The sequence below is a fragment of the Agelaius phoeniceus genome, chromosome 9 (assembly GCF_051311805.1).
Source record: "Agelaius phoeniceus isolate bAgePho1 chromosome 9, bAgePho1.hap1, whole genome shotgun sequence".
In the NCBI taxonomy this organism is placed as follows: domain Eukaryota; kingdom Metazoa; phylum Chordata; class Aves; order Passeriformes; family Icteridae; genus Agelaius; species Agelaius phoeniceus.
In genome coordinates this window covers 26,244,882-27,053,359 of record NC_135273.1, presented here as the reverse complement: position 1 = coordinate 27,053,359, position 808,478 = coordinate 26,244,882, and the positions used below count along the sequence as shown (strand labels likewise).

The 808,478-nt window shown below is 40.2% G+C and overlaps 16 protein-coding genes, 3 long non-coding RNA genes and 1 other non-coding gene across 50 annotated transcripts; 11 read left to right on the top strand and 9 right to left on the bottom strand.

Annotated features, from left to right (window-relative positions):
• Positions 1 to 63,567: 63,567 nt before the first annotated feature.
• WAPL (WAPL cohesin release factor) lies at positions 63,568 to 198,442 on the bottom strand. Of its 7 annotated transcripts, none has more exons than XM_077183320.1 (20): positions 198,320 to 198,442; positions 191,946 to 192,073; positions 124,616 to 125,139; positions 110,340 to 111,386; positions 104,463 to 104,578; positions 90,462 to 90,557; positions 87,225 to 87,377; positions 86,852 to 86,988; positions 84,773 to 84,884; positions 79,425 to 79,652; positions 75,466 to 75,577; positions 74,379 to 74,476; positions 72,767 to 72,843; positions 71,422 to 71,597; positions 70,987 to 71,102; positions 70,130 to 70,291; positions 68,691 to 68,898; positions 67,586 to 67,674; positions 66,388 to 66,483; positions 63,568 to 66,034 (listed from the first exon to the last, which is right to left on the bottom strand). In XM_077183320.1, exons 3-20 carry the CDS (start codon positions 125,115 to 125,117, stop codon positions 65,969 to 65,971), a joined length of 3,591 nt encoding a protein of 1,196 aa, XP_077039435.1. In that variant the 5' UTR covers positions 125,118 to 125,139; positions 191,946 to 192,073; positions 198,320 to 198,442; the 3' UTR covers positions 63,568 to 65,968. The 7 variants fall into 7 exon arrangements, with proteins under 7 accessions (XP_077039435.1, XP_077039434.1, XP_077039437.1 ...); XM_077183319.1 differs by having other exon boundaries at positions 198,211 to 198,351; XM_077183322.1 differs by lacking the exons at positions 191,946 to 192,073; positions 198,320 to 198,442 and adding an exon at positions 129,040 to 129,136.
• OPN4 (opsin 4) lies at positions 164,329 to 187,620 on the top strand. 2 transcript variants are annotated; one of them, XM_077183334.1, is made up of 13 exons: positions 164,329 to 164,458; positions 164,571 to 164,669; positions 171,318 to 171,460; positions 173,362 to 173,495; positions 174,665 to 174,868; positions 176,748 to 176,919; positions 177,762 to 177,926; positions 179,566 to 179,673; positions 180,803 to 180,983; positions 182,550 to 182,696; positions 183,212 to 183,280; positions 183,704 to 183,739; positions 184,581 to 187,620. In XM_077183334.1, the coding sequence occupies exons 2-13, from the start codon at positions 164,643 to 164,645 to the stop codon at positions 184,770 to 184,772; spliced, it is 1,578 nt and encodes a 525-aa protein (XP_077039449.1). In that variant the 5' UTR covers positions 164,329 to 164,458; positions 164,571 to 164,642; the 3' UTR covers positions 184,773 to 187,620. The 2 variants fall into 2 exon arrangements, with proteins under 2 accessions (XP_077039449.1, XP_054493483.1); XM_054637508.2 differs by having other exon boundaries at positions 164,329 to 164,669.
• A 53-nt stretch (positions 198,443 to 198,495) lies between the features above and the next one.
• Positions 198,496 to 313,184, top strand: LDB3 (LIM domain binding 3). Of its 6 annotated transcripts, XM_054637238.2 has the most exons (19): positions 198,534 to 198,729; positions 204,680 to 204,804; positions 236,341 to 236,492; positions 248,769 to 248,844; positions 259,926 to 259,948; positions 263,298 to 263,501; positions 268,813 to 268,982; positions 269,921 to 269,957; positions 283,319 to 283,354; positions 284,681 to 284,878; positions 288,194 to 288,355; positions 289,943 to 290,050; positions 293,830 to 293,877; positions 296,499 to 296,626; positions 301,962 to 302,262; positions 303,483 to 303,663; positions 305,851 to 305,971; positions 307,291 to 307,406; positions 308,600 to 313,184. In XM_054637238.2, the coding sequence occupies exons 2-19, from the start codon at positions 204,712 to 204,714 to the stop codon at positions 308,687 to 308,689; spliced, it is 2,244 nt and encodes a 747-aa protein (XP_054493213.1). In that variant the 5' UTR covers positions 198,534 to 198,729; positions 204,680 to 204,711; the 3' UTR covers positions 308,690 to 313,184. The 6 variants fall into 6 exon arrangements, with proteins under 6 accessions (XP_054493215.1, XP_054493213.1, XP_077039444.1 ...); XM_077183329.1 differs by lacking the exons at positions 284,681 to 284,878; positions 289,943 to 290,050; XM_077183327.1 differs by lacking the exons at positions 259,926 to 259,948; positions 263,298 to 263,501; positions 284,681 to 284,878; positions 289,943 to 290,050 and adding an exon at positions 255,159 to 255,565.
• Positions 284,861 to 295,700, bottom strand: LOC143694783 (uncharacterized). Its single transcript, XR_013183496.1, has 3 exons — positions 295,594 to 295,700; positions 295,340 to 295,413; positions 284,861 to 285,067 (listed from the first exon to the last, which is right to left on the bottom strand). It is a non-coding gene; the product is annotated as an uncharacterized LOC143694783 (long non-coding RNA).
• A 9,133-nt stretch (positions 313,185 to 322,317) lies between the features above and the next one.
• Positions 322,318 to 396,542, top strand: BMPR1A (bone morphogenetic protein receptor type 1A). 3 transcript variants are annotated; one of them, XM_077183333.1, is made up of 14 exons: positions 322,318 to 322,458; positions 359,752 to 359,873; positions 360,849 to 360,900; positions 374,856 to 375,063; positions 383,739 to 383,901; positions 385,202 to 385,304; positions 385,715 to 385,814; positions 386,603 to 386,702; positions 387,514 to 387,658; positions 388,524 to 388,716; positions 389,097 to 389,394; positions 389,886 to 390,061; positions 390,659 to 390,789; positions 391,846 to 396,542. In XM_077183333.1, exons 4-14 carry the CDS (start codon positions 374,997 to 374,999, stop codon positions 391,969 to 391,971), a joined length of 1,602 nt encoding a protein of 533 aa, XP_077039448.1. In that variant the 5' UTR covers positions 322,318 to 322,458; positions 359,752 to 359,873; positions 360,849 to 360,900; positions 374,856 to 374,996; the 3' UTR covers positions 391,972 to 396,542. The 3 variants fall into 3 exon arrangements, with proteins under 3 accessions (XP_077039448.1, XP_077039447.1, XP_054493436.2); XM_077183332.1 differs by lacking the exon at positions 360,849 to 360,900; XM_054637461.2 differs by lacking the exons at positions 359,752 to 359,873; positions 360,849 to 360,900 and having other exon boundaries at positions 322,347 to 322,458.
• Positions 396,543 to 399,910: 3,368 nt separating this feature from the next.
• MMRN2 (multimerin 2) lies at positions 399,911 to 419,609 on the bottom strand. Of its 2 annotated transcripts, XM_054637501.2 has the most exons (7): positions 418,972 to 419,608; positions 409,382 to 409,504; positions 409,005 to 409,111; positions 406,958 to 407,023; positions 405,647 to 405,820; positions 402,705 to 404,609; positions 399,911 to 401,678 (listed from the first exon to the last, which is right to left on the bottom strand). In XM_054637501.2, exons 1-7 carry the CDS (start codon positions 419,250 to 419,252, stop codon positions 401,290 to 401,292), a joined length of 3,045 nt encoding a protein of 1,014 aa, XP_054493476.2. In that variant the 5' UTR covers positions 419,253 to 419,608; the 3' UTR covers positions 399,911 to 401,289. The 2 variants fall into 2 exon arrangements, with proteins under 2 accessions (XP_054493476.2, XP_077039441.1); XM_077183326.1 differs by lacking the exon at positions 405,647 to 405,820 and having other exon boundaries at positions 418,972 to 419,609.
• Positions 419,610 to 426,730: 7,121 nt separating this feature from the next.
• On the top strand, positions 426,731 to 442,866 carry SNCG (synuclein gamma). The gene is made up of 5 exons (XM_054637448.2): positions 426,731 to 427,074; positions 432,008 to 432,049; positions 432,893 to 433,020; positions 441,310 to 441,378; positions 442,487 to 442,866. Exons 1-5 carry the CDS (start codon positions 426,954 to 426,956, stop codon positions 442,514 to 442,516), a joined length of 390 nt encoding a protein of 129 aa, XP_054493423.1. The 5' UTR covers positions 426,731 to 426,953; the 3' UTR covers positions 442,517 to 442,866.
• Positions 442,867 to 445,452: 2,586 nt separating this feature from the next.
• On the top strand, positions 445,453 to 452,821 carry LOC143694782 (uncharacterized). Of its 3 annotated transcripts, none has more exons than XR_013183494.1 (5): positions 445,453 to 445,597; positions 446,276 to 446,391; positions 449,809 to 450,049; positions 451,613 to 451,675; positions 452,501 to 452,821. It is a non-coding gene; the product is annotated as an uncharacterized LOC143694782 (long non-coding RNA). The 3 variants fall into 3 exon arrangements; XR_013183495.1 differs by lacking the exon at positions 445,453 to 445,597 and adding an exon at positions 445,614 to 446,189 and having other exon boundaries at positions 449,939 to 450,049; XR_013183493.1 differs by lacking the exon at positions 445,453 to 445,597 and adding an exon at positions 445,614 to 446,189.
• A 6,000-nt stretch (positions 452,822 to 458,821) lies between these two features.
• Positions 458,822 to 462,246, top strand: LOC143694781 (uncharacterized). The gene is made up of 3 exons (XR_013183492.1): positions 458,822 to 459,073; positions 461,856 to 461,918; positions 462,065 to 462,246. It is a non-coding gene; the product is annotated as an uncharacterized LOC143694781 (long non-coding RNA).
• Positions 462,247 to 465,124: 2,878 nt separating this feature from the next.
• GLUD1 (glutamate dehydrogenase 1) lies at positions 465,125 to 494,139 on the bottom strand. The gene is made up of 13 exons (XM_054637392.2): positions 493,552 to 494,139; positions 481,878 to 481,958; positions 480,983 to 481,038; positions 480,031 to 480,094; positions 478,313 to 478,407; positions 474,010 to 474,189; positions 472,394 to 472,531; positions 471,195 to 471,332; positions 470,987 to 471,067; positions 470,091 to 470,214; positions 469,090 to 469,181; positions 467,102 to 467,164; positions 465,125 to 466,488 (listed from the first exon to the last, which is right to left on the bottom strand). The coding sequence occupies exons 1-13, from the start codon at positions 493,982 to 493,984 to the stop codon at positions 466,369 to 466,371; spliced, it is 1,665 nt and encodes a 554-aa protein (XP_054493367.1). The 5' UTR covers positions 493,985 to 494,139; the 3' UTR covers positions 465,125 to 466,368.
• Positions 494,140 to 494,282: 143 nt separating this feature from the next.
• SHLD2 (shieldin complex subunit 2) lies at positions 494,283 to 532,564 on the top strand. Of its 6 annotated transcripts, none has more exons than XR_013183490.1 (11): positions 494,286 to 494,606; positions 512,274 to 512,428; positions 513,476 to 515,901; positions 516,427 to 516,534; positions 517,298 to 517,480; positions 518,328 to 518,462; positions 519,424 to 519,630; positions 520,481 to 520,715; positions 522,301 to 522,416; positions 522,982 to 531,182; positions 532,087 to 532,564. XR_013183490.1 is itself a non-coding variant. In XM_077183317.1 (11 exons), the coding sequence occupies exons 4-11, from the start codon at positions 514,413 to 514,415 to the stop codon at positions 523,152 to 523,154; spliced, it is 2,646 nt and encodes an 881-aa protein (XP_077039432.1). In that variant the 5' UTR covers positions 494,291 to 494,427; positions 500,760 to 500,857; positions 512,274 to 512,428; positions 513,476 to 514,412; the 3' UTR covers positions 523,155 to 532,564. The 6 variants fall into 6 exon arrangements, 4 of the variants coding, with proteins under 4 accessions (XP_077039431.1, XP_077039430.1, XP_054493362.2 ...); XM_077183317.1 differs by adding an exon at positions 500,760 to 500,857 and having other exon boundaries at positions 494,291 to 494,427; positions 522,982 to 532,564; XM_077183316.1 differs by having other exon boundaries at positions 494,283 to 494,427; positions 522,982 to 532,564.
• On the bottom strand, positions 525,714 to 535,130 carry SYT15 (synaptotagmin 15). Its single transcript, XM_077183318.1, has 8 exons — positions 535,005 to 535,130; positions 531,734 to 531,932; positions 530,921 to 531,063; positions 530,083 to 530,378; positions 529,116 to 529,286; positions 528,494 to 528,614; positions 527,274 to 527,453; positions 525,714 to 525,850 (listed from the first exon to the last, which is right to left on the bottom strand). Exons 1-8 carry the CDS (start codon positions 535,009 to 535,011, stop codon positions 525,714 to 525,716), a joined length of 1,254 nt encoding a protein of 417 aa, XP_077039433.1. The 5' UTR covers positions 535,012 to 535,130.
• A 990-nt stretch (positions 535,131 to 536,120) lies between these two features.
• Positions 536,121 to 564,099, top strand: GPRIN2 (G protein regulated inducer of neurite outgrowth 2). Of its 3 annotated transcripts, XM_077183313.1 has the most exons (3): positions 536,121 to 536,430; positions 537,221 to 537,359; positions 561,448 to 564,099. In XM_077183313.1, exons 2-3 carry the CDS (start codon positions 537,319 to 537,321, stop codon positions 563,252 to 563,254), a joined length of 1,848 nt encoding a protein of 615 aa, XP_077039428.1. In that variant the 5' UTR covers positions 536,121 to 536,430; positions 537,221 to 537,318; the 3' UTR covers positions 563,255 to 564,099. The 3 variants fall into 3 exon arrangements, with proteins under 3 accessions (XP_077039428.1, XP_077039429.1, XP_054493540.2); XM_077183314.1 differs by lacking the exons at positions 536,121 to 536,430; positions 537,221 to 537,359 and adding an exon at positions 540,823 to 540,883; XM_054637565.2 differs by lacking the exons at positions 536,121 to 536,430; positions 537,221 to 537,359 and adding an exon at positions 546,976 to 547,344.
• A 9,437-nt stretch (positions 564,100 to 573,536) lies between these two features.
• NCOA4 (nuclear receptor coactivator 4) lies at positions 573,537 to 585,770 on the top strand. Of its 5 annotated transcripts, none has more exons than XM_054637563.2 (10): positions 573,537 to 573,667; positions 579,073 to 579,226; positions 579,707 to 579,847; positions 579,968 to 580,056; positions 580,507 to 580,615; positions 581,193 to 581,264; positions 581,666 to 581,803; positions 582,029 to 583,039; positions 583,353 to 583,442; positions 583,988 to 585,770. In XM_054637563.2, exons 2-10 carry the CDS (start codon positions 579,086 to 579,088, stop codon positions 583,991 to 583,993), a joined length of 1,797 nt encoding a protein of 598 aa, XP_054493538.2. In that variant the 5' UTR covers positions 573,537 to 573,667; positions 579,073 to 579,085; the 3' UTR covers positions 583,994 to 585,770. The 5 variants fall into 5 exon arrangements, with proteins under 5 accessions (XP_054493538.2, XP_054493537.2, XP_054493539.2 ...); XM_054637562.2 differs by lacking the exon at positions 573,537 to 573,667 and adding an exon at positions 573,674 to 573,778; XM_054637564.2 differs by lacking the exon at positions 573,537 to 573,667 and adding an exon at positions 576,517 to 576,658 and having other exon boundaries at positions 581,669 to 581,803.
• Positions 585,771 to 586,904: 1,134 nt separating this feature from the next.
• On the bottom strand, positions 586,905 to 606,759 carry TIMM23B (translocase of inner mitochondrial membrane 23 homolog B). Its single transcript, XM_054637145.2, has 7 exons — positions 606,601 to 606,759; positions 606,106 to 606,164; positions 603,170 to 603,263; positions 602,862 to 602,946; positions 600,615 to 600,673; positions 597,944 to 598,054; positions 586,905 to 589,883 (listed from the first exon to the last, which is right to left on the bottom strand). Exons 1-7 carry the CDS (start codon positions 606,695 to 606,697, stop codon positions 589,768 to 589,770), a joined length of 621 nt encoding a protein of 206 aa, XP_054493120.1. The 5' UTR covers positions 606,698 to 606,759; the 3' UTR covers positions 586,905 to 589,767.
• On the bottom strand, positions 601,177 to 601,379 carry LOC129123502 (small nucleolar RNA SNORA74). The gene has a single exon (XR_008534697.2). It is a non-coding gene; the product is annotated as a small nucleolar RNA SNORA74 (small nucleolar RNA).
• Positions 606,760 to 606,795: 36 nt separating the features above from the next.
• On the top strand, positions 606,796 to 669,818 carry PARG (poly(ADP-ribose) glycohydrolase). Of its 2 annotated transcripts, none has more exons than XM_054636913.2 (18): positions 606,796 to 607,159; positions 610,040 to 610,106; positions 612,519 to 613,490; positions 614,460 to 614,643; positions 617,179 to 617,301; positions 618,009 to 618,092; positions 619,177 to 619,251; positions 634,162 to 634,254; positions 636,366 to 636,523; positions 647,363 to 647,442; positions 649,804 to 649,864; positions 650,495 to 650,570; positions 653,630 to 653,777; positions 658,727 to 658,805; positions 659,591 to 659,699; positions 662,267 to 662,372; positions 665,526 to 665,654; positions 666,414 to 669,818. In XM_054636913.2, exons 1-18 carry the CDS (start codon positions 607,024 to 607,026, stop codon positions 666,584 to 666,586), a joined length of 2,853 nt encoding a protein of 950 aa, XP_054492888.2. In that variant the 5' UTR covers positions 606,796 to 607,023; the 3' UTR covers positions 666,587 to 669,818. The 2 variants fall into 2 exon arrangements, with proteins under 2 accessions (XP_054492888.2, XP_054492890.2); XM_054636915.2 differs by having other exon boundaries at positions 606,797 to 607,159; positions 614,457 to 614,643.
• A 13,042-nt stretch (positions 669,819 to 682,860) lies between these two features.
• Positions 682,861 to 730,801, top strand: OGDHL (oxoglutarate dehydrogenase L). Of its 2 annotated transcripts, XM_077183310.1 has the most exons (24): positions 682,861 to 682,988; positions 686,899 to 687,007; positions 687,307 to 687,541; positions 694,092 to 694,265; positions 697,883 to 697,985; positions 701,289 to 701,404; positions 703,118 to 703,272; positions 705,834 to 705,980; positions 706,572 to 706,662; positions 707,169 to 707,348; positions 707,711 to 707,839; positions 708,211 to 708,390; positions 708,648 to 708,800; positions 710,147 to 710,249; positions 710,859 to 710,987; positions 712,978 to 713,128; positions 715,159 to 715,286; positions 721,412 to 721,590; positions 725,229 to 725,300; positions 726,115 to 726,240; positions 726,852 to 726,924; positions 728,987 to 729,150; positions 729,682 to 729,836; positions 730,546 to 730,801. In XM_077183310.1, exons 3-24 carry the CDS (start codon positions 687,335 to 687,337, stop codon positions 730,667 to 730,669), a joined length of 3,039 nt encoding a protein of 1,012 aa, XP_077039425.1. In that variant the 5' UTR covers positions 682,861 to 682,988; positions 686,899 to 687,007; positions 687,307 to 687,334; the 3' UTR covers positions 730,670 to 730,801. The 2 variants fall into 2 exon arrangements, with proteins under 2 accessions (XP_077039425.1, XP_054493016.2); XM_054637041.2 differs by lacking the exon at positions 686,899 to 687,007.
• Positions 730,802 to 745,402: 14,601 nt separating this feature from the next.
• CHAT (choline O-acetyltransferase) lies at positions 745,403 to 783,714 on the bottom strand. The gene is made up of 15 exons (XM_054637506.2): positions 783,605 to 783,714; positions 780,547 to 780,691; positions 773,979 to 774,170; positions 771,996 to 772,114; positions 770,513 to 770,566; positions 768,822 to 769,002; positions 767,635 to 767,812; positions 763,063 to 763,232; positions 760,694 to 760,794; positions 760,370 to 760,498; positions 759,009 to 759,131; positions 757,416 to 757,557; positions 754,239 to 754,301; positions 751,115 to 751,252; positions 745,403 to 749,469 (listed from the first exon to the last, which is right to left on the bottom strand). Exons 2-15 carry the CDS (start codon positions 780,607 to 780,609, stop codon positions 749,200 to 749,202), a joined length of 1,923 nt encoding a protein of 640 aa, XP_054493481.2. The 5' UTR covers positions 780,610 to 780,691; positions 783,605 to 783,714; the 3' UTR covers positions 745,403 to 749,199.
• Positions 783,715 to 785,088: 1,374 nt separating this feature from the next.
• SLC18A3 (solute carrier family 18 member A3) lies at positions 785,089 to 787,533 on the bottom strand. Its single transcript, XM_054637550.2, has one exon. The coding sequence runs from the start codon at positions 787,319 to 787,321 to the stop codon at positions 785,735 to 785,737; it is 1,587 nt and encodes a 528-aa protein (XP_054493525.1). The 5' UTR covers positions 787,322 to 787,533; the 3' UTR covers positions 785,089 to 785,734.
• Between the last annotated feature and the right edge of the window lie 20,945 nt (positions 787,534 to 808,478).

Genomic DNA, 808,478 nt, shown 5'->3' with positions numbered 1-808,478 from the left:
CTGAGCAGCGCTTGCTTGCAGGAGCGATCGCTGCAATGTGTTTATTCAATGTAGAAAGCATTTTTTTCATGCAGAGCACGGCAAGAACTGCTCAACACACTAAGGAGTAGAAAATATGGATAAGGGGGCTGGGAAGACAGAAGGGAGGGGGAACACACAGTATAGATGAAGCAGAGTGAAAGGGAAGGAAGCTGAAATGGAAATGATATGAACAAGAATCCCTGTTGATCCACATGCATCAACAGCCTCCTATTCAGCGGTAGTTACAAACACAGCATTCGAACAGGGAAGAGCAGGGGGTAAATAAAACAAGATATGCTTTTTAAAAATAAATCACTTGTAAACTACTCTTACTTACAGTCCTTGTCTTAAATATGCAATTTCACACTGATCAATGCAGAATGATGTATACTATACTCTGCATTTCACGTAATAAAAACACTTAATCCAGATAATTGGCTTCTGGGACAGAGATCAATAGAAATGTTCCTTATTTGACTACGTTAGCAAGTCAAAATTAATTCTAATTTACATTTGCTTCAAATCAATATGCACTTAGTGACTTACACAGGCTCTTTAAAAAGTTAAGCACCTATATTGACCAGAGTCATATATATGTCAGTAACAAGTACATGTGTGGGAATTAGAGAGGGGGAAAGTGTTACTGCAGAACCAAGTCTCTGACTTTCATAGAGGAAAGGAGGCTAAATTTATTTGTGTGTGAGAAGTGCTTTGGCATCCTAGCCTAAAACCTGTAGAAATATGCAGCTATTAATCCCACGATTTATGCAGGCACCCAAACACCAGTTGCCCTCCACGCACCTGGGAGCAGGCTTGCCTCCTACTTTAGTTTGTACAGCAAGGTCTTGACCTCAGCTGGGATGCCTCTGGGTGCTATTTTAGTGATAGAAAAATAGTAATATAAAATATTAAATCTCTAAACCCAGTAAATTGGACAAGTTACAAAATTTCTTGTGAAATCCAAGAGCAAATGCTCTGAATGCAGAAAAGGATCCAGTCCCAGCCAAGGGGGGGGGAGAGGGGAAAAGACAAGAGACCAGAATACAGTAAAGTATACCAACTGAAATAGGCCCCAAAACCAGAGAGAAGGCTACAGTCAGAAGTCAAAAATAGACCAGAAAAATGCACAGAATAAGTCTCAAATACTATAAAATCTGATATGTAACATGCAAAGTACAATGAGACCTAAAAGTATCCACCACAGCAAAGACAATTGCAACTTCAGTTTGGAATTTTCATCTCTGCAAGATGAAAAGCTGCCACATCAAAACATTCTTGTGTTTGGTTTTAATTCAGGTTGCATTGCCTTTATTACCTTTTCTTTGGGTATTTTCTGTGGGTTTTTTTCTCCTCTCCTTCAAGTTGTTTTTTTTTTCTAAACAAAAAATCCCAACAACTTTGGCCTGGATTATGTTTTTCATAACAATTATTTCTCCTATGATTTCCCCTCCTTCCAAACAAGCTATATTTCTAAGCCCAGTACAAATGAGAGCACTCCTTTCAACCCTGCCATTCCTCGTTTGCAACTGGGGGAGCGCTGACACTTTGCAGTGGGTGTACCTTGTTTAGGTACAGCAGTCAGCACTAAAAGGCCAATCCCTTTGCAAACATTTTGCATATTAAGAGTATTCCAAGCTGCTGTGATATTCCATTATTATTGTGTAGGGGATAAGTCATGACACATTATTCCACAAGGTGCCACTGGATTTACAGAAGAATGACATCTCAACAGAAATATGTGAGGTATAAACCCAACTCAAGCGACAGCCACATAGTCACAGTTCTACTCTGTGGCAACAAATGCAACTCTGTGCACATCTCAGACAGCTCTTACCACCTTTGCAAACCACTGGGGTGATTTTGAGCTATCACAAGTTATTGCTGGGCTCATTTCTGTTGTCTGAATGAACATAGGATCAAACCTGTACAAATGGGTTTTGCTATGACAAGAGGGCGGCTGGAGTAACGCTCCAAAAACTGCATTGCAATTAGAAACACAGGACATCCTAGGAAGGTGAACTGAAAGGCTTGTGCAATGCCACACTCAGAGCCTTGTGCCCAGGGCTCTGTCCTTCTGTGCTGCCATAACAAGAATGAGGCACATCGTGAAAGAAATCATCAGAACCATAGCTGCAGTAGGTATGGTTGCCATCTTTTGTTACAGTACAGTTGCATAAGAATGCAGGCTCTCCAAGTAAAAGTGTTTGTCAATTGTTCCTAATTTAATAGTAACCATAACAAGATAATCTCTGAACTAGCTTCACTGGTATTCATCTAAGGGAAAAAAACAATTTACGAGATTCTCCAATATAAAACCATCTCCAGGGGAACTCCATTCAAAAACATCTTGCATGCCTCACTGATCCATCCACATAGTACACACAGTCCAGTCTCATGAGCTGTTCAATGAGCTGCCTATTACAGATAATGAGACATTGCTAGGACAGCTGTCCTCTGCCATCACAGCAATCCAAAGAGACAAGCACATCCCAAAGGGAAAAATCACAACAGGAAAAGCCCCAGATGTCATTCCTTGTTCAGCCTCCACAAATACACGCTGACCAATCTCACAGGAAGTAACAGGCAGAGAATGACACCTATGTTTTACAGATACTTCACTGTGAATACATATCCCAGTACTTCCACTATTATAAAACTTCCCAACACCTGACTATAAAAATACATCCTTGCTTTGTTAGAGGCAATTGAAGCTGCAGGGTGGTTATGCCAGACAAAGGAAAAAGAAAGCCACTAGAATTTAACCTGCAGTTCCCCTCAGCTGGGTGAAGACTCTGGAGAAGTCACAATCCTGCTACTTTGCACTTTACCCATCTAGACAGTAACAAAACCAGCAAAGTCAATGCTGCTGCATGGCGAAGCAGAGAACCAGAGAAGTCTGGAAACGTACATTTAAAAAGTTCTGCCCTCCAGCCATGACCCAGTAACTGTTCTCGTGTTTACTCCTGCTTCACTGCAAAGTCCACCAAGAAGTGATGTAAGCAGAAATATTTTGCTACAAGCCAGAAACTTGAACGCTGCCCTTTCTGCATCTCAGGCAAAGAATAGAGACCTTTCAACTGCACTAATTCAATCCTTTGCCGTCACTAAATGCTGATGCAGTTTGTGCGTGCAGAGTCCTCTGAAAGCCTCACAATGGAAAGTACTCTAAGGGAAAAGTAATTTTACCTTAAAAAAATCCCTGATCTTTCTCAGCAGTCCATTCTAAACCATATTATGTTTAGTGACTGTCTCACAATGGGCCATTTCTAACAGTAGGTAAGGCCTTTCTTTTTTCTTGCAATGCTGTGTCATGGAGTTGGTGGCTTGGGTTTTCTTGTTTGGGGTGGAGTTTATTTGTTTGTTTCCCAGTGTGTTTCTGCAACCATTAGTACAAACAAGGTGCAGAATTGGCTTCTCAGTGACCCCATCAGCATTAATGGCAGTCACACAGAATATATTTTCCCAGGGATCTGTGTGCTCTTCAGGAAAAGATTCCCTGTAATGGAGTTCATAATTCATAGTCATGTTTCCAAGAAGGGTCGAAATGAAGATTTTTCTTTTGCAGAAACACCATCTTCTCATTGTATGGCTGACCTAAAACATTATTCTACCAAAACCTTTGGTTGTTGTATTTTTGTCCCTTAGAGGAAAGAAAAAAAATCAAGCCGAAGAGTAGGGCAAAGTGTCATGGCATATCTTAAATTTCCTACTCAAAGAAGGGGATACCTTTTTAAAGACAGTGCAGTCCAGCCTTTGGAGCAGAGGGGCCATGATTCCTGGGCTCCATTCCCACCACAGTCACCGATTCATTTCATGACTAATTGAGTGGACTGTTGCATGAACATTGTATTCAGTTCTTAATTTAAGGGTGAACAAGAACATCAAGTTCCTTTCCTCAGTTCCTGCACTCAGTCAGCTGTCCTACTTCTCTAGGAGGTATAGGGGAAACACAGAATGTTTATTTTTGGCAGGTCAAAAAAGTAATTTTAATTTCAAGTTTGTAGATCCTAGAGATTAGAGAAAAGTTGTCGTATTTTAAGTAATTTCAAACAGAAAATGCTCTTTATGGTATTTGAGACGAACCCATTCCACTCAACTGCATCTGGATGCAAATTTTCAGTATCCAAGCTCCATTGCTGACCTGAGTGACAGGACTTCAGATGTCTAATGATTTGTTTTCCTTTCAATTTTTTAACCATGGTGAGGAGGGTTAAGTGAAATAGGGGACAATACCATATATTGAGATGGACAAGAAAAGCTGTAGAGACGAACCCACCCAGAGCTACAAGCTAGTTATACTCCCCTCTAAGTTACATTCAAGTAATCTCTTCTGTTCTGCTAGAGTAAGCACTTGAACTAGGTCTCCCACATGAGAAAGGGGTGTCCTGATGACTAGGTGTTGGAAAAGGAGCAGGGGAAGAACATACACCTCTTTTGAGAAAGAAAAAAAAAAGTAAAAACCACCTTGAAATATTTCCATATGGCCTGGTGAGAAAGAGGGAGAGAAGAAAAGAAAAAAAGACAAGCACACTGCTTCCTTTCTACTTTTGGCTGTAGAAGGTGTTTGTGTGCAAGAGCAGCTTTCTAACCCAGGTTTCCCGTGTCAAGAAGTTTGTTTATGTCAGGTTGATTTTCTGTTGACATTTTATGCTGCTCCCTGAAAAGAAACTGTTGCTATGAGCACACCCAGGCATTCACAACCCTTGCAATGGTTTGAGTCACGTAAGCCACATCTTGGTGGTGCCTCATCCCTTCAACACCTCTCCCTTGCCATTTACACAGCCTCAGCTGAAAACCTAAGTGTATCATAGATCCGTGTGCAGTTGTCTATAGCGTGGCCAGTGGAAACAGGCAGCCCAGGACCACCTGACTTTGCAGCATTCTACACAGCACCATTGGGATGGTATTGCCACAGTGTAGAAGTTTAAGCTACAGAAAAAAATACAAATTAGTTGAAAAGGTCCAGAATACTTTGGTTGCAGGTACACAACACCTGACAACGCTGGAAACAATGACCTCTCTTTACGGATTCTTATTCAAAGTGAGCTTAAAGCTATTACTCCATATACTTGACTCAACAGTTCTGAGAAAGGGTATAAAAAAGCCCAAACATTTTTTCCAGTCTTCTGAAAACTTGGAGATATTGCAGTAAAGGGTTTATGAAAAGGGCAGGGAGGATAAAAAACAGGCGCCACTTTAAGCATCCAGCAATGTGTGAGTCACAGTCCCTGTCACTGCACCCTAATGAAACTTCACTGACCAACAGTTTCTAAAGTTCCCACATTCTCCAATGTCATCATAATATCACTAAATACACTCTTACCTTGCTCCCAGCCCAAACTGTGCTGCACTGTACAGCAATATATTTTACTACAGCTACATGCTATCCAGCTGAATGCAAGCCTGCAGTGGAAATAGCTTTGTTTGCTGCAGTGCTGTATTATCACACATGACTAGACCAGGCAACATTGATTCTTAAGCAATGGCATTGATTACAAGTCTTATTTTTAAAATGCTGGCAGGATACAGCCCTTAGATAAGCACTTTAAGACCAAATTTGAATTGCATTTCCCAGCAGCTCTCCTTTTTTTACAGAGACTATATAATAGAATTAGGAATAATGCTACTGACTTCAACATGTACTGAGGATTTACACCAGTATGGTTTCAGTAGTAGAAGCTTTTAGTACTTCACACTTACACAAATATAATATGTTTCAGATTATTGTTTTCAAAATGTAAAATCTTTTTTCTCCTCACTAGCTAAAAAAAGATGCTTGTTTTCCAGAGAGATAAACTTATTAAATTGAATTTGACCTTTCAGAGTATAGTAAGGTAGGGATTTCTGTTCCCTGGAAATAAAGGAAGCTTCTTCATGTACTGCTCCAAGTCATCCAAGAGTCCACAAGCAAGCAAGCGAAGCACTCTTGGAACAACACTTTACATTAAATAAATTATGCAGGGTAAGGGGGCAAGGAAAAAAAAAACAAAAAACCAAACAACCAACCTCAAACCCAAAATATATCCTTACACCTACATTTTAAATTACATACTTGAGCGTATGCAATCATTACAGATTTTCATGCTCTCAAGCAGCCCTCCAGATTTATCAACACTGTATCATTGCTTGACCAGTTTCCATGGGGTAGTTCCTGCCCTATTCCACACCTAACCTTGAAATACCTCTCCAAGATTTCTTCGCAGATTGTGCTTTTGTTTTCTCAAGCTGGTAAAAACCTCCTAGCTATCTTACTGGTTTGCCAGCTTAATCCCAGTTTGCAAAGTGGGTTGTTTTTAACAATGCCCATGCTTTTCCACTTCTGCCTTTCTCCTGCAGGAATGCAGGGAAGTGCATCAGTGCCATCACCTCTGATGGTCTACCTGTAGATCCACAAAACCTGTTGCCCAAGTAGCTAAACATCCATTTCCTCATGCAGCACATGGTGAAAATACAAGAGTAGCCCATCTTTTCCCTTCATACCACAAGCTCCTTGTTTTGCTCAGGACTTACAAGCACCAAAATACAAAAATCACAGGTACAGAGTGATCTTTGTGTCATGTATTACAATAAAACAAGATTCTGAGCCTTGTTTGGAATACTATCTCTAAATTGTTAAGCATTTAACATTTTGATGGACTTACCATTATGAATAAATTATATTTTACCCTTCTCCCTGTTTTGACCAGAGATATTTGACCTCACCACCTACTTGGGCTTATTAAGACATAGGTCTCCCTCTCAAGCAGCAGATTTACAGTCAGGATCTAAAGAAACCCAGTAGAAACACTAAGTGAAGATGCATCCATTATTCAATGATTTGACATAGTTCCCACAATTCACCAAGCAAAATGCCTTTAGGAGAAACAGGTGGCATAGCAGGACTTGCCATCATATTGTTTACTCAAAGCCTCTTTCCAGTCTGCATTCATCAATGTCCCTTAATTAAGTGCAAACCAATCAAAATAAATTAATAAAAGCCTGCTCTTTAAAATAACTGCTCTACTACCTTCTTCTTTGTCAACTGAATTAACCAGGCTTACAGAAAGGGGCTCAGGAGAATCAGCAGCGAATACAGTAGTTCTCATGAACCCCAAAAACCTCTTGCTTTTGATTTAGGACAGTGCACACAACAGAATTACTTCATCCCTTCCCCCCCCACCCCCACCCACCCAGCATTGGGCAAAGTCAAAATTTCCATGCAACAAGAGAAGAAAACCAGAGTGGCCTGGCATCACCATAGTGAAATTGTCACTTCTGCACAGGTTCCTTGTTTCACTGCCAAGGGTCCTTACCTCACCCAGCAGAATGCAGCTGCTCTCAGCACTGCTATACCATGGAGAGCAACTGGACAGTTTTGCTTCAGTCACTCCCCTACTCCTGCCAGTCTTTGCATCTACTTGGATTTCTTTTGAAAGCTTGGACTAGCTGCAAACTAGCGACTGATCACCTTTGCCCTATACACATAAAAGAAGCGTCTTAATAAATACATTACAGGCACCCCTTAGTGAACTTCACCTCCCTCTAATTCCACACTGAAGAGCTGTTAAAGAAAGGAACAATTATAACAAGACATATCCCTGCAAAACCCTGGTTCTTTGTGCACTTTATCCATTCACAGTTATTTGCCCTCTCCTCCATTTAGGAATACAAATGCCATAACTTTGTTTCCCTTACCTGACAAGCATATGTAATTGCTAGGTGCAATACTTGACTCAAAAGATATCGTTTCCTACTCATGTTTTTTCTTTTCAGTCCAGCATGCTTAAGACACTCAGTTCAACAAAATTTTGGCAATGCCTGATATATGTTAATAATATAGAATTTTCCTTTTCTCTGTTCAAAGTGAAAGTGGATATGGATGCATGGATTTTGTCTCTCAATCTGAGATTAATTTTGAATTATAATCTGGGCTCAGTATTGTTTTCAGCAGAAGCATTTCTGGCACCAGAAGCCAAAGCCCTCCATCAGGTTTTCTTTTTGCCCACCCAGCCACATCATTGCCTGATTACAAAACCACAGGAGCAATGATAAAGATCTGACATGTTCTTCAGAGTCACAGATAATCCACCACTCATGCACTCATATTCATCTAGATTGTTACTAACAAAAACCACAAGTTCAGAAGTTTCCAGGCTCCAAACCCTGGCTCTGTAGGCCAACCACAGGGCCAACTGCCACTAGATGGAGAACAATCCCTGGTTTGTCAAACGGTGTTAAGTAGGCAGAAACTGCAACCCACCCCGTTCCCTGCTGATTTTAAGAGAGTGGTTCCTGCATGCCATCTGCTAGCCAGGTACACAGGCACAGGTTGGCAGCATCTCTGTCCCCCAGTGGCAGCAGTTCAATTCCATCAGTCTTGGGCTCCATATTTGATTGTGCTTTAGCTAATATGGCCTCAGAGGATGCACTTTAAAAGAAGAGTGAATTATTTCTTCTATTTAGACTTCTAAATGCTGGAGCGGAAGTTCTCACTCTGGGCAGTTAGGAGTGAATCATTTGAATTTGTGTGCACAGGATAAAAACACCCTTCTGTTGATGAAGGTGGCAACACAGCAGCTCAAACGATTTTCCATTAGCACACAATCAGACTTTATATTGCTTATAGAGGAGAAACAAATTCAAAATACTGACGGAGTCTACAAGGGACTCTTGAACACTGGTGGCGAAACAAAAACAAGACGCAAGCAAATTTCTCATCTGTTGGTTTCTGTAACCTTGAGCTCATCTTGCTGCAATGTAGTGGAATAAATCTGAACTGTGCAATTATGAATTTGATTTCAAGGCTGAACAAGAAAAAACCATTTAAATAACTATAGTTGTTCTAAGCTTATTCACTGTACAGTTTTACTAAACTAAAGATGGAATAATGCAATGAAAAAAATTGAGTGAACAGTTACAATTAAAGCAATAGGTTCAAGGAATCAGATCACTAAATTAATACAGCTACTGATAACCAAATCAGCTCACAAGAAAAATAAGCTTTCTAGCTCACAGTAAAAATAATTAATTGCCTTGGATTAATGCTAGAGAGAGAAGGTTTAAAGGGAGAGAAGTCCCTTTCAGCACAAGGCCACAGCCAGCACTGCCTTCTCTGCTCTGCAGTTCACAAACCATCCTGGCAAGCAGCACGTGCAGCAGCTCAGGATGCTGTTTCAGATTTTAAGAGACAATAAAGCATAGGTGGGGAAACAAAGCCAAATGGCCAAGAATGGGTCTGACCTCAGTCTAAGTAGCTCAGATTTTCACCTCTCCAGGTCTTTTTCATTTTCCCCACCAGTGAAAAGTTTATCAAGATTATCCTTGCAAAAAGTATGGCTGCCTCTAGTACTTTGATAAGGATATGTAAATTAGAATGGAATCCAGCTTTTTATATTTCCTTGTTCTAAAAAGACACCAGGAATATAAAAACCAATCCTTTGTTTATGATTTAGTAATCACACTCATAGACAAGGGCAGCAAACTGGTTGACTGCAGAAGAACTGTGTGTGGGCTCATTCCAGGGATAGCCCAGGCTTTGGACTCCTTTTCCAACCCCTGGGCCCTGGTTGGATTTACACAGTCCTCTATGGCCACAGCACAGCCTCTGGCTTGAAGGAGGGACCTGGAGGAGCCAACTCAGCTCTCAGGGCAGTGGAGGGGCTGCACCAAAAACACTGTAGTGTAAGCTCAAGTTCCACCCAGAAAAAGCCACTCATGGCCACAGGCCCAAATCACAGCTCTGTGGTCATTCTTTGTGCATTTCTACTAACAGATGAATAGCCATTAATGAAACTATTATCAGGCTACTGGTCTCACTCCTTATTAAGACAAAGTGGCAGTTTTGTTCCTTTCATGACATTATCTGCTGACAAAAACTGCAAAACAATTAATTTAAAGAAAAGCTTGCATTTGTATGTTTGCAAGAAATTTTCCTCACAAAACATGTATTTTCTAAAATAAAATAAAGAAATATTCAAAATAAGTATGATTCTCTGTGTGTACATATCAACCCCAGAACATCATAAATCAAAATAAATGCTGGTAAGGACCATGTCCCTTCTTGAGAGTTGAGGAAGTCTCAGATGACCTGTAATCTAGGGAGAGATTAACCTTTGCCAAGGAATCACTAGGAACTGCTGATGCAAAACGAAAACCTCTTCATGGATACAGCACCAACAAGGCCTTAAATAAGCTGACAGGGCTCAGAATGTGTAATGAAAGGAGATGTACAAAATAAAGAGGATTCTTTCCTGTGTAATACCTTCTCTGCTCCAAAGCACACTTTTGATTTGCTGATCTATTTTCTTTTAACAAGATGGTTTAGTTCATTACTTCTTACATGACTAAAAGCAGCACATTGCTTTCCTTCTACAGAAGACAGTAAATAACATTAAGGGAGTTATATGAGAGAAGGTAGAGCAATTTTACAACAGAAAGAAGCTCATAATCACAGGTACAGGATAACAGTCTTAAGGCACCATCATGATAAAAGGCACAGTTTTTATGTAACACCCTTTTAGATTGATTTTTCTACATTCCAAATGCTCCCATAACCATCTTTTGACATTTCTCCTGCTGGTTACACCATCCATAAGCAATCTCTGTCTACCAGGCATTATTATTATTATTTCAAAAGCAATTTCTTTCACTTCATTTCAACTAAGACTTATGCTATACCTAATTGCCAGTTACCACCCTCCCTTCTAGTAAAAAAAAAAAAAAAATCCAGTTTCTAACCATTTGAAATCCATCCTTAATGAAAATGACAATAAAATCATAATACCAGTGTATGCACATTACAGGAACATGGATAGCAAAAGACAAAAAAAAGTGGGTGCTACTTGTGTTCTCTCTGTCCCAGTTGAAATGTTAACTCACGGATGAGCACAGTCTTATGATAATAACATCAGATATATTACGTACAGAACTGCCAGCAAGAGGCAAAAAGGGTATTAGTTGCTTGCTTATGATTAATAAAGTAGTTAAAAGAGAAGGAATATTATTCTTGCTGGATGCTCATTATGCATTTGATAATCTCTATTTATAGGACAATGAAGCATGAGGCTTATAAAATGCCATCTGTTGGTTTCTTTTTAATGTATAGGATTTCTGACTCCAGGAGCTGCAGTTCAGCAGTGTGGATAGTGCTACAACATGTAATACTAATGCCTCTGGTTATGAGAATTTGAGCCATTAAACATCAAGAAGCAGCTTGGGTATACATCCTGAATAAAGTAACTCCTATCTTATTATTCTAATCTACTTAAAAAGCAATTTATACTTTCATGTAATTGATTTCCATCAGTCATTTAAATAGCACAACACGCACAAAATTATATATTGCAATGATCCTCAAACGTGACAGAAGTGATTTTGTTCTTTAATCTCCACAAGAGAAGGTGTCCCATGAGAGAAGCTCCAAGAGATCTGTAACAACCTCAGGAGAAATAGCAACTACATTTTTATCTAAAAAATTAAACAAAACCACAGGCAAAAAGGGGAAAAAAAAAAAGTCTTTCTTAGAACAGAGAGAGTTAGAATAAGATATATCTGCATTAAATGTGTCAGTACCTAAAGGATGAATGTTTCTTACATATTAACCATGAAGATGAAGCATTCATAATAAAGGTCAATACTAGAGTGTATCAGCTCTAGTAAGTTTGACTGTCATTGACTTCTATTCCTAATTAAGTCATCAAATGGCCCAATATCCAGATCTTAGGTACCCTTAGAACATAATCTTCTGGTTTTAATGCAATTAATGAAATAGGAATTGATTTTTTTGAAGTGGGTCACTGTGTATTCATATCAGCATAGAATTGGAGGGGTTTATATCACTGGTTTAATTAGGACTTCTGCCTCCAACAGAACCCGTAAACACTCAGCTGTTCGGAGGGCAAGCAAACACAAGAAGAAATAGCTAAGCACTGTCAGGGACAATTTATACTTTGGCAGTTTCTTAGGGAGATCAACCTACAATTTCTGTTCCCACTTCCAATTGCTTTCACCTCTGTGGTCTCTGCTGTTTCCTCAGCCTTCACCCCTGCCTTGCCACAGCTCCTCATTGTGTTTCTCCATCAGAGTCTATCAGATAACTGAAGCAACAGCTGCCCAGGACAGGAACTGTCATCTTTGTATTTCTCTACAGCACTTTGACAAAGCAGTTTGATGTCTGAACCAACAGGATTATAATGCCTTCCACCCCAGAACATAGGATTTGCTTCCCCCTCAGAGGCCAGAGAAATGGTAGAAATCTCTGCCTTGCTACCAAAAACGAGGTCACTGTGTTAAGTTTAAGACAGGTTGATGTAAATATTTGAGGAAAATTGAAAAATTTTGACAAAAATTCTGCATGTGATTTTTTCATACACCAAGAGCAACATGAGCTGTTTATAGCCTGGACTCATTCAGGCTAAGAAAGCCCATCAAGAACTGCAACAAAACAAACAAACAAAAAATAGAAACAACAGAAAAAAAAGCTGTTTCATAAAAGGGCACCCAAACAACTGTCAGTACCTTTCTTTCCAGTGATGCACCCAAAAAGTAAACTGGTGTTCTCATTTCTTTCACACAGCATACAGTAAGTACTGGAATTTGGTCAGAAGATTAAGACTAAGTGCAAATGGACTGTGGGTTTTGGGCTGGGCATGGAGAAGTTCCTATTTGTGTCATATAAATGAAATATACTGTTTTTCTAGTCAATCCACTGTCAGTGAAGTATTCCTATAAAAGTCCAAGAGTCTTAAACTAATAGCAGCCAAGTTTAGCAGGAGATCATGGCAATTCAGTAAACCATATGTCATCACAAATCACAGCAATCTCACTTACTTCACGAAATGTAATTCAGTAACAAGACGAGGAATAATGAATAATATCAAGAACAGCTGAGATGAGAAACTAAAATGGCACAAGTAATTCTAAAATGAAAATTTAAAAATATTCCCTGCAATTAACTCAAAGGGCACTACTCAAAGTTTGTTCATACTCATATAAATTAACAGTGGTTATCTCAAGTTGCAGCAAATAAATAACCAATGTACCCACATGCTGAAATCTCTTTTAAGTAGAACACAAATAGATATTGTTTTCACCACTTTGAGGAAAATATAGTCATGATTCATCTTATGCTTGCTAATAATATCTTTTTTCCCCCCCTCCTCTCGTTTGTTAGGTTAAAGGCTGCTCGCATATCATTTACAATAGGGTATTTTAGTAGTGACTACTGGTAAGGTTGTTAGAGCAATGTTACAGGATATGCAACATTTCTTCATCCCTACATATCACTTTGTTCTTTTGCAGTAGCCTAGAATCCCTATTTGGTTTGTCTTTAAAAAGTCACAGGATCCCCCCTAAAAGGAGCCCGGAGGATGATAATGTGCACTGTAAGCCTGCAGAGATGGGTCTCCTGAGGAATTCTGCATCCCTTTAATTAGATTGTTCTAAAGGTCACCAAGGTGCACACAGATATCAATTAGCCACTATTGAGTGGTTCCCATGGAACTGGGAGTCCTAATCCACTTTCAGCGGTCCTGAAATTAAACAGTTATAAAAGTTGGATTTTTTCTTAATTGATCTGAAGGAGAAGGCAAATAGGAGCTCATACATTTCCAGAAAGAAAGGGGATCCACATTAGCACCATACAGTGTCCAACTCAAGAGTAGCATGCTCCAAAGATGAAAAGTGAAGTGCCAAGGAGTTTATTTACAGGGTGTACCTTGAGCCTTGTCAAGTTGAACCAGCAAGGCGAAGAGCACACACAGAGCTCCCTTTGGCTGAAAACCCTGCTCAGGCAGAAACTTGCTGCCTTGATCTCCCCCTCACTCTCTTCAAGGGCTCCCAAAAACAGCAAAGTGGAGCCATCTGGTTAACACACTTCCTTCCCACACATCCTTCTCCCTCAGCCCCTGCACATTACACTTTCGAACCTGCCATCCCTTAGACCTCTCGTCTCGAAAAACGTGACTTTGCTGTCAATTCTGCCTTTGATCAGTTGCTCTAAAGAGAAAGGATGCAGGGATCCAACAGCCCAAGCAGTGCTGACAGCCACTATTGTTTGGCATCTTTAATCATTCCCAAAGACAGTTTCATTATGGGTGTCCACAACTCAATGACCTTTAATACACAACTCAAGTCCTTCTTTTCAGGCAAGCAGTATTAATTGCTGATCAAACAGTCTCAGGTGTATAAAAAGATAATTGAAGCACTTATTTTCAATCCTGAGTGAAAAATGCATATTTTATTTTCAAATTATGAGTGATCATGGTAAAGTGGCTTAAAGAAAGCCCTTATTTATTTGAAAGTTGTAAGAGTTTTGCAGAAAAAAGCCATCCTGAAAACCAGTCCTAATGTGGCCATCACTCACACTTTATTTTCACAAGTTTAAATCACAGATGCATTGGGAGACATTTGTTTCTGCTCATACCTTCACACAGCACGGCAGCCCAAGTCACCAAATGGGAGGGGCAAACTGGATCGCTCAACCAGTTCTTTGAAAGATCTTTTATTTGCAATACACAGTTTAACAACCAAAATATACTGTGCTATGTATTGTGTTAGTTACTTTAGGTATCAACACAAATTTTTCAACAGGTTATGAAGCACAATTTCCATAACAGTGGTCACACAGATCCTACAAAGCAGAAAGAACCTTTTATATAGCTCTTGGATCTAGACACCGTAAGTAGGCTTATTGCCACACCAGGCTTTACTGAGAGACTGTTCACAAAGCATATCAGAGTATTTCTAAATTAGTTCCCTAATTTCATATTACATAGCTGGTGCAAAAAAACTTTCAGAAGAAAATACAAAAAACTCACCTAATTAAAAAAAAAGGTAACTGAGTTTCCCAATAGTAAGATAAAAGTATATTATATTCTCAAATAACCATTGCTAGTCATGAAGCCTATTCAAAAATGGCTCAGTTCCTTATGCGCTTAGTTCCAGCAGATTTTCATTTGCCTTTTTTAAACTCTTTAGCAAGTTCAGTTTAAACTCTGTTATTCAATGAACATAATTTTTAAAAAAAATCTTCAGGCTTCTGGCATGTGTGGCAAACACATGCTTTCAAAAAAAAGGCATGACTCTACCCACGTGTGCCATGTGCTGGACTACCTTCAAGGCAGAAAGTTAGAATGGACTTGTTCAGGGAGGCCCAGCAGCAAAGCCTTGCATCCCTAGGGAAACATTGATTCTGTACTAGGAAATCTGTGGGGTCCTAGACTAACTATAAAAAGGTTTTATAGTCACAGACCCAGATATTAGAAACCCAGTGTCTTCCAAGAAATTGTCCCTTATTTGGTTTTCTTGCATAAAAATACTATGTAATTTAAAGGACTTTACCTCCAGAGGGAAAAAAATAATATTTCAGGCTTGTCGCTTAAATGCAACATTTAGAGACAACACTAATACAAGGATGTTTGGAAGGAAAATTCTGAGTATTTATCCATAAATCCTCAACCTAATCTTGTTGGTGTGAGTACTCCCACTGTAAAGGAATAAATTATGCAAAATTAATTTTTTAATGGTAACTTTATGAGGTTTATGTCCAAAATTTCTATCCAAACAGATCTTTGACAGAGTTTACACCTTGAAGTCCAAACTAGTATTCTTTGAAATGGAATATTCTATACAATCAGATGTTTCCATGTAGAGACACACATATTTAAGGTACAGCAATTCAGAACCAACCTTAGATGTTAAACACCTGGAATCCAGCAGTGTTTGCCTCCAGAGTTCTGATTCATCTCTAGTGGTGGCAGATATACAATCAGTACATTTCATAGCTGCCTTTCAAAACCTTATCAGAACCCCACAGTTCAATAGCCTTAAAATAAATAGTGCATCATCAGCTAAGTGTTGAAATAAGCATTTCACCACTACGCATTATCAGCCTCATTTCAGTGCAGGGTAGGTCATCACCATTTTGACTCAGCCCAATTTCAGCAGCACTTAATGCATAAGTGCTACATACCCTAGATTAGTTTCACATGGAGATTCCACATCAGCAATGACAGGCAGAACCTCAGTGGAGACACCTGGAGCTCAGACAGGATGTTCCAGAGAGGTGTCAGTGCTGTCAGGAGAAAGAAAAAAGTGAGGTGCAAAAGGAACACCATGGTCATGTACCTTGGCCTGTTCCTAACGCAGAACACTTGGAGTTTTGCCTGACATTCCATAGGACACTTCCTAACACACATGGTGAGTTTGAAATCCTAGGCTAGGAACTAACTAGAATTAATAATATTTTTTTTTAAGTGATAAAGCTTAGTTCTTCTTTAACTCCTAGGTAATATTGTGTTCTAGTATTTTTAGGGGGTCTGGCATTGACAGTAATGCAGTAGTGCATGAACTTGAAGTCTTTCAGCATCTCTGCATTCTTTTCCCCTTTCTGAAATGGAAATGATAATACCTCTAGTTCTAATCATCTTCATTCCTATTTCAAAAGTGCCTGGCATTAAAAATACAGATATCAATTTTTCCTTTAAGTTCTTTCCCTTTTCTCCTATATTACTTCATGGTTAATAGGTTTACAATATAGTTTTAATGATTTTCCAGGCTAGCTTTACCTGTTTCAAGTTAAATCACCATCATTGGTGAGCATCCATTTACCTCAATTAAAATAATTTTCCAGTAGTGTTTCTATCTTTAAAGGACTGTTTTTCCTATTCCCCATTCCCAAGAAGAAGTCATCACCTAACTACACACACAGACACATATTGCATGATCAGCTGATGTTTAAAGGCAAAAAAATCCACTTTGTTCCAACGTATTTTTTGAGAAACATTCTTCAAAGTTCAAAAACCAAACCAAAACAACAAACAGAACAAAGAGGGCTCTGTCTAAAACAGCACCTGAAAGAATATTACTGAAACCAAGTCGGAACTCTTTTAGTGCATTTCTGTTCATGCTATTACCAGGCTAGCACAGGATGAACATGATTATAGTGGCACTGCATGGCCAGCAGGTAGATGTGAAATCTGAGCCAGTGCCCTGGCTGCTCTGCTGGCCCTGAGCCTGTTCCAGTTACTTAGTGACTCGCTTAAATTCAGGGAGACCTAGGGGGGAAAAAACAAAAGTTTAGCACCTTTCCCTTTGAATCTATGTAGTATCTTTCTAAAGGAGTTCTGAGGACAACTCTCAAACTCCTGGGCAGCATTGGCCATCAGCACCTTGAAAAGACCAGCTGAATACAGTTTTGAAAAGAGCACACTTCACAAGCCACCACCAGAGTACAGCAAAATAACCAACCAACATTTCATCTCCTCTCTCAAGGCAGATGGTGAAACTGCTCTTAGCATATACACGCCTTCCCTGCACCTGACCCTTGTATTCTAGGTATGGATTTAGAATAATCCAAGGGATATTTTAGCTAATTATCTCTTTCTAGTGATGGATGAGAATCAGATGTCCTGTAATAATGCTGCTATTATTAGCTTGATTGGCTTTGATACTCTCACAAAAGCATGCAGGTTATCTCTAATCTGATTTATCTTGTCCAGAAAATAAATTGACTTCCTTAGAGTAGGAAGGCCTCAGAGTTGAGTCACCTACACACCTCATCAGGCAGCAATAGGCCCTGTCCTTCAGGTGAGAAATCAAGCTCCAGTAAAGCATTTCACTCTCTCAGTTCTTCCCACAACTGGCAGGAAGGCTGAAGAGAAGTGGATACAAGCTGAATAAGTTTTTTATTGTCCAAAACTAAACATAGTAAACATATTATATTTACTTTTGAAACCAAATGTCATGTTGAAACTTTTTTTTTTTAATGCAGTGCCAGTGAAATGATCTGGCCAGATTTATCTGTATCTTTTCCCTATCCCCTCCCAAAAATACTCCATGATGTCTCATCACACAGATTCAGTTAAATCAGTCATACATTTTCAGGGTGAGAATTAAAAACAAAACGTAAAAACCGAGTGAAAGATAAAGACTTTGATGCAGTTCTGCAGTTTAGCTTTTCAGAGGTTTCATATTTTCACTTTAGATGATACTCCTGCCAATTGTCATGGAATTAGCCTTTTTTTTTTTCTACTAGGGATTTCACACCTCCAGTTTGAAATGGTTGGTCAGTGATAGGGGGCCTGGGGAGGAAACACAGATGCCAGTGTTTCTTGTGTGCTGACACATATCAGCTTTACAGCTATACCTCATCCCAACTGCATGCTTTACCTTCAGAGTACAGCCCAGGCTGTGCTGGAACAAAGATGCAGGTGAACAGGAGACAGGCACCTTTCAGGTAAAGCTAAGGGAGTCACAGAGCACTACTAGAAGAGAGGTGGCTGCGCTCCTCCAAGAAAAGGGACCAAGTTGTTGAGTTAATTTCAGCAACAGCCTGCTCAGCTTTTCCTACCATCTGTATTTTGAAGGCAGACTTTGCCGTTGTTACCTACACTTTCATCACCTCGAGGCTGAGGTTGTTACCAACACATCCCAGATGGAACTCCATCTGAGGAGTGTGGCATGACTGGAGCAGGGATAGATACCCCACTGCCATGTGCTGATGTCAGTGCACAAGTGACAGCTCTGATGAACTCATCTAGCAGCTGAAGTTGAAGGCACTGATCAAGATCTGCACTGCCTTACATGGCAAAAGTCCATCCCTCCAAAGAAATTATTTTAGCCCATCTGCCATGTTCCTACAACTGTGGTGAGCCAAGACAAGCAGGTTGAATGCTGCTTCCACAACCACCACAGGTGTCTGCCCATGTGGACCAGGCATCCTTCAAAACTGTCCTTGTGCCCTAAGGAATTTCTGGGTGAATTGCAGAAATCAACAAAGCATTAGGACTTCTGGCAAATGAAGTTTACATTTTCCAGAATAAAAGAAAGGTACAAAGGAGTTTAAGTACTTGCCTAAAGTACTTAAATCTAAAATAAATTAGCCTTAAACTGTGTCCACTGCTAACATCCAATTTAGATGCATGTTAACACATTCTTCTGGGAGTTTTAGCAACATATAAACTGCTCAGAAACTCAAATCTGTCCTTTTACACAGAATTATTTCAAGAAAATCTTGCAGCAATGCATCTGGTTCATCTGCTCCCTTCCTGGTAAATACCAGGCCCTTTTTATAAATAGAGACATTTTGGATGGAAGGCTGAGAAGCTGCAGTACAACAGTGCCATCGCCTGTCTGCAAAAGTCATTGTCTCTCTCTGGGAAAAGCCGAGGATGGAAAGGCTCCACCTGTGCCTGCTGTACCGACATGGAAGGGAACCCGAGAGCAGCAGCACGAGTGCCACGTGCTTCGTGGGAATTCCTCCCTAAAAGCTAGGTTTCTTTCGAGCTAGTGCCATCGACTTCGTGTCAAAATAAATTGCAAAGCATTCCAGAAATTATGCATTGAAACTCAGTTTTCATATTATCCAGCACGCAGTCTGGGGGAGGGAAAGCATTTTGCATCTTTTTGTAGTAAGCAGAAAGGAGGAAATTCCCACACACTTCTAGACATCCCTGAAGAAAATCTGTTCATCTATTCCACTGCTTTGCATGTCCACTTCTGTTTCTACTGGAAGCAAGAAGCACCAAATGTCCACCCAAGCACTGCACCAGCTCTAGCACCCCACAGCTCAACATCCAGAGTTTAAAACCCACATTGGAATGAAATATTGGAACACAACGACGCCCAAAGGCATTTGGGAGTAAGTGGGCAGAGGTATGTTCAAAAGTATTTCTCCACAGAATTTTGGATGCTGTTGTGTATCCAATCAGCATTTTTCATTTGCAGGATTGCTGTGGGGGCTTACATGGACTAAGAGCATGTACAAGACACATTAACTCTGAACCCTTCTTTTTTTTGTCTCTTCTAGATGCTTTCACCCTATCAATGGTATCAGAACAAGAAGAAGAAACTGAAATTAAGCAACAAGCTGACCATGTCAATAGTTACAGTTACCAATTCCCTGCATTTGGCAGGAAAAATTCAAGCTAATAATTCTTTGCTAGCATTAGGAACAACTTTAGTTCCTGTCTACAGGTATCATTTTCTCTGAAGGCTTAAGAAAAAACTCCCAACAAACAAAAAATCCCCATGCCACACAATTAACATACTGCACCATTAGTGCCAATTTCTTAACCATCTCTCAGTTAAGTGCAAGTAAAGCCAGAGCTATTTGTTCAATCTACTCCAATCTCCTCTTCTTACAGAACAGAACTAAATCAGTCCTGCAGACCAAGAGCAGGCCTCCTTCTAACCAGGGGGAAGCTTTTATCTCTCACCTGCTATCAATCCTCTCCTACAGGCTACAGTAAGATTACTTTAAAGAAAAGTTAAATCACAAATGTCAGATGTTTCCTCTGATTACCCTGTTTCAATCACAGTTCAAACCCATCTTTAAAACAGCTGTAACCTGATTAGTTGTGTTTTCTCATATCAACTTTATTATGGTGAGTTTGACTGAATAGGTCCAGGCAATCAGAGTGTTTTAAATCACTAAAGTCCAAAGTATTGCCTCTTACAATTGGTCCTTTGGGAAACAGCTCCTGCAACTTAACTGCATTTTGCAGTTCTTATGCAGCTGCCCTGTGATCGCTTAGCTTCATTGGGATAAATAAATTCAGTGAGCTTCTACCTTGTTTTTTCTACATCCACATTGTGCCTCCTTCTGGAGACCAGTGATGGGACTTCATTGGGAACTGGTCATCCCTGCCAAGCTAGGGGCTATGGCCTTTTCAGGGCAACAGAAGAAAAGCCTACAAGGAAAAGCAGAAAAGAAGCCTTACCCTTTCTTCACTGCTGTCCCAAGAACCCTCAGCTTTTTTCTTGGTGGCTGTGGGGTCTTTTATTAAAATGATCTTCTAGATACACACCCTGCATAACAGGTTCAGCTTACTATTAATGTTCCTGTTCCAATCTGCAGCTGGTATTAGCTCAAAGCTCATAAAGTGACTCCGTGGGGGATGTGATAAAAATGACAGACACATTGCCTGAAATATTTTATTTCTTATTTTCATAAGCCTGAAATATTTTATTAGAATCCTATCTATATTAGAAGCTGAGCCTGATAGCTATCTAATATCTGCGCTTCTACTAAGCAAGTCAGCTTCCACTTTGTTGTGAACAGGTTATTATAATAAAAACTAACTTGCCAGAGACTTTTCACAAAATAAATCAGGGGGCACAGGACACAACACAGAAAACAAAATAAAATCTAATCTCTGAAGTTTGATTGTCAGCACAAAGTAGTTAACCTCATCTTAGACATATCTGGGCGTCTGTATGGTATTTGAAGATTGCAAAATACTTGAGGAGGAAGAGATCACATCAATTACCTTGATTTAAAAACAGTTGTTAGCCACACACAGTTAACTCTTGTAAAAGGGAGGAGTCACAGGCAGCAAGATAATATCAACCTACCCAAATAAAGAGAAATCAATGACCAGTATCACCTAAGGAAAAACCCCAGTTACAGACAAGCTGATATGACTGAGCATGAGCTAGGTGACCTATCCCAAAGAAACAAGTTCATCAGTTATAACCTAATAAGGAAATATTGCTATGGGATTCACCAGGTGGTGCTGTTAAAAGTGCACATTTTACTAGAGAAATTATATCTATTCTTTGAAGAAATTATGTTCTGTCTTGAAAGAGATACTGTGCTATTAAGCTCTCTGTCTGTTTCAGTGTAGTCTTGGAGCAGAATTATGCTAAGAAATAGTTAGTATTTGACTATTTGACAAAATCTCCCAAGAGACAGTTCCTCGTGCCATGCTCCTGAGATCCTCTACTCCTACACTAAAATTATAGGAAGCCTTGCTTAATTTATACTAAGGAAACACATAGATTTTGCCACTAACATAGGGAAAATTGACTTATGCAGCCCTAGCTCCAGGATAAAACCAAAGAACAAGATTAAACCAAAAATATGTCCTGGATCTAAGAGACAGCAAATTTCCACCAGGTGAACAGAATTACCTGGTTAGTTCTGAAACTTTCCTCTTTGTGTGAGAATATGCCTACTTAGTGGTTATTAAACAGGGGAGACACCATTACTTAAGATATAAGATAAAAATTCTTACACTTCACAATGAATAAGTCTTTTTGAGTTCTGACCACAAGCAGCCTAAGCACCATCCTCACTGAAGACAACATAAAACTAAGGCCTGCACAGTATTGTGAGTTATGGTGTGCCTAAAACAATTATCCTGGCAAAGGCATGGAAGGACTTCATTGCTGTCCAATTAACATTCTTAGAATCAACTCTTTCCAAAGCAGCTTATTTTCTTTCTACTCCATAGGAATAGAGCCCCAAACCACTGGAGTTGTACAAGTGTGACATTTGGAACCATGATCCTGAAAATTCTTTTTTGGTGTCTTCTGTGGTAAAATTAATATATGTGACACCACTAAAAAAAATATTCTAAAGAACTCCACCACCTTAGCAAAGTGGAGAAATGTTTCAGAAAAGAAAGTAAAATGCAGAACATCTTCCAAGAGAAAAGGTAAAAGGCAGAACATCTTCCAGCAGATTCCCTGCTATATATTTACTGCTGCTATTTGAAAAGTAAGGAACTAAGGAACCATTCATATGAATTTTATATAGGCAATTCATTTTCACACTCTCTTGGTTCTGGGTAGGATACTGTTATTTTTGCACTAGGTAGAACAAGGTCTACTTCAAGCCACTTCTCAAAGAGTGAGATTTCCTTCAAAGCTAAAGCAATCTTGCTGGCAGAGACCTGCACCTTCAAAAGATGGCAAGATAAAGCCAGTATGATGGAAGAGAAAGATATCCTGTGAGTATGGCATGTGCCTCTCTATGTTTCATCTTTAAAATACTTGTATCATGCTAGCAGTGACAGATTCTTCTCCAGGAAATAGGGAGTTCTCACTGCAGAATCTACCGGAAGGATTAACAAAATGAAAAAATTCAATTTTCTTTTTTTTTTTTAATTAAAAAAAATCCTACTCTCTGCTACCAGGAAGTTGGCAGAATATTTAAAACTGCATCACTTAATAAGTCAATTTAGATTCAATTACCCAACACCAGCCCCCTCACAGCAGTCACATTATTCTCATGTAAAGTGCCACAGGTTCTTTCAAGGCTTTATATGAAAGGTCAAGGATTTAACTGCACATTTTCTAGACATAAAGGTGCAGTATAACAAAGGTAGAAAAAATATACAATCCTCCCCAACTGGCATCCAAAGTTTTTTGTTAATCTTTAATGTCACAATGTTTCAAGATCAGTATATGTAAGCCCCAACTGGAAATAGTTACAGATCCTAACAATCATCCAGTTTGCAAGTAGCCTCTTTTTGTGTCATTACAGATACTAGCACAGTTACAGTTGTGCTTACACTGTCTCAGCCAGCACTCCAAGCATGTCCCTTCTACTGTGGCCAGTGGCACTGTCATTCCCCATCTTATGCCAACAACAGGAGTCTGGGACTGCTTCAGATTTAGGAAACTCTAGATGAACATAAAAGCGCTCTTGGCTTAGAGGAGATATTTTAATATTGTTTTAATTTTTTTTTAAATTTTATTATAACAGGGCAAAGGAACAAAGATTAAAAACAAAAGTAAAAAACCGAAGTAATTTATTTCCTAAAATCTTATTTAGCTTTTCTTTAAAATGCCATTCAAATCACAGTCTTTTTAAACATAGTCTCCCCACTTGCTCACTACTAGCATTTAATTAATGCATTTCACAGTTTGCTGCTTGAACTTCTCAGCAAGCTGCAGCTTTACTTTCAACCTCTCTGTCGACTACCTTTGATGCCAACAGCTCCCTTCATTCCAGTTAACCTCATTAAGGCAAATTTAAACATAGCTCCATGCTCAGACATTAGGTCAGCCTGCTCAGCAGATCCAAACAACAGGGGCCATTACAACCACACCTGGACTAATGACTCCAGCAGTAACTGCACCAGAAAAGGGTAGGCCATCTTCATTTGGTGTTATGCCAAAGCAAAATTTCAGCCCACTACATAAGTGATTTTTAAAAGAGCAACATACACAACACTGGATCATAAAAATTAATTGTCCAGTGAGAAGTTTTCATATAGGAAAGAGCTTGGGAACACATGCCCTTAAGAAATCTTCTCCAGCAGGTCAATTTTAAGAAAAAAAGCCAAGCAAGAAAATTCTGTGAGAATTGTTGTCCTATCTCCTACCTGATAATAAATAACTTCAGATGGTAGTAAAAGAGCCTAAGGGTCCAATATTGAAGATCTCAGATCTTCAAAATAAAGAAAAACATTTAAAAAGGAGGAAAGGATGTTGCTCTCTTCTCCCTTCTTGCCTGGAAACATCCAAGCCACAAACAGAACACAATAACCCATCCCTCAGCTAGGGGCTGACTCTAGCTAGGGAGCTGTAATTCTTTTTCAGTGGTTACATTCTTCAAGGAAAGAGCAGCCCTTAATGGCAAAGTACTGAAGCAGCACATTGTTCTCCTTTTACTGTTTACAATCCCGGTTCACTGCCAAATCACTTCCTCAGGAGTGCAAACAGCCTGGCTGCTGACTGTACTGGCACACCCGGGATAATTAAATACTTGATATCATCCCATACTTTCAGACCACTCCATGGTCCACAGAATAAAGTCAAAGTCAGTAAACTTTACAAGAGATGTGATGGGGACTAAATGGCAACTTTTTAGTGCATACCCAGACTTCAAAAGTTACAAATGTAAGAAATCCCACGTTCATATCATGTTAAATAGATGTTTCTTAAGTCCAAATACATTTAATTTCTAATGAAAATCCCCACAGATGGGGGAAAAAAAAGAATCCAAGCCCCAGCCAAACCACAAAGTCAACCATCCCTCTCTGTCCTAAGGGAAAACATTTCCCATAAGCTCTGTAACCTAGAATGCTGATTTTAATACCACTCTTGAGGATAAAAAATAGCATAAAGCACTTAAATACTCTTGGAAGTCTTCATTTGTACCACTTACCATAAAGTGTAGTACACAGTGTTGTATCAATACTGTTTTCCTTCCATTTTGAACAAAATGAATCCCCAAGCGTCTCTTAAAAGGTTCTCAATGTGCTCAATCACTCTCACATGCACATCAGTTTCAAAGCTGCCATTCCATGTGCCAATTTCATGTATTGATCTAACACTTCATGCAGCCTACTCTGCATTTACCTCAATTTTCAGTCCTTGCAATAACTCCTGGAAACTGAGTGAAAAATAAGTCTGCTAAGGCTTTAGAGCACACAGCCTAAGATCCAATATTTAAATTCACATGGCAATAGGACCAAAAGCCCTTGCAATCTCTCTTCATTTTGGTAGAGCCACCTTCAGATGCTGATGCTCCTGAGCACAACTGAAAGTGACAACGGCAGCTGTTATTTTTCTCAAACCACACCATGAAGGAAGAAAGTCCTTCCATGTTCCCCATCTTCTCTGTAGTTCTCCAAAACACATTAGTATGCAGTGTAAGTATTGATCCTGCAAGGTTTGTGAAATTCATGTTACTTCAGGCAACAGAGGAGGGTGGGAAAAGCAACGCAGAAAACAAGGCAATGATCACTATTTCCTTCTTACTCCCTTCAAACCTCAGAATTAAGAATCCCTAAGAAACCCAACTCATTAAGTGTTCCATTCACACCAAAAATCCCCATAAAAATCTGCTTGCCAAGCTGTGAATAACTGTACATAATACACTCCTCAAAGAAGCCTGTAGTCAGGTGATGGGAACCTGTACTCTCAGAGGTGGTTTTCTACTCCACAAGAAAAAAAAGAAGTCAAAATGCCACATTGATACTGGCACATATAGAATATGTTAATTTCCATACAACTTATTTTATATCTCAATAGCAATACAAAAACATTGGAAAAATTTCACCCCTGCTGAAAACACTGTTAAGCACTTCTTGTATATCTGCAGTATTTATCCTGCCAGTAAAGAAATTGCCTTTGCTAAGGAGTTTTAGATCTATGTACAAGTCATGATAATCAAGTTACTGGAATTGAAAACTCTTTTCTAGCAGTAAATGCAAAAAGACAATTGAGTTTCCAAGCAACGATTCTGCTAACTGAGACTCACAGATGCTGAGCAGGAAGGCTGAGAAATTGCAAGATACAACATATGTTAACAGAAAGCCCCTACTTCAGCAACCATAAACTATATTTGCTTTTTCAAAGGTAAAGCAGAGTTGGGGCTTTATTTTATACACCACTCAATTACTTGTTTGTTTGGAGTTGGTTTGGTTTTATCTTTAAGAGGTTTGCTTTAGTGCACTGCAGTGCCAGACTGACACGCTCCCAAATCAGTGTCCTTTCCTGTTTGTGGGACAGCCTTGCTCTGGACAAAACTAACACTTAACTCCCTGACATGGCCTACCTTGCCAAAGGACCACAGCTAAATGGGATGGTGGGCTCCAGCATCCAAACCAAGCTTTTCTAGTGTACTTATGGAATGCATGATGTCTGAGATGCAGCTCTCTGAGGTCTTTTAAACTCTTCTTTTCCACTTGACCTGAGAACAATGCATGACCTGACTCCCCAGCTCCGTTCCATCACCTCAGCTGCTCCATTCACCTGCTCCTGTGAGGCTGCAGGCTGTCTCCTGCAGAAGCAGCTCACCTCCAAAAGCTCCAAGTTATCCACAGCTCCTATGTGAAACATCCCACCTATTGTAATCCTCCTGTATGGTCAGTGTTACATCCAAGCACTGTGCACAACTGTTCCCCCTTAGGCAGCTTGAGAGCCTCTCATAACATACACTCTCTTTCTACAGTGTAGGTACTACAAAAATAGGAAATAAAACCCCAATCAAATCAGTCACAAATGCTTCCTTCACTTATTTCAAATAAAAGCCATAAGAGATCTACCTTTATCTCTTAAAAATACAAAAAAAACCTACAAAAACAAACAAGCAAAACTCAAAACCAAGAAAACAACTCCTTCTCCCCTCACATTTTACACTTTTTTAATGGATCTAGAAGTGGAAGTCGTAACAGAACAGAAATGCAATGCAAAAGAAAGACCTTAAATCAGATCTCCCAACAGGAGCTGTGCAGACACATATATGTCCAGACCTTACCTCTGGGGATTACATCTTCACACCTCAGTTTTGCCCAAGATAAACTCTTCCTCAAAAAATCAATAGGAGACTACAATGCAGAGACTTAGACAATAACCCTACAAAATATTCACTGTAAGTAGGGTGGAACTAGGGTTAATTTTTGCTTCGTTTTCTTCCCCACACTTCCACCTTTTCCTATTTTAGAGAGGAAAAACACCTTGACAGGATAAAATAATTGCAACCCCCTCCAAGGTTCAGGTTTTCTCTCTGTTTTGGAATAAAAGCGCTAGCTTAAGGCCAGACTGAAAAGCAGAGGGAAAGAAAATAAATAACATACCTCTGCTCACAGCACAGCAAACAGAATTTGAATTCTCCGCCTTTGAAACCATGAAGTAACTATAAATCCTGCTGGGAGAAGGCCATTTGCTGACAGAGATTGTAGACAGTGGGTGTTAAATTACTTACTGTCCATTGCCATGAATACAAATATATTGAGAATTACATTCCACAAAATAATAAACCACTAAAAGAACAGTTCAAACTGACTCCCTGGGAAACGATGCGAACTAGCCAACACAACACTTCACAGATCTGAGCTGTTTCCAGGGGATGTTTGCCCAGCATGTCTTACACATTACATTAACCTACAGCTAATGTGAAACTCATTTTCACAAACATCATATTTAGATAAGCAAGTTAAAAAGAAAAACCAAACTACAAATACACAGAGGATCCCTTGCAAATAAGCAGGTAATAGCTGTTAATTATTCATGGTGTGAAATTAGGAAATGGAATCCCAAATCTGTTCTTATGCACATACACAAAACTCTAAAACCCAATCCTCTTCTACACATAGAGGGCATAGACAGCATATCAAATTTTTCCACCATTTGCTTGTCATATGAGAACTTGGTTTTTCCCAAATGGTTTCCACTGTGATGATCCACCTTCAGGCTCCCACTTATTCCAATACCACAGCAGCATTCCAAGTCCACAGCACCGCCCTAACCAAAACAACACATTCAAGTGCCTCAACCAGACAATTGTATGGATAAACTGCCATTGCCTCTTGTGGATAAAAGTGCTGCAGCTGGGTGGGGATCAATTGTAATGCACAGGTGTAACCCCTCACAGAGCAAGCTACATGTGAAGAGTGACAGTAACAGAACATCCATCAAAGGCAGGGTTGTTTTATTTTTGAAAGGAGTAGGAGGAGAAGAGAAGGCACTTAGGGAAAGCATTTGATTTTATAAACACATGCTGGTTATTCCTGCAATGTCCTTCAGTAAGAGATCACCAACAAGAACCTCTTTTCTGTGACAGTGGCAGTGCCTGATGTCTCCCTGGTTACACTGTACAGTGTCTCTCATTATTGTTTCAGCACATCTTAACTTTCTGCCCCTATAGAGATAGAGAAATCTTTACAGAAACTGGTCACATATTTCTGCAATATCATTTTTTAATCTTGCACCCAATAAATATTTGTTTTTGTTAGTGCCGCTAGCCGAGTGGCATTTGATAAACAATGAATACTGCAGCAGAGTTTTCTCATCAATCAAGCTATATAAAAGGCAAATCCAGCAATTTAATCTCCTGTTGCTGCAAGCTGTCTAAACACAGTGCTTTTTAACAAGACAGTTTTGTTCCAAGAGTACACACTCCATCCAAGTTTTGTCATTAATTTGAAAAACTACATGCATGATTCCCAACCCCTGGGAAACACAATGCTATCTTACAACTATCCTTCAGAACTGAATTTCTTCTAAACAGAGTTGAAATGATCCCTAACACAATAGTTGTCAAAGCAGGAAAATAAAATTTAAAATCCATCAAATGATTTCTTAAATGGTTCCTGATTTCTTAAAGGTTTTCTTTGTTGGGTGATTTTGTTTTGAGAAATGTCCAGACACTAATTTCAAATTTAAACAGAGGTCAAACAACTCAAAACTAATTCCTAAGTTACACCTATTACAAAAGGGTTTTTTTTCAAAACAAAACAAAAAACATGCATTTTTTTCCTCTGCTTTTCTAAAGCAGAAGGGAACTCAAAGTATTGGAGCCACTTACAGATTATTTTTAATCACAGAGGGTCAGGAGTCTCTTCAATGTCTTTCAGTGACAAGTGCATTTGCTACTGACACGGGACTGCTCTATTCAAACAGTGTGCAAACTGTTGTGATGTATCCCAACGGACAGAGATGCTCCTGGGTCTAGAGCAGGAAAGTCAGCCCAGAGCAGATGGGGAAAAAAAGGCCATTAGAGAAATCTGGAGTAGCCTTCCAAGGAGCAAAGGGGGCAAAGACCCAGCCTAACTCAACCTAAAATAGTCCCAGTTTATTGCAAGGATTATATTCCACAGCTGCTGAAATGCAGCAGCCCCTGCAGTCCAAAAAGATATTTCTCTCCCCAGATTATATCACAAACTCACTAGGCCTTCAGACGAAGAAATTTCATAAACTGACCAGTTTTTTCAATTTGTCTCAAGCTCAAGTTGATGTTTACTGCAGTGTCATCATCCTCTTGGTAAAGAGAGCTGGTGATGACCAAAAGAGGACCAAACAGCTGCTCAGTACTGACAGGTTCTGCTGGATTCAAACTCATGATCTACTGTGGAAGTCTCTCTACTATTTTAGTAATCCTTCAATCATCCCCATGTGCCTATTTCTTTATCTCCCATCCCCTGCAGTAAAGAGAAGTTAGGAAAGGACAACCAAAACTTTCCTCTGGGAAAGTTTCCTTTGAAGTTATACATCATTCATGCATTATGTAGAAATCCCTTTTATTTTGATTTGTAAAAGTTAAAATCTCTCCTGACCTGAAAATGGGAATCCAAGACCTTCTGAATTTTTCATCATGGAAATACACTGTAACAAATTAACTTTTTAATCCATTTCCATTTTCAAACAAATTTTAAAATGTCAAGTATTTCACACTAAATGTACTGCCATGCAGAACAGTTCTATCCAAGAATGACAGAGTGTCTTTCAGAATGATTCAAAATAAACAATCAATTAGTGAGAATGGAATCATTTCCTGAGGTGTTAACTAACTGGAGAGTGAATGTATAAGTTGAATTTCCATTTAGCAAAACAGAAAAGATTAATTTCAAACTTCAAATTTATTTGCCCCTTCTTGGAGAGGCAGAAAGAAATTAAAGTGGAAAAAAAGTCCCATGCATAAAAAAGAAATTTTTTCAAACACTTCCGTTCATAACAGCAGAAGATCAAGTGGCTATTTTGACTTAATTTTCACTGTCATTCAGGGTAGGGATGCAGAACAAGTTTAAGAATGCAGTCAGAGAGGAAGGAAAAGAAGCCCATAACAAACAGAGAAAAGCCCTTTTAACCCTCATCCCTATCTCATTTGTAAATCAAAAAGGGAAGAATGAAAGCACAAAAGATGGTCTCTAAGCAGCCAAGTGAAGTAGGATTGTGCTGTGCTACCTGGGACAAAATTGCTTGTCTATCATTGGGAATATTCTCCATGATGACAGGCCAATCCCAGGTAATCTCATTTAGGGTCCACATAAACACTTAGTTCTCACAGCTGCCTTTTATTTCTTGCACTGAAACAACCCAGAAGAAGAGACACCCTAGGTGAAAGAAAACATAGGAATTACTGCCCTAGGAGATAAGACTTCAAAATCTGCTACCATCCCAGGACCCATGTGCATATCCTCAATGGGACAGAACTCACCACCATCAGTCAGTGCTGCAGAAGTCACCTCTCTGAGAGAGCCCCAACACAGGAATGAACACCAACCTGAGAATTTTGAATCCTGCTTGTAATCCAGGTCTCTTTTCCTTACTGTACACAGGCAACATATCAACCAGCTCACAATGTGACAATGCATCTTGATCTGGTCAGGCATCTGAAATAGTGATGATTTTGTATCCTTAAATTTGCTGGAATAGTCATACACATTGCCAAGAGCTAGACAGGTTTGACTATATAACTTAAGAGAAAGTAACATCTGACTATCTCAAAGCAGTATTTTCAAGGTGTGGTTACCCCTCCCCCTTGATTCAAAATAAAGGTTACAATCATAAGCCTCTGTAAACCTTATTTCATAGTGAATGCAAAAAACTAGGTTAAGGCATTATTAAGCTTGTACAGATAGGCTCAGAAACACCCCATGAGAAAGAGAGCTGAACACAAAAAAAAGTCCATTCTTTTTCATTGTCTGGTCTGATGACCCATTCTCTACATAAAAGCATAATTCTTTTAAACAAGCAAACTAAAAATTATATAATAGAACATAATTATGAACCTGAGGACTACCCTAAAGAACATTCAAAAGGGCAGAATTTGACAATGCATTTGCCCTTTAGCACCTTGAAATCCATGCAGCACAAAACTCATTTCACATTAGTATTACATAGTGCCTTTTTCATATAGGCGACATAAAGAACAGAATGAGAGAGACCCCGGTATTCCTGACATGAATTGGCCAGCTAAAACCTCAGAAATACCTTTACCAATGTAAACAAGCTTTTAAGAATTTAATTAAAGTAGCACACAGTTCAACAAGTACTGGGTCTCATATTCAAGGATGAGATTTCCCTCAAAACACTAAAGAAAATTTCAACGCGGACTAGCAATGCCAACTGTCCCATCCTTACAGACTGAGTACGATGAACAAAAGTTTGTAATTGAAACCCACCTGAAGTTAATGCTGGACTTTCTTTACAAGGTAAAATGTTTCACTAAGTAACATCCAGGCCCCTCTGTGCCAGAGGCTGGCATAGCTTTAAGGCAAACACTAAATAAGCCTCCATAACTCCAGGCTTAGCAAACTATTTCTTTTCTCAAGGGAGCAGGTCAGAAGTCTCTTTGCCCTCTAACAGCAGCAACAACCCAAAAGTGCACTACCTACCAGTTCCTGCTACCAGCCCTCCTCACACTGCTGTGTTTGCCAGACAAGGAGGTTTAAATCATGTTAATTAGCAGCAGCTGCTCACAGTAAAGGCAATACTGAGCCATTTCAAAGGAGCACTGAAGTCTTTGGGTGTATCCAGTGATGGGCTCCAGTACACCAATTCTGCTCTAAAGGGCCCCACATGCAGCTCATCCTGGCATCAGAAGACTCAAGCAATGGCAAACCAAGTTTAGGAAACAGCCCATGCTAATGGCACAACTGTCCTCAACAGAACATTGGCATTTTATTAAAAAGGAGGACACAGCTCTAATGCTCTACTCTCCCTTACCTTTTTTCATACAAACAGCAGGTCAGAAAAGAAACCCTGCTTCAGGGACAGGCTGTAGACATGCAAAAAGAGGAATCAGAATGCAACATGGGGGTCCAGTTTGTTATCTTACCTATCAGCATCATGTTATCTACCTATCATCACCAACAACTCACATTCCCAAAGTGATAGCTGTAAATGCGATTAACACTCTTTCCCTTCCCTCATGAGAAATATCTCTGCCTTTTTTCAATTTCACAGAGAAATTTTTAAGTTCTGGATATGCATCATTTAATTTATCCACCTGATCCTTCCTTGGCCAAGAAATAATGCTCTTCATCATAAATAGCTTCATAATGTAAATTCTAGTAGACATGGTGCAATTCTGAAGCCTTCTTTAATGGAGTTACTCACTGCAGGTCCCCTAGGGAGTGGCAGCCCTACCAGGAGACAGCTGTGATCTCTATTCCCTGTCACTAGGCAGGATATTAATCCTGTACCAGTAAGTATTTCAGGGGACTTTGCCAGCTAAATAGATTTTGAGCTCCCCGTGCACTTGGGAGGGATTCACACCTACTCTTATCTTTTTTCCTCAGAGCTGCAAATGGCACCAAACACAAACAGGAACAGGATTAGGCAGCAGCTGAGCACAGATTTTGTAGTTGAGGGAAATGAGTCCTATTAGGCAAATGTGAAACTACAAACTGAGTTGCACAGGAGTCAATTTGCACTTGACAAAATGAACTCTGTGGAGAGCACAAACCCAAGTACCTGGATGGGCTAAACCACAGCATATTGGTAAACAGAAAAAATACCTAATATCAATGCCAGTGTGCCTCAGATCTGACCAACAATATTATATATTCTCTAGGACTGGAGAAATTATGAACAAATCTAAGGGACAAATATAGGCCAACCTCATTAGAAAGCAAGGTAACTTGCACTCAAATGCTTGAGTTTTAGCACCTGTGACCTGCTGAGCAAAGGAAACTGCTGGAAGATTTAAATAAAAGCCCTTCATACAGTATAATTTAGAATTCTGGCCTACATTGTCAAATTCACTGCATTTATATACCTTAGGTAAAAATATCCAAGCTAATATAAGGTAAAAATGAAAAATGGTGTTAGTTCTTGTGTTGCTTGACCAGGTAGGAAATGTAAATAATTGTGACAATTTGGGAGATTACTAGTTCAAAGTCCTGTATAAATCAGAACTATTAAGTAGTTTCATTATCAGTACAGAGACTTTTGTTTTCCCCTTTGTTGCGATCCTTCATCTTGAATTGTCACTACCCAGCACTCATCTCCCTATCACAATCTGCAGCAGCCAAGTGATAAGGTTCCTTGTTTACCTTCAAGAATGCCAATTGTTCTTCTGTCAGTTCTCAGGTTTTATCACTGGTTCAGTGCAAGTGAAATTGAGTTCTGGGAGGAGGGAACCTGCCTTATGTGAGAACAGTTAGATGCAAGGACAGAGTATTTTTGTGACTGAGAAGTCAGCTGTGAAGCCAGCACTCACTATCCATTGGAGTCAGCTGTGAGCATGGAGGAAAACCTGATGACATGATGATGGACAGTCTGATTGCAAATTTCCTGTGCACAGAGGGCTGTGAATATGTTCAGTGATTCTCAGACTCTGCCTGTATCCCACACATGCTCTGCAGAGTAGTAACAGTAAAACACACATTACTTTTCAAGCCACCTTGCTCTCTGCAGGAAAACAAGCAGTTCAAGATTTCTTATAGGTTCTCAATAGGTAGGTTGGTTTGTTTGTTTAAAATATTTGAAACCAGAAATTTTCATCTGTAGCTTTGAAGTTTTGTATGGAGTTAGTTCAGTGGGTGATTTTACCATTGGAAGGATAAATGCACTCAGGTATGACTAGAGGTCTGACTATAAAGCAATGTTAAGAAATTAAAGCAGCTGTGGGTATGGAAGAAAAAGGTAATACAAATAAATGAAGAAGTCCATAATCCCAGGGAAAGAAAAGGCACCAATACGTGAAGGAGGATGATTCTCAGATTTATATTTTAATCCCAGTTTTTGCAGATGACCTCCATAAACCAGGAAGAAAAAACCTAAAAAACCATAAACAGGAAGACATATTTCCTGAAACACAAAATGAAGATACTGAATACCTAAAAAAATCTCCCTAGTTTTTCAAATGCTTGAATAAAATTGGAAACCAAGAATTAACAGAAATAAAATAATATCTGTTCCAAATGCAGTAGTCCCATAAGCTTTAAGGGAGCTCAGCCCTGAGATAATTCTATTTCACTTTCTCCTTATTAGGGAACAAAATTAAGTTATGATACAACTTTTCTTGCCCCCAATACCCAAGACATTTCATCTGTTCCAGAAAGCTAATAATTCTTTATCTTAACTGCAGGCCTATGAGACTCATATTGCTACAGTTAAACACAGCTCACCATCCCGTGTCAGTGCAATGGTAGGGATGAAAGCACCAGAGCTGAAGAGCTTGTACTACAGGTGGGATCACTAAATCAGTGGCACTCACCATCACATGCTGCTGCACCAAACAAAGGCTGAGTCCTCCCAGTGTACTTAGGGGGCCTGTGAAATTGGGATCGCTGCTCCTGTCTGCTGAAGCATTTATTACCCTTGCACTTCTCACATCTTACAGGTGGATTTATTCTACCCTCATCCCTCAGAGGGAAAACTGAGACACCAAGCAGAGTAAATCAGTCCCTAAAGGGGACAGAGGCGCTTGGTGGCTTGAGTTGGGATCCAGGTTAATTCCTTAACCTGCAAACAAAAGCTTCCAGCTGTTCTAATTATGTCTGTGGACCCAAACCCACACTAGGGAACCCACTCAAGAACCCTGATGGAGCACAATGTCCATTCAAGGTGCACATGCAGTGATTCAGTTTAAGCAACATGAATATATCAATGTCAGTGATAAGATGGGAACTGTGGGACAAGACCTGCAACCTTGGTCCTCATTTAAAGAGCAGCTGTATCAGAAGCAAATCCCTCTTGTCAGCATTTCCATATATTATACCCTGATAACAGGAAATTAATACTCTTCAAGATGGAGTCAGTAGGCTGCAATTAGCTAGAGAACTATTGTCACACTAATTCTTAAAATCAGTGACACAGGATATTTGCTAAGTGGGAAGAGAAGATGCTGAGCTAAATGAGGCCTCAGAGCAGTGCTTCCATTGCACTTCTTTGTTGTCATTATAGCGCAAGGGTTCTATTATCATTACATTCCAAAGCCAAGGTTCCATATTGCTAGAGTTTCATACCTCCTTGATGTTTCTTGTAGGCAGCTCCTCTAGGCACTGACTCTTCCCTGTCCTTACAGCAGCCAACTGACTCCAGTTCCCCTCAACCAACCAATCTACTCTTTTATAACACTCTTCTTATTGGCTTCAAGTGTGGTCTGTTAAAATCAGGCCTGCTCCTAATCTTTAATAATTAACTCAGCTGCAAATCTTTAGGGAATAAGATTACTTTAAACTATTCCCCTACACTTCTTGAAATCGTTAAGGACAGGGGGAAGGAGAGTCTTGCCAGAAAAACATGTTTTGTTCAAACAAACTGTAATGTGTGCAAGGACAGCACAAGATTTCCTCTGAAACGTGATTGACTCAGCCAAGCCTCTGCAGAAAGCTTTGCCAGCATCTTAAACCCAAAATTGATGCCCTCGTTTGATTTCCTTGTAATTAAAGCTTCCACATCTGCTATCATTTGGCCTTCCCTCTTTTCTGCATGACATCAAGGTAAACAACTAAGTAATTATTACAGCTGCTCTCACAGACATCTAAAGCACTTAGCTCGGGTAACAGATTTTGTTAAAATTATTGGACTGGAGCTGTCATCTGCTACGATATTGCAAAAAATCCATGTCTCCCTTACATGCAACATATAATAAAAGAACTCAGTAAAAGCCTGCAATACACACTACTAAAACAAATCTTTCTTTTCTACACATTCAGAACCTGGTTGTCAAATTAATAGAATCTAAAAGAGCACCTGACATGCTATGCAAAACTTGAGCCATTCTCAGTTTAGAAACAATTTTGATTTTTTGCTGAGACTTGGAGATTTGGGTTTTCATTGTATTATTATGGTAGCTAAAATGCAATCTGTATAATTACTTGACATTTCTTCTCTTCCTGCTGCTTATTCTCTTCACCTGAAATCACAATCTTGTGCCATACTCATAGCCTCTGAATTCTCAAATACTGAATCTCACCCCCATACAAATCTATTTGACAACTAAAAAAAATGAAGGGAGGGGAGACACAATAAAATAACAGCATCTGGAGAATTGCAGCTCAGCAATATACTTTTCAAAGTTTACCAGCAGGAGTCAGTCACTCTGTCAGGAAGTTCCCATCTGTGTTCATGTCTGAGATGTTTAATGGGATTGCCTCACAGCTACTGTGGAAGAAGCCTTAGATGAAGGTACATCAAACAAGCCATAACTAAAATTCAGACTGGAAAAATTCATTACATAGGTTTAACAAAAGGAATGTGCTGGTTTTGCATTGAACCTATATTGAAAGTTTTTTAATTTAAAAAAAAAATTCCTCAAATAGAACATAATAATCTCCCTCTTCTGCCTAACAACAGCAAGAAGAACCCTGTATGAATGCAGGCTTCATTTGGTATTGCAATAGCAGTGTGTGAGCTGTTCCAAGAGCTGTATCCATACTGGTAAGTGCCTTTTCCTTTTGTGAGCATAAATAACATACTTTTTTTAGAAGAAAGGGAAGAATAAAGTGTATCATAACAATTTCCACCAGAGTAAAATTTATCAGCTGGACTAGGGAGAGGGATTAACTGACTGGAGAGCTACAGATAAACATCTTCTGAACTGCACATAGTGCCAAGAAAGTATGAGAGTAATACTGTACTCTGAGATAGGGAAGAAAAAACTCCACCAAAGCCATTATAGCTATTGCAATGATTCAATAATATTTGGTGTATGCAGTTCAATTATCCCACTGCCAGAGTGTGACTAATTTCATTCTCACAAAACCTAAGTAATTAAACTTGTAAAACTGAGATAGAGCAATTTTAAAATTAACCAAAAAATCCAATTTATTTGGTGTGAATCTCCACCTGAAGAAACAATAAAGCTGCTTTTGTTTGCCATAGTGACATTCTTTGGACTCGATCACTGCCTTTCAGACTGGTTTACCAAGTTTTGGCATATGGTCCACCCCTAGTGCCAACAAAGGCTCCCTTCCACGACTCCTCCTTCCTCATTAATTAAAATCCAGAGCTGAGGAATAAATGGGATGTGGGAACCTTCAGAAGTGAGTGAAGTTCAGTGGCTCCCAAGACAAAGTCACTGAACCACAGTATCCTTACCTGCTGTAAGCCCTGCTGCCAGCTGCAAGGGCTGAAGTCCCTGGAGCTGTCACGGGGCTGCAGAAGGGTGGGCACCTGCAGCCACATCATGGCAGGGGGTGCACAAACATGGGAAGACACCAGACTGCATCTGCAGCTTGGAAGTAACTTGTAGGTGGTGCTGTAAGCCCAAGAACAGCATCAGAAAAATAAACAGTTTATTTTGTGTAAGAGAGGATGTAATTACATAACTTCCAAGGAAGGGCTTTCAGTAGCAAGGGTGCACCTTCTCTAATGTGCATCTTCCACTGCACAAATTCTAGAAGCCCGGATTATAAAACTTTAGAGTGTAACACAAACACAAAGGTAATTGTATAGACCTTCCTCAAGGCAAAGGATGATAAATGACCCAGCAAAGCCTTTCATTGTTGCAGAATACTACACACACTCCAACCAAAAAAAAAAAATCTACGGAGATTAAAATTCTGAAAGAAACATAGAGCTCAGGAAAAGGAACCTTAATGAGCTACATCACTACAGGCAGTCTTTGTACCTATGATTAATTTGATGTTTCCTCTCACATTTATTTTAGGAAGGGGAAAAATGACTGCAACTAATTTTCTAAAAGGTGAACACCAAAGCTTTTAAGTGATGCTATCTCAGAGCCAAAATTTCTAACAGAGTGTATATGTACACAGGTGAACAATTAGTAATAAGCTTTATAGTAAGACTGATATTTTTAAAAAATAGTTAGCAATTGTCTTGATTTTTGAATAACCAATTCAACATCCTTGCCAGGAGCTGTTTCCTGAGGGCTGGGGCTTTCTTCCCTGGTTTATGGATCCTGGCAGCAAGTCAAACTGAAACTTGGAGTGAAGTACAAATTTCAGAAACCTCAACAAAAATACAGGGAAAACCAATAGTCCCAATTTCAGGGCCTCTTCTGTATTGTCCTGTGCTACACTGAGCTTGTAAAGTAACAGGCAGTGAACAAAATTACATTCTCAGCTGCATTTGATTTGCCTTTGCAAAGACATCATCTCCTACAATAGAAAAAAGATGAAGCGGGCCCAAGGATCTGACAGGCAAGCGAAGGAGGAATTACTTTCATTGTGATGAACTGAGTCTCTGGTGATAACAAAAACATCAGCTCAGTTGAAAATGTGGTGTGTAGTGCAAACTCACTCTTGTGATGCTAGTTAGACATTGATGCAATTGTGTTGCCTCCAGGTTTCAGAGCTTAGGCCCTCAATGTGCCCTGCATTACACAAACACAGCAATTCAAACCCAGCAGTTAATGGATCCTGGTGCTCCTACCATTGTGTCTTTAGCATGGATGGGAGTCACAGCAGCTGCAAAACCCTGGAGTAGGGAGAGCAGGAAGGAAATTCTGGCCCAGACACAGCCACAGACATCTTTAGGAGATGGCTGTGCTTCCAACTCTGCATTTGGTCGCTATATCCCAAGGAGGACAGAGAACTTGACAAAAGTCTTCACTAAATATAAATAATAAATACAAAGCTACCTGGTTCTCTAAGTCTCTCCCCTGCATTCAGTCTGGTTTGTTAAAACTCTTCTTTTGTTTTTTTATTTAGCTAATTGATGGAGATTCCAACAGCATCAGAATTTTTAAAGCTTCTTCTCCTTCAGATTTCCTACATCATCCAATAGAAATTTCCACTCCAGACTGAATTTTACTAGAATGGGATCTGAAATTCAACATTTTGCTGTGAGAATTTAGGCTTGGCTCAAGTGAACATATCTGAAAAACACATAATGCCTACAGCTAACCCGAACATTCACAGTTCCTTTCAAATGGCCTTTCTTAGCAGCAAGGAGAGTTCCCTTTTACCAGTGTACAGCAGTGGTGCACAACCACCCACAGCTCACCTCTAAAGAGAAGCAGCATTATTCCCTCAGAGCTCCAGGGATGATGTTATTAGAGGTCTGACTCCCCCAGCCAGTACACTGCAACCTTAATAAACCATGCATTTGCATCAAGGGATTATGTCCATGAGTGCAGGGGAGTGGACTCATTTAATAGTCTTTCTCTACCACTGACTGCTCTGATCTCTACAGCAATTCTGCTCAGCCAAAAAACAGCCACAGAATGACAAATTGATGCTTTCCTTCCTTCTAAAACAAGTCACCTCTGATTTTATAGCTATATCAGATGTATTTTCCTCACTTGGATTTAAGGAGGACAAGCTGGTTATATTTCTCTCTATTTTTGCCAGAAGCTTTGTATTTTGTGCTGGATGTCTCAGGTCAGGGCTGATCTAATTCTACAAACTATGGTTGATCTGTTTTGCTTTTGCTGAGCAATAGCTCACAAAAGTAATCTCTATGATCCTGACTGCAGCAATTGGGCAGGATTAGACAGTCAAAAGTCTAACATACACAGGCATGTACCTTGGTCTTTAATTCTGTGTGCCTCCATTATCAGATGGTAATGCAGCTAATCCTCCATTTGAATTTTAGATAAATAATTCCTTGCTTCTTTTTTTCTTTGCATAACTAATGTAGTTTTACCCCCTCTACATGAATGAAAATACATTGAGAGCTACTGCTGTGAAAATAAAGCAGTCCCCTTATGCTGGCTGTAGGGTGTCTGATCTGAAGAGCCTCTCTGGACTATCAGCTGGCATTAGCTGGCAACATGCGGTCAGTGGCAGAGGAAACTGCAAACTCTCAGCTGTCATGCCTCCAGAGGGGCTCTCACTTCCCACCCAGCTCCTCAGGGCACGCTGGTGTATGCAGGCAGGGTACTTGGTACTGATAATATCTCTGCTGTCCCTATCATACAGATAAACAGCTCCTTTCAGGGTACAGAGACACCACATTAATGGTCCAGAACACATTTTTAAGCCTCTTCCTCTCACAAATTCAAAGTTTTCCATCTCCTCGGTGTAAAGTTGTATTCTGAATTTGTCCTACAATGGAGTTAGGTAGGCACATGTAGAATTTTGGTCTGTAACCATACCTGTACCCAGTAATGTAAAAATCAGTGATTTCCCTTGATCTCTTTGCTTGTGTTAAGTGTCTCAGTACAGGAAAGTGGGACCTTACAGACTTATACCTGTGCAGGTCCTAAAAAAACTTTTGTTTGTATAGTGAGTATTCAGATAGAATGAAGATGCTTTACAAAAATCCATACACCAAAAGTAAATATTGTAAAATAAATTTAAAATTAACTTTGAAGTAATTTTTCTTTTCTTATGTAATCTATATTTTTTTCAGGTTGCTTTGCCTGTTGTCATCTGAAATGTGTGTATTTCCTGGAATTGTTTTCTTTCTTTGGGAGTGGATACACTGATTTTCTCTATATTTATTCATTTATGAGAAGTTTTTCCATAATGGCTGAAGAATTTAACCACACAAATATTTTTGACTCTCAATAGGATTTGTTTTCTAAAATTCTCTAAAGGCTTTTGAAAACTCTAAACCCCCAGACCTAAAATAAGGCTGCTTTGTGTACTACTGTGTTTTTATTTCATGGCTGCTCTACTGAGCTGGCTTACAGGCATGCATATCTGATCAGCACATTTGAAGGAATCCTGGAGAAAACACATAAAATTCTCTGTCTCCTGTAAGGTAATCATAAGCACCAAAACCAGAATGTTTATGTGTCTTATGCTGCCCAGCTCAGATGTAAGTAAGGACAGCAGAATCCAGGAAACTGACTCTGAAAGATCAGCAGAAGCCAAGAGTGAGTGGGAGAAATGTTTCATTGAATAGTTTTAAATCTCCACACATAAATCAGAGGGAGCTCTCTGGAATGGAATATTTGCCCCCTTCAATGTATTCCCTATCACACAGCAGAGCAGCATTTTGGATCATATTCACCCTGCTGAACATTTCAGATTAATAATACAGAGGAGGCAGGTAAGGTGAATCTTAAGAGATCAGAAAAGGCCAAACCATTCATCATTCAGGTTCCCCACATGGCAGAGCTCACCAAGAGCAGCTGTGGTGTCAGTGTACCACAACTGGCGTCAGCAATTTGGTGAAATGGTGGCCATGTGGGGGGGGGGCTGGAAAACCTGGAAGATCTCACATGGAATTATCCACACAGCAGGCCCAGTGTTGAATATGAAGATGCCTTTCATTCCTTTGTATCTCAATTTTTAAAACTGATTGGCAGAGCTCAGCCCAGACCCACTGAATTCTGCCTGACTGCCATATGCAGGTTCATGACTAGGTCTATAAAGACTAAAATTTTTCCCCTCCCGAGACATAGCTGTGGTTTTCCCCAAAAGTAACACCTTGTAGCACAGTCTGTACATGTGTGAATATTTGGAAGTCCCTTATTAGAAAAAACATAGAATGAACTGTTGAAATCACAAATTCAACTCAACAGGGTTAAAATCTAAAAAAATGCATTACAGAAACAGATCTGCTGAAGGATCAGTCATTTGAGCTTAGAAAATCATGACTCAGAAAGCTGCACAGCAATTGCAAATGACTCCCATTGACCCTCACTGTAATGTTTTAGGCAATAGAACAATATGCAAACCTAGAGTAAGCTGGTTTTCAAGAGAAAGATTTTTAAAAGGTTTTTATTCAAGAATTATGCCCCATGTCAGTTCAAATTGCATACAGAGTAGGTGAAAGAAGCAAAGGTAAGTAAAGGCTGCAGCTAAAAAAATTATTTCAGTTTAAGGAGGTTATAATCACAAAGTGAATCACCACAAATACACACTGAATACTTCTATCATTACCTGCCTTCTGGAGTGAATGACTGGGTGATCAGATTAGTAACTTCCTATTAAAATCCAGATTTTCTGTAGGCTAAATAGAACTCAGCATCTCTGAGTAGTCTGGGAAAAAAAATCATCTGGCAGCACCAAAAATAATACAAAGTCTGAAACAGCAACTTGTACTGGTAAGTTTGTTTGGTTGGTTTTTTTAATAAAAACAAACACTTCTTACTCCAGGGCCACAGTTTCTATCTTACATTCTACAGCTTATATGAAATAAAGTTGAATTTTCTTTTTTTCCATCTCTTTTCCTAATTACTGGTAAAAATCGGGCATTCAACTTTGCTTCTGATCTCCCAACTTAAAATACTGAATGGAAACAATCCATTGTTTCCATGGCATTAGTAACAATGAATCTAAGGAAATTATTATGCAGCAAAACCAACAAGTATGGGACTGCAGTGAGCTGCCCCCCTGGCCCTGGCCAGCTAGTCATGATCTAACAGAGAATACAGGGATTGTAAGGTCACTGAAAGACAAGGGAAACACAACTGATATTGATGTAAGGGGAAACAAGCTTAGAGAAGTCTAATTGTCAGTCCAGTCAGTTCAATGAAGAACTATTCAAGTGGGACAGGACCACTGCAGGCCCTCAGTCTCCTTTAAGACACAGAGGTCCCCCATTACCAGTGGCCATGCCTGATTAATCACTTACTCAGGCACTCATCTGCAAATGACCTGAGCTCTGTAACTGACCCCAATGGGACCACCAGGGCTCCCCCAGTGCTGAGCAATTATTCAATGGTCCACTGTGGCATTCAGCTGTCACCCACACACCAAAGAAACCCATTTTACAATACAAAATGCTTTGTGATACTTCCTTTAAAATGTATTCATGTGAAGACACATTTTGTGAGGCAAAATCCTTTAAAAATAACCACAATAGAGAAGCAATTGGAGTGAATTAATTTTACCTGATTCAACTGGCAGCCATTATAATTACAAAACCAGCTCAGCTTGCTATAGAATTCTCTGTTGATACACTTTTATCTTGAAGAGGGGTGAAGAAAGAAAAGCATTTAAAGGCACCTTATTATCTTCCTGATTGCTGATGAGGGCAGGAGTTGAATCTGGCTCTCCCTACATGCTATCTTCAGTAAGGAGAGTATCAATAAAAGGAGCAAAATGTAACAGAACTTACAGAGCCCCTTATTCCATAGAAAATGGTTTAGAAGCTAGTTTCACCATTATAGACAAAAAAAAGTATATAAAAAAACAGCAAAGTACTCAACTGGGGTAGATTTAGGAATTCAAGCTACAGGTTAATCTATCTACAGCTTGCTGAAAGTCGGTAGGAGTTTGACATCATAGCTGACATCTAAGCTTTGAACTTGAGCATTACAGCCTACTTTGATTTAAATACTATCCCCAATACCACTCACAAGAGAGTTATGTCATGGAAATGAAGGTTGGTGGCACATTTACTTATTACACTACAAGAAAAATATATACAATGATACTGTCTTCCAAAGTAAAGTTGCAAATTTAATTGCTTTTCTAAAATTATCCTGAATTAAATACTTGCAAGCTCTAATCTCATGTGTTCCAAAGACTTTAAGATAGTAAAATAAGCTCTTCATCACAGTTTCATGAAGAGTAGAATGGAAAAATAAATCCTATGGTAAATATCTGGCAGTAAAAGGATAATGAAGCCAATATAGAGTGGCCTAAGGATTGAAACTGGCCAGGGAATAAAAAGCAACAGACTAGTTCATATTTTCCCTGCCTCCTGTGGCATTAAATCTTTCTTGAGAGAGAAATTGCACCTACCCATTTTCCCAAAAGAAGGATGGATTACCAGAAGTGATGGGTAAAAAGCAATGTACATAACTGTCTAAGAGCATCACATTTTTTCAGCCTATTCTCTTAATGATGCAACATGATAGATACAGTTACTCTGAAGGGTATTATTCCTTTTTGCCCATATGCCAGGAGCAGCTTTTGCCAAAAACACGAGAAGTATTACAAAGTTGCTGTGAGAGATTTAAAAACAAGTTAATTACTCATCTATGTGAGAAAGGAAACATCTGCCTTAAGAAAACCACCAACCAACCAATTTTCCTTTTGAAAATGGTCAGACATTATTCAAGCCCAAAACATAAGAGAACATATAGGTGGGCATCAGATCCAATGTGGATTTTCAACATGCTTCTGATGTTATAGCAGGATCTAGCCCACAGACAGATTGCATTTCATCATACTGCTTGGAGCTTCCCATTTGTTTATTTTTTGATAACTGAAAATTCATTCCAATTTGGCTACAGAATAAAAAAATTTTCCCTGATATGAAGCATGATTCTTACCATATAATAAATCCCTGTTCCAAAATAAGGGACTACTACCCAAACACATAATAATTTTAAAAACCTATATATACTTTTATTTCAGGAAAAAAAATCAGTGTGAAAAATTTCAGACCAAATGTTTCATTTGAGCTACAAACCACTAAAGAGATGCTCTTGCAACAGAAATTGGTGTAACAGTGAGTAATAGCAGCCCTACCCACAGTGGGGGAAAAGGATCCAGCCTGGGAGAGTGCTGAGGCAGAGCTGAGTCATGCCCTGTCCCTGTGTTTGCCCAGCAGAGACTCAGTGAGCAGACACAAACAGCAATGTGCAAGCACTTGCCTGAAACCTTTTGGCCAAGGAGAGAGCCATGGTTGGCCTCAAGACCCAGGGCAGTCAATAGAAAAAGTCTTCCATTGATTTTAAGGGCCTTGTGTTCAGCTCTGCAATGTTTGTTTACATGCAACCCAAGCTATTCTGCAAGTTTCCAGCCTGGCCAAACTTCCAAGCATGAGTTACAATGGAAACTGGAATGCATTCAAATGTTATTGGCTCTTCAGAGTGGAGCCAAATTCACACTAAAAAGCACTGTTTAACAGATAGGAATATGTTGATTTCCCAAAAACTGTGCAGTATCAAATGGCAATGTTAAAAAAAAAACCAGAAATCTGTTTTCAGGCCAGGAGAAAGAGTGGAATAGCAATCTGAGCCTGTTCCAGCTTCACTAAATGCAGACTATTGCTGGGCTTGCAACATATCCACTGATAACAGAAAGTAGAAGGGATCACTGTGCAGTTTTGTTGTTATTTAAAGGCTCTTCCAATCAATAAGTTACTTAGATGTGCAATTTTCCACCTTAGCCATAGAAAGGTAGCAGAGTATTCCTTACTAACATATTTCAGCTTTCTTCCTTAGAGTGTGCAAACCGCTGTTACATAATGTTTAATACAACACATTTCAGTGTTTCAGGCAGGTGTTTTGCTTCTGAGACCCTGTAGAGGGCATTATGAAACACAAACGCTGCCTCCTCCCAAGGCCTACATTTCTGGGCCTGTAATGGGAGCAGAGCTAATGAGGATGCAGTGAAATCCAGCAGATACACCCACTTCTTAACACTTCTGTGCATACATAAGGTAAAAGAATCACCATCTTTCTGCTGCCAGTAAATCTGCCAGATATAGCAAGGTCTGGGACCCTTTTCCTGGACCTGAAATAATTTCTTTTCACTTGCTTGTAAATGTGGGGTTTGTATATGAGTTTGCTGTAATTAGGTTCTGCAAGCCTCACTACTGATATTCAGTGCAGTAATACCAAAGCAATACTTCACCTCACAATCCCATTGTTTTTCTCTTTCTCTTTAGTATTTTGTCCTGTTGCAAGGCTTACTCTAACTTAGGAGTGTCTCATGTTCTTCTCCTTCCCAGTCCACTGAGTGGCACCAAAGTTTTTTCTTAACCCTTTGCTTTTCTGTTTTATTGCAGAGAATAAAAGTAAATCACTGCAAGAGTGGTGTCCATCCACCCTGAAGGGTGGTGATAACACATCTGTACCTAAGAGATCCCTATGAATATCACCTGCCTTAAAATGGGTCTGAGGAAGAGAACAGGCCTGGACAAAGTGTTGCTGGGGTGTTTCAGTTATGGAAAAGCTCTTTCCATCACCACTGGAGTAGATGGTTTGTTCTTATGAAAACCTGAAACCCATCAGGGATCACCAAGGACAGTGACAGCTCCTCATAAATCTTCTATTCCCTGGATGGTCTGTTAACTGAATAAAGAAAACAGACCAAGCTGTCACATCCTCTCCCTATCTTCCTAGATTTTTGGAACAGTTGAAACTTGCAACAGGCTCAAGCTCATTTTCATTCAAGAGCATGTGGAAATACAAGGCACGATGGGAGGGGCTGTCTTTACAATAGATTCACTCTGAATTAATCCAAGTGGAAAGATGCATGCCTCTTGTTTTTTTTTTCAAAAGAGTGTCTAATAGGATTAATTTCAAGGCTGTGGATGTGAGTTACCATGTTCTATTCGAAGCAAGGCAGAAAGGGCCCTAGTGCTGGGCATTAAGGGGCTCCCAGCCAGCCAGTTCTGCTCCATGCTTCTTTGCCAATTAATCTTGCAATGTCTGCCCCAAACAAACAGGTTACCAATGAAAAATAAACAGCTAAATGCTCATTTAGCATTTCTGTATCTCCTTTTCACTTGTTTTTATGCTCTGGAGCTGGCCATTCAGACACAAGAGGTGAAAGGTAGGAGAGGGACAGACACACAAGAATCTGCACCCATTCTTATTCCAGAAGATCTCCTTAGGGAACACCTGCCTGAATTCCTCAGGAGCAGGTGTGTACAAGGAAGGGGAGAAGCAAAATGAGCCAAGAGGAGCTGTCCAAAGGCAGCTGCCACTGATCTGTGACCTGTAGGCCACATAGTATTTAATGCTAAAGGAAATGTGTGTTTGCACCTACTTCTCAGCAACTTCACCTGAAGGACATGGTAATTTATATTAACCACAAAAACCTTTTGGGTATTGCCTTTTGGGTTGAAAGGTGTGCAGAGTGGAGGAACTGAGGCATTTCATTTCAACAGAACAACTGCATTGAGGGGTGCAGTCAATGGTCATGTACCATGCTCCCCAACAAAGCTTGGATAAAGATCTCAGCCTAGAATTATAAAGAATATATGCTGGACATTCAGAGGGGATTAGCAAAGGAAAAATGATTTTGTTGTTGAGCCTAATAGTAATAGATGTTTGCTATTTAGAGAGTCACTTAAAAAGGTATAGCTTTTGGAGATTTTTGAGCTAAGCAGAAAGGAATCAGCCTGTGCTCCCTACTCCAGCATTCTCTGCAGCAAAACTTCAGTCTCAGTCATTAAAGTAAAAATTCTTTGAGTTATGTTTTTGCTAAACAACACCTATGCATGATAACACTTGAGTTATGAAGGCACAGATCTGAAAGGCTTAAAAGCTCTCCACAGCAGCCAGCTATACCCATCTTTTATTGGCTGAATTTCCATGCCTACTGTTTCTCATTTCAGAATCTATGGTTATCACAGAAAAATGTCTGGTTCCTCTTTCTGCTCTGTACCACATGTGACAAAAGACACTGTAAAGCCTGTCTGGGCAAGAATTTACTTCTTCCCATCCCTACCACTCCCAATGAATCTCTTTGAGGACTGCTATAATCCTGACAAAGTGTTTGCCTCATACATTGATATGTACCACATCAAATTTTCAGGAAGCATTGTACTACAGATCTCAGAACCCCTCATTAATGGGTTATCTGTCCTAGAGGCCTTTTTAGTACTCTGCAGGATCTCTGTAGCCAAGTAAGAAAGCAGCTAAGAAACTGTACTGCCTCTGTCACAGGATTCCACATAGGGTCAGCTCAGCTGGGAGGAGGTGATCCTTGAATATTAACAATCTTTCTTGGAACGCTCGTCCCTCCAGGACCTTATCCCATGGCTCTGTGCCCAGCAGATCCCTGAAGAGGCCAAAGTCTGCTCTCCTCGAGTCTGGGGCAAGGACTTTGCTGTGCACCCTTTTCACTGTCCTAACACTTCAACAATCCACCATGCCCTGGTCACTCCAGCCAAGGCTGCCCTGGAGCTTCACATCCCCCACCAGCCCCTCCCTTTTTGTGAGAACAAGACCAAGCATAGCACTTGTTGGCTCCTCTGTCACTTGGAAAAAGAAGTTACCTTCAGTGTATTCCAGGAACCCCCTGGATCACCTATGCTCTGCTGTGGTGTCCCTCCAACAGATACTGGGGTGGCTGAAAGAATACATGAAGACCAGGCTGCCTCTTCCCCTCATTCCTCCTGATTAGCACTATAATGCCACTGTCCTGCCCTCCTTTCATCCTGACCCATAAGCCCTCAGCCAGCTCCTCATGCAGCCCCAGGCACAGCTCCATGCACTCCAGCTGGACACTAACATAGATGGTTACAGCTCTTGCTTGTCTCCCTTGCTTGTCCTTCCTGAAGTACCTGAATTCTTTCATTCCAGTACTCCAATCATAGGATCCATTCTCCATATGTCCATGATTCCACAGCCCTGCAGATCTGGACACATTTCTAACTCCTCTTAATTACTCCCAATGCTACATGCATTTGCACCTAAATCTAGCATTCTGCATTTAAATCTAGCCCCCAGTGAAGCTTTGGACTGGCTGGATTTCCTTTGTGCTGCTCTTCAGGGGCTCTCCTGTTGACATGTGACCCCTCTCCAGGCTCTGGGCATCTCCTGCTGGCCTGGCATTCAGCTGATAGGAGTGGGAGGAGCTGAAGGTCCCTTCCCACAGAAACTTTAAAGCCCTGCCTGCCAGCTTGGCAAGCCTGTGACTGAGGATGCTCTTCCCCTTGTCTGACAGATGGAGCCCATCTGCCCCCAGCAGACCAGGTTTCCAAGCAGAATCCCATGTTCCAGGTAGTTGAAGCAGGCCTTGTCCTTGCTGGTGCAAGCTTTCATTCTCCTGCAGGACTGGCCTCTCTTCCTCCCTCTCTCCCTCCTTCCTGTGGGTGCCAGCAGGAAAGTTTGGATCTGTCTTGCTGTGAGGCCACTGCACACTGTGCTTGGAGGCAGCTCTCCAGCTCCTTCCCAGCCTCCCTGACATGACTCGCCCATCTCAGCACCTCCTGCGGCTCAGCCAACTGTTGCAAATATGCAAATTGTAATTAGAAGGAAGTGTCAGACCAGCCACATTAGCACTGATGTTGCAAACACACTGCAGCTTGATTTACACAACAACATTTTGACAGCACAATTATGTCAGTTAAAACCAGGGAAGAGCACAGCTACAGCATCTTAGCTATGACAGAGCTGACGAAATCACTCCTTGTTGAGTTCACACTGAATCTGATATATTTTCTTCTGAAGCAGAACTGGAGCTGTACAGGGACTGCTCAGCTGGAAAACAAGCTGTGAAGGCAAGAAAGTACAGCCAGGGAGCAATGACGAGCGATTGGAAGAAGTACAATTAGCACACATGGATCCACAAGAGGATGAACTCCTTTTTAAAACCTTTGTAATTTTCTCTAGAACAGAAGCTCCTACTGAATTCAGTAGGCTATTGAGGGTCTATCTAAAGTTCACAGAGCAACTGAGATGAGTCCATGACTGTAACAATTAAATTGTTATTATTAGGAACCTGGCACAGCTGCAACTAATGTACCAAATGCAGCCTACTCACAATGTTTTCTACGCTTGTAAGTACATATAAAAATAAGTTACAAAGTGCTTTATTATCTAAAAACATACAGGATAAAAACAAGAAGTGGCTCAGCAGAGATAAAACTTCTGATTTAAATTATTGCTATCGTGCTAACATTTGCCTCACAGTCCTTTGAGAAGTCAGACTTTGCATGAATATTTTGTATTGTGAAATCAATGAAGACACCAAGTTCTTTTTCCAAGATGAAGAGATCGAATCCCTATTTTAAATAGGGAACAAAAGCATTGACATTTCAAGAACAGTACAGTTTGTACTTCTAAGATGAGATGTGAGCAGTATGAATTATGACTCTGATATTAAGTAGTTCTGGTCCATCTACTACTCTCCCCTCAAGAGCAACTTCAATTTCCATCTCCACTGAAATTAAAAAGAAGACTGAATTAGAAGCATGTTTCTTCTCCAATTCAGTTCTCTTTAAAACAGAAAAGGGGAGTTAAAAATGTCTTGGACAGAGGACAAGGAACTATGTATAACTATAGCAAAGTCAGCAATATTGTAGCACAAAAAACAAACACTTGAGATTTAAAATAGAAACTGCATGCCTGGATTTTAGCAGGGAGCCCTTTTCTTTCCTTGTGTAATGGACAGGGACAGGAATAAAAACCCCACAAAACAAGCTATGTATTCCATCTAAGTTGTTGCCTAACCACAGAAATTAGAGAGAGCTTTCAGCAGTGAAACTCCTTAAGAGTCAAAAACCTCCTAAGCTTCCAAAACTGAGTAAAGAAAACAGTTTAAAGAGTGATCCTTTCTATCAATTTACATATTTCCACTGGAGTCTTACATCTGCAATGCAACTGCATTTTGACTGTGTGCTGCCCAGAATCAGTGTCCAAGCCCCATCTTCCCTGTGGATGCACCACAGCAGTCACTTTTACATCACACAGCCTGTTTTCTTCTCAGGTAGTATCTTCTGTCTCCTACTTAATTATTAATTGCTTAAGCTCCAACCATCATCCCCTCCTTATTTCTGCTGTGTTAAATTGGACAATTTTCTGTTTTATGCAAATATCTTTAAGGATGTAAGAATGCTGATCACTATCCAAAACAACTAACTGGGGATTTTGTGAGCACCCTATCATTTTATTTGCACATGTGCAATGAATAACCTTTTTAGAGGCCCAAACAGTAACATTTCAGCCTTATTTTTTTTTAGTTTCTTTTTCATTGAGGTGAGGAGTGTGCCTTCCTCAGCCCTGGTGCATCTCTGGGGCCCAGGGTCTACATCATGTTTAGTTTGCAGTTTGATGTTTATGTCCCTTCACATGAAATTCACATTTACTGGAACAACAGGGTTGGATATTGAAGTAGCTGCAGCTGAATGGACCATGTAATTAGGCATGGATTTGCTTGTTGGCAAGCTCCCAAGGAACGTGTGACAGCAAGTAACTTTCCTAGCTGTCTGCTAGGGGTATCCAATAATGCCCAAAATAATCTCTTTTAATCCACAGAAATATAGGAGGGTCACAGTCCTGGGGCACAGGCAACACACCCCCTTCACAGTGTGAATGTCACCATGCAGAAGCATGTTTTACTAGTTTTGTCCAGGAGAAGGTAAATTTCCAAACAGAAGAGTGAAATAAACATATTTCTCTAAATATTAGTGAAACCGGATACTTCAACTGTATACAAATGATTTCTTTTTCTTCACATCAGGAAACCCAGAATTCACAATTATTTTTCCACAGTTTCAGCTGTAACAGATCACTGTTTTTTTCATTAAAGGAAATTTTCCACAGGAAATTCACAACTAGGTTTGTCTAGTATGCCCCAAACACAGCCCAAAAGAGCAGCAGATGAGCAGTTAGCTCATGACCAGCCCACAAAAGAAAATGTCTTCTTTAGCTACAGAATTTTATCCTGAGCTCTGACCTTTAAAGAATGTGATGCCTCATTTCTGCAATTCGGAAATTAAAATTTCAGCATATCACCCCCTGGTGGTTGCCGAGAGCGAATATAAGCAGCGAAACACTCGGCCGTGGCTTGCGGGGTCAGGCAGGCTGAGCCCTCCTGCCTGTGTTCAGGGGTGGGGCTGCACCTGTCCCCAAAACACAGGGAAGAACAAAGGCCAGGACGCACGAGTGCCATGAGGCAGCGAGAGCCCAACCCACTTACCTGCCTGAGGAACCTTCCGGAAGCCCCCAGCTGCTTCTCATCTGCCTGAGGAACCTTCCAGAAGCCCCCGGCCCTGCTCACCTGCCTGAGGAACCTTCCAGAAGCCCTCAAGCCCTGCTCACCTGTCTGAGGAACCTTCCGGAAGCCCCCACTTGCTGCTCACCTGCCTGAGGAACCTTCTGGAACCCCTCAGCTCCTGCACACCTGCCTGAGGAACCTTCCGGAAGCCCCCACTTGCTGCTCGCCTGCCTGAGGAACCTTCCGGAAGCCCCCACTTGCTGCTCAGCTGCCTGAGGAACCTTCCGGAAACCCCCAGCCCTTGCTCACCTGCCTGAGGAACCTTCCGGAAGCCCCCGCCCCTGCTCACCTGCCTGAGGAACCTTCCGGAAGCCCCCAGCCTCTGCAGGGTCGCAGTGAGCCTGAGCCCTGAGGGCTGTGGGCAGCACCTGGCACTGGGCCAGCCACCCCTGCCTGGGCACAGCCCCTCCCTCAGGCCGGGCTGGGGCCTTGGCGCTCCCTTCAGGGGCACACCTGAGGCGCTCCACAGCCCCATGTCCGCACTCACAGCCCGGAATCCCAGAGAAACTCCATGGGGAGCCATCCAGGATGGGTTTTGTGAGCAGAGGTGCCATCACCAGGTGAGGTCCCCCAGGGCTCGGGAGGCAGCACAAGCTATGGGGTAACAGCCCCCCAGCTCCCAGAGTTGTACCCAGGGGAGAGGCAGCTATAAACCAACCTCAATTCTACATGTGGCACGTTCAATCCATCTCTCCTGACGGGTTATTGGGCTCCATCCCTCCCCAAGGAGCTGCTCACTGTGCGAATGGAAGGGAGGGCTGAGGGTGGGCTCCTCCTGCCCTCCCATCTGCCACAGGAAGCCAGAGAGGTGCCAGAGTGCCCAGGATGCGCTGCCCTGGGTTAAACCCGGCTGGAAATAAAGCACCAGACAGCTGCTCACTCCCCCTCACCCCGCTGGGATGGGGAGGAGAATCAGAGTAAAACTCTAGGCTGTGATAAGAACAGTTTAATCATTGAGAACAAAGTAAAATACAGAAATGACAAGAAATTATTGTAATTATGGTAATAAAAAGGAAACAAACAAGTAATGCACAATTCAGCTGCTCACCACCCACTGACCAATGCTAGAACCCCTCTTCCCAAACCCAGCCTGGCCCCACTGCTGGGTAACTCCCCCAGGAGTGATATTCTCCAGTGCAGAATATCCCCTTGGCCGGTTCAGGTCATCCATCCCAGCTACACTCCCTCCCAGTGCCTTTTGTGCACCTTCTAACTGGTAGAGCATGACACAAAAAAACCCCATAAAAACAAACAAACAAAAAAAGAGTAAAAATTCACTGACTTAGGATAAATACAACTTAGCAAAACCCAAAACATCGGTGTATTATCAACACCATTCTCATTCCAAATTCAAAACACAGCACTGTAACAGCCAGAAAGAGGAAATTAACTCCATCCCAGCTGAAAGCAGGGCACAGGCTAGTCGTGAGCTCTCACCTCATGTAGGGCTCTGGCCATTGCCTCAGGGAAACATGAGTGTCCTCATTTTCCAGCCTGGCCTAGAAGGAGGATTGCAGAGACATTTAAGCTCAGAGCTCAAACACAGCAAGCCTTTGGGGATTGGGGTCAGGGAGAGCTGGTAAACACTTGACTCAATCCCATTTGTGAATTAAACTAAAGCATGGGCTTAGCAGCCATTCTGCAGGTTTAATGAAGCTTCAGCTTGTGCAGCCTGCCTTTCATTAACTTGGACAGACTTCCTGGAGTGCTCCAGGGTGGGGAACGTGAAAGGACACTTGGTCCAAATCGTTCGAGAGGCCTCTGGCCAAGCACAAACCACCGTGTTCTGCCTGCCAAGCTGTGCCTCAGCCCCTCCTGGCTGGAGGCACGCCAGGAATACTGCTTCCCACCCCTGGATACAGAGAAAGTACAGCTGTAGCTGCACAGAGATTGCCAGCCTCATGGTTCTTCCAGTGAAAACCAGGCATAGCTCCTGAAAACAGACCAAGTATTATTTTTTTTAAAGCCTGTCTGAAACTTGGGCTGTCTCAACAACTTTTTTACAAAAACAAAGCATGTTCTCTACATTGTACTAATTTTTAAAAGCTTGGCACTTGGTACTTGTGAGAGCAGCATTTCCACTGCCAAGAATATTTGACTCTCATAGGACAGAGATAGCCAAATCTAAAAAAGCACATGGAGCAAAGACTTTGAGAAGATTTACCCAGTTATTTGACAGGCAGAGGAATTGCCTCATTTTGCCTTCTATTTTAATAACGTGTGCTCTTCTCGCTTGCCTGGATTGAACAGGCTGATCTCACCAGCAAGCTATTTTTCCACTCAAGCATCTGCCCAGACAGCTTGGAGCAAGACCAAAATGCCAGGCTGGGTTCTTTTATTGTAGGAGCAGTAATTGAGATCCCAGATGTTGCTGCTCAACACCTGTACCTTATTTTTGTCAGGCACTGCTGCAACTGGAGCTGGAATGTGACACAGCAGAATGGCAGCAGCCCTTGGTGCATGCTGCTGATGAGACAGTGGCCTGCTGGTGGCCTGTAGCCCTGTGTCAGTTCTGTCACTGCTGGGGACAGCCCACATGCCTTGCTCTGCGGCCTCAGCACAGAGTCACGCCCTGCCTGCTTTGGCAGAACATTTGCTGACCTACCTGCAAGTTTTCTTTGGGCTTTGCTGTGACAGCATTTTTTCTTCTGACCACACGGTCATGGATGACTTGGTTTTACTTGTGCTTACCCTTGTATGGTACCAGTGTAGTTGTGCTCAGGCAGGACTGACAGGTCATTGTTCTGTGCAGAAGATATAACCAACATAAATGGTGTCACATGGAGAAAACGCAGACCTGGAGGGGTGGCAGAGGCCTTGAGAGGAGGAGGCACAGGATGCAGAGGGGAGTAGTACAGGAATAAGATGACAAAAGATGAGGCATGGGCTTGCCACTGGAAGCCCCATAGCTACAAACAAACCAACCATTGTTTTCCATTAGAAACACAGACCTAGAGTCAAACAAAACCACCTTTTCATGCACAAGAGAACAAAGAACATGTTTCCACCATATGCAAGATACATTAGCAAATTTGGATATCATGTGGGTTGCAAACCATTGATGAAGCAGCAAGGTGTGAAGGTTTGTTGGCAAACATAAAAAGACCCCAAGTGGGTCCTGGAGTGAGAAAGATGCAGTCATCATCACATCCCTGCCAGCCAAAAGAATTCATGTGCAGGTGACCAGCCTTAGCACCCCTACCACCACACTGAAGGCAGCAACATGAGGACCCTGAGAAGTGGCAGGGTGAGTGCAACACCAGGAAAAGGGCAAGAAGGTGGAACTATTATAAAAGACATAGCTGTATTGTTGGTTTTTTTAAAAAATTGTTATTATTATTGCAACTCTTTCTGTATAGAAGTATCTTTTCCTGTAATAATTAGGTCTGGACTAATTATGATTCTTAAAGTTACGATTTCCACCATAATAACAATAAATTCTTGGCTTTTTTATATACATATATAAAATATGTTTTCTGTTTCTTGATTAACAAGATTTTGAGGGTAACAAGCTTTAGAACTACCCAGAGTTACAGATGCAGGATTTAAGGTCCTTGTGTGTGGAGGAGATCCCAGACTATGGGTCACTTTAAAAAGAAAGAGAATAGTAGTAGTAAGAACAGAATTTAGCAAGATTTAAAAGTTGTCATGGCAATGTACTCTTACATGTAAATCAGTGTATGAATTTATTCATATTAGAGCTGCCACTGCCAAGAGCTGCCACTGCTTAAGGATTTTTCTCTCCTTTGTAGGAAAGATTGCAAGCATTGCAATTATTTTCTCTATTTGTTTCTAGAAGTGTATATTTCTTATTGGCAGAGTAGCAGATTATTTGTTGAATTTAACTTCAGACATTTATACATTTCTTTGGGAGAGTCTCCATCTTGTTGTAAACCAACTGTCCCTGCCTCCCACCTTCTAAGGATTTGTATTTATATCCTGAACAAACTTGCTCTTCTGTGATGTTAGAAAGTGTGCCTATAACTCACACCATTGTTTAGCCTTCCTACAGGGAAGGGGGCTGGAAAAAAAATCAGAGGTTTTTAGAAACATTTCTACTAATTGCATAGAATAAAGGTTAAAATTAATGAAATACATGACATCGTGATGAACTTCCACAGGAACAAGGTTTCAGCCACACGGAATCTATGGCAAAGCTTACTAAAAACAGCACTCCTTAATAATTAACCCAGAGCTGGCCGTGGAGCACAGCAGCACACACTTCTGTCAGCAGCCCCTGGAATTTGAGGCACTTTCATGTGCAATTTAGAAGCCTGACCTTCCTAACCGTGCCAGGGCCCTCCCACATCCTTGGATGGACTCGGAACAAGCGGCGTGCGGCAGTGCAGGGGTTGAGCTCAGAGGTGACACATCTGGGGACGTGAACTGCTGTTGTCAGCATTGGGAGTGGCCCGAGCCCGCTCCTGGCGGCTGCTCCGGCTGCCCCTCGCTGAGCCCCGGGGCTGCACATCCATCTCGCATCCCTCCCTGCCCCGGGAGAGCAGCACTGAGCAAAGAGCTCAGCTCCCCGAAGGCACGCGTGGGGCACCCAGGGGGGAGCAGCAGAAGGGCTGGCTAGGGAGGGTCCTCACCGGCCTGGATTTGTGACACCTGCACTGCTCTAGGGGATACTGACCACTGCAGTGAGGCCAGCTCCAGCCGGGGTCAAAGTGGGAGCAAGGTTTGCTGCCAAGGCATGTCTGTCTGTCCGTCTGTGGCATTTGTTTAGTATCTTTGGAAATACAATCTGAGTGTAGTAGATTATTCAAAGGGGACTTGGATGATTTTTGAAAAGAATACAAATTATTTATACAAGGGGTAATAGGCATGCGGAGGCTGGGAGAAGGCAGACAGGTGAAGGGAAATTAGAGCTAGAAAAAAAGCAGGAAGGGGATAAACAGGCATATGGTGAGCTCTGGAAAATACATGCCAAAAGTATGGAAGAAATGGGAAAGGACCCATGCTACCACCCAAGCAGTGGAAACCTTCTCCATGCCCCATGGAGGGAGGCAGGGCCTGGCCAGTCTGCCTCCAGGATTGTCAGCCAGGGACATGACTCTTTAAGCCCAGCTAATCCTGAAGCAGTGTCTGGGACACTGCTGGGTAACTGAGGAATTAGGCTGCAATAAAGCTGCTTGTGCACACTGCAGAACACACATGGCACTGCCACCAAGGAATGGCACAGCCAGGGGGGCCTGGGGCAAAATCTGAAAGGAGAGAGGAGCTCTGGCAGAAACCAGAGAGCTGACACTGCTCCCTCATGCGTTGCTGTGCACTTGAGGTGCCTGGCTGCAAAGGCTACTGTTCAGCAGCAAAGCACTCTAAGCAAACTGTTCCCAGGATTGTGGGGCAGCAAGTCCCACAGATTAACTCTGTGCTGTATTAAAGTGTACTTCCTTTTGCTTATTTCAAATTCTGTTACCTGGTAATTGCACTGGGCTCCCTGTTACAAGAAGAAAGGAGAGCAGTGGGAGAAGCAGTCATTTTCTCTTCACATTTTCCACATCTTAGTTGTTTTTTTGTTGTTAATTGTTGCCAGTCATACATCTCCAATCATTATTTCTTCTTCAAGCTTAAGAGTTGTGGACTAATTAACCTCTTCTGGCTATTCCGCATTGCTGATGAATCAGGGTATAAAGCAGAAAACAAAATAGTATCTGCCTCTTGCTATTTCCTAAAATCCATGCTGAGTTCTGAACAAGGCAACATCAGGGATGCATCCTGTGATACAAAGATGGTTCTTGTTTTCTTCTATTTGTTTCCTAATTACACCTAATGTTACAAATGTCACTCTGCCCTCTGTTGGAGTTGAATTGTTAGACTTACCCCCGCAGGCAACAGTTAATGTGCAGTTTAACCTGCTGTGGTACAGAGCTATTTTTCCTCCCGTGAATTACTTACCAGTGACAAGTTCATTGGGCTTCCAATCAGGCCGTCACTGCCTACAACCCGTGCAGCTCTGGGCACTCAGATTTGTATCTGACCGCAGACAGCCAAAACCGCAGAGTGCCCGCGTTTCCCACCTCTCCCAACCAGCCCCTCCTCCTGTCAGGGCAGTCCTGAACCCAACCAACAGCCCGTGCTAACTCAGCAGGGCCCTCCTTTCCTGCAGGGATGAGACTGCTATTTCTGCTCAGCCCTTCTCTTTTAAACCCTTGGAGTGAAGGGTATCAGTCCAATAGAAGACATCTTCCTCTCTCCACAACTTAGGGCTTGAGGAAGCTTTAGTGAAAACTCTGGCTCTTTTGTTGGGTTTGTTTTTTTGTTTGTAGGCTTTTCATTTTCCTTTCCTCTTTTCTTAACTTGACAAGTACATCTTACTTATTTTTTCTCTAGGGGAGAAGCCTAGCCCTGGTGTGGATTACCAAGAGAGGCTGTGCAATCACCATCATGATGAGTAGAGAATGATGTAGAGAAATTCCTTAGGCACTTACCACAATTTCCAATTGCATTCAATCAAGAAAGTAAAGCAGCTTCCAAGGGAAGGCACCTGGTAGCTGAGTGCCAGAGTTTTTGGACAATTTTATGAGAGATAGAGTTTGCAGATGTTACACTGTGCACTGCCAAACCTTGAGCAGGACACTGACCTCAGCTTATCCTGCCAAGTTCTCAATGCTGCAAGAAGTTGCTTCTGGTTCAGCAGTGTATGGAATCTCCAAGGCACCTGCTTGTAGGTGATATGCTCTGCAACCTAATCCTAGACAGCATGCAGTACTCCTGGAGTATGATCTGGGAAGCACAACACTCATGGACTAATTGCTCACCCATCTGGAGACCCTCAGAGCCCTCAGCATCACCTGGCTCTTCCAAGAAATACTTAAAGCTTCAGAACAAGGAGTGCTGTGTAACCACAATCCAGGCCCAGTTGTTGATCCAGCTTCAGATATCCTAACTCGCATGGTGGTTGTTCTTCATCCCATCAGACCTCTGTGTGTCTGACTTCATCTCCAGGGAAAGTTTGTTAACCAAGGGTATTTATTTTCCTTCCCCACTGCTGGTTTCAGGCAGATGACAACTTTTTAGGATGCTATCACTGAAACATCATTGTCTTTTACAAGTCTGAATCTTTAAAATTCTTAATTTATCTCCAGGACATCAAAAATTCCATAAGCTCCTGAAATAATTAGACATTTATTGGTGTTGTGGAAACTTCATCAATTAAAACAGCAACTACAATGTACTGAAGATTCCTGCTCTTTCAGATATCCTTGTCTTGCATCTGCCTAAAATGCTGTTTGAAAGGAAGATGACCTCTACCACTTGAAGAGATTTGGCAAGTCAAACCACACACTGACAAAGTCTAAGTAGAGTCTCACATATGACAGTAGTTAGTGAAATCTGGGCTCACACAAACTCCTTCTGGCCTTTGACTCTTTAATTTCTGGAATCTTCACGCATGTGTTTTCTTCCTTAGACCTAGGAGAGAAAGTGCATTGCAACGGTGCCATGTGCTGCTCTCATTGGATGAGATACAATGGCTCAGCACCCAGCCTGGGAAAAATGGGGGAGTTCTGGTATCAGCAAGATCTGGTGCAGAAACAGCCTCAGCAGGTGCCCTCCCCCATCCCAGTTCAGACTCCTTTGTGAACAGCCAGAGCTGTTTGTGAACAGCCCAAACTGGGACAGCCGCTCCCAGGGACCTGAGCAAAGCCTTGGGCACACGCCAGCCCCAGCCACGGGTTTGGCACTGTGCCCCTGCTCCCTGGGTCTCACTGACACAAGAGCACTCTGGGTCCTGCTGAGAACTCAGCATTTGCTGAGGTTTTCTCACAGAATAAGGTACTGGTCTCAGCTTTAAAGACCATCACCACAATGCAGGACTGACTGAGCTCGGCAGGCTTTGAATTGAGCATTTTGAAAATGGTGACCAGGTAAAATCCACAGAGAAGGGTGGGATTGTGTAGACATCTGTGGAAAGCTCCTGACAGAGGAATATTCCCTGTGTATCTGGTTCCAACAGACACCAGTGGTTCAAGAGCTGCTTCACTTGGTCCCAGGTAGCAAAGTTCAGAAACCAAAGCACATAGATCCTGTGGCATTCTCAGATTTAAAAAAAGCTGAAGCTGTATCATGTATCAAACAGCACAAAGTCACAAACCAGTTCTCCTGAGAACTTCTGAAGGCTAATCACAAGTACTGCATAAAATTAACATACAGTTCATCTTTGTATAAACCTCTTAACATTGTATAACAACACCTGGATAGATGCGTACTTGTCTCTTCTTGTGAGGAGCATCAAAGTTTAGTTCTCTCAACAGAATTATTTTAGGTATGGGTTTGTTTTTTTTACAGTCCTAGATGGGATGTATAATAGACTAACAAATCATTCTAGACTACTGGTTTTCCCCAGCAATTTCAATTTATAGTCTATGTGGATACTTAAATGATGTGAAGTTGTGTATGTTTGCTTTTGTCTCACATTTGAAATTATAATTGAATAACCATTAGAACCTACATTAAATAAGAGGGAACTTGTATGATTATCTGGACTAAAATAGCTACAAATTTGTTTTCACAAAAGCCTCAGTAAAGTTCTCACTGTAATCTAAGGTATCACAAAACCCCCATTGTTTTGCAATATGAAGGTCCATTCTGAAACGGGATATTTCAGATGCATGAATATACTCAGCACACAAATTGCAATCAGATTTTTCCACTAAAAAGAATTTCCTTATTAAAAATTTATAGCCAGGTTTTAAAAATAGTTAGGGACGAGGAGACTACAAACAATAATTGTATCACTTCTATTTAATTTACCATGTTCAATTTCTGCTGTCAAAGTATAATTTCATAATAGCACTTCAACCTAGATATTTTTAATTTGGGTAAGATAGCTTTAAAATTCCTTGTCAAATGAAGACAAAAATTTAAAATATGAGCCAGCAAAATGACACCAGATGTTACACAGCAGTTTTATATAACACATTACTGAACTGCTTTTTAAGGCTTAGTAACCTGAACATCAAGCTTTTGAACCCAAATCCATGCCTTTGCACAGAGCTGTGACACAAAGTGATCTTACTCCAAGACTTGCTCATGGTTTGTACTTCAATTCAATTCAGACTATAAATTCAACACTAGATCAGAAAACAAGTTGGCCTGGGTATTTTAAAACTTTTTGCCCCAGAAATGCTTTCAAGAGACGCGTTTGGGTAAGAAGCCAACAAAACATCCATGAACAAAACCCCACACTTCCACAACTTCAACATCATTCCCAGAGGTAAGGTGTTTGCAAGGCTCCTGAATGGTATCATTTGACAAAATTAACTCCTTCCTTCCCTTTCTCACTTCAAACTTTTGCAGTAATGCCTTTCCCCTTGGTTTGCATGCCTTATGTACTGGAAACAGCAAGAAACAAAATAACTGTTGTTCTAGGACATAATCACAGGGTCAGCTTTACAGCTGGAATGACATCATTCCATCCACTTCACACCCCAGTTTAACAATCTTCCTCCCAACCTTTAAAAAACCAAATGCAGAGACACAACTAAATCTTCTGTTATAATACAGAAGATATAAAGGATTCCTACACTAAGCAGTGTATCTAATACAATTCCTGTTATTTTTTCTATTACTCTAAGCAGTCTCCTTTTAGATACCACCTGATTGTACTCTGCAGAAGTTCAATGAACTTGCATTTAAGTAACTTTGGTCCACCTCAGACCAGAATTCTGGATATAGGTACTACTACCTGCACAACTCTTCATTATTTACCAATGTGGCTTTGCACACATGGAGACAAAGTCTTTGGCATTTACCTCTCCAAAGTGATGAACTGAAGTTGCAGGTCAGGAGATGTGGAGATACGGTCTGAAGGCAGTAGGTGATGGATGTGACACGTCTGGCTCTGTCAGGCTCTGTCCAGAGCAGCTTCCTTTCCTCCCAGCAAGGCTCCTCAGAGCTCCTTACAGCCCCCAGGGCTCCTTGCAGCCCCCTGTGCATCACCAGAGTGCTGCTGTCTCACACAGATATCTCCTACTGAGCGTGGCTACTTGGGGCACAACCTGCAGCTGCAAATTCAGTTCAGTTTGCACAACTGGAATAAAGATCCTGTGGCATTAGCAAACAAATCGACCTTGGGTAAGGACTCGTTGCAGTTGCATTATTTATCATGGTTTCATTTTTATTTACAGGAAGACTATCTGAACCTACTGATGCTGCAAACATCTTCATAAATTACAATCCCTTAGGGGATCTTTAGGGCAAGTAAAAAAGACTATGTATGAAAGGCTTCTGTTCCACACAGCTGAAAGAAGCCACTAGTGTCCTTTTTCCAAAGACAAATTAACATATTATACAGAGGAAGAGAAGCAGCAGTATCAAAAACTGCAGTGGCCTGGTTTTGAAAACACTTGACTAGTGGAATTCAGGGTAAATTCCAATCTCATTATCTTCAAAAACCCAATTAACAGGCCATCCAATAAGGGCAGGCTTGATGCAGAAGAATGGCAGTTACCTAAATCCTCTTTATCTTTTGAAGTCAAATTCATATTTTTGGTTTTCCATGCCTTTTAAACTAGAAAAGTATCACATTCATCAAAAGAAACTTTACTGGAAAAGATATGTGGGCTTGCCTGGTTATAGCCCCAGCTAACCAAGTATACTCTGGCTTCTGCTTAGTGATGCCCAGAAAAGAAATATGAGACAAATCAGTGCCATAGGCATCAGACCACATCATTTTCTCCTATGCAAACCAAGCACTTCAAAACAGATTGAAAAGGAAATAATTTATGAGAAAGGCTTTGACTCCCAAATCTTCTGTAGAAGCTTCACAATTATCCTGTTAATCTGAAAATGCTGATGTCACTCCTAAGCATTCCACACAATGCTTCCATTACGTAACTGACAAAACAAGAGGAAATACTCTTAGCAGAATTTTTTAAAACATTTCCTTACATAAAGCTGCATTTGGCTCTTACAGCACCACACACTATTAACACACTGTTCCATGTGTCAAGCTCCAGTACCACTCCCTTACAGCACAGAGAAGGTTACATTATGCTGCTGCTTTTTCTAAGTGGCAATGAGATGACACATCACATCCAACTCGTGTTACAGTTCATGAATTATTGCATATTGTACCCATAGCTACTTGTACCAATTAAGGAAAAATCCATGGGAAAAAAATCCATCCTGAAATTAAAGCATCATTCACGTTAATCAAGAAACAGAGCAACATTCATGGCAATTTCCTCCCTTTTCACTTAACACCCCCCATGATGTGAAAAGACTCACCATAAGAACTGTGCCATTTTCCCTATGCTCTATCACATTTATGTTATTCTGATTACAGCTCTCCAGAGTTGTTACTGAAAGATGAACTTGTGCAGAGAACTCCAAAATGCATCAAGAGACACCATACATCATATCCAGAAAACTTCCAGCTTTCCAGCCGTGGCTGGTTTGACTGACCATAGCCTCAGGTCCAGGAACTGAATTTTTCTGTCCCAACACACAGGTGAAAAGCAAAGCACTACGTTCAGAATGCTCCTTTATCATTTTTTCATCCTTTTTTTTTCATTTTTTTTCTTTTAGCAATTTACCTGACACTGCCTTCTTTCTGCAATCACTCCGAGGAGTGTTTTATTGCATGTTAAAAGACAAGATATGTATTGAAAGTAGCAATTTTATTTGAGTTAAAATTATTTACAAAAACCCAAAGACATACTTCATGAAACTGGTACAAACTATTTTTCCTGCCGTTGGCTTTTGCTCCAAAGATCACAGCTGAGAAATACTGTATAAAATAAAAATAGGATTGGATTCAGAAAAGTACTCTACTGTTCTAATTTCCAATTGAGAGTATTTACACAAATATTTACAATGGAAAAAAATGTTACTTTAAAACTTTAATTTGCAAGTTGACCTCAAGTACCCTTTAATGCAGAGTTATTTGAGGGTCTAACACACAAAAATGCACTGCAGTTCACAGGGTGATTTCTCCCCCCACCCTCAAAAAAAAAATCTGCATTTGTCAGTGCTTGACAATTAGTTACATTGAAAAAAAACTGTTAAACACTGAGGTAAATCAATTCCCAAACAATTACCAGTGTAACAAAGAAAGGTAGTTGTCCCTGCTTTCCCCTATCATCATATTTGCATCTTCTTTTCTCTTGCCATCTCCCCACATGAAACTACATAACCAATTTGAAATCTCATTATAGATGTGAAAATCTCTAAAATCCAAAAACTAGATGGGCCAAATATTTAATAATTTTCTCCTGATGCAGATCATTTACATGTACCTTTTCCCTCTCTCAGTACTGTTTTGGTTTTTTTTGAAGAAGGGGAACACAACCTCAAAAACTTTTCTAAGTTACACTGATACACTAAGTTTTAGAAGGTGATGAGAGAAAATGAAAAAAAAAAAAATGACCAACGTAAGATTTTTGCCGTTAATCAGTTACTTCCTTACAGAATTCCCAACAATCTGCATTATCAAAAATAGGAAGACATAGAAGGCAGCCACTGTATGTAAAAAATTTACAGCTGGCACTGATACAAAAGCACAAGTTCTTAACTTTATACACGGAGATAACACAAGATCTAAAAGCAGGTTAGATTTCCTGTTATTTCCCCCTCATTATACATAGAACTAATATTTTTATGGCTTCAAGTTTTACAAATTCAATGGAGTAACATGATGTAAGTACCTATACAGGTATTTAAAAATGTCAATGAAGCAGATCGCAGAACAGTCTGCAAATATTCAAGACCACCTTAATAAAAATACTTAATAATCAATTCTGTTGGTCTGAATAGTGAGTGCAAGAAAAAAATTGTTTAAAAAGTCATGTATTTTCTGGGATTCTTTGTTCCACTTAAGTCCTCAAACACAATGCTTTGCTGTGAACTAAACCTCAGACTGAACAACATCTTAGCTATATCAGCAGTTTAAGGCTTTGTGTTGTATGCATTTCAACTCTGTCATACTACAGAAGGATGAAATAGAAAGATTATGTCAACTAGAAACAATAATCCCCATTGGTGTTTTAGCTTCTTTAAAATTATTCCCCCTAAAGCATCCAAATTCATTGTATTCAACATTATAAAACACACCTTGAGTTCTTCCTTGAAACAAATTAAAACAGCATTTCAAAGTTTTTGCTTATCGGAAGTGTAAACTACCCTGCGAGTGAGTGTTTTTTAAACCTTCTTTTTTTCTTTCTTTATTTCATTTGCATTTTAACAGGGCACAACTTTTTACAGTCACTATTCCTTTAGTGGATAACATACCCTCAATGGCTTTATGTGTTTATGGGTCTGCATGCTCTTAGAACTACAAAGCATTATGGTCTAGCAGGTTACAGTATGTGGGCCATGGGTGTTTTAGAACTGAGAAATAGTTCAACAACCTAATTTCAATCAAAACAGTATAAAAAATAAACTATCCAATCCTCGCCTCTTTGGATTCCAACAAATTTTAAATATAGACAGTAGTTAAAATCACAAAAGTATTTAAAAATTTATATTTTATGATTTTGGAATCATCTAGTAATAAAAAAAGCAGGAGCAAATTAAACTCAAATAGGAGCGGTGCTGCTGTCCAGAACTTCTTTATTAGAACATTTGTTTGATACCTCAGTAGCTAAGCTGCCTTTGCACCTGGCTGGCATGAAACAGTGGCTCAACAGTAAACAGCAGTTGCACTATCAGCAGCAAGTTTTTCCCCTTGAAACTTGTCACGAACAAAGCAAGAAAAAAGATAGGGAGGGTAAACCCTGCCAAAAATATTTAAATACTGCACTGCATCATAAACAGCAAGGTTTCTTTATTTACTTTCCTCAGAACCTTTTTCCCCCTCATTTTTGATAGTTGCAGATTGATGTAGTAACTGTCTTTTAGAAAATGCTGAATGCATGGTTAAGAGACCAGGTAGCCTTAAAAATCCGAACACGAATGACACAGATGAATGCTCTTGGTATATCCTTCAAGGACTTCTTTCATGACTTCTTCTTTTGTCTAAGGGTAGCTCCAGCATTAGAGTGCCTGCAGCGGAAGTTAAGTATCTAGCAGTGTTCCAAGTATTCAATCACCCTAGAGATAGATTTCTGGCCTGTTGTTCCAACAGCACACTGGAAATGCAATAGAAAACACAAGTAACAAACAAGCATTTGTAGCACCTCCTTCAACTGTCTGAGAGCTATTCTATTTTCAGGATTTTACTATTTACAGTTATGCATCAGTGAAAGCAACTAGGTTCAGACAGCTAATTCAGAAAAATCTTCCTGGCCAATCACAATATAATGACAGACAAAATTATGACAGACAAATGGCCTTTCAGTATTAAAAAACAGAGTATTGTCCTGTGCTCTTATGTAGACACAAACTGAAAAATGTTAATGCTTCTCAAAAGGCATGAAATATTAACAGAAAACAAAACTATAAAAATATCTACAAATATCAATTTGAAATATGCATTACTTACAGTAAGGTTCATAAAACTGAGAAATTTTTTGAGCATTTCAGTCATTATCGAGAAGTCCCCTTCAGGTAAGTACTCCCTCACAGTAGTCACATTGATCTAAGAAATAAAACAATCTTGTCTTATTTGGGAAACATTTTTCTGACACAGAACTATAATGAGCTGCATGTGAGATGCACTAAGACAGGTATATTCGCAGCATAAAGATGGTTTCTGCTGCCATCTTTATGATTTAAGTTTGTTTTAAGCAATACTCATATCTTCACTGTGTTTCTGTTTTTAGAAAACAATTGCTTAAATAAATTTTATTATTGGTTTGTGTAAGTTTAAAAAAAAACAAACAAACAAAAAAAACCACCAAAAACAAACAAAAAAAACCCAAAAAAACCAACAAAAAAAGAACCCAAACAAACAAACAAACAAAAAAAAACCCAGACTGTCAGACGTTCCTAGGACCTACAAGATTATCAAGCCACCAGGTCACTCCCCTGATAGGGAGAGGCTCTCCCTTTACAACTGTGAAGGGCTGAGAATCACTGATCTCATTGTCAGTCTCACTCAGAACACTAAAACTCTTCTGGACACTGATGAGTCCAAGGACACAGAACAGCACCTTAAAGGCCATTCCTGCACCATGGTAAATTCAGACAAGCCTGAAGGCAGGTCTGAACTCATTTGCATGTGAACACATTTTTGATAGGAGACTTTGAGTTCTCAGCTATTGGACTTCCATATTTTTAACTTCAGCTTTCTATTCTATATTCCCAATCCGAGACAATTATTTTTATAATAGGGACAGAGACAAGTTCATCTGATTTCAATGGAAGAAAAAACTAAAGCAGACTGATAAAGAATAAACAAGTCTGATGGTAATTTTGCTTATTAAAACTACTGAGAAGGAACAGGCTTAGCCAATTTTCCTCTGCCTTTACAAAGCAAATTCTTTTGCTGGCTACAAGGAAGGGGAGAGAGGAAAAAGAGGTCAAATATTCAATTCCAACTGTTTTTGATAAACACGGTGATGTTCAAAAAATTTGTTTTGGCTGGAATAACTCTGGCAACTCTTCCCAAAGCTGTATACACCAGTGTAGCTTCACCAACGTATTGCTCACACTGAAGCCCAATTTAATAAACCCCTTTCCATACAAATTATCACTTCATTAAACATTATACTGGACTTAAGATCAACTTATTCTCTTACTGGACTCTCCTGGCAGAGACAGCCTAGAAGCAATGCTGTGTATGAGGCCACAATGCAGTCTTCCATGTGCTTCCCAGCATGCTGAAGAGCTGTAAAAGAGACAACAGTCTATTGTATTCTCTAAGCAGCTGGTATCTTTTACTGCTGCAAATACAATCCCTCATTATCACTTTCCAGAATGCTTTTTCCTCCAACAAAACGAGCTTTTGGACTGAGATTTCAGAGATCAGGAAACACCACACTTACTGACTCAGCAGCACATTCTTGACAAGAAAAATGGTCTTCATTCAGTTTCAACTCATTCTGCTGCACAGTATTTTGTCATTTGCCATTTCAATGTGCAAACTGTATGCTGAACACCCCTAACTACCAATCCAAATGTTTCATGTGATACCATATGCCTCTAAAACTTCCCCCAAAGTAGTTTATTGTGTTAAGGATAACATTTTCTGCTGATGATTCAGCATTTTGGAGCTACAAGAATGAGGAAGGATATAAAGCAAGCTTGGAGAAGGTAATATACCACACCTATTAACATAAGATGAAAACACTATTAAAAGTCATACACTACATCTACTATTAGAAGACTAAACAAGAAGGAATGATGCTTCAGATCCATTTTCCAAAAACAAACTATCTAACAGGTCAGAGATATTTAAACTCCTGGAACAAACTACCAAAGATGCAGTACATCAATGCACTACACAGGCACTTCAGACACCACTGATCAAAGGAAAAGACAGACACAAAGTAGAGGGGGACAGAAGAAGCAAATAGGGAGAGGAGGGGGAAAAAACCCAACTCTTAAAGTAGCTTGAAGCAAGAACCCTGAGAAACAAAATTAAGGCAGGTAACTTGCAAGGACTGTTCCAGAAGAATGAGGTATCAGCCTAAAAGCCATCCTTTCCAGAATATTTTGTACATAAGAGTGTCCCAAAAAGGTCTGGGGATTTTTTTTCCTGACTCCTACTTATGCAGCAGTTTCATCCAGGATACACTGAGGAAATCTCAGCCCAAGAGACTGGATGTAGAGAGGAAGCAGAGGACAAGGAGGGATTTTATGTGATCACACTGTTTCTGAGCTCATCACAGCCAGACAACGTACCTTTATTAAGATCAAGTTCTTCATCATCTTCCTCCTTCTTATCCTTCTCCTCAGTGCCATCTGACTTCTCTGTGGAGACCCACTGGATCTCCCCACTTGTCTCCTGCCATTCCCCACTCTTATCATGCTGAGCTGTGGGAGCTTCTTTAATCAGCTCGTCCGTCTGGCTCTCAGCCAGTTGTGCTGCTCGCTCACACTCCAGGAACAGCTGATGTGGGGAATTCCAGGAGAATTTCCATTAGAAATTAACCCCCAACACATTGACTTGATACTTTTATTTCCTGTTCACAATTTACCCCTTAATACAATTAGCCTTCAATACTTTTTTTAACAATAGGCTTTTCTCCCTCAAAGGAAAATATAATCTGGCCCAACACCAGCGCTGTGCTCCACAGCAAGATCTCCCTGCCTGGTGCTGAACTGCCTGACAGGCTCCTCTTGGGCATCCCAAAAGTTTAATCACTTTGCTTCAGACATGGCAGGAAGAATAAAAGATGCCATAATTTCCTGTCCATTTTTGTTCTCTACCAATTTTCCTTTTCTTTTTATGCTAACTATTCCCTCTTGGCTTTCTTAGAGCAAAAACATGAGGGAGTCATTTAAAATGACTTAGCAAAGAATGTGAATGAAGCAGGAATCCCATATTAGACACTTATTTCTCATTAATTATTTCCTATACCATACAACCAGTTTTAAATATTGCTTTGCCAAGCTACATATATTAAGATATTTAATATTATTATTTTCACTGATTTTTTTTGTCTGCTACTGGACAGTTATTTCACAAAGTTAAATACAACTGCTAAGAGCTTCCATAAAATTAACTCCATTGAAACAAGACATCCATGATTTCCTTTCAGTTTTTTCATTTTAGTTTGCATGGTGAGACTGATTTACCAAAATTATTGGTTGATTTCCTTTTTCTAATAATGTTTAAAAATTTCTTCATTTTATTGGTGGATTTCTTTTTGTTTACAGTCAATTTAAGAATGCTGTTTCACATCCATAATCATTACATCTGTATTTTATCGCTTTTTATAAAGGATGATCTTGTTTTTAATTTCAAGTTGCAAAGTCCCAAAAACATGGCACTTAAAAAAAAATTATGGAAGCAAAGTATGTAAGAGAAAAGTAGCTTACAGCTGGTTTAAAACAAAAGTCAAAGTAAATGATCTAGGAACAATAAAACTATAAATAAATTATATAGGAACAAAAGAGTTTTAGTGGATGTCTGTAAAGCACTGTCTTTTCCAGGAAGCTGTTTCTGTAATGGACAGCACTGCAGAAGTCAGGGTCGTGAGCAGCAATCTTCCCCTACCCTGCTCCACTCCTCAAAATGCCAAACAGAAAACTGACACATTTTCACTGCTGAATTCTCCCTTCCTCCTGACAGTCTGATAATGAGAAATGGGAACTACTGCAGGACAAACACTCCTCACCTGCACTAAAGCCTGAACAGCATCAATCTGTCCAGTTATCTTCAGGCTTTCGTCTCCTTCGCCTGTACACAAGGAGTCAAAAGAACACGATGTCTCCATATTGACAAGGCAGTGCCTGTTCCGGGCACTGTATTCCACAAGATTGATCAACAGACCCAATCCCTGCAAAATTGGAGAGTCAAAAAGGATTACACACTTTGGAAAAAAGATGACTTAGCAAGAAAATATCTATTTAGATAAACATCTTTGTCTTTATCTTTCTGAGAATATACAACTTATGAAACAGTCTGACAAACAGGGGGATCAGGATTTAAAAAAATACAAGCTAGAACAGAGATGCCTGTATAGGAGAACTTTTATGCAGGACTATCTATTTTTTCCAATTCTGAACATGAAAACATTTTTGGAGCTGAGAATTCCTTTACAGAGGTGAGGGATTCAGGTGTCCAACCCTGAGCTTATGTTCATAAGAGATCCTTCATATACACAATTTCACTGTTGCTATTAGGCCACTCTGACCCATTTTATATAAGCTGAGGTAAATCTGACAAAGCTTTTAACTCAAACAATGATATCAACCATATTTCCAAAACTGAAAATATGTTTGAAAATTATTAATTCACATACTTATTTAGCTAAATCTCTTTGTTCATCAAGCAGTGCACTTTTTCCCACCAAAGGGAAAAACCCTCAAACCCACCGCATCCCTACAAAAACTTTAAGTACCTCACTTTAGGTGTATATATGGTCACTGAAAACTGTAGGGGAAAGTATTCCTTAATGAGGAGCCAGAGCAGCTCAATGCACAAGAAGGAGGCAAATCATTTTCTGTTGATATGAGAAGCACAAGAACTTACCAGCACACGAATATCAAATCTCTGTTCTTGAGGTAGGAACTTGGGAACCTGAAGCACACAATTCATCGCTGTGCCTATCAGACCATCTTGTTCACCTGTTTTTGTACTACCCCATTCTGCAAACAAAGAGTTCAGAGGCTCAATAGTGAAAACTATTTACAATAGTGAAAACTATTCACATTTATAATGCTAAGCAGCCTAATAAAAACCTTTTGGCTCTAACGACACACCAGTCACTCTCAGCCCAAGTCCTCATCTGCAATTCTTCACCCAGCTTGCAAAGACAAATTACTGAGGGCTGTAAGCAAACATCTACCACGGATAACTGTTTTATAGCACTGGACTTGAAAAACCATCATCAGTACAAAAATATATTTACACTAATGGTTTATTTGACACCTCAGCAGAGAATATGCAAAATATTTGTTATCTTACCATTATCATTTGTCAGGTTGAGCAAGACCCCAATGATGGCCCTCATACAGTCTTCCACGGCTTTACCCACATGGTTAGTTACATTCTGGTGAGGCACAGACTTATTGTCTGGTAAACAGATACTGTCTTCAGCACGATTATATCGCTGGATTAACTCCTCACAATGCTGCAGTGCTCTGCAGGGAGATGGGGCAGAACAAAATTATCTTCACAACATACAGAGCACTCCACCTGTAGACTTGTTTCACAGAGAAAAAAACCTGAAACAGAGCTTTACGCAGAATTTTTCTGATACCCAGTCTGTAGGGACAGATAATAAACTTATAATCTGTAAAATCTTTTATAAGCTCCACTGAAAATTGTGTAAACAAAAACCTGGAAATCTTAGGGCATTATCAGCTTGGTATTACAAGAGCAAGTTAATTTTCCTTCCCAGCTTCATCACATGATCTTACAAAAGATATCTCCTGTTCCTACAAACCCAGCCTCTCATATCCTCTCACACAACATGATTCTGACAGTGTTAGCAGAATGTTCTCTTGTTCTCTTCTCAGAACTACTTCCATTCAGTAAGAAATGACACATGACTCCCCAGCAGTAATATCCAAATCTTGTAACACTAATGGACCACAGGCATGACTTTTACTGCATGACATTAGTTTCACGTTAAACCACCACACTGATTTCAGTTACAAACAAAACCAGAAATGTCAAAAACATACACTGGTTTAATTAACATATTAAATTGTGGTTTGCTTAATTTTAATTTAAAGAAATACTCCAAATATCTAACCTATAACCATGAAATCATGTTTCCAATGAGGTCTGCAGAGTCAAACTTTCAGCTTCATTTGTTCTGTTATGAAGAGCAATACAAGGGGCAGACAGGCTCTGCCAGCCAACTGAGACCTCACCCAGATTGATAAATGGGTTAGAGGTGTTTGTACAAGAATCTCTGCCATGGAGAAATGTCAAGAACAAGATTTCACTATTTTAGTTTTTAATTACACTGTCAATTCTGCTATGCTCCATTCCAGTAAACACTTAAGCATAACAAAGACACAATAAATAAATGTCACTTCACCATCTTCTGTGTTCCTTCTTAGTAGAGCAGGAGCTGAATCCACAGTCTGCAGCCTCTAAAGAGACCCAACAGCAGCAGCTCTACACATTGGGAGTACTGAGGTAATTGCCCAAACCCCCACCTACATGAACTTTACTCAATGAAAAAGCAACAGTGGAAATTTTGGGGTTATTCACCCCTAGAATCTTCTTTCCTTTTTTACCCTATCATGTGAGGTATTTTGCAAAACTGGGGTTTTTGGGGATTTTTTCTTCAACTTACTTAGCTGAGGAGACTATGAGCTGAGAGTCTTTGTATGCTATCAGATAGCTCTGATTTTCTGGATTATGCACAGTTACCTAAAGAGAGAAGGAGAAAGTAGTATTAAAAGTAAGAGAGTTTTTTCCCCTGAAAAAGAAGCATTCCCTTTTACTACTACTATACTTGTTTCAGTTCCACATTTCTTGGCTATTATCCAGTGTAAACTTTCACTTCTCATTTTTCAGTATTTCCTTGGAGTTTTCATCTCTAAATAACTGTGGCACTGAAGATAAACCATCTTCCCTGATAAAGTACAGAAACCATGCAGCAGAATGTTTTGCCACAGCAGAACCCTGAATCCACACTTGGGACTACAGTATCCAGGTGTGTATAGGGAACACAATCATATATATGGCATTTTAAGGACTTGACATCAAATCCACTTCTGAGAGCTTATTATGCATCCCACCATACCACACAAGGTTTTCCTTGATTCCCTTGACTGAAATTTGGAGTCAATTTTCAGAAGCAACAGAAGTTCTTTTCTTGGACTGTGTGATTTGGCATGTTTTGAATTTTGTCATCTCTCCCAAGTCTCTGGGGATCTTACTACATCACAAACACCCCTAAGTCCAAATTTGAATTTTCTAACACTAGACAAGGCTCTTCTACTCTTGTTTGGCAATTCCATCTATTGAATATCAAAGCAGAAAATGACTCTGAGGTTTTTTTTCCTCACTGCTGAGAAGAAAGGTAAAGAGAATTTTTAAAACACCCTTCAACAATTGTTCATGTTTCTCAGTTTTTAGCTTGCATTTACATTATCTTTAAGTCTGTCCTTCTACTTTAGTGAAGAAAACAAGCGACCACTGTAACTATTTGCCCTCTAATTTGGGTTTAAGGTGTTGAGCAAGATTCATTGACCTGTACTCTGATCCCAAATGTTTGCTGATGTGTGGAGATGTGTTGCTAGAACATAACAAGGCTCTTCTGCTTTCTTAGGGTATCACAACAGAAACAGGGTAACACCAGGAACAAACACCAAACTCAGTGAAGGCATTACAGAGAAACACACACACACACCATTCCTGTCAAGCAAACTCTACAAAAGTACCATGTATTTTGATTTTCTCACAAGTTCTCAAAGAAATATTTACCATCTGCATTTACCCACTCAACTGACGACAGGACTCGTTTGCCCTTCAGGACAATTTTCTCTTTCAGCACTTCCCCAGCTGATGGCTCAAAGTAGCAACTCTTAACATTGATTTACTGCTTCTAAGAAAATCCCACTTCTATAATGATCAGTTATTACTAGACACACATTGGAGAGTCAAAACTCATGCCTTGAAAACAACATCTATAAACAGCAGCTTTTTGTAGGAACTTAAGAAAAAGTATCGTGTTATATTTAGTTATTTTTAACAAAAATAATCTTGGAATGCAGTACACACATACAGAATAGCAAATTAGGTTTTCAAACACCACAGAAACACTGATAAGCATCAGAAAGTTAGTACAGTCTATGAAAAAATAGAAATCAACCTTATAGAGCTATAATGTGACTACACACTGGAAGAAGGTAAACCAGACCTGCTTAAGAAGCAACTCTCACAAGTCTGCTCATACTCACACTTTCCAAGACCCGTAAACATCTCTCTGCACCCCATAAGGAAGCAACCAGCTTCTCTTCGTTTTCATCACTGCTTAGGTGATCCACACATTCTTTAACTAAACACAAAAAGAAGTTGTTTTCCCCCGTAAGTAAAAGGTCTCCAAAAGCCAGGTGTACAAACTAACCAGCTACTCAAGAGTTATCAACTTTGTTGTACACTTTGCACACCTCTAATGGCAGGAATTAATAATGAAGACATGAGCAGCACTCCAAAACTTTTCATTTTTCCAAGTAAATGGAAAAAAAAAAAACAAACCACCCTTACAACATTGTCTTGACAAGTTTTAGATTGCTGTTATAAATTACCTAACCATATATATTATTTTCTCCTGCTAATAACAGTGTCCAGCACACAATTATGTTCCTTAACTCTAAGGGAGTCTTTTAGAAGACGAATGAGACAGGACAAGCACACATTTCCCAGACTTTACAAGTCCAAAAAAATAACCTGAAACTGTGTTCAAATTTAATACTTGCATCTCTCCACTCCTTTCTTTGTTCTCCCACTCCTTATTCAAGACCGAGCTTTATTCAGGTCAAGAACTCATTTAGAAATGTCCCTTTTCTCAGCTAGGAGACTCTGATCAAAAACACACTAACTGAGGCATATCTTTGAACCATGCCCCCACCAAATTTCTTTTTGAAGGGTTTACTTCCTTTGGTATATTTAGTTTAAAAATATCTGGTCTGAAAATAATTCTCTAAGACTATAAAGGAGATTCTACTCTAGAACAAGTGTGCTGTACAGAGATATGTAACAGCATTCTGTCCAAGCTTAATCCATTTTTATTCTCATACGTTGTAATGCAATGCTCTACACAATCTGTTTAACATGAAAACTACTTTCAATCCCACCTGAAACAGATTAAGATCACTAATATTTCTCAGTTACTTGATATTGAATTGTGTATTTTATTTTTGACACTGCTAAGAAAAATACATAATATTTCTATTTTTAACCACAGTTAATGAACATTACCAAAAGCAAGCATTTTATTACAATTCACTATTTTTTCATGCTGTCAAAGCAGTATCCCCACTATACCTTTATCTACAATATGATCCAGACCACCCAGAAGTCGCAGCTCCTCTTTAAACCAGTCCCCAGCTCGCTTAGAGGTGAGAGACAGTAACGTCTCCATTGCCAAATGCCCAGTCTGAAAGAGAGAGGTTCTGGACTTAGTGACATCACCAAATGCAGCTGCAGCCAATACTCCAAGCCGTACAAATATACGTCACAGGAAAACCACAAAAACGAAAGTAGACTCTGAGAACCACCACCAGAGGGAGCAAGAACAGACTGGAAAATATGCACATATTAAAAAAATAACAATACTGATAAAAAAGATACTTGGCATTTTCAAATTTTCTTTATTTTATTAAAAGCTTAGAAAACCCAAGCGGATTCCTGCTGTTTCTATTGTTATCAAAATAAACAAGTGGAGGAAGTAAATGGACAAATCAGCCAGGCAGTAAAAAAAAAAATAATCAAGAAAATCCCGAGTGAACACAGCTTATCAATCTCAGATACATGGGCTTTGCTGCTCACAGATCACATTTGCTTCCAGTGTAGGTATCTTGTGTTTTTAATTTCAAACCTACAGAATAAAGCAATTAAACTGAACAACTGCAGGAAACCTTATTCTATTTACTGATATACTTTTTTGGAAAAAAGGAGGAACACTTGTATAAATTCAGCAATAGTAAAGCTAAGTTCACTCCCTGCAAATGGAAGTAGAACAGTACTCAACTCAACAGGCCTGAGCAAACACTTCATTGGCTCAGTATGAGCCCTCCCCCCACTCCCCAGCATCTCCAGCTGCTTTTCTTGCTTTCAAAATACTTCATTTCAAAGGAGGAAAAGAAAGCTGAAGATCAGATAAAGAAGAGTTAACACCCAAAGTTGTTTCTGGGTTGTAGGAGCAAGCCCTGCAGCACACTGTCACTGTGAGCATGACAGTAACAGCATTGCTCCAGGGCAAATGGAAGAATCCTCGGGTCAGCAAGGGGTTGTGAGGATCAAGAGAGCACAAGTACCAGCAAATCTACAGTAGGTCCGTTAATTTCCTAAATACCTACACCACAAAAGCTCAAAGGCCACACAATATTTAAAACACAGTAATTCGTTTTCTGTCATAGGGCAGCAGGACTTCCAATAACCCTAAAAGAATATAATCGGATTTGTACACACTTAATAAGGATACCAATTTTCTCCTTTCTTTTAAATAAAAGTCATGAAACCTTGTAGCCCTTTTGCTTTTGACTAAAATAATCCATTACATGCAAATTTTTTGTCAATTCCTACAAAATTTTAACACATGGTTGCCTTAACATTTCAGCCTTATGCTGAGAGTGAAAACCAGACTAAGCTCTTTCACCATCTGAAAACAGAAGTCACTCCTGAAGGCTTTTTTCTGATGCAACAGTGAGGAGGCAGCTGCAAAAGCAGGAGCTGCAGAGGCCATTTCCTGAGGTGAAGGTCAGGTTCTTCAGGTTTATGTTCTTCTAATGCAGCACAGCCAGCCTGCAACAAACTCAAGCTGCACACACCTCCTTCTTGGTTTCTGGGTTTATGTTTTTAACATAAATAGCCATCAAAAAAACAGAACCTTTGAATATTTAAAAATTAGTCCAGCCTCACTTCTAGACAGACACACATACAATGTTGTCTGTGGAAAGAAGGAGGCAAATTGATCACATTCTCCTGATCTGTGTAAGATTCAAACAAGCCAAGGTGTGACTGCTTAGGCACAAACTGGAGGTATAAAAACATCTGCTGCAATCCTCTTGTTTCTCACTGGGTATGTCTGAGTCTGAAAAAGCACAGAGCTTTTCTTCACCCCCAGAAGATTTGCAATTTTTTTTGCATTTTCTGCCTGTCATTTAGTACGAAACAGAGATTACTTATTGTATCTCATGACAGGGATCTACTGAAAGCAGCTTGATCTTCAACATATGAAGTTCATTATGGTCTCAACTTACCATTGCTACTATTTTAAACTGGAAGAGAACCTAATCATCTCATTTGGCTTGCAAATATTTTCTAAATACTATACAGGCTGCTTCTAGATGGTGCAGCTGGGAGGAAACCAGTTTCCATCTGTGAGGTACTACAATATTCAATGCATTTACAGCAACAGCTCGAAGCAAATTTAAGAAATAGAGCTGCCTCAGGGAAAAACCCTCAAATAAAGCAGCTGAAACTGATGGCTGAGGATATTAATGCTCTTTACTCATGAACAACTTCCTCACAAGACAGAGACTCTTTTGATATATCCTCTCCTTTTAAAATCCATGTCTAAGAAAAAACAAGAACAGAATTACAGTTCATAAAAAAGCAACAGGCTAGATCAGATTATGAATATGAGAAAAGCTCAAGCAGGAGACAGTGGTCTTTGTGGCTGGATGCTTTAGCAATGAGGAACCTGCACCAGCTGTTCCATGCTTAATAAAGGGAGCTGTCTTACATTTTCTAGTGCAAGAGATATCCTGGCACTGACAAACTCTGCTATGTGAGCTGCCTTCAGTGCCAAAACAGCACTGAAAGAAAACTCTGATTATACCAAATCCTAGCTGATCACCACCTAGAGAACAAATTTCATTCTGCGGTGGTATTTTCAGACGTTAAACTGAAAGTGCAGAATATAATCTCATATTCTTTCCTTTTCTGCAGATTTGCAAGGCCAGAAAGTTAATTCAAGCTCCCTACCAGCACCTTTCATGTTTTGGTATGAAACAAGCCTAAAAATTGCAATTTGTATTCCATTGTCACCACAACCTGATTACCAAAGTTAACAATGATGTCATGGATATTTTCTTCCTCACCCAAAATTTAGCTCTTGCTAAAGCTACAGAACAGTGGCTCTTCATATCAATTCAGCTCTCTGTTCCATAGCCAGAATTCCAAGAGAAAACACCCCAAAGAAACTCTTCCTAAACTGATACAAAAGTCCCAAAGCTACAGAACAAAGTGCCAGCTCAACAAGGCCCATCATCTTTCAGTCCAACTGAATATGGAACACAATCCTGACTGCAGATTACTGCCAGGAGTGGGAACATTACTTGCACAGACAAAGCTCTGAAAAGCTCACTTCATAAGCAATAAATCAGAAGCTTCTCCCGTTGAGTATAAGCATTACAGAAAAAAGGGTATAAGCATTACAGAAAAAAATGGCAAAAAAACTAATAAGAATCTTGAAAAGAAAGTATTACAGGATGTCAAAAAATTAAGATCAACTACACTGAAATATGGCAAAAGCAAAGACACATTACTTCTTTTTGTCATTTATGGCCACCCATCTAATCAATCTGTCAATCAATTCTTAAAATACTCTTCTAAAAAACCTTAACACTTAGCCTTTTTATTTTCTAAGCTAGCTTGATGATAGCATCCAATTTCTTTTTAAGCAGAACCTAAACAGAGCCAGCTCATTCTGCTACAGATGAAGGTATTTTCATAAAGAACAAGTATGTTTGAGAAAGGAAAGAAAAATTCATCCACATTCATGGTAAGCAACAGAACTGCCACAATTTGGGTAGGGGAAAATCAGTTTCTGCAGGATAGGGTTTTTTTTAATGTCAAAACCTACACCACAGTTTTAATTTAGCACACAATACTCTTACTCCCATACCCAAACCCCTGTTTGTGAAAGTACTTAAAAAACTTGGGCAAAGAAATGGAGTCAATCTAAGTGTGGGCTTCAAACACACAGTTATTTAGTGTTACTTGTTTGCAACTGCTCCCTGTAACTAGCTACCCTTAGCAGGGACAAACAGACCCAGACAGCTGAAGAACATCCTAACTTTATCCCACTAACAACTTTTGAAAAAGGAAATGTCAAATTTGAAGAAAACACTTGCAGTGCAGTCAGGTATACATAAAAGGTAGATGAAACAGCAGGAATCCTTTGCTGGGGATGTGAAATGAAGGATGATGCTTGCAAGTTCCATTTTATTAAGCATTCCACAACTGTGAAGGCTTTCCAATAAAAGCATGTTACCCACCGTGATGTTTTCGAGATCAAGATGTTTGTTGTGAACAGTCTCACACAGTCTCCGAATTTTTTCCTTTATTTTATTCATGTCTTTTTCATTCAGCAGCTTGGCAGAGGAAGCATCTTGTTCCAATTCTAGAAGCCTTATCATCAGGTCTAGACTAGCTCTGTCTAAATCCATGTTCAAGCGATCTCTACTAAGGATGTACATTAGAGCTGCTGTACAAAGGGACAAATTCTTGGGTTGGGAGAGAAAGAAAAAAAAACCAGTTAGCTTTTACTAACATTTTAGGCAGACCTTCCATTATTTTTAATAAACAAGCTGAAGATTCATAAAAGAAAATGCCTGACAGGCCCCAGTCTCAGCACTTGCATCAGCACCCACTGCTGAATGGAGATTCCTTCTAGCAAGTTACTAATGCATTCTCCTGACAAATAAAACTGAGACATAAAGCACTCAATATATTTACAAAGCCCTAATAGAAAAGCAGGGATTTCTGCTTTTTAGAGTCTCAATGCTGCAGACAGAGTAAGACATAGTAACTCCAGTAACACAGTATTAGAGAAGAGACACATGGCAGGGGAACAAAGTTAAACAGCTCAGGGTACATGGCAAGGTAGGTGAACATTCTGCTTTGAGGGGATGAACTGGTGACAGCACCAGAAAATCCAGAGATCATGGGGACACTGTCTGCAGAGAGGGAGTGCCTGGGGACATAAATTCTGATTCTGCCAAATGGGTCTGTCAGTTAATAGTTTATCCAAACTTTTCCAGCATAAACACATTTTCTTTCCAGGGGAATTCTGCTTTTCACAAGTAGCCAGAGTATAAATCAGCTTCCCCCTGTCCATCCCCAACAGCCCTTAACACATGAACGTTATTAACTTGACTGCCCATATCTTACACAGAATTGTACAGGCACATCTGACTGGCAAAAGAATAATTGATTCTTCTTGAAGAAGGAATTCAATTCTACCTTCATGAGGCTCCAGAAAAGCCAAGGCAGAAGATGACTGTCAGGAAGGGACAGACAGCAGTGAAGCAAAGCCATCCAACCCTGGTGTCACACATCCATCCCACACTTGTACTGAGAGCACTGAGATCCAAGTTACAGGAAAGAGGAGAAACATTCACTGGGAACAGAGGAGTGCTGGGCACAAAACTGTCAGAAACCCCTGTCAATAACTGGAGGAGTTGAGAGCTGGGGGGTGTGTGGGGCATGTGTGCTCCTTCTGAGTTCTACCCTCAGGAGTCAACATGCTGCATGCATCCATCACAATTGTTTCTGCATAAGATTAATTAAACATGGAAACAAACTAATTCTGGAATATAAATGTTGTACAGCTCAACAGGAAAGAGCAGAACTCTGTGTCATAGCAGATTAACATCTTGTTCAGAGTTCAGTCAACCACCAAAGTAATCATTATCTACTCTGTTTATTTTAGAAGTAAGTAATAATCATACCTGGTCATACTAAGCAGTATCAGCATTTCCAAGACAGGATTAGGCAGCTGACAGTCTATCAAAAGCTATGTCAAAACTCCTTCCTGTCTGAGTTAGGAAATCCTCAGGTGAATAAGGACTTTAATCTGACCAACTACCAAAGATGTGTTGGAACTACTGAAGGAAGGAAGCAGGAAAGAGTTTCCAAAGGCTACCCCCAGCCTTTTATCACTACTTCAGCCTTGCCAGATGTAAGGCAGAAAGCATCTATGTGACCTGTCTGCAGAAGGTATACATTGTTCACCTTTGATTTTCAATAACTTTCTCCCATAAGCCTCGCAATTTTATTGTTTTAATCACAGAAATTGTTCACTCTTCATTTACTTGCACCTGGCTTAAACTGTACATGCCAGGTTCCTTGAAGAACTGGGCTCTTCCAGAATGGCAGTGATTAAAACAGGACACAGGAATTCACACATTCCAGAGGAACCAAAGGTTAGCTAATTATTGTTCAGCCAATGTGGGACTTCAACATCTATGAAGAACTATATTTTAATGACCAGCATTATCTAGGTGAGTTTCCTGGTTTAAAAAAAATGCTGAAGGTCCCAAGAGAGTTTCTATCAACCACAAAGTATGCAGCTGTTCACAGAGGGAAAGTGCTGGATTTATAATCTGGGCTGCCAGTATTTAGGCATTTCAAGAAGTCAGAGACTGTTCTTAGATCCTTACTCAGAAATGCTTTACAGATACTCCAAAGTCTGGTAAGGGCAATCACACTCACTCTAAGCATCTGTATCAAGCCCTTGCCTGTTCCAGGTTCCCTTCTCTCCAACCCAACCAGCTTTCCATCATGAAGGGAGTAATGGTTCTTTTTCCCTCTGCATCAGCTCTGCCAACACTTCCCTTCAGACTGGCCACCCCAGTTTCAAGACACTTAATGAGATCAGATCACCAAGACACGATGCAGGAGGTTTAAGGCTGCTGGGAAAGCACAAGGGCTGGACTGGCTCTGGGAAACAAGAGCCAGGTTCCTGCCACAGCACATACACAGCAGATTCAGGCCAGTAAGCCTCCAAATGCTGATGTGCAGCAGGAAAATATTGATGATATACAAGTAAGGATCTCAAATGTGAATGGTGCTTACAGCATGGAACAAACCTGCTTTAGCTTCATACCAGTGATAAGGCTTTTGGAAAGCTGGTTTCTCCTAGTCCCTATAGTCTTCATCCTGAATACAATAAATCTACATTCTACTCTGATCTTACTCTAAGTGTTTAATTAACCACACTGCCTAAAATCTATCTCATGCCCTACCATACACACAATTCCAAGTTTGGAATGAGGGGAAAATTGTTTTTACAACTCATATTTGATCAGTAGTCTAAAAGAACAAAAAAAACCAACCAAAGAACCAAATCAATCCTTCCAAATGCCACCCTTACAGACTGCAGTAGAAGAGTGATTTTTTTCAGGTGAGCTTCCCCCATCTCATTCTACTCCTCAAGATGCATAAAACACATTTTTCCAAATAAATGCAGAGAAGAGAGAAAAAAGTACAATAAATAAAACTTGCTCTAGACATAAATTTCATGGTGTATCTAACTATGGGTTTGCACTCCATACTTCTACAGAATTCAGGAAAACATCCTAGTTTGAACATACACTCCAGAAATGGCAGACCACTTACACCCACTCTCATCCTTGTCTTCTCTTGCTTGTTCTATTTATACTCCAGCTTGTGGGAACAGATGGTTATTTGCTAGGGTTCAGCACTACATATAATGCACTTTTATCTTTTTTTAAGTTATTCTCATGCTGAAGACATTATAAAACCACATTTCTTTGCTTGACTACTGACAGCTATAATGGAAATATAGTTTTTATTTTAAAAATTAATAATGCTTTAAAATCTTGACAGGGCAGCACTGACGAGAGAAAGTCAATTAAAAACTTATGCTTAAACACAAGTCTACAAGAAAAATCTGGTGGAACAAGTAATTTTCATGTTGTTATTTTTGGGCAAAGCCCTGTAAGATAGATGGCATTTTGTTTTCCCTGCTGGTTCAAGAAATGCCAACTGCCAGTATGCAACTGCTACTTTATTTTCCTTATGGAAATCTTAAAGAGTCCCCTGTATACTCAGTCTATTCTATTGCATTAGAACAATGAATTCAGTACAAGTTCATTTTTGTTTCCATTAACAGCATCATTGTGGCAGTTTTCCCATCTTCAAAATACTTTAAGAAAATATTAACCAAATAACTGTGCATTTTTAGCTCAGTTCTTATTTATCTTACAGGGAATTTGAGCCATGCATGCAAAGCTGAGTGTGATTTATTGTTTTTCAGTTACTTTGAACTGAGATTTATTGGAGAAATTTCTATTCATTTGGAAAAAAAGAAAAGTATCAGTGAAATAATTAGTGAATGAAAGGGTAGTATAGACAGACAGTGAGCATATCCAGAGATGTTAGTGTTGAAGCACATACTGTCAGTAGTTAGGGCATACCCATTACCATTTATCAAGAGTAGTTTGATGTATCAGGAATTTCACAATACTGTAAAACCTGTACCAAGAATGTACTGTAACGATATTCAAACATTAACTATCAATTTTTTTTCTTTGACAAAAGGGAGCATTTCATCAAATCTACTGAAAATAGTGAATATAATCAATGCTTTTTGTTACTGCAGACTAATAATAGCATGCAATTTCCTTTTCAACTGCATGTGCTAGTTCTTTTGAAAATGAAGGAATAATGGTAACTGTTAAAAGACAGCCAAAAATACACCCAAGCAAGCTTGTACATTTTCCAGGGAACTGTAGCTGTCCTCTGCTGATCTCCTGCAACTCAGTGGTGGCAACTGTCCTAAATAGAGTGACTGTACTTCATTTATTTCTAGTATCACTTGGCACTGTTTTGACAGCTCACAAAATAATGAACTCATTGAACCTGGTGCCTATGTTTCACAATTAGCCATTGCTAATTTTTGAGGGAGATGGAAAATAAGCTATTATTCTAAAACAGTTACTTAAACTACAGCTTTTTTCCCCCCACCCACAGTAAGATGTCAAATACCATCTCTGAAATGTCTATTTCTGGGGGTGCAAAGCTGCATTCTGCATTGTATGCCATTCTTCTTAGAGCTATTACAGAAAATTATAAACCTGACTGATATACATAGCTACTACCCATTTCAAGTAAAATCTCATCTTTCCAGCTTTTGTAAAAATATCTCAAGGGATACCCCACAGAGGGAACATCGATAAGAAGGAAAACCAAACTGCTTCAGTTTAACTCTTAGGTCATGTTACCATAAATAGATGAAACTCACCTTTCCTAGAATCCAACAGAACATTATATATGCTCAGGGAATCCTAAAACTGCAATTACAGTGGTGCTCAAGGAGACAAGCACAAGACATGAAAAAATTCCTACAACAGGTACAGAAGAGGCAGCAACTCTCATACAAGCAAGTCTGGAGATGAGCACTAAGAGCTACCTCTAAATAGGTGGAAGGATTCCTTTCAAATGTATTTGAAAGAATTTAAAATACAACAGTAAAATTCTGTAAAAGCTTAAGAGAATAAGTAAAATAGCAATCCAAAGTACAGTCCATTTTTACAAAATCCCTATTTTTCAAAAAGAAGAATTTCCAAACCCAGAAGCACGTGAACAGTGGAATAAGGAATTTGTCAGTGAACACAGGTGCTCTAATTTTTTATGCCACTAATGAGTGCTCCCTAAAATGGAGCCACTGATCCCAGAGGCACCATTAGACAGACTATACTGTATCTATAAATATATATACACATGTACACAATATACTGGATGCCTGACCTTGAACAAAATCCCCAGCCAGCAGAACAGGTACCACCCAACTTCAATGAAATGCACAATGGATCCATACCTGATGGTGCTGGGAATCATCCAGTGTTTTGAACACCATGGCTACCATGCCGTGTGCCCTCAGATGCATTCGGAAGCTGGGCATGGCACACTTGGTCGCCAAGCTGATTACACTGCAGAGAATTCACTGGGTTAGAACCACTGAAATGAACACACTTAACAAGAACAGCAGATAAACAAGTCTTCAACACAAGACTGACCATGTGCCTCAGACCTTGGTAAACAGTTGGAATGTTTCTTCTAAAATTTGTCTAAGGCAGGTTTGCAATTGGGGAACAGTGACTGGTGAGCAGTGTTTATTCAAGTTGCTTATCAGCACCAAACTATATCTGCTTTAGATTAAGCTTGGCTAACATCAGGATTTGAAAGGGCAGCCTTAATTTGCTTCTTAAAAAAAAAAGCTGAAAATTTCCAATAGTTTAATTGAAAGTAAAATGCCATGGATTAAGCATGAAGCTCTGATTTAGAGACATGGGAGAGCTCATTATGGACCAAGACATTATGAGAAATGGTAAATGTGAGCTTCCATGGCTATCTAATGCTTATCTAATTAACTGACTAGTCTCACTTATGCCTCCATAAAGCTTCTTTTTATATTTATTGCAGCATTTGTAATTGATGGAAACACTATAGATTTCAGAAAAGATCTGACAAATGAATCAATCACTGACCAGCTTAACAGTTATTTTAAAAATGGCATTTTTCCCCAAGCTTTCTCAGTAAGCTGCCTGCCATTTCTAGCACAGTGCAACATAACAACTGCTAAAAATACATTGCTTTTAAATGTGCACTATTGTGGGAGTGATTTTGCAATCAAGTCTTCCATGACTGCTGAGGAACCTGCCTCTAAGAAATTCACACAGTAAGGTGTTTAAAAGAACAAGGGGTCTTTCTGTCTCCAACCACAACAGCACCAGTTAGAGCTTACCGACCTGTTTGAGTCTTTTAGGTCTACTCCTATCCTTACACATTGATTTCCTTTGCAAAAACACTTTTCTTTTAATGTGTTAACTGAAAGAAAAGATTTTTTTGTTGTGCTTATGTAAGTTACATTCCATTATATAAATTTGTGAAGAATTAGTTAAAAATCTAATTAATTTTGCCACATGAGCAGATAAGGACCACTCATATGAAAACTATTTCTAAACTGTCATTATAGTATTAATTTATTCTTATCATAGTGTATAAACAAACTGGTAATAGAGTGCTCATTCTTATATTCCAGCAACAATATTAATTGCTAATTTCTGAGGAACAAATAAAATTTAAAGTAGCTCTCTTAGAGGCATAGATAGCTTCTTCTCAGCCACAGTCAAATCACAAAGCACTGCCATCACCTCTCTCTATGAATTCAAGCTTTTCTTTCTCTACTATTTTAGTTTACCTGAACAGAAAGGAAAATTTAGGTATATAAAAATATTATTGCATGGTTATTTTATTTAACATTATTACAATTACTTTCATGTCCAGGCAATTGACACCGGTATAAAGCCACAAACTTTTTCAAAGTAAGGTTAACATTTTTGATGCCAACTTCACAATAATGTGTAATTTGAACATGAAGAGTAGTCCAAGACCAGTTAAGGAACCTCCCAATTAATGTTGAGGCCTCAGTCCTTTTAGTGGGTGTCAGTGATGTTATTTCTCAATAGAAGATAAAGAACAGACAGCTGAAGTTGAACAGCATCTCACTACTACTGCAGTTCTAGATTTTCAAACTCTGCAGTCTTAGGGATTTTATTTTAGAACTGAATTTGCATTAAAAACAGAACAGACATCACACACAAGATGTACTACATGAACAAGTTATCAGAAGGTATTTTTTTAATTTACAGCAAGGATAAACAAGTGTGTCAAAGATGTCTCTTACTGCACAATTTACCATTTCATCTTCATAGCCATACTGTTTATGATTATTCAAAATATACAATCTTAATTATTATGTTCAAATTTTACTCTTCATGGCAGAAGTGCCAAGTAAATGTCCATGACATTTTAAAGCATGATCACTTCTCTGGTGCATATTTAATTCAGTATCTCTTTCAAATACAGGTTCCATGTTTTGTATTAGATGTCTTACCTAAGGCAACGTGTGTTTAGGGGCTGATTGCTCTTCAATCCACTTAGCAAGTACTCAATATCATCTGTGAACTCTTGATTTTCACCAAATTCCACTACATCATTGAAGTGCTTTACATGCTGAACAACAGTGTATAACTGGAAAAGACAAATATTTTGACCTAAGTAAGTTGCTCTTGGGATTGATAATAATCTTAACAAGTACAGTTTAAAAATCTATTCAGTTTTAAGTGCAAGGAAACATTAAGATGTTAATAAAGGCCATTCAAAATATCATTTTTAATAGGAAAGCCAAATTGTGTTTTGACACTGTTCCTTCAGTAGTTAGGATTACTAGTAATTCTTTATCTTAAAAATTTGTTAAGAATACTTACTTCTTTGTCTTCTTTCCTACATTTCAATGCAGTTACTATCTCTTGATAGGGCTGAGTAGGTATTGTCACAGTTTTTATCACTTTGGGAGGTGGTGCAGGAGCCTTAAAAACTCCATCATCTTTATGAATTGCCTCCTTTGAAGATAGCCTTACCTATTAATAAGAAAGTGCTAAAATGGGCAGATGTTTTGAGCATGAAAACATACACTAAATACATCAGGAAACAGTACAGGTGTGCAATTGTCAAACTCACATTTTGGGACTATTTAGTCCTTGCCTTGCACTACCAAGATGTAGGTACCTAAGCTGTGTGACAATCTGTCTACTCTTAAATACAAAAAAACCACCAAAAAAAACCAAAAACATTTCCAAATATCAGGAAAGCTCCAGTGGAATTCTGAAACTAAAACCAGTGGCAGAATAAAATGCCGTTTATATTGGTTCCTTAAGCTTCAGGGTAAGTAAACCAATGAAATTCAGTGTTTATTTGTTGCTCTTTGAAGTCTCTCACCCCTGTGCACTGGAATGCCCAGGCTGGTTGCACTGTGAAGCCCCGAGGAAGCAGCTGGCTCTGGATGGGAGCAGAGCCCTGAGCCAGCCCAGCCCCAGCCCAGGCTGGCCTGCAGAGCTCTGTGCCAGCTGCTCTGGCCCTGCCTGCCAGAGGTCACTGCACTGCTGTCCAACCCTCCAGCCTCACACTGCAAACTCCACCTGGCCTGGAGCAGGGGAATACAGCACCCACTGTGTAGCAGCACAACAACAGCCACACAGAGCCTTGAGAGGCCTCAAGCCAGGGAGAGCACACTCTTAGTATTCTCTTATTTGTGCTGTTAAATATTTTAGGAGCATATCATGGCATAAAATACAGCAGAACCTGTTCTACAGGGAGGAGAGAACTTGATGTTAGGTCTGGAATAACTACTGACAGGTTTCCAGACAACTCCAGCAGGTACTACAGGTTTCTCCTCAACATACTTGGCTGTATTAGTTTGAGACTACTACAAGCTCAAGTGCAGCTTATCTTCAGATTACTTCTTTGGCACAAAATCTAATATGAAGACAAACTACAGCAAACAAGGCATATGGAAAAAGACCTCCAAATGCCAAATTCTAAATGTACAAGTGCCAATTCCAATGGGCATTTACTCACCCTCAATCTCTCAGTAACATCATGTACTTAGCTTCCTTACACAGAAAAATGAGAATATTTTAAAAGTGTGGCTGAAAAAATAGAATTAACATGCAGGCATAGAAGTTGCATGAGTTGTTACTCCAGGGGAGAGCTAGAGAGAAAGCCCTCTAGTGCACTGTACACTGACAGACAAAATTAAAATAAAAGCCAAAAGAAGTTGCTATATTACTGAAGTATTCTTTACATTCTGCCTCTATCAGGGTGGCATTTCAGTATTCACTCACTTAGGCACCAGTGGCAAAATGGTAAATAAACCACCCTGAAAAACCGGTTTAGAGCACATACTGGAGCACTGATCTTATCAGTCTGTGAACACAGGAGAGCCACTGAAGGATCTCAGCCAAGTCTTGGTTAATGGCTGCCCCTTCAAAGCAAACTCCAAGGGCACTTGGAGAGGCCCTAAGAGAGTACTTGGCATAAGCAGTTTGCATGCTGGGAGTTTCTCACCATAAACCTGAGACAGACTTCTCCCAACCTTCAGGTGAGAAATTTCTACAGAAATTGAAGAGGCAGGATCATACGTGCAGGAACTACCACTGAACATTTGGCTCAAGGCTCATTTACCTTATCACTTTGAAGTATTACACACATGTAAATCATGGTTAAAAACCATGTCTGCAGTAACTTCAGATGTACATCATAACATGAGCAGCACATAGAAATTCCCCTCAGTGGTTTGTTCAGCCAAACCTCTACCACATTCCTGAATTAATATTCTGATGGTTCCAGATACAAAGTGGAAGTCTGACAGAAGACAAAAGTGACTGTCTGAATGAATGCAGCAGACATTTCCCTAGCTTGAAAAAGCCATATCCAAAGTCTGTCTGACAAGACTCACACAAAATCTGCCCTTAAGTCAGCTAGCAGAGGACTTCACAAAAAACAGCACCAAGAGATTCAGCAAGCAACAAATCCTTCACTTCAAAGGTACATAATTTAAATTGAGAAAGGGGTTTAGTAAAAACCCAGGGCTGAAATTTCTGCTCTCTCCTCAGATTCTAGTGGAAATGGCTGTTTTCAACTCAGTTATCTGCATTTTCCAGGCAGTGCAGTTAACATCCAAAGAAGGCTGTTCAGAATACTGTGAGGAGGCAACCAGAAACAACCACAAATCAAAGAGAAAGAAGTACCAGAACACCACAAACAGGGGTAGAAATAAAAAAAAAAGAAGAAAAAAACCAAAACAAAACAAAAACCAACCAAACAAAAAAACCCAAACCAACAAAATCAAAAGAAAGAAAGAAACAAAAAATAAACAACTACAAACTTATGACAACAACAAAAGCTGAAGACTTATCATTGCAAAAGTATCTACTTTCTTATCTTCTGTTCTCAGGCCAGTACTATCAGCAAGGCACCAAATGAAATTACATTTACTGACAATGTACAGTGCTCTCTTAGAATAATCAGTAACAATTTCTGCAATATAAGCTGAAGACCCTGGATTCTTAGAGTGTCAAAAGAGTTAAAAAACAATTACTTTGAGTCTCAAAACAACCACTTACTTTTGGACAAACAACTTCAAGAGCTGTTTTCACCCCTGGTGTATTTTTGATTTCCAAAATGTTGGTATTAGCATTTCTGACTGTACATAGAAAATGGTGTTTCTTTCATAGTATCTAAAGACTCAAGACAGCCATCAGCACTACTCCATTAGAAAGGAAAGATAAATGACAAGGCTCTTTTTAAGTTTTTTTCTTTTTCATCAGCAATTTGCTGACTTCTGTGTTCATAAGTAAATTAATCCTGGGAGTTCTCTCAGAAAACGGAATGGAGTCCATTGTTAGAAAGTTCAGCATTGGGGAACATAACTTGAAGTATTTTTTGTAACTATATTGAAGCTATATGAAAGATGCTATTCTACAGTACTTCCACTAACCATTTCCTTTCTATCAAATTCCAATGGCTCACATCACAAAGTGGACCTCATTCTGAATTACTGTGACATTACCAGATAGCAAGAACTTGGGTTTAAAGAAAAAAAAAAAAAAAGTAAAAAACTTCAGTGAATCTGGAAAGGAGAAAAAAACCAACAGTCTACTTACTGGGACACTGGGAGTTTTCAAAGCTGGTGGTGCTGGCAGAGCCTCTGATTCTGGCTGGTTCCAGTGTCTAGCATTATACACTGCTTTTGTGGGAGACTAAAAGATAAAAATAAAAGTTATTTCTTAAGTAAATTACCAGTAGTCACTATACACTTCAAAATTACTGTAGCAATACTGTAGCCAAACAAGGAAAACAAGCTTTATTTTCCCTGCTGAATTCCCAGCAGCACAAGTTCTCAATATCACATGTACTGGAAAATCAGAGGGACTTTGAAGCCTCTGATGGCCTTAAAGACATATGGACCCACTTAAATGGCAAAAGACATGATATGTACCTATTGAAAGAATTTTTTTCAGTTGTCCCATCTCCTAAATTTATTCAAAGGCAAAACATCTGCAATCTTCCTATAGACAAAGACTGACAGCTCAGGGAAAAAAAACATGTTAGCAAACACCATGACAGTAGAAATATGACTGGTTTAGAAACAAAAATGCAGAACTCATATAGACTTTGATGCTAGGAGGAAGATAAACACTCAAACGAAATGCCTTAATCTATATTAATAAATTAAGAAGTCTTTTTTTAGTCTTGCTCAAAAATGTGTCAAGGCAAATCAAAATGCATCAAAATTTACTGTCCTTGAATTTTTGGGAAACATAACATACTCCTTAGAGGAAGCAAAGACAGAATTCTATTTCCAGCTTTCACATTTACCAACCTACTTGCACAATATTGTTCTAGACTAATACAGCATTACAATTTTCACCATTTCCCACCATGCCATGCATCAAGTAAACTGAGTAAGTACCTGCTTCCTCACAGCAGTTACACAGCATTTCAAATGTGAAAAAAAGAATTTCAAATAAGCATTTTCTGTCAAAATATGATGTATTAACTATTTAACCAAAATACAGTCCAAGCCCAGAGGGGCTACATGTGGCAAGCCTTAAGAGCAGCCAGGGACTGAGCACCGCTCCACATAGTGCAACAAGGTTCTAGCATGCCAAAAGCTAGAAAGGCAATTCCCTAAGTCAAGGGTTTTTTCTGTATTATTGCAGAGTAAAACCCTACTGTGCTGTATCCTTCCATTCTTCACAAGGCAAAGCCCTACTGAACAAAATGTCAAGGAATATTAGCAGGATCGAAGCCTCAGCTACAGGTTTTCAGAGCCCCAAAGCACTAAACTATTCCATCCCCAGACAAGAGAAAAGCCTCTTTCCCCCCTTGAGTGTGCTTTTGTGTGGTCACGAGAAACTTGGGTTGTTAAATGATGTCCCTAAAGCAGTGCTCATGCACCATTCATCAACATCTATACAGTGCTTATTATCTTAAGTTTCATCAGTTTTGCAAGGAAGCTCTTTTAGACAGTATCTGGTTCAGCTCAAAAATTTTAACTGAGAAACCAGTTTCATGTTCAGGATACTGCAGTTACAAGAGGACATCTGGGCCCACAAATAGGAATAAAGTGTTATATGGATCCCTATTTGAAAAAAAAGGTTAGAAAATGGTCCAGATGTTAATTCTCTTTTCTCCTATACCTTTCCAAGCAGCAAATATTGACCTGGAATCTGACTCAGGGTCTGCAATGAACAAAGGCAATATACAAACAAAGATTTATTTTTTTTTTTTAGTCAAGAAAGATGCAAGTTTCACAAATATCTGCAATGGAAGAGAACCACTGAGTGTTCCTGTTTCTTGAATTGCTCACAATCACTTCACTCTTCATTTTAGTGCAAATTTAAGACTGGCAAGAGAGGGTGCCCTATCCTGGTATACAGGATAATTCAAAGAAGTAACACACTCTGCTAAGTAACACAGCATTTTTAATGGTACAGCATTTTATAGAATCTGACTGGTTTGGGGTGAAATTCTCTGCCTGTGCCCCACCTGTGTGCTCCTTTTCCTTCAGGCCTTGTGCTCCACCAGGAGCCAAACACAGCCTCTGGCAGGCACAGGGTGAGCAGAGCCAGGCTGGGTCTGAGCCTGTCCTGGCAAAGCAGCAGCTGGGCTGGTCCCTTGCTGAGCACACCACAGAAGCACCCACAGTCTCCTTGGCTTTTCCAAATCCAGCACCTCTGCTGTGCACACACAGGCAGGGCAAGGAGGCCCAGCCCACAGGAAGCACATTCAGTGCTTGGGAGTTACAACAAAGTACACAAGCAGCTGTGGCAGGGCAACCAGAAGGGCCACACAGCATCAGTGTGTCTTCCTCAGCAGAGAGCAACAGCTGATGCGTAGGAAAGGGTTCAGCAGGGCAAACAGATAAAAGCAAATTCCTTCTAAATACCCAGGGCTCACAGGCTTCCAAAGATGGTATGCTTTTTGTTTAACAGTCAAAAATGGGCTTTTCTTCTCCCATCTCCCTTAATTCCGTACTAAATCAAAAGCCAGGGCATCCCAAAGTGTTTTGTGACATGGCAGTTTACAACTTAACCATTACTAGTGCAATAGAGGAAAAAGGCTACATTTTACATAAGAAAACAAGCAATGCCACCAATAAATGCTTGTTCTAAGAAACGAGGACATCTGCATTTAACAGCTCTCTTGTAACACTGCCTGAAGTGCAGCTGGAATTAGTAACCCTTAAAATCTCAAACACCTACAGAAGGTTAGTTTTGGTGACCATTCCTTGTAGGATCTTCCACTTCAAATCAGAAAAGATCTCAACAAGTGATTGGCCTGTGATTCCATACCTTCCCAGCAGTATTTCCTAAGACACCCTGCCACTTGCTGGCTGGTCACTCTCACACTGCCTGCAGGCAGCTGGTCCACCTGCAAATATCCAACACCACTTTCCAAAGACATATGTTCTAATCAGCTCTAACACATGAAGCAGAGACTTTGGAGCCTCTCTTAAAACTCAGGTGGACTTCAACATAGCAAATACATCCCTCCTTTCCAACTAAACCTCTTAAAGCAACCCTCCCATTTTCCCTTGCAGCATGGAGTTAGGATCAATTTCCAGATCAAGTGCAAAGAAACTGCACCAATACGGATCAAGCAGCGAGCACTGTGTGGACATGTTTTGGATTGCTGTGACAGAACTGAAGCCAGGAAAAGTATCAAAGATCAAATGAATGCTAGTGAAGAAAGACTTTTCAGAAGGGCTTGATCACAAAAGCAAAGAGGTTGGTTTGTTTGGTTTTGGGGTGTTTTTTTTAAAGGTAACGCTAGTGATAACAAGCTTCCCTGAACAAGCAACACTGATATTTAAGCAGCAATAATTTAAGAAACTTTCCCTTAAAGACAAGAAAACCTTGCAATTATTCAAATAACACAGACTTTTCTTTAATAATTCCTTCTCTCCAAACTAACTTGGAATAGATGCAAGTGGAAGTACATCATTCCTTTGAATTCTGTGTTCTTAAGGCAAATAAGTTCTGCAATATTAATCAGCTCTAAGAGCTTCTGCTGAATAGCAGAGTTTCCTTTTTCCGTACATCTAGAACTGACAGCTGCTCACACAGAGACACATGTCTGAAAGACTGCAAATATTCCAGGGTGGGCATAAGGCATATGGTACTGTGGGACTCTGCATGTGGTTCTGGGGGGGTGAGTGCAGATACAAAACCAGGACTAATGCCAAGGATTTTACAAAATGCACTGAGCTGTCTCTTTTATAAGAACACCTCCAAATGGCATTATCTATGGGTCATGCTTAACCTCCCATTCCTGAAAGCCTCAAAGCTGAAATTTTCAAGAGCTGGCACTATGCACATACTGATGCAGCACTGTCTGCCATTCACAGATGTCAGAATTGCAGAAAATAAGAGCTAGGGACATGAGTCACACAGAAAATACTAGCAAAACAAGGAAGAGCATCTATTTGCAGGCAAGAATGCTTTCCAAGGTAGAAGACAATGGCAAAAGAAAACTCAACATTTTCAGCAGATATCCTGATAAATGAATTATTTATATCTGAAATGCATTCAGTAACACTGTATGCCAGATGCTTGTCAAAACTACAAGTTCCAAAAACAACCCCAATAAGCAAAATATATGAGTTACCACTCAGTATTCATCATCTTTAAGAGTACTATCCTGTCCTGCATGTGTCACTTTGAACAGGAAAAAGGTAACAAGCATGTTATGCAGCACAGAAATATTCATAATGGACTGTATCTTTTGAAAAGGGAAAGGAATGAACAGCACTCAGAGCAATGAAAAAGAAATCACACCTCAAAACAGGAAGATGGAATATCAATTCAGCACAAGCTGAGCCATGTTAGAGAAGAGAAAAAATTTGGACTTCAGAGAAGACAACAGTTTCCAGCAGCAGTTTAAAACCCACACCAAGCTGATTTTGTAGTGTTCAAAATCTGAACTGCATCTCCATTACTTGGATCATCTCCATTACTTGGATCAAAGTAGCAGATTAGTGCCAAAAAACCACTGCCATGGATCACTTAATTGTGAGGTGTTATTCCATTTAAACACAAAACACATTATGCACACATGTAGCCAGAAAACTACAAGCTGTTAGGCAAAGTTTAAGAGTATTAGACAACACAAGGAGCAAGGGAAAAATGTCACTGAAGCTTTTTTTGCATCAAACTTCTGAAGATCTGCAAAATCCTTTTTCTTCCTTAAAGCTAAGGAGAAGGCCCACAGGGCACAGCAAGATGATGGCTCCAACACCCAAGTGAAGGATGAAAACAGAACTTAAGAAACAGGACAATCTAATAAATGAGATTCATTAACAGAAGTAGCCAATGATGTTCTGTATGCTGCTTATGCTGAGTGTATTCAAAGGTCAGCTCAGAAGCAGAAGTCATATGATTATGGTCACTATTTTGGCCTGAAACCTTCAATAAGTCTAATTAAAAGAGACAGGGAACAATAGTTTAGATGTATCACCACAATACGGGAAACAAAACGCTTTGCTCAAGAGAAAAGAAAAACCCACAGTTCAAGGAACACCCTGGCACAAGCACTTCCCAGCACAAACTGCTCACACAATTCTCCTGCTCTCTTGGTTGTGAAAGGCACAGAGAAGCAGGCCAACAGAGACACACATCCCCCTCCCCTCCTCCTGTAAATCCTAATCTACCCAAAGTGTATCAATCTACCAAGAGGAAAGCCTTACAAAATAGTGACTGCAATGAAGTTCCAGAGGTGATACAGCTGAGGTGTGCATACACCCCCAAAAACATTTCCATTTGGATCAGTAACAAATGCTGCTCAAATGAATCTCACAGATGTGCTCAGTTCCAGCTCTGGGGTTTGCATCACTGAGCCTGAGGATGCTGACCTGACCACTTCCCAATGCCATCAGACATCAGCTGCACCCCCAGAGAGCACCTACCTCATGCCACCTGTTACCAGGCACTGCCTACCTCAGCTCAAAACAAAGCCAATTCAAATAAAAGCTGTGAAATGGGTCTAACAAGGACACTGGGCCCTCAACACCACTGACTGTCCCCTCAGGACGTGCTTGCATCTCATGGTGCAATTATTGGATGCACATCAAGTCTCAGACGGAGCTGAGTGAACCAGCCATGCTCATACAGTACACAGGAGCTGTGAAGACAGTTTTGCATATTCATCTGCATACAAATCAAGCTCCCACTAGCAAATGAAACTGGTGTATTTTAATTCCTTTGAGAACTTTTCCCATTTTAGAACTTCCTACAGGAGATCTTGTGCAATGTAACGTTTATCCGACACAGCTATCTTGCACTGCCAATTTACTAAAACATTAAGTTAATTAGTGGAACTACAAAACTGATGTGTGTGGTTTTTTGCAGGAATATGAGGATGCAAGAGAGAATCTAGTTTGAAAAGTACTTTAATCAATCTTTGCTTCTAGCCTTAGAGCTAATACCAGTAGGAACTGGAAGTATAAAATGCCACGTTTCTACCGTGACATTAAACATTTTCCATTCAACTTGATTTTTCTACTTCCTGAAAAGCCTAAGCATGCACATGGGGAGAAGGATTTCCATGCTTATTTTTCATTTGTTCCTCTTGCCTCTATGAGGACTTAGCATGTTATGTTCACTTTGCATGTCTACCCTTCTCAGACAAAGCTGCTAATATTTCTGATGACACCAGCTAGAAAAGAGGCATCTCCAAAAATGCTGCTCCCACAGTTCTACCCAGCAGCTGCGTATGGAGGACGCTTGAGGAAGAACTTTTACCAGGTGGAAGGATCCCAGCTTAGCATCTACCAGAACACCCTCTTCACCATGGTTTAATATGAAGGAGTGAGAAGAAAATTTTTATCAGCATCAAATGATTATCTTCAAGTGAGCAGACTAAATCCTGACATTTGCTTTCAGTCCAAGATGGCTTTGAGGTGCTAAATCCCAGCTCAATTTAGTAAAATTACAGCAGCTACCTCACTATTCAATTTAGGTGACTAATCTAAAAACCTGCCAGTCCTGACTAGTATCCTGCTTGCTAGCTTACACATTAAGAATTGGTTTTGGTCCATTTACATTAATACTAATTAAAAAGTCCCTAAATGGTAAGCACTTGGAAGCCAGTATTAAATAAATATGCTTACAGAAGAATTTGGTTTTGCAAATGTTAGGTGAAATAATAGTGTCAATATGAGGTTTTGGTTTCTAACAAATCAGCTATTGAACAGATTTATTCTCACCTTTTATAATATTTTTAAAATTTATTTTTATTCCAGCAATATATCAAAATTCCTTACAATAGACAAGCCGATTATAACTGGCTGGCACTTTACAACAGCTCATCTCTTGTTTATCATTCCAACAACATGTATTTGGACAAAAAAATCCCCACAAAAAACACTTCAGTTCAGGACTGGGGAGCCAATCTGCCAGAAGCACCAACCAGCAAATGAAAGGAATGCACTGCAGAAGCAGCAACAGGCAGTCCCAGGTTGTCAGCTCTGCCCAGCACTGTGGTCAGCCTGATGACAGACAGACTGGGCCTAGCACTGAGTAAGAGGTCACAGAATATTTAAATTGCCCAAATTCAGCTTGACTCCTCAGTGTAGTCAAAAAAGCTTATGCCAACTAATAATCTTTCCTCTTAAATACAAGCAATTTCAACTTGCTCAATTAAGATGCAAAGAGCAGCTCAATGTGCATAGTTACCAGCAACTTATTATCACTGAAAAAAAATGCTTTATTACAAGTGTTCATCCTTAGGGTAGGACACACTTTAACTAAAGGTTATGCAAGATGAAGACAAGCAGTTCTTTTTAAAATAAGCCCTGGCCAGTCTACTCTGATCCTATCATCAAATGTATAGAAAGGGCTATGACAGATAGCAAAACTTTTGAATTATGATTCCTCTGCTGCTTTTTCAGAACTATTTATTTGAAATAAGCTATGGAAAAGTAATTAAGCAAAATCACATAGGTCTGTGCGCTTAAGACAGACTAACATTCACATACTCTAAAACTTAAAAATGAAAGAACAAAGAAAAATCTTTAAAAATCTGATTTGGGGAAATGCTGATTCGTTTGCAGGCCAGCAAAAAGAAACGTTACTCGCAGGATGCCTTTGATAAACATCTGCTGCACAGTACAACACAAGCTAAGTGGAAAACTACAGACCACAGTGCAGCCTAGTTTCTGTCCCCTCCCACACACACGTCATTGTCACATTAGCCCTGAGATTACACAGCCAGCCCAGAGCGGGCACGGGTTCGTACTTCTCCAATTTCAAAATACTTTCAAAGACGAGGTATAAGCTTTTCATTTTCAACTTCTAGTTTACTTAGACCCAGCATTTGTTTCTATCTGGTATTTATAGCTCCTTCAAGTCAGCATGAAACACCAGTCGAGAAAGCTCCCATGAAACTGTAAAAGATCTTATACCCTTAAAACATGTATTACAACAAATGCTAGCAGAAATAAAGGCTCACACCTAAGTTTTTTTTCAGGTATTGACAGTTTCTGACAGTGCTAAGCTTGTAACAGGAGTATTTTATTTTCCATTATGAAATTGACCTCCTCATGGAAAAGAAACCTGCCTATAGGATCAGAAAGATGCATTTCAATAATGAACTAAGGACTAGTTGCAGATCAGACTGAAATCACACAGCAGAAAAAAAGAATATTTCTTCCTGGTTCAGCACTTGGTAAATGGAAATAAGTGCTCTTTACACAGTATTGATTTAACATGTCCTTCCAACTTACCTGTCCAAAGACCACACTTGGAAATCTTGCACACATTTCTGTACTCTGTTGGTCACAGAAGTTATTCCTAAAACTTGACTAAAATATGAAAAGCAGTAGTTACAGGGTTATGACTGGCTCAAGTTTTTCTCTTGGATACAAGTTCAGCAGCAGTCTGTTGGCTAAGCCATGTCTGAATTCAGCAATGCCTTCATTCACATATTCAACACTTCTGTCATGACTAACCCCACTAACATCACTTGATCAAAGTGCTGCACGGAATCCTGCTAATGCTGCTGTGTTTAGTGAGCATTTCTCAGTTGCAGTGTTGACTTAACCAGGTTAAGAGGACTTAATCTCTCCTCTTGGGTCCCCTCAACTGAGTAGATAGAATAGTTTCATTTCCCAGTAAACTGGACTAAGATTTATGTTAAATGTTTCCTTTTTAGTGAGTAATTTTTATAGTAACACACAACGTTGGGAAACTGAAGGCACAGGGAAAGAGGAGGGAGCTGGTCAAGCAAAGGGAGAACAAAAGCAGCATAACCATGTGCTTCTGTGAGTATTGTTTGCCTCCTTCAGTCCTTACAGTAGATGGGGCTGTGTTGGGTTTGGGACTGTGGTTTTTTTTTGTAAATCTAAGAAGATCTCAGCTTTTCCTGGCAAATGCAGTTCACACTAGTGGAGGAACTTTCAAGCAATGCCACTTTAGTGTACTAAATTTTAACAGTACTTGAAAAAAGTGCTGTTACCAAAATGTTCCCAGGCACAGCAAGCAGTGAAAGCCAAATGCCATGCCACACAGTAAGGCAAGTGGGCCCCATGGCAGGCAGACACCTGTCAATTAACAGCTAAAATGCACTAACAGCTATCAGCTTGATCTAGCACATCCCAATCAAACATGTCACTATCTCAAACCCACTGAGCCTCAAGTCAGCTGCCAAAAAGGACTGCTGTGATTTTATCCCAGCTGGCAACTAAGCCCCACCCAGCTCCTTGCTTACTGACCCCCAGTGGGATGGGGGCGAATCCAAAGGGTAGAAGTGAGAAAACACTAAGAAATAAACACAGTTACACAGGGAAAGCAAAAGCCATGAATGCAAGCAAAACAGAACAAGAAATTAATCCATCACGTCGTTTGGGCATGCAGTTTTTCAGCCATTCCCAGGAAAGCAGGGCTCCATCTGGTCTAACTTGGGAAGACAAAGGCCATCACTCCAAAGGTGTGTCCCCCCCTTCCTCCTCCTCCAGATTTTTATATTGCTGAGCACATTGTCATATGATATGAAATATCCCTTAGGTCACTGTGACCAGCTGTCCCCTGCAAACCTCCTTGTGCACCCCCAGCCTCCTGCCTGGCAGGGTGGGATGAGGAGCAGAAAAAGGCCTTGGCTCTAAGTGCTACTCAGCAATAACAAAAACATCCTAGCACTATCAACAGTGTTCTCAGCACAAACCCAAAACAGCCCTGTAAGAGCTCCTCTGAAGAAAATTAATTATTCCAGCCAAAACCAGCACAAACAGAAAACTCTGTGGTCCAGTATTGGAATGGGCCAAAGGAAACACCATGAACACCAAGTTAGTGGCAAAGAGGTATTTCCATACATTTTCCTGTACAAGCCAATATGTGCACAACAAGAGGAAAAGAAAAAGCCACTGATGCATCCCCATTCACTGGGTACATGTGGGAATGTGTGCACAGTTGCAAGCCAGACAGGTTTTCTAGGGCTAAGATTTCAACTTAGTGAAATTTAAAGACATTTCTCCTATAGCAATGTAAGAGAATAAGAAAAAAAAATAAGCTAGCTTCAAGTAATTTAAAAACAATAAATTTTCATTGCAAAAGTGAGTATTTAATTGAAATATGCCCATTTTAACTGGAGTCACAAGTCATTAAGCAAAGAATGAGCCTTCAGGTTAGTTTTCAGGTTGATCAGTAGCCATGAATCACCAACGTAGACTGACCACGCACTGAGTACTTTGTTCCTCATCTTACCAATTATAAAAAACACATTTCCAACTCTCAAGAAAATTTCAGTATTTTATATGTGCTAAAATTGCATTCTATAGTAGCATGGAAGCTTTATGAAATATACCCAGTGCAAAAGGTATCAACATCTAAGAAACTAATTCCAAAGGACTTGTTTCTAAAACTGACCTACTCTAAGGCATAGGGAAAAAATCCTGATAAAGCACTCATCTAATTGAAATTTTATGCTACTTTGAGAAAACATAAGACTGAGTCTGCTTCCAGTTGTGCCAACTTGAGAGTCAGAGGTTTTTTTTCCTGTTATACCTCCTCTGTCTCCTTCATGCAGCTCCTTAAGTCCTCCTACATGCCTCAGCAGCCCTAAGAGCAGTAACAGAAAGATTACAGTGTCTGCCCCCTCCCAGGCCCCTCAAGCTGAAAGGCTCCCATACCACTTAACTATGATTTGCAACTCTATCTAAATTCTTACCTTGAAATATTCAATGGTAATGCATATTCACCATGTCTAGGTTGGCTTCCTATGGCCACAGGCAGAACTAGGATCAGCACTGAGCTGCAGATCACTCATTATACATTCTGAGTTTAAGAGCAGAGGGGCCATCCAAGAAAATGTGTTCAGAGGACTTGGTGGTCCCTAGTGACATGCTGGACAACACAAACACTGAACTGACACAAAACACTAAGTATAATCATTAATTTTTAGGGCTGATAGATCAAAAGGTTAAGTTTGGGGACAGACTAGCCCTCCTTATCTTACACTTTTAAGCTGGCTTTTTTCAGATTGCTATTTAGAGACATATTTTGCATAAGACCACAGGAAACTGTTCCAGCGTATTCCTACAAAAACTGTTTCTCTTCATTTGCTGACTCTAGCTAAAATCTGTTGTGAAAGCAGCAGGAGCAAGAAATGTCAGGAAATAATTTTTATGCTGCCTGTTTTCAAGTCTTTAGTCTCAGTATATTTGGAGCATAGCAACAAAAAATTTCTTGTCTCCTCTGTTGGGTTTGCCTGCTAATGGAGAATTAGTTTCATCTGTAGAAGGGAACTAAGCTCAAAGGGGCCAGCAGGTGGGTGTATCCAGAGCTCCCAAACTGACATGCTAGAGCATGAGTTACCCAACCAGTTGAATTAAAATTGTAAACAGTTGCAAACAAACTTCTGCAGATGTTACTCATGTATGCTTCACACCCATAATTTGCAACTCAAGCAATGCCAATATTTATGTACTGTAAGTACTTAATTATGTTGCCATGGAATGTAACACTCCCCCTATAATTCAGGCTCAGGATAAAGAGGTTTAATTCACTTAAAAGCGTGGCTCTGGTTGAGACTTTACTCACCTATCAATGTCCTTGGCTACTGCAACCAGACATTGATTTCAGTCCTTACAGTAAAAGCAGCGTTTAGAACCACTGTTATTCACAAAGTCAATGATGTCAGTAATATTTTATTGTACTCAAAGTTTCAAGAACTGGAGTTTAGCATTAGGAGACAATGATCAAGTTTTCCAAACTACAACCATGGGTGACAGATCTGCTGAATACAGACTGGAAAAAATACTTGAGCTTTCTGATCTGCTGTAATTTAATGATAGCACCTGCTGCTTCCGGAGCAACAGAGCTTTTTTGTTGGCATCTCAGTTGATGCCACAGCTCTGAAAATCACCTAACAGAAAATATTTCATACTGTAGCTGCTAGCTCCTACAAGAGAAAAATAAATGGTGCTGAGACAGTGAAGTAGTTCCAGAGATTTTTTTTTTAAAGATCATTAGTTATTATCATCAGGTTAATACTTTTAGGTTTTTTTTTTCCATTCCCAGAATGAGAATTCCCTTAAGATACAACTAAGATAGAGAGTCTATAGCTATATTTTAGGAAGATAATTATAGCAGCTCTAATTACCATCAGAACAAGCTTTACAAGCTTTTTTAGTAACTCCATGTAACAGCCATATGATTAGAGAACACTGAAGTTTAAAATCTGAATCTCCATTACAGCAACATCTACTTCTAGGTCCATTATATCATTACAGGGTCAAAAAAGCTGTTTCATTCTCAACTTTCCCACTTGAATAAAATGTATCCCCAACTGAGAATTTTCTAGAGTTGAAACTATTCTCTCTTATAGTATGATATTGCTGTAAGGCTTATTCCTTACCCCATAATTTCATTATATATGCATTCAAAATTAATAAGAACCATTTTCACATAAAATCTCAGGGATTAAAAGAATAAAAATTAAACAAGAAACACATGAAATGCAATTACAGAATAATATTTGTGGCATTTAAACATTTAAATTTAAAAAACTTTCTGTAATTAGCAGAACACCCACAGTTGTTTTATGCTGTTAAAATACATAACTGAAAAAGTTACAGTCAAATTTGCACTTCCTGTACTTCTGTTTCTCATGGTACTGTAACAGATTCACTGATAAGAAGCTAAAATTTTAAAAATGATTATTTAATTAGCAGAAGCTGAGGAACTTCAATCTCCAAGAAATACTATTTCAGTTGTGGAAACACCCTCCTCACTTATCTGACTTCAGACTGTGGAGGGAGGAGCTTCTCATTCTGTCCCAAGTCAAAGCAACAAGTGACACTTCTTTTTCAAAGGGCATCACAACTGACAGGACCTACTGGTCACGTATCCTCCCACATGAAAATATTCCCTGGCATGTTTGGAGAGCTAAACCAAATCTGTCATCCTTTCTCCACCCTCAAATCCTTTTTTTAATGAAAAATTGATATATAACAACACAACTGGGGAGATTATAAATCTTCTGGTTCCGGAAGACAAAAAAAAAAAAAAAGGCACCTTGAAAAATTACTTCAAGTGAAACTATCATATAACACAAGTAATTAGTTACCTTCAGGAGGAATTATAAGGATTCCTTAGAAAAAATCATTTAAAAAACTTCTTTGAACTGTTTGACTCATGAGCACATTCTGAACACACATAAAAGACAGTTTCTCTAATACCATACAACTGCCAGGTCTTGCAAAACCTATGGAACTCCAAGGGAAAGCAGAAATACAAGCTCATTTCCCTCTTTCTCCTTCTAGAGCAGTTGGAGGTTGCAATGATGGTGAGACAGGGACTGCTGTCACCAGGTAACACAAACAAGTTATGCAAAAACCTCATGAGAAGTCCTTAAGCATTGGAAATGTTTGTCCTGGACATTAGAGTCATAAAAAGCTTCATTTAATGGAGATTACATGGATCCCTCTATTGCAAACTTTTACTGGTGGCTACACTCCATTTTTGCTGTATGCACATTTTTAAAAACCTCAAAATACTGAGTCCCCATAGTGACAGATAAACCACGTTTCTGTAAGATGAAGAAAATGAATAAGCTCTTTTCATGCTATGAAAGGGCAAATTCATACTGAATATTACACAGCTGAGGAAGACTGGCATGGGATTGGAGGCTACTTTTTTTTTTCTAACTATAAGAAAATCTCACTATACCTAATGGTATGAATGCACTTATCCTTATAAAGACTATACTGACGCCCAACTTGAAGCTTCAAGAAAAGTTCTATCTTATAATATGACAGATATTTCTTGGGAGAGCAAACAAAAGAGATGAAAAAAATCCCCCCCCCCCAAACACCAACAAACCACAAAGTAAAATACACAGAATTTACTGATTCTATGTTTTAAAAATATCTCCAAGGAACACATCTACATTACTACATGTTCTCCATAGCAGTAATGTGAACCTGAAAAGTGAACCTTTCAGTAATAAATACAAAGGTATTGCACTTGAATGTTTTACTTTTCCAGAAATAATATTAAAGCCAACATATGATCTCAAAAGCCCTGTTGCATATCTAAGAAGAAACATCAGTACTGAGGAGTTGAGTAAAATAAGAACTTTGTATTGGTCTCAGCATTATTACTCACCCGCTTTGGCCCACTAAAAATCTTCCTGGTGTTTTCCTTAGATTTATCACCTTGTTTATTTGTGGATTTCTTATTGCCTTCATGCACACCAGATGCATCCTCTGAAAACTCCAGATCTGTTAAAGGTAAATATAGACATGAAACAACCATTTTAAAAGCTGTTGAACTGCTAGAGCATTTCTTGCACCTGACAATTCCACATGTATAGTTTCTGACATTACATAATGAACCATCAATATTCATCAGAAAAATCAGCCTTACTGCCAAGCACAGTCCTGGGTGCAGCTCAGGCTTGCTGACTGGATTGCAGTAATACACAGAAGCATGACAAGGTGCACAATCAAAAATATTACAGCACCTCTTGCCCACTGGGTAAGCTGCAGGCTATTGCTTCCCATCCCATACTCCTTAAATCCCAGGGCACCTTTTACACAAGCTTACTAATGGCTGGCTTACTGCTACAACCCTGAGCAGCAGATGAATAAAGCAGGAGATTGGGCTCTTCAAAAGTGTGAGATTAAGAGATTTAAGAGAACACACTACAATTATAGAAGAGAAGAACTGATCTTGTTTCACTTCTCATGGAGGCAGGCTGCTTGTATTTGCTTATTCTGCTGTGATCAGCTCAGGAAGGAGTCAGCCAGAAGGAACTGCTGACATGGCCTTGCAATGGATTTGATACTTGCATTACCACTGATTCCAGTACCCCATCCTGGACTGTAAATCTGCAATTCACTCATCCAATTCCATTCCTGTCCTTAGGTTTTTTTTTTTAAACTTGGGTTGCTTTATTTGAAGCACTATCCCTTGGAGACAAGGGAAGAGGATTACTTGGCACAAACCAGAAGTTACCACAAATTTCAAGATGGAAATAAAGACAGGAACAGAGAGGTACTGTTTCATCTGACAATCTATTTAGAAAACCATTTCATTCCTGAAAAGCTGCTGCTGTTTGAAAATTGCACTGCAAGAACACAAGCAGGTAGGATGGGTTACTCTAATCCCAAGCACACAGGACCAGCCAAGCTGGTTAAGAAGGTAAGCAAAGGCAAAGCAGGCAACTGAATTTCTAATGGCATTCTCAAGGGTACAGAACTTGTCTGAGGAATAGAACTATTCCTAAAATAAAGCTCCCATGTTTCCCAAATTGCAGTAAATTTCAACAGGCTTGGCAGCATCAGGACTGGCAGGATGCCTGCTGCAAGGCACCTCCTGGAACCAGCCTCTCCCTGGTTCATTTTATCCCACTGGTTTTCAGTGGGGCTGTGTCAGGTGAGCACAAGAGCCTACAAACACAGCAGCAACAGCCCCTCTGAAAACAACTGACTCTAACAGATGTTTGATAGAATTAGTCTAACTCAGGAAAAATACTACAGACCAATTTCCATTACCTTAAATAACACAAAACTCCTTCCAAATCTATGTAAAAGAAAGCTTAGTTCTTGCTGAAGCCAATTTAAAGAGTAAAATCAAATTGCTTTGATATATATCCTTATAAATCCTGAAATATTTCTCAAGAAGTCAGACCCTGAATGCAGTTCTCAAAGAAAGTCAAACCAAAAGAACTGGACCCTCCTAGTGCAGATTAAAAGCTAATAAGTAATTTACTTGACCACAACCAGTGCAAATATGCAAGTCATTCTAGAAATACAAAATATTTCACCTGCCAAATGAGAACAGCAACTTGTGCCAGGTGCTAAGACTTGGATCTGGCATTGCCTTCAATAATGATTAACAATCCTCTGGGATCAACTAAGCCACAATTTTAACACTTGAAATTTCCTTGTTTGAATTCTACTCCTATGTGATTCTGAACTATTCCATTTAAATTAGTTGATTTTAAATTGAAAGAAACTTGTTGATTAAAAAAATTCAACTCCTAGTTACAACAGGATAATTCTGCATTTTCTGATGTTGCTAGCACATCAAACACTTAGTAGCTTTGTAAGATGACCTGGAATGCTTCTATTTGAGCAGTGCTTTTGAAGGCCTTCTTAAAGCACTCTGCCTACATTATCTTAGCAGACTTTTAAATCTAAACTAAACAGGGTCTGGGGGAGAAGTCTTCTGTTAACATGAACTGATGGAGGAAAACACTGGAGTAGTTTGGTGAAGCAGCAGAAGCAGTGACCCTACTGGAACCTGATTTCCACTGGCTCTCTCCTGTATGGCTTTTTGGACGGGTTTTTTGCCCCCTCACAGAGAAATTGGTCATATTACCTTTTTTCTCAGTATGGGAGCACGTAAGGCCATTTTTCCTCTGTCTAACCATTTTTAAGGCATTTATAATCTTTAAGATAATTTGCCTGTCTTGGCTAGAATTGGAAAGATGTTCAAAGACCGAGGAAGGCAACAACCACAGTAAATTTCCTGGGGAACAACAACAGAGTTTTGGTTTAGTGTCTCAGGGCAATTCTGCAGAAGGTTTTGAAGCCCAAACAGGACTCTGCCTTTGAGGACTTTGATGTAGTTTTAACTGGCTTAAAATATTTACCCAATGAAGGTGACTCAGTTTTTGAGAAGATGCAAAGGAATTTAAAAAAAAAAAAAAAAATAGGGCAAGCTGGCTCACCAGAACTGAGCTGAGTGCTAGATGCTGATATACAAAAGCTACATTACCTAAAAAGATTATGGGAATCTCACCTTGATCACTGAAAGGAAAAATGAATCGATGACACAAAGGTTAAGCTGCAGATCAGAACTGATTTACAAAGCAAAAGACTGAGCTGCAATACAGATTTCTCTTGGACACAACTCCCCATGGATTACTACACTCAAGTCAGTCACTTTCTTCCAGTATTAAAATCTTCTCCTCACTGGAGTCATCCTGTACTCTGGCTACTGAAATGACAAAAGCAGTGTTTCAAATCTAGCAAAGTCTCACCAGTGCTCGTAGCCCCTGGCATTCAGCAGAATCCAGCTGGGAGGCTCACAAGCCAAAGGGGCCTTTGCTTCACTGGGCTGCTACAGAGGAATCTGAGAGAATTTCAAATTGCAATGGCAAAATAAAAAGCAAACTTTTACCAGGAACTCAACACATCAGCAAAAATTTAGGCTATAAAGTTAAGTATTTTCATTAAAAGGTGTGGTAATAGCATCTAGGAATTTAAAAGGTGAAGCTTTTTTCAGAGGTGGCAGTTTTATTTGCTTGGCTTTTGTTTGAGGGTTTTTCTGTGTTTTTAACTACTTCAGCAGAAAAGACTACCATAGAAGTGAGCAACAGAAGATGTTTTTCAATGAAAGAGTCAAACCAAAACTGAATTTATCTGTTTTGCAATTTTTCCTGCGCTAACAATATTGTTCCTGTAGTCTCTGTGCTTTCTTAAATTTCATTTGTCAAAACATGTAAAAATGTACTGTTAAACTAACTTTCCCTCTGTGAGCTACTAGACTAGAAGGAAGTCTTTATAATGTTCCATTACAAAAATTTTATCAGATGTTTTAAATTAAGGTTCTAAAATCTGTTTCATAAAAATACACCTAGATTATGGCAAGTAACCAAATCAGTATTATGGCAAAGTAAGGCTGTGACAGAAAGCACCAAGTTTCTTGAAAAACTGATTATTGCCATGTAACATTATTTATGCACGGAACACCAAAATGAGTCTTGGGATTTTCCAGGGCTGAAATTCAGAGAGGCAGTCTGGCATTTCACCTGTCAACCTGGAACAGAACACTGGATTTTTATCTGGGCCTTTATTCATTAGAACAAAGAAAGAACAGCACATACAGAACTCAGGTAGCATTAGCACCTCTCAGTACTGTTCACCATTTCAGGACAGAATTTTATTGTGCAAAATGTTCTGAAAGCTGTTTCTCAGGCCTGGAGTCAAAGCTGGCATTTTTCATGGATGCAGAAGTCATGTTCTTCCAGTATGCAAAGACAATACCTCAGAGCAATGTCACATTTTACTGCAAATTCAGGCTTAGATTCAGAAGTTCTTGAGACATTCTCAGGCTCAGCATCACTACATTTAAGGGCTCTTATCATGGTTGTTCTGAGCGATCATGATGCTCAAAATTTGCAAAGGTCTGAGAAAAAATAGTGTGAACTTCAGCAAGGAGTTCCACAAACTTTAGGGCACCATCAGACTCCCTATTTTCATGATCTGTATTATAGGGCATCAGCCTTTCAAATTTCAGAAAAAAAAACCTGAAAGTCAAATCTCACCTGCAAACAGCAGCACATAAGAATCAAATGAGCTAAGGAAATGCAAAATAAAGGGGAAACATCTCCCAGCAGAGGGACTGAGAGGTAGCTCTTACCTGAAGTGGAGAAGTGCATTAAGAACTAACAAAACAGAAATTTACATTCCCCTGTGCCATGGAAATCTATTAGGAAAATATTTCAGAGAAAACATCTGTGATACCTGGGAGTATAAAGGCCTGCTTGGTGAATGCAGTGCCAAATGCAAAGTGTGGATATTTTGAGAGTTCTGAGGACAGCAGCTGAAAGGATTATTTGATGGGTCAGCATCTCAGCTGCATTAACTGTACAAGCAAATTTTTCCCTTGGAATAAATGGCTGAACAAGAAGTCATTAAAGACAGGGACTAAGAGTACTTCTTAAGCAGCCCTGCAAGATAAACCCATTTTCCAAAGAGGCTGGAACCCAAGTGTCTCATCATAAGTAAATTTTATGAAAACAAATCATGGTTTTTTTTGTTTGAAAACATCATCTTCTTGTACAACATCAGTATTCATTTGTTCCTTTCAAATCCACAAAAAAAACCCTAGTGGTGACATTTAGTTTGATTAAAAGGCTTACAGAAAATTCTGGTTTTAGAAACAGCTATAATTAGAACAGAGAAATGAACATTTTTTCCTCTGAAATTTTATTTCTGGATTATATTAGCAGAAGCTATTTGTAGGAAAAAACCCCCAGCTTCTCCAACATTTGCAAAGCTAGACTGAAACTCTCTCTTCCTATCACACTGAAATACATCTGGCCAAAGTCTTGAAATGTAACAACTGCAGTGAGTTGATAAAACTTCCCATGCTTCATGCTCCAAAATGGAGGACCAGAATGTTCCGTAGAACAGTGGCAGTGTTTTGAAATATATATTCCAACAAAAGTGATTCTCTGGCATTAGACTTTTTCAAAACAGAAGAGCTAAAAGCAACCTTCCACCAAAAATATTCCTTTTATTCTTCACCAGCACACAGGACCCAACCTACCACCAAGCAAGTCTCATTTTGCAAAGGATTTTAACCACCAGAATTTGCTCAGCAGCTGCCACGTCCACAGTTTCACTCATATATGTGTGTGTGAGTACACACACACCCCACTCCCCAGCCTGCACAGAAGGAGATACCTAAAAACTGGAAACAAGAGCAGAAACAAATATGCAGAGGCTCTTCCAAAGGCAGTTATCTAACTGGCACTCCATGGGTCCCCACAGCCTCTCCAGTGAGTCATGCATCCTCAGATAAGATGGAGCCTGAGAAAGGTCCAAACTGCCTACAGACACATTCAAAACCTGAAAAAGTCATTTCCCATTTCTTAAGAGCTACTTAAATGTGTGCACTCAGCTCTGCAATTGTGGGCTGATCTGGAGGCTCTGTGGGAGGATACCTGCCTTCCAGGCATAGATGCTCAACACACCAAAAAGGTACGAATCTTCTGCTGGAAAAGAAAAAAGCCCTCTACCTCTGGCAAGAGATCAAGGGGTATAAAGCATACTTCAAGAGAGATAGGAAACACCACACAGGACCACAGGAGAAGTAAGTTTGGCTGTTAAGGTTTCAAGTGAGTTAACTGTTAGGTTTCCAAATCAGTATTGTTGGACAAATTCCTAGGTACACTGCAAAAGAACACAACATTGAAGTCAATTAAAATTACATGTCACCCATGTATTCCAAAAGAGTTCTACTGACCTGCATTAGTGCTGAGCTGGCTATCCTGGGAACAGTTTTCATTGCCATCAGAGGTTGACTGTAGTGAAGCAGATGGTACAGTTCTACTTCTCTTTTTGTTGGCCTTCCTTTCTGCTACCTGCCACTCTTCATCTTCGTCCTCGCTTTCACTTAAGTCATCAAACCCAAAGTACTTGATTTTGTAATTGGAACTCCCAGAGCTTCTAGAGGCGCCTTCATCTCCCCCTCCCTCGTCTTGATCATCAAACCCAAAAAACTCTAATTTGACATCCTTCTTGGATTTGGTATTGCTTGGTCGGAACCTGGTTGTAGTTTTTGTGGTGGCCATGTCTGCCTTTTTCCTCAAGCGCCCGGCTTCGCCCAGGTCAGTGGGGGCTGCTGAGGTGAACTCATCCATGCGCTCCATGGTGTCCTGGATGGTGACATTGCAAACTGACAAGCACGATGGGTGGAGAACGGTGTAGTCTCTAGTCCGTCCAACCGTCCCTCTAAAACTGGTCCCACTACTTAAAGAAACTTTTTTTCCTGCGTTCAGCCCATCATTATTTGACTCATTGTTTGCTTTGGATAAAGACTGACTAGTGCCATCCATTAGCTTGTCAAAATTTGTTGCCCCCTGCAGTTTTGCTTTGTTGGATCGACAATATGTCCTACAGTTGCTTGGCCTAGGAATAGTTTGCACAAGTTCTTCACTAATGGCTTCCTTTGGATTTTCACTATCTTCTTTGTCACACTCCTCATCCTTGCTCTTCACCTCTGAGAGATGTTCATTGTCAAAAGCTAATATATACTCTCCAGTTCTGGTGTCTTCAGTTTCATCCTCCCATTCATACAAGTGAGTTCTTAGTGGCCCCTTGGTCTGAGATGTTTCTGATGCAGAATTTGCTGGTTTTCCCACATGGGAGTCCCAAGAATCAGGCAAGTCCTTGGCTTCAGTGTTGCATCCAGAAGTGTCTGTGGTCTCAGCACTGGTTTTAGTACTGTCTCCAGCATTGTCATAGATGAAATGACTGTTCCCATTATCTTCTTTCAAGTTCTGGATTTTATCTATAAGAAAAGATATATTTATTACTAAAATGGAATATTAAAAAAATAGTCACCCATGCGGGTAACTTTGGAAAGTTACAGTATAACAAAACACATTCAGTGATCATTGACAAAAAATATTAGAGGTCTTTATCCACCTGGTTTATACTTTTTAAGGCCCCCAGTTTAAAGGTTTTGCTATAATAAAGTCTTCTTGTAATGTCTACCAAAAAAAAAAAACCCTTGAAATGTCACTCTGAAAATATGTGCATCATGTAAAAGACAGTGGTAAACCCTAAATACAACCATTTATTTACCAAGGCAAATTACACAAAAAAGGAGAAACTTAGTGGTGAAATTTTCAGAAGACTATTACTGAAGTTTGACACACAAGTGACTTAACAGTTAATAACTAGAGATAAAGAACAACTACAAATTGTCTATTATGTAAGGAAATAATTTCCTTCTTGTACCCTGAATAAAACAGCAAACTTCAACTGTCATTTCATTTTGCTGCTCTAAATGAAAATATTTGGACTTACAAAAGAAATTTAAAAATGCAGTTCTCATCACAAATTTTAATTTTATCGCTTCTGAAATTCAGGTTTATGCAATGAATTTCTGCATCTCTGAAGAAGAGCTGCTGCCAAAAGTTATTCTCACACTTCTCCAACCCATAGCCACACTCACATCCTACACTGTCCAGGAGAACAAGTTCCACTATAAGAAGTCAGTTTTTTTAAGGTTTGTTTCCAGCCAACCAGCACCCATACAACAGCAATGCCAGGAAGCAATGCAAGTACTAAGCCTTCCACCTGCTGTCCTCTAAACTGGTGGGGAAACCATTCCCTTTGTTTTCCCTGAATACCAACAGAAGCACGATGGATTTGGTACCACAGTTTCATGATGACTTGCATCTGCCATCCTCTGTTGACATCACACACACACAGAGACACCCAGCAATATAAGAGGGGTATTTCCATGAAATAAGAATTTCCTGGAAATTTCTGAGACAGTATCAGCAAGCACAGGAAGCCAGGTGCCTGCCGTTACTACTGGCCCTGAAATGGCTGCCTGGGCCAGGAGAAGCAAGATAAGGAGTCTGACAAAGAGAAGAGCAGCACATGATGGGATAAACTGAATAATACACAGAGGCAACTGGGACAGGGCCAAGTGACAACAGAAATGCTAGAGAGAACGTGCTTAGAAGACACGTGCAGAATACTACAGTAATAAAAGGGGTTCCACTGGCAGAATACAACGCCAAAGGTTCAAGTTTTTTAGGCAGCAAAGGCTTCCTAAACTCATCAGTAAAATGAAGGCCAAAGCATCTCTTTAGCACTAGTCCTGACCTCATTAAATTTCATTACCTTCCATTTACCCAAGTGGCACAGAAGTTTCACAGCACTGACCAGAAGATTTCAAGCTCATGATGAGGGAAACAAGCATCAGCACTGTTCCAGGGACTTTGGCATCATCTAAATGCCATCCTTGCACATATGTTTTATAAAAGAATTTAAAAGTCTTGTACTAAAAATTCTAGTAGAAGAAATGGCTACCAAATCTAGTTTTGCAGGAAATTGGTTTAATCCCTGCTAAAATTCCTCAGGGAACCAGAACAAGTAATATCTGACAAACTGCATCTAAGTTTTCTGGAGTCCTGCTGAGATCTGTCACAGAAGTTATACATACTCAGCTAGAAATAAAAAAATGCTTTTCACAGAATATATGAAATGCAAAACTCAAAGCTAAATTCCTCAAAAACAAGGAACCCTAACCCTGCCATCTCCATGATGGAATGTTGGTTATTAATTTTCAGTATCAATATGTTATACAAGCAATATTGTTATTCCCATTTCAATCTCATGCTTGCCATAATCCAAGAGACACAACCAAAATGAATCTTTCTGTAATCAAGGAGGGGGGTTGACAGTGTACAGTATGTTCCTTTCTCCCATATGTTTAATATTATTGTGAAGCTGAAGACTACCACAACACTCTAGGCATGAAAAACAGCAAATTCAATTTAAAACATTTTCAGACTTCCTTGCTAAAATACACTGTTTTGCAGCCTTACCATTGCTGTTCCATATCTAAGGAAACTTCTTGTTTCTCCTCATGTAAATGTGATCAAAATCAATTTCTCCAGTCAGCTCGGCTGACTAATAAATAACAAATCCATTCTAGCCCAGTCAAATGGCTTTGTTGATGCTTGGTTTATTATACTCCCAAGAAATGTTACAAGGCAAAGAGCACTAACAGCTCTTTATGGTCACAGCAGGCCTTGTGCAGCCTTTGTGCAACCCATCACATCAGCAGCTTTGAACCTTGAGTTGCCTGAGAAGATTCTCTCAGTACCAACCAAGTGTTGCATCTCAATTTTACCTTTCAGTTCCTAATTTAATACAGCACACCAAGGTACTTCTAAACAGCAAAAAAGTGGGAGTTAACCTCCTCCTTGATTCTGGGGCACCAAAACTTTAAAAACACACAGTACTTCAAAAGTCTTAGTAACTGCACCAGGGAGGTTTTTCCATCTCCAGTAATAAGCAAGGCTGGTGGAAAATGGAACCACTGAACTCTTTAGTGAACACTAGGTAGAAAGTGTGGCTTTAAAACTGGATCATCACAATGCATTACTGGAAAACTAAGCAGTGACATTTAGAGGAATACTTCCTCTGAAGATCCTTTGTCAAGCCACTGTTCTCATCTCATCAGTGGGTCAATAGCTGTCAGCCCGAACCTTCAATACCAGAAAGTACTGCTAATCACTTCCTAATTGCCCAAAGGTGTACAGGAACTGCAATTCCAATAATCCTGATTTTTAAAATTACAGTATTTATTGGCAGCAACTACTACAGCAGAAGCTAGCATGACTGTAGGAAAAAAAATGAGAAAAGGAACTAATTGTTAATTATTAAATATTCTGTAGTCCAAGAGAGACATGGAATTTCTCCTTCTATTTTTAACTGCAATAAGGCTCTTTTGGGGCTCAAATACCAGAATAACTCTCCCAAGGAATTTAAAATCAGCAACAGCATAACGCCCCCCCCAAGTACAAACACTGTACACCTAGGAACCATATCAATGTTCTGTGGTAATCATGATTTAATTTCTGTTTAGATCACTAAAAGTTGCTTTGTTTCATGCTCTAGTTTATGCCACTTAACAAGAGAGATGTCTTCAGCATTGCTGATAAATTTAAAAAAAAGCCAAAGTAAAAATTCCACTCTTTCCCATAAAATGACATGTTTTCACACACACACAGATGCATATTACTAAATCTGTAAAACTATATTTAAGTGATGATGATTATTGTTCCAAGTAACCTTAGTAAGGTTGTTCCAAGTAACCACTAGAGAAAAAATTTCAATTTCAGACAATGCAAGATAGTAAATTTACATAAGGCTATAAAGTTTACACTCTTCCATAATATATATAGATACATGCAAACACTCAAACAGCAGGAATGCTACAGAGTTGTCAAAAGCCCACTGCTTTTTCAGTTACAAACCTGAAAACATGGAAGAAATATACATCTATACCTACATGGAAAACCTAAGACAGACTAGATGGATATAAAGATAACTTCCTGTTCCAATCCTATTTTTAAAAATCACTCACTATAAGCACTCGTTAGATGGAACAAATGTTACTCTATACATTCAACAAATGCCTCATGACTGCCATAGGTAGCCATTGGTACTACCTCCTCCTTTTTCATTTTTAAGATCATGGACAAAACGAAGAATGCAACTCTAGAATTAAAAAACTCCTTTTCTTTTTTAAGAGAAATCAATTTTTTTAGAGATAAGAAACCTACATCCTTCAGCTCAACATCTGACAATTCTGACATGAAAATGTCTCACATTTCAACTTCATTTGTTCTTCAACTACCTATAACAGTAAAAGTTTGACAGAGGAAACACTGAAGTTTGGAGAAAAGATAAAAAACTCTCTCCACCAAATAGTGAAGCTATGAGTTAACAATTCATGTCCTGATCCTTCAGGTATAGCACACACCAACATGGAATCCAAACCAAAGTAAAGTAATCCTTTAGGAAACCAAACACTCTTCTGGACAAGAAAACGAAGCAACCATAGCATCCCTCCTCCAGCCTAGTCCCTGTGTCACTTTTCTTTCATTTCCATTTACCTTACAAGGCTAAGTGACTGGGGCTCCAAGCCTGCAAACATCATTTTCAGCTCTGTAAAAACCAAATCACCATTAACAGTGTAACACTAATTGCCTACAGTGGAACATTACACGTTTTAGTTAACTATTCAGTGGTAGAGCTGCAGAACCTTATTTGCTATTTTTATGTTACTCAGAGCACAGAGCAGGATCTTAGGCTGTGAGAACAAGGCTGTACCCTGAACAGAAGCAGGGCTCTCAGGGCAGAGCCGCCCCACAACTCAGCCATCATCCCCTGCAGCCTCCTCAGCAGCAGCCCGTGGCTGGGCAGGGGACAGCGCTGCTGCTGTGGCTCACACACTGTGACATGTGCCAGCTCCATGTGCTGCTGCCTTCCCAGGGATTAGGGACCCAGCTAAAACCTCCTCTGCCTTTGCACCATGCAGGCAGCAGGGAGGCAAGTGCACAGATGGCACCTAAAACAGCACTGTGTCTTTGAGAGCTCTCTTCACCACACCAGGTTTGATCAAAACCAGTTGAATAGCACAAATGTTAGGACAAAACTGAAGGGCACAAAAGGACAATCAATATTACTCTTGGTATGATCACATATGAAAATAAATGCTTACTTTTTCCTATGTACGCGTGGACAAGTTGCCAGTGTTACATGCTAGCCCAACTAACTTCAACTTTGGATTAGTTTTCTCTCTTAATAAAAGCCAAGCAAAGTATCCTCTATGCTATAAACAAAAGGCATGTGGCCTTCTATAGTCTTTGCAGCATGAAACCTTATTCTCCTTCAGTGCTGTGTAAGTAGCTGTACAAGCCTTCACTTTAATAAGGAGAGAAACATGATTGCTATTCACAACAAACAAATCAACAAACACTGTGTTTCTTTCCTTTCAGTATTAGCCACAATTCACTGCAAATATTAAAGCAATGAAATCTTGAGAGCGGGCAGGTGGCACGATGCCAATATTACATTCTTGATTTCTCTTCCAATAGAAACCAAGACATGGTGGCAAGAAAATGAAACATCAAGAATTGTGTGCAGGGCCCTCAGAGCCCTCCAGCTACTGAGGGCACATACAATAAAGAGGCTACAGCTCAGGAACAGATCCTGACACAGGATGCAGGGAACAGCTTGTTAAGCTCATTATGAGCTACTGCTCTGCCTGATGTCCCTGAGCATTTGGAAACATTTATTATGGCTCCATTACACCATTACCAACGTTCTCAAGCATACAGCTACATCACTTCAGCCTGCAACTTGCAGCTGACCAGCTAAAGGAAAGGTGCTTATATCTCATCCCTCATTTCCAGGGAGAGCCCAACTGAGACACACAGAGTGTCATCTCTGGTTTGGCCAGAAAACCAGGAACTGCACAGAAGTCATGCTTCTTTCCAAATTAGAGAACAAATTTCATTATGCATTGGAAGTGAAATGTTTTGATTGGTAAGGAGAAAAGGTTGCAGACCAAACTCCCTTGATCTATTTTCTGTCTGTGACTGAAGAACTGGAAAACTTCAAAAAAAAAGCCCATGGAAACAAAACACACAATTTATGAAATGGGCAAAATTTATTTGAATTAAGTATCCATTAATGCCTATGAGATCTTGAAAAGCAATGCATGCTAGTAGATATGACTCCCATGTGACTCCCAAGATCAGTTTCATGGTTGACAATCTCTAAAACAGCTAAAATTATAGAACCACATCCACAGCTATGATTACAAATTTTTAAGTAATAGAATTCCCAACAAGTCTGTATGCAGATAAGACAGACACTGTTTGACTCTTTGCAGATGTTATAAGTGGCACCTTATTGTGCAGGAACAAAGTCACAGAAAACCCTAAAGTGGTGAGAATTCATTTACTGCCATGACAGCACTATTTTCCTTAAGAATCATTTGCTTGAGTTGTTTCCTTTTCCAGCACCCTGAATATCAAAATTCTAAGGCAATTTATATAAAAAATTAATTTACTTCTTACACGGTCTTAACTAAGGACACTAAGACTCCATTTCAGTTAGCTATTATTTTAAACATGAGACAGAAGACACCTCAGACACCTCTTCTGCTCTCAAATCACCTGGATGCATCTATCAGTCTGGTAACACACTGTTCAGCATGTCCAACAGACCATTATTGTCATTCCCTGAGCCTAACAAGATTTTCATGTTTTCAGAACATGCTGCTGGCACAGCATCCCCTGCTGCCTTGGCTCCAGCAGGGGAAAGGCTGAACCCTACCCACAGGGTATTGCTTCGAACCTTGCACCCCTGTTTCAGCCATACAGTAATTCCTCAGGTTCTTTGTTCCTGGAAGATGTACTACCAGGAGACATTCTGAGAAGTTGTGTCATGCTTGTGCACTTGGCAGTCAGTGTACAACTTTCTAAAATGTCCTTTTATTTTAAATGGAAGTGGAAGCCCTTCACAGGAGTGCAGGCTGACATGGCCACCTTCCCTCTTGTGCAGAAAATATTCACTGAACTAATCCCCTGCCTTTAGCTCAGGCAATATTTTTACTGGTAGGACAAGATGGGTTTTTGAAGTAGCAACTGTCTTACCCCCTCTTCTTCTAGTTCCTTGGCTAGCAATCACTAGGTATTCTGCTCTCTCATCTTTCATTGCACCTGACACCAGTGCATCTCTCAATACCACCTTCCAATCAACCTGTACGTGCATCCCTGGCCAAACAAGGCACAGTGAGCTCAGCACAACTGCCTCCCCAGCAAACCTTTAGGGGGAAAAACACCATGGGCAGAAGAGCTGCTTGGTATTATCTACTACGCTTTGTATTATCTACTATGCTTGGTAGTACAAGAGTTGCGAGAGCCTGACGTGCTCACCTCTCATGGAAAGTCCAACCAAAGAGACACATTCCTCCTCACTCCAAGCTCAGAAGGGCATCTGTTGCTCAGAGTAGCAAGAGAAAGCCAGAAATAAACAACTACTAAGTGTCATGGGCAACATGAGGGGCTCACACGTGCCAGAAATACCTGTTTTCATCAACTTTTCTAGGGTGAGCTGCTAGGGGAAAAAATTAAAGCACACTATAACATAGCAATATTAACAATTGTCAAAACAAATGTATACTTAGGCTAAATCAGTCTGAATTGAGACAGTACTTGTGAATATGTTGAAAATTTTTCATAAAAATAGCAGCAGATTCTTAAATGAAAAGATGAACTAAGTTTGAAATTGAACATTTTCCATCCAATTAATAAGACTGCATCAGTTTGAGTCTGAAATAGCTTCTTTACCTACTGGTTTCTGCTTGCCTGCATGCTCTGGCCCACTTCAGAGGTATACACCTTAACAGGGATTTTTTTCTTCCACAAGCACTGGCCAACTGTTTTCAATGCACAGTTATTTCCACTTTTTAACCATGAAAACTAAGAAGCAGTTAAAAATATCATCTTTTAAAAACTGTTCATTGTACAAGGCCATGAAGAAAGAATAAATTTAAAAGTATGGATTGCAAAATTTACTGCTGTATAGGAAAGGGGAATTACAGATTAAGGGAAGACAGTTCCATGTACTCTGTGCATGGACATACACAGTATGAACTGCCCTGCCATTAGGAAAAATATGTTGCAGAAATGAGACTCTCTCCTAAACACTGGGGTATTTTTCTGTATCGCCATTTTAGCAAACAAGTATAAACACTGAGATTTAAACAGAATTTCAACCATTTCGGACTTTTGAAAAACACCCCAGGAAAAAACCAACAGGCCACCACTAAAGAAGCAGCAGAGGGGAAAAAAAAAAGAAGAATAATAATCCCACCAGTTTTAACACAGGCTACTGATACAGCAACAAAACTGTGTGTATAGGGAAAGGGGATATCTTCAAAAGGGGAAAACTTACCAAAAAGCAACTAAAGAAGAGAGGACCTGTGGAAAAACCCCAGCTATCCACATACCCAGCATAACTGCCACCATCCAAACAAACCTCAAAACACTGAAATTCTTTGAGCACACATATTTCCTGGCAGACCTTTCCCCTTCTCTGCTATAAGTTTCTTAATGCTTTGACCCAACCAGAGCACAGCTGCAGTTCTTTTTAATCATGGCTGCTGCCAGCTGTCTCCTAAGACTGCCAAATGCTCAGGCCTCATTCAGGTTCCCCCAGCTCTGCTCCATTTTTGGATGGAAAATGACTAAACTGAAATTCCTCCTCACAAAGTAAATATTACTCTCAAAAACTCTGCAGAGGAAGTAAGATATTACTCTGGCTTAACTATTATTTTCCATGTCCATGTCAGTGTTAAACACAAAACAGAAGTTTAAAAACAATTTGAAAGGAATACCCTGACCAATCTGGTGGTCAAATGCAATTATGTAAAAAACCTGCACTTGGGAAGTTGAAACTTAACTCTAAAGATAGGGCTCCCCACCCACATAAGCAGGATGCAGAGGCTTTGCACAGAGTCACTAAGGTACTACCAGGATTGTATGTCAGGAACAGACTTGATGGCTTAAACCATCTCATTCCCTCAAGGGCATCCATTTTCTGCTATTTACTCTCTGCACTCCGTGCTTTTCCAGCGACCAACCACAACCAGATTGTGCATCCTGGGCCAAGACACACTGAGCACAGCCATATCCCTCTGCTCCTGCACTGCACAAGCACACGTTCTGAAGAACTGCACTTGCCATTTTGATTTGCTACCTGTAAGTGCACTGGCCCCAAGTGACAAATGAGGGCATTAAGAACTATCTAGAAAAACAAAAGAATCAGACAGCAGTCAACAGACAAACGCTCTCTTATAGCACCAAGAGCAAAACTACTGCCAGAGCAAAACCTGTTTGAATACCAGTACACAGGAACAAAGGACAAGATGAGGAATAGCTGTTTTCATTATTGCTCTAAATGTTAAGGGGAAAGAAAATAATTTGTTCTTTTAATCATAAAGAGCCTCCTCAAAGGTCACTGCCAACACAATAACCACAAAATCCATACTTAACATTACAACACAGGAAAAAGGGACACAATTCTTACACCATTCTGTAGTCTGGAAAGATTTTTTAAGCCATTCTATTCTCCACAGCAAGCAAAACACATTTTCAAGAAATAAATTCATAGGCTCTAAGACAAACCAGACTTAATCCATGCCCAATTAAAATACTTCTCCCCTAATGCATGATTAAATACCTAATTTTTTTCCCCTTAGAATTAATGCAGGAAAGGAATATTCTCTCATAGTCCATAAAGCAGAACATGAAGTATGCAGAGATTACCAACATCTCTCAACCCACGTGCCCTCTCTGATGGGGAGTACCAACCCCCTGGACAGACCCTCTGAAGGCCTGAGTTACAGAGCTCAGCACTGGGCACAAAAGCAAAAGCCAGCAGATCATCACAGCATCCAGAGTCAAAATGCAAACTCCCACTACAATGCCACAAGTATTTCCATAAGCTGAAATAGCAAACTAGCTCTCCAAAGTGAAACATACTGATACACTAATATAACTATGAAATGCCATACCAACTCCTAAAATTCATCAAACTTTGACATGAATTTTCATGAAAAACTGTACTACATTAATTCAATCTATAAGCTAACAAATATTCTAAAAGAGCCAACTTATAAACTTTGCTCTGCAAGGCTATGCTTTTATACCAAAACTTGCATGAAATACTATTTGGGTTTACATCTTATAGAATAAACTTAACAGTTAAAAAGAAATCCCACCAGACTGTTTCAAAAATCCAAATATTGTTCTGAAGGTTTTTACCTTACCCTACTGTAAGACTGTCCCAAAAAACTTAATTTTCTAAGTAGCTGCATTTTTGCTTTACATGAATTACCAGTGTGATATTTTTCTAATGACACAACTTACTTTCCAGCTTCCCTACCTTCACAAAGATGACCTAACAGTAACTATTAATACTGAACAGTCTTTTGTTGCTTCAAATTCACCTAAACCCCTATCTGCAAATTACCTGCTACATCCAGGATTACTCATAGACACTCTTCAGACAGTATTAAGTCTTGATCAAGCAACATTAGGCTAAGATTATGAGAAGCTTTCCACATTAAGAGCTTCTCAAAGCCTTTAAAATGAGATTGTTACAAGCACTAGCTGAAGGCTATTAAAAAAAATAAAAAAGACCATCAAGTTTACCATTTTAAATAAAAGATACAGATCCTCAACTGTGTTACATGGCTGCACAACTACTAAAACAAACCTCCAAATCAACTGCTTTTTAATACCAAACATTAGCTAAAATTAACAGACATTGCATCACCTTCATTTTAATGTCCAGAGTAATGGCCACTGAGGCAGGATAATACAACTGGAGCAGAATTAACTGTACCTCTCAGTTTGTGCAAAACCATGCTAAGTCACATTTTTCAACTCAGTCTAACTCTTAGCATTATCTTCACCTATATTAAAAATTAAGACACAACGATGGCTCATGCACTGTCTGGGCAGTATGAGGAGAAGGACTAGCAAATTGCACTTGAAAACAAATTAACAAGCACTTTCTTCAACATCAGTACCAACAGAGCCTGGTTTCCCACACCCAGAGATACAGTGCTGTATGTGGGTTAAGGTTGAGCTCACACTGCAGTCTTGCTTACACTGGGAATATTAATGTTCTTCTACCTGCCTGCTTTCCCTCCCAGCCCCCACCCCTTCCCTTCCTCCTCAGAAATAGTCAAGCTTGTTGTCTTAAGGATCTCTGAGCCCTTTGGACAAATCTGGTTGAATCTGGTGGAGTTCAAGAGTCACCAGGAAGGGGAAAATTATTACAGGGAGGGCAAGGACATGTAAGCAATTGAGGTACATACACTATTACAGTCCTCCCAAGTCCCTTTATCCTCCACAACCCTATCCCAAATCAATCAAATTAACTCTGTAGTTTTGAAAGAACCTTCCCAGTAAACTTTACTGAACAGTCACTACAACAAAGAAGCCTTTGAAGTACCTACATTTACACTGGCTGACTATACACCACTATCTCTAATTGCTCAGTGTGCTGAGCAACGTCCTCAGAGACAACTTTTATTTATTTTGGATCAGTTTACACACAAGTATAACAGCAGCTTAAACATCCAAGTTTTACTTACACTAACTGACAAAAAGAAACACTACCACCAAGACTGCAGTCTTTAAATAAGGGTAAGGAAACCAAAGACCCTCCGAGGATGCTCTGCAAAGATTCATTTGCAGCTGAATTTCATTTCTGAAGAAAGATATGAAAAGTGTTTTTATCTTCATTTGACTGGGTGTCAACAGAATGTAATAGACTCTGAAAGAACAGAACCATCAGATTAAGATACAGCTTGTCCTTCACTACTTCTGGCTGAACTGCCAGAATCAGTAACAAATACCTCAGAAAATCAGAACAGAACTCCTTCAGTAAACTGTGCTTTAAGTAACTTCCCCCTCTACATTCAGACCACCACCACACTCAAAAGTTGGAAGGACTTATCCACCAAGATTCATCAGCTTCCTCCTGTTCAGAGCTGCATATTTATGATATACACAGTGTTATCTAAAAAGAAGTTCTAGAATTTAAGTAAGTGAGTTTTTCCGTGCTAAATATTGCATTTTATTATTTTCCACAGGACTGGAATCAGGAAGCACCAATGAAACTGCTCAAGACTGTTCCTCTTGGCCTTTCACACATGATGAATTTTCAGAGCTCTATCACATTTTCTCCCCACAGCTCTCTCACTTTCTTTTTCAACCTGAAAAATACTGTTCTGACAGAGGTTGTCTACAAGGAAACCATTTCACTGTAAAACCTGTTCTACTACAATCTCTCATTAAAACCAAGGAAATGCACTGTTTCTTCCCCTTAGAAATACTGGAGAATGAACTTACTCCATTTCTTATGAAAACAATATTCCAACTTTAAAATCCTCTAATTTTTATTTCCAGTCTGAGGATGAATCATAGTTAAAGACAGCTGCTGAAAATCATATGAAAGCAAGAAATATTTTAGCAGCAAAAATAAAGAGCAAGATCAAAAGACAACTACACATCCTACAAATGTAGCTCAAACTATAGCTCAAATCAGCATTTCCTGGGTTTTCTTGAATTACATATATAGAACAAATAACTGAACTGTTAATATATAGAAAATATATATACATATATAGAACATATATAGAAAAAATAACTGAACTGTGACTATCTTCTACTATTCGGTATCTTCTTGTTTACAGCATTAACAACTGAACAAGTCCACTCAAATTTCTAATCCCTGGGTTAACTATATTTGAGAAATGAAAGTTATATAAGTTCTTCTCATTCAAATTGATTTTGATAACCCAGAGCAAGTCAGTAGGTGTCATCTTCATCTAGGTTCATCTAATGTGATCTTCTACCCAATTATAGAAGCTGTGGTTTAATCAGCCCATTATACAAAAACCTCTCATGAGATGTAACAACATCTAGTATTTTCCAAGACTGACTTGAAGAAAATTACAGTGCTGTTCAGCTCCAAGGGCCCTGTGAACTCCCCTCTGAAAAGTATTAAGCCATCTTGCAAACACTGCAGAGCCCAAAAACACCTCTAAAAGGAAGTCTGACAGAATGCAGTCTCAGGGGTCTGAAGTTTTTTTATGTACAACCTGATATAATTGTGCAAATTACAAAATGTTTGTGCAGCTGAAGTTCAGAAAACTACTCTTCCACCTAAATAATGTAACAAAGCATGGCCTAAGCTGTATCTTCACCTTCATGGCTGTAAACACGTGCCCACACTAAATTCTGCTACCACTAACTCACTGCTATTGAAAATACGTGTTTAAAAACCACAAATGCACTCAGCAATTTTAGAAAAGGAATGTTATTATTATTCCATTTTATGGAATAGCTAGACTAAGTGGACTCACATACTGCCCTGAAGCTAAAGCACTGTACCTCCATCTGCAGACACAGATTACAGAGCCAAAGACCTCAGAGCAGTATGTAAAACACAGAATGCTCCTTAGTGCTTTTGGTTAAATACTCTACAATTGTTTACAATTAAGAATTGCCCCACAGTTTTATCAGAAAACTTAAAAATCCCTTGAAAACACAAAGTCTAAAAGGAGGTCAGCAAAAATCAGAGGAAAATAGAAGTATATGGACAGTTGAGCAAACAAACCTGCAGTTACAAGTTTAGCACTGCTGCTCTTGCATTCTCCATCTTCCACACTTTTGCTTGTGCTCTTTTCTTTCAAGAGGGGAACAGTATTGTCAAAAGGTATGCACTTGCTGGAGGCAACATTTTCTCCACTGTCTGGCTGATTAATTCTGCTGTTTGCTTCAAGTAGAGGAGTGAAGTCCTCAGACTGAGCAGCTTCACCAGATTCCAGCTGTGAGGAGCTTTTAGCCTGTGACACATTCTTTGAAGACACAGGAAGAGATTCTTCATCACTGTCAAATCCAAATGGATCCTCTGTTACCTCATCTTCAACTTTGGGTTTCTTAGGAACTTCAGAAATATCTGGTTTGACACTGGGCCTCTTCTGTCCTAATTTGGCCATGAAGGTGGTTTCTCCCCATTTTGTACTGAGGGTGGTCCGTTTGTTGGAAAACACTTCATCAAACTTGGAACTGCCATTTCCTCCTTTCCGGCTGTAGGTCTTTCCAAATCGGGATGTCATTTTGGCTCCTGTTTCATATTCTCTGTTGTGAAAGAAAGAAGAAACATCAATTCATCACCTCTAGAACAAACAACATGATTGTTACTTCCACCCTTTATTGGGCCTACAAGCACCAGGCATGTACATTGCCTGGTGATCAGATCCATCACCTGCTTCTTTCTAGACTCACTCATTCACAGGTGACTGTCATTAAGGCAAAGGATCTGCATTAAGCACCCACTAAAATAAATTGAAATTCAGCTACTTGCACATTTATAAACCAATGGCACAATGAATCCTTAAGAAAAAATCTTCTAAAAATGGTATTTCTTTGCTCTAATTTTATATTTTCAAGGATAGAAGGCACTTTCATAAAACAACTCAGCAAAATTTTCACATCTGACATGCAGCTCCCTCCTAGAGCCCAAGAGCATAGCATGGCATTAAAAAAATCTCTTGCCAGTTAAACACAAAAACTGTCAGAATATTTCACATTGCTGTCGATGTATTTTAAGTACTAATTAATCACAATGATGACAATTCCATCCCATGTTCATCTCTCACATTCACTTAACAAGTGTTTTACTTGGTAACATGATGTGGTCAGGACTGGTGCACAGCAATCCCCCACAAGTAAATCTGATTCAGATTTAGGGACAGAACAGAGACACTGCCCAATCCACTTCTAAGAACATGCAGGACACCTTCAGCAGGCCCCTGTGAACTGTTACTGCTCACTGGCTCTTACAAGCACAACCACTCCACTGCTTGCTCAGAAGAACAGAAGGGTAAAAGGAACAGATTAAGCAGGAACACATTTAGGAGTTCCTTGCATGTGGTGTTGTTCTACTTTTGTTTAACTCAAGAAGGAAGACTGACCACCTGGGGGATTTTTACCTAAAAACAAATACTTCCACTACTGGACAAATGACAACATAAACTCCAAACCCTCCTATCTGTTTTGTGAAGCACTATTTCTCTCTTTTTGGCCCAAACATGGATAGGAAATTGCAATTCTTTATAGTCAGCCTGAATCTAATTAAGTCCATCTTTCTCTCTGAAACTCCTCTCCATACTGGAAAAAAGTCTGCTAAAAAAGACAGTTATTTAAGCTACAGAACCAAAGAAATCTAACTTCTGAAATGTTAACTAACTTCATATAAATATATGAAAAATGGCAGTTAAAATAATTTTTATGGGACTTATCATGACCTATTTGTTCAATACAACTGTTTTTATTATTACTCCCCAAATATGTGACATACTGTCTTTCCTATTTTAGTTTTCATCTCAACATTCAGTTTCTCAACCTGAAGTGTCAGTTTTGCATCTACCAAAACTGCCAGACTGCTTTCCAGAAATGTCCCTCTACCACTTCATTCTAGCAAGACTGTCTCACTAATAATAGTCTCCCTCTATTAGACCAGGCCAACCTTCACTTACCATAGGAACCAAACAATTCATGGGGAGAAAATCCATGGAGAAAATTTAAAGTGAATTAAAATAATCACATTTGAACTTCAGAAGTTTATCAGGCAGATGGTGATGCAATGCAGAAGAGCTACAGGAACACCCACTTTGGGAAAGGCTCTTTTTACATGTGGTGCAGCTGAGGGAAGGTGAAGGCAGGTGCTTATCTGCTGAGCAGAACTCTGCTGCAAAAGCTCACTCTTCAGAGGGCTCATCCCAGCACTCCTTAACCCCATCTCCTCTTTTCCCCACACACATCACTGCCAAACTTCCTTTTTTCCTCCCCTGTAGGTAGCTCCAATTTTCTATCTATGCATAGTTTAGAAAGCAAACTAAATCTAAATTACCAGTTTTATTTCGCTGATGCTTGTAAGTATTTGTAATACCAACCAACATATTTTAGACCAGAACAGCCAGGTTTTTGAGCTGTAGAAGCTAAAGTAAAATATTTATTAACATCTCAGTTTCCAACAACTTACAGGAAAGAAAAAACATTTCACTCATCACTAGCACATTTTCCTCCCCTAAACCATCAAGACTCAAATAAGTATTAATCATAATAAGCATTGTAAGAAGTACTCAAGTATTTTTGATACTACATTCCCAGCCTATGCAAAGATAATGAAATATTTAAATTATGGCTTGTGGCTTGCAGTTCCAAAGAGAAGATTCCTGTAGTCAAGAGGAGTTTATTTTCAGAAAGTGAAGCACATTTTCTTGTTTGTATATTTTAAAATTAGGAGAATCTTATAAGAAGTTTTAAATCAAAATATCAAAACCCAAATTAATACTCAATACAATGTGCATAGTTAAAAGACGAGTATTAGGAAAATATAAATACGTTATGCTATAAACTTGTGTCTTAGATTTAAGAACATAAAGAGGTGCCTCCCTACACGAGAGCATCAACAGAGTAAGATTTTTACTCTTTACTTACAATTTTCTCTCGATTTTTCACTCAGAGGGAAATAAAACACTTGCTCAATTCCTGTTTCCACTCCCTGCCTCCCTCGCCTGCATTGTGCCGCACCATTTGGAGCAGCGCAAGCAACGTAAATAGGTGTAAAAACCCAAAACACAGTTCTCCCTCATTTCCCAGTGCTAACTCGGCGGACCAGCTGGAGACAAAAAGCCCGGTAATTGCCCAGGAAGCCCATCAGCCACCCCTACTCATCGCTCCTCTCTACACCGCTCCTCTTACATAATCAAAGCAAAGAAAAATAGGTTAAATGCACGGAGGCAGAAGGAGCTGATGAAATCCCACGGTGACAGTTTCTTTTTTCCTCCCTCCCCCTGCGGCGGGGGGGGTGGGGGGTGTGCGAGCGGAACCGGGTCACCCCACCGCTCCCTGATGTCATTTCCCCTCCCGCCCGGCCGCCTCCCCCGCCCCGCCGCACCACCGGCCCACATTACACAAGTGCCCGGGGCAGCCGCGGCCCGGCCCGCGGAGCCGCTCCCCGCCGCCGCTTCACCCCCGGTCCAACTCCCGCCCCGCAACTTCGCGCCGGCCCGCGGGCGGCGGCCCCGCACGCCCCTCCAGGCGGGACAGCGCCGGGGGCCGCGGCGGCGGCTGCTGCCCGCGGGGTGCGGGCCCCGCTCCGCGGCCCGCGCGGCCCCCGCCGCCCCCTTACCCGGCACCCACCTCGGCGTCAGCGGTGGCAGCAAGTGCCGGGCGCGGGCCCGGCCGATGTGGCTCCGGCCGCGGGTTCGGGCCGCCGAAGCGCCGCCTGCGAAAGGCGCTCAGCCTGCGGGACGCCTCCGCCCCTCCGGCAGCGGGACCCTCTCGGGGTGTCGCGGGCGTCAGGGCCCCCGGCGCCGCCTCCTCCGGCGCCGCTTCCTCCGCGCCGGGATTATCGCCGCGCTCGGGACGGGCCCCGGGACCATCTCTCCGCCATTTGCCCCCGCTCCTTCCTGCCGTCACCGCGCGCGCCCCGCCCCCCGCCGCCGCGGCCAATCGCCGCGCGCCTCGCTCGGCCGCCCGCGCCGCCTCCGCGCCTGCGCCCTGCCGCGCGGTGCCCGCCGGGAGTTGTAGTTTGCGGCGCGGCGCGGGCCCCGCAGGGCCCGGGCCCGGCCCTCGGAGCCGGCGGGCGGGTCCCCGCGGCGGGACGGCCCGAGACGGGACGGAACGGGATGGCCCGACCTAGCGGGAGCCGCCGCCTCCCCGCGGCCGCCTTCGCCCGGGCCCGCGCGGAGGCTCTGAAGGCGGGGCCAGCGGGGCCCGCCGCGGGCAGCCCCGACCGGCCCCACCCCGATGGCGCTCAGGCCCAGGTGGGTCCCGGCGCCCGTCGGGGAGTGTGGGAGCAACCCGGGCAGCCCAGCCCGGCTGGAGCCGCGGAGGGTCAGAACTCTGCCCGGGAGCTGGGCAAGGCAGCAGGCGCTGCAGCGGCCCTGCGGGCACTCCATGGGAAGTTTGCGGTGCCTCGTGCAGGGCACAGGAGCCCCCTGCGCTCGGTGCCGCCCTGGCTGTACTCACAGTGCGTGCCCGGCCGCCACATCCGCTCCGGGCAGGAAACATGCTCTGCACACAGGGCCCGGAACGAACCGGGCAGGCTCTGAAACTGTGGCTCTCACATGCTCCCACTTCCACAAGCTGTCACATCCACCCACACGCGTTAGATTTATGCACACCTTTGAGGCTTCAATTAATGATACACACTGTGCAGAGAGCAAAAACGCTCCACAAGGATTGTGTCATGCGGCAAATACATATGGACATCAAACAGTCACCAAATCCAACATTTTATATTCTGTAGGCAGTATTTTGTAAAATCCTTGTAGGACAGACAACTAAGGATGCATGACAAGAAAAACATTAAACAACATCATGCAGATGTAGTTTGGTAATTTTTCAGAGGAGTGAGGAACTCAGAAAAGTAAAATGAAATTCTACAACTTTGAAGTCTAAAATGGTTTCATATCACATGCTTATACTCAAACCATCGTTTGAGGCTTTACAAGGCTTTACAAGACAAGTCCCAAATGCAGAACTAATTAAGAGGCTGATTTCACTGCACAGAAGAGGTTAGAGTTGTCTCAATACCTCTAGGTTTTTTCTTAATTTAATATTTACTTTACCCAAAGGCAAAATCACTGCCTCACAATAAGAAGATGCTAGACTATGGTTTTGTTTAGTGATCCTCTGAGTAAATCTGGTCTTTGCTGCATCTCTACTGATGTGTTGGAGCTTTCAGGCATTACTTCTGAAGCACAAACATGCTGTGAACATACTCTCTAAATCCAGCCTACAACTGGCACTGCTGGAGGAAGTAGAGATAAAACCAACAGGGCCTTGCAATGAGAAGTACAAGTTTCATTTGGAATGTGGTTGAGGTTTGTTTTGTGTTTCAGACAAGCCTTACAAGCTCAGCTGTATCTCACCACCTGACTCAGTTACTGAAGAGCCATTAAAAACAGGCTACAGACTTTAAAATCTGTAATTTGACTACAAAAACTGAGAAGATTGTTCTCCTGAGAGTATTCTTGATCAGAGCCACTAAATAGCTAATTTAAACTCCAAGAGTAAAATGGATAGCTAAACCCGTTTGAGTTTGCATAGCCTTATTTGGTGACTGATCTGTTAGACAAAGAGGAAAAAACAACTGTGAGAGCTTGAAACACTGAGGCTCTGACAAGTCCTTCACAACATAAAAGTTTGTCCTGAGAACCAGAAAAAGTGAAGAATATGGCCAGAGTAAGGAAGTAACACCAAGATACTATTAGGAAATAGTTTCTATTTTGATATGAAGCTGGAAGAATTGAAATTAAATTAGCTCTATTTCCAATGTAAAGCTGGGATACCTAAGTCACTAATACAGTAATGGAGAGAATTTTGCAGTCTAATGGTAGTAATTGGATGTATTTGAAAGTTCTTACCCACCTTATACCCCTGGGCTAGCTTTATATTTCTAGCTGTATTTCCAGTCTTTGTAGAAACCCCACACAGAGTAATCCAAACCACTGCAGATTCAGGGTCATGAGGGAATTTCCCATGACTAACAGAGGATAAATTAAACTCATTTATGTGCTGCCTATCCTATTCTGGGTACCAGCACAAGCCTGTAAGTGAAGCCTTTTACTAGGATGATGATGGCAAAACAAATCTTGTTGTGTTCAAGAACAGCAGAGATGTGCCAGTTTTACTGCCCCAACATACCTGAGGTACTTTGAAAATCTGACACCCTGTATCTTACTAAGCTTGGCAGTTAACACATTAAGCTCTGCTATTTCCATTTGCATCTGGCTCACCTCAAATATGCAAGTAGCATGGCAGAGCAAATAAAAGCCAAATCCCATCTGTGTTTGGCAGTAGGTATGTTTCATTCTCAGAGGGTGTAATTTAACAGGCATTTTATGCTTTTTGTGAAATTATATTATTGTTGGTTGCCATCTCCATTCACACCAAAAAATCCCCAAATCCAACCACACAAATCCTTTCACAAAAAAGCAGCTCATTAAACATTTGGCATTTGTCTTCATGAGAACAGCAGTGGAAGATAATGCAGCCATTTTCAAAGATTAGTTTTTCCACCTTAAAAGTTTTCTGAGAAAGCCTAAGTGAATCCTGCAGCTTCCCATTACTGCCTGTCCCCCAAATCCTTCCAAATAAACTATCATCTTTGCTGCTTATGATAAAGTCAGACAGCCCTGAAAAACACAGCTCAAATGCATCAAAGGTGGATATAAAAGAGATAAAAACATAGTAGGAAGGAATATATAAACAGGACAGAACAGTTATTTGGATACACTGCATCTTAATACACTCTGGACCCCTCTCAGTTTTCCTCTTGAGGTTCTGTGCCAGGACCTGTGCAGGGCAAACAATACAGAATTTTCCAAATGAGCTGCAGCCTAGTACAGAGCCTTTCAAAAACATTAAAACATTTTAAACTTTCTCCCAAAAGAAAAGGGAGGCAATGCAGTAGGAAAACAGAAGGTTTCCCATGCAGCAGATACTCTTGGGGCAGATGAAGACAGTCACATCCTTCCAGAAAGCTGCCAGGAAGGTTTCTCAGTGCTGCCTCATGGACACAACATAGCATTTGAGAGTAATAGCAGCATGATTGAGGCTACAGGTTTTAAAGGGACCATAGTAGTAGGCATCCTTTATATCAAGTACATGAATTAGCACCATTATACACCCTTGCTCCAGTCCTTTTCCCACAAAAAGGGAATAAGCTCATAATCCATTGCCCTTTTTCCCTGTGAAGCACTACCCAGGAAGCACACAGTAGCTCATCGAAAAGCTCTCCCCATTGCTCCTCATGCCTAAAATGTTCTTCTCCTCACATCTGAAAGCCTCTCAGTCCACTCCTCCTCCTCCTCTGCCTCTCAGCCTAGTCACCATTTGCCTTTCAAGTTCTCAGCTTCCTGTAGTGCTTCCTTCCTTGCCTCTTGTCCAGGTGGGAAGGGATGGGGGTGAAGAGGATGTCCTGCTGCACTCACAGCTGCTGCAGTGCTTTCATGTCCCAGTTAGCAGCACTTACAATGCTAAACATTTTGGTGCTTTTTGCTTTTTCTTTGCCAAAAGTCACCATGCTCCCGTAGCTGTCCTTCAAATGTCACAGGCACACACGGGTGAGAGCACACAGCCCTTGCCATTTTGATTCACTGGGGCGAGAATTTCCCCCTTGCTATTTGCACAGCAAAGGTGAGGGGAGGGTAAAGAGACACATGAAGTAACTAATTACCATATTTTAGTCCTAAAATGGTTACTAAGACCTCTCCTAAAATAGTGACTAAGGCTTTAGTATCACCAGTAACATGCTGGAGGAAGGGCAGCAGCACCAGCCCCAGCAGCAGCACAGGATCGCAGGAATGGCAGGGGTGTACTGAGAGCTGCACGGGGCACACGTGGTGGGCTGACCCAAGCTGGATGCCAGCTGTCCACCAAAGCTGCTCTGTCACTGCCCTCCTCAGCTAGGCAGGGGAGAGAAAATACAACAAAAGGCTCATGGGTCAAGAAAAGGGCAGGGAAAGATCACTCACCAATTACTGTCACAGGCAAAACAGAATTGACTTGGGAATATTAGTTACATTTATTATCAACCAAGTCAGAGTAGGATAATGAAAAATAAAACTAAAATCATGAAACACCTTCTTCACATCCTCCCTCTTCCCAGGCATAACTTTGCTCCCAGTTTTCTCTATCTCCTCCCCACTCTCACATATTCCCTAACTCCAGCTGCAGTTAGGCAGTTTTCTTCTTCCCTTTCTTATATCTGTTATCCCAGAGGTGCTACCACCATCACTGCTGGGCTTGGCCTTGGCCAGTGCTGGGTCCATCTTGGAGCCAGCTGGCAAGGGCTGTGTTGGACACAAGGGAAGCATCTGAGCCTCTCATAGAAGCCACTCCTGCTACCAAAAAGTAGAAAGTACAGGGGCAGGGAAAGAGGAGAGATCTGCAACCCAGTGTACAGCAAAGTATAATTTCTGTCAAGAATTTGGCTTTTCTTAGTGAGGTATTTCCAATGAATATTGTACTGCTAATTTCTGACACTGAACCCTGAGAAGAAGGACTCAAAGGCGTTCAAACAGGGCATCTTTATATAGCTTTGGATCATAGTTTTCAGTAGCTGCCTCCTCATAGTGGAGGCCATGCCAAGGCATTAAGTTTGATAACCAAAAGGCTAAAACAAACACTGCTGGACAGACCAAAGGAATGCTTATATCAGTGCAGCAAAGAGCCAGATCCCCATGATTTAAGAAATAAAAGTTCCCTGGATCATGGCATTACTGAATCAGGCCCAGACAAAAAAGTTGTGCTACTCCTCCTACCTCCTCTCTGGCCTGCACACCCACCTGTTGCAATCATGTGAGAGGCAGCATCGTCCCTGCAATGCCAGAGCCTCTGGAAAGACTCGTTTCACTCGATGAACCAACAGTAGTCACTCACCTACGGCTAAATTCTCAGTGGTTTTCTGTGCAGCTTTTTCCCCTAGGTGATCAGCCTGTAAGTCTACTGGAAAAACCTGTGGTGAAACACTAGTGGGAAAGCACAAAGTAGCTTTCACCTTGTTATAATCATCAAGGTCAGAACTTTATTCGGCTATGCAGTATATTCCCAGCAAGCTCTGCTGAGAAAGTAACCACCTGTGCTGTTTCCCACTGAAAATTTTACAATGTGCCAACATGTTTTGGGAGGAAAAAAAACAAAACAAAGGCATTTGCAATAAGAATGCAGCCTCACTTTAAAATCCACAAGGAAAGTCTAGGTTCCTTCCTTTGAACAAAGCAAGTTCCCATTGTGGTATAAGGAATAAAAGGGTGCTGTCTCTCTCAAATACCTGAGATCTCTCACAGCCCTGTAGGATGATCAGACTGAATACCAATCTTTCCTTCTTCCTGATTTTTTTTGGCTTCCTTTTAAGATATCTCTGTTTCACATTATTATTGAATTTCTGTCTGTCTTTATGGCAACAGCTCTTAAGGAAAGCTACCAAACTGTGTCCACATTGTGCTTGTTGGGGAAAGAAAAACATGGGAACCCATCAAGAAATTGGTTCTTATAACAAGCTCATTGGTGCAACTGTCATTGTCCTACCCTATTCCTCCTCCAGCAATAGGGGAGAAGCCATTTCTGTTGCTTATTTTGCTGCTTTGCTTCCTTCATCTTTTAAAAAGGGCAGGTATGTGACCAACACTTTATGTTCCTTTGTCCTCTTAGTTTTGATTATTGGATGTGGCTGTCACATGCAGATGCTGTAACATGTAACATTACCTTTTGAGTTTTAATTTACAAGAGTTTTGTTTGCAGATTAACAAATTTGTTGGTACACTGGAACCAGGATGCGTGGCCATTGAGGATTGTGAGCAATGCTACAAAGGATGGCAACATCAACTACAACTGGAGAAGAAACTCCAGAGAATTAAAACTGATGTAACTAATGAGGTCTGAGTGGACGTGTCCCTGAACGTCATGACAGAATTCATGTACTAGCTAGCAAATTAAGCTGATAAAATGAAACTTGAAAAAAAAAAATCAAATTAAGATTTCCTCATGGGAATGTAGGAAGCAACAAACTATCAGCTAGTGACTTCATTAGCTTCCTCCCAGAATAGAGCTCTGAACAAATTACTTTCACCTTTACTCAGACTACAATGCAGCACCACCAAGAAAGCTGCAATGTCTGTTGCACAAGACCCTGGTATGTCCAGGGCCTTACACTGTGTCAGTTTTGCAAAGCTGTTCACACTTAAGGCGCCCTGCATACAATGCAACCATGTCCCATGAAATCACAGCACAGCAAAGATCACAGCATGGAGCAGAGGGCCTGTTAATGAGTGGTGGCAGAGTACACTCAGAAAAGTGGCTAATGATAACAAAAGGCTGAAAACATCTGTGCATTGCCTGCTTCTTTAGACGTGTCACGGAAATGACTCATTACTGGATCAGCCACATGTAAGGGCAACAGAGCAGGCAGTGCATTTACTGTCCAAAAACACATTATTATTCTAATAATACATTGCCCTCCAGGCAGCCTCCTTATGCTAGACTTCTCTGCTGGATCTGTGACCTTGAAATTCTGAGATAAATGTTTATTGTGTGGCACAGTTTTTTTTTGGTAAACATTTGAAAGAAATTGGAGGAATTACTGATGCAAGAATTTAGGCTCAAACTAAGATGCTTTGACTAAATCAAAATGTCTCCCCAGTGGTTTTTATAAAAAAATAAGCCTTGTACCATGGCTTGGGGAAAACAAAACATAATTCCTTTTATCTTTTAGTGATGATAACAAGTGGCTTGAACAGCATGCCAGCGTCTACTTAGTGGTTTTTGTGCCTTTCAGATGGTAGATACTTAAGCATACTTGAAAGCTCATCTCAATCAAAATACCTTTACTGATCTGCTGTCAAGCAAACACACAACAGACAAGTTCATTCAAAAGGAAAAAATCATTCTATGCTCTACTTCAGCTCAATTCCAAGTCTTCATCAGCACAGTACTGCATCTTTATATTAAAGTGTAAGAAATGTTGTTCTTTAAATGCTTTCTCAGTCCTGCAGAGAGCTGTTTTGTGGCTGACAGGTCCTTCCTGTCCCAATCAGTTCCCAGACTCTAATTTTCAACAAAGGTCCCAAAAAAGGAAGAAACAAAGTATTTAGGTCTTTTGGCTTAATTTTCCATTTTCTTCCCACCACCAAATGCAAGATTGGGCAAGAGCTGAGTCATCATACAGGCACTGCTAAGTAGTTTCATTTTTGTATAAAATTGAAGGCTTTGGTCATTATCAGCTTGGACCAGGTTCAGTCATGCTGCAGAGGAAGAAAAAATCAGAATCTTTCTCAAATCATTGATTTATCCACCAACAGTTATCAGTAGCTAAGGCAGGAAAAAACAGTTGAGAGAGCATTGATCCCATTTCTTCATTTTAGTGTATGTACGTCATCATGTACAAATATTGAATGTTCTCTATGAAATAAAGGTTCGATTAAGCAGAAAAGATGTTTTAAAGCAGTAACAGCTCTCTGCTGGACTCCAGTGACACCTACTGGTAAACAAAGAAGTTACCAAACATTTCTTGAAAATGAAGCAGCAGTAATTTATGTACCTGCCCTTAGGATCACTAATAATGTTTTTGGCAGCTCAGGCTATGAGCCACACCACAATCAGGTGTTAGAGTTAATTAAACAGTGTATTTATTTTTCAAAATTGGATTTTGACTTCATCTGACTCTTAACTATTTGAAACTGCATTTTTATCACTCTGAAGGTATTGTCAAGTCCTACATTTTGCTACTGGCAGCTGTAGATTAAGACAGGCCAGTGGATTTTTGGCTTGCTGGACTACACTGGACATATTTCCAATTTTACTCTTAGCGATTTCATTAATAAAACTATAGTCAAAAACTAAATAATTCAACACCTCTCCATTTGCTTTCAGGCGTATTCCTTTTAGCACAGATTCCAAAAATGAAGTTCTCATGAGCAGATCAACTGACTGAGCTCATGGCTTTTCTTCTGACACCTCCTTGCTGTTTGTAGTGCCAAACTGGTTTGTCACAGCTGTGTTAGTCTGGCAGGTCATACAGATATTCCTGAATGTCATTTCAGCCAGCACTTGTAAGAGAACAAATACCAATAAACTCTCTAAGTGAGAGCTGTGGGACCAGAATTTCAGTAAAACCTCACATGATGCGAGGCTTTACCCAGAGAAAATGGATGCAATATGCATGATGTACACTTGGAGACACCTCACTTGCCAGCTGGGACAAGCAGAAGCAACAGAGCAAGGAAAAGCATTGCTACAGCTCTGGGCACCAGACTCATCTCCCTTGCTACACTGGGCTCCATTGTGTAAACTAGCTCTGTGTATGCACCTGAATATTTCTGTTTGAGACAATCTGTGACAGGGAAATATCATATACAAGGTTTGCAAACCACAGTCTTGCCAAACAACTGGCCATAAACATCACTGATGGAGCTCTAGCCATCCCCACTGCATTAGGGAAATTTGCCCTTACTGCCTCTGGCAGGCTTAGAATTGTCTTCGTTTCATCCCTAACACTGAGGTCCTCTCAGATATGACTGAACAAAGCCATGAAGCTTTTTCCCTCTTTATCCTGCATATCCTTCATTTGAGGAGCTGAAGCTTCCTGTACAAAAGTCTCTTTTGGTTAAGTCTGACAGTCTCCAGTGCAAATGGTCCCAGGACAACAAAAATGCTCTATTATGGAGTGGTGAGGCCACCTGGCAATGAACATCCACCACATAAATCCACACAACTCTCAAGGTATCAACCCAGGCATCTCAGAACAAAGAATGCCCTGATTTTTTTTAAATTTTTTTTAATACCAAAGTTGAAGTTGAAAAATTGCTTCTGATAGAACACATCAGCCAGATTTGCAGAGGCAGGAATATTGTTATAGCTTACTGGAAAGCAGACAGACCAAGGTACCTTGGTTTTATGGTAGAATATTTGCCAATTAAATGCTGTTCCCAGTACTCAATAACAAAAGCTGTAAGCCGGACTATAAAGACAACAATTTCTAAAGGAACTGCAGAAACAGTTTTAGAAGTCAGGCTATAAATCTGCTAAGCAATAGCTCAATATCAATTTTACAACATGTCCATAATAATGGCTTTACAAACCTGTGTACATAATTAGAATAGGAAGATATTAGAGAAATTGCAGTATGCTGCAACTTCAAGATCTGCTCAAAGAATGCCTTTTTGTTTTTAAACATGATGCATTAAACTTTATCAGAGCAGAACTATGCATGATCCCATGGAAATCAGATGCCCAGATGTTACTCCCTGGCACTCTGCATTTGGCCCCTGGGTTAACCATAACTTCTGTGAAGGGCACAGTGCTGGCAAACTGATAGGAACCTATCACAGTGATGAGCAAATGCATGTAAAGGATACATATTGAAAGAACCATCCCATAAAAATCAAACTCTGTACCTTGACTAAACAGAGATTCACATAATTATTATAACAGAATTGAAGTTTCTCATAAATTAGATGTTAATTTCTGGAGCAAAAATATTTAAATTAAATTGAAGAAAATTCATGCAGTCCTTTGTCAAAGATAAGTGGAAAGCTTTCCTTGGCAAATGAGGGAAGCCAAGTAACCTGTTTCCAAGTTTCCATTCAAACCCAGTAGTTTAAATTTCTCATTATTTAAAAAAGACAAACTCAAAGCTATCTTTTATGTGAACAGATGCTGTGCTGTCTTCTTGAAGCTGCAGGCTTAGAGGCAGATTTTTCATGCAGCTGCAGAATGAAGTCAACAAGCCCACTCTATTCCAGGGTTGCTATTCAGAACCTTTTGGGCAGCAATGAAAGAAGATCACATCAATTTCATGCTGGTTTTGCTGCTCTACAAAGAAACAAGCAGCAGAGAGAGACACGAATCATGCCTAGATTGCAGGGGGGAAAATGTGTCAAACTCCTCAGGAAAACAAGATATGGAAGATTTAATCAAATCTAACTTTTATGAACACCTCTTTTACTTCAGGGTGCTTTTGGTGGCATGGCACTGTTTCTGTAGCAGCCTCTACTCTGGCTGAGTTACAGACATTGAGCTCCATGTGCAATTAAGAGCCATGAGTATGGCCCCTGGATCCCAGCTAGAACAGATTTGACAGATATTGGCCTCTGTCCCCATCAGCAGCATTTCCTTTGTGGCCCATGATCATTTTCAGCTCTGCATATGACATTACTCCTGTACTACAATCCAACACACTTGTTTTACAATATTAATTTAATTGTAATAACATGTGCTGGTCTTGGGAGAAATTCCAGCTGCAGGTACAGAAAACCCTCTGCAGGCAGGAAAACAAAGTGCCCAGAGAGTGCACAGTTCCCATTCTTGAAGGTTTCCAAACTCACCTAGATAAAGCCCTGAACAGTCTGGTCTGACATTTGAGCTGACCCTGCCTTGAGCTGGAGGCAAGATGAGAGACCTCCTGAGGTCCCTTCTCAGCAGGATTATTTTATAATTCTATAATAAACTCCATATGCTAGTAAGTGCCAAGTGAGTCATATGCTTTTTCAAAATGGCATTATATATACACACACACACTAATACCTATACATTAAAATACTTTAACTTCAGCTCTCTAATATTAAGTGCCTAAGCCCACAGAATACCTTACTCTGTGTAGCACTGATGCTGTGTGTTAGGATGGCTGCAGTTCATGGCTAGAAAATACAAGTTTCAGTGCTGACTGAGTTGTTCAGATCAGTAGAATAAGTGTGCATGGCTACACATGTTTTTGCAGTATTCCAAGGGAGAGGATATAGGGAATTAGTAGCAATTTGAAGGTGTGTGGGTTGCCTTTGTTTTGCCACTAGCTAATAGCAAGTCCCAGCACTTAGGGGTTAAGAGTCTTGGAAGCAAAACTTGGTAAAAAGCAGTTGACTTTCACTATTTTTCACTATTCACTGAATAGATATCAATGACCATAAACAGAGTTAACTATCTGAGACATGAATTTATAAAATTACATAAAAGCAGAGGCACAACGGAGCTAGAAAGGAAGGTATTGCAATGGAGTCTGTCAAAACCCAGTTACTGAGCTTTGCCATATCCTTGTCTTTTAGGACACTCAGCAACCTCAACCAAGTACATTCATAGAATACTAAACTTATGTCCTGTTTATTTCTACTGATTTCCCATCTTTTGTGCTGAACTCCAGGAATCTAACCTGTATTTTTTCCCCAGCACAAGGAAGTTAGTGTTAAGCATGCCTGCTAGCAACATTGATTTGTCCAAAGTGCCCTCAGATTGGTAACTTGGATATTGAAAGAACAGAACTTCAAAATTCATCAGGATGAAGTGCTGAAGGGTAAGCTCTGATCTGCTCCAGGCCATACTTGTGTGTTTCCTTGATGACAGATAAAGTTTGGTCTGTTTCCAACTGGAAAGTCTTTCCCCTCACCAAAGTAGCAGCTCTGCTAGGTCATTTAGGGGGGCCAAACCTGTACTGCAGGTGTTTTGCCTGAGCCTGCACACTCAAACCACCTCTTCATCAGGTAGAGGACTGGAAAAGGCAGAACTGCCACAATGTCCCTCCTGCTGGTACCCAGTGTAGGCAGATGGGAGCAAACTGGTGTGGCTCCAGCAACCTGGATCTCGTATCCCTCTGCAGGAGACACTTGAGAAGGTGCAAGACAAGCACAGATCTCCTTCCTCTCCACTCATGTTTCATTGTACTTAGACATGTTACAAACCACATTTACCATTCTGCTTGTTGGCAAGTTATGACTCAGGAGACTTCAGTGCCTTCCTTCCTAGAGAACAGGGATTACTATCAGATCTTTTTACTAACAAGATAAGCAGCCAGTCTCCCAGGAAACAGATCTATTCCACAAGATGTTGAAGAGAACAGCTTTGTGCTTCTATCACCAGCTACTCCCTTACTCAAATACACGGTTATATATTTATGCTGACAATTAATGTGTCCTACTGCTCCCTGCTGGACCCCAACTCATGTTTCTCATTAGACCTGATACAACTCAGCACTAGACTTGTCTCACAGTGGCTGTGGCTGCCACTGGGCCTTCTCTGCTCTTCCTGCACAAGTCCTGTGGCATTGGTGAGGCCACTTTCTACACCTGCCTTGCTGTCATCCTCAGCTTCTGGCTCACCTATGTTGCAGAACAGCGTATTATTACTGCTCCCTGACTGCAATCTCTCTTTTGAGCAAAACAGGAAGCTTAAATTTTGCCTAAACTAAAACCAAATACCAATTTGGAAATAAATAAGGTGAACTGGAAAAGCCCATGATGAAGGCAGTTCCCTCTCCCAGGTCCTTCTCCAAGCTCCATTAAGAAAGCATAAAATACAAGCTGTCATATATCTTAGGTACAGAACTATTCAGACAACTGGCCCATAAAAACAAGACTTCAGAAAACATAACATCAAGCTTCTCTGAAGCTTTCTTTACACACCTCCTGGCTGGAAACCTGCTGCATGCCCCTAGCACCTTGTACAATGAGTCAGATTCAGTAATCAGTAGGAAACAGAATTAGCAGTGAGGCAAAGATATTCATGCAGTGCAATTTACAACAAGGCATCTGTCTGTGCATGAATTAGTATTTTCCTTAATTATCTGTAATAGGAAATCCCAAGATTCTCAGCTGGCTCTGTCAGTCAATATTAACTACAGACTTGGAAAATGATACAAAAATAGAAAGGAAATTGAATCATTCAGAGGCTGCAGTAGCACTTTACAAGTAATGCAAATAGAACTTCACTGGGAACAGTTTCACTATTGGCATGGCTGGTTCCACTCCACTGCAGAGTTTGCCAGCACATCACACAACACAATACAATGTGACATTTAGTTAACTAGCAGCTCTCACATACTGCAAAGAGACTCCCAGAGACAGAAACACTGGTGAAAGCAGCAAGTCCAGAGCAATACATGATGGTTATCCACCCATGCTCACCTTTCAATGTGCAATGGTTTGCCTTTTCAAAATTCTGACAATTTGACCATAAAGGTGATGTAGTCCTGCAAAAAACTGTGTAAGGCATACTCCTGATTTTGCCTGGTTGAAGAAATTGTGCAGCTGCTGTACTTTAACAACAGGAGATCCACTGTTCCTTCTGTCAGACCTGGCTGTGTAATAGCCAGTCACTTGCTATAAAAGATGTAATCTGCACCTAGCAAGCAGGGACTGCAGGGACTTGGCGTGGGGTAGGATTGTCACTCAGATATTAGGTGGTCTCACCTCAGGCTTCAGAGCACTGCTGGCACAGACACTCCTCAGTTTGCATGACAAAGTCCATCTGCAGTTGCACAGGTTCAAGAGCACCAGTTATCAAATACAGCAACTACAGACATGGTCTGCAGACTTCCAGGTCAGCCAAACATATTTATCTTGGCCAGGTAGCAGCTACAGAAGACAGGACACAGAGCATCTTGCTGAGTGTTAGTCCTGCACAGTTATAGCTGCAACCATCCTGGAGACAGGGAGTGAAAACTGGCAAACCACACACTTCTCCATTACTCTTACACAAAAAGAAGGCATGCACTCTTTCCCATCACCATTCCTCATTCAGTCTGCTTCATCTGCTCACTGTGCCTCTGGCATTCCACATCCATCTCTCTTTACCACATTTGTCCTCTTCCTTTCATAATTCTACATTTCCCCCTTGGCTTCTCTGACATGTTTGGGAGGAGAAAGGATGGTACACAAAGGCACTCATGCTGTGTCTCCATCACTGTACTTAGCTTTCATCCAGCTAGATACAACTGTGCTCTTCAGCTAAATCCACAGAAAGTTTAGGTTTTTCTAAGGCACTGGGGTTCAGTTCCTTTAAAGGGAAGCAAGCACAAATGTGAATGAATAAATAAACTAGACTAAAGGCTTTGTTAATCCTCACAGGCAAATCCCCAGCAGCAAAAGACTGGCCCAATGCACAGCACCACACACCATCAGATTTCTTTGCTTCATACAAGCCAGTAATTCAAATCAAGCTTACACTTTCTCAACAGCCAACAATTCTCAGGTATTCATGACCAATAACTGCAACTTACTCAAACATTACTTTATCCTTAACAAAAAAAATATACATTTTATAACAATACATTCCTATGTTAATCCAAAAAAGGGTTTTTTTCACCTCCAGAAGACTCCCACAAATATTTGATTTTTCTTTCAGGAGAGGAGCTCACTCAAGTAATTATGTTCCAAAAGAGAGCACAGTTAATCTTCTTGTAGAGAGCTGCATTTACAGTCAATTACTTATTAACAGTGCATTGTGTCATACTGACTTTGAATATCTAAATCCACTGCTTGCTCCCAACCTCTTCTGTTATATAATTTGTGGCTTGGAAAATATCCATGTAGGTCCTGTCATAAACCTGTAACAGCTCCAAATATCAGTGAGAATTATTTCTATTGAGTAGGTTTGAATGGCTCTGCTTGTTGTACAAGTGTACCTAAGAACTACTCTGTAAACAAACCTTGATGTGCCAGAGTATTACCCCTCCCACTGCTTGCAAGTGTCTGTCCTTATATAAAAGCCTATGTATATTTAATAATTATTTGATAGTTTACAATGCATCAGTAATTAGGGACATTTCAGATAGACATGAATCTAAAGGTTTTTCCACACACAAAAAAACCCTTTTTCATTCAGATTAAAATAGCTATGAAAACAAGAGACTTACTTTTAGCTTCAGTTTCCCTAAACACTTTAAAAAAAAAAAAGCTCCTAGCCAAAGTTAATAGCTAACTTATTATTCCTTCCCAGGTGTTTTATTGTTTATCTTTTATATTTCTTGGGAAAAAACTTCAACATGGCAACCTAAAGTTCTAGCAGAGAAAAAAGCTGCACCTCTCCTGCATATGATCTTTTTTCCTGTGAGAACAGGACTGTTCCTTCTGAAACAGTCATGACAGAGTTTGAGACTTTAATTCACACAGAGCACTGGGGACTGAAAGCATGAGAAGAGAAGCCAGGTCCTGCTCTGCCAAGGGTTGTTGGTGTTACACCAGGGACTACAAAAAAATTTAAAGCTTTCTGAGAGCAGGTGAAAAGATCATTCGTAGATTTGGGCCCAAGGGAAACACCAAGGCCTTTAAAGGGTTGAAGAAAGGCTCTGTGGAAGGGAGAGAACAGCATGAAGGCTGAGTGCAAAGCAGTATCCTTTGAGATACACTAGCCTGGAATATGTCAAGTACACTAGACATACTGGAAAAAATGGTGATTTAGGTTGAACGTTAATTTCTATGTCCATGACTCCATGACAGATTACACATCATATAAAAAGCATACAGAACATGGTTTTAAAAAAATTACTGTCTTGTGGGGCACAAGTGGTTTAACAACAAACTGCAGACAACTTGTAAGAAGGTGGCTGTGAAAATTGCTGCAGTTAGGGGGGGAAAAGGAAAGTAATTTTCCTGCCTAATGGCAGGGTCCTCCTCCATACTGATGGAAAAGAACCATAATTGATACATTAGTCCTATACTGAAACCAGATTCTTATGTGTCATTAAGAGGATCTATTTTTTCTTCCTTGCCTTTTCTAGAGTATCTGGTAATCAGACAGGGCTAAGCAAATCACTTTACATATTTTCTATAAGAACACCTATGATGACCATCATTAGTATCTCTGATTGTTAAAAAATAGGTTCCCTATGCCATAAACATCTGGTGTTTTGCATAGTAATGCTGCTGATGCAGCTTCTGCTGCCATAGTTCCCACTTGACCAGGCTATACCTGCTGCAGCATCAGAGCCCTCCAGGCAGTTTTAACCAAGAGATGTAGTTCTACCTCCAGCTGGGTCATCCCTCAGCAAATTCACACCCACAAACACTCAATTAACTACTGACTTCCTCTTTAGTAGTAGCCATAATACAGAAATAATTTCCTTCTTTCTTTCCAGAATAACATAGATTTCTGTGCAAACAAGGACAGGCAGGCCCTCTAGACAAAGCTGGGACTCAGGCAGTCTCTATTTTTTGGTATGGACTTTCTGAATAGCTTTACATGACTCTTAATTCATGTCCAATTTCTGAGCTACAAGGAAGAGATGCTACTTCCTTCTTACCTTTTTTTTTTTTCCTTTCCTCTGTGTGGTTTTAGAGGGGAGAAAACCCCCTTTCTTGACACTGTTAGAATGGAAACATCTTGCCCCTTGCAGTCTTTTACAGCTTCCCACTAAAAAGAGCTCATTCTGTGGTGAGAAATATGGCACTGGGGGAAAGGGAATGTTATTGCTTCCCTTTTCTCAGTTGCCTGCTTTATGAGAAGAGCATCTGGCATGGCAGGCTCTCCTCATAAAGTACAGTAGGACTTGACTGATACAACCAGAGGGGTCACATTTGAGTTGCAGTTTGGCCCATGGTGCACCATAACAAACCTTTATTTCCTCACACTTGTAAGATAAGATAAAGTTAAAATGCTCACAGAATAATCCTATGCCACACAGATTATCCTGTCAGTATTATACTCCTGGGATTCAACAACAGGGTGTTCACCAAACAAAGTAGAAATCCTCACTAAAACAATTGCCTTATAATTGCTTTCTGAAGCAGTAAAAGCAGCCAAGCCCCCTCTGTAAAACAACTAGGAAGAAAAGTACAAGCAATTTAATGGGCATATCTAAAGAAGCCAAAATAGAGCATTATCATCACTCATACTCAGCCTCCATCAGCTCCCTGTATTCACTTTTGCTGCACTTCATTTGCAGTTCTCTGACCAGGCTCATTACACAGGATGGAAGAACCATACCTTTAAGATACAATATGACAACAGATTATATAAATGACAAACTGTAAGGACAGCCTAAATAGCAGCAGATAAGAAGAAGCAGAGCTCTGTAAGCTATAAGGCATTACCAGCAGCAGCACTAAGAAAAAAAGGGCATACCGCATAGAAATAAGCCACCAAAGCTCCACAGGCTCAGACCTGATTTTAAGTAGCACTCCTGGGCCAATAGGCAGAGTGTGTGGGTGGGAGTGTAAAATTAGGTCAATTAGGGTCTTTAAAGCCTTGTCACTCAGGACTGACACGTTTTCATTCATCTTAAGCAGGAAAAAAGATGCAACACAATTCTTCAGAGAATTCACAGCTAAGCAAACACTGTATTTGCACAGACCTAGGATATATTTGAGGAATTATACTGTCTCAAACAGATATCACAGGCCCCATTGCTCTTACAATTGAGTTTTCAAGTGATTATTGGCACAGCTGGCTCTGCACATGACTTGTGCCTACACAGCATGTGATCACATTCCTCACAGCCTTGTGACAGCTCAAAACATTTTTCTCTGCCTATGCTCACTTGCATCAATTTCGTGTACTGTTCTGAAAATGGTAGAAGTCCCACACTATCAGCTTTGAATCAATGTGGCCAGTTCTCCTTCCCTCCAGCTGCTATTTTACATAATATCCCACAGTGTCTTGCAGAACATGCTACCTGTGTACCTTCCCAATACCAGGGACCTTTGTGTACCTAACACCAGGACATCCCAGAGTACAAGGTGCTGCAGATTCTTGACTATTATCCCTGTATATTTTCCTTTGCTATTATTATTTTTGTATCCTTTACCATATGCTATTTTGCCACACAGAAGAGCTAAAATTGGTAAAAGAAGGCATAAAAAAAGTGCAGCACAGTTAACATTACTGAAAAGTACTGCTCAACAGCAGTAACTTGCCAGAAGTGTTGTAGTGACATCTCATTCTGCTTCCACAACCCAAACTATCACCTCTGCATGGTGCTTATTGAATGGTATAGACATGTCCTCTGTTTTCTCCTTGATTCAGAGCATTCATTTGCTCTGTTGATAAAATGGAGGGGAAGCATGAACAGCCTCATGTCTATCTGATCTGCCATCTTGTTAAAGTCCAAAGTTATAGAGAGCAAAAGAGAGACTGAATATCACTTGAGTATAATTCACATCAGGAACTTAAAGGGAAACCATAGTGAATTTAAATGCAACATGAGAAATACTTGGGGATGTAATTTAAGCTTGTGTGATCACACCATAATTTTGAAAGAGATGCTTTCTTTTTAACTTTTTACCTTGGTGAGTATGGCAAGAAAAGGTAAAAGAAGAGCTATACATGTTAGCAAACCAGCTGCTTTCATGGGAGCAAGAGTATTTTCAAAGTCTCAGAACCTGGTGTGAACTGACAGGCCCTAATGCCCTGACCAGCCTCACCTGTTGCCTCCACCCACCCCTCCTGATGAGGAGCTCTATTTAGCTCAGCCCTGGCGGCCCCTGCCTGTCTCTCTGCAGGAATGCTGCTGGGCTGCAGCTCTAGCCCTGCTGTGTCTGGGCCTTTTTGCTCTTTGGCTTCTCAACTTGAGTAAGGAGCTGCTCCCTGAGATGTCTTGTCCTCATTATCTTCAGCAAGTCTTATCTATTCTAAAGTAATTCCCCAACATTATCCTTGGGAGTGTGCCTAAGGATTTTGGTTCCCAGCTGCTCTCTCCTGACCTGGCAGCTTCTCAGGTAAAGTGGGGCTGGACCCTGGCTGGTGGAGGTCTCTGTTCTCCTGGTTGTGCTGCTGTGTCTGTTTTTCAGTGCTGGCCCTCAGTGTTTTCTGATACAGAGTTTTTTACACCAGTTTTACTTGCTGAAAATCACACTTTGAGTATTTCTTTTGATTTTTTATATTTGTAAATGAGTGGTACTAACTTGATAAGGCTTTTATGAATGGGCTTAATTCAATTACACTTGATCTGGTGATCCCTGTCTGAAAACATTTTATTTGAAAAGACCTTCATCCTGTGATCCTTCCTCCTAGGGAACTTTGAAAACTAGTTCAGGCTATTGTAGTCAGCTTTTTTTAGGCATACTAAGTCAATTTTCATTTAAAGCCTCATATTTAATTCTTTTAATAATGTATTAGCAGAGTATTCTTCTATTTATGTCTGTGAAGCTCTCATTCACATTAGAAATTACTGTTGTATAAACTGCAGTGATTCTTATATGCAGCACAAATTGGTGTTAATCCTTTTTCTAGAGATAAAATATTAATTCTGTAATAGCTTAAAGCATGAGTATTTGATATTAAGTGATAAGTAAATAAACAATTTCATCCCTCCTGGTATGGACTAAATGAAAGTTCTCAGCATTTCCTGTGATCCTTCAACTTCCCAAGAGTGGGAGAAGTAAGCTTTCACTGAGTTAGTCAATAGCTCTGAATTTTGGGGTTGAGATGAAGGTAACAGGGTTCATGAAGTGTGTACAAATATTTTCAATTTATAATACTAACTGACAAATACCAAGTGGAAACCACTGGAATATGTACAAGGTACCCTTGTGTGGGTTTATTACATGTAAAAATTGCTTCTGGCAAATGCAACTGAAAATTCTTTCTACTGTTTAAGCTAAACTCACCCTTGCAACAAAGCCCTGTTTAGGAAAGGCTATTAATGTTCAAATTTAATTTTTCATTAATTGATCTCTCTTGTATAGCTCCAATCTTGTGGCAGTGCCCCAGGACCCTTGACAGACTAACTGCTGCTGTCTTTGCTGATTAAAATTTGCATATTAAATTGGACAGTATGTTATGTATGTAGTATGTTATGGGCAGAAATTTGATGTTTGCTGTGGGTTATAACAATGGTCCTCAGTCCTTCTCTGATGCCCCAGACTGTTCACTTATGCAGCTCCCAACTGAGGAACTTCCTTACAAAGTGAGTTTCTTATGGGTGGTTCATGTTCCAGCTCTCCTGATCATTACTGTCAGAATATTCAGGCTTTTCTCCAATAACTAAGTTGTTTTGGAGCTGCTTTTTCCTCTTGCTATAACCAAATTAATAAGCTGTCTAGAAATATCATGGGATATTTTTTCATAATACCTGAACAATTTCCAGCTGCACTTAGAGCATGTGGCTTGGAGTAAGAGAAAGAGTGTTTCTATTAAAATTGAATGTACTAGAGATCTATTTAGTGATTAATCAGAATATAATAGATCAAGTGAACTAATCATGTTCAGCAACAGTAGACAAGTCAAGGTTTAACTTGCTTTTCAAGCACTGAGAATTGCTTAGACCAAGTGGTGGTAGGGGAATAAAGTGGTGTACAACTGAGACTGTATCAAATGTTACTACCAAAGCAGAGAGAAGAAAGAGAAGTTTGAGAAACATGGACCTCCACAGGTAAAGGTAAAAGACAAATTCAGCCAGAGAAGATTACTTTTCTGTGTTTAGAGAAGGCTCTTTTAGGTCTTTGATCACAACTGACAACCAAGAAAGAGATCCTTCTGAAGACTTGAGGTCTTTGCTAAAACACACTTTGCTCTATTGTATCAGAAAGCCTTTCTTGGAGCTGTAGTTTCACTTTAAAAAAAATTAGATGTTTCCTATAATGTAACAAACATAGACTGGGCATCCTGCTGCAGAAGAGATGGAAAAAAGACCCTGTAGTTTTGTCATGTGACAAAATAAGTTGTAAGTAAAAGTATCGTGCCTTGTCAATGCTTTTACATTAAAAACCAATAATTATTCAAATGAAACTGTACTCAGAGAAATCAAAATTAGCTCTCTTCCTCCATGCAGAATGACCTGTTGCCCATCCCTTCTGTATAAGACTCTGCTTACTTAGACCCAGTTAATTTCTTGTGAAGCAGATATGAAACTTTAACAGCTGCCTCTGGCTGAGGCCTGTGTCTTATCTCAGAAGGTAGTTAATCTTTCTGTGATTATATTTGCTGGAACAATGTAATCAAATGAAGGAACAAAACCTACTTTCATTGTTTACTGTTCAATAGATGAATTAGATTGTAAAACAGATTCTAAAGTAGTGCACCAAGCTCACCTTAATGCTATTGTTTTAAAGAAAATACTCCCACCCTCCTTGTCTAGCTTCTAAAACCAGAATTATGCTGTTCTTGAACTAATTTACAAATAACCAGGTGAACATCTATTTCACAAAACAGCTGTATGTATAAAATAGTTCCTATATAGTGAATTTCTGGTAGTACAGTCATGGACCTCTTTTAATGTGTTGATTATTTTTTAGAATAAGCATAGGCTTTTCCAAATTATATTAATTTAACTAGTGAATTATATGCAGCAACATGCAGCAGTGTGCATTTTCTCTGGGGGGGTGAAAGGTACATTTTCATGTTTCCATCTTATCATGAAGTAAAGTCATTCTACTCAAAGGAGGCTTCTTTCATTACCTAAAAAAAAGCCTCTAAGTCTGCACCAAATATTCAAGTGAAAGCTTTTTAAAGGTCTGTTGAATAGTCTATGTATTTGTTAGCCTGCTGGCTGTGCAAAGGGCTCTTTGACATAGAATTAGAGTGGGACTGGCTGATGTGAAACTCAGAATTGTTCCAAGCAATAACAATCCCACATTAGTTTGTGGTAGGTATGGCTCCCTGTTAAGAAAAATAGCTTACTTTTTGTTTTTCCATTTTCCTACAAAACTAACTGTTCTTCCTCAAAGACTGAAAGATGGTGAAATGAAAAAAGCATAAGCAAGAGAATGGAATGAATGAGAGATACAACTTGGGAAAATGGAAAGAAATGGAGAGTGGGAGGAAAAAGAAAAGATTGGGATGAGAAGAACAGAGTAAGGTGGACAAGGTGACAAAAGAAATACCTCATCACAAAGATAATATTTCTAGTGGAAGAACAGCATAAGTTGGGTAAATGAGCTCTTGCTTGAACTATCAAGCTTTCACAGAACAAACTGTTGGGAGGCCATCTTACTGTGAATTTTTTCCAGTTACACTCAATTTCCCAGCAGGACTCCAACCCCTAGGATGGCATCTTCTGCACTGGTAGATCAGTGTGTACAATACTATACGAAGTTATTATTCTCTTCCCATACAAACTCCTGAAAGTTCTCAACCCCTCCAAAGTCTGCCATTATGGGATTTACCACATGGTCAGGGGTGACTGAGAACTCACCTCAGAGTTTTGCTCGTACCAGAGTGTCCCTTAGTCTAACACAGTGGGCTCTGGTCAGACCTGCAGGGATGGAATGCTCTTAATTTTTCATTTGTTTAGCAAAATTAGGTGTTCATTAGTGAAATGAGCATATTAATATTTACTTTCCTGGCCAACAAAAGGGTTGTTAAAACTAGTTATGCCTTAATCTACCACATGCATAAACAAAATTAAAATCAACATGACTTAGCATATGCTTTAGTTTGTTACCATAAGCTTTATGGCATTATGAGGTTTGATAGAGGTTAAGGGATCCCAGTTGTGTTATCACTCTGCAATCTTATTTTATACCTTCATGTTCTTCTATGTCTGGAAACTTGCCCAGTTTTTGAAAGTAGTTTTATTAACAAGAATTTGCATTACCTGTGATTTAGCCTAATTTGCTATTTCCAGATAGTTTAGTTTTTAACTTGCCTTTCAAGGAAGTCACAACTTCTAGGCACAAAAAGAAAGGAGCACAGGGATAAAATAAAGGGAAGAAAACTAGTAGTGGGGTCTGAAGTTACTAAAAATCTTTAGAATGAGGAGGGAAGCAACATGATCAGCATTTGCATTAAATTTTGGAAGTCTTAAAGGTCTGCTGGTTGCTTTAAAAAATATTTGATACAGAATTTCAGGATTCATTTTCTCCATAAAACTAGCTTTGGTTTTCTTCCTTTGTGGATGGTGGCAATGAGAAAGATGCTGCTTCTCTTTCTCTTGGTGTGCTCCTCATTGTTAGGAATATCAGTCTTTTGGTGAGCAAAACCTGCAAGAGATCTTTTCCATTTGCTTTGGACATTCAAAGTCCATTCCTGTCTGAGTACAGCTGCTCTTCAGAGTCCCTTTTTTGAAGAGATGATTCCTGTGACAGACTTGCTGTACCAATTTGTAATCCTCTCACATAAATGTCAGAACAATTAGTAAGACCAAAATATTTCATGTCAATAAGTATTCCTTATGCAAGATACATTTGATTTGACTTATTAGACTTATAATAGCTGTATTTCCTTACTTCCCAAATTAACTTCTGGTGCTAGTTAGTGCTTTACGAAAAAGTTTCTTAATTGTTGTCCCTTAGCAAAAGATAGTTCAATTAGTTATTTTTTACTGATGTATCCTGAAAAAACCCCTGAATATCCTCTCATAACCTTCTTGAAACAAAGATATTTTTAGTTTAGAAGCTCCAGGCAAAAAAATATTGAAAGGGGCCTATCAAGAGGCTTATTTTGACAGTTCTTTTCTTGTAAAAAAAAGTCAGAATCTGCTTTTCATATCACTTGAAGATATAATATTGGGTTTTGCACAGGCAAGATTGTCCATCCTCTGACTAGGCTAATGTCAATGTTCATGGAGGCTGCTTTTAGTAAGTAAGCTTCCCACACCACTAATGACTTTTCAGTTCCATTAGTCTGCTATTTCAGGCATTATTGATTAATGCTGTAAGTAGATTTATTTCTGTTCCTAGAGAGTAAAGGATTGGCACCTCTGTTTGATGAATGGTATCTTAGTGCTTGCTTTGGTCAGTTCAGTGCTGACTCCTTCCCTTCCTCTGCTCTTGTCTGCCCCCTTTCTTATGTTTTTTCTAATACCAACTTAAATGTTAGGCGCTTTCCATCTGCCTTCTCTGTAAGAGAAATTTGCACTAAACTTGGAAAGTACAGAGTAGTACAGAAATGAGAAACTTCATACAGGTGCAGCAATGTTTTTTTCAAGTTAGCAGGGTGATGTTTCATTTGTGCTCCTCCTTCCAGAGCCTGACTCTGCCCATGGCTGCTTTGCTCCCCAGGGATCAGGGCTGCTGCTGGCACTGTGCAGGCTCTTCAGCCACTGAAGCAGCTCCTTATCCCACCACTCCCAGCTCCCAGATTCTCTGGATTTCCCAGCTACATGGGATGACTTGGTGCTGGATTTCTCCCAATTAATCCAGGACAATACAGTGCACTTTGGGTTTGTGACCAAGCCCCATAAACCCAGATCCAGCTCTCCAATCTCTTGAATTCAAAGACGATGAACTTTGGCTCCTTTTATCTTTTTAACTAGTAACTTATTACACTGTATTTGTTCTTCTAACTATCATTTAGTCTGCACTTTTGAATTGCTTTATATGTTGAATACCTGAACTTCAGTCATCAGCACCTCTGTTCAGTACAAGCTATATATCTTTGGCTGTTTTCTGCATACTGTTCTACAGCTGTCTGATGGCTTATGTCCCTGGAGACTTACAGACATTTTACTCTTTAATAGAGTATATAGCTCATCACCTGCCCTTTGAAGTCTCTCACTATTTCTGTTGCACAGCTATAATAATTTGACTTCATATTTTGCTGTCAGCACTGATAATCTACAGCATCTTTCAAAGTCGGGGGGTTTTAAAGTAGTTAAATGGTATTTTTGGGAAATCCTACTTAATATCAGGTTTTCAAATGTCTGTGAGGTTCAGTCATTCAAGTTAATTCTCATCTTTTAGGATGTATCACCTCCATCAGCTGTGGGACAGAAACACAAACATCACATGCCTGTGTAAATTAAGACTTAGGACTTTCATATAGAAGTTAGTGCAGGTGATTGTAAAATAAGAGTTACAGAAGTTTTAAATGTACCTGGTTTCGCGTGTCTGCATGGTGTTTTTCTGTTAGACCTGTCACCTGATAGCTGTTATTTTTCTGCAAGGAGACAGAGGGAAGTATGTATTAAATGAAGGAGAAAGTTCCTCAGCTGGGGACAGGTGGTTAAAAAAGCTTTCCTTCCTGTGAAGGAAAAATATTTAAATTAATTTAAATAAGCTGAGTAATTTCTATCTTTTGGTAAATAAATAAGTTGTATCCTGAATTTAAACAGTGTCAACCTTCTGCCTCATGCAATTCTAATTATAAGAAAACAAATTGCAAATTATTCCTCAGAGTTTAGTTAGGCAAGTACCCTGCACAAAAGATCACCAGCATCTTTGACTCCTTCATATGTATTTTCAGAAAAGTACCTCAAGTGCCCTCACAATCAATATATAGGTGAAGTTCCAGAACCAGGGTTCTGAAATGCTTATGCACAGATGATCATTAAAGGACTAAAATACTCATCTTCCTGTGAGTGGATGTTTCTCATATATCCATAACTCCACTGGCTACCAAAAATTAAGAGCCTGGTCTGAGTGGAATAGTTGGAGAAGGAAAAATAGTCCCTCTGAAGTCTCCCCTTCATTATTTTTCTGTGGTCAGTGAATCATGATGAGTCTTTATTGCTGTAATTTCAATAAGCAAAGGTAAGAAATTCAGAAGTACCATAAAAGTACAAGAAAAGCCTGAGAAACAGCAGTGATTAGAAACTATTCCCATGTTTATATTGCATTACTGTGTTAGATTTTTAGTTCTGTTCAACCTCTCCATTCTTAGGCCTAATTCTTATATAAAAACCATGTTCCTAAATCTTCAGGTAGTCTGGGTGCTTCAGTTGCAGGCACTTCTCTGGAATGTGAATCTCAGCTCTAATCATCAAACCTTGAAAAGCTGAGCTTTTAGTAAAACTATCTGGGATATTAAAAAAAAAGTTTCATTAAAATTGGTGAAGCAAGAATTCATTTTAAGAGGAATAATTTCTCTCCCAATAATTAGAAGAAAGGAAGGAAAGGGAGCTTGTGTCTCAGCTGGTTCATTCTTGCAACTCTTTTGAAAGGCACTAGCATGTCAGGAAGAGAGTTGCTAAGCTGAGCTGAAAACTGGTTTTGTAGTATGACTGTGTTTTAAATTATACAAAGCCTTCCAAGAGAGGCTGTGTTAGCTTTCAGATTTCTGTGCTTGTGCTCAAGCTAAAGAGCAATTTAGCTTGGATCAAAATAACTTCATGGTTCAGACTGCAGCCTTTCTTTTCCCAGACTTTTGCACTGACAACTTGAAACTATATTCCTACCTACATCCTGAATCCTTTTACAAACCCACAAAAGCCCCATCAATGTTTGAGTTAGATCACTGAAATATGGGTTGAGAAGCACAGATTTGCTGAGCTGCATGCTGTTTGAGGCTGCAAGAGTATTTTAGGGAAATCTCTCCGTATTCTTGCACTCTTTCCTGGAATGCTGCTTTCAGTCACTGGGTTTGGGGTTTGACACACCTTTGGACTGACTCATAATGGCCATTCTCATACCCTACTGTTTATGCTCAGAAAATAGGTCTGAGCTTCTTTGGTATTGAACTTAAGAGTGCTGCCATGAGGTTTTTTTGTTCATGGAGTAAGCAACCATTATCACTGTTGCCTTGTTTGCAGTATACCAGAGCAGACTGAGTTCTCTGCAGTTGTCTAATGATAGTAACAAGTTCTGATTGTTGCCAAGGAAGTTTCTCTCTGAACTGAGAGATCAACAGCCCTGCACTCTCACTCTAAAAGAAATTCAAGAAAGTAATTGTGCCACAAGTAAATGAATTTGAAAACAAAGAGACTTTGTGGGCTTTTAAGTATGTCCATGGTCAGGAATATAATAGCAAAAGTTTGTCCTGATTGCATGGTTAGGATGTTTTGAACTTCATTTAAATTTGTGAAGACAGAAGTGACTGTATTTGTGTTATCTCTTCTCCCTGACTAATATGTATTATAAATTAATACTAAAAAAGTAGCATTTTCACCTCTTGAGTGAAAGGCAGCAGCAATACATTTGTTTAGTAAAATATATGTGCAATAAGGGCAAAGGCTTAACTTTTTGGCCGGACAGAGTTTTGTTTTGGTGGGGGGAACAAGAGAGGATAAGAATAATTATTAAATTACATTTGGTAACTGAAGCTGCAAGAAGGGATAGAAGCACACAAAGAAAATGTTTTTGTGACCAGGGAAAAATGCCTCTTAAATGCCCATTTTTTTGTTGAGGTGTTCTGTGGTCTTAAGTTTCATTACTGAAACTCTGTTTAGAAAAGAGCACATTCATTTTTCTCCCTAGGAAATGAAGTAGCTGAGTCATTCATTGGAAGTGAGATAAGGCCTAAATCTGATGATCATGAATCCACTTGTTTATAACACAGGGAGAGGTCAGTCACTTCCTACTGGTGGCATCCTTTCAGTTTGTACAAGAAGGAAACTGTATGGTTGCATGCAAAAATCACTCCAGTATCCTGGGCACTCAAGCCCATACTCAAAGTTTGATGTTGTTCATGTGTTTTCTTTTTTCAAGCACATTTTTAGCCATCTGGAAAGAGCAGATAGAGGGCAGTGCCCAGAGTTCCCTATCACATATATGAATTTCAGGATATTATTTCAGTGAAAATTTCTTACAGTAAGTAGAGGTGACATGGTTGTCTATGTTGGTCTGCTGTGCAGCAAAATTATCCCCCAATTATGTTTTTATGGTTTGCAACATCATCTGCAAGTCATAAGCAGGAATTCCAGTTCTGAAGAGAGTAGGCAGAATCATAAAACTAAAGTAAGAAACTGCAGTTTGACTTTCTGAGGATTGGTGCCAGTATTTATCACTTCATACAGGTTTGCTTCTGAGGTCTGTATGTATTCAGAAGGGTTACTCTTTTGCTTTTTAAACTCTGAAAACCATTTTTAGCTGTCCAAAACAGAACACTGACATTTTCTTGTAGTCATACTGAATTATTCATGCGTTCACCCAAAAAATTAAGCTGAGTATATTTGTTAAGCAAATTCATGGCATTACCAAAAAATGGTAATTTGCATTTGCATTGCTCTAATATTTAGAAATGTTAGGCAAGTCAAAACACCATCCCAGCATGGAATAACAAGTCTCTGCTCCAAAGAGCTTGTTATCAAAGTACAAAGAGACAATACATGGAGATGCACTGGCAGGGGAGGGGCAGATAAAATCAGACACTATAGATCAGTGGTGTCAGCATGGCCAGCAGGCTGTGTGTGCTGCAGCCCAGCTATTGTCAGTGTCTCTTGTTGCCACTGCCACCAGCATGCAGAACTGCATGGAGACAAGCAAATCATGCATGTTGGAAACTGTTCAGGGAATGATGGAAATGGGCATCACTGGCTGACAGGATGAGAGAGCTGGCAAGCCAGAGCTGTCTGAATGATGATAGCTTAGCTGGAGATAGAGAATCTATCAAGGCTTTTAAAAGTGAAAACCAGAATATCTATCTGATTTGGGAGAAAAGAAGGATGGAGGGTTATCAAAGAAGGGGATGCAGAGCAGCCACAGTTAAAGAAGGGAGCTGGGAGAGGATAGGATCAAAATGAAAAGGGCTTAGACTCACTCACTGTCTTGCTTGTACACTTGCATCCTGTCTGCAAACTTGTGATAACTGTCCTGTACTTCCCATTAATTAAGGTTGGAGTAAAAGGATGTCATAGCAACTGAAACAGAAGTCACTGAAGATCCCGAGGAGGCATTTAGCAGAGTAGGTATCAATAAAGGCCACACTGCAGAGCTAAACAAAGAAGAATGTGTTCGTTTAGAGGCCCTGTGTGGACACTTGGGAAATCAGAATCCATGGTGATAACAGGCTGGATGACAGCCCTAGCAGAAGAGTTTCTAAAGAAACAGATATTTGGCTTTATGCTTCTGTACACTGAGAACCTCTGATAGTATATCTGCACTGCATTCTGCTCTAGCTTAAGCATTAGGTCTGTTTGATTTCAGACTCTGTGTGAAGAGTTTCAAGTTGCAGCAGGGACAAACTCCTCAGAATGTCTCTGTTCTCAGTGGCCATTACAGAATCCTGCCCAAATCTTGTACATAGTTGCAGCTGAAGCAGCATTTAGTGCAGGCTACTGCTGCATCTTTTGTCTTGTGTAGGACACTGAAATTTCTTACAGGCTCAGATGAAATATTGTCTGGCAATTTTAATTTCCACTTGCTCATAGGCTCTTTTCAGAAACAATTCAAATACAAGATTTGGAAAATTCAGTGATGTTAGTGAGTGGTCTGTTTCTTCCTTCTCATCCTGCTCCAGTTTCTGAAAGCACTGGGCACAGTGCAGTCTAGAACAGCAAAACAGGGCATCTGCAATGGCTGGGAGCAGCTGAGATTTGAGATGCCTGCTTATTAGTGCACCAGTAGAATTTCCTCCCAACAGTGACTTGACAATTGTGGTTTGCTTTTTTCACCTACATAACCACTGATGGTATTTCTTGAAATGATAAGGTTTCTTTCACAGAGATGTTGTAAGACAAGATTTGTGTGGCAGAAAAAGTAATTGTATAGCCATCAGGGCAGCAAATGTACTCTCTGCAGATAATTTGTGGATAATAGTGCTATTATCTAAGGAAAAAAAATGATAATTCTTTAACACCAAGTGACATCCCACTTTGTTTACCCTCTGGTTATCATGAACTATTATTTCTCAAATACCTGGGTATAAATATTGAGTGCTGTGTGTGGATAAAAATTGCTTCATAGTGTTAATCTTTCCTTAGTCTATTCATCAGAGATCTCTCCATTACTGTCCTCTGTCTTACCTGGCAAGATATTTCTGCAGCTCCTCCCACAAGAGGCTCAAGTCACTGAGTTCTGTATATTTCATAAGTAACTACCATATAGGCAGATGGGAGTAAAAACCAACAATCAAAAACCAAACAGTCCCAGTAGTTCTTCCTATAAGCAGTACAAGTTCTCTGCCAGTGCTGACCAAATCCTGGCACAGCTGTGCACCTCTAGTGGCAGCCAGCATTTTGGTAGGGGGAAAATGCTTGATACAATTTCTCTGCAATTTTCTTTCTCACTCCTTCCCTGTCAATAATCCTCCTCTTATTGGCATAGTATAGTAGCTGGGAAACACACAATTCTGCTGTATCTCTGCATGAGCAAATCTTTTTAAATGCCTGCTTTTAGCAAAAATTACAAAGCAGCTTCGACACCACCATATGCTGATCCCACATTTCAGCCCACTGTAGACTGACTTGTATGTGACAGAGACATGATTTATTAAGGGGAAGAGAGTAACAAGGGAAATATTCTTTAAGTTTTGTATCTAATTTTTGCCCAAAAGATGGGGCATTTTTTCTGGAATGATACAGCAACTTTTCAATTGTTTTTTAAATATGATTTCTCCCTGCCAGCAATAGGCACTAAGCTGTGCCAGCATGATCAGCTTTAATTCACATATGTGAGAAGGTGAGAGCTCTTATTGGGCACTAGAAGTAGGGAAGCTTCCAGCTGAAACTGTTTGAAAAGAGTTTGGGTAACCAGAGTTCCTTGGAGAAGGGTAGGCTTTGCAAAGAGGTTAAGCCATAGGAGACAGGGAAGGATGAATCTGAGGGCTCCCTCCACAAACAAGGGTTCAGAGGCTTTTTTTTTTGGAGGCACTGCAAATCCAACTTGGCTGGTTTTGAGGACTCTGTGCAACATCTTTGTGTTCAGATTCTGTGAGGAAGGACAAGAGGGACAGAGGTGGGCTGAGCCTTTCAAGCCAGCTGCCCTTGAAGCCATGAACCCCCAGAGGAAGCTGGAAACACAACTGGGGGAACTCAGGAGAGAAGCTGCTGGATTGTGCCTTCCATAGACTTGCAGCCTAATGCCATTTACAGGGCTACATTCAGACTGTTGGAGAGATCACTGATGGAATCTTTTCATCTCAGTGGAAAAGATTTTGGTTTTGCTAAATATTAGAAAAAATCTTGTGTTTGAAAGGACTTTTCTAAACCATCCTTTCTGGTCTGGCCCTTCGGTACTTGGCCTAGCCCTGGGATTCTCCATCTCCTGCTGTGGGGCTAAACAGCCCAGAGTTAGAGCTTGCTGGCTGCACCCTATAGTTTATGCCTTTGCTGTTCACCATAGATCTTGGCTACCCTACAAAATTAGAACTACCCATGAGGTGAATTATTCACTTGTACAGCACAATAGAAACCATGTTGATTTGATTTACTGTTTTCTATTTTGTCTATTGATCTTTGAGGACTCCCAAGAGTATGTCCCATGAAAGGCCATACAGAACGTTGCATTCAGTTTAACAATTTTATTTACAAAGGGTCTTCTTGCCTCCTGTCCCCTTGCCAAGTTGCTTCAGGCCTGAAGAACTAAATTTAATTTTTATGATTAATAGAGCACACAGAAGATATATATTGCACAGTTCTCTCCCTGCCTTGTTATTTGGGGTGCCAAAATTGCAGTGCACTCTCTGAGAACAGCTAAGAAGTGGGAGAGCTCCCCTCTGACAGATCTTAGCTGTTAAAAGGCAAAAAGAACACAGATGGTTGAAACCAGAGTTTTGTGTAAAACGAGCAACCAGTTTTCACCTGCATATCCAAGCAGATATATTTGTTGCAGGTACCAGTACAAAAATAGGGCCCTAAAAATGCTTCTGAGAGAAACATGTTTTCAGAGGTTGCAGCCACTGAGAAGCAATACCAAATGAGATACCCAGGGCTCACACTATCCAGGGGGAGCTGTGTGGGGAAGGCTGCTGTGGACTCAGATTTTTATAGCGTGATTTTGCCTTTTGAAAGGCAGATACTGCAAATAAATGGACACTCAAATGAAAAATCAATAGTTCTGCCCTTTATCCTCATTATAGGATTACCTAGCATGTCTGGAGAGCAAGCAGAGCATATTTTGAGTCCTGAGAATTGTCTTCCCCAAGATGTTTTCAGGAATTGTTGCTATTATTCCCCACAGCACAATGGGTAAAAAAAATACAATCACTCAACTTATTAGCAATGCCAAACAACTTTTTGTGAATGCCTCCTTTGTGGGAACTCCAATCCCAGACCTGTGTCTGCACTCAAAGAAAAGTAGAACTTTACCTTTCTCTTTTCTGAGTAGTCTGTTCCTCTTTCCATATGCTGGCCTTGGAAACCTAGGTGATCTTTCAGAAAGTTGAAAGAATCCCAGGTGAGCTTTTGTAAAGGTGCCTCAAAGTCATTAATGCCTAGCTGACCATGCCCCTGGTCTTTTAACTCTCCCAGCATTTCCCAAAAGCAGTCTGCTTATCTTGTAGGCAGCAGATTACCTGTTCTTGCAGTGCACTCTGTATTCCTGGAGATGAACTAACACCTAATTCCCCCCACAGCTGCCAGCCAAAGAGGAGGAAAATGAGTTCTTTTCCCATCATTGTGAAAGAAATCTTATACTCATTTGTACTTTAATTAAGTTTTATCCAGACATTATCTTTCCCTTTTTCTGTTAGACAATTTTCCCAGTTTCCTGGAAGGGTCCTGGAGTCTGTGGTCTTTCTGCTATTTTTGCCTGTAATTTATAAACAACTGTCAGCAGAAGTAAATTATCAGCAGCAGGAGGTTGCCTTGGGTCTGTCTGAGCTGGAGCTCACTCTGACACCACAGCCCTCCCTGAGCTGTGCTGGTACCCAGAAAGGTGCTGCTCACTGCCCAGGGCTTTGGCTCTGCCTCAGCAGTGCTGGCACTGCAGCAATGCTGCCTCTCCAGCGTTCCCCCCTCACCTGTGGGCTGGGGGTGGGCAAGCTCTTGGCAGGGGCCATGGCCAGGAGAGCAGATCCAACTGACCAAAGGGATATTCCATGTCTTTATGATGTCGGCTCAGCAATGAAAGGAGGATGCAGGAGGCATTTGTTATTACAATATTTGTTTTCTGGGATAACTGCTGTGCCTACTAAGGCTCTGCTTCCTAGGTATTGGCTGGCCAACTCCTGCTGATGGGAAGTAGAGAAATAAGTATTTTCTTTTTCTCTGCTTCCACACACAGTCTTTGCTTTTGTTTTATTAAACTGCCATTATCTTGAGCCACAGGTTTTTTCTATCTAATTTTCTCCTTCCCTCCTCATCCTGCTGAAGAAGGGGGAGGGATGGAGTAGCTTGGTAGGCAGCAGGCATCCAGCTGAAAGCAGGACTCTCAAGGTGGGAAGGCTGTTCTCACCATAGTTCAATGTGACAGAATTCTGAGACATTAATGCCAGAAAGGTTTTCCTTTTTCTACAAGTTACTGGATGGCAATTGAGACCTGGGCCATAAGCCAGGTGAACTTTCTGCGTGTTTCACACACTGAACTTGTGGCAGAAATGTTGGAAAGCTTTAGAATGAGTTGATGCCTTTGGAAAGTACCTGGGGTCATAAACTGATATGTTTTCTCCATTAGGCTTCCCAGAAATACAACAGAGGTAAGCTTTTGGTAGAGAATAAGCAAGGGAGAGAGAGAAGCCAAATTTCCCTCCTGATCCACAAGTCTAATGTTCTGATTAACTTGAAGTGAAATAGCCTTAACTATAAAGAAAAACAATTATTGCTCAACAAAATACTTAGAACTGTTACCGCTAGTTTAACACTGCATATAAAGCAAAGAAAACCTGAAAGAAAAAAGTTTTGTGAGTGTATTGCTGCATGTCTTTGTCCGACTTCCTGAGCCCTGGGGACAGAGAGTGAGGTATCTCATACTTCAAACCTTGTACAGTTATAGGATGATTCCTCTCCTTCCATGGAAGTGGAGTCATCACACATAAAACAGGGCAGCTGAATTGCCTCTAGCAATAGGCCATAATAAAGGATCACACAACTGCCATCAAATGAGAACATCTCCACTGGCCATGAATCTGACTGTTAGGTCCCATTTTCAGAAATAGTTTCCTTAGCTTGCAAGAGCCTAGCATTCAGAGAAGCAGAGTCCTGAGGCTAAGGAAGGATACCAAATGAGCAGCCCTCTTTGGACTAGCCTCTGCTTCCCAGTGGGAAAACTTTCTTTCTCTCCTTTATACTGCATATTTTTTCGTACTATGCTCTCAGGAACTGCTGAACTAATCCAAGTAATCCTTCTGCAAAGGTGTGTATTACACCAAATTTAATGAAGCAGGAAGACAGCTTCTATAATGTTTAATTTACTTTAAAAATATATATTTATTCTATGATTTGATTACTCTGACCAACATATTACAGGCTCCCTAAAAATGCCAAAAAATCAGTGCTTCCAGGCTAACTGGAAATGAAATATTTTTAGTGCGTTAACTCGTTAAGATGAAAGGAAATAAGAAGGAAGAAAAATGTCATTTGTGACCCAGGGAAAAGGGGAACTTTATGTACAAGCTGTATGTAAACAGGATTGAATGCTGGCATTGTCCAAAACTAAGACATAAAGCAGAAAACTAAGAGGATCTAAGCAATGAGAATGTCAAGTCAAAAATCATGTGGTCTAATATTTATGCTTGTCTTGAAGATTGTATGTCTGAAACTTTGTCTTATCAGTTTGACAAGATCAGGATGCAACTGTGCAACTCCTTTGAGTACAGAGCTCACACATGGGAGAGCTATCATTGTCTCATTTCTCTGCACATCAATTTCTGTACTTTCTGCTCTACTCCTCGATAAACTTCCTTTGAAGATGTACAAGCCTTTGCCAGTTTCATTTTGTGGCTTTCTGTAATGACATCTCCTGACTATTTAGTAGTAAAATGCAAAATTATCTTCCAAAAATGTCCTGTCCCCCAAAAAGTCCAACACCACTGTTTGCTGCAGCATCCTTACGGTACAAGCACTGTGCATGCACAGAGGGGTGGATTTGGAGTTCAGATTGATATCTTTTGAAGTTTGTACATTTATGTCACATCCACCATTGTCACAGAGAGAGAGAAGGGAAGAGCACACTCTACAAAGTGACCACAGAATCTCAGACATTGGCAAAGGTGAAACTAGTCAGTGGATCAGCCGCCTCTGGGTGCAGTTCTGCCACAGCTGGTTTAAATCTGGCTTGGTTGTGGCTACCAACACTGCAGGGCAGGGACAGTCAGTGAAATCTCTCTGCCTTTCACAATGGACCTGCTAATAATTATTCTTAGGGTTTGAGAGCCTGTAGAGTCTAAGAAGTGTCTCTACTGGTTAATGTTCAGTGGCCTGGTGACAACAAGGATTGTTTCCCTCCTTAAATGACTAACAAAAGGATTGTTTCCCTCCTTAAATGACTAACAAAAGGATTGTTTCCCTCCTTAAATGACTAACAAAAGGATTGTTTCCCTCCTTAAATGACTGTCAAGGGAAACTGCAACACTCTAGGTGAGTGCCTTTCATTAGAGGCATGGCTCCCATTCACACAAAGAAATGCAATCCTTCAGTTTATGGTTAGGTACTGCAGGTGTTCATTTAAGGAAAGGTACGTGGGCAGAGCTGGGGGAATGCAGTTCCCACCATTACTAACACAGCCTTCTCACAAAGGCTTTCCAGTAACAGTTCACACCATCTATTTTTAATACCAACTGCAGTGAAGCTAATAGCTTGCATCAGGGTCGTTTGGACAGTGGCTGGAAGGCCTAAACTCTGTGATACTTAGGCTGCAGTATCTGCTGGAAGAGCTTTTTCACACACTGTGCCTAATTCTCTGTTGCAATTAAACTTCACTTTACAACAGTAATGGGCCTTCAACTGGGAATACAGCAATTCACGTCTTTGCACAGTGGAATGTAAAGCCAGATTTGTGTGAATGAGAATCCGTTCGTGTGTACTTACCTAAACACTACTGAAAAGAAAGCAGGCAACTCTTGAAACAGATGGATGTTTTCTACCTAAGGTATCGTGTGCAGAGTTTTTTTGTTTTGTTTTTTAACTAAAGAGTAGAAAAGGATGATGTCAGGTTTTATCCCTATGTTTTGTTTATTTTTAGAAGTAGACCAACAAACAACCATGACCTTAATTCTGCAAGACAGAAGTGCATACAAGCGCATTGTTAAATATCAGAATCTATTTGAATTCTGACAATTTCAGCAGAACTGTACACATGCATCGTCTTTAAAAGCAGACTAAAAAAACTAACTCACCAATATGGTGAAAAAGAACTATATACTTAAGACAGATTGAATTCCACCTTTTAACTTCTTTGTCTTCATAACAGATAGTGTGGGAATAGCATTACAATTCAGACATAAATTGGTCAAAGGTAAAAACCAGGTACCAGCACTTTTAAGTGAGCATCAGTTTTATACTGTCATCAATGTGAAGCTGGAATCAGATGGAATAAGCTGCAAACTGGGCATGTGCAGACTCTGCCCTCTCCTGTATTTAAATGGAAGCCGCTGCTGCTGCCCTTTGCTGAGCTGATGATGGACTGAAGCAATCTGAAGCTCGAGTGAGGAACTCTGCACTGGATCTCACACCATTCCAAAGAATCCAGTAACCTGCTTCACACATACAAAGGTAAAGTGGCTGACTTAAATTCAGAGGACAGCTCTTCTTTCTTGGTTTTTGCTTAGATTTTGTTCACTTGAATAATCAGCCCATTCAGAAGGGGTTCTGTTTTCCCTCCGAGGACACCAAGAGCAGCAGAACTGTGGAGTCCCTCAGTGCATGGAATGACTCGGAAGCCAATGCCTACACACGGATGGATCTGCTTCTCAGAGCCCCAACAGTAAGTGTTTTCTGTCACTCAAAGCTGTGGCATCTAGATCTCTGGCAAGGCTGGCATTTATAGGACTGTAAATGGACAGTTAAGGAGCATGTACATGTTTTATGCTGTAATGCAATAATGACATAACAAAACCTTTTAAATCTTATTTTTATTCCTTTAACTATTTATTTAATGCAGAAAGGGCTGTACAAGCAGTGTTTTTCAGCAGAGCTGTATGGGCAGAAGACAGGCAGGAATGTCTAATGGCAAAGCGCATCAAACATGTGGCAAACTATCAAAACAAGATGTTCTTGTACATTCAAGTGCTGTTTAGCAGTTCAAACACAATGCTCGCTTGTGTTGTTATTCAGGGCGGAAATCCCCATCATTTCTTTAATAATCTGTAAGTGCAGTGGAGTGCTTATGTAAATGTTAAAAGAGTTATGTGCAGTTACTCAAGAAAGTTTTTTGGAAGGTTTTCTCAGGTAAGTCCTATCAAAGCTCTTTTTGAGTTTTTATATACTAAAGAGAAAGACATTTTCCTTGCAAGTGTGAAAGTGAGAATCTGTTGTGATGACACTTCAAGATGGAATTTTTTGGGTTCGCTAAAAATTTTCTCTGTCCCACCCCACATACCTGAACCAAATGAGTTCAAAAGTCCTCTTCCTGGCTTTGTCTCTTAGAATATTAGTTGGACTACAGGTTCTGTTAATGTGCTGTTTTTACTAAAGTCTGTTTAATATTTTATAATGAAAACACAAACCAACCTAATTTTTCAAGTTTTTAAAATCCATTTTTTAATAAAACCTGGATATCTGCAGTATATTACAGAAAAATAAACAAGGAAGTTTCCTGAGCCAAGGCACTTGAAAAACTAAATGAGATGGATAACATGTGAAAAAGGATAGCAGAACATAGCAGGGAGGGAGAAAAGGGACTGTAGAGTGCATGGCAAAATGGAAAGGGATTCTGGGGACACAATGATTTACACTGGAAAATTAAAAATTGATTTTTTCCATGTTCTGCTGAACAATCTCATTAGCTGTCCCTTTCCCTAGGTCAAGTGTCTGTATCACCAAAATTTTGCATTTTAACTTGACACAAAGACTGGCTTAAGAGAGTTTCAGGAGTGAAAGCAGTGTGTGCTGCTTGTGGCTGAGATTAAATCCGGAAGACAGGATACAAAATCTGCTATCCAAATTGCTCAACAGGGCAAGCATCATCTATGGAAAGCCCTGCTGTCTACTGGAAAGAGGGCTTAGCAGTTAGCGTCACCCTGCTGAAACCATAATTGAGGGGGATTACACTCCTCTCTGTGCTGCCTGTCATCACAGGGCAAGTGCCCACAGAGGCAAGCTCAGAAATCAGAGAAAGGACCTGGAAAGGAAAAGAAGTGCTATCAGTTGTTTGAGGCCTCTTGTAGGTAGCCAGTACAAACAGCACACAAGGAACCCCAGGAAATTACAGTGTTTCTGGTCAGATAGTTTTGCTAAATTATGTAGTTTGTTGTAATGTAAAAGGCCTAACACTATCATTGGTTGTCTAAGTCATACTGTGTAAATGAGTGGCTTCCTTACCTGCATTTGTAGGAAAATTAGGAACAAAGAAACTTGTTACATTGCCAAAGTTCACTTTGGACTGCCAAAACTTGCAGTGTTTTGGAACTGGGTTCTCTTCTATTTTAACATCCTTCCTGCAAAACCAGTGCCTACAGTTTGAAGTTAAATGAATTCATAAAAGCAACCACATAGCACTCCTATTTTCTTTGCCCTTTTGTTGTCTTGTTTTACACCAAATTAGATAGAATCCTCCTGCCATATTCAGGCAGAAGTAGGTGAAAAAATGTCTTTGACATAGTTTTTTCTGCTCCTGCCTTTAGAATTGATGTCATACAAATCAATTGATCAGAATCAGCACTGAAATATGTTCAAATGCCCTTATGAGGATTTCTTCTTTCCCTGTAGCTATAACTAAACCTGATCTTATACTCTTGCCATTGTGAGTCTGTGAGGAGTGGGCTATATCAGATTTTATTTACTATGAGTATTTGCTTGCATGGCCTTGCTCCTACCATCACTGTTAGCTTTAGTAGGATTTCAGAAATAAACATCTCCAAGTGAATGGCACTTAAGTGATATGATTTTATTTCCTCACTCTGAAAAAGAACAGATGTTTTTTCTCAGTAATAGTTGAATTCTGTTCTTGGAATGTTGTCCTTTTATTACTAACACGGAAATACTTTTCTTATGGGGATGTGTGTTGGACTTTCAAAAATGGTGTATCTTCAACTAGAAGCTATTCAGAAGTTAGCTGGTTTGGTTCATGTGGGTTTTTTTTATTTAATCAATTATGAAATAACTATTTAGAAAACATTCTCTTTAGGAAAATGTATGATAAATGGATTCCCAAGACAAAACAGATACAGGCATCAAATATTCTTGGGTTTAATATCTGATCTAGACTTCCTTGTAACCTGGACAAATCATTTAGGAATCGTGGTTTTGGTTTGGATTGCAAAGGAGTTCCTTTATCCTTTCAACTGTCCTCAGATTAGTGTCTTGGAACGTCTTGACAAACTTTATAGTGAAATACAAGTTCTGCCCTATGTGCCTTAATGAATCTGCCCCATGGCTGATAATATTTACTCCTTCTCTGCTTGCACCAAGCCTTAGTCTGTCTCTTCCTAAAGAAGCAAGCTGGTTCCTCAGATTGTCCCTCAAGGAAGAATTCTGCCTCCCTTGCAAGCAGCTGTGGCAGCAAGTCATAAATATAGAATAATGAGGCTCCATATTGTGCTGCAGCAAGGATTTAGACATACTTATCTATAAAACATTTGCTTTTCTCCAAACTCCTAGAAAGCATCTCAAGTTTGTAAGTCTTGGGCAAGTTTACTGTAAGACAACTGAAATCACAATTCTGTTTTAGCTGTTTTGTTGGAGGTGGTAGACAAACATTCCTTTAGGGAAAACTGAGCATTTTAACAAGGCAAACTTCATTAAACCTAGCTGCTTCCCTCTAGTGCTTCCACAAGAACACACTTAAACCTGCCAGAAAGAAACACACTGACAAAGAGCAGCTCCATAACTTGACTCTGCATCTCTTGAGGCAAATGACAAAGTAAAATTTAGCAAAGGATTATAACTATATATGGAGGATTAAAATTCATGGAGGAGTAAGATTTTCCTTTACAATGGATAATAACACTGTTTCAGGGTACAAGCAATTATTAAGACTCTTCTTAAAATTAAATTCCCACATCACTGTTTAGTATGCACATTTGGTATCTATGAAATGCCCAGCCCTGGCTAAAGGCAGGCTGGTGTTTTGTCAGGGATGCTTGTTTGAACCAGTCTGGCACTTCTCAAATTGATTCTGCAAAACTATAATGTAGATAAATAATAAATGATATGCCTTCCAGAGCTTCAAAACATGAATTCTTACAAAGCTCTACCAAAAGGCCTCTTTTCATACACACCCAAACAAAGTTATAAAACCTGCTTTTAATCTTGACTAAAGGTTGAGAGAGTTGGGTTTGTTGAGCCTGGGGAAGAGATAGCTTTGAGGAGACCTTAGAACAGCCTTCCAGTACCTGAAAAGACTACAAGAGAATTTGATGGGGAAATTTTACAGGGGCATAGTGGTAGGACAAGGGGTAATGTGTTCAAACTGAAAGAGGGTAGGTTTAGACTAGATCTTAGGAAGAAATTTCTTACTGTGAGGATGTGAGGCTCTGAAACACATTGCCCAGAGCTGTGGATGCCCCATCCTGGGGAGTGTTCAAGGTGAGGCTGGATGGGGCTCTGAGTAACCTGGGATAGTGGAAGGTGTCCCTGCCCATGGCAGGGGTGTTGGAACTGAAGGTTTTTTAAGGTCCCTTCTGACCTAAACCATTCTATGATCCTATGAACACCCCAAGACCCTCTCCCCAGGGCTGCTCCCCATCCTTTTTTCACCCAGCCTGGATTTGCGCTTGGGATTGTCCTGACCCACAGGGAGGACCTTGCACATGGCCTTGTTGAAGGTCATGAGTTCTGCATGGTGTGACCTCCCAAGCCTGTCCAGGTCCCTCTCCAGGATGGAATCTCTCCCCTCCAGCATGCTGACTGCACCACACAGCTGGGTGTCATCAGCAAAGCTGCTGAGAATGCCCTCAATCCCGCTGTCCATATTGCCAACAAGATGTTAAATAGTGCCAGTCCCAGTCCAAATATCTTCATTACGAGGTGTTTATAGAAAGAAGGCTGAACAGAAGACATGCAAGGCAACATTGCTGTGTATTATCACTGCAATTGAAGTAGCTGTTTGGAGTATTCTCAAAGGACAAGTGCTACAATATGGATTGCAACAGGGGGATTTTTATTCTCCCCTGACAACCAAGTACTTGTACTGTGTGATGATAATAGAAGACAGAATAAACAGGGCTAATGCACTGGAGAAACTAAATAGAGAAAGGCTTTGGGAGTTATCTGATTTCTTGATTATCCTGCTGACCTAATTTTCTCAAGCACTATCTTTTTCTCCCTGTTCTTTCTTTTGATTCCTGCAGAAGACACGGGCTAGACTTGATACAGGCACATATTTTTGTCTTCTACTATGGAAGCTGTGTGTAGGTATGCAACTTAGTGATGGATTTGAAGTCCTTAGGCCTGATCTAGTGCCTTCTCGATCAACTAGTACCTTTCTTTGATGTAAAAAATAATAATTGTATTCTCAGTGAAAATAGTGAAACTACTTTTTTTAAAATAATTTATTTTTATCTCTTAGAGAACAGCCAAGTTGTATCCTCTGGTAAAAATCCAAGGCCTACATGAAGTCCACCCAAAGATGTGAATTTATTCCTTTTGCCACACACCTTTTCCTGATCACATATGTATTTTTATAATATATGCCCTAGCACTGCTCCAGTATAAATATTATTCTTTTATTTTTCTCAGACTTGCCACTTGTATTGATTCTGAACTTGTTTCATTAATGACTAAGTGATTTTAAAGTCTTTTATTTTCCCTTAAACAATTTTGCCTCTCTTGCAATTTCTCTGTGTATTTATATTTATCTTTCAAATTTTTCCTTGTCCTTAGTGCTCCACAAATTTAATTCACATTAAAGCCACTTTAATCTATTCTTTGTAGCCAAAACAAGCTCCTTTAGTTGCTTCATTTCTATTACATTGATCTAGTTCTGATTAAATGGATAGCTACAGGGGAAAAAAGCATGAGAAATCTCCATTCAGAAATCTCCATTCCACTAATAATCATAATTAACTCTCTGCAGAACAGCTGTTTAAAAATGTTCTAGCCACAAGACTAAGGAGAAATAAAACCAACCCAAACCAAAGAACACCTGATCTTGTTTACATGAAAGAGTTTTATCTCAGACTCTCCCTATCCACTTCCTATTAGCATGGGATTATTTTTGTTAGTTAGTTTACTGGCAGCATGTTGAGCACAGCAATTTCTAGCTGGGCAAAATGCCCATTGATGTTAATGATGTTATGCCAACTTCCACTTTGCTGCAGGAACCTGAACCATAAATGCTGTGATACTGTCATTCAGTTAGTGTATCAAACTTAACATTTTGCTCCAATTACAGCAACAGCCAGAACTACATTTCCTTTCTCTAAGATCAGAGTATTTGTCCAGCATTTCATTGCTGCTAATGTAGAAACCCAGGGAGTGTGCTCTGGTGGTTGAGGATTGCTGTGGGCAGATCTTCAGCATACAAAGCAATCTCATCCAGAATCCCAGGCACTCATGGGGTTCACCCCTTGCTACTGGCACATTGGTTTTAAATCCACACTGCCTGTAATAACCTCAGCCTGACCTCACAGATGTATTCAGAAGTAATGTCTACCTCAATTGTCCAAAAATACTCATTTCCAACACTGCAATATTCAGACTTGGCTGCTGAATTCTGCCGTGAGTTATTAACTGATTAAGACAGAAATGCTTCAATCAAGCAGTTTATGAAATACTTCCCAGAGAGCAAAATACCTTGAATCACGCAGACCAAAACCAGAACTGGTGTGGAAACCAGGCATAAGGTAGAAAGGATTTGTGGTTTAGTTTTTCTGATCCTTAATTTAGTTTCCAAAAGACTCTTGTTCAAGCTGCCAGGCCTTTGGTAATCAGCTCTTGAGGGCAGCTCAAATTGCACTGTTATTCAGTGGGAAAAATGAAGTGGCCATACTGCTAAAGGAGTAAACGACTGTGTTCATCCATAGAACATTTCTACTTAGAGAAGACTAGCCGTGATGTCAGAGGACAATTGAAATTGTACTTCACAGGTACAGAAACTTTCCTGAAATTAAATCTATAGGAAGCTTACTTCTTGTTAAATACTGCATTTACCTGATATCAGATGCAAAATAGACAGGTCCCTTCCTGTCTCCTTTTCTCCTTTATATCCTTATTTTTCTTTTGGGAGAGAATAGGTTGCTTTTCTTCACCAAAATTCTGAATTGACAGTAAGCATACACCCTTTGCCCTTTGCAGTGTTGATGGCATATTTATGCCCCAAAGATATTCAACAGTAGATGGAATTTGAATTTATTCTGACTTGTTTTGCTTGTTGTCTTTTTGCGTTCTTGACTATTTTCCCTTTAGAGAAGCACACGCCAGCTTGTTCAGAAAAGTTTGGCAGTATAGCGATGACCTCTTATTTGCTCCACAGAAGATGACAGTGCAAGATGTTCCTCGTGCCTTTCCCACAGTGGATGTCCCAGATCATGCCCACTATACAATTGGAGTTGTCATCCTTATAGTGGGGATTACAGGAACTCTGGGAAATTTCCTGGTCTTCTATGCTTTCTGCAGGTACCTTTCTTTTCAATGTTTTTTTAAATATTCAAATGTATGAACTTGAGCTGTATCCTGTGCACTGCAAACACAGTCCAGGAATACTGTCGGACTTCTTCACTGGCAAAGTAAAATGCACCAAGAGACACTGCTGTAGGAAAAGAGTGGCAACCTGCCATTTCCCTCTGACTTCTTCCCATTAACCACAGCCATAGCAAAATTGTTAGCAAGATTGCAGAGAACCACTCAGATATTCCAAGCTATGGAAATGCAGCCAAAGCAGAAATGTTACAGTGAATTTTTTTCTACTGGCTAACTGTGTCTGCATTGAACTGATGGGCTAGTTTGCACCTCTGTACCTCACAAATCTGTTCTATTTTAGATGTTTCCTTCCTCCTGTTTCTTATTAGTCAGTTTCTTTCTCCCCCACCCTGTTCATTAGTGGCCATGTCTCATTTTTTTCACATTTTCCAACACTTGGCTTGTTTCCTTTTAACTAAAGCCACATTCCAACTTTTCTATCTGAGGGAAATTGGATCTCTGACAACAATGTCATATGCTCGCCATTCCTGTTCACCCCTCATTCTGTGTCTGATTTATCACACTGGAGCAGAGCACTGACATGATGTTCAAGCCAGTGAATTTCTATGTGATTGGTCTTTAGGCACAAATGTAATAAACCAAAATAACAGCAACAAATTATAGGATGATTTGGCTGTGTTAACTTAGATCACTAGAGTGTAGATGGAAGTTGTCTTGGTCTCAAGCCTGTTTTTATGGGCAGTAGGTTTCAGCACGTTCATTCAGAGTAGAATGGCATGCTTAAGTGAGAATGGCAGTGGCCTTAAGAAGAGACAAGGTGTTGGCATGCAGATCAGATGTGCGAGGATGAAGTACATGAGCCAGCTTAGCTCTTTGGATGGTCCCATACAGGAAATCCAGTTATGGCACTTCCACTTCAGGACACAGCTTGTCTTCATTTGAAGGTGATATAAAGACGGAAAGAAAGGGATACTGATAGCTAAGTAATGAGTACATCAAAAGTTCAGAAAACATTTAGGTGCTTACAAAGCAGCCTCAGGCAATGACAAACCATAAGAGACCAGCTGCCTGAAATAGAAATGTGTTCAGTGACTTTGCAGACTACAAACAAATACACATAACCCATAAGCACCTACTAATAATACCTCCTTGCTCCTAAATTGACAGAAAGGGTTTGATTGATTCTGGACCAGTGCAAAAAACCATGGTTTATTCACCTATTTTTCTATTATGCCTAAGACTGAAATTGAAAAAGGAGCTAAGTAGTTACACTGAGCCCCAAAGTGAAGAGCTCTTGGTTGAGTTTTTATGTGTACCCTTTAAAACATGGTACTTTAATATTATGAATAACAAGAGCAGGCAGAATACACTGAAGGCTGCTTATTGCTCCTTTGAAGACAGAGTCTGGGTAAGTGAAATGAGTGTCACAGAGAAGAACTGATGTAAAGCAAAGGGCTTGATGTGGTTCATAGTGAGTTTGCTTAATCCCTGATTAGGAAGCCACTGTTGATCTTACCAGCAGTGGAAAATGCATGCCCCTTCTCCTGCTTAACAGAGCCCAGATCCAGACATCCATATTGTACACCAACTCTAACTTCCTGCTAATTGTGGACATGCAGGGCACTGGTTAGAATATTTAAAGAACAGTGTGATTTATCCCCATCACTGAGCTGGTTATCAAAGCAATCCTGTAAAATGCACAGGAGTAGAAGGGTGTAAAACTGGGCCTTGCTTGTGTTCCTTCATGAGAGAAACAAGAAGCACTCTGCTTTAGCTTACCATGGAGTGTTTCTTGGGATTTGTGAGCTCACAGGAAGGAGTAACAGCATAATTAACAGTGCAGCAGTGTTTAGCAACATTTCTTCTGATCTCTGTAGGAGTAGGAGCCTTCAGACTCCAGCCAACATACTCATCATCAATCTAGCTATTAGTGACTTCCTGATGTCCATTACACAGTCTCCGGTTTTTTTCACCAGCAGCCTCTACAAACACTGGATTTTTGGTGAGAAAGGTTTGTATATATTCTTTCTAAAATTTCACTATGTTTGTTCTTACCATCGTGGCAGTTCATCTATCTACCCTCAGGTACTCTTGCGATATTGAGAACATCTCTTAACATTGTTTTAGTGTTGACGCAAACATTTCTTTGAATATTTGTGTCTGTGTGTAATAAATACACTGCTATCAGGAGAGGAAAATTGCATTAATGAGACAGATACAAAGGCATCACTGGCAACATGAGGCACAGCACTAATCTTCTTGCCAGTGCTCTTCCCCAATCACCTCATGACTTAGTTACTGTCGGAGTCCTTTGACAAAGAAGCACTCCCCCTCAGCACACCAGCTTAAAAACCCTGTTAAATAACCTGCTCTGGGACTTGCACCTGGCATGCTGAGGCAAGAAAGCCTGGAAAATCTGATTTTTCACAGCAGAAGTTTTACACTTTCTGTGTAGTAAGAAAATGTGGAATGAGGGTGCTTTCATTCTTCCAATATAACTGTTGTAAGAGGAAGACCAGTCTTTGCCTCTTGGACAGGTACTGACAGAAAGGAAACTCACAGAAGTAAAATCGCTATTTTGATCTCTGATGACCAAAAGCATATTTTTATTTCACTTCCATTAAGTGCTCATTTGCATACAGGTTAAAGCTAATCCAAACCACTGCTTTTAATCATTAGGTTGTTTGAACAATTAAAATCACTCACTCATGTATTCATAGTCTGGATATTTACTTCAGCTAAATTACTCATTAATGTATTCATATTTACTTCAGCTTTGCTGCCCTTGAGATATGAACAGTATCAAAGTAACTATATCCCATTGTTAAGCAAAACAGCTGCTCTATGGGAACTGCAGTAAAACTGGAGTTAAATGAGATATTAATGGACTGCTGAAATTATCCTACTAGAAACACCAGAAAACAATGAGTGAAAATATGTTAAGTATCACTGTCTCCAGCAATTGAAGCAAACAAAATCTGTGAAGTTGTCTCCATGGATAATGTAATTAGGAAGACAGCAGCTTTGAAGTAGCATTTTAACTAGAGGAAAACTCAACTTTCACTGCTTTACAAATTCCAGAAGACATTAGTTCATAAGAAACACAGACTTGAACTCTCCTAGAAATAATTAGCATGGGTAGATTAATTTCACTGCTACTTCTGTCATCTTCATTGCAAGGCTGTGAGCTGTATGCCTTCTGCGGAGCTCTTTTTGGCATTACATCTATGATCACTTTGATGGTGATTGCCTTGGACAGATATTTTGTCATCACTAAACCTCTGGCTTCTGTTGGAGTGACGTCAAAGAAGAAGGCCCTAATAATCCTGGTAGGAGTCTGGCTGTACTCTTTGGCTTGGAGTCTCCCACCCTTCTTTGGATGGAGTAAGTGAATTGGAATAAAAGTTTTTTGCCCTCATAGTCTTGGATTAAAGACTAGTTAAAGGTACAGAAGAGGGTTGAATTAATAGCTCACATACGAGGCTTGAGTAGACCAATTTGAAAAAAAGAGATGAAATACATGTTGAAACTGAAAGTCTCTAATCAAAAGAAAAGAACGCAGTGGGCATTACAGCATATTATATGACAGTGGCACTTTTCCTTAAGCACATTACTTGCTGCATAAAGACAGCAGATAAATTCATGGCCAAAATTTATGAGGAATGTTCCTGCTCATCACCCCATGTCTACTTCCATTGAATCAAATTTAACATTATATAAGTTAAATAAATGTATTTGTGTTATTTCTGATGAATCTTCCTTCCCAAAAGTGCTAAGACAGCACTGTCAATCTAATTCTTTTCATTCACATAAAAGAATCTGAGCATTTGTGCCAGGAGATCTTCAGTAAGTCTTGACTGTGTTCTTGATGGACAAATTGCTCTTGGTGTTGCCCACATTCTCCATTCACTCATTGGTGTTGTCACTGGCTTCCAATAAGCATGGCATTTAGCAGTAACTAAAATGCTTTTGTAAATATGAATGTTACACACGGAAATTGGAACATTCATACAGCACCTTGATCATTGGAATTTGTGACAAAGCGAGTTTCTGTTATTCTTCCTCACTGAAATCTGCCTCACTACTGTTATTTCCTGAGAGTCACCAGTTGCAGTCACTAATAATGAACTCATCATTCAAAACCCCAGCCCACCATTATGCTTCCTAATTCCAGAAGAGAATGTGTCTGCCAACTTAGGTGAGAATATAGACATGTTTGACTAGTAAAGGATGCAACAACCAACTCAGATGCTGAGCAGAATTTCAGCAGAGTTTTGTTATTGTCATATTTTTGCCATTCTGGTCCCCCTAAACATGAAGCATGCTTAAGCAGGCAAACTGCAATACTGACAGAAGCAGTCTTTAGTTGAGTGAGGAGCTGTTAGAATAACAAAATGACAATATAGCCTTAGATTATAGATTTTCAGTTGAAGAAGGTGGAATAATTGCTTGAAGGGTGTTATTATCTTGTAATTAGATTGTAATAGTGCCCACAGTATGAACTCTCACACTGTAATTAGATGCATTTGAGAACATCTGGTGCAATATTTTTAAGAGCGGAACAGAAAATATCAGCGTAAACAGTTAAAATTAAAATTCCAAAGTAAAAAAAACACTGCTATTGCCAATTTATTTACTTGACAGTTTGAAACAGTTCCTTTAAAGATAATACATTTTATTTCAGGCAAAGCATTAGGTATGTTTTGGGGTGGTTTTTTGTTTGTTTGTTTTGGGGGTTTTGTTTGTTTTTTGTTTGTTTGGGGTTTTTTGGGTTTTTTAAACTTCTCAGCTTTACTTCATGACAAAATCATTTGGTCTACACAATAAATCTTTCTCTTTTGCCCAGTAAATTTCTCGTATCTGCACATGCTTAGAAAAGTCATACCTAGAGCAATTGGTTTGACTCCTTAGGAAGAAAGCAATTTGATAGGAAATGGAGATATTTAAAAACAATACAGGTCTGGTCCCAGACCCAAATAAGTATTTGAAGAGATTCCATTTGACTATGATGAGTTTTAAACAACATTCAAGACTGAAGCAAAATTACTCAGTTTTCTGAAGCCTTAGACTACTAAGCATAAATACAATAGGGAAACAAAATTAAAGAAAATATAAAAGTTGTTTACATGAAGAATTGTTTATCCTTTTAAACCCTTTTTTCCCTTCCAGAGTATCCCATGTTATTCTGAGTATCTTCTCTAACTTCTGCACTGAGAATAACATTCACTTCATGGTTTATACCTTCTCCCATCTTCCTTTCTAGGTGCATATGTTCCTGAGGGTTTGCTGACTTCCTGTTCCTGGGACTACATGACTTTCACACCATCAGTTCGTGCCTACACGATGCTGCTTTTCTGCTTTGTCTTTTTCATTCCTTTGATTGCTATCATATACAGCTATGTCTCTATCTTTGAGGCTATCAAGAAGGCCAACAAGTAAGTAGCCAAGAGTCCTAAATTTTTATCCTTGTGCTTAAGTGACTGTTTGTTTTCTTAAAACAAAGAAAGAAAGAAGAAAATTGGGACATGTTTCTCACATTTATTTTGTAAGTACAACTGAAATAGAAAACCAAACCAGAATTCTGTCAATAGTCAACATGGTAAGACATGATTCTTAGGAGGACCATTCCTGAATTTAGGCCTGAGCTTATCAGTGTATTTTCTAATGATATAGGAAAGGGTACAGAAATTAACCAACCAGAATAAAAACAAAAGGGCCCTCAGAAACACCTAATGACGGTGTATCAGTAACTATTTCACAGAAAAATAGATGGAATTGAACTATAAATTTAAATAAAAAAGGAGATTAAAGATTTAATAGCAGGACTCTGAAACAAAAAGCTATTTCTTTAAATGTAAAGGGCGGCCTGCCACTCCATGTGCCATCTGTAGGTACCAGTCTCATAGATCCCAGTAGATCTGGTCACAGCTCAGAAGCTCAAAGTGACAGCAAGGTAGCCAAACAGACCCAGGGAAGCAAAGACTCCTGTAAGTGCCTTTAACTCAGCATCATTCAATTGGCTTGAATAGCTACTTTACGTGGAAAATCTTTTGGTACTTTTCTCCTGGTTTTTTTCATTGAAGCACATATGGATTTTGTCATTGATTAGTGCAACTGAAGTGCATCATATTGGGAAGCACGGGTCATGTTCTTGCATTAATGTGCAATAAAACTGCATGAGTTTTAGCCTAAAGTAGCAGAAGAGTAATTGTTGTCCCACTTCATGAAGCTATTTGCTCACTTCCCTACCTCTGCTATGTATGTTTATTTTCCCTAGGTCTATTCAGACATTTGGATGCAAACGTGGGAATAGAGAGTTCCAGAAACAGTATCAGAGGATGAAAAATGAGTGGAAGATGGCCAAAATTGCACTGATTGTCATCTTGTTTTTTGTCATTTCCTGGTCACCATACTCCGTTGTTGCTCTGGTAGCTTTTGCTGGGTAATTATAAATGTATCAGTAAAGCAATATTCAGTGAAAGCAAAAGATATGCAACTGTAAAAGACAGATGAAAGTCAAAACTACTTGTCACGTTTGACCTCTGAAGCATGTCCAAAACATTCAAATATTTAGGAGTGATATTTAACCCATGGGGCACATGCTGACTGATTTTTTTCTTAGTTTGACTTTAAGAAAATTTAAAAAAAAAGAAAGAGAGAGAAAGAAAACAAGAATATTATTACAAGCAACATAAACTGCCATGCTGAAGATTTCTGAATGCATTCTCTATGCTGGGACATTTGAACTATCTGAATGTTATTTAGCACCAAAATGCTAAATAAAGCACTCCAAAAAGATCCTCCCAGGGGCTGATTCTCTTTTTTTCCCCCTTCTACTTCTTTAATCTACAAAAGTATATTCATTTTTTTGTTACAGCAAACCCCTATGTAGAACTGTTGCGCTGTTGCATACGATTCAGCATCTGCCTTTGGAGGAGCAAATACCTCTTGAACTTGACTTCTGCTCCATGTCTCACACTCTCAAAAATCTGAACAAATGAACAATTTTGTAATTATGCAGTATGTTAGAAGTTAATATTTTTGAATTTTCATTATAAAGATATCTGAGGAGCAACATTGTTTTTTTTCCATTTCTGGGCTATTTCTTTTAGGCAATCCCACTGGGATTTTTCAGGTTAACCAAGCCTGGATATCTTCTCTGAAATTTTATTGCAAGGGACTCAGATAAAATCTCACTGCATGCCACATATGGGAGGCACACATGGAGTCTGTGGCTATAGTCTTGGACTAAAGACAACTCATATGACAGAGCAACATATGAAAAAGAAGGAAGAACCTTAATTACTTTAGAAAATATTTTGAATGGGCAATAGTGAGCTAGCACACAGTCATGCTCACTAATATTTTTGGTCTACAGTTTGCATTTTCTGGGAATTATTAGTTTAAACACAGGAATTATTACCTTAAACAGAAGGCTTTGCTACTGTCTGTTTCTGTTAACTGAACTCCCCATCAGCCTTACCCCAAAGCATTGTCTCAGCTCAGGGTCAAAATCTCCATTCCATTAAGGTCACACTGTATGTTATCCAGAATATGTGAAGATTTATAACTCTAATCAATGTTTAAAGAATGATCAGGAGAAGCCATGTTAAATACTGCACATAGAGAACATAGAACATCCTTTTCTTTATCAGGGAAAAGCCATAAGAGGTGAAATGGCATCTCAACAGGCAGCTGACAAAATGGTTCTTATACTGCAATTGGCAAACCATTTCCACATCATCACAGAGCGTATATATTCCCATAGTATGATGAGAAACTTCATCACCAGGATGGTAAGGCCTTCTTAAAGGCTCACATTGTCCCTAGGATAAACAACATGGGAATTACCACAATCCTGAATCATAGTAGTGAAGTACTGCCAGAGAAGCCCCCAGAAATCCAATTAGACTGATAGTGATCTTTACAGGCAAATTATGTAGAATTTGTTCTCTCACTATTTTGGTACAGAACTCCTCTTTAACTCTCTTTAGAGCCTTAAAGTCTGTCTTGCCACTGTATAACTGCATAGACAATGCAGAACTCAGTAGTAAATATATGATGTGTTTGCATTACTCTAGGTATTCCCATGTCCTAACACCCTTCATGAACTCCATACCAGCTGTGATTGCCAAAGCTTCTGTCATCCATAACCCCATCATTTACGCCATCACTCACCCCAAATACAGGTAAGTTCACTCTTAGAAGCTATGTTTAATATAGCAAAGAAAATCTGAGAGTAAATTTGTCACTTTTAGGTCTAGTACCTGAACTCTCCTTCACCTGCTCATTTTAACTCTGTAGGACAGCCTTGCCCTCCCCAGGAACACTCCTCAATGCCATAGAAATGTCAGTGGAATTTGTACTTGGAACAAACTCCTGAACAGATGGTAGTTAGAGATGTTTATGGATACTGATCTGTATTTACCGATTGCATGATAAAAGATGGAAACCTTTCCATCTCAAAGGAAAGCACCACACATTTTTAACTGTCTTCATGAGAGGCAGACATTGGCAGTGTTGCAAATAGCACTTTGTTACATTAACCAGGCCGGTGAGAGAGGAAATACAGTGAGCCAAACCACCTCTTCCCTATTTTGTGAATCTTCTTCATGTTTCTCAAGGCTTTCATATTTCAGGTAGTATTTCCTCTGACAGGTAAAATGAAGGGTCATTGCCACTCCAAGTTCAGATGCAGGCAGGGAAATTTGACAGATGGCAGCAATGCCACAGACAGGCTGTTGTTTCACCACCTACAAAGGAACTAAATAGAGAAGAGGTGGGCAAGAACATCTTCCTGGGGAAGGAAGAGGAAAGCTAGGCCAGAGTTTCCTATTACTGCACATGAGCAAAGTAATACAGTATTATAAATGCACATTCTGTACAACTCTACAGATAGCCAGCAAACAGATGTGTAAGAGGAGTTAGAATAGCTGCTTAGGGGAAGATTAAAATAATTCATTATGTAGTACTTCTGCGAGGTTGAGTTTAAAGGGACAGAATTTTATTTTTGCCCTGATTAAGCTGAAAGCAGATAAAACATTGTTTTAATAGCTCCCTTCAGTTCCAAAGTTATATTTTAATGCCCTTATCCCTGCCAAGCAATAAATTTGAGTTCTGCAGAACACTGTGGATAAGTGATCTTGCAGGGTGATTGTATATGAGATATCTGATATCTGGAAAACTCTTTTTGTACCCAGTAATTTTCCAGTCCATGCAGCATTAGTTCATCTCTCTGAATAAATGCATTGTTTATGATGATTGAATTTTTGTGCTAACAGAAAAATAATCTGACTGGTTCTACCTCTTATCCATTAGAAGAGCCATTGCAACATATGTTCCTTGCCTTGGACCCCTACTGAGAGTTTCTCCTAAAGACTCACGGTCCTCCAGCAGTTACCACTCCTCCAGACGAGCGACCGTAACCAGCCAGTCTTCTGAGATAAGTGGGCTGCAGAAAGGAAAAAGGAGACTGTCTTCTCTCTCTGACAGTGAATCAGTAAGGGAGACACTTCCCATACGCCCATTTTTAATTGCCAAGCAATTCATCTCCATATAGAGTCCTTCCAAGTGGTAGATTCTTTAGATGAAATGCATTATGGTGCTTGTTAGAAAAACTCCAGAGAAAGTGGAGGGACAAAGCAAAATTAAAGACAGAAGGCTACATGTAAAAGCAGAATGTAGATAATTTTCTTCTTGGTGGTTGGTGACACTGCAGGAAGAGTGGAAAGACGGAACAACAGGAATTTTAGAAAGTAAAGTGTTACTGATAGGTAAGGCTTTATAAAGCCTTACCTATAAGTACCAATAAAGGTAGCATAGAGCTCTGTTGAAAGTCTGATCATACTTTTGGGTTGTACTTTTCTCACCACAGATCTGCAGTCTGGACACAGAAAAAAGAAACTGCTAGTCAGAAAATAGTTCTCTAGTGAAAGCAAGGTTGTAAGGAAATAGATAATGCTTTCTGAAAATGGGATGTATTTGGAAACATTAATCATCAGATTTAGACAAATCAGTAAATCCATTACAGAATCTTTCTCACAGAAGACCTCAACAGCTTGTTGCTGCCAATCTAAGTGGAAACAAATGTTTTACACAGCAGCTGAACACAGGGCAAGTATTTGTCATCCAGGCTCCCCTCTGTAACTCAAAGTCATATTACTAACTAAATAGGCATATTAGTTTTTTCATTGCAGTAATTTCAAACTATATTTCCAAATAACTGAAAAGAAAAAAAATTCTTGGCAATACTTTTTCACAGTCAGGATAATAATTCTATCTAGTCCAGCCAAGCATTGAATTCTGACAGCTGTTTTTAACAATGACATTTCAATTTCTTTGCCCTCTCTGTTCTTTTGACTTCTCAGTCCAATCACGATGAAATACTTCTGGCTGGTAGCCTCCAGTCAGGTGGATGGTTTTAAAACTGGCTAATAGAAAAGGAATATCTTTATATTGCATCACTTACACTGCAAATCTTGATTATTAAAAAAAAAGACTCCCTCAGTAACAGGGGGTTTTTTTCCCATTAATTGGAACAAAGTTTATAAACCTTACTGAACTTACTTTATAAACTTAAGTTTATAAACTCCTTACTGAAAAAAAATAATATTTCTAAACACTGATTCTGCACTCCTGAGACATCTCCTTCTATTTATTTCTGCTTCCACCCAAGCCACTTTGGAAACTTTGGCCCTAATTCCTCCAAACACCTGTGCTTCCAAAGTGGGCAGTTCTGTGGAAACACGTTCTCCTTGGAGCTACAAGAGGCATCAGAGAAGTTTAAACAATAGATTTTAATGAAACACTATTTTCTTTCAAATTTTGCAGTGTACCCCGTGGAGGAAAAAAAAAGTAAGCTGAATTTTAGATGCAAAAGAGCTGATAGTTTTATTTGTATTTCTTATAAGCAGACATTTTATGAAATTATATATGGCAGAACTTTTGTGAAATGTCTTTTATACAATGCCTGTCTCTTTTATGATTTCTGTCTAGGTTTGTCTGGGGCAAACTGGATGAAAGTCTAAAGGACCTAGAGTAAATGTTTTTGCTGTATTAATTTTAGGGCTGTACTGAAACAGAAACTGATACACCCAGTATGTTCTCCAGACTTGCCAGAAGACAAATTTCCTACGAAACAGATAAAGACACAACTCAGACTAGTGACATAAGAGCCAAACTGACAAGCCAGGATTCTGGGAATTGTGGGAAGGTAATAGACTGTGTAATACCTAAGTTCTCTTACAACTGACAAGTTAACAAATCTGCACATTGTACCATAATTAATCATGAAGGTTCCTGCCATGAAGATGTGGATAACCTATGAGTTAACACAATGAGTAATGACTTACAGGCTGTAAAAGGTCATCAGCTTTTTATTCCCACCCTGGTTCATTATTCAGCTGTCTTCATTGCATTTCTGCTGCTGTTTTAGAGAACTTAACATATGAATGGAGAGTTGTCTCCTGTTTGGTTTTAAGTGTGTATTTAGTAATATTTGTCTTTTGCTGTCCAAATTACTTGATTGATCTTGGTTGTCCCACCATTTGTTACCAAATGAACAAATATGGTAAGATGTAAAAGACAAGGCTATCTTTAATACATCACTGCTTTTCAGTCAGTCCTTTGCTGTCCTCTTTTTTTTCCCCCTATGAATTTTGCATATGTCTTATATTGTGACATACCTTTATGCCATTTACATCTGTTTTATCTGTGTTCATTTTTCAGACAGCTGTAGATGGTGATGACATATTGATGGTGGAATTGAATGCCACAGAGTACATGGCTACACCTACTGTAAGAACTATTATTTTAATATTTGGCAACAAAAACTAATGACAATCCCAGTCCCTGAGCACAAATTAAGTTGTTTTTGAGATGCAAAAATTACACAATATTCCCAGAACAACGCAGAAAACATGACCACAAAGGGTAGACCACTGCTGAACTGAGCAGAAGCTGAACATAGGTATTACAGGATTCTTCTTCAAGGAATCTGAATATTTTCTTGAATTTACTAAGTCCTATAATGAGGTCTGTGATTTCCTTCATGGAGCATGCAAGCATTAACTCTGTGCCATGTTTATATTAATGGTGTATATGCTAAGCTGAGACAGCCATTCTGATGGCTCATACCTCTGAGACAGCCTTAGTCCTGGCAAGAACTGCTGTACAAAGTGATGTTGTTAACTATTTAATGTTCTCTGTTTTGGGTTGCAGCAAACATCTAAAACATGCAGCTTGGAGGAAATCAAGGTCAGTTTTTGAAATATGCCATGTCACCTGTTCAGTAGGATGTCATGTGTTGTATAAGTGTCTGTTTCTTCTTCATCTAACACAGCTACAGCACATGGGTAAAAATATCTGACATCTCTCACAAGTGAGTCAACTTGTCTTAATTCTCAGCAGACATGGAAATAAAAGCAAAGAGCTGACAGATGAAAACAAGGCAGCACTAACCCCATTGTAATACAATCACCCTAAATTGTCTCTTTATTATTAGCAATGATCCATATGAGCTATTGTGAACCTCATCCTAACTGATTTTTTGGTACTGTGCAAGTGACAGCTAATGCTGCTTATTGTCAAAAAATGCTAGCTAATCTTTCCCTCAATTTTTGCCTCATTATGTAGTTTGCTTCCCCCTCCAAATTATCCATGCTGTTAACACTATATTTTACATTACCTCTTGCCCAATGACCCTAAGTAGTCCCTCTTTATGGAGAAACTCTTTACCCAGTTGATTTCATAGGCTGCCTGAGCATATTCACAGTATTTCTGTTCATAGTTGAATGTGCTGTCATTAGCCTGTCTCTCTTCAAAGTAGACCAGCACTTAAGTAGCAAATGAAAAGTCTTTAATGCTTTAGTACATTAGCTTGTTTAACAGGTGGGTTGTTTTTTTTTTCATAAGTCATTAATAAAATATTAAAAAAATGTTCAGATCTACTTTTCCCTCCATCATTTAAGTTTGCTTTTCAGTCAGCCATGGGGAGTAGCAAAGTGCTAAATATATGTCATTTTTAATAGATGATTTAATGGAATCTCTTTGTAGATGCTTGTGTTGTCCATTTCTTGTAAATCTTTGCATCCTTTAGAAAAGTGAGAGCTGGAACAGTATTGGACAAAGAAAAGGACAGTCTCACCAGAGACCACCTTCAGCCAAGATACCCAGTATTACAATAACATGCAGCAGTGTCCAAGGAGCAGAGCTGCCTTCTAGATACAACTCTGGTTTCCTCTACCCTAAATCCAGCAGTCACAAGCAGAACAAGAAGTCCAGCAGTTGAGTGAGTAGTGCAAGCCAGAATATCACCTTAGCCAACAGCTCTGGAACAGCTGTGGACTGGCTGAATGCAGAATACCTTCCTAGATTGGTCTGAAATGCTCCTACAAAGACACAGCACAAGACAAGCAAGGATAAAAACATGAGAATTGATCTTTTCAGCATCAGAACTCTCTCCAGTGGATCAGATCTTGCTCTGAGTCACAATGTAATTTTAATATTTCTTCTTTATGCAGTTCATGAAAAAATTTCTTTCATTTGGATTGCACTCTGCTCACATACATTCCCACCACTGCACAGACCTTACCTAGAAACCTTCTAGGATTAACCTGAGAGGGAAGTATAATATTCAAAACTGGCTTTGTTCACCTAATGTATTAACTTCAAAGCTATTACAGATCTAAAGCTGAGAAATTTGGAGGGAAATATGTACATTACTTCCTGAAGATGTTTTCTTCATTATTGTAAAGTTTCTCAACCAAATCTAAACTTAATTACACAGCCAGTGCCCCCTTCTCTCATTAATGACACATTTCCCCCCATTTTCTTCTACAATCCAATGAAAGGCAATGCACTTTAGCAGTAATTTGCAGTCTCATATCTTTATTTTAATTTCTGAGACAGGGAGAGAGAAAGGAATAACACTTGAGGAAAAGGCTATGGTCCTTTCCATACTTAACTTCTTTTCCAACAGGGGCTTAAGAGATGATTTTAATCCATTTTCAGCTAACTTCCACAGAGCTATAGGAGATTATTATGAAATTCCTTCTGACTTTCCTTTAGCAGGTTTCATGAGAAGAATCCAGAATACAAAGCAATGTTTGTACTGAAATGTCTTATGGGTAAGTCAATACATCTGATTTCTGATATTTCAAAGTCGTTTGCTCTTTGATGGGCTTTTCTAAAGTAAATATTGAGAGGAGAAAGTTCAGTTCCCCAAAAATAGTTGTTCCAGAGATGTATGGAATTCACATCATCCCCACTTTGGCATTTTCATTTTCCCCTTCTCTAAACAGCAGCATTTGTATAGCTGACTGTTTTCTTCCACAGTGACTAAATCAATGAGATTGTACTTCTTTCCCCTGAAAGGAAAGGGAAAGAGTTCTATCACTAGTGACTTTCAGCTTTTCCCTGTTTGTCCCTCCTAGTGCATAAGAAGAAGCGAACAAAATTCATTTGCAATTCATAGTACTCAGTCCAAAGTGGGGCTGAGCCAGAAAGAACAGGGCACAAAGCACTGTTGAAACAGTTCTTCCCCTTAGGCCCTCCAGCAGTTTTTCCTTTGGTTGCAATAATGGAGGGAACCCAGCAAGGCATTTTTTGTCCTAAGTAAATCAATTCTTCCCTATATCACATCAGGAAAAGCCATAAAATCAATAAAAATGTAATTAACTTATTATTTTGAGGGGAAAAAGCAGTGGGTTCCAGAAGGACTAGAGCATTGTTTTGAAGTAAACCACTGGAAACTTAGGTCAAACTGTGGTTTATTAAAAGGAAGATTATTAAAACTAAAAATGAATGTGATAATGACTTCTGCAGCAGACAAAATGTTAATCATGAAAAAAAGTGAGGCATTCAGGCTCGTAATAAACTGCCAAAAGAAACACACTGTTCAAAATCTACAGTGTTTTTATGTAAATGAAATCGTAGTCATCAGAGATGGAAAGGAGCTGTTACAGGCTCTCTCTTCACCTACCACAACAGGATATTGTCACCCAGCAGAGGAGAATATTAAACTGATAATACATACAGCTAGCAATAAGGAGAAAGAAGAGAGAAAACATCTTCAAACAGGAAATGTGTTCAAAGATATTCCTCAAGTCTAAGGGGTTCTATTACAACTTATTGCTGAGGCTTTTAAAAAATATTTAAAAGCACGAAACATGTAATTCTTTCTTTGTCATGAAGGCCATTGACACTACTGAAAGATGGGAAGAAACATTAGCAAATGCTGCCTGTTTCATATGGGTCACAAAAGACTGAATCTGTCAATAAAATAGGTGTAACTCACACTTGCTCTTTGATGTGTTAACAAGGAGCGTATGATATATGTCACTAATAGCTAGATCCTTTGCTCCAGTCATGATTTTGTTCCAAGCAGTACTCTTCAGGACTGCACTCTGCACTCTTCTGCATTCCCTTCCACTTTTAGAGGGTATAAAAAGAATACTTCCATGGCTAGAAGAGCTTTACGAATCCCCAGTATGTTGTTCTCTGTATCCTTCAACTCCAACATGTATTAGAGATTAGTTTGTATCTATAAAAAGAACTACAGCTGTTCATGCTCATCTACTTACAAGAGACTTGTAAAGCATATATTAATTAGGGAGAAATTCTTTGTGAGCACTTCAAAACCCTTGTGTGTACTCTCTGTGTAGCTAAAAGCTTTGCCTTCCTTCACCTCTGCTATGTCTATAAAAATCATACAAGGGAAAGCCTACAAAATTCATCTCATCTGAATATCTCTACAAGTGGTTCCACACTGTAACCCCTGCGGCATTTGGAATAAATCATTATTAGTTCATATTTCATCTCATCCTAGCAGATTTATTTGTGTCCTGTATCCTCCACTTGGCAGCCATTCTCTTGGTTTTGCTGTCTCTTTACACCCTTCAACAGATGATTGATTGGATTAAAATAATTTAGGACTGAGATGATTCACGTTTCACTTAAAGTCAACTGCACAGGCTGTTCTGCAGAGACTGCCTGTAGTTTACCATGCACTTGGACATGTTCCAGTGACTTGGAGTGTGACAGGACTAGGGCAAATCTGAGACACTTCCCTGTGGCCTTTTGTACTCCAGCAGCTGTTCACAGAGCAGGCTGCTAGCAAAAGCAATGGCAAGTGGTGCTGGGAGTTAACACACAGGCTCTGCCCCTTCATGGGGGCACAAACTCAGGCTTGGGTCACCAGAGAAACTGTTTGGTCTGATCATTCAAGCAATTCTGCAAAACTGCTGAGCAATTGGTCACTACTGCTGGACCTGTGAAGGATGTGCCAAGAGCCACTGTAATGAACGGCTGCTGCAAGCCAAGACTGAAGGACTGCATAAGGCAGCAGCCACATGTTGCCAATCTTTCCAATTTTCACATACAACCAGGGTCTTACTCCCTGTGTTTTTCACCTTATGATCACATTCCATGCTTTTGGAAACTTTTTTTCACCCAGCACTGAACTAAAAATTGTCATCATAGAATATGACATTGAGCATTGACATTTCACACATTCTCAAGTAAGACAAGATAGCAAATAGTATTTTCCTTGAAGTCATGTGCAAAACCCACAGCAAGCTTGACATTCAGAAGTAAACAAAGACACCTCCAATGCTTTTTTGGGTGTTGCTAGAGCTTTAGGGTGTAACATGGGTAAGTCACCATTCCCACATGCGCCCATTTTCCTCAGGGTGCTTGGTGCCATTTTTTCCTCAGGCTATCACAAGTGCCACCATGTCCCTTCATCCTCTGATCCCTCAGTGAAAGGCACTGATGTCCCAGTAACTCTGACAGGGCACCCATCTGTCTCTGCTGCTGCTGAAAACACTGCTGAGAGAGAGCCCTTATCTGCAATGCAGTGTTAGTATCACACAATGGTATTTCAGGGGCTGGTAACAAGTATCTCTGTTCAAACACCTGTGTTTGTAGCCTTGGATTTGCTAATGTCATAGGAATGTTATAAAGAGCTTTATATAAAAGCAGTCTTAAAACAAGTAAATAAATTCTTATTAGTGTCATTCCGAGCAACTTTAGACATGAATCACAATCCTGTACACTAAATGATTACTGTGCTTCCCTTAGCCCCTTGAATTTATAACCTAAATGCTCATTTTCAAACTTATGCAAACTTCAGAGTTGACAAGATTTACAAGCTGTCCTGTTTATTTCCCTTCTAATGAGAACAGACTGAGCATATCATCAGTGTAAACTTAATAAAGGCAGAAAAGTTTCTCCACAGCAAATCCAGCTTAACAGTCTGATACAAAAAAAAATTATAATTGGTTTGTACTTTGTAGGAAAATGCTTATTTTAGTTACAGCACTTCTGGAGCATCAGGGCTCTGCTGGACACATAGCACAGGAATTCTTTATACTCAGCTTGTAGAGCAAAGAAAATGTTGCAAGAGTCACATCAGTGTAGGAAAAAGACCCACTTTCATTTGGCTTACTGCAATCCATACTCAGTCATAATCCACCAGATCTATGACTCAGAAGCACAGCAAAAATGGCCTAAGTAGGTCTTCTGATACTGACTGTAACTTGGAGGATAGGTAGAATGTATAACTTGGTCAGGCTTGAGTCAAGCTATTAGATATGGTGTAGAGCAGAGAGAGCTGGAGCTCTGGTTAAGCTGTGCCAGTGCTCAGACATAACCTGAGAGTAAAGCTCATCATGCACATAAAAAATAAACACGACACCTATGTAAATAACTTGCTAAGGGGAATTTTTGTGGGGTGTGTTTTACTCTCAATGTAAAAGCAAAGCCATTGCTCATTTCCCTTAACATTTACACTTCCACAAGTGTACAAGAAGATGGTTTGGAAACAGACACAAAAATCTACATCATTGTATAGCACACAGTCTCCAATGTAAAGTTCTGTAGAGGAACATTTCCTGAATAGGCTGTGGGACACTTATGGGCATACTTACAATTGCTGCAATGTTTTCCACTGACTAGAAAAATAAAAAGGAAAATCTATACCCTTCCACACAGTGCCATGCCTGAAAGGTTACAAAGAAAGTGACTGTACCTGTAATGTAACAGCATTTCCCTCAAAAGCTTCAGTACTTCAAAAATGTATTAAACACACCCAGATGCACCCTTTGCTGTGAAACTGGTCAAACTGCTTTCTTATTAAGTTTTTCAGATACCTAAAGTTAATCATATGCATAAATACTTACACAACCCCTCAGGACACACAAGTGAAATGAAGGAGTTAAGGGTATGTTAGGTCAGTACTAAAAGTTAGTGAATTTTAAAAATATTTTTCCAGACTAGTATTTGCTGCTAACGCCATGGAACTTTACATTAATATTTTTCTAAGTTTCAGATTTTTTAAAGCCAAGGCTAATACTGATAGGTGAGCTGAGTTGTGAATTTGATTTGATGTAGAAAGCAGCAAGCACTTAGGTATAGCAAACCCTTACCAAGAGGAGGAATGACAGTCCTGAAAAAATAAATACAAGTTTGAATTGGAAGTTCAAGATTCTATTTTTTCCTTTTTCCATGTTTTCTGTGTGACCTTGGGAAGATTACCTAATCTTCTCATATCTGAGTATTTCTGCCTGAAATGGAGGTAATATGCTCTTCATCATCATGTGGCTACTCTCAACTAGCTTTTACAGTTTGTTCCAAGATTCACAACTGGAAACAGAATTTTTTTCCATTTATTTTATTTACATTTTCTTCCTCTACTGTGCAGTTATCAAAACATCTAGACTACACTATCACATATGAAAGACACAGATTGTTACTGAAGGGGATAAAGGATGCATAGGCATTCTTTTTCTCAACAGAAATAATTTACAGATGCTCACCACACAGACTTCAGTTGTTATTTACAGGTAATGTAAGCGAAGTAGAATCAGGCATTTTATTGTTAAGTTGTAACTAAAAAAATATGTAGCATGCAATTGTGTGCATGTTTTTGATCAAAACCCCTACATGAAATATAAAGGTTTGTCCCTGGAAGTGAGCAAAGTCAAACAGGTGGTAGAACTGTTTTTAGGGTTTTCGGCTCTTTGAATGGGGCAGAAATTGTTCAGGGAAGAAGGGAATCCTTGACCAGCAGTGTCATCCAGGAAACAAGGGAAACATAAGCTGGGTGAAGCACTACAAAATCAAACCAACAAGATTTCCACAAACTTCCCTGAACGTGGCCTAGAATGAAAATCAGTGAATACTGTATGGTTTAGCTGGCTCTGACCAACAGATAGTTGTTTCTGCCCTGTCCAGACATGAGTTACAATTTCAAGACCAACTTCTACTTTCATGCTCTTATATTAATGCTTTTATATTAATGGAGCTCTTTCACAAAAGAGCTCCATTAATATAAAAGGATTTTAAATAGGACAATTCATCAAAGCTTGAACTCCAAGAACTGCTAAGAATAAAGTGAGGCTCACCATGAAAGGAAGGAAAGAAGGCAAGAGTAAGACTATACTCTTAAAAGCTTATAGAAGCATTTCTAGTGGCTGGAGCATGTGGCTACTGTCACAGCATGCCAGAATCTCTAGGGTAACTGTCCAGTGCTGACCTGTGACTTGAAGGAAATCCATTCTCATCAGGATCCCAGCAGTATTAACATACACTAGACTGGTCATGGTTACAAACACATAACTATAGAATAAAACATAGGACAATGTTTTCAGTAATACCTCTTCCCTAATTTTTCTATATTAGATATGTTATGCAAATTTACTTTTAAAGAAACAGGAAAAGAAGAAAGAGAGGTTTAAAAATAAAGAAAAATTGGTTTTCTTTTAGACAAAAAGTTTCAGATCTAAACTTACAGGTTCTTTCCCAGTGTCACTGCTCACCTTCATCCTCTTGTGCAGACTGCAGAAATCCTGCTTAGCTCAGCCCACATCTCTTAAGAGATTCTTCTCCTTTTCCCCACTTCCAGCAATGAAGGACAAGTCAACTCTTTTCTAGTTAACCCACCCTGCCAGAGGGAAGGCCCTTGCTTACATTTTCCACGAAGCTGCTAAGAAATAGCTGTTTGTCCCCCCACTTCCCTTTCAAACCCTGATCTCTTGATCAGGACTCAGCTCCTCTACCTGCCAGGTTCTGCACTCGAGCATTCCTTGACACTCATTCTATGGACAGTCCTGCTTTCAAGCCCTCCCAGCAGTACCACCATCTTCCCATTTTTAGTAGTTCACACTTCTAGTACCCCCTTGCAAGCAGCCCCAATGCCCTCAGGTGGCAAAACCAGCATTAATTAAACACACCTCCCTCCTGGGTTTTAAAGGAACTATTTATGCTTCCACCTTAACATGTAAACAGATGGAGTCTGGGTTTATAATAACCCTCCAACTGTGATTTAAAAATATAAATCCTTTTGATGCTGCTGTCCTCAGCTGAAGCCTCTGAGTAACAGAAGCACATGGCAGAACCCTTAATGTGTATTGATAGATCTTATTCGAAGTTCTATTTTCCAGATGCACTTGTTAAAACTCACTTTCTGCTGCTGCCCAGTGAAGTAAGAAGAGAACTTAATCTGATGAAGGACAGAGTTGGGGTAGTAGCATCAGGCAGATTGGTGGTTCATCATGTTCACTGCATGGATTCCTTTTGAAAATCATTCCTCTGAAAAAGAAAAAGCCACACCAGCCTTTCAGGTTCAGGATCATTATGTTCAGTTAGATGAGAAGTAAGTTTCACACAAAGAGCTGCTCTCTTTAGGCACTGTAGAGACCAGGTTTTTTTCACCTGAAGAAATTAGAACCATGTAAATTTCATGAAACATGATGTGAAACTCCATTTCAATAAATCACACCCACTTTAATTCTTGTTTTACCCAAACTGTGATGGTAGACTATGACCAAAGGCAAAAGAAGGAAAATAAGAAAACACAATTAAGGATACCCGTTAGCACTGCATCAAAATAAAATAACTGCAAATAAATCAGGGAATACAAAAATGTTGAAAAACAGTAATATCGAACAGGCATCTTCTCTTTCTGTTTGTGGGTCAGAAAAGGGACTCAGAGTTACCATCTTGTGTCAGATTTCTCCTTGCTGCTTTCACTGACTCCTTGATTTTCCTCACATGCAGGAGCCAGACCATAATGATTCCAGAGACAGGGCCAAGGAGGCCACAGCACGTATTACGAGCTGCACTTTGCAGTTTCCCTTCATTGTGCTGTTTCCTGAAAGAGTCCCATCTTCATCCCATGAACCTGCTCCATTTTCACTGGGGCACAGTACAAAGACAACTGCTTCTTAGAGCAATTCATGAACATGGCAACAGAGTGAGCTGCCTGAATTCCAGCTTGGAAAAACAAAATTACTTCAGGAGTTTTCAAAATAACACAGCTGACTGTCCAGCATCACTGGAATCCATCTCTGGGAAACCCAGGATTTGGGGTTTAGGATCAGGGCGTTTCTTTAGCCAAAAGATGACCAAGGCCAGATGTCTTACCAGAAAAGCCATACAAATAGGAATGGCACAATACCATAAAGACTTACAGCAAAAGGATTTCGAGAATTCAGCCTTACAGGGTGGATCCTGATGGGAACTGGGTTTCTCATCCACTACTTAAGGGGAATTCTCTGAACAGAAAATCATGGTAATTAAACAACTTCATGAGGATCATAAATTAATCCTGAATCTTTCAGCTAAAACCCAAAAAGTCCAGTGCCAATAAAGCAACATCTTCTACTAAGCACTTTGTATCTTTGTGACTACTTGCTTAAGATTTTCACAATACTAATATTTATTCTCCAGTTTTGTATGTCATGACTGGAGACAGAAATTTGAAAAAGGATTCTGGTGGTCCAAGGGACATTCAGTTGAACTTCAACAACTGACAATCTTTGGAAGTCCCAAATGCAACACTCACAGCTATTACGTATAAAGTGCAAATTACACCACAGTACACTCAAAATTTTGGTTGATTTGACAAGTCAAGAGGATCCCATAATGTTTCTGTTTCAACATGTGACTAACTTGCAGGCACTTGTCTTTCTCTGCTTCCTCCTTCCAAGAGCTAGTGGCTTAGTTCCAGCAGAATTATTTGACTTCAGTAAAATTTGACTGTTACTAGTTTACTTGATCTAAACTTGAAAGAGCTCATAAGAGGAAAAAAGCTCATCACTGAAAGTTTTATTCTCTTCCCTCTACAACTTATATCAAGCATGTAAAGGAAAGGGCTGAAAAAAAATAATAGAAATGGAATAAAGAATAAGACATTCCTGTTGACTTGTCTGGGAGTTCTATTCTTGTTAACTCATGCACTGTTTTAATTAATGGGGGAATTGAAACAGGTTACTTATACAATAGAATCCTGAATTTGTATAACACTTGTTCTCCCAGAGCCCACTGAAACTCAGCTGGAAAGCTTAGCTGGCCCTAAACAAACTTTGAATTACTGAAACTGCCAATAAAGCTACAAAATAAATTTATTTTACTTATTGGGATTGTACAGATACAGTCTAGAACATTTTCTTGACATGGTGTGCCTTTCTTTATTAGTCCTTCGCTCTGCTTACTGCCTGAAAACATTGTGCAAGGACAGAGCTGATTGCTCAGTTACCATCTAGTGAGTTGTATATTTAGCACCTGACCATCAAGATATTCTTCATCTTTCTTCAAGGCTGGGCACTGAGATGCCAGAAAGCAGAAAAACATATACCAGCACTCAGGCTCCAGCAGCAGCTAAGTTAAACTTAGCTCATAGTTTCCCCAGAAAAAATTATCCCACTTTTCAGACATCCCAATGAAAACTGCTTCAATGAATCAATGGGCACAACTGAAAAAATCATCAGCTCAAGGCACCAAGTAATCAAACTGAACAAGACTGCTACTCAGCTGACACTGCTTTGTGGTAAGTATCAAACATAGTTCTGAGTCAGAGTAGGGCCTTAACTCCTTCTGTGCGTTGGGCAATTTGATTTAGCACAGTACCCAAGGTTATCTGTAAAAGGTCAAATCATTTACTCTTGGAGTGCTGCAAGGCAAGTCCAGGAAGGTTCTGCATACTCCAACAGAAAATTAACAGTACCTGTTGTAAGAAAGATGCAATGATGGATTAATGAATCTTCAATGGAGAGATGCAGAGAAATACCAAAGGAAACAAGTGGGAAGAGATTCACCTTTCCCTTTATACAAAGAGCCTGCATTTGCAGCTGAGTATTTACAGTTAAACAATGAGTTAGAATTAAGAGGACAACATTTATTTAGCCAAACTAACTGAAAATATTAATTTTTAAGAGAATTCCAGATTCTCTTCTATCTAAAATCAGTGCACTAGACATTTGTGCTGACATTTTGGGGCCAGATTAGCTCAAATTTAGCATGAAAGTGGTGAGGGTTATAAGTCAAGCAGCATTTCTGGGGATCATCCTGCTGATAGTCCCTCTTGAATTATCTACTGCCATAACTCTGTTTTCATCCTGTACCAGGAATGTTATGCTAATAATATAGCCCAGGGAAACGATAGGAACAGTCCAAGGAGGTTATCATGTGGAGAGCCTTCTTTTGCATGTTTGAGCAACACTCTAGAATTGCAACTCACAATTCTATTGAACTGTATGCAACAGCTTTATATTTTGATTCTTTTGTTTGCATGTTTGTTTGCTCTTATATGTGGGCAACGCTAGGAAGCCTGCAATATTACTAAGGTAAGACTGAAAACAGGAATGATGAATCTCTATCTTACAAGGATAAAATTACTAAAGTAAAGTCACCAAAAATATGATCCTCATCTGAGCTGTGCTTGCTATATGTTCCTAAGATTTTCTGCAAAAAGAAAATAATTTTGGAGATCCAAAGTATTGGATTCCTTTGGCAGCTTTTTTGCCAATGCCAGAACACAATTCCACATGAATCAGACTGTTAACTGGACATATCTAAAGTGCTAATTTTAAAGAAATTCCTCCTAGTCTTTAGTCAGAAGGGAATTGAAAACTGTGAGTTGTTTTGTAAATTGCCCATTTATTTGCCAGTGACAGAAGGAACAAACCACTGACTCTCCAGCCCCCTTACACAGCATGTGCAAAGAACTGAGAAAAACAGAACTGCTAAGCTATCACAAATGGAACAGTCTCATTCAGAGCTGGAGCTTTTACAGTTTGGGTAAATGACAGTGCAAGTGCAGGCCAGATCTGCACTCCTCTGAATGCTAGCACTTCTGTCTGAACAGTCACATCAGTGTTGCCACAGAGAATTAACAGCTACACAGCCCATCCAAACCAAAGGCACTATCTTCTTCCATACTTGTTCCTCAGTAGGGGCTCTCAGAAAGGCACTCATCACTAGTTTATTTCTGAACTCAGAATCCCTTCAGCTGGGAGATGAGATGTCAAAAGCATTATTCCAGAGAAATCTCATCCATACTTTGAGCTGCAATGTCTGCACTTTACTTGATAATTTTCCTAATATCATCATTGGTGAGGTGCCACTCAGTACCTGAGGAGGCCAGCCTTGTTGGGTAGCAGTCATTCTTTTAAATTTCCATCCCTGGTGGTTGCACCATCAGTTTAAAATTACTGCAAATAAACTGTGCAGACAGCTTACTAAAGTACCTGATAAACCTTATGAAACCATACTGCAGAAATTGATGGAAAATAAGGGGCCTATTTACAAGAAAAACAATGTTTCTGAGACTGATCTGAGGCTGAACAGCTGACAAAATAGTTTGGAAGATCAGATTGTGATTAGAAGAAAGGATAAAAGGCCAGGAGAAAGACTTGCAGAAAATTAGCCCTTGACAGAACTATCTGAATTCTCCAGTAAAGGAACTTGACCAGGCTGGAAGGAAACTCATGGGTCAAAAGCAAATCACACTGAGTGAGTCACTGAGGAACAGCTAAATCAGACAGCTAAATCTACCAGTAAGCTACTTTCCAGAAAGCAAATAGGATTGTTTGCACAAGATGGCCCAGCCAGTGCAGTCTCAGTGCTCAGCTTTTCATAAGTGGTGACCCCAATGGTGTTTCAGGGAACTTATTCCAAGGCCGTATTTCTGAAACATCACTTAAAATACGTGTTTAATACTGCCACTAGTGCTTTCTAGAAAAATGGGACAGAGGATTTTGTCCCTCCAAATGGCAGGCACAAGTTTCTGGGAACAAGTCTGCAGGCTCTTTCAGAGTGCGGAGCAGATAGAGCTCCCATACTTTTAAGTTCCCCAGCCCTGAGTGACGCATGGAGAAACATACAAGTCTATTTCATCCTGTTTCAAACAAAACAAAGTCTGGAGCAAAATTGATCCACCACTCATCAGAACAGGATTATTGGCCACTTCCCAGTCATCCTTGCTGATACTTTTACCAGGGAGCAGAAAATCATGTTACTGAATGCCTTGGAAAGGCTCAGGTATAAGTCCTTAAATCTAAATATGATTTTTTTTTCTATCACACATAGAATGGGATAATCTAACAGAACATCATAAAATAAACATAATTTCCCACCATCTGGATCATGTTTTCCAGCCTAAATCACCAAATATGCTACTTTATGAGGTTGCTCACCTCATCACAAGATGAGGTGAAATGTTTCCATTGGCGATTTAAGCCAACTTGTCAGTGGAATATTTTTGCAACTACTATTAAGTGGTGATCCATATGAATATGAATTTTGGCCAAAGATAAATATAGAAATAATTTAGATCAATTTTTCCTGGCCTTGTCTACGCATCCTGTACATTGGACTTGAAGTGTAAAGAGACTTGAGGTTCCATAAGACAAGAAACACTAAACCTGAACTGCGACCCTTTAAGCGGGCTGGAGCTGAGAAGCTTCTCTAAAGGGCTGTGTATTTCAGCGATTCCGCCGCTGTGTTTATGGCGGCCCCTTCGGCCCCTCAGCGCGGGGGTTTGGCCCCGCTGCCGCCCGCGCCGCCGCCCTGTCCCTGGTGCTGACCGGGCACGGCCGCTCCGCTGCGGAGCCAGCGCGGGGCCGCCGGCCGGGACCTTCCCAGCCCGGGGAATTCTCGCTCCTGGGCAAATCCCAGGGGGCTCCCATGCCACGGGGCACCGCAAGCGTTTCCAGTGGTTCAACGATTGGGAACAGGCTTTTCTTTTTTAAAAAATTTAACAAACTCATAAAGCAGTGGCTCTGTCATTGCACTGAGAAAACCACTGACTTTCTGCAGTCTACTTTGGGGAGTATAACATAAAAAGCCAAAAAAGCAAACCAAACAGAACTGCTGAATAGAGGGATGTATGGAGCGGGCTGCCTGGTCTTTGACAGCACTCTGCAGGACCATGTGGAGGCACTACAAGGCTCAATCTCTTAAATCATCTCAGCATCAGTATCCTGGTGGGCAATTAAACTGTTCGTTCTGCATTTTTTGTCTTCCAGACCCTTTGTCTTCTCTCGGGACATAGTTTTAACTTTTCCATTTAACTAAAACGACTATTGCTAATCAGCACCAGTGAATCAGCGGGGGAAAACAACCTCGATTCCACTTTTCCTAGGGGTCAGTGAATGAAACCACCGTTCTCACTCGTGTTCCGGCGGCGAGCAAAGGGGCTGAAGGCAGCAGGCGGTGCGCGAAGGGGCTGAAGGCTGCGAGCTCCGAGCCCGCAATTCATTGACACACAAGGCTCAAGAGCTTTTGCTGAACTTGGGCAGGACAGCAGCCCCTCCCGGCCGCCCTCACCGCCTTCCAGAGCGTTCCTGGTCCCACCCGCGGGCGCAGCCCCCCCGCTCCCGCCGCCATTTCATCCCTCGCATCCTTCCCTGAGGGCTCAGACGCGGAACGCCCGCCCCCCGGGATACCTGCTGCCCCGGAGCTCGGCCGAACCGCTCCCCACAGCTCTGTGTAACCTTCCCGCTCTGCCACCGCGGCCCCGAGGTGATCTCGACCCAAACTCGGATATTTACACACCGCCGGCAGCGGCTTCTCGCGGATCGCTCCCTGCGCCACCGCTTGAGGCAAATCCCCTCCCGCGGCGCCTCGCCCGCCCAGCGCCCCCTCACGGCGGGACGGGGAGCGACCGCCTCCCTCGGCGCGGCGCTCCCGGCGGTCCGGGCGCTTTAAAGGCTCCACCTGCAGGGCAGCGGCTCTTCCCTCGCCTCGGGGGCGGGCGGGTGCCTCAGCGCTTCCCTCAGCCCCAGTCGCGGCCGCCCCCTGGCTGTGGGGCCGATGTCCATGGGTGCGGCAGCCGCGGCTCCCGCGGCGGAGGGACCGGGACTGGGACTCACCCGGCGCGGCCCGGGCAGCGCTGCGCGGCCGGAGGCGGCGGGGGGTGGCCGCTCGGCCCGGAGGTACCGGTGAGCGAGACGCTGCGGTGCAAGGTGGGTCGCGCCGCGACTACAGCGTGTCTGTAGTGGAAAATTAAACCCCGCAGAGCCCTCACTGGAAAGGCAGAAATGAGTAGGCGAGGCTGAAGTGTAACTTTTGGGAGGCTGCTTAGTTATCTTGTACTCTTGTGGTTGTAGGCGCACCGCTACATCAGCGTGCTGTGGTGATCCCTGAGGAATCTGCGATGGCCAAATTACACTGACAGCACAGGATCCCTCTCGTATGGCTCGTTGTGGTGTCCCCGAGCTATGCCAGACCTCGGGCCGTCAGGAGGCGAAGCCTCGCTGTTTTTTCTTTCCTGAGGCCAAATAGGCAATTAGGTTCCCCTCCATTAAGGCACAGACTACACTAGTCATAGGATTGCTGTAAACTTTCCTGGTTTCAGCCCAGAGTTGGAGAACAACAATGAAAACTGAACAGCATCACATTTTGTAGACTTCTTTTTCTGCCTCAAGTCGATGAATTAGAAACTGAGCACTGTGTTTTAATCCAGTTTGCTGCTGTTGACTCATTTTCTCACCTAAAGTGGGTAACCTAAGTGCTGTGGTTTTGTTTATAAACAGACTATGGTTAAAACAATGGATGTTTAGGTGTTCTTTACCTTAAAATAATAAATTATCTTATCATGGGAATTTAAGTACCATATAAGTCCTAAGTATTACATGGTATAGTAAGTGACTTTGAAAACAATAACTGAAAAGCTGGTAAGATAAGAACTTACTAACATACACCTAAGTCTTCACAGTCTGGAGAGGTATCTTCCCCTTCCCTTTCATGGTGAATCTGTTTTTCCACAGGTTTCCAGTTTAATACCATTACCAAAAAAATCTTCATGACTTTAAAAGTTTAATTCTGACTAAACTGTTGTATACCGAATCTTTTATAGTAGTGAAAGGAGGTTGGTGTAGGGAGAAAAAGGCCATGCAGCAGAGGAAAGGAAGTGTGATATACAAGTGGTTTTATTTTTTGTAAAGATGGAAATAGTCATGGTGAAGGATCTAGAGGGAGGGGTAGATAGCAAATCAGTTAATTGGTAAAGAGATACTGGCAGCAGCAATCAGCCAAACAGGAAACATTTGAGCTGCATTTCTGAAGGCATTATATTATAGAGAAGGAAGATAATAGTCTATCATTATATTGCTCTAGCATATCTCCCCAGTGTTATCAGCTTTTTCTGGAACCCACAAAGCACAGTCTTAGTAAGGTATTGACAAAGCTGAATGTGGTGAAGCCAAGTGTGATAGAAAATTTAGTGGCTTGAGAAAGATCAAGACTTAGGACAACTTGATAAAGGGGCTAAAATGAACTCAGAAATCCTAAGGTCTGTGAGAATTGAAGAATTTTAAATCAATAGGTGAAACAAAGCTGTTCATGAAGTACAAGTAGGATTAGCTCAACTTAGTTCAGCGTTCAGCAGTGAATGGAAGGAGATCACAATGAGCTCTTTTGCAGAATAGTCCTACTTTGGAAGCAATATTGAACTTGTGGGGAAAAATATCTTTGCTCTTGATAATTAATTTTATATTCAGTTTGCCACTGGCAAGGTAGGAATTCAGAGCTATTTTTTTTTCCATCTCTAATGTGTCAGTTTCAAATTCCTTAGCATTGCTTAGCTAATACATACTAAGTGTGTACTATTTCCTCCTGTGGATGACAATGAAGATCAGTCCCTAAGTACAGCTGTTGATTTCATGTCAAGTGTACTGAGCATTGGGTTGATTCAAAACTTGGGAAAACTCTAGGATTGCATATGTTGAACAATGGGTTCAAAGCTTGGGTTTTCTTGATGGGTGCGTTTAGTGAGTGGTTTCTTCAAAGGCTCCATTCACCTCACTTTCCCACTCTTCTGAAGGATTGTAGATGATTGTCCTGGTGCAGGAATCCATAGGACAAAAAGAGCATGTTTGTCATAAAGCTGAATGCTGCCTTCTTGTACTGCCACTCCCTCAGGTGAGGGAGACTGAAAGGAAGACAATCTTTTTGCCTGTCTTTCTTTGAGGTTTTTGGGTTTTTTTTTTTGTTGGTTGGTTTTTGTTTGGGTTTGTTTGGTGGGTTGGTTTTTTTTCCCCTAAGGGAAAGTCTATCCCGCTTGCTGAACATCTTTCTATTAAAGAGGAGATGATAGTTTATTCATGCATGGCACAAATCTTTCACCTGCCTAAACATAAAACATTGAAACCATGACCTTGTAAGCATCTTATTATTTGCCAGAGATGCATAGTCTATTGCAGCTCAGAAGTCAAGCTCTCAAGCAATCCACTTCTGAAATCCTTGATGATCCAAATGATACAACCTTGTTGCTGCAGTAACAGTAATTCAAGTCTCCCCTGTGCCACAGGGAGCTAAAATATAACCCCTGACTAATGTGTCCAGCTTTGTGAAGTAGTAGCAACTTGAACAACTGGACTTTCCATTACTTGTTTCCTTCCACCTTAATTTAGCCTTGCTACTAGTGGCTTTTATTTCATTCACTTCATGTGTGTGCACTCCCGAGCATGCAGCTGTGTCTCTCCCAAAGTCAGCTCACTGGAATACACACAGCATGGTCTCCTAGCACGTGAGAATTGTTTCCCTGGTGTAACATCTCTGCTGGGCTTGGGGAAGGACAGCTCTGCTCGGGCTTAGAGGCATTTGCTGGAGGTGGTGGCACTCTCCTGTGCCTGGTACCCATCCAGCTTCCTCACAACTGTTCCCATCAGTCAGCTGGGAATAGCTTGGGGCAGGAGGGGGGCTGCCTGGGGAGCTCTGGAAAATCCTCTGATTTGATATGTGTAGAGAAAATGTCACCCTGCTCCTGGAATATGGTTTTTTTTAAATGTCACCCCTTACATCAGTGACCTCATCTGACTCAGCACTCAGCATAGCTTCTCTCTGAAGGGAGGGAGCTTTAAGTAAGTCATGGATTTTGACCTAGCCAGAGAATGTAGGGAAGAAGGCACACCATGAGAAACAAAATCTGAGCAAACAAAAATTATTTTTGAAACAGACTAGCAGGCAATTATGTAAAGCAACTTAAAACCTAATCTAAACATCAGAAGCCTCTGAAAAAGAAGGAAATTGACAGTTCTGTACACACAGTTTACTTCAGCCTCTGGTTTCCCAGAAGGTTTTGCTGGGGTTTGTGCTGGTAGCTGTGGCGACACTGTACCTGCTACACTGATGTCTCACCTTTGAAAACAGGGCAGGGCTGAAACAGCCATCTGGGTGAATCACCAGCTTTGTTATTTAGGGGCTGATTGCACTGAAAGTCTGTAGAAGGTGAGACCTGTGCTCAGGGTGTCTCTAGCAAATGGACCTGTGACTACAGCATGAGCTTCTGTAGCATTTTAACTTTGTTATTAGGAGCAGAGGGCTTCAGGCAGGCAGAGGGGATACAGACGCTAGAGAGGTTTAGAGCGAGAAAATTCTGGAATATTCTTTCTCTGAATTGCACCTGCTAGGGGTAGTGCAGATGCATGAAAGACCCGTGGTCCTGGTGTGTTGAAGGGAAACGTTGGCCAGGATGTTGGCATATTCTCTGCACTTTCCTTTTAAAAATGCCAAGCTATGCTGAACATTCGTGCAGACATGGACAGAAACCAAAGGAGCAGGAACAAGTGACCTCAGTTTAACATTTCATTCAAATGACAGAGACCCGAATGCGATGCCCGCTCTCGTTTCTTAGCTGCTCGCCACTCAGCCTGGAGGATCTCTCAGATCCTTTCAGATGTCCTGATAAGAAAATAGCATGTTAGAGATGTGAAAGTAGGACAGAAGCACAGTGTTTGATTAAACAGCATCTCTGTTTCTCAGTGCTTAGCTCTATTCAGTTTGTTGTGTGGTTTTATTCTGTTCTGAGTTTTGCTTCCCCCCCTTTTCTGTTATTTACACAAATAACTGAAGATTTAGGCATGGGAAGGTAACATGCACAGAATTTTAAGTCCATAAAACGGTGGGCTTTCTTCTAATACTTATTTATGTGATACTGCCTTTAGTAGTGAAGCAATGACTTGTTATGTTTATCTTACTCCTGCTTTTATTCTGTTCTCCTGAACTCTTGAAATAGAGCCAAGAAAGGGCACTAAAACCAGCAGTGAATTCCTAGGAAAAGTAAAAGTACAATGAGAATATGACTACAAACTTTTGTGTGTGCTTGTGGCTTTCAAAAAAAAAAATCAGTACTAGATAAACTGGCAGGCTAGGAAACTGCCATTTTTAAGTCCAACAAGCCCGTTTTGCCTCCCTTCAAAGTAATCATCCAAACATCAGTGGTTCTGGACTCACAGAGCACAGGTTATAAATACTCTTAATGTAAATGTACCTTCAAGGTATTTGTGAGACATCAAAACTCTACTTTACTCTCAAGCTGTATCTTGCTATTTGCTTTCATTTTGGTTGGGGCCAGTTCCACAGGCTTAGTGCAACTTTTATTTAAATCTGTGTGAATTGCTGTGGTTTAATGTGGACCTCTGGCTAAAACAGAGGGTCATATGGTTTAGTCTAGTGCCTATGCAGAGATTAATTATTCCCTTGTACAAATGGCTTTTCTGGCACTGTGAATGCTAGACAGAAACTTTTATTGCTTCATGGTTTTGAAAAATTATTGACCATCTCTTTAGACAAAGACTGAGTTCCTGGTAGTGTTTGCTCTCTGCTGTTTTGTAATCAGATATTTGTCATGTTTTAAGGTAGGTGTATTGGCAGGGTGATCAATGTTCAAGCTGAGCTGCCTCACTCTAGTGCATTGTGGGGCTTGCTTGTCTTTTTGATTGTCAAAGTAGAACCCATGTTTGAGGGACATTTTCCCCCCTTTTTAAATATAATGGCAATTTCTTTCTAACCAGAGGATAGAGGAGGATAAATGCTGCAAAGATACAGAAGAGGGGTTCTGCAGGTCCTGCATAAATTAATGACTTGAAAGGGGTGAGTGTTTTTAATGTTTGTAGCTTTTCCCTGAGAGCAGAAACTTTCTGTTTATATCTGTAGTTCTGCCAACAGCTTCCTCCCTACCCTCGTGCCCTCTGTATTTTAGCAATTTCCAATCTAGGGCAGAACTGCTATCCAGCATTACTGAACAAGGGTTATAGTTTTATGGAACTCCTAAGAACTGGAATGTAATCTATGAAAAAATCAAGGAATTAATTAAGGCAGCAATTAGCTATTTGTATTCTTAGCCTTTAATTCAAGTGTCACACCTTTAGAAGACTTGTATTGAAATTATGAAACAGGTATGTAGTGAAACCATGCTTTTATCACAGAAATTATATGCTGATTAGAAGTGTCCCATGACTGTGTTCAGAAAAAATAAATGTTAATTTTTCCTAGGCAAAGCAAGGGCTGTGGAACTAAGAGCCAAACATGAAGTTGTGGGCTTTTTTTTTTTTTTGATGATGCTAAATACATGTAGTGTATACTTTTTTCAGTTTAACAAAGCATTGCAAGAAAAGGTTAACATTTTCTTGGTGCCTTTTCTGCTACATGTGGAATTATCTATATAGAAAGAACTTGTATTATATGTCACAGTGCATACCTATGTGCTGAAGCAGAATTTAAAAATGTAGTAGTTGTTAACAGGTTAGTGAAGAGACTTGGGTGTTTGGGATTTTAGAATGGGATTTTGTTTTCTTGTTTTAATAAAACATGTGTTTTGTCCATAAAGTGACTGAGCAGCATGAGGGGCTTGAGGAGCCTAGAAAGATCTGTCCCCTTCCGTGGGGACTATATTAGACCTCTGAGTCATGAAGTCTTTGCATAGTAGGTGTCTGGTTACAAACCTTTTATGGGCCCTCCTCAGCTGGGATATCAGCATCTGCATTATAGCTCCCATCTATTCTTAGGTGGTATCAGAGCACGACTGAGCAGGCAAGGCAGAGAGAGAATTGCTTTCGTTTATGTAAAACCCTCCCCTGTTCTCAGTCTGTTTTTTCACACTTTTTTCTGTCTGCCCGTCCTTCTGTCCTGCAGTGCCCTTTTGCTGCCTGTGAAAGTGGTACAACATGGCTTACAGTGTGACTCTGAATGGACCTGGACCCTGGGGCTTCCGACTGCAAGGGGGCAAGGACTTCAACATGCCCTTGACCATCTCCAGAGTAAGTGTGCAAAAAAACCTTGTTGAGTTGGTTTGGGTTGGAAAATAGCAGTCATATGTGCACTTTGACCTGGCCTAGCAGAATTGAAGATCTTTGCACCTAGGTGTGAATAAAGACAATATAATGTGAACTAGAAATGTGCCAGTTTGAAGTACAACCTGGCATTGATAATGCCTCAGGAAGACAGTTCTGGTTTATGGATGTTATACTGTCTCTTTTAAGTAAGCTTCCAGTTCTATTCTGTACAGTGTTGTCTCTTTTTCTGCTGATAGGGGCCTCACTGGTGCCATTGGGGGGAAGGGAATAGAACAATTCTGAATGGAAATATAGAGTTATATTTCTAGGAAATAAACATGTAACTGCTTGTAAGTATGTGAAGTCAGGTGTTAAAACTGAACAAAGACAGGGAGGTGTCCCCTCTTGTGATGGGGTGCAATAGTTGGATAAAAATTAGACATGTCAAGCAGAAGGCTTAGTAGTACTTAAAATACTGTCTTAAATTATGCATAAGCCTTCCATTTGCAGCTGACAAACAGCATGAATTTAATAATTAATTACTTGGCATATCTGTCAATTACAGCCATGTATCTCCTAGCTGCCTTTTTCTTTTCTCTTCCCCTTGAAGCATTATTTTAAGGTGTTGCAGTTCAGTACTCCTATTACCTGAATTAGCTCCGGTTCTTAAATATTTTTAACATTGAATGGTTTTCAGGAAATTTGTGTTTCCCTTACCTACTTTACTCTTGTAAGACAGTTCTGTGTGATTTCTGGTAGCTCCCTTCTTCTTTTCTTGTTCCTAACAGTCTCAAATGTGCTCCAGAATGTTCAGATCTTTCTCGAGAGGTCTTGGCTCCTCCACAAATCACCAGCACAAGGCTTATTTTGCAGTACAGTGACAAGAGAGGTTACTTACATAACAGTGTTTAAGAGAAATACCAGAATGATTTAATCAGACAAGTAGAATGCAAATAAAAGGTCTGCTCCACTCAAAAATAATAATTAAAAAAGCCACCTACACTGCTGTTAAAACTATGTTGTTTTTTCATAATGAAAAAATACAGTGTGTTAAGTTGTGGGTAAAAAAAGTATGTCTCTGCAACAAATGTGATTCCAAGTCAGTTGGTGAGCTTCTGAAATCTTAGCTATGCTATTTCATATTCATGCTGTGAACTGTATCATCTGATCTCTCTTGTTCTTATGTACATTATCTCTTTCTTGGAAGACAGAGCCACGTTTACCTTAATACTATGATGGTAAGACATACTTTTCATAACTCCTTTTGCAGCATAGTAATTGCAAAGAAGGCTGCTCTGGCAGTTTTATCAAAAGCAAACAAGCAAAAGACAACCTAAAATACCCCCCTCTACAAAAATAAACTCCCTTCATAAACTCAGAATAATTTTGCTCCTGCAAATAGTGTTGGTATTTCATTTCTCATCCCACCCAAGGTAAGTACAGAGAGGTGTCATTGTATTTTTTAGGTGTTTTCATGACACTTTGCAGCCTGCACTGTATGGTGTTGATCATTTTCTTATAAGTCATTCAGTCATCCTAGAGTCTGTCAGCCATGGGCCAGGGCTGTAGCACCTGCAGTGGATGTGACACAATCAGTAATGAAAAGCCAATTGTTTCCCAAAGAGCTCATTGTCTCAGATTGTAACCTGTGGAAGTGTAAACACTATACCCAAAGGTTGGATGATTCTCATGAGGCTTTTGAGAGCATAGAAGGAGCAGAAGTGAAACTGCAGCAGCTGAATTCCCAGAGGTGTGGAGGAATTAGCTCTTCACTGAGCTGACTGCATTTTCAGCCATAGCAGTGTCAGAAACCACTGTTAAATGTTTTTAGACTCTTCCCAGTGAGGCCCAATTTTTAGCTGGGACTACAGCTTTGGGATGGGATTGGATTTTAGAGCCTGCCTTATGAGGGCAGAAACAGACATACAGGAATAAAAATAGCCTTTTTCAGGGGGAGCTGGGATAGTTATGCCTGCTGTTTGTGATGTTTTTGATTGAAACACAGTGTAATACATGACTTTTGAAGATAGTCTGGTTTTTTTCTTTGTCATCTATCACATAAATATATCTCTAAACAGATCAGAAATTTCAGTCATAAGTGAGTTGACCTATGAACTCAGCCATAATTGCAGTCTTATTGAGGTGGGAAAAGGGAAGCTGCATTTAAAATTTAAGATATTCCTGGTGGGGAGGAGGAGAGAGAAGATAACTGTGAGGAAGATGTTCTTCTTGGAAAGGGCACACAGATCTAAATGTTGCTAGTGAATGCTGTACACCTATTTATGGACTGGTTTTGATCCACACCTGCCCTGAGATGAGATTAGAGTTTCTATGTGCAGGATGAGTCCTAAACTCCAAGTACTTCAATTTAAAGAGTATTATAATTACTTTTAATATCAGATGTGCCATGGCCCTTTTGGCTGCATGTGCACAGTGTCCTTCTAAGCCTGCAGACTGGGTTTGCATGCAGACATGTTCACTGTGCTCTGAGTGCCCCCAATTAATTAGATTGTCTGTGGGTGGGCCTCAGAGATCAGAATTCCTCCTTTTTTATGAAGGCTCTGTGTCTACTTGCTGAATGCTGCAAGAGCACTGCCTCTAAGCTCCTGAGAAAGATGATGGAAAGAGTCTAATACAGCAGACTTATTCATTCCATCTATAGTATTATACCAAGATGTTTCCAAGTACCCTCCCAGAAGAGGACACAAGGATTGTGCCATTATGAAGCTAGCCCATGCATAGACATAAGGTGGGTACCTGTTGACCTGACTCTGTCAGCCAGCCCTATACAATTCCCACCCACCTCACACTTTACCTGGAGAGCAGGGGACAAGTCCTGAAGGTCTTTAAAACCTGCTGAGAAAAGCACAATACAGCACTGTGGGATTGCTAATGCTTCTGTTCAGGAAAAATGTTCTTAACACAATTGATGAGGAAATGAATTACACAGAGGTGTTTGGCATAACAGTTCACTTCTGAAGAAATCTTTAAAATGGTGTCTCAGACCCTGTATTTTCTTCCATTCAGGCAGGCCCAGGTGATCAGCTCATTGCTGAATAGTCAACAGCATAATGCACAGGAGTCACAGTCAGTCATCTGGGTGACAGGTGAAGATGTGTTCCCCTGAAATGGATTGTTCTGCTTATCTGTTCTTTATCTAAAAATAAATGCCTGACTAACATAGGGGATGGGAACAAGAAAACAGCAGACAAAAACAAATAGGGAAGAGTGTGAAGCTCTGTGGCTTTCACACTCCTTTAGCAATAGCATTGGGAAATCATCTGTAAACTATTTTTCCAGGCCCCACCCTGCAGACCATCCTACCCACTAGAAAAATATGAGATGTCAAATTCTGTCATGAGATGTCATGAGCAGGTAGCAGACATAGGAAAACAGTATTGACAGACTTAATAAAGCTCAGCATCTGTCAGCCCTGCTGAAATGAATGAGGCTTGCAGGTTGTTCGCAGTGCTAAGCACTGTCACCAGTGGCATGATCATATACATAAATCTGGTCTTTCCAAATTGATGTGGGCAGCAAAGCTGTTTATTTTCTCCTGAAGCAAGAAGAATTCATTAATTTTATAGACCTAATCCTCTGTAAGAAGGCTTTTGGACATAGTTAATTATCTAAGTGCTTGGTTGCCATGTTACCTAAGATGGTACAATTGTACATGGTTGGATGCAATAACAGAATGTCTTCATATAGTTCTGAGTCTTTATTTCTGAACACTAAACTTTTCTAGTGACACAGGCTGGCTTGCAGTTGATGCAATGAGCTGAAAGGTGTGAAGGAGCAGCTGTTATCTGAGGTAGTGGAAATATTATCTAAATCACTGTGGTAATCTATACAGTTTTGTATTTCCTAATAGAGAGGTTTTTTAGCTGCTAGGGTTCCAAATCAAAAGCCAGAGCCTGGAACAGGAGATAGTGTTTAAACAAAACAAAACATTCAAGAAATACTCTTCTTTATTCAATTAAGTGATGAAAATGTTGAAATCTGGTGAATATGTAAGTCCAGGGAGGGAAAACAGCAAACACTGCTACAAAAAGAATTAAATTAGCTGATCTGTATACTGACTCTGCTACAAGCAACCTGAAACAGCTTTTTGAGTCTGGGGGAAAACCCTGGTCTAGCATTTTGCAGTCTGTCTCTGCAGGAGCAGGAAGGTTTTTTCTCAGAGTTGTTAGGCTCTTTCCTTTTATCAGCATCTCTTGCTGATTGCTTCCTGTCCCTCCTCCCCTCCCTAGCATACATATGCCAAACTGTGGCTGTCACTGCCTTTGCTTTAGAGGAGCTGTGTGAGAGTATTCATTTCCTGTGGGCTGTTGCCTATCAGTGCCTTACAACAGGCAGCTGAGGAGGGAAGGCCATCCCTCTTCACTTTTTTTCTTCTATTCTTGAATGCGGGGAAGCCTCAGATGATCTGGGTCAGGCTCTGTGCATTCTGCAGCTGTCCTTTGAATGGCCATGTGGTGCTGTACATAAACTGTAATCAGAAAAATGCATTTTACCTGTATTGAGTGAACTGAAACAGTTCAGCAAGTTCTCTTGAAGTGCTGGTACCACATCACCTGTTAAGCATCCACCTTTGGTGAATCAGACTGATGAATAGCTGTCCTAAAGCTGCAACTTTAGCTTTGAGAGGGTTTTTTTTTTGATCTCCAAATAAGTCCTTCACTATACCAAAAGATATAGATTAGTATTTATAATAGTTGATATTCTACAAAACTAACAGATAAGTCTCATGTCCTCTAGAAGTCTAGGAGTCTTCCTTTTTAACCATTACTCAGTAGAGATGTTTCCTTTTTCCTTTAAAGTTCAAATGACCAAGTCAACTTCTGAGAAGGAAGTGAGCCATTTAATATAATGACTATGTTATGCCTAGACAAACTGTAGTAATTTCTTATGCTTTAGCAGCTTCACATTCTTCCAACCTTCTTACAGTTTAACTCAAAATAGTTCCTTTTCAGGACACTCTGAAACTTTTTTTTTTTTTTGATAGAACAACTATTCTGTGAGCATCAGCATTTCTTTATGATAATCTGTTTAATTTGTTGATTACTTCTCGAGTAACAGTCACCTCATCTGAAGTTATAGCATTGTGAATTTTATTACCTGCAATTATTTGTTATATATACAAACAATGTCAGTATCCTAGGAGAGTGCCAGTTATCTGATGTGCTATGTTTGCTTCCAAACTAATTTGCAAGCCAGTTCTGGTATGTTTACAGCTACATCAGAAATTGTGTTTCTGTGAGACTGAACCCTACAAGTAACTCCTCAGCCTCCTGATTAGGTATTGTTTATTTGAGATGTTCCAGTAGACAGCATCTGTACTATAAATGGCAGTTCAGTGTACAGGGCATTTGTATGATAAGGTTGCATGTCTCATCAGACACAAGTGTCATGTCTGTTCAGACAAGGAAAGAGGGAGCAAATTCTATATTTGCTCTCCATTTAAATAATATTTGTTGGACCAGAGAAATAGGTCCTGGCACCTGGGGATCAAAAAGTCCCAGTTTGTCAGGGAGGCAGTTGAGGTCTCTGCTCTGAGTAAAACAGAGGTTTAAACATGGCTGTGCAGGTGCTCTAAGAGTTAAGGTGTTAGTTATTGTGAGGTAGACAACATTTTTGACTTGATCAAAAATACTGTGTCAGGTCTGAGAAGTAATCCCAATGGACGTTTCACCAGAGCTTGTATCCAAAGCCATTCCAAAATAACCCAAAAGGGTTATTTTTCCCTTTTGAGTAAAAACAGTCATGCTAGAAGTAAGAAGCTTTTGTTTTCTTTCCTTGCAGAAAATATTCATAAAAATCCATGAAGCTTGTTGTTGGGACTTTAAACTCAGATTTATTTGTTGAAGAGTGCTTTTATTACAATTTTATTTAAACTGTAGCAGGATAACGCAATGGGATTTGAACGCATGTAGTGTACTTGACAAAATAACTTTCAGGAACAGTATGTAGCTAGCTGCAGCTCTTGGTCAAATGATTTCTCCTTTAAATCAAGTACATACTCAGAGCACAAGGCAGCCCCTCTTATCTGTTTCTGTGATTAAAGTAATCACTAAATACTAAGTCCACTGCTGAAGGTCAGGGGTATATAAGGAGCATTATGTGCTCTGCACAGATGCTGTGCAGAAATCATCTATTTAAGGCTGTGTTCTTGAGTTCTATCTGTTTTGAATTTCAGGAGAAACATAACACCCTGGTAGAATATAGGCCAGATAAATGTGAGTAATGTCCTGTAATAGCTGAAGTTCTGGTTTAAATGGTGCTAGATCATTAAACCTGGTGTTCTGACTGTTCAGATACAAGATACATATCCCATGAGTTTGAAACCCTTTCTTCATTTCACCTCCTAAATGCTTTTTAATTTGGAATAGGATTGTAGCTGAATCATCAATACTTGTGTGGCATTATCTGTGAAAAGAGCTCATTCTATGAAATAACTGGACTGAATAACATCTGTGCAATTGCCAGCTCAGTTAATAAAGTAACTTTGCAGCTTTCTTTCCTGCAAAAGAAGGGGAAATGCAGCTCTTCCCTTGAACAGGAGGCATATAGTGTTAGCTGTGGGAAACATGGGCTCAAGACTAGTGAAAAACTGAATTCTCAACTGGGGATAACAGCAGCTCTTGGAGGTTTTCTTTACATAAGGAAACAGATTCACAGCTCAAATTAGTTATACTCCTTTTTCTCTTGTTTTAAGATTTGACAGTGTGTCCTAGCAACTGGATAATGTGGTCTGACACATTGTTCTGTCTTTGACCTAGAGTTTACTTGTATGAGAATATAGTTGATGTAGCATTTCAGGAAGTCCTCAGATTTACATAATTATTATTGAAGTTAATAATTTTGCAGATCCTTTAGAATGAGTAAACATCAGGAGGTAACCATTAAATTAGGAATTTAAAGCTGCTGAACTGTTAGTACTTTACAATTAAAATGCACACTAAGCTTTTTTTCAGATAAAACTTTTTATTAGTGTCTGATGTCTGAACTCTGTAAATGGCTGTCTTAATAACACTGCAGATAACTGTCATTATCTCCATTCTGAATACATTATTGCAAAATATTCTCCAGTCACTGGAACACAAAGAGAAATTAGCTCTGCAAATATGTTATCATTAACTTTCTATACTAGCAACAGCAGTTCCCATCTTACCTAATTAGTAGCATAAAGTGTATGTTATAGGATAACTATCAAAAACGTGGATATTTAAATACAAAATAACACCGACCTTGAGTAGCAATGTGGAAAATTGTGTGCAAAATGCAATAGTCTTCACTATGCTCTAGCTTTCATGGTGGGCTGCAGCTAGCTGAGAGGACAATCTCATGTAGCCAGTTTGCGTGTAACTAGAAGTGTCTGCATGTGGGTGCCTGAGGTCCCACCATTTTAATGCATTAAATAGCATTAAATAGTGTTCAATGCAACATGAGATAATGCTCTTCTTTTCCACTTAGTTTTGTTGCAAGATTAGCCAGGTAAATTAGTAGTACCTGTTAAAACATCGTGAGAAGGGGAGAGGAAAGAGAGAAATTTCTGCTGACAATTGCAACTGCAAGTTTTGAGGAAATAAATTAATTTAAAACCTTGTCTGGCAATGTCAGCAGTACTGTGCTGGTAGAAATTAATAATGCTAATTGGAAAAGAATGGTTTCTATGCACAGCATGTTAAAGGGCTGTTTCTTCTGTACTAGTGTAATTAAAGCCTTAATAAAAAGGTTACCTGAGAACAAAATATCCAGATAGGGTTTCTATTACAGTTGTCTAAATTCCTAAATACTAATTTGGTAGAAGTATGCTATGATACTTAAATGACATTCATTAATCCATAAAGAATTTCATTTTTGCTGGTACAGAGTGAGGACAAGGATCTCAATAAATGTGCTGTTAAGGCACATTGTGTTGACCCATAAGTCACATTGTATATTTAAAAGCTAACAGGTATCACCTATCAAAATGTGTTACAGATTATGCTTTTTTTTAAAAAAGTATTTTATTTATCTACTATCATAAAATTCAGGTAGTAAAAGAAATAAAGCTTGGTCACATAAAGCTTGCCCTGAAGCTTAGGTCAGCCTTACTGTTGGGTATCATTTGGGGACAGTTCTAAAATCTTCTGGTTTTCAGATCCATGAAGAGTATAATATTTCCCTAAATGTAAAGCTGTTTGTGTTCTTCTAAGAGATTTACAGGAGAAAAGCACACATGTAAATAGAGGGAAGAAAGTACCTGTAATTAGGTACCCTCAAAAAATTCATTTTCAGCTTAAAAATGACTCCAGATGATATCTTGAATGGGCTTCCTACAAGGTGACTCTTTGGTAGTGGTGGTTAGCAGCCATTTTCCAAAGCGTCAATGAGATCTTGCTCTTCTTTTAGGAAGATGAAATGGGCCAAATGTCTTAAAGGCATGCAAATCCCCTGACAAGGGTAGAGTTACTTTCTGCACTTCCCACGTGCGTAGCTGGTGTTGTGATCATCCATGCCACAGGTGTTCACTGCCTCGACACAGTGCATAAATAGGTTTTAACCTTTCTCCAAAATCCTTCCAAATACACTTGATTTGTAGCAATGGCAGCTGAGGATTAGGAGGAACACAGCCTTTCACATGGTCTCACCCTATTCCCACCTTTCCCTTACTCAGAGTCCAAATTCCAGCTCCTGGGCTATTTTGGCTCCATGCCTCTCTTGCTTAGCCATACCTAATACAGACATAAACCCTTATTCTTATTAAAAGTACCAGGCTTAAGGGCACATGCTTACTTTAAACAATTTATGGCTTCTCAGTTTGATGCCAGCATTAGTGACAATTAGTCTTTGTGGCATGAATAAAAATATTTGCAGTGCATTGTAGTACTTGCTATACCTGGTTGGGGTGCCATGCACACTCTTGAGAAGCCTCTGTGGGACTCTCATGCTATATTTAAAGCATCCAGTAACTTAGGAAGCTATTTTGAATTGGAACCAATGCTACGTTTACCTCAAGCTTCTGGAATGGGACATCTTATCCAAAACTCCAAAAATACTACATGTAACCCCAGATTCTGGTGCATAGTGCCAAATCTGAGTGCCCTGGTATTAGGGTGAATTTGGGCTGCCTTTCCTTGATCCTGAGGGTCACTGGGACCTTCCTGTTCTATTTGAGAATGTCAGCATTCTCTCCTTACCCAATCATAGTGGGTTCAAAAATGGCTAAGGGCAGTTAGTACTATGGCAGGTGTTTAAAAAATAAGTCAAAGTAAGATGGCTTTTTTCATGAGCAATGGCTAAGGTTAATTATTGTAGGAAAAAATTACTAGTCTTTCTGCTGATTTTTTTTTGACAAGAATTGTAACCTATCCTACCGTCAAAATTCCTTTCCTGTCTAAAAGATTATTATCTCACTGTTTTGCTTAAATTAAGTAACAAATTCTTCAAGATGAAATCCTTTCATCCTTCTGCCAACTGTGGGGTGGGTGAATGAGGATCTCTCTATTACATGTGTGCTTTGCTTTCTTCATGACAAGAAGTGGTCAGCAGTCTGCAAGCATCATCAGTTGAGTGGACAGCAGCAAACCACATCTACCTGAACTGCAACCTCTTCCCTTTTTGATTGCCCACTGCTTGGTACTGCTTCTTTTCAGGGCAACACTTCTAAAATTGAAACACGTGCTGGTTTGCCCTATAGTTCTCAGTAGTTCAGGCTGAGTACACAGAGTTGTAGGTATCAGACTGTTGGCACCTCATGGGAAGGGTGAACAGATTATTGAGGTCCAGAACTGTTTTGCTGTTTCACCCCAGAGGAATAGCAAAGCTCTCCTCTCTTTTGAGGGAGGCTTTGTCCCACCCTTGAGGGCTGTGTGCCTCAGCTGTAGCAGCCATCTGCAAGGACAAGTAATGATGGCTCTTGGCATTAATCCTCACTCCATGTGAGATTGTTCTCTGCTCCTTCCATATGCCTTGGATGCTTATGTGGTCTCTTTCCCTTGCCTCCTTTCCTTGCTCTATTCCCACATCCTGCCTCACCAGCATGTGCTATCCTTTCTTTGCTCCAGCTTTCAATGCTGTTCAGATTAAGTGCACTTAGAGTGGAGGAGCAAAAAGATGAAGACTGCATTTGGGAAGTGAAAGACCTGGACTCCCAAAAGGTGTTATCATGTCCTGTAGAGCCATGAAGGGACAGAGCAGGAATGTGCAGGAAGGAGCTGGCTAAATATGATGCCACATGGAAGTTCATGACTGCTCTGTGTGAAGCTGGGGGGTTTCCTGTTTCTCTGATTACGTGTTGCTGCATTAAATAGTCTTCTCCAGCCTCTGTTAAGGAACCCAAGCTGCAAATAATACCAATATCACTTCTGTGTTGACAATAGAGTGCATCTTCACTGACATTTCTGGAAGGGACTTTGCTCCTTTTACAGCCACACGTCCCATGTTCCACAAAAAGATGGATTTGTCCTGCTCAGCAGCAATTCCCTTTCCCTACATATCTGTGCTTAATTTTCTTCGTAGCAGTGGTTCCTCACTCTGCAAAGTGGAATCCTAATAGTAATCTCCAACTTTTTCTTTGAATATGCTGAGCATGGATAGTAAAATACATTAATATTGTTTAAAATGTATATATAAAAATTACAAACTGAGAACATTTCCATAAATTCCACATGCCAAAACATGGGGATTAAGTGGTGGTGAAGGGAAACAAAAGAGAATAAACTTTTTTTTGAAGGTCTAGATAATTAGTGAATTAGTTCAGCTTTAATTTCGCATCAGTTTTATCTAGACCCAATTCTTTCCTAGGAAAAATGAGAAAAAGTCTAAAGATGGATAATTTACGTGAACAGGTTACTCTCTGGAAGAAAATGAAGTGCTTTATGTTTTTTCCAGTGTGTGTGACTTGTCATGGAGGTTATCCCAGCTTGTGGGAACATTGCTAGCAAAAAGAAGTGATCATCCTTTCCACAATATTGAAGACATATTTTCACTGTGATTGACAACATGAGGAGGTGGTATATAATTTCTATGCATGTCAAGGGACTGGCAATGTATGAAACCAAAACTAGAACTTAGCTGCTTTATTTATCCCTTGAACAGATGCAGTACCAGCAGCTGCAATAAGATCTTTTATACATTCCACCCACGATTCCCTGGAGTTCATGTGTCCTAAAGACAACCTGGAAAGGAGGCAGGACACTCTCTTGTACAGTATTACATTTTATAAGTACATTGTGATATGTTGATCTTTCTCATAGGGAAAGAATTCCAGGCTGGATCTGAGTTTCATGCCATTTGATGATATGGGTAGATGTCTTTATTTCTTGCTACTCTGAGTATTTAGATCAAATGTTTAATTTGGTCTCTAAATTTTGTTTTAATAAAGCTCTTTATAGACTAGAAAGCAGTACAAAGTAGTTTTATTATAATTTAGCCCTTATTTCCCTTATTAACTGGATCTTTAATTAGTTTTAGCTGAGGAAAGTATTGTTAAGAGGACTGGTAAACAATATTACTTCTTTTGTCTCCATTAAGTCTTGATCCTCCTCCGCTGGTTTTGCAGAGATTGGATTGGGTTCCAATATTAAATGTATCTGCAAGCTTAGGAGGCCAGGGAAGAGCTCTCACCATCTAGTTGGTTGTTAAGCCTCTTGGTTCAATGCATGGATAAAGGGTTTAGGTAGGAATAAACTTGCTTTGCTGGTGTTTAATTTTAGAACATCCACAGTGAATGTTCTGGCCTGGATGCCACAAGTCTTTAGTTTCAGTCTCCCTATAAAGCATCTTGGCTACTGTCTGAGACCATTTGTGCCATACATCCACACCAGTGTGCTACTGCCCTTGGATACACTAATGCTGTGAAGTGAAATGTTTAGAAAATACTCTCTAAAATATTATCTTTTTCCTTGCAGACAACACAATTTTGCCATAGCAAAATAGGGGTCAGGAGCTATTGAGAAAAGCCCCCCAAATTGCCAAAGGTTTTTTTTTTTTTTTTTTTAATAAAGGGTACATGCCAACTTTTGAAGCTGTTTCATACCTTCGCACCATTGCAGCAATGACAAAAATGGGGTACTCAGTAAAAACTAATTTTCTCAGTATGTCACGAGAGAAGCTTATTTCTGGCTAAATTGTAACACCTTAAAAGAGATGATGGTGACCTCCTTGAAGAGGTGAATTTGAAACAAATAATTGTTTCTTAGTATTTATTTGAATATTTTCATGTATTTATTGAGTAAAGTCATAAAAATTAACATCTCCAGATTCCTAGGTTTATCTGTTAACAACAACAAATAATCAAGTAAAAGTATGTTTTAATAGAAAGATATCAAATACTGAGAACAGATGAAAAAGGCAGTGATTTGCAATGTCCTTGTACATTTTTAGTTGAGTTCATTTTTAATCGGGCTCATTTTTAGTTGGAACACAAAAGGTGTTCTCCCTATTTTCCCTACTGAGTGTCTACTGCCTGGGACTTGTGTATTTATCTTTAGATGCTAAGGGCCTAAGAAAACCCCTCTCTTTTTCTTTTTTTGCTTTTCTCTGCCATTTGTCACACCATTACTTACTTTTTGCCCAGTTTTCCTTGCTTTGATACCAGAGTAAGTAAAATCCAGGCTGTTTTGATGGTATCTTTTTACTTTTTGTGCAGCTTCATTCCAAGGACAAATAGCCATTGGTTGGTTGTGCCTCTTGACACTTTCCTCCCTTCCTCTGGTGACTTGTGTCACTTTGTAGTGCAAGTAGGTTGCACTGTGATAGTCCTCAATTCAATTAGATAATGTAACAGAGAGAGAGCCATGGCCTCATGTTCAAGGACAGCTGCTTAGAAGTTGCACTTAAAAATTGATAATATGAATTTTAACATCCTCTTAACTTTGAAATACATCTTTCACTTCTGTGATCCTTGATATTGTCTTGAAGTATTTTCCTTTCCATTCTTACCTCTGACACTCCCTAATCTGGTTTTTTTTTTTATGGTTAATTTTCATTGCAATGACCAGTAAGAGAGACCAGGACAGGACTTTATTTTTTGTTTAAAATATACATTGTCCATTTTGGGAGAAGGGAAGACCATGTTACATGATATTCTTTTCGTTGGCTTCATTCCAACCCACTGTTATCCATAGTCTCAACATAAATATAACCATTTATATCCTCTAAGTAGAAACGAAAGGAGCTACAAGGCTGAGCAAACTGTGAAAATACTAGAAATGTAAGCATATATTCCAAGATATTGGAAGCATTGTATGTACTGATGGATATCTAAGCTGCATGTGGAAATGACTAGTCATTTTTTCTATTGCCATCTCTCACTATCAAAGCTTTGGGCAATATTCTCTAGGACTGCAATGGTATTTTGAGATTTAAGTTCAGGTTAAGTAATGTCAAGACAAATGCCAGTTTGACAGAAGAGAGAGTACTTTAAGCCTATATACTGGCATGGGACCATAAGGAAGAAGTTTGAAATCTTGCCTGACAATTGTCCTTCTATAACAGTCCTTTTAGTCTAGTGAAGACAAGATTGATCTACTGTAATTTAAACAAGGAAGTCCTGCTTCCACTTCACTGCTTGCTCACAATATTTACTCTGATGTTTAGAAGAGACCTGATTCATTTTTTGTTGCTCTGTATGTTATTTTAAATACACTGTGGTGCTGGTAGTTGGAAGGAATGTTCCCCCAGAGGGGTAAAAATCCTCACAGCCAACTAAAAAAAACCAAAAAGCAAACTTTCAGTAGAGTGAGAAATTACTGGACCTTTAAAGAATCAAAGCTATTCACCTCATAAAATTTTAGTAGAATATAATTAAAGAATTATTTTGGATTTGTATAGTTGAGAGTGAGCCATAAGTTGCTGTGACATGGCCAATTCCCAATGTCAAATCCCCTCTTCCCCCTCTCCCCTAGTTTTATCAAAGTATGAAAGTCTTGACTGAGATGCTATTGTTGGCAAGCCTTTGATGGACACTCCTGGAATTTCATTGCAGGAGCCATGACTTCTGTTTTATCTGAAATCTCACTGGCTCTTGATGACAGACAAACTCCGTTTTTAGCATTGCACTGAAGGTCAGGCAAATGACTGGTTTCCAAATAGAGTAACTGAAGATACTGGAACAGATTTATTCTTGGTATAATTCCACTGGTTCTGTGAAGTTACAGGGGAATATCTTCGTCAAGAGAGCCTTCTGAGTTGAAGGATAATTCCACTATTCTCAATCATTTGTGTATAAAAATAGCTTGGAAAATATACTATTTACCATAATGTTAAAATTCATCTGTAAGAGAAATTCTACAGTCACTAAGATAGGGGCAATATTTTTAGCTGGAATAAACTAATATAACTCTATTAAGGAGACTGACCACTGTAGGATGTAATTTTTTTTCACTATCTGGGAATCTAGCTCTGGCTTCTTTAATTACTAGTGAGATTGAGGTTTTATGGCTGTGTAAATATTTTAGGGCTAATCTAGGAAATGTATGCACTGCCTAGGCTGCTTTCCTAGTTGCAGTTGGGATGATTCCATTATTTTTTACAGATTTTTTTAGTTGCAGTTTTGGCACTCAAGTCCATCAACTGACTATCCAGCAGACTGGTTAGATATTTTACTTAATTTTTTGCAAATTGTCTGTGACCTTTCATACAGAAAGCAAAAACTGATTTTGCAGATGGATGAAGAAAATGAAAACTAAATACTATACTATCATTGGGGTATTAGTAAAGGAATAATCAATGTCTTTGTAGAATGACATTGCAAAGGCCAAAAGTACAAGGCAATGTGAAAAAATATTTGTGGGAAAAAATTGGCGAGATCACAACCACAGTGACATTTTCACATTGATTGTGGAAAGCAGAGGAGCAAATGTCATCTCATGGATGCAAGAAGCACGTGTTGGCAGAGAGGTTTAGCTGTGGCTAATGAGGAGGAGCTTCCCATCTCCTACTTTGTGGGACTTAATTGGTCACTCTAGGCTGGGGACGTAAAGTCATAGATCAGAGAGATCCTTTGGTGAAAGCTGTCACCTTCTATGCCATGTTGTCCCTGAAGAGCTAGGACTTCTTTGATTACCAACATCCTGTGACACTGGGAGTTGGTGCAAAAATTCAGGATTTAAGTTTTTACAAAGAGGGCATGGTCAAAAATGGGAAAGAAATGTAAACTATTCAAGAAATGTAAAACAGATTCAAGTATAATTTTTACAGTTCTCTGGTGGAAATGTGTCCCTTAAAGCTCAAAGAGCATGTTTTAATAGTTTGGTCTTAATGTGCCCAAAAGGTTCCGTGAACTTTCCCTTAGAGGTGGCAAAATGTTTCTTTAATGACAGATACCCAGACAATCATGAAGTACAGAGAACTGTTGCCATGACAAGGCAGGATTCCTTCAAATTGAGTTAGCTTTGACTCTAATGCTGTACCCTGAAGGCTCCACTTTTCCAAACCATTCACAACATATGCTTTTATAAATCCATCAAACAACCCTGCACTTTTTCTATACCCTATGTTTTAATGTCAAAGCAAATCTATGTTCTACTTGTGGCACCTGCTGTGGCACATACTTCAGCTACTTCAGGGGAGTACTAAGCATACCACCATACTTAAAGTCCTGTCAACATAGCTGTGATAAAGACCCTTTGGAAAATGTATAGCTCCACCCTAAAATAATCATTTATCATAACTCATAAGGGAGAATTAATTGGTATTTAGTACATGTAATAATATGGATTAGTGCCCTTCATGAACAGGGCTGTGTATAAAAGCACAGGCCACCTAGAGGACTACGTTTTAACAAGGCAAAACAATTTATGTGACAAATAAACTCCACTTGTAAAAATATACTTAGGGCAGTCAATATATTGCTAAGTGCTGTTGTACTAAATACTTTTAAGTCAGGCTTCAGCAACATCAATTTGTGTTACTAAATACAGAAAATACTATTATAACTTAAGATATACATTTATATTAAAAATAAACTTTTTCCAATATCAGTACCAACAGAATTTGGATGGTGGGTTAACAAAGTGGTATGTTGTAATATTACTGTCCACTATGGAAATAGATGCACTATGCATTCATAAACACTTTGTCTATAGCTTGTACAAAAACAGATTCATCAGGCTTTTGGCACCTTAACATATTGTGACTGTCTTTGAGCATCTGCACTATCTACACGTGGATAATGTTTCTCAGTTGATTTTTCTATTTATTACAGAAAGCTAGAAAGGTTTTAAGGGGGAAAAAAAGTTATTTTCTTAGTATTCATTCATGTTTACTTCAGAAGGTTCTGTAGTCATCCTTTCTTCCCAGTGGAATAAGTGTACAACTCTGAAATCCAGTCTCTCCTACATCCATTATATGTATATATATATTTTTAATGGATCTCTATGCTCCATAGGTTTGTCATGACAAGGAGATGCTGAACTGCACTACAGACAAATGTACACAGATCCTTTTGATTCTGTGGAATATTTTTCTGACCTTTCTGACCTGTGGAATATTTTAGTGACCTTCTGCCACTAACATGGGCTGGTTGTCTGCATTCTGCCAACAAAGGCAACTTCAAATTTTGTTTTCTATTATTTAAACTTATATGTCATTCAAAAGTTGCAAAGATAGTGTGCTTTGAGTGTCTACACTGGAGCAGAAGACGACTCTTGTACAAAGAGGAAGGTGTGTTACACATTGACTTGGCAAAATGGCAAGTTATATGTGAGTCTCTTTTGTGAAGTATTTGCTCTGGCCCTAGCCATAGTCATTAGAGAGGGTTCCCAGATGTAAGGGTGAAATGGACTTACAAGTTCTTACTTTGATAAGAAAAGCAGGGAGGTTGCTTTTTGGGACAGGAGCATCAGGCTGCCTGTTGTCCTTAATTTTACTTCCACACTCATAAAACCAACATGAACATAAAAGTACAGAGGGAATAGAAGAGCTTTTAAAACTTTATTGTAAATTCAAGATATGTTTTCTGAATGTGATTTAAAACAAAATCACTGATGTCATGCCTGAGGTGAAAATGAACACTCTGATTTACCATTGCCTGGCAGTTATAAAGGCATTTGTAGTGCAAAGCAATTAACAGAGGAACTGAAATATTTGTGTTTGCACTGAAGAGAATAAATTTGTGGAAAGTAATGGGGAGTTGGGACTGTAATATTTTTCCTCTACTGAAGTATTATTTCTAGAGTGGTGTCAGGACAGAAAAAGTTCTCTGGTTCTGCAAAACAAATGGGCTGGGTCACAAGAACAATGTACACAATAGAATTAATTTCCTGCATGAGACTCCTTGACTCTCTAACTTTTACAGCAACATTATTCACATCTTACTTGGGGAAGGTACTTGTGCTAATGCAGTTTCAAAAGCTGCTAATCTTAGAGCAGTTCTGTTCTTTGTCCTTCCTTCTTTAGAAGGATTTAACAACTTTGGATATTCACACTTTCAGTTCTCAATTCTGTTTTTTCCTTTGGTTTGTTTTGGTTTTTTTTCCCCTGAGAGTTGATTATCAATGTACCGACTGATATAAGCACAAGGCTTTTTAATTACACACTGATATACCATAAACAGCACACAGCCTTCTTATCAATTTTTACATAAGATGGGTATGACTTTGTGTCATATCTGAGTTGCAGCCAGCAAAGGCTTAGCTTGACAGCCTAGTGCTTTTTTTCCTTCTGGATGATTGCATTGCACATTCTTACACGGTCATGCATGATAAAAAAGGATAAGGGGCCTTCAGAGAGACTCAACCAACACCTTATTGTCTGTGGAGCTTTTACCTCCGCACTATCAATGCAAATCTGTTCATAGAGGCTGAAACAGATGCTAGAAATATTACCTAGACTGCAGAGCAAAGTAGCATAGAACTTGAAATCCATGCTTTCATATCAATTCTGTCTGTGGTATTCACAGAGAGCAGCAGATGAGATAATCTTAGATGTTTTGAAGTGGAGAATATCTTGTTCTTCTCTGACATAGCAAGAAACTTGTAAAATAAGCTTTCTCTTTCTCTTATGTCTCAGCTTCTCTTGTTTTTCTTTTTCTGTTTGTATTTTTATAAGGAACTTATTTAAATGCCTGGATGATTTGTTTATACCAGTCTCCTGTGTCATTTGCCCAAAATCTTGTTTGATGTCTTGTTTTGTCACTGTGAAAGATGCTGATTCTTTATTTTCCATACTTTATTACCCTGAAGTACAGAGCCAGGGAAGGTCTGGGCCCTGTTACTCAAAGTGTGTGGAAGAACCTTTGATTCCTCACTGTTAAAAACAAGAGAATTTCCTCCAATTCCTGGTGTGTCCCATATGAAAGACCACTAGGTAAATCTAGGCTTTTATGTTTTCCCTGAGTGGTTGATGCATATAGCTTTGATATCAGCTACTGTCCATACTTCGTACTTTCCTCTGCAGCCTTGTGAGTCTCTCCAATTTGATAAAATTTTGCATTTAAAATGCTATTTCTAGTAGTGAATGTTCAGGCATGAACATCATAACATTGCTCATGAAATTAGTTCAGTCTTAATGCAAGACAGAATAGTAGAAGTCTTTTTCTAGTTCTTACTTGGGATAGCTGTTGAAGAATAATGTCATGAAATATTTCCTTTCTTGACATAGAATAGGAGGTAACTCTGTGAAATTCCTTTCATATGAATTGTTGGACTGAATATGACCCAGAAGATTGACTGGTATGATCTGGAATTAAGGAAGTCTTTTCTGAGGATTTTATGTAGGAGATGCATGAAAAATGTGAGCAGAAGGTGGAGGGTGAATTTCTTTCAATACTAAAAATGATACAAAAATGCAGAGAGGAAGGCCATTCAGAAGAAAATGCCTGTCACCAGCTGAGACAACCAGATGGACATAATATGTGGTACTATGTAAAACAGGTCTGCTAAAATTTTGGGAGCATCTTTGGATTTTATTAGGCAGTTTCATGTAAAATGCATGTGTTACTCCTGTATCATTTACATATGCAATCTTATAGTTTCTTCAAGGGCTGTATAATTCTATAAATAGAAGACCCATCCCAGGATAAAGAGAGATTACTAATATGGCTCCATTTGGCACTTTTGTCTGCCCCTGGAATCTTCCCAGCTGTCCAATAACCATCCAAGCATTCCTTATTTTCATTTATTTCCGCTTCCTGGTGTCTGAAGTAAAAGCCTCCTGTTTGTTAAATAGCCGCATACTCACTTTGAGAAATGTTTTCTGCTGCCATTGCAGTTGTTACAGCATTGATGTTGATCCCATCAAAGTTCTAGCACTGACAGTATTTAAATATTTTCTCTGCAAACATGATTAATGAAACTAAGCAAGGTAACCGAACAAGATGTTGTAAGAGGAAGGATATAAAAAAAAAAAAGAAAACAGATGAAAAATGAAACTAGAGAAGTTTCATTGTGACCAAGATCAAACTCTGACAACATATTAAAACTCAAAATGCCTACAAACTTTGTTTCCATGTGGGTGTACAGCTCTGAAAAATATCACTGTAAATCTAACTGCCTAGAAGAGAGATTTTTCATAATTCCATCAGTCATAATACTGGCTGAATCTGAGATTTGTGTGCTGATATTAGAGAATACATCAATCTGCTTTATAGTAATTTTTTTCTTTATGTGGTTCAAAATGTCACTTTAGTTTAGTCATTCAGATGTTTGCTTGATGAAAAAATACAGTGATGTAGCTCATTGTCCTGCAGTTAAAATAAGTCCTCATTTGACATCAAAGTGAAGGGGTTAAAGTTTTTTCTTTGTTCCTTTCATTCCTCATTTGTATCAGGCAAATAATGGTTTCACTAGCAGCAGGAATCCCTATTAAAGTAACTGTCATATTTTCTTGTCTATACAATTCATTGTTCAGCAGTTTGTTTGGTGCCAAATGAAGGGAAAAAGACAAACTGGACACAGAAAGGCATACTACCTTAGACCTTCTGAAATTCTTTCTTGGTCAAATGACAACTTTCTTGCTGCCTCTTCCAAACCAATTATTTTGACATGCTCCATTGCAGAAGACAGTGTCTAATGTAGCCAAGGAACATACTGTTAAGGCAAATTCTGAACTTGATTGCATTCCTTCCATGGATTTAAATAGATGTCCTGTGAACATTTATTCCTTAATAAAATACACAACCAGATTATCATAATTAGCATGTTTACTCTGGAACAGGAGAGAAAAATTCCTAATTTGGACAAGCAGAGTTTAGAAACTCATTGTGACTAGGTATGGAGCTCATTACAGCCTCTGCTTGCAGAGAAAAATGTCTGCACTTATCATTAAAGAAATTAAAGTTAAAAGTACAACTTTGAAATGGAAGTGAGGCACCCTGCAGATTAATTCTGTTACTTCTGCATAAGTTACACAGCCTAATGATCCTTAAGGAGCTATGCTCTGAACTGAGCATGAAGGCATATCTTAAACTAAGAATCAGAAGCATATTCTTCTCTCTGAAGCCTACTTAAGTATCCCAAGCTGGCTAATGATGGTGTTCACTCAATTTATGCTCCTAATTTTTGTTACCTAAGAATATTTATTAGATACGAATGTTTAACCCATTTTGGAATACTCACACTAAGTTCCTAAAGCATTGATAGTACTACCAAACTGGTAGAAATACTTGATGTTTCCAAGTACAGGTAGTCACCTGAAAGAAATAGGAATAAACAGAGGAGTGAGAGTTGGAGATCAGCCTCTTCAAGGCCTTTCTTGAAACACTCCATTTAAACATATGTGCTCTGGAAGAAAAACACTTCCCTGTCTTGTTGCTGCTTAGACCAGTAAGTGATGAACACCAAATCTGAGATAAAACAGGCAAGACGCAGAATACCCAAAAAGGAATTGGCAGAAATGTTGGTCCCCAAGTTAACAGGTAAAAGTATCACTAACCAGCAAAATCAGTAGCACAGGCAGATCTGCAGGATGGTTTTTGCATGGGCTTTTTGGTTTGACAGAAAGTTCATTCACAATTGATGGGTGCCCACTTTGCTCTCTGTAATTGAAATGATGGATGTTTTCAATTGAGTCTCTGGAATGTAGCACAAAATAAAGTTGAAGAATGTATTAAGATGGGATATTTCTTAGCATTCCCAATGAGACTGAAAGCTTTCTAACCCTCACCTGTTAATCAGCAGGGTGAGCAGCACAGAAGGGGAGGGCTGTCCATAACAGGATGCCAGCTGGAGAGGAAACTCTGATCAGGCTTCTCTTCCTGCCTTAATACCTTCTTTCAAGTGCCACTTATGATCATAGGCTTTGCAAGTTGGAATCCCCTTCCACACACACCTGTGGTGCTGGGTAACTCCACGAGGAATTCAAAACATGTCAGCACAAACAAGGCTGAAGAAAATAAAAATAGAAAGCCAGTACCTTATCCAAAGATAACTGAGGCTCCACACACTGCTGAATTAAGAATTGTGAGATGATAGACTCCTGCCTTTCTCTAGAATGAAATATCTCCAAGAACAGCTTTTCTTCTAGTTGTTGGGAATTTTTGCATCAAGTTTCAGTCTGAAACTTGGGCATAAACATAGAAGACATGGTGCAATAGAAGTAAGTGGCATTGTTTGGATCTTCAAGATCACTTTAAATGAAGAGCCATTTACCACAGACAAATATTTACTAGCTGAGGTCTTTAATTTCTTTAATGACCTTCTTCTAAATCTGCTTATGGCTTCTGAATTTTATGGGATGTTCCTGTTAAAACCATATTTTATTACATAAACATTTGGCTCATAAACAGTAATTGTGTTTAATGAAGACTTTAGGTACATTTTCATAACAATGTCTTTTTTTGTGTGTGTAATGTTTTGTAAAAGACATTTACTCCCAATTCTCCCTAGAAGATGGTGCAGGCTGGGGAAGGGAGCTGATGAAGCTGTTCTCTATGGAGAAAGAAGACTCTCAGCTTAGGTTACTTTTGTGTATAGCACAGCCAGCTGATCTGACTTCTTTTTGACCACAAATTAAACAAGCATTATTAGTTGAACCAAAAATCAGTGTGTCTTTTGCAGTAAATGATACTTCTTCCATCTTAGTAATCTGACTTTTAATTTTGAGTCTTTAAATAGCCTTTAACTACAGACAGTGCAGACAGTATGTTACAACAATTCATTTCTATTATTTTATTTTGTCTATAAACAGGAAGGCTTTCTAAAGTGACATAATTTTTTTTTTTATTGGAGAGTTATGGAAAATACTACTTGCAAAAACCCACGGAAAATCACTTTTTGAAAACTTGTCAGCTTAATACTGCTCTGTGCTCTGAAGCCACTGTAAAATGTGTGGGAAGATACTGCACTTATGCAAGGCAGGATTCTAAAGCTAATAGATGTAAAATTCACCTAGAGAGATGCTTTTACCTTCCAGAACCATCCATGTCACAGGTTTGTTCTTTATCAAATAAAATCATGTGTATGTGTGTGTTCTTAGACTATGCAAACTCTCAGTGGGAAATCTTTGTAAATTGCTGTACTTTAATGGGTTAAAATGCCTAAAACCAGTGTTGGCATCATCATACTATCAATAAAGTTCAAACCTTGTCCTCATCAATAGCCACATTCTTCCTCAGAGATGCTTTCATTTTTGAAAATAAGGAAAAACAAGATCCTTCCTTTTTAAGAGTTCAGGTTATGTTACTTTAACATAACAATCTTCAACATAACATGATTTCCCTTTTCAATTTGAGATTATATCGATATGTTCAGATAATTTCCTGTTAAACAAACATGGTTCCTGTGGCTTACCCGGGGAAGTGGCCTCTCTGTGCTCAATTGAACATCGCTAGGAAAACAAAGTAATTACATTTTAACAGGTACAACAAACATCTTCAATCTCTACAGTTTCCTAGCTTCCTGAAACATCCAAAAGTTTATGTACCTGTTAAATGTGTTAAAATTTTGTTTTACTTGCTACATCTTTTAAATTTCCAGGGATCCTGCTGGGATGCCTGGTGGGATGTCATGTTATGCACTAAATGTGAAACAGCCTATTACAGAAGAAATCGGCATTGCACTTTCTCAGGGGAACTTGGCTTCTATTCTGTTTTATTCACTTTGATCTTAAAAAGAATTCTTCACTCTCTGAAGTTTGAAACCTGTGCTTTTGTTTATTCTCTCACAGAGCTTCGATGAATGCTCCAGGTACAAATCAGTTATTCCTGTGAATAAAGAAGGTGTTTAGGGAGGCATTGATGTTGTATGCTGGCAGCTTAATGCTGGGCCCTCCACTTGGAACAGATTCACGTTGGGCACTGTGGCCTTCTAAAGCCTTAGATGCAAAAGTAAGGGCATGATACCAAGTGCAGTTCCTGCAAATTTAGTTCTGCTTCAGCACCTCTGTCACTGTGGACATGTGTTACATCTCATTTTCCTTCAAACAGCTGTGAGCTGGTGTGTGCTATGCTGGTCTACCCTCTGTAGGTGAAGCACACAGCTCAGTACTAAATACTTCTTCACTAGATACATGACTGCTATTTGCTGTGTCAAACTGGCAGCTTGTATTTTAGTGAGCAGAGGAAGAACAACTCTCCTGGTAATCTGGTGGCCAGAAACAAAGAGAACACAAATGCATTCAAAGAACGATTAAATGTAAGCCTGCATCCATTTAATATGTACCCTAATTTACAAGCATGCAGGAGCAGAAGAGTCACTTACACATCAGTCATATCTGTGCCAGAACCTCAGGACTTGCTCAAAGCTATTTTAATTTGCTTAATATCAGAAGTGTCTGAAGGCACTAACTGCCAAACTAAGCCTCTCAGTATTGTCTTATATGCCCTTTTAGTCAGGCCTTATTGTTGCAGGACCAACCAAAAGCCCTTCAAAGTTATAAAGCATCATGATCTTAGTTACATACAATGAGATACATTAAGCAGAATGAACTTGAAAAAAAGAAAATCTTACCATAGTGGCCAATAGCAAGACATAAACCCCTCAGTTTATTGCTAATGGTTGTAGGGGGAGACAAGACAAATTGTGTTTCTGTGAGCAGGTTAAAAAGCTGCACAGACTGTAGAGGAAGCTGAAAATGAAGCAGGCAATATTGATGACTGAGATCTGTCTGCTTGAAACACAGAAAAACATCCCACCTTATACAACTGCCTTAAAATGAATTCAAATTTGAAAAGGAGAAGCAAAGAAGAGGATGGGGGAACCTTTGAAGAAACTTGGCTGTTCTGATCCTGCAGGCACTTGGAAGCTGTGTGTATATTTGCTGCAGGGGGTCTCCTGTGGAAGCTGACAGATCAGCTCACACATGGGGGCTGCTAGAATGCTAAGAATCAGTACCTCAGTTTTATTCCTGGTTTTGATTTGCATTCAGGTTATTGAACTCCTTGATACCAAATAAGAACTCAGTCACTTGGTTCTCAAAACCTGTTGTAACAAAACAATCAGCATTTGTCGTTACATGACTCACCTCTTTGCTTCCATTTAATTCCTGTGAGATACACAGCATACACTACCTTGGCACAGTGTGTGATACTAGCTGAGAACAGACTGAATACATCCAACAGATACATTTGGATAAAGACTGGGGGAAGAGATATAATTGTTAGTCATACCATATGACTTCACACACTATGAAGAGCTGTGTAACCTTCTAGTTCCACCAACACATCCTATTAAAAAGCCACATCCACTCTTTTACTGTCATCTGTATAGTTGGTGTAACATAGAGCAGTCATGCTTCTAACAAGCTAATCTCCAAAGTCCACAATATTGGAGTTTTTTTCCCTTTATTTTTTATAAAGAATTTGAAACTTTTCCATCCGACAATGTGGAGGTGGGGCAGGGAATGAAATGATCTTGCAAATAGGAACAGGTGTATTCACACTTGCCTCTCAAAACATCCCCCAAAGCCTTGCCTAGGGCAATTCCCTAAGCATGCCTATATGCTTCCTTTCATTTCACAGCTGAAAGTCTTTTACATTTGGCTTATTTTCATCACCTGAGTCTAGTTAGCTTGGCAGGAAGGACTAGCATCTGTCTGTCTTCTTCCTTGAAGAGACTATATATTGTGCATGAAAAGCAGGCTTGTGAGTGATCTTACATGTAAGGGAAATTTTTGGTGGTAATCAAGGTGGCGTTGTTCCAGCCTGGCTTGGCACTCCTGAGGATGAGGTAAGCTGGCTGGCTGGAGTGCCCCCAGCCCTTCTGCTGTTGGAGTACACGTTTCAGCACAGGGTGTCCTGAGTTGTAAGTGCTTTACTGTTCATCCCACAAAATCTCTGTGCTGCTGTGATTCCTGGTACCAGAGAGAGGTAGATTAGAGCTATTTTGGGTGTTCTCACATGTGTTGTAATCTCCTTCCTAGCTACAGATGAAGCAGAGCCTGAGAGGCCACTTCAGAATGTCTTTGCAGCTTGCCAGTGCAGCTCTGTTTAGTGTAAATGGAATCTCTTCAGGGTGTCAGTGGCATATTTTGCACATGCCATGAGTGTTCATTTAAGGCAGTTCTTGTTGTCTTATGGAAAATAAAAATAAAAAGCCAAACCAAAGCAATAGAAGAAACACCACAGAAAGGAGAACAACAACAAAAAAGGCCATTAAAGCCCAATAGTGAATTGAAAACAATGAGGCATATCATTCAGGCAAATGGTAGCTGCAAAATGAAAGTTTCCCTTAGGTTTGGTTAGTGATATGTGCAAGGGTAGTTATGTTCAGGTTTCCCAAGTCTTTTCTTTACATTTAATTGGTCTTTCTCAGCTCTTCTCTCTGACACAGAAAGGTATAAAAGCCATAGGATGCTTGCTCTATGGTATAGGTTATCTAGGCAGTTTCTTTCCTTGTTTATGTTTTGTGCCTTCTGGCAATGTGTCAAATGAAATGGTGAATTTCTGCCTGCCTGATGACTTATCCCAGTGGGTCTTACTCATTTTCTTTGCATTTTTTCTTGTCCAGAATTGCCTTCTGTTTTCTAAGAAAAAACATTTTCCCTTTGTAGCTCTTACACTTTTATTTTGGTGATAGGGATGCCAAGTGACTAATTTATGAAACAATAATGTGGATTTCCTCAATTAACTTTCTTACTATGGGTGAGGAAGAGATCTCTCTAGTCTAGAGGTAACTACCTGTAGTTTTAGAGAGCATAGCATATAGGATTCAGTTTGGGCATTCAGCAACTGTTCTGCAGTGGGGTCTCAAAGCATGTCTCTCACTAGGTCATGCTCCTGTGTATAAAGAGAGGAAGTTTTGCAGGTGCTTAGAGCCTCAGAGCTTAGAATGACTCTGAGAGTTTGTTGGAATCTTTTGTGCAAAAAAATACTTGCATAAATGTAATCGGGAGATATTTAAATGCACTTTTCTCTGTAGAGGAAACATAGTGTTCCTTAGTCTCTGACCAATCCTTTTTTAGGGATTTTTTTGAGACATTGTAGTCTCTGATTTTCTGATTATGGAAAAGAACATTTTCTTTTAATTATTTCTTCTATTCTAGAGGAGACCATATTCATTCTCTGTGCTTTTGCACATTTCCAATGCTAGTGAATATCTGATTATCTGAAATGTTGTTCTTAAATGAGAAGCAGAAAATATAAATTGGCGTTGAAGTCGGGATGGAGTCAGGCATAGCTCAATGCTGGAAGAAGAGGCCCTGGCTAACGCTGCAGGCTATATTAACAGCTTCTCATTTGTGTAGGCCTTCCTATGTATTTTTGTCTGCCTTGTAAATTAGGAGTTCCTTGGGGGTAGGAAAACTGTGTCCATCCATCTGTTTGTACAAGCACTCTCATTAGTATTTGAACACTCATCCACTCAAATGCTGCCTGATCCATATCTCTCCCCTTTGGAGTGGAGTTGAGGGGGCTTGGCTGGCAGCATGTGCAGTTCTCAAGGTGGTGCAGCAGCTGCTCTTTGTACGCTGCCTCCCAGAGCTCCTGCTAAGCAGTATTTACTGTGAACCCCGTGCAGACGGGTTTTTTTAGGGCACAGCTGTCACTGTGGTACTATATATTCACCCAGTGTACCCATCCCCTCACAACAGAGCGTAGTAAGAATTCTCTCTAGTGTGCTGGAAAGAACATGTGATACTTCCAGCCTGCCAACTTGCTTTAAGCTGGGGATGTTGGAAATCAGATGTCTGTCTTGTAGGAAATTTGTGAGGGCTGAAAATTCACATCTCTGAAGCAGCACATATTCCTCTGCTTTTCTGAGCAGTGAGATGTTTGGTTTTTCAAGATAAAATCTGTGCTTGGGCTTGAGGCACTAAAGAACTACTATTAACATTAGATCTGTTGGTGTTACCCTGGATTGGATTTTGTAAATCAATTGACAGAAAGAGCTGTACCCTGAAATTCTGATGAATGTCTCGCTGTAGCATTAAATAAAAGCATTTGCAGCACCTAGCAACTGAGAGCTATGTTGTAATCCAGAGCAAGTGAGTTAAGACTATTACAAAGGTCTTCTGAAATCATTCTATCTAAAACTTGCCCAGAGATTTGTTTTAGGAAAAAAAGATTGGTAGTCAAATTGCAAAATATGCATATTTATCCTTGACAGTAGTATATTTCTCTAAATTTGTTGCTTCTGTTAATAGAAGAGAGACTGAGATAAGAGCAAAGTAGAATTGCTATGGAGACAGATCTGGGTTTCTAGACTAATTCTAAGGTTTAATTAGCATTAGTCCTTCAAAAATATTTTCAAAAATATTTTTAAATAGAAAATATTTACTCAAGATTTTATAAAGCTCACACAGTGAGCTCCTCTCTGTGATTTATAGTTAGTAAATGTTTTAGTAGATTGGAGATGAATTTTCAAAGGAAAATACCAACAGATAAAAGATAAACTCTGCATTCCATTCCTTTCAGCTAGATCTTTAGAAATGGGAACAAGATAGTCTTGAATGTGCCTTGACACTTCAGATCTGTGTGCCCTGTATATCTGCACACTGGTATTTTGTTCACAACAATTACTGCTCTTGATGTCTGCTGGAAATGCATGCTGTGCCTTCACTTGGAGCACTCAGGGATGTCTCTCAGGTTCTAACTAAAATACATGTAATTTTGTACTTTGGTTTTCATGTTTCATTCAGACTATGCATCCAGTCTTTAATAATGCCTTCTATATAGAGGTTTACAGGACCAAATAATCTAGTGTGCTTTTCTCCAGTGGGAAGACCATGAGAAGAAGTAATTCTTTCCTGATACCTACTACTTGTGTGAATTGCCAATACAATAAATTAGATCTTTCTTTTTGTGAGTCTTGCTGTCTGTGAAGTAAGAACAAGCTGATTTTTAGAGGTAAAGTGACATCAATGGAGTGCTGTCCCCTGAAATGGGAATTGAAAAAATAGAATTGTATGAAAGAATCCCACACAGAATTTGGTACCCTTATACTTAGTTGAAGAAGTTGAAAACCTTTCATTTCCTTTTTAAGTAGCAACTGATGGTGCCATGATTGAGACTGTTCCCTTCTCTTTCACAGTATGGTGCTCCTGGAGCTCCTTGCCTCAGAAACAGTCTTGCTAAGTTAGAAAGTCATGTAAATCACAAATTCAGAGTTATTGAGGACTTCTATGTTTGAGATAGTCTTGTGATGAATGTTTTTTCATTTAGGGTGTATTTTCTAAAATATTAGTCAGAAAATATCCCATTAGAAGACGTGAAATCGGGTCTCTAATTACAACCATCACCTCCCTCTAAATTGACTGTAATTCTAGGAGGGTTGTAGTTGCTGTGTCATTATTTTAAAGTATAACATTTACCTGTGAGGCTACTAAAAGCAAAAGTCAAAGCAAGTGGGAGGGAAGCTATTGTGTTAGAGCAGTGTTAAACTAGCCCCAGATGTAGAGTGTTATCCTGTCTCTGGAAGCTCTGCTTCCCTGGGTTTAATTTGTTTGAGGTATCACTGAGGAGTGGAAGGAGAGATAGATGTGTTGAGTAAGAATACCCAAATTAGGAAAGATGTTTGACTTTCAGGAACTGGGTTGATGTTCAAAAACCAGTCTTTGTTGTTGACAAGAAAAACGTGTGCGGGGGACAGAGTTGTGACCGTGTTCACAGGGCTCTTAGGGTGAGGGGAGAGATGAGGATCTGACTCCATGTTTCAGAAGGCTTGATTTATTATTTTATGATATATATTATATTAAAATTATACTAAAAGAATAGAGGAAAGGGTTTCATCAGAAGGCTGGCTAAGAATAGAAAAAGAAAGAATGATAACAAAGGCTTGTGGCTTGGACTCTCTGTCCGAGCCAGCTCACTGTGATTGGCCATTAATTAGAAACAACCAACATGGGCCAATCACAGATCCACCTGTTGCATTCCACAGCAGCAGATAATCATTGTTTATATTTTGTTCCTGAGGCCTCTCAGCTTCTCAGGAGGAAAAATCCTAAGGAAAGGATTTTTCATAAAAGATGTCTGACAGAGAGTGTCACAGAATTTGGAAGCAGCATCACACAGTTAATATTCTGTGGCAAGAACTTGTGTGTTTCATGAGGAGGTTAAAAGTGGTGTCTTAGAAAAGTGATGTGTGAAGATTATTTATTTAAAAAAGGATAATTTGAAAATACAGAAGTGTCCTACTTCATGAATTCAAGTCTTACTGACTCATTTGTCTGAGTTTGGCTTTAGTTTGCTTTTTGCCCTTTCTTTACCTTTTATTCTATTGCAGATTCTGTTTCTCAACATATTTGTGGGACTAAGGAAGGATCTTTGAGTAACTATACAAGTACATATGAGTGTACAAATAATCCATATTCTTTATGGGCTTCTGGATTCTGTGTACTTGGCACAATGCAAGTCAATCAAATGCATAGAAGCTAATGTTTGTATAACAGGTTAGAAAAGCTATGTTTGTAACACAAATCTTTTGATTTTGGTTTGGTTTTTTTCTTGTGAGGGCGCACTAGACAGCAGAATAGAACTCTGTCTTTGAAACTACCACAAAATATTTTCCCCATCCCTCGATTCCTTAACACCAGGAAAATACATTGGGGAATAATATTGCCATTATCAGTCAACTCTCCTTGCATGAGAACATTGTATTTGTGGCTGTCCTTCACTCAGAAAACACAGGATTCCTTGCTTCTATCTCAAATGAAAAGGTATTGAAACTTGTCTCCTTCAGTCAAATCCGTTCTGGGAATTACTTATAGTGCCTAATTCTAAAGTAATCTTTACTTTTACATAGTCTGAGTATGCAGGGTGCTGTGTGTTTGAGCACTCTGACACTAGAACCAGTGTTCTAGTAAACTGACACCTCCCATTGTCAGACTACACTGTCAGTTGGGCTTCTGGCCTCAATACTGGACACCTTTAACAGCGTGTTAAGAAAGGGCTTTTTCCTTTTTTTGCTTATTCATCTTTGCCAGTAAAGTACATAAGCTAACACTCTAGGGAATTGTTTTGGAAGGAAGTGTTTTTTTTTTTTTTACTATGCATATATTTATAAGTGGCTAGAAATTTGACTTCATGGTTTCAGACTGGCAGAATTCACAGGGGACTTTTGGCTCATAATCAAACACATCTTTGTTTTATGTTCACTATACAGAAGGAACAGAATTTTTGAATGCAGCCTTTGTTGTAGTACTTTAGATTATCCTTGGGGTTTTTAGTGAGGAATGTAAGGAAGTGAGTTTCTAAGAAAAACTTTTTTCTAAGAAAAAATACCTATAGCTTATATCCATGCTCTTTCTGTACTGGTTGCTGAAAGCAGAGGACAACTCTGGTGTGTTCATTAAAATATGTCTGGCTGATGGTATGTGAAGGCTTTTCTGGTTTAGTGCTGTACTGGTGTTACCCATACATGAGCTGAGAGGGTTGTGTAAAATTGAGGCCAGGGTGCTGTCCATTCAGAGAAGATGCAGTTCACAAGCTGAGTGGAGCCAACAAAATGTGTTGCCACAGTGAACAAACAGAACTTCTGGACTGTTGTGTCAGTTGTTGGGTTTGTGGTTGCAGCACTGTGGTTTCTTATTTCTGAGAGTGCTGGTCTGTGGAGTGTGAGGTCCAACAGGTTGGTGAGATGGGCACGTAGCAATTTGTGTTGGTAATGGAGCTGCAGTTGTATATGGGTAAGGTTAAATAGGATAATTTCCTCTGAAGCTTGCTATGAAAGAAACAAAGTGTGCCCAAGGCCACTCACATGCATTCATTTTACATCCCCTCAATAAAATGAATTAATCTGGGGAAAATGGCTTTTAGGAGGAAAAATACAATAAAATCATGCAGTGGATAGTAGTTCATTCATTTTCTGCTTCTGAGTAATGTTTCTATATACTGCTGCTGTATAGAGATAATTATCCCCTTGAGATAGTGATAAAAGGTGGTAAGGGAACCACTACATTGGGCTTAACCTCTCAAAATGGAAGTAAAAACAAGTAGATGGTCTTCTGGAACTTTGCAGAAGTGTGAGTTAACTTTGATTTGTTTAATTCCCATAAGTTTTGATTTTTCACCCATACAATAATGGATACAAATATTGTTGTATCTATTAGTGTATTTTTTGCTGTATCTATGCTGTACTATAATTCTGGGCAAGTTCTTCAACTGTTCTGTATACAGAATGACTTATCAGGATATGGCTTTTTCTTTTGTCTTTTTCCATGCAGATCACCCCTGGCAGCAAGGCAGCACAATCACAGATGAACCAGGGAGACCTTGTCGTGGCCATTGATGGAGTCAACACTGACAGCATGACCCACCTGGAGGCCCAGAACAAGATCAAATCAGCCAGCCACAACCTGAGCCTCACTCTGCAGAAGTATGTTGGAATAATTTAAACTTGTTGTCTCCCTAAGGACAACCTATGAAACTTATGACTGAAGGTTGCAAGTGTTTTATCCTTGTCTATTAGATTTAATTGAAGTGCTCATGGCACAGATATGAGATGAAAAGCCAAAATCTGCTCTGATTCTTGTAGAAGTCAGCATGGATTCATACAGAAATCGAATGGTTGGGTTGAGTGTATCTGTGTGGATTTAGCCTATTGAATACAGGTGTAATCCCATATCCATTCAAACTTCTGCTAAATTAATCCAACAGTGATGTTTCTTTTGGTTATTCTCATGTGGGCAACACAGTTTAGTTTGGCTAATTTATGAACAACTGTTCTACAGACAAGAAACAGAACAAATGTTACAAGTGCATGGGAAGAACCTCATGAGAATTTGTGCCAATGGTGTGGCACCTGTGAGTTTGAAAGTCTGCTCTGTATCTGACCCAATTAGAAAGGTGTAGCTCAAGTGCAGGGAAGGGAGGCAGTAGAATGTGGAGAGGGCAGGTTTTACCACAGAGATGTGATAAAAGTTGTCTTGCCATTAAGAAAACAGTTAATAGGTTTTTTTAACTTCTGCTGGTTAATGTTACTTTGAAGGAAATTTGTTCTCAAGTTAGATAACCTTGTACAGAGGATTTCTGTAATAAATGCATTAATATTTAAAGCTCCATAATTATAGAAAGCAAAGTAGCTGCTAATTTTATTGCATTGTGAAGAAGATAATTTTTGTACAGGGCAGGCAAAGCTAAGTACAGGAAGCACACTGTAATGTGGAAGTACAATTTCTGAGAGAAGAATCTCATATATGATTGTGCAGTAGAGATAATCAATATCAGGAACATACTAATAGCTAAAGAATAAGGAGTTTAGATTAAGTTTCCAAGACAGGACAGGGTACTATGAAGCAAATTATGTGGCTGATTTTCCCCCATGGCTTTAAGTTTGTCTTTGAGTGTTCCAGATAGAGTAGAAAATCACTAACTTGATGCATGTGGTTGAATTCTCATCCTATCACCCACTCCAACTTCTTTTTTCTTTGCTTGGTTATTGTGTTATTATAAATATATTTATTATTTTTTTTGCAAATATTTAAATTGTTCTGAAAAAAATTTCTATTTAAAAATTAGGAAAAATACTTTCTGATTGTTAGAATGTCTGCCTGATTTTCTGTTGAATCTTTGTGTTTTTACCTTGAGAGAAAACATTTCTTATTTTGCTTTGGGTTGTTCCACATTTGGTATTAATTTCCCTGAATATTGAACCCAAAATCTTCTCTGGTGTCTGCCTCTATGGCCTGGCCATAGAGGTTTAAATGGTTTAAAACTATGAACCAACATCTCTTCTTATTCACAGAAGGATTCCCAAATTCATGACTAACAAATCCGATTATCCTAATACATATCACAGAGACAAGTTACTTAAAACAGTAATTTTGATCAAGTGTTGCTAGGGATATTTCATTTGAGTAATCATTGTGCTTTTTTATTTGCTGACCTCCAAGTTACAACACCAGCAATTCTAGTGGCCACATCATTAAAAAAAAAAAAAAAGAAAACCAGTGGAAGTACCTTTATTAATTGCTTTCATCTCTATTTATTGTGTCTTCTGGTTTTTTTTAAGGCTGTCCCTGTCTCTTGGTTTCAAAACAATAATATATAATTCAGATATTCGAGTTATATGGATAAAGAACCACCAAAGAAAGCAGTAATGGAGTGTTCAGAGACTGAGATATGCTTGCATAGATAATAGATGTAGATATTTTGATAAGAAGGAAAATGGCATAAAGTAAAAGGAAATACTAGCAAACATAAATAGATGATAAAACAGCTTTTTTTATCAAATGAAAATTTTCTCAGATGATGTTTTTGCATTGAATTTATACAATTAATGGACTCCTCTTTTCAGCTACTTCATGATGTGAGCTATTAGTTTGCCTTGGTGACCCGTTCAGCCTCATTAGAAAAACCCAATGAAAAAGACTGAAAAGTAATTTTTTTCATCATTTTTTTTCTTAAATGACACCAGGATATTCAAAAAAGTTGTGCTCAGAGGTATTAAGTTGGCTTTACTTAGCGTCTATAAATTTTGAATTGTGCAAAATCCTAGCAGCAAGTGATATTGACCAACTGAGATACCCATAGAACCCTATTAAGGATCCAATGTCTTGAACAAAAGGCATCTCCACTATATTCAGGAAGTTATATTAATCTTGCCTTAAAAATATTTTTTTCCCTGGACAAAAATGGGTTCATTTACCCAAGGAGAAAAAGATTGTCAGTTTAGTCACCTGCCCAAAATGTACAAAGCAATATCCATTTTTCAGCAAAGAATTTTACAAATATTGGGTTGCTGCAAAGAATAACATGAAAAGAAGGTAGCAGTGACAAGGGGTAGTAACTTTCAACCAAATAAGAACAAGACAGAAGAGAGGCAAAATCTCCTGGGACATGGTTACCAGGAAAATGACTGTGCTAAGAGATCACTTTGACTTTTTTTAGACATGGCTTGCAGCAATGAAACTGGAGCAGTGTTCTACTACTATGGAAAAACAGCCCTAGTTGCCATAAAGAGCACAGAGATGGAAGTGCTCACTTATTCTATTTGTATAAAAGTTTGGAAATGCTGGAAATCCTTTCCAATGGAAAAGGTACATATGTGCATTATGAGATTGATGTTGTGATAGGAAAATTTAAGCTCTAAATTGGGGTGATACTGGACATGTATGTGAAGTAGTCACATGGCTCTAGAGAATGTTTCAAGGTCATGGAATGCCTTAGCAGGCAATCTGTGGCTTGGTTTTGCTGTTGCAGCGCTGGAAGTAGAACTGATCTCACTTATTTTATCTGTAAGGCCATGGAAGAAGCAGTGGAATGTGAAATCTTCATGGAAATGCTCCAAGATGGAAAGCTTTTTTTTTTCCTAATGGTTCTTGGCTCTCTAGAGCAATGGCCTTTCCCTTTATCGGTCGTGGCTGTGAAGGTTTCATGAGCATTGTTTATAACCTGACAGTTAAGACAGTGTTTGCTGCTTCTCACTTTTATTACAACACTTCGTGCCCTGAGGGCTTTTTTCAGGGTGGGGAACTGCTTATTGTTTTAATTTGGCTGTCAAAAAAAGCTGTACATGGTGTCAGCACTTGTGCAGGATATCCAACTGCAAGGCATCAATCATAGAAAAAAAGGAAGTGTTAAGAGCCCCCATTCATACTTGCCTGCCTAAACAATGGGATTCTGTGATTTCCTTTATGAACTTAGTTTTAATTCAAGTAGCACCTACACTGTTCAAGGCACACTAACACAGACCTTCCATGAATGTTCAGTGCATGGAGTGGAGTTCTCCATGTTTCAGCCGCAGCTTCAGAAATTTGTGGATTTCAAGTGTTTTCGGAAACTGCCTTCCCTAAACTCCCTCTTGAATTTGTTCTTATCACCTCAACCATGCTATGTTTTCATATAAACCCACAAAATTAGACTGGAAGTCTCACCAGCTATGCCAGAGGTTTGATCAGGCAGCCAGAACTTGTTAGTGACTTGAGCTGCATTGTCTGACTGCTGATTTCTCTAGAGCCTGCAGTGTGCCTCCCTTTGCTGTTTCTGGGAATCAAAAAGATGCAGACAGGCAAGTGCTGGGAAGTTGAAGTATTTGGACCATGCCTGGAGAAAGGGACCTGTGATCCAGTGATGTGGCAATGTCTGGGACCCTCCAGACTAGCACTGCTTCATTAAGTTTAGAAGACAAAGTACATCTAGGAAGTGAATTCTTTTTTGCTGAAGAAAAGAGCAGGAGTGAGAGGAGAAGAAAAGAAGTGTCTTTTGGCACTGTGCATTATTACTCAGCAGAACTCCCATGAGGCACTCAGGGAAACCAGGCTCATATTTTAAAGTGTTACATACCTCTATAGATATTCCTTAGAAACCTGCATTGCTCTAAGTGTACTGGGAGAGGATTGGTGCTGGTTCTGCTGGACTATGCTGTGGAAAGCTACGATCATACTCTATAATGGCCTGGGTTGGGGTGGAAAAAAGACATTGCTTTGCTTTTAGTCTTTTTGTGACCTCCTGGAGTTCAGTTCTCAGTCATTTTTCAGTATCAGTTTCTAATCAGTTACTTGAGCTACACAGCTGCCCTCAGGCATTTTAATTCTAGGCCAGTCAAAGTTCATCTTTAATTGTCTGTCTGTCCCACAGATATTAGGCCATAAACATCAGATTGTGCAGTATTCAGTTCACAGTGAAAACCAAAATGCATGCAAAGTCTATTTTTATTTCATACAAATGGGTTTCTCTCTTAAATGCACAGTAAATACAAGAGAGCAGCATTATTTGTCAACATGTTTCACTGGAGCATCCACAACATAACTCAAGTAATCTGATCAGCCTCCTTGGAAAGGATTCACCAAATGTACTGGCTTAGTTTTGGAAAGTGCTGTAACCTGAGTGTGCCTCATTCTGCTGGCACAAACATTCCTGTGTCACTATAAGGCTCCGCTTTGGCGTCACTCTGTGCTGCTGGAGAGGAGCAGGGGAGGTGGAGACTTCTGTGCAGGGTGCACATTGACAAGAATTCCCCCTCCCAGGGCATGCCAGTGATGCTACCCTTTGCTTTCAGACAGTCACAATTGGCTGTCTTTTGCTGGAAAATCATGAGCTAAATAATTCTTTTCTCTACTGAAAGGGAAAGTGTCAGAGGTGAGGCTATGAGAGACTTACGGTAAATATTTAATAGCTTTCCTTTTTTGTGCAGCACCAAAAGATGGCTGATCCTGCAGTATTTATTTCAGGCCTACTATAAATAAAGCATGTGGTGACAGCAAACTGCAAGCAAGGGGAGCTCAGTGGTTATTGTAAACTGCTTTCTTTTGTCTGAAGCTGGGTGTAGTAACCAATTCTTTGCATGTTTTAGGTCTGCTGATGGACACACTTAAATCAGAACCAGAATAGAGCTGCATTTATGCTGAGAAGAATTAAAAGATGGTAACTCTTCCAGTTCAGGGTAAATTAGAACAATATATACAATCTTGATGAAAGCATGGTCTGAACTAGTTGGACTATTCAAAATATTAAGCAGATTAGTAGAAAAAAGAACACTAATGGTGGATATGACATGCCATACTAGTTAGCTTATTTTGCTTACACCTGTGACTGTAGAACTTCCAAGTCATCTGCCACCAACAGCCAAGGTTTCTTCCTTCCTTCTGGTGGTTCTGTATGCTTAAAGCATTAAAAAAGGCACATCCCACTACTGGGTTAAGGAAGATAACACGATATTACTGAGGGAGTTGTTCCTCCCTCACTCTGTGAAATAGAGGTGACTCCCATTGTGTGCCCAGTTGCCTCTATGCAGGTATGAGAGGACAGTAGGATTTGTTTACAGATGTCAGGCTATCATTTGGACAGGACTGTGAGCTACTCTCTCTGAGTAGTAACATTTAGTGCTGCTATTTCCATGGAAAATGAAATAAAGTATCAATGTCAGTCACTGGAATAAATACAAATATATTCCTTACATGAGCAGTTTAATTTAGTGGATTGCTATTTACACTCACTGCATAAAGTGTCCTTGTTAGTTTTAGAAAAGAGCCTGGAAACTGTGGCTATGTGCCAAGGCTTTAAAGGGCAGTGAAGTTTTCATTGCAGAAAGATTCTGCTTAGGGATTAGAACTGTTCTCAGAGTGCACATCACTTTTTTTTCCCCCCCCAATACCAGCTTAGAGGTGAGTTTAAAATTCATCATTTTATGTGAGAAATATTTTCTGGATTCCCTAAAGATAATCTCCGTGTGAATTCTTTCACATATTATATTTCACTCACCATGGAAAGGTCAAGATGGGTACCATGGACCCATCTCACCAAAGTCAGTGGGCTGACACAGTTTAGCAAATAAACATGGCAGTTGTATTCTTTCAGACAAACAGTTCCTGCCTGCTTTCTGCAAGGAGCAAGTAGACATGTTAGCCAAAATATGACAATAGACAGCAAGGTCACAATCTGTTCAGTCTGGGACCTTTTCCTTTTAATGCTGATTAGCTTAAGCACAGTCATGGAAAAATGTAAATTACACACTTAAAGCTAATTGGAATGGATGAAAAAGTGGTTTTTAGAAGTGGAATAAGGAGTTTTTTAATCAGGTAAAGCACTGAGGCTTTACTAGATAAGTTTTGTAAATGTTCTTTGTGCCTATGAACCTTTTGGTTTCCTTTGGATCCTTTTCACCATGGTGTTTCTTGCCCATCAACCCCTATAAAAGCTGTCTGCCCTAATTTTTTGTTTCTCCAACAAACTCTTAATTATTGGCAACCCATTGTTTCTTGCAGTGATAACCAAGGTCTGTTTAGCCTGGCTGTTGGGCAGCTCTTGGTGTCTGTGCTGTCCCTGGCTGGTGGCTGCTGGAGAACATTGGTGTTGGGCACTGGGAACGTTTTTTCTGATGATCTTAAATGAACAAGTATTTTTATTATTTATATATTTACATTCAGTAGATTTTTTTTCAGCATCTCTCAGTAATTATAAATAATCAATCTAATTATTAAATCATTAATAATAAATAACTATGCCAAACTTTAGGTTCTAAGTGAACTACTGTATCTGAAGTTTTTCTGCTATTAAGCCTTGATGCCTCTGATAAATCTGACTGCATTTCAGCCTCTTGTTTTTGATTCTGAACCAACATTGTCTGTAACTAGGCAATACAAATTTTGCAATTAACCAATTTATGTGAGAGTAGTGGCTTGCTATTTATGATCCATACCAATTTAGGTATTTCTGAATATTTCAAGAGTATTGTGGGTTTGTCTGCCCTGGGCTGCACATAAATTTGATATAAATTAATGTATTTCTTCAACAGTGTTAATGGCAATATACATCTACATACAAATTCAACCCATGATAGCATAAACAAGTTTTGTAATGAAATTAAATTTCCTTGGTCAGAATCCACATTTTTTTATGGCTTACCCAAGTTTTCAATAGTGATACATAGAGGAAATTTTTGGAAATGGTTTAAAAACAGTGCAAAGACAAGGAGACAGAGAAATAACCTGCCTGAGTAAAGGTGTCCACACTCCTTGGAGGTTAAAGGTGTCCACACTCCTTGGAGCTTGCTGTGTGTATTGGGTGAGTGCCAGGCATGTGCTCAGCATTCACACTTGGTGCACTGTGGAGAGCTGTGACCCCCAGGGCAGAGCTGCAGGGATACAGGATAGCTTCCCTTTGCCCATAGAAGCTGCTGGGATGGAGGAATTTTAGGGTCAGTACCAAGTCAATTAAGAGCAGATGGAGGCATTGGCAGCCAGTGGCTCCATTCAGGAGGGAACAAGCTGGAGGGCAGAATGTGGAGCAGTTCAGGAAAGGAGGGATTTTCCACAGCAGGGGAGGAGTTAGGAGGATACAACAGGGACTGTGCAGATGCCAGAGACATAGAAAGAGTCAAAGAGAGAACAGGAGAGCCTTGGAAAAATTTCATCTTTTCACACACTGGCTTCAGTTTGCTTTCTTTCCTCCCTTTCACAAAAATCTCCAAGGCTTCTTCCTTTTTACTTTCCCTTTATATCCCTTAATGTTTGTGGTTGCTTCTGACTCAGATTCCTTCTAAGGGAAAATGGGTATTACATACTTCCAAACAGTTTTTTTATTGGATAGCTGCTCCCTTTTGGGCTGATATCCTCTATGCCTGACAAGCTTTTGTCCTTATGGCACTGTGGGTGTGAACATTAGGTCTGGAAAGTGTAATAGCCCAACTTGCAATCTGAGTGCAGCATAATGCAGGGAAATGATTAATGAATCATCCAACTAAATGCTAATATTTGCATTTGTCATTGATCTATAGAGAGCAAAAGTGCAGTTAGAAGTATTATTCAATTTCATTGCAGGCTGAGATGATACCCTGAGAGAGGGAAAGTAGGTCTGATCCTAGACCCAGAGTGATCACAGTTATATTTGAAATACTGTGAAATATTCAGGGCTTTGTTTGTGATTCTTGTTGCAGTCACTAAGAGTGACAATGAGAAGTCACTAAGAGTGCTTGCTGATGTCCCAGGCAGGGCATAGGGAATTACACCACGGTATCATGGGATTCAAGATTTTCTGCGCAAGACTTAGAAACAGCAGCTTTTGTTTGGCTGCCTAATTCACTGGTTAGCTGAAAATTTAACTGGCACATTCATATCTTAGCACTTATTAAATGGACACCTCAAATTGATAACCATGAGTAATACTTTTTTTTCCATCTCTCCCTGACACTCCCATCATCATTCCCAGCAAATTTTCAGGAATATTAGTACATTAAAACATATATATATATATATATATATATATCAGAAGCCCTATTCTACATGTTTTGTTTTGCATCCTGCTCTGTGCTTACCTGCTCCACTCCAGAATGCCTCCATTTCAGTTAGGTGATAGCTAAAGTATGCAAAATTTCTAACTCTAATTTAATCTGTTTTATTACCTTTCCATGCACTTGATGCCTTTTCATTTTCTGGTAGTTGAAATACTAGGATACAATTATTAAGATATTCAGGAAGTGGTAAATAAGTGCTCATGTGTCATAAAATGACAAATGAAAAAGCATACTGTAAAAGAGAAATGTTGATTTTAGTTGTCCTGAGAATTAGTAAAGATAGACATTGACTGGTGAAGATATGAAATAGGAAAAAAGCCCCATGAAGATGAAAAAGAGCTATTATCTCTTAGATCATGTCGCCTCTTTTCAAGTACAATATTGTGCTCCCCTGAGGATGCAATTTAAACTGATAGTGCATCACAGAACTCCTTTGCAGCCTTTTCTTAGGCAGGCAGTTGACTTAGGCAGCAGTTGCACTCCTCAGTGCAATTGACTTGTAATAAACCTTTGTTGTGAGTATAAAAATACCAGGATTGAAGTCAAGTGCTCGTCAATTAAAGACCTATTTAGGTGGGAACAAGTAGAAATTCTGGCAGTCATTTGAGCAGTGCTGTCAAAATTGAACTGCTTTGCAAAACTACATCCATCTTGGTTTTGAACTTCATTAAAAACAGAACCAGCACTGAGAGAGAAAAGAGATGTATCTGTGGAAATTAGAAGAGTTTAGAAAAATACCAGAATTATGTATTTGGTCATCTTAGAAATAGTCTAGGTTTTCATTTTGAAATGAGATTTTTGTTTCCATCTTTAACTTGGAAAATGTAAAAGAAAATGTCTAAAAGTTGAAATCAAATTAAATGCATAAGAAAAAGAATCCTGATGAAAAATTTCAACATCAAAACTAAAATTATCAAAATCATCTGTGAAATTTGGGCTTTCATAGCCCTACTGAGCAGGTACACCCTCAAGTGTTTGGAATAAAATAATTTTGCAGTCAGTGGATTAAAATGTAAACCTGGACACATATGTTCGCTACAGTACCATCATCACTTGAAAAGCAAACTTCTGTTGCTTCAGGATTTGATCCATCTAGCAAGAGAGGGAGGAAAAAAAGAATGTTCTGAACTTGCAGATGTTTTTCCTGGAGGAGTAATGACTCTTATGTAAATAATCACTTTATTCTGCAAGTGCATACAATTTCATTCCACAAATTGATTTCACCTCTTCTGCCCTTTTCTCTGGTGCAAGCCTCTGCTAGATCTAGCAAGCCTCATTATTCTCTTTTTAAATATCAAAGCTATAAACATCCAAGTCAGAGCTGTGTAGGAACATCATTTTCAAGCAACATCTTGAAATCTCCAAGTTGGTGTCAAATACAAATCTTGGCTAACACTGTGAATGTATTTTATCACTAATGTGGAAGAAATGTAGCTTTTTAGCATCATCTTGTGTGGGCGGTTAATGAGAGAGGAAAAACTAAACATAATGTAAACATCAGAAGTGATGGAATAGTCTGGGAAATAAATTCTTTTGCTGCAATACAACTCTTTTCCAGTTAAGCATCAAACATGCAGTGTGTGGTTGTTTGCTCAACCTCTGTACATGGCAAACCACATTTACAGTGCTGAGCAACTCTGGCACTAAAATTCATCATCAGTCAGCAGAGCAGGGGGACACTTAACATGGTATGCCCAGGGCCACCAATGTCACCTCACAGAGATAACTGGGTGTACTCAGATATTACAGTAATGGAAGGAGGAGCAGAATCATCCCCTAAATCTTTGTGTGTTCATAAACTGTCACTGTCAGTTTTAGCTACCCTGTGTTATGAGCTGCAGTTGATTTTTTTCTCTTTTTTGCTGTCTTTCATGATACATGTGCATGTCTCATAAATACGATTTATCGTTTCTCTTTTTAAGCTAAAGTGGTTGGAGGAAGAGTGTGGCATTCATTCCTGAGGGAAGATAACTTGCCTGAGGAAAGTTTGTTTTAGGCAGTTAGTGAGTAGCTCTTATTCTTAGAACTTGAAGGTATCTGTTTCTCAGATAATTATATCTTGGGAGTATATTGTGATATATTTCAGCTGTGAGTATGAATTACAAATTTCTAGCCCATTGTTTCAGGAATACTTTGTCAGTGAATTTCACATTGTTAACAAGGTTAATTACACATTGTTCAACAAAATGCCAGTTTTCATTGTTTCCTCAGACTGCATTCATTTTCATAGTACCTACTTTTAAGGTAGGCATCTGTTACATCAGCTTTGTTTTCAGCTCTCAAAGTAGCAAAATTTCCTTACCTTCTAAGTGAAAATCTTGCAGTTCCTGTAAGGATTACTCCTTTCTCCTAGGTGGTCTTTTTTTTGTATGTTCACTACTGCTTATGGAAAAAATATTAAGTGTGGCAGGTAAAGTTAAACCCAGAGCTCAGTGTGAAGCTGGGTGTTAGTGCAGGGATTGCCACTGGGGATGAGCCCTGTTCCTGTTGAGCTCAGCTTTCCCTCTCTGATAGATGCCCCTGGTAAGTATTTCAGAGGAAAGTGCAGCAAAGCCCTCAGTAAGGAAATAATGAACCTAACACAGAAGGTCTTTTGAGCTGTGCTGTGAAAAATGAGAGTCTGTATATTTACTTATTATACCCAGTCTAAAGCAGCTCTTGGGGTTTTTTCTTGTTAAGTATAACTGTTTGATCCTTTCTGATACTCTGCTCTTCTCATAGTCTCAAATGATGTCTTGTAACAATGAGTTTCACCTCAGGTTAATCAAGTTCTCTAGAAAAAGATGTTTTCCTTTATCAATTTTATATGTGTTGTCTTTTCAATTTTATTGAATGTCCACAAGAGTAGTTTTATTTCCCTTTTTCTACCATTCATTATTTTCTAAGCCTCTGCAATGTCTTCCCTTCTTCATCTCCTGTCTAAAGTAAACAATTTCAAATGTCTTAGCTGTTTCTACTTGATTTGTAAGCTTTTAAGTATTTTTATTTCATTTTTGTACCTGTCCTAATTTTGAAATGTACTTTTTAAAGATTAGAGTTTGAGGCATAAGCCTGATCTGTAGGTTGGAAATGGGATATTATTTGTATAACTCTGATTTTTTTTACTCTTTTCGTTTTTAGTTTCCTTTTTTCTGATTATCCCATATGTACTGGAACAATTTCAGGGGAACTTCCACCACTAGGCAGATTCTCAAAACACCTCCCACAACTACATCTTCACTTACCTGGGACAGTAGAAGTCCTTCTGATGACATGTGCCACTATGCTCTCTTTGTTATTCCAATGAAAGGGCAAACTGTTTGTTTTCAGAGCATTTTTTGGGCTTTTTAAATTATCAAGGACATATATTTGTCAAATACAGGTGAAATACAGGCACCTGTAATGGCTAATTCAGTAGTATTCTGCTCATTGTGAAACTCAATTGTCTGAAGTAAAGTCCATGTTTCTTCCTGTAGAGAGGCTTAAATAATTGCAGTTGTAGTTGTACAGTTTAAGCTATTAAATAATAGTCGGTTGAGGAATTATCTTGAGATGCCTCAGCACCAAAGTTTAGCCTCTGCATTTTAAAACACCTCTAAGTCTCTTTTTCCAGAGTGCTGCCCAAACTTGAATTTATCTAGTTGCATTTATCTGACTTTCCTATGAAAATACAGTTTGTCACAATTATTGGGAAACAGATGATCTCCCAAGTCAGAGATTGCTTCCATAACTGGTGGATTTTCATCATTCAGAGAAACTTTCTCAAACCTTTTCTCTCATTTAATACCTTTGTAAATGAGGATGTAGGACAGAAAAAGTGTAGACTATGCTTAACTTTCAGTCCTGATGTAGCAGCTTTTTAGCTTAAAATTAGAGGTAAAAAATAGGAGTGCAGATTGCACATCTCTTTTATTTTCTCTTTTTTATTTTTTTTATCCCCAGATCTAAACGTCCAGTGCCAGTTTCAACCACAGCTCCCAGAATTGACTCTCCCAGGGCTGTAATTCCCCATCAGAAGGTAAGTGACACATTTCTCCCCAGCCAGAGTGAATCCCATTTCTATCTGCTGAGGTGAAGGTAAATATCCATTACAGGAAATAGCTTCTGCCTGCCCCAAATAACTAAAGGTTGAATGAATGCACAGGCAGCAAAACTACTGCAAGGCAATGTATTAGTGATCTGTATTTTGCTAATTTCTGATTAGCAGGACCAAAGCATCCAGCTAATCCTCTGATGTGATTTGGTCTAACCAATTCTGAGCAACTGTTTTCATGTAAGCTACAAGAAGCCACTAAATCTTCTCAAAAATCTACATTTGCTTTCGTAGATTGTTGGGGAGAACCATTAGACTGTGCCTCAATCTCTCCAAATCCTGGCTGCAACTGAAATGACACTGATTTGGAAAGAGAACATGAGGGCATTTGAAAGCTTGCATCATATAGTGTTCTTATCATAGTATTCAGAAGACCTGAGAATAAAAAATAAAGAGGATAAGTCAATTTAATGAATAACAGCAAGTGGCAGAGGAAATGAATGGCTTGGTTTCCATTGTCAAAGCACATCATCTTTCATAAAATAAATGTTCATTTTAGAATAAACACTGACTGTACCTGGCAACCCATCTTCTGTATCTTTGGAGACACCAAGGAGCAGGGGTACCTGAAAGATGGTGTATATATCCCTAGGCTCAGGCTCTGGGCAGAACATTTGTATTGCTGATGCATTTCATTACATAAATGAACAGGAGCTAAAGTTTCTATTGCTGCAATTTATCCCTGCTGTCTGTGCCAGTTTCATTCCTAGCATTCATATAAATAAAAAACACTGAAGATCAAAATGCATGGGGAATTAGATGATTTTCTAGTGGTTTTGACACTTCCAACATCCATAAATCAATTTTAAGTAATTTTTATAAACTCTATGCTTTCCAAATTCAGAGCACAGATGGTAACATCATCCCTGAAACTGCTGCAAATAGGTTCAAAAGAGCAGAAGAGAATGCACCTGGGGGGAATAATTTGATTCAATTTTGTTTTGTGAAATTTTAAATTAACCTGACTGGCCATCTATTAGTTGAGGCAGAAATTGTTTTTTCAGACTGGATCTTGTAAACTTTTTTTGGCAAGGGAAGATGAAATTAAGAATTTATCTTGCTCAGAGTTGTTTCTGTTTATATCATGATGTTATAAAAAGTTATTTTGGAGGAACTTATTGGAATCGTCAGCAACAGTACTGTGAAATTCCTAGAACAAAAGCCATGAATCATTCTTTTGGTTAAACTGGTGTTTGACTGCACCAGCAAAGTAATGGGGACAGGAAGGGGAAGGAGTTCTCATTTTCCCTGAAGATGCACCCAGAATGCTGTCAGTGTTCAAGGCAGTGAGTAGATGTGTCTCATCAGAGTTATTCACCAACATGAGATTGACACCTACATTTGGGGCTCTATAGCACCTGCACAGGTATGAAAATTCTGTCTCCTTCCTCCATAGGCACATAAAGCTCTTATATATTGGACTTTCATGACTCTTTTAGGTGTATTTTAGATGCATTTCTTCTTTTTCCATTGTCAGTTTTAAAATTGCTGCCATAGGTTTTCAAAGCTGTTTACCACAGAAAATACTTTTCTCCCTTAACTATCTACTGTATAGAAAAGTTAACTTTACACACAGCAGGGGTTTCTTGAAGGTCCTAAAAGACCCCTTGGCATGAAAGCCATAAAGACACTTTACATTTCCTATTCTAGCCCTTCAGAGAGACATGAGGATCAAAAGACTCAACCCATTTTTAGAAGCTTGCTGTCTTATGTTTGAGAATTCTGTGCGAGGTGCTCAGGAAAGGTTTGTAGGAGCTGCTGGAGGCAGCCTTTTCTGAGCCAGCTGCAGGCAGTACCAGCAGCTGGAAAAGAGAATTAGTGGAACCTTTCTAGAGAAAAGGGTGGCATCCAGGGAAGGTATGGTGGGAAATGGGTTATCTTGCAGTATTCAGGAAGATCTTAGGTATAGAGTCTTTCACCCAGGGGAAGAAGTAACATCAGAGTGCTGGACCCTTTGCAGGTCAGGAGGAGTGACACTTGTGTCACTTGTGTACACTAATAGCAAGTTTTAAGTGAAGAAAAATTCTTCTCTAGGAGTTGTTTGGAAGGAAAAAAGGCATTGAGCTCTCAGAGAAGTCTCAAAATCCAGAATAAAGATACTTTACTGATAGAGGCAGTGTAATGCTGATTTGGCAGTAAGCTGTGTTACACTAAATACATTTTAAAACCAAGGTTTCTTTGCTTGTCCCTTTATTATTTTTACTTTATTATTTTTAGTAGTAAGTATAACTGTAGAAAAGTCACCTCCACACCTCTGCTTGACAGTTTTTAGACCGATGGTTTACATGAAATCAATTTGATGGTATTTTTTAAAAATCAGCAAAAGACTGCATTACAAGACAGTCGTGACAGTGTCATCCTTATACATCACGAGAAGCTTTCCTCACCCTTCTCTGGTTAAGGTTAAGGTGTGGCAACGTCAGCTAAACAATCTGCATGTTTAACTTCAGTGTCTAGTTAAAAACATAAATCCTCTTGTACATTATTGCTGATCTGATTGCAGCTTCCACTAATTTTCAAGCATGCACTTCTTCTTTCACTGTTCACTGGTGGTTTTTTTGTTTTATTTTTGTTTTAGGGAAACAAGCATACTTTTTTCACAAAGATCATCATTTTTTCACAAAGCTGATCAATGTTATAGATGGTACAGGTTCTGCAACCATCAGTATGTAGGGCTATTATTGGAAATAAGGTTTGATTGCTTTTCAGTCTCACTGTATCTGACATAAATCTCAAACTAGAAACAATTTTCATTTAGTTTAGTCAAATATTAGTGAAGTCTTTTGCAAAGGTGGGGCATAGCTGGAAGAAAGGGCATAGTTAATGTTGAAAGCATTCAGATAACAGTAAGAGTAAGCTTGAGTGCAATCAGTCAATGAACTCATTGACTGCAGCTCTTCAGAGGGGACACAACACAAGTGAAGATTCAGCTCAGTGCAGTTCAAAACATTCAAGCTGGTGTTTTAGGGCTAAGCATGGCTTTAACATTTGTTGATTTGCATGAAGGTAATGGCAGCCTTGTTAATTCTAATAATACGGCTATGTGTTGTGCTTTCTGTGAAACACTACTGACAACACTTATTTTGGAGTCCCAGTGAGCATCTTGTCATACTTATGATTTCTTTCCTGCCAAATTTGGGAGACTATGTGTCTAAGAGAAAATAGATAGAGATGACTGACTTTTTGAGTACAGGATGGAGAAGCTGGCTCAGCCAAAAGTAGTTTGATCATGTAGTTGAGAGTCATTCAGTGCCATGGTGCCTCCATTCCATTTATCCTCTAAAAAATTTAAAGCAACAATTGCTTCTTGAGCATGGGTTGGTGGGTCAAAATCACTGGTATACTGTTAAAATTGTTCTCCCTGAAGTGCAAGAGATGAATAATGACTGTAGGGTCACAGCCATAGATAAATAGAGGATGATTTGTCAAAGGGAGAGGACCTGCAAAGCCTGGTACTGTATCACCCAATCTAAATTCATTTCCCACTTCCCTGATACATAAGAAGGAACATTTGCCATTCATAGAAATTGGATTTTTGTAAATAAATAATATTTCAGAATGGAAATTGAGCTGATTCCTAGCTTCCTTCTATTTCAAAAGGTTTGAGACTCCTCTACATTTCTCAGTTGGAAGCTCTTTCCCTGACGTTACGCAGTTTTCCTCCCGCAGCAAGGGACTGCTGCACGATCCAGCATCTTCCTGAAGGGAAGCCCATTGCTCAGTGTCAGAGCCTCCTCTCCTGGTCAGCTCGAGGGTAGCATCAGGCTCCCAGAGCTGGAAATGTCAGCTTGCTTTTCCAGCCACTGAAACAGAATGGGATAAGAGATGGGGAACAGGGGAACGTTTGTTACTGTTGGCTGCATTTCATGTGATGCAGTGCTGAAAGCTCAGTGCTGCTGCTCAGTATTAGACATTTGCCCTCCATAGTCTGAAATTCTGCATTGATCTGATTTTGACACTGAACTGGAGACAAAAAATAACAAAAAATAATTCTACAATATTCTCCCAGGAATAAAGTGAATCAGAGATTTTTTGGTTAGTCATGAAAGGGAAGAGCTAAATATGCTGATGATGGAGCAGTAATTCTTTAGAAGTACAGCCTCTCCCTTAGACACTTCTGGTTTCATCCATTTTTCCCCCACAACACAGGAAAAACAGCTGCCCTAAAACTGTCCAAAATATGAACTCAAGATGGAGATTGCTAACCTGGGACTGCTGGGCTCTAAAGAATTCTAATACTGATTTGCCAGTATGCTGGTATTCCAGCTAGAGATTGTTTAAGGAGTAAAACCAGAACTCCATTTGTGCCAAAAGGGACCAAAAGCATCGGCCATCATTTTTTATGGCTGCCCTATAATTTTCCCTTTGTCTATTGTTACTGTCCAGTAACACCAACACTATGAAAATGCATTAGGGCTAAGGAAATATGTGGCATTTCTCTCCATTAGTAGTTGAAACTGATACTTGACAATGAGCTCTTCTTGCATGTCCTTTTATTTTGGGGTGTAGGAAGAAGCCCACAATTAACTAAAAGCCACAGTGTTTTCAGGGTAACAAATACATATAACTCCACCATATCCTTTTTCTCCTCTATTACGTCTGTGTTAGTTTTTATTTAATAATTGTTTTGTCCCTCTGTGCTGGCATGTAAAAATGGTTTGCCCAAGTGATTACTTAATTTTTGAACATATTTGTGCCTCTTCTTGTACACATTTTTAGAGAGAAGCCCTTTTTTCTATTTATTTAATGATACCCAGAAGCTTTCAATAGACCACTGGAAGGGATTGTTGTTTGCTGTTTTCAATCTCAGGGTGGAATAACCAAAGTATGTATTGCACATGTATTTATTTAAAAAGGCATGGTCTGAAAGTGCTTTTAGGATTATCTGTTTCTACAGCCTCGGGCAGCTATTAATGCCAGCTAAAATCTCTTCCTGTTTATCACTAAGAAAAATTATCTAAGTTAATTTTATCTGCCTTACATTTTTGATTCAACATGTCTTAAATGTATTTAATGTTATGATTACTTATATCCTTAGACCTTTAGGGTTTTTTCCCAATAAATTTTAATTAATCAAGGCATATTGTCTTGATTTTTATTTTCAAATGTATGCTCCCTACATTTATACATGCAATATAGAAAAAACCAAAAGGGCAATAAAAATATTTTTCTCGTGAACCATAGTATCACAATTAGTAAATTACATTAAAGATAACCAATACTAGCAAAAGCATAGAATCAGAGGCCAAATTGTTCTCAGAACTGTATTTCATGCAAGGTGTTAAAGATGATTGCATTGCTCATGAATGAGGCAAAAAAATGAGGCATTACTGGGCCTCTTAACTGTGAGTATTTTTCATTTTTGAAATCACCTCTTATTTTGGTTTCACTAAGGTGCATTTATAGTGAATCATTTTTGAAACTCAAGTGTTGGACTGTGTTTTTCCAGGATGAGTTTTTGGTAGATTGTTTTGAACCTGAGCACCAGCACAGACTTCTATGGGTATAGGTATTGTAGATTCCTTTGGGTAAGGCAATACCTGCTGCTGTCCCTAGGAATATTATCTGCACAGGACTGTAGGATCACACACACCTCTATATTCTCAAGCACACATTCCTTCAAGTGGAAATGAAGCAGGAATGATCAGCATAGGAGCAGGCTCTCCGTGGAGCAGTTCTTGAGTCCTGTGGGTGTCTCTGCTAACCCTGCTGCATGGCCTGATCAGCATGAACCAGAGCCCAGGAAAGCAGTGCATCATTTCCATAACCTCAAGTGCACTCACAGACAACAGAATGGTGTGGTTTAGAATCATTGTGTCTTTATAATAATGGCATTGACTTCTATGGTTATACATGATCTAAAACTTTTCTTACCTCAAGACTTTTTTTAAGCTTTCTTAATTATCCTAGAAATTAATGGACAGTGTTGCCTTAAGATAAAATTATTGCTGTGAGGTTGACTAGTAGCAAGTGCTCTCTTAATGTTAAGCTTTATTTGTTGATTTCAACTAAAACCTAGTAAAAAATGCCTGAGTTGGTTTTGCTTCCCTTATTTTGAAACAATGCATTTCTTTGTTGAAAATCTTCCCTGAAAGTTTGAATGCTTTGGCCCCAATCTGTTTATTGCTAGTTTATGACTATGTTTACAGCATTAATTGCAGATATGTTATTTTTGCATGTGTTCTATGATTGCTCTTTTCTTTTTTTTCTTTTCTTGGCTTGCATGTTTGCTACTACAGGAACCTGCTTGGGAAATCAATGGCAACAGAACAACCTTCAGCCCTCTAACTAACACGGCGACTGGGCCTGTGGGTAGTGTTTTAGCAACCAATGGAACCTTTTCAGGCTACCTCAACCAGCAAGAGATCAGCCTTTCAAATAGCTCTTCCTACCTAAAGACTACCACAGTTAGATCTTCCATGTCCTCTCAGTCTGTGACTCCTGACATTTCACCAGCCAAGAGCTCATTAGGTTCCAAAGCAAGCCCTGCTTTGGCTGGTGGCAGTAGCCCTGCTCAGCAGCTGAGCCCTGCAAGGCAGTATAACAACCCCATTGGCCTGTACTCAGCAGAGACCCTGAGGGAAATGGCTGAGATGCATAAATTGAGTCTCAACCGAAGGGCTTCGGAAGGTGGACTTCCTAGAGGGTAGGTAACATGGTAACATCTTTAATTATTTCAATAAGTAATGAACTTGCTGAGCAGTGAATGTAATGGTGCTTACCCTATTGTGCATTTGTCTAGCAGTCATTATTAAAGCCTGGATCAATAATTAAATTTTCCAGTAGCCCCAAAACATACCCACATTGCCATTACAAAATAATGGTTGGTGGTATGTGATGTGCAGCATGGATTGGCAATTGTCAGCAGAGCGTGCGGGGCAACATTAGGACTGAAGTAACTGTAATCATCTCAGGGTTGTGACACTCAGCAGTTTTAACTAATACATGGAGTCTCAAAGAACCAAGTACTGCTGTCAGACATCAGAGCAGCTGCTATAAACCACACCTGATCTTTGGTACTTTGCTAGAGAGAAATGGCTTTGACCAGCAAATCTGACATACACAGCTACTGAAGTGTCCTGCTGTAAATCCTGCCTTAATGCGTTGGCTTTCCTATGCAAAATGAGTCAGAACTGCAATATTTTGAATCCTCTGGTTTGAAGAATGTCTTGCATCTTTTAGCTTTAATGTTAACTTTGCTATAACAAGGAATGATCTCCAGATACTGCCCAGATAGTTTGATCCCATGCTGTCAAGGTTTTCCATATTCCTATATTGCAGGTCATCTGTTTTGTTAGTAGGTTTGTGAAGTGAGGATCTTGGACTGCAGTACATGAGAAAAAGCAGGGAGAAACAGGTTTTCCTAATTTTTTGCCTTCATGTATAAATCATCAAACAAATCTAATTTTTTACTTTATTTGTGGTTTGGGTTTTTTTTTTTTTTTAATGGAGACAAATTTCTTGTTAGGAATATGGGGAAAAGTGGTTTAGTGGTTTTTTGACACTAGGGACTTGGCTATATAGGGAAAACCAGAAAATTCCAACAGTTCACTCAAGGTCTGGTAGCAAATGCATATCTTCAAGTACTTTATATCTGTTTGCAGCAGCTCTTTGCAAAAATAAAACCAAGATGTTTTAAGTTGTAGAAAAGTAGAGATATTTCATCCAATTAAAAGAGCATATATTCCTGTTCTAAATGATTCAAGCAATTTTAGGTGATTCACTGCCACTCCCTTGAGCACTCAACATTAACAATCCTAATTAACTTATCTGAGAAAATTCTATCCTCCCTTCTCATACTTGATAATTAAGTAAAGCAACTGCCTTTAAAAAAAATCAGTTAGTAAGCAAGATCAGCAAAATAAACCTCAGAATACTTGTCTCTTAATTTACAGTTTCCTGAAGAACACCAATTCTTGTCTTATTTCAATATGCAGAGTTTCCCAGGTGTATATCTTATTGACTTTTTCTCCACTATGTTCATAATGTTCCTTAATACCTGCAGGGGTGAGGGTGAAGGAGCTGAATTTTGGATGGCTCAGCATTGTGACTGTTTTGTTATCAGAATTACAACACAGCTGCATCCATGACTCACCAAAGAAAGTGTGAGCCTTTCTATTCAGTTTGAATGAAATTTTAGGGAACTGCTATCTGCCTTTACCATCTTGAATACTGATGAACAAACAAAAAAAATAAAAAACTTTTATCCTGCCGTGCAGGAACATTCTGAAAAGATCAAAGAGTCCAGAAGCACTAAATAAATGTGTCTTATCTGGTAACTTCTCTGAGATTTAGAGAACTGTACATCTCTGTTGACATGCAGAGAAAATTCAGAGCTCAATAGTGCTATCATTCCCGCTCCCACTTGACTGTTATCCATGAAGTAAGAAGTATCTTGCCTCCTGCTCTGTGGAGAAAAACATGGAACCTTGGGACTTGGTGGCATCCATGATAATCTCAATCTCACAGTACATATATGGGAATAAGGAAGCACTGTGAGCACTGAATAATCAGCTCTGGTCTTTACTGGGAACATTCTTACCATGTAATACAACATGGTTGTGATATTGTGGTGCTCCAAAACAGAATTCATTGTGTTTTCACAAACATGCACTTAGCTGTATGGTAAAAGCTGCGAGAAAGTTCAAGCATGAGGAGTGATCTTAAGGTATGTTTCAGTTCTGTGCCCTTTTCACCAGATGATTTAAACTTAATTGTGTAAATTGCTGTTACAGGTTTAGCTAAACCCTTTGGAAAATCCTATCAAGAAGCTGAAATTAATTTTGAGATTACTTCCTTGATCTGTGAAGAATAACAAAGCATCTGTTTCTCTAATACACTTTACATTAAAGTTTTATCACTCTGACCCAAGGTGAAAAATAAGATAGCCTATTAGGAGTGTGGAACGTGATGTGCTGAAAGCTCTGGAGTGTATGAATAAATATGAACAGTGAGTCATAGTTTGTAACGTGCATCTTTTTCATTCCAGTGTAAGTTATTTTTCACACTGTAGGTCAAGGGCAGTAAATACCTGTCCCACAAGTACGTGCCAGGTGGCTTGGGTTACTGGCCTCTTACTGAGTGACCTCTGTGAGCAGCAAGTTGGGTGTTCCAGACATGTCCCTATATAGAGTCAAACTAAAATTATGTGTGGCTCTGAACTGGGAGGAATTTTCTCATCACATCCTAAACATAAGGAGAAGCAAAGCTTTACTGTTTTTGAAGGGAGCCATAGCAGTCTCTTCACGTCTCAGAAATCGTTACTGAGACATGACTACTGAGCTGTTCTTAGTGTGTGCACATAATGTTTCTTTTCTTTGGACATACTTTTCTATTCCTTCAATTAAGGTGTATTTTAGGGGTTTGGTAGTTCTGCCTTGAAAATGCTATTTTATATGTATGGTAGATGCATGGATGAGTCAGAAAATGATACCATTACACTTGTTTCATTGTAAATGAGTGCCCAGCTGTCTTGCATACACCTAAAATGGATATAGGATCACTGATGTGCTTACAGGCTGCAGCTTGTTCCTAATATATCTCTAACAGTTCCTGTAAGAACATTTGGCTTAATGTAGGGTTTATAAACGTAGAAGAATATTTTCAAATCTGAGAGTCTGACCAGTAGCTGCAGAGGGTGATCTGTGATTGCTTTACCATGGAAATGCAAAAGTGCAAAGCCTTTACTGCAGCTTTGGCTCATTAGAGTGCTTTTGATCATGAAAAGTGCTGTTTGATGAGCCAAGGCAAAAGGATTATAGGTAGGATATCAAAGGTTCTGCAAGGAAAAAGCAGGAGGGGCCAAATCCACCTGGAATGTCACTCTTTAACAGTGTAGCTTTGCTGTCCAGTATTTTCTATCAGTCCCAGACACAGAAATGTCACAGCAGCAAGTTGGAGTCCTCAGTGCTCAGTTCTGTCAACAGCATTCCATACAGCCAAGTAAAAAGAAAGTTGATTAACTGACGGTGGATCTCTTCCTCTTTATTTTGCACAAAATAGGATTAATTATTCTTCAACCAAGAAAAGAGCACAATGTGGGTATTCTAAGCTTTGGGGGGAAAAAAGTTAAAATAAATATCACAGCCCATTACTGCTATTTGTGCAACCACCACAGAGAGTTATTGGGAAGAGCACTGTAGTTCAGACTGAGCACACTCTGTTCTGCACTCCCAGCTTTATCCTGTGTTACAGTGCTTTGGAATTATTGTGCAAGCACCATCACTGGTTTATGCAGAGATACAGGAATGGAGTGTGATACCTTTTTTTCATACTGTATGGAACCAGTTATAAAATATACTGATATGGATATCCAAAAAGCCATATAGCAAGCGTGGCTTGCTTTGTTTCATGTGGAATAAATTAGGAATGACTATTCCAAAATTAAATGGCTTACACACCTCTTGGCATAATGTAGGTGCAGTCCTATCTAGGCAAATGCTTTGTTATATACAAAGGCATTTTCCTTAGTTTTAGCTTTAAAACATTTACCAATATATTCTTTGGATCTTCTCCAGCATGTAAAAGATTTAAAAGTCAGTCTTTCAAAACCAGCTCTGAGGGTGGCCTGAGAACAGACTTTATCCCTGAATATTCAGTATCTAAGAGAAAAATATATCTCTACCACTCATGTGCTATTTTCAGATGAGAATATACTCTGAAAATTCTCCATTTTTCCCTCTGCTCCCTCCTCCTTTCACTTTGGCAGTAGTACTTTTAAGGATGCACAGCAATAAGATCATGTTCAACAGTCAGCCAAAATGCCATGGTACCCTACTAAGTCCTGGTGGATCAACTATAATCCCTGCATTTTTTCCTTTCTTAATCATGGTAGGGTTTTTAGGCATACATTTACTTTTTATTCTTTTTATTCTTATTTGTAGATGGTCTGAGAAAAGCTGTAGCAATCTTTTGTAAATATCTTTTACCCTTTGCACTTTACGAACTATTGACTTTTTTCTGTGTGGTTGGTTTTGATGTTGTTTGTTCTCTTTCTCTTCTTCTAGGTCATAACCAACACCGCTGCCAAGTTAGTATCACCTCTGTGTAGTGCCAGATATTTGTGTGATGCTGTGTGTGTGAAGATGTGTTTTCTGGGGTAGCATGATCCCCTGTGTTCCTGCTGTGTCTGCTTGCAAGTGCAAGTATTTTTTTAAACATCTGCTTGGTGTGGCAGGCGCCCTGCGCTGCCCCTGCTGTCCAGCAGTGCTCCCGCTTGGCATTTCTTGGTGATGCTCTAATGCTATGATAGAGCTGCCATCTGAGCCTGCCCAGTTCTAAAAGCTTTCAGGTGATTGTGCTTCTACAGGCAGGTTTAAGTTCTCTTGAATCTTTAAGTCATCTTCATGCCCTCAGAGTTTGGAGAGCATTATCTGAGCCTTTTTTGGTGTGTTATTAGTAAAGTACTTTTAGCTTCAGTGTTAAATTAATTTCTAAAGTCTGATAAAATTCAAATTTAGATTGGAGTAAGATACTGATATGGGAAAAAAATCTATGAAGTGATTTACCTTGATAAATCTATTGTCCAAAAAAGAAATAACTATTGACTTGAAAATGTGATTGATCTGCTTTATTTAGGAGACTTCAGAGAGTCCTCAGTTTTGACCTTTGACCCTGGTCAGAGGATTGTCTCTAAACTCTTGCTTTTTGCCTCTGACCTGTTGTCGATAAATTGCTGGAGACTGGGTCAAACTGAGTATAAAATAAATAGTTCTAATAGTTAAGTGTCAAATTTAAACTGACAGTACAAAGTTAGGAGTAGTAGAATACATAAAGTTGAAATAATATTTAATGCATATAATTTACATTGATCTTGCATTATCTGTTGATTTCGGTGAAGTGTGGGTGTGATGGTGTAAGTCCTTTGGAGTGAAAAATCCTAGCCAGTTCACATTAATAATTATTCTGACAGGATTGTCTTAGAAAGCAGAAGTCACTTTATGGGGGTATTTGTAATCTTACTTGCTTTGGGATTTATTTTTCCTGATTCTTTTGTAACTTAGGAGAAAGATCCCATTCATTTTGCAGAGGTGCTGTCTCTGCAGCCTTACCTCTGCCACTTTGTCCCAGAGCCCAGAACTCCTTACAAGCACTAATATCTTCTATTTTATCCCAGAATTAGAAAAAGAACTCAGCAGTTGGCAATCTGTACTTTTTTCTGTTATTTTTATTGGAATCCTGTTAACTTCAGTGGAAGTTTTGCCTTGGTGTATGTAATGTGACTAACACCTCTTGAAAGACATCACTAAAATTGCTTAAAGACCCCAAGTGAAAGCCCAAATGACTCCTGTTGCTACCATGAGGGAAGTTTAGGCTGTTCTGACATTAGTAGCTTTGATTTCTGTAACTGACTGTGGAAACAAATTGCTTAGAACATTATTCTCTAAAGGTGGCATATTTAACCTCTGTCCTTTCCTTTGCACAGTTTTCTCAGATCTTGGGTTTAGAATCTCTTTAGTACTTCCAACACTGTGAAAGAAAGAGAACACTAAATTCAAGATCTTGAGGACCTGTGTATTTGTAATTATCATGTGATTGTTTAGGGTATTACACAGAAAAGAGATACTGTTGAAGTCAGGCATGTGCATGCTGAGTACAGCAACCTGCATGTCTCAGCCCATCACCCCTCCAGAGATGATGTAAATTGTAATTATAGAATTGTCAGAGTTGATGAATAGTTAAGGGAGATGTGTTTTAAATGTGAGAATGTCTTGGTAAAAAGATAATTTTCACTTTTTTTGAATGCATAATGCCACTTCCCAGTTCCCTCTCTTAAGATGTTGGCATGTGCAAGTGAAGGCTGTGGCTGTAATGCAGCATGTGCTCCTGTGTGTCTCTGGTCCTTGTGCATGTGGCTGTCAATGTTCTATCAAGGATTTGCAATGATATGTGACTGTATCTCTCTCTGTCCATCCTCAGTCAGGGCATCCCACCAAACAAAAGGCTGAAAACAAAGTGGAATCCCCTATCACCTGTAATAGTCTCCAGATAATTAAGTCAGATGGCTGCCAGCCTTACTTGAGTTTACCTTTTTCATCATGCTAGGTTGGTTTTAACTCTCACTCTCTGGGGCTACCCATGGTAAACAGGCACACTGTTGTGTGTGTAAAGAGAAAAACAATATTAGCCAATAAACTTACAATCTAATGTCTTAAACTGAAAAGGAAAATTGTTCCAATCAAATGGAATTAAATTCTTCAGCATTTCTTCTGCAGGGAGAGAAATATCTATTTCCAGCTTTGGGTTCAGTTCTGAATGAAACATTTATGAAATATCTGTTATTTCACAAAGGATGGAGTTCTCAGTTTTGTCCAGTTTGGTGAGTATATGGAATCTCTCCTGCTGGTATCCCCCTGCTGCTGGCAGGACAGGAACTGCAGACCAGAGATTCACCTGATCTCCCACAGGTTGAAGAGCAGCCACCATAGTGGCTGACATTGTTCATTGGAACTCTGGGCAGTGCTCAGTCCTAGCTCTAGGACTAGAACTATGCACAGCCCAACCCTACAAGAAAACCAGCTGCTCTTTGGCTGCAGTCTGACATCAAACTAATTCTGGTGTCATGGAAGCTTCAGTTAGCTTGCTTTAGGGGCTCAGTCTGTCAAATATAAAATCTTTCCTTGTAAATGGAGTCACTGGAAACAAAGGCAGCAGCTCTTCCAACTGTACTTGATCCTTTGGTTGCAATGTTGCATATTTTGATCTGGGACTGAGCATTTATCATGCTATAGCAGCACTTCAGGCTGGTGTACAGAGATCTTGGGAAGATTTAGTCTCTGTAAGGAAAGCCTTGAAGATTAAAAGGCACAAGTACTACATTTCACTGTGATTAATAACACAGACAGAAAGTACTGAAACATTCTAAATAATAGAGAACCTGATATCTCTTCACTTCCCTGTACTTTCTAGACCTTTATAAGACCCTTCTGAAAACACAAACAGATGACAAAAAAAGTGGGAATTCTCTGCACTTTGCATGTACGTCCCATGGGCATGCATATATGTGCATATATACAAACATGTGCATGTTTGTATACACTTAAATGTATATATGCATATAACAACAGAATTTTAGTATATGTAGGTATCACACAAAGACTTACTGATTTTTGTGGTAATTTAATACAGTGACAGCTATTTCACCTTTTTTTCCTTTTTATACATCGTAAGCCAACCCAAAAATTACATCCATTAGCACAGCCATCTTTTTGCTTGGTACTTACATTGTCTGTGCTTCCCTGATGAGAAGCTTTGGTGAGATGCCATGAACAGACATGCACACTCCTCTCTTGGTGGTGCTTCTCTCACTTAACTTCACGCCTCTCTCCTTTCTTCCCCTCCCTTCCTTCCCCATGGAACCTCACTCTTGCATAACCCAGCACGGACTTCACGGAGCGTTTCAACCCCAATGTCCTGAAGGACTCTGCCCTGTCTACCCACAAACCCATTGAGGTGAAGGGCCTTGGCGGCAAGGCTACCATAATTCACGCGCAGTATAACACCCCGATCAGCATGTATTCCCAGGATGCTATCATGGATGCAATTGCAGGCCAGGCACAAGCCCAGGGTGGAGAATTTGCTGGGTAAGGTTATTTCCTTCTGTGGTATGCTCTTTCTCTGCATGGTACTTGTAACATCCCTACCTGCATGACACATTTGCTCTTACTGGACTCTTTCTTTTTTCCTGGGGTATATTACACAAATGTGTATCAATCCTAGACAGTGTCCAAAAGCACTTCCATGTTTTGAATTTAAAAGGATGGATCACTTGAAAATCATAGCATGGTTTGTTGTTGTATGGGACCTTAAAGTTCCAAACCCCTACCATGGTCAGGGGTACGTTAATTTAACCTAGTTTTTTGGTATTCCTCCTAGAACTGCTAAACCCCACAAAAATACATCTAATGCTCTGTATATGATATTTGATGGCTTTTCATTCCTGACAACCATGATTTATAATAGTCACTATTGTATGCATAGCTCAGAAAGGACAGAAAAAGGAGAGTGGAATTTTTATTGAGATGTGAAGAATGCAAAATATTTATTTAGCACTGGCTACTGTTTTATTCTTCAGAATGGAATGTTTTGTTGTATTTTCCCTATCCCCAGTTTACATACAGTACATGTGTTTTACACAGATCCTTTGGACTATCCAAAAATCCCCTGATCTTTAATAACTTTGCTTTTCCAATGCATGTTTCTGGTAATCTTACCTGATTAACTTATCCAGAGTTGTAATAACTTCACTGAAATTACATATGCTATGAATGTAGCCAGGTTTCTCCTACCGGGTGCACTTCTGCCCAAAATAGAAATTGCCTTCCTTTGATATGACACCAAAATACAGGTATAGCAACCCACTTCAACGTAGTTTCTTTTCCATGTGTTAGCTGCAGGCTTATTCAAAATGAGGATGGTTTATGTATTTGCTTGTGCTCCCTTTTGCTGGCCACTTTTCTCTCTTTTGTATAATTATTTTTCTTTTCTGTTAACTTTTTGCACCAATATTGTTGTTTATCACAGCTCTCCCTCATGATGGATCACAAGCAATACTTTTAGCTGGCTTTGGCCATGACTCAGTGAATCTCCACAGGTGTTGAGTAGATTCATATTTCCAATTACTGAAGGACAAAGAAGTTTTTTTGTGTTCTCTATGAGAGTTCATATCCTTCGTAGGCATGGATTATAGGAGACATTTTATGATACATTGGCACTTTCTATTACATGCTGTAGCATTATATGATGCAAATAGTAATGTTTTAAAAAATTACCTATTTAAATGATCAGAGGATTATAAAGTTAATGCTGCGTATGTGGATCCTTTTCATTTTATAAGTTACTTTTAGTTTCCTCTGTGATATTCTGAAGTTTAATTTGCAGTGGAAACCATAATGTTCTTTAGCTTGCTTAGTCAATCAAGTCTAAGTTAAGATTATGCTTAATGAGGAAGTATTTGTATAAGGTGTTTTTAATATAAAAGCAGACCAAATTGTGTGCTGATTCATTTTGTCTCAGTTATCAGCCTATAATTTGGTCTTGGTTCTTAATTAGTAGCCTTAGTCCTTTTCATTTGTCCACAAGTGTCTGTAGGGTGATAAGCACACTCAGACTGCACATCTGAAGGGCAGACAGCAGCTGGAAACAGTTTACTTATTTTATTAGTGATGAAGGACAGACAGGCTTAAGATAGGAACTCATTTTCTAGTTTGACCGTTTGAAATCAGTGATGTATCTTCATGAAATCAGAGTCAGACTCTTGTCACTTAGAAATAAGCCACACTTACTGGATCACCATGGAAAACATAAAGGGAAGGACAGAATTATTGATACTCAGACTCCATGCTGAAACCTAAAGGCAGAAAATTTCAAAAGCCCTGACTTTATATATTTTTCTTCTCTTTGTTTTTCTGTTTTAATTGATCTTGCTAAACCAAGAACCAGGAGCTATGTGGCTGCAGTAAAACCCTGTGGACAGTACGTTTTGAGTACATTTCTGTCAAACCACTTCTAAATTCCATTATGCAGTTTTAGCCAAATTCACAAGCTGTAGAAAGACATATATCCAGCACTTTTATTGGGAGTAAGATCTGAAAGTTGAAGAATCAATAATATGACTATACAAACTAAGGTTTTATGTGATCTCTGCAATAAGTCAACTTGGCTGGCTATTTACCAGTCTACGTGAACTTTTGTTTGTTGGGTTGTGGGGTTTTTACCTCTTAGGGCTTTTTTTAAACTAGCTGGAATCAGTCTAATACCTGATGTCACAATATTTTGTTGTATGTCTACAGCAGGGGTAGAACACTGCAGTGTTCCTAAGTTTTTACTTAATATCTACTGAAATTAAATCTGCATAATGACTCCAGGGAGTGAATCACATAGTAAACCATAGTTTATAATGAACTCCAAAAAATAAAATTCCTCCATCGCTACTTATTCAGAGAAGTTTGACTGTCTTTAAAGGTTTTTTTAATGTAAAAATATGTGAGTTAAATGATGATAAGAAAAAGGAAAATTATTTTTATTGACTCCTACTAGAATACCTTAGGCTCTAGATTAAAAACCTCCAACAGTTCTAACCCATTTGGGAAGAGGTTTTTTTTTTCAGTGGCATTAATTTAAAGTAATATGCTTAAAGATGCATGATATTTCTGCACATCCACACCCAGATGGAAAGAAATTAAATTACAAAGAGGTATAACAGAGGTATTAACATGGTTATGTGCATCTTTAGGCTGTCTGTAAGAATCAACTGTCACATTTAGGTTTATGAAATGCTCATAATCAGCGATGCGCTCTATTTTACACTTCCATGCTGAGAGGCTTATAAGTCCTAGTTATTCATCCACAATATAATTATGTTTTTAAAAAGAAAAAGGCCTGCTGAATTAAAGACAGAGTTGGAAATACTCCAATGTATTGCATTAATTTAGTTCAATTTATATGAGCATGTTTCACTCTGCTGGGGAGGTTAATTCACCAGGCTCCATTTCCTGCCTTAATCATCTACCATAAGGATATTAATATGTCATATTAATGCCACACATTGCTACTGTGAAATTTGTGGTCCAGCTTCCAGCTCTATTTTTTTAACAATGCTTGAGTTAATGGCATATCTGTACATAAACCTTTGAACTGCCTTTTTGTACATAGGTCATAATATAAGAAGAAAGCATTTGAGCTAGAGGATATAAACAGAGGAATTTGAACTGTCTGTGGCTGGCACACCACTGCTGCCACAGTGGTCCGTGGTTGAAATCAGCAGCACTGTCTATCCAGTAGTTTATTATCCACCCTAGAACTGTGTTCAGCTGGGAAATTTGCTGTCCCATACAGCAGGTTTTTAAGCTTCTGCAAGATTACACAGTGTGGGGATATGAAGTTAACTGTTGGCCCACATCAGGCAGTCACTTCTGGTATTCATACAGGGCAGGTTCTGGGTGCGAAGCACCCTGAAGTGCCTTGGGGACTTGAAAACAGGGTCACCTTTTGGGGAACATTGCTGTGACAGAACTTTCAGCATAGCCAAGTGTCAGAAGCAGCAGCAGAACAGTCCTGAGGATGTTGCTGTGACTTACTGTTGGTATTAGAGAGAATCTCTTTGCCATGCGAAGACTATTCCTGCAAAAGGTGGGAGAAGGCAGAACTCACTGCTATGCTTTCCTGCCTGCCTCAGCAAACCCTTCAGCTATGTGTGATGGGCCACAAGAGGAGAACTACTGTTCTCTCTCCCCTCTTCCACCTAAAGAAGGCTGTGGCACCACTTTGTCCATTGCTGCACGCAGCAGCAGCGCTAATGGAAGTCACTGATGGCAGAGCCTCCCCAAAATAAACAAGTCTGTATTCTGCCTTCTGTACCTGCGAGTGTTTGGATAGTGTAAGGATTGTGGTCTAGGAAACACAAGCTAAAAAAGGAGCTCGAAAATGTTTCTTCCTCCTACAGGCCATCTTTCACGCTGAGGAACTTTTTTACATAACTTGTATGTTTTGTAGCAGAGCTTAAACTGAAGAGTCAAGTTTTTCTCTAAATTCTAAACCTAAGCTGTGTTCCACCCCACTGGTGTGTAGAAACGCACAAAAAAACTTAACTGGGATTTGTACTTTGATGGCTCCTCAGGAAAGTGAGAAGTTTGCATATATGGGGGTTATAAATACATGGTATTGTGTGTAAATCCATCAAACCAGTGTTTATTACCCAGTGCTGAAGAAGAGGAGTGTGTCAGCTGGGAAGTACTGAGATTTAAAGCACTACCTGGTAACATTTGCATCCCATGTCAGACATCCTGGCTTTTCATGAGTCCTCTCAGGCTTTCAAATCACAGACCCAGATTCTCTGTAGATTTTCTCTGCAAAGTGATAGCATTAACTTTGAGCCTGAACCAAGGAAGCAACTGTTGGACCAAATGGCCCTTAACTTTAAACAGAACTGTTTCTCAGTTTTCATGAAGTTGATCTTGCTGCTTGCAAAGCTCTTTATGGAATAGCATAAAGCTGTTACAATAAATCACTTGCTTCAGAAATAGACCTTGTATTTAGAGCAGTCATGGAGCCAAGTTGCTCCAAGCACACATCATTCCCTCAGTGTATATTTCTGCAGCTCTGTTAATAGTTAATTTTAATTCTGCTATGCAGAAGTTATTTTCACCGGGGAAAAAATACCACCAAAACCTATTGAGTTACTATGCCTGTTTCTAGCCCGCATCATAAATCAAAGCGAGGTTACCTCACTTGTGCTACAGACCTGTGTAGCTTTGATTTTAGGTGTGCACAACTGGATATATCACTTTGCAAGATGATTAAGCATGTTGTAAGATCCTGAGATCCGTTCTGTCATTAAAGATTTCAGATACTACTTATATATGCAAGTCTTGAGGGCAAGTCTAGACTTCCTGTGCTTCACATGTTTAGTAGACAATGAATCCAGACTATGGCAGATGGAAATTTAAATCAGTTTGAAAAAGAATCATCTCTAGAAAAAGCTATAAAAGTCTACCTCATTATTTTTATACTGAAATATGGGTTTATTTCTAATTGCAACCTTAAGGTACACTGGCCCAGCACTATAATTTAAAGAAAACATAAAACAGTACCAACGTGAAGTTGTTTTTATAAGAAATAATATGTAACAAGAATGGTCAGAGAAATAAATGGTTTTGCCTGGCCTACTCTCCACATATTATTCTTACCACTGCACACTTGTGTACCTGCATTGGCTGAGGAATCGTGAACAGGTATTTCCAAACAGATTTGAAAGATAACAGGCCCTTTCAGAGACAGAATGAGCCATAACATAAAATTGATCTATGCATTTTTTTAAGAAGTGATAGTTTCAAAGCCATGTAGGGGATGGCTTGGTGAGATACTGCTTCCAACATTTCCCTTTCTGGATTGCAGTGCCCTCCCTATAAAGGATCCTCATGTAGACAGTGCCTCTCCAGTGTATCAGGCTGTGCTTAAAACCCAGAACAAGCCTGAGGATGACAGTGAGGACTGGAGCCGTCGCTCTGCTAACCTGCAGTCCAAGTCCTTTCGTATCCTTGCCCAGATGACTGGAACCGAGTACAGTAAGTTGAATAACAAAACATCCCCCTCATCCTGATTTTAGATTCATGTCTTTCCTCACTGCCCTGGTATTGGCCACTGATACTCAGGGAACACTATTTTCCAGGCTCAAGATCCTGCATGTAACTTGAGGGAACTCAGAAATCATAATGAACAATCTCATCTTATGCTTTATGAAGAAAATTCTTTCGCCAGGGGCCTCAGCATAAAAGTATAACAGATTGTACAGTAAACGAGCATTTGAGGCCCCACAGTTATTCCTACTTAGAAATCAAGTCTCTGCAGTGTAATCTTTGGGTTTCCTGCAGCCTAGACATACAGAGCTGTCCCTTCTTTAGACAAAAATGGTAAACATGTCGACTGTTTTCTGTAACAGTCTTTTAGAGAAGTGACTTCTGGAAGTCAAAAAAAAAAATGAATCACCATTTGTATGGAATCTATGTCTCTATCAGCCCTGTTATCTAAACCTAGATCTGATTTGAGTATTACAGAGCTTTAACCTTGTTGCCTTTGGAAATGGTTTTGTGGCTACCTGGTACTAAGCTCACAGGTGGTTCCTGTTGTAGAGAGAAGGAAGGTCAGGGCCTTTTCCCACATCAGGAGGAAATATTTAGCATTCCCTTCCCCCATTAATGTGCTGCTGCTGTCTCTCCTGCTTTGTACAAAACAGCAGGACCTCTCTGTAGAATCATTGCCTACAGCTGTGAAACATTGCTAATAATGAATGGGAAAGTAGTTGTAATAGCTACCTTCCTCCTAACATCCTCCTTCCTGTCCCTAGGGAACTGCTATCTTCATGATGTTCTTACAAATTCCACTACTGCAAAGTCAGCGTGAATGCACCTTTAGATAGTCTTTTTATAAGTTTCTACAGAATTTTAAATACTATAAAGCCGATTCCTTTCTTTCCGTTTTTTAACTGAAGCATTTTTTCCTGCAGTGCAAGATCCAGATGAAGAAGCCCTGAGGAGGTCAAGGTAGGCAAGTCCCTGTGAAAAATACAGCTTTCTCCTTCCTGATAACCCAATAATGTTTTAAAATGGCATTAATTTTAACTTCCTTTATTATATTTTTGTCCTAAAATATTCTAACACATTTACTTAAAAATCACTAAAATTAAAATGCTGTCATTGAGAGGCATTTGAATGAGAAAGATAACAAATCAGCATGTTTTTAGGAAAAACAGTGTAAAATTGCTGAAGTGTATGTTCAAATCTGAAAGCTCTCTGCTTATGCAACTTTCCTGTACTTTACTGGGTGTGTGAATGTGATGAGTTCTAAGGCCTGTGTAACCACTTGAATGTGGATAAAAATATGTAATGTTGTGATAGCACTGAAATCTGTGAGCAATTTATTTGGATGACCCTCTGATTGACATTTGATTCTCCTTAAATGATATAGTAAAGGAGTTGTTTCCATTCATACCTATAATCATTGGTTTATGTTTTGTTTGGAATATATATGACCTAAATTTGTAGAATATGGAAGCACAGGACTGCTTTTGCTAATGGATAAATGTATTTGTTTCGTATGATGTATCAAAAACACTGAAAAAGAGGATATGTTCAGAGATATAATATGGAATTAAAGATTTATCATCATCCTGCATAGCCAGGAAATAGATGTATTAAATATTATTATGTTGAGCTTAAAAACTGCCATTGAATCAGAAGCATTCTGCATGCAATCCTTAGTTTCTGCTTGCATACTTCAAATCCCTGTTTCACTTTAGGTGCTCTAAGCCACTGGGTGGGTTTGTGATGTGTTTGGTACTCAATCCACCTCTTCTTTTTCTATTTTATATTTTACTGCCCTGTGGGTTCTTTAAAGGTTCTGAGCTTTTGATCACAGTGCAGGTTACTAATGTTGAGTCAGTGAAAAAGAATCTGCTGTCTTCCCTGTGAGAATACAAGAGTGCTTTCAGTTGGTGTTTGCTGTAAGCCCTCCACTGCAGTTCACCCAAGTTCATGGCTGGGTGCCTGAACATCAGGCTTGACATTATAGCCCTCAGGGATTTATTTCTTCCCTCAAATATGCGAGCCAAATTCTCATTACATGTATTGTGCATTATCTGTTTTGATGTAATAGCACACGTCCAAATCCTTATTATGATGGGATTTAAAGCATTGTGCTGAACTTAACATTGCCCCATTCATATCTGAGAGTAATATGTGGTTTTAAAGAAATAATCTTTCTAGGTTTAATCTGTGGCTTTGGAAAATAGAAAATAGTGGAAACTTTACATGGTATGAGATATGTTGACAATAATTACCTGATAACACATCAACACATGTAAATTGCACATTCTATCCAGTGTAATTCCAAGTACATGAGTACATCCACTATGGTTTGCACATTTTCTGCAGTCTTTAGGTATCACTGTGTTATTCTTTTCTTGCCCAAGGATGCTTCTGGTAATGTTTGGGCACAGCTGAACAGGTTTAAGGTGTGCATTGGTAGTAGAGGAATAAGGGAGCATGTGTAGGTAGTTACACAGGGACAGTGCAACTGGTGTAAGCTCTGGTGCAAGGAATGAACTGGGGTCTCCTTCCTACCCCACTGACAGCACTGGCACCATCTGGGTGCTTGACACCCACCTCAAACATTTGGCAGCAGGGTCCTGGCTGTGCAGGCATCCATCACTGTGGCCTCAGACAGGCTGAGAGCAATCTCTCTCTAGTGCTTTCTCTTGTGTCTTTGTGTCAGCTCAGTGTAGCCAGCAGGAATTGCATGGAATGGCGATCAGGTTTCTTCCAAACACTTAGGAGTGCAGGGAAGAAAGATGTAGCTTATTTTTGGCAGAACTGTTTTACTTTAAAATAGTCACTTTTAGATTGCTGCTTCCAACTTCATGGCATATGTTCAAAAAAAAAACCCATAAACTTGGGAATTTGGGTGGCAGAACATTCCTGTCAGTTAATATTAATGAGTGTGTTGTATGACTGTCCTTTGCTCATGCTGCTGCTATTTTGAAGGCACACATAAAAATATAACTTGCTATGAAAACTTTTCATTGCTGATGTGATCATTGTTGTGGAATAATTTCTGGAGAGATGGGATCCATTTCAAGCCAAACAGATGTTTCTAGATACCTTTTCCTTGAATGGAGGGGTAATATCTTCAAAGCAGTCAGGAAGTTCTTAAATTGTAAGTCAGACCCACTGGAGCTAGTATATTCTGGTGTAGCTGAAAAAAAATGCCATCAGAAAGGTCCAGCTAGAAATACTTTGTCTCCTGATTACCTAAAAGCATAAAAAATAGTTTGAGAAGTCACACATCAAGACTCCTTTAGGACTGTTACTTGCATGGCACTGTGTTACTAAGCTCAAAAGATTTAGAAATATCAGTGAATTTGTTGGCATTTACTCTGTTTATTGTTTTGTGCTTTCCTCAGCCTGAGGAGTAAAACCAGCCCAGTCTGCTCCTTTGTGTTTGGCTGGTTTCACTCTCAAGTTCCACTGCATTAACACAATTAATTGTCTTGTGTTTTGAGTGTAAATAATGAGGAAAAAATGACCTTGTTTGCAATGACTGCAAAAAGTTTTGCAAATAACGAGAACATTTTCTTTTTCATTCTGTTTGATATACTTCTCCTTGACTATGCTATCATCTCACATCTTCCTTCTTCCCCTTTTTATGTACAAAAGCTGAATTTAAGCTATAGGGCATCTAGAAAAGATAAATCCTGAGAGGTGCTGAGCATGGCTCGAGCACCCCAGTCTGCAGTCAGGGGTGGCAGGAGGTGGCCAATACTTCACAGGACTCTGCTTTGAAAATCCCCTCTTGTTCTCCTTTGTGACACAAATGACCACAAATATCTATGCAAAATGTCTACACTAATACTCACTAATTCTGAGGAAGCTATACAAGAGTAGTGCTGAAACCTGGGGTTGGTGGTCCTGGCAGGAAGGACAGCAGGTTATATATGGGCTGACCTAAGTGTTAGAGAATGGAAAATAATTTGCATTTATTTTGCACTTGTATGAGTTAACCTTCACTGACTCCTCAGTTGTGTGAGAGGAAGGGAGAAGCCAAGAGAAACTGCTGGGAGGAAAACAATGGGATACACTGCATTTCTAGCAAAAGCAGCCCTGTAATACCAAGCACAAGTCAAAGAATAAGAAGTTATATCAAGTTACTTCTCAGAAATAAATCACTGCAAAACCTTTCACACATGGTCCAAAAAGCATCACCCAGCCTTCACTATGCTGATTTGAAAGCTGAGGAAAAAAATCCAAATAAATTGCCACTGTCCTAGTTGTAAGGCAGAGGAGTGGTAGCCATGGTCCCTAACCCCTTTCTTTCTCCCTCCTTTCTTTCTTCTGTGTATGTGTGTCTCTCTCTGTCTCTGTCTCTCTCTTTCCTCATGCCACAGGGAGAGGTTTGAAACGGAACGTAACAGCCCACGCTTTGCCAAATTGCGCAACTGGCATCACGGCCTGTCCGCGCAGCTCCTTAATGTTAAAAGCTAAACGGCCCCGGCCGAGGGCAAACACAGGGTCCCAGTAACACATTAACTGCTGGCCTGACTTAGAGCCTGAGCCTGCCACTCGTGCAAAGATGTGCTACTAGGCACTTGGTTTCTGCTGTTAGCCTGTTAGCCATTCGCTCTCACCAAGGGTGAAATCATGACACAACCCAGGACATGTTCTTCATGATAAAGTAGCTTAGCTTTTTTTCCTTTATTATCTCAAACTTCAGTATACAGCAAAATGTCACTATTGTAGTCTCTTGACTTTAATTCTAGAAGAAAATGAGAGGGAAGTTATTGACAGTATTTCTTTAGAAGGAAAAAGAATGAGATTTTCACAGAGTTTTACTGATGTAAAGATAATGAAGTAAGAGAAAGAAAATTGAAAAGGAAAACTGATTGGCCTAGACTTTGCTAAATGTATAACACAGTTTGCATAGCTGAATGATGCTGTTTGAAATAAGATATTAGCAATGTGAAGTTATATTTCAATATATTATACTGGCAAAAGTCATTTACTGAAACCATTGCTGTAAGTTTTGTGTTGGAAACTTTAATTTATCATTATATGGAAGAGAGGTAGCTGAGGTTGCTCAGGATCTGCAAGGAAATGATATTTTGCTAGAGGTGATTTAGGAGTGAGAAGAATATATCATACTGCTGGTACACTGAAGCTTTTAAAAGCATCTTGTAAGTTTTAAGGAATATGTTGCCCATTCTGTATTGCTCTTGCTTTGACTCACATTTTTTTCTGTATATAGCAGCATGCTTTATCTGAAATAAAAGGTTTTAAAACTAAAATAATTCTGTGCCTATTTCACACAGTACTTTATTCTGTTTTAAAACTTAACTGCTTCAAGAGATTATTGAAAGAAGGAGAACTTTTCTTTCCCGAATATAAAATTTGGTCAAAAAGCTTTCCATTATTAGCTGTAATTATTATTGACCTGTAAGTTGTCTGAATTGGAATAAACCTGACAAAGCAGTTGAGTTAGGTACCTTTATCTTGTAGCAGTAATTCCAATCGAAGGGATTAGTGCATGAGATCAGATTGAAACTATTACACTTTTTGCTGCTTCCAAATTTGTCTCAGCAGTTCGTACAAGAACCAAGTTCATGCAAACTCCCATTTTTTTCTGTGTTATAGAAATAAGGAAATGCTACTGTTCATGGAGAATTTTGCATGAATCAGCCAAATACTGAAATGTTTAAAGGTTTAGCATACATATATAAAAAACCTTATTCTTCAGTATTACTTAAGAGTACATAAGCACTAATTCCTTTTAAAATGCATTTCACTTTTCCTAGCTGAATACCAGAGCACTTCAGGACATGCTACTTAATTCACAACATGCATTTATATTTTCCTTATGGGAACATAAACAGATTCTGATCACACTATTTTATTAGTATCTATGGTAAATCAGCATTACTGCATAAATAAGAGCAACATTTTAGCTTTTCCTGATTGTTGCCAGGAGCAACCTTTGGTGTGAACTTTACTTATATATGGGAAATTTTGATAGAATTTAAAATATCAATAGGCAATTAAGATTTTTTTCATAAACATAAAATGTACTGAAGCAAAATAATCTTCCAGTTCTAATTTTCAGCCAAATTGAATGTTTTTATGAATTAGTAATACAGTCTCTTCATGGTAATAACAATTGTGCATCCTTAAGGTTTTATGAATGTAATACAGATACTAGTCATTTCCAATAGTTCTAGTGCATGTTTTAGAATGAAAATGTCTAGATTATATCTCAATGTTTACACTTAATGTTATTTTGAAAGGTATTTTAATGATATAGATTCAGTGCATATTAACCATGTAATAATAGAATTGGAATCTAACATTCTCCAAGCTTGTAGAATGTCAATTCTTTATGCAGTTACATGGGGGAAAAAAGCAAAAGGAAACAATCTTGAATACCTGGCAGCTTTTAGAACTGCTGCAATGTTAAAGATCTTTTGTGAAGGTGCCTTCATTAATCCTTACAGCAAGATTTTTACTACACCATATTTCAACTGCTTAGTCCAATCCCTTTTAAAAATCTCACAAGTGATGGACTTTTCATGTTAAAACTGTCAATCAAGTACTTCTGTGTCATTTCTTTTTTATATATAGACCAGTAATTCTTCAACTCTTACTCCTTAGAAATCTTATGTTTTCATGGTGATCTTCAAGTCCAGAAAATTAATGTTATGGATCTTTTTTTGTATAGCTCTGAAGAGGCCTTGTTTTTGCTTCCTGAGGAGGAGGCAGACCTTGTAAAGCAGAGAAATTGGCCTGGATTTCTCACTCTACTGCATATCATTGCTAGTACAGGAACAAACCTGGGCCTGATAAAAGAGCATTAAAGCTTTGAAATAACCAGTAGCTTTGTTCTAGTGAAAGGGCAAGCCTACCCCATTATGTTTTAGTATGTTCAGGCTTATCTCCCTCTGTGTGGCTTCTGAGTGACCAACCCCACCTTGTAGTGTTTCCTGAGCACTTGCAGAAGTCTGCTGTCCCACACAGGAAAATCAGTCACAATTAACGGCAGTGAGGCTTAAAATAGGTTCCTGATTGAAGACTCAATGAGTCATGTAATTCTTTAAACCAGCACTGATGATAGGCAGGTGTATCTGTCCCATGCTGAATATATTTTGACCTGTGATGGCTCTGCTGAGCAGAGGACAATGGTTGGTGACAATACTGTCTTCTAAGTAACCTCCATGCCAAAAATAAAGTAAAACACAGGATATGGGTAGTCATATGCACCCCCTGCCCTTCCCAATATTGCCAGTAAAGCATAGTGTTATAAGCATTTAATGAAGATACAGCAAAGCTGATGCCAGTAGGAATCAAATCCAAAAGGCCTTCCAGGTAAATCTGCTTGTCTGGTTCTGGCACAGGGACATGCTCCTTTTCTGCTGTGGTCCAAGGCTGTTTGATCTAAACTAACCTGTCTCCTGAATCCTGCTGCCCTGCCTCCTGCTCCAGCAGCCCCCTGACCTCCTGCAGTGCTCAGTTTGCAGCAGAGGCACTGACTGCATGCAGTGTGTGCTGATGGGACGTGGCTGCAGTGTGGCTTTAGGACAGTGGGTGTGACAGCTTGACCTCTGATCCTTTCATGCATGACAAAAGGACAAAAGGAGGAAGGTTCTGTGGCTCCTTCCCTTGCCTCCCTCTCCTCATGCCTGCCTGCACAGGAAGGACAGTGTGTTTTTGCTAGGTAATACAGAGGTCACTTCATTGCAGTTTCTCTCTCATTATGCACAACTGGGTGGAGTATATCTTCCAGAGCAAGGAACAAGTATTTCTGGGAGTACTTTATCACTTTTGAAAGGTCCAACTCTTGCACATCACAGAGCTTTCTGAAGCCTTCCTCAGGGCAGAAGAAGTGACACCAATTTTTCACTTGTGCACTCCGGTTCCCACAGGAGCTGAGTTGATGTTGTAGCTTCTTTAGCTGTGTCTACCATGAGCTTCAGTGACTGGGATTACCATTATATGTATCAGAAACTTAAATGGATCTTTACACAAATTTGAGTTTGCAAAGTTAAAAAGCCAGAATTTTGGTATGGTGCATGGTATTACTGGATAATTACTTTATTTAACCAGTTTGCCTTTAGTTGACAGCTTTCTGCAGCATACATGAAAATTAATTGACTAAAACGTGCTCTCAAGCACAATAGCATCCTTGTTCTATGGCTGCTAATCAAAGCCACCTGACACCATTAAGACAAGCTAAGGCATCTTGACTTCCTTCCTTGGTTGGCCAGAATTTCCAATGATTAACATTGCTGATCTGCCCAATTGCCAAAAACCTTCTATCTGCTGCTCAAATTACCAGAATTGCTACTTTTTAAAAGACATGGCCTATCTTTCCACAACAGCTCGGGAAATAAAGCAGACTTCTCTAGGTAGATTTCCCACTTAAGGAACATAATAAAAAAATAATAAGCACATCAATTTAATATCTTCTAATTCCCACTTACCTTTTAACACCTGAAGAGTGAAAAAAGTGTAGGAACAGTGAAATAACTCAATTGTCTCCATGGAATCTTGAGTGAAATCAGGGGAGAAAATTGATCATATATAAGTCTTTCTTCTTCTAAATACTCCTGGAGGTTCTACAGGGAAAAAAATTATTAGGGCATTGTAAATCCCTTGTTTCCAAGTCAGTTCCCTGTAGAATAAATTGGTCAAAAACAGTGTAAGGTACAGTGTATCCACTTCAATGTACCCACTTAAAATTGAAAGAGTGAAGCCTCCAAATGCAATTAGAAAGTACCATTGAACTTTTCTCGAAACAGTTCATAAAGGAAGTAATGCATAAGCTAACAGAGCCTGTTAAAGCTGAAATTAAACTTTGGGTGTGGATGTACTGACCTATATGTAGCATCTTATCTTTACCGCCTCAGTCTCCTGCACGTTCCTGTCCACCATGTAACTTTTGCATGATCAGAAATGAACATTAACTTTCATTTCTACTGTGCAATCGTCAGCTGATGCAGGTGGCTAACCAAGACACCAGTGCTGCCTTTCTCTCTGACTGCTCAGTCCAAAAAGGGAAAAGCAGTTCTAACATGCAGCAGATTTTCCAACAAGAATTGTAACTCAGAGACACTCAGCTGGGGTCTGTGGATCATCAGCCTGGCTCCAGCTTTGCTTAGGGTGAGCTGGAGCACAGCACTGGCACTGCTTCCTTTTATTCTGCTTCTAAATTGCATTAATGTCAGCAAAATTACCCTAAATACTAATAACTTCCTAATAGCTCATTTCCATGTAAGCATTTTTGTTGTAGCTGACCCAGAATTTTATATGATTACAAATGAGAGAGAGGGAAGGTAAGAAAATCCTTGAGAGAGTTTATGAAATAAAATTTAATCCACATTCTGAAAAAATGACAACCATTCTAATTCATATCAATTAGATATTTGATTCAGGAACTGAACAGCTCAGACACATTGCTGGGTTTCAGGGGCAGCTTCAAACTTAGTTTAATGCCATGTAGAGGAAATAGGAATTTTCTTATCATCAATGTGCACAAATTAAAAAGTAGGTGTAGAAACAACCCCCTGAAAGTGAAACCTCTGAGTTCTTGTTCTTTCCTCAGCTTCCCTGGAGAAAAGTGAAGTCACAATGAGAAAGAACATTTCAGTGAGAGGGGAATAATTTCCTGGCATACAAAACCCAAACTTGTTGTGCATTGGTTTTGTCTGTAGTGGTCAGGAACACAGACTGAGAGTTTGGATCCTGTGCTCAGGTGCCTGGTGGCAGATCCCTGCACTTTATACTGTGGGGCTGTAGAAAGCTACAGGAAAACATTCAATTAAATCGATTTGCATTCTTAAGGCCAAGATAGGGAATAATTATCTGAATTAAATCCCAGCTCCAATTGCTGCACATGCTCAGAATTTTGCAGTCTTTCTTCTTACTAAAGTGATCTATTTACCAATAAGATAAAATTTAAAATTGGAGTTCACATGCCAAATATCACGCTATAAACCTTGGGCAAGGAAGGTAACCTTTCCCCAGCACTAAGGCTGCTGTATGTCCAGCTGCATTTATTCTGTAACTGTTAGACTTAACAGCAAACCTGTAGGTGCCACTAAAATGCATTCATAGGAGGGATTGGCTTGGATTTTAGTGAGCTGCTTTGATTGAGTTCCATACTGTGTGTTGAGAACGAGCTGCTGGTTGTTTTCCACTGAATCTATGATAATGCTTCTTCTCTTCTGTGGCACTGTCTGCACAAACCAGGAAACCCCTATGAGAAAAGTATTTCACTGTTTTGGAAAGCAAACATAGTAGGATATATTGCAATTGTTTCGGCGTGGGCTGCTCACATTCTTAACTACAGTGGCTGAAAAAGAGAGACTTGCTCTTCTACTCCTTTTTGTGATCTCAAGCTGAAGTGTTAACTAAACCAGCATGATAGTCATCTTCTGTCCTCTCCAGCTAACTGCCTGTCATTTCTTTGTTTGTCTTCTGGTGTCTTTGTTAAAATAACAGAAATATAGCATGGGGGAGAAAAGGCAAGCAGCCTCAATAGTCATCTGACCATGGAAAAATTCTCAGCTGCAAATACAGAAAGGTAGAAATAGCCTCAGTGGATCAGAGCAGCAGTTAATCCAGCTCAGTGTCCAGTTTCCAACAGTGTCAGTGTTTCATGGCTTCAAGACAAAAAATGTTTGGAAGGCAATTATAAAATAGCTTTCACACAACTTTACTCCCAGACACTCTATCAGAATTTCTTTAAAATTAGTTTGTTAGTTTTACTTCTTAAAAAGAAATTTTATTTGTAGGCAAATATGCTTATATAAATATAAGTACATGCTAGGATGAAAGTTACAAGTTTGATTAGTCCTGCAAATCCACACTATACTACTAGAAAAACAGAACTTTTAATTTCAATAAATATAGTCCCTAATAATCTGTATGTTTATATCCCCTTTGAAAAAAGATTGTATATCTGTCAGACTTGGTAGAAGACTATATTATTGGGTTCTCAATACAGTAAAATACTGATGAAATGAACAGATATATTTATTTTAAAAATAAAGGAGGATGAACTGATTAAAGAGGGTGAACTGATACTTTAAATAATCAGCTGGGGTTTGGGAGAGCTTATTTGAGTTCTTTACACTGCTGTGGACTTGCTTTTAGACCATGAACAAATCTATTAAGTTTTAGTCTCTCATTTGTAAAATTAGAAGAATAGTCTTGCTCCACGAGAGTATAGAGAAAAAACTCAATTAGAATATTTGCTTTTTGCTTCAGTACTGAATGAGTAGTTGAAAGACCATGTGGGCCCTCAGGACACTTCATGTTTTTATGTCACCAGGTCTTCATTGCCCATCACAGGATTCTGTCTCCTCATTTTAGGGGAATAGAGCAGAGCTTTTCCAGAGAGAAGGTCTATCTATCTAGAAGATAGATCTTAGATCTTCTTTCTAGAAGAAGGTAGATGGAAGGTGCACCAACTCCACATTTCAGCTTGCCTGCTACATGTACGTGTTTGGGGATCTTTTGCATTTGGTTCCCAAAAATAAAGTAGAATGGGAAAGCATTCCAGCGTCCCATACATACAGTTCAGATTTAACCTACTCATTTACTGAAAATTCTGAAGATTCTCCAGGCTACTTTTAGGGTCCAATAGCACACGCAAGTTTGGCTTGCAAATGAATTTTGATTTCTGTTACTCAAACTATTCTAACTCTTGTTGATGTGTGCGAGGGAAAGACTCTATTTCTATCATTTCACTCTGCCTTTAGCATCATATCATGTAGCATATCTTATGAGAAGAAAACATTTCATAATTTGTACTGTGTAATGTCCTGTGGAGTTGGGAAGACAGTATATTGCTTAAATAGATCTTGTTTGAAATACAGGTCCAACATTTAATGAAATCTGTGGGAGTTGCACTGTTCTCTCAGAACAGTCATTGACTGAGGCCCTTCTATCAAAAGCCATTTCAGTGGGGACTAAAAACAACTGCAGACAAAAAAAAAAAAATCTCCCACAGTAATTTTAAATCTCTCCCAGATAGCTCAAAACTATTATCCACTACTGTCAGTTATTGCAGCAGCCTGTGTAGGCAGAGATACAAACAGCTCATAGTATTCTGAGCCAAATTCTTTCATGTTGTGAAGGTATTGACTTTACTGAGCCTGCCCGAGGGATGTATTTGGCTCAAAAGTAAAGTTATTTCTGCATTTAGTTAGCAAAAAATGTTTTGATTGTAAAGGCCAGAAATCCAGTCATTGGTTCCTTAAAATGCAAGTATTGCCAGTCAGAGGCACATCTGATCTTGACCCTTTCTTCTTGGTAGCCAAATGGGAATTACTCCTATTGACTGGGAACGGAAATAGGTCCTGGAAGCAAAACCATGAAGAAGTGTTATATGTCTTTGAACTCATTTTCCCCTTTACTCTGTGCCTTTTCCTTTGTTTTATTCTGTGGAAGTATTTTTACTATACTTCTCTCTCTATTTTAACCTTCACAACTCCCCTGCCATCGTCACTCAACATTATCCAATATTGTACACTTGGGGAAAAAGATTTTGTGAAATACCAACCTCAAAGTGACCTTGAGTCAAGTGACTTTTTTTTGCCTTGTTCAGTGTAGCCACAGCTATTGGAGCAGAAATGTTAGGATCAGATTAATTGTAACAACAGAGGCTTAGCACTGCTTCAGCCTGACCCCAACTGCCTGCCTTTTGGTCTTGGCTGTAATTTCTCATGGAGCATTTGGCAAGACTGGAGATAAATAGTGCTGTATTTTGTTTGCAGGCCCTGACTGTGTTCTTTAACATTGTTGCATGATGATGGCTCTTGGTAAATTAACAGTTCCTACACCTGCACAGTCTCTAATCCATCCTCCTGCACCTTATTTCATAGCTGGCATTGCAGTGAACTCACAGCTTGGTTACCATAAGGACAGTGTTTGGTTTCTCATTGCTTCAGAGTGGTGAGCCATCAACCTTGTTGGGGGATTTCTGGATTTCTGTTCAAGGCAGGCTCTTCTGACCACAGGAACATCTTATTCCGACAGACACATCTGAGGGGCCTTTCCCAACTTCTGGATTTCAAAATCTGGCTTCAATTCATGTATTTTAGGGCTATATTTTAGTTAGAGGTTTTAAAAATTCATAGAGAACACCTATGCCCAAGCCTTTGCTGATCTTAACTGGATTGGTTTTTATAACTTTCTTGGAATGAACTAAGGAGAGAATATGTGACTGTACATATATATGTAAATGTATGAGTGGAAAATATTAAGAATAGCCTTCCAAGCATAATGGAAGTTAGTTAAGTAAGTTAATGATTGGAGCCCAGCAAATCCATATTAAAAAGTGCATGTATTCCTTTTGTGTTTTCCAAGGATGCTTCAGGAAGAAGGTTCTGTTAGGTAAATGAGGACATTCACTTTGTGGTTTGTAATTTTACATGCCACTTAAGAAAAGTGTTCTCATTTGGCATATTTTGGCTTTAAACCTGTTGAAATTTCAGCACAGCTTCTTAAATAGGAAGGGATGCAATCACCCATTAAATTGCTAAATAGTGAGACTATCTCAATTACTTAACTAACTGGATTTCAAAATTAGGTGTTTAAGGCTAATGGATTCTATTCTTTATGAAATTACTTGTGTCTTAACTTCTTACAGATAAACAATTGCTTTCATTTGAACAGATCAGTTATTTTTTAAGTGTGTATGTGTGTTTACAGAATAACAGCCCAGTTCTCTGTCAGTGAAACTGAGGCTGATTTAATCCTCACCTCAACAAAGGTACAATTTCCAGTTGAAGGAATTGTTTCTAATCCAATTTAGATTGAGAAAAGTAGTATTTGGGTAGGGCAGAGAATTTTTAAATTATGCCAGGCATATGAAATCCTTTTTGTGTAAGTCTTTGTTAACTATTTAACTGCTTATCACTTCAAAATATCGGGTCCATGAAGACTGCCCAGCTCTGATTGCTATTACTGCTTGGATTTGGCATCCAATTATGTTCTGCTGGAATACTATTGAATTCTTTTTTAAAGGGAAACTTATTAAAGTCAAAACTAATCCTGAAATTGTATACACACATACAATGTCTCATTTGTAACTGTTAATTTTCCTTTTATTTTACTATTGAAACAAAGTTGTTTGCAAGTGATAAGAGATATACAGCAAACTTGTATATCTGGTGGTTTCACCTGAAAAGCTGAAGAGGCTTCTCACAGCTATATTTACGAGCAACCACTCTAGGATGCTTTTTGCAACCAAACATTTCTCCCCAACCCATGTTCTTCTTCCCTGGTTGTTTTGGGTTGGGCTTTTTGCCATTGCTGGCAATTGCATTTATTTCATACTGTATCCCCTCCTTTCACAGAGACAAGGAAAACCTTGCAGCAGCATCAGAAAACAGGTAATGTTTGCTGTGTTTGATTTACTTCCTGTTAAGATTGTATCTTCACTTCCTTCATATTGTTCTTACCTCAAAAACATGAAATTTATACACTGTTTGAGCAGATGATGAAAGTACAGGCTTCAGCTAAGTGGGTTCATTAGACATTTCTTTCTCATGCACTGTGATGTGGAACAGGTGGGGATTGTGTTTCTCAAAAATAAGAAGTTCTAAACCAAATATTCTTGAAACAGAGTATTGTCAGTTTGTGATGGAGTTTTAAGAACAATTTCCATTTTAAACTCAATCTGAACTATTCAAGATGTTTTTAAAATCTAAATAAGATTATCTTTTTAAGAACATTTATATGCCAGATCTTGATTGATACTCAATGGGTTATGAGGTTCAAAACAGTCCCTCTGTAAGTTCTTTCATGTCAAGTTGTTTTCTCACAAAGGATCTCAGAAAATTTTGCAGTTAAGTATAGAAATATGTTGTCTTTGATTAGTACCCCCAAGTACTGATACACAGGTATTTCTTTAGTGAATCTGACCAGTTGTTAAATGGAGCAAAGAAAGACCTCTTGGTAGTTAGTCATGAAAAGAATTTTATACTACTGCTTTTCTCTTTGTTTTTGATTCCTGCCTCAGTGATATGCAACCTCTTTTTCTTTTTGGGGTTTTTTTAAGACTGCTTATATTTGGACAAAGGTTGCATAGTTAATATCTGAGTGCAAGCATTATTTGTTAATAATGACACAAGTAATGGCAACTGGCACTTGAACAGTTGGGAAAATTGATTTTTATTTTTAAATTAATAATTTAAAAAAAGAAGGAAATAAACCCCTTGATTCCTGAGTATAAATTAAATTGTAAAGAACAAGCAATGCATGTTAGAATTTCACCAGCAGTTTCATTTGTGTAAAGCCATTTATAGGACTATGCAGCTGCTTCACTGAAATCTCCTTTTCTTTTAACTATTATTTTATTTTGCCAGGAACAATTTCTGATATATGACTGGTGTTATTGTCCTCCTATGTTGCCTTAATTTTGTGTGATCTATCATACCACAGCCTTTCTCCACCTCCATTACCATCACAGCTCTGCTTATTTTGATATTCATAGCAATATGATTTCCAGATTTAACGCAAGGTACCTTTTTTAATTTGTCAAGTCTTTCCTGGTCTTAAGCAGTAATTAACCAATGAACTATCAAGATTACTTCATCTGCATTGTCATTATGATCTCCAGCTCCATCTGTGGCTGGAATTCTGTCTGTTCCTCAAACCCCTGCTATTACCTAGGAAATGCCTTGTTTACAAACACCCTTGTAATCTCTGTCACCCAGGCCTACAGGTACCGCGCATGCGCCCCAGTATGTGACCTCGAGTATTTGGCACCCTCCTAAGTCATCCACCAGGGATGCCAACACTGCCAATGCTCAGCCAGTGGCCTCCAAGGGCTCTGTGAGGCTTGGAGCAGGTACAAGCCAGGGGGAGGCCGGTGTTGGCCAGAAAGCCCCTCTTGCTTCATCCAGTAACCAAAGGTACACTGTGCCGTGTAACTGCATCACTGACCCCGTTTGGAGCTTTGCAATGGTTTGGTAATAACAACCTCTAACTCCTTCAGATGGAAATGCCCATTGCCTCAAAGGCCAAGGTTCCAGTTCTTCCAATTCCAGTAGTTTCTGGTTCATGTGGATGTGACATTTTCAGTGGCTCTTATAGGATCACACCTACAATACAGAGACAAGCCATTAAGCACCTTCAGCAGAGAAGCAGCAGCTGATATTTCTGTATTTTCAGTGGTTTCCACAAACATTCCCATATTCAAATATTAAATCCTACATTTACAGCTTTCTCTAAATACTTTCTCTGGCACTTTTTTCTACAAATGATGCTATAACAGATTTTTTTTCATATCCATTTTAGTTTTGGTTTTCTATATTTTTGATTCTTTGCAAGTGATCTGTTGGAGGATTAGAAAGACAAAAACCTTCATGCATCAGATAAAGGAGACTAAGTGCTGTTTTAATCATCCACTCCTTGTTATTGGGATAGAAAATCTCAGAACTTAGGACTTCACCAAGAGAAAAAAGTATAGATTATACTTATATTTTAAATGTTAGAGTGCATTTGTTGCTGTGTTCTCATTATGGTTGTTAACCATTATTATCTTCTTAACCTCTACTGATCTGTGTTCCTTTTCATGAGTGAAATCAGCTGAGAAGAGATGTGTGTTTGTTTTCATCCACCTAACTTACTTTTATGTTTGTTACTGCAAATATGAAGATGTTTGATTTTTTTCCATGTCTTTTAAAATACAAGGTACTGTAAAGATTTAAAGTCTACAAAATTATTGTATTTAAAAACCGACCAACCAACCGAAAAAACACTCTACATGTCATAAGCTGTTGCATTAGATGATCTTTTTTATAAAGCAGCACTCACATTTATCAATTCTTGAAATTCTTCTGTTCTTGAATAAGTAAAATGAAAAATCAGATTGAAAAACTAGAAAAGAGGAGGAAAAAAACCCAGTTCGGCTATTGTATTTGACAATATAGATAAAATTATGTAAAAGTTATCGTTGCTAAAATTAAGACCAGTCAAGTCAGTCTCTTTCTATAAAACTGTTTTGAAAATGTTATCAACTGCACATAATTTATGTAACCAAACCACTCTGATTTTTATGGTTATACCCATTTCATTTATATTTATTCCAATTCCTTGTTCTGATAATTAACATATTCTACCATGAAGGAAGGTAAGCAAGCCTCTAACACGTTAATCACATAAAAAGAAATGTTACAAATACTATGCAAGATAAAATTTGTTTGTATTTCTTTTAAACTTTAAAGGGTATTCTATTATATTTTGGTTTTATTTTATTTATATGGGTTTGTTCTGTTCAAATCTGTCTCCACACAGGTCCATGTCCACACATATGGATTGGGTTTTTTTACTTTCTTTTCAGTATTTATCACTGAATATGTACTTTGATTATTTTGTAGATGGTTACAATTAAATTGCAATTAATTAAGTTCACGGTTCTCTTCAAGGTATGAAGTCTTGAATCTTCTGAAATCTGTAGTAAATTCCTTTTCACATCAGTGCAAATAGACAAAATGGGTGAAATCCTAGTTTGTGTTTGTTTTTAGCACATACATTAAGTTCCATTTTTATGTGCAGCATAGTTTCAATCCTTTCCTCTTTGCCAAATCAAAGATATGTAAGTATTTAAGATGAAAACTGTGACTCCACAGTTTTAATGCGGTAATTCTGGTACCCACTGTAGCACAGGGAAAATTTCACAGTGTTGAAATTTAGTACCAGATTAGCTGTGATGGATAATACACAGCTACTCTGTTACACAGGCTGTGAAATTGATAGTCTCCTAGTTAATTGGAAGAATTTACATCATGAAATGCATCAGGATGGAAGAAATCATCTGACTCTCAAATGCATATTACTATGGAAGAACTTTTGCAAAACTGTTACAAAACTTGGTGTAAGGATTTGAAAGCCAGAATTGCAAACTGGATGATTATTCTCAGGAACTTACTTATTATCTGCATAATTGTAGATGACTCTCCATAAAGGAGAAAATTCTGATTTCCTGCTGTTGTTGAGGGCTGTATTCAAATTTGAGGTTTGTGGGTATAACACAGAAGATTGTCCTGTGTTGAAACCCTCAGTTGAAACCATAGCATGAAGAAAATGTACCTAGTATCTGCTTCAGACCAAAAAAAAAAAGCCTCTACAAAACTAATCATTCCAATTACTTCTGGTTTTGACAGGACAATCTTCTGTTTCAGCTAATCAAACAAAATATTCAGCTGAATTTAGACACCATCCTGTAGACTATTGAACTCTAGAAGAGGAGAAGGACAGGGGAAACAGGACAGTCCCTTGGAGAACAAGGGGTATCCCAAATTCAGAAGTACCAAACACTTGTTCTAGTTCCTGAGGAATATAACTTGTGAAATCAGTACTTCTGAGAGAAGCAAAAGAAAATATGAGATAATTTGCACAATGGAGGGTAAATCTGCTCAGGAAAAAAGGCTGAGAGAGAGAGAGTTGGAGGGCAAAGGTTAGCTGAAGAAACAGCTGTGGAGCTGCAAGGTTTCTTTTGTTATTTGGTACTTGCTCTGCTCAGGAAGGAGCATTTTGGGCATTTCTACCTTGAGCAAGAGAATCACTGAATTCCAGCACCCTGATAGGAGTAATTTGTAAGAACAGAGATGTGACAATATACTTATGACTTAGGTCTAAACAAGTAGACATATATCCATTATGTTTCTAGGCCACTGCTCATGGACAAGACAACTATGTACAGTGATGCCCTGATTTAAAAAAATAACCTGCTAACTTTGTTCCATTTGTCTGTCTGTAAGAGATTAGTAATTCCCAAATTTGAGGGAGGTGATGGAAGACATTAATAGATCAACAGGTTATTTAGATGGTCACAGGATACAAGACTAGATTATCATTCATTTCAATAAATTTGATGGAATTTATATGAGCTCACAAGACTGTGACAGGCTCTTCACAGCCATTTCAGTCCTGGCTGCCACATTTCCTACCACTGGCATCAGTGGGAGCAGGACTGAAGTGCTCTTTAACACCTGGGGTAAATTTCAGTCAAGCAGGACCAATGCTGCATTGCAGTCTGAACTGCACAATGGAAAAGGCTGAAGAAATATCTTTTTTTTCTTTGCATAATTGTGCTTTTCCCTCAGTAACCCAGCCAGCTACTATGTTTGCAGCTGCAGGTTCAAACATAGTAGGTTTTATGCTCTCCATGTCAATGCACGCCTTCTTAAGATGCTTCTTGTTTTATTTAATTGAACTCTAATTAGTACCCCTGTTGAGCATGCCCCGGTGGCTCCCAGTTCTGCTGCTCCTGCACCACATGCTTCAGCACCTCAGCCTGCTCCTGCTGCTCCCAACACAGCCAGCCTGATGGCAGCACCAGCCACCACCTCAGTAGTGCAAGAGGCTTTCTCATCCTCCTTCCAAAGGTAATGCTCCATTGCTTTATACCCCTCTGGCTTTGGAAATGCTGCATACACATTCTTAGCTTAAGAATGTAGTATGAAAAGCTGTAACCTGGTTTATATGCTTTTATATATTTTGGGGGGATGGCTTTTTTAGGAGGTTTTTTTGATGTGGGGTTGTTCATGTTGTTGTTCATGACGTTGTTCATGTTTGCATAGAATTTGCAAAATAAAACTGCCCTAAAAATAACTTCATTTTTCAGAAAGCAAGTCTGGGCTTAAAATTAGAAATGTTTTTACACTATTTATAATAAAACCAAAACAACTCTTCATTTTAGTTGCAGTGAGTGAAGATTCTTTTAATAGTGTTTCTGCAGTAGGACAAGAAATGGAAAATCAGAAAATGTCATTTACTCACATGATTGAGCTTACTGTGTCACAGCAGATATCAGTAAAACATGGTGGACACTTGATGATTGACTTGCTCTGTAAGTTAAATCAATTCATTTCTATTAGATTTATCTGATCTTTTTTTCCTAATGAGAATTAGCCTTTGAGCTGAAGTAAGTTTCAAGGAGATGCATTCCTAACACTTGTAGCACAGTGGGAGTTACAGTTGTATATGAAAAACTGTCAGACAGCTTGTGAGGAAATGTGTGGGATTTCTACAGCTGTCACTTACATTACAGTCATGTTGGAGATAGTAAGAGTGAGTTTTTTGGTACATAATATTCTTTTATCTTTGAAGTTTGCTACATGAATATTCTGAAAAGATGCCTATTTTAACATGCTTTTAAAATCCAGGGAAAAACACACTTCCAGTAATATAAAAAACTTATAACTGAGACCTCAGAGGTATCATATTTTAGGTATGTATAAATGGAATTGGAAATGTTCTCTTGACTCTACTTCTTAATTAATTTGTCCTAGTTGACTTGCATTATGTGTATATACCAACTAAATAGTTTTTCACTTTAGTCAGATTTTACCTAGCCATGACCTACCAGAATGCAGTGGTTTTATTCCAGACAGCAAAGGAGGTTTGAATAAGGTCTTATGCTTAAATTCAGAACTGGCCTGAGAGGCACTTCCAAATAAAATCATGATAAGGTTTAAATAATTTTTATCTCTCAGTTGAAACCATAGCATGAAGAAAATGTACCTAGTATCTGCTTCAGACAAAAAAAAAAAGCCTCTACAAAACTAATCATTCCAATTACTTCTGGTTTTGACAGGACAATCTTCTGTCTGGGACTGTGCACAGTAAAATGTTTCTCTTGTATTTAGACTCAAACATCTTCAGATCTTTCAGATAAAAGCATGTATCATTGACAAAAGTCCTGTCCTGTAATACTGTTTTTCTTAATTATTGATAGTCTGCTTTTAAAATGTTTCCATAATGTGTGCATTTTGCCTTGTGTTCTGTAGGAATGTGCTTGGTTGTGCTATTCTGTAAGTCTGCAGATGTGTGCTACAGAAAACGTGTTCCTGGTAACTATTCAGCAGTCTTCCTGTATCTGAATCTTGCCAGAGCTTGGTTCTGATGCCATGATTTGTGCCCCTGTTAAATCATTTTGTTCATGCTTTCATGCTTTTATGTGTCTTCTGCAGAGTTCTTGCAGCCCCCAGCTCTCTTTCCCAGCCTAAGCCTTTCCATGGGCCCAAGAACATGTCATTAGCAGCTTCCACTATTTCATCTGCTATCTCTTCTCAGTCTAGGTACATCTGTAAAGCTCTCTTCTTTTAACCTGTTTTGATTTTGTATTATGCTCTCTGACATGAGGTTTTCAGTTTCTGAAGGGATTGAATTGGGAGAGAAAAAGCACAATGTGTTAAAAGAACAGCCCCTTCCTTATCTTCTGCATGACAACCCAGCTAGGGAAACAGCAACGTTTTAGATGTAGGATACGTGACCACAAGGTCCTCTTGGAACAGAGGTGTTTCACTTCGTTGGTTTGTGCTGATTTTACCATCCTGAAATGAAAATACTTGCCTAGAAACACTGGGTGAGAATGATGGACCTTTTTTTTCTTGGTGGAAACACAGGATCACAGGAATCTTTTATCACTAGAAAGAGAGAATGCTGCTGTACTGCCTCACTTCCAAGCCTTTTCACTACTTTCATAACACTTTGACAACTAACAGAGAAAAGCAGGTGATTTTAAGACTCATTTGAACACAATTTGAACAGTTTTAAGAAATAATAAAAAACTAAATCAGTAATATGTTTGAGATTGTAATTATCCATGTGTGTCTTATCTTTATATTAAAAAATAGTTAGGAATTATCCAAAGGTGATGTTGCAAATTGACAAAGGGCACAAGCTTGAAGGCTTGAGTATAATAAAGGCAAGAAATATAATGGTCTTTCTCTAGAGAATCACAGAACAGTGCTTGGCACAGGAAGTATTTAATAGCAGCTTGGTTGGCTTCACATCACTGAAACCAATGCAAAAATTAAATAGCTACAGAACAAAACATCAGAAGAGTTTTCAGTTTTAGGATGTGAACATGTCTGTTTCCAGCCATGGGACTTACATAGGGGAAGTAATCCCAGTATGGAATTGGTAAAACATAAGGAATAAAACTGACTGCTGATGAGTGGAAGTACACCAATTGTAACTTTAGTTTCCAGAAGCCCCTTCTACTCAGGTAAGGTTCCTTGCTTTCCAAGCAATAATAACTGTGTATATTTGAGTTTGCTTAAACACTGGCATGCAAAACCTGTTTCTTCTGAGCTAGAGAAAATACTTAATTTTAGGGATTCTTTCAGCTGAAGATTTAAATCAGAATTTAAATTAAATTTAAAACAGAAGATGAAATTAAATGGAAGCTTTGGTGACTACTCTGTCCAGACAGAGCACATCTGTTCATGTTTCACCAGTCTACGTCTTAGGACCCATCTAAATCTTTCCTAAGAGCTTGTTTTCATTCCTGCCCTGGAAATCATGGAATCATAGAATGGATTGGGCTGGGAGGGATCTTAAAGATTATCTAGTTCCATGGGCAGGGACAAGTTAAGCAACAATTATGCATAATTTACATATAAACTGCTAATAAATTAGTATAAAAATAACCAGTACTTGCTGACACTACTTGCATGTCTTTCTTAGAGCTAATGTAATACTGTTTTTTGATTAAGCTTTCTTCCATTTCCCTTAAATTTTATATGCATTTAATGGGAGAAGGGAAGTAGTGTGAGGCCTTGAAACCATATAAATTCATTTGTAGTTATGTACCAACATGGACTAATCAGTGTGAAACAAAATTTTAAAGAGGATAAAAAGAAAGATGACATTGAGATATTGAGGCATTTGAATTGAAAGTAAATTAGAGAATTAGATTGCCATGGACCATTGCTGCTTTTCCTGCCCCTTTGAAAGGAAGTGACTTGTCTGGGGAGGGGAGGCTGTGTCTCCACTCTTGAAGGTTTTCAAGGCATCGCTGGCTAAAACATGGAGCAACCTGGTCTGACCACAGAGCTGGCCTTGCTTTCAGCAGGTTAGATCAGATTCTTCCATAGCCTGCTTCCAACCTCAAAGGGTCTGTGAATCTATGAAAAACATCTGTCCATTTCTAATCAGACTCCTAAAACCTCTTGCTGGCACCTGGCCACATATAAAAGATCTACAGCATATCAACTTTATACACTGCTGCTTTGTCAGTGTATGCTGTCATCTGCTTCCCTGTTACCAACAGGCAAATGTTACTGTCTTGGCTTCAGCAAGTCTTGGCACATAAGAGCAAAATAGAGACTTGTAGGACCTGTAAAAATTTGGTTCCCTGATAATCAAGTACAAGAAGTGAACTTTGCTTGGTTGGTTGGTTTTGGATGGCTGTCTTGCAGCTGGAATAGGTTCTTTATCTTGGTGCACTTCTTCCATGAATGTTTTTAAAAGTGTTGTGCATTATAGCTAGTGTATTCAAATGTAAGGAACTAAAAATGGCTTCTAAATTGATTTATAATTCAAATTTTTGAGCATCTGGTAGTTTTCTTTTTGAAATAAAGCAATGCTTCAGCATGCCAAAATACAGACTTAAAAATCCAGTTTTAACTTGACATATACCAGAAGAGTATTGAGCATTTAATATAATTTTATTTAAAAAAAATATGGATGACCTTAATTACGCCACTGTTTTGCAGGGTGGGGATGTCCTCAGGTAAATGAGGCTGAGATTTTATCACCATCATTCCAGTGTTTGGTGGTTTTTTCCCTTTTAGATGCTTTAAAAACATCCACCAAGAAAAGGCAGGAGGATTTCATGATCAATATCCTTAACTATTTAAATCTGATTTTAAACTTTAGTAGATCCTGTTCTATAGTGACTTACCTTTTGTGAGCATATGCATAACACTTAACATGAGTAAAATCTTCATAATGTTCCTGAAGAGGAGTGTTTGAAGTAAATCACTAATCTTTAACAGACTGTGTTACTCTTTTACATCTGCAGTGAAATCTGGCTTACTGTTATCTGTTCCTCTTACAATCTTATTTAAAAGATGCAAGCACAGCAGGAGAGTTTTGAATAAGCTTGAAGCTCTTCAGGGATGGGTTATTCCATCTAAAGGATTAAAGCAGAGTGTTCCATGCAACAGCACTCTGGGAATACAAAACCAGGAGAAACAATGGAAAGAGTTACATTTATGGCTCTAAAAGTCAAGTGTAGCTTCTGATCCAGAGATTTTAATCCAAGCACTGTGTCCATGGTAAAGGGAAGAAAAAAATCTTCTCCAGAAGTTAGGAAAATAACTGGCATAAGGCAGACTCCTGGTGGTTCTGGGAAATGTGGGCTGTGCCCCTGTGGGGTGGGACAGATGCTCTGTAGCCCTGCAGACAGGAGCTCTGTTCATTCTGAATCCTCTTGTTTCTCAGATCATACGTTGTGCAGGCTTTCAAGTACTTCCTGTATTTGCATAAATGACTCATTTATGTTCTGAAATTACACTGCTTCCCCAAGGGGAAAAAAAAAATCTACCCGTTTACCTAAGGCTGTAGCAATGGAAAGGTTCTGCAAGACAAAAGTTGAACACGGGGGGTGGATGTTTCAGCTTCAGCTATACCAGCCTGTCCTTTCCATGGCGTTGTCCAAGCTGCCTCACAGGCTGGGGCACTTCCCTGATCTTTGGCTTTAGTTCATTCAAGGTTTGCTTTTCAGATTTGGTGCAATGTAAACTTATGACACTGAGAAAAATCCCTTGTAATTTTTTTTGCTCATAAAAACAATTGGAGTTCCACAATCAAATAGCAAGATCAGATAAGAGTGACTTATGGAGCTCTCAGCTCATTGACTTATGTTCACTCGTCAGGTGTCACTGTGATTCCCAGCTTAAATAAGAAAACAAAATGTAATGTAATACTCATATAATTATAAATACGTACATGTTGTTTACTTCAGCATTTAAGAGCTCTTCTTACTCGTAGGAAATTCATGGTAGGGCAAGATATCCCAATCTTTTGTGTGTATATTTTTTCAAATACCACTTTTGTCTCATTTTAGTTTCAACCGGCATTCTTCCACCTCCATCAGCTACCAGTCAAAGCAGAGGTATAAAACTGTTTTGTGCAGCTGTTCTGCCTTAAAAGCACTTAACAAACCAGTTTATTGCTACTAGTAGGCATCTAGTGAAGCGTTAACATAAAAATGGTCTGCTTAGAAATATTTACTCTTTCTTTTTCTGACAACTAATGGTTTTCAGAGCCGGTATTTAATTTGCTGCCTGTCACATGCCATTGACTGCTACAGATAAATTCAATGAGGTTGCTTTCACTGCTTTTTGAGATGCCAGTGCTTCTTGATCCATTAAAGCATCTTTGGTGCTTACAACATCTTTTTATTCTTTCTTAATTTCCTTCTTTCTTGTTTCTTTTTTCTTTTGGTTCTTTTAATCACATGCCGTTCCCTTTTCTTCAGCAGAAATTTTGATAAATCTTTTCTTTCACTAAACCCCTAATGATGTTGTATAACACTTTATTTCTCTTTGATAAGCTTTCTTATCTTTCTTACTGTATTTAATATGCATCATACCCATGTAAAAGGGTTAAAAGGATTCAGTATTACTTTTAATTTTGCTTTGATTTTGGTACTATAAATGGGGGGGAGTTGTTTTGGGTTTTTTTTCAGCTTCATTTCCCTGAACACAAGGAAATCTGTGGCATCGTTTTACTATGCTATTATATTTGGGAAACACTTGAATTTTGAATAACCATTTTTCTTCATGACAGTTTAAGAATTACTAATCTGGTTCAGAACTTCTTTGTTTATTTTGTGCATTAAGAGGGATTCAAATGAATCTTTCTAACCATTGGATCTGTGCACCTGGGAGGAGACTTTCCTGACTGGATGACATTTTCAGATTCAGGCTGTGCAACACATCATTTTAAAATCTTTTAAGCCACATTGTAAATATTGGGGCACTGAGCTGTGTAGTTTAGCCTGAGTATCAGATTTTAAAACAAGGACAATTCTTTAGATGGTGTGTTTAGCTGATGGCATTTTGGAACTGTGGGTGAAGCCAGAGTGTCCCTGTGCTATGCAGCAGCAATGGCCTCTGTCCAGTGATCCTGAGCACAGTGCCTCCTGAGGCACCTCACAGGAGGTCTCATCAGGAAATAGATGGTAAGAATGGAACCCAGAAAGTTTGACAGAGCTTACAACAGCTTTGGCAGTTACAAAAGCACAGCAGGGTCCACAACAGAATTTACAGAGAATACAAACCCAGGAAAATAGTTTATCTTGGAGAGTTGTGTTCACTCATGGTACAGTGGACCCAAATGCAGACCTAAGCCCTAGACTAGGTACAGAAATAATTAGCTACAGCCATTGTAGCAATAGCTAAGTTTCTAGGTCTTGCTACATAGACAAAATAAATTAGCCTGAGGCAGCAATGCTATGCAAACTAAATCTATAGTAGAAACACTGTCAGAGCAGCAAAAAGCTACATTGAGGACAGGTTTATTTTGTTCAGAATTAAAAATGGAAAGTTTCCATTCCTCAGAATGTTTCTTACCTGTACTGGAAGAAATCTGCTGGGTTTGCCATGTAAGATTATTACGTGTTTTCTCCAGATGGCATCAGTTTCCACTGTTAAAGAAAGTCAAGATGGACCAATAGTCTGGGAAAGATGGATGCCTCTTTTCATATGCTGACAAATGTTTTCCTCTAGACAAACCCACTTTGGAAATAACTCATTAGCTGTCAGCACAAATAGATAGGGATCTACTTCATAGGGGGAGTGACACTGAAGAGAAAAAACAAGCAAACCTGTTTCCAGGGTGAGTAAGAAGGATGTTCTGTAGTGAGTAGGTTTTTCTTACTGCACACATCTCATTATCTGTTGCTTCCCTTCCTTGTACTTCTTTATTCTCTCTTGCTTGTTTTCACTGTGATACTCTTTTAGCAGTCTGTGAAGCACAGGCACTACTACAAGTAACTGGCAGATAGAAAAGGCATATTTTTTAATCTGTTACTGTAATCAAACTAAGAATCAGCATCAAAGCCATAAGATAGAGAAAAACTGTTTCTTACTGATTTTTGGAATCCCAAGCAAATATTTTTATTCTAGGACTGCAAGAAAGTGCATCATATTATTGCATATAGTATGGGGTTTTTTCTGAAGGATGAATCTGAACAATAGGAAAATTAATGTAAATTTTTCAGTCTAAATAGGGAAAAGGGTTAGTTTCAGAAAAATTTTTAAAGATTACTTCAATATTTTTGAAAATACTGTAACAGTATATAAATACTAATTAGCATTTGTAATGGTAGTTATTATGCTGAGCAAGTATATTTTTAAGTCCACGTGTAACTCATTGATTTATCTTAGACAAGACCAGGCCTTTTTGTTTGCAGAGGAACAGAAAACACAAACTTTGTATGCAGCTTTGTGAAGTCTGATCCCTTGTTACTGAGAGTTTCAAATTTATCATAGTCCCTCAGCAAGCTATTTTCTGTGATGACAACAACAGCAAACTTGCCATAACTTAAAATCCTTATTTGACTAATTTTTCTTTCCAAAGAATTGTCCAAGCCTTCCTTAGCAATGACAAAGCCTGATGAATCTCCCAGCATTCTCTCATGGAGTGCTCTGGATGCTGCCAGATCTGTTACTTCATGATCAGTAACTTTTGCTCTTTATAAAGTTGTTCACGCATACATTTTGCTTTTAGAAACACAACCCAGTCATATACACCAATGCCAATTTCTGGAGGCTACAGTGAAAGTCCTGCTCCTTCTGCTGCTTCAAAAATGAGAGTTGTTACTACTGCCAGCATAAAGCCCTCTGTCTACCAGCCAGGTAAGGAGCCTTCAAATTACTGAGAAGATTGAGAATAAAAATGCTCACACATTTCTTTTGGAAAAAGAAAATGTAGAAAGCACATATTTTGTTCACAGATATACCAGAAAGTATTTATTCATGTGGGTCTAAATGTTGCTAGTTTTGCCTCAGATTATTTGAAGATTGAGGATTATGTTATATTTGTATTCTACTTCAGAGTTAAAATGTGAAACAAACAGAGGGTAAAATAAAAGCAAGGGAAAAGTCTAATAAAAAATGTGTAGCCTGATTTTTCAGAAGAAATAAATTTGAAAAATAACAGAGTGCATCCAATTAGGAGCCAAGTGACACTACAGAATTGAGAAAATTGCTAAAAAAAAGAATGCTCAGTTCAGGAAGGTGGTAAAATAAGTGGAGTTTGCTTGAGTAGGTTATATTTGCAAAATAGGTAAGACCATGTATTGAATTTCTCAAACTTAGGCTTATATTTGAAATAAAGAATGAGCACCTCATAATGCTATTCCATTTCCCAGAGACAGTAACGTAAGGAATGTATTTGGTTATTCATTCATTTGGAAAATATGCTCCTTGATATTATTTAAATTCCCTTGGTATTAATGTGTTACAAATGGACTGAGCTTCTAAAACCATTGATGACCAAAATGTGAACCTTCAAACTGAATGAATTAAATGAGACAGCAATATAAGTCTAAAGGCAGTTCTGTTTCAAATTAAGGTTTTTCTGATCTTAGTAAGAGAATTTAAAAGTTGATTTATATCTTTACAGTCAAATAAACATGAAAAGGCCAACAATTCTAACAGTCTTAAGCTCTGTCTTCTGTAATGTTCTATTTCTGGATCTACTGAAATTAAACAAATGTAGGAATTTTAGTTAGACATAAAACAGACAGACAAATCAATTGATAGTTATGTTTGAGACATAAAGGTAGAAAAAGTCAAGTCAGAGCTCTCATGAGGTATTTAAGGGTCTCAAAGTAAATAAACCTTCAGCTCCTCCTTACTTGCTTTTGGCTAAGTGCACCAGTGTATACCATGTTCTCACTCAAGGCAAATGCTATTGGTTTTGACTTGAAAAGATGATGACAGCAGATGTATTTCTATCATGCAGAAGAGAGCAAACTCTGGCAAGTCAAAATATCTCCTAAATACACTGACTGATGTTAAGCCCTGTGCTCATTTGGGGAAGTATAAACTCCAGTTCAATGTACAAACCTGCCACAGAAATACATCTGCAGCTATTTCCAATTATTGGCTGGATCTGGTAAAGTCAAAGCTGGCTGTTGAATTCTACTTGGAATAAGAGGAAAGGCTCTTGTTTTCTCCTGGCTTGGGCATCTTCTTTTCACTTCCTTACATTGCTGGTGTTCCTTTGCAATTCTTCATGTTGCTGCTTTTGAGCCTCATTGCCTCTCAATAAAGGCTTAAATAGTTGGCAGAGAAACTCCTGTACTGTTTAGGAGTTTGAATTATCCAATAAGAGATTCTAAAATGCCTTCATAATTGAACCATGAAGTGACTCGGGTACAAGAGAGGTTCCAGGCAGAGATTTCAGGGAAGATGTTTGGTTCTTGTGTTGGTACTTTATAAAGTGTTACATATTTGATGTAGTAGCACTTCAGGGTGGTTTTGGAGCATGAGCCGTCCTCAGAGACAGTTGCAGACCAAATGGGAAATTGTCACTTGGGAAGAAATGGAGGAAACAGCATTTCCTGTCACAGATGGGAAAATCAATAGTACTTAGAAACAAAGCTCCAAGACAGTTAGAGAACTTCCTCAGCCGGCTTTGTCAATGACTGGCTTCCCTTGGAAATGTGGGGCGGCAACTTCCAGATTAAAACACCAACCCACAGGCTCATATATTCAATACAGAGACTCCTGAATCAGTCACTGAGAGGATTTACAAGGCGATTTTAATGTCAGATTGAAAATAAAACCCAAACAAACTAAAACAAGTCTCAAAATGAAACTGCATTGTTGAGTATCTGGCTCAGATGGGATTTATCAGGCAGTCTGCCCTTTCCCTAACCTAATTCTGGAAATTTTCTGCTGCTAATGATCTTATGTTTTTTCCAGTAGAGAAAGCTGGGAACTCTGAAAACTTCTCCCTAAATTTCATAACCCGTGTTTTAAAGGCTTCTCTTCTGAGCAAGGCCCACTAGATGGCAGAATATGCCTGGCTATTCCTTTCCCGTAGGCATTCCCGGACCAGCATAGCCTTTCGTGTATCCCAAGCGGCTCCAGCTCCACTTCTGTACCACGAAGTAACACGATGCCTAAATGGAAGAAAGCAGATCTTTCCTTTTAAATCCCTACGTCCAACCGGGCCTACTTGTGTATGCAAAATCGGTCAAGTATAAAGGCCTGATCTGCTCTTTTAGGAACTGCTAGAGAGATTCCCACAGTTCTTAATGAACTTTATATTGAATCCTAAGCACCTTCAATACTAAAACAGCAGCTTCCACACCATTATTTCATTTTTAGTTTCCATAAGTAAGAATAATGTCTCCCTATAAAACATCATCTGCTCTGTCTGTTATCTACTCTGTACTGCAACAGTATATGGGAAAACTTTGGGATTCAGGGATGTGGCCACTAAGTGTAGAACAAAACATATCAGTTGTGGTTATTAATTTATTTTGTTACTGATAATAATGAAGAGTAACACTTATGTCATCTACTAACAAAGGGGGAAAAAAAATGTTCTCACAGTGCAAGTCTGTGCGACCAAAGCATTTGAGACTCTATAAATCTTTGCTTTACTGCATGAGTCTTGGTAATGTGCCTTTGTCTGGAGAGAAAATAGCCACAGGCCATAAATGAAGAGCTGAGGGGGAGAATTCCAGCTTCCCCAGGAGCAAGGAATTGGCTTGTTCCTACTCCTGGTAAGAGAGACCTCTTCTCCTGCCATTCTCTCAGGACAACAATAATGCCATTGATTCTTTCTTATTCTAAGAGAACATGAGGGCTGAGAGAAACAAGGTGATAGAGGCTAAGTTGCTGAATTATTTGAAGTGTTCATTTTTTAACAGTTAATGTTCAACTCATAGAATACTGGTATTTTGAGAATATATTCTCTGATATACTGAATCTCAGTACTTTTTTAGCAGCAAACAACCCCTTTTTTCTCTTGATTAGTGTTGGAAGACTTTTTGAAATACATAAACATTCAAAGTGAATATGTATGACAGTAGCTACTAAGAAAAAATAATTGTTCATATAAGCTTAGGGATGTACTTCTAAGAAAGTCAGATAATTTCTTTTTAATAACAATTGCTAAAATCTCAGAGTTAGTGAAATCTTTCTAATATGTTGCAGTGATACTATTTTGAAGCAATAGTAATTGCAGCTTGTTCACAGGATGAAAATGTATTGTAATAAATCAGGCCTGTAAAATTAAATTTTAACAGCTGAAAAGAGAACTCGGAGCAGATGCAAACATCCAGCAATTGTCATTTTGCAGTAATTGCTCTGGTACTTTATTTTAGTAGCTGGAAAAAAAATCCTATTTTGTTATTTTATTTTGCCTCTCTTTTTTCTGTTTCTTTATTTTACTGCAGCAAATAGAAAAGAAAGAGTGAAAAGAAGTAGAAGGTGGAGAGAAAGTAATGATATGAGCTGAAGTCACCTTGTTTAATTAGCCTCATAGGTGGGAGCCTTATGAACTCATCAATTGGAGATGAAATATTAACTTCTAATTTTGCCTATCTTAATACCATAATACATAAATAGCAAGAGCCTCAAGATCTAAAGAGATTGAATATAAACTCTGTTCTGAAATCTTTAAATACTGTTTACCATTTCCAAGTTAAAAAAAAAAGAGAAGCCTCAAGCTAAGGTGGGATACAGTTTTATGAAGCAGAAACATTGCTGATGCTGTACCATAAGAAATTTTTATCAAGAAAATGCACTGGATTCAACTCTGACCTCAATAAAAAGATCCCAAGGGTGATCACAGTGCGTTGATATATATGCAATTTAAGCACTTGCAAATTGCCAATAATCAGTGTAAGTTCTTATGTGGCAGGGTGTGGGCTGAAGAAGCAGTGTTAAGTCGAACACAAACTTCTCACCACTTAATTATTCAGAAAGATCCATGTTACTTTCAGAACCCTCTTGGCTAAAATACCTTTCTGCCTGCAAGCTCCTTAAACCTGTACATGTTGTATTTGGTTGTGATTTTCTTGGTGCTGGGATCTACTGTGTGGAATGTTTGCCCAGACTGCTGGAGAACTGGCTTCTGTTCCCAAGCCTGTGCTCTCATTTGGGCAAAACACTTCAGCTCTCCAAGCTCCTTTTCAGTCATTTGCTTTGTTTTCCTTGCAAAGGGAAACTGCTTTTAGTGCTCCTGTACTTGGCAAAGTGAGGCTGTTTCTTGGGCAGTAACTTCAGTTCTACATAATGCAAGATCTGGCATTTTGAAAGGAGCAGGATAATGGGAAAACTTGTCAGTATGTGCAGGCCCTGGCTCCTGCTTATTTTAATGTGATAAAACTCCACCCAAGATTAGAGCCTGGTGCACACAAACACAGAGACAGACTGCACTGAGGGTTTTATATGCTAGTCAAAGGGTGGAAGAGAGAAAGGAAAATATTCTGTTTTACACACAGGAACTGAGGTGCAGACACTCTTTGCTTTGCTCAAAGTTATACAGGAAGTTTGTGGCAGAGCGAAGAACTGAACTGAGATCAGTCATAACCACAAGTCTGGCCTTCCTCTAAGTGCTGTTGGCTTTATCTTGCTGGTCATGTGAGCTGAATTGGCTCCCTCAGTATTGCTTCCAGTGCTCTCTGTTTTCCCTCTGGGAGCTTGTTTTTCTTGAAAAACCTAGGAATAAACCTCCAAATGATAGATAACAGTGACATCTGTAGAACATGTTGTATTTTAATTAATATAATGAGATCAAAAGTTAAGCATGACTTACTGAAATTCTGAAGAATTCTATCTAAAACTTTACTATATTATCTGGCTTTTATGTTTTTAACCTGTCTTAAACAGAGTATATGGTAGTCTTTGACATTATCACACAGTTGTCATATCCATTCATTCAAGAAAATGAAGACATGATCTTGACAATGGTCTCCATAAAATCTGTAAAAGCCAGTAGGCAATGATTTCTGTAATGCATGTGTATGAGAAGTCAGTGATGGTGCTGATACCCTTGACTTCAGCCCAGAATAAATGAGCAACAATGGGATAGGCCATCATTAACTATCACCTAAAGCTTTTATTGTATGTGTATCGTGGAGTACCCTTTGGTAAGTGTTGCTGTATCGACAGTAGAAGAAAAAGACTTTAAAGTCTTTCTTGGTTTCTTTTGGAATACTTTAAACAGCGCCAGCACCAGTTCATTCCTACACCCCTGCCAACACGGAGCCTGCGAGTCGCCCCCCCTGGGTAACAGATGACTCCTTTTCCCAGAAATTTGCACCTGGAAAATCCACTACCACCGTCACAAAGCACATCCTACCCAGGGGTGCTCCGGTGCTGTCTCCTACCACAATTCCTGCTTACCCGTCTCCAGTTTCAACTTCTTCCCAGCCCCCTGCCTTAGCCCGGGGAACAGTTCAGAGGGCGGAGCGTTTTCCAGCCAGCAGCCGAACTCCTCTCTGCGGGCACTGTAACAGCATCATTCGGTAAGGTCGTGGGCCTTTGAAGAGGGATGAAGCAGAAAAAAAAGTATCAGAGAGACTGGTTATTGTACATTAATATACAGTTCCAGAGCCTAAGACTCTGTTAAATTACCCAGCAGGGATGTCTGTTGTCTGCTTCATTAATTTAACATTTCCAGAGCTCATTTTGTTGTTGTGTGGTTCACTTTTTATCACTGCAGCATTTTACATGCTAATTGTTTGGCTCTTGGATGCTGCAGCAAATCCCTGCTTGATTTTAAACAGGTTTCTGGTCCTAAGGTAACACTTTGAAGGAGGTTTTTGCAACTTCATTGGGAGAGTTAGGGGGCTGGGAGCAGAGGGGGGATTGTGGAGAGAAATGGAACAAGGCATCATTTTGGAGCAGCAGCCAAATGTAATTGTTGCTTTTGTGTCTGGAGAAAGATAATGCCTACAGTCTATTACCAGTGATTCATAGCATGCCTCTCCCTTCTCTCCCAGTTCATTCTGCTGGACCAGTGCCTACTGTTAGCCTGTGCACTGCTATCCAACTTTAAGTAATCCATGTTTAATGACAGTCTTCCCCACTAAAAGGAGCTAGTTTGGTGATGTGGAACTGCTGGTTATTGCCCTTCATATATTCTGGAATGGAAATATTCCAGTAATAATCATTACATCTAACTACAATCACCAGAGTCAATCACCAAAATGAATTTAATGTGCTTTCCACATAACAAAACAGCAAGTTGTCACCTGATAGTCTGACATTTCTAGAACATGCTGCATGCAGTGCTGTCAGACAGAAAGAAGGTAGGAGACTTTAGGAGTTGCTGTGAGGTGTGGATGTGTAAAGATGGAAATTTGCCTGTTATTTCATGCTTTCAAATAGCATTGTCTTCTATTGCCTTTGGCCTTTTCCTTTTGCCTTTGCTTCTGCTTACAAAGACCACTTACACCTATGCAGATATGAAAACAATTGATTTTTCCAACAGTTGTTTGTAAATGCAGTGTTTGAGATCAAACAATAATGAAATGTTTTAACCAATGTGTTTTGAGTAATGGTCTTGAAAAAGACCACTTCTATTCAGGTTATTTTAATATGCACTTCATGGTTCAAGTAGCTTTTTACGTGTGTACATGGTGTCTGAGAAAGTGGGTTTGCAATCAGGGTCAGCCATTCAACCTTTTTTTCACAATACAAGTAAGATTAAACAAGATTACAAATAAGTTATGATTGTTTCCAGAGGTCCTTTCCTGGTAGCCATGGGTCGCTCTTGGCACCCAGAAGAATTCAATTGTGCTTACTGCAAGACATCCTTGGCTGACATGTGCTTTGTGGAGGAGCAGAACAGTGTGTACTGTGAGCGCTGCTATGAACAGTTCTTTGCACCAACCTGTGCCAGATGCCACACTAAGATTATGGGGGTAAGAGAACAACAGTAACCCTTTCTGCAACTGCCTGGATCTCTGAAATAGTGAAATCGTTTAGACTGTAAGCAGTGAATGCAGATGTTTTATTATTTCGTCCTTTTAAGACTTATTCCCCAGCTTGTTGGTTATTTCATGATGAAAAACATATTATTTTATAATAATTTTTATCCATCTGAAGTCTTGGATATTTCTGTACCTTATTGAGCTCATAGAGGGAATATGTAATCCAGGTACCATCTCTCTGAGTGTAAAATAAGTAATACTTTTTGGATAGGTTTTTGCTTTCTGATACACACTATGTTACTTTTATCTCTCTCTTCTTTATAGTAAGACACTTGAATTGGGTTTTTGTTTCTTACACAGGATTTAGTCTAAATTTCAGTAGAGAAATCAGTGATGTTGGGAAGAGGCCCATTGCTCTTGTTGCACCTCATTGTTAGTTGGCAGCACAGCTGTTGACGAATTCTGCTGGTTTCTTATAGTTAAGAAAATACAGAATAAATACAAAGATCTGAATTCCACAAAGCCAAAAATACATGCCACTTTTGTCTTAAAGGACTAATGTACAAGTAAATGTACAATTTAATTTGCTCTCCACATACCTCAGATGGTGGTGTGCTTGGAGTACCGTCAATAATTTTAGCAGTGTATTTATGCATGCAGTTCTAGTGAATGTATGACTCAAATGAAGAAGCAAGGAGTCCCCCACTGGTTTTTCACTGCTTAGCTGTCACCTTTTGACATCTGTCTAAATGTTGGCATTACAGATGCTCTTCTCTGCAACTGCCAATTATGGGTGGCAGCATCAGACATCGATGGTGAAGCTCTGGCTCCAACCAAGTCTTGTTTGCTACTGCAGCAGAAGGAGTAATTTATAGCAGAGTGCTGACTTAACCTACCTAATGAATGCTGGCACGAATCAGTTTCCCATTACAGATTTTCATCAGGAAAATAGCAAAGATGCCAGCTGCCTCTATTCATATTAATAAGATTTCTCAAGCTATTTTTGCTTCTTACCTCACTGAGGTTCATAAATGGATCCAAACCTATTTATCAGCAATAGTTGTTTTGCAAACAGTAACAGAAGTTAATGAATCTCAAATGGTGATTCTCTAATGAGATATATGGCAAATCTAAATTAGACTATGATGTCTATTCACTGGATTGAAAGCATGGAAGAGGACTTCAATCCATTTTCTCATAATCAGTGGGCATTAAAAACAATCTTTAAAAGAGAATCAGAGTCTATGTGTATAATTGGAAGCAACATAAAATAGGATCTAGATTCTCAGCTGGTATAAATCAATGCTGTTTCACTGAAGTTAACAGAGTTAATTCACAGCAGTTATGCAGCTGGCCCTTTGAAATCTGGGCTGTTGGACAGAGATACACTGTCCAACATCATCCTGGCTACACGTAAGATTGACAGGTTAGCAGGTAACTGGGCATCAGAGCCCAGTACAGCAGCTTTTGGATTTGGAAGACCTCTGTATGACAAAAAAATGAAGCAGTAATAGAGATTCCTCCATACTGGACAGAAGTAAGAAGCTGATAAAATCTAGATGTACTCAGTTGAGGAAAACATCAGTTGCACAGAACTGGAGTGTTTTGTGATAAACATGTGGCTTAGGAACAGACATGCACACTCATTTTTACTAATCATATAAGTTAAAAGAACCTTTCCTTTTTTTTTTTCCGATTTTCACATTAGTTTGTGAATTGTTCTTGTAAGAAGCATAAAGAAATTAGTACAGAATCTGGATCATTTTGAAACAACAGACTTACACTACTTATTCCTGGTTTTAGAAAATTACTCTTTGAAATTTATTTAACAAATCATACTCTTGCATTGAAGAGTTCATACTGGTCATGGGGAAAATAATCAGAATCGTTGTGCAGAATCCCTCCTGCAACAGGGACTGGGCATGTTGATACAAACTGCCTGAACCATGTTGTTTCACTTTGGCAAATATATTGTTCTAGAAAGCTTGCCATCCTATTTCCTCTGTCTTTCCAGAAGGAGCCCAATTTCTGTCAATTCTTTCTTTTGAGGAGGGGAACTGGCTGTTACAGAAGGAAAGAATTTAGAGCATCTCTGCCTTGTGTTTGTTCTCCAGGAGGAAGTTGCAGGGCTGCCTATTCTGCTGGAGATTTTTGTTTGTTTGTTTGTTTGTTTTACAGGAAGTGATGCATGCCCTAAGACAGACTTGGCACACAAGTTGCTTTGTCTGTGCTGCTTGTAAGAAGCCATTTGGGAATAGCCTGTTCCACATGGAGGACGGGGAGCCTTACTGTGAGAAAGGTATGGCAGTTCTGCACAGTAATTGTGTGCTTCATGTTCATGGAAGCAATGTAACAATAAAGCAGCTGGGGAACAAAATTATATCAGTTCCCCATCCAGCATGGATTTTGTTTCCACTCTCCATGTATACAAGTGTTTGGGTCTGTATTTTTCTCCAGTTTATATGAGAGAATGGCAGAGCACTGGTCTTTGCCTCAATGTCCACAATGCCTTCCCTCACTTCTCTCCCTTATGTATTATCATACTTTGCACTTCCTTCCCTACACATTTTCCCCTGTTCTACTCCCCTCCTTGGTAGATTCTGCTCACCAGAAATAAAAAATAAGTTTTCTAGGGCTGCCCACTATCCTGAGTTGCTGGAGTTGTGACCTCTGATGCTGTTGCCTCACCCTAGAATTTTTCAACCAACACTTATGAAGAGATAGATCTGCACAGATGTGCAGCACATGGTTGTGCAGATTTTGCTTCCTGGCTGCTGCAACAAACAAACTGCTTCTTGCTAGCTAAGAAAGGGAAAGGCCATGTTTTCCCAAAATGGTACTTGCCATGCAAATGAGTTGCCTGCCATGGTCAGGAAGGAGGTTAAGGCTTAAGTGGTATATTCCCTCTGTATTGCCCTTGTGCATTCAGTGAGGTCCTGGCCTACTTCTCGCTGGAGATTCCTTTCTTATGGTTATGCAATTCAAATTTTACAAGTCAGAGTAGCTCTTAGTGAAGAAAAAAAACCATGCAGCATGACTGACTGGGTACCTATCCTTTAAAACTGGAGGTTTTGTCAGAACATCAAATAACTCTCATGGATTCCATATACCTTTGGAATTTCCATTAATATTTTTCAATGTCAAACCTTTCCAAATCACACTTGATAAAGTAAAGATGTATTAATCAGTCAGTATGGGGTTTCCATAATGTTCTCTCTTTATGCAAAAAGAACATTAATACAGGCATGGAAACTTGTAACATTCCCTTGTCATTAGACTCTTGTACAACCATATTGGTCCTATGAATAAATTCCACATATATTAAAGCTAATTTGAAAGTATTGTGAGCAACAAAACTTCAAATTCCATGGATTTTTTCTATGTCTTCTTCTACCTTTGTGATGATAAATGTCATACTAATGGGGGGTTCTGGACTGAGTTTGTATTTAAATAATGAAAGAAAATAAGCATATTTCAGTGGGAGTATTTCAGTAAATGTAGTAGGAAACTTAGCAAAAACAATCAAAACATTGATTATCTGGAAAAGTTCTGTTTCTTTTGGGCTTAATATGATTATGTTAAGAGTTTGTTCTAAGTTTTCTTTTTGTTTTATTTTAGATTATATTGCTTTGTTCAGCACAAAATGTCATGGCTGTGATTATCCTGTTGAAGCTGGAGATAAATTCATTGAAGCTCTTGGACACACTTGGCATGACACCTGCTTCATTTGTGCTGTAGGTTCTACATCAAAAACTGTCTCATTCCTTTATACTCCTAAATTGTGTAGTTACATCAGAAAACCTGAAAGCAGTAATAACTAACATATGCTAAAGGATGCAGAGGGATGAAATTTCATTCTTTACTTCCATTTGGAGAAGGATGGGAGTAATTTTCCTTCTCCTCCATAACTTTTACTAGAATTATGGAATTTGACCATCATAAGTGAGGTTTTCTAATAAAACATCCAGTTTTAGATAGTACATACAGCAGTACAAACCACTATTGCTGTTATTCTTTCCAGTGTTTGCCAAATAGAGATAGAGCAAGACTGAAAATAAATTAACACCATACTGAACAGTATAACCATAATCCACCTTACAAAGCAGTGAAGTTTGTATTTCCATGCTGAATGCTTGTTGAAACTTGCAAAAAGAATTCTGTTTAGAGAGCATGAATAGTAATTAGCATAGAAGTTGGTCAAACTCATCAATCTGTGGTGTGCACATAGCTCTGGAGAGTGGCCATATTCCCACACTCTGCACACAAAGCAGAAAATCCATATGATAAACAGTACTTTCATCTGGTTCTAATACCACTGAGCAGCTCTGCAGCATATTATTCCAAAGTAATAATATCTAGAATCTCTAATTAGCTAAAAATAGTATGTTGGCCACACCAAACTGACAGTGACAATTTCTAATGTTTGTTTAAGTCTAAAATTTAGGTAGACTAGTTGAAAGTATAGAAAAGTTTATAAATATTGAAGCTAAACTAGCTTTATAAAAAAGTGTTTTGTGAAAACTGAAGTCTTTTGGAAATTTTAACATAGAAAGGAATACTAAACAAGTTTCCTTCACAAGCTAACAGCTCTTAATGACTTATAAATATTGATTACTTATAAAGACACTTTCTCTGAATATTTAATGTTATTTTTTGCTTGTTCATTTGCCTTAGCTGCCCCATCTTCTGTGGAAATGATAGTTTTAGTATGTGTTGTTAATATGCAATTCTCACAGTGGGAGTCTTTTTAAGGACCTAACTTGATTTCTTTCAGTGGGTTAAATCAATAGCAGATCAATACATAACTCCCAAAGACTACCAAAGAAATGCATGGGCAGAAGAGCAATACATTTGAAACTGACAGTCACCTATTTCTCCCTTTTCTTTTTCCTTAATTATTCCTGATTGCATTTATTATTAATTCTAGGTATGCCATGTGAATTTGGAAGGTCAGCCATTCTACTCCAAGAAGGACAAGCCCCTGTGCAAGAAGCACGCCCATGCCATCAATGTTTAGAAGAAGAGTTGGTAGTCAGTAATGCTGGGGTAAAACAGATGACTAACTGGGCAATCATAAAGTTGATAACCATGGCTAGCACTTCTCTTGGTAAAAGCTAGACGTTGGTACTTCTCAAGTTTAACTTTATCCTCTTTCATAAATTCAGAACGTGCTTTTTGTGAAGCTCATACAAAACACTATTGAATGAGCAGTCAAAACCATGAAGTAGTCCATTATTATAGCAACAGTTGGGGGAAATATTGAAATTAACTAAAAACCTTATTATAAAAAGTAATGTGCAAATATAGTTTCAAGTTAACTACCCACAGCAGTTTTACTGCTTAGACCACACACTGGTGTTTAAAAACAACTGGAAAAATACTCCTGTATTAAGTCATTTTCTTTCACAGCAAGAATGAGTAAGTGCCATATGTACAGTCATCTGTAGAACCAAAGGCTGTAGCTTTCAAAGGGAAATAAATAGATTAGGGCTTCCTCTAGGAAAAGTGAGTGCTGTTCCATTATCTTGTGGTGCTACCTCATAGCATCAGATATTTTAGATTCTTTCCAAATAACAAGTCTGCCTTGAATCCATATGTAGCTGGGAAGCCTAGGTGACAATCCATAACAGTTTGAAAATAATATGGTTGGGTCAGCCTTGCTAGTGCACTTGGCTTCTATGTGCACGGTAGATAATTCACTTTCAAATAGTAATGGAAAAGGACAACTGGCTTTCTCCAAATTGCTCTTACATTGAATGGAATAGAGCTGACTGGAAAGGCCAGCTTTTAATTCAAAACCATTTTCCTTTCCTCCTGTGGAAAAAAAAAGGAGATTCAATCTTGCTTTGGTTTCTAATTCCCACTGATATCAGAGGGAGGTAGGAATCTACATCTGGACCTTCAAACAAGTGAACACAGATCTAGCACATCCATCTAGCACAGCTAAACTGTGGGAGACAGCTTGCAAAAATTCCCTCCTCTATCCCAAGTAAAAAGGAAAAAGGCTTTTTTTCCTATAGTAAATGAATGTGTATCAAAAATCCATAAGGCAGCGAGCACATACTCCTTATTCCTTTCCTTACTATAAATGCAGCACATCATGAATTGTAGCAGTATTTGCCATTGGAAAACAGTAGCTATGTTCCAACAATTAGGATAACCCTACAGTCATCTTTTCTAAAAACCATACAGTCATCTATCCTAATAGCTTGAGAACAACTTTCAAGTTGTTCAGACAGTTATTTATAAAACTTTTTTCCAAATAAGCAATACTTATAGTACTGATAATACTTTTGAATTTTTGAATATCAGTGACTTTTATATTGGAGACAGCAGTTCTGTCTGATGGAGTTAAGATGGAAAGTCTGATCACCATTCAAGCTTTATTAACTCATTTAAGTGAGAATTATGATGTGTGTGTTGACAGCTTGCAGTACTGACAGTTTTGAATTAGTACTTCTGAGGCTGAGGATGCTTTCTGTGGGCCACATGCTGGTGCCATCTGCACCTATTTTACCTTGTGTTCTGAGTAGCAAAAAATTACATAATATTGTCTGTCTTGTCCCTCCCTTGGGTAATGCCCATTTCATTTGTGTGTCTTTTAAGGGATGAAAAACTATCTAAAGCTTGGAGAGGAATAAATGAAATTTGGAGTTCTAAAATAAGAGTTAAGTTAGCTGCAGGCAGTCTGCATCTTGGCCAAAAATAACAACCTGAACTGCCTGTGGCAGTTTTGACATGTATGACCTGTATTTATTCAGTAGGTATCTTAGTTTTCACTGATCTTAGCAGTGATCTGATCTGTGTTGCTACAGGGTCAGATTTTTGTATGCATGAATTATTCTAAAACACTAGTACATTATATGCAAAGCCTTTTTTTGTTTGTTTGTTTGTTTGGGATTTTTTTTTCTGTAAGCAAGCAAATTTTCTGTTTTCAGTCGGTGCTGGGCTGATGTGAATATGGTCCCATAGATTACAAAATCCAAAGATCTGGCTCATAATATTCTCCAGAGGAATAAATCATAGTTATCGAAGTTAAATATTTTTTTCCACTCCTATTTGACTTCATTAAATACATATTCACAACAGTGAGAAAATTCTACATTTCCTTTCCATTTTTCAATGCTATTCAACAAAATGCTTTTTATTATTATCTCTTATTTGAGAGAATTCACATCAGCATACTCTATACTGAGACTGCATTGAAGATATTCTTTAGGCAGATTTGTGTCAGTGTTGGCCACTGACTGGGACTAATCTCTGACTTCAACATCAGAACAGGGAGTCAGGCTCCATGGGAAGGGCTTGTGATGGACGCCTCAGGAGAATTTCATGAGGTCCTTCCCCTCTGATCTGCATGTGTTTATTTGTGTGTGTCTCATTCTCCCCTCCCCTTTCCCCCTCAATGTCCCCGTAAGCTTCCTCTTCACTGGCCCCATGGAGGACAAATCATTTTAGGATCTGGCAGAGATGCTGGGCTGCAGCTTAGGGAGGGCAGTCAGTGACAAGCTGCTGGCAGGCGGCGTGCCTGGGGCTGCAGCTCCTCACGGCTCCTGGCTGCGACAGCCCGGAGGTACCGGCCTGGGGAGCTGCACTGCGGGCAGGGGGGAGGCTGGCATCGCAGAGGGAGCACCCGAGGCTGCCAGCATGCAGGGGCTCTGCAGGGCTGAGCGGGGAAAGGTGGGGAGCCCTTCCTGAGGCTGCGCTTGGAGCAGGAATAGCCAGCTAAGGGCAGCTCCACCACGCTGCATGTCAGAGTTGGGTGGCAGGGAGGCTGGGTAGGGGCAGCAGGATCACTGCAGTCAGGGAGAGGCCTTCAAGTTAGAAATGAGGGTACAAGTAGCACCCATAGCCCAGAGAGATGGTTTGGATATGTACAGAGGGGTGAGTAAGGATCCAGTCTGGTTCGACTGAAGTCTGACTGCAGGAAAGGGAATGCAGTGTATGTGAGCAGAGCTGAGCTGGCTTGCAGGATGGCAGCAGTGAAAGTGCAGCAGCACAGACTTCAGTGGGAGCTGTACTGGCTTGAGAGAGTCCTGAGAAATTCCTTGGGCAGAGAACCTGCACTGTAGCACATGCCCTGACTCCAGCTGGTGTCTGAGCAAGCGAGATTAAAGCTAGTTTACATATGAGGTACAGCGATATCTCTGAGTGAAGAACAGAGATACCCTGAGGATTATCATGTAATAAAAATTTCCTGTTATGACTTGTGCTGCTTCATAATGTGGTCCAAAAATAGGGAATCCACGTACCTGCCCTTGATATCTATATTAAGATATAATTTTTGCACATATCTGAACAAGAAATTTGTGAATAATAATGTAGCATTTTAACTTTCACAGGGGTAGAATACCACATAACTGCTGATACTCTTCTGCTACATCACTTTGTGATATGAAGAGGGAAAATGCATATATATATATATAATAATAATATATATCTCTAAAATTCAAAATACAGCCTTTTAACTATCACGGAAAATAATGTTGTACAAAAATATGCAAGATGAATAATGTGTACTTGATTATGTTTTATGTCTTGTAAGAGATGCCTGAGATAAGTCCTAAGTTCTTCTGAATATTTCTTTTCATTCTAATTAATGTGAGGTTTTACCCAATAAAACAAAGATACTGTACCTCTGAATGATCAATTAAAAATATCAGTCTTTTGTCTAACTAAAAAGTGTTCAATAACTTTTCAGTCAAAGGATTCAAAAGCTTTTTTTAATGCTTTTCTCTCTTTTGATGTTCTTTTTGCAGAACATAGCAAATTAAATGTTTCCAAATGAAGCTACTTTTATTATCTGGACAAAAAAAACAGTCTTAGAACTTTTTTTCATTAGTTTTCACTATATTGGATTCACACATTATACAATTCTCAATTCTAAAACCAATTCAAAACAAGGAAAAATATTTTTCCATTGGTCCTTCAGTGGTCAGTACTTTGGGTGAAATGTTTGGCTGAAGATTACTTGTATTTATGTTTAATAATGTGAATGTCCACAGCACTGAACACATTCATTAGTGTCTAATGCTGGGCACACTAATGTTTTTTTGCAATACTCATCTCCTGGTAGTGGATATTAATTTGTTTAGTATTTATAAACATCAGAATTTGAAACTGAGTGATTTATTGCCTGCAGTGATCATATATTAGAAGTCTAGGTTTTATAAGATTTTGACATGTTGACTTGATGCCACAAGTGCCCTTGCTTTTAGATAGATATTTTTTTCCTGAGTTCCTAGTTATTTCAGAGCAGAATGTCTGGTGGTTTATGAGATGTGAGTAATTACCTTGCATGGATTATCTGTGCCAACATGAATAAAACAGTCTAATAATAAAAGCAATGTGCAAAACCAGTTAAAGCTTTATGATTTGGGTATATTTATTAATATGCCATGTGAGCAGCTGACAGCTTTCAGCCATGTAATATCATGAAGAAAGCATACACGAGCTTGTACTCTCTACTTCAGACCTGAAAATAAAAATTAAAACCATCGGTTTCAACTTTATTGTATATCAGTCTTGAATATTTTATTGACAAAATAATGCTGTTTTAAACAAAAATTAGTATGCTTAAAAGATGCAGTCTGCTAACAGTACATGTTCTAACTCAGCAAGACCTGTATAGTCCCATACCTTATTGTGTCAACAAAAACTGTTTATAGTAACTTTGGAAGGAGTGGGTAAATTCTCTCTTCAGTTACATTGATGCATCTGCAAACAAAGTTTGACTGCATAAGTTCAGGTAGGTGTGTTCTACTGTTTCTTAGCAAAAGTTACTTAAACAAGTTGTTTTGAACACCCTCATTGAGCTCTAGTGCCAAGAAATATGTACAAATGAAATGACTTCATATAACAATGTGTTTTACACAAACAGCCATTTTCTGCATTCCTGTTGCACACCCCTCAGAAATGCAGGCATTTTAGAGATACAGCTAAGTATATTAAACATAATTAAGCAGTTAGATGATAAATGAACAGACTTGGATTTAGATGCCAAGTACAGCACCAGGAATCACAACTTTGTGCATTTTTTATTTTATTTCCCAGCCCCAATTTCTGTTTACAATGTGCATAAGAAATGCAATTGAAAAGAACGCCCAGAATGTATGCAGTATTTTGTCAGATCAAAATTGCTGTTTTACAGATTGTCTGTTCTGACCTTTAACCTTTGCACAAGACAGTGCTTCCTAAACTGTGCACTGTGATCCCTGGAGAGTTCAGTTGCTGGAACTGGAAGCAATAGAGGCATAAGCAGAGCACCATGCCAGCTGACAGGGTGGAAAAGGGGAATAGAGCAAAGTTCATTAGGAAAGGACATGGTGCAAAATGTGTGACAAATGTTGCATTAAGGGATTCTTAACAGAGATTCTTAAAGAGAGATTATTGCTCTGAAGAAATGGAGATTTCAAAAGTATAGGCTTTGGCATTGTTTCCCCTCCCACCCCAATCATGTATCTTGAATTCAAACAGTTTCTGCTGATTAAGAAAGGAAGGAATGTGTGAATAAGGTTGCTGAAACCATTATTGAATACACAATGAAACGCTTTGTTCTCCCAGGCAAATCAGAGTTATGGATGAGATTCAGACTATATCCAGGCATAAATTCATAGGCTGTGAGCCTATGAAATATGCCCTTGGATAGCTGTTAAAATACATTTGTTCCTCCTGTTAGAAAGATTACATCAAAAGAAAACAGTAACAAACGTGTGTTGTACTAATAAGGACTGTCAGGCTGAGTCACAAGAATTTTCTCTGTAATAAAGACAAGAAGGATTTTTTTTAACAAAGCTAAACTTTTGAAGAAAACATTTTTCCTTTAAAAGTTTCCAGATTATAACTGTTAGGGAATAATAAATTAGTTTGCATAAAGTATCATTAATAAATGTGTCTCTATTACAGAAGTATTTTCTAATCTTACTACTTTAGAAATTGGATTATTTTCATTTATGACAAAGATGTTATGGAAATTCTTCTGCTTCTACTTTGTTTTACTGTGCATAGTGTTACTGAAAGAGTTGAGACTTATTTTTCTTTTAATTAGAAGATATAGATAAAATACAATCCTGAATTGAGTGAAGGTGATTCTTCCAGTGTTTGTGGAATGAATGCTGCTTGCTACACTAAAGCCAGAAAACTTGCTGTTGTAGATTGTTTTATTCTCATGGTGCATTAAAGAGGATGTTTTGGATTTTTAGGAGGTTTAATAAATATCTATAGCCTTAATTAAAGATCTCATTTCAAAACAAAAGAATGATTTACAGTGTTTAAATTATTTTAATATTTAATCATATGTAGACAGGAAAACAATGCTGGGATCGAGGTTTAGTTTCATTTAAAGAAATCTTCATGTTGACTAATGCAAGCATTCCTATATGCATGTATAGGACATATATGTGAATTAAAACACTCAGAACTGAGATTCTGATTTCCTTTAAGTGGATGTGTTTCATACCTGCACTAGTCCATTTATTATACATAGCTTAAGAATAATGCACAAATCTGAGTGCACCTTGAGACCTGGGTTTTGTTATCTGTTAGGTAATTTTGCTTTATGAAGTAACAGCTCCACAATTTTGATAGCATAGGAGATGTGGGAGCAGAAGAAAGGGCACACTTTCCAAAATTCTGGCTTCATATAAAAAATAGGATTTCAGGAATGAAATTTTTATTTGTGCATTATAAACAAAGACAAGGTATTATTCTTTCACAACAAAATATTCTTCAGCTGTCCCCTGCACATTCCTTGACAGATTTTCTTCCTGCACATTTTTCCCTGTAGTGATTGCAAGGATATTGTCAATTTCCCTGTGATTAATGCACATGCAGAAGCCTGACCAGAGTTCCTGTTCCTTTCCCAGGCCTGTGAGCTGTGGGGTAAAAGGTGACAGAGTGGGCTCTGCTGCTCATGTGAGTGTATTCAGCCCACTGCATGCTGCAAATACCAGACTTCCTGAGATTTATTGTGGATGCACAACACAGATGACACTAATTGGGAGTTTCTGCTTTATTGCATGTACACTACACGGCATCAACTTCTGGCCAAAAAGTCCTTGCAAGAAATCCAAAGTGCCAGGCAGGGATTCTGGTTCTAGCTGTGGCTTCAGGCAGAGCACACCTGAATCTGAACTGTGGGGGTATAAAATATTGGCAGAACACAGTTTGCCTTTGAGATTGTATTCCCAGTGCCAGCTGCTCCAGCAAAAGGACAACAGGGCTGTTTAGTGGATGGTGATTTTCTGCCATTTTTATTATGTAAAGCTGGATTGGGAGCTCTTCTGAGCTGCTATTCTCCTGTTACTGCATCATGACACCAGTCTGAATTCAAGCTTCCAAAGGTTTCAGCTCATTTGGCAAAATTTACTTATTCTCACATTGAAGGACTCCATGTTTTCCACATGTAATTTATTCAGCTTTGTGTTAGACATCCTAGAATGGATTGGAAACAGTCTGGTGGTGAAAGGTGACTGACTGTCAGACTTCTAGGACAGGAGACACAGCCTGAGAAATTAAATTCTCAGAGACAAATACAGAACACATTATCCACCTTTTATGGACTTACATGGCTGGTGGTTGTTGGAGACTTCATTGATTTCCTAAGGAGTCACAGAAGCTGCTCTCTGTTTAGAAGTTCTCTAAAAAGAAAGAGTCAGTGTTATTAAAAAGTAGATATTAAAGTTTGGGGGTAGTGTATTTCCTTAGGGTCCATATTTGCCTATTTAGTACTACCTCAAACAGTTCTTGCTCCTATGCAATTCTGAAAGGAAAAAAAAAAAAAGAAGGCATAACAGAGGGTTGCTGCTACTCCTCCCTAACTCTGGGTAACAATCCTCATTCCCCTCCAGCTTAGGAATATTCACTGGCACAGAAAGGTATAAATTAATCTCTGTGTGCCAGCTTCAGAGAACCTGGCCACAAATACTTCAGTTGAGATGATTTTGTTCATTTCTTTAAAGGACAGTGAGAAAGATTGTGCTTTCTCTGGTCTTGTAACTTAAAAACTATTTATAGAACAATCTTTAAGTCAAAAGATAGTTAAGTAAATGTTTGTTTTAGACCTTCATTATTAAGTGCAACTAATTAAAAGTGTACAATTACTATCAAAGAGGGCATATGCAAAAGTAGTAAAATGAGATAAAAATGTCGGAAAGTGAAAATTCAAAGAAAAAGTAGCTTTTAGCATAACAATTAACCACCCAATGTGTTCTGTGCTGGGTAATTCATTGAGAGTGAATTAATGGTGCACCATTCAGTAATAGGCCTTGGGAAGGAAATAGGAGCAGTGTATCAGGATATCCTTTTTCCGTCCCCGAGTACCAATACTTTCAATTTTATATACAACGGAAGTAATTCATTGTACCACAAAGAAGCACAGCTGTGTTTCCTGATGGTCACACATGCAATAGCTGCTATTGTTTAGCACTCTCAGTATGTACAATGGGAACTGTTCGACTGCTTGCAATGTTTTATATTCTCAGGGATTTCATTTCCATTCGTAGCTTTTGAACCCATGGTGGATTTTTAATATGCTATTATCTTAGATCCAATCCTGCATCCCTAATCAGGTAATTTTTTGCTGATGCCAGTGAGAGTTTAAACTGTATTAGGTGTGGCTGCCAAATGAGGAGATTTGCAGACACAGGCCAATTTCTCATTGGAAGCAAAGGGAGTTATATACTATTTTTTGGGATTTGCTTTCAGCTGTATCAGTTTAACTTGTTCAAGTTCCAATTAATAATCAAGTACCTTACAGACTGAGAGAGAAAAGCTTCATTGCCATGCCTTTAGCTTCATCATATATTTTCAGACATTTTAGCTGAAATACAAGGATATCCTTTTATTATTTTGTAGTGCCATATTGGTTTTACTATAATATAAAAAAGAAGTGAATGAGACTATTTTGCTGTACTTGCTCTTATTTAACAGCAATTTATTCATGTTTAAAGGTATGTTTAGACTGAGAAAAAATAAGGAAGTGATGAAATAATTTCATTCATTTCTTTTGTATAGGATCAGATCTGTTTCATTTTAACAAGCTTGGAAGAACAGAGCATTTTCAGTCTCATAAATGTCCATCTCTGTAAATCTCTACAGTACCCACTCCTACAGCTGCCAGAGACACATCCACTTGAATCCATGCCTCCTGAGCAAAAAGCTGTTATACACAGCAAGACAGAAATGTTCTGTATTGATAAGAATTTGCCTTGTTTAACAGCAGGTTTTAAAAACATTTCTGCTTTCAGCAGTGCTCCAGTTTCAGGACAAAGCCTGAGCATCAGGATTAACAGAGGAACTGTTAATACAGTGTGGGTTTGGATCTAAGGATTATTCCAACTGGTAAAAGAAACAAATACCTCTTGTAACAAAAGGTGGAGGAACACAAACATTCAGCTTCTCTCTGAGTATAATTCAAATTTCTTTGTAGATCATTTGGCACCACTGACTGATAATTCAGAACATAAATTTTAAAACCAGCACTACAATTGGAATACTTAATCCTCTCTGAGCAGCTGAAGACTTTGGAGATTTTATGTGCATGCATCTAGGGGAAAACATATTACTAATTCTCCAAACAAACTGATGTGAGTGAGGCACCCTGGTGAAGCCTCTGCTGAGCCTACAAATATTTTATTTTTCTGTGATACAAATTTTAATGTTCTGGTTTTAAGGAAAACAGAGTAATTTGTATTTAAAAGGAGAGTTATCTCAGGGTTTATTACAACCTGGTGAGAGGACTGCAACAAGGGTTTCGCAAATGTGAATCCATAAAAACAAAATCATACAGCTGAACTAGGCACAGGAAAAAGAAACAGAAAAAGCAGCAGGAAGTTTGGTTCTTGGCTGGGAAGATGTCTCCCAGAGCAAAGTGCTCCCATTACTGCAGCCCTTTGCCACAGCAGGGACATCAGTTCCCCGCAGCACAGTTCAGTGAGGAATCAGCTCCCACCCTCCCCTGCTGGGGACAGGTACAGCCTTTGTGTCCTCCTTCCTCCACAGCCACCTGCACGAGGCTGAGGAAGAATCCCCTGCAGAAGCCCAAGGAACCCCAAAACACACCAAGAGCTTGAGCTGTGGGAAGGCTCCTGTTTCCTTGTGCCCATGCTCTGTACACTGAGCTGTTATTCCTTGGATTATTGCCACAGTGCTCTCCCAATGCTGCCCTGGACTCAGTTCCACACCAGACTGCTTGGACATGGCTTGCCTCTTTACTACCAGTGATCCACTAGCAAAAATTTTTTTAAAACACAATTCTTCACAGATTTGACTCTCCCTTATTGAATTATTCTTGCTTACATTAAAAAAAACTTAACAAAATCCATTACTTTTGTAAGTAACAAACAGCTGAATAAATTTATGATCAAAAGAATATGCTTTCAAGTAAAATAGTTCTGAAAAAGAGACAAAGCCAAATTCATGTCATATTAAGTGAAATAATTGTGTCCCTGGCTGAAGGGCAATATTCTTTTAATATGTAACATGGAATATTTATTTTTGTAGCAGTAACAGAGAAATACTCATCTAATTGCAAACAGTTCTCAAAAATATATTTGGACCACAGATTTAAGACATCTGAATTCCAGAGACTGAAGGGAAGAAGGATCTACAAAGATCAAATCCTATCACATGGCTGACCTTCTCCCTATATGTACCTCTTTGTTCTCTTGATATTCAAGTTTGTAGTTCCCTAGTGATTCCAAGAACTAATAAGAAATTCCTGGAGAGGAAATAACAATGAAAGCAGCTGGAAGACAATCCTTTTTTTTTTTTTTAAATACAGCTCTCTTCATCATGACAGTCAGTTTTGAACTGCTTCTTTTATATCACATGTTAGACTTCCATATCTCATCTTGGCCAAATGTCAAATAAGCTTATGTTTATTTCCAGATTTTCAGACTTCAGTGTTTTTTGAGTGTGGCTCAATTAACAAAATAAATACTTAGTGTTACTAAACTTGGTGTGTCTGAGTTTTTGCAGATTCCTAAAATCCTCACCAGGTAAGACTGCTGCTGCTAACTAGCTTGCTGGAGCCCTGTGTCTTTCTGAAAGCCCATCAAGTACAGTGTTCACTTTCTGGTATAAAAAGGTCTGTCTACCTATCCTGGTAGGGATATTTGAAACCTAAGTACTGCACTGTTTTGAAAGACATCAGTATTTTCTATGTGATGTTTAATCAGACATCCATCACAATCTAAATACTTTCTAAGGTCATCATGATTCATCATTTTAGATTAAGATGCAGTTTGGTCTCCTGCAGTCCTAATATTATTATAATGTATTTTATTTTTGCCAACTTTATTTTGTGACTAAGACAAGGAGCTAATAGCACTCAATTATGTAGAGATGGGCATTACTTGCCATAGCAATACAAACTTCATCCTCAGCACCACTGTTCCTGACCTGACAGGGACTTGTGGGTATCTTCAATGCCCAAGTGCCTTGAAAAGTACTGGCTGAGACATCAATTTCTGCAGTGTGCAAATTTACACAGCAGGAACTGGATGAAAAGAGTTGATCCATTTCACAAAAAGGGTTAAATCCATTTCATGGCTAGTGGCTGTTGCTAAATTCATGCATCCTGGATTGGAATCAATGTCTAACATCTGACAAGCACTGGACTGTATTAGCACACATGATTACTGAAGGGATGCTGGCACTAACAGCTTTGGATCTGCTTGGGAGCACACACACGCATGTTGCATTCTTCTTCCATATTGAGTGTCTCTTCTGCTGCTATAATTTCATAGTACACAGAGTGGAAGAACAGCAGACTCATATTTTCCTTTGAAATTATAAACATAAGCATAGGAGTTCTGTATTGCTTGGCATGGAAGCTGTGATTTTGTCTTTCTTGCAGGCTGGCTTTGTTTTGGACACTGACAGATTTTTCTGGATGATGTTGATTGGAAAAAATTTTCTAAAAGTCTAGTAAGACAAGATCTGCATTTTCAAATGCCTATCACCACAGTATCTGGCCACATAAAATTATTAGGTGTGCCTTTACCTGCCTACATTTTAAAGGAGTCTGTGAAGGTGATAGGTTTGAAGTTATACTTTCTCTTTTGGTTTGCTGTGTAGGATAATACAGAAGTGAAGCACTCATCTAACAATCTGTAGGTAGAACGCATGTGGGCCAGAATGCAAAGCCAGTGCTCTCATCTTACATTCAGAGGTGACAACTCTGGAGTACACAACATTAACAAGTCTTATCTGATATTAGCATGCAAAAATGGAGCTACGCTGTGGAGAGGTCAACAAAATAAGCAAGCCCATGTTTCCCACAATATATGCACATGTGGCTTATTTGGCACCAATAAGCCAGATTTCTTCCTAGCTGGTTATTCTCTGCATCCAGTTTATCTGGGCAGCCATCTCCACACCAGCAATTACTGGTGTGTCCTGAAGGCCTAAAGAGTGTTTTGGTGTGCAGCAAAGGGAAACTGAGTAGGTCTGTGCAATCCACGTGATCTTCATTTCCCCTGTAGCTGGCTTTGTGTGCAAAGTTCTTGGTGCAGACAGGACAGGTGAAAGGCAAGAGGACATCAGCAGCACAAGTGCTGTCACACTGTGGAGTGAAGGATTAAAACCAGCAGCCCAGGTGGGAGCCGTGCCGCCTCCCCAGCACATAACGCTGTCACTGCAGCTCCTTCTGCACTGCTGCTGGGAGAGCTCACTTGAAGACAGACAGACAAATTATTACTTTTCCAATTTGTCCTAATGATAAGGAGCTTTGAAATACAATGCAAATCATGGCCTTCAGCATCCTTATCAGCAAGCAGAGCAGCTCATTGCAGAAGTTATAATGTATTCCAATCTAACTAACTGGGCATATTTATTTAGATACAGGAAATGGAAAAAGCAAACAATGCTGTCCTTTGCAATGGAACTCTATCCCTCCTGCGGCACTGCAGCGTCAGCCTTCTCAGAACTGTTCTTCCAGGAGCCGAAAGGCCCATGCGAGTCCCTCACGTTCCCCTGCGCCGCTGCCACCGCTGGCTGCCCGCCGCCCTGCCCAGCCCAAGGCAGCCCCGCTGAGCTCCCATCAGAGCTGTCTCGGTGATCCTGCACCCACGTCCCCCGTGAATCCCGGCGGCTCGGCCGCTCTGCACGGCACCAACCCCGCCAGCATCGGCATGGAGCCTCCCGGCCCTGCAGGCAAATCCTGCAGCTGCTTTTCTCGTGTCTCGACCCTCTTCAAGGCCAGCGGTGCTTCCATGACACCGGCTTGGCAACCTTTCCCCTCACACCTTCCCGCCCTTTCCTACAGGAGCTTCTTCCTGGGGAAAGCGCTGCTGGGCCGGCGGGGCAGGATAACGCCGGGGCCCGGGCGCCCAGTGACAAGCCGGCCCAGGCTGCGGCCCGCGGAGGGGCTGCCGGGGAGGAAAGCAGGCCCGGCTGGTTCCTCCCGGCCAACTTTTCTTCCCGGGGAGCCCCGCCAGCCCTCCCGCCCACGGCACGTGCTGACGGACGGGCGGGGGCGGCGGGCGCGCTCCCGCCTCCCCGCGGGCCCCCGCCGCGCGCGCGCCCGGCTGCAGTGATTGGAATCCGGCTCGTTCCCGCCCCGCCCCGCAGGGACGCGCCGGGAGCGCCTGCCGGGACACGGAGCCTGCGCCGAGCCCGCGCCGCGCCGTCCCGCCCTCCCCCGCCCGACACGCACCCGCCTTCGCCCCCGTCTCAGCGGAGCCGTCGGGGCCCCGGGAACGGCCCGCGGAGCGCGGCGGGGAGCGGGCCCCCTCCCCCTTCGCCTGCCGTCGCCGCGCGGAGGATGAGGAGCCCCCACCGCCGGTGAGTGAGGGACGCGCCGCGGAGGCCTCGGCCGGGCGGGGAGAGCCGGGGCGCCCCGGGCAGCGCCGCTCCCGCACCGCTCCCTCTGCGGCCGGGGGGACGCGGGGCGCTCCCGCCGCGGCGACGCCCCTTCCCCGCCGTCGGGCGGCCCGGCCTGGGCGGTGTCCGGCGGGGTCCGCGCCGGCCCCGGGCAGCGCCGTCGAAGGTGGGCTCCGGCGGCGGCCCTCCAGCCCCCCGGCCTGGCTGCTCGGGGCCCCGGGAGCGCCCCCGGGCCGGCAGCCCTGCCCCGCCGCGGCGCTGGGGGCGCTGCCCGCCGCCGGGCCGGGCCGGGTGGGCGCCGCGGGGGCTGCGCGGGGCCCGCGGGTCCCTGCGTGGGCAGGGCCGGCCGTGCGCTCCCTCCCTCCCTCCTGCCCTCCCTTCCCGGTGTTGTAATGCCGGGCCCGGAGCCGAGCGGCCCCAGCCCGAGCGAGCGGCAGCGCCCGTCGTCGTGGGAAGAGTACGAGGAATAAGGTGCTTCGCCTTCCTTTTGTGCGAGCCTCGAACAAAGCTGGACGCCGGCTTTCCAAATCGGTTTTTGCCGTTCAGCGACGTCAGACAAAAAAAAGCCTGAAGAAATAATAACCCCGAATAGTCGCCCGTACCTTAGCAGCGAAAGATTGTGCTGTTGAGGACCGATTATGTACGCGGTTTTCATAACTGATTACAAAATCTATTGAACAGGGTTCAAAAGCACAAATGGCTTTTTACCACCTTTCAATCAACCACACTCCGATGTTGTTTTGGTAAAATTAAGAGTGAATTCAGCAGCAGGGAATGGTAGTAAGCTGTGGTATTTCCTTTCAGCAGTTGCCTGTTACTTTGTGTCAAGTTGTATGACGATTTTTCCCAGTGTAAATTGATTGCCCTCCGAATTTACGTATTTTGTTCTCTGCTTACAAGTAATTATCTTTGAGTTCTTTTATCAAGTTAGCATGCTAGGGATTGTTCAGGCCTGTTACCTGCAGGGATAGAGACGCTGCTTTTGTAGATAAGGAAGACTCTCCCAAATTGAAAGGTTTGTTCGATTTTTAGTAGAACCTAATCCTGGAATTAAAAAGTTAACAAACATAAGAGCAATTCATAGTCAGATCATTTACCCAGTCTACAGTAGACATACTCCATGTTGTGGCATTTGTAACAGCTCAGATAAAACTCTCGCTGACAATGTATTTGTCTTTGGTCTCGTTCTTTTGTTCTTTTGTAGTTCTTTCTTAGGTTATTCACCACATTTTCTTTGGGGTGTGTTTGAGGGGCTGTGTATTTTATATGTATTTATGTAGACAGGTGCAACCTGGTAGGCTTTGAGATGTGGTTTGAAATGTTATGAAGGGTCTTCTCATGCACCTGCAAGATTCTGCTGCCAGTGCTTAGTATGTCCTGCTGGCTGATCTCTTCCAGCAACAGAGGCTATATGTGGCTGGATCTGAATTATTTTATTCCCTTAATTGTGAAGTAATTTAGTTTTGAAAGGGACCTCTGGATGTTATCTATTTGAGCTTTTGTTCGAGTTAGAGCAGAAAGCTCTTGGTTTAAACTGCAAGCCTGAAACAGCTTGTTACTTGGAATTCACTGATTAAAATACATGTTTACTAAAACAATATGTAGCAAGAGCATAGACTTTCTTAAAGCCAGTATGTGGGACCCCAAATCCTAATGTATTGGACACTGCTCTGCAAGATCTTCACAGTGAAAATTGTTATGCATATTAAAAATACTGAATATGGTGGAGTGTATAAATGATATGTGAGCATTTTCTGGATACCAGGTCTGACATACAGAGCTGCAGTAGCTTCTTTGGTAAATTGCTGGAAAACACAGATGAATGAAAGAGACCAATCCGTTTGTGGCAGAGAAACTTACAAATGTTTGTTTGTCCTTGCTTATTTCAAGCATCAGTTGGAGATTTGTCCTATCTGGATACCTGGGAAAGTATTTCTTGGTTCCTCAGTAAAGAGAGGGCATATTTTCAGTGCCTGGGATTTCTGTCATCTGTAAATAAATGACAGAAGGAGCTCAGCAATTTAAAAGTATATCTCATCAGAGTCATATGTGGGTACAGATGGAGCCTTGTTTCCTTTGCTAGTATTCCCAAAATGCAGGACTTGGAGGCAGGCACAGAGTGTGCCTGACAAGACGTTTTTCCTTTCACTGCTGCTTTAGTGGTTCCACTTTTTCCCTTTCTTGGACAAGACCTGCAGAACCCTCTGCAGCTGTCCCCCCACAGCCTTGCTGATGGTCCCCAGCTGCAGTGGTTTCTTTTGTGCCCTCCAGGACGGTCAGTGCTTTAAGGGGAAACCTGATTTCTTTCTGCCTTGTTTTCTTGCAATCTGTTAAAGGTTGCTGTGAAAGCTGTTGAGGGTTCACTGCTCTCTAGCAGCAGGTAGTTACTCTTTAAAATGTTTAAAACTGACAATGAATGTAAAACTTGACCTGCTACATTGTGTCCTTTAGGAATAACAAGGAGACCACACTAGGTGATACTTGGAACTGGGTAGAAGTTGGAAACTGTCACCTCCTTTTTCTTATGTACAGAGCACATAATTTTAGCCATCTCGGTGCTCTTATTGAGAAGATCTATGGAATAGCTATTCTCTGAGGGATTTAGCCCAGAAACATCTGTGTAGTACATTGTATTTGGAGTATGTAAGTCCCAAGAGCTTTAGCTTGATAAAACACACAGCTAGCCCACCACTGACCAGGAAATCAGGGGACAAGCTGCCAGCGTGCCAGGATGGACTTTAGTGAGAACTGGCTTCCCAGGACTTTGCTGGGTGTATTTACAGAGCATATTAGGTGTATTTCATGTCCATGTCCCTCCAAAGTAAAACAAAGCAATTGTGCCACTAGTCTGCAATATACATTTTGAAATTCACTGTAGCAGGTTGGACACTGAAGCATTTTAGGATGACATATATTTGATATATTGAGAAGACCAAGAACTTCATTCATCTTGTGGTCGTGCACAACCCTTGCATGGGTTTCTGGTTATGACCCCATTGTTTCAGCTGTACACAAACAGTGTGAGAAATATAGTCACTCTGTTTGAGATTTATAAACCAGAGAGGTTTTTTCTTGCCATTTTTCTAAAGGGTGTCTTGTAGCTGCCATCCCATTTCATTTGAATTCTGGGTGTTACGGTTATGTTTAGTACTGTTTAATGACAGTCTGTTTAGCAAAATTCAAAACAAGAGTTAGGGTAGGAAAATAAACTCTGGTTCATGATTGTGATAATACTCATAGGCTGTATAAGCAGGAGGAAAGGAAAAGCCACAGCAAAGCCTTATTGAAGGTCAGGTGTGTCACCAGTGTGACACCTGTAGTTACAGTGAAGGTGATTGCCCTGATAGAGCTGTCCCTGCCATCACCGAGCTGTCACCAGTGCCTCTTCGTGGGGGAGGGGGAAGTGCTCTGAGTATCATGAAGGTGTGCACTTTGAATGTTTTAAAATATTTTGATTAGACAAAAATCTGTGTAGTAACAATTCACAGAATGCGTACCTGCAACATGCAGCTAAATGCTCTTATTCTTGTTTTTTCCTCAAAATAGAGGAAAATGTAGTGCATTTAAATGTAATTCAAGTGTCATGAGTTGGTTTGCATTAAAAGGGGAAAATATCAGTGTTATTAACTCAGCTCTGCAGTATTGCAGCTTAATTTGCATCATATATTATAACACCAGCAATGCTTGTTACAAAAATTTGATATCACATAAATTTTTGCAGTGTGCTTTCAGTCAACTTTATTAGATTAAAATGTGGAAGCAACTAGCACTTCTTTGTGTCTATATTCCCTGAGTTCACCATCTTAAGGAGAAAACTGTCAGTACTGCCATGGTTGATAAATACAAGCAGATGTAGCAGGGATAAGCTAGAGAAATATCAAAGTCTCACAAGATACATACCAGGAAATAGATTTGGTTTGTGGAAGCGATTTCCTTTTCACTGCTGCAGCCGTTGAAATGATTTAAATTTGCTTTTCTTTTCTTGTTATTAAAAATAAAAATCCCACCTAGAACCATTTGTAGGCCTTTGTACTTCCTCTGGGAGAGCCTGATCCTAAATTTGACTGGAAATCAGTGGGCAGAGCTCAAATGACTTTGGAGGACTGAAGTCATCAGAGGTTTCACTGATGCAGAGAATCGATCCTCTGCTCATGAGATTTGTGCAGATGAGCACACTGTGTGCTCAGAGTCAGAACATCAGGGATATGAAAGTGGTGAATAAGCTCAGATAACATTTTCTAAATTAATCATTCTTTTTCCTATCCTGTGTTCAGTTGGAAATTCACAGTGCAGTGGTCAGGCAGAGGAACTGTTCCATGTGTTTTTGCAGGGGTATAGAGGGCTTGAAAAGGAAGCTTAAACAGAAGGGTCGGGAGGAATTGTTCAGCAGGAATAATGGAATATATGAAATACTGAGAATATGAAAAGTGTATCATCTACTTGTCCTTTTATATTTGGGAATGAAAGAACTTGGGCAGTAGCACAAGAAAAAAAGGGATTTATCAGAAGAACCTCAGTGACTGGAAATGTGAGTGAGGAGACCACAAAGCTGGGTAAAATGTGCTCTTCCTGGCTGCATGTCCTTCTTTGTGGAAGAGAAAATTATCTTTAACAGAATGCCTTGCAGAAGATTTTAGAAACCCTCCTATTTCTCTCTCAGTGTTGTGCAAGCAGCAAGCCTTGCAGCTTTGGACAACTGAGAGTTAATTACAGGACTGGGACAGGGCACAGGGAGAGGTGCCAGCTAATGAGGTGCAGCCATTCTTCTCACTCCCTGTTTTGGGCACTGAATCTATCTTCTGCTCAGGTTATCGAAGCGATTTTTGCAGTAATAAAAAATTCAGTAGTGGTACCAAGTATTAAGCAGAAATGTCCCTGATGATAGAAGATATGGGAAGTTTCACTTTAAAGATTTTTTTTTAAACTTGGTTTGAATGTCTCCTCTCAAAGCAAACAATAAATCCTGCCAAATAAAAATGCGGGGTTTTGTTTTAAAGTATAGGTTTATTTTTATAATTTTATCTTCCATATTTACTACTTTATAATAATTTTCCTTTTCTTTTTTGTGAAAATATTCTATAAAAGGTTTCCTGTAGAATAATCTGATGTGCATGCCATTTGTTAGGATTGAAGATTGTGCCCTTCCCCACCCAGGCAAATTATTATTCTGAGCCTAAAATTAAATGGAAAATTGGATAGGTTTTATGGCAAATCTGTCGCATTTGAATCAGTGCTTCTACCAGGGATAATTCAACTTTAAAACTTGCAGTGTGGACTGAAGTTTAAGACAGACAATATTCTATGCCCTAGTCCTCTACTTGGCTTAGATGAATAGAAATTTTTTGAAACAATGCTGTCTCGGTATATATTTCTAAAATATTTTACTACTCTTGGATAATAATATAAAAATAATCATATAATTATATATAATAAAATATAATAATAATAAATTCTTTACTGAATTGATTTGACAACCACTCACTGGTTTGCACTAATCTTTATATCTTTTGTAAAGCTCTTTTAGTACATGGTGAATTAATTTTTTTTTACACTTAAAACGATAATTAATCATAACTCTAAAAAGAATCAAAACCCGGAGTGTTGTTATACTCAGAAGTTTATGGCAGAGGGCTCTGGCAAAGTCTAGAAACATTCCCATATAGCTGATATTCTTCAGTTTCCTGCTCTTAAAATTTCATGGAAGGAATGCAGTTAGAGGCTCGCCAGTTTGGGTTAGACCAGGAACTGCAAAATTAATCCTGATCCAGACAGGACAGTTTTATTCAAACCCAAGCCTCTCTTGAACTGTCTGGTTTTGTTCTGTCCCTGGCCCTGTTTCACTCCCCCACCTCTCTTTAAATTCACAAGTTTTTAAATGTAGAGATGTTTCTAATTTAGAAAATTATTTTGGTGTAATGAACTAAAACAGAGAAGAGTGGACTAAGCTGAAGGAGGTCAAAAACCAGATGGAAATAGAAAATCTGAAAACATGGAGTAAAGAAAAAAATCCCCCTTGAAATAATGGAATCTAAATGCTGAAATTATACATCTGCTCAACAGCTGTGCATTCCTTAGCCAGAGGTTCCGTTGCTGAAATGGCATTACTCAAGTTTTTCTCAAAGCTTCAAATGCTGTTGTATAATATTTACATCTCTCTAATACTGTCAGTAATAGTCTTAGGAGCCTGGAGAATAGAGGTGGAGGGAAGGGTTGATGTAAGAATTTCCTTCTTTGTCCTAAAGCATCTGCAGTGTGTGTAGTTTTTTGCTGCAATGAAATTCTGTGATTTTGCTTGGTTGTTCTTCATAAATATCTTTTAATTTCTGCTGACTTAATTTCAGAGGAGAAGTAGGTTACAGGAAAAGTAAGGGACTAAAAACTATATGGAAGGAGTGTGCACTAGTGAGAAAAGAATGTTACAAATGCTTCAAGTGTTTTGCTCCCATCAATGGCCAGCAGTATTGCTCCAGAGCAGCACATAAGGCAGTCTAGCAGACAACTGTGGAATTAAACCATTCTGTGGCAGCTTCTTCCTACCTCCCAACAGCCAGGAGCTAGCTGAGTCTGTAAGGCACATTCAATCCATTTCAGTATAGATCCATAGCACATGAAACATTTGTTGTTAGAAAAGGTCTCTCTAAGCTACTAAGCAGATTATAAAAATGTGTCATTTTACATTTTCTTTTGTGTTCTCTTTTGTCTTTGTACTTTTTGACAATGTTGGTATTCATCAGAGTTACCTGTTAGTACTAAGATTTATATATGGTAGAGTTGGTCTTTGAGAAAGCATTGGTTTGAGTGCTGATGTGAAGGGTGATTTAGTTAATAAAAGACCCTAAGAAGGTTTCTTTGCTTTGTACAAAGGGGCTCTTGCTTCAAAGAATTTTTACCAAAATTTAAAAGTTTGAGGTTATGTAAGAGAAATGGCAGAATTTTCAGCAATTTTGAATCTTGATTTCAAACCTTTTCTAATTTGGAAGAAATAATTGTTTACTGGAAGATATTTTTTACTGTGTGTACTTAGACCAACTGAAGATAAAATAAATCTCCTGTGGGTTACTTTGATTGAGAAGAGAAGATGTGGGTGTGCTGTCACTACAGATCCCAGGGTCTCCTGAGCATTTGAAAGAGCAGATGTGGGACTTTGGGTTCAGGTAACAGGGAGTGTGGGCAGAGGAGCAGGGGAATGGTGAGAAAGGCTTGCTGGGTTTGAGCCCTGGAGAGGAGCCCAGAGCTCTCTTCTAGCCTGGGATAGGAGTGACAGAACTCTCAATCTCCTTGCTCTGTATATAACTGCAAAGCAGCTCTTCCCATATCTATCCACCCATGCATTATTACTCCACTGTCACTGTTGATTTTTCTCTCTAGCATCTTTGTCATAGTGTGAAATGAAGTTTCAGGCTATTAAAAATGTAGCCAGTATGAAGTTTCTAAAACTTAACCCAAGTTGATTCTTTTATTTGGATTTCACTATTTTCCATATGTTGTGGAAAAGATTGGGCACATACAGGAGAAACTGGAGGTCTGTGTGCTGTGGCATCACATCTTGTTTTGATCAGAGATGGGGTGGGACAGCTGACACGGCTGGGGTGCTGCAAGGGCTCCTTACAGGCTCTCCAGGAAGGACAGGCTGAGGTGGTGAGGGATGCACAGCGTTGTGGGATTTTTGTTGTGAGACTGCCATGGAGATTGCTGAAGTTCTTCCTTTTGATGAATGAGGAGTCACTTGAGAGGTGTGGGTCAGGCTTGACAAGGGCAGCGTGGGTGATGTTGGTAGGTGCCTGCAAGAGGCAACCTCTGTGAATGAGTGGGGAGCAGTGGATGTTGTTCATCTTGAATTCCTTAGGGTAGTGGCAGTGTCACTGGTAACATCCTCATCAACAAGGTGATGGGAGTACAGACTGGGCAAATGGACAGTGAGATAGACTAAAAATTGCATGAGCTGCCAGGTTCAAGGAGTTGTGATCAGCAGCACAAAGTCCAGCTGGGGACCAATCATAGTGTGACCCAGGGGTCGAGCTGGATTTCTGGCACAGTGCAACCAAGTGAACATTCATGGACGATGGGACAGAGCACACCCTCAGAAGTTTGTAGGCAATACAGAACTGGGAGGAGTATTTGGTGGGCCTGGTGGTTGTGCAGCCCCTCGCAGGGACTGGATGGACTGGAGAAGTGAGCAGAGGGGAACCTCATGGAGCTCTACAAAGGGAAGTGCAAAGCCCTGCACCAGGGGAGGTGCCTCCTGGGCTGTCCAAGGCTGAGTGTTGTGGGCAGGCTCAGGGAGGTGATGATGCCCTTCAGCTCAGCACTGGTGAGACACATCTGGACGGCCCTGGTCGGTTCTGGGCTCCCAGGAAGAACTGGGCAGGTGCCCCTGGGGCAGAGAGGTGGTAACAGCCTCACTGGAAGCAAGCAATGAGGGCTGTTTTATTCTGTGTGTTTGGAAATAGTGTGGAAAGGGGAGTGGATGGTGTGGTGAAATTTGTAGCTGATACAGATACTGTAAACTGGCCTGAGCAGTATTGAATGCCTGGATGATAAAATACTGGATGAAGTACAGTAAGTGCAATGTAATTTAATTCAGACAGAGGCAAAACCAGTAACAGGCTCTAAATGAGGTATTAACACTTGGTGAGATCTTTGTTTTGAAGCTCCTACTTTAGATTGAACCTATCTGCATATGGTGTTGAATTTTTTTTTCCTCTCTTCTCTTTTTTGTGTTTCCACTGTCACTTTTGTACTTGTGGCCAAGTAAAAGGTTGGATTTGTTTGCTAATTTAACTGAAAACTAACCACATAAAACCCCCTAGGTTTTCAATATTTCCAGCTCACTGTGGTACCTTATGTGGAGTAAGAGGAGAGGAGGGCCAGCACTTCCCTTCTTACAATCAGTACAGGCTTAAATGAATTTAGGCCAATTTTGAAGTAGCATTCTATACAGTTTTTTAAAAATGTGATTATACAGCTTATGAACTTGTGATTATGAACTTGTACAAGTTCATTATATATGGCCATACAGGTTATGTTCTTTTGGTAATACAATTTCAACAGTCCCATTAAAATGAGAAGGTAATATTTTTTGTTCTGTTTGATTTTTTCTTCTTCCAGTAGTACTGGAAAGATGGAGTACTCAATAGACTTGGGCCCTTTCAGTTAAAAAAAGAGAAACAGTGGAGAGAGAGGCAGTGATGGTAATCTATCAAACCTTAAATGGAATTAAGAAACTGATGAATAGTGTTTCACCACTACTTTTTTTTCCTTCACGGTGTAAGGGAATGGCAGGTTTACAAGGATGGTAAAATGGGGCGTTTCTTTCCTTCCTCACAGCAAATATTTCAGCTGAAAAGTCGCTGCCAGAATACGTGGCTTGGGATGAAAGCGCTGTGCAGATTTGCCATCACACGGAGTTGTTGACGGATGTGTGCACCGATGGCAGTAGCGCAGTCACTTGTGCCTGGCTGTAGGTCAGGAGCTCCCCAGGTTTCTGGATGAAGCCAGGGAGGACTCTGGTCTCCCTCTGTTCTCCCAGCTGCTCTGCTAGCAGGCAGTGTCACAGGCAGAGTGCTGGGCTAGACATCTGCCACAGAGCAGGCGGCGGATTCGGAGGCTTTTATCACACCCACACGCAGGCAGGCACGTCAGCTCCTCTGCTGTTGCACTTAGTAGTGTCTGGAACGCCTACAGCTTTTTGAAATGTTGCACTGGCACCCATCTGCCTTCGTTGACACATTTGTTAGGTTTGCTTTAACGAAACTGCCATCAAACGTGAAGTAACATGTTTTTTTGTATCTGCCTTATCTTAAACATTTTCTGTTCAGGTAGTTTATTTTGCTTAGTGTGGAAAGATTGATCATATAATTTCCTACGGACTGGAGCAGTGTAGCCAGGTAGACTTCCATTGATGTCTGCTGGATGAATAATTAACTGCCAGATGGAGAGGGCAGTTCTGTGCTGCAGATAAGCAGCCTAAGCAGCCGGGTACACTCGAAGGGCCAGTTCTACTCCTTGTTCACGCCACCCTGGTGCGTCCTTCCCTCTTCCTTTGCAGCAGCACTGGCTGGCACTGCTCTGATGCTGTAGGAATCTAAACTGGCTGAGAGCCCATTACCCTTTTTTGCCTTCTTTTTACTTTTTTTTTCAGTAGGCTTCACTTCTTGCCAGTCTAGCTGCGGTTGTGGGGGCAGACCAAGTGTTACTGTTAGCACAGAGAACAAGAGTGCCCCTTCCAGGCCCAGTTTAGTTGTACTCTAACGTGCTTGTGGGTAAGTCTGCTGTTTGGGAATGTTACCCAGTTTGGAGTGGCTTTTTTTTTTTTTTAATTAGCTTGAATGTTGGTGATCCTGTTAACTTCTTAGTATATATTGACTATGTCCTCACTCCACAAAGCAAGAATGAGTTGGTCAGAATCTTTACCTTCCCATCCTCACATTCCTCTTCATTCTTTTGCAGTTGAGTCCTTTGTTTTGTAGTTCTGTTAAACTTCTGCTTCTGATATAGTCTGTAAAGTTTTGGAGTTTGGCAAACTGCTAATACCTAAAACTTCAAAGACAAGCTTCATGTATCAGCAGGTTTGAAGATTAGATATCTAGTCAGATTATGGAGTGGATGTCACACTGTTTCTGTTTCAAAGGTCTTGAGCTATGTTAATGTCCCCAGAGGTGAAGGATGTTACGATCAGAAGCGTTCAGTAAACTTGCTCTTCCTGGTAAGAGGGAGGTCAATATACACATTACTGTCCAGCCAGCAAGATGTTGTTTGGCACCAGAGGATGTGGGAGGGAAGAGAGAGACAACTGTGGTTAGAGGAATATGTGTGTGAGTGGAGAAATGGATCTATTGCTAAGGGACAGGGAGAGTGAAATCATACAGGATATATAATGAGCTGGAGCAATTACACTGGGAAAAGATATAGACCAAATTAGAACAGATCTCTAGAAAACCAGGCTTTCCTATGTCTGTTGCTCATAATGCAATTTGTTTGATGTGTGATGGCTTCTTTTTTTTTTCCCTGAATGAAGAGAAAACTTTGAGATGAAAGAATCACCTGAGTTTTAAGAACTAGAAATACCATAGATGTGTGTTTGGCATCACTGCCAGGCAGAGTAGATCAATTGAGCCAAGTTTTTTCTTCTGTTCTCCTCATTAACCCAGGCTTTATTAGAACAGAGAGAAAGCACAATAAAATCTTTATATAGCAGGCTCAGATATAACAACAGGTGTGCTATTCCCAAATCCAGGGATTTTTACAGAGTTGGTCAAAGGGAGCATGAAATGCCATAGCATCTAGAAAGTGAACTGTGGGTGCTCTTTTCTGTATTACACTAAGCTGGCTCATCACTATGACTGGGAAAAGATATTTGAGAACTAAATACAGTCTCTAAAAATGTATTTTTCAAAGAACTGCTGTAGTTGAAGCAGAAGATTACCTTTTTGACAATGAACATAATGGAATTAAATGCCACTGTAGCAGTGCAGCTGGTATGAGAGAATAATCTAAAAATACAGTGCTGAAATGTCTGACAAGCTCATAGGAGTACTGATGCAGCCACATGTTTATATATTAGTATGTCTGCAGTCCACACTCCTCCACCTATGGAACCCATTACATTGTAATAAAAACCAGATTCTGCTTAAACTGCTTGTTGCAAGTTCACTTGTTTTTTGAAAATGCTGGATTTGACAAATGCTATTCTTCTGCACTGAGTTTTCTCTTCATCAGGAAGTAGTATCACTCATAATTTGTGCTTTTGGAAGGTACACTAGGAAATATTTTAGTCTTGTGCAAAGAAATTTGCCAGTACTGCTTTTAATTTTCATTTAGAATGCAAGTTTCTAAAAGTATACTTTAAAAATAACTTTCTTTAAACCATTAATTTGGATACATCTTTCAGAAGATTCTCTTCTGGAAGCAGTGACTGGCACAGCTTCCTTTGGCCAGGCACACAGCACTCAGTTACAGCTCAGTGGGACTGCTTGTCCATGGTATTTTAGAGATCAGTGAATAAAGTGGCACTTGCTAGAGCAGCTAGTGATGTTCAGTCACATTTCACAAAGGAAGGCAGGTGTGTTCAAAAGGACACTTTGTTCACAATGACACCTGTCAGGCTCTGTGTTACTCATGCACCCAAGAGAAGTACAAGAAGAAGTTAAAGGACATCTTCCACTTCCAAAGTACTTTCTGACAATACTTTCTGTAATCTTTGTGTCTCTTCTTCACCACCATTTCACCCTGTCTGTATGTTTCTGTGACACATGGTCTGTAGTTTTCAAAGATTGTCACTGTGGAAATATCAAAACTGTTACAAGCAGGTCTATTTCCTGACACTACATTTTATTTATTAAAGTTAATTTGCAATAGCAGTATGAGTTTGGATTTTTGGTTGGTTTTGTTTTTGTTTTTCTCCTTGGTTCCCTCTCCCTCCCACAGTGACTACTTGTAATCTTTGCTGGCATGAAACTTGTGCTGAATTACTTGAAGGTATTTGTGAATGTCCTTGTAAAACATCACAGTGGTGTTTTCTATCTGCTCTTTTGGAAAACAGAATCCTTGGTAAAATATGTACACATCTTGTTATTTTTAGCACAGTGGTTTTAACCCCTGTTGAAACCTTTAGGATTACTTTGTAGTTTTAGCACTGGCTTAATTTTCTTTATACTTAGTTGTGTGAAATATCCCAATAATAGGTCTTGAGACCAAAACACGACCTGTGGGAGTGACGGGAAAGTTTATGTTAAAAAAGACACAACAAAGTAAAACTGCAGGGAGGATGCTAAGGGTGGAACTGTTATATTGGCCTTCTGAAAGAGAATCAACACTAATAACTTCTTGCAGGGCATTTAATAGCTGTCAGGTAATCATGTTATGGTGTTTTGAGCTTCAATTCTAATATGTAAACATACCTGCTCTTCCACTGCTAACCAACAATTTGAATAAATTTTATTCCAATGAGTAAGCTTTATTAAATATATTTTAAAAGAAAAATAGCTGTTTATTTGTTATATGTGTGACATTTTCTGTTACCTTAGGTTAATAGAGAAATTCTGGTTAAAATAAAAAATACTTCTGATTTTGATTATCTGATAGAAATTACAAATTGGAAATAAAATTTTGTAGAATGGTAACAGATAGGAGAGATTCCTTTGGGGAAAAATTTAAAACTCTGAGTTTTACATAATCTGAGAGACAAAATGCTATCATGTATGATACACAGAAGCAAAATTGACTGTATTTTGCCTTCTGCAAAAAGAGGTCCTGCAAATATAAGTCTGTTTGCAGTAAACAAAAAAATTGTTTAAAGTGCTCATATTTTGTAACAAAGGCACCTGAGTAGGGTTTTTGTTCTCATGCATAACCAAAATTAATCAATTTTATGCTTACTTTGCCTAGAATTATAGAGGTAGCCAGTTGCTAGTGCTTCTGATCCTTGACCTGCAATAACATGTATTGATAGTGAGGATTTTTGATAGGTGTATTAGTATATCAATAAGAGTGTTTATTTTCATCATCCTGCCTACTCTAGTTTGTTTTTTTTTTACATTTAAAGTCTTTTGGAAGCTCTCATCGTAGCAGTATTTGGCATTCCTCACTAGGTTCTAGGGTTTTACATGAAGACAGTGCTTTAGGTCAATGTCTCTTAGCATTTTGAACTCTTTCCTGTTTTGTAGCTGTGAACCAATACAGGGGAAACCATGTGAGAGAAGGGATCCTGTGTAAAAGTCATTGAGCTCAGAATTTCTGGTTTTGACTTAAGATCCAGGCCTAAAACTTTGTAACAGCAAAGAGTTTCTGGCAGCCTGTTGCTGGTGAGATATTTTTTTACATGAACAGAGGGACTCTATCCAGTGTACAGTGACCAAAGGTCTCTTCTTGGTAGAGTTGCAGAATTACCATCCTTAGCAGTGCTCTGCAGTGTCAGATTTAGTTCAGCCAGGGAAAGTACAAAGCACCTCCCATGGGAGTCAGTGTGAGCCCCTGCTTCCACACTGATGGCAAAAGACTTAAACCCTCCTGAGATAGGTGGAGGGCTTTTTTCTCAGCTCCTGATAGAACATTTGGTAGTGTCCTTAATGAGTAAAATTACTATTACTAGAAATATGTTTTTCAGGTTATTCTTTCTCTCCTTATGTGTGCTGTCACTGGAATGATTATTTTTTCCAAGTCTCTGCTATCTGGTAGCATAATGGCATCTTAGTAATTTCAGTATATTCACAATGGTAAAATTCTTGTCTGTTTTGTTTAGAGCAAAATACTCCAAATTGCAACAGCCTTTTTTCATGGTATAGAACTACTCACTTTTAGAGAAAATCGATGGAGATGGTTAATCTGTAAGATCATCTCATACTTCTTTTGAGGCATAACCTAGTAATATCTGTGCTTGTGTGTAATTGAAACTGTAAGACATTGTAGAGTTGTTGCATCTGAAATAAACTATGTGCCTATAGTTTGGAAAGTTAAGTGAATTCCTAACAAGATTGTCCCTTTCATTTGAGAAAGGGACAATTCACATCATTCCAGAACTCTGTCTCGTTGGATCTAGATGAATGCATTGGTTTTGAGATGCGAGGCCTTTGCAATGGACAAGCTGTTCTAACCAGTTCCTTGTTTCTGAGTGAGACCGGTTCGTGTCTAGGGGACGGGTTCGTATCTCAGGGTAGCGCAGTTGGGGTGAGTTTTGAGTCACGGCAGAGGTGCCCGAAGGAGGGATTCCTGCATGGCCGGGCAGAGCTGTTTCCCGGAGCCGGGCACCGCTTTCCCCCGGCTGCCGGAGCGGGGGGCCGCGGCCGGACCCCGAGAAAAGGCTTTTCCTTTTCCTGCCCATTTCGGGAGAGGCTGGCGCAGCCCGGCTCCCGGGCAGGCCGTGCCGGGATGCCATTTTGAGGCTCCGTGTGTGCGGCAGGAGGGGCGGCGCGGCTCGGGTTACGGGCTCCGCATTCCAGCGCCGGGAGGGGCCCGCGCCCGCCGCCCCTCACGGCACCGCCGGGCCCGCGCTCCCACCGCGGCAGCGGCCGGGCTTTGCTTTGCCTCGCCTCGCCTCCCTGTAAGCGTAACAACTCACTAGGAAAGAACTGGCTTTTGAGCTATTTTTAGAGATCTGAAATCCTCGTGGCGCTGTTTAATTTTGCTTAGCTGTAACAGTGGTTATAAGGACTTTCTGGAAGCGGACTGTTGTGCTTCAGATATTTCCTTGAGAGCTAGAAGGTTAATTATCTGATGCGCTTCTTGCCGTCTCATTTTTCAAGTTATTACCTGTATTTACAGTATTATTTAAATTCTAGGTAAATATTTGATTTTTTTCGTGGAGGTGTAGATTTTTGTATTTTGCTTGTTTTCCCTTCTCTTCCCATGGATACAAAATAGCGATTTGAAGTAATGTGTTTTAAAGATCGTGTAATTTCCATTTCATGCTTGCACTGCAGCAGTACTCAGTTGTTCCTCGGCAGAACAATAGTGAGGTACTTGGTGTACACTTCTTAAAGTTTTCACCATTAAAAAGACCAACCTGCAGGAGAATGTCATTAAGGCTTGTTAAAATAGAGCTGAGTTTGTATTTAAGGTTTCAAGTTGACTTCGGAACAGAATGTTTTGTGGGATTATTTATTGTAGTTGTTACAGCAACATCAGCTGGTACCCACTGTTCCTGGAGGGTCATTAGCATGTCTTGTGTTCTTCTTTGGGGCTGCATAAATCTTTTCAGGTAAAAGAAACTAAGCAGGACATCTCAATTTGAAACTCTGAGCATGTTTTGTTGTGCTGTTTGGGGTGTTGTGTTCTTCCCCCCACTTTTAATTCAGGTTGTAAATCATTCTGCCAATCAGAAGTCCGTAAGTGTTGAATTTTTTTTCCTACAGTACATTATCACAAACATGAGATAAATAACGTCTTTAGGTTTAGTTCAAGAGCTGAGTAAAGCTTTGTCCGTGGGAAGGCTCAGCAAGGACATGAGATACCACATTCATCAGAGCTTAAATGATGAATACTGTGTATCAAATGCTGTGAAATATACAAAGCAAATCAGCTGCAAAAATATCTTCTCTGGCAACTGGTCAGAGTGGTATTATTTGTAAAAGCTGTTAGATCATGGGATTTTTCTTCATGGCATGTAATCTCTTTGTAGCTAAAGAAGTAAAATGATCCTGGTTGTGGTTTGCAGTGCAGCTCTCTTGTCAAAGGAATTCCTTTTATTCCCCTCCCTCCTCCCACAAATAAAAGCCATCACACGCTGAATTGAAGAGTCCTCTGCAGTTGTTTTAGTTAAAATTAAACACTCGAGGAGAGTACCTTGTTCTTGAAAATTCTTTCCGAGAGTTGCTGCTGCTGCATCCCTGAGCTCCCCAAAACTGAAAGGATCCAACTGATTTTTTCTGTTTCACTGCAGGGAGTCTTTTGTGTCTCTTTCAGCAGAAGTGTCCCTGGTACAGGTTGGAGAACTTTCCTTCACTTCAGCCTCAACATGTGAAATCTAGTCCTGTCTGGTTAAAATCTGTACATAAACTTACTGCTAAATTTCAGTTTACCCTAAAATCAATGAAATCTGACAATAATAGTAAAAATGAAGCATTGACATTGAATCTCTTTTTCTTATTAAGACTACATATAGGAAAAAAAGATTACTTCATCACCTCAGTTACTATTTTGCCAAATTCTTCTCAGTGTTTTCTCAATTTACTGCTCCTCGTTCTATAATTTAAAATGCATGTGTTGTTGGTTTTAAAAAAAAGTTGATTCACACAAAGCAGTATGCAGTGGATGCAGCTGCTGTTGTGAATATATAAAGGTAATTGATGTCAAAAACCACCACACATTTTTGTTTCTGTTCCAGTCTGTGCCTCTGTAATGGGTTTCAGTGCAGTTCAAATAGTTTCATTATTTTCATACTGAGATCAGTGTGTATATTGTCTAGAAATGAGAAAAGAACTATAAATGCACATATAATGTATTTTACTTAGGTATTTCTGTCAATTTGGGAACTGCCAGTAGTCTGTGATGGTAAAGGCCCTGTGTTGAGATCCAGGGCAAATCAATGCACAGCTCTGGGTAAAATCTATCACCAGCACCCAATTTCTTGCCTTAGCTGAAAAAGAGCACAGCTGCTGGAGTCACTGTAAGTTAACTCACATATCTGAGTTATCCTGCTTCCACCCACACATGCTTACCTTGCAGAATGTTTGCATAGATCTTCATAAAAACACTTCCCTTAATCTGCTGTGGCAAGCAACAAAATTATTTTGGCACTAAATTAACACAGCGTTGGAGCTGAGGGCCTGGGGAATGCTCTGTGTGTGCTGTTGGTTTTGCTGTGAAGCTGTTATTTGTTCACCTGTCTGAAAGGGCTGTGAGATAATGGGTGGGTCTGTGCCTTCCCTTTTTATGACATTCCATGTAGCAGGTTGTCGTTGTCCTGATCTCAGAAATCCAACCTATCAGAAACCCAAATAAACAAAAAAACCCCAATCAACAGCACGAAACTCCTCATATCAGGCGTTTGAAGGCTTTCATGCTTAGGTTACACAGAGTACCAGCTCTGGTCTGCAGTTGGTGGGACAGCAGTGGGATCAAGCTGAAAGCCTTTTGGGCTTGGCTCAGTGTTCTGCTGGATTGGAAGAGAAATCCCAGGCAGCAGTCTGCAGGCTTGGGCTGCAGGTCTGGGCTCCCCCGTACAACAGGGAGACTGATGCAATCAATGGTGTGGCCTGCAGGAGAGGGGCTGCCACGCACCAGCTGTGTTTGCTCAGCCTGCAGAAGGCTGAGCAACGATGTTTGTTATCTTCAGAGAAGGTGGAGCTACAGTCTTCCCAGGAGTGCATGTTGAAAGGGTGGTAAATTAGTAGTTGCAAGTTACAGCAAGGTAATTTCTTACTGGATTAAAAAAAATAATTAGAATGGTGAGGTACTTGGGACACGTCTGTGAGAGGCTGCAGAACTGCCTTTCTTGGACATGTGCAGGACATTCCTTGTCCAAGTCCTGAGCAGCTCAAGTGAAAATTGAATTTGGCTTTTTATTGGGCATGGGGCTGGACTGAGCTACTTCTAGAGGTCTCTTCCAAGCTGTGAGAGTTGATGGTTCTGTCTGACAGCAGCTGGGATCTGTGGGGCTGGCAGTTCATATGAAGAGGTCATGTTTTTCTGCAGAGCTCTTGCAGATTCTAACACACCTGATTTCTAACCCAGCTAAATAGGGTCAAAGTTAGTGAATGGAGGATTGGGGGTGAAAATTGCTTGACCTTGTGCAACACCAGCCATGTTGGTTTATCTGGATTCAGTGGTTAAATTTTCATTTGTATTGTGTATTGGGGCAAAAATGAAAACTGGAACTTCCGTGTGCATTCATCCCTCTGTGTCACAGGAGGTAAGAACTCAGCTGACAAATGTGGCACTGAGTGCTGGCCCTTTTTTTAGGGTCAGATTTGTGGGCTTTTTCTAGTATATCTTTCTTTAGAAGGAGATTTAACAATTTTTTTTATTCACTTCTAAAATTAGTTACTTGTTACTAAGGTTTGTTTATTTCAGATGGCCTGCATTCTAGCTTTCTGAAGGTCTAGGTTGGGGAATGAAAAAATGTGTGGACTGTTCTTTCTGTTTATCCCTCATTTGTGGTAGTCTTCTATTCCCTGATTTAAATCTGACTTTAGAGAGAGAGCTGAGCCAATAGAGCTGCCAAATAGTTTGGTGCTACAGGCTATCTGAAAATCTCAATCTGAATATTTTGTCAGTGGGAGCTATTGGGTGGATGCCTAGCATTTTAATTTTTAGGGTTTTTTTTTTAGTCTGACATCTTGATTGTCCAAATAGATTTGGACTCTTATTTTAAATCTTAGCATTTCTATTAGCAGAAATAATTGTACATAGTCTTGTGCTAAAGCAATTACTACCTATGTTTTTTTTTAAATTATGGGTGTTTGTGACCTGGGGAAGATAACATAATGCAATGGATGTTAAATGCTATTTGTTTTGAAGAGCATATTTGAAACAATGGAAAGACTTTAAAAAATGTTGAAGTTCTGAAGTGTTTTATCTGTCAGTGTTAGATTTGGCAGTGGTTTGTACAAATAATTTGCCAGAAAAGGAGTAACTCTTAATGTACTTCTCATGAGTTCCCTGATTTTCTGCAAGTGTTAAAATCCTATTGTCTGGCTTAGAATGAGGGAGTTTATTTCAAAGGGACCTGTGGGTAGTGGTTCTCTTCCTTATTTTTGTGATGCAGGATAGGAAATGGCTCTGGGTAGGACTAGTGCCTAGTCCCTGTTGCCCAGTCCACTATTGCTTGGTGTCCCCTGGTAGGGAACTGGTTTTATATAGATATAATTGAAAACTGACAGTAGTTTTTTTCAGCATGAATTGATGCATGTCAAGTTTTCAAACTCAAGAGAGGACAATGGTATCATTTCTGTTATAATATGTAATAAACTGTGATGGGTTTTGTATTGGTATTCTGCCCTCCTGCAAGTCTTCTACAAGCAAATAATTGTGTTATTTTTCTAACTGGATTTTTCTTGGCAGTGTTATCAAATGTGAATGTTACCACTCAACTCCACAGAATCCTTATTGTTAAATAAACCATGCTGGAACTTGGTAGAGGATGAGAAGCCTTAAGGCAAATTAAACTAGAGAAAAATCCCCAAATACTAAAGGCAAGAATCTTTTCCCCTTGTTCTTTGTATTTTTTTCAGGTATTAACTGTGTTCTGGCATTAAGATCTCTTAGCCTGTCTTCTTTTTGCTACATCCTTCAGTTTTGATTGCTTGAAAATGACAGTTTCTGTACTGTGTATACATAAGTGTATGGAGATAGCTCCAAAGGATTAGTGGCAGCTTGCCAGTTGTGTTTACTTTTAACATGGTGACTGTAAATTAAGCCCAAACCCAGAACATGGATGGAATCACAGAATGATTTGTGTTGGAAGGGATCTCTAAAACATCTTGTCCAAATCCCTGCCGTGAACAGGGACATGTCCAAGTAGCTCAGGCTGCTCAGAGCTGTGTCCATGCAGACCTTGAATGTTTCCAGGAATGAGGAGGCATCCACCACCTCTCCAGGCACCTGTGCCAGTGTTTCACAGCCTGGTGGTAAACAAAACCTCTTCATGTCTGTCTGAACCTACCACACATTTAAAACCATCCCCCCTTGCCCAGTCACAAAGGCCCTGCAGAAACATTTGTCCCCACGTTCTTTTATTTGTTTACCTTGTGTATTGGCAGCAGTTTTACAGCTCTTACTTCTCTTCTGAGGCCTTTTTTCCCCCTCCAAACATCATTAGAAGGTTGAAATACAACCATTTAGTGTCTTTCTTGGCTTTTTTTTAAAACTGCACATTTCATGTTTTCCTTTTTGTTACTGTTTTTAGTTAGGATTTATTGCAGCATCAATGAGAAACAGAACCTATCTGTGAACTGGAAAGCTTTCTCAAATATGGCTGTAGTTTCATCAAAAACTGAAGAAACTATCAAGGGAATACAACTGTGTTTTTTTCACTAGGTATTTGGTGTTGTTGTGTGGTCTCTTGCATTAACTCAGTCATTTAAAAAGTGGTCAATTTTCTTGGAATTTTGGGCTTTCTTCCATGTCTTTGATTTTGCACATGTCAATAGGTTTGATCAATTTAAATATTGTTATTGTCAGAAAACAGAAAGCAGTGATCTTGCAGAGAGTCAGCTAAAGAAAAAAGTGAAAATTGTTCCTCCACTGATATATTCTTTGTAACAGCTGTATTGGAAAAATTTCTTCTGTTAAAAGTGGCTTTTTTGATATTTTATTTGATTATAGTAGCATCTGAGGAAGCCTTTTTAAGGAGGATAAAATAAAGTAAGATAAATGTAATAAAGATAAGACTAGATTATAAGGAGCTTGCCATTATAATAGTGCACTGTTTTGCAGTACTGCAGTAGAGGAAATCTAGCACTTCCTAGGTTCTCCATAAACTATTTTAGTTTCACTTGCTGACAGTGGCTTGGAGAGCTTTTTATCTCTTTTTCAATGGTAGTTGTGTATCCTGCTGCTGTATGATTGCTGTTTGACACAATTATTTCTCATAAAAACATAACATGAGAACAGTCTGAACTTGCAGCTCATCAAAATACACTGAACTTTAGATACACAATTATAGCCTATGTGAAAACTTCTAATATTTACAGTTGACGAAGGAGTTTAAAAATTCTAAAATCTAAGGGATTTTTTTAATGTAGAAAACATTTTTTTAACTAATCCAGGTGCTGGAAAACCTGTAAAAATGTGCTCTCAGAGTGCAGTAATAGCAGAGTTGTTTGTCACCACTTCACATGCAGTAGACCCCTTGGTTTCTCTTGTGGAGTTGGTGTGCCTGAAGCAGCACAGGGAGGCTGAGGAGCTTTGGGGTGAGCCCTTCCCCTGCTCTTTGGGTTTTAGGTAGGCTGAGTTCTGGAGGATTTGAACTTCCATCTGGAGATGAGCAGTAGCTAAAAGAAAAGCTGTTCTTTGTCCACATCTTTTCCTTACTTGTTTGATTGTTCTAGACAATCTCCCTCCTCTTCATCCCAGTCAAAGTATAGAAAGTATTAACTATTGGTAGCTATTTAATTTTTGCAGGACCCCTTCCTATGTACATTGCTGATAAACGGTTTTTTGTTGTGACCTTTGAAGCTGATGGAGGGTGAATTCTTGTTCTTCCTGCTTTTCTTGATACACCTTTGAAAGTCTCATCTGTCAACTCATCTGTCAACAGAAGGGTATTGCTTCATCCTGCTCATGTTCTCGCTGGATTTGGTGCAACAGATTCTGGATCTTGGAAAGCATCTTGATCATGCAGTTTTCAAATTATCAGATGCCTTTTTTTATTTTTTTTTCCATGACCTCTCCCTCCCAGAGGCAGATCCAGGATTCTGAGGCTGGTTTTCAGTTTGTCAGTTCTGGGCTCGGGTTACAAGTAGTGTGATAAGAATTACATATCCAAACTGCTGCTATTTTACAGTATCAAAGAATGTTCCTCTTAAGATAGCTTATAAATATTTCACATCTTTTAACAAAGAGGAACTGTGAACAGCTTTCAGCTCATTTAACAGAAGAAAACACCCCCTATGGCCAGCCAAGAAGCCCCCACCTCTGCCAAACCTGTTTGCTGGACTCTGTGCATAGAACTGATACTGTCATTGTACAAATTGCAAAGCATTAGGGTCTGTTGGCAGAGAGATAAACCTTCCCCCTGAGGGAGCATGTAGACAAGGAAAGCCTGCAAGCTCTTAATTCATCAGGAGAATTTTTGAACACTTGAATTTTGAAGCTTTTTGAGCAGTATTTTGAAGAATGTGTGTTGTATGGTTGCCTCTTCTCCCTCCCTAGTTATCTCAGGAAACACAAAATATCCCAAGGCCATTGGATGCCTTTGCAAGCCTTGGCAGGAGTTAGCAGTGTCCAAGGACACTATTAGGAGTTTTTCTGTTAGGTCATACATATCTATGTCCCCTGACATCATTGTTTCCTCCCTATTTCCCCACTCCCTTGTCTGGTTTTAGGAAAGGCCAAAACCCATATAGTCTGATCTACACAAGGTTTTGGCAGTCTGACAGTCAAAACTTGCTTAATCAGGTCACTGAATTATCATACAATATTCTGGTTTATTAGAGACACATCCTGTATTTTAAAGAACTTGAGAATTTCTGGGTCTCACCTGATTTCCAGACATACATGCTCAAGTAAAATACATGACACCATCTTAAACTCACCCTTTCCTGTGTTTCCTGCAACTCCAAACTTTTCTTTTTGTCCTTACCCCAGATATTCTTCTTTCTAAATAAGGAGGAGTTGGGTTAAGGAGATGCTTACATTACACTGGTGGCAGGCATCTGCTCTAGTGACTGCCAGAATATGATTGCATGCTGCTCTGATTAAGATTTAGTTACACTGCTTAGATCTTTCAAGTTCTGTTTTTGAGCTATAAGCTTGTTATTGAGTTGTTGTGTGGTTCTGTTTAAATATACTTAAATATTTGTTCTATTTTAGTTCTGAGAATATACTAATGGTAGAAGGAATGTGCAAGAGTACTGCTTCTATTCAGCAGAGCTTCTTTTTAAACATACTCATTTATTTCTGCTTGCTTAAGTAACTTTTATTGTTTTATCTTGTAACTCTTCTAAAGACAGCAGAACCAAGTCAGACTTTCCAGACTTCCTTGTGTGCTGGAAAGTGTTTCCTGACTTGCACTCACATATACTTGAATAAATCACCTGAAGTAAATGCAGGGGCACACCTGGGGTGCATTCTTTATTCTACAGAATCCTCACTGTTAAAGCAATCCCAAGGAAGTAACCCATTGTTGGCTCAGGGCTGATAGTAAGGAAAGCTGTGTGTTTCTGTGAAAGATGCTCCTATCACTAGAGCCTGTGTAATTCACTGCAGACTGTGTAATTCTGTCTCAGTTTTAGTCATTTTCAAAGCTGCTTATTATAAGGTGAAAAGTCATGTCATCATTCCAAAGTTTCTGTGGTTTATAAGAAAGGGACTCCATATGTAAGTTTTTTAATGTTCTTTTACATGTTAAAAAAATAGGAATGCTGAACTTGTTCTTCCTTGACTTTGTAGACATGTAATCTTACACAGTCTGTACATTTTCCCTGCAATTTTGTTCCAACAATTGCATTTTGGATTTGAACAAGCAAAAGTTGTCATGATAGTGTGTATGTGTACATATATATATATATAGAGAGAGAGAGAGAGAGAGAGATCTTCTTTTTGTAGTCTTGTTTAATTATATGTTATTTATATAGTAGTTTTAATTTATGCATCTTGCTGTAAAGAAAAAAACAGAGGCAAAATGTAAATAATCAATCAATCCTTTATAAAACCCTTCAGGAAAAACTGACTTTTTTGTTGTTTGTTTCCAGTTTGCTCTTGGACAGCTTTTCACCTTTCTTTACCTGAAGAAGGAAGCTGCTGCCCTGAACTGGGATTCTTTTCTATTTCCAGTAAATACTTTTGGAAAGTATCTAGTGTTGAAATCTGTCATCACTTCCATGTGTCTTGCATTCTTGTCAAACAGAGAATGCTGAAGTTCCAGTTCATTAGTGGGCTGAAATTTCTGTCTTCAAGGAGTAGGGAAGCTCAGTAGCTTTGTGGTTCAGTGGAAATTATGTTATGTTGAAAGGACCTACCTGAAGAGTGACACTTCAGTTGTGTTGTTTTTACCTGTTTAAAGGATGAACATATTCAAGGAGGGCTCCTGTTAGTGAAGTCTGTAAGTCATATACAAAACTTGCTTTTTTCAAAAAAACTTTTTTTCAAAAATTTATTTTGAGCATATAACCAGATGTGGCTGAATTCCTTTTGAGCCCAGAAGATGTTTGTCTGCAGCTGGGCCCTTGTCTTGCAGTCTTTGAGCAGTGGTGTGTATAGTCTGCAGTCTGTGTTACAGAAGGTACAAACAAAGAAATCTCTAAGAAAAGATAACTCAGCAATCTTATTTGGAAATCTTTGCTGCCTTCCCCTCAAATTCTCAGTATTGATTGCTATTTTATAAGTAGTTCTTCACATTGCTTAGGAGGAGGAGGCAGCTGCTCTGCAGGGAAAAACACAGCTAAGTGTTTTTTCCCTGCAGAGGAGAAAAAAATTATACATTGTTGCCTGTACAATTTGATAAAATAGATGTCATGCATCTGAAGGGTTAAATCAGCTGAGACTCATGTAGAGCTTCAGCATAGCCAGTAAAGAAGCTATCAGTGTTAATATTTTGCTCGTTCTTTTATTTATATGTTAAGCCTGGTTAACACAGAAATGGCTTGATGGTTTAATAGAATGCAGATGATTCTCAGTGTAGAGAGGGACAGAGGTTACCTATCTATTCAAACTCCTTTTCTTATTTTTCCTTTAGTAAAACAAGAATTTTATCCACTTATTTGAGTAGGAAATTAAATAGCTAAGTTAAGGGAACATAAAAAGATAGTCTGTTTTCCTTTTTCCCCACCAAAAGAAAAATGGAGAAAGAAAAATTATTTAGGGTAATTAATAATATAAAGTGTATCTGTTAAAATTGTTTTAGCTTTTTGTTGAAAGATATACATCCCATGGTGTGCTAATTTAAACATCTGAAATGGCTCTGCTTTCATCTTTTTTCAAAGTTGGGGTTTTATTAGAGTTTAAATATTATTAATTAGCTACAAAAGGGACAAAGATGGAAAGATAAAAAATCCTTCTTGTGCTGGTCCATGTTCTGTGCAGTAGAACTTTGTCTCCACCCTTTTCAGACTGGTCCTGTATATGGGGAGCTGTGCTTGGTTGGGCTGAGCAGTGTGGATGTTGTCTTCAGCTTTGAGTAATTGTGCTTGGGATTGTTGTCTGTTCGTGGGCAAAAGGAAACAGCATCAATTCCTAGCCCAGTGTGCCATAAATGCTCTTACCTGTGCATTTCCAAGTCTTTCTAGAAGGGACAATCCACTGCATCAAGGGTGAATCAGTCTGCAGATGATAACTCCTTAAAGCGTATTTCCTGTTTGAATTTAGATGAGATTCAAATGTCAGCGGCTGGCTCTTGTGTCTTCAGTAAATAGAAAAAGCTGCTAGAGTCAGAGAGTTTTGTTTTTTGTGGGTTTGGGGTTTTTTTGGCTGGTTGGGGTTTTTTGTTAGAAGTCATATTAAAGCAACAATGTCAAGTATCTTAAGTTTCTTGCAGCAGGACAAGCTTTCCAGAGCTAAAATAAGCATGAGTTTTTCAAAACCATGATTGAACAATAACTACCACGAATGCTTGCTCATGTTTTTCTGATGCTGTCTTTCAATGTTGATGGAAAAGCTTTCATATTATTTTTCAAGCCACTCTGGACCACAGTGAAGTCTAAATTACTTACCCTACATACCAAGAATAAAATAACTTCTCACTTGGTGTGTATATATGGTATAAAGCATATATTAAAACTGTGGTTGTATCTCAGGGGTCTTCTCCAACCCCAAGAGTGCTTGATTGGCTAAAAATCAAATTATGGCTCTTTTCTCCCTTTTCCCCTTTCTTCCATAGGCTTTGTGCTCACCTCTATAAAAAGTGATGTCTTTAACAGGCACAGCAGTGAAGGATCACTTGTGCTCATCAGGTCCCTCCTGGGAGCACCCTGTCCATCCACAGGGTGGGATGATGCCTTGACTTCCAAAATAAAGAATGGAGCTGTGTCTGAGGGAGAGCAGCTGTCAGGTTTGTTAGCTCAGGTCAGCATTGTCAGAGCAGTTGGAGGAGTGTGCAGGGTGCCAGGTGTGTCACAGTTCTCAGCAGGAGCACCTCTGGTGCCTTTACAGCTTGGTTGACAAAAATCTCTCCCACGCTGAAGAAGCTGTGGATTTCATTTAGCCATTCTTTTTCAAGTCTCTTTTTTTTTCAGGATATAGCCCTTCTCTTTTAGGGTTTGTTCATGGAAGGTCGTGTTGCTGTACAAAATGAACCTGTTCCCAGGCAGTTAACCAGAAGAGATCTGCATTGTTCTCTGCAAGTGGCCTGTCACCACCTTTTACCACAATGAGTTTTTATTGTGGCTTTGCTAAGGGGGGAAGCAAAAGGCAGCTTAATTTTCTTTCAAATCCTTGATGAGGGCACCAGGACTCCTGTGCATTTTAAGAGAATTTGAGATGTGATGAATTCTTCACCATTGCTTCCAAATACATAAATCAATAGGAAATGCAAGAGGCCAGATTAGATATTAGATAACTGTACAGCATGTCCAGGAACCTGGTGATGGGTTTTGCTGCCCTGTGTTTGTTTGTGCCCTTCAGGTCTATTCTGGATGTAGTATTTCAGAAATCTGTCATTAGAAATCTTAGGTCAAGTTGAAAGCATTCATAATACAGTGACCAAAGAACTAGAGGCAGTATAACATTCTAGCATTCAGAATGAACAATTGTTAGACTTAAGAGCTGAAATGGCTGAGGATTTTTGAGCACCTTAATGTCTACACTGAATTACTCTTGTGTATTATTTGCTGTGTATTATTACTCCAGCCTGTTCACCTCGGCTGGGACAGATGTTGAGGCCATGGTGGCCTGAGTTTAGACTTGCAAATCAAGGGCTGTATCATCATGCAAATGGTAAGGATGAAAATTATTTTGTGCTCATGTCTTCTAAAATTCTGATGAGTAAAGAATACTTCAGCAAATATCCAGCTGGTTTTATTACTTGAGAAATTTCTTCTAATTGTGCATCAGGCACACCATCACTGACTGGTCAAGGGATGGGATTGTCCCTCTGCCCTGCTGCAGCCTCGTCTCAAGTCCTGTGTGCAGTTCTGGGGTCCACAATACAAGAAAGATAGAAAGCTGTTAGAGAGTGTCCAGGGGAGGCCATGAGGATGGGGAAGGGCCTTGAGGGGAGGAGAGGCTGAGGTTCCTTGGTCAGTTCAGCCTGGAGAGGAGGAGGCTGAGGGGAGACCTCACTGCAGTCACAGCTTCCTCCTGAGGGGCAGAGGAGGGGCAGGCACTGATCTCTGCTCTGTGTGACACTGACAGGAGCCAAGGGAGTGGCCTGGAGTTGTGTCAGGGCAGGCTGAGGTTGCATATTAGAAAAAGCTCTTCATCCAGAGAGGGTGGCTGGGCAGGGGAACAGGCTCCCCAGGGCAGGGGTCACAGCTCCAAGGCTGGCTGAGTTCATGAAGCATTTGGACAATGCCCTTGGGCACATGGTGTGACTCTTGGGGTGGTCCTGTGCAGGAGTTGAACTTCTATGATTTTTTGTGGGTCCCTAACTCAGGATATTCCACAATTCTAATTTCCATTTGGCTTATTTTCTTCTGAAATAACAATGTTTAAAGAAATTTCAGAGACCAAGTATGCTCCAACAAGTCCCTAGTACAAACATCTTACTAAAAGAGTTTGTTCCATAATTATAGCTTCCTTGTGTGTAACCACTTTTGCAAAAAAAGAGGACTTTTGTTTTCAGGGGATAATATTCAGTTGTCTTAATAATGAATTGGTCTCATTGTATCAGGAGAAGTTTACAGTACCTGTAAACGGATGAAGGAAAGTTCAATTTGCTTGAGATGAGATACAATGACTACCAAGGTAATTTCACATGGTCATCTGGATTATAAAGCATTCTTGCACTTGATGTACAGAAAGGGGGGGATTTTTTTACCACTGAATTACAAAAATGGGTAAAGCATTTAGTTGTGTATCTTCTCTGCCAAAGACTTACAGTTGTTTCAGGAGCTTAAGTTAATTGTGGAAAGCCAAACATTCCTGTAGACAGCCATGTGTAACATTGTGCATTAAAAGACTATGGGGTATGACTTTCTGAAGTTTTGTCCAAAGTAATCTATGAAAATAACCAAATATCTAAGTTTTAGATACTACATGTGGTCCAAATGAATTCTCAAGTTGTCTAGAATAATTTGATATATTTTTCTATGCCTTTCTTTCTTTCTTTTTGTTTTGCTATATGGTGTTATATATGTTAGTGATTTAAAGAAAGCAGAAGACTGGATGCAATGTGGACTCCAAAGGTTCCTCCATCAGAATGTCCATACTCAATGTGTCCTCCAAAGGTTCCATACTCTTGAATGTCAGTGTGTAATCCATGTACTTTCCTATAGAAAAACTTAAATACTTGATAGGTCTGCAGATGGTGAAGGCCTTTAACCTTACTGTGGTGGGAGTGGTGTCTGAGGTGTCTCCTGATTTCCTTATAGAATCTGTCACACTTCCATGTGTTCAGAGCTGTTGAGCTGATAGCTCCTAGTGCTTTGTTGAAGGCAGTGATCTTGTTGGAAAGGTTTTCTCATTCCCATCTACGTGTTCCTGTGACCTGTGTTTCTTGTCAGAAGCTAGCCAGCCTGCAACCTGTGTTTAATATGGTTTTGTGTGTGTGGATTTGGTTTGCATGGCAAGGTTTCTGTTGCAGCTTTTGTGAGAAGCTTCCAGGAACTTGCCCCATGTCAAATGAACCCAGTGCTGGCCAGATCTCGGAGGGACCCACAGCTGGCCAGGCCTCAGCCCATCACTGACGGTGGAAGTGCCTCTGGGATAACACATGTGAGTGAGGGAAGGAGTCCCTGTGCATAGCAACTGCACCTGCAGAGAGGAGGGAGAACATGTCAGAGTAAGAAAAAGAACTCTGCAGACACCAGGGTCAGTGGTGAAGGAGGGGTAGGAGGTGTTCCAAGTGCCACAGCAGATTGCCATGCAGACCATGGTGAGGCAGCTGTGCCCCTTCAGCCCATGGAGGTCCACAGTGGAGCAGAGTTCACCTGCAGCCCATGGAGAACCCCATGCTGGAGCAGATTTATACCCAAAGGAGGCAGTGACCCCATGGAGAGAGGAGCTCATGCTGGAGCAGGTTTGCTGGCAGCACTTGTGATGCTGTGGAAGGAACCTGTGCTAGAGCAGCTTTCTCCTAAGGGACTGCAGCTCCTGGAAGGAATCTACACTGCAGCAATTCATGCAGGACTGCAGCCTGTGGGAAGGAGTCACATTGGTTAAGCCATAGGGGAACTGTTTCCTAGGGGAGGAAGCTCATGCTGGAGCAGTGGAAGAGTGTGAGGAGTCCTTCCCCTGAGGAGGAAGGATCAGTTGAGACAGTGCCTGATGAGCTGATTGCTGTCCCCATTCCCTGTCCCCCTGCTCCACATGCAGGGAGGAGGTAAAGATTTTGGGAGTAAAGTTAAGCCCACCAGAGGGAAAGGATAGAGGGAACATGTTTTTAAGGTTTGGTTTTATTTTTTGTTATCCTATTTCAATTTGATTGAATTTGATTAATTTCCCAAGTTGAAATTGTTTTGCTTGTGACAATTATCAATGAGTGATCTCTCCCTGTCCTTATCTCAACCCACAAGCCTTTTGTTATATTTCTTCTCCCTGTTTAGTTGAGGAGGACAGTGACAGTGGCAATTTGGGCACCTGGCATCCGGTCTGAGTCAACCCACCACACTACTTAAACATTTAAACATTTGTAATGTAAAATTTAAATTTAAGCAAGAAAATATCCATCCTACACACGCAGAGGTATAAGGCAGTGTGGTAGAACAGTAGTGTAGTTTTCAGGTGGTTTGCTCTATAGTATTTTGATAGTGTGCAAAACCATGGAATTCTGAAGTTGTAACAGAATTTATTTATCTTTTTAAATTGAAGGTTCCTGAAAATGTTTCTCACCATTTGAATTACTCTGTAAAATAGACAAATAGAAGAAATACTTGACCTTTTGCAGGAATCTTAGGGGGAGAGAGAAGATCAGCTATCAGAATGTGGTCTAATATGTCCTGTGGGACAGGCAGAAGCTAAATTTCCTTGGCTCTTTTGTCAGGGAGAAATGGCACTCTGGGCAGCATTCCCAGCATCAGCATTAGGATAAGAACATGCACCTCACAGTCTGTGTGCCAAGTGATCCAACTGAATTGGTGCTTGCCTCCACACCAGGCACCCTACCAGTCAGGTGGCAGTTGTGGCCCAGTGACAGTCTGCAGCTTGGGAAATGTGGGGATGCTTTAACACAGCATGGAGCCTGGGGGAGGGGTTTTTTTGGTAAAATTTTTTGCAACTCAGGAAGACTTATGAAGTCAGTGGTGTCCCAAGCTGCCTTATGTTTTCAGGGATGTCAGGCACAGCAGAAGACTGTTAATTGTGGGGCCACTCTGTCATCAGTATCCCAAGAGGAGGCTGAGATTGTGGGTGGAGGAGCTTTGGGCCAGGTACCTCCAAACCTGTGCTAAAGCAGTTGAGTTTTACATCTCTCTTGAAAACCAAGCATATTTGTTAGAGAAATTGTTTTGGATACTTGGAGAGCTGTGGGATGTGATGAAAGAAGGAGTTGCTCAGCAAAGGCTTTTGCCCAGTTGTTACTTGACAAAGCTTGACAAGTCAAATTCTGACTTCACCTCTCAGCACGGAATGAACTGGTGGCTTTGATTTGTCACCACTGCTGCAGGCTGATGGGTTTCCTTTTGAGGGTAACTGCTTTTCTTTTAACAGCAAGCTGCTGTCAGATTCCTTTTACCTCTGAAGTTTGGAGAGTGAGCTGATTTTTCAGCTTCTACTGGCTTACTGGTGAATAATATTTAAGAGGACTAAGAGGAATTCTGCAGTGTTCCTGAGAGCACAGGAGCTTGTGGAGTCCTTCAGATGACTACAGATGATGTAGCTAGGCATGCCAGAATAAAACACTGAAGATATCCTCTAAGAAATCAGGAGGCTTAAACTCTTTCTGGTATGAAAAAATACATCTGCTAGGGCAAAGTAAAGACCTGGTGGAATTATCTAGCCCTGCTGATGAGGTAGAATGAGCCTTGTGCCTGGATTCTCATGGCTCTATAATGAATTATTTATGCCACTTGATGCTGTGGAGAGTAGGGTTGTCACTGTTGAGCAAGAAATCACACAAATTCACCAGGATGGTTTATACAACAGCAGTTTTAATACAAAAATTCTCTTCTTTTATAGATAGGTTCCACACATTCTACTTGGTAGGTTAATTAAAAAAAAAACATCTTTCTCACAAACAGTCCTTGGGAAGAACAGAAAAACAGCACAGGAAAACACCACCTGCAGGTTGTTTACACTAACAAGTTTTCATAGTTTCTCTACAACTCCCTAAAAAGTCTCACATGTCCACTGTGAGAAAACAAATCCCATTTTCCTGCTCTCTGCCCAGGCTGTCACATCCACATATGGTGTATTATAATTTATGCACTTTGGTGTCATTCTGGAAAATGCTTTTTTTTTCTATCAGGTACTGCACAGTCCCACCTTACTCAGGAATTTTTGTGCTCTCATGCTTCTGGTTATGCCCAGGGGCAATGATATTTCAGGAGCTTCATTGTGCAGACCATTTTGTCTTCTATCTCAACAGGCATTGAAGATGATGAAAACAAAAATGTGTAACGAGGGAAGGGAGAGTGCTTGCTTAGCTGCTACATGGTGTGTTGGTCCTTCAGATGCTTCCTCTTCAGGGTATCTTGTGTCTGTGTGTGCTTGCATGGTCGTAAGGCCTCAGAAGGAAAAGCTCAGGTTGTTCTAGGGCACAGATTCTCCCCTCCTATGAAAAGGGGACAAATGATGTGAGGAGTCTTCTGATACCTCTTGAGTAGGCAAGAGGAGCTGTCTGTTCTGCAAAAAAAATTCTTTGCTGTGCTAGGCCTGGTCCATTGAACTTCCAGTTAGTCATGTTCATTAAATAAAACAGAGTCAGGAAGGAAAAGGTTGTATGGCTCAGATAGAGAACAACTTCTCCCTCAAAAAAGAGGGTGATCTGAGTTAAGGAAAAACAGTTGTAGGTTTCTGTGGTTTTTTTTTTAATCGTACAGATTGGTCCTATATTTTCTGTCAGGCTGCAAGGTCAATCAGGAATTGATTCCATTAGTGGCAGCAGCACACATTAATTACTCCACCTGCCTACACAACCAACCAGCCAGGTTAGATTAGTACTGGAATGGCCCAGTTGATGTTTCAATCTGTATTATTTCTGTCCTGTGTGATATGTCATTTCCTTCAAATTGCTTCATGGTAGTATTTGTGAAGTTCTCAGAAATTATTAAGAATGCTTTTTGCCATCAAGGATCCATGCAGTAATCAATAAAAACAACAAAATCTAGGCTTTCCAAGAACAACCTGGAAGTGCTGGAAAGATCAGTGGTGTTCTGAACTAATTTAAGTGTTTTGACCAGATATATAGGAAGGCCAAACCAGTGTAATACAGATGTGAAGAACTGTAAGACGTGAAGTGCTTGAATGTTTTATAATCCCTTGCATTTTTAATACCTTGCAAGAATAACTTAATGATTGTTAATTAAAGCTCATGGGAAGGTAGGTATAAAAGTAATTTTAAAAATTAGCTTTCATGGAGGTATATTTTTACTAGCATGATTTTGAACAATTTTGAACTACCTTGCCACAAAGATCAAATAAATGTGCTTGAACCATGTCTCAGGCTTTCATTTTCCCCTCTTGCTACCTGGAAGACATGGTGTCCAGGGACTGCAAAGTGTTTGTTCAGCCAGTTTATTTCATTTCATTAATTGCTCTCATTGTGTTTGGAAGGGCTGTTTGTTCAATGAGATGTTCTTGCTCATCTACCTTCAGTGTTTGACAGACAAAACCAGCAAGCCCCAAATTTGCCATACAGTATGATGTTCACTTTTCCCAGCATGCTGTGGGGGTTTAGCTCACATGGAAACTTGTTGAAAAAGGTTTCCTTAATAAATTCTTATATTTGGACATGAACTATGAAGTAAAATTTGGAACTTTGGTATGGCTTTGCGATTCAACTTATATTTCAGAGCAGTAGTAGTCCTGTAAAAGCAATAGATGACAAGAATTCTGGCTCTATTTTCTAGTGGCAGTTGTGAGATTGTTAACTGAAGCATCTTCCAGGCTACCATATGGGTCTGCAGCATATTTTCATTGTGCATAGATTGCTAACAAAAAGTCTATTGTCTAGGGCTATAGTTTACCTGAAGAGGAATAATTCTGCTTCTGAAACCTCTACCATCTCTGGTTACCAGAGCTGTCAGCTGGCCATCAACTCTGACACTGTACACAGAGATGTGTTGTGAGCATCACACACTTTTCTCCTTTTCCCTTTTGCTCCCACCCCAAGTCTCAGATGCTGAATGGTTTTGACCTTTTTTTTTTCCTGGTATCTCTGAGTCTGATATCACCCAAGCCTGTGTCTGTGCCATGATTTGAATTTACAGAAACTCCAAAACAAGTGCTGTTTGATAAACTGAAATAAAGGCATGCTTACCTGAATGGGCACCCTGCAGAAGTGCTCTGAGGATGGCTGGAGGAGGTTAAAGAGCAGGAAAGAAGTAACTGGAAGCTGGAGTGAATGGTCAAGTACTTAACCCTGTCTGTACCAATGAGTCCTTGTATGATCATGCACTTAATTGCACTTGAGTTAGTTTAACTCTTATGTTACTTTAAGTTACCTTACCAACTTCTGTTCCTTAAATACACACTGTATTTAACAAGTAGAAGGCTCCTTCAGGAAGAAAGATAATTTAAGATGAATAAAGTAATCCACCTGGAAACTGGTGAGGCAGTTGGAGCAGAGTGGGAATGAACAGAGTGCAGGAGAAATCAAATGCCAGGAAAGTTTTTGGCATCAAAAGAGACAGGTGAGGGAATGAGTTGGATGTGGCCCTGGAACTGAAGAAACCGGAACTGCTGAGAAGGGAAGCAGTAAGTGGAGATACGTGGTAAGACAAGAAACAAGGAATCCACAGGCTGAGTAAGTTTGCTCCTCAAGGCAAGTTAGACTGACTTGAGCTTTGCCGCTGCGAGTCCCTGCGGTCTGTCTGTCTGTCCTGCTCAGAGCTGCTGCTTCCTGCACTCTGCTAGCAGGGGAACCACCCCCACTCCTGAATGAGGTTTAAATCAACTCACTTTAGATTTTCTGACTGTTCCCTGGGGCCTGCCAGTGGCAGAAAATCTGCAGTTTTCTGGGTTATCTGGGTAGCTAGAGTGTTCATGTTATTCTGATTTTTCTTTTCCCAGCTGAGTGCTGATATTTTTCAGTTGATAGTATATAAAGATCTTAAATTTAATCTTGGCATTAAGAACAATTTGTAGATAAATCTGGATTTAATATGTAACTAGTGACAAGCACTGTGAGGCGCTGTACTTTTGAAGTTGTGCCTCTTATGGTTGCTGTAGGTTTGCAAATTCTAATAAAGTAAAGGTATAGTTGTGCAAATATTTTATTCCCTTGTTTCATTTTGTACTTGATGGCACTTCTCTGGAAGATGCCATCAAGAATGGCACTAAACATTTTGAAGAACTTTTATATTAATAATTAAGCAGTTTGGATAAGTGTATAAAAATAAATATTTAAGTAAATTGATTTTTGTAAAATTGAGTATGTTCTCAAGTAGCATTTCATGCTGATGAAGAAGTGGAAGAAATAGTAATGCTGTGAGGTCACTCCTGTAATTTAATAATTATCATTAACTTCTGTCCCATATCTGACAGAGGTTTTGTAGTTTTCCTTTTAAAAAGGGGAGAGATGAATCTGGAACTGACACAAAAATTCAGTAAGTCATAAAAGAGTCTGTGTCCACATTACCAAGCAGAGTGGTGTAATAAGATCAGACCTGTCAGGTGCTGAGAACCTGGCATAAGTGCTATACAGGTGGTGGGAGTTTTATTTCAAGCTGGTCCTGGTCTGATTCTGTGGCTGAATTCCTCTTGGTGGTTGAAGCGTGCACAATGTACACCTGAAGCTCATTCTCTGATCTGATTTTATTCAAAAGAAATCTGGTTCATGTACTTGGTGACTGCTTTGCAATGTAAAGCAAAGCAAGGAAAAGAGGTTTGTTTGGGAGATGGACTTCAAAAGTGCAGTCCTGATTTGAATTAAATGCTAATATAGACATACCTAGAGTCGTGCAGATCAGGAAGTTCACCAAAATAAAGTTGTTTAGTAAGAGAGCTTAGATATCTGATCCATGGGGTTGGAATCAGGAAAGGCAGTGAATACTTAGAATTGAACAGCTACTTCATCAGTTTGGGAGTTTGGAAAAATATAAGGAGGACATTGTTTTAAAAACCAAACAAGAAACCTCTGAGCTGCATTGTTCAGAAATGTCTTTATTCTTGCAAAGCAAACTCTTTAAATAATACAAAGTGGACTTTATATTAATCAGATATTAGATACAGGGAGATTGGAGGTGTTGTAAAAACAGAAAGCACACCAACATTTTTTTTTGTTGTTTTGGAGTCCCTCAGAAGATGAACTTAGGTCCTTTGTTAGAGAGAGGAGAAGAGATAGCTATATTTTACAGATTCTTGACTTTAAAAAGCAAAAACAATCTCTACAAACACAATTGCATGGCTAGAATGTTTTTTCAATTTTACCATGGAAGAAATAAGTCATGTCAGCTTGTCTGCTCAGAGGAGACAGTTGTCTTTAAGAATTGGTGCTATCTGATATTCTGGATGGTTTTGGGTTACCATTTAGCACAAATTTATTATTTATTACCAAGACTATTAAACCTCAGTGTGTGAGGAGCAGTGCTTATAAATGGATGTGGAGACAGAAGTATTCTGACCTTCTTGTAATGGAAAGGTCTTTATGGTGCTTAGGAAGGAAAAGAGAAGGAGAGTGGATGCTGAAACTCTCTGCTGGAAATCATACACATAGTTTTTCTGTTTGCACCCCTCCTGTTAGCCTTGGTATTCAAAAGTCATTCCATCTCTACTCTGTATGAGTGGTTGTATGTTATTTAACAGTATAGCTGGAATGGTGGTGTTCAAGCCTTTGTGTGATTTTCAAGGTTATGATCACTGTCATAAGACTGGAACTTCTAAATGGTAAAATTTTTGTAGGATCTTCTCAAAAGCTTCAGATGATGGAAACATTCAGAAATTGTGACACTGATAAAATGGGAAAAGTTGGCAATAGGTGGCATCTGCTCACTGGAATCAAACTAACAAAGCTGGTAAGCCCATCTTAGCTATCAGCAATGCATCTGAAAATGCTGCGACTTGACACAAGTCAGGCTTGCTCACAATCCTTAAGAGAACTGGGTAAGAACCTGTGCCAGGCTTTCCTCTGCTGCTGGGATGTACAGCAGTTTAAAAAGTTAAACCAAAAATCAAACCCACCTGACTGCCAGTACCTTTGTCTAAATTCTTGGCTTGCTTTTCAGTTCCCAGGAGTAATCATGCCTGTGCACAGCTACAAAAAACCTATCAGTTATTTCTCTGTATATTGCAGTTTCTGGTGTATTGGAACTAATGGTGTGACACCATTGGATATCTGGTGTGGAACTGCAATCTTACAGATTCTCTGGTGTTTATAATAAAGATTGAATTGTGCATGGCTTGTTTTTTCCATGGGTGTCACCAACAATGTATCCTTTCTTTGGACATTAGGGAGAAGTTCTTCACGGAAAGGGTGATGGCACTGCCCACAGAGGTGGTGGAATCATTGTTCCTGGAGGTGTTTTGAGACAAGACTGGAAGTGGCACTCACTGCCATGGTCTGGTTGACAAGGTGGTGTTAGGTCATAGGTTGGACTCAAAGATCTCAAAGGTATTTTCCAGCTAAAGGATAGAAATGTTTTTGTTGGCTCATTTTTAATATGAGCAATTACTGATAACAGTAAAATTATTTTAAATTTTTTTTTTGTGTCAACTGCTGCAACTGTGCAGTTCTTGGATATGCATGACTCTTAGGAAGTTTCTAGCTGGGAGCAGCTCATCATAGGAGATGGTTTCTGTAATTCCAGATACAGGTATCTGCAATGTGCAGTTCACACTCTAGACCAAAAACTGTCAACACAGTTTCTTCAGCCATCTCTTTAATCAAATTGTCTTTGTATTTTGCAGATCAGTAGAAATATGCATTTCCATAATACCACCTTTGAACTAATGAAGTGGAAGTACAGATGAAAACAGTCTGGAGGAAGCTGGAAGTACAATACAGTTTCATTCAGTTTCCTAATTTGGAGGTAAGGTTAATGCATGCAAAATTTTATTTTGAGTATTTCAGGGATAAAAAGCATATGATAAGCAGCCACCATATCTTATAAAAAATTTCAGAGCCACCTCTTTTATGCTAGTGACAGTCTTTAATACCATATTAAAACAGCTGTTTGATCTAATCTCTGTCTCTATCTCAGTTATGAAAAAAGACAACTCAGCCTCAACTACAGAGACATCTGTTGTACAAAGGCACATTGGAAAAGAGTTAGGATATCTGGCAAATTTTGTTTGGTAGACTCTGCTTAGTCATGAATACTACTAATGCTTTAGCTGATTATTAGTTTAGTCTATTATTTTGCTGATATGACTAGGAAAAAGCTTTACACAGTGTCCAGTGGCAGGGCATAAGCATAAGTAGTTGGGTTGAAAACTGGACACAATACTGTTTTGAAAAGGGAAACATAAAACACACACCCCCAACCACCTTCACAAGTTACTTTTTATGCCTTAAAGCCACTGTCTTTTTAAAAAAGATGAGTAGTATTAGAAGCAGTTGAGGGAGGGAGGGAGGTTGTTTTTTGCTTTCCCTGTATGTAAATAGCTGATCTGGCAAAAAATAAAATGGCAACACCACTCCACCACAAAATTTCTCTATCTTCACACAGTTGGTTTTCTTTTTACTAGGGATTATAGGCTTCTAAGTCCACAAGCACACAAATGGCAAGAAGAGGGGAGCTTATCAGAACCAAATAAAAGCAAGTCCTTGTGCTAATTATTCCTGCTCCTATGTACTGCCTCTTGTTTTCATACCTTTTACAGCTGAATTTCAATAGCAAAGGGACAAAGACAAAAGAAAAAAATTGATCATGAGTGCCAAAAGAGGGAAATACTATAAATACCAGATGTGAGCAGGGTACATTGCCCAGGTGTTGATCAGACATTTTATGTGCTTCCTGAGTCAGATCAGCAGTATTGTATTTCATTGCCTGGCCTGCTTTCAGGTATGTCTTTGAGCCCATTTATGAGTTTGGACACCTACAAAAAACAGTAAAGGTGAGTGTTTTTAAATATTTGTTATATACAAAAGGTGTCTTCTGTTTGCATTTAAAACTGCTGCCTGATAGTTTATTTGTTAGCTCCTGATTGGCTTACGGAGAGAAATTGGGATTAAATTTATCTGGTTGTATCTTCCATTTTAGGGTTCAGTGAAGAGTATCAAATGTGTGACAGTTCTCAAGATAGTTTATTTTATCTTTCTTTAATATGGGATCTCTGTAATACAACCCTTCATTGTACTTTTGCTAATTCTACTTTATTTTGTGAATCAGTGTAAAATTTTCTTTCCTCTGACTCAGTAGGGTAAATAGCTGTTTTCATTACACCTGTGAATTTGTGCATTTCTAGTGCAATGCAGCTGGAGAAATTCTGATTAGTATATTACATGTAATTAGTAGGGTTATGTGTGCTCAATTCCCTTCTGCAACTGATGTCCCATATGGTGTTGTCTCTTTAGTTAATAGAAGGATTTTGGTTGCATGATTACTTTATTTTCTTTGGGATGTTGAAAACTGGACTTGGATGACTTCCAGCACCACCCATTAAAATGTCAAATACTCCCTTAGTTTGCCTTGCCTGCAGCAAGGCACGAGTTAGAAGGACGTTAAAAGACCTCTAACATACAACTGCTGAACCAATAACTTTAGTTGACAGTTTAGGAATAACTTCCTACTTTTCAGCTTCTACTGTTGCTAGAGTTGTTCTAGTGTCCTCCAAACCAGTAGTGGCAGGAGCATCTTTTATGTGATGGAGCTCATTCATTCAATAGCCAGAAACACATTCCAGGTGCTTCAGAATGAAGGATACCAGTGCTGAAGTGGTATTCCTGCAATGATTTTCTTATTAATCATCAAGGCTACCTAAGATCCTCTCTGTTCTGTTAGGAAACAATTATTTTATAAGGTTGGGTTAGCTGCCATTGAATTTCCTTGGTGGCAAACTATTTGCTAGGAGTTAATTCCATAACAAACAGGCTGAGCCACTTGAGGCTCAAACCACAAATGGGAAATACAGGTCAGTGTGCTCAAAGCATTTTCCAGGAGTGGAGGAACCAGACATCCGTGTCATCTTGTGAATCAGTTGATCAAAACAGGAAGTGCCAGTGGTTCCACTCTGGGGCTGCTCTGTTCTGCAGTGTCCTCCTAACAGGACTTTGCTTACTACCATTGCCCCTGGCTTATCCCAGCTTGTTCCAGTAGCCTCATCATCCTGACCTCAGACCACACAAAACAAGAGCCTTCCTATTGCTAGGTCAAGACTGTCGGGCTCAGCAAGGTCAGATTAACCTGCTGAGAATCCCTTCATTTTTATGTTGGCTCTGTTTGGCTCAGGAGCTCCTCTGAAAAGTGTCAAGGACAACAGATTTCAAAGAAATCTAGACAAGTTCCTGTGTAGTAAAAGGAAACTAAATTTTCTATTTTATTTCTGTATCTGAGGATGGGAATTTTATGGGGTAGGATAGAGAACAATTTAAGATCTAACAGTGAGAAAAGCATACGAGGAATGCATTTGCAGTGCAGTCTGAAGATATTTATATTGACAGGAATATATTTTGCCACCAAATTATTGTAACATGGATATGTAATTAGAAACATACCAGATTGCCTTTTTTGCTTATTTTCTATTTAGTGTTTAGATTAGGAATAGTAAAATGTAGGTTTCAACTGCGCATTAATACAGAGAGGGATTAATTTTGCTTTCAGGAGTTGTTTTCTTTCCTTTTTTTTCTCCTTGAGCCAAAACAAAGCAAATAAATGTTTCTTTCTGATGGTAGTATTTTGAAGCAGTCCTAAGTAGTTAGTTGTGGAGTAGGTTCCTCTAAACTAGGTTGAAAAGTCAAGAATGTCCTTCTCCAGAGGTTCCAAGGTTGTAAAGGTACAGTAAGTTTCATGAAATGTTAGGTGAAATGTTTTTAAAATGTTTCAGTTGATACAGAATTTAATTAAAATAATTCTAGGGGTCGATTTCAAATGTATTTTAAAATAGTAAATATTAAAATAACAAGCAGCTTAACTTGTTAGCTTACCAAAATCTAAGACTGGTTTAAATAAGAGTCTTTTTATAATATCCTTAATGCCTATAAAGACACTGTGATAGAAACATTCTAATTTTCTTATTTCTAAACCAGATGTATGCACCCTCCTTTAAAAAAATTACTTGGTGTGCCATAGCCAAGTCTATGTAAAGAAAGGATATTTTTATCATGTCCTTAAAATATGTATGTTTTGAGTTTACAGCACAGTACAGGAATTTCAGGGTATCTTGAGTAAAAATCTGAATCTGTTTAGAGTAATTGTAGAGGGGTCAGTAGTCACATCTGTTAGGAGAATTTCCACGGTGGAGATGTGCAGAGGGGTTCCCAAATGGCTACACTTCACCAGGCTTCAAACACATTTTGTTGTTCTAAGATCTGAAATTCCTGTTCTCGTTCAAACATGCTCGTTCAAGTTGCTGGTGTTTGAAAAACAATTATTTGTTTCAGTTGGCAGGTAAAGCCTATGAACGTTTTTTACAGAAACAGTTCAGTCCCAGGCTTTCAGTGGGATGAAAGTGAAGTGATAAGGCATCTGCCTGTGCAGAGGAGAGTCCCTGAAGTCTTTGAGAAGGCAGTGTATGAAAAGAGGGATATTTATACAGGTGTCTTGAAGTTCCGTGCCTTTTGAGTTGTTTTGGAATTTGCAAATGTACACTTGCAATCTACTCGGTTTCCCCTCACCTCAGTAAATTTCATGTTTGGTGATACCACCAATCTCTGAATTAATAAGATTTTTTTAATGGGCAAGGGGGAAAAAAGTTTGCTTTATTGGTCTTTAAAATTTGCACAGGCACCCACCAAAGCCACTCTATCACTCCCCTCTCCATGGGTGGAGGTAAAGACCAGGAGAGGTCACTCACTGACTGCCAGTGATTGCAAAACAGACTCAATTTGGGAATATTGATTAACAAAATCAGAGCTGGGCAAGAAGTAGAAATCTTAAACCTTCTTCCCACTCCTTCCTCCTTCCTGGGCCCTACCTCCCCTCTCCAGCAGTGAAGGGAAGTGGGGAATGGGGCTTGTGGTCAGTTCATCACACGTTCCTGCTGCTGCTTAGGGAAGAGAGCACAGACTGCTTGCAGCTTGGGTCAGTTCCCTGGGGTGCAGCCCTTCAGGCACAGCCTGCTCTGATGAGAGTCCTCCATGGGGTCACAAGTCCTGCCAGGGAACATGCAGTGCGCCAGGACCCTCTCCAGCCCAGGTTTCCCATGGGTCCACAGACATCCACCTGCTCTGGTGTGGGCTCCTTCACAGGCTGCAGGTGGATCTCTGCATCCCCATGGTCCTCCATGGGCTGCAGGGGCACAGCTGCCTCACCGTGGTGTACCACAGGCTGCAGGGGAATCTTCTCTGGCACCTAGAGCACCTCATGCCCCTCCTTCTGCACTGACCTTGGTGTCTGCAGGGTTGTTTTTCTCACATATTCTCCCTCCTGTCTTCTCTGGCTGCAGGCACATCTGTGCAATAACTTTTTTTCATTCTTGAATATGTTATCTTAGCAGCATTATTATCATTCCTGATGGGCTTGGCCTTGGTCAGCAGTGGGTCCATCCTGGAGCCAGCTGGCGTTGGCTGAACAAGCCTCTGGCAGCTTCTCACAGAAGCCACCCCTTTAGCCCCCTGCTACCAAAACCTCGTCACACTGGCCCAATAAATTACTGCAGTCTTTCATCTGCTGCTTTGGTTTCAGTACGGTGCTTAACTCAAATGTGTGAAAAATCTCAAAAGAAAAAAGGGAAATGGAAAAATACTTAGGATGTGGTAGAGGATTGCAAGATACTATATAGTGCTTAATAGAGAAGGTTCAATAGTGATGGCTTTTCTGTCCCCTTTCTCTCTGCCAAAAATAATCCTGTATTCTCTTCAACTAGCAACAAAAATTGTTTCCTGTTATGGAATTTGTGGTTTTCCTGTAACCTCAATTTTTCCTTCACAGATTTAATTTGAATCAGCCTTAATTCCGTCCTATTAGAGGTGATTCATGTAAGCTAAAGAATCCTGAAAGAAAGAAGTTTTTGATAGTGAAGATGTGGAAGGAATAAATCACCCCTAGATGGAATAACAGCTTTGACAAAAGCAACATAAGAAAAAGCAGAATGAGACAGTTTTAAGAATGTGATCTTGACTGACTGGGAAATAATTGAATTGCCAAAGTTAATGCAGACGTGACTTAGGAGGAACATGGCTTTGCTTTTAAGATTTTTAGCTTAAGGAACTGTTGAGACATCAGAGGAGATACCTTCAAGCTTAAGGATGATGGGAGAGTGGAGGAAATGTTTGCAATAAAAAATAATGTTCAAGTCATCCCTGCAATACTGAGTATGGGCAGTTTAAGTCATATGCTGTGATGGTCAAAGAGAAAAGTAGGAAACCAAGTGAAATTCACAGAAGGAATATATCATATAATCTCTGTTCCTTTTTAGCTTCTTTCTGTCTTAGTCCAGGTGCTTTCTTACAATATGGAGAGAAAAGCAAAGATTAAATGAAAACAAATTACAGATTTTATTAGTTGAATGTGAACTTCACTTAATCTAAAACCAAACCAAGCTTCTACCCTATATGTTGATTTCTTGCTGTCCTGAGTTCTACTGTGTAACAGTTGTTGAAAAATGTTTCACGGTGTGTTTAAAATAACCTTTTTGCACTAAGAAAAGAACTGGTGTAGTTGGTTGATTACAAATGGGAGATTTTTAATCACATTAATCTCATGACCAGAAAGCTCTTGTTTGCTTTTGAATTTTGTGTGCAAAAAAAAATTAACAGTATTGCTTTAGCACTTCAGTGCAGGGAAATAGAGGATTATAACTGTTGAAGTAAACATTACCTTTGAACTCTGTTTTTGTCTGCCTATTGAAAGATTACTGTGTTTGGGTTTGGAAATGTCTTTGAAGGTATATTTGATGAAAGTACATTGTTCAAACTTAAGAGGAGTATTTGTGTGCATGTGCATGCCATGTTGTTTCTGTAGTTATTTAACCAAGCGGATCTACAGTGCACTTAGAGTTTAACTTAAGTTTGCATTAAAATCTGTTTTTATCTCAGCAAGACTTGCAGAACACTGACAGGGTGAGATAGTGCTCAGACACATACATTTAGAGTCCTGGAAAATTTTCCCAGAGCAATAATAGTTTCTTACATATGTCACATTGAAATTAAATGTTGCAGATGAAAATAGATGCTGAATGCAGCATATAATTAATTTAACATTATTTGTCCTGTGTAAGCACTTTCCTAATATAGCAATCTAGTTTAATATATCCACTATGTGTGAGTTAACTGTAGGTGAGCATGTCACACTTTACACATAGGCATTTATCACTCTGATACTGAAACTATCTGAACACTTTGCAGGTTCTATGTAAGATAATGAATGATTTTAGTTTACGCTATTCTAAACTTGCCACTGATAATACTTGCTCACTTCTTTTGCCCTTGCTGTGAAGGTGGTAACCTACTCGTGTTCTATGCCTGGAGTTTGTAATCTCGTAAAAATATCCCCAGCATGACTTTCTAGGGTGAAGTGAAGGCTCACAGATGACAAAAGTTAGTCAACTATTCATTAAAATTCCAAAGAATAAGAAAGATTGCAATTTTAAGTTATAAGGGTAATATAACTAACACAAAGAACAAACTTAATAGATAAACATAATTTGCAAATTACATCTATCTAAAATTTTGTTTCTGTAGTAAGAATACTTAAAAAATAACTTCCCCCTGCCAGAGCAGTTTTGAGGAGGATTAACAAGCAGCACCTACAATTCCACTTATTTGTCCCATCCAGCTATTAAAATGCCTCTTTGTAAATCTGATGGAGACCACTCCTCTGAGGATATCTGGGTGTTATTTACAGTGATTTGTGGGAACAGCTAGACAGGGAGTTTTCCTCTCAGCAGAGTACAGTGCCTCCGTGGGCATGGCAAGCAGGTGAGGAAAGTGAGGATTAAGGCTTACCTTGCTAAGCAGCGTTTTGTATTAGCAAATCTTCCTGATGTTGAACTTGCTAGTCTTGTCTCTGCTGTTTGTATGTGTCGAGCAAATACTGTCAAAGAAAGCTCATCTCTCACCCATTGCAGTGGGGAGCACAGAATTCGATGATTTAAAAATTACTTTGCTTGTTTATGAAGTAATATTTACAAGTGTGTTTTTATCTTATTCATGAAACGACATATGAATTCACTTGGACAGCTGTTACCTTCTGAGTAGCAGAACAAAAAAATATGTCCATGTTGACAGTTTGAGGCGTTGTGAGGGCAAGCAGTTCGCTTCTTGTGAAATGCTCTTCTGTCGGCCTTTTTTAATACTAGATCACGTCACTTGCTCTAAAAGGGACACCACAGTCCCTTTGTCACATACCAGAGGGAAAGGGTTTGCAGATGTGTAAGCAGGCAGCTTCCCCTGTGTAAAGGCATCACCACTTGCAGTTTAGAGGGGTTGGTTTGTATTTTTGGCTGAGGGTTGTCTTCATAAGTAATGTTTCCTGTCTGTTCTCAGTAATTTGAAACTCCGTCTTCCAGGTGTAAATTAAAAGGAAGGGGGATTTAAAAGCTCCTCTCTGTTACCCCTTCCTAAATTTATTTATTTTCAGTTCCGTATGGAAAGCATACCCATTAATAACTCTGATGTCCACAGTGTAGTGTGGGGAGTGAGGGCTCCGTGCATTATCAGGTGTTGACTCTTTTGACCTTGGTAATTACTAATCTATGCAATCGGGCCTTTCTGAGCCTTGTCAGCCTCGCTTGTTTAGCGTTTTATTTATTTTATTAGTTTCTACAAGTCCTGAATAGGAAAAAGGGATTTAAAGAGAACCCCCCCAAAAAAGAAACCCAACCCCTATGTTTATTCTTAAGGGGTGGAGGTCTTCTAGAGGGGAGCTGGCTTGCAGAGGGGGAAGACAGTATTCTTATGCTAATCCAGGCTCTGGATAAGGAGCAAAGCAGCCGTGCAAACAATGGAAGTGGAGCCAGAAAGTCTGCGCTGCAGTCTAGCACGCCTTGAAAAGCATGTCAGGCCGGGCGCCTTGGGCTGCCGGGAGGGGCCGCGGGGGGAGCGCCTCCCGCTCGCTTTATGGAGCTGGCGGCGGGCCAGCGCGCTCGGAAAAACCTTAGTACCTAGAAAACGAGAGTTAGCGCTGGAAGAGGCGAGGGCAGGAGGGAGAGAAGTAGTTTATAGTCTTGCTTTTTTTTTTTTCATGCTAAAAAAGCTAACTCCCAAACCCCGTATTGAGTTGTCTCAGCTTTGTTGCTGTTGTCTTCTCCTTTGTACCAAAAATTGAAATTCAAGTGATGCGTCTTTTAAATAGCAGCCACATTTTCTAAAGGTTGTGCGTGAGAGAGGCCGGCTTTAGCAAGGTGCCCCTGCTGGGCAATGAGCTTACACCTCCCTCCTGTGGGCGAAGCGCTCGGGCCGGGAGGCGCGCCGGGAGCCGGAGCTGCGGGCCGGTCTGGGCACGGCGGGGCAGGGAGGTGCCCTGGCTGCGGCCCCCCGCTCCTCTGCCGGGACGCACCGATGGCACGGACCCACGGCAAAGCAGCGGCTTGTCCAGCATGCCAGTATTGATTGAAGTCCGGGACCAAAAATACAGGCTGTTTTCCTTAGGCATCGTGAAATGAAAAATGTGCTCTTTGAGCAGCGAACAAAAACCCAGTTTCTGCAGAACTCTTCTTCTTGAGTTCCGTAATTTGCATAATCACTTTCAGTTTGGACACATAAAGAAGTTGTGAATTTCTTCTTCTAGGTTGGGCAGAGGTTATAGGTGTAGCAGAAGTAAGCCAAGATCATGGGAGTTAAGTAAAATAAATGCTTACCCTATCAATTTCTGGATCTGGGTTTTTTGCTCTTTTTTTACCTAGATTAATGAATAACTGTCTTTAAATTACAAAAAAAAAAAAAAAGGTTGTGAAAACATTCATTAGTCTTAATAGTGCTAAAAGTCATGTTGCATATTAGAAACCTTCTGTGAAGGCATTTATAATTTTGAAGGCACTGGTGCACTTATTTTAGGCTCCTTTCTCTACTTTTAAAAAATGTGAGCAAACGTATATTCAGGATTGTGGCCCATCTTTTTTCCTTTTCTCATCCCAGGTATATTATTTGCGTCAAATTGTTGAAACTCAGAGCCAAAATGTGTGATAAGTCTTGTAGGCAGTATAGTATGACCAAAATATTTTTATTAGTAACATGTAAAATTTCTAACAGTTTTGATGATTTCTTTTCCCTTGCTACTTATGCTCGGTGAACAAAAGTATGTTTCTTATGAATGAGATCTAAAAGGTTTAAGTTATAACTCCTATTTGTAGTTACTAAATTTAGAGATGGAATGCGTTACGTGTGGAGACTTTTCTCCTTGTTCACATTGACTGGTATGACAGTAAGGAACTAGCAAAAATGATAAATAGATTATAAAAACATATGAGAAGGATAGCTTCTGGGTAGAATAGCAGAAGTTGATATCATTGTAGAAAGAGCATGGATGTCCATTTTCTAATTGTCCTAAGGGCAGAAGCTCTAAGCCAGCTAATCACTTCCAAAGTGAAGGAGTTGAGAAAAGAGGGAAGTGGGTCAAGGTGAATAAAAATTGTGTAGTGACATTTTCTCTGAATATGTTCAAATAAAAGAAGGTGTCGTGTTTGTAACACATTAGGATATGTCTGAATACCGGCTTGTAGTGGGAAAACAATTTTGCTGAATATCATAGCAGTTAATTTATTTGAAGAAACTTTTTAGCAGTAAGTTAATTGGAAGCTCAGAGTAACAGTAAGATGGGCATTCAGGAGTGCAGTGAGCAGCATCCCCAATTACCCAATTTTGCTGGGCATGGTAGAAAGCAGCTAGGCTTTCATTTCTTCACAGTTAACAACTTTGTTTATGAAACAGACAGATATATCATAATTTAGTATTTTGCCTTCTAAATGCTGTCGTGATTTGATATTTACCAGCAATGGGAAATCTTTGTTTCAGGAGATTATCTGTTTGACTGTCCAAGATGGATTTTGGTGGCTTTTCCCACTGATTAGAAATAAGAAGTTCTTTTCCAAGACTGAGCTCCCCTGCTGCAAAAAACCAGTTGTTAGGGTCTTGTGTTTTTTGAATGAGCAAATGTGTTGCAGTGCACGTGTTCTAAACACATGGTTCTATATGTACTACAGAGAGAACTAAGATTGCTTTTTTCATTCTTTTGAGAAGTATATAATACACACAGTTGCACTTCATTTAGCATTTCTGTTTTCACTATAGTTTCTAGAAGGAGAAAGGACTTGTATAATTTACACAGTCCCTTGGCTTTTAAATTTATGCAGTCAGGAATAGTTTTAAATAATTCTTACACAATCCACAGTTCAGGGGAATTGTTTCTGTGAGCTTGAACAGATTAGTGCCTAAATAGGGCCTTACATGAAGTTGTTTTTGTTGATGGCCATGTAGTCATCAGGCTTGCAATAATAACCAGCAGGCTTCTCCATCAGCTATAGGATTTCTTGACAGATTTTGGGGGTGGATTTACCTTGCTTGTTTAATTTAACATATTGACAGCACTCAAGCATAGGTAGTTCGAGTGTTTCATTGTGACACTTTTCAACAGTTTGTGTAAGCATGCCTTGCAATAGAATAATAAAAACACATTTAAAAAGTAGGTTTTGTACAAGTATTTGACAGAATTACACAGTACACAGACTGAAACTTTCTTCTTGTTATGGGCTTGATTAAATTTGACTGTTTGACTTTGGATAAACTGAAGCTAACTATAGCCCTTTTTGTATTAATAATGAAATGTAGTCCCGGATCAGTCTGTTCCTGTCCTGACACCTGTAGCTACATGAGATGGTGTCCTTTGAAAAATAAAGACTAATTAAGTTTTTGGACTCTATTTAGTCTGAAAATCTGCCCTACAACCTTCTAACCAGTGGTTTGGAATTGTCTTCTAATTTCTGTACCAAATGAATTTTAATGGCTAATCCATAGCTTCTTGTTGAACCAGTAATTTTCTTAAGATTGAATAGCTGTCTGTCTTTCATTGTGTTTATTCCTGTTATGTTGTCAAAGTGTAGTTATTTACCCATCAGTTTTAACTGTCTTAATTTTATTATTTTTCTTTTCTTTTTATCTCCTAATGTCTTTCTTTCCTTGAGATAGTATCCTTCTAGATGGGTGTTGAATTTATCAATCATGTTATCTTTGTGCTATTCATGCCTTGCTGTTTTCCCTGGGAAATTTTCCTAACTAGAGTTGTGTTTGTGTCTTTATCCCAGCCACATCACATGGATGTGTCTGATGTTCTAGAATCAGTTGGTGTCCTTGGACATAGCTGTCTCTTATGTGCGAGCTTCTAGTCTGTGTGAAGCAGAAATTCCCAATATGCATGTGTGCAATATGCATGACTTTTCCAATTTCATGCTGTTGTACTTCATTCCATTTGTTACTTTAGTTCTTCACATGATCCAAATCTTCCTGCATAAAGACAGCGCTCAGCTGAACTGACAATTTGTTTGTCAGCAATTTTTTTTCAAGTTTTTGCTTCTGTGCCTACTTCATTAATGAAAAGGGTGAGTATTCTTCAGTCAAGCTGAATCAAGAATCAAGGTCCTCAGATGCCATTTGAACTAGGCTACTAATCTCTGTTCTTGAAACTACTTGTCTGCCCTGTAGTGAATTCTTTACTGTTCTTATAATCCCTCTTTTCTTCATCCAAATGAGTAATTTTCTTTGTGGCACCATATCAGGTTTTTTCATAATCTTCCAGGGAAGCTGTTGTTGCACACTGACTTAGACTGACAGTTCACTTTATCTCTGGCATTCTGTTCATCTCAAAGTCCTGTTCAAAACAGTCCCTGTGATTGAGGTAATATGCTTGCAGTTACCTAAGTTGCTTCTTGCCCCAGTTACACGTCAGAGAACTGTTTAGTAAGTTTTAGTTTTGTTGTGTTTAAATACTTGAACTTGGTGTTAATGTACTGCTGCAAATGGTTTGAAATGTCTTGTCTGTTGAAGTGGATTGTATGTTCTAATTCTTGTGAAGTCTAAGATTGACATTTTTTCATGTGTTCCCCTTATACAATACTATCTTTGTTGTTACATTCACCACTATCATTCTTTATTGAAATTTGGAACAGCACAGCTCATTTGGTTTGGGGATCATGCTGTTACAAATATTACATAGCCACATCTAAAGAACAGTTACCACTGAACTCCATGCTCTCAGAGTTGGTTTGGGCCATGTGAGAGATCTTGCACACTTCAGCTTCATATATTTGGAGTCATACAGAATGTTGGGCTGGACTGCTGTGATAGTGCTGTGAATTCACTGCTGAGTTCCAGTTCAGAAAAAAACCACAGTTTAATAATAAAAGCATTTTGTTCAATAAATGATTACTAAGAAGGATAATAAAATACAGTGTAGGAAAATCAGGTGTTACCATTGATGAATAAATTACTTTTTAGAGGATTATAGTTGAACACTTCATGGCTACAGGAGAAGAGATTGAGAACTTTGAAATGACCTGATTGGCTTATGGATTTTAATTTCTTCAGCATCATTCTGTTGGCAGAGTAGCATTCCAAGTGTTAATTGCTGCTTTAATATATTTGAAGGGGTTATTTAGTTGTGTCATTCTAAACTGTTATATCAGGCAGGTTGTGGAGAAATTCCAGCTGTTGCTCTTTCAATTTTGTGCCTTAGCCAGGGTTCCTAGTCTTCCTCTTTAATAGGCGTCTGGAAGGGTACTTTTTGTTTTAAAATGGGGAATTAGAATTTGTTCTCTTTGATTTTTATTGCATGGTTTCATAGACAATATTATATTTTATGTATGTGTATATGTGAAAAGGGAAGTATTGCTGGAAGGAAGATCGAAGTACAAAATACTGGTGGAGAACATTTTTTTCTTGAATAGGCTTGGACAGCATTTCTGGAAACTACCTTAGAGTGTGTCACTGAACAAAAATTACCATGAAATTGGAGTGAGTTGCATTGAAATGGTTAATTTCTTCAATTTTTTCTTTTTTTTTTTTTTTGGTAACATGCTATGTGGTACAGGGGCAAATGCATGTTCCTGTGCTGGTGTGCCCTCTGGTGAACTGGGGGGCAAGATCACAAAATTTTAAACACTTGCACTTCCTACTCTTGCTATGTACAACAGTGCAAATATATGTTCTTTCTGAAACTAGACAGAACAGAAATTATTTTTAAAACACGTTAAACAGACTATTACTAAGATTTATTTGGTTTTGCTTGATAGAATACCATAAATAAAGCCTTTGTTGTTATTGCTGCATAAAGCTGTTGGCAGTTTTCAAATTCCACATGTTTTATTGAGGATTGGAAGTTCATTGCCATTGAAACACAGAATCAAGCATTAATACTTACTCATTTAGGTTGCTGGCCTGATGTTTTATAGCTAGAAGGACATACCTGGTAACTGTCAGAATTGGTGTTGTGGCATAGGGACACTAAAGCGTGACTATTTTTGCTGTCACACCGCTTTTCCCTCTGCCTGGCCAGGAAGTTTACTCTGAAGTTCCTGGTGCTCGGTGGTTTGCGCAGTGCGCGATTCCGAGTCCGTCCCACCACAGCCTGGCAATAATCCTGCCCAGGGCCGCGGCTGCCGTGGGGCTGGGGGTGCCTGGCTCCCTCTTTGTGGCTGCATTAGGGAGAAGTCAGAGACGTGTGAAAAGTAGGCCAGGGGTCGGGGCGGTGCCGCGCCCGCTGAAATTGGAAGTGACGGACACCTCCCGGCTCAGCCGCTAATTTGCCTCCATGTTAAATGCCTCCGAAGACTCATTAAAATGAAAAGTTCTTGGGTCTCGCCGACACACAGATTGAGTTATTGATGCTGGAAGCGGCCACCAACAGTAATTGCTGCCCATCCCCGAGCGAACGCCCGTCCTGGCATTCATGAGCAGCGCCAGGCTGACAGGGGTCAGGGGGGTCAACCCCACCGAAACGAGGCCGAGGAGAGGCAAAATCAGGGCTCTGTTCCTCTTTGTGCAGCTTCGCTTTTGTTGCAAGGAACTATTGAGGTGTTCAAGCTGCTTTTTAGTCCTTTGAGGCCCAATTACATTCCCCTCATGCATCACCATTGAAAAGTTCTGTGAGCGGAACGTGACCGCAACTACTGCAGTCTGAAAAAGTGACTTCTTACTCAGTTTGGCTGTCTTAGCTGTATGTTCACCCACTGCACAAGAGTAGAATTATGTTTTATTTGTGGAGCAAATGGCATGTACATATGGTAGTGTAATTTGCACACAGCTTGGGAATCCAGGATGTAAGGATTTTGAATTGCAGTTAGTGTTGTCTTTTTTCTGCAGTACTCTTCTAGGAGAAAAAAGTAACAAGATAAGTATATTAGGTAACCAAACTAACTGTTAAATTTAATGCAAGTTTGGTTTTCATCCATCGGAGAGGCTGGGGATTTTTTGCAATAAAGCTTCTCTACCGGCAGTTTTCAACAAGTGGCCTAACATGGTGTTACTGCTTCCCTCTTCCCCCCCCCCGCCCCCAGTATTATGGGAAGTCACCATTTGCATTTAATTTTTATGGGAAATAATATAAAGAAGGTCTCATTTCTGTAAAGAAAATAGTTTTCAAACAGTTATACATGTTAAATCTGTTGAATACTACCTCTAACAGCTATATGCAAGTCTAAAATTATATATCTGTGACCAGTGAGTTGACATATCTAATATTTTTAATAGGAATATGAAAACATCCCTGTGGGTTGTTACCAAAAGTTTATATTTCAGAAGAACCCTGCTATTCAGTTAGATAGTAAACATAGCTAATGTTTTCAGATACTAATGTTAATAAACACATGGGGTTTTTTGGTTGGGTTTGTTGGTTATGCTCAGCATGATGACCATCTTGAGGGTTTTCTTCTTGTTTCACAAATACATGAAGTTTTTAAACATTTTGTTTTACTGTATTTTCCAGGAAACAAAGGTGGAGAAGCCCCAGAAGCATCCTTGCAGCCAAGCACCGAATCTTGTGTTAGGCTTCACCGAGCAGCCTGAGCTTAGCATTTGTCACACAGAGGGGCCGGTCGCCCTGCACAGGAAGGATTAAAAGTGAACAATGACTCGATTGAGAGTTCATGAGCAATTGCTTGGAGCCTATCTGCTTATCATTCTCCATGTTCAAGGTAAATATAAACTAGTTGAAGTAAGCTTATCTTTCTGATTTGTAGCAGAGTTGTGCGTTTTCCAGTGGTTGAAATAGGATTTTTTTCTTTTGGAGTTTATTTTGCAGACAGGTGACTTTACTGGCCTGATGTGCCATGTGGATGCTTCCCTAAAAAGAAGGACATTCTAGTGGTCATTCATTGTAGTCTAGAATAGGTCTATTTTAGCAAATACTTAAATAGAAACAATACCAAAAATGCCTAGTACATGACAGAGCAAGTTGGATGAGCAGCAGAAGTTAAGGCTTGACTTTCTGAATTTCAGTTCCCTCTGTGTGTGAATATTTGATCTCTTTAACTTGACCCACAGAAGAACTTGCAGTGTGCAGTTCCCCATGCCTTTTGATGCTCCTAATCTAAATTAACTTGTTGTGCCTACTTGATGGGCCAAGGTGAGGCCATGGACTACTCACAGATACCCTTGTTTTCAGTTAGTGAAGATAATCACTTGTATGTCTGTTGTCTTTCCATACATCAATTATCAAAAAACTTCTGAAAATCCAGTTATCATTAGAACTTTAACTCCTCTGTTAAATTGGGTTGAATTGAAAATATACATCCCTGGTTGGGTCTCTGTGTAAGAGTGTTTGTTCTCCCAGCTGTGCACTCCTCCTGTGTTTAAGTACACAGAGCTTTCCAGATATTTTCAGAAAATAGAGAAAACAAATTTGGTACTGTCATTTAAATACTTGAGTATAAAAGGGTTATATTCTCATTCCATACTTGGATTAGTGCTTGATTTTGAGACACTGTGTGAGATATTTACTTTCAAGAATAACAATTCAATGAACCCATTAAAATGGGGAGAGGAGGAAGCCTGGTAAGTACCCAGATGCTGATCTTTTTGTTTTGTTTCTGGTGTGAATCTGCAATATTAGTTTAAAGGATATGGCAGAGCTGTCTCTTCAAAGCCTGAGCTTGATACATCTGTTTGGACAGAAATAGCCTAGTTTAGGGTATACTTGAAGTCTGTAGTAGATTTACAAATATTTGCAGGTAGCTGTAAGGTGCTTAGATTAGGTTATGGGAATAAACTGAAGAAAATTTCATTGAGACGTTAGGAAAGAAATTTTGACTGAATGTGGTTAAGTATTACAAAAGGGTGCCTGGGGAAGTGGTGCAATATTCATCCTTAGAGGTAGTCAGAACTTTACTGCAATGACTGAACAACCTGGTCTGATGGAGAAGTTGGGCCTGCTTTGAGCAGGTAGTGGTACCAAGTGGTACCAGGTGACTTCCAGAGATCTCTTCTGCTCTAAAAATACTCAGACATAATGTTTTGCTGTGGGGCTTCTTCTATTTGTATCCAAGCAGTCTTGCAGCTTCTGGTGGAAGAGACCATCTTCTTCCCTTGTTCCCTTGAGGAGGCTGGGAGTAATATGCTTTGTTCTTTTTGCTGAAGTCATGGTTACTCCTCTGCATTAGCCAATATTTAGCATTTTAATAACAAGCAATAGCAACTGAAGAGGTTTTTTTCCTCTCTAGATTCAAATAGAAATAATAATACAAATATTCAAGTCTTGTGGCTTAAAATTAAATTACATTAACTCCTTCCATGATCACGGTGATTAATAACAGTTCAGTAAATAACTTACAGTAAGTAATATAGATAAATTAAGTTTAAAGACTGAAAATTATTTTTCACCTTTAAATGAAGATATTTCTTTATCTTAGAAATTTTCCTGACTTTCAAATCAGTACTGGGGGAGTTCTGAAAGCCATGGAAAAGTTGAGCTTATTGAAATGTTGTCAGTTCTGTGCAAGTTGCCTAAGGGCTTTTCATCAAATGTACAAAATATGCTTGGTTTCCAGGGGTAGTGAGGAAAAAACCAGTCAAGTCTCTCTGCTTTTCCCTAGATTCATGGGGGAGGAAAGAATTAAGATCATAGTCATAAAGCATTTGAAATTTTTATAGGAAAGAGACAATCTAAAGTGAAAAGTTTAAACCATTGAAAAAGTAGTTTCAACAAGGAAAATATATGCAGGGTGTTAGAAAAATGCATCATAAAGCAATCAACAGAGGAGAAAAAGATTCATTAGGAAGAATTGAAGAGAATTTGTGTGATTTACAGAAAAAGGAAGAAAAAGCAGATAAAGTAGAAACCAGTGTGTGTACTTTCAGTGTCTGGCATCCAGGTTAATGGTTTGCTCTCTTGGGGTTTTTTTTGGAGGCTTCTTCAGAATGTTAGGAATTTCAGAGCTTACCAAGACCTGAGAGAATGATAAAAGCAAATGTCTGTATGGCTGCATGTATATATACATACCAGATTCCTTAACAGGTAACTTGAAAAAGCAAGTGGCTGCATGTGTTGATTACTGTGAAAATATTCTTACAGTAACAACAGAAGCCAGAGGCTGTTCCATGACATTACTGGTGAATAGCTGCAGTTTCTCAGGTTGGTACTATGCAGCACAGGGACCCAGTTATATCTATGACCCTTTGGGTTATATCTTTATAGCTTTGAGACTTCCTCACTTACTTTGAGAAATAGTCAAAAATGAGCCTGGTTTGCAGATGGGCAGATTTAATAGCAACCTCTTCAATTAAAACATTTTGTATTTGCTTTCTTGCTCTGGAACACTTTTGCAGTAGCTTTCAGTCTGTGACTTGCTCTGCATCTTCATCCACCTCCTTTTTCTGATCTAAGGCAAGAGGTCTTGGGCTTCAGCCACTCCTTTGTGGCTGCCCTAAACAGTTTTTGTCTTCCCAGAAGTGCAGGGTTTTCATGCAGAGAACCACTTTTACTTCCAAGTAGAGTATTTCTTTGTTGTTATAGTGCATTGATGAGCATGCCTGATCAATATATGTAGCAGTAATAAAGTGCTTAACATCTACTTAAACATGTTCTCATAAATTTGCTTCTTCATTGCTGGCAGTTTACTTCCCATGTGGTTCATCACACATTTATGTATTCTTCAGAGACACCACAGAAGACCAGTATTTTAATCCTTGTAAATTGGTTGACTAAAAATGCATTAATGCCACTTGATATGCATAAAGATATATTAAAAGTCAAATTTAAAAATAATTAGTGTTAATATTAAATATTAAAATGGATTTAAAGTTGCCACTGTTAGTGAACTAAAAAAAAAAACTGTTGATTTTAGTTCACTGCTCTAATTACTTTTATTCAAATACTTGATATAGATAAGGTATGTATTAAGATTTATTTTAAAAACTTTATGCACTCTCTCAATTTCAGGTGAAGTAGTTAACTGAATTTGAATGTGTAAACTAATCTGAAACAAAATTCTAAAATCTATCAAAGGAACTTACAGTTGCAGGTAGCTGATTCATTATTTGAAAACACTAGTTCTGTTTCTTAGTGATTTCCCCAGTTAATGGCTGCATCTGTTTTTAAAACATGGGCAGCAACAGTTTTCTTATAAATTTGTCTGATTAAAATTCTTCCAAGGGATTATTTCAAGTTGATCTATTTCTTTATTAGAATTTCACGTTTAGTTTTAAGTAACTTTATTCTTTAAAAACCCTTTTAATTTAAATTAGAATGCAGTGTACTTTTTAAGAAAAATGCACAAAATTTTCAAGTCTCTGGCTTTTATATTGAGTGCATAAGAACAGAGCAGTCTTCAGAAGTGACTTTTGGAGAAGGGAAGTGGGAGCAGAGGCTGAGGACGGCAGGCTGGGAAGCAGAGCAGGCAGGGGCTGCCTGTCTGTGTTGAGCACTGATGTAGCTCCTGGGAGAGCTGGAAGGACAGGAGAGAGGTTTTAAACCTCTGTAGTCTGGGAACATGCTGTGATTTTTAGGAACCAGTTCTGCTAGATGGAGCTACCTCTAACATGCCTGGTCTTTGGAGATCACAGCCTTGATATATAAGAAAGCACTGTAGGGAGAACTATGGTTACAATGCCAAACATAGAGTCTGGAGAAGCATTTAAAATACTTTCTTTGCACTCATACAATTTTTCTGATTTTTAAAAAAATTATTTTGTCTTTGAACAGCAAGTGCTAGTATTGTATTCAAGCTGTGTCAGTTGTACTGAGGTTTAATTCACATAACAGAACATGTTAAATCATTATGAAAGTTTGTGACAGGCAGAAAGGTGAAATGTGCTTACTGGAGTGGGGGATTTTGCTGTATCTGCATCCTAAAGCAAGAAAAAGTAATTTAGAGCTACCACATAAAAATGTCAAGGTATGCCTTTTTCATAAGGAAGGCATGTCTAACATAAAGAGCTCTGGTACAACTTTCATCTTTGATGAAAAGAGCCCAGTGGCATCAGCACCAGCAGGGAGGCAGGTGAAGGGGCTCTTCTGACTAAGATTCTTCTTACTTATATATTGAATTTCTTAGAGTTTACAAGCATGGATCAGAGTAGCTAGAAAGAAATGCCTCTAGCACCATACTTCTGCTAGGACAAATCCCTTTAAAGGATAATGTAGTCTGGAATAGAAATGTTTTTATGGGCAACACCTATATTGTGAACTCAGAAAGCTGTCAAACAACTTGACTGCCATAGGCCATATTGGACCTTCCTTTGTGGAGAAAGAGAGGATACGGTTAAGTAAAAAATTGTAAGCATAATTTGGCTTTTGTATTTGTCTTTGTACACTTACTGTTGTCTCTGCATTTCATAGAGCTGGTTTTTATGGGTCACACAAATCTTTTCTTAGATCAGAAGACTTAATGAAATGATATCTGTATCCTGGCATTGAGTTGCAAGCAGGTTAACTGGGGTTTTAGTGATTAGTAACACTGCAGTGTCACGCACAGTACATTTTTAAGATTTATCCATGTTAATATTCATATTTGAAGCGTGCTTTCAAGTAGACTTAAATTTCTAACCTAGTGAGATTTTTAATATCCTGTGCTTCTTTGAAATACATTTTATAGTCTTAAGTTATTTTCTGTGACTGGAAGAAGCAGTGCTTTGAATAATTTATATTTTTGATCAAAGGCTGGATATGATACATTGTAAGGCGTTGTTCTGTTTTAACAATTTGTTTTATTATTAGCTTTTGAAATTTTTATTTATTTTATTAATATAAAGTTCAATTTTAAACAGAAAACCATTTAAGTGTTGTCCTGTTTGTAACAGTTGTTCACACTTGTAGAAATCTACAATGCATGCAGTGTATCATGGGGCAGAGTAGAAGACAAAATCAGAACTTGAAGTCCCATCAGCTTTTTTCTCATCAGTGTCTTAGACTGCAGTAAAGTCAGGAGAATGTTCCACCCTTACTGTGATATTTTGTTGAACGTTGTAACTTTGTAATGCAGTAAAATGCACATTGCATGCAGTTTGTGTGTTTAGAAGTCTAAGATACTGTCATTCTCAAGGCTGGATAAGCAGGCTGGAAGTGATCTAGGATCTTGAACAAGCTCACCAGTGTGTGATAGCTCATTTGTTGCTCATGTGTATTATTGTGCCCCATGAGCTCTGTTCAGTTTGCAGGTGGAGGTTAGGAAATAGTGGAAAGGAAGCTTTGCTGTGCCTGAGGTCTCTGGATGCTGCGTTTCAGTGCACAATGCACTGCACTTACACCTTTGAAGGTTATGTGAGATTTGTGTATGTATGTTTGTTAGCTGTACTGCAGAGTGACAACTGCAAGTGTCATGGAAAAGAAGAGATTAATTACATCATCAAGTAGTGTAGTGTCACAAGACCCTAAAACATGATCCTCCCTTTGCCTGTCTGTTCCCAGGGGAAGATGCAGCAGTGTGAATGTCTGAGAGCTGCAACACTGAGGGTGGGGACATAAACCTTGGAGCAAGATGTTCTTTAGGCCTATCCTTAGTTCTCTCTTGTTCATTTACTCAGTATTTATTGACCAGGAAGAACAGCAATGAAGCATCCTGTGAGTTCAGGGCCTTCATTTGCCCTCTTAACATCTAAGGTGGATGGAAGCCAAGTCTTTCCATGCTTGACTCCCATCCCCATACCTAGCAGCTTTAAGATGGACACTAATGAGTCTTGAAGTACTGAGGATGAATTGCAGCACTGCAGTAAAGGATACAGTTAGGTATCCCAGGTGGAGGCAATTAAAAACTGTTTTGTGAAGTAATCCCAAACTTCCACAAAATTTTCCTATCCTTTTCCCTGGGTACTCAAACTCCTGTCTAAGAAGAGTTCTGCTTACAGTCTTAGGAAGTAAAAATGTAAGAATGAAGTGATTTTTTCCCCCCTCCATTCTTTGTGCAGTTCAGGTATTACCTGTAAGATGAAAGCAGGCTACTGTGGAGTTTTACATTACAAAAATAATGAAATTGTAGCCTGTTCTTGCTTTGAATAAAAATCTTTGCCTATAGAAACTGAACAAAAGACAAAGATGCTATTTCTTTGAGAACACAGTTATCTGTTTTGGATTTTATGTGGCATGTGCTTTTCATAAATCTTGTAATGCAATCCATCTTAATAAATGAAGAGGGAAATGTATTTCATGTCACTTTTAGTATAAAAGGTTGGCATACCTGTAGTCATGCTTCACTGTTAGTTTACAGAGAATTATACTGCTTTAAAAGATGCCAGACATGCACAAAAATGTTGTTCTTTCTGTTCTGAGCTAGGAGAAGCCATGCTTTAAGGGTTCCTTGAATTTCTCATCTAATAAACTGAAAAAACATTGCATTCAGTGCAATGTTTTTGATGAATGATCAGGGTAGGAAAATGGATGAGTGACTGTAAGACACTGATCATAAAGTACCATAAAGACTTTTAACATGTGGAATGTTCCTGAAGATAAGAGAGATTTATAACATCAATTGTGGAAGATACTGTATTCATTCAACAAAATCAGAAAGACAGTATTTATACATATGCTTTTGTACAGTGGCTTTTGCTTTAAATATTAAGTAGAATTACCTGTTCTCTGAGCAGGCAAGGATCTCTTAAATGTGAATACTGAATGTTTTGTAATGTCTCTAGCAAAGTATTAAAATTACCTTTCAATTTATGCTGGGAAGAAATATGTAGAAAGAGAAGGGGGGTGGATGAAGGAGCTGTTTCAATTGTACAGGATTCCTCTTGGTTAAATCAGAAACACCTATAACCTACTGTTATTCTAGCATTGGATCTTGTTTCTTGTGAACAGTCTGTACAGATCAGGACTATTTAACTTGGGCATTACTGAAATCCTCTTTGAAGACTACATATTAAATAAAGCACTGCTCTGTCATGTCAGTGTTTAGGTAAATGGTGTATTTCTCAGGATGTTCTCTTAGTTATATCCAGAAGAAGCACAGTTGTGTTACTTTGCTGCATTGGACAGTGCACTAGGTGTGCTTTATTAACCAGATGAGGAAATCTGCAAGTCTGCTATTTTCAGTACAGTAGGATCAAATTTCACAAGTATTTAATTGGCACTTGTCTAAATGACACAGTGGATGTTACAGCAGAGTGATGCAGAGGGCTCTGTCTGCAAGAGGTTTTAATCAAGTTTTTCTGGACACATTTCGAGCAAGGTACAACAGGACACTAATATTCTCATCACTCTACAGCTCATGTTTGCTAGGTTTGACAGGAAGCCCAAGAATCTGTTTGAAGACACTTTGGGTTTCCTGGTCAGGTTTCTTTTCCTTAGAAAAACTGAAATTTTTATTGTGACCTATGGTGACTTATTTATGTATAACTGAATTTGTAAAAGCTTCTGCTGGTCCTGACTGGCTGCTGGCTTATCTTGCCAACACTGAGCCTCACACAGAACCTTGCTGTAATTTGTGCCAGTGCAAGTGATAGTTTGTTCACAGCTCTTCTCTCTGTATTTGGTTCATACCTTGAGGATTTAGAGCCAAGGTGGTGGACAGAAAGAGATTAAAATTGTGTATGATAAAGCTGAAGGAGATGGGTAAAGATGTTCTCATCTGATAGAGTAATCACATAGCATATTCCCAATGAGGCAGACAGTGTTCATCATTTTTGTTCTGGATGTTCTTCACTAAGAAGAAAATGGATGTTTTCTTCTGAATGCCTAGACTCACAGAACCACTTGAATAATATGATCAAGAAAGAATAATGTTTAACTCTGCTACTGTTGAGAAACTGAGGGCTACTTGGAACATGATGCAGCCCTGTTTCTATTCTGTGAAAGCTCGTTTGGATGGATGTTAGTGTCATTTACTGAAATTTAATTTGCAAACAAGATTTACTTTAGCTGTGTTTTGAAGTACTAATGCATACAGAGATCAAAAAAACCAAGAGATTTTGGAGTTATTACTGCTCTTCCATGAGACTGTGAATCTATAAAAAATTACTTCAGAAAATTAGAAAATTGCATATTAAGTATGTTCAGTCATGCATAAAATTATTCTTGTTGTGGTTATCAAGCTGTCAGCATTTTGGTTTTCTGAATACATGAATGAGAGAATTTTTTTTCAGAAAATTCTAACCAGTTACACCGCTGCTTTCCTGCCCTACCTCGAAAAGAGAAAATATCTTTCTGTTTATATTGATTATATATGGTTAGAAGATCTGCTGTTAAGGTACAAAATATGTCAGCTGGGTATTTCTAGAAAAAAATTATTAACTCAGATTTCTACTATAATCTTGGGGGAGGAGATTGCCTTGTATACTTGAGTTACAAATATAACTGTTGTTGTCATGTTTTGCCTATAAAACTCCTGAGCAGTTGTCAAAGAGATGCAAACTTTTTATTTGTTGTATTTTTTGTGTCCAGGTCAAAAGCCAGACAGCATGCTTCATGGTACAGGAATGAAGACAAATTCTGACCAAAAGAAACAAGCAGATGGGGTAACACTTGCTCCAGAGGACACCTTACCTTTTCTTAAATGCTACTGCTCAGGACATTGTCCAGATGATGCTATTAACAACACATGCATGTAAGTGTTGCATTCAGGATAGAGAGGCTCTTTGAAGAATATAATTTTGGATTTTGAGAGAGCAAGCTACTTCTGGAGGCTGACCAAGGTTCTCTGAGGTGATCTGACCATAACTGATTACATTCTGTGAGTGCTAAAACCCATGGTCATCTCTGTTTTCACCACACCTTAGAACAATTTACAACTGGTCATTTTAAGCCTAGCAACTGCTTTGAAGGACAGAGGTTTTAAGTAACCCTGTGGTACTTTATAGCTGGGGGAGTATTAAGTGACCCAAATCTAAGGCTTCTGACATGGCCACCTGTTTGCTTATTTCTTCACCTAGTAGTCAAAAAGGTAGTGTAAACAACATGGCCATTTACTGAGAATTCTTCTTGTTACAGTAGTTACAGACTGTGAAAGAAAGGCAGGAGAAAATAAAGAAAAACCTGTGGACATGTAGAGACAGGAGGGAAGTTTTATCTTTGATAGGTATAAGAATCCTAACAGACTCATGCATACATTATGTGCTTGCTTAAGGTGGGTTTTTTCATGTTCTGAAACATCCTTGTTTTTCTTTTTGTTTTCCTCCATTTGCAATTCCATGTTCAAGGCCCTTGTTTTCTTCCTTAAGAATTAATATACACAGTTGAAAACATATTTACTTGCTCCTGTACTTTGAGTCTTCACTTTAACATAGGTTTCAGTTTCTCTAAGGTGTCACTTGGCAGTTTCTGTGGAATCCAAGGAGGTAGAATAAACACTGCTGTCTTTTTAAATGTAAACACAGGCAGTAACTTACAAACAGTTTTGAACTGAGAAAATGTTCCAGTATTTTGTCTTTCAAGCCTCTTGGTATTTTTTATTGGTTTTTATTGCCCTCTAGTGTGTGCAGTCTGTATATGCCTTACTAATTTTTGTCTGACCTAGCAACTGATAGGCCATTATGCTGATAATAAAGCTATTAGTTAAAAACCCACAGTGTCTACATGCAGGGTACCTTATGGCATAATGCTTTCCACATTTGCATTTCTTTGAATGAGTGTAAATAGATTTTTGGCAAACAAAATTATTTCTAAATTTGTTTTCCTTAGTATCTGTGTTGAGAGAATTAATCAATATTTGTGAGAAGGCATCTGTGTAGTGTTCTATTAGAGAATATTGTGGAGGTTTTTTATTCTCAAATTGGATGGTAACCGCTGTATTAAAGAATTTTTCTAGAAGTTTTCATTCTGGAATTCTTAATGGGTTCATGATCAAGTAATGCTGAATATTAAATGACAAACATGCTGGTAAAGCACACGTGATATGTTTCTTGCAGAACTAATGGGCATTGCTTTGCTATCATTGAGGAGGATGAACATGGAGAACCCACACTTGCTTCTGGCTGCATGAAGTATGAAGGTTCAGACTTCCAGTGCAAGGTGAAAAAATGAGATTTATACCAGTGCCATACTTTAATTTCATTTTTATGCCACTCCTTTTTTTTTGTTTTAAGAACAGTATTTATTTAACATATGGTTAACTGGTTTTGACTAAGCTCAAGACTTTTCCCATATGTTAAATAGCAACTTAAGTAGAAACCATCTATTTCTGTGCAACAATTGAAAAACATCTCATGAAATATAAAAAAATGCAAGACAGAATGTAGGCTCAGAGATTAGATGCTGTCTGTCTGCCACTGTAGAGTGATCTCATACATTAAGTGGTGTGGTTGAAGTGCCTTTTCAATAAAATAGCTTACCCTTTTGTCTGTGCTGTGTTGTAGCTGTAGTATCTCCTGTCCCTGTTTTAGCTTCAAAATCTGAGTGTTCATTAAATTCTCCCTCAACAGGACTCACCTAAGGCGCAGTTACGCCGAACGATTGAGTGCTGCCGCACTGATTTCTGCAACCAGGATTTGCAACCAACATTGCCCCCTCTTGATAGTACAGGTAAACACCTCCTTATGTTCACACTGCTAAGAAGTGCTGGGTAGGTTCTGTTCTTGATCAACAATAGAAATAAGGGAAAATGTAATTACAGTATGGCACAAATCTGGTTTTGCCTTACTCAGTAATTTTTATATGGAGATCTGTACTTCTCTTCATTTTCTATTTTCAGTTTTCTTTTTTTTTGCCACTTTCAAGTTAATATTTTCCTCAATCAGTCACTCATGGCATTTTTGTTCTTGTTCTTAGTGCATTCATATCTTGACTGCATGTGATCTTCTGTTTTTATTCTGTTTCCACAGTCTGATCTCTTTTTAAAATGTTTTTCTTAATCTCTGCTGTGCTTTTACCAATATGAATGCCATCATAAAAAAACTATTCAGACTTTGTTAACACCTCTTCATTGCAAATTCTCTTCTTTCTGTTGTTCCCAGTGAAAATAGTTTGTTTTCATGTGCTTACTCATTCATTGCTAGGCAAGTTGTACTGGTCTAACTGTTGCTTTATATCTTCTTAGAATCTTACTGCTCTAAATCCTTAATTTCTTTTCCAACAAGCTAGCAAGACTCAACCAAAACCAAAAACTCCAAAATCTCAAGCTGAATTTTTTTTTTTTGTCGTCCAAATGAATTTATCTTTGCTTTTGTGGTATAAATACTTACTTTGATACACAATATATGAAACCATACCTAAATAAACTGTTTACAATGTATCTTTAATTAATAGACTTTGGAAACTCCCCTTTTTTTCCTTTCTATTTTTTCTTCCTTTTTTCTTTTTTTGTCAAATAGATGGACTTTTTGATGGCAGCATTCGTTGGATGGCAGTGTTGATTTCTATGGCAGTCTGCATAATTGTCATGGTCATCTTACTTAGCTGCTTTTGTTACAAGTAAGAAAGCACTTTCTTTATTGGAAACATTTTTAATTTTGCAAATCAGCATAAACAGAACAGTTGTTTTGCTCATGTACTCAGTTATAATCATATGTAGATTGGAAACAGTTATAACCTAATCTCACATTTCTGTGGGTAGTAGTTTCCACCACTAGGTAAAATGAAATGTTCACAGCAGAGAATTTAAGTGAGTTTGATCCTTTCCTCTGGGTACAAAGTATTTACAGTTTTGCAGCTACACATAACTTCAGTGCTAAAGCAGCTGGTAAACAGGAATATCATCATGGTCGTTATGCTTTTGGGTCTTCAGTCACTTTCAGTAGCTAAATTTCATCTGCTTCTGAGATTTTCTGCCAAGTTTCAAAACTAAGTAATTGTCCAGCTGAGCTAAGGCAGTTCATTCAGGTGCTTCTGTTAGCACCAGCCCTGTGCTGGAGGTGATCACTGTTCTAGAAGTTTCCAAGGCTTGTGTCAGCCTCAGCTGCTGTGGTTCAAGGTTCTGTCTGTGCATTTAGCCCAAAAACAGCAATGTTGTGCTGGTAACTCTGGCTGAGAGTTGAGTATTAAAAATGGTGGGTTTCCCCCTCACTGATAATCAGCTGACAAACCTGTTCATGCATTACAAAAGCTTCTTGACATGAAAAAGCTATATAAGTTACATTTCAGAAAAAGAAAAAATACAGTAACATCTGCTTCTCTGTTTTTTCTTTTGAGAAAGTGTGAATATTTAAATTGCTCCTTTCTTAGATCAGTTTGTTACATATTTTGAGTGTTTTGGAGTTCAGCTAAACTTGTGTTACTTTTGCAGACATTACTGTAAGTCGATGGCAAAGAGGCACTGTTATAATCGTGACCTGGAACAAGATGAAGCATTTATTCCAGCTGGGGAGTCATTAAAGGACCTTATTGACCAGTCACAGAGTTCTGGGAGTGGATCAGGACTACCACTGTTGGTTAGTCATACACTTGAGATTTTTCTTCACTGAATTTCTCTCCGTCACATACAAAGTTTGGTTTGACCTGATGCCTAGAACAAAGCTGTTTGTTCATACAAAATGCTAATTATTTTATATGCCATTATGATGATGGTGGAGTCCAAACTGAACATGTTTAATAGTTAATTAAAATTAAGTGTCAGATATGTTAAAAAAATCTGTTGGCATCAGCAGAATTCAAAGAAAACTTAGAGCCTACAGCTATTAGGATAAAAATACAAGAAATGGCTAATATAGGTATCAAATTGAGTGAACGCAGAGATTTTACTTTCTTAGTATCAACTGACCATTAAAATAGAAAAGCCAGAGAGGGACTTCTTACAAGGGCATGTAGACATAGGACAAGGGGAAATGGCTTTAAACTGAGAGTAGGATATTAGGAGGAAATACTTCCTCCTAATATTAGACAGGATATTAGGAGGAAATACTTCACTGAGAATGCTGAGGCACTGGAATGGGCTGTCACAGAAGCTGTGAATGCTCCATCCCTGGCAGTGTTCAAGCCCAGTCTGGATGGGGATTTAAGCAACCTGTTCTAGTGAAAGGTGTCCCCACCCATGACAGAGGAGTTGGAAGTAGATGATCTTTAGGGTCCTTTCCAACTCAAACCTTTTGTGATAATTATTCATAATTTTGTTCATTCACCATCCTATATAATACTGGCATAAAAATCAGCCAGTGAGACAGATGACTATTTATAAATCAGAAATAAAATGCAAGAGAATGTACCCTTCAGTTAGAAGTTGAGATGACTTAAATCATTTTGGGGTTTTTTTGTACCTTGGAGGCAGTAATAATGAGTCCAGTTTTTTTTTTTCCTTAGGTTCAGCGCACTATTGCCAAACAAATTCAGATGGTGAGGCAAGTTGGAAAAGGACGATATGGTGAAGTGTGGATGGGCAAATGGAGGGGTGAAAAAGTGGCAGTCAAAGTGTTTTTCACCACAGAAGAAGCCAGCTGGTTCAGAGAAACAGAGATTTACCAAACTGTTCTCATGAGACATGAAAACATCCTCGGTAAGGCAGCAGAACATTGCTCAGCTGCTGCAGGGTGCAGGAGGAGGAGCTCTTACTGGTGGGTGGCTTTAGGGGTCTAAGGCAGCTTCTGTGGAATCACCACAGGTTATTCACTTAATGTCCTCTAATAAAATGTTACTGAAAGGATAGAATTTTGCTGCTTTTGGTTGGAAATATGTCTGCAATCTCTTTGCTGGAAGGCTGGACTGGTAACCTCACATAGAGTTAGAATCAGAGGTTCTACATGGTTAGTTTTCATAAGGACAACATGTATTTTCTGCTACAGTACAAGAAAATACAGCTTTAGGAATTAGCACTAAATCTACAACACAAAAATTTTATGTACAAATAAATAGTAACTTTGTTTATACATTTCATAGGTTTCATAGCAGCAGATATTAAAGGCACTGGCTCCTGGACACAGCTTTACTTGATCACGGATTATCATGAAAATGGATCATTGTATGATTTTCTGAAGTGCACTACTCTGGACAACAGGGCTCTGCTCAAACTGGCCTATTCTGCTGCATGTGGCCTGTGCCACCTGCACACAGAGATCTATGGGACACAAGGCAAGCCTGCAATTGCACACAGGGACCTGAAGAGTAAAAACATCTTGATAAAGAAAAACGGAACCTGCTGCATTGCGGACTTGGGTCTTGCAGTCAAGTTTAACAGGTAATAAATCCTCTGTTATGGGAAAACTTTCATGTCATTTTTTTATTTAATGCACCAGATACCCAGTTTAAAAAGGCAGATGGAATCATTTGGTTGTGTGCTTTCAAGGCTTTTTTTCCAGTTTTGAGGGTAAAATGTAGTTCTTGAAAGCTGGTAAACATCACGGTGAAAATAAGTTGTTAAGAAACAATGAAAATACTCTTATGGAAAATAAAATTTTTGTAGAGGAAATGGAGACTAATTTGTTTGTTTATTCTAAACTAGCCTTTCATAGTAATTGCAGTCATGTAAATTCTTTCATAGAAAATTTGAACACCATATAGGCAGTTGAAATTTAATTGAAGATGTGATATTTTATTAATATTATTAAATACATTTATTAGCTTAAGTTCTGTGAAGACAGAGACTTGTCTTTTTAGTGGTTGTGCCATACAGGATTTCATACCTTGTAACAGTCCACAGTTCAGTAACTTGCTAATGTTTTCATCTAGTGACACCAATGAAGTTGATGTTCCCTTGAACACCAGAGTGGGAACAAAACGTTACATGGCTCCAGAAGTCCTGGATGAAAGCCTGAATAAAAACCATTTCCAGCCATACATCATGGCTGACATCTACAGTTTTGGGCTGATCATCTGGGAAATGGCTCGGCGCTGTGTCACAGGAGGTAAACTTTTCTGTATTCTGTGTAAAATCTACCAGGCCCTTCCCTCACTCTAGCAGTGCTTCACCAGGAAAATATAATATATATTTTATATCATAATATAAAAACAAAATATATATTATATTTTATATAATATTAATAATATTGTATAAAATAATAATGATAATATAATTAGCTTGCTGTGTCATTAGGGTTGTATTCTTTAAAAGCAGTAGTAATAATCTGACAAATATTTTTGTGACTCATCCTGGCTTTTCTTTTACTCTTCTTTTGTATCATTATGCATCTTCACCTGTATTCTTCTTCCATCTTATATTTCTCTGTGCTTCTTTGTAGCATGTAGTAAATTAGGAAAAGCTAAAGCTAGCATTTGGTATCAAAATCAAAGGCACTACAAGGAATTATCGCAGCTGCTAAAGTTAATAATCATAATATTGGAGCTTTTATGCTAAATTATTGTTGTAGTGAAATTTTCAGATTTTTACTACAGTAAAACAACATGGCAGACAGTTAGTTTTTTTTCCTAGCTGAAGAAATCCAAGAGTAGATATGTAGATTTATTTATTTTACTTGTTCCTAATCTTTCACAATGACCTCCAGGTATTGTTGAAGAGTACCAGTTGCCATATTATGACATGGTGCCAAATGATCCATCCTATGAGGACATGAGAGAAGTGGTGTGTGTCAAACGCCTGCGCCCAGTGGTATCGAACAGGTGGAACAGCGATGAAGTGAGTGTGCTCAGAGCAAAGGCTGCTTCTGTTTCTTCATTAAGATGGGGTGGCATTTGAGTTTAATAAATACTAGAATGTTGTGAGGTAGGACTGCAGTCACACATTCTGATACTTTGAAAACCTCATAGCAATAATAGGAGGAAGACATGCTTGAGATCAATTCAAAATACTGTACTTTTTAATGTGTCTTTTCAGTGATCTGAGGGGAAGATACCCTTAAAGCAGCATGCAAGTATATGAATACTGCTCTACTTGAGATCATGTATTTTAGATAGTGGAATATATTCAGAGTTTAACTGGAGCTAAAACTTAAATTATTTTTCAATTCATTTTATTAGTCTTAATAGATAGAGCTTATTGGTTTGTGGCATAAGATATATCATGAAAGATAAAACACTTCCTTTGTGGATTTCCTCTTCCCTTTTTTCCTTTTTTACTCTTACATCCCAGGTCAATCTGTGATATAACTAAAATAATCTCATTTCTATGTGTTTATAAAGGGCCACAGCATGAACACAGTAAATAAGACATAACTATTTCACATAGCAAATTAAAAATGCCATATCCATTCTTCCCCAAGTCCTTGGCTTCTATGAATTCCCAGTTTTGTCCTTTTTTTTTATTGCTGAAAGAACTGTTGTCGCATCTTCATTTTCCCTGAAGGAATTCTCTATAGTTTTGCAGCCATATATGTGGAGATGTTTCTGTTTATTGCTGCCATATTTGTACCACTGTTCTTGAAGTTCTGGTAATGTATCATTGAGAAAATCAACACTTCCCTTAGTTTCAGTTACTGTAATACTAGGCAGTGAGGGAGTGAGATAAGCAGGGTTGGCATGTGGATGTTGAGTTTGGGGTGTTTTGGGGATTTTTCCTTCAGTAGATCTCTTTATAATAGTCTTCTACCAACAATTTTGCAGAAAATTTGGAAGTTGCACATTTTTGAACTTGAAAGTTCTATCATTTGAGCTTGACAGCAAACCAGAATTATAACTTTGGGTGTAGCAGTTGTTTCAATAGCATGCCTTTGTTTTTTCTTTGTTTTTTCTGCAGTGTTTAAGAGCAATATTGAAGTTGATGTCTGAGTGCTGGGCTCATAATCCTGCCTCAAGGCTTACTGCCTTGAGGATCAAGAAGACACTTGCCAAGATGGTGGAATCACAAGATGTAAAGATTTGACATAGGAAATTGACTTTGGAGAGCAAAGCTGGACTCCCTAGATCTTTTCACTCAGACGTGGGTGAGGAAGATAAAAATAGAGAAGAGGAAATAACTGAGATTCAGTATATTTTCTCAGCACACTTCTACAGGCTGCTAATGAAATCTTTCAGTACTTCATAGACCATGATGCTGAGAGCCTCTGTACACTACGTGCTACATATAATGGACAGCCTTGAGAAAATACACGTTTTGTTTTGGTTTGAGCTGCATTGAGACTTCAATCATACTTAGTGAGTCTCCAGTAAAACTCTGGGTACTGAATTGAATGTTCAGATTACAGTGCTTTCTGTGAAAGCCTAACAAGCTATATGGATTCAACAGAGATGGAGAATATAAGCTTTTTTTTTTTTGCCTTCTACCTGATAAAACCTAGTCAATCCATACCAAGTTTTGGTGAAACAGCCTGTAGGTTATTAATCTGTTTGTGATACTACTCAGTTTAACAGTTCTTTATGCCTTTATGTGTGTGCCAGGATTATTTTGCTGTCATTTGGAATATATAAGAAACCATTTAAATGAACAAAGTTTTATGGTCAGGGCTCCATGCATTTTGTGGCTCCACAATCAGAGATTTGCTACTGAATCTTTTGCCATTAACTTATCTTCAGAAATCTCAGTTTTAATTTTTTTTCTGTTTTTTATTTGGTCACAAGGAGAACTGCAAAAATGTGAACCATTAAGTAATTAGGAAATGGCTATCTAAATCTGTAAGGAGCTTGAGGCAATCTCTTCTAGAGATGGAGGCTGCTTTGGTCATCTCACTTGCAGTCTAGAGAGAGCTTCATAATTGGATCCCTGATATATGTCATATTTTTTCACAGTGCCACATGCAACCAGCATTTTTGCCATAGAATACTTTACATCTCAGCAGAAAGACTGATGGTGATGTGTTCTGCCTTCCTGCTGTATTGGGACTCTGATAGGTGTCTGTCAGGCTGAATTTCTTCCCAAAAAGGAAGGGATTTGTCAGTTGTACCATGTGCTCTTTCATCATTTGACAAAACTAGGCAGAAGGTCAGTTTTAAAAGGCTTGAGAGCAAGTCTGGTCTGCAGACACAAAAGAGGGAAGGCAGGAAGCTCTGGGTGCTCTGAAGATCAGAGAAAGCAGTAAAGGGTCAAGACCAGGAGACGTGAGTACGGGAACTGTTGAAGATCAGATCCACAGCGTGCAGAAGATTTGGAGCTGGGTTGCTCTGATGTAGACACAGGAGGCCACATCTGTGGGCCACTTAGTGGAAGTCAAGATTTGAGACAAGGTAAATCAGTGGGTGTTGCAAGTTCTAGTTGAGTTTGGGAGGAATAGCAGTGAAATTAAATCATGAAGATACAGTAAGTTTGCACAATTGTAAAACTTGGTTTTATTGTGCCAACTGTTCAACCTGCATGAGAAGCTGAAGTTCCCCCATTTTCACCACTGACCCACACAAGGTGTATAGAAGCCAGAACCCTCCATGAGGTTACTGTAAAGTAGAATTATTGATTTATAACTCCTTTGGCATTTCTACTTGGAAGTTAGAAAATAGTACCATAACTCAAGTTGAAGCTTCAAAGCATGAATCATCTGAAGATTGAATACACAGTATTGGAACCATTGAGTCTATTTGATAATTTAAGTGCCTATCATTTTGTACTGTAAATCTTGTTCTAGACTTTAAAAAGGGAAATTATTTATACAGTGTGTTTTGTGCTTTAGTAAAAAAAAATACAATAAATACCTAGTCCTAGGTACATCTGTACAATTAGATATATGCACACACACACGCCATAGTTGAGATTTGAAGAAAAAAGAATACCAGAATTGATGAAATTGTTAAAACTTCAGATTGATTTATGCCAGATTATTTGTTGTCTTAAAATATTTACATAGAGAATGTTTTGATGTGTTTAAATTTCCCTTGAAAATACAACTGATACAAAGCAATGTAACACAGAAGTAATGTGATTTGTGTACAATTACAACCTTTTAGCATGTTACCTTTTTGTTTTAATCCTGTAGTTCCCATAATGTAAATGGTCAGGCAAAAGATTGCAGTATTTTTATTTTCTATTGTGATGTACAGACTTTATTTAACAGTTCTACATATTTTATAGAAAACTAGCTATTTCAAGGGACTTTTTTTAAAAAATAAAGTCATTACTTTTGTTTAGTAATGCCTTTAAGTATTAATATGTATTCTGGCTGAGAAGTTCATAGGTATGTCAACTTTAACTTATTTGAAAACAGCAAGAGATTTATGATATTGTGCCACAATCCTCATGATAAAGGGCTCTTAAAAAAAAGTTTCTCCGTCCATTGCCAAGACATTTATGGTGATTTTGAAATTGTTAATCATGTCTTCGCACATAATTTTTGCACAGGTAGTTGGAAAATTTTTGGTCTAAGCCAAAAAAAGTAAGGGATAAGCTTTTTTTTTTCCTTCTCTAGAATTTTTATCAATAAGAAGGAAAAAAATGTTTATGTAGGTACCCTGCTAGCTTAAACTTTCAGAGCATGAAGATCTGTCTAAATTAACCTCATCCTATGTAGAATATTGTGTAATTTCTTTTAGAATTTACCACATCATCATTTGCTGTAAACATGTTTTGTGAATTTTTTTTAGTTCATTTTTTCCAGCTCTTCAGGAAGCCCCTTCTGGAAGTATGAATTTCAATAATTTGTAAATTTTCACTTATTTTCTTTCCCATTGTTTAGGTATTGCAAGGCAGCAATAGGATGGTTAGACACCTTAGGACCTAAATTGATTTTCAAGTTCACTTTAACATAGAGGGAGCCTACTGCTGCAAAGATGATTTTTTGAGAGGGGAAAAAAATCTTTTTTGCCTTAAACCTAATTTATCAGCACTTCAGTTACTCTGTTCGTACTCAAATGTATCATGCATGTGTAGTTCTTGCTGTTCTGAACAGCAGCTGCCTTGATTCTGATACTCAACAAAACATTAATACTAAAGAATGTTTATACTGATACTTAATCATTTGGGAGAAAAATGTGCTCTAAGCCAGCCCAATAATTTTTACTTAACTAAATATAGTTAATGCAGACTCCAAAGGTAAGTAGTTGCTTTATGCAATCCTGTAGTGTTCAGAAGAAGCCTTTAAGTTCAGAGAGGGTAATGAGATTCTTCTGTTGGACTGTGATTAATCTCATTTTTGGTGGTCAAAATTTTAAGCATTTGTCATTCAAAAAAATATCCTCCAAAACTGGCAAATGTGGTTGTTTTGGTTGTTTTTTTTTTTTAATACAAAAAATCAACTGTGTGGAAAATACCTTGGGAATATCAAGACTGTGCCTTGGAAGTTCTTAAACATGCAAATGGAGGGATTTTTATATTTATTGAACCTGTTCCATGTGATTTTATATAGAAATAATTGGAGTCACTTTGTTTGTTACAGCACCTAAAAGCAAAGTTTTAGCATTCCTGGTTAACTTGTAAATTCCACCAGAAATGTGGTATTCCTATAGAGAAAATTTGGCTTACATTCTGAGTTTATTCTGAATTTTGCTTAGTATAATTTTTCCTCAAGAAACAGTTTTCCCAATATCCATCATTTTTTATAAATTGTTTTCTTTATTAGCTTTTTTGAGGTCTTGAATGAAATATAAAATTAATATTTTAACTTACCTCCATAATAGTCTAGAATCAAATTTTAGATCTTGATCTAAGTGACCATTTGAATGTGTTTATAAAACAAATAATTTGGATACATTTCATCTACTCTGTCTTAACAGACTGTATTTTAATGGTCTAAAAGTGTGTGAAGAGCAGAGATGTAAAGTTAATAAACATTCTTTTGCTACTGCAGATATTTTTAAAGGGAAGTTACATGCTCATCTTCTGTGAAATTAGAATGTTTTAGCCTTTGCTCCCTCTCCTGACAGTGCCTCTGAGTTAAATCTTTATCCTGTGCCCACAGTCTTTATTCCAAGTAGGGGTGATGTCTAAAAGCAGCTGGCAGTGTTGCACAGTCCAGTCCTTCTGGAACCATGGTGCTCAGCCTTGGTTGTACAGCAGAAGTAGAGGGCACATGACTTCTGGTTTTTTGACAAATCTAATGTAATTGTTGCTTTGTGATATTTTACTGTTTCATGCAATTATAGAAGCCCACATCATGTAGTGACATTTGTGCTCTGACATGACATGCCCAAGATGAAATGTACTATATTGTATACAAGAAGAATAAATAACATTGTAGTTAACCTGGAGAAAATGTAAATAAAATATGAAAGAAGAGTGGAACAAGACAAATGGTCACACTCTTGTGTGTGTTATATGCCAGAAGTGTAGAATACTACTTTAAAAATGTAACACACTAATGTATTTTGTACAGCATCTGCTTTAGAAGGTGCCTTATTGAGTTTACCATGAATTGCTTGTTCTGTACACAGATTATGTCCAATGTATCATTTTTAAGTAAATAACCTTATTTTAGTACACATTAGTAATGTGTTTTGTTACTATAAGATTTTGCCTTAAAAATGTAACAACTTGGAAATCCTAATACTGTAACTAAATAATTCCCTACTTTTTCATACCTCGTTTATGGTTTTTTTCCCCCCACAGTAAGTTGTTAATTACTGCTTTTATTGTTCAATGATATTGAAAATTATTTGGTGCTCTCTAAGTTCAAGCTCTTTATTCCTTGCACGATATTTAAATTTGAGTGCAACAGTAAAAAACAGTGTTTCCTTCTCCTGACTTCTATCCCTGTGTTACAGCAAAGCCAAAATCAAATCAAAATCAAGTAATACTTTTATTTGATCACATGCAGCTTCCCTACATGTTGGTTTCATCCATATAAATTTGCCTCAAGCTTACCAGGTAAAACCAGAAAAAATAAAAGGATGGGAATTTTGTAATTGCTTTTTGTTCCCTCTGTGTACAACGTTCTTTTTGTGTAATAGTATCCAAATTAAGATATTTGAGTTTAATATGTGTATGTACTGCTTGTTGCAAAAATATGCAGGTGCTTCTGTATATCCTGCTAAATTTACTCTGGTTTTTATGATTCAAGCAAATGAAGACCAGTCAAGGGGATATCTCACCTGTGAGAACCATGAAGAGATTGTCAGAATTTGTTTCTCATTGCAGAAATGTATTGGCTTCGACTCTCCATAGAGTCCACCTTTAGTTTACAAGGAGAAAGAAGTAAGATCAGTTTCTGTTCTTTTTGCATTTAATCAGGAATAATCTTAGATTTCAATACATATTTTTTACAGTAGCTAGAAAGGTTTTAAATCTGAACATCGTAGAAACTGTTACCAATATATTATAATTATAAGCCTTGGTTTGTTTTCCCTATGCAATCAAGTGTTAAATTCCTGCAGTGTAGTTCTGGAAAGTGCAGTGGAAAGATCAGCAATGTAGTTTCCAACCTTTCTGTCCTTAATGTATAATACCAGGAAATTAGACTGCACAAAGATTTGGTCTCCTTAAATTAGTATCTTGGCAAAGCAAACCTTTTTCCTATGGTTGTGGCTATTTTGGAATGGAATGTCTTCACTGGTTGCAGTGGTCGTGGTTGGATTTAAAACTGGGATTTCATGTTAGCGTTGCAGGAGGACACAAGGTAAATTGTGGGTAAGTGTTTGCACCTGTCCGTGCTCTCATGAGCAGCTTTCCTCTCGGTGTTACTTCGTGAAACGGCCACGCGGTGGGGCTGTGTCCTAAAGAAAGGATTTGGAAAAAAATTGCGTTTTCAGACATGAAAATAATTTCTCCTGCCTGCTAGTAATAAATACCAAAATGGTCTCCGTTATAAATGGGTGGGTTTGACCACTATATGAAATATGTTCCTGATGAGTTTTCATCGGTATCTAAGAGGTGAAACAGGAGTAATGTTTGAAATGTAAAACTTTTCAGTGAAATGTGTAAACACTGCACATGGATGTTTTGTGGGCATACCAAAAAGCACACTGAGTAATTAGCAAACTGAACCACAAGCTTTTCAATAAATAGCAGAAGTATCACTAAATTCAGAAAGGATCGGATATAATTCTGTTAATTTCCTTAATTCCTTCTGCAGTTTTATCTTCACCTTTCCCCAGAACACCACTTGGGTGTTTCTCACTGATGGTACTGCAGTAGATCAGTATCAGCTGTGGATCTGAGCAGGGAAAGGACCACTGCTGTGGGCTGACCACCTCCTGAGTCTGCTTCATGAGGAGACCTCCATGGGCTTCAGATTCTGGCTTGATGTGGATATTACCTGAAGAATTCAGGCATTGCTGGACCTACAGAAAGCAAAATTGCTTATTTTTGATACAGTCAGTACTTGAATTTGGAGTACAGTAAGGAGATTGTCTTAATAATAGAAAAGGAAAAAAAACATTAGGAGACTTTAATTTTAAAATGTACTGTGGGATACTGACATTCATAAAGCAGCAGATCAGTAACAAAATAATTCCATGAAGGCACTAAGATGCACAGCTTTCTACCTTATTACAAAGCTTAGTGGTTTGATCTGGAAATATAGAAACTTGAAGCAGTGGCAATGTTTTCTGGCAGGTTTCTAGGAAGTACTAAAATCTGTTGGAGGCTTTTATTTTTGAATCTGAGTGTCAGATTGACATTACATCTATCTATCCTGGAGTGAGCCCGCATTTCTGTGTCTATTGCTGCCTGGCCATCAGGCACATTACTGTAGTCAGTGTGAGGGAAACTGAAGCTCTTACACACAACTCTTCCCAGAGCCCATGGTCAGCTTCAGGTTGTTTTTCATGTTTGGAAATTCTCCTAAATCCACTGAGCTAACCAATAGCTGTATTTTAAATTATCTTCATTAAATTGGTTTCTCTAATTTGCCTAAAAATACAGGTCATAGTGGTGTGGCTATGTTGATCTAACAAAAAAGCCCAAACAACCATCCCACCAAAAAAATGCAAGAGTGGTTTAGATGGAGGCTTATTTAAAAGCTGGTTTATTGCTTTGAACAAACAAAACCACAGCCCAGTGGATTAATCATTGTTCTCTTGTTGCTTGAGAAGGAAGTTGGTCTTCCTGGCTTACGCAGCCCACAGAGTGATTTATCCCATTGTCTTTCATTCATTTTTTTCCCCATAAAAATTAAGTTTTCCAGTGCAATGTGTCTTCTTTGTATGTGCAGGTGACTAACTTAAGCACATATTTGAAGACATCTTCAGAATACCAAAACATGTTTAAATTAACATTTTGTTCACTCTGGAGTCAGTGTTCTCTGAACTCATCTGGAATATTCTTCAACAAAAGTACTCTGGTAAGCACAAGGAAGGACACAAAACCTGACTGGATGAACTGCAATGCTCTCTGCTACCTTCTGTGTCCATTTCCAAGTGGTTTTCATTCCAGTTGTAGCTTTCTGTCAAAGCTTTAAAAACAAAGTGTTCTGAAATATATATGTGTATCCTATACCCATATGTAACATACACATATTCCCCAGTGGTGCTTGTTTGTGGAACTTGGCTGTAGGTGCAGAATTGGTGAGCACTGAAGAGGAGGTGTTCTTGAACCACCCTGACCTAGGCAGCACACTTGGCCTGGCTCTGCAGAATGCTGCCACCACAAAAGTCAGGAATTGGAGAACACTGGTAAAAACCCAGCCAGGTCACCCAAGTTGGTTGCTTTGTACTGAAAGAACCGAATCTTACAATTGGATGGTTTTCTTCATTTCACCCCTTCAGTTTTATTCTTCTTTTTTCCCTCAGATATTTTGAGCAAAAGTGGGACAGAAAATGACACTGAGTTTTCAGGCACTTTGTTCTCCCTGCAGCAGAGCAGTGTGAGCCATGGCTCCCTGCTAGAAAAACAGGAACACCTGGCCTGGGCATCTCCTGTGGAAATCAGCATTGGCCAGGAGGAGATAAGGAGCATTTCTTGTTGTTAGTTTTCTTGGATTTTCAGGATAGAGAAAACAGTCTTCTCAGCAAATTAGTAGCTGAAATTGCTTTGTAGCTTTATTTCAGAAGATAGGTACTGTCTGCTTGTCAGGCTGTTGCTTTAAGTGCATTGTGTGTTGGTACCGATGTGTTGGGGGTTTTTAACAATTAATGAGAGGTTAGTATTGCTTAGAATACAGGTAGGTGGGAAGAAAATTCTTAACAGCAGAATAGATTTGTTAAAAAATACTACTTTAAAAGGGTGCAATTTGCATAATAATATATCTTCATCAAAAATACTGGAAATTCCAAAGTGCATTTCATTTTGGCAAATTTAATTGTTTTAATATTGCTATGTAAGGTATTAGAATAGATAAAAATACCACAATACTTGAACTTCTTTAGAGTGAAAGTCTTTGGGAAATTTTATTTGACAGAAAAGAAAGTTTAAGATGTGACCAGGCATGATCACTTCAATGTTTTGGAAATAAAAAACCCTCTACATTTCAGAAGTTCTGCTCTTTGATTTACTCTAATTACAAATTTATATTCAGCAGTGATAACAGACCAATGAGCTTGCCTTTTGATTTTGGTTTTGCTTGCTTGGTTTTAAAATATTTACTAAATACTGAACTCTGGGCTGAATTCATGATAATCTCCAGGATTAACTTTAGAAATAAACTGCATTTTCACCAATACTTCTAAAATATTGTTGACATTTTCGCAGTGTCTAAATGTAAATGTAATTCATCTTAACAATGCTTTAAATTTTTGCAGTGTAGCTGAAATACATCACAGGCCAAGAAACAAAGACTGGACCATTTAGGAGATCCTTGCTTGCAAATACTGGCAATAGAGTGAATTCTACTGAGTTTGATGGATCTCTTCTGGTGTTCCTGTTGTGCATAGACTGAAACACTGGAGTGAGTTGCAGAAGTTTCCAAGATAGTCTCTGGTCCACAGAGAACTAGAAGGTAAAATTGCCCTGGCTTCTGGGTTTTAAGGTACCATCCACATAACGTGAGAGTGTGCAGTTATACCTAAAATCTTTTCCTTGTGACTGATTGGGGGTATCTGTCATGGGAGGATAATCTTTTGTCAAGGGAAGGGAGAAATTTGTGTTAAAAGTGAAGAAAGTCCCACAAAACAATTATGTGCAGTTCTCACATTTGAAAGATTTGGGAATGTGTGTGCTGATACATCTGGAGTCCAAACCATTAGCTTTTCACTTGAAAGAAAATCCCATTGCTGCTCATAAGCAACTAATCAAAAGCCAAACACTTCCAGAAAAGAAGCATGAAGACAAACCTAGGGTAGTGCTATGTTTAAACACATGCAGTAGCATTGAATACATCACAGATGAAGCAATAGTGAATGCATCCATTGCACCTATGGAAGGAGATTAATAAAACATAAATGTCACTATTCAAGTTTTAGATATTAGGAATCCACCCATAGTTGTCCCAGGTGGGCTTCGCTTCACTACAGAGCCGTGCAGCAATTCAAAGCACACTGTCTCCCCCTTCTCCATTTCTGCTATAGCAAAAGTAGTCATGGTGTTTCCATGTGGGGTTTTCCTCTGACTGCTTGAGAGAGTTCTTTTGTACCCACGGCTGAAGGAGAGTTGGCCCAGTGCTGGTCCTGAGCTGAACTCCACAGAGATGAACAACAGGTAGACACCTTTGTGTGGTGCTTTAAAGTGGCCATGTTCAGAGAAATAGCTGTTTCCATAATTGAGGTACGTTTCATTAAACCTCACAGTTTTTTCTTTATCCTTTCTTTCTGAGAATCCCACGTGGAATGCCACCAATGAGTCTGAAAAAGAAACAGGATTTAAGCAGTGAGTGAGTGCTCTCCTCTCCCCAAGATCATCAGGATGGGAGATAAGGTGAATCCCTATCAGGCCTGATTTTTGTATGCATCTTTGCAAAGCTAGACACTGGAAATGGTTATGTAGATCTACACTGGAGTAGATCAAATGATTCCCTGGAACTCTTGGAAAAGTATAAGACTGGGACCACACAGGGGGAAAAAAATATCACTCTTTTACTGTCCCAAAAATAAATCAGTTAAGAATATGTTCTCTGCTTATTCAGTCTTAACTACAGCTTTGCAGCACAGCTGCCTAAAGGGGCTGATTTTTGCTCTGTTATTTGTCCATAGCGAGGGCTGCAATCATAAAAGCCAATGTTGGAGCTGTGGTGGTTGTAATTACCAGGTGCTTATGGTCACATGCTTACAGGGAAAGGGAACTGGCCAGTCCCAGTGAAGTATAAGCTGAAAACTTGTCTCTGAAGCTTGGTTGTAAGAGAGGGAGTATGTGCTCTCTCATCAGTCCTGCCTGTTCCACTTGTGCAAATTATAACAGCTCATTTAATCCATCTGTCTGTCTTGAGAAGGATTTGGTGCTTTGAGTATGCTCCTTCCAGAGCCAAGTAACAAAGTAACAGGGAAAAAGAAGCATTCCACATCAGCTTCCAAAGAGAAGACTGCTATTGCATTAACATGAGCATCTACAAACAAAATTTGTCTTCTAAACACCTGAAGTTGAATTAGTTCAAGACCAATTTCCTAGCAGCTATAGCGGGTGTAATTTCATTGGCCTTAACCAAAATACAGCAGAATATCAGCTTGGTTCTCACTCAAACTGCTTTTTTTTTTTCTATTTAAACTGGTGGAGCGGGAGGATCTAAGTAATGTCAGAATTTCTCCCTCCAGCATCCCACAAGATCCCTCAGAGTTCCTATAACTAATACTAATAATATGCTGTGTGTGGAACTTGCATCAGGGCCTTGAAAGAAGCTAGACCTGTACATGAACAAGCAAAAGAAAATAACACACCTTTTTCCACAAATTCTGTCTGCACTGTATTTCTTCCACTTATTGTTTGTGTATTTTCTCTGTGCTTCTCAGACCTTTTCTTGTCTCTTTGCTTGTCTTGACCTTTCTGTTGCCTTCTCCCTTTTTTCTGCAGCACTGACTGAATCTTTGTAACATCCAGACTTATATTTGAGGCACCTAATTCTTCATTACTTCCAAATAGTTTTTTGAAAGTCACCAGATGTTCCTCCAGATTCCGCTTGATGGTTGCTAAATCTGCAGAGAGACTTTCTACAGAAACGTTGAGTGGCTCAATTGCATTTGCTATTGTATGATTGCAGCAGAGACTTATGTCACCTCTGGATTCATGCCTCTTGACTGCCAGGCTCAGATGTTTGATATCATTCTTCAGAGTCATGATATCATTGTAAGCTGAGCTCTCCAAGGAGTCATCTTTGGCAGCCTCATAGTTAGGTTCCATATGTTCTCTGACGCTGCCTTGGCTGCTGACTTCGTGTAGAGTAGAGGAGGTTTGTGTTTCCTCTTCAGGGTGCTTAGGAGGCATGTGAGCATCATGATGATTCTGGTGACCTCTCTCCAAGGGATGAAATCTCCTCTTCAGAGATTCTAAAGTCACATTTTGTTCTTGCAGTTTATCTGAAAAGTGTCTGAGAGATTCTTGCAGCTGAAATACTGATGGTATTAGGCTACTAAAGTCATCTTCAAAAAAGACATCCAGAAATTCATGTCTCAGTAGAGCCTCCAGTGCTTCTTCGTGCCGCATTGCATCTTTCAAAAGAGAGCTAAAAGAGCTATTGAGATACTTGATGTGTCGATGAATTTCTTCATCTTTCTTCTTCAGCAAGCCCATGTCTTCTGAAAAAGCCATAACCTGTGACTGAAGCTGTCTGTTCTCTTCTTGACGGAGGTTAAGAGACAGATGGATGGATGGAATAGCTGAGGAGAGCTCTTCAATTTCACTCTTGAAGAAATCTCTGAAAACTGACTCCAAGTGCTTCATATCCTTTGGCTGGGTATCTTCAAGGGAATAAGTGCTATTCCTTGGATCTTCCTCCAGCACATCAGTGTCAGCAGATACTCTCTGGCAATTGCATTCCTCCATGTACCGCAGCAGATCTGAATAGTTTTCCTGAAGGTTTGACAGAGTGTAGTTGAGCTCTGCTAGCTGCCTTTCCATTGCTGCATTGGTTTCTTCCATAATAACTGATTTCTCAGCTAAAGTTATTGTAAGATCTTCTGGCCTATACTTTGAGATGTTCTTCTTTAACTCCTTAAACCACCTCTCTAAAACTGCAATATTCTGAAAGGCCACATCTGACTCCATGTAAAGTTCTTTAAGCTGCTTGGCATGCCCTGACAGTATTTCATTCATATGTTTGATGGTTAACTGGCTGTTTTCATCTTTGGGACCATGATGTAAAGAGAGTTCTGTTAAATTTTTTTTCAAAGCTTCCAGTTTATTTTCCAGAAGGTTTTGCTCTTGTTTCATGTTTGCTATGCTGTTGTTCAAAGCTAAGAAATGGGGCTGCTGTATCTTATGAAGCTTCTTGAGTCTTGTGTCAGTATCTGCCTTGAGCATGTTGAGGTTATGGTGAATATCAGCCTGCTGCATGTGCACTTTGTTCTCTATATCTCTTTTTGCCTCATCAACTTTCACTATGTTTTCTTTGACTTTTGATTCAAATTTAGTTCCCAGCTCCTGGAATTCCTTCTTGGGCACAGTGCTTTCTTGGAATCTTTCTATGCTTTTCTTGTTGGCTTCCACATCATGGGACAGATTTCTTACTATGTTCGAGAGGTTCTGTAAACTTTTGTTGAAGCTTGCCCACATTGGGTTAAAATGTTTCCTTAGAAAATTCTCCACATGAGGAAACAAAACTTGCTGCAGAAGCCTTTCCTGGTGATCTGTTAATACAGTTGGAAAAAAAAATTAAATTCTGCTTTTGGAATACAATCTAGACAGGTAAACTCAAGTGTTCATTTTTCTATAGTAGTTGCTGTCTTGCTTCCCAGAATCTGACCTCATGATAAATTTCAACAACTGCAAAAATATCCTGTTGTTAGATAAAGGTTACTATGAAGCACACGGTGTCTAAGAGTGTGCAGAAAATAACTTATATATGTATTGATTTCCCCATTTATGTCTTAAAAATTATGCTTTGTGAAACCCTGTGGACAGATGGTTTTTCCAGTGTCCATAACTGTCCATTTTCTCAACAGTTCTTAGTGAGCTCTTTCTTTTTTGACTGTGTCATAATGTTCTTTTTCTCATGCTTTCAACTCCACAAGGTTATACAGCATCTTAACAGTTGAATATTCTGGGTCAGGAGTAAATAACTTGAAAAATCTGTGAGGTATCTGGACTGTATGAGAATTATACTAAGGCTCAGTTTCTAACTTTAGAGTGCCTTGAAGTTCACTGAGTACTGTATAGTCTGTATCATTAGAAAATGTTTCTGCAAGCCAGTGGCTCACTATGGTAGGTTGAATTCAGCAGCTCTTTTTTTCCTTCTCCTGTATATGGCAGAAACAATGTCCCAGAGATGGGTGAAATGTTTCATTTTTTCATGAAACACCAGTGTGCCATTCCACACATCAGAGTATACATCACGAGTATGGAAAAAGAACAGATCTAAACTCTGCATCCCCAGAGAAGAGAAGAAGCCATAGAAGCAGAAAAGTAAGGTTAACAAATTTTAAATACAAGCAGCCTCTTTATTCTGTGATTAAGGCGTATTCTGAACAATGCCTTTCCTCTCATTTCCCATTTTGAAGTTACTCTTTGGTTCATTCATTTGCATTGGGATTGCACCCATTTTTTCTCTCTGTAGAAGCAACCAGCAGACCAAGGAATACCAGGGTATTTTTGCTTTCACATTTTCTTTCTGATTTATGTGGTTTCAGCCTGTCATGGGCTGATAGTTCTGCATCAGACCTCTCACCTGAATTGCTCTCGTTCACTTCTAACACCATGCTTGTACCGTTGTTCTCAAATAGTCTCTGTAAGTCACCTAAGGTGCTGGCTGCTTGATGAATATCACTTTGAAGATCATCCAGTAAAGCCTCATGATTTTGAATGACTTCGAACATTTCTCTTGAATCCACTGATGTTGACACTAGTCACAAGATTAGAAAAACAAAGTCATGCAACAGGGTGCAGCGACCAGGTGACAGGTATTCATGCAAGGCCTCTGAGAACACCTGGCTGGTTTTCATTCTGAAAATTTTGCACTGACATTTAGGGGGTCTGTTGATTTCTGGCATTTTAAATTGCAGTTTATCTGCAAGGATTTTTTCCAGCAGTGTTGGAAACCTAATATATTCAAATATTTGCAGAGAACTTCAGTTACAACAGGCATGATGGCAATAAAATGCTCTTAATTAGAAATCTCCCCATGCCATAAAAATGTTTTGGAATACTAACTCTTTTCAAGCCATTGACTGAAAGGATGGCAAGGTTTAACAGCCTAGAATAAAAGGAAGGGATGAAAGAGCAATTGAGACATTCCACTGAGGATTCAGGAGCACAGTGTGTGTCAGAGCTGACTCATGGAGGGGCTTTTTAAGTGATGTTTTTCTAAATAAATACTTGTGAATTGCAGCTGTAGATTTCAAAGTGTGCAATATTTCCCTGAAGCTAATTGCTGAAAGGCACTTAATAACACTGCAGGCCAGACCACTTCCCAGGTGGTAAGGGAGGGTCCTTGTGCTACTTACACTGGTAGGGTGGAGTGCCTGAGATACAATTGCAAGGTACTGTAGATTTGTAGTCTCAGAGCTACTGGGGGTCCTTCTAAAATAGCATTTTCAGTGGATTGTTTTTCTGGTAGATTTTTGTGAGCATGGTGTGCTGTCCTGTGAACCCACTGCAGAGCAAGGGGTTAACATCCATGCCACTGAAAGGGGTAAGGCTCTGCACCAGCTGGCATCCACTGTTCACCAGACAGCTTTGAAACTTTGGAATGTTTTGTTGTGAGCATTCACAGAGTGTTATAGCAAAAGACAGTGGAAGACAGCTTTGAAATTTTGGAATGTTTTGTTGTGAGCATTCACAGAATGTTATAGCAAAAGCCCTCATTTATGTCAGTAAATGTATTGTTTCAAAGCTTTTTCAGAGAATGCTTTCACTAGAGTGTTTGTCCATAGCTTATCACTTTAAAATTACAGCTTCAAATATTTTTTTTCTCTTTTTTTCTCCTGATCAGTGACTGAGATGTAAAAGGATGACAAACAAAATAACTTCAAGCACATACTGTGGTTTGAGAACTCTTCTTCTCGTCCTTCAGTTTCAGTTCCTGGCACCAGGATAAAATTAGGATCTGCAATTGAGATATGATACAGCTGTGAAAGTGTTTTAGATGCAGAAACTACTGCAGTTTAGCAAGACCACACAGGAATTTCATGTGTTATGTAAATGGTGTGGAGACAGGCTTCCTAGGGAAAGAACACCTTCTCTGCAAAACTTACTTTCCTTGCACTGGCAAACAACATTGCATACATGGCAGTGCTATGCAGTATAGTGTAGGGATTTTTAACTCATGCCAAGCTTTGCTCATAAGAAATTAATCTATTGCAAATAAGTGGGGCTTTTTTCTTTTCTGGGGGCCCCATCTAAAGATGTGCAAATTCCTCTTCCTTGTTCCACAGTTACCTGAACATTCTGGTCCAGCAGCAGTGAATGATGCTGTACAAATGAGAAGATATTGATGGAGGAGCTGGTTTTGGTCAATGAGTGTAACAATAGAGAGGCTAAAATAGTAGCACTGCATTTGGTAATATCTTTCAAACATTATGTGTGAAGTTCACCAAGAGATCGAACCACAAATGAAAGCTATCTGTGAAGAAAAGCTAAACCTCCAGAGATTTTTATCTGTGGAGTCTGTAGGTGCGTTAATGTAGATTGTGGAAAAATTTTCAGACATATGTTTGCCTTTATTGTTATGGTGGACTTAATTGCTAGAGGGAATTGCCTTTTATTCATTTAAATTCCCTTACTTCTATTTAAATTCTTAAATCTATTTTTTTCTTAAATCTGTTTAAATTCTGCTTTTTGAGTATTATTCGCTAAATCTTGCCAATGCCATTTTTAAACCACCATTCAGTTTTTAAACCACACTCTCTCCCCTCTCTCTTTATTAGCAGCTGCATAGATCATAGAATCACAGGATGGTTTGGGTTGGAAGGGGCCTTAAAAACCATCTAGTTCCCACCCCCTCACCATGGCAGGGAACCTCCCACTAGACCAGGCTGCTCAGAGACCCATCCAACCTGGCTTTGAGCACTTGCAAAGCTGGGGCACCCACAGCTTCTCTGGGAGACCTGTTCCAGTGCCTGACCACCCTCACAGCAAAGGATTTCTTCCTAATACATCAACTAAACCTGCCCTATTTCAGTTTGAAGCCATTTACCCTGGTCTTACCACTACATGCCCTTGTGAAAAGTCCCTCTCCATCTCTCTTGTAGCCCCATTAGGTACTGGAGGGTGCTCTGAGGTCTCGTTGGAGCCTTTTCCCCCCGGCTGAGCAGCCCCAGCTCTCTCAGCCTGTGTCCATAGCAGAGGTGCTCCTGCACTCACTCCAACAGGTCCATGTCCTTAAGGTGGGGACCCCAGAGCTGGATGCAGGACTCCTGGTGGAGTCTCAGGAGGACAGAGTAGAGGGCCAAAATCCCCTCCCTCAACCTGCTGCCCCCAGTGCTTTATTCAGCAGTGCAATGGGTTCCAGTAGTTCATTCAAGGGCTGTTCCTGGAGCTTTCCTGGAGTTTACAGTCTGGGCTCTGCTCCTGCCTGTGCTGTAGAGCTGCTCCCTGTGGAGGAGCCAGAGCCTCTGCAGCCAGGGTAAGCAGAGAGGAGGAGCAATGCAGACTGTGAAGGCTGCCCTCTCCTCTGAACTTGGACACCTTGTGATTTCCAAGCCAGATGATTTCATCCTCTGAACTGACCAAGGGCATTTCACACACTAGTGTTGCTTTGTGATGTCACCAGTTTCTACCTGGAATTAGACATTCCTAGAAGGACTTGTCTAAGATGGACATCTGACAGGCTTTCCAGCAAATTAATACCTTTCTCCATACAAAGGTGCTATTAAGAGAAGAATAAGTAGCTAATGCTATTTAACTATTAATTGCAACTAATTATGACGCTCTTGGCTCAAAGTATCTGTGATTTGGGACATAGCAGATGAAAAAAAATAAGGCATCAATTCTAAAAAATAAGGAGAAAAATCAGGCAGATTGATTTCTTGCCATTGTGCCTGGCATTTAGTCATTCATTCCTATACTTGTTCTCCAGCTTTGCTTACCACGCTGTTCACAGTCCTTGCCAATAAATCCAGGGCAGCATTTCCACTGCAAAGACTTCAAAGTCTTCTGTTTCACTTGGTAGACTGGCTTCAGGGCTGTCCTGTACCTGGAGAGGAAGGGTCTGGGCATTAGATTTATTGTAATAGAGTCCTTTGCAATCAAGTTTGGACTGATCCTGAATGCTGTAGTATTCTGATGAGGTGTGGAGACCATTTTATTATTAAACACATTATTCCAAAACAGTTACCAAGGAAGATAGAAATTTGTTTTAAATTCCCCTAGAAATAATGATGAGGCTTCAGAACTGTTGAAAACATCTTTTAGATACATCAGAGAAAATACTGCTTTCTTCACTGGTTTTATTTAGGACACTCACATGATCTTCTGGCAGTCTGGGGCTCCGTTGGGGCAGGGCTGTTGGGAGTTGACGATGTACTTCTCCTTCATGCAGGCTTCTATGTATGTGACCAGGCGGGACTGCGTGAAGGAACACCAGTTCCTAGAGGAGCAAAAACGTGGGAAAAGAGTTTGAAGTAGGTCTCTAAGTCTCTGGCTGTAACAGTGCCAAGAAAAAGTGAAATGCAGAAAGGCCTTTATTTTTACATTTGTATTTTTCCCAGCTGTATGATGAGGAAAGTGGAAAATGCTTCCTACCTTCTCCCTCCACTCCCAGTTCGTTTGTTTTCATTTGAGATGTTTATCTGCATTTGTTACAAAAGGGCTGATTGTCTGAACTTTGATGCATTAGTTCCATTTCCAGTCCTTTCATTTTGCAGGAGAAATTTCCAGCCCATGATAACCTGTGGGTTAATGTCACTTTAAATGTCAAATGGCCTTTCTAGGCATGTTGCCATTTCAGATGCCATATGACTGACTCATCAGGTTGAGGCAGACTGCTTCTGAAAACTTAATCCAACATTAACTCCATTAATAATATCTTCGTAAGTGTTACTTCTTCAACATAATATACTAAGTGATTGGATTTTATGAAGTAGGCTAGCTTCAAAATAATTTCTCCCATCACCTGCAGGAAAATAATTTTGGGGTAAAAGGGTTGTTTTAGTTTTATGTTTCCAGCAAGGACAAGTGAGTTTTAATAGTCTGATTAATTTTCCAAGTCAGAATTACAAAGGCCCAGAGTGTAGGTGAGCCTCTTCCTTTAAAGTCAAGACTTGGCAGTGGAATGTTGGCTGAAGTTTGATGGCTAAATCCAAGACCAGAAGGGGCAGGAAGTGACGAGTAATAACTATAATGGAAACAGCTGAACTTTAGGCAGTGTATTTTTAAATGGGAATACAGGAACCAAATCTCCAACTATCAGCATATATGGAAAAGGTTTGCCTCTCTCAGGGAGTTGGTGTAACAATGGGGAACCGAGTCCTGCACGAAAGCAGAAGCTGGCACTGTAGCAGCCAGGAGAAGGGAAGAAAGCTGAAAACTTCAGGATGGAAGGGCAGACAGCCTGGGCTAGCTGGGAACAGTTCACCAGGCTTGCTGGGCCATAGCCTGTGTTGTTCCCCTGTTTCTTAAGGAAAATGTGATTAAGATTTCAGCAAGCACTCATGCAAGCAAAACTCTTCATCTGTTAGAAGCAAGGGCAGGAATCTGGCAAAGGCTGCAGGGCTGGGAAAGCAGAACAGGAAAGGAGGCTGCTGCCTTTGTTGTGATTCCCAGCCAAAACAACTTGCTTGAGTTGTGGCTTTGAGGCCTTTACAAGTGACTGGGGGAAATTTTGGACCTATGATCAATGGATGTCTTGGTTCTTATGGGACTGAACTGGAAGACAAATCCTCAAATTTTTATTGAACTATTACTCTTCCAGAGTCAAACACTGCTTGTGTCAGAGTATAAAACCACTCAGTAAAATCCAGCAGACCAGCACATGTGCTCTGATGACATCTGCCTCCAAGCTATGCCTAAGTTTACCAGGTTTACTGTTTCCAGGCTTTAACAGCTGTGGCACTTTTCTGGTATTTGGTGTCAGTTAAATAACTCTACAACAGGGTTTGTGCTTGGTTTTGTGCTGCCCTCTCTCATGCACTTGGCAGGGCATAGCTGGAAGAGGCTTTCTCCCCTCAAATCCTCTCTACTTTTTCCTGGGGAAGTGAAGTGCCCAGGCACTGGTGCTGGAGCTCTCTGGTATTGTTGCTAGGTGCAGGATCCCTGCCCCTGCCAGCAGGATGCCTGCCAGATCCAGGCAGGAGTCTGCATTCAGTGTGGAAACCTCCTTTTAAAACAGGATTCTTTGGCTTCAGGGTTTTGTTCTTTCCTAATGAAAACAATCCACACCCAGTGAATCATCATCTGGGCTGATTTTGGGGTTTTTTCCCACCATATGCAAGTCCATCCTAAGAAGTCCTTGGAGTCATGTCAGCCACATAGAGCAAAGCCAAATGTGCACATGCATCAACCTGTGTGAGCAAGAATGAGGCACTGTGGGACTGTGAGTGCTTTTGCTATATTTCACAGGTGGATTTGCACAAACAGAACAGAAAACACAAGGATTCCTTTTCAAAACTTGTTAAAGTGTTGGAGGTACTTGGTGACCTTCCCAATTGTAGAAAGCTGTTATGTTGTATCAGAAATTGGATCAGTGGTTGATCCCTCCTTGATGCCTGCTTTGCACTAATGTTCTGCAGAATGAATGAGGGGGGAAAAAGAGGGGATGGACTCTCAGTCAAAACATCCTTTAATGCTTGCCACAGTTCTTTATGTCCAGTTTTCTTTACTATATATTCACTGGTTCTCTCTCACTTGATCTTAAAGGTTTATTTGTGGAGCTGAAGGGCTATGTAATGCCATGTTGTGGTTTTAATCACAAAAACTTTCAGAGGTTTTGAGTTCCATAAAACTTATCAGAGTTTATTCTTTCCTCAAGTAAGTAGATAAGGCCTGTAATAAGCTGCCAAATAGATGCATGTGCCCAAAGATGAAACTTCTATTACAGTATTTTTTTGAAAAACTTGTCAAATGCTTCCTTTAGGGAAACTTTGCTATCTGTAACTAAAAATACTCCTTAACAGGATTAACCTTGAGGGAAACCACGTCATTCTTTAATGTTAAGTGCAGCAATGTAAAAGACTGAGAAGGGCTTGATCTAAAGTTCAGTGAGGCATGCAGGACTTCTCTGGCACCAAAGGCTCTGAATCAAGCTGTGAAATTTCAAAGAGCTGCTCCTTCACAAATAGCACTTTCTTTCTTGAGCTGGTTTCTGGAACACAGCAGCTTTGTGTTCTGCTTCTGCATTTATTCTCCTGTTTGTAACTATGTCACTTCATTCACTGAATATGTAACCAACTTAACACCCTCTGCTTTTATTCTCTTTAATGCAGTTTTCTTTGGTGCAAATTTCTGCTGCCAGGAAGAGAGAGGGACAGAGAGAAGCTGCTCATGTGAGGAGAGCAGAAAAGCCTTCCCTGTAATTTGGTGAACAGTAACATTTATCATAATGCTGAAAGTTAGAGCAGCTCTTGAGGGAACCCTAGCAAATTCAGGGCTGCAAATGTTTCATTTGTTCAAGGGCTTTTCCTGCTTCACATTGCAAAGAAATTAATCCCTGGTTTCTTTAAACCAGGAAAAAGTGGTTTAATAGTTTTCTTTGCTAGCCTGTGGTGTTGTTTGTTGGGTGGTTTGTTTTTTTTTTCCCCAGACTTCATTCTAATTATGAATTAATCTTATTAAATAGAGTCTTCACATGCATCTATTCACTTCTGCCTAATTCTGAGGCAACTGTATTCTTACGTCTGAGGTTAAATATATCTGATGACAAAACATTCTGTATTTAAATAAGATTCAGCAAATGTAGGTTAGCTCAGGCTCTTTTTATTTGAATCTTTCAGGTGTTTAGAAACTAATACGAGAATGATTTTTTTTCTTACATGGGATCTGTTGAAACATAGCAAAATGGAGGCAGTTCTTTCTCTGATTCTAGGATTTGGCTGGGCCACCTTATCATAGGAAACAAAATAAAACCCACAGAACCAGGAGAAAAGGTTGGATGGCTGCTCTGCAGTAATTGACTCTGCTCAGATGAATATGGGGTAGTGTCTTTCCTTCATACAGACAATTGCAGTGTGTCAGTGAGTGTGAGTAATCTCCCCAGCTCAGTGAGGGACTGACACACTTTAGTTCTCTTTGCTACATGTTCTCTTGATTGGCACTGCAGTGCATAATTTTAGATGTTTCCTAGGTCAGTGGAATTTTTGCCTGAACAAAAGCTTCAGGAATTCAGGATGTTGGGATGTTTTTCATAAGTTTTGTTATTCCTTTGGCTGTACTGGTCCAACTGAGTTGTCCTTCACCATCAGTTTCCTCAGGTTTCTGTTCTCAAGGAAGCCAGTGTCTAGAATTACTTTGAAAACTGCTGCCTAGCCATGCCTGCACCTACTAGTCACGGTGGGCAAAACTTTTCAAGACCATAACATTTTCCTATACAGCAAAAAGGCACCAGATAAGCAGTAATTCCTGCTTAGTGTGCTATAGGAAGGTAGTAGAAGACTGTTAGTTCAGTTTAAACAAGTGATTTTCCACTGAGTTCTGATTTATACTAGTTGAAGAATAAGGCTTTAGCTGTAGTTGGTTTTTCCCTCAGTGCAAATTTCTCACTGACAAGAAAAAGCAGCCTCAATGAAAAGGAAATAAAGTACCACATTTAAATTAATCTAAACTGAGACTGTGCATGTCAGTATTGAGACAGATGTATCTTTTTCTATTTTATGGACTACAGAAAGTGTTCAGCTGTTGGGGAAGGTGCTGGCTCCCAAAGCAGCATGGTGTGCCACTGGGTTTTTAATTAGCAGACAAGTGATGCCTGGTGGTCTGTCAGTGAATTCTGAAGCTCTTCCCAGGCAGCCAGCAGCCCTGTATTAGAATCAAACAGCAGAAACTCTCATATTTCTCCTTTCCCTCAGGAAAACTCCCAAAGGCAATAGAACTCCCCCCAGGCAGGGTCTGGGATCTCCCCGTGTCTCATCCCGTGAAACACCCTGGTTTTCACTGGGGTGAGAGCAGTTTGATTTGCAGTTCATCTTAAACTGGACTGAAAAGAGTGGCAATGGTCATTTCAAACATGTGCTTTCCATGCACTGCTGGAAATCTTCCAGAGTCCTGAGTGACCCAGGTTGAATGCAGTGTGTATTCCAACAGTTAGACTGTTATCAGTTGGGGTAGTCCTGTCCTGCAGGACATCCTAAAACCATAGTGCACTGAAGACTTTCAGAGCAAATGCAGTCCTGAACTGGGAGCAAGAGTTCAAGGAACAGCAGGCTTGACTGGGAGCTGATTTTGAGCCAAATCCAACTGTTGTACAAACAATTCCAGAGAAGTAAATGCAAGGAGATTTTCCTCTTCAAGAGCATCCGCAGCCATTACCTCATTTCTATTATCCCCCCTCAGTGGAGACTTTGCAGCCCATTGAGAGGGCAGCTTACACTTGGATTTTATCCTTTGATTCCTGCACACTTAAGTTCACCCCTAGTACAGCCTGATCACTCCTTTGTCAGACCTCATCTGGAAGCAGGAATTGCAGGAATTGCAGCCACCCTTTGGCACACCTGTGCTGATGCCAGGGAGTTAGAAGTGCTTGGGAAGCCAAGCTTCCCATTGGCACGTGCTCAGGGTGTGGGCAGTGTGCTGACTGTGTTTGGGGCATGAGGGGAGGTTTGTTCAGGGCTGCCCAGTGATCACTGCACAAGCAGGAAGGTGTTGGGCCCAGGTGGTGATAGCACTGACAGTGATTCTGTGGTTATGATGCTGAAACAGGAGCTCCCTTGCTATCTGCTGAAGAAATTAATTGCTGCAGCTTGCAGTAATGAGCTGTGAAACAAATCAATCCCGTGGGCACAGAGGGTTGAGTAACTCCTGCACTGTGTGGAATGGAGCAGTGTCATTTGCATCAGGCAGGCTAATGGGGAGCTATTCCACCTGCAGCTGAGCCATTCAATGACAGCCAAATATTGGAGAATTTCCTGAAGTCCTGAAAGGAGCCAAGTGCCTCATTTTGATAGGAAAGCTTTGCTTCTGTTGATGCATTTGGCACTGCCAAAGCTATTGTTGAGCACTCAATGGCTGTTCCACTGCTTTCAGGATGTCAGGGGCTAAAGATCACTTTTAGCTGCACTTCATCCAAACTCTTTTATTTTAAGTGTATGTTCTGTGCCCCTTTGGTGGGAAATTTCGGTATCCCATAAGCTTCCTACAAAAGTTCCTGCCTTGTTTTGAAGAAATAGATGAGTCAGTGTGGAACTGGTCTTAATTATATTAATGGATTCTTCCTGTAAAAGTGAACAAAAAATAATAAGCTATTAAGATTAAACACTGACTTTACTTAGAATAAGTGAATTGGGTTTTCTCTGCTTGTGTACACTTGGGAGGATAGTTACATGTTTTGACACACTGGATAGTCACAAGAACAGGCCTGATTCTTTGTGGCCCCTTGATGTGGAATGAGAGGAGGAGCTGAGAGAGATAACAACACACCTGGCTGACATCAGGAAACCTTCCTCTAATCAAGGGTGACTTCACAGAATTTTGTGTCAAAAACTCACAATATATTAGTGAAATCAAGAATTTACTTAAGCTGAAGATTTCTGCCTTTCCTATTTAATAGGTCAGGTGGTAGAGTTTGGAGACTTTTTAATTTTATTTTTCCTTTTTTTGTGGGTATGTTGTAAAAAAAATCCCAGGAGATGACACCATGTGTTTGTGGATTAAAAAGAAAGAAGGAAAAATGAACCTGCCCAGCTGCAGGGCAAAACCAGAACAGGGGCCACTTGGCAATGATTACACTTCTGGAAACAGAAGTTCTGTGAGACTTTGGGCAGATGGGTAAGCCAGCTGTAGTTGCTGTGCTTCTTCCCATTCCAGCACCACCGTCCATTTCTCCCTTACAGGATGAGCCATCCACCTGGGAACTGGCTCTGTCAGTGTTGTTACTGAGGGGGAAGGTTAAAAATAACCTCTGCTTTTTCCTAAGATTATTTTTAGCCTGGAATGCTAAAGGGATCTGGTTTACAGTGTTACTTGACAGACAGGTCAGGCTAACTGAGGGTACAGGCAGCTTTGGGCTTTGCTGTTGGAGCTGTATGTGCCTTTTACATGCTTCATTTGTCTTGGTTTCTTTAATGAAGTACAGCACTAAGTGCATGAAATCTGAGTTGTGAGCCTGGCTGTTCCTGATGTACAGGTCTCTTAATTTCCCTTTTTAATTCTGCTGAAAGTTTTGGGTATAGGTGGATCCATTTACCTCAGCAGTAGAATAAAATAGCTGAAGTCAAACCACACAGCTGCTGGGGAGAAAAACAATATAAAGGTTGATTTCCTTTGGAAAGTTGGCTTCTTTTGATAGTTTTGATTTTGTACACATACAGAGACTTGTCCAGTTGGACATGCAGAGCTTCTTCTATTTGTTCAGATACAAGCAACAGCTGAGATACTTCTTACTGTTTTATATTTTAAAGCTCTTACGTGAAAAATCTTATTGTTCTTAGAGGAATTAGCAAAATAACATATCCAAGTATTTGACTGGGATCTAATGAGTCATTTCATCTCACATGTTGAAACAGAAACCAGAGGATTCTGATTAATACCTTGCAGTACTTAGTCATGATGGTCTCAATTATTCAAATAACTGCAATATGAAGAATGATGCTCTACCTTTTTTTAAAATATAAGAAAATTTTGTAACTACCTCTATTCCTAATACAAAGGGAAAATAAGAAGTGGTTGAGCAAAACACATATTGCTTTGATTTTTTTCAAATAATGAGAGTCAAAACATTGTCACAAAGACCAAGTTACCATAGACTTTGTTTGTTTCCTAGTTCTGCAAAAAAGTATTTTCTAATTTCAAAATCAAACTAGATGTAAGACATCATTTTGGTAGAAAACTATTCTCCACCATCCTGGACATTTTTTTTGCATGTCTCTCACACCTTTTTATGGCATGTCTTTTTTTCCCTTCATCTCTCAATTCCTATTTAACTCCTGATGATTTTCTTCTTGTTCTCCTCCAGAAAGATATAAAGCCCGTTTCTTGATGTTTTTTTTCCAGGGAATGTGTCACACTTGTAGGGAGGAAATACCAGATTCATGACAACACCTTGCCTGTGCCTAGCAGGGTACTGCAGTCACAGCAGCTGACAGGCACGAGAGGACTCCATGCTCTGAAGGTGTGTTGTTTCAACCATTTTAGAATTTGGAGTGTGGTTACAAGAAGAATTGTGTTGTCCCTTCTTATTCACCCTCTCTCCCTTTACTTTTAGATATAATTCTTCTCAAAGTCTCCAATTTCTTTCCTCAGACCTAGCAGCTGCCTGGCCTTGTGTGTGCTCTAAGTGTGACAGCTCTACAAAACAGCAAATACCTCAAGGCTACTGCCAGGCTAGATTTGGATTGTCTGTAGTCATCCACATAGCTCTATAATTGGGGAGAATGTTATGATTTGACTCATTATCCAACTATCTCCATAAAAGAAGGAAGTATTTCTCTCCTTGGGAGGAAATTAGGATGAGTCATAGCTGGTATTGAGCTGAATTAGACAAGCTGGTGCTGAACAGAGCTACAGAGCCAAGGAAGAAATCCTGATTAGGACATATATTACAGCATCTTGCTGACCTGTAATGCTGGCCTTTTTACAGCACTGAATTTTCATACTACTGGGAGTTTTCAGAATGTTTTCAGCATTTCAACCACAGTCAGATGATTATCACCTTGCAGAGTAATTTGGAAGCCCAGAGTGCCCCTTGGGCCTTGTTTCCTTCTTTTGACCATGGCTGAACTGCATTAACCAGGAGTTGGTTAATTAACAGAGCACATCATTATCAAACACTACCCATCAGGAAGCCTTGCAGGCTTTAGGAAGTGCCTTAGGGCTATTAAGGGGAGATACAGATTTTTGGGAAGGTGTATTGTGAAAGACAGCAAGGTTTTCATACACTGACCATGGTACATACAGAAGGGAGGCCTTAATTTTACATATAGGTGAGATTAGAAACAAGATTGCATACTTCAGTTTGCATGAAAAGGAAGCATGGCATGAGCAAGGTTTTATAGTCTCTTTCCATCTCACTTTTTCCCTTTCCTCAAGAGCATTTAAAGGGAAAAATACCAGGGCATCCTAAAGCACTGAGCTGTGAACAGCACTAAGTGTGCTGCTGTTTCAGCTCTCCTGAACAGGACTCTGCTGTACCCATCCATCAAGGCTATAAAAAATTCATTCACTGTCCTGCTTGGTTTTCATCTATTTTAAACATTTAGAGACCTACTTACATGCCCTGTAAAACTTACACAAATCATAGGGTTTGGGAATATTTCTAGTGAAGTACATGGCTTTTACTCTCAGAATGGCTACTCTTCTGCTACAGATTACAATGAAACTCATTTTTGCTGGCATGGAAACCTTTGGAAGGGGGTGGGGGTGTGAAATTTGTAGTAATTTTCATGCTTATTCATTATTCCTTACTTCATTATATTTACTCCTCACTATTGTTATTTTGCTAACATCCTGCCACTACCTTTCTTTCTCCATTTCCAAGGCCCAAGTCTGCAGGCAGGCACATTCTGCTAATGGGCAAAGTTTGCCATGCTCAGCAGAAATAATCAGCATCAGTTCATGATAAGAAACAATCAGTAAATTAACTTCCTCTAGTTCTGCTCTGCCAGAGGTAGTGTTTTGGTTTCTGGCAGAACTGGGAAGATTCACCTCTGCTGTGTGTGTGCACACCCCTAACCTCAGATTAAGCAAAGAGCTGGTCCCATCTGTGGTTTTATCCTCCACAGGCAATTCAGCTTTCTGTTTCTGGAGTTAAAGCATTTAAACCACTCTTGTTTGGATATAGATTGGCCCCCAAAACCTAATGTATTTTAATGAGAAGCTTTTGATGAAAACAGTCCTGTACCCACAGATGATAAAAGTATCAGAGAGGAATGCACTCTTGTTGTGTGTAAGACAGACATACTGGGTACTTACCCATTTCGGGGCTGTGGGCTCGCAGCTTCCAAATCCCCTCTCTCTTCCTGATGTGAGGAGATCACGCTTGAAGGGTAATCTTGAGTATCCTCCCTGAGCCCTTCTGCCTCCCAGTAACCTTCTTGGTGTGGCAGAGGAGTTCTCTGGGGGTGTGCAGAGCTCTCATGCACTCGTGGCTTTAAGCTGTGCACGGAACCATCGCGATCTCCATGATGGTCTGCATGTTCCACCAGCTTTGCCAGTCCTACTGTGCTACAGACCAGCAAAAGCTTCACCAGCATCCTGGGCTTCTTCCTCCCCACTTACACCTGTCTCTTGTTCTTTCCTCTGAAGCTCAGCCTGAATTACTTCAGAAATGCCCCAGCAATATTCTTTAACTGGAAAGTTGGAAGAAGGAAGGAAAAAATAAAAAAAAAAATTTTGTAACAAAGAGCGGAAAGAGCTCTCGGCCCTCCCAGCCACTGTGGAAATGTCCGTGGCTATTGAACAATGTCAGCCTGGTTCCTGTGTGGGGCTCAGACGTCTCTGACGGGGGGAAAATGAGGTGGTAGGAATATAGCTTATTCAAGGAACTTCTGAGCTTGCCTGCCTTCTAAACTTATCTGTGAACAGGAACTCGGCTTTTATCAACTGCCTTCTCCCTCAGGCACAGGAAAAGGATGTTAGCTTAAAGGAAAGGAAGAGAAAAGAAAGGAAAGAAAATACTGAGTGCTCTAACAGACTCTCATTACACTGCCAGAAAATGTCACAGGCCTGCCCGGTCCAGTGCTGCACATGCAAGTTTTTCCTGCAGTTTAAAGGCTGAAATACCTTGGCTTTAGCAGCAGGGTATTTGTGGTATGTAGAACAAATTGTCGGTATTGAGGGACTCAGAGCAAATGTACGGTAAAAAAGAGCCTACAAACATCCATTCTTCTTCAACCTTTGCAAAATAGTTCTGTGAATCATAGTCTGTTCCCATCAAAATGGAATCTTTTCATGAAGTTGTCCTTCAGAGAGGTCAGGTTAATTTTTAAGAATTTCTGTTTGGGTTGTCATCACTGGGTGTCAGGCCTAATTTTTTTTTTTTTTTTATTAGCATTGAAAAGCCACTAGCCAAGAGCTGCTGTCCAGAGCTACCTCTGTCACCACATTCTAATTATATTTTTTTTTAAAAGACTGTGGAGATTGCATGTAGTTTTCTTACTGGTTTTGCTTTGCTAGTGGTGCTGCTTTTAGTTTTGTTGCTTCTTTCACTGTCTTGCAGGGTGACGTGCTCTGGCATTTTAAAGAATAAAGTGAAGTAGAATGATGCTCCACTGACAAAAGAAGTGGGAATGCAGGACTGCTAGATCATCTTGCAGTGTGAATGATGAGATGATCAGCCCAAAGTTCAGTACGTCTTGCAGAGCATTAAATGTAAAACTTTTATGGATTAGTTCCAATACCAGCTGAAAATAGAGGAAAAATCTCTCCAGGATTTTGGAAGGCCTTGTTATTAAAGGCTGTGAATTTGCATCTCCTTATCACTGGCTGGATTTGCACCCTCCTCCTGATGCCCCTATTTTATGCTTAATGGAAGAACCCAGAGAACCACAGAAGTGCCCTTCCTGACCTGTGCTAGACACTGCTGCCTGAGAGCAGTGACAGCAATCAGTGGGGCCAGGCAGGGAGAGATTTTGCTAATTCTAAGGGAAAACCTGTTCTTGCTGTAGCAGTCACTTCTCCAGGGAGATGAAATCACAAGGTCTGGACTGAAGACTGAAAAAAATTAGCAACTTCCCTCTGTTCCTTCCTGCTGCTTTTATTTCCAAATTGTGTGCATCCTGCTGTAACATATGTCAATGTGTGAATATTTCATGTGCCATGTTTCACATAGAAATGTGCTTTTCTCACAAGTAACTGGATGTGACCTAAGCATTATATTTGTTTATATATTAAGACCATTATCAGGAAGGAACTGAAGCAAACATGAGACAAAACAAGCAACAGGGTTATAGCCTGACCTGCAGTGAGATCCTGGCTTGCAGAGAAGTGAGGGGTGCTGCAGGAATTGAAGTCATTCTTCATGGGTGTGATCCCTCCCAAGTGATGGGCAGTGTTTCTCTGCCATCCTCCTGGCTCAGAACATCTGCTACCCCTCCAGGTGCAAGGACCTGTTCTCTGTACCTTTGTAATGGTGCTGCCCTGTGGGTGCAGCAGGCACAGATTTGCAGGTTAATAATTTAGCACAGTGGTTTTTTGGTAGTGGTTATGAAAGATGCTAAATATGGAGCGAGGCAAGGGACGAAGTCCCTTTCCTTGTGGTAGGCATAGCATAGGATGCTACCATGAACACATGAAAGGCATTCATTTTTCAAAGGAACTTCCTTACTGAACAGCAGTTGAGATTTTTGTGTAACAGCTGTTATATTTTGTGGTACCTGAATAACACATTCAGGTTATGCTATTGGTTCAAAGCATCAGATTTGCTGGCAGAAGGAGCTCTAAGTTTTCTTTTATATCTGTAGAGGAACAGGTATGAGGAGTGTACCTACTCAGGAATGAGATACATGTTTTGTGGTTTTTGTCTGTTTGTTTATGTTTATGTGAGCCTCAGCATGGAACCAGGGAAAACAGACATATATTTGCTGTAACAACCTGCTCCTTGCTTTCTGAGGTCAGTGTCTTCTAGGAGGTACTTTCTAGATGAGAAAGACATCTGTGCACCACCTAACGTCAGTAGATTATTAGTCACCCTTCAGTTGCCTAGTTTGGTGTTGGTGTACCTTACAGAGCTGGGTACCACTGATGTAATGAAAACATGGGTGAGTTAAATCAATTTAAAAGATAATTTGGAAAGTGGTGTTGAGAAGTGTTATAGTGAAGTGTCACTCCAAAAATATCCTCAAAACCCATTCAGTAAGGGATGTTATACTCATAGGGGGTGGGGATCTTTGGAGATGCCCTGGTGGTTCTCACAAGTTTTTAGTGGTTCTAAGAACAGCTAGCCATAAGATACTGTTTCTCCACTCCTCGTCCCCAGTCACTAGTGACTTTTTTCCCCCTTGTGCTCTTATTCATGGAAATATTTTTTCTCCAAGTATTTCTAGGAAGCAGTTCCTCAAAGTGTTCAAACTTCTTCAGACTTCAAACTGGCCTTTAAAGAGTTGATATTGCCAGTTACACTGGATCAATCACTTATGTCCTGGGATCTTGCCAGTAAGTGTCAGGAGTGCTCTTGCCTTGTCTGGTAATTCTAACCACTTCCATTAAACACAGCTCTTAACCCCCTCTGATATTGCCCTCCCCAAGAATGCAGCGTCCTGTTTGCAATTCCACAACCAAGTCATCAGATGCCAGCACCATCTCCTGGGTAATCTGCTTAAGGTACAAAATCTCATCTTGGCCCCTTTCCTTTTGTTTAGGGTCAGCCCTGCAGCTGCAGATGGATGGGAGGTGGGCAAGCTTGGAGTAAACAATGCCAAACAATGTGTTTGATCAATGGCCTGTGTGATAAATGGCTTGGCTGTACTTGGGAAGCAAACACTCTGGCTGTTCCAGTCAGCATGTCTCTGGAGAAACAGCCCTTAGAAATTCAGTTTTGACTAAATAGAATCTGATAAATTTGTTTGTTTCTTTTCTGTCTTTCCAGATTCACTGCCTACTCTGTAAAGCTCTTAATTATAGACTTAAGTTATAAATCTGTGTATTTAAAAAGAAAAAAAAATCCTTGAAAAAATGTTTAAAAAGTCAAGAAAAGATGGAAAGCAGGTGTTGCTTTAGATTCTTATATCCCAGTTTCTAATCTCTGAAGCAGACTGGATAACTGAAAAGATTTTATGTCTGGGAAGACAGTTTTGTTGATAGCTGCACAGCAAGGGGATAGCTTCTCATTAGGCCCTGGGATTTAGATCTGGAAAATGCTGTCTCATCCCTCGCCTGCTGCCGATGCGCGCTCATGCGTGTGCGGCTGCTCTGGAGGAAGAGAGCACGGGGAGAAGAGTGTCAGGAGGGGACTGCAGGGCTAGAGAGCAATTCCTTTTGCTGGTCTGTCCGTCAGAGGGAGAAGATGAATTCTTGTTGCCTGTATTTTTAATGGTTTGCTCAAAAGCTCTCAGTGGTGTTTGACAGCAGAGATCAGTCACGGAAGATCGCTGGACTGGCAGCACTCTGTGTGCTGCATGTGGCTCATCCCTGTGTGTGTTCCTGAAAAATGCCTTGTCCCTGGCTTATTCATTCCCTGGCTAAGGAAATTAGCTCATTACCTATGCAAACATACATGCAGGGATTCAAGTCCTAAACTGTTTGCCATAGGATGTCAGACAACTGCTTGTTTTCGTTAGGGCATGGAAATGACAGATCTGTGTCAGTTCTCCTTTCTGCATTTTGAAGTTTTCATAAATGGAGAGAGAGAGGAAGGATTTCTGTTTATATATAGCAAGGTTGGATCCTGTTAATGTTAATATTATTCTCCATAAAATAACTTCCTCAACAAAGGATATTTACCAGCCACAAAGCAGTCTGTCTTTCCTTTCCTTACCTGTCTTTCAAACAATATCATACACAATTTAAGTATACTTTAATAGAATATGACCAAATGACACTCCTTTCATCCAGCAAAATGACTTTGTCAGCTGTTAGTCTCCAGCATAAGTTCATTGTTAAAGGACAAGGTTAAGCCTTTATGGATGGAGTAGCTTCCAACTGGGAAAATTCAAGAAGGAAGAGACCCAAATTAAGTAAAATCCTGTTTAATCTGTTGCAGGCACAAAGAAAAAGACAGTAGAGGACAGGGAATGGTGATTTCTGCTTTGCATTCTTTACTTTGCCTTGGATCAGTGCTTTGGGAATAGGTAGACTTGAGTTAGAATTCCTTGCCCATGTTCCAGAATTGCTGGCAGATGTTGCACAGACCTGCTTCCTTCCAGGTGTCAGCCACCAAGACCCAGGGACAGATGGAGGCACATGAGAGGTGGGGAACTGCTCCTTTTAGGGGAAGTTTCAAAAAACTCTGCTGTTATCCAGCAAGAGGCTCAATAACCAAGTCTGAGCAGCCAGAACTCAAACTTTAAATGAACAGCAAGTGGATGGTTTGTCATTGCACAAGTCAAGACAAGGTTTTCTTTTGGTATTATGCAGATCAGCCAAATGTTTTTGAGTTACAGATTTGTTTACAGTGATGTAGCTTAACTGGCTTCTCCTAGTGTTGCAAGGCAGAAAACAGAGAAAAAGAGGTTGTGCCAGGTGAGACAGGAACTTGGGATCTCTCAATTGCCTGCTGGAGGCCTTTCTCTCCTGATTTCTTACCTGATACAAAGGAGGAAACCTTACCAGGCAGAAAGTTAAGTCCCTAGCAAAATCTTAAAGCCAAGGTAGCTTGTGTTAACTCTTGTTGTTAGTTTTGTCTGAGGTAGGATTGGCAACAAGCTGGGACTGAATCCTCTGCTTTGAGTGGAAGGATCCTGCAGTCACCTGAAGGTGGCAAACATTGAGGAGCCAATGTGGATGCCTGCCCTGTAATGATTGCCTACGATGTTGTCCTGAGTTCAGAGCTTTCCTAAAAAGGTTCCAAGGTAAAACAATGCCTGTGCAAACTGCCTGCTGCTTGGGAGGGATCCAACAGCATTGAAATATGTCTTGTAAGCCCTTTCCAAGGTCATTGGGACAGGAGAAGGCAGGAAAGGAGTATCCCACTTGAGTATTGGCTAATTCAATCTGGTGATGATTCATGTTTCACATCCCAGGATGGCTTGATATTTCATGTATTTATTACCTTTTATAGCAATGCAAAATACGTAAAATTGAATTGTACAAATCACAATGACAGAACAATAGCTGAACAAAATCAAGATGCCCTTCCCACTCAGCCTTATCAGCCTTGGTGTTCTCCTGAAAATACCAGTAAAACTCATAACCCTAGGAATGTCTGTGCTCTCCTTTAATGGTCTTTGAAAGTATGGTGAAAAAGTAAATAGGCCCTGGAGCAATTCCCAAAGATGGTAAATTCATTTTTTTTAATAAATGTAGTTAAAACAAGACTCTTGCCCGTGCCTGGTGAAATCAATGGCAGTTTTGTGACTGGCTCCAGGAGCAGCAAGGTTAAACCTCTGTTGTATGGCACAGTAAGGTGCAGATATCTTCAATCTGAGAGCACCTTGGGAGCAGGAAGGAGCACCAGCCATAGCAACAACCACCTAGGGGGAATTTTGACAGATGGTAAGAAAAACCTTTTCCACTTCTTGCTGCAGCATTCTGGAACTATGTGAACTCCTATAATAATTGGTATTCTGTGCTGGCCTTCCTGTGATTCCTGCACTTTTTTAAATTAACAATTGATAAATTCATTAGTCTGACGGAGATTTGGCTCCTTTATGTTCAGATGGAAATTTGTTCTTCATTTATAAGTAAGGAGACTTATTTGTGAGAAAAGGATTAAGAACTGTATATGTTATTTCCCAGATCAACAGCTTTTCAATAATTTCAGTATGGGGTAAGAAAAATACTTCCAAAAACTGAAGAATTATTCTTAGTTCCACAGTAAGAACTGTTAGTGTACATGTCTGCATGCACCTACAGATACAACATTTTTTGCTCAGACTTTTTTCTGTGTAGTCATTGCCCATCTGACACTTCCAGGCTGATAACTTGTGGCAGCAGTGGCTTGCAGACCACTGCACTTCATGACATTGTAGCATGCTACCTTTCCAAAATGCAGCTCAGCCTCTGAATTTCATATTCTGTTTGCCTGGTGCAGAAAAACAGCCAAAGCAGGTCATGCTTTGGGCTCAAAGGCTGATGCAATGTGGCTTCCATAGTTTCACATCTGGCGCTATTTAAAAAAAAATAAAAAATCACCTTGCTGCACCAGCAATTGCTTTCACAGCTAGCACCGAACTTCATTTTGTTGATGGGGAAATAACTGATTCGGGCCACCTAGGATCTACTTCAGTAAACACTTTAACTTGAATTTAACTGCAAGTACATTAGGATATCCAACTGTGATTCATGACCATGTTTTGGTATTTTTTCCTAGCCAGGCCTTGAGGCTGGATGGATCCTCTGTAAGATTTCCCCAGCCAGGTCTGTGCTGGCTGTTCTCACCCTGCTGTGCTCTGCAGCACCAGCTCTGACGTGAGGGATGGTGTTTGGTGTGAGATGTTGTCTCACTCTGCGGCGGCAGAGCAGGGCTCTGTCTACAGCAACTCAGAGAAACAAATAGGAAACAGGATTTCCCCCAACAGGCATCTGATTTTTCAGAAATGAAGTGTTGTAATGGGATGTACAGCTGAGCAAACCCCACAATTTATAAAGAATGACTTCACACTTGACAAAACATAGCAGGTGGGACCTCAAGCTCGCTTCACCTGAGCATCAAGCCATAGCTGGTTCCCTTTTTCTCAGGATTTACTAAATTTCTTGCTACCATTTTGTGAAGGCTGGGTTCTGGTAACTGCCAGACTAAGAAACCTTGACCCTGTTTGTTTGCTACAAACACTGTCAGTGTTCTGTGCTCTCCACCCTCTGGGGTCCAGGAGAGCTCCTGGTGTTTGGCTCCTGCTGCAGCCTCGGGGAGATGCCCTTTCAGGAACTCAGCTCTTCTGCTAAAGTCTCCCTCTTCACTGAGACCATTCTTCACTGAGAGCATTGCAGTACATTTTAAAAGCTCTCTCTGTCTGGAAATTCTCCAGACAGCTCCTTACCTACCGCTGTCATCGTCCTCCTCTCCCCCTCCCTTGTTAAAGCTCCCAAGCAGATCCGTATCATTAATATTTCAGTATCAGCTGTACACAGGCATTGGCTACACTGCAGCACACTTCATCAATAAGAGCCAGCGAGGGCTGTGAGCTCTGCCACACTGCCTTCATCCAGCACAGGAGGAAGAGCAAAGGCAGAGCCTGCCAGAAAAGCTGAGATCTGCCCAGGGTAAGGCTGCATCTCGCAGTCCCAGCCTTGAGGTGCTTTTTGCTGCTTTTGCTCCCTCATTCAGATCATCCCAGATAATACCCTAACAAGCAACAAGAATGGATGTCTTTAAGAAAGGTTTCTCCATTGCTAAAGAAGGTGTGGTGGCTGCTGCAGAAAAGACCAAGCAGGGAGTGACAGAGGCTGCAGAGAAGACCAAAGAAGGGGTAATGTATGTAGGTAAGAGAGAACTAGTTTTGATCTACTTTTGAGCATGAAAAGCTGCATAGATTGTCTCTCAGAAAGTCTGGGGAAATGATATTGTGGCTGAAGCCTGAGAGTGACTAGCAGGATAGTCTGGATAAGATCCTGAGCTCAGCAGAATTGCTGTGTAAACCTGGGGTACAACAGCCTCCCCATGCCTCAGTTTCCCCAGCTGTAAGTTAGACATAGAAACCACGACTCCAGGGAAGGCAGAATGATGTTAAGGAGCAGGTGCCCAGGTGAAAGGTTTGTTTGACATTCACTGATTGTTTGCAGGGTGAGTCAGGCACTCTCCAGGCAAACGAGCACTGCCAGTCTCTGCCTCACCTCCACACTGGGAGGGACTCACTGAGGAGGTCCCTGAGAGGAGCCAACAGTGTTAGCATGAGGGGATTGCAGGATGCATCTGTTTCCCCACAAACAAATGGGTTTGCCCTGGAATCCTTCTCCTGTTCATCGACCTCTTTCGTTGCCCATGCACTCATTAATCTTGCTTCACAAGAAACGCCCAAATTCCTTTTGCCCAAAGAATAGGATCTGGAAAACAGTGTGCCTGATGTCCTGCCTAGAGACCTCTTTCACAGTTAATGGGCTGAAACCTCCCCTTTCAAGGTCACCCTTGAAACCCACTATCTCCACTTATCTAGCACATGCAATTATATGGCTGGATGGTCAGATACTCCATATAATACAAACTAAAGAGTCTTAGGTTCCCAAGACTGATTATCTCACTGCTGATTACTGCCTTTCACACAGATCTTTATTTTTGCTGGATGTGGGAGTGTTTCTTTTTGTAGGAAAGTTTACATGCAGGCTCTTCCTGCTATCCTATTGCAACATCCACAGCTGTACTTGGCTACTATATTTAAAACTGCTCTATTGCCAATAGCTATAGATATATATTTGTATGTTACAAATTAAATAGAAAATTTGTATGTAGCAGGTCTGATGATGTTTTTATCTTGAATTCTTAAATACTTAATTATTGACATGCTGGAAATGAATGGATGTAACAGTTCACATTTCAATTTGAAGCTGACCCACAAGAAAAAAGGTAAGCAGCATTCCTGTAAATAACTAAACTAACTACAGTAAGTGAAACACCAGTCTAAGAAATGACAAGTGGGTGTCACATTGTGGCATCTTTACTGCTCCACCTGCTTCCAGATCTGAGCTGTGCTGGGGTTATTCAGAGTTTTTATACGTAATTTCTCACATCTCTTTTCAATCACGTTGTAAAGCTCCATACTGTGACCTGGTTTTCATTGTTGAGCCAAGAGGTCTCTTTAGGAGATTGTAATCTTTTCAATAAAGTTTTCTATGAGCCTAAAACTGAAATCCTTGAAACCTTAATCTCTGAATGAGGATCAAATAAGGATCAAGGTGAGGATTAAGTGCTTTCTCCTTTTATTGGTTTGGTTTGTTGGTATACTGCTGGTTCCTGCTCTGTCATGCACCAGTCAGAGCTTTGCCTTGGTCTGATTCAGTTCCTGTTGGGAAGTTCAGCCCTTTAGGGAAAATTCAGTCTTTCACAGGCAGGAAAAATAAAGACCAGATGCTAATTAGCTCAGAAAACGGGGGTTTTGTTTTAATAGCCAGAGAAGGTGGAGGTGTGGTATATTGGTTAAAACTGGAGTGATTAGTATGTTGTTCATGCTGCCTTTTGTCACTCTATGCCACATGAACAGTAAATCTGTACTGTTCCTTCCTTGCTTCTTCCCTTGCAGACCCCTCTCCCAGCAGCTTCATCTAGAGCATTAGGTGATGACACTTGAATTTTTGGATGCTAGGAGAGAGTAATACTGTATTGAACCTCAAGGGTCTTTTGAGAACTTCAGGAAAGAGAACAAAATCCCCAGGGCCTAGGATGGAGGCAGTGGATCCCTGACTTTTGTTCAGGTTTGTGTTAACTCATTGCTAATTCTCTGAGGATTCCAAATGTCTGAGCACAACCACCACGTCTGGTGAGTCACTTGCTGCTGCTCAGGAGAAGAAAATAATGCTCACTCAGAGGCATCTGTCTGGAGTGAACAGCACCACTGGGACACTGTGGCCACCTCGTCCCCCCTCTGATCCATCTAGGTTCAGCTCCCACAGCCCATGCCAGGCAGGAGATGCCTCCCTCCTGTGCTAAGCCTGCAATGCGGTGCCCCTGCCCTTGCTGAACCCGTGGGGTAGAGAAGAGAGGGCACAAAAGGAGAGGGAGGAATCCTGTATCATGGGTCACCTCTGTGCTTGGTGGAATCACCATCTGCACTCCAAATTCCAACAGCCTCTGAGTGTGCCAAGGTATCAGGAGATCCCTGCCATGGTTAGTGTGGATCCAGCAGATGGTTCAGTAGGCTCTGGTTTTTAATTTGGTTTGAATAGAGGTGTAAGTGATGGGGAAGTTAATTAATGAATTTAATGCAAAGCTGCATCAGAGTATTGAGTCATTAACACTGTTTAATGATATAGTTCAGGAAGCCTCAGCAAAGAATGCACTTCCAGTTTTCCAGAGGGATTTTCAACCGTGTGTTGCAGAAAGTCCCAACACGCCAAGCTATGTTTAAACTGAGTGATTCCTGCAGGATTTAATGCACATCAAAATATCCCTCTCTACTCTAGACCTTCTCCCAGGGCATAGCACTCTACCACCACTGTCACACCCTGGTGGTCCCAAAGCACTTGCAGATGACTCACAGCACTCAGAAGAGGCAAGATGCGTGAACTTTAAATTCTGGGTACACAAGCTGCGGGCAAGGACTAATGAGTGAAATGAGATTGAGCATCAGGTGATTGCTTTCTGATTCAACAGATGCGGGCTGCTGGCAGGAGTGCTGCCGGAAGGTGGGTCGGGTTTCATGCGGTGCATAATGGATGGGAGCCTGAGTCATCGGGTGTGGCTGGGCTGGGAGGATGAGGCGAGCTCTCCCCAGGCTGCAGCAGTGACTCTTCCCAATGACATTGCTTCTGTCATGAAATGGATTCAGATGTTTTCCTTCTATCTGCATCCCTCCTTTCTGGTCTGCAAATATAGCACCTGCTCACTCCTCTTCCCTGTAAAAGAATTGAGCACAGATAGTGACCTTAAAAGTCTGGCAAAAAACGTACAACACTGCAGCTCTTTCTCACTGAGTGTGTTTACTGCAAAACTGCAAAGGCATGAAAGGCTAGTACAGCCAATCATGTACTTTGCTTACCTATCAGCTGCTGTTTGACCAAAACCCAGCAAAGGGCTAAGCTTGAGGATCTGAGTCTGGTATGAGACAACCATGTATGTCAAATCAATATTGTGGCAGTCTTTTCTTGGAATGCTACTGGGAGGGAAAACGAAGCAGGATGGTGTCTGAATTGAACCTTGTGTGTTTGGCCCATTCAGGGGCTCACATTCATGGCTTGAGACTTGCACCTGCCATGCTCAGTGCTGTGCTTCTGCACGTTTGTGTATCATGGGCACCATCATTAAATCCAGTTCACAGCAGTGCACATGTATCATGTGCATCACTAGGAACTCAGCTTACAGCAGTAACAAGTTAAAGGTACAAAGATTTCGTTTCTTGACCTTTTAGACAGTTTGGGAGGGTGGAATGAAATGTTGAGGGCATATTGTAGTAGAACAGCTTTGTTCTGCCCCAGGCAGGCATCGCAACCACCAAAATAAATCAACAATTGAGAATTACATTCAATAATACATACCATGTATCAGGCAAAACAGCACTGAGCTGGGCTGTTGTTATCAGGGCACTGCACCTGTTTTGCTTCTCAGGCTGTTGTTAATGAGAATGAGCTGTGGTTTGTAACTGGTTTCTCCCACCACACCCGTGGATGCTCCATTATCATGAAGTCAAAAATCTGCCTGGTTGTTGTCCATTTTTTATCATTTTGATAGTTGGCCATAGAAATCCTTTTGTTGTATCAGTATGGGAAACCTGAAGAGAACCTGTATAGGTGCAGATGATTTGCAATATACAGTAAAGTGGGGCCAGTGGAATATTTTGGCTTGTGTTTATTTAACTTCCAGGAGAGATAAATTTGATTCCTTATTTTTTTAGTGTGTAAAGCACCTAGTTACCATAGGGGCTGCCCATGTACCATATGATTTAACTTATCTGCAGCAATATCAAGTACAAAGGATATATAGCTTGTCACTTCAAGCATGGAGGAAAATCACAGAGATTAATTATTCCTTAGGGCTATTTATGTTGCAAACTGAATGCCTTCACATCCTGTTAGCTTTTCTGCATTGAGAACAGTGAGATAAATTACAATGTAAGCATACATATGGTGTATTTTCATAATTTGAGATAAAACCATCTGTTTTCTGTGCATTGCTGGGAGCAGGCACTTGCAGCCTAGGCTGAGGCACCAAACAGGGAATCTAGTAAGTAGGTATGTAGGAGATAGGTGGTGGTTCTGTAAATTCAGTCTCAGGTTTCTCCAGAGTCTTTATTAGTAGTATAGAATGAGACTTTAAATGACCAGTGCAGCCAAGTATCCTGCTGAAAGGCAGGGGAGAGTCATGGATGTGACTTCTTGTCTTTCAGGAGTGAAGTAGATGAGATGTTGCCAGGTGATTTTATTTACAGTCATTTTTACAAGTGGCTTAAGGTTGATTTACCACTACTCAACTGCTCATTTTGGAAATATTGCAGGGACAACTTTTTGTAATCAAGGTTTTTCAGGTCTAGGCATCTCCAGAGAATTTGCTGTTGAAGTTCTCCAACTCTCAACACAAAGATACTCATTGGCTTTACTGGGGAGGGAAGCTGTTCTCTTTTCTGACTCTACAAATGGTTTGTGTCTCAGCAGGAGGTGTCAGCAGGACCTTGGCTCCCCACTGCACTTCCTGAGAGCAGGAAACCATTTGTGTCCAGAAGTCAGGGTGTAATTTCCAGGCAGCACTGATGGATTGTGTTTCCTTTCACAGGCACCAAGACCAAGGAGGGAGTAGTGCAAAGTGTGACCTCAGGTAAGAGCACAGCCCAAGAGGGTTGTGGAAATCTGTGGTGGTTGTTAGACCTCTTGGGAAGGCTGTCACCCCTGCCAAGTGGGAGGTCCCTGTGGGACACCACTGATCTGCCTGACCTTCCTACTGATGAGTAGAGGCTGCTTGCCAGGAATGATGGTTCAGGGTCTGGCATTTGCAGTGGACACAGGTGGGAGAAAATATTTAATCAGTAGAGTAGGTCAGAAAAAATCTAACACAGGTTACTTGGCAGACTGGGATGATTCACAGCTATTTAGATATTTCACAATGTCAGGTGCACAGCCCAGCACATGGAAAGGATTTACTTGCATCAGATCCTGTCTGGCCAAAACTGTGGTCTTTGGGAGGGTCCTGCCAGGCAGTTGCAGAGTCAGGGACCTAAAGGTCCCTTCTAGGGTAACCCCAATTCCAAGGATGAGCAGCCATATGGACTGTCCTGAAGGAAGATGAATGGATCCTTTCCCTGGTGGATTTCATAACTATTGCTGTTTTCTGCCAAGGGGTATTAAATCAAACAGAAAGTAACCTGCAAGAGGTCATTCACAGTCTGCAATGCAAAATACCTTATTTACACTGTTGTCTCAGTATCTGGCAGTGAATTTTTCATTCTCTGGTTGCCCACAAAGGAGCATTTTGTGCCAGACAAAAATCCTCACATACACAGTCTAAATTCAGACGTGATCTCATTTAAAAAGTCCAAACAAGGACTGCACCAGGGCTAATTTCTCCTTTTACTTCAATGCAATCATTTGTCATCCCAGGGAATTTGGCAGCCTGCTGGCAGTGTCTGGTTTGCTGACTTTTCTGCTTTTGTTGAAACTGCAGTTGCTGAGAAGACCAAAGAACAGGCCAACGTGGTGGGAGAAGCTGTAGTAGCCAGTGTGAACACAGTGGCAAACAAGACTGTAGAAGGAGCAGAGACCATCGTGGCCACTACAGGAGTTGTAAAAAAGGTGTGTTTGTTTGTTCTATGATGGGCAGGACAGAAGAGCCTTTGGATTAACCTGCAAACATTTACAGTTGATGGTTTTACTTATTTCATGAAAGGTTTTCAGCAATATCTGCTTTTGTATAATACTTAATATTATCATGTGATGCCTAATGTAGTCACAGAATCATTTAGTTTGAAAGGGACACCTTGAGATCATCCACTCCAATCCCCTTAGGGCCACTGAGAGAGGACTGTCCCAGTGGGTTTTGAAAATCTCCATGGAAGTAGACTCCACAATATCCCTGGGCAACCTGTGCCAGTGTTTGACCACCCTCATAGGAAAAAGAGAATGGTTTTCTTCTGTTCAGATGGACACATTAATCCCTTGGTGCCTATTGTCTCTCGTCCAGTCAACAGTCTGGCTCTCCATTTTCTTACGAATGTAGAAAAGCATTTTCCCCAGGGGCTTGAGTAGAAATGTGTGTGGGCAGCAGTGAGCATCTGGACTGAGTCAGAGCTCAGGGATGTGCACAGGAGCCTGCACTTGCCCTCACCGCTGTGCGGTGCTGGCGGGATGCACAGGCCTGCCCTGGCCACGGCAGCTCCGGAGGCAGAAGAGGGCAGCAGCAAGCCAGGCACAGTCTGCTTCCAGCAGAAAGCCTGACCCTGCTGCTCTGCTTCGTGCTGGTTTGACAGCAACCAAGTACTTATTGATAAAAGGCTGTGTGACCCAAATTGTGTAGGGATTAAGCCAGATTCAGACAAGGCATCTTCTGTCCTCCAGCCTAATTTGATGAACGGGGCTGCTTCAAGTGAGGGGATTAAAGGGAGTCTGAAGGAGCAGAACAGTTCCTTAGACGAAGGCAGTGTTGATCATTAGAGAGGATGCTTTGGTAACAAACAGCACCCATTTGTACAGCACGAGGCCAATACTTGGCAGCTCTTTGGTAAGCCCTTCTCTTTCCCCTCCTCAGAGAGTGTGATCTGTGCTGTTGATGGCCACATGAGCTTTATGAGTCACAGCAAACCCAAACCCAGAATCAAAGCGAAGCCAGGCTGGCCAAAATTGTTTTAATTGTTCAGATAGTCGGCTGATTAATTTCCTGACCTGCACATAAACACATTGTGATGTGAAACAAAACTTCTACACGCATATAAATCCTGAGAGAATAGCCTAACAAAAGAGAACAGCAGCTTCAAGTGACGCAAAATGTCCTCCTGAAAGCATGTGAAAAGAGCAGATACAGGAGTTCTGCTAAGCCCTTGGGATAAATTTAATCTCTATTCCCACTGGGAGCAGCAGTTAGGCTGCAGGAGTGCAAACAGTGATTCCTAATTCCATGGGGCCAGAATACCCCTTCCTACCTTTTGACTGACCGTGGGGTGATTGACCCAGAAGAGTGAGGAATTTGCTGATGATAGGAATCCTGGCTGCAGATAGCAAGCTGTCTCCCCTCCAGCAAGGACTGAGCAGCAGCAATCCTCTTCTCCTTTCCTCCTAAGTGAGAACCCCACCTCAAAGACTGACAGCTACCATTTACGGCTAATTTCAGAGCTTAAACCGGTGCAGGTTTTCCAGAGAGCATCTGAATTGTCATTCTGATGTCTTCCATTGCTTCTGATGTCCAATTGCTTAGACTTAAAATGGAGATTGATGAAGAAATAAAAAATTAGGATGTGTCACATGCCAAAGGGCAGACTAAACGGAGCCAGGAAACTGCTTTGAATACAGTGTCATGCCAAATAGCAGAGGTGCTGAGGCAGCAGACTGAAAACAGGAGGAGAAAAACAAGAAAAATCACAGGACAAAAAAATTCAGAAAAAACATTTGTTTCTGTGAAAGAGGGTTCATCTGTTCTGCTGGATTAGTTCAGCTTAGGAGTACAAATCTTTTATTCATACTCACCGTACTTTATCATGTAGCTAGACACCTTTTAGATCCAGCTAGACACAGAAGATTGGGCTCCACATGCACATTGAGTGCATCCCCACTGCTAATAGATAATTGCCATGGAGCCAAAGCTGCTCCAGAGGTAGGGCCCAGAAAGGAGTGTAAGGAGTTGTGCTGGGCTCTCAGCACTGGCTGTTTTTTCTCCAGAACTGCTCCTGTCATGTTACACCATTTGCTAATGGAAATACATCCAGAGTCTGCCAATAGCAGCACCAGGCACTGTAATGCATGAGGGAGACCCACTGGAGATACACTAAGAGTGATAATGCATAGCTTTTAAATGTTTAAACAGTGAATATCCACTGTTATAATCCTGCAGTCCTGGAATAATCACAAGCATTTCAGCCCCAGAAGTCTGAGAGAGCATCCAGTCTTGAGACCTGTTTGTGCTCCATACTATCCTCCCTCTTTCTAATTGCACAGAGCACTTGCCAACATCTTATTTGGGTTTTCAACTATCTCCAGTGTTGTTCCCTGCTATAGAAGGGCTGTTCAAAGTGCCAGGGATCTGTGAATGCATGGCACTGAGCTTGGGGTGACTCGGGGCTGGGGACTCCGGGGACCTAGAAGGCATGTCCCCAGCTGGCCATTGCCAGTATTAATATCAATTACTGAGAGCTCGTTGACATTTAGTCTGTGCATTTGACAGCTGGGATCAGTGACAGGCACACATTAGGACAGAGGGAGGTACTCTAAGGGTTTTGGGGTAAGTTTTGCTCAGGATAGCCATGGGGTGCAGGTGTATCAGATGGTGACTTTGGCCATGGGAAAGAATTCAGCCCTTTGTTGCATCACAGCAGGCACTGAAATGTAGACACCCTGATAGGCTGCTGTTCCTCACCGTCCTTGGGGGGAGCACTCAGAGCCATGTAGAAGGAAATGGGCCTGAAGTAACCCTACACCTATGGAGGGGTGCCAAGCAGATGAGAACAACCTTGAGTTGTGCTGGCACTGCCTGATAGGGCTTTGGCACTGACCTGGTCACTGCTGAGTACAAGAAAGAATTTACTCATTTGGGGGAGTTTTTAAGTATCAGCTAAAAAATCTGTAAATTAAGAGATTATAAACCCTCCACAATTTTTTCTGATACAAAAATGAATGAAAGCAGTCAGTAGTGTGTTCTGTCTGTGGCTTTGCACCCATCCCCATGCCTGGAGTGGACATTAGGAGATTCCAGTGAGATAACCACCCACTAAATATCCCTGTCTTAGAAGAGGATTAATGCTTCGTCTGTATGACACAGCAGAGAGCTTGCTGCAATGCAGACACCACGTGGCTGGAACAAGCCCATGTACATACACACGCTCTCAAAATGTCCCTCAGGCTTTGGAACAACTTCCCCAGTAACTGATGCTTCCCTACACCTTCCACCTAAATCTTCCCTTTAGATCTATTTGTCCTGTCAGTTTTTATGATTTAGTTGTCAGTTCGTGACTCTGTCACTTTGAATTGGGTCTGATCTGGTTTTTCCTTCAGCCCAGTAATTAAATGAGCATTTGTCAGTCATGTGCAACCGCTGGGCGCGTTCTCTGGATCACGGCGTTTCTGTGCACCTGACCTGGCGCACGTGGCCGCACCCACGCCATGGCTCATCTCTTTCATAACAATGCACATCCTGTATGGGAAAGGCTGCTCTTCATGGCCTTGACTCCCTTCACTTACACCCTGAAATGCCTCTGATGCAGAGACAGTCTGTTGCACAGAAGGAATTAGAAGCAGAAACTGAGTGATCTTCCTGTCACTCAGGAAGGTCCTGTCCTGGGCTGGGCAAGTGCCACAAGGAGAGAGCAACCGAGGGCATCTGAGAAGCCACCAAAGGCAGAACTGCAAAGCAGGAGGAGCAGGGAAATCAACAGGCAAACCACCCAACAATTAGGTGGAATAAACTTGTTCCCCTTTGTATTCAAGCTTCCCTGTAGTTCGTTGATGCAGTGATGCATCCCAGTGGTAGCCTTCCACATGTCATGGAGCACGGGAGACTGCACAAGCAACATAGAGTGGGGCACTCTGCCTACAGGCACTTTTTCTGTGCTCCCCTCTCAGTCCCATTAGTGCTTTCAGGCAGACATTTTCCCATGCAAAATAGCTGAGTTAGTGGCACTGGTGAAGCCTTAAAGCCTACAAGACCATGGATATGCTCCATGGCTCAAGGCTGTACCCCTGCAATCCCATAGGATACACGTTAAATATGTATCATTTGTATAAGCAGTCCCAGGAGACTCTCAGAGAGTCTGGCTGTGAGCTGGATAAAAACAAAGCCATCACAAAAGACCACCCGGATTTGTAGGGTAAGACAGGAGTCCTGCATGCCCCTCTGTCTGTTCTGTTGGTGGGTCTACTCACTTTAATCAAGGCTTGACCCCTTAGTCAGAGCTGTTGGCATCACTCTGAGCGCTCAGCCTGAAACCTGTCCAGGACAGCTCGTCCACAGGACCTGCCAGGCTGCCTGAGGCTTTCCTGGGGAGTGGTTTGGGGATGCTGCCAGGCAGCATCGTGTTTGCTCCAGCACCCAAGGTCAGGAGCACTACAGGAGGCTGAGCCTCTCCACCTTATGCAATTGATGTCCCTTTGAGGGCCCTTGAATTTGTAGCACATTAGGCTGCCAGTGAACCTCTCTGGCTTGTCAGCCTTAAAATAAGAATAATAATAATAATAATAATGATGATGATGATGAAATCCTGTTTGCCACTGAATTTGTTGAGATTTGATGAATATATTCCAGCATCCAATATCTGGACTGCTTTCTCTGTTATATAAGGACAATAATCTTAGTAAGATTGTTAATGTCCGAAAATTTGGGGACAGCAACAAAACTCTCACTGGCCTACAAGATAATATAGACAAAAAATAGAAATTCTACTTCACATATTAACTCAGTGGACAAGTCAATTGCTGAAGAGCTGAAAAGGGGAATTTAATAGAACCTATGAAAATGAGAAATCTGAGGAATTAAATTGTAACTAATTTCTTCCAGTATTTCTGGGCTTTCAAAATCAGTTTTTAAAACAACTTATTAAAATATATGAACCCAGAAGCCCATAGTACAGTCTATTTAAGATACCTTACCATTACACAGGAATATTTTTATAAATGGCAGGTCTTAATTTATTGAGTTTTTAATTAGTGATAGTTGAACATGTACCTCTGTTTCATAATCTTAGTGAAGTATTGTATTTTATATAGAGAGATCTCCTGTGGTGTATATATTCTATATAAAATATATTTTTAAACACACAAAATATTTAAAAACTTGTGTACTATTCTTAGAAGGAATTCTGAGGTCTTGTGTTTCATTTAACTATTATGTTCAAGTATTTCACTTTTCTTTCTTCATTAGCAAAAAAAGATTCAAGTGCCCACCAAAAACCAGAAGAAAATAGCCCAAAGCAAACTAAATATTTAATTTTATTTCCATTAAAAATATTTTTTTCTAAGAAAGTACGTAATTTCTGAGAGGAAATATTTGGCTCTCCCTTTAAGAGCAGGTGGAGCATTACTAATTGTTTCATGGTTTCAGCATGCCTTTAGCTTAGAAAATGTTTCCCCTTTTAATGAGGAGATGAGCACTGACAGGAATGGCAAAACTGTTTCTGCCCCCCCAAGGAAGTTGGGTTTTCACCCCTTGTTTCTTGCCCAGCATTGTTCTGTGAGTCAGTGTTATAGCTGGAGCTGGTGCCCAGGAATTTCTGGCTCTTTGTCCAAAGTGGAGACCCCTACCCCACATGGTCCTGCTCTGGATATTGTCTTCCTGAGCAGTGCCTGAAATCCCCAGCCAGGTAACACCCAGCTGAAGAATGCAGCCCTTCCTCATCTCCTGCTCCCTATTCCGGGCAGGGTGGAAGCGCGTGAGAAAAGGGCTGTGAAGCGCCATCCCTAACACAGCCTGACACCTCTTCATCCTGCTATTGTGCTGGCTCCTCCAACACAGCCTAGAAACACCCTCCAGAAACTCAGTTGTTTCCCTTTCTAAAAATAGATGGTTGATTTTTAGCCTTCTGGAGCAGTCTTGGCAGAGAGCAGGATCTAAGGGATGTGAGAAGCAGGACAATAGCTGAACAGGGATTCTCCAGCCCACCTCTTGCTCTTGGATGGTGTTTCCCTGGGGTGGTCCTGAGAAAAGTGTCCCTCTCCCAGGATTCTTTCACATCTATCAGAGCCAGGCTCCATTCCCACAGGAACAATAGGTGGTCATACCCTGTGGAAAGATGGAGTGCACTGCACTGGTCCTTGTGTAACTGTGAGCTGTTCCCCAGTTTTCCCAATGCAGCTCAGCACTTTAGGCAGCTGCCTTTGATTGACCTTCACAGTTTCACACAGCAGCTGGTAACTCCACCTGCAAAACACTATGAATTGCCTGCTGTTGCAGCTATTGTCAGTGGCTTCCATTGGAGGTTTCTTTCCTTTCCACCTAATAGTCAAAAATCTGTTTGTAAATCTTCAAAATACAATTTGAGGCTATTTACCTGCTTTGGCCTAATGTGCACTGTTGAGTTATAAGGTGTAGATATGCAAAGTGTAATGTAAATGCAAATGTAAAGTGCTTTAAAGCTGCAGGCTGGATCATGAGGCAGGATGAGCATCCATAAATTCAGAGTAGTGAGCTGTTTGCTGGCAGCAGGAGAGCTGACTCATCTCAGAAACACTGTGACCAAGTGGCTCCATCAGAGCAGCGGCCTCTCCTGAAGAGCTGCAGGTCTCCCTGCAGGAGAAACTGGCTTCCATGATGTGCAGTTTGATGTAATTTGGTTACCTGGGCTTGCTTAATACAGCTCAGGTTGGTACCAGCAAGAATCATTTCAGCCAAGAATGCTATGCAAGTTAAGAGCATGTTCCTTAGGAGAAGATGGTCACACTGTGCTTCTCATCTGGAGATACCAGCAGCACATGGTGCTCTCCATAAACAGACTGATCAGCTCTGGTCTCAGCAGGGAGATGAAGGAATGCCTGCAGCTGTGACAGATATCAGTACAGGGCTGCAGCTCAGTACTTTGGCTATTTTCTGCCTCCAGTGGATTGATTTTACAGTAGCTTGCATGGAGAACAGGAAGCCCATAGGTAGGACAAGCAGGTTGCAGTGCTTCCACCTCCTGGCTCCCCTTGCTGCCACACATGGATCTGAAGTTCAATTTCCAGATTAAATTTTCGTGGCGTCTACCTTGTATCTATGTAACTCCATCTATTTTTCCTTTTTACTTCACATCACCTTTTTTTCCCAAATTCAGTCCAAAAAGCAGCAGGCATGGCAGGGATGTTATCCTACTGATGAGAGCAGTTGTGACTGGACAGGAAAGTAAGGACATGTGTGAAAAGGAAAAGAGAGTACCCTAAACACATGGAGCATAAAGTTTTGTTTACAGTAGGTTTGGCAGGGACATTGATTTGCATTGCATCAGCAGCAGCACCAAGCAAAGTAGTGGCCTCTGTTTCCAAAATATTGAAATTCATAACTTGCCTTCATGCAAAGTTGACTTTTCCTTTCCATAATATATGTGTCTCTGGTTCCCTCCATGGTGGCCCTGACTTCATGTGGGGTGAGGGTCATTCAGGGGAGCTGCTGGGCATGTGTGCTCCAAGAGAACAGAGAAGCTTTGTAATTTTAGTTGAGTTCTCTGGTGAAGTCAAATAAAATTACAGAGGTCCTGCCAATTCTGCTTCCCCTTGCTCTCACTGACTGATTCCACCCAGGTGCATTTCTGCTTTCTCTCCATCCCCTGTGCACATCCAGTATGGTCAGGATTTTGTCTTCTCATGTGGCCAAATTGTGTTTAACATAATTACCTGGTGATGCAACATTTTCTCTTCTTCTGTGAATAGGAAGGTAGCTGAAAGATGTAGGCAAGTAGCTAGAAGAGCCCAAAATACTTAAGTAAATGTTTGGACTCAAACAAAAAGAAAAGCTTATCCTTTGATAAGGATATTTTCTCTGAAGCATGAGATTAACAGCACCACAGTACTGCTGTATCTCCGATTCATTTTAATCTATGCAATGAGTGCTTAGGGTAAGATAATGCGGGGAAAGGCTGGGTATAGCCTTGCTATACATAAATTTATTTGTTGCTCCCAAATTTCTTCACACTGATGGAGTCAAAACTCTGGTCTTAATGACAGAAAAAGAGCTGATTTTCTGTATGAAAAAGACCCTAAACCAGGCTGTAAGAAATTGAGTTGGCTTTTTCATAGATATCTGCTCTAACCAGCTGCACAACAAAAATGGATTTCAAGCAGTATCTCCCATCTATTCTAGCTGCCATTTTGCCTGTGTGTGTAATGCTCACCCCCACGTTGCTCAGCCTGTCTAAGATTAGGGTGGTGACTCTGCATGTGGCAGCCAGGACAAACATCTTGCTTGTGACTTGGCAGGAGGACCTGGCACCGCCACAGCCGCCTGAGCAGCCCAGGCTGGAGGGAGAGGGGGCCCCTGCAGGAGAGGTGAGTGCTGCCACATCCCCACTGCCCTCTGTGCCACACCCTGCCTCTGTCTGGGCTACTGGCTTCCCCCTGGCAGAATATCCCCCTTCCCACATGTGGTTCTAGAACTGCCATGCCAGGAGCCCCTCACTGTTCCCACTTTCCTGAGTTGTTGGACAAAAGCCTCACCTGTTCTTGTTTTCGCCACTTCCTTATCTTGGGAATTTTCCATGAGTGACAGATGGACAGATTGCAAACTGCTGCCTGATTTGGGTTGATTTTGGGGTGTAAATGCACATATTAAAGTTAATGTTGTCCTATGCTTCTGTCATCACATGGAATAGCTTTTTCCTGTTTGCAGCCATGCTTTAGAAGAGATTTAGATAACAAGTTTTTCTGTAGATTTTTCTGTATTTAAATTAGTTCATTTAATTTTTAACTGTTCTACCTGCAATGTTCTTTTGAAGCCCTGGGTCAAAAATTTGTCTCTGGGCTGATTTCAGCTCTTGAACAAGGATGACTTTTTGTCCAACATGGACAACAGGGGCAAACGCTTCTCATGTGGTATTTCCTTTACAATTTCAGTGTTAAGGCCTTTGTCTGTCCCTTCCACAAGTACTGCATGAACCCAAACCCCACAGTTTTCAGCCTTTCTGAAGCTCAGGCTGTTTTCATGGTCCCCAAAGCTCCCAAAAGTCTCATCTTGCATCTCTCACCTTCCTCCAGCCATCAACCCCACTGCCAGTCCCAGAAATGGGCCCCACAATCCCAGTGGCTGCATGGCTGCAGCAGTGCTGATGTCAGGCTGGGTCAGGCAGCAGCAGACCCAGGAGCACAAAGCAGGACACTCCTGCCAGTGGAGCCTGGCTCCACATTAACTTGACTTGCACCAGATGTGAATTCACACCCTTGTTTTCCCCAGAGATCTGAGTTACACCAGGAGTGTGTCTGGTTTCCAGAGGGAATGGATAATTCATTTATTTTCTGCATCACCTATGGTCCTCATTTTTTTTAGCTCTTTGTGGGGTTTTGTATGGTGACTGTCAGCATTGATTTTTCTTCTCAATTTATTCATTTATGTTTTCCACTGGAAATATTTACCTGTTTTCTTACCTGTCTTCTCTCACAGGGTGAAATTGGAGGTGATCCATCAAGTTAGGGAATTCTTGCTCAAAAGAGACCATTCCAAGAGCAGACATGGAAGTATTAGCTGACACCACAACAGGAAAATCCCACTGTCCATAGACTAACTACATTCAGCTCTGTAGTCTTGCACTTGCCTCATAAACCAGTCATACAATATATGTAAGCCAGACTCCTCAATTGTAAGTAACGTGCAGGTGTGTACTGGGCTGTGTGTCTTTCCCAACCTCCCTCCTGGCCTCCCAGTTGCTTTGTATATTTTTGTTGGACTCACAAATCTGTGTCTTGCATCCATATGCACTGGCACTTGGGATCTCTAGGCATTGTGGAATTTTTTTTTAACTAATAAAAAGTGTTTGAACAAGTCTTTTGTCTTGTGGGTTTTGTTTGTACATTTTAAATGTGGATCCTTCCAGTCTGATGCATTCTTCCTGTAAAAGTGCAGTATTAGAATATTCAAAACTGTTAAGGGTCTTAAATCATGTTGTAAGAGATGAAGAATCATGAAAAATTGTATTTCTGAAAACAGTACTGTAGATAGGCTGGCTTTCTGTCTCTCAGGGCTGAAAAATATTTCACTTTTTAAATACTTGCCATGTTTAATAGAGAATGTAGGGGTGATACTGGATGAAAGGAGGCTTTTTAAAGGCATGTGAAAGTGATGTTGAGCTCAGTTTATTCTGTTTGCACCAGAAAGCTCTCCTGACATCAGGATGTAACAAGCTGCCAGAAGGTAATTAAAGAAATGTGATGGGCACCAGCTGACCTGGTCAGAACTGCACTGCTGCTGGCAGGGTCAGGCAGGGTTGCTGTGAAATGTGTGAGTGTGAGGGCAGGTGCCAAAGGAGAATCTCCTGATGCAGCACAAACACGGAGCTGGTGCTGGTTACAGCATTCTGTCAGGCAGATCAGCTGCTGAGTGAGGGCAGCTGAGACCCTCCACATTCACCAGGGGAGAGAGTAGGAAAAGGTGGCTGTGAATAATGGGCTAAGGTTAAAGCACATCAGTAGGTATGGATATAAAAATGGGTTCTTATATTTACCTGCAGGAAGAGCACCCACGAATCCAGAAGCCAGTGTAAACTGTTGAGATTTAAACTGCTTCAAAATCAGACCTTCTTAAGCTGTTAAATGATGATGACTATGGAAGGTATTACAGAAGAGACTTGCTGTGGCATGGAAGCATCTAGCAAGTGTGCTGGCAGCCTCTCTCAGGCATAACAGTATGTGGAAAGCATTGCCTTGCAGAGACCACAGGATTTCTATCCCAGTGGGTCTTTGATCTCAACACAGAAAGGGAACAAAAGAGGCCTAGCAGAGGTAACAAGGACCCTCAAAGGAAGATATATCTGAGATGTGCATACTCTTTTCAGATGTCCTGCAAGTATCTGCCAATTAAACAGTCACTAAAATTGAGGCCAAGGTAAGAGGACATAAAGAGTTACTCATGCCCAGCAGCAGGAGGCTGGAGTCTATTCTCAATGCTCACTCGAGAGACACAGAAAAACCTTTTGCTCAAAAGCTTTGCTTTATGGGGGTACAAACAGAAGTGTTTCAAAAAAAGTGTTTTGCAAAATTTCAGAGGTGAATGCCTTCACTATGTAGGGCATGCGTGGGAGGCAGGAGCAGGCTCTAACTCAAAGGAGCAGAAAGCTGCTCCCCAAATGCCCATCTCTCAAGCAGGCTTTGCCCCTGGTTCCAAGGGCTTAAACCAGGAGAGAATGGTAATTACTGAGCTAAGAATGCTGTGTCATATCTGCCACACTGAGCTATGTGGCTGCTTGGGAAAGCAGCATGCAGATCTCTGTGTTTCCTTCCCTGTCCAAGGGAAAGTGTTTTACCAGTATTTACACACCTGTATATGGAACTGTGGGACTGAAAACACTGCTTGACTACTGGCCAACGTTTGGGCACCAGAAGTGTCCAAATGTTTCCTACAGATCTGCCTCTGCACTTGCCTGCCTCTCACGTGGGAGAGCACTGCTCTGGGCCCAGGCAGGTGCAGTCCCTGCACAGGTCTGGTCTAGTCCCATGGCAGTCAGAGCCCAGAGAGTGTTTATGCATCTTGCACAGGCAGTCCAAAGTCTTGGAGACAGACACCAGGACATGCAGTTTCCTTCCACATGAGTACCCTGAGTCAGTGAGTGGGAACAGGGAAGTGCTGTGCCCATGCAATGGCTCAGGGAGCCTCTATTTCCTCCCTGTCCCTGTCTCAGACTGGCTGTCACCCAGCTGTGGGAAGCAGAAGCCAGAGGTCTGAGCCACATTTGTCAGAGGTAAGAAAGACTTGTTTCTTTTGAAGTAGAATGATCTTTGATTAAAGAGACAAAATATTGTCTATTAATTGTTCAACTAAACTTTGTTGTACGTCTGTTTAGTTCGTTGAAAGGAAGTCTGTGCTTTCAGTGAGGATTCAGACAAGTGTAATGAGAGGTGATGGAAGGAAAGTGAAAAGTGCAGTGATGGAGGAGATGTATCAGAAACATCCCACAGGAGAAGGTACTTTCACTATGGAAGTGCTGGCACCCCCTGCCCCAGGTAAGTGCTGAGGGAAGCAAACACTAGCAAAATTATTTTTTGCTGACAGGTCTTGTGCAATCAAGAATTTCTTTAACTCATCTCACCCTGTGAATTATTGAAGTGGACTTTGTACATGTGATACCACTGTCACACAAGCTGTTAACTTAATCCCACTGTGATGAGACAGCACCCAGTGCCAGGCACAGTGTGGTCACTGTCTGTCCCCATTGAGGACTCTGGGCACTTGCACTCTGACCTCTGAGGGGATCCAACGAGCCAGGAACAGCTGCTGCCAAGTGTTGCATCAACCTCTCCATACAAGTGACCAACAAAGTGCTGAAATCCATTATTTTCCCCTTGTAACAGCAAAACTTCCTTTCAGTTAAGCTTTATTGAGTGATTTGTTCTGGTAGAGCTCAGAGCCTTTGAGAGCTCCCCCCAGTTATGTCCTAGCCAAGGGCTGAAGGGCATGCAGGGCCTGATTTTTCAAAGATGTTTGTCTGGGATGAAGGAGAGGAAGCAGTGGCTCTCTACAGAATATCCCAAACAGCATTCCACTAATTTAAATGCAAATCAGGTAATAATACACTTAGAATCCCACTTCATTTGAAAGTCCTATTTTTGTGTCTGCATAATGCCTGTACTAAAACTGAGTACCCAATTAAAAACTGAAGGGCTGTTTTTATAATACTGTTCTCTATAAAATCACATTCTCACCTCTTTGACACATTGAAACTCGGTTTAACTGTTTCATAAATGAAACCCTACCAAATCACAAGAAGATACTCCATACTGTCAATAGCAGAGCAGAAAAAGGTCAAATCAAAACTGCACTTTCTGAATATCAGACAAACCCCTGCCCACACGAGTCTGAAGCAGCACAGACTTTCTGTGTCAAGCTTTGGCACTGCTTTTTTGTGTGGATCCCAGCATGCAAGGCAGCTCTGCTTCTCCACCCTTCCCCTCCCACTAAACCTGCGTGGGGTGGGCAGCACAACTGTGTGCCAGAAGGGCAGAGCCACAGCCCTCCTTCCTCTCAGTGTGCCTAGAAAATATACACAGCTCTCCTGTAGGCTTTACATCCCAGCTCACATCCTCAGCTTTCCCAGCCAGTCACTCCTGGGATAGGACCAGTTATTTGTTTCCCCAGTCCCATGCCAGGTTTTAAGGTGGGAGTCAAGCCTTTCTCATCTTCCTAGCCTTTCTAAGTTAAAGACCTGACAATTTTTTGTTTTTTCTAATCCTGAATCTGCAGGATATTGTGAGACTCCACAGCAGTCCCAGTATTTAAGGATTGTTTCAGGTGCTCCAGATGACAGCAGAAATGTGACACTTCACCTGGATGTTACCTCAAGATTGAAAAAGTAGAAGGTAAAGAACTCCATTTGCACTGGCCTTACGTTGATCTCATGCTTTGAAGCAGAGCTGATGGATAATTCCTGGAGAATGTTACCACCTGTGTAAAGGAAGAATCAGTTAAACCTACTTTTCTCCCAGAACTGTATTTCAAAATTTGAACCAAACAGCTAATTTAGCTTAATTAGAACAACTTTAGTTTGATCTCCTAAATTACTGACATATGACTTAGAATAATTTTCTATGAGCAAACAATTGCATTTCTTAAAACAGTTCTGTTTCATGGCATAAACATCACATCCCTTCCACACTAATATCAGTCTCCTTTAGCAGCCATGTATGTTGAACACTGCACACTTTGTAAACTTCTGGAGTGATCTGTGTAGAATTTTTTAGCCCTAATACATAATTGCATTTGCCTTGCTAATGGACACCACACCTATCTATAAATCCCAACCCTAGTAAAATTAAAATTTAAGAAAATCCAAATAAAATTCAACACTTTTTAATTAACCTCACTTGCCCATTTTCATGCGTAAAACATAAGCTGTAGCTCTGATTAATTACTTCTGACCTTCATCAGCAGAAGGGTTCATGTCACTGATATATGAGAGGGTGCTCAAGGCTGCCACAGAAGATGTGTGAAAGGAAAGGAAACCAGAACAATTTCTAATTTCCCCGTGGTGCTTTAGATTTCACTCACAGCTGCTTGGGCTGCGTATTTGTAGTTGCTAACTATTTCCAGGGCCATGGGTTGTGAAGCACTTAAAGAATCAGTTTTGGGTTTCTTTTCCCCAAACACAAATAACTGCTCATCCCAAGCAACAGACAGTGAAGGCGCAGAATGTGGAGAAAAAGCCCAAGCAGTCAGACACAGAGGAGGGAGTCAGACATGTTCTGTGTCACAGGTGAGCAGACAGTGCTGCTGGGGGTGCTGACACTTTTGGACTTCTGGTCCTGGCCACTGTCAGTGATGCAGCCTGGCATTGCCAGGTGGAGAAACTTTTGGAATAGCCTGAAATTCTGGGGGCACCTTGGCGTGTGGCTCTACCCACACTGTGGTACCTGCTCCAGCTGGCATTAACCAGGACTTCTACCTGCAGTCTCAGCAGATACTGAGAGCTGAATGGAGCAAAAGTCCAAACTAGCTTGCCACCCTTTCAAATCCTCATTTTTAAGCACTCTTAATTAATATCTAACATCAGTTCAAAAGGCTTACTATTGTCTTCTAAAAAGTAATGTTAACTCACAGAGTGGATAAATATTATGCAATATATTCCATTGTTTTCTGCTGTGGTTTTGTAACTCAGCCTGCCACCTGATGCACAGATTATTGGTACCATCATATGGAATGAATACTATGCAGATGTCCCTCTTCCCTCTGCTCTAGGCTCTGCATTATGATGATCATGCCATGCCAATTTAGGCAAGAGTAATTTGCTTACTTTTCCTTTTCTCAGTTTTGAATAAGAATAATTATATTAATGCTAAAGATAAGATTACGTTAGATAAGGAGTCATACTGCCATGCTGTCAGCAGTGTGGGTTTTACTCAGGAATTCATGCTACCTAATGTTCTGAGCAGGAGACAAAGCAAGCAGTGGCACAGATCAGACACCCATATTGAGCCCAAAATGTTGAACAGAGATTTCCACTTGGAAGAATAATAGTTGGAGCTGGGGAAATCTAGGTAGGTATTAGAACAGAATTAGAGAGCAATATTTACCTGAACTGATTATGAGTCTATAAAATAGTGCTCTAATGTGGTGCATGTTTAATGCTTGATGTAAGTGTGCTTCAGTTTTAAATGGCTTCCTAAACTCCTGGTGTCCCTTTCAGGCAGACTATCCCAGGCAGCACCTGCAGGGCTCTTGCACTGAAAACCCAGCAGTGCAAACAAGAGGGAGGGCATCTGGGAGGTATTTGCTGCTGAAGCCGGGGCACATCTTCTCTTGAGCTGTGACAAGCTGCCTGGTGGATTCCTGAGAGCTTCTTCCTTCCTTTCACTAACACTCCACACAAAAGTTAATCTACTTGACTAATGGGCTGAGAACAGCTGAAATCCACCTGTTTGAGGTGGCTTTGGTGTGGCTGTGTTCTCAGGTTTGGGAAAGAAAAATAAGTAGGTCTCTGTTAATGATTTGGTTCAAAAAAATGCCAGAGCCCCACAATACTGTGTGTCTTTTTATCTGAGTTTTTGCAAATTCAAGTAAGGACATCGTTCCAGGAAAGAATTCAGCAAGGAATCAAAAAAGATACCTGCAGTGAATATATAATTAAAAGTCTAATTGACCCATTGAGGGGGAAAGAGAATTGCTGTTTGAAATAACAAAGGAGTGGTGCAAAAGTTGACAAGAGCTCTCTGAAATGACAGGCTGAGTAGGAGCGGCAGAGGAATACTCAGAACCTTGTTTTCTGTGACTCTTCCTCACTTGGGTACTAATGAAGTCCTAGACTTATGAGAACTGTCAGTGCCCACCCTGGTTCATCTGTGGCATCTGTCCCTGTTTACCAACACTAATCTTTTCTCAGGAAGAAAAATATGGGTATGAGTGTGGCCATCTGAACAGAGCCACTTTGTACCCTGGAAAATGGCAATGAGGAACCCAAACCCCACAAAGCCAGAGAGCCATTTGGCTCCTGACTCTGCCAATAGTTTACTTGTACAAAGCACCTTTGTACTGGGGATTGATGGCAGGAAATATAAACTCCAAAGGCTAGTGGAAACCTGGGAAATGGCAGAGGTTAAAGCCAGAAACTTTTATTAATGTGGTAATGTTAGGAAAGGAAGTGAGTTTAAACATAATTTCTGAACGAAAAGAATCTTACCACAAAGCCACAGTAGGAAAATGTGGGTTTGCTAATTTGGCTTTTTTTTTTTCCCTTCCCCTGAGAGCTGCTAGTGCTGGCACTGATTACCTGCCTTACCCAGGCAAGGCCTTCTGTGATGATGGGATTTGCAATCCACCTTGAGCAGGCAACTGGAAAGATGACCAGATTAACAGTTTCTTAAAAAAATACACATAAATTACAGCTCTCACTAACATTACAGCTCTCATCTAACATTGTCCCACCTGACAAGAAAAGGGGGTTGTGATTAAAACTTCTAAGAACAGAAACAAATTTGGGCTGGTTTCTGTTCTCATGAGGGTGTGCTCAGGGGCTGAAGGAAGGAGAAGGAAGTCAGCCTGGTGGGGATGAAAGCTGGCCATGCCCACACACTGCACTTCAGTAGTTTTCCAGCACTCTGTAAAGCTCAGTTCAGTGGCTTTCCTCTGCCTGTGATGGTGGAACAGGTTTTTTTGCAGTTTTGGTTATGAAAAAACAAACGGCACAAATTAACAAACAAAGACAGCGTGATGGGGCAAAAATCTCAATCTGGGCACACCCTCCCATCAGGGAGGGTAAATAAACAGCTTTTCTCTATTTTCAGCTCTCATTCTTCACATTTGAACTCCACCCATTGTACCAGTCACCCCCAAAAGAATCAGCAGGTCTCCTGGCAGATGTATAAAGCCAGAACAAGTCAGGACACTATCACATAGTGCACTATACATCACCAGGTGCTCAATTTTATCAAAGGAGAGGACTTCGACAGGTGTCAGAAGCCACAATGTCAAGTAAAAGCTTCCAGGGACTGAAGGAACAAGCTGAAGGTGCAGCAAAAGATGCTGGTAAGAAAGATTTAATATTGCTGTATATTTAGAAGGGGGCTTAGTTGCTAAATAACCACAACCCATAGCTGCATTGGTGCTAGTAGGACACAGCTTCCTCTTTTTTCTTCACTTTGCAAGTTTTGGCCATCACCTGGAGAAGACCACAGGCCAGCCATGGCTCTCAAAGCTGCCTCAACCCACTCACTCACTTCTCCCTCTGTGGCTCCTGGGCATCGTCCAACTCTTATCACTCTCCAAAATGTTAAACTTGATATTTTTAGAGCAGTGAAGCATTTTTTGGTTATAACACCCTTCTGTATTTACCATTTGCATTGCTCAGGGTGGTCTTTTTTCATGCTCTGCAGTGGCTTTTAATCAGCACTCCTTTTAGTATGTTGGAATTAAGCTTTGATTAACATTTGCCATTTGGCCTGTCAGTGCCTTCTGGTAATGTAACTACATTGATTGCAATGGATGATTTGTGATGTAGAGGACATGTTTCTGTTGTGTTCTTCAGCAGTGATCACCAGACTGCAGGGTTTAAAAAACCCTGTATGCACATTTCTGTCACAGCAATGCCCATGTTCTAAGGCTGAGCACTGTTGTCATTAGCACTGGGCATTGGAAACCAACTTTTCAATGCAAAGCATAAAAGCTTTTCCTTCAAATGAAAAATTGCAAAATGTGTACAGCTTATAGTAGCTTTTTATAGTATATTCCCTACCATGTCTGCCTGCTGCTCTTTCCTGGTAGTTTATAATTTGATTTTATTTGGTTCTGGAGTCTGATCCTGCAAACACTTCCTTGTATAGCTGAAATATATGAGTAATATCATTGATTATATTGAAGTTACAGAAAGTTTCCATACATCCGGGGACAAATGTGCAGTAGCCCCACAAACATTACAGAACCCCTTTCTGGAAAACAAAATAGTCTTTGTTGCATCCTGAATATATTCCTGCCACTGAGGAGGTACTTCACTGTTTTATAAACTATCAGCTATCTTACAATTGCAAGGCATCGCACTTTTTTTAATGTTTCATATTCTGGAGTTTATCTGTTATGTTTCTAGTTTCTGCTCCTCTTCTTCTATTCTTATCTTGTTTGTAAAAATCTCCTTTCTCCTGTCCAGCTCTGTTTAATGCACTTGCTTCCATTTTAGAACAGGCTCTAGTCCCAAATGGCCCATAGGGAAAATGCATGTTAGATGGCCAACCTACCCCAAGCATAAGGTAGAAAAATCAATAAAAGCAAGTGTAGTGTTAAATAAGCAGCTTGCAGCTAAATGTCATCATTCCAACTCACTGCTAATCTTTTCTTATCTCCTGCTTCTCTGCCATTGGTTTGCTCAGCTGACCGTAGGTGCCAGGTGAGTGCTAATCTCAGGGCAAGCTGCTGTGGCAGCACACAGTGCCCAGGGTGCCTGTGAAGGGCACAGCCTCAGCCTGCTCTGCACCGGCCCAAGCCCTTGCCAGGGGCACAGCCTGCTGCAGGCGTATACCTGACTGAGGTATGGAATTCCAGTAACCAGAAACACCAACGGCTGGGAAGGATTTTGATTTTGTTTTCCCTTAATTACAGCAAACACACTGGGACAGGCCACTCAGGATGCAGTCAACCAGATTACAGAGGCAAGCCAGAAAGGTAGGAGCAATGACATTCAAATCAAGATGGAGCAGCTCAACACAAGCCAGAAGCGGCCCGTGCTCATTCTCCTCTGTCCCACAGGTGTCCTCAGCCTAAAAGTCCTTGGTTTCAGTGATCATTTTGTATAACCTTTAACATTTTATAACAACTTTAATGATTTTTTAACAACCTGTATAAATCTCACAGAAGGATTTCAGGATCTGTCGCTTAGTAGCTCCACACATGAGTCACACGCAGCATTCAGACATTGGCTTCCTATTTAGAAAACTTGTGGGGACAGCACTTCTTTTTGGAGGATTAAGCAACTCCATGTTACATCTTGCTCCCCCCCAGCCCTGAGAGCAGGGGTCTGTCCAGGTCCAGCCCTACCCTGGATCCCAGCACCTGCTGGGGTCAAACATTACTGATCCTGCAGGTGAAAAGGTGTTGGCAAGCAAGTGTTGGTATCTTGCAGCTGGGCATTGGGAACAAGTCAAATTAAAAACTAGGCTCTTTGGGTTTTTTTGTAATAATTTAATAAGATTCCAAGTGTGAGGGGTGAATTGCAATTTTGGGGTCTAAAATATTTCATGAAAGCCAAAATGCACTGGCAGTATCCCCTTAGAGCTGACACCTTCAACAGCTCCATGGATGTGACAAGAAGGGCAGGCTTGGGCACCTGTTGATGTTAGATGAGGAGGCAGCAAAATATCCAGAACCTTTTCTGGAGATACATCACTCCTTTTTTGTAGTCTAATAATTTTCACACCTCTCTTCTATCCTAAGTATTAAACCATGTTGCATTTTTCCAACTTTCTGCTTATCTTTTTCCCTCTCTTGCAGCTTTTGACAAGGCTTCCAAGACAGCACAAGATGGAGTAGAAAAAGTGGCTGGACAGGCTGCAGAAGCAATGTCTGGCTTTGGGAAAAAATCTGGATTTAAAAAATGATGCTAATTCAAGTCAACAGTACTGCTTGTATAAATCTCTCTTTGGCTTGCTATTACCTACTTCTTTGTGTAGAAAAATGAAAGCTGTTTGATATCTGGATAATTTTGTTCTCTTCAAATACATATTTTTAAGGCAGAAGGTCCTTCTCATCTTTTACATAGAAAAAATACATCTCTTAGCACATCTGCTCACAATTGTCAACGTGGCTGAAAAGGTTTCAACTGCTCTTACAACAGCTCAGTGATTATTGCCACATTTGCTGAGTGTATTTACAAAGCCGGTGAAACTGTTCATAATTAGGAGACCAGAACAGTCATGAGATGAAACTGAGTCTTCTTCCAATAATCAAAAATTACACTGGGGTTATATTTCTTGTCAGTTGTTTGTTTGTTCCCATCCTCTGCATTTTTAGATTAAGATAAATAAAGATCTTCCCTACTCAGATCATCTTGTTATTTAATCTCATTATTTTGCTGGGGTTTCCAGTGAAGGATCGCACAGTGTCTTGCTAATCCCTTTTGCTCTCTGATCCAGAGCCCTGTGAGGTCACTGTAAGGGAGGGGAGTACTGAACCCTTCTGCAGTCTGGCAGAAGGATGGAAACCAACAGCCCCCACTGCAGAGGAGCCCTGTGGTGAGCAGAGTCGTGGTGTCCACCCCCTACTCCATTCTACAGTCTGGTACCCATCTAAATGTCACCATCACCACAACACATCTCCAGTTAAATCTCCTGGGGACAAACCCCGGCATCATCATTACCCCAGTGCTTGCTCATGCCAGAGGTCCCTGGGGGTGCTCTGCTCTCGCTCCAGCCACACCTGAGCTGCAGGCTGTGAGCAGGTTATGTGCAGGCTGTGAGCAGGTTATGTGCAGGCTGTGTGCAGTTGTGTGCAGGCTGTGTGGGGGTTTTTTTGTGACAGAGGCAGCCCCAGCCAGCCATGGCCTGTGCAGGGATGGAGCTGTTGCCACACAGGCAAGGGGGCAATCTTCTTGCCTAGGAGATGGAAATATTTATTTGAGATTGCTGCTTGCTGGGCAATCAGAGGCTGTGCAGCCAGACAGGATGCCCTCTTAGTGCTGCCTCTGTCAACAGAAGGCACTAATATCCACTCACTCACAGTAAGTGCTCTTAACTCAGCCTCAGGCTGTTTCTCATTGCTAGGCAATATTTCTTTTCTTTTTTTTTTCCATTTTTATTTCCCTCTCTTGCTTTGAAGCCTTACCAGCCTGTTTCAGTAAGAATATAATTTGTGTCTTACAAAAGAAAACCCAAACATGACCAAAATCGTCTGGCTGCAATGAAATAGGGCAGTCCAGGCCTGTTTGAGGTATCAGTCTTGCACTTCTTGACCTAGAGCTGGGGTTGTCCAGGGCTTTTTGGAAGCCAATCTTTGCAAATTTGGTCCAAGGAGAGACTGGGTCACCACTGAACCCAAAGACCACCCTTGTCTGCAGTCTGCACAAGGATTGCACGAACAGAAAAGCCTCTACAGGACCTTACAAGTAATAGACCATCTGTGAGTAAACATAGTCCAGGGCTTTCCACAGTGCAATGCCCTATGCAATGGCTCCTGTCATTTAAAGCTTTAAAAGCCTAAATATTTACCCAAGTACAAGCTCACAGAAAAAGCATTAGACTATTGCACTCTCAGTTACTGGGCAACCCCCAATAGTACTTTATTATTTAGTACTTTTCATAGTTACTTTCCTGATGGTGAAATCTTCAGAGACTGTGATCTTTAGGCTCAGCATTTCAGACACCAATATGACCCATACACCACTCTCCATCAAACCTTTTTTTTCTGCCTGCAAATCACTTAATATTACAAAATATTAGAAAAAATTTTGTACACTTGCAGGTATTTTCACCAGTAAAACCTGTTGTCCCCTTGCATGACAGACACTGCTCCTCCTGCTTTGTTCACGGGGAGTGCAGCCCTGACTCCTGGTGAGCAGTTTTATATCCCTTTATTGCAGTTGTCTTCAGTGTGACTACACAGTTGTCAGTTCCCACTGCACCAGCCCAGTGCTGGCAGCAGCACTGGCAGGGTAGGGACTGGACAGCCTGGCTGGAGGGACTACTGGAGGTCACCTACTGAGTTAAGAGAGGAGAAATCACTTCATGCATCCAGCCAGGGAGCACCCAGAGGTAGCTCCTGGCTCCTGCTCCCCAGTGCAGGGATGCCCTTACTGCTTCAGGAGTCTGAAGGGAGTATTTCACATCTCTTTGTCCTGAGGGTGCACACTGTGCCATGGGCACCCATGAGTCTGAGTCACTGCTGGCAAATGTTTCCAGGTCTAAACTTAAGCACTTTGCTCCACAAGTAAGGTCCCTGCCTTAGTCACAGTGCTCTTTAGTCTGAAAGTATTTGGGCCTCTCTCTCACTCGTGCATTACACAGGGACCCATGACCCAACTCAGGACTGAGAGGCCCCTCATCCCCCTATCCCAGCTGAAGCTTCCAGATGTTCTGTAACAGTAAAGCAGACATCCCTAGAGCTCCTAGCAGCTCCTGTGCCATCAGCCCCAGACACGTGAAGTTATCTAACACTGGAGTTCTCAAACTTCCCTATATTTGGTGCTGGGTGTGGCCGCAGCTGCCTGAGCTATGAAATGCTGAGCAACGAGGATTCATGTTTCAACCTGGCTGGGCTGCCCAGCCCGAGCACCTCTGCTCCACGCCCCACTCCAATTCCCCAGAGACCTTGCCAGGGTGGCTGAGGGGCAAGCAGCCTTCTTCTTCTCCTCTTCACAGCTCAACAGGCCAGGGTCATGGGTGGGGCACAGTTTTTACCAGATTTTTATCCTTCTCTTGGGTGAATACTGTCATTAATGATCTAGAGGTTATCAAGAATCCAAGCTCTCTGAAACCTGTCTGAAACCTCACTCTCTACCTGTCTTTGCAGCTGTAGTTTCCTGTCATGTGGCAAATATCAAGAAACCTAGAGATGAATAAACTGCTGGTGTGCTGGATGCTGTTGCCCATGTGCCACTGGGGTGTCCTGGAGTTGGAGCTGCTGTGCAGGCTGCATGCTCTGCCAGAGTTATGCCATTTCACCAGGCCCTAACAATGTCCCTAACAACGGCCCTAACGGTGACCCTAATGGTGACCCTAACATGTCAGGTGGCCCCAGCCAGCCTCCCTCCTCCCCAGAGAGGAGCTGCACCTGTGGGCAGCAAGATGGGCCCCTCTCAGCCCCACCTTGCAGGTAACCATGATTGCTGGATTAGCAATTTTGGAAAGGATGTCCCAGTCACTCCTTGAAGTCTGTGGTTATGAACAATGTTGTCCAGCTCCCTTCTGGGGCTCTCAGCAGTGTCTGTCCCCAGGGACCATGGCAGCACTGGGGCTTCCTGCCCGTAGGACAAATTGACTTTCCCACCAATCACAAGGTGGACCCTTCACTCAAAACCCCACCAGGTGTGGCAAATAAGGGCCATTATCCAAAACCTGCTGCACCTGGGCTGGGGCTGCCTGGCTGTGTGGGTGCAGGCTGGGGAGCCTTTAAAGGGGCTGTGAGAGGATTCCCAGAGGAGCCTTTAAAGGGGCTGTGACAGGATTCCTAGGGGAGCTGCTGGCTGTGGACATGGTGGGCAGGTAGGATCTGGGCGTTCGAGGAGGCGGTGGCTGGGAGGGTGGGTGCGTGTCGGTGTTGTGGGTGCTGCCATTGAGCCTGAGGGGGATGAGGGCCCTGCAGCCATTGCCCGTGGCGAAGGTGCTGGGCTTTGTCTCTGCTCTGCAGCTCGGTGTGTCTGCCCGTGCCGGCTGGTGGCTGAGCTCCGGCAGTGTTTGTGTTTGTGGCTCGGCATCTTCAGCCCCCGCATTGGTTCGGCTCTGCCCCGGCATTGCCGGCCCTGGGCGCTGTCCCAGCTTCGCCGGGGCCGGGCCGCCCACAGGCCGAGTCCTGCCGGGGCGGCAGAGCCGGGCCCGCTCCCGGCAGCCCCTGGCAGGAACCGCCCGGGCTCCTCGGGACGGGTCCCTGTGCTGGGGACGGTGAGGGGCCCAGCAGAGCGAAAGCAGCGGCTGTGGGGCAGGGGCTGGGTGACAGGAGCTGTGGAGTTGGGGAATGCAGTCACCGAGACGTGTTGCTGCGATGGCAGATACCGTGACACTGACTGCAGCCTAATGCCAGTCTAAATGCATGCCTGATCAGAGGCCTGCTGCCTGCAGGGAACTTGCACCTCCTCCTTGGTTTTCCGTGGCGATGAGAAAATGGGTCATTTTTGTGTTTGAAAAGTGGGGTGTATTTTAATGCTGTGTGTTTTCACTCTGTGACGGAAACATCAGCTTTACCTGTGTGTAGGCAGTGCTGTGATGGCATGTGCTCTCTCCTCTCCCATGCTACAATTCAATAGGTACCTGCAGTGCATTGGTGTAATGTGTGTTGGTTCTGTAATTTTATTTCTGTGCTGATGTTCACTGAAAAGCCAGTGCTGATGCTGTACCAGTCCCCGCCCATGGAAGTTGCTCATGAGCTAATGTGGCTTTCAAAAAACAGCTGTACTTGTGGTACTGGAGTGCGTGAGAGTGGGAACTATTCTTCACTTTGGAATTAGGATAGGATGAGGAGGGGTATTTCCAGTGATAATGTTATGTGATAACACACCTTGGTAAATACACAAACCTGTTGCTGACTCTGAGTCTTGCTGTCTTCACACATCTCTCTGCTCTCAGTAACAGGAGCAGCAGCAGAACAGGACTAGGAAATTGCAATTTCCTGTGAACAAGGCTGGCTGTGGGTAGTTGAGGATGTCACAGGGAACAATGTGTATGTTTTACTGCTTGGCTGCTGTGCAAAGAATTTCCACTGGTCAGATGCTGGTCTGAGTTATCTGAAATATTTCTGGGTTTGTTTTCTTTTTTCCTGCATTGCAGGTCTGTTTTGAACTTTGTCAACAACCCTCTACTTGATGTCAGTTTAAAACCAATATTGTTACTTTCCTTCTGTATTCTTTTCTTTTCTTGGTGAGCACATTCTGGTAGAGTTTGCTTTCAGATAATAATCTGGAAATGTGAATAATCCTTTCCCTGCTGTCAGAAGATAAAATGAGGAAGGGAACCCCCTCTACCCTCAGTAACTCTATATCCTATTTAATTGATATAAAGTAGGATTTTGTGGTCTGTAAAAAAAAAATGGCAGTGGTGGGAAGTAAACAGAGCTTTTACTGTAATACTGAAAAGGGACATGGAAGAGGAACTGTTGTTCATGAAGTGCCATGTCAAGAGACATATTCCTAGGGCCTACTGTGGTGGCAGCTGTAGGATACAGAACAGTTTGATACATAAACCCTTGTTCTGAAGTAGATTATGCATTTTCACCCTGTTTTCAGCAATAATTATTTGATCAACAGAGTAAAACCCTGTGTCCTGTGTGAAAAGGCACAACAGTAGTTCTGGAAAGCTGGTGATCCCAGAAAAAAGTAGGCTTAGTGTTTTGGGGTGAGGTCAGCTCCAGTGTGGCTGGACAACATAAAGGTGCCCTGTGAGAGGAAGCAGGGTTCTGTGGGGGCCACATCTCAGCAGTCTGCCTCCTACACATCTCATCCTATTGGCTACAGCTGGGGGGACAAGGCTGGGCAGCTCAGCTTTTTGGCAGCTGGAGTGAGCCCACCTGAACCCCACCAGCTGTCACTGATGCCTGAGACTCTGAGGCTGTCCTGGGTCTGCCAAGCGTTTGCTGTGGGGATGGTGGGGAAGGACACAAACCTACTCTCCTGAACCAGACCTTGGAAAGAAGAGGTTAAAATATTATGACACACCACAAAATTATGAGCCTACTCTAACACAATAAAGATTTCATCAGATGCTTTAGAAAGCAGGGTTAGTGCCTCCCATTTCTTTTTATAGCTGTGAATTTTAAGTCCCACTGTGGATCAAAAGAATGTGGGCAAGAATCATCTGAAACTGGATACTTTTCTATGTAAGGTTTTGAAATGACAGAGTTGATTTAAGCAATTCTTCAGCGGAGTGTTTTGCAATGCAATGTTTTTCTGCCCGGTTCACGACGGGCTGTGCCAGTCTGCGTGTCCCCCTGCGGCACCGGAGCCTTTGCTTAGGACAGCTGTGGCATGCACGCTGTTTACCAACTCCCCGATAGGGGAAAACAAAGCTTTCATTCCTGGGCTATGGAAAACTTCTGCTGATGAATCCACGCCCTCTCTCCGGGGAGGAAATCATAACAAACATTAATGTCTCTTCACCCTTTTATGCCTGGTATATTAATCACACAACAAGCGCTCATGACTTCTCCCGGTTCCAGTTTGCATTTGCCCTCTAACTACTGGGAGGAGTCCTGCTTTGTCTATAAAAAGCTGCACTTTGCCAAACAGTGTAACAGAACCGAACTTAGGGATTCACTCGCCCATCTCATCCAGGGAGAGAGGACTGAGCGCAGCCATGTTCGGCATTGGGAAGAAGCTCGCTGAGGAGGCTGTGCAACAAGCTGAAAGTGCTGCACAAGTGGCAGGTAAATACAAATTGCTCCTTTCCCTCGTCCTGTGCCTTGGGTGTTAAAAGTATTTGCTTTGTTCCCGCCCCTGCTGCTGGGAGCAAACCTGCCCCCGGGGCAGGAACTCTATAGATGCTGCCCTCCAGGGTGGGGTCAGCACATCCTGCAATCTCCAAGCCCTCTAACACTATAGAAAGTGAAGGTCTGATATTAACTACTGGGTTTCCAACAACTTTTCCTACTCTGGCTCATAGTGCGTGGGTGCCTAGATGATGCACAGATGACAGGACAGCAGAGAGTGGAGGCAAGGCTGCTTATTTAGGGCTTTGCTTCCTAATATGACCAGCCATGAGAAATATGAGTTCTGTAGCAGTACAGTGTACCAGCTCTGAGGGCTCTGATCTGCCCAGTGTGCCCAGAGAGGTGCAGTTCAGTGCTCCAGCCCTGCCAGCACTGCAGTCACACAGCCCACCAAGAGCACTAGTGCAGCTGCAGGTGAGCCAGGTTAACTCCTGCAGAGAGTTTTGCTGAACTGGCCCTGAAGCTAAATAATCATTGTTAGTGGTGCTTTAACATGGAGACCTGCACTGCTGAGATTCCTCAAGTGTTTGTGCTTAGTATGTGAGCACTGGAAACTATTTCATATTTCTTTATGTGACATTTAGGTAAACTCTTGAAACCAGTTATTTTGCCTGTGACTTCAAATGCTGTAGAAATATTACTTGTGGGCTATGTGCCCAGTGAAGCAAGTGAGAAGCCTGCTACTTATTTACCATGACTTGGTTCACTTTGCTACGAAGATGAAGGATGAACAATCCCACAGCCACCTTCTTTTCCAAAGAATTTGGATTCATTCTTAATTCAGCTATTTTTATGCTGAAGCATGAAAGAAAAACACCAGGATGAGGGCAATTGGAAAGGAGGCATCAATTTTTCAACTGAAGAGTTCTGATTTTGCCATAGAGTAGTCCTAGAAATGTGTATTTTGTGGCAGCTTTTTCATGTTCCTAACTTCTTTAACATGGGGGAAACATCTACTGTTTCCTATGCTGAAAGGCAATATAGATGTTTTAGAAGGGACATTTGTCATCTTCAGAGGGGCCGAGTACTAATCTCAATCAGCTGATGGAAGTGTTTAGGAGTCAACAAACTCTAATAGCAAAGTTTATAAATAGTAGCTGCAGTCCTTGCCCCTCTGTCCTGAGCACTTGAAGCTGAACCAGCTGTTTGGATATCATCTGTCTGAAGCCCTTTGCCTGAGCCCTGCCTGTATCTTCCCAGCAAGTCCTGCACTGCAGCATGGCTCTTGCAGCTGGAGTTGAATTCTGGAACAACAGAGGGTGGACCCAGGCACTGGCTTGACTTGGCCACTTCTGTGCAATCTGTACATACCTTGATGTCAGGCAGTAAATACACAGCACATGATGCTGAACTCATCATGCCACTCTTAGTAGTGCACTGTCTAGAAGGATTCAAGAGGTACCCTCTAAACCCCCATTTAAATAAAAATGAAGGGGGATTAATACCAGATTTCAAGTAAAAAAAGACTATCTGGTGGCTTTGCAACTGTTCATTACCTTGTTTCTAAACTACATCTGTTGTGCCTGCACGTGCCCCAAAGGCACAGTCCCATGAACAGTTGCCAAGTACAGAGTGGCACAACTGAGCTTTGCAAGTATCTAAAATTAGCACCTATCCCATGGCTCCTGAAGGGAGTTACAAACTTAGCTGTGACCTAAGACTGCCATGGGAAGCATTTGTCTTAGCTGCACCTTATGAGCAGTGAACATCATTCACATTAGGAAACTGCAGCAAAAGATGGCATGTAATGATAATTAGCATGTCTTTTGAGCAGTAGAAAATGTCCTACAAGCTCCAGGTGAAATAGGTCACTGGTTTTACAAGACATATAATAAAACCACTGTTGAAGAGACATTCAGTGCAAGCCTGGAGACCTTTGAAGTTTTATACACTCCCAGTCTACTTAAACATCTCTCCTCACCTCAGCATTTCTCCCTCCTGCCACTTCCACAAGGAATGTCTTGCTCAGTCAGCCACCCCTCAGTATCTGTTGTGCAGAAGATACTGATGGTGTTTTTTAAAAAGTAGTAATTGGAGCCAGGGGTAATAAAATGAATACAGGTCCAATGCAAGGCCATTTGCCACAAACTTCTGACTCTTGTAACTTCCTGATCAGCTTTTGGAAGCTGATCATCCAAATATTTACTACTATTTTCTAGGCTGCAGGCCTTTAAGACAGCACCTTCTCTTGCTCTTCATTTTTCAGTATGTCTCTTCTACTGAACTTTTCTGTGCCTTTAAAAATACTCTGGCCTCTTACAGAATACATTTTCTTTAGGGACAAGAGGAAGTATTAGACAAATCATTTTTGATGTGCTGCTCATACAGCATGCCAGTTCAGAGAGTGAGCACCAGTTTATGCAGCTGGTAAAAGAATCTTTACCAATCAAACTGCTCTCAGCAGATCCTAGGCAGGCTAAATAAAAGGAAGGTTTCATTGCACCTAATTCTCTACCAGTGCTTGTTTCTTGGCAGTCTAGGTGCCCCACATTAACATCCATAATCTTCATCTCTACCAAGATAGATGGATACTGTGGGGAACACTGCAGCCAGAGTCCTAATAACACCTCTACCACTAGATCAGGATGCCCATCCTTATGGAATAATTATTCATCCTCTAGCCCTGAAACATTTAGGGAACCCTTTGAAGATGTGGCTGTTGAAATTAGGGGAAGGGTAAAGACTGCTTAATTGACTTTTTTTTTTCTCTGAACTGCAGTTGACACTGTGAACCAGACTGTGCAGCAAGCAACAGAACAGGCTAAGGCTGCTGGTCAGAAAGGTACAGTAATGTTTGTGTTTATTTCAAAATGTCATGACCCACACAGGGTCCTCAGCCCTGCCTTGCTTCTTGTCCCACACCTGGTGGGAAAGTGGTAGCTATTGCAATCATGCTACAGTTACCTTTGTTTTTTTCTCTTTTAAAAGCACTCGATGAAGTCTACAAAGTTGCTGAAACTGGTGAAAAAGCTGTAAAAAATGTAGCAAACCAAGCAACTTCATGGGGCAAAAGCTTTGGACAATAAAGATCAAAATGTAACACCACTGAAATTTTTGTAAACAAGTTTCTACTGCATATACTCCTAAATAAAGACAATACTTACACTCTGCCTGGCTTGCATGTATTCCTTTGGTTGCACATATAAAACCACATTTATGATCACTGGTCTAGAAAGACTGGATCTCTGATCTAGAGCAGGCAGCTAGAGCTGTGCCAAGCTAATAACGCCAAGATGGTTTTCGGTTTGGTGGGTTTTTTTGGCTTTTGTTGTGGAATAAGGTCTGGCTTAAAGTGGGCAGCATGTAAAGTCAAGCACTTGAGAGCTGGTCTCCCATTTGTCAGGGAACCTAAGTCCTGATTGTGTGTTTGGGTACAAGTCTGACAAGAGCTCCAACAGCCCTTTCCAGACAAGGCAAGAACTGGTGCGCCTCTCTGACTGTGTTAGTTCTGCTCTCATTGGTAAAATCCCAGTTAGCTCCTGTGCTGAGGAAGGCTCAAGTGTGTTTGAGGTGTGTGTGACCCTGCACAGCAGCACTGTGATGCTCAGAGCCAGTGCCAGCAGCAGGAGGTTGCACTGCTGCCAGCAGAGCCCTCGGCTGCAGCACCTGCTCAGTGCTGGGCTGGGTCCCTGGGGCCGCTCCTGCAGCTCTGCACAGCGCAGTGGGCAATGCTGTCCCACCATGTCTGCAGGGCTCCTCCTAAACACACACAGGGACAGCAGCTAAAGAATCAGAACCAGGTAACTCTGAGTAATGCACCAGCAACCAGAAAAAAATCCTCAAAAGCCAGGAACACTCTGCTGTGCATATGAATGTAGAATGAGACCTTAGAATCTGATACTACAGACTTCTCAATTAGTAACAGAATAATTTAGAGGTTACTTACCCAGCATCTTGAAATCACAGCAAAAATTTCCATTGCTTTGACACTTCTTCCTGATGGTGACAGTTGACACCAATGAAAAAGAGGTGAGTTCTTTGCTGGGATAAAAAAAATGATTGTTCTGCTTGCTCTTCTGTATAATAGAAACATTTTGGATTTAGTAGTTTGCAGGTGGCATGTGACCCTGAACACTGTGCTTGTCATCCTCATGGGATTCACTTGGCTTTTTTTTTACTTGCTGAGCTGCTGTTCAACACAAACTACATACCTAAGCAGTACTAAGTGCTGAATGAGAGCTTACAAACACCCAGTAAGGATGTGCTTTGCTCTGGGTAGTAGGTGTGGTCCAGAGCAGTTACAAATCTGTGTTCTGATCTGACTTCAGGTCCTGACTGGCTCCCTGCCAAACAGTACAGCAAGTTTCCTAGTAAATGTCTAATGGCATATAAGTGAATACAAGCAGTGATAAGGTTATTTAGCTGGCAGATAAGACTTGTGTGTGTATGTTATATGTAAGGAGGGTCCAACATCTAACTGAAGTTACAGTTTTAGTAAAAAAAACACCAGTATTTATAACATGCATCCCAGAGAGTGATTGCTTTCTTCAACTGTGGCTTGGGCTGGGAAAAGGCTGGAGCTGCTTTGTACTCAAATCTCTGAAATCACATGAACTCATAGAAACTGTACAAAATGTTGCTGCTTTCTTCTCTCTGTTGTTGTTGCTGGGTGTTGAGAGGTACGTGCACAAAACGTGATAAGGAATAAGCGACTCCATTTTTTTTTCTTAACTGTCTGATCACATTAGGAGTGAGGCCAACAATGCTCAGAACTGGTGTGAGATTATTTCAGAGCAAGCTATCACAAGAAGTCTGGGGTCACTGATAAGGATTTGGTTCTTGTGTTTAGCTACAAAGGGCAAATCAGCTGACGTGCTCTCAAGTAAGCCTCCAAACATTTGTCCCCTCAAGAATCTGAACTCTTTGATTGAAAGTACCTTAAGTCATTGTAACACTGGCCCTTGGATAGGCTTGGATTCGTGTCTCCAACACTGGCTCTGTTTAACAAGAGGTCAGTAACTGCTGCAGTCAAACTGCTGAGTAGAGATCCAATGAACCTTAAGGACTCATCTCTGGGTTTAGTAAAATCATGCCAGCTGTTAGGTCTGCTTTTTTTTTCCAAGATATTCCTGGAAAAGAAGTGGTAATGTGTGTGTACACAAGAATAAAGGATGCTAATGTACTGGAGAATACAGGCATGGTGCAGGCCTTTGCATTTTTTCCCTTCCAAGCTGGTAGGAGGCAGAAGATATCCCAGTTAGCTATCTATGCCAGCTTTCTGTATGCTCCAGCACTTCCCATTTTTCAAGTTTGCCTAGCCAAACTAGGGCTGCTTTATCAGCTATAGAAGAAATTAAGCAGGGGAGGGAGAACAACAGTAAGAATTTGGCTTTAAATTAATTTGCTGCCAGATAATGCAACACTACTTCTAAGATTATTTCTATTTTTTGTAATACAACTGTTTATTTGTGAGCTTTTAGCCTCCAAGTTTTGGTTACAATTTGTCAGAGCTGAACTGTTAAAATCATAATTTTGTTTTATAATGGTTTATGTAAAAATGACACTGAAGAATATGATCAAGGATACAGATCTTACGTTTAGAGATCCATACCTTGATCACAATAATTCTCAAGCTCTAAGGGTTCACATTTTTTTAAATAGTATCAGTGTGTATATAGGTATGCTGCACTTATTTTACCTGTAGTACTTTTATAACCCTAGATGCCAGCATTCGTGACAGAGTATGCCACCAATTAAATGCCTCACACAGGTTCATTGCTCCATGCTAACTACTAAATAGTTCTTCACACAAATTTTAGAGGATAAGCTAGAAAGACCTGAAATGATTTACTAAATATATGCAACTTCAAAATCTTGCTGACAGGCAAGTTCAAGAGACAAAGATCTGTATTAGTGAGCCCCTTAAGATAATTCAGGGGCAGTATCTCAGTAGTGGTCAGGTAATGAACTGACGTGCTGTGAAGAGATGCAGATTGCAGCTATAGAAAGCTATTGCATGAAATAGAAAACAGTAATACACCAGCATAGTTGGTTTGGAAAGGTCAACTTTTTTTTAATAACTGCTCTCTCTCCAGGTTATGTCATGCAGTTACAAAGTAGTTAGGAAAAAAGCATGAGTTTCTGGGAGGGACTAATTGTCTTTTTAAAAAAACCATTCATATTCATTACATAAATAACATCTGGCACTTCAAGGGGACTCCAAGGGACAAAAGCCTTAAACTTCAAAAACTGTGCTTGATCCAATATTTTGTTGAGGTCCATTTTGTTGTACTTTATGTTCAAAACTTTCAAGACCTCCTGATGACAAAAAAAAAAAAAAAGGCTGTGTGTGTTAAGACAGTGAATTAAGTTTATAGCAGCATTCTAACTCCTCTGTGGTTTGGCCAATGATTTCTGGGTTCAGTTTCACTCTAGTTGTTCACTGAGGCAGTATCTATAATTTTCAGAAAGCCTCTGAAAGGAAAAGACTGAAAAAGAATTCCAAAAAACCTAAGTATGATTGCTTACCAAATTCAGAATAACCCTTTCTTTAAAAAAAGGAAACAACCTATAGTCAGAGTAGTTATGTGGATACTTGATTAAAAACATAACTAGAGTTGCTCAATAGTTTCAGCTTATAAAAATATTAGTCTGTCAGCGCTACAAATGTCATGATGACAGTCAAACTAGCTTGAACAAGCAAGGAAAGGCAGTCCTGTAACAGTAGCACAGTTAAAGAAAAAATATTGCCTTAAGAGAATCAGGCCTGAAGCTTGACTACAAATAAAAACTAGACTCCTATCAAAGTTAATCCCTGCTGGAGGCCCATTCTTCCTTTGACAATGCCACAGCATTGATCATACAAGGCCTTACTGAAAGTGCTGAAGCCAAAATTATGTCATTAAACAAAAGTGCATGAAGTAATAATGAGCTAAGTGCTCATATAGTACAGTATCTGATCTGAAGTCTGAGAAGTGGCTCAGGTGGCAAGACCACTCTTCCATACATAAAATGTACCATTTTGTTTTGTAGGCGAAACACCCAGAATGGCCCCCACAAGTGCAGATGAACTGTTATCTTCAGATACATACTTGTATACAATTTCCTAATCCATGGATTTTTATTGTAAAAAAGACTAGTTTGGAACTGAAACTAATTGAGAATAGAATCCACTATAATGTCAGAAGAAAAGAAAATTTTGTGGTTACATGTAAACTTGTGATAAGCTTTCTCAAGAAGAGGGTACATTAACAGCGAGGGGTGGGATACAACAAGGAGCGGTCATGGCCTGTTTATGTAAAGGTCAAACCAGCCTCATTGTACACTTTGAAGACTTTCTCAATTGCATTGACATAGGCAGCTGTTCTCAGGTCCAGACCCAGGTTGTATGTCATGGCAGTACGCATGATTTGCTGAAACAGAAAAGGTTACATGTAGTTTCTGCAGGTTTCTCCATAGGAGCTCAACAGTTTTGCTTGTAGGATCCAAGTAAGGACTAAAAAGTAAGGAGCTGCTAGATTGGTATCAGAACTCTGATCCTTTGTGGATCAGTTCTGAAATTTTTTGATTCCCCTTACAACTGAGAACTGAAAGGGAAGGACATCTTTCCCAGGTCACTGTATTACCCCTTTTCAAGTCTTGCCCTGATAGGGAGAGATGAGATGTTTCAAGTAGCTTTTGTCCTACAAACATACAGCATAGAGGAATTAATCTAAAACTGCTAATGGTGAAGTAAAGCACTCTTATATGCCTGTCCCAGATTAGCCAGGTACAAGAGGACAACTAAAAAGTTTCTACTTACAACAGCTTCTACTAGAACAATGTCTAATGTTTATTATACCCAGTTAAAGTTGGCCATGATGGCACAGAGCAGAAATTCTTCATAAACTAAGTGACTTTCATTAATCATGTACTATTTATCTACTCCTTTAATGGCAAAGAAGTTCTGTACAACCTATTCAAAAACTGTCCCAAAATCGTTTGAGTTTTCCTTCTCTTAAATATATAGAGTTATGCAATATTTACCCGGGCAGAGCGTTCCATCGTGTAAGCCAGCCCAGAGTGCACAATGTCTTTCTCAGATGCACCCTGCAACAACAGAGAATAAAATCCAGGTTTAATCCAAGACACAAAAAGGTCCTCATTGTGTGCTGGGGACAATGAAATGTTGGATTCTTGTAATTACTGAAGCTTGCTCACTCATTCTCTTCTAATGATGGGTGAAGACTCTACATAGCCTTTACTGTGTTATGTGAAGAGCTAGCTGTGGTCAATTCAATTCTAAAACCTCAGATGTAAGCACTGAAGACTTTTATGGGCCTAGCTTCTAGATGCATGATGCTACTATTATCTACTGATGTAGTAATTACTGTTTTCAGCCTTCAGACCACACAGTAAATATTAAACAAAAAAGCTTTCAAGAGTCAACAACCTATCGCAATTGTTTTGAAGACAGACAGGTTTTAGGAAGGGCATAGATCCCAAATTCATATGCTCCACATTACATGAGCCCTTAGCAACTCCACATCTTTATTCCCATTAAAATTTAAATACACAGAACAATAAGCAGTTGACTCATTACAGGTTCAATGTTCCATCATCCTGATTGCTGTAATTTACTAATAATTTGACATCTGGGTCCACAAAATACTTGCTTTCCTTCAAATACTAATTTAGGCTGGAAGCAGAAAGTACTAGGCCAGTTTCTATGGTTTGTGTTTAAGAGATCCAGCATTTGCTTTAAGCCACAGAATGCATCACATGCTACTCATATAGCCTAACATGTATAAAATGCACCATTCTGGATCAGGCTAAAGTCTATTGTTATCATCTGGCTGTAGTCCAAGTTTATATGCACTTCCCCTGATTTCTTCCTGAGGAAGCATGGTTTAATGTTTATCACAACTTGCTGGACTTTTTCCCCCTCCTCATTTGTCCCACCTCCTCCTGAATTTAAGAACTGAACCCACTGATGCTTTTAGCTTCCAAGTATCCCTTGGCAGAGTATTGCACACCTGAACTGCCTGCTCTGCTTGGAACTCCCCTTGTTCTTCATTCTGCACCTCAGTGTGCTGGTTTTGTTGAACACATCTCACTCTCTTCCACCATTCCCTGCAGTGAACAGTCTATCCTTACCCACCCCTTTCCATATCCCTCATTCTACAGATCACTGGCTCCACCTCAGGCCTCCTTCAGGCTCGTAGGACCTAAGTTAGTTCATTGTTCCATGTCAGAGAGGCTCCTATTTTTATCTATCATTGTGATCTTGCTCTGACCTTTTTCCAGTGTTTGAAGATGCAGAGACCTAACCTGCACACAGTATTCAGAAGACAGCACACTCTGAATTCATATGGTGGCATCATTAGTCAGTCTTACCCCTTCAGAACAATTTCAAATGCTGGATTTGCTTATTGATTGCTGTGGATTTCTAGGCTTGTATTTTGTCATCACCTCCACAGTTTCCTTTTAAATGCAAATGGATGAGCTCACAACCCATCCCTTCATGTGGGAATTTCCCCACGATATATTGCTGCACAATAGATAGCAATGAATTTTACCTGACATTTCTTTGCCTGTTGATTCACTCTTAAAGGAACAAGCTACACTTTTTCACACAGTTGTTATTCTGCAGTTACAGAAAGAAACATCAAACTGTCTGTGGTGTGATATCTTGTTCAAAAGTTTGTTGGAAAACCAGGCAAACTATATCAACAAGAACTCCAAAATACAAGAAGCATCTGTATTAAAACTGTATCTTTTTTACTATATTGGCAGTATTTTGCATGGACTGAAGTAAAAGAAATCAAAAATAGCTTATTTCCAATATTCTGAAGCAGTTCAGATGATTTACTTGCTTTGGCCATCAAGCTAATCACATACTAAGGCTTTGCTTGGAGAAAAGTGCTCCATGATAGCTACAATGGTAACATTCAGATTTCAGTTATAATATCAATATAGATAATATAGAGTACAGCTCCCCTAACAGTAAAAAAAACCCAGCAGCAACTACTTACCGATATCCTATCTTGAAATTCTGCTGTAGGCACAACTGGAATAGTTCCCCCATGTTTCCCAAATTTTCTTTCCAAGCTTTCCTGGACAGACACTAGGGAAAAAAGAAAAAAAAAGTAGATGCAAGGTAACTGACAAATGTGAAATTTTAGGATTTTTTTTCCTTAGGACAGTGAGCAGTGCTTTGGTATTTTCACTAATATTTATTTAATCTTAGTCCTTGAAATTCTGAAATTCCTAAACAGCAACAAAGAACATTAGAGACAACACAATCTTGAAGTTAAGAAAGGGATACAAATAAGAACAGCCATAACTCTCCCCTGCTTTAGAAACACCTTAAAATGTATGATTTATGAGAAAGGGTTATATTAAAAACTATACAGGTGTATGTTTTGTCAAGTCCAGTGTCTCAAGATTCTAATATTTTCTGTAGAGTACTGTTTAAGATGGAGCAACATCCTCCAGTTCTTCTCTTCACATAATTGTTATTGTTTCCCAGAAAGCAGGCAGCACAGAATGACCATAAGTGGAGCTGTGAGCCATAAGCAGGTTTTTCCAGTGCCTGTCTCTATTATTAGCCTTTATAGAAATCCTTTATTGTTGTATGTGCAGAACAATGGCACCTGCTTGAACTTCTTTTGAATGCTTCCTAAATACCAAGTGTGCGGCTGAAAGATGTTTATTAAGAAGTAATAAGTATTTCACTTAAGTGGCTTGACTTCACTATTTTACAAAATTGAGGAAAGACTTTAAAGATAACCAGAATTTAAAGATAACTAGATTTTAAAGATAACCAGAAAAGAATGCATTTAACTTAAGTCATTAGAGTTCCAGGTCAGTTAACCTATGAAATCTTTTCTATTCTTTAGTAAGCAGCAATTACAGACTTCTGGGGAAATTGTGGTGAATTTCTAAGAGTTCTGTTTCCATTTCTCCCACATTTGGTGTTTGCTAGTCCAGCCTATTAATTAAACAGTGTGTGGAAGCAGAAGTGAGCACTTACTGAGCAAGTGGTAGTTTGAATCTCTTTCATATTTGAAAGTCAGACGGCCATAACTGACGTGGTTCAAGTTTTTCAGCCATTCAAAGTAGGATACTGTTACACCACCAGCATTCAGGTAAAGATCCTGCACAGAAAGAAGAAATATTTTGAATTGTTACCGTGTGCCATAGACAGTGTTATCATGTTCTGCAAAAGCAAGCAGTATTATGTCCAAGGCACTACTTTAAATTGCAGTACAGAAGACAATCCAGTTCTGACTCTTACAGGACAACATCCTCTTCTTCAGTTCAGGGATTACTTCTACTGATTTAAAATAGAACTTGACTTCAGAATACATGAAGTTCAGGTGTGCCTGACAGACTACTTACTTCTATTTTAGCACAAGTGTAAGAAAATTAGAGCATTCTTTGGCCATCTCAGTGAGTAAAGGCTGAAGATCAGCTACTCTATCCAGCAAGATCACTTGATCAGGACACCCTTTCTCTGTGAAAAAATTGTCATTATAGCTGGATAGGTCTTATTTTTTCAAACTATCACTACACATTCTCCATACACTCTGCAGTACACAGTTCTGTCAGAGCATCACCCAGACACACCATGTCTACAAACTGGCCAGAATATTTACTCTTCCTTCTTCCTGTGTTTAGTGCACTTTTTGACTGAGCAAATGTCAGCTATCAATCATTATCTTTGGTCATTTAAAGTTGAAGTGAGGTCTTTAATAAATATTATATTTCTTCAGCAACATTGACACCCATTTCCCAGACATCAGTTATTAAAAAACACTCTTAGAGAATGAATGGCTCTTAATAAAAGCCTCCAATAACTAGAGTCTTGGTACTCTTCACAAAAATGTTCCTTTGAAATGAAAATCAAAGGTCATGATAGAACCTTACAGGGATAACCATGATATTCCGCTCCAAGAAGATTTTGTCAGCTTCAGGAGTTGTAGGCCCATTGGCACCTTCAGCAATAATCTGAAAGAAATCACAGCACAGAGTAACTCAGAGGTATAGATTTGGGTTTGTTCATGCTGATTATTGAATATTAGTACTTAAACAGACCATCTCTGGTTTTCATTTCCATTTGAAGTCTCTGACTTACTTTTGCTTTAACCTTGTGTGCGTTGGCCTTGGTCAACTGCTTCTCGCTGGCAGCAGGGATGAGAATGTCACATTCTGTTTCCAGAATGCTGCCCTCAAGTGGCTTTGCTTTAGGGAAGCCCATGATTGTCCCGTGTTGCTGTGTGAAGAAAACAAACCACAGTGGTTTTAGTGTGTTTTGCACTCATACCAATTTCTTCCCTTCTGACTTTCAGAGTGAGAAAAGTGAGAAGCAACAATACTAGAGAGACAGCACATGATGTAATTCCTGTCCTTACTTAGACATGAAAAGCAAGCTACAAAGCTTCAGGAACAAAGTTCCCAAGACTGAAACATAAGTGCTCTCTGCATAAAGACACTGAGAAACATTTGGGCTCTGGAATATTTAAAAAAAAGGTTCCTCTCAGCTCTTAAAATAGTTTTCAAACAACCGAAATGACTCACTAGTCTGCTACACCCAGGATAAGTTGCATCACATAAGATTCAAATGGTTTTTAAAATTCAGTACTACAATGATAGCCTTTGTTTAGTGATAGAATCTACATTCTTTTGAGAAAGAGGGTGATAAAGAAACTCAAATATTCCCTATATAAAAGAAAATGCATAAAATAAGCCCCCAAGAAGTTTTAAGTAGAAGACTGTATTTTAGTGTCTGTGAACTGTCCCCTCAAGTCTGCTTCACGTGGAAGCTGAAATAAAAAGACCACATCCAGTTTTCATGATAAACTACACATTCAAGTCACACTGCCAGGCAGGCTTTCATTCTTTCAGAAATATCCAATAGGTAAGAAACAGCAAAAGTACACTTTGTACATCTTAAACGATTATGTGCTTGTGATTCTCAGTCAGGAATCCTTCAGGAACCTCCTTGCCTTGGTTCCTTAAGACATCCTTTCTAGTTTAGGCATAAGAAAGGCAATATAATAATAATTCCAATTCTGAAAAGAAAGTAATCAGCCTGCACACATACAGACATTTTTTTGAGAGTCAGATCAAAGGGTAAAAAAGGTACCACCTGCATTTGCATTCTTGTTGGGGATAAGAAGGAAAGTCAGAAGAATCAATATTTCTAAGCCATTTTGAAAGGACTATATGCAGCATGCTTTAAATATCCCAACACCAGTTTACAGTCATCAGTCATTCTCTGTACTTGCAAAGCTGACAAAAATGAAACCCTTTCTGCTTAGCTAAGTTTCATACCAATTTGAAATCTTCTAGTTCCTTTGGGTCAATCCCATCAGGATTCCAGATGGAGCCGTTGAACTCTCCGACAGCAACGCATTTTGCACCAAAACGATGCAAGTATCTCATAGAATGCAAGCCCACGTTACCAAATCCCTGAGGGTGCAAAGAGAAAGGGAAAAGTAGTTAACCCTCCAGTTTAAATGATGATTACTGCTAGGGCTAATATAGTTTTAAATAGTTCTTCATCTATTGGCACATCTTGGCATTAGATGATGTGCATAGGCAAGATGGAAGAAATCTACATACACACTATTCTTGTCTGAATCTCACTGCAGAAATGATGCACTGTAGCCAGCAATGTATAGTTCTGATGAGTGTTTTATACTGGAAATATAGAAAGGAAGAGGTAATGCTACTGTGAAAGTGTCAAAATGATGATGTCTATCAACCTGGGAATGTTCTGTGTATCCACCTTGTGACTGGCACCCTCTTGAAGGGATTAATGGATTTTTGTATGACTACTGACTTAATTCCAGGCCATTAAGTTCCTTTACTTCCAGGATGTTCTGGAAGTAAAAGAACACAAATAGCAGACAAAAAGTCATATGATCAACGTTGGAAGTTGTAGTATGATTCTGTGCTGAAAAAAGCCCTGAATAATAAATTCCTGTATAACACAGCTTTGGTTATAGTTGGGATTTTTGCTTATGTATTAGAAGCAAACTTCGATAAAAGAGTCTGTCGTGCTTTCGGTCTCTTTGAAATGCTCTAGGTTCATTTTCCTACCAGAATTTTCTGCTTTTCTTATGGCCATATTTTCAGTCCAAGTTTTGCTTAAGGGCCTGTTTGCTAGTCCTCTGCCAGGCATGAAAATGCCAAAGAGCAGGGAGAGAAGTGCTGGACCTTTGCAGGGCAGAGATGTTTGTTGCAGACCACAGGTTAACTAGAGGACAACTTGGGAGGTTACAATTACTCTGCTATTTCTTTTCTAACAAGCACTTTTGAAAGCAACAAAACAAATCAGTTCCTCAAACGCTCCATTTAACATACTGTTTAAAGTTGAACAAGTTTCCTCTCTTGGAAGTTTTAGGAATGATAATGGATACTACTGACCATTGAACACTTTCAAAATTCAACTACATAAATTCCCAAGTCTTAGGAACACCAAAAATGTACATTCAACCCTACAAATTTAGGATAAGGTCTTAGTTTCTATTTTTCCAAGTGCTTATTCTGTAATGGAACCCTCAATTCCGCCTCTTCTTAAATTTTTTATTGTAAAACATTGCACCAAATTTTGTGTAGGTAAAACCAGTGTCACAGCTCACTGAAAAGTGTGCTTAAAGACCTCATGTAACAGTATTACATTCTGGTGTTTGTAGCTTACAAGACCATAATGAGTACAGAGATTTGGCTTTGTGCCTGTAGAGTGCAAGTGAAAGTTCAGTTTATAAAAACCAGTCCAAAATAAAGGACACCTATGTTGCTTGAAAAATGATTCTAAAGTTTGAGAGTAAAGGTTAACTTGGAAGTTTTAAAGCTCTCTCAGTTTTTAAGGGCTAGTTTTAAAAACAGCTCTACTGAAAGTCTGTGTACTACTTATTTTCCTACTGTCTAAGGAAAAAAGTTACCTGAACAGCAAATGTTTTATCTCCAAATCCTGGAGTCATTCCTAATAAGCTCATATAAGAAGCTTCATTGATGAAATTTTCAATTCCATGGAAGACACCACGGCCAGTTGCAGATATGCGTCCATGGATCCCACCCTGGCTGATGGGTTTACCAGTTACACATGCATGTGCATTAATATCCTGTAAAACAGCAAAGGACTTGTGAGACGTGGAATTAATCAATCAAAAAACAGCTAGAACAAGAAGTTTTGTACATTTTTGACATGAAACCAGGAATTTTAAGAGTCGGAACATGATATAGCTTAAATGAATTTAGTTTGTAAAGATGATTTCCTTCCTCACTTTGTGTGAACACCTCAGAATATTCTGTCAGGAAAGTTGTATAATGCAATTGTGGATATGGTCTGTGATTTTTTGTTGCCTCTAAGTGTGTGTGCTAACTTTAGTCTGTGTTTCGTGGTGATATCCACAAGCAGACAATCAAAAAGCTTTCAGGAATGTTTCTTTAAGTCAACTCCTATTTACAGCCACAATTTCTTTACATCACTACTTTTGATATCCTTGAACTGGCTTTTAATAATCTTTAAACAGTGTTTAGTGTTCCTTTATAACAAATTCAGTTATTTTACAATTACAAAATAAGGCATGAGGTCTGTAGTCAGAATACAGGGGTGCTCTCAGAGGAAATCTGCAGTTTGAAGGTCATATAGGAAAAGTTGTGTATTTACTACTTTTATTCAGAAAAACAGCATTTACAATCAAGCCTCCATTGTTAATTTGGTGGCAATAAAATTAAGTTTTCCATATTCCAGATAGTCAGCCAAGATAAAACAGCTATTTAAAATCATAGCTGATTTTTCCATTTGGAATTAATAACATGAAAGAAATTCTCCCAAAGCAGACACTGGAACTCCCTCTTCTGTCAGCAGTGGTTCCCATGCTCCCACACCCTGGGAGCACAGTCACACAGTGCCTTGGCTTCCAGCACAAGTGAAAAAGGAGGGATGAAAGAGAAGGCACTGAAATGAGAGTGCCAGCAGCCGGATGGGTTTCCATTCCACCAGGCACACATTCACTGGGAGGCTCCCTCTGCTCCATCCCTTGTGCCAAAAGCATTTGCATGCCTGTGGTGCAGGGTGCTTGGTGAGAGGAAGGAAAGGAGCAGACAAAAGTAAGTGGAGGCAGAATGGCTGGAGGAGACTAGAGCCATAATGAAGACTAAAACTATTTCCTGTTTGAAAATGTCAGTGAGTTAACATATAAGCCTCTATAAGAACAATAAAGGTGATGCTGGGCTTGCCACAGAATTCCTAATTCAGCCTCCCAAAAGCCAGCTCGCTGCTCTCCATAAGCTGTATGCTCCCTCTTGTGGCATGTCAACTGTAACAAACATTGGCAGGGCTGTTCTCTTGGAACCCCTTGGCCTGATGCTTTGGTGGACTTTCAGGTTTTTATTCTGTTATATGGTCTTAAACTATGCTTTGGGCTTTGAGCATTCACAAAAGAGGGAATATATTTTATAAACATGTGAAGAAATACAGCTTCCCCCCATATATAAGAATGTATTTATCAAAGTCCTTTCCTGTGTACCAAAAGTCTGTTGATTGTGTCAGGAAGTGCAGAAGAGCGGAAAGGATTAATTTAATAAAAAACTTCAGCCATATGTAACCCAGTGATCCAGCAACTTCAGATGGATTTTCTGGAACAGTTAACATGGTAGTTATTAACAACTTGCATGATTTGGCAAGAAAATAGAGCATGAAGTGAGGACACATCCAGGTCTTCTTGAAGTCACATATAAAAGCCACAGCTGATGTCAAAGTCCTAAAATCTTTGGTTTCAAGTGAATAAGCACAAACTTTCAACACATCTTGGGTGAAAACCAAAGAGCATGGCTTTTACTTGGAAGAGAACCTTGAAAAATGGCTTATAGCTAGCATCATAGACTTCTATTTCAGCACTGGTAGCTTATGAACTTAGTTGGTGATGTTCAGGCACTAAGCTTCTCTACCCCTTTCCCCCTGCAATGATGTTCTCCTTGTCTCTCCAGCTCTCCTCGCTCTGTATGGTTGGTTTTGAGCAAACTTCCCTTATCTGCTTGTATCTGTTATTTGATTTATCCTTCCCACTGAAAACTCCCTGAGCACAGCTGTGTGCACTGTGCAAGCACAGAGCCATCAGGTGTGTATCTCAGACAGATCCCTCTCACCAGAGTTATCTTTCCACTCCACTGAACGTGGCACCTTGCACAGCTTCCATCTGTGTTTGCAGTTACGGCTTGTTTCACTTCTGTTCGTTGTTCATTTTCTGCTCTTAGTTCCCTTTCCTTTTTCCCCCATGGTCATTTTTATCCTTTTAGTATTCCTTAATCACCTTTATTTTTGCTCTTGGTGTCCCAAACAGATCTGAAACATCTTCCTCTAGAGACTGGTTTTGATCGATTATTCCCCTTTTTATAGCCTTGTCAGAATTCTCACTTTCCTTCTCCATTACCTGGTCATTTTCCACAATAGCTCTGGAGTTCCACTGTGGTTACCACTCTCTCAAGTACAAACAAGCAAACCAACAAAATTAAGGAAACTAACATCCCCCCCCCCCCCCATCCCCAGCCCTTATTTCCATTTTTAATTAACTTTGCAGAAAAGTGTTCCTGAATCCTCTCAAGTTTTTTTATTTTTCAATAGGATACTGCCATACAGAGGGAGTCTAAAAAGAAGCTGTTGTAGGGTAATTCCAATTTTAATCCTCAGTAGTTATTTTCTTTTCTGTTGTCATTGAATCCTAAGAATGTGTAGGACTACACAATAAGGTGAGCTTATAAAGTGGTAAGAATAAGAAATTCATCCATTTGAAAGCTTCTCTATCAGGGTTTAGTTTAATTTTAAAAAAAATTGAGCTTTTGTATAAAACTGCATGAGAACTCTTCAATACAGCAAATCTTAAAGCAGGTCACTTGTTGTGATCCTTCTTGTCAATCTCAATAACACAGTGCTGTTGCATCACAGTGAAATACACATTTTAGTGCCATGGGTTAAATGTTAAAACTCAATGGTTTGAGGCGGTAGTTTTGCTCTAAGTTGGAATTTTAAGTTCTGATTGAGGGAACCAATTGCCACCCTGCATTTTGAAGTCCTTCTGAATTAATAACTTTGCCATTTTATCAGATATCAAGTTTTAATTAAAATATTTACCTATGTAAATAGCAAAAAGCAAATAATGTTTCACAGTGATATCCCTAACAGAAAGATTAGTGCAAAAGTAATTTAACTAGTCAACATGCCACAGCTGATTCTTCAAGCATTCCTTTTTCCTTCCATAAGACCCCTCAGACTGCATTTCAGACTTAGAATAACCTGTGCCACTGCACCTTGCAGTGTCCAAGGCCCCAGACAAGCGCTGTGCCAGGATTTGCCTGAGGACAGCAGGCACATCCTGAGCAATGTGCCAGAGCAGGGCACGTGGCAGCGGCACCAATGGCCCAGGCACACACCCTGCAGGGCTTCAGGGAGCTGCTGCAAGGGTACAAGGTACTGAGTACAAGGAAAGAGGAGCTGGGATAGGCAAACATGCACTAGAACAGCAGATGAACACATTAATACACAGCTACTGACAAAGAAGTTGTCCAAAATGTGTTTTTTCTTTGAACAGACCTGTTGAAAGCGTACAACAAAAGTGTTTGGTTAACAGGTACAAATAACCCCACTGACACAAGGACAAAGGCCAAGCATTAAAAAGTAATTTTTAAAAACTTTAAATTTCTTTTACTGCCTCCTGGGCTATAAATTATGTCAGTGTCCTTTTGCTTTACACTTTGAAGAATTTGCTGAAGTCCACAATGAAGCTTGTTACTTCTAGTAGACTGCAGAGAGTCTCAGAACTTTTAGAAGTTATACCAATAGTGTGAATGTAATTTGCATTGTCTCTTGAATGAACAAAACCATGAGCATGTATTTAATAAAACTTGTAAATTCAGTTATCAGTTAACAACTTTAAATTACTAATTACAGTACCAATGAAAAACAGAGAAAAATTACAGAAATAGAAACCAATTTTAGACTATATACCTTTAAAAACAATGTATTTTCTTTTGTTGAACAACTGTAATCAGTATTGTATCAGAGAAGCTTCTTTTAAGGCTAGTGTAAGAATACTATCTTTAAAGCTATTTTTCCTTTGCTGTACCCTAAAATCCTCACACCACTGAGGCTGTCACAGTTTGTAAGAATATTTTTAGATCAAGTAAGTAAACAAATTGATATGATTAGGCAGCTTTTCTGCTTGAAAGCCTCTGCACAAGACTTACATAGTGTCCAATGGTACTGGCATAGGTGTCAGCAATCCAGGACATCTCCCTCTCCCCCGTGCTCATATCAGGAGCAGGAACATCCACACCAGGTCCTGTTGGCAACAGTGAAAAAAGCTCTTAAGGATCCAACAGAAATAGTTATTGTCAATCATTATTCCCTTGTGAACTGCAGGCCTTAACAGAGAAGAACTGTTTTCCTGTTTAATCCTCAGTTTACTATACAAGCAACATATTCTTCTGGATTCAATGCAGTTTTAGATGCTGTATCACACCTTTGTACAATATTATCAAAACCCCTAACCTTTACATAAGCCATCTGATAAAAGGTGAAGGCCACCTGGTAAATAAGAAGAGGAGTAGTTTGGGGTTTTTTGCAGGGAGGGTGCTATCTGGGTATGATTTCTATATACTGTGATATTGATTGGGTTCTTCTGCATAAGAATTTCCTTTCTGTTCCTGGGTGAGGAATTAAATATTGAAGGTAAGCTGTACCTAGTCACTGCACTGTAGCACATGCATTTGATTTTACTGCTTACTTCAAGAAAGGTTTCATTTCTCTTTCTTGATGAAATAAACCTTTAAAAGAAGTCTCACACATCTGTTGAAATGTAAAAAAAAAACTGTTTTTTTTAGATAGCTAAAAATAGTATTTCTCCAGACTATTTAAGATCATAGAAACCTGCTAATCAGGATATCATATGCAACTCTGTCCTGACAATTTTTTCTAGGTATTTTTAAAAGGTTTGTGCAAGTTGTGTAGCATCAACCAGAGAGCCAAAAAGGAAGATAATTTTATCAAACCATTTTAATTGTCACAGAACTAATTATCACTATAGCTTCATTGTGTATAGTAAAACCACAGTCACATGTAACATCAGTAAGTGTGTTTATAAAGGAGCTCTATTTAGATGATAAATGCTCTGTCTGGAAGAGCAGCAAACACTCTGGCTAAAGAGCAAGAAAATGCAGATAAAAGGATAGACATTCCCAAGGTATTTTAGATATCAGGAATACATGACAGACCTTTAATTAGTTACATGCCTCATTATTCATTTGAGTAAGAACCTTCTCTGGGTAAAGCTGCTCTCTTCAATTAAAAGTTGAGCTGGTAATAGTCAGCTTTCTGCAGAGAAGATGTCCAGGCAGCAAAGCTACCAGAACAGCTCAGGGCTGAGTGTGAATAAAGCCCTACTGACATTACAGAAGCTGAGCTTCTGTTACAACAGGCTCCTATGCCTCTTGCCTACGCTTCCCCTCCAGCCTCTGGTTGCCATGGGTGAAGCCATCAACTTTTGCTGGGGTGGATCTTCTATTTCCTTCCTCTCTTTCCTCAGATACCTGCCAAAAGCCTCAATTGAGACTACAGGAAACAGTAACAGTGAAGAGCTTGCTATTAGAGATTAAAACTGCCACAAATATGGTCACCATCTTATGATCTAACTCTGAGAGAAATGTGATTCATTTTGGATACCGTGACCTCAGCTTTTGTGGCTTCTCATAGCTACAACAGCCAGCAGAAAAAGTTAAGACACAGTTCCCTTTAAAAGGCACTAGGATGCAATGACTCAATTCTTTGTGGTTCTTGCTGAAAGTTCTGTATCCAAATTGTTTACAGCTCTCAAAAATACCGTTATTTCAGGCTATCATCCAGCAGACACTGCCAATGCACAACAAATCAGATCCCTAAATTTGAATAGTAAAGCTGCCCAACATACCAATAAAGCCCTTTTTTGCCAGCTCCATGGTAAACCTTCTTGTGATCTTTTCCAATTCATTGTCCTATAGAGAAAATGCAATAAATATCAGAAGAAATCATTAGTGCTTATGAGTATTTGCTCAAACTTAACCCAAGCATAAGCCAACGCCCTCTTCTTTTAGAAGAAAGGATGATTCATAATTTATATAATTTATATGCCACTCCCTAGCAGACCGTTGGTACTCAGGCAGGACAAGAAACATTGGGCTTTCTTTCTGTACATTCTGATCCATGACAAATTGGGAGCATGGCACAGGAAGAACCACCTGTGCCCATAGCAGAGATTTCCAGCAAACAAATCTGATATCCTGTGTGAGCGATTTACAACCAGCAACAGCAAGAGCTGCCCCTGCCACTTGTGTAATCCACACAGCCAAATGACTTGACACAAATCCTTACAGGAGCTTTCAGCTTAGAATATCTGTTATGTATTCTAGTATTCCTTTCTGTACAAGTTGTTTTAATTAGGACAAGAAGGCAAGCCTGCAGTAAACCTTTTATAAGCCAAGTTAGTTATTATTCACACTGGAACACTGCATAGAATGGTTTAATGGAGCATAAAACTATTAGTCAAAATAAACAAAAACATTAACTTTTTTTTGAAGAGTAACTTAATTTAAGCTTTTATTAACAGTATCAACTTTAAAAAATTTCCAGGTTCCAAATTATTTGTAGTCTCCTGATTTTCAGAAAAAAATAATAAATTAACTAATTGAAGTATTCCACCTCCAAAACACAGACCTCTTAAAAATTCTTTTCCTACCTATTGCATGCACAGGCTACATTCAGCCTTTACAGAGGCAGAAGTGGCAGGAGGTTTTTAGTGGTCAACAATGCCCTTAGAAGAGCTTTTTAAACTGGCTGGCTTCAGTATTGCAGATACCCAAATTTTTATCTATAATTAGGCTTACTGTGTAGTTCTTGGGATTGATCTTGACACCAGCCTTTGCCCCACCAAATGGCACATCTACAAGAATGCAAAGGAAAATCATTTTACTTTTTCAACAATAAAGGCAGAACACGTGAGAAAGATGTGTAATTATATCTTTGATTTTAGTGGTGATTTTGGTTTTGCTGCGTTTATGGCTTCTGAAGTGTAAGTTATAATCTGATCTAGGTACTCATAAAAATGGGAGATCTTTCAAGGCACTTTGAAAAGGGTCTTTAAAAGTCAAATGTTCATTATTTAAATTTTCTATGCTTAAATATCTCTTGTACTTGACACTTGTAGAAATTTTAAGTTTTACCCTTTGTATTTTACTAGTTTAGCTCAAAAATGTTACTTTGGGAGTCCTAAGCACATCTATATACATTAGGAAAATATTTTCTTTTCTTACACATAATATGCAGATTCTCTCCAAACTTCTCCACAATTTAGTAGCTGTGTACAAGTTATACTTCTTTATAACCCATAAAGGAATTTTATCCTTTGCTCTCCATAGCTCCCCTGCCTGAATCCTTTACAGCCTCCATCTGTTCTCCCTAAAATTCGTCCCCTATTAATCTAAGTTTGTCATACTTGAATATGAGTTCAAGATGTAGTACTGTCTATGGGAGAGGGAAGTTAGCACAATGTGGACTTTTCAAACAAAAATGCAACCTTATTTAGCTATTTTCAGTGACAGGAGAGGGAATATGTACTATTATTTTGGTCACTATAGATTTTCCCACCTTGCTATAGATTTAAATTAGAGATTAGAGTCTGAAATTCATTTTAATCCTTTACATGTTTGGTTTTTCTATGTAATTACATCAGTACTGATTGAAACTGAAGATTGAAATCTTGCTTGAAAAATGAACACTTACCAACCACAGCACATTTGTATGTCATGAGAGATGCTAAGGCTTTCACTTCATCCACACTAACGTCCATACTATAACGGATACCTGCAAAAGACACATGAGAAAAAAATAGGAATTCACTGAACACCTTCATAAATGTTTATAAATTGGGAAGGGTTAATCCACACCAACAATCTTTAGCATGCAAGTAGGTTGTTTATCAACTTATTTATTCTAAGAGATAAAGAACAACACCCTGCTCCCCTATTTAAATGTTTATCTTTTATGTAGCAGAAATTCACTACTCCAGTAATTTTCTATGAAGTAGCTTAATGGCAGCACTCAGCCTTAAGGAAAAAGAGTGAATATTCCTTGTGATGAAGATGAATCAAGCTGACAGGTAGCTAAGAGCAGAGTTTTTGAGAGGCTGATAAAGCTCTTCAGACCCAAGATCTTTAGCTTTGGACTTCACTCGTCGTATATACAAGATTAACTTTGCTCCTGAGCGTAACTTATCAGTACAGGTTATAATCAGGATCTTGTTGATGGAGTAATAGAAGCTCCTGTTAAGTTCTAAGCCTTGGCTTTAAGGCCCTGGCTGCTAGGCACAGCCACAAAACAAAAAGCAACAAACCACTCTGCTAGTTTGAATTTTTTCAAAACATTTTGAGGGAATAGTCCTACACCAGCGAGCTTGTGAGACAAGGCCACCCATCCCACATCCACATTTCCACATGGAAGCCAGCCCACACCTGCATTCCCTGCTCCAAGTCACTCAGCAGGGCTGCAAGTGTGTGCTGACACATGGTACAAATGCAAATTCAATTTGTTGTGTGCTGGCAGCAGCTCAGATGCACAATGAGTGAGCTCAGCATTCAAGGCAGCTCAAAGCTGAGTAAAAAAATGGTTACACAAAGGTAAGGAGATCTTTCACCTGCCTGACTCTTACCAGTCTTCTGAAAAATGGAAAAAATCCAATAAATTTATTGAACTCAGAGTTAAGACTCATTTATCTCAAGGTAGCTACAGAGTAGGAAATATTTAACCAAACTGACAAAGCAGATGCAGAGAACTAGAGAAGCTTAAATATGATGTTTAAGATCAACATGTGCCCAAAGTCATGTGGCCACAACCAAAAGGGTCCTACAGCTGTATGTTTGTTTCTATCCAAGCTTCTCCTACTTAACCAAGTATACAACAGAGCCATGAATAATTTATTATTCCCATCTTTACTCCCCAAATCTTTGGCTGTAGGTTCTGCCAAGTTGCACGGTGGTTTGTAGCAGGTACAGAGTGTCCTTTAGATGCCAGAACATGGCACCACAAATTTCCTATTATGTAAAGAGAAGACCATATTCAGGTTCTCAGGAGTGAAAAAAGGCCAGCATACATTATCCAAACTAAAGCACTGTGCTGCTATGAAAGCCATTCCTGAATGCTCTGGAAACAATCCCAGTTTCAAAGGAACTAAGTGCTGCTCAAATAAAGCTGAGGGCCAAGTGCTGCTTTCTTATGTGAGTTCAATCACTAAAAGAAAGTACCATGCCTCTGCAGAACAGAATTTAAATTTATTGTGTATAGGGAGGAAGGGTGGTCTCCAAAAGCAAATTATGTAGTTTCTGACTTAAGATAGCTGCAAGGAGTTGATGTCTGAGCTGTCAATAACCTTCTCATGGGAAGTAATATTCAAAATTTAAGTAGAACCTATCAGAGCCCAAAAGACCAGTCAAAGTTAGAATATTAATGTGTTGGGGTTTTTTAAATATGTCTTCCTCTAATTCTTCAGAGGAGCAGTTGTCCTTCTGTCAAGCTCTGAGCAAGAGTGAGCACTGCCTAAGGCACTGTCCTGCCTGGGGAAACCATTCCTTCTTGGTTGAGCAGGTACTCTGGGGACAGGTCTCATCTGAGTATTGCTCAAGCCAGCCAAGTTTGGAGTCACAGCCTATGTTGACCAAAAGTGAACTCTGCCCCTCCACCCCCCAGGTGAACTAGATCACTGTGTATTTATTCAACCCATTTACCTATTGAAACTTCCAAGCTGTGTATACAAAGCAGTTTTGCTATAAATGTACTCCTGCAGGCACACAAAATGTTGTTTATTGATATATGAAAAGCAGCAAGGAAACTAAATACTTTGGGATAGTTATCTTGAACAGTTTAAAGAGGGAAGCAAAATACAAAAAGAGAGGGAGGCTTCTTCTGCAAATCATACAGAAGATAGGATCTGAAGAGGTAAACAAGCAGCACTTTAACTGGAAGTGCTGGTGCACATATTTACTCCAGTGCATGTAGAACAGTTAGATCTCTGGTTCCTTGTATTACCACAAACTTTGACGTAATAAATGTTAAGTCTTCATATGAAGGTAAATAGGGAAAAAGCCCCAAAACTAACAAAGTACTGACAGGCTTTCAACTGAGCTGCCTGTCAGCCATGTACACATACCAGAACACAGGAAACTTTTGGACTTGAGGTCAAAATCGTTCTTTTCTGGACAACTTTGGACTTCAGAATAAGGTTTAACTCCTTTTCCAGGCTTTTAAACAGTTGTAATTAAAATGGCTTGACTGCTGGCTTTATCTTTGTAAGTGGAAGACTAGTCAGTTCTGAGAGTTGTGCTGACTTTACTGGTCATTCTTCTCTAGTTTATGTGGTAAAATCTTTCATTAGGTGAAGTTCAGGATGTGAACCCAAGTTCTCTGACAGGTGTGATGAATTTTTCCCTTCCCTGGCAGGAGCACAGAACATTTAAGATGCGCTAACACTTAATTTCTTTTCACAATTCAGCCAGTTACTGTTTTCCAGGAATTGTAATTACTCTACAGGAGGGCCACCTCTTGACAGGGAAGTTATTTGTGCTAAGCTGTTAAGACTGATGAGAAGCAGGCATCTGAGAATGCTGTACATTCCATCTGCAAGCACAGGCACAAAGATAAAAGACTTACTTAATTTCTATTCTATTTGGACATCATTGAAATTTAGTTTGACAGCTTCCTAATTTGGCAGGAGTATTGCCACGCATTTGTGTGGCACCTTTTGGCAGTGTTACTAGGCACTCAATAGCCTAAGTCTAAAAATGGACCATATGCACAGATAAAATACTGGGTTTGTTTTTTTGGTTTTTTTTAAGGTTCTCACCACATAAAAGCAAACAAAGTCACTGTTAGGTAGCAAGATTACAATTTTTTTTTAAACTCTGGCAAGTCCCACTCAGTAAGTCTCTGGAAACTTGTGACTTTTACAGACAACTGCAAAAAAACAGTTTGAAGAAAGCCTCAAGTTACAGTATGACTCACGACCATGGAAAATACTTTTCATTGGAAAACATATGAATTCTTGTTCCAGTTGAGAATTCTCTTTCCTTACCACGCCCCAAGAAGTTAAACAGTATGCTAAGAGTAACTTTGTTTTTCTATGCACAAAGGCTTCTAAATGAGGAAATAAGTTTTCATTGAATTTTTTAGTATTGGTCAGTATGAAGAGAAGGCTTTATCACTACATGGCAGTGTCTGTGCTTTTAAAACTTCTTTTTTATGATCTGTATGATGGAGATATTATATCTCAGTTACTTCCTCACATCAAAGCAGTCTTTATCAGCAAGGCTACTTTGGATTCTATAGAAACAGCAGTTAGTTATAATTTTAATCATTTTATCATTTTGTAGCAAGGGGTGTACTAATATATGCATAACAAAGACCTTGATTTCCAAGAAAATTGGTTGTACATCCTACTAGATTTTACATTGTACAGACTTCCGTATGTTCTGTGATGTTAAGGGTGTTTATTATGCTTCCTTAGAAAATGTGGTGTACAGTAGTCATCCTTTTCAAGGATCCTTTTCAAGGATGACTAGTGCCTTTCTAGTACGCCTACAAATCTATTTAGGGTAGTTCATGTCACTATTTTCTGAGCTTCTTGTGCAGTGATCCTAAATGGTAGTACCTCCATGTGCCCTTGCTACTAACGAGCACGAGGTATTCAAAGTCTCAAAAAAACCCTCAACAGTTGCCATAGCAACAGTTCAAAGCAAAACACTTGGTAAACTACTCCTTCTGTTCCAAGTATCTTGTAAATCTTAGTAAGTCTCTCGAGTTCCCCAGAACCTGGAACACATTTGCATCTCAGCCTAAATTATTAATATCTAACCAAGGGTTTTGTCCTGCTTTGACTTCGGTGTTTTCTTCTGGTTGTCATGTTCTTGTGAACTTTGGAAGTAATTTGGGTCCTTTACAGATGACATTTCCTGTAAATATGGTGCATTTGTTCTGCTCACCTCTATTTGCAAAGTGCTTGCTCATCAAAAGAAACCTTCCAGAGCAGCAGCTATCCTACACTAGCCATACACAGTCAGCAACACAGATGTCATCATCTCCTCTGGAAGTTCTAGGACTGACTACAGGCATGTTAATCTCCCAGTTAGCAGCACTGGATTCTGCAGCAGCTCTGTGGGTTAGCAGCTTGCCTGACCCAGCCCAAAGGCTCAAGGTCTAAGCCCGCAGTCTGAAGGAGCTTCAGTATAGATGCTCACCTACGGATTCTGCAAAATCCATAAATCAGCCCCAGCACTTACTGCAATGCCTTCATGTTTTAACTCTGGGTTATGTATATTTTCATGTTTGGGTAGTAAACAAGTGCAGTTGTGATTGTACTACCATCAAACTCAGTATTCACTGACACAACTCAGTAGGGACCTATCATCCAAGCAATTCTTAAACCCTTTCAGAACACACACATTTTTCTAGACTCAGAAAAACAATTCAACCTTCCCAAGAAGGAAACTGCTGAACCTTATTTAACCATTTGAAAAGTGTGAAAAACAGCTCAGTGACCAATTTGTAATTATTGAAGACAAAGGAATTCCAGATAAACCTAACAAAGCAAGATGAGTAATTCAGTACTGGAAAACAAGGACACTGGACACCAATCAGCAACAAGAACCACTAATTCCTAAATTCAATTCACTAACTGCCAAGAGAAGAGATAAAAATATTTATCTCTTCCTACACAGCACTAGCCAGCTACAAAGCTGGGGTAGGACAGACATTCCCTATAGAGACACCCCCCCCAATTCTGCTTTAAGCACCAGTATGTATAAAATGACTATAAGGTATTCAGCCAGCCAGAATACTTCAGCATACCACTTATTGTATGTTTTTAATAAGGTGCACTTGAAATATGCTTAAACATACACGTTTATTTCAATCTATACTGAGAAAAGCCAAGAATTTTCTCTATTCAAGAACTACCTCTGGTGCATTGATAAGACTTGGTGTATTAAATGTGAATATGGCAAATCTAGAGCACTACCAGGCAAGCAAATAGGACATGAATTTATGCACTTGGAATCTGGCTATGAAGTAAAGTCTCTCACCTACAGAACTACCTCAGCCCCACCTAAAGGATTAGATCACTAGATCATTAAAGTGCACTCAACACTGTAGTAAGAAGGGCAGAAACAGGGAGACACAGTAAACTGCTTCCAATAGACATTATTATTACCACGTGCAGGGGGGTGTGTGCAGAGGGAGACATAACACACAAGTTGGCCCTGGCTGGTCCAAATGCCATAGGAGCCACAAAACAAGAAGCCACCACAGTGCTGACATGAGGCAGGCAAATTCCATGCTCTTCCTAAGAGTCTAATTTCTAACAAGATGGAGCTGTGTCAATTCATGCAACAAAAAAGTGTCTGCTAGGATCACCCAGAGAACAGGAGGGAGGCTATCACACAGGAGATTCCTCTCCCCAACACGTGTTTCTGCAGAAAGCCCAATGCTGAGAGAGGTATGATCTCTCTATAAATAGACAAAGAGCCAACAGTAGCAAGGGAAAACAACTATTTAAGATCAAGGACAAAGCTGGCTACCGCAGCAACAGTATGAGCTGATTATATGAAAAAGCTGAGACTAAAAAGATTCACAGCCAAAAGAGCAAGGCATAGCCTCATACAAGAATATCAAAGGTAAAAACAAAAAACCTGATATGGTTCACATTATAACTAGCATATTAAAAGACAAAACATACATTCCTTTCCTTATTTTTTCACTTGCAATTTAAATGTATATCCGCTATTGCACTAATTGTGAAGTTAGATAAGCTACAATAAGAGAATAGAAACCTTTGAAAATTGGTCAAAGGTTGGACTCAATCTTAGAGGTATTTTCAGTCTTAATGATTCTGTGAAAGTAAGGCACTCGTATAAGCTTTAGCTGTAACACTGAAGTGTTATCACAACTAGGCTAATTACCTTTTTTTCCCCAAAACAACCTCTCTGCTCCTTTGGAGTTAGATCAGTTTCCAAGGTTTATTTCAGGTTACAGATGGTCCAGGTTATAGCTCCATCTGTTGCATGGTCCAAAGGGTACATTTCCATGTCTTACTCAAAAGACCCTGGGCCAAAAGCAAAGCTCTTAACTTTCACCCATGCGTGATTTAAAAAAAAATCAAAGCCATTAATTCAACCCCAAGATAAACAGCTCTGCTGGTTCCAAGATGCCTTATAGCACTACTCCTTACCCTCTTAGAAAAGGAATAAATAATGGTGAGACAGCACATGTACTGGTCCAAGTCCTGCATGTACAGATTTCTTTTGCAAGTAAGGTTTCCATCATCAGGTATGTACACTGTTTTAACCACAATAATGCTTGCACAGAGAGTATTTTGTGACTGGGCACTGAGATCAGTGCCAGCCTTGGACCTCTGCAATTGGAAAACTGCGGCAAGGCTGGCATGAATAAAAGTCACCTTATGCAGTAAGAAACTCATTAATATCAGCTCATGAGCCAAGTGAGAAGGATAAATCCTGATAGGCAGAATAAATGCAGCCAAGACCAGACAACAGAAAAGTTTTGTAGTGCAGAATAGCTCCTTCCACTAACCAGCCAAGGCAGCACTACACAGGAAATCAAATTCATTCACCTCCAAGTCAACTGAACAAATAAAGTAAGACTCATTTGTCTTCACATAAAAGAGTGAACTCAGAAGTAATGTTTGACAAAGCTTTCAAAATTCCTCTGTAAATGAAAGTTATACTAAATCTAGCCCAGAACTAAGGTTGGTTTTAAAGCCTTTCTGAACTGAGGAAGCAGCTGGGACTTGGTTACAGCAGTTTGGGTGAGCACAAACAAGTTAGGCTGTTTCTGGCTCTGATTCATTTGGTTTCATTTATAACAGACCTGTTTGACAGTTGGTTAACATGGAAAGGCTTGAAAAAGTTTTGAAACTACTTAACAGCATTATTCTCATAATAAATGCTGCCTAACAAACACAGAATCACTTCCATACTATTAAGCAGGTAAAAATTCAGTAAGTCCATTTTGTTTTCTGAAACTGATCAATTAATGATAAATAGCCATCAGCAATCACATAAAAAGTAGCTTAACCAGTTCTACACCTTTCACAGAACCTGCTGAAATTATTTAGAAGAATTTATTAAGTAGGAACTGCCAGAGTAGTTTCCAACAAAGTCATCTGTATTCAGACATCTCATTTCCTGTACCCTACTTGGTTTGTTTTACTTCTTTAGGCAGCTGTCAGTGCAGTGAACAGAGCAGCTGTGGTTTCCTGTTAGTACTGGCCACTGGCATGCAAGTCACCACACCAGCAAAGGAAAGAGTGATGTGACCCACAGCATTACTCCACCTACCAGGCAGCATCAGTCCACTTGTATAAATACATTTGGAGCATAAGCAACATGAGTTCCAACACATGAGAAAATTGCTTACTCCATATTCTCAGTGGGCTGAGGAGGCATCTAACTGATTTTTCCTTTGTAGTAAACAGTTTCATTGCAGAAAATGGAGTCCTTGAAACATGGATTTGCATGCTGGACATACTGCAAGACCTACCACTTAAATGGGGATATTCATGATGGTTCTGTAAAGATTCCTAAAGCACAGCAGAGAAGTGCTGTTAAGGAAAAGAATCACCACCTTCTCTCAACCTGTGAAAGTTTGCAACGCCCCAAAGCAGAATGAACTTCTACAACAATTAAATAGGTAAGCACCACAAGATTCAACAAGAACTGTTATTTCTGGGTTCTCTCAGTAAGGTGGAAAACCACCAAAAGTTGCAAAGTGAAAAGACAGCATGTTTCAGTACCTCCTGCCTTTTCCAGAAAAGCACTTTTCTTCACCTGATGAAGAATCACTTGCACTGCTGTGTAGTGACAGCTACGTCCAACACAACCAAGCTGACTTGTGTTCTTACGTGTGCTTTGAGGGGAGAGAGTAAAGTAGGAAAAGCCTTTAAATAACTTCCCGTTTTTATGAACAATGCTTTTGATTGTTAGAATTAGGGTATTAAGAGCATTGTACTTCTTGAATAGAAATACGACAGTCAGGTTTCTCACCAAGGTGTAGAAGTTTGCCTATACAAAAAGTGTAAGACTGATCTTGGATTTGCCCTCATGCAGCTGTGTCAGGCTACAGTCATCCATCCACTCAGGAGCTGTATTTTCAAAGCAGTCCTCTCATGGCATTCACTCTACTGCAGTATTTCTACTTAGCAGGCAAAAGAGAAGCCAGCACAGAACAGGTGTGGAAGGACTACTAGTCAAGGAACTGCTGGTTTATACCAGCCGGTATCATTTGCATGCACATGTGAGATTTATGAAGATAAACCTTGCATTTAGATTCTGGCAGTTTTCACATTTGGGCTGGATCACTAAATGGGGATTGAGATTTCACTCCAGCAGAGAATGAGCAGGCAAAGAAATTGAAGATACCTCTGACAGAAGGAACATCATCTAAATGTTACACTGTTAACTACAAATGTTTAGTAGAAATAAGAAGGTGCTGCTAAAGTGCATATAATTAAAATGTTTATTTAGACTCTTCTTCTTTGAGTAATTCAGCTGCCTCCAAGTTTAGGGCATTTAAATCAAGATTTTAAAATCTGATTTACAGTATAAATTCTTCATTAGTTCATGGTTAAATCTGTAAATGCCCTTATAAACAGAAAGGCATACAGAAGACACAACTGTTAATGAAGTATTTTGATATGAATTTACTGAAAAAATTAGGAACAATTAAAGGAGGACAGCCTTTAAAAGACCTAAAATTTTTGTACTCCTGCATTTCCTACTTGAATCTTAAAGTGTATTTTGATCATTTGTCTAATCTGCATACACAACAGTATTTAATATTTTCTAACCAGCATCTCTTATCCTTCAGTTTATGTAAACATCAAGAAATATAAGAGATGAGCTTTTAAAGCACAATGCTCCTTGAAAGAACAACAGACATGACAAAGCATCCCCACTTACTTGCAATCACCTAGCAGTAACTAAACACCATTTCTTTCTTAGTACCAAATACACACACACCCCAAAAAAACCAAACCAGAATGGGTAACCTTGTTTTACCAAATTTTGCTTTTCAGGAAGCACAAAGTTAAAGATCACAATTCTGCACGTGAAAAGATGTGCTAACTGTGTTCCTCCCAATGTCTTTGCACGCCTTCCACTTGTCAACTCACCCCTTCTTTTAGAAGGGGGCCTTATGTCCCTTGCTGTTCCTTGATGGTGTGAATTACTTGCATTGGCCTCTGGGGTCCACAGTGTGTGGGACACTCACTTCAGCAAGTTTCCCCATTTCATTCTGTCATATGGAGTTTGGAGTTGTGTTTCACTGGACTTTGTGCTTTTATTCCTGTGGACTGTACTAGGATTCTGGGTCAAAAATTCCTTTTGGACAAAAGCTCAAGTTGTTGTTGCACTTCAGGTGGATCAAATGCACTATAAATGCAGAAATATCTCTACCACTCCCTTATCTTTAAAGTAGAAATGTTCTACTTCCTCACACCTTTTTCATATCGGGTTTCAAGCAATCGATCTTTGCTTATCATGCCTCCCATTTAAATTTACTACCAATTCATATCTGTCACCTGATAGTGAGCAAATTCCTAGAGAGCAGTAGAAGGTGAAATCCATTAATGATCTCTCTGCTTAAGAATGGAAAGGAAATATCATTTGTAATTCTTTCCCTAAATTCAGAGGGGGTGGGGAGTAGCACAAGAAGAAAAGGACAAACTACTGAGACTTCCTACTTTCTTGAGCTGTCATTTTCAATTGTCTGTAAGTGCTCCAGTGTTTGCTTCAGAGTGAGTGCAGACAGGCATAACAAATGGCACTGAATATCAAGAAATTCTGGTGAGGATTTAGAAATGTAGGTATCAGAACAGACAGTGTCCAATCTCCCAGTTGGTGAGGTTTGTTCATGTACAATGCATTTTATAATTATTTGTTTGTAAACATTAGTTCCTTCACTTATGAGCAGTACTAATGTGAAATATCAGAAGCTATCATATATTAATATTATTTTATTACTTCATTTGCCACTGCATTTTGTTATGCAAGCAGGATCTTAAGAGTAACACAGACTGTACAGCAAAGAACTTTTTGTAAGCAGCAGCAAAGAGTAACTTAACTGAGGCAGAAATACAACAGTAGTGTGGTATCCATCAGTATTTTAAAAGAAATTATAGCAATGTTATAGAACAGTAAATTCACACAGCATAAACTTCAGCCACGCCCATGCTGGCTGGAGTCTCATGCTAATTCTTGCTTCAAGTAAACAACCAAAAGTTGAGTTAGCCTCTTTTGGGTAAGAATTTAGCATGTTACAGGACACTCACTAGATATTTGATTTTGGAATGTTAGGAATCACATTAACAGGACACACTATTTGTGCTGCCTAGAGAAATCCTCATGTCATATATATGCCAGCTGAACTGATTATCACAAACACATTCACCTAAGAACACCCTTCCTAATCTAGTCTTGAAGTTGGAGGACTACATTTTTAAGAAATTGCTTGGTTTCTTTTACCGCCATTATTTACTATAAAGCTGATGTACACTGAAAAAAACTACATGTGTTTACAGACTATAGAAGCTCTGGTTTGAGTCACAGACTTGACATGGTTTCCAATATTCAAATGTCCACAAAGATCAGAGCTCTTGAGTAAGTTATGCTGAAGGACATCTGTATTTGTTTTTCAAGGAAATGCCATCTATCCCAGACTAAAAGGGAGTCTGATTCCTCTGAGATCACGGCTGATCCCATGAGAGCCCAGCTCTGCTCAGCTCCAGTGGGATTCACCCTCCGGGTCCCTCAGCATGTCTCACCTACCTAGAGCTAGCCACTTCCAGAAAAATCACTTTTATCTAACTATGTATCCAGGCGGTAACTGGAAACACAGTTAACTTTTTATTAAAACTTGTTATTTTTCTCTAGGGATGCTTCCTTGTGTGAGCACAAGCTTTTTGCCAACACAGCCGGCTGAGTGACAGCGGCTCGACTCGACTCGAGCAGACACTTCTAGCATGGAGCTCCCCGCTTTCCCTACAAACACTATCGAGGTTTGAGTTAAAATCAGGCGGGGATCTCTTCGCCATGCCTAGGGCCAGACGGGCGGCGGGTGCGGCGAAGGCCCGACAGGCGGCCGTGACACCCGGCCCGGGGCTGGCCCGGGGGTCACCCGCGGGGCCGGGACAGCGGAGCGCCGGAGGGCTGAGGAGGAACGGCCCTGCGCCTGCGTCTCCTCGGGTATCGGATACCAGGGGTGGCACAGCGAGGCAGCCGCCTGGCCAGCTGGCCGGGCGGGCAGCAGGCACGGCGGGACAGGGGGGGCTGGTCGGGGGCACGGCGGGGCGGGGCGGCCCGGCCCTCCGCGGGCCCGGCGAGGCGGCGGCTCTCACCTCCCTTGCAGGGCGTGCGGTGCTGGCTGTGCTGCGCCCGGTAGCCCTCGATCACCTCCCACTCGCCATTGTCGCGCTTGATGGGGAAGGAAACGCTGAGCACATGGTTGCAGGGCTTGATGATGCGGAGGATGCCGCGGACGCGGTGGCGCCGCTCCTCCATGCCCTCGCGGGTGCGCAGCCCCTCCACCAGCTTGTCCTCCACGATGCTGGCGCCGCGATCGAAGAACCCCTCCACCATCTTGAAGAAGTTGGGGTCGTCCTCTTTCTTCGCCGCCTCGCAGTAGTGCCGCCGCGGACACCGGCCGCCGCCCCACGCCGCCGCCACTACTGCCCCCCCGGCCGCCGCCGCCGGCCCGCCCGGCTCCGAGCCCGCCAGCACCGAGCCGGCGGCCAGGCGGGACGCCAGCAGCTCCCCCAAGTAGCGGTACATGGCGGCGGCCGCCAGAAGCGAGGATCGGAGCGGTGCTGCCGCTGTCACAGGAGGGGCCAGGGGCTGGGCGCCGCCGCCACCGCCTTTAAACGCGGGCTGCAGGGGGGGCGGCGCGCCCGCGGGGCGCGGGGGGCGGGAGCTCTCCGCGCCTTCCGAGCGCGCCTGCGCCCCGCGCCCCGCGCCGCCCCCGGCGGGATTCGCGGAGGGGAGGGGGCGCGGCGGTGGGGCCGGGCCACGGCTGCGCAGTGCGCGCCCGCCGCGCCGCTGCTTCCCCTTCCCGTTCCTTTTCCGTGAGGCCGGGCCCCTTGCCCGCCCTGCTGGGAGCGCAGTCGCTGCCGAGCGCCCGGGCCGCGGGGCACTGCGCCGGTTGGCTGACCTGCTGCTCGTGGAGAGCCCGGGCCGGGCTGCCTTCAGGTGCCGCCCTCAGCTGCGTGAAAAACGAGGTCTCTGTTAGCGCGAGTGAGGGCGGGCTCACACGCAGCGCTCAGCGCTCCCGGGGAAAGGAGCCTGTGGGAGAACCCAGCGCTTCCACGGTGTTTAAGTGACCGCCCTGCCGTGAGGGGACAGGCTTCGAGTAAAGGTGTTAACATGGCTGCTTTCACAGAACCGTTAGATCACTGAGGTTGGAAAAGACCTTGAGATTTATCGGCTTTATCTGCTCCACTGGTTTTCATTTTGCTGGCTCTTGGTCCATTCAAGTCCATTTTTTAAATGTAGCTTAGGGAGCATCTCTTAATAATATTGTTTTAAACTGTGTAAGGTCTGCTTTCAGAGCATGAGAGACAGTGTGCTGTACTATCGCCCTGAATTTATTTTAGAAGACTTAAGTGGCTTGTTCATTTTCTGTCGGTTTGGGCTGCTAATTGGAAAATACAGTGGGTATTTTTTTTCTTTTTAGGCTTGTGGGAGATCAATGCCCCTAAGCCTGGAATAACCAGGAAGTTCCTTTATCGCTGTGGGAATCTCTCTAACCACTATGGGCTGTGCTACAAGGCTTGTGGGAAAGTAATTTAACTTTTGTGTGTATTTGTCAGCAGGGAGATTAGTCACAGATTCTTTAACTCACATAAACTCTTCAGGCAATTGACGCTCTATTTTTATCTTGATTTAATGTTGCTCTCTGTCCTGAGAATCTGAGGAAGTTCTCTTAAGGGCCACTAATAAGGTCCTTAACTTTTATCTGTTTTTTTATCTGTATTGAAGATGGTTTATAATTGTAGTCTAGAGAACAAAGTTCCTTGTTAGTGATATGGGGGAAAAAAATCAAGAAAGGAGCTGGTTCTCAGGCCCGTTTGTTCTCTGGGTGTTCACACAGGGCTTCAGAAACAAGCTCACTGATTTGGTTTTCTGTCCATAGTACAGGTAGTTTATGGAAAACTTCTATTTTGATGTTAATTTTTAGTTCACAGAACTGCAGTGTTCTCAGTGGTTGTATCAGCTTTGAGCTACTACTTGATTTCAGTCACTTGTGTGTTCTCATTAGCTAGAGTTCAATTTCTGTACGAGTTCTTAAATGTTGTAAATGCATAGGAAAGAAGGTGATGGGAGGTATTGTGGCAATTAGTCCTTATCAGGTAATTATTTCCACCTCGTTCTGTAGGTTGGAATATCATTGCAGGAGCACAGAGGTTAAATGAAGAATGTGATTAGCCAGTTTGCTCAAGCATGTAGAAGTAGATGTTAAGGTTAATGTGCTTTGCTCCTGTCCTGCTTTCAGCTGTGTTCTCTCTGATTTAGGAGCACACTCAATTATCAGCTGCTTGCAGTATACCAGCCTGTTTGCAGCACACCTTTGTGGATGTATTTGAGGGTGAGCATGGGCCATGACAATGTGGGAGCCACGTGGATCTCTCCAGAGGCTCAGTCACACAGTTGTATTTGAAGCAATGGCTGTACCATACCTACCCTCCTTTCTAAACAAGACTGGAACTCGGCAAAATATTTAACAAGCTGTGTGTTGGATGCTGAGAATAACTAGATCAGCATGTTAGATTTCTTAGTCTTTAAACATGGTAGGAGATAAGATAACTGGGGAGTTTTATTTGGCATGGTTTTTTGACTGAAATAATGTGTGCAGTTTACAGGCAGTTTACCAAACTCAGCAGGTCTGTACCAAATTTCTGTTTGATTCAAGTCCTTTCTGGAGGCAGGAGTTACAACACTGTCTGTGTCACCCATTCCAGAATTCTTATGTGCTAAGCACTGAGCAGTTGAGTCAAATCAGTTTGCCAGAGGAAATGAAAAATGGCATGCTTCAGAATGAGTTCTAGCAGGCATGAAAGTGGTAATTGCAATAATAAAAGAGGAACTGTATCTCCTTTACTCTCATATACCCTGTGGGGTGCCATCAGAAGATTCACATTTGAGTAGCCTCAGTAAAAACAAAATCACTGTGGTGGGTGAAAAGATAAAGATTAAAAGATTTTTGTCTTCACAATCAGGAGTTTGACAAACTTCATTAATTTCATATGAACTTTTGGTCTTAGGACTACATTTGAAGAGAGAGCTAAGTAGAGAACTCAATACCTGTGTGGTAGGAACTGTCTGTATTATTTATGGACTTTGCAGCTAGGTCATTTTCAACTGTGTGTACATGACAGGTATCAGTTTCTATTTAAAATCTGAAGTATAGCTCAGGGAGACAAACAACTTGATTTAATTTCTTGTAAGCTGCTTTTAAAATATCTTATATATAAATTTTAACAGATTATTTTCATTATGGCTGTGAACAATCCTGAACACTGTGTTGTGGCTTCCTAAAGCAATGTACTGTTTTAAAGTGTGTATTAGCAATTTCATAGCAGTTGGAGTAATTTTCTGTGTCGGATTTTAAAATTTTATTGAGAAAAGGGATCTAAGACAAGAATCAAATACTTCCTGCTTTAATCTATTTATTATTGGAAGTACTAGCTATTTGGGCTAAAACATTCCCAGGGTGTACTGGTGCTGAATTCCCTCAGAAACTGGAATAGCTATTCCCAGCTCACATCCCAGTCTTGTTACCAGCTGACCAGAGCAGATGAGAAGGAGCAGAGAAACTGCAAATCAGGGATCCTCCCAGGGCTCTGGATAACTCTGCTCTTGTCTGCCTGAGCCCTTCACATCCAGGGGAACCCTGGGCTCGCCTCCAGTGCAGAGTTGGAGCCTCTGCTAGATAGCACACTCAGGAGGAAGGTTGATCTGTACAGAGGACCAATTCCTTTCTGTGGTAAACTCTCTTCTGGGAAGACAAATTGCTTTTGAAATAAACTGCAGATGGAATTACAGTTGTTTCAGAAACTTCATTTTAAGTTGTGAGCCATACCACATTAAGCACTTGACAGTTTAAGCAAAGTGCCTTTGCTTAAAGAATTGATTGAGATAAATTCCAAGTAAAAATTGAAGCAAGTTGTTTGCCTTTGAATTGCCTATATGAGCATTTATGTTTCCCTTCCTGACTGCACCAGAAACTGCAAAAATAAAAGCCTATTTTCCTTTTTTTTTCTTGGGCTTTTATGTTATGCTGTACTGCTTTATGTAGACCTTGGTAGTGTAAATAAATAGGTGAGAGCTGGGATTATTTTCTTACCCCAAACTGCTGCAGAAACTGTTCAGCCTCTGCAGAGTCAACAGATCTCTGGACAGTTGCATAATAGTTGGGCAAATGGCAGGATATGAATCTGACAGGAATGGTAAGTGTGGTACTGTTCACACGCCTCTTGGCTAAAATCCTGTGTGTTTGTGTTAAATGGAGACAATGAGGACAAGCAGCAAGTGTGTAGAACTTCACAGAATTCTGCATGGGACCTGCCTGCATATTGTGGGAAAATGTACTCAATAGAAATGTCATTATTTTCCAGATCTTTAACTTGAGATGTTCTCAAGTTCATGGGTTTTATTTTCCACCTTCTCAATGCTTTAAAGCAAAAACTTCATGTCTAACTGGTTTTGGCATAGGCTGTGAAAATAGAGATGGTAGTTTCTTTATTTGCAAGAGAATGTACCAGCATTCAGTCTTCAGAGTAATGGGAGGTAATGTTGGTACAGCATTTGTTCTTTCAAAGATGTATTTTTAAATGAAACAAATATACTACAGATTAAAAGGTCTAAGGAATAATTAATGTAATCTGATCTTAATTCCAATTCCAAATTTGTGAATTAATTGTTGTACTCTAAGTGCCATATTTCTTGATTATATTCTTCCCTTTTCATGCCTAGCCAGTATGTGATGTGACAGGAATGAACTGGGATGTGTGGAGCAGTTTTCTGGCTTCACTGTTGCTGGAGGGCTGTCCCTGTAAGATGCTGCCACAGGCAGCACAAGTATTAGGTGAATCCCAGAAGATTCCATGAATTTGGGACTGTCTATATGAGCACTTTTACCAAATGAACACTTGACTAGAAATCTTCATTTCAGTCATCTTGTTTACAACCAGTCAGAGCCCAAAGCTTATTAAAAGCCTTTTTACTGATAGCATAAGGTACCAGTACTGAGATCTATTGGTTTAGAGCCTTTCCTCTATAAATAGCTGCAGCTGTGTTGAGCCATAGCAGATCTGGAGAGCAGACTTGTAGGTTTTCTTCATTTACTCCTTTTGCCTTGAGAAAAAAGAACCTGAATTTGGTGGTTTTCCAGGCAGGATGCAGAAGTTAATTTGCAAATTTGAGATGTGCTTTCTGCAATGTTGCAAAATTGGAGAAGAGGTATTCAGATTATTTCCATTTGAGATAAAGGCTTTAAACCGTTCAGTACTTTGTTATATTAATGAGATGCTTAGGCACCTGTGGTCTGATTATTTAATATTTTTATGTACTACTTTGCATTAAGTTGAAGTTTTTCCTGACTGCTAAGTTTAAGTAATAAGTTGCTGTTGTTTTCTTAATCTGTAAATAGTCATGTTTTTGCCTGTCTATAGCACTGCAGGAGTAGGGAGTGAAACTCAAAATTGTGTGAGTAAATTAGGAAGTTCTAGGTTTAGCCTAGCAGGGACTCGGCTAGAGTGAGTCTTGCTTTTTTACTCAAGGCATTGCTACAAAAATAATCTGTAGCTGAGCAAAATAATATTTAAGTTTATTATTTATTCAAACATAAGATTTTGGGTTTTTTTGCATTTCCAGAAGTTCTGGTAATAGATCTATTAGCCCCTTATTTAGGATGTGAGTTTGACATGGTGTCCTAATTTGTAAGTGAAACGTACTTGGGAAAATCCTCAGTAAGTGGTACAGAGCAGTTTTCTGAGCTTCTAACTTCTTAGTAATTCTTCTGCAGAAATCAAAATATTGAATAAATTATGATAACTACTTCATGAGTAAATATTTTTAATTGCCACAAAAAGTGGTAGTGCTTGTGTTTGTTAGCTTTAAAGACTTTCTGTCTCCATCTGTTTATATAGTTGCTGTGCATGATGACTGATGTTGCCAACTGGTTGCTTCAGCTCTGTGACAGGGCAGATATAAAAAGCTCTTCATGTATACAGGAGCTGATGTCCTCATCTCTTGGTTAGGCAGTCTGTAGATACAGAGAAATTGTCAGTGCCATGTTTTGGCACTGTTACTGTCAATATATTGATAATGAGTGTTGCCAGATAGTTTAACTCATAAACATTAAATATGCTTTGTAGTGACTCTTATCCCTGTAACACCACTTCTTGTTTTCAGATGAGTAGGACAAAAAGTAACACTCTGGAGGCAGCAGGTCTGACCCAAAGCTTGCTGAAGTCAGTAACAAATAAATCTGATTTCATTGACCTTCCCATCAACATGGACATTCATGATAGAGGCTTTTGTGGGTCAGTGTGAAGGCTTCTCCTTTCTCAATTCCTGTATCAGTGAGAATCTCTGTAAGCAGTTGGTTTGTGTCATTGTGGCATAATCTGTAGCTTTTGATTGCTATCCCTCATTTCTAATTTAGAAGACAAAAGAGGGAGTGGTACGGTTACCCAATCCTGAAATATTTGTGATTCTCATCTCCCTGTTAAGTGTGTTTGAAATTAGCTGATGAAAAAGCTAGTAATGGGAAAGCTGGTAGATATACAGGCATAAATCTTCCACAGATGCACTGTGACCATGCCAGCTTTGTTCTCTTAAATAAGGTTAGGGGGAAAATAAAGTACTTTAGTCAGTTTATTTCCTGGAAATTGTTTTTTAGAAAGTTCCTGTCTACTTCAGTTAACATAGCAAATATCAGTAGAAAGTGGTTTGTCAGGAGTGAAATAAGAATTGTTTGAAAGTAACATTTACAATTGATATGGGTCTTTTTTGCAACTCTTGGTGTCCTTGACTGTCTGGCTGAAAATTATACCCAAAATCTTTCCAGCCTGGAATCAAAGCATCAGAGGCTGCAAACCAGTTTTTTCTTGGTTTAATACTCAATTGACGGTCAGAAGTTGTTGACATAAACGTAGTGTGTATTGTTTAAATAACAAACATTAAAGCTCTTATGAGCTAGAGAATACTAGTCTCCTGTAGTGCTTTTGTTTGCATTTCTATTAGCAAAATCAACTTTAGCCTCTTTCACTTTGGAAGAGTGGTTATGGAAATCAAGATTGTTAAAATATATCTGAATGCTTACATCTTCTGTGAAATATGTTGGTGGGTGAAGCCCAGATACAAAGCATGAAGAATTACCATTCAAGTTTGTTGGTATAATTGAAATTGGTATTATCAGCAAACTCCAGGAATACATTGCCTGGTATTGTTCAACACATCATGGATTTCTTGAAGGGGGGAAAAAATAGCTGGTTATGCTAGATGTAAAAGTGTATATGTGATATCTTTTCTTGCTCATCTTTCACAGACCTCAGGATTCTTCGTGGTGCCCACTGCATGTAGAGATCCAGCACAAAATCACTGTTGGATAGCTCATCCCAGAGGAATCTCAGAATGAGAAAATAGGTCAGAAAAGGAAATATTTCTGTTTTAATTAAATTGTCCCTCCTTGAGCACACTTGAACAATTTTTGAAAACACTGTATGGAGTTTTTCGTGATTATTTATTGTCTAATCTTGTCAATGTTGGCAAGATAATGTCTAACTTACCTGTTCTACTTCATCTCTTCTGGTTTTTTCCTTTGAAAACCAGTAGGTTGAAATTAGGCTTATTTTGAAGTACTGGAAAGGGAGGGTCCCTGCATATCAATAGTAAGAGATTTTCTGGTTTAAGAAGGGCTACAATATTGTGGTTTTCTGACTAAATGAGTTAAAATCACCATGGAAGTCGTAAAAGCTTATCCTGGTTTCCTTTGTCTCATCAGTTTTCACATAAGCCTGCTGTTTTTCTTTAGTAAAGGAACACTGATTGGCAATGGAAATAATGGATGCTTTTAGGTTGTTCAGTTATCATTAGAGGTCAGCTTTCTTGAACAGAGGATGCTGAGATGTTCACCTCAGGTTTTAAGGCTGCATTATCATTGTGGCATTTACATCAATGTAACATTGGGCTGCCTAAGCAGAAATTGAGCTTCTTCCTTATGTGACCAAAACCCTCAAAGTAATAGCTGAGTAGGTGAAGGATGGAGTTAGAAGCCACTCTCCTTCACTGTTCTCTTCTCCCTAAATACTTTACCCCTCACCTGCACTGAACTCATGCTCCATTAATGTTACTCAGTTTTAGGTGCAATTTATTCTTGTTTATTAGCTGGCTAATTCAGTGAAGGTTATGTAAGTTAAAGAAGTTAATGGGCCTGTTAACTTAAAGAAAGAAAAAAACATCTGTTATTTGGCAAAATACTCATCTTTTTTCTCTCAGAGTGAGTCCTAAAGTCACACTAGAATACAGAATATAGGTCACTGCCTCAGGACTTAAAGTAATTCTTAACATTTTGAAAACTAAGGTGGAGGAAGGTGATTGTGTGCGTGAGTTCCGAACAATATAAGGTAAGAGAGAACTTCCTTCAAATAGTGTATGAGCTTCAGGAACTAAAGAACAAAAATAGTTATGTCAGATGCCCTGTGTTTATCCTGACTTTGAATCATTTGATTATTTTGTGCTTGTAAACCAGCACCTGAGACCTCAAGTAAGGAACAAAAGCAGAGGAGTTCAATAAATCTCATATTGCAGGAAGCGAGAATTGTAGATATAGAAATCATATAAGCAGGGATGATGACTGTGACAATCTCAAGAGGTGGGGTGAAAAGCTGAGGTGAAAAGGGTGGTTTTGTACCTCATCAAAAAGGTGAAGGATTATGCACTGGGGAATGACAGTGCAATGTTTAAGGTATGAGTATGTAAGATTCACTCACTGAGTTCTACACGTGGTTCCATGTACTGTGCAAGCAAAAGTTACTGAAATCTTTCATTGCCTCAGTTCCCATTAAAAAAACCCAGATGATAATCTATTCCCAATGCCTTAAAAATATGGGGAGGACATATTAACCTTAAGGATTGCTTGGAACTGAGCTGGTTGTACAAACTTGTAAGGTCCTCATATCTGAATTGATATAGGCCAGAAGTTAAGGAGAATGGGCAGAATGTATTCTTAAAGAGAAACTCCTGGAATTTGCTTTTCTAATAAACTCATACAGTTTCTGTCCTATCAGACTGGATTTTCTTCAAGAAATATAGGAAAGTCTTTGATTATTTTCCAAAGTGATAAATAAAATACTTCTTGTCACGAATGTTTATCATTTTCAGAGCATATTCAATTTACTCATTCCTAGGTACAGAAATAGTGGGGTCTAATGGAACTGCAGTTCATTAATTTTATTTTGAAGATGATGAAAAATAGAAATTATGTAAGCTTTTGCAGGTTCTGTTGAATTAAAAGAATCCAGAGAAATTAGTCATAGAAGAATGAGCAGAAGTTCTCTTGGAATAACAATACTATCCATGGCTTCATCCATAAGCTACTTTAATGGGTCCATTTGGAAAAAAGGAATGGTTGTCAAATACATTACATTTATGTTTTGCCAGCAGATTTAATTTCAATTGTTTTCACACAGTATGCTTAATATGTCTGAAAAGAAGTCAGTCTTTCAGCAAAACTTCATCCAGCAAATTGCATGATGGCAGGTGAAGAGCAGGTGATATAATTTGACCTGTGGTTATATTTGGTTAGAAAAATTTCTGAAATGCTAAGTAAGGTGGAATTACTCAACAAGCAAAGAAAATAAATACTGGGGTTGGTGTGAGTTCTTTGGGAATATGCCAGTGTAGATATGATTGTGCTTTTTTTTGCTGAGAATGTCAGATCAGCTTGTTTAAAGCAGTGTAGTTTCTTGAACTTAGACTTGTTTTTGTTTTCTGTTTTCCCACCCTAGATCATAAAAGAGCATAAAATTGAGATAAGATGGAGGAAGGTGGCTTTATTAGCTCTCTAACTGCATGGATTGCTAATTCTAAAGGACCTCTGGGGAGCACAGACTTTGCAGTTGGGCTGTTCCTGGCCTTCCTGTGTCCAGCAGAGGAGCCCCAGGAGGCAGAGCTCTGACTTCTCAGGTGTGAGACTTCCATTCTTACAATAAGCTCAAAGCCCTCATGGCATCAATGCTTGTAAAGCAGTACTAATCCCAAAGATCAGTGGCAAGCTTTCTGCCAGTACTTCTGCTCTTGACATCTAGTTCCTGAGCTGAGAAGTCACTACTTAATTTTTAGAATAATGGGCTAGAACTGCTCTTGAAGTATCATGAGTACTCTTATTAATGTGAAGCATGGTGGCAAATTTCTGTCATGGAGCTGGAAAGCCAATGTAATGTGGTAAAGCCTAGATAACTTCTGCATTGGAACAGCTTCAGTCCCTGCTAAACTGTATTTTGATTTATATAATATGAGCTGTTGAGAATTTGAAATAATAAGAGTTTGACCTATTTGGGTGAAGTTTCCCCACAGCTTTCTAAAATACTGATGTTGGCTGCAAGAGTGAAATTTTCATTCCTGAAAAGCGAATGTGAGTCACGACATTTTTAAGGGGCTTTCATTTTTTTCTATATTTAAAGTCTTAAGAAGCTGGGCTCTGTTTGGAGAGGAAAAGCTTTGCATGACAGCACTGTTCTATCCAGCAGTACAGTGTCAGTGGCTTTGCAATGCAAAGCAGTGGAGAATGCTGCTGATGGACAGCTTCCTTCTCCATGTTTGCATGCTCCAAGGAAAGCTGAGATGCCCACTGAACAGTTTGGCACTTCAGAGCTGCCTGGAGAGGGGAACTGCATAGAATAGCTTCCAGGATCAGAACTTTATCCTTTAAACTTCCCTGGATAGAAAATGTGAGTGCTTGTTTTTTAAACACTGTGTTTCTCCAGTTAAAGGGATAAGCACAGGTCAAGGGACTTGAGAGCTGCTTCCCATTTGGGATTGGAATCTTTACTTCCTTCAGAGCCGGTAAAGTAAAACTTGTTTGTTATATAGAGGTAGAAGTGACAAGTAACATCATAATGTATGAGGGAATTGCAAACTACACACTATCATTGCACAGTTCTTAATTCTTATTATATTACCTCTTCCCTCTTCTATATTTGCCTTTTTTAATGAGGAATGCAATTTAAGTGGACATTGTTTTGGATGTTTTTCTTTTCAGCTTCATCAAATCAAGTTGTTGCACTTGCTCATTTTGTGAAACCTTCCATCCATACCCATCACTTAGTAATTTTTTTCTCACTGTGATCAGACTGTTCAATTTTCTGCATGGTTTTTCTGTTGGCAGCTGAAGTTCGTAATATATTGTTTATATATTGTAATGTCATAAAGTTCCTGTTGAGAGAAGTATGTTAATATTTTGATTCTCACTTGTCTCTGAATACCTTGTATTTACTGAATGAATGCTATCTTTATTTTTGAAAAGATGCCTTCAAGTATTTTTTAATCTGGTTTCCATCATATAAAACTAAATCTCCATTTGCTGCTTTTTAGATTTGTGCTGACAAATATGATGTCTTAGTGGTTTAGTTTCATGTCTTTTATTTTTCTCAAATTTTTCTTCTGCTCCAGTCTTTCATAATGGCTTGCAATAACAGTTGCCATACCTCACTTAATGTTTTTTATAAGCACGTGACTCCTAAACTGGCACTCATTTAGATGATATGTTAGTTTGACCTGCAAGATAAAGTTTTGATATAAAATGTAATGTTAACATATTTGTAGTTCTTGGAATGCAATGTCAGGTAACTCAGAGCATTAGCCAAGGTAGAACAAACTGTACTGCTTTCTGAATTCCTGTGTCTCTGGTCTGTTGTAAAGATTACTAATCTCTAGAGAGAGATAATGGATCACATGTTGAGTGCAATAGCTTTTTGGGTTTTCTGCTTTATCTGCTAATTTTAAAGTCTTTTAAAGTAAGCTCACATAAACAGATTTTAATGTGAAACTTACTGGAAGGGAAGCCAGTATGTATTTACTGTCATATGCTCAATACTGCCGAAGCTGTTCACTTACATTCCATGTGCTTCCTAACACAATCAAGTTTAACCTGGAGTTACTGAAATCATTAGCTGGATACAGAGAGTATTTTGATGTGGAATGGATTGCAAATTCCTTGTGTTTCTTCACCTCTAATTTTCCTTTTTCATGTTTCTACAGAATGTACAATTCAGGTGCATGTGTGTGGCACTAAAGCAGCACGAGTCACACGGAGCAGTAGATGTCCTTGTGTAAATGATGTCACTTGACAGGGAGTAAGGGGGGGTTACTAAACACTCTTCAGAGCCCCCTTAGTACCAAACTCCTTTGGGGGTTGGGGCATTAAATAGAACTCATGTTAAAAAGATAGATTTCTAACATTGGCACTGTCGCTGCTGTTCTATGTGAAAACTTCCTGCTAGTGTTTTTTCAAAAAATCTTTTGAAGACTTTTGTGATTTTAGCTTTGTATAGCAGCTCACATGGTTTTCTGGATAAAGAATATGCTAATATACTTGTAGCCAATATTGGCCTTGTGTACATCAGTCCTATTGTTTCTATTCTACTGAAAATCAAGTATAGAACTTGCAACACCTGGCAGACAGAAAAAGAATTGCATTTGCAAACAGGATTGCAGTTCCAATACAGAAGGTGTTAAACTATGAGGTGACCATTTCTTTATAATCTCTACTCTCTTTGCATGATATTGCAGAAAGAAGCAATTTTTAGGTTTACTTCAGATGGGAGCAGCTTCTGCGTGAAAACAAATGAATAAATAGATAAATCTCTTTAGTTTCCATCCTTAGCTCTTCATACTTCACAGGAGCTTTGGAAGTTAAACAACTTAAAATTTCAGAGGCACAACTATGTAGAACAGCAAGTAATAAAAACATTTAAGTTACTGAATCAAAGGCAGCTGAGTGAAGCTACCCAGCAATAGTAGCACAGTACATATAATAAATGAGGTATTGCCTCAAACATAAACTGAAGAAAATGATGTGCTTTGACTGAGAGCAAAGATACAAGAAGGTTTTTACCAGTGGTTATGCAGCTGTGCCCTGCTGCTCCACACTATGACTTGGAACAGTAGAGGGAGACCCAGGATGATTTGTTACATCATACCTCGAGTTTTTTGTTTTTTCTTGAGGTGTTTTCAGACAACTGAATTACAATGGAAAAGGGTACAGGCCACATCAGTGTTTCTGGCATTTAATTAGTGCACTTCATTCACATTTTGTTGAATTGTGATCATTTCCTTTTTGGGGCGCAATAGGATAGAAACTGTGACCTACCATTTTTTGAAGTATAATCAAAAGTCAAATTACTTTTAATAAATAGTCGAAGTGCATTACTGTCCTAAAGTCTGAGAGAAAAGCTACCTCTTTGAAATAAGGAAATTTGCATCTAAAAGGCACCTTTGGCTCAGTCAGCTATGTTGATAGTTACTCAGTGTTACCTGTTCCCTGTTAAAGCTTAACCAGTTTGCTAAACTAACATCCATCTAAACCATTGAAATGTAAAGGCTTATATATTAAAAAGCTAATGCTAATTTTCTTTATTAATCATATCTTAATTTTTTTCCTAAATAAATGCCAGAAGACTTTAAAACTTTGTTTATGCTTCCAGAAGATTCACTGTAGTTCTCACTCACTTAAAATAATCGGAATTTTTTGTCCTGTTTTCCTGCAGTGCCTTAGTAAATTAACAACTTTACTACTTACTGGAATGGCCATGAAAGAGTGTTTGACGTTCATAGAGTTCTGCAAAGAAGGTGGTAGGGGTGTTCCTTCTGTGGCCACAACAAGGAGCCAGTGTGGGCAGTGAACCATCAGTGATCTTTGTAATGCTCTTCACCAGTGTACAGAGACAGTTTGGCCCAAGTCTGAAGGTTATGTTTCCTTAAGGGAGCTTTATCTCTTAAAAAAATCCTAAACCTTATGACTTATAGATAGAAGATCAAATCCTTTTCACTTACAGCTGAAATGTATTCTTGGGGTGTGTGCAAAAGGTAAATATTAACATAATCTTTTGCCTTTACAAGAACTGAAATTCTAGATTTGGATATAAAAGTCATTACTATCATACTAACATGTAGTTAATATCTCTCAAGAGTTTTGTTTAAATTACAATGCTCACATCAAAACCATGTGTTTGAACTTTTCTTTTGAGACACTGATTCTGTAGAAATGTGTAAAGCCAGCTTTCATCTTCCTGAGATCTGGAAGTACTGAGGAGATCAGCTGTTGATTGGACTGGATTGCCAGCTCCTTTGAACCTCACAGAATTACACTAAAGATGCCACATAAAGGATGTAGCTGCACACTAGAGGCACAGATGAAATGTGCACAGTGTGGCTTGGCATGGGGAGGGAATTTAATAGCTCTGGTGCCATAGGTTCAGTCCTGACAAAAGGTACTTGCTGCCATTCTTGTTTGCAGCAAGGTTAAATGTTTGCTCTTCTGGAGGGATCCTCTCTAGACAGTGATGAAGCAAATGAAGTCATGATTGAGCTATTGCTCTAAAGGTGTCTTCTGGGCTCATATGGCACCTGTAATTTTGAACAGCCCTGAGAAATGACTTGATGTAGTGCTGACTTGTGTGCTCCAATGTGACTTCTTGGAGTGAGTGACTGATTTTTTCAGTTGACAGACAGTGAACTTGAATTGTTTTGTGATGCTGACAAATGAGGAATATCCCACTTGTCTTAAAGGCAAGAGGAAGTGCATCTTCTGTTCAGGTCTATTGCTAACTTAACCACTTGTGGTGGGGAGTGAAAGACATTTTTCTGGCACTAGTAGATTACTTACATGGAAATAAAATAGATTATTTTACATAGTAAACTTAAGAATTACACCTTTTCAGCACCCTGTGTCCCACAGTGCAAAAGCAAAAGGACAGTCTTACCCATGAATGTTGCCCAAAACAGTGACAGTATCCCATTTTTTACTATGAATGTGCAGTCAGCATCCAGGTCTTCATTATAAACTTCATCTTTTTTGAGTAAGGCTTTTGTAAAGATGGGAAAATAATATTGGTGGCTTTTTATTTTAAATATTTCTGATATATATTTTTTTCTTCTCATCCTAATAAGTGAAATCTACCAGCAGTTAATCTGATGGAGATCAGGCTGTTATGATGTTTCTTTGACCAGTTACCTTGCTTTCATCTTCAGTCCTGTATTGCTTTATCCACCTCTGTTTGTCAGGTTTCAGTCCCAACATAGATTTTCATTGGTAATGATACCTGTGGAAAATTTTCTGCAAACTAAAATAAGCTCCAATGATGCCATTCTAATATTGAGAGGTATTTTAATATGCTGAAATATATGGAATAATATCTTTCTTGGCAGAAGGTATAGCAGTTAGTTGTTTCAATAGTTCTCAGAAATAAGGGTTTGGGGAATGAGTGTTCTTCAACTAAACGTGCATGGCACGTTTGTGTATCTTTGACCTTTTACCTTTATCTTTCTTTTCTACTCAAAAGGTCAGTGTTCTCTAGAACTTTTGACTTCTTTTGTTTGTAGCAGCCATTGGATGCTCATATCTCCTTAATTATATGTTTTTGTGTATTGCAAAACAAAAATCAATAAATAGAATTTACTTAAGGGGCCATCTTGAAAGGCTGTGAGGCAGGAATTATCAAGTTAATCACAAAAGCCTGCCACCTTTACTCCAATTTTCAAACACAATCAAGACTATCTCAGTGGCTGAATTGGAAGTGTACAATTAGTGTTCAGATTTTTGCATCATTTGATTCCAAAAATAATAATGGTAAAATAAAATGGCTGATGCAACTGCTCAGTAGATGCCTTTTTTACATGATCCAAGATTGTATTTACAGAAGAAATGTCTTCATTTCAGATCCAGGGAAATATTTTCCTTCTAGAGCACAACTTTAGAAACCACAGGCCCTGATCCTGCTGGCAAGTAGGTACACATTAAATATTAGCAATAGCAATGCCATTTGATTGCTTGCCTTCTTTTTGTATAATAATAGTTCAGTAATAGTTATGAAGAACAACTTGCCTCTTCTTACTCAGTATTTTACATTTTTTTTCAGTGTTAGGCTATAGAACTGCTTAGAACCTTGATTTCTAGTTTAAATTATTTCCCTGCTGCTGCAGGAGTATTTAGGAAGGTTTCTGTTGTGTTACCTATACCATAAGTGTTCTCTATTCTAAAAATCATCTTGTTACTTAAAGTGCTCCAAATAAGGAAACAAAAAGGATACCTGGTGTTTTATGGCTAGGCATTGCTGAGTACAGGTTTTCTGTGCTTGTAAATCAGCTGTACCTGTCTTGAGTCCAAATGGTATTGTGGTCCTCTGGTAATAGCAAGTGAGAAGAACTAAATACTGGATGCTGCTATTTAACTTCAATAGTAGGTACTAATAGAAGTTATTTTATGGTCAATAATAACCTAACTACCTCATTTAGAAGTAACTTTATACTTATTACAGATACTGCTGTATGCAAATGAAGGTTTGTGATTTTTCATCAATTTTGATATCAGCTAGCAGGGTTCTTGCTATACCACCAGGTCTGGTTGACAGTAGCCTCTGTGCACAGTATTCCATGTGCTAAGTGTGTTACTGTGTGAGCCCAATGATATCCTGATGTAAAATTGCATTGGTTAGACAGGGCAGTTATGGACAGGACTATAGTCTTTACCTGAAACCTTGTATGAAAATTCAGATAAAAGGTATTTGGTGCTTGTAACAATCACCAAACAACAGATAACAGAAGTAAGACCTGTTCTGTTCGTTTCCCCAGTGGAGCATGTGTATGTGTGTGTTCTCCCACATCTGTGTTCCCTGAGTTCTTGTTAGGTGCCACCAGCCTGGGCTGCTGCAGCCCATGTCAGTAAATCTCCTTGAGCTGCCATTCACTTACACAGAGCATCTTCTTTGAAGCCCACATGATGCATCCTTCACTCTTATGTAGAGTGAGTTTGCTTCAGCTACAAGGTGCTTAGCTTGAGTTCTTCTGTCAGTTGTTATTTGCCAGTGTTCCTCTCATTATGTATTTGGACCAAGCTTATTGATTTAGCAGATAGGTGCTGTTGCTGGTATATTGATTCACTTGCAGTGCCAGCAGGAGTTGTTGGCAGAAAGATCTCCCTTCTTTTTCTTGCACAAGTTGCAAGCAAATATGTAATGGCATTCCTCACTACTCCAGAGTTGTTTCAGTTTCTAAGTGTATGAAAATGTTACTACACTGCTTGCTGTTTCTTCTTTCAAAGTTGCTGTACAGCTGCAGTATCTGGCTTTTTAAAAAGATCATGTTGAATTTTGGAGGGAGACTTGAGCAGCATGGTGAAAGCACCAGAAGAGTTTCCTGTGATGGAAACAGAATTCTGCATCAAGAAGTTTTTCTGGTTTCCCTTTGGTTGGCAACTGTCTTAGTAGCTTTTCTACTCCACAATCACATGGATTAAGTTGTTGAAAAAACAACCCTGCAGCTTGAATTGAACTGAAAAGGAATACTCTGAAGATGGGTATGAATAATTCAGTTCCCTCTGTTGTAAGGTAGATGAATCAATCCTTTAATTTTTTATACTACATGTAGGAGGAGTATAAAGTGAAGTATGTGAATAAGGGAGGGTAAAGTCCACAATAGAAATTAAAATTTAGAATTTAAGAAATATCGTACTTGATGTATTTATTACTTACTTTATTACCAGCTTTTCAGCAGGTAAAGGACAATTATAATGTTTTCTTGCAAATTTTAGGGGTCAAGTCATTAACCACTTACCATTTAGGATGTTCATCATTAAGCTGCAGCAAATCAAAGCAGGAAGTTAAAAGAATACACTGTTTGTCTCCTAAAACTTCAGTGTTCCTAGAGGGGAAAGTGCACTTTTGCATTATATTGGTATAGTTGTCTTCTGATGCATTACTGTCTTTCATTTCTGTAATTTTATTTGTAGTTTGAAGCTTTGTAGTGTGTAACAGACATAAAGAAACTCTTAACTGGAGGTTGAATTAGTGTGGTTTACTTTTAAGGTACAGGGCTTGAGTAAGGACTTGATGAGGCTGTTTAGATGTAACTTCTCAGAACAGAGATTAGGCATGTGGCTACTGTGAATATTCAGGAATTATAGGAAGCTGAAGCTGTGTCACCCTCTTAAATTGCCTTGGCATAATGCTTAGTGATTATCATGGTGAGTGAATACTATTAATGAGTAGAAAAATATGGAATAAAATTGATGAGTATTTTTAGGGTATTTTCGGGATACTTTAAGGTTGTGTATGTAGCATCAGAACATTTCTAGAGCGAAAAGGATTTTTAAAGCTATTTTTAATTTTATTCTATGTGCAGCAGATCACTAGAGATTAACAATCTGTTAATGACAGTTTGTTTTAAAAACATTTAAATTTAGAATTCCTGTCTTACTGTTTAGATTGGAGGAAATACACTATGTAGCATAATATATTTCTGTCTATTAAACCTCAGTTGCAGTGCCTTGCAAATGTAAAACTTGCTGATGTAGTTACTGTTTTTTAATAGATCATTGACCCGTCAATCAGACTCTGACCATTTCAGAGATAAAAAGCTTGGCTTTCATTGGCTGCTAGGAATAGAGCACTTTTCCACAAATTAGGAAATGGTGTAATAATTAACAGGTATAATGGATATGTGCATTCAGGTTTCAGTTGTATCTTCATGAGTTTTAGCTCTTGTTATCTTTTGTGTAGTTAGTTAAGCCACTGTCTGCCCACAGATAACTACAGTATAAAATGGGGGTTTTTTTTGTGGCCGTAGAATTTTACTAAAATAATTGATAGGTTTTTTGCTCACCTTGTAAAATCTGAAGTTAATTGTTCTTTCAGACTTTTATTTATAACAAGGTGTAGAACTTCACTAACAAAACTCATTAAGTGGGTAATAATTCTTTCTGAAGCAGCAAATCAACAGTTCTTTAAACAATTGTGTACAGGGAGTTTAGGTAAACTTTAATTTTTTTTTTCTTTCTAATTTACAGACTCAAAATGATTTTAGCTACTGGTGATTCCTGGTACAGGAAAGAGTTTGACATCTTTGACTCAAAAAGTCACTTGGAAATTGCCATAACAGGTCATTTAGTAGTGGACCTATTACACAAATCCAAGTTGGCAGAGGTCATTTACCATTCCTAAGGTAATTTATGTTTTGAAAATATAAGCTGTATTTTAATTGCAAACATTCATTAAACAACATCAAGATTCAATTCCTTTGGTGTGATCATAGAATCATAGAACAGCCCAGGTTGGAAAGGCTCTTAAAAATCATCAGGTTCCAAACCCTGTGCCATGGGCACATTTCATTAGACCAGGTTGCTCAGGGACCCATGTGGCCTGGCCTTAATGTACTGGCACTGCAGAATGTGAATCAGCAAAGCAAATCCTAAGTTTAGAGAAGTTACAGAAATGGAAAATTAAGGAAAGCTTTCTGAATTTTTGTGCAACTTATAAACCACTAAACATGTCAACAAGCAAAAGAGAAGTGATACTTAAAATGAGGGGCTGATAAATTACTATATAACTGGACATTTACTAAGTTCATTTGAACTGATGGTAACATTTTCTGTTTGTCACAGATCTGTTACTGAGCTTTTTACATCATGTATTGGTAGCCTTTTATCTGCAAAGCTTATTAACATCACTTCTTTGGGGATTCAACCTCACTGTCACTTTGCTTAGTCTTTCCCTTACCTGATCCACTACTTCAGTATTGACCATAGATTCTGTTCTTCTGGTTATTTGTATATTACCATTCTTTATATAACTCAAAGCTTTCACAGCTTTGGGTATTGTCCTTTAAAAGTTACCATTTTCTGGGACTAAACTTAAATGTACAACTGCAGAAGTTGGGACACTCCAATGTTTTAAGTGGTATTTATTTTGTTATGAGCATAAAAGTGACCAATGCTAGTCTCTGAGTTTTGTAGCTTCTTTGTATTCTGCCCTATCTTATTTTAGTGATTGTATATTGCATTTCCAGTGACAGCAATCGTGTACCAGAGATCACTATTCTGTGATGTTTATGGTTTTTCCATGTTACAATGAGCCTTGTGAATGTGCAGATTTATTGACCCCTAGTGGGGTTGTTAGGAAAATGGTTGCTAATTTAATTAGTGCTAAATGAAAAATTTGCATATTTTTCAATGCTGCATTTGTTTCAATGGTCTTTTTCTTCTATTTACAGCTGGATTAGCTCTTGAATTTTTTCTGGTGTTCTCTACATCTGCAGAATTGCCTATTGAAGCAACTTCTATTAGCAACAGCACTCCCAAAACAAGTAGCTATAATCACATTTTAAGGAACAGTCATAGCTGTTTCTCCATATATTAAAATTATAATTATAGAGCAGAAATTTAAAAAATAAAAGGTCATCTTTTTGTGTGCTGTGTAAGTGGGCTGATTTTTAATTAGCTAGAAAAGCTAGTAATTTCTTGAGTAGTTTGATACTACATAAATGAATTAAAACAAATCCTAAATCACCTGCTCAAGCTTTACTGACCTCTTAGTGGTTATTAAATAATTATTATTTATCAGTAATAGCCTGAAACAGTCGTTTCATGCCAAAACAGCATGTAAAATACTGCATTCCTAGCAAACTTTAATTTTAAATAGCTCTAGTGTTTTAATCATTTAGTTGAAACTGATTTTCTGGAAGATGAAATGATCTCCTAAATATGCTGTGAAGATTTCTTACATTTATTTCAGATGAGTTTAAATCAAGCACTGAATAGTGAAGTCACATTTGACTGTTTGATTAGCAATAGTAAATGAAGACGAATAGGTCAATAATTAAACTTAAAATTAACTTCCCTATATTGTATTTCTATGTATCAGAATCAGAAACTAGGTGTGGCTGTAAATTTATTTTTCTGTGCAAATTTGACAGAAATAAATGCTGAATATTTCTAAAATAAATTCCCTTTTTTAGATTTTGTACATCTATTTTTATAGGCTTGAAGCAGTTAAGTAGTGTTTTTACTGGTTAAACTATGAAAAACTCCCATGAATTTTAGGTGTTTTTAAAATTGCAACGGAAAAGTAAAATCCTCCTTTTTTTTTGCATCTGCTGATATTTATTATTATTGTGCTTATTTAAAGTCAAACTTACACAGCAGTCAAAAATGTCAAAAAGACCTCAAATCCATATTTTTGTGGGAGCACCCAGTATCCCGAGGCCACGGGAGGGGTTGGAGCAGAGCTCAGCCCCTGCTGGTGAGCGATGGAAGGAGCTGCGCTGGTTGTGTGACAGCCCTGGCCGCGTTCCTGGGAGGCTCCGGGCCGCTGCTGCCCCCGCGGTGCCCCAGGCAGAAAGCTCTGCACCCACAGGGGTCCCCACCCAGCAGGGCACGGCCATGGCAAAAGAAGGAAAAGATCTGCCATCTCCTGCCCCTGTGGCACTAACTTGTACCTGCATACCTAAAAAGATCACAGGTTTAGCTTGCTCTGATTGTCATGAACCCACAGATAGATTTACACCTGCAGATGTAAATCAGGCTGCAGATCAGCACCTGCCCCAGGACTGTGCAGAGTCAGCTGGACAAGAGAAACCATCAGGTGCCTGCTGCCCAGAGCTCACTGAGACAAAAGCCTGTCCTTCAGAAGTTGACAGAACTGATATTTCTGCATTGCTTGCCAGCACTGAGCAGGTCAGCATCCATTTACAGTCTGTGGGGCTTCAGGCAGCTCACAGAACTGAGCATCATGAACATCTAAGGCAATGTATGGATGTGTTTTTCCAAGAAGCTCAGGAGTCCAAAGCAGAAGAACCAAATGACTGTGCAAACTTTGCAGTGTCAGCAGACACTGAGTTTCATAGTGTACTGACTTCCAGTCGGGTGGCTGTTTTTGCACAGAATGAGATGCAGGAAAGTATTGTAAAACTATCAGAAATAGAAGCAGGCAAAAAAGCTGAAGAGGGACACTATGGTCACTTCCAATGTGATTCTGGTGTTGGAACATGTACTACTACTGTTACTGAAAATGAATATGAGGAAGAGGATGCAAGTTCTCTTGAACTTTTCAGTTCTGAGGATGATGGGGAAAATGTTTTGGTTAAAGCTACAAAACAGGAAGAAAGTGCTCAGGAAAATGCAGAAAAGTTTCAAGAACCTAATGTTGCTGCTGAGCAACTTGTAAATGAAATCCATATTGAGCCATTGAACTCTGGGGTACTGTGCTCTCAAGGGAACTGTTCTCACAAGAACTTTTCTAAAAGACCCCGCAAGCATGAAAATTCCCGTCATCTTTCTCACTCAGCATTTAGAAGAGAGCTCAAATCCAAGAGAGCTAAACTGAATTCTTCTCCACCTGGTTCTGGGTTGAGAGTGGATCCAGACAGGATGGCAGAGTTCAAGAAACTCCAAAAGAAACTCTCACTACTTAAGAATTGCTGCTGCAAAAATCAAAAGTACAATATTTTGGTTGCAGTTGTACATCCTTGTCATATCAAAGAGGTACAGAAGAAGACTATACCAAAATCTTCATGTAAAGTTCCTGTGGCAACAATTGTTGTTACTGACCAGTCAGAAATTGAGAGAAAGGTGGTGCTGTGGCGTGGTGCTGCATTTTGGTCCCTCACTGTGTTTCCTGGGGATGTAATACTGCTTACAGGTGAGAGTTCTTTTGTTTGCCTTTTAAAAATATGGATCTTAAAAATGCCTGCTTAAAATAGAAGAATGTAGCAAATAATTTGGAACTGTGGCTAAGCATTTGTAAGTTGCTTTCTTACATCACTTACATTACTGAGTTCTCAGTCATCCTGCCAGTGCAGCGTTGACTGTTCCATGGAAGTTTGCCCTCAGACACAGCCATGGAGAGTCAGGGCTATTCTGTAAGGTGTCAGTGTTTTCAAACAGTTGTTCTTGAAAAGTACAAGTGCTGCTACAAACCAGACCTAAGCAGTGTCTGCTAGGAGGCTAATGAGTTTAAGAATTACATCAAACTGAGACAATTTTACCAACTCATTGTAAATGGTGTTGGTAGATTAAAATAAAATAATCACTGAGTTTCCAAGTGTTCTCTTTCAAACCCTGTGCTTTAGACATCTCTATGTAAGACAGTTATATAGTCAAGAGAAATATTATACACTTCAGTATTGTTGACATGTGAGTTGATAAAGTTGTTTTTTTCTTGCAGATATAATAATGTCTGAGAATCCTTGGTGTGGAGAGGTCATGCTTCAGTCAACATTTACCAGTCAGTTATTGAATCTGGGGAACTGCTCAGCTCTCAAGACAGAAGAATGTAAGATTGTAGTGCATAAGTTGCCATGAAAATCACAATAAAGAGCCATTTCAAGTACTCCATTTTGCTGGCAATGCCTCACACATAATATAAAATAGAAATGTGTGCAACTGAGAGGTACTAAACACATAGAAAAATATGACAGGAACACCTGAGCACAAGATGTGGACATGACATCAGATAGGCATGTGGAGATCATCATAAAGTTTGGTGGCTACCACTCTGAACTCAAAAAAAAAATTAGTTTAGTTTAGGAAACAGCAGTTATCCCAGGACCTGTCCATATGATGTCTGAGATTGCATGAGGATTCCATTTTTTGCAAAATGGAGTAAGTGGATCCAAAGTGATTAATTGCAGGCCATGGAGGGTTGGAGACTGAGGGGAAGATACTGTGGAAGTATCACCATTGTTCTTCCTGTCTTAGTGATGTCCAGTATTGTAAAGCCAGCTCTTAAGGCAGATTCTGAGGTCAATGATCAAGAACAGCTTTCTTCTTACCAAGCTATGGTACAAGGGTTTTTTTGGGGTATTTTAAAGTATTGCACTTAGCTGAACTTCATCTGCCTCCTCTTGATACTACCCTGAAGTGCAGTTTAATTTCAAATCAAGTGTTATATATCTCAGGAATTTCTTACCTTAAATTTTTTTAAAACTGTTCTGATTTTTTCACTGTTAACATGTTCCAAGTCACAAGTTTTACACTTCTAAGCATAAAAAGCAGTATGTGACTTTGCCTGTTTTCCATATAAATTTATCCTCTAGTGGATGATGGTGTTCTGCATGGCTTATTGGCATACATATCATCAGAATTTCCACACTTCAGAGACATTCCACAAAGACAAGTTCAGAGACTGGATGATGTTCAGTATGTGCAGCTAGATCAGCTCCAGCCCAATGTTTTGGTGCACTCAATCCTGAAAATTATCAATATTTCTGTGTTAACAGGTAAGTTAATTCACTGGACTTCAACTTCTGCAGTAGCTGGAACTTAAATAGTAATTTTGTAAGGCAAAATGTTTCTCACTGCTTGATTTCAAGCTTTGCACAAAAATTTGATCACATTGCACTATCATCTTGAACTAGTAAGATACAAATTTCTACCCACATCATCAATAGCATGTTTATTAGTTTTAAATGCAGAATTTTGAAGATAAAAACCTTCATCATTTGCTCTAGTAAATCTTGGAATTAGTTATTCCATCCAGGTGTTCTTGTTGAAAAATTATTTTTGAAAAATGCTGTAGTTTTAGTGTGGAACTGAAACAGACATGCAGTGTCCTGGATAAGAGCTGTGTAGAGGTTTGTATGTACTGTTACTAATAGTTTTAGTGTGCCTTGTACACCTTGTGCCTATAGTTTTCTTTTATGTGAAAACTTGTAGTGAAATGTTTCTTCCACTGTGTTCTACAGAAGTTATGGGAACTTCCAATTACAACAGTTGCTGAGAGATTGAGTACAATTTCTTACTACTCAGGACAAGTCAGGAAGAATGGGAGCTGAAAGATGCTCAGATACTTCTGCTTCAAAGGGAGTTATCCAGTTACTGAGTACTTAGATGGATAAAAGTTAATTAATATACTTTATGCACTCCCTCAAACTAGATTCCTGTTGCAGAAGAAAGCAGGTTATTTTCTGTCCAGAAGAAATTGTAGGTGTATTCTTCTTTGCTTTTAATTGTAGCATAAAATGATTTATATTTATACCATGATTTCACTGTAATACTGAGGCACGTGGGGTTTGTGTGCTTATATGCTTTTCACTGTAGAAGTAATGTAATTTCAATTCTTACCAGAATCTGTGTACAGCTACAGAGGTGGCAGCCAAAGAAAAATTATTTTAACAGTAGAACAGAACAGAGATCAACACTACAGGATGGTTCTGTGGGGGGCAGGGGCTGCCTGGTACCCCCAGCTTCAGAGGAAAAAAGGTAAGGTTCCTTGTACCTATGGGTAGGTCTGAAAGGATTTTTGTGATGCTCTAAGTGCCTTTTAAGTATTCAGCTGGTAACATTTATCCATTCAACCTTTCAATACTCCCCTTGGAGGGATAATGTATTTTGTGCTAATTCTAACATCATCTCTGTTTAGAAGCAGTGCCATCAGTAACAGAATTTGATTGCACTTCAGAACACTGAGAAGGCATAAATATTTAAAAACTTCAATCTATATACAAGATGCACTTACTTAAATAGTGCCTGGTTATGTAACTATAAAAAATCCATGAGTGTTAACTGTGTTACCAGTTTTGCTGGGTCTTCCTTATCATTGTCTGGTGTAGCATGAATTGCTGGGTTTTTCCTACTCCTTTTATCATTTTCTGCTTTCCACTTCAGGCTTTATATCCTGATGGTCTTGAGAACAAGTCCAGGTAACTAAGTAGAAGCATCTCTTCTACTTAGAATGACAAGAATTACATGTGACTGTGCAGTGACTACTACCAAACTTTGATTTATTCCTAGTCTTGATCTTTTAAGAAAAGTTAAACTAGGTTTATGTTAAATGAAAATTCTGGAGATGGAAGATTAAAAACATTAATCACATTAAAATGGAAGTTGATTAATCAACATGAAGATTTTTTCTCTGAGACATTGCCAGCATTAGTGCTGACAACACATTTCAGAGCTGGTTTCTTTTTCAAAATGCTCAGTTGTCGTGACAGCTGAATTTGGTAGAGGTGAAATGAAATTTCTGTTATGGGAAACAACTCATGTAAAGTTTATAGGGAAAGGAAGAACCTTACATGTCATCACACTTTAAAGGAAGTTACCAGAGCTGGCTATGTGAGAATGTCTTCTGATTTGTTTCTCAATCTTGTACGTGACCTTGGCTTTCTGTAAATTAACCACAGTACAGAAAATAAACTCTTCTGTTTGCTTTTTTGTTCTGCAGACCACATATGGGCTTTCAAATACCTTTTGGTCCAGTGTAGTTCTGTCTCAGGTGACCTGGAACTGCACACTACTCCATGGTCATCCTATGAGTGCTTGTTTGATGATGACAAAAGGGCAGTTGAATTCAAAGAAAAGTTTCAGAAAAGCCAGACATCCCTCATGGAGTTGACAAGGCTCTCAGCACTCCTGGAAGAAAAATGCTCAGGTAAATGTTATCCACAGCTCTGTAATGTCTGTTGTGCCATGCACAAGTAGGCAGAATAGATGCTCTCATGATGAGGTAAGATGATTGTTTTTTTAAGGTAGCCCAGGTCTGGGTCTGAATTTATTCTGGAGGCTGCTGCCCTGTACTTGGCCAAACTGAATGCAGCCTTCATCCCATGAGGCCAGCAGAGGGATAGGTGTGATGTGTGCTGCCATGCAAAGGCAGCTTCAGAGCACAGAGGGAAATGCTGACTTTTGTTATCCACACCAGCCAGTCCAGTAATGATGTGACTAATTACTGGAAGTTTATCAGTGTTTCTCAAAAACTGGAACTCTCAATAGCTACTGCTATTGAAAACTTCTTACAAAAGGACAAAGAAGACATTTTACACAGTCATCCTCTCCCAGATAAGCCTAGAAGATGGCTATGGGTGGTGTTAAATGCTAGGAAGTCATTAAAGCTGTTCTTGCAGCAGTTAACTCTAGTTTATATATAAATAATGAAAAGCTAAGTCATTAAAGCTGTGCTTTTCAGTGTCTTTGAAACAGTGGGAAGAAAATCACTTGGAAATTCTTTGCACAATTTTGATCTCTTATTCAGGCATCTTCTGTAGTGGCATCTACTGATATAGTACCTGAAAATGTAGTTTTTTTGTACATTTTAAAATAATATTTAGCCACCAAGATTTTTCACTGAATAAAATACCTCTAAAAATTTGAGCATGTGTTAATAAAGGGGGAAGAAACTGAGAAAGTTCTTGATAGCAATTTTGGTTTTTAATCAGCTGTAGCCATTGATTTCGCTTTCAGTTCTAAATAAAGCTTAATTCATATTTGAATTGTTTTTGTAGGAGTGGTCCAAGTGAAAGCCCGTATCTTGGAATTGAAGTTTACTATTTCCACTGGTCAGTACAAGCAACTCATCTTCTCTGCTGACACTTCACTGGAATGTGTTTTGGCTTCTCTGCCTATGATCACATATTCAGGTTGTGCCAAATGTGGTTTGGAACTACAGGCAGATGAGAACATGATCTATAAGCAATGTATTAGATGTCTGCCATACAGCAAAGTAAAAACATTCTACAGGTAAACAAAATAGAGTGAAAGTAATGTGTATTATTAGGGAGGTAAACTTTCTCCATTTTAATTTCCCCCATATCTAAAATTCTTTGTTTAAGGTGTGGTTAGCAATCCCTGTCTCTCCAATGAATTTTCAGTTTGTTGTTCTTGAATTGCTGTATTATAATGTCGTTATTTATACACGATATTCTTAGTTTGAATCTAACTTTTTAATTTCTGTGAATACTATCATGCAGGAATGATGTTTACCCAGTACTGTGTCAGATAAAGCTGAGGTGGAGTAGAAGCTTGAGGACCAAAGGAAAACTCCTTGAGAATCTTGTTCCAGCCTAAATCTGAAATCACGTGCATGCAGAACCATGTTTTTAAACGGATTAGTCACTTTCAGCTGTGCAGAAATAATATTGACAAATGTTTTCAATAAACATTCTGGGAGAGGAGAGATAGTGAGTTATCACCAGATGGCACTGTGGGACACATATATTCACACTTAGAGAAAATAAACTAAGTGGATCCAGTTGATGTAGGTACATCTCTATTGACTAATTGTTCAATTCTCACATTTATCTTGGGTGTTTGAAGTGTAGTTTTCATTGTGACTAGAAAGACATGTAGCTAGAGAATGTTCATTGAGACAACCATGGATGTGATAGAATTCTAGAATATGTAAATTTTCAATCTAAATTTTTTTCTCAAATTCTTTCTAAACTCTTCCATAATGAGCTTAATGAATCATTAACTTAAATACTATTACTTAATGAACTAGGACTTAAATATCCTATTTATCTAACCAGGTAGTGACTTAGTATTTTTCCTCTAAGCAAAATAGTCTTGCATCTTTATGTGCTATTTGTTTTCCTGTGAGGAAGGATTAAGTGCAAAAAGGTTTTTTCCTTAACTGAAAAGGTTCTGCCAGTCTTTCATAAGACTATGAAATCTCAGTGGGCATGAAGGACCTCAGTTTGCTCCTGCACAAAAGATGATAGAAAAATGATAAGGATTTCCAGTGTTTGTACTCTCAGCATGAGAACACATCCAGATGTAGAATTTACGTGTCCGTTTTTTTCAGAGAAAAGCCTGACATTTTTGCACTGAAATTTTTTTCTGATCAATTTAGTAAGAATGCATCACCTTGGGAGTATTTCCAAATAGGGATTTTTATTTCTTCAGTGGTTTGTGAAAACATTTGGTATTATTTATAGTGCAAGAGCTATACCCTGGTATTATGTGGCTATAAAGTGATGTATTAAGACAGATAATACAGAGTGATGTTGATACAGATGGTACAATTCCAAGTGACACACCTAAGCTTATGTCCCTGCTTTGTATTTCCACCACGTCCATGGGCAATCCTGACCATCCTAACAGTAAAAAATTTCCTTCTAATGTCTAATCTGAGTGTCCTGTCTCAGTTTAGGGCCATTTCCTTATTTATTCCTCAAACTGATTCCAGAGCTACAGATTTGACACAAGTACATCGAGATTTTCTCATTTTTCTATTTCTTGGTATTATGTTGCACAGTAAGATTAAGTTTCAATAAAAAACAAACCATAGCAGCTAACTTTCATGAAACTTTGTTTTCTGATCTAGACCTGCTTTGATGACAGTAGAAGATGAAGGACATGAAATTTATGTTCATGTGGTGTCTGAGTTGATGGAAAAAATCTTCCTCAATATTCCTGCAGATTGGCTGAAGAGATTAGTAGGTACTGATTCATTAATTACTTGTGATAGAAACAGGCAGCAAAGTTCACAATGGAAGGAAAATTTTTAATCATTTACAGTTGAAAAAAAACCCTAAACCACCAACATCAAAGTGGCTGTCTGACAAACTCAATTTCACTGGAGAGGTTGCAACAACAGGAGGTGAGAGGTGTGAATAACTACAACGACTTAGTTATATAATAGGTATATAGCTAAATATTCAATAACTAAATAGATTCCTTATGTGCAAAATTGAATGTCTTAGGAGCTTTTAGAAGGAGCTGGCATGTTTTCATTCTGAAACATTGAACTGTGTTTCAGACAAGCTTCACTTGATATGTCCTGTTTGACTTGAAGTGTTTTATGTAATTCACAGGTGTTAACAGTTTAATGAGAAACAGGCTCAGCTCACTGTTTTTAAAAAGTAATTAAAAATAAAAGTTAATTTTCTATTCAGATGTTGAACTTCACTTGCAGTAATTAAATGGAGCTTCTTGGAGGTAGAACTTGAATGTTAGGTGCTATTGTGAAAATCAAGTGTAAATTGAATTGTTTTGTGTTTTGCAGTGCCCTCTTCAGATATAACCTACAGCACAGTAGTAGCAGATCTGTGTCATTCACTGCTGGCAGATACAGAAGCATCCTATTTGTTGGAAATCAGAAGCCACTTTGTGCTAGATGAGAACAGCTATCCTTTGCAAAAGGATTTCCATCTGCTGAATTTTCATCCTGATCTTTGACCTCTGCACTAATTGAGTAACAAAGACCATAAGGACACACAGATGGGAAGCAGAAGAAAAATTACTTAGCTGAAGGAAGCAAATCTCTTGTAAAAACTATAATAAAGGATTTTAGTTTTAACTTATGAAAAAAGGAAAACTATCAAAAGGACTGGTATGGAATATCTGCTAATAGTATATACTGCTGGAGTAATACTGATGAATTTTCGTAAAATATATTTTTATACATGCATAATATATTTTTATACATGCATATTTGTGTTAATAATGACGTTAATAAATTCCAACAATTTCTTCCACATCTGTTTTCCTTTTTCTCCTCAGAAAAGTTCACTACCATTGTGAGAGACTGAATTTTCCTGAGACCTGGCATATTAGAGAATTCAGTAATATCTTAGTTTCACAATTTTTCTTTGTCTTACCCATATGCTATCTGTAGCTTGGTGGTTCTGTTTTGCTGTTGTGGTTGCTTTCCTTTTTTTTAACAGTAGAATTTTTGCCATTTACCCTCAGCAATTTTGCTGCTGCTCTTTTCTCTTGCAAAACAGAACTGTCTTGTAATCATTTCACCTCCTTCAGCTCAAGGTAAGTCTCAAGCACAAGATCAGATGGATGTTTTATAAAAGGCAGTAGGTAAAAAAATTGCTCATTATGTGACAGTTAAAAACATTGTATTAGAACTCCTTATTTGATGATGTTTCTTGCTTTGAAATAACTCTTGTTCAGGTAGAGTCAAAAAGGGCCTTTCTCACTTGCTTCCCTTGGGTGACTGTGAGTACAAGTACATTGGTAAGTGCATTAGAATTTGTTTCTTCACAATTTAGCTGAAATTACTGAACACACAAGCTGGAAGTATTGTTACTTCAATGTATAATAAAAGAGGACCACACTGTACATCAATGTCAGACAGGTGACTTCCCACCTTGGGGGTATTTGTTAACAGACACTCCATGCATCTTCTGCACAAGCTCATAAACCAGCTGTCTGAAATACTAACTGCTTACTTTTAAGATCCTTAATGGTATGGTTGAAATAATAAAATACAACATTTATTTGGTAAAATCACTTTATTCTAGTAATATGTTAACTGTATGATAACTGTAGTTTTTCTCCCCAGAACAAACAGAATAACTTTGCTTATCAGATTGGTTTGCAGTAGTTTTGTGGGGCTGAAATTTGAATACAGCTTTGTAATGTAATGAGTTTGGCTCATTTTGTATCCAGTGGTGTAATTAGCAAGACAGACTGAGGGTACTGTGTAACATGTCAGATGGTGGATCAGGGAGGTCTGTTATCTTACAATTCCTCTGTGGTATCTTCTCATTCATAACATTTCCTTTAGGTAATAACAATATTATCAAAATGGAAAGTGGTTTCATCTCCCCAGAGAAGGCTAATATTTTTAAGGTTTTGAATTAATTAATGTTGTATCCTGTTTGAAAGGAAGTTGGTTTTATTTCAGCTGTAGAGGTTATGGAACATGATTGTGCAAAATGTTTTGCTGCAGTAGTCTGTGTGTCTGGTTTATGAGTGTACAGTGAGAAGGGTACAGAGCTCAGGTCCCCAGTGAACAATCAAAAAGAGAAAAATGTCGTATTTTATTTGATTAGGAATAATTGCTCCAAATTACTTTAGAGAGCAGTAATTTACTTAATGAAGAGGACTCTACTACTAAAACAGACACATGCCCAGGGGGCTTAAGCTAATTGGATTTTCAGTGTGAGAATGGTCATACCAGGTCAAACCCAAGGCTCTTGTAATCAATGCTCTGTCTCCAGCAGAGATGTGTTTAGAGAGAAATGTAATAGGACAGGACATGTCCTCATCTTACTGTCCCAGAGTACTCCAGTACTGGAATAGCCTCCAGTCACTTGTGACTCTGTGACTTCTCTGCTTGTCCCTTAGTGTCAACACAAAGTGCTGTACTTGGGGTCAGCTGAAAACATTGAACTGACTTACTGCAGGAAATACACTGAGGTGCTGAGGGGTGTGAACAGGTGCTTCCAGGTGTGTGACCAATGAGCAGTGCCTTCACCCTTCCTGTTCAAAAGAGGTCTTAAATGTGATGCTGCTAATTTAAACAAGTTCTACATGTATTAGTCAGTGTCTTTTGGGCTGTGTCTGTTTTGGCATTCTCACTGGGCTTCTCTCCTTTTTGGTGAAGCACTGTGGTGATGTGGAACAGTGGGCAGATAGGCCTGGTGTCATCACTGGCAGTTCTTGGGCTCTGTCTACATGTGTGATCATTTGTGCCCAGAACTCATGACCAAGAAGTGGAATTTACCAGTCAAAATAATTAATACCGAGAGATCATGTTTGGCTGTTTTGTTTGCTCAGCTGCATGTTAATTAAATTTAACATATATTTTGAAGAGAGGAAGGAGGGACTCCCAGCCTACCAGGGACCAAATCTTTTATTTGTGTTTGGTCAAGGAAATAATTTATTTTATTCTTTTCTTCTTCAGGTACAAAATCTTAGCAAAGATTTTTTTTTTACCCTTTAGATGAGAAAGATAGTAAGAACTTCTCCATGTTAAGGTTGGTTTTTCCTCAGTGCTGTTCACGTGCTGTGGCAGAGAGCATGCCATCGTTTAACCAGCTCCTTGGGCTTGCTGATCATCTCATTCCAGTGCTCCAGTTCTCTGCCACGTGTGTACATGAAAGGCCCAACTACTACTCGTCCCAGCAGAAGTGTTTCTGGGGAAAAAAGGCAGTTAGTGATGAACCCCTGTGATGCTTCTCTGAAACCCTTGCCTACATTAGAATATCAACATGTATTTGTAGGGGGATAGAATATAAGAAAATAAAGATAGTGTAGAAAGTAACCTTACCCCTAAGGAGTTGCAGCTGGGCCAATTATCAAAGATCAGGAGCAGGCCTGACTTTAACAGGCCACAGCTGTAAGCAATGAGAAGATGCTATAAAAGAGTGGGGTGGCTGGGTGAGAAGGGAGCTGGAGCCAGTTGGCTGCTTTGTGAAGAAGAGAGAGTCAGTGCTTGGAGGAGGGGCCCACAGGAAACACCAAGAAGGTATGGAACTTTTGTGATAAGGAGACAACAGTATGGAACCCTTGCAATAAGATGACAATATGTTTTTCTCCAAATAATGCCTTTTCTGAAAGGTATTTTTAAACCAAAACATTTCTCAGCGAAGTAACCCTGGACTTCAGATTCTGTAGCTTCTACCTGCTGAGGTTCAGCATTAAAAGGTACAGCAGTAAGTGGGTGTTTAGTCAATGCAGGCCTGTCCTTTTACCTGAAGTTAAACTAAAACATCTTCAAGGTGCAAATATCTGATCTGTATCTGTCTGGCCCCTTTACCTCAGGTTTACTGGGGAAGCATGCCCTAATTTTGGGTATCTTCAACCTCAGTAGGATTCACATGATGCTCTGGCTTTGCAAAAAATAAACGCAGTTACTGAGACAGCTGGGAGCTGTAATATGTGTCTTTCCACTGCCAAGGTCCAGATTGCTTATTCATGCCTGGATTTTTCAGCTATGAATGGGGAAAATTATTGAGCTCATATTTGCAGTGCAGGGAAGATGATTTTCTTGTGAGCAGTGGAAATACTGAATTCTGATTTGCTTCTGTAAGCAGAACTCCTTAATGGATTCTCTAACAGTTAGTAAGAGGTGGCCTCGTGCATCAGGTTTTCTGCCAGGGAATGGGGATGTTTGCTAATCTCTCTTCTCTCTTTCTCTCTGTTGAGATAATTAAAATTCCTATTCCTCTTTCAAATATGCTTAGAAGGAGTGAATGGCCACACAGTTTTGGAGGCTGTGTGTTGCACATACAAGTGTTCACATAAGCTTGTTTTAATGGGATGCTGGAATGAAACAAAGGCACAGCACCTTGTACTAGCATTGACTAGGCTACAGTGATTTTATTAATGTCTTCCATGGAATGTAGCCTCTGAAAGAGAGACATATGCTTAACTACAAATAAATTGTTCTGCTTTTAAAGAGACAGCCTTTGAAATACCCCAAAACTCTTACATGTTTTATGATTATTGCTGGGAAGGAATTACTTCCTCTCAACTTTAAACATGTCTCAAGTGTGTAAGAGATTTGACATCTTGACAGTAGTAATTTATATGACTGTAATAGTTTATATAACTTACTTTCTCCTTTGTTACTCTGGAGCACAGATAGACTCAGGCTTGCTGTATCCAGCTCTGTCTGATCTGCCTTGAAACTGAAGGTTTCATTGTACACAGGGTTGGGAGTTCCCAGAAGAGCTGCTGTCTTTTTACTTTTGATGAATTTATTATGGTTCATTAGTGAGACTTTGACATACACACCTTGGAGAAAAAGAAATTCAAGACTAAAAGACATCCTCAAGAAGCAGTTTTGGGAGACAGCTTAGGGAATTGCTTCCTTTTGGGAGTCAATATCAAGTGTAACATCAGATTGTGAAAGATTGATGGAACACACATGACAGCATGACATAAAGCAGGGAGGCTACAAAGTACTGAAGGTGCAGTTTTGGAGTGCACTTTCCAGTTTAAGTGCTGTTAAAATAAGCAGCCATATTCTTACCCTGCATCCTTGATCTTGTGTTTCTGTGCCTTCCTCTGATGGAGACTTTTTTGAAGGCTTAATTTGTTAAAAAAAAAACATCGTGATGTGTGTCTAATATATATAGAGGACTAAACTTCTTTTCTTTTTAAATTGTAGGTGTATTTTGCATTTATATTGTTTAGCTTCAAAGCCCTGCAAGAATCACTAGACTGAAATACAAGTTTAGTTCTTCATCTGTTTTTGCTTTTGAGTGTTAGATTTTAAACAGCATTTTGAGGTAATCTCTGAGACCAGGGATACATGAGTATGTTGTACCAGAAAAAGCCTTCTGTGCTAAAGGAGAAAATTGTGAGTCCATGCCATGTCCTTTGAACAATAGCCAGACTGTCCTAAACTGAGATTTTTTTCTCTCAACTCAGTTCCTCCCAGGACAGGTGTTCAGCATAAGCAGTTTGTCCTGCAGCTGTTACCTCTCGGAATTTGACTTGAGGCAACTGTTAATGTCCCCTGAAATGCTGCCTTCTCTGGACTGGAGAGCAGCAAAAGGATGTTGCTCACTGTACAAAAACAGGAGAAAAAAGTTACCACCAATTGCCACAGGACAACCCTTTTATTATGAAACAAACCCCAAAGATAGCAAAACTAAGCTATCAAAATCTAATTGCCTCAGGGCAGAATATGGCTTGTTTCCACTCAAATCACCAGGATGTTTATGTGTTCCTGTCAGAGTCCCACAGCACAAGCCTGGGTGTACAGATGAGGAAGGAGCAAATTAAGACAGGAATTGTGGAGCTGATAGCAGGGAGGAAATCCCACTTACCAACAGCAGGGCTCTCCTCCTGGAGCTTTAATCCCCTCGCCCTCAGAACCACCACAGTGAGACGGCCCAGGTAGTCATTGTAGCTCAGGGAGAACTGGATATCACCATGCTCTGAAGGAGGCTTTGGAAGCAGAACAACACCTGTCAAATATGTCTGAAAAACTCCCTCATCGTGTGGTCAAATGGGGAGACCAATCCTTTTTCATGCTAATGGTGTCTGTCACACTGAGGCATGTGAGTGAGTTGTAATGTTTTTATTTCTGCTGTTGTAACATTTGATGGAACCAATTAATCAGCTTTCCTAACCCTCAGAATTATTCTTTTCTAGAGGATATCGATTTCCTTGCCTCTTCTGCTCTTAATAATCGAAAGGAGAAGCAAATAACAAAAGTTCTTATGTAACAACCTCCTAATTCATGTGACTTTTCTAAGCATCTGGATACTCCTTTTACAATAGCTATGGGTCTGCAGGTTGGTAAGATGGGAATTTCTATTCTAAATGTTTATGAAGTACTTTTGCATGTGAGGTACTTGATAGAATGTAGTTCTACTTCAACTATATCCTTCCAATACTTGTAGGATGACAGATGTTCAACAGTGCCAAGAGCCTGGTATCACGTACCTCCAAGTTTTCTTTCTCCAGATCTCTCCATATGACTAGTTTGTTGTCCTCAGTTAATGCTTCATTTTTTAGTGGAAAGATAACTTGGCCTAGGAGATGATGCTTCTTCTGTTTATCAACATGATAAACCAAAAACTTTAGTGTCCTTTGGAGCAACATTTTACTGGAAACCTGTACAGGAAAATGAAGAATATTAATAGTTATAAAACATCTTACACTTTCCTACTCTAGCATGACTTCAAAGGAAATATTTTTCAAACTGTGGTAAGTTTAGGTGGGGATTTCCTTTAATTATTTCGAGTACTTTAAAAATTTGCCTAAAACTTGAGCTATGTGGAAGTCAAGATCCAAGCTAAAATACAAGTTCATTTGAAAGCTGTGAAGTTGGTGGTTTTTTAGCTCCTATGGATCTAATGCTGTGTGATGCATTCACTTTCAAACTCAGATGTTTAGAATCTGTAAACATTTTTTCAGTTGTCTGAAACACAAACTTTTTTGGTTTTAAAGCTTTTGTCTTGTGGCATGTGCTGAAAGCCTGTTAGCATGGGAAGCCAAGTTATGCAGTACTGTACAAATAGCAGCCCAGAGATTCCTCCCAGGTTCTGCTGTCTAGCCTACTTCCACAGCAAAGAAACCAAAAGCTGTGAAAGCATCATGTCAGTATTGGCTCCTTCTGCACTTCTAGAACTGCTGGGCTGAACTGCTCAGCTGTAATTCAAACTGGGGGTTTTGTTATTCCCAGGGCAAGTTCTGGAACCCTTAACTTTAGTATAGACTAGAAGTAAGAGCAGTTGTGGGGCCACATGCTTCTGTAGCCCAGGATCTCCAAAAGCCCCAGTAAAAAATCCTGTCTCTGGTGGAAACAACTTCTGTCTTGGTAGAAGCATTGTGAACATACAAACATGTACTGTAGTTTGACAAGTTAATGTTTGCAAACAAAAATCTGCCTCATCAAAAGAAAAAGTACCTGGAAAACAAAGTTTTCATCAAACTGAGGGTTAAGAGTTTTACGTTTTGTTTTGGACTGCAGGTAGCTTCTTTCATCAGGCAGCAGGTAGATTTTCACAAATGGACTGCAGGAATCAGCAGGAGGCTGCAGCTTTCTGACTTTGATCAAGGAGACAAGGAGCCTTTCTGACTCTTGCTCATATTCTATGGAGAACCAGAGGCGGCCAATGCTGCCATCAGGAAAATCTGTTTCACTTTTGTCTTCAGGAAACTTGTACAGATCTGGGTTAATGGTTCCTACAACATAAGCTCCAGCTACAAGAAAAGGCAAAACAAGCACCCTCAGATTAGCCTCAAGAACCATTGCAGGCATTTTTAGAACCACTGCTGTATTGGGGTAAATCAGATTACCCTCTTTATTAATTACCCTCTTTATTAACAATCAATTTTTTGTAAAAATTTCATATTTTATTTCCTTTTTTCTGAGATTTGGGGGAATAATTGTAGGCTGCAGCACTTTTCTTTATCTTATTTCTGTGATTGTACCTGGTTAGTTCTAGGTATTTGTTGCAGCATGCAGCTGGTGACTGCTGTTTCTGGGGACAACAGACACTTCCTGGCCTTTACAAAATATGGGAGGAGAGATTGCTTTGTCTGCCAAATATGTAAGGTACCACAGCACTGGGAACAAAATTACTGTGTTCTTGCCCAATTCTCATATATAAAATGTATAAATGCATGGAGCATTTAGGGCTTGTGCTGGGTAATGCAGTCTCTGCTGTGCCCCCAAGATATATGCTTCATAATACTAAAGCCACCCTACCCTTAAAAATAGTCCCATTTTTGCAATGCCATACCCAAGGAATGAAATGATGACCGTGGCCCAGACTGAGGGGTCATGAAGGGGTCCCTGTCTTCCTGAACCTGTTCTTCATTTGTCAGGTGAATCCAGTCTCGCCCATGCAGTGTTGGTGGAATGATAAATGGAACACTTCTGGACCTGCTCAAGACAACAACACCTATTGACTCTTCTGGTTTAAAGCTGGAAATCAAACCTGATGAGAGTACTAAGTTTACTGCTCTTATGTCACAATGTAAAAATTCTACAGACATGCAAAGGTAAAAATAAAATCAAAAAGCAAATAAAAACAATTGCTTAATGCATAAAAAGACAGTGAGGCACATTAGGTCTTAATTCTTCTGACAGATTCTTCTCTTTCCCCCTTTCCTTCCCTTTAGAATTTATCTTTCAAAGGAAAGGAAGAATTAACTGCAGCTGCTTGTTTTAGAGCCAAAATCCCTGAAATTATTAATTCTCTTAGAGAGTCTCCTTCCTGAACTAAAGTCCTGTTGTTTCTGTTATTAGACTAGAAATGACTCTGGAACATAGGCTGGGTTTGTCTAACAGGTAAAGCTATCCATTCACCAATTACACTTGAATATATTCTCTCTTTTAAATAAATCAGGAATAACCATCACTTTGATAGTTAGATTATCCTTTTCCTAAAGGAACAAAACAGAACATGACTGATGTTTTCATATAATTTAGGGATCGCCTTTATTTCTGTACATGCTATATATATATATTTGGATCACCTGCTCATTTGATATTTGACAAATTGAAATAAATTACATAGCATATGCTTTAAAAACAAAATGAAAAAAGGTACCTTGTACTTTTTAGATGAATTTCAGAATTTGCCTGATCCTGGAAAATGGCATTTGCATTTGTTGTTTTGACAGGATTGATGAGCTTTTCATAAGAAAAGAGGTGGCAAAATTTTTTCCAGAGCAGATATGCAGTTATTCCAAGGAGGACAAATAAAAGGATCCCTCCTATTATACCTCCAGCCACAGCAACTGCTTGTTCTGTTCAAACATAAAAGCACACAAAACATCATAGGAAGATCAAAGTTAAGTATATTTTGGGTGTAGACAGGAATATTAAAGCTAACAAAAACCATTCCAAAATTATTTTTAAATGAAGCATTCAGCTCACATGCACATTTTTGTTTGGTTATAGCATGGTGCAGCACCTGAAGAGACATAACAATGGCAGTGACAGATTACAGTGTTCAGAAGCACTGGCAGTTACTGCAATGTGAGAGACTACAGACATGAAAAAACCCAAATGCCAAAGAATTATTCAGGCTCTTTATTTTGTATTAGCATTTACCTTAGCATGGCAGAAGTGCTAGAGCTTGCATAATGGAAGAAAAAGAGAACTCTGGAGCACCTAATATGAAAGGTACCATTGTTTTGGTTTGTTCTTCCAACTATTTATCTATGTCGACTTGAATCTGGACCCTGCCACAAGGAACAAAGTAAAGCTATGGGTTGTTTTCTTTCTAAGGATGCATGTGTTTCCTGACCTGTGAAGTCAAAGTTAAATATCCATTAAACAGAGTTTCCTGAATCGTGAATACTTAACATAAACAAAATCTTGTTATAATTACTGTGAACAAATCCAAATAAAACTAAATAAATGTATTTAATATGAATATGAGAAATTCTGTTGGGAGAATTTCTTGTTAGACCAAGGGTAGATAATTGATAATAGGCTCAGTTCATTGCTTTCACATGTTTGCTGAGAATGCTGGAGTGATAGGCTGCAAAGATTATTTTGCTCTGTACCTAAACTCTATCTTCCACTCTGCAGCCATGGGAGGCAGCTCAGGAGCAGCTGAGCACTGGGTGCTGACAGTTCTCAAGGTCTCCCCTGAAACTGAAGTAGCCAAGTGACCTGGCATTTTCTCACAACTGGTACAGAATTTTTTTCTTCTCTGCTTTTAGGTAGAGTTAACTTGATTATGCTTTATTCCTTTTTCTTTTTATCTATCTGTGCTTGGTAGGTACCTTGCAGTTAGCCATCTCTATAGAATGGTACAAGTAAAATAAAGAAAATACAAGCACAAAAGCATCAGTCAACACTATTGATAGTTTTGACTATCAAAGAATAATAGTGTTGAATAATTCCAAACTATTTTCATTTAATTTAGTTTATTCATTAGAGCTATAAAGAGTATGGGAGGTGAGTTGAAAATACATCTATTGCTGATCTTTTTCAGTGTTGCTGTGTTGCAGTGACATGAAATGTCCTTCAGCTACAGAACGCTTAAGTAATTACTTCGTTCTATAAAATTAACCTGCCCATAGCGCCTCAAAGGCCTTAATCTGATCCTGACTCATTTTCCTGCATTTGGTGGAGTCACTGAAGCCAAGTTGGTTTTGCAGCTCCCCTCCAGGTGTGTTGCCTTAGGCCTCTGCAGGAATTGGCTGGCTGCTTCCCTGAGTCACTGCTGTCTCCCAGCAGCACCCTGAGCAGCCACCCTGCTCATGGCGGTACCACAGCAACAGCACTTTGCTGTCCTTGCAGCTGGTGGCTGAACTGAGTGGGTTCCAGCATTCAGCCAGACTATCAGTGCAATCCTTATTCTGAGCAACAGGAAACAAGCTCCTATTTGATGTGGGTTAATATTAATACAGAGACAAGTCTGACTGTGCCATGTGGGTAAATTGGTTTTCCTTAATAAGAATGCACAGTATGAGGAAATGCACATGAGCATGGGAATTTTATGTGTGTGTTCCTTTTAGTTTTGCAGGACATGCTCAAATATATCTTCAGTCAGACTCGTATTTTATTGCATCTCAGAAGGCCAGATGCAGAAAAAATGCTTCAGTTTAATGCCCATGAACATAATAGAAATTAATGGTTTCCTTCATGTAGGGGCACTATAAATAACACAAATCTCTATATGGCTGGTAGTTTTACTGTCTGATCTGAAAGGTTAACATTTCAAGCAAGCTGCACAGGTCTTTGTTTAACTTGTCCTGTTCATTCACAAGTCTCTGATGCTCTCAGCAGCAGTCCTGTGTTCCCCTATAGCCAGTTTGTCACCATTTACCATTAAAGACAGTATGATGATGTATGATGTATGACAGTATGATGAGGTGTGCATTGATTTTGGAGTAAAAGAATGAGTTTCCAGTCTTTTAGTTAATGAGTTTTATGTACTGAATTTGTTCACTGCAGAATGATAAGTATTCATGACACACCCATAGGCATAGACTCAAATTCTGGGGTTTTTTTTAAACTTTACATAGCTGTAGATTTAAGGTAAAGTTTTACTCATTTCAGTAGTTACCTGTAATTTAATGAGAGTAAGGAGAATTTGTCTCACTTTTAGACCATCTTATCTGATTAGATCAGCAACAGAACCAGTGGCTTAAGGCACAATGTAGCACTAGTCACAAATTGACCACTGAGATTAGTTGCATCCATTGTATGCAGGGACAAAATATGTATATTTTAAAATAACTACCTGCCATCATGAGCAATTGATGTATTGTATCCTGCTGCGGTACTGGATCGTGGCAAAGGAGATGGAAAAGACCTGTTGGGCCATTTCATCTCCTCCTCCCAGAGCCAGCAGACGTCTCCTGCTGATAGGTACCAGGTTTATCCTAGCATAGAGCAGGTGCTGACAGGCATCCTCTGTCTCCTCTGGGATTGCATCCCTTTTTGCTTACTGTGTGATTATATGCTTTTAATAAGCTTTACTTAAACTTTGCAGTAAGCTTTTTGGCTTACGAGCAAGTTTACAAGCAGCTCGTTCTCCACCACTAGTTTTAATCCCATATAAAAACACAGTCTAAGCCCACGTATACAGTATAATTTAAATAACTGGGGGGTAGTGGAGGCAAGACTGCCCATTTGCTGTGCCTGTCTCCAGGGCCGAGCCTCTGCCCTGTCGGGAGGTGCTGGCAGCCCTGCGGTTCCAGCTGTCCCTTCCCTGGCGGGCTGCGGAGCGCGGCCGGCCGGTGCAGGGACAGGTCTGGGCTGATGCTTTAGCGAGCCCTCCCCAGCGCCAGCCCTGCCGGGGCTGCGGGAGGAGCTGGGCACCCCCTCCCTGCCTCCCTCGCTGCGCCCCCGGCACTTACCGGCCATGGGTGCCGCTGCTCCGGCGGGCCGGGACGAGTGCCCGCCGCTGTCCCGGTGCCCCAGCGCCGCAGCCCCTCCCCGGCCCGCCCCCGGCTCGCACACGGCAGAGCCCGCGAGCAGCAGCTCCAAGAAGAGGAATCGCTGGCCAAGAAAAGCAAAGGGACCCGCTCGGGAAAGATCCCGCGCCGTCCCAGGCATTGCCATCTTCCCGAGGGAGGGCTGGAATCGGGCAGGAATGATGCTGACCATTGTGCTGCATAAATCCTCTGGCAGCCCTGAAAAGGCAGCTGTGCGACACTGCCGGTGTGAGAAAGCTCCAAAAGCTACAGTTGCGCTCAGGAAAATTCTTAGATATTAGTAGCTTAATTCTGAACATTCGTGTGGGCCAGAAATAGCGTGCATTTCTTTTTTATCTTTAACAAAATAAGTAAGCACAAAGGAACACATACCTCCTTAGACAATTGCAATTGCAGCCCTTACTATTTGTATTTATAAACGTAATGGTCTTTAATCTCTGAGTGTGTAATGGATACAACCAACCAGATCTTAACCAGCCAAATTACTCATGTATAGTTCAGAAACAAAGTATTTGCCATCACCTTTTGTCTCCTAATGCTTCTTTCACAGCCAACATATGACAAGAACCTATACCTTTAATTTAACAGCTGTTTGTATTACATGTTCTCTTCTTGTTGCTTGTGTAGTGCATAATGTTGTTTAATCTAAAAGCCAAAGAAATGCAAAGGAATTAAAAGCAGTAGGATCCTAATGCAATTAATCTTCTGAATCCTCCTAATGAATCCTCTGTTCTAAGGTTTTGGGTTGTAGAGTCTTAGAATTCTTTTCATTTAATTTAAAATATTCTGTAAATGTAGGATGGTTAAGCTTTTTCTATTAATTTTTGAGTCCTCTGGAAGAAAGAAAGTGTTTCGATAATTTTTTACCCAAAAAAGAAAAAGCTTCATATATTTTAGTTTTATGCTTATAAGATAGTTAATTATTAAATAAATATTGCACAGTCAGTGCTTTTGCTACTCTTATTTCTCTATTGAATTAGTGCAAATGCTGAAGTAGAGTTTTTTTCTCGGCAGTTTTGCACTTGTCAGGATGGCAAGACAACAACTGCCTGCTTTCTCTTGCAGTGCTCTTGCTCTTGCTCACTTTTGTGGCTGTGTGAGGAGTGCTGAAGCTGCTGTGAACACCTGATTGCTTTCAGAGCCCTGCTGCCCAGTGAAGTGATCCGTGCCAGGTGCTCTGGCTCCCACACAAGCTGTGCTGCCTGCGTGGAGCTGTGGGAGCTTGGACATCTGGGAAGCCATAGCCAGGAACCATCTGCTGATTCAGCTCCTGTTCCAGTGAGCCTGGGATGGGACACCATGACCTGGAGGGGCAGATCCTGCCCTCCCCAAGTTCCTGTGGAAGGAGGTAATGGCAAAGCTGTTGAGCAGGGAGCTTTCAGTTTGATTTTCTGCTCTACTGTGAAGTTCCCCGTTCCAGTCTTTCTGTGCTGAGTTCTTGCCACAGCTAGAAATCAGAATAAATACAGGACATGAAACACAACTATTCCTTCCTTTATCTCTGAGTGCAGCCTCCTTCTTAGCCTAAATCCCTGAACACATAAGAGTTTCATGTTTTGTGGACCTAGATATTGTACTATAAATATTCAGTATTTCTGATGCATATTTTGTAACATACACATTTTTCAGTCTCCCTATCCAGGGACATCTTAGAGTCAAACCTTGAGCTTTAAAAGACCACTTAAAAATTCTGTCACAAAACAATTTTTTGAAGTGTGTTACCTTAAAACAGGGATGTCACAATGCTTATTTGACACCTATCTAAGTAACAGCAAATAATTTATCATATATTCATGTAATTCCCACTGCACTGGATGAAATTCAACATATGTATTTTTTAAGTTGGATATCTTTGAAAAAATCAAATATTTACTTGACATATAAACCTTTTTATCCAGTTCTGATTTACAATTAATTTGATTGTATGTAATTACTTAAAGTTGTGTATAGGAACAAAGATAGAGAAGTATTTAAAGAAGATACAGCTGTAGGATCACAAGCATCAATAGGTCTTTAGAAAGGAAAGTATAGCATCATTTTACACTGAAGTCTAACTCCTACTATTATTTATTAATAATCTTAAAGCTTCAACAGATCCCATTCAATAAAAGGATTTTTTTTTTAATCCCATTTTGTAGTTGTAAAATGATCTTCAGGTCCATCCATTTCAAGTGAAATATGTTCAAGTTATTCTGCCTTCACACCCACTCCCTTGTGTTTGGGAATTTTGACTTTCATGTTGGTGGTACCTTCATCTGTAATGGCATCTAGAAAGAGGTAAGCTTTTTTTTTCCCCAATTAAATGTGAACTAATGTTATTGAGACTGGTGAATTATTCAGGAACAATAGATTGAGATCTGCAGGGAGCATTGATGGGCACCCTGACTACAACAAATAGATTACATTGAAAAGTCTAATTGCAAATGGCAGAAATAATGAGTACTTAGAATTTCTATAGTGCCTTTCATTTCCAGGCAACCATTGCCTGATTTCTATACCAGCATTAATTACTAGTAGTTAACCATCACAAACCTTTTTGAAATAATACTTATTGTTATCCTAATTTTACAGATTGTTTAATAACTGGAGTTCCTCCAGATCCAGACTTGTGTAACTGAGATAAGAATTTCTCCCACAATCTGCTGTTGGCCTTGGTCTGACACCTAGTTCTTGGCTTTAGCAGGCTATGGATAATTGATAGTTTCAGAAAGGAATATGTGAAAGATCTACTCTCTTAGAAAACACCCCTTGGATCCATTCTGGGAGTCATTTGTTAGTTTCCTTTCTAAAGAAAATATGAGAATGGGAGAGGAAGTGCAGCCAGAAGGGAACCAGTCTTCCACAATTGTTTTCTCTCAGCTTGGCTGCTGATGGTCGTCACTGTCAAGCAGACTGCAATCCAGAACAGCTCTCCCAGTAAAGTTACAGGTGGAAAATGGGGATAGAGACAGGGCAACATGGACAGCAAGAAAAAAGTCTTCAGAAGATGCCATGTTTGGTACTTCTGGATGAGCATGAGGAGAAAGACAGCAAAAGAAGAAAGGAGAGAGGGGGAAAGAGCATTAACCTAGGCATGGGGTTTGGATTCCTAATCTGGCATTTCATCTTGGCCCAGTAAATCTGACCCTGCAGCTAACCTGGCATTCTTCAGGGAGAGGCAGACAGAATGTTCTCACTGGAGCTGCAAAAATCTTCCACTGTTCCATCAGTTTCCTCATGGCCCAGAGCTGCTTAACAGAGCCTTGGCCACATAAAAACTGTTACAGCTTGCCCAGAGCTGTGCATAACAGATTTTTTCCATGCTTTGATAATCATGTTTTGCTAGGTATTTGAAATCCTTGACAGACACAAATATTTTAGTGCCTTCTTACAAAACTTTTTAGCACTGTTACAGAATACCTGCTGATATGAAAGCAACTGTAGGTAAAGTATGCATGCCAGCACTTCTACAGGATTTAGAGTGTTTCTCTTTCTTTACCTTTTCCTTTTAGTAATCTTTAACTGTTGGTGTTGCCTAATAACAAAATTTACACAGACTATAGCACCACCTCCTGTCCAAAGCTGGGCTTCGGTGCAAATAGTAGAGCAAAGTAAAAAGTTCTTTAAAGGTGACCTTTTTTGAATGTATGAAGCAAAATGGAAAAATATGAACTTTTATTCCTTTCTAATAACTTTTCTTTCCTGTGTTTTATAGTAGGAATTTCAAGTTTGCTTTTACTAGAATGTGTTCTTATGGTTGCAAGGGTTTTTTGTAATGTAAATTGCATTAAGAGTTAGCTGGCTGTTGATGTTTCAAGAACATAAGAACACAAAATGTTCCTTTCAAAATTACTTTATTAATAAACTCCAAGCTCAGAGATAATATGTACAAGTAGAGACTTTTGCAGAGAAAACTACTTGTGTAGCTTTGGCTTGCATGGTTTTAAAGATTTTTGGGGGCAATATCTGACTTTTTGTTCCAGTTTTGTACACTTCCCAGCCTTGATAAGAGTAATCTAAACTCAATAACTTTGGCAGGACCTTGCAAGATTGTGTGTGTACACATGAAAAATGACCTGTTCACACAGCTGTAGTGAACAACAGAAATTGCCCTAAGGCAAGACTGGTGTTTATTTTAGACAGTTTTTCCTAAGCCTCACCCTCTCTGAGTGAGGGATAATGAATTTAAGCCAGACATAATGTGAATTAGACAAATAGGGAGGGATTGCTGAGCAGGCAGGTGAATCTGTAGACACTAATCCATCTTAAGGTTTGCAGGGAAGCACAAAATCATGTATGTGGCAGAGCAATTACACCATGTGTAATACAGCCCCAAGGTACAACCTTAGGGGATGCAAGCTTTTAACTGAGAGCAAAAGGTGATGTTTCCTTTTGGAAGCATTTACTGAATCAGATACTGAAAGCTGTAGATCTGTTTCCTCTAACTTAAAGATGTTTCTGCAGTGCACCTAAAACTGCTCTCTGTATAGCAGCCACGGATTTATAGGTGTCATCCCATACATTTTTGTGTTTAAAAAGAATTAAAGGTTGCTCAGAATCCTGGGAAAGACAGTAGGGAGATCTTGAGGGTCAAAGATGTAAGAATAAAAAATGGAAATGCTGATTGCAGGAAAAAAAGAGTAAACCTTTCATATAATGCAGCGGTTCTTTGACGGGGGTGAGCGATGCCTTTGTCTTTGCGCAGTGGCCAGGAGGGGGCCAGCGGGCGCCGTCCTGGGGCTGTCCCTGCTGGATTTCCTTGGCAAGGGGCCCCACAGGACAGAGCTGGAACTGACCGAGCTCCCTGGGACCAGCTCCTGGCTCTGCCTGAGCAAACGCTTCAGTGTGATCAGGAACCCACTGGGGCACCACCCCACGAGCAGAGGCACTACTGGAGAGAGGCACTCTGCCCATTCTTACGCTGCTTTTGCGCCAAGGAATGAGGAATGCCTGGTCCACTTACAGAGTATTTATCTGGTACTGGTAGTGTCCAGCATGCATCAGAAATGCATGATGATGTCTCCTAAATGCACCCAATACCATGGGGTTTGGCTCCAAATACTTTAGATTTCAGTTGATATCAATCAGGTTTGGTCTGTGTAGGAATCCTCGATACCAAGGGTTAGAAATTAAATCAGGTGTAGGGCGCTTAGCGAGTGTCATGAGGGCAACATTGCAGCAGCTGTGTGAACTATTCCAGTGGCAACAAAAAAACCCAAAAAGCCCACGCAAAAAAAGAACAAAAAAACCCCTAGGCAAAACAACAACAACAACAAAAAAAAACCCAACCCCCCCCCCAAAAAAAAAACAAAACAAAAAACCCCCACAAAGAAAACCCCCCCAAAAACAAAACAAAAAACCCCCAAACAAACATAAAAACCTCACAACCCAAAAAACTCAGAAAGGGTTGATCTGACTCCAATCCTTTCAAAATCTATATTAGTGCCTAGCCAAAAAGGATAAAATAAGCTGATGTGGGCATGTTTTGTGTGGTAATCACTAGAGTTGTGACTGCTGAAGGAGGAATTCTGCACACTGTTCCTGTGGTTAGCTCTTCACTTAAAATAGATGTAAGAATGTTCTAGGAAATACAAGAAATATGAGAAGAATGAAAATAAATCTTTCAGGCTAGGAAGAATAAGTGTCACTGACACAGATATTGTTGCCTTGCTTTACTCAGGAAAAAAAAAAAAAAAGTAAATGCCAGAAAGTAGTAATTTTTCTCTGTAGGAGCTAAACAAACAATTGCTGTGCCTTTCCCAGCTCAAATGGTACATGCTGTGGCTGGAAATGCTAACCTGAAGGACACCTGCACATCACAGGTGAGCTTATTACATGACTTCATTGGTATGCATGGAGAAGTACACAGGTTTTGAGAAATTTAACTGGTACCTTTTTTCCCATTGCCAACATAATTTTTCCTCAAAGAGAATGAACAAGATCTCTGACAACCTGTGTATTGGGTTGAAGGATGGGAGAGAGTTAAAGGAGATTTTCTTCAGATTCCTGAGACCTATGAGTCAGTATGTCCATGAGCAAAGGTTACATAAACTAATAGATTAGAACAAGAATTAGTTGCATAAACACTATTACTGCATTTCAATCTGTCACACAGTCAAGCCTGCAGATTATTGCAGGCAGAGCTAGCCTGGGGCTTACACTCCATGTTGCTGGAGTGCCTCTGACACTGGATACATTTGAAATAGCATTGTTCTCTTACAGTGGGGCTGCTCTGAAATGTTGGGCTTAGTGCAGCAAGCCTTATTTAATATATAGTGGGGTTGCTCTCAGCTCCTGTCTAATTTGAGATGTGACTCTGGTGTATTGGTTGTACAATAATTCTGTTTCATTTAACCAAGGATCATTGTGCCTCTTAGGTGACTGGTTCACTATAGGCAGCCCCAGGGACTAGATCCAGACCCTCTTCAAATTTCCCCCCAACTTTCCTAAGTCCCTCTTCCTTCCATGATATTCTCTCCTCAGAATATCCTGGAGGAAGTCAGGGAGACCAGGATAAGCAGCTCCTGCTCCATGGGGAAGAAATGAGGATGGATATGTTACCCAGGCCTGTTGTCCAGGGAAAGGGAGTCTGGATTAGGAATTTTGAGTGGACTGGAGCTGATTCACAGGCCATGATAAATTAGGATGGCTGTGGTCTGAGTTGTTTGGGAATATTGCAGGTCACATGGGAAAACAAAGCCTTTCTTGGAGCTGCAGAGCTGCATTTTTTCAAAGTGTGTGAGGCAAATTATGCTCCCAGGCTGCAGAACTTTCCTCTTGTGTAGTGTTTTCCTTTGCACTTTCCCCAGCTTCTTGCTGATCCCATTTCATCATTTTACATATGGGAATTGAGGCATCAGAGTTCAAGTCTTTATTTGATGCTTAACTCCCATTAAGTAAAGCAAACTCTCTCTACAGCAGGCTTTGTTCATAGCCCTCAGCCCTGGGCACCAGTTAACATCTAGAACAGACTCTCATACTGTGTTGTTCAAAGACCAAGTAATTTTATTTTTAATGACACCATTTGCAGAAGTAAACCAAGGACACTTTAGTATCTACATGAATGTAGTTTTGAAAAAAAAAAAGTCAGATTCAAACTTGCAACAGTGTCCTGGTGGGCAAGACACATAAGGAGAGTATTGGTGGTGACTTCTCAAAGTGTGGTGGTTCTGCAGTGGGATTTTTTTCTGGAAGCAGACCCTGGGAGCTCTGCCTGCTCATGTGGTCCTGGCTTTCCTCCTTTTCAGTTGAGACTACAGAACAGATGGAAGACTAGCAATCAAATGCAGGGTGAAGAGATGTGATTAAATTATCAAAAGGCCAAAGCCCTTATTGCATGAAAGGCAGCTTAAAGCTACCCCAAAACTGGATTGAAGGGTTGGTTTTTTGGTGCAATTATTTATTGCTTTCTGCTAATGGATATTAAAGAAGTATAGGGAAGACATTCCAGTGGTTGTGCATGGGAGGAAATGACAGCTGGGAGAAGTAGGGCAGCAGAGTGTCCATGTGATAGTCCCCTGATTTAAGAGGAGATGTAAGGTTTTGTGCAATATCATCTTTGGCTTATTGCAAAATATGCTTTAAAAAGGGAGCTTGTTTTCATTCTCCAAAAGCTACTGTTCTATTTATTTGATAACCAAACTAAAAGTTGTGCTTTGTAGAGATTTGCTAAGTCTTTGAAGTACATTGTTTGTTATCAGTGGGCTGCCTCACTAACTGCCAAGGTAAAATAAAGGCAAAAGAACTGGTCTGCTTTGTTGAGAAAGCTGCTCTTATACCCAAGATGAAAAAGAAAGGAGATGACAGAGCTCAAAACCACCAGTTTTCACAGGTCTAAAAATTCTGACAGCTTTCAAAAAGATTAATTCTGCAAAGAAGAGAAGTGCATCTATGTTGCTCCTTGGAAAAAGTCATGTCAGTAGTGTTACAGCATTATTCCCAATGAAGATAAATGTAGGTGACCTGGCAGTTTTCATGGAGACTTTGAGATAAACCCACACAAATCAAATAAAATTGCAGAATAGAGGCTTATTCAGAGATCATGCCTGCTATAATTGAGATATCTAACCAACAGTTGTCTTCTCCCAGGCACAAGAAGCAAAACTTGTCATGATGCTTGCTGGATAGAGACACTCTATATAGTGTTTATATTTATGCCCAAAACTCTATATGAGTGTTTACAGACAAATTAGGTTGACAGACCTGTTAGAAATGTGGCACATAGCCTCATGGAATGATGTTTGTGGTGATGAATTGGGATGTGTTGGAAGGTTTGAAGTTAATGTGATATCACTTACCTGACAGAATTGCCTTCTTTATAGAACTCTGTTAGAAATAACCCTGCTGTTTATGTCAAATGGAAGGTGATGGTCACTTTCATGTTTTTAAATAATCTCTGTGCATTTCAGTTGCCTTGAGTGTGTGTGTGAACACTTGCTGTGCTAGCTCCTACACCTGACTGACTGGAATTATTTTGGGTGTCTCAGTATAAGTGAAAACTAAAAACTTGCGCTGCATACAGAATTCCAATTTCAATAAGGGAAAAATAGTATGTGGAATGGAGAGCTTCTGACTGGTTATAGGCATAGAAAAAGTTAAATTTGCCCATGGTGCATTAGTTATTATCTTGAAGGCTCTCCCAGACTGTGCTAAGGGGCTGTTATTCTTCAGAAACCCTCAAAAATACTTTACAATGGAGAAATCCAAAACCTGATCCAAATTGGCTGTGGCAGATGACATTCAGGCAAATGAGCAGTGTTACCCACAAGACAGCATATTGTTCCTGGAGGGCTGCCTTATTGTGGAAGACTAGAATATATCCCAGAAATGCATTAAGATAAAATCTGCCTGGTGGAAGGTGCAGTTTCACTGGCTTAAGTGGCTTTGAATCAAGAGACAACAAATATCAAGCCTTGCAGGGTTTCCATGCAGAGCCTCCAGACAGAGATGTAAACAAATTTCAGGCAGTGTTTGTGGGCATTCCAGCCTGCCCCACAAAGAGCAGCAGAGCTGGGCAGGTTCAGGGCTGATGGAGGAGTTCAGAAGGCACAGTGTGGGTGGGTTCAGGTCACCCACCTGGCAGGACAAAGTTGCTCTAAATGACAGCAGACCAGGCAGTGCAGGAAAATACTGTGGGGTTATAAATGGGAAGGGGTGAGAGAAGGGCTTCAGTACCTGGTTTCAGGAGGCACCAAGCAATCAGGATGGTTTTCCTACCCCATTTCCTCTTCTGAAGAGGAGCAGATGGCCAAAGTGGATTTTAGGTTAGATAAAGGGTTTTTGGGTTTGGACTGGACTTCTCTTAAATGTAGAAGCCCTTGTTGCCTGGATGGAGACTGACAAAAGCTGGCCTGCAAGTCCAAAGCTCTGCCTGGGTGGTGCCCTTCAGCAGGCAGGCAGAGCTGGCTGCCTCTCCTCACACCAGGTGACTCAAAGTCAGGGGGCTGGTGGCTTGCTTTCATATGACCCTCAAGCACCCAAATCAGTAAAGAGTAATTCTGAAAGCTTTCTTCCATGGCTGGACATAGGACTTTAATTTCATGAAATTATACACATTCTCACATGTCTGGGAGTTCTCAGGAAAACATGAATGCTAGTCAGGCTGAGCCATAGTGACAAAACTGTTCTGAAATCATTCTCTTGAAAAATAATGCTGTCCTTCTCCTCAGAAGAAATTCATCAGCATTGTCTGGATTTGGCCTAATGGATCTGTAGGCTACTGATTTCTCAGCTTCCTTTAACTATCAGCTTTCTTAAAGAAAGATACAAGAATGAATTCTCCAGATCTGAATTTGAGGCAGTTGTACACCTTTTCTCATCAAATGTAGAATGAGAAAGCTGTATGCCAATTGCATTGTGGATGCTCAGATTTGTGACCTGTTGATGTAAAAGTTGGTCACCAGTATCTTCCAGTAAGCACATTGTGATGCTTTCAATGAAAATAGTCTACCTTGCTGGACAGAGAAATCTGGGACAAGAAAGCCCTGCAAGTCCATTCTGTAAAGGGTTTAGGGGAAAAGCTAAGTGCAGTATTGTCCTCTCATTTTATCTTTTCTATGTTCTTGGGATGTCATTTGGGCAACCTGGCACTCATTTGGAAGTTGCCTTGGAGTGGAAGGGTCGTACTGAGTTGTTCCATGGCTGGCCACTGGCACTGGAACAATGTTGGAGTAGCTGCAGGTGCCAGGGGTGTGTCTCACCATGGCAGCCAAAGGTCTTTTGCTGGAATAAAAGAGGAAGATGTAGAGCTGCCCTCTCCCTGCAGCACCACTGCAGGCCCATACCATGGGATGTGAAGAGTCACTGGGCGTGATCCTGGGCCAGCAGGAATGCTGGAAGGATGTGCTGGAAGGAACATCCAGGGTTCAAGGGACTTCTGTTTCCAGCCTGGCAGGAAGGATGTCAAGGTCAGCACAAAGAGCTGGCTGCAAGTGCCTACTCTGCTTCACTGCTGTGACACATGGCAGGTAAAATAATGCAGCCAGAAAGCTGCTGCTGACCCGTGCATGGCTCCTAACCCCCCAGATGCTTCCTGACCTGCAGCCTGAGGGTGGGATTGCTCAGTGACTCTGTGGGGATGTGCATCTTAGGAACAAAGCCGGGGAGCACACAGGAAATTACTGGGTTTGAGCCCATTCTGGAGACTCAGGGAGCAACTGTACATTCCTAAAAGCATTGGGGAGGGGTGTTGATCCCCCTCTCTCAGCTGAGCTAGGCCTGATAGGAGGATATTGGTGAAGGCTTAGGAGCAAACTGAGAACTGCTGGAAGTGGTTTACAAGAATTATTAACTGCTTCCTGAACAGAAAGAAAGAGGACTTGAAAGGCTTCTTTTCTGATGTTTTGGCATCCTTCTCCTTGTTCCATTAGAGATCCAATCACCCTCCCTTGTGTCAAGTTCTAAATGAAGGGAATAGGCCAGAAAAGAATAAAAGCCGCTCACAATGTGGAAATTTGGAGTGATCCTTGGGAAAGGACTGAGTTTAGTCTCATAAAGGTGAGCAAAAGAGGAAATTCTATACAAAAATGGGCCACTGTGGATGGGGACGAGACTCCTCTGGTCACATCTGTCCTTGATGTTCCCTGGTGCACCACAGGTCACATCTGGCAGCTTGGAGGAGCTGTGTGCCTGTCTCCTCAAGGCAGGATATTCCTGTTGGGTGAGGAAGGGGTGGGGGATGCTCAATGGCAGCATCCCCAGCACCCTGCCCATGCCTGGCTGAGCCCCTGTGTCAGGCTGAGGGTGAGGACACAGCGCTGCAGGGAGGGCAGGCTGGCATCCCCCGAGGGCTGCAGCACCACAGCGGTGGGGATGGCCACGCTCTGTGGGCACCTGTGAGCCCAGAAATAGCTGTGCCAGCTGTGGGAGAGGGGGTGGCACAAGTGGGAGCCTTGTGGGAGGGCAGCCTCAGCTGTGAGCTCCTCGATGTGTGTGTTGGCATGAGCTCCTTGGAAGTCACTTTGGTTCAACTAAGATGTGTGTGAGTAAGTGGAAACAGGTTCTGGAAAATGGCATGCAATAGAAAATGGTTTCTAAATTGTGTCCTGTTTGGCACAATCTAGATAATTATCTGTAGGATACTGCTTTTTCCATTTCTCCCTGCTCAGCACAAACAATCTCACTCTTTGCAGTCCATGGGAACATCCTTGTTCCCAGTCTGTGCCCACAGGATGGATGCATTCTGGGCTTGGGGTTTGATTTGTTTTCCTCCTGATTGTTCCACGTTACCAGAAGCAATGGGCATTTCCTACTGGTGATTTCACCTTTATATCAGGGTTGATATTGAACACGTACCAGGATGCCTTGGCCCAGGAGTCAGCTCCTTTGTATACCTTTTATAATTTTCCTTTAACCCTTACAATTTTATTCCTCCCCCTCTGCTCCTCCTCTTCCTGCCCCTGTGTGCCTCCCCTCCCTGTGCTTCCCCAGCAGCATTGCCAGCTCTGCACAGGCCCAGTTTCTCTAATCAGATGAAGCTGCAGGATTATCTCTCTCCCTCCCTCCTGGGCTCCATTTTATTTCCTCTCCAGCCAAGGGGGGAGCCACGTCGAGGCAGAGGGAACCCCATCTCCCAATCTCCTGCCTTTGATGCTCTCTGACAATCCCACCTCCTTCCCCTTCTCATATGCTCACCTTAGTGTCAACAGCATCAGGCGGATCAAGGAGAGGAAATCTGAACTCCTTGGGCTTTTGTTCTCCTCAGATTTCTGAGCATCTGTTTTTAAATGCCCTCCAAGTAACTTGTGCAGGGGAGCTGGATGTGCAATCTCTGAGTGGGGGGAAGGTAAGGACCACGGCAGTTCTCTGTCTGCTGTAAGGACACCGAGCCCTCTCTGCTTTGCCAGCAGAGGAACAAAGCAGGGGAAGGGAAGGGAGAGGAGCTGCACAGAGACAGAGCCAGGCTTCTGTAAGTGCTGTCTTGGCAGCAGGGGCTTGATAGCTGCTCTGAAAATCCCAGGAAATGGTAGCTTTCTCTTTTTCTGAAATGATGGGAACTATGACCCTGAGCTTTAATTGAATTTAATGTAGTTCTGTAGAAGGTGGGGTTTTTTTGTGCTGATGTCTTTCACTTTCATGTGTATGTGTTTGTCTTATAGTAATTATTTCCAGAGTATACATGTCACTGTTTCTTTGGGGGAGAAAAACCCTATAAGCTTGTTCATCTTATTCCTCTGCACATCTGTGAGTTTATGAAGATGCTTTTTGGTTATCTCTTGTGTGCATGTTAGTGTTTGGATACTAAAAATAAGAAAAAAGTGTAAATTTTATTGCTTTAAATTTCTGCCTTTTAGTACTAATGTGCCAGAGAATAATTTACCTTACTGCTTTCCACCATATGTACCATATGTTTTTTAAATTCCTAGGAATATCCAACACTAAAAAAATCTGAGGAATATTTCAGTGCTTTCTGCATATCAGCTTTGTTTTGCACGTTACCTTCCTTGATAAATGGTCAATTGCTATTTAAAATGGCAAATAAAATTTTTCTCTTAAACCAAAATATGTTTTTCCCAAAGTCACAAATTTGATTTGGTTTGGCTTTTTATTGTCACTAGATTAATATTTTGTATCAGAATCCTTAGAAGACTGTTTTCTGTATATGTTGTGATTAAAAGCAAGAGTCTGTGTTGATGCACTCCTGGATTTTAGGGGAAGATGGAAAAGGGAGGGGGCAGCAAGCAGTTATTTCCATTTAGAGAACTCTAAGCATGAAAGGTGATGGGAATGAGAAAATAAATGCATTTTTCAAGATGTTGATCTCAGACATAAGTGAGATGGATCTTATATAGATCAAAATCTGCCTTTCTTCCATTGACTCATGTTTCTAAGTAATAATTTCATACAAAATACAAAACTATCAGTGGTTTTCTTGCCCCAAGAGATTGATGAAAGCTTGCAGATGGTTGTTTGCATGTTTTAGTGCAATGAATGCTTGCAGTACATTGACTGTAGTAAGATCTGAGTTTAGAGACCTCTGCATGGAGTCTCTGTGTAAAACAATTAGGTTTGGAGAAGTTTTCATTTAGGAGGGTGGATTAGATGAGGGCTTTGTGTTTTCATGCCATGTCTTGATTACTTCATAAACATTTCTCCACTTATCAGGCTTTGTTGATTTTTATTGTCCAGACATTTTAACTGTACTCCAGGGAAAGCTGGAATTGCAATTTAGTTTATCTGACAGTTATTTTGGGCTGCTTAAACAAGAGCAGTAAATTGTATATGGCCCTGCAGCGTCAGAGTTAGTTTATAATACAAAATGTCATACATTTCCATCAGATAACCGTGTCAAGTCCACATTTTTCCTTCCATAGTAAACTACGCATATTCAAACTGCACTTGGAAAATAAACATGTATGAGGGAGGGTAAAACAGAGGAAAATTGTTATTGAGCATCACTGGACTTCAGAAGTTTGATTTTCTTTCTTTCTTTCTGTTAGGGCAATGACAAAGGGTAAATTGGAGGTAGCTTTAAACCACTGCAGATGAGCAGAGGTATTTGCTTGTACCAGTGAGATACTGTTACACCTGACTGCAGGCAGGTTATTTCTGAGCAGAACAGCAACCAAATCCTGTTTCTTCTCCAGTGGACTCTTCTTGAGGTTAGAGAGACTAAATTGCTCATTCCTTTGCCCTGGAGTTCATGTTTTTAGATGAGGATGCAGTGTACTTCACTCTGGTCCCTTGGTTTTGAATATTGCAAGCTGTTACACATTTTGCAGGAGAATGCAGCCTAGGAATGATGCTTTCCAAGGCTAGGGACTTGAAAGATACCTGTTAATGGTATTTGTTCTGCAAGTATTTTTCCCAATGAATCAGAAAAAAATATTTTTCTTATCATACCAATATTTTTGTTGCAGCAAGTATCTTTGGCAGGTGTGTGTGATATTTCATTGCTTCTAGTCTAAACCCTTTTGGACCAAGAGCAACAGTCCAGCAGGAATCAGGCTGCAAGTGGTGTTGCACTTTACTTTCCTTGAGAGCCTTGAACTCTTTTTTTTTCCTTAAATCAATTTCCATGGCCATGAGCCTCACCATAGGGACTGCAGGCACTGGCCTTTTAGTTAATTCTTGCAGCTTCCTTGTACAGAAATAAGAGATTTTTAACTGGTGTAAACAGTAAAGCTGTATGCATACACAGTATCTCTCTGGGATATTAAGATTCTGGAAGATGTAAATGAAACAAACTTCTAAATAACCTTTTTTATTTTTCTTTTTTTTTCTGGTGGGGTTGGGGGTGTTTCAGTTCTGAGAGAGATCTTTTCTGTAAAAGCAAAATGAGGGGGAGAATGAAAATAAATGTTGGAGTACAGTGGTCAGGAATATCTGCATGAGGGATACAATGAGAAGGCAGTGAACTGAAAGATACTGCTGAGCTTTTCTCTGGTTAAGGTAATTTGATGCAATATTTCCTATGGATGCCTTATAACAATTGAATTAATCTATAGCTGTGCAGGTTGTAGTCCATCTGTATGTTAAGAACTCTCCTTTAGGAGTATTTGCTAAGATTGCTTAGGAGATTGTTGGGAAGAAGATGGCCTCTTCCATTTAGAAATTCTGTTAAAATTCTGAGAAATTATCTTTAGTAACAGGAACCACAAAAAAATATCACTTTGTGGCTGCTTGGGTAGATGTATTCAGAGCATGGGAATTGGGTCAGACCAACTAAATGAAGTTGACATCAGCCAGGTCTTTCCTAGTTTGGTGTGTGGGCATTAAGCATGTGAGTTATAGCCAAGCATCATTCTGCACCAAAAAAAGCTTCATAAGAAAGATCACCTTTCAACTGGCCTGTCCCTGTGTGGGGAAGCTCTTGCAAAATGATGGCTTGACTTGTGCACAGTGTGGATTTCATACAAAAAAGTATGAAAGTAGTACAGAAGGAGCAGGAGTCTTTCTCCATCTGCAGAATATTTGCTAATTAAGCTTTAACAAGGGCACACCTGAGTGTGCAAATGAAGGTTAATGGGATTGAGCAGTTGTAAGACCTTCATTTGACTTGCAGAGCTTTACTTCAGTCAACAGTGCAGAAGACTGACAGACACCAGTTCCTCTGAGCTGAAGTGAAAGATCCATCTCCTTTCTAGCTCAAGCTAAGCAAACCTGCCATGGAAATTGGAGAGATGATGAATGCACAAAGCCACCCTAACTCTCATAAACTGATTTTGGTTTTTTTAAGAATCTGCTGGGAAAGTTCGGTGTTAATGACTGAGCAGGGTAGATCAGTGCTTCTTGAAACATCAAGGAAAAACACACATCTTGTTATAGCAGTTTTATTTGGTTCTCAATGGCCTCTGAACTGTGAAAGGGGTGGAGTGATTTTGTTGATTTAGTAACAGCAGAGGTGCGAATGGATTGGAAAGAAACTTTTGGAGTCACTGCCTCTTTTCTATAGATCACCTTTGTGCTTCCTTTCCAAAGTCATTCCTGTCTCAGGTTTCAGTAAAATGTACAGGTTCTTCTAATCAATTAAAAGTGGTTTAGTATTGCAAAATGGCTGCACATTTCAGCTTCTTAGGTTGAGAAGGTACATGACATTCATTGGCACTGATGGATAAAAGCACCTATTTATGAAAAGAATTTTCAGAAGTCATTTTTGAAGGGACCTTGTGAATTCATCTATTCCAATCTCCTGCTCAAAGCAGAAACAGCTGTGAGGTCAGACCAGATTTCTTAGGGTTCTGTCTGTGTGAGTCTTGAATATGGTCAAACCAATGTTTGAAAAGCAAAGTATTCCTGTAGCAGAGCCTTTATTCTTTATAATCAGTATCTTGTTGCTAGCAGTTAGCAGCAGGTGCCTGAGGAGTTATTCTCTAGTTGTCTGTGTCACACAGGTGGGATCTTCATAGACCTGAATGATGACAGGAACTGAATTGTCTCGTGGTTCTTGAGTTGTTTCAAATTTATACCTCAAAACTTTGTGATTCTGACATTATTACATGTTAATAAGGAAGTGGAGACTTCTGCAGCTTGGTTTATGATTGAGATTAACCAAGAGGAGGGGGAATTTCTTTGTTTACACAGAGTAGGGTGTAAACATTAGTTCTAGAGGAACTCTTTCACATACTTGGATTTGACAAAGTATTTGTAAACTTTATTCTGCTGCTTTGGGCTGTTACTTTACTCTGTCTTGGGTTTATTTCTCCTTACAGTCTCTGGTATCAAGCCTTGGGAGGCAGGGGCTCTCTTCTAACCAAGCTCTAATGTTTTTCTTCTCTCAGTCTTGAGAGAGTAGGGAAGTGTTCCCTTGCAGCCCTTTCAGATGTTCTCTGAAAACTATAATAATAGTTCCCTACATAGGTCTGATTTGACCACAGATGAATTGGGATGGTATCTTTTTTGGGAGACAGAAATTGCACTTTGACATAATGTTTTTTTAAAACAAAACACCAAGTTTGAAATGAAAACTTCTTCTTCCCATATTCCTTCTTTAAATAGTTTCAAAGCTACCTCATACTACAATGGCACCTTTTAATGCTATGAAACATGATTAGCTAGTCCCCTTTTCAGTTCTTTTCAATACTTAGCCCCTTGGATAGAGGTTGCCAGCTCTTTTCCAGCTTAAGGATGTATAAAAGACAGCTTGCAGTGTGAACTGAAGGCATAAATTAGTCACAGAATCTCTTTTTAATGAGAAATTCACCCTAGTAAATAAAAGCCTACAAGTGCAAGACAACATGGTCTGCAGTTGTGACAACTCTGCTTAGGAAGTTTAATGAAGCTGCTTATAATAATTAATCATTGCTACTTAACATACCATGCATATACAATATACATGTTTTCAGCATGCATATTGTATAGAGAGCTTATACATACAATACCTAATTTGTGTTGTATGAGAAAATTGTGCTGAGTTTGAGTATTTGAAATCTTTGAGATTACTTGTGCTGGATGGAAAGTTGTAGGGGATGCTTTAAACTTATGCTGAAGCACAGATAGTGTCTGACCTTTACTGGTAAGGTGAGTTTTCTGCAAGTGCAACAAGAATTTCCTGTAGAGATGCACTATTTATTTCTTCCAATCCAAATATTACCAAAGAAGGGCCAGAATACATTATCTTCAGCATCTTATATTTAATATCTCTTATTCTGGGATTTGAGAGTGCTCTGCAATCATGAATTAAGCCTTTAAATACCTACATCAGGGGCTTCTGCATCTAATCTGTGAGTCACAGATGAGTAAACTGAGTCACAAAGGGAATGACTTGCTCAAGGTCATACACTATGTCAGTGAGCACAGACAGAATTAGAAAGCAATTGTTTCCTCTTTCTAATTACTGAGCAATTTGTTTTTAAGTTCTGGAAGTCAGTTTTCTGTCAGTCCACAATGTCAAAGTCAGTCTTTTCTCTGCCATTACTGAGAGCAGCTTCTAGAGGTAGATGGATTGTGGTTTTGAATTATTTTTTTCTCCAAGGTTTTCCATGCAGTTCATAAATGCTCTTATTTAAATAAAGAATTTAAGGGGATTTTGTGGCCCTTGTATGGTGTTCAGTCACAGGGGGAAGCAGGGGAACAAGCAATAAAGGTAAATTTCTAGGTTTTGCTAAGTAAGTTGCCAGGTTTTTCTAGGTAGGAAAGAAATTCAGCTATCACATGTTGAAGAATAATGAGTCATCTTTAATTATTTTGGTGAAGCATCCTTCAATCTATTGTCTTTATCCTAATGGAGATATTTGGAGACCTTTGTTTATATCACCATTATTACTGTTTGATGCTGTTGTAGGAATTGCCATCCTGCAATTAAGGATGATATGTGAACATGAAAAGCTGCTGTGCTTGTGGCTATGTTTGTATATTCAGTATTCTTAAGGCAGATTTGAGCTTCCTTTGTCTGCCACTGCAGCTGGTTGTAAAGCTTTTATCTCTGTTGGCACAACACTGAGACAAGGGAGTGAGCTTTATGGGGAGGCTGGGCATGTTAGGCTCACCTCTGTGTTTTTCTGCCTCCTTGCAGCCAGCACAGAGCACACACACACAGACTGTGCACCCTCTGACACAGCTGGGACACAGCTTTAGCTGTCACAGGTGTGTTCACCTGGCAGGGAGGGGTGTCCCACTGCCCTCACCCAGAAGTGCAGTGCCATTAAAACTGGGGTGTCCACAGGGCAGGGGGGATAAACTGAGTTTGTCCCTTCCCTCTAACTGTCACTGTTAAGCTTTCAAGCAAACAGCAAAAATTATTACTTGAATATTTTTCACTAAAACATGTGAATTTGCAAGCAGATATTCAAATCACTTAGCCAGTTTGGGTGGAGTTTGTTGGATGTGCAAACTGCTGGCCTCTTGTGCAGGTTGTACTGGCATCCAGCTGTACTCTGAGATTGGAAGGAGGCTGTAAGCATGCTTCTGGCTTTCTGTATGATTTTAAATTCATGCTGCTGCCCAGGCAGCTGTGATTCACGCATTGGCAGGCTTGGGCCTCTGACAGGCAGAGGCTTACTGAGCAAAGCTATGGCCGTGTGCTTCTGCAGAGATCCAGGTCGGTGGGGTTGCTTTGAAGCTGGTCTGCTTAGGGCTGAAGAGAGGGTACAAAAGTGGAGCTCTGAAGAGCATGAGTTGTTCAACACCAGACCAATTCTGTCTCCTCCAAGTTGGAGCATGTGAAGGAATAGGATTTGACCCCCTGCTGTAAAGAGGAAAAGGCTCACTAGTGTCTGTCTCTGAAATAAATCCAAATGTGGATAGGCCACTGCATATTTTCTACATTAAAGATGAATTCCTAAAGAAACTATCAAATATTTTTGTCACAGGACTTCTGCAATACCAGTGGATATCAGTAGCCATGAATTCTTAGCAGCATAATCCTGGCATCTGAATTAACAGTTTCATTTTGCTTAATTCTGTTCTGCTTAAGCCAGAAAGACAATTATATTAATATACCACATTTTAGGCATGCACTATTCACTGTAAGCATGATTCTAGGTCAGTGTTGCCTGCTGTCATTATATTTGATTTTTTTAAGCCCCAGCTGGTGAAAACAGCTGATTAAATGACCATGTCATCATATTTAATTTGTAATTAAAGTTTTAAGTCTTCTAACTGAAGAGATGAGCTTTAAAGAAGTGAGCTGTCAAACAGTAAAAGTGAGCATCAAAACATGACTGTACAATATCTCTGTTGGGTATACTGTAGGGTAGTTTGTATGCTGAGGCGGATCTCCACATGGAGTAATGTTTTGCTCATAAACTTCTGCTAAAAAAAGATGAAGTCCAAGAAATTTTTGAAGTTGTTTCTGGGATAGATGATTAAATTAAAAAGGTGGCAAGGAAGATGCCACATGTTGCAGTAGTAAATCATGTAGTGGTGTCAGGACAGTGTCCCAACACATGCCTCCCTTGTGACAGAGTGCTTCTCTCTCTGATTTTCCAGTAATATATTTACAGCCCTGTGAATTGTCCTTCCTGGGAATTCAGCTGAAGGTGTCACTGAAGTTGTCTCCTTTGGTTCATCCCTATCAGGCTCCTTTCTCCTGGCACTTTCATTTTAGCCTTTTTCATCTTTAGAATTCAGGCTGTGCTGGGTCTGTGGGCTGGCCCTGCTCCTTAAAAGAGAATGCTGACCCTCCTGCATGGCTCTTCCAAGCTGTTGGGATAACTGTAGGCACTGTGGCCTTGTTGTTCCATACTGAGCTGAATGCATGGGCAAATGTTGGAATCCATTCATTTTCTGATGTGGTAACTCTTTTGTTATCTCCTGCTGAGGCTGCTGGGAAGAACCAGGGCACCCATGGCACCCTCAGCCTTTGGGGAAGAGATCTCTGCTGTGCCTCAGGAAGGAGAGAGCTGAGGTTCATTAACACTCAGGGTAAAGGGGCTCTTCACTCTGAGTCTTGTCACAGTCACTGCAGAGATACCTGCCCAGTGTGCTCAGCACAGGGTGGGCAAAAGACAGAAGTGTTTCAGGAAAGCCTGGCAGCCAAAGCAGTAATTAGCAGAAACTAATGAGGTTATGACCAGTGGCCTTGGGAGGGCATCAGGCACAAGGTCTCTGCTTTGGCAGTGCTGGGCACTGAGGGTCACAGCTCTCCTGCTCTCCTGTTTTCCAGCCTGCCAAGTGCACTCCCCCTCCTCCCTGTGAATTATGGTCCCAGTGCCATGGCCCCAGTGTCCCCAGTGCCTCTTGCAGTGCAGAACTGGGAAACAACCCCATTCCTTTGGATACAGTGTGCCCATGTCTGTTGTGTTTGTCTGTTGGTATCTCTGGATGCCCAAGCCAGCCTGTCCTGTAGATCTGACTGATATTAGAAATACTTAGGATGATAGAAAATATTTACAAAAGGGCATTAGCAGATTAAACTGAACAAGGCATAGTTTGTTTATAATGCTATTCCAAAATGGAAAGCCTACAGAAAGATGATGGATTAGAGGTTAAGTGATTGGGGTCTCAACCTGAGTCTTTATTAATCTAGCTGACAGAATTTAGAGAAATCATTTTTTGCATTGACAGAATTTGGAGAAATTTTTTAATGTTCCCTGACAAGTGATATATTTTCCCCTACTGTAACTCCTCTGTTTATTTCTTTCACTTACACCTCACCAAAATAAAATAACAATTAAAAACAGCAGCAGCAAAACAGCAAAACTTCTAATCCCAGACACTTGAATCTCTAAGCTTTTTACCATGGTTAATCCTGTTTTGCCAATGCCTCTCGAGTGGTTTGATTCCTCCCCAATGTAAATGTTAGTGATTACTGTTAATGAACTATTTCCTTCAGTAGCAGTAGTTAGGGAGAGGCCATCAGATCTCATAATGCTATCATGCCAATCTTTGTCTAAAGCAAAACAGATCTTTCTTATCTTGTGCAAGTAGTTTTCCATGTGAGCAAGCAAGGACAATTTTTAGACATAAGCACACTCTAATTTTTTTTTATTTTGATGGTATAAGTTTCTTTAAAATTAGTACAGCTCTAAAAGAAATGAATATCATATTAGATGATGTTCCTTTTTATGTTATTTTACCACATGAAGCATGTATCTTAGAAGTTTAGTCATGGATTGCAGTAAGGAGGCCACATTGTAAAATACCAGGCCTGAAGAGAACCCAGTGTGAATACACTGAATTGCTTCTGGTACCTGAGGGAGCTTGGCTGTTGGGGCAGAAAGGCAGCTTTTCCTCAATGTGCTGTCTTGCACCCCAGGCAGGGGTCGGCAGTGTTTATGGCTAAGTGACTGCTGCCCCTTAGGGTGTAATTAAAGTGACATCATTTTAGCCATAAACTGCTCTTCATTTCAAATTTATAAATTTTTAATTTATAATTTATTTATGGTGTTTGTAATAAGATTAAATAAAGGTAAGAACCTGTATCTAGCAGCTTTCTATTCAAGCATATTCCTTAAGTTAATTAAAATTACACTATTCTTCTTGTATAAAATATAATTGTGTTTGTCTTGGAGTTTGGTGTTGCAGAAATTCTGTGCTTGCTTTGTGCAGTTGATTATTGCACAGCAGGGCCAGAATGATGCAAATGAAGGAGCAGATTCAGGACAAAGACTTTGCAACCCCCTAACACTTCTCAGAAAGTGTCTTTGAAAGGGCTAGTGCTGCCATGGAGGGTCCTGGTCAGCATCCAAAAATAAATCATCATCCAAAAATGTGGTATGGATCAGATTGTTTAGCTTTTCCAAATTCCACATTTGCATATTAGTGCTCTCACCCCTGAAACTGGCTTTGATTTTATGATTTATTTTGCAGTCAGATGTTGATTTTAAAATCATAAAATTAAGGAAATTTTTTTTTCTTGTATGGTCAGCCAAGTGAAGATGGATGAAACAGCTGCAGTCATTACTACAAATCTTCTTGACTTGTGGGTTGACCATCAGAGTTATATAAAGAAGAAATAACTGTGGAAGATTTAGAGAAGTGTCTGGCATTGCATGCATATTTCTAGTAAATAGTATTACATTTCTCTGACTCTTCCCAAATTCTGCAGCTAACTTGTGTTGTTCAACATGTCAGGTGATTGGCACTGCCTCACTGGCTCTTAACTTCCTATTGTAACAAAGTACTAAATGAGGGTTCTTAAAAAAGAGGGAAAAGGACTTTTTCATGGGCAGATAGGATGAGGGGGAACAGTTTCAAACTAAAATATGAGAGTGTTGTAAAAATTTCAATTAAAGTACGTGTGTGGAGTACAAAAATATTGAAGGATTTTAGAATCATAATTAATTTACAGTGAATGTCTTTCAATTGATAACATACATTGTATTTAATATTTTGAGACTAAATTTACTGGTGCATTAAATAGGTCAAAACTTTAATCATAAGTCATAGCAAAATACACATTTGTTGCTTTAAAGTAGTTCAGTGGAATTAGTGAAAGCAGCCTAGATCCCCTCATAAGCTATCTGAAGCTAAGCCAAAAATAGTGGATGTTAATTCCATTTCTATCCTAATCCTTTCTCTGCTTGTCTAACAATTTTCTATATATTCATAGCAGAGTATCTGCCTCAAAAATTCATACTTTTTTATTTGTGTATTCAGGTGTGAATTTCCTTTGGTGTGAATTTCAGGTATGAATTTCCTTTCAAATCAAAATCTTTCAGACAGACTCAGAACTTAAAGTAGATATTTTTGAGTAAATTCCTTTCCTATAAGTTATATTTTTACATTTTAAAAATGAGACTTAAACCAAGCAGTCTGCTCTGCCCAGCATGCACAGAGAAAGTTGGGTGCCTGTGTACCCACGAAATCAGTGTGCTTCTATCCATGTTTCATGTGAGTAATCCTTTCCTGATTAGCTGATTCACAAAATACAAAGGAGTTGCATGGCTGTGCCATTGAAGGGGTTCCATGTTTTGGGGTTGGATTTTTAAAAAGTTTGGCACCTCATTCTCTGTACGTGACCCACCCCTCGCTGGCAGAGGTGTGGGAAGGCCCATCCAGAAGGACCCTTCTGCTTCCCAGCCTTTCCCAGAAGCCATGGGCTGGACCCTGGGCTCAGAGGGAGGTCTGGCACTGTGGGATGTGTGTGTGCAGTGTTGGGCCTCTTCTCAGGGGATTTTTGTGCACCCTGAGCAATCAGTGCCAGCAGTGCACATGTGAAATGCAGAGTTTGGGAAGGCACAAGGCCATAGGAGAATTATTACAATTATGCTGGTGTGGAGCACTGGTCTGTCTGAGCAACAATGTTCAGATGCTGTTGGGAGTGGCTGGTTAGAATATTCTGCATGTGCAATATATGTCACATTGGCCCATGTTCAGTCATGATTTCACCTGCAGTGGGGCAAAATTAAATTTATTCTGAGTTTTCTTTGAAGGTTTCCTCGCCAGCATCACCCTGGGTGTTGCTTTCAGTGATGTCACTATGTTTGGTCTGTTTCATCCATCTGAATGTGTTGGGTATGAGGTGACAAATCAGTTTCAAATACATCACTTCTTTCAGTTACAGAGGCTTCTGCAGCAATGTCCATTGCTACATAAAGAAAGCAAATAGAGCCCTGGTTTCTGTGTACATGTAGGTATTTGAATGCTGTAAACTTTGTAAGGGAGCCCTTCAAGCTTCCTACAGCCTTGTATCATTTGTAACAGGATATGTTCAAAGGTTCCTTTCATCTGAGCCTCAATATTTGTGTCTGAGGATTGCCATTAGTAAGTGTTGTTTCATCCAGGTGTGTGTGAGAGCCTTTGCAGGTGTTATCTTTTAAAGAGATTAAATGTAAGGTTTTCACCTTGTAGGCAGCTATTGCTCTGGTGTTTAATCCTCTTGACTCCTTTGAACCCTGTGCAGACTATACTCATGTGCAGAAGTGACTGCAGGAGAGGTAACAAATATGAAGAATGGGAATTCACCCTTTTTCTGCCTACAGTTCAAATTGGAGCAACCCGGTGCTAGAGGATATTGCTGCTGGTCACAAGTCCCTGATACACAACCCACAATGAGAATTTTTGTCAGAATGTGATTGCAAATATTACTATTTTTTAATGTTGTCATGCTCAATTTAATTTCATGATGGAAAACAGCCAACACAAGTGGATTGCAGGTGATGGGAAAATTGCAGCCTGTTAGCCTGCTGACATTTACAATGGAAATGGAATTAATTACAAGCACTGATAGCTGCCTGGATCAGCTGTAGAGCTCTTGGTTGGCAGAGGGAGCAAAAGGCATGTTCTTGTCTGTTACACTGGTACGTGACTTGAAGCCTGTGAATATCACTTTAAAAGGATCACATATGAGAGTGCTGAATGTGAGCCCTTGCAGCCACGGTGTCCTTGATGGTAGGAGTGAACTTCCTTGTGACATTTTCAGAGTGCTTTTGTTCACCATGTGTATGTACCTTTCCTGTTCCACACGTTCATTTTATTTTAGTGATATAGTGCACAGGAAATTGTGCAGGTTTCTGTCAGAGACCTGCTAAGGAGGCAGAGTGCATGGAGTATATCTGAGGGGAAGTTGTCTAAAATGAGAAAATCTGGCTTTCACTCTCTACATCTGCACAACAAAATATCTGGTAGTACTTGGCCTGGAAGCAATGCACAAATGCTCTGGATCTTTCTGTTCAACACAGTGAGTTCTTATGGAAAAGACATATATGTATTTGTGTGGTTATATATAGATATATATGAACATATTAAGGTACCTTTAGTTGTACAAATGTTGCAACACCTCTGTGACACCAAGGCAGTATGTGTAGCCAATCAGTGGAAGATCTGATTCAATCAACAAAAATGGATCTCTAAATCTGGTGAGATTCAAAATCTTCAATCACAACTCCCCTCAGATGTTAAAACTGCTAACATAATTGTTAATAATGTCTAGGGTGTTGCACCACCTGGTAGAAACAAGGGTTTTCTAAAAATAGAAATGACTGAGTGCACTATAAAAAAGGACAAGAACTGCAAGGCTTTGGTTAAAGATTTTCTTGTTTTGTTTTTACCCTGCCTCTGGTGTTATGAGTGCACACCTTCCACAGCCAGCATGGACTTGTGGATTTGCAAAGGTGAGCAGCCTGAGAGCCCTGAGCATGCACCCTTAACAGAGGCAGTGCTGGGGTGCAGACCCTCCTTACAGAGGGAGGGGAATTTCACCTCCAGCCTTTCACTGGGTCCCTCTTTGCAGCCAGCTCCTGTGGTGCCAGAGATGAGCACAAGCTGGAGTGCTGCCCAGCATAATTTGTTCTGGGAGCACTGGCAGTGACCCCACACTGGCTTGGTAGAAGTCATTACCTTGGGTTTCATGTCATCTCTGTCACAGGGGGTCAAAACAACTTTGTCCATACCTGCTCTACACTTGTGTGGGCTCAGGGAAAATGGTGGACTGAAACAGTGATCTTGTAACATGAAATATCAGGAAGCTTGTTAGGAAAGATATGGGGAAAAGGGAGAATTTGTTCAGTTGTTGCAGCTTCAAGGTTTAAAAGCTCCATCAGTGACTGGATCACTTCTGAAATGACGATGTCAAGAGACTAAAAGCTAAGCTCTTTTTGTTGTTGTTTTGATGATACAGTTAATATCATTGGCTTAATGACCACTGTGGTAAAAAGATATCTAGTTGGAAAATATTTCTGTCTTTGCTTAAGTTACATGACATCTCTGGATGTCCCAAAAATGGCTCCAGTGAATTTGGGGAGATGATACTTGGTAATGTTGAGATAGTTATTGTTAAAAGATAGAAACCAAGGAGGATTTTTTCCTTTTGTGTTTTATGAATTGGAAAAAAACTCACCAGAATTTAAAAAAAATCCTGTATCTAATTTAGAGGAAAACTCTTTGGAGAAAGCAAAAATGGAAACTGGTCTAAGTACACTTAGACTAGAGTACTGTGTTTTTTAGAAAGTACTTGTGAACTGTGGAAGGCAAGAAGCCCAAGCAGAGGGTCAGTAGAGATTATAGTTTCCAGTACATTTATTTCCTACTTAAATTGTGTCTTTTACTTTTCCACCATTTCTTGCAGGTCTCTGTTTTTTGCCATGTCATCTGACAGCCACCAGCTCCACACCCATTGCTACCAGGACTCACTAAGTTCTACTTGTCACAGTCTCTTAAATGTCAACAGTCACCCCCTGTCCAAGAGCTCCTCAAATCTGGCCTGTATTGGGCACTCAAGGAGTTTAGAGGAAAGGCAAAACAAGCAGGAGCTGAAGAAAAGCCATAGCAGCACCATCTGCCATATCCTGGAAAACAGGAGTGATGCAAGGAGTGTGCAGAGTCCTGAATGGTCCTCCTCACAGCCTGGGATGGTGGGACTTGGATCAGAGGTCCCAACCATAAATGACCAGTCAGCCAATGACCATTCAGAGGGAAGAACTAAGAATACAAACCATGTTCTTGTCACTGAACAATCCTCAGCATCCTGGGGAGTGGGGGACACTAAGATGTGTGTGAAGAGCAGCACTGCTGAGAATGTTTCTTCAGCCTGCTTTGTTCACCAGCAAGGGATGTGTAAAATGGAAGAATCAGGACCTGCCCTTCAGAGAAGCCACTCAGACCTAACCTGCAGCTGCAAACAGCAGGCTCATGTCACTCACATAGAAACCAGTGCTACTCACTCCAACCTCAGCTCTTCTGGCTGCAGGCATGGTCCACCAGAGGCTAGGATGTCTTTCCAAACTCAGAGATATGGACCAGAAACAAATCCAAGTATATGTCACTATCAAAACCTTGTGACTCATCTTCCAGTCCTACCTAGGGACCAGCAAGTACCCACAAATACCTTTGACAGTGGCAGTATTCCACGTAACACCACTGTTTACACAGATCCTGGCACGTTTCACACTGCTGTTCTAGGACCCCACGTGCCTGGAAATGGTTTCCCAAACAGGACAACGTTCAGTCAAGCCCCTGGGATTATTCATGGTGGTCTGACTTATGGTAGTATTGCAAACTCTGCCTACTCCCCCATGGTGGTGACAGTTCACAACAACTCAGCAGGGCCCTGCAGCCTCAGGCAGGACGCCTTGAAGGCAGACGCCACCATCCCGGCCTATTGCCACTCCTTGCCCATCCCATCCATCCAGCTCATCCCACGCTTGGTGTGCTCTGCCAGTGAGACAGGAAAAGAGCAGGCAGCACCTGGCTACTTTCATTCCTTTTCTGCTTCTGACATTCTGACATATCCTAAGCTGGTGTCTTCAGTAAGTGAATCGGGCCTGGATGCCAAGAAAATCCTGAAGTGCTGTAACATTCCTGAAGAACAACTGCAACCTGCTCCACAGGAGAGAGCTCCTCCAGAAGCCAAGGCTGCCCAGGTTACTCTGAGCAGCCAGCAATGTGCAGACATGGCAGTGACAACTAAGGATATGTGGACTATGACCTCTATGAATGACATAACCAAAGGCCTGAAACCGGCTCTGGAGCGCAGAGATGCCGAGGTACAAACTCTTCCAACCATGGAATGCAAATCAGTGGCAACAAGCCCAGCAGCTGCAGCAGAAGGTCACTCACACGTGTTCCCAGAGGTGAACCTGGAGCAAGGCTTGGAGGCCCCCAAATCTCCAGTTCGTGAAGTGAGATGGGATGATGAAGGAATGACGTGGGAAGTGTATGGGGCATCTGTGGATCCAGAAGTCCTCGGGGTAGCCATTCAAAAACATCTTGAGTTTCAAATAGAACAGTTCCAGACAGTGCCTGCTGAGGCAGCTGAGAAACATAATGAGGAGCCATCCCCTGAGAAAACTGGGAAAAAAAGGCCTTTCAGAACAATGATGCATTCCCTGAGATATCCGAGCTGTTGTGCTCGCTCCAGTACTGCAGTGGAGTGAGCACAGCTGCAGGGTGTAGGAAAGCTGTGCTGCTTTTAAATTGTACATAAATGCTGACTCTTAAGTGTGAACACAGTATGTGTGGACAGCCCACATCAGGATGAGTGGGCAAAGTTCAGTGATCATCAAATACACATTAAAGCAAGGAGAAGTCCATTGCTGGACCATATCAAAGAAAACATAAGATTACACTTGAATAATGCCATCCAAATGCTACTGACTGTATTTAATGTAGCACTGATTCCTTCTATGTTAGTTTTAAACTGCATTGTAAGGAATGGAACTTCTTTTTTAAAGATACATATTTTTGAAATAATGATGAGTTTTTTCTGTATTTTAATAATTTAGGGTTAGAAAAAATACTTTAATCAAAGATCTTAGCTTTAAATCACATTCCTTTACATTTTTTTTAAAGGCAGCTTTTTTGCTGTTAATTTAATAATCCTGACTACAAACCTACTTTATCTGTAGACAAAATAACAAACTTGTGTAATGTTCTATGACAAAGAATTGTAACTTTTTTCTATGTAACTGTGAAGTAATTTCAGTGTTGCTAGTCTGAACTCTTCCCTTAGCAATCTCATGTACAGTTGGAGGACGCTCCATCAACTTTCCAATTAGTTTGCAGTTATGATGAATTATACTGTAAATATCCCGAACTCATGTTTACCAAGTGGCTGACACAAATGTACAGTATTACCAAAGATGACTGATGTAATGTGAATTACTGAATGCTTGCTTTAGAGACCTGAAACAGAAGCTGTTCAGATTAGTCTGTGGCACCACCATACCCTACAACTCACGAGCAGTTTTGCTTTGCCTATATTAAAAGTAATTTCCAGTGAGTTCTCTTTATGTGCATCTATCCTGAGCAGTGGTTGTTTGGCTCTTGCATAAGCCACAGGGGACAGTTGCCATGTAACCTTTGCCTGTCTTGTGTTCCCTCTCTGGCCTGACGTCAGGCACCTGCTAAAAGTGAGACCTTGTGTCTTCCCCAAAGGACAGTCCTAAGGTTATTCTGAGTGCCTCGGTCATTTGGGCAGCTTAAAGATTTATTTTCTTCTAGAAACAACTTCACAAACAAGTTTTCAGTGAGAAACCTGTTATAATAGTGTAATGCAGCCATCGTGCAGGGCATGTTGGAAGTAAAAGGTTTGTCAAGGAAGCTGAGAATACTATTTCTAGTGTCATATGTGCCTTTGGTGAATGCCTAAGATTCTTGGGGAAATGAGATGTGCAATATTTTTTTTTTTTTTTATGAGAGAGAAGAAAAACATTTTCTGTCTCAAAGGAAAATTTGCAGTGTCTGAGAACTTACTGCTGTGGAATTACTGACTCTTACTTTAAATGTGTGGGCTTGTGGTTTTTTTCCCAGTAAGTTAGCAGGCTGACACCACAATGTTCACCTGACATTTGCATACCAAGAGGAACTCGTGGTAATTAGGACAGCTTTAAACTTTCATGTATAAAATCCTTAAATGTAGGACCTCCTAATTGGAATGTCCTGTGATGCATTAATTTAATGGTGTGAAGTAGTTCAAGATCAAATTTTCACTCCTGGGCAAAGAACTGGCTCCAGTGAAATGCACCTGGTGTTCAGGAGGCTTGGTTTAGACCCTGGGACTTTGGCCTCAAAGAAGTCTCAAAATGAGTTTTGCTCAAAGAGCTCAAAATGAGCTTAAGACAAACCAAGTGTGAAGCCAGTGGAATATAATGCCTTATTCAGGATGCCTCTATAGCTGTGAGCATTTAAGTTCTGCTAATGATTCTGAATGTTAAAATTCCTTTAATTGAAGCTTTAATAGGAGTAAGGAAGTAATGAGTAACTAAATAAAATTATTCTGACATTATTTATAGTTTAACTAAGCAGTTTCTATACAGGTTTATTTTATGGTCCAGAGTATTGAATGATAATTTTTTTTTCCTTTCTTCAAGCATTACACTTTGAGAATTTTAAGCTTTATAGTGGTATAAAACATTGTGCTGTCTGTTAGCTTCTCCTCAGGTGTGCAGGAGAATTCCAGATTTGAAGAGTCAAACTAAAGCTTTAAAATAGCAAGAGTACCTTCCTCTCACAACCTTTGTAATCCATACTTTATTTGACATGTGGAAAAACTGTGTTCTCCTTCCCACCCCTGGTGTTCCAAGCACCTCTCAAAATAAAGCCCCCAGCTGTAGGAATATGATATAATAAGACCAGTATCAAACTGGTCAGAAAGAGAGAGTTTGCAAAAGGGATGGAATAATATGGCAAAGTCCCTTGAATTCTTTGTGTGTTGTGCTATAAAACCTGAAAGAATTATTTTGTTTCATGCAGTTCTGGTATCAATTACTTATGGTTTATGCATTAGTATGACTTGCTACTACAGTCCTAAATACAATTATGATTCCTGAATGAGAAAAATAAATTACAAGTAAAGGCAAAGGATACCAATGATTTGCAAGTTCAGAAAAACAGATGCTCCCTCATTACAGACATTCTGAATCTTCATGTTATTAATCAGCATTGCTGTTATTTACAAAATATAGTGTTTATGCTTGAGGACTTCCTACACTTTTGGAAAGGTTTAAAGTACAAGAATATAATGGAAATCTGAGAAAAAAACCCAACAACAAACATTCATCTGATTATTAGCTACAGGGATAAAACAAGTTGTTTATTTGTACAATTGAAGTCTTAAAAAAGGGCTATTTGAATTAATTTTGCATTTGGGTTCAGTTTTTAAAAAAATCAAACGCAGCCATTTTGTATATTAAGTATTTTCCATTGAAGTGTTACTCTTGTAAATGTGAGAACTCTGTTTTTAATGTTTTTTAACTTAAGAAAATCCACATCCATTACCTTCTACTCTTAAATATAAATATAGTAGCAGGAAAACTCACACTAGACTTATAACTGAGTGGGTCAATGCTGAACACAGATGCTTGTCAGCTGGGGTGAAATAGGGTGCATTATTTCTCAAGTCCATTTGAAGACCAGTGTGCATTGCACCATGCTGCCTCTGCTCCCCTGCCTGAGTGCTCGGGTACCAGTTCCAGCTGGGCAGACCGGGGCTGCCTTTCCCAGAATTCTCAGGGAGGGATGAGCTGGCACAGTGGGTGCTTAATGCTTTTGTCTCAGTGTGCCTTCTTTACCTTAACATGCAGGAACAGCTCCAGCTGATGCAGTATTTGGGATATGCTATGTTTTATATATTATGTTGTCACTAGACACTAACTAATGTCTCTAGAATGATTTAATTGTACATTGATACTTGAGGGCTGAGATTGATCATGGGCTGAGATACTTAGCTCAGTGGCTCAGCAGAGATTGAAGGCAATTGATACTAATATCAGTATGTGCTACATAGTGCTGAAACTGTGTTAGAATAATTAATTTCATTCTGAAGTAGTATTTACTGTTACCATTCCTAGAGGAGAGACCAAAACCTGTCAGACATTTGGCACTGACTATTATCATTGCAGTTTCAATTTGAGATAATCTTTGGCTGAGGTTAAATACTGAAATAGAGGGTATTATCTCAATGCTTTAAATAAAAATCATCCATAGTTAAATCAGGTCTTTAAAAAAGCCAAAACAGCACACTAAACAGTTGCTTAGTCATTGTCACATCAGTTACTATTAAAATAATTTTATTTGTTTGCATGGTCCTCACCTGAACATGTTTTGCTTTAGGAAGCCCTGTTCCACAGAAAGCCTATCTTCCTTCCAGATGTAGCTTAAGAAAGCTTTTGTTGTACAGCTGAGCCAAAAGTGCCCACAGAACAGCACTTTTGCAGAGTCCTCTGGGACAGGGGCAAGTGAGAAGAGGAAAAGGCAGTCAGCTGTTCTGTATTGAAATGTAACAAGATGTTTCAGGGAAGAAGAGCATCTCCACTGTATGGACAGAGCAATGTTTCTTCCTGATCACTTCTCTGCTTGTAGCCAGTGAGAATAATGACAGGCTGCACTAATTGCATTATTGGATAGACATTTAGTCTTTCAAATCCAAAGCAGGAGCGACCTGTCTGGAGATGTGCTGAGGTAAGAGGCCTTCTAGAAGCATGTAAGTCACTATTAAAGAATGAGTAAGAAAAACAGTGTAGCTTTGCTCAAGGAAAATTAATGTGTGGTGAGGTTGGGTTAAAGCAGAAACTGCGAGTGGAGGTGAGATCAAGGGACGCCAGCTCCACAGAGGGAACAGGGCTGGGTATCCTCCAGACACTGCTACTGCCCCCTCTCTCAGGAGCTTTTCCAACTGGGAAATTGCAATGTTAATACTTCATTGCCATCTGTTCCTTTCAGACATGTTGAGGTGATTAATTTGTCTTCTTAAGCCCCTTGAAAATGAAAGCAGTTTATTAGTGCTAAGTAATACTGTTAATTGGCAAGAGAGAAAGAGGCAGCATGTGGGTTTTATGAGTTGGAAATAAATCATTCTAATCAACTCTCATGGTACCAGTTAAATAACTTAGTGGAACTTGCTGCGTCAGTCTCTTGTGTCTTTCCCCTTCAGGGGACTTTAGGGTCCAGGACTATTTCTAAATTTCATTTCTTTTCCCTCCATACAGAACTATGGATCTGAAATTGAGAATATAATGTTCTATTCAGCTTCCTTCCAAAGCACTGTTATTTACACAGGTCACAAGATCCAGCTGACCCTCATCAAAACAGGGGAATCTAAAGCCTGTGAGCAGAGCCCTGGGCTGCTGGTGTCTGCAGGTACTACCTGTCCACAAGTACTGTGTGTCCTGCAACCCCCTCGTGCCTGCTGAGGAAGGGAGCTGTGGTGCTTTCTGTTGATGCTGTAGTGCAGGTCATCCCACTCCCTGCCCCTCCACAGGAGCAATTCTACAGAGCCATGTGGCTTTAAATGGAAAGAGATGGGTAAGCTTTTTGGGTGATGTGGATTAGTGTGAATTTTGTTCCTTTTCTTCTTCAGAAAGCAACAGGCACACAGCAGTTCTGCCCCATATAAAAATGGTTGTGCTCCCTTTTAGCCTCTGCCAGCTAGAATGAGCATGTCCATGTCCATTTTCTGTGGGGCAGCACCCTGCCACAGGCAAAACCAGTGCCAGGAAGTTGTTTCTTTCCTCTGGAACTCTTTTACCAGACCTGGCACACAATTGCTTGTGGCTTTTACTGTGTCCATGAAGGAAATGGTGCATATCCTTTGCCATGGTTGCTTGGATGTCCAGCTTCCATCTTTCTCGAGGTGTAGAAGTGCTGAGCCTTGAGCTGACAGCCATCACATGTACCAGGGCCAATGTGTTCAGATAGCAGAGTACTAAGCTGCAGCTTGTAAGTCTTTGGGAGCATTAATCCTTTCAGATATGTGACCTAAACAGATGTCATCTGTCTTATTATCAGGCTTTCAGTATACTACAGGCTATGCTACTCAGATGGCATGTAAAGGAAGCTTAGAAAGCAAAGGGGAGGGACACAGGCAAGGAAACGATGACTTCCATCCCCTTCCAGCCACCTTCTGCTCGCCTACAGGCACTAAAGACAACTCCAGTAACAATGGTATCACAGGTGTGATGAAGGGGAGATTTTGTCCCCCGAGGTGTTAAAGGTAGTAGGACTTAAGGAATGTGGGTCAGGCGCTCCCGTGCACTCCTGCTGGCCAGGATTTCATCTCCGAGCTCCACCTGGTGCTCAGCGCCGGCGCACAGCTCTGCAGGACACACCCGCTCTTCCTCGGCATCTTCTGGTCCCTGCTCACCTCCGGTAATTTTTACTGTAAAGCAGAGATGGGCTCACAGCTTGGGGTGCAGTGAATCCTGCCCCGAGGCCCTTTTGTTGGTGCTTTCCAGCAGGGCTGCTGACAGGCAGCTTTTTGTGGTGCAGGAAGCACACAGAACTGTCTGGGCCTGAGTGCCAGCACCTGACCTGTGCTTACTGCTGGAGTTTGAGGTCCTGACACAGACACAGCACCCTCAGTGATGACACAAGCATAAAAGTCAGGCTTTTTCCCTCCTCTGATGGCTTTTTGCAGGCTTGTAGGTAATTTGCTTATACTTCTGGTGTTGGTTTTAGTGCAAACTGATGTATTCCAGATTGGGACTGGGCAGAAATTCCTGTGTGCAGGTTATTTAAATGCTATCTTGTGTTCACATTGTCTGGAAAATCCTACAAATGCCACTGCCTCAGAGAATCCAATTTTAGAAAAGATTTTACATTGATTTAAATGCACGATGTGATGTTATAATTTGTTTTGTTGTAATTTCTTCCTTGTTCACATAGTGATCTGTTTTCTAAATTCCATGCTTTTTTTCAGCATCAGCCTCACTCTAACAGTAGAATAAGGAGTTAATTTACTGTTGTGCTGCTATAACTGTTTTCTTAAAGAAGGATCCTGGGAAAAGATGAGACAAGTGTTTCTGAGAAAGCAGAAGAGACCTGTTTTGATTGTGTGATGGATGTTGTTCAACAACCTGCTCCCCCACTCAAATGAGAGCAAACCCTGAAGCCCTTGTGTTCCAAGTCTGCACTGGGAGTCCTTTCCTGCTCCAATTTTGACTGGAATGTGTGTATATATATATTGAGGGGGGGCTGCAAAATGTTTAGTGACCAAAATCACACTGATATTTTGCTACAGGCTCAATCTATGTTTGTGATAGAACAACTTTTCTGAAGCAGGTTGAAGGTTTGTAAAAACAGTTTTAGTTTAGTTAAAATTCTTTATACACTGTTTACATGCCTCCCTCCCTCTAGTGTGAGTCCTTTGTTGCTGTGCTTGTTATTTTTTGCATTGATAGGTTTGGGCCACAACAGATAAGAAATTTGTTTATGTCTGTGGTGGGACCCTAATTCACAAAAGCAACCCATTGCTTCCAGAAGTTCTACCTTTGGTTAGGCTGTCTGGAGAAGCTACAGAAGACCTTCCTGAGAACCTCTTTAAATGAAAAGTGAGTGTGGCATTAGGTGTAGGGTGGTACTTTTGTTCAGTGTGAAGTGGGATAGAAGACTAGACAGTAAGTAAAAAGTTTGTAGAAATAAGAAATCCCTAAACTAGAGGAAGGAAAAAGGCTGTGTGTGGTGTGCAGGAAAAGGCCATTAAAACAACTGTTTACAGTCCATATATGAAACTCTTCGTGTGGGAGTTCAAAAACATTTCATTCCTCTCTGGCACTGCGGTAGCTCGACACAAACAGCAAAGATTCAAGGTGAGTAAATACAGTGCAGAGAGCTTTGAAGTGCCCTGCGGGCAGTGAAGCCTTTGGAGTTCAGCACAAGCGGCGCTGCTCTCTCGGCTCCTTGAGCGGGCTGGGGCTGAGGTCGCCCTGGGGCCGCGGGCCCTGCGGGAAGGCTGGGGCTGGATCTGGCGCACAGCTGCGGGACCCAGTGCCAGGTCACGGCCTGCCTGGAAGGGGACCAAGGACACACGTCAGAGAGGATCGTGCAGGGAGGGTCATGCACCCGGGCTGGCAGGGACGAAGGGAAAACAGTCCCTTTCCAGCGGCAGAGCTTGAGGAAACTGGCGATTCCCGCGGGAGCCTGCGTGAGGTTCCCTGACGGCTGCAATGCACTCTTCTAGACTCTTCGAGAATTTCATACTCTGCCTCGGGACTTTGGCTGCTTCCGATGGGAGCAGCCGGCAGCTTGGTCTGCCTTGGTGTCCCGCTGCACCCGCAGCCGTGCCGGGCTGGCTGAGCTTCCTTATTCTCCGTTTCCCAGGCAGGGATGGACTGCTCAGCTGCATGGTAGCACTGTAGAACAGGGAACTCACATTCCAGAGCATTTAACAGAGAAGTTAACACAGCTGATGCCCTTCAACTGCATTATTGCAGTTGTTGAAAGAGGAACAATCTGAACAGAAAACAAATGTTCTTTAAACCCCACAAAATTTGCTCTAGAGCCATTGCACCAGAGAATATTCTTCAAGTTATTTGTGGTTTGAGTGCTGCCCAGTAGTAGTTTCGCAGGCCCATACCTAAGAAATGGAGAAAAAGCTTCAAGTTTTTTATCAAACCTCATGTTTCCAGGGGATGGGAAGGGATTAATCTCTCCCTGGTATTCATTCCCACACTGCAGACGAGCAAGGAAAAATGTCTTTGATGACACTTTTGCCAAATCAAGGAAGGATGGGCTTTATGCTACAGAATTTTATGCTTTATGCTGCTGTGAGTGGGATTCCCATTCAGCAAGAAATAGCACTTAATCTTGGGTATAGGCATGCATTAAGTGGTGTCACAAACTTCTGAAGGGAAATGCTGCAGGCTTTTAACCTCATTAACTATTTCTGATGTGTATTTAGATCCCTTTTATGCATCCAAAATGCTTGGTTGGAGGCTTATTGTGAACACTGATACAGTTTTATCCAGTGCTGAGGAACTGCCCACTACATCTCCATCTTTGCTTCTCTTTTAACATGAGCAGATTATCCTGTTTATTTTCCCATAAAACTGCATCTCTATCCAACCTTTTGCCTCTATTTCAGTAGATCACCAATTTGCCTTTTGCTTAAGCTGATGCAATTTTAAGTTTCTTTTTCTGATCCACTATGCAGGTTTGTATAAAGAGGCACATCTGGCATGGCAAAGGCCATGGCTGAGGGAGGAGCAGTGTGTACTGCCATGAGGGGTGGGAGGAAAGAGACCATTAAAAGATGCATGTAGTTCCTAAACCTTGATATTCCTTTAGAGGTTAAATGGAAGATGTGTCCAAAGAGCAAATCCTCTTAGGAAAGCGTGACCTTGACCACAATGAATCCACACAGAAGGCGTACTGTGTGAAGCAACTCTACCAACGAAAAAACTCTCAGACCATCTGGATTATGATATTGCCTTTGTCAAGCCTGTGGAAGACATGACAGAAACCTGCCCTTGTCCTCTGTGCCTGCTTGCCCAGGAGAGGCAGCTTTCCTTCCTTGGGAGAATCCTGCTGGGTGACACATCCCCCCCTGCATGTGGGGACACGTGGTACATGAGCACTCCTGGTTTTCCAAGGTCAGGCAGGGTTGGTATTATTTTTCCTCTTAAATCCAAGTACACAGAGGAGGATTATATAACACACCCTGTGTCTCCTACATGTTTAGACAAGGAAGCCAAATACCTGAAATGCTTGTTCCTAGGGTAACAGCACATCTGGGATTAGTCGGCTGATTTATACTTTCTCTTATGTCAGCACTGAATAATTTGTAATTGTAACCTTGAGTAAGGCCCTGATCAGAAGAATGGCTCCTTGGACTGTGCCCAGAGGAGGAAATGTGTGGGAAATTGTGACTCAGCTTCCACATGTACTCATCTATTTGGATTTCCATTTGAAGTCCTTTCTGATTGAAGCCCCCTACATTCTCTGTTAAGCTTTAAATGCTGTGCATAAACTTAGAAAAGCAGCACTTCACAAATATGCTGGCCGGGTAGTCCAGTAAAGGCTGAAATGTCACCGAATCACAGAATAGTCTGTGTTGGAAAGGACCCAGGAGGACCATCGAGTCCAGCTCCTGGCTGGCCCCCACAGGGATCGAGCCCTCGCTGTTACCGGCGCCGCGCTCTGGCCAGCTGAGCTGAGCGGATCTCATCTGACCGGCTGAAGTGTGAGGGCAGGGAGCAGTAACTGGGTCCTGCTCCCAGCCGGACAGCGGGGCGGCAGTACTGGGAAGTGTTCTGGGAGCAGTAACTGGGTCCTGCTCCCAGCCGGACAGAGGGGCGGCAGTACTGGGAAGTGTTCTGGGAGCAGTAACTGGGTCCTGCTCCCAGCCGGACAGCGGGGCGGCAGTACTGGGAAGTGTTCTGGGAGCAGTAACTGGGTCCTGCTCCCAGCTGGACAGCGGGGCGGCAGTACTGGGACGTGTTCTGGGAGCAGTAACTGTGTCCTGCTCCCAGCCGGACAGCGGGGCGGCAGTACTGGGACGTGTTCTGGGAGCAGTAACTGGGTCCTGCTCCCAGCCGGACAGCGGGGAGGCAGTACTGGGAAGTGTTCTGGGAGCAGTAACTGGGTCCTATTCCCAGCTGGAAGGCGGGCTGGCGGTACTGGGAAGTGTACTGGGAGCAGTAACTGGGTCCTGCTCCCAGCTGGACAGCGGGGCGGCAGTACTGGGAAGTGTTCTGGGACCAGAAATTGGGTCCTGCTCCCAGCTGGAAGGCGGGCTGGCGGTACTGGGAGGCGTTCTGCCGCGCTTCACGCTTGTGGAAAGCCACACCAAGGCACGTACTCTGGGAAATTTCCGGGGGACACGAAGAAGACCCACACCGGTGGCTCGCCCCATGATACACGCTCTGTGCTCCGAGGATTCGCCACGCCGGGTCAGCCGTGATTCCCGGATTTTGGCTGCCGTGAGCAGCAGCAGCAGCAGCGCCGCCGCCGCCCAGCGCTCGCTCCGCCGCTCCGGCAGGGGGCGCGCGGGCCGGCGGTCTCGCGAGAGCGCGCGGGGCCGGCGAGCGGGCGGGCGGACGGCGCGGGGCTGAGGGAGCGGCGCGCGGGCAGCGGTGAGGGGGCGGTGGGGCCGGCAGGGCGGGGGAGACATCCGGGGGGGAGCCGGGAGCCATCCCGTGAGGAATCCCGTAAGAAATCCCGTGAGGAATCCCGTAGGGCACCCGGTAAGGCGTCCCGTAAGGCACCCCGTGCCGCGCTGCGGGAAGTGCCCAGGCAGCCGGCCTGGGTCGGGCAGGTCGCTGGGGAAATGGACGCTCCGCGGCGCAGGGCTCGCACGGAGACGGGGTTTTGTACTGATCTCGCTCTCCGTGTGCCGGAGAGGTTGTGCCGCGAGCGCTCCTCAAGCCACGTTTCTAATTGTAAAGGCCAAATCTTTTGTCAGCAGCTGCGCTTCTCAGAGGTTATATAAGCAGTAAATGTCTGGGTTAGCAATGGTCGGGGTTGTGCCGCATCGCGTTTGTTAAAAGTTTGTCAGACCTGTGTTGTTCGTTGCTGGTAAATGGTGTGAGCCGGAGCTTCCGGGGGTTTGCCGAGCATTCTGATAGCTTTAAACTCGGTGCTTATGGCTGGGATTAAAGAGAAAAGATGATAGAGGAACAAGGTTGCCTTCCTCCGAGACTTTCGATAAGGTGTGCAGTAAAGGGAGCGGAAAAAAGCCGGCAGCCACGTAAAAACCACTTTTCGTCCCGCTGTAAGTGCCTAACCTTGGGTAGCTGGATGTGCAGAGAGCATAGCAGTGCTGCCTTTGGGGCCAGATGCCTCAGGCACAACCGGGGGTTTGTCACTTGTTTTCTGTAGGGTTTTTAAGTGCAGTAGTCTGGAATGTGTTGTAATGTGCAATCTGCGTTAAGGTAAATGTGTGTCTTCCCCACTCTGGGTATCTTCTTTGGTATTTTCAGTAGTTATAGCATAGAGATATCAGGTCTTTGTATTCAGATACTTTGTGATTTCAGTTATATGCTTGTTGTGCATAAAATATATATTTATGATAGATGGAATAAAGTGGTGATCAGACTTCTTCACAGCTGCATTAGTGACATTGTTCAGAGCCCAGCTCTTATGAGATTGTTTCAGTACAGGTGCTTTGTGCACTGGCTGGGCTGTTTCAGAGCTAAAAGAGGCAGAAAAAGTAGTCACAGTTGTTCAGGTCTGTGGCACAGACCATACACTGTGCAGATAGGTGAAAACTACCTAAATTTTAGAAAATGTGATTCCTGAAATTTCTGTTACTATTTCTTAAGGTGTTTATTTCACTTTTTCTCTTGCTTGAAACTGTTAAAGGTTATTTATTTGCTTCACATGGCTTGTGACTTAAAAAATAGGGTGTTATATACTTGTTTTGGAGTAAAATGATCTCCCTAGCAGGAGCTCCATGCAGATACTGGTACCTAATGCTGATGCTGCACTGTACAAAGTGCTTGCTATGCTTGGATGTAAATGGGAAGTTCCCCGACTCAGCTTGTGTACTTAGAGTACTTCACTCCCTAACCACAACCCCTGCCTATCTAATTTGGGAGAGCTTCTTAAGAGGAACTTCTGTTTTTTGGTGAGGTTAGATGGAAGTCCGTGGGGATTTCAGTTCAAACAAGCTAGCTGGTTTAAAGCCACATAAAGACAGGTCAGAGAGACCTTTGGAGCAGTCTTGTCCTGCCTAATGGAAGAAATCATTCCACGTTTATAAATAGAGCCTGTTCAATGGGAGGCTTCATTTCCTTCAGAAGCTTTTCCCCAACAAAGGCTCTGCACAGCCCTGTTTTTGAGGTGATTTTTCCACACCCATTTGAAATGAAAAACAATGTTCTTCCCAAGGGCAGCGGGGATGGTTGTGCTGAGAGTGAAAAGCTGGTAGAACCAGTTTCCTGCCAGCCTGTTGGCAGAAGAGGAAGGGCTGTCTCCTCCTCCTCTGCTCACCAGCAGCCACATACTTAATTAAAAGCTTAAAATTATTTTTGTCTAGCAGTTTCTGACCTATGGGAAGTAACATCCCAGGGGTGGAGTGCAGGCAGCCAGGAGGTTGCACAGAGCACCTGTGACCAGGAGTTGTAGCTGCAGGGTCTTGTGGTGACACCTCTCCAGCGAGCCAAAAGTCTTCTGTAAAAGCTGATAGTTATTTTACTATTAGGAACAATAATATAATCTTCCTTATCATTCAGGCAGTTCTTTTGGTTTCATGGCTATGACATTTTTACTGCTTATATGCAGGCGAGGACACGTGTGGGGCCCAGCCCTGGGAGTATTCAAGGCCGGGCTGGATGGGACGCTGGGCACCCTGCTCTAGTGAGAGGTGTCCCTGCCTATGGCAGAGCATTGGAATGACATGGTCTTCAAGGTCTTCCTACCGAGGCCGTTCTGTGTGCTTTCCTCAGCTGAGTGTGTGAAATTGTGGAAGCAAGAGTAGATGTGACAAGAATTGTGTATGTGTGTGTGTGATTTTGGTGCTTCCAGAAGCTAACTCGCATCCGAGCTGCTCCGTGTCAGGATTTCTGGCACGCTGCAGGCTCAGTGCTGGATGGGGACCCTCAGTGCTGGGCTGTGCATGGCCAGGGACGGAGGCTGAGCTCGGCCGCTGGATCGGCTCGCAGCTCTTCAGCCCTTGCTGCTCCATCCGCGCTGGATGCCTCAGCGCTCGGGTCTGCTTTGTTGTTGCATGAAGAAGATACATTGCCACACTTACCAAGTTGCAAGAAATAGCGGTTTTGTTGCAAAACGTTGAGGTTACGCGGTTTCAACTGCTGGTTGGATGTTCGCGGGCGCTCGGTGCTGTGGCTGAGCGGAGCCAGGCCGGTGATCGCGGCTCGGCTCGGCGCCGGTGGTCGCGGCCCGCCCCGGGCCCGCCCCGCGCTGCCGACGTGCGGCTCGGCCGGGCGCGGTGGCCGGGGCGGGGCAAGGGCTGGGCCTCCCCGATAAGGCGAGGGGCCGCTCCTGGGCTTGGAGCGGATATTTGCAGGGTTGGGAGCATTCCGGGGAGCATTCCGGAGGCCGTGCCGGGGAATGGAGGCCGCGCTATAAACAGGACATTGCGGGTTGCTTCCTGAGCGCGGAAAGTAAGTGCGAGCTCAGCGGTGGGGGTGTGCATCCCGTGACGCACAGAGCGGGGGCTGCTGGGGACCCCCGTGTGCCTGGAAACCGCTCGGTGGCACGGAAATGGCCAGAGCAGGTGACCGTGTGTTGTACCCGTGTGTCTCCTTGTGTTTTGTTACTGTTGAGCCGAATTGTGTGATCGCGGCTGTACCAGAGCAGGTGACCTGAAAACCTCTTAAATTCTCAGTGCTATTTGGGAGTAACTGGGAAGCGAGGAAATAGGTGCTTGCCCCCACTTGGTTTTGTTAGAGGCTTGTGAAAATTGAAAAGAAGGGTGGATTGGCTCTCATGCTCAACATGTGAGTTTTACAGGCTTATTTGCGACAAAGCCTAAGAACAGCCATTTTAGCAGGAGCTGGCTGGCTGGAGGAAGGCAGCACTCATTCTCTCCATACATTCTGGAGTGAGTTTCTTGCAATCATTGAAAAAAGGAAAAGCAACAAACAGTAGTTTCAGAGATTATTAGAGAAGAGTGTGTAAGCTTCTTAAATTTAATTGTGCCACTACTAAGTTGCTGATATAGAATGTGATAAAGTAGGTTAACATAATTTTCACAAGAGTTGTTTAGTACATTATCTATTGTGTGAGCAAATATGGTAGTTTTATTTAGCCTTTCAGACTGACTCGTTATGTAAGAATATAAAAAATGAAATAATAACCAATATGATTTTTTAAATTTACTTTTGGGTATATGATAGTTGTTAAGGTACCTAATATCCCTGTTTTCTTGGCTGGGTGTTGCTGTCATCTCCTTGTTAGATTACATCTGAGGACCAGGGCTCCCACTTACACTGTTGGCTCCTACATCCTGTAGGGTGTCCATGAGAGTTGAAAAGCAAGATAAAGTCCAGGGAGTGTTATGAGAAAAAGCTTAGCTTACTTTATATTGAATGTTGCTAGCATGGTGAAGATCATGAAACCTTATAGAAGTGAACCTGTGAACAAGCTAGGGTGTGCAAATACTGGTGTTCACAGCACAGCATGGAGAATGATGCATTTTGGACTTCTGCACTGTCTGATTTGGTGCAAAATAACATAAATATTACATTTGAGTTCTCTTGTACTTGTGCTCTGCAGTTCCTGGAGAATGAGATGTTATGGTGAGGATGGGATCGAGTTGTGTGCAGGGTCTTGGGGTGGCTTCTGTGCCTAGTCTGTGTCTTGTGTCTGGAGGTGCTGCAGGGACAGGAGGCCCATGGTGCTGAGGGAACTAAGGGAGGTGCAGCCTCTGCTCCTGCCCCACCGTGAACATTGCTTTTTCTGTCACCTTCCACTTGCAAGCCACTCTTAGCCCTCTCCTGTGTGAAACACACACTTTTGGATCTTCCTGTAGAAGGACATTTGGGTTGCAGTTTATATGATCATGAGGCTTGGAAATTGCAGACTAAATAGCTGCTCAGGAAGCAAGCTCTTCGTTGTCTTGTTATATTCAAAACTACTTTCAGTTCCCTCCAGAGCTGTGGTAAAATTTGTGACATTTTAGATTGGCACATGTGTATGCTTTAAATCTGCTGGGAATTTCCATAGTTGTCATTGCTGAAGACTTTTTTAAATAGAATAAATACTATGAATGTTTAGTGCTTCAGGAATCTCATGAAACTGACAGGAGAATTCAAACTCTTTGGTAACAAAATAACCCACTGGTTAGGAAAAGTGCCTCCAGCGATCTTTCCCGTTTTTACTAAAAATCCATACTATTTTTCCCCTTACTTGCAGAATCCTTGCCAGTATCACTTCTGTAGAAGTTTTGTATTTGAGCCCCTTCTACTTGAGACTGTGCTGAAGCTAAGTTACCACAGCTGTGACCAGGACAAAATGGGTAGCTGTGAAAATTTTGGCCTTTGCAGCTTAGTAAAGAATGATCTTTGTAGCAACATGTGGGTTTTCAGTTGGTGAAACTGTATTGGAATTTTCTCACTTATGGGAGCCAGCTTGTTGCCTGCAGAGGAAAGAAGGGTGACTGAAATATTTCCTGCCCCTGGTCAGGCCATTCTCCCCCAGCTCCAACATTGCTGCTGAACCTTCCCTGAATCAGCCTCTCAGCTCTGGAGTTTGCTGGCTAGGCATAAAAGCTGGAGGAAGGTGCCTGGCAGGGGAGGATTGCCTAAACTCCTGTGGCTGAAGCTGTTGTCAAATATCTGTTGGTTTTCCTGTGATTGTGCAAGTTCCGTGGGCCGAGGTGTTTGAGAGACCGTTGTTGCTCCTGGAGGAGAGCTTTATCTATGTTTAGAAAACTTGCATCTGTGTAGGGTCTTAGGGGTTTTTTTGTTCACCTTTATAGTGAAGTAGAACAGATGGTTCTTCATATGATGCCCTTCCTCTTCTGTTAAAGAGGAATAGAAACTATTAAGAAATCGTTTTGTCCATTGTGTTTTAGGAACACTTCAAGAATGAGTCCACCACAAGATAGAAATAGAAATTCCTGCAGCAGTGAGACTCTGGCAAAGTGCCTTCAAGCAAAGAAGGACTTGGAAACAGCTATATCTGGAATTGTCAAAGCTGAACAGCAGATTAAAGAAAACTGGCGTGAGGTAATTTTAAATTACTTCTTAAAGATCTTTTAATAACTAACATGATTTCAATTAAAGTTTTTATTATTCCAGAATATTTACTATTATCATGGTGGTCTGAAATTTTCCTAGCAATTTGCAAACATATTGATGTGTCATTTTGCCAATGCTCTTGATACAGGTATTCCTGTATACCTTTATCTTCTTTATCAATTCTGCAAGCTTAGGAATGCAAGCAGCATTTCCAAAAGCTGCTGATTGGAACATCAGAATAGAGGGAGATTACAAATAACATTATTCTTTACTACCTCTTTAAAGGTAGCCTTGGAACTGTTACTGACCTGAGTCATGTGGTGCTGTGGATGACTGTGCTGAGTTTCTGAGAAATAAATCACTCCAAAAATACCACTTGCCACTGACAAACAGTAGTTTGCAGTCAGTGCAGCACATGTATGTGCACTGTAGTTGACAGATGTAGAAGTGGTGTGTGTTTCCTGACAGGTCAAGGCCAAGATCCACAGCCACATCAGCCGGCAGCTGGAGTGCCTGCGCAGCCGTGAGGTGTGGCTCTTCGAGCAGGTGGATCTCATCCAGCAGCTCAAAGAGGAGGCCTTGCAGCAGCAGGCACAGCAGCTCTACTGGGTAAGGCTTGGTTCTCAGTTGCTGCACTGGCATTTTCAAGCAAACCTTTTTCTTGCAAGTATTGGCTCAGTTTTAATCCCGGGAGCTGAAACAATAACATGTGTTTTGTCTTCCATGCAGTACTTGGGACAGTTCAATTGCCTTATTCATCAGCTGGAACACTCCTACAGTAACGAACTGGCAAACCAGATTTCAATTTGCCTGGAGAGGTAAATCTATTTTATGATGCAAGTTAACACAGTTGGGTTTATTATAACTTATTAATTTAATCTGATTTTTTATTCTATTAGAACTAACAGATCTCACTGTTCCTACATTTTTGATAGTTTCTAGAAATAAGAACAGCAGTCTGAGGTGATAAACCAGGGCTATAATGAGCAGGAGAGGTACTCATTTATGCAGATTATTTCAAATATTAGCTGTTGATGGCAGTTGAAGTAAGAAGGTGAAACTTGTGTTTTGCTGGCAATTTATTCTGTTCTTGATTTGTAGATAGCCATTCCTTTCTTGTACACTGTATCAGAAGTCTTTTGTTACCTAATTACTGCCAAGTAGCTTGAAAGCCTTTTTATGAAATAATGGGCTGACTTCCAAAACAGGACAGATGAAGAAGACTGTAATCTTTTTTCCTTTCTGTAACTATCACCTTTGTCTTTCAGACTGGAAAGTCTTACACTCAAACCTGAAGAGTCTTCCATCCTGAATTTTGAGGCTGACACATCTTACCTTCGCCAAGCTATTACCTCATTTGGTTCCATTAAAACGATGGTAGGCACCAGGACTTCCCTGGGTTGAAATACTTGCCTCAAAGATTTTTTTCAGTAGAGCAATATATTCCAAGTGATATTTTTGCTTTTAGTGACAGCTTGAATGGCTTCTGTGTGCGAGTCATAATTTTAGCTGTATAATAAATACACAGTGGTTTATTAATTACTGCATGTAGTTTTCACTGAGTTCAGTTATGTACATTTTATTTTAATGTATTTTGGCTGAGAGAATGACTACAGCATTCTTACTCTATTCCAGCAGATGAAAATTCGTTACTGTTTTCTTTAGATAGCAATAGTTAAAACATAGTAGATGTTTTCTGTGATAAAAGTATTTTGGGATTCTTATGTAAGCAGCGTATTTCCTGTATTATTGGAGACAATTCTGTTAAAGGAAGCAGGCTCAAGGTGGTATTTTTATAGTAAATTTTTCTCCATTCTGTTTGTAAATGTTGAGAACATTGTTAGCCATAAAGCACTGAGCACTTGTAACTGTGCTTTACTTCTGCTTTATTGTAGAATTTGTTCTAGATACTGGATAAAATGGAGTTTTATATTAATTTTTACTTTTCTTTCAGCAAACCTCAGAAAGAGAAAATACTTCTCCCTGGTTCCCAGGGCAGAGCTGTGCCCTAATGAACTGTGAGCAGGTAAGATTGACCTGTGTGTGAGTGTTTAATTGCATTAGAGGAAAGAGGAGAACTCAAGCACGTTATGTGAGCTTGAGTAATGGCTTGTGTTTGTTTGTTAAGATGCTTGAGTAGCCAGTGACAGTGGCTATGGTGAGCAGAGTGATCTGATACTGGAGCTGCTCCAGGAGCAGACAGGGGAGAACAGAGTATGAAAGTGTGCGTGGGGTGTGGCTGACAGGATTTTTTAATTGACTGCTCCTTGATGTTGGAACTACCCAAATCCTGTGGGTTTTTTTGTAATTAGAGGGGACTGTTTTTCCTTTTGGTGCAGAAATCCTGCTGCCTGCCTGTGTTGGCGTTCAGCAGAGATGGGCCCAGCAGTCAGTCCTTCCCTAACCAAGGGCATTGTCTCTCGGCAGCAGTCGCAGTGTGGGGCAGTGAGCGCCTCGCTGGCTGGCTGGTTACTCGGAAGCAGGCCCGTGCGCCAGGCTCCCTACGTTCCCAGCACCAACCTTGAGGAATGGGTTACCCAGAAGTGTGTGTCAGAGCCCAGCCAGGTAAACCTTCTGTGTGCTAACCTAGTTTTGAACAGAGGGGAAAACACAGTACATGATTGCAAGCAGAACGTGGTGGGAATGAAACCTCCTGTAGTACTCTTCCTTCTGCCTCATGTTCACCTGATGCTTTGGCACTTACTAGCTGAATGCTCTGAGCTCTCACTATACAGTTACTGAACATGGCCTTTTAGTTTTAATGGATGTATTTCAATGTGTCTTTACTAGAATTTGAATTCTTCCAAAGTCTGCTATTTTGAGCAAGCCTGGGGAAATCTGAAGGATTTGGAGAACTGGCTCCTGCACAATCAGCAGTGTGATCTTGCTGGGAAGACAAATTCTCCTGATCGCAAGGATTCCACCGCTACTCTTAACTCATCCTTTTCCACTATTGAAAAAGTGGAGGAATTAGAATCCCTTGGACAAGAAGAGATGGACCTTTCTGACTGGCTGCTTACTCCTGACACAGAAAATGGAAGTATTGCTTCAGATGAGAAATGGAAGAATGAATTTAAACCTTTTAGGGAAGAATGCAATTTGAATGATTGGCTCCTCAAAGCTGAAACATGTACCAGTTGTCCTGGCAGCCAGAGCAAAAGTGTGGAAATTGAGAACCTGGGAAATCTCAAGTGCCTGAATGAGCATCTTGATGGAAAGAAATCACCCACAACATCTGCTGTAAATGCTTGGCTTCTTCAGCATCCTCAGGCCCCCTTTAAAGTGGAAGATGTGTGCAAAGCAAATGATCTCTGTGCCAGCTTTTCAGAATGTGTGTGTGATGAAAACTGTGGAAAAGAGGCTCTTTGCAAATGGCTTCTGAAGAAAGATGGGAAGGACAAAAATGGAGTTCCAGTCAGCCAGAGAGATGTACCAGACCCTCAGCATGAGAAGACCAAGTTTGCTGCCAGTTCCTGGCTTAGCCCCGCCCAGAAGCTCCCAGGGGAAGCCATGAGTGCAGAGAAAGCAGATTATTCAGCAGAGGTTGCAGAACCCTGGAAAGCATTGCTCGAGAGGCCTCTGACAAGCTGGCTGGCCAAGGCTGAGCACAAAGCAGAAAGCACAGAAGAAAAGGAGAGTCGGGAAAAAGCAGACAAGAGTTTCAAGAGTCCTTTCCTAGACCTCTTGGCTCCATTCCACCTCCCCTTAAATGTAAACAGTTGGGTGTTGGCTTCAAATGACCTAGAAAATGCAAACCTGCCTCCAGTGGAAGATAAATGGCTTCTGCGCAAGAAAGCACAAGTGAGCATTAGTTTTTGATACTTTTGTGTGTTTTGTGCCAGGTTTATTGCTTTACTGAATTTAATGACTTCATTCTCTTCCAAAGTCATAGCTCTTCTGGATAATACTGACTGAAAGTTTTTAGGTTTCTTGGCTCTTTCGATGTTTTCACTATTATTAGTTACTTAGCACTAAACAAGTTAATATGTTATACTAAATGAAGAAAGTATTAATCTCAAAGACTCAAAAGTCAGTTTTGGTTTTGACAAAATTTGAAGATACATCAGAATGTATTTATGTTTGGGGTTGGTAATTAAGGTGACTTCTCTTTCAGGACTTTGGCCTTCCTACAGTTTGTGACCTTTTTGCCTGCATGAAGCTCAGTGGAGATAACGAAAAATGGCTGTATCGGTCTCCTTTACAGGTAGGATACAGAATGTCTTAGAACAGCTGAGCCTAGTCACAACTTGGGGGTACAGTACACAGACACTGGCAGCTAATGATCACCTTAAAGTCTTTAAATGTTATGTAGTAATTTCCTCCCCATACACCTTCTTAACAGCTTGGACCATTCCCCTTTGTTATTATTCCTCCTCTTCTGATCACAGGCCAGGGAGGGAATTACTTCTGTTCCTGTGTAAATCTCTCAACTGACTGACACTTGGTAACTCTGATTGTAACTAAGATATGGAATTAGTGTATCAATCTCCAGGCAGCTTCTTTCTTTCCTTAGTAATGTATTTACAGCTGACATCATGTCTTTCCTTTCTGATGATAACTCTTTGTCATTGTTTTTGAAATTAATGAAAATAGTCCTTAGCAGGAGTACTTCAAACCCTAAAGGGCAGGATCCTCAATTCTAGGAGGAATGTTAATATCACTTTTTTATTATCTTATAGTTGTTTTTTTTTTTCCAAAGTTGTTGCTTTTTATCAAAGAGAATAATAACCCTATTTTAAATTTGTTTAGATGTGAAGAACTGGATGTGTTGAAATCATCCCCTTCCTGCTATCAGTCGCACATCACATTGAGTGACTGCAGCCAGCTGAGTGCTTGTGTTTTGTGTTTGGCCATCTGCTTTCTCTTCTAAAATTATAACAAAAAGAAAGATTCCTTATCTAACAGATTTCTGGTGCAGAAGATCCCTTTTTGTTGTCATTAATTCTGAAATGTAAGCCCACTGACCATAAGCAATCTGATGCTTTAGAGGTGTTAGCAAATTTGTATCTGTTATGGGAATACAAGGATCTTTAATGGGTTGTCACTCCAAGTATGTTGAGGCCAGTGCAGGTATAAAGGAGAATCTTCCTGGTGCTGTGGAACATCCACCTTTGACAGTGACTTTACAAGTGCTGCTGTTCTTTCAGCTGCTACAACTGTCATGCGTTGGGTTCCAGCTTACTTAGGCTGTACTTGCAAGCAATTTGTTTATGGAGCAGTTGCTCACTTTGGAGGTTTCATTTGCATCTTGTGTTGGTGCATTTCCCAGCTAAATATGTGAAATCCAGACTTGGAAAAATACATGGATTTATGGGACCTAGCATGTGGCAGGAGAATTGGTAACTTAGTTTTAAATCAAAACTCTTCTTGTGAATTTTGAGCCTTTCAGAAAACAGGGTAGGGTGTTAATTTTCATGCACCAGTAGATCAGACCCTACTGTGTCCCCAGCATTTACAAACAATTTGAATGTCACTGAAAAAGCTGTAAAATGAAATGTGTGTTTCTGTTAGTTCTAGATAATTCATAATGAATTTTTATTGACTAAACCACTGGAAAGCAGGCATCTTAGCCACATAATATTTAAAGGTAATATTTGGGGAATTAGATGCCTTCAGCAGATTGATGGCCTGCTGTTTAATTGGGAAACACTAACTTGGCAAACTGTGGCTCCCACTGATGCAGTTTAAACGTATTTAATCTGTGGTTTCCATGTGATTATGTATGTGAAAGTGGGGTCCAGTAACTTGGATCTTCCTGAAGCTGTGGACACAATATGAGCAATACCTCTTCAGATATTTAGCCTTTTGAGCCTGTAGGAACGAGTGCAAAGACGTTCTGTGGAAATGTGGATCATGCCTGTCAAGCTCCATGGAAAAACTGTGAAGCTCCATAGCTTCTGGTGCAGCTTCTACTCACTTAACAAATTGCTCTTGATGACTATGAAAATAGGTCCCCCTCCTCCCCATCCCTGCAGCCTGCCTGGGAATAAAAGTGATTTGAGTTCCTCACAACCCTGTAGAAAAGAAATTATTACTAAGATCCAACCTTGGTGTCACTTTGCAGTGTGAACACATTCCTGTCTGATCAATCCTGTGCATTCATTTCAAAGTAAGTTTTTAGTCTGAGAAGGGGAGACTGCACATCTGAAACCAGACCCTGAAAGGGCTTAGCATCAGCAAAACACTTGAGGCTTTTGTACTTTCATAGCCAGGGCTTTCTGCTGGAGGCAGAGAGGTGTTTTAGGAGTTCACTTTCCCCTTCACGTGTCCTTGTTGCTCCATGGGAAGACTGCACTGTGACTAACTCCAGTAACAGATGTGATCAGCAGCTGAACTTAATGAATGGGATTGACGTGCAGCCCACCTCTTCCAATTGATTCCATGTAGTCGTCATTGTGTGCTACTTTGTCAGTTCATTATGAGCCTTTAAAACTTGGGGGTATGTATTCCTTTACTCAACTGACTTGTCACTAATTGATATTTATGTGAAACATTGATTAGTCTTTTCCATTAAAAAATAATTGCAACCAAAGTGTGTATTATGTCTCATTTACAAGATGGTCAACAAAAACTGCTGTGGCACATATCCAGCTTGCCTCTGTCTGGAAGCTGCTACAGTTGTGCTTCCATGCAGATGGGATTCACATGCTTTAGTTCATTCACCACTGCCTGGAGCTGCACTGAGCTCCAGAGCAGGGAAACTCAGGCAGCTGGCACACTCCTGCACACTTAGTGGGAAGCTCCTGTCAGGTTACTGCCTTGCAGTGTGACCCCCTGCACATGCAGCTGGTGTGTCTCAGTCACCTGGGCTTTGCTCAGCTGTTGGAAGAAACAGACTTGGACAAAATGACCCATTTGCTTCTTAGCACTCTTGAACACGTAATGAGGATTCTTGGATTTTAGTAGCATTTGGTCCTCTTCTCCCATGGCTGAAGAACATTGTGCAATTGGAAGTGAATACTTTCTCTGGTGTTTGAGCATCAGCCTCCCTGCACGACTGGTTCCTCCACTGAGTATTTTCCAGTATTTAACTGCAGCCTGCACTGCTCATTGTTCATTGGGAGAACATTTACAGCTGGGCCTGGCAGCCTTTGAACTACCCTACCTTAAATTTCATGTGGGAGTGTGCACACACCTTTTTTTTTAAAGTGGACTGGAAGTTCTTTGTTAGAAGTAGTCACATGGAGAACTCCTGAATGTGTATCCTGAACGTTGAGCTTTCAAAGGCAGGGAAAAAGTACTTCAAAATTATCCCAAGACAAGAAGGACAGAGTAGCAGGAAGTGAATGCTATTCAGGGATTCTCAACTGGCTGGAGACCTTTCTTTGAACAAGGTGAGCTATGAGATTGATGCACTGTACTGGGGAAGGTTTCCTTCCCTCCCACACCTCCCTGGAGCAGGGTGGCCACAGGCTCCTGGGGCATCAGCCCCTTCAGCTCCTTGTCCTCAGAGCAGCCATAGAGTCAGTGGGGCAGCTGTTCCCACAGGGCAGGGAGAGAGGGGGGCTGACAGAGGGGGAAAGACCTGTGAGGAACACAGAGCAGGTATTAACCATGCTGGGAAAGTCCCAAAAAGGGTTGGGGTACCCTCTGGTGTCCCTGCACTGGCTGGCATTGAACAGCACAGACCAATACCCACAGAGTACACAAAGCTCCACTTAAAACATTCCAGTTTCCTATCTAGAATTTATTAAGTGCAGGGGTAACCTTCTGTTAAAGCATACAAAAGGATTTCCCCCCTCCTTTTGAAGTCCCAGATTAGGTCACAGGAAACAGACTATGAACACAGGATAGTTTTTCTGCCCTAACACATATTTGCCTCCTGTTTTCAGAAGCTGCTTCTGCTTCAGGGTGCCCAGAGATTCCCAACCTAAGTAGTGATTGCTTAACAAATTCCTCCAACCCTAAGAGAAGTCACCTGCTGACAGGGAATGGTGTAAGTGGATTTGCCTTTCTGTTCCAAAGATTAACCAGAACCATCTTCACAAGACTCAAAACCCTTCCAATTACACCTGCTGTCTCAGCTCCCTTACTTGGTGCCACAGCAAAGCTGCCTTGGCTCTATCAGCAAAGATACCACAACTGGTACCAAAACACTGCTCTTCCAAGACAGTCAAGGTCTCCCATACTCACATTTATGTAACACTGCATGGGAGGGCTCTAACTTGAGCCAAATTCTGTTTTCAACTTGATTTTACATCCTTTTATTCCTACTGAACTTGGATATATTTTTGGTCACAATTTAAAGTAGCAACTTTAATTTGCAGTAAATTGTGAATGCAGTACGCCATGACACAGACTATTGTAAACATTCTCTGTATTGTATCATACAATTCACCTCCCTCACTGCTGCCTCTGTGCTGGTTGTGTTTCATAGCTCAAGCTACAAACAGATTATGAACCAAACCTTTTAACAGCTGTAACACAGCTATTTCAGAAAAATGCTCTCAGCTCTGCCCTTGAAGTGAGCACTTGAAGTGAGGAAATGTGAGCACACTGCAGACCAGATACCATGCTAAGTTGTCCAAGACTCAGACTAGCCCTAAGGCTGTGCTAACTATGAACTTGAAAAGGCTTCTTTCTATATTATCTCCAATGTACTTGAAGAAGGAAATAAATTGGTTAAGCTTCATGGTTTACCCACTTCAATCAGGGCAGACAGTTCCTGGGTCACATTTTAGTCCTGAAAAATCTTAAGAAAGCCTAAGATACATTGCAGAGTTCCTGACATTTAAAAAGCCACCCCTGCCCCTCATCAACCCCCAAAGCAGTTCTCAATCCTTCATCCAGCATGGTGAAGAGTGCAGGAACACAAATCCAATCAATGGTGACCAGGAAACATGCAGGGGAGGAACTCACTGATGCCAGTGGGGAGAGAAAAAGCTCAGAAGAAAGTACACCTGTTTTCCTGATGTCCCATGTGACAGTGCTGTGCAGATGAAGCCCACATCACCCCTCTGCAGCCTGGAAGTGGGGGAACAGTTTCTTTGTTGGTACAGCCCTCAAAAAATGCATGCTAGGAAGGAAGTCCAGCTCTCACACCACAATAACAACATGCAGAGCACTGTGGAATTGTGGAACATAAGGCTTAAAAAAAGCAGCATTAACACAGTAGGTGAGAAAAGTCTGCTTCCTTTATGCCACATTAAGTGCTGGCAAAAAGCAACTAATGTGACCTGGTAGCCAAGCAAAGCAAATTGAGTTCACCTGTGATGGCTCGTTAGCTGGAGCACTTGCTCTATAAAAAGCTGGTCTCACGGGTTATTTGCTAGTAGTGAGGTTTCATAGCAAAGTGGCATTTCTTCTTGGGAGAAGGTAAGCGCTACCACCTTCCCTTTACTGCTTTTGTTGGTTTTATTTTGGTGTATGCAATATAATTATTAAGAGCTGTTTCAGCAGCAAAAACTCAAATGTAAACTTGGTTTGCATTATACTGTGTGCTGACCATTAAGTTTCCTGTTTTTCTCTTGCTCTGCCTTCTCTGTCTTCAGACCTCTTCAATAAGTTGCCTGTTTAATTATTTAAATGTGTAAGGAATGAGTTGTTACACAGTAACTCTAATTACTGAACTAATTCCCAACTTACTGTTTAATTTATCTGCCAATGATACTTGGTACACGGTTTAAATTTAACGCTGCAGGAGAACACGTAGGTTCATCATAGTCTTTGTTCTGCCAATAACCTACATATGGTACTTCAGACAAAAAGTTTCTTGCTAATTAAAGTCCTGTAATAGGTAATGAGTGCAGTCTTTATACTGTTAGGTTTCTAATTGTTGGCTAAATGAGTTCTGGGATATTGGAGCACCCAAATGTTTTGATAATCCACTGGCAGCTGCTCTGCAACAGCAACTGTATTTCATCCATAAACAACCAATTTGTTAGAGCAAATAAGAGAGTGAAGTCAAGCCCTGCTATGCCTTACTGTAACATCATCAGGAGGTCATCAGCCTGCTTGTACACTTCCCCTCACCCACCAATTCCCCCAGGATTTCACCACACAGGTCCTTTAAAATGAATCCATAGATAGGTCACTGGATGCAGAATGCTTTTGTGGCAGGAAGAGCAAAGGATAGAAATGGGTTTGAGTAAGTACCACCCTTTTTATTCTGATGATGTCCCTTTTGCTAGCTTGTCTTGTGCTGTCAGAATAGCAAGCCCTGCCTGTGCCATGGCTACTGGGGCTGTGCTGCTGGGACTGCAGGGAGTGCTCCATGGACACAGACCTACAGGACCCAGCCAACCTGGCAGTGAGCAGGATCAGCTATGGGGGCCCAGCATGCCTGGCAGCTCTGGCCAGGAGACGCTGTCTCGGTGGCCACTCTGGTCACTCGCAGGTCCAACAAATATTGCTGCCTCTCCAGCAACTGGCTGGCAGGAAGGGCCAGTCCAGCTACACGGTGTCAAGAGGTTCCTCCCAGCACAGCTTCCATCAGTTTCACACTAATTGTAAATAAAATAGCAAGGGGCACCAGATAGATCTCACAACTGATTTGATTGGTGACTAAGCAAGCGTGTCCTCCGCCCTGCTCACAGGGACTGCCGGGCTAGGGAGCCCTTCATGTGCTCCCAGTTGTTGTACAGGGCGTAGAGGCCCGTCAGCGTCAGGCCCGCGATCCCACCTCGTGCTATCCCGCGCACTCCACCTGCAAGGAACAAACACATTGCTCTTGTTAGTGTTACTGTCAGGAAATGGTCAGTGAACAGCAACTTCCAAGAAGCTGTTTAAATCCAGAGGCATCTCATTGAACAGTCCTTTCTTGAGTAACTCTCCAGTAACGGTCCCTGTGCTTTTTCTACTTTCCTCTCAAACCTGTTGCCAGGCTCATGGTCACTCACTCCTGATCCTGACACTAATTCTGCTGGAACAGCTTCCTCTCAAACTGTGTTAGCACCACTGCTTCAGGGAACCACTACAGAGCACTGGAAGCCAAGATGGCTTTTCCCAAGTCCTACTATTCTATCTGTCGTTTTTACATTTGTTTTTACAGATAGACATGCTCTCCTCCAGGTTTTCAATTATGATAATTAGCTTTGGGCAGAATGAGAAGGAGCAGGAGGGAAATAAGTGAATAAAACAACAGCTGATATGGGTGTGACAGCGGGCTCCAGAGATTCATTAGGGCCATCATGCAAAACCTATCACTGCTCCTGTGTCTTTGGAATTTTAAAGCTTTTTGATTAAAAAATAGGAAGTAGATGAAAGGGATTAACTGGCAAGTATTTACTATGGTGTACTTTGAACAGCTTTCTTTATTATTTTATTAATAATTAGAACTATCACCTTGCAATGGTAAAAATTGAGTCACAAAGGTGATTAAATTCTTAAGGTGCTGGTGAGCACATTAGTGTAAAGCAGAAGTACAGGGCAAGTTTGGCTACTGCCTGCAGGTAGTGCACCTGGCTGGAGCTGGGAGTCAGGTGGCATCCTGTGTCCACAGCATCCACATGAGGACTGGGCTGTACAGGGGCACAAGAAGAGACTTCTGCTGCTTTTACTAAACAGCAAAACACTTCTGTGCCTCAGCAGAGCTCCCAGAATGCACTATAAATGCACAGAGCACCTGGGAGTATGACCCTCAGTGCTAGGAAAACTTCAGAGAGTTTGATTCTGCAATGTTTATCATTGCAGCTGAACCAAGCTAGATAATGTGTACAGTGTATAGAACAAGGCCAGTTTTGCTGACAGCAAGATAAAAAACCCTGCCTGCTTTATTGGAGAAACTGGCAGGGCAGTTCGGGTTCCTGAAACCTCAAAACAAACGCACCTCAGTAATCAGAGAGATTGTGTTTGGGTTTATTTTTTTTCCTTTTCATTATGGGTCATAAAGCTGTCTCACAGAATTGCTTTTAGAGAGGCAACAAGCTGTTGGCATCAGCTGGACTGACACTGTGTTACCTGTGCTGCAAGGTTAAATGGGTTTCACTGGAGTTGTTAAACCTCGCTGTACTGCCCAGGCATGCAATGAAACCAAGAGGCTGCAGAAGTGGGACTTGGTATTAGAAGCCATATCTAGCCACAGCTTCTAGAAACTTCACTGCCAGACCAGCTGTGACAATTTGAGAGGTTTTTTAGGGTATAAGGCTGAGTTCACTGCTGTAACTGTTGGGAATTCAACAGCTCTAAGAAAAGCCTTACTGAATATGATCTATGTGCCTAAATCAGCATTTAGGAAAGCAAATGTAGATGTTCTGTGTTTGCTAATTGATCCTGAATTTGTTGCACAAAAAGCTTTTCATAAAAAGGGCTTGCAGCTGGGTACACAAAACTAACCATGTGCAAGCAGTGTCTGGCAAAAAGCCACAGGTGAAATTTAAAGGACACTTTGTGCAAAACAAGTATTTGAGATAATCTCTAAAAATACTGACTCCTCATTCCTGCTGGGGTAAATGAATACAACATTAGAGCCCAATTTTCTGCTGTTTATATTGGGATTCAAGAGATCACAGCAGGAACCCCCAAAGGGGGCTCATGAGCATCAGGTGTACCAGGAAACGTGGAACAGCCCCACAGAATGTGATGCACTACAGAACTATGACTAGTCCCATGGGCTCTTTCCTTACCCCCCAGGTTCAATTCCTCTCCTTTCCCCTTAAAATCCTATTCTTCCTGTGCAAGAACAGGTAGTTGATGGATGATGAAGCCTGGCTGCAGGTTCTGTGAAGTCAGGGCTGTACAAGAAAGGTGACATCTTAAACTCAGGTCACTGAGCTGTTTTCTAGCATCCACGTATGAGGACTTTAGATGTGCTGCTCCTACTGCAGCAGATATTGGTGTTGTCATGTGCTGAGCCAGCCAGGTAAGGATGGCAGCTCTGAACCCACTGGCAAGAGTCAACCAGAGGGCCTAAAGCCATCTGCAGGCCTGCAGACAACTTAGGGACATTGCTGGAGATGTTTCGTGAACAGTGTACTAAACTTGTGCAGTTGGTATAGGTGCATGACTGAGAGAGAAAATATCCAGGAAAACATGCAAGAAGTGTTCCTTTACCAGTGTGTCTATACTATGCTTCTGCTACAAAATCTTGGGGGTGGGGGGGGTTGGATTTTTTTTGGTAGCAGTTGCTCCTGATTTCTGAACTACCTTTGAGTAAATATGTGGCAGACTTCAAACAGTAATGCACTTTAGAACACAGCCCTGCTGCTGGGCAGAAAATCTTAGGGCCTCTGAGAAAATTAACTTGTTAACAAAAATGAAACTCTCCACTCCCATCCCAGCTGTGTTTGCATGATAGAACACATTCCCACCCCTCCTCTGCAATCACTCTGTGCAAGCCTTTGATACCAAGTCTGCCCTGACAAGCCCTGCTGAAACATGGCCCTGAGCCCCTAATCTTGCATGTCCCAGTAAGATAAGGGTTCCAGCTGACAGACACTTCTGGAAGCAGGTATTTAGAGATCAGGCACCTTGCACAAGAGTTGATAACTGCTGTGGGTTTCCAAAGGTACATCTGATGCTGCCTAAATGGGAAATTAGTTCTCTGGCTTTAGCTGCTGCACCCTTCCACCTCCAAGTATTGTCCCTCCCTCATTTCAATAGGTTCCAGCTTACACTGTGCCATGGCACACAGCATTCCAACAGCACAGCTCTGCATTTTAGCACTGCAGAAGCCACTCCTAACACTGAGCTGTACCTGTCCAGTAGGTAAAACCATGAGGGAAGCATGGTTAGAACCATTAGAATTTACTGTCTCTTTCAGAATGTTACTCCAATGTCCTGGGATAGTTCCTGGAATGTTTAAAGCAAGAACTATCCAATAGCAGGCATTCCAAATACTTTCACCAAAACCTCAGACCCACTTATGCCAAACAATAGAAGAATAATCTTTAAATTGTGATTAGTTTTCTGTCTTTCAATCTCTCTTGGATACTCTGAATGAAAACAGCTTCTCTTCCTGCCAGGCCTTCAGGAACAAAAATACTTTTAAATGGTTTAAAGGGCTCAACTCAAGTGTCCAAGGCAATCTCAGTTTTGCTCCAAATTCAAGATCAGTAACCAGACCATCTGAACCATCAAGCAGTCATCTGCTTGAACCCTGTGGGTAGCCTGATGTCATTAGAAAGTATCAAGAGTTTCCTCCTTCTGCTCCATGGGGTTCATTTCATGAAATCTTGTAAGTAGTGGGGAAGTCTGTGGATACAGAAATTAATAAGGAAACTGAAAGAGTTGTATTTGGAAGCAAGACATATTCCAGAAAAGCATCTTCCATTTTCATATTGCTGCAGTATTGTGCTTAGAATACAGAAACAACAAAGCTTGAAAGAGGGAACATTTCCTGTAGTTACTGTGGTATGAAACCTAAATTAGAAAAAACAGTAGGAATCTACAATTCAATTTAGTGGTTTGGAAGTACTAGAGCTGTTGAGGTTACTTTGCAAACATGATTAAAATTTGCTGTATTCTCACTGAGTGAAAGCAGCAGCACCTGACTGATAGGAGGCTACTTCAGCTACTGTAAATGAATGGCACCTGCAAACCCTGCAAATCCCTGCAGCTCTGAGTTCACTGCTCCTGGCTAGCAGAGCTGGGCAGCACTGCTCTCAGTGGCCACACATACTCTTAGACATCAGTCCTCAATAACTAAGAAGGGCTCAACAAGCTGTTACTTGTAGTGCTGCTTGTACATTGTCCTAACCTCTTCCTTATTGCAGATTTTAAAAAAATCCTTTCTCTAAACATCATTTGATTGATAATCCTATAGACATGTTATGTTAAAAGGGGTTCTTAAATTTCCAAAATGTCTCACAGCCCTTAACTTAAGGGATGACAAGCAAGTTCTTAACTTTTTCCCAAATACTGCAGAATATCCTAGACTGTACCTACAGCAGTCCCCAAAAAGCTCTTCCCCGTCTCCAGCCAAGAGAAATGAGAAAACAGCCCTGTCTGGCCCAAAGAAAAACATTCATTGGGCTTAGAGAACAGGCTTTTTATAGCTCAAGAAGCTGTCAGCTAACACAGCTGCCCTTAACTGCCCACAGGATGTCACAAAACTGATCTTTAGCTCCCACCAGATCTTACTGCTGGCAATAAAACATTCAGCCCTTCCTAATTCATAACCTATTGGCTTTTCAGGGTTGTGTTCTGAGGCCTTAAAATGACAACTGCTCCCTTCAGCTATTGCTGGCATGCAGTTCCTGGCTTTCCAGACACACCATTTTCTGTACCAAATGATGTAACATCTATCGCTCCAAAGGCACAAGATGCTTTACTTAGGATTGGGTCCTACTGCACAAAAGTAAATTTAGTTTGTCCAAAGAATTAGTTTACTTTTTTTGCTGTTACCCCTAACCTCAAGAGAGGAAAAAAATTATCCAAGAAAAAGAACATCTACAACCTGTGTAACCCTCAGATAAGAGGCAAAGGTTGGTTAACTTTTTTTGCTTACTGAAGTCTGTCAGGAATTCCAGTGAGAAATTAATTGCTGTCACACTAGGTCAGGCCAAAGTCTTGCTAGTTCATCTTTTCCTGACTGATCAATCTGCATGCCTGGGGAGGAGTGCAGGAGCCTCAGCCAGCTGTCCCTTTGTGACAACTGGAGCCATTTATTTTCATGGTGGGAGGGTGTAACAGTGACATAGTGCACAGTGACAATCATTTTTGTTTGGTGGTTTGCTGCTTTCATGACTAATACAATGATAAGAAAACCAAATAAAGATGGTCAGTTTAGAAAAGAGGTTGAAAGCACATGCAAGGAGGCTAAACATTTGCTTTAAGATATGTTTGTCCTTTGTAACATTTATCAGAAAAAACATGGCATAACAGATACTAATTTTTGCCTTTGTTTAAAATTAAAGAATAAATAGTACCTTATTAAATGGAAAAGCCATCCTTGTGGATTTAGAATATCAGACCCCCTTACAGCAACTCAGTCAATTCAAGTTTTTCTAAAACATTTCTATTGCATATGCCACTGGCAGAGGAACCCAAAGGGTTTTCTTCTAACTGTTACCCAAACTGAATGTTCTGGGTAGAAGTTTAGAGGTGAGCTCAAAAAATTGCTCCCATGAAGTTGTAAGACTGGTGTAACAAATTAATATGTACTCTTATTGCTGCATTTGGGCTAAAATCTAGTCAGTAATTGTGGCATTAAATTTAAACAAATGTCAAAGCTGGAGATCACTTTGGTCAGATGAATGAAGCAGAAGGTGTTTCCAAAATCCCCACATCAGTTGTCCATTCCCACTGCAGAGGTGTCTTTTGGCCTAAGCCATGCTGAGATGGAGCCCAGGCATCACCTGCTGTTCCTGGGGACTGAACTGCCTCAGTCACTGCAGTGGGAGCCTCAGTGAGTGATGGCACTGCCCCTGAATGCAGGGAGGGGGCTGAACTGCCACTGTCCTCACTTGCAGAGCTTTCAAACCTCTCTTATCTTCTCCCACACAAGCTGTGTCAAGTAGCTTTACACAAAAGTGCTCCCAATCAATGGCCTTAGAACGTGCAGGTTCTGTTTGACTGCTGCCATTTTGGTAATGATTAACACTTCTACAAGGACAAATTGTGAAAACTGGGAACAGTTTTGGGGCAACCAATCTCAGCCTTCACAAAGTCTTCCCAGCTGTTTTTTTTTCCTGTCCACTCATCAGATGTCTAATCATTGGTTTCAGAAATTCAGTCTAGGTTTTGCAGTGTTCACAGGAGTGTTTTTCAGTGCAGAATGGATTCTGATGTGATTCCTCCATCAGTGCTGTGGTAAAGCATGAAGCTATAATAAAAGACCTGCCATACATTATCCCATTTCTTCTTAAGTCTGATCTCTTTACAAAGCAGGAATGATGGAAGTGGAAAATCTGAGTGTTTGAATAGCACTACATGCTATCCACCCCTTGTGGACTACAGAGCAGCCTTAATTTGCAGTGGCATGTTTGTGTGAGCTTCTATACGACACTGAAATATGGAGATTTAAAACTCAGTGTCCTTGAAAGCTTTTACATTTTCCTTTTCTTAAGGAAAATGTCACACATCATGGCATTCCATGTAGCACAGTAATTATTACAGTCTGGATGTGTCAGATGTGTGCTGATCTTTTGCATGGTTTAAATATGGTTTAAATATTCCAGATTTTAAGGTAAACATATACACTGATGCAGTGTCAAGGCAGAACTTTTAAGTTTTACCATACAGAATAAGAAAGGGTGCTCTGGCATAAGGTGATAGAAGCAGCAGTTTCTCTGGCCTATGGTTCACAGGCACAACACACACTTGAAATACAATACTGTCATGAATAGAGATTTACTGACTTCATTTGCCTTTATAAGGACTGCCATTAGCTCTGTAGATCTTGTGTTACAAAACAAATGTCCCACTGTGCTCTGGTAATAAAAACCTTAGTAGTGTCAGATGACTGTGCATGTGACTGGAGTAGTTAACTGGGGCTGCACTGTGCCAAAAAAATATTACACATAATGCCAGCTCTATACTTCTGGAAGGGGGATGCTTCTGCTCAATTATTAGATGACAATTCTCCTTATTAATAAACTCCTACAGAAAATATTCTATATGCTACCCTTTCCAGCTGTTCTTGGTAATCTGTCATATCTCTCATGAAATCCCAAGGAAGAAATGGATTACAGGAGAGCAATTTGCCCTTGCAAACTTAAGAGTCTCATATTTATGAAGGCTGTTCCAGCCAATTATTTGTGGCTTCAGGTAGTCTAAGCCATCAGGAAAATAGAGTTACTCAAACTGTTTTACCCTAAAAGAAAAAGCAGGCCTTCAGGAACACTGTTCAGACACTGAGCCCAGTCAGATATGCAAAAGTACATAGGTCAGTTCTTGTATTATGTCCTCCATAAAATGCAGGTGAGTCATGCAGTCAAACATTTACTGAGTAACTTAAAACATAAAACGTTTTTCCATGTGCTAATGTCAACCTGTGGTACCCAGCAATCCTCTAGAAATGCTACCTCCAATGGTTAAGCTTGGAACATGTGTTGGCAGCCATTTTGCTGATGAAGGTCAGACCCTCTCTCCTGCAAACAATTCAGTTTGCATCAGCAGTCTTACCTTAAATCCATGCTGTTCTCAAATAACCTTTTTTGTTGCTTTTGACCACTATGCAAAGACTAGAATCCCATCCCAAGACAACAGTTTCATGAAAACCTAAGCAATTATTTCATAAATACACCAATTTCCCTGTGTGTAGGGTTTTTGCAGCTCCAGGTACCACTATCATGTGAATTACTGTCACATGGATCACTTTTATGAAGTTTCATGTTCATGCAATCAATCTGTGTTCTGTGTTTTCCTTCCCTGCCCCCATTCACTTTGCAAGGTAGTTCCCATTTGCCTGCATCCACTCATGGACTTGAGAAACAACTACATTTATTCCTGCTTTTGTTGAAAACATGGCTAGGAGTGAGGTGGGTATGTATTTTACACAACCTCACCATATACCTAAGGAAATAAATGACTGTTTCTTCAGTATATATGTACAACAGTCATAATTTGGCTCTCATGGTTACTGTCGCTCCTGTGCAGTTGCAAAGAATCAAATTTAATTCAGCTGGATTTTTTTTTATCAGTGCAAGTTTTCCTTAGGTAGCCTTAGCTGGGTGAAAAGCATTGTGGGTTAGGGGACATTGAGCTAATAGTCTTTTTTACAATGTCAATTTTGAGAGCAGGACAGTATTTAGTAAAAGTCATGAGAATCCTAATACCTAGGATAAGCACAAGAGAGGGAAAAGGAGAAATATTTTGCTACTCTACCAGTGCTTTTGTATAGCATTCCTGTCAAGGTTCCAGCAGCTATAGTGTTCAGGTCATCTTCTGCACCTCGTGTCTTTTCAATGATGACTCCAAATGCACTGTAAAGTAGAGCTGAGGGAAAAAAAAATATTAAAAACCTTCCATGGTCTGAGGCTGAAAGCTTAGAATCCAGGCTTTGTGTAGCTATTTAGACTATGCTTCTGAAGAACAGATTTTCTGCTTATTTGAAGGGAATCCTCTCCAAAATCCCATCTTTGGTGTTTCTTTTCCAAATCTCTTCCTGTGTAGCTATTTCTTCTTTCTCAAGCTACAGTTTGGTTATAAAGTAGCATTTTTCATGACAGTATGTGCTTAAAGCACTGACTGAAGTTTAAGCCTATTTTGCTAGTTCAAATTTGTTTCAAAATTCAGTGTTTAAATTTGTACTGGCAGTTTCATTCTGTCCTCTGTGGATGACATGAAACTAAACCCAGGGACTTTCTATGTAGAGAAAATTGCTGTCCATGTGTGACAGTGATGAAATGTGAGTTTAGTACAGCATTCAGATCATACCACCAAGAGCTGGAGTACAATGGGCTTTGTTTCTTTTTTAAATGACTATTAGAATGCTTGGGATTTGACATTTACAGCTGTTTCACCTCTGCTTGTGCATGAAATCTTTATCCCTAGAGGGCCTTTTGCTTTGGGATAACTTTAGGGACTGTGCTGGAATAGACTGGAAAGAGAAATGCATAGGCTTTTTAGCATGGATGCGTTTATCAGTTATACATTTTGATGAAAGGAAACCCCTCATGATACACTCATATTTCATGCTGGCAAAGAAAAGTAGAGTATGTCATCATTTTGAGTGATAAAGACCATGGCATTTAATTTGTTCCTTGCCCTCCAAGAATTTGAAATCTTTCCTTCTGCTAAAAGGCAGTAAATCCTTCATAAGCAACCACAATAATGTCAATGAGTTAACAGCAGCATCGTTCTCCATTCAGCACAGGCAAGGGTATTTCAGTTTTTCTTAGCAGCAAGCAGATTAGCAACAAGGGAAGGAAAAGCTGAACTCAACATAATTTTTAAAAACAGTTCCACACAGATGTAGCCTCTGTTCAGGAACAGAATGACAAAAACTCTCACTAGTGACAAAAACAATCTCTGAGGTACAGAAAGGCTGCACAAGGTAAAGTAAGATGCAAAAATAATTCAGCTCCTTGAAAGGAATTTCTCTGGTAGCTAGGACAAGAAAGAGGTCTACCAGAATCCCAAATATTAAGTTCTGCTTAACTCTGTAATTTTTGGAGGCCATATTTTGTAAGAAAAATAACAATTTGTTACTGGAATGCACAAACATTTTCTTGAGTAATCTTTCTTCAAACACAGCTGGAAAAACCTGTTAATGTGTCACTCAAATGAAACCTTGAACTGCAGTGTGCCTGCATCTCACTTCTCAGACATGTTTTCATTAGACTTGGAACAAAAAAAAATATCCAAACAAAAAGGGCTCAATAAATTTCAGCAGGCAACCATATGCATTGCTTATAGAAAAAATGCCTATCTTGCTGTAGCTCAGAATCCTCTCTCTAACCTTGCCCTCTATACAATGTCTCAAAAGCTAATGCTTAAATTAAATGGCAGCTAATCTGCTCTTCAGAAATAAGAATGAAATAAATGTCATCCATGCAACTTAGCCTATACTTTGATGCATTTCTCAAAAGTCAAACAGATGTAGACTGGGTTATAACAGGATGCAGTCTCTGATTTAAATATTGCCAACTCCAACTTTGTAGGACAACAAGTTCCATCATTATTTTTCTTCAAAATAATCTAATCAATTTTGGATATCTCCTTTTAAAGTTACTGCATCAGTTTTCATTTTTTAAGATTCTGGGGGAGGTAAAAAATTTGTAATTTCTAGGGCATTTGTTATTTCACTGACTTTTATGAAATAACCTTGTTTTTCTGAGGCAACTGATGTGATTTTATTCCACAGCTCCCTCCCACCCAAATCTGAGTTCACACAAGTTTTTTTCTTGTACCTCAGGCTATTGGTCATTTTCTTTTGTCTTTTTTCCTAACCCACATTAGTTATAAGCACCATTTAGGTTTAGGGTCAGTGGTACCATGTGTGATTTTTCTTGCTAATGTACCATCATTTAAAGGATAAATCTTTGTACTGACTATCACATTGCTTCTTCACATGAACATTTGGTTGACTTCAACAGGAAACAAACATTAGGCAGTTGATCACATGACCACAGAGTCTCAGTGTAGGTTATTAAAGCGATTTCAGAAATATTAAATTGTATTTTTTTAATTCAAGCTGTAATTTAATTGGAATTTATTAACACATAAACATTATCTGTAATTTCTAGTTATTTCTGATATAGCTATAATTTTAATACAGTAAAAAAATAATAATTTTTATAATACAGTAAAAATGTTGGGTTTTAATTAAAGGCTTTTGGCTCCTTATGCTGTAAATCCTATTTTAGCCTTTAATTTCCATTTTCATGTCTACTGAAATACCCTCAAGCCCCCAAAGAAAGAAACCTGCACTTTTTTCCTGATGGATTTAATAATGAAAATTTAGAGAACACTCTCATTCAGATAATACACAAATACGCTTTTCCACAATTCCAACTTTAAGTTGCTTTCCCTATGAAGGAATGACTTTACTTACCCAGTGATCCCAGAGTGTTAGCCCATAATGCTCCTTGCCTTGTCACCATATTTAGAATTCTATAAAGGAGTTAAAGAGGTATGAAAACCTTTAGCACTCTGTGTTTACATCAAGGCAGTGTTTATGACAGTAGAGCTTGTGTGTTTACACTATATATGTGGTTAACAAAACTGCAATGATGAACTAAAAGCTTTTGAAAGCAAATAGTCAGTCTTGTCAAGTCTTAAAAAAATCTTTCTCTCTTGACCCTCCCCAAGACTCAAATCTCTTCCCTTCAAATGACTTTCTAACCCACGTTGTCCTTCCTTACATGGTGAGCACACACAGCTCCAGGAATAACTGACACACTTACGCAGACTTAGCTGGTAAAAGGTCTCCAAGAAAGCCTCAGTGCTCCTCTACATGGAGCATGTGGCAGGGAGTGTGGGGATGCCTGAGCAAATGCTGTGGGCAAAAAAGCAAGTCTGGACTGCAGTAAGTCAGGAAGGGAAGATTGAGTCCCTTCCAACCCCATCTGCCCACCCAGCAGAAGGCCAAGAGGTGTGTCTGTGTGTCTGCTCTGTGTGTAGGCTTCCAGACTAGCACTCAAGAGGAAAAGAGAACCCTTAGTGCGCTCTCAGAGAAGCACAGTGCCACTTCTTGCTGCTACCAGCTGTCTCCAGAACGGTGACAACAGCAGCCAGAAGAAACGACTGATCTTTATCTCCCAGCAGTGTAACACCATCACAGGCATGGTATTGCTCTGGACAGCTGACTACCACTGGAACTTAAGTTTAATTTAATGTCTGATACTTTAATTGCTTTATGTTCCTTCTGATTCAATTTTCTATTGTTTTCCCTTTTTTTATCATTTTAATTAGGACAGAGGTTGTTACTGAATATGGTTAGGCAATGAACTAAACAATAGTGGAACGTTTCATTTTGAAACAAGAGGAAAAAAAATCTAAGAAGCCAGGCTATTGATAATCTCTCCTTAATTACAACCCCCACCTTTAATTTTATATTCATTCTGAATTGATAAGAGAATCAGTAATTCTAACAACCATGGTCTACTGTGAGGTATTTGATGACAAGTGAATAACAGCAGAATTAAATTTCATTAAGAAATAAACCTGTGTACACTAAGGATAAATTTGGAAGAAATCTAGCTAAGTAAGTTTGTTCTCTGCACCTGATGAGGGAAAATCAGAACCTAATGCACTGTTGGAAGGTGATGACCTTCAGCAGACCTTTGCCTTGCAGAGCCAGGATAAGAGCAGTGTGTGCACTGACTGCCACCTCCTGGGCTTGACCTGCCAAAGTTTGTGCTTAACATCATGGCTTTCTCCAACTCTGCTCATTCCAAACCCTAAAATACAATTCTGTTAATCTAGAGCATTATGAAAGAGTCATAATTACAGTGGTGAATATTTTGATAAACAAAGGGATGAATATAGAAACAATTTAAAAAGAAGCAGAGCCAATATAAACTGTACCAGGAAATATGAAGTTACTCTTCTAAAATTCCCTTGTTCCAAAGTATTCTGGGAGTGAGAATTTCTCATGCTTTCCCCCAGTTATTCTGTTCCTCTGGTTTCCAATGTCTCTCTCACTTAGGTTTTCCTATAGCTATGTCTAAGCTGCCATTATTTTAAGAAGAGGCATCCTGTAGAAACAAATGTTCCTGTCTTTGCTGTGTTCTTTCAAACAGTCAGGTAAGGTGAAAACACAGCAATGCCATGGGTGCTCCTGGATCCATAACCCAGAACAGCTCCCCCCTGCAATGCCTGCTCAGCAGCACACACCAATGTCAGCCCTAATGCAAACCCAGGCAGACCCAGCTCTGCATTTGAATCTTGTCCTGCTTGGGAAAGAAGGGAGACTTGTGCTCAGATAAATGACAGCAAAAAATAGCTGCAAGTAAACACTACTGCTTCTGGGAATACTTCTACATATTAAAACTGCTTTGACTTTGAAGTAGATTTTTAGTAAACATCAAAGTAGTAATTATTTCTCAAATTTTTAAGGTAAGTCACAGGACACACCAATTGTGACCAAACAAAAAGCAAAAAGGTGGAACTGAACATCACTGTAACTAAAAGCATGTAATAACTTGATCAAGACAAATACTGACTCCCATTTGTCCCCACTAAAGAAAAAAAAACCCAAACCATTTATTTTTGCAGTATATTCAGATCTAACCTTGTATAAACTGGAAGAAACAATTCTGTCACTAAGAAGTACATTTTTTTTAGATGGAACACTTACTGTACGTTTCTAGGTTTTGACCATGCCATATTCTGTGTCTCCTTCAAGCCAAGTCTCAAACCATTCAGTGCACCAAATGCTGCCCCTAGTTGGAATAATAGCAGTTATTACTTTTTAAAAAGAAAAAGAATAAACAATCCTAGAAGCAAATACTGAGAACAGAATTCAGTGTATAAATTAAATCAAGTATCTCTTTACTTAAGAACAGCCAATGTCTTGCAGAACAAGGCATTTCCCATCTCATCCATCACTGTAGTGCAGAGGTGTTACCTGGACAGCTGGGAAAAGTGAAAACCACAACCACCTACCTGTCATACAACATCCTCCAATGGTGAAAAAGGCCAGCTCAAATCTGCCTCGAGTTTTGTTGGCTCCTGTGGGCAAGATAAACTCATCTGTATCCTGGGGGAAAACAAAAACAGATACTTTTGTATATTCCAAGTCCAGTTCAAAATGTAAGCCATATTAATTTTTTTCTTTAATCCATGCAATAAACTAAAGATGGATGAGTATTTCTGGAAAATTCTTGCCTACAGTAGCACAGAGATGGAATGTACCACGTGTATACTGTTTTAAGCATAAAAAAGGACTGTAAAAAGTTCAGTTGACTGAGTGGTTTTCTTTTCTTCCTAGCTGTGTTAACTTTTTATAAATTGTATCAGTCAGCCAAGGAACTCATACTGTGTGGGTTGTTGGTTGTTTTTGTTTTTAATGACTATTTGCTTAATTACAACTTGCAGCAGGCAACACAAGCCTTCTAAAAACATTCCTGTTGTCTGATTACATAGCACTGTTTCCTCACTGAGCAACCCAGTCTGATACAGTAATGCATTAATTAAGTTTCCCACTACTTTGATACTAAACAAAAACTGCCTTACTATGAAAAGAAGTATTTTCTTGCATTGAAATAAGTGACCTATTTAAGGATGTGAAAAACACAAGGAATATGCTCAAAACTAATGATGATCAGGCATGAAATATGTGAGGTTGGGTAATTTTTCACTTGTCCATCTTTCTGCCACAGGGACACATTTGTGTTCTTGCAGACCAGTGGCCTAAAAAGCTACAGCAGTGGCCTAGAGAAACTGGCATTAGTGCAGAGATAAGGTGTGCCAAGGCACTTCTTCAGTAGCAGACACTGAAGATGCCTGCTGTTGATAAGGTGCTAAAGCAGCAGATCTCTTTCAAGCTTCTGTGCTTTCCAGTCACAGTTTTATCCACCCCTATTTAACTGATGCATGATTCCAACAGCTGCAGGCTCAAGGAAATGTATTCTAAGGGTTTTACTGGCCCACATTTGACACTGAATGTGAATGGCAATACAGAAAAAATAGCTCATAAAATTGTGAATAGTGCTATCAATAAAATAAACCTACACTATGGTTTCTGTCTTCCTTGTAACTAGACAGCTGGAGAAATTCAGTGTTTACACAAGTTAGCAGTTTCTAACAGTTTTCACCACTGTCTCAAAAGTCAAGATGAAGCAATCCTTGGCCATGTAACATCTAAGTTTCTAGAGGCCACCTCCAAAACCCATCCTCTAGGCTTCTGCCAAAGGCTGGCACACACATTTATAACACCTGTTACCTGCTGCAGGCAACACAGCATTGCAGAAAATAGCTTGTTCCATGCCTGCACTCATGGACCAACCAAAAATGTGGGGTTTAAAGTAACCAAGTACCAGTGTACCATTTGTTATCATGAGAAGACCTCTTATACTCTGAAATATTAGCTATGTCTTTTTCCTTCAGTATTTAGAGCCCAAGGACCCTGTGGAGATTGTTTAGTGCAACCCCCATTGTTAAAAGAAAGGTCAGGCAGTGCTGGGCACTCAGAGCCATTCCCATGTCTTGTGATTCTCTAAGGAAGAGACCTCACAGCTTGTATGGGCAACTTGTTCAGATAAAAAAAGATGGAATTCCCTTTTATTTCAATGCAATTTGCTATTACTACAACACACTAGAGCTAAACATGAAGGGCAGTGAAGTGTTACAACACAGACTCAGCCTCTAGTGTTACATCAATAAGTATTTTTAGAAGTGTTTCATGGCACTAATGCCAACACCTCTGCATTTAAAGCAAACATCTCTGTTTCTAAAAATCTTTTAGTACACACTTTGTTCCAAAATCCCTGCTATCCTGCTTTTAACATAACACCAACGTATTCTCAGAAAAAATACTAACTTACTAACTGAACAAAACCACTTTAGAGAGTGTTTTTGGAGAAAGTCTAAATAATCTCAGCTTCTTTCTGACCACTCAACAGCAGCAGCCACAGTACTGAACCCACTGCCACCAGAGACACAGCCGTGGTGTTCTATCCTTCTGGGAATGCTACATTGTAACCCAGACTACAACAGCTTCTAGGCCCCTGAACTGCCTGCACAGCTCCCACTTACAAAGAAACAGTGACCCAGGGTACCATGGAACCAGGCACAGAGGTCAGCAGGCACCATGCAACTGTTGAACTTTAACTGCTCATTCTAGAAAACTTCATGTTCTCAGAGAATATAAGCCATGTATGCAGAAAACCACGAACTAAATAAAATCATTGACATGCATCCTAATTGGATTAACTTTAACATTTTCAGCTACAGTTAATACTTATGAAAATGGGACACGTTTCTTGATTTAAAATATTTTTTTTCCTTATGATGGCCTTGTTTTATATCAACTGATGTTAAAATGTGCAAGTGTGACAGCTACATAATTCTATAGAATAAAACAGGAAATTTTACTTCATGATGGTCTCCTTTCAGCTGGGTAATGACATAAGGACAGTGATGTGAAATGTGCAGCTGCTGTGATGCCAAAGCCTGTTATTAGGTCTGGAGCTTGGCTGAACACCTCAGTAAACTGATGGAACTTGTCACAGTTCAGAAAACTCATCCGTGAAAAGAGGAGAGAGAGATTCTGGCTGCTCTTACTGACTGACACTTGTGTGAGGTGCTGTTGGGCTCTCTGCCTCAAGGCAGGGAGGGAGATCTCTTTCCAACAGCAGCAGGCTTGCATTGACACAACAGCCCTACCTATCCTCTGCATCATCAGTACTCATTTTGTTCTAGATGTCACAGCACTTCAAGATTTATTAAGGACAATACTGAAAAAATTGTTGCTTTCCACTGTTCCTCAGTTCAAGGCTTCAGCACACAGAGCCCAGCACTGCAGGAGGTTTGAGGCGCTCGTGTAACTATGCAAACACTGAAATCGAGTTCAACACGATAAATACACGCCACCTTCTCACCTGCACTAGGTACTTGGGGTCCAAGTTTAAATACGGTGACAAAGGGCTCATCCCAGTTACTAAAAGGAAAAAACACAGAACACTTTAACACCAACAATTCACAACCTGTAAGGCAAAACGGGGCAGCTCTCGTGCGTGGCAGGAGGGGAGATGCTGCCGTTAAATTGCCCGACTCCCTGAGAGGCGGCACCGGCCGCAACTCCCCTTTCCCGTTCCCCTTTCCGGGCAGCGGCCGGGGCGAGGCGATCGCGCTGTCCCTGTGACCAGCGCCCGTCGCGACACGCGGCCCCTTCCCGAGGCCTGGCACCTCAGCGCCCACCCCCGGGAGGTGCCGGCGGTCGGGAGCGTCCCCCGCGGCGGGGCGGCGGCGGAGCCCTCAGGCCGCGTGCTTCCCGGCACCGCCGCCGCTCCCGGTGCCGGCCGCCCGGCCCTGCAGCGGCCGCTGCGCCAACACCGCCCCCCCGGGCCGGCCCCGCCGGCCGCCCCAGTACTCACGCGGCACCCCGGCCAGGTCGGCGTGCGAGTAGCCGAGCCCGCCGGCGCCGAAGAGGCCGCCGAGCCCGGTGCCCTTGGAGTTCCCGCCGCCCTCCATGGCGGCCCCGCGCCCGCCGCCCTCGCTTCCACCAACGGCTGCCGCAAAGCGCCGCCGTAAAGCGCCGCAAAGCGCCGCCCGGCCCCGCTGCTTTGCGGGTCGCCATGGCGACGGGGTGAGGCGCGCCGGGCGCCATCTTGCTCGAGCGCCGGGCCGCGCTCGCCGGACGCCGCTCGCTCCCGGCCCCGCCGCGCCCCCCGCGCCTTAGGAAGAGCCCGGCGTGCGGCACGGAGGATGCGGACGGGCGGAGCCGCTGCCGCAGCGTCGCGCCGTCCCCGGGGGGCGGGTGCTGGCCGGCCCCGGCGGGCAGGGCGGCCCCGCCGAGGATGAGCGCGGGCTGCGGGCGGGAACCCCCGCGGAAGAAAGCCCGGCCCGGCCCCGGCAGCCCCGGCGGCGGCTCCCAGGGAGAGCGGCAGGAGGGGCCCGGGGGCAGCAGCTCCGCCACCGCCGTGGGGAACAAAGGTTTGTAGCGGCCCCGGGGCGGCGGAAGCGGCCGGGCGCGGAGCGGGGCTCGCTGGCGGCCGTGCCGCCCCCTCCGCCTGCTCGCTGTGGGGTGCGGGACAGCGGCGGTGCCCGCGGAGCCCGGGCTGCGCTGAACGGCCCAGCTGGGAGCGCTGCCCGGCGCCCCTCGCCAGCCCGACCCGCCCTGGGGCTGGGCGGGAGCAGCAGGAGGTGACCGGGCCGAAGGCTCCGAGTCCCCGTGTCCCTCTCCGCCTCTCAGGGCGTCTCTGCCGGGCTGCTGCCGGCCTGGGCAGCGCTGGGCGGCGGGGACCGCGTGTGCCTCTGCACGGAGCCTCCCCGCAGCTGCCCTTCCTTGTCCGGCTGGAATTGTCTGTAACTTCGCTTCCCGGTGCCAGCGTGTCCCCTGTGTCCCAGCCCCGCGGTGTGATCACTGCCCGTGCTTCCCCTTGCAGGGTCTTTGCACCGGTTGTGTGCCTGATTCTTTGCAAGTTTTCACTCATAGTGCAAATCATCGAAGAGAGGTGTGAGCCGCTAAAGGTAGCGTGTTCCACAGGAGAGGGCACAGATATTTCCTGCGGGATCAAAGGCTTTCAGCGGGGGTTGTGCCAGGCTGTCACACAGGGAGAGCCCAGAGTGATGACAGGAGCTCACATAAGCACGTGGCTCCAGCTTGGAGCGCTGCTGGCCCCATGGGTGGGGTGCCTGCTCCTCCTGCCGCCTAACAAAGCTGTGCAGACGAAGTTCCCACGTGGCTTTCTTAGTTTTGTTTTCTATTTGGAGCTAACGTTGTCAAAATAAAATTTTAATGCACCTCTTTCAGAGATAGAAAGGAATGCATAGAAAGGGAAAAAGGCCCCAAACAAATGATTTGCTGTCATCTGCAGCTGATGAGTTAAACCTCACTAAGTCCTAACTAGCTTTGAGTAGACGATAGTTTGGAGTTAGAGGTGTACACTCCTACAGAGCAAATGAGAATCTTCTGAAAATTAGGGTGTTTTCCTCAAAGGTAGATTGTAGGGGATGGTTTGTTTTATGGGAATGGTTTGAGTTATCTTGAGTAGAAATAAATAAGCCATAAACAAAAAAAAAGCAGCAAAGTCTGGTTCTGTTTACACTGAGAATAAGCATGGGTTGTCTTTTCGTTGCCTCTTCTTCCCACCACCTTATCTGTAGCAAAAATCCATGCTGGAAGGATGAAAGTGATGTTGGTTGAAGGGCTTATGTGGCTGCTCAGATGTTGAAGTTCAAACTAAAGCCATTTTGTTCTGTTCTGCTGCTACTGCCATCATTTCCATTAATTGTGGTAATGAATAAGTATTTCTTCCTCAGCACAAGTTTACACCTCAAGAGGTAGTCAGCTGCCTTTGAAGAGGTTTATTTGTCCCATGTTTTAACATGTCTCTTCAGGTTTCTGTGTTTGGTGTTTTTTTCTGGCTGCTTACCTGTAGGCAATTTGGATTAACACTTCAAATGTTATGAGAGGGTGAAATTTGCTAATCAGAAAAACTACTAGATTTAAGTTTAGTGACTCTTTGGAAATAAAAATATTTGCACTGTTGTTTGTGCCATTACAGAATAACTAAAAATTATTTTAGTATTTTCTGGAGATTACTTCTCTTTTAAAACTTGTGGTATCCTCTGATGAGGGTGTTTGATAAGCAGCTGTGTAAGAGTGTTCAAGGCCTTGAATGTTGGGGAAAGTGTTTATGAAACAATGTCTCATAAGTAACCTCAGGCCTCAGCCATCTTTGTTACAAGTTACACAACCTCCATTTGCAGAAGGCTGCTGAGACTTCCCATCCTCCGAATCAGAAGAGCCAGGCATGATTTAGTGGCTTTGAAGTTCTGCAAAACTGTTGTTACAGTGAGGCACTCCAGCTGTTCCTTGCCCAGCTGAAAGCAGGCAGCAAACACCTTGCACAGTCAGCAGTGCCAGGGAGATGCTTTCTCTTGGCAAGTGAAAAGAGAGGGAATTGAAGCTAGTTGCCAAATTCGCAGAATATCTTTAAATAACAACAACAAAACTAAATACCCCTTATACTAATAAAGCCTGTTTTCCAGTTTTGAAAGAATTGCTTTGAATTTTTTCTCCCCATTCTGCCCCAAAGTCTCTGCATAATTAATTCATGTGTTGCTGTTCCATGGAAAGCTTGTGTGAGCTGCAGCAACACACAGATAAGACTGGAAATGGGTTGTTGGTAGTAAATATGAAGAAATTGTGTCCTTCATTTTGTTGCTGCTTGGGAAAGTAAGTATTGAAAACCTCTTCAAACTGTATGGACGGAGGAGAAAGGAAAAGTCCTTTTCTGAGTGCTTGTCACTTATAGGGTGTGCTATGCTTATATTGAGCCTCATGGTTCACATTATGCTACATACAAATAAAGTTCTTGGATGGGTCCTCAAAGGTGCTTTGTTGTTTATTCTTTTTGGATTTTAAGTTATGTCAGGTTGCCTCTTCGTTCCAAAATTCAGCAGAAGCTTTTGGGGCTCACTGTGGTGGTGACTAAAGGTAATGATGGGAGCTAGAAAGTTCAAGTTCCTTTGGTTTTTTCTTTGAATTCTGCACATTCACTGTGTGTTTTTAAACTTTTAACTGTATTTAAAAAAAAAGATTGGAGGAAAGAAATCCCACCTCATACCACGCCTGAAATTTATGAAGATTATTACAAAAGCTACAGCTGCTGACTGATGCAAATAAAATATTGCATCACATGTAGTTTTAATACTGTTAATGTCTGGATGCTCCCTGTAGTAGAGATGCTAATGAGGGCTTAATTAGAGGTGTTTTTATCTTCACCCAGTACAAGTTATCTTTTTCATATGCAATGATGTTGCAGTTTTATCATGTTTCATGTAATAACAGTGAACTGTGGTTTTCAGTTTGTAAACAGCAGACAATTACCAGTTGGTTGGAGAATAAAGGACCCAAGACAACGGAGTCCAAAAGGTAAAAAGCACAACATAAACTTGTTCAAAAGGTGTGTTCTTTGAGGGGCCTGGTGGGAGCTGCAAGTGCAGCTTGCCAGTACAGCTGGCTAAATGGAGGCAGCCCCATTTCTGCTGCTTTCCTTACCTTGGCACATCCTCTTGAGTAACAAGCAGGTACTTTCACTACAAACAGCTAACTAGTCCCCCTCCCATCCTCTCTAAACAGCCAAGCCCAGCCTTATTGCTGACATAGATTCCTGAAGCATGTCACTGTTTAGGTGAATAAATACATCTGCTCCTGCAAAGCAAAAGATGGGAACCTGGAGCAGGAAAGGCAAAGTGGGAGTGTTGCTTCCAGTAGCAGCCAAACACTTGATCAATTTGGTTGTAATAGCAGACTATATCTTTGATCAAGTGCTGCTTTCATTTTTGTTTGACAAAGGGCACTAGGACACAGTTGCAGATTTGCACTGATAGTCTTGCAACCAACTCACTGTTGTTAATTTACAGACAAAAATCTGGTTTGGTTTGTCTCATTGGACTGCAAGTGTAGTTTAAACATGTGTAGTTTGGTTTGATTACAGGTAGAATTTATAGGTGCTCAAATGTGCATTGGAGCTTTTTTTATGGAAGATGTTACAAGTTTTTGCTGCTGAATGATACCAGGTAAAGTTTGATATTTTCAACTATTGAGAGCTGTCAGGAGCAGTGATTGCACAGCTGCCATAAAGTTGTACTCCAAAGAGCTTAGCTGTCTGCTGCAGAGGAATATCAGATTTTTTTTTTCTGTAGTTACAGTTGTAAATGTGCTGATGTATTTTTCTTTGGTGTTTGCTAATAAATAGAGACCCAAGTCCATACCAGTGCTAAAAATAGTTGGGAGGACTTGTGATAGTTATTAACACAGAAGTATGCAGGACTAATTGCAGGCATACAGGTTCCACTAAATCAAGGATGTTAAGAAGATTCTTAAGGAGGAAATGAATTATTTTAGTTTTTTAAAATTCCCTTCAGAGTATTGCTCTTCTATGCCCTTCTTCATCCCTGCTTACAGATTAGAGCCTAGGCAACTTTAAGAAGCAAATTTGTTGTGTAAACATTTCATGTGCCTTTCTATTGCAGTCAACATCACAATTTTAATTTAAGTTTCTTTTTAATTTAAGTTTCTTGTGTTAGATTTAATTTCTCAAGTTGGCAGTAGATATTGTCAATACCTTTAAAGAGTAATTGAGATGGCAGCAGTATGAACTCTTGTTTTTGTTCATCAAAATTTGCAGGAATAAATGCATACATGGGAAGTTAAATTATCATGACATAAAGCCCTCTAAAATCCTTTTGTTTTCAAATAGTCATCCTGTGGATGCAGTTCCAAGCTATCATCTCTCCTTATCCTGAGTGGTCTTTTAGAAGGGGTTCTGTTACCATTCATGGAGAAAGTTAATGCCTTCAGGAATCTATAGTCTATCAAAATGTCCAGTGGCTGAGTTTAGGATGCTGTGGTAATTGTATCTTTTCTTAGTGAAAATGGGAAGCTGGGCAGTGGCCAGAGTTCAGTGTGCTCAGTTTGCATTGGGAGTATACAGAACTGTAGCAATACATTCAGGAGGAGATACTGTTCAGAGTGGTGTATTCACCAAGACTAGTCAGGGTTTTTTTAATATTCATGTGTCCTCTAAGTAATTTTCTTTATCAATACACTGACACATAAAATATGTCAATATGAAATGACTTTCTGACATCTGGTCATACAAAACTCGATTCATTTACCTGTGTTGTCATTAGGAAATGTTTCTATCCTGCCCTGCCTTACAGGAAGACACATCAGGTTATTTTTTTCTTGAAAACCACCTGATTTAAAGTATCCTTTAATTTTTATTATCAGTTTGAAATATATTTTACACCTGAGCTTTTGTATAGAGTTTTTTTAAAGTCATGGGCTGTTTATAAAAGTGAGGAAGTAATAGGAGACTTTGGACTGCTGTGGCCTCTTCTTTGATGAATTTGTAGCTTTGAGGGAATGGCCACAACACCATTGATTTCCTTGCTCGTTGTATTTGATGGATAAAAATAAAAGTTGTGGAGGACTTTATCACAACTTCTAGGTTTGTTTTTTTTTTTTTCATCTGGAGAAAATAGCTAAATAATAGCTTCATAATGTTCAGATTTGAAGATAAGGAAATGAATGACTGGAATAGATTCCTGAGGTAAGCAGCTGATTGATCATCCTTTGGAGACTTTAAATGGAAATGGGTTCCTAGTGAGCTACAGTCCTCAGTGCAGTAAAACCTGGTGCTCCTGGTAGTGTTCACTTACAGAGTAGAATGAATAAAAATCTGTGCTTTCTGTTTGTTTATTATTGTTCCTTTAAAAAATATGCTCAGAAATTTCATTTGTAAATAAGACATTGAATTCTCTTACTTCTTTTCCACAGCTTGCACAGCAAAATTAATAACAATACTGAAGCAAATCCTAAGATGACTTCCGTTAAAAAAGAGAACTTTTGTGAGCATGATGTGCAAAAGCTAGAGAATACTTGTCAGCAAAATAATGCAAAAATATCTGTGGAAGTTGGTGCAAAGCAAGTAAATTTGCCTCAGACAGGCAGCATGTGTAGCTGGGAGGCTGAGGAAAAAGATGCAGTCTTAGATACAGATCCTGTGAAGGGGCTGCAGTCTGCAGAGCTCTTTAAAAATGCCAACATTGATCAGATGCACAAAAGTGGCAAGCAGAGAGGCTGTGAAAGCAGTGCCACTTGGACTCAGAGGAAGGTATCAGCAGGCCGGGCCTCAAAAGCAGGAAATCCAAAACCTTCAAAGGACGTGGAGACAGATGGACAGGTGGCTTCATGCAACCCACAGAAGCTGAAGAGTTGCAATTCTGTCTGTTCAACGGGTGAGCAAGAGGAAGGGGATGTAGTTCCAGAAAGTCCACTTTCAGATGCTGGTTGTGATGGCTGTATATCTGATCTTGGAGGTCCTGGGAAACTGAGCAAATGTCAGAGCAGTTCAGGGGACTCACCTGCTTTTGAGAAAGAAAGTGAACCAGAGTCACCGATGGATGTGGACAATTCTAAAAATAGCTGCCATGGGTCAGAGGCTGATGAAGAAACAAGTCCCTTTCTGGATGAACGAGAGGAGATTAATATGTCAAAACCCATAAACAAATCTTTTAGAACTCAATATGGGGATGCTGAATTGGAGTCAAGGAAATCACGTTTTTCTGCCAAGGGCTGTGAAAGCTTTGAGGAAGTAGATAATTCTGTTAAAGAGGACACTCAGCATACAAAGGCACCTGGGACCTCCTCTGCTCCATCATCAGAATGCAAAGGTGCAAAACAGGGTGTGAAGAGAGACTCCAAAATCACTTCTCACTTCATGAGGATACCTAAAGTTGAGGAGAAAAGGTAGTGTTCTCTATGCCTCTTCATTTGTTTTTTTCATGCTTGGAAATTTCCTCCTTGGTGATAGAGTTTCAGAGGCTGTATTGTATAAAGAGTTTTGCAAAATATATTTTAAGATACGAAGACAACTGATGTAAGATTGAAATAACTTATTTTTAATGGGGCTGTTTGTGGGAATTTTGAAGGATATTCTTGTCCAGTGCAATTCTTAGAATTCTTATTTGATCTGTCAAAAACAGTGTATCTGTTTCGTTGAACTGTCAGTGCTATTGATGCTTTAATTGAAATAGACATGGGAAAATTCATGTGTAGAGATGTTTGGGGTTTTTTGTTGATGTTTTTGGGTTTGGGTGGGTTTTTTTGGTTTTTGTTTGGCTCTATTTATAATTTGGGAGAGAGAAGGACTGGTGATCATACTGCAGCGATGGAAACAGGAGCCCTGAGTATGACACAGGACTCTGCATGCCAGGTGTTGTGGAAGGACAAAAGGATAATCTCTGCTCCAAAGACCTTAGATTTCAGTGGGAGCTGAGAAAGTGAATAAGTGTCCAAGGAGTGAACAGAAACAAAAGGACTCTGTATTTTGTTATAACATGCAATTCTTTGACTTGCCTCAAGTCCATCAAGTAAGGCTAGAAAGTCATTTTGCACAACTTTACTGGGGCATGGTCCATGGATAACAGATCCTGTTGGGAAGGAACATGGCTCTGCAGAGGAATACCCTGCTTTGCTAACCCACTGCAGTTCTGTGAAGGGTTTTGTTAGCCTGTAGAGAAGAGTGTTTTGGTAGAAATGAACTTGTGTGTCTTGGGGAGGGGAAGGTTGGTGGTGGTGGGAGTTCTTCCCAAATAAAGCTTTGGCCTGAGACTGCAACAAAGGCTGGCAAATAAACTGACTGCCATCATTGTAACCCTGGGGTGGAAGTTCGTGTATTTTTCTATCAATTTTTTCTATCAATTTTTTTAACAGCAGGAAAGAAAAGTGTGAATTCAAACCCCAGAGGCCAGGAAGGAAAGTTGCTAAATACACACCACCTCCTCTGCCGAGCAACAAGAAATGGTTTGGAACCCCGATTGAGGAGATGAGGAGGATGCCGGCGTGTGGGGCCCGGCTGCCCCACCTGCGACCCTCGGCCAACCACACCGTGACAATCAGGGTACAGGCATGCATGCCTTGCATTGCTCCAGCCACAATCCTGCCTCTAGTGTTCAGTCATGCATGCCTTGCACTGCTCCAGCCACACTCCTGCCTCTAGTGTTCAGTCATGCATGCCTTGCATTGCTCCAGCCACAATCCTGCCTCTAGTGTTCAGCAATGCATGCCTTGCATTGCTCCAGCCACAATCCTGCCTCTAGTGTTCAGTCATGCATGCCTTGCACTGCTCCAGCCACAATCCTGCCTCTAGTGTTCAGTCATGCATGCCTTGCATTGCTCCAGCCACAATCCTGCCTCCAGTGTTCAGTCATGCATGCATTGCATTGCTCCAGCCACAATCCTGCCTCTAGTGTTCAGTCATGCATGCCTTGCATTGCTCCAGCCAGGCTCCTCCAGTGTTCAGCAATGCGTGCATTGCTCCAGCCAGGCTCCTGCCTCTAGTGTTCAGCAATGCATGCATTGTTCCAGCCAGGCTCCTCCAGTGTTCAGCAATGCATGCATTGTTCCAGCCAGGCTCCTCCAGTGTTCAGCAATGCATGCATTGTTCCAGCCAGGCTCCTCCAGTGTTCAGCAATGCATGCATTGCTCCAGCCAGACTCCTCTAGTGTTCAGCAATGCATGCATTGCTCCAGCCAGGCTCCTCTAGTGTTCAGCAATGCATGCATTGCTCCAGCCAGGCTCCTCTAGTGTTCAGCAATGCATGCATTGCTCCAGCCAGACTCCTCTAGTGTTCAGCAATGCATGCATTGTTCCAGCCAGGCTCCTCTAGTGTTCAGTCATGCATGCCTTGCATTGCTCCGGCCAGACTCCTCTAGTGTTCAGCAATGCATGCATTGCTCCAGCCAGGCTCCTCTAGTGTTCAGCAATGCATGCATTGCTCCAGCCAGGCTCCTCTAGTGTTCAGTCATGCATGCATTGCTCCAGCCAGGCTCCTCTAGTGTTCAGTCATGCATGCATTGCTCCAGCCAGGCTCCTCTAGTGTTCAGTCATGTATGCCTTGCATTGCTCCAGCCAGGCTCCTCCAGTGTTCAGCAATGCATGCATTGCTCCAGCCAGGCTCCTGCCTCTAGTGTTCAGTCATGTGAAATGCCACCTGTCTTGCCACTCCTTGCAAGTGGGCTGGGGCAACTGATTTCCTGAAAATTGGCTCTTCTGGTGCATAGAATTAGGATATTGAGATCCAAATGAAAAGCAGGGTTTTGCTGCCTCTGTCTTGTTAGGGGCAAGTATTTCTGTTTTGCAGGAGGTTGTGAGTGCTTCCTTGACTGAGTTGTAAAGTTTGAGAATTTAGCTATGTCTGCAAGTAAAATTGGTACTTCCAACATTTTCATGCTATTTTTTCATTTAAATGTAATTCTGGTTTGGGTTCAAGACATACAAATGGCTCAAGATAATCAAGATATGGAAAAGACAAGGAATGAAGCAGGGTTTCTTGCTATTTTACCACTGCATTTTAAATCAAATCTGATAAGTTTTCCTTTAATCCTTTGGAGTAATTTGCAATCCAATTATTGTTGAAACAAAATGTGACCAGAAAACTATGAGGTGATGGATAAATCCTGACCAAAAGAAAGGCACATTGAATTTAAATAGTTATTCTGAGAGACTTAGTTCTGTTAGAGGGCTAAATAGCAAATTAAATCTTTAAGAACATGGTGTTCTTTTTTTTTTTTCTGATGTTCTCTGGAGTAAACTTGAGACATTGCTCTAGCTATAATGATTCCTCATCCCTTTCAGTGTTAAGTTAAAAATACTATTTCTGCATATAACTGTCACATTCTCTGAAAAATCCCTTTGGCCAGGATTTTTCTCCTGGGAAGCAGAGAAGCCTCAGAGAAAAATGTAAACAAATATCTCATTTGCTTCTCTTCTGTTGTGCTCATGTGGAATGTGTTTGGAGATTGTTTACCCACAGGTGATGGTTTCATTAGTTTCTGGTGTGGGTTGTTTTCACTCTTTGGCCAATCAGGGCCAAGCTGTCTCAGGACTCTGGAGAGAGTCAGGAGTTTTCATTATTATCTTTTTAGCCTTCTGTAAGTATCCTTTCTGTATTCTTTAGTATAGTTTAGTATAGCATTCTTTAATATAATATAGTATCATAAAATAGTAAATTAGCCTTTCTGAGAACATGGAGTCATTCCTCCCTGCCACGGGGCACCCCACTAATATGATATATAACTATGGCTACATTTGTAACTACATTTTGAAAATACTTGGATGAAAATATGTATATACTTAAATTGATGAATGAGGAAATCTTTAGCTGGTGATTGGAGATACAGTAAGCAATTGAATATATTGCTTTATTTGAGTGTGTTAAGGTGGTTTCCTTTTCAACAAGCATAATGTAAGATTAACAAGTGGACTTTTTTCTGAGTAGCTATCATGTGGTCAGTTTGTAGCTTTCCCCTTTCCAAAAAGGATGGCTGTAAATGAGAGCTTTCTAAACTGTGTTTTTTCTTACTTTTTATTTCTTCCACTTAAAAACTTGAAAGTAGAGTCTGATTTTTTTTTCCCCTGTCCTTCTGTGTTACAGGTAGATCTTCTGAGGGAAGGAGAGGTACCTAAACCTTTTCCAACTCACTACAAAGATTTGTGGGACAACAAGCATGTTAAAATGCCCTGCTCAGAACAAAATTTATACCCTGTAGAGGATGAGGTAAGATTAAGTATTTACAGTTGTGTGATCAAATAAGTTTGTTTCCACATAGATGAGTTTTCAGTTTACTGCATTTGCTCAATTGTCAGACTGACTATGGAATTAGAAAATCAAGTCTGAAAAACTGGATTTTGGGTCATGATGCTTCAGACAGAGCAGAAGACTTTTTATTTCCTGGTAATTATTTTACTTAGCCAATGATTTGATGATATATATATTTCTATACTTATATGGATTTAAACTTGAACTCCTTATAAATAATATATTTATTTACTTACATATTTATATGTTATCTATTATGTGTGTGTGAAGCAATTTGCAATTTCAGCTGTGAATGAATTTTTAAGCACAGTTTGATTCTAATACTCTGGCAGGTATTGCTGATAGTGAGGTGTATCTGACTGTTCTGCTAAAACAATTGCACAGATTAGCCCTGCGTGCTTTGTTGGTCTGGTATTTCTTGTCACTGCTTGAGACTTAAACATACCCACTGAAATACTTCAGACTAGGGTGAATATAATCAGCAAGTGTGTCCTGTAGTAAAAACTCTATAATGATTATTGATACTCAACTCAGAAACAAAGAATTCTTATAGTCTCTATCAATTACACTTAGTCTTTTCACTTACCAATTTTACAAATGACAGTAAATGTGTCTTTATGTTTGAATAATTTAATTTGACTTTGTTTTGGGCTTTTACTTTAAAGAATGGAGATAGAACTGCTGGAAGTCGATGGGAACTAATCCAAACTGCCTTACTTAACAAATTTACCTGCTCACATGATTTGAAGGTAGGCTTGTCAGTTTGAAATCAAGTCTATATGCATATAAATACATTCAGGTTGTTTGTGTACTACCAGTGATTCTGGCTTGGTTCTATTTGTTTAATGACTTAAAAAAATAAATTATGAAAAAGTCTCTGCTGTTCCAGGGATTTCTTAAGAAGGAAGGTTCTTAATGAGTACTAAGTGTTACCAGTCAATTTATTCAGATTGTTTAAATGAATGAGCATTTTAAGGTCTACACAAAACTATGTTTGTCCAGCAAGCCTGTGGTAAACATAGCATGAGGGTTTTGTGTAGCCAGATGGTTGGGGATGCACAGGTGAGAGTTGGAAATAGTAAATAACTCTTCACATCAGTTCACTCCACTGAAATCACAATTCAAGCTGCTGACAAAAATCTGTAGATGTTGGGGACTAATGCTCTTGATAACTTTTGCAGTTATGTTGGCACAAAGTCTTACAGTAACATGAATATTGATTTGGAGCAGCTTAAGAGTTCGATTATGTTTTTTTGGTGAAGAATAATGTACTTTAGGTTATACCTGAAAGGCAGGGAAGGAGGAGGATGCTATAGATAAACTTTAAATGAACAAATAGACCTTCCCCAGCAGCTGAGACTTCCCTTGATGTTATTTTATTTTATTTTTTTTTTCTTGTGAATTTTTAAGGGTGGCGTTGTTGTAAAGGGTCTATTTAATTTGCCGTGGTTCTGATTTTTTAAGTTCCCAAACTTGGTACAACTTCTGCTATATTGCTTTTATACCTTAAATAACTTTTATTAGTACTTTAACAAGAGCAAGCATGGGATGGGGAGCATTTATGTTGTTTGTTGGGAGATATGCCTTGTTTTATTTTGTATTAGGAGAAAAAAAACCCATAGACTGAAGCTTATTCATTGCTAAAGCAAACCAGAGAGTTCAGTATCAAGGATTTTCTCTATATTAATAGAGCAAATTAAGTGTTCTGGATTTTGGCAGGCTCTGTGGCAGGTTTTAGCCACCAGATGGTGCTGCTCCTTCAACAAGGGAATTTCCTAAAATGGTTTTTCTTCCATTAATAATTAGCTCTGTTTTGTTGTGCTTCTTCCTTAGGAGGCCATATTGAGGTACAATGTTGCTTATTCCAAGAAATGGGACTTCACAGCTCTTACTGACTTCTGTGAGAAGGTAAAACAAGTTGATTTAAAGTAGGAAGAAAAGTTATATGAAAGTGACTATTTTGCCTATATGTCTCAATGCTTTTGGCTTTATTTCCATCTTCAAGAGTAAATATTTCCAGTTGTCAGATATCTAAATGAGCAGCTATTTAGGTGGTAATTTCAGCTGAAACAACAATTATACATTATAAACTGATTTAATTTTAAATTTTATACATGTAATTTGGGTTCTTCAGTAATATCTAAGCTTCCTGAAAGTAAGGTGAGAAATGCCCTTTTTCTGTTTTATGATGACCAGATTTATTAAGAAATCATATTAATATTTCCAATGTAATGTTTTTTTTGTTTTAAAAAGTGTTAGTTTTTTAATTCTTTTTTTGTAAAACTTAATGTCTTATTGCAGTGGTGTTTGTATGGACTGTACTTTGCTGGTATAGCAGAAAAATTTTGCTGTTTGGTGAGGTGGTGAATTTAAACTGTAGAGCCTTTGAAAGACTGGGGTGGGTTTTATAGTTTCAAGTATTAGGTATTAGTACTTTTCTGGGGAGGATGGAAAAGGGAAATGAATAGTAGGTCTCAAATGCAAGTTGGACTAGTATTAATGTACATCCTGATTGACACTTAGAAACTATGTTAATTAAAGCAAAATGAAAGGTTAAATGAGATGTAGTAGAAATTGTTGTATTTTTCTTCAATACATCAGAAGTACTTCTAAAACACACATACTTGTTTTTGTGGGAGGGGCTTGCTAAGCCCTATTAAGACTCAGTGGAAAATAAATTTGTTTTGAAGTGAATTTTGTTTGCTATGTATGTGACTAGATGTCTGCTGAGGCCATGTGATCAGAGCAGGATATGTTAAGCAAAATGAACTTGGCCTGTTGAGTTCACTCATGTGTTACTGGAGTATGCATACCTAAATTAGAATGTTTTAAAGTATGAGTGCTATTCAGTTCAAAATTTGACTCAGGAACATAACAGATTCACATCATATTGCTACAAGCACCACTGAGCTTGTCCTGATGTGTTCACAGTGTGCATTTGGGATTTTGGAAACTCTGGGTGATTAGATTCAGAGATCATCAGCCAGAGAGCGTAAGTAATATCAGCTGTCTCCAGAGGAGAGGGAACAATAGGGAAATAAACTGGGCATCAGCATCAATCTTTCATGAGGATGAAAAGGAAATTTCTGTATCCTGAGAATGATGGTTTATTTGTGTGGTTCTCAGATGAAGGTGGAGATCTGTTTCATACACAGCTTTTCAGCCAAGTTAAAAGAGTGTGCAGCAGTATTTTAAATAAGAAACACTGAAGAGCTTGTGACAGAGTTGCCTCTTGTAGACCACAGGAGTAAAAGCAAGCCCTGGCTTGCTTTGTTGAATATATTGAGTTTACAGGACATGTGGAGGGGATAGATTTTGCAGAGAAATGTTTGAATTTTTCCATTATTAAGGGATGTGTGAACTTTCCAAGCTTTGTAAATAAACAAGGCATTTGCTTTCAAAGAATGCTTGCAGTCTAAGTGAGCAGCTCTTGTGTGAAAGTTGACATCCTCTGTGGAAATGACCTAAATATACTGGGTATAGTGAGCTGTAGTGCTTTTGAATTCATTGTATTTATGAGTTAATGATTAAGGGCTTACCACTAGCCTGTGTATTTTCTGGTTTATCCTATGATTTGGAGGGTACAGAGGAGCTGTTTCAGGTTTACCCAGCCAAGGCTGAGGGGGTTGGTTAGAAGGAAAGCTGGTCTGAGTCATCAGCCCAAAGGGGGTGGCAGCAGCTCAACAGAAGGAGATGTGGTCACAAATATATATTAAAAGAAAAAAATTAAAACAGAGTCTGTGGTTGTCAGATATGTATTTATATCGTTGGGCACTATTGACTTCCAGTGCCTGCTTAACCAAGGATTTTGTAGTGTGATTTAGAAGGGAGCTGTGTCTGTAAATCTAGTGGTGTCTGTGTGGAGGATTATTCAGATATTACTTCAATAGGTCTGTGTTTGCTTATAAAGTGCCTTTTGTTATTTTATCTTCTGCTTATGGGCACAGTTAATCTTATCTATTAATCTCTTAAATGCTGTCATATCAGTCTTGCATTGGGGTTCCTATTTTAGGTAGCTCCTTGCAAGTTATACTATCAAAATATGCATTATTTTTAAACACTACTTTGTAAGATTCAAGTCAATTTTCTTATAATAATAGTAATTACCAGTTTATTTGGCTTAGGTTTATTTTCCCTTAAGATGAAAGCACTTTCAGCTTTCTTAACTAATAGGGAATAAATATTATGTATGTGAGCCAAGATTTTTTTTGGAATAACACAACCTGCAAGTTCTGCAGTTTGGTCCAAGTGTTGCCAGAAGAGGGAGCCCTCACACTTTCCAAAGGATTCTCTTGAATGTCAGTTAATGTGTGTAAATATAATTCCTGTTTGTACAGTGAGGTAAATTGGGATGTTTGGATTCCTTTCTGTTTCTTTTGACAATTTCATAAAACTTGTATATAGAACATAGAACTTGTTCATAGAACAGTGTATGTAAATATCTTGGTGGCTGTTTACTTCAGAGATCTGATTCTTCTGCTGTTTTCTACAGAGTTTCCACAGTGTTGTATTCATTTGTTCTGCCATCTGTCTGTTGATATTGGCATACATGCTTAGAATTTCTTCAAGTTACTACTTTGTGGATGAAAATTGTTAGTGCTAATATTTTTCTTTGTACATGCAAAATTCTTGTCACTTGGAAGTCATCCTTGCATCTGTTTTCCCAGAATTTACCAGAAGCCAGGAAAGAGTAAGCAACAAGCAGAAAAGAAAATGTGAGGAAAGCACTATGGATGGAGCTGTACTGGAACCCACAATGTGTTATAGATGAGCTTTATTTCTGGGAGTGATGATGGGCTGGGTATTAATTACATGCTTTTGCTCAACGGTGCTATGCACTGTGGTAGTTTTTATTTCTCTTTCTTCTGGATTTGCCATTCCATTTCCAGGCAAAACCAAGTTGTTTTGCTTTTTCCCAAGTGCATGAAATAAAAAGTCTAGTTAGGTCACTCAGGACTTAGGCCTTAGACTAATCTGTGACAACAGCAACTTGATCTAAAGGGGGTAGTAGGGCTCTGTCATTTAAGAGAATCACATGGTGTGCTGCTTTAGATTGGGCCTCCCTCTGCTGGACATGCTTTGGTTTCATTATATTGCTTTAAAGTTGCTTAGAGCTTAAGTGTAATTCTTGTCAATGAACTCTTCCTCTTATTGCTTGCCTCTGTCCTCCCCTTTCAGGAACAGAGGAGTGTTTAAATCTGAAAATGGCATAGGACAAAGATTGAGTTTAGGTAAATTTGTGTGGCATAGGCAGTGATTGTGTCTGAGGTGCTGTACCTGGTCTGACAAATGGATCATAATACCTCTTGATGGTTCAATACAGTGGATCCATAACTATATTTTGTTTGTCTGGAGTCTTTGGTCATTTTGGTGGAAAGTTTAGGAAGTGGAGTACATACAGGGAGAGGAGTCAGGAGTGATGCAAAGGTATGTAATAGTTTCCATATGAGAAATGTCTGAATACGTTAGGATCATTTCACCTTATCTTCTTAGTTGAGGGACATGAGTAATGGGTGTAACAGTGCTGTCCAAAAGAAATGTAAGAGGGTGAAGATGGAATGACTGTCTGTTCTTCTATCACAGCAGTTAAGGGACACCAGATGAGTGTTCTTAGCAGGTAAGGGTTTCAACACCAGACAAAAGTACTTATTGAGATACTGAATGCTGTGGAACCCCTTGTCAGGGGAGCTAGAGGATGCTATGCCTTACATCAGGTTTTGAAGGAATATGGAGAAATTGCTGTTAGAAAGATCTCATTGACACCCACAGAGGGCTCTGGGAATTTCTGATACTGATTACTGCAAATGAGGAAGTGCTGCTGATTACCTGTGCTTCTTGCTGTTAGACTTTGCTAGGAATCCTTTGCTGCTGTGCTTTCATTCTACTGTCATTCTGTTGTACATGGAGCTATTGTCCATTTTACATTCTTATGGCTTGGCTGGATTGAAGCTGAGAGTTGAGACAAGTGGCCTTGTCATGCAGGGTCTGTTGTTGCATAGTGTGCAATATGAGATGTTGCTGACAGAAAGGTATGGCATCTATACAATAGACTTCTCTAAGAGGCAAAAATACTAAAGGTCATTGGCATTTTAAATGCTTGAATCACTTGAGGCACTTATGCCTTTCAAAATTTGCTTTTCCAGGCTCTCTTTAAACCCTTGGTGCCTACTTGACTCAAGTAGGAATTCTTAGAGGGGATATGCTATCAGTATTTTTACAAAGATACTCTCCACTGTGTAATACTCAATTTCCAACTGTTAGATTTGATTCTAGTATAGAGAAAACTGTGTCTGTGTCTGCAGTGCCTGTGTATGGATGCCTTGTGGTCTTTCTGTCTTTTGGGAAAGCTGTTGAAGCCAATCAGTCTATTTAATGGCCAATAATTGCATATTTGCTGTTGATTCCCATGCAAATTCAGCATCCAGGAAATCCTTTCATATTACAAAAGAAGCTGTATAACTTTTAGATTTTTCTATGAGATGAAAAGAAAAATGGTAGTGATGTCTAAAAAGACCAGTCTCTTCCCTTCTTTATACTTAATTACAGGGAAGAACCTTCAGCATGAGGGAAGAATTTACCAGACCACTTTGTCTGTCCTCCTCTTTCTCCTTTTCCAGTCAAGCATGAGGTCACTGGCTTTAGCCTCCAAACTGACTGTTAGCAGTTGGGATTTTTTGTGGCAGAAACCTCAGATTATTGTAAAATCTGATAAAAAGCCATGTAGCAAGAAAACAAACTCGCATGTCAAACTGAAGGAATATATTGCTATTTTTCTACATCCTTTAAAAATAGTTGTCTTAGAATTAGAGCTGTAATTAGTTTTGATACAAGATCAGAAAAGGAGTTCCATTTCTCACTTCTTTCCACTAAAACTTCCATGATGGATGCTACTGCATGCTGAATCCTTTTAGAAGTCCAGAACAGTTGGCATGGGAGACTTTGTTACCATCTGCTTTTACATGCAAGTCTCTTTTTGTAAGTTTTTAGAACTTCACTTAATGCCTTTTCAAAATTGTCCATAAATGTAATTTAAAAACACATAAACTAAGTAATAAGATAAATATGTATAGAAATTGATCTATAAATACATCTCTTTCTATTTTCCACAAATACCACACATCCATATTATATATGTTTTGATCTTCCAAAAGTCTGGTTTCCTTTCCTTGCAAAATTGAAGTTAACTCCTGTACTAGAAATTGGTTTTTGTTTTCACAAATTCTTGCCATTTTAATCTCAGCCTAGCAGTATTTATATGGGTGTGTGCACACACACTTTCTAAAATACCACTTTTTCTACTGCAGGTGTTGTGTGCAGATTCCAGAATATAAGAGAATATTCTGAAAGTGAGGAGTGATGGAGCTTGTTCCAATGAGTCTTTTTAGTCAGTGCTTTGCACTTAAGAATAATTAAAGTAAATAGAAGTACACTAATGTATTTCACTGGAACACCTAGCACATGTGTGTTACTGATTGTGGTACAAACCTGTAAAACCTGGGATATCTACAGAAAGTGCTTAGTGCAGGTTTTGGCCAAAGTGTAGTTTCTCATTTAAATGTATGCTACTACCTAGCATACTAGCATGTTTGGACTGAATTTGCTGCTTTCAGAAAATGTCAGATACAAGTAACTGAGTTACAATAGAGCATACTAAATGATAGAGAACTGAGCAAAAAAATCAGACATGCAAATACTGGCAGTGTGTCTGCTTCCTCTCAAAGAATTGGTTGCATTTTGAGATAACTGAATAAAATTAAGAACTCGATTGTCAATGAAATACTCGAATTGCAGACAGCCACAGAACCACACAGTCTCTTGTAGGTGTATAGTCTTATCTTTAATAACCCCAAAATAACCTTGAGAAAATTTTCAAATTACCTGGGTAATTTTGGAAATTATGGCTCCATTTTTTTACTGTTTTTTTCAAACTTTGATCTAAAAATATGGCTATAAATCCAACATGTGAAGATGATGCAAATGCAATGTAGTATAATTGGATTATGGTTGAGCTCTAGATTTTCATTCATTTGAAAAAGACCAAACACAGAAGACTGCTACAGTTAAGTATGTGCATATCTTGGGAAATCTTTATGTTCTAGTAGGGTTTCACCCCACTCCTGTCTCCTCGTGGGTCTTATGAACCATGACAGTCTTTCCTGTTTGTTTTGTTGTTTGAATGATCTGCTTGAAAAAGTGATTGCTGTAATCAGTGAAACTGGAATAGAAGGAATTTTGAAGTACCAAATTGTTCTGGTGACTGGGTTTTTGATAAATCATTTTTGTAATTGTCTGGACAGTACTAACAGAAGTAAGCATTGTATAGAGATGTCAGCACTACAAATGTAGGCTTTTAAGCAAGAAACAGAATGTCCCAAGGCTGAAAATAGCCTATCCATTGCTCCTTGTTGGATTTTACTTTAGTCCAGATGTTTTCAAGCAATTTTCATTACATCAGATTACCTTTTTAAAATCTAAACTGAAAAGGTCTTTTGAGTGTGCCATGAAGAGTTTTCTTTTCACAGCAGCAGAAAGGAATTTATTCCCATATTGAACAAAAGGTGAGCTTTTCTGTGGTGGGGGGAATATGCATCTTGTACACATTCAAGACATTAGAAACTAAGCATTGTAGAGGAGAAAGAGCAGGGAATTACAGGCTTATTCTTGGTTTTCTGTACTGTCTTGGAAGAACAGTTGAGTATTTTTAAATGGTGTTTTGTAAGCACTGTTGCAATGACTGCTGAGTTGGAATTATCAGGGAAGGGATAGCTGCACATAGCAGGTGCAGAGATATAATTGCGCTGTGTCCCAGGTTCTTGTGGATACTCAGTGCTTTAATAAAGATCTATGTAGACACATTCTGAGTGTCTCTTTTGGAGTTTTTCACTGTCTTGAGAACATTCCTCTTTGAAAAACAAAAGAAAACCATAAAAAACCCTGAAAATTCTGGGTTTAAAGGCTGCCATCTGATATTTGCTTTGTTTTTTGTTTTGGGGTCAGAGGACTGATGAATAGATTTCTTGACTGGATTATGTGTAAATCATCATTTATCTGTGCTCATCTATGTATCCCAAATGACTAAATGACTAAGAGAAGTTTCTTTTTGTTGTGGGGGGGGCTTTCCTTAGCTGCTTAGTGCTTTTGGATTAAAAAAAAATTATTTATAATGTATTGAGCCATTAGAATATAAAAGCCCCACAAAACAAAGCCTGGTGGTCAAAGCTTTCAAGAGAAATGCTTGCTGAAAAGGTGTACATGTAGGTAGGGAAGTGGTAAAGAGGCATTGTCATTTTTTAGGATGACTATGAAGTATAAAGGAAGTAGATTGTAATTATATTCCTGGGTTTTTCCCTCCTTCCTTTCCGTCTGAAAAACTGAATTTGCTTATATGGCTTCCTTGGAGAGTTTGTTACTGCTACCATGCATTCTTTAAAGAGCAGGTTTACAAAGGTGGCCAAGTGTGTACCCTCAAGATGGTCTGAGGGTTTTATTTGGCCAATAAAATTGTAATTACTAGATATTTTTCTTTAAATATTGGTCATTTTGAGTCTGTGTAATACTGACAGTCAAGCAAAAAATAGTCTATAGATTGGTTAAAATCTGCAGTGGTATAGTTTTGTTTTTACTTGATCCTTTTTTTTCCCCCTTCTTCCTGTGCTTGACTTTTTGTTTTGGTTTGTTGTTTTAGCATATTAAAGAAAATGCAGTTTCCATAAGGGTAACAGCTGTGTTGCCTCATGAATCTTTTTGTGCCAAAGTTTCAAAAGTGGTTGCAGAACGTATTTAGTATCTGAAGGCTTTCAAACACTTCTACACTGTTTTTAAAAAATGTTTTATAAATCATAGCAGTAGTAAATATTTTTCCTCTATTATTCTATTCAGAGAGATAAAAGTTTTGAATTAGCCTGGGAACAGATCACTTTCACTGGGAACTTGTATCAGGCAGGTGGAAGGAACTTTATCTTCCCCTCATGTTACAACTCTTCTAGAGAGGCAAGGTCATTGTCCTCTCAACTGCTCTACTTCCCTAGAGTAACTTGAAAGTACTTAGAAAGTGGTATTTGACTTTTCATCCCAGGACTCTGCCACTGCTTTGGAAATGGCTGTGATGCTTCTAGCCATGACAGAATCACTCTGCAGCAGCATAGAGGTAGAAGCTATTGGTGGCCTGAAGGGTAGTGAAAATGACTGAGGGTAGATTTCCAGTTCCTTGGAAGTATCAACTGGGCTTCTAAAACCATTAAGAAGAGATTGAAAAATAAACACACATTCTTCTCTCAGATTTTATTTAGAATGTTTAAAAGCTTTGAGAACAAAGCAGCAGTTGTTAAGGATGATACACCTGAGAGGTTATTCCAGAGTTGGATTGGCAGAAGACATGAATGAGCCTTTGGAGGGAAGAAAATTAAACATAACCAAATTAACCTCTGCCTTGTAAGCTGTCTTCTTTTTTCCTTTTGAAGTGTCAGTTTGTGGTTTTGATAAATGTCAGGAGCATTCTTGTTCTCAAATAAGATTCTTCTCTGCATAATCCAGTGTTACGGTTTCTTTCTTCTTTCCTCCAAAGATTCCTTTGTCCTTCCTTTTGTTTCTAATCAGACAAGCGCTCAATAAATGGGATGGATTTGACAGCTGAGTGTGTTTTCTACTGAATTAGTTTTGTAAGGGAACTGGAAGAGGCAGATGAGAGTATTCTTTCCTGCAGTTTTGGAAATCCATTGACGTGATAAAATGGGAACTAGAATGCACACACACCACACCCTCCACCTCACATTTCTTCTATGTTTCAGTCTTGTTAATATGTACAGTATTTGACATTATGATGAGTCTGTTTTGCAGAGGCATGCGAGTTACTGGGCTGCAGCCTGGTGTCTCTGTCTGGGTGTGAGTGCACTGATAGTTGTGGCACAGTGTCTTTAAGTAGAATTGATCTCCTCCCTGTGCAGAAAGAAAGGCTTTGTAGAGAGTGCTACATAGTGATGCTTGTTTTGGGGGTTTAATTTAAATAGATTAGTTTTTAAAGTCACTCAATAAGAACTGACATGGGCCTTTTTGTTGTTTGTGTGTTTGTTTGTTCAGTTGTTTTTCCCCATCTGTTCCAATGTCAGATTGAGCAAGTCTGCTCTTAGGATTTTGTGATGTTTAAAGGCACCTATGACAAGGATTAGAGGAAGAAGGGGAGTACAGATTGCCAGTCTGAGGTTGGTTACTTTCAAGTAAAGGACTTCAATGTCATAACCAGCTTCTTGTTTATTGGCACTGTAGAGTTCTAGTCATGGATTTAGACTTCCCATGTTTAAGTGTTAAAGAGTATGCAAGAAGCAGGGGATTTCTGGATGGGTCAGGAGAACAGGGAAATAAGTACAAGCTGCTCTGGAAGGAAGAGAGAATGAAAACAAAGTGCAATAAAGGAGCGGGCACATGTTGTGATTGTTTGAGCACACTCAGGTGTTTAAATGCCTCAAAATCATGGAACCATTTATGTTGATAAAGACCCTATAGTTCATATAGTTAAAAATTAACATAGCACTGCCAAGTCCACCACAGAACCATGTCCCTAAGCACCACATCCACACATTTTTAAAATACCTCCAAGGACAGTGTTTTCAGCTTTGAAGTATTTCACGTGCCTCAAAATACCTTATAGAAATATAAATAGATATTTTATCTGAGATAAATTGAAGATAGTGAAGAAGGAAAAAGAAAAAACCTATTCCTGAAATTAGGAGAATGAACCTACTGTAAATAGAGTACATACAAGTTATTTGGCTTGCCCAATTATTTAGTTCAGCATTATCACCTCTATATAATGTCTTATATTTTCACCTTTATATGATATCTTACATTAAAATAATTTGGAAACTTGTTACTGTAAAGTTCAGTGTAGTAACTGTAGATGGTTCAAATCACTGACAGCATGAGGCATTATGGCAGCTGGGAAGGAAAAAGTCAGAAGGTCAAAATCCTTTCCAATTAGAAAATAAGAGATAGTCTGAAGGAAGCACTCTGGTTTTCCTCTTCATCCTTAAGAACATGATTCAGTTGGTCCTTGTCCTGCCACAGAAGTTAATATGGGCACATAAAGCCCTACAAATTGAAAGCATTAAGCCATTGCTGTCTTAGCATGCTGCCTGCCTGTTGGCATGATGGCTGTGCCTTCCCGTGTGATAGATGGAGCTGTCCAAATTTGTGTACCCTACGTGTGGTTTGTTTGCTTTGATGAGCTGTCAGATTTAGATTTAAACTCTCTACCATCACTATCTCCCCATGCTACCTCAGATCCTTCTTATTAGGCTGTCAGGCATATTCGTCCCTGCATTTTGGAGGACTGGTTTATAGTGACAAGAGGCCATTACTTACAGCCATGTTTAGTCAGGCCTCTTTGCTGCAGGATAAATGTTCATTTTGCTAAATTGCAATGCAGGTTTGGCCAAGAGCTCATACCTCTGCTATGGCTCACTGAGCCATTTGCATCTTAGGAATTGAAGCCCTAAGTCCTGTTCATTTAATCAGTCACTCCAGTGAAAATAGTGATGGAGTTGCCAAATTATTTCTTTGGTAAAAAGCAAGTCATGCTTTGCAACTCTGACTCCATGTACTTTTCCCTCAGGGTATAACCCCTGCATGTATTTAATTCCTATGTATTTTGCATGGCTGGAGCACTGATAAAGTCAACAGTGTATTTATGTTTTTGTTTCAAATACTGAAGGAAGCTGTGAAGGACAGTAGTGCATAATAAGGAAAGGAGAAACTGATCAATTGTTTAAAACCAAAGTTGCTATGGTACTTAAATGTATTTTCCTTTATGAAATCTTGTTGACAACCATTTCACACTTTAGAATTCCTTAAGTTAGAAAACAAATGTTAGTTCCTTTAAAGATGGAAATTCAGTCTTTTCTCTTAGTATTTGCAGAGTTGTAGCCTTGAAAAACTTGTACATAATTAAAAGCACAATAATGAATTTATACAGACATTCCTGTACTAGCAGATTTACTTCCAAGTGAGGTGCTTGTTTTAGCAACTTCATTCTGACCAGAACATTCCTGTTCTTTCAGTGAGAAGAGTTGCTACCAAGCTCTGCCTTTGTAGCCCTTTGACCAGGGTCATGACTGATGCTTTCTCACTTAACACCCACTCTGCACACATCTAATAATGCATGACTTTTTGGTAGGCTGCTTCAACTTACTACTGCATGGACAGACTAACCCCACCTCCAGATTATTTTTCTGTAGAATCAGCAAGATGAAGGATGTCAGGAAATTGTCAGATGAACATTGGAACTGATGAAATGTGGTGTGTGAGGGTGTGTCCATGTGTTTAAATGGATAGAATGAACACATTCCTCTTTCAGCAGCATCAAATATGTAGAATGTGCAGTGTCACTCTAAATATGCTGGATTTTACATCAGTAGAAGTCCCTGCTTCCTGAAGAGAGTTGCCTTGTGAATAAATGTCCCCTCAGTTCTTGACCAGGTGTTCTCTGTGCTGATGCTAGGTTCTTCAGGCTGGCATGTGCATCGTGGGATGTCTGCCAGATGTAGCTGTGTTGTCAGCACTCCATGTCCTGGAATTCTTTTACTTTCCATGACTGAGTGTTCCTTTTTTGCTGCTTTCAAAGCCTGAAAAGACTGTCATAGGTAACACCAAGCTCTGTTGCACTCAGCATAGCTGAGAATATGCAGTGACAGTGGTGAGTCTACAAAGCTGCATGAGTGATGGTTTGCTGGGTGAGTGGTCAAAAGAGGCTGTGAGGGCCAGGCAGCCAGGGGTTTGCAGGTGTTCTTTTTCACAGAAACCTCAAGGGAATGTTACCTGTACAGGAAGAGTGTCTGGGCAGACAGGGTAAACTTTAGTTACATGGATGTGGCCATTTGATAGAGAACAATGCTGAACTAGGAATTTATTGACAAGGTCTGTGAACTCACAATGATCATATATTGTGAAGTTGTGGGGTCCTCATGGCACCCAAAACTCTTTTAAAAATTTGCTTCATTCACATGTAAGAATAATCAGAAGTCGAGGAGAACACTTTTGGGCAGTAACACCTCTAAATGTTGACATTTTTCATTAGTGGAGATCTAGTAAAACTTATGCATAGAAATACTATAGAAAAGAAAGCATACTCTGGTACATCATTAGGAAGGTAAGAAGAAAGAAAAGTAGGATTTCAGAGTAGAAGTGACTTTTATAGTTAAGTATTCTGCATCAGAGCCGAGCTGTGCAATTGCTGGCCTGCCTCTGTTTTGGGAAGAAATTGTCTCACGCTATTATTATGTTGTTTTCAAAGAAGCATAAAGAAAAGGTTGAAGTCTTGACAGCTCTGACAAAGTCTGGTGCCATAATGTGTCACCAGATAAGTCATACTGTGTAGTCTGTGGCAGTCAGCAAAGCACAGCAGCCACTATTTATATGTCAGCTTTAAAAGAGAGGAAGTGTTACCCGAAGGGAAGAGAAGATCAGAATTTGACAGCCTGGTAGACATCTGAGGTTAAATGTCAGTTTTTGAATAGCTGTAACTTACCTATTCATTTTATGGGTTGAGATTTGAAATTCCGGATTTTAAATGCTCATTTGGTTACTTTAGGGCACTTAAAAACATTGTGCCTAAGAACAGAGCAAATTTTCCTGCTGGAGCAGATAATGTTAAAGGTTAGGTCACAGTTTTCAGGGTTTGACTTAGGCTGTGTAAATATGTAGGTGCATATGCAGCCAGCAACAGGAGAGAGAGATGCATCTTGCTCATTTCCCATCTTACTTTCAGAAGTACTTTGTTTGTTACTTGGATTCTTCCTCATATCAAGTTATTTTCATGTTTCCTGGGCTTGTTGGTCTTTGTAAGTTCTTCTTTCATTTTAAAACTTGATATTAAACCCTCATTTTTATGCCTCCACAAGCAGCATAATGCATACAAAGTAACTTTGTAGGTCTTGATGTTGTTGTATTTCCCCCTTTTTCTGAACAGAAGTTGTTTGTGCTTTGAGCATTTGTTTGTGGTTTGATTTTCAACTTCCTAAGTACTCTTATCCCTTTATAGTATTACTTGGAGCAGGAGACAACAGAGCCAAGATATTTCTATGGTTATTTTAATGGTCTTGGAAGAGCAGAAGTTGCTACAGTTACCTTCAAACAATATTTTCAGTGTTTATGAGGATCAGTGTGTCTTGAGTCTGAGGCACCCTGTTTTCCTTCTCAAGAGAATTGCCAGTGTCTTTTTTATATTCTGAAGCCTATGTGAAACTTTCCATAGAAATGTGAATTGCAAAGCCCTGAAAATATGACTAAAAAGATCTGTTCCTGTGATTTCACAATTAGTCTGAAGTGTTGTAGAGACTCAAGTTGATAATACCTTCATGCTGTTTCATCCATTCTGTCTGCAACTGGTTTTGTGCAAAACTGGTAGCAAATCAATTTTTTAAGTGTTACTTGAAAAATAATATTGTGTAGTTTTAAAGCCACCATTTCAGAATTTTGAGGATTTTAGTCTAGAAACTGGTAGAAAGTATTGGTCTCAAATACAGATTCCCTGCAGGGGAAGGATGGAGACAGAAAACTGAGCTGTGACCTTTGTCTTCTGTTCCCCACTGTAGTGCAAGGTGTGTGTTCTCTTCTCTCTGCTTTCTGCCTTGAAGGCAGCATGCAAATCTAACAGCCACTGACATCTGATGCCTGTACCCACAGATGAGGGGAAAAACTTCCACATCATAGCAATGTGCTTTTCTCTACATCTCTGTTCAGCCTATTCATTCAGCAGACTGAGAGTTTTGAGGCTTTTGTGCTGCTTCACATATTGCAACTGTGCCACTTCATGTTGCATTTCTTTTTATAACCTCTTACCCTAGCTTTTCTTAGAAGACCATTGCCTACCTTAAAGAAATTCTTGCATCTTTGAAAAACAGGTGTGTGATACATCAGTAGGCATGTGGGTGGGTTCCTGGATTGCTCTGAATATGTTGACTTGATAGGCTTTGGCAGCCAAACACAGTGGGCCAGACAATGTCAGGGGGGAACTGAGAGCAGGGCAAGAAAGCTTTGATGTGACTTATTCTTGGGTGTAAAAGCTTTGAGAGGCCTTGTGAAACATGGGTGCACCCATTTGTTTTCAGTGTTGTCAATTCTGGTCTCCCCTTCTCAGAAAGTATGTTAGGAGAGCAGGTGAGGCAGCTGAAATAGTTGTAGTGTCAGGTGTCCTCTAGGAAGAGACTGAAAAGATTGCAACCTGAAAAGATTGCAACTTCAGCCTGTGGGGCCTGCAGGCTGCACCTTTATGTAAGAGTGGCTGGAATTCTTGAGGGAACATGGTGGGGATGGATGGCAGAAAATGCCCAGGATTGCATCCTCTTGCAGAGGATTTCCTGTTGCTGCTGCAGAGGCCCACTGACTGAGCCAGGAGTGCATTTTATCTGTCCTTTATAGGAGGATGTCACAGGTACTTGTCTTGGAATATGACCTGAATATGAAATTTGAGTAAATCATTCCAGTACTTCTGTGGTTAGGTAGTGATTTTTTCAGATGAAAATTTCGTTCATTGCCTTGTAAAGAATAAAATGATAACTTACTCAAGCTTTCTTTAAAGGGCATTTGGTGACATGTTTTCTCAACTGCAACTTTTGAGACTTGTTTCTGTATCTCAGTGCGTTATTGCAAGGTGAATTCAGTGAGGGACTGCTGTGAAAGTGTTACAGATTTGGCATGAAGCTAAGAGGGCCAGTTTTTTTCTTTTTTTTTCTTGTTTCTTTTGCATAGGTCTTGTTTTCACAAACTTCTAATTCAATCCTTATTTCTGAGGTAAAAAGCTTTTTTTGCTCCTTATTTTTTTAACAGGTTCTTGAAGATGCAGAGGCTCAGCATCTGTTCCAGTCCATTCTTCCTGATATGGTCAAGCTGGCACTGTGTCTCCCTACTATCTGCACCCAGGTAAGCAAACCCAGCTAGCAAGTGCTGTGTGGCAGAGCCCTTCTCTGCAAACTGCAGCTGGTGGCTAAGGTCAAAACATCAGGGTCATATTATGTCCTTAATAAAAGCTGTAATTTTTGTGTTGAAGGCAGATGAGACCTAAGGAGCAGAATTGACAATAACATCTGCAATTATGTAATAGAATGCAAAAAAAGTAAATCTCACTGTCATAGTTTTAGCCTGAACTTCATTAACCCTTTCCTTTCTATGTGCTGAAGTTGCTCCTTGCATTTCTTAAATGAAATGACCACACAACAAATCAGGTTGTAAAATCAGCCTTATAAACTGGAACAATTGAATAATCTGATTCAATATTTTATTTCAATCTGATCTAATTTTTTATTTTAGAATTTTTTTAATCTTAGAAGTGGTATTTTCATAAAGCTTTCATTTACTTTATTCTGTTTAGAGCTTGCACACATACAAGCCTTAACTAATTCTGTATTAATGCTACGAGAATTAGTTCTGTAAAGAGTGAATCTGATTAAAGTGAGTAGGGCTGGTCAAGTGAGGATGTATGGTAGGTAACATGTTAGTAGGGTGACAACCATTTGTAAGCTTCTTTGTTACCATTTTCTAAATTTATCCTATTGGGAATAAACAGGAAAAATATTTCCCTACTTTTTTATGCTGCAAGGGTCCCAAAGTATATGCATAATTTCAAGCTATGAATATTTCTTACTTTATTTTTGCTTGTAAGTCAGTGAGGGAAGTTGTTTGAAAATGCTATAAAGTTTCTGAGCAAAAGTCAAGCACAAGACTTGCAAGCCTTTTAGAGATCATGTACTGCTAGGCAATGTAAATTGTAAAGATCTCTGTCAGACTCATGTTTTTGGTTAGACATAAAGATAAATTTATTCCAATATAACACTATCCAAAATACTCTGTTTTTATAGGTTTGTAGAACTTATTAGAGTGAGCTTCTCAGGCTTTTTTCCCCCTCTAGCAGTGTGACTTCAGACATCATAATAAAGCTTGTTAATTAAATAGCCAGAAGACAGAATGAGATTCAGTGAATGTGAATGTAGTAGTTATAAGAATGAAGGGATACTTGTTTGTTTTCTAGAGTAAACAGGGCTGGGTATTCAACAGTCTAAATCAACAGCAGTTTCTGTATTCACAACTAGAAGGATGAAAATGTAGCTGTACAGGTGCTAGGCTAATGATGATGGCTGAGAATTTTGGAAGCAGGTGAAAACTGTGTTCTCTTTCTCCTATCAAGTGGATTTATTGTAATGGTTACTGGACTCAGCAGTCAGAATGATGTGCCCCTGCCATGCTCCATATTAACACCTAATTTAATAAATTAAATACCATGAATGTTGTGAGCCAAAGCTTAAAATCAGAAGTGCCTGATAACATGAAAGATGTCTAATGCTTCAAGTTGGGGAGTTCTTTCTTCTCTCTGGCCATTTATTTCTTTTTATGTGAAGGAAACACTGACCAGAGTAAAATAAAACTTCAAACTGCTGAAGACCAAAGTAAAGCTGAGCTTTTTGTTCATTCTGATTATAAAAGAATGAATAATTGCACACTTTCTACAAATACCAGCAGTGTAATTTCTTCAAGTAGGATGGAAAAAAATTCAAAGCAAGTCATAGAGTTATGATCTGTGGCATGACTTCCTTGTTTCTTGGTAAAGTTCAAAGCAAGCTTATTGCAGCTGAAAGCATTCCCTGAAGGGGTCTTAACTATACAGCTATTGAAAGTGGATTTTTATTTCAGTTTCTAACATTGCCCAGGATTTGCTACATCCCATCTATTTTTTCCCCTCTGCATTCCTGATGGTTTTGTTTGATAAGTTGTGCTTCCCTGATCCTTTTATTATTGATTAGAAATATGCAGTTTGCCAGGCAAGCCCTTTCTGAATTGTCTTGAATAAACTGTTCTTGACTTGAACAGTGCTGCTGATTAAAGGCTTTACCAATGGCCTAAATTACTCTTGCTCTAATATAACAAATGTAATTTTGTACTTCTGTTTTTTCTTTCAAAAAGAGTAAGCTAACAATTCTTCTCTCTCCTTCCCTCCTTTCTCCCTGCCCCTTCCTCCCCCTCATTTCTTTTGTTGGTAGCCAATACCTCTGCTGAAACAGAAGATGAATCACTCCATCACCATGTCCCAGGAGCAGATCTCCAGCTTTCTGGCCAATGCTTTCTTCTGTACTTTTCCACGTCGCAATGCGAAGATGAAGTCTGAGTATTCCAGTTATCCAGACATTAACTTCAACAGGTATGGCATCAGCAGTAAATGAGCCTGATAACCCTGCCATGGAAATATTGCTGTCCTTTAGGGGAGAAACTCATTTGTTTGGTGTTTCTGTCACTAAATTCACTAGTTTGCTTTTTGTCTTTTTCCTATTACCTCTAAGGGAAAGAAAACTGTGCATCTGTATAAGAAAGGATCTTCTGCACAGGAAGATATGATCAATATTCCAAATTTTCTTTTCTGCATGAGCATGCACAGACACACTCTTGCTCTGGCATAATTAGATTGATACAATTCCCTGCCTCCTCATAAGCCAATCATCTGCAAATGGTATATCTTAGTTGTGCTTCAAGTGTTCTGTGTGTATTTAAATTAAAGGCTGGTGTTTCCTCAGCCACGTTTCTGTTGTCTCCTGTGTCATCAGTGGTGATCTGCACATTAAGTCATACCAATAGGACTTCATTCTTCAGCATCCATACCACTATTTTAAGGCAGTTGTAGAGCTGCATGTTAAAATCAACTTTTTCTTTTTGCTGCAAGTTAGCCTAAGACGGCCACAATAAGAATTTACTTAAAGATATTCTGATGTCTAAGCAAGCATTTATTCTTTTTTTCTTAGTGCTAACTTACAACCAGATTTGATTATAAATTTTTCTTCACATCTTTTTTATGATTTTAATATGCTTATTTCAATTTTAAATGAGGGAAGCAGATGGAGGCATTTTCTGCTGCAGAATATTATGATTCACATGGACTTGTAGATTAGAAATATGAGTTCATCATTTTTTGGCACTTGCATGCAAGTGTAGATCAACCTTAAGTTTATTAGGCTGAAGCTTGGATAGATTATTGATCTAGAGTTTTTCTTATTCCTCACTGTTACCAGATGTAGTGTATGTGCTGTGACAGCTGAGATGAAATATAAAATCAGTGCTGCCTGTGATCTGGTACACTTGGGTGTGTGTATTATGAGAGCTGTATTGGACTAGGACTGCTCAGAATAAATTGTCAGGCATGCCAGTGCACTAATGATGGTTTTGGCAGCTGCTGCCTTCAAGGGCTGTCCTGGGTTTGTCCATATTGTGTATCTCAGAGGAGACACCAGGGTCACTGTCTGGGTGGTTGTCCCAAGAGTGCAGTGGGTTACAGAAGAGAAGGGTGGGTGGACATTATCATGCCATACAATTCAATGTATTTTTCTACCAGTAGTTCCTAAGAACAAATCAATGAAAAGTACCATTGGTGCATTAAAAATAATGATGTTCAGAGCATTGAAAGAGGAGAGTGAAAGATCTGGAAGGAGTTTTTTGACTGCACGCTTCTAGCTGTATTTTGTGGTATTTTTAAAGGACTCTAAGCTACTGTTTTTTGTTGCAATTGAAGCATTTTATAAACCAAGCAGTTAAATTTTGCAAGTTGGGTAATTTCTTGCCAACTATAGAATAAAATGCTGTTAAACAACTGGAGTAAATTCATATGCTCCTCTATGAAAATTGCAGAGCAATGTAAGGTGATAGTATTAGAGTGCACTACTTGTGGTTGACTCAGGGCATAATACTGCAAACTACTTCTAAATAAGAAACCCTGGCAAATTATTAGGTAAATATTTTCTTGCTGTGGACTCAAAGAATGTACAAAGTATCAAGCATTCAGAATTTTCTGCTCCATTCCAGTCAGTCCAGCATTGTTTTCTGACTTGGCTGCCTGGTGCTATCATGGTAAAGGTCCCACAATGTTATTTAGAAGGGAAATAGAGCAGACAACCTTCAGGCCTTCCTTTTGCATTATGCATGAGGCCATCCCCAGCTTCAAGTCACATAGGGGAGAAAGCCATTTTTATTTGTGCAAGAACAACAATATTGTTGCCAAACTGGAGAAAGAAGGGAAGCCAATGTCCTCTGGTTATTGAGGATTAGAAGTGTCTCTTCCTCAGTGTTTGCCAATTTATGCATTTGTTAGATAAGTACAGTTTTCTTTTCCATTCCTTTTTTTTACTTAACCATTTGTTGCACGAAATCCACACTCCTACACCCCCTGTATTTTGAATTTGATAATAAGCAGATTAGTGAAGTAGAATACAAAGTGTGGCAGGCAGTGGATAAAATTTGAGAAAATGGGTTGGTGAGAGTGGGAGACTGGTAGGATAAAAGCAAAAGGAAGAGCTCTGGAGAGAGTACTACAAGATGTACAGTTTTCTGCTACTGTATATAACCTGACTTAGTTAAAATCTAAAATGAGAGAGGAGAAGGAGGATAGATAGTATCTTATGGGCTTTTTCCTTCCTGTCAACCCTGTATTTTCCTGCCCTGCAAAGTTATTCTTTAGTAGCAAGGACAGAGTGAACAGTAATGTTTTCAGCTATTGTTTCAGACTTGTAAAGATGACAGGATTTGGTTCACTGCAGTGTGTGTTTTCAGCTTCTTAAAAAAAGCATTTTGGGAAGCTGGATGTACTCAAGAGGCAGTAGGCAATGACTGAAGTTAAATATTTGTGACTTTTTTTTCTGCTTATAAAAATGTTTTGATGTAAAGGCTTTGGAGGCTGCTGCTCTGCTCTGTCTGCTTAGGGATGGGCATAACAGATTGTTCACACATCAACCTTTTGTCCCCACAGTATTATGGTCTGTTGCTTTTTTCAGACTTAGTTCTTTCCTCAGCATAATTCATTTGCTACGTGACTGTGAGTGAATGACTTTGTTCTTAAGGTATAAAAAAGAATCTGCTGTTGTTCCCTAACAAAGCCAAACTACTGAGTGCATGGATGCTAACATTTGAGGGGCTTTTCTTTAGAAAAGGTGGTGTTCCTCCATTCCTTTATCCATGTCCTGTCTACATTGATACAAAAGACTCCCACTCCTCCCCTCAAATTTCTGAAAAACTGAAATTTTGAAATTTGAGACGGAAAAACTGAAATTTGCCACTTCTAAGCTAGAAACACAATTGTGTACATTTTCTTGTGGTTTTTGTTTTACACTGCAGTCTTTTGTCAGGTCACTTTATGCAGACTTAAGCATTAGTACCTTTTCATACACTATAAAATAGTTATGGTTTGTACATTTAAATGCTGATATATTCCTTTTTTTCTCCCAGTCTTCTCCCTGCTTTAGGCTTTTATGTGCTGTTAACTATCATATTGTAAGTTCCACCCCTACTCCTCCTAAGGTACAAATCTGTTTACAAAACAAGGCAGTCACTGCAAGACAGTTTAAAATGTAAGACTCATAGAGACATGAGTGCAGCTGATTGGGAGGAAGGCTGTTGTATGTGTTAGCATTACCACACATCATCTATGCTTTACTTCTCTCCTGCTGTTAGTCTTGCAAAATGAGAGGAGAATCAATGTGGCCATTCCTCTTTTGACACAGAAGCACTTGGTTTAATGGTGTGTGTTGACACTGACTGTCCATTGTGATTCCTTATCTTGCCTATGGACTGAAAGTCACCTGTGTGTAATTAAATACTCAGTAATTTAATTGAATTCTTCCCTTTTTTGCTTGGCAGGGATGAGCCTATTATGAGTCCTAAGTCATTAATAAGATAATTCATTTCAATTGTAGTTGATAAAAAGGAAGTAATAGTTTAAGAGCTTTAATATTTATGAATTTGAGTGGGTAGAATAACATCCATTCAGTGGCCAAACATTAGATCTTACTAAATAGCATAAAATATTGCTTCTGTTCAAAATATCAAGGTAAATTTAGAGTCTTAAATTTTTCTTTTTAAAAGCACTACTATAATATATGTGATGACATTAGATTGGGCAGCGTTATTCCAAAATAACCCATCACAAAAGCAAGAAATAGTTGAATTGGCCGTTTTATTTACCTTATTGATGTATTTTTCTTGGAAGTTGCATTCTGGTTGAATGTAGAGCCTGAATTGCGTTGACTCTCTACATTATGATGTTGGTTGCAGAGTTTAAAATAGTTGATTGTGGTGATGGTTGTAATTACACTGGAGACACTATGGAATTTGGTAATATAGGGAACTGTCTAGTTTGGTTGTATGTGAAAGCAAAATGTGAGGAAAAATGTCTGCAATATTGAATCAGTGTTCTGGAAATGACACAGGTTTGCACAGGTTTGCTTTGCTTCTGCTGTGTCTTTGACCTGCTACAGATCTGGTTTAGCTGTTGTGTCAAGTTAGAAGAACCCCTCCATTTTCCTTGTTCAAAAGCTCTGTGGTTAAACTCAAGATGCAATATTGGGCTTGAATTCATAGCTGAAGGCAGTAAAGTCTAACAGCATGAGCCTGGTAGATCTTCTGGCACATGTATTAGTGCATGCTCTGGTCTGAAACCACCAGTATTCCACTGGGACTGAATTTCTTCATCTTTCTCAAACAAACCCTTAAAGTAATTTCAAGTGATTGGAAATGAGGAGAAAAACACACTAGTTAAGATATATTTCTTTTATGGAATATATAATATATGAAAGGAAATGGGAAACTGTATGGTACATTTATGCAGGAGAATTGAAATCTAATTTACCAGTAATGCAATTATCTCTCCATAAACAACATCAATTTCATAACACTAATGAATATTCTCTTGGGAATAGATTATCTAATGACTTTGAGAGAGCTTGTTTTGGACTGAGATGTATTGCTCCTCTGATAAGTGGTTCTAGGTTTTCTGAGTTAAAGGACACTGATCCTGCAAAACTCATTCTGTTATGCCTTCTTTGGGCATGTGAACTGATTAGCCTTGGATGGATTACTTTAAGTCAAGTATAATTTTCTGTCAAAAAATTTGAATCAACATTTGTGTTTGGTAAATGTGGAAACACTCTTTAAACAGACAACTTCAAAAAGACACTATTTTTATGAATCTGGCATAATTGCTTTTCTATAGTGATTAAAAAAGTACTGAATCTGAATTTTTTTAGCTCAGTAAATATAGTCATGTAGTCCAGAAGTTAGTTTTACCATGCTGTTGGTTGTCCCTCGTTTTAGATTCCCCAGGGTAAAACATTTTACCCCACTATTCTCTGGTGTTGAGTACTTGCAGTTAGCATCTTATCATTTCATCAAGGTCAGATATCAACCTGATGCATTTTAAGACTCATAAATCACCAAAACCTTTTGTTAAAACAGATTTACAATGCACCAAGTTGCTTGCCACAATAAACAGAACAATAAAATGAAAAGCACAGAGAAGAGATGTGTGAGTATATGGGAGTGTCTGAGATGAAAGATAGTTTTATGTATTTAGATTTCCCAACAAAATTACATTGCCCCATTTTTTTTGTTTACACACATCTTAAGAGTCATTATTTATCTACAGATAAAATTCTAATTCAACATAAGGTTGTTGAATAGTGCAGTGTTCTTAAATAACTTCTCTGATGACGACAGTTTGTACCTATAACACAGCACAGTAAATAAGAAATTGCCCATGAGGTTGAAATATTGAATGTTTTGTTTTTCTCCTGCTTGATATGAAGGAAATTAGAGAACTCTAGAATGATGTTCTTTATAAGGCCAGAGCAGGAAGGCAGTTTTAATACAGACAGATAGAATTCATGTTGAGTGGAAGAGGCACACACCAGGCACCACAAAAGAAGAACTAAAGTTGCTGTACCTGACTTGTAGGGAGATTTCCTCTGTTTTTCTATCAGGAAGTGCAAGATGTGGCCAGTGGCATTTCCTTTTGTTTTGTCAGAGGGATGGTCAGTTTGCTGCCTTTCATCTCTCTGGAAGGAATTTCTCATTTGGATTATTCTGCTTTTGATTTCCATTAAGTCCAAATTACATAAAGTAAAGCTGTAATATACTGAATTATTTTCCTTCTAATTATCACTTAAAATATTTTTAGTGACTGCAGGACTTTCTAGTAAGGGTTTATGTCTTATATTGGATATAAGAATGTCCCATTTTAAATTTGCTAAGGTTTCTTCATCTTGCACTATCTAATTGATGTTTAGGTATTTATATTTAAAGCTGTCTAGGGCAGTGGTGTCCAAATGTTTTTGATCACACATACTTATCAATAAAACATTTTTGAGCATGGACCCCAATGTATTTGTATTTATTTACTTAGGAGTTCCATACATGTGCTACTTTACTAATATAGTGCATATAAAACATGGAAAACATTTAGAAAGGATGAGATAAAGATGAAATAACCATTACTTCAAAATGTTTTTTTATTTAATGAATGGGACAAAAATATATTCTTCCTGCAGCCTAGTGGATTGTCCTGCACACCCCCTGGTGTACTTGGGAGACCAGAGTGGGTCTCTGGGGTATTGCTGTTCCCTAAATATAGTGTTTGTTTCCCTTGGGAAGAGAAGCATAAATTACAGTGATCAAACACTTGTTGCAGCTCCATTCTTCATGAAAAGTCCTTGACTGGTCCTATCTTCTATCTTATTCACTGAAGTGAGGCTTTAGAGATTTAAAACTCCATTTTAAAAGGCAGATATATGTTTCTGTATGGGGGGAACCCCACCCAATAAATAATCAACAAAACAGCAGTCTCAGAAAATACTTGAGGCAAAGGATATGGGTAATGAATGTAATTCCAGTTATTCCTCTATGGTAATCAGGTTTGCTTTCATATATTTAGAGAAAGAAATTGTCTGTTCCATGCAATTGTGTGATAAGCACACATAATTATAGGCAGATTTCAAATCTTACATGGTGAGCTCCTCTCTCTCTGTGCACATTAATGCACACAGCTTTGCTTGACCTTTGATACACTAATATCTATAGGCAGTCTTTAATGTGGATGTGACTAAGGTTGCCTTGAGCACAATTGAATAAAAAATGTCAAATCATACTGACAGAGAATCCTTTTGAAACTGTTTTGATAAGCTGTGTTAGTATTAGAAGTCAAAGCTCAAAAAATACTTCATTAGAAATATGATACTGGTTTTGAAAAAGAGAATTTTGTATTTCTTGTTTGTTGCTGGAACTACACTTTTTTTTTTTTTTTTCCATGAGGTTGGGAATTGCAGGAGAAAGATGGAAGAGATGCATCTTATGTGCTCCCCAGTGCAACTGATGCAGTCCTAAATGATGAGGCTATTGGACCATTCAGCACTATATTAGTTTTTCCTTTAGGGTGCTGTGTATCAACCTGAAATTCCAGTGGTTCCTATTGAGGGTGCTCAGCAACTGAGAATGCTCAGTCACTTAATCAAAATAGCCCTCAAGCATATGGAGGGCAATAAAGTTTGACAGTAACATACTTCAAGTATGTTATTTCCACCCCTACATGTATATATACATCAGGTAAGCACAGGCTTGAAATGGAGCAACATAGAAAAAGCAAGATATTTGGTTTATTCTGTTTTTCAAACATTTTGTCATCCAGTGCCTTAGACTAAAACTGTTTAGTGATTAGCTGTGTTCTTGTGGTGGAAGGAAACATCTTTCCAGTATTTTAATTTCTGTCCATCCTTCAGCCTGCTCAGTCTCTTTACTGAGTGAAATTCATCTATCCATATGACTTCTGTGTAAGTCCTTCTTTGACTTCTGTTTGTAGGAGAAGATCAGGCTTTAGTTAAATCTTTTGTACATGTTCAGGTGTTCTGTTATCTTTAGTGAGATCACACTAAAATATAAGAAACAACACAATAAGCAAACAACTTAAAGTTTCTTTAAGTCCAGTAGCAAAGACAAAGACACTTTTAGTGGCTGTGGGTAGTGGAGGAAACAGTACACTTGGTTAATTTTAGGGATCACAAGTACAAAAATGTGTATCCACACTTCTGCCAAGAGTAGCCCTGGAATGCCATGGATTTATGAATGGCAATTATTATTTGAAGTATGATCCATACTGCAAATTTTTGCATATTGTTACAGTGTGTACACCTTTCTGAGTCTTACAGTAGGTTCCAACTTCAATGAAAAGACATGATTATTCTCTTTGAAGAGAAACATTCAAAGGAAGCCAAGCCTGGGCATGGAAATATCATTAGGAAATTATTGAAGTGGGAGATTAAATCACGTGATTGTAATGGCTCCTGCTGGAGCCAGTTCTTAGAGTAACATCAGGGCAGCAATTTAATTCCTAGAAATTAAATTTTACAGGTAAATACTGCATTTTAATTTTACCTTATTCAGAAACAGTGTATTTGGGAACTGTTTACTTGAGCTGGTTCAAATTCTCCCCAGTAAACTCCATGCAAACCAAGGCAACTTTTGTGAAGCTCTTAATGTTCTTAAATAATTTTGCTCTTGTGTTATTTTCAATGCACCCTTTGAAGTTCTTTGTAAGTTTACAGTGCACTTGCCTCAGCAAGGAAGGAGTTGGGAGTAGGTTCTTTAGAGCTTTTGACTCCAGCTTTAGAAGGTGGAAATGTTGGTTGCAAATATGACAATTTTGAGTTGACAGTCAAGACTACAAAAACCAGAATATTGATTGCACTTTTAAAATGCTTTTTTTTTTCACTCTGGAATTTTTTAGATAATGCTCATACATGTTTTTGTAATAATTGTTGAAATGTTGTGAACTGTTGCCTTGTAGCTTTACTGTATGCTTGCTGACAGATACTAAGTGAAGTAAGCATACTTTACTGTGTGCTCACTTCACTTAGTATTCATTCAATAATAGTTCTTACTATTTTTAGTATTTTATTTCTCATGTACTGTATTTTTCTTCAGAACAATTAAATATCTGAATATTTGCTAGGAAAGATTTTTCATTTGGCCACAAGGACTTTAACAATCTACATAGTCATAAACACAAAGCTCAGACATCTACTTTCTTATGTTTTAAAATCTCTGGCCTCAAATACCTAAATGTATCTCTGGGGAGGTTTTCTGTTTGATTAACATTGCTACTCCCCTGGAGTGGCTGGAGAGCCAGAGATGAATTTGGTGATCAGTCCTGGAGGCTCTCTCAGCTCCTGTAGCTGATAAATTGAAGTTTCTGCATGGCAGTGGGAACATCCTGTACAAAGCTTACATATGCAGTTGCCACTAAGATTTTAATTACTTCACCTGAAAGTGGACTTGCAGTGCTTTGTGTTTGATTTACAGTGCACTTCATCTGGATGAGTGCTTTAATTGAAATTAATGGGTTTTGGCCCTAGGTGGTTCTGTCAGGAAATTATGTGGTTTCCACTTAGATTTTTGGGTGGATTTTTAGTAGGATCTGTGTTGCAGCACTTGAAGAATAATATTATTTAGTATCTTAGTGATGCCTTCATATAGCTCTATTCTTTAAAGTATTTGTTTCAAGAAGAAAATTTTCATTATGTTGCTCAATTGATTATTTCAGAAATAAGGTTCAATGTTAAAATGTTTGTAAATTTGCCATGTGATGTCCTCATTTAAGTTAATGGGGTAGAACAAGGCCATTTTTGAATCATGTAAATATCCCTTGCTTTTCCTGTTCCATTCACAACTATGACTGCTTTTAGTGATCTGACTTACTTCAGGCATAGTTCTGCACCTTTCCTGCCCAGCCTGCTGTTTGTGCTGGATCACATATTGCCTTTGAGACATGAAGAACTCTCTCCTGAGGGTTTACAATGTAAGCAAGGTGTCACTTTGATGTGAAGAGGCAAAAAAATTTGTAAAGGCATGATCAGGCTGACAGATAAATTAACCAGTTTAAAGGCTTCATATGAATTGAGACTTCCAGATAAGAGGTTGGGGATAATTTAGGCAACACCTGCACACACATGCATGCATTGACTCCTTTTATAAAACCCTTTTTACCTGTGCAAGCTCAAGGCCTTGATAGAACTTGCATATAGGCCCATGTCAGAATAGACTGTAAAAGTCTGGAGCTTTCCTTCCTAAAGTCCTGATTCACTGTTCAAAGAATAAAGTGCTAATAAAATTGACCTCTGTGACTTAATATAGATTTCAGAAGCAATTGATCTCTTCAGCCTGTACACATCATAAGGATTTTTAAATTCTGGAAAAAATCCGGTTCACTTCCTTGCTGAATCGAGTTTAATTTACCTCTCAGCATTCTGGTTTTAAAAGCAGATTGTCATTCCACTACACAGAAACAAATGAATAATGTTGTGTCATTGCTTTACTTAGACTGTTTATTGGGGGGGAATCTTATATCCTCAGGGCTTTCAGTGGATCAGACATCTTTTAGTAAACTTCCTATTCAAAGGGTTTTATTTCTGAAATCACTGCTGTTCTTCCTTCCAGATAAATTCCATTATGTGTTGCCAATAACAATGCCTTGTCACTCTGCTGGAAGTGAAATTAAGTCATGCATGTTCAAGTTGCTGGAAGACAGATGATGCAGTAAAAGTATTTCAGCTAACCTTAAAAGAATACATTCACTTAATGGCTAAAAAAAGGATCCTTCATTGTAATGCTTAGGTTTGTGAGAAATGTCTGGTAGAATGGCTGTAACAGCCCAGTGGATGGAGCCATTTCTGTTGGGGGAAGGTTCTTTTCTTTAGAAATGCTGCTGGTGCAGTGCAGCTCTTAAAAGCAACAAGGTTGCACTAATTCTTCTGAGCAACTCACTGAGCTGAAAGGAGGGGGACATTTGGAGTACCCAACACATATGTTTTCTCCTCTTGGTCACTTAATGACCTGTTAAACATTTCAATTTGTTGCAAATAAAACTAGTAGCTTTCCAAAATGTTCATGTTGAAATTATATTTCTTGGTATTAGAAAATTGGTGCAAGTGAGAGAAGCATTCACTTGGTGTCTTCATCAGAAATACAGCAAGTCAATAAACTCATTAGTCCTAAAATCTTGAATTACAGAGGGGCTGTCTAGAGGGTTCTTTCTACAGTACAGTACTTAAATGCAAAGCTAATGAAATGTGTGCATGATAATTACAAAAAATCAAATTGCAATTAGTAAGTAGCACTAATTGCTCTGCACTGTGTCCTATTGTAATCTAATTGTTTGTTTTTATTTCCTGTTTTTCAGGTTGTTTGAAGGGAGGTCACCAAGAAAGCCTGAAAAACTTAAGACCCTTTTCTGCTATTTTAGAAGAGTCACAGAAAAAAGTATATCCTTTATTCTTTTTTTGAGCTGCAAAGCAGATAGATGAAAAATTTAATCCCATTCAATTTAGAAATGGCTACACAGCCATGATGGAAGTATTTAACAAAAGACAGCTTGCAAAGTATACTAATTTTCATACTAATGGCACTTCTCACCATGTGTATGATGCATGCAAGCAAATTATTTGCCCAGAGCTCATTCTGTTCTATTTTTTCTGATAAATATATATTTTAATGTATGTGGGGTGTGTGTGAAAATGTGTGTGTATATTATTGTGTAGATGTGTAGATCTAAATATATATATATATATATATATATAATGCTAGTAATATATGCAACCACTTCCATCACCACATCCAAGTGAGGATGTAGGGGAACTTGGCACCATTACAGCCAAGCTTCACTTTTCCTGCAGAATGCATATTTAGTCTTGTGACTATAACGTTTGGAGTTCTGAGGGATTTTCCCCTACTTGTGTTGATATTTCAGGTTTTTCCCTTCTGTGGTTCCAAAGCAAAGCTGTTTTTAGGTTTGCCCAGTTCAAATAAAACAAATGATGGCAAGACATGAGATATCTCCTGCTCTTGGGAAGTTTAATGCATAGTCAGACCTTCTGTTATTACCACAGATTTGAACATTTGCATAAGCTTTTCAAAACAGGTCTATTTTTGTGATAACTACCATAGCTTATATATTGCATTTTTGGGGAGAAAGATTTTACTGTAGTAGCATACATCAGATCTGCAGCAATATCCTTACAATGGTCTTTTTTTAATGAACTTTTCCTTTACATGTCAGCATTTTATTATTAACTTCATACTTTCTCTGAAGGGCTTGTTTTAAAAGAAAGACAGATTTAAGCTATTAAATAGAAAAGCCCCTTACTTGGTCCAGACCATCTTCATCATTTTAATTCACCACAAATGAATGCAGCTATGTCCTATTTCAGCTGTCAGACTTTAAGCAATATCAATAGAACTAAATCTCTGAGGTAAAAGTAACTTGTGATCCATGTGTGGGACTGAGAAGAGATACAGTGTACCAGCTTTTTGTAATACCTGAGTTACAATGTTTTTGTGCAAACCAAGTCCTAAATTGATGCAGCTGTCCCTGAGCCTCTGAGAATATGAAATCTGATGGGAGCATGCTTTATGAAACTACCATATTAGATTTTCTAACATTATGACTTTAAATAATTTAATGAGATTCTTGAATGCTCTTTTCTTGAATTAAAAATTCCTATTGTACCTTTAAAATACCCCATTTCTTATTCTTTTTTTTTTGTCCCAGGAATTAGTAAGGCTGAAGTAACTTAGCTCTATAAGTTCCTGTAATAATTTTGTAGCTCTTTTTATTGTAAATAATAATTGAGTTCTCTCTAAAAGAGCACTGGAAACTGAAGACTTTGTGCTTAAAAGGTGAATGTTTGATTTGCAGAATACCACAACTGATACCAGAATTCCTTTGTGAATAGGCACTTGATTATTGTGCTTGAAAGCTATGCTCTTTTTTCAGAGAAAGTAACCTTTTTTAACCTAAATTTTAAAGTAAAGCATAGGACTACTTAAGGCTTTTTTAGAAGGATGCATTTGTGCTTTACGTAGTGTTCTCAATGTTTTCATAAATCACAGTAGATTTACTGTAGCAGAGAAATAAATCTTAATTGAAGATTATATTAAGATGATATCAGCTAATGAAGGGTTGATATTTTCTTTCTATTGCAAAACTGAACTTTTTTGAGTGAAATAAGAGGAAAAGATCATACTGCATTCCTTCCTGCAATGAGCAACAGCTCCTCCTTTTCCCTCAAGGGCAGGAGTCTTTTCTCATTTGGAATACAGTGAATTTCACTAGCATCGTGGCAGGGTTAAAAACTGCCTGATTTGGACTCTACTAACACTGCATGCTTATTGACATAGTTGGACTTTCTTGGAAAGATGAGCTGCTGCTTCCTCCCTCCATAGGTTGAATACTCTCTAGCACTGAATAGTTGTTGATTTTAAAGGCTCACAATCTTTTTCTCTAAAGCAGCACATTTTACTTCAACTACTAGATCTTTCTAGTAATGTTGAGTGTGATTCAAGTGAAAATCACATAAGAAATAGTTTTTCCTAGATCTGGAAAAACTAAAATACTCAAACTGCAAAGTGGTAAGAGAAGTAATATTCTGGTCTTCATGTAACTTGTCTTCAGTTAGAGCATGGGCTGTCAGGGGAAAAATCAGAGTCACTCTTGAGGAAAGTTAAGCTCTTGGTATTGACCAAGGATGATGTTTGTAGTTTTCAAAGATGACCAGTTAAGATAATCTCAGGGCTAAGCTCCCACACTTAATACATTTTCCTTTGGGGTTGGTTTGCCTGTAGAACCTACGGGATTGGTGACGTTCACAAGGCAGTGTCTCCAGGAGTTTCCAGATTGGGAGAGGTAAGTCAAACATCCTGTTACTGTAAGAAGTTTCTTAAGTCCACAGTAACTGAGTGTCATTCATTTGGAGTTGATTCAGGTCTAGAAGTACTACAGAGAACAATCTTTGCTATGGACTGTTGCAGAAAGAAATAGAGGGCAGTGGCTGAATTGCCACAAGTAGTTTGTGTCCTGAATTTTCCCATATGTTTGCCTGTAAAGCAAACAAGTATTAGTTGAAGTTTTAAAACACAAACATATCTTTGATGCTGTTGTTTGAGAGGGGAGAAAAAAAGAGAGGGATTATATTACCAATCATTTCTTATTTAAGAAATGATAGGTAATGTAATGAACTATGGGTGATGATCAGCATGAGCACAAGTATTATAGCTTCATTGCTGGGGAGCAAGAAAAACTTCAAACTTCAGATGTGGGGTTTTACAATAGAAGGTGGAGAAACTGACAAATGACATTGTTTCTGTGATGCAAACTGTTTTTTAATCCATCGGGGTTTTTGGGTTTTTTTTAAACCACCTTATGTTTAAGGTGTGTAAGCAGCTGGGGTTTGGGTGAATTTTGTTTTAAAATGAATGGGTTTTTGTGGGGGTTCTGAAATGATCATTTCTGTACAATATTTTTCCTCAATGGTAGATCTCAGAAAAAATTAACTAGATTGCATGTCACCTATGAAGGCACCATTGAAAGCAATGGACAAGGTATGCTGCAGGTAAGTGCATATAACAGTTCATGTGGATTTTGTGTTTTTGTCATACTTTTATGGTCTATCAGCTTAATAAAGTTACTTCTTTATCCTCAATTGACTTAAATGACAAGATGTTATGCAGCATAAAAAAACCTATCAAAATTAATTCCATGGGCAGTACTGTCAATATTCCCCAGCTCATCTAGGTAGCACATGTACCTGTTACAGAAAGGGCTGACAGAAAATCACAAGTCCTGGACAGCTTTAGGTCTTCTGGTTCAAGCCAGGATCAAAGATTGACAAGACAAAAGATTCAGGCTGTGATCTTGATGACTTGTCAAGGGTTTCAGTTTATTTAAAAAAAAATATTTGTGTGCCCCAGACAGTGACCAGGTCAGTGACCCAGGAGGCTTTCTTGCTGCTGCCAGCACCACTGTTTCAGTCTGGGAGGCAGTCAGCAAAAGAAATTCATAAGGAGGCTGTCCTGTCCATATTTATAGGAAGGAATACATTTGAGTTTTCAAATTAGTTGTTTGCTTTCTGCTTTTCTTTAAGAAAAAAAAAGGTCTGCCTTCTAGAATTCTTTTACCAAAAAAAAGTAAAAAATTATAACTTTTTTAGCCAGGGACAAGTACTGCATTGGAAGAGGAGGAAGGAGACAAGGAGAATTTTTTTCTGCAATGCTTTTTGTTCAGACTTTAAAATGTCTCATAACTTTATGAAACTGGGGCACTCAAATGTGTGCTGAAATTATGAAGAACTCAGCAATTGCTCAATAATAACCATTTTTCTAGTGTTGTACCCTGTATAAGGGGGTATTGCCTAGGATGTGATATTTTCCTCTTGGCTATTTCAAGTCTTCTCAAACAAAATACCTCTGCTCAGATGAGGAGCAGTGTGGAGGGATAGAATTTAAGAAAATAGTGCAGCAGGTAGTCTCACACCTGAGGAGTTGCAGCTGTACCAATCACCAAAGATTAGGAACAGGCCTGCCCTTAATAGGCCACAGCTGTGTCAAATAAGAAGAGTGCTACAAAAGAGTGGGTTGTGCTGTGGAGAGGGTTGGAGTTTGTTGGCTCTGCTGTGGAGAGAGCTGGAGTTTGTTGGTTGTGCTGTGAAGGGAGCTGGAGTTTGTTGGTCGTGCCGTGGAGAGGGCTGGAGTTTGTTGGTCGTGCCGTGGAGAGGGCTGGAGTTTGTTGGTCGTGCCGTGGAGAGGGCTGGAGTTTGTTGGTCGTGCCGTGGAGAGGGCTGGAGTTTGTTGGTCGTGCCGTGGAGAGGGCTGGAGTTTGTTGGTCGTGCCGTGGAGAGGGCTGGAGTTTGTTGGTCGTGCCGTGGAGAGGGCTGGAGTTTGTTGGTCGTGCCGTGGAGAGGGCTGGAGTTTGTTGGTCGTGCCGTGGAGAGGGCTGGAGTTTGTTGGTCGTGCCGTGGAGAGGGCTGGAGTTTGTTGGTCGTGCCGTGGAGAGGGCTGGAGTTTGTTGGTCGTGCCGTGGAGAGAGCTGGAGTTTGTTGGTCGTGCCGTGGAGAGAGCTGGAGTTTGTTGGTTGTGCTGTGGAGAGGGTTGGAGTTTGTTGGTTGTGCCGTGAAGGGAGCTGGAGTTTGTTGGTTGTGCTGTGGAGAGGGTTGGAGTTTGTTGGTCGTGCTGTGAAGAGAGTTGGAGTCAGTGCTGTGAGGAGCTGCCCCTGAGAAATCACTGAGAAGGTATGGGAGATTTACAGTAAGTTGACAACAGAGCAGTCACTCCAGCAGGGAGCAGGATGAGCAAGGCAGGACAGTGCTGGAGCCCACAGTGACCCCAGCCTCAGTGGGGAGGGATGGTGACAGCCACAGCCCTTGCTGACTGGCTGTGGCCATCAGACAAAGGCAAGGTGGTGAGTCAGGGCACCAGGGACAGTGAGAGATGTGTGATGAGCATCAGCAGGGCTGGGCCTGGGCCCACAGGTGATGTGCCTCAGGTGATGATGTGTCTCAGGTGAGGGGCAGGACAGGGTTTTGTGTGGGACAAGGCTGGCCCCAGGGGAGGCTGCCCAGCACAGTTACAGTGCTCTGGGATCCTGGCACACTGTACATCTCAGTGGTTTTCATATTTCAACTTTTTTATCATAGTCAAGTTTAGCAAATCTTAAACAACTGAAATGTGTTGGTATTTCCAGGATAGACTAGAGGAACACATGCTGCTGTAGTGGCTCGCTCTTGGTGTGCTTTGGACTCTGCCTCTTGGGTCAGTTTGTAATCTACACAGGTGTTCATGGCACCCCAGCAACTTCTGTCTCCCTCCTGTACCTGTGCTCTCATCAGCTGCCTAAGTAAAAATCAGTAAGAAGCTAATAGTATTTGGAGGATGAAGTAACTTTTAAAAATTATAATATTATAATAATAATATATATATTTATATGGGCAGTTAGTTGAGTGAATAGTAATTACTTTATTGAATAAACAAACTCCTTTTAAAACTGTTGTTTGTAGGAAAATGTAATTTGCAAAATATGTACTATTGCAGCAAAAAATAGTCCAGAGCTTCTCTATTTCAAACAGAAACCTTGAGAGTCAAAGTGATTGCCTTGTTCAAGTGCTTTTCAAGGACAATTCATAAGAGATTGGTATTACATTGCAAGAAGAATTTGTTAGAGGGTTTTTTGAGTATGGAACTGTTACAGGGGCAGTGCTAATCTAAAATACTTCCATGGGCACAGTTGGGGCAGAATGCTTTCCAAAGGACAAACTAATGATGTTTCAATGGCTCTAAAAAGAATGCTCTTTTCATCTGTCACATTTACTGGAATGTGTTTTGTTCTGAAATATGTGCTTCTTCAAGGGAAACCCACACAACTTGGATTTGGAACGTTTGAGATGCAAAATTTCTTTTGCTGTGTAGTGTCTCATTTGTTGTAAGCTTTCTGAAAAGTTGAATGGAAAAAAAGAGAGAGGCATGATGATGTTAATCAGTTTCTCTGCTTGTAGTTTTAAGTGATAGCAGCAGATTTCAACACAATAATTGAAATTTGTACAGGATTAAATTAAATTTGGTAATTAAAGGATTTTTTTTCCTTATCCTATCATAACCCTCCTGAATGTATTTTTGGTAGGTTGACTTTGCAAACCGTTTTGTCGGAGGTGGTGTGACCGGGGCAGGACTAGTACAAGAAGAAATTCGGTTTTTAATCAATCCAGAACTGATTGTATCAAGGCTCATCACTGAAGTCTTGGATCACAATGAATGTCTTATCATCACAGGTTAGTCTTTGCAGAAAATGTTTCACATCAATTTCTGGTTTTATATATACGAAATACATTTCAAGTTGAAGTTTAGTATGTTTAAATGCTGTAAGAATTAAAAAAAATAAAAGGGAAAAATATTAATACCCATTTGACAAAGAGCCTCCTACTTCATCCCAGCTAACACCACAAGGGACACTGTTCCATACATATTCTGTGAAAGGAAGAAAACTGACAGCAAGCAAAAGAACTTATTTAATCCTTTTTAAATGTGTTTGAGGACTTGGGGTCTTGAGATAAAGACTGCTGATGGGCAATATAGGTAACAGCCACAATTTCCAGCTGTTAGCTGATATTGCTCCTCTTATGTTAAAAGATGTGGGGTTTTTGTTCCTCTCCTAAATTTGTAACATTTGATGTGATCAGTGGGATTGAACACTCTTGAGAAGAGGAGCTACCTTCTGATTACCTAAAAGGGGAGGAAGAGGAAGAGTAGAAAATCCACATCCATTAGGAAAGGGTAGAAAGCTAGGAAGTGTCTCTGAAGGATTTTGATCTTGTAAGTTTGACATATGTTACTTGTATGTTAGTTATGGGTTCCTAATCATATCAGAAATAACCTGCTTCTCCAGTACCTTGCTGAGGAGTTGTGTGTGATGTCCTGTCTGCCCAGAGCTTAGCTGAAAGGGCTTTTTCTTTTGCTTCCCACTCTGTCATAGACCCTGGATTATTTAGTTATCCATTGGATTAAAACAGCATCAAAAACCAAATGTCACTGTTAAGAACTGGAGCAGCCCAGGTCGTGCTGCATGTCTCAGTTCTATGCATGAATGAGCATTTTTCATGACTGAGGAAACAAAATGATGCCATAATACTACTTTATTTACACTAAAGAGCAACTATAAAGAAAAAATATATTTACTGAGAGAGATCCCCTGGGTAGAAATTACAATAGACTATGTTTATATTTTTCAGTCTGCTGTAGCAAAAATATTGGGTTTAGTTACCTGAGCTGTCTCAAAAGTCAAGAGTTTCTGTAGGTATTAGAACACATTCCTTGGAAAAATCCATCAATAGCACTTCTTTCTCTCACATGCATACACAGTAGAAATTTGAGCTTAAATCTTGCAGGTCTTACTCTGTTCTGAGTTATTGATTGTGCTGGGCAGAGTATCTTTTGTTTTCAGTCTTATGTTTGGCAATCTTTTTAAGACAGTGTTTTATTTTGTTTTTCCACTCTGCCAGAATTAATGCCCTTTCTGTGAAAAGTTTTTGATAAATTGGCTTTTGTGATTACATTTTAAAAAACTGAGTCAGAAAAGTTGTTCTTGGCCATCAGAGACTTCTATTCTATATTTTGGATGTGATACTATATTAGCATATTTTAAGCACTGTCCTCTGGGAGAGACTTTTTTGGGAAGGGGAAAAACAGCACAGCTATCAGTCTGGGTAATAACTGATTAGGGGGAAACACTAAATTAGTGTTTTGAAAGACCTTCCATTCCCCTGCAAACAAAAATGGTGATTTGGCATGGACAAGTAAAGGTGAGAATGTTTTTTTGCAGCAATGTTTTATCTTTCTTAATATTTTATCTTCCAGTGTTTTGCAATTAGTATTTGGGATATGGAGTTCTTCTCTAATGGAAATATCCATTCCATCATTTTTATTTAATCCCTGGAGCTTTTCCACCTTGGTTCTTAGCCAAGCCTCTTCTGTGTCACGATCCTCTTGATAAATTACATTCTTTGTGATGCATCTTGACTCGGCAGCCTAATGGGTATTACTGTGTAGCTTAAATTTGCAGTGGAGCCCAAGAAATTGGGAGATAAATTAAATTTGTTGTGATTTTCCAGTATCTGGTTAAGATCACTGCTGTAATGACTATGAAAATAGTCATGCAAACAGTGGAGTTCTTCAACACAGACATCTACCTACAGAAATGTCAGCAGCAACACCAGAGATTCCTACAGCTGCATTTCTGGTAGAGCTGTGAATAAGTGTGAGTGGTTTTCATTCAGTTCTTTTCTTTCTTTCTTTTTTCCCTCCTGTTTGAGCTCACACATCCTCAGGCAGTGTTAAGAGCAGATGAAGCTGTGTTCCTTGTTTGCTTTAAATTTAAAGATGTATCAATGGCCAGTGGGGACTGCATCTTAGCAAGGCAGTTTTGGAGCCTTCTGACCACATTAGCCAGGCAGCAAATGGGATGAGATAATTGGTTTGGCTGAAAATTTACTCAGAGGAGAAAATTGGTTTTCAGCTGGATTTAGCAGACTGATTGTGCCAGTGTTGGGAGAGCCAAAGACTAATGGTGGTCCAGGATAAGGTTTGGCAGAACTGATTGAAAGGGAAGGAAGGACCTTCCTCTCACTTATGGCACTGAATGTGCCTTTATATTGGTGACTATAAAACTAAACTTTTGCAATTTTCACATCTACTTTTTGTTTAGTGCTAGTGGTCCTGCCTCTTTGGGGGTATAATTTCTAGCTGATTAGAAATACTAGAGGAACACTATGGTGGGATTTTTCCCAATCCCTGGAAACATTATAATGCTGTACACATCATATGCACATGTAAAGATAGACTATGGAATCTGAGGAAGGTAAATTTATTTTTAGTAATAATTGCAAATCTGTCTAAATTGGAGAGGTCCCATAAACACCAACATTTGGCTGGCAATTTCACTTTTTGCCTGATGCTGTTACTTTTACAAGTCTCACAAAGGATAGATTTTTAAATGGTACTTATATATACATTCTTTTGATTTTAGGTAGGCTTTTCTGGAGCTTGTTTTTAAAGTTCTGGTGGAACCTTATTCATGGTTTGCCTTCTTTGACCTCTTTTTTTTTGATGGGAAGAAAAAAGAGTCACCCAAAATATTAACATATCTAGCTTATCCCATACTGCTTCTGTTCTCTCAGCAACAGAAGTTTGTATCCCAGTAATTCACAGGCAGAAGTATTGCCAGTGAAAATTGTATGACAAATTTCCAGAGCTTCACTTATGAAAACTCATTGATTTTCATTAACTTCAGATTCCTGGGACATGACTTTGTAGTCTGTGTGATTTCCTTGAGTTTCTCCAGTATTGATTTTTTTTTTCTTTTAGTGGATATATGTGTGTATATGGGTGTATTGCTTGCTTGTTTGTTTCCTGGTGCTTTCGTCATCAGACACTACACTTCCATAAAAATGAATGAAACAATGAACCTTGAAAAAGCCAGCCTAATACTTTATCATTTAATCTATCCTGGTGCAATATCTTGATGACCTAGAATTTTCTTTTCCCATCTTAGACACCAAAGGAAATGTTTCCTTTTTCAAGCTGGAAATTTTGCTAGGTTGTCCTCTAAAGAGACCTCTCAGAAGAGTCACATACTTCCCTTATCTGTCTTTTCTTGCTCTGTGCTTAGACACTTTCATCAAGCCTGTCAAGAGAACTGAATTTTACTCATGTCAGGAAAAGTCTTAGTGAAGGCTGATAGCCTGCAATTCAATTAGAAGGCTGATTTCAGAATATGGAAGCTGCTTGTGGTTGTCTTTTGTCTTTGTCTGGGCATGAATGTGTGTGAATACTTAGGCATATTTTGTTATCCACATTTTTCAGATGATTTTTTTTTAATCAGGAAGTGAACTTGGTGAGAAATCTCTTACCATCCCACTCATTTTGCATAGCAGCTTTTCAAAATAGCCTTAAGTGAGATTTGTGTGCCTTCAGAATGATTAATGTTCTAGACTAAATAAATAATGAGTGAGTAACAGGACAGATGAATTAAATGTGCATTGATAAGTCTTGTCAGTTAAAATTAATATGTGTAAATGGGGAAAATATTTTGACGTATATGCATCATTGTAGAGTTTTTAACAGCTTGTTTCCCATGCTTGAGACTACTGGAGGTAAACATTCAAGTTTCCTTGTCAGTGAGGTTTAAAGTTAATAGTTCTATGGTTTTGATTGTTCAACTTCAATTGCATTTTTATTTAGAGATTAGAAAACTCAGATTAAATTTCAACCTTTGTATTCTCAGAATGTTGCTGATCTGTGCAATAGTTAGGCAGTACTCTCACTTTAATCAGATGTTTTGTGCTGTCAGCTTGCAATTCCTTAAACCTTATTTCTCCCCATTCTATTTATAGACATAGCTGGTATCACAAATTAAGGGACTGCTAAACGGTTCTCTTCTTACTCTTACTGTTTGTAATTGTGCCAAACCATACCTGCACGAAGCTCCAAACAAGTCAGCTCAGCTGGTCAGAGCATGGTGCCGATAACGCCAAGGCCATGAGTTCACTGAAGAGTTGGACTCATGATCCTTGGGGGTCCCTTCCAACCCAGGCAATTCTGTGATTTCTGCAACTCAGCTGTTGTGAGCTCAGAATGGAGAGAAGGTGTGATTTTGTTGGGGCATTACTTCAGGAGTATTTGTCTGAAACATTTGTGCAATGCCCAGGTTTTGAAGCAAGGTCCTGAAGCTCTAGAAAATGAGGTGAAAGGCAACCTTTTTAGAAGGGTTATGATCCTTGTTCTCAGTTAAGATACACTCTGTCTTGGGATAAACCTTTAAAAAGGATTTGGTATAGCAGAGCATAATAGCTAAAATTACAGGTGGCTTTAAGGAGCTGCTTTCTGACAGCCTTTAATAATTGCCAGGATCCCCTTCTGGACCTTTTCAAGAGCAGCCAAGTACATTCCAGGCTGTGGTTTTTTGTGCTGAGCCTTTATTGTTAAATACTGGGCAGCATACATAGATCTGCACTCGTAGTGTTCTGTGGTGGTGCTGCTCATCACCTGTGCAAGGGAGCTTTACAAGGAAATCTTGTACTCGTGGTGCAAATACAAATTCTCTGTTTCCCATTGCTTCTGAGAGCTGTGTGTTCATTTGGAGAAGCAGTGATTCCTATCAAAGATTTGCCAAGTGAAAAAAAAATGTACATATTTTATATGTAATCTGGACAATAATTTGTTTCAGGTACTGAGCAGTACAGTGAGTACACAGGCTATGCAGAGACTTACCGCTGGGCAAGGAGCCACGAAGATAAGACCCCTAGGTAAAGTTGCACATAAGTATTTTAAATGAAGGAAGAAAGAAATGTTAGAAATTTGAAAACTTTTTTCCTAGCATTTGCCTTAATAAGATATTTGCTTGATGTTGCTCTCTTCAGCAGAGCCAACTGCCTAAGAAAGTTATGTCATATTAGTAGTGCCATACTAATGCTAATAAGTGGTACCTGCCCTTATGTTGGTTCTTAGACTAACATCTTTTACAGTTTAGAGATATATGTGTTTGCACATTTTTGCTAAGATACTGATTGAACTATGGTTTGCAATATCACAAGAAGTTTGACAATGATACCTCAGATGCCACAGTGCAGCTGATGTGTGGCAAAATAAGAATGGATACCATGAATCTGAGTAGAAGGCTGTGAGCTCTTGAATTTATTTCTCCAGCAATGTCATTAGAGTATATACAGAAAATTACTCATTTGGTATAGAAACATACACAGTGTACTCTCATTTAAATGTTGGAGGAAGACAGAGAAACACTGACCTTGCAATGTTCTTACATACTTGATAAATAGTGCTGTGTAATTAGATTTGTTTCACGTTCATGCTCAAAGTCTAGCCAGGGTATTTCTGAATTTATGGGGAGGCCTGTCTCATTTTTGATGCTGCTTTCATTCCCAACCCACAAAGAGAAAGTATTCCATTGTCTGTTGAGTTCACCTTTTCAGCTGCTTCTAACAGAGAAGGGAATTGCTCATTTTGAATTGGGGTTATATGGCTGATATTAAACAGCTAATGTCATCTACTTTTCTCCCCCCTCCAATTTTAGGGATGAATGGCAACGACGCTACACTGAAATTGTTGCTATAGATGCATTTCACTTCAGACGGTTCCTTGATCAATTTGGTCCAGATAAAATTAGAAGAGAGCTCAACAAGGCCAGTAACTTCTTACAATAACCTGCAATCTAATGTTTATAGAGCTTTTTCAAATGTTTTTATGTTATTGTCTTCATCTAAGGAAGTTCTTGCTTAGTTGTGTCTCATATGACAGGTACTTGCTGTCCAGAATGTTAAAGCAAAAGATTGTCAAATATATTTCTTGTCCTTTGATGTGCTATTCAAAGGTGTATTTTATACAACTTTCAAAAATTTGAATGAAACTTGGATATATATTTTGTTAATTCTTCCCTGTCCTGCTTCCAAATGATGGGCTGAGAGTTGGGGTTGTCTATCATGGAGAAGAGAAGGCTTCAGGGAGGGACTTTTAATATGGGCAGGTAGTGACAGTACAAGGGCCAGTGGTTTTAAACTGACAGAGGACAGGTTTAAATTAGGTATTAGGAAGAAATTCCTTACTGTGAGGGTTGTGAGGCACTGGAACAGGTTGCCAAAGGAACCTGTGGATCCCTGGTAGTGTTCAGTCCCAGGTTGGATGGAGCCCTGAACAACCTGAGATAGTGAATGGCATCCCAGCCCATGGCAGGCAGGTTGGAATGAGGCAATCTTTGAGGTCCCTTCCAACTCAAACTAAATTATGAGTCTAAGTTCTTTCCCTATGATTTGTGCTGTTGAATCCTACTCGGCTGTGCAGTCAAGGTGGAAAAGGAGGTGCCTCATGTTTTAACATGGGGCACTTCATAAATATGGTCCCACTTGCTTTTCTTCCACCTTTCTTCTTTGCTCTTGGGATATTGACATATTGCCTGGGAGTTTACCTTTTCCTATATTGATGTTTTCTTGAGATTTGATCCAGCTGTTCATAAATCCCCTTTATTTTCACAATAGCTGTAAGGGCTGTTGTAACTACATATGTGTGTATAAAGACTGACAATGCAGGCCAGTTTAATCCTTTAAACAAAGCTTCTGGGTTGACATTCAAAGCTAGCATGCTTCTTACTAATAATCCTTGCACATTATTAATCATTATCATAATTTATTCAAAGTTTTCAGTCCTTGACCCTGCCCTGAGTCAGCTGTGTAAAAACTGCACTTTGCAGTGGCTGTGGTCCTTGATAATCTCACACATCCAAGTTCCCAGGCTGAAGAGCTCTTTGACAGGGGAAAGTGGAACTGTAGTGGACATAATTTTTTTTCTCTCCTCTGCCATCCCTAATTTGGGATCTTCTCCTTAAGTAAGATATTTGAGATGTTTCCCAGTCCTTGGTGTCTGCCATGGATTCCCAAACATAATGTTTGGGAACATTGGGTTACTTTCCCAAGCTGTGGCAGGTGCTTTATCATCTGCATAGCCAAGGTTTTCCTGTCACTTGTTTTTCTTCTTGTTTTGCTGCTGCTCTTTTGTTGAAGCTAAAGCAGTCTTTTCCCAGCTTTTAAGGTTGTACTTTGACAGGGACTAGTAATTGCCACCAGTGAGCTGTCTGTGGTTATGGGACCTTAACTTTTCAAGGCTTTTGCTGTTATCCCATGCACAAATTTTATCTGCTTTTATCTGCTGACATGCTGTGTCTGGAATCAGTGTCCAGTTCACAAAGCAGATTCTCCTAAGTTAACTAGAAGGTTAATGGACCAGAATTAGGGCCTTGCATGGCCAGTATAAGGCATAGGTAGTGAGAGGTGTGTGGCCTGTTCTAGCAGTGGCAGTGCTGTTTTTACTGGGCAGTGGAGTACAGTAATGCTAATTCAGTTATACTTTGCTAGTGTGCCAATTTTTGGGATCAAAACATGCTGTTGAGTTTCCTTAGTGTGATTCTACATTTACAGATGCAGTGAGCTTGGGTGTTGAATATAAGAGCTCAATGTTGTTATTGTTAAAGCCTCCTTCTTTCTGCAGTATGGAGGGTATAGAATATAATAGAATTTATTTTAAATAAATTCAAACATAGGAACACACTGCCCTAATTCTTGGCTGTAAAGGGAATACACCCGCTTGAAATGATGTACAGTGCTGAAGGACTAATTTAAATTAGTTGTGAAACCTTAGCATCTTGACTAAAGTAACATTCATCAGCTTGTTTCTTCATGGTTGGTAATGAAATTTGCCCTAAAAAAGACATTTAAGTAGAGTTTGTAAACCTTACTGATATCTTAGTACAAAATTCTAATTACCTACATCAGTGAATTTGTGATCTGTCTACAATTTTCAGTGTATTGATTTGGTTTAGATTTTTAAAATAAATTATGGTAAATCACTGCTACATTTATAAGGTGTGTTGGTTTGGCTGATGTTTTTTTATGAGGACTGATTGGTATTTAAGAAAAATTTTAAGTCTTTATCCTGAAAAGCTTCCTGTAGCTGTGATGAAATGCCTGGGACTCAGGACCTGTATCTTAATTTTTAACTTGGATCCAAATAAGGCAAAAGTCTTCCTGTCTTAATTTTTTTGTTATTGATGTTGAATTTAAAGGAAGACTAAGGATGTATTGAAGTAGTTTGAATTTGGTATTGCTAGAAGACACTGCTGGTTTTTGTTATCATTTTACTGTTTGGAAGCATTGCACCAGGCTGCCTCTCAAATCCATCTCTGACTCTTGTGTGCATGCAGGCCTACTGTGGCTTCTCTCGCCCCAACGTTCCACCTCAGCATCTCTCTGCAATAGCCACAGGAAACTGGGGATGTGGTGCCTTTGGAGGGGACTCCCGATTAAAAGGTAAATCATAGCAATTCTTCATGTTCAGATTAATCAAATCACTTACATTTTGGTCCTGGGCCATATGTTTTTGTTCAAGTACATTTTTTGCTTTTGTTCTAATTAATATATGTTTGCCAAGAAATGGCATTCTATAGAATTGGTACATTACTGCTGATCTTTAGGCTGTGAGTAATGTGGCCTTCAACAAGAAAAGAGCATTCCACTTTATTCTTCGTGCTGTAGACTGTTATGCTATTTTCAGTTAAAAGTTTGGGGCAAGCACACGATGCTGAAATGCTGGGTTTGCAAGGACTTGTAGCACTGAAACCTTCCAAAACACAAATGTTTATCTTTAGTTCACAGAAGAACGTGTTCATTGCAGTTGTCAGTCATATAAATCAGTTGACCTTTCTGGAGCAGTCTTTTCAGATTCTGCCTGAAATATGTATCTCTGCAAAGCTGTTTAAAGTACCTGGTAATTTGCAAGGCTTCACAAATTTGCTGGCAATGGTTAATGTTTAGTCTTACTCCTTAATATATTGCTGTATGCCAGAGAGGTTTCCAGTCACTCAGTCATGCTGCTTTCTTTCCTGACTTGCCTGCTATATCACTCACTTTCTCATGTTCTTTTATATTTAATTAGAGTATTTGTAATGCAGCAGATATCCCATGCCTACATTCATTTAAGACCTTTTCCATCAATTCAAGAACTGATGGATCTTGACATATAAATTCATATCCTGGTTCATATAATTTTAAGTAGAAATTTACATTTCTTTGTTGTTTCCAAGCATTTGAAGAGTATTTCAAATTTGCTTTTCAGAACAGCTTTCGGTAGATGCAGTGAGACAGTCATCAGGCTACCAGTTTCTTTTCTTTTTTTAATGTGCTTAATTCATAAAGCATCTATTTTTTTCTCAATGCTCATTGAGTTCCTGGCATTTTTTTTTTATTTCCATTAGCTAAAATAGGCTGCCAAATGCATATCTTATCAAAATCAGGACTAGTATTTACTGTAGGATCTGAGCATACTTGATTTATGTTAGGAAGGTTTAACAAGTACTTCAATTTGCATAAGATCTTGGATCTGAACTTGTAATATCCCATGTATGTTTTTTTAAAGTAGAAGAAAGATGTCAGTACAGCCATTGCTCCAGGTGCAAGTCCAGAAGTTAAGTGGGATCACATCAGCTGGGTGCAAGGGCCAAGAGAGCTCAGATCCCTCCAGACCCCAGTACCACAGGGGTCTGTTGCTCTTCCTGTGATGCTTCTTTCTGTACCAGAAGCATGGAAATTTCCCATGGTTTTGTGTATCATTAATGTCCAGAAGATTGTGAAGCCTGATTCTTGACAGAAATTTTGATCCTTGTTTCACAAGATCTATAGCAATTCAAAATAAGCTTTAGGATATTTTTAACATCTTGTAAAGTGAAACTGCAGTTTGGAATGAATAATAAGATTCATTAGGTTCTGTTCCCCTATGCAAGCTAGTTAATTAGACTCTAAAAGCTAAACTACTGAAGCTATACTAAATCCACAGCTGGTTCAGTGGTTTAATTAAAATATCATTCCCAGATTGAGATTAATTTCACATGTGAATCATGTAATTTATAATTTTGGCTATGGGTTTACAAGAGGAAGTTTTTTTGATTGAGGGATGCAGTGTTTTAATAGGTCTCTATTTAAAAATGTGAAAGATTATTGAGCTGAGCTCTGAACAGCTTTCTATTTAGCTTCCACTAGCAGGTGGTAATGCACTATGTACACTGTTTTATTTAAAATTAATCTTTACAAAGACAATATTAATCACATTTTAATTAACTCTACTTACTGGGTGGAAGAAGGAGGAATTAATATCAGAGCTGCACCAACAGGCTCTGAAGGAAGACAAGCTGCAGCAGATGAAATAGTTACTGGGGCCCATTGGTAGGACTGTTGTAGAACCTGTGATTGATTGCACGCCTCTGTGCCACTCCAGCCTGGCAGTGCTGGCTGATGAAAAAACTGCACTCTTCTAAGTTTGGTGCTGCCTAAAAGGGTCCTGGTTTTCTTCTCCCCCTTTGTTGTTCCTGGCTCTGTGATCTGGTGCCCTCCCTTGCCTCAGCTCTGGCTCTTGGTAAACTTTTCACTCTGCCAATTCAACTGCTGTTCTAGCAGAAAAGAATTAGCTTTTATTCTGCATCCATAATTTTCTGCTACTTTGGTGAATGGAATTGGCATAATGATGTCTGATGAGCACCAGAGAGCTGCAGAAAAGTCAGGAGCTGGGTGAGAAGTGGACCAGAGCTACTTTCTCCAATTGCAGTGGGTCATTAGCTTGGCTCAGCAGCACTACTGATCCAGATGATTTCTCATGGTGAATCTTCAAAAAACTGTTCCCAAGATAGGAAACATTTTTCTTTCTTTTACATATAGAGGAAAAAAAATCTGTCTATATTGTAATGTTAGCTGTTGGCAGAACTTGGGGTGCAGCTTGGGCCAATGAGTTTGACAGAAAACTGGAAGTTAACATGAATTGCATTGCTGACATCACCCCTCACAGGTCAGAATAAGCCATCATCTTCCTTGCTGCATACTTCTATTGTAGGTATCATGGACACCTTAAATTATGCAGGAACAGGCTGCAGAACCATAGTTCTTTTCTTGGAGCTAAAAGTTGGGTCAGTTTTCACTTTGCATAGCTTACCTAGTGAAAGGATTGGCTTCATTCCTTCTTACAGGTGGCACAGAATGGAAATTGCCAAGTGCTCATGGATGCTTTTTACCCCACTGTCTGTGGCTGTATGGGCAGCCCATACCAGGGGCTGCTCTGCTGCCACAGGCATTTATTGACTAATTAATGTCTGCATGCTGCTTGGGGGCAGACATGGACCAAAATAAACCCCTCTCAGTTTTAAGCACATTGTTTATCTGGAAGTAAGGGTGGATGTCACTAACAGCTCTAGCAGAATGCTCCAACACTCTTGACTTGCAGTGCCCAGCATTCTTTACTACTTCATTTCTTCATTTAAAAAATGGAAGTAATATTTACCTACCCATTGTTTGTAGTGCTTTGCAGCATCCACGTGGACATGGGTGCTATGGTTATTTGCTGTAAACTTAAGCTGTGTTTTTTCCTTCAGCAAATTGTTTTATCCTGTGTTCATGTGTAATCTTTTTTCCTTGTTTTAGCCTTAATTCAGATATTGGCAGCTGCAGAGGCTGGACGTGATATTGTGTATTTTACCTTTGGAGATGTGGAGCTGATGCGGGACATTTACAGCATGCATACTTTTCTCTGTGAGAAGGGCCAAACTATTGGTGAGCAAAAAGAAATCTTTGTGTGCACAATAGAGACATGACCATCTCTCCAAGTAGAAATTTTCCAATATGAATTCTTGTTTCTAAGTGCTGAACACAAGCAAATGGGTCTCAGTTTATTTGTACCTGTTCCCAGAATGGGAAGCTCTTCTGATTTGGGGTCTACTGCACAGTGCTAATCAGTTTAGAAGACTTGTAGATCCTTTTCTGATTCACTTAGGAGTTATGCTGAAGAATTTGAAAACTAGAAATACATGTGGTAGGTAGAAGATTTGCAAAAGCTTTTGATATAACTCAGTAAAGCTTTGAAAAGGGAAAAGCTGCTTAGGCATTCTTGATACAGGTTTGTCTTCTAGTGGTTCTGTCTTGATCCTGCAGGATGTAGTCTGATGTGTTATTCAGTTGCAATACAAGAAAAGCAGTATATTCATTGCCCTATTGTAATTGTTATGTGTCTTCTAATTTCTGGGCCAGAAGCACAAAGCTGGGTAATTGGCAGTACATTTGTAAGTAATGTGTATGCAAGCTTAATGTTAGGATTGCTTGTGCAGGAAGTTGAGGGAGGCCATCCTATGTTCTGAACAACCTGCAGACATTCCCATTTACAGTCTTCTACCTCCTCTGTCTCTGCTCATTTAGAGATGTTCCTAGCCACTGTCTCAGTGTACATGTGCATTTCTAGCCTTTCTTTGCAATCATACATTGCTCATTTGGCATGTTCTCACATGGTGTTTAAGGACTTCTTTTTTGTTTTTGAAGGGGACATTTATAGGCTGTTGCTGAGATACTACAATGAACAATGCAGAAACTGTTCTACTTCAGGACCAGATGTCAAGCTGTACTCTTTCATATACAACACCCTTGAGTCCTATGCACATTCTACTGATGATGATGAGGAGGACGAAGAAAAAGGGTTGTGTTTTGAAGATTAAAATAAATGTATTTGATCAGAATAATGTTTATCTCCTCCCACTGGTATATTGTGTGAATTGCTGGACATAATGAATGAGCTGGCTTAATTTATATTGACTGCATTGGTAGTTATGTATAACACTCAAACAAAAAACCCCACAAACACCTTTGAGAGATGAGATTTATTTGTTTGATGGTTTGATACATGAAAACCTTGTTCATGTGTGTACAGAAAACAATTCTTTGGTAAGTCTGGTTTGCATTATACCTTGTTAAGTAGAATATTTTGGTACATTTCACTTGAGATTGCTAAAAATCTTCAGATTTCCCTGTACTCCTTTGCCTTTATTTTTCAGAGCTCTTATGTATATTTCTCATGGAGGCTTACAGATGGAGTACAGACAGCCATGGAACTCCTTGGATGATGTTAGAGAGAAGCATTTTAATGATTGTTCTTACTGAAAATTGTCATAATCCTTAAAAGTGCCAAGGTACCATTGGTTGTCTTACCAAAGTTTTCATTCTTTTAACTTAAAATGTCCTGGGTCTAATTATTTTTTTTTTTTAAATGGTTAAAAATGGAAAAGTTCTGGGGGAGTCAAGAATGCATTTCACAACTGTATGGTCTTTACCAAATTAGGCATAAAAGTTAGCATAAAGAAGTAGAGAAAGAACAACAAGAGTGGAAAAATGAGAAATGTGACCAAAGCTGGAAGCAGAGGGAAAGATTTTCACGTGAAATTCTTCAATACCATTTTGTTGGTGCTATCTGTTACCACATTGAACAAGGTTTTAGTCTATTGGAAGTTTCTCAAGGTTCACTGCTTTTGACAATATTTGATTTAAGGTCTGCTAGTTGTGTTCATATTGTCATATCAGTTCTCCTCTCAGTATGCATATGTGTGAGTATAAGATCCCCATGGGATATGTGAGTTAGGAAACAAATCACATATCAGTGGGAGGAAAGTCTGCTGGTTACAGATAAGAACATGAGGTCTTGTTAGGGATTTCTGCCTGTGTCATTTTAGACATGGGAGTAACAGTGAAGTGTTGGCAAAACATTTTAAAACCCGTGCTTTTACTATCTGTGAATACCAAATTAGTGTTGCTGTAGTACATTAATAGTTTACACAAAACTGCAGATACATCTGTGATAAAACTTTTTCAGGTCTATGTACAGGGCAAATCCAGTGAGACTTTTTTCTGTATTTAAGCCCAGTTTAAGCTTCAGCCCAGATTCCTAAGTTTAATCTCTTCTGTGTTAGATTTTTATTGTCTGTCATAGTTTCTATTCCGAGTTAGCAATACAAGTAAAATCTGCAGCAGGAAATGTAGTGACCTAAGTTTCTTACTCAATGAATCCTTTTGAGTTATGTCAGATAAAACTCTCCAAGCCTCAAACACACCATGGTAATTAAATGCTGGAAGCTGTTGGCAGTCTGGCTTAGAATAAATCACTCACTGCTTGATCTGCTCTGGGGGAAGCAACGGGAAGGAGTCTGGGTTCTTTATAAATACCTTCAGGGAGCTTGGCATGAATTCTAAGTGGGCAGCTTGCAGGTATGTTACTTAGGAAGCGATGGACACAGAGGTTTCTTCCTGTTCTTCCCACCAGGTGTAGTTTTCTCCACCCCCATCCATTTTGAGAAAAAGATTTTGGCTAGAATTTCAGGCTTTTTTCTGTGTTTGCAACCCGTGTCCTCAGATTTAGCAGAAATCTTTTCTCCTGCTCCTGGTGTTTTAGTGTTGGCTCAGATTCTGGCAGTAGGAATAACTGTTTTATTAGCTCTTATTTGAGCATTTAGGTTCAAGTATGATAGTGCTTCTAGATGCATTGCTGATGATAGATGTACCCTGGGAATTATGACAAGTGATGGAAAATTGGTGCTATCAGCCAAACCTTTTTCACCTTACTACTCAGGATCTCATATAGAAGAGATGAAGAATTTGTTCCTAAACAACTGGAAAAAAACACAGCAAAAAGCTTTAAATGCCTAGAAATGACTTCCCCTTTATTATATATAAATACTTCTTTAGTGCAATGTAGTCATTGTGAGAAGTGATTGGTCAGGTATGAAAAATGTACCAGAATATGATGGAATGAAATTCTACTTCAACTCTAGAAACAGAAAAAATTAACTTTGGAGAGATTCTCTGGTGATCATATTATAGGTATGCAGTTAAAAGAGTTCTTGCAGTGTCAAGTGCTTCCAGGATGATCCTAGTCTTTTTATGCACTCTGTAGTTTCAGTGATACTGAGCATTTTCTAATATGGGAAGAATGCCTTTTGTTTGAGATCATTCATTAGGATATGTTTACCATACCTTTTTCTCTAGTGAATTATGCTTGTATGGACAGGAACAAAGGAAAATAATTTCTTTTTCATTTCATGTGTTGTCTGAAAAAGAGTGATATATCCTGGATTCTATCGTGTGTTCCTGATCTCGTGAAGGGCAACATTGTAAGAATGCTTTGAATATGATTTTGATCACAGGCAGGCTGAAGATTATTTTGTTGTTGTTGTTGTTTGTTTTGTTTTTTTTTAAAAGCAAAATAGCCCAGAATTAGTTAGCAGTGGTGTTACATTCCCATGATGTTCTAATTCAGTAAAGAGCTGAACTGCCCAGATTGCTGCATGTCAGCCCAATATGTGCTCTACATCTTTCTTTTTCTCCCCACCCAGCACTCCCTATTTCCAAACTCCCTGAAATGTTTCCTTTAGCTGGCGATGCCTTCGGTGCTCTGGGGGAAGTGGTGTGGAATGGAGATGCCAGTGATGTCCTTGTGCAGCCTAGGAAGCTTCAGGTTCACCCTTCCAGAAACCTGGTGATGGAGTATTCTAGGTTTGGGATTTTTTTATTATTTTAGGGATGTTTGCTATATGATTTCCAATAAAAATTAACTTCCTACCAAAACTTTTGTTTTATACTTTTTAGCAGCTAAATTGAACGCTTAATATGAAACAACAACAGGCAGTCATGTCGATTGCAATGTTGCCTCATAGTCAAGTTTGGTGTCTGAGCACTTCTATTGTTCTACAGCTCTTGCAGCTAAATTGCTCAGTTTTGATGTTTCCTTATCCAATGAGGAGTATCCAATACTGTATATATTAATTTATAAACTGTTAAAGTGTTCCTGACATTCTTCTAAACTTACAGTTTATGCACCATTATATTGTATTGATTTTTCTGGATCTGTATGCTAATGTTTACAGAATTTTGTAGGAATACAATTAAAAAATTCTGACTGAAGCCATGTTGTGTAATTTGTCACTTAATATACTTTCCAGGACAGAAGAATTCCAGCACATTTGAATGCCCAGGGCATAATATTGCAGATAGTTCTGGCAGTAAACTGACACATAACACACAGCTGAGAAATTTATTCTTCCTGTACAGTATTGTGGTAGCTGCTCCTGTCTGCACAGCACTGTAAAACACAATTAGCTACTGTAAATTGGAAGAGTGTCAGTGTGATGTGAGGTTTCATCCATGTGTATGGCCATATGCAGATATTCTGATGTTTCCAAGCTTTTGGTAAGCAAGTAGATGTTGGAGTATTCATTGAACTTCATGAAGGAAATGTCACTAATATAAATAATTAACATGTTTTATAGGAGGTTTTATGGTTTGTAAGAGTGGAGCTGAAATCCTTCTAAATAAAACCATTTCAAACTTTTTCCAAAATCTTGTTTTAAGTAATTAATTTTTTAGCATCACAGGAAATTAGGATAAATATATAATTTGATTTCTCCTAAGGTTTTATATGTAGCTGTGCTTATGAAGTTTGCAGTGTTGATACTAAAGGATTCTGTCCGTCAGACAGCAGCAATGGAAGCAGAGGTGGTGACTGACAGACACATCTGGGGGAGCAGCAATGGGCAGGGAGCTTCCTGCACTGTGCTCAGGTAACTCTGCTCATGGAAGTGGCCAAAGGGATCCCATTTTCACTCAGTGTTTGCCTGAGTGCTGGAGGACCTGGGGGTGCTGGGCTTTGGTTGCGTGACAACTGCGAAGGGAGGGAAGGGCTGACACCTTCATGTTGTACCTTGGAAATCCCAGGTGCAGGGGAGGCAGAAGGTGCTCCCATTGTGCTGCTGCAGTGCAGGAGCAGCTGCCAGTCTGTCCCAAGCTGTCACTGATCTCCCTGTAATCAGCAAATACTCTCATGAATACACTTGAAAAGCAACCATGGCCTGTGGAGATAACCCTGGGGATAAAGCACAATTGCAAGGGCTGCTTCACCATGGTCTTCTCCAGTGTCTTCCTACCTATGTCAGTGTTTGTTCAAAGGAATTCCAGACACCTGAATTTCACAACTTTTCATGTTTACCTTCACAGTCTGCATCCTCTCATCCTAAGCAGCTTTCTATAACAGAAGGATGGACAGATGGATGTCAGACTTTGGGATTCCAAAAGCTGTTACAAACTCTGTCAGGTTCACTGAGGTAATTATATATTAGCCAATGTAGGGTGATGCAATGTTTGCTCTGGATGGATGACTTGGGTTTTTTCTTTCTTTTTAATTTTTTTTTTCTTTTTAATATATGCTTAAAGTCATCTTTTGCTGTTTTGTGGCACCTCTGTGACAGGAGTGAGAACATCCATAAAATCGTGGAGACTGCAAGATGCAACAGCTGTCTGAAATGGTTAGGTTTTTTAAGCTTAGAATTGAGTATTTATGATCTTGTTTTGTGCTAACAGTGTTTCATGCTCATTTATCATTGCTTAAGTGAGTGTGACCTGGAAGTTGCATAGGAGGTATTTGTCACTGATAACTCCATTACAGCAATGCCATCAATTTGTGCTGAGCTGAGCTGTCAGGCAGGCTTTCATTGCGTGCTCCTGCTAAGTGGCACTTGGTCTGCAGCTAAAGGAGGCACTGGTGTGTTCCAAGTGCTCTTGGTGACACTGTGGGATGTGTCTGGGTGTGTGCACGCTGTGCTGTGCATGCACACACATTGAAGAAGCTTTAAAGAAGCTGCCATGAACTGCTGGAGTGGGGATCATTGCTAATGTAGCTCATCAGCTGTAAATCTGGGAAGCAGGGGGCAGGAACCTAGAGAGACTGCACTATCTTTATGAGCTGGCTGTGCTTGCTGGCTCTCTGTGTCCACAGTTCACACACCTCAGCCTCTTGCAGTCAGCTGTCCTCTCTCTCTGATGGGCTGTACTGAAAACTGAGTAGCTGATGTGCCTAAAAATGACATGTTCTTGTGCTGTTTTTTTTCTCTGGTTTTAGTAAATTGAACAGGTGATATTAAAGATGAGGGGGTTTTCCCTTTATTTTTAATTCTTGAATAGCTAAGAGGACCACTTCGATGTTCAAATTTTTAAAGAAATGGAATACAATGAAGGCATTTGGGTGTAAAACAGTAAGAGTATGCCTGGTTGGGTAAAGGCTACTGAAAAGCCTCATCTCCTTCTGCCCAAGTGATAAACATTGTTTTGTGTAAATCTCCTCTTGGAAAATCCATGTGACATGCAGATAAGGACATACTTTGTACAGAACTTACCACAGAGGCTTTGTCTATTCTGCTCTCAGTGGTTTTCACTTGGAAGGCCCAGTTCAGTAACATCTTTTTTGTTTGCTTTTTAGAGATGCCTTCTGCAAATGATTGGCATTTTTATACCTACTACAGCTGCTTCCTTTTGTAATTAATATTATCAAAGTGAGATTCTGCACAGATAAAAGCTGTATTTGCTAAATAGGAAGGGACCTTTGGTCCAAAAGGGACCTTTGGACCAGTGAGGCAGGATTGTTTTAAAAGTCCATGTTTCTAGTTAACAAGAAACGATAATGCAGTGCCATACATGAAGTTATCAGTTTGGATCCAAGACATCTGTATGTGTGTTAGCATCTAATCACTGTCCCTGTGCAAATCCTGAACTTTCATTCCAAGGCTATTTTTGTAGGAAAGCAGTAATGACAAATTACAAACTGTTTGTTTTAATATATCTGTATGTCATTACTTCTTTAATATGTCTGACCTTAGCTAAGTGTTACAGGCATTGTGGGTGTTTTTGTCTGGAAGGACAATGTTTGCTAGCTTTTATAAACTATAATTTACACTCAGAACAACATTTGAAGTGCATAAGGAATTAAACCCCTGTAAATACTGTCTGGAGGGCTCTGTAATGGTTTTGAGCATCTGAAATCTTCTCAGGGTGGGGGAATGTGCAAGGAGGCTACAGGGGAAATATGCAGTCTTCTTGCTCAAAGACTGCTTTCACCTTTCTTTTACACTCACTTGATGGAGATAGAGAATTATTTTGATTGTGGGGAACTGTTACACTTATTCTCAGAAATTGCTAATAGTATTTGTTAAAAAAATAAACCAGGAAAGCCAAGACAGAATCAGGGGCAAACTCCAATGTTTTCACACTTATTACAGTAATATTCTATAGTCATGCTATCTAAATGTGATGCTTAGATTCTCTCAGAAATCATCATCAAGACCAGCTATAAGGGGGGCAGGGATATATGTTCCCAAATAGCCTTTAGTTTCAAAATTTGCAGGTCTTTGCAAAAAAGGCAGAAAAAACACTTTCAGGAGGCAATTGCTTTTTGTTTCTGTGTTCCCATTTGCTGGGTGCCATCTCCTATGTGTTGGTGTCCAAGCAGAAACACCTGTATGGGTTTCCTTTGGTGCCTGTTTGATTGATGTTTTTCATTTGTGAAAGGCTGTTCTGACTAAATCCTGACAGTAGTCTTGCTTTGCTTACAGGGGAGAAAAGCCACAAGGGTGATATTTCTCTGAAAACACCAATGTGAGCTCTGACCATAAGTGTTCCAGTTAAGTCATGACTGTTTTGGAGCTGTGTGGGGAAATGACCACCATGTCTAGAATCTTGCAACTTTAGAATTGGAATAAGAAAAATATGGAAAATTTTCTCCAGGCTGCCTGATTGGTTGAAGTTGTTTTGCTTTGTGTACCTGGAACACCAAGAGAGTAGGTTTTCCTGTTTCTGTGGGCTTGTGCATCTTCACCAGTAACAATGCTCCCATATTTATGGGGTCCTCTTTTGTGAAAGTGACTAACCAGGCCAGTGAGGAACTGGGTCCATGTGTAGAGAAAGCAGGGTGTCCCCTCTGGCTTGGCCTAGCAGAAGGACCAGGGTCTATATTATATAAGCACTATGTTAAAGATCTCTTCCCAGGAGTTCGACCTGTTCCACTCTTGTGGATTAATCTCTTGTGCTATTTCTATGTCAGATGTTGCCTATAAAGGGAAATTTAGGAAAGTTCATGATCCTGAACTGTGTATCACTAAGAGAGAAATTTTATTTACTTCCATTTGAAAGGGGAGGGAGCTAAATCAAACCAATTATTTGTGTCCACTTAAGATTTAGATGTAGTTTATGACATCTGCTTTAGAGATGCTTCAGAAGAATCCTCATCCATGGCCTGCCATCAGTGAGGACTTGGCTCCTCTGCACATGTACAACTGCCTTTCAGCTGGAAGTTGATGGGAAGTGCTGAATTTGCTCTTTGTTTTCATTCATCAAAGAATCTTGGCATACCAGATGCAATAAAGGCACTGTATAGATCAAAGTGTTTCATCATGGCACAAAGTTAATTTTGCCAAGATTTGAAGACTTATCTTTTCAAAATTAAAGGTTAAAAAATTGCTGTGAATAGCTAAAATCCTGTTATTGAATAATGACAAAATTTTCTTTAATGTAGTAGGAATTGATTGGATCTAAACCAAAATGTCATGAAAATAAATTAAAGTAATTGTGACTGTTTCACACCCTTTTGTGTAAAGGATAAGGTCCTAAAAATTGTATTTTCAAATCCAGAGTTATGTCTATCTTCAAAATGCCTGCATTGTTAGGTAATTATATCATTGTAGTTTTAAGTCATTATTTTTGCCTGTTGCCTGAGGAATTTTACAGCAGAGCACTATTAATAAGATGCCAGGAGAAAAAATTCAGTAACTTAATCTCTGTCATAAATTGAACTCAAATAAACAAAGTGGCATTTTCATTCATAATTAAATGACCTGCAGAAAATGTAGGTCAGGAGTGAAGGGATGTTTGATTTTACATTCTGTGGGAAATCAAAACTTTTGCATTTTGAGGAGAAAGGTGAGAAAAAATGCAATCAGTGTCTTCTGGACATGGATACATTGAACATACCACAACTTTCTGAAAAGGTGGTTCATAATTCATCCACATTGTAAATCTCAGCTAAGTGCCATTTAGACTTTACAGATGGTGATGACAATTCCCTGAGCATTCAGATGAAAAAAGAAGACCTACTGATTGATTAAGTCCACTCCTTCCTGATTCTGCCAATTCCATGTACACAAAAACCAGCAGCCAAACCCAGCAGATTGAATTTAAAATGCAACAGATTTGGAGCTTTTTTTTCCTTATCTGAAATTGGACTACTTGATTGTGAGCAATCATGTGGATGAGATGTTTCTAATGACAACTAAGTATCTCCTAAAGTCATATGGCTTCATCCTCTGTGGCTCTAAATTTTTCACTGCATTTTTTGGGTTGGTTTTGTTCTAAAGTTTTTGAAGTCTTAAAATTGTTTCCAGTCATTGGCATGAGACATAGAAACACTCAGATGAACCTGCACCTTCTACATGTGAGTTTTGGAAGGGGTTTGTTACCCTGGCTTACATCAGGAACCTCCTTTGCCTACTAGGAAAGGCTTTGGCCTCAGTAATCTGAAGGGTTTCAAGGCTAATCAAATTTCTGTTTGCTTTAGAAAAGCATCTCCTTCTTTTTGCCTCAAATCTTGATTACATATGACCTTCAGAGAGCCTCAAAATGTTAATAAATTCCTCTGAAATTGGTTTTTGTTACAGTCCAAGGTAAAATTGTACCCATGAGAAATGCTTAATCTATGACCAAAATAAGGCATTTGTATACTTAAATGAGCAGGGGAAGGCTTTGCTGTTCTGAAAATTCATGTGGCAATGACCTAACAGAGCTGTCTTAAGGGAATTAAATCCACTTCGAATTTTGATCTCTAGGTCAAATAACTCCAGGTATTCTCTGCTGCTTTAATATTTCTCCAGGGCTGAGAGACTTAACACAGGCAGCAACTAGTGGCTCAAGTATCATAATGTTGTATTTGATAGTTTGTGTCTTACAGCCTTTCCAAAACCGAGTATTGGTAACACATCCAGGTGAGGGGAATTCTCTGAAGTGGGCTGAAGGACAGAATGAGCCAGGGGGAGGTGAGGGACCCCGGGAATGTCCCTTATCCCCTGCTCAGGCAGTGCCCAGCAGCCCCAGGCAGCTCCTTTTCCTCACGCAGGTCAAACACCGCTATCAATGCAGTCCTGTGGCTGAGACCCGTGTGTGTTTTGTCCCGCTCTTGAGAAGCTGTAATTTCTCGCAAAAGCCTCTTTGTTTACTGAAGTGCTTGCCTTCTCTTTGTGTTCTGGGCAGATGGCTCCTCAGCAGCGTCTGGCCGATGAGCTCAGCCTCGCCCCAAGCTTCACCCTGACTGCGGGAGGAGCCGTAATTCAGCCTCGGGGCTCGCTCCCGCTGAGCCGTGGGGGACAGCGGCCGCTGGGGACAGCGTGTGCCGGCCATGCACGGTGCCTTCAGAGTACTGACTGCAGTGACAGGGCCGCACTCATTTACCTAAGGCTTGGGCTAATCACAGTCCCTAAAGTGGCGTGCAATCCTTGCTCTTCGGAGCTGGATCCTTCCCGTGCTACAAGCTCCGAGGTGGTGATGACTGAGGATTATGATTTGCTAGTGGGATTGAGTAAGAAGTGTCAGGTGGGATTTATTTCTACTTGCCAGACACCTTTACAGGCTTTTCAATATTTTTCTATAATTGGCTTCAATGACAGCCTCCCACAGGCACTATGCTCGTCCAGGGAATGGGTCTGTGTAGGAAAGGTCTGTTTGTTAAGGCAACATCTGTAATTGCCTTAGGCTGCCACAGCAATAGCACTAAAACTCCAAACCTAGCATCAGTACAGCCAAAAGTCATCTCACTGTGGGTCCTGCCTTTCACTTAATGATGTTCTTCATGTAGTGTGCATTGAAGGTGATATTATGCTTCATCAGGCGAGGATTTCATGCAGCTCAAGCACGGGCACCCACTGGGAACTGGCCTGCAGAGACTGGAGAGCTGGACACTGCTACAGTGCTGTGTGCTGAGCCCCACAGCTGCCTCGTGTTAGTCAGCACTAGAACCATTCCAGGAGCTCAGTGTTATAGGTGAGAACTTTGTAAAACTGGGATCTGTAATGTGACAGCACAGACTGCACAGCAAACTGTTCTGAAAGGGATTTAGGGCAAAGCTAGAACAGTTTATTCCATGATGATAAAACAAGCCCAAAACTACATACTGGGGGCAAGTTTGGGGTGAGTTGTTTGGGGTGTATTTTTCTATGGCACCAACATTATTTTTCTGAAAATGTATTTGGTGATATGGTGGCTGCTAGTGGATCAAGAGTTCCCCATGAAGCATGAACGGTGAGCTCACCTTGATAACTCAGAATGTTCACAGGTCTTCTCAGTTCAGGTGTTTCCTCTTTACTGGAAAACAATTGAACAGTTTGCTGGCAACTAAACATAAAGGAAGCACATAAAGGAAGAGTTGTTTCAGCTGTGAAGCAGAAGCACTCTTGAACACTGTCCATCTGAGTTCAGCACTATGAGTATAATGTTTCCAAATGACCACCATCAGGAAAATAAGAAATTATTGTGGCTCTCCATCTAACAGGTTTGATATTCCCAGGCCACCCCTGAGCCCTTGGGTATTTTACATTAATACTTTTGTAGATGGTCCCTATGGCTCTGGCACCAGAAGAGAAAGGGTTGGGAATGCCAGAGGAAAGTGTTAGAAAGAAATTATGAAGTTTTAACAGTATAACAGGTTTGGAGTGCAACTCCAAAGGATCCCATTGAAAAATATAGATAAGTTTTTAGTTCTGAAAAACAGAAGCAAACAGAAAAGCCTGTTTAGTCATTGCAGAATAACTCAGTAGGGACAGTGCTTCTAAGGGAACTCTAGCTTTGAGGCACAACGTGGTGTTGATTAGTGCAAATAAAGCTCTTCAAGAGTCACCTTTCAGCAATTACAATCAGACACTGCCACTGTGGCTTCAAAAGCTTCATTAGCAAACCCTGCTCCTAGTGAGAGCTGTAAATCTCAGATACCCCAGAAGTTTTAGCTGTTGGAGAACTGTCTTCCCTTATTTATTTTCTTCCAAATGAAAGATAATTACATATTCCTTCATCTGGATAAATAGCATTGAAAATCAAAATAGATCCTCCTGAAGAAAACACAGCCAGTGGTATAGTTCTAAAGAGATGAGGATAATTTTCCAGTTCAATATGATGAAGTCAGGGCACCTTAAAATTTTATTGTTACCTAAAGCAACAATTTTAACAAAATGTGGTTTGGATGTAGCCAAAAGAAAGGTATCAAAAAGAATTCTTTTTTCTATTTTTGTTAGGATTCTCTAATGAAACACCTGCAAACGCTGAAAACAATTTTCTAGCAGTTTTCTCCTAATCCACAAATAGAAGAAGATGATATTTTCAATTCTTTCTTGGTTAAGGCAAGGGCAATGGGCAGTTGGCAGTGCTTTGTTCGTTGTCATTGTGCCAAATACTGGCAGGCACTTTTGAAGTGTTAGTGGTGAACTGTTTCCACAGTTTGTGGGAAGAATTCTTGCTGATTTGCCTGCCAATGTACTAACCTCCCTCTAAAATTGTGGGACAAATTAAGTTTAGTGCTCTTGCTAATTTCTACATGAATTCATTATTTGGCAGCTATAATAAATGTATGCCAGAGTTCCTCCTTAACCTATGTGTCTTTCTGACTCACTCACTGCTTTGTATATACTGTAGTTAATTGTTTACTCTAAGAATTTAATGAAAATACAATGAGGTATCAAAGAAATAATTACAGCAACTGTTGCTTTTGTTCTTGTAGCTGTAATGGGCTAGTTTATTAGCAAAGACATGGGAAACCAAGAAGAAGTTCTGTTTTCCTGATTTTCAATCAGCTCTGTTGTCAAGCTTGTCTCTCTCTAACAGATCTGTGGCCAGACAAATGGGTTCCTGCAGTTTGATTCTATCCAGAAATATGTTTGGAGAATAAAATCACTTAAAAATAATCTATTGGCCAAAATCAGTCAAGGAGCAGTCTTGGGTGTTACTGGTCTTCCAATAAAACACTCTGTACTTGTACCTGTTTTCTCCACAGCCTGACATTTTAGAGAGTAAGTAAACCCAAAAGAGCTGTTATTCAGATAAAACTATCAATGTGAGTTTGTCTGTTGATCAAATAATGATGGCCTGCTTACCCTTAGGTTGGACATGACTTCTGTTGTGAAACTGGTGCAAGTCATAGGTGCTAGCTTGGAAGGAAGCTTGGAGGTCATCCAGGGCTCAAAGCAGGATCACCACTGGGGTCACACCAGGCTGTCCAGGGCTTTTTTCAGCTGGTCCAGATGCATCCAAAGATGGCATCATGTTTCTGGGTCCCCCTTGTGATGTTTTTTACCCTCTGAGTGAACACTGTTTTCCTTGTGCCTAGATGGAACCATTTCTATTTCCCCATCTCATCCTCCTGCCATGCAGCACTGTGAAGAGCCTGGCTTTGCTGGCTCTGTCTCCTGCTGAACTCCCTCCCCCCAGGTTATCCCTGTGTCTGAGGAAAGGGCAGTCATTGCTTCCCTCCAGCTCCTGGCTGTGCTTCACTTGGCACAGCCCAGCATGCTGTTGGCTTTCCCTGCTGCCTCACATTTAACCTGCCCAAAGCAAGGAGCTGTGTGAAACTGGGACTGACTTTTCTGTCCCTCAGACATCCAGCAGCACATCTCCTTTACCACGGGAAATTTATTCATGGAAGTCAGGGATGTTACTGAAGCTTATGGCACACAGAGCAAAGATTTCAGAAAGCAAAAGGCTCAGAAATAACCCATGAGAAATTCCTCATGTGACATTTTCTGCAGGACGTGTCAGATGTAATTAAAATACTTCTCTTATGTAGGACTGGGGAGGGAGAAAAGCTTGATAAATTATTTGTTGACAAAGAAAGGGATTAAAAAAGGATTTCTGCACATATTTGAAATGTCTACCTCTCAAACCCCCCAAAGCCTCTCCTTTGAAAACTGACTGAATCGTTTGTTGCAGCTGTTTGGTCTGGGCTCAAAGGTTTTTAGGTCTCAGGTTTACATGTTAGACAAACATAACGACCAGAGTCCTGTGTGACATCCATGTTAGGCTCAAAGTGAGAGCAGGTTTTACAGTTTCCAAATTGCCTTGCTTTGAGAAGAGATGGGGCTTTAGATTTGAACCTCTGTTAGTTTGTATGTGTAATAAACACATGGGGAAATAAAAGCAAATAGAGTTTCTGGCTTGGCTTAAAGAGAACTTCTGGTCAACATTGTCTCTAGTGGAATTACATTACCAACAACAATGAAGAGTTGCCAAAAATACATAAATGTATCTATCTCAGGAGGGGAAGCTATTAATGAGATTGTCCTTCTGTGAGTAATCCTGTACCTCGACCACCTCCTATGAGATTACCCTTTGAAAAAACAAGCCCACTGAGAAGTCGTGCTGTGTTGGAGAGAGTTGTGTGGAGCAATTAACCTCAGGAAGAACTCAGTGCTGATTGCAAGTGGCTGCTGATCCACCAAGGAAAACCCTCATACCAAATCCAAGAGAAGACAGGAGCAAGGCATTAGAGGGGTGTGCAGCACCATACCCTGGAACAAGCACATTGAGCCCTCAGTGGGCAGCATGGTGAGTTTCCAAAACCAGCTGGGTTCTAGTTTTATTAAAACGTGCTTTGGGTTGTTTAAACAGGTTGGATCTAGTTTTGTTAACTTATACCTGAGTTAAGACAGAAATGAGGCAGAAATAAGTAAGCAAACTTGTTAGATTCACACTGGTGCTACAGGACATAAGGATAAATATAAAAATAAATAATGGTGAGGCAGTGTGTCTTTCAGCACAGCAGGCAGTTTCACCTCTGACAGCACAGGGGTGCTGTTGTGACTATCGTGTGCTGTATGTTTATCCAGTACAAAACTTTTCTAACACATAATGTTTCCTCACTATGGAGCTGGCATGAGAACCATGCAAAGCAAGCTGCCACATCTGATCCTGTGTGTGCTAGGAATTGCAATTTTGTTCAAAGTTTTCATTCTGCTGATGGATTTCCATTCCAGCCAATTTTGAAGTGTGATGGTTTAGCAGGAAGCAAAGCCAGTGTGTGGATCTCCCTTTGGCTGGCTGGAGGGAGAGGTAAGTATACAAGTGGACACAGAAATGGGTCGGTAAATGTGAGTTGTAAATGGAAATTGTAAGGATTGAAATAGGAATAGTGGGTAAATAGCTTATTGTCCATCATGGTCTCACTGCAGAGCAAATGCATGAGTGGCAAGCAGGTGCTCCTCGGGGGTGCAGACTGGTGACAAAGTGACACCAGAAGCCAGCAGCAGCAAGGCAAGAGCCCAGTACAGCAAAAGCTGCTGGGGCAGGCTGGTGGGACAACCAAGTCACAATAAATATTGGAAAATCTGCGACCTGCTCCAAATCCCAATAAACCAGAATCTTGCTGTTTCAAGCACACAAATTCCATTGTGTGAAGCATTAAAAAAAAAAAAAAAGAGAGAGAGAAAAGGAAAATAACATAAATGTGAAACTGGGCAAAGGGTTTTGGAAACAACATAAGCACTTGAAACATACTGTAATATCTTAGTGTCTATCCAAGCATATTTAATTTATCCTGTTCACTGCAATGGTATTCACAGTCAGATTTGGCGTGTGGGTTTCCCTCTAAAGTGGAGAGGAGATCTGCTTGTCCTCACTATAATTTTTAATTGAATTTATGTTCAGTCAGCATAACATGATTGCTCTAAAGATGGTTTCTGTCTGCCCATAACAAGGTTAAGACTCAATTAGTAGCTGCAGCATCTAACAATGTTTCACCACTTGCCAGAAGGCTCAAGCAGCACCTGGCCAGCTGCAGGCACCAGTTCAGCTCCTGTTCCCTTTGCAGGGGTGCTGGGCCGCCCTCCCCGGGAGTGCTGAGCGAAGGATGGGCTGTCCTGGGGGCTCCCTGTGCCCCATCCTGCTCCATCTGTTCCCTGCACCAAACAGTGTAGCACAAAACCATGAACACATCATTCACACCCTCGCTCTGCAGTCCCCTGAAGGTGCACAGCTGCTGGGAAAACTGCTGAGATGATAATAAGGTTTTTGATGTCTTTATGTGAGGATTGAGGGTTTTTCCATCTTGAAGAAATTAATTTTACTCTAATCAACAATTGTATCAACTAGTAAGCCTCAAGAAAATCTGAGTGACCGTTAGGTGACAACACCCCAGATGAAGCCTGTTGTGTTTCTTCCTAAGGTTTTTCCTTTCCATTTCTGCCCACCTGACCCCGATAAACTCATTTTTGCACTATATTCTTAGCACAAAACAAACTATAGCTCTTTCTCTCTTCCTTCCTTTTAATGTGTGTCCAGTTTTCCCATCAATCTTATTACTTACCCAGAAAGTTAACAAACATTGGGATGTATGTGCTGGTGCCAATAGTTATCTAAAATACCAATTTTGGATATATATATATATATATATATATATATAAAATATATAGGCATTTGATCTTGGTTGTAAGTTGATTAACAGCAGGTAAATAAAAAAATACATCATTTTTGATTTATGAGAAAAAATGGACAGACATGTAATTTGAAGGCAACCAGGAGAAAACACGAAAGTTGCAAATGAGAATTCTACCAGCAAAGGAACACTTGAAATTGTATTGTCTGGCATTTTATATTTGGTCATATAAGTCAGTTACTATCATCTGGTCAAGGTCTACTACATTCAGTCTACTTTATGTACAAATTTTGGAGAGCAAACGTGTGTGTCCTTGGGACACTTTGTATGTCCTTTGTCAAACTTCCCATCTTCTTCCCGCCAAACCTTTCCTGCACAGGAGCGGCGGGAGCAGCTGGTCCATCGGACGGGATTCCTCAGCGTTGCCTGTCTCAGCTGCTCACCGGGAGCGCCGTGCTCTCGCCGCTATTTACGCGTTCGGTGAGGGCTGAGGCGCGGAGCACCAAACGCGTTCTGTGCCCACCGACCCCGCCATGCCGCCGGGGCCGGGAGGCTGTGAGGGAGCCGGGGGGCCTGTTCGGGGTGTGTTCCGTGTGCCGGGCTGTGTCCCTTGTGCCGAGGTGTGTCCTGCATCCCGGCTGTGCCCCGGGGTGTGTTCCGTGTCCCGGGTGTGTCCTGGGACGGTGGTGCCGGTGCAGCGCCCGCGGCCCCGCCCCGCCGTGACCTCAGCGCGCCTCACGTGATGCAGGTGCGGCCCCCGCCCCGCCGCTCCCGGCGCTCCCTCCCGCTCTTCCCTCCGCGCCCTCCCTGCCGCGCTCCGCGGATGCGCTGGAGCCTCCGCGCCCCCGCAGGTCTGTCCGCGCCGGTGAGGGGCGGGGGGCGGCGGAGCCAGGCCGGGCCCGGCCGCGGTGCAGGGCCCGTCCCCCGCGCAGGCCCCCGGCGCGGCGGGGCCTCTCGCCGTGCGGCTGAGGGGGTCGCGCCGCAGGCCGGGCCGGGCCCCGGAGCGTGGGGCGAGCGGGGCGGCCCGTCCTGGCCAGGGCTCCGGTGATGCCTCAACCCCGCCGCAGCCGGGAGCGCCTTGACAGCCCGGCAGGCTCCGGCCCCCGGTGCCAGGGTGACCGGGACACCGCGTCCTGGCGTTGCGGGGAGGGGCCGCAGAACAAACCCGACCCTCCCAGATCCTCCCCTCTGCCTGTTGGTAGCCTGGAGTCTGTGGTGTTATCCCTCCGGTACTGTGGGATGTCATCCCTGTGGTACCCGCTGAAGGCGTTTTTCAGGCCACGGTAATAAATCCGTTAAGTTTTGTTGCACCGAGGCGCCTCCATTGCCCGGGACTCGCGCCTTGGGGCGAGTGCGACGCTGGAAAACCTCCTGCAGGTCAACTTTGTGTGTGGAGAGTTAGGATTCTCCATACAGCACGGCATATCTGTGCTGGCGGAAAAGAAACATTTAGTGCATGGAGGTATCCCTGAAGTAGCCTTACTTAACAAGGATATTCCCTCTATATCTAGTTTAAATTATCTATGATAATCTTTTGGAGAAACTTTAACATGCTCATCCATTTTTTTTTTCAATGTCAGCCTTGTTTTATTTTAATTACTATAAGCCTTAAGGAGAGCTTTAAGAGTAAGCTGTGTGGGGAATATTGTGGGAAATTACCATTGTAGTGGATGAAGAACTATTTTTATGAAATATGGAGCAGATTTTTTAACCACCACTTCTGCAGACCATAAAGAACATTAGCAGCAGGGCTTCACATGCATTAAGAAACTCAGTAATGCCACTGACAATACCAGGAGGATATTAATTCATATGTGTAGTGTATTTATACTGAAAGTGATTTTGAAAAGAGTTGGATAAAAACTTTATTATAAGAAATGTCTGCTGTCTGTTTTCCACATACTTCTATGACCCTCTAGAAACCTGGGTAGAATAATTGCCAAGACTGTCTGTGACATTAGGGCACTTCTAGAGGTGGGAGTGCCAAGGTGAAAGCCTGGTCGTTGTTTGAGACAGAACAGCTGCAGGAATTTTCAGCTACTCAGGGCTTTTGTTTCACCATTTTGAGGGTGCTGTGGTGCATTAAATATCAGGTTGTTCTTGTGGTTCACTGCTTCTTTCTTATTTTTGACCTCTGGTAGAGATTTAATTAATGCCATTCTTTAGGTTGCTCTTAGCTCGATCCCTTTGCAATCACTGTTTTCATTTCAGGGTTGGTTTGGGAAGCATAGTGGAGTGGAACGTGTCCAACCCCAGCCGGCTCCTGTGCGCTGTCCTGGGTGCTGATTTCTGACTGACAGCCTCAAGGCTGAGTGGGCCGGGATGGTCTGTGATCACGCTGGTGGTCTCTGGTTTGTTCAGCTGCTGACAGCTGACATCTGTGCTGAAGAGCGATGTGTGCAGAAGGAAAAACTAGGAAGAAGTCAGGGCTTTTGAATCATATTAATCTGTAACTGAAATCTGGCTGGAATGACTTAGCTCCTGTATGCTTTTATAGATTGCATATTCAGTAGTTACTGCTTGAAGTATGGCTCTGACCCCGTTTTGAAATTTAAATGGAACCAGAGGGAAGTGACTGGTACCGCTTACAAGCTCTTTTTTTCTGTTATATATGATGTCACTTACACCCATTTTCCAATCTCCTTGATACATTTTCCTTATTCTGTTATGTGTTCTTTACTAACTTCTAGAAGAACTACACATTTTTCAGGCAGAAATATGATGAAGAAAAAATGTAAAATTACCTGTGCTTAAGAAGCTTGCTGCTGCAGTGTGATCAACTGGGAAAAATGTTCTTCTCTTGCCTTTCTCTCTCAAGTCTTTACAAATTACTTTAAGTGAGAGTACTTAATCCCTTAGGAGTGAGTGTATGTGTGCAAAGGTGGCAGAGGGTGAGATTTGTATGCAGTAAGGTAGGAATAATACTAATAACAATAACAATAATAATAATTTCTATGAGCATGGGCACAGACATGAAGTTGTAAGTGCCATGGTGACCTCTCTGTTCTTATTGTTATAACATGTTGAATTCTCACCCACTTTTGCAAAATGCCAACATGAATGCTTGCTGTTAAGTCTTACAGAGAGTTGTGCATGCAGACAGTATATGAGTTCTGTCAGGGCTCTTGCAGTCACTGAACTCTTGCAGAGTTCATCTGCTTCCAAAACGGTGCTGGGGGTGTTCCTGTTTCTCCAGTTGCCCCGGTCAGAGATGGGTGTTGGCACAGGTGTTATGGTAAACTAAATAAAAAGTGGGAAATGACAAGGGAGTGTAAGCAGGCAGGAAATAACTCTGATGAGAGGGAATCAGCATGCCAGTAGCCCAGCTGTTGCCAGTTTCATGCAAATGCCAGGTGGAGAGAGCAGAGTGTGTGGTTTTGAGGAGCTCATAGGTTTAAATGAGGACTGGGTGCTAGTTTCAGTGCTGCTGCCTTGGAGGAAACACTTGCCACGTGTCTGGGCACATGGAAAATGTGGACAAGTGCCTGTTTAGAGCATCCAGTAAGTGGATGATGGCTGCTGCTCTTGGGAGCTACAGCTCAGGTCTGCTGGTGGATGAGAATGAAAAGGCTGCAGAAGCCTTGGAAGAGTAGACAAGGGAATCTGCTATGATCAAGCACAGTTCACTGCTGGGGTGATAGGTAAAGGTAGTGGCTAAGAAAAGGATCTTGTCATCAGCTTTTAAATAGATGTTGAGCTAAAAAAGTGATGCCAGAGAAGAACAAGCAGTAATACTGTTTTATTTAGTAGGAGGCCTGCTTCTTGTGTTGTTTTTTTTTTTTTTTTAGGATCAATATTAACTTTTAAATTGGATGATGAAAAATATAGCTACTCATATCCCTTAGAAAATTAGGCATTCTGTAACCATGTTTTGTTTTTTGAAAGGAGGCTGTAAGAGGAGAAACAGTGAGAAAATAATTTAATGGGATTCATATACAGAAATGTTTATGAAGATTTTTTATAGTATCTATTTTTGAATTAGAGATAAAGAAATCTTAATATGTAATAGGTAACATTAAAAATTTTTTTGTTACTCAAAATAGTGAGTAACAACAACTGTGTTGTTTTTAAAAAACTTTGAAGTTCATTTGGCAGCTCATTACTTTTGTTTTTAGCAATTGTTCAGTCACAACAAACAACAAAAGACCTTGGGTTTTACCTTGGACCAAATACATAATTTCTCCAGACAGACAGCTAAACAAATGAGAGACACTTTGGAGTGAAATCTGAATTTTACTTCTTCTAAATTAATACCTTATCTTTCATGATCTTGTAGCTTTTTAAATACTTAGAAAATGAAAATAAAATGAATAATTTCTTTTCACTGTATTGCTCTTTCTTTGCAGTTTTAGCAACTTCAGCATTAAGATAGTATTATTTTGGGACTAATTTTAAGATGCAGTTGTTCTTTTTTGTTTTGAAGGTGAGCCCTGATTCCCTTTGCTAGTGCTGGAGCTGATGGTGTTCAGCATTCAGAAGATTCAACCCTTATTGTGGGAAATTGACTTGGAAAATTGAATTTCTCAATTCAAAATTGCATGGAATCTGCTCTCCTTGTTACAAAGCTCGTAAGAGATCATTGGAAGCACAAGATAAATGTTGCCAGTTAGGAAAACAAATGAAAGGGAGCCTTTTCTCAGTGTTTCACTGTTTGGTTGAAGGCTAATGTCAATATGAACACTTAACTAACACTTCTAATGATTTGGTCAGCTCCATTCCTCATGGCAGGAATTTGAGGTAGCGGCTTTTTGTTTTCCACAGCACCTGTGGCTGACGCTGTTTGCTGACCCCAGCCCAGCCTGGCTGGGTGAAAGGCCACAGCTTTCCAAAGAGAGGGGAAGCAGCTGGGGTTGCCAGGAGCTCTGGAGAGGTCAGTGATTAGCAGTGTCACTTGTTGCAGGGAGCTGGGCCCAGGGGCAGGCGGTACAAGTGGTGATTGCTTCAGGGAGCAGGGTGGCGTTACCAGCTGCTGGAGCTGGCTGGTGTGGGGATGGCCAGCAGCAGCCACTCTCTGCTGTGGCTCCAGCTCTGAAGGGAGCTTCATGCCTAGGCCTGAGCTTTGTACTAGGGCACTGTAGCCAGAAACCTCAGTTTTTGCTGTGAGGCTGAAATGTGTCTACAATTCATTGGCTCTTTTTCTGATTAAGTTTGGTTTTATTTTATTAATAGACTTGGATCGTCTGGCTAATAAACAAACATGAGTCATCTGAAGTTGTTTGCAGCTACGCTGAAGAGGCATGGCTTTAAACTTCTGGAAAATCAGGATATAGCCAGAAGGGCATTTTTACATGGCCAACGGTATGTTTCATCAGGAACCTCAGAGCCATTCCTGAGTGGGAGTAATTCCAATTATGTGGAGGAAATGTACTGTGCATGGCTTGAAAACCCTAAGAGCGTACATAAGGTAAGTCTAAAACTTGACTGTAATGCTGGTTAAGTGTGGAATAGGTTTCTTTTACTTTGTCACTTGCTTTTTAATAAAAAAGTTCAAGAAAAGGTGTTGTGTGAAATGAAAAACATGAAATTAATTTCCCACCTATTGATTGGTGTAAGATTTGATATTGCAACTATGAAAGTACAGGGGAGGCACAGGCATGGTGAGCAGAGCAGAAAGAAAGGTAAGTACAGACCATAAATAGACAGCTGCTCTGAAACTTTATTACTCCATGGAAATGCTGGTCAAGCAGTCAGTTAAGTAATTCATTACATCCAGAAGAAGATCCAAGAATAAAATATATTTAATTTTTTGATTTATAGTAGGGCTGTATCAGAAAATATATTTAAATAATGCGTTGATGTTGGTACTTCTAAGCTGTCTGAAGAAGATGAATGTTCAGTTGTCTTTGGATTAAACTATGAACGTTGTAATCTTAAAACTGAATGTGAAATGGTCAGAATATTATTCTGAAGTATCTTGAAAAGTATTTTGTTTTGAATCTTTCCTTCTCTCTCCAGGCAATAGACATTTGTTTGCTTTTCTAAAAGCTCTATTACCCAAATCCTTTCTTGTGGACAAAATACATAGGCTTATTTTTTAACAAGCTTTCTGCTGACAAAGAGGGCTCTGTTATGGTGATACATGTATAGTAACTTAAGAAGTTGATGAGAAGTCTCATCAATTCTAAGACAGACAAGTCATTTTCCAGGAAGTAATGTGAATTGTGCCCAAAATGTTTACCAAATTGGTTGTCTGTTCCCTTATTCTCAAGGCATGTATATCAAAATGTCACTTAGAAGTTGTTGTTCTAAGTCTGATAATCTGTCTAGAGTGTGAGGAAGTGACGCACGCCAAGGGCAGAAACTAAAAAGGAAACCAAAAAGGGTGGTTTTGTAGCTGTTTTTTTTCTTTGGATGTTGTGTATGAACTTAGTCTGGTTGAAAGATGACATAAGCAATGCCAGCCCTGAAGACTGACTGTTTTTCACACAGCAGATTGATCCTTGGTCTTTTATGTTACACCTGAACGTGGGATGGAGAAACCTTCTCCAGGAATGGCTCTTTCTCATCTGACTGGGAGCCCTTGTGCTGTAGCTGCCAGCTGAGCTGCACCACTGTGGGGTGGGATAGCACATTGTGTGGGTGCACTGGATTTCTGCAAAGCCCTCATGGTGTGTCAAGGCTGTAGATCGATCCCAACCCTTTTATCCTGGGGATACTGAAGGGATGAACTCATGCATAAGGAGTGCATGGTGACATCAAGGTGACATCTTGTTTTTTATTGTATTTACATTATATTGGCTTCTGGCTAGCTTCTTTCCTTTTAGATGAGTGAAATGCCTGGTTCAGCCCCCTTGCAGTGGGGTGCATTTTGCTGCTGGGAAGCCCTGCAGGTGTCTCTGCGGGCAGGGGAGCGCAGAGCCCGCCGCAGCCGGGCGGGGCGGCAGCGCTGGAGCTGCCCAGGGTGCTGAACCAGGGCTGCCGGAGCTGCACACCGGCTCGGGGTAGGCAGAAATGCTGAAAACCCTGCCGAAAGGCCGTCCAACTCATCCAGCAGTGCAGTTCAGGCGCAGTCTGATATGGATCCCGTTGAGGTGATGCAGGTTGTGGGTTGAACAGCAAGCAATAAATGAATTGACTGAGGAATGCAGGGTGTGGCCTAGGGAGTGGATCCCAGGAAATTCAAGATGCATTTTTGTTGTGGTTTAGCCTCATCTGGCAACCATGCAGCCACTTGTGCTTTCTCTCTCACACACATGCACGAATGGGGGAAAGAATTAGCAGGGTGGAAGTGAGAAAACTTGTGGGTGGAGATCAAGACAGTTTAATAGGGAAAGCAAAAGCTGCATGCACAAGCAAAGCAGAACAAAACAAGGAATTAATTCACCAATTTCCATGGGCAGGCAGGTGTTCAGCCATCCCCAGGACAGCAGGGCTGCAGCACATGCAATGGTGACTTGGGAAGACAAACACCATCACTATGAATGTCCCCCTTTCCTTCTGCTTTCCCCATGCTGAACATGATGTGGTTTGGAATATCCCTTTGAGGGAATATTCTTTTGAGGCACATCAGTTGAGGTCAGCTGTCCTGGCTGTGTCCCTCCCAGCTCCCTGTGCATCCCCATGCCCCTCACTGGTGGGATGAGGAGCAGAAAGGCCCCGACACTGTGTAAGCTCTGCCCAGCAATAACAAAAATGTCTCTATATTGACAATCCCCTTTTAAAATCCAAACCAGTTACTGTGAATTAACTACCCCAGCCCAAACCAGCACAATTATAAAACTGTGTGAATTCTTTCCTAGGTTAACTGTGTTTAATAAACTTGCAACAGTAACAAACTGAAGTAAATTCACTGTGTCCCTGATTTATGAGGCTTGAAAGAATATGGATGGATGGATGGATGGATGGAAGGAAATAATGGATTACAGCTATTCTTGCCTAAATTATTAGTTTTTTCACAGCCTGTACGAAAAGGGGAGGGGGAGAAGAATGCCAATTAAATTTTACTTTGTTTCATCAACAAAATTAATTTTTAATTTCTTGAAAACCATCTCATTTAATTGCCTGAAAGCTGCAAATACCTTCCCAAGATTTTTGTTGACAGAAATTGTACAATTTGAACTTTCATAAAACAAGTTAAAAATGTTAAGGGTTGAAATCACCCTGTTTTCTTAAAAACACAGAAAAAATCATGCTGTGATTTTGACTGTAAAGTTATGCATTTGTCATTCAGGTATAGAAAGGAGAGGAAGTGTTGGAAAATAATGTCAAGAGACAGCACGTGATGTTGATTATGATTTTGTTAATGATTTGGCTCTCTGCAGGCTACTCATTTTTGTTGTTTTATTTGGTATGTCCAGCATGATTTAGAGATCCAGCTTGTGCATTTAGACATTGCATTCTCTTTCCTCATTTTCCTTTTTATACTTTATTTCTCTTCATGTTTCTTCTTCGATAACCCTTTTTCAGAGCGGATGTGCCTCCTCATTGATTAGATGGAAAAGCTTGATTTTTCCTGGGCTTTGAAAGTCCTACTCTATTCACTTGTACTTAGAAACTCCAATTAATCAAGGCTCCTGAACTGGTTTCCCCCTCAGAAGATTTGACTGGGCATGTCTTCCCATGTACGCTTATTTAGAGCTGTTTGAAGTATGGCAGCCACATTCCAAAGTGTTTCTAACATTTACTCCTTTCTATGTTAATCATGGTATCATACCAAGGAATATGCATGTATATTATACATTTTATATATATATAAAGAGTTTTTATTCTTTGTACAAATCCACTTCAGATGATTTCCTGCTTTTTCTTGCCTTTTGAATTTCCTGCCATCAGAGTGGCCAAAACAACAATCAGAATAAAATGACGTGTGCTCTGAAAAAGGCATCATTATTTCTCCTTGAAGCTTGGTGTCAGGGCCATAGATCATAAGAGAGAAGCTTGACAAGACTCAGTTATTACTATCACAAGATTAATTACAAAACTGCATGGTTTGCTCTGGAGTACATAATGCCTGCCATGTTATCCTGTGTGCAGCTACTCTGCTGTGAGTGTGTAATCACCTCCTTGGTTTTATGGACTAGGAAAAGATGTGGGGGATTGTTTTGCTTTGACTTCATTTTGTTCATCTTCTTTTTTAAATGATATAGTGGTGCTCAGTGTGTGTCTTCTAAGGCTTTACTGTTCTCACTGTAGTTGATGAATCTTGTGATGGCACTAGGAAAAAACCCCAAACCATCAAGAGAAAACATTTTTTACTTGTTCTTCTAATTGCAACACTGTTTGTTATATGACAGTAAAATATTGCCACTGAATCATTTGGATTGTGTTATATTACTTGAGAAAATAATGGTTAACTACAATATAGATTTGCTGGCAGAAGGAAAGAAATATATCATCTATCACTATAGTAATTTTTTTTGTGGATGTATTTTGTATTATAAATCTCCTCTACCATTTTCTTGATGAACTTTACTAATTTAGTTGAGAAGCTGCAGGTTTGCAGTGAGAACAAGCTGGTCTTCTATCTGTTCAGTCACATGGCAAATGCTGCTGCCAAAGACTGACATTGATACACAGAACTTGAAGACTATAATCTGGTATCAATCTTGAAAGACACTATAGAAATTTGTAGAGGCTTTGATGGATGTGTATCTAGTAAAAACTAATTTTCTGTAGCCAAATGATGTATTTTCCCTCCCCTCTGATTAAATGTCAAGCCTGTCCAACAAATCAATAAGTTCAAAAATGTGATAGGAAAAAGTAGTCTGGGTCCATTCTGTCTCAACTGGCTGCATCTTCAGATGGAAACATTTTCTTTATATTTGTAAGTTTGCATGAAGAAAGAGCCCTAAACTGATTCTCCTTAAACAGATCACTTGTTGGGCAAATCTTTTTGGAGTTTGTTAACAACTCTCTCAGCAGAGCACTTGTCTAAGAACCCATTCAATTGTTTGCAGGACTGTGCTGTGATAAGTTTTACATTTAAATGAAAGGTTTTACTCAAAAAAGGAACAGCTGTGTTATTATCATCATTGTGTATGTATCATGGTGTTAGAAAAACTAAGGGAGAAACCTTAAAATAAGCAAAGCAAATTCTTTATTAAAACTTCAAATGTGAGAGATGTCATGGATCCAAGTGTATGTTAGGAATTTCCTAACTTATTGTTTAAAGATAATTTTTTACTGTGTATTGCCCAAATAATTTCTCCAGTCTAAGTAGCTTTAGTAGTTAAAAAAGGGATTGTGATTGTTTTGCACTGTCTGGAGACTCTCGGGCTGGGTGCTGTGTAGGCATGGAATAACAATACTGTTCTTAACACAGACCAAGAAGGTGAATAGAGAGAATCCCAGGTGAAATACAGTCCCACTAATAGGCTCTTGTAGATCACTTATAGGATGTAAATTCAGACTTCTAATCTCCGTGTGGCTGCCAAGATGTCAAGGCAAGAAGAATATAGGAAACAGGCATAAATAAGAGAAGGGAGGAGGAATGAATGCTTCATCAGTGTGTCTGGAACTGGCTACCACACATGATCTGTCTGCCTTAATTTGTCAGGGCATATAAAAGTCAGGCTATGTTTAGATAAGCCTGTGAAAGAGCAGGGTGATAAATTAGGTTTACTGTATTTGTATTGATGCAGCTTTGTATGAATAAAGAAGTAAGAGGGGTGCATTAAAACAATGTTTCTTGGGCACTGGCCTCATGCTAATGATGAGGTTCCCACCCACAGGTTCAATGAATCCCCCCACTTCCACAACTTGAGCTTGGAAGGTTGGGTGATGTTTAGCTCCTTTATGCTGCCTCTCTCATGGTGTTTCTGAACACCTTAGAACTTTTAGAAATTTCAGTATGAAGAATTTTTGTTAATGAAAGTAAAAAGGATTTTGTAAATATTTTTCTGTCATGCTATGCTTGTATTATGTTATTTAGATTCTTTTGTGGGTTCTATAATGCAAGTATTAGGTAGTCTTTTAAAAAGAATTGTTTTGGACTACTTTTTCTTTTTTCTGGCACTTGATTCTTTGAAATGTAATGGAAATCTGCAAGGCTCACAGCCTTGTAGAAATTTATCTCTTGCAGTTCTTCTATTCCAGTCACAAAGATATGTAAGTTTTTAAATAGCTTCCTTTTTGTTTTCTGAAGTTAGCCAGCTGAGGGAAGTGTTTTACACAGACTTCCTTCTTTGCTGAGTACAACTGTCTCACATGTTTAGTCCCCTTCTGCTGCTCTCTGTTAGCATTCATGTATCTGATACCATGCGCACCTGGCACAGTGAGCACCTCACCAGAATGAAAACAGTTCAGGAAAACAAGATTGGGGCATATGTGAATGAAGCAGATTGTGTAAAAGCACAGAAGGAAATAAAAGGATCTCTTGTTTGTTGTGATTCAGTTTCTGAGATAAGGACTTTTCTAAAATTATGACTTGCACCTGAAACCAGGCCCATAATTTCTTTCATAGTAAGGTAAGTTGAGGAAAGGGTCTTAGAACAAGTCTCACTCAAAAAAGCTTTAATTGTTTTTAACGTTTCTTCAAGAAAAGCTGTTAAAGACTGATTCTGATTTAGCATAATCAGTGAGTGTCTTGAAGTACCATAAATTCTACAAGTATCATTAAAAGAATAGATTTAGTTTATTAAGGTTCTTTGTTTTATAGGCTTGATAGCTCTTTCCCAGCAGCATTATATTGTGCCCATTCTTGACTGCCTGAATAAACAGCACAATTAAAAAGAACTGTGTGATTGGATAATATATGAAGATACTTTACAGTCCTGTGTGCTGCAGAGTTTTCTGCTGAGCAAGCTTGGTGTAAGAAATGAGAGGAAAAGTGTACTGTGTAAATAAAGCACACAGTTCTACTGAGACTGGCACATATCAGTGCTCTTTTTTTGCTGTCTGTGAGTAGAGTTTAACACTGTAATGCAGTGAGGTTCCATTTGCAGTCTGAAAGCGCTGCTTTGGATGAGACATTTGTTTGAGGTTCTAAATATTTCTCTTCTCTGTGCACTATCCAGTCCTGGGATGTGTTTTTCCGGAGCGCTGCCGCTGGCCAAGCCGCCCATCTGCCAGCTCAGCAGGAAGGAAAGGGATCGTTCCTGCAGAGCCATGGGCTGGCCCCCACACCGGCCATGGCTGAGAAGGTTGTTGAGGACCACCTCGCTGTGCAGTCCTTGATAAGGGCATACCAAGTAAGTGCATTTTGGGATAGGGGTGGGAAGGCTGCTTCTATGCAAACACCCTTCTTCCTTTTTATGCTCTCATCATCCAGAGGAGGGCAATGAGGCTGGTGAGGAGCTTGGAACTCAAGCCCTATGAGGAACGTTTGAAGGAGCTGGGGCTGTTTAGCCTGGAGAAGAGGAGGCTCAGGGGTGACCTTATTGCTCTCTACAGCTCCCTGAAGGGAGATTGCAGACAGGTAGGGTCAGTCTCTTCCACTGGGCAGCACTGACAGAACCAGAGGACACGGTCTCAAGCTATGTCAGGGAAGGAATAGGTTGGATATTAGGAAGAAATTTTTCACCGAAAGAATAACAAAGTACTGGAATGCTCCTCCCAGGGAGGTGGTAGAATCACCATCTCTGGATGTGTTTAAAAAAAGACTGGACATGGCACTTGGTGCTATAGTCTGGTTGAGGTGTTAGGGCATAGGTTGGATTCATTCATCTTAGAGGTCTCTTCCAATCTCATTATTCTGTGATTCTGTGATTTGTATTCTGGTCTTAACTACTGTCTTGCTTCTGATCCAAAAGGCCTTGAACTAGACAGCTTTTCTTTCCAGCACAGTCTGAACATGGAAGTGTTGGATTCAGACTGGGGTGATCCTGTGGGTTGCAAGCTCATAATCCAGATTACCTACAGACCTAATTTTGGTCATCTGACCCAGCCCTGAAGGACTTTATGGAGACAGTGGTTTGTGAAAGTCTGTCTTCACCTCTGGGAACATTTGTAATACAGTTCTAAATGTTACTGCCATTCTTTAGGAAGGGATGGAATGTATTTGCCTTCTCATACATCTAAGGTGAATCTTGAGATGCCTGATTTGAGCAGGATTATAGGTAAAAAGAGAGAGGAGAAATGATGAATTAACCAGAAACTGAATTTTGGGAGGCTGACAGTAGTGAGTTTGGGTTAACCTTGATGGATTCTTTTAGAGAGCTGTTCATCAAAACTGATTTTGTTTCACACTCTGATTTTTAACCCTTTTATTAAATTAAGAAATTAAGTCTAATTTCATTATTTTTCCTCTAACAGATGAAGGAATTTGGAAATAGGACAGTGGGTTTTGTTATATGGTTTCCAAATGAAAACAAATTTAAATATTTTTGTTTAGACTTGTATTTAGTATCTTAGTTTCAATGAAAGGCTTACAAATGGTGTCAAAAACCCCCCAGGAATAACCAACCCATAACACTAGATCTGTGTTTAACAAAATATTCCACAAGTATTTTTAAATTACTAACTTCCCAAGAAGTTTCCTACAGTTTGATTTGAGCAGATCTGTTCCTCCCTGCCCTAAGTATTTTAAATCCTGTTTGGTGTCATGAGAGGAGCAGAAGAGGAACTTCTTAAAAGACCTGTTTTTGTACACATCACATTGTCACCATTGAGTTGTAGGGTTGTTGTAAAAGAGTAGAAATGTTTGTGAATATAAAGAATATGTGAAATTTGCTTAGAAATAGATATGCAGAAAATAACCAATTTTGCAGTAAAAATTTGCTGAAGTATTAGACAAAATTGGAGAACCTTAGGCTGCTTTGACACAATTTGCTTGAAAATAGTTCAGGGATTGCCATTTTGCTCCCTGTATTTGTCAAGTGATGGAACAGAAATGTCTGTAGAAATGGCAGGCACCCATGTGTCTGCAACAAACAGTCACAGAGGATTGCCTAAGGCAACTGTCTGCTTTTTAAAAGGTATTTAGTACCCTCTAAATTCAGTGCTGAAGGGGTATGATAATTTGTGACCTTCCTTTGCCTGATAATGAAATGAAATGGAGAAGGATACAGAATTTTCATTTCTCAAGCGTGTCAGTGTTTTATGGTTTTGTGGTAAACTGCTTTGTGGTCTGTTGAGCTGGACTTTGAGAAGGCAGTTAATCTATTGCTTGTTCTAACAGAGAGCACTGGGCACACTGAAAGAAGGATTTTCAGTGGGATGTGTGTGCTTAACAAAAGTGAGGCCAGAGAAATCAAGGTCTAGTTTCTGGTACTCTGTACTTGCATTTAGTCATATGGCAATCAATGGAAATTTTCTATGTATGTATTTTAACAAGGTTGAGCTCTGATTTTTGCAGATGCTACTATTTTCTGTATTCAGTGAAAGTAGTAGGACTTAATAAAAATGCCTTGATATTGAGGGAAATACTGTCTTTTAGTGAAAGACCAAACTGCTCCTGGGATAATATGGCACAGCATTTGCTGCTCTGCCTTTCTGGGTTTTGGCATTCCTGCTGATCTCCTTCCTCTTCCTGTTGATACTGAAGAGCAGATGTAACTTAGGCAGGTGAATCCTTTCCTGTTGATGATGTTTGAGATAGAATTGTTTGCTTTGTTCCAGTCAGATAAACTTAGTGCTGCTGTAAACAGTCAGATGGCACAGATGTTGCTGTGGGCATCATTTGGCCTGTCAGAGTTTCATTATTGGTGATTCATGAGATGCAAAGAATCACAGAAGTCAGGCTGAAATTACAGGGCTGGAAGTTCCAAAAAAGATGCCATATTTCTGGTTTTTATGACTGGAAACCATTTTGTTATAAACTCTCCTGCAAATATACAATAATTGAACAGCATTTTTACACCCTTCTTGATGAACCACACTGTAATCATATTCTTTTACTGTGTGATGCACTTCACTCTTAATATTGCATTTCATAATTTTGAGTTTTTTCAGGGACGATTAGGATACTAGTAGTGTGAATGAAATTCTACCCAAGGGATGCAAATATGTTGTTAAAAAGAAAAATTATAAGGAGAAATTATTAATATACTCGTCTATACAAATCTTTTAATGAGTTAATTTGGTATATGAGAGTCACACATAAGAGGCATATTAAAATGGTTTTATATTTGTGGCTCTCTGGGATCAATTAGTTATTTCTTCTGTAGCAATATTATATGATAATTCACTGGTTTATAGCACTTGTGGCATGCATTAGCACCAGTTACACTGATCACTGAAAGCTGGCTAAATTCCTCACTCAATTTGTGTTCTTCGGTGTCTTGAATATGAATTCTATCAGATCAAACTTCTGAAATTTCTTGAATGAAAATAGATGCTGCCAGATGCTATCTGATTTGGAGCAGAGCTCAGGAAGAGTGATCCCTTCACTTCCAATATAAACTACTACAGCACCAATCTGGTTTAAGTCAGCAATTCTGTATTTTAATATAATTCAGGTGCAGAAAGGAGGGTTCAGGCAAAAATACAAAATAACTGAATTGGCAAATGGTAAGATCTATTAGGCTCATCATAGCTACTTAATTTTACCCAGAGACTGAGAGTGTACTCTCTAGTAGCCTTCTTCACTAAAACTCCAGTGTAATCCCAGTTAAAATGTGTGTCAGACAACATAATGAAGATTATGTTGCAATGTGTAATTTTTGATAGAGGTATATATGTAATCAGTAATATAATGCTTATTTTTTGTTCTTATGGGAAAACTTGAGAGTATGTAACTCTGTCATCACATGAGTGGTGTTTGCTTGTTCAGCTTAATGGCTGATATGATGGAGAGATATCACTAACTTTTTCCCTTTGTCAGACTTTTAGTGTGATTTCATCTTGCTCTGTTTTCTTCCTTTTTCAGATCCGTGGCCATCATGTGGCTCAGCTAGATCCCCTTGGAATTCTGGATGCAGATTTGGATTCCTTTATTCCATCTGACCTTATCACCACAATTGATAAACTCGGTGTGTAAGCTGTGTGCCTTCTGTGTGCCTTCTTATTGAAATGCTCATTTGTGTATCCCTGCACTGAGGGGGTTTCATAGACATTGCACAGATTCATAGAAAGGCTTGAGTTGGAAGAGACCTTAAAGATCACCTAGTTCCAACTCCCCTCTGTGGGCAGGGATGCCACATTTCAGGGATACTTCTACTTTTTCTGCTTGCTGATATTATGACATAGAGCCTTTAAGCATCTGTAAAGAGGCTAAAATTTCAGGATGAAGGAATTGCTACTCTGAGATCACTGGTCAGGTTCCTGTGAATTTATCTTCTGATGAATGATTATTATAAATGCTCTATAAACCCCCTAAATATTTATTTTTGAACCACACCAGAAATGAATACTAATCAATACATTCTGATAATCTTAATTACTCTTATAGCATTACAGATCATACTTGTTTGAACTGGTGACTTCTGAAGGGTAGTCAATAGGGAAGCCATGCAATAAAGAAAGCACTGGACAGAGGAACTTAGGGTAAATTTCATACCAATTTTGGAATCTAATGTCTGCTACTTATTCCTTATGTATGAATCTAATGTCTGATACTTATTCCTTATGTATATCTTGAAGTGTCTTTGAAGTTAACAGAAGAAAATGTGGAAAGCATAGAATTCTTTACCTGTACATATAATCCAAGGGTGATTATATCTTCTATTAGCAACTTCAGTTTACTGCTAAAAGAGGGTGCACTAGGGTCTGCTTTTGCAAAGGTTGTTCTCATTGTTAGGAGGGCTTGTGTCTGAGAAATTGGCATTGATCAATTTCTTTGCCTCTCTCTACTTGAATAAAAAAACACCTGATTGATTTTTCTCTGCTCTTCAATCTACCTGGTTAGGTTAAAATGTGGTTTTCTACTTGATGAAGACACTGAATCAATTTTTCCTTGATGTGTAGGGAAGCTTTTTCGATCAGACATAAAACACAGTGCAGGAAGTAAATAAAACACTCTCTGCTTAATTTTACTATAAGCATATCTACTCTTTGCTGCTCTGTTTTCTATTTCTGGTGTAGGGAAAGAAGCAGTTCTGATCATATAAAGAAAGTGGATACCTAAGACTAGAAGGGTGCTTACACAAATTGGGTCTTCTCTCTGAAGTTTGTCAGCTTTAATTAAAGAAAATTACCAACTAGAACATACATGAGACATTTATTAAGCAAATATAATTAATTTGGAGCATGGGTGACTACTAGCATGTCAGTACACATTTCTTTACACTCTACAGATCATTTAGTACAGGGTGTTGTGACTGATCAGAGGGCATCCACTGAAGCCCTCGTGCCATAAGAAAAATATGCCAGACCTCTGAATGAGATGGGGGGATGTGTTTGAGAGTGTAACTGAGGAGATTTCAGTTTGGGAGGGGAAACAAAATTTCTAACCCAATCTTGGCACAGCTAAAATAGGAGAAGAACTCAAATCCTATCCTTAGTGTTCCAGGCAGGAAACTTATGAAAGGTCTTTGGCAGGACAGAGTGTATTTTAATTTTTTTTTTCTGTGCATTTTCTTTGTCCCATCATCTGGGTGGTTTTTTTTGAGAAACCTTGCGGTAGGAAATTTCTTCCCAGAGTTGCTTCTAAAATGCTTCTAAAAATACCTACTGCATGAGTCACAGTATAGAGTTGCTTTCAGGATTTCAGTGAGGGTGTATCTCTTTAAACATGAGGTGATGCTTCAGTAAATATGTGGTGCTGTGGTACAAAGCACAGATGTTCTGTGTGTGCCCAAATCACTCCTGTATGTGTTCTGCTTTATGCATGAGAGGACATCAAGAGCCTTTGAAGTCTGAGGGAAAGTCAGCAAAAGTGAAGAAATAAAGGCACTGCTTTGTTTCAAATGACTCTAAAGGCCCTGTCATCCCCTGTGTCACTCTCCCCTCCTGCTGGGAAAAAGCCTGTTACAAAATGAAAAGGAGAAGTAGTGGTACCTATGCTTTTTTTGGCACTTCAGGTTTGAAATTTAAATATATCATTAAAATCTTTATTAAAGCCAAAATTAACATTTTAAAATGTATTCTTTTTAAAGCAAAAAACATGTTATTTACTGACAGTGCTGTATAGTAAAAGTGGTAGCAATGCAATCCTATGGCCTGTCTTCAATTCTTACATACTGTTATTATTTCATCCTTAATTTGCTGCTTTGCTTTTATCTTCAGAAAAGTCACTTAACATTTAAGCGCTTCATTGATTTAAGAGTTATGTGCATGCTGTTTTATCAGTGTTAAAGTGGGTGTCTACAGCTTATCTCGAACCAAGATAAAGTGTTCAAAATTAAAAATGGAGAAAGTGTTTTTAATTCTTCAAATATTTTCACATGTGTAGGAACATATGTAGTTTTAATGTATATATAAGGTTCTATAACTGTGGGTGATGTGTACTGTAAGTGTTGTACCTTTGCTCCTTACAATTATAAGGAACTGTTTTTTCTTCCTTCATGTAACAGGTCTAAGTTTAACTTGTATTATACAAGGCCTTTAACTTGCATTGATACCAGTCTTTCAGTCTTGTCTGTTGAGTATTTTGGCTTTTGAAACTGCAAAATAGTTAGGTTAAATATTTTCTTAAATAATATTCTCAGCCAGAACAAATTTAGATGTGTCCAAAACAAGATTGGATCAATGTGGTTAAACAAGTTTTAGATGGTGGGGGTCTAGAAATCTGTGTATTTTATAAGGGGTCACTGCCTGGGAACTAGAGCTGTACAGGTCATTACATGGCTATTTCAAACTAATTTCCCTAAAAAGAGAGAGTGAATAGAAATACCTTGAAAGTTCTCCAGAGTGCTTGTACAGCATTTTATTGAACCTGTTATGCATTCTCTTGGTCTGTCTATTAATGTAAAATGTTTCCAACCAGATGGTTCTGTTGGTGAGAAGGGATTCTTTTTGTGTTTGTTGCTCATGATAGAGTCAGTTATTTTATTAGACAGTGAGCTGTAAGAAGTAGTGTGGAAAATTGATGATGTGTGTCTTAATATGGTAAAATATAAAAAAGGCTAGAATGATTCTAATTCCAGCTGTTTCATTTGAGCATTTAAGAAAGAATTAAGTAATGACTATTTAATTAAAACACTCCTTTTAAAATGCAGACTAAAGTCCATTTTACTAATGGATACCTTCAGAATATTCACACTTTCAATTTTTAATCTGGTACCTTCCTTCTTAATACTGCTTTATTAAATATAATTGCCATGGCTTGAAAAACAATGCTGGTTTCCTTTTTGTCTCCTGTTCTGCTTTGCAAATCAATAACATACCTGTTGTAGGGTTTTATGGTTTGCATGAATCAGATTTGGACAAGGTCTTTCAGCTGCCAACAACCACCTTCATAGGAGGAAATGAGAACAGTCTGTCTTTGCGGGAGATCATCAAGCGCCTGGAGGTCAGTAGGACGTAATTTCATGTTTTCATCTGGAATGTTTTCATTCAGACCAAAGGGAACTTTTTCCAGGTGTCAGTCACAAAACCCCCTTATCATTTGCCAACAGAGTGTGTAAAGGATTCCAACAGCATTAAAAACAACCTTTGTACTGTTTCTAGAGGTCGCAGCACCACTGGTGCAGTTAGCTGGATATTGGAAAGATGTAGATTAAGGATGAGTGTAGAAGAGGTGAATATGGTAGAATATTAATGCCAGCCCTCGTTCTGGAAAGAACTGATATTGTTTAAAAGAAAAAGCCTTTAGAAATTGTCTTTGAAGTGTTGTAACACAGATAAAACACCTGTGCACACAGTATTCAGGACATTCAAGGGTTGCTTTCAGATCCTTTACTTGAGGCCTTTACCTGAGGAAAAATATGAAGGCTGGGTACCAAACTCATGAAAGCCCAGCTGTAGCTTCTAGACTGTGATGGTCCTTGTTTCCCATCCCCAGTCTTTTTTGTAGAGTTTCATTATCTGACAGGTGACATGGTTTATGCCACAGGAAGTTATCAAAGCTAGAATAATTCAAAGTAAAACTAATTTGAAGGAATAAATATAATTAGAGGCGAACTCCAAATAGCAAAGCAGCAAATAGGAATGGTAATGAATTTGTAGGCTGCTGAGTGAGTCATTGCTGGATATTCCCAGTTGCTTGACTTTTATGTTGGCTTAGCTGAGGCATGGTAAATTGTTAAACCACATTATCTTTGTTGTGCATTTGAGCTCCATATTTGGTTGGGGTTTATTTGTTTGTTTTTGCACTTCTAGCTTATCTGTGTAGCAATAATTCTTAGAATTGTAATGTGCAAATAAAAGGACAAAATCAATTGCAAAATATAGAATCCTTAAGGAACTGATTTGTGTTAAGGAGACATAAACCTCTTCTTTCCTCTTGTCTCTAGAGCTTTGAATTTTTTTTTAATAGAGGTTAACATTCAACTCCTTAAAGGCAGTAGAGAGCACATACTATGTTGAGAGTAGTTTTGTCTCAAACTCACAGTAGGTCTTACTTCTGTTGACTTATGTTTTGGAAATATTTTTTCTAATGGAATACTCTTTAAAGTAAGAAAAATAAAATTTAAAAAATGAACAAGGAGATAAAACTACTGCTGAGTCTTTGCATTTCTCCCTGTCCTTTCTCTGCTCTCAGCTGCTTGGATATTTTTTCACATTTCCACGTTTCTGAAACTTGACAGTTATCAGATAATTTGCATTAGACTTCATAGCTGTCTTCTCACTGTTTTTATTTCTTAGTTTAAGGTTACATTTACAAAAGATGTGATAAAGTACACAGATTTTGATAAATTACTTGAAATCTGTGCTAGTGCATCTAAAGAAGAATCTACTATGCCTGTAAGAAAAGCACTGAGTTAGGTGAAATGTGCCAGTCAGTGTAATGCAGGTTTGTTGGCCTACTTTGAGTGTAGCATAAGATGAGAATCTTCCAGTTTAAAAATTTTGAAATGTTACTTTGTGGAGAGAACTTTGTGATACAAAACTAGATTCAGTAAAACAATTTATTCATTTATAGAATTACTTTGGGGGAGATGTTGTGAAACAGGCAGACAAGGTAGCTTTCAGGAGAGTAACAGAGGATATAATTTAAAAATATATTAGTTTCTTTGTGGCCCACTAGCTTCTAACCTTCTCTGTTGGTGTTTTCCCCTGCTAGCATACCTACTGCCAGCACATTGGCCTGGAGTTTATGTTCATCAACGATGTGGAGCAGTGTCAGTGGATCCGTCAGAAGTTTGAGACGCCCGGAATTATGAAGTTCAGCAACGATGATAAGAGGACTTTGCTGGCAAGGCTGGTGCGCTCCATGAGGTACCCTGGGCTGGGCTGGGCCATGCCACTGCTCTGTGCCTGCTGCCTGGGAGCTGCTGGTGTGGGGGGAACAGAGTCTGTGTTGTGACTTAGTATTCTGTTATCTTAAAAGGCATTTAGTGCTGTGCCTGGCAATGTTTTCATTGGCTTCAGGAGGTAAACTAGGAAAAAGTTGTTTCGACACACTAGCAATATACATTTGTGTTAAAGAAAATAAGTGTCAGAACAATGTTGGTGTGTGATTTCAAGTGCTTTCTGCCCTTTTCATTTTGAGATGTGCCAAAATGTGTTGTGCTGTTGTTGCATGACCTGGCAGCAGCAGTTTTAGTATCTACAATAAAAGAAAGCACATTTGGAAATAGCTTATTGACTGCTCCCATTGTGGCTGTGTGGAAATACTGTGGTCCCAGAGAATGAATTATCCTCTTACCCCTGGAACAAGGCTTCTCAGACACAAGATTTATTTCAGTCCCTACAATCTGAAACAGTGTATATGTCCTTTGTTAAACACAAGAGTCAGAGATCTGTAAAGGCACACTTTTTGGTTAAGATTCTATGTTCAAAGAGCTAAACATGAAGTGCTCATTGGAGGTGTTAAAAGATACTTTTGCCAGGTGTTTTGTTTGCCAGTGTTATAATGTCTCATTAAAAGTTTCATTTAAATAGAAATAAAAATGACACTTCCTGTTCAAGTGAGTATTACACTTGAGTCAGTTTGTTTAACAGGTGCTCAGTATGAACCATCTCCATTTATTGTAAGACAAGAATTTGTGCTTTTATTCCTGCCTAAGCTGGGGAAAGATCGGGGGTTTCTAGTGGCATGAAGGAGCCTAATGTTCATCTTGGCATCTTTGGCAGTTCATCTGCCAAATTAACTGTCTGCTGAACAGGGAAGAAAAAGGTTTTACAAAAATTCCTATCCAGCTATCTTTAGAGTGCTTTTTATTTTATTGTTTGAAAATTACCTAGGAAAAAAAAGTCTGGTTTTGTGGAAAATTGGTTGTCCTCTTGAGATTTGTGGCTTTGTAAAGCAGGTTTTCGTTGTTTTGCTCAAGACTGTTTTTAAAAATGTTCATTCCAAGAACTACAGAGTTCAGGTACTTGAAACTGAATTTTAAAGTTGGATTTCTCATCCCTTGTGGTTTTCACTGATAGATTATTGAACAAAAGGTCATTTTAAACTCCTCCTTGTGTAAAATACTCATTGTATATTTCTGAGTTACTTTGTAATGCATTAGTAAACATGTTAGACCCTGGTGTGGAGCCTGATCTGGGCTTTGGTCAGGGTCAAACATTTCCAGATTAATCCCTCAGAAGAGCAGTCAGCTTTCACCAGGTGTTTTCCTCACTGGGTACTGAATGCATGCAGTGGCAGAGGCTGGGGCTCTGTGACCCTCAGTGGCATGTGGGGGACAGGCAAGGTGTAGCTGTGAAATTCTGTGGCTCTGCACACTTAGTGGCCCTTTGCCTCATGTAATGAACTTGCTGCTTGTCCAGTACTGGCTGAGCTTGCTGCTGCAAATAGGAAGAAGTCTGTGTGCACTGCTTTCCTTTGCCCTGTGGGACCTGCTGTTCACATGGCACACTGCTTTCCCTTTGTATGGAAACTGGCATAGCCCCCCAGACTTCCCTCAGGAATTCTGGCAGAATGGCTCAGCTGAGGGTCTGGTTTGTTGCTTAGATGGCTGGATTGATTGCAAGGTATTGATGGGTGAGCTAGGAGAGATTTTGGCAACAATTCATATCACTGCCTTTAGGACTTCAGTCTAAAGAGGAAAATGTCAGGATTCTAAGTGAGGAATCAGCTGAGTATTAATGGGCTGTGGCAGTGTTGTGAGGTGAGGCACTGCACAGATGATGTAACCAATACAGTTACTTTAATGAAGATGTATTTTCTTTGCCTTTCCTATCTCCAAGCTTTTCAATAAATAATCCTTTCAGTGTTTGTTAAAAGGTACTTTTTAACCACTTACATTGCCTCTGGCTCAAATGCATTAAAGAATGAAAGAGCTTAGAGCTGTCAGGGATTGACATCCTTCTACTGCTGAAGCTGGGGCAAGGATACCAGTGTCCTGCTTCTTGGCCCATTCTTAAATGTTACATGACACAGTCAGAGGAACCTTGCTGTTGAGTGAGACCTATGGAATAGGTGTCTTTTCTACTCTGGTTTTGTCACAAGTATTAGAAAATACGGGTTCTCTATTTTTTTCAATTCATAGAAGAGACTTCTTTTCTGTCACTCTGCCTTCTCAGTGGTCAGATTTGTGTACATGAGAACAGAGTTTAACTTGGGAAGTGAATTTTTTCTGAGGTAGGGACCCTTAATTGTTTCAAAGTCCTAGTAAATAGTTTTCAGATGGGGGAGAAAGAAGACTGAATTCTCTCCTGTGTTTCCCTCCCCATGTGTGAGTGAATTCCAGAGGTGTATAACTTGTATTCACAGATATTTTAAAACAGTTTAATGTAACTTTATTTGCTGTAAGATGGTAAACAATTTGTATTTGTTACATTACCTTAGTGCAAATAATTTGTCTTGTTTTTTTTGTTTCTTTTTGGCAAAGATTTGAAGACTTCCTTGCTCGCAAGTGGTCTTCTGAAAAGAGATTTGGTTTGGAAGGATGTGAAGTAATGATTCCTGCACTTAAGACCATCATTGATAAATCCAGTGAAATGGGAATTGAATATGTTATAATGGGAATGCCTCATAGGTAATGCCAATGGAAACACCCCAACAAATGGGCTTACTGTGTTGGGTCAAGTTTTGGGTTCTAGAAATTTAATTAAAAGTTGATAGTAGACAAGCTGAGGTAGGAAGAATGAGTCATAACAAGTAATGGGAACACAGAACTGTAGCAAATGCCTTGTGAGTAAGAGGCTACAGGCTTCAAAAGTAAATGACAGAGAAACTCTCCTCAGTGTACTTTGAAGCTGCGAGCAAATGTGGCAGCAGCCATGGTATCTCTGCCATTGCATAGAGTCCCTAGAACTGGGAAAGCTTGTGAGGTAGTTTTGAACTTACTTTTGCAGTCTGCCTTAAGTAATTTATAATGTGATTATTTGAAGACTGCTAGATAGCTACAAAATTCACTTGGATAATGAAGCGTTCTAAAATATCTGAGGGAACGCCTTGGAGGAACTTTGTAATGGGAAGAAGGGTTGAATCAAGGGTTTCAGGCTCAAAAGTTTGAAGAGAACATTTGCAAATTTCTGACAGGGTGGTTTGCAGATTTTGTAAGTTTTATGCTGTTGACTCGGTTAGTACCATGTTTGAGACATAACTGTGTTTGGAATTTTCTTAGAGGTCGGCTGAATGTGTTGGCTAATGTCATCCGAAAAGAGCTGGAGCAGATCTTCTGTCAGTTTGATCCCAAACTTGAAGCAGCTGATGAGGTAAGATGCTTCTTCATTAGATCTGTATGGAGAGGTCAACATTCAAGATGGTTTTCAGTTGTTTTGGTCATGGTTACTATGAAAACAGCATTATCAGCTGCAATGGCCTCTTTTCTAGTTTGAAGAACATGATTTGGTGAAATTTCTTAACAAACTTAAAAATTATATTATACTTCTAGCATGAAGAAGGTCTCTCAGGAATGGCTGTAGATAAATAAGTTCCATTTGACAGAGTTCATAACCTTTAAGCATCTCTTTTTGATGTATATGAATGAACAAAGTATTAATATGCTGTAAATATTTATCTAATGTTGGATGACAATAGTAAGATAATAGAATTGGAATAATGTCCCAGTTTGAAATTATGGTGTCAAACCCATGGTGCACACTGATGTTCAGGTAACCAGATGCAGTTTTCAGGCTGAAGCCCAAATTTTAGGCCTAGTTACTCAGATGGAGCAGGTCTGAATGACCTTCCTGAATTGTGGTTACTTCTTTGTTGTTAGGGATCTGGGGATGTAAAATATCATCTGGGAATGTACCATGAGAGGATCAACCGAAAAACAAACAAGAAAATCACTCTGTCCCTCATGGCTAACCCTTCTCACTTGGAAGCAGTTGATCCTGTTGTGCAAGGCAAAACAAAAGCTGAACAGTTTTATCGAGGAGATACAGCAGGGAAAAAGGTAAAGATTGTTTAATATAGTAACTTTTAATGGTGGTTTTTCATGGTATTTCCAATAAAAATAGTTTGCCAGTAATTTCATATCACTGAATCTTCCACTTTTCCTCCTTCAAAAGGGATATATCACCTGTTGGACTAGGTAAGGTTCCTGACATGAGACCCCAAGGGTAACTTTGGGAAGTAGGCTTAAAGCTTTATTTCCTTTGCATACTGAGAAAAGGCAGCAGAATGCTGAGAAATGTATGGCTTGTTAAAAAATTGCTGTTTTATTTTATAAGCATTACAAAAATATGGAGCCAAGAAATCCTGCTGAGAAGCTCAGTTCTCCTTTCTAATATATGTGTGTACAATTCTCCCTCTTAGGTTATGTCCATATTATTACATGGGGATGCTGCCTTTGCAGGACAAGGAGTGGTTTATGAGACATTTCATCTTAGTGACCTCCCATCCTACACCACAAATGGCACTATCCACGTTGTGGTCAACAACCAGGTAACAAGTGCAGCCTTTTGCAATCAACTTCTCTGCTGAATATTTGCCCATCTATCTCTTTTTATTGTTTGTTATTAACTGGGCTCCTTTCCCCCTCTGGATATTAGAATGGTTGAGATGTTTCTGAAAATGATCCTAGTATCTAGCAGCTCTTGAGTGGAGAATATTTTATGACCTGTGTGTATTCCATTCAATTTGTAGTACTTAATTGGATTAGGTTTGCTTTGGTTTTTAAGGGAGCAAAAAGAAGCTAGCTAGCCAAAATGAAAAGCTGATGCTGTTGCTGTGTGAATGGCTGTTAAATGCAAACTTCAAAAGAGAGTAGAGGGAGGTGGCCAAAGTCTTTTGATGGAAGTTTTTGGAATTTTTAGATTGGTTTCACCACAGACCCCCGTATGGCCCGTTCATCTCCGTACCCCACGGACGTTGCTCGCGTGGTCAATGCTCCCATTTTCCACGTGAATGCTGATGACCCTGAGGCAGTGATGTACGTGTGCAGCGTAGCTGCAGAGTGGAGAAACACCTTCAACAAGGATGTGGTTGTTGACTTGGTAAGTCTTGGTTTTCTTTACTTTTCATTCTGTGCATTATGCACTACTCTTTATTTTTTTTGTGGCTTGGAAGGTCAAGAAACATATTTGATTTTAAAGGCCTTTAGTTTCCTCATTTAAAAAAAACAAACAGGCCAACAAAAAGCCATGAATGTTTTTTATACAATAAACCTCTTAAAATCTCTGTAAAATGATGAAATGGATCTATTCCATTTTACATTTTTCCTTCTCAACAGAAGCAATCTTTCCCTTTGTAGGTTTGTTACCGTAGGAGAGGGCACAATGAAATGGATGAGCCCATGTTCACCCAGCCTCTGATGTACAAGCAGATCCATAAGCAGGTGCCAGTGCTGAAGAAATATGCTGACAAACTGATTGCAGATGGGACTGTGACACTGCAGGAGTTTGAGGTACATGCCAGCAGAGTTAGAGGGAATCTAAGGAGTTGTAAGGAGAAAGTTCCAACAGTCACTGTATGCTGCCTGCTTGAAAACTTCCTTACTGTGATATGTCTTTACCCTTTGCCAATTTGTGATTCAATTTGGCTTGGATTTTTGTGTAAAATACTATTGTTGTAACAAAAGGACTGGAAGTGCTCTGAAGTAATTAAAATATATTGGTCATAAAAAATTGCTTCAGTTCTGAGGGGAGAAGGTGATTAAATGAGAGCATTGGAAAATAGAAGCATTTGTCAGCTGTTCTTTATCTCTAGAACCTTAATTCAGCAGCAAGACAGAATTTGAACACTCCTGTTATAGCTTCATATTGATAACCTTGGCAGGCTTCTGTCCAGCAATAATGAAATAGAATCAATTTAACCTTTTAGTTTTCTTGCAAGAATTCAACCAAGTTCAGAGACCATTTGAAGTATTCCAGAACGGTGAAGTGTAGAGTCTGGTGTCTGTGTTAAACTGGTTAGGTCTTTACGTTAATTTTTTTGAGAATGGATGTTTAGAGTGCAGATGAAACCTTTTGAAGAGCCTTGAAATATTCAAGGACCTTCTGAGAAGGTGTAGTGATGTGATATTGCAGATCCAGAAAATAAGCAGTTTGTGCAGTTGCATTCTGTAAGAAGCATCACAGCTCATGCTGAAGTAGCTTTTCTGAATCATTTCTTGAAAGAGCGTGCCAGTAGAGGCACCATGGAGTTTGGTGGGACTGGATCTGGGATCCTGGGTGGATGTTTGGCTGCACAGACTGAGCTCAACATTGCTGTTAATTCCTTTAAAGATTAGAAAATAACTTCAGTGTGATTCTGGGTTGAAACACAGGTATGGCAGAGGTGTTCTGCCTCTGTGGAATATGGCATTCTCTGTTGCCCTTCAGAGGTGTGGCCAGCAGGTTCTTTGCTAGGCTCTCCCAGACAGACTAATTTTTTGGAAACTTCCAAAATTTAGTGGCTTCTGTAGCCCAGGAGTATGAGAGCAGGATGATTTTGATCTTAGAAGTATGTCTGTAAATTATATTTAGTATTTCACTTGTTGTCTCATTCAAGAGCAATGCTTGCAGCTTCAGCTCTTGGTACACTCCTCTGTAACACCTGTCCAATGAAATTATTTATTTAGAGTAATGTGTGTAAGCATGTTTCTAGAAGGCAGTTTGATCCTAGATAAAGTTAATTTTATTTATTTGTATTATTGGAACTAAATTTTCTCATGGAGTTAAATAGCTGGTTTTGTCATGCTGAATGAGAGGTGTCATCTGTAAGATATGAGGGAGTTATGTTTATCCATTTTAAAACCTTTTTGTTCCACAGGAAGAAATTGCAAAGTATGACAGAATATGTGAAGAAGCATATACTAGATCTAAGGATAAGAAGATCCTTCATATCAAGCACTGGCTGGATTCACCTTGGCCTGGTAAGGAGTGTCCCTTCACTTATTGTAGTGTTACCCGAATGTGCTTTTATTTTGAGTCCAGAATCTAGGATTTAAATAGATTTTATCAGACAACATTCCTTTAAAATGGAATATGTGACCTTTGATTTGCCCCTGTTAATAGTAAATATAGCATTCTGCCAGATCCACTTGAAATAAATGCTTTTGTTACAAAATGTGCAAAGTAAGCTGTGACTTTGAAAAAGCCATTTTCCAGTTTAGCAGAGAAGAGGTTTTCCTGTACTGTTAACTGTCTGGGCTGTCAGGAAGAAGGAGTATGTCTCATGTTATTTATTCATTTATTTATTTTTATTTGAGGGATTGAGGTGCCATATGCCTTTTATTGGCAGCCTCTGCCTACATAGCTGGACTTCACAGGGAGTGAAAGCAGAAACAAAATAGATCATTGTGTGTCTATAAGATCAGATTCTGTTGTCATGCAGACAATCAAAATTATTGGTTCCCAGCAAAAGGGAAAGAACTAGGCTTAGTCTGCTGCTTAGCATGTCCCTTGAGTTGTTGAATAAATTAAAGGCAATGTCCATATCTCCTAAGCAGTCCTTGGACATGTCACCAGCATTGTCCTTGCAGGCTTCTTTACCGCGGACGGGGAGCCCAAGAGCATGTCCTGTCCCCCGACCGGCATCTCGGAGGAGCTGCTGACTCACATCGGCAACGTCGCCAGCTCAGTGCCAGTGGAAGACTTCAAAATACACTCAGGTCAGCTGAAGGCTCTGTGTCTCCTCCTAGCTTTGTGTCCTGCTCCAGTTTTGTATTTTTGCACAGAAGTTATTCTTGGGCCATTTCTCCAAGAGGAAAATGCCTGTGACTTTTTTTACTTTGACTCTTCCACTCCATGGGTGAGGAGAATGTGACATTTAAGTTTCTGCTGCTTGTTCTCAGCATAATATTCTTTCAGTATCACACCACTTCTGTTTCATACCTCATTAAAATAGATTTTCCTCTAAGGGAGGTAGAAGTCTCTTTGCAACCTTAAGTTAATAACTCCTTTCATTCTCCAAGTCCTTGCTTTTTTCCCCCAAAAGTCTTAGCTTTTGTTCTGAAAAGATTCAGTCCTCACTTTGGCATCTATTACAGTAAGTGCCTGTGTCACTGGGGAGCCCCAACACTGTGTCAAAGTTCTGAGATAGTTTTATTTTATAGGCTTTTGAAATCTAGCAATTATTGGGAACAATAACCTGCTCATTCCATGGAGAAACATGGAGACCCTTTGTTTAGGAATCTTTTTTCTTTTGTTGACTTGTAGTATACATACTAAGGATAAGGAATAAAAAGATTTTTTTCTCTTTAAAATCTTTAAACAGAGAAGGCTAATCCTCTCTGGAGTCATCCATCAAAGAATAAGGTTTGTCTTCTGTAAATATTCTATGTGTTTCTGTTCCTTTGGGAAATGAAACACAAGTAATGATGGTGGGGCATTCCCCGTTATTAATTACAGGCTTGTTGAGCAGATACAATTAATGGATAAATTTAACTCTTTTAGATATTTGTGCACTTCATTGTGACACTGATAAATTAAAAATACTAGTTGCCCAATAAAATTAATATTAGACATTCTATTGAGAAGGTAAATTGGTCTCTTGTTAGTAAGTTGATTAACCATTGACACTAGGGAACACTTGCTGGTATATAAGGTAGATTTATGATTCAAAACAATTATGGTATGCTAGGTTCTTTATGCAGTTTAAAAGGCTGTGAGAGAGAATTTGTGGAGAAACAGAAGGGAAGAGAAAGAGAAATTTTATGTACTTTGTCCTTTCACTACAATGAAAATGCTTATTATCATACAGTCTTGCAAAAAAAAAAGGAAGATTATTTTTTTAATCAAATGTTTAGTATATTATAAATGGAAAACTTTCAAGATTTTTTTTTTACTTAAAATGAAGCAATTTCAGTAACAGTTTTATGTGGAAAGAAAGAGGGGTGTTTTTCTGAAAAATTGTGGAAAGAAAGGAAAAGGAAATATGGGAAAATAACATGTGGGACAGCTTACCAAAATCATCAGTGCAGATGTGAAAATAAGATGCTGTCAATTGCCAGTGAATACAGGTGACTTGTGGCCTCAAAGGTGGAAGCACCTGTGAGCAGCAAATTTCGTTCCCTTTGAAAGTGACAGTGTTGTAACTTGTGTTTTGGCTCACGAGGTCATAAAATCTTCACTGAAAAGTCAGCCATTGGTTGCCAACTGAAAATCCATTGGCAGCTGCTACAGTTTTTCTATTTATATGATATTCATAGTATTGATCAGTCCAGCCTGTTTCACTGTATAACATCTCCAGAAGTGCAATAAGACAAATGGCAAGAAAAAATGAGGAAAGGAAGGAAGACAAACATTCAGAAACCAAATTGCTATTTTCAGTCTCTTATAAAACAGTACTTGGTGTTAGAGATGTGAAAATAAATCTTGAGGAAGAAGAAATTCACCATGGGTCTCTTTAATTGTCCTCAGTAGTTTCTGACACAGTCAACGTTACTTCTTTAAACAGAAGGTATGAACATTACACAACTGTTTGCTCGGGAAGCAAGTTGTTTTATTTTCCCAGCAGTTCAGTTCTAGAAAAACAGTTTGTAGACCTGATTTGGTAACTGTGCTTAGTCTAGGCAATGATGAAGGAGAACGGTGAATGCAATGTGAACAGAGAATTTCTCTGCAATAGATCCATTCATTTTGATCTTTGTTCTGATGCAGGACTCTCTCGGATTCTGAAAGCCCGCGCAGAGATGACACAGAACAGGCTTGTTGACTGGGCCTTAGCAGAGTACATGGCCTTTGGCTCTGTCCTCAAAGAAGGGATCCACGTCCGACTGAGTGGGCAGGATGTGGAGAGAGGTACTTTCAGGTCAGTACTGAGATAACTGTTAAATGGTGTTAAAACTCTTGAAGTTCCACACTTAAAGAAACAACGTGGCATTTGTTTAAAAAATAAGGTCTTCTCCAGGGAGGGGGAACTTGGGGCTCTTTCTTCAGCATTAATCTGAATGCTATAGGTTCTTGCAGTCAATAATAATCAAATTCCTATGTATCTGTAAGCAGCATTTTAAAGTATAATATTTAAGCCAGAACAAGCATTTTTAGACACTTTCTACTTTCTCTAGCTGCAAAGCAGAAATGGTATCTTTCCCCTTGCTTTCTAACAAGAAATGCAGTTGCATTCCATCTAATTGCTGGGAAGTAAGAGAGGATACTTGCTGCAGCAGATCCTGAGTCTGTTAAATTCCAATGGTGGCTGCTTGGGGCTTTGTACCCTGTGAACAAACATGTTGCCAGCTGGTGAGGCTTTTAAAGTGAAATAAGGTCCTTTCTACTGAGACTTTTAATGCCTATGGGGCATGTATGAAGGCAGGTCTCATCACTTGGTAAAATATGTACAGTTTGCTGCCTTACCTGGTTCTCTATAGAATAAAATGTTAATGATGTATTTAATTGAAACCTTTTGAAGTGATGCCAATTCCTGGGGTGAATGCTGCACTGTGCTTCATTGTGAATGCTTGCAGAAGAGAGAAATAAATTTTGGTGCCTGTCTTCTCTGGTATAGCATTGGCTAGAGTGTGGGAAGAACTGAATATACTGTGTTACCATAATAAAACAACATGATGGGGTGCTTTCATTATTTTGGAGCTTCTAAAGTGATGCCTAGAAAATACTTCTTTCTTTCAATATTCCATGTGATGGCTTCTTTTCTTCCTGTTTCAGTCCTCAACACTATCAATAGATAGAAGCTAGATAAAGCTGCTGACAGAAGCACCAGACCCCTTCTCCTCTTGGAGACAAACTCTTGAGGAAGGAGGGAAGGGGGTTGTCAGGAAATCTGACAATTGCATATGTGCAAATTGTATGTCTGCATATTTCTGGCTGGCCATCTATGCTTATCTTAATCACCTTTTTCTAGGGAAACACAAAACTTTATACTCAAGAAGCTTAACAGCCAGGTCTTCTGTCATTGGCTTAATGACAAAATCAAAATTACAGTGGCAAAAATGATTTCTGCCAAACAGCTGCCTGGTGTGTGAATTTCCCCCTTTTTCTCTACTTCCATCCCTGTGCTGCTCTTGAAAGGTTCAGTCTTTTTCTGGCTTTACATTGTTGAGTTCTAGATGCATTTCAGAGCTCTTTTGCTAGCATTCATTATAGCAAAGGGAAGTGCAAAAAGATTCAGACTTCAGCGTTGGCAGCTCTACAATACACAGTATTGTTAGCAGTACAATAACTGGCCTGATGTTAGTGGTTGTAAAGCTGGACATATTGCTGTGATTCTCTCAGTCTGCTCAGAGAGTTAATGGATTGCAGTAATTACTTCAGTCATCTCTGTTTTGGTAGTATTCCTTGGTGCCCTATTCTAATGCTGATTAATGATGTTCTAGAGAACAGTAAATGGTGCATGTGAGTGGAAATAGCAGGAAAGAGGATATAGCTCCTTCAAGTTTCAATGCTGAAGATGACTTTTTTTTCCAAAGACAAACAACAATTATTTCAAGAGAAATATTAGAATTTGTGAGGAAGGCGGAAGGAAATGTTTTTAATAACAATTTTGTTCCTTTGAATTTCTTTAATAATTCTATTTTATAGCAACAACTTTCCCATCCTTTTGTCTTTCTCCCAGTTTTACTAGTGATGAGTTATTTTCAGTTTCTGTGAGTGCTTGAGAAGCCTGGATCATCAGTAAAAGTCCTTACAGTGCAACAATTGTATTTAGACGTGTGATTGCATTTCCATGGCTTCAACCAGACCAGGGTGTTGTGTGTAGCAGAGATAACCATGGTGCTTGCTTGCTTTCCAGGCCACAATTCTGCTGCTTTAGCTTTGAAAATAGCTCTGTTAAAGCCCAGAATGATTCTTGGCTAATAAATCTCTCTCAACATCTCTTTGCAGCCATCGTCACCATGTGCTTCATGATCAAGAAGTTGACAAGAGAATTTGTGTTCCTATGAATCACCTGTGGGAGCAGCAGGCCCCCTACACCGTGTGCAACAGCTCCCTCTCCGAGTACGGGGTCTTGGGTACGTCTCCATCTGCCTGGGGTTTACTGGGGCTGCTGGACAGCAAGCACAGCTCAGCAAGGAAAAGAATGTGGGGGGAAAAAAGCTGTGAAATGGTCATGTATGAAACAGGTATCAGAGCTCTTCCTCTCAGGTTCTGGCATCCTTTAAACAAGCATCTCCACATTTTACAGTTTTGGGATTCAGTTAAAAGCATCCATCTGCTATTGTTGATCTTGGCAGTGCTGGAATGTGCACCTGATGCTTTCTTAAGAGGAACTGACAAGAAAACCAGAGACACTTTGTCATAGAAGTATAAAAAATCCATCCTGGCCTTATCTGAACTGCTATTCTGAATGTGCTATTTCAAGAAAACAAATTCTTTTTAGTGATAGCATTAATCATAGTGAATTATTTTACCCTCAGCCACAGAGAATGGATAACCTTACTCTGACATGATGAGGGTGGCAAGAGGAATGTGGAGTACAAAACAAATACATCTAATAATTTATCAAAAGTGTTACTGATTCTATGGATAATAAAATATCCTGCGAAGGAAAAACTTGAAACATTGTAGTAGATAAAGGTGGTAGTTGATAGCTGCTTGTTTCAAAGTTCAGAAATATTTGGTTACTTAGTCATTTTTGCAATGCTACATATTGCCCATTGCTATTAATATTAAAATTAAAGTGGTATAAAACTGTACAGTTGGAGCATGGGATGAAGACCAGATTTTTTAGGTATTTTTGCTAACTCTGTGGCAGAATTGGTGTGAATAGAATCACATATTTTGTATTGCTAACATGTAATGGTGAACTCTAAATAGGAGAGTGCAAGCAAGGATGTGTATAAATGGGAGAAAAAAAAATTGGCATAGATAAAATTCAAGAACTTAATTTCAGAGAATGATTGTTTCCAATTTCCTGTTGTTTCTCCGTGTGTTCTGGGATTTCTTAATTTGAGCCTGTTTACAGTGTTGCTGCAAAACTTGTGGGTAAGTGGGTCATAGGTTTCTGGATTAGTGTTTTTTTTTTTTTTATTCCAAAAGAAGTGACAAATGTCTGGATATGGTTGAAATCTGATTTGGTTTAAAAAATAACACCTCAATAGGAAGCCTAGTGTTGCTATGGTATGAAGACAATTCTTTAAAGAACTAACCAAGTGGGCTCTCTCTCTTTCTCGATCTCGTCCTTCTTGCTATTGCACTTCCACCTTACCCAGCAAAAGATAGGTGAAAGTTGATTTAATAAAATTCATTGAATACCAGCAATAGGGTAAAATAGAGTCTTGTTTGTATGCTGAAAACAAGAATACCATTTCTGTGCACTTCTGCTTCAGCAGATGAAACGACAGGTTCTCCAAAACTAATAATATTGATACTTCTAATTTTCAAGAACTTTAAATCTCTTATGTTCGAGATGCTTTCTAGCAGAAAAGGAGATTTAATTTGTACAAATAGTTGATAAGTGATGTGGCTTTTTGTGTGTTTGTTGGGTTAGGTTTTTTTAAACTAAAAATGCCATGTTCTGTGTTGAAGTGATTTTATAATGAAGTTTTCTCTCTCTTGCTGGCTTTTATTTATTGACCTTTCCCAACATGTTTACTCTTGAGTATTGCCTCCACGGAGAGACAGTTTTGGGATAAGCAGCAGTGTGTGAACATGTCTCTTCTAGTTAAGGCTCTGAGTCAAAGAAGAGCTATCAGAATTTATATTTATTTGGCTGGTAACATCTCTGGGTCTCTTTTTTAATACATGGAAGAATAAGTGAAGGCTTGCAGTTCATGGAATTGGTTCTTCAGGAGAACCAAAACCCCTGAACACTTTATTTTCTCTAACTGCTGTTTCCACTATCTAATTCTATTAAAAGAAGCAGTTTAGAATTAGTGCACTGAAGTGTTTGGTGGCTGTAGGGAGAGTTGTGAAATAATATAAAGGGGGAAAAATGGTGAAAAAGTGTTAGGAATTTATTTATGACTGTGCTAACATGCAGCATCTCAGAAGCATTTCCTTAGTTTCTGTGAGGGAGAGCTAAATAAGAATGGATTAAACAGCTCAGTGTAGTATAAATATAGATTATTTCCTTGGCAGGTATATAAGCCAAGAGCTGGTATCTCTTCAGAGCTGTGAGTTTTGCATCAAGTTATAGTCGAGGTATTTAGGAACACCTGGGGAGCCACTGCTTCATTAAAATGATACTCTGGCAAGACTGATTTCACTTAGAAAGAAAACAAAGTCACTCTTGTTCAGTTGTAGTTCAGACAACTGCTTATGTTTTGCCTACAGGAAACTCTGGAGTGGGTGTAAGCTGAGCATTAAATCAGAGTACTTAACAATCTCTGATAATTTATTTAACAACCTCTGATAATTTTGTTTGACATCCTATGTCTACTACTTTTAGTTATAACCAGATTATTATAATTTAGTTGTGCATCCACTTGCCTTGCTTATTTTTCCCTTGTACTGAAACTGAATGTTTGGAAGTGCAAGTAACAGCTTTGAGAAGTCATTTAAGCAAAAGATGTTTGTCTGAACTTATTTGCTGATTAAGATAGAGGAGAAAAACAAAAGTAACTTACAGATGCTCTATTCTAGATTTTCAACATTTTTTTAATACTTGAAAGGATTTCCTGTCTTTCTTTACAGCCCTCAGAATGACTTGTGTAGTGTTGAGTCTCCATCCAAGAGGTGGGGTTCTTTGTCAGATTCTGTAGTGCCTTTGAGAGATCTTGGGCTGGGGCATTCCATACTGGAACCTTTCAAGGAATATCAGGCAAGATAGACTTGGAATTTGTGTAGTTCAGGAAATTCCTGAACCATGAGACTTGGAGTACAGTTTTTTCAAGGGAAAAAGTCAAGTTTTAAGATGAAAGGAAGAAGATAGGTATTAATGTAGTTTTTTTTTTTTTTTGTAGTACATACCTAGGATGGAATATGTAGTATTACTGCTCAGTCAGAACAATGTATTTTTAAAGTTAGGGGTAGAAAATACAAATACCTCTCAGAAATTGTGTTAGGAACTAGGACAGACTTTAGTAATCAATGGCATCTGCATGGAGTTCTGAGAAGGCATCAGTCTCCCTGCTCAACAGAGTCAGCCACCAGATAGGGACCAACTTCACTTTGTCCTGAGCTGTGTTTGGGTCTGTGAAAGGATGCATATATCTGTGCTTAGAAATTCTGTTAAAGATAGCAAAAATCTTTGAACCTTTTTTCATTCTGACATAAAATCCTTGTACTGATAATCCCTTTTAACCATTAGTTAACATTCATGCCCTAAGTCACTTTAAAATCACATTGAATTAAGATATGGCTCTAGCCTTACATTAATTGAAAAACAGCTATTCTTATGACAATCATGAAAATGCTGTAGGGAAAAACACAGCACAGTATGCTGTGTAAGCTGCCACTTGGCTTGACAACACTTCTTTCTGTGCCAGAGTGGCAGAAGAACAGTGAGGGAGCACAGCAGGCACTGGACTAATAGAAACAAGCATTTCTGCTAGGTCTGTCATCTAGGGACCATAATGAACTCCAGCAATTGAAACATTAGCTTTGCAGCCTTAATCAAGTGCTGTGTATTTTTCTTCCCTCTGTCTCCTCAGTGTAGAAGTTTTCCAAACTGCTGTGCTGGTTCCTGGTTCCCTGTGCCCTGGTGTGCTCTGAGCTCTGAGCAGCTGCCTGCTGTTTGGAGCTGGCTGGTTGCTCTCCAACACCCTTTGGGTGTGCAGATTCCTTACCTGAAATTCTTTGAAAGTTATTTTGCTGCCTGGATTTGGATTTCCTCACAGCTTCAACCTGTTCTCTGTTTTTAGCTGTGTAAGAGTTAATCCTTTAAACCCACAATATTTGCACAGGATTTCAAAATAATGCTCAGTCCTCATGAGGGACCCGAGTAGGAACCTGCTCCTCTCCAGTTCATGTCCCATCTCTAGAACAGTGGAGACTTTCTGCTTCAGGTCATGTTCCCTGATCTTGACTCTGCTGCCCAAACAATTCCTTTTCAAGAGAACACCTCACCCTCTCCTGCACTGTTTACCTTGCCTGTGTCTAGATCTCTCTCCACCAGGACTTTCTTTTTTTATTTAGCAGTCAGATCTTGTTCTTTAAGCAATTTTCTCCCCATGAAGGTAGTAGTAGTAATTCTTCACAGACTCCTTAGTCTGTCAAGAGTTAAAGCTATTCCACTGCTACAATGATTGGAATAGTTTTAATTTAGTAACTCACATTGTCATTTCCCTGGTGGAAAATTGAGTTCTGGTATACCAAAGATGTGTATACCACAGACACATGTGTCATGAAATAGTAGCCTCAGCAACATTTTTCTCAAAATACTAATAAGAATGTATAGATTACATTTGGATATGTTTTCCTAGACAATTTTATAGCTGTCAGAAAGCTTGCAAATGGTATCTGTGTTAAGACCACATTTTTCGATGTAGCTTCACCCAGAACATTTTTACCCTGTAGAGATTAGTGTGGAGTTGTCAACAAGACAGAAAATGAGAAATTATAGTCCTTTTTCCCATGTGAATATTAGAGGTGATCTTTCATACATGAAGTAGAATTATATGTGTGCTGTGACCAAATTTTAAGTATGCATTGAGCTCCATACTCTTTGAAAAGCACTGTTTGATTATTGATAACTCTTGAGTGGTCAAGACCTCAGTTTGTGCTTCTCTAAAAGCTAGATTACCCCACCCTTACAGAGAGCAGCATATGCACAAATAAACCTTGAACATATTGCATATTTTCTCAACCATGTCACCCAATCAGTAGAAATGGTCTCTTAATGCTTGTGTAAAATTAGAATGGGATTCAAGCCTATCTAGGGAAATCTATTTTTCAGATACCTTTGGGAATATGATTGACAAAGTTGTGTAAATTTTTCCCTTGTTTTCATTGTGTTAAGAACCATGGAATTACACAAATGAGGAGGCCAGAGATGGAGGAAAGGCTGAAGGAGGGGCTGTTCAGGCAGTCAGGCCAAAGGCAAGGCCAGAAAAAGTCATTCTCTTTGGCAATGACCTGTCATGGGCACTCATAAAGGGCTGTCTGTCTGACCTTGTAGTCTTTTTTTGGCCTCTAATGTATCAGTTACCTTTTGGTGGGACCATGAGCATCTGCTGGAGTCATGGATGGACTGTTCAGAGATGAGTAGTCCAAAAGCCAAGTGACCCAAAGATTTCTTGCCATAGGGGTGGTAAATGAAAAACTGGGTTGGAATTACCAAGGAGCAGACTATGAAGACTCAAAAGTTAGTTGATCTGCTGGGGTAAGCTTCAGTGAGAGTACTCCCATATTTGAGTTCTGTATTTGAAACCAGGTCATTATATTCTGTGTAGAGCTTCAACATGAAATGTATCTATCAATTAAATATTTATTCTCTGTGTGTATTGAATCAGTTTTGCCTCAGTCAGAACCTCTAATCCCAGAGCACTGATATATAACTCTGCTTTTTACTGAGAGCTTTAACCTTTTTGGTTATTATCACTCCAAACTATAGGTGAAGAATCTGAGTCCAGGTATTCATTCAGCACTCCAGGCTCTGCTATATCAAAGGGTCAAAGGAAAATATGAACAGTGATCAAATGCTTTAACACTGAAGCAGAAACCTAAAGGTCCTTAGCCCTGCCTCAGAAAGGATTTTTTTATCCAAGTCCCAAATGCATTTGCCATGCAGCTGTTATATTCACAGTTTTGGAAGATCTGAAGACTAGGATCATGTCTGTAGAATGAAAATTGATGTCACCAGTAATTTTCTTTGTCTTTCTTTCCCCCTCTCATATGCAGATGATAATGCTGTGTAGGGCTGTGTAAATATTAAAATTAGTAAATAACTCTCTAACTGGGCTGTAAGTGCATTTTTACAGGAGAAGATAGTAGTGAGCTTTTAGGTAAACATATTAAAGTTGGAGAGGAGGGAGGGGGTTTAATTTCCTTAAAAACTCCTATGATATTGAAGTGTTTGAGGAAAAGTTTGAAGGATTGAAGTCAAGCTTGGAAAAGGTACAGTTGAAAACTGCATGATTTAGAATGGGGCCCCGAACATCCAGCTCATGCTGTAATTTTGGGTTGGTTTTATTTTTGAACAGAATTTTCAGGAAATCTGTTGATTTTCTATTTCTCCTACCCATTTGCTTGTCAGGTTTTGAGCTCGGCTTCGCTATGGCGAGTCCCAATGCGCTGGTGTGCTGGGAGGCGCAGTTTGGGGACTTCCACAACACGGCTCAGTGCATCATAGACCAGTTCATCAGCTCTGGCCAGGCCAAGTGGGTTCGGCACAACGGGATCGTCCTGCTCCTGCCGCACGGCATGGAAGGAATGGTGAGCGCTGCTGGCTGGCACGTGCCCCAGGGAGGGCTGGCTGCACTGCCCTCTCTGCAGCTGGAAAAGCCTAAGGGGGCTTGGGGATCCCAGGGGGGGAAGGCACTGTAAAACATGTGGGGCTGCCTCAGTGTTATGAGAGGAATTCAGATAGATTGACTGGTGAAAACCAGAAAACCCTGAGAAATATTTCTGAGCTCTTAGCTTTGTGTCCTTGTTAGCGGCATGTACTTCCCCCCATTTTTTTCCTTTTTTTTTTCTCTCTTTTTTGGTAACTTTCCCTAAGACACTGCCTTCTTTCCCCAGAAAGCTGCATTCTCAGTGTACAATAAGAAAAAAAAAATCATGTCTTAAGAGTGCTTTCTTGGTTTTATTTTGCATAAAGTATATCTCTGTAAACTCTGCACTAAATTCTCTTGCTATGAAATGATATAAAAAAACTTTAAAACTTCAAAAATCATTGACCTCCTCTGAAAGTAGCTAATTTTGATATTATAATAAATCTTTGTCTTTCTGGAAAGGAAAATGTTTCTACTAGCTGTTGACTGTCATTTTTGGTGGCTAGTGGGAGGAACTAGACAATGTCTTAGAGGGAAAGGGCATGGGTACACCCTATGTATAAAGATACATGAAGTTCATATCAGCAGCAGAATTGTTCCTCAAATATTTTAAATTCTTTTTAAGAGTACATGAGCATCATGTCAGGCAAGGTTAATTTTCTCCTTTTCAAATACATTAACCTTCATGAATTGTTGCATATATGTTTCTAGTTTTCTTTTTAAAAAAAGCATAGTATGTGCCACAGTGCCAATCTCCATCTGTATAAATGCTTTAGACCTTTTCACCACAAACTGTGTCATTTCTATTCTCACAAACAATTTCGTTTATTTCCATTCAATTATGATCCTGTCCTGATACACTGGGGTGCATTCATATCTTATGAATGGCTTTCCACATCCATTGTGCTTAAAGAATAATGGGTCTGATGCTGTTCACAAGGGTTTTGATAAATTAATTTTTTTAACTGTATCCTGAGGGGACAACCTGAATGAGCCCTCAGCAGTAGGTGTGGTCCTCTGCAGGGAAGCACTCAGCTTAAGGGGCTGGTTCTCTGCTACTTAGAATACATTTAATCCTTTTTTCCCCATAGCCACTTGGCAGAGAAGATTTGCACAGGTCTTCTGAAACATGCTTATTTTGCTACTAGTGTCAGCTGCTTTTGGTATATTTAAGAATCCCACCAGGCTGCTGAAGTCTTTTTCTCTTCCCAGAGGACCTTTTCATTACAGGAGGACTAGTCTTTCTATAACTACAGTGTTGGGGACAAGATGATTTGGGGAAGGATTCTTAATGGGATATGGATCCCTTCACCTCTAGGTCATGCATTCACAGGCAAGTTGGCTGTGATTGAAAGGCTCTGCAGCCTAATGGCTCCTTGGGGACTCATCTGAAAGTAGCTAATGGATTCAGTATAGGTCTCACTGGATAGGTGGTCACAGTAGAGATAAGCCCTACCCCATCCCACGCAGTAGTTGCTGGCAGTCTGATTGGTGGTGTCAGCACAGAAACCGAAGATGGATGTGAACATTGAGGCTCTGGACTGAGGTTGTTGCTGGGGCAGTGTGTGAGTGATGGGAAAGCCTCACCTGCCTCTCCTGTAATTGTTTGCTGGTAACATCTCTGTTCCCATGTACTGACTGCAGTGTGCTTGTGAAGCACTGGGTTTTGTGCTGTGTGTGCCATCTTAGTGCAGGATTTGATTTACAGCAAACAGATGTGAACAGCAGAGGTGCTACAATAAACTGGGCTGCTACTGTGCTCCACAGTTTTGTGCAGTTTTGCTCCTTGCTCTCAAGTCCTTTCCTGTCTGTGACCAGATTATTTGGCACCTCAAAAGTGGAGGCAGAATTCAAAGGGGCAGTGATACCAGGCACAGTTCTAGGCTGTTTGTGTTATACCTTTGTTGCCAACAGAATGTTTTTTTCTTTTGAATTCCCTTAGTCCATGAAGCAGACTGAATCATTGAGTCATAGAATGGGTTTTGTTGGAAAAGACTGTAAAGACCATCTAGTTCAAACCTGCTCACTATGGCAGGGAGCCTTTCACTAGACCAGAGGCTGCTCAAAGCCTCATCCAGGCTGGCCTTGAGCACTTCTAGGGATGGGGTATCCACAGCTGCTCTGAGCAACCTGTGCCAGTGCCTCACCACCCTCCCAGCAAAGATTTTCTTCCTTGTATCAAACCTATACTTGCTCTCAAAGCCCTCTCCCTTGTCCTATTGCTACTTGACCTTGTAAAAAGTAGCTCTCCAGCTTTATTGTAGGCCCCCTTTAGGTACTGTAAGGGGCTGTAAAATATTTCCCTGGAACCATTTCTTCCCCAGGCTGAACCATCCTGACTCTCTCAGCCTGCCTTCATAGGAGAGGTGCTCCTATGTCCTTGGATCACCTTTGTGTCCCTCCTATGGATCTGGAATCCTGCACTTGGAATTAGGAAGGAGGATGTGTTCAGTCAAGGGGGACTACCAGTTGTCAGAATAATGACAACAATTTTGGAGTTCATTAATTAAGATTTCAATAGAGGAAGTTACTAGGAGAGATAGCCATATAAAGAAGAAATCTCTTTATGAACATTATTAGCTCAGGAGACATGGAGAGAGTTGAGAGGTGTAATAGTTTGTCTTCGGGTTAAAATACTTAACAGCTGTGTGTGAAAGGAAAACCCTTCCTAAGGGCACCTGTCACTTGAACAAGCCAAGGCTGTCAGCAATAGTAATACATAAAAAAGCACATTGCATTCTCACACTCCTCACAGCTTTCTCTTATCCTTTATAAATTAAAAGGAAAAACAACAGATTCTTTGATATTCCTTATTCCTGGTAATTTCTTAGGCCAGCATTCATGTTTTGCTAATGTAAAATGGAGTTAACAGCATTTGTGCAATTCAAGTAATTGCCATGGGTACTGCTAGTGAGACAGTGGATGGGAGTGTTCAGTAATGACAGAACATAAAAATATCTCCTGAGGAGGCAGAAATTAATCATAGGTTAGTCTGGCAGATAATGCGTGTGTGTATTTTGATCCATTTTAGCTAAAGCATTCATCTCAGTATTTGGTCCTGTACAGAACAGTGAACAGTAGTAGGACAGAACCTGTCCCTACTTTTGTTGCTAATACAGCAAAAGTAGTCAGCAGTTAACTTTGTGTTTGCTCCTGTTCAGCATGCACAAAGAGTGAGTCACTGCAGTTCTCTGAGGCACCCAGTGCTTCTCTTCCTGACATTCCTCGTGCTCCTGTTTGCTCTGTATTAGCAAGGTGATTGTTGTGCCCACATGGGCCCACTGCCTTTCCAGTGTTCTTCATTGTGCAGCTAGTCTGAGGGTAGAAATCACTTGCAGCTGGTAAAATCATTGGCAATACATGTGATAACCCAAACTCCTATGAAAGCAGAAGATGAGGAATTCTGTCCTGTGGTGTGTCCTGTCTCCCACTGCTGTTGTTGATGCCTTTGGCTGGGGGGCAGGTGTGCAGCTGGTGCAGAGGGGACAGGAAGTACACTCACATGCAGTGAGTGATCTAGACTGATGTCTAACTGCTCATTTGGCTCTTCAACATTGTTTTAAATGATACCTTTACCAGGGTCCAGAGCATTCATCAGCCAGGCCCGAGAGGTTTCTGCAGATGAGCAATGATGATTCTGATGCCTATCCAGTAAGTAGTTTTGTCCTTTTCTTGCTTTTCACATCCCAGAGATTTTTTGTTAGTAGCATCCTTTTAGCTAGGTATAGCAGGTTAGGATTTAGCTTCAAGTCTTGGTGTAACTTCAACTTGATCCCAGTGAAAGTAATGGAAGTATGCAGCATTGCTCCTCATTACAAGCTGAGGTCACATACAGTTAATCTCTGGCAGCATGATCTTTTTATGGCTGTTCCTCAGGGCCCAGTGATCCTGCTGGTTTATACTGCTGTGAGTACTGCAAATAGGTGTCTCTAGCCAATTTCTAAAGGAGGCCACATGAGACTAGCCTGGCTCTTTGCAGTGGAGCTAAATTGTACTGCTAGGAGCACAAAAATAAGCAACTTCTAATTTTGATTGGGCTAAGACTTGATTGGTCATTCACTTCTACAGATAAATACACAGCTCTACAGAATAGGAAAGAGAGTGAAAGCCAACTCTACACTGAAAAAATGAATTACAGTTTAACATTCTTTCAAAGCGGTTCTATTTTGTTTCTTCCACCTGCTGATATCCTAGTCCTCCTCAGTCTTCCTTCTTGGACTTCTCATCTTTTCTGAATTAATGGAAACTTTTCATGTTGATTTGCATAAATTTTTAGGAAGAAATAGAAACAGAAAGGATGCTTTGTAGGGATGGTTCCCTAGCCAATAAAACAATCTCAGCTTAGAGCTGCTAAATAAAATTTTTGTGGAAAGGAGTTTCTGAGAGTCAGAAATAGAAGGATGGTTTTCAAGCCTTTTATATGATCTTTCAGACATTTTTCTAATGCCTTTAATGTTTTTCTCAGGAGTTCACTGAGCAATTTGAAGTTTCCCAGCTGTATGACTGCAACTGGATTGTGGTGAATTGTTCAACTCCAGCCAATTACTTTCATGTGCTCCGAAGGCAGATCTTGCTGCCATTCAGAAAGCCGGTAAGGTTACCTGAATGGGCTTGATTATTCCAGCTAAATTAGCCATCAAACAAGGAGCGGCCTTTGCATATGACACGCTGCTGAAATGAATGAGGATTTCTGGTGAAAAACCTTAACTGAGCCCAGGCTGAAGTTGCCAGTTTGATGGAAAGAAGCTCAGCTCTGATTTACTATGGCTCTAAAACTTGATTTTCAGCTTTGCTTCCATCTGGGTATGCAGATCTTCAGATGAGCTTGTCAAGATATTAGTGATGTAGCTTACAGGCTGCAGAACTATCATCTGCATGTCTAATTGCTGGAACTTCAAAGACCCAAGATACAGCTGTTGAATGTTTTACTGGTTCATAACCTGTAATTTGATTTTGTTGTCAAAAAAAAACAAACATAACCAGTGAGTTTTGAGAACCTGTAAAAGGAATAGGCTACCTAAATCTTCTGAATAATTTTGAAACTTTCATGGCTTTCAAAACAGGGGGAAAAATTTACTGTGTTTGCTGTTCATACTAATTTATTTTCTATCATACTCGTTTTGTGTGCACAGAGTTAGAAATGTTGCATGTGTAATGAAGAAAAAGCAGCTCCTGACTCTTGGAAAAATTTCTGTCTTACAGCTGATTGTTTTGACACCCAAGTCACTGCTGAGGCATCCAGAAGCTAAATCCAGTTTTGATGAAATGGTATCTGGTAGGTCGCCTCGAAGTATTGTGAGGAAATAATTAGCTATACCAAGTTGCATGTCAGACTCTGAATCTGCTCTGCTCTTGTCTTTTCTTTTGGCATTATTCCTGTGGAGCTGCCATAGTGAGAGCTAGCAGGGACTTTTGCTGAAAACTTTGCCTTCGCATATAGTTTCTTAATTTAACAGGTTTATCTTGTGACCTTAACCCTTAAACTTAATGGGAAGTGCATTTCCATGTCTGCAGGGAGTTTCCCCTCAAGAGGCTACTATGTCCCTTTGCTCTTTTTCTCTTCACATCAATATGTAATTGTTCTTTGTACTGCCCATGCCTCCTGCCCCCATGACTGAGGAATAGGTTTTAATTACACTGGGCCCATTTGGAAGAATAATGTGCCCGGTTCTTGTTACAGTGCTTGGTTTGGGGCTGCTGTGTCACACCAGTGATCTAAAGAGAGATCAGTGAGTTCAGAGCTGTTGTTGGCATGCCATCAGCACCACGAGATGCACAGTGACTGCAAGGGGAATGCCAAACACTGCAATGGTTTTGTCCTGCCTTGCACTGGTTAGTCTGTGCTGGAGTGGCATCAGGAAATGCAGTGACATGTAATGAGTGAGGGATTAAATTGACTGTTCAGAGTGAGAATGTGGGCATAGATGTGCTGGTCTATCTCCAGTTCCAGAGAGGGTCTGACTGCTGTCAGAAGAGAGCAACTGCTCAGTTTTTTAAAAGCAACTTACACTGTATCAGTGTGCTTAAATATTGTATTATTTTATTTTTGTAAGTGTGTAAAATCTGCTTCTCAAGCAAAGGCATTTGCTGTTTTTATTACTGTTTAAAAGCTCTGTAGAATGGGTCAGATTAGAAATTCTGTAGGCTTTGGGATTTGTCACTTTGTCTTGGGAGTCCCCTCCCCTTCAGGCTAACCACAGTAGTGGCTAAACTCCAAATTAACATTGAATTTTGGCATACTTTCATGTTTCTGCTGAAGAGGATAACAGGTAATAAAGTGTTTCTGACTCTCAGCTAACCCTTTTTGCTCTGCTTTTAATAGAAAGCTGAGAGAGAGAGGAAGATTGACTCCAGCTGACCCAATGAAGCACAGATTCAGTCTTTTTTAATGATGAATTTTGCTGTTCAGTGGGACAGGATAATTCTGATATAAATCAGTTCTTCTTTGATATGTTTGTGCTGTTGCTTTTCTTCCCCAAGATAAATGATTTAAACAGGAGTTTATTCTCCTGGTAAGTGGGTGTGCTGATTCAGGATAGGAGGTCGAGCTGCTGTCTGCTACCCTGCAGTTGTTTAATGTGGAAATAGTTCTACTCAATCATATACGAGAGCAAAGAAAAGGATCTTTTAGACTATCAAGTCCCTCTTCCAGTATCCCAAGCAAATTGTACTCCACTGGGAGGTGTTAGCAGCGAAGATATGCATCTGAAATGGTACTTGTACATTAGCATTTATACATGTGGCTCAGCTCTGTGCTAATTCTTGCTTTGGCTATTGCTATTTTAGCTCTCAAACAGAAGTTTAAATCAAAAACACAGCAGTAATGTGTGTGCTTGGGTAAATAGTTCTGCAGTTGCCAGATTTAGTTGCATTATGGATATTTGTTTTGTTTTTATAGAATATTCTGAAATTTGTAAAGCTGTATTAATGTTACATGGTTGAGATAATCTTGGAATGAAGAAAGAGAATATTTCAGGTGATTCTCTGGAAAAAAAACCCAAACTGGAAGCAAAGTTGAGCTGCCCAATCAATTTAAAAGTAAAGATGTAATACACAGCACAAAGCTGAAACACAGTCCACTACTGATATGATTCTGTCTATTAAGTGTAGTGAAAGACTGGATTATTGGAAATCTTCTAACTTCTTGAAACAGAACTGCTGAAAGTGACTTTAGCCAAGTTACCAGTGTGAAAGGTAGGACTGGAGAGGCAGGAGAACCCTTCAATCACTGCAACCTGCTGCCTGCTCAGTAAAGGACTAAAGGGCTGTTTCCTGGGCTGCTTTATTGAAATGTCAGGTCCACTGAGGGCACTTTTTCTAATTTGTGCTCCAACTAGGTACCACTTTCCAACGTGTGATTCCTGAGAATGGGCCAGCAGCTCAGGCACCACATGAGGTCAAGCGCGTGATTCTCTGCACAGGAAAAGTCTACTATGACCTTGTGAAAGAGAGAAAGAACCAAGACCTGGAGAAACAAGTAGCTATAACCAGACTTGAACAGGTGAGCTTCCTGATCTCAGAAGACAGGGTCATGGGAGTTCCTGTGCTCTCTCCTAGAATAGATGGTGATAGCATTTTTCTAGCACTTAGCATCTCACATATTCTAATCCTTTGTGGCCTTGTGGAGAAAGAACACATCAATTGCATACTGGACAATGAGAACCAGAAAACTTGATCACTTTGTTATGTTGTTCTGGAAGAGTTAAGATAACAATATGATAGCACCTTAAATTTGTATATGCAGTCTGCTAGCATTAAATGTTGTGAATAGTGCACTTTGAAGCTATGTTGTCATTCATTGATTAAGGACATGCTACAGCTACTTCACTGAAGAAGGCATAGGAGTGCAGGTGGTCTGGACTACAATCTACTTCTGTTCATACTAACAGAACTATAAAATACTTGTGTACTCATTTCTGAGCATTAAATCAATTAGAGAAACATGAGTCACTCTCCATGGAAAAGTAATGACTCACCATGGGCTAATACCACATAAGAGAAAGCCTTGACAATTATTACCCTCCTTTTCCAGATCTCACCATTCCCCTTTGACTTGCTGAAAGAAGAGCTTGATAAGTATCCAGCTGCTGATCTGGTCTGGTGTCAGGAGGAGCACAAAAACAGTGGCTATTACGATTATGTCAGACCTCGTTTCCGCACTATTGTGAACCGCACTCGACCCATCTGGTATGAGACTTTAAACAACTGCTCTGTCTCCTGGGCTGATGTGTTTGCTTTTAAATTTGGTTAGGATTGTTTTCAGGTATTTATGGGTAAGTCAGGTTCTTCACAAATCAAAACCTCTGACTCTGGGTTCTTGGGTGAAGGAGGGAAAAATCTAGACTATTGTTTCTCAAATATAAGATGCACATATTGCTCCTCCTTGTAGATCTAAAAGAAGATCAGTAACTAGGTCTGTATTTATTGCTACTTAGCCCGGCACTTAGCTCTCTTTTGTCTAAGATTCTGTCATTTTAAGAATTTCATTCCAGATATTAGGTTTCTGCAGGAAACAGCTGTTCTAAGAGCTCAGTTCAGGCACTTTTGCATTTATTTTAGATGATTGACTCTCAGATCTGCCCATGCAGCTGTCAAAGGAATGTGAGTCTTCATTGCTAAAAGCAAGTTACCTAGTTATGAGACAGTGTACCTGGCTGCCCTGGGAGGGATGGGGAGAAGACAGCTTAACAATGGTGGGAGGAAAGAAAGGGAAGCTGACCAGAAGGTATAACTTGGTACAACTTAGATTGATTTTTATTTAAGAAAGATTGATGACTAAATATCCAAACCTGCCAAGCTGACTTGAATGCATTAAATAGCATGCTCTCATGCTTGTTATTGTCAAAATAGTGTCTCTTCTCACCTCACTGTCCACCCAATTCTTTTTGTCATGAAGGTATGTTGGCCGAGAGCCTGCTGCTGCAGCTGCCACAGGCAACAAGAACACTCATCTGGTGTCACTCAGAAGGTTCTTGGATACAGCTTTCAACCTGGAGGCCTTTGAGGGAAAGACATTCTAACTGCAAGGTCCTGACCTGTCTCTGACTGGTAGTCTCTCAAAGCACTGCATCCAAAAGGAAAGTGGGGAGAATACTGGAAAATATGTATTTTTTGCTTTACCAAATAAAAGGATCCTGCAGCTGACTTCATTACTCTGTACCTTGCTTCCCAGTTTATAAGGAAAAAAAATCCCAGCTTACCTTCCACCATTTTTGTCACTTGTCTCTTGAAATTGGGACCTCTTTGACACAAGAAGCTTCTCCTATCCCAGAATGCAATGTGTGCTTGGTGAGGCTCATCTCTCAGTCTGTGGGCACTGTCTAATTACTCTAAGTAAGTAGAGCAGGCATGGACAGCACCATAGTTATGCACACAAGAGTCATTACCACAAGGAAAAGAAATTACTTATTTCTGTCTATATATCAGAGAAGAGTAATGAAACTGAAAAGCAGAGTTGGTAGATGACTTTGGTAGAGAAATGTACCAGCTGTATTTGTTAGAAGGAAATGGTGAGGTAACCTGGAGGTGTAAGGAAGAGGCTGGAAACAGGAAGTCACATTACAAAGTTGTTCAACTGGGGATAACAGAAAGTAGCATAAACCACTTAGATATGAGGTCAAGAAGGGCAGAAGTAAAAGTGACCAAGAAAAGGTTGTTTGAGGATGCTTGAAGAAGGAAGAAGTGTGCATGAGACCACAGTTGACAGAGCAGTGGGTGATCACCAGGAGAATTCAGCATCAAATGACTTCAAAAGTAAGAGGTGCTCCTGCTCCCTGGGCTGCCTGCTTTGATGCTGTGTGGTATTAGGGAACTGTGGGGTCCTGTAAACATCCTTGTTTTGGATGAAAAGTCTTTCCCTCACCATAATACTAAGATATGCTTTTCCTTGACCATTACAAGATGGTGTTTGAATGAAAAATTTCTGTTTTTGCAACAAGCAGTTGGTTTTCTGCTTTGTCCAGTGCTATTCCCTACCTCACACCTCCTTGCTGATACTAATTCAGCTCTGAAATGGCTATTCCTGATTTACTCACCCTTTTTTTTTAGAGGAAGGTGGGCAAGCAACAGCTGCAGATTTACCAAAGGCACATGCTGTGGTTTTGTGCAAGTAGTGATTGATTATTTTTGTCCCTTAAGTTTATCTGTCAATTAGAATCCCAACTGCCATGTACTTTGAGTATGGGCATAAAAGTGAACCTCCTCAAGCTGCTCTGTGTCAGGGGGCTGATGTACAGCAAGTGCTGGACAGGAGAGAGCAGCAGAGGCTGTTTCTCTTGCTGGGAACTAGTGCTTGGCTTCTGGGGAGGCACTGCATGGCAGGGTGGTGTGAGAACCATTGCTTGTGCTTCCTCCAGAGTGCTAGAAGGCAGGGGAGCCCAGCACACTCTCCCTCTTGATGTAAGAACTAGTATTGTCAGAAGTCCTGTTCCCTCTGGCCCAGGAGAACTTGGCTCTGAGTGGACTTTGTGAGTGCAGGTTTCTGCAGCACTAACCCTTGTAGTGGCCAGGAGGCTTTCTGCCCTCTTTGTACTGGCTGGCAGAGGGAGTGCTGAGCTGAGCAGTGTTGGGGTGCAGAGGATGGCCACGCCTGTGCTGGGGCAGGGAGCTGGAAGCAGCTGCACAAAGGCCCCGTGCCCCAGCCGTGCCCTGAGGGTCAGACTGGATTCCCCTGCAGCTGCCTGGAGACAGCATGACAAGTGACTGGAAAACACAGAGATGAGGCTTCACTCCATCTCCACTTCCCTGTCCTGAGCAGGCTCCTTGGACATGCTGTTGCTCTGTGAGTACTTTGCCCTGCTTCTGCTGTATGGACTGTGACATAACAAAGCATGGCACTTTATGTCTGATTCAAAGAGTCGGGTGGAATGCTGGAAAGCTTCTTGTCTCAATATAAAAAGCTGTAATTAAAAGCTAAAGCTATGATCAAGTACTACATGCCCAAGCATGTTTCCAAAAAGGCCTGTGTGCCTTGTATTGTCCTTTTATTTGGCTTGGATACACCATGATGGTGAAGAAACAGTCCTTCTGTCAGAGCAAAGAATTGATGTGGTAAGGTACTTACCATGGAATCCAGAACTGAACTTAGTCTAATGTTTGTGAAACTCTGTAGCATCCTTTTAAATCAGGCCCGTTGCCCTGGGCTTTTTCTCTCACTGAAGCATTTAAGCTAATTCAGTCTTTGAAAACCTAATGAACTTGGAAAGTACTGCAGCTGACAGCCACAAATGTTGTTTCCTATCCTTTTCTATAGCTCAAAACATTAAGCTGATAGACAGTAACCATCACCCAAAGTATTTTAATGCTTTTATGAATGCTTGTTTCTTGTAGCAAGAATTGAGTGCAGCTAAATATTTCTGGCTCTGTTTATTGTATTCTCAGTTTGCATAAGGCAGTCAGCGCTGCATGAAATATGATAAATGCACTTTTGCCACAGTATATGCAGAGGTAGAAAACAAAATTAACATAGAAATATAAATGGTAAATGACAGATTTTCACTCTCATTGTGTATCATAGATTGTGGCATAATACTTGCATAAAAATTCCATCAAAGTTGCAAAAAAACTCAATAAAATAAAAGTACATAAGAAGAAAATTCTCTGTTATGGCTGTTCTTTTTGACAATTTCTCCTTTGAGTGGGGACATTAACATCCTATTTGTAAAAGTGTTAGGACAGCTCATTTGTCTGTTTTCTATTTGTTTCCTCAGTGTTGGCTTATTTAAACATGGAAGCGGTGAGGTAGACAGCATTTGGACTAGCAAAAGATAATTATTCAAAACCATTGAGTCAAAATTGACAATAACATTGAGGTTATATTAGAATATTTGGCTTCTTATTTGTTATTTTTTTGAAAAAACACATTAAAGCATTTTTATTTCAAGGAGAGTTTTTAAAATACTGGAACTAGACTGGAATTAACATCTCTAATTACTAAACATGTTGTGTCTTCAGCTTTGAGATGGTATATGATTAAAAGATTCATCTTTGTACAATGTTTGACAAGTACTGAAGTATTATATAGACCTCTTGTGAAAAAAGTTGGCACTGAAATTCAAATGACAACTTTGCAATTTGGAAGAAATAGTAAATGTGAGAGCTGACTTCATCTACTTGGGGACACACCAGGCTGTGCATGCCCACAGCAGCAAGACTTGCTTAGATAATCAGCTTCTGTCACTGTTCTTCATTTCTGACAGACAGCAGGAGTGTGCTTGATGGAAACATTTGCTCTGTCCATAGTACAGAGTCTGTGCTAGAGCAGAGGAGGAGCCTGTTCTCCAGAAGAGAAACCATTCTGTTTGTTCCAAGAGGTAAAAATTAATGTATGGGACTAGACAAGAGCCAGGAATGTGTGTGCATTGTTTGAACTGAGTAGATGAAAGTGTGTGCCTTGGGGGGTGTTGTCTGTTTCTTTTCTTTGTTTTGTTTTAAGTATCCCTGGTTAGACTCCCTGGCTGCTGTTCCAAGAGCTCTGGGTAGCTCTTACCTGGGTGCACAACCAGCAGATTTGCTGCCTCTGATACAGAGCTGGGAATACCCACTGCCACTAAGAATAACAACAAAATGAAAGCTTGGGAACCTCTACCCTATGCTTTCACACATGCAAATATTATATATATGTATATATGTGTGTGTGTGTATGAATATATATATGTGTGTGTATATATATCTCTTCTTTTAATTGCTGTTGGCATAGATGACGTTGAACATTGTTTAAAACATGAACCAGAGGCTCGCTCAGTACTCACATAAATCCAGAATGGCTGTAAAAGCAGATAGAATAGATTTGTAAGGTTAACAAGTCTGGTCAAAGATGAAAGAAAAGAGCCCACTGTTGTCTCTTATAGAGGTTCAGTGAATTCACAATGTGTTGATTTTCCAGGCAGCTCCTCGGGTTGGTGCGGGGCCCTGGGATGTGCTGAGGGGCACCAGGGCCCCGCCCGGCTAACGAGAAGCCCAGGGCAGGTGGGGATAGTTAATTATGGCTGATGGGACTGGCCTGTGTGCTCTGGGGCTTAAAGCCCAGGTTGTGGTTGCAGCTGGCCCCTCTCTCTGTAATTTGCTGTCCTGCCCTCAAGACCTCAAGCATTTTGCCTTGTTTTCCCAGACTGGAGGGCTGTGCCCTGTGTGGGCCCTGTGAGGGGCCTGTGTGGCGCTGCCGCCATGTCCGCAGTAAGAAGGAGTTACGGAGTCAAGGTGAGGGGAACAAGGACGAGGACGGCTGCTGGGAAAGTCTCAGGAGGGAGAAGTGGCCTCAGGCTCAAAGATATTGCACTTTGTAAGGGCAGGTAAGAGACTGGGAGCTGGGTGGGGACGTGCTGTGCTGGCCCTGGGGTGAAGGGAACACTGAATTATTGTCAGAGCTGCTGAGTGCCGTCAGGCCTAGAGTAAAGCCCACAGCGCAGCTGTGGGGCTCTGAGGGGAGCCGGTGGCGAAAGCTGCTCGGGCTGTAAAATGCTGCCACTTGCAGTGTGAGTGCAGTGAGGCTGGCTTGGGAAAAGCAAAGGGACCTGTCTGTGGAAAAGAAATGCATTTTGTTCTTTTTGCAAAAAAACCCCGAATAATTAAAAAAATTAATTCTCCTTTCCTGTGGAGAAATATAGAATAATCTGGATTTTTCCAGGCTGCAGCCATCATCCCCAGGTGATACCTGCTGGGATGGACAAACACTGAACCTCTACTTCTCCTTCCTTCCATGTCCTGTGGACAAACTTGCAGGCCTTGGAGATTTTGTCAGTACCTGTCACACAACCTTTCTGTGCTGATGATCATTTTAGACACCAAAAAAACCCTTGCAGGTCTGGGTAATTTTGCTTATATCTTTCTGCCCTTGTTCCTGAATAGTAAAGGTTACTGAGTAGAGTAACTACATATGGCATTCAAATTCCTATTAGGTCTGATAAAAAAATTTTGTGTTTTTTGTCTTTGCTCCTTTTGACTCTTGACTAGTTCTGCAAAGTCCAATTGTGTAGCAATAGAACTCTTGATTTCATAGACTCTACTGATTAAAAAGACAATTGAAAGTTTTTCTTCATGTTTATACAGAATGAGGACAGAGATTAAGAGAGTACATTTTCCTAATCATTGGTGTAAGGTATCAAGGAACAGCATGCAGTCTAAAATAGAAATTCAGCATACTTGCTGGAAGGAAACAGATTAATAATTTTTCTTTTCTAATTTGTGCTTTTTAACATTGAAACCACTTCTGGTTTTAGATACCTCTTAACAGTTACTTCAGGTTTTTTTTAATGCCTTTATTTAAAATGTTGCCTATTATCCAAAAGGAATAAAAGAACAAAAGGAGTAATTATTCAGGAAAAATAATATTTTAGAGAATTATTAGCTTTGATTGAAAATGTTTCACGGATTTCCTCAACGTTTTCAATTATTAATAAGTGCACCAGGCAGTTCCTTTGTGACACTTAAGTGATTCAGTCATTAATGGCAAATGGAAATCTAATTTGTTTAGCGGGGAAAACAGTTGTAGTCATCACTAAAGAAACCCTGAATTATCATTTCAGAAGTCTTTACTTCCTGGTCAATAGCCCATGAATTCACTGATACTCTTACAGAAAGAGCACATAGACCCTTTCTGCCCATGTCATACCCAGCCAGTGTGAAATTCTCCTCCACTTCAGGACAATTTCACACTGGGTGCATTCAGCCTGCCACAAGAGGAGGGGTCTGTGTGAGAGCTCAGCTTGGCTCTTGAGTATGTTCCTTGGGTGAGTAGTAGATTATCCCTATAATGAGTTTGTTTTAGTCCTGGTTTAAGTGGCTGCATTTCACTGGAATTCCACCTGCAGTGGAGTAACAGCTGTCTGCACGCAGACTTGGTTGAAGGGCAGTGATGTTTGGTGCTCTCACAGAGTTCCCCGTGCACCTGTGGTGCTGCCCAAGCTGAAGGAAAAGTGCAGCTCAGTGCTAGAAGCTGCCTGAAAACCCACCCCTGCCACCCTGTGCCTGGGGCTTGGCTGTGCCATAGAGCAGACCTGGTTCTTCTCTCTGGCCCAAAGTGACCCTGCCCAGGCTGTGAGGTCACTTCTGCAGTGATGCCCTGGGTGGGTTTGCTGGGGTTCCCACTAAAGCTCCCCTATCTGGAGTGAGTCAGTTCCACAGGAGAGGCTGGGAAGTAGATGTGAGCAGCCACTGTGTGCTGGCCAAGACTTTGCAAGGGTAAAGTTAATTAGTAAAAGCCAAAAGACATATGAAGGAAGAGTATGTTTCAATACATTAGAAGAATGATCATATTTCCCCAAATTAGCATACCCACTGCTGGGGGTAAAATAAAGAGGATAAAATAAAATTGTCTGATATAGAATGTAACAAAATGACGCTTCATAATTTCCCATGACTAGAAATAAATGTTTAACAAACTGCTCCCAGTAGGCTTGTTAAAGATGAAATATTTATTACTATATGTTTATTACAGGGTTTAAGCAGTACTTAAGTAATTTAAGGGGATTGGCTTCATCTTGCTTTCAATAATTGTATGTGATTAAATCCTCCTTCATCAGTTGTTCTTTGTGCTACAGCAGTTTGCCCAAACATATCCTTAATTAGTCCATATTTGCAATATTGGTTATTTTGTATAGGATGAACAGTGGACAGCTTTCTTTGGGAGTTTCACAACCCAAGCAAAATCAAATTCGATCAACACTGATGTTTTTGCATGTGGACTGAAACACAATAACTTGTGAAGTCTCAAAAAATCTTATTACTAGGGTAAAGTTGTATGTTACTCTCAGGATGCTTGTCTCTGACACTACAAGTCTGTTTTGAAGAAGTCTTTATATACTTTTTTAGGCTGCAGTATGTGAGACAAATAAATACTTAGCTTTAAAGTTTTCCTCTTTACCCTGAACACCGTAAGGTATCTATAAATATTTTGCACTTTTACATCTTAAAATACTGGTTTGTGCCAACTCATTTTGCACAAAATTAGATTGAATAAAATTTTTGGCTTATCCTGACTCCAAACTGGTGTTGACAACACTGTCATCTTAGAGTTGATGAAGAGCTGAAGCTCTGTGTTGCTCAGGGACTCTTCATTGCAACGACCTACTGCCTATTCAGAAGGAAAGATAAACACAAATAAAGCAACTTAATCTCCAGTGATTCTAAACGGTTCCTAGTTACACTCTCAGATAATTAACTTCTCCTGTGATGTGCTCATTTAATAGATACCTGGTCATATGTGACCATGTTTATTTAATGTGCTCTGCAATATTTATACCACAATACACCCTTCTCATTATAAACCAGACAGGCTGTAATTTATTTACACACACATATTCTGAAGCTTTTGCTTAGACAAAACTCTACAGGCTTCAGGAAAATATATCTGAGTGTGCATGTCAGTTTATGACTGCTCATAAATAGCTTCTGAAGGGACGGCCAGGAAAAAAAAAGTAGAATATTTTCCCTTCTTTTCAGCATTACTGTTCTGATATTTATGTACATTTAAAAATTAGGGAATACATGAAGTGTGATTATTTTTGTTACTTCCATTTTTATTTCCTTTTCATTTACCACAACCCTGAGGTCCCTTATTAGACTCATCAGTAAAATAATATTTGTCATAGTGATAATAATATTGCACAGCTCAGGAGCTCAACAGATTTATGCAGATTTCAACTCTGTGGTACCTGTCTCTGTAACAAAGCCCAAAGGGAAGGAGATCTCTGTAGCCAGGTTCTGTTCCCCAGAACTAATTCCAAAGCCTACAACAAAGCCCACTTGTTTGTGATGTATCTGTACTTCATACAGCCTTGGTGGGTCGTTCCTGGGCACATTTGCATATACACCTATATGTGAGCAAATAAGGATGTGCCTGAAAAGTGCCTGTGTGTTGGTGCAGAACAACCCTGTCTTTTCCTAAAACTGCCTTGCAAAACTGATTAAAACTGAGAGCTGTAGCAAGCAATGGCTGCATTCCAAATAAATTTTAAATTAGTGATGCATCTTGTCTCTCACTTGAAGGAGCCTATACTGACGATTACCTTTGCAATTTCCTTCCCATGTACCACTTCCATCTCCACAGAGGAGCTCCCAGACCTTTGCAGGTCTTTTCTTCTGCTTGATCAAACTGGTAACCATGAAAGTCTGTATATCCTGCAGCAATAACTGTGCCATTTCTGCATTAGGCTTCTGAAAGTTAGCTGCTTGGAAATTGTCTGCTGTCTTTAATATGATAATGCATGGGATAAACACCTAAAGGCCTCCCCTGGAAAGGGGAACTGTCCTGTTGCAGTGTATGGCTTGTGCAGCCACTGGGAGTGATGGCCAAGAGCAACATCCTCCTGTTTGCTGAGAATGAAGAGAGCCCATCAGCGGGCTCCTTATATGAGGAAGAAGCTTCATCTTTCCTAATATTGCTTCAAACCAAACACCCCTGAAGTACCTAGATTAGGAGCCCAGAGATGCTACAGTCTGTACCCAGAGATCTGAGCTGCTTTGTGGAGGTGTCTCTCTCCATCAGTTACAGAGCTAGCCCAGGGCAAGCCAGCCCCTAAACTAAGGTTCACTAAAGTGCCTGCAAATAACTGAGCCAAAGCCAGTCTTTGGAGGTGTGTTCTGCAAGGGGGAGTGGACTGGGTGCCACAGCCCGTGCTTGCTGCAGTTGTTTTCATATTATTCTAAAATGCATCGAGTTTTTAAAATTTAGCTCATGATAGCTAATGAATTTTATATATACTTTTCCTCTCCTTTTGAAGAAGTTACTGGAAAAACTGTCAGATTTTTTTGAGCCATTTGCAAAACACAAGGAAATGTGCATGATGGAGCTTAATCACGTTATAAGAGATTGTTACTGTGAAAGGCATAACTATTTTAGTTCTATTGGGTTATTGTGCCATTAGTACTGTTTGACTGCCAACTGTGCAGCAGTGGGGCTCCAATCAACAGGAGCCTGTCAGCCTTTTCCATTGCAAAGAGTGCCAGGGATAGGAGGGAGAGAGGCTCTTAGTGGTACCGTTTTTTCAGTGATTAATAATACTTGAGATCCATTTCAGTGATCAGAAATGTGCCTTAATGAGACAATTAGTCAAACCATAAAAGCTGCACAGCAATTTAGTTGGTGTTACTACTGGAATAATTTTCTGTGGCTGCTTTCTTCTTCCTGATTTGACTTTGTCACAATAGTCTGGCTGGAAGTTGCTGTTGGGAAGACTTGGAGGCTAAATTCAGTTTTGAATGGCCATGATTATCCACAGGGCAGATAATCCCCTTATAAATGAGGAAAAAAGTGAGGGGGAAAAAGTGGATATTTCATTATAAAAAAATTACACGCCTTTGTCCACGGGGCTGCTGTCGTGCCTTTCAATATCCAGCACAGTTAGTGCTGTGGCAACTAACTGCAGGTAGTGCTTGGGGGCAGGTACCAGACTGAAAGGGCTACTGCAAATTTGTGTTTATTTCTTCCTTCTGTAACAAAAACACAGTAAGGGGGCCTGGGATCTCTATGTGGAGCTATGAGATCTCTTTTAGGTGCAGCTGATTTTTTGCCTCACTCTTACAATTTGGTCATAATATTACTCTAAAGCAAAGTCAGAGCAGCTGTTCTCAACCCATGCTTGTCTTGAAAGCTTGCTGTTTCAAACCTGCAGCTTTGTGTTCCTCAAAGCTTGTTTGTATTTACTCCAGTTAAACATGTTGATTTATTAAGGCCTAGTATCTCCCTACAAAACTGCTGTTATTCTGACTTGGAGGTATGTCAGAAATGTCCTCAGAGTGATGTTAAAGAGGGCACCAAATACAGCAAAATTAACCCACCCAACAAATGAAATAACAAACCAAAAATCTACCCCAAGACTAGTCACAGTAGTGAGCTCATCTGCTTGCTATGTTTCCAGTGATGTTCACAGCTTTCCATGCTTAAGAGATCTGGGGAGTTTATTCTGCTATTTTTGGGAGTAAATCCTGCCCAGAAGTAGCATTATTTAAACTATTTTAGTCTAATTAATTTGCATTTATCTAAGAGGCCAAGAAACAATTTACTGCCAGAGCAGAAGCCCATTTGTTGGTGTCCCAGTGATGAATGTGGTAGGTATGTTTGAGAAAGCCCTGCCTCTGCTGGGAGCTGCACTGGAGCTGCTTTATGGGCAGGACAATCTGCTCAGTAGTGGCAGAGGGAGGCTCAGGGTGACAGCAAGGTGTGAACAAACTCCCTCTGTCCAGGGCAGGTGCTGCAAACCCAGTTTGCTGTGTGAATGCTTCCTGCAAAAAGTGCCCCTGGCCAGCTGTGCCAAGCTTCATTGTATTGATCTTCTCAATCCAGCTCAGTCTGGATGTTCCCACTTTCTAATCTTGTTATATCAGAGTGGTAGAAAGCAAAAATGTTTCAGTCTTCTAAAGGAACAATACAATTCCTGCTTTGCTCAGCTTTAACTATGAGTATTGTTTTTCTCATCAAAGAATATTGGTTTAGTGTCTCTGTCCCCTGGAGGGAAGGGGACTGAATCTGGACATAGTGATGGTGTTATTTTGACACACTGCGGTGTTGGATCAGTGTTACAGATTTCAGCTGGTAGAAGCTACTGAATGACAGGTTTTCTTTGGGTTTTGGTTTTGTGCTGGGCAGCCTGCTTTCCTGCAGTGCTGCTGGAAACTGCAGCTTTGCTGCCTGCTCTTCCTGGGCTCAGCAAATCCTTGTGTTTCTTGGCTCAACCCCCTTTCTTAGGATGCAAAGATTGACCACTTCCTTCTTTCATAACTAATCATGGGCCAAACTGAATATTGCTCAGGGCACCAGCATTCTGGCATATGATTTTTCACACTGCTGAACTTACCTAAATGTAAATTGTTTTTAAAATAAAATTGTTTGTTGACAAATAAGGAGCAAAAGAGAAGCTTCATACTCTAGTTACTTCTGAGGTACATGGAATATCAGCTGTGATAATACCAAGTCAGTTTTAATCCTGTCCTCACGGCTATGCCAACTTCTTTCTCTCTCCTTTTGGGCTCCCAAGTGATGCACAAATGTTCTCTGAGATATTTGTGGCCAAGAGAAGAACTGAACTGTCAACCAGTATAACTGTAAAAAGATGTATTATCAGCTATTAATGACTTTGAAAGTATCTTTGACATAAGAAACTTTATAAAGTTGAAAGAATTAAAGATTTCCAGAGTTTCAATCTTCTTTTAATTTAATTCAAATTATTAAAACGCCATACAAATCAGTTCTACCCCAATTTGCAATATTCAGGGTAGTAACATACAGCTGTTTCTGGAAAAGATGTTCTATTCTTATTTGGTTGACATGAGGGTGTAACAAAATTACCCCCTTCATTAAGAGACATAGAACTGTAAAGAACCAATCTTTGTGATGCAAGTAAACTGCCTGACTGAAACCCAAGATTAAAGGGGAAGTGTCCCTGTAAATTGTTAAGCATTTAACACTGCTTTTCTGGCTTCTTCACAAAGTGGATCTAACTTGCCATCACCTCCTAAAGGAGAAAACTACAACTTAAATACATTTACTTGCATATATTTTTTACCTTTTACATTTCTGCTTCTTACCCCAACACATATAGCCCTTTGTGCTCTCCCTCACAGTACTTGGACCCAGTTTGGTTCTGCTGTAGTTAATTCAGTAATCTGAGATGGATTTAGCTCAAACAAAAAATAAAAATTCCTATTTTGAAAGCAGAGGGAAGCCCTAATACCTCTGTGGACCAAAACCTAGCAAGTTTTCTTGTGGCTGTGGGCTGGTGCATGTGGGATGGCCCCAGACAGTGCTCTCCCAAGCATGGCCTTAACTCCCAAGCCATTCTCTGTTCCTGACTGTGCCTTTCAAACTGCCTTGAATATAAAGCAGTACAGAGCTTAAAAGTGTAAATGTTGTTAGAACCTGGACTGTTTATGCCTTAGGAATTGCTCATTTCAAAATACAGGTGCTTTTCAAAAAACTGCAAATAATAAAATTCAGGCGTTACCAAAACCCAGGTCATAAATGTTGCAATGAAATACAATATCCCTGTCAACCACCAGGTCTACAGCATTCCAGTTTGTTACCACTTCCAGAATAAGGTGATGTCCCTCTGCCTCCAGGCCAGCTGGAAAAAGGCAAAGAAGCAGTGGTCAGTACTGTATTTGCTTGGTTCTCAGTAAATTTTGAGTGTATCTAAGTTCTAGCACTGATGAGGATGAGAAAAACCCAGTGTTAATGTAGTTAAGTGCTGTACAAAACTCCCCACAAAGCCTATCAGCTTTAATCTCCATCTTCACTATTATTACATTAATGGATCTCCTTTGAATGAAGCCTCTAGCCTCTGTCATTTCTAGGTCTAGGGGTAAAAGGCAAGAAATTAATTTTGTACTCGTATTTGCTATTTACTGGCAGAGCAGCTGTAAGAAACAAAAAGCATTTATTTGTAAGTACCACAGAATAAGACTAAATTCAAAAGAATTCTTCAGTTAGCATTAAGATGGTGTTATAGAACAGCTGGAACATTAAGTGAACAACCTTGATAACCCAATTGTTCATTGACTCATAATTCATCTTTCTTCTACTGAAAGAGTAATCCCTCAGGATATTAAACACTTGAGATTTTTGTGAAGCTGAGAATCAAATCAGAATGGACAAAATAATCTCTTGATCCACATTTTTTTTAGTTGAATTAGGTGCCTTTCAGATTTATTATGGTGCATTGTATAATGTTAAATTAATCAGAACTGGGGAAATAAGAACACAGAAATGCACATACTTGCCTGAGCACTCCCCAGATTTGAATTTGTTTTAATTCATCACTTTCTATTGAGTTGTTTTACAAGGCAGAAGCAAATTCCTGTAGAGTCAAACATTCAGGGTCTCACCTTTCCAGGTTTCTATCAGCTGTGTTAAGGCTGTACTGACATCTCACATATTCTGGCAGGTGGAGGTATTTTCTCTGTCCTAGTCCACTGTAGCTGTATGACTTGCAAGGGTCAGCATTTCTCAACCATTTAACCTAACTGCATCCACCTGTGAGGGCATTTCTCAAACATTTAACCTAACTGCATCCACCTGTGAGGGCTGTTTGCAGTATTTAAATTCAGCTTACTGAAAAAGTAGAAGTGGCTGAGGAAAGAGTGCTCATAAAGTAGCATGCTTTCAACTTCTGCTGCCGTTTTGCCATTCTCATCAGACAGCTCTCACTGCTTTCTAGGAAGCTTTGATGGTAAACTCAGACAATTAATTCACACTTATAAATGGGTGAGAGAGATGACATCCCTATTCTGTGGGCTCTAAATTAAAAGCCCACCTGATTAGTTTCCCCAGGTTAGGGCCATGACAGGTACATTGCAATAATCTACCAACCCCAGTGAGAAAAATTTGAATGAGTTGCTAGTATCCCACTTATTGACTAATGCTTTTTGTAAATTTTCAGTGTCAAGCAAATAGGGATTTGTCTGATACTTTTTTTTTGGGGGGGGGGCACATGGGGGGATGCTTCTATATTATCTAAAGCCTTTAAATTCACAAAACTGGAATTTGGAATACTTGAGATCACATGCATGCAATTTGATTTGTCTTGCAACCTTAGATGAATTTTGCTAGGCAGGAATGGTTATTATTACAGCTGGAGAGCATTGGAGCAGAAGAAAAGTGTTGCTCATTCCCACATAAACAGGAGATAGACTACACTAGTCCTTAATGAGATGAATGAGAAAAAAATAGCTACAATGCTTCTCTGTGGGCTATCCATCGCTGCAACTTTAGGTATGGCTAGTGAAGTTCTGCAGCACCTGCGAACTCTGTAAAGCCCCAGGCACTGCTCTTCTGTCAGAGCTGCCGTGGAGCCGTTCCAAGCCCTGCAGCGGTGCCCCGAGCCTCACAGCTGGCTCGGTCCCTCAGCTGCCCGTGTGGGAGATCGATCGCAGCAGCTCTGCTCCAAACCGTGGCGCCCGAGCCTGGGGGTACCTGCTGCGCCTGCCTTGTGCTGGTTGCTGGAAATAACAGCTGAGCTGTGAGCAGCAAGTGTAACTACTCCAAAGTACTTCACTTTACAACTACATTTGGGTTTAAATGTTTCCATCATTGGTTTATGTGCTTCTTTCAGTCTGTGTTTTTAATGAGGTTTGTGTAACTGGAAAATATATGCACGCTGTAATGCAAGCTGTTTCTAGCAAACGCAAAAGATGGAGGTGTTGGTGCTTTCTGAGGCGTGTTTGAGGAGCAGCCCTTTCCCCTGTCTCGTGTGGCACAGCTGCTGGAGCCCCCTTCCCGCCTGCCAGCTTTGGAACACCAAGAGCCTCCGGTATGGTGCGGCCCCGGGGAATCTGACAGGGACCCGAGGGAACGGCCTGAAGCTGCCCCGGGGGAGGCCGAGACTCGGTTCAGGAAAAGGTTCTTCACCCAGAAGGTGGTTGGGCACTGAACAGTGTCCCCAGAGCAGCGCTCATAGCAGCAGCCTGACAGAGCTGAAGAAGCGTTCGGACAACGCTCTCGGGCACGTGTAATTTGTAAGCTGTTGGGAGGTAATTTGTAAAGTGCTGGGAGGGCTGGGGACGTCCTGTGCAGGGCCAGGAGCCGCTGATCCTTCTGAGTCCCTCCTGACCCGTGACACTGCACGATCTCACGTCAGGAGCCCGCGCCTCCTCCCCGGGCAGGGCAGGCCCGGACCGGGCGGAGTCCCCCGGAGCCTCGCCGGGCGGGACGGGGCACAGGAGCCGCGGGTGGTGCAGTCCCGGCTCCCGCTCCCTCCCCGCGGGGCGACCCTCAGGCTTCCAGGGGCCGGGGCTGAGGCACAAAAAGGCGACAAGGTCTTTCCTCTGATAGCTTTTATTGGCGTTGCGGAGCTCCGACCGTGAACGAGCTGAATGCGCGTTACCAGCGTACACTTCAGGGCGTACATATCGATAGACAGATAAATATATTTCAGTAGAGACGAAACATAACAGGAACAACATGTGCTATAAATACACATTTACATTTGTCATAAATATATACTTTTTTATAAAAATAAAAGTATCACTAAAATATTTCTCTGTCTTCTGCAACTCAGGCTGTGTTGTCACAGCCGTGTCCTGCCAAATTACCCGTGGCACAGGGGCTCTGGCAGCACTCCTGTCAAAGGAGCGAGGTCGGGCTCTTACACCCTTGAAACACCCCTGTTTTGAAATCGAACATCTTTTACTTTTGATCACTGTGAACATGGAATTTCATTAAAAAATTTGCTTTTTAATTTATGCACCCCAGCAGTACGTGTACATTGGTGTACACCTATGGGAAGTGCGAAACAATTACCTTCTGAAAGTTCTCTTGCAGGGGGTTGTTTGCCCCAGGTCCCACCAAGAGGCTCATTAAATCATAGCCACTTGTTACATGAATGTAATTACACCTTGTTTGTCAATCAAAATTTTCTCTCTTTTTATACTGAACAACCTATTCCACAGTATTGTGGTTAGAAACATGTTAGAAATATATTTGGTTTCCATAAGTGCATAAAGGTGTGTATTTTTAAACTTCATAAAGGAACTTCATTTGCATAACACAAATACTTTTAAATAAGAATTTAAGAAAACTTATTTCTGAAATCCTTGATAGATACAGCATGGAATCACACCACACAGGTGTAGGAAATTGTGTTAACTGAGAAGCAGTACAGTCCCTTGGAAAGCTCCTGCTGTCAGAGAAGTTTGTAATGCCTGTGAATTTTTATCCATCTGTAATTTAACCAGAAGCCTCCAGTTTAAACAGACCTGAACTGGGCCTGAAGCTTCCTGCCCCAAGTCAGGTACCTTGCAGATAGTGCTTTTAGCACAGGGAGTGGCAAAGGTAGACCATGTACACAAAAGACTTCTCTGCAGGGACTGAGGTCATCAAAGCTGCTCCTTTCAGATATTCAGGCTGAACACTAAAACCAGATCAGTAAGATACAAGTACAGAATGGCTAGCTAAATGAATAGGAAGTATGATCACTGGTCCTCAAGTAAAAATATATTGTCAGTATTTTCCACCACGAGTAGCTTCCAGAGCTGGAGAATGCAAAACACTTGTTACAGCAGCTATAGACAATTAAGGGGCTGTTAATGATAAATTGGTATAAAGTATCAGGTGTGGGTGTAGATGCTTCCTGAGTTCTCAGTGGCTGTGTTAAGCACAGTGTCTAAGCTACTGTTAAGATTCCAGACAAAAAAGTAAAATGAGAAACAGGTAATATTTGCAAATAACTATCTGTACTTATCTAGCTAGGATTACAAAATAAAAGTATATATTTAATTTAAAAAAATTATCAAATAACTATTCACAGTATTTTTAGACACTTAAAATACGACTACAATTTTAAACATATAATTCCACAAAAGATACGTAGTGCTACAGTTATGTTAGAAATGCAGAATGCTTTTGTAGTGAAATGATATAAAGAAAAATTACTGGGAATGTTTTGAAGAAATTTTCGTAATTATAGTATAGGAACAATTTAAAGCTTTATTTTGAATCATGTATTCTTTGAGCAAACTTTTGGTCTTGGCAACGGTTTTCTTGGGTTTTGTTTATGCGTTTTTAGATCTTGCACTTTTAAAGTGTACTTTAGATCTATGTACTTTTAAATTAGATTAGATGTTAGGAAGAAGCTCTTTACTGTGAGAGCAGTGAGGCACTGGAGCAGGTTGCCCAGAGAAGTTGTGGATGTCCCATCCCTGGAAGTTTGGATGGGGCTTGGAGCAACCTGGTCTAGTGGAAGGTGTCCCTTCCAACCTAAACCATTCTATGATAACTTTGGGGCAGCTTTTATGCTACAATATTATTTATCTAAATTATTAATCTAAAACCAGATTTCATCTTTGATTTGAACTACAGCTCACAGAGTAATAAAACATACATATATTTCAGTGAAATAAAATAACTTAAATTAGCCAGGCTCTTAATGTCTGCAAATCATCACAGTTGATTTACTTCAACATAGCTACTTCTAATTGATTATCAGGCTTTCACATATGGAGTTGGGGATATCCTTTATCCAGCAGACTGCTTAAGTGCATGTATGTACCTCCAAAGAGGCAGTAAAATAATAATGGACATACAGAATCTCCTGAATTTGTATCTAGAGTTCTTAAACAGAAACATATCTGCATCTCTAGGTTATTGCAATAAATCCATTCTGCTTTTAGGCTTCAGAGTGCTTAAACATGTGATTGTTTGGTCTACAGAGGAAGAGAGAACATCACTCTCCACAGGCAAGGAAGCAACCCCTGGCCAGGCCTCAGAAAGTGTTCCAGCTTGTGCAGCATGGGATCTGCACTGGAGTTTGGAACTGAGTGTCTTCAGTGAGTGAGTAAGTTGTGTTCTAACAATGATACTGAACACCTCAAAGTAAGGCAGCATATTTGACCTCACAAGAAAGTAACTGGAAATATCAGTCCCTGGAAGGATTTATAGGGAATGAAAAAGATAATTAGAAAAAACTCAGGATAACACTGACATAAAATGGGAATTACCAGACACTATATATTGCCACTTTCCTGGTTGAATTTACTGTATATTGCACAATATGATACCCTTCATCTGCTATTTAAAAATATAAAATATAAATCCCTCCAAGTGGGATGATGCAAAGCTGATATGAGTACCAGTACTGGTATTTATAACTCTAAGCTGAAGATTTCCTTATATTGCAAATTTACCTCTTCATTCTAATTATTGCTCTTTGATTTTGTGTGGTTGCATTCACTCTCCTGCCAGTCACAGTGACTAAATTAATTCCAATGCAAACAGAAAAGGTCTTAGGTAGGATTGAATAGTACTTATGGTTTGTGCTTTGCCACTCTGTCAGGCTGGATTTTACTCACTGATAGAAAGAAATAATTAAATCTATTCATTAGGGACAAAATTCTCCCAGTTCTCTGTGATGGATCATGTCTCCTTATATGCTGCTTTCAGAACAGGACTGTGCTTGAGACCAGTGCAAACCAGAATAAAAGCTAAATTATTTCTGCAGCATTTTTGAATTGGGGTAAACATGCAAACACATGTGTTATGTTCCTAAACTCTGTGGAAATGCACAGGGGCCACTCTTTAAAAAATAATCAGTTTTTCTTATATAGTAAATAGACTGGTGGTATTAAATACTCTTCATGCAAAAGTTCAGGATATAATGGCATCAGCCTATTATTTACAGTTTTACTCTCAAAATTCCCAATAGGGGAAATTTCTTTTTTTCTTTACATGCAAATCTTGTAGTAGTAGATGTGAATATTTTAGAACTACTTGCGGGGGATATTAATTAATTGGTGTTCCTTAGTATTTAATTTATGTCATATGCATATAGCTGACTCAATTTCTTAGGTGATAAAATAGCACAAGTTAATTATGGTTAGAAATGGTAGTACAACACATACTTTTATGACTTCCTCCTTCATTTCAGTCAGTGAGACCAAATCTTTTTTGCTGACTCATAAGCAAGAAATGGTAGATTTAGTACACAGAGTTGTAAATGTTGGCAACAACAAGAAACAAATGACACTTTGGTTCTACACTATTATATTATTAGCATTATCTTGCCTTTGAACAGCTGTGTGGTGTTTCTTCCTAGAGTGGATTCAGGAGAATAATTCCCACAGCCTCTTAGCGCCGGTGGTCACTCTGCAGCTGGGTGGCTGCATCTTGTTTGGCAGGTGGCTTTGCTGTAGTAGAACTGCATTTGTTGCACAGATCTCTCATTGCTAGAAGACTTTCTTCCACAGCTTTTGCAAGCATGCCTGAGGAGGTTTCCTTACATTCCTTAAAGCTTGAGATGCAGAATAATAAATGCTCTGGCTGAGGGTTATAACATGCCCCATATCCATTGGGCACCACAGGCCCATAGCAGCAGAACATTTCCATAGTAGTAGGAACCTGGTTACAGGGAGAAGGAAGGAGTGACTTCTCATTAATCAGGGCATCTAAAACCAGCTGCTTAGGAATTAGGAAAAAGAGAAAAAAATGCTACAAATGCTGGTAATGTGGTGAATCCAGCCCTGTAGAGTATCACTGTCTCCAGAAATTCAGACCTGGAGATGATTTACCTTGGAAGGCAAAAGCTGATCTCAGTATAGAATCTCATTGCTCTGTTTGTTTGCTATGGTTTAAAAACTGCTGGAATTTGAGGTGGCAATAATGTGTTTCTTTGCTGAATTTATATAGATATTTGAAAGCTAGAAGATTTTTTATTGATAGGAATTTTATGTAAACCTTGTACATAAAATGGATACATAAAACTTCTTTAAGGTTTTTAATTTCTTAAGGTTATGTTAAATTTGTAATGTGAAGACCGCATTAAATTAGAGAAATTAGCATTGTCCATTTCTAATAATAGTTTATAATTTTGATGCTGTATAAAAATACTTTAATGCAACTAGATTACACCCTAATTCTATTACACCCCAGTTTAATCATGGCATAATGTGGCAGTGAAACACTTTGTTCTGCAGAAAATGAAAGGTGTTAGAAATCTATATGTTTCAGACTTTGTGTTCAGGGGCCTTCTCAAACAACATTTGCCTTTTTAATGGTGTAGAACAGGCCATTAGTCCTGCTAATAGAGCCATAGAATTGTCAGATGAATTTGCTGTGCAACAGCCGAAGGCCATAAAGCTATTCAGAAGCACTCTTTGCTCATGGATAGTTTCTTGGAGAATTTATGTAGTAGCACGTTGGTTACGTTCACTCACGTCTGAAAGCCTACAAACATTAGGACATGATCAAATTACTTATTGAGGTTTTATGCTGTAGCATGATATTGTAAGTCTCTTTTGTTGCATAGTTCCAATCTGTTGCAGTTGGGTTAATGTTTCAGTTAATGAATTCCTACATAGATTTCTTTTTTCATTAGGACTGCTACTACATGCAATGAAACATTTAATTTTTAGGCTATATGACATAAAGTTGCTTCCTTATTCAGAACATTAAGTGTAGGAAGTATTGACTCTTAGAGTACCTTTGTACGTGCAAATAACTGTAAATCTGTAAATGTCTGTAAGTCTTAAGTTGCATGTCTGCATGGGTTGCTGTCCTACAGCAAACAACAGAAGGTTCTCAAAGATCTTAAATGTAGCAACTTTTAAGAGTAGAATTTCCTCGTAGCTCTTGGCTCTCTGTTTCTCAGAGTGGCAGCCGTTCTGGCTTGTGGCTATACTGTCACTGGAGTAAGGACTGCTCACTGGAGCTGTTATCTTAGGGCAAGGCAGAAAAGAAGGGGAATGGGAGTATGTGTAGTTTGGAAATTGAGCCTTCATGTGAATTTTACTAGTTTGTGTGCATTTCCAGAATCCCTGCTAAGGACTTTGGAATGTTGCCTTTGAAATCATAACTGCAGTCAGTATTTACTGTGCTGGTGAACCAAAACAGGATTGAAAATGTGGAGCAATTTGCAGACTTCTTGATGATACTGCTTTTGTTTGCTCGCCTTTTTTACATTATTTTCATTGTGAGCAACAAGGTCTGGCAGAATACAAATGAATTATGCTTTGCTTGGCAAGACCAGTGAACAGGAGGCACTCACCTGGCTGGTTGAGAGGATGAACCGATTGCTTGTCAGATAAGTCTCATCTGTGAATATCTCTGGCAGCTCCTTGAAGTGTTCCCGTGCCACCTCTCTGAGCCCTAGCAGGTGATTGTCTATTGCCATTCCAGTGACAGCCTGTGATAAGATAACAGCATTTAACTGAGTTTGGAGGCATTTGGACTATTGCTGCCTAGTGCTCTGGTCAGAGCTGATGAACTTGCTTTGAGTGATGTAAAGCCTGTAATGTTCAGATATCACTCTGAGTACGTACTCTGCTGAGGATCAGTAACTAGAAATTCATATGGTGCTCTGAAGATTTACAAATTAGGAAGGAGACAGTCTTGATGTGTATTATGTGTTGATGTTATTTGTGTACTCGTTGTCTCTCAGAGCTGAATATCATGGGCTGGGTTTCTAAAGGTGCTGAGGGGAGCATATGGGACAGCAGAAATTTCTAAGCATGCTTTGGAATTTTCCTTGCATCATTTGGATTATGTTTCAAGGTGGAGGGCTCCAAACCCCCTCCAAATTGGAACAAGTCTTCCATTACCTGGCTGCCTGCATCTCCCTCTGGCAGTTAAAGCATATACCATTCCTTGGAATGTAGATCCAAGGATCTGATAGGTGTCTGCAACAGGCTGAACAGAATAACAGATAGATTTGCCAGTGACCTATCACAATCTATGAGCAAACCCCACTCTTTGAGAAAACTGGAGTTAGGGACTGTTAGAAGCAGTGGTGGCAGCTCACAGGTGCTGCTGCTGAGCCTGCAGTGAGTCCCTGCCATCAGCTGCCTATGCAGGTCTCTGCTCTGTACAGCTACCAAATGCTCTAGACTTAAGGCATTTATTAGCTTTAAGAGCTTTGCCCTACAGTAAATGTGATTGAGGATGGCTAATGGCATAAAAATTCAGCACTGGGGGCTTGGCAGACAGGATAGTTACAGAGCTTTGTTTCTTTAGGAAACCAAACCAAAGTTTGGTCCAACCAGGCAGGAATTGCCTCAGATAAATAAGTGTGTTCAAAATCCTTCAGTGCAGGTTTGTTCTTGCTGGTGAAAGCACTGATTTTGTGGACCAAGCTGTAGCTCTTCTGAGGCCCAGGCTGAAGTCATGTAGGAAGGGAATGCTGAACTAGGGACATTGTACTGCCCTCAGGGCAGAGCTGACACCCCTGTGGCACAGGATGCTTGTAACAAGGGGAACAAACAGCCTGAGAGAAAGCAGGATTTAAAAAGGGCATGAGCTTGGTTTTCCTCTTAAGGATTAAAAAAAAAAATAAAAAAGGAGAGCAAGTTTATTCTTCTCTTATGAGAAGAATAATTTTAACCACTGCTAAGTGCCTGAAACAGGGGGTTGGGGGTGCATAGCCTGGTTTAGCTTATTAATGTCAAAGCACCCATTGGTAAAGGAGCTATTTGTTCATCAGCCCAGACAGAGGAAGGATGCTTGCAAAAAGCTAGCATACATCAGTGCTATGCTTATGGTTTTTTTCCCATACAGGGAAACTGACTTGATAATCAAAGGAAATATTTTGCTATCACACAAGATTTATAAGGCTGTTAGCAATGACATTTTTGCAACATAGATCAATGTCATGTCTGAAGAGAGGCTGAGACAGGCTAACGAAATAAAATGTGAGTCAACGCATAGGAAAAAACTGGGCTAAATTGAATTTTAGAGCTCCACTTTTAAGATAGCAATGCTACTAGTAAGCCTTAACAAGGGAAATAAAATCATTAAATTGCTTTTTGTTTTATGAAGTAGATTTTTTTTGTTGTTTTCTTAGGAGCTATTACATTTCAGTCTGTTATGCACAATTTAGTCAGACCATCTAAGTCTTACTCAGAGTTTAAAGCCCCAAAGATTACATTCTGCTATTCTGAGAAAGGAGGGGGAGCTTAGTAAGTAGAAATACCTAGAGAGCTTTTTAAATTTAAAGATAAATTATTTTTCCAATGGAAGTTTTAATATTTCCCATGAGCTACACTGGAAGCTGAATTTTTTAACAGTTGCTGGATTTGAAATAACTTGGAGGGGAGAATTAATGCATGTTTTTCTTTTTTTCTCTTCTTTTCTCTTTTTCTCTTCTTTTGTCTTTTTTGTTTGGGTTTGTTTTTTTGGGTTTTTTTGAGAGCTGTTGCACAGAAATTCCATTGATTGTGACCCAGTAGACCTTCAGTGTGTTGTGCTCATTATGAGGTTACCCTAAGATGGTTCAGGGGAGGCAGTTGCCCTGAACTAAGACTTGACTTCACTTTACAGAACATGTGAAGTCTCAGCTTCTAAGATGTGGGTTCTCAGCACGAAGCTTGAAACACAGAACTGTTTTTCTTCCCTGCTTCTTTTGTTTCACAGTCCTGCCTGAAAACAACACTTTCCCTCTTTGGTGCTCAGAATACACCTTTAAAACCACCTCTGAAGGTGAATGATTTCTTGAATATTATGACCATTCAAAGAGTCATCAAAAATATGGGTTTATAGCCAATGGTCTGAGTCAAAATCATGGGCAGCAAATTCACTTATCATAGCTGGTTATTAATATTTATTAATTTCATTAGTGGTATGACTAAGTTGTTTATAGAACAAGCCTGTGCTTTGTCTTGGCACAATGGGACGTAGAGCATTACCCAGATTGAATTGTCTCATTTTTAATCAACAGAAAATGAGTTGTATTTGATATTAAACTGATTTCTTCACTCAAGGGCATCTCTCCCTTTTATTAGACACTGCATTCAGGTCTTTAAAAGAAAACTTAATATAATCACTCCCTCATTGTTAATGACCTTTATTAGAAATGGCAGTTTGGAATACCAGAATACATGTTCCAGAATACCAGTCCGTCTGAGGATCAGGTTCCAGATAGGGACCTCTATCATCTAGTGAAGAGAAATGTAAGAAAATGCATAGATTGTCAGTATTAGGCTTAGATTTTTTTAAGTTGAGGTTAGTTGAATAGGGCTGTTTGAGGCATTAGAAATGTTCCTATGTGTGACATAGCAGATACTTTTCTGTTTGGAGATGCCTAAATTTTTCTAGTGTTTAAATAGCTAATGACTGTCTTGATACTTTTCTTGAAAAAGCTGACTAGTTCTTATTCAGACAGGCAGTGTTTTACTCACCAGAACAGAGTAATTAGTCTGAGCTGCAATTGCATCCTTAAATTTCTGCATCTTCTCAGAATCCTGTTGGGGTAATCAGGATACATGTATTATTGAATCAACTCTAAAAGAAATAGCATCTTCCATCAACTAACCAAGAGCCAAATAGCAAGCACCCCAAATGTCCTTTGGTCTTGGCTCAGCTGTAGGTACTTTGATAAATGAAAAGCCACAGAAATCAATGTCCTGATCAGCACCAGCACCTGATTGTGCAAGGGGAGAACAGGTTTCATTGGTGGTGCATTGTTTGAAGTCTAGAAAAGGTTTGCAGTTCCTTTTGTGTATTCCTTCCATGGATTTTGGGGATGTAGGTTATTACCAATAGAATCACTGTGTTTGAAGTAGGGAAAATAATTGCCTAGTGTAATTCAGTATTTTCAAAACACACAGACAGTCTTCTCCAAAATGGTTTATCTAGACAATGACAGTAATATTAATGAAAGCCATTACTGATATTTTACTAGCCAGTCAAAAAATTACTCCCATGTGTGAAAGGGCATCTAAGACTTTCCAAGGCTGCATCCACAGATGCCTCACATTTCAGATAACAAACTAGTAAATTTTAACTCCTGTCAAATGGCAGCCTTTTATATTAAGGGAATGATCTTAAGAAGTGTTGCCTTGCTGTACATCAAGTCCAACACTGCAACTTTGGGAGACCCTGAAACAGCCAGAAATGAGTGGGTCTCCAGATAAACAGGGAACCTTCAGCTCCTATGGACGATGAATGATCTTTTGAACAAAGAATTCATTTTAGAAGCAAGTCAAGGTCACTATCAGGGACCTTCAAAATACAAAGTCTGATATTTTTTACAAGGCTAGAGCTAGGCCTTAGTTCCCTTGTACAGATTAAATTACCAAATGCAGTCTTTAAATCTGATTAATTTACAGCTATTCAAGCAATCCCTAGTGTCAGTAGCTGCTGCTTTTACAGCGTGTCAAATGCATGAAATATTTCTCCTGCTGAAGAATCAATCTGACACAATCAATCTTTGGTGACTGTTCAAGCTATCGTTTGAGGATAATTTTTTGTTTGTATCAGAAGAAAAAAATGTTTTTTAATTGGATTTGAATTAATGGCTATTAACAAACTATATTTTGGGGAGTTCAAGGCTATTTACACCAGGTTGTGCATCTCTTTGTGCAGAAAAAAGAATTAACCCCTTCACATTCAGAGCAGTGCATAGGTCTAAAGAAATCACCTTGGAATAGGGTTGTATTAAATTAATTTTGTAATGTTTCTGTGATACTGATATATATGTAGTTTTGCATGGAAAGATGAAGATGTTCACATTAAAACAAAGATTTTTTTAATGTCTGTTGGAAAGAACAATCCCAGAGTAGTATAAGTGTCCTTCTAGCTCTCAGTGGAGAACAGGCCAGGAAAACTATCACTGGGTTGGTTTGCATTATGATTACAGGTTTTCCAGGGGAAATGAAACCATTATTCCCCCTATTCTGTATGGCCAAGGCATGCAGTAGAAAGATGTGGGGGCTAAGACTGAGCTTCATCTAGACATACATACCATTCTGCAGCTTGCTTATGTAAAACAGGACAGTTTAGGGGGCTGGGAAAGGGGGGCATGAGCTCAGATTTGGGTGGGAAAAAGGTGAGAAATGCTGAAGCTCTGGGAGAGCAGCAGGAGTCAGTAAGTGTTGGAAGAAGGCAGGAAGGAAGAGAGTTCCAAGGAGCTAGAAAGATCTGTTGAAACAACATGGTAGGAGCATGCTGGCTCCTGCCAGCAGCACAGTCAGTGTGCCACAGCATGGGCTGGGACTATGCTGAGTGCCCAGGTGGGGAGAGGAAAGTGCACAGAAAACAGGAACTTCTGATGCAATGCAATTGAGAACCATCTTGTCAGACAGGGCACTGATAGCAAATAAAAACAGCCTCTTGTTGCCTACTGTGTGGTAGTCACCATTATGTGCAATAGTATGGTCCCAGTCTGCTGTGAATTACCCACCCAACAGTGGGAGTTACTTCAGGTTTTTTGAGTTGTTTTACCATGGGACTTACTTGAGCTTTGTCCATCAGGAGCTAAGTTCTGGGCATAAGAACCTTAAGGAAATTGAAGAAGCTGTGGATGAAGAGAGGACTTATCTGGGCAAATTTTCATAATCCTCTGGGACGTTAAATCTTGCTTTATAATTTTTCATTCATTTACACCTAATCTATAGCCCAGCAATGCTTCTAGCAATGCTATGCTAAATTCTAAAGAACAGCCATGTGGGCTGTTGCCAGTGGAATGGGCTTACTGTGAAAAATAAACTGTAATGTGGCAGCATTTTGCATCTAAACAGCCACCTGGAAATTCCCTGTACAGCAGTGCAGTGCAGTGGGTGGAAGTGGTGCAGAGACATTGAAGGAGGCTCTCCAGGGATGGTGGGCAGGACAGTTCACAGGGCTGTATGTGCAGCTCTGCTCCCAGCTGCACCTCTTTGCATCCCCATCTACTCTGCACAGTGCTTATGCTTCTGGCAAACAGATGGTGGTGGCCCAAAGAAAGGCAAATTTAATTTTTCTTTTTGCAGTATGGTATCAGGACAGTTTGGAGAGTTGTTTGATTAGCTTGATGAAGCTTTTCATCATCAAGGTTCAGCTCCCTTGATGATTCTATAAGACTTAGTCTATTTGGTAGAAACATCCCTTTAAAACAAAAAAGATCAGCCAGAACATATCCACATATCCAGAAATGAAAGCATGGGAATTACATCACATATTGCAGGCTGCAGCAGTACTAACCACTGCAGGGGACCTGCCAGGAATTCCCCTGGTGTGGCAGTTTAATGATCCTGAACTTTGCATGCTCAGCCTAGATGTCTCCAGGGAACTGAATTTGGATCTTATGATAGAACACTCATAAGACAGTACTAAATTTAAAATTAGATATTATGTTTCTTATAACATCATGTTCAGGTACCTCTGAATCTTTTGAATGCTTAAATAAAAGAAAGGGAATTTTTATATTTAGCTTTATGGTTGGTCTGTGCAAAAAGCAAAATCCTGTAATGCTTGCTACCCTGCCCTACGCCTTTGTGTTCTCAGTTAAGAGTTAAGAAGTGAGACACTGGGGACCATGAATGCATTATTTCCTTGGTGTTTTGGCAAAGAGGACAGAGGGAGCCAGCCCAACCTACCGACACAGCTGCCTTGTCACCTGCCATTGCTTTGACAAAAGCCAAGGCTTCCGAGGTAGCAGACCTGATATTCTCAACCCGGCCCTCAGCAAAGCGGCGCAGGGAAGCGCTTTCATAGGTTGGGACAAGCCTCCTGTGGAGCCTGAGAGGGTGAAGGAAGAAAAACAAAGAATGGTTATTTTCAAAGAGTCCTAAAGACTAAGAGAAATATAGGCTTGGTACATTTTATAGTTACAGCCACACTTTTATTTCTTGCACAGTATTCATCTTAATGTTGATAGAATGCTGTAAGAAACTTTAAAAAGATGGATGCTCACTTGTCTCTAATATGAAGAGCTGCATACAGCTGTATATGTTTTAGTTATGCATTGCCAGTAAAAAATGACTTGTTGTGTAAAAACCAGGCTAGTGAAACAAAAATTTACTGAAAGATCTCAAGGAATGTTTTATTTGCACTGCATCATAAAATAATTGTGTAATTAATCATTTACTTATGGGCTTGAAATATGTTTTATTTAAAACAAGAGAAAATGCACCAAGTGCGTGAATGAAAAGAAGAAAACCAAAAGGGGAATAGGCAGTTTTTTGTGAGCTGGAATGAAAACCCTCAGAGCAATTAGAACAGATTATAAAGATTCTTACTTAATTTGGGTCCAGGTATATAGATACTGCTCCTTGCCTCAGGAGACAGACTGTGTCTTTCAGTTGAAACAGGTGGTCTCAGAACACAACTGTTCCCTAAGGTTTTTATGGCAAACAGGGGATTTATATCATGGCTGGGATCCAGATGAAAATCTTGGGCTAGGTCATAGTTGAATTTTTATGAATGGAATATGCAAAATAGACGTTCAATAGATGTTAAAGGAGTACTTGAAATGTGTTAAGCATTTCTGGTCTTGACCAGGTAAAGACCACTCTGGGATTTAACTTGTTGTGGTAAAGAATTATTTGTGCAATAGGCTGTTCTGCGGGAAACCATGCAACCTATCTCTACCCTGGAGTTCTGGAAATGTAGAATGGAGCTTTTCACTTTGATAAGACCATGGAATTTAGGGGATCCTATCAAATCTTGGGATGCTTGTGAGGAAGGGAACAGCAGTAGTTACTGTTCTGTGTAGGAACTCCAGTCTGATGTGCTGTGCTGTAGGGGATGCTTTTCAGCCTGTGCCAGAGATGCATGTGTGGTTACTGCCATGGTTCCTCCCAAGCCACCCACCAGGCAAGGCAGTGGTGTTTCTACCCCGGGGAGCTGGGCTCCCCAGCTGCTGCTGCTCCAGACATCCCTGCCATATTCCCTCACCACCTCAGTGCCAAGCACAGGGACAGCTGGCAGGAGGGTACTTGCTGGGAATGGCATGGGTGGGACATAGGGATGGGAAGGCAGAGCAAGAAGAGGGAAAGGGAGGGAAGAAAAGGAGTACTCTCTCCCATAACTAGGTATCAGTTTCTATCTTGTCTGCCCTGCAGTCAGTAGGAAAGATCACTCATTTTCATGCAGGAGGCATTTGTTTGAATGTTGAGGAAAAACTGGACCCTCTCTATAAAACCCCACTACCTTGTGTACCTTGTTCCTATGAATTGAACTAACCTTACCTGTAGAATGCCAGCTGAAGTGCTACTTGAATGTAGGCATCTGGGCTAAACTTCTGTTTCTTAATGAATTCCTTTCCATAGTGCTCAAACTTGTAGGCTATAAAGTCCAGATTTTCCACTGCCCTGGAAAACAAGCAAAAGGCAGTTACTACTGGGGTAGATGTAAAAATCTCATAGAATTGTTAAAGTTGGAAAAGAACTCTTAGATCATCAAGTCCAACCATTAACCTACCCTACCTTGTTCACCATTAAACCATATTCTGTCTCATTTCTGTTTGCAAATAAAACCCAGAGATCTTTTCCTGCCAGTACCCTCTTAGAGGTGAGTGGTCTCCTGCTCTGCAGACAGTCCTGGCCTTTGGTAACTTGTTCCTAGACAGTAAATTTTTATTCATACAGATTCTACACCAGGCTTGTTATCTGCAGCCATAACTGTAGCACTCAAGTCTGTTCATTTGAGTAGGATATCTTTTTTAAAAACAAACAAAAAACCAAACCAAAAATCCAGCAAACTTAGTGTTTCCATCCCTGAAGCCTAAGCAAGGGTCTCCTTTGTTCTTCACAAATTTCTGAGACATTTACTGGTGTGAGAATTGGGTGCATTTATGATCTGATGAAGGCGCTAAGCTCCTTGCAAGATTCAATTTATAGGACTACTACCTTTATTTCAAAACACAAAGGAGTTATTCTACATCCTGAATGTTTTCATTCATATGTATGTTTCTAGCCTTTGAGGCTTCAAGACTTTGAGGTCTTATCTAATGCAGCCACACTGGACATGCTTACAGCTGATCATGCAGACAATGTGTTAATTCTCTAAGACATCATGGACCTGAATGTCGAGAAAAAATTCTTATTGCTGCCCCCACCCCCAAAGATCATGCAAATCTTTGACAGCCTGGAAACAGTCAGAAAAACTAGACTTTTAGGAGCACTATGAATGTAAACAAATTATGCTCCTAAATTCAAATTGTTTATTCAAACCAGTTGTATTCTACTGTCCTCTATATGTACCCCTATTGCCCTGGCTTCAGATTGAGTCAGCTCAAACCCATAAGACACAAAAACAGAGGACCTGCATTGTTTGCATCCTGTGCAAATATGGGTAAGCTGTTTTTCCAGTGGTTTTAGAGTCCCTAATATTTACATGGAAGGAAACAATGGTAATGCAATTCCTGAATACAGACAAGTAGCTCCAGCCCATAAGGGTCCTATCCTGCCCAGAGATGCTAGGTGTGTGCAGTTAGGTAAGAAGAGGAGGAGCAGGAAGGTAGGAGGCCCCCAAGGAGGGAGCCCATGAATTGTGCTGGGTAGTTCCCAGCTTGCAGTCATGGCTGAGAAAGATGAGGCATCTGTTCTACCTTTGGAGTTTTTCTGCTGCTGATGCCAAATGTGTCTGAATATCAGGGGAACACTTCCATCTCAGTCTCCGTGGAGCAGGAAGCTCACTCACTGAATCAGCTCGGACTAATTTCTTGGAATTTTCTTTCCTGTTGGTACGTGAGACAGAAGTCATTAAGGTCACAGGAATAATCCATTTATTACACACTGCTCTTTTAGCAGGTGAATTACTGCTTTTCAACTGTTTTAAGTGTCTCAGTGCCCCAGTGCACCTGGGGAAATTTGCCATGGCAGAGGCTTCCCAGGGGCTGGAATGGGTGTAAAATGTACAGAAGGGAACTCACATGTGCTTGAGCAGGTATTCAGCACACTGCACCATGACGATGCCATCGAAAGGGGAATGTTCGCACACGGTCCCGCAGAGTCCGTCTCTTCCTACCACAAACTAAACAAGGAGAAGGATAGATGCAGCATACACAGGGAATAAGTTGTGTTCTGGGTAAGTTATCCATGATGGAAACCTGACAAAGGTGTTATTGTTCCCTTGTGGTTTTCTTATTGCTCATATTAGGAACTTCCTTGCCCTACAGATCAGTGGGTGACTTACAGATTTACTGCAGGAGACTTGCTTGTTCTGTGAAAGGTGTTGCACTGAATTCCTTTCATGCTGCTCTTTGGGACTGAATCCTGTGAGAATGTAAATGTTAGCAATTCCCAATGGAATCTGAAAATTTGATTTAGCATCTGCTTTATAGTACATAAAACCCATCAATGCAAAGACAGGCCAGGGTTCTCCTTCCACTTTTGAGGACAATAAAACATCTGTGTCTGGGAAATCCTTAGGATCCCATTTTATTACAAAGCATCCTTATTTGATAGCTTTCTCATAGCTTATTTTGAATATTTTATTTTTAGATGCTTTCTTCATTTCATTTCCCTCTTATTTATCTTTATTCTTAATTTCATTATGTACACATGGCACTGCTGGTGACAACCTGCTGCACTCCAGTTCTGTGATACACCCATGCAATTTGCAACTTCTGCATCTCATACAAAAGCAGATATCTAGGCCAATACTGCAGCTTTCCTGTCCTTTCCCTGGGCTTTTCCCCACACTTGTTTTGAAGTGTGTTTGGCTGGACTTCCCTCACTTTGCTCTCTCTTGCACATTTGTATCACATCCTGCCTCACTGCTTTCCATGAGGTTTTCAGAGAGTGGGCATGATGCAAAAAGCTCACCTGGACATTTTCTGAACCCTTACTGCAGAGGTGAGGAAGAATATAGAGAGAACGGCTTCCTACATAATCTGTGTTTGCATAAAAGGAAATGGGATCTTATTTCCCTAAGAATTTCTCTTCACCTTTGAACTACTTTGGCCTGAATACATCTGGACAGATTAAGCTCTCTCACACTCTATACAATTTTATTTGCTTTCTGCTGCCTTATGATAGTAGACAAAAAGAAAATGTTGTTTATTCTCATCTGCTTGAAATATCTCAACACTTGACCCTGCAAATAACAGGTCTCTAACTCTTCTAAAGACATGTGGTTTGTTCTTCAAAAGAGTCTGCTAATAATGTCATTTGCAGTGGCATTAATCAGGACTGAGTACTGAAATGTATTTGCTCTTGGGTAAGTTGGTGCAAGTGGGAGAACAGATGGGACACAGAACAGAGAGCTCAGCTGAGCTTATGGATCAAGATATTCTGGCCTTGGTCAGGTACAGATTGTGGGATAAGCAACCATAGATATGAAAAGAAGAATTAGAGAAGTACGGCATATACAGCTCTCAAGTTTTTTAAACTATGTGGTTTTGTAAGGCTGCCAAGTAACACATACAGTAGGCTGATTGTGTAACTAGTAGGAAATTGCTGCTTAAGGATGTAACTGCTTGGGGCTACAAAAATATAGAAACTGATCCGTGAAAACAATAAAGCACCTTCAACTTCTTTCTGCTTTGACTTCTCACATCCCTCCCTCAAAGTCCCATCTCTCAGTTGTGGCAATTATTTTAGGGGTTTCTCTTTTCATGTTGCTGTTCTTAGACACAGCAAGAGCAAAAAGCATTATGCAAGCAATGTATCAGTCAGGGTTTTTTCAATATTTCATAAGGTGTCAACATTGTTGACAGTTGGGAGATTAATACATCACTTCGCTCTGGGTCTATTGCAAAGGGTGGAAATAACAGTGCAGTGCTTTAAAATATGATCAAAATCTGATGGGGAAAAAGGCTGGAGAAGGCAATACTTAAAGAAAGTCTCACAAGGATGCCATTAAATGAGTAAACAGTCTGTTAAGTGAGGATTTAAACACGTGCCAAATTATAAGCAGTAGCATTTCTAGGATGTCAGGAAAATGCGTAAGAAGGGGAAACAAAGAAAAATATTGTGCTTTTATTTTTTTTCATTCTGGGATACTAGGCCAGCATTTTCATTCCATTTGACTCAGTGTATAAAAACGTTTTGGTTTTTTATATCCAATGTCTGCCTACTCATACATCCGAGTATCTCTGTTATCTCAAGAGCAAAGGGCAGCTTTGGAATAGGTGGAGGTGTTCCTGCTTCCCCTGCTTTGCAAGGGACAGCCTTGCTCACACCAAACCTGCCCAGGCAGATGCTGGCACCACCTTCCCCTCTTTCCCCCACCTGACTCTAAGTGGTCCCCACCATCAGGCAATGTGCAAGCAATGTCACAGTGCTGAAAGGTTTTTACCTGCATAGGTTTGTCATACCAGCGATTGGCCCCATTTTTATGGTAGCCCCCTCCATGCAGCATGTGAAGGGCCATGTTTGTGTTGTTGAGTTCCACCCCACTGGGGCTGTCCAGGCACACCAGGCATATGCACCGTTCAATCATGTCTAGAGAGTCGCGGTTGGTGGAGTCTGGGGATAGAAGAGTGAAATGTTCACATCCTCTTACCTCTGAGTACAACACTGACTGGGGAACCCTCTGCCTTGGAGAGCACTGAAGATCTGACCCTGACTCTGCAATGAGCTGGTGTCTGCAGAGCTTCTCTCAGCAGCAGATCATCTCAGTGCTAGGGAACATTGCACCAAGGCATTAATTCCTGCGTTAACTTTTGTGACTCTGTGTATCTCTCACATGATTCAATAATAACCACTTTCTTTTTCTGCCTTTCATTTCCTTGAAGTAATTATATTACAAAATAGATCTATTGTACTCTTAAAGCCAGCATTGCTTACTTATTTTATAAATAACAGTGACAGAGGACAGGTGGAAAATAGAAAATTTCAGAGCTCATGATAGTGCTGCAGTATTCTGCTCTGGAACAGCAGAGCTGAGAGTGTTTTTGTGTTGTTCCCTATGAAAGCCCTTTTCAGAACAAGGAACAGCAGGGTCTATGTTGTTTTTGTCTTATTGTATTAAAACCCTCTTGTCTGTCCTGTCTCTGATCATTAACTTATATTGCCTACATCATGTGAGGAAACATGTGTGGATGAGGTTTTGAGGTTTAGTTTTTGAATGTGGTTTTGCCAAAATCATGGGTTGCCATGTTACACTGCTCTTCTGTCACTACTGTACTGCTGAATAAAATGGGCTTTTCTGGAACTCTTTCTCTTTCTTTTCCCTATCCTGACACTCTTATATGGTTGGGCTGCTGGGCATATTTTTACTTTGTCCTCAGTGCTTCCCTCCTTATTTATGGTATATTTATGTGTTTCTCAGTTTCTTTGTCTAACTCAGAAATATTACAAAGGCTCAGGGTTTGTTTTCATCTGAAGAAGTTTGAAGCATAGGACATATTTAATTGTGACCACTTCTTACAGTTCCTCATTGAAAAGATAGAAGTGTGCAACCTATAACAAGAACTTGTTTCATTTAGAAACATATAAAATAATTAATTGCTGTTATATGGTTGTTAATAAGATCAAAGGAGAAAGGGCTTTCAAGCATCAACACAAAATTCCTTTTGCTCTTAACAGATCAGCTTTCATCCTCTGGCTTTGCTAGATTTTAGTGTAAATGTAAACTTGTTTCAGGATGTTCTCAACAAAAGATATCAATTCAGATTGATCAAAACTTCTTTCAAGTCTAGGCTAAGTTCAACAAATACATGCTCAATTCAGAGAACTATTTTAGCTGAAAGAATGGAAAAATATTTAAAATTAAGCAATTCTGATTTGCATTTGAAATATGGGGCCATTTCAATATGTGCATGTTTTCAAGGTTTGCAAGTATGTAAAGTGGCTGATTGTCTGAAAGAGCAGCATTTTTCATCATAAGAAATAATGCACCTTTCCAGAAGGAGTAACGTAGGTTAGTCAAGAGCTAGAAAAAACCCAGACACTTGTTACCATCCAGGTTCATTCTTCAGATGCTGAAAAAGAAACCAAATTTGCAAGAAATTAAAAATGTGTCAAGAGAAGAAGAGGCAAGTGATAGCAGTGGCTGAGAAGGAAGAGGGGGAGCTGTGGCCTTGTGCAGGCTATGGTAAGGTACTGCCTATTGCTGTTTGGTGGCTCCTGCAAGGCAGCATTAGCAGCTGGGGCCCAAGGGACAGAGATGGGCAGTCTGACTTCTTGCAGGCTCCCTGGGGACCTGGTGGAGTGCAGAGTGTGCTGTGTCCCCTTGCCAACAGAAGAGTCCTAGGGAAAGCAGCTGGAGCACCTGCCAGCTCCTACAAAGGCTTGAGCCAAGAGATTGTGTTTGATGGGGCGTGCAGAGAGGTTGCTGCCCTGCAAAATGTAAACACCAGTGTCCCTTGGGAGTATCTTCAAAAGCATTCAGAATCTTTAGAAGAGAGAAGACACATCTCTGTCTGCTTGGCTGTAAAGCTTTCCTAGTATCTCACACTTGCAGGGCTGACTGTAATTGTGGTATTTTTTTCATTGATGATCTGGGTGCATCAGTACAAAGGCTGAAAAGATCCTTGTGAATGGAACTTGCCTGGTATATGTGAACTTCTGGTGCTTGCAGACAGGCATCTTTGAGGAAAAACAGCCTGGCTAGTGATTTACAAACTGCTCACAGCTTGCTCAGCATTCTGCTTTCCGCTGTTTGATAGGTATATATATATTTCATTGTGGCTGCTACCACGCATCTTTGACAGATATGAAGCCCTTAGTCTGACATATGGCTTCAGGGTATCTGGAGTCTAGGTATTAGAGTGAATAAAATTAAGCTGTGCCAGAAACAGAGAAGCAGGGGAAAGATGCCTTTACAGAAGGAAACAGACATATCCAGAGGGCTGATCAAACACTGAAAAATTATCATGTGAAGCAGGCAATAAATTGCATGAGAAGTCATGGACCATGACTTGGAATTGAAAATATATGCAGGAAGAGCTAAAACAAAAGAGAGTACGACCAAGCCTAAAGCCTGCAAGACTTTTCTTCCTTTCTCACACACAGTTGCATTGAATTGGCCAGCCAGCTGTTGGTTGGCTAGATTTTTTTAAATTTAGTCTTAGAAAGAAAAATATGATAAGGCAGTTTTGAATCAAATTCAGACGTAGTATGCATGGGACTGTAGCCAGTCACTTCATACAGAATTCACTTCCTATACTTAGGAAGAGCAAGCTAGTTCTGCAGCCTGAAGGCAGTTACAATGCTGAGTGTGTTTATAAATCAGTGATGGCTGGGTTTATTACAATATCTTGGACATTTTCTCACCTAGAAGACCTGTGCTCTACTTGCAGGTCTGTGCAGGCCCATGGATATAACTCCTTCATAGCCTCTGCAAAGCACTGCACAGGTTTTCTGTCCCAAAGCATTCTCTCTTGCCCTGCCCAGCACAGACCAGCTGTGGAGTGACCCTTTCACCTACATTGCTTCCCAGATTCTCTTATTTATTGTTGCAGGAACATTTCACCATCACAGATTAGAAAGAAAAGGGCTGTTAATGATCACACATCCATGTGTAACAGCAATACATTCACTTATATAGAAGGGCTGTGCTAACCTGAATGGTCTGGGAGGAGATTCCTGCTTAGATTAGAGAAGGCTCACATCATGGTGCTAGGAGGGTTACTGGTGCAGAATCTGGTTTTTCAGCTGCATAGCTGAGTTGTTTGCCTTCTGATTAAAACTTATATTTTGGGAAATGCCAGGCAATCTAAAAACACTACGGAGAAGGTTTTGCTAGTTTTTGTTGATTTTTCTTTTTGTTTTCCTTTTGGATAATATAGGTTAACAAAGATATTTTTGCTGGAAGTTTCAAGGCATTGGCTGTTCTACTTAGTATGGCATGAAAATAAATGATTAGGTGTTCACCTCAATTTTCATTAAAATAAGTTTTTTTTTTGTTTCCTCCTTTAAAAAGAAATTATGGGAAGAGGAGGGGAAAGCTTAAAGATGAGACTAATGCTATAAGTTATTGCTGAAATAATGGCCAGGACTCTCTGTGTGTGTATCTGTACTAAGTTTTATAATCACAGATAAACTTGAATAAGAAAAGGGGAATCTTCCTTAGGATGATAAATTTATTTTGAGACTATTGGCAACTCTTGTATATTCCAGGGCATTAGTAAAACAGCAATATTTTCTGTGGCATCGCTGAACTGGAGATAAAGAGATGAGTTAATGTTTTCTTCCCGATGAAAAAGTAAATACTTATTGCATGTAAAATGGCAAAAAGAGGGCATTTTTATCACTTAGCCTCAGGATAAAATACATAAGGTGTGGTGTGATGTGATGTGATGTGATGTGATAGACGTCACTAACCCCATCCTTTATTGTCATCTGTTTCCAAGTTTGCCATTCAAGTCCAGAATCTGAGAGAGCTAAATGCTGCCTGTTGGAAAGGAGAGAGAGAGCAGTCCCCAGATAATAACTGGTGCCATCTTTCCTAGATAGTTAAGAATTGGTTGAATCAGTCCTGGTACCTTCTCCATTGATTAGAGAGAGTACACAACTAGATTCAATAGGTGTTTAACTTGCAGCTGGTTTTGTTGGATAAGATCAATAATATCAAATAGTTGCCAAAAGCTAAGAGGATACATCATTCCTATTGGTACAAAATGGATATAAAGAAAGAGACAAATCACAAAATCTGACATAATGTAATTTATGCAATGAAAAACAAAGAATGGAGTGGGAGTTATTACATGGCATAACACTTAAACATACAAAGCCAAAGGGTCAAGCCATTTCTGCTGCTCCCCTGGCAACACACATCTTATAGAGTTTCCTACTGCTGGAAAAATTCAGCAGTGGGGTTGCACATTCAGTCCTGTGTTTGCTGTGATGTTTGCTCTCAGCAAAGAAAGGCAGTGATGGTGAGGAGGAAGATGATGAAGAGAAAGCTGAGGTTGCTGCAGCTAACCTTTCATAAGGGTCATCCTGGCCTCTGCCCACTCTGTTCTTCCGTCTGTTGTCAGCAGGCCAATTGGAGGCAGCATTTCCTCTTCATTCTCTGCCATTTTTGCTATCTTTTGTAACTGAGTGAAAAGATCTCCCTCACTGAGACGACGGAAATTAATGACAACATCCAAAACAAAAAACTGCAAAAAAATTACAGAAGTCAGAAGATCAGTCAGAGGTGGGTTGGACCCTTTATGGTCCAACATTTTGCTGTCACCTGGGTAGGTGTTGAGATGCTGAAGTCCTGCCTGGAGAGCTAGGCCTGCATGCAATGCACCACAAAACCACTGGGGAATGAATGGCCCAGGACTCAGCTCTCCTGTGTTTTAACACCCATGTAAGGCCAGTTGCCATAGGGGACTTACATTGTGTGTTGGACTCAAATAAAATACACACTATTGGAATAAGCTTTAAAAATCTTGGAGAGATAAAATCAGGCAGTACGTAAGTAATTTTTGTGGTATTATTTGTTTAAACATAACCTAGAGAATCTAGAAAATTTCCTGTGCTTCCTGGAAAAGCAGAAGACACTTCACTGGAAGCTACTTCCTCATTCCAAGAGCACCTGCAGGCATGGCTCCAGTACTGCAAACAGTCAAGCTGTGCTCTAAGTGCTGTGCCCAGGGAACAGACTCTGCTGCTCTCTAGTAATTACTGGTTGGGGCAGATTCACTCTAACACTTCAGTATTTCTGCCTGCACCTGTGCTGACTTCTTCAGGCATAGCTTAGAGCCCCTACATGGTGTCTATCAATATAGGTGTGATGGTGGTATAGTTGCCATGAACTTGACTGGGCCAATACTTGACTGTCATGAGAAGAGCATTTCCAGCAAATGCACTCTAATAGGATTCTTTTTTCTCTGTGGTTTCATCACTGTTTATTAACCATTTTTGTTTGAAAGAGAAGACAAATAAATTCTGCCACATTCCTCCTTTCTGCATCACTGTACTTGGAGCATTATGTGGTCCAAGGACAAAAATGCTGCAGAAGCATCTTTTAGAAATATCAACTGCAAATGCTTGGTAAGAAGTGAGCTCATACATAGCACACTAATTGCATTTCTGAACAGAGATTAGATTAGGCTCTTCTGGAGTGAAGTTAAGCAAATCAAGAAATATAGAAAGGTATGAAAACCAAAATGAATTTACCTGATTGTTACAAGCAACAATGATGTGCTCTGGTTCTGGCATTACATTGCTTTTCTGGGCCACGAGGGTGTCTTTGGTAAGTCCTGGAAGACGATAGGAAGAAAAGAGTCCATAGTATTGCTTCATGCATAGAGGATGGCCAGACAGCTGTCCACGAGAAAAGTCAGTAGGTAAAGCATGGCTGCAGAGAAAGAGAAAAACAAAGCCAGAGGAAAAGAGGGGAGAGAGACAGAAAGGAAAAAAAATCTTATCTGTCCTTTGTTCTGTTACAATTAGATCAGGTATAACACAAATTGAATAATAAAATGAGATTACAGTATAAGGGAAATAGATGAATTCCCATACCAAAGTTAAATACATCATTCCTGGCAGCTTCATGCATATTCATTAAGCAATTGCATTATCATCTAGTGGAAATGGAAATAGCAGGTCACAAGCAGCTTTGCCATGTGCGTGGGAAGCCTGACTAGCTGGGACCCCAGAAACCTGGCAGGATGGAAGTCAGCAGAACAGCTGGGGAAGAACAGCACCTCAAAGAAAGGTACTGATGAAATTCCCTGCAAATCACAGCAGTCTTGCACTGTGCTGACTGGTTAGTGTGTGTGAGAGGGCCTTCCTTGACAAACAGGAATGATTTGGGCAATGACTTGTTTTCCACAGGTCCTCACTTTTGTGCTAATTTTCATTTAGACCCCCGGAGTAATATGTGCTGAAAACCTATTATTTTTTTGATTGGAAGGTAGGTGAAACCAGCATCTCTTTAAAAGCTTCTTTAGTGGCCAAGGGAAAAAAAGAAGAATTATCGCAGTCACAATTATGATTATGGATTGTAAAATACCCCACTGACACTGCAGCAGGAAATAATGGAGCTGCTGGTCAGGAGAGGCTGCAGAGACCACAGGAGGAAGAAAATCTTACAGTGCAGAGATTTTCCTTCTGCAAAAGAGGACTAAGCTTCCAACTTGTCAGGCAGGGGGAGGGGTAAAGAAGCAGGCAAGGAGGTTTACTCTCATACAGCTTATGAGGGGTAATATTTTATGCTAGTTTATCTTGGTCAACCATGACTTTAGAACTGTTGCAGTTCCCAACTCTCAAATTCTCTGTATCACTTATTTCCTTGTACAGGTGCATTATACATATATGATTTGAGGAATCATGTATTTCCCCAGTGTATTTATTCAGAAAGTAACAAGAGCATAAGTAGCTTATTTTTACTAGCTACTGAGCCAGCCTTTCTGTGGTGAGGCTTCCCTCCCTTGCTGGGATGTGTTATTCCTCTGGGGGGAGGGAGGTGGGACAGTGTTGTTGTAAATGGTGAGTGCAGTATGTGGAGAGTGCCAGGAGAGGTGTGCAGGCTGTGTAACCACAGTGCTGCTGTCCTTTGGGAGCACAAGCTTCCTCTTGTGTTCCCAGTAACTCTGTTAGGCAAATTGTCTGTGCCCTTTTGGGCTGCACGGTGCCTGCCAGAGTGATGACTGCCAGCCATCAGAAAGGATCATTCTTCAACCTGTTACACTGCAGGAATACAGCAGCAAGGGCGTAAAATATTGCTGAAGCACTGGCCCTGAAGCATGCTGGAGCCCCAGCCCTTCCCCATGGTGGAGAGGTGCAATACAGCCCAGCTTTGTACTGAGAGCAGCCTCAAATCAGAAGCCCTGTGGATACTCAAGCTCTCCTTCCAAGCCACTTACGTGTCCAGTAAAGCTTTGTAGTCTTGCACTCCTGAAATGAGATTGGCAGCAAACCTGCAAGTAGCAGACAGAGTGACATCAGTCTTTTGTCATTTGGCAACACTGGCTGTTTCTGGGAGACAGAGGATAGCCCGAATGATTGATGACAAAGCATAAGGAGAGAAAGTCTTCTGGCTTGGCAAGAAGAGCTCCCTGCCCCCACCCAAAACCTAAATTAATTCATGTCAAGAGAAATATGAAATCTCAGAGACAGTCCCTTCAAATGGTTAAACAGACTACCACAGGAGGAAGCCTGAAAGTGCTTATTTAGAGAATGGGAGCAGAGACTGAATATTTAATAGAATCCTCACATGGGTTTCAATATCAATACTCATAACCTGTCCAGCATTAGAGTACTTCCTGTCCTAAGCAGATATTCTTTTTGCAGAGCTGTGGACAGGTGTATTTTTTTTCCTGACATTGTCCGTTCGCACTGTGTCAGAATGGGAGGCTCTGAGAAAAAGATTTCCTTGTTAAAGCATGTGCATTAGAAAATGCAAAGTGGAGTTTTTTTGAAAGCTGTGTGCACAATAAATTTAGTACGTAATGAATGAAAGCATTTATAGTTATGTTTAAAGTAAAGTAAAAAGATGCATTAGCTGTCTATGCAAAATTTTAAAATAATGCATATTTGTTTTAAGGTTCTGGCTGTTTTATAATAGCATAAATTCATATGCAGTTAATTATTTCAGTAATGAGCAGCTAGAGAGTGCTAAAAGCAAAGAGGAAAATTGCAGTGTATGAAGGTAGATTTTTACTGGTTTAAAAAGGAAGAATGTTTTGGCAAAGGCTGAAGAATGGAATCCTGTTTTAAGGGTGTCTGGAGAGGTATATTCTGTGCTTGGCTACGTGCTTACCTTCTCACTTTTTAAATTATAGTAATTGCCTACAACAGCTCAAAGTAGAAAGATCAGTTCAGAGCTGGGACTGATGGGCCTGAAGGAAGCAGTGTTCTTGGGGAAGAATGATTTCTGAATTCTTATTCTTAGATCCCCTGTGTTTCTGGTGCCCTTTTGTGCATCTGAGAGGGACAATTTAATGCCAGCGTGGCCTTTTCAGTTTGCAGGGTGGCTACGAGTCATAATGAAGCCACGTTAAGGATTATTTTCCTTGAAACTGTGTGTCAGAAATTAGTATTTTTTTTTTCATCACAAAGTGGTTTACTTGAATCATATACAGTAAAATCTTTGTAAATATTCCTTAAAAATATAAATCCCTTGGCATTTTTTTCATGCAATAAATGTAATAGTAATGACATCTTTCTTTCTGAATATCAGTATGAGTTACCCCAGAAGCACTGTCCTCAGTCAGCAGGCCTCGTAGGAAATCACTTTAATGGCTACAGCCCTTATTTTTTAATGAAAGTTGATTGTCTTTTTGCAAAAAGCTGTACATTTAAAATATCCTTTCATTTAGCAAAAGCTGCAAAGTCGTAATACATTACCTCAGCTGGTCATTTATGTCCTTGAAATGCTGACGAGCAAAAATAATTGCAGGGCTGGAATTGACTGGAAGAGCCAGGCGGTTGTTGAGGTACATGTCATCCAGCCAGTAGTGAAACACCTGAGGGAAGGGGACACAATGTCTTAAAGCTGCCACAGCACACAGAAAACCAATCTGGGGTGAGGGGACAGTGCCTGGTGCTCCTGGTGTCAGCCATGGGCTCTGATTAATGGAGCTGCTGAGCATTTTCAGTCTGGGTTCTGTGACCTCAGCTCAGCAGAAGTCAGCCGCAATTCCATAATCCTATTTCTCAATCAATGGCAATTTACAGTGCGTTCCATTAAAAACTACATAAGCTCCAGATTGTGGTGCTTTGGGTATTTTGTTGTTTGCTTCTCTCTAAAACCAGAAAATATTTGAATACAACATGTTAACTCTTGCATAGCAATTAGAATATGTTTAAGAGAGGGCCAGGGTTTTACCAGTGATGCCTTTTCTCAGGGGGTCTCAAATATTTGTGAATGATGCCAAGATGCTCCATTGCTAACCATCAGATATTGTCCTGTAGCAAGACAGAGCAGGAGAAGAATTTCCCAAGCCTAATGGTTTAGTCCTGCAGTGAGTGGCACGTGGATAGGGCCCCTGGAGAATTCCCTTTGTGTCCACTGACACAAATGCAGATTGCTGATTCTTGACCCAGACAGACACACCTTAAATTTCTAACCATTTTTATTGAAAACACATATGAACAGTAACTGCATTCCTTTATGTCTGAGCAGAGATTGAAGAATCATTACTTGGAAAATGGAGGCTTTCATAAAAAGATCAAATGGCCTTTCTGAGAGGGCAAGCTTTGCATATGGTAACTATAAACAACAACAAAATTATGCAAAAATAATTACAAATGCATGCATCAGTTGAAAAAGTTTTCCTCCGAGATATTTCATTGCTGTTAGAACAGATGCTTCCCCCACAGTCTCTGGAGTCTTCAGGAGAACATGCAAGAGATATACTCCTGGCAAGTTAAATTCAAATAAATCCATTTCTAATTTACCTTAAGAATCAGGTATTTATTTTAACAGCCAGTATTTAAAACTGTCACAATTCCAGAAAGTGCTTATGCATCCTTCCTCTGTAGTTTTCATGCTATAAGTGCTCAAATGAGCAGTTGTCTTCTGGAATATTATTTATTGGGAACACTTTTTAAATGCTGGTGAGTTTAGCCACCATGAAGTTCTGTGATCACAATATGAAAATAAGATTGGGCAGCATTTAGTTCACAAATTAAGCACTGCTTTTAAAATGAAAGCACTGACAGCACTGGAGCCTTTTTTCCCTGACTGTAGCAGCAGTTGATGGAGTTTTTTTTGTGTCACACGAAAGGGAGAACCAGAATTCACTGACATCAGTAACAAGCTTGCAGGGTTTCACTGAATCTATAGAATCATTTTCCTTGTTGGAATGGAAGGACTTTGATAAAACTCTAATTTTCAACTGCCATATTCTAGCATAGTTAATAAGGGCAGGATGAACTGCGACTTTGTGGAATGGTAAAATCTACTTTAGCTGTGGCTTATCTAATTTGCCTGCCTTGGGAAGCAGAAAGCTGAACTTTTGTAAAGGCAAAGGTCTCAGCATGGTCTGTGTGATAGATGTACACGAATATACATGCATGTGCATATTTGGCAAAGTCACTCCATTGGTATAGTGTGACAACAAATGGCAAAGACTAATACCGATAATGAAGTGTTCCATTCCAGAATAATTGGAGTAGATCAGGCCTTTGTGTAGATGGCTGTGACATGGATTTTGACATAATTTTAAAAATCTAGCCTATTACATCTGAAATATTTCTTTGTCAGAATGACCCCTGTTTGCATTGACCTGCTGAAAGAAAACAGTGATTGCATAGAGAACATCAGAAAGAACTTGTAAATAAGCATCATCAAACACAGCAATTATTTTTTCTACTGCATTTGCTTACCCAGTTTATTGTCTTTTCACTTCTTTCCTCAAGCATTTTCTGCAAGGATTCCCCCAGGCCTCCTGCAATTCCAAATTTCTCCACAATGGCCTTGGTTTTTTTAAATTGCTCCTCTGGCACCAAGTGCTTCATGCACTGTAGGTACATGTGTAAGGTCTGTTGCAGTGGTGGAACTGGAAGTTTTGGCACTTCCTAGTCATTAAAAAGAAATATATATTGGTGAGTTCTACTTGTTTCCAATCTGTCCTCTTTTGTTTTCTTATTTTTCTTTTCTTCTGTTGCTGATTAATATGTTACATCCCTTTTAAAATTAATTTATTCTGTTTTAGCAGTTGAGAGGCCTGATTACTACAAATGTACTGTTTGTAGGCTTTCAAATGGATAGAGCAGTGAACTAGTGGAAAATTATCAAGGACATTTTTCCTTGGTAAAAATTCTAGAAATCCTAGGATGAAGAGGCATATGCAAGCAAATACCCTGAGCTAAGCTCTAGGAAATCTGCAAATACATTACAAAATAAAAAATAATATCTTAATGTATTTCATTACTAAAGAAGTTGTGATTAGCTTTTGGTTAGTAAAACCATAGGTTAATGCTTGTCTGGTTGGTAATATGAATGGTTATACAATGATAGAAGTAGAAAACATGCAGGTCTACCTGTTTATTAGTACTGGTTATGTACAGTCCTCAAAAAGCTTGTACTTTACCCTGCCAAACCTCTGCTGTCAGTCAGTCTGGAACCCCCCTGGAAGGCTTGATAAAATGTTTCCATTTATACTTCCTTTATCCTTACCCTGTTTGGAGCAATAGTATCTGGGAAGAAAAGAGTTCCATGCTGTCCATGCAATTACGTTTCCTTTGTTTTTAAATTTAGAATTAACCAAGTGAAGTGTAATTAGTAATTTAAAAGCCAGAGCAATTATTGGGACACACAGGACTTTGGACCTGGTTAGCATAAGAAATTTGATCATCAGGATGCCTTGGCAAGAACAAACAGAACTTTGAGGATTAAATCAAGACTAACTGAAGACTGACTGAATCAAGACTGACTAATGAAGACCAACTGAATCAAGACCTACCGAAAAAGAAAATTACATCAAGACTTCTGCACGTAAGAGATGTTGTAAAATGTATAAGTTTGTTTATGTGATGATTAAGCCAATCATTGTAGTAAAAAATTATTAGCCATCCTAGAGTAGTATATAAGCATATGTAGTCCACAATCAATTTGGATTCTGACCAGCTCTCAGTCTCCCCACTGCTGACAACTGGTGCTCTGAGTGAGAAGGAACAGCCTATCTGGCTGCAATCGGTGAGCCCCTGGAACTGATCCTGACAGTGAGAGAACTGTGTTTGGGCCAAGCTGCCTCACCAAGAGAAGCCCTAGAGGGTATCACAAATGCAGCTTGTTTGGCCTTTCTTAAGGTTCCTGATGCAAAAAACCCCTGAACAGTCCTTCATAAATATCAAACAAGGTCCACAAGAGCCCTATATGCAGTCTGTGGACAGATTAAAACAAACACTAGAGCAAGAGAAGCAAGAGAAGTTATACTCAAACTGGCCACAGAAAATGCCAATGAGGATTGTAATCACCTTTTGAAATCTTTGCCTTCTGAACCTGAGCCCACTTTATTCCAAATGATACAAGCATGCAACCACCTGGGAACAGCACAACACACCACGGCAATCACCCATCAAGTCATGGGGCAAGGCAGAGCGGATGATTTTGCTGTCCTGAAATTAACCCCTGGAAAAGAGCTGGTTTGTTTTGGCTGTGGGGAGTCTGGACACATTAAAAGAGACTGCCAAAAAGCACAGAAACCCAAAGCCCCGGGTATGTGCCCTCACTGTTGGAAAGGCCCTCACTTTGCTAGTCTGTGCCGCTCTAAGTTTCACCAGAATTGCCAGCTTTTACAGGGGAACTCATCTTGGAGTGCAGAGCAGCACTACACAACAACACAAATCCCACAGCTGACACAGCAACCAGGAGCAGCTGCCAACTTCCAACAGACCTGCCCGCTGGACAACAGTCACTGACCTGTGTGCAGCCACCCCAGGCAGCACAGGACTGGACATACCAAACAATATCACAGTAACATTACTCAATTCATCTGTTCATTTGCTTCCCACAGGAGTTTGCTGACCACTGGAACAGCATATGCATGCTTTGATCATAGGCAGATCATCCACCTGGATAACAGGGTTGTTTGTTCTCCCTGGGGCTATTGACTCTGACTCCCTTGGGGAAATTAACATCATGGCTTGGACCCCCCAGCTGCCCTGCATGGTCCTGGCCAGGAGCCATATAGCCCAACTTGTACTTTTCCTGGCAGCACCCCTACCTGCACCCCCAATAGCTGAACAGCAGGGAGGGGGGTTTGGTTCCACAGGGGTCCTGCAGACTTTTTGGACACAACATATCACATCTCAGTGTCCCACGTGCCAATGCAAAGTGACTCTGAAAGGCAGGGATATAATTTTAACAGGACTCCTTGGTGCTGGAGCAGATGTGACTTATGTCAAAGAGGGAATGGCCCAGTGATTGGCCATTACTGTCTGTGCCTCGAGTGCTCTCGGGGGTGGGTGGGAATAGTCAAAGCTTGCAAAGACAACACTTGGTGCACATTGCAGGGCCTGATGGGCAGATTGTCACAGTTAAACCTTTTGGGCTCTCTGTCCCCCTGGTTTTGTGGGGGAGGGATGTGTTGACACAGTGGGGAATTTTTATGCATTCAAATTTTGTATATGAGTCATTAGGACCTTTGAAATGCTCCACAATGGTCTCTGGCTGAAGTGCCCCAGCCACTTTCAAGCATTGGAAGGAGCAGGCCAGCTATCAAGGGCGACGCTTGATACAGACCTAAAGCCCTGAGGGACACTTTGCCTTAGTCAAACCAGTTATATTTCCAGTTACTTGCCTTTTTAACAATGTATTTTCTTGTGAATTTTTCTGTACAGCTATTTAGAATTATATAATTATTTTTTTATTGTTTTAGCCTTCAATGTTTATATCCCATTACCTTTATTAAGCCAAACTTAAATCTATCATATAAGCAATCTTTAAATGCTGCTGCAGGGGGTGTGTCCCCCACTGCCTGGCACCAGCCAGCATGGTTTAACCTGCACAACATGCTGAAGTTATAGCACATGAAAATACCAACTGATGCTGCATACTATCCCAACTCTATTAACATTTACCTTCTAATTTTAGTAACTTGTGATTTGTGATTTTTAACAGGATTGTTACTAGAAAAATTCAAAGGTGTTTGTGTAAAAGTGGTATCTTCCTACATATTAATAACACAGCAAAACTGCATAGTTCACTGAGAGTAATTAGATAAGTCGTAAATTCAAGATTCTTTAGATCACATTCAAGACAAACTTTGAACTTTATTTGTAGTAGTTATTTGAGACTTAACTAGAACTAGTACATAAAACTCCACTCTCAGCTTTATTAAATGCTTGCTTTTTACTCCATAGTTTCAGTGAGGTCATTTTATTATAAATTTTTCAGAACAGATGTCATATAACAGTTAAACATCAAGGTAAATGACAAATTTTCAGTAACTTTTTTATAATAATAGAGTTTAAATAAGTTAATTCTTGTTAAGATTAATTCTTGTTTAGTCTCAGTAATGTTAACTTTAACTTCTTTTAAGTATATTTTTGTTATGTTTTACTGAAGTTAATTTTTAGTGACATTAATTTTAAATTTCATTGAAGTATACCTGTTTAAATGATAAGATATAATTTCTTTGCTATACAAGTGAATAACATAAAGCCTAAATGAATTTTGTCAACATTTGCTAATTTAAATTATGAGATACAACTATTTTATTATAGAAATAAGAACAACTTTTGCTATTTTATTTTTATAAGTAGTAATGAAGAATGAGTAAAAATTTCATATTATGACTGCTATCAGTTCTGATCTGTTTAATGCTTTGTTTTACTACTATTTAGCTAAAGAAAAAATGCCAAAGCTAGCTGATTTACAAACCTTCACATATTGTTGTATAGCTATTTATAAGACATATATTATTTTTCTCACTACTATTACTAAGAGGTTTTTAAAATATATTAAAGAGGATTTTAAAATATATTAAAGAGTTAAAGCCTGGACCCTGGCCAAGTCCTAGCCTTAACTAGTAGAGAAATAAACCAATAAAACCAAGTGTTTTCTACATCAAAACTATACTCAAATCATTCTGACTTGCCAAATTTGGACCTAAAATGGCTAAACCTCTTTTTAAAGTGAACTTGGAGGGCTTACCCTCCAAGCCCTAACTTTAAAAATGAAGCTTGCCAATTACTACAGAGTCTAAGTAATAGTACAATATTTAAGAAATTGATAGTGTATTATTTTAAATCACTATTTAATCACTATTTACCATGTTCTATTTCTCATGGGCTGCTAACTGTATATATTATGTGATTTATTTTTTACTTAGTATAAGTTAATTGTTTTTACTTTTATGTTTATTGTTTTACTTTTATATTGCCTTCATAATAAGAAACACACATGCTATTAAAAAACAAAAAAATTAAGGGGGAATATAGCTCCTCCAGAACTTTATACTAATATTTACACAAAAAAAAAATTAAAGCAAATCCAATCAAATGAAATTTGACACCTTTACCTCCTGAAGCACCCTTGGAGCCCCAAGAATTAGAGCCCCTGGGTTCTGTGAAAATTGATTTTTTGTGTTAATTTTAAATACATGGAAAAAATCAGTCTAAAACTTTAAAAATGTTTCTCCCTATCACCTTGTGTATAAGAATCAAACCTTTTGGTGCAATTACACTTCTTGCAATCTTTCTAAATCCAGTAATGTCCCCCCTGCAGCTGCCATCAGGAAAGTTTTTAGTTTATAAAGATCAAGCCTGAGCCTTTAGTGGCTAAGGTTTTTAGCTAAAAGATTCTTTTTAAGACGGGTATATACGTGATGATTTACGTAATAATTGTATTAATTGTGATATCTTGCTTGTTTCAATGTGTGCAGAGATTAATTAATAAGGCCATTAAAGGAGTGGTTTTGGTTGAAAAGAGAAGAGGGAGATACGGGGACACACAAGACAGATGATGGACTTTGGACCTGGTTAGCATAAGAAATTTGATCATCAGCATGCCTTGGCAAGAACAGACAGAACTTTGAGGAATAAATCAAGACTAACTGAAGATTAAATCATGACCTACTGGAAAAGAAAAGTACATCAAGTCTTCTGCAAGTAAGAGATGCTGTAAAATGTATAAGTTTGTTTATGTCATTATTAACCCAATCATTGTGGTAAAAAATTACTAGCCTTCCTAGATTAGTTTATAAGCATATGTAGTTCACAATCAGTTTGGATTCTGACCAGCTTTCAGTCTCCCCATCTCTCTCTCTCCATTGCCAATAAGCAATTTTGGGGGCAGTGGGAAAACAAAGCAAGGAAGTAATTCATGGAAGACTGGGAAGTTGCAAGAGGCTGTGATGCTCTAATTGTGGTTCCTCAGGGAGGGAGCTGTGTTGCCTAGTTGAGAAATGGTCAATCTAATGCAGCTATGCTTGTCCATTAGTGATTAGTGTAGGCCATAAACTTTTGGAGGCTTTGTTTTTCTAATTTGATTTTTGCCCATCTCCTGAAGTAGGCAATGTTCAGATTTTTTTGCTAGTTCTTGCTGTAATGGACGTTCATTTTAGTAGGATTGCAGTGTGATTTTGGGTGGAAAAAAGGATTAGCAGTTACCTGTTCCACCTGCTGCTCAGAGTTAGTCCAGTGCATGCAAGGAGGGAGGGTGTAGAGGAAGTGCTCTGAACAGCTGGCAGGGACTGGGTGTCCTCTGACTCAAGTACCAGCTCTGCCTTTTGACATCCACAGAAAGGTCAGTGCTGCATTATGTTCCCTATCTAGAAACCAAAGATTTTAGATACTCATGAAAAGTGTCATAGGATTACCTGTTATTCATGGAAATGCAAATCCAATTTAGCCTATAATACACACAGAAATCAAAGAATGGCAATTCTTCAGTTTCAAGCTGTGTTTGGTCAAGACATATTTCTTCTGTCATTGATTTCTTGGTCATTGGAAATAGATGTGCTAACTAGTATTTCTTTTTGATACCTGGCTTTGGCCCTATCTTTCTGGGTAAGGTTCCTGTGCAGTTCATGACTCTGCTTAGGAAAAAACCCTGGAGGCTGACTATTGACAGGCATGCACACCCAACACCTTCTAAACCAGTGTGAAAATTAATCATATATGATAGCTTGATAGTGCTGTACTAGCATGAATAATTTCATACCATCTCTGACTTTGCACTATAAAAATATTTGTTGTATAATAATATTTAATTTACTTCAGTAATTCTTCAGAGGATGTTGGGAGAAAGAGTTTATTTGGATTTGAGAAGCACTAGTGTTAGATCAAGGTTTCTGGCAATAAACTGTTGCAGGATAACTGGTGTTCCCTGAAATGAAGAAATTGGCTCTAGAACAGAGCTTGGGTTACAATTATGATATTAATTTACAGAATTAAAAGGTGTTAAGTCATTGTTTTCCTTTTTGTTTTCCCAGAAATAGTTACTTACTTTTTCATCTTTACTGCATGTATCTTTCTTGTTCTTCTGCATGTTTTTTTCTAAGTCAGGCATTCCTGCATTTCTTTTGGTATCTTTCGTTGAGGACAGAAATTGAAGTCACCTGGGGGCACTTAGGGAGCCTGATGCCTCAGTTCTGGAAATAGAAAAGATTTAAAGTCCTGTCAGTACCCCATTATTTATAACCAAAATCTACGAGGGGAGTATTCCCTGTGCAAACACACACAGAAGCTTCAGAATGCAAACCTGAAGAGAAATAGAAGTACAAGATTCAAAGTAGCTAAACTGAGCCCTGTGGAGATTGCTCTGACATTCTGTTTGTCTCATTTTGCTATAAATTTATTTATTCAGAACTATCTGATGCTCATAAAAGGTCCCTTCTCAGCATGGTTTATTTTGTCACTGCAATTTACTTTGCAATTTATTGTGGCATAATCTGTGTGCTTTGTATTACTGTTATATGTTAGCTGGAGGAAAGAGGGGACTTTTCTTTGAATGTACTTAGGTTGACACAGGTAATAGTAATGTTGCAGTTTTCTATATTAGAATCTTATATTTCTTCCCCTTACCATTTTATATGAAAGCACCACAGCCTTTAAATGTATTTTTCATGGCATTGCTCCATGGGTACAGTGAGGTGCTGTGCTAGAAGATGTAAAAAGGAGCTTGATGGAGATGTGCCTTTTCCCTCTGCAGACTAGAATATCACAGGGTACCAGTGCTTTGAGGCATGGGTCTGGGGAACCCTGTGAGCCTGCCTGTGAAGGCTGTGGGAGGACTGACAGGGGTGCTGTACCCTGGGTTTGAGCTGTTTTGTAGAGCAGTCTTTCAAATAGCATATACTTATCCAGGGAGATGGCTTAACCTGCTAAAAGTCACAGAAGTAATCTGTGACAGAGCAAGTACTTCCACTCGTGTCTCTCTGGTACTGTGCTTATCCTGGTTTCACTTCTAAAGATGCTTCTTCGCTCCTTTTCTGTGCAGGGATAGGCTGACATGCATATTTCTTCTGATATACTAGTGACTGCACCAAGTGATTGTCCTTCAATTATGACAATACATAAGTACAGCTAAAGCAGAGGGAATTTTTTGTGTTCAGTCAGATCTTGATGGATTAGAGGTGTTTTGGTTTTCTTTTAATTACTTTGCACCATGTGTATGCAAAATATAAAAGACAACGTGTGTTGACTATATAGAAAATAATACTTTTCTGTAATCTTTGGAACTATTACATTCAGGGCACTGAAATTATTTCCACAACAGCTTTTAAGAACAATTTGGATTATACTCTACAGTGCATGAAAGTGAGTTGAAGAGTTTTGTTTAGCAATAGGCAGAGATGGCTGTGGATTATTCCTCTACTGAGGAATTAGCTTGGCTTTTGCAGCCTTGCAGCTTCAGCATGGCTCTGCCAATGTGTATGTGGTCACTGACACCTTGTGTTGATCCTGTCCTGCACTGGCTGTCAGTGGGGCCATGTGCTGTGAAATAGGTTGTATAAGGTTAAGAGATGTCCCTGGGGCCCTGCAATGAGCCACACAGCAAACTTGTGTTGATTTGTCATCTGTGTACAATTTCAACCCAGGTGAGAGATAATGTCCCTCAAGGAAAGGCCACATTAACTCACTGTACTGCTCCACTCTCCCTCGTGTGCTGCACAGGGCTCATCACTTAGCCATGCACTCTATTCCTAAAACACAGGTTCAAAGCACTCAAATAATGCACATGCCGTAACTCTTGGCAGACTGTTGGCTTGCCCAGGTGTTTATGGGCTCGCCTCAGCCCCCCACCTACATTCAGAATACAGAGCAGCCATTTTGTCTTTAGAGCCCCTCAAACTGTACTCCCTTAAAAGAAAAATCCTGCTGGTATTCTTTTTGCTAGGAATTTTGTTCTTTCTTTCCTTATGCTTTTTTGTCAAACTGCAATATGGTGTCATGCTGACTAAAAGTCTCTATTGGCTCAGTGTCTCTGGGAAGTGCTACTACTAACAGCCCTGCATATCTGTAAAAACAGTGTGATAAAGAGTTTGGAGGTGGTAGCCTGAACTGTGCTTTTCTCTGTTGCGGGGATGAACGGAGGCTTTGTCTCTGGTTCAAGTGCTGACAGCTTAGCATCACACCCAATCCTGTATTTGCTTAATAAAGGACAAGAAAACTGACACAGGAGAAAATCCTGCAGAAATTCAAGATGACTTCAAAGTTGCTCTCTAGAAAGCTGTGAGGTACATTGTCAAAGTTATTAGGCAAAAAAAGAAAAAAAATAATCCTAGCTGTTTTTATTTACGGCTGGCTTAGCTGGAGGGCCAGGGTGAGCGGCTTAGCACAGTGGCTGCGAGTCACAGCAAGCTGGGGAGCTGGGTGGCCTTCCCCACAGCTCAAAGCAGCAACTCAAATCCTTAACAAAAGGCACTGATCTCTCCGTTAGCAGATAGCAGAGGAGGACTAAAATAAGCCCATGTGCTTATTGAGTTCTCCTGACACGATGGACTCGGGAGGCAGCTTGGAGTATATGGTGTTGTTGGGGGAATACATTCAGTCCCCATCCATTCATCCTCACTCTGGGTTATCAGGAGGATAAGCTTTAAAGTTCTCAGGAGCCTATGCGTGAAGTTAAGAGGAACGAATGCGTTGTCAGGGGTACACGTGTGAAGCGCGCACTGCCGCGGCAGTGGACATTGCGAGCGGAGCCAGGAGCCGCCCTGTCGCCGGCCGTGAGCTCCCTGCGGGCCGTGGCAGCGCCGGAGCGGTCGGGGAGCGCTCACGCTCCGCCGGAGGCTGCCGGCACGTCCCGAGACCTTCCCAAGCCTCAGCCCCGAAGGAGCCCTTTCCCTCCCGAACCGCCCGTCGCGGCGGGACGCTCGGGCGGTGGCAAAACGGGCGGCCCCGTGGGCGCCGCCTAACCCGCCGAGTTTGGCGAAGGGAGCTCGCTGGGCTCCGCTCCGCGGGACCAGCCGGCCCCGCTCCCGCTCTCCCCGGCCCCAGGCTCTCCCGCAGCCGCGCCGTCGGGGCAGCGGCAGGCGCGGGGCGCGCAGCCCGCCCGCCCCTACCTGCTCGTCGGGGAGCTCCGGAGCGGCCGCCGGACGGGCTCTGCGAGTCGCGGCGGCTCTGTCCAAGGTACCGCCGCCTCCTCCGCGGCCAGGTCCTCTCTGGGTGGGGGCGTGCGGAGGGCGGCTCAACTCCGCCGCCGCTGGCTCCTCCCCGCCCCGCCCGGCCCGGCCCGGCCCGTCCCTGCCCTGCCCCACCGCCCCTCCCGCTGCGCGCAACAGGCGCTGCTGCCCGTCCGCTGTGCCCTGCGGCTGCTGCGCCCAGTGCCGACCGTGTCCCCCGAGGGCAGGCGGGGACAGCCGGGCTCGCCGGAGCTCTTACGGCCGTCGGGGTCAGCCTCGGCAGCGGCAAGGGCGGCCCCGAGGGGCTGCTGTGCTCGCAGACCCGCGTTGCCGCAGGGATTGTCGCCAGTGTCTAGAAGTGTCGCCGTGGGGCATCTGCGGCTCCTGAAAGCTCGGTGGCCGAACGGGCGAGCGGCGCTGCCGGTGGCTGCCGGCACCACGGCCAGGAGGGGTGGGAGCCGCGACGGGGCGGCAGCGGTCCGGGGAGGGGCCCGGGTTCTGCAGACGCTGCCTTGGGGCCGGCAGCAGCAGCGGCCCGGGACGGCAGCCTGGGAGAGGCTCCGCTTTTGCCGCTTATCACAAGGAAGCGGCTGCGGTTTAGGGAAGCAGGTGGCCACTGCTCTTTCGCCGAACCCCCGTGCCAAAGCGCCATCCCGCTGTCTTCATGAGTTTTGCGCCGCCTGAGCAGCGACTCGACCGCCCCGGCGGGAGTTGCGGAGCCGCGCGTCCCGCTCAGCTCGGCGGAACCGAGCCGCCGCTGCTCCGCGGCGCCCCGATCCCCAGGGACGGGTGGCAGCCCTTTAATAGGTGCCGCTTGTAAATGTCTTTTCACCCCTCTTGCGATTATCAATAATTATTTTTGTTTCCTCTTGGGTTAAGAATTAAAATAAACGATTTTATTTTATATTAAGAGAAATGTATAGGGCGAATTATGCAGTCTTGTTCCCTTGTGAATGGATCGAAGGTTTCCACTCTTTGCAAATGTTTGAATTAAGCGTTTCACCCATCTTTTGTTTTTGTTTAATCCCTGTCGAGTCACTGAGGTGAGTGCTTTTTAATTCGGGCAGCATTTAGCACTGAGAAAGGCACCTTCCAGTATTGTACCTCTAACTGCTGGTGACGTAATTTTTGAAATATTAGAAAATTGAAATTCATTATTGTGGGGAATTAAAATTGAATTCACATGAGAATTCAAGGAGCTGTTTTTAAACAAGCAGTAGCAGGGTTGCAGTGTGATGTTGTTCGCTCAGATCCGTTATGTTGTGAAGAATGAATGAGAACATTTTGTACTGGGGTTTTCTCCTGTGCCATTTTGGTAGCAAGTGAGAATTATGCTCTAGGAAATTGTTACTTTAGGGGTTACACTGAGCACAACCAGCTCCCTCCCTCAAGGAGCCCTCAAAAACAAAACAAAAGACAATCAATCCCCTTCAATTCTGTTTATTCAGATCATATTATTCTTGTAACTTGGACTTCAACATAATACAGCATATTGCACTTACCGGAGAGCAGCACAAGAGAGAAAAAAAAGGTACAATACTTCAGTTTATTCCCAGGGAAGAATGAAATGAGACAGCTGTTGCTCTTCTTAAATATAGGAAACAAACGGAAAGTCTGAGTATATGTACACGAGATTTACTAAGTCCCTGAATACACAATTTGAAATTTTACACATACTTTTTTGCTTTTCTTGTAATTTTTACAGAGATATACAGTATGTCACACACAGTTTCAGTTTGAGAACACTGCACAATTATACCCCAGCTATAAAGCTGTTGGGTTTTTTGTTTTCTTTTTGGCATTTTTTTTGAACGATCCCCTCAGATTCTGCTAATGATTACTCCAATAATTTTTTCAGTATTATCTCCCATTTCCTACCCCCTCCACTTTGCTGAGGGAAATACCGATTCAAAGTAATTCTAGAAGAAAGCCATTACATCATGACAAAGGTTAAACTGTAGATATTGCACGTCAGTACAGAAACATAATGCAGTAACATTTTCCTCCCCCTGCTTTGCCTCTCTCCCACAGGTCTCTCCTTGCTCCTGGGTCTGGGCCTCATGGGGGAACCTAACTGTACTCATAGTCAGATGAGTCCTCCTCAGACACCCCTTTCAGGTCTCTGTGGTAAGAGCCCATGGCGTTCTCATCCATCTCGCCCGCTGGCTGGAGGCTTTTGCCCATGCCTTTGCGCTCCTCCATTTTGATGGTGTCATAGAGTCCCTTAGGTCCTTCTTCAAGGAGGATGTTCCTCTCCGAGTGAGAAGGTTTCATTTGGCAGACATTTTTGAGGAAGAGAAGGACAGGGGCATAAAGCACGTTGGCAAGCCCCATGCCCAGGTTGAGCTGCGCAAAGCCCATGGTGTGCACAATCTGGCCGGCCACGATGGGCCCCAGGGCATATGCCACACAGTAGGAGATGTCTGCAATGGCATAGACACTGCCATAGACAGAGACGTGTCGCACGTCCACCAGGAAAGCCAGGGTGGGCAGCAGGGCTGTGTCCACCAGGGCGATGCCGAAGCAGATGCCACAGAGGGGAATGATGACCTGCCCGAAATTCCTGCAGGCGGGCACCAGGCAGGAGCTGGCACCGATGATGGCCATGCCCAGGGCCCCGTAAAACCACTGCAGGTGTGGGTACGCAGCAGCCAGCTGGACGGTGACGTAGACACCCAGCACGTGGGGGAAGAAGGCGGGCAGCCAGGTGAGGCCCACCTCCCACTCGCTGGCCCCCATGGAATCCTTCATCCAGTTGGCGATGGTGGGCTCCAGGAAGGCCAGGGGGATGTTGCAGGTGGCCAGGGCCCCTGCCACCACGGCAATGTAGGGGTCAATCATGAGGCGGTGTATGGGGGTGCCCACAGGCATGTTGGCCCGTGCCCCGGTGCCACCGGGCGGCGCCAGGACCAGCAGCATCAGCCCGTCGAGGAGGCAGACGCAGGCCAGCACCAGGAAGGGCACCCGCTTGCCTGCGAACTCGTAGAGGACGCCGCCGAAGGGGGGGGCGGCCAGGCTGCCGAAGGAGATGCAGGCCAGCGCCGTGCCCAGGGCGCGGCTCCGCGCCGGCTCCTCGGCGTAGCGGTCAGCGATGAGGGCGATGCCGGCCGTGTCTGCAAAGGCAGAGCCCAGCCCCTGCAGACTGCGCGCCACGAACAGCGTCGCGTAGTTCTCGGCGAAGGCGAAGGTGGCGGTGGAGAGGAACAGGACGGCCAGCCCGGCCAGCAGCGGTGCCTCGTAGCCCACGCGGTCGATGAGGGTGCCGCTGAGGGGATTCACCAGTAGCTGCAGCATGGCTTTGGAGGCGAACAGCACCCCGATCTGCACGTCCTCGTTGGTCCCCGTGGCCGGCGGGTACCGCGCAGGCAGAAGGCTCCGGTTGCCGCCGCCGCTCCCGTTGCCCCCCGCGGGCGCGGACGGGCCGGCGGTGCCCCCGCCGCCGCGCATAGCCGCGATGTAGTCGGGGATGATGGGCACGATAACCATGTAGAGCATGTTGTCCAGCAGCAGCGCCACGCACACCACCATCAGCAGCAGCCGCCGCTGCCGCCGTGCCTCCCCCATGGCGGTGCCCAGCCGCCGCCGCCGCTCGCCCACCGCCTCCGAGAGCCGCTCCACGGCGGCCCGAGCCCGGCCCGCGCCCCCCGCCTCCGACATCGCCCTCAGCGCAGCCGCCGCCCCGCCGCCCGCATGGGGCACGGCGGGGGCGGCCCCGCCGCCTCGGCCGCCCGAGCCGCCGCCGCTCACCTCCGGGCGGCTGCCGTCAGCCCGCGCCGCCGCTGCCAGGCGGCTCCGAGGGGCCGGTCCTCCATCACCACACTAATAAGCGCCGCGCACGGAAACCCCACCCGCCAGCGCGCCGGCCCCGCCGCTCGCTCGCCCGCGCGCCCGCCCGCACTCCGCGCCCCGCCCCGCCCCGCCCGCTGCACCGCGCCGGGGACGGCAGCCCTGCCCGCCGCGGTAAGGGGGCTGCGGGGCGGGGGTGCCGCCGGGGCTCTCCGCCCCGGGGGTGTGCCTGGGGGGGCGGTGGGGATGCGGCACCGCCCCCGAGGCGGTGGCTCGACGGCGCGGCCGGCCCCGGACGCCCGGGCATCCCTGGTAGCGAGCCCGGCTCCCCGGCAGCCTCCCGGAGCTCTCCGTTGCTTCCCCCTGGGCCGGGCGACGTGCGCCCGCCGGTGCTGCGGGCAGCGGTCCCGTGTCCTCTCAGCCCTGCGTCCCCGCTGCCTCGGCGGCGCCCGGCTCGCCTGCGGATGCCGGCGATTGCGGACTCTGCCGCTGCGCTGCCGCCGTCTAACCCGAGAGCTGCTCGGGGCTGTTCTCCAACACGCGGCGCGGGTCCGCCCTCGACGGCAGGGTGTAGGGGCGCTCGGGGAGACTTGAGCTAATGGAAACGGGGCTGGCAGGGCCGGCCTGAGCCCCCCACCTCAGGGCGGGCGTGAGACCACGGAAGCTTCATTGGAAATCAGAGAGCAATACAATAACTGTCTTCCTGCGTGCGAGCGTGTTTCTGACACTCGGACAAACGCCAGGCAAATAATCCTCATGTGCTATTGTGTTACACACTGCCCGCATTTTGCCGGGTCAGTGCGGCAGCTGGAAGAGCTGCGGGGCAAGGGGCCTAACCTGATGCAGAGGCTTTGGTATTGAGAAGTACTCCTCAGCACAAAGCAGCACATCTGTACTCCCGTAGCAGAAAGGACATGTGGGCTGATCCAAGGCGGATCTCTGCCGAAGGCTGTATGAACTAATCCCATCTCTCAGTTGAGCGGTTCCTGAGTGGATGTGGAATTTGGGCAACTTCATTTGCTTGCGTAGCCGGGCTTCCACAGCTGAAAGGGATATGATTTATCTGTCAGTTGCTGTATCTTGCTCTGTTGCGGGAAAACACTCTAGATGGCCAGAAACACTTAAAGATAGATCCCTGCATGGAGTAGCGTACAGATCCAATTGTGCTTACACAGAAGTGGAACCTTAGAGAATATTTAAAATAACAATAGTTCTAGACATCCATATTGTCATTGTTACCGTTGTCACTATAAAACTGCAGAAAGGAACCACTGACAATCAGGATAAAGCTCTTGACCTGGGACTCTAAATAAGCTATTATCTTAAATGCTTGAAAAGGTAATTTCAGGGTAAAGAAGGAAAGTGTCTGAAGGAATAGAAGAGTCTAACTGGAAGGGTACTGAGCTAAAAGCCAAGGCTGCTGCCCTTTGCTGCACGGAGTCAAGTCAATTGTCACCTGTGAGACTGATTTAGTTGGGAAAAAATCAAACTAAACACGACAAAGGCCATCCTCCTCTGATTCCTCAAACAGACCCTGGGGTAGCTTCTTGAGAACATGTTTCTGCACAGGACTGTGAGCATGGAAGGGGCAGCTTCCCAGAGGATGAGGAAATGGCTGAAGGATGCACCTCCTGTTTGGGATGGATATCACGTTGCGGTAGGCGGTAATGGGTTGGGGGCAGATATGACTTTGGATCGTTGCTGTGCTGCAGTCAGGAGTATTGGAATCTTGGCTCTCACTTGATGAGGCACTTTATTTGATTAAAGTTTCCCTTTTAATCAGAGATATGGTCATTTCCCGTCTCTAAAATGGAATCTGGCTCTGGGGGTCATGTCTGGATAATAAAAGGACTGGTTCTCTTGTCTCATGGGAGTTGATATCGAATTTATTACCATCAAGAGAAAGCAGAATTATACTTGTAAAATGTTGCATAATAAATTTAGCTTCCTTAGTAAATCAAATCAGCGGATACCCTTATCTGCAAGAGATGCGTCATCGCTACGTGAGCTTCTTTGACTAGACAGAACTAATGGGGAGAAAATGTACCTTCAAGTGTGGTCAAAGTTGATGGACCCACAGTAAATTAAAGTTAAAAACGTCTCCCTGGTGTTTGGCTTAGAAATTTATAATTATATTTGGGAAGGGACTTTAAGGTGAAATGAGAGATGACTTTTAAAATTGTGTGCTTTTATCCCAAAGCCCAGAAATGTGACAATTATTTAGTTTGAGAGGAGGAATGTGGAGGAGGTGATGTACTTCATTTGTCCTCCAGTGCAGAACAGACAGGTTTGGAAAGCCACCGTAATATCAAGGAGATAGAGAGAAGATTTTGGATCTGTGTAAAGAACAGGGATGACTGCACCAGGACTTCTACCACTTTCTTTGTTCTAGAGGCTGTAGATGAAGGAAAAATAGCTCAGGATGACTGTTTGGGAATAAAAAGGAATTTAATATTGAATCTAAAAGAGCCCATGGCTCAGGAAGAGAAATAATACTTAGGATCTTAAAGATTTCAGAAAAAAATCCTAGAAAATATATAACATATATGAGTATACAAACCTTTATATCTGATATGGTACCAGTTTAAATTGAATGTAAGGGTAAAGTGGTGTTTAGTACGACCAGTTGATCATATTTCTAACACTCAGCTTAAAAAGGAGACCTACCTACATTTGGAATTTTGGAAAAATGAGAGAGGTTTCTCTCCAAACATCAAAATAAATATATAAATATTAAAACAGATAAAATTATTTGTGTACTGTCTGCTCTTGCTTGTCCTGCTACCTACTGAATTGATAGTCCTTGTGCTTTGAAATGACAGTTGCTTTGGATGCTGTATCACGGCAATTTTACAGAGAGAGAGAAGCAACAACTGTTGGGATGCACTCTGCTGTCAGGAATGGAACTGAGTTAATTGTGCATCCTTAGGAGCCTTTCTTTCAAAGGAGAAAAAGTTTTTGCTATGAGGTGTCCAAACAATGAGTCAGAGAGTTAAGAGTCCTCCAGGTCTGCAAAATATTAATACTCCTAATAGCCTGAGTACTTAATGTCTGCAGTGGAGAGCTTGCCCTCTTCAGGATATGGCAATACTTTTTAGCACTTAGGACTGAACTAATTATGTGTTTCTTTTTTGATTACAGGACCTGCTAATCTGATTCTGCCAAATAGGAGAGGCTCACCTACTTTGACAAGTATGTGACAATCTTCAGAAGTGTGATAGAAGAAAATGGAAGAGATAGAAGGTAAGGGCCATTTTCAACAACTTAATTTCAAATGCATTTTTGTGCAGAAAATGATCAGGCTGTAAAATGGCAGCCAATAAGTTCTTGTCATGAATGTAATTATCGAGAAAACAGCAGGTATTTTGCATGATCCATTAACATACTCCTGTATGTCAGTAGTAGCTGAGGTTCCTGCTCTTCCTGTTGAGCTCTAAAACCTTTGTTGCCAAGGCAGATGGACACACAGTACAGACAGAAGCACATGAGGCACACAGAGGAGCTTTGGAGAGCAGAGGAAAGAGGGAGTCCTGCCAGTGGCTGGTGGTGCCATGAGGTGGCACTGGGCAAGGGCATGCCAGGCAGGGCTTGGTGCCCCTGGTCCTGCTTTGGATTCCTGCTGGGCTCGTTGGCAGTTCTGGCTTAGCCCCTCCAACCATTGGTACTTTTGTGGTTAGCAGGATTAGCCACCAGGCACAGCCTTCTGAAGGGACCATGTGTCTTGTAACTGTCAAAAGTTCTTGTGTGGTAGAGGTGAAATGTGGGATGGAGGCTGTACATGAAAGTGTGCCCTTCCACTTCTGTAAAAGCTTTGTTCAATTGGAAAACTGCTTTTTATGAATGGTTGTCATACTTTGAGGAGTGGTAAAATGATCAGGGTGGGTTTTTAAAATTAATGTTACACCCGTACTTCATGCTGCTTCACTCTTTGGAAATAGTGCTTAGAGAGAAAGGGAAAATAGCTGAAGATAAGAAAATAAGAGAAAAAGCAATTCAAGGATTTGTGTCTAAACTTATGTCAGTTCTAGAAATAGTTGATACTCTTGATAGTTGTAATAGACAGTTCTTCATTTAGAATTAAAAGAAAGTTAGTAAATGATGGTGTATCTTTCAACTCTAAAAATACAGGGTGTTCTCTATGACAAAGTAATTTTTGAACATGTAAATAGCTCAGTGAATGGGATTTCCACTTTCCCTCTTAGAGAATACTTATCTGTCCAAGAAAATTCCTGATGTTCAGTCTGAAATTTCTTTTTCTGTTTTGTTCCTGCTAAGTCTATGTCTAACATGTGCATCACCTCAAACCACTTTTTTCTCTTCTTTATATCCTTCAAACATTTACTGTGTTATTTCCGGACTACACGAGGATGACAAGTGGTGTTGGTCTTTGAGATGCAAGAAGCAGCTATAAAATCTGGGAAATCCCAATGACTGCTTCTCTTCCTAGTTCTTGTTCACCACTTTTATCCTGTCATGTCCTTCTCTGGTCTTTTGTGGAAGGCTGTCAAAATGTTCTCCAACCAACCACAAAAGTACATTTTCCCCCCAAAGTTATCCTGGTTTTCATCTTTTCAGTTGTAAACATACAGAACCTATCCTTGCTCCAAGATTCCTCAAGTTCATTTCTGATCCAATTTTATAGGCAACAGGAGCTGAAAGAATGTTTGAATGCTCCTGATTCTTATCCTTCTCCCCTAGCTACTCATTTCTGCTCAACTTTTGGGGCTTTGCTGCTGTCCAAATCAAATTCCTCATTGCTTAACAGCCTTTCAGAACTGTGATAGCAGGAAACACATCTTCCACATGCTCACAAATAGTTTCTTGAGCTTTAAAAGTGGTGTCAGATTGGCAATTTGATTTGCTGAATGTTCAAATGTGCATTTCCATCATGCTGGACATTCTCCTCATACTGACTACAGAAGAAAGATATATCAAAAAACCTGTCAGATATTTTGGATTGGTAATCTGCAAAGACATTCATTTGTCCAAAGCAGAATGAATTGAATGTGAATGTTTTACTTAAATGGGGAGGCAAATATCTTGGGAAATAATTAAATATACGTTTGAAAGACATATTGTAAGTGACATATCCTGGGATACAAGTCAGCTTATATCTTCTAACTATTTAAGTAAAATTTCACTGTCAGGAAAAGCTCAGGCATCTGGCAATTTTTTACTGCCTTTCTACAAAATTATTGTGAAGGAGAAAATTCTAAGTATGAACTAGGCATTGGTGTAAGGAGACAAACAACGTAACGTTGTAGTGGGTCCTACTTTCCCATGTGACCTAAGCAAATCAGAAAAAATAAACCTGGATAATTACTCATGTACATCTAATGCATCTAAATATCTAAACTGTAGCTATTTACTCATCTCCATATACTGTATGTTAGGTTTGTCTGTGGCAGTGTTTGCCACCAGACTTGCCCATATGCACTATTTAGTTCATAAGAAGTTATATTTCTGTAGTTTTTATCCTGTGCCTTAACATTTTGAATAGCTGTGGCATTTCAAAGCATTGAAAAGTGCTTGTAAAGAAGTGAAAATAATGCTCCTTTCTACAGCATAGATAAAGCTAGTGGAGACTGAAGCCACCTTGAAGGTCCTTATAGGTGTGTGGGATTAGTATTCACACAAATTTAGGAAGGGAAATCAGGGGTGCATCATGCTTTCCACCTCAGGAGGTTACAAGACTGATTCTTAGCCTGCTAGCCTGAGGCTGGTCTTGGGATGGCAGGAGTCACTGGTGTCACTGTGAAGCTGCAGTTGGAGTGAAGGCTTGGAACTGGTTGTCAGTAGAGGCATTAGTGATTTTGTGGTGCTTTTTTTCACTGGAATTATCTGCTGAAGTCTCTGTTTCCACTGCAGCTTCAGAGCAGAGTATAGTCCATATGTGGCCTTTGTCAGCTGGGGGCTCGTCTTTGCAAGGTACAAAGGGCAGTGACTCCTGCTGGTGCTTTAAGATCTATCAAAGCAGCCTTTGGTATTTTTGAATAAAGTTGAATAATAGTCTGTACTTAATGACACATTAGGCTTTTTTTTCCCTTCTTTTTATTGATGAACCATCTGAAGGTACTGGTATGCAGGCGCACAGTTTGTGGAAATGGGCTACAGCTGTGAGAAGCAGGTGAGCAGCATTGACAGCAATGAGCCACGGGGTGCCCAGGGGCACTGGCCAACCACCAAAGGGAACAGAGGGCACACAGGTGCAGTGCATCAACAGGAGGGGATAAAAGGTTGGGCTAAAGGACAAGAAGGGCAGATGCTTGCAGCCTTCTGAAGAGGAATAGTGTTACTCTGTATGGGCAGATGCCTGAAGCTTTCTGCTGTGATAAGGTGTTACTGTGTATGGGTGTATCCCTAAAGCCTTCTGAAATTGTATGGTGACACTCTGTGTATGGTGGCTGTCTCAGCTGTGGTGTGTGTTGAGACACTAGTACAGTTGTCTCTAGTTTTGTTTGAAGATATTGTAAGTTGCTCTTAGCATGAAGGTTGTTCTCAGACAAGTTGCTGCAAGAATGAGGTGCCTAACATTAGAAATCTGGACTGCACTGACTGGCTCTCAGGGGTGGAATACCTCCTGTTGCTCCCCTGCTTGGGCTGGAAGCACATGGAATCAGTGTTAGTGTCTCAACCTGAGCATGTCTGTGCTCCCCAAACTGTGTTTTGCATCATAAAGAGTAGATCATAAGTGGAATAAACTTCATAAAAATTGGTGAGATTTGACAGCACATCTAATAAGTTTGTGTTTAGAAATTGGACTGAGAGCTCTCTGGAGGATGTGAAAATCCAAGGAGATGAAGTCTATTTACTACTAACCTAGTAGTAGTAGTAGTTAGGCAGGACCAACTGGGTAGCAGGAGGAGAAACAGTTACAGTTTACCTGGGATAAGCAGTTGAGAGAGCTCCTTTTCTGAGCCCTCCTGGAGGTGGGAAAATGCATGGGATTTGCTGTCAAAATGTGATGGGGCTGCTGGTATCCCAGTTGTAATCCCAAAGAATGCTTGGTTATGTAGGTTAGTTTCAGAAGCAGAATTTCAGTTTTCTTAAGCAGTTTGGCACAGTTGATGTGTGGGAGTTTTGTTTGGTTTTGTTTCCTTGGGGTTTTTTTTTGTCCCAGAAACATAAAATTATGGGGCAAGTTTTCTTTGACTTTCAGTTAGATGGTGGCACCTACAGATGTACTTAATTCTTTTTAAATGCACCCAATTGTTTTAGTTGTGAACATGGCAACAGAATGAAAAAGTTCTTTGGTTCCGTGGGGTATCCTATTTTTTTCCCAAAGCTTTACAAATTTTTATTGGTACTGTTGAGAACTCTGTTTTTCAACTTATACTATATAGGCATTACATATTCTGTGTATTTCATGACCTAAACTGTATGTATGGAAGAGAAGGCTGCTCTGTGCAGGTTTCTGCACTACGTGCACATCCCCTGAGTAAAAGGGAAATGCAGAGAACATGCAGCAATGAGCTAAAGGATGTTGAACATACACTGTGAAGGAAACTGATTCTAATTGGAGACAAATGATGTTGTATTTGAAGGGAACTTTTTACCTCCTGACAAGATTTTAGGAATTCAATGGGCTCCAGTAATTTCTTAACAGTGAACTTTTAAAGAGATTTTCCATTTCCTTGATTGCTGCTATATTTAAAGAAGATGGCACTTGAGAATTGAGAGCAGGACGCTGTGACCTTGCCTTACCCATAAGGGCAGTAGAAAACACTGTTCTTGGAGTGCTGTAATTCTGCTCTCACTGGGAGGCTGCCTTTGATTTCAAGGCAAAGGGCTGGAGCTCCCATATGGGAGACTGCTGTCCTGCATCTCTCACTGTGCATGCATTAAGTGGAGAGCAGGCATCAGATTAACATCCCTAGTGCTGCCATAAATCAATCTGTGTATGCTTAAACAAGTTACATCAGCCTAATGGGAAAAGATGTGGTGAGACAATTAAAAGAATTAACCCAGAGCAGGGGGGTCGATAGCCTGGGATCATCTGTTGCTGGAGTGTGACGCCCAGGCGCCATGGCAGCTCTGGCAGTCAGGCCCTGCAGGAATTGAACCCCAGTCTCTCTCATGGGAAGGCTGATGCATTTTCAGAGGATCTGGCAATGGGGCTCTGGGGTTTCCAAATGCTTGAAGGCTGATGAGGTTTAATTATTTTTATTATTAATTTTTATTGCTCTGAGGTGGAAAGCAGCTGTGTGTGAATGAGTTCACTAGTGCATGTGTAAATAAGCCAGCTCAGAGCCTTCCTGCCAGTGGAATCAGAGCATAAGCAATAGGATGCAATCAATTTTAGTGATTTAATACTGTCTAGGTAAGCTTTTCTTCTTACTTACTGACTCAAGAAGGTTGCCTTACAATACTGTTCTTATGCTTTAGTGAGTTGCCTAAATTGAGCTGTGCTAATGACTGCCAATGGAAACCAGAAACTCAGACTTCTTATTAGATTTAGTACAGTGGTCATTATGGTGAATTTAATTATGGAAAAGGCAGAGGAGAGTTGCTAAAAAAAGAGATGGGTTTGTTTTCTTTACTCCTCCCCACCCCGTGAAAAGTCAAATTGACAATGCATATCTATCAGGCTTACAGTCTTGGAGCAAGCATTGCAAGCTCCTAGTCAAGTTCAAGACAGTTGCACCGGGGTCTTTGAAAAATGAGCCTCTATCTTCCCCAGCCAATATTCAGTACCTGAATTCAGTTCAGCCACACCCAGTGTGAGTTAATGGAAGCCTCTGCTCCTCCATTTCTCTTGGGGTCTGCTTGTTGTTTCCTTGGAAGGTTTCTTTTCCATGGGCCTACTTGTGCCTGGAAAACACAGTCAATGTCATGTACCTGGGACCAGTGTAAATCTCCTCCTTTCCTGCCAGTGCAATGCAAAGTCAAACTGTGTGCTGAAACTCAGGGAGTTGAGAGTTTCTGTCACAGGTGTGCTTCAGAGAAAGGCAAAGGAGTCAAGAAGAAATGGAGAGCTGGTGGAAAGGGGCACTTGTAGCATTGTGTTCACATACTTGACCCTCTTTTTTTTTTTTTTTGCTGTAGCTTTGTTATCTTCAGGCAGAGAAACCTGTGGTTGCAATTAGTTTTCTTTTCCACTTATCCCCAGGCAGCACAGTGAAGTGTTACTGGGACCATAAGGGGGAGCATAAGGAGATCATGAATTTCTCTGGAGGTGGAGGGGAAACTCCACCATGTATCTCAGAGCATGTGATGTTGTCACTGTGAGTCCACCAGACCACCAAAGCCTGAAGAGTGAGGCTAAATGCCAGTGGTGTCTCCAAGAAATTAAGTTATTGGCTCTCCAACCCTTTGCTTGCTATGTGTGTCTTGGCTCAAGGCACATCAGGTAGTGCTGGGACTGACTCTGCTGCTGCATTGCAGCAAAGCCAGCAGTGAGCACCTGGTGTGCAGTGTCCTCCATTGCCAGAGGGCTGTGGCAAGAAGAGGGTCAGGAGCAAAGAAAGGCTCTTGCTGGCCCAGGAGACAGCAGCATGGCAATGCTATTGAGAGATGCAAAAGGAATGCTGGCCCTAATTGCTCTGCTTTCTGCTTGCTGTTCTGAAGCATCCTGGCAGTGAGGTACCATGCAAGATAAACTTTGTGGTCATTTTTCAGTGTGCCAGTTGTGTATATACTGGATCTCAGTCGGGAAACCCCACCAGGACAGAGCAGGGGGAAGGGTTAGTGCAAACCTGGCTTTTACCCTCCCCTAGCAGCTATCCAGCTGCATCTTCTAGCACAATGCCTTTAGCAATCATCGAACTTTTGACCCCAGTCTCTGAAGTAATGCCAAGTATGTTTAGCACACATACAAATGAAGTGGAAATCATTATTGGCTTGCTCATGACCTGCTGAAAAATGGGTCCCCTCCGGGGGCTCTGTTTGCATTTCCCTCAGCCTCTCTGAGCACTTAATCTTTCAGCAGTTTCATGTGCTACAAACTGAGCATCACTGTGCTTTTGATTGGATCGACCTGCCACTGCCTGTTCACTCCAAGCCTTCCCCTGCCTTATGTTTTCCGAGGCAGCAGTAACAGGGCCCACGCCTAAGCACCCCCAGAACTCAGGTTTCTATTGAACCCTGTTTATTTTGTACATCCAGGTGTGACTCAGGACCACATCTAGCTCATGTCATCCTGGGAGCTGCTCTCAGTCTGTCCTTCAACTAGCAAGCCCCAGGAAAAGGAAATGCAGATTTGTCGGCTGTCAGGAGGCTCTGCTGAGCCAGATGACTGGCAGCCCAAATGGCAAGGTTTCTTCCAACCCTGAATTTTATTTCTCTGCTTTCCCTCTGCATGCATATATTCATTTTGTCTGGGCTGCCATGAGGATTCACAAAGCTGATCTCTTCTTTAAATGTCCATCATTGGAGCCCCTTTTCTTCAAAACAAAGAAATGTCCCAAAAACTCAGAAACCTCTGAATTATTTATCTGAAATATGGGAATAAAATATCTTATTTTTATTTTCTAAGCAAAGCTACACATAAAGTTTGAGATAAGGTCAAAGCTCATTGAAATAATTGCTACTTACTCTGTGTAGATACAGAGTGATTCCAACAACTGCGTTGTTCCTTGCAAGAGTCTTCTTTTGCATTTGCATGTAAATTATTACAGAAAGAAGGAAATCCCAGTGTTCATCTTGTCACCTTATCCTGCATTTCAGTTGAAATATTATGAGTAGTTGATCCTTCCATTTTGCAGTTTTGGATGCCTGCTTTTTTTTTTTTTTTCTTTCTTTTTTTTCTTCCCTGTTGCACTGTTTTAGTAAATGGTATTTTCTTCTCTCAAATGTGTTCTTTTTGATGGGCTGGGGATAACACCAGAATAAATAAGAGAAATCTTCACTGAAAAGGAGCAATAATCAACTCATTTAAAAGGGTAAATGAAACAGCCATACTAAGCTGTCTTTGTAAAAAAAACTTCATTTTTTTAAATTTGTTTCTAAGTTCTTTTCTGTCAGTATACCACAGCCTGTGTTGAGACAGCAACTGTTCCTAGCAGAGCATCATGTGTTTGCATGCTGTTAGTATGATTGATTGGCAGCTGTGACAGCAAAGCCCTTTTCTTCAAAGAGCTGGCAGGACTGCAACTTGATGAGGGGATGTGGCAGACCAAGGGGAGCAGGGCCCTGGCTCTTCTGTCCCTGCTCTGCTGTTTGCTGCAGCCCTCTTGGAACTCCTGCCATTGTGCCGAGGGGCAGCCGGAGCTGTGCCTGTCCCCAGTGCTGCTCACTCTGCGTGCGGCGCAGGGCTCAGGGCTGCTCCGGAGCAGCACATTTACTGGCTGCTCTCAGCAGCCCCTGAACCTCGGCTTTTTCCCAGTCACGGGACAGCTCCTCCGCAGCCGTGACAGCCGGAGCAGCGCCGGCCCCAGGTGGGAGGGGAGCGGAGCAGCTCTGGAGCGGTGCGGAGGGCCTCGGGCTCCTGCTGCGCTGAGCTACCTGCAGGAAACCCGGGCTCGGAGGCTCTCTCTGCTGTCAGTGTGCAGGTGTGGATGTTTTTTCCCAAGACTACAACCATGTGAGATGCTTTTGATGTGCACCCAGTTGCACTGGGCAGCTTTCCCTTGCCGTCGGGCAGGGCTCCTGTCTGTGCACCAAATCCCAAGAGGACTCTGTCCAAAGTAAAACATGCCAAGCTGCTGCCTGTGCCATCGATAGTAGTGCATCTCTGGAGTCACACAGAAACGCTGTAGGAGAGGCAAGGTGGCAGCGTGCCTTTCAGAACTGCTGGAAACCAGCTGAGGATTCAGCTACACCCCCGGTTTCTCTAGTGACCTTCATCATTGGAGATGATGTGAATAAATGGTAAGGATCATGGGAACCCGTTCCTCTGAAATTCTGCCGAGCTTTTGAGATCCTGCTCCTCTACTCCACATGGCAGTATTGCACATACTGCACACACTACGGGGTGTGAGGTTCTTCTGAGTCCTGTAGCTTCAGTGGTCTTCAAAAAACCCAGAGCAGGTATGCCATGGGTTGGTTGCACAAAGGGAAGAGATAGGAGAGAAGAAATAAAGTTGGTGTGTTTTTTTTTGTGGGTTTTTTTTTGTTTTGTTTTGTTTGGTTTTTTTTTTGTTTGTTTGTTTTTTGCTACTGTAACAGGATTAGTTATTGACTCCATCGCTCTAGTTCCAGGGAGTTTTTGCGAGTGGAAACCTAAATTTCAGGTTTACGCGGTATGAATCGCCCAGGACCCTTCCCAGCTCGGCTCCGCTCCGGCAGGCAGCACTTAAGGACACTGGGAGTAGATTCGTGGCCATTCAATGCCACCTTCTGGTTGTAAATGTAGCAGCAGAGCTGCTCCTAAAGGGTTTATTGCTGTCTTTGATAAACTGGGATAACAAATACCTAACTTTGGTGGCTTTCTTGGATAACTTTATTTAAACACATTTTTATACCAAGTAACATGAAAATTTTCACTTGGGTTACTGTTTATACTAGTAAAAATATAATGAAGATAAGAATAAAAATATTATATTGTGATCTGCTGCTTACCTTAGAAAGTGAAGGTTCTGTAAAAGGGCTGGCCAGCCTCATTACAGAAAATCTGCCATTTTTGTGTATCAATAGCAAAGGTCTGATTTTCAGTGGCTAGCGACTGTTTGTCCTCTGGACACGTCATTTAGTGATATATTGCTACTAGAGGGTTTTTTTCTTTTTTGTATTTAAATGGTCTTTCTACTCAGTGCAAGGGGACTCCTTCCTTACAAGAAAACCCCAAACGAACCATGAAAAAAACCACAAAAAACTACGCCCTAAAAAACCCACAAACAAAAAACCCCCCACAAATAAACAAAACTGAGTTACCTTGCAAGAATGTGGTAAAGAAAGGATTTTCATGAGCTTCTCTTCCTTTGCATTAGTCCTATGTGTAAACTTTTTGCTGTCTCTAACTAAAGTCAGTAAAGATTCTGACTAGAATCCGATGGATATGACGGGGTTAGAAGAAATGGCCTGTTTAACATGAAAACAGCTCCTCTGTGTATACATTTGGGTGATGGGGAAGATCTCCGTGGTGAGACTCTGCAGCTGTTTGCTCGTGGCTGTTTCCCCGGCAGGGGGTGCAAAGGTAGCGTGCGTTTTGGGGGAAAAAGCCCTTTTCTTCTTCAGCTCAGCCCTGCATCTCTTCATCCAGTGCCTAGCCTTTAAGGAAGCTTTTAATGACAAAGGAGAAAGAACACAGAAGATGCAGGGTGTCAGCAGATGGAGAAGCATTATTTGATAGAATCTAATTTCACTTTACATATATGCCAATTGCTACAGGAGATACGGCCTGGCAGGGAATGGTGTTACCTCTATTTACTGTAACTCATTTCTATTTTCTAGAGAGTATTTTTATTATTACAACACTTCTGCTTTTTTTTTTTGTAGGAAAAATTTTTGAGCTGTGGAATAACTTCTGCCTTTTCATTCCTTTCATAAAGATCTGATGCCACCTCTTGCATGTAAAAAAACATTATTTTCTGGAATAGGAAGGAATTTAGTTATTGGGGCATACAAAAAATTAATTTCACCTTCAGGATGACAGAGTGCACTTATTTAATGTTTCCTCTTATTTCTTAAAAGGTTTGATATGTAAACTTCATTCTCTATTACTTACCACTATAAACCCTGATTTTGCAAGTGTTGTTCTTGGCTGGTGCATGCTGACACTGAATTCTGCACACAAACCTTAGCTGTCTGATTTGATCTCTCTGAGACTCTGATGGCAGTTTCATATATTTAGAAATTTTTAAAATAAATGTCATATTTTCACTAGATTATGTATAGGGGAATTGTATGTATGTAGTGGTAGAAGTATTTGGAAGAATTTAGAAGTACAAGGTGGTGTTTTTAACATAAAAAGTAAAACATTCCTTGACACATGTTGGTACCTTCATGCTTGATAGAACATTTAGCAAATTTTTCCTCACTTAGGAGCTACCTTAAAGTTATTTGCTTCAACAGGCATTTTGCAGGAGGAAGTCCTGGTTTTGTACTCTCTAAACACTTCATGAGGATCCTGATAAAAGCTTCCTCTCTCTGAGGATGTGTGCACTGTGGTTTATGATCAGTGAGTCAAGTATTAATTTAATTCACTTGTGACATTGTCTTTCAGGTTTTTTCTCTTATTTCTTGCCATTGTAATTCCAGTAATGCATTAAGATTATGTCAGTGAAGATGGGTTACAATGTAAGAGGTTAATATTGTTCAAATGATTTGTTTGGTGAACAGCAAACAAAAACATAAATCTTAAAAAATATAAGAAGCAAATTTCTTCCTGGCAGAGTTCCATTAAGCGTAGTCTGCTCAGATGCCTGGGTATCAGCTATCTTGATTTGTTCCCAGTTTGTCAAATCCAGATTTCAGAGTAAAATCCACAGCATTTATGCAAGAGCACAAAGCAAGTGGCAGCTGCTGTCTGGGCTGCTCAGAGCTGATTAAGCTGCAGTGAGGTGTGTGCTGCCAGTGGCCACTGGCCTGAAGAGACCGGATCATGAACGTTCCTCCAGCTTGTCACACTCAGCTCTGTCCTGGAAGTCTAAAATAAATCACAAGCTGGGCTGTGGCCACGCTCCTTAGACAAGGTGCTGAATGCAGGAGCCAGCCAGGCTTTTAGAGGTTTGCACTGTTTTGTAATTACAGCCAGAATGCACCTCTGTGTCTTTGCCTTCTTCCAAGGAATATTTTCTCTGTTTTCAGGCACCCCTTTGGTTCTGTTCTTACTTCTCTCTTTTCATACAGTCTGAATGGGTGCTGAGGGAGGACACCCTGGTTTCTGCAGGAAATCGTACAGTCCACTTCTAATTAAAAATCCTACAGAAACAGCCAATGTTTCTACTAAAGCTTCAGCAAAGACTGGAGGAAATGGAAGCTATCCCCCGTTGAGAGAACATCAAAGCAGTTTCTGAAACTGAAGATATAATTATGACAGGGTCCTGTGGCTTTCCCTTCTCATTGCTGGGCTTTCTGCCACGTTGTGCTGTCAGTCTGGGACTGATGATCTACGTTCAACAGCTCTCTATTTTTTGAGAGGAGGCACAGTGCTGAATGACCTTCCATTTCCCAGCTGTGAATCCAAGTATCTAGTCAGCAAACACTCGATGAGCTGTGTTTGGAGATGACCTTGTGGTGTGCCTTTGAGCAGGCAGTGGTGAAAGGAGAGGCGATTTCCACACTTGACCCAGCAGAGGGCATGAGTTGGCTCCTGGGGTTCGTGCCAGATCCACCCGCGTGTGGAAAGCATAACTCATTGTTCATGCATCGCTGTGATTTCTGCCACAGATAAGGCATACTAGGGCGTGTGTTTTGGAGATTATCACACTTAGGTGATTGAAGTCCGGGGACATGCCGAGGTATGTGATAATCAGAAATTATCTGATTATCTGAAACTCAGAAATCCACTGCCAGGTGGATCTTGCAGTTTAAGGAGATCATGTCATTTCCTTCCGGAGTTTTGGATGCTGCAGCAAAATCAGGTGCTGCCATTGCTGTGGGGAGGTGGGATACCCAGAAAAGGGGAAAGCCCTGCTCAGAGCATGGCTTCAACCATGCAGGAGTGAAGGTGGCTTTCATACAGAGCTGGGCTGGCCACATCATGCTGCATCTGCTCCTCAGTTGTCAGATCTGCAGCAGCTGTCAGGAGGAGCTAACATGATTATCCCCAGGATGAGATTACCCAGAGGTGACTTCTCTTACTGTGATAGGTGCTGGGAGCTGACTCTTCACCTTTGGAGTCACACTGATGGAATAGGGTTTCTTTCAGGAAACTAAAGATGGGAGCCATAATAGTGTTATGTGTCCCTTCCCATCTCATTTTCCTATTTCTGTATCTTGGATCACCAGCCCTCTGCTCTGAGCAGAGTTGTGAGTGCAGTGGGACAGTCATCTGGGATTTGTGATTGTGAGAGCCCCAGCTCCTGGCTCTGTGGGGGCATCTGCAGGAGGAGATGTTTGATGGGACAGGCACCAATCCTCTTGAAGGAGTTTTTTGGTTTTGCTGTCTCTAATTTTGAAGCAATATTTGTGCCAATTGTTGGTAAGGATATATCAGTGTCAGAATAGCAGGTTTAGACAATACTCATTTTTAAATGAATATTATGTCAATTTATTGGTCATATTTAAAACAGCAGTGGCAATGCCTACCAGAGGGCCTGTGAAGAAGTTATGGGTTATCTAGAATAGCTAGACTTGGTCCTGTGTTGTCTGTAGGGCTGCAGTGTGGTGGGTAGACAAGCCTGCAGTGCAAATCAGAAGATCACGTGCAAGGAATTAGGAGAAGTAAATCTAATTATTACTCTTGCAAAGAGGGTTTTCTATCCCTTGATTCACTTTTTCCATCATATGCTGAAACAAGATGAGTTGTCTGACATATTGGGGGTGTCAGCATGATTTTGCTCACATTTGATTTTTGATGTAGCATGCTTAATTACTATAAAAAGGTTTGGAAGACTTTGAAAAGGAAAATAGTATGATACATATAAATTTGTTAAACAGATCTCAGTGTTTTGTAAGAGATCAACATTATGTTCTCTAAGGGAAAATGGCACAAAGAGACATCCACCATACAGTGACACATAATATTATACCTGCTCAATAAATCAGGTAATCTGTGATCAGAGCTAGTCTCTGTACATTGCAGCAGGTCCTTGAAACCATCTTTTAGTCACCAATGGTCCTTCTGCCTCAGTGCTTAATGATAGTCACACAGAATTATCTGTGGCAACTTTTGAGGTTCACTGTAATTCACACAGAATCCTATAAACAGTTGTGTGAATCGTAAAATCAGCTAGGTTGGAAAAGATCTTTGAGATCATTAAGTCAAAACCTTTGAGAGCACAGGGGAATGAGGCACCCAGCTGGGCTTCTCTTAACTGGTCAAGTACTCTGCCAGCCCCTTTCCTCGGGGAGAAAGAGGAATTTGTATTTTCTGCTTCAGAGGATGAAATTAATTTTGTAAAGTGCAGGCTGTCCATCCTTGCCTGAGGTCTGCTCACAGGGAGCAGGCTGTGCCTCTGGTCAGCTGGCTTGTAGAAAAGCTCAGCTGTGGGAAACAGTCTGATGGTAATGAATGAGCCACAAATCTGCCTGTGTAACTGCTCTGGCCACATCATCCCATTTTCAGTGTCTGTCAGCGTAAGTTTTGCCCCAATTTCTTGTCTGTTTCCCTGTCAAACAGTCATTCCACAAATGACTCTATGGAAAAGCTAGATTAAAAAGTCACATAAGCTGCTTTAGCAGCCATTAGTTTAAATACACTCAGCAGTGTAAACATTAATTTGCCAAATCAATTCAGTAAATGGAGACAGGTCACTGCATTAAATGGACTGGTGTGTACTCAGGACACCAGATCCCCTCAGCAAGAGATGTAGGGACTGTTCTCTCCCTCCAACACTACTCTTATTGGAAACAGTCTATTGGAGAAATTGTTTTGTTTTTACTTGGAAGTAATGACAGAGACCTGGTTAGAGAGGTCCCTAAGAGGTTCAATACATCTCCAGGACTGGGAGGATGGTGCTTGCTAGCAAAGGGAGGTAATTCCTGTCTTTGGCTCCTATCCCTACATGCATGTGCTTCTGGAGTGAGAGATTGCCTGGAAAACTAACAGCAGTACAGACTGCCAATGCCTTTCCCTTCCATGGGTGCCATGGTAGGAGAAAAGGGCTTTTCCTTTGGAGTACTTGGACACTTGCACTAAAGAAACAATGATGGTCTCAAACAGCACCATGGGCACTGGATGCCCTGCAGTTGTTGAGATAAATATGTGCCTGTGCTGTGCCTTAGAGACCCTAGTCCCAAATCCTGCCACCAAGTGTGGTGTCCCTGTCCTGTGGGCTGTGGGAAAGGGCTTGCTAACGCCTTTGGCAGGTCACATCTGAGTATGCACCCTCGAGTGCTCTGAGCATGTGCTAGGTTAACATGCTGTGGCTGTGGGCTTTGTATTTCTCTTTCTGTAATGAGAGAGAAATAATATGGTAGGAATATTGATTTTTCAGAAAAAGCAGAACCAAGAGATGCCCTGTGATTTTTGTTTTCCTGGCTGTGAGATTGTCACAGGCTAAGCAAATCAAATGGTCACACATCCTTTTGCCTCTGCTGTGTATTTCCTGCCTGAAGTGGCTGTAAAGCCCCAGCAGAACCTGGCAGCCTCTTGCAGAAGTTATACAAGTCACATGTTTGTACATGAGTTTATATTTCTATATGAGGAGTAACACTCAATACTCCTAAACACACAGACCTATTGTTTCATGACAAATAAAATCAATTTGACATGAGTCTGATTTCAATGCTCTCTTGAGGGGAAGGTGAGGAGAAATCTAATGTGAAATTGATTAATCCCTATTCATTCCATGGTAAAAAAACCCCAAGCAAACAACAAAACACAAAACTAAACCAAAATGAAAAAATATAATAAAAATAAAACAAACCAAAACCCAAACCAAAACCCAAAAAAACCCAAAGAGAAGTCCAGTGCTCTTGTAAGGGGACTTGCAGCCCTGCTGACATTAGAAAATGCCTCGGCTTGGCTAAGCTAAAATCTTAGTGCAGTATTAAAGGAATAATCTTTTCATTACACTTTCAGTTTTGAAGTCTTTTTTTTATGACAGAAAGAGAGCTAACTAAGAAAAAAAAAAGGACTGGCTGAGGTTTCTTTGGGGCCCACGGAGGCTGCTGCAGTGATGGGAAATGTCATTAGGCAACCTCAGGTGTGCACCAGCTGCGAATCTTCTCTGGCTGTGGGCATAGGATGGGGTGACTTGGCATAGAGCCACTTATTTTTCCCCTCTGGTGGAAGTTTGCCCTTTCAGTGTACTCTGGGGATGATAACACAGGACTGAATAAAGACAAGATATTCTGACTCTTCACTATTACAGGCCATGGCCCCACTAGCATAGTAACATTAATCTCTTTCTTCTAATTTCTATAAGACTGGACTTTATGTTATGATGAGGTTTTGGCTTTTGTTTTTAAGAATAAAAAGGGAGAGCAAAACCTTAACAGCCTCCTTCATCTGGAGTGACTTGTTACTTTGTACTGTAACTGTGTGCCATAGTACCATTGCAGACCCTAAGAAGATTTAACTAACCTGTATTGCAGGAGGAAATGATAGCTTAGATCTTTGCTCAACATGCTAATCACTTCAAAAGTACCAGTGAGCAAGTTTTGAAAATTCTGCAGAATGAAAGCAATCAGAAAGATTCTATTCCCAAGGGCTCAGTTTATGAAAGCCAGATAACTTATGGTGTAACCTAGTTTGGATCTTTGTCCATCACCTACTGTAGGGGTTTGGTCCAGAGTGAAAGAGATTGCTGAAGTCAGGAGTTGAATAGGTTTGCAAGTGCAATATAGCAAAACTGAATAAATTTCCCCTCTAAATATGTGGTTCTACCAACGTGTCCTTGTCTTTCACCTTTGTGTCCCCCCTGCTCTCTATGGTGCTGCTGCTCCCCTCATGTCTCAGTGAGCCTGAGCGCTCCTCAGGCAGTGATGCTCCTGCTGTGGTCCATGAGGTGCTCAGTCCAACCTCAGGAGGCTCAAAATAAATACCTGGAGTTTATATTTCCTCCAGATATCACCTATACTGGTTACTGTCTTACTGCTCCTTGGTTGTGTAGCCAGGTGTAGTCGAAAATGTTTTGTTTACTTTTCTACTATACAGCCTTTCCAAAAAGTAAAAGAAATTTGATGCATGAGGGTACTGTGGGCTCTGGAGTTCCTGCCTACAGCAAGTTTGATTCTGCTTTTGATGTAGTACCGCAATTCAATTTCATCAATGTGTTTGTTTATTTTGCTGAGATTTCATAGCTTTTTAAACAGAAGCTTACCACATGTTTTGGTAGTGGCTGTGACAGTACACACGAACATTTCCCAATTCATTATTTCTCCTTTGACCAGCTCTGCCTATCCTCTCCTTCTAATCTGTGTTTAACAGATGAGTGTGTCTCAATAATGAATGTTTGAGAATGTCGCAATCTGTGTATGTGGCAGTCCTCCAAGTGAAGGAGGAAAAGTGTGGGAAGAGTTCCTGGGTACTCATTTTACTGCTCAGCATTAGGCATCTGTTTGATTGTTCCTAACAAGCTGAAGCAAAATGGACAGGCAGACACAATCAGATATATTTTAATTTGCATCTCTATGGCATTTCCCATGCCAGAGTAGGATTTGGCAGTCATTCTGTTTCTGGAATATGAAAAAATACCAGGCTGGCTGAGGGTGGGCTTCCCTTGTCTCCATGTGGTGTTTGAAAAGGGCAGAAGTAACAAGTGGAGAAACTTGCAGCCTTATTAAATCTAGTATTAAGTTCTGAGATGAACCTCCAACTTTAATGGTGTATGGTTGTTTACTTCAGGATGATTTGGTGCTGGGATTCATTTGCTGTTATGCTCCTTAGGCAAACTGGCTAAAACAGCTGGAAAAACAGCTGGTCAGAGTGAGTGTTGTTGCAGAGGCAGAAACAGAGCATCCAGGCCAATGAGTAAGTAACCAGGTGAAATGCATGGAGTGATCTGGCCCTGGCAGCTGTAAAGCTGGCTGTGCTCAGCAGGAGCTGGGACCCCTCAGGGGTGTCCCTCTCTGAGAACTCCTGAAATCCTTCCTTTGGTGCTGAGGACTTATTTCTTCCTGAAGCAATTGCCAGGCAAAAGGCGGGATTCTTTCAGTTGTTTCACTGAACTCATTCCTGTTCTAGGTTTTGAGCCTGATTTAGCTCTTCTCACTACTGACTTATGATGGTGGTCCTTCCCTAATTAGGGAATGTGTCAATTTTCCTTGTGAAGGCCTTCTGATGCCTACAAAGAATTGTCCTGGAAAAACTAGTGGAAATGCCTCTATATTCAGTATTAATAATTTGTAAATATAGCCAGGAATAAGGAGCTGCAGGAGCAGCCCCAAGTTCTCGTTGTACTTTTTGGGATGGCTGTTTGCAAGGGTGAGTACTCTGAGCAATCTACTCATGTGGGGCAGACTAAGGGCTCACAAGCCCTGTGTTTTCAAAAAGGTGCTGTCAATTCACCACTATTGCAGTTATTTGTTAATATGCACTGAA

What these genes read in the sequence shown, in the direction of transcription:
- SNCG (XM_054637448.2), top strand. Translation starts at nt 426,954, where the DNA reads ATGGATGTCTTTAAGAAAGGTTTCTCCATTGCTAAAGAAGGTGTGGTG. An exon ending in AGTGCAAAGTGTGACCTCAG is followed by an intron (nt 432,050 to 432,892) that starts GTAAGAGCACAG and finishes TTGAAACTGCAG; the next exon opens with TTGCTGAGAAGACCAAAGAA. An exon ending in AGGGGGCCCCTGCAGGAGAG is followed by an intron (nt 441,379 to 442,486) that starts GTGAGTGCTGCC and finishes CTTCTCTCACAG; the next exon opens with GGTGAAATTGGAGGTGATCC.
- NCOA4 (XM_054637563.2), top strand. Translation starts at nt 579,086, where the DNA reads ATGAGTCCACCACAAGATAGAAATAGAAATTCCTGCAGCAGTGAGACT. An exon ending in AGGCACAGCAGCTCTACTGG is followed by an intron (nt 579,848 to 579,967) that starts GTAAGGCTTGGT and finishes TCTTCCATGCAG; the next exon opens with TACTTGGGACAGTTCAATTG. An exon ending in CCCTAATGAACTGTGAGCAG is followed by an intron (nt 581,265 to 581,665) that starts GTAAGATTGACC and finishes GTCTCTCGGCAG; the next exon opens with CAGTCGCAGTGTGGGGCAGT.
- MMRN2 (XM_054637501.2), bottom strand. Translation starts at nt 419,252, where the DNA reads ATGCTGGTGAAGCTTTTGCTGGTCTGTAGCACAGTAGGACTGGCAAAG. An exon ending in CAAGGACTGTGAACAGCGTG is followed by an intron (nt 407,024 to 409,004) that starts GTAAGCAAAGCT and finishes TCTCAATTGCAG; the next exon opens with ATCCTAATTTTATCCTGGTG. An exon ending in GACAGAATTTGTGGAAAAAG is followed by an intron (nt 401,679 to 402,704) that starts GTGTGTTATTTT and finishes TTTCTTTTTCAG; the next exon opens with ACTCATTGGTGGCATTCCAC.
- PARG (XM_054636915.2), top strand. Translation starts at nt 607,024, where the DNA reads ATGAGCGCGGGCTGCGGGCGGGAACCCCCGCGGAAGAAAGCCCGGCCC. An exon ending in CCAGACATTAACTTCAACAG is followed by an intron (nt 636,524 to 647,362) that starts GTATGGCATCAG and finishes CCTGTTTTTCAG; the next exon opens with GTTGTTTGAAGGGAGGTCAC. An exon ending in TAGAAGAGTCACAGAAAAAA is followed by an intron (nt 647,443 to 649,803) that starts GTATATCCTTTA and finishes GTTTGCCTGTAG; the next exon opens with AACCTACGGGATTGGTGACG.
- CHAT (XM_054637506.2), bottom strand. Translation starts at nt 780,609, where the DNA reads ATGCCTGACTTAGAAAAAAACATGCAGAAGAACAAGAAAGATACATGC. An exon ending in GAATACCTGCTCAAGCACAT is followed by an intron (nt 760,499 to 760,693) that starts GTGAGTTCCCTT and finishes ACGTACCAACAG; the next exon opens with GAAAGAAAATTCCAAGAAAT. An exon ending in TCATCCTCTCAACCAGCCAG is followed by an intron (nt 749,470 to 751,114) that starts GTGAGTGCCTCC and finishes CCCTGTAACCAG; the next exon opens with GTTCCTACTACTATGGAAAT.
- SYT15 (XM_077183318.1), bottom strand. An exon ending in GTCATCATTTCATTCCTTGG is followed by an intron (nt 530,379 to 530,920) that starts GTATGGCATTGC and finishes CTTTTCTTGTAG; the next exon opens with CTGGAGCTTATGTTGTAGGA. An exon ending in ATGAAAACTTTGTTTTCCAG is followed by an intron (nt 529,287 to 530,082) that starts GTACTTTTTCTT and finishes TTTCCTGTACAG; the next exon opens with GTTTCCAGTAAAATGTTGCT.
- OGDHL (XM_054637041.2), top strand. Translation starts at nt 687,335, where the DNA reads ATGAGTCATCTGAAGTTGTTTGCAGCTACGCTGAAGAGGCATGGCTTT. An exon ending in TGCTGCCATTCAGAAAGCCG is followed by an intron (nt 726,241 to 726,851) that starts GTAAGGTTACCT and finishes TCTGTCTTACAG; the next exon opens with CTGATTGTTTTGACACCCAA. An exon ending in AACCGCACTCGACCCATCTG is followed by an intron (nt 729,837 to 730,545) that starts GTATGAGACTTT and finishes TTTGTCATGAAG; the next exon opens with GTATGTTGGCCGAGAGCCTG.
- SLC18A3 (XM_054637550.2), bottom strand. Translation starts at nt 787,321, where the DNA reads ATGTCGGAGGCGGGGGGCGCGGGCCGGGCTCGGGCCGCCGTGGAGCGG.
- OPN4 (XM_077183334.1), top strand. Translation starts at nt 164,643, where the DNA reads ATGGATCTGCTTCTCAGAGCCCCAACA. An exon ending in ATCACTCACCCCAAATACAG is followed by an intron (nt 179,674 to 180,802) that starts GTAAGTTCACTC and finishes CTTATCCATTAG; the next exon opens with AAGAGCCATTGCAACATATG. An exon ending in AGTACATGGCTACACCTACT is followed by an intron (nt 183,281 to 183,703) that starts GTAAGAACTATT and finishes TTTGGGTTGCAG; the next exon opens with CAAACATCTAAAACATGCAG.
- WAPL (XM_077183320.1), bottom strand. Translation starts at nt 125,117, where the DNA reads ATGACATCCCGATTTGGAAAGACCTACAGCCGGAAAGGAGGAAATGGC. An exon ending in TGAAAACTCCCAGTGTCCCA is followed by an intron (nt 87,378 to 90,461) that starts GTAAGTAGACTG and finishes TCTTATTAATAG; the next exon opens with GTAAGGCTATCTTCAAAGGA. An exon ending in GTAGGAAAGAAGACAAAGAA is followed by an intron (nt 86,989 to 87,224) that starts GTAAGTATTCTT and finishes TGTCTTTTCCAG; the next exon opens with TTATACACTGTTGTTCAGCA.
- GLUD1 (XM_054637392.2), bottom strand. Translation starts at nt 493,984, where the DNA reads ATGTACCGCTACTTGGGGGAGCTGCTGGCGTCCCGCCTGGCCGCCGGC. An exon ending in CCGCACGCCCTGCAAGGGAG is followed by an intron (nt 481,959 to 493,551) that starts GTGAGAGCCGCC and finishes TGTCTTTTGCAG; the next exon opens with GTATCCGTTATAGTATGGAC. An exon ending in AACTAGAAGATTTCAAATTG is followed by an intron (nt 471,333 to 472,393) that starts GTATGAAACTTA and finishes TTCTTCACACAG; the next exon opens with CAACACGGGACAATCATGGG.
- LDB3 (XM_054637238.2), top strand. Translation starts at nt 204,712, where the DNA reads ATGGCTTACAGTGTGACTCTGAATGGACCTGGACCCTGGGGCTTCCGA. An exon ending in GCCACACTAAGATTATGGGG is followed by an intron (nt 303,664 to 305,850) that starts GTAAGAGAACAA and finishes TTTGTTTTACAG; the next exon opens with GAAGTGATGCATGCCCTAAG. An exon ending in GGAGCCTTACTGTGAGAAAG is followed by an intron (nt 305,972 to 307,290) that starts GTATGGCAGTTC and finishes GTTTTATTTTAG; the next exon opens with ATTATATTGCTTTGTTCAGC.
- SHLD2 (XM_077183316.1), top strand. Translation starts at nt 514,413, where the DNA reads ATGTCAAAAAGACCTCAAATCCATATTTTTGTGGGAGCACCCAGTATC. An exon ending in AGCTCTCAAGACAGAAGAAT is followed by an intron (nt 516,535 to 517,297) that starts GTAAGATTGTAG and finishes TTTATCCTCTAG; the next exon opens with TGGATGATGGTGTTCTGCAT. An exon ending in CCTGGAAGAAAAATGCTCAG is followed by an intron (nt 519,631 to 520,480) that starts GTAAATGTTATC and finishes TTGTTTTTGTAG; the next exon opens with GAGTGGTCCAAGTGAAAGCC.
- GPRIN2 (XM_077183313.1), top strand. Translation starts at nt 537,319, where the DNA reads ATGTTGGTGGTACCTTCATCTGTAATGGCATCTAGAAAGAG. An exon ending in GTAATGGCATCTAGAAAGAG is followed by an intron (nt 537,360 to 561,447) that starts GTAAGCTTTTTT and finishes CATTTCTTGCAG; the next exon opens with GTCTCTGTTTTTTGCCATGT.
- TIMM23B (XM_054637145.2), bottom strand. Translation starts at nt 606,697, where the DNA reads ATGGAGGGCGGCGGGAACTCCAAGGGCACCGGGCTCGGCGGCCTCTTC. An exon ending in ACCCCAAGTACCTAGTGCAG is followed by an intron (nt 603,264 to 606,105) that starts GTGAGAAGGTGG and finishes GTTTTCCCCCAG; the next exon opens with GATACAGATGAGTTTATCTT. An exon ending in AATGCTATACAAAAGCACTG is followed by an intron (nt 589,884 to 597,943) that starts GTAGAGTAGCAA and finishes TGTTCCTTGCAG; the next exon opens with GTGGAGTGCGCGGGATAGCA.
- BMPR1A (XM_077183332.1), top strand. Translation starts at nt 374,997, where the DNA reads ATGACTCGATTGAGAGTTCATGAGCAATTGCTTGGAGCCTATCTGCTT. An exon ending in TATCATTCTCCATGTTCAAG is followed by an intron (nt 375,064 to 383,738) that starts GTAAATATAAAC and finishes TTTTGTGTCCAG; the next exon opens with GTCAAAAGCCAGACAGCATG. An exon ending in GCTATTAACAACACATGCAT is followed by an intron (nt 383,902 to 385,201) that starts GTAAGTGTTGCA and finishes TGTTTCTTGCAG; the next exon opens with AACTAATGGGCATTGCTTTG.